Source organism: Stegodyphus dumicola, chromosome 3 (assembly GCF_044657685.1).
Source record: "Stegodyphus dumicola isolate Sdum_Otavi_A_Nest chromosome 3, ASM4465768v1".
NCBI classification, from domain to species: domain Eukaryota; kingdom Metazoa; phylum Arthropoda; class Arachnida; order Araneae; family Eresidae; genus Stegodyphus; species Stegodyphus dumicola.
Genome location: NC_140770.1, coordinates 60,451,788 through 61,605,220, shown reverse-complemented (window position 1 = coordinate 61,605,220; position 1,153,433 = coordinate 60,451,788). Strand labels below are relative to the sequence as shown.

The 1,153,433-nt window shown below is 32.9% G+C and overlaps 6 protein-coding genes across 21 annotated transcripts; 3 read left to right on the top strand and 3 right to left on the bottom strand.

Annotated features, from left to right (window-relative positions):
- The first annotated feature begins 29,690 nt into the window (after positions 1-29,690).
- On the top strand, positions 29,691-483,612 carry LOC118182775 (uncharacterized). Of its 5 annotated transcripts, none has more exons than XM_035352161.2 (13): positions 187,636-187,953; positions 327,108-327,173; positions 399,304-399,384; positions 436,160-436,273; positions 437,482-437,867; positions 437,958-438,291; positions 444,255-444,379; positions 460,486-460,621; positions 469,560-469,640; positions 474,733-474,942; positions 475,025-475,270; positions 476,322-476,464; positions 479,403-483,612. In XM_035352161.2, exons 3-13 carry the CDS (start codon positions 399,328-399,330, stop codon positions 479,464-479,466), a joined length of 1,896 nt encoding a protein of 631 aa, XP_035208052.1. In that variant the 5' UTR covers positions 187,636-187,953; positions 327,108-327,173; positions 399,304-399,327; the 3' UTR covers positions 479,467-483,612. The 5 variants fall into 5 exon arrangements, with proteins under 5 accessions (XP_085669076.1, XP_035208052.1, XP_035208050.1 ...); XM_035352162.2 differs by lacking the exon at positions 187,636-187,953 and adding an exon at positions 289,528-289,582; XM_085812950.1 differs by lacking the exons at positions 187,636-187,953; positions 327,108-327,173 and adding an exon at positions 29,691-30,879.
- Positions 483,613-500,498: 16,886 nt separating this feature from the next.
- Dhc1 (dynein axonemal heavy chain 1) lies at positions 500,499-903,154 on the bottom strand. Its single transcript, XM_085812430.1, has 78 exons — positions 903,122-903,154; positions 896,044-896,172; positions 895,459-895,540; positions 888,540-888,661; positions 885,226-885,418; positions 884,390-884,541; positions 881,633-881,809; positions 868,693-868,788; positions 866,412-866,519; positions 864,157-864,466; positions 856,767-856,903; positions 854,791-855,019; positions 853,971-854,149; positions 845,344-845,550; positions 838,602-838,798; positions 837,771-837,891; positions 834,811-834,931; positions 832,425-832,559; positions 832,155-832,330; positions 827,393-827,569; positions 824,813-824,996; positions 822,500-822,735; positions 818,773-818,991; positions 816,434-816,496; positions 812,884-813,122; positions 810,093-810,333; positions 802,595-802,794; positions 802,045-802,198; positions 800,282-800,445; positions 799,976-800,183; positions 797,095-797,256; positions 796,657-796,881; positions 783,900-784,072; positions 781,645-781,823; positions 763,652-763,839; positions 729,000-729,194; positions 719,129-719,263; positions 717,871-718,032; positions 715,488-715,734; positions 713,722-713,963; positions 710,072-710,212; positions 704,024-704,261; positions 701,996-702,138; positions 701,072-701,206; positions 699,831-699,953; positions 691,182-691,395; positions 672,845-672,954; positions 671,028-671,191; positions 668,884-669,000; positions 667,578-667,641; positions 662,878-663,000; positions 661,781-661,911; positions 656,977-657,130; positions 655,086-655,250; positions 652,931-653,157; positions 652,299-652,521; positions 651,528-651,726; positions 649,311-649,456; positions 643,656-643,871; positions 640,592-640,729; positions 640,073-640,200; positions 630,986-631,154; positions 616,964-617,119; positions 616,688-616,843; positions 614,746-614,928; positions 612,680-612,784; positions 606,951-607,204; positions 596,905-597,095; positions 592,595-592,716; positions 583,483-583,651; positions 581,696-581,848; positions 579,926-580,152; positions 571,541-571,813; positions 565,410-565,672; positions 542,125-542,281; positions 523,226-523,438; positions 506,033-506,185; positions 500,499-501,071 (listed from the first exon to the last, which is right to left on the bottom strand). Exons 1-78 carry the CDS (start codon positions 903,152-903,154, stop codon positions 500,682-500,684), a joined length of 13,530 nt encoding a protein of 4,509 aa, XP_085668556.1. The 3' UTR covers positions 500,499-500,681.
- Rfk (Riboflavin kinase) lies at positions 749,060-755,030 on the top strand. Its single transcript, XM_085812949.1, has one exon. The coding sequence runs from the start codon at positions 749,271-749,273 to the stop codon at positions 749,778-749,780; it is 510 nt and encodes a 169-aa protein (XP_085669075.1). The 5' UTR covers positions 749,060-749,270; the 3' UTR covers positions 749,781-755,030.
- A 10,166-nt stretch (positions 903,155-913,320) lies between the features above and the next one.
- On the bottom strand, positions 913,321-965,579 carry LOC118185801 (pancreatic triacylglycerol lipase-like). 3 transcript variants are annotated; one of them, XM_035355716.2, is made up of 10 exons: positions 965,379-965,578; positions 952,496-952,767; positions 943,660-943,806; positions 941,187-941,298; positions 932,985-933,101; positions 929,562-929,681; positions 924,880-925,137; positions 924,437-924,569; positions 919,374-919,565; positions 913,321-913,883 (listed from the first exon to the last, which is right to left on the bottom strand). In XM_035355716.2, exons 1-10 carry the CDS (start codon positions 965,506-965,508, stop codon positions 913,715-913,717), a joined length of 1,650 nt encoding a protein of 549 aa, XP_035211607.1. In that variant the 5' UTR covers positions 965,509-965,578; the 3' UTR covers positions 913,321-913,714. The 3 variants fall into 3 exon arrangements, with proteins under 3 accessions (XP_035211607.1, XP_035211609.1, XP_035211608.1); XM_035355718.2 differs by lacking the exon at positions 924,880-925,137 and having other exon boundaries at positions 965,379-965,579; XM_035355717.2 differs by lacking the exon at positions 943,660-943,806 and having other exon boundaries at positions 965,379-965,579.
- Positions 965,580-999,356: 33,777 nt separating this feature from the next.
- Positions 999,357-1,115,151, bottom strand: LOC118185800 (F-BAR domain only protein 2). Of its 8 annotated transcripts, none has more exons than XM_035355709.2 (27): positions 1,114,911-1,115,151; positions 1,097,469-1,097,560; positions 1,097,282-1,097,356; positions 1,091,100-1,091,241; positions 1,087,305-1,087,376; positions 1,086,306-1,086,386; positions 1,085,911-1,085,935; positions 1,085,608-1,085,687; positions 1,085,187-1,085,285; positions 1,084,679-1,084,775; positions 1,083,155-1,083,340; positions 1,074,275-1,074,409; positions 1,059,097-1,059,129; positions 1,056,583-1,056,676; positions 1,049,666-1,049,687; positions 1,049,507-1,049,567; positions 1,047,604-1,047,645; positions 1,044,739-1,044,872; positions 1,043,530-1,043,612; positions 1,035,391-1,035,554; positions 1,026,035-1,026,180; positions 1,020,649-1,020,863; positions 1,017,094-1,017,249; positions 1,014,140-1,014,272; positions 1,012,930-1,013,132; positions 1,011,348-1,011,577; positions 999,357-1,000,750 (listed from the first exon to the last, which is right to left on the bottom strand). In XM_035355709.2, exons 1-27 carry the CDS (start codon positions 1,114,938-1,114,940, stop codon positions 1,000,704-1,000,706), a joined length of 2,877 nt encoding a protein of 958 aa, XP_035211600.1. In that variant the 5' UTR covers positions 1,114,941-1,115,151; the 3' UTR covers positions 999,357-1,000,703. The 8 variants fall into 8 exon arrangements, with proteins under 8 accessions (XP_035211600.1, XP_085669068.1, XP_085669070.1 ...); XM_085812942.1 differs by lacking the exon at positions 1,114,911-1,115,151 and adding an exon at positions 1,105,103-1,105,207; XM_085812944.1 differs by lacking the exon at positions 1,114,911-1,115,151 and adding an exon at positions 1,105,103-1,105,207 and having other exon boundaries at positions 1,083,239-1,083,340.
- Positions 1,115,152-1,115,465: 314 nt separating this feature from the next.
- Positions 1,115,466-1,147,205, top strand: LOC118185799 (proteasome assembly chaperone 2). 3 transcript variants are annotated; one of them, XM_035355708.2, is made up of 8 exons: positions 1,115,466-1,115,602; positions 1,115,687-1,115,767; positions 1,123,786-1,123,948; positions 1,129,834-1,129,892; positions 1,130,353-1,130,471; positions 1,133,887-1,134,042; positions 1,146,813-1,146,927; positions 1,147,011-1,147,205. In XM_035355708.2, the coding sequence occupies exons 2-8, from the start codon at positions 1,115,705-1,115,707 to the stop codon at positions 1,147,092-1,147,094; spliced, it is 759 nt and encodes a 252-aa protein (XP_035211599.1). In that variant the 5' UTR covers positions 1,115,466-1,115,602; positions 1,115,687-1,115,704; the 3' UTR covers positions 1,147,095-1,147,205. The 3 variants fall into 3 exon arrangements, with proteins under 3 accessions (XP_035211599.1, XP_035211598.1, XP_085669067.1); XM_085812941.1 differs by having other exon boundaries at positions 1,115,551-1,115,569; XM_035355707.2 differs by having other exon boundaries at positions 1,115,500-1,115,767.
- The last annotated feature ends 6,228 nt before the right edge of the window (positions 1,147,206-1,153,433 follow it).

Here is a 1,153,433-nt window from a genome sequence, read left to right as displayed (position 1 = left end):
CTATTATGAAAAGTCCATTACTGCCGCCTCTCACTGCAGAAATCTGAAGCGCTTTAAACTGGGGCCTTTCATGATCTGGCAACCTCCGCCCCGCGAGATGGCCACTAATTAGTTTCCCTGCTGTTTGTTAGGAGCGGTCTTAGCACCCGTGCCCTGGGGTGTTCTGCAGTTTCGTCGGATGTGTCCTTCAGCACCGCAGTTCCAGCACTTTACGGTCGGTTTCTTGTCACTAATATTCTGTCTCAAGGCGTTCAGTTGTCTAGTTAAATCGTCTAGACGAGCAGTGACTTGATCCCCTGGCTCCTGGACTTGAGCAGCTCTGACTGGATGGCGGTCTCGACGGGTGGCTTGCTGGGCTGCCTCAAATTTCATGGCATACACTAAAGCGCTTTTCAGATCTTTAACATCCGCCATTCGCAGTGCTTTCTGTATTTCAGGGTCCCGGATGCCATTGATGAAATATTGCAGGGACAGGATTTCCCTTGTTTCTGTCGGGCACTCCGAAAAGGCGTGATGTGACAGCCTTTCAACATCCGTGGCGAGCTCCTGAAGCGTTTCGGTGAGCTTCTGTTGACGAAATTTTAATTGGAGCCTGCTGTAGTCTTTTAAACATTTCTCGCCGAAGCGCAGCTCCAAAGCGCCGGATAGAGCTTCGAAATCTAGCCTTTGATTTTCGGGAAGCGTCTGCAGGATATCCGCTGCGTCTGCTCTCAGAGAAGCGGCGAGATGACAGGCCCTAGCTTGGGAATCCCATCCATTCGCATCCGCAACGATAGAAAATTGTGTCCTATACACCTGCCAGGAGGTCTTCCCATCATATGTAGATAGTTTCAGAACGGAACGAGCAGGCATCGATAAAAATTTGAAACCTTCGGAATTGTTTCCTACCGTCGCTATGCACTTCTTTAGGCTGTCAACTTCTTTGGCGACGGCAGCAGAAACCCTATCATCAATTTGTTGTTCGACGGCAGAAACTCTCTCTTCTATATGTTCTTTTACAGAAGAAATTCTTTCTTCTACTTGTTCTTTTACCGAAGAAACTCTTTCTTCTATTTGTCCAACTTTAGTTTCAACCGCGTCTATTCTGCCTTCCATAGCCTCAAATTTATCTATTACGCAGGTAATTTCTCTTTTCATTTCGTCCTGACCTGCTTTCATCTCATTTTTAAGAGATTTCATCTCTTCCTTAACGGATTCCTGGCCCAATTTCATTTCTCCTTTAACGGATTCCTGGCCCAACTTCATTTGTTCCTGTGCCGCTTTCATTTCTTCCTTGAGGGATTCCTGGCCCAATTTCATTTCTTCTTTAAATGAGGCAAAGGCTGATATTAAATGCCTTAATTGCTCTTCCATCGCTCTTGTTATTGGCATTCAAATCCCACTTCTGACACCAAAAATTGTTGTGTGCGTACGGGTTCGTTATGAAATGAATGCACAAGTCCGATGAAAAATGAACAAAAATTTATTATTATCACAACAAAAATGCTTAAATTTTCTCAAATTATCATGCAGTATCACAATATCTCACAGTAGTTATCTTTTAACTACTTAAATGTACAATAGAACGTAATTCAAAACAGCTAAAGAACGCTAATCCGCGAATTCGCTATAATCAACAACGGCAGTTTTCTAAACAACAACAAACTAAGCAACTACTACAAACTGAGATGTTTTCCTCCTTTTATAAGATTTTAAAATCACGCGCTAGAATTTTCCAGTACTTTCTCGAAATCAAAAAGAGATATTTATTTATTTAACGCACGCGCTCTTGTATTTTTAATTTTTCCGGCTTAGCTTTCTTTTAATATTCGTCACGCGCTGCACTGCGCGAGAAATAAAACCATTTAATTTATAATTGAACTAACATTAGCTTTTTTTAAATACCAAATTCGTAACAATATATACAACTTTTAAAACCTGAAAACACATGTCTGCAATGTTATAGTCATCCGATAATTTGCAGGCCCTTTATATTATTCCGTTTCTCTTTTCTTCTGACACCAGTTGTTACGGGGTTCCTAGATTTGGAGTGAATAACGACGACACTTGATGAGGCATCGAAACACACTTTATTTACCAATATTAATCAGGACAGCTCAAGTCACTTTTTACAGTCGTCGAAGATCTACTATAAACACGCTGGAACAATCAGAGACACAGCCTTCACACTGTCAGGCAATAACGGTGGAGACAGCGTCCTGCAAAGCACCCGACTCTGCTTTTCGGAGTACAGCTCCCGACTTTGCTTGGTCGTTCTCGGAACTCCACGTACTCTCGAGACTCTCCACACTGCAATTCGCGATGAACTAAAAGACTCTCTCGATGAAGCACACACTCGATACTAACTCGCAGTCCAGACGAGACACTCTGATTCGCCCTCTCGACGAGGCACACTCTCGATGAGAGACACGCACTTTTCCTCTCGATAAAATACACCCACTGACTGCGGACCAGCAGGGTTTATATAGCTTTCGGCTTGTGTTCGGGAACATTCTGGACTAAATCGGTAAGAATTCGTTCCAGAAAATTCTCCAACCGTCCATGGTATATCGCCAATTTGTCGCCAAATGTCGCCAAATGGGCGATTTCTCGCCGAATGTGGCAACTCTTCCCTCCTTGCTATTTTATGGCAAACCTAAAACTGCTTTGCGGGGAAGCTATCTTACCGCGCCTTTACTTTTCGTAACAAAATTTTACCGAGATATTTTTTAACACAATGTTTTAAAATTGCGATGTTTCTTTACCGCTTTATTTTCGACGGAGATGTTTTATGCCCTGATGTTTTAGAATTGCGATGTTTCTCCTTACTTTCCTCTCTCCCAAGAATGTTTTAGAACTGCGTTGTTTCTACTTACTTTCCTTTCTCCCAAGAATGTTTAGAAATGCGATGTTTTCCCTTACTTTTTTATGCCCACAATGTTTTTTACGATTGCCTTTAAGTAAACATATAAAAAATCAAATTTACGCGTACAGCATATATATATGTATATAATAATTAATAAGCCTACTAATTAAAATGCTGATTAAAAATATTTTTCCTTAAAAAATTCATGATTTTAATTGAATTTCTGTACTTGGAGAATAGTATATGAAAACGTTTTTATATTCGGAACTCATTAATCAACTTGGTTTAAAACTTCAAAACAATTTTTCCTTGACAAGTTCTGTTTGAAGGTTAAACAAGTGAGATTAATAATTTATTATTATTAGTCCAAAGGGATTTGAATCCCGAAGGACTATTAGTTTCGTTTTGGCATGTTGCGTCGGACTCATAAATGTCGGTTCACTTTTCAAACTGTTGCCACAAAATGTTAGAGTCCTGCATTATATTTGAAGAAATTAGATAATGAAAAATCTGCATAAATGTATGTATATTTCTCGTATTGTGATAAAACAACGGTACATAGAGTCATCGAATTTTGAATAACGTAATCCTCCAACGAATATGAGCATGTGGAAGACCAAATTTGAAATATGAAATTTGTTTTATGATCGATTTCCTATTTTTTAAAACTTTGACGAATTTTTGATTAACAAACTCAAGGATTTCAAAGCGAGCAATGGCAACGTTGTGCAGAAAAAACATTTTTATCTCCAGCGCGTGAGTCTCTGTATCGGAAATTTTAAAGATATGCTCGTTTTAAAACTATTTTGCGATATTGCTGTTGCACTGGATCTTATGGTTTAAGTGCGAGGAACATGATATTTAATAAAGAAAGGTAACACACAAAATGTTAAAAAACGCCCCTTTGGACGTAATTTAAAATCTGAAACATTTCAGATTTTGTTTATTATTATTATTATTATTATTATTATTATTATTATATTTTGTATTATCTTCAGTATTGCATACGTATTTGAAGTTTAAATTGTATTTCTTCTCCTTTTGAGTTACGACTTTAAGTGAGAAAGAATTGTTAGAACCTTAATGGTTAATAGGGATTAAATTATGGACAATCATTAAAACTACGACTTTTCCTTTCTTTAAATAATAATACATATACCCACAACACATACATATTTTATATACAGATAGGTATAAACATATATCTACACACACATATATATTATATATATATGTAATATATTATATCTATATAAATTATAACAAGTACCTTAAAATATCATCTAAATTATCTAATTATTGCTACATGTTCTATTCAAATATTACAATAAATCTAAAATGATGCATAAAAAGAAATTAGACAAATAAAAATGAAACAGTTGTTATTGCCAAGCTTAGTTCCTTTAGATTGGCAACAGATCCATTCTTCTGCTAAGTTTCAAATGTAAACAAATATGGCCGCTGTGGTAAAACAATTAGGCTCATCCGCACTTAAACAACTTTTAAATTGTTCATGGTTCTACAAATATTGCATGAAGATATAGAATAATTGCATGAAGATATAGAACAACATAATTCAAACATTTTCAAAGCAAAAAAAAAAAAAAAAATTGCGCAATTTACCAGCATATAAGAATAATAAAACTGAGCTCAAGGAGCCGAGTAACAGAGTGGGTATTTGTATATATATATGTATTTATTTACTTTTGACCGATTGCCACCAAAAAGGGAGGTGCAGAACTACATTCTATAGCTGTACTATATACAAAATTTCAATGTTCTGATGCTATTCGTTTTTGAGGAGTTATGCGAACAGACGCCACGAAACAATCTCTTCCAAATCCATTTTAAATCAGTTTTATAATTTATTGGGGGGAACAGCCCTTTATTCTGTAATGCGTACAGATGCTTCGCAAAAACATCGTTAAATTGCATTCGATAGCGGTCAAAATGGATATTTCCATTGAAATATGGTACCTGAAGTTTTCCGTGATTACAATACTTCCTTTACGCTGCACAAAGAAATAAAAACAACGGTACCTAGAGATAACAGATTGTTTTGAATAACATAGTCCTCGACTCGAATATGAGCATCTGGAAGCACAAATTTGGAATTCGTTTTATTATCTATTTCATATTTTGTAAACTTTAACGATTTTTTGGTTAACAAACTCAACGATTCCAAAAAATTACCTCTATCGCGCAAGAATGTGTTTAAGAAATTCTAAAGATATGCTCTTTTTAAATATTTTGTGATATTTCTTTTGAATTGAATTTTATGCTTTAAGTGCGAAGAGCATGATATTTAATAAATACAAGTAACACACAAAATGTTAAATAAAGGCTTCTTTGGGCGTAATATAAAATTTGAGAGTTTTCAGTTATTTTAATTATTATTTAACTATGAAACTGTAACAATGCACAGTATCAAAACGTAACTTAAAAATTGTGACATTGTATGCTGAACAAATAAGAAACATTTTGCATGTGAAATTTAATGGCATTTGCGGATCAAACAACTTCTTAATAGAAACTCCCATTATCATTCTGTGAGCCAAAATTCTTTTTGTAAGAAGGTACAAAATAATTGAAAAAAGTATCATTAAAATATGAAAGAAATACTTCGTGTATTAATCAAAAATAACTAACCAAATTTTGCCAATTTAAAAAAAGACACGAAAAGAAAAATGAGATTTAAACATGAAAGAAGTCGAAAATAATAAGCGAAAATTACGAAAAAACTGGAAGGGAAAAAAAACTGTCGAACACAGCGTCATTAAATTTCGATAAATTAACTCCGAATTTACTGCAACAAGAAATCCACCAGAAAGCAATTTAATTATCGAGGAGTTATAACAAAAAAACCTGGTACGTGTGTGTCCAAGGGGTGGGTAGTCAAACCTTGCATTTTTATATTTATCATCATTTCTCTGTTTTCAAAGCTTCCACTTTCGAATAATAAAAAAATACTCTGGGAAAAAACAAATCAGCAGACAAAAAACATCTCCTTCCTATCTCAAAAACCACGTGCGGTTTTTCATGCAAATTACCTTATTAATACAATTTTTCTTCAAAGACGATATTCTGGTTATCAAGATCCAATTTAATCTTATATATATGTATATAAACTTATTCATTTTTCGTTATCATTCATTGTAATATGCATGGGGGAAGAGGAAAATTTTTCATATTTTTATATTAATTTTCTTCCGACCCCTCCACCCCATACGCCCCCCACGCCTTTAAAACGTACTTACGTTCATAAATTATTCATCGCTTTCTAGATGGCTTCGAAGGTGGATGGAATGTTGGAGCAGAAAGGTGCCAGATCGAAGAGGGTTTTGACTTCGGATTATCGATTTACAATTGCTCGTCTGATCTCTGGATACGAAATGAATGTGTTCGGGAAAGACCCTGAAGGAATTTCAGGACATTCAACTGCGTAGACTGGATGCGTGATTTTGGATTGTGGCAGTTATAAGTGTACTTAAGTGTGTATTAAGGAATTACTATTTTCACTTTTACAGTGCATCATTTTGGATTCTTCATTCAGATAGATTATTTTTTGCTCGTTTTTCTGGGTACAGACGTCATTATTTATGCGCATCAGATATAATTATATATCCTCTCTCTATATGACTCAGTAAGTGAGTTTGCAGCTCTAATTAATCCGACAAAGCTAATTCAAGCTTCTTCTATGCCATTCCGGTACCATTTGATGCGGACCATCCGGTACCATTCGTTTCTGTACATCTTCCCGGTCATCGCCCAGTCGTCAAAAGCTAACTCGACTCCTTTTAAGCAGTTTATTTATCATTTGCCGTTGAATTGTCTATACAATTACCGTATCATTTGCATTTTGTGTTAGAACCTCTGTAATGGTATTTAACTTGAACTGTCTTCATATGATTACTGTACCATTTATCGTTGAGTAGTTGAATTTCTGTACCCTCTGCGTCTGCCGTCGACTCTTTGAAAACTGACTTGAATGCTTTGTTCACGATGTCTGTACTATTTGCATGAAGTTACCTATACAAATTCTGTAAAGTTTGCTGTTTGAAGTAGATTCTTCCAAAACAAACGGAAATTCCTTTTGTACGATTTCTATACCTTCCACCATTCAGTTGTTATACCCTTCCTATAATTTCCGATTGCTAAATTTGCGTTTCTATAATTTCTATCATTTGCGTTTGCTAGAAAATCCTCTATAACTAATTTGAATCCTTTCTATCCAATTTCTGTACCATTTTGCCATCGAGTTATCTATATAATTTCTGTGCATTTTACCTTTTAGTGTCGAACCCTTTTAATAGGTCTACAAGATTTCTATACCATTTACCGTCGACTTATATATCCAATTTCTGCACAATTTACGTTTGCACCGAATCTCCAAAGCTAACGTGAATACTAATCCCGTGATACCATTATATCATAACATTTTCTGTTTCTTGTTAATTATAAATTGCTTCCAGTTAAATAACAGAGCATACCCTAAGACATATATGTCCATTTGAAATGTAAAAAAAAGGAAACCCCTTTTTTGGTTTAAACAAAATATATCTACTAGAAACTTACTGAATTCCAGGCTGACATTCTACTTTCGTTCTACTTCCAAGCTGACATTTTACGATGCAAAAAATGTTGCCAAACTCCAAAGAGTGAAATCTTGACAAAGCTTGAAGCTACTCTTTCCCTACCAGGTACAGTCAATATATATCAAGAGAACTGTCAACTCTTTTTTCAAACTTTCAATTCAAATATTAGGTAAAGCTTTTTTAATTAGCACGTCTCTTCTTCCTTTGAATCCTATCTGCACTTTTGTTCTTTCGTGAATTTCATCAGAAAATGTTATTAGCCCGTTGACTGCTACGGCAGTGTTTAGGAGTCCCCAAAACCAATTTGATTCATTATATCATTTAAAATCCTAATTATAGTGCATAGTAATAATAAAAAATGTGAATAATGTATTTTGGGAGGAAGGATAAAATATTCTTACTAATTATATTGTAGTTTGCATATGCTGCAGATCTTTAGTTTCTGACAGTAGTTCTAGGAATTATTCATACTTATACAGCATCTTACTTGAATTATTTCCAGAAAACTGTTGTTAGTTGTATTTATATACGAGGAGTACATTCGTAGTTGCATAGCAAGAACAGCAACTATGAATTATCTCGTATCCGTGTCCTCGGCTAGCTCGTCGACTGCGAATTATCTCAATTTTGGCAATCAGTGGGTTAAGGTCTAGGGGTTTATATTTACTTTAAATAATCAATTTAGTTTAATTTTACGTTCTTTTCTATAAGCCTTCATTCCCCTAATTGTCAATGCCAAAATATTTCAATTTGGGAGCACGCGTGAAGTAATGCAAAATCTGCTTTGAGAAAAGGTTTAAATACTGAGTTCTAGAAAGTATAATTAGAGAGTTTGGCCAAGCGCCTTTACCTCTGTAGCATGAGCTTCTATTTCTGCATTTATTGCTGGTTAAAGTGGAGTAACAGTTATTTCTTTGCTGCCACTAGATCTCTACACGATTTAAGTAAGTGGAGTATCTGAGCCCTGTAGCGTAATTTCTACTACTTGTTAATATCTTCGAATTTTAGTTTAGTTCTTGTTATTTGAGTTAGCGCCCGATTGAGGTGTAATCTGTTAGCGTCAAGTCGACGCATTGTGAATTTTAAAGAGTTTAATAAAGATTACTTTTAACCCTTCTCCTGTGTGGTTTCTACACTTACTTCAGCTGTCGACTTTAAAGATAAACAAGTGGTTCTTACAAGGGTACATAAATAGTGATAGAAACCTGGCAAGGAGAGTTACGGCAGCTTAGCCTCGGAACGGTGGGATAGTGTCTATCTCTTCTGGAGTGTTGACTGTTGAGTTGAAATTTTACTTGTAGGTAAGTGAGAAGGTGTGTTAAAATAATAAATAACTTATTAGTCTTTAACATTTTTTAAATATATTTATAAAAATTTGTAAATATCAAGTTACTATCATCAGGCTGAAAGCAATGAAAGTTCAGCCGCCCAAATTGAATTGTGGTTAGTGATTAAATAAAATATTCATGCCTTCTCCGGGATTTTGGTCCGGGTTCAAATCCCGGAGAAGGCATGGATATTTGTATAGTATAGTGTCTGTGTGGCATAGAAGCACTCTAAATATGCGGCAATCAGAAAGTCATCTCGACAGGTTTGGTGGCAGGGAAAGAGGGTTGGAAGATCCTCGGAACCGGCTGTCCTGGTGTACACTCTTTCAAAACTGGGTTGGGACTAAGCTGGAGTCGGGCTGTCACCCATATGCTGCTCAAGGCTCTTGCCAACGACAAACGCATTTGATTCCTTGCCAGGATGAATGTCTTAGCCTTGCGCTGACCATTGTAAGATAAGTGAGCTTGAGAACAACAAAGAAAATTTAGTTTCATTATTTTCCATTATTTTTAAACTTCAGGCTGCATTAAAAACAACAATAAACATTTTAATATCCCTTCCAGGTTTGTTTTCATCAATTTTCTATGCAGCACTCTAAATTAAGACCGGATGAAATGTCGTCTAGCAAATTGTTACGTTTAGTCAGTTAGATTAACTGTAACTAATAGTAACCTAATAACTAAAACAACATCAATGTCCCACCGTGACTATGATTATGTTGAGTGATATCCTCGAATCGCAATAAGGACTTTAAAACAATAGTTTCAGATTAGAATCGTATAAAACACTGTCTCCAAACTAATGTACTTACAGAGGAAATTTCAATAAAATAAATTTTAAAAGATCTGAAAGCTTTCAGATTTTATATTACGCCTAAACGGGAGTTGTTTTTTTAGTTACATACACATACACGTTTCGGAAGCATTCGATCTAACTCGCTTTTATGCTAAAAATATTTAAAAATAGCGCATCTTTAGAATTTTCGATAATTTATTCCGTACAGTGTTGCTCGCATTGAAATCGTTCAGCTTTTTAATCAACAATTCCTAAAAATTTTACAAAATATGACAGAGATAATAAAACAAATTCTAGTTTCTAGATGTCCATTATTCGGGTAAAGGACTATGTTATTCAAAATTTGATGGGCGTAGGTATTATTGTTTCATAATGCGAGAAACATGCATACATTTTTGCAGATTCTTCATTATTTAATTTCTTTAAATATAATACAGGGTGATAGTAATCGAAGGCAGCAATTTGAAAATTGATCCAAGGCTTCGCGAAATGCCGTTTCAAGACACTAATAGCCCTTTTGTGCTAACACCCGCTTTTGGCTAAAAATATGTTTTTATAAAATAAGCTTTATCTGAAACTCATAAAATAATTAATAAACTGAAACTACAAAAATAATTTTTCGTATAGTATAATGAGAACGAGAGATTAAATAACCGTCTTTAGAAAATTCCTCCACAGTTTTTATGACGAATAATAAAAGTACCCTTGATAAATAGGGGTGTCCTTGATAAATTTGTAAAGATAATGGCTCGTACTTTCACAAATTCGATTCGATTATTTAATTTCGTTACGTAGGCACTTGTGCTTTTATTATTCGTGATATGAAACTGTACAAGAATTTCGAAAACAGAATTATTTAATCTCTCGTTTCAGTGAAGCTTACTTATAAATTATTTTTCTTCTTGTAGTTGATTAATTATTTCATAAGTTTTAAATAAAAGCTTATTTTCTAAAAACATTTTTCCCTGTTTTGTTTTCATCTTTTTAGTTTTAATGTCATGTTGTCAATTAAATTATTCATCACAAAATTCGTTTTTCAGAAACAGCGAATCCCAGCTTTACTTCCAAGAACGCTGTTATGATCGATCAAATCGGACAAATTCAGGAAATTTAACGAAAAAATCAAATAAACTAAACTCAAAAGATTATACTTCCACTCTTCCATGGAACAAGCCGTAAAATTATGAAGATTTTAGTTTGCTCGTTAAAACAGATGATAAATGTGAAAAGATATTGTCTTATACATTTCATAGCGCAAATAAATTAATATATTTCTTTATTTAGGTATTCCACGCTTTTATTATTTTGGATATAATATTGTACATAAATTCTGTAAATACCAAGTATCTAATATATAATTTTCGTTAAACTCTATAGTAAATTATTTTTACCTTTTAGTCACATTCATTTTAAATAAAAGCTTATTCCATAAAGACCTTTGTTTTTTATTTCCATGTATGAAGTAAAGTAATTATTGTAATAGAGAAAAATTTCGGATATCATATTTTAACCAAAGTATTCATTTTGACCTCTCTCGAATTCATCTGAACAATTTTTTTTGGATTCTTTTTGGAACAATTTCTTTACTTACGGTCAGAATAAAGGACTCTTTTTTTTCCAAATGTAATGGATTTTAGAATGGATTTACAATGGATTCAAAAGGAATTTTATCGTGACATCTGTACGTACGTGCGTATGTACGAAATCACGTATGTATGTATCTCGCATAACTCAAAGACTATTAGATGTAGAACGTTATAATTTTGTATATGGAACTGCTGTAACATCGTGCACCTTCCTTTTTCGTTGCATCGACAGTGCAATAACGTCCATATACGGTGGGTATATTATTAGGTGCATTGAAGTTTTAAAACTATAAACATTAAACTGATTAAAAAATCAAACAATTTAAAAAATTTCAGAAATCAAGTTAAAAATTTCATACAGGTCTCATTGAAAAGACTTTTTAGACTGTAAAGTGAAACCTCGTGATATGACCATCTCTATATACGAGAAATTCGAAAGTATGAGCGAAACATTCGTCCCTAAATGCACTGGTTATCCTAAATTAAGGAAAAATCACAAAAATCACGATTGCTGAAAAAGTTACATGTAGAATTTTATGAAATTTGCCCATAATATACAACCCATAGTAAGGTATCAAATAATATAAAAGGAAATTACCAGACAATTATGGTAGTATAGAAATTAGCACATGTATAAAATGAACAAATCGAAGATGTCAGTTTGCTATAGTAAAGATACCTTCAATATGGAATATAATCGCCTCTAGAAGCAATACAGCACATTCAGCGCTGTGTGATGCTTTCAATTATGCGGTCTATCAGTTCTATAGGAAGCGAGAGCCATTGCTCTTGCAAAGCATTTGCAAGCGCGGCAAGGGTATAAGGGGGCGGATTGTGAGCAGCTAAAGGTCTCCCTAAAGCATCCCAAACGCGCTCGATAGGATTCAAGTCCGGGGATCGAGCTGGCCACTCCATGCGCATAATTATTTCCTGTTGAAGATAATCATCTACGATGAGTGCCCTGTGTGGTCTTGCATTGTCATCCTGTAACAGGAAAGTATCACCTATTGCCCCGGCATATGGGCTCACATAAGCATCAAAGATGTCATCTCTATAAACGTGAGCATTCACGGTTCCCCTTGGAAAAACATGTAGGTCTGCGCGTCCACCTAAAGAGATGCCACCCCCAAACACAGATACTGCCTCTTCCGTATGCATCTCTTTCACGGATGTTTGACGGATGATAACGGGTTCAAGGTTCTCTCCATATCACATAATAACCGCACAGTGGCATGTGCAGCTTTCGGAACAGGCAACTTCTCATAAGCGTTATCTGATCAAACAGCCAGCATTTCGCATCAAAATATGCAAGATAATGCAGAAACTGGAGGAATTGGGAACAGATTTGTGCAGTGTGGAGTAGTTACCTGTCAATCTCTCTTCTCTCTCTCTTCTATCTTTTTTTTATTTATTTATTTATTATTATTATTGTTATTATTTTTATTGTATATATTATGAAACATGTATGTATTACGGCCCACTGTATATATTCTGAAACAATGTATGTACTATGACCAATGAAAATTATTATGAACTACTATGTATGTATTATGTAGCAGGCTCAATATATTATGTACTATGTAAGCATGTATATGTATGAACTACGTATGTAAGCATGTATATGTATGAACTATGTAAGCAAGTATTATGTAAGCAAGATCTATGTATTATGAACTACTTGTATATAAGCATGTACTATGAACTATGTAACTATGTAAGCATATATTATGAACTATGTAAGCATGTATACAGGACCAACGTATGCCCTTATAGTCCCCATGAGGTGTTGCCCCGGATAGTTGCGGAACCTGGACTAGACCCGAATAGTCTTAGTAAGCCGCACGGGTGTCCAGATTCTGCTCTCAACTCAACTCAACTCAACTCATATCACATAATGCCTACTATCGCGTTCTAGACTAATCCTGGCTCTCTTAAAGAGAATAGCCCTCCATTGCTCAGGCGTCCAGTGGACATGTTGTCGTGCCCGCTGCAAACGGTCCCTCCTATGGCGTGACTTGAGCAGAAATGGTTGTTCGCCTCGCACACAGACCACCTTCCTAAAGCCTTCTACGCACAGTTGACGTTGACACCAACCTTCCGGTGGCTGCAGCAAGAGAGGATCTAAGAAGAGTCGGAGTAGCGGTTCTATTCCTGAGTGCACCATAATGTCAAATATCGGTCATCGGCGCTCGTCGTAGCAGTTGGCCGTCCTTGGGTGAACCTCCTAGGTGCCGAATCTGTGATTTGAAATTGCCTCCAAAGTCTATGAACCACAGAAGGACTCGCATTTAGCCATCTGGCCACTTCTGTTTGACTTGGTCCTGCCTCTAGTCTCCCAATGGCTTCTGCCGGCAAATGATGCCTGGAGATCATTGTTACGAATTAGCTATCTCAGATTTCTGATATCACTATCACAGTGAAATATGTGGGCTTGCTCTGAAACATGGACTTTTATGCTCCTCGCAGATGACGCATTCCGAGTGCAGCGCCACTAATTTCCATATTGTAGTTTTACTCAGCTACTCTTACTTGGCAACTTATTCAAATTTTACACGGTTTGGCTTATTTTTGAGGAAGTTATCGCTATTTTTGTGATTTTTCTTTAATTTATGATAACCAGTGTAGGAGCATTGACTTGAGTAAGGAGCAGAGAACCAGGCTGCTGGTTTGCCCATCCGGCTCAACTAGGAAAAACCCCTCATCAGATCTCTCAATGTTCTTTAAACTACTTGTTTGTGCGCTTGTGAGTTAATAGTTTTTTTTTATCTTTAACGTGAAAATAATTATTTCACGATGCCTCCCAGAAAGATTGTTGCCTCACATTGTACTGCAAATAAAAAGAAGGAAGCCATGGCTGTTGAAATTAAGAAAGAAATGATAGATAGGTGTAAGAATGACGGAATTGGCGAAGACTTACGGCCGTTCGACATCGATGATCTGCACTATTGAAGAAGAAGGAAAATATTAAGAAACTTGATGTGGCCAAAGGAGTTACCGTTACTTTCAAGCACCGTCCAAAACTCCTGGAAGATGTTGAGAAGCTGTTGTTGGTGTGGATTAAAGAGAAACAGTTAAAAGGCAATTTGGTGTCGGAAGCTATCATTTGCCTTAAAACTAAGAATACGTACTTTTACCTTCCTCGAAAAACGCCAGGTACGTCGACTGAAGATGAGATGGTATAAGGCAAGCCGTGAAAATTTTAAAGAGAGACCCGATGTTCACAGTGTTGTGAAACATGAGAGGCTGCAAGCCTTGATACAGCTGCTGCTGACAAATTTTGGCCAGAGTTTCTATAATTTATTACTAGTGAGGTGATTTTTCTCCAACAAGCGTTTAATTATGATTCTGACCCAGAACCTGCTGCAGTGAGCTAAAATTCCCAAGAAGTGAGAGTCTTCCTGAATCAGATGGAGATTCTCCTTTCCCCACAGTAACCCGTTTCGTCTTCCCCACATCCCTAACGCCAGTCAGGACTCTTCATAAAGATAAACAACAGTAATATTATTTACAAATTTTATTTATTAGGAAAATTGATTTTTATGTTGATATTTTTTGGGGGTGTTGAATGGATTAACTAGATTTCCATTATTTTCAATGAGGAAGTTTGTTTCTAGATACGAGATATTCGCTATACAAGCTTAATGCTGGAACACATTAAACTCATATCTCGAGGTTACACTGCACTTGGTGGTGCAAACAATAAAATTCTGATATAATTAGTTTATTAGCTAAATGAAGATACGTGCGAAAAATCGTTTAAACAATAAATAAAGTTAAAAAAAGAACTGAATTCGAATTTTGAAACAACTGCTTCACCACATTGCATTGTCATCGGCAAAAAATGTGTTTACAAATCGGGAAGGACATAAAAATAGATTTCAATATTCAAAAGACTGTAAAACACCATGAGTGAGCTAAATAAAATCTTAAAAATAGTTTAATTAGTTTTAAAACTTTAATAATGTAAAAACTATTTATGTAGCAAAATATTTAAACTCGTTAAAAATTCTCATTTCGTTTATTTTTATGAAACTTCAAAAAATGCAACGAAGTAAAATGTCTTCTACACAATGATTCTCATTCCAATTGTCACTTGTTGACAGAGAGATGATTTTTGGCAAAATATTTAAAGTTTTTTCTGATATTTTGTTCCGTATTTTACTTATAATTATTAATTATTTTAAGTATTTAAATAATTATCAATAATTATACTTTTTTACAGTTATTTTATGATTGCATAATATCCTACTTGTTTTTCTCCTATTTTTCATGGAACTACCGTATGCACATTGGTTGGGATGAAACGCAACTAAATCATCCTTTGTGGGGAATATTAATTAATCTATACAATTTAAAATAAAATTTTAAAACTTTAATCTGAAAGGATTCAGATTCTAATCATCGCTTAAAGGGGTTCTTTTTAATGGAGTTTATTATTAGCGATTATCGGATAATCCATAGTGAAACATTTTGTACGATATTAAGTTGAAAATGCATTTAGACTAACTTGGGAAGGTTAAAAATCTTCTGTGTATTTAAAAAGTGAAAAATTGTGTAATGCTATTCTGTTACAATATTTAATTTTTTTAATTATATATATCATGAAGAAATGAAATTTTATTTAAATTATACAGATTATAAAGTTAAAACAATTATTATTAAGAACTAAATCTATTGCTTTTAAATAGCTTAGTTTGTTAATAAATAGCAGACAGATTAAACAAGAAAAATAATATCTGACCTTTTTTTTTTAGACTAAAAGATCTGTTCGTCTCAAAACGCAATTTTGTCCTTTAATGCATTTTTTTACTTTTCATTCAAGTATGTTACAATTTGGAAAAGTGTAAGTTAATTAAGTGTTAATTTAAGTGTAAGTTAAGTGTAAGTAATCTTTCCAATTTAATCTGTTTGCTATTGATGAATAAGGTAAACTATTTAAAAGCAACAAATGCAGCTCTTAAAAATTATAATTTTTTTAAACTTTTGAATCTGATTGAATTAAATAAAATGCATTTAATTCTTAGTACAGCTAATTAAAAACATTAAATATTTTTATAGTACTATGTTATACATTTTTCACTTTTCAAATATGCATAAATGCATAACGTTCCCATGTTAATCTAAATTTGTATGCATCTAATTACCTATAAAATATATATTTATACTTTATATATATTTCGGTACTTTTCCGCTTCGCCGGCGCAATATAGTCTGCTTAGCGAGATCGCTAAGCAGACTGTATTGGCGACAACATACAGTATAGACATAAAAATGTTAACAAATGTTAGTTCAAAGAATTTTTATTTTAAAGGCATAAACATTTTAATATCGTTTAAAATTTAAAAAAAAAACAATAAATAAAGACAATAAATTTGTAAAAAGACATTAATTAAAGAATTTCATGATTCAACATCCTGATGCGACGCTTCATATCACGTGACCCCAAGTTATCTCATCTCACGTAAACTATGGTACAAAAATCTAATTCTCTCAGTAATTATCTACATTAATTTCAAGTTAAATCTTAATTTGGAATACAAGTTTAAATGCAAGAATTATTTCAATTCGTACGAATAGCTTACTCAGAAGTTATGTAAAGCCGCAGTTCTTTCCTTCGCTAGTGCATTCTCATAAGAATTGATGAATTTAACCCTTCACTTTGCCTTTTCTATATTTTCGCCTTCGGGTGAGTGGTGTGATTGCATCCTAATTGACTTAATTACCGCGAATGGAATAAAATTAAAATATTTGGTAAAAATTATACGTAATTGTATGCCAGTATTGTAAGAAACAATCAATCTGCTATGAAATGGCGGCAACTTGTTTTGAAAATGAGGCGTAAAATGTTACCAGCGAGGATATCCTATTTGGGATCGGTTGTACCATTATTGGCGACTTTATCGCCTGCGCCGGGAAAACCAAAATGTACCTATATTTATAATACCTAATATCTAATATCCTGTTTTACCTGAGCCATCTCTATCGATAATCGGTACTGATAAGCCATATTAAACTTTAATCAATCCCGCTAATTTTTAATAACTCTCTTTTATTAACTCCCGTAATTAACTGTCACTCTTCCAAGAACCGACCTCTCCAAGGAAATTTACCATATCAGACACTTGCTTCAAATGAAAATCAAGGTGGAAGCTACACAGGACGGCCTGTGCCCTTGCAGTGCTATCGCAACCAAAGGTTCCACCACACGTATAGCCACTGCCATCTCCAACATCACTGCGTTCGGTGGGTACAAAGTTATGATTCCTCCCAGTACCAAAAGCCAAAGAGTACCCCCGACCTGTGCTAATTGCGGCCGAACTTAAATATTAGAAGGAGGAGAAATTTCCAAAACCAAAAGAAGGTCCCAAAGCAAAGTTTTATGCAGACAGATTCATCACAAATAAATCTTATGCCAGTGTTCCTTCCAATGAACTTTCTCCCGAGACACGGACTGAAGCCGATCAAGCGCTGAAAGGGTCCTTAGTCCCAATGAAACTCCCAATGGACTCCTATGGACTCCAATGACTCCCAATGGACTCCTATTGGACTCCCAATGAAATTGAAATGGAAACTACCACTTTTACTAACAGCATTCATGATATGCTAAATGAAGCGTCTTAAAAAGTTAGTATTTCAGATCTAATTTACACGCGTCCTACTCACATTGAATGCATTATGGGAACGTAACTGGCTACGCAAGAGCTTCCATCTCACCTGGGATCCAGTCATCAAACAGTCATCAAAAGATCCATTAATAAATTGGATAGAAAATTAATTTCAGTTAAGACCAAAGCAGGTTTTACGGACCGATAGCATGGAGAATTTGGATGCGAGAGAAGGTTCATTTAGGGCAACATTCAAGAACTTTAAAACTGTTTCCTTTTGCAATCTCCTTTTCATTAGTGGTAATCTGATCTGAGCCTTCAACCAACAAGACGACAGTTTTCGCAGAACACATGAATAATCACTTTACTAATAAGTCTTGGCCAATAGACAGTAACTTAGAGCTCAATGTATTACTCCATGTTTCTGATAGGCTGAACTAGCCTGCGGTTCCTAACAGCCCTGTCCTCTGAAATTATTGAATTAAATAAGATATTGAAAATCCGCAAAGCTCCTGGCATCGATGGTATTTCAAATACTGCCAAGAGTAATCTTCCCCAAGAAAGTCATCTGGAAATATCCGCCATTTATCAATGCATACCTCAGCAACTTCTACTTTCCATCTCAATGAAAAAAGACAAAAAATAATGCTGATTCCGAAACCAAATAAACACCACACCAAACCTGAAAGAGCTACAGACCAATAAGCCTCTCCCCAGAACTTCGCAAAATCTTCGAGAAAGCCATCCTTCGAAGAAGGAGAACTTACCTACAACAACATTAATAGACATGGGTTGCATAAGTACACCTGCTTTCCCCGGAGCAGTTTGGATTTCCGTAGCAGCTCTCGACGGTCAAGCAACTTTTCAGAATCACTGAGTTTTCAGTTGCTACCCTGCACTGTATGTTAAATATTACTCTTCTCATGCTAGACTTAATGAAAGCTTCCGACCGTGTCCAGCATGAGGAACTTATCTATAAAACACATTGGCCTAAACTTCGACAGAAAGAATGATCGTTTTTCTTCATGACTTCCTGTCCTGTCGGAGCTTTCAAGTATCTGTCGGCAACTCACTCTCTCATGAAACTTTTATCAGCGTGGGTGTGCCCCAAGGGTCACCAACTTGCGTGATTTTATATTCGTTTTATATATTAGACGTCCGAAAGCCGATATCCAACCTCAGTTCTAGCATACTATGCAAATGATACTGCCTTAGTATTCAATATACAAATGCTAATCGTGCTATTCGTAAGCTACAGGACAATATTCCACGCACTGAAGTTTGGTGCAGGTAATAGAAGGTCCGAATGAATGCAGAAAATTCTCATCTGCTGATTATCAGAAGAGCCAAGCGGAATCGCATAGTCAAGAAAAGGCTATTTCTGTTCAATGGACCAGAGCCGATTGTGAAGTTTGCAAAATGCCTTGGAGTTTACTTTAATGACCACCTCACTTGCACAAGTCATCTAAAATATGTAAGAAACAAGGTCTTACATTGTATGTCTTATATTTCTTACATTCCTTGCTTCCAAATTATAGAGAACTACTCAAGCTTGATCTCACCAAAAAGCGCTTTATTTCCCTCTTAACAATCAGACCTATTCTGAAGTTACGCCTCCTCGGCGAGGGAGGCCACATCTAAGAATGATATTGAAGACTGTTCAGACGAAGTTTCTACAGATCATAACCAACGCATATTATTATGTGCGAAATGATTTATTGCACAGAGATCTTAATATTGAATCTCTTGATAATTGTTGAAAAAGGTAAATGACAGCTTCTTCAGAAAGGCCAGACATTGTGCCATCATTTCCCATTTCAGAACATTTCATTATGACGTCGTCAGGGAAGATAGATTTTTGAGACTACCTGCAGCATTTATGCTTGACAACTATCCTAATTGATAAATCGTTGGACTTGCGAATACGTTCAATTGTAGTTATGTGTACTGAATTTGTAATTCATTGTTCAATTTTCCTTGCTGGAGTACTTAATGTGGTACTATATCTTGCAGAACGAAATTATAAAATTTTAGACTGTTCATATTGTAAATAATTCAAAACTTAACTATTTTATCATTCTTGTATATTTATTACTTTATTTTATTTGTGTTGGTTTCGTATGCTGTGCATTTCATTTTAGATTTTTGTGAGCCTATCACACGGCTGCCAGGCGCTCACTTGGCATCGGTCACTACCCATTACTGGACTATAGTAACAGATTTTCTATTCTGATGAGAAAAGACACCAACTGAAAGGGCTGGAACATGTCCTGTTGCCTACACGTTATCGCAGCTGACAAGGGAACCTGAAATTTAAATTAAAGGGAGAATGACATGGCGACTACTGCTTGTGCGCGATTCGGATTTAGTGAGTTTATTTACAACGATGATTTTTATAATCTGCTTACATTATCCATTCTTATTTTTGGCAAATAACAACATCGCAGTTACATATCATTTTATTAAAGGAAAGTCGTTATATTTGTGGAATTAACTCCAAACCATACCTTCTGGTTTCGGTCACAAGGCATCAAAAAATTCCATGTTCATATTTACAAAATTATACCTCGGCTGTTATATGGGTTTTAGCAGGGCGAATAACGATGGATTTCACAAACGGATTGACTCCAATCCTCACAAGACTGATAACGGCAGGATCACCAGGAAGTGCATATAAATCAATGCACAATCGCATCACTGAGCCTGAAATTTTGAAGGCCAATTAACGTTTGAGTTTGAAACTGAACTAAACGAGATTCTTGAGAAGAGAGATTGATATATTAGTTTGTTCAGGTTTGTATCTCAATTTGAGGGAGAGAAGCAAAATAACAAATTACAGACTAAAAATAGATATGAAGGGAACGAGCCGGGAAAACAGGCAAAACGCCACTGAGTCCTTGTAAAGACACCGTATCTCAAGCTAATAATGAAACAGTGAGAAACATACATCACCTAACTTCAAAAAAATGAGAAAGGGGAGAGGATGTATGATGATGCATCCGCGCATTGTCGTCGAAACGTATAGACGTAGACTGAGAAAAGTACAAAACCATACACATGTCAAGGCTATGGCCAAATTAAAAATAGCTGTTGCAGGAAATCAAAGTATTAAACGTGCACAATAACATCTGAGAATTCATTGTGATCACAAAAGACCATTAGAAACACCGAACTGTATTTTGTGCCAAGGTACTCTAGTGGCATACTGTACAGACTGCCCGAATTATCCCAAGATGCATCAACCCATTAATCAGCCACGAGAAAGCTTCCTTAGGGCCCTGACATCTCTGTTAGTTAAAACATCCATCATAGGGCTTAACCAAAGAAACTGCAAATGGTACAAATAAAAAGGCGAACCAAAAATAATCATGATCTTGATTTCATGGCATATATAGGAAACACTGAGCAATTAAATCCTGCATAACGAATTCAAGAAAGCAACAACTTACAGGACAGAATGCAAGTTACATGCAAAGTCAGGGAGCTAATGAATAAATTGCAATTATGGACACTTCCGTACAGTAACATGCATATTACTAACAACACAAATTCATATCTTTACGTTGGCATCTGATCACTTAATGGTCTGAAGCGGCAAATTTCTCAATTCAGACTCTTTATCAATTAACGTGAATTGGATGTTTTCCACGGGAATGAAACGAACCTTAGCAGGTGCAATAAAATTTTCATGTCGAATTATAGGTTTACTTACAGTAATAGATCCAGCCCAATCTACTAACCACACGTTTTTAAAAATCATCGAGATGGGCAAGGTAACATCATCCTTAGCAATATTTTTGGAAGACCACAGCTTGAGGTTAAAAACGAACTATCGTCAGACCACAATCCTGCACAGTTCAAAAATATGCGAGATGTCTTAGGCAAAACAGTAGAATGGTGTGATAAGTGGAGATTTGTGAAAAAATACAGACAAATGTTTCTCCATGTTATTTAGGAAGCAGAAAGGGCAGTAACAATCTAACATCAGGTTCACGATCAGGAGAAGGAGTATAGGTCACGCAAATTCGGATAAAGGCCTTGACAAAAAATGTTTAAGTTAGTTTTAAAGCGCACATGAATCTTTTGATGGTCATCAACAAGCTCAGCTGTTATTCCAGTTACGCACCATAGTGGGAGCAATCAAATACAGCCCGCGTTACAAATTTTTCAACTGACAGAAGTCACACGTATTTAAGAAGAAACAGTTTTGTAGTCTCGCAACCGTCGTAACCCCCGAATGGCTAATTATATGCTGAGCCCTGTGCGGCTCTCATGAATCAAATCGCTTTAATGAGCAGGAATTCATTGCTAGCCATCTACTCTAAACTCTTAAGTTATGATTAAGCTTATTTTCATGTATGTTTCTTCTTCATGGACTATTGCAAATACATAAAAAAGTTACTAGGAACTCTCCAAAAAACGCCTACGGGTCATTGCAAATGTGTCATCGTTAGTGAAATTAAATATCTTGCACAGAGGCCTGAAAGTAGAAGCGGTTCCTTCACTTCTTCTGTCAACTGCACGTAAGACCTATAACAACATCAAGAGATCTGAGTATAGAGAAGTTCGGGAAATACTCAACTTTGATGAGTTTGACGATAAAAACACAAAAATCATTTTCCATGATACTTCACATTAATGATATTTCCCTGCCATTCCAGGGCGATTATTTTCAAGCATGTGGGTAGTGTACTTCCCAATGGATTAAATCTTCGCCATTAACCTAACATTTTAGTAATGAAGAAACAAGCAGTTCCAATGCTGGGTCTTCTGAATTAGTTGTGGCCTTCGGTTCATTAGTTAGAGCAAAATACTTACACTGGTTTCCGTCACGTAGCATTGTGTGGTTGCATAGCAACAGAGGTTTTAGCTTATGCAAATTGTGACAGTTGTACCCTCTTCTGAAACCTTGTCTAAGGATCCTACTCCTGTATTGCGTTGCACAAAAGTCTCCTTATGTAGGACGATGTAAAAAATTACAAGTGCGAAAAGACTACCACAGTGATTTATATCTTTAAGGTAAGAAGGACGTAGCTGGTAAGCATAATATTTTTTATGATGTTTTTCGCATAGAGGCTTTTGTGCCATCCTGTATAACATAACCTAACAATGTGTATAGGCTAATAAGTTTCTTTTGCTGTCAAACATCAGAAATCAGCTGGACTGTAGCTAAGGTTCGAACCATGAAATTCACATTTTAAGAGGTAAGTAGATGTGTTAAGTATATACCCCTGACATTGCGCATGGGGGAAATGATAAATTCTTCTATTCTCCCCATTTAAAGGCAACTGCACATAAGCACGAGATCCAGTCCACCAATTTAGGTGAAGAAGAGTTACGTTCTATCACATTTTATTAGGAGCGCTGCTACAGAAAGTATTAATTTTTTGGAGCAAAACACTTTAGTATTCAGCTTTGTCTTCACCGATATTCGAAGCGTGGATCTTCCATTTTTTGTCAGTACGTGCCAGCTACTTGCATTGAAACAACAGGCATGAGAGAATGCAATAATTCCTTATATTCTCCTCCATTTGAATGGTGACTAGTGAGAGTCACGAGACCTAGTAGACCAAATCCAGACTGCGGAGAATTATAATCTACTGCATTTTAGCTCGGTCACCGATTATAGAGACAATTTAATTTATGAAAAGAAGAATATAAATAATGATATGCTTCTCGCCGGTCTTCGAAACACAGGTTTTTCACTTGCTAACTAGACGTGCTAAGTAATGACATTATAAGACTTTGCACAGAGGAATACGATAATTCCTTATAAGTGCATGCAGATTAAATATTCTATGTCCAGTACATTAAGAGATGGAGGCATTTCAGATAAATTTAAACTAAACACTACGTGCACATTTCAAAATAAATAATAAAACTGCGTTCCTTATTCTAGTAAATAATATACTTCGCACCACAAATATATCTTTACATTTGTTGTTAGCTTCAATTAGACTTACCTTTTGAAATCGTATTATCGGCAATATCACTGTTTCATACATGTTATAAATTCAAGATTTCCAAGAAATGTTGGGAAGAAAAGAAAATGAAAAATTTCTGAAAAGAAAAATTTTGAGGGCCATAATAAAAACAGCAGCAAGAAACGTCCAAGCTCTCGAATTTGAGGTCTGCATTTAGTATTATCGAATCTTATTTCTTTTGTAATATACGTATGATCCCTTTCTCCCGCTCAAAAACTCGACGGCACATAAAATCGCTCCCATCTCACCGCTGCAGCTTAACTCCCCTCTTTTTCCTCCATCCGCTTGAACTCGACCATCGCCAAGGGCAACAACCAATAGCAGGCGTCGTCTGGGCGTGCCTCGGGCTCATTGGATGATTTACCCTCCCCCCTTCTATTACGTTTATATTTCTCTTTCGGTCGCCCCCTACCCTCCCTCGCCGTACTCTCTCGTGGAGCGCTTGTCTTAATAATTCTAAAACCATATTTGGCAACTTATTCCTCTTTGAAAAGTGGCAGCTTGGCGAGGGTTTTGGAAACGTTTAAGGAGGCATTAAAGCTTCCATTCTATGCGGGCGTTTATAGTGTGGCTTAGAGGCTGTATCCAAAAGGATGCGTTTGACTACATTGTTTTCCTTTTAATTATTAGGTTAAGAGTTGACATTTGGATCGTTTCCTGCTTTAGTTACATTTTAGCTCATCTGAGATTTTAAATTTAGTATTATTATGGTATTGATTTTAAGGATTAGATTGAAGTTTTATACACTTCTTTTTACATTTGACTGGTGTAATTTATTGTGTTATTTAATTAATTCGGTTCTTAAAAATTTTCTAATATTTTTTTCAAAGAACGCTTATTTGAAATGCGAGTTTAGGGTGAAATGAATTAAGGTGTATTTGTTACTAAAGTGCTGGGATACTTTACGCGCGTTCACTTTGTCCAATTAATTTTCTGGTTAAAATTCGTTAAAACTTTTAACCTGTTCGTTTATTTGTTATTGTATAAATTTTGAGTATATTGGCAAATTCGTCACTTAAGCAAGAATACAAGAGATTACATTCTTAGATCATGATAGTACTTCATAAACAACATCATGAAGTTACATCAAATGTACTGCATCATACGTACCTATTTATCAACGTATGTTTCAGTGCCATAGTCTTTTGCAGACACTGAAAACAAACAGCTTAACAATTGTATTCATCACAGAACTGCAAAATTTAGCGGGAAAAATACTCGAGAAAATCCCATTTCGGGTGGGGAACCACCAACAATTTTCTATATTATCAGCTATGAAAATCAAAGGTAGTGAGGAAAAAAAAGAAACAATAGCATGGCACTTGAATAAACGCTCCTAATATGACAAGTGCTTTTTGCGTTTTACTTTTATTTGATTGCAAGAAAAAAAAGAAAACCAATTCTGATAGGCGTCACTCCCTCTCCCAAAACAAATTTCAGATACTTCGGGGAATTTATGATTAAAATTTCAATTTTTTAATTAAACATTAAACGTGTAAAAACTATTAAGTTTGAAGCAAAATTTCCGTCCGTTCTCGGTATACAGATTTCAGTTAACAATAATTTTAAGTTCTGCAGTCACAATAACCTTTGTAGTTTAAGAGATATTTCTCTAGAAATAAAGGAAATGAAACATAAAATAACATATTTAAAATGAGCTGTTAAAAATATAAATACCGACTTATAGTAAAAATTTGGTATACTAATATCCCATCTTAAATAAACGCTATATGACGACTCTTACTGTAATTTAATAAAGACAAGACTTAATTGTTCAAGACATAGTTGCGCATTTATTTCTTTGGATCGCTTACACACAAGGCTGACAACAAACATTTCAGAAAATGACAAAACGTTCTGTTTTGCAGATGTGCCTAATCAGCGAACTGAAACCTATAAATACCGATAAGAGAGTCCTTTATGCGCTAAACATTTATTACATATTATTATAGAATTCATTTTATTTTACAGTCTGTTTTGCTGCATCACATATTATTGTTTCACAGTAATAATAATTTTAATTCAGATCGTTACCTGCCCTTATACTGATTGTATCTTGAGAATATCAATTTAGGTGTAAAAAAATTAAATAAAATATTTGAATAATAACTTTTTCTCAAGTCTAATTTGTTTTCAGTATTCCAGGCAAAATAAAGTATTAATTAAGTCATATCCTAGTACGTGCATATCTATCCTTTATGTCCATCAGTATTTCCCCACTGGCTTAACTTTGTACATGTGATTTTTCCACCTAAATCAGTATTCATTATTGTTTTATTCATTATTCATTGTTATCATACATTTATTGTTGAAAACATAAGACTAAAACTCCAAAAATTCTTTAAAAATATTAAAACAGTTTTGTCAGCCATTGGCTTATTACTCAAAATGAACACAAGAATATATTGGTAATCGAGTTTAGATTTACTTAAGCATTTATTAATAAAATATCATCGGCCTGTTCATTCAAATCAAATTCCTAGTTACAAATATTGGGTTTAAATTAGGCGAGCGGAGAAACAGCTTGAAGATCATTTCACCTGGATACCAACATTTATAAATATTTTAATAGTGAAAGTGAAGCTAAAGTTTGAATTTTATTTATATTAAATTAATTAACGGCACTCTACTCTGTCCTGATGCCATGGATTACCATAATTAGAAAGAGAATCAATTTAAAACCTGATTTTGAACCTAAGAGATCATTATTATATTATCAAAGACATAACGTGTAAGACAAAGCACAGTTTGCTTTTTACCCTTTAATAATAAATCAACACAAGAAGTTAGTAATCAAAATATAAAATTCAACCTAAAAGTCAGCATAAATAAGCAAGAAAATAATTGCTGATTGAAGTCTCCTTAGAATTCACTCCAACTTTAGCAAAGAGCGTACAGCGTCCATTGGAGTAACCAAGGAAGAAGCTGTAAATCTTCATGAAATTAGAGTAAAAGAAGAGAAATGAAACATAAAACATGCTGTTTCTCGCCTCTTAAGGAAACAAAGTGAAAACTGCATTATTAATGAGATTACCGTATAGAAAATTTTGGAAGCTTCTGGAAAATTCAGACTGAGAGACAAAATGGAGTGAACAATAATTTTGGCCTTAAAAATAGAAAGTTGCGGGAAGAAAGCTGTTCTAAAATATGATACATAATTTTCTGTGATTGCTATGATGAATGAGCTCTTTTTTAAAATCGTCCTTTTTTTTTTTTTTTTTTTTTTTTTGTATGATTTCTATTTTTCAATGCTGCCAATAAAAGGTTTTAAAAACAGAAATTAAACAACAAAGATTAAAAGCTTTTCAATGCAAATATTTAAATGTCCAAAATAAAAATTTTAGGTATACGCTTCATCACTTTGCTAATACAAGTGCATGGATATAAAAATAGTACTATTACAAGTGCATGTGTAAAAGCTCTAGTATGGGTAGATAATATTAAAAATCTTTTAGACAATGAGAAATTTTCCATAGGACCTTTATAATTCAGCATATTTTACATACTGTGAGCATATGGGGGCATACTCAACCACAAGCATGTGGAAGGTGCGATCGGCATTTTTTTGCTATCAACGACTGGGAATAGATGTCCTTTGCATAGAATTACTTTCCTAAGAAATAATGGTTCAGCGCCGACCAAACAATGTAGAGCTCAAACCATAAAAATTTACTCGCTCACAGAACGTTGACACAACCGTAATTCAGTTAGACTGCTGACCTTGCAAGACCTAAGTAAAATCGCCTTCATGGGATAACTCAAGGGATTTTCGAGGCATTACATATATTGATGATACCGCACTATAGAAGTATAACTGTGTAAGGCATTTGTATACCGTAGCTTTATGTAGAATCCATTAAAAATGCATAAGAAAACCGTATATAAGACATTTAAGAATGTACATAAAACATTTAACACCTTTGACCTCACCAAATTGTCAAGAATGATCAACGTCATGTGTCCACCGGGCTTACTCTCAGGAGCCGGACAAGTTGCGCATATCGGTACAGACTAAACTAGACATAAGACATTTAAGGATGGATTTGAGACATTTAGTATTTTTCACTTACGAGCAGAAAAGTTCTGTCAGCCTCTAAAGTCTTTTTAATCAGAAAACTCGTTATAGTTTCACAAACAGTATACTACGATACTAAAACAAAAACATAAATGCATTCCCGACTCGAGGTAGCTGGACTTTACATAACTACCGATTTTTTTTATTTGTAGGCAGCAGATTTACCCTTCGCAATGACAATTGGCGTACGTTCATCTAGAAAGAGAAGCATAATAACTCTCCTTAAATGTGAAAGAATGATATTCTGTTGAAGAAAATGCTTTATTCATGTGAAGTAACATGAAGTAAATTAGCTGCATACTGAGTTTCAGAAACGAAATGTGGATAGAATGCTTGATCGGAATGCTATTTTGTCTTCCTACTTTAGACTATATCCTTCTCAGTGGCTGCGTATGTCACAACCATCCCACCGAGGCAAGATAATCTAGGCTGACTAGTCATCCATAGTCATTCAATCGTCTTACAGTCATAGTATAAATAAAGATATGAAGCGTACTAAATTCTAAAACTAATTAAAAACTTCAAAATAGTCAAAATTTATTTTTGCATTAATTTATTTTGTGCAGCTTTGAATAAATAATAGTTTTTTTATCAATTAAGCCTAATTATACTTAACATAATTAAATACGCTTGCGATGGGTGATATAAATTTCCATTTCTTTATTACGGTAAGACAAGGTTCAAGTAGTAACTAGAATTGCCTGTACAACTATCTTTGTCTCACAGCAGTGTGCTGTACAGAAAAACAAGCCAACAGGCGCAATTATTTTGATGAATTAGTCCTGTAAAATATGTTAAACGAGATCAGCAGAAAAGAATGCAGTAAATCACTACTCATTCATTTATATATTACTTTTAGTTTCCATTATTCTGATTTACTTGAATTTCTCATCTAGAAATAAAAGCACAAATTTCGTAGATATTCTTATTTAAATGATTAATTATCAATTCTCTTTTATTTAAAAGAACTTACTTCATCTACTTAGCCTTCATCACGAATTATTTAATATTTTAATAGTACTGGTATTCGCTTGAGATTTTCATCATTTATAAATGGAGTTTTCATTACGTTTTTAGTATGCAAAACATGTCATTGTTTTGCATAGTGAAAGCATTAGCATAATATTGGATAACAAAAACGGAATTCGTATTTTTCAAGAAGCGTAAAAAAAAAAATGTTGCTGATAGAATAGAAATTAAGCAGTCCAAAGTTTAAATAAAAAACGATTATTTACGGATAATTCTAAAGTAAGTTAATAGTAGCATTTTAGTTGTAGATACTGTATGATTATCACATAATAACATAAAAAGACATTTAGATTACCAGTAGTTATATTTTTAATGTGTTACTTATGTTTTTAAACTATTCCTTTTATTCAATAATGGAAAAATAAGGGTTTATTTAGCGTATACTGAAAGCATTTCTAAATGAAATAATTTAAGTTTTTAAATTAATGTTTTACAGGCTCCAAACAACCACCCACTGAATGAAAATTTTTAAATGATATGCTGCAGAGTAAATAATTCTTCACATATCCGAAGAAATTAAAAATGTAGTGACGCTGAAATGAAATAAATCCATACATTAAAAAACAAACGATTATGTGACTGGTAAACTCCAATAAAACATTTTATAGAGAAGCATGAAGACTTGAAAGTGTTTCTTAGAACGCGACGCACACCCAAAAACGAAATATTCTTTTTGCACTTCACGATCTGCCATCAAACGTTTTGGCGAACATATTGGCTGATTTCTTCTAGCACCGGCAACGAAAATCCCGGCAACCCTACCTCCTTGCTTCTCTCCCCCCCTCGAATCGACAATCCCTGCTCGGCGGAAAACAATCCCCCATTCAGTGGAAAGCCAAGCAAACCGATCATTAGCGATCTGTCACGCGCTTTAACAGTGATTAGCGCCTTGTCGCGTTCTGCGCTTAATTCGCCTACCTGCTGTGACGCGTTTCGAATAGACAGCGTCACGTGGAACGTAACGCATTTTTTTTTCTTACTGTACTTTGCCCTTTGTTTCCCTTTCCCGCGCTATCCGGCTATTTACTACGACTTCCACTACTACGAGAGATGAGTTGAGTATTACCGGCGGGAATAGTGTTTCAACCTGTTGGCTGCAGCGCGTTCTTTGTTGTTTGTTCCGGTCGCCGCTAGACGGTAGTTTTTTTACAGCAGCGGAAAGAAGGAGAAGGCGTTTCGGAGATCGGAGTTTTCTCTGAGCCCTTTTTTTATTTTTATTTTTTTTTACTGTCGGTGTTTATTTCTTTTTTTTCTTTTGATTTTATTCGTTGTCCGTTTTCCGAAGCTCAGCGACAGTGTTTTTGTTTTTGAGACCACGAAGGCTTGTTCTCTTTTAATGCTTTCACTAAACGGTAGTATCCTGCTATGGTTTCTCAAGCTAGAGATTTCTTTCCTACAAATGTCGCTCCTGAAGTATTGGGGCCCGATAATATTTGGAAATATCCATTCTTTTCCTGTTTGAAATACTTTTCAAAATACCGTTCTGCAAATACATAAATAAATCATGAGATTGCTTTTCGCTCCATCTTTCTTCTGATATGATTACCCATAAATTTTCTCTTGCTTATAAATTTTTCTTTTCTTATTTTTTGTTTCTGTATCAGTTCATTCAACAATAACTAAGTTTCAAATTAAGTTACAAAACTTCCTGATTTAATTTCAATGTTAATTGGTTTGCCGATAATTTTTTATACGCTTGGCATTCCACAAAATAATTTTTAAACAGTATTTGGCTTTTATATAAATATTAAAAGGCTTGCTGATTATACTCCTTACGGAAGCTCTTGAAAGATACTTTATTTACTCATCGAACAAAAACAAATGAAACATTTACTGACATTTTGATGAAATAAAGACTTACGAAGCGATCTAAAATCACAATTTGTGCATAAATTACCGAAATGGAACTTTCCATGACTTTATAAGTGGACTCATTCATCTGGACTGTGGAAATTAATTTTCGAAAGTACATCCTCTGACGAAAGAAGCAGTCGAGACCAAACATGGCGCAGATGTATGAGCCTTACATTTACAAGGTAAGTGCTCTTTTGATAGTAAGTTATATGTTGTGTTTGAATGGATGGGAAGGAGTTTGACTTCCATTTGGTGACTGATTAAGGTATTATACTTTTTGTACAAGCTTTCATTATTTATCTAAACGATTATAATTTTCCAAAAGATGCTTATTTTTGTAATATGGGTTTTAGAAATATAAAAAATAGCTTAACTTAAATGATAGAATAAAATTTTAAACTTATTAATAACTTTGTTTTGCTTATTACTTAATGGTTATTTCATTTTACTTAGAATACTGTAAACTGAGATGCACGTTTTAATAATCATTATATTAAATTATTATTTTTAATTCATTATATTAAGCAATACCATTATATGGTCCGTTTACAGGCATCATTATATTTATACACATGTAATGAATCAGTCATCCTTTTACAATCATCATTATATTAAACACATGCAGTGAAATTTCTCCCGAAGACTAAGTCAAAAAATTATTAGTGTGTTTAGAGTACTAATCATAACCGATAGTAATGTTCTCCATGGCGATCAACTCTTAATTTTAGTTAAATATAAAATTTATTATAATATTTGACAACTTTTATAATACTACCATCTCATATTTTCGCATTAGTCAATAATCATGATTTTTCAATATTTTTTTAAACATGCACGTGTATTTTGAAAACTTTTTTTCAAGTTATGTATTGAAAAAAAGTACACGCTCATAATACATAATTTGCTTTAGATATTTTTTATAAGTTCTATGAGAGAAGTACTTTATTCGTGTTTCTTGTCTTTGTAGCATGTGATTATTTTCTTTTATAACTGCATGTAATATTTATTTTCAAAGTCTTAGATTCTGTAATTTGTTACAACTTTTCTTTTATGTGTATTTCTCTAACACATCTGCGCAATTTCGTTCCATCCCGATAAAATACGTATTTATTCAGCTGCATTTTAAGAACGATGCAATGATATTGGTATATATTTTATTTGTTTACGCTTATTTTTAATCGCAATTTAAGTTGAATAATCCCACGCCTAATTTTCTTATTTGTAAATAACAATTTACGTAATCGCTAGTAAATATTGCCTGGCTATGTCGGAATATGTGTAAATAAAATAAATACTTCGGATTTTTTTAAACAGTTTATTTTTCACAAATATGCTACACAATTTTCGCATAGTTCAATTTCACTACAATTTTTATCCATGAATAAAATTTTTCATGTTTACCGAACCAAATCGGAACCATTCTTCGGTTAACCGCATTGAAAAAAAAAAATATTTTGTGATGCAATTTTAAATAAATTACAACGAAGCATGTTATTTAGAAAGATCCTTGCATGTGTAAGTATCATACAAGATAGTTTAATCTTAAGCGTAACATATTTAAATATATAAAAATAACTAATATAAAGAAGGATGAAAATTTCCTGGTTTCTGTATCTCGTTCATTAAGTTTAATTGTTTCTAAGAGTATAAAAACGAAGTAACAACTAAGTAATAACGAAACAGAAAACGTCAGAAAACAATATGACCTTGGCTTACACTAATTTGCAACAAAAGTATATAGAACGTTTTATAGAAAATTCAAAATGTTTTTATTTATTTTGTTTAAAATTCTTTTGCTTGAATATCAGAATTTTAGAGTTATAACTTCTTAAAAGTTATTTATTTGTGTGTGTGTTTGGCTGCATAGACTTAGATTTTATTGGAAGTTACGACAAAAAGTTTTCGTTGGAGCCTTCGATCTGGTGGCGAATTCAAAGAAAATAGATCCTGTAATAACATGAAGCTTCAGTGAAATTTTCATTCTAATGCGTTCCGCGCTGGCGTAATTGGATTATTTCACTTACGTTCGATCTAGCAGCGAGTATCTCTTTTCTATCAGACTCGTTTCTTATAGATGTTTACAAACTGAGGAAATGTATATGTGATTCTAAAAAGTTTAAAATTCTTTCTCGTGTCTAATACGTCATTATATAGGATGTTAGAAATAAGCCTTTTCAGGTTAGGTTATTTGAGGGCAACAAAAAGCATGGCGGCTATTTAGTGTGCCTTGTCATTCAGTTGAGGTAACTGAATTTAATAACTAATCAGATAATAAGTCGAAGATAATGTATGTAGAGTTGGAAACAAAAGAGTAGCTCCAAGATTGAATTACAATTAGAAGTGGGTTTCTTGAAATATAGAGGAAATTAAAGTTTGAGGATATAATGAGATTTAAATTTCCAAAAGTAAATGACATTGCTTTTAAATACTGAAAATAAAATTTAGTTCTACATTTGTTGCGAATATTGTTCATTTAACGTTTCAAATAAATCATTTTTTATTTAAAAATGGATTAAAATAATTAATTAATTAATTCAGTTAATTATAGGACAAATTAAGTCACGGATAATAAAATCAATTCACTTAAAATAAATTTAAAAATAAGAATTACTTACATTAAGTAATTTATATAATAACTATAGCTGATATTAAGTTTAAAAAGCAGAGAAACCTAAACCAAAGGCAATTGTCATGCAACTTTATTGCGATTTTACAATAAAATGATTAGCTTCGTATATGCTAAGTATTAAGATGGAATCCTGATCAATATGTGAATAGTAGCGTCTAAAATCTGCATGGGTACCAATTATATAATGAGCTTAGGTTTATTGAGTAAAAGATAAAAGTGCTTTTGTTGAAGCAACACGTGTCATTTAAGTGGTTAGCTTTCATCTGTAATCTGGCAATATTCCAGTGCCTCCCACTAAGCATGATAGGAAATAGGGCAACAATTTAGTTAGGAACAGAGCATTTAATTAGCGAGAAAATTATGTCACATAAGCACCAGAACGAGTAATAAATTTATTTAAAATTCCAAAAACGATGGAACTGTGGTAGTTGTATTTATAAAACAGGTGCATAAGGATAACTTTTGTTTTTTTTCCCAAGTGCACATATATTCAGGTGATATTCATGGATCCCCATTTGGGTAGACACACCTAAAAATATTGGATATATGGACTTCAGTCTTTGTTTTTAATCTGGAGATAACTCATTGCAAAAGTCAGAAGAATGTTTACAGGAGGATCATTGTTTCGTGAGAAGGATGGAAGACGATTGTGATGTTACTGCGAAGATAATTCTTTTAAATTTTAAAGAGGACCTTGGAAAAAGAATTCTCTTTCCAGTTTGTGCCAATTAAAAACAGGATCATATGCCCAATGTAAAAATCTCTTCAGATATGTCAAAGAAATTAGTGATTTATTACGGAGGATGAAACATGTTATTTAAGCTATGATCTCACAACCTAGTATCAAAGTTCTGAGTAAAAATAAAAAGAAATACATAATTGGCATGAATATAAAATGGCCTTACGTAAGATGACGCTGCATTTTTTAAAAATGAGCATGCATGTACGGGAACCTCGTACATATGAAGGTGATATACCGAAGATATTCTTTAAGAGCGATTATTAATTAATGAGAATTTAGCTCATTAAAAAGTTCATTAATTAGTTTTCGTATTGAAATAAAGTCCGATAAACCAAGGAAAATTTTAAACAAAAATCATCTTTAGAGGTTTACAAAGATAATGTTTGCGTTTCCACGAATGAATGGAATTATTTATCATGAATTTGCTCCGAGAGACAAACTGCCAATAAAACTTTTGTTTAGACTTTTTTAACACCTACTGAAATGCATTTTCCATGTTCGACCCGACTATACAACACACAGTAAATGGTTCTTTCTTCGCAATAACGTACCAGCTCCTCTAACAGTAGCATCATAGAAATGTTTATCTATAAAATAAGTGTGCATGCTTGATCCGATTCGTCCTGGTTCTCAGACTGTTCTCTGTTCCCAAAACTGAATCTACCATTCAAAGGGTGGCTGGCTGAAGACGCTGAAATCATTGTAAAAGGCTTTAACACATAATCACATTCGTAACACATAATCACACATAATCACATTCATAAGTCATAAGGCCTTATTAGATCCGACCACTTAGTGAACGGTGCAAGAGATGTGCACTTTGAGTCTAAATGGATAATCTCCTTTTTATTTTTTTTCAATCTCATTATTTAATTGTTTGACTCTATCTATATTAATCGTAATAGTATTTGTGCGTAGAGCGAGAAACAAAATCCTGAGTTGTAAATTAATTTCGGTGTTTATTCTTATGGCCATTACATAAACGGCATCAAAAGCTTCTTATTAAAGAGACTTCCGAAGCGGCAACTTTACTCAGAGCTCTTTTCATGATCGGCAGATTATGAATGCCCGTGATTTATATCGTTGTCAGCTTGGCTACGGTTACCGAAAATCTTTATATAGGGCTGCCGCTTTGGCGCAGCTCATTAACAAAGAGACTGCTAGCGCCGTTTAAATGATGAGAACCGTAAATAAGAAAGTACTTAATTTGAAAATACAAGTGTAAATTTCGAAATAATGTGCCAATGACGTGGGAATGTATTTAAGTGTTATTATATGAAGATAAAAGTACGGCGCTTTGAATTTTAAAATGCACTAATCTTTGTCATATACGTTACTTTACAGAGAATACGTACACTCTGAAAAGTGTAACACTTGCTGTAAATATTAAAATTACTGAGACTTTAATATACGTAATTGATTTATATTTCTAACTTCAATGTATATTCATCTAGTAATTCATACTAGAATATTATTAAATAATGTACACTTTTTAATTCTACCATTATTATGCATATTTACTATTATCTATTTTATTGCAAATATCGCTGACTTTATTGAAACAAACTTAAACCTGCATTACATAAATAAAATTTGATAGTTTTAGTGAATATGTTTTACCATCATTTTTTACTATTTTCTAATATTTAGATGCTAAATTCATAAATATTACTATCACAGATCTTAATGGACATGAATATAATTTAATTAATTAATTAATTAATTTCTAATGAAATTGAACAGCTTCCTCCTCATATACATACATATGACACATGATTTTTATTCATATATATATATATATATTTACTAAAGAAATATTGATTATATTATCTCCTAATATTAATTTTAGTAGAAGTATCTATATATATTATTTTTATTATTCGTTAGAGTTATTTGGAATGTATTAAACACACCAGATAAAGTGTTTTCTACTAAGTTATTCAGGCATGAAATTCTCATGAAAGCAATGTAACAAAAATCCATTTTTAGGAGGAGTTTAATTATTTAAATTTGTACTAATATTAACATCAAAACAAAGCCAATTTAAGCATCAAATACAAACAATTCTGCTCTCAGAAGATCTCTAGTAGTTTAATAAGTTTTAATATTTATAGAAATTGAGGGGTTTACTACATATTATCTTCAAGGATAATAAATATTGAAAATTATTAAGCAATTAAGTATAATATACACCTATGAATTTTTTTATCCACTGGCTGGACATCAACTTGCTAGGTATTCATTGGTAGTGACCAGATCCGTTAGTTATTTACTTCTCTCTTCACCGAGAACGTTTCTCAAAGTGCATCTTACGAGGCGACCAATTTTGCATCCGAAAGAAAAGAATTAGATAATTTCAAACATCCATGCCTTCTCCAGAATTCGAAAAAAATGGTTTAGTGTTATGATAGACGACACAGATAACTACCAACCCGAACAGGGAGAGTCTTTTACTTGAATGAGTTTGATGTTTTACTTTAATCTTAAAAGATTACCTGTGAAGTCTTTGCACCCTTTAATTGTTAAGCGTCAGTTGTTTAAATTTCCGTCCTTCAGACTCAAGCCACTTGATCTCCTATAAACTATTGTTATCATTTGTTATGCTTTATGAATTTTATACCATTATTTTAAAGGTATCAAAATATTTTTAAATTAGCAAAGTTTTTGTCAACTTTGTCATCCAAAAGATAGCGCAATTTATCCTTCGACTCCATAAAATTGGTAGACCTTCGAATCGAAGGATTTTACTTGCTTTTACTCCTTACTCACAAAAAAAAAAAAAAAAAAAAAAAAAAAAAAAAACAGATATCCTTTCTTACTCAGGTTTCAAACCAAGCCCCCAATAGAGTAAAATCTTCTGTAAACCCCAATATGAAACGGGCTGGGAAATGAGTTTGCCGTTGAGATATATTAGTAGTTTACTACACCAAAAAGTATCAATATTTCATTCCAAACGTATTATTATTTCAGTTGCTGCAAGATTATTTTATTTCAGTTCGTATAAGTTTAGTATTAAATGATAATAAGATGACAAATCATCACCAACGAAAGCGTTGATTAATTAATAACAGCTAACACAAGCAGGAACTAGCTACTGGTGTTAAAATTTCTATTTCGCATTACATTTAAACAATAATTCGAATGGAATTCTAAACATAGGAGTTTTATTAACTCCAACTAGAGTAGAACATAGCGTATAACACAATACGAAGAGGTAAATTCATTGATTATTTTAGTTTTAAATAGCATCCATATTTCAGAAGAGTTAATTTCCGAGTGTTTGCCCATTTATTCTCGTTTTTATCAACGTTTCTCATTTTCCCAAACGTTTCCGAAACAAATCGTTAAATGCTATCATTAATCAAGATAATATCCACGCCACAAAAGAAATATATTTGCTCAATCATGTTGAAATAAGTTACCAAGGTAACGAATAAAACTTATCCATTTATTGTGCTTTAAATATCTTTGGTATTGATTACGAATAACATAAAGCGGTTTTTCAACAAATAATATTCTTTCATTCGGCCGAAAGAAAGTTGTTCAGAAAGCTGACAGTTTTTAAAGATTTAGTTGTCTGTAAATTTATAGCATTTTGTCATGCTTAATTCATAACAAGAAAACGATGTTATATATAAACTAAAGAAAACATTTTATGAATAATATATAATGCGTTGGAACTAAATGTTATTCCCTCTTTTGCTTATCTGTTTATGAGTAAAGCATTTATCAGAGATTTTTCTGTTTCCGTAAACGACATGCATATTGAAAAAATAATGAATTTGTTTGCCAAAGTCAAATATTCTTTACAAAAGTTATTAATGTGAGTTTTAACATGAGTTTAAATATATATAAATTTGCAGAGAGTAACAACACCTTCATTAAAGAAATATCTCCTGTTTTGACTTGCATAACGTCAAACACACTAAAATAAAAATAATTAAATAACTTGGTATTTAAATTAATATTGTGGAATAATAAAAGATTAAAGCTTGGATAGTGAGGAAAATAAGCATGTAATCTGTTCCAGCTAAATAATTTCCAGCTTCGAAGGAATAAAAATTCCTCCGAAGAGAAAAAGTATTAATTATTACGACGTATATTAAAGCAGTTTTAAATAATTGTCGATTCGTTATAATTAAATCCGTTTAAACGTTGTAGACTAATAGCTTGTCTAACATGAAAAACTGATGTTTTGTTTTAGCTTTAAAATAATAAATAATATAGCTAATAAAAATATTACACGTTTTCGAAAGTGTTTTGCGTATTTGTGAAGTATGTTTTCTGATATTTTCCATTGTCGATATTTTAACCATTAAAATTGCGTTATTTCATTTTTCATTTAAACATAATTTTATTATAGATCTGTTACTGTCGAATAAAGCCAAGTTTGAATAAAGCCATTTGAAGTTCGAATGGTTAATTAGTTAATAAATTAAAATAAAGCTTTTGCCATTTTGAAATCTTCTAAATTTGGTCTAGTTGATCGCGTTCTTGCGAAACCTTGCGTGTTATATACAAATTCTGCTTTCTTCAAATTTAATGATGTAATTACAAAGTTGAAGTAAAGATGGCAACTTCGTTTTTTCTCTGTCTGTCTTGCGCAGTTTTAATTTTTTAGCTCATAAACACTGAAAGACATTATAAAAATAGCTTACATTTTATACGTTTTTAGCTGATTTTCTGCTTTCACCTTTTTCTCTTGTAACAATACGGTGGTAATAAAATTAATGAAGGGTTATAAGATTTCCAATGCACCAATAACATACACAAACTAAATTCAGAAAACGTAATACAATTAAATTAACTGAAAGTGCATATAAGGGATTTTTTGGATCAAACTCTAGTTAATTAATACATATACCTGTCCTTATATCCTTATATAAGAATATTTTTAAAGGAAGCTTTCATTAGTAACTCATTTGCACAGCGCTTCACTGAGTTAGAATCCAAGTCAGAGTCATGTTTTACAATATGGAGTTAATTCGTGTTGAAAAATGGTTTTTATATTTTACAAACTAAACAGTCCGAAGCTAAGATTCCAGATTCAGTCGAAAAAAATTAAGGCTTTTGTCCATGTGCCTAACATGCACATGAAGAAAAGTCTTAATTCCTTACAGATGGATACACATGAAAGATAAATAGTTTATGTGCATTTACGTCTCAATGATCTGCTCTTTTAACATAGAGAGTTGGTAGTTGAAACATCTTGCATTAGCCTCCCGAAAAGCGCACAATGAATTTTTCAAAAATTTTCACTTTTAAATTATCCTTGCTACCTAGTTTTGCTTCTTGAATTAACAAGGTAGAACTTAATGCACAAGGAAATCAGGACAGGATTCTCGAGCACCTACGATTTAGCTAGTTCCTATTATTTAGGTAGTAATGCAAGAAATTAAAATATACCCCTCCCGTCTTGTTCCGTGCTGTTATTGTACATAGTATATTATATCTGATAGCTGATCAACAAATCAACTTTTCCGTGCGTAAACTCCCCACGATGTCTCAGTTTATTTTCAACGTTTGCACGCTCGTTAAGCTCCTATTGTTTCTATAGAAGCTTAATAAATCAAATCAACAGAATACTTGACAATAAAAAGAATTAATATTTTAAGCATCAATTTTTATACATCGATATTTTGTTTTTGTTTTATAAGGTAACAAATTAAGAATTATTTTTCCATGGAATTCGCACTTGAAATATGAAACTTTTCGACAGACAGTTTTGCTTAGTTATTTCTAAACAAATTGTTCTGCCACAGACTGGATTGAAACTCAGAGCGTAAACATTTTTACCTTCGAGTTTTAAAATCCTTTACATTTCTGTGAAGACATATGTTCCAAGACGGGATCATTCGATTGCATTGATGTTTTGCAGGATTAAGTCTGCATTACTTATCAAATCCAAAATATATTTTGATGTTGTAAGGAGAATTTTTTTACAATAAAACTACTTCCTTAAACGTTCATGCAGACACGCATTTTTCCTGGAATGATCAGACATGATAATTGTGGTTTTCAGAATGTAAGAATATTTTATTTCACTTCGTATTATTCTAGTAAATCACCATCAGAGAAAGTCCTGATTTATTAATTAGCAGCGAATAACATAAGAAGGAACTATAATAGTTACTCGTGATGAAATTTCTATTTTGAATTAGAGATACGTTTAAACGACATTTCGAATGGAATTCTAAACATGGAAAATTTATTAACAGCTAGAGTGGAATATAACTTACAACACAATACGAAGATGTAAATTCATTCATTATTTTTAGTTTTTAATAGTATCCATATTTCAGAAGAGTTAATTTCCGAGTGTTTTCCGATTTATTCTCATTTTTATCAACTTTTCTGATTTTCCCAAACGTTGCTGAAACGATATATAAGAAAAATAACTTAGTATTGGAATTTGAATGTTTCAAACGAAATTATTTTATACAGATAATTATTAAGCATCTTTAAGGTGAATCCATTAAATCACGTTTAAAAGTCCTTCGTGCATTTAAGAGAATTCGTCAGGATTATGACGTTTTTCCTCGAGTATTTAAATTTTGCTGGACGAAATTTTAGAAAATTTGTGTCTGTTTAAAGTAAAGGTAATTAAGTGAAAGAAGATAAAAAACATAAAGAATAATTTTTAGCTTAAATTAAAGACGGGTAACAAATGCAGAAGGAAAAGCAATGATGTTTTAAAAAATTAAAAAAGCAGTCTTCTCAAGTGGCCTTGTGTGTTCTTAGACATTTTAAAAACTCCATTATAAAATTATGTATGACTATATAAAATACATTGTAGCTTTCAAGATCAAAAGAATTGACTTAGCTATATAGTAGAGCTATAACAGATATTTCATTAAAAGTATGTCAAGAAAATTTTGCATTACACTCAGTTCAAGACTTTCCTAAGTTTGAATCGAAAACTTTACATAACTGTTATTACTTATCAACATAACAAACAGTATATTAATACCCTTAGAAACATTCCGATCCTACAAAATCAAACACGTTTATATGGCTTCTAAGTGATAAAATTACTCTTATCTTTCATAAAATATAGGCATACAATACAAAAGTAAACCAAACCACACAATATCGAGTTAGAGAGCTTTCGCGCAACAGCCCAACAACAGGCTGAACTTTAATTCGGGCTTACTGCCATCTATAGCCATTCAGAGATTCACCAAAAAAATTCCCTAATATTCCCCAGTGGGGGGGAAATCGGTGACGAACGGAGGGATTTATTGTTTTTTATTCTAAACGAAAATGCTTGGAGCGTGACAGCAAAAATGGCCGTCATGGGGATATGGGGTCTTCTTTATTTTTATTTCAATATTTTATTTGAGGATGGATATGAAAATGGCTTTTATAGTTCTAAAATGTGGAAAGAAAAATAAAAGCTAAGGAGAAATCTGAGGATTTTCATCCTCGTGGGGCATCATGATTATGGTAAGAATCATTTCAACGTCGTTTTAATGCAGTTCATCGATAGAGGATGTTGGTCTATAGACTTAATTTTTTTTATAAAGCAAAAATTTTCTTTACTATATTGCAATCCTATTTTCTGGAGTTAAGGCTGGACAATACAGTTTCGAGGACTTAAAAAAAACTTTTTTTTTTTTTTTTTTTTTTTTTTGCATTTTTCTTTATTTCATTAATTTTTCCCTGTTATTTTTTTCTCATCACTTCTAAAGAGATGGTGCTATTTACTGGCTGTGTTTAAATCGAAAGAACAAGTGAATTTGCGTAAGGATTTGATTTTATGTTCCTTTAAAAGTGCATTAAACCTATAAACTCAAAGCCAAATAAATGCCTATAAATGTTGCCAGATTTTCGGGAGCTGCCATTTTTCCCAGTTTTTCTTTTACGTCATTATATTACATTTTAAAACTACTAGAAATAAAACTTAATTCATTAAAAATTTATTCAAGCAGTAAAATATTAATTCAAGCAATAAAAATTAATTCATTAATAATTAATTCAAGCAGTAAAAATTAATTCATTTACAATACGAAAATATCTTAAGACACTGAGACTGAAGCAATTGTTTAAATCGAAAATATCCGTATTTTCAGTTTTGTTCTTTTCTAAACTTTTCGTCTTAGTTGTTTACTAGCACTTTTCTTTATTATATTTGTTTAAAACTGCTTGTATCTTGTAAAGTTTAATTAGGTATTTGTAAATCCTTCCGTAATTTATAATAAATATTATTCAAGCAGAAAATCTGAAATGCTTATATACAATACAATACTGCTGATTTTCCCGATACATTCATATCCAGGTACAGAAGTAAAATACATTTCTATACATATTTATTTAAAATATGCAATAAATACGTAAAAGAACAACCGAGAAATTGCGGTTTTGCAGCTGAAGATGATGGTTCGGTAAAACCATCGAAACTAGTCCTGTGAAAATTTTGTAAATTAACGCTGATTTTTGTTGTTTGACTTCTGAATTACAAAAGATATCTTATGTGATGTGTAGAACTCTAATAAATTACGCTTTAACGTGCAATTTGCTAACTAGTTTTTTCCTACGTTTCAAACTGTTCGCTCTCTTGTGATTTCAAAATTTCTAAGGACTCACGACAGAAGAAAGATCTACATAAGCTAATTATTTGAATGAAACCTGTTTTGACATAAGTTCCGGCATACTTGACCTTAAATCGCTGAAAGCGAGATACAAACAGTCCAAATTATCGTGCTGGTCAGAAAACTAGAGTGAGACCTTAAAAATAACTGACTAGTAAGGGCTTGATTACATTTTGTAGACAGTTTTTACAAACGAATCTCTAGTACTTCTGTTCATTGACTCCTATAATATTCAGCATTTTATGACTTGGATAGTTATGAAGTTTAAATGTAAACCGGTCAAAACTTCACGCTGGAATGTCTGACGACTGCGGACGCGTTACACAAGTGCATAAATATTGAAATACAATTTAAACTAAAGCTTATCACAATATGTTTTCGTAAAATTTGAAAAATATCTTCATTCAGAGTTTTAAAAGAATATGCTTGCGTCGAAGAATATTTATAAAGTGTCTTGATGTTGGCCGTAGATTCGCTTCAACCGCAAGCTATTGAATAACCCCAAAATTCAGGAAATCAAGAGATGTTATTGCGTGTTATTTTACAAAGAAATTCTTCTTTTTAAATTTAATTAATTTAGCTTGTAACTATGCAAACTCTAATAAATTTTACTGATTTTTATTAATTTATGTTTGCATTTTGCTTTGCAAATGAACCTGATAAAACCTGGAGTAACGTTAACACTCCTAGCTGTTATTCCAACTATTGAAGAAAAAGGGAGTACTGTTATGAGATTAAATTACACTTCAGGCTAGAATATACAGCAATTTAGTGTCATGAATTCTGTCTGAAATAAAATAAATTTAATCATATAACTGCCTTCTTGACCACGAATTTTGAAACTTACAGAAATCACAAGTGTACCCAAAGACTACACGCGCAGACTGTTTTGTTTGTAGGCGCGCAAATTCACTTTGCATTCCAAAATTGTACAACACGGGGCACTGCGTGCCGTGCTGTACACTTCAAATTAAACACTGCGTGCATTTATAAAACGGCATTAGCTTAGACTTCACAAAAACAGATATGTTAAATGGCCAGATCAAAAAAGGGATTTTTTAGTAGTTTTCTTAAGGTACAATCTAGTTCCATCAAAAGTGTGACAGAAAAATAGATTTTTCATTTAGTGACAGAAAAATAGATTTTTCACTTAGTGACAGAAAAATAGATTTTTCACTTAGTGTCATAAAAAACAAGAGGTACATTTCTACCTAACACAGATTACTAGGTCACATCGCTGAAAAGGAACAGAGACATTTTAAATTCACTGTGACAGGATAAACAGAGATATTTTAAAGTTCGTAGTAAAGGAAATGTTGAAATGTAATCCACGGTTTAAAAAACGAAACAATTTTGTGTGTGTATTACAGGATAAAATTAATTCTTCATTCCACTTAGATAAAAACTTATTATAGTCAAATAACCCTTTGTGACGCTAATATTAATGTAGATGCGATGGGTAAATTTAAAACATACGTATTTAGTTAAAATCATCAGCTCTTTCATTTCTATAAATACACACATAAGCAAAACAAATACCAATTTCCTTCTCTCTTAGTAAAGTATAAGCTAACACAGCTTTAATTAAGAGTTTAATATTGCTCAAAAGATGCAGAGAAGAAATAGAATCAGATCAAATAAGGTACCTTGAGGATGAAGTCTTATTCTCCTTGATCCTCCAATTTAGATTTTTAATTGAACCACGCATTTCATATGTGATGTGTAAATAAGACCCTTAATCCTTTTATAAAATGATTCTTGTGTTTAATATGTTGAATGTAATAAACAGAAGTTAAATAATTAAATATGCGATATTCAATGGTTTGCAAAATTTTAAAGCTTGGATGCACGGAGGAATGAAGGCAGCAATGTCTTTGGGGAAGAAGAGCCTTTCGATCCCGTTACGTTTTATCTATCGACTTCTGTTTGAATTTCTTTCTTTCCGAGAAATATTACTACAAATCCCCCAGAAATTCGTCGCCACTACATCTACTGCTATTCTACTACCATTTTGTAAATGACGTCGAACCGATCGAACAGGGGAAATAATAAAAAAGAGAGGAAAAGGGTAGAAAGACAGCCGGAGAAGGGGGAAAGGATTGTCAAATGACTTTGCAGTCATGGACTATCAGTCATTTTGCTGTCATCTTGCGCGGAAAGATTCTTTTTTATTTATTTATTTAGTCGCCATCTTATATTTTTATTTTTCGGGGGCAAAGGTTCGGGATAACAACGCTTTGGGGAGTGCATGTCTGCAGAGAAATGGGTGGTCCACAAAAGGGTGCTAGAAGGGGGTTATTCGATCGTTTGCGGCTGAAGTGAATCAGCACCCTGGATAACGACATTTTTGTAAGTGTCCGCATGTTGTTTCCAATTCCTGACAAAAGATCTTTCCGAAATTTACGAAAACAAAATATTGTATCGTCGCTAGCTTGAGCTTAAATAAATCTTCATTTTATACCTTACAATAGTCAAACCAGGACCTGATTTACACAACAGAAAATGGGGCAAGTGCCCCGAGCCTCAACTTTCAATTGAAGGAGGGCTCCAAATATTTCTTTTTAAATAACTTTTTCAATTTTAATTTTTTAGAAACATAAAATTGCAGAAACAACTTTTTTTTTAAATTTAGCATTTTAGTTTATGTCTTTCTTCAAAAATCACCTCAAGGACCATTATCTTGCAATCTTAGATAGAAGGGATATCTTTAAGCAAAACCGCGATTTGTCAACTAATATTGAATTGAACGATCAGTCTCTGCTACATTTTGTCGTCTCCAGATATGATGCTCATGATATTAAGTGAATATGATCGTCTTTTGATTATTATATTTGAAGCTCACGATGTTACATGAATATGAGAATTTTTTTATTATCGTAGGCGTGTTTAGAAACTTAATTAATAACTCGACAACAACTTAACAGCCTTATTTTGCCTTTATAATTTATTTAATTAAGGTTCGTAAAAAAATCTATAAAAGAAAAATCTTAAGATTCTTTTCTTTATCACAGTCGTCTTAGCCTTTCAAAAGGAAAAACCAAGTTTGTAATTTAAAATGTATACAATTATAATTTATACAGTTTTATATATAATAGGCTATTGAAACTGTGAAAAAAAATATGGAGGTGAAGCCCATTTTTTGGAAAATTGGTAAACAATAAATTATTTACGTTTTTCATTGAAATTTGTTTGAACAAGATGAATTGTTTAAAAAATTTATTAAAAAAGATATTCTAAAACATATCATTGTATTGATTTCTCAGTTATTAAAATGTTATTGTTCCCATAATTAGAGCTTAAACTGCTAAACTATCTAACTTAAAATTTGTTATTTCAAATTTATTCAATGCGAGACATAAAATACTCATAGAACGGGATTCACTAAAAGCATTTTATTTTAATAATATATTTCATCCTTTATTAGCGTAAAATTTATTTAAATAAAATATACAATACTTGTAACTGCTACATCTTGCATTCAAGCAGTATTTTGCGGAACATATTGTTACGAAATGCCGAGCTGCGGTAAGATAGCTTCCCGGCAAAGCGGTCTTAGGGTTGCCAGAAAGTGACAAGATAAGGCAGCGTTGCCAGATATGGCGCGAGAACGCCGATTTAGCGATATTTGGCTGCAAAATTGGCGATAGGCCATACACGAAGAGAAAATATTCTAGAGCGAAAACTTACCGGTTTTCCCGAGAATGTTCACGAAGGCAGGTCAAAAGCTGTAAAACCCTGCCCGTACGCGGAGTAAGAGAGTTCACTACCTTGAGTACCTTGAGTTCAACAGTAGTGTCGTGAGTTCAGAGATTAAACTGACAAACCTAGTCGGGAGCTGCACTTTAGTGCTTTGCGTGAAGCTGTCTTCACCGTTGTAGCCTGAAAGCTGTGTTGCAATATCTTTTTTGCAGTTTTGATTTTTTTTTCCACGAAGCTTGGCTTTTTCTCCAGTAACCAGTTTGTTAATTTTGTGTATATATTAACAAAAAAAAAATTATAAAAAATATCTTAATTTTCTACTATTTTTTTATTCGCATTTCTAATCGCAAAATTTCTTCGAGCATGCCATTTATAATTAGCGAAAAAAAGGAAATTATATTTGTACCATATTGTTGCCATTTATACAAATATTTGTATTTAGTTGTTTACATTTTTTCACATTTTGTTACATGTTGCTTTTTATATATCTGATACTATTGTATATATTTTACTCCTTTAACTATTTATTTTATAGCAATTTTAAGCTTTATTTTTCGAATTTTTGAAGTAAGTACTTGTTATATTTTCAAGCGCTGAATTATATTAAGGTTTGTAATTACTTGTAAATAAGTGTTAAATTCTGAAAATTAAAGAGAACTGTAGTCATAAGCTGGTGAAGTCTGTGAAGCTTCTATGTTACTAGACAACATGCGCTTGAGAATTCTAAGGTGGTTTTTCCTAGAATATTCTCGTAATTCATCCTCGCTTAATTATAATACAAATAATAACGTACTTTGTGGAGGCATGTGATAGGTTATGGAGAGCGAAGATGCCTGGAAGCTTCTAGAAGTTAGCAGGAATTGTCTCCGCCCTCCTATAAGGTGTTTATTGCAATAAAAATAATTTTGGCAGGGCTATACATGATACATTACGCATGATTTTTTCCAGTATGTAATGAACAGTTTGGTCTTATAGAAGAAACGCGAAATTTAACTAAACATGCACTTTTAAAGCTTAATATATAATATAATATTAATTAAACTAAAATTAATATTAAAATTAAACTGAAATTATTTGTTATGCTAATTGTTCGCTTTGCTGGAAAGAAGTGTAGCTCAATGTAGTTCCTAATGACAGATATCTTGTCCCATTGCAATTATGAATTTTACCATTCTGCAGATTTTATTAATTGCCGTTCTGTTGGTGATTATAAACGTGTTAATTGCATCTTTGAGAAGGCATCAGTTTTTATGTGTTTTCGTATTTACTGCAGAATACAGTGCTTTTACTCTGTGAGTGATTTTGTAGTCCGTGATTTTTCTCTTACTCAAAGGAGAATTACAGTGTTGTTTGTCCTTTCTATCTCAACATCTTTAACACATTTTTGCATTCTACGGGTTTGTGTAATTCATGACAACACTTGATGAAGATTCAGGTGCAAGGTATTAGCCAGTATTACTCAGGAAAGTTCCAAAAACACGTTTACAGTCGTCGAAAAGATTACGTTAAACACGTTGAAACAGTAAGCAACACAGCCTTCAAGCTATAACGATGAACACAACTTCACGGCAAAGCACTAAAGTACAGCTTCCGACTCGGTCGATCGCTCTCCAGCTAATCTTCGAACTCAAGACACTGCTACTGAACTCAACATACTAGTCTACTCTGCTTATAGGCAGGGTATATATAAATTCTGATCTGCCTTTTGGAACATTTTCGGGAAAATCGGTAAGAATTCGTTCTAGAATGTTCTCGCTCCGTCCATGGCATGCCGTTTATTTTGTCGCCAAATGGAAAGTTTCGCGCCAAATCTGGCAACCCTGCCTATCCTTGCAACCCTAAACCTGCTTTGCCAGGAAGCTATCTCACCGCAGCTGGGCATTTCCCAACAATACTTTCTTCATTTGCAAAAATGTTATTGCTTGTAATCCCAACAAAGTTTCAAGTTTTTCATTTCCTGTGATCTATTTATTCAAGGAAGGTTGTTAATTGTAATATAATATATATAAAAAATCTGAAAAAGTTCAGATTTTTTTAACCTTTTGTGCGTTACCTTTATTTATTAAATATCATGTTCTTCGCACTTAAACCATAAAATTCAGTTTAACAGCAATATCACAAAATAATTCTAAAATGAGCATATCTTTAGAATTTACGATACTCAGTCTAGCGCCGTAGAGATACTTTTTTTTTTTGGGAGGGGGGTACAGTGCTTGGTTTTAAAACGTTGAGTTTTTTTAATCAAACATTTTTTAAGTTTTACAAAATATGACGTAGATAGTAAACCAAATGCCAAATTTGGGCTTCCAGATGCCCATATTCGGGTGGAACGTCTATTATTCAAAATTGAATGGCTCTAGGTACCGTTATTTTATCATAGTGCGAGAAACATACATACATTTATGCAGATTCTTCATTATTTAATTTCTTTAAATATAATACAGGCATTAATATGTGGTGGCCACAATTTCAAAAGTGAACTGACGTTTATAGTGAATCAACCCAAAATGATAAAAAGAAATTAATAATACTTTTGGGCAAATTGCCCTTTTGGACTAATAATTTGTTTCTTGTTTCAATATCTACAATCTGTATTATCGAAAATGTTTTGGGGGGCAAAATTGGAACAGCTTCTTGTAGACGGTTGGGCATACAGCAGAACAGTAAAAAGAAGAAAACTTGAAGCTTTAATAAAAAGCATTCAGGAATGACATTTTCCTTTCTCTACAATACAAATATTTTTTGAACATTTGTATGTGTGTCTTTTTAAATCTTTTCTTGCCGCTAAGTAAAAAATATTCTAATCTTTCTCACTCATCCTTTTTCCTGTGACAGAAATAAAAATGGTTTGAAGATTACTGGTCTGAAATCCTTTACATTTGAGACCATTTTATGTAATAAAGAATGCTTACATTCTTCTCTTAAATGCTTTGTTAAAGTTGGTTTTCATATTGAAATAACAGCAAACGGTAAGTTTAAATGCGTTTTTGTAAGATATCAATTAAACTCGCAAATCTTTGTTGTAATCGAAGCCAATTTAATGAGATATATTTGCGAAAATAATATATTTTGTTAGAAATCGAAAAGCAGTATTCGATTAGCGCTGAATGAATATTTTTAGCATTTTCGTTTCTTAAAAATATTTTTGACCAGTGCAATTAATCATTTCTGTTTTGCTAAATTTATGTAGAAAATACTTTTAATATTTGTTTGGGGCTTATAAGTGATAAATTTATGATAATGAGACGTTAAAAATCCAAACTTAATGTATTTAATTCAAATTTGGCAGAAATGGGAACAAAGTAGCAGTATTAAAGGTATATCTGTTTAGATGTGATTAGTGGATATGATGTGAATTACATTAATTTCAGAGACTTCATTTGCTTAGCACTTTGTTTGAGTAAGGGGTTTTAAAAAAAGTTATAAAATATTCTTTTTCAACTGTTTAATTTGTAATGTCATTTTTTATGAAGGAGTTATTCGAAAATCATTTTGAACTCGCGTGTAAACCGATTCTTAAAATTCAATGGCAAAACTTTTGCTAACAATTCTCGGTTTATAAACGGAAAAGTACGAAATATTTCCCTGTATCTTCAAAACTTTTAAGTATTAAGAAATTGCATTGTAACATTCAAGACTAAAGTACTAAATTCAAAATAATTTTTTGCTTTTTATCTTAGATAAATGTAGCTGTCAGAGTTAACATTTTATAGATAATATTCCGCAAATACAAAGGATCGGTATTTCTAACTGTTATAGTTTCCAAACATATTTTATATATAAGATCTTTGTAGATGATGTACTACTTCACGCTTTCTTAGCTGAAGGAATATGTTATATTTCAACTACATCTAATAACAATTTTACTTTTAAATAACAAGCGTACACAATAAATTCCAGAGATATTCAAAGAGTCTCTTTATAATGCAGTCACTCATTTCTAAATTTTTGTTAAGATACCACACACTGAAAATTAAGAAACATCTAAGAGATGCCCCTCTTTTATAAGTGAAGTTTATTCGAATTGTCACAAGTATTCAAGTCAGAACAAAGAAATGAGAGCAGTCGTCTCTTCTCCGAGCACTGTCGAAGCCCACACTCATAAAATCCATCAATGCCATTTTGAAATATATTGAACAATACTTACCCTCGAAATTCGAGATTTTATGTAGCGATGCATTTTTCAAATTCCAACTCCAGCTATTCTAGCAACTGAAATATTGTTTCGGATTGACTGCTGCGACAGGAAGACTTCTTCTTCATCAGCAATAAATGTGTATTTATTCCTTTTGTGCAGTAATCTGTCTGTTAAGGAAAGGGATGAAGAATTACATCTCGGAATTTCCTTGAATGGATGCTTATTCATTCTATGGCCTTCTTATTCTTCTATTTAATAATAATATTCGGGACAAAAATGGATATCTTTTTGAAGATAGTATCCATATTTTATTTAATCAAAATATTGTGCTTAAAAATTAAAAATATGTATATGATATATATCCCAATATATTATCTATGTGTAATTATTTATAGTTGATGCAGAAGAGAATGTAATTTACGGGAATATAAAAGGTTAGTCGTAGTGACCGATTAACACTTTTTTAGTCTTACGAAACATATTCGTAACGTACATCACACAGCGTTGTCCACTTAGTCTAGCGTAATAGGCACAATCTTCGCGGTCTCTTTATTACATTAATGTTTTTTCTTAAACTGCAATTTTTCTAAAAATTATTTTATGTGATTTTTGTTTTGCTTCTTTTTATTTAATTATAAATGTTCTTTTGGTCAACTTTGGATGTTTCAAAATGGCTTTGGTGTGTTATTATACACTAGTGGGGAAAATTTAAAGTACAAATATTAAAAAGAAAAAAATCTGAAAGCTTTCAGATTTTATATTACGCGCAAAGGGGCATTTTTCAATATTTTGTGTGTTACCATTATTTATTAAATTCCATGTTCTTCACACTTCATAAACCGCATTAAATTTAATTTAACAGCAATACCACAAAATATTTCAAAAGGGCATATCTTTAGTACTTACGACAGACAGTCTCGCGGGCTGGAGATAAAAACGCATTTTTTCGTACAGTGTTGCCATTGCTCGCTTTGAAATGGTTGAATTTTTTAATCAGAAATTTGTTAAAAGTATGCAAAGTATGAAACAGATAACAAAATTAATTCGAAATTCAAAATTCGGCCTTAAAGGTTCCCATGTTCGGGGGGGGGAGGATTACGTTATTCAAAATTTGATGGCTCTATGTACCGCTTTTTTCACAATGCAATAAATATACATACATTCATGTAGACTTTCCATTATTTAATTTCTTTAAATATAATAGAGGGCGACATTATTTGGTGGCAACAATCTGAAAAGAGATTTAGCCGTTTATAGTGATTCAAAGCAAAATCTCGTCTCGAGACCAATAGCCCTTCTCAGCTGACGTTAACATCATATAATTTAAATGACTTTTGCAGCTAAAGCATGTAAGATGGTTAGGGCCTTCATAGGTATAACGAAACCGTATAAACAGTATAACGAAACACTGATATTAAAACATTTTATAAATACATAGCAACAATTAATAAAGTGTATATTATCTCCTGACCGAAATATAAACTTCAGAGTTATTTTCAGTGTATAGATTGTCTTGTCCAGCACTTCCAACATTAACAAAGTGTGTTCACAAAGAATGGAATCTTGAAGCTCTTGGAGAGTGTCAGGTGGCGGCTGTAGTGATGCTAGTCGCGATCCTATTGCGCCCCTCACATGATCTATTGGATTAAAATCCGGATAATACGCATACCACTCCATCCGCTGGATTCCTCTGTCAAGATAATCGATCACTAGTGCAGAGCGATGGGACAAGCATTATGGCCAAGTAGGAAAATGTTTTTACAGACTGCGGTTTCTTCCTTATGAAGGCCCTAACCAACTCTCTCTCACTGAAAATCGTAACCCAAAAGGAGTACAAGTAAAAATTAAACTTCAGATACTTCAAAAAATACAAAAGAGAACAATAAACAAAAATCACGTATTAACCTCCTCTGTTTAACGCTTCAAAAAAATTGTCAAGGGAAAAAAATTGTCAAGGGAAATCAATATTGACCATATTATCTCCTAATGTAAATTCAGTAGAATTTTGATTTATCAAAATGAGGGAACCTAGAATTATGAAATTCAACTCCGAAATTTGTTTTTCAAAAGGAACTCGGATGGAAATCATGAAAAAAAAAACACTTTTCAAGGAACCCAAACCCGAATCATGAAAACCATTTTGAAACTTTTTAAATTAAAATCATGAAAAACAAAAATAGTAACAAAAATTCAAACTTTGAAAAAGAAAATTAATAAACCAAGTAATTCTTGTCATTGCCCGGAAATTAGTTGACTTTTTCAAGGGGAACAAACCAACTCCCGTTCAATGAACAATAATTAATAAATGCGAAGATGTTTGTTATTTTACTCAAATAAGAATGAAGATGCTAAACTGGCAAATTTATTTAGGCCGAAATTGCAGTTCCGCTAAGTGACTGGACCCCTAGAAAACCCGAGACACTAAAGCCAAACCAGAGTACCAAAGAACCATTCCGAATGTAGCCTCCTCGCAAAGACAATAGATTCCCTAGAAATTCCGAGTGAATAGCCAAATTATGTAATAAAAATTACAAGATACTTGAGTAATGTGTCCCCCGACTCCCTTTATGCACGCTTCCAAAAACATTTACAACAGCAAGAATTAAATTACTGCAAGCACATTTTACCGCTTGGCCGCTGGTGGGCCGATATACAGATCAGCTTATTACATTTAATAATTTTAATAAGATTTGAAACTCCGAGATTTATACAGAATGCCTTAATAAAACTAATCATTCGCAAAATATCATCGACTATCTTGATTTTCAAATAATTAACTACAAAACAAATTTTACTCTTTGACAAAACAAGAAACTTCAATTTCAATACTAACAAATTAATAATTTGGACTTTCAACTTCTCCAAAAAAGTTATTAGTAATATTATCTTAAATCAAATACAACGTATTAAAAATATTTGCACAGATACGATAGATCTACAACCCGAAATTATGCTCCTTATTAAAATTCTCAAAAATAACCTAATCGATTTATTAACCATTGTCTTAAAAGAGGAGGCGTTATATACTCTCTCGAAATCATTTAACTTATAGAGATATGAAAATTTGTTCCTAAACCTGAAAAGGCGGTATAAGTTGAATGACTATCAGTTGGAGGATTTGTACATAGTGTAATTACAAAATTGTATATAATGCAAAATATCATTGTTTTCAGACTTTTTTTATGCTGTTACTAAAAACAATGAGCCTATTTCATACTCTGTAGTCTGCCAACGAGCTCGTTGGCAGTGAAAATTACTATTGTTCTTCTTTTCTTCCTCGTTCCGCCACAACAATAAGCCAGAAATTAATTAATTTCCATTCACTAGTTAGTATATTCAAAATTTAACAGACTATTTCAATCACCTAAGAATTCCGCAACCTCCCTCACACATACCAAGTCTCTCCCACGTATCAAAAAAAGTTTCTCAAAGGTAATGATTCAGTTCGCCTATAATAATTCAAAGTAACCCCACTGATAACGGAATTCCGGATAGTGTGGCTTACAACACCCTTTCTGAGTAAGAAACAGAGGAAAACACATTACCGACATCCCGCTAGAAAGAACGTAACTTAATTAATACATATTCTGGCCTTTTGTATTTCATGTACATTTCATTATTTCTCATTATGTATATTTCGGTTTTTCAACTTTTGTTTCATTTGCTTTGCAGGGATGGCATGGTTTATTATGTTTCTTGTGTTTGTTTCAAATGTTTTGAGTTTTAATTCCAATTAAGATTGCTAATGTTTATTATTTTAATGGAAATATTCTTGAATTGGCATGCATAAAAGCGAGGGTGTCGGGAAACACTTTACTCAAGTATCTTGTAATTTTTATTACATAATTTGGCTATTCACTCAATTTCTAGGGAATCTATTGTCTTAGCGAGGATGCTACATTCGGAATGGTTCTTTGGTACTCTAGTTTGGCTTTAGTGTCTCGGGTTTTCTAGGGGTCCAATCACTTAGCGGAAATGCAATTTCGGCGTAACTAAATTTGCCAGTTTGGCATCTTCGTTCTTACTTGAGTGAAAGACGAAACACCTTCGCATTTATTAATTATTGTTCATTGAACGGGAGTTGGTTTGTTCCCCTTGAAAAAGTCAACTAATTTCCGATCAATGACGATAATTACTTGGTTTATTAATTTTCATTTTGAAAAATTGAATTTTTGTTATTTTTGTTTTTCATGATTTTAATTAAAATACCTTTCAAAATGTTTTTCATGATTTGTGTTTGTGTTTCTTGAAAAGTTTTTTTTTTTTTTTTTTTTTTTTTTTTTTTTTTTTCATGATTTGCATTCGAGTTCGTTTTGAAAAACAAATTTCGGAGTTCAATTTCATACTTCTGGGTTCCCTCATTTTGATAAATTTTACTGGATTTATATTAGGAGATAATATGTTCAATATTTCTTTGGTAAATAAATTATTATTATCTTACTTTGCAGCTATTGCGCAAGTATTATAAAGACCTGTTTTCGATTTCAGTTTCGACAATTTTTTTAAATACATTGATATGGTATATCGGCTTCTTCTGGATTGAAGAGTTTTTTTTAGGGGGGGTAGAGATTATTATAGAAGAGATATATCAGTTGATTTCAATGTTCTTCCGCCCTGACGAAGTGGCACTGAAGTTGATTGAATTCTACTTCTGTTATGTTAATTTTATTTAAATTTCCTTAATTTTTTTAATTGTTTGAAAAGTTTTGGTTTTTATCATTCTTTAAATTCTTTTTAGCATTTAGGATTATTTGAAATTTATTAATTATGAATTTAAATTTTTGGTCTTTGTAAAAAAAAATTCTAAATTTCTTACTTTATATGTTTATATATACTGCATACCCTATAACATACATATATATACATATATATGTGTAACTTATTAGCGCTATTTATGTATATAAATTATAATAAAAAGATAAATTAACATTGGGTAAATTAAGAGCAATGTGCTAAATAAATATTAAGAGTAACATATTAAACAAATGTTAATTAAACACCGAACAATAGAAAAAAGTAGAGCAACTGTAAAAAATACTGAAAGTGTTTTTACATCAAATTTACGAGAAAACGAATTTATTCAGAATAAATTAATTACAAAAAAATAAGTAAGAATTTAAAATAATAATTAATGCAGAAATATTTCCAAATTGGTGAATAAATAAATCCCTTTAAATTGGAAGGCTTCTATGGCTTAAAAAGATACAACAGAAAAATAAAAATAAAATGCCTGAAATTCGAAAAAATAAAATCAAATAAATTAATTTGAATTTAACTTGGAAAAGAAAATAAAAAAAGGTAAAAATTGAATGAAGCAAAAATCAACATATCTGTTTAACAAGTAATTCTCGATAATGTTATCTAAAGAAAACGTAGAGATGAGAGTTTAAAAATAAATAAAATAAAAAAGAGATAAATTAAAATTAAAAACTTTAAAGCCTTTTAATTCTTCTTTTTAATTTAATTATTTTCGCTGTGTAACTGCAAAATAAAATACTAACCGCTTATAATAAATCTTTCTAGACTGTGTCAGTTCAAAATCACTCCTATTCGCATGATTCTTTGACAGCGATAATGACGCAAACACTTACATAATGTTTCAGCTAATCATAACATCCAAATTTGAGTACCAAAATTTCGCTTCAGTAAAAAGAAAGTGAAACTAAAATTTAATCAAACTTCATTAAATTTTTATTTGAAAAACATGCCTATCTACCTTTCTTCTGTGCTTTATATTGCCGCTTTTCTCGGTTGAACGCCGATTTATCAGTGCCTTCCTCAAAAATATTTGTCTGATATAAAAACATTGTTTTGTTAAGCAACATAATGTATTCAGTGGCCCATAAATCCTGCTACATGTTTATGTTCTATGTCATAAACATCTAAATTATTGTGTATGTATGTATCTATGGATGGATGCTTAACCAGACGCTAATACTATCTTATTTTGTTATTTGTTTGTTTTTATTATTATGTTATGTATTTTATGCGTGAAACATATGTAACTATATTTTATACGTTTGTTTACATAAAAATATATATGCACACACATAAAGGAATGTGAGACGAAGGAAAAGTAACAGTTTGTTTCAAAGTCAGCAAAAGATATATGTAAGAAGAATTGATTGCAGAATAATATCGCAAAAGTGGTTCAGAATGAAACATTAAAAGCATTATAGAAAGAAGGTAATGAAAGATAGAAAGCTAACTAACTATTCAGTTCTCATTAAGGACATAAAGGGAAAAAGAAATTACTTCAGACAATTAAGAATCGTATGTCAAGCATCCAAGATCTAAATGGATTATATAGGTTTTTCAGATTTATTTGCAGATCTAATTTGGTTTTTATTACTTCTGCTACACTTTAACAACGAAATATCTAGGTAATTATCCAATTATTATCATCTGTTTTTCGTAGTATATTTCTTTTATCTTTATTAATCTTAGGATCCTACTAAATGATATTCCTATTTGTTATTAATGCCTTTCACTGAATTATAAGTTAAAGAAAATATGGAAACAAAATTTGAAGAGAAGAATAAAATTATTCCCTTGCTTATTTCTTATTCATAATGCCTTCCTTCTTTCAGCCAACTTTCTCTTTTTACATTGTAACTGATAAGGCAATTAAACTTTTTCTACTTTTTCGTTGTGCTTGTATACTGAGTTTTAATTGTATGCCATGTATAAATAAGTACCACTTCTAATCATATTTCATAAGCATGGAATATGCATGTAAATTATTTGCATTTATGCTTATATTTTACTATTAATATTATGCCGAGATATGAAATGCAGATATTTCGCATTAGAGAGATACAGAATACTAAAAGCCACCGGTTTCCACCATAGTGTTGTAGAGACATTAGGTTTTTTTTTTTTTTTTTTTTGGGGGGGGGGAAGCAGAAATCATGAAAAATTAGCAACATCTTCGCCGGGAATCGAACCACAGACCTCTGGATACCGGCCTTGCGTGCAGAACCACTACACCACGAAGGAACACCGCACACCGCTAGGAAGGCGGGAGGAATACTTTATAGTGTTAAAAAAAATTTTTTGTCAGTTTTAAATATTTTTAATGTTGTTACGTTCTATTTGTTCTATTTACGTTACGTTGTTACGTTCTATTTGTTCTTCTATTTAATATTGTTACTGGTTCGTGGATTTGGAGTGATAGATGACAATACTTGATGAAGAATTAAAACACAATTTATTCGTCATTATTACGCAGGATAGTTCCAAAGACGCGTTACAGTCGTCGAAAAATTACGATAAATACGCTGAAACAATCAGCAACACAATCTTCAGGCTCTCAAGCAAGGCACTAAAGTACAGCTCCCGACTCGGTCGATCGCTGAACTCGAGACACTACTGCTTAACTCAACATACTCTCGATACTCTCTCCTCTGCGTACAGGCAGTGTACATATAGCTTTTGACCTGCCTTCGAGAGCATTCTCGGGTAAACCGGTAAGAATTCGTTCTAGAATGTTCTCGTTCCGTCTATGGCATAGCGCCAATTGGGAGATTTCTTGCCAAATCTCGCAACTCTGATTTTCCTTGATACTTTCTGATAACCTAAACCCACTTCACGTGGAAGCTATCTACCGCAGCTGGGCATTTCATAATAATATTGATCTTCCTAAGTTCAAAAAATATTATTTGCTCGTTCATATATTCTTCTGAAATTTGTATGAAAATCAATTAAACAGGCTACGTGTCTGATTTCCTCTGATTCAGATTACTTCTCGATTTATTTGCGTTTTCTGAAAATTCATTATCAAGCGATTTATATGAAGATCGCATGAAAGACTATTTTTGGATCATTATTGCTGCATTTATTTTTCTATTAATTTAAAAGAAAAAATAATTGTTCTAGCAAATTTCTCTTTACTCGAACTATTAATTGAAAAAATAATTGCTATTTGCTATTTGATAGAAATCTTGCTTTCTAGAACACAATTTTTGTGATAATTTAAAAAAAAAAATATTTCATCATTTAAACATTAATGGAGATATTTTAAATCAATATTGTGACTCTTGATTTTGGGGGAAACTTCCCTTTCTTTCAGTTTCATCAAATGCTGGATGGTTGCCCTTATGTTTTTCTTTTTAAAACATTTGAAGAACATTCATGCCACATGCGTACATGACCTGAAATATTCTACTAGTAATGAAACTGCAACAACTGAAATTGTCTATTAGCCTTCAATAGCGTACTGTCTACAGAAGAAATGTATGAAACATAATCATTTGAGATAGCTCGTGTTGTAAAGCGGTCATCGTTAAAGTTTCTTTCAACCATTCAGCGTGATTTTTCATTTTGGGCAAACGAACTCTTCAGCAAATCTTCGCTTTCTTCGATCAGAAACCAAATCCTTATCATGCCACGACTAACTTGTATCTCAAATTTCTCATCAACTAATTTCCAAATTACTTCTTATTAGCATGGTTCTATGAGAAATTCAAATTATTCAAAATATTAATACGACCAGTATACAACAGATACCAAAAGAGACCTTTTTCCAATGCGTACAGGAGTATCTGGAGCAAGCACTGGAGAAAATAAGTGAATTTGAATGAACGATGCTTCAAAGGTTTGTAGGTCATAAATGTTTACATTTTAAACAGAGCTGTCCTACAACCTTTTCCCGGCAAAAGTTAAACTGCAGAAGTATTTTCTTTTCGCAATGGTAAAGAAAATTTTATCTGCTGATTTGAAAACTCTTGTAAAGATTTTTTGTTTACCATTTACGAATATCTCTCTAAAAATGCATCAAGAAAAATTTTTGATTCTCAGAATTTCTACTACTATTCTTCCATTGAAAATACTGCACTTTCAGTACATATCTTGAAATTTGAAATTTGCGAACACCCAGATTTCAAAATCATTGCAATCATGGCACAAATCCTAAATAGCAAACTTAAAAATGAAAACTATCATTAGGCTCAGTGTAATATGTTTATAGTTTCACCAAGATATAAAACGTCGCCGCCCAGTCGCTATAGTGGTCAGGGAAGCTGACTGCGATGCCGAAGGGCCTGGGTTCGAATCCCAGAGAAGGCATGGTTGTAACAGTTCGTCCCTTTATAGGAAAGGTGATGGTCGCCCACCTATTAGGTGCCTCCATAATAAAGAGACCACCACATCCGGCCTTGTGTAGATTAATGGACTGGGTTACATTGGTTGTAATTGTTCACAATCTGCCATTGGAAAGGAAAAAAAGGTATAAAAAGTCTTGCTCTAGATTGTTTCAGAGAATACTGTAGATTCCGAAAATGCTATATTATTTCGTCCTGTAATGATTTGCTAAAATATGAGTAAATTGACAGATCATATTACAACTGTAGGGGTACACAGATGAATATTACAGTTAATTCCCACTCAACTATATGTAGCGTTTCCATTTCCTAGAATGACTACAGGAAACCATTGTTTTGAAATCCTACGGACAATTCAGGGTCAATCTCTTGCAGTTAGTTCTTCATTGTTGGCGAATCCTTTACCACAAAGTTTCTATTGTTGGCGTTACCAATCTCACTTACCTGACAATGGTCAGCACAAGCCCGCTACATTCATTGTGGCCAAGGAGTCAAATGCACGTGTCGTTGGCATGAGCTTTGAGCACCATATAGGTGACTGTCCGACTTTAGGTCAGCTTTGCCCCCAATTTTAAGGAGAGCTACCCGGAGGATGGGTTCTCTTCCTCAAAATTGAGGGTCTGAGGGTCTCTCATCCTTCTTCCCATACCGCCAACCTCTCGAGAGAACTTTCGAATCGCCACATATTTCGAGTGCCCCCATACCACAACAGACAATATACTTCTACAAACATTAATGCCTTCTCCGGGATTCAAATCCAGGCCCTTCGGTACGGCAGTTAGAGTCATTATCCGTTATCCCACTTAAAAGGTTCAATTTATACCGATCGGCAAGTTCGTAACGGTCTCAGACTCTTCAAATAACTTACCAGGCTTCTAATATTGCTAGGTAATTGCTATTACCATTTTAATTTCGCAACTTTATGTTATTTTACCTTTTTGCATTCTTCTAAAGAAACTAACGTTAAGTCAAAAGAGTAGTATGAACAAGATCGATGTACATAAAAATGACGGCCTACTAAAGGCATAAAAAATATTACGTTCTAAGAAAGCGAAAGAAGTATAAAAGTAAAAGACAGACAGAAGATTAGATAAATAGAAATTCGAATATTCAAATATTAGAGATGTATATATGTTTTCAATGATTTCATCTGTTTTTTTTTAATTTAATTTAATTTCCTTTCGTATAACTTTTATTTCTCTAGTTTTTGCGAGTCATGATGAGAACGTACATTTGTTGAACGTACATTATTTGTAAGAAAGTACATTTGTTAACGTACATTATTTGTACAGTCATGATTTGAACGTACATTATTTGTTAATAAAATTTGCTTCATTATGAAATTGTGCATGCTTAATTAATAGACACCTATAGCCTTATTTAGAAAATGTTCAAGAACTGAATATTTAACTTTATCATTTAAAGAATGCCTTCACGTTGATTACACATTTTTCATTCTTTCTGAAATCACGATAAGATACCATTTATAAATTATTCTGCGTTAATTTTTTCATCACCAAAGATCTACAAATGTCGTGGGATTTTATGTTAATTAACCAGTTATTATGATTTGAACTTTTTATTTCCGTAGTTCTCACTAGAATGCGAATGAGTTGTTGTTACTGGAGCCAGGGGTTTGAATGTTTTAGAGTTTAGAGCTTCCGTTAGCTTCGCCTTGCACTTAAATACTATCGTCAGCTGTAACAAAGTTATCCCGGCTTTAGCATCTTTCTAGCCGACCTTTAAACTAGGCAACTAGGCTGTTAATTAGCTTGTCCAATTTCAATAGTCTATTGTCAACGTTACTTTTATATGAATTTATCTTATATCAATTTGAATACAGAAAAAAAAGCTTATTTTAACCTTCTTATGACTTAATCATTTCTTTCAGACTGATTTGAACTAACGCGATAGCTCGCTGTACGATCTTGTATGGTCTACAAGACTTGAGACAAGTTTAAATAACATAACAAAACCCTTCAAGATTTTTAACCCTTTTTTTTTTAGTCCAAAGGGATTTGAATCTCGAAGGACTATTAGTTTCGTTTTGGCATTTTGCGTCGGACGGATAAATGTCGGTTCACTTTTCAAACTGTTGCCATAAAATGTTAGAGTCCTGCATTATATTTGACGAAATTAAATAACGAAAAATCTGCATAAATGTATGTATATTTCTCACATTGTCATAAAATAACGGTACATAGAGTCATCGAATTTTGAATAACGTAATCCTCCAACGAATATGAGCATGTGGAAGACCAAATTTGAAATTTGAAATTTGTTTTATGATCGATTTCCTATTTTTTAAAACTTTGACGAATTTTTGATTAACAAACTCAAGGATTTCAAAGCGAGCAATGGCAACGTTGTTCAGAAAAAACATTTTTATCTCCAGCGGGTGAGTCTCTGTATCGGAAATTCTAAAGATATGCTCGTTTTAAAACTATTTTGCGATATTGCTGTTGCACTGGATGTTATGGTTTGAGTGCGTGGAATATGATATTTAATAAAGAAAGGTAACACACAAAATGTTAAAAAACGCCCCTTTGGACGTAATTTAAAATCTGAAACATTTCAGATTTCTTTTTTTTAAGTTTATTTTTTTTTTTTAATTTTATGCAATTTCATTTTTTTTTTTCTAAATGCAATTATTTTCATCTATTATTGAATAATGGGCATAAGATAAAAATGGTAAATAATTATCAATCAATGTTGAGAATAAATAATAGATAATTGCTGTTTTTTGTGTCAACATAGTTATAAATACTTCTTATAACCTTTCGAGACATAATAATATTTCCTTTATAAGGTAATTAGGAATGATTTTTCTAATTGTTTAACATTTAGATAACACATAGGAAATTTTGCTGAATCTCGTAAAAGAAACAATTATTTAATTACTCATTCTTCTCATGCATTTTCCCCTTTATTCTCATTTTCTTTTTATTCCTTTTAATATATTTCCTTATACATATGATATGCTAGTACATGTATAAATACCCTTCATCTTAAAATTCATAAACTTGCTAAAGAGATAATGCAACCTCGCATATCATCTTAAGACAGGCATTGCAATTAACGTCCAGAAAGAATGACATTACTGCTGAATATCATTTCTCCATAAGTCTTTTCTAAAGAAACTCATCTCTATTCTGGAGACGAAGAACAAACTAATATTGTTTGCTTTATTAACGGCTACATCTCCGAAAGCTTTGACGATGTCGTCGCAAATCCTTGCAGATCGAGAACGATCTGATACCTAAACCTCACGTGACTTCCAGCAATTACAGCGTCTTGAAAACTCGGCTAACGACACGTTAATAGCAGGATATAACCGTAACATTTTTTTATTAGAAAAATTAAGCGCTCCCATTAAATGGTGCGCTTCGTCCGTTGAATGGCAATCGGGTTGACCCCCTGAGACCCCTTTTCATTAGGTATTAAACCCACTGGTTATGAGGGGAGAGGGACATACATCATTTTTAGCATGTCTTATCATCAAGTGGACATGAGCGATCTGCACCTACGAGAGAGAGAGCAGAGTTGAAGGACGAAAGAGAGGAAAAATGCCCATCGGTTAGGGACTATCTATAAATTTAAAATCTGTTGTCTTTAAATCAACTGAACAATGTCTGATTATAACTTTTATATCTATATGTTACGCAACTTGATAATTCAAACCATTCATTACCAAGTTGCGTAACATATAATTAATTCGCAGAATTCGTTAATATAGTGTAATGACGTTCTTTACATCGCGAAATGAGTGACCATACATTCAGATGGAAAATAAGTATCAGTTAGGGATTTTACATTGGTATGCTTGTCTTCCAGTTGATCAGCTAAGCTATGATATATTGAAACTTTTAGCTCCAAACGTTACGTAATTAGGAAAGAAAGCTTTAAAGTAACAGGTTAACGTCGTATAACAGCAATTCTTTATAGTGCATACTCCTTCTATTGGTCCGACAGTCGAGGAGAGGGCATGGCTTTCCTCTTCCACTCCATCATTCCATGGAAATCCTCTTCCATTCCAGTCTTCGTTTGGTCAGAGTTTTCCAGTTGGTAATTTTAATAATGTTATAGTCACTATCTATATAATCCAACCAATGGGATAAAGAGTTAACGGAAGCCTGGACATTCCTTTTACTCGTTTTCGCATTGGTATATAGTTCAAAATTTAAATTTTAAAGAAGCAAATCTCATTCGTCAAATGTGGCCGCAAATTTTATGCGGTTAATTTTAATGAATTTGGTAACATCACTTTTTAAAATATTTTAATATTTTATATAATTTGTTGTTATATATGTGTCTCCACAAGTTGCCAATATGTACAGCACAAAATATTTTTGGTACGACTTTCGTTTTAAAAGCAGCTTGTTGACTCTCTTTTATCTTAGACAAGATCCCGGTTACAGAGCCATAAGTAAGTATAAGTCTTATAACAGTTTTGTATATGTTTCATCTCTGCAATAAGTAAGTTTAGTTGTAATGTAGGATGTTTCATGACCATATTATAAGATCTTATTGTCATTCAACAATGTCAAATACTTCCATCTTCTATTCAAGAGGAAGTCAAGAATCATCTCATGCATAAAAAAGCAAAATCACATATTATTTTTAGCTTTCTTAATTTTTACTTTCTTGTACGATGTAAAGGCAAAGTAAGTTAATAGCGAAAAGTTTCGAGTATCGTATTTTCACGAAAATATCCATTTTGATCGCTCTCAATTACATTTAAACAATGTTTTTGCGCTGCATCTATACGTACGGACAAAATTAAATACTCTTTTTCCCATAACGGAGTGTGAAATGGATTTAAAATGGATTCAGAAGAGATTTTGTTTCATGACGTCTGTACGTGCATGTGTGCGTACGTACGTAGGTACGTATGTATGTATCTCGCATAACTCAAAAACAAGTACCTTCAGAGCGTTGAATGATTGTATATGGAACTGCTATAACATGTAAATGTGCATTTCCCTTTTTAGTTGAAATCCGGCCTCACTAAAAGTGTATAAATAAATATATATATATATATATCCCACTCTGTTACCTGGCTCGGTCAGATAAGTTTTTTTATTCTTATATTATGTTGGTAAATTGTGCATTTTTTGCTTTAAACGTGATTGAATGATATTGTTGTTATGCTCCGGTTAAGGCTTTTATACCTTTAGTTAATATGCATACAGTAATTGTAAAAATATCAACAATTTAAAGTTTTTAAAGTTCCGCTAAGCCTAACGACCTAACGACCGCCATTTGTTTACATTTGAAACTTACTAGCATAGTGAATCAAGTCAATTTCTACACGAACTACAGTGTCTTTTTGAAAGTGGGGCCAAAGGTTTTGTGCACCTAAAAATCTGTCTCTGCCTAATTTTAATTAATTTAAATTCTAATTTTAATTGTAAAAATCTTTTAACGGTTTTTAACTCTGTTTGGTGTTTTATATTTTTCTGTATTTTATAATATTTAATAACGATGTTTTGAGGTTTCATGTACTTTTTCCATGCCACGAAGCGAGAATTGAATTGATTGAGTGAGAAATAGTATACCTCTAATGAAATTCGACGAAATGAGTTTAAATGAAAATCTGCAAAAAATGTGCATAATTTAATTGGCCGTACAAGTAAGTCATGTGGTGTCTATCTCAGATTTTTAAATTGTTTTTGGCTTTGAAATGTTAATATGTAACAATGAGTTAGTTCACTTTGAACTTAATATTAATAGTAATCTAATGTTCTAGCCTGCTGGACAAATTTTCATCTGTATTAACTATCAAAACCCGAACACTATGCAAATATAATAGAAATGAAGCAATTAAAACTTAATTGGTTGATTTTCGTGAATACAGAGATTTATTAACTGACTCAAATTTATCTATGTTTCTTGCGGTAACAACAGACATCAATAATTTAATTTATGTGCAATTCAAAAGTTTAAATTTAAGTTATTTTCTCTTCTAATTGCACGATTACTAATGGATCAGCAGTTGTGTAAAATGTTGATCACACCAAACAAAAAGCTTTGCTACGGCCAGTTGAAGTTTCCAATCCTTCTTTTAAAATTTAGTTTCCGATTTAAAAACTCATCTCATATTAGTTATTCTGGTGGAGTAGGAGAAACAATAGGAGTATAGAACAGATTATAACATAAGCAGTAACGAATCAATAAATATAAACAATCCAGATTTCCCATTGTAACAAAGTAAAACCGCATACCCTTTCTTCATCCCCGTGAGCTTGAACTTTGGTCTGAAGGATTTTCCTCTTCTCCCCTTAATATCGTAATTTTGACTGTACCATATTTGGTTTGGAATTCGAAAAACTAGATAATAACTCAGGAGACGTTATAGCGTAAAGCTGTATAATCAATCCCTATATGTAATGATGTATTCTTTATAAATTATGTTGTTTCTCAATTGCATATGTTAAAGTTAATCCATGAGTCTTTATTTTAGGAGGATGTTCTCTCCAAAGCTACCAATTAAATAAATTCATCAAGAACAAATTTTCAAGTTCTTGTCAACAATTCAGATTTCTTTTTCTATTCACAAAAGCAGTTAATTTATCCAGTGCATTAATTACAAAAACATTTATATTCATTTTGCTTGATGCGTTACAGGAAATAAATCCGATAAAATAAAAATTAGACAAAAATAGTCAGGATGTAAACTTCAATTGCTTTCAAATTCCTAATTTCAGTTTCATGTTTCAAAAACTCGTGTGCCTACTTTCAATGAAAAAATCTTATAATAAGTAGATTTGTTATAAATACCAGTTAGCAATTTCTGAGTTGTCACTAAAGTAAGTAAAAGATCTATTTGCTACCTCAGTATTTGAAAGGCAAAAGTTCACGTCATAAATGTGATTAGACATGAATCTCAAATCTCACTCTTTCATCCGAAGCATTAAATTGCGTTAACCATAGGTTTTCATTGGACTGTGTTTCTCTCTGCAGATATTACAGTCACCCAAACGAGCCAGAATTATAATACAAACTGCTAACGGGAGATTCGGGTTAACCGATATAGAGGCTACACTTTCCAGAATTTTGTAGCATTTTCCAGAAATCAGAAACATCGGAATGAATCTCTGAATCAAGTAAAGAACGCGCTTTTTACTATTAAATTTTAGATTCAGTTGATTGATTTTCATTGATTTCCTTTCTGTAGAAAATGGAAAGCATGTTTCTTTCCACTAACATCACGGAACGGGGCCAGATGGATTTTAACAAAACATGATATAGACAGATATATCGTTGAGCAAAAAAAGCGAGCTCCAGCTCTAATATTCGTTTTAGTTGCATTGGAGACATGGTATGAGTAAGCATCCCATTGAATGGAAAGATAGGAGTTTGCTGTTCTTCTGAATTACTTTTAATGGTCAGATATACGAAACTGAGTTACCAGAGCTTGATATAAAATTTTCCTGAAGGTTTTATTGAGCGGATATTGAGAAAGCTTGTAGAGACATTAAGTACTTTGGAAGCAGAAGGGAGGAAAAATTAGCAACACCTTCGCCGAGAGTCGAACCACGGACCTCTGGAATACGCGACCAGCGTGTAGACCACCACACCACGAAGGTATGCCAAGAAGGCGGGAAAAATACCTTATAAGTTATTGTAGAAAAAGAAGGTTTTCTTTATACACTTTAGATATGTCGCATATAATAGAGTTGATTTATCTATTTCTTTGCTTTAAGAAAAGCCTAAACATTTTCATGCCAATCAGCGGCGGAGCGGTATAGTCTTTGAACGGTGGTAGTTCGACCTGGTTTCAAATCTTGGGAAACGTACTGACTACATAGGAGTTTCCGTGGACTATTTCCATATACAACATCGATGCAAGTCAGTTTCCACGGGATATTTTTCCACTTATGTATTATATACGTTACTATAATACAAAAAAGTATATATTTAAATCACATAATGCTTTCTTGCATACAATTATTTATATCAGATCGAGAACTGGCAGATTAAAACGTGACAGTATCAAAACGTTGCACATTTCATTATGCTATTTTTACACTATCTTCTGCCGTACCGGAAGTAGACAGAACTGTGGCTGATTCATCGAAAGACATCAACTGTTTCTGTTTTTTTGCTGCTTGATTTCTATACTCTAAAATAAAAGGAGGCATTTCATTTGATTTGCGATAGGTAACGAATGCTTATATGGTTGTAATAAGTATTCTGCTTCTATTACTCATACGAAGCTACGTAAGGGAGTATTAATAAGATAATAATCCATTATTCAAATCAAGATCAATAGACAAACAATGTTAGGCTCTTCCCAACAATGACTTCACTTACTTACAGAAGAGGAAGGAAGAACTCACAAAGGAAGTAGTTGCTTTTGAGCAGACTAGGAGTCAGTGACGTCACACAGAAGCAAGCGTTACAGCAAAGCAACCTTGATTCAAATTATCCTGGAATGTACACCCATCTGCTGTTCAGCGTATATTTCTCTACTCATCGTTCTTTCGTGCACTCACTGCTTATGACTGCAGCTACTGAATTAAGACCCAGTCTTTTACATAAATAATTGTATTTTCCCTTTGTGAATTAATATTGCTCCATTTTAAAAAGCACATTCAATTTAGTTTCAGTATTATTCGGTAAATATTTCAATCACATATAGGGTTAAAAAAGTGCAACAAATACCCAAATCACATTTCTTAATTAATTTTAGATTTTTTTTCTCTAATTAAAGCTGTTATTATTCGTCTTCTCTCAGTTACAAAGTACCGTTCCTTTGAGAATTTTTTGAAAATATATTTTTGTCTAATCTTAAAATTCTTAAATAATTATCTGAATTCCTCAAGTTTATAAGTTTTGTTTTGTGTGATAATAAGATCTATTCCTAACAGAGAGAAAAGATTCCATAATAAATGTTAACATGTTGAAAGGTTTAAATAAAAACTGAACACATTATTTCCGAAAAGCTGCAAATTAGTACGTTTCCCCGATAAAAATAACAGACAGAATTTTCCAACTGAAACTAAGTATATCTAATTCATATTACCATATGTGATATAGCTGAAAATATTCCTAGCGATAGAATTGAATAAACTATTTTAAATGATATAATTCCTATTGAAATGAAAATAAAATTAATTCCACGTTGACAAAAAACAATCCATCAAATACAATGACTTATGTTCATTTTGAGCTAAGTAGCTAACTGATAAAATCGAAATAAAAATTTTATGCTTGGTTTTGAAATGATATTATTTTTTCTACATTATCTTTATTTCCATTTACTCGTATTTTAAAGTGGGAAATTTTAAATAGAAATATTAAAGCGATGCATGAGTTCCCAAAGCTTCCAGTAATTTCAACACACCGGTGTTCTTTTGCTTGATTCGCTTTATTTCTTGATTCTGATTTCGAAATAGTACATTTTAACGTTTTAGAATGTTGTAATGGAATCAGAATATGGTGAATGAAAATGAAATGAAAAATCGGAATATGTTGCTATAATTCAAAATAGAGCTTTATACTTTAAGTTAATATGTCTTGAAACGGTTTTTAAAACATTTTACATTTTAAGAAACTCTTTGAAGCAAATTTTCGCATTCCATCAATACCAATTCTTTTGATACTTAAAAAAAATTTCTCAAACTTAACATGATATTCAAAATACGGTGATCCCTCTCCAAGAAACCCATTCCAAACAATTGTTTGTTTCCAAACAATTCTTTTCTCCCATGGAGTTCTTAGAGAAGCTGATCGTATATCTCAGTTTTTCTAATTATTTTTAAGTTTTACTGGCAGTTAAATTTGATTTAATCCCTATCTTACCTTAGTTAATGTCATAACATTCTTCCAGATCAGAAATAAAGCAAATTAATGACATGCGACACCATTTAAAAGAAGAAAATTAATTGTAATCGTAAGACTATTATAGCGTTTCGCCATGTCGCGACTATGTCTTATTGAGGATTTTTTTCCGGCTATATTTGTTAACTTATAAAATCAATTTATCTCTCTGCCATGGTAAACGATTTACAAATTTAGGGATAAAATAGCCAACTAGGCGTTTAGTATTAAGTTTAGACCCTGTTGTAGTAACCTGAATCTTGACGACAAGGGCAGGTCGCCTCATCTTTTAATATTTGTGATATGGTAAGTAAGTTTGTAAGGATCTTAAGTTTCACTAACGTTTATTTTATTTTAAATCTTTACTATCACTTCTTATTTTCTACTTCCGGCCAGAATTAAAAGCTTTAACTTATTTATGCAAATCTGTCTGGCGAACGCCAAGTACTTAAGTTGTGGCTTTTTGCCAAGCAAGAGAGAGGAAGGAGTTGGTCGAAGCAGGCCGCTTGCCTTAGCAGTTTTACTCGGTTGCTGGTTGCCTTCCAGGCCAGAGGTTTAATCCTCTTGATAATTTTAAACGTATTGTAGTGTTAACAGTTCTCTGTACTACATACGGCTTCCTGTTAATTTACGACCAATCTTCCACGTAGGCCCTTGTTTATTATTCCAAAGTTAAGTTAGAGTTTAGTTGATATTTTTATATGCTTACGTTCAGACCACTAGTGGTTGGTCTCTGTATTCCGAAGTCCGGAAATCATTTGTAAAGAGTGAAAAATAAAGGGTTTCATATACCCTTCCTGTGTATCTTGTCTACTTCCCACATTTATTGAACATAGCTTTAGTAAGCTCCCTGTTCCGAGTCAGGTCTTTGCATGTTCCCCAAGCAAGAAAGGCGGAACACAGAACCTGATAAGTTATACTAGTTTGTACTAGCGTTTAGTTGTCAACCGCCGGGAATCGTTATATAAATATTTATCAGATTTTAAGTTAACATTATTTTGTGTTAACAGTTAAAAAAAGGGTAACTCAACAATAAGCTAGTTCTGTGATTATCCGTTAAATGAAGTATTGTGTTTATAAGATATTCTCTCCCTCCTTTTCGCATGCCTTCGTGGTGTAATTGGAAGCACCCTCGACGCGTATTTGGGAGGTTTGGGTTTCGAATACCAGGGAGAGAATTCCACATTTTTCACTTTTCTAGCATAAAAAATCTTAATGACACTACAAATTTAATTTCTTACTACAGAAATTACATGAAGTGAATAATTTATTAAACATATAATAGATTTCACATGTGAAGTCTCGTTTCTCTCCCACTCCATAGATCTACAAAAGCCGTACATGCTACAGTTCTATTAACAATTTCAGAAACATTCATACCATGAAATCTGTCATCTTAATTTTCATTTTCAGTGCTCTGTTCCTTTCTAAACCAGTAGAACAAAAACCTAGGTTCGCGTGACTTTGAAATGAAATTTTCTCTGTGTATGTATTGCTAATTAGTGAGAGTTGAGAGACTTTATATTACCTCTTAAACCAATGACGCTGACTTAAATGGATCGAGGGATACAAAACCATAACGGTTAGCATCAGAGAAAATGAGTCATTCTAAATTCTAATTGACCCACCAGTGGCTAAACGGTAAGATCACTGAACAATGGTAGATCAAACCGAGTTTAAATCTCGATCACTTAAGATCGTTGAATGCTGGTTGTTCAATGTAGGTTCAAATCCAACTGAAAAGGCCAGTTTCATAGGAATTTCCATGGTTTTTTCCCTATGTATAAGCTGAATGATCCAGATGATCCCTAAATTCTAATTCTTACAGATCTGGGATCATAGTTCCTTGCAAAATGGCATTTGGAAGCTTTCTCTAAATATCTCGATTTTGACCAATTGCGAAATTCCCTGTAGTTTGCATAGTCCTGTGGAAATTGCGACATATGAATTTTAATCAAATGTGCCGAGGATTTTTCAAACATATTGAAATATATTATCCAAAGTTGCTGTTTCAGCAATTTGAGCAATGCAAACATTTGAATAAACTACAAGCTGGCGCATCTATAATAAAGTAGTGGGCAGTACATAGCCTTCGGTTTGCTTTTGGAAATCATTTTCTTAGATGATGATTTTCATTCTTTGTTGTTTGATGTTTTAAAGAAACCAGTAATGCTAAATATACGTAAAGTACATTACGTATAAATATTCACTTGATTTGTTGTCCTTTTCATGCAAGTGTTTGATTGTTGATTAGACTGAAAGTTTTCGGAGTGAGAAAGCAGTTAGGAATTAACTGATATCCTTAAAATTACTAAATAAATTCATTCCATTCCCTTCTATTGTTTTAACACTTATTTTTTATACTGAGGAATATTCAGTTCCAGTAATGGGGGTGGTCTGATAAGTTAAATTTAATTTTAGCATGCGTGACAACTCAGAAGCACCACGAATAGTAAGATAGTTTATAAGTTTAATATTATAAGCTCTTGACACTTGAATTATGTAAATTAATTTCAAGCATCTATCATTAAATTTGCCATGAATAAAGATAGCTACCTTTATCTATCATTAAATTTGCCATGAATAAAGATAACTACCCTATAATAAGTCAATAAATTCAGTTATTGAAATTTACTCAATTTCGGATGCATAATTTTAAATTTCATTAACAACAGCTTCATTCTTTCATGTTGATACAATCCCCACATAACCCATATTTCAAGTATTTCAAAGCAAAAGAAAAATGCGACAAGTAAAAAAAGCAAAACAAAAAGTATTTGTTCTAAAACCTGCTGTTATTAAACAAAGAAAAAATGGAATTAGGCAAAAAAAAGTTACGCTCAATAATAATTTCTCATCTCAAACAAGTTTAGCACCTGTAGGTCGAAGGTCATGGCTATGCCCTTGAGAAGCTCTAAAATGAAAATAAAAACGATGTCCGAAAATTACTCTAACTGCCATTATTAGAGCCATTATCGAAATGTATCGAGAACCCTGTTCTTACAGCCCACGGGCTACACTCGTGATGCAGCGATTAATGGAGCACTTGCTTTCAGTTGCTTTTGGACCAACAATTAATTCAGAAACCGGAGAGGTTTTATTAAAACGGATTATGTGCTCACGAGAATATTGGTATTAATTAAAGTCTGTTTGGAGATAGAAGACTTAACGATCATTTTTAAGAGTAAATAGTTTAATGGAAGTAATATTTTAGGATTGAAGAGCAATAAGTTTCAATCATCATTAAGTTGTGTTTCTAATTGCATGATAGGATGATATGTGTACCTGTTTCAATATATGCAAGACACGAATTGTCTTCGTATAATTTGGGATCCTAAACAGAATTCTTTCGATTATTACAGTACTAAATATTCTTCATACAATCTCAAACTCTCTAGAGATTTTAGGGCAGCATTTGTTCAGTAACTTCAGTATGTTCAGTAATTTCAGAACTAGACTTTCTGCATATAATTCCAAACTGAGATTCTAGAGACACCAGGACAGTATTCTTTCAGTTAATTCAGTACCAAACGTTCTTCATACAATCTCAAACGTATTAGAGATCCTAAGGCAGCCTTCGTTCAGTAACTTTCAAGTACCAAGCTTTGTACCAAGCTTTCTTCTTACAATCTCAGACTGTCTAAAAAACCCTAAGGCAGCAATTATTCAGTAACCCCTGTATCCACTTTTTTGTTTCTTTAAGAAATAAAAATATTGCCCTTTTCTCAGTTCATTAGTTTTAAATACTATATATAGTAAATTTAAATATTTTTGGAACAGGAAGAGTGAAAATCAGTTTTCCTTCAGGGAATTCGAGCATAGATCTTCCAGTCGATAGAGTTGAATATGCTAACTGCTTACTACACGAGAGGATAGAATAAAATCCTTATAAAGTGCCAACCATTTGCCTCAATTTTGTAGACAATTTATAAAAGAGGGTATAACGAATGCTATGTATTTGTTAAACACTGACTACATGATTTAAACCACAGATTTGCCACTGGTAACTGGATATACTAATTAGTTACAGCACGAAAACGTGTACGGAAAAATGAAATAATTCCTTACATTATCTACGACTCAAGGGCTGATTAGGGAGAACCTCGATATGCAGTCGACCAAATCCAATCCGTGACGAGCTACGGTCCCCCCAGTTTTAGTTTCAGTGATACTGTAAAGCGTATTTAGACATTTTGGGAAACCTGAAAAATCAAACCGTGCCTTACAGGCTTGGAACCAAGGATCTTTCACTTGCTAATCGGACACTTACATCTCGAAAGTTCGCACGGGGGAAGGCTATAATTCCTTACAGCATAAAACGAGAAATAATATCAATTGATATTTCATCTTTCATCATAATTAAACATATATTATTAGCAATAATATATTGATGAAATTTAATTAAAAATAAGTAGGTTTTACGATGATTTTAATACACAGTTATAACAACAGTTAATGGAACCCTAAAATGTAAAGCCCTAGGTCGCAGGCTTCTTGACTCCAGATCTCGGGTATAACCCCTGAATCAAGTCTCAGTAAAATTTCAAGTCCCAAGTTTTGATACTAAATAAAGATTCAGCGCTTTTAGATAGAAGGGAATTATCTGTCTTCTCTAGCAATGTATTATTTAAGTGCGTTACTACAATAAATATATTACGCGATGGTTAGCTAATGCTAACTATTTAGTAAAAGAGTTATTTACAAGAGCAAATTACTCTGACGAAAAGCTCAAATGCACGTAGAATTGAAGCATATCTCTATATTCAAACTAACACGAGGAGGTTTTTTTTTTATGTCTGAACACAAAGAAAAGCGATTGGTTGAAGTCGCACAATATTTGTATCCTATAAAAAGAATGGAGACAAAGGACTAGTAGGACTTTAGACGGGGAATTTAGACGGAGGAACTTTAGACTGTGTGGTAACTTATGATGAAATATTAGTGCATTACTTTACTGCAAAGTCAAAACGAACAAACAATACAGTGACGAAATCTAATCATCGCCACCACAGAAGCCAAACCAACATTTTCACAGGGACAAATAATAGCTATTTTCTTTTGGAATCTTCCACAGGATAAACGACATCTCTTTACCGTGCCATCCAATGACTTTAAAAGAGAAACGGAAGCTAAGCGTTTCGTTATAAGAACAGAGATGCCCGAGCTTTAGGTTTTTGCTTGAAAACAGTACTCGAACTTCACTGCTTTGATAATGAAATCCATACTATGTTGCTTTGACGACAGAAAGTTTAGGAGAACTAAGTGAGATGTGTCACCTTTTTTTCTATATAGTGAAGACTTAGCATCCACTTTTCAGTCTACTTTAAAACCCTCTAAGCGGCAAGGCCGTATATATACGGCCTAAAATATTTTTGTGATATCTGTAAGAACGTATATATGCGTGCATATTAAAATATGTCAGAGAAATTAAGGCAATATATCAAAAAGTACACAAATCCAGTTATGAAAAACCAGGAGAGGTTTTACATTAAAGTAAAAAAAATGTACTATAATAGTTTTGGGAAATTTGTGGTTACTAAGCCAAAACTCTGGCCGCTCAGAGGGTTAAAAATAGTTAGGTTGAGGGAAATTCAAGTCTAATGAATAAGTTATTGATGTTGTCGACAAGCATTAACAAGACTTTTATTATTCCCTAATTCAGAAATTTCATGGAGGCTGAGTACTAGCTAGAGTACTGTAGTGACAAGGGACTACATAAAAACAGTGCCTAAGTCGTTTTATTATTTTCAATAAATGAAGATTTTCTGATAAATTCGAAATTACATTTGAGTTCATATACAAACATATCAAGACTCGGAATTTGAAAATAAACCAAATAATAAATAATCGCTTTCATTTTATTTAAAAAAATATTAGTATTTTATACGTAAGCAGTAACATTATTTTCTACTTTAACTTGTTTAACTAATGGCGCGCAATTTCTTCCGACTAATAAATTTTTGAAGGCAACCCCTGATGAGTGTTTGCTTTAATTATAATTACATCTTTAAGAGCAAATTAAAAATAAAAAAATTATTTACCTATTGAACTTAATAAACTTTAGTTCAATAGGAAATATCTAAATTATTTTTGCTTTCGAAGCTATAAAAATGCATTTTCGTTCAAGTAATAAATTTAAGGGGGATAAAATTAGTTTTTTTATTTAAAAAAACTACATGTTATTTTACCAAGTGTTAATTATCATGCGCTTCGAGTAATGTTCTTGCTTCTGTTCAAATACACATTCCCCATTTTTTTAATTAAATGCGTTTTTTTTTCATTAATAATACAAATGCGAACTAAAAACCTCCATTTAAGAAGCAATAACCTGATTAAACTATTTCGTTAGAGTAATAAAGTTTAAATGCAAAAGGCTTGAAGTGGTGAATCTAAAGTACATTTAAACAGTTTTTTCCCCATTTACATCCCGACTTGTAATACGCGTAACACTTTCATTTGGTTCTTCCAAATATGCCTTCCAAAAAGAAAACGGTTTTAAAAAAAAAGAAACTAAATCGATTTTTTGCGATCGATATCGATGAATTTTGTGCACCCGTCGCGAAAGAACCAGATTGCATAATTGCTTTTTTTTCGCTCCTTTACTTAAAATTTTTTCTCATTAAATACGAAGCTATAACGAGTCCTTATAAAAGCGCCTTCTTTTTTATATTTAAAAAAAAGAAATATATATATACATAAAAACTCAAAAAATCGATATCACTTTTGGTCATTAAAATGGGATTAACATGGCGGAAAGGGGGTGGAAAAATATAAAGGGGGTTAAACCTCATTATTCTCCTTTTCGTACTTAACTTAAGGTAAAAGGAAGACTGAATTTTTGTTCTTTTAATTTCATTTTCATTATTCCTTTTTTTTTTTTTTTTTTTTTTTTTTTTTTTCCCGAGATATATATTTTTTTAGCCCTCATTTTCTCCGATTCTTTCTTATGTGGGGTTTAATAAAAATGAGGTTAAAATAAAACGCAGAAAAAATACACATATAAAAAAATCAAGAAATTCGTCATGAATTTTCTTAGCTTTTTATTCGGTCGAATTGCAGTTAATTAAGGTTATAATGTCCATCTTATTTTTTTCTAGTTATAATGGAAGCAAGGGCTGCTTCAGATACAGCGGTTACAACTTCATTTTTTTAGGGCAACGAAGCTGTTTCTGTGTATTATTCTGTTTCGCCAACTGTAAAATCTGGCACCCATACTGTGAAATAAAGCTGTAGTTTGTTTTGTTTTATATTTAATTATTGCACAATCTACTTGTTCATGCAATGCAATCGGAATTATTTCTTTTTTTCCTCGAAAACATCAAAAAGTACTTAATCATCCTGAATTGAAATGACAGTTATTTATATTTAGAAAGGAATGTTCAATTTGATTGATTTATATTGTTACGAAATGCCGAGGAGATAGCAAAGCGGCGGGAGCAAAGCGGAGATAGCAAAGCGGTTGCCAGAAATTGACAAGTAAAGGCAGTTTTGCCATATTTGGCGCGAATTCGCCTATTTGGCGATATTTGGCATAATACCTTAGACGGAGCGAGAGCATTCTAGAACGCATTCTTAGCTTTTTTTCTACGGAATATTCTCGGAGCTAGGTTAAAACTATATATAACCTGCCTGTGCGGGGGCGAAAGTAGTATCTTGAGTTCAGAGATTAGCCTAAGAGCGATCGACCGAGTCGGGAGCTATATTTTAGTGCTTTGCTGCGAAGCTGTTTTCACCGTTGTCGCCAGAAGGCTGTGTTGTTTCCTCGTGTTTGTAGTTTTTCGGGGAGTTGAAACGTGTCTTTGGAACTGCTCTGTGTAATACTGGCGAATAAATTGTGTTTTGATTCTTCATCAAGTGTTATCATCAATTATTCTGAATCTACGAACACGTAGAACGCAAAATATAACGCATTCCCTTACTAATGAGTTGGACAAAGCCATATTTTTATAAATTCAGTATAGTAAACAATTCGCGACTTTCATTATTAAACCAAGAAAGTAAAATGACCCCAGACCCAAGAATATTTTATTATTATTATTATTATTATTAAATAATGCTTTAATGTTACAGGACGATTTTGCTTTCTGCTAGTAAAACTGCGGTTTGTTTTGCGTTACTGAAATCAGAATAACACCAAATTGGACGGAAATTTTCGATTAAATCTTTGTAAGTTTCTTATGTTAAATTAATTAGTTATTATAATTTTGATCTTTACTTCAACTTCTGCTTTCACTATTTCTCATCAGAATGCAAATTAGGTTTCAGTGTATATTAAGTTGAGGGTGTTTGATTCTTATTGAGAGACTTTCTGGCACTGGCGAAAATCGTTGTTAGAATTTTGCCAACTCATCTTAAAAAGTATTTCCTCCCTCTTTTCCGCAAGCCTTCGTGGTATAACTGTAAGCATACTCGATACGTATTCGGGGGCTGTACCTCCGTAATTGGTAGAAATATCTTACTTTCTTGTCCCTCTTCGAATGTAAGCTGATTTAGAATTAGATGTTAAACTGGATGTTGATTCAACACAAGTCCATGATCGTACACTCCAGCTTTGATAGCCTCTGACATTATTTTTCCCAATAGCTGGCACTTACCCATAACGACATTGGTCACTTCTAAGGCCAGAAGTGGTGGCCATTTTATTGTGGAGGCACCTAATAGGCGGCCAACTATAAAGGGACAGACAATTTTACATCCAAATGCCTTCTCCGGGATCTGCCCTTCGGTATCGCAGTCAGGCTCCCCTAACCCCTATACCATTGGGGTGGCTTATCCTCTGTCCTATTCCAGGTAGAACTTCATTTCTTAAGAGATTAGCGAAAAGCAAACTATTGACTTTCTCGCATAAAGGACTTCTGTATAAAGTTTTCAGCGACACAGGTGTTCCAAGTGTCTGCTTATCAATAACAAATTCTTTTAAAATTTCTTTTATTTTTAATCAAATCTTGCTACTTTGTTGTTTGCTGCCAGTTCTAAAATTATATCATATGAAGTTGTTTTTTAAGTAATCAAGGTTAAATATGTTTTCACCTATCAGTTTTGTCCAACATTGTTAAATATCAGTAATGGTAGTAAGGTTTTGTCCACTTGTACTCTAATTTTAATGAAGAACACTCCTGGTCTGAAGTGACAATATTGTATCTTTTTCTTCATTCCTCAAGACCTTCTCCACAAAATTTTAGTTTTGATAAAAGCACCGTCCTGATAAGCATGATAGTTAGCAGCGTAGACTGCTATAGCTTTAGGTCCACTTTCTAATCGCTGAAAAGGAGTGAATATTTGTAAGAGCCCTTGCGATGTGAATATAGCTAAAATAACCGTCGAGTCGGAAGTCCGTTTGAGAGGTTGCTTGGAAGGGAGAAAAGATACAACACCTTTGGATCCATCATCGAGGGCGTTCTTCATCAACACTGCGTGCTATGTCTCCAACAAAGGTGCTTAAGACTAACGACAGGTGTATCCTACCTCTTGGCCATGATCAGTTCATGGACACTTCACAGCTCTGGAGAAGAAGCCATAAAAGCAAAGAATTATGAGTGCCTTGTTTTGAAAATATGCTAACGAGTTAAAAACCGCTGGTCAAACCCTGAATCATCAGCATTGCAGTTTTCTGTACTAACTATCATATCAACAAGGAACTACCTTCAACTTTAAATAAATTTTATAAAAAGTAAACTAGATTAGTTTGTGACAATGGAAAGTTAAAGCGCCTGGCATTTTATTTTTAAGGAAACTTTTTAGACATCTTATGATAAATACATAAACTTAATTTTTTTATCAGTTATTTAATTAGAATTTTATTCTATAAAATTAAAAAATAAAAATTTTACACTCGAAGACTTTCAATGAAGTACTTGCATTTTAAATATGAATTCTAAAGAAGACAGGAAATTTTATGGAGAGAAAATTTCATAAAAAGTGTGCATAATTTTGTTTTAGTTGGTGAATGTCGTTTTGAATTAGGTTTCTTGCTGTCGAAAATAAGACAGATTTATCTTTTGCAATAAAAATGTAATTTATGTACATTTTTGATCAGATCATAACATATGGCAATAGAAAACCTATTTTATTTCTATCAGATTTTTTTTAAAGGGCTCATATTTTTGACGGATTATTTCGTTTCTGGAAAGAAATCTAAAGTTTACTATTCTCAAATATTCCTTGACATCCTTGCTCTATAAAGCATAAACTCATTCCATAGACGAAAGACTGTGGGGTGGATAAATTTTAAATTTTATTTGGATTGCATTTTATTGATAAAATATTCACTCTTACTTCCTTTTACTTGACCTTCTTTAATCATTTTAGTTTTCAGATCTTAATGCTTTTCTTCAAGTGAGATTTTGTCTAATTTGAAAAACTGTACAGGTGTTTCAAACGAGACATATTAAACAGATAAATTGCAAACGTGGTAGAACACCGAAAGAATAATTTTTGTCAAAGAATAGCTGGTCGAAAATAAATCTTAATTGCGCTAGAGGGAGCTTAATGATAAAGCAGAGCAGATTAATCGCTAGCTCCTAAATGTCATGGTAGGTTTAAAAACAAAACTTTGATATATTGAATAATTATTTTAATTGCACGAAACAGCTATTGCCAACACTCAGCAAAAATAAAGGGGATGGCGGATTTTCACGACCCCATCACATGTGCAGTTGAGTGTCACAAAATTCCTGGCCATAAACTTCTCTTCAAAATCAAGGAAAGCTTAATAGATGAGGCTGTTGAGGTAATTTCAAGAAATACAGAATTACAGCAGATTGGTCGGTCAAGGAAATCTAAAAATGGAAGACCTTGCCTAATGAAATTGACCCGGAAAGTTGACATATAAGTAGTTACTTTTGTCGAAAATGCACTGATGCTCTCTGCTGGAGCACATACTCTGGAAAGTTTTTATGGAATATCGTCTAGAAATTCTGGCAAAAGCTATGCTATTAAAAATAGAGTGCTTTAACAGAGTCATGAAGTGTGTGTGTTATCGGCCACCTCACCAACCGTATATCTGATGCATAGCTCAGTTGAATCTGCAGCGGATTTGGTCTTGCGAAGCCGCTTCTTGGCAATCAAATGCCGTCTAGTACCTTTACGCTTCGTCTTTGACCATGCTTTCTTTGGTAATAAGAGACTCTTTCAATTAAATTTATTAACTCTTAAAATTGACCTCATCATTTTCGAAATATCTCGCAAAATTTTTGTAAATATTGTTAAGAAAGACATGAACTATCGCCTTGATTGGAGTGCTTTCATTATTTGATCTCTCTATCACAAAATAGGCGATTTAGGTTGCAGTGAGTAAAACTTTACAGAGGCAGTCATTTTTACTCAAATTCGATCACAAGCAGCGGATGGATTGAGTCGATCCACTTTAGATATGGTCTTAGTGCATCTTACAGCCTGCAACGTAAAATTACAGTACATACTATAAATAGGCCTTAGAAACCAATAGCTGGGTCTTACGTGGCAGTGAAAGAAGTTATATTTATTCTGTCGTTAATTTTATATTTCAGATGAGGATTATTGAAAATTTTTATGGGTATTGCTCACACTGTATCACCTCCACCAACTCGAAACTCACAGCAATGTCCACTCTCTTTTCGAACTGAAGAAATAACCCAGAGAGTATTACAGCAAATTTGGAATTAGAACGAACCAAAAACGTTTTTAAAAGTAGAATCTCCAAGAATTTGAATTAAAGTACAGAGAGGTAGAATTAAGTTTATATGTTTATTTTTATAATATGTGAGGAAACAAGTAAAGTGGAGATATTGCAATGTCACACTTATGTCTATAAGCTTCATTTTATCTGCGTTTTGATATAATAAATGAGTTAAAAAAGCCTCAGGTGAATAAGTTCGAAAAACATTTTACCACAGCTGTGTTTAAGAAAGTTCAAGGTCCACTATGGGAAGGGAAGAAAGGGTACCATGTAAAGTTTTTACACGTTAACAGTTAACAGTTACCTTATTATTCTGGCTTTTCTGTATTTCGATTCCATCATATTCCCCCATGGTGATCATTAATTTATAGTAATATAAATAAGTGTTAGTTTCAAAGTTCATTGAACAATACCTGTCAGCTCAGGCTGACTATTTTCTGTATCTTGTAATTCTACTGTTTGTAGTAGCTTACAAGCAAAGATTTTCTTGCTATCTTCTCTGCAAGCTATTAGACAGGATGAAACAAAGTTTGTTAAGTTTCTGTGAATTACATTCAGTTTATTTTGAATTTGCTCGGAAAAGCCGTTATTCTATTCGAAAATTATTGCAGCTTCGTTTCTACTGCTTTCTATTTCTGGAACCATCAGATCGATGCGTTAATGAATATTTTTAAAAATTTTACTTTGGTGGTTGTCAGATGAGACGAAAAGCTGTCCATCATTTTTCTGTGGTTACTTTGATGAACTAGTGCTTCAGATTAAATAGCGTAATGAAACCATTCTGAAAAACCACTTTATTTATTCGTAACGATGACAAAGTTTTAATGTACTGATTTTCACTAATCTAAATTTAATTTTATAAATAAATTCCAGTATTTTAAATATGTCAATAAGACTACTTTTCCCACTATTTCGTTTTTATTAAAAAATACATGCATAAAAGATACATACATACATGCATGCATAAATGTTTGAAATGCTTAGGTGGTCCTAATTTGGCAGCTCTTGCCTAAAGATTTTATTATTTTTTTTTATTTAAATACATTCGTATTCATGCTGTAGATAAAATATCTTAAATATTTAAATATATTTCAGATCTTTTAACTGGAAGAGAATTGTCAATTTAAGCGAGTTGAGTTGCTAATTTGGAAGATGACTTACAATAGTGCCGAACTTACTTGCGACTAATTCTCGAAATTAATAATATAATTGGCAAAGTATTTGATCTCTTAATGGCAACAATTAACTAGTCGGCATATGATTGCTGAGTTAGACATTGCAGCCAAATTGATGATTCGCCAGCTTCATGTAAAAAATATAATTACAATGATTACATGATCATCTTGGTGCGTAATGACAAAATCTCTAAAGTCATTCCAAGAGACATTTTCGTGTTGACTCATGTAATTTCTGAAATCAGATAAACTCTGAACATATTCAAGAACAGAAAGAAAGCTACAGTTCGAGTTTTAATGGAATAATTACGAACAGACGAATGCTTCAGTAATTCTTATTGCACTTTTCTTTATATATGCATATAACTTCCGGAGGATGTGATTTGATGTGTACTTTCGATAAACTTCCGAAGGACGTGAATTTTCTAGTAATCTAATTATGAAGTAGAGCCTGTATTAAATCTCAGATTTAGCTTCTTTTGGTTATCGTCTATTTAAAGTACTTTTATCTGCCGAAATTTTAACTGTTTAATACGTTAATGAAGTTCAGAAACGTTTCGGCTGCAGAAAAGCTCTATCATAACTTTAGTAAATCGTTGACTATTACTGATTTGAGCAAACATCAAAGGCCATGAAGAATAAGGCCACTAAAAACTTGTAATTTATCTTGTATTCGGTTTCTGATAACTACTCGGACAGCTACATGCAATTATTATGATATTCCCTGATAACTTTGTAGAGACATTAGGATATTTTGGAAGCCAGAGAGACAAAAAATATGCAACCGCATTCGCCGGGAATCGAACCACGTACCTCTGGAATACCGGCCCAGCGTGCTACCGTTACACCACGAAGGCACGCTAGGGAAGTGGGAGAAATACTTTATAACTTGAATTCAAAGAATTTGCCATTATATTTTTTTCACAAAAGATCTTTAATGGCTTCATCAAATTAATCATACTAACGCCAGGTATATAAGCTTTAGTTAATTAGCTGTGCCCTTAAATTAATGTTCAGGTTTTCTGTGCTATGAATAAATGTATTATCAATGAAAATGCAATATTTAAAAAATGTACTCTATAGTCATATTAGGTCGCTATTTTATTACTGTAGTTCAAACTAAAATACCCTTTTTTTACAGTCAAATTAACAGTACCATAGGTAAGGTTTATTCACCTCTATTTACTGACTTTTGTAGCAACAGCATCATATGCTATTTTATAAGTGTAGTATTAGCGATAGACCTCAATCAGATTTTAGAATGGTTTTTTTATTGCTTTCATGCGCGAAGTAAAGGAAGTACTGTAATCGAGAAAAATTTCGGGTACCAGATTTCAAGGAAATATTAATTTTGACAGTTTTCTGATGCATTTAGACGAATATCTGTACTTACGAGCAGAATAAAGGAATCTTTTTTCCAAAACTGATTTTAAATGGATTCAAATAGGACTTTTATGCATCTATGTATATCGCAAATCTCAAAATGTTGTAAAATGTTTAAATTTTGTGTATGAGACTGCTGTAACATCTAGTTGTGCACCTCTCTTTTTTATTATAATCGACAGTACCAAACGTATATATATATATCCACTAACACAGTCGTTGAGAAAGAATATGTTAGAACATTCATAGGAAAGAAATTATAATCATTTAAGTTTCGAATTTTCCTTTTAATTTTATTACACATATATATATAGCAAAAATTTATAAAATAGAATAAAAATATAATACCACCATAGAAAAATTCTTTAATTTGCGTTAAAAAAAGAAACTATTAAATTTCATAACAAAGTAAAATGGATATTGAAATAAAACATTTTTTGAAAAATGATTCTTGGAAAAAGTTGTAACAAATTTTTGACGAATTTTTTAAAAACTATTAAAGTGAAAATATGCATATTAATTATTTTAATCCTTCATTTATTTTATTCGCATTATTATTTTAATGCTTATTTACTTATTATTCTTAATGCAATTTTTATTAATAATCATTATTATTTTATTAAAAATTAGTATTATTAATTAATGTTATTTATTATTACCGCGTATCTATTATTTTTGTTATTAATATTTAATGCTTGTTTATTAATTTATCATTTCAGAAATTATTTTAATACTTCAAATTGACTTTTCAAGGGCTTTCTATTTTAATATTATATATATATATATATGTGTGTGTGTGTGTGTGTGTGTGTGTGTGTGTGTATACTCACCCACTTGGCCTACATAAATGTACTTACCCAGCCTTTGTTTTCGCAGTCGTTGGTCGTAGTCTTATACTTCCGAATACAGAAGTGTTTTAAATGGCGAAAATTTTAGTGTTTGGGCAATGTCAAATTTTAAAAAAATAATGTTTTTAATTTTCGATAAGTAAAGAAATCTAATTTTTCATTCTCTCTCCCGGTACCTATATAAATATTTGGGAAAGCTGTATACTCGTTATGAAAAAGTAAAATTATAAGAAGTTTGGACCCCCTCCCCCGTACGAAAAAAATTAACCCGGATAATTAATTTCAAAATTCGCAATTTTTGATGTTATTGGAACTTGCTTCGAGGGATCGGTTAATTAGTTTAAAAAATTCGAGGAAATAAATTTAAATAACGTGCAATAAAAATTTTATAAATGTAATAGGCCATACAAGGATGTCATATGTTGGCCACATGAGACTTTTTAATTAATATGATCCTATTTTAAAATCTCAGAATATTTGCTTTTTAAGCATTAGTTGAGAATGACGGAATTCATCGGTCATTTAGCCGTCTTTTTGCCGAGAACATTGTTTAGGAAGCACCATAAGGAGTTGATCGATATTGCACTTGCAAGAAGGCGGGGTAGATCTTACAAACATCTATGCCTTCACCGAGATTCGAATCAGAGCAACGATATGGCTCTATCCACCATACCGAGCAGAGCTGCATTTTACATGAAAGAAAGGCAAAAATGAAGTTGTATATAGATGTCCTTAGGTCCCTCCGTGTTTGATTGAATCCATTACTATTCTTATGACAATATATTTAATTGTTATTTTTAATTTTGTAAAGATATCATTGGGCTGCGTATCCTGCCTAATATGTTTCTTTTTCTTCCCTTATCAAACATACTCTTAATCAGTCTTTCCTAATATCTATTTCATGAAAAGAGTCAGACTGTAATTGCATTTCTGTCTTAAGTTTACTTACAGCCATAGATACAGTAGAAACACACGAAGACTACGATGTAGGTGGACAGAGATGTGACGAAATCAATATATAAAAATATGTGTATAACTCTGACAAATGGCTGATGGAAATAGGATATTCCCACCTGATAAAATTGAGATAGTCATTAATTACACTTATTTTGCTGATACAAAGACCGAACCAAAGTGTCGCCAAATGGTCGCCAGGTTTAATGACTTTGGCGATTTCTCCCCAAATTTGGGAAACCGTTACCTGCTTGGCGATATCTCGCCAAATTACCGAGATACCCATTTACTCAATGTTAAATGGACTTGCCCTGTATTTTTACTTTTCCGATATAGCTTGGCCTTTTTAGATTTTTCATGTTACTTTTCACGGAAAAATACAATTTCACGTATAATTGCACTAAAGTCACAAAATTCATAACAGTATGCTTTCGTGATGATCATATGAAACAAATTAATAAAAAACTCGTAAAAATCAAAGCCCAAATGTATGGAACAAGTTCCCAAAGCCCAAGAAGGACACATATCTTATTAGGGTCATTATTAAATGTATATTTCATTAAATGTCTTCTTTTGTATAATGTATTCATATTAATTCGAGTTTTGTTTTAAGTTTAAGAAAATTTGCATTAAATGGTTCAACAGGAAACTCAACAGCAAATAGCTTGCATATAATTTATTTCTTAAGTTAAACAACCGATTCAAGCAACAATGCGCAAGATTAACTCGTACAGTAATTTTTTCAACGATTCTGTTGTCAATTAGGATTAGGCTAAATTGCATAATTTACATACATAAATGCCCGGTACATTTTACAAGAAATCTGAAGAAGATTCAGTTATACTTGAGCTCCTGAGATGGCTTACAAATGCTTAAGTCCGAATAATTCTTACATTTGCATATTTTCCCCCTTTTATTTATTCTAATTGAGGAAAAGATAAGAAGAAATATTTTCTAAAGTTAATTTCAAAATATCATAACTCTGAATTGCGAAGCTTAATTGAATGCTTGATGATCTTTCTGTAACCATTTCTATGTTTGAGAAATGTTTTATGTTTGTTAGGTTAATTTGAAGCAGAAGCACATGAAAAAAAAAGTAATGCCCTCTTCGGGACTCGAATCTAGACCCTCGAATTCTCCCCGAGTGTACTACCGTTACACCACGAAGGCATGCAGAAAGGCGGGATAAAACTTCTGTAAGTGAACCAATGCGAAAAGTGAAAGGATGCAAAATGCCGTGTTGAGACTAATAGCTCTTTGGGCCTAACGTCCCTTTGGGTTAAGAAAACAATAACATAGCTCAATTCCTTTTTTTAAATTTGACATTTAAAAGCATAAAAATTTATGTCCCATCCTGCAGCCTAAAACCATATTTCTTCAAAATGTAACAGCTAAGAATTTTTAAAACGTCTTTATTTTAAAATGTTCTGTTTGTTTATAAACTTATTTAAAACACCTTTCTCATTTTGTTTCGCTCTATTTAAAATGCTGCATCCTCTAGAAGACAGGTAGGTACACGGGAAGAATTTACTCTATATCTCTTTTGAATTCTACCTTAAAAGCATCACATCATTGGTCACGTTGTGTTTGGTTGAATATTCGTTAAAAATCCAGTTTACAATTTTTGTCAAAGAGAATTCATTTTATTGTATCGCATAAAGTAAGAAAGGAATAAAAAAAATAAAGAACTTCAAAAGGAAGGGGAATTTTCATGAATCTTTCATACAAAGACACAGTGAATACGAAAGTCATAACATACAAAGTTAAACGTATTATGCATTTTAAAAGTAAGAGAGTTTTTTTTTATTTTATTTATCCAAAAATACATTAAATGTTCGCGCTAGCAGGAGAATAAATAACATATAAAAAAGAGAAAAACATGATGGAAAATAAATATATACAAAAAAAATTCTCTGAGATATTACATTTTGTGTTTAAGAATTGCTTTCTGAAAAGATATTTTGTTCCTCTGCTCTCTTTCTAGAAGGAAATAAAAAAGATCGTCTGTAAGGACGAGGTAGGCAGAATAAGAAAAAAGAATTTTTATTATTATACTCGAAATGTGGGCAAGCATGTATTTTGTCTTCATTTCCCTTGTTGCTATGGTTACAGGCCCGAAGAGTGCATATCCAATCAGAGCAAGTTTAAACAAGGGGGCGTGCAAATAATGCTTTGGGTGAGCAAAATATTTCCCCTTTTTTCCATCCATTCTGCCCTGTTTTTATTGTGAATTATTTCGCAATTACTTTCCCTATTTATTTTTGAATAAACTGTAAAAGAAAGAAAAACTATTAAGGCAGAAGAATATTTTCGTTACACGTGCACTCTTAATGTTTTTGCTTATTAATTTTTATAAAATAAATTAAACAAATTCCTCTTTAACGCAAAACAAACAAAAAAGTTCTCTATTTATATTTTTTCTGCATGTATCATACTTATATAGATGAAATTGTAGAAAGGTATAATGTATTTATATTAAGAGATAAATAATTATTGCTTAAATAAACAAGCGGTGTTAAAGCTGAATAATGTTGATAATAAGATAATAAGTGCAAGTTTATGAAATGCAAATTACGCAAATGTTTTAGGCAGTTAATCCAAAGTGCAGAGGAGCAAATGAAAGGATACCGTTTCAGCGGTAATTGTAAGACAAAAAAAAATATTCCGAATGCGATAATTAACGATAAAAATTGAAAATATTCTTGCAATTTTAACGCATATATATATATAATAAAGAAATAAAAAAAAAGTAAACAGAATTAATATAAACCTAAAAGGTTAAACTTTCTAACAAGAAGGCACAAATCAAAGCAGTGAATTTAGCCCCCCCCCCAAAAGAAAATCTCTCTGTATCATGCACACGCACACATACGCATATATATAGGCTTCCCACTAAACTAACCATTTAACTGCCGAACGGCTGCAGCTATAGTCATAAAAAAGGTATCTAGGTATAGTTAAGTGGCTATACTCCTACTAGATGAGACCGCCTATAGCGTCACCTGGTGTAAAACGGCGGAGTTAATGTTCCTGTCTCGAAAACAGTACAAAATAGGAGGAAAAGGTGAATTACAAAGTTGTAGAGCATCATCAATTCGACATGAAAAGACACCTCCTGGCCATGAATGCTAGGAACAGAACGTTTTAAATTCTCATTTATTTGTTCATAATTTCTTACACTGTGACGTGACAAAACGATCTCAGAAAGAAAAAAAACAGCTATTAAAAAATATTCATCACAAGCTACCTTTATTTTCGATGCTCAAACATGTTTCCGTCAGCTGAAATGCATATCTGGACCCTTGATGGAACTTCACGTTGCACACGTTGTAGCATAGCGGGTGACAGGCTTACACAAGCATCTCTTATACATCGTTGAATGTCCTAGAATGTTTGCGGAGGGATCGCATACATCTGCTCTTGGAGATATCCTCATAGGAAAAAGTCCATTGGGGTCAGGTCAGGTGAATGTGGAGGCCACTCTTCGAAACTAGCCCGATTATTCGGTTTCCAAATTCTTCCATTAGGTACTGCGCGCCGTCATGTTGAAACCATCCATTCCAGAGCTGAAGCAACGGCAGTTCTCAATGAAATCTTTTCAGTTTCTATTAATGAGTGTTTTTGCTTATTGTAAATTTCATTCCGCGATAAGCTTGCCTCATCCGTCCACATTACATCTGCCAAGAATTTTGGCTGGACCTCTGTCTGGTTGATGACAAAGTTGTGCCATCCGAAACTTCCCTCGGCATCCCCGTCCAGCAATGGCTGATTAGGTGTTGGCCAGTATGCATGAGCACTTAATCCGTTTACGATTTTCCAAACGCGACTTATTGATAGGCTACATTTAACTCTCTTGTGCTGCTGTTTGGATATGTGAGGGTTATGATAACAGATCTTTCGATTGTACTTTCGCATCTACCTTAGCTGGTCTACCAGATTGGTGTTTCACGTCAGATTATAAGGCAACACACTAAATTCCATATCCAGTCACAAATTGTGTGAAAAAAACCTGATTAGTCTCTGCCATTTCATTCAAATCATGATCTGTAGAGATTCTCTCTCCATTGCGTTTTATAGACAATACATAAGGGACAAAACCAGAACAAAATTTTTCTTTCCTAAGATATTTTATTGCAATTTAATGAGCAATATATTTGCGGATGTTAATCTCATCAAATATTATTGAAAGAACCGGTGATGTTCTTCAGGAAGAATTCTCAAGCATTTTTTATGGTCTCATCCTTTTGAGACTGAGAAACATAGGCTGCTTTTGGATTCTTCATCATCATCTTTCCGTTCATCATAAAATCAGCTGTAGAAACGAAAAATAGTGGATGGTGTTAATATTTGATCCCCGTATGCTTGACATAAATTTCGAATGTCTGATTTTCTATTTTCCTCCTTTGACATGCTTGATGGAATTTGAAAACAATGTATATTAAAACTTCCTAAACACATTTTGTGTATGAGGAAACGATTATAAAAAAAAGTACAATATCTACTAAAAATGGCAATAAAAATTCGATCTCTGTTTTTATTCCTTTAGATGAGTCGCTTTGAGTTTTCTAAATTTTCTTCTGGTATACTGAAATTATGAGAAAAGCCTTGAAAAGCCATCAACAATTTCTCCGCAAAATAAATAAACTTATTTATGCTTAAAATATTGTACCCCGATCTTATTGTTACTTCAAGTCAGTTACAGCTTCACATTCATGTATGAAATTATGATACAAACCTTAAATATTTCATAAAAAATTCTCCTTCAAAGAAAATAGCCCACTATTTTATGTAAAGAAAGCAGCATTATATTACCATTGCTTTAAAACAACTAGAATTTTATGACAAAGTAAAATTGTAATTGATTGTAAATTAAAATTCTAGTTATCTTAATACTAATTTCAAAATTTAATAGTAACAAAGTAAAACTGTAATTGATTGGAAAATTCTAGTTATCTTAAAACTAATTTCAAAATTTAATATTTAAGAATTTTTTCAGCATTTAGCATTTTGGCACAACTTGACTCGTAATTAATTATTTCTTTAAAATTCGATTAATTAATTAATCAAAAATTAAAGGAAATTATTAATTTTTTATAACTATCACGATTTATAGTTCGTTTCTTAGCATAAATTCGCTCATTGCTTTCTCAGTATACTGCTTTTCACGTAATTACACATTTCATGTCATTCATTTTTTACTTGACAGCATTATTCTTATTTTATTACATCTTGTCACCTGATATTCCTCCCAATTCTGTAATTTTGCACAAACTTTATATTTTATTTTTATATAACGTATTGTACGGTTTTTGTTCATGTGATTTCTTCTTCTTGTGATGTTCAAGTATCTATTTATTCATGAAATTGTTCTTGCATCTGTTTCGGATATTTACTCAAGAATTCTTATCATTTAATCTTGTAGTTTTTGCAGTTTGTCAGAATATTGTTACTTTTTAATCATGAGGATTGTCAGAATTTTTCTCCTTTTCTGTATCATGACTTTTTAGTTTACGAGCACTGTATTAATTTTTTCCGGCAATTTTCTAGGACACCAACTTCCTTGTGTTTACAAATTACTTTATAAGTTTATTTTCATTGAATTGTTTAAAAAATTCTCGTACCTGCATCTCATTTAATGCATGTTAATTTAATATAGATTTTGCAGTATTTCATTTCTTATGTTGTATCTGTTGCAAGCTTGCATGAAATCTTTCCCTCTTTTTTTAGACTTCCATTATCAGTATTATTTCATCATCCTTTCAATATAATTTTTCGAAGTACTCATTTTTTCCAGAGTGCAATTTTCTCCATTCCTGCGATCATCATCAACATTTTTACTTCCATCACTGAAACATTGAAACACCCGGGCCGAGAGAAAACACTGGACGATGTCAATGCTTGATTTCCGTATGCTTACCCAATATTCCAAACGTCCCCATTGCTATTTTTTCGGCTTTACGGCAAAACTGCGTTGCAGATCTTTGCTCAGCTTTCGAATCCATGACAGCAAGATATCCACTGGAACAATGCAAACGAATAATTGTACAGAAAATTCTGTCTATAAACAGACGATGCTTTAAGAAAAACAAGTTGAGGTTCTAGAGACACCAGATTATTTCGATGTTGGAGACGAAAAATGAGCAGTGCTCTCGCTCGGACTCGAACCTCTCGAATACCCGCCGAGTGTGCTGACCATTACACCACGAAGGTGGGAGAAATACCTTATATACTCCCCCTTTTAAAGGGCGACTCGGTATTAGGAGACCCAGTCGCCAAATCCTGGTGGTGGAGTATCATCATCCACCACCGTTTTTAGTCAGAGCGCCACTGTAGAGACAATCGGTTATTTCGATGCTTGAGACGTGAAAAATGAGCAGTGTCCTCGCCGGGACTCGAACCTCAGACCTCTCGAATACGCGCCGAATGTGCTGACTGTTACACCACGAAGGCATACTAAGAAGGCAGGAGAAATCCCCTCATATATCCCCTTTTAAAGGACGACTGGGGATTAGAGAACCCAGTCGCCAATCCCTGGAGAATCATCATCTACCACCTTTTTTAGTTAGGGCGCCACTGTAGAGACATTAGGTTATTTCGATGCTTGAGACGTGAAAAATGAGCAGTGTCCTCGTCGGGACTCGAACCTCAGACCTCTCGAAAACACGCCGAGTGTGCTGACCATTATCCACGAAGGCATGGTAAGAAGGTGGGAGATATACCTTATAAGGTACTGTAATAATAAATCCTGCCAATTACCAGTTGTATTTTTGCTGGAATTACTTGAAAAATTAATCCTGAAATTGTGTATGCACTGTGTAAATCGGAGAACGTTTGGTCACATTTCTTTAAAAATTCACAAGTATCAGTTCCAGACGTCTTATATTTGAAACAAATGGGCTAAGTAATTAATAGACCCCTTACATCAATTTGCTCAAGTTCTTAATTATAAAAAGAGAAAACATTTATTGTTATGCAATATTAAGCAAAACCGTTTAATGAAGAGATTCTCAATCAGGTTCATAGTTTCAGGGAAAGAATGCGGTCATGATTTACATAGGGGCTAAGTACTTAGTTTTACCTTGTGAATACAAAAAAAAATTGAAGTTCTGGTATTCGTATTTAAGTTATGCAAGTTTTAGTATTTATCATTACTTTCTACACTTTTTTGTTTAATTTATTAAAAAGCGTTAAAATTGATCTAAATCAAATAAATATGTATTTTTCGATTCTTGGAAAGTAGGAGGGAAATTGTATAGCGATTGTGAAAGTGGTGTATGGGGTAAGACGGGATGAAAACCATTGCTTTAAAATGCATATTTCTCATTTTAATATCCTGGACAGAGCTTTTATTTTCATTGACTTTGCGTATTTTAAAGTAAATAAAAGATTGGTTACTTAGAAAATGCGATTTGGCTAACGCTATTCCGCGTCTGAAAAACATATAAAATACTTTAAATAATTTGCTTTTCAGCTGATATTGGTACTAAAGATTTCCCGACTTCCGAACATGATAAGTATCGAATATTAAGAATTCCTGCATAGATGAAAGAAATTAGACATGCATATTAAATAATTTCCGATGCTTTCAACTTCTATAGATATTTTAGGATTAATTAATTAATTAATTGCGAGTTATTAAACGTTGCTTTTCATTTCTAAGCTCTTAAATATTTACGTGTAACTCTTTAAAATGCTCCGTGGAGACGAAACCGCGCAATTACATATGCTTCCACATAAAATTAATTAATTAAAAGACCATCAGTTTCACTTTGAAAAGCAGTGATAAGCGTTTATGGCTCGAAAACATTACTACCATGTTAGAAATCCTTAGAGGATTTACGAGAAGTGAAACCGCAGTTTTGATGCCTTAATTGGGGGAATATTTATTAAAAATTGCAGCTAAATTTTTCAGTAAAGGCACTTTTTTCGTTTAAAAAGGTAATTACTTGCATATGTTCTTTCCTTGAAATTAAAAAAAAAAAATAGCCATTTACGTAAATGTTTTCACGGAAAAACGTGCTCCGTTCAAGAACCATTCTGTGTCATCCATAAAAATGCTATACCCTAAAAGATTTATTTCCAATTTCGTTTTCAGGTTTAAGCGAATTAATGATAGGACGATACATTTTCTCTAAAATCATTACATTTACTAGTTTTTGTATCGAATCATTCGAGAATAAAACAATAGCAGAACTGATTTTTTCCCCTTATTATTGGGATGAAAACTTGTTGGGAATGTTTCATTCAAAATACAGAGGTGCAAGAATTCGTCGCAAAGTTTTTTTAAGGGGGGGATAAGCTGTCACGAATTTCATTGATTTTACAAAATAACGCACGTTTCATCTCCTTTTTCCGTTTCCGAAAAATATTTACTTTAATTAAAAAGTATTTGTTTAGGGTATTTAACAAAATGGTGAATGTTGTCGAGCAAAGATAGTACTTTAAGTTTTCTTTCCAGAATGGAATTTCTACTATGAAAACGTATCACATATCGCCCAAAGATTTTTGATAACAAAACGAGATTAAAAACAAGAAATTATAAGTAGCATAATATGTCTGAAGAATCACGGAATCCACTGGAGAGACATCATATACTAGCAAGACCATCCACTTCAACTAATGAACAACAAACACATCAATAGAATCAGAGATTTGGTGATGTTCATTTAACGTATTAAATAACTAATTCCTGCAACATTTGGCTCCTGTCAAGGAATTTTCAAACATTCATTCGGTGATGGGGCACATCGATTCCTTAATTGCTTCAGGAACAATGAATTTTCCCCAAAAAAGTCCAACTTGTTCAGATAAACCAGAAGATGCTTTCTCAAGACGAATGCTTCTTGAAACGCATTATTACCGGTGGTGAAGCATGAGTTTATTCTTGCATCATAAACTCCATGCAACAATCAGTGAAAACGAAGCAAGGACGGAATGATTACGCCAAAGCCAATCAAAAATAAAAATAAGTTGACCATTTTCTTCCTGATTTCGTTCATTAAATTTGAAAGGCATATATATTATGCTTTGTCGATTGGCAACTTATTTCTTTTAAATCGCAGAGTTTTCAGATTAAATTTAAAAGAAAAATTTCTTTCGGGTTTCAAGTTGCAAGTGTTCGGGCGGAGGTCTGCGTGTGTTCAAGATAGCATGGAATAGAAATAAATTTTCCGTAGATATTAATGTTGTCCTTTTCATAGTAATAAAACAGACTTTATATAATACTGCCGTAAAATATTTTTATTATGCTTCCGCCTAATTATCCACTTATATTTGATTGTCTCAATGCTGTTAGTCTAACATATTACAATTAATCGTTTAAAAAAGCAAAGAAATGAATTTTTACTGATTTTATGAAATAAAATAGAAGGAAATTTCAATGCAATCAACATTATTTTAACGCACATTTTTAAGATTTTTAGTTCGCAAAATGTAGATTAATAATTTTTTCATATTTAAATATAGGCTACAAAAAGTGAAAACTACGTACATTTGATAAAATTTCAACCCAGTTCATAGGTGCAACATGGTAATGCATTAAATTTGACCGCATTTCTATTGTGAATTTAAATTCTAAGAATCCTTTTTTCTTTCCAGAAGATGTTTTTCAAAATTAATTAAGTAACTTTTTTAAGTACATGCGGCTCTTGTTACATAAAAATAAATCAAACAAAACGAGACACGGACCTTTTTACTTCTTATTACATCATCTATACTATTAATTTCCTATAAAAAGAAACTCAGGTATAAATACGGTCAGCAAATTTTCTTCTCAACTAACTCACATTTAGTCACAGCCAAGATGAAAATAAGGGAGATTTATCATTTTTAATTATCCTATCCGCAGCTGATCTTAATTTTATGACCATTAGGAAAAGCCACATAAATGCTGGCAGATGTCGAAAAATTAACAATAAAAATAATTCAAAAAGCTCTTTTCTTCTTTTTTCCTGATCAGCTGCTATAGGGAGAAAAAAGACTTTATTTGATTAAAAAGGTATTTCTACGCATTTGTTGGTGCAAATACGTTTAACTTCGTTACGCAACAAGACACCATTGTTAAACTGCAGACTTGGAAAATATACTTTTCGATGTTACTGGCTACGCCAGTAATCTGGCAAAGAACAGTCTTTTGCAGCTAATGTTGCTAGTAGTTTTAGTAGTTAGTAGTCTTTAGTAGTAATGTACTAGCAGAAGTCTTGTCGTAATGCTGCGTCAGAAGTCTTAGTAGCCAGCTAAAGTCATTTACCGCATGATAAAAATTAATGATATCTTGCAGAGTTTACGAAATCTTTCTGGTGTCGTCAATAAAGATCTTACGTTAATAAATATCTGTCGTCAATAATTAATCGTCAATAAAGGAAACGGTAGTGAAGAAGAAAATTTAATATTTCTTCTTCACTACCGTTTCCACACTGTTGATTTTTGTTTCAGTATCATTGTTTGTAATGAAAATGGGTGACAAAAATTATTACCTGAAAATCGAAAGTAACCAAGAAGTGAAAAAGGCAAGAGATATCAGCTATCAAATAGGTAATCCAAATTAATTACTGTCTACTAAATGTAGTTATTTTATTTATAGGTATATATATATATATATATATATATATATATATATATATACTAAGGTCTCTCTAATTCATATTGTCTTGCTACTTTAAATATATCATTTGATATTATCGATTCACTAGACTAGACTTCGGATATTAGTATCGATTGATATCTAAATACAATTTCACAGAAACGAATACTTTAAATGTTAGTGATAAGTTTAAATATCCTTGGTCGATAGCAAAAATTTTCGAAAAATTACAGTCGAAATGAAAGATAGCTGAAAGATGAAACAAATAAGGTCAGATATGGGAATGTTATTTACGCAGTAATAACTGCAGTAATAGCATTAATGTAAACGTCTGTATATATTTTAATCCATTGCTCTATTATTGTGTATCGGTTTATTTAATTATTTACTAATCTATTCCTTTTAGATTTATAAATAATTTTAGGGTTTATTTTATGTGTAAGGGACTTTGTGGTCATATGTTTTATGTATAAATGTTTAGTCTTTTCGTAGGATTATAGACTTTGAATTCTAAACCAACAATGTTTAAATTGGTAAAACAGCTTGATTAGAACAGGAGATACGTACACAAACGCTCCTGATGGACCTTGGCGACATTTGAGTATTTCTCGCCAACTTGCTGACTTTTCAAGAAGTTTCGGGAAAACGCATTTTCGAAGTCCTGGGATCGTTTCTGAAGCTTCTAGAGACCCGTTCTATACCGTATAAATAGTGTTCCAATATCCAGTAGGAGTCAATTGTTATTCAGCTCTCAGAAACTGCGGTTCAGAGAGGTTTCTGAATTATAGTATAAGGTTTAACTCTGAGTCATATCAGTAAATTATGACATTTCTTGCGTGCTAAGAAAGATTTGCTTAGCATCCGCATTCTAATTGATCTATACAGCTATTAATATTTTCTGTGCAGTGCACTCCTTTCTAATAAATTACAAATTTCTTTTTTTTTCCCCCATCTGAAGAGTTTAAAGAGATAGCCTTGAATCCGTAGCTCGCAACAATATACATAAACAACAACGCAATCCCTGTTCTTTCGGGGAATATTTTATTAATGCTTTATTAATTGCCTTGTTGCGTTGCAGAGTATCAAAATATTATTAAGAAGCGTAATGGGTCACCTTGTTTATCCTTGTAAAACATTTTTACAATTTGAAAGCTACATTAAAAAGGCACCTGAGGAAAAAAAAGGAGGATAATTAATAATTAATTTTCGAAGCCACCAGTTTCTTCATCTTTTTTTATTTATTTATTTCCGTAAAGAAATATATATTATGACGATTTTAAATTAATTATTTTGCGTACAGAAATAGTAGTGTACCATTCAAGTGCATTGTACAAATGTGCAAGTGTGTACCATTCATGCAATGTTCTCGAATGTATTAACCCGCGGAAGAAAATCGCACCTTATTCATAGTTTAATATGTTTTAAGTACAAATAATAAAGATAAAGATACATTGCTTTATAGTCAACTCCCGATTGACCGAAGCCTGGTTAATAAATTTGGAATCCTTTGGACTGAAGTCTCTGAGGGATTATTGTTTTCGTTTTGCGATTTTGCGTCGGAACTCTATAAATGGCGTATCATTTTCCAAATCGTTGCTACCAAATACTATCGTCCTGTATTATATTTGAAGAAATTAAACAATGAATAATCTATGTATGTATGTTTCTCGCATTGTGACAAAATAACAGTACTTAGAACCATCCAATTTTGAATGACGTAATCCTCCTGCGCATATGGGCATCTGAAAGCCCAAATTTGAAATTTGGAATTTCTTTTATTATCGATTTCATATTTTGTAAATCTTAAAGAATCTTTGATTAACAAACTCAGCGATTTAAAAGGGAGCAATGGCAACACTCTGCGAAGGAAAAAAACCTTTTTATCTGCAGCGCGCGGAACTGTAAATCGGAAATGCTAAAGATATGCTCATTTTAAAATTATTTTGCGACATTGCTGTTGAACTGAATTTTATGATTTAAGTGCAAAGAACATGATATATAATAAATAAAGGTAACACACTAAACGTTAAAGAACGCCCCTTTGGACGTAATTTAAAATCTGAAGGCTTTCAGATTTTTTATTTATTTATTTCCCCTCCCTACTGAAACAAAGAAAAAATTTCTATCCAAACCATCAGGGTAAAAAGAAAATTGTCTCTGAGAAACACAAAAAGGAAAAGAAAATGCGTGGGATAACTACAATGAAAGCATATGTCGTAGTATTTGGGAATTGTATTTTACTCCTGCAGCAGTATGTTATTTAATTGTCTATAATCTTGAATGTATGAAAATTTACAATAAGAAACAAAACATTCTAATCAGTTTTTTTGCCTCAAGTTGAACGCAATAGTAACGTTCAAGTTTTATTGTCAATGTTGTGTTTTAATGTGTCCTAATATCATTTATAGTTTAGTTTCTGCATTTACAGAGAATTTATTTTGTCTCAATATTCATTTGATTTAATTAGCTTATTGTCCGGAGTAAACTGCTTGAAATTATTGGTAAATTGTTAATAGTATTTTCTGTTAATAGTAATACGGTTTATCCTCCTTTGTGTGATTTTTTTTTCAACAGCTCTCTGATTAACTTAAAATGAATCCCGCGAACGGGCTGGCTGCATGGGCGTTTTCGTGGTTTTCCCCATGTGCACGTGTATACGAGCCAGTTTCCCTTAGAAAGTCCTCCACGAAGGCATCCCTCCTCTTAGGCAGATAGCCCTCGAGGCTTTGCCATACTCACACACATGCGTCCCCTATGTTACCCCAGCTAATCCAGAATTCGCTGTATTTTATTTTAGTTTCTAGACGCTTATTTCAGATGGTTTTGTACAATTCATATTAGTAACAAAATTATTTTGCATTCAAAAGTATATTAAAATTATAATATGCAGTCGATATCTCTTTTTCAGTCAATTATTGTTTAAAAAGCGCCTGAATGACGTTTTTTCTTAATTTTAATCATTGCTAAATTGATAGTTTCACCATATCAAAAGTGAACTTGTTTTTGTTCATTCTATCTAAAATTATAATGTAGTAAAATACTTAAGAATTTAAAATAATTGCAGGATGAATTTTGATAGAGATTAATCATCTATCAGCATAACACATCCATTTCGTTTAATTATTAAAAAATACAAAAAACTCCATTCCAAGCTATTAATATTCAAATCTTTTTACTAAAATTTTAATTGAATCTTGTTCAAGACTGAGGTGTCGAAAGTCTTTAAGAGCGTTGTTTTTTAAGGCAAACAAAAAAGCCCTTTCTTTCATTCGTTGTCTCCAGTGCGTAAAAATAAGTATCGGTTACTACTTTTGTTTTGAAGTGAAGTGAAATGGAAAACGGACGCCGGCGGTACATAATAAAAATCAATCATAATTAGATAGAACGTGCTGGTGACGAAAACAATTAAAAAGAATCCCACAATGGTGGCGCTCTGTTATCAGCTTCGCTACAAGAAAATGTTGCTGGCAATTTTACGCTGAAAGAATTTTATGGAATCTATTCGAATGATGGTTCATTAATTTTGATTTAGAGTTTTTTTTATCCGCCGCGAGCTGTGACGCCATTTTTTTCAGCACGTGGAATTTTTAACATTCTGGTATCTTTTATGTTTTGATCTTTATTATTCTGGGTTTCGTGTTTTGATACAGCCGTCTGCAACGTAAATGTATATCAATCACTTTGATGATATAATTTTAATTTCAGCCTTTTTTGGAAGACGTTTATTTGAAATTTTCAGAATACTACATTTCTTTTCTTTTCTTCTTTTCCCCTCCTTTTAAGTGATTAATCTTGCTTTATTCAAAATTACATATGCCTAACATGATTATTATAAACGGATTAAATTAAACGAATTCTGTGATTTAATTTATGAGGAGTTTTAGTTACAACTGCACATGAAGAAATACTATTTGTATATGCAGTCAAATTTGTATTACATGCCTTGAACAGGCCGGAACGCAAGCTTACTTAAAATAAAAAATGGTAGTTGTTATTAATACGTAACTAACACATGCAAAATTGAATTACAGCCAATTAAAAAATTTTGCTGCAATTTGGGAGCTACAGAAGTTGAATAAGATTTAAAGAAAATTTAACAGAAATGAATAGCTAACATGTCTTTGCACGTCATTGTTCAACTTTAAACAAAGCTCATTTGGAAAAAATCAACTTGATTCTGTTAAGGTATCTGCAACAACTTTGACCCCGACTACTAAACTGCTGTGTAACTTTCCAAGTCATAATTCACCAATTCATTTCTGTCAACCATAAGTGGCAGCGCAGAAACAGGAAAAAACTTTCAAAAGTACTTCGCTTCGGATCACGTTGAACTGCATAGTTGAGTTACACTCAGCGCAAGGTTGTGTATGTTCTGTATTGATTCTCCTTCGTGTCTTACGTCTTTTAGAATGAGATCATTTGTACATACTAAATCAATATATAAAACATAATGAGAACCAAAATAACTCATTAAAACTTATAATGACAATATGTACAATCTTGTATAAAAAGTCGATCTAAAAAATAAACGTTTTTATTAGATTAATTCAAAAACAGGATACTTAACTGCAGTGTGCTCGCGGCTCTGCAGAAAGAAACAATCCAGTGGTTAAAAAAAACTGAAAGATATCAGATTTTCAATTACGTTCAAAGGAACATTTTTTTAACATTTTGTCTGTTACCTTTATTTATTCAATATCACGTTCTTCGCACTTAAACCATAAAATTCAGTTCAAGAGCAATATCGCAAAATAGTTTTAAAATGAGCATATGTTTAGAATTTCCGGTACACAGTTTCACGCGCTGGAGATAAAAATGTTTCTTTTCTATACAACGTTGCCACTTCTCACTTTGAAATCTTTGAGTTTGTTAATCAAAAATTCGTTAAAGTTTTAGAAAATATGAAATCGATAATAAAACAAATTCCAAATTTCAAATTTGGGCTTCCACATGCCCATATTCGCAAGAGGATGACGCCATTCAAAATTCGATGGCTCTATGTACCGTTATTTTATCACCATGCGAGAAATATACATACATTTATGCAGATTTTTAGTCCTCAAGGACTATTCTTTTCGTTTCGCGATTTTGCCTTGGTTCACTATAAATGTCCGTTCCACTTTTCAAACTACAATAAATAATGAAAAATCTGCCTAAATGTATGTATATTTCTCGCATTGTGATAAAACAACGGTACATAGAGCCATCGAATTTTGAATGACGTAATACTACTGCGAATATGGGCATGTGGAAGCTCAAATTTGAAATTTGGAGTTTGTTTTATTATCGATTTCATATTTTGTAAATCATTGATGAATTTTTCATTCACAAACTGAAGGATTTCAAAGCGAGCAATATCAACGTTGTACAAAAAAAAAAACATTTTTATCTTCAGCGCGAGAGACTCTGTATAGGAAATTCTAAAGATATACTCAATTACAACTATTTGCCGATATTGCTATTGAACTGAATTTTATGATTTATATGCAAAGAACGTGATATTGAAGAAATAAAGGTAAAACACAAAATGTTAAATAAAACGCCCCTTTGGATAGAATTTAAAATCTGAAACCCTTCAGATTATTATTATTATTATTATTATTATTATTTTTTTTTTTTTTTTTTTTTTTGTTCCGTATTTATTTTTTAAATATAACATAGAAGGGAATCCCTGTTGTTTTTTTCTTGTGTTTTATAAGTCCAAAGGGATTTCAGTCCCGAAGGACTATTGCTTTCGTTTTGGCATTTTGCGTCGGACTCATAAACGTCGGTTCACTTTTCAAACTGTTGCCACAAAATGTTAGAGTCCTGCATTATATTTGAAGAAATTAAATAATGAAAAATCTGCATAAATGATTGTCTATTTTATTGTGATAAAACAATGGTACATAGAGCCATCGGATTTTGAATGACGAAATCCTACTGCGAATATGGGCATCTGAAATCCCAAATTTGGAATTTGTTTTATTATAGATTTTATATTTTGTAAAACTTTAACGAATTTTTGATTTACAAACTCAATGCTTTAAAAGCGAGAAATGGCAACGTTATATAGAAAAAAAATACTTTTATCTCCAGCTCGCGAGACTGTGTATATCGGAAATTCTAAAGATATGCTTAATTTAACATTATTTTGCGATACTGCTCTTGAACTGAATTTTATGGTTTAAGTGCAAAGAACATGATATTTAATAAATAAAGGTAACACTCAAAACGTTAAAAAAACACCCCTTTGGACGTAATTTAAAATCTGAAAAATTTCAGATTTTTTTTTTTTTTTTTTAAATTTATTTGTTCATTATTTAATTTCTTCAAATGCAGAACTCTAAACATTTGGTGGGAACAGCTTGAAAAGTGAAAGGGACATTTATAGTGAACCAACACAAAATCACGAAACGAAAACAATAGTCCTTCAGGGACAAAGCTTCTTTGGACTAAAAAAAAGATTAAAAAAACACTGAAAAATTTCAGATTTTAAATTACGTCCAAATGGGCTTTTTTTTTTACATTTTGTGTGTTACCTTTATTTATTGAATATCATGTTTTTTGCACTTAAACCATAAAATTCAGTTCAACAGCTATGTCGCAAAATAATTTTAAAATGAGCATAGCTTTAGAATTTCCGATACACATTTCCGCTCTCTGGAGATAAAAAGGTTTATTTTTTCCCCGTAGAGTTTCGCCATTGCTCGCTTTTAAATCGTTTACTGTGTTAGTCAAAAATTCGTTAAAGTTTTACAAAATATGAAATCGATAATAAAACAAATTTCAAATTTGGACTTCAGTAGGATTACGTCATTCAAAATTGGATGGTACCATTGTTTTATCACAATGCGAAAAACATACCTACGTTTTTGCAGATTCTTCATTATTTAATTTCTTCAAATATAATACAGGACGATAGTGCTGGTGGCAACGATTTGAAAAGTAATATGCCGTTTATAGGGTTTCGACGCAAAATCGCAAAACGGAAACAATTCTCCTTCAGGGAGAAAGCCCCTTTGAACCAAAAAACAAAATGTAGGAAACGAAGAATAAAACGTAATCCATTTGAACTTCTCATCAAATATAACCCTATAAAAAGGGACAAAATCCGTATTTAAATTTCAAAACGTAGGTTTGAAGATAAAGGTCCTCGAAATTCAAGCAAAGTCTATATAATTGGAACTTACAAGTATCGTATTAAAATCTAATGTGTTTCTCTAAATTAAGTGCTAAAGAAATTATTTACTTTACTATTTTCTTTGAACTCTCCGTTCTCATTAAACGAAGTCAGGGTAAATATTGGATTCTGCGGGAAGATAATGAAGAACGGATAGATTTTCCAGAATGTTTTCGTAGTTTCAAGTTCGCTGATCAAAGAAAACGCTACATTTCTAAAATTTTAAACATTCCGAATTTGCGGAACTTGGCGATATTTCGCTCAAATGTAACCAAGCTTTTACAAATTCCATATGATATTCAATGTCTTTAAATCTTATTAACACGTTCAAATGTTCCATGTGTAAAATCTTTTAAACTAAGATAAAAATATAATCATGTATGTTGATGCAGAAGAAATGTTGAAAATTAAACCTCAAAAGAAAGGAGTAAGATATGCAATACAAATTTTCGTACCAATTTAAAATAATATAATATAAGCAAATATTTAAATGCCATCAAGACAAACTGTTGTAAGTATTCATCTTATTTATCTCAATTTCTGAGAAATATAAATTAACTTACAGCTGAAAGTACAAAAATTTTAGAATAATACATATAAACAAGTTTCTCCAAAAAATATTTCTTCGGTAACAGGAAAATTTGCTTGAATCTTCACTGCTTTAAAGATCAAAGAAAATGACACCAGTATCATTAATACTGTACAGCTGGAATCATATAATATAATGAAAATGCAAAACAGATATTTTTCATGGTTTACTCCTCACACTTCTAGAAGCATTGCCAGACTTTGTCTTTTTTATCTTTCATAAACTGGTTATTGCCTCCTTTTGGTTAGTTTGAATTTTATAAAATATTTTGTCCTCCTAGAACCGTTTTGAAGAGGAGTAAAAAGGAAGGAAGAAATCTAGTAAATAATGCGGTTGCAGCTTGACCAGAGGTCTGCTTCTATCAGAGAAACCCAGGCTTCTTTATTAAATGCCCCTTTTCCACGTCGAATTATCAAGAGATACTTTAACTCCGTTTGCGCTAAAACACGAACTTTCACGGACGATGTCCTTTCATGCATTTTTATAAAGAATAAACATTTTCCCACTAAAAAGGAAAATAAGTTATTTTATGTTTCACACATGTGATATGAATTTTTCGTGAAGCTTTAGAACAGAAGACTATTATACCTAACATTTTCGTTCATTTTTCGGTTATGTTAATTGTTTAACATTACTGGATTCTGAAGGTCTCGAATTGGGTACACGAGGATAATAGTTAGGATTATTTTTTTTTTCTGCATTCTTCTTAAGATATCTGTGTAATGGGTAATTGGAATTTACGAAGTTTCGTAAATCAAAGCGGTGTTAAAATTGGCAGAAAATGTGTAAGTTATTACAACATAAGAGAATGAGCATTATATTTCTCCAAAAATACTTTAGGAACTCTCCATTAAAAATAGTTATTTGGAGTTATTTCGTTCACCAGATGTACAAAATATGTTCAGTCTTTTTTAAACATTCTATACTATAGGTAAGATCCTGAAAATAATACGGCAAATATAAAGTTTAAAAAGGATATAATATCTATGAAAAAATATCAGACAGGTCCATGCGTGATAGCGCGTTTTAAACTATTAAGCACTTTTTTTAATGAAATCGTCAAACAATTATTCAGTTTTTAACCTTTTCAATGTACTTGTCATTCTTTGAATTATCAAACATGTGAATAATAAAAATAATTTATCTTTCATACAGAAAATTGTCGTTATTAATTCAAAATTTTAAAATTGTAAATCTTATGTTAATTAACGCAGTTATTTTATTATTTTGGCTTTACTAAAACTTCTACTTTCGTCGTTCTTCACTAGAATGCAAATTAGCTAAAGTATAAATAAAATTTTAGCTAAAGTATAAATAAACTCAAATACGAGAAGGAACTTTTAACAGCTTTCTTAGCCGTTATTTTCTTAGGCTCTCATGCTGCTTGTATTTATTTATCGCCTTTTGCTTCGGGAAACCGCATTTGCTTTGTATTTGCCAAGGCGCATGTAATTACAGGATAAGGTGGGGTGTAAGTCGTCTGATTGTCTTTACCGTTCTTGTAATTTAGAATTTTAGAGTAATGTGGAACTACACAAAAATTTGTTCAAAAATCGTTCTTACTCATGTGCCTATTAATTTAGTTTTATTTCTTGCTCCTTCTAGACCACTTTTTTTCCGTTTCATTGTGAATTAAATAACTTTCTTACGACTTTCTGAAACATTCAGACATATTTTCTCACACTAAATAAAATAGCTCTACCACATTTTTCATCATAATCCATTATTTTATTCGTAACCGAATGGACTGGGAATCAAAGCAAGGTTTTGATAAACAGCAGGAAGAATTAGCCATGATTTTATAAAATAAAATAAAGAAATTGTTACCCAGTTAGCAGTATTTCATTTGAGGGAAATTACCTTTCAAGGTATACGTTCTCCAAGCTAAGAATACTTTAAAAGCTTTGATCATTAAATGATATCTTTAGTACAAATTTAGATTCTAAACATTTTCTCATGATTAATAAATACTTTTCAAGAATTAAATTCAAATTAAAGCGTTTATAAAAGCGCTGTTTTAACAGTGTTACTTTAAGATATATTACTTAAAAAGTGAGTTGAATAATTTTTCTAAATTATGCCTGATCAAAATTACGTAAACACATTTGAATAAGCGCAAAATTAGAAGCATTCTATTTAATAAAATGTTTAATACAAATTTGTGCATTTAGAAATAATCTCAAAATTGTGAACCTATGAATATAAAAAACTACGTTTGTTCATGTTTTGATATTTATCAATATTTTCAATACCTTTTTCTTTTTTAATTTATAAAACACATTAAAAAGTAATCTGAATTTAAATATATATCTATTTTTTGAGTTTTGGAAAAGCGTGTGGGGGGTGAATTATCGTCTAGCCCTGATAAAAGGGATACATAGGAGAAAAAAGCTTAAGAACCACTGATTTATATGATTATAAGATTTCTGAAATATTTCACTGAGGAATAATAAGAACAGAATTTGTTTAATAAAATGAAAAGATTTTAATAGATATGAAGAATTTTGAAAGAAATCATCCACAGAACTATTCCAGTAAATGTTCCATGTCAGATATATGATCACTTTCAACTGCACCATAATTACAGTTATTTAGTTCACCTGTAAATAATTTTCACTTTTCTCATTTCACTGAACGAGAAGAAAAAGTCTATATCTTTCATTGCTTACAACTAAAACTTTAAGAATGGCATACAAATTCCAGATGTTCTACAGTAAGAGTAATATTCAGACATTCTCTACTTTAAAATTAACTAAAGAAAAGGAATATATGTACAAAAGAAAGATTGGGAAATTTTATCTTCATACTGACGTTATTTGTAAGTACTAGTTTTTGTCTTTCGTGAGCATTTGATACAATCTCAGCTCAAATAGTGTGTAGCATCAAAATATTTTTTGCATTGAAGAATAAAGACTTTTCGACTGTTCTCTAAACTGTACTGTAATGCATGCAACCTATCTTTCAAGTTATTGATAATCTGAAGTTATGTTTCGATAAATTTAACACCCAAACCAATACACTTCTCGCCTTTATATTCTCCATTCTTTTACAAAAATTATATGAATTGAACATTTTTAATACAATCGGTAATCCGTAAACTTTACGTATGTAACACTTTTCCATCTCATGCAACAAATATATTCCACATATATAATTACTTGCAACAAGAAAAACATCCGTAAACTTTACAAATATTGTATTTGACATATAATTGCGTACTACGGTTTCGTGGATTTGGAATAACTGATGATAACGTTTGATGAATAATCAAAAACACAATTTACTCGCCAGTAAGCACTGTTACACAGGACAGTTCAAAAGAAAAGTCATCTAAAATCTACGATAAACACGCTGAAACAATCAGCAACACAGGTTCAGGCTATAACGCAAAGCACTAAAATACAGCTCCCGACTCGGTCGATCGCTCTCAGGCTAATCTCTGAATTCAAAACACTACTACTCTCACCGTACAGGCAGAGTATATATAACTTTACTTACCTTCAAGAATATTTCCTAGGAAAACCGCTAAGAATGTTCTCACTCCGTCTATGGCATATCGCGAATTTTGTTGCAAAATTTTGTTTCAAAATTGCCAAATGGGCAATTTTGAGCCAAATCTGGCAACGCTAACCCCTCTTTGCGGGGAAGACATCTTACCACAGTTGGGCATTTCGCAATAATATAATAAGTATGTTATATTTGCATAACTACTTGCAATAATATTTCAAGCACACTTTCTGCAACTTTAAGAAACACATTAGTTGATATTTCACAAAAGCAAATTAAGTATTAGATGCAACACTATTTGCAGTAGTATTGAAGGAAAATTGTCTGCAAACGTTACAGAGTTATCTTTCATTATTTCTCATATGATAAATACTTTCTGTATACATAAGTACTCGCAATACCATTGCAAGTGAAATGTCTGTAACCTTTACAGATGTATAATTTCTTGTTTTACATATGATTAATCTGCTATCCATATATAAATAATTCGAATAACATTACATACAAAATACCTGTAACTTTTACAAATGCATGCTTTGTTGTGTTACATGCAATTAATCTGTTCCGCATACATAACTATTCTTAGTAACATTAAAAATAAAATATCTGCAACCCTTACAGGTATAAGCCTTGTACTGTTACTAAAAAAACACGTATTGCTACTAAAATAATCCATTACATCCCAATATCCATGAAATTTTAGTAACCTTACGGAATTTGTTTACAATGTAATATATTACAGTGATATGCAGCGAAAAAAAACAATGATCCTTTTTTAATATAGTAAGAATTTCGGAGTTTGATCTCATAACCATGCGATAAATAGAAAAACAATCAACGAACTCAATGCACAATTTCTCAATAACATGAAATTTTCTTACACAGATATTAGTCACGCAATTAACGCATATTAGTCACACGAGTTGTTACCTGAATCACATTCCTTGTCATTAAGGTTTGACGGAGTTATCATTTAATCCTTCAATAAACGGTTTATTGACAATTTGGACCTTTATACACGGCATTCCAAAAGTTCAATATTGACCTCGAACAAATGTGATGGGTTATGAGCAGCGCAAGAATGCGCCAAATCGCCTCATTTCATCTCTGGTGCTCTAAAAGATAGCAAATATTCAACAGTTTTAAAAGGATCTATACGTATCAATAAATATTTTACATTAAAGGAGGTCTCTTTTCAATTGTTATGTGCTTAAATTAGAAGGCATATTTTAAAGAACTCGCCTCTTTAGTTATTAATAAATAAATACAAAACATATAGTGCTATATATCGCAAGAAAATGAGTAGTTTAAAATCATAGTAGATACTCAGTAACTCTCTGGGATAGATGAAGGTAATTTGATCACGTTAAAAGGTTTTATATAGTCAAACCTCGATTGTACATCATGAGCGGAATTGATTAAAAGCGACATGTTAGAGAGAATGACTTGTTAGAAAGGAAAGCTAAAATCTTTAGTGCTCGATTTTTAAAATGTTGTTATTTATATATATACATATGATTTGATTTAGAAGTCAAACAACAATGATGATTTGAAAATTTGATCCTTTATAGAGCATAGAAGATAAAGAATATGTAAAATAAAATTTCGCTTTAATTTGTAATACCTTCTTAAATCTCATTTTTAATGTAGTTTGTGCTGCCTTCTGTTCTAAAATAAGTAACATTCTTATAATAAAACTCTCTGGTGCGTCATTTTCGAAATGAACCCCTGTCATATGATTCTTACATGAAAGCCATGAAGCATTTACTTACATAATACAAAGAGTCGTTAGCCAATAATAATGTCAAATTTTGCAAGCCAAAACCTTTATTATCCAATAGAAATAAAGCGAAACTATTCTTCACTACCATCCATATTATAATCTATGTATTTTTTCTCAGCTTCTCGATCGTATTAAGACAGTCCATTGTTTCTCTTCCTCACTTAATACAGATTCTGAGGTGATGCAAGGTGCTACTGTTTTAGATAAAAGTGTTCTTTTGATGCAAATAATCCTTCCTCGAGCGATTTATGAACGAAGTTCATTACTACATAAACGCGGAGGTCTTCAGCATGCATTGTTTATGGGTGAACGGCTCAAAAGAGGCAGCTGTTCATATAAGGTACAGATGACAGCAGACGGAGGACTTGTCCCAAGATCACCACTATTTGTAGAACTGATACGTTCCTTGAAGGTAGGGCCGGATTAAGACCTTCAGAAAACCTAAGCACTTAACAGATTCTATTATTTCTACACATGCTTACACCATTTTTTTCTTCGTTCCTTCTCTCTCTCTCTCGGTTTTGATTTAGCTGCACCCTGTACTCCGTGATAAAATCGGCAACGGCAAATTTTTTTGGGTGTTCCTTTTACAGAAATATCTAAGGACTGTTTTGTGCTGTCTCCCTTCCTTAATGCCCTATGCACGTGCTTATATTGCTAAATGGTTAATCCAGCCGCGTTTGAGGGCACAAAACTCCTTGTCGAAATTTCGTTTCAACAAATGAAATAAAGAAAACGACTTCCAAATACCTCAGCTGGTCGGTTCCCATTCGCAGTTCCATGGATAAAATGCATGTTGTCGAGCTTCGCATTTATACCGCTCTACGTTAGCACGGAGAAGGATGATTTCTGCTAGAGCAACGCTTTTACGTACCTCTCAACAATGCCCTACCTTCTCAACACACAATTTCAACACACGCACATTCCAAAACAAAATTATCTGCCTATACGCTTTTGACAAATGGGTTTTTAATCACTCTGTTATAAATATGCGAAAAGTACGAATGTAATTATTTAAGAACGGGTGCTTGTCTTGAGACAATATGATTGTGCTTCAAGCTTGATTTTGTTAAGAAATAAGAAGTGTCCAACCGCCCGTAATTGCAAATACATATTTATGCACCTAACTTCATCATCATGTCCTGCATCACTACTTACAATTATCGTCATTTCTACCTTTTTTTAGTTGAATCACTTTTAGACTATTGAAAAACAGAGTGTTTAGTTTATTTTCCGAATTAATAATAATTTTAAGTACGATGCGCAGGTTCTGTTCCTCTTCCTGGTTTTAGATTTCCCGTACTAACTTAGATTTATATTTAGCAGTATGATTTATATTTATGTTTAGCAGTAGCTTAGTAATATTTTAAAATGGTGTATTGATATTCGCAGAATCTTAGCAAACGCAGTTTCAATTAATGATGACTTTTAAAAACCACAAATTTTCTTCTTTTCTTTTGATGAATCGCGAATTTTTTTTACCATTCATAATGCTTTTTAATACGATTGGTGTGAAATAAAGAATTTATCCAGAAATTGATTATAAATAAAATAAAGTATTAAAAGCTTAAAAAGATGTTGCTTAGTCAGGATTCCTTACTAGATTTACAATTTAAAAGATGATAAAAGATAAACTTCACTAAAATTGATCTTAAGTTATTTGTTTTTCAAGCAACATTTAACGATTTAGTTTGCATTTTTCATTAGAAGCTATCTTTTATAACAGCTTTGTGTTCGTGTTACCGTTAATTCATGTATTTCTTTCCCAAAATTCCATTTGCCTTTTAATTAAGTCATTATGCATTATCGGGACTTTATTTTAATATATATTTCCATTCTTATATAACTAATTATAAGGATTAAATGAGAAGCACAAAGAGTTATGTTAGTGTTCTGAAAGAAAACAAATGAAATAATCGTCAGATAACAAGACGGCCGAGCCAAGGTGTAAAGAGAAAAATAATTTCCCATGCAGAAGTGAAAATTTCCTGATGATAAAAACCTTAACGGATTTTAAGAATTAATATAATGGATTTATTTCATTTTTCCATCGCTGATTAGATGGCTCAGTTGCTATTATGCTTCAATTCATTATATCCACCCAGGAAGAAGTCATCTGCTATACTTAGCTAACCACATCCCAAAGGCAGGGTCGCCATACAGGTCAAATGGGCATTTTATTTCTGTGCATTAGTAGAATTACAATAATAGTTTAAAGATGCAATTCCGCGAAAGTTACCCGAAACTGGAACCTGTAGTAACTGGAATTTTACAAATACTCAAATCGGAATTTAGCAGATATTTACTTGGAACTGTGTCACTGCGATTTTGAACAGAATTCGGAATTGTGTTATTAGGTGTTACAGTTATTAAAATGTTTTAAACTTATTATTGAATTGGTGTTTCCAGTCTTTAATGTTCACGGCCTTTTCAGTCTTAATAGGTGCTACAACTCATCAGAGTTATCATTTGTATTTTTAATTATCTGCATCGCTTTGTTTAGAGCTTTATGATTACTCGGGAGCAACTCGCACCATTTTCGTCCATTACTTGTCGATGGTTTCGAAAAATATTTCTATTTAATTTATAATTCGCAATTAACTGCGAAGATGGACTATCCGGGCTTTGTCTAGAAATGGAAAGTTATTATGCTTCAATTCATTATATCCACCCAGGAAGAAGTCATCTGCTATACTTAGCTAACCACATCCCAAAGGCAGGGTCGCCATACAGGTCAAATGGGCATTTTATTTCTGTGCATATATTCTGTGCATATGATTGTTCATAATGCTTTGCTCTTAATTATAATACCGACTATTTCTCTTTTCTGTTTCTTTAAACTATTCTTCATCGTGTTAGAGTTAACATGGACGTCGTACTACGAATTAATGTTCAATTTCATGGTACTACGAATTTATGGTACTACGTTTATAAATTCATGGTACTATGTACATACTATTTTCCTCTGGGAAGAGGGAAAATAAATATGTCTTCATAAAATTTGAAAGGAAATGAAAAGTGAGTAGAATAGCAGTATGGTCAGTAGACGATTTATGGTCATTTTGAAACCTCGTCTCACCACTCCTTATTACATTTACTCGTTTGTCATTTACAGTGTGTTCTGTTTGTTTGAATATTGGTTTAATTTACCTAATAAAATAAATTTATTCTCCTTATTTCAAATAGGTGATTGTTCATAATGCTTTGCTCTTAATTATAATACCGACTATTTCTCTTTTCTGTTTCTTTAAACTATTCTTCATCGTGTTAGAGTTAACATGGACGTCGTACTACGAATTAATGTTCAATTTCATGGTACTACGAATTTATGGTACTACGTTTATAAATTCATGGTACTATGTTCATTTCATGGTACTACGTTCAATTAATGAGCACGTTATCTGAGTGCAAGACGCGTGATTCCATAAAACTGAGGACTCCAAGAAAAAATGCTGCCATAAATACTATATTTAAAACGATTAGAAAAAGGCAATTAGTTTTCCTATTCTTACTTTCATCCGATTTCGATCTTCAATAGTTTTACTGAAGCATAATAAATCATGATTGGCAAACAACTTTAAAATAAATTCAGTACATCCCATCCCCAATTACTAACTGTTTTCAGTTATCAATACAAACAATCCTTGTTTGCGATACTCTCTCTATTCCGTTTTCATATAATTTAAGCTAATATTCGCTGAGAAGCGACATCCTTTGAACAAGCATGGCCTTCCTCCTCATCCACACACACACAAACGGGGCAGAAAACGCCCGCCCGCACAACATATATCGACACTGATTGCCGACCGCAATTCTAATTCGAATAAGCTAATTAACCCGCTAAGTAATTACAACTTATCTGCATATAGTTAATCTAGAGCAAGCTAATCGCTGCCGCGCATTCACCTATCTTTCTCATAATTACCCGAAACGAAGGGTTCCACTGCCAGTATGTAATATGGGGTTCTCTTCCAAGAGGTGAGGAGCGGAGGATGCAAGCAACGATAGGTTGTGACTCCCGGCCGATTCGGCAGGGGCCGATCGAGTGTGTGATTTGTACGTCTATGATAAAAGTAGCCGCATATATCCTAAAAACCAGTTAAGAATGCTTTACAACTTTAGTAGCTATATCAGCGAAATGTCTGAACAGATTTGAATGATGATAGGATTTTCAAGATAAACTGACGCAGTTATGTCCGATTATGCTATTCATTTTTCGACTACAGACGGGTTTCTAAACATGAGGGTTTATATTACCTCTTCGCACTCTGACAGCCCTTGCAACCATGGGTAATCAGCCACTAGGCCACCCTTCTTTTTGAAAATGTAAATTAGGAATTATGAAATTAGAAAACAAAATTTATCAAAAATTGTAAAACTTAGTACAGGTCTACATCTATACTGTTCTATACCTCAAAGTTCAGATTTCAAGGCATAATTTTTATGGCTGGACTACAATCTTAGACAAGCTTTTATATCTTTTCAAACGACTAAGTACCCTAAAGGTCGTATAAAATTTTTTTTTAGTTTACAAACGCTCTTTATCCCTATCTTAAGAGTTTAGATCTTGTTGTTAATAAACACCACAGTCTCTCTCCTTATATATATTGTATTTTGGTTTGATTATTTAACGCTATCGCAATAATAAAGTTCATACAAACATGCATTTTTCAAAATGTTGAGCTGGCATAAATAAGATTTGCCTGTGTAATCACTAATAAACTCTAATGTCCTGTCAGCGTGGATTTGCGAGTGGTATGGTAGATTTACGATGTTGTTCTTAGATGGGATGGTCGAGTGCAAAGAGCTAAGTTAAAACAGTTTACATTTCGCGTCCAGACAAGAGGTAGAAGAAAAAGACATTAAAAGGAAAAAGTATTACAATGTCCAAAACGTTTGGATAAAATGCTGACAGTTTAATTGTGAAGGTTATCATTTAGTCGCCTTCAAATTAACATCCCTTAGAACATACACACATGCTTCAGTCCTCCTATAAACATTTTAGGAAGAAACATTTCAGGAAGCTCTAAAACAGTAGCTTTCAACCTATTTTCCCCCAAGCACCCCTTTTATATCTTTGGAAGATCATCGCTCCTTTTCAAAACTCGGAAAATACATATAAACGTTTACTTAGATGTGAGCTACATTTTAATGTGTTTGTAAATTAAACAGCAAGAAGTAGAAAAAATGCTTATAAATACCAAACATAAAAAGTAGATTTTTTTATTCATAAACTAAAACTATTGGCAGATATACTTCGATATACCGTATAAAAATATTACATTAATTCCTCATAAGATTAGACGGGCCAATTCTATGCATTTGTAAAGTACAACTGAAATGCGGCATTCAGACGTAATGAAGGTGTAAAACGTTATCTTCATGCATGGAGAAGAAAGACCAAAAATATCAATAGAAGAAAGAAATGTGTTACTTGTTACGGGGTATAAAGGAAGAAGACTATCAAGGAACATGGTAAAAAATATATCAAGCTACAACGATGTCATTAACATCAAGTGTACACTATTTTGGAAAACGTTTTGTGGGAAGAAAAAAAGCTTGCGCGCTATAACTTCCTTCTCGCTTGACGCGCCTTGATTTAAACGAAGATTTGATTAAAAGGTGAATTATTTCTCTCTCTCTCAAATACCATTAAAAAACGTGATTTAATAAAGTCTCCAACAGCACGGCGTCGTTGCTGTGCCAATGCAAACATGTCAAACTGTTACGATCTCAAAGTAAAGTTGTAGATATGGCTTAATGTCCGCTTTTCGTGACGTAACATTGAGAAGTTAATTTGACTTCATATTGCGACGTTTATGTGACGTCATATTGTGATATTAATATGAAGCAATATTGTGACGTTATTGTGAAGCCACATTGTGACGTTGATGCATAGCACTCTGCAACATGGCTGTGAAATTATACCGTGATGTTGTTGTGATGTCACACTGCGACATTGATGTAACGTCACATTGCGACTTTGATATAGCGTCATAGAATGACAGGAATGGAACATAATAAAATGACAGAATGGAACATAATAAAATGACATGAATAGAACGTAATAAAATGACATGACTACTACTTTTAAATACTTTTTAAATGACTAGTGTAAAGACGCAGTATTACTATTTTTGAGAATTCCTTCATTAAAACAGATACCTGCACAAATGTTTTACTAATCCGATAAAGAGTTATACCCTTTAAGTGTTAAAATATTTCCGTAAAATTCGAAATTTTCAAATTATTGAAAATATTCAAAAGAAATTTTCTCGTCGTACTAAGATTCTATCTCATTCCATTGAAGTTATATAACTGTGATCCATTTATGATTTATTACATATCTGTGTAAAACACAGTATACCTGCAAATGCAGAATATATTATATATGATCCAAAAATGATCATATGCTTCATTTTCTAAGCATATTACATTTCAAATACTTTTGAGTATTACCTGTCTAGAAGCAACATAATTTTGCTTTCTTTCTTTAGAATTTAAATATTTAAAGACATTTTATATTTTTAAAATTTCTAAATTGAATTAAAAATTTGAACTCTTATTATGGCTTATTAAAAATTTGACTATGTTTCTTAACACTAGTTTTTCCCTCTTTCTAAATAGAAATATTTTTAAAAAATTCTATTTGGCTTGAAATATGTTTTTAATTGTTTGGCCTTTAATACTATTTTTTCTTCTCCATTTCTCTCTTCCTTTTCGTTCAGTAAAAGAACTAAATTATTTGATTTGACAATTAGATGAAACAAAAATCGTTTTAATACTATATTTATAGGATATTTGACTATTTGAATATTTTCTTATATAACGGAATGTTAATGTTTGAATAAAATGAGTAATAATTTGTTTGAATAAAAACAACTGCAACCTAGTTTTGAATAAAAGTACTTTGTAAATGAAAAAGGTTCTTTCACTACAATCTTATTTTTCAAATTAGCGATTTGTTGCTTAATATTGCTAGACGAAATCAAAGAAACAATTTTCTTACTATAGTTATAATTCAAGAGACATAGATTATACGATTTCTTCAATATAAAAATAGTTTGTTATTCACTTTTATCCTAGAAAATATAAAACCATGTTTTCATTTTAGAATCTAGGCAATTAAAACTCAGTTTCATGTATTTAGTTCAAATGAAAACTGGCTCCATTTATGAAACTATAATTAATTTTGTCGGAAAAAAGGCGTATTTTATATTTTTATGGGCTAAAAGTTATTTCATTTTTCAATTATATAAATTTACACCTTTTGCTTAAACAAAATAAAATAACGAAAATACAAAACTCCTTTTATTGCATTAAAAGAAATAATTGTTTGTCCTACAATAAAATGCAGCGCAATTATCCCGAGTTTTAATCAAAGTTACGATAGATTTTTTTAAATGCTGCAAAGAACATAAAATCTATCCCATAAAAAAAATATTTTTACTTAAAATCAGTTTTTCTTTCGCTGCATGGTTAGCGAATCGCTGTTTATAATGTGCAACTTCGCAAGTTATCGCAGTGAAGTTTTCTAAATTCTTTTGTGAAAGGTTCCTCTCTTAATTTTCCTAAACTTTTAAATGCCATCGCAGAAATTAATATCCTTTCATTATCTGTTTCTGCAAATGATGCATCAAAATAAAAATAGATGTGATAAGGGTTCGATAATTAAACTAGATGTAATTACAGGCATAGATGTAATTTTTAAATTTCTAATAACAAAATAAAGTACCGCGTTTTCAGAAATGAAATCCATTCATTTAAAATAAAAGTATTATTTCGTATAAATGTTGTCGGTGAGGCTTAAGTATACGTTTCAATTTATAGCAATTTTCATTATTTTTATAAAATTTTCTACAGCGGTTAAATTCTATTGGAATGCAGTTTTAAATTAAAATTCTTTTTAAAATGAGGTAAACTGTATTTTTGGAAGAGAATTAATATAAATTTACACTCTTTTGTCACAGGTGAGATTTTATTATTTCATATACTGTGGATGCTCACACATTTTGTAACAATTTTGCAAAGATTTATTTATAAACATACGTCAGAATTTCATTTTCTAATATGTTCAGTCTGATAGCCCTTTTTTGGAGTTATCATATTAATCTTGATTTCCAAGTTAATTCAAGTTAATCCAAGATTTCCAAGTCCTTTTTTTAAAATTATCAAGGTTGATTTTATTCCACTCCTCCTTCACAATCTTCCAGAGTCTATCCAATGTTTTGGGATGCCGCTTATAAACGGCTTGTTTTAAAAGTTCAAATGCACAGTAATCCGTAGGAGTCACATCAGGGGACTTGCGTGGGATACATTTAAAGGGACTTCAATTCCGGGTTCATTTGTCACTTTTTCAAAACATAGAGCAGTAATTTAAAGGTATGGCTTGGATCCTTATCCTATTTGAACTTAACACAGTGAAAATTGTTTGGATAAAGAGATGGAATTTCTTCCTTAAAAAATAGGCGCCAAAGCATATTTCTGACAGTAATCTGAATTGATTTTGACAATTTTTTCTACTTTCTTTATTTCCTTATTTACTTTAAGTTTTCCGTGATACGAAAATCCAGTAATAACCAAAAAAACCTTTAGAAAAACTTTCCTTATTTTCTCCGAACGAACATATTAAGTCTTTTTCGATAGCAAATCGATTTCTTTCTATTACAATCAGAAAAGTATATCCAAACCTCATCAATTGTAACTATTATATTTTCATCTTTCACTGCCAAATAATTTTCATACAGCAATCTGCACATAGTCTTACGTAAACTTAAATATTATTTGTATGTAATTTCTGCTGAAGATGAAAACAAGTTTTAACTGTTATGACATCGTCTGTTACTACTGACGTTATTCCAAAGCACTTTTCCTTATCTCTTTTTATTTTCCGTAAATGGTTTCGTTTTGTTTTGATGGTTTCTGATAGTGACTATCTATCATTCTGCAATAAATAATCCTACAGGTTCTTTTTCGATTAGATTCGATTAACCTGCAACCTGTTTAATCTGTCCCGATTAATAGCGCATTGACTATATTTTAAAACCAGAATATAAAACACTTGAATATAAGCAAGGTAAATCATGCCGTGTATCACTTGCTTTAAAGAATTTTCCAATCCAGCTATTGTCAGATGTCAGGAGGTAAAATAATTTTCGTTTTATCCTTCCATCCAGCTATTTACATATGCAGTAAAAATTATTCATCATTTTAATATGCAAAAGAGAAGAATAGAGCATATCCTAGCCAATTTCATTTAAATGAAGCGAATGAAAGTAATAAGTTTTATGGATGAGCTAAGTAATGGAATATTTCCTATCTAATACGCTGCAATAATAAAACATCTGAGCAGACGATGGCACTAGCTGTCATTTTTCATACTCTGAAATATAACAGGAATTTGATTTTAATTTTTGATTCAAAGCTCTCCCATCCCTTGCGCCGAAAGAAAATAGATCTGAAAACCAATTTCGAGGAAATAATGTTGAAAAATGTGAATATCGACTCGAGTCACTTTCCCCCCAAACATCTTATTCCACATATCCATCTATTTTCCATTGTGGAAAGTAGCGGTAGAACATTGTAGAAACCAGGGATGAGTGTATGTTTGCACTACGTTGTCTGATGCGCTGTTGGGTTTATTCCATTACAGGGTTGCCGGAAAATTTTGCCTTCCGTTCCCATCGTCAAGATCTCGCCAATACTTCTTAAATATGGCTTTTACGTCACATATATCGCCCCTTTTTTTTGCCCCTAATTTGATTATTTTGCGAAACCTCTATGGGTGATGTGAAATTATATGATTATGAACTCATTTACTATAAATTTAACAAATAAAAAATTACTGTAAGTTTATATGTTTGATTCCATGCAATTCCAATATGATTCTTGACGTAATGAATTGAGCTTTCTTAGGGAAGGAAGAAAATTAATCATATTTTTGTGATTATCTACATGTTTACATTATTAAGTTATAACGAAATTAAAGCATTCATTTAATTGATACTTCGGAGGGGGCGCTAGTCAATACATCGTTCTGGTAATTCGATGGTTTCGAGTTAACTCTGAGCAAATGCGCAGCTGATTTTTCAACGAAATTATATGTGTCTTAAATATTTTATTCTTCCCCCCAAAAATGCAGAAAAACACCTTAAATTTTATTATTATAATGTCGAAAGATGAGAAACGTTTGGAGTATTACCAAATATATTCACAGTTCGCCTGCAAAGTTTCAGAACTAATATTTTTAACAAATTCCAACAAACTTACCAAACTACAGTTGAAAGCATTTATTACTATGGCAAAATCTCAGTTTGCCCTTTTCTTGAAATATCTACATACTGACGAAAGTTTCCATGCAAATGATTATTTTTTGCTTTAAGTCAGAAATAGTTGTGAAAATTTTCAAACAGCTCATAACTCAAGATGATATTCGTTTCTTTGTTTATGATCCTGAAGCTAAATAGCAATCATTATCCTGTGTAGGAAAAGGTTCACTTCAATAAAAACTTAGGTTTCAGAGATCCCGAACAAAGACTATGTTGGTGATCTTTTTTAATGAGGGATAATTACAAGAAATTGGAGATTTTTTGGGTTAAGCTAAAAAACTGTGTATAGAATAGATGGTTTCTACTTTACCACAATTCAGTGTCACACAATTCCATTTTCGCTAAGCAGTTTCTAGCGAAGAAATCTGTCGCCATTTTTACCTACCCTTCATGGCATTTACTATATTCATCACCTCTAGATTACTTTCGCTTCCGTAAAGGGTAGTCTCACTCCAAAGATAATTTTAACAGCTTTAAAGGACCTTTAGAAAACCGTAATCGTGGACTTAAAAAATATTCTATAAGACAGCTTTGGGAAGGAGTTGTTTATAAGATATTTCTCCCGCCTTCCTAGCGTGCCTTTGTGGTGGGGTGGTTTGCACACTTGCACACTGGGCCGGTATTCCAGAGATCTGTGGTTCGATTCCCTGCGAAGAAGGTTGCTAATTTTTCATCTTGCCTGCTTCCAACAAAAATACCTAATATCTCTACATGTTTCTATTGACGAACCACATCTTTTGATGCCAATACGTAGCTGCAGTGTTTTGGCAACAGTCTGTTCATCTTCTTTCGTAAGATAGTGGGTATGTGAAACCGTAATTCGTAACGAACCCGCATTTTTAGTAAATAAATTCAAGTTTTTATTACTCTTATGAACTCTTTTGATTGGCACATTTTCTTGCCACATAACACAGTCTAGTCTGTTTTATCAAAAGTAAATAATCATAGATTTTCTATAGGAATCGAGGGAATCGCCTATAAATGCGTAAAGCTATATGTAGGCTTATAAGACTTTAATATTGAAGCCTAAGAAGTACAAATGTTGTTTCTTCAACTTTCGATTTTGTACGAACTTAGTTCTAAACTTTCTATAGCGCTATGTATATACAAGGATGATGAGAAATAATTTATTGAATTTTAGATGATGTTTACTTAATCATAAACATTACGCTTTGGCATACTTTTGTTATAATTAATATTTAATATAGTTGTAGAGACATTAGGTTAATTGAAAGCAGGAGAGATGTGAAAAATTAGCAAACGCCTTCGCTGGGAATCGAACCACGGACCTCTGGAATACGCGCCCACTGTGCAGACTACCCACACCACGAAGGCAATGCGAAGAAGGCGAGAGAAATACCTTATGTATTTAGCTTTATGAAAGAAATACCTTATATATTATGAAAAAAAGGCCTTTATTTCATAATATATAAAATTATTTAATACATGTTTATGAAAGAAATACCTTTATTTTACCTTATGTTTTTCCCCTTTTAAAGGGCGACTGGGGTTTTAGGGAACCCAATCGCCAAGTCCTGGGTGTCGATAACCATCATCCAACACCATTTTAGCTCGGTCTTTTAGTACAGAGACATTAGGTTAATTGGAAGCAGGAGAGATGTGAAAAAGGAGCAAATGCCTTCGCCGGGAATCGAACCACTGACCTCTGGAATACGCGCCCTGTGTGCAGACCAACACACCACGAAGGCATGCGAAGAAGGCGCGAGTAGTTTCCAAGAAACATTACATTTGTAGCGGCATGAAACATGAAAAATGAGCAATGCCTTTGCTGAGATTCTAAGTCCGGACATTCTGATTACTAGCTGGGCGTGCTTCCAATTACCCAGTTACCCAACGGAGAGACACGACGAAGAAAGACAGAATTCCTTATATTCAACCTTACTTACTTTGGTCGCCAAACTGTGACGAATTATCGTCAATGTTTTAGTCTTTTCTTTCTTTAGTCTGGCGCCACTTGCAGAATCTATTAGACTTTTCAAAGCAGAAAATGAGCAATATCGTCTCTGGAACTCGAACTCCAGACCTTCCGATTGCTAGCCAAAAATGTTCCGGTTACACCACGAACGCACGAATTAAGGAAGGAGTATATATCTCTGCATATATCCGTTAAATATCCCAACATACTTTGCAACCTCGGCAAATGCTCGATCTAGAACGTATATAGTCTTTCTTTTTTACAGGAATTCTTTTTCTGATTTTCCTTCTCCAGATCTCCAGAGAGATAAATTACTGAACCTTTTTAATTTAAACCAAGATCGTATTCACAATGTCCAAACATTAACGTTTAAGGTAACCTCACATCCAATAATTACATGGATTGAAATCTGGTGACCTGAGAGGCCAAGAATGACGAAAGTGGCCGCTCAGCAAAGGATGTCTGCAATAGATTTTTTTCACACGTGTAGCAATATGGAGGTGGAGCGCCACCCTGCATAAAAGTCATACCTTCCAACAGATCTTTATCATATCTTAGGGATTATGCCATTCTGTAACATATCAACGTACCTCGCACCCGTTGCACTGACAGTCTGAATAGCTGAAACTCATTTCCTCTCTAATAAAAAAATGTCCGATCACGATTGATGTGATAAATCCATATTACACCATGAGGATAGAAAATGGACAAAATCATAAAGAAACTGATTCCCTCTCTCACAACAGCTCATTTCACGATTTTCATCCAGTGTCACTGACATTTTGCTGTCCAGCGCCAAATATTGGACTTCTTTTGCAATTTTTTTGTTTCTCCCATATAATTTCAAGCACGTGTGTCAGTTTTTACCTCTCTACCTACATTATTCCATGAATTATTGAATTTTCAAATGTTAACCGACTTTTGGGTCACCCTGTATTATAAAACACAACATAAAATTTTATAAAAAAATTTCACTTCTTAAATTACTGAAAGCATAGAATTTTGGTTTTTATGCGCATTGTGATGATTGTGTGTACAGTATTTGCGCTGAAAAAGGTAAACAGCATAGAATTCTTTCATCTTAACCCTCGTAGACAGATATAATGATAACAGTATTACATTAATAATATGAAAATAGCTCTGAAATGCTTACTCTTTGGGTTTTTACATTGGAAGACTTTATAAAGGTACACGCTAGAGAAAAAAAACGGAACGTAAGGTATTTAAAAGCTTCATTAGAAAAATTATTTTAAGTTCTGTTCAAATGAATTTATTCTACATTTAAAATGTGTCGTTCATATGAATTTTTCCAACTTCCAAGAGAAAAATACATTCAAACTCTATAATAAGTAATCTTTATCTTCTATCCATTTAAAAATTCTCATCTGCAATAAAAAAATATCCGTATACAAAAGTTCGCAAAAGGATGTAAAAATGAGCCAGTTATTTTTTATATGTTAAACAACGTAGAATCATCGTCTATTGAGCGATGAGTAAGCCAATCTTGCATCCATTACTCTTATTGGCAATCCCGCATTCATAAAATTGCAAACTTTATTTTTAGCCGACTATATAATTTAAAATCCAGTAGCAGTCATACAGCTTCTTACGTTATTTGCATGTGTAATTTTCTTTCATAAAGCTTTTATTATTTTTTATCCATTTTTCTCCACCAAGCTAAGAATTATCTTTAAGTAAAACATATATGTTTCGAATTTCTATGACAGCAGTATTTAAAACTGTTTCGCATAAGTTAAATAAAATTGCTCATTGAATTTAATCACAAACGAAAATCATGACTAAAAAGGCATGAAATAAAATGCTGCAAAATTAAGATGTACGTATTTAGATGATGCAAAAATATGTTTTATGTTACGACTATACCCAAATATAAGATTTGCATTAAATTCTTTAGTATCACATTATGATGTGAATTTATAAAATGATGCAAAAAATATGAAAAAATTATAATGGGAATCTTGTAGCCGGCTAAGAAGAGAGAAGCCGTTGTGAATTGAACAAGTGTTAAAGAGGGAAACGAGTTGAGATACAGCTAGATCATTACCTGTTCCAAATGGGGAAGAATAGAGTTGCAACTGTCTACTGAAAACGCCTGGAGAAAAGTGTGGCAGATGCCATATGGAACAGATAAATCAGAAAGCTACAGTACAGCTTGCTTCCTTCTTTAACGCCTGTTCAATTTATAATGGTTTCTTGCTTCCTAACCGGCAAACTTTTTAAGCATAAAGGACATCAGTAACCACTGCAGGGGGGGGGGACCTCATAGCAGTAAGTAAAAGCTGCATATTAGATTTCAAAAAAGTTCAAATGCAACTCAATATTTACAACTTTTAAAAGTAGTGGAACAGGTTTTAATCAAATGGAAGCATCTGAAATAAATTAATTAGAATTTCGCATTTATCTGTAATTAAAGTAAATAAGTGTGTAATTAATTTATATAAATGCACGTAAATAACGCTTTCATTTGTTCTATAATAAGGAAAATATATCCTTACGATGCACAAGTTTTAAACTATAGTACGGTAAAACAGAACGCACGTTTTCAGACAGGGGAAAAAAGAACATTTTCTTCTGGTTCCAAAGGGTGGATATAGCTGCAGGTTGGTTTTTAGAAGAAATAAATTGAAATAGACTTTATGAATAAAATAATATAAAAAGTATGTAAGGTATTTCTCCCGACTTCTTAGCATGCCTTCGTAGTGTAGTGGTCTGCACGCTGGGCGCATATTCCAGGGATCCGTGGTTCGATTCCCGGGAAGGGAATTTCTTATTTTTCATCTCTCCTCGTTTCGAAATAACCTAATGTCTGTACAAGTATTTCACTTGAGAGGGAAATGATTCGTTGTGATTTTTCATTATTCGGAAATAAAAATGTTTCTTGGGTACAGTGTCGCCACTGCTCGCTTTGAAATCGTTGAGTTTCTTAATCACAAGTTCGTGAAGTTTAAAAATATGAAATAGATAATAACACAAATTCGAAATTAAAGGTTCGGGCTTTCAGGAGCCCACATTCATTTGAAGGATTGCGTTATTCAACTTCGTTGAATATAATGCAGTGCTCTAATATTTGGTGGCAACAATTTGAAAAGTGATTCAGCCATTTGTACTGATTCGACACAAAATGCCGTTTCGAGACTAATGGCCTTCTGAGCTCTAACGCCTCTTTGGGCTAAAAAGATATTGGATTCTTCCAACACAGTATACAAAATATGGCTCATGCGCATAGTATACAAATGCTGCGTCGGGCATATGACTTCTGTAGAATTATTCAGCCATGATTGACGGATCTTGAACTGGTAGTAATAATTTTAGTAATGAATTATGATTGTAAAAATATATTAGGAAAATGAACCTCATGGCAGCAGAGGTTTATTATGTACTTCATTCACTAAGTTTTGCTCTGTATCTTCTTAATAACTATACTGAATGTTTAAAAAAACAATGAACTATATTCTATGTTTTCTGTAAATGCAGATCTCAACTTCTGCTTTTATTCTAAAACTTTTTAAACTAAATAAAAATATTTTTCTTTTTATTTATTATTATTTTGAAGATTTGAAAGATCTGAGACTCGAGAATCTTTCAGGATTCGGATTCGAGAAAATTTAGGATTCATACTACCTACTAGTTTTTCTGTCTAGTGCCAGTCAAAAATGTGTTTATTCGTTCTGTTCTTCATAAAGATTGAGGCAACACATTATCAACGTATAATAATGGAAACGTAGAGGTTTTTGATAAGTAACTCACAAGAAGCAACATTGTAAAGGCGTGAGACAATCGGAATGAAATTAGCATTCCTACTATAAACTTCGTTATAGAACAATAAAAACTAAATTTCACGAGATAAAATTAATTGAATAGTAAAATAATAGGATAATTAGTCATGAAAAGGAAGATTCACGTCCATATTTCTTCCAACATTACTTGCAGAAAATGTACTTTAAAAATCTTAATCAAACTTCTAAGGAACAATCAAAACTAAATAAGAACATTTTCCGATGTCCTGTGAAAAATTTAATATCAGGTATTGCATATCTCCGTGTTATAGGTGTGTTGAGTCATGGCAAAGCACACGAGGGCTATCTGCCTAAGGGGGGGATACGTTCGTAAAGGACTTTCTAAGAGAAACTGGCTCGTCTACACGTTACACATGGGGAAAACCACGAAAACGCCCATGCAGTCAGCCCGTTCGCGGGATTCGAACCTCGGACCGAACTACCAGTGTTCAGCGACTTTACCGCTCGGCCGCCCGTGTTAAAAGTAAAATAGTGATCCTACTGATATAATTCTGGATCGAACTCCGTTTCAAAGCACTTCAAAGTGCATCTTCCTCCGTCAATTTCAACTTTTTACTTGATATGCTCCATATATTCTCGAACGTCTGAATTTAATACGACAAGAATATCTACTAGTATAATTAAATATCGAGCTATTCACAAATGTTACATCGTAGGTGAAGAATTAAGAACTCTGTTTTCATTTAGTACATGTCTGTATATATATATATATATATATATATATATATATATATATATATATATATATATATATATATATATATATATATATATATATATATATATATATATATATATATATGTATATATATATATGTATATATATATATATATATATATATATATAAGATAGATAGATAGATAGACAGATAGATGGGTATATCCGTTTTTTTCTGTATCATTCGTAAGTTATGTCTTTCACTACAAACTTGTTTGAAGTTATGCTAGTGTGATTCAAGATTTGGTAAGATTGGCCAGTTGGATTGGAAGATTTGGTAAGTCGTTTCATGGGTGGAACAGTTTCTGAATGAAATTTAATTATTTAATTACCTTAATTGTTGGTTTAATTTTTTCTCTCTTTTGTTCAATTTGCATAATTATGCACAGTTTATTTCGTTTCTTAAGGATTAAGTATTCATCAATTTTATTATTTTCTTTAAAAATGTTTTTAATGTACTAGTATTACACGCATATAAATATATAAATTTATTTTATATCGAAGTCGTTTATTTGCATCTTTACAGCGGATTGCTTTCAGGAATACATCTCTATATTTGCGTATTGATTTTGCATTATGAAACTATTATAATGCGAAATTTTCCGAAAAAATATAATTCGTAATCATACTCCTGTCTTGGAAACAAACGGACTTGAAAGACGAAAAGAATCTTGGCAAAAGTTGCCACTGCGCGAAACTTAATGTCTTTAATATATCTTCGAGTCCCTCTCGCGCATATCGATTCTCAGAGAATTTGAGAGAGCAATTAAACAATTACGTAGTCAATTATTGATTAAATTATCGAATGATTTGAAAGCAAGGAACGCATTTATTAAGAATTAATATCCTTATTTTACTTTTTTATGATGCATTTAGTTTGTAATATATTCAAGTAACAATTTTCCTGAACACGTGTCAGTTTTGCAGTTAATAAAAGAAATGAATAACCTATATATTATGTAACTGGTACAAAACAGTTTTTATCTAAAAATGTATTCAAATTTTTAGTTATTTTCCGAGGTGTGAAATTATAATCTATAAATTAAGGATTGCATTTTGTTTTACCATTCTCAGACGCATTATGCTAATAAATCGCTCACAAATTATCAGCAAAATGCTGTTGTAATACGAAATTAATTTAATAACTTACGTAACTTGAATTAACAAAAAACAAAACCACATAACTATATGCTGTGACTGATCCGAGTAGCTATGGCAGTTTGATAGCCTGACATAACACGACAAAGAACGCGAAAAATACGTCAAAGACATTTCTAATGGTAAACATGAAATAACAAAATTCTGATAATTATTGCAGCATATATTGATGTCAAAGAACAATTTTTCATCCAGATTACATTTAGGCAGCAATTTATATTTTACACATTTCATCGCGTATTTGATAGCAATTTAATTATTTGGATACCTCTTGGTTTCTAGCACTTTGAGTGCTGATTTTTATACTTTATTCTATTAAAAGTTAATTAAAACCATTTGGTCTGGAAGAGGTTTAAGCCACAAGGCTGAAAATCTGATATGCGATCTTTAACTTGGAAACTGGTAATTGACTATTAGCAATTATGTATGTAGTTGGATTAATTACATGTGGTTTGGAATTCATAAATATCTTCCGAAAACGGAAGAACTTTTGTTTAGAATTGGTAGTTGAATTTAAGTATATACTTAACTATGTCTTCTTATGTTTCGTTATTTACCATCGATATATTGGGGTGCGTAAATTTTCTATTTGCACTGTTGATAATAGAACTTCATGCCATATTTTCTTGAGCAGGTATTACACGCATTTTCAAAAATAAGCATATATATTTGCAAACAATATGGAAGCTATCACTAACTTGATCATTATTACTTAAGATATTTCCTCTCTTCTGTTAATTTTAAAAAAAAGATTTCTTAAAACATTTCGAAGAACAAACAAACAATCTCCTTATTTCAAAAGTGCACTTAATTGCTTATCAATTCATTTCAGCCAAAGAGGGAAGAAATCCTGTATCAGAAAAAAATATAAATTAATAAATTTCTTATATATAAAAACTTAGTTTAATTCTCATGATTTTTTAAAATTTATTTTGATAAAGCACACATAAAAAATCCTCAACCCCTACAATAGTTTTGTTAAAGGCCTTTCAACACTATCTATCAATTTCAGTCAAAAAGTTCAAACGTAGCTCTTTCTTTACATGAGAAATATTTACACTTATTGTTTCGTATTTTATTTCTTTATGTATTGTGCTCTTTGTTTTAATTAATAAATGGCATTAGGTGTTCTTTGTGCATCATTATTGTCTTCCGCTTGAGAAGAAGGCATGAGACACTTCGGGAAATAAGTTTTTTAAACTTTTCATTTAACATGAAATAAATGTACCTGAAATGCATTTGAAATCGCATAAGTTTTCTTGTTACATGTAACGAAATTTTTATTTTACCATTTATTATTAAATACATTACAAATTCATATTATTCATATTTCATAATATTTTTATTAACGATCATTAATGGAAACAAAAAATGAAATTACATGCGATTGATATAATTCTAAATGCAAGTAGGTATAGATAAATAACATATTTCTTTATTGTAATAATTTATAGAAATACTAATGCGAAAGCTTAGCTTATCTTTTGGAACATAAATGTTGAATTCGGGGTCTGATCTTCGATATAAATGCGCGAATTTCATCTTCCACAGAAAGAGACGATTTCTATCCTTGCTTTCATAGTTGCTAAACTCTAAAAAGCTTGCTCATACATGTACTATGTCTGAAGCTGCAACAACATATTAATTCCTTCTTTATGAATAGTTATACTCTTACTTTCAACGGAAACCCAGAATTTGTCCAAAGCCATATCATTAAATCTCATTTTCAATGAACTATCTGATTCTGTGTCACGAAATTCTTCTGGAGAATAATAATCAATTTCTTCGACAGCTCTTCTAGGTGGGATACGTCGAAACTTGAAATTCGTTCGTATCCGTCTTAACTTTTTAGTCCCGCCAGTAATTAAAACATATTAGGATTCCCTTTTGTAACATCATATTTTTGTGAGTTTAATTTTCTTTTAGATCCAAGAGTCTTGTCACTTGAAAGTTAGTATATTTCCTCCTCCGCCTTGCAGTAACTTACTCAACTAATTCAAGTGATAAAAATTATCTGCTAAATAAGCCAACATCTGCACCCATATTTGATCATCAAAGCATTTAGTAAAATCTTGTTTGCCGTTTTGTTGAAAATATGTCTGCATTGGAAAGGTTTATTTATGTTAATAAAGCAGTTATTTTAGGTCTCGAATCTGTACTATCACTTCTCTCTTTCCGTTTTCCTGATAGAATGCAAATTAGCTCACGTATATTTAAGTGAGGGTTTTAGATTGTTTAGTCAAAGAGTGTTCTGCCTCCTGAAAGCCGCATTACTAGTTGTTGAAGTTGTATACAGCATTGCTTTATTCCTGCCAATATTGCTGTCATGCCGGTTTAGTTCTGTTTCATCTTGGACATATCAATTAACTTATCAGGTTCAATGTTCCTTCTAACCTTCTTCGGGAACATACAAGGACCTGACTCGGAACAGAGAGCTTACTAAAGCTATGTTCACTAATTGTGGTAAGTAGACAGGATACAGACGAAGGGTATACAAAACCCTTTATTTTTCTCTATATACAATAACTTCCGTACTTCGGAATACACTGACCCTCCACTCGGGGTCTAACGTAAAAAAGTATAAAAATAAAACTAAACTCTAATTTAACTTTAGAATAATACACGTGGAAGATTGGCCTTATAATAACAGGAAGCGTATGTAGCACAGAGACTGTGAACACTACAATACGTTTAATTTATCAAGAGGATTAAAACCTCGGGCCTGGAAGGCAAATAGCAACTGCGTAACTTCTAAGGTAAGCGGCCTGCTTCGAACTCACTGCTTCCTCTCTTTCGCTTGGCAAAAAGGCCACACTTAAATACTTGGCGTTCGCCAGACAAACTTTGCATAAAAACCTCCACGCTTATAATTCTGGCCGGAAGTAGAAAATAAGAAGTGATAGTAAAGATTTAAAATAAAATAAACGTTAGTAAAACTTAAGATCCTTACATACTTCCCGCCAGAGTTAATTAGTTTGAAACTGAGGTCTAAAACGACCTTGTTGAAAACTTTTAGCTCTAGAATCTAACGCGAGGCCAACCTTTTACAAACATAACTTCGTTAGAAACTAGAAAATTTAAAAGAAAGAAATTTGCTACAATAGCAGCTCCCAGGATATACAACAATCTTTTTTTTTCATCTGTACTGCATCTAACCAGGAGCTTTTATTCAATTCTGGTTCCTTCCAGAGATCTGGAAGGAAAACTAGTTTAATGAAATGTTACACAATGACATGGCAAGTAACATATACAATTATAGTGCTCTTAACATTCTTATTTCATTCATGACTATTTTCATTATCTCTCCCCGTGCTCTCTGACATGTGTTGTAAAAGAACACCAAACACGAATGTGTTTCTGTCTAATTGTGCCACACTTCCTCCTACAATCAAAACACTAACGTGTTAAAATTCAACATAACGAGACCTCTTAACACACCCTACTTTCAACTCTAAACCCTGAGGTACTATTCTAAAAGTGGCTAACTCTAAAGTGTAGCGTCAGAGAGCCTAACTACATCATTCAACCTTTACCACATATTCGCCATGATTTAATCTTTACAGTCACACGAATAACAAATTTTTAACATTACTTTCACTTTTACCATATCACGGTATTTCTTAACATTTAAAATAACAGTTCACATGGATATAAGAACATATCAACATGTCGTTAATTTTACACATTTGAAAACATACGTTAGTAGTACATTGTTAACTTCTATTCTTTTCAAAGCAAGTGCCAATTCTTTCTACATTGAAATAATACATTTCAAAAAGTCTTTCAGACTAAAACTTCTCTCTTGCTAGAATGTTTTAAATAAAATTTATACAATAACTTTTTTTACAATATTTAAGTTTTTACAAAACGCTATTATACATCAACTTTAGTTTTACGCGCGAGTAATTGAAAAACATAATAAGAAAATCGGTCACAACTCATTTCTCGCCCTTTTGGCGATAAAGGTAGACCTCGCATGAGGTAAAACTTCTTGAAATCTGCCACTTGCAGTAAGAATGAAAGATTAACTTAAGTTTGCAAAGTAACATAAAATTTTACTTATCATTGTAATATTCGGACATCCTTTTCTGGGCCCAGTCTTTAAAGGTACTGCAGATAGTAGCTTGGTTTATCCTCCTTCTTGTACGGGCTCGCCCTTCAGTGCTTTCCTCTGGAAGCTTCCTTTTCTCACCAGTACGGCCACCCTTGAATACTTTCCTTTTCTCCTCTGCTTGTGGTCTTTGCCGTTTGATGGCAGCTGGTCTTGGCGGAACCGGGAAATTTCTTCCGTGTTCTTGCTTTGGACCTCGTTGCTGGCCGTTCAAACTTTCCTTGAACTTTTTCCTCCGCCGCTGATGGCCCTTCCGCAGTTCGGCGACTTTTGCTGCGGAGAGTTCTGTCGGATGAGTAGATCTTCCGTTTTAAAGCCGGGTTATAGTTGCCGTCATTTCTCCTGGTCCTCTTCACATACGTCGTCCTTCTCCCTTCTTCATTCTGGGGGTGTTCGTGAACTCTGTTTTCTGGACGGTGGAACGGCTTCTTTTTCTTGTTACATTCAATTTTTCCGCGGGGCAATTTTCTTTTCACTTGTTTCTGTCTCTCATTGGCTTGCCCTTGTACTTGTCGTTTTCCCACCTCTGGAACTTGTACCTGCGGTGTCTGCCGTGCCGGATCCTGCAAAAGATCTGAAAAGATTTGCATTTTATTACGATCGAAGTAGGGCTTGATTTGATCAATGTTTGCGGAACAGGTTTCACCATTTCTGGCTTTTAACACTACAACAGCGTGAGTTATTTTTTCTATAACATATGGTCCTTCAAATCGTGGAAAAAATTTGGCAGTTTTATCTTCTGGTGCTGAAGAAAGTGAATGCTTAATTTTTAAAACTTCATCCCCTACTTTATAAGTTACTCCCCGTCGTTTCAAATCATAATATAATTTCTGTTTTCTTTGTGCTACTTCCGTATTCTTTTTTGCTTCTTTTATTAGTTTTTCTATATCACCCATTTTAAATTCTGGGGCTCTTTGTTGCACATAAAATAGTTTATCTAACGGTGTTATAATCTTTCTGCCTAGAAATAACTCAGCAGGAGTTTTGCCCGTTGTATCATGTTTTGCGGTCCTAAGGGCGAAAGCAAATTCATTGACATAGTTATCCCAGCTTTTATGAAAATTTTTAACATAACTACGGATAATTTTCACTATATTTCTGTTGACCCGTTCCGCTATATTTGATTGCGGCCGATACGGGACCATTTTTAAATGACGTATGCCCAGTTTTTGGCACATGTCTTCAAATATATTACTTACAAATTGAGGACCATTATCCGATATAATTTTTAGGGGCGCCCCGTATTTTAAAATATATTTATTTAAAATAGAATCGGTAACCAATTTCGCGGAGGCTCGTTTTAAGGGAACAATTTCGGTCCATTTACTAAAATGATCAACCATAACAAGGAGATAGCGACTTTTATTTAACTGACTTTTTGGGAAAGGGCCCAATAAATCGATGCCAATTATTTCATTTGGAAATTCGGATTTAATACTATTTAGAAACCCGGCCGGGCGGAAATTAATATAATTAACGGCTTGACATGTTGGGCAGGACTGGACATACGCCCTTGTTAACTTTTGCAGTTCAGGAAAGTAGACTGCCTCGCGTACGCGTTGGATAGTTTTTCGAATACCAGCATGCGAAGCTAAAGGGCTGTCATGGAGCTCATGCAGGATATTTAATCTAAGACTAGCTGGGATAACAGGTCGAAATTCGTTGTTGGAATTCGTAGTTTTTGTGTAGAATAATAGACCATCTATTAGTTCGTAATGGGCCGCCCTATTTCTTATCGCCACAATATCTTGGTCGCTAAAATTTTCAGGATCCTTCAAATACTCATAAATACTTCCAAACTCAGGATCCTTACCCAGTTCTGTTATTACAGTTTCTCGGGAATTTATTGTACACGCTGTAAGCATTGCAACGTTTACGGTATTACCCTGTTCGTCTAATTTAATTCGTGATAGGGCATCTGCTACGATATTTTCCTTTCCGGGGGTATGCTTGATTACCAGATTACATTCTTGCAGCTTGAGTGCTCATCTTATTAACCTTGGGGATAAATTTTTCCCTGAGTACAATCTAGTTACCGCCGCATGATCAGAGTATACTGTTATCGGCGCCTTTCCAAAATAGACTCGGAACTTTTGCACTGCTAACAGAACTGCAAGTGCCTCTCTCTCGGTCGCGGAATAGTTTCTTTGTGTTTGATTTAAAGTTCGGCTAAAAAATGCCACGGGCTGCTGATTTTGCAAAAGTACCGCTCCTACCGCATAATCCGAAGCATCCGCTGAAATTTCTAAATTTTCATCCTTTTCAGGATATTTTAACACAGGGGCTTGCGTTAATGCTTGTTTTAATTTTTCGAAAGCACTATTGGCTTCGGCCGTCCACGAGAATCTTGCCTTTTTCCTTTTTAATTTTAACAATGGCTCAGCGATAGCCGCAAAATCTTTTATAAAGGACCTATAATATGAACAAAGTCCTAGAAAAGAAGAGAGCTTCTTTGCCGTGTTTGGAGTCGGATACTTTTGTACAGCGATTATTTTTGATTCATCTGTCTCGATCCCTTTTTGAGATATTTTGTAACCTAAATATTTTAATTCAGGGGCTGCAAATTTGCACTTTTCGACATTAACTTTTAGACCGGCCTCATTTAATAAAGAAAACACCTGTCTTAAATCCTGTACATGTTGGTCTAGATTATCACTAGTAATAATGATATCGTCTAAATAGATAAATGTGGACTTTCCAAGAACAGGTCTTAACACAATGTCCATGCATCGCTGAAATGTTGCTGGGGCCCCTGAAAGGCCAAACGGCATACGCAAAAATGCATAAGTGCCAGACTTGGTTATAAAAGCAGTCTTAGGCACGTCCTCAGGCCTCACCCCTATTTGAAAATAACCAGTCGTTAAGTCTAAAGTCGTCATAAATTTGGTTGATTTTATGTTCCTTAAAATTTCTTCTATGATCGGCAACGGATATACCGGATATTTCGTTATGGAATTTAATTTACGGTAATCAATAGCGAATCTCCACCTTTTTGGATGCTCCAAAGGATAATCATTATTTTTCTTACATAAAACCACCGGGCTAGCATAACTACTTGAGATGGGCGTTATGATCTTTTTACGTAGCATATCGGTAATATGCCATTCTATAATTTTTTCCTTATTCTTATCATACCGGTATGGTTTTTGACGAACTGGCAATGCATCTCCGGTGTCAATACTATGGTTAGTAACCTGAGTAAATCCTGGAATATCACTAAATAACGAAGCAAATTCACTTATCACTTGTCGGATTCTATCTTGCTCGTCATTAGGCAGGTGGTCAAGATTTAACCTTGGCGGTTCAACCTTTTCTACACGCACTGGTTTCATTGTCAGCTTAAGGAACGATTCCTTAAAATCCAGTGTAGCTTGTGCGCCTGAAAGAAAGTCTATTCCTAAGATCAAATGTGCTTGCAGATTCTTTACTATAAAAAACATCACCTTTACTTGTTCGTCCTTGATACGGATATACAAAGGTACTTTACCTACGCACTTACATTGTTCTCCTTGCGCCGCTAATACTGTCGTATTATCCGCATTATATATGCGGTATTTGCGAAAATACTTTCTAAAAAAGACTTCTGCCACACAGGAACACTGCGCGCCGGTATCCAGGAGTGCGGTGGCCGGGATATTATTCACCAAGACTTCAATCTTCGGAAGAGTCAAATTTTTCACCATTACTGTATTTATCTTGTAGGAAGAGGGGTTTTCGTGGCCTTCGGATTTCCGCACCCTCTCGTCAGCAGAAATCCGTTTTAGTTTAAATTATTTTTCCTTTCCGTGCTTTCCTTCTTTTTCCCCTGGCCTTGAGACTTTTTTCCTGGGTTGCTATTGAACTGTCGACGTTCGCCGGCTGTTTTTGAATGCTCGGGTTTCCTTGCCCACTGATTCGCTTTTTCTCCGTAGCCGTATGCTTGAGTTTGCTGTAGTCTTGGCGTACCAAATTGGTTTCTCTGTTGATATTGGCGTCTTCTTTCGACATCCGCCGTTCTTCTACTTTCAAACTGGATTGCTAGCTCAAATAACTTTTCCAGTGTAGTCGGATTTCTTAATTCAATAAAGTCTTGCACTTGGGGCAGTAACCTCGGCAAAATCACTTGAATTATTTCAGGATCCGGACGGTTTCCATACAAGAGCTTGAAAACGTGAATTTTTCTTAAAATAAAGCTCGAGAGGTTTTCGATTCTTTGTTGATATATACTAAAAAGTTCCGTTTCTAATTTCGCACGATCCCTTACAACAGGGAAGGCTTTTAGTAGGGCAGTCTTGAAATTTTCGTAAGTATAGGTGGGACTTCCTGCTTGACCCAAGAGACTTCTGCCGATACATTTGAACCAGTTAAGCGCTTGGCCCCTCAAAGCGCTGGTAGCTAAGGTAACTTTTTGAAACTCGTGCACGGGGTAGAGCATGAAGTGGTCATCCAATTTTTCCAAAAAACTGGTTACCGGTGAGTTTCCGTTAAACGTTGCTTCTGGTTTCATCGAAGCGCGCATGGTCTGGACGATGTAACCGAATCCTTCCAGGGCGGCAGCTGGCATTTCTGGATTCTGAGCCGTTTCTGCAGGCAGCACAGGTTCTTCTTGAAACTCGGCCATGGTTATTCTTCTTTGTTGGGCGCCACTATCAGGTTCAATGTTCCTTCTAACCTTCTTCGGGAACATACAAGGACCTGACTCGGAACAGAGAGCTTACTAAAGCTATGTTCACTAATTGTGGTAAGTAGACAGGATACAGACGAAGGGTATACAAAACCCTTTATTTTTCTCTATATACAATAACTTCCGTACTTCGGAATACACTGACCCTCCACTCGGGGTCTAACGTAAAAAAGTATAAAAATAAAACTAAACTCTAATTTAACTTATAAGAATAATACTCTAATTTAACTTAAGAATAATACACGTGGAAGATTGGCCTTATAATAACAGGAAGCGTATGTAGCACAGAGACTGTGAACACTACAATACGTTTAATTTATCAAGAGGATTAAAACCTCTGGCCTGGAAGGCAAATAGCAACTGCGTAACTTCTAAGGTAAGCGGCCTGCTTCGAACTCACTGCTTCCTCTCTTTCGCTTGGCAAAAAGGCCACACTTAAATACTTGGCGTTCGCCAGACAAACTTTGCATAAAAACCTTCACGCTTATAATTCTGGCCGGAAGTAGAAAATAAGAAGTGATAGTAAAGATTTAAAATAAAATAAACGTTAGTAAAACTTAAGATCCTTACAAACTTACACGTCTATTGGAAGATTTGCCACAAGTTACACTTAGCACAGTATCTGAACATTCTTCCTTTAGCTCGAAAACGCTATTAAAAGCTCTGCGTCTACCTAACCACCGTATTTCGGAGTATAACAGCAGATTTGTGAGCCGTTTATCCTTGTTCTCTGGCTTTCGTTTGATGAAGTTTACCATTTTTAAAAGACCAGCAAGATATTTTGACCAAGAGATTTAAGAGATTTTGACATCAACTCTTCTGTATAAGTAAAACAGAGTGCAGAAAAATTATTCGAATTTTTTCTTTTATATGGGTAAGAAACCTTTTATGGAGGCAGCCACGAGAGCAGCTCCGTCCGTACAAATTCCAATGCAATTATTCCAAAAAAAATCTTTCCCAGATGTGCAGACAAAGTATTAAAAATATCTGTTCCTCTGCTAGTCGCAACTACTTCTTTACAGCAGAGGAAGTTTTCTTGAATATCTCCCTCATAAGCAAATCTTACAAATGAATATAACATATTTTGGTTAAATCCGTTGAACTGTCCACTTGAATTGAAACCTTCCCTTTTTTCAATTTAACACGCAAAACCTCTTGAACATCATATGGGATATCATTGATTCGTCGACTTATTAGAAAGTGGAATATTTTCCGTTTTCCGTAATGCATCTTCTTCTGTTATTTTACCCATTATAATTTTACATGTAGGCATTATCAGATTCTCTCAGAGTGCTTGATCTTTTCTTCTCTGTGAAATAAGCTCTGATACCAAATAACGTGTTTTCTGAGACTTTTCACTAACTGTTAATGTGTTTACAAAAGCTGTACTTCGTTTATTTTCAGATTTTAAAATAATGAACAGTTTTATTAGTATGATTATATTAGTATGATTTGATGTGAAATGTCTGTTCACTGTTATTGAAACCATTGCTGCATTCGGAAGCTTTTCCCACAAACGAAGCACAATAGGTGTTGGTGTGTATTTAATTATGGCAAAGCACACTAGGGCTATCTGCCTAAGGGGAGGGAGGCCTTCGTGGAGGACGTTCTAAGTAAACTGGCTCGTATACACAAGAAACACAATAGGAGAGGACATTCTGGATCACCAATACGTAAGGCACGTAAAGCCCCCGAATAAATACTTTAACTGTAATGACTGTATGATTTTTTGCACCTCTTTCTCTATCAGTCTTCTGAAATTTTGCATGAGATTCTAAATCTTCATTACTAGTCTTTTCAAAATTATCTGGTCTTTAAGTATCATCACATTTTAACCGTTTAAATCTAGAAGTATTAAAGATTAAACTGCAAAAAGGAAACAAACCGAATAAAATACTCATAGAGTAATAAAATAAAAATGTGCTTTAGCACTTTGTTTAATAAACCACATGAGCCTACACTTCCTGCGTCACTAATGCATACACAGTGAGAGCATATTCTAGTCGGTGACAACTGAAAAGATGGCTTTGGCTCTTCGGCTATGCGTGTCGCATGCGTGGCCTTGCAATGCCAATACATAGTTCAACGAAAATTGCTGAAGAATAATAAAAAGTTAATCTCCTTCCTTTTCTAATTTATCATTTCTTTTTTACTATTGAATGGTGACGCAAGTAGGAAAGAAATTCATGCAACTGCTGAAGGCGTCTGACGAAGCTAACCGAGCATAGCCGAACAGCCAAAGGAAGCTTTTCAGTTATTCATTGGCTAAACTCTAGTCATAGTCACACCCGCTTTCTCCACCCGAGTTACCCGAGTACAATACCGAATCAGGGAAAATATTTGTTTGCCTTTTTATGATGTAGGCGTTGTTTGCCTATATCTTAAAGAGTCCTAAGTTTCCATGGAACCCTATTGGGGAAACGTGTTGTAGACATACACGACAGTTTTGTTGCATTTGCCATAACATCCTTGTATTTGCGCTAGCATTCATACTTCTTCCTGATCCACATCTTTCTTCTTTTTCAATGTTTCCGCCACTACGAGAAGCAGTAAGCCTACCTCTTCGAATAGCGTCTGGAATGGTCTTTTATCAATCCTGAAAACGTTTAAGACATCCATAAGCGAACTTAAAAGATGCAGCTTCATCTCTGTAATCTTGTTTTCTCATGGCATAATTTTCATTCACATATATTTCGAGGCATAAACGGAGCTGTAAACTCGCCCGCTGCTTTCTTTTATAGCCATTACTACGCCTTTACATATTAGTATATTACTAAAGGAAATCATAACTTTTATTAAAGCCACGGACAGACTTCTTCAAGTATGTTATAGAGTAACTTTATAAAGTACTTTCTCCGTCCTTACGGCGTGCCTTCCTGGTGTAATTGAAAACACGTTCGGAAGCAATCGAGAAGACTTCGAATCCTGGCAAGGACATAACTTGTTTTCCATGTCTCTTGCTTCTAATGACTCTATATCTTTTCTGCGCTTTATTATTTGTCCACTACCATGTATGCACATCCTATCATCCTGTAACAACATTCACCAAACTTTGTTATCATACCTTTCAAATTAAGTAATCTTTTGTTACACCATCTATTTATTTAGCAATACTATTTACCTGATGAAGTTGCTTGAAGGCACTTTTGATTATATATGATAATATATATTTTATCGGATAATAAATGATATGAACAAAGTGTGCCTTTGTTTAGGATAATAATATTTCCTTTTTTTGTTGCAGGTAAGATTTGCTGAACATAACTTCTCACTCACCTATATATCGGAGACTACAGTAGATATGTGCAATTTCCATAAATGAATTTGAATATTAAGGCAAGTAGTATAGGTAATTTTTTATGATAAAGAATGTTAGATATATTTCTTCATGAGAACTTTGAAATTTATTCATATTTTTGTTATTTTTGAGGGAACTTACGATTATACTTTCATGTAAATTACATTAAATTCCACATCCTTATAAATTACATTATATTTCACTTCAGGCTGAGATCTTTTTGAAAATGGTTCCGCTTCAATCTTTACAACAACAGAATTTTCCATTTCAGCCTTTTCGTTTAGGATCCACGAAAATGCGATGAAATTGAACTGTCAAGTACGTATGAAGTAATGCCACAATGACGTTCTGCAGTTAAAACACTGCGTTCAAATACTGTTTAGATACCGTTAAAATGATGCTTTATGGGCAGGTCTTTAATGTCACTGGCATTGATACATAAAACAGCAAGCAAATAATAGCATAGAAGACCACGTGTTATTAAATAATAAGAAATATAACAGTGTCAGATACAACATATAAGGTATTATCTCCCTCCTTTCAGAGGCGCCCGCCCGAGCTAAACGTTAATGGACGATAATTCGCCATCACCAGGATTTGGCGATTGGGTCCTCTCATCCTCAGTCGCCTATTAAAAGGGGGAGTACATAAGGTATCTTCTCCCTCCTTCCAGCATGCCTTCATGTAACGGTAGCACGCTCGGCGCTTATTCGAGGAGGTGCAAGTTCGAGTCTCGGTGATAGTAGTGCAGATTTTTCATCTCCTGCTTCTAAAAAAAGAACTTAATGGTTCAACAAACTTTAACTTTACTGGCGTTGATATCAGCATGCCAATTCAAGAAAAATGCTAAAAGATATAAGAATGCATTTTAGGAAATATAGGCAACTCAAACATCAAAAATAAAACAATCTCCATTTTTTAAGAAGGAGGAAGTAGATAAGCTAGATAATTCCCATTTTTGTTTTTCGTAGTATCTTCAAATAATAAAATATTATAATGACAACACACATTACTTAAAATATTATAATTTTTAAATACCTTTCTTTAAATTATGTTAAAAAGAAAAAGCAGAAAAAAAAGCATTTAATTTTGCTAAATTTACATCATTCATTCAGGAATATTTCTTAATTTCTCCTATTTCTTTAAGCTCGAATTAATTTTAAAGGAATGTGGAAAGATTTACAAGAAAAAAAAACATGTAATCGTGCTATTTTAAAATTCACTCGTTAATTAATTCATTTTTAACGTTTCTCTCATTCTTCAGTTTACCACAAATGTCTTGTAATTACGCGTTACAGAATTTTTCTTCTAATTTCTTCTCGCAGGTTTTTTTTAAATTTTTATCTTAGTTTCGTGATTGCAAATTTAAGACTGAAAGTGAAGAACTACAGAAAGGGAGAGGAGGAAGGGCGCACGTGAAAGAAGAAAAATAATAAGAAAAAAAAAATAAAACTATCTTCTTAATTTAGTCATTCAGATTAATTAGCGAACAATTAAAATTTATCGCATTAGAGTAGAAATTAATGACGAAAATAAATTGTTAAATAAAATCATCCTATCTTAGCTTTAAATCTTTTCCTCTCTTTTTTCCCTCTTAACAAGGAAAAAGATATTTTTTTCCCTGCATCCTTTTCTTCATTTGCTGGTCTGGAATATCAAAGTGTCGGATCAAATATCTTTTGCTTATTTTTCAGCGAACCAAGAATTTTTTTTTTCCTTTTTTTGTCTTGTAAAAGCTTTTAGCATAATGTAATTAACAAAATATAAGGAAATTAACTCTTAAAGATTATATTTTTTGCGAGCATGTTTAGTTAAATAATTTTAAAAATGCATTTGACTTTGTAATAAGAGAATGAAAAACTAATCTCTTGTTTTCCTCGTTAATAAATAAATACTATTTGGATATTAAATATGCATTTACGAAATTTTATGTTTTTTTCTCAAGAGTTAAATGTACACAAAACCGGAGATATATTCATAAAAACTGTTAATTTAAAAGCTTGTTAAAAAGTTTTCGGAAATAGAATGAGAGAGTAAAGTATTATTTCTTGTTAATTCTTGTGTCCAGTAAGAGGCTAATTAATTTTCTATTCTTTTTACATATGAATAATTTATTACATATTGAAAGGAAATTCAGGTTGTAGGCACTTATTATGTGAATTATATTAGCAATGTTTTGCACATACGTTTTGGATGTACCATATTTATGTTAATTATTTTTATCTCAAGTAACACTTGAAGTATATTCTCCTAATATTTTATCTTGCATGCAGTTATTTATAAGATCCATGATGCTAATGTAACAGTATTATAACTAATTAAAAAAGATTATTCCAGGCAAATGTTATTGCTGTTAATCATCTAAATTCATCCGAATCAATTTTGAGAAGTTAAATTCAATTTTATATTTCACTGAAATTTTCTAACCTTCTATGATACTTTTACAATAATTTATTCAAGTAAAATTTGTCCATAAATAAAGTTCTTGTGTTAAGACACCAATGCCTCAGCGGATAAGATAATTACATTCGAGTTCAAATTCCTGCCAATGTGTTGGCTGCATGGTTCATTTTCGCAGTTCAGCCCCCTCCCGCGTATATCATGTTTATGAGTAGTTTTCCCTTAGGAAAGATCACCTCGAAGGCATCGTTTCCTTGAAACAGAGAGCTGCAGTGTGCTTTATAATTCCAATCCAATCCATTCAATTAATTATATAGTCAATAAAGAGTTAACGAACTTCGTACAAATAGTTTTCTTTCTCTATTACTCTGAACATGGCTAAAATGTAACCAATATTAAAGCATTCACGTTTTGAGCACATTGCAGTTAATATCCATTGCCTACAGAGCTCTGGTATCACAGAATGTAAAATAGATAAAATTTTCGGAAAACTGAAAGGAATGCTTCCCATTTCTTTCGAAAATATAAACTATAATTTAGGAGGTAGAAGGCAAAGTCAACGCAATTTCTTAATCATAGTCCAAAGTGAAAACAACTTGTTCTAACTAAGCAATTTATAAACGCCTATTACATTTTTATAATATATATTTGTATTTGATCTGATATATGATATAATTTCAAAATATATACGTCCCTGATTTGATATACTGATGCACACACGACAAGGAAGCACGATCAATATATCGTTGACTATTTTCTTGTATTGGATGCGTTAAAAACAGTTGACTCTTTCCAAACATGAATGCATTGAATGCATTCAATGTCCGCTACATAGCACTCTTATAGTCATAATTCAGTGTTTATACCTTCAGTGTTTATTTGCCGAGAGGGACCAAAAGTAAACTTTCAGTTTTCTTCACTGAAAAATCTACCTTGTTGCCTGCTGACCGAATTGCTTGTTTTGGGGCAGAAACTTTAATTGTAAATTTAAAAAAAAATGTTTTAACTGTATTTGGTGTTTTATTTCTTTCTATATTTTTCAATTTTGAATGAAGATATTTTGGGGTTTTATGTATTTTTGCATTACCTTGAATTGAGAACTTAATTAATTGAATGAAAAATATATCTCTAATGAAATTCGAGGAAATAAATTTAAATAAAATCCAGCAAAAAATTCGTATAATTTAGTATTCCGTACAAGAAAGTCATGTGGTGTCCGCATCAAGTTTTATTCGTTATGCAGCTAAGAATTAACAATCAAAATGCTTTAAAAATCTATAATAATACATTTTCTGTCCGCGTTGTTTTCTTACAGCTAACATAAAGAATTTAAAATTATTTTTAAATTTCCAAAGCAGTTTAATTTTTTTAGCGCTCGTCGTAGGAAAACAGATATTTCAGATCAAAACCAGAAAACTATATTTCAGTCATCCTCCTTCACGTGTGCTTTTCAAAGTCACGAAAATCATTAAAATAGCTTCCATTTATACGGCTGTTTTAAGCGAGCTAATATGGTCATAAATAACCAATTTTTGTTTTTTGTTCCTTTTTCTTTTTCTATCTTTCAACCTCATCGTCCAATTGCAGTCCATTAAACGGTAGAGTGTAATAGACTTTAGATAATTCGAGCTCCGAGCTTAGAGCCCGTATTATTTCCAAAAAGGAGAATTATATCTGTCATGGGAATTCAGCTTCGTTCGAAAAGGGGCTGTTCGAATATGACGTTTAAGAAAAGTCTAAACACTGCTTAAAGATTAATTTTGTTTTACCCGAATGCGAATGCACTGATGAATTTTCATAAAAGTCTAAATTCTAATTGACGCATCCTCGAAATTTAACGCATCCTTGAAAGAGAAAAAAAGAAAAACTTGTCAAAAATAATTCCTAACATCTCTTAATTGCTAGAAACAATTTAAGAAAAGTCTAAACTAATGTGTATGGTGGTTTAATTAAAGTTACTTTATTCGGACTTATGTAGAACCCGTTCTGGTAGACTTATTTTGTTGAAACTTGATATACATTATAGGGACCACGAGGAAAGAAATTTACAATAAAAATTAATAATGCAAATTTCAACCGATAGATGGAGCTTTTTGCAGCGTAGAAATGACGTTATGCAAATCTGAAGCGTAATCAAGGCAGTAGTCAATAACACCATAAAATAATTTTTCACCATACGTTTAGAATAGGAAGATGGAGCTTTACTAATCAAGTTGTTTTATCTGAACAGCAATAAATTTTCAACTCCACTGCGAGCATATTCACGCTTGAAAGCCTTACAAAAAGGACCTATCTTGAGCTAGGGTTTGGAAAAAAATATCAATAAATTTGAAGAGAGTAGGGAGGTGTGTTCTACAACGAAGAAGACAGAAACGGATTTCAAATGAAACTGTGGAAGAAGTCACTCCTGCCGTGGTCGAAAGAGCTTTCAGTGTTCTTCCAATTAAGTCTTCCAGTATTCTCCAGTAAATCCTCAAGCGGTAAAACATTATTTGTATCTCCCTTTTCTGATATGTTTTAATGTTGATAATATGAAAGGTTCTGTAGTCCATTATAAAGTAATATCCATATAACATCCAATTTCTACAAAAGCTACATCTTGCAGACCCGGAAAAAAGCATTGATTTTGCTAGCCTTCATTTGGGCAGAACTGCCGTTGCACAGTGCATGGCACTGGAACATTTTGTGGTCGAACGAGTTACCTTTTTTTAGATGAAGCAGGTAATACTCAAAACTGTTGCATATGGAATATTGCAAAACTTAATGCTGTGCACGAACGGTCTCTGCAACCTGATCACATTGCTGTATGGTGTGGTTTTACTGCTGATATAATTCTTCATAGCTTTTGCTTTGAGGTGAACACTCCTCAAGACCCTTAAAGATTCCACCATGAGTGCCAGTTACTGCGAACTTCTTCAGCAGAAAATCATCTCTGCCTTACAAGAACAATAATGTTTAGAGACTACTGTCTTCATGCAGGATGGTGCACCATCTCACATTGCCGGATCAGTAAAAGTACTGCTTCGTGCCCACTTCGGAGACAATCGGGTAATTTCGAGAAGTTATCCGACTGCCTGGCCTACTCGTTCTCCGGTTCTAATTGTGGAGATTCCGAAAAGATTGGGTCTATGGATGAAGCATACGGACCTAAACCTTAAACAAAAGCAAGCGTAACACGTTATGTTGCTGCAGCGGATCGAGAAACCACTCATGCTAAATAGGCTTTGAAGATTTTGTGTTCCCACTTTGCTCTTTTTGTTGTTGTTGTAGTTTCTCACACTCCCCCTTCTCATCTGGTGGTCAAAATTTGTACTATTACTTTTTATTGCAATTTTCGTTTCCCGGTGGTTCCATATAATGTATATACCAAATTTTAACAAAATGCGTCTACCTGAGCGGGCTAGATCTAAATAGAGTAACTTTAATTATAACCACCCTGTATATTTCCTTCTTCATTTCAAATGTTCAACCACATTTGTTGACGTAAGTTTAAGTTTACCTTAAGTTTGTATGATAAGTTACACACTGTATTGACAAAAATATGATTATAAGACGATGCTTTTATTCTTAAAAATTCCTTGTTGAAAACAATATATATCCATCTTAAAAGTGAGACTTATCATTTAAGGTATTATATTAATTAGGGTTATTTATGACATAGTTAAAATTTCTTAGTATTTATTCTGAAGCATCATGTTTCAATCCGAAAACCGTTTACTGAATGCATATACTAGCATGTTACTGTACCGTGTTTTCAACCTCTGTCCTTCTTTGTGTGTACTCGTATATATGTAAGCAGAACGCAGACAAAATGTTATACCATTCAGTCACTCCATACAGTTTTTAGTATTATATATTGAATGTTAAAAATGTGTACTAGTGTTTTTGTTTATGGAAATCCTAAAAAATGTCAGGATAAGTCAGTATCGGACTCTTACCGCGAAGATATTTTTGCGCACACTGTGGTACAAGAAGGCTTCCTTGCAAACAGACCAGTCACAGGTTGTTTCAGTAGTTGGATTCACTGGCTTTTTGCCTACTTAAAACATTTTAGGAGAGACAAAGTTTAAGACTAGTGAGAAGGTTATGTAAAAATAGATCAACATGCAGTCAAAATATATGCATTCTTTTTTGAGGAATCATGAAACTTCCTGGACGCTGGGACAAGGACATTGCAATATTAAGGACTGAATAGAAAAAGTACTACTACATTTTGACTACATATATTCAATAAATAAAGTTTAACTGATTAAATTCATGTTTACATATGAATTTGCCTCGTAAGTATATTCTTTGAGGTTCACGTCCGTATTCTTATGTATAGTATCAATAACAATAAAGACACGATTTTAATAATTTGAATAATAATATAATAGTAACGAGAAGGTGAAAATGGTTTAAAAAACTTAGTTTATGTGTGTGTATGTGTTTATGTGTTGCTTATATATCAGATTTGCTTAAATTAACTAAAACTAAATTTGAAAGAGTTTTTAATTCTATATTTGAAGTTCTTAGAAAGCTAATTTCACTAACGTTAAGGTTATATAGGACAGTCAAAATAATAGGGGGACCGGAAAGTAATGTCACTTTCTTACATTAAATTCAAACAAATAAATTTGTAAAAAGTTTTTATTTTTAATCAATAATATAATCATCCTCGTTATCAGCAACCTTTTGCCATCTAGTATGCAGATTTCAATCCCAGAACGATAAAAACCAATCGGTATTTGAGTAAAATATCTCGAGATGGCATTTTAGACATCATCCAAATTTTCAAATTTTTTGTTACTAAGAAAATGTTCTAGGGATCGGAATTAATGGAAATCCGAGGGTGCGATATCGGGCGAATATGGTGGGTGAGGCAATACCTCCCACCCCAATTTATTATATTTTTCCAGTGTTCGTCTTGCACAGTGCGGTCTTGCATTGTCGTGTTGCAGAATGACCCCTTTTTCGTTGACAACCGCCAGATACTTTTCGATTAAAGATTGGTTCACTAGATCCAATTGTTCACAATAAAGGTCTGCATTAACAGTTTTTCCAGGTTTCAGTAACTCAAAATGAACAATTCCGCGAATACACCACTAAACACCCAGAAGCGCCTTTTCGGGATATAAACCCTTTGTAACCCTTATTAAAACTGCCTTTTGAGTTCTGGAATATCATATAGGACTTATTGTTTTGTCTCCACTAATCAAACGATCAAAAAACGGTTCTGTATGGTGCCGTTGAAGCAATACGTTGCATGTGATGGATAGGTTGGCTTTGTTCTTTTCGGACAGATTATGGGGGACTCAAACACCTGCTTTGCTTATTCTTCCATTCTGCTTTAAATGTTCTGGATGGTCGACCAAGGTTGGTTAAGAGAGTTTGACATGGATTTGCTTCCACTTCTGCCCTTAGCACGTTGTTGTCGACATGCGCGGAAACGACATTATAAGGATCCTAAGTTTTACTAACGTTTATTTTATTTTAAATCTTTACTATCACTTCTTATTTTCTACTTCCGGCCAGAATTAAAAGCTTTAACTTATTTATGCAAATTTGTCTTGCTAACGCCAAGTACTTAAGTTGTGGCTTTTTGCCAAGCAAGAGAGAGGAAGGAGTTATTAGAAGCAGGCCGCTTGCCATAGCAGTCTTATTCGTTTGCTGGTTGCCTTCAAGGCCAGAGGTTTAATCCTCTTGATAATTTTAAACGTATCGTAGTTTTAGCAGCTCTCTGTACTACATACGGCTTTTTGTTAATTAACGGCCAATCTTAAAGTAGGCACTTGTATATTAATCCAAAGTTAGTTTAGTTAGAGTTTTAGTTAATATTTTTATATTCTTACGTTCAGACCACCAGTGGTTGGTCTCTGTATTCCGAAGTCCGGAAATCTCTGTAAAGATAGAAAAATAAAGGGTTTCGTATACCCTTCCTGTGTGTATTGTCTACTTCACAATTTATTGAACATATCTTTAGTAAGCTCCCTGTTTCGAGTCAGGACAGTTCATGTTTCCAAGGCAAGTAAAGAGGAATACCAGTCCTGATAACATTACTTTCCGGTCCCCCTATTATTGCCATTTGGTAACCAATACCAGACAGGGTATAAGATGGACCAATATGAGACACATGATATTACTTCTGATCAAGTAAAATCTTTGTTTTACTCACAAGGGAATGTTAAACAATCAGAGTTAAACATTTCTACGAACTGTCTTATTAGTAGAATCGAAATAAAGATTTAAGCATCAATAATTAATGAGTGGTGGCCGTCAAACTAAACATTTAGTTTTAAAGACTAAATTTAAACTCCCAAAATTGGACGCTAGTTCTTGTTTGCCGACAAATACAGTAGATTAAGGGCTAACCGTTGCAGGAATGCAATATTGCAATAGTCTTCTCTGCTGAGAATACTCGTCTTATTTCGTGGATGAAGAATCATGGCGAGTCCTTGTAATGTACTTGTCTTGAATATATGCGTAGCCTAATGTCCAAAAATCTGTGGCGCTTAAGCTGATCATGCTGTGACTAACATCATTGTCAATGTCTTTCATAACCATACTGATAACGAAGAATGTTACTTAGAACTGTCCGAAAGTCTAAATTTTGCGGATCTCAACTATTAATAAATGGAATTGGCAGGTCTTGATACTGAAAGTACAACACTTGAAATGCCGTGCGCAGAAAATGCCAGAAACTAATCGTCGAAAGATTGTGCCTTTGGCTTCTCGAAGCAACCGTAAGCAGGGGATATACCATTTAAATATATATAACTGTGGAGTACTTATAAACTTAGTTGGAGAAAAAGACGAAATTTATAGTAAGCACGGCATATGTTTAAATACATAAGATGGCTGAAATAATCTGATTCGTCATGATTCTTCATCGATGAAATCAAAAGATTAAATATCAGCTATCCTCGTTTAAATTGAATACCACATTCTTGGGTGGATTCGAATTTTCTCTGTCATGTTCATCCGCAAGCAGAAAATAGTGTACAGATTTAGAGTTTTATTTTCTTACTTAAAGCTAATTATTTAGGTTAGAGGGCCACCTCATAATAATTGCTATTGATTAAATTTCAACTTCAAGGTAATAATAAAGTGGTTCGCTGATATTTTTAATTCTCGTGGTTATTCAGTTCTACACCAGCATTGTGATTGTGTCTGAGGACCGGTAATAAATGAACTGATGGAATCGTTCTTGATACATGAGTCATATCACACTATTGGAAGTTTATTATTATTATTTTGCTTAGGAAAGACTTCACCCAGAGTATGTTTTTCTGCTTCTAGTCTTTCATTTGTGATGCCAAAGCGCAGCAAAATGTCTTGTCGTTTCTTTTTAAGTTTCAAATTACTTCTGCACCACATAGTCCGCTCACGTGTTGCAGAAGCATGAGGCGAACGTTTACGTCCTTAAATGAAGTTTCTGTGGTCTTACAGTTCAGGTCTCTGCATAGAATATTGGACATATTAGAACCTCTAAAAATATGTTTGAAAGAACTTCTGTTTCAGTTGTAGAATGACATGAAGAACGTGGTATGGGACATTGGCTATGTGACAGTCAACATACTTCCACTAGAAAACCACTTTTAAACTACTTATATGTCAGGGCTTTATTCACTGAGCCAGTTATTCTGAGAAAAGCTTCTTATGTACACTGTATACACTGGTGTGCAAAAATTAAGGACGAATTCGAAAAATTAGCATATCAGCTGAACGAAGAGGCAGAGCGGACAGAAAGACCAATCAGGAGATTAAGTAAGGTGATGTACGGTAGCACATGCGCAGATATGCATGTAGACGTAATGGGGGAGTGTCTGAGTAGTATAAAGCATGTTGTCGGTGTAAGATCAGTATTTCTGGCAAAGAGATTGCACGCCGTATAGAAGTTAAAATCACACCGAGTTGCTGCCTCAGCGAGAAATGGCGAATAATCAATCTGTTAGACGACATCTGGATGCTTTTACCCCGAATCATTGGGAAGTTGGAGGAAGGCCGCAGTGTGACAAGTGTGGCTGCAGAGTTCGGAATTGCTCACAGCATCGTTTCACGACTTTGGAGACAATTTCAAACTACAGGAACAGCTATCCGGGGGTTTAGTAGTGGTCGTCCACGAGGAACCACACCCGCAGATGACCAGTATATTGCCTTACAGGCCAGAAGAAACAGGCGGCAGACAGCGGGAGAAATCGCTAGACACACGACACAGGCGACTGGACGACCGATATCGCGTTTTACTGTGGCTAGAAGACTGCACTGTGGTGGTCTGTTTGCACGACGCCCGATGGGCAGGCGTTAGACGTACGGTGTGTACCTCTAATGCCTGCCCATCGGAGAAGGCGTTCTCTGTGGTGCCGGGAACACCGGAATTGGAGAGACAATGAATGGGGACGAGTACTCTTTACAGATGAGAGCAGATTCAGTCTGAGTACCGATTCTCATCGCATGCTCATCTGGAGAGAACGGGGAAGCCGCAATCATCCCTCGAACATTATTGAAAGGGACGGGTATGGAGGTGGCGGTGTTCTTGTTTGGGGAGGCATCATGCTTGGTAGTCGTACAGACCTTCACATCTTCGACGCAGGTTCAGTCAACGGGACCCGTTATTGTAACGAGATTCTTCTTCCATATGTGCGTCTTTTTAAAGGCGCTATGGGTCCGCAGTTCTTTTTCATGGTCGACAATGCACCATGTCATCGCACAGTAGCTGCCGAACAGCTCTTAGAGAGTGAGGATATTGAACGTATCGATTGGCCGGCACGATCTCCGGATCTCAATCCCATCGAGCATGTATGGAAGCATGTATGGGCAGACGTTTGGCAGCTCGTACCTTACAATACTTAGTAACGATTCTTACTTACCTTACTATACTTAGTACTTAGTAACGATTCCGGAGCTTCGATTAGCGCTGCAAGACGAATGGGCAGCAATGCCTCAACAACTCATTGACAGCCTTATTCTCAGCATGGGTAAACGCTGTGAAACCTGCCTAGCAGTCAGGGGAGATCATATCCCCTATTAAAGACCGAATGTTTCTTGCTGGACACCCATCACAGGGATGTTTCGGCCTTCATTCGCATTGCTCTCCATGCTACTTTTTCAATAAAGCTTCTTTTTATCCCTCTGATTTTTCTTTTAGTAAGTGTTGCTTACATTACTCATGTCCTTACGTATTGGGGATCTTACGGTATTAAATGTGTTGATTTGGAAAGCTTTTGTACAAAGTAATATTGAAAAAAACCGTCTCGTCCTTAATTTTTGCACACCAGTGTATATTGGCGCAATCACCTTAGTAGAAATCACCAGATTTTAAGAGTGCGCCAAACTCTGGCATCCATGCATTAAACAGCTCTTAAGGTAAAAATATTTATTAGAATTCTTCAATTTAAACAAGCAACGCCCCCATTTTCGTATACGTTCTTTTCGTTTGTATTCTAAATTCTAGCGGTTTTTATTGTTAAACCGGGGTACTTTTGTCTTGAATTCAATTTTAAAATATGCATTTGTGGAATATAAAATGGAATGGAAAAAACTGCAGCAGAGGTTCAGCAGGAATACAGCATTTTGTCGCAAATAGCTAAATGACAAATTGATTTGAATCCTTTATAAAAGCATTCACCATTTCCACCAGAACAAGAGATGCAAAAACCCGCTTCTAAGTTTACTGGTGGATTTTCAGATGAAATACATAATTAAAGAACAGCATATGTGTGCATTAAATTGTATGTATATATAGATAATGCGCATTTTTTCATTATCAGTTATTTTGTTTTCTGTAAAATGTCTCCAAAATCGTTAGGCCTGTAAATTAGTAACTGAAAAACATGTCGCTGGCATTAAAGAGTGAATCTGGTTTAACACCAACTGCAATTATTTCAAAGCAGAGTAAAAGCTACATCCATACAGCCCTCATGCCGGAAATTTGTTTTTCATAATACCTTACACATAAAAATAAATAATATGAGTCTGATATACTCTTTAAATAAGATTATCAACCGGTTTTTAACAAATGCGCTTCAGGCTCCTTTATGCTACAGTATACGAATTTTAGCTTTTAAAAACTCTCATAGCAATCACTAAACGAATAGCTTAGTAGCCCGCAAATCACTTTACTAAAAATCGCTTCCTAAAAATTTCTTGCATTCTGAAAGAAGAAAATCCTCTCCCTTATCAAAATTGCAAAATATTGTTCGCTTATTTCTCAGCATTTCTTCCTGCAAGTTATTCCGAAAACACTTTGCTACAAATTATCCACTCACAGATTCAACAATCTCTTTCGCTTCTGGAATATTTTGTTAGCGTCCGGTCGCCAAAAAATTAGAACGTTGGAACAGTTGCTAAACAAAGGCTGAGCAAAGAAAACAAAAACCGGCAGCCACATTAAGTACATCTACTTACTCCACCAGAGGTCACTACCATCCTTCTACTAATGTTCTTTCTTCCTTTTACTGGGAGAAAGTGAAGCTTTTAAATGCATATCCAATTAAATGCGTTCCATGGAAGGAAAAGAATAACTAATTGCAACTGGTATAAAACGTAATCGTCGTAGGTAATATTTTTGCTTGTTTCCTGACAATGCACACTTTCAATAAACGCCGCTAGAGTGCCTTACTGTGCGCTTGCTTGTTTGCAGTTAAAATGGTTTTATATTTACGGTGAAGTTAAGAATAATTATTTATACCGAATGTAATTTAGTTTCTTGTAGTTTGCACGGTCCACCGATCTGCTTTCTCGCGTGGAAAGTTTTACCGGAACGCTCGAACTTTTGTTTTAAAAGGAGAAAAAACAATGAAAGATCGTTAGTCTGCATTACACGTACTTAAATTCTAAAAGTGAAATTAACTTATAGAAGTTATTTGAAATAAAATGAGCGATTTCATGCTAGAATGAATGCTAGATAGGTATATTTCAGTTTCAAGTTTTTAAGTATTTAGAATTTTTGCCATAGGGATAGGGATATATTTTTTTTCGCAGGGAATGTGCATAATCCCATGACTCTACTAATTATCCGTGCGTACTTTTATTGAAGTATGCATTTAAGTATTTTGTATTATTGCCCACAGAAATCCATTCGTGTGCATCTCTAGCAAATTCTAGTGTGACTTTTGCAATATACCTTCAAATATACGAACTAATAAAGTATGTGCTTAATGTTTTGTGTTGTCCCATACAGGAAATTGGGTCTTTGATTCAACAACGAAAATTCTCTGTCAAGTAGACGTTCAAATATCCGAATAAATTTGGACGACAAAACAGCCGGTTATTTAAAAAATCCGAATAATGTGTTGCATACTTATATATTGTTATGCAAGGGAGAAAGGTGTATTCTTCACTTTACCTGTTTTTATTTTACAATAAAAATCATATACCCCTCTTTCCCAAATGGAAGGACACTTGTTTCGCAAACATTTCTCGGAAACGGTCTTAGCTCTCAGTTTAATAACCTCAACAAAGACAGAACTGCCCTTCCAGTTCTTCAACCTGATCAGTTATTTGAATACTTCAGTTTCCGAACCAGAGACAAAATCATGGCGAAGAAATGCATGTTAGCAGATAATGAAGTTTCTTTAATTATCTAAAAACCGATGTCCAAAATTAAGGTTGAAGACAAATTGAAGTCCAATATTAAAGTTGACACAATAAAATGGGATAACTCCAATTCTATTTGGCTTATTTAATTGAAATTTTGTACACAGATGATCAGCTCACTGAATCAATAGCAACATAAAATAATCAAAGGGAAAGTGTTTTGCGATGTGCAAATGAATCCAAAAGTGGGCAAAACATGATACATCATATTTCTAGAAGATTCCAGGTTATAAAGAGAGGGGCGACCCTTGAATGGCCCTACCTACTTACTTCACAATGGCCCTAATAATGTAAATGAAATTGTTGATCATAGCTTGTCTACATTTCTAAAAGCCACGATTTTAACGGTTAGAGGTTATGGACGTCTTGCCAGTAGCTCTTACGAGAGGATTCCAAACTTGGTCTTTTGGATTTAAGTCTGACAACTTCGTTGGCCACATATTAGGGCAAATTTCCTCAACAAAATCATTGACCAGTTGATCTCTTTTTAGCCTTGTGTTACCGCTCCTAAAAATAAAATCCTTTCCAATAGTTCCAATATAAGCTTCATATAAAGTTCAAGAATCTCATTTCTCTAAAACTATGCAGTCACAGCACTTGTATCGAAGACATGCAGTTCGTCCAGCATAATATCTCTCCACTTAAGGACCATTTCCACCAGTAAAGTGGGTTCCCTTTTGCTGGTGAGCCTCAGGCTGTATGCAGATGAAGACTCATCAAGAATAATTCTATGTATTGAAATTTAACTTATCGCTGTAGAGGATATGCTCCAATCTTGCTACGTCCAAAAATAATATGCCTGGCTCCAGAAAAATGGACTCTCTTTTGTTATATATTGAATTGTACACATAACTCTGGTCATCAAGCGTAAAGGCCTGCTTTGTTAAGCGCCTGTATATAGATTGCATACAAATTGTAGTTCTAGATGCGCAACGAGGTCCTTCTAAAGCTGTCTGGCCTTCCAGGACTTTCTCTAGGGCTCTCTATGGTAATGCGTATTTATTGCCACGTGTCAAATCCACAGGTATCATGTCCTTTGAATGGTCTTGACTAGGCTTTCTAAATATGCTACATATAGTTTGGAAACTGGTGGAAAAAATCTAGATAATATTGTTAAAGATCCTTGCAACCATCGAAAAACTTCCGCTTGATTCTGAAAAGCCTCTAGCTTATCGATGAATTCCCCACCTCAAGCCATTGTCAAAACGATTGCGAAAATTCGTTTTAATTTAAATCAGTCAATCTAGCGATTTTGCTTATATGAAGCACAATTCTACACGAATTTCGTAGATTCGTAAACCAAACACTTTCAGATATTCCTTAAAAAACAAACGTACAAAACATCGTACATCGTTATTCTTTTATAATAACAAATAGTTGGCCATATTTATTTTAATATCCAAATTAAACAGTATTTATGTTTTGATGTCTTAGACCCACAGCCGCGATCTCTGGCGTATGCACTGTGTAATAAAAATTTGTAAATAATGGGCAGGATCATTAGTTCTAAATTTAAAATATTGTGGAATATCTATAAAAAATTATTACATCGGAAAACAATAAACTGCTATAGTTACCGAAGCAGCTGATGGGTCCGAGTTACGTTTGAAACACTAAATAATAAAATAACGTAATGACACGCAAACAGTGTTTTAACCCATGATTTGAAAATTATTAAATTTTTTACATTATTTTCCAAACGTAATTAGGAATTTTCAACTCTAGTGTAATTTTTATTTGGGGAATTAGGATTTAATATAACTCTTTCACTGAAACTCGTTTCTTGATTTTAAACATAATTTTCTGATGACTCAGCAGAACAATGCAATTGTAAAAAAGGAGGTAAAAAGAACTCCTTTTCTAATATATTTATTATATCTTTTAGATAAACAAATACTAAATGATTCTAGAAAAAGGAAAAGGGAAAATTCCTTCGTGAATTGAAAATGTTATTTGCTTGCCCTTCTTTTATATTTCAAAATAAGAGAAAAAAGATTGTTTTCATTGGAAGCACTTTTAATGTAAATGTTGCGTTGCTCTTTATTGTCAGCGTCACAGAAAAAGTAAAGAAGGGAAAAGAATTATTTGCATTGTTTTCTTCTATGCAGCTACAATAATAATAATGAAAAAAACAACAATGAAACGGGGAGCTGCAAAGACCTGTTTTGCATTTTTACAATTCCAAAAGATGTTTATTATTGCTTTATAGTTCTGAACGGAAATTCAAATAAAATAAATGAAAAATATTTTTGTTTTTTCTTTGAAATCCGTGTTGTACGATTTTCTTTCTACATTCTTTTTTAATTTGGCGCGTTAGGAACTAAAATGAAATGGAGGAAAAATGTCAACACTTCGCCATTTTATTTCATTTTCCGGATTTTTTAACTTTTAAAACAGAAACGCATATGCTTCTTTTTATTTCCTCTTTCTTTCCCTCCTCTGCCTCACTTAGCTATTTTGTATCTCATTGTTTGTTTACAGTTCTTTTGTCTGTGACAGTTCTTGTACTGTGTCCCTTATGGTTCGACTTTAAAACAAATTTCGTTGTTCCTAAAACATTCACTTTTATTTTATGCATTTTTTTTTTCACTCAAACTTTAATATAGATAGGATTTTAGGAGAATGCATTCCATAAACATTTCAGGATTTTTTCTCATTTAATATATTTATTCGCATTTCTTGAACAAGCGAACTCTTTCGTTTTCACTTAAAAGCTATAAACATGTTATAATTGAAAAATAATGTCCCTAGCGCTGCTTTAAGATAAAGAAGACCAGAATATGTGCAGATAAAAAAAATCGACAGATAAATTATATTAATTTAATAGATAAACGCATGTCTGTGTTTCTTTCATTTTAATTACAGTTTAACTTTTATAAGGCCTCATATGTATGTGCTAACGAGAGATTCATTATCCATTCATTAGAATGCTTTGAGGGATTTTTTCTCCTTTCCCTCCAGGCTTTCGTTATTCTTTATCGCACGTATTTTATTTTATGTTTCCTTTTGTATAGTTTTAGAATCGTCAGTTTTATTTTTATTCTTCCAAATAATTTTTCCTCTGTTTTGTTTACCTAATTGGTGTAATTCTTTATAATTTCCAGCAATTATTTACTTCTATGAAAGTACCGAGCTCATTCTATAAACCAAATAAGAAAACTATTAAGTTATTTATTTATTTATTTATTTTGGGGTATTAGAAACTTCCTTAATGCAAACTTTACATCAGTTTTTGGACCGTTTTCTTACTTTACGTTCCGGATTTCTTCATCTCCTTATATTACGGTGTACGACCTTTTATATACAATCTTCTTGACTTGGCAAATGTCGCTACTACATGTGATATAAGATCTTAAGTTTATTTTCCATGTGGCGTAGCTCGCTCTGAGAATATTATCATTTGCCAAGGAATAAAATCTTTAATTTATTTTAAAATTATGATTAATTATTCTTTAACAAATTGAACGGTTTTAAAACAATAAACATGTATTTATTATTTTAAATTTAAATATTATTTTTAATAGCATATTTTACTGATATGAATTATAATGTATTCAATTTGTAATATATTCCAGCTAATAACTGTTACAAAGATTTATAGCATTAGTGTTATTATAATTCATGAAACGTGTTTCTGATCTTTTGCAGTCGTAGCATACAGGTATGATTATTTTGGAGCACTTTTCAAAATGTGTAATTGCTCTAAATTCTATTAACCATTTTGGAGTTTAGAAGGTTATTAACTATTTTGTAGTTTAGGGTTTATTAGCCATTTTGGAAGTTTATTAACCATTTTGGAGTTTAGAATTCTATGAACCATTTTGGAGTTTAGGGTTAACTCTCCAATTTCTTAATATCGTTTTGATAGCCATTCTGTTTTTGCTTTAATTACTGATAAAGAAATGCATAGTTTGAAATTTACGTAAAAACGAATGATTTTCTCGCAGGTCGATATCATCACAGTACGTCTGCTGCAGGTATTCTTAACCTGTGTTACCCTAATCATCCCTTTCAAAGTTGCTAAAAGATCATTCCCGACCCCTTCCTTTCCAAAACTCGAAAAATACATATGCATTAATTTGGATTTAGATTATTTTTTGAAAACAGCAAAATGTATAGAAGATATTGATAAATGCCAAAACTTGAATAAAAGCAGTTTTTTATATCCATAAATGGAAACGATACACTTAGTAACCAAATAAAAGGCCGATCACATTCCCCCTCTCCCTAAAGTATGAAATTCCTCGTCCCAGAGAAGAACTTCCCTGTGGTTGAAAACCCTAGTCTATAGTGTTTTAGGGCTGATTTTTCTGACAAATCTCAGAAAAACTTACCGAACAATAATTGACAGGATTTTTTGATTCGATATTTCAACATGTTGTTCTTTAAATATCGTTTACTTTTGCGGACAGAATTTTCTATGCAGTTAATCGTTTGCTTTGATCCAGCGAACAACTGCTGTCGTGGATTCAAAAATTGAGCAAATAACAGCAATAAAATCTTCTAGTAAAATTGTATATTAATCAGGATTTTTTTTCAACCTTGTCGTTAATTCCTTTGGAAAATGTTAGTGTTTTGCTTATGGTCTTGAGAAAGAATGGCAGTCACTTATTTTTTGTTTGGAAAGGTTTCACCACGGTCACAGGAAGCTTTCGAGTAATGTCTGTGTTAGTGAACTTATTTAATTGGAAATGAATAATTCACAAAGAATTTGTTCCTGAACGACAGGCGATAAACTCCGTATGGTGGACTTCAAAGCGTCAGGCTTGAAAAAGCTCAATCGAATACTAGCTGGTTTCTGCTGCACTATAATGAGCCATCTCACAATTCTTTTCTCGTCATGTAGTTTCTAACAACAATAGGTGTCACAGTTATTCCTCAGACTTAGCACCTGTACTCTACTTTCCCTTCCTTAAACTGACAAACACTGAGCAGATTCATAATACCGTAATCAGAGACTTAAACAGTATTCCAAAACATGTGCTTGTGAAGGGACCAAGCAGCTGTACCATTAACCTGACTTCAAAGCGTCAGGCTTGAAAAAGCTCAATCGAATACTAGCTGGTTTCTGCTGCACTATAATGAGCCATCTCACAATTCTTTTCTCGTCATGTAGTTTCTAACAACAATAGGTGTCACAGTTATTCCTCAGACTTAGCACCTGTACTCTCCCTTCCTTAAACTGACAAACACTGAGCAGATTCATAATACCGTAATCAGAGACTTAAACAGTATTCCAAAACATGTGCTTGTGAAGGGACCAAGCAGCTGTACCATTAATATACGAAGCAACTGTACCATTTATGTACCAAGCATTGTATAGATTTATAGAGATTGTACATTGAAAGTTAAGAATGAATAATGTTGCCTGCGTACGAGTTCGTAATAGATTGAATGAACACAAGTCCAATGATCTTCTCTACATATAATAAAATAAAGAGTCTGTCTCCGTGTCTGTGTCTTTCGTTCGCGTTGCGCGTAAGCTAATAGACCCACGGCTACGAAATTTGGTACATAGGTGCATCTAGACAAGAGCCAGTGCACCTCAAAGCAATTTTTTCCAAATTCGAATTAAACTTTTTTTTATTTTATGTTTTGTGACGAAATCGCGTCATTTTGAGACATAATGGGCTATAGGAAAGCGAGATTTTACTCTACGCACTCCATTTTTACATCGTCATGAAATGTAGGAGCTATTTTACGAACTTAAAATAAATTTCGTGTTTCAATAAATCGATTAAATACGAATTTATTTAACAAATAAATTTTTGGACATGTTAAACTTTCATCCTTACGATTGCTTTTGCAAAAAGAATTTTGGAAAAATGATAATATTTTGTATTTTTAAAAAAAAATTTAAATGAAGCTTCCGAGTACACTTCTCACATCTCATATCTTTAAAAATGTGATTTTGGCAACAATTTTACTTTCTTATTGTTGTTGATAGATTTTTGATGAAATCGCATCTTTTTGAACAGTTTCATTCTTTTAGAAATATGGGTTTGGCAACAATTTTCCATCGTATTTCTTATGTCACTGTTTTTAAGAGATTGGCATATTTCATTGTCATTTTTTACTTCCTTGTACGAAGTAAAAAGGAAGTATTTTAATCGCGAAAAGTTTCAGGCAACATATTTCAACGAAAATATCCATTTTGACCGCTATTGAATGCAATTTAACGATGTTTTTGCGTGATATCTGTGCGTAAGGACAGAATAAAAGACTCCTTTCCTCCAAAAAAATTATAAAACTGCTTTAAAATTAATTCTGAAGAGAATTTTTCGTGGCGTCTGTATAAACGTATGTGCGTACGTATCTCGCATAACTCAAAAACGAGTAGTCTCAGAACGTTGAAATTTTGTATATAGGACTGCTATAACCATGTAGATGTGCACCTCGTATTTTGGTTGCAATCGGCCGCACCAAAAGTATATAAATATATTTATAAATATATCCACCCTGTTACCCGGCTCAGTGATCTCAGTATCTTTACTCTTATATGTTTGTAAATTGTACATTTTTTGCTCTAAAAATGATTGAATTATGTTGTTTTTATCTTCCGGTTAAGGTTTTTATGTCTTTCGTAATTCTGGAAGCAATATTTGTACAATTATCAACAATTTAAAAGCTGTTTAAGTGCGGTTAAGTTTTAAATAACATGGCGGACATATATGTTTACATTTGAAACAGCAGAATTGTACATTTGTTGCCAATCTAGAGAGACTAAGCTTCGGAACACAAAAATAACGCCTTCATTTATTATTGCGAATTAAATCATGCTTAATCCTTTCTGGAATTTTTTCGAGGAAATAAGTGTTTAAGATTTATTTCGTAGTTTTTAATGCAAATATTTTGAGTTTTTATGTATTTTTGCCTTGTCGAGAAGTGAGAGCTGAATTACTTGAATGAGAAATACTAAATCGCCTGTGAAAGACTGTTTTTTTTTCATTCAGAGTGTCGTTATAGTAAACAAATATAGTGAATTTTGAAGAGTGCATTTATTCTATTGTGGTTTATGCGCTGTCGACGAAGTTGATTTAATTCAATCCAATCAATTTAAATGTTATTCAAGAAAAAATGCGCGTAATTTAATATTCCGTACAAGGAAGTCATTTGGTGTACACATCAGATTTTTTATGTATGTAATACATTTTTATTGATGTTTTTAAAAAGTTGTTCTGCAGAGTAAAATTGTGAGCGGAAGTTTTTGTTTTTTGAGTTTCTTTCATGTTATTTTTTGCTTATTTCATTGTTTGTAAGGTATTGAAAAGTTTTGCATGATTTTTTTTCTTCAACGGAAGGTTGGTTAATTTTTTATTAGAATAATTAATATTTGTGTTAAGGGATATAGCTTATTTCATTGTATTTTTTTCTATTGAAAATATAAGATAAAATATCATTAATTATACTTTGCTTTTCAGAATTTTTTTGCTTTTTGTATTCTTTTATGTTATTTATTGCTCATTTCACTGTTTTTAAGATATTGAAAAGTTTTGAGTAATTTTTTTAGGAAACAAAGTTCTTAACCTCCTTTATACCATTTGAGTTCTTAAGAGTTTGCAAAGGGAAGTTGGTTAATTTATTTATTAGGATAATTAATATTTGTATGAAGGGATATTGCTTATTTCATTGTAATTTTGTTATACGTAATAACGTTTTTATAAAGTTTTTCATCAGAGTTAAATTCTACGCAGTTTTTAAATTTAACGTTTGGTGTTCCCTTCAGCCATTTTTCCGGTACATTTAAAAGCCAGACAAAGGCTGGCAGCGAAGCTGCTAGTAGCTTAATAAAATTTATTGGTACTATTTTGTTTTGAGGACCGTAAAAAATTGCAGCGAAAATGTATGCGCAAAAACGCCAAATCTAGCAAACGCTCCCATTTAACAGTGCGCCAAATCTAGCGTACGCGCTGATTTCAGATTGCGTAAGTTTATATAGTTCTATATTTCTTAAGACGCCATTGAAATACTAGTTTAATTTTTAAATCCTTTTTTGATTTTAAATTCTTTTTTAATATCCTATGGATTTACCAATTTGGGAATTGCCCATGACGAAAAGTTGACAATAGAACTTTGATTAAGTGTAGAATCACCCACTGTCTGACGAGTTTTTAAGAATTGCACATACTCGGAATCCATGTGCACATCGACCTATTTTCACTTTAAAAAAATCCCAGAATTGCACAAAAATGGCACTGCGCACACCCTTGACTTTATCTGTGTACATATCGACTTATTTTCACTTAAAAGTAAACGAAAATTGACAAAAATCCAATTGTTTTTACCCTTGTAAAAAGCGGCAAACAAATAAGTGAGCGATTCTGCACTTTACCGAGAATATTTTCAAAGAAAAGGCATCATTCATTATAGAAAATTACGTTTGAGCAACCAACGAGATGAAATTATGCTTTAGCGATAAGTCGGTAGCGAAATAGCGATGCAGGCATCCATTCAGTTATGTTTAGCAATTTTTATATAAATTATAATAATGATTTGAAATTGTTATTTACTCTTATGCTTCCATTCAGTCATGCTTAGCCTTTTTCATATAAATTATAATAATTAAAAAAATTATATGAAACTAACCTTTCATCTAAATTAAAACATCAATCTTAGATAGTTATTTACTATTATACTTCCTTTCTTGCCGAAATTATTAAGGTTGCCGCAATTATTTTTGGCAGCATTGGCATCAACAATAGTTTGGCGATTTTTTACGGCCCTCGAAACCGAATAGTACCAATTTATTTTATGAAAGGAAAAACTTCAAAGCTCTGTAATTTTTTACAGAAATACTCGTACAGATATTCACAGTATCACAGACTATTATCAGTAGTTTTTACATCTCAAGCTACTAAAAATGTTAAACACAATGCAATTTAAAGTGCACCTAAAGAAGAAGCTAACCCGGAGATATCTCATTTCACGCTGAACTAGTAACAACTAACACCAATAACAACTAAGCAACATACTCTCTTTCCTGCCTTAAATAGTTTTCACCCGACCTCGGAGACATTTCTAGTACATTTTGCTTTTCGAAATTACTGGAAGGCAATGTATGAGTGTTGAATAACGGTTGCAACTAATATAGTGATCAATTACATTTATTCAGTTACAATGCTTATTACGGTGATTATAATATTTATTACAGGGACAGGACCCAAATGTCGCCAAATTTGGCGATTGCTCGCCAACTTTTTGGGATACCCATTTAGTCAACGTTAAATGGACTTGTCCTTGTATTCTTAATTTTCCGGCATAGCTCGTCTCTTTAGGTTTTTCATATTACATTATTCAAAAGAAATACAACAATTTTGCTTATAACCCACTAAAATTATCTGTCTAAGTATAAAATTTTAAATTATCTGTCTAAGTATAAAATTTGTAACAATAATATCGTTTTCTTTAAATTTTAATCTCTTTCAAACTTAGTCTTGAAACTTTTTACCGAATAATCATTTTGCTGTTTCCTGTTTTAGTGCCTTTTGAATAATAAATACACACAGATATTATGATGCTACTATCGAAGAAATCTGACCCAGGCTATAATAGAAGTGTTTAATTCGAGAGAAACGTTTTGTTATTTTTAGCAATAAATTCGATAGCCTTTAGCAATTTCAGAATAAAACTCTTGGAATTAAAGATAATTATTAATGCTACGATGATATGTTTAAAGCTATCGAAAAAATTAACATGAGAAAAAATTAATATTTTGCAAATTAATTTTACTTGCTTTTATATAAGTGATAAATTAAGATAAAATTTACTTTGGGACTGAGATAACGTTTTACATTTTGACTCCCAAAATTGTGGATTTTAATCTTAAAATTTACCATGATCAACAAAGTCAACGAAATTCTTAGTCGGATATTGGCACTGAATTTCTTTGGTTTCTAGAAAATATTTCATATATTCAGTCGGGGAAACTCAATACTGAAAGAAAATTATTACTTCGAGATCGTAATTGTTTAGAGGCAGAAAATAGGGAGTGGAAATATATGGGTAATTTTCTGACTGGCCGGTTTTACCAGTGGGAAATTGCAAATCTCTCTTCTGATCACTTTTACTGCATAGTAGTAAAAATCAGTTTTCGATAGCGATGCCATTTGAAGCGATAAAAAAGAGTGCCCATAAGTTATAAATTCTTTGAGGAAAAAATTATGGAATAAACAAGCTGATTTAATTTTTTGCTTTCCTAAATGCCCCATTCTATAACTAGAAAACTAGTTAAAGTATAAAGAGCCTGAAGTTAAAATGTTACGATAGGAAGCTGATGCAATTCACAACGAGAAGTTATAAATTTAAGTAAAATAAGTTTGATCTACTTCTAAGAAATAGAAAATGATATTAGAGTTCACAAGGATTTCAGATACAGCTTTTATGAAATTGCAATGCATTTTCTCCTACAAATTTGAATTTAAAAAAAAATGTGTTTGCTATTTATTGCGCCATTTTAAGTTATTCTGAAAAATAATATTCCGAGAAAAAAAGATAATATTGAAAAGAAACTAAGAAACAGATTATGAAAGACATCATAAACTAAGTACTATTAAAAATTAAAAGCTGTTACTCAAACAACTGGGAGTATTTTTTCTCCTAAGAAAGGAGACACCAGATAGTACTGAAGATTTTTCTCTTCAACTCTTATAACATTTAACCATAAAAAATTAATTTAAAAACAGCACACATAGAATTTGTTTAGAAATGTTATTCGTTCTGTTTTAAAAACCCATAGCTGACCAACACCTTAACGCATTTATGTTTCCAAAACTACATTCGGTTCTCAATTTATGACTGAGTCGTAACATAGTGAAGTGAAACAGTAGATATTAGGTACTGAAGATAAGTCACTATAATGTGATGTAATTCATGAAAAAGTTTACAAAGTAATGTTACTATAAATAATATTTAAATGTTTAATTTAAATTAAATTTATTTAGTACTATTCCAAATGTTAAATATTTAATTTTTATTATTTTAATCATGAAATATTAAACATATTTAAATAATTAAAAATTTATTTCATAACAATAATGTATCAAAATATATGCGTGAGCTAATTTGTCAGTAAAATATTGTACTGAAAAGTACAGTTCATTAAACTGTTTCTTTTTTCCTTCAGTTTTTTAAAAGAAGTGTAAAACTTTTATTTTCATTTGCGCAGGCAAAATAAATGTGCAGAATAATCCACCCGGTTTGTTTCCTTAAATATATCAGAATTATAATTAATTTTAACTAATTTTATGAAATGGGAGATTCTTGTACACCCAGTTAAAATTACTTTATTTTTTAAACGTATAATATGCTTCCAAAATAGCAAAACCGTGTTCATTTCTTATCATCTGTTTGTAAGAAACGCTGACAAAGGAATACGTTTCATAGATTAATGAAAATTATAAATATATTTAAAGTGAATGATAAGACAGCTAACATTTTTGTTTATGTTGTTATTGTAATAAGTTTGATAAAAAAAGTGTTGCTGTTGAATCAATATTATCATGACAATAACAAATACGTTTCATAATTTTTTAATTTGTCGGACAAAAATGTTCAGCGCAGTACATATTCTTACTTAAAATGAATAATACACCGAGATTTTAAATCTGAGTGTTTCGAAGAACGAACTTATGTATTTGATTTAAAACTAAATTAAAAGAATAAAATAACGATCAATAATCTTTTTAAATTAAATAAACAAGAAGATTTCGCTGACGGAGATCTGGAATTTTTTTCAAATCAAAATGATGTTTCGAACAGTAAATAATAGTGAAGGAAATTTCGCTTTATTTTGCTTTTACTAAGACCCTGAGAAAACTCTGATATAATATCTAGCTTCTAATAATTCTTTTCCTTGTTCATTCCTCAAGCTTCTTCGTAAAAAAGAAACACCCACATACTTTCTACTTTCTTTTAGAACAACAAAAAATGTTTTATTTCATCGAATCTGATTTCGATGGCCTATATTTAGTATGTCTTTTCACATCAAACTTTTAAACCTTAAAGAAAAGTGACGATAAACTCCGACAGAGGGCGCTGGAGATTTATGAAGTTCAAACTGCATCGAAAGGTAATGTTCTTCCAGAGTTGAGAAGTTTCTAAGCAGCTTATGTGAGAACAGATTTTCTATTGTTTCGAAGAATGAAAAAGCAAAGCATATTTTCGAGATACGTTGTATTATGTTCTTGATAACAATGCTTTTCTACAAAATTTTCTTTTTATTTCAATCAAAGATCCTTCTATTGTTATGAGCTTGTTATAAGCCACGTACTGATAACAGGAATTGTCACTTTCGCTATTTATCATTCCTTTCCATTATTTTACCAGATTTGAAGAGATAGATGCATGCTTAATTTTGATTTTTGCTAACAAAATTTCAGTTTGCTCAAAAGTTTTGAATCGGGAAGAGATTTGACTCTTTATGAAATAAACGAAGTTTAAGTTAATACTTCGTAGCACAACCAGTCTAGAAGTAATGTGGAATATTATTAATTTGGGTAAAATTGTGAATAATAATCTCAGCCAGGATAGTTATTATCCTTTCAGAGAAGATATTAAGGAATTATTATTTTTAAAGAAGTGTTTCTTTTATTTGAATTGATATCATTTGTGATAAACAGTATGCAAAATTATTAATACGGAAATTCGTTATTATAATAAAAAAGAAGAATATGTTTTAGGCGTAAACAAAAACTTTTAATTAACTCCTTAATTTTCATAATTAAATTTACGCATTTTTTTATTTGTGACTTTCGTTTCATATAATAAAGTTTAAAACTTCTTTAAACTTTTGACGTATAAATATTAAATGTTACTATTTTACGCTGCTATATTTTAGAGTAATCCCTCGCATAAAATTGTAGAGACATTAGGTATTTTTTTGGAAGCAGGAGAAAATGAGCAACACCTTCGCCAGGTATCGAACCACGGACATCTGGAATATGCGCCCAGCGTGCAGACCATCACACCACGAAGGCATGTTAAGAAAGCGGGATAATTACTTTATATACTCCCCCTTTTAAAGGGCGACTGGGGTTTTATGGAACACAATCGCCAAATTCTGAGTGTGGAGATTCATCATCCACCCCCCTTTGGGTCCGGGCGCCACTGTAGAGATATTAGGTACTTTTTGGAAGCAGGAAAGATGAAAAATGAGCAACACCTTCGCCGGAAATCGAACCACGGACCTTTGAAATACGCGTCCAGCACGCAAACCACTACACCACGATGGCACGCTAAGAAGGTGGGAAAATACCTTATAAAATAAAGAATGCTTTTTTGCTCGACTGCACCGTTTTGTTTATCATGGAAATGAACAGTTCTGCAGAAGCGATTCGATGGGGGTTGGTAGAAACAGCAGCAATTGAAATTTCTAATTTCAAGATTTTTAAATAAGTGTTAAGATCTGAAAATACTGCTTCAGACGCTAGAAATAAAACTATGTTAAAAATACTTCTTTATTATGTTTTGAGAATAAATGAAATTCAAGATAATTCACTGAGATCTAAAATTTGAAAATAGCCATAATCAAAACAAACTAATCCAATACAGTTCTCAGATTTGTCAAATTAGTATCTACGCAGTCTCTCAAACTTGATTAAATTAAAACACTCACCTTGTTTAATGCGATACAATATTCATTTAATACATTTTTATTTAGTTTGAAATCGTAGATCGCTTTCTTATTTGCTAAATGTAATTGTCAGTCCAGAAACATAGAAGGACAATATGAAAATATTTATTATGTATTACCAAAGAATTTAATGATCAGCAGAAACATGTCAGTTTATATGTCAGTTTGCCAATGAAAGCATTGGAAGCTTTAAATGGATATCAATAATTTTTCAAAAGTAGCAAACAATCGCGTAGTCTAAAACTACTTTAAAAAAAAAAGATTAAAATTTAAGCTGTAAAGTATGAATGCGACATATTTAAATACTAATTTTTTGACTTTATTGATTTTTTGACTTTATTGATTATTGCACAAATTAAACACTAATCTTCTGTGAAAATTTCCATTTTTAAAAACTAGCTATGTAACAGTCCTTTAATTAAATTAGCATTTTAGAATTTCATTATGTTAACCTGGAAAAAGAAACGTAATTTTTCTTTCACGCTCAGGTTTATATCTTATTCTATAAAAGTTATTACATTGTGTCTTACTAGTATTTGGGCATCGTAGCAATTAGATGTTAAGGATTAGAAAGGATTCGTCAAATGCAAGCCATATTTTTATCCTATCTTTTATGCTTTATGCGAAAAGCAGAAAATATGATATTCTCTAAACAGACAATAATGGAAAGTTATTATCTGTGCACATACCGTATTTAGAAGGCTCTTCATAAAACCTATAAAATTATATATGTAGAGCGTTATGTATTCCTCTGTCGGAAATACGTGATATTTTAAATACCCCATTACGTTAATCTACTTATACATTATTGTACACAACACTTATACACATTTCATTATCTACTTAATTACATTATCTACTAAAAGGACAGTCTGATAAAGAAGCAAGAAGAGTCTTTCAGTGAGCGTTACCCGTTTCGCTTTCGATTTTTTTTTTTTAAATTGACAATCTGAAAATAATTTTATATTCCTTTTGTCGTTTGTTAGGATCTTAGACGACGCAAAATTTGAATTTTAAGCAAGTGATATGCCATTTTCTTCTGATATATACCTTCGGTGTTGAACTATCTAAGCACTTAAAATTCTGATTTGTTTTTAGAAGTTTGTGACTTTTGAACAGTACAGCATTTTGCCTCTGCCATTTTGTAGCATTTATTGTTTACAACTGAATGATAAAAGATTTTTAGATTCTGATTATTTTATATATTCCGTTATTAGAAATTATCGCATGCACAGATAATTCCTAAGTGCTTGATTTTATGTATGTACTATATCTGCTTCTGTGTTCAAACGTTTGTGAAACATCTTCGTCGTCATGTTTGTGAAATTTGGAATATTTGAATCTGCTAACAGAAGGCGTTAGCGTTCTTTCTATAGAAAAAATGTACGAAGTGACATTCTTTCGTCCAGCGTATTTTATGTTGTACAGCGTAAATCATATTGAAGCATGTTTTGACAATTAGTGCAATATTTCATTTCGAGAAAAATGTATAAGTGTATTTGAACTGATTTCAACGATCATGGGCAGATACTTTTCATCCACAAGCAGCTTATTTGTTAGATTTTTCCCTCATCGAACCCGCTTTTCTGTTTTATGAAGACTGCGTTGCTACGTAATTGTTTTCGGACACTTCAAGAATCCGAAACGATGCGATAACCATTATATAATAGATACCAAAAGGGAAGTTTTTCCAATACATCCAAGATTGACAGCAACGTTGGATCTAGTATACATATTCCGATGGGCGCTGCTTAATATTAGCCGAAGCAAATTTAATAGGATATTGTTTCATTAAAGCAATTTCATTACATAATGGTCTAGAGATGTCATGTCTACGCAGACATGGTCATGCTTCAACAGATGGGTTCATCAGCACGTAACCCTGTTGTTGGTTGTCGAGAATCCATTCGCTTAAATAGAATCTTTATCTAAAAACATGTTACTGCAATTGGTGCGTAGGCCCTAAAACATGGCTGCAGTAATTCGAATGGACAAAATCAATAGTAGCTCTTCTTCCCTTCGCAAGGGGAAGATTCATTGCGAGAATGTATTTCATCTCAGTTACACGTTATTCCTGCCATCTCCTCCCCCATTCCACTGCGCGATCAATAATAATAAAAAAATAAAACACTGTATAAAGAGAGCTTTTTTTTTCTTTTCATTTCTAATATACTTTGCTTTTCCGAGTTATATATAGGTTTCTTGGGAGAGAGATGGAAAAAGAGCGAGCATTCTAAAAGGTAAAGGGGTTATTTTTGACTAAAAAGAAGATGCATGTGTTATGAAAATATCTACAGCCATAAAGTACGTTAATGCACATTTTACAAAGCACACGGTCCCTACTGCAACTATTATGAAACGTATTGGAGCATTTGAAGCATATGTCTTCAAATGGCTAGCATGTGTGATAATAAATGTTTTGAATAGAAATGTAGTTTTCCGTGTTTTGTTCCGTTAGCAGCCTAAGTGCAATGAATAGAGAATGAAGTATTACTTGAGGACCTCTCACAGTCTACTAGATAATTATGTAAATCCGTGTTACAGAATTTGGTAATTTGATTTCGTAACGCAACGATAGTCACTTTGTTATCACATACAGTGATAGAATTCCTTATAATGATGAAAGAGATATGCTACGTATAACGTTTAGAGTATTTCGTAGAGATCCAGAGAAAAACATTAATTCTGATACTAACTGGCCATCTTTCAACCAGTGCAAGCGATATTCACATTGGTCGTCGCAAACTGCGCGAAAATCTACTAAATAGCAACGAAGATAAATTAAAAATAACTAAAACATTTGATAGTAAATATATCCAACTGCGCAAACTTAACCGTAAACAGAAATGCTTGCTATTTGTGAGGAATAAAAAAATTTATGTAGAATTTAGTAACAACTTGTGATCATGTAAGAAATCCAGACGTTTAATTAATTAGTTTAACTTTCAAGCAACCTATGACTAATAATTAGCCATTTAAGAGTATTTGAGTCGAGGGTTTGCGATTGTAAGACAAGAATGTTTCTGCTCTAAGCCATGTTGTTAGGTTTCGCTAGCTATGATAAGATTGTAATTCTTCGGCTTTTCGTTATTGTTGTCGACATGAAAATTGGTATGCCACGAAGAAGTTTAGAATCAACGTGGCGTTAAATCAGTTGTGTAGTCTTTTACTACTAGCCTTAGTTTAAATTTGGATTTGACTGTTACTTTAAGTTGCATAGCCACAAGTGGTGGTTGATTTGTAAGCAAAAGATGCATTTTATATTAAAATTCTGATTTAATAAAAAGTTTGTTTTGAACTTTTTCAAGACTCTGTTGTTAGTTCAGACCAAGCAACAATTCTCTCCGAGTCTGTTAAGAGTTTGATGCTGGTTTATGCTACCAAAGAAGAACAAACTCTATAGTACATTGAGTTAATTTTAACTCCCCACACACACACCTTTCTTATTTTTAATTTTCCATTGCAAAAGAATCCTGCGGCAATCTTAAACCCCTTATTTAACTTTCTATTGACCGAAACAGGCTTTTACATTTTTTCTCTTTGTTTTCGATAATAAATAGATCTTTTTTTTTTTTCACTGCAATCATTTAACAGAACCCATGCTTCATCAAGCGTTCCAGTGTATTTCTATTTATCTCCTGCTAAATAATGTTCATACAAGTTTCTACAAATTGTTCTACTGTGAGTCATATGCCTCGGGAAAAGCTGGTAAATAGCTGGTTTTTTAGCTTTTTCAAGTTGTAAATCTGGGTTTAGTATTTTATTTTTTGCTACATATGTATTTATGGACTTTGCAATTGATTTCTGCTTTGGGAGATTTTCTCTTGATACCAACAATTTTGATTTAAAAGCATTAGTAACACTACATACCTTTTTCGGGTATTTGTTTGGGATCTTCTTCCCATGTAGAAGTAATTATTGACAGTTGTTCCTTTTCCAGTTTAATAATGTTGCTTATTTTGCATGCGTAAATTTTAATACTATATTATTTTAATACTTTATTTACTTTCACAACGTTTTTGAATTATGGAATATGAATATTTATCTTCGGAAAGCGCTAAAGCATATCCTTCAAACCACAGCTTATTTACATACGACATTTTGAAAGAAGATTAAATGTAAAAGTAGCAGACGATATTTCTCATTTCAAATAGTAAGCTGTTGCTAGAAATTTTTATTGCAAGTCATTTCTTTTTCTTAAATTCTTTATTAAAATTGTTCTAAAAATGGGCAAACACTACTCTGTAGAATGAATTTCTAATATTTATTATCCTAGGAGTTTTAATCGAATTAGAGTTCGTATTGCTTATTACTTACTACTTAAATTTTCTAAAATGCACTAAACATTAATATAATTTAACATTGTGCAGTTATACATTATACAAAGGTTTAAAGCTGTGAGCGTTTTTAATCGGAGAAGATAATATCATCAAGAACAAAAAATAGTAAGATATTGAAGAAAATCATTTTTAACCCGTATGCGAAAATTAGTTTAATTTTTCCTTTTAAAATGAATTCGGCAACAATTACCAATGAAAAAGCAAACGGACTTACTGCTTTTTCTGAGTATGAATATACGTGCACAAAGCTACTACCTATTAAATAAAGGAGGAATTCAAGGAATCTTTATAATCTGCTGCTATGTACATGAATAAATATACACTTAAATCTGTTAGAATGTTTCCACAGCAGTACCTGAATTATATATGAAAGAATTCTACTGAAGTATAATTTGAAGTTGTATTTAAAAGTTTATCTACTTCAAAATTTTTATTGAGCATTTTGTACATATGCTTCCTTTTTCGAAAAATATTTTTCTCAATTGTTTCTGAATAATCCTTTCAGACAAAACCTTTCGTGTTTCGAATTTAAATTCGTGCATTTGCCTTTTTATTATTACTTATTTATCTCCAAAATTTTGAGATAGTCTTCCGAAATTCCGCTTCTAACATAAATTCTTGATTTAAATATTTAATAAATTTTAGTGCAAGAAACGTTTCGAGATTTCCTCCATACAACTGAAAAATAAATTTAAAGTTTAACAAAATATTCTCACCGATTTCCAATAGTAGTGAATATTTAAACCCTTATACCAGAAAATAGCATTTGAATTATTTCTAGCATATACATACCGTCGTTTCTATTCGTAGTTTAATTTAATTCCTTTACATTTGGTGTTGATTTGTAAATATGAGTCTACTGTCTACAGAGTCTTAGAAGAAATTTTTAATAACATCTAACAAATCTGGCAACCGATAATTCACTATATTTATTAATAAGACAATCCAAACTGTTTTTCCTAATTATAGTCTGCTTACGGGCAAGTACATGTATAAAGGGGTGAGGATAGATCTTCACCATTGATCTTACAGGTATAGTCTTCCCACATTAACTATGCTGTTCCAAACCAATTTGAAAGGAGCTCCCCCGGGTAAGGGCGGTCCGAAGGTCTCTTACTCTGCTTATCATACCATAAACTTCTCAAGAAGTCTTTGCCTCGCCGAGTATCTTTAGTGCTTCCTTTCGGCACAGACATCATACACTTGCAAACATCCATGCCTTATCTGGGATTCGAACCCGGGTCCTTCGGTACAGTCAGCATCATTAACCTCTATCCTGGCTGGGCGGTTATGCTTACTACGAACAGATTTTTTTATGCAGTTGATCATTTTCTTTGATCCAGTGAATAGTTTCTGACATAGATTAGATAGCTAAGGGAAAATTAGCAACATAAAACAGAAAAAACCGCGATGTAGATATTTAAATGTTGTGAAAAGCATACATAAATTGAATATTAATACAGTTAAATGTTTTGCGGTGGTACGGGTGATTCTTGTTCAGACCTGAAGACATTGGTAATGAATTGCCCATTGCTGTCTCGAATGCCAGAGAACATCAAAATAGTTCTGGAGTTATGGGTGATAAATCGTCACCTATCTCCTCGAATGACAGGTGATGAGCTTAGCATAAATAAAAACACTATTTATAAAACTGTCGTGGAAGATCTTTAAAAAAATTAATAAAATTAAAAAAATAGATAAAAAAATTCTGAAAGGTTTCAGATTTTAAATTACGTCCAAAGGGGCATTTTTTAACGTTTTGCATGCTACCTTTATTTATTAAATATCATGTTCTTTGCACTTAAACCATAAAATTCAGTTCAATAGCAATGTCGCAAAAATATTTTAAAATGAACATATCTTATTAGATTAGAAAGAATTTCCGATACATAGTTCCGTGCGCTGGAGATAAAAAGGTCTTCCCCCCCCCCCGATTTAGAGTGTTGCCATTGCTGGCTTTTAAATCGTTGAGTTTCTTAATTAAAAATTCGTTAAAGTTTTACAAAATATGACATCGATAATAAGACAGATTCCAAATTACGAATTTGGGCTTCATCATTCAGATGCCCATATCCGCAGTAGGATTACGTCATTCAAAATTGGAAGGCTCTAGGTACCGTTGTTTTATCACAATGCGAGAAGCATACATACATTAATAAAGGTGTATTTACTTATGGCAAAGCACACGAGTGCTATCTGCCTAAGAGGAAGGACGCCTTCGTGGAGGACTGTCTAAGGGAAACTGGCTCGTATACACGTTACACATGGGGAAAACTACGGAAACGCCTATGCAGCCAGCCCGTTCGCGGGATTCAAACCTCGGACCGAACTACCAGTGTTCAGCGACTTTACCGCTCGGTCGCTTGTGAGCCCATTTATATAGATTCTTCATTATTAGTTTCTTCAAATATAATACAGGGCGGTAGTATTTGGTGGCAACGATTCGAAAAGTGATGCGCCGTTTATAGGGTTCCATCGCAAAACGACAGATAGCCCTTCAGGGACAAAGCCCCTTTGGACTAAAAACACTTTACTTTTGTTATGGCGTTTACACACTTAATAAAAGGAAAGAAATAAAATCGAATTTCTGAAAGCTGTGATTTGATCCAAATGGCAAAAATTAATCACGATTTTTCAAGCAAATTCTGAATGGAGAGGAAACTTGGTGCTTTGCTTTGCTCAGATAAAAGATAAAAGATAACTCATTAAAATAGATTAATTTACTCAGATTGTTAAAGATGATTAGAAGATCGTCTAATCATCTTTAACAATCGCATAATTATTTTGGAAATAGAAACTATGATTTCAGGAATTTCGAATAATAACCTTGTTGATTATCTTTTTTGATTGGAAAGGGATAATTCATAAATATTTTTTCCTGTAAGGCAAAATATTCACATTTTAGAAAAATGTAATTGATAGATTTCTAATGAAAACTCAGCTGGGTTAGGTATAAAAATGCTCAATCAAATAACTATTTCCTACTGCACGACAGTACACCGTCACGCAATTCCATCCTAATTACGCTGTTCCTAGCAAAGAAATGTGTTACAATTATCCTCATCCACTCCTTTCTTCTTCCGATTTAGCACATGAAGACTTCTTTCTCACTGCTAAATTAAGTCTCATTTCAAAAGTCATTCTTTTAATAGCCTTAAAAAATTCAATAAACTAATTAGATTCTTAAAAATGATTTCTACGAAGAACTCGAGAAGCTGTAAGAAAGTCAATAGTAAGCGTCAATAGACCAATAAGAAATGTATGTTAAAGAATATAAAAATTAAAATATTGTTTTCTTGAAATTCTGATTTTGGATCTAAACCTTTTTAGAGAAATTTTTTATATTCTACGAGTGATAAGATGCATTTCTGGTGTTTTAACTGGGCATCAGCCAATATTAAATATTTTACTATATCAGAATATACTCATTTATGTAAAATTCGCGTTCTACGGCATTCAAATGAACAAAAATCAAAACAATATATCCGCAAGAAAGAATAAAATAATTAGAAAGAAAATTCCCGCATTCGTTGCCAATTCGAAAACTACAAAATGGTATTCCCATTGTTCTGAAATGGAATGTTTCAATTATATCGATTAATAAGCAACTAAAGTAAGCAGTCGATATCGTCTGAAATTCACTGTCTGATAATGTTCCCATAATTAATTCAGAATATGAGAAGACTACTGATTCTGTTAATGTAATGATAAAATAGAATAGATAATAGAATAAAATGCAACGATAGAAGAATTTATATTGAATCTAGTAAACCTGTTTTTCGTGTAATTTATGTTGAACCTTTTGAATTAAACAAATGCTTAATTCAGTAATTTATATAGCAAAAAAATTAATTTTACAGTGGAGAATTTTCAGCATGTTGTCTTTTCACGCGACCATTACTGTAATTGCAGCAGGAAAATTTATAATAACAGTAATTAATATAAAAGTAAAAATAACCCCATATACCAGAATTCTGAGTATGCTGTATTTTCGCATGGCCTTTGCCATAAATATAATTAACATTGAACCTCAGTCTGCATTAGATGTTATGTAAACATCACATTTGTGAAATTTCGAATGTGAAAGGGATTTTAAAAAAATCAGTTTGTATTCAAAAGAATATTATATTTTTACTTTATTTTCTCTTCGCGATCACCTTTTTACCTAACCACCTGTGACCTGCCACCATTTTGTAAAGATAATGCTTTTCTGTGCGATATTAAAGAGAGTATGAGCGCAACAATAGGCAGCGCGAGAGAGGAAACTGTTCAACGATCTGTGACGGGAATGCATTAATAATTCCAAATGCTGAACTGCAATGGGAATCTGCCATTTTTGTGCACGTTTGCAATAGGCATTCGTTCAGCGTTATTCTTATTTTTTGTACGTTACAATAACTACAAATGTCTTTTATTATGAGAATAAATCTTGTTTAAATTGTGATTATTTTAAACAACGTAAATGTACAGTTTTTACAGACTAATGAAAATGAGAACTCCAATAAAGATTGAAAAACTTTAATATCCAATATTATATTTTAATGCAATGGTTACGTATAATTAATAAGTATCGTAATAAGTGTATATTTAACTTCGGTTATAAAAATCTGAAATTTTTAATTCAGATACTGGCAATGACACACAGACCAAATAATAATAATAAGTATCATTATCGAAAAGTGACAGAAATATCGATACACTCTGCCTTTGTTATCGATAATTTAGCCGGTTAATGGTGAGATTTTTACTGTTGTTTCCTAGATGTGATAACTTCAAATTCTTGGGTAAAAAAGTGTTTTAAATGATGTAACTATAAATAGAATACTAGAGGTAAATTCTTTTAAATAATATATTGTTTGTGTTCCCCATATAGACTATCAAATAAAGGATAATATTTAAAATTATATAAAATTCTGTCTTCAGTTTACATTAAACTTGAATCCATTCAAATGAACAAAACTCTCCTTGAAAAACGATGCATATCAGGTTTCGTTTGGTAATTATTTTATCTCTTAAATAACGCGCTTCTAGAAATTTGCTCCTTGAAAAAGAGACTGTGTTTTTAAAATGCATGTAATTGTTTTTATGAAACTAGATGTTAAGCATAGAATAAACTTTGTTCTGATGTGCTTCTTTCCGATATTTTAAGGAGTGAAAGAGGATAAGTAATAACTAGTACCTAAGTGGATAAAAACGCTGCGCACTATCAATTCGACCCGCGTTCAAATCCTGGTGGATGAGCAGGCTGCATGAACATTTTCGTGTGTAATGATTTTTCACTCTTTAGTAATCCGAATTCGAACTAGTTCACCTTAAAATTTCTCCAGACAGGCACCCTTTTTTTCAGGTAGATAAGCATTATCTGTTTTGGCATAATTAATCAATCGAACCATATTTAACGTAAAATAATTTTAGCAGGAAAAGATAGCTTGAATCAGTTTTTAATAGATCTAACAGTTCACGAATATTATTAAAAACAATATATACGATATAATAAACTGTATAAATATAATTTTTCAAGAATTAACTGTCATTTATTTAAAAAAGAAAGATAGGGGAAAAAAAGGAAAACAAGGATAGAATGATAAATCCAGAATGCACGAGAAGATTTTATTGTTAACGCTGAAAAATTCTAACCGTCAATTAGTCGGTTTCTAAACTATACAATAACCTTGTGTCGACATCAATTACACGGACATTAAAATTCTTACTTTCTGTTGTTAATTTCAAATAAAATGAACTAGGAATTTCAAGAGACAATTAATATACCCGTTTTCTTCAAGATACTTTCTGACCTTCGAATTATATTGTGACTTTACATCTGAAATGAAAGCCAAAGAAAGGTTAAATCCGAAACAACATTTAAATAATTAATTAAAAATTAGAAAAACGTACTCTCCACTTGTGACTTAATTAGTAAACGGTAGCACATGAAATATCATATTATTCAATCACCCCAAAATTTTTAATGTATTGCATTTTAAAACGCATATTCGAATGTTTTTGTTGATAGAAAATCCATTAGCTATCAAGAGAAGTCAGTGTACTGTAGTTTGCCTCGAAAGAGCAGTTTGTAGTATGACCAATAAAGGCCATACTACAAACTTTGAGTTCGGAGTACTGAGAGATCTCCGTGCGAGATTCGCTCTTTAAATGCGCTTTGCATTGCTTTGTGTTTAATGTTATTAGTAGTTGGAAATGGTAACTACTGATTGTACTCTGTCGTACTGCGAATAGCTGCTCGAGTACTTTGTGTAAAGTTGCAGAATGTTTCTTTCGGGAAAATAAATTTAATCGAGATAATCATTAGTTCTGTATGCATTCAATCCACTACGAACCTGTAACAATACTTATATATGGTATATCTGCATTCAGGATTTATAAATGATACTAAAAAATGTCATTTTCTTGTTACCGGATAACATTTATATTAGAAGGAAGAAACTTGTTTGTATACAAAGCGAGAAAGTGTCGCTACGCATAAAGTAACAATACTGGTGAGCACAGTTTTTCAAAATAATTTCTAACGGATGGTATTAAATTTGTATTGCATACATCTCAAAAGATGCGTAACTCAAAATCTTACACTGAAATAAAATGGCAAATGAATTTTATAAAAGCGAAGCCTTATTTTACATTTCCGTAGAAACAAATTATTTCGCAAATTTACGATTTACTACAAGTCACGTATGTACCGTTTTAAACGCATATGCGGCAGTAAATATCAAACAGAGAAAATAAAGTTTAATAATATAAACTTTGAAATGACAAATGGAGAAATTATCTTAAGTATCTAAGGTTTCTTTTAATTAACAAGTGATTTCTTGTGTTAAAACGCTTTAATAAATTTCTATTTTTTCACTACTTCGTTGGAATATGTAAATGAAATGAGTTTTAAATAGGAAAAAGAATCTAAGTTTGCTAAAGAAGATTTTCAGCTGCAGGCCGTAGTGAAATGTCTCTGTTATTGCCTGCTTATAGAATTTTTCTAAAGCTGGTGCATTTTTCTTAATAGATAATAGTTCTATTTATAGTGAAAAATTAAATTAGTAGTCTCGGTATAGCGTAACCAGGTCTCTAAGTATAGACATTTAAATACCTTAAATAATTTTTGCCTATCTATCTCACAAGAAATAGAAGTTGATTTTGTTAATTATTTTACTTCTGTAACTTCTAGATGAACTTTAAATACAACCATTAGATACCTCACATTGTTGTATGCACTCATACAATTAAAGTTCAGGTGTTAAAGATATATATATGGTGTTTCACGAGTTTCCGGAAGTTTCGCGAAAAATCAGTGTTGGAGCTTCTAAAATGTGTTTTCCCGAATCTTCCAGGAAGTCCCTTTTTGAGACGAAATCGCCAAATATCTTTAATTTAGCTACAAAAGTCATCGCTAAGAGCGTTTTTGCTCATAACTCGCGTTCTACTTGAGCTCTCTTTATAATTTAAACATTGTGGGATTCAAAATTGACATAGCTACGACTCCATATAAGAAATAAACACTTATACACAAAACATGTGGCCTCAAATTCAATTGCGTACAAAATAAACCCGAAAATTGTTACCCTTAAAGCAATAAATAAATAATAAAGCAATACGCAATATTACAAAAATACATAAAATTAACAAATATCGAATAACTTGTTATGATAAACACTAGCAGTAATTTACAATATTATTGCGAAATACCAGCTGCGGTAAGATAGCTTCCCGGCGATGCGGGGTTAGGGTTGCCATAAAGTGGATCGGAAAGGCAAGGTTGCCAGATTCGGCACGAAATCGCCTGTTTGTTGACATTTGGCGACAAAATTGGCGATATGCCACAGATGGAGCAAGAACATTCAAGCACGCATTCTTAGCGGTTTTTCTCGAGAATGTTCTCGAAGGTATGTTAACTGTACGCAGAGTATCGAAAGTATCTTGAGTTCAGTAGCAGAGTATTAGAGTTCAGAAATTAGCTTGAGAGTGATCGATCAAGTCGGAAGAGTTATTTTAGTGCTTTGCCGTGAAGCTGTCTTCACCGTTATAGCATTAAAGCTGTGTTGCTGATTGTTTCAGCGTGTTCATCATAATTTCTCGACGACTGTAAACGTGTCTTTGGGACTGTCCTGTGTGATACTTGCAAATAAATTGTGTTTTGATTCTTCATCAAGTGTTACCATCAATTACTCCAAATCCACGAACCTGTAGAACGCAACAATATGATAAAATAGATCTTATCACCCAATTTTTAAAAGCTCTTTTTATATCAAAAATGCTAATGCGCCTGAGAAGAATTGCATTGGACGCAAAGGTATCGCAATGCCATTTACATGGCGCACAATACTACCCAAACAATCGTTTCCGTAGGTATTAAGTGAAATGTTAATTTAAACGGTTGAGAACTCTTATTATTGAGATCGGAGTTTTAAGTCCGTTTTCTCTAGTTTCCACGACGACAATAAACAAACGAATTGTTATAATAGTTAGGAACAAATGGAAATGTGTCATCAGATTTCCAACTAATCAGTTCGTGATTACATTTATTTAACTCAGAATCTCAAAGATTTATTCGATAAAAGAGTTTTAATATAACTTGTAATTAAATGAGCATTAGATACGTTGTGATTCTGAACATATTTAGAAGGAAACAGCTAGAGCTCAGAGAAAAGGGAGATTTTTAGAATGTTCAAGATGGAAAATTAGTAATTTAGTATTGAAAGTTATTACGCTTTTATTCACAACGCATAGATTTTTATATTTTATTTAATTCGCATACTTATATAATTTGCATTCTGAATGTTTGTTATTCTTGAAATTAGTGTCTCAATGTTATAAGTTTTCTTCTAAGCATACGTAGCTTTCTCTGATTTGATTTTATAGAATGCATTGACATTACAAATCGAAAACTGAACTGAAAATTTGAATTACAGTTAACAAATCTTTCGTTTTAAAGCTAATATGCTGAATACTTTATGTATTTAGCCAAAAAAAGTTCAAGTTCTGCAAGGCAATAAAGAAAATGGTGCAAAAGAAAAGAAAGAGGTATAATAGCGATGAAACGCCGTTTATACGCTTTGCTGCTCTGATCTATGTAATGGTTAGCGATGCTGAGTGTCATATAATGGTGCATGGGTTCGAACCTCACAGAAAGCATGGTGATTGTTACTGTATGTGTAGCATGGGGGCACTTAATATACTGGCGAGCGGAGGGGAAGAAGAGTAAGAGACTATGGTGTTCATCTCCCAGAGTGTTCTCCGTCGAAACTAGTGTGAACTTGCACAGTTAGTGAGCTGAGATTACAGCTGTACGACCAACAGTAACTTTCTAATATCACGTCCACTTCTACCTGTACCTGTTTATACGCTCCTCATTTATACATCATTTTGTTTGATAATTCTAATTCATTTTTATTCATGTTAACAGAAAAATATTTCATTTATGTCACTCATAATTCACGTTGTAATTTGCTTTTGCCCTGATATATTTATAAACATTTCTTTTTGTAGCTGAAATAACTTCTCGAGATGAGCGTTTAAGCACCTGAAATAAAGAAGGAACTAAGGAATTAATTACACACTTTTTTCAGGATGCAACACATTACATTGAAACATTCAGAAATGTCTCTGATTTTCAGTGATAAGAATATAAAACGTTTTCTAAGTAGTGTCATATCATTTATTCTGTCATAGTAGTTAGCTTAAGATTTTGCCTGAAAAGCTGTGTGAAACGATAATTGTAGATGAATAATAATAATAATAATAATATTGCTTAAGTTGGAAAAAAAATCTGAAGGCTTTCAGATTTTATATTACGCCTAAAGAGGCCTGTTTTTAACGTTTTGTGTGTTACCTTTACTTGTTAAATATCATATTCTTCGTACTTAAAACGTAAAATTCAATTCAGCAGCAATATCGCAAAATAATCTAAAAAGAGCATATCTCTAGAATTTTAGATAGACGATATTTTGAGATATTTTTTTCGTATAGTGTTACATTGCTGTCTTTGAAATCATTGAGTTAGTTAATCAAAAATTCGCTTTTGATTTATTTAAGTTTGAATTCCATATTTTATAAAATGTAAATTTTATAAAACTTGAATTCCATATTTTATTAAAAGTCTTATAAAATATGAGATAGATAATAAAACAAATTCTAAATTTGGGCTTCCAGATGCCAATATTCTAGTGGAGGACTACTTTATTCAAAATTTGATGTCTTTAGGTACCGTTGTTTTTTCACAGTTCGAGGAACACGTCTATATTTTTTATGAAGAACCTTCTTCATTTAATTTCTTTAAATATAATGCAGGTCTCTAATACTTGACGGTAACAATTTGAAATGTGAACTGCCGTTTTTAGTGAACCAAAGCAAAATGCCGAAACGGAATTAATATACCTTCTGAGCTAACCCTCCCTTTGGGCTAATAATAATAATAACATCTGATCTCAAGCTCAGAGTGTATCTGAAAAAAAAAGTGGTATTTATTTAGGAAGGGATCATTGAAAAAAAAAAAAGATAGGGCGCTTTCATTTCTATGTTACACAGTTTGAATTCTAAAAAATTTAAAAAGCAAATTTTTAACACTTTTAAATATAGTTAAAATCTTATGAAAATTGAAAAAAAATTATAAAACTAAGTTTGTATAGCAGCAGTAGTGCTAAAAATTTCTTTAGAAAAATTATGTTTAGTAACATTAAAATTCTACAGATAAAGTACACAACATTTTAGTTTAAGATTTCGATTGTCTTTTTCATTTATACATCTTTCTCTCTCTCCTTTGAAAAACACATAAATGGTGCTTTTCATAATTTAAAATTTTACGAATTCAAAAATTTTAAAAATTTTAAAATTTTAAAAATTTTTAAAAACCAAATTTTTCACTTTTTTTAAATAGTTAGCCTTTTATTGAAATCAAAGCATAAAATCATAAAATTAAATTTGTATAATAACAGTAGTAGAGTAGTAAAATTAAACTTTTTCAGCTAAAATATACATATTATATTTTAGATAAAGTTTGATTATGTGTCTTTCCCATTTATACTTCTTTTTCTTTATTGTTGCCTTGAAAGACATATAAATGCCGTTTAATCATTATTGATAAACTTTTCATTCCATAAAGGACTTTGCAATAACCTTATTCCCGAATTGTTCATTTAGATGTCAGACATGATCAGATTATTAGAGTTTCTCTTAATTTTTGCTACCTCATAAATCACTGAAAATCCGAATTCGGTCATTAAAGACATACTGCTAATTAAATGCCCTATGGCTGTCCAACGATTCTTCCTTTCTATTTTCTAGGTCACACATATTCCTATCATTTCCTCAATAAAAGGAAGTAAAATGGGACTTCGAATAAAATAATTTATCATAATTTGAAATAATTTCATTCTATACTGCGATTTTTTCTCTATTGTAAAAATAATTGTACATAATTGTTTTAACATTAAGTAAAGTCATGACTTTCATTTAATGATCATTCAAAAATGAAGGAAAGTTATTTCTTATGTGAGCTTTCCTTTTTAAGTTACTTAAGTTACCCAAAGTTAAATTAAGTTGCTTTTCAAGTTATTTTAAGTTACTTATTTTTTAAGCGAAAGAAACGTTTTAAATGAAAGTTTTAACATAATTGGAAAAAATTCTGTAAATTACTGGTATGAAATCGGTTACATATAAATACAAACTTCAAAAATCAAGAGCTGAAGCGAAGTTCTCAAAGCAATATTTACCTTTTGTTAATAAGCGGTTATTGTTTTTTATTGCCATTTATTGAAATGAAGACTCTATTATTACTTTTTTAATTCTTCTATTTAATCTCTTTTCGTCTCTTTCCAACAGTTTTAATAACTGATTCAATGTAGAAGTTGTTCGTCTTGGAATATCGTCTGCAAATCGCAGCTAAATAAGTATTCAGCATTTGTCTACAAAACGAATTGCTCTAAAGTCATAAAAGCATTTTCAAATACAATTATAAGTAATGGGGTATATATTTTAGAGTAGGTTGTTTTTAATTGAAGAAACATATTTTTTATTTCAAAGGAGAAATTCCTCAATAAAGGGAAAATTATTTGCCCAGAAGGACTATTAATTTTGTTTTGGCATTTTGCGTCGATTCACGGTAAGGGTTGTTTCACTTTTCAAATTGTTACCACCAAATATTATCGCCCTGTATTATTATATTTAAAGAAATTAAATAATGAAGAATCTGCATGAATGTAGTATGTATGTTTGTCGCATTGTGATAAAACAACGGTACCTAGAGCCATCAAAATTTAAATAACGTAATCTTCCATAGAATATGGGCATGTTGAAGACTTAATGTGAATTTGAAATTGTTTTTATTATCGATTTCACATTTTGTAACACTTCAACGAATTTTCGATTAACAAACTAAACGATTGCAAAGCGAGCAATGGTACGCTGTAAGGAAAAAGAAAACATTTTTATCTCCAGTGTGCGAGACTCTGTATCGGAAATTCTAAAGATATGCTCATTTTAAAATTATTTTGCGATATTGCTGTTGAACTGAATTTCATGGTTTAAGTACGAAGAACATTATATTTAATAAATAATTGGACGTAATTTAAAATCTGAAAGGTTTCAGATTTTCTTTTAAATTTTTTCATGTGGAAAAATTTCATTCTTTAAAATAATTAAGATATGTTATAGATTAAATTCCGGATAAATATTCTGGGCATAGTCCGAAATCTTCGTAATATTTTCCTTAGAAAAAATATAGCTTAAATAAAACGCATGTATGTTAGTTTAACTGTTTGCATTCAATGCAGTTTTCAAGCTTCAAGGTTTTATCTTTATATTTTACTATATATAACAGATTAAGAGGTGCACTTGTAGTTGATCATAAATTATTAGTACCAATAGTGACAGTACAAATCTATCCAATTCCATTCTAATATCGACTGGAAACAGTCCAAGGGATGAAATCCATCTTCCACTTAAACATTCCCTTTTCCCGTCAACCTCTCGAACGAAATCAGTGGATTTGAAGTATCCTCAATCGCCCAAAACATTAGAATCACAAACGTTCAATGTCATTCCTGGAATTCCAACTCGAAAGCATCATTTTTGTTATATTATGTATATATAGATATAATCCGTTAACCATTATATTGACTGAGGTGGTCATTTTACGTTAGCTCGTTAATGGAGTTCTAGCTCTTAGAATGCTTTGAGTTATGTTTAATATATTTCAGTGCTTTAGAATTGCAATCATCAGAAATAATTGGAACCATAGGTTATTTGAATATTCTCAAGATAAGGATAATTCGATTTTCTTTATTTTGAAAGCTATTTTCTATCTGATATTTATTATTTTTTGTAAACCTCGTGTAACACACTGTGGAATTCTTAAAGTAACTACCACTAAAAAATAATAAATAAATCCAAATAACTGGAATCTAGAGTAAATTCAATTTGAGTCTCGGGTGTTTCGAAAAATGATCCGGATATTTAGAATTCAGGCTATCTGCAATCCAAATAATTAGTCTTCAAATTTTTGGCCTGTGTAATTGGAATGTAAGACAGCTCCAGTCTGAGCAAGTAGAATATCAATGTATTTCTGATACCCTTTTCCCCTACCCGAAAAAAAAGAAGAATTGCAGAAAATGAGTTAAAAAAATATCTTGTGTAATTGTTTGTTTCTAGTATTTTTTAATGCTAAAAATAATCAAATCTATTAATTTTGACCACAAAAATTAATTTGGGATTTAAAATACTTTCATACTAAGCAACTTGAATTCTCATGAGCAACACGCTCCTAATTAATTCCTCTTTGTATGATGATATACCGCATTCATTGACCTGGACTAGCGAATTATTTTTCGCATAAATTAACATTAATACATTTATGATAGATGTAAATGAAAAACTGCACATGAACGCTTGTGTTAAATAATAAATTATCAGAAAGGGTTAATTCCAAAACTGAAACGGAACTTTCTTCAAAGCATTTAATCATTAAAATATTGAGAATCATTGAATTTTTGTTAAGGCGTAATGCATATGACCATAAATGGCGCTGGAATCATAACTCACGGTTGAGAAGACTCTAACGGGATTTAGTTTTTCTTCTTTTCCGTTTGATTTTTTTATCATTTATTGCTTATTTTTTACCTCTTTTTTAAAGTTATGCATGCCGAAGGTGCTTTTATTTATTTATTTATTTTTTGTATTTTTGTTTAACCCCCCCCCCCCCGGTCATGTTTTTTAGATGTCAATGACACGCGCACACTTTCGAATATAAACGCACCTACGGTAAAGTGAGATTTAGTAGTTTCTCTTTCCGTTGTGCTACGAAACATAAAACGACTATTCTGCAAACTATTTTTGTGACTTCAACTGGTCACGACATGTTTGGTCATGATCTTTTGCGTGTGTTGTTTTAACTAAGAACTGATATTTCAACATCTGCCGTTAAAAAGGGAAAAAGGGACAAATTTTCACATTTTCCTCATCATCATATTACCTTGGGGATGTTAAGTTACGTAATCACAGAACTAAAGATGCACGCGTTTTGACGTACTCCCAGTTTTCACATATCCAAATCATTTTACCGCTGAAGACATTTGATTTATTTTTCCTGATTTGCCATTCTAAGATTTGGTGAGGGGGGGCTCAATGGTTCTAATGTATCTTTCAAGTAAAAAATATTTTTCATATAAGTAACATTTAATATAAAATTTTAAAATACTTTACGTATAGTATAGAAAACTGAATGAGTTAAAAACAATATGAATATGCCAGATAGTTTTTGCCTTATTTCTTTTAGCGCCATATTCAATCCACATAATTTATAGCATATTTAAATACTTTTATATACATTAAACTATTCGTTAATCAATAAAATATTTTTCTGGTGAGATACAATATGTATTGTAAGTCAAAATAATTTGGTATAAAAATACCAAATTAATATAATAAAACTATATATATAATATATATATATTAATATAATAAACCTATAAACCTATAATAATAAACCTATAATAATAAAAAGGAATTCCTTTTTTTTTAAACTTAAAAATGTTTTTTACAAAGTAATAAAAAAAATTAAGCTTCCTTAAAATTTACATATAAGCGCATAAGAAGATATGAATGCTCATATGATTGTATTTATTTGTGAATTTCATGTCACAAAATTTAATGATTCGTATGAGATTAGAGAGATTATGTTTTGCAATAGGCTATCATTTGAAGTTTTAACACTTGGATTTTTAGCCCAAAGGCCGTAAGTCCAGATGGGCTATTAATTTCGTTTTGGTATTTTGCGTTGAAACCTTGAAAAGTCTGAATCACTATTCAAATTGTTGCCACCAAATATTATCGCCGTGTATTATATTTAAAGAAATTATGTAATGAAGAATTTGCATAAATGTATGGATGTTTCTCGCATAGTGATAAAACGGCGGTACCTAGAGCCATCAAATTTTGAATAACGTACGTCTCTTCCAGAATATGGTCATCTGGAAGCCCAAATTTGGAATTTGAAATTTGTTTTATTATCTATTTCATATTCTGTAAAGCACTTAGGACTATCTGAGTCAGAAACTCAAAGATTTCAAAACGAGCAGTAGCATATACGGTAAAAAAAAAAAAAAAAAAAAAAAAAAAAAATGTATGGTTTAAAAAAAAAAAAAAAAAACCTGTGTATCGGAAATTCTACAGATATGCTCTTTTTAAATTATTTTGCGATATTGCTGTTAAATTGAATTTTATGTTTTAAGTTCGAAGAACATGATTTTAGTAAAAAAAGCCTCTTTGGGCGTAATATAAAATCTGATAGCCTTCAGATTTTTTTTACCTCTTCTTTTGTAATTCATTTTTAAACTTATTTTTTTATTTATTTTATTAAATCTTTTATATTAAACTAAAATAAGAATCCATTATAATCATAAAAATAAATAAAACTATCAGTGATGATAACCGTTAATTTAGCTCAAATTTATAAATAAGAATGTTTAATAATACATGAACACAAGTGACAGTGTTTTTAAACATTAATTTTAAAGCTTATGGAGAAGAAAATTTCCTAAATCAAAGCAAATGTAAAAAAAAAAAAAAAAAAAAAAAAAAATTAGAACCTAAGATGCTTCTAATATTTTCAAATAAATAGTTAAAAATAAATGTTATTTTTAAAATTAATTCTTTTGCAGTTATAAATAATTCTTTTATTTATTAATGCTTGTTCAAAAATGAGCCGTTATTATTAAAAAAGTTCTAAAAGCTATTGTTATTTCAATAAAATTGTTTAAAAAAAATGTGTGTTGTTATTATCATTTTTCAACCATTTCAGCAAAATGAGCTGCATTAAAAATTTTGATTTTTGGCAAGACTTTTATTAGAAGTAAAACGCCAAAAATACAAAATATACAGAATAAATAATTTCTGCTCTTTGTACAGAATAAATGGAAAAAAAAAAAAAACATTGAAAAGTTGTATATATATGTGTGTGTGTGTGCACAACACTTCCATCAAGTTTTAAAAAGTAAGGTGATCAAGGAAAATAACAAGAGAAATCATTCTCTTTATCTTGAGCGCCCTCTGTCGACGAGAAACTCTACCAAACAACTCGCTGTTGCTTCTTCTGTTCATTAGAGTGTTGGGAGTTGAAGGGGCGAAAGCTAATAGATAGAAGGATGGATGATGTCGGATCTTCAACTTGCAGAACCACATGGACGCATTTCGTACTGTGAGGTGACTTATTGAGTGTTGTGTTTATATGCTAATAGGCAAACTGTTTTGGAATTGGTTTTAACGCGGCTTTGTTTAAAGTTAAGGATTGTTTCCCAAACTTGAAGAACTAACTTTAGAAGTTTTCTCTCCATAAAACACCAATATGGGAGATTTGGAAATATTATCACCTGTTAGTCAGACGATATTACAGTGGGATAAAGCGTGTCATGATGAGGTGAGTTTTTATTATATTTTAAATTAAAATTATTTTTAGTTACGCACGTAATATTTTCTGACAAACAAAAAATAAATTAGCAAATAAAAATATATACGTTCTTACCACTGTGAAAATAATAATTTTAGATAAATTATTCATAACTCATCTATTCATAACTCATTATAGTTAAATTAAATTATACATGAAAAGACTATATTAATTATAGACGAAAAGAATATAGAATTACATCTAAGATTTATAATAAAAGGGGAACAGAATTTGATATGGAATTGCGAAATTTCTGGAACTTTAGAAGTTTAAATTAGCATATTTACAGGTTTTGCGTATAAATTAGGCATAAAAACAACTACTTAGAAATTTAAATTCTTCACATTAAATGTCTTATCATCAAACCGAATTATTTCCTTGCGCATGTATTTGAAACTTGTATGAATTCTTATCGCCACAGAATCTGTTTCGAAGAAGACATACTTTAATGAAAAGTATAGTAGTAGGTCATTATTTAAAAAAGAAAACTTGGAGACTAAATTTTTATTTATTTGCTAAACTTGACCTTTAAAGCATGGAATTATTGCTATTTAAAATCTGTTCCTTCCCCATTGACATTCATTTTCAACAATTATTTCTCATTTTTTCGAATTTGAAGTTTCTTGATAAATTTACGATAAGATAGTACAAGATAGTATGTATGTTGCTTTTAATGTCTAACTGAGCTTTACAGCTTTTTTTAATTTGATATAGTATTCTTAGAAAACTGTACATTGTCTAAAAATTATAAAACGCAATAAAATTTTAACTAGTTTAAAATATTATGTGCAATTAAATAGGAGAATGGGATTTCTTCATAATTTAGTGTATTTATATGGGCGAAAAACTTTTATAAACATATGACAGATAATAAGGAATCTTAGCTCTGAAAGTTAAATCTGCAAGATAAAACACTTTGTAATATTAATTTTTAAATTTTATCCCCCCTTTTTTTCCATAAAAAGAAAAGAATTTGGAAAAGAACAAAGAAAGAAAATATTAACTGGTTTTTTAAGTGCCTGTAATTAAATTTATCAGTTTGAAATTTTTCAGTTTTCATAAAATATATAGCACTTGGATATGCATTTTCATTAAGATGTGAATTACCATATTCATATGCTAATTATACCATTTCATAAATCGGCTATAAATATCATCAAATGAATTTTCTCTGGAAATAAATTTTAAAAAAATAATATTCTTGTTATCACTTCGACATTGAGGGTAATGTAATTCCTTATATACTTAATTATATAGTAATTAGCGCGTATAAAACCATTGTTATAATTTGATTTGGTACATGGAATTTCCTTAAAATAAATTAAACGATAGATAAATTTTTAAAACTGGCATTCTTGATTTATCTGTTAGATTTAATTACTTGAGTTGCGTGAAGAAATGCCGAGTGAAAGAGAGAAAACTGCCCACTTTTTTTTTACCTTCCGCATTTTATCGGTAGTTCGCACCAACCTTAAAACCTAGATCTCTCTGAGGACAAAATGCCTAGTGCATTTAGTTCATTGATTAAAAGATTAAAATGCTAATTAACGATTGAAAACTTTATTTGCATATAATAGATAAATTCTATCTTGAAAATCATCAATTTCCTTTTGCAAAATCGCATGAATAAGTAATGAAAATCGCCACGATCTCTCGATTTTCTTTCTCTTTTTTCTCTGAAGGTTTAAAATTCTCAGAACAATGTTGGAAGTGTCCAAAATTAACTTTACTTTAGTTCCAAGCAACCGGATTTTAACACCAATAATATACACTTAGCGAGAATTTAAAATATTTTTTTCTTCTTTTAAACCATTGCTTAAAATGTTTAGATTTCGTAAAATTACCTTAAGCTCATTTCATTGCGAAACAAATAATAATAAATGCATATTTATTTAAAATACTAGCCACTTGCACATTTAGTCGCCTAAAATAATTATTATAAAAAAGGAAATAAATAGGATGATTTTTAATGAATTCAGATAGTAATTGATAATAATTGAAATGAATCTGGTTTATTGCTTTTAAAATGCTTAGTTTGTTAATTAATATTAGAAATTTGTCATTAAATTTTATTTTACGCTTTGCTGAACAACAATACGCTGCCGCGTGGAAGATAATAATGTTTTAATTCAGGCTGTAGCAACACATCTTATGTAAGTCACGATGTTTGAGGATTAAATTCGAAAGGCTAATATTTTACGTTTTACGTTATAGCAACATACTTCTTTTATATTTCAGTTTCCTGATTAAATTTGAAACATAAATATATTACACTTTGCCAAAGGGCAACAGAAAGCTTTTTTATATTGTTGAGTCTTTCAGCAAAAGTTCCTTAATTTTGCACAAAATATAAAATAATTAAAAACCAAATTCGAAATTTAAAGTCCGGGCTTCAAGGTGCATATATCCGGATGGAAAACTATGTGTCTCCAAAATTTGGTGGCTCTAAATACCGCTGTTTTTTCATAATGCGAGGAACATATATGCATTTATACATTACATACATGCATTGTGATACTTCTTTGGCAATATGAAGCAACTCCAATGATGGAACACAGAAAAAACTTTATTTACCGCTCAAAATGGCGACATACAAAACAAGAAAAAAAAACGAGTTCTAACATTTTAAAAATAAAATACATTCTTCGTGCTAGAGTCGCACGTGGCACTCGAACCTGGTTTCAAACATTGCCATTCATATATACCTTAATGTTCATCTAATTAAATTATTTATTTTAAACTACAAGATTTTAATAATTTTAAAGCTGTTATAGCATACATACATACATACAGATTCTTCACTATTTAATAACGGGGACTTTCTGCAGTGGAAAGTCGCTTGGTCTTTAATTTATGTTCGTGCGCAAAGAAAACTGAAAACGAGCAAACGATGAACATGTTGCATACGCATATTATTAAAAGATTTATTTCCCAGAAACCTCGATGTTTGGCTAACGAACCTTGTGAATGTAGAAAGTATTCCCAGAAAAACCTCGTAACATTTCCATGGCAAATAGGAAAACTATTTATGCTTCGAAAATCAGGAAGACAAATTGTTAGTTATTGACTTAACTTTATTTTTGTTTTTTCAAGTTTTAAAAGAGGATATGCTATGTAATTCGAATAATTTTCATGAATTCTCAATAATTCAAAATTTCTTCTCAGAATATAAAGAAAGTTTTATGTATTTTTCCATGGGCATATTAATATTTCAGAGAAATCTTTCCAACTATTTTAATACTGAATAAAATTTAATAAAACTTAAAATTTTCTAATTCAAGATTTTTAAAATTAGACTTCCTATTGAATCTATTTCGATAATTTCTATTAATGTAAGGTACTTAAATAATTTTCATATCAAAAATCGTTTGAAATTATGTAAGATGCTTTACAACTGCATTAGCCCGGATATTAGTTTATGTCCCCCTTCCGTCCCTCTAAACTGCGTTTCTGAAATCATATTCTGGAGTCCTAATGTTTAAAACATTTTTTGAATTTAATTTATTGCTTACCCCTCAATTAAAACTTTAAATATATATATATAATTACAATGCAATTTTTTTAAACAAAATTTAAACATGCCTAGCATTTTCGCGCATTAAGCTGCTGAAAATTATCAGGAAAGACAAAAAAAAAAAAAAAAAAAAAAAAAAAAAATTAGAACTAATTTTTCACAAAGACCAAAAATTTAAATTTATAATTAATAAATTTCAAATAATTCTATAAATTCAATAAAGAATTTTAAAAAATGTTAAAACCAAAACAAGCAATACCTAAATTTAAAAAATTATCGAAATTTAAAGCAAATCGAACAAGACAGAAAAGGAATTCAATCAACTTCAAGGCCACTTCGTCAGGAGGAGGAACATTGAAATCAATTGAAATCTCTCCACAAAAATCTTTGCTTTTTTGTATGTATGCTTAAGTTTGTTCAAAATGTAATCTCTAGATTGTTTAAAAATCACAGAATGAAATTGCTTAAAATCGTATATTTCCTGTAGAAGGAAAAAAAAATAATAGACTAGTTTGTTTAATATAATTTATTTATTTAATTATAATTTATTATTATTTTGCTAAAATTATTTGTCTAAGGTTATTTAAAAACATACACAAACACATTTCCCATTTCCTGTAGAAGAAAAAAAAATGACTAATTAGTTAATTATTTTTTATCCTGTGAAGCGTCCATTATATCAAGTTCATGTATGCGAGGCAGTCTATATTATAGCCCTCCCCCCCACCTTTTTTTTTGTAGCACCTTCAAAAATAAATGTTGATTTAAGTATACGAACTCACTTTAGTGTGGATAGTTTGATTTTTTAATAGATTATTTAATTTTCTTTTATACATTATGATTATATAATTATATTTCTTTATAAAACATTCATCGTAGCAAACTGATATTGTTTAGATTTACGTTTGTCAAATCAGGAAACATGAAAAATGTGCAATGTCCTCAGCGGGTTTCGAACGTTAGATCTCCCAACTGCTAGCCAGACAGGCTTTCAGTTACACCAAGTAGGTACACTTTGCACGAAAAAAAAAAAAGAGAGAGAGAGAGGGCAGTTCTATATCTTCCTTCTACTGGACCTATTGTAGAAATTTAACTTGCGTTTTCCATGTCTCGGAAGAAAACTTAGGATATATATTACATTTATATATAGCATAGATATTTTGAAACAAAATCGGATTTTTCTTAAATAACAAACCATTTTTTTCATATTTCGATTCCTAGATATTAAATTTTGTAATTTTTGGTGAAATATTTATGGAGAATTTGAAAAATTTATCTTGGCGCATTTTTCTCTTTGCCTATTTTTTTAAATAATTTTAAATTATTTAAAATAATAAATAAATTTGCGCCAAGAATAATTAATTCATTTGATGAACTTCTTAATTTATAGCAACCTATTTTCCTTTCTTTTTTTTTTTTTTTTTTTCATTGCATACGAGGGGGAAAAGGTCATCGTTCATACTTTCTAATAATTATAACAAATAACGTAATCAACATTTGGCGTTATTATTGCTTATAACAAATATGCCAAATTTCAAAATGCGCCAATTCACGTATATCTTCGGAAATTTTGAAAAAAACTCTTAATTTTTTGCAGGTATGCTTAGAAATACACCTACTTTAAGATGATGGTAAAATTTTTACAGGTTATAATTCAAAATGTTTTCGAAAATGCTTTTAAATTATTTTAAAAGAAATAGGCGAATGTTATTTGGAATGAACCTAAATTTCGAAATGAGAAAGGAAGAATCAAATAAGTTTAACTAAAAAAGATATATTAATAAATGTACACCAAATTCAATTAGCATGGAGGAGCTAAATTTTTTAGAGCTAATTTTTTTTAAATCTACTAGTGCGACTTTTACAAAACTCGGCCTTTTGGCATAATTTGAGGCGTAGAATCGAAATATGGAAAACAATTGGTATGTTATTTCAGAAAAAGTCCGATTTTGCGTCAAAATACCTATGTTAGAACAATGCTATATATAAATCTAATATATATCCTAAGTCACGCTTTCGAAACATGGGAAAACGCGAGTTGAATTTCGAAAATCGGTCCAGTAGAACGGGAGATATAGAATTGTCCCATTTTTTTTAACACCATTAGTAGAGAGAAAATACCTTACAATGTATATAACAAAATCAATATAAAACGTTTTCATTCACTGTGCAGAATTTTGAAAAATATTCTGTATACGCATTTTACATTCAGGATAATGCAGTATTTTGCAAATGTAAACGTTTTCTAAGAAGTATTTAAAATAATGGAAATATACAAAAATGGGTCCTTGTGATTTTACATTTTCTAGATGTAATAAATAATCTTCTTAGAAACATACCTATCGATGTGCAATCACTTTCGTTTTCTCTTACATTATAAACAATATAATTAGCTTAATTTCTTTTCATCTGTGCTTTTCTTTTTTGTATATTGCTACAGTATTTATTTGGATGTTTTCTTCCTTTGCGTGTAAATGATTTAAAATGGGAAAGCTTACAAATCTTATCTAGTCTTTGTAACAGACGCTTTACAGAACTGAAATCCTATGTAAAACCCGAAGATAGGTGTTTCATGGGGAAAAGCGAAGACAGAATTTGTCAACTTATCCATCCCTAAAACGAAAGCACTATCCTCAATTATCCGTATCCTTGTTTGTAGTTGATGTAATTATGTCCAGAACGGTTCGATCAAGCACTGGATAGCAAATAGTCTTCGTCATAACCCATGCTACACAATATCATTCGCCGTCGTAGCCTATTAGTTTAATTAGGCATGTCCATATAATAACTGAGAACATAATTCCGGAGGGACACACATAGATATGGCACTTTCTATTCTTGGACTTGCTACTATTGCTCGGAGAGCTCTGTCCGCTGGTATATTATTTTGGCAGTTTCTGAAACATCGTGATAAAGAACTACGATCAGCAAAATATGTATGGCGGAAATATGTTTTAGTTTAATGTCTTCTGTGTGTGTATTTAATCGATATATTGATTAACTATTTCCTTCGCTTTTCCTCTGTTGTACGACGTCTGAAGAAGAGGAGGAGAAAAAAACCGGTGGATTAAAGCTTAGATGATTTGTTATTTACTTGGACCGAATTTGTTTTCGACAGGCTGGACGAAGTTATTTTCGTAGACTTGATGTAATAGTTCGCCTATCTCTCTTATCAAATCCGTAAACAACTTAGCTGTTGCGAGTGACGCTTCCGTAAATGGATAATTTCCATAGAAGTTAATATTCTTTTAAGAAAGTTGGCATTACTTTGTTTAGCTGAAAACGGTGTGTCTCAAACTTGTCTCAGCAACTAAGATCTCAGTTGTTTTCTTAGCATCTTAGACATCATCTTTTTACTGAACATGTTGCAAAAAGGAAATGCATGCAGAATTTTTTTGCATCTGAAGGATAAGAACCGATGTCTTTTCGACCTCAAAACTGATAGAGATTTTATTCAAAAATTATTCCAATCTAAGTCGCTTATATTTCGTTGCCAAATTTTTTAAATTAATCAAGAGATATATTTTTATCATATTAATATAATAGATATGAATATTAATCACGGATTTTATTGAAGAATAAAGCTATGATGTTTTAATACAGTAATCGTCTATATCCGCTATTATTACGTTCTTTAAAGAGTTACCGCACTGGTAAATTGATCATAGTTCGAAAAATGCTATACATAACGGTTCAGTTATACAACATATAGAGATTAATTAAAATTTAATTAAAAATTTTCACTCAATAAAACACTGGAATAGAAATTTCACCGCTTCACTCGGTAAAAATATTTTTTACAACCTTGTGCGCAGACGCCACAGTGAAAAAAAGTGCACAGCTACGTCTTGAATAATTAAACTTTTTCTCCATTAAATAAGTGCAAAAGACTCCAATAAGGGGTTATTTATAATAAATTAGTAGTATTACAAGCTTTTCCCATTAGTATCTGGTATTGCTGTTTCAAATAGCTTGTTTAAATATATGATTTGTTGGTTTGAAATTCCGGGAAATTACTTTTTAAACTAATAGGTTACACGTCATTGCTTAGTTTAAGTTTGTTTCAAATGTTAAACTAAGACTTGTATAAGAAAATCAGAGCCTAGGTTTTTTTTAATATTTTTAAATTTAAAAGAACATTTAAACTTTAAATCATAAACTTTTCCTTGTGTTAAATTATTATCTAACGTTTTCCCACTTGCAAGTTTTTCAAACTTTTAATTAACTTGTTTATTACCTTGCTTATCCTTTAATTTACTTAACTCTTATAATCAAAATTAGCGCGAAATAGTAAAAAAGATGTTCGATTTTTAAGATTAATAGTTTCTGGTACAACAGCACCTATTTTTCAATTTGTAGTTGGATCTTTTATTTATCGTCAAAATATTTATTTTTGTCTACTCAGTGATTAAAGGAAAGGGTAAAAATTATGCCATTGTGTATTAGCAGAAATTGTTTTTACTCTCAAAGAATATAAAAAATATTTTTCCCGAAACGTTTCTACTATGATTTTGAGACAATGTTTTATCTTATTTCGAGAAATTTTGTAATAAGAATTATCTGCCATGTATAGATATTTAAGTAAATTAAGCGCATACCATTATTTTTAAAAATCCTGTATATATGGACAAATAACACGATAGTAATGCGATTTAGTGTTTTTAGAGCAATGAATTTTAATGTTCAGCTTATTCTTAGTTCAAATAATGCGCTTGAACCATTCAAAATTTCAAAGAACATTACAATTTGCCTTCCGTTTTTCATATTCACATCGTGAAAACATATGCATGTGTATTTAGTGTTTATTATTTCACAGAAAATAAACTTTAAGATGTGTTTCTTCCGTGATTGTTTCGAAATGAACGACTTCATTCAAGACTATCAACCAAATCCTTAGAATGACGGAATTTTTATTAGTCTTAAATGCTTCTTCGCAGACGATTTCCAAGCTTGTAAAATTTCATACAGACGTAGATGTTTTTATGCTACATCTAAAGCAAACACGTAAAAAAACAAAGACATTCTGCACCTAAATGTCTTTCTTGACAAGTTAAGGGAGCAACAAAAACTCCAACATCATTGTTTGCCATTCGAGAGGTATCTCTGTGAATCAAAAACTTACTTCTAGATTTATTTTTTACGGCATAATGCCGCGTATACATTATAATTCTGTGACACCGAAGTTATCACAGAAGATTTTTACAGTTAGCCAGTGTTGAAATATTCATGCATTTTTTGGCAGCCATTTTTTTCTCTTTTCTGCTTTATCACTTGTGGCATTATTTATTTTGCTTTTGTATTTTGTGCTTGGTTTTTCCAGAATCATCAATAATAATGATGGCTTAAAGTATCTGCAGTTACCTTGGCGTTCCGTCGGGTTTGAATTATCATCTTCTGACAAAGCTATACTTTCTCTTTAACTACCAACTTCCTAAGGCTTCGAGCGTTCTTTTATAAATTATTAGCCTAAAAGTGCTATTAGTCTAGTTGCGTCGGCTCACTATAAACAGAGAATCATATTCAAATTGTTGCCACCAAATATTATTGCACATATTATTTTTAAAGAAATTAAACAAAGAAGAATCTACATATTCTACAATATACATTCTTCACATTGTGAAAACAACTACGGTTCCTAAAGCCATCAAATTTAGAATAACGTAGTCCTCCACCCGAACATGTGAATCTAGAAAACCGAACATTTGAATTTTGAATTATTTCATATTTTGTAAAACTTTAAAGAATTTTTGATTAAGAAACCCGGTCATTTGAAAGTGCGAGCAGTAGAAACGTTGTACCTAATAAAACATTTTTACCTCCACTGCGCGAGACTGTCTATCGGAAAGTCTAAAGAATATACTGTTTTGAAATATTTTGTGATTTTGCTGTTGAACTGAGTTTTATGTCGCGTAAATGTGAAGAACGTGATATTTAATAAACAAAATTAGCGCACAAAACGTTAATAATATAAAGACAAAAATCATTTTTGCAAGTCATCTTACTTAAAAGACTGAACTCTGATATGATAAACTGAGAAAGAAAACTTTTTGATTAACAAACTCAAGGATTTCAAAGCGAACAATGGCAATGTTGTACAGAAAAAAACATCTCCAGCTCATCCAGAGCCAGACTGTGTATCGGAAATTCTAAAGAAATGCTCTTTTAAAACTGTTTTGCGATATTGCTGTTGAATTAAATTTTATTGTGTGCAAAGAACATGATATTTGATAAATAAAGGTGACACACACAATACATTAACAAAACCCCTTTGAGCGTAATATAAAATCTGAAAACTTTCAAATTTTTTAAAACATTGTTCACTTATTTATATTTTAGATTCATCATTTCATTCTTTCAATCTTAACGATTTGTATCTAGTATAATAGTAAGCAGAAAACAAATAGTATTTAAAATTATAAAGCCTAAAATTTCAATGACAATGCATCATTTGATTATGTCTAAAACTGATTTGCATGCCTTTCCTTAAAAAAATCTGATGTGTACACCACATGACTTCCTTGTACGGAATATTAAATTATACGCACTTTTTCTTGCATTTCATTTAAACTTATTGCATTGAATTAAATCTACTTCGCCGACAGCGCATAAATCACAATAGAATAAATGTATTCTTTAAAATTCACTCTAGTATTTGTTTACCATAGCGACACTCTGGCGCTAGATACACTTAACAGTATTATATTTCGTTCATATTATAACTCATAATGCACAAAATTTATATCATTTAAAGAATAGAATTATCTAATCGTTGCCACATGTTCTATTCAAATACTATAATAAAGCTAGAATGATGTATAAAATAAATTAAGCAAACAAAACAAAAAAGAAACAGTTTTTCACAGACGATTTAGTATTTCTCATTCAATTAATTCAGTTCTCACTTCGCGAGAAGGCAAAAATACACAAAAACTCAAAATATCTATATTCAAAATTACGAAGTAAATCTTAATCGCTTATTTCCTTGAAAAAATTCCAGAAAGGATTAAGCATGATTTAATTGGCAATAATAAATGAAGGCGTTATCTTTGTTGTTGTGAAGCTAAGTTTTTCTAGATTGGCAGCAAATCCACTAGTATGCTGTTTCAAATGTAAACAATCAATGGCCGCCATAAAAAAAAGGCTTTGCGGCACTTAAACAACTTTAAAATTGTTGATAATTCTAAAAATATTGCATACAAATTTACTAAAGGCATAAAAAGCTTAACCGGAAGATAAAAACAACATAATTCAATCATTGTTAAAGCAAAAAATGTACAATTTACAACATATAAGAGTAAAGAAACTGAAATCACTGAGCCGGGTAACAGAGTGGATATATATATAAATATATTTATATACATCCGGTGCGGCCGATTGCAACCAAGGTGCACATCTACACGAGGTGCACATCTACACGTTATAGCAGTCCTATATACAAAATTTCAACGTTCTGAAACTACTCGTTTTTGAGTTATGCGAGATACGTACGTACATACGTTCATACAGACGCCACTGAAAATTCTCTTCAGAATTAATTTTAAAGCAGATTTATAATTTTTTTGGAGGAAACGAGTCTTTTATTCTGTTCTTACGTACAGATATCACGCAAAAACATCGTTAAATTGCATTCGATAGCGGTCAAAATGGATATTTTCGTTGAAACATGCTGCCTGAAACTCTTCGCGATTACAATACTTCCTTTTTACTTCGTACGAGTAAGTAAAAAAAAGTGAAAGGTTTCAGATTTAAAATTACGTCCAAAGGAGCTTTTTTTAACGTTTTCTGTGTTACCTTTATTTATTAAATATCATGTTCTTCGCACTTAAACAATAACATTCAATTCAACAGTAATATCGCAAAGTAATTTTAAAAGAGCAAGTCTTTAGAATTTTCCATAAACCGTCTTGCACGCTGGAGTTAAAATGTTTTTTCTGTATAGCGTTGCCATCGTTCGCTTTGAAATTCTTGAGTTTGTTAATAAAAAATTCTTTAAAGGTTTACAAAATATGAAATGAAATCGATAATAAAACAAATTCCAAATTTGGGCTTCCAGATGCCCATATTTGGATGAAAACGTTCAATATTCAAAATTTGATGTCTCTACGTACCGTTGTTTTTTCACAATGCGACAAACATGCAAGCATTCATGCAGATTCTTCACAATTTAATTTCTTTAAAGATAATGCAGGGCTCTAATATTTGGTGGCAACAATTTGAAAAGTTATTCAGACTTTTATAGTGAACCAACGAAAAATGCCAAAACGAAATTAATAGTCCTTCCGGACTCATTTGGGCTAAAACAAATTTTTATTTCGGAATATGCTAAATTGAGTTAGTTATATGAGAGATATAATTTATTGGTTACATTAGGTGAATTTCATTATCGCAAAACATTCGAAGGAAATCAGTTTTAACTGATGTATAATATCGTGGAAGACGTGCACCATTAAAAAAATCATAGTTAATACACGACAACATTAAAAAAATAGGAAAAAGATTATCCCGCATTGTAAGTCAATGAAAAACCGTCTTAACAAATTACATGCATTGTTAAGCAATTTAATTTAGAGAATCATTTGTTTTTGTAAATCAGATCTGCATTGTTAACAAGAACACACGTCCAGACAGGAAGAAAAATGCATTTGTGTATGCTACATTGGTATTTCGTTAATGGAAAACAGAGGATTAATGGCTGCACGTTTAATTTATCTTTCGATTTACCAGTTTGTTTTTTATCGGGTGATTTTAACAATATTTATAGATTCCAGATTACGTGAAATTACATAACATACTCTTGTACAATGGTCACCGCATACTGTGATCACGTTTGTCCGAAATTGTTTCGATAACTTTAAGCAATAAGAAAAATACCTTTCAAAATATCACTAAGGTTTAATTAATTTAATACAAATATAACTAACATTCGTGGGGCATACCTTATCTCAGCATTTGTAGGAAATTCACCAATTTAATTACGTTCTTCTTCAGAAAGTTTATCACATGATTGTTCTTCGATTTGTTTCGGAAAGCAAATGGAAAGGATATTCTTCTGTCATTCATGCTTCAACCTGATTTTTTTCCCCTCCAGTTATTTTGGCACGGAAATGTTTTTCAGGTATTGGGACCAGAAAAAGCAAAGTCATCTAGCATGCCGCTTCCTTAGTCGGTAATTAAAAAGTTCTCCACGAAGGCATCCCTCCCTTAAGGCAGATAGCCCTCGAGTGCTTTGCCGTAATCTAATAAACCAAACCAAACCTTAGTCGGTAATTCTGATTAATCAAGTCCATTTCCCTAAAACTTCGAAAACGGGTTTCTTTGTGCACGGTAATCTTAAATCGAAATCAAGCTGCTTGGCGACTTACTTCTGTACTTGGCGATAAGTCTCTTCCATTTAGCAATTTTCTTACTCTAATTCGACATTATTTGGCAAATTTATCTTTTATTTGTCCAATTTACCAACCAAAAATAATTTCATTTAAAAACTCATTCTACAATTATTTTGATAACATTAACGGAATTGTTGATCACAAAAGCTATGTATCTTCCATGTTTTGGTATGCGTATGGTGGTGAACTTCGCCAATTTGATAATAAAATCCAAATGATAACATTAATCGCGATGTCTGCTGCAGATAAAAGCAATTCCTAAATGCTCTAACATTATCTACTATTACTGCTATTATTCTACGTAATTTTCCTTGCATTTTGTAGTTCTTCTCAAGATATCTGCTTTAAGTAATTAGTAATTGTAATAAAAATATTTTTAATTCGTAGGCAAACATAATTCTCAATAAACTTTCGTTGTATTCTTGTACACAAAAGAGTATACTTTAAACCTTCTACACAAATTATAGCTTTATTAATAAAAACACCATTTACTAAATGTTTGCTTTGTTATATTTTAATGCAGTTTTTGAATTATTATACTCCAGGTTTAGATTTTCCTTTTCATTTTTCTTGTCAATAACATTAATTTTAAATTTAACACTGATCCAGTTATGCGACAACTGTTTTTCGTGAAATATGTTGGAAAATTTTCTGGACTTAGAAATAGTTATAAAATATTAATTATTAATATTTATGTGCTGCAATTAGCTGAATATTGTGGCGTAATCTGAAAGGAATCGCCTCATTCTCCTCTCGTGGCTAACTCCTTCCAGGTACTAATTGGAAGATCCGTGGTTCAAATCACACTGAGAGCATACAGTTGATTTTTCGCACTTCCTGCTGCGAAAAAAAAAAAAAATGTAATGTTTTCCGCTGTGATGATGAATAATATGTCACCACCTGGATTTGGTGTGGAAGTCTCAAACCTCTCCCCAGTTGCCGTTTAAGTAGAAGGGAATGCGAGGAATGATCCCATTCTCTAGTTCATGCTATCATAGTATAGATATTTAGAATGTCCTCCTAGCAAGCGGAAGTCCAAGGTTCAAATCCCGGCAGTTGATTTTTCTGTGCACTACTTCTAGGGCGGGGGAAGCTAATGATCTGCACAAATCCATTTATTGTGTAGATTTATCTAAACTAATTCTTCAAGCTCATTAAACAGCTGTAGCATACATTAAGCTTAATTTTACTTAGAGTGGAAAAGAAAAGAAAAACGATCCAGTTAGTTTGAATTAAGATTACTTGGAGTCCAGATAGTTGAAGTTCTACTTCAATTTGTTCGAAGTCATATAATTGCATTACGGCTGCCTTCTTAAATTCCTCAGCTATCTAAATTTCCCATTTGAAACATCATACAATGATATAATAAATAAATAAATAAATAGGCAAAATACACGTCTTGCCTTTTCAGAATGGGAGAAAAAAAGAAAAAGCTCCAATTCTGGAAATAGTCTTTTATCATCCGTTATTCGAAACGACTATTTCCTGGACCATGAATTTTTGAAGCGAAATGTTTCCGATGAAGCATCCATTAGAAGTTATATTTCCCTACGAGAGATATGTCTCTTCCCTACGTTTTTCCCTCCCATCCTTCATATCTCTGTATTTATGCATCAAGGCTAGTCTTTCAATTTCGACTCTGTGTGTTTCTCTGGCATTTCAGATACGTCGAAAATCTCTTTCGACATTGTCAAAAGAAATCTCAAGGCAAAGGTCTTATCGATTTCCAGTCGCAAAATTTACAACGTTTTGTTTTCCGAGATTTTTATTCGTCATGAAATATTTATGCGCCGGTGTAGATGGTGCCTGGAGGTAGACGTTGTACGATTGGTCGAATGCAAAAATGAGAGAGAGAAGAAGAAACGCGTAGATTAAATTTTATTTGAATACATATAACCAACCTTATTTTCAGCCCAATCCGAATGAGCGTTGCTGAATTTAATTACTGCCTTAGAATGGATAAAATTTAAAATGGTATCACATTTGACATTAGATTTCAGATCTTAGCTGTAGGTGTTTTATGCTTTCAATGTTAGGTCTATTTGTTCCCCGACTTCCCTGAAAGTTTTATTACATGTTTGATTTTAGTTCTTCGAGAATCATAATTTGTATTATGCTATTAACGTAAAAATCTAAGAATAATTAAAATGTTATTGCATGGGCGTGAAGTGGTTATTCAAACTGCCACAGATAAATTTCAGAATGCCGAAGATTAATCAATTAATGAAATGCTATACATTGCTTCTGCAATAGGTAGGCTGGGTTCTACCATATTGGGTACCATGGATTGGGAAAATAAGATAGAAATCAAAGAGATAGAATGAAAGAGTTGGATGGTTTCTTAAAATTTTTCTAGAGGTACCAAAGAGGTTTAAATCCAAAATTCCAGGGCAACATAAAGTCTTGTAGCTTAAAGTAGGCGATGGAATCTTGCACCTGATGTAGTTTGCCGATTGACAGAGTGCGTTAAATCTAAGATTCCTGTTTTATTAAAGATAGGGGGGAAAAGCGATTTCGTTAGAACGTTTGCCATAATAAGCTTCCTGCTCTTGACCCCTGCAACCAACTGCTGGAAAGACACTCAGGATCAAACAAACAGACAACTGATCTTTCCAAACCTATGCAACCATTTTATCTTTAAACTTTTAGGTGCTAGCCCATTCATTATTCGTAACAAATTCTTGAAAAAGCTATTTCTTTCCAAAATACTTCACTGTGATTAGTTACCATATCTTGCCCACTAAAGCTACTAATAGCTTGCGATAATGATTTTGCAAGAAGTTTCTGAAACGAATTGCTGACGAAAAACAACGTGTAAAACTTTCTGACGAGAGTCGTTAATTTATAATCTGTGAAACACTTTGACAAAACCGTGCTTAAAAGTGGTTAAATACATAGAAGGCACAAACCGGAACTTTTCATGCATTTAATTGAGTCATTCTTATGACATAATAAAAACAAAACAGAATACTAAAAGTCTGTAAATGCGAATCATCATGCGCTAGTTTGAGACTATCATCGTCCACTGTGAGTTATTTATATGTAAACCTAAGTACCTCATTCGACTTTTAGATAACTAATATATTGCATTAGCATAACAATGGGTATTACATTGCCCATATATGCTAATTATTATTATGTATTTTGATAATTCATTATTATTTTATTTGCAGAAAATAAGAGCATTTTGCTCACAAAAAACGAAATTTATATTATTATTTTTCATTTTAATTTGTCGGCCCACCAGCGGCCGAGCGGTAAAGACGCTGAACACTGGTAGTTCGGTCTGAGGTTCGAATCCCGCGAACGGGCTGGCTGCATGGGCGTTTTCGTGGTTTTCCCCATGTGTAACGTGTATACGAGCCAGTTTCCCTTAGAAAGTCCTCCACGAAAGGCATCCCTCCCTTTAGGCAGATAGCCCTCGTGTGCTTTGCCATAATTAAATACACCAACACCATTTTAATTTGTAAGTCTTAAACTACAAGAAAATGACGGAAACAAAACATTTCTTTGAGTTCTGCACTTAACAAGAATTAAGAAGGGGGCATTAAAAATGTTTTAAATATGAAATGTACCTGAAGGCCGTCACATTAACTTGAGACGCCTTTGCTTTACTTTGAGACACTACAGATTCATAAGAAAATAAAATGCAGATCTTTTCCTATACAGATTGTCATATATGTACGAAAGTCTTGGGCTGTTCTATATAAAAACTGTAAAAACTCGTTATGAGTAAATTGCTCATTGCAAAAATAAGTTACAAGTAAAATAAGTGTACTTACCTTCACAACTAAGCACCAGAATTTTTTAAATTAAACTCAGCATTCATTTTGTGTATTCTTTTTAATTAAAAAAAACTGTGGGCCCCTTTAGAATGCATACTGAATTATTTTTTGACAGCATTTGAGACATCTTACTAAACCGAAACCGAAAAGGAAACGAAATTATAACGTTTACAGTAAACGGAAGACAAACCTTTCGTATATTCTATAAGCCACGTGCTGTTCGCGTGACGTCACGGCCGCTTAATCAACTACGTCACGATCCGTCAAATGGCCAACAGGCCGTAGGAAAAAGAGAAAGAAAAAGTCTGATTGTAATTTCTTGTGTCGCTGCTTCATCTGATTGATTGATGGACCGGCCACTCGTAGGTCACGCCTTGGCCGTTTGGATCTTTTTTATTTTTTAAAACGTCCCCATTTCAGACTTTTAAACTGAGACTAAATTTGTATTCTTTGAATCGAACAAAAATAGCATTTTGTTTTTATTTAGCCTTGGCACTGAAAAAAAAAAAAAAAAAGCGAAATCCATTTCTCGACTTCAGTAAGTACCGTTTTAAGTTCAGAATAGTACTGAATATTTGATTTGAACGAATCTTCATGAATATGCTGCAATCAGATTGATTTCAAACAGAACTTTTTCCAGCTTGTTGCATCACACATTTCATTTCACTTGATGAAATGTGATGATGATAGTGATGTATGTTACTGATGATGATCACATGATGTCCGTTACTTGATTGATAAGTCATAATTTAAGTCTTTTGTGAACAATATCCTCAACTGAATACTGCTACTATTTTGCTTTGAAAACGTCTGAAAAATGCTATTATATTGTACTTTTGTATCCGGCTGAAGTATTACTTCTTATTAATTTTATATTACATCTTGTAAAGGCCTAACCTTGACCTTCGTTATCCTTCAATTTTCTTGCAAGCCATCGTCTAGTTATGCATCGTGCCTTCATAAAGAATCCCTTGCCTTTGAAGCCCGCTCTTTTCTGTCAAGACATGGGCATATTATCATCATGCGAGACGTAATCAACATCAGAGATATTCGTATTCCTTTGTATCCATTAGAATTAGTTGTTCTGTTGTCTTCTTGTGTCATCTGTTATAGCGTTATCTATATGACAAGTATTCTTATTGCTTCTGTATCCTTTAATTCCGGTTATTCTTCATCCTTAATATTAAAGGATGTCATATTCATTTGAAATTTCTAATCATATTCACTTTAAATTTGGCATTGTCAAACACTCTTTCTTACAGGAAGACATCTTAGGCATTCGCATTGTTGTTGTTTTTGTTGTCGTGCATATGAAACCTATTCAAATAGTGTCATGGGCAATCCGAAAAATGTTACCATCGTAAAGATTCGGTCTCTTAAACAAGACCCTCCAGTTTTTAACAATTCAGCAAGGATGGTTGGACAATCAAAAATTTGTGCATTTGTCAATTCTGTGTCCAGGCAATGGTCATATTAGTTTACGTAAGAAGCTGATGAAGCCCACGTAAGAATTCTCAATGTAATATGCTGATGAAACTATGATTCTGAAGTATCTCCGTCTTCTTTAATACTCTGGATGTTATTTTCTACGATTTCCTTTATGTAACTGCTAGAACTTTATCCAATCTGTAGTTTTATCACTAAGCAGTTATTTTTAGATAGCGCATTATTTGATGATACATTTGGCACAACGAAGTGATACATGCAAATTTGAATGTTATTTATCTTTGACTTCAACAAAAGATGTATATTAAATGTTCAAAACATGCCTACTTTTCTTCTGGAATCAAGTTAGCTTTCCCATTTGCAGTTTGCAGCCTATTTCCCACAAAATAAGTACTTCTGTATTGTCATTTTGAATGATTACTGAAAGACAAGCTTATAAACTGAATTTTGACACTAAGTTTCATATCTTTCTTCAGAAAAAATTGTTCGGATACTCAAGTTGTTTCTTTATCACGTCATATGAAGGTCTAAATAATTTTGTTTTTATTAGAGGCGAAGTCTTTGAATTGTAACACAGCTTGTTTAAATGCTGGAATAAAAAAACTCATGATAGTTTTGTTTGTCATCGATACAAAAGGCAATAATTATCATATTCTGTGCTATTCAGCCGTAATGCCTTTTAAATTGCGTTATTACGCAATGAAATGGACAGACAAACGAAAATATGACATCTTTAAGATGTTTCGACTTTAAAAATATCGAATTTCAGAGAACCAAAACTTCGAAATTTTTACCTTTTTTTGAGCAAATATGATCTGTTGATTATACATAGTATCACTACAGTTTAAGCAATAAAATTTCCGAAACTCGAATCAAAGACTTTTAGAATGCAGTCATATGCAGTCACGTGTTTGCAGTGACTATAATTATTAGCAACAATGCGAAGGAAAAAATTAGAATATGTAAAAATACAAATTAAAATGATTCAGTCTTGTGTATAATAGCCCCAAAATATTAAAGAGCATTTGGTCTTTTGAAACACCTGCTATCAAATAATTCATAAAAGAATAGCATATCTTATTTCTTTCCATGTTCACTGTGATAGTGAGTTACATTATTTTTTTAGAGTCACGGCTTGGTGATTTAAAGACCTCGTGCCTTCCGTTTTTGTTATTTAATTTTGAAGGTGCACTTTTACTCTTTGAATTTATATCAGTTATATTTTAACTCTATCTAAAATTGATGGACTGAAAAGGCTGCTCGTTTTGTGTTTAAAAATAGCCGCGTCGGTTGTTGGGCTTCAGCGTTAAGGCCAATTAGCTACGATTTATCGACATGTGACGTCACATGTGCCGCGCACGTGACCCGTTGTAGTTAAATCGAAGAACTTTAAGTGTCGTACAATTTTCTGATTCTTCCACGAGTCTTAAAAGATTTCTACTGAAAGACAATGTAGCTGTAAGTCTTATCTAGACGTATTTTTATTTAAAAAATAGAGTTTAAAAATATTATTTTTATCGATTTTTAAGATATTTAGATGTCAGTAATCAAAGCATTCGAATATGTTATGAAAAATGATATGAAATTATGTGATACGTTTTTAATATATAATCTAAAATCTCTTTTATGTGTGCAGAATTATGATAAATGCTTTTATAGGTTAGACGAGAAACATCTCAAAGAAAAAAAATCAACTATATTCCATGAAATTTATATAACCAGAGTGTAATTTTGAATTTATGAACGTGCCGATCGTATTGCATTAAGATATTTTTGGCAGTTATCTGAGAGACGGTAATCTCATAATTAAAACAAACGAGATCTCAACGAACATTACGTTATTAAACAGCATTCAGAAACTGAATTCGGTAAAATTCACAGCTTGTTTTTTTTTTCTGCATCTTTTTTATCCCATATTTTGCAGTGTTTAGTTTAGTGACTATTGTAAGAAAAAACAACAACAACAATATATATATATTGTTGTTGTTGTTGTTATATATATATATATATATATATATATAAGTACTTTTTTATTTTTAATGGGTCATTCGGAATTACTAAAAATGTATATTGTATGGATTTAAGCGTTTGCTCACTGTACCATGTTTCATAGCTGCATGCCCCATTTTTATACAATTCTTTAATTCTTCTATTTGTTTGTTTTTTTCGTGACTTCTGCCATGCAAACAACTCTGCGCCGCTTATGCTTTCCTGCCTGAAATGACGTCGCATCTTTTTACTTGTGCATGTAAGAAATTATCGTAATTGCTATGACTAAAGAGTATATTGACTACAAGGAACTATTACAGTGTGTCTGCAAATCTGCAAATAAAGATGCTAATTGGCTAAATCTAGTTTGATTTCTTCCTCTCGCCCTACCAGCCAGGCATCGCGACTGCGCTTCAAAATTATGACATATGTATATACATATGTAATGGTTTTAAAATGCGTAGATGAAAACAGTGGAACTTTTAACAGCTTAGATACTGCGTAGATGACCGAGAAGACCGTAGTGGCTTGAAGGTGGCAGAGTGGAAAGTATGATGACGCAATTTAGCACAACGTATCTTGAAAAATCACAAGCCTAATTTTTTTTACGTATATCAAATCATCCTTTTTTCAGACAAAATGTTTCATAATTATATTTGAATACAGAAGTTGCATTTTGAAGTCATCTTAAGCATGTAAGCGACAGCAGCATGGATGAAAAGCGTCTTGCCAGTAGGAGAGCTTATGTGTAAAAGGGAAGAGTATCATAGAACTTCAGAGGAAAAAGGGTGGGAGTCGGCAAAGTTTCAAAGTTTTCAAGTTTTGATTTACAATTAATTTGATTGGACTAGAGGCATCTGCGTTAAAACGTTACGTAAGATAGAAAAATATTGAACCTATGAGAAGAGATGAATTTAGGGGCAGATTACAAAATTTAGAATGTTAATTTTGAGGTCACCAATAATTTTTTTAAAACAGCTATCATATTTTGTTGTATTTTACATATATATATTTTTTCTGCCTGAATTAAAGTACGCAAATACTCATGAGATTCTAAGATACAATGAAACCTTTCGTGTCTGCCAGTTCCCGGAGCACCTCTGAAAGCATACAGAAACTTCAATATTAAATAATGCCTTTCTAAAACAACTTCCTCCACAAGACAGGATAGTCAGAAGCAGAAAACCAGAATTGCTCCATTCTTTTACAAGTATAATCCTACCGCATAAACTATACAACTTCACCTCAATTTTGATAAGGAACATTCCTCGAGACGATGGATCCAAAAGTCCCCTAAATGCCTTCATTCCGCGCAGACACTATACGCATGGAAGCATCCATACTTTCTTCTTCCTCGTGCCCAACTTGGATCCTCCATTTATACCTCAAGCCTAGGCCCAACGATATGGCAGCGAACATCGCCGTGGCCTTCGAGATAATAACATGGCCTGGTTAGCTACGAGTGACGTCACGAAAGGCGTCCTATTCTTCCGTGACTTTCTTTGCTTCAGATTTGAATGCGAGCGTTTCGTTCGATGTTTAGAGTGTTTTGTTTTTAATAATGCATAATAATTAAATTTCCAGAGACTTGAAAACGTATATAAAAGGTCGTATATTCATTTGCAGTTAAGATTAATAACTTAATAAATATTATTTTTTAAGAAATATTCACGAAATTTTCTATGCCATGTTTTAGGTTATCTCGTGCATTTTTTTTTTACAATGTATTGTAATAATTTGTTAGAATACACTCAAAAAAGAAAGTATTGAAATAAGTAAATAAAAAGGCTGTTATTTATTAACATAAAAATGTCTTTACAGTTTGAGAAGGAGAGGAATGAAAGGAATGAAAAGATTTAGAAATATAAATAATTCACTAACAAAAGTAAATATAATTTAGCAAATTAAAAGACATAAAAAATAATTTTTCCTTAAAACTATAAATATTTCAGAGCTTCCAAACATGTATTTTTAATTCATTTAAATTACTATCTAATAAAATGAACAGAAAAGCCGCAGAAAAAATTTAAATCTCAAAACTTTGTAAATTAAATAAATTACAATTTTGCTGCAACATTACAGAAAACGAATAATTTTCATATATTTATATGTTATCTATAGCAATAATTATAAGGATATTTACATCATTTAATAATATTTACATTATTAGTTATATGTAGATGCATAATAAATAATATATTTACAAATAAAAGCCATCCATATAATGTTTCACAAAAGCGTAAAATCAATAAATTTGCCAACGAAAACCTCAAAACAACTATACATAGAACAAACCATGATTTCTGTCTAATTAGGAAATACTGTGCAAGTTTTACTAGTATACTGAAGCAATAATTAATCGCAATTGATAATTTATTTTGAAAAATTATGAAGTATTATCAAATAATAAGGAAACAGCAAAAGGATTAATAAATTTAAATGTAAAAGATACATTATTGAAAATATATTTGAATTGCATCATATTTAGTACGCTATTTTTAAAAAATAAAACAATGTCATTTACATACTCATATCTTTTCATCACGTATTCTTGTTTTTTTTTTAAGTTTCCTTTCATCAATTTTTGTATGCATATTATTTTGAAGAACTTTAGTATAATTGTTTAAACAAATATTTGAAACGGTGCTCATTATTTTTTTTTTTTTTAATCTGCTAGAAAAGGGAATTCCACACATTAAACAAGTTTCATGAACATCAAACATGTTAATGTTTTGTACATATATCTCGGTAAGTTTGACCAGTAAAGAATGCTGTTCAACTTCTTTACTGGTTCTTTACTTTCAACTGGAACAACTTTATCTCCTAGATAAACTGCTATATCTATATGAAGCGATACAAAGATACTTTTTCAATTTTAGGATATGGATGAAAACTGAGCAATAAAATATAAATACCAGCAACAGATTTGTGTAAAATAATATTTGAAGTATCTGAAATATTTAATTTATTTGGTAACATAGAAGAAAAATCCTCAAATGATGCTATTTTGTCCTTTCTCAAAAATTCATTTCAAATATGCTTCTCCATCTTAGCTCTTTTTTCCTCCCTGCTCATCCTCTGAGGGGTTGGACTTTCAGATAAGTATTTTGGACAACCAGAAAAAATGCATGGGTAAGCATCGTTATTTAATTTAGGATGCCTTCTACACATCTGAATAAAAGTACCTTCGTTTGTTAGTAAATAATCATAGCGAATAATATCATCTTTTCGAAATGTTTTTCACATTGAATAATGGTTTTCACATTGAATTCATCTGCGATCACTTGAAATAAAATTTTTCCTTAGAATTTTTTTGATCCATAAATCCCGTTTTACTGTATCTTTTGAAAATTTGAATACTGATACATATTCATTAGTGCCATCGTAATTGGATTTGCATGCTGGAACGCAACATCGTGTAGGCATGATGAAGACAGCTCTACGTAGACGTCGATCGTTATTCTTGTTAACAAATAAGTTAACTAGTAATCTCAATTTAAAAACGAAAATATCCTTAACAACATTACTTAAATTTAGCAATAAAAAAGACACGAATAATAAAAATATACAGCACGCAATCAACGTAATAAGAAGTCTTCGCTTGCAGTGTCCACACAATGCAGTGCGAAGGGTGAAAGTTCAGACGCCTTACGTTACGTCAAATCACGTGATTCTGCAGCTGACCAGGCCATCTAATCTCGAAGGCCACGACATCGCTAACCAATACAATAATTAAAGGGCCGTCAGCGCATGAAAACAGTTTCGGTGAATATTCTCTTAAATATCCGCGATTCCAGATGATTTTGGCTGATTTTAAAGAGCTGGAAGGTTTAGAGGTTGTTCTTTCGAACAGTCAGCCTAAATTGTTCAAGAAATAGCATGTCGCCCAAACGGATTAGTGTTTAGTCACTCTGATATCCGTATCAAAGTGACATGGTTCGAATCCCGGAGATGGAATGGATGTTTCTAAATGTATAGTGTGTTTGCGGCATGGGGACATTCTAAATATATGGCGAGCTGAAAGTTCTTTCGTGTGGTTTGTTGGCAGGGGTAGAGAGGTGGGAGACCCTTGGGCCCACCCACTCCCGGGTCCGAGGTGTTTTCCCTCAAAACTGTGCTGAAAGTGGGGAACATGGAACTGTAACCTATATGGTGCTCAAAATTCTAACCAACGGCAGACGTAATCTTGTACTCCTTGCCAAGATAAATTTCGTGGACTTGTTCTGCTGAGGTGAGACAAGTGAGATTAGTCATAACAACAACAAATATCATTTCCTGACTTTCACATTATGAGTCCTTAGTTCTAGATCGATATTCTACATGAGATAAGACTATAACAGAAACTATTGACACGATAAGACTTTTATTATTGTGACAAAATGGTGTCCTTAGTTTATCTTCTTTGTCATAACGTAGACTTAAGCATTCTAGCAAAATTCTTGTAATTTTGTACGATTTTGTTAAGTTGCTTATATAATTTTTTTAATATTTGTATTTGTAAATCATGAATGTAGAGTCCGTTGTTGTATTGTAACTAGAGTTTTATGCATCTATAAAGGAAATTGCAGTTACGTGTACATTTATAAGAAGATACGGAAAGCATAAAACTTGAAGGCCATTAATTCCTTCAGCATATGATTACGACTGGTTACTTTTTAAGAAATATATTATCATTTCACGGGTGTAGTGGCCTTCACTGGCATTTTGCCAAGACATTGAGATCCACCAGTGGGAATGTCAGGTAGAAATCGCATATGAGGCAATTCCAAGAAAACAATTTTAGTAGTTAATTTAGGTTGATGTATGATGACTACTGTGCTCTTTTAGTGAAATTTTTAGAATAAGATCTGCTTCTAGTAATAAATAAAATTAAAATCTAAACTCAAACCTACGACTGCCGTTAGAAGACAGTAAGCATTTGTTGAGCATATAAATTACAGAAATAACGTACAGGCCTTCTGAAATGTAACTTATATGCTGTATTCTTTGAATTTTTTGTAAAATATTAGATGTGATTTTATATACGTTTTCAGAAGGAGCACATGTCATTAACATCAATAGGGATTTACGAGCAGCAGAGTAAGTAAGGTATTATATGTTGTCTGTTGTTTACGTACGTCAGTGGTGTTCAAACTCCTGAACCCTTAGAATTAAAAGGGTTTTTTTTTTCTGGGAATCCTATCACGTCATTAGAAAAATAGGTCATAAAATAATATTTAAAGTAGATCAATATGTTACATACACTTTATGTAAAGCTAATTAAAGAAAACCATTGCATTTTTATTAAAAGTAAAATATTAATGTAAAATTAGTGTAATTTGTTCATTAATAGCATTAACTCGTGCTCCAGCTGTCACCTGCCATTGCATTATATTTAGGAGCATTTTTTTACGCACAGACTGTCGAAGCCTAGTTCTATTTATGTTATCTACAATCGCATTTCATATCCTGTATTAACTTTCTTTGTATATTTTTTGTTGCCACATACGTTGAGAAGGATTTTTCACTTAAATATGTTCTTCCGAATATCATTAAAATGTTTATAGCTCTGTAAGAAACTTCTAGGTATTCTTCACGAGTCTACAACAAAAAATTGAGGAGGTGTTCTTACTTAAATTTGGATTTTAACACCAAATCTGTTGATATGCCGATAAGCTGTCCCCTTATCATAGTACTCAGACGGATTTTTTATCCAGTTGGATTTACTTTTTGCTGGAAAACATTCTTTTATAGTTTTCTTCATTTGAAAAGGGTACTGCGTTGTGCACGCAGTCGTCTAAATTCTATTTATTCATTTTCCATTAGCAATCTGTTTAGTGTCGCAGAGCATTGCACGTCATTCTCTTAGACATATGATGACCGTATGTTAAGTTCTAAAACTAATCTATAACTAAATGTAACTTTACGTCTATTATTTAATAAACACTAGTCAATTATTATGAGCATTTTATAATTTCTTTTCGAATTTTGACTCGTGGAATTCCGGTGGAACCCCAGGTTTTCGCAGAATACAGTTTGAAGACCATTGATGTAGATCAGTGGTTCTCAACCTTTTGACTAATGCGTACCATCTAAAGAAAAATTTTAAACCTTTAGTACCACCACTAGAAAGTACTACTACCACCACCACTCTTGAACAAAGCTCAGATCCCATACATTTACGAGTGTTAAAGAAAAAACTCAATCAAGATGTTGGGGTTTTAATTTTTGAATTTAATAGTACATACTTTGCTTCTTTGCAAACCGGTTGAGAACCTCTGATGTAGATGGATTTCCATTTTTAGCACGTATAGTTATTCTCATGAAGTATTTAGTGAAAGTATTTCTCTTAAAGCAAACAAGCCTTGTGTTCTTTCGTAATGAATTAGCCTAGCCTTAACCCTTTAGTAAGCATACACCTCTTATGTTCTCCTCTTTGTTTTTTTCCAGAAAACAATTTCTGGATATGCAGATACGTAACGGCATAATTTTTAATGTGTCCTACATTAAAAAAAATAGTTTAAAACAAACATAAATATTTGTTCCGTAAACTAGAATGGCAAATTACGTTTTACAATACAGTTTGTGCGAAAATAGTTCTGCTGTAATAATGACTCAAACACGTGTTTCTCATACAGGAATTAAGATGTCAAAGTAAGAAAAGTTAGGCAGGATTATAATTATCTTTAGAACTTTAGGAGCAATTTTTTTATCAGAATTGGTGTTTAGCGATGAAGAATGATAATATAGTTTCGTTAAAAAATTATTTTTCTAGATTTGTTATACTTTCACATAACTTAGTTACGTTTCAAGAAACAACCGAACTGACCACTCATTTTACGCTCTAGTTAATTCTTTTCATGCCTCTTGGAGTTCTGAACGCGATTTTTTCTTCATCTTTCCTGGTTGCAAGTAAGAATTTTGACATCTAGACACTGAAAATTTAATTTAGAAATGCTTTGCCACAGATTTGTTGTTTTACCGATATCATATTGAAGCTTTGCGATATAAAAATATATATGAATTATTTTATGAGATTAAACTCAAGTTGACTAAAGTAAATAATAGTCTGATCTTCGACTTCCATGTGAATTTCGCTCCTTACCTTTCAGGAAAAGATACTTAGCAACATAAAATAACTAAAAGATTTATCTGAGTTTCAAACGTTGCCAGTAACAAACAAAACATGACTAAAAGTAACTTCCATACCTACTTGAATGGACAGACAACACTTATTCAACTGATTCAGTGTACTACAGATCAAAGACTGAATTTAAAGGTTCCGCCATTTCATGACTACTGACTTAATTTCAGTCAATATTATTCATCAGTAGAACTAAAGACAAACAATAGCTGAAGAGTTTTATCACAGCCCGCTGATGTTGCAAGCTCTTTGAAAATTAGATTTTTTGCTCAGCCCGTGTTTAAAACTCACTTCATTTACATCTAGTGAGGAAGAAGCAGTGGAAACTTCGGAAAGATTGAGTATGAAAAAAGACGTGTTAATTAAAAGAAATTTGTTGTGTGTATAAATGTATATGCACTATAATATATATATACACACACTATGTATGTGTGTGTATTGTATCTCTCTGCGTAATATATACAAATATGAAAGAAAATTATTAACAAATTAAATTTAAACAGAACAAATTTCTAATTTAATTAGCAATAACCCTTTAAATTCTTAATTTCAGTTTAAAACATCACTCCTGAGCTTTGTGTCACTTCGAAAACTTTTGCCTAATCGCTATCCAGAACTAAAACAAAGAATTCCCTAGCTATAAATACTTCAGGTGCGTCCTGCGCATCCTCTTTTGCTGCTTGCTCTGCCTTGAATAATTCACATCTCTTCACTTATTGGCATTCTCCATTCTCCATTATTCTCTATGTTTCAAACGTAAATGCGTATATAAAATTGGGGGGAGTGCCTATTGCCCGCCATTGTGCTACGTGATTTCTACAGAATGTAATTTTAATGAACGGTTTAGGTTCAGAAATAAAATGTGTTTAATCGTCAAGCTAGTTGATCCCCTATTTAGAAGCAACAGCCTTCCAGGTAGTTGTTGCTTCTAAATAGAGGAGGACGCGGGACACATGCCTGCTTACCTAGGTTAGACACCAGGCGTCCCCGTCCTCCGTTACCTGTCACCTGTGCTAACTGGCTTTTGTAAAACTTCCAGTCATCTACGCAGCAGATTTTTCGTCCATTACGTAAAAGTGAATTAAAGCGTTTCCTAGTCAAGCTCTCATCTAAGCTAAAGCTAGTTACAGCAGGCATACAGCTTACATGTGCTTCTCTTCTTCTGTGTGATTTGCTTCATGTTATTGGCTAAGAAGTGCTTGGAGTTCTGCAATGGGAATAAAATAATCAGAAATATAGTTCTTTTCCAACCCTTTTCTTCATAAGTTTTGTTTAGACAGACATTTTTTTTTACTCACGCGCCATGGAAATAAAAAAGTAAAAAGCATTTATCTTCGCTTTTAATGAGTGACGACAATTCCATGTGGTCTGTAAAGGGGTAACAAGTTAATTATGCGAAACATTTTTTGGCACATGCTCCCTTTAATGCAGTATATTTTTTGGTCCATGCTCGCTTGATTTTTTGGTGTGCGCTTGTAAATACTTTTCCCTCCTTCCCCCCTCCCAAAATGAAATTTTCAGTATACATATAAAACTAAAATTTTCATTAGTGATTTGCAGAAATTTTCTAAATTTTACATCGCTATTGTTATTGCATTAAACGATTATTAAAACATTTTCCCTACATCTAGTCAATCAAACATCACAAAATAATAATACCTATCCTTCTGCAAACTTTCAGCAGGAGAATGGGCAGCTAATATCTGAAATATCTGCAATGTAATTAAACTGTTGACTCCAGTAATGTAGTTTTATGTTTGGCATATGTCTTGTGCACTAAAACAATACGTTCAATTTGGAGTATAAGACGACAAATTATCAAAACGCGTTTAGATTCAGATTACTTTTGTTATTGAATTTCAAAATATTATTAACTTTCCTCTTTGGTTTCATTCATCATTCACGTATTTTGTTTTTAATTTTTCTTTGTTGTTAACTTAAGGAATCGTCAAAACATTGACAGCTATATTTAGTAACTTAAAGTAAATGCAGTGGATATTAAAAATTCTGTAGATGTTGTCTGTGTAAATACCATTTCGGATTTAATTATTGTTAAAACTGTTATTATCAGTAGTAAATTTTCTTGAGAAATCGGAAAGCTGTAACTTGGGAATCATAAGTTACGAAATACAGACACGACTGCACTTTTTACTTTTATTCTCACTTTATCTGTTGCTATAGCTGTAGCGTAACAAATGAAGTGAATCCGGCGCTGTTGCCAGTTTACACTTCCGCAATTCGCGTTTTTTATTGTTGATATTTTTTTCTTCTTTTCTCTGGAAGTGCGGTTCAGCATGCGTTCGGAAGCAGTGAAGCGAAACCAAAGCCACTCTGAAGAGCATTTCACTGAATATATATATTTTTTCTTTTGAAAAATGCTATATATTATTTATGATTAGTTTCTGATGCAGTTTCAGTTTTTATATTTTTAAAATGGAATACAACATTCTGCAAGGAAATACTCATAGAAAAAAAGAAAATTGTTATTCTTTAAAATATTAAGAATTTAGTTGTCAAATTTTAACAAAGCTATAAAATTTCTATAAAATGTTGGTATAACATTTTTCTGTTACAATTTCAATTCGATAGATACATATAAGAAACACTTTTGGCATATATTGTGGTTTGTTTACATGTCTACTCCTACAATATAAAAACAAGAAATAAATTAAGAATTTAGATTTAATGACACCTATTTATCACATTAATGCGTTGTTTAATAACTGAAGTAAATACAGTGGGCGTAGTATTTTTGCATAAAATCGTTTTGCCATGGGGTAATTTTTTAAACATCTAAACTTCTAGATGCTTAGTGTTAAAAAAGAAGGCGAGAGAAATACCTTATAAGATAACCAACCGCTGAGTACAACAAAATCAAATGTGAGCACATCAGAACAAAATCTCCAGCTATAACTTTGTCGTACGTTGAAACTGTACGTTGTTGAAACTTACAACAAAAAATGGAAAAGGTAAAAAGAAGTGAGGAAAAAACTGAAAACAAAGTACATTTCATTTTTAGACATCCTTGATTAATCTCCCGATACCATTCCAACGGATTTAAGTGCATTAGACCTGCTGAAGCAAATTTAAGGGGGCAGCTAGAGAAGGTCTTAGTATTGCTATGTAAAAGCGCTAATGCAGAAAAGAAAATTATTGATGTCGGCAGTGTGGTGTATCCTAAAAGCTGCATCAAGAATGTTATACTTTTAATTAAACATATATTATGTTAATAAAACCTTGCTACTTTAAATATGATATTTTAAAATTTTGCTCTTTGATGTGTTTCAGTGTTGAAAGTTAACAACTGTAATTTCTTACCAAAAAGGAATTTCTAAATTTTTGTAGCTAATCTGGCTCTCTATCTAGCTGTTCACCCTTGTCCCAGCTCTGGCAGTTCATACAACTGAGTATAAGTATTTATAGCACTAAATGTTTGTGGAATTTTTAAAAGTTTTTTAACTGTTAAAATCTAAAATGTTTCTTATTAAGTAAAATACCCATATTTTAATAAATATTTAAAAAGCTTTTAACGAACTAATTACTTTAACTAAAATTATCTAATTAAAATAATTTTAATTTAAATAATTATTTTCACAACTGGGTTTATTTAAATTAAAATTAGTTGATTTAAATAATTACCAAATTCGATATAAATTCATCTACCACAAATTATTTACACTTCTGAAATTTTTTTTCTATCTCAGTCTACTCGTCATATACGATCTTTTTTTTTAAAGGCACTGTGCCCCCCTCTTTTTAATTAGCGCTACATGTCTTTTGCTGTTCTTTCCTTTCAATCATGTATAACTACATTAAATTATCTCTCTCGAACCATTAAGGACGTATATATGAGTGCATCTTCAAAAGTACTCAAAGTGTAAATGTAGTATATTGCGGAGGAATTAGTAAAAATGCAGTAGGTACAGTTAAAAAAAGTATAGGGGGACACCAACGATGTACCATAGGTTAACTATTAATGTCTGCTCATGCTGACTATCCCTAAAAAATTGCAAGGCTTATAAGAGCTTACAAAGGAAAGATTGAGTTTCGCCGAGGATATGAGCATTTGAAGCTTTCCATAGGATCCAGAATTTGCCTGTTATAGTACATCGTGAAATCCCAAAGTACACCCTGCATCACGGGCTTATTAAAAATTAGTGATGCGGTACGTAATGAGATTGCAGTATAACTTGAGATTCACAAATTAAATTGAGATCATCTGTTTGGATGTAACAAAAATAACTCATTTGAGAATAGCTCATTAAAAAAATAACTCATTTAAAAAATAACTCATTTGAGAATAACTCATTTGAAAAATAACTCATTCGGGAATAACATCAAAAGACACTGTGAGTTAAGAATCTGAGAATTCAGGGACTTGGGAATACATAAAAATAATTGACAAGAAAAAACAACAATTTTGAGTAAAAAACATCATTAGTGTTCTGAACATGTAATCGGAAAAATATGCCCTGGTATGTATTTTATAGCAGGGATGGTCAAACTTCATGTCAATAATAGCTGAATGTTGGAATTCAGGAAAGTTCGACAGCCGTAACTAAATTTTCCAAAAGCCACAAGTCCATGTTTTTATCATTTTAAAAGTAGTGAAACAGGTTTCGAATGGAAAGAATGGTCTGATTTGGAACAATCATTCAATGACAATTTGCCTTCAGCAAGTGATTGATGCGTCGAAGACAACGCGGTTTTGTTATTATATTTTGTTTTCTCTAATGACAGCTTGAAATGGCGTAAAAAGTACTCTCTCTCAACACACCAGTTCTCCCACGATACCTTCTTTTAAATGTTTGTCTAGCACAGCTTTGAAATGCTCAGGAAACCAGATTCTTCTTAAATCTGCGCCACACAGACTCAAATCGTTTTTCTGCTGCGTTAAATTTGTATCGAAATTCCCCTGTATGCTCGTTTAACGACAAGCAAGCTGTAAAATTGCAGTCCTCAAATTTTATGGATTTTATGAATTTACTAATAGTAATCATCTTTTAAGCTGCGACTGTCTTCAGATTTATTAAAAATTCTCAAATCTTCCATCTGTCATTCATTTCTCATCAGTTAGGACTTCCATTCAGTTTCTAATTTTTTTTTAACTTGTACCAGGTTCTTTGAAATGCTTCTGATGATATTAAGTGTTTCTGATGCATTATATGCGTTTTCTGTTCCGCTCAAAGACCACATCAGTTTAGTTTCCACTAATTTTAGCTAACGATTACTAACGATTCATAATTTAGTCAGACTGTTCCTGTAAAGCATCCACAAGCATCTATCCATCCATGCGTGAATCATCCACAAGTAAATCTAGCTTTTAAAGATTTTCTTTACAAAATTGTTTGCTAAAACAAGTAAAATACGTTTTTCAATTTTTGCCCAATGTAATTTAATTCCTTGGCTAATAAGAAATGAAATAAAATAATTACGTTTGGACTTTGATCAGATTAAAATTACTAATAATTTTGAAAAAGATAGGAAATAAATGAATTAATTCTTTTGGACATTGAGGAGATTTAGTATACAATATAATTTCATACATATATTTCATTTGTACAAAAGCCGTACACCTGCGAAAGTCGCAGAATGTATTAGCAATGCGGTCTGTAAATATTTGAACTATATTTTGAATAGAGAGATGGTCGTCAAAAAGCATCAGCCGCTGTATTGTTTTTCAAGATAACTGTAGGTACGCCGCATATGGTGGTGGAAAGAGGTGGAAGCTCTTATTAAGACACTCAGATTTATTAGATTTTCATGTCTATTCGATTATTAAATGGCAACACTTACTTAAAACAATTTTTTTTAAATCCTTTAAAAACTTGAAATTTTGTAATTAATATCATTGCACCTAAACGTTGGTGTACCATATTAATTTTAAAATTTATTAAACAAATTAATTTGCTTAACCAAGCTAAGTCATGTCACCCGGCTGAGCAAATTATGTATTTCGTGCAGTCAAAGTTTGTTCCTCAGAATCTTTGCTTGCTTAATTTACTACTCAATTATTTGAGATCAATTACCATTGACCGAGGATTTTTCCCTGAGGAAATTGAAAATGCTTTTAAAAAACCTTCATCTTGCGCTCAAAGAAGACATTCCATTATTAAAAAAACATTAATGACCTTGTAGTGTTGTGTTATTTTTTTATCAGTTACAAAATTGCACGGGTTTTTCAGACGTTCAGTTTTTAAGTCATTTTCTCGCCTATCAATAACATTCCTAGTTCGATTCTTAAAGATTCCATTTTGGACTTTATTTCTTAGAGAATTTATAGCATGTCTTGCCAGTGTGGTTTGAGATATATCGCGCAAACGACAAAAGCGTTATTTTGGGTCTGTAAAAATTATACAAAAAAAAAAAACTACTTTCATTGGTAAATTGTATTTTCTTGAAGCGTTTCACATTCACAAAGATTTATCTTGTTTAGATAATGACTTTAATTCCAATCCAGTTCTTCCTAACACTTTTAAAATTCTATTAATTTTATTTTTCAATTTTTTATTAATATTTCTGTCTGCAGATGGTGCTGCCTTCTCGCCCTCTTTACTCCTTTTGGGTATATATACAACTGTAGCCTTCCTTTCGTTGCAGATATCTTTACTCCTGATATAGAGAGATAGGTACCTGTTTTCCCTCGAAATTGATATCTTTACTCCTGATATAGAGAGATAGGTACCTGTTTTCCCTCGAAATTGATATCTTTACTCCTGATATAGAGAGATAGGTACCTGTTTTCCCTCGAAATTGATATCTTTACTCCTGATATAGAGAGATAGGTACCTGTTTTCCCTCGAAATTGATATCTTTACTCCTGATATAGAGAGATAGGTACCTGTTTTCCCTCGAAATTGATATCTTTACTCCTGATATAGAGAGATAGGTACCTGTTTTCCCTCGAAATTGATAGAGGCTTGACTAAAATCTACGCCAAGCACAAGGTTTGTTGCTTTGCCTAATTTTATGTTTTACTTTGGCGTCTTTCTGTTCTCTTTTTGATTAAATTTATGTTTACGTCATCAAACATTTGTTTTTGCTTCGAGTATTAATGAAAAGGTTTTCATATACCGTTATGAATTGTTTTTTTTTCTATTAAAAATGCAGTTAGTCTGATGCAATCAGCAACGGGAAATGCACCAGCGCCTTTAATAATGGTGCTTTCGGAAAGAGATAAAAATATATATTTAGTGAAAGAGTAGAAACCTTTACGAGTATGTTTGGCTTATAAAAAATTGATCTTAAGATAGCTTATTATAAATCATGTATATGACAACGGAGATACTATCAACTGCTGACTTTTTCTTTTCTTTTATCCCCCCCCCCCGGCTTCTATTCATCATTATTCATTTTGTCGATTCTTTTTTATAAATGCATGCTCTAAAGTAGCATGTGGTTGTGAAATCGTGGATAAATCGTCATTAATGTTTGCAGGACAGATTCAATCTCACTTTCTATATTTCCTCTTAATGAAAAGGACATAGTTGCAGTTGCAGTTTATTCCATTTTTTTACAACAATAGAGATTTGTTCTTTTTTTCTAATGTAAAATATTAATATATTGAACATTTTTTTAATTACGAAATGCAGCTAAACTGTGACAGCAATTTTACCATCATACTTCATTTGCTCATAATTTCATTCCACCCCCCTCAATCAAAGAGTCAAATCAATATTGTCTGCGAATATTCTGTACCGTAGAAACACAATTCTTTGTTTTACGTGTACATTAAAATAAAATTTAAAAAGTACATTTACATTTGTTTGCTGCAAATTATTTCCTTAATTGTTTACTATGGCATATTCTTTTGTCTCTGACGAAATTGTGATTCAAGTTTCATAATTCTCTTTGATTTATTGTGTCATTTTCAGTAATTTTTCATTTACATCTGCAATAAAAAGTTATCCTTATTGTTTGGAACTTGTTAAACTTTTGCGCAATCTAACAGAAAATTAATTTCTGCATTACAGTAACAATGAAATAATCTATCACGTTCAGGACTTTAATAATGCTGGATATGCTAGTTCGACTAAAACTGTGTATTTTCGCAAAATGAAATTTTTCCCACATTACTGAATACAAACAGAAAAGGAAAAAAAACTCCACAGACACTATTAATGCGAGAAATATATTAATATACAAATTTAATCATAATTTAATTTTTACTTAATTAGTTTCAAATATTCCTGAGATTATGTGCATCACTATTGCTATTGCATGTACTTCATAGATTCTGCTCCCTTTTTTCCTTCCATCCCAGTATTGTAATTTTTTATATTTTGGGGCAAAACTGCAAATTGTATTTTAAATTCTTAATCAGAAGATCTAGGTTGGATTTTCTCCAAGAGCATTTTAAATAATAAAATTATGAAAACAAATGAGTCCGCAACACAAAAAGACGCAACAACTGCAATATCTTACCGAATATTACGGAATGAAATGGTAGTAGCGCCATCTCACGGCAATATTTCGGATAAAAAAAGTGCCGAATTATCGGGTGTCCCGAATCGTTGGAAGCCAAATTTTAAGACTTTTACTGCATTAATTATACACCCCTTAGACGGTATTGTGGTTAATGACGCAGAGTACCGTACCAGATTCGAATCCCGAAGAAGCCGTGGATGTATGCAAGCGTATAGTGCCTGTGTGGTAAAAAGGTAAAATTGCAAGGGGCACCAGAAACTTCACTACAGAATCGAACAGGTATCACCCCAATACACTAACCAGCTAAAACTTGGAATTGATTATACGCTATTTCTATATAAACTTGAATTTACTATATGGTTGCGGAGTAAGAAGGAACGTAAAAGTCATGGCGAGCCGAAATCCTCTTGAGAGGTTGGTGGTAGGGGAAGAGAGGTTGATGTTGAAGACTCTCGAAACCCCGCCCCGAGTATTTATCTTTCAAAATTGGAGAGGAAGTTTAACAGTTAGTAAAACCCGGCTATACTTAATATACACCTGCGGAAATGCACAGTTGGCGGTCTTTCTTCAACTTGTACCTATATTCATGAAACCAAATTTTTAATGGTAAAATTTCAATGGTAAAAAGATGAAAATAATAAATTGAACCTACTTTAACTATTTCTTAAAATATGGAAGATATAGGCGCGACTGGGGCTTATATATGTCTGTCGTCATCTCTGCTGCAAACTGATATGTCAATAAACTGCACTCGAATTCCAGAATTATATAAGCATTGCATAAATGGGCTAGCAGCAGTCCTTAAAGGGTTAATGTGTTCTCCTTTTCCCTTTTTCGTTCTTTCTTCCACACTTACTTACTCGTTTACTTTTTTTTCCACTTTCGTCTATTGATCCTTTCTCTTAAGACAGGAAACTGAGCTTTCTTTTCTTAGAAAAAGTTTGTAATGTTTTTAGTCATTTGAAATCTACTTCTCTTTGGACTGTAAATATTGAGTAACACATTTTCTTTCGTAATCGTTTATTGTTGTTTTCTATCTCACGGGATAATTATTCTTTTATTACAGAAGCACTCTTTTACTTTTCCTCATTTTCTGTACGATTCAAAAATTCTTTCTCATTCAAGTTTATCGTGTGCATAATGCGACTAAAAACTTTAGGATTCATTTTGCACAAAAGCTGAATTTGAAAACCATATTCTTATGGTTTCGATGTAAGATATCCAGAAGTCCACATAACGTTCATACCAGGGCTTAATTTCTAAAATTAGAAGTGCCGGAGCCCTATGGAATGCCGTCAACAAAGAGGAACAAAAGTAAATAAATAAATAAAAGGACTTAAAATCATTAATAATTTAAAAATTAAATAGTTAATTATTACGAAAGTTAGTTAGTTAATTATTATTTAATTAATTTAATGATTAGTATTATTTAATTAATGAATATTATTTAATTAAACAAAATTAGTTAATTATGATTATTAAAATAGTTAAATAATTAAAGATAAACATAATTAAATTAAATTTAAATAAAATGTGAAGAGAAATTAAAACTTAATAAGCGATTTGTAATATAACTTTATTGCAAAAAATAAAATTTTCGAGATCAAATTTCTACTGAAATTTTTGTTCAGTTACAAAAAAGAAGCGCCGGAGCCTTCTGATACAGGGCTCCGGTGCGCTCCGGCTAGAATTATGATTTATCGCAAAAACTAAGAAGTACTGGAGTCCGGCTCCGGCGCAATTTAAGCTCTGGCTCATACAGATACTTGATTGCTGTGTAGAACTTATCTTTTGGAATATTTTTTTAATATGTCTGGTTACGGTTTTCTAATATTAGAACAATCAATTTTGTGGAGAAAAATTTGTTTTGGAGGAGAGGAAGTAGTTTGTAAGTGTCAAATATGGTTAATAATAAGAACGATGGAGAATTGCCGCAGATTTCGTTGCTAGAAACTGCTTGATGAAAATGGAATTATGCGACGGCGCGTTGTCGTACAGCAAAAATCACTTATTCAACTGAGCCTTTTCAGGCTTAACGCCCAGAATTCCCTTCCGAAGAATTCTCTTCTATTACCCAAACGGATTTCATCGTATCTCTTTCAAAAACATAAATTTCTTGTGAATTATCCTTTTCCAGCTAAAATATGTCATCAATAATCAATATGAGATTTCTGAAACCGAATTTCCTGTGGCTATTGTGAACCTGCTCCAGCCTAAGCAGATGATAGCAGTTTTGTCTAAGGATCGTAAACAAAGAACGAAGTTCATCTCCAAAAAAAATCTGCATTAATGTCCGCTTCACAAAAATTAATGAATAAAATATATATATATATATATATATATATATATATATATATAAAATCTGAAAGGTTTCAGATTTTAAATTACGTCCAAAGGGGCGTTTTATTAACATTTTGTGTGTTACCTTTATTTATGTTTTTCGCACTTAACCATAAAATTCAGTTCAAGAGCAATATCGCAAAATAAGTTTAAATTGAGCATATCTTTAGAATTTCCGATACACAGTCTCTCGCGCTGGAGATAAAATTGTTTTTTTTGTGTACAACGTTGCCATTGCTCGCTTTGAAATCCTTGAGTTTGTTAATCAAAAATTCATTAAAGTTTTACAAAATAGGAAAACGATAATAAAACAAATTCCAAATATCAAATTTGGGCTTCCAGATGCACATATTCGCAGCAGGATTACGTCATTCAAAATCGGATGGCTATGTACCATTGCTTTATCACAATGCGAGAAACATACATACAATTATGCAGATTCTTCATTATTTAATTTCTTCAAATATAATACAGAACGATTAATATTTGGTGGCAATAATTTGAAAAGTGAATTGGACATTGTATTCTTATAGGTACATTGTATTCTTATATGTGGGTAAATTGTGCTCTTTTTGCTTTATAAGTGATTGAATTATTATGTTCTTATGTTCCAGTTTAGGTTTCAATGCCTTTAGTTGATTTGCATGCAAATTACCAACAATTTAACAGTTTGAATGGAGCTAAGACTATCGTGGCCGCTATTTGTTCTGGATTTCAAACTCTTAGTAAAATAGCGTATTGAATCATCTGGTGCACCAACTTCAGTGCCTTTTTTGCCCACTGGGACAGAATGTTACTTTTCGATTCTGTGCACCGAAAACCTTTCTTCCTGCCCGTTAGCCGAATTGCTTGTTTTGCCGTAGAAATTCTAATTTTTAATTGTAAAAATTGTTTTTTTTTTAACAGTTTTTCATTGCATTTGAAGTTTTAGGTTTATATGTATTTTATAACTTTTAGAGAGGATGTTTTGAGCTCTTACGTATTTTTGGCTTGCCGCGAAGTGATAACTTAATTGATTTAATGAGTAATATACCTCTAATATGATTCGATGAAATAAGGTTTTGCACAAGCAATTCATGTGGAATCTACATCAGATATTCTTTTTCCTCTTTACCCCATACATTCTATAAATTGGGGAAAATGAAATGTTTATCTTATACATGTGTTTGCTTTTTTCTGTCTGTGTTTTGAAGCGCTAGTTATTCATTGCATTTCACTTAAAGCTTTTGAAAGGAAGACGCGTGATGCGTGATGATACCTCCCGTCTGGAAATCGACTTGGAAACATCAGACCCCGAATTGGAGGTTTTCAATTTCGTAACCGTAGACGTGAACGTTCCAGGAGAGGAAAAACAAACGATACCCCGAAGAAAGGGATGTTATCTTTTTCATTTGTTTGTTTGTTTACTCACTTGCTTACTGATTCCCCCCTCACTTTTCCTTAGTGAAGCCCGAACGGCTTCGGGGCGCCGGGGGCGATGCCTCTTCGCGCGTTGGGAGAGGTAAGGGCGCGAAACGGCGCATGGAAAGGGGGTCGACCGTTGATAGTTCGTCCGAGATGAGCGCGGAAAAATGGGGGGTCGTATAGAAATGAAATCGAACGCACAGCGGGGAGAAGATTTTCTGACTCGCATCGTTAAACCGAAAATGGATTTTCTACAAGGTTGAATCGTGCGGCTGTGCAATTAGAAAAAGAATGCATTTTTCGATGAACTATTACTACAGGAAATCGAATATAAGGACATTACGTGGATTGTTCAGGCCTACAGTTTTCAAATAGAATTAATTCTTTGTAAAATACTAGTGCAGATTATAACCAATATCGCAAAAATATTCAACTTATTTTCTGTTTTAAATGCTTCTTCTCAATATAATTCAACTTGAGCCATTTGATGGAAAAATTAGCCTTCGCTCCATTCGTGTGCAATCGAATATTTCTGCAATGCAATGTCATGATATATATATATTTTTTCCTTGGATAGCGTGTAAATTTGTGTCAATGTATCATACAGATTGAATTGCGAAATCGGTCTTTGTGGTGTTTCCTAGGCAATATTCTCAGTGATGAGACGGTTATGTGAGTTCAACTATTGCTAACAAATACTTTCAAGCAAGCTTCAAATGCTAAAAAAAAGAAAGGAAGAAAAAGGAAAGGTATGCCTACTTCTCACACTGAAAGGTCCGTGTGCTTTTCCAATAGACTCGAGTTCTCCGCAAAATCGACATAAATCTAAGGCTGAAATGTGGTTAATTCCAATTACACTTAACTATCGGCTTAATCGAAATTATTTTAACGTGTAATATGAATAATTTCAATTATCTTTATAGCATTAGGTAACATAACTGAAAACATACTTACACGTTTATTTCATAAATTGGTTCAAACATATTAAAATAGTAATATATTTCCTTTTATTTTTAATAAAGCACATTTCAGCCTTAGATTTATGTCGATTTTGCGGAGAACTCGAGTCCATTGTTTCTATGGGCACTAACATTAAGCTTTCTTCTCCAGGAAAATAATCCTTGTCAGTCCTTCGTAGAATGCATAAAAGTTTTCCTGTAACATCAGCTTCGCATCTGAAATTATTCTAGTTTCTAAATTTCAAGTTGGTATACCGCTGTATCATGCACTAATCATTCACACTGAATATTAATAACTAGTGCGACGTTTCGCAACTTTATTGCTAGTAATTATTTGTCCTGAATAACTTTATTTAATTGCAAGTCATAAAACAGGAAATATTTTGCATAAAAGTTCCAATTATTTGCATTCTTATTAACGTAGCGTCATTATTTTTATTTATGCCTAGTCATCAGTTCTGAAGCATTGCGCCCTTTTGCTAGATGGAACTAGGCTCTTGAAATTCCGCAAGTACAATTTCTGTTCCTTAAAAGCCAGTTGGAAGTACTCGGAGCATTTTTCTGTGTTTTGGTGCCTTATAGTTTGTTGATAATTTAGAGCTTCCTTGTATGTTAAATATCGGAAGAATCCAGAAATGCCTTGCAGATGAGTTACACCACCACCAACTGTGAAACCCAAATCCAATTATTAAATGCTTAGTAGCTTTACCCTGTAGTCACTAGACATTCTATACTGGAAGACCTGAATGCTGTTTGTGGTAGTTCAAAGAGGTTTACTGAAAATCTAAAATTTACTTTCGACTTATAAATTGTGAACAAATGAGCGTCACATAAAATATCATCGAGAAGGAAGATATAATGATCCAAGATGCTAATGTTTGAGAATGAGATCATATAAGGCCTTTTAATGATCAAAATGAACGAGGCTATTTTATATTTATAAACACCCTTTTACAATTCACTTTGCTCAGGGGCTTATTGTAAGCAATTTACATAAAAATAAACATTAGAAAATAATTAACTTTGTTTCATCCTATCTTTACTTCTCCATTGATGTTTTAGCATCACTGAAATTCGTATTAAAATGCGAATTATTAATTGCTGTACAAAGTCTTGTTTCCAGTCGGAATTTATAAGACTCGTGTGTAGAACTCTCTGAAAGGAATTCTTTCAGCACATTCATTCTTTACGTGTACTTCAGATAAAGGTTGCTCATTTCGTAAAGGATATGGGCAGAGACCGTTAACCCGTTACCACTAACCTTATTCCATTATCCTTGAAGGTTCAAATCTCCAGTGACCCTCTCCTTCCCCAATCGTTAGATGATGATATGTCGCTGCTGGTCAAGGTCGTCGGCTATAGATATAGCCCGTGTCCAAGGTTCTGGTGTTTCTTCGGTTAGTGAAATTCGATTGAAATATTATCGGTGAAATCATCGTTTGTATATCAAGTACGTCTGCCTTGATTGAATCGATAAGTAACCTTCGTGTATCAAGCCAAACACGTGTATAACTTGTTTTAAAGCCTCATCAACTGGCCTTCAAGCAATTTGAATCATATGCCTAATGATTCAGTTTTCAGCAGCTGAATAGCTTTAAACTGGTTAATCTTACTTGATTAGTAATGCTTCCTTCGTGCTTAGTATCACGGACCATTAGCTGTAAAAGGTGAGCAAATAAAACCAGTGCTATACAGTTTTTACGAATTTTTAAATAGTCAATTTATGATTACTAGTATCAATATCTACTTCAACAATAACTCGTTTTAATTTAATCAATGAAAAATAAAGAAGAAAAAAAAGGGAAACATAATTTGTTTGCAACTATCAGTAAATAATTAAAAATAATTTTCTCTCGAACAACTAAAATTAAATTGTATTTATTCTTCTTATTATGGCAAAAATTTATAGTCATTTTTGTATGTAACTGTGTCTGCGTTTACAGTAATATACATCCTTTCAATACATACTGATTTGAAAAGATTGTGATGAATATGTGTCTAACGGGATTCCAGTGTCTTCAAAATGTTATACAACTTAATATAACTAACTGCTCATGTATAATTAATTATCTAATATATACAAGATAAAAAATAATTAAATAATTCCTATGATTGAGCTGAATAGAATTGAATTGTAAATAAATTGTTGTACTATTAGGAATTTTTTTATTTTAGAAGAACTTTTCTCCAGCTTTTACATTTCACTTTCAGTAGTCTAACCATTTTCCTGAAATAGAATAATCATGTTTATATCAAAATTATTTATTTACCAAAAATGAACACAAGATATCTTATTGTAGGGCTCTCGACTACAACTGCGTTACAATTTGAGAAAAAATTAAATAAATTAAAATTTAATTTTCACATGACACGCAGGAATAACTGTTCTCAGAAGACTGTCCTCTCTTCCGTTCAGTGCATTTTTATTTATTCTAGTCAATACACGCGTAGGTGTAATTAATAAATTTATGAGTATAATATTATAAGAACTTATGATAGCAGAAATTGAAGTCGGAAACTTCCTTTTTTCCTGTAGTTCTACAGGTGAATCCAAAAGATTTATTACGTTTGTTCTAATTTCATTGCAACGAAGCCATTCATTCATTTTTGCTACGTTTTCCTTTCTGAAAGAAAATTAAAAATATCAAATAAATAATAATAATAATAGTAATAAATTTAAAAAAAAAAAAACTAGAAAAAACACTGTAGGTGATTTGGAAATTTCTATATCAGTTTTAGGGGAATTATTGAACACTAAAGTAACCTTATAATTTTTAAATATATTGCGGACACAAACACCATCATAGAAAGGATATCCGTAGTAAAAAGGCCTTTTAACTGGCTGTTTATCGCCGTTGTCATTCATAATTATGGAATTCGTATGTGTACCGTGGATCTCATTATTTCACGAGTAATGAGATGGCAGACATGCATGAAGTGTATGAGGTTGTCACTGGAAAGGAAAAAGCACTGCTTTCTATGAACTGTACCGGAAGAGACGAGTACCGAACAATTATTATTGGCGAAGTTTTGGAATTTTCCATATAAATAAATATTTCGAAACTTACTGTATTTCTTGTCGTAAAACTTTTAAACTGCTGTAAATGTTTTTAAAAAATCAGATTTTATGCATTTTACACATGTACTAGCGACACCCTTTAACCCCTCCACCAGCCAAGGGCCAACAGACTTCTTCAAGAATGGAAGAGATATGTTTTAGTTGTCCGTATCTGCAAGTGAGTTTTGTTTGAAATGAACAATGGTTTTCAAATATTTCGGTAATAATATTATCGCTGAATGTAAACTCACATCTTTTACTTTTTCTCGATTATGCCAATTACGGCCAGGCTACGAGCACATATTTGTCATTCACCCCTTCCTTTTCTTTTGAATAACTTGCATTAAGTTAGCAGTTGTAATTAATATTGTCAACTTTTTCTGCCGTTCCATTATCTCTTGATCTTCTCAGCAGAGTTATTTATTTATTTTGGGTTTCAATCTTAAATTATTTCCTGATTTTCTTTTTGATGCTTTTAATGTTGGATACAGTCTGTTGCAGAAGAAATCTCATTCGAAGGTTCTAAAACAAACGTCATTGACCCCTTCTTTCTGCTACTCGTATCCCTTCCTCCCTACCCATTACATAAACACATAAAGAAAGAGATACGTGAATATTCTCAGGGTCTGTTGAATGAAAAACAAACCGAAGTTATTTCAACACAGCTTTGTTGAAGCTTGGCGCCTGTCCTGACTAATTTCATAAATTAACACTTGTGTATCATACCTTTGAATGTTTCAAAAAGCCAACCAACATTATTTTCTGGCTGGGGAAGAACATGCAGTATAAGGCATTTTATTATGGATATTGATATTTTTAACGGCCATATGTAATTTTTGCGAAATCTCTTTTTTTTTAGTTTGAAATAAACGAAAATTAAAATTAAAATTAAAAGCAAATTTTGATGCTACATCTTGTTTAGGGTGCTGTGATTAGTTTAACATTTATCTGTTCATTTATGTATCAGTATTTTCAAAAAATCTTCTAGTATAATCGAATTTTGGCATTTTAAAATTATGTTTCATCAGTCAATTCTTGAAGGTCATTGATTGATAAACTCAAAATTAATCCAGATATCCGAATACTGTTTTTTATGGTTACTGTACTTACCATATCATATTCTGTGTTAATTACTGAGATCTTTGTTTATCGGAGAATAATTTCAGGGGTAACTATGTTTAGGGAAGAGCTTAGTCCTTTGTAATGTATGCTACATATGTTTGGAGAAAACGTTTCTGTATAAGTTAGAATTAACTGTTAAATAAAATTACAACTACGAAAAGGAAAACATCTATGTGTTTCATTTTATTATACATTTGAAATATATTATGCATACTTTGAACAAAAAACGTTATATCAAATATAGGTAAAGACTCTTAGATGAAGCAATATTCCGAAAGTTACTGCTCAGTGGATTATCGCTTAATCGTGTAAAAAGTTCATGTTACAACAGATGTTGGAAATACCCCTTATGGAGCCGAAGACATGTCTCAATCTGCTCCTGCAGACTAGTATTGTTGATGAGAAATAACACTCCAATCAAAATCATTATTGCTCTTATTAACCATATAGTGCAGAGCATCCCTTTGGAATGAAATGAACACGTGAAGGATCTTCGACAATATGATGATACGCGTTCCGACATGTCTTCAGGCCCATGGGGAACGTTTCCAACATCTGCTGTTGTTTAAAAAAAAATGTGCATTGTTACTTTACTGAACACACCTTTAGGAATATCCTGCAGAAGGTTTATTGTTCTTAACAGTATCCAAATGAGAATAGTTGAAACAGAATCTTTCATGCTAGAATGTAAAAAACAACAGAATCTTTATTACTAAAATGTAAAACAAAGTCCTGAAGATTAAGTTTGTACAGGCTAAGGACTGCTCAAGTTTGCACCGTATTTGTTAGCATTATCTTTAAAGTAAGTAAATTTTGAAATATGTTTCAAATTATGAATGAAAATGCATATTGTATCTAAAATTTCGTAAAGGATTCCACGATTACAGATGAGAATTGAACATGACATACGAATTCTATTTACTAAAGCGACGCTTCTGAAACTAATGCTTTATACAAAGATTTTTTTTTAAGTGGAAATATTTTAAAGCATTAAATATGGAAATAAATTTAACTTCTTGTTTAGATAACTACACATTGAAATTACTCCATATATTATAGCATCATCTAAATTAAGTAACGGTCGCCAAGTAGAAGTAATAGATTTTTATTTCTACGTTAGGCAGTTAAGTTAAATATTTATTTAATTATGTTTCAAACCTAATATAGTGTATTTAAATAAGTTGCTATTATCTGTTTTATCGTGTAATTTGTAAATTATTTAACAATCATAAAACATGGTTGGAATGTTTTACTACGCACTAAGTTACTTTCGCTAAAATCATACACCAGTTTCCAGGTAAAGGGGGAGGTTATAGTGGATTATATATTACTTCAAAACACTTAAAGCCTTTCGACCTTTAATACGACTCTATGAAGGATTTTCTATAAGAAACTGATTTCAGTTTATGTTATTCAAAGGCTAAACGATGAAAACACCTGCAAGACTTTGCATTACATGAACCAAATGTGGGACGAACTATAATCGTTCAATTATTTTATCCATTCGTCCATTGATGGAAACTGTTAGTAGCGCATAAACGAATATTTTATTTTAAAAAACGAAATTGGGGTTGTTAAGATAATTTCTGATTGTGCTATTCCCCACGAAAAGTCGCCAACTCATTGACGAGATTGCCCCAAATTGGCAAAAAGCGTTTTTCTTTATCTTGACGACTAATAGGCACTTTCTTTTCATGAAAAATAAGAAAAACATTTTTAACAAGAAATGTTATGAGAAAAACAAAAACACCCGGCTTAATCTTAATATACGGTACACACGGAATTTGGTGACTTTGGGCGACATTATGATGAGCACAAAACGCAGTATTTCTGATGAGTAGTAAACGAATCATTTTGGTGTTGGCGACAGTTTTAAAAATCGCACCAAGGCCGTGCCGTGTACTAAGATTTTACCTAAAAACCTATATCGCCAATACCTACAATTTAAAGCCGCTTGATTGATGGTTAAATAAATATGAAATGTGTAAAACCAAGTATCTTCAAACGCGTTACTTGTACGCGCATGCATAAGTTGGTTATCATGTTGTATATACTCAAAAATAAGCTGAAATCCCAGCAGTTTTACCAAATATTGAAACAGGGAAGGCGGATAATCAGAAAGTGGAGAGGTGTTAATCATGAACATTTCTTAATCTATAAACTATCACTACGACTATTTAAATCATTATGATAATTTCAGAATTTAAATATAAATATTCGAAATAGTAATGTAGAATGAAATATTTAATTTTATACATTCTGTAATTCAGAACATGACATTTATGTGTTTTACCAGAAAATTAATTTTTAATGTGTCATAAGGTGTCCAAAATCTCTCTACTAAATATTTTTAAGATGAATTTAAAGTCGTAAACCATAATTAAATGTATTTCGTTCTCGAATAATGGAAGACTAGTCAAACAAATTTTGGAAAATTAGATTTTATGTCGGAGATTTTGTGACATGGAATTGTATAGAAATAATCTAGCAATAACTAAACTCGTATTTTTTAGACAGCCAACCCGACTTTTTCTCTCGCAGCTATACTCCAGTAATTTGAGCTGTCTTCGACCCACAAGTGAAACCGTTTTAACCCTTTTAATTCCTCTATAATCATGCCCCTGAGCTTCAAAAACCTTTTCATACTTGAATGGGTAAGAGATGAATTCTTTCCTTTGCCATCTTCTTTACAGTTTCTCCGAGTTGCTCTGGTGAGCATAGTAAGTGGCATGTGTTTTGATGCACCTCCTGATTGAAAAGGAAACGTTATGAAGAAAGCAGTGTACTTGAACCGTTCTGCATCTTGTTTTCACTTCGTTCCTTTCTTCGGGATGCCGTTTTCTTCACCATTTTTTTTCCTTGCACTTATATGTATATCAGGTGGAAATCAAGTAATCATCAATTAAACATAGAATCATCTTTATTTTTACATTTTAAGAACAAAAATATGTACGAAGTTTCAACTTATTTCCGCTTCTTAGCCACTGCCGTTCCATCAGCAAAACATTTTTGCACTCTAAAGAATTTTCTTATTGTTGCCAATTTATAGTAACTAAATATTTAAATATAAGTTTGTAATAACTTCAATCAGCCACCACCGTTAGATCATCATTTTAATAATGGTGGTCATATGCAAGAAAAGTATTTATTCAAAGTTTAGACATTTGGTAAACGAACATCCCCGATTACTCTACAGTAGAGGTAAGTAGTAAAATTAATACAAAATTTCCTTTAAATTTAGAAAGCGAGAAGAAGGGAATTAAAAAAAAATAGATTTTACTTCGAATTTATTTGCTTCAGCTGCAAATTAAAAACTCGGAAAATGTCTACTTTTAAGTGCAGTTAAAGAAATTATAGATTTTTTTAAAACACGAAAAATAAAGTATACCATCGCCGAGATATGAATCACTGATTGCGCGGCTGTCAACTTCACGTGATACCACTTACACCACCAGAGCACGCACTATAGAATGCGATAATTTCTTATAGATTGTGTACAGATACACACATACGAGTATGCTTAGAACTTAAAGAATTAAATGCATGTTTATCGTAATACTTTCTATACATTTGCTTTCCCAGGTTTTTTTCCACCTCAACACTTATATATATTTATATTTCTTTGATATATATTTCTGATATATATTTATATTTATTCTTTTATTATATTTTTGTAGCAAAGCATGATTCTACAGTTTATCTTTAAATTCAGTATCATCATCTCAATGCAAGCTATTTCATTATATTTTAACTGTTATTAGCAGACATTTTCTTTCAGAAGAACGTTTCCTAAAGGGAAAGAATAATTAGTTTTTTTTAAATAAAAATTTAATCAATCTTATTTCTGATGTCACCTAAATAAAGTTAGGTATTTTTCTGTGAATAAATAGTATTTCCTTAATTCGCTTAAAACTTCAGCTTTATACAATTATAACGTTTAACAAGATAATCTAAGCTTTTTTTCTAATTACTTCATTAGTTAAAAGCATAATTTTTTTTAAAAAGTATGAGTTCCTTTAAACGCATTAACAACGTGGTTTATTGAGATTTGCATAATTGTTTGAAGAAATTAAATTAATTTTTGTTTGCAGTGTAGTTTTCTTTAATAGAGATGCAATTTAAATTTTCCGCTGAATAATTTTTTCCAGAAATTTAATTTTCTTCGGAATATTCCAAGCTTTAGCTTAGACATTAGATGTTGCGTTACATTTTTTTATTCCTTTCTATTCAAAGGAGTTTAAGCTAAGCTTATTTTGCATTAATAATTGCATCCTAATTTATGTTTCACTGTTTTCGCTTAAATAGATTAAATCCCACTTTTTAAGCTGTGATTTAGATATTTTTAAATTTCTTTTAGAATATCTTGTGCCATTTTGAATATATAGTAAAAGGTTTTCGTCATCCGTATGAGGCTTGCATTATGTTATGAAATTTGACACTTGAAAAACTTTATCTAGGATATTTAATAGTTGTCCACAATGCACGGTTCTGTTATGGATTTTTTATGGGTACGTTTTTATTATGCTACGGAATTTGCCATTTGAAAATTCCATAACACATTTATGTAGGATATTTAATAGTTATCTACAATGCACGTTTTTGAAGTAGAATTATTTGGCTCTGCAAGAGAACGATCGGATGGTTTAGACTTGACTCATAGCGCTGATTTTTTTTTAAATGATATTCAAACGGAAGTGGACTAAAAAATTCAAAATAAAACAATGAAATGTATTCATGGGGATTTTTAAAATATAGAATCGTTTTAAAAATGCCAAGATTTTAAAATCATATTGCTGCAAAGTTAGAACACGCTTCGAAATAATTTCAAAATTAAAATTCTAGAAGTGTCCGAAGTTTTCGTCTCATTTTAAGAGGTATTGCGTCGTTTCTCCCGTGACAAAACTGGTTTGTATTAATTTTCTTAGTAAGGCAAATATTTAATTAAAAATTTTCTCCAGTATCAGTACCATCAGCATCATAATCTGTGACATACTCCCCCCCCAAAAAATGGAATCATGAACAAATCGGTTTTCGAAGAACAGAAACCATCTCCGGTGACCAACAGTGTCCTGAGTTACGAACACTTAAGTCTTCAACAGATGATTTTCGGTCTTTTAATAGATCCTCTGTTAGTTCTGTTAGAGTTAATGCTCAGTGACGTTTAGATATCGTCTAGGCCGTTCTTTACATTTAATATTTTCTGTTGCGTAACTCATATTAAGAAAAACCTGGTCTCATTAATACAGCAAGTGATTTTGATAACTGTGCTTGGAGGAAATTAGGATTGGATTACGTTTCTAATAGAGATTTTGAGGGCTTTGAAAGTGACGAACTTTTTGTTATCTGAGATTTGAGCCATGGACTTAAGAGTTGGACGACCGTAGAAATTCTATGGACGATTAGAGGACCATAGGAATAAGCTTAACAAGAAAGAATCAGAATAACTTCAATACCAAGAAAGAATCAGAGGCAGCAATGAAAGGCGATTGTGGAGGTAATGTCTTCAGAGGAAGAGGATGGAAGGAAAGATTGTCCGATTTTTTTTATTGTTGAAATTTAGGCAAAATAAGAAAGAGTGTAACATATAAGAAAGCATGTAACAATATTACCCTGAAAAGGAAGTTCCTTCAACAGTATCACCCCGATAAAGCAGAAGCAAGCTGCAGCAAAGTATATTCAGTGAAAATGCCATGTCTAGAAACATTTAAAAGCAGAGGGTTCTCAACCGATGGTACGCGTGCCACTGGTGGTATGCAAAGAAGCAAAGCATTTTTAACTACTAAATTCAAAAATTAAAACCCCAACATTATGATTGAAGTTTTTTTATCTAACTCTCGTAAATTTATGCGATCTGAGCTTTGTTCAAGAGTAGTAGTACTTTGTAGTAGTGGTACTCAAGCTTTTCAGTTTTTGTTTAGATAGTACGCGTTAGTCAAAAGGTTGAGAACCGCTGTTTTAAAGAGTAGATAACAGCAAATGATACTGAACAAACTTCGAGTGAAACATAGGCCCAATGAAATTCAAGCAGAGTCGAATGGTATTGAGGGACAAAGGAAGATAAAAGAATGTGCTCCAGAGATTTAGTTACCAGATGTCTTTTATAAAAGAAATTTCTGTTCCAAACAGTAACATCTTCTCTCTTTCTATTCCTCATCAATTTCCACTTACGATGTCCAATCTCTTTTGCACATTTCGATGAAATTAAATCAAATTTCGCTTTAGTTTAGTATCTGTTTAATACTGTGATTATCTTTTCCATCTTAGATTTAATGATAGTAAGTGGTTTTGTGTTATAAATATGTGTTTAGAGTAGCATTGCAAAGCTTAAACAAGCGATCATCTCTTGTCCAGTAAGAGATTAATCCATTTTAATGCATTAATTCGTCTGAAAAAAATAATTTCGGTTTACGAACATATCCGAAGACCTATTACATCCTTCATGAACCTATTACATGCGCGAACTGATGCTTCACTGTATATGCAGGATGTTCGGGAAAGATGCATGGAAGTTGTGTTTAAATGTGATTTTAAACGTGCATCATAATTTAAAGGTACCTAGAAATACACTGGTGAAAGAAATTAAGAGAACTTTCATATTTGGTCTACGATCTTCAGAACTACTGGACAGATTTTAATAAAGTTTGGTGTGAACATAGGTTGATAAAATGCAAACAAAATAAACATTCAACAGTTATGATAGACACACATATTCGTGTGTAACACTCATGGAAGTCTGAAGGCTTGAAACAGCAGTTGCAGAAGACACAAAAGAAATGGGTTAATAGGGGGTATTGTCCCCCCTTACAGCCATACAGGCCTCGCAGAGTGATGTCATACTGGAAAAAAGACAGTTTATCAGTGCCTGCGACAATTGGTCCCACTCATTCAGTAACGCTGTTTTCAGTTGCTGGATGGTTCTCGGAGGGGGGCTGCGAGTTGCATTTGCCCTCCCCATAGCGTCCCAGACATGCTCCATAGGGTTGAAGTCTGAGATCTGGCTGGCCAATCCATTCGGCGAATATCCTCGCTCTCGAGAAATTCGTCGACCGGAAGAGCTCTATGTGGCCTCCCGTTATCGTCCTGTAAGATGAACTCGGGACCCACTGCACTTCGAAAAAGGCGAACATAGGGCTAAAAAGACCTCATTCCTATACCTCACACCAGTCACAGAGCCTCTGTCAAAGACGTGGAGAGGTGTGGGGCCATCCAACATGATGCCTGTCCAGACCATTACACCACCACCGCCATAATTGTTGATTTCGCGGACATTGGAGGGTAGGTAGCGGGTCCCTGGTTCTCTCCATATGAAACCACGGCGAGAATCGGTGTTTATGCTAAAACGGGACTCGTCTGTGAACAGAACGGTTACTGGACTCCAGTCACTATGCTGAATACACTGTGCTAATCGGACTCTCCTGCCCGTAAACGTGAGCGGAACGCAAACAGCCCATCTTCTGGCAAACAACCGTCTTTCATTCAGTCATTTGAAAACAGTCACCCTTGTTACACGGGTTCCTGTGGCTGCATACAGGTCTCGAGAGAGCCGAGAAGCTGTAGCCCCTCTGTTACGCCTCGCTAAAATGGACAAATAGCCATCTTTTCTGGTCGTTGTGGCTCTTGGACGACCTTGTGCAGGCTTTCTCTCGATGGATCTAGTATCCTGGAACTGTTTCCATCGGTTACACACGACGTTGGGCGTTAAATTGAACTCTCTGTATTACATTCCATCATCTAAACGCTGGTGGTTACTCATTTTTACTGTTCCAATGTGAATTTAACCGATTGCAGCAAGATAACTCCAAGGAATTCGCCGAGGTGTGCTAGGGAACGCAATTCGTCTTACCCTCCACACGCTTATAAAGCCTGTTTTTCTGCTGGCTCTGCCTACACATACGTGTACGCTTACGTATTTGCCGTACAAGATTTGCATTTTTATCTAGAAGCAGTGGCTTTTCTTTCAGTTCACTTCTTTTCATGCAATTCGATAAAATATGCAAATTCTCTTAATTTATTTCACCAGTGTAGAATACAAAACTTTTAAGAAAATTGATTTTATTATGAGTGAACGGATTCTCTGAATACAGAATCTAGCTTATTGTAACAAATATTATAGTCAATAAAATATTCGTTATGTCGCATTCAATTAAATACCAAACATTCCAGACATTTCCTTGTAAAATTCTCAGATCTATAGACTATTAAATTTTCAGTATGCCAGCTACAAATGAACAAAGAATGTGGTTTCATCTAATACGGAGCTATTAGTAGCCCATAAACGCAAATTTTAGTTTGTAGTTCTCCATGAAACCGGTTGGAAAATCTTAAATTTTAAATCGATTTTAAAATTGGTATAAATTTAGGATTTTTCGACCAGATTTGCGGAGCATTCTCAGCTTTTGCTAGGAGAAGCCCAAGTGCACTTACCCCAGGCAAAATTCGAAAGAGATGCGATGTTAAAATGTTATAAATTAAATAACACTTTGAAAAATGGCGAAAAGAAAATTAGTTGAGACGGCACAGTTGCACAATTCGCCTCAAGTATCGAAATCTGAGTCACGGCTATAGCAACAGGAGTTGAAAAAGGTATTCAAATGTGATTCTCCAATTCTGGGGCTCAGAAATATAAAATGTTTCGCATTGCATTTGACTTTAGTCTTTCCTTTTCAGTTTAAACTTTATAGTTTTCTAAACTAGAATATTATCTTATATTTTTCTAATTAACTTTTTGCATTGTAGGAACTGCAGAGGGGGAGGGGGGTAAACTAAATTTTATATTTCCAGAACTCTTCACTCCATGGTTTGAAACTACTTTCATAAAAATCTCTAACTCATTTAAAAAACTCGGTAATTCGAAATAAAGCCAATGCCGAACAATTTTGGAATCTTATATTACATACGTGCATATATGGGATATATATATATATATATATATATGTTGTTGCTATAATGCTCACTTGTCTGACCTATAGTCATTCCAAGCGTACGAAAATCCTCGCGGCAAGGAACGCAAGTATACGCCTGTTGTTGGCCACAGCCTTGAGCACCTTACAGGTAACAGCGCTCAAGGTTGTGGCTTTCAAGGCCTTAGTTCAGTTCCGCCTTTAATATTGATAGAGAGCACCCTGGGGGGACGAGTCCGAGGGTCTCCCACCCTTGTTCCCCTACCACAACCTCTCGAGAGGACTTTCGGCTGGCCGCATATTGGAGTGCCCCCATGCCGCACGGACACCATATATTTACAAACATCCACGTATTTTCCGAGATTCGAGTCCGAGCTCTTCGGCACGGCAGTCAGCGACGCTAACCACTATACCGATTGGACGGCGGGATATATATATACATAAGTATATGGATGCGTATATGCGTAATATAAATGCCCCTTCGTCAATAATTTCCGTATATATTTGAAGCCATGCTACGTGGGGTATAAGTTAGAATAGCACTTCGATCTTTTCTTCCCTTAACCGCGTAGTTGAAAATTTACAAATTTAATTTAAAATTTCTAATTTTTACAACTAAATTCCAATGAATCAGAATACGTCTGAGCACACCTTTACGCACACGTAAGAGCAAATATTTTAACTATGAAGGCAATTTTCGAACTTGAAGTTAAATTCTTGGTAATGAATTCAGTTTAAACTTTTTTTTAAATTTCACTTGCTAATGAATTTAATAAATAATTTTTTCTTGCATTCAAATACAGGAAGCGAAATTCTCATTGACATTGAGAAAGGATTAGTTCTAAATATTTTTTAATGTTAATGTAATTTACGTAGTTTTGTTTTCAAGCACACGCATTGTTCTCGAAAGGCTTTGTTTGAATGAAATTAATCGGTAATCCCACGAGAAAATATGCCAGATTTGATTTCATTTCAGTAAATTACTTCCTGTTTGTCGAAATTTCTTTTTTAAAAGAACACAATATTAAACGTTTTCGCACAATTGCAGTTCTTTTATCTTATATGTTTAAAGTTAATTATAAAAAGATAGCTAAAATTTCCGAAAAAAATAATTTTAAAATAGAATAGAAAATTTAATTTTGCAACGATTACTTTTTACTTTTTATTTTTCAGTAATTTAAAATATTTTTTTTGTTTCGAAATATACTGACTTCTGTTTATTTGAAAGCATTGAAAGTCATGAGAGAGTTTTTTTTTAAAATTTATTTATTCGAAGTCAAATAGTTCCCATTTTTTAAATAAAGAGGATGAATTTGAAATAATTAAAGTGCTTTCATTTTGATAATTTGTTTTAATTTTCTTGGCGGAAATGAAAAATGCTAAATTATAAAACAAATATTTTTCATATTGTAATTGCTTTTAAAAATTCTAGATGAATGTCGCTAGGCATTGCAAAGAAAAAAATTAAATTAGATTTAGATGAAGTACGCAGCCAAAAAAATGTTTAGATTTAGACGAATGAGCATAAATATTTACATTATTAAAATTTTGAAATAATATGCTGAAAAGAATATTATTTGCCGTAATAATGATGTTTTTCTTGTTCTTAGCAAGATTAAAATCGGGTATCAGAAGATCGCAAAGCAATAGAAACAAAAATATAAATATATATTACAGGCTTTATTTGGTATATTTGATTACGACAAAGCACGCAAGCCTGCTTGCATGACAAAAAGAATGCTTTGGTTGAGGACGTTCTTATGAAAACTGGCTGGTATCCACGTTACACATGGTGAAAACCACGAAAAAGCCCACTATTCGCTTCAGAATCTAACACAGGTCGAAATACCATTGTTCAGAGGCTTTATCGCTGAGCCGCCGGTGCCCCTATATATAAATTCAAAATAAATTAATTAAAAGTAAATTTAACAGCCTATGACTTGCGCTAAAGCTGCAAAGTAATAAACCAATAATTCATAATAATTTATAATAGGAAAACTTTCCATATACCATCTCCAAGGAACACAAATTCTGTTTAAAATCATGAATGAATTTTTTTAAGTCAGATTTTAGATTAATATTTTGAATTGTAATTTGAATCCCCTAGTTTAAAAACATAAAAATCTGATAAGAATATATAACTATTTTTTTTTTCATTCATGGTTTTAAATATAATTTATGTTCCTTGGAGATGGTATATGGAAACTTTTCTTATTAAAAATTATTATATCTACATATATATATAGAGAGAGAGAGAGAGAGAGTGCAAGGCGTCCCATTAAGTTCAGCATCATAGGATTTATAGAATCATTTAAAAGTAAACTCTCTGTGCATTGCGTATAGATTTAAATAAAACTCAACCTTCTGTGTACATCATAACTGGTGCTCAATCTTCAATAATCCGCATTTGAAAATTTCTGTAGCGTAATAATAATAATATTAACCCTTTTAACCACGAGCACGTAAGCTAGCAGATGGTCAGTGCTCTTAAACCTACCCGAGAATATTTCTACTGTTTTGTTAAGACACTATAAGACACTTTGAAACACGCCAGTTTCGTAAATATTGTCAGTTTTCCCACTACACCAGTTGCAAAAGCATCTGTTCCAGCGTGTACTGGTGTAATTATTTAAGGTGTACTATCTAATCCTAGTCTTATCTTCCTAGTAACTCTATACAATCTCTGTGTTTTGATGTAAAAAGTGTTACACACCATCTTTACGGTAGAACCCCAACTACCACGTGTCAAAATGAGAACAGATGTCTGACGAGGGATAATGTGAATATTTTCTTCTGTGCACTGCAGGCGGGTCATCTTCTCAGCCAAAGAAAGATAGTCCTTCTAAAAGCAAAGGCCAAGTCTGGACATCGTGGTGACAGTTCATTTATCTCTTGGTGATCTGTCCAGTGTCTGGAAATTAGAGATAAAGATAGATTTGACGCTGGATTTACTGAGCACGTTGTATAGCAAAATATGGTTTGAGGAAATTAATTGTCTACTTTTCCATCTTGCAATGATTTTATCTTAAAAATGTCTTCAGCCGCAGTCCATTACACTGCAATTCAGTGAATAAACGCGGAAGTCTTGCTTTAACCGAAAATGAAATGCCAGACCTTCTGATTTATGAATTATTAATTGCATTTCCTCGAAGACATTGGCCAAGCCTTGTAAGGATCTTAAGTTGTACTAACGTTTATTTTGTTTTAAAACTATAGTATCCTCTCTTATCTTCCACTTCCGGTCAGAATTAACTTCCGGCCACTTCCGGCGTTAACTTGTTTATGCAAATTGTACTTGTTAATGCCCAAGTATTTAAGTTGTGGCTTTTTGCTTATCTCACAAGCAGTCATGACGTGCTTCACACCAACACTCGCCTCTCCTGGTCTGCAGCTTTAGCTTGGATTTGATTTGTCTGCCTTGTGACAAGTGGTCACCCCATTCTCTTACCATCTTAGACCTCTCCTTCATCGGTTCGGACTCTTCCATGTCAGACGTCCTTCGGGCATATGTGTCAGGAGCCGGAAACATCGCGAGTCTTCAGCGATAGTCCGGCAATATCGGTATGGACTGGACTGGATTGCCAAGAGTTAGATAGAGAGAGAAAGTGAGCTGCCTTGCCACTGCATTACACGCGAGTTTTCAATCAGCTGCTGTCCGCCTTTAAGGCCAGAGGTTTAGTCCTCTTGATATTTAAAACGTATTGTAGTTTTCGGCAGTTTGCGTACTACATACGTAATATTTTATAAGGCCAGTCTTAGGTATTTGTGTAAATTATTCAAAGTCAGCTCTTATTTAAAATTTTAGATAGTAGTTTTATACTTTTACGTTCAGACCACAAGTGGTTGGTCTCTGTATCCCGAAGTGTGGGAGCACCTGTAATATTGTAGAAAATAAAGGGTAAAGTTAACCCTTCTTGCTTGTGTTGTCCATTACACATCTATTTGAACATAGCTTGAGTAAGCTCCCTGTTTCCATTCAGGACACGTCATGTTCCCAAAACATGTTAAAAGGAATACAAGTCCTGATAGCCTTATTAATTTTATTCTTTGGATTAGATACGTATCTTCCCGAAAGCTAAGGTATTTTAAATAATTTTCCTGTTAATTAAAAGATTACATGGAGAAAAAGTTGAGAGTTCTTGCAGTGAGGTAAGAGTGAAATTTTACAGAATAATTACTGTTTTTCTATTTTTTAGACCGGATATTTCTTCCCGGACCCAAAGGCTGTGGTAGTTAAAATTACATTTCTGTTATATAAATTATAAAAGGGTATTGATTGAAAAGGCTGAGGAATTATTGTAGTAAACCAAGAACAAATACTTAAAGAATAATTATTAGCGTTTATTTTAATTCAGATAAGGAACACAAGTTGAATGACATTGAATGTTGTTTCCTTTATTTTTAAGATTATTATTTTTTGTGATAATTAAGTCAAAACGATAAAGGAATGAAAGGATGTGTTTTGACCTAATTTTTGTTGCGATTTTTTTCCCGCCTTCAACAGGTCGTTGCTTTCAACAGGCGTGAACTTGACTGAAATCTAGGACAGGATTATATTTATTGATATAGGCTTTTCCTCTTTCGAAAACGTTTAGATTAAAGATGCTTTTAACCCTTGAATGTCATTTGTTTTTACTTCACCAGGGGAAGAAAAAAAATGAGACTGTTATTTCTGTACCTTATTATTATCGCGATCTGCAATTTTGTAGATATTTTGAAAATAGACAAAGCATGCTTTCCTTTTATTTGGAAATAGCATGATCCGTTCGATGTGTTCTTTTCATGATACGAAGTTCTTTTCTTTTTAATATTTATGAGAGTGATACAGTTGTTAAGTTCTTTATTTAATCAGAAATATTTCACATCTGTTTTTAATTTTTTTTTTTCCTCTACCGTTTTTAAATGATTTTGCAAATACCAACGTTTGTGTTGTCAGAATTGCAATACAACGCAGAATGTAAATGTTCTCTAAAATAATTTTCATTAAGTTTTCTTTGTGTTCAGAGTAATTAAATTTACATATGTGCGTATCACTTCCTAGAATTCTGCATCTAAATTATTTTATTGCTCAATACTTTCACTGACATCAACCTAATTAATATTATGTAGGAGTGAGATATTCGAAGCTTCAAAATGATTTGACGACGTCATTATTGGGTGAATAATTAAAATTTTAGTAGTCTGGACTGGATTTGAATCCGTCCGAAAAGGCTAGATATATGCTTGTTTTTCCCGTTTTTCCCCCTTCATACGTAACGTGAATATAAACCAGTTTCTCTTAGAAACACCTTCACGAAGGCATCCAGTTTGTAGGCAAATAGGGTGTGCGCTTTGCTGTATTACAATAACCTAACCTACCTGAAAGGATAGAAAATCTCGAATTTTCGCGCTTTTTTAATTATTCAAATCATTCTAATTCTAATCCTAATTTTAAAAAATCATTTTACTTTTTTAATTCAAAACTTTAGAAAGATTAATTTTATTGCCTTTATTTAGAAACACCCATTAAAAAAGAACGCATTTTTCATTTTCGCAATTTTCTCAAGTTTACAATTAATTAATTAAAAAAAATAAAAACGGCTTTTTAATTTCTCTTAATTTTCTGGGAGGTATTCAACATTCCACATTCATTGTTTATCTGTGCTAATGTTAGAAGTAGTTCTACCCCCTCCCCCACATACTCTCTTTGATTTAAAAGAATTCTTTAAAAATATTTTTAAAAAAGAGAGAGAACTTAAACTACATTATTTTTCGTTAAATTATGTTAAAAAAATAAACCTCAGAATTCAAACATTTTTAATTATGTATTTGCTTTAATGAATTTAATTTGCGCCTTCTGATTAAATAAAGTATTTTTTAAGAATGCAGTCTGAATGTTTGTTTCTCGTTAAATGCAGATTTCATAATTTTTATTTTAATTAAGAATTCTGAATATTGAAGTGATACTTTTTGTTCTTCCTTCATCTTACTATTATTCTTATACAGAGAAATCGCGAGATTCGAAATTTATAAGATTCGAATAATATCTGACAATATTTAAGATTCGAATTCAAGAAAATTTTATGATTCGTCTAAGCTTTTTAATGTTTTTTTTTCCCCACGCAGCTTGGCTTCCAAAATACGCATATATGTTTGGGTAGGTAAACATATTAATTACGTTTTTAATCCAATAATATTTCGAACCTGTGTTGCCTGGGTTAAAATCCACTAGCTGTGAAAAGAATTGATATTAAAATTAGTTACTTTTTTGTTATATTCTGAAACTGATACTTGTAAATTACATTACAAACATGATATGGATTACATTATAAACAGGATATGTGGCATTAATAATATTATGTGAAATTAAATATTAAGGAATTGTAAACAAATATTAACTAACTAGCTAGCTGTATAACTACATGAGTTTTTTCTGGTGAAAAATTTTAAGTACTAGGTCTCTCATACTCTATCAGATGAATCACATAAAATTCTCCTTATTTATAAGATATCATTACTATGATGTCCATAACTTTTTTATTATTATTTCATTTTATATGTCATTGCAAATTCTATGCACAGGGAATGACCCCTTTGCGAAAAGCATATAATTCTTCTACTCTTATAGAGCACTATCACAGTGAATGTTTTGTATGTAAGGTATTGTTGTGTGGAAGGCATTGTTGTTAACTGAAAGGTTTCAGATTCTAAGGGTTACTCAAAAGGTTCTGTTAAGGGTTTGAGTAAATGCAAACCACATTATTAATTAAATTATTAATTATATTATAAATTTATAGAAAAAATTCAGGATTTTATCATTATATTTTTAATAATATGTGGGGTATTGGAGATATTTTGGTAAATTTTTGACAAAAATATTAATGTGTATAATTCTTTTGTTTGTTTCATTATTTTATGTCATCTCTGGAAAATAAAAAAGTGCTAATATATCTTACTAAATATAATTTATTTTTATCTTTTCAGGTAAGCTATTATCATTGTTCTAGATAAAGGTTTGCCCCTCTAAAATTCCAGAGGATCTTTTGTCTTGCGTTGTTGCTACAATCCTTAAAGGTCTGTGTAAAAATTTTTGAAAATTTAAGAATTATTAAAATTTTCAGTATTAACAAAAGCTCTACTTAGAGTTGCATCATTTTGAGTTAAAAGAAAAGAACGGGGAAAAACTTGAAGTTTTTTTTTAATTATAATTTGCCTGTAATTTTATATTTTTATTTATATTATTTATTTTTGCTCTGCAAACTTTGTCATTTTAGTTAAATACGTACTGGTAATCAGAATTTATATTTTGAAATGAAAATAACTATAATATATAACTGTTTTTCTATAAACACAGACGCTGGCCAGCTCTAAAAGTATTTATTAACAGAGCACAGGAACAGTTACAAAGAAAATATGCATCAAAACAAAATATACGCCAAAATGGAGCACCTAACATTTAGAATAAACATTCGAATCACCAAGACATAATATTGGAGCACCTATGCTTATCGCAGATGCAGGTCGATGGCTGTAAGTTGTTCACGTCGCCGCTAGATGGCGTTTGATAAAATATTTCGGTACACCAATTGTTGTGCTACAAATATAGAATAACAATAACAAAAACGACTTTAAATAAATGTAAAAGTATAATTAAACTTGAAAGATTAAACATATTATAGCATAATGGGACGTTAATTTAATGTAAGCTATAATTTCAAATATTGTAAATTATTTGGTTGTGTTACGTTCGTTCATATAATTAAAAGTAAAATTATAAATGTTATATAATTAATTTTAAAATTATAAATGTTCATTTAATTAAATGTAAAAAAGTTCATATAAATGGGAAAGCCTGCCAGATAGTTACGTTTTAGTTATTTTAATTACCTAAATAGTTCCCAATAAGACACATGAATTAACAATTCATAATTAGCATATTTATACATTCATAAAAGCACCAAGTTACACAAAATGATATAATCTAAATTTATATGCCATCAATTAATTAATTGGCTGCCAACTGAAAATAAACGACCATTCTTACGTAGCTAAATTCCAGACCCAAAGAGTATTCTTATCTAAGGTTTTGCGCCCTTTCAATGCGAGAAAAATGCAACTTGGGAAAAAGTGTTCGAACATGTTATTTGCCTTGTAATTAATTATTGGTACTGTTCTGTTGTTGGGACTGGATTCAGAAATGTATGTATGCACTTGTGTATGTATGTATGTGCGTATATGTGTATATTTATACACACATTCGTAGGTACATATATACATGCAAACTTGAACACATACTTCCATACATGCATATATGCATACATACATACATTTCTGAATCCGGTCCCGATACCGGAACAATACCTGATTATTTTATAATGCTTAACATTATTAAGAACGTCTGGCATAAAAAGAGTTTTTTTTTGCTTCTTGTTTGGTTTTTTGGTGTTGTTGAGCGTGTTTGCGTAGTGTGAGCGTGTTTACGTAGTGTGAGCATGTTTACGTAGGTTGTCTACCAAAGCAGCATACCTGTTGCAAATGAAACATAAACATTAATGGGTGCTTTCCTTGAGCTTACAGAAGAGATGAACACGGTGTGTACACGATGAGCACAAATGTATCAACCTATGATATATGAAGAAAGAATATAACGTGGATAACAGGCGATTAACTTGCATGATATAAACTGCTGCGTAATATCAGTAGAGTCTACTTGCCATTCTTTTAGGTAGGCAGGTATTTGGCTGTACTTCCATGCGACACTTCATATAAATTCTGTCCCGGACACTTCTAGATTCCTATCCGGAACACCGCTAGATTCCTATTCCTAATCCTTGAGCTTCGGTAAATCTTCAGTGGGAATTCCTATTGCTAATCTAAACTTCACTAAATCTTCAATGGGGGGTATGGTCAGAAAGTCCTCCATAAAGGCATCCATCCGTTAGGCAGATAGCCCACATGTAATTTGCCATATCCATCCATTAAACAGATAACCACATACGATTTGCCACATAGTAGCTATATTCTGTGCCAAAGATCTATGCATCGAATCACCGCACCGCTCTGTACAGAATCATGGCTACTGGCCACGTCGATAAGGACGACATACACTACTGATAGGCACATCAAGACACATTTCTTGGCTTATATAATGTCGAATGTTTGACCTCTTTAGTATTGCGAAGACGCAAGAATGAATACAGATTTCCCAACACGCCCATAAAAATTGAACTTTTGTACATTTATATTTGGCACCATCTACTTTATCAAATATTCAATGTATAGCTGGGTGAGGGGGGGGGAAAGGCACTAATTTTTATATCTTTCTTTTAAAGTAACCTGTAAGAGAATTCAATTTTTAAAAAAGCGACGAAGTTTCAATTAATGCAAAATCTGACGTTTCTAGATTTTTACTGCCGTAATTTATTTTAGCTAGTTCAGAAATACTTCTTTGACGCAAACACGATACACGTTTACACATTCTACTGTAATCGCCGCGTAATCCTTTCGCGAAGTAATTTTCTAATATGTTCTTTTTATATTCATAAATTTTCAAATATTTGCTTTTCACGTTGGGAGAAAAAATAAAAATGTTCTTGGTAAATATTCGTGCTTTAATTGCTTTTTAATTTTATATGCACACTTCTCTTCTAACGCACTTTACTCAGAGTTAAAAAATAGGGATAAAATTTTCTGTTCCTTCCCCTTAACCCTCCCCACCATGCATCGCTTTTGTACTGTTCTTCCATTTTCTAATCACGTGACGGTTGGGTGAACCCATCTCTTCTTTAAAAGCGAGTGAATAGGGGGAGGCATACATGTTTGGAGGGACTGCAAATAATGAAATAACACTTTGATCACATCATGGAACTGCAACAAATATTTGCATTACGTTCTTGTCATGGTCTGTTAGTATTACATGGGTCAAACCTGCCAGATTTTAAGAGGGGAAAAAAAGTATAAACGAAGTAAAATTGCATGTTGCATTTGAAATGTAAAGTTCCAAGAAGGAAGTTATGAATTTACACTCTCTGACTAAAATTGTATAGAATATTTTAACATGTTAGACAGAAGGAGAGGGAGATGGAGTTTTGAATGGTCGATTTGAATTATGGCCGCAAAGGATCAAGGGAAAGGTGTCATTAAACCCGGAAAACAACAAATGTGCTGCCTTTTCTATGGAATTTGGGGTGACTGTTTTTGACTTATTGATTGATGAGTATCATATCGGTACTGTTCGTTATTTACTGTAGAATAATAATATGTGTTAGTGTCACTTTTCTTGAACAACCATAAGCTACGTGGTGTTTGTTTCTATATATAATATGAATTTGAGTCAAATTACACATAGAAGTCTTTTCTTGAAGCATTCATCCGAAAGTAGATAAAGTTCTTTACCATAAATAAATTACGTATCTAACCTACCATGAATATTTAGATGTCTAAGACCTTTTTGTATATCTTCAATTTCGCATGAATAATTTGATAAGAAAAGTATGTGGTTAGAATTCAGACTGTATTTTGGACTCAGCAGTTTAAAATGATTGTGACAATATTTCAGTTTTATTTATATTACTTTATTGGCAAAGGAAAATATTCGTTAAATAATCGTCTTACAAAGAACTTTCTGAAAATAAAGTTGGTAGTTATTTTAAAACTGTTAACGAAAGGTGACTGTCACACTTTAGATAAGGAATACTTTTATAATATCCTAGATTCACTTTTAGCTAATTTTATTGTTTCATTTTTTTCATCTATTTGTGGGAAGTAATAATTGAGAGACATCTTGCTTTATTATATTCAAAGATATTCCAAAAATAGGCATGTAACGATAATTTTTTGTGGTGACATAGCTGTAACGTGATGATGGAGCTCTCGCATAAAAATGTAGTTGCAGTCATAGTCGCTTAAACACTTCTTCTTTCTTGACAGACCGTTCTTGAATTTTAAAATACACAGTTTAGTCGGCCCGAGACGTTCTTCAATAATTACATTCCTACATTTCACATATTTATAACAACATATTTGAGATAAGAAATCAAAGCAGCGGACTACGTGTTAGAGGGACAAAGTTAAGAAGCAGATTAGGTAGATCAGTGCTCCACAACCTTTTCTCACCTGCGACGCACAAAAAAATCTTTCTGGAATTTCGTGGCACACCAAAGAGTTCCGAGTTATCAAGGAAGTGCCGAAAAAATTCAAATGCTGACACACTTACAATCACACACACAACCACACAACAGTGAAATATATAAAAACATTTAAAATAGACATTATTAAGGAAAAAAATTGTCATTGTGTATTAAATGCATGATAAAAAATTTCAAAATGTCAAATACATGTATTTGATTGCGGCACACCTATATCCTACTCATGGCACACCAGTGTGCCGCGGCACACCGGTTGCGGAGCACTGAGGTAGATTACGATATGGTTGTTATTAAAGTTATGCTTGCAATTTATTTCTTTTAGTTAATTAAGATTATGGTTTGCAAAATTTAATATTATTACCGGCTAAAAGACCTACTTGAAATACGTAAGTGCATGCGTCATCAGTCTCATATAAGAATCATATGATAAGAATTCGTTTAGGAAAGACACACTAACAAGCAACACACTTAAAACAAATCTCCATGTTAGAGAGATTTGTTGTAAGAGACATAAAGGGGAAATAACCAATTCGAAAAGAAGTCTTTACGGGTATATTAAAAATTTTAATTAAGATTTTATTTTTATTCTTCATTTTATATGTATGTATATAATTACAAATAGTAGATACAGAAGAAAATTCGAAATACGATTTAATTTAATTTATTTACTTATTTGGTATCGTTATCTAGAGGAAAATATTTTTACCATAATCAATTCCTTTCACTAATAACCAAGTTAAACAAAACAGCAAAATTTGTTTTATTAAATGTATTTTCTGTACATTTTAAAATTTTAAATATTATAATTCAATCACTTGTAAATATGTTTATAAATATTGCAGATTGCCTTTATTTTTAGATTCTCAGGTACTTACGTATCTTTATACAGAAAATTTCAGTAATACCATGTGGCTGTAATTAGCACTGATACTGAGAAAAACATATAATATTATAAAACAAATGCTGAAAGTTTATGTACGTTTTGATGTATAATTTTATGTATAATGTTTATATAATGTCATTTTAATGATCTTTAATGTTATATATTGCTAGTTTTTGATATATTGTTGAATCAAAACGTATGCGTATTCTGAAGCACAGTATATAATTTGATATCATAAACAAACCGTACTTTATTAAAAATTTATATTATTAGAACCTCTGTCGTACATGTTTTCCTTATACAATTTATTCTGTAAATTTACAGAGCGCACTGTAATAACCATTAAGTTATAATAGGCTTATCGTATTCTCTCTTTTACATTTCTGTATGTTATTTAATCGGAATGTTAAAGGAAAAAAAAAGAAGCAAATAAAGTAAAAATAAAACAGCTAAAGCTTATCTTACACTTTAAAACCGCAAATTAAATTTATTTCAGAAAATATTGCATTTTACTTTATTAAAAAATCTTTTCCGGAGAATAAAACTTCTACTCAGAAAGAAGCATTTTAAACATTTTTAGAACATTAAGTCCAAATGTTTCGTTTAGAATAAATTCTACGGAAATTTAAATTTGGAAATATGATGAAAGATATACCCCAGGGAAATTGCTTTACATGAATCAAATCTAGGACTTTGCCGGGAGGAAGAAAAAGTTGAATAAAAAATTATTCTTTGTACTATTTAAATAAACCTGTAAAAGCTGTATCAAGTGTTGAAATAAAAATCAAAAGTACTACTGCTTGGTCGCCAAAAGAAAATATTTGCGGCATTGTTAAAATACCTTCCTAAATTGCTTCGATTCACTGTTTTGCTGCTGTATTTTGTTCCAAAACCCCTCCAGGGAGGAAATTAAAGATGTAGCCTCAAATAGAAGAAACAATTCGAAATGAAAACTTCTTTTTTTCTCCTTCATTATTACTTCTTTTGGATTCCTGAGCATTAGGTGTTAGCTCTAACTTGATAAAAGCTTTTGACATCAAATCGTTCATTTCGATTTCCTTTTTTTAGCTTTTCTGTTGTTCCATGATTCTATTATTGGATTTTATGTCTCTGCAGATAGATTTGGCGTCTTTATCGCCTTTTTAAGAGGGGATGTCAATTTTTTTTATTATCATTTATTTTATAAATAAAATTAGTAAATTTCCAGCATATTGAACAGTTTAGCAAGAGTATCTCGAAATTGTTTTTTTTTTATGTACCTATGCTTTAAATAATATATATATTCAATAACTGATAAAATGTACATAATTTCAAATTAATGGTTAAATAAGTAGACAGCTTTCATCTTGAGCTCAGTATTTATTAAAGTTGGTATGGTATCAGTATTTGTCAAATAGCACAAAAAATGAGGAATCCTTCTAAAATTATCAAAACTTGACAGCTTTTACTAACGCTACTATTTCCAAAGCTTTTTCTTCAAATCCTTATTTTTTATTCACTCTTTTTTATTGTATTTATTAGATGGCGTTATAATTCTTGTTTCGTCTGTTGTCCATTAATTTTTAGGTAATGTATGGCAATACTGCATATTCTAAAAAATGCCTTGCGGTCTGTCCGAATGCCTTGAATTTTATTTATAGAAAAATAATTTATTTTAATAATAATAATAATAATAATAATAAAATAATTTATTGTTTTTTGTGATATGTGCCAAATTTATAATTACTGAATAATTTTTTGTAGAGGGCCTGACTGCTGCTGAGTTGCTACAATCCAATTAATTAAATAATATCTTCTTAAAAGTTGTATATTTATTATTTGTGTGAAGTCAGTTTCCCATAAAAAATCATAGGAATTGTTTTTTATTTCTCCTACCTTAAGTATGTATTTCTGGCAAAATGGAGCAAATAATTTTGTATTTTAATCTGTACTGGTCGTTTTCAAAAGTTCAAGCAACTAGTTAATTGTTGGTTAATTTTTCTATTTATTAAAAAAAATTAATAAAACATATTCATATAATGAATGACTCAACATTTTACCCGCTTGCTACAACACAAATTCTTCATGTGGTTTTCCATAAAGAATCTACCTAATATATGTTTCTTCAAGGGAATTAGCTTATCTGAATTGTTATGTCTTAAATTAAAATTGAACGATACTTTGTATTAAATCTGAAAAATTTGATTTCGTCGCATAAAAAAATTTGTCATAAATTTTAACAAGCTTTCATACAAAATTTATGTCTCTTAATTCTTACAAGAAAATTCCAAAATATTAAGAATAGAAAATAGTAGTTAATTGTATTGAAATAAAGTATTGCTTCTTTATAAAGCTCCCTGTTTGCAGATGAAAAAAAGCTGTTCCATTTTCCCCTGTTTGATATGTTTTGTTATGTTAATAAAATTATATTTTCTGAAATTAATGGTAGTTTAATGCTGTAAAAATAAATAAAAGAAAAAAACATTTTTAGTGAAACTAGAACGCGATATAATCTCGACGTCGCTTAAATATTTTAAATTGCACAACACGTTTTCGATTCTAACACGTAATTGACTTTCAGATCGAAATTTAAATCTTTTTGCGAAACTTGCCGAATCAATGCTTTGCAGCGAGGGAAAAAAAGCGAAACAAATGGCTAAAAAAATAAAGAAATAGATTGTAGAAAAAGATTGTTTCATTTTATCGTCTAAGTTTGTGTGTTTTTATATACTTCTTTTTATCGTAACGGTAACTGTTTCGTAATGGCTGAAAGAGAAATGTGATCAAAATAGAAGAATATTGAGTCAAATTGAGGTAATACCGTATGTGTATACACATATACATTCACATACACATACACACACGTACACATATATATATACGAACAAAGTAAAGCGAAGATAGGGGAAAATGGTAGAAAGAATCCTAAGAAAATCTGGTTTCTACGATGCAGTGAAAAAAGTTAAATAAAAAAAAGAGAAGTAAAGAAGATTGAAAATGTGACACTTTAATTCCGGTGATCTGAAAATCGTTGTCAGATTGTATAAAGCTTCCATTTTCTCCGCCATTTTCTTCTCTTCGCTATTCTTTTCCTAAATAAAATAAAAATAAGGAGCGATTTTCTTCTCTATTCCAATATCCTTTTGACGGGAAGAGCAATATTCTCTGTCTCGTCTTCTCTCCCCCTTTTTAAATCAGGGCTGTTGAGGAGAATTGCTGAGCATAATACCTTTTTAACTCTTAATGTATATGTACTCTTTGTGAAATAAAATTCCATCGACGATTGTCATTTAAATGAATTATTTTTATACAAACTGAACAAAAACATTGTGAGTAGTGAAAAGAGATATCTACTTTTTATAGCTGTATTTTTATTATATTTTGATTTACGATAAAAATGCGTTCATAGTTAAATTAAGATATGTTATTTACATAATAAAAAATGATAGTCTGTATGTTTAAGTAGAAAAGATATGTTTCAATTGTTATATTAATTATTTATTTTCTGTAACCCGAATCGCACTTTTTTACTTACGAAAGAGTTTTTGTGTTTTATTCGAGGAGGCAGAGGAAAATTTTAATACTATTTCCAAGCATCTTATTTGAATCATTATGTTATTATGAGTTATAATTGCACAAATTATAACTACCTGTTCAAAATTGTAAATACATTAATAAAAGTTATAATTTATTTTTGCAGAAATTCCAAATAATGTTTTCAAAATGCACTAACCAGTACTGCCGTAACAAACTTTTAAATTATTTTGCATCAACTTGTAAAAAGAAATAAATTATTAACTTAAACATTTTTTTCATTTGTGAATAAAATTTATACTAATAATGTAGTCAATGAATAAAATGCTCTAGGATTGGATTATTCAATTATGGCAAAGCACACGAGTGCTATCTGCCTAAAGGGAGGGATGCCTTCGTGGAAGACCTTTCCAAGGGAACTGGCTCGTATACACGTTACACATGGGGAAAACCATGAAAACGCCCATGCAACCAGCCTGTTTGCGGAATTTGAACCTCAGACCGAACTACCAGTGTTCAGCGTCTTTACCGCTCGGCCGCTGGTGGGCCGAAAATGCTCTAGAAAATTTTAGATTAGAATATTTTTATGATAGTCTGTAACAATCTTCATACGCATAAATTACTTTCATACACATACATCCATAAAATTTCATTTTCCCAGAAGAATTTCTCTTATTGTTTATTTTATGATTTTATTTTATTTATTTATTTATTTATTATTTATTAGCCCAAAAGGGCGTTAACCCTAAAGGGCTATTAATCTCGAAACGGCATTTTTCGTCGTCCGCTATAAGCGTCGAATCACTTTTCAAATTGTTGCCACCAATTATTATCACTTTGAATTATTTTTAAAGAAATTAAATAAAGCCGAATCCGCATGTATGTATATTATGTTATCCTTATTGTGAAAAAACGACGACACCTAGCCATCAAATTTAGAATAACATAGATCTTCACCAGAATATGTGCACCTCGAAGACCGAACATATGCTCCTTATTTTAAATTTCGAATGTTATGTTTCATATTTTGTAAAATTTCAGGAATTTTTTATTAACAAACTCAACGATTTCAAAGCGGACATTGGCAAGCTGCACGGAATAAAATATTTTTATTTCAAGCGCGCTAGGCTGTATATCGGAAATTCTACTGAAGATATGCTGTTTTTAAATATTTTATGATTTTGCTGTTGAATTGAATTTTGTGTGGCCTAAGTGCGGGAAGGGATACTTAATATATAAGGTTAACTCGCAAAATATATATATCGCAAAATATATATACGAGGGCCATCCAGGAAGTAGATTACGTTTCCGTCTGTGTCCGCTAGGGGCGGGGCTAGCGCGGCCATCTTGGGGTCAGAGCGTTGCGCAGCTCAGTCTGCATCTAGCCGTGCTAGTGAGAGGTTCGTGCTGTGCTCCGTTCAGATACTGTGAGGGTTTGAAATGTCTGTGTTAATTGAAAATCCCGCGAGCTGCGAGGTGCGCTCAGTAATAAGGTTTCTGACTGCAAAAAACTGTAAACCGATAGAAATCTTATCGGCAGCTTCGTGAAGTGTATGGGGACAACATTATCACTGAAGGTGGAGTGCGTCAGTGGGTCATAAGATTTCAGAATGGCCGAACCAATGTTCACGACGAAGATCGAAGTGGGAGACCCAGCATAGTGACCGCCGAACTTCTCGAAAAAGTCGATGCTAAAGTCCGTGAAAATCGAAATTTCACAATAACGGAACTTTCTTTGAGTTTTCCACAAATTTCGCGAAGTTTGTTGCACGAAATCATCAGCGAAAAGCTTGGTTACCACAAGTTTTGTGCAAGATGGAAGGCAAGAAGAGGTAACGAAGTGGTTGAAGGCGCAGGCGGCCGAATTTTTCGACGAAGGAATTTCCAAGCTCGTACATCGCTACGATAAATGCCTTAATTTGTATGGTGACTATGTAGAAAAGTAGTATTTGAGTGTGGCTTTCATCTGTATATAATAAAATTTGTTTCCTATACTTTGTTTATTTTTTTTATTCCAAAACGTAATCTACTTTCTGGATAGCCCTCGTATATAAGGTTAACTCGCAAAATATAATAATATATAAGGTTAACTTTAATGATAAAAAAGAAGGTTTGTAAGCCTTCCTACTTATCGAAATTTAGCACAATTTTAACCCCATCACATTCAGAAATATAAAATTCACATTTTAATTGCAGTATATTTTTTAACCCTATGATGATGCTATTGGCAAAGTAACCACAAACATGAGGTTATTCAAACGATATGTACCTGCTTGTGTTAAAAAAAAATCGGATTTAAACCATGTCGGTCATTCGGCGTCATATCGCATTTTAAGCTAAGAAGCTTCAATTTTATCTGTCAGATACAAATCCCTGTCATGTCACTGTTATCTTCAATCAGATTTCTCATTTTTTGACCCCGCTGTTTTCGCTCATCAAGATGGTTCTACGAGGTCGACGTTTTCAAACAACTCAAGCTATCGGATACTGTCACATTCTTGCCACTAGGTGGCGGGCATCTCTTCCTTTACTTTTGCTGTAATTAAGTTCCGAGAAGCAGTCGAGATTGGAACCGCTCTGAGGAGCGTAAAGACTCAGAACTAAAAATGTACTGTTTTAAAATAATTATCACCTACCTTGTAAATAGTGTATATTAGCTTTTTATTTCAATAAATAATTAAAAGACAAGATGGCCTGCTAATTGTAATAGAAACTCTTACTGGAAAACGTGATTATTAGAAGCCTGGCGTCGAGAACACTGAAGATGCAGCAGGTAAGGAATTTTACATTAATTTTATTGTAAATAGAAGAACCTGATGCAACATTTTTATGGCGCCCGAACAGGGACGCCAGGTTTTTTGAAAAGTTCTAATAAAGTGAATTCAAAAGCTGAATATTAAAATTGAAGATTTTAGTAATTGTTCTTGAAGTATTCAGCAAAAGAATAATTTTGTTTTCTAAGTAAGAGTTAAATATTTGTTTTTCATGAGACGTATATTTTTTGTGTAAATGTTTGAATCTAAGAAAGATAATGGCTGAAGTAGATAAATTAAAAAAGAAAAGAAGTATCTTAAGAACTGCCGTTACAAAACTATTTAAGAAAATCGAAAGTGAATTAAATAAATCTGAAGGTAGTATTAATGAGCTCGAAGAATTGTTAGAACAGCTTAATGGTAAAGCCGAAACACTAGCTAATGCCGACGTAGAAGTTGAACCAATTCTGAGTGTAGATGAATTCGAAAATGAATTCGAAATTACAGAACAATATCGTGAGAAGGTAACGTTATGGAAATTTAGGCTTAAGAAACGGATTAAGGAACTTAATCATGACTTAAATGCACCGAACACACAGCAAAATATAAAAGACACACCTAATGTTAAATTACCAAAACTTTCGATTCCCGTATTTTATGGGAACAGTAGTCAATGGCTTACTTTTTGGAATAGTTTTGAGTCCTCAATACATAATAACGAATTATTGAACAAAGTAGACAAATTTAATTACATGAAAGCGTATTTAGGAGGAACAGCTGCTAATTGCGTTCAAGGACTTCCGTTATCGCCGAAACATTATGATTCAGCAATTCAAATCTTACACGACCGTTTTGGAAGGAGAGACATTCTTATTAATGCGCACATGAATAATTTGCTGAATATTGAATCATTAAAAAATGCGAATGACATAAAAACATTTCGTAACTTGTATGATAAAGTACAAACACAGATTAGATGTCTCGAAGCGTTAGATGTTGTATCGGAATCTTACAGTGCTTTGCTGTGTCCAATGATTTTGAAGTTATTGCCTTCAGAATTAACGCTTGAATTTCATAGAACACAAAATGTTGGCACAGATTATAACATAAAAGATTTAATGTCATTTTTACACGCAGAACTTTCATCCCGTGAACGCACAAGGTCAACGGTTTCGCAACAGCAAAAAGTATCCGATCGGCGACAGTCTTCTTCCCCCCCCCCCTGCAACGAAAAGCGCATATGCCCGACCGCTACAGATTTGTTTACAAAATCCGAATGCAGAGAGGAAAATATGAACTGCGTCTTCTGTAATCAATTTCACAAGACTTATGACTGTAGTTTCGTTTCCGGCTTATCATTACAAGAAAAAAGGGACATTTTAAAAAGAAAATGTGCTTGCTATAAATGCCTAAAATTACACCATTTGGCTCAAAACTGCAGAACAAAAATAACTTGTTCTATTTGTAAAAAACAACATGCAACTATTATGTGTAATAAACAAAATCCTTCTGTCGAGGTTTCGGAAATTAAAAAAGACGAACAGATAGAAAATAAAGTACTTTCAAATCAAGCAGGATGTTCAGAAGTATATTTGCAAACTTTAATTGTTCGCATATATGGAAGAGGGAATAACCAATTTGTTCGAGCGATAATTGACACCGGAAGTCAAAACTCATACATAAGCAGGTATGCAGCAGAAAGGTTACAATTAAGAAGCTTAGGTGAACAAAGTGTAACCCACGGACTTTTCGGCGGCATAGAAGTTTCGGAAAAACATAAACGTTATAGAATAAAATTGGGTAGCGTAGATAAACGGTATAATTGCGAAATCAATGTATTGGATGAAAGAAAAATATGTTCTTCGGTCCCTAAAATCAAAAATATACACTGGATTGGGGAACTTAGAAGAAGAGGAATTTACGTCAGTGATGTTTTTGAAAATGGAAATTGCAGATTATTCCAGGAGAACCCCCCAAGAGATTAATTTGTTGTTAGGGGCAGATGTTGCTGCAAATTTATTTACAGGTAAAATCGAAGTTCTTCCTTGGGGAAGATTAGTTGCTGTAAGTACAAGACTTGGGTGGACAGTCATGGGGAAAGCGAACACTGACAATTATGAAATAGAAAATTCCTTTTCCACGCTTTCGTTATCTTTACATATTTCTGATGCCACGTTGTCATAACTGTGGAGGCTTGATGTTATCGGAATAACAGATCCAGTTACAAAAAAGGCTAGAGAGGAAAGGGATTTGCAAGCAAAATTGCAATTCGAAAATTCTGTATCTCTAAACGAAGAAGGGCGTTATGAAGTCGCACTTCCGTGGGCGGAGAATCATGTACCACTCTCCACCCACAAGGATTTAGCGTTGAAACGTCTACAATCTACCACCCAGAAACTTTTATCTCAAAATTTATTTTCTTCATACAATGCAGTTTTTAATGACTGGTGTTAACTTAGGAGTGATCGAAGAAGTTAAAGAAAATATTGCGGTTGACTATGGACATTATTTACCGCATAGACCGGTGATCAAAGAAAATAGCTCAACACCAATTCGACCGGTGTTTGATGCGTCTGCGAGGAAACAATCGTCTCCTTCTCTAAATCAGTGTTTGGAGTGTGGACCAAATTTGATAGAACTAATTCCATCTCTTTTGTTGAGATTTCGGGAAGGCAAGTTTGCTGCTATAGCAGACATTGAAAAGGCTTTCTTACAGATCAGTGTAAGGCCTCAAGATAGAGACTGGCTTCGGTTTTTCTGGTGGAATGATGTGGAAGAAAGGAAAACGAAAATATTTCGTCATACTAGGGTAGTATTTGGGGTTAAGAGTAGTCCTTTCCTTTTGGCAGCTGTTATAGAATTCCATCTACAAAAGTACATGAAAAATTCTTCATATGATACGGAGATAATAGCTAAACTCTTGCGTAGCTTCTACGTAGATAACGTTGTTGCCAGTTTTGACAAAGAATCCGAGATGATTCAGTTCATCGAAAAATCTCGAGAAATAATGAATGAAGGAAAGTTTAATCTTCGAGGTTGGTTACATAATGGAGATAACCTGAAACAGGAAACTATTTCACCCGTATTGGGTCTGTTATGGAACTGTCAGAAAGATAATTTAACTTTGAATCTGAATTGGCTAGAAGATTTTGAAATGGGTATAATAACGAAGAGAACAATTCTCGCTGTAACACACAAAATATTTGATCCTATTGGTATTGTGAGTCCTGTTCTCTTGTATTCTAAAATATTGTTGCAGAACCTATGGAAAACAGGAATTTCTTGGGATACTGAAGTTGACGAGAGTACAAAACAAAATTTTGTGAATTGGTATAAAAGCCTTTTTCTCTTAAAAGAAATATCCCTCCTACGTTGGATACATTCCAGCAAGGACAATAGGAAGTTCTGCAGCATTCACACATTCTGTGATGCCAGTAGTAATGCGTATGCTGCTGCAGTTTTCTTGAGAACTGTGACGAATTCTGGAGTTGAAATTCATCTGTTGGCATCGAAGTCTAGAGTAGCTCCCGTAAAATCTATTACGATCCCTCGTCTGGAATTGATAGCTGCCACGATAGGTGCCAGACTATGCTCTTCTGTTTTAAATGGTTTGCAATGGCAAAATATGGAAACGCATTTTTGGACGGATTCTACAACAGTTTTGACATGGATTCAAAGGGAAGAGATTGTCTGGGCTGTCTTTGTGGAAAACAGAGTCAGGGAGATTAGGAAACTGACGGATCCAAAAACGTGGAAACATATTGCTGGAACAAAAAATCCAGCTGACCTCCCATCAAGAGGTTGCACCGCTAAACAACTTTTAGTAGTTAGATGGTGGGAGGGCCCCGACTGGCTGAAGAAAAATCAGGAAGAATGGCCTAGACAAAGGGAAATACCGGACATGGAAATAGTGAATTCAGAAAAAAGGAAATCAGTCATTTCTGCACTAAATACGCAAAGGGTAGAACATTTTTTTGAGAAATATTCATCTTACCATAAAATGTTAAGAATAACTGCTTGGATATGCAGATTTGTCAAAAACTGCAGAAGACCAGATTCTAAACAATCAGGAGAACTCACGGTCCCGGAAATAGAAACTGTAGAAAAGAAAATATGCAAGATAATACAAATAGAAGCATTTGGCAAAGAACTTAAAGTTAGCAACCTTTGTACCTTTTTTGACTCAGATGGCCTTATTCGGTTAAAGACCAAGATTACTAGAAGAGAGGAAGAAGAAAATTTTCTCTGTCCAATTGTATTGCCCTCAAATCATGACTTAGTTCATAGGTTAATTTTAGATTACCATTTGCGACTATCCCACGCTGGTGTGCAGTTCGTACTAGCCAATATTCGACAGAAATTCTGGGTCCTGAGAGGAAGAAAAACAGTACGTAAAGTTCTTATGAAGTGTGTTCGCTGTAGAAGATATAGCGCAAAGAATATAGAGACTGTTCCAGCACCTCTTCCTGAAGATCGAGTTCGAGATGCTCTGGTGTTTGAAGTGACCGGAGTCGATGTAGCCGGTCCTCTTTATTTAAGAAAAGGAAAAAAGGCATGGATCTTGCTCTTTACTTGCGCGGTCTATCGCGCGATACATCTTGAACTGATAGAAAGTTTATCAACTAGTGCGTTCATCTTGGGATTAAGGAGATTTATTGCCAGAAGAGGTCGTCCAAGTATTATTTACAGCGACAATGGCTCTAATTTCGTTGGAACTGAAAATCTTTTAAGATCGATAGATTGGAAAGAAATAGAATGTAATTCAACTAGTATGAGAATACAGTGGAAGTTTAATCCCTCAACTGCTTCATGGTGGGGCGGTTGGTGGGAGAGGTTGGTACAAACAGTGAAGAAGATGTTGAGAAATGTTCTCGGCAAGTCCTGTGTCTCTTATGAGGAAATGTTGACTATACTTTGTGATATCGAATCAGTAATCAACTCAAGACCCCTTACGTACCTTTCAGAAGATCCAAATGATCTTACGGCACTAACTCCTTCAATGTTTCTACAAGATGTGCACGACGTCGGAGTGCCTGACTTAGACTACCTGGATACCATTAATCTGACAAAAAGATACAAGTTCTTGCAGAACTTAAGAGAACATTTCCGCAAAAGATTTCGTGATGAATATTTAGCTATCCTAGTGCAAAAACCATCTAAACGATCTACTCGGACTATCAACAAAAATGACTTGGTGTTTGTCGGCAGCGACAACAAGAAGAGAATAGATTGGCCAATAGGTCGTGTTGTAGAACTATATCCTGGGAAAGACAACGAAGTACGTGTTGTCAAAGTGAAAACTGCAACGGGTGAACTCCTAAGACCTGTGAAACGTATTTATCCTCTCGAACTTGATAGACCTAACTTGTTTAGTGACTTCACCATGAACAGAAAAAACTCTGCGGATAAGTGTTACAGTGATATGAACTATCAAACTAGATATGGACGTAAAACTGTAAAACCTCTTACATATTTTTAAATTGCTATATTAATTTTTGTTTCTTTTCAGTATTTTAGAAATTTAATTGTCCTAACAGTTGTCAATTGGAACATGTTATCTGGATATGGTATGAATGTAATGCAGAAAATGTTTAGATGTGTAATCCTTCTTTGTAAGTATTAATTTTAGAGCATTAGTTACTTTTCATATTTGTGAAAGTTGTACTTGAATTTTTGTTTGATTATTGATAAATTTTGTTTTGATTTTCCCATCTTATCGAGGTAAAATCAAAAGGTGGGAGGATGTCACATTCTTGCCACTAGGTGGCGGGCATCTCTTCCTTTACTTTTGCTGTAATTAAGTTCCGAGAAGCAGTCGAGATTGGAACCGCTCTGAGGAGCGTAAAGACTCAGAACTAAAAATGTACTGTTTTAAAATAATTATCACCTACCTTGTAAATAGTGTATATTAGCTTTTTATTTCAATAAATAATTAAAAGACAAGATGGCCTGCTAATTGTAATAGAAACTCTTACTGGAAAACGTGATTATTAGAAGCCTGGCGTCGAGAACACTGAAGATGCAGCAGGTAAGGAATTTTACATTAATTTTATTGTAAATAGAAGAACCTGATGCAACAGATACCATTTCAATCACTAGTAGCCATTAAAAAACTGTTAACAGATAAAGCCAGTGCACAATGTAATTTTACATTTATTTAGATTTCGCAAATTCTCTTTATTACTTCGCACTTTGATGGCAAAAATGGCAGTTCATCTGACACATTAGTAACTGATTCTCTACAGCAACCCTACAACAAAAATAACAGCGAAAGAAAAGAAAACAAATTTTAAGAAAAAGGCTATGTTGCTACGAATTCCAATCCTAATTTTACGAACTTTTTTTAACTGAAAAACGCTTAACAATGTATGCTTAATTTTATTTTAAAAACTCTTCGAACTGAAACAAGAGATCCAAATTAAAAACTGGTATCGCATGAGAGTGACGTTTATTTACATTTACTTTCCTCCACATACCTCTCTGCAAAGGGGAAAAAAATGGAGGTCGTAAATAAAATGGACTGAAAGATTTAAGCTGAAATGAATAAAATAGCAGTAAATACGTAAATGTGGTATTCCGGCTTCTAAAGAATTAGAATATAATTCTAAATGTATAATAATTTTAAAATGTAGAACATTTCTAATGTTCATTCTGTCTGAATGTTTCTAAAATGTAGAACACTATACATAGCTCTACATAGAATAGACTTCTACATTTAGTAATAGAACATTACATTTAGTAACAATTACTCTTCTTTCTATCATTATTAAATGTATTTTTATAACTACTCTTACTATTATTACTAAATGTATTCTTCATTTAAAAAAAAAATATGTTTTTTACTGACCTTCTGATGAAAGTTTTCCGTAACGAAGCACAAGTGAAACATTTTAAATAATGTAACTAAATATTGGAAGTTACATTTTATAAATCATATAAAACGTTTTGTGGGCTTTTTATAAATTAATTATTAGATTTAAATTCGCTAGTTTTGAAAAGGTTCATTATTTTGTTCTTGCATATAAATTAATTTGTTTGCTTTTCTCTCTCATTAAAACTTTATATAAATATAAAATTTTGATGTTTATTAATTAAATTAGTATTTCACCGTCGCATCTCTTTTCCAATGCATATTTAATTTGTTGTAAACTCTTGCATTAGACATCAGTTATCTAATAACATCTATTTAGAAATGAATGCCTTCTGAATATTTTATTCATTGGACTATAAAAAGATTATTTACATTATTTTCGGAAAGTAAAAAGCTCCTATGATATTTCAAAGAACAAATTTCGCTCTTGAAAACATCATGCTTTTATTTTATTATATTTTCCTTGCACTTTTTTTTCAAAATGTTGATTAAAGGAACTATTTTAAAAATTCGGCGCCATAATTAAAATTGAATAAATTCCTTTTCTTGATTACTTCTACTTTATTTTCGCTTAATTAATACTGAAGGTAATAATCTTTAACTAATTATCTAAAAGTTTTCATTAAATTTGCATTTCTCTTTATTTAATATTGATATAATTAAAAATAAAAAATATCTAAAGTCTCATAAAGTAATATTTTTTTTGGTAATTTATGCATTTAAGTTTCGGGAGTTTTTCTTCCTTCCAAACATGTCTCTGTTCTATTTAACTTATATTTTCTACAGAAATATGCAATCAGTCAGATGGCTATTAAAGATGATTTTAAACAAAATGATTATGAAAAGAGGATTTTATCGTGTTTTAAAATGAAAAAAATGTAATGTGCTTTTCGTACTTAAGAGAATATTGTGCTGTTACCAATCTTTTTGCCACCCGCGGGGGATTCATAAAGATCTCTTTAACAGCTATATCATATGGTCCAGAAGAATTTACACTTGTAGTGAAATAAATAAATGCTCACAGCAAAGTAGTGACGCTGACTGCCGTACCTTAAGGGCCCGGGTTCGAATCCCGAAGAAGGCATGGATGTTTGTAAAGGTTAGTGTCTGTGCGACAGGGGGACATTTCTAAATATACGGTAAGCCGGAAGTTCTCTCGAGAGGTTGTTGGTAAGGGAAGAGGGGTGAGAGAGCTTGGACCCATTCTCTCCCCCCCGGGTTGCCCTCCATCAAAACTGGGGGCGGAACTGAGCAAAGTCGTACTATCATCTGTATGGTGCTCAAGGCTCTTGCAAACGATATGCGCAGTCCTGCTCTCCTTGCCGCGATGAATTTCATGGGCTTATTCTGACGTTACTGTCAGACAAGTGAGATAAGTCACAACAACAACAAGAAAGGGAAAAAGGAAACTTTACGTAGCATTAAAATGTTTTTAATGGAAATAAAGCATCTACTAATTTGGTTTCATAGAGGACACATTGAAAAATAAAGTTTTTAATAAATTAAATAATGCATATAAATGTTTTTGAATAAGAATTGAAATTAAAATCTACTAATTTAAATTTGCAGATTTGATTGAAAATGCAATATTTCAAGGATTTTATGATTTCGTTAGAATAATGAAAATTATAATCGAGGGCTACTGGGAATAGAATAATTTTTAATTTGTTCTTTTCTAATGTAAGATTCGACTCGGGCTTTAACGCAAAATTTCGATGTTCCTTTTCCCCAATTTGTAAATATAGTTAATTGTTAAAACATTTGCATGTTTTATACTAAAACATACAATGAAATGAAAAGTTATATTAATCCTTCTGTATATAAAGTCTGACACTGAATACTTAAGACACTAAAGCAGCTTTTAAAAATTCAGATAATTTAGATTAATTTAATAAAATTTAAATTAATTTAATTTTATAAAAAATTAAATTAATTAGTTAAAAATTATTAAATCAATCAAATAAAATTAATAAAAAATTAATTAAAAAAATAATACTTTTTTGGTTTCGAAAACATATATTTTTGTCAGTACCTTCTAGTGAAATTAAGCACAATAAGCTTCAAGTGGTGTATACGAAATTTATACTCTTTTTAGAATCTATTGATAAATTATACACACCTCGAGAGACAAGTTTCGTGTTATATATGGTATCGAACTATAACACTGTTCGAAAATTTTAAATCTTTTTAATTTTTAATTTTTAACTTTTTGAAACAGATTTGAATTGCATTGAAATGTGAACTGTTTCGAATTTCTTTTATTTCTTTCATTTGATGCTAATAATTCAATTCATTTCAAATTATAAACTCCGGAATAACAAATATTATTCTCTAAATTATTATTATGAATTTTTGAATCAGAATAAAATATATTACGACGGAATTTTTCCAACTTATTCAAACTAGACCTTTCTCTGATTGCTTGATAAAATTCCTAGATCCCAAATAGTTGTCTATCTGGGAAATAAAGTTTCAAATAAAAATACTGTCATTCTCGAGAAATACTATGCGCAGATATGTATTAAGAATATAAATTGGACTATTTTGCTGTGGACAAAAATATTTGCATTTTGAAATTTCCTCTTTGGACAAAAATATTTTCCATTCCAAATTCTACTTACATTTGCAAACTGTTCCATTAAAAAACATAAAAAAACTTTTCTTGAAAAATGTTTCGTTCCCCCCTTCCAAAAAGAAGAAGCTTCACCCGCTTCCCTTTTCAGCTTTTATAAAACTCTACAAGAAAAGTATTATTTCTATTTAAATATGTTAAAATAATGTTACAAAAGCATGGAATAAAGAATGAATGGTTGGAGTTAAATTTTCATAGGTTGATAAAATATAGGAAACAAAAGATTTCAGATTTATGCTTATTTTTAACAATAAAGCTTTACCATCGGTAATTACTGTATATTTCATATGCAAATATTTCTTGGATTTCATGTATGTCATAGAACAGTAAGTGGGGGTCTAGAAATTAAGGCGGTGTTTTTATTTTTACTATTCACATTTTTTTTAACATTAAACTTATTTATTTTGTAATCTTCGTAAAATTACACTGCAAAATAATCTTATTCTAAAACTCAAACAAGAAGAATTGGAGCAAGTTTATCGAGATTTCTTACATACTAGAAAAAAAACCGGATGCTGTTTCAAATGTAAAAAATGTAATGTGGACACCACATTGACTTCCTTGTATCGCCTATTAAATTATACGTTTTTTTTTTCTGCATTTCATTTAAACGTATTTCCTCGAATTTCATTAGAGATATATTTCTCATTAGCACTTCGTGGGAAAACAAAAATGTGTAAAAACTCGAAACATCTTCATTAAAAATTTTAAAATACAGGAAAGCATAAAACAACAAATACAGTTAAAACATTAAAAGAATTATAATTAAAATTAAAACTAGCAATTTGGCCACTGGGCAAGAAGGCAGATTTTTAGGTGCACAAAATTGAAAGCTTACTTTTGGTCCCATTCGGCAAAAATGCATTGAAGATGCAGATGCTGACTTAATTCACTATTCTACTGAGTTTCAAATGTAAACAAATCGTGGTTCATTAAGCTTAACTCACCACTTTTAAATTATTGATAATTCTACGACTATCGCATGCAAATTAATTAAATGTATAAAAACCTTACCCGTAACATAAAATCACTTTTAAAGCAAAAAATTAACAATTTACCAACATATAAGAACAAAATCTAAGCTCAACGAGCCAGGCAACAGATTGGGAATATATATATATGTCATAATAAGAGCAAAACAAGGAAAAAGGAAAAGCCGGAGCAGTGTCGATGCGTGCTTAGATCCATATTGAAGAAGAATTTTGATTGCGTAGTATTTAAAGAACTTGGCAGTCGAGGCAGTTTCAATTCCATTTTTATTTCCAATTGATATTTGTGGCCACAATCACTTGGCACTCTAGTCGTGCCTTTCCACAGAAGATTTGCATTTTTGATGTTGTTGGGATAGAAAGCAAGCCAGCGAAATTACATCTTAGCAGAGTAGAGGGCAAAAGCTGAAGTGCATAGTTATGCAAGATGGAGGCACGCGAAGAGAAAAGTTTTGGTTTACAATTCGGTGATTGGTTGTCAAGAGGCATCTGGTATTAACGGTTACGTAAGATCGCATGATTAATTTGAATGACGCAATGCAGATAAGTTATTACGATTTTAGAATAGAGAGGAAGAATTAATGTTTTTAGTTATATTATAATTCTGATTCATATATTTTTATCTTACATATATATATATAGGATTGGTGCAGCCAATCACAACGAAAACGGGAGAGGCACAAATACATGTTATAGCAGTCCCATATACAAAATTTAAACGTTCTATGGCTACACGGTCTTGAATTATGTGAGATATATACGTACGTATGTATAGACACCCAATACCTTCATAATCCATTTTAAATGCATTTTACAATTCTTTTTGGCAAAAACAGTTATTTATTCTGACCGCACGTATTGAAATAATACAAAAGCGTCGTTCAAATTGTTTCGAGAGCGGTTGAAATGGATATTTTCATAAGCTACCCGAAATTTTTCGCGATTACAATACTTCCTTTACTTCGTACCAGGAAGTAAAAAAGGAGGAAAAAAGGAAATTTTTTGCGTAATTAATACATTGTATTAAATTTTTTGGTCCAGAAATTATTAATAATTTTATCTGTATATTTCAAAAGAAGTTACACCTCTAAAAACGACTTACTGAAGGAAGATAAAAAAAAAACTAATTTATAATTGTAAAAACTGAGTGCTGACGTTAAATAATTTATCTGAGTAATATAAAATAAAAGTGTTTCAAATTTACAGGGATAAAAGTAAAATGAAAAAAGAAACATATTTTTCGCTGCCTCTGATTTTTAATTTTACTATTCCTTTGTATTTCACATAAAATATGTCTCGTATTAAATAAATCTTTTAATGTTAAAAAATTTCTAAAAGTACTGGCAAAATTTACAGCGTAGAAATATGTTTTATTGCCTTATAAATAAGAAATATTACATGCGTGAAACATTACATTTGTATAATTGGTTAATTTTTGCCACTGGATTCTTGTAATTCATCACGATCAAGGCGATGCGGAATTTTTGACCCCGAAACTTGTTATTTTTTTTAATATGGAAATGCTTCCTAATTTAATCGTTTCTATTACACAAAATGGTGTTCCGACGAACGTGTGAATGAATTTTCATAAAGGCTCAGATGTTAAGCTTGGTACGGTCAATTGCGTGCTAAAAATATTATTGTTGCCACCACGATCTACGAAGTAAAGCTATTATAATTCTCAGAACGTTTCCATATAAAAGTTCCGAAGTTCCTTTTTCCGAAAACGGAAGGTGAATTCTTTTCTTACGACATAGCATTTCAGTGAAGATGATGTTAAAAATGAAGTTTAAATTCCCAACCTTATCTCTTAGCGAAACAAAAATAAAACTTTTACTATAAGAGAGAAAACTTCGCAGTAAAAATAAATATGAAATTTACTTTTAAAATGCTGGCGTTTCAAAAATATCGTCTGCTAGTTTGAATATTCTGTAACTTTCACTTTGCAGGGTAATTTTTCTTCGAAATTTATTTTTAAAAGATGAATTGATTTTTTCCCTGCTAGGACTGTAGGGGGGTAGGGAGAATTCCATAAGCAAAAAGGCTTTTTTTATATGAATATTCTTTTGTATTTAAACTTTTCTCTCTTAATCATATGCGAATATTCATAGCATAAATAAAGGCACATTTTTGACAATTATATTCATACTTTCAATTTATATATGTGTATATAAGCATATATTATTTTTTAAATATTTTCAAAAAACTGCAATATTCACTGTATAAAATATTTAATAAGCTACTTACATATTACAGCAACCATTTAGGCACAGTTTGGCGATTTGTTACAGAATCAAGAAACTTATGCTTTATAACTGGGAAAAAAAAAAAAAAAAAAAAAAAAATTATACATACTTAATACATACATAGGGCTTTAATTAAGCGTTTGTCTCGAAAATCAATCCATAAACGCATTTACAAATGGGTTTTTGTCTCTTTTACTGCAGTGGAAATTTCCTGGCATCTGTTTAACAATACATTCAAAACAGTTGTTCACTTTATAAATTTTGTGACAAAATACTATATTCTTTCAGAAACTGTAGCCCAGTTTCTTGCACTGCAGAAAAATTCTACAAGCAAATATTTTGAAATTGAATTTAAGGCAAAAAATTTCATTATTCGCTTATAAAAACTCTTAGAACTTTGCATACAACAAAAGAACGTATATAAAAATGGCGACATTGCTTGTTAAAATTGAACTATTTACGAGCATGGTTGCCAGAATTTGTCCCTATTGTGAAAATTTGTCGACTTCTACTACGTTGGTTTCACTAATGCGTTTGTACCAATTTCCTTAATTTTGCGACACAATGCGCAAAATTTTGACCTAAATTGGTCTTTTTTCGTTTGTTCTTACAACCTTACTTATAATAATAATAATAATATATATATATGACTTGACGAAAACAAAATGTTGACAAGAACGAACACATTGACGAAAACAACATATTGACGAGACAGAATTGACGAAAACAACTCATTAATTTACGTTTGGGCATTCTTGGCAAACATAAGCATGCTCGTACTTTATTTTGGATGCTTATTGTACCCTTCCCACTTTTATATAACGAATTAAATTTTTAAAACAATAAACAAGCAGAGCAATAAGAACCCACGTATTCCCAGCAGCAAGCGAAGCAGGGAAAAAAAGGATGAGCATTAGTAGCAGTGGTATTTATAGTAAAAAGTTCCTTTAATCCGACTGGACAAGGGCTGTCACATTGCACCATGATTACGTAAACACAAAACAGATTCCAAGGAGTAGTTGCCAAATTAAAAGGATAAATTAGAGTTAGCAATTTTGCGTTTAATGTCTTTTTATCTTGCATATTTAAGTACATTATTTTTCCGCGACATTTAGAATTGTTGACTGAATCAAAATAAATGTAAATGTTTTTGTATAGTTTTATTTACCATATATACCCGCGTATAAGTCGAGATATTTTGGACAAAAAAAAAAAAAGACTTCAAAGTGGGGGGGTCGACTTATACGCGGGGGCATAAAAAATTAAAAGAATCGGAAGTTTAAAAATTTCTTTATATAATGCAGTTGCAGTCAAATTGGACGACTTATCAAATAAGTCACTTACTTGAAGTAATTTCATGACTTAAATTATGTGACGAACTAATCACAGAGTGTCATACTTTAACTAAAGTAAGTTTCGATTAAACCAAAGAATTTTCGGCCCCCGAATAACCGATCAATATCGAGCAATAAAAAAGTTTCGCCAACACGCCAAGAAAAGAGAAATGCAGATAGTTTTTACGTACGTATAAGTCTTTACAATAGTTATTGTTCATTCATGAAATACTTTTGTTAACAGGCGTACACGTCAAAAGCACCTAAAAACGACTGTGGCCGTAATTCCGGGAGGATTGACATCCGTCATTCAACCCCTAGATGACTGCCTCAATACGCCCTTCAAAGAAATTGTTAGAAAATATTGGGCAGAGTGGATTAGTTCCGGTCGACCAACATTTACAAAGGGAGGCAACATTAAAAAGCCCGATATTACATTAATTGCTCAGTGGGTTATAGATGCTTGGAACGAAATACCCTCTGAAATGATTATAAAATCATTTAAAAAATGTTGTATTAGCAACGAACTAGACGGCACAGAAGATGATGCCGTTTTTGAAAGTGAAAATGACGACGAAGGCTCTAGTAGTGATTGTAACACTACAGCGTTCGAAACTGAAAACATGAATGATGACGAGCCAATGACGAAAGAAGAGTTCTATGAAATGTTTGGCGAATCTGACCATGAATCGGACGTTGAAGGATTTTGATTTTGTTTATTTACCAAGGTATTTTTTATCGTATATTTACTTTTTTTTCTCAGATGATTTTGAATAAATGTAGTACTTAAAAAAATTTTTTCGAAGTTTCTCGATCGATTTTGGAAGTGGGGTTCGACTTATACGCGGGTTTTCTTATTTTCTACGAATTTTTTATGTCGAAGTGGGGGGGGGGTCGACTTATACGCGGGTATATACGGTATTTGAAATGCTTTTTTTGCCACACACCATTAAAAATTTGTTCTTTCATTTAAAGATTTTAAACTAAAATCTAAAGACTTGTTAGAATTATGGTAATATATAGAAGGCAAAATTTCTGACCATTGGCTATTAGATGTAGCTGTAGTGTCTGGAATAATCATATATGCATCTAATACGACAAACTCCAAATGCATGCATATATTATATATACATATACAGATAAATACCTTGCGAGGGAGGAGGAGAGAAGTTGAAACCAGAATGCATTTCAAATTTAAAACTAATAAAAATCGTTTATTTGAAGCATTATTAGTTTGAATTTGCGTTTACTTTTCTAAAGTAGTCAATTTAAAAGGAAAAAAAAAATAAAATAGATCATCTGCATAAACAAGTTAAATTAGTATGATAACAGTTAATCATTAAATGAATAACTACAGTGTTATTAATTATCTCTCTTTATTCGATGGTCGCCTGCAAAACTTACTCCAAACAGACGATCAATCAATTCTTCCATCAAGATTCCTTTCGAAGAAGATGATCCTCAGAATCCCCGACTTTGTCTGCAAAAGGAAATAAAAATAAATAAAGACAATGTATAACATAGTTCTTCTTAATACAAAGAACAGCTAAGCACTGCATTAAAACATTACCGTGAAAGATTGGGAGAAAAGACGAGAAGAAAAAAAAAGAGCTTAATGAAAAAGAATGTTTTGCGGTACGTTTTCTTAACTTTATCCTCATTAAGCATTTTCGTAATTAAACGACGGGTATGAGTACGAAAAAAATTCCTGGGCAATTAGCGGATTGTAACTTGTTCATCTTAATAGATGCGAGTAATCCCCATTAAAAATGACGTACCAAAAAATAATAAAAGCAAAAGAAAAAATAATTCTTCCGCCATTAGCACATTCCGCTTTCTCGCCCCAAAATTAAAACCGGGAGATAAAAGAGAGAAAAAGAACTATTTCGCTTGTTGCTCCGATAAAATGCTTCGCCCCTCTCCCTCGCTGCCACCATTTTGAAAAAAAAAAAAAAAAAAAAAAAAAAATAAAAGTGCGTTTAAAAATCTGGCATAATAAATCGGGAATCATTTCGTTTTAATTCTTTATGAGGTAAAATTTTCCCATTAATTTTTTCTCTCTTTCTCTTCTAAACATTGTTTTTTAAGGTCAATTAAAACAGCGTTAATTTTCGGCGTTTTACCATTAAAGCTTTTCTGAGATCATAATATGCAATCAGAGGTTTTGTTTCATTAGGGTTTTAAGCTTATAATTACATGGAAATGATTATTATTTTCATATTTTGTTTCGTAAATTTTTCTTCTTGTGTCCCTTGTGTTTTCGCCATTTTCGTCTTGTTACCATTATATCTTTCAATAATTCATATTTGTTCTTTATAAAAGCATCTTTTTCTGGCGTTCTTATTATTTATGTATTTACTATATATACATGTAACAAAGAGTTAATTAAAGTTACTCGGATGATGTTTGTTTATTTTTCTTCATTAATTATTGCTGAGGGAACCGATCTTTCTCTTTGGTAAGCCGTTTTTATTCAGCCCGACTTTGTTTGGAATTTAGAAACCTGATGTAAAGATTAAGTCTAGAATTTAATTAAAAACGCATCTTTGTTTGCACGATCAGAAAATAAAGTTATTACGCTCCGAAATATGTGATGTAGTTCTCGGACGGATTTGCAAAAGCTACTTTTTTGATTTTATGCCTACGGTCGTAGAATAATTCGTTAAAATAGTGCATGAGTGTGTGGTATTATAAAATTTTACCCGCTTTCATTTATTTTCGTGGCAACAGAAAAAAAAAGCTCATTTTCCGAAACGGAGAATTTTCTGTGCCCAGCTTGCATAACAAATGCGTTTTAATGAAAGGATTTGTTCTCGCGGAATTCGTACTTAATAAAGATTTTATTAAACTTTAGAAGACTTTTAACATCACGCATTTAGTTTTAATATTTGTTTGTTGCATTTAAATGCGCGGTCTCAAATCTTCTCAGAATTTCATGCATTTTTTTAATCTTTTCGGAACAAAATCTAAAAATCCGTAGAACTCTGAAAGTCATACCTTTATTTAAATAGCTTAATGTTAGTTTTATTATAATAATTAAGATTTTAAATTAAGAATTTTGAGAAGAAGGAAATTGAAGCATACGTAGATCATGACTAAAATAAAGGAACTTTAGCTAACAAAATATTGTTCTTTTATATTTAGAAATATTAAGTCATTTTTAGTAGTGCTGTTTTTAAGATTAACTTTTGCTACATTTGACAGAATATATAAAATGAAATGTTTTGTTTATTTGCTATGCACTTCCGTTTCGTAGCGTTCTAAAGGATCATCTAAGCCTAATACAGGATTCATACCCGCGTCTTTACTTTATTTATTACGCATTTCGCAGTGTTCCAGAATTAATCCTACTGCAGAACTTAATAGAATTTCATTTGCATCAAAATTCTTCTTTTTTATATCTATGCAATTATAGGTTCAAAAACTAAAGCAATGAATTGAATTTAATCTTCGCGTGTGGGCTTAAGCTGCATAAAATCTTTGTTATGGTTCTAGGTTTTTTTTTAATGCAATCTTGAACTGGGTTATAAAATCTCCGAAGGTGTATTTTAACCTTTGTAATTATTTTATCGGCACAGGTAGTATTCGGAAGTCTAAATAGTAAAATCAGATGGCAGTTTCATGGTAAAGATCGAGTTTGATATGAATGATAAAAACGATTTCCTTCCTTTCTTTAAAAAGTCATGAAAAATAACTCGATGAAAACAATCTTTTCTTTTCGGAATATATTTGGCAAATGCGTTGCTTAAAAAAACATTAATGCTGTTTAAATCCAATCATAAAGTTTAAAGGCATTCATAATAACATATGTTATTTGCAATCATAACGTGATATATAAGGTAAGTTTTTCTTAAATGCTTCTAAAATATCTAGGTAGCTAAATAGTTATAGCACATATGTTCTTTGCGATTGAACTGATTGGCTTCGGAGGGAGGCTTTGATAATTTTTCTCATTTGTAATGTAAATAGGCCTAACTTTCTTTAGAAAGACTTTAATACCACTTTCGTAGATAGAAGCTTTAGCGTTATGCCGATTCAATTTTAAGGTTTTTCAGAAGAGATTCTATAATTTTCTTCCATCATATGAACACCTTTTTTTAATTTATAGCTGCTGGGTAAAAGAATTATTCCTTTAATTTATAACGCAATGTTTCACGGATATGCTTTTGACAATTTAAAAAGAAAAGAGAGAGAAATTGCAGTCGGGATGGGGAAGGAAAAAAGGATTATTAAACCAGAATAACAAAAAGCGCATGCATGCGTTAAGCCATAATGACTCAGGCAGGTACTTTTAAAAGTATTAATTATCCTACATCGGGAAAATGTTTTAAAGTTTGTATAATATTGTGCAGTTCAACAAGTTTAATGATTAAGTAAAATTCTGAAAGCCATCAACTTTCTATAACAGTCTAAGCATTCCTTTAGCAAGAGATAGCATGATAATGAAATTATTCTAAACCGAAGTTTTAAGAGTTTTTCTGAAATCAAATCGTAAATATTACACAATTTTAAAATACAAATGCTAAAACATTGAAATATTTGATTGCCGTTATTAGATTACGCTTAAACTCATTCTAAAGACAAATTTTGAATTAACTGAAACGAATACTGCCTAAAACAATTTAGAATTCCTTCTAAACGAAAGACGATTACTTGAATAGTAAGCAGCTAAACGAAGAAGAGCTCACTTAATTAAGGATTCAGGGAAAGTAAAGCTACCTCACGAAGTTAATGCACGACATTTTGCTAATTAGTATTTAACGTCAAACAAAATGAATGGTACTTAACGCCCTGTCTTGAACACCGTGCATTTAAATAATGACGGAAATTACTTATTCCTTATTCTTACATTTCGCTAATTAAATTTCAATAAATCGCCGGTTCATTCCTAACATGAAAAGAAGAAATCCTCTTTATTTTAGTTTTTATTATTTTTTGCATACCAATGCATCCTATATAGAATCTGAAAATAAAAAATAATAATAATAATAATAAAAAACAATAAACTATTTTTGAGTCGAACATATATGTCGTAACGTGTGTTACAGAGTGTTGACTGTGTTTTGTAAGAGGTAGTAATGACGTCATTTCCTTTCAGTTGCGTAATAAACATTCTTTAGCGTTGAAAAATGACAACTGCATAGAAATTTTTCATTAAACAAATAATTATCTAAATACTGTTCTTATCTTGTTTAAACAGCGCGCAGTTCCATATTTATGTTAAATTTCCTAAACGCAGTTCAATATTTAACTAGCTCTAAGGGTGACCTAAAATACTATACTTTTACACTTTATTGTTCTAAAAATGTTAAAAAAAAACAATTTAAGAATCTCTTACAGTTTGGTAACGATCCCATAATTCTGAGTTCTACTTATTGGTGCATTTCTGCATATCTTCTATCATATTCCAATCAGAATCGAGAAACCTTTGGATGGAAAATGGCGGAAAATTTATGGCTGATGTAAATTGTGTTCTTTTGTATTTGTGAAGTCTGGAAACGGGCGTTTCGAAACGGAATGCATCGGGCGAATGTTATTTTATAAAAATGAATGTTTGTGTTTCCTGTACGTGGATTTTATTAATGTGACAGCATTTGTCGAAATCATTGAAAAATGAGACGAGTAATGTGCACGAAACTTTTTTAAAAAGTTGGTATCATTCTTTTTTGCTGCAATGAATGTCCTTTTATGCAATTTAAATTTTGCGTAACAAATGGAAAACTATTTTGAATTTCCATACTACTACAGTTGTTTACTGCAAATTATAGACATAAAAGTACAGGGTGATTATAATTAAAGTTTAAGTTTCAAAACGCTATAAAAAAAGAACCACTGATGAAAATGATGTGAAATTTGAAAGGAATGTTATTGAAGAAGGCGGAAAGCGTATGGCAGAAGAAAAAATGTAGTTTCAAAAGTTAGCAACAGATAGCGCTGTAAGCGGCAGAATCACGACGAGAAACGATAAACGATTCGTAAAACAATGGCTAAGGTAGAAGTTACACAATAAAACGCATTGAGAAATTAGAATTGTTGAATAATTTTATTTGCATGACTGTACATATCACATCGAAAGGGACAAATCGGTTTCAAGAGTTTTGCGGCGACATACCGCATAAGAACCATTCATCAAAGAAGTTCGGAACTGTCGCGAGACTGGCACAAAACATGTTCAATATGGTATCCACCGTTGTGTGCAACAAGTTGAAAGCGACAAACAGCATGTTCCGCAACGGATCGCAGTGTCTCCGGGGTGATGTTCAGAATGTGTTGCGAAATGCGTGCCTTTAATTCCGCTAAATTTGCAATTGGAGCACGGAACACAACATCCTTCAGATATCCCCACAGCCAGAAATCACACGGAGTAAGATCAGGCGATCGGGACAGCCAGGCTGTAGGGAAATGACGGCTGATAATTCGAGCATTTCCAAAATGGCGCCTCAGCAGCTGCTTCACGGGATGTGCAATGTGCAGAGGAACGCCATCTTGCATAAAAATGATTTCATCCACACATCCACGCTGTTGCAGAGCTGGAATCACGTGGTTGCGCAAAAGAGACGCATACCTCTGACCAGTGACGGTTGCGGTAACAGGACCGGAAGCAGCCGTCTGCTCGAAAAAATATGGTTTTAGGATGAATGATGCCGTAAAGCCACACCATACCGTGACCTTTTCAGGATGAAGTGGTACGGGGTGCGTTGCCAGTGGATTTTCTGTTGCCCATATTCGACAATTCTGGGTATTCACGTACCCTGTCAGATGGAAATGGGCTTCATCTGTCCACAAAATTTTTCACGGCCATTCATTATCCACTTCCCTGCGAGCCAGGAATTCTAACGCAAACGTCTCCCTAGCTGTCAGGTCAGGCGGAAGCAACTCCTGCACATGGCCAATTTTGTACGGATAGCATTGCAGGATGTTTCGTATAATTTTCAGCACCGTGCTCGTAGGCCTGTCCAATGTTCGGGCAATTCCTCGTGCACTGCACGGTTGCACACCACCGGCCGACCCCTCCTGTAATGCTGTGGCCACTTCTTCAACTACCGTCGAATGCAGTCGTTTTCTCCCTCTACCAGATTGCACATCAAACGAACCTGTCGTTTCGAATTTTTGCATCATTTTCTTTAGACCTAAGACACTCATTGGACCAACGCTTTCTTTTATACCCTTCAGTGTACTGAATTTTTGCAGAGCTACTCTTGCACAATCATCATTCTTGTAATACAGCTTTACCAGCAGAGCGCGGTCCTGCAGTGAAACACCCATGGCGAACGTCTGAGACGCGAAATGAGGAACAGCCTGGCGGCTTTATAACACTGAAATTTAACTAACATTTTAATTTACGTCTTCCGCTTGCAGCGCCATCTGTTGCTAACTTTTGAAACTAAATTTTTCTTCTGCCATACGCTTTCCGCCTTCTTCAATAACATTCCTTTCAAATTTGACGTCATTTTCATGAGTGGTTCTTTTTTTATAGCGTTTTGAAACTTAAACTTTAATTATAATCACCCTGTAAATGAATGAAAATATTTCACAGAGTTAAATTTGCAGTCTTCAAATAAATCACGTATTTACTATTTTTAGTTGTTACTTGAAAGTGAAATTACTTTGTTATTTTTAACAGAGCAAATATTTCGAGGGACTAAGCATATATATTAATAAAATTCCTTACTCTGCTATTTAGTAAAACTTCTGCCAACGTTATCGTTGAAATGAGTAAAAATATGAAACTAATGCACAGAATAATGACTCATTGTGACGTGATGAGGTTGTGAATGTGATGGAAACAAAAACAATCATTGATGATCATGTACACATATGAGTAAAAGTGACCAGACAATCTAATTTAATTAGTTCAGGTTTGATTTAGGGACTGTTTTAAATTTTCCTTTTGAAACTGACACCATTATATATTAAAAACTAACAGAATTATAGTTTCAGCTAAAATTCATTTGATTTGTAATTAAAATTTGGACTGTTTCATTGTGCATTTGTTTAGAGTTTAAAATGTGGAAGTTTTTTCTAATTTATTTTGCAACTAATTTTACTTCCCTCTACGAAGTAATTACAGTATTGTAATCACGAAAAATTCCGGGTACCATATTTCAACGTAAACATCCATTTTGACCGCTATAGAATGCAATTTAACGGACTCTTTCTCCCAAAACGAATTATAAAAAAGATTTTAAATGGATTCAAAAGAGATTTTTTTTCGTAGCGTCTGTACGTACGTCGTATGTATCTCGCATAACTCATAAACGAGTACCCTCAGAAGTTGGAAATTTTGTGTATCCGACTGCTATATCATGTGCGCCTCCCTTTTTGATTGCAATCGGTTGCACCAAAAGTATATAAACATATGTATATATATATATCCACTCGGCTCAGTGAGTTCAGTTTCTTTATTCTTATATGTTTATAAATTGCGCATTTTTTGCTTTAAAAATGATTTAATTATGTTGTTTTTATCTTCCCGTTAAGGTTTTTAATGCCTTTAGTAAATCTGCATGCAATATTGTGGAGTTGTCAACAATTTAAAAGTTTTTTAAGTGCGGCTAAGCCTAATTTTTGTTTAGCATGGCATCTATATTTGTTTACATTTAAAACTTAGCAGAATAGTGGATCTGTTGCTAATCTAGAGAAACTAAGCTTCGCAACAACAAAGTAATGTCTTCTTTTATTATTGTGAATTAAATTATGCTTATCCGTGCTGGAATTATCATTTAAGTTTTTAAACTATCCCATATATTGACTCATCATCCACAACAAATTAAGTCACTTTCTACGTCTTCAGTGTCTCTTTGCCGAGTGAGACCATAAGTAAACTTTCAGTTTTGTGCACCGAAATATCTACCTTCTTACCCGCTGGCCGAATTGTTTGTTTTTGCGTAGAAATTGCAATTTTAATTGTAAAAAAATTTAATTGTTTTAACTTATTTGTTGTTTTATGTTTTTCTATATCTTTCAACTTTTAATGAAAATATTTTAAGTTTTTATGTATTTTTGCCTTGCCGCGAAGTGAGAACTGAATTAATTGAATGAGAAATGTATCTCTAATGAAATTCGAGGAAATAAGTGATGAAGTGCAGAAATAATAAATAAAAATATAATAAATGAAGTGCAGAGAAAAATGCGTATAATTTAATATTCCGTAGAAGGAAGTCATGTGGTATAAACATCAGCTTTTTATTTGAGACTTTATTTAAAAAATTCTAGATAAGTTAACCACAACTTCTTGTGTGTTTTCTTGTTTTCCCTTTGAGGATCTGCATAGGTCTTACAATTGTGATCAGTGTTATATTTGCCGTTACACAATCTGAATAGCTCTAGAAATTAATATTTTTTATTTTAAAAATAAATATTCAAAATGAAATAAATGCTAATAAATTGATAAATGTAAAAAATTCATAGCTGCGCGTTTATGTTTTATGGAAAGCAGGAAAATTACTCGTTTTTTGAATTTTTCAAAACAAGAATATCTGTCAATGCAATGTTTAATAATAACGAAAGAAGTGGTAATGTTATATTATTTGTTAACATTCAGTAGAGAAATCTTCAATTTCTTAAGTATTATAATGAAAACATTTTCTTCCGCACTTATGGGATTAACAACAACAAAAAAGCATTGATTTTTAATATACTAATTTTTAATAAAGAAAATTTGGTCTCTCATTTGGAGAAAAAGTTGCCAGAAGAGTAAGTTATAATCTTCATTCTGCAGACTCGAGATTTAACATAACGCATTACATAACACATACATTTGAGAATTTCGAAATAAAGTTATGTAAAGCATTGCAGAGTTTTGGGGTATTTACATATTAACGAGACAGGCTCGGCTCACACGTTAGCAATTTAAAATGTGAATTTTAATTATTAGGTAAGGACTACGTGATACGTTAAAAAAGTAAAACTATTTTATTTTTCTACAGATTTTTTTTGTAATTTTTATTTTACTCTGTTCCTCTCTCCAGGTACAGAATGATCTTTAAAAAAAAATCAGAGTTGCAGAGACTCCGTATCGCGTAAACCCCGGTAATATCGGCTATCAAACTCATCTTCCTCCTTGTTCCCTTTAGAGACTTTGGGTCAAGATTCTGTATTCCAGCTGAAATGTTACTGCAGTTTCTTCCATTTCTGGTAAATTCCACAAGCATATATTTTAAAATTAAGTTTAAGGCAAAAAATATCGCGATTTGTTTATAAAAATCATATAAATGTATATGTTGGAATCAGCAAAAAGGAATGCGCACGAAAATGGTGACGTTTCTGTACTGTACGATTGTTGTTTTGAGTATCGTTGCCTGAAGAATGATTTCGTGCGTAGTTCCAAGAGTTTAGCACGTTCTGAGAAACTGGCGATTTTTACTAGTGCCATTGCGATAACATGTCAGCATTGAGAGAAACCTCGAGAAAAAAATGTACTTCAGTAAATTATGGGCTTTAAATGCTAAATGCATAATGGTTCTACAAAGATTGTGATAAATTTTTGGAAAACATTCGAGTAAATCTGTCAAACAACAGTTAATAGCATTTATTACTATGATATTTGAATTTACATGGACAGAATGCTCTATGCAGTTAATCATTTGCTTTGATCCAGTAGCCATCTTCTCTCACGGACTCGAAAGCTGAGCAAAGAATGGCAACCCAGTGTATGCTGTCAAGCCAGATAAACTGCATACATTTGCAGGGTGAAAACATTTGCAGTGTTATGTAAACATAAGGGAAGAGAACATAACACAGTCCAATGTTTTACATTAATGGACAATTTCGTGACTTACGTGAAGGTACTGAAAATGAATCTAGGAGTGGTCTCTCTTTATAGTCTCGAATGCATGAGAACATGTAAAATGTTCGACTATTGTTGTTGCAGATTTGTTACCTATCTCTTCGAATGGTAGCTGATGAGTTTAATATCCGTAAAGACTCTGCTCACACAAATGCTGTTGAAAATCTTTAAAAAAAGGCAAAACTTAATAGCTGATGTCGTATTACCCGTTTCTGCAGAACAGAAAGAAGATTGAATTTCTGTAGGTCTTGATTGATCCATATTGGCTGAGAGTAATCTTAACTTCATCAAGCAGATTTTGATGCTAACCGAAAATTAGTATTTTGCTTATAATTAATTCACAGGCGAAACATTAATCCTTTTCTTAGGTTCCTTAACCCCACAGAAATTTCGGTTTCAGAAATCTCGAATAAAGACCATGTTAGTTATTTATTTTTAATTAGAAACGAATAATTCGTAACGAACTTGTTTCTGAAGGACAGAGGGTAAGCTGCATGTTTTATAAAAGATATAACGAATAAGGAAATTTAGCGTATTAAGCTAGAAAAGACTCACTCGAATTACACAAAAATGCTTCGTCTTACAGTTCCAGTGTCATCAACCTGTTTCTTGCTAAAAGAAATCTCACAGCTTTCAACTATCCTTTTATTCGCCAGATTTGGCATCTGCAAGCTACTTTCTCGTCCTAATATGAAGTCTTATTTAAACGATAACTATTGTAATACACTGAAACAACAACTTGGAAACCTTAACTAGGCACTTAAATAGTGTTCCAAAAGATGAATTCTAGGAATGAATCAAACAGCTTAAGCATTGTATATACTTCCAATGATTGTGTGTTGAAAGCTAAGAAGTAAGAATGTTATGTCTCAGTTTTCCATTTTGAAGGAATTTAGTCTTAAAACCTTAAATAGACGCACTGTGTATTTAAAACAAAAACCTTAGAGCTCTTATACTTATACATTTATGCACATATACAAGAACACATTATGAAACATTGAGAATAAATATGTGTCTGTAGGGTATTGCTATACTTCACGAATTCTGTTGAGAGGTGGGAGATTTTACAATTGAGATTGTCTTTGTGCTTGCAATAAACGCATTAGTTTAAAACTGTTTGCAGAATGACATATTTCTGAGGAATTGTCTTTTGGTTGGCAGGATTTCTATTCAGCTAATTTTCCATGATACCTAAAATTTCAAATTAAATTTCCTGAATTAAACTGCTGTGATTTTCTAGCGTTGGAGAACGTCACGTGCGCATTTTCTCGCACTAGATGGCGCTGGGCAGAAAATCGTTTATCCGGAATAGGACTGAAATGGTAAAAGGGGAAAGCGAAGGAGTAGGAATGGGGGAGAATGAAGATAATTTGGTGAAATAGAAAATGATGAATCACGTGTCAACCAATAGGAGAACAGCATTTGCTCTATCGAATGACGTTTTTTAAGAGAACCATTAATCAAACAAATATGGTGTTTATAGAAAATAAGAAAGCCGTGTAGATGTAGCTGGTAGCTTTTTGGTATCTAATTCGTGGAGTTTTGCCAACGAAACACCATTTAGGATAGATTTGTTAATCTTTTCTTTTCTTATTTAGTGGGTGGAGAATTGACTATGAATAAGCATGCATGTTTAATATTTTTTCTTCTACGCGCAGTTTCGAATAAAGGAAATATTACCAGACTTTGTTAAAGAAAAACGCTGTAGAATCACTTATTTGTCTTGGGAAGAATACCTACAGAACTTTAAGTATTTTAATAGAACTAAAGGAATTGGCTGGTAATTATTTTCCTAGAAAATGAAGTGGTCCTAATTTAATGTCTGTTTTATCATAAAATATGACTTGGAGTGCTTCTGAATCTTTAGTAAAATGTGTCTCACCATTAGCCAAGCTCAGCTCATTAAACAGTAGTAATTCGATCTTGTTGCATCTATGATGACCAATGCAGCTACGAATCTGTTTACGAATCTCAGAGAAAGCATGGAATTTAGTTAAGTTTTTGTGACAAGATAGTATAAAAAAGTACTGTCCAGCGGAAAATCCTCTCGAGAGTTAGAGATAAGAGAAGAAGGGGAGGATAGGATGACCTCGAATACAGCTCTCGTGAGGCAGAACAGCCAGCATGCTAAAAACCTAATGAACGTCCGCCTTGTCACACAGTAGGGCAAGACACACTAAACTAGTTCTTAACACTTAAACATCTTAAAAACTTATTTAATGCAAATGAAATATGATATTTTATCAGTAAATGAAGTAAATAATTCATATTCAAATGCTTAATTATATAGGAGGCGTACATTTAGTCAAGTACACACATATAGTACAAAACAGAAAATATCTGTAGGAGGGGAAGAAGTCATTTTTATCAACTTTATTATTATATAGCTGTATAAACTAAATTTTCATATTAAAACAAGAATGTAAAGAAATTTTCGAATTTTAGTTTTAATGAGATGAAAGCTTAATGAAAGCAAGTTATGGCTTCTTGAACAGCATCTCGTGATATCTTTTGAAATCTTTATTTCGCGGTTTCTGAGATTATCAAGTCGACTCTGTTGATTATCAAATCGACAACAAAGTAGAAGATGTTATTTCAGATCCATGTGTGAAACACTTGTGTACCACGAATGGATATAACCCTCCGATACATTTTACAAAATATGTAGCAGTACCATGAGCGTATTCTTTAAATTCATTAATATTAATTTAGGACCGCTTAAAAATTTATAAAAATTATGTGTATTTGGTAAAAGAATTAACATTTGCTCTGTAAATTTTGATGAGAGCTTAGGATTAGCAAAAATGTCTTGACAAAGTTTCGTCATTTAAATTGACAAAACATGATTAAAGCCTGTCTACAATTAATTCAGAATTTTCACTAAATAATTTTTGAGTAAAATGTAAAAAGGAATAAATGGAATTTTTTCCTTTCAACTACTACGTCACCTTGGACATGCCACACTAAATGTAATAGGTATTCGAAGAAATGCATCCATCTATGTAATATTGATATTCCATATTGTAAGTTTTCACTCTTTACTTTTTTGTTTATCATTCTGTCAGTAAAATTAAATTGTTTTATTTTTTAATCGTAAATATAACACTTTTTCGTTCAGTTACTCTCTTCAAAATCTACTGTTAAGCTTCCTCAATATTTCTCAATAATGATTCGTAGCACTTAAAAGCAAAAGAAAATGAAGTCTCCAATTCAGTTACGATATTTTTTTAAAAATCTGTCTTTGATCTTCCTGTATGATAACATCCGGATTTGAATTTGGATTTGAAATGGGATGTTTTCTGATTTTCGTCCTTTAGATGCTCCTCAAGACATCCAGTTACTTTTGTGATACGTTTTCATAAACAAATAAGGTGTTTTTTACGTTTATTCTAAGTAGACCTTCTTATGATATTAAAAAAGGTCTTTTCTTGTTAAATGCATGCTTTTAGAGTTGTTTCCTAAAATAAATAAATATTAAAATGTAGATTAAAGATATGTCTGTTTCAAGAACATCACATTATTTAAAAAAATCATTAAAATCAAAATATAAATAAATAAATAAAATCCTACAATAAACAGTTGATCATCATCATGAAAAAAAAAAAAAAAAAAAAAGTATTTTATCTGCTTTTAGCTAAAATAAAGCTTCCGTTATAATTTCTTCTTATTTTTTATGAAGAAAAGTTGATAGCTGCAGATTTTAACAGCTATAATTTAAATGTTTTATTAATATTTACAAAATGTTAAATGTGTACTAAAACATATATTTATGGATTTGGAATATATATATATATCTAAAATAGTTAAATTAATACAAATAAAAACATCATAAATCAGATCAAATACCATATACGAAACTTTATACTAGGGACGCCGCCCAGATGGGAAAGTGGTTAATAACGCTGGTTGCCGTACCTATGAGCTTGGGTTCGAATCCCGGAGAAGACATAGGTGTAAATTGTCTGCCCCTTCGCAGGAGGCAATGGTGGCCCACCTGTTAGGTGCTTTCATGTATATATTTCATTTCTATAAAGTGAAAACCGCTTTCGGCGTTAGTAGTGGCCGACACTTAATATTAGCTAGTGCTTGCCATTGAGGGGAGTGGTATTACTTTCGACTAGGAATTACGGTGCAACAGTCCCTTGATCGAGCACTCCGAAGTATTGACTACCCGAGTTTATGAATAGCAGATGACTCTTGGTTTTTCGATTAACGATCGAGTTCTAGGATATTTTGTCCCACTGTGCGCCGGCAGTAATTTTTATTGGTTTATTGACATTACGGCAAAGCACACCAGGGCTATCTGCTAAGGGGAGGGATGCCTTCGTGAAGGACTTTCTAAGGGAAACTGGTTCGTATACACGTTACACACGGGGAAAACCACGAAAACGCCCAAGTAGCCAGCTCGTTCGCTGGATTCGAACCTCGGACCGAACTACCTGTCTTTAGCGACTTCACCGCTCGCCCTTAGTGGAACCAAGCAAAACTAGCAACAGGTGAGGAGCGTTTTACATCTCCTTATGAACTCAGTTTCATGAAATTCTTTATTTTATTTTGAAAGAAACATTTATAACTGGAAATACATTTTTAAAATTAGTATTTGAAGAAATAATGCTCGTAGCCATCTTTATTTTTCTGGTTCACTGTGTAAAAAAAATAATCCATCAAATAATTTCTATAGTCGATGGGAGTGGCCATTGCGCCGAAGTGATGTATTTAAAGCTCGTTATCTCAGCATCACAGTTGCACCTAATCAAATAGAATGTGGAAAGTGCGCACAAATTACGAACCAATCCGGAGCAATTCCGCGGATTATGGCTTACTAATATATTTCTTCAGCTTTGCCATAAAGTGTTTAACGTGCAGCTGCAACTCGAAGCTTCTCGCAGCTGAATAGTTTACACAAGAAACCTGCGTGATTCGCGACATATGGTCCAATAAACCACGAGGTCACGGAATCTTTGCTTTGCCGAGTGCGTAGAGTTATGTCCTTCAAGTATTCTTTGTAACGTAAGTAATATACCTGTTGATGGCCTTTAACACTGTTATGTAACTGTATTCATAAAGTGACGCACTTAACGTTACTATTAATATTGTATGTTAATTATTGCGCATTTACATTTACAAATTACCATAATGTTTTTGTATTTATTTGCTTAATGCTAAATACATAGTGCGACCTACATAATTTTAAGACTTATTTTTTTTAAATTCGATGCACCCTTCCCAAAGGTAATTACCATAATTTATTACTATGATATCTCAACTTACTTTTTCTAAAATATCGTCTGCTTTCGGACAGAACTTTCGTTTATGTCCCTTTTCAGGCTTTCCCAACCTAGGGTGCTTTTTTTTTTAAATCGCGCCATTTCAGTCTCGTTCGATGAGTTGAGTAAGAAAAGGATTCCCATTTCAGACTTTCATCCAGGGTTAACGCAAAACCTGAAAGCGAAATAGGTCACGTGTCTGTGAAATATGTACATCGCCCTTGAGACTTAAGCATAATGCTTAATGATAAATAAGCATTAATGCTTATTTGCTTAAATGAAGCTTTAATGACATTATTGATTATACCTAATATAGAAATCAAGATGCTTTTAAAATTTGATTATGATGAAGTATAATTATTTTCTTGGAAAAAAAATCTTCGAAATTGAAACATCGAAAGCGAAAAATCACATTGAAACAGAAAAATAAAAACTTTTAAGGATTTGGCTAACATTAAATCTGTATCAGAAATACAATGATTTAAAGAATCATGAAAATCGCGAATAGTACTAATATCCCAGTTTTTAATAAAATATATTTGTTATTTTATAGACTTTTGAAAATGTGACTTTCACTTGTAGAGAAGAAAGTTAAACCATGCACAAAAAATGGATTTTTTACGATTATCTGTCTAACAGTAATTACTGTAACAGAAGTTATTGTATACTTCAAACAAATTATATGTTTTGCTTTCTGTGCCTCTGTGTTTCATTTATTGCAACTTTTTTTTGGAACACCTGTTCTTCCCTTCCCAATGTCTTCCTACCAACTGTAATAGAAGATTAAAAATACAAAAGCAGAAATGGTGAGATTTTTGATATTCTCGTCCAGAGCACTTGCAAAAGGAGGGAGAAAAGCCTGAAATAGTACAATGTTTGTTGTTGTTCACCTTTATAAAGCCTGAATTGGGAAAGCCCGAAATGGGATATCACGGATCAATTAATTGTTTGTTTCGATCCTGTAAGCATCTATCTCCGTGGATTTCAAAGCTATGCAAAACAGACATTAATCCCGATATTTTAAAATTTGTTGAGAATGGAAGTGAAACTTCATACTTTGTTTATGATCCTGAAACAAGACGGAAGCCATCTTTTTGGATCGTAGAACATTCAACATGGCCACAGAAATTTTGAGTAACGATCGTGTCGGGGAATATTTTTAATTGGGAAGCGATAGTTAACAAGGAATTTATTCCTAAGACTAACTGTTAACTCACATTTGTAAAGACATAATGCGGAGAATTTTTAAGAGAATTCAATGCGTTAGGCCTAAAAAACTCACTCGAATGACTGAGTTCTGTGTCGTGACAATGATCACTATACAAGTCCATTCTCTTCAAGCAGTTCCTAACGAAAACAAAGTGTCAGAATTCTCATTTATCCCGAACTCCCTCCCACAAACATCTTATTCTCTAGATTTGGCGCTTTCAGGGTATTTTCACTTCTTTAAAGTTAAATCTCACCTCGAAGGTCATTAATACATTCTCAGTTTTATAGATGCAAGGTGTACTCGTGTTAGAAATATCTTTAGTGGAGTCTTTCTAAAATTATAATATTTGCTTTGGGTTACCTTACATGCCCCTACTATGCATATTATGATTCAATGCTCAACAATAGTGTCCAACAAAAGAAGTGTTGCGATTCATTGTCCAGTGGCCTGTAGCCGGATATAAGATTTGTATATATGTAACGTTTGTGCAGGTTTAGCCATAAAGCTTAACCCCCTCAACGTAAGCGTTTTTTATTCCAAAGAGTTTGTTGTAGTATTTACTTAGGATATTCAAATAGCTCATTGAAAAGGGACGGAGGAAATTTCTATATTTTTACTTTAAAAGACGCTATCTTTACGCTTTATTAGGCTATCTACTTTTGTACCTAAGATAAGTGTGCTTAATTTCATGTTTTTTTAATTTATTTATCGTGCTTTCATATGCGAAAACATACATGCAAACGAGTATAACACCTATTGTAAAATTTGACATAATTCAGAAATAAACAAAGTGGGGTTTTTCCGTCTGTCATATTCGTATTACCATCTCCTTTTCTTCTTTCATTTTCTCATATATATTCTACGAAATAAGTTACGGCAAAAATGCACAAAAAATGCACTTCTTACTGTATTTTCTAAATTCTTTTTATCAAGCATGAATCTATTCAATGAAACCATCTCTTCCAAATGCAAATGTTTTTCTTTTCCAATTGTGTGCATTTCTTTACATACGAAGCACTACTGTTCTGAAAGAACATTTCAGTGCCTAACCTATATAAACACCTATCTTACAAAACGCACAATTAAGCGTATCATTTTTTATTCATTCATTCCGTGACGTATTCTTTATCGTTTGCCCGTATTAATTCTTAGCACTCGAGTTGGCAACATGCTAAATTCTCACCCTGGCTCCTTTCTCTCGGACTCTTATTATTAATATAGAGATTGACAAATGACATCACTTCTCGTCCCCCCCTCGGTCATAAAAAATGTTTCTAGTTACAACTCCCCCCTCCCATTATTGTCAGGGGACTAAAAGATGAATGGTGATTAGAAACTGTAAAGATGGAGTCCCCTATCACCCGCCCCCTCGTTTTGCATTAATACCCTCTCTTTATTGTCACCCACAACGATATGTATGCACGAATGTGGGAGGGAATTGTCTGTGACTCATTGCCTGAAGTTGAAACAACCAACCCGGTCTTGCTTTCAATGTCGAGAATCATCAGTTTTGTAAAACATTGGGCCATCCATTTATTTTTTATGGCATTATTTAGTGCCTGATTTATCGTGAAGAATTATTTGAGCAGGTGGGGGAATTTTTTGTACTCGTATTTGAATGGATCCAGAGGATAAAATCAAATATTCACAGTGCTTGCTTGCTTTCCATACTGAATAAAGGATGAAAAGTGTTTGATTTTGTCAAACAGCTCATGCTTCAGCAAACAGAGCACTGCAGAAAATATTGAATATTTATTGCATTGAAATTTCATTCCGTAAATTAATTGATCCATTTTCCTTAGGCTCCGAACGTGAGTTCCATTTTTGATCGATTTCATACACTACGTTTTTCATAACCTGCAAAATCAGATATAGAAACTTATTATACGCATATTATTCGAATGTTTTCCTTTAAAATAAAAATGCAAGGCTTTCATTAAGATAGATTCTAATATACAAAATATAATATACAAGAATCTAATATAATTCTAATATTCTGTTAGTGAGGAGAGATATAATTATTTTAAGTTAATAAAAATTCAAATTTTTAATTCTTGATTAGTAAAATTATCCTTCGTACTGTGACTTATAAAATGTTATCTTCTGGCTCTAATTCCAGGTTTTTATTTTTTTCAATCATGGTCCTGAGTCTAGCTATATATATCCGGATAGATATCCGGATGATTCCATTTAATGTATACATGAATTGGAAAAAGGTTTGGGACAAACTGTCTGCAAAATATATTTTAAATCACTACATTATACCTGTTAAATGTTAAGCGTGTGCTTATGTTTTCACTACTGCACCCATGCATTTAACACTGTTCACCAGCGGCAGAGCGGCAAATCTACCGAGCAGTGGTAGTTCGATTGTGTTCAAATTCTGACGAACTGTTTCTCTGCATAGGAGTTTTGTAGTATTTTCCATATGTTATGTAAAAATTAACAAGTTTCACTTAAAAAAACCCTCCTCAAAAGCGTCTCTTCCCTTTGGTAGGTGGTAGCCCAACGTGCTTTTCTTTTATCTAAATAATACAATCTAGATCAGAAGCTCTCAAACATTTTTGGCTCATGCAGCCGTTTCACCATTGCTAGACGATCATGCCCCCCCCCCCAATTTTAAACTCGAAAAATACATATAAACGTTTACTTAAATTCAGATTAAAAAAAATATTTTATAAATTAAGAAAAAGTGTAGAACATGTTAATAAATACTAAAACTTGAGTAAAAAGTATTTTCTATATCTATAAAATTACATTACGTACTTAACAGGTAAATAAAAGGTTAGCCGTACCTCCCTGAAGCTATGAAATTCCCTACAAAGGGCATATTTTCCCATATAGTCAGGACCTTACTTTTGAACAAATAGTATCCTTCTGCTTTCATTTTATCCACCAGGTGGCTGAGCGGTAAAAAAAGATTGCTCAAAAGTGATAGTTGACAAGAGTTCAAATCCCGGCAAACGCGCTGATTGCTTGGATGTTTTGAGGTTTTCGGGATGTGTAATATGAATGAAAGCCAGTTTTCATTTAAAAGTCCTCCATGAAGGCATCCTTACAGAAAAGCGTTACGTGTATTTGCCATAATCAAATAATCGTCAGTTCATGTCTAAAATATTTAGAATATTTTCGGGGGAAAATAATACAAGTAATTTATCATATCACGCAGTAATTTCTGACTAGAAGTCAAATTTCAGCGTAGTAAATATTCATTGGTAATTATTTATCGTAATATAAGAATGCACAGTACTCTGAAGCTATGAAAAATACTGCCCTCTATTCCTCTATTCTAAGTAGTGAAAGTCGGGTCTAATAATTAATAGTGGTATGTTCGTGAAGGGTATTTAATTTTTTTTTTCTGGTTTTGAAAGACGACAAAATACTTCTGCTTTGAAGTGGTGATTATAGCAAAAGAGGGGTATTGGCTAAATATGCGTGTTTTGTGGATCGTGATTCATAATTTTGAATTGAAATTCTAATATTCTGATGATATTAATGTTGGAGTAAAAATTAGCATTTTTAAGAATGTATTATTTGTGGTTTCGCTTTTTAAATTGTTATGTAATGTGGTGTTCCCAACGCCATAGAAATAGTGAGTGTTCCAACACTCACTATTTCTTCAAGGGCTCTATTTTATAGAGTTTGTATTTTATACAGATTTGCTTTTGCAGCATGTTCCCATGCGGCGAAGACAGAGTCGTAAAGGTTGGAGGGATTGTTTCTTTACGATACTGAATTCGAACCAAACGGCAGTAAAAGAAACCTAACAAATTTAAGTATATTTTCAAGTTATCATGGTATTAAAAGTTTCAGGTGGAGATGGTATGTTATACTTGTTGAAATGAGACCTTGGAAAGTGTAAGGTTTTTTTCCTGATGTTTGAAGCTGTAATGATCGCACGACTAAATGTCACTTATCTTTTCTTAGAAAATAAAAAGTAAAAAATATTCTTCAATCTAATACACTATAAAGTAGCTTTTTTACCAGAATTATTTTAGATATCGCGCACAAATTTTATGCAGATAATGTTGGTGCATTAAAAAATGAAAGCTATGGGGAGAAAAACGGTAGATTTTTCGAATTCTTTAAAAAAAAAAAGGCATATCTTGCAATCCGGCTTATATCTTTGCGATATTTTTAAACGATATCTCGAACTCAGGATGTTATATAAGTTTATCATCCATTTTGATATATGCAGTTATATAAATAAGTCAACATTTTAGTGATACAGCACTGCAGCATTAAATCTGTGATCTTTTATACCTAGAAAGACGCTGTTTTGTTTATACGCCTTTGTCTTCCATCTGTAAAGATTATGTTAATTTTAATAACAGTTAAATTTTGAGTTAAATTTCCTTTACTATCCATTGTTAACTTCAACTTACCACTTCCGGTTAGAACCTAGTTTTAGAATCACGTCTGAATACATAATGAGGAAGAGTGGTATTTAACCGCGAAGTTCTTCGCTCTTAGTGAGAGAGATACCAGGTATTCTGGCTGCACGCGTCCGCCTTTTTAGGCTAGTCTCTCATAAGCTATTATCACGTTCGACCGTACGTTAGGCCCTTGATAGCTTCGCAGTCTATTAACGTTAAGAGGGCAACTCTGTTAGAATTTTGATAGCTTCGGCTATACCTCTTTAGTTTAGATTAGTTTAGATTAATTCTTAGTTTTAGTAAGTTCAAGCCCAAGTGTCGGCTTTATTGTACAACTCCAAGACGGAGCTCTGTCAAATCTTATTTTGAATAATAAAGGGTTATTTTACCCTTCCATCTAGTTGTTTCCTGTCGCACGAACTCAAGCGATTATTCGCTTACTAGTTCTTCAGATTCTTCACTTTCAACAGTAGCTTAGAATTACCCAGTGAGGAAATCTACACATCAATACTGCAATCTAATAAGAATATATATCATATTGTGGCAGTCAGGCACAGGAATAATGAAGATTGGCATCAGAATTCGGATATTGTTGTGGCAAGTAAGGCATCCAATGACGACTGAGAAGAAGTTAGCTATTTTGATTCCACATCCTTATTCTATTCAGATCATTATTCTTTTAGATTCTCTAAAATTACATATCCAATAGTAACTTAATAAAATTGACTTTAAATTTACTGCAAACAAAGGGAGACAGATGGGAAGAGCCGCAGCAAAGGTCTTACAGCAGCAAGAAGGAGAAAACAGTCTGACTAAAAAATGGCGCGAATTCTACATTTAATAGTAGCCATTATATAACATGCTAGAATGTTCTCGAAAATACTGGTCTAGGGGGAAGATCTTGAAATTGCGCAAAGTTAATTAGAGGTTGCCTGTTCGCGTAGAGCAAAGCCATCGTATTTTTTTTTTATTATATTTTACATACATATGTACTGTTACACCTATTCTAATTATCAAAATTATTTTTTTAATTAAAACTAGTATTTATACTTTGAATTTTAAGTTCTGATCAACGCTATTACAAAAACCAAAAATTTAACATAGTTTCAGAATAAGGAATGTATAACTTTGCAGTGTTAGACCATAAAGAAGTTTTAGACCCTTTGGCGTTCACAGATTTTACAGGGTATTCCATAAAATGGCTTCATACTAACTTGGTCTCTAGGCTTTAAAATATGAGATATATGACCAGAAGGGTATTGAATTATCGTCACAATGTTTGAATGGTCTTCAGAAAACCCAGAACTTGACACACCACTTGACCTTCACCGATGGGATCGCTTAAAGTATTTGGGTATACGAGAGGAGTGGGGATCTGGAAGAAAGGACGATTGACTGTTTTTACGTCATGAACCTATGTTATTTGCTTATCAGCATCGATCTCATGTGAATACTTTACACAAGGATTTCATTTTGGAAGAATATATAAAGTCATTTATGATACTGGAATTGTAAAACATACTGTGTACATATTCTACCTTCGAAGTTCAGTTGTCGTACCCTTTTTAATTGCTTATTACAGTCTCCTGAATTTCCGATTTCGCCATTCCGAGAATTAGTTAAATAAAGGTTCTCGTTGTTAATTTATTAATAGTTATTTCCAACTGTTTATTTTATTTAATTTAAACAACCTGTTTAAAACTTTATTTTAAGCACACAATATTTTCTGAAATTTTTGAACAAGGATTATAGAACTTTTCCTTGTGTTTTTAAAATAGACCAAATTGTTCTTTTCCTCGAAAGCAGTAAAGATCCTCAATGTCCTAACTCCTACCGTCCCATCTGCCTTTTATCTGTGCTAGAAAAAGTGTATGAAAAATAATAGTAAATAGATTATCTCGCCATCTACAAAAATCTCAATTGAGTGATATACAGTATGACTATAGAGCCGGAAAATCATCAACTCATGTCCCCATAGACCTAAAAAACAGTATTTTGACCAAGCTACCTGGGTATCACACAGTACTCCTAAGCTTCGACTTCCGAAGCGCGATCGACACCCTCTGGTGGCCTACGATTCTGCATGCCCTATGAGACACAAAATGCTTCAGCAACATATATTTTATTTTCGAAAACTCCCAGAGCAATAGACAACATCTTATAATGCATGACACTTATAATGCAAGGCAGAGGTTGCCCGCAAGGCTCATGTGCTGGACCTTTCTTGTGGAACCTGACTTTCAGTTAGATCATTAATTCAGAATTCTAGTCATATCTCAGTTGTTATTTACGATACTGCTTTCATGATAAGAGGGAGGACAAGACACGAAATTAGACAACAGTGAAAAAAGGAAAAATAAGCTCTTCTATGATCGCTGAAATCAGCTCAAGCTTCAAATATTCGAAACAAAATCCACGTCATTCATAATCCCTAAAAAGGGCATCAAACTCATTAGTAAGCCCAGATCAGAAATGAAGAGACATAAAATTAAAATCACGAGTACACCAAATAACTAGAAAAGACATAGAATCCAGCTCTTATTTAGACACCACACATAATGAATCTCAAGAGTCGGACACTAAGAATTGTGTACAGTCTTAGGCAATTCTAAGGTGACAAATGTGGCTTGAATCCACAGTTAGAAAAAAATTGTCTAACAGTTGCTGGAAAAAATATCATAACGTATGCAGCTGCAGTCTATCAACACTAATGTAAAGTAGAAACTTAAAATAGCTTCTAAGCATCCAAAGACCGTTTGCCATTAATATTACACGTGCTTACCGTAATATGTCTACAACTGCACCCAATATTCTCGTAGGGATCACGCCACGGCATATACAGACAGATATGATAGCTACACTACAGTTGTAGAAATAAACGCAGTTCCACAACACATGGTTCCACCCTCATGCGTATGAAGCATCGAACAACAAGCTGCACATTCAACCGGCTGCCAGAGATGTTTGCAATAGTGTTTAGTTTAGTGACGGAGGACGTGGGCACCATCCCTTTACCGTTATGGTTAATTGGTAATAGCACCACTGCCACCCTTATCTAGAGACTAGTGGGACTACAGGTCATACATTACAGTACTTAGGATATCGTACAATATAAATAAACCATACAATTTCCTACATATGCATGATACAGTATATAATCAAACAGGATTATTAAAGCATAATGCTGGTGCGTATACAGTTAAAATGCAAAAGGTTAAAATGCAAAAGTTAAGATGTAAAATACTAAGTATTGATTTAAGTTATATGACTAAATAATATTATATTATTCATGCATAAAAACCTTAAAAAAATAAAATAAAAAATAAATAAATAAAATTAAAAAAAAAAAAAAGAAAAAAATTACAATATCCTACATATGCATGATACAGTATATAATCAAACAGGATTATTAAATCATAATGCTGGTGCTTATACAGCTAAAATGCAAAAGGTTAAAATGAAAAATACTAAGTATCAATTAATTATATGATTAAATATTATTATATTATTCATACATAAAAACCTTCAAAAAATAAATAAATAAAAATAAGTAAATAAATAATGCGCTGTATATATCTATATACATAGAATATGCCATACAAAATAATACACATACACATTAGGAGCAGAATGTGGAATATAGGATCATACAAATACAGGATTAAGTCTTGAGGATCATTGAAAAGTACATACTTAATGTGCTTCACAAATTCAGCCATAAGTATCATTCATACAAACGTGAGCATTCTGGAACAACAAAAACCAATAATGGTGTACCCTCATATTTGCTACAATACACTACACTGGTACAGTAATTTCTTATGAAATATTTTACTTTTACATTTTAGAGACACAAAATTTGATAGAATTTGTACTGAGTGACTATTTGAAAGGGTACGTTAAAACTGTGGTAACTAATAAGCAAAGTAAACATATTGTTTTTCATACGGGGTGCATAAGATACAGTACAATGATCATTTCATTAGATCAGTCCGTTATAAGAATATCACTAAAATCTATAAATGTAGCATTAAACCAGAGTTTACCACGAAGATTATGTACTTTGCATCAATACATTATGCCTATGAATGCTACACCTGGCACAGGTCTATTCCAAGACCTTTAACCTTTTCCATAACCTTGTTAATTTTATTAATCAAGTACCTCTGCTTGATTAGAAATTTGCAAAAGGCTTGACGATTTTGCGAAGGGAATTTGATATGTAAGCCTTCTGTAAGAGGGCATGTTTCAAGGTAATGCTCCGGAGAGCCTAACTTTCCGCATGTGCAAAAACTGGAATCGCTTATTTTAAATCTCTCAAAATAAAGAGGAAAAGGGCCATGCCCTGAAATATAACGTGTCAGATGGGGATTTCCACAGCATCTATCTTGTGTAACGTAAGAAATATGGGGTGTTTGCAATAGAAATATAAATCTGCAACAGTAGTCTACCGCTTCCAATACTATTTCAGTACTACACTGATGTCTCAGGCTAAGATAATGGAATTGGCTGAGCCTTTGTTCAGTGCACTAATGAACAAGAATCACACACATATGAAGCACAACGTTCACCCAAGAATAGCATCTTCCTGGCAGAAGCGCACTTACTAGCAACAGCAATAACTCATGCAGTAAACAATAGACACTTCAATGCCAGTTTCTACAACGATAGCCTTTCAGTGCTTCCTAATCCACAGTTCACATACCTTTAGTAACATTCAAAGAGACTTGGCGGCGCTTCGGACACCTTAATTTTCACCTCCGCTGGATAAAGACATGCATCGGAAATAAAGGAAATGAGCGAGCATATTCAGTGGCAAAGGAGGCAACTCGCAACATCGAAGAGGACTCGCAGTATATTCCCCTACTATACTGCCACCTCAAAAGAGTCGTCAATAATTTGGCTAAAACGAAATGACAAGAAGAAAGCGACCATGCACCGCAAGGCCATCAGGTCTGTCTATTCTTTACAAAAGTCAGCAAGAAATGTACTTCCACTGCTCATCTAATAGGCTGTATTACAGGTCATGGCCCATTTCCAGTCTTTATTCATAAATGAGTCAGAAGCAATATGGACTAGCGTACCTACGATAGCACGGGAACTCCAGAACATTACCTGACAAACTGACCACTGACATCTAACCACCATTTCAGATTTCTGCGCAATACGGGTGACAGAATACCATACCAACGCTATATCATCAAACAAAAGGCACGCATCACAAAAATCAAGAATATTCTGGATATCTTGGCGGCATAGCAGTTGGATCTGTATGATGTCAATTTATCTTTTTTCGCCGTCACAAAGTACATTCTCATAGCAATATGCAGGTTTTTTAATACTAATATTACTCTTTTGCATTCCCTGCCAGACTACAACGTGAAGGAGATTCTAACATTGAGGGAGCATGGAACTACAACTGTCTAATACGACCGCAAAGGTCTGGTGTCCCCGTCTACCGTTACCTATTACATGTTCTGTCTCTATGCATTATCTATAATCACAAAAAAGAACATACTGTTGAATTCTGAAGTTTAATGCAAAAAGATGAGCATTAAGGAAATCGTGTCGAGCTAAAAAAACGGAGCAATGCAGCAGCTGCAGTTGGACATTCTGCCCAGCATTTGCGCACAATTTCGAGTCATGAATCTTACTGAAATCCATAATTATTAGTCTCTTAGCGGATTGAAAAGTAATTAAATTTTGAACCTCTGGGGGACATTTCCCCTCCCTCTAAGAAATCTGCGCTTTTATTTCTCTAGAGTCCAAAATGAGCCGACACCCAATGTGCTGTAGAATCGGCAAGAAAATACAGAAGCTGTTCGGCGCTCATAAATATGTTTCTAGTCTCCAAGTTCTATTGCTAGCAAGAATCTGAAGGAGAATCTGGAGTCCGACAGGATGAAAGCTTTGGGAAAAGAGGTTTTAGGATTCTAAAAATCTTATAAAACCATACCAGTTGCTTCCGATTCACGAACAAAACTAGTGGTGCTAGAACGAGCTGCTTTAAAAAAGTGAAAATGGTTGTTATTCCACCAGCTGTGCAATCAATATTCTTGTTTCTTACTCAACTGTGAATATATATGCGATGCTACCGAAAAACTGGATCCAGTAGAACTACATTCTGGACAACAACCTTTTAATGTTTTTAGAACAACTAAATTCTGGAAACAGATTCTATAATCGTTCCTTGTGACATACCAAGACCTTTTGTTATGGATTGCAGTTACGGTCATTTCTTTAAAAATATTTTAGTGTGTATCTGATTGCAAAAAGTTTATAAAACTTTTCTGCTTTATTAATATTTTTTTTTTCTGTCTGGTGACCTTACCCTTTCAACTTCTCAAATCATCCATACAACGTATTTGAGTAAAACAAGCTATACAACGTTAAAAATAAAGGAAGCTTTACATTAAGACATATATGTGTGCATGAAATGACTCTTTACTGGATATGTGATATTCAAAAAGTTATAGGTATTAAAATAATATGTAGAAACATTTTTGTTTATCATACTATACTTAGACGCAAGTTAAGTAGATTGCGACTAAGATTGCTTCAGATTTACTCATCTTTTTCATATTAAAAAATAGAGCAAACTACAATAACCATTGTGCAAAGTCTGCTGAACAAGCACGCTTTTCGATGCAATGTTGTTCAATACTCTGTGTTTACGTTTTCTCATAGCTCATCTAAACACTATTACTTTAGTAAGAGAAGTTTGCAGCTGTTACAACAATATTTGTGTCTTAGACATGAGGAAGCAAACTAATATTTATTCAAGTGTATTCTTCGAAAGTAGTAATCCTTACACCGTTTTTAAAAAATAATAGCGTAGGATTTAAGTTATTCATAAATATTATTTAGTTGACTATTTTCTGCTTGTAAAGAATGTAATATAATGCCCCTAAGATTTCATAAAAAACTCTTTCTGAAACATAGTTTTAATAATTTTTACTCTATTTGAGTAGACTTATGCTTCATGTGGTCTGAGGATCATAGATTTATCGATTAATTTACTAGCGTACAGGTCATTAAAACTAATGAATTTTTGGTCATTGTTTTCGAAAGACTTGTCAAGAGGGCATTCGACAGTGATCTGAAAAGGCGGTAATCTGTTGAAATCATATCTGAAGAATATTCTGTCAGTGAAAGAAACCTTCCAGTGAAACTGCTGAATAGCGACTCTTTTCATATTTGGCGCATGTTATCTGGAGTTGTCCATGCGTATGATGTTGCCATATCATTTATTTGGGCTTTTTTCTTAACATTCTGCTTAAACATGGTGGAATTGCTTACAGATGATGAAGTTGAGAGTGATATGATGTGGATCAAGATCTATCGAGTTGTTCGAACTGTCCTCATCAAAGCGATATGAGCAATCAAAATGTGGGCTATCACTCAAGAAAATGTTCTACTGCAAAATCTACCAAACCATTCTCGGGTTGCCTTTTCAGCAGCAGCATGCTCTACGAGCGTATAGAAATCTTGTCTAGAAGTCTCTGTAACACAGAACCTTTATAGAGCTCGTACACAAGATGATCTTTGAAGATGTTTCCTCTTCGCATTCCGTTATCTCACATTCGAGATAGGAAAGTCCTGATCAACCGAGAAAAAAACCATTCATAGTAAATATAAACACGGGATATAGTTGCAGTTTTGCATAAAAAACTCTATACCCATCATCAGTAAAAATATCCTGGGGGGGGGGACTGCAAGAATATATGCATCAACTCAATACAAGCACATAAAATTGTTGAGTTGCCAATGTTGGATAAAATATCGCTTGCCATTCATAAATTATGTCAAGTGATTCAAAAACAATTCGTTAAATTTTATATATGTATTACTTTCGAACATCAATATTTTTATACAAAATAAATAGCTGAGTAATATTATTCTTCTTTTTGGACTTCAAGAACAGTTTAAGAATTATCTTACCTAAGTTGGAAAGAGAAAATAGATTTAGTTCTTTTTAATGAGTGCATTGAATCTTAGGAAAAAGAATTTAATGCTAAACATTACACGTAAAATATCATTTTTCTTTGATGCATGAAAACTTATAAAATAAACTGCAAATTTTTTGAAAGAATTTTAGAGCACAAACTTGCATGCTCTGAGAACGTTTTAGCTACTTTCATTTACTGGCAAAATAAAATCTTATTCATGGAAAACTATAGTTAGTCTTTCGTAAAATACGTTGTTTCAGAAAATAATGCTGCTATTTTATAAAGAATTTGTTATCAATCAAGTCATAAGCAGAGCACATGGATTATTGAAATATATCTTGGTAAAGGGAGTTAAGGCATCTTCAGTGAATAATTAAAAGATTTTGTTGCTAATAATTTCATCTTACTTGTTACATTTTTAAATAAGATTAAATTTATCTAAGTAATTAACGATATACAAATTTGGATGGGGAAAAAAAGAACACAGAAATGGGAGGGGGAAAAAAACACCTGCAAGTTTGATTTTTTCCTGAAGGAAAAAAATCAAAGCATCTGCTAATTTAAAGCGATTATCCGAACACAAAGATAGCATACGCTGGCCTTCATATTTCATTTAACTCTCATTGTTAAATCCATACTTCAGCCGTCTTTATAAAATTGTGCATTATTTTACTGAAATAAAAGTAATATTTATTTTTATTCTGGTCTTATTTGCTTAGAATTGAATTTAAACATTGGTTGCAATTGAAATGAGTATTTTCTACATTCGATGGCACAAAACTGATAAGGAATGCCTTGTGCACGATTCCGTGAAAATTGCAGGAAAAATATAAATTAAAAGAAAAAAAAAAGTGTGGAATAATTTTTTTAATTCCATTTCGAATGCCGGCACGATTTTCGTAGATGTATTTGGGTCATTCCAAAGAGGAGAAAAATATGAGACCTCATTGACATTTTATCTCTGTGGAAATGACGTGTTTTTATTGGGTCATAAAAGTACGGCTTCATTATAAAACGCGGGTAAATATTTTTCCTTCGATAAGAAAAGAAGGAAATAGGCGCAGTCACCTAAGTTACCGCCATCTTTGTTCATGTCGTTGTTGCCAGATACGAAAAAAATAAATTTCGTTTCTTTTGTTCGAATAAAAGTAGAAGTCATAGAACTACTTATTTTGAAATAGTCTTACATGACCCCCCCCCCCCCCCGCCTAAAAAGAGGCAAAATTTTTAGCTGAACAGCTGAATTTAAAAATGTTTCAGTATATTTTTGGTAGGGAAAAAAGAGTAATTTACATCAAAAATATATCTATAGCATGCAAAATTTTCTAGTCTACAAGTTTCAAATAAGATATTTCTGTGCTTATTATTTGATGTATATGCTTTTATGTCAGTTTTGTTTTAACTACTTTTAATTAATACTATTTTAAAGCTGGTATTCGATATTGGTTTTGTATCCAGAAATCTATTCTAAAAATGCTTGTTTAAAAATTTAAAAAATCTGAATCAGATTTTAGTACAGTAATGAAATGAGTGGATATAGTTTTTAAAGTAACTTCTGAAGTTAATTGAATCAAGAATAGGTTTCGATTAGCTCCTCAATGTTTGAAATAAGATCTGAAAGTTTTAATTTCTACAAAAAACATTTCTTAATGTTTCTCGAAATGCAGTTATTTTCCTGTGATCTATTTCAATTTTTCACATATTTTGCTCTTTTTCTATACTTTTAATTCAGTTAAAATTAAAGGGGTATTCTAAGTAGCTTCAAATGTTCCTTATTCAATACTAAAGCAATTTTTGATGGACAAATTTAAGAATTAGTGTTTTCATTTAGCGATAAAATTTCTTTCGTTACATATGAAGATCAGAAACACGAGACTACGGTGTTTTCAAATGACGATACCTAAGATCTTTTGTTGAGCTTCAATATAATTAAAATTCATTGCTCACCATCTTAAGAAATTGAAATATATATTCACACTTTTTGATGACATTTTAAAATGAGGGTTTTAGCATTAAATATCAAAAATAGAATGCTTTCCAAATCCCCAATATGTCAACTGCAAAATTTTCAACTCTTCCGTTTATCTACTTTATCATCTCATAAATTAAAATAAAATAATGATAGTATATTTTACAGTAAGTTGCAGACTGTAATCTATTCTGCGTGTTTCTTTTTTATTTTATTCTAAAGGTCGTATGCTATTTTATTATTTTAATGCCTTTACTTGCTCCATTTTACGGGCAGGAAGTAAATGCAAAAGCAAACGCCGAATCTCTTAAAATATAAATTATTTTTTTAATTTAGTTTCAGTTTTTGTCAGCAGTAAATATTTAACTTTATAAATATAGCACCAATAGCAATTGTTTTCGTTTAAGATGAAAATCGAAATATTCATATAATTTTTAAAAAATCTGAATATTAAAAGTTCGACTTGTTAGCTTGAAATCTGAAATTTTCTGTTTACAAGTTATTTTTTTTAGCCCAAAGGGGCAATTTCCCCAGAAGAGCTCTTAATTTCACTTTGCATTTTGCGTCGTACACTATAAAATGGTATTTCATTTTTCAAATTGTTGCTACCAAAAATACTAGAGCTCTGCATTATATTTAAACAAATTAAATAATGAAGAATCTGCATGAATGTGTGTATGTTTCTCGCACTGTAAGAAAACAACAGTACCTAAAGACATCAAATTTTGAATAATGTAGTCCTCCATACGAATATGGGAATCTGGAAGCACAAATTTGGAATATGTTTTATTACCCATATCATATTTTGCAAATGATTACCATTATTTATTACCATTTTATTCCAATTATCTCCAGCGCTCGAGACTGTGTATTGGGAAATTCTAAAGATATGCTGTTTTAAAATATTTTATGATATTGCTGTTGAACTGAATTTTATGGTCCAATTGCGAAAAACGGGACATTTTATAAACAAAGGTAACACACAAAACGTTAAAAAAAAGCCCTTTGGGCATAATATAAAATCTGAAAGTTTTTAGACTTTTTTTAATTATTTATTAACTTATGGTAGTATTTAAAATTCGAAACTTTGTGTATTCTATACGACTGCAGAATCTGATTTAACATCGTTGTCATTTTTGTTCTAGATTACTGTATATATTTAAATGAAATTAACTGCAAAAATAATTCCATCTAACATATCAACATTAAAATGAATTCGATTAAAATCATGCACGTGACATTTATTTCTTCTTATTTCAAAACAGTTTGTTGCCAGATGCAAAATATCAATATTCGTGAACAAAACTGACTTTTTGTGTATGAGCTTATCATTTAAAATTAGAGTCATAAAAATACTCCCCATATATCTTTTTTTTTTAAATTCTCTCAAATTCTTGCAGCAATTACAAACAATATAAATATTTATGCTTAATTTTGGAAAGGAAATTAAAATTAAAAACCTAAAACCAGATTGTGAATAAAAGAGAATGCATTATATAGACAAAACTCTGTTATGTAGAAAAGCTATGTAGGAAATTTATATGCTCGGAATACTTATTAGGCATTTTAATAATAATTAAAATAATTCATCCATCTAGAACATTGACTGGCAATGCTTTAGATATGAGAGTATGAGAGTTTAAAGATGAAATAGCTGCAGAATTCTATGAAAAGGTTCTGATAATTCATTTAACTTCTCACTGTGTGAGTTAATTATTAAACATTTTATTTTATTTATTTTCAAATGTGAAATCCAGCATAAAGATTCAGGTTTAAAATAGCTACAAATACTACATTCTGTTAAATTCAAAAATTGCATTAAAACTTTAAGAAGTCGATATTTTTAAAATAGTTTCACGGTAATGTTATTACATCACATATTAACTAAAATGAATTAAATTACCCCAGTTAATTAGCTTAAAGTAATGTCCATGTCATCTTTTGTAAATATGATTTAAGAATATGAAAATTGGAGTTAAGTATACCTATCGACGTGTTAGTTTTTTAATTATTCAGTATTTGACTTATTTCTGGCAACCGGACAACTATTTTTAAAGAAAGGCAATATTTTTTTCTTTTCCTAAAAAGGGGAATAAGGTAAGCTTTAAAAAGTATATTCTTTAAAAGTTTGGAAAATTTTAATAAGACGTTCAACAAAATGTATTTTGAAGAGTTCTTGATTTTATTTCTTAATCTACTTTACCTCTATAGCTTTTCAAATTTTATCGTTTAATGAGAGAATATCCAGTCTCACTAGAGAAGGGAAAAAGTTTTCTTGGGGTATGCATCTTGTGTTCAACATGTTACGTGTTTAAATGATCGCAAAACCCAGTTTCCGTTTGTGAAATTTCTTGTTGGACACAAGATGGTGTAACATTCCATTGTGCTGGCAAATCTTCAATGGTGAAAAACAACAACTTATGAGACACGATTACGACCGAAATATCTATTATTGTCAAGCATGTATTAATTTGTTTAGCTAAAATCCAGGCACTGCGTGTGTGTCTGATCGAAATAACAGATCATGACTGCTGTATATACAGTGAAACGTCCACCGTCTGGATTATCACATTTTGTCTAAAAGTAACACGAACTGTCATTTCATAGTTTGGTTCTCGATACTTTAATGATGATTACTGCTGTTATTTGGAGCCGTTATTGGATCGATGTATTATTTGTGATTAAAAATGTTTCCGGTACAATCCACTTCGATCATCACGTTACTGATTCTCATTAAGTCTTTAAAACCAAAACACTACATCTAAGCAAGATTCTTCTCACTGAGTTCTGGATATCGCGATGCGTATTTGCGGTAAGTTGTGGGTACACTGGATGTGCATGCATTGTTTTGCATATTATTTGCTGTTGACACTCAGCAATATGAAAGTATGCTCCTGTCATGTGACGTATGAGTAACAATATGATGTGTGAAGCCATTCGAGCCATTCGATGAACCTTAGTTTATATGAACTCATTTGATGAAAACCATTGCCTTGATGCTATCATGGTAACGAAGTGGTCGAGATGAACATCGTTTATGAATATATAACCAATTCATGAATATATGACTTTGCAACGACTTCCAGAATACATGACGTCGCAACAACTATCGATGTGTATATATAAGAGGGAGTATTTGACAACTCTAGACTGCCTTGCAATGTTTACAAACATTTTCATTTTTGACCGTTTATGTACCGTTTAAGTCTTCTGCATGCACACTTTGAATTCCAAACAGAGACAAATCATCATTTCACGAGATTCTTGAATGCTGATAGTTTATGCTCTCTGCTTCATAGAGCTGACTCACACATAGCAAAAATGACGCGTCAGTAGGGATTTGTGGGATGTAATGTATCCTACCCTGATGAATAAAAATTAATGTGCAATTAAAATTCTAAATTTTCATTATGTAGCACAGGAAGCCATAGACCTTTTTAAACCCGGTATTTCTTTCTTTGTTCACTTTATTGATTTTTTATTAATTTTGAAAATAACGGTTTCATATTTAAAATATTTGAAATCGTTATTTGTTTCAAACTCCTGAACTAGCCTATTACTCCTGAACTATGATAAGGGGCATATTTAGACACCTGCTAATTCACAACTGTAGATCATATATATATTATTCAAAATTTTTAATGTTAATATGCTTGACTACTAGCAAAAATTCATTGTATTTCTGTTACCTACACTAGAGGATTTCGATTATTCGAATTTCGGTTATTCGGACTCTTCGATAAGCCGAACTGAATGTCCTACCTTCCCAAACAAAATGCATTAAAAATTAATAACTTTTTCGATTAATCAAATTACTTTTAATTCGCTTTGTCAAAGATTCGTAAAGCAAAACTATTTTTTTTTTAAATTCCTGTAAAATTAACGAATATAAGAAAAAAGATTTTAATTTTTATGAACACTTTCAACTAGTGGATAGGTAACATCTTAAATCTCCATCCATTTGGTTTCGACATTTTAATTATTTTTAAGTCATCAGTGTGTGTCAAAATAATCATCGGAATAGTACGCAATAATTTCGTCTTGCTTGGTTAAATATACAGGGTGTTTCAAAAATATCTGTAAAAAATATGAAACTAGGTAAAAGGGACCAAAATAAGTACAATTTTTAATGGAATAAGGTGCAGAAATGGGGTAGGTAAAACGCATTCATGTAAGTTTCCCATTCATGTAACAGTGCATAACGCTCGAAACTGTGCGGGGAATTATGGTTTACCTCAGCAGAACGCTTTTCTATACCTGTTAATGTTGCGCTCCCTATATCACTTCAGCTTGTCACTTTGGCATACACACACATTCCATTGCAAAATCTAGTTCTTTCTATGTGTCTTTACATATTTGCCACATATTGTGTAGTCGTCATGTATAATTAATTGTAGATATTTATATATAATTTTTAATCCCAGATATTTTTCAAATATCGCTTGCCAAAAATCATAGCATATTATGTCTGCAGAAATGGGGTATATTATCATACATATTTTGTCGCTATAATAAAAATGTTACATGATATAAATATTGCATATATGCTACAATTTTTAATGAACTATAGACAGAATTTAAATAAAATTATTTGTATTATGCGTGGGTGTGCTATTTGTAATTTAATTATTATTTGTGCTTTAATCTTTATTACTCACATACCAGAGACTGTTTTCCCACATATTCCCTTGAGGATTTGAAAATGACGAATAGGAAACAAATTTCGAAGCCTAAGTTTATTGATTCCTTACAGTTCACAGCGGATTCTCTCTTCGTTGTTCCTTCTACTTTCATTTAATTTAGGAACTTCCTAGCGGGATAATAAATAACTCAAGAAAGAAGACATATATTTGGATAAATTTTTAATGGACACGGAACACGTTTTAGTGCTTTGCATATGGTGCACAGCTAAAGCAATGCATGATTTTTCGTATCACGTCATCCTTACCCATCAGCGAACGATGTACGCTTCCTAAATACTAATTAGTGCTAGACACTAGTTGCATTTTAGAGAAAGTTTATTAGCTGTCAGGGACACTTCCACAACATTAAGTAAAACTATTCCGATTAGATAACGTCGTTACAACGTACTTACGACCTCCGTCTAAAGAGCTGTTTTAGAGCGAAGATAGCGCTTTGTTAATGACAATGTTGACAACGCATAAAACCAATATGGCCGTCATTAAGTGGCAGAGGTTAATGGCTGTTGCCATGGGGACCAGTGCGCGCGCGGGTTCCTGGGACCACGTGACATAAATGTTTGTGATTGGTCGTAAAATTAATTGCCGCGTGCCGGTTCTAAACTGTATTATCTGTTCTATATATATTTTGAATATAGATGCCATATTATAGAACATTTATTATATACCTAAATTAAAAGTTGATTCGTTATTTGAATTTAATGCTGTTGGGAACTGTAAATATAACACGCTGATCATTTCGGATTGTGTGATCCTGTATTTAAGTTTCTCCGACGTATATATCAAAATTTAAAAAGGATTGAAATGTTTGATACATAACACACACCATTGCTTTTGTCCATGCCATTTTAAATTGTTAATATCTTTTTCCGATACACGAATGTTACCAGTATACGTACTGTAAAAGTTTATTTTATTTAATTTCGAAGGAGGTATGCCAATTAAATTTAAAATAAATTTCATTTTGCTGTAAATGCTTAAAATTTGATTTAAAGCTCAATAGATGAAAACACAAAAAATAATTTATGAAAAAAAATTTTTAATCTTAGTTTTAATTTATTCAGTGGATTCATTACTGGAAGTCCACCGTAAATTGAATCTTCCATTTAAAATTTATATTTTAAATCACATTTTTGAATTTAGATACCATCTGCAAGTAGTTATCAATTTATAGCTCATGCATTTTAAGTTTTCTGTCCATATAAGTCCTTTCGTATCTGCACTGAATACGTCATCTTGCACAAACTGAAGTTACCGAACAACATATTTCATAATTCAATAGCTGCGCAAAATAACGGTTGTTATTTCGTTTAATAGCTTTACAGATTTCAGTCTGCGATTAATATTCTGTTTGTAATGTAAAAACAGATAAGGAATGTGAAAAACCCTTTTTCTATTGTAGGTTTTAGACATAAAACCAGTTAATTTGATTTCAGGCAGTTTCACTGCTAGTTACGCAACATTAGATAATGGTCGGGCAAAAAAGGAATGCTTTTTTTGTTTTAAAATGTCATTTCTCTAATAAAGAAACCCAAGAATTTTCCCCCTACTTATATTTTTTATTTTTCTTCAAGTGGAAATTTATTTAGCTGTTATCGAAGGCTACATTTATTTTTCTAATGAACTTTAGGACAACGACAACAACTCTATTCAGCATGAAGTTGGTTTCTGCTTACAAAAACATTAACTTTCAGAAAGGAGGTGGACAATTTTTAAAGAAACAGATGTCTTATAACGATATCTTTTTAGTAAATCAAAGGTGACTTTTGTCAATAGCTAGAAAATTGGACGAAAATGTAAGTTAATTTCTGGGTAATGTTTCTGGCTGAGGCACATTTAAATTTCCCAGAAACTTTTGAACAATGATCTAATCACAAGATATGCTCGAAATGATAAAATTGATTATTTAAATGAATAAATACGTAACCATTCGAGTATGAATATATAATTAAATATGGTATAAATAGTATATACGAATTACGAATTTTTGCAGTAAGAATAATCGCTTTGTTTGAGGATACATTTATATATGAACATTTTGTTTTTCGTAGCTGAAAAGTAGTAAGTCTAAGAAATTAAACAAGCCGAGACGTTGTATGGTTAGGAAAGAAACGCGAACTGCGGTACCGAAGGGCCCGGATTCGAATCCCGAAGAGGGCATGGATGTTTGTAAATGAATAGTGCTCTTGCGGCATGTGGGCACTCTAAATATGCGGCGATCCAAAAGTCCTCTCGAGAGGTTGGTGGTAGGAGAAGAGGGGTGGTGGATCTGTATGATGCTCAAGGGCAACGACAAGCGCAGTCTTACACTCCTTGCCGCAATGAATTTCGTGGGCTTGTTCTGATATTACTGTAAGAAAAGTGAGATATTTCACAACACAACGCACAGAAACTCAACAGATTGACGATGCTTATTTAAAATTCTGGATGAAACTAATTTCTAGTAATTTTTATCCAAGGTTACAACTTTTATAAAAATCGAAATGCTTTCAGATGTTGTAGCTAAAATTTGTAGTAAGATGTAAAGAAGTTTATAAATGTTCAAATACAAATATGAATTTTTCTATATGCGTCCAAGAAAAATGTAATAAGTAAAAAAAGGGATAGGCTGTTATGTTTTATTCTGAAGTTTTGTCCCACTTGGGAAGTTTTCATAATTCATATTTTTATAATTTAAGTTAAAATGCATTAGAATTATTTATAATAAATGGCAGTCTGAAAATTTAATTTTTAGCTGTCAATATGTTTGACTTAAGAAGCGCAACCAACAGGAAACTGTTGCAGATACCAATCTTATATATTTCAGAGTGAAAGTAAGTTTAAATTTGAATTTATTCTTTGTACAATTATTATTACTGTTTATGTACGTTATTACAAAAATATAGTAAAATAATGTTAATTTAGTTAAAAGATTTTATTTTGCTCTCTCTCTCTTTTTTTAGTTCCAAAGGGGTAATTTTCCCAGCAAGGCTATTAATTTCGTTTTGGCATTTTGCGTCGTCCACTATGAAACTACGTTTCACTTTTCAAATTGTTGCCACCAAATATTAGAGCCCTGCATTATATTTAAAGAAATTAAATAATGAAGAATCTGCATGAAAGTTTCTCGCATTGTGAAAAAACAACGGTACCTAGAGCCATCAAATTTTGAATAATGTAGCACTCCACTCGATTATGGAACCCAATTTCGAAATTTGGTTTATTATCTATTTTTTATTTTCTAAAACTTTAACAAAGTTTTGATTAACAAACTTGTAAGACATCAAAGTTAAATTTGAAGAATCTTAAGAACTGGTAATCGAATAATCGCTTGAGTTCGTGAGACAGAAAATAAAACTTGGGAAGAGTTAAATATCCTTTATTATTCCAAATTGATTTCACAGAACTCCTTCTTGGAGTTTTTCAATAAAGCTTCCACGCGGACTTGAACTCAGGAACTATGAAATTAAACTTAACTAATCTTAGCTAAAAAGATATTGCCGAAGCTATCAAAATTCTAACAGAGTTGGCCCCTTAAATAACGGTGAAGCTAAGTAACGGTGAAGCTATCAAGGGCCTTATGTACGGCCGAGCGTAAGATCTTAAGAAAGAGTTGCCTAAAAAGGCAGACCCGCGCTAGTCAGAATCACTGGTTCTCTCTAACGAAATCAGTAGAACTTCACAGATAAATACTTCTCCTCATTTGCGATTCTAAAAATACGTTCTGGCCGGAAGTTGTAAGCTTGAAATTAAGAAAAGATAGAACAGTAACTTTAAGTCAAAATTTAACTGTTAGATAAATTAAGATAATCCTTACAAACTCAACGAAGCGAGCAATGGCAACATTGTATTAAAAAAAAACATTTTTATCACCAGCGGGAAATTCTAAAGATATGCCCATTTTAAATATTTTGTGATATTGCTGTTGAACTTCATTTTATGGTTTAAGTGCTCAAGAATATGATATTTAGTAAATAAAGCTAACACACAAAATGCCCCTTTGGTCGTAATATAAAATCTGAAAATTTTATTTTATTTTTTATGTTTCGTGCATTCCGCCCGCGTGCAATTTCGGTTGGAGACTATTGCTATGTCTGATTCAGGTTTGAGATAAACTAATTTCCAAATGCTAAACAAGAGTCTAATTTATATCTAAAATAAAAATCATCTATTTTCATTTACTGAATGAAACTACCATTCATCTCATAAAACTCAGAAGCAAAGCTTAATTATCTTTCAGCCTGTAGATAAATTCACTGATATCATTCCATTCGTACAGTTGAGTGGACTTTAGAACATGAGTATGAGTGAGTAAACAAATAATACTGCTTTTCGTTTCAATACTTTAGCAAGTAATCAGTTAAAATTATGCCGATGCATATATACACAAGTAATATCTTAAAAATTCTTCCGACAAGTAATTGATATTGCTAAGAAAATTATAAAATCTTGTGAAAGATATTACGTTTAAAATTAAAACTAACAAACCTGTTTGAATGTTCTTGCGAGAACCACTTCAAAACATGGTCCATTTTTCCTTCCTCAAAACTCTTGCCGCATTTTCCCAAAATTTAATTTTCTGAAAACTCATTTTCTACATATTTCAATCATCTTAACCTCTATCCCAAGTTTTCCATTAGCTGAATTCTTCCGCACGTGCTGTCCATCCAGGGCAGTAAAACATAGGATTCCACTATCTCAAAGATTGCCAAGTTTACCATCTTTCCGGTCAGGTGAATTTTATGGCTTTGCAATGGAAATCTTTTACGACTGGATGCAGTAAGAGATATGTCGGTGACCAGACATCAAAGAGAGAATTCCAGAACTTATGTCCGAAGCCAAAAGGATAGCTTTAGTTGTTTCTTGATTTTCCTTGATTCGGACGTGTTCCATTTTACTCCTCGTCGAGGGACTTTTGTGCTCTATGATGAAGATACTTTTACGAGATGATTTTAGCTCAAATTTTCTCTGCACGTGAAAGATGTCTCACAAAAGTTCATCTTCATGCGGTTGGTTTTGGTGAGATGTCTTTCGAATATCCACCACTTGAAAAGTTATGCAATTCTTTCTGGATTTTAGCGATAGTTTTTCTTTTTCTGTTGTTGTTGACAGAAATATTATGGTTGAATATCTACGGAGCGCTTTCAAACTTCTGAGTACTTAATATCTGCTTTTATAAATTTAAGAACCATTCGCAAAATCGTCCGCAAAGAATTTTTATTTGTTTATTAAATTCTGTTATTATTTGTACGTCCGTACACAAAATATAGAGAACAATCTTCATGAAAATATTATAATATTTCAAAAAGTAAAAACGATATTAATTAGTGAGGTTTAAAATTAACGAAATAAGCGACGGAATTATCATTTTAAAATAACTGAAAAACACGGATTTTGGATGAGGACTTCTTAACAAATAGTTATACGGTAATGCAATTATGTTGCTAATATAAGAGTTCCTCAAAAGAAAGAATTATACTGTTATGCAGTTATGTTGCTAATATACGAGTATCATGGTTTTTATTGGTTGCTCTACTCAGAGGTTTAGTTGTGTTAATTGCCCTGTGCAAAATTTGTTAACGTTTTCAGTAAAGCAATCATGAGTTGTCATTTGTCGCATATAGCAAATCAGATTATTTCCGACAAATTAAAGTATGGTATATTTCCGACTATAAGCCTAGAGATAAGATTTTTCTTCAAAAATGCAGCCAAAATTAAAAATTCATATAAAACCGTATTTTAAGTTGCTTCATATCATAAATTATATATCGAAAACTGTGCTAATAATTGGTCTTCTGGCTTAGGTAGACCTACTAGACGAGCTGAACGTAAATGCTACTCACCTTCAGCTTTCATTCGAAAAATAGTGCTTAAAGCATTGCAGAATGAAAGAGCTTACCCTTTCTCAATTCTCTCAAATTATGAGAGACTTATGTGTTGTGACGTATCTCACTTGTTTGACAGTAACATTGGAACAATCCCATGAAATTCATCGTCGCGAGGAAGCAAGATTACGCCTGTCGCTGGCAAGAGCGTCGAGCATGATACAGATGACAGTACGACTTCCCTCAATTCCACTCCCAATTTTGAGGAAGAGCACCGCGAGGGAGGACGGTTCCGTGGATCTCTCACTCCTGTTTCCCTACTACCAACCTATCGAGAGAACTTTCGGCTCGTCATATATTTAGAGTGTCCCCACGTCGCAAAGTCACTATACATTTACAAACATCCATGTCCTCTCCGGGATTCGAATCCGGGTCCTTCGGTATCACAGTACATTTAGGTTTTATTATTATTATTATTATTATTATTATTATTATTATTATGCATTGCACTTATGCACAATGATATCAAACGAATGTAATACTGCCTCTGTTCGGACATGTAAACTTTTTATTGGAGTTCAATATACGCTGGGCCCGGCATGACTTCTGACGGTACGGTCCGGGCGTTGGGACAGGCCGTCCTGTGCGAGGCTCGCGTGTGGCCCCTCAAGCCGGACTCTAGATAAGGGAGGACGTGGCGCTATACCAATTGACCATCATGGTAGAGGGATGGTGCCCACGCCCTCCGTCACTTATCACTTATCGGTATCACAGTAGGCTCATCTAACCACTGCACAATCTGAGCGGCTTTCAACTTTAAGATATGTGCATTATTTTACTTTGGTTTTCAGTTGGAGTAACTATTCCCAAGCAATTGCAAGCTTTTTGCCCATTTGTGCTTTGAGAGCAAAACACATTTCTATACTCCTCTATGGGAAAAAAAAAAAAAAAAAAAAAGAACTATATATTCTGATCGATTTATAATAAAGTTATCACTACGAGACGGTAAGATATCATCTACGAGACGGTTGACACTCACCCTTACCTGGCTATAGGATAGAGACTTTCGAGAATATCTAGAATATTCCAAATCAGGTGTCGATATTAAGAAAATTGATTAATGTATATTGGGATCTAATAAAATAAAAATAATATTGTTTTCTATTATTTAACCTAAAATATTATTTTTTAATCAAATTACTTGTAGTTCATATATAAGCTGACCCGAAACGTCAGTAAAAACCAGTTTTGTGTAATTTCCTTACTTTTACATGGATATATACCGTATTTATCATTATATTTTATCTGAGCAGAAAATCTGGGAACGTTAAACATTCAGGTTGTAAAATATATTGGATTTCGATCTCCATTGAATTATATGCTGTGGAAAATTTTTTAGTTGATGAATTTTCTTTTTGCTTTTGTTCCTTATTTTAGTGACTAATATTTCAGCAAACTTTGAAACAGCATAAGTGACATTGCTAGGCTTTTTACTTCCTTGTACGAAGTAAAGGAAGTATTGCAATGGCGAAAATTTTCGGTTGTCATATTTTAACGACAATATCCATTTTGACCGCTATTGAATGAAATTTAACGATGTTTTTGCGTAACATGTATATGTAAGGACATAATAAAGGACTCATTTACCCAACACGTGTTGCAAAAAGGATTTAAATGGATTCAGAAGAGATTTTTTTCGTCATGTCTGTACGTACGTACGGTATGTATGTATGAATGTATCTTGCATAACTCAAAAACGTTGAAATTTTGTATATAGGACTGCTGTGTAACTCCCTTTTTAGTTGCACCAAAAGTATATGTATATATATAATCTTTCAAAATTGAACTTACTAAGTATGGATTCACCCTTTTAAGATAATTCTACTATAATTAAACTTAGGAGATAATATAATCAATATTATTTAGTAAATAAATTATATATATATATATATATATATATATAATTTATTTACTAATGGATAATTGAGTATATTATCTTCTTTGAGAAAGGTAGCAGAATTTTAGTTGAATGAAGTAACTTATAAGTATTTAAAAATGAGTCTCGAAAAATATTTTAAAATGAAACACAAAATATTATTCATGAAAAAAAAATGGAAACTTTTAAAAATTATTAAATATGAAGCACGAAAAATGAAAGAAACTTTAACAAACCAAGTAATTAGCGTTACTGATTGGAAATTGGTTGACGTTTCAACGGGAACAAACCAACCTCCCATCAGTTAACAATAATTCATAAATGCGGAAGGTGTTTCGTCTTTTACCTCAAGTAAGAATAACGATGCTTAACTGGTATTATGTAAGCTGAGTATAAGCCAAATAGATAAGTTTTAAGTGAGATGAATTTAAATTGATGTACTATATTGATTTTTTTTAAATATCGTGAGATGAAATAGTTGTAGAATTATCAACAATTTAAAAAATGTTTAAGTGCGGCTAAGCCTAGTTTTTTTACAATAGCAGTCATATTTGTTTATATTTATAAATTAGCAGAAAAGTGAATTAAGATGGTTTTTGCACCTTCAGTGTCTTTTTGCCGAATGGGGCCAAAAGTAAAGTTTCAGATTTGTGCATTGAAAAATCTGTCTTCTTGCCCACTTGCCGAATTGCTTGTTTTTGCATAGATACTCTAATTTTAATGGTAAAAATTGTTTTATTAATTGTTTCAACTGTATTTGCTGTTTTATATTTGTCTATATTTTTCAATTTTTAATAAAGATATTTTGAGGTTTTTGTGTATTTTTGCGTTGTCGCGAATTGAGAACTGAATTAATTGAATGAGAAATTATCTTAATGAAATTGGAGGAATAAAACCTTAATTGAAATGTTGGAAAACATGCGGATATATTTGTGTATATTTGATTTTAAAAACTACCAATGTTATTAGTTAAGAATAAAAACAATTCGCAAAATACATTAGAATGTAAAGAATAATGAATGCATTTATATTAATTGTTGTATATACTAAACAGCACATTAATAGAATATCGTACCTGGGAGTTATTATTTAAACAAAAAACTGTCTTTAATTTTCTTAATATGTTTATAAGAAAAGGAATTACGCTCGAAAAATAAAGCGGAATGCCTAATGTAACCAGGTTATAAATATAATAAAATTTCTAAGCTTATAATACTCTAGCATTCCTGTCTTGTGTCCTAGATTAACTGTTTTTTATTTCTCCCTTCCCATTCAAGATATGTAATCGAAAATTATATTAATATATATTTCAAATGTGGTTCCACGTACGTGTGCCTCAATATCCATATATCTCGAGCGGACTTTTATGAGAAAATAGCATTAGACATTTCTTTTAAAACCAGTTTCAGCTCATTCCTATCGAAAGAAAATAGAAATGTTAATGGAAGTGCGTTGAAATAACTCAGAACTAAGCTGCACAAATAATGTTTGGAAATGACGTAGGAGGTTTCGAAGGGAATTCTCGGAAATGCTGTTACTCAAAGCGTAGAAAACATGTTTACAAACGAAAAATATGTTAGGTGCTGTTGCAAGTATCTGGTAAAAGTATTGACTTTTTGTTATTTAATTGTGAATCATTAAGTAGATTAAACGACTTTGAATAATAATTCAAATTTAAATTTCAAATCAAATATGTAAGAGATGGTTCTTTCGGAAATGACAGTTTGCTTTTTTTCTTATGATTTCTTTTTTCCCTTTTATTATTATTATTATTATTATTATTATTTTAAATCTTTGATGTTTAAAAATGGCGTTAAGATTCTAATTTAAGTGTTGTGTTCAAAAATGTTTAAAAATATAAAAACTGAAAAGAATTGAAGTTTGAAATATTAATGATAATTTACTACTACCGACTAAGAAAAAAGTGATAGAAATAATGGTATTGTAAAGTTACTATTGTTCTGCCTTAACCAGTTGCTTATAATTTCAGCCTTTACTATAGCTTCTCTTTTCCGTTTCCTCACTAGAAATGTAAATGTGTTAGACAGTATTTAACCCGAGGTTTTGGGGTTATAAAACAGAGCGCGTTTCTGCCTCTCGAGGCCACTTTATTTTAGTTATGTCATCTTAGTGAAGTTTGTAATTATTCGGCTTTGCATTATTTGCTGCTGATATTTAAATTGTTGCACCGGTGAAAAATTATGAGCCAACTTAGATTTAAATTTAATTGTGTGGTCTTTCAGTACTGGTTTACATTTTAAATTTTGAATTTAACTGTTTTTTTAGTTACATCGTCACAAGTGGTGGCTGATCCTGTAAGCACCAGAAGTGCGTTTATGTTTCGAGTTCTGTTAAGTAAAAAGGTTTGTTTTAAACCAAGTTCTTTAGGTTTGTTCTGTAGGTCTTTTCAGACTCAGCGATAACGTCTCACGAGTCAACATCTGTGAGGAGTTCGATAATAGTTTATGCTCCCAAAATAGGCAGACTGTAATAAATCTCTTCATGCATGCAATTTCTGAAACAAGTTTTCAAATTTCCATTATTAAAACTTGCATAAAATCAGAACAACGTAGTGAAATTTTAAAGATTTTCATAGCATTTAGTAATGACTTAAATAAGATGCGCAATGCATAAAAACAGAGCGATTTTAACACAGGAAAAAGAGCAAATTTCTGTTAAGGTGGAGGAATTTACTTACAGATAATGGAGATTTAAATGCATGATTGCTACTACAGTTTAAGTACGTTACGAGAAAATTAGTATACTGATTGCAATAAATAACAATAAGTTCTCAAATTATCGATCGTAGCATTTACAGTTTTCCATGGTCTGTTCTACTATCGAGTACATCTTAACGTAGGTTTCTTTTATTGTTTTCCTTGCACAATTCCTTTATCAAATTAATCATGTGTCAACAGAGAGTAGCTACCTTCAAAATTCTTTACGCTAATGTGTGAGGAGCATGAGGATTATTCAACTCTCTTTGTCGATAATTCCTTCCGTAAGCTTTCAAAGCTTTGATTTCTGTTTTTGGAGAAGCAATTAATTTTGCGCTAAGAAGCTGTACCAAGAAACAAAATTGGAAACATTTATTTTGAGGTCTAGCATTAGCAGAAAGGGAAAAGTAACCAACCTAGAGCATGCCAAACATAATATCTGGACAACCCCGTGTAAAAAAGTAATCATGGAACTAGGATACTAAAGCTATCTATTGTTGGGTCCGATGGACCCTAAATTGCGCCTCATATGACATTCATGGTCTACAGCGGTCACTTCGTTGTTGCCCCCCGTGGAATTGGTAAAAGGGGGACCTATTCCTTTCCCCTCATCCTCTTATGGTCTTACTCCATCAATAGGTTTTCCTGGAGAATTAGATTTTCCTTTTTATTTCCAGTTTCCCCCCACCGGGCTCTTTGTATCAGATGTAGTTATTCGGCTCAATTCTGTTTCATTTGGCTCCCCGAGCACTTGTTAAATACCTTGTTCCGGTCAGCAGAGTTTTTTTAGTGTACTTTCTGTATAAGTACAAGATGGTCGACTAAAAGTTATATCTTGATCTAAGTTAGTAAGGATTAATAATTATCAGTCCGCCACGGGAGTTCTAGCAGTAAAAATCTGCTAATACGAGAATGTGAAATTTTTTCGTTTTCAAAAAGTGTGCTATAGCTGGTTAGCGTATATCCTATTTTATCTGAAACGTACTTGCGAACGGAGGAGTAACATTAGGAAGATAAGAAAGTATTTTTTTTCTCTTGCTTCCCATCCCTCTTCTGCAGAATATTTACGTATGAGGCATTTTTGCTTGCTGTTACCACGAAATGTTAATATTGAAATTAATTTACATGATACTTAAATTTTAGTGTCAGAACTATGTTTTTTGAACTAAATTACGTTCTTTGGAATTGTTTTCTCAGTATATCTTTTGGGAAGTTTAAATTACTGCGAATAAATGTATGCAAGTTCTTTACACAGCTTAAACATTATTTAATGTAATAATACATTAACGTCGTTTTAACATAATTAATGTCGTCTCATTTTTCTTGAATGTAGTCTTTAGAGCATATGCATTAAATTTATTGAACCTCAAAGTGTTTTTAGCTTAAAATTACTTAGCTTTCGAGTTAGAAATATTAAAAGAAACTTTAAATACCTTCTTTCAAGATGTACTTTACAAATCAAAAACTGATTATATATACTATATACGTAGTTTCAAGATGTACTTTACAAATTAAAAATTGATTATATATAAGTTGTTTCAAGATGTACTTTACAAATCAAAAACTGATTATACACTGGTGTGCAAAAATTAAGGACGAGACGGTTTTTTCAATATAACTTTGTACAAAAGCTTTCCAAATCAACACATTTAATACCGTAAGATCACCAATACGTAAGGACATGACTAATGTAAGCAACACTTACTAAAAGAGAAATCAGAGGGATAAAAAGAAGCTATATTGAAAAAGTAGCATGGAGCGCAATGCGACTGAAGGCCGAAACATCCCTGTGATGGGTGTCCAGCAAGAAACATCCGGTCTTTAATAGGGGATATGATCTCCCCTGACTGCTAGGCAGGTTTCACAGCGTCTGCCCATGCTGAGAATGAGGGTGTCAATGAGTTGTTGAGGCATTGCTGCCCATTCGTCTTGCAGCGCCAATCGAAGCTCCGGAATCGTTACTGGTGGTAAGGTACGAGCTGCCAAGCGTCTGCCTAAAAAATCCCATACATGCTCGATGGGATTGAGATCCGGAGATCGTGCCGGCCAATCCATACGTTCAATATCCTCACTCTCTAAGAGTTGTTCAGCAGATACTGTTCGATGACATGGTGCATTGTCGTCCATGAAAAAGGAACTGCGGACCCATAGCGCCTCTAAAAAGACGCACGTATGGAAGAAGAATCTCGTTACAATAACGGGTCCCGTTGACTGAACCTGCGTCGAAGATGTGAAGGTCTGTACGACTACCAAGCATGATGCCAAACGAGAACACCGCCACCTCCATACCTGTCCCTTTGAATGATGTTCGAGGGATGATTGCGGCTTCCCCGCTCTCTCCAGATGAGTATGCGATGAGAATCGCTACTCAGACTGAATCTGCTCTCATCTGTAAAGAGTACTCGTCCCCATTCATTGTCTCTCCAATTCCGGTGTTCCCGGCACCACAGAGAACGCCTTCTCCGATGGGCAGGCGTTAGAGGTACACACCGTACAGGGCGTCGTGCCAACAGACTACCACTGTGCAGTCTTCTGGCCACGGTAAAACGCGATATCGGTCGTCCAGTCGCTTGTGTCGTGTGTCTAGCGATTTCTCCCGCTGCCTGCCGCCTGTTTCTTCTGGCCTGTAAGGCAATATACCGGTCATCTGCGGGTGTGGTTCCTCGTGGACGACCACTACTAAACCCCCGGATAGCTGTTCCTGTAGTTTGAAATTGTCTCCAAAGTCGTGAAACGATACTGTGAGCAATTTCGAACTCTGCAGCCACACTTGTCACACTGCGGCCTTCCTCCAACTTCCCAATGATTCGACCTCGGGTAAAAGCATCCAGATGTCGTCTAACAGATTGATTATTCGCCATTTCTCGCTGAGGCAGCAACTCGGTGTGATTTTAACTGCTATACGGCGTGCAATCTCTTTGCCAGAAATACTGATCTTACACCGACAACATGCTTTATACTACTCAGACACTCCCCCCATTACGTCTACCTGCATATCTGCGCATGTGCTACCGTACATCACCTTACTTAATCTCTTGATTGGTCTTTCTGTCCGCTCTGCCTCTTCGTTCAGCTGATATGCTAATTTTTCGACTTCGTCCTTAATTTTTGCACACCAGTGTATATACTGTATACATTGTTTCAAGATGTACTTTACAAATCAAAAACTGGTTATATATACTATATACATATAGAAGTGGGTTAATATTTAAGTTCCATCAATGACCTTTTTAACGCGTATATAACGTATTTTAACACTAATAACTTATTTTAATAACGCTTATCATGCATGAATGATAAGAATGCTAAAAAATGTCAAGCTGTTGAATATTTGGTTTTCCAACAGAACGTATATTGCTTCTAACGCATATAACGCTTATAACTTATCCTCACTTTTGCTTTGGATAATTTTTACAATTTATCATTTTTCGGGGTTATAAATTATTTACCTAACGCGTATAATGCATGGACACTTATAATGCTCGAAAACATATTGTTGAATGTTTTCCTTTCGAACGATAACATACATCGCTTATAACCCTTAAATGTAACATATATACATATATAGATAGATAGATGGAGGTACATAGTCGCACTAGAGAGGTTGAAACACTTTGGATGCAATTTTAAAATTTTAATCCTTTCACTTTTTTATTTGATCCTAATATACATTAATTAATATTCTAAGCAGTGGAATAGGTTTTATAAATATACATACTATTTATATTTTTTATCGTAATTATGTGAGTCAAATTTCTTAATACAGAAACCTGACTACGAATTTTCTTACTAGCAATTCCTTTACTAGAGAGAAGTCCAGGTGAATGTCATTATCATCTATTTCACCATTAGTATTACTGTCATCCGCCTCTCAAATAGTATGGTCTTCAGTTTTGCCCACAGCATTACTCAGTAAGAGTGGAAATTTTTATTTTATCAGATAATATCAAGTTTTGACCACAGCATTACTCAGTAAAAGTAATAACTTTGCAACAAGGCGAGGGAAGGAAGTCCCGTCTTGTTGGAAGTGGCTGTTACAATTAAGAACAAAAGTAAAATTTGCTGTACTATTACTAAACCGCCAAATGATGCTCATCATCAGACGTTGAGAAAAATTACAAAAAGAACCTTTTTTCGGAATCGACGTTTTGATATGTCTGGCTAAGATTCAAAATTTTACCGGCTTATATTCGAAAATAAACAGTAGTTGTGTTTTATGGAATGTGATAAAAAAGAAATTTAACAGAAATTTTATAGGCACACAAAAATTTCTTCACATGATATTTACAAGAAGGTCCTAATTAACCATACCGCAATTCTTGCTTTTGCGAAGATGATTTAGCGCAACTATAAAGAAATAACTGAGATCATATGCAGTTGACGATGATACTAGCGTGCAGGAAATAAGTAAAACTGCACGCTAGAAAAACGTTTATTATACGTATTTGGTCAGACTACTGGTTTTTTCCCATTTTGCAAAACCACTGTAGAGGAAAAAGCACAGAAAATTGATTTTGCGGTAAAAGTAGCTGGAATGTTTTTCAATAATTTTCATGATTTGTTTTGATAAAAACAATAAAAAATTTTTTGGATGAAACTACTTTGTGAATTCTGAAGAAAAGTAATATTTCTCAATTTGAAATTTTCATTCGTAAATTTTGAAAATTTAAACTTTAATTAAAAACTTATTTATATGCGTTACGATATAATGTCATACATTATCTTTATTGACTAAGAATGATCTGAATTAATTCTCAGGTTTTGTGAATTTAATCAAATATTGCAAAACACGAGACAGGTAGCTTCGTGGAGGACTCTTGAAGAGAAACTGTCATGATTCATATTAGAAAAAATACTAATGAACGCATTAATCAGGATAAAAAATACGTAATCGTATTTTACGACGATTTCTGATGCTCGAAATTTTCAAGTGCTTATTGTGGTATATTAATTTGATTAATTGTAAGGGGGGAAAAAACCATGTACCTTACAGGACATGGTTCCACTCGTAACATCTTAAATAAGAATTATGCAAGATTTCTGAAAACACCTATTTTGACTTTCAATAAATCTTTTCCTGTAATTAAGCTGAAAGAAGCTCTCTGTCTATCTCTCTCTCTATATATGTATAAAATATGAATATGAAAAATAGGACGGCTTTGCTCTTTGCGAACCAGCAACCTTTAATTAACTTTCTGTAACTCAAGATCTCCCCCCTAGACCAGTACCTTCGAGAACATTCTAGCTTATTATGTAACCGCTACTATAAATAACGAATGCGCGCCATTTTGTGTCAGAAACTTCCCTCTCCCTGTGCTGTTAAAACCTACGCTGCTACTGCTGTCTTTCTTTCTTCTATGACACAGTAAATTTAAAATAATCTTATTTAGTAACGAATAGTGATCTGCTTCTGAAATTGAATTAAAGCTACGGAATAAAGATGTGCAGTTAAAAGCTAAATCATCTTGTCCCGTCATTTCAATTTCTCTTTACTATGCAAAAGCTATGCCTGAACTTTGATGCCAAGCTTCACCACGACTTCTAAAATATCACACACACATATATATAGATATATATAATTGCAAAATAATTCTTTTGAAAACGAAATATAGACATGCTTAGCATTTTCGCGCATTTAGCTGCAGAAAAATTATCATTAAAGACATAAAGTAAGAAATTTAGAACTAATATTTCACAAAGATCAGAAATTGAATTCAAATAATCATATAAATGCAACAAAGAATTTTAAAATGTTAAAACCAAAACATTTCAAACAAGCAGAATTAAATTTAAAAAAATTAATGAAATTTAAAGAAAATTTAAAATTTCAATTATTTTAGTAAAATAGAATTCTCTTTATTTAAGATTATTCTAATTAGAATTTACGTTGTTTATTTCTTGCTTTGGGGAAGGGCCAGAATTTTCGGATTAACTATTATAATTAAAATACATTGAAATGGTTGATCGGCTAATTCTGGGTACAGAAAAGCAAGGATTTTTCCAGAAGAGAGATTTCAATTAATTTCAGTGTTCCTGCCGCTGATGAAGTGGCATTGAGGTTGATTGAATTCCTCTTCTGTTTTTGTTCGTTTTTCTTTAAATTTCATTAATTTTTTTTAAATGGAGTTTTGCTAGTTTGAAATGTTTTGGTTTTAACATTTTTAAATTCTTTGTTGCATTTACATGATTATTTGAATTCAATTTCTGGCCTTTGTGAAACATTAGTTCTAAATTTCATACTCTCTCTCTATATGTATGTATAAATAAAAAAACATGTAGTCATAAACCTTATGTAAGTAAATGAATTATTTTTGATGACTTTATAAAACTGTTATTCGTTTCTATTGCAATTTGTTATGTATTTTCAATTTTTTACAAGATTTATCTTAAAAAGAATGATAAAAAATTATTAGGTAGCTGATTCCCCCCCCCCATTCTCCGATGTCTGCCATTTATGTATATGAACTGGCGAAACAACCGTTATGTTTGTTACATTTGAATAAAATGAGTCCTCAAAATGATGTTGTTTGACATATGTGGAATTTTATTTTATTTTAATTAAATATGAGAAGAAAATGGTTTTAATAATTTCTTTTTTTCTTTACAGGTAAGAAATTTCATACTTTCATAGCGGTAACATTGTGGAGATTCTAAAACGTGCTTCATTTTAAACGTAATGTATAATAACTTTTATTGAATTTAATACACTTTTCTATTTTTAGTCTACATTATCGTTACATTTTGTCAACAAGAATTTGATTTTACTTCTTTTCATTCATTTTTTTTTTTTTCAAAGCATACAGTGGCATTAAAAAAAGGCTTAATTCGCCTCCTTTTACTAGTTTAATTTTGAAAGTTGCATCTTAGTACTTGAAGTTGTTCGAAATGCTAAATGAAAAAAATTTAAATGCTTTAATTGTTCTCATTAGTTGTTTGAAAATAAATTTAAAACCATTATATCAGTGGATTCCAGGTATTTCATTTTGATCCAAATGTAAATATTAAATTCAAAAAACATCCGTGGACGATAAAGGACTTAACGACTAATAACGCAAACTACCGTAGAAGAAGGCATCACGTTTTTATTCTTTATTTTAAAAAGGTCTAGTTTACTAAATGTAAAATACAAGTCTTATCTAGCTCAAGCGAATTATCGCCATCACTTCTAACGGTTTATGGTATCCAGCTGTAAAATTATCAAATCTTTTTTATATCTTGAAGAATCATTTCTGTTCTGGCTGAAAATCATTTGCTAATTGGATATGAGTTACTGATTTTCCACGGCCAAATAAGCAATGGAACTTCCTTCCATAAAATAGAACCGTTTCTTCTGCTTAATTTTCCAAAGTTTCATCTTAGTATGGTGATTCGTATCCCACTGTAGAGTCATCAAGTTTTTTGGTGCAAAAATATAGAAGAACCAGCTGTCCAGGAATCAGTTGCTAGATTTTCGCTGATCAGTGCTGGCAATTTCATCAGAAAGAATGTCTTTAGTTCCTTACACTCCAAATTCAGGATTATTGTTGTTTTACAGAATCTTTTCCAGAAGATTGCCTTTATTTATAAGCTGAAAATTGAGTCGATGTATCTGCTCCAGTAATAAGCATTTGATGACCTTAGAATCAGTCTGATAATAAACGTGATAATCCTTTCTTCCCATCATGCTAAAGCAGCAAATTTCTGATATTTAAATAATAGCAACTGGAATACTAGTAGTTAGTTGATTGATCTATAGACTTTTTGAAAGCAAAAAATATACACAATTTTAAGAAATATTTATACGAAATTCTATAAATATTTCTTCAGTAAAAAAAAAGAATTTTTTCAGCAGTTATCCACACAATTACGCTTAATATATATATATTAAAAAAAGTCTGTAAATATGCTGGGAGAAGCAAAACATGCCAGTCAGCAGATTAATGGGGCTTCCCCCTCCACATTTGCTCAATAACTTATCCCAATGTCTAAAAATTCGCTATGATAGTAGACATATAAGACATTCACTATTCTTCGGGGGTATTGAATACGAATTTACAGGCAGTAATACTAAACAATAAATCAAGTAAAGCATAATAGTTAACTTGTATTTAAGTTACACAGAAGTTCTTAACGTGTGATGCTAATCAGTGCGCATATTTGTAGCAAATTGTGATCTCAAGTTTCTACCACATTCAAGAATATAAATTTCGAGTGCTTGATTTTCAGCCTTTTAGAGCATAACATTTTTAGTGAAATATGAATCGTTTATTATATTCCTTTTTATCAATAAAGATGTGAGGATAATACCTTTTTACCACTCTTTATTCCATCAAATCGCTATCAAATAGATGATATATTTTAGCCATAAAAATTGTAAACCTTTCTTTGTCAAGTTGTTGCATTGTTAGAAAGCGGTATAACTTCGCGTAATAAAAAATTCCGCATAAAATTCAATTTTTTTCCTCATTAAGACATCTATTTACTAGAAAGGTTTGAATGAGATAGATGCAAATTGACGAGAGAAAAAAAAGGACCACACAACAATATGTGTTCTGTTCTTCTCAGAAAAGAACGCATGTGAAAGTAGGAAAAATAAAATGCTATAAAACATAATTATTGAGTTGAGTTGTATCGGGTTTTCTCCAGCTTTTTTTTTCTTTTTTTCTTTTTTTTTTTTTCTATTTATTATCGTTTTCTTAACATGTGTACACAATGGCTTTTGGTGTCAGGGAGTGGCCTTGAAACGATATTGATGATACTTAGAAATTGCCAGATCGTGGTTTTGATTTCCTTCTATCTGGTGCCAAACGATATATTGTTATTTTAGAAATTGAAATTCTGGCATTCGAAAGAAGGTCGACATATATTGAATTTGAAAGGAAAATGCTCGTGAATTATGTAACAGATTATGATAAATCAAAACTTTAGAAAAAAAGGTATTGTTTAAAAAATGTATACTTTATAATAATGTTTAGTTTTGAATTATTTATTAGAAGATATTTTAGAGAATCTCAGCTGAACAAAAAATTTAAGCTCAGAATTTGTAAATACACTTTAAAAATGGATCATCACATCGTACAGTGAGTTAAAAATTTACACTATTTACTATATTTGAATTCATGATGCAACTCACTCTCTCAAAATTTTTCAAGATAATAAATAATTAAAAACAATTGATAGTTTTGACCATTATAATTAACAGCAAAATTCTAGTACAGACATTCAATTAATACGAGTAATAGAAACAATTTTTAATATATAAAATATAAAGCAAAAAAAAATTGTTTAAAAAATAATTATATAAGGCATAATAACATAACAAACATCATGTAGCTAACGGACTATTATAACGTTATATATAAATGAAAAAATTTAAAAATTCATTTAAATAGCATTGCATTCTTTGAAATCTTCTAAATAGGAAAATGCGTGACGTGTTTCCGTTGCTATTAGCTTATGAAAGATAATGATTGAAAATATAGAACTGTGTATTTTTAAATGGGGATTTCATTAAAATTAATAACGCAAACACTCATTAGTGTTTTGACCAAATATATTCATTATTATAATAATTAAGCTTATAATTATTATTAAAAGTATTAATAAGCATAAAATTATTAAAGAATTAATGTTCATTAGAAATGCAAATCTAATAATTCTAACTTTTATTATCATAAACTTTGATAAATATTAATTATATTTTTCAGAGCTTTTTTACAGTCTACATTAAAAGAAATTACATAAATAAATACATTTTGTGAATAAAGAGTAAAAGACATCAGTATTTGTAAAATAATAGACCTATAATAGAAACCTATAACAGACGTATAATAGAAATGCCCATCAGTATAAAATTATGAAATATGTCTTATTTTAAGAATGCAAAAATTAGAAACAAAATTTATTTTTGTATGGTTTAAAATTTTTTAAAAATACAAGGAAAATTTATTTAAAAATAAAATTGCCATCGAATGTTTATTTCAATTTAAAATATTGAAGGGCAATATAAAACTGTTGTTTAAAAACAATTTTAAGGAGCACGGTAGAAAATTCTAAGAAGATGAAAGCAAAATATATTCGATAAAAACTATAAATGAGGGAGAGAGGTGGAAAAGGAAGATTTATTTTGGATGACACCTTATCACCATGAGTTAATTTCCAATTAAGATTTCACCTTCATTTAAATATCAGAAAAACGATCCATTTATCCCGTGAATTCTTTCGGAAGCGTTCTTATACAATGCAAGTCGAGCATGAAAAACGTGGCGTTTAGAACATATAATAAAGCTCTCATTTCATTTATTGAACCTTGCTCAATAACGAATCGCTTGGCACAACTTCTGCTTTTGACATTCCGCCATTTTTTATAGCTTTCCCCCATTTCTCTGACAGTGGAGAATTCATTTCCTTCGTAACGTGATGCGAATTAGTTGTAGTTCTTTTTCTTTTTTATTATTTTCTTCCAGCGTAATTTGAGCTCGAGCTCCATTTATTTTATTGGATGGTTCTTCATGCGGTAATAATAACTACGTTTAAAGATTTATAGCTTTTTTTAACAAAAGTTTTAGTTTGTTCTTTCTTTTCGGTTGTTTTTATTAAACGTTTGGTTCTTAAAAAAATGAGGCATTATAAAACACTTCAAAATTTCAGGTTACATAAAGAATTAGATCATGAATTTATAGCGATATCTTTTATTTTTTCCCTTTTTGTTATAACTGCTCAAGATACTTATGTCATTAAGCAGTTAGAGTTGGAGATATTTCATAAGTGCATGTCTATAGTAATTTTATATACGAGTATTTTAATTACATTAATTGAAACATGTTATTAGATTAGTTGAGAGCATATGTGCATACTAAAGAGTATTTCGTTTCCAGTAATAAAATATTGCATTTTCAAGATAAATAGTTTTTCGGAACATGGTATTGTCATCACAAATAATTTTAAGAAACTGGGTGCGTAAAAGGGTCTCAAAAATTTATGTCAAGATTTGTCAAAACAGCGTAAATATAAAGGAAGGGAAAATATTAGGCTAAAATTAAAGTATAAGATGGACTTATTACTAGTGATACTCAGTTGATGTTTCAAATTTGAATTCAAATATCCAATTCCGATTCTTATTCTTTTGTTCCTAATTATACTTATAAAAGAAACTGTTAATACTTGAATACTAAAATCACCTGAGAGATTTATGAACTAACATCAAATCTGTAAGTTTGTTTGACAAGCAAAGACGAACAGTTTCGATTCATTAATTTAACAACTGGTAAATTTGCAAAGTATCTGTGGCTGCGTGATGCCGAAAACAAATCGAGGATTACACTGATTACAGTTTTAAAGTTATCGAAAGACGATGATATTAATACCATCATTAGAAATGCAGTAATACCATTCTCATATTTTACGTACCTTAGGGAAAATATATTCTAAAATTGAAATTTTGGTACACCTGGCAATGAATATAAGCAATTCAAGTTCTAGAATAAAAAGGATTCATGCGCGTTCTTGAATGCGTCTTCACTTAAACCTCTTAATGAATGTCCAAGTCCCACATTTTAAGGGAACCTTTGATTCAAATTTATGAATACATCATCATCCGATAAATTCTCCATTTCCATGAGATGCATTCCGGTTTCATAGTATACGTTCAGTCCTTAAATTTAATTAAATCTACTTTCGAGTAAATCTCCTTACTATCAAACGGCGACACAGATGTTAATTTTATGCCTACTTTTCCTGAGGTAGGCGAATAATTTAAAATTCAAATGAATCTGAAAGCTTAGCGCGCGTGCTTTTCTTGGTGGGCAAGAAAATTAAGTAATTAATATGAAATCACGCCCGAAATTAGATTTTGTTTAGAATGGAGAAAATCGAAACTCGTGGCTGTTAATTATCGTTGCCAGATCCTCTAATGTATCTGTCAGTCGAGCTCTAGTCTCAATTAATCACGTAAGGCGCAAGTCTCTGCGAATTCAAGTGAAATACAAATTCGATTTGCATTTGTTAATGTAAGGGGAAAGGCTCGCTCCTGCTTATTAAACATTTAAACGATAGAGGGGGCTTTAGGTTTTGACTTGCATGTTTATAATGCGTTGTAAATGTAAGGAGAATCGAGCTATCCCAAGTGGCGCTGCTGCCGTTTATATTAGGCGCAGAAGATGTTCTTGCATCTTCATGTGTTCTGTTATTCGTTATTGTTAAAAAAGATCATAGAATACTTCCGTTTCATTAATGCTAGTTTTTCCCAATATTTTTAATGCTAGTGGTATTCTAATGTTCAGTCTAGGCGAATTGTTGAAATAGTAAAAATAATAATTGTTGGAATATAATAGTTTTTCTTTTTTTTATATAGCTGATATTAATTCATTAAAAAGATTCCAAAGTAAGAGGTCAGTATAAAATATTTTTGCATTCTATTAAGCCTTTGATTCCATCATAAACTTAGAAATTCTTTTCTTTTTTTTTTTTTTTTTTTTTTTCAAGTCCAAAGGGACAATTTGCCCAGGAGGACTATTCATTTCGTTTTAGCATTTTGCGTCGATTCACGATAAGCGCTGTTCCACTTTTCAAATTGTTGCCACCAATTATTATCGCTCTCTATTGTATTTAAAGAAATTAAATAATGAAGAATCTGCATGAATGTATGTATGTTTCTTGCATTGTTATAAAACAACGGTACCTAGAGCCATCCAACGTTTCCACACGAGTATGGGCATCTGGAAGCCCGAATTTGGAATTTGTTTTATTATCTATTTCATATTTTGTAAAACTTTAACGAATTCTTGATTATCAAATTCAACGATTTAAAAGCGAGCAATGGCAACACTCTACAGGGGAGGGAATCGCGCGGAACTGTGTATCCGAAATTCTAAAGATATGCTCGTTTAAAAATTATTTTACGATATTGTTGTTGAACTGAATTTTATGGTTTATGTGCGAAGAGCATTGTATTTAATAAATAAAGGTAACACAGGAAACGGTTAAAGAAATGCCCCTTTTGGGCGTAACATTTTTTTATTATCCGAAGTTTCTTCAACATTTTAAAAGCAAATTGAAATTAATAGCCAATATATATATATATTTTTAAATTTTCTTGTTTAAAGGGGATGGATTTAAACAAGAAATTAGTTGATAGCTAATAGCAGGTAAGGCTACCAGTGCTTTACCGCGGGTTCAACAGATGCTGCCTTTCGACTGCAACTTCTGTAAGTTAAATGTTTTGTCAAGGTACAATATTTCTCCAGCATTATATATTTGAATACATTTGTGAGAACAAATTCATAGTATATGTGAGGCGCTTGTGCTTATGATGATGCAGTGCTTGCTGTGATGAGTACTTGCAAGAAATATATATAAAGGGATCTTGTAATTGAAAGCTAATGACTTAATTTAGGTTTATAGGTATAGAAGACTGGAAGAGGGGATTTGATAATGTAATAAAATTTTTCTTCAGATTTATTCATTTCTCCAAGAAATTCACAACAAACGAACAAACAAAACTTTGTGACTTCTGTAGCACTCAATAAAGAACTTAAATGTGGGTAAATGTTCAATCCTCCACATTTTAAATAATTCGAAAAAAATTAATTTAATTAATTTTAAATTAGCATATAAAAGTATGAACATAGCTCATGTTTTTGTTTGCTAATTATTTGAAATATTATTAATTATACAGTGAGGTGATAAAAAATCTTCCTCGATGTATGAACTGACCTATCCGCTTAACCAATTGAAATGAAGTTCCAGGTATTGTTATTTGAAGGTATGTGCTCGAGATTGTGATGATTTAAAGCAGGAGAGCTCTTATGGTTACGGTGATAAACTTTCAAAACTTTTAGAACGGCAACACCCACTTTTTACCTGCGCTTTGAAAATCCATAAGTGATGTTGGTGTAGTGCATCTCCCGCTGCATGCCAGAATAACCAGCAAAGTATCAAGTATCAAACGATATACGTATAATGAAAATTGTCTGCGTAAAATTTTTGCAAAGAAGAGCACTATAAAGGACCAATGACAACAAAAGAGAAAAGAGGGGGGGGACTTCGATTGGAATTACAAATTTTCAACGTGCCCAGCTTCGCAGATGGTAACGGATTGCATGCGAGCGATTCTTGGCAACAATGACGAACGTAAACATAGCAGAAGCAATCTGTATAACTTCACGTTTTATGGCATCTTTCAGTTCTGACAGATCTGGTAGATTTGCTGTGTATACCCTAGATTTCAGATAACCCCAGAATCAGAAATCCATTAGAGTAAGGACGGGCAATCGAAATGGCCACGAAACTGCAAAGTTACGGGAAATAAATCTTGAAACATTGTACATGTACTTTTTATGCTTATTATTAGTATCAGCTGTTTAAGCTAAAAAGCGCCACCCCCCCCCAGAAAATATTTAAATAGTCTTTTTTTTCGTTGGCCCTTGAAGTTTGTTTTATGGGACATTCTATGCTTTGAAAACTAGCTCCATCATTCGTCATATGATAATTTCTTTTTTAAATAGAGAAATTCTGAATAAAGCGTCGCACTTTTCCCTAATTCTTTCTTTTGTGACTAATCTCGCTTGTGAAATCAGAGCAAGCCCACGAAATTCATCGTGGTAATTGCTTCTGTCGTTGGCAAGAGTCTTGGGCAACATACAGGTGACTATACGACTTTGCTCCGTTCCGCCCGCCCCCCCCCCAATTTCGAAGGAGAGCACCCCAAGGAGATAGGTCCCACTCCTTTTCTCCTACCACCCATCTCTCGAAAGAACTTTTGACTCGCCCCGTATTTTGAGTGCCCCCTGCCGCACAGACACTATACATTTCAAACATCCGTGCCTTTTGGGAATTCGAATCCAGACCCTGTGGGGCGGTAGTCAGAGTCAGTAGCTGCTGTCACGGTTTGGCGGCTAATGCTTTTCAAACAAATATATTTGATATGCGACTGTTTTTATTTGAGTTAGATATTTTACGTTTTGACAGATAATATTTGACGCGTTGCCTTAGAAAATCACCCAGAAAATATCGCTTCTTTTAAGCTAAAGACCCTTCAAGCGTTTCGACATGGTAAATTTATCTTTGAGAAAAATTAATAAAATCAGTTTTAAATGTATTTAGCTGTTTTCGACTTTGTAGTATGGTATTCTTAATAACATTTAGGCTTTTTGAGAAAGGGAAAACAGCTCCTGGGGATAAACATATGAGTCAAAATGAGTACATAGAATTGAATTATTGTTCTTTTTTTACCCCTTTCTTTCGTTCCTTTCTTTTAAACTATATTGCTTCGTTCCCCCTCACTTACCTGTTCATATGAGTATCATTCGAAAAGTCGCCAGTAATAATGGCTTCTACAAAATGTATCGTTGGAGCGAAAACCATCAAAATTCAGAAAATGACTTTTTCATTATCTATGAGTTATCCAGTTTCATTCATGATTAGTTTCTGATAATATCTTTAAGATATCTGGAGTAGAAAAATGATACTTTCTAAAAGTACGTTTTGCTCCTATCCAAAATGTTCTTCCATTGATAAGCACTTTCAGCTTTAAAAACAACGTGAAAGTATCTTTCGTATTTATTTATACGTGAAAATACGTAATTTAAAACTTTTAAAGATAGCGACTAGTTCCTAAAAAACCTATTAAAGGATTTTTTTATTACTATTTTGATTTAATAAAAAGATTTGAACTCTATAGTTTTAGTTTCTTTCTTATACCTTGAAATCAATTGCCTGTTTAATAACTAATTCGTTGGCTTATTAAATGTAGCATTTGTAGAGATACTGTATAACTAGTACAGCAAGAACCTTTCATTTAAACTGGAATTTGAGAATTGTGAATAAATTCTTCGCGAAATGAAATCAAAGTTTTCCGAATAAATAGCTTCGTTTATCTGGATGGATGTGGAAAGCAGTTATAACTGATTTGTTTAATTTCAGAATGGTTTAATTAAAATGCAGATTGCTGGAATTTACGACATGCTGCAGTTAATAGCTGAAAAAATTTTGTTTTAGCACTGAGTTATTACTGGGTTTACTGACTAAAGAGATTGTAGTAATAAATAATTATAATTACATTTATTGCGCCATTCAAAGAGTTTTAGAAGCATTTTATATCAGCTATATTGTTCTTTAAAAATACTTCTGCCTGCTGGAGTCTTGCATCCATTTTGTTACAAAATCTTGGAAAAACAATTTCAATTCGAAAACAATTTTTTTAATTAAATTATTCCAGGAATCTAGTATGTCCGGTATACATTTTTTTTTTTTTTTTTTTTTTTTTAACAAAAAGAGCCAGAATGAATTTTAAAACAGTTTTTTTTTTTTTTGGAAGAATAAAAAAATTTCATTAACATTTTCTTTTCTTTTTAAATCTTTCATCCTAAACCATTTGCATCAATTTTTGCGTTCGTGTCTTTATCTCCTGGCTATGCTAGCTTGAAGTCTAATGCAAATGCTGATAAAAGTTCAACCAGCGGGCCGAGTGGTAAAGTCCCTGAACACTGGTAGTTTGGTCAGAGGTTCAAATCTTGGCGAATGTTTAATAAGAACGAAAACAGTTATACTGGTTGCATAAGCTTTTTCGTGATTTCGTGCATGTTTGACGTAGATACGAGACAGTTTTCCTTAAAAGTCCTCCACGGAGCATCTCCCCCGTTGGAGAATATCGTTGAGTGCTTCACCTAATTAAGGGGGTTCATACACCTTAAACCCCTTATGATCTTCGAATATGCGACTGTTGCAAGAATTGGTATATTTTATTTATTTTAAAAGCAATTACTTCCAACCCTTTACAGCTGACTACGTAATATGGCTGCTTTTGAAACTAGTAACCAGAAAGTTTGTGTTGCCACAAATATTTTTGTAATTTAATCCTCTCTGTGACAAAATATTTCGCCATGTTTCCACCTTGCGCGCATGATATTTTAAAAATGGCTAATGGTACATCCTTGAAATTGGATGGAATTTTTTATATGGGCACTATTTTCTAACTGAACCAAAAATCTGATGAATATTTTAATATTGAAAAATTTTATGGACGAAAACATTACAGATTTTTTTAATAAAATACATTTTATAAACACAACTCACAATAAAATAAAAACTTAACATGAAATTTTTAGAATTTTAGGTTCACAGTAATTTCCAAATGTTATAAAAGTTATATATTAAATATGGAATTAAATTATGCAACAGAATGTTTAAACTGTGCGCGCAAGGTGGAAACATGACGAAAAATTTTGTCACAAAGCGGATTAAATTATTAAAATATTTGTGGCAACACAAACTTTCTGATTACTATTTCAGAAAGCAGCTATATTATGTAGTCAGCTGTCAAAAGTTGGAAGTCATTGCTTTTAAAATACGTAAGTTATCCCTATTCTTGCAACAGTCACATATTCGAAGGTCTTGCTGGTTTTAAGGTGTATGAGTCCCCTTAAACAAAAAATAAATAAATAAAAATAAGTGATGGATTTTCTGCAACTGAAACAGAAGCTGACGTTTTTATTGCACACTTGTTTCAGGATTCAAATCTGGACATTGAACCAGTCAGGTTATCTATATGAACTTTAAACTTTATGCCAGCAGATTTACTCTAAACGAAAAATTAAAATGTTGTGTTGTGACTAATCTCACTTGAGTGACCTCATAATCAGAACAAGTCCACGAAATTTATCGTGGCAACTAGTACAAGAGTATCGTGGCAACGAGTACGTCAGTCGCTGGCAAGAGCCTTTGTCACCATAAAAGTGACAGCATGACTTTGCCCAGTTCTACCTTAATTTTGAAAGAGTTACCCGGGAGATGGGTCTGCAAGGTCTTCCACCACTTTCCATCTTCCACTAAACCACACTAGAGGACTTTTGTCTCGCAGCAAAGATACTATACATTTACAAACATCAATGCCTTCTCCGGGATTCGAGCGCGGGCCCTTCGGCACGGTAGTCTGAGTCACTAACCAATATCCCATTAGAGTGGCTCAAATAATACAATTAAAAATGAAAAAAAAATCTATCTGCTCAGAATCCTCCCCGTTTCTATTAGGGAAAACAATATGCTTATTATTAGGTGTCACAGCACCTAATATGCAACATGAGGCATTCTTCTGTGGCATGGCACACCAGCGGTAAATTCCCTGAACACTAGTAGTTAATTCGAGGTTCGAGTCCCTCGAACAGGTTGGCTAAATGGGCGTTTTAGTGGTTTTTCCCATGTGTAAAGTGTACATGAGCCAGTTTCCCTTAGGAAGTCCCACACGAAGACATTGTTCCCCTTAGGCTGATAGTTCTCGAAGCTTTATAGTAAGTATATAAACCAAACCAATCTTCTGAGACGTGCTGTTAATGCAAGTGTGTGCAAATACATTCCCATGCAGCTGAAACTTTTGTTATCCTACATGGTTTCTGCTTCTCCTTAAAAGTAGCTCCGTAACACATGCATACATAATACGTTTAGGAAGTTTTAAGACATAATACATAATACGTTTAGGAAGTTTAAGTTCGTAAAAATCGAAAGCTAAAGAAACTAACATTCTTACTTCATAGACTTCAATATACAAATTTTGCCAGTCTATACGTCCAGGTGCTTGATTCCCTCCGTAGAACTCGTTTTCTGTAATACAGTTTAACTTTCTGGCAACGATTTTCTGAATCTCTTCAGTGCTCTAAATATAATTGCAGGTTCTACATCTGGAGAATAAGAGGGCGATTCAGAATTATAATACATTTATTTGCTAGACAGTGTTTGACATGAATGGAATTAGGTGAACAGAAACTTATTATTCAACTATACAACATTTTCAGGCCTAATGTGAAGTTTAGAAACCTGCCCATTACGTCTCTATAAAATCTGGAGTTCATCGTCAGTCTATCAAAAACAAATTCAGTGCGAATCATCACTTTCTAATCAGAACAGCTCAGCAACATCGGCTTTAATCGACATTTCTTGAATTCCAAGTGTCTGCGGAAGTGCTACACCTTCTGCAACCCAAGCAGACGATTGTTGATTAGAAATCACGAAGTTTCATCTTCTGTCGCAATTTGTATGAATTATTTTGCTGTTTGTCCTACTTTGCAGCAACGATTTATAGCCGTTGTTTGTTCAGCTTTTGAATCCATAATAGCAGATATTCATGCGGTCAAAATAAACAATTAATTACTTAAATATGTTCTTTCCGCGAGCAGACGATTTTTTACGAAAAGCAAGTTGAGACGCCATAGTAATAAATACTGCCAATTATCGTTTGGCTGTAAATTGTTTAAATTTTTTATTTCAGAATTTTGTGCACGCATTATGTAGACCGGTTGCAATTAAAATGACGTTTTATAGTTTATTATTTGCGCTATTTCCCCTGTGAATCATGTCTTTCACTTTCTCTCTAGAAAAATAAAAGTGCATATGTGATATATTAATTACGCGACTAAATTCGAGAGCATTCTTTTGAAATAATACGTCCGGAGGACCTCCGGTAGAAGGGGCGAACTCTGTCCCTCCCAAACAACCCTCATTCGTCTTTATAACGCTATCAGGCACATCCTTTTAAGAACAAAACAAGAGGAACGCACTTCAGAGCGAAACGAAATTAGTGGAGAACACTATTTCGAGGTAACGTTGTTAAGTGATCCTTGAAGTAAAGTGATTGTGATTACTTTGTAGTGAGTTTTCGGGGTAAAATAATTTACCCCTGAGTGCTACATGGAAGTAGGAGGAAATTCACCCATCGGTCCGTTGTGGAGCCGTTCTGCCTATTAAAGATGGGTTGCAATTTTTGGCGATAGCGTTGGCGTTATTTTGGCGAATTTCAATGAACTTTTATTTAATTTCTTTTCTTAGTAGGATGACTTAAGATATTTATTTTGCTTTTCCTCTGGTATTTTTTTTCTGCATGTTTCATGCATTAACTTGCAATATAATACTTCTTCCTTTCACTTTTTTTCTCAAACTAGGAAGCTAATTCTGGGTTGGTACCTGGGCTGATAACAGAATGATTTTTTTGTGCTTGTAATCTGTATGAAGAGACTCTTAAGAATACGTTTCCATGCAACATGAATTTACTATTCTTAATTAATTGTTAATAGGGGGGAAAAAGGAAAAAAAGAAAAAAGAAAGAAAGAGAAATTGCCGTATGTGAATGTCTGTCTATAACAGAATGATTTTTTGTGCTTGTAATCTGTATGAAGAGACTCTTAAGAATATGTTTCCATGCAACATAAATTTACTATTCTTAAGTTTCCATGCAACATCAATTTACTATTCTTAAGTTCCCATGCAACATCAATTTACTATTCTTAATTAAATTTTAATAGAAAAAAAATGCCATATGTGAATGTCTGTCTATACGACACTGCACGGAAATGGAAAATACAAAGTTAAGATTATGAAAGAAAGCGTTCCCTCAAGGGTTCCATGTGCATAAATTATGTAGAGTTCTTTTTTTCTCCTTTTCTTTCGCCTTTTTTTCGGGGGAGGAGAAGATTTTTTTTCTTTTTTTTTATATTATATTAGAACTATTTTTTATGAATTTTTCGATGTATCTTAGCATAACGACTGAAATCAGAACACATAATGATTAGCGTGGAATTATAACAGATGGTATTCTTTCTTTCTATCTCTCTGTCTTTATTTATTAATGTGAAGGTATTTTTCCATTATTTATTCCTCCTCGCTATCAAACTTTACAATACTGTATGGGTTTCCTGGAAATAGTTTTCGTTTCCGAATATTTTTCTAACAGGTTTTTAAAAAGTGAAATATTTATGCAAGGTCCACCCAAATGTTATAGTAGTTAGGGAAGCCTGAGTGCGATACCAAACGGCCCGGGTTCGAATCCCGGAGAAGGCATTTTTTTTTTTTTTGGATGTACAATTGTCTGTCCCTTCATAGGAGGTAACGGTGGCCGCCTAGTAGGTGCTTCCACAATAAAATGGCCACCACTTCTGGTCTTAGTAGTGGCATTGCCGTTATAGGCAAGTGCCTGCCATTGGAAAAAAAATTATGCGAGGAAAAAGTGCTAAGAAAAAATTGATTCCGAAATGTTCCATCTTAGTAATGACTAAAAAAATTCTTTTCCACTTCTTCTATTTCACTTCCTGTTTTAAATTTTTTTACTCGTTATAACCAATAAAACATAAAAGGTTTCTCCCGTATAACAAAAAGTGACTAAGAAATTTGATAATTAAATTCAGACATCATATTCGGGGGCCGTATACAAATTGAGAAGCAAAACGTTTGCATTTGTAAGCAACTAAATTAATTCGTAAAATTATTTGCTTTAATAAAAAATGAAAAATATTTGTATTTTAAGGAATTTTGTGTATGATTACCAGATTACGTTTCTAAAATAATAAAACTTCATGAGAACATTAATAACGTTATTTTAAGCTTTGAAAACTTCTAAATTATAAAATATTTGTGTGAAAATTCTTTTCCCAAATGTAACAAAATTGTAAATTACAGTCGCTACTAAATCATAAAAGGATATCATTGAATGGTATTTAAAAAAAGGGAAAAAGTTCAGATTTTGTTGTACGGGATTTAAACTTTTTTTTAATATAGAGTATAACATTTTCTACATATAAATAAAAGGACTGAGGGAACGTATAAAATTTAGATTTCGTAGCCTTTACAAAACTGATTTCTCTAAAAATGCCCAAATACGAATATTTGCGTCATTTAAAACATTTCTGTCACTGGAGGTATATGCCTATGTGAAAATAAAGGTCGAGAGAAGAATTCTGTGTACATCGTGTATATTCAGCTTTATTTGATGAACTTGAACAAACTTTATTTGATGCCTTTTCTGAAGTAATTTCGTTTGGTGCTAGTGTAGAATTGGGTGCCCCTTCGATTAGCGATAATTTTTTTTAAAAATTTTGGCGATGAAACCTCATTTCTGGTTAGCATGATAGTTTTAATTTTGTTTTAGGTTCCTGATTTTTTTTTACATGAAAATAGATTGATGTGTACTTGGACAAATTTAATGCAGTGCGCAGTGCCTAGTTTGCGCAGTTCTGGGATTTTTTTTTAAGTGAAAACAGATCGATGTGTACATGGACACAGAGTTCGTGCAATTCTTTGACTTTTTATTTTGATTTTGTGTAGCGGCCATCTTGAAATTGTGTTTTCCTGGCGTCAAAAAAGAATCGCCAAAAACAAGGGGCACCCAACTGTAAACTTTTACCTTTCGTTTTAATATGAAAAAGAACTATTCAGAGAAGATTAATTTTATCTGAATTTATATTAGACGAAATGTGAAACTATTGGAAATTATTGTAAAAAAATGGATGAAATTGTTTTATACAAAAATATCCACAACGACATGTTAACTGTTTTTTACAGAAATATTTTACCTAAAGGTTTTGTGCTTTAAATGTTCCATTTGGTAATCCTTATTCTTCACTATCTTTCTACACCGTAATTTCCAAGACAATAAAGTTCTTTTTAGTAGCGGAAGAGGTATTTTAATCCCATTCCCCTTGGAACAGTTTTAAAACGTCCAAGGAGGGTTGCAGGTTGACTCCTGGACAAGCTGCTTTTTAAAAGTCCAAAAGCGCAAAAATCCGTGGATGATACATCAGGCTTGGTACACGTTTTCAATTTTTCCCAGGATATTAACAATGGATTTTGCCGTGCGGCTGCTTGCTTTGTCATGATGAATTTCTACTGATTGATCGCACTGTAGGTGGTGGTGGTGTATTTAATTATGGCAAAGCACACTAGGGCTATCTGCCTAAGGGGAGGGATGCCTTCGTGGAGGACTTTCTAAGGGAAACTGGCTCGTATACACGTTACACATGGGGAAAACCACGAAAACACCCATGCAGCCAGCCCGTTCGTGGGATTCGAACCTCGGACCGAACTACCAGTGTTCAGCGACTTTACCGCTCGGCCGCTGGTGGGCCCGCACTGTAGGTAAAGAGAAGGTATTTTATATTATTAAATATGTTCCTGATAACATGTGAAGTTGATCTTAACAGTTTTCTTCACTCTTTAATTTTTATTTGTCGTTATATCAAAAAACACCAACAGTTATAAGTCCCTTTGAAAAACTTTCTTTAGATTCTTTGCACCATGTTCTATGATTTTTGTCCTTCTTTTTGATGATAATAAATGGATCTCTTTTTATTATGGTCGTTTAAATATACCCAAAATTCATCGATTATGACAACATTTTTCCATTTTTGTCCGAATAATTGTTTCTCATAGAGAATTTTAGGTTAGGTTATTTAATTACGGCAAAGCCTCAAGGGCTATCTGCCTAAGGGAAGGGATGCCTTCGTGGAGGATTTTCTAAGGGAAACTGGCTCGTATACACGTTACACATGGGGAAAACCACAAAAACACCCATGCAGTCAGCCCGTTCGCTGGATTCAAACCTCGGACCGAACTACCAGTGTTCAGCGACTTTACCGCTCTGCCGCTGGTGGGCCATAGAGAATTCTAAAGTGAGTTCTACTTTCGACGATATGTCATAGAGAAAGAGGATGAACATTACGTTTTTTTCGCCTTTTTAAGATTTAAATCAGCATTAATTACTTTGTTTACAGTTGACCACTGAGCATTTCAATGATTATGCAACTATCCTTTGAATTCGAAGATGTTCTTTTAAAATTACAGTTCTTACCGTTACAACATTTGAAACATTCTTTTTTTTTCCTTGGATATGTATTTTGAACAATTTTTGTCCTTGAAGCCAAACTTTGACATTTCCTCCCCCTTTCTTATTGATAATAAATATTATCATCATTGCTTTTGATACCGAATAATCGTGGCTTTAACAGCATTTTTTAATAAATAAATACGATTAATTTTCTTCAGAAAGAGCACAAACATAGCCTTCCGTCCATTGCTTCTTTAAAAGCGCCATTTTGCATGAAATCAAAACTGTCAAATAGCAGACGATAATTTACACTTTCAAACGTATAGCTGCAGTTAAAAGATTTTCCCCAAGCAGATGATATTTTTATAGCAAAGTCGTCTAAAAACTGAGCGAACAGCTTTTAAATAGTACAATATGTTGGCTGTTCTTTTTAAAATTCATGTAGGTAATTAAGTTATGTATTGGCCGCACTTTCTAACCGTGTTTAAAACTTTGATGAAGGAATGCCATAAAGCAGTTTGAATTTTTCACATTTCCAGTGATTAACAGGTTTCAAGGAAATGGTTACTTTCCGATAATGAAAGTTTCGCCGAAATCTTACTTTATTTTCACAAATTAGTGATAAGCAGTTAGAGGATGCATGTGCAGCGAAGCATTTCTCTCAAGTACCCCATCAAAATCTATCAGCTATGTGAAAATGCTCTTAACTCCCGTTCCTTTTCTACTTTTCCACGATAAAACGACATAAATTTGTCCCGCTTTATTAATCATCGCGACCTACATAAATTTAATGCTAACGAGCAATCGTTTCTCAATGAGGTCAACCGAAATCTAACTTTCACCATGTGCATTAGTGTGGAAATTATAATGGAATTAAAATATGTAGCTATAAAATATATGGAGATAAAAATGTGAGCATTTTTGCATCGATTTTACGTCCTGCATAATCGCGATCCTCGATTTTCTTTAAATAGCACATTTACAACTAACACCTTTCTTCTATGCTATTCGTTCTCTTAATGTATGTATCGCGCATATCAGAAAAAATAAATAAATAAAATAAAATAAAGTAAAATAAATAAATATAAGTGAATTTAAGTATTTTTATTTTATTTATTTATTTAACCGCCGATCTTTTAGGTATTAAACAGCTGTGTTTACCACAGCGACACGATGCATCGGGGATGGGATAACCGCTTGGGAACTGATAGCAAATAATCTTTTTTAGTCCTACGGGACAATTTGCCCTGAAGGACTATTGATTTCGTTTTGGCATTTTACGTCGAAAACTTTAAAAGGCTGTATCACTTTTCAAATCGTTGTCACAATATATTATCACCCTGTCTTATATTTAACGAAATTAAATAATGAAGAATCTGCATAAGTGCATGTATGTTTATCACACGGTGATAAAACAACGGTACCTAGAGCCATCAAAATTTGAATCACGCAATCTTTCACAGAATATGGGTATGTGGAAGCCCTAATTTGGATTTGAAATTTGTTTTTTTATCGATCTCAGATTTTGTAACATTTCAACGAATTTTTGATTAAAAACTAAACGATTTCAAAGCGAGCAATAGCAACACTGTACGAAAAAAAATTTATCTCCAGCGCGCGAGTTTCTGCATCGGAAATTCTAAAGATAGGCTCATTTTAAAATTAATTTGCGATATTGCTGTTGAACTGAATGTTATAGTTTGAGTAACCAGAACATGTTATTTAATAAGTAAAGGTAACACACAAAACTTTAAAAAAAAACGCCCCTTTGGACGTAATTTAAAATCTCAAACCCTTCAGATTTTTTTTTTTTTTTTTTATAAATTCTCTTTTCTTTCGCTGAAGCTATTTTATTCAAAAATTAAATATTGTCGAGTTAGAAAAATATATGAAATTTTACACAAAATATATAGATGATTAATTTAAATCGATTATCATTTTAAAGAATTTTTCCTTTTTAGGGTCTTTAATTAAAAATTATACTTTCTGATTCATTTATTTCATGCTATCAACTTCACTTCAAAACTATTTGGTATTTATTTCATGTTTCTAAGATCTCTCTCTCACAAACCCAAAGACATACTGAGCATAGGCCCACCAGCAGCCAAGCGGTAATGTCGGTAAACACTGGTAGTTCGATCCGAGGTTCAAAATCCAGCGAACGGGCTGGCTGCATGGGCCTTTTCGTGGGTTTTCCCATGTGTAACGTATATACGAGGCAGTTTCTTTAGAACGTTCTCCACGAAGGCATCCCTTCCCTTAGGCAGATAGCCTTCGAGGCTTAGCCGTAAATCACTTAAACCAACACACTGAACATAACATTTACGTGTGGTCACAGAGAACAGTGAAGTTAATTCAGTGTTGAAAATTATTAAGTTGGTTTCATTCTGTTAATAATAAGTTTAATAATAGTAAATTTCATGACCGTTATAATTCTAATGTAAACTATTAGATTCTAATCATAAAATTTGGTTAGTAATTAGCAATAATAATAATAGTACATGATTAATATCTAATTAGATTATTCTAATGATAATAAGCCCATTATAATTCTAATAACAAAGTTACTATTATAATAAAAATAAGTGTCATGCCAGTTTTTCTTTGAAACCGAAAACTGAAACACAATTTTCTGAATGTTCTGTTATTAAAATACATATTTTAATTAATTTAAAATACAAGTATAAGAGGGTGGTGCTGTTTTACTAATTAAACATTCAAAACCACCCAATGAATGTGTATTTCATATGATGAAAAAAAAGGTAAATACCAAGAGGCCTTTTTGGGTAAAAGCCGAGGTATGCAGAAGCTAGAACGCCGACCCGGTAAAGGAAACTGTTAAGAAGCGTGAAGTTAGAATACATAATAGTGTATAGGCATTCTAGCACGAACACGTTTTGCTAATTCGACTTTTCCTTTATGAGTATTTTTCAAAGAGGTGAATGTTCTAATGCTCTGGTAAGAAAATTGACACATTATGCTTGGGCACTTTCACACCTTCAAAGTGTTTGGGGTCGAAAATGGCCAGAAATCATTTAATACCCAAAAAATTCAATACAAGGTTTTCTTGTTTTTGTTTGCTTTCACATGTTATTTGATGGAATCCCTGAGATATTATCATGAATTACTTTTGTTTTGATTTCCTTCAATCACCTACATTTTCCTGTTTTTTTTATAATTCATTAAATTCATTTTATAATTCATTATAATTTATAATTCATTCATTATATTCATTCATTTCATTTATATTCATTCATTTATAATTCATGAATATAACGTCAATCATGTGCCATTTTACATTAAAAATTAATTTATTTTTAATGTTTATTAGTTCACATTATTTTACATTTAACTCGTTTATTATTCTAGTTTCTTTAGAAATTTTGCTAAAAAGTCAGTGTATTTTCTTCTCTTTTTACCTTGTGTCTCGTCCCGCGTAATTTTTCTTTGTATTTATGATTTTTCTTGACTATTTGAAAGTCTAATAAGTATAAAAGAAATCCGGGATTTCATACGTAAATAAATACGAGACAACTGTTTCCCTAAGGAAATCATTTACGAAATTTACGAATCATTTCATCTTAAATATTTTGACGTAGTTAAATTACTTTCCAGCGTAGCAGAAGTCCGTATAGATTATTATATCTTATTTAAAAACATTAAAATTTCTTATATTGCCAGTACCGAATGAATAGGACAGAACCCGAAAAAACTATCAAATCGCTGGCCTGGTAATTTCTTCCTTTATTTAATTGATTAATTGCATAAAAATTTCGTTGTTCGTCCCATGTGTAACAAGAATGTCAACCACTTTCATTTTAGAAAGCTGGCGCTTTGTCATAAACAAAATAATCTAACTTGATATTCTTGAATTTTTAACCGGCTTCGGAACTTGCCGATTAGTTATCAGCCGAGGGACAGCGGAATCAGCTCTTACACTTTTTCATCATATAGAGCTTTGTCTAATGTGTACTACGGAGTGCAACCGATATTAGCAGGAAGTGAAAAGAATAGGGAAAATAATAACCGATGAGAAGAATATTGCCTGTGTCTCATTTGGAATTTCAAATCTGGACATCAGGATGGTTGTTGTTTTCCGCAAACCATCCTGTTGACCAAAGTGGCAGTTTTGGTTAAAGTCGCTGAACGCTGATAATCCGAATCTAATTCAAGTTTTTCAGAGTAGACTGGAGGCAGATGGCTCTAGCGTGTTTTGACATAATCAACAATTTAGTTTATTATGGCAAAGCACACTAAGGCTATCTGCCTATAAGTGCAAACTAAGTAGTTTCTCCCTTATGTAAAATGGATACTAACCAATTTCCCTTAGAAAGTTCTTCCACGAGTACATCCTTTCTGGAGCAGATAATCCTTGAGTTGCTTTACCTTGGTGAATTCATCTAATTAATCTAATTTATTTCTCTGTATAAAGTATTGTTGAATACTTAATGAAATTGCTGTTTTCCTTGGGCCATACTAAAGGTGGAGCGGTTAAGGTCGCTGAACACTAGTAGTTCGAGGAAGACTCAAATTCCGGAGCACCCCTTGGACTGGCTGACTGATTTTTTTATGCTGTATTTACATATGTAATATAAAACAAAAGACAGGCTCAACCCACCGACGTAAAGTCGCTGTGCACTGTTAGTTTGACCGAGGTTCGTCCAAGGTCCAGTTTGATCACGGTCCTGGCGAATGGGCAAGCTAGATAGGATTTTCGTGTTTTTCCTTATGTGTAAGATGGATACGAGCGAGTTTCTCTTAAATGTTCTCCACAGAGACATCCCTGCATTTAGGCATATAGTCCTTGTGTTACTTCGTCGTTTTTAAATTAAAGCACTGCAACTTCCTTTTTCCTGCACTATTTTTAAAACAAAAATAGATTATGGTTGAAACTAAAATCAGTCGTTTTTAAAATTTAATTTAAAATGTTCTCCAGCGGTTTTTTTTTTTTTTTTTTTTCCCGAAGAACGAATTCTGTGGTATTTTGTGACTTTCAGTTTTAGAACAGACATGAATTAGAATTTATTAACTGTTTGGGTATGTCAAGTCATATGCTGTTGCGGGGTGCTAAAGGGCTCAAATTTCTCTCTTTACTTCATTTAATTTACCAACACCATTAATGTTTAACATACTCAGGCGGGAACTATAAATTGTGTATGTAGAAGTGTATAAAAGCAGGTAGTTTACCAAGAAATACAGTTAGTTCACCATGTCTTAATGATAAATTAACGGAACATTAAATAACAAATCTTTATTGTAACAAAGTCTTAGCTTGATGCACATAGTATCTGTTCAAATAGAATGTATGGAGATGCATATTTTACTTGATAAGTGTGTTTCCATGGTCTTTAAAATTTTTTATAGAATTTAACAACCGGTGTTTTGATAAATGTCACAAATTTTGAGCTAGTGCTTTGATAGAGCTAGCAACATCAGGAGCATAACGAAAATCACACGAAGACGTTTTCTCAAATATTCTGCGCACTTGGGAAGGAAATCAAATTAATTTCTTGCATTTTAATAGCGTTTTAAAACTGAAATCTTTAACATGATAAGCGAAAAACTTACACTTTCCGTTGCAACAACGGTGGCTTTCTTCAGGGGCAGGATTAAATTTCTCAACGCTCGGGCAGAACGAATTTCATCAAGAAGCACCTTGACTTCCCCCGCGAAGTTCATTTCTCATTACCTTCCAAGTTCAGCAGTTCGCCGACCTCTTTTAAGTATTAATTCGCTTACTTATTTATTTCCAGCAAATGTCCCGTGACAACTACCGTGCCTCAAGGTCATACGAAATAGGTCGCCGAGTGATAATCGTTTTCCCCCACTGTTACTTTGGAAATGCACATTTTCTGAATGCCTGCCTGATTTGGAAACACAAGCTACTATGCATATCGAGATACTTTGTATCGGAAATAAAAGAAACATAGTTTAAAAATTCGACAGTATTGTGTAATTACCCCGCTTTGAAAAGCATTGCAGTTTTAATTATATTGAGAAATTCCATTGATTGTTACTACATGCAAAATAATATGTATACATTAAAAGGAACTTAACTGGAAGAAGTTTCGAATGTTATTGCCAGTTTAGCTGTTTTGATTGGAGAGAGCTCACACGTCCACGATTTCCATTAATGTGAGAGACTATTAATGTTAAGATTTGAATGAAACATCATTGTTTTGATTATGGGGAAGTCATCTTAGTATATTCGATTAATATTTATTTTCGGACAGGTGTTGAATTTTTCGGGTATTTCGTAGGTTTTCAAGTATGGTATTTCATTATCAGGTAATTATCCTGCGACAAAATATTTTCTTTCGGAAGGGCAACTTTTCTGTTCAACAATCTACAATATTTTCTGACGTAATCGATTTAAAATTCTTCGAGGAAATAGTTCCACTTACATTTTAGAAATGCGAAACGCAGTTAAAATACAAATTCAGGAATTCTTCCACAAACTACTTTTTATAGAGACCTCGAGAGTGTCTTGTAATTGTATGCGTAAAAGGCATCATTATTTGATGATTTAATATATTTTTGATCTCACAGAAACGTGTGAAGCTTCATATAGAGTGGTAATAATAAAACTTCTAGCAGTTACATTGAAAGGAGAAATCCGGAAATATTTGCAGAAATGGGCATGGGCAACTTTTCCGGTTAAATCCAGAAGTAACATATAGCAATGAAAAGCCAAATTATTCTGCACAATCCATTCTAGTGATACATTATCTTAACATTTTGGTATCACGTACAAGATGAGTACGGTTATCAGAATAGTATTTCAAAAGGGCTAAAAAACGTGATCTCATATTTACACGGCCAGTATGGTAATTCTGGGTTTACCTGGGTACGTTCTTAAAATTATTTGAAATTTATATCTCTATGATGACGTGTTTGCTGGATAGTTACAGTATGCTTTTCAATATGGCTGAATGAATATTTTTTTCCAGTGTATATTCCAGTTTTTTTGAAAAATAATTTCTTTCCAATTTTTTTTAAATATATTAAAAATATTTTTTACGTTAATTACTTTTTGATACAATATATTTAAATTACATATTCTCTGCACGATAAACTTCAGTATATGTTTTGCCTTATAAATGATTATAATAAGTATAACCTCAGGTGTAAGGTTTCAAAAATAAAAATCTATCAAATCCTTGTATACATTCCTTGTAATCTTTATACAGGTGATTCAAAAACGTAAAGCTGGTTAGAAGGGACTGAAATAAACAGCTTTCGTAATGAAATGTTTGAAAATAACGCGTTGAGGTGGTACAGAACGGTGCTGAGAAATACTTAAAAGCAGTTTGTTTAGTGTATATCGCCATTTCCTGTGCGGATTTCGATCAGTATGCACCCCTTCACGAAATCAAAGCTCGCTAATATGCATTTCATCATTGGGGCTGCGAACGCAAATGAACAGCTACTCAAAATGCTCAGAGAACGATTCCTGAGTTCCTCTTTTAACTGCATTTACGTCAGTAGCAGCATTGGCAAAATAAATATCAACGGGCTTTGTGCTCGTGTAGCAATGCGTGACTTTTGAAATCCGAACGGGAAATGATGATCTGCAAGACAAGATAACAAGACCACTTTTACCTATTAATATCAAAGGTACTATAAATGGACGCAGCCCGACCCACCGAATCAAACAAGTTGGTCTCATAGTCATAACAGGCCACGCCATCTCAAAGGTATATGTACTACCTCAAATGCCTCATTTCTGCAAGTACGTTCCATTAAAAAAACTGTTTATTTCACACTGTTTACTTCCCACTATAGTCGCTAAACCATAGTCGCTGAACTTCCCAACAAAGTCGCTGAACACTGCTAATTCGGTCTGAAGTTCGAATCCCGCGAACGGCCCGGCTGCATGGGCTTATTCGTGGTTTTTCCCCATGTGTAACGTGTATACGAGCCAGTTTCGCTCAGAAAGTCCTTCACGAAGGCTCCCTCCTCTTAAGGAGATAGCCCTCGAGTGCTTTGGCATAATCAAGTAAGCTAAACTAAACTTGCCTTTACATATTTGCTATAAATATAACAGTACATATTTGCTACAAATATAACAGTACATATTTGCGAATAATGTAAAAGCATTAATAATTTTAATTGGCTCCAAAAAAAGAGTTGACACTGAAAATTATACTGATTGAATAATAATTTCTTTATGCAGAGTGGTTTACTTACAGAATTTAAATACTATTTAGCTAACAATCTTTTATATAATCAATCGTATGTACTTTTCAGAAGTATTTCATTGTCATAATACCATTTTACTTTATTTATAATCGGTAACTTACGTTGGATCTTAAATTAAATATCTTTAAATCTTGTTGCATTTCCAAAGGTTATCATAAAAAAAGGGGTGAGGATGGATAATGTATGAAACTGACCAACCCTTAAATATTTACTTTTTGTTCTACATAATCCGTTGGATTTATAGATTTATGATTGTAATTGTTCCTGCTTTCGCATGCATATTATGCGTCATCAATCAGTTATAAAGCAAGGTTTTTATAATTCATGGTCAGTAATTATCTTTGAAACTGAAATAAAATAAACAGTTATAGACTTCCTTGGGAAAATGTGTTCAACTTGTGTGGTATTCAACAAAAAATTTCTGAGTTGTTCACCTAGATCTTGGAATCATTGTGGTCTCTAAATCCTACAAAACCGGTTTATAGTTTTGATTCCATTTCGTTGTATGTATTTATTTGAAATAGAAAACACATCCATCACATTTATCTGGTATTAAAATGTAAAGATATAAGAACATCGATCATGATTACGTGACATTGAATCGTTAAGAATTTTCTTGAAATTTCCTGAGTTGAGTTTTAAATCCTTTCGCTACGACAGATTCTCGTGATGAGTTTTGTTGTTGTAAACTATATTTCATTTGTCTGACGGTAAGAATTGCGGGTCTATCGTTAGCATGGGGCTTGAACACTTTATAAGTGGCAATATCACTTTATCCAGTTCTGTTCCAGTTTTGAAAAAGAATCCCATTGGGGATGGGGTGCAAGGATCTCTCCCTATCGCCAAACAGACGAATATTTTAAATATCCCTACGCTGTAAAGACACTATGCTCCGTCAAAGAACCAAATCTGATTCGCAATTTAAACCCAGCGTCAGAGATAAAGGTAGCTAGCAACGATAATCGCTATACCAATCAAGGCAGTATGATGAGCTTTAAACTGAGTATTACGTGCTGCAGGTGTGTAGTTTGAGGCATCAGATGTTTTATTTTCTTTGACATCGGTTGGTTAATATTTGCCAGTTGCCGAGATTCAATAATATAAGAATATGAAAGTTAGTTTCGACAAGACAGTGTTTTATTCTTGTGTTTATTCATTGTGTTGAAATCGGAGTAAAGATTTTCTTCAGAAAATTTTGCACGAGAGATATACTCATTCTTCTTCCAGTTTTTTGTATAAAACGTTTAATGATAATCGGAGAAGTGGAAAACGACTTGCGAAATCATAAAGTCGATAACATCCGAGCTTTCAGTTACTGTTCTTTCGATCTAACATGACATAAACTGAGTTATTTGGATTAGGGCAAATCATTCAAGGGCTAAGAGAAGGGATAACTTCGTAGGAAACACATTTAAGTGAAATTGGCTTGTAGCCACGTCACATGCGGAAGGAAAAACTGCGTAAACTTCCAAGCAGCTAGCCTGTTCGCCGGTTTTAGGTTCAGCTATACTACTATCCTATTCAGTGATTTGGCAATTGATGGTCGTTTATAGGTTCAAGTAGTGCACAATTATTTAATTGGTGGCTGGCCGCAGAATGAACTTATAACAGTGTTTCACTATGTGTATTTTCCTGTTTTCTCTGGCTCATCGTGATGCTAGGAGTACCTGTTTACATAGCACTGGACCCGTATTCGAGTGCTAGGGAAAGCATAGATATATATAATTGTCTATTACTGTGACCAATATGTCAGTAATTAAAACCGTTAAATGAAGGACTGGGCTACTACCAATCGTTAGGTGATAAGACGCCATAAAAAGTATTATATAAAACTTATTTAAAATATAAAACACAGAAAATAAAATAGACAAAAAAAACGGAAAGCTTTCAGATTTTATATTACGCCCAAAAGGTTTTTTTTAACGTTTTGTGTGTTACTTTTATTAATTAAATATCATGTTCTTCGCACTTAAACCACATAAAGTTGAATTCAACAGCAATACCAAAAACAGCATATCTTTAGAATTTTCATTGCACAGTTTCGCACACTGGAGATATTTTTTTCCTGTACAGTGTTGCCACAGCTTGCTTTGAAATCGTTGAGTTTGTTAATCAACTATTTATTAAAGTTTTACAAAATGTGAAATAGATTATAAAACAAATTCGAAATTCGAAAATCGGTCCTCCAGGTGTCCATATTTGGGTGGATGATTACATTACTCAAAATTAGATGGCTCTAGGCACCGTCGTTTTTCACAATGCAAGAAATGTACATACATCCATGCAGATTCTTCATTATTTAAGTTCTTTAAATATAATAAAGGGCGATAATATTTGGTGGCAACAAGTTAAAAAGTGATTCGCCACGAAATACCGTTTTAGACCTTCTGGGCTACCGCCTCTTTGGGCTAAAATTATGCCAAAAGTACTCGAATACGTACCACAGAAAGTTTTTGTTATAGACTAATTACATAACAATATTTATGTGTATATAAAAATTTATTCAATGAATTTACATGCCATTCGATTAATTTTTTTACGTATAATTATATACGACGTTTTAGTTTAATATGTAATGCTGTAATAAACGCATTAAGTTTTAATTAGCGTAATTGTATGTATATGTTTCTTTACTGTGGGACTGAATATAAGTCTATTTATTTAAACAGAATGTCTTGAATAGGATCTCTTTTATTGAATAGCATAAAAGTGTGTGCTATCAATGTAAATAACGATAGACTTGATTATTGCCTTTATGAATTACTTTATCTGGTAGAAATTTAATTCAACGGCATCACTAAGCTGATTTAAATGTTTTATATTATTAGAGTATTGAGAAACTAACTTAAGATTTTGCATGTGAATGAAGTTAAATATTTAATATCATCTGGTGACGTTAAAAAGATGAGGGAGATGTCTGCTATCAAGCATTCCTTTAATAATTCAGAATTTAGAAAACATTAAAACCGGAATTCAATTAAAAATTATCTTTCTAATATGTATACCATACTTAACTTAGACTTAACTCAGGCTATTATAACACCAATCAAATTTTATATTACATGTATTTCTAAAGAGTGTACGCAAGGTAAAGAATTTATAAAGAACTGTACTTCAGAAGAAGTTATTAATTGCTAAGCAAGCTTACCATAGAACAACCATAAGTAATTAAAATAAATTGATTTAATTAATAAAAATATACGTGGGTATGTTGTTAGAATTAATCTGAGTGTTACACTGATGATTTAAATAAATTGCTTTGAATAAGTTTTTTTTAAATAAAAAATACAGATTGGGCCGAAAATTCTTTAAAATATTTCGATTTGAATACTTATACGTGATGTGTTATATTAAGCAAAAAAGAATATAAATACTTTTTATCGCCCTCATAAATTTTTATTCTAAAGAAACGGCCGAAGAACTTTGTGGTATTTCTATACTGCTACTTCACATTTTTATCATTAATTAAACAAAAATATCTGATTTATAATCCACCTTAATATGTTCTGTACCCGCAATCTTGCCTTGAGCTGTAATTAATGTTTCATTTAATATTTCTTTCTAACAATGTATGAATACATTGCTTATTATATCGATTGATAAAAATATTCACATTATTCCAGGTCTTAGCTGCTACTTGCCAATTTAATTTCTGCAAGAGAGTGGGGAATGAGATCGGTAATAACTGTCTAACAATCTTCTTAATGATCTTCTAGAACTGCGACTGGTTTTTGTTTCTGTAATCATTAATTTTAAAACATCTTCGCAATTAAAACTGTATAATTATTTATACGGACGGATTCTTATCACAAACAATCTTATTCAGTGGTTAATAGTGCTTCAGCTGTAGTTGTAGTCAAATGTTATTGGAGGTAATGGACGATTATTTATTGTTTTGTTAAAGATAAGACATGATTAATTTACGCTGAAAAATTCTACGAACACTTTTTTTTTCACAAATGTAATTTTTCTAGGGACAGGCATCAAATTGAAGTTTTGATAATTGCTTATAATTCGTTTGGATTACATCTGAAACGCTGTCGCAGAGGTTTAGTCACACTATCAAAGTTCGTTATTTAATTTAAGCTACTTTTAAAAAATTAATTCTGAAATTTAGTAAATTTCTTAAAATGTGTAAATATTGTTGCACATATTTTTAAGGCTATAAAAGTTTAAGTTTATTTCTTCAGAACAGACTAATATTAATTAATTTCAAACATAATCGGTATTTGAAGTGAAAGATTATATTATCCGTTCACTGCACCATTATTCGCTGACTTATTCCCATTATTCTCATTATTCACTCATTATTATTAAAATTATTCACTTACATCTTGTGTATTTATTTTCCTTTAATAAAAATTCTTTGGCTATTATTTAAGACTTTAATATATTTCGGTTTTAATTCACCGATAAAGGAGTTGATCTGTCTCATTTTTGTAAATTTAATGTATTTTGCTAAATTTGCTAGTTTACATTCATTTATGCTTAATTGCGGGAAACGCTTTGCCGCGAGGCTAACCATTCAGTCTTCAATTTAGGAGTCAGCTCTTTTACTTCTACCTTTGTCCCATGGCTTTAAATAACGCATTATTTTCAGTACTCAAATCAAGAACTCGCAGCGTATAATAAATGAAAGGGCGAATAGTAACAAACCAAAATCATTGTCTCCATAACATAATATCTTCAAAATGTCCTGTTTAAGTGGCAATTAAAACTTTATTTCGCAGATATCCTGAAGACCATTCTGAGGATGCCATTTAAGTTGCTGTATCTCTATGTAGAGGTGACCTGAAGATGTTAGTTTTCAGCGAACATTTCGTTACTTAAACATTCTGAAGATGTCTTGTTTAAGTCGCCAAGTTTCGTCTATGCGAAGACATCCTAAAGGTGTTGATTCTCAAAGTCAAGACTTCGCCGTCCTTGAGGATATTTGCATTTCATTTTCCTCAGCATTCAAACATTCCGAGGATGTTTATTTTCAATTCTTGTACCGATTTAGGCTTTTGGAATTTACTCGAAGACGCCCCGGATATATACTAAAATGTGACATCAAAAAGTTGAGGATACATTCCGGGATGTTCCTAGGATTGAGGGTAGGGATTAAAATCCCCTCTGCGTCCCGTAAATTGTTAGGGGCAACTAGTAAGGATGTTCTAGGGACATAGTGGGATGTGACATTAAGCACTTGGTTGAAAAATCAGAGATATATTCTAGTATATCCCTGAGAATGTGCCCTAAGCAGGTGAACAACATCTATAGGATGTTCCAAGGAGGTTTTGGGGTTATTTACCATACGAAATCACGGAACATTATTAGTTTTTCTCTTATTTGGCCCTTAGTGGCTTAATGAGGATTTCGTGTTTTTCCATGTGCTGCACAGCATGATTCAGTATCTTTGAGTAAGATCCCAGAAAAAAAGGTCTTTCATTAGACATATAGCCCTCGAATGCTTTGCCATAGACAAATAAGCCAAACAATAATCAGTCCAATCCTTTGAAAAACAAAGCAATCAAATTTAATTTAATTATGAATTGTAATTTGTTTACAATAATGAAGTAAATGGACGTGATTTTTCTGTTTCTGAAATATTTTATTCAAAACTGCTTTTATTGTTACTAATTTTTGCTAAGCTTGACATTTTCTTGCCAACTTAACGACCTCTGGAAGTTTTCGGAAAATGTATTTTCGGAGCTTTTAACGTCGAATTTTCGCGAAGCTTCCAGAAACTCGCTAAGCTAGCAGAAACCGCCAAATGCCATCAATCTGCGGGGGGGGGGGAGAACTGACGTCAGGGCCCAATAGGAAAAGTTTTGCCCGTATGTCAGCCACTAATAGAGATATTTCCACAATTTAAATCTTGATATACTCAAAATTTCAAGATCTAGATTTTAATGCAAAAAAATAAAGCGCGTACTGCTATAATAAGTGCTCGCAAACTCGATTAAATAAAACAAAACAACTGCTAAACTTATTATATAAAATACAACAATAAAAAATAATTAAATACAACGATATATAATGTCATCAAAATGGAACAGATATAAAAATGCGATCAAATAAACTCATATAAAAATTTACAATAATATGTTATTAATTATTTATACATGAGCATAGCTTTCGATGCATTCCGAAACATATCAACAACCTACGAAATCATTCCCCTTTACTGCAAAATACTTTTTTTCAATTTAAATATAGCCCCTCTGCTTCCTCTATGGTATTAAAAATACGAAATAGGAACTCCAAAGCATATTTTTCAATTTTATCCTTTAATATTTTCAATTTCCTACAGAAGAAAATGTAATGAATATTAAATGCTGGAGAATTCCGAGCAGCCGTTTTCGTGCTCGCGAACTCCCTATCCCCGCTGCCTCTGCTATAGCTGTGTTTTGAACCAGATTTGGATATTTTTCTCATTTCCTGCGAAATATTTCATTAGCAGAGAAAGCCTGTCCTGGGTATTTTTAGAGTACAAATCCAGAACTGTTGTTAATAGTTTACCGACAAAAATACGCCTGGTTTATTTTTTCATTGTATGTTCACTTCTGCATGGTCTTGCTTCGAATTAAGTCTTCTGATTTACGCCCTACTTTACTTTTAAAAATCTTTTAGTTAAGGTGTTCATGAATAGCTAGTGAGTATTTTCTTTCCTTCCGATTTGTAACCTTTAACTTTCATGAACATTTTTCTGGACACTTCTTTAATTTTGTACAGAACTGCCTTTGTTATCTGAGCGTTTTATATTTCTAAAATATTGTATTTTATAGACTGAGATATTTTAGAAGTTTTATACAGCAATATATCTAGTATATCTAACTATATATCTGACCAGCTGTCACTCTGTCTCTCTCTCTATATATACACGCATATACACATAAAAGTAGTGAATTCAAATAAACTAGAAGCTTAAAATGAGTTTAATTTTCAATTATACGTATGTAAGTATGTATGGATGTGTGTATGTCGGTACAAAGAGAGAGGTAGACACAGATATTTCCCTTCTCTATCTTAGAAATAGTAACATGAATATAATAAATCTTTTAATACCTAGCCGTTTCAAAATTAACACCCATCATACAATTCTCATATAACATTCAGATAAATGTACTTACATGACAACACAATACTGTTTAGCTCATAATAATGTTAAATTTTGAAAACCTTATAAGATATTTCTCCCGCCTTCTTAGCGAGCCTTTGTGGTGTAGTAATCTACACGCTCAGCGCGTAATTGAGAGGTCCGCGGTTCGATTCTCGGCGAAGGCGTTGCTAATTTTTCATCTTGCCTGCTTTCAAAAATACCTAATGTCTCTACAACCTTAATTAACCAATGGAAATAAATTAGAACTATATTAATTTTACAAACACCCATATTGTGATCTATGTATTTCATTTCATTTCCTCTGTCCTGCGACTATGTCGTCCGCTGTTTCCCTTTCTTACTTCAAGTATATTGTTATAAATATGTGAAAATACAAATGTCAATAGCAGTATAGATTTTATTCAAAAATGCTGAGGGATAAAATTCATGTTCAGTCGCAACAATACGAGAGTTATGTTTATGGAAACCTCTTAAAACTGGTTTCTTTTGATAATAAAAATGGACAAAGCTATGAAAATCTAATAAAGGCACCTTATTTCTTCCTTCCTGATGAACCGAACCCGGGAAGAACAATTAATTTTAGAAGTCTTATTTATTCCTCTACTAATAATAACTTTTCCCTAATATTTGTTTCAACATTTAAATTAATTAATTTTAGCCATCCAGAATCTTGAATTAAAATGCAGCCTAAAATGAAGAAAGTTGATCTCTAATTTGTCCTTATTGCTATTCAATGTACACTGGTGTGCAAAAATTAAGGACCAAGTCGAAAAATTAGCATATCAGCTGAACGAAGAGGCAAAGCGGACAGAAAGACCAATCAGGAGATTAAGTAAGGTGATGTACGGTAGCACATGCGCAGATATGCAGGTAGACGTAATGGGGGAGTGTCTGAGTAGTATAAAGCATGTTGTCGGTGTAAGATCAGTATTTCTGGCAAAGAGATTGCACGCCGTATAGCAGTTAAAATAACACCGAGTTGCTGCCTCAGCGAGAAATGGCGAATAATCAATCTGTTAGACGACATCTGGATGCTTTTACCCGAGGTCGAATCATTGGGAAGTTGGAGGAAGGCCGCAGTGTGACAAGTGTGGCTGCAGAGTTCGGAATTGCCCACAGTATCGTTTCACGACTTTGGAGACAAATTCAAACTACAGGAACAGCTATCCGGGGGTTTAGTAGTGGTCGTCCACGAGGAACCACACCCGCAGAGGGCCGGTATATTGCCCTACAGGCCAGAAGAAACAGGCGGCAGACAGCGGGAGAAATCGCTAGACACACGACACTGGCCACTGGACGACCGATATCGCGTTTTACCGTGGCCAGAAGACTGCACGGTGGTGGTCTTTTTGCACGACGCCCTGTACGGTGTGTACCTCTAACGCCTGCCCATCGGAGAAGGCGTTCTCTGTAGTGCCGGGAACACCGGAATTGAAGAGACAATGAATGGGGACGAGTACTCTTTACAGATGAGAGCAGATTCAGTCTGAGTAGCGATTCTCATCGCATACTCATCTGGAGAGAGCAGGGAAGCCACAATCATCCCTCGAACATCATTCAAAGGGACAGGTATGGAGGTGGCGGTGTTCTCGTTTGGGGAGGCATCATGCTTGGTAGTATTACAGACCTTCACATCTTCGACGCAGGTTCAGTCAACGGAACCCGTTATTGTAACGAGATTCTTCTTCCATACGTGCGTCTTTTTAGAGGCGCTATGGGTCCGCAGTTCCTTTTTCATGGACGACAATGCACCATGTCATCGAACAGTATCTGCTGAACAACTCTTAGAGAGTGAGGATATTGAACGTATGGATTGGCCAGCACAATCTCCGGATCTCAATCCCATCGAACATGTATGGGATTTTTTAGGCAGACGCTTGGCAGCTCGTACCTTACCACCAGTAACGATTCCGGAGCTTCGATTGGCGCTGCAAGACGAATGGGCAGCAATGCCTCAACAACTCATTGACACCCTCATTCTGAGCATGGGCAGACGCTGTGAAACCTGCCTAGCAGTCAGGGAAGATCATATCCCGTATTAAAGACCGGATGTTTCTTGCTGGACACCCATCACAGGGATGTTTCGGCCTTCAGTCGCATTGCGCTCCATGCTACTTTTTCAATAAAGCTTCTTTTTATCCCTCTGATTTCTCTTTTAGTAAGCGTTACTTCATTACTCATGTCCTTACGTATTGGGGATCTTACGGTATTAAATGTGTTGGTTTGGAAAGCTTTTGTACAAAGTTATACTGAAAAAACCGTCTCGTCCTTAATTTTTGCACACCAGTGTATTTCTGTCAATAATCATGTTAGACTATTGATTTTACTGAAACGTATTCTATGTTATAGAATTCTTACTTGTTGCTAATTTGTGTAGGTTAGGGAAGGTAGCGATCTGACTGTCTTTCATTCATTCGCCAATGGAGCAGCTTGTCGACTTCTGGTTAGCGCTAACATGTCAACCAGAAGTCCCACTGATAAAACTAATTTTTAGGTGCTGGACGTGAATGCACATTTAGTGAATACCGCCAATTCAAAAATTTGTATATTCATGAACAGCATCTCAAAACGCGACTACTACTGGGTATGCATTGATTGTTGTAGTTGTGATAAACGTATGGCAGTTTCTATTTGTTGGAAATCTGCATTTTAAGCAGGAGCCATCGTAAGTAGAATGCTTCTCACAGCTGCGATGTCGTGGTGCCTGCATGTTCCCATTCTACGGTGCTTCAAATGCTTTCGAATCCTGAATTGTGTATGAGGTCCATATGCCGGCCAACCAGTGGAACCAAGAGGAACCAACTATTTGTTATTCAGGACCGCATGGTTGTTATCCAGAGCATTTGGCATGATGCAGCTCAATCGACATTATCATTGTTGTTGTCTGAGTGGAAAGAAAAGAATTTAGTAGTGTTCAAGAACTGACGACTGCATAACGTGGTTGAAACCAACAAGAAATTTCTTATTATTGACACTGTGCCAATGGTCTCTTTTTATTGTTAGAGGCTACCTAAAGTTAAAGACAACCTTTCTCTTACTTTTCTTATGCTGCACGAATAGTGCAAATGAGGTAAAAATAAGAGACGCTATATTGGCATCCAGTATTACGTGTCTAGTAGCAATTATCACACTGCAACCCGAACGCGAACTGTTAATTCTGCCACCAAACTTGATTGTGCTTAGTTACTCAGTGGACCGGCTGCCTCGCTGTCGGTGGAAAGAAAGAAAGTTAGTCTCGCAGCAGCAAATTATCTGTAAATATTTTATACAGTGTTACACAACATAGTGAAATAAAATGAATGTTCTAGCATCATTATTGACAAACCTACATCGAAATAAAACTGGAACTTAATCATGAATCGCTCAGTAGATAGTTTAAAATCAGTTTCTCAGCCATTTATTCAAAATGAAACTCGTTGCAAATATTGTTCTGTTTTGGTCAGGAATTTATTTTAAGACAGGATGCGTGAGTCTAATTGCATGTATAAATAAGGAGGGCTACCATCCTAGACGATTTCCTAAAAGAAAGCTGGTTCTAATAATAAACACAGGAGGAAATCCATAGAATCAACTTGCAGCTATTCCACTCTGCTGTTGCGATAAGGAAATCAACAGTGTTTCGCTGCTTTATCCCTTCAACCAATGGTCAACAAAGTTGTTCTTAGATAACAGAAGGATCTCAGATTATTATATAAAATATGCAAATAACTATTCCAAAAGTGAAGTATTTCAAATGTTAAATTCAGCGTACAGTCCTTTGTGGGTTGGTTTGCTTTGAGAAATACCATGTTTCAGAAATTATCCAATTTGTTATTCCCTTTGTGTCTGGATAACCGATGGACAGAGAATGTTGAAACTCGTGATCTGTATATAAGGGTTTTTGTTCTGTAACCGAGAAGTTTTAGGAGGCAAGACAGCTATGACTAAAATGCAAAAAGCCAGGCATTTTTTTAATAAATAGATCACTTGTACATTAGGTAATTTTTGGAAGCAGGAAAGATGAAAAATATGCAACGCCTTCGCCGGGAATCGAACCACTGACCTCTGGAATACACGCCCAGCATGCAGACCACTACACCACAAAGGCATGCCAAGAAGGCGAGAGAAATACTTTTGACTAAACTCTCTGAGAAATAATTTAGCTTTCCAATTTAAAAGTTTAAATTCTCCTTGCTAGTAATAGAGGTGATAGACTCAAGAACTGCCCTCCAGGTATGAATGGTATGAACACTATAAATTGCGAAAAATAATAATTATTTAGTTTTTTTTTTTTTTTTTTTTTTTTAAGTGACAAGGATAGATCGTTTGTTTTTCTAAGCCTCGTTCTCTAGAATGATTCAAAGAAAAGACGAATATTGGCAATTTAGTATGTAAATTGCTATGAAATATTAGCAATTTACTATGCAAATTAGTATATAGTATAATATGCAATTTCTATAACTAACATAATAATGTTAATTTAAGATTTTTATTTGCAACCTTTAACATTGCTTTTGTGTGTAATACGCTTAAAAGAAATTCTGTGTTAATTTTGACGTTTAAAATATTGCCCCATTTTCATTCTTTGTATATTTTCTGTATCAATTTGAATTGATTTTGTTATATCTCAACAATCTCGTGCGCCAGTTTTCCGAAAACCAGTAGCTGGGTTATTTATTCTAAAGAAAAGAACACATTTTTTTTCCTTGTTGATAATGAGCGTAAAACGTGTTGAAACTATTTTTCAGGCTGCCATTCTGTCTCAGTTTTCTTACAACAATAACGGGTGCGAATTTAATGATTTTCTTTTCTTGCTCTACTAATAACACCTACAAGGTTAACAGGTGCAAGGGAATTTCTTTGGGAATGGCTAGAATACGACTCTTGCTACTTTATTTCAAGGCAGGCAAGCTGTTTGTGGGAAAACTTCCTCGCCACATTTTACTTTACATGCTTTTGACCATTTTTAGGATAGACACTTCAGCTTGCCGTTTATTGCATTTTGTCAATTTTTATCTTCTTCCTACGTACCTAGTGCGTCCACAAGGTTTTAAAATTAAACTGTATCGCTACAAAAGTTAAGGGAATCAATATTATTAGTTTTTAGCCTTCAATATACAATCCTCAAGTCTGTACAATGCCTGGCACTTTCAAACAGCTTTTGATTCCTATCTAGAATTCATCTTTTGGAATGTTGTTTCAGTTCTCTCTTCTTAACTATTAAATTATCGTTTTCGGGGAGACTTCAGTTTAAGAAAGCGAAAACTGTCTGTAGGTTGACAATAAAGGCTGTTACTAATATGTAACTGTGACACTTTTATTTGCTAGAATCCGTTTGACGAGAACTGAATTATGTAAACTTCTTTGCTCTCAACAGACAATTTTTGTTTCTTCCAACATCTTCCATACATAGTTGAGCAATTTCTTTACTTGTGTTTAGCTCATGAACTATCATTCGAAGAGTCAGGTGACGATATTTTAGAATGAGTTGTTGAAATTTTCGACGTTGTTCTGTATTCGACGCTGAGAAGGATGACCACTTCTAGGTTCACCATCAACATATCCGAGTTCTTCATGAAATCGTCGTTACCAGAAAAAATATTGGATAATGTTCATGATGATCACTGTATACTTTAATCAATATTCCAAATGTGTTCATTGATAATTTTTTAATGTCTATGCACTGGTACATAAACATTTCGTACCAGTGAACCAGACTGCCAGTCAAGCTCTTATTGTGATGTTTTGGAGCGTTTAAGGCGTTCAGTTGTCTCACTGAGATTAGATCCGATGACAAGAGATTAGATTTTACAGGCACAGGTATATGTGGACGGGACACCATAATTTCTGCATTGGTCCTATAGGCACACTAATTGTGCAGCTGTTTCCCAATTCTGAAAGAGAAGACTCTGAGGGACGTATTCGAGGGTTTCCCAGTTTTCTTTCCCTATGACCAAAGCTCTCGAGACGTTTTCGTCTCGAGTATCTTAAGTATTCCGTTGTCGCACGGATGATTACATTTACGAACATCCATGCCGAGATTTCATCCTGAGCTCCAGCACTGCTAACCACAATACCGATCAGAGCGATAATCGTCTTTTACAACAGGATAACACGGCAGTCAGTTCAGCACTCTTAGTAGCTGAATATTTAGCAAAACAAACATCTATATTTGTGCATTCACCGTACAATCCGAATTTTACACCACGTGACTCACCTTTTAGAGAAGTATTAATCTGCAATAAAAGGAATCTGTCTGACAATGTTTGATACATTAAAGAAACAAGACGACGGTTTTGAAGCGCATAAATTTGGACGACTTTTCCACCCGCTTTTGGAAGAAACGCTGACGCAAGCGCTTTGTATGGCGGGGAGGAGGAAGGTATTGCGAAAGCGGTCGCGGACACTTAGCCGACAACCACTTAGCCGACGGGACACTTAACCGACACCAGTTAGCCGACAGGACATTTAGCCGACACGGACACTTAGCCGACGCGGACACTTAGCCGAAAGGACATTTAGCCGACAAGGACACTTAGCCGACAGGTCATTTAGCCGACACGGACACTTAGCCGACAGGACATTTAGCCGACACGGACAGTTAGCCGACAGGACAGTTAGCCGACAAGGACAGTTAGCCGACAGGACATTTAGCCGACATGGACAGTTAGCCGACAGGACATTTAGCCGACAAGGACAGTTAGCCGACAAGACATTTAGCCGACACGGACAGTTAGCCGACAGGACACTTAGCCGACAGGACATTTACACCAGGATAGATCCTGGTATCACGGACCCTTGCGAAAGAATGTGGAATTGATACTCAAGTTGTTCTATGAAAAAAAATTCCCGTTATTTAAAATCGTCCTTCGTATGTGGTGCTGCATTCATTTCCAGCATTTTTAAATAAATTTCGGTTCATTATGCATAAATCCAGCATTAATATGACATTCCATTAGCGAAAGAAAAATTCCTTCTGGAAGAACATATTCGACTGATATTCCGTTAAGTTGTAGGAGGAAACAATACTAAATAAATGAATCGTGAAACTAGTTTAGATTAGCCTGTTGTACAGCTACGCATTAATTCAGCATTTTGTCGATGATTACTTCCTCAAAACGTAATTTGCTACAACTACATTTTTTACGCATGGTTGCAATTAACCTCGCATATTATTGCAGTAAATGGATGGAACACGTTGCATTTTAATGAGAATGAATTATTGAAACTATGTCTGCCAGTCATCGACATCCTGAAGGAAATGTATCTGAAAGTCATTTATTATCTCCATAATGTACAGATCGTTTCGACATAAATTCTCTTAAAAGTAATAAAATGGAGATAGTTACGATATCCCTTAACATTTAAAAGCTATAGATTTATGTCTGGTTATGAAGTCTAATTAACATTACGATCATTATCGTTAATAATTAACACTAATGCGTTAGGATAAAGTTTATTTTCCTTAGACCTGAATTCTTCTAATCATATTAAGAAAATGCAGTCGTATTTAAAGCTTCACCAAGTGATAATAAATGATCGTATAAGCAATTATCGCATTCCCCTTTGCTATCCTGGTGTAAGTGTATCTAGTCAGCAGTGAAAGATTGTGATCAAATGTTGCCGTGTATAGTTGTTTTTCAAGGATCCTGTTTTGAAAAACTAACGGGCTCTATAGTGGCATCTTTACAATAAAAATATCGTGGGTGATAATTCATCATCAACTCCTAGATTTGGTCGACAAAGTCTCGTGACTCTCCTCAGCCGATCTTTAAGTGCTAGAAAATGTAAGAAATCATTGCATACCCCGTATGTGCTCTGTGGTGTAAGTACGAGATTCGAAGCACGGGCTCGTAGTAGAACGGGATTCGAATCAGCCGTTCAACAATCAACTAAAAAACCCATGATCTGAATTCCGATAAAAGCATAACTGATTTTCTAACACATATTGCTTCGAAATATCTGAAAAGTCTTTATAATAAAGTTAATACATAAGACATAATTATTTAAAGCAGTAAACTGTCAAATTTATAGAAACTATTTATTATATTTAAAGCTTTGAAATAATATAGGTTCTAAAAAATTAAATTATAGAAATGCTTCTGCAGGAGGTATCTTCTTTGAGACTTCTTTAGATAATGCTCCTCATTTCATTATTTAATTTGTCCAGCTAGAAATGGCAACACATCGTTACTGGCAACTTAAAACTTCCAGATTTAATCTTTTATGCGAAACATAACAATTCTTCACCACTGAAAAATTGCGTTTGCGTTCAAAATGCCTGAGATATAATCAAAAGGGAATTCACAAGAGCTTAAGTTAATTACGCATGGCAGAACAATGATAATTGTGGATAATTTATGAAAGAATGGACTGCTGGAAATCTTTAGGAGCAGTACTGCTTCGGAGATTTTTAAGTGCATAGGCCACGTAAGATTTTAAAACCATACAATTGGATTAAAAATAATTTATTTCAATTTTTATTTCATTTTACGTAAAATTGTATCTGTACTTAAAATTACGTATCTACCTGTTATTCTTATTATTTAATTGGTTTGTATGCCAATGAAATTATGCGAGTATACCTGTTTTATGACTTGTCGCACAGATTGTATTCAACAGAATGGACGAATCATCGTGATACGAAACAAATTATTTTCTCACATTGGAAAAATAGTGAAATTAGGTTCAGGTTCATTCGTTAGGGTTGACCATGAGTTTTTAAATTAATAGTGATGCTTCGCAGAGAAATATTGCAACAGACATCAAATATTGCATCAGGCAAGTTTATCTTATCCATATAAGAGAATCTTTATTGTTGTTATAAATAATATGTGATAAAACAGAAAGGTTATATTTTAAAAACCTGATTACTGCACTATGGTATTAGTTTATTTCTTGTTCATTTCGAAATCATTTTAAATATTTAAAAATTTAATATTTAACTGTCTTAAGAAATCCGATAGGCTGAAACTTATTCGTTCTATTTGAAATTCAGAAACGAAATTTAGGGAATAGAAATGTTTTATAAATATTCTAATCAGAATTAATTTATATTTTGTACGAACGTTTTATATTTTTAATGAAAAATTTAAACATTTTGATCAAACGAATAGTGTTGCTTTCTTAGACACTGTTATCATATAGTATGTCGTGAGCGCAGACTTGATAATGATGGGGCAATTGACTTGGTTTATTAATCTGGTTCAAGAAAACAATGCTTTCATATTTTAAACAATTGAGTTCTTAAGTTTTTAATACCACGAAACTTGTCAAGGCGTAATTTAGAAAAAGAATGCAAGAGATTTAAAAATATTATTGAATGTTTTACTTTTGTAATACAGCAAAATTTTCAAAACAAGTCTTTTTTTGGGGGGGAAGAGGTGTAACTTACTATGTAAATTATTTTTGCAGGGGAAAAAAGGTCATATAATATAATTTTTTTACATTATTAATAAAAAACTATAGTACATTTTACATTATTAATAAAACAGTAGTATGATTTGTTTTTTGGTAACGTACCTCAGTACGTAATTTTTAATTCATAAATTTCATATATTTATTCCATTAATTTATTTAGTTTTAGTTTAATTGCCGACCAGACGGTATAGTGGTTAGAGAAGTCTCACTGCGATATCGAAGAGCCTGGGTTCGAATCCCAGAGAAGGCATGGTTGTAACTGTCCGTCCCTTCATAGGAGGCACTGGTGGCCCACCTATTAGGTGCCTGTTAGGATAATTTTATTCATTTTGCATTCCAATTCTACATCTGCCCAAAAGAAAATTATGATTATTATGTCTGTAAAGTTCTCTATACTATTTGTATTTTGTGGAGAAGTTCGTCATAGTCCTTACCTAACGAATTCATTAATCAATTCATGATTACCACAAATACATACATTTAATATGTAGAATATCATTAATTAATTATCAAGTAGTTATTCTGAATGCCTAAGAGATATTGGATTTCTTTTCTTTTTTTTTGGCCAAAATATTTAAAAAGAATCAGAAATTCCTCGAGTTAATTTTTGTAATCAATTTTGTCTATTAGTTTACGATTTATGTTAACGATTTTAACATAATTTTCCTCAAGTATTAATAGTAATGATTATTTCGCAAAATTAAAAAAGTTGTTTCAGAATTTTTTATAGCTGTTCCTGTTAGGCAACAACGGTTAATTGGGTTAATTTTACGGCAGCTAAACGGTTAATTTTAAACGATTTCTGGAGTATTTTTTCATAAAATTTTCGTAGATTTTTTTAATTTCTTATTTTTATTTATTATGCCCGATCTTTTTGTTTCTTCAAGGTTATTGTTATTAAAAATTCAAAAGAATTGTAATAGAAATAATCAAAACATAAGTTTTTTGAAGTAAAAAGGTATTGCATTGAATGTACTATTTGCTGATTAATATTCACAAAATGATTTTCTGATCCTTGTACTTCAACTCAAATATGGTTTAATTAACATATATATATATGTTTCATAGATTTCTTATTAAAGGTTAATGATCTCATAAGTAATATTTTATTGTCACTTGTGCCAAAAAAAGGGTTGCTTAAGTGGGTTAGTAGCATATTTAGCTCCAAGTCTGAAATAACCTTGAAGATTTCGGGAAACAAGAGACAATGACCTACATTTAGTTTCTTCGCGCAAGAAATCCTTCGAATTTTTGCAGTTCGCCTCGGCTGTTGCCATTTCTGTTTTGATAAAATGTTAATAAATCGCTATTAAAAGTTCATTGACTCTCATATTTCGGAACAAAGTGAAATAATGCGATGCAGAGGAAATTTTCTTACTCCGATATGGCAATTTGACCTTGTTAGTAAGGACCTGAACTAATAATGAAAGTGTTCTCGTTTTCCAAAATTCTCTGACAGATTTACAGTGTGGTAAATATGCCTTTGGTAAATAAGTCTTTTTGTACCCGCATTCGTTTGAAATGAAGCAGCGTATGTAAATTAATTTATCAGTATTTTCTTCCCTTGTTTTTGTATTTTGTAAAGGTGATTTTTTAGATTATTATAATGCTATACTTTTATTATCTGAAAAACATCGAAGGTTTTATTTAATAGCTTCTACCATTTCGGTACTTACGTATTAACGCAACCAGGCCAAAATTCGCATAAATCGCCAAATTTGACGACCCTACTTACGGCAGCCCCACGTGTTATACGTAGTTACACGTGTTATACGTAAAGAAATTATTTTTCTTACTGGTTAGATTGAATGCCCTGAAATACTTTAACTATGGGTATTTGGGATCTGCCTGCCAGTAAAAAAAGATGCTGTTAAATTGTTGCAGGGATATGGAATTATACCGAACGAACGTACTTGTAAAAATTGTCATAAAATGAAACTGTATTTTGGAAAGCAAATCTTCTGGAAATGTAACGTCGAAGAGTGCAATCAACATTTGGGTGTGAGAACCGGAAATTGGTTTGAAGGTAGCCGAATTTCATTTGTGACAGTGGTGCGCTTCATTTATTGTTGGTGTAAAGAGTTAACCTCAATTAAATTTTGTGCAGAAGAGATGGGAATTGCTGAGAAAACTGTTATAGTTTGGAATAATTACAATGGCGAAGACGGTTTTCAATCAGTGCTAAAAGCAATAGCCAAAAGATTTCCGCCGAAAAAATAATTCTGCAACTTATTAAAATTCGAAACCGGAAGGGTTTAATTGCTATTTTATATTTTAAAACAAAATAATATAAAAAACTGTATTAAAAATTATCTGTAATTAATAAATGTACATTTTCTTTCTATTCATACTTTTTTACTCAAACTTACAAATCGCGCCAACCTGGTTGCGATAATACGTAAGTACCTTTATTTCTTTGAGAAGTGAAAGATTACTGTTTGGTTTAGAATCTATAAATTGCGAGCTATAAAACCCATAAATACTGAAAATATTAAATTACTGTGTTTGATTTATACAGAGTAAATCCAAACGTTACGTACATCAAACTTTCAGAAAAAAACTTTCAAATTGATTTCATCAAATCAAACTCTTCCGAAATGGATATTAAAATTAAATTGTTTTAATGTATCATACCCTTATATTTTTACAAGTCATGCATCACTTGAAATTTCAATTGCTTAGCTTTATAAACCGTTTATTTGCTGGAAGCAGGAGAAGAGGTTTTTCCAAAGAGGAACAAATTTTTATGATTGAGCATTTTTTCGCAGTGCATTCTTAAATCCGAAGAGACGGATTGCCACTTCGGCTAATCTTTGGAATATGGTAACAGGTAGTTTGGCGACATTTTGGTAAGGCGATAAAGGCGATCCATAGCTAGGACTTTAACAGTGTACATTGATAAAGTCAAGAATGTGCGCAATGCCATTTTTGTGCAATTCTAGGATTTTTTTTTTTAGTGAAAATAGGTCGACGTGTACATGGATGATACCGTGTATGTGCAATTCTTAAAAACGCGGCAAGCATTTTGCGATTCTGCACTTTCTCCCAATTTCGCACCTAATCTTCGTCACAATTAAGCATTTTTGTTCCATAAAAGTTCCAGTATAAGCGTAATTCGGCTAGCAGATTGTTGGAAAAAATGTTGAGTTAAAAAAAAAAAAAAATGTCTTTACTTCGTGAAAACAAAACGGCGTCCAAAACAAAACTAGCAGGTTGCTGTAGCAGGGTTGGTTACCAAATTTTAGCCAAAAAATTGCCAAGTTACCATAATCCAAAGATTAGCCGCCACTTCATTTATAACTAATGGTGAACGCTTTCTGTTTCTTGAAATCCAGTTTCTAATCAAGGAAAAAACGTTGTCTTATAAAATTTGTCTTACGATTATTTTGGAAGGTCTGCTTAGACGCTTCAATAACGTTTCTATCAGAATACGTTGCGAAGTAATGCTCAATTAAAGACATTTCGTTCTGCTTGGGGAAAACTCATTTTTGCCTTAAGCCAAACTGCTTTTAAAATAACAGCATAAAAACTGCAGCTGGAATTCTAAGTGATACATTCATTCAAGTGATATATTTTAAGTTATACGCTTAAACAATTTCTCGTAAATATCCATTTTGAAATTTTCACAGTTTCAGGAATTTTGACGTGCGTGAAGTTTCGATGATCCTGTATAGATTTCTCTCTCCGCAATTCGCACGGAAGTTTTCCTAAAATGTTCTGGTTTAATGATTTATCTTTAATAATCGAAACATTGGTGAGATGTATTTACGTAACTCAAAACCTAATCAGAAGCATTAGTTCTTTCCGTTTAAGTGAATGATCCGACAGCAAAGGAAAATATGTACAAGAGTCATTTATCGATACTTATCTGCTGGAGTAAACGTATTGTCACGTTTTGCGATTTTTATAAAAGAAAATTAATCTTAACGTATAACTGGAAAAAAGGTATTACGTGCATATCTGGTTTCTGGTTTACGTTTTAATGACGTATTTATTCCGAAGATCACTCGGCAAGCCTATTTACAAGTGGATTTGTTGTAGTGGAAGTTTCAAAGCGATCAATTTAAGAACAGGTTGAAGGCAGCTTGCCTTTAACGATTTTCCTTCAAAAAACTGCATTCCTGTAGAATGTTTGCCATAGTTTCTTTCATCACCATTAATTTGAAATGAAGAGATTGAATGCATTTTGGAGCAATCGTCAAGGCAACACTTCTACACCAGAAATTCTTGGCGAAAAGATATCGTGTTATTAGGTTTAATTGCTATTGATTTTTTTCCTTCTGGTGCGACGAATGAAAAAGAATGATTTGATACATATTTAACGTTTTATTTACCATTTTCTATTTAAGTTCAATCGTGTATTTCCATGCCAGACTTCAGCTACAAGTTTTATGCGATTTTTCCGACTTCATGTATATATTAGACAGGTTAAAGAAAATTTGTATTTAAAATATAGAGGTTAAAGAAACGGTGTCAGGATGTGCTATAAATTGTGTCGCCAGACTCACTGGCGCATGAAGCTTATTGCAAATGAGATAGACACTATCATTCACAGTGGCTTTGTCACCGGTATCGCCTGTACATAGAGTCAGGAAATTGAAGTATAATAGCCCCAACATCATAAATATCTGTCTTTTGTTCTTTGATTCCTAAATTGACATCCAAATGTATGTATTAAAAGTGGCCTTTCATGTCGGAGAAAATTTGTGTCAATTTGTTTTTTTCGTTGTTGTGTTACGGCTCGGCGTAGTGGAAACTTTTGTTTCGAATTAAAGCAATGGATCATTGTATTCCAGTGGTGTGGCCTGCGAGCATTTCCGGAATTTTGTGTTTAAATGGTTTCGAACATTAGAACGAAATGGGGTGCCTGCCTTTTTAATTTTCCCTCTATTTATAAAGAGAAATGCACAGTATGGAAAGCATTTAATGCATCTCATACATATCTTGAGTGCATGTAAAGTACAAGTACATAAAGAACACAAAATATTCAAAGTATGCTATTTTGTATACAGTGCTTCCCCTGCCAGTGCAAAATCATCATCTCAGTAATATCTTGCGATACGACGAAAATAAAAACCTCCTTAATGGAAAATGGAATATTTACATAGAATGAAGAGTTAAGTATTTCCTCGATTCTAAAGTGTAGTTTTTTTTTTTTCCGTTGCCACTTGCGCGGCTAGCGGCCTAAAATATGATTTTAAAAACGAAGAAATATACAATCATATTTAATTTAACTACTAATTTTAATGAGTCCAAATAATGTAATTTCACATTCAAGCTAATCAGTAATAATACAGATGAGGAAATAAGTTTTTCGCTTTTAAGTCGCTTAGTTTGTTAATCAATAGCAGATTAAATTCGAAAGCAAAAATTAAGTATCTTAACTCTTCGTCGACTAGAAACAAACTGGTATGAAAGATTAAAGTATTCTATGTAGGGCAGTGGCAACACATATCCTTTAAATCGCTGAGTTCTTTTATTAAATTTGCAAGACAGATGTCTTACACTTTGCCCAGTGGCAGCCCATTTCTTTTAAATCGCCGAGTTTTCTGATTAAATTTGAAACGTAAATATCTTATCCTTTGCAGAGTAGTAACACATTGCTCTTTAATCAACGAGTTTTTTAACCTTAGATTAAGCTAGACAGGGTGACAGGTGTCCCCCAGTGATATTTGTCTCAAGTTTGCAACACTGTGTGTTGATTTTCGTAGTCGCGCCTTTCAGTAGCTGAACATAAATTGTTGGTGTTTGTTGTGGTTGCAGTAGAACAAATTAATCACCCTTAATCTAGATACTTTTTAATGGTAGGTGACATCTGTCACCCACGCGCCTGATTGTGCAACGCAAATATATGCGCTTAACGCAGCATTAATCAAGAATTCATCAATTTTGCACAAAATGAAAGAAATCAAAAACAAATTCAATATTCGGCCTGCGAGGTGCACATGTTCGGGTAGAGGACTATATGAATTCAAAATTTGGTGGCTGTAGGTGCTGCCGTGTTTTCCCAGTGTGAGGAATATATATACAGATTCTTCATCATTTAATAGACGTATTGCCATCAACATTATAGAAAAAGAAACATTCTGTCTTGAGCTCTGTAACCAAATGCACTTGTGATTGTCCTGCCTTCAATCTGCTGACAATTCTCCGTCTTATTCCGCCATCCATACGTTCGTAGCTACTCATTTTATCTAATACCTTATACAATTTACCCAACTCTTGAGAGAAACACGACGAATGTCTTCAAGGAGTATTAGGACATAAATTGCCGAAAACTCCTCGGGCGCTTATATCCCCTCTGTAATCACAGCTCTATACTCTGAATATAGTCTTCGGCGGCGTAATTTGTATCTTTAGTTCAGTTATTTTCGTAAAAATAGATGTAATTTGCAAATTTTCTTAATTTTGCATACGAGTGTATAAATATGCACAATCTGCGAACGCAATTTTTTCATTCCCTGTTAATATTCAATGCCTTCGTAGATGCATTCTTCAATAGGTATTGCGCCATCTACCGAATTAAAAAGAAGGAACATTGTACTATAAAAAGTGCCTGACGCTCTAAAATTATAATTCATTCCTTCCCTGTCACTCCAGTCAAACATCTTTTCTGAAAGAAATACAGGTGCTTCACACTCATTGCTCCATCTATTTCTGCCTTCCCTAGAGAAAACTTCGCTGACGTTTTTCACCTCCACTAGGCCCGTTCGGGACTCATTAAAGGACTGGTAACAGCAGGATAAGAAATCCCTTCTTGTGAACCAGTATAACACAAAAGTATCAAAGTATTAAAATTAGTATTGCTTTATTTGTGAAATATGAGTGAAACTCCTGAAAACACCGATAACGTCAATTAAGAATGTTTCTTAAAATGTCTAATGGTACATATATCATACTGCTGTTATTATAATTGGCCTTCTTGAAAAAATAGTGACGAAAGTTTTTAAAAAATGTTCGTTCATATAGCAGACAGTCGTAATAATGTTTTAGTCTTCATATGATGGCTGTGGGTTATTTATAGTAATAAAATGCAGTTCTAATATGAGGTGTATTAATATTCATTTTAATTCAAGAGTGGTTTCTTCCTTTGAATTATTTAGTAAAGAAAGTCTTTGTACATTACCATTTTGCCAAAACGCTGAAGTCGTGATGAATCATTGGAGAACTTAAGTGCCCAAATCCAAAATCCTAGAGAATTTTATAGAAGCTGTTCAAATGAAACCCCTTGTTAAAACTGCCCGATCTAGCCAATACTGTCATTCTGTTGATATATACTCGATAAGCGTAGGATTCAGTCTGATAACAAGCGTAATTATTCATTTTTCTCAGATATCGCATGCCAGTAATCTTCTTGATGAAAGCTATCTAAGGATAGTATTTGCTAAAGTCTTGTAGCGTCAGATCAGAACTCCAGGTGAGTAAATGAACAGTTCCTTGGGAATATTTCCAGTGTTTAACTTTCCATTATACGAATTACCCATAGAGGTTCAAACTGTAATATTCTACTAGTCTGATATATTACAAAAGATCTTTTTTTGGTAGAGGAACATGAACTGCGACAATCACTGATACTTGTAGGTATCCGTGCGTTTCTACAGGCAAACTAAAAAGATGATGTGTTAATATAATTCTGCAAAAAATGTATTTTTCATATCATTTTGCAACTAAAGGAGCGTGTCAAAGAATATGGAAGTTGCAACAGATTTTCTTGACATAGGAAGCAATTTTGTAATTCACCATTTAAGAGAAAATTGTGATTGTGTTCCACATAAAAGCGTATAAACATTTCTTTGTTTTTTTTCTATGTAAGGTGATATAGGGTATTTTCGTGGAAGATTAGATGTTCTAATTTCTTCCTACCTATACATGGATGCGTGTTCAGTATCTCGTTCAGAATCCAATTTACGATGATATCCCGCAAGAATTCTACTAGAAGCATAACTGTAAACCTGACGTAAATTGGGAAAACGTAAGTGATCTTCGGACTAAATAGCGAAGTATTATGACCTACATTTCGCTATTCAGTCTGAAGAACATTTATTTAATTCCGTTTCTGCAGCTGCTAATGGTCGTATGCGAATAATATGCCTTCGGCATCTGAATTCTTTTGCTTAGAATTTTCGTAAAGAACTCAAATTCTTATGGAATATTCCATCTCTCATCTGCTTCAGAGACAAACATCTGCATGTATTAATCATTAGTTAATCAAAAAGTCGTTTTTAAGGAAAATTATTCTCGCTGATGTAATCATAAGGTACATTAAATTCAAAAAGGATTAAATTTAGCAGTGTTGTGATTTTCAAGTAAGTTAGTCATGAAGCAACCATATTAAAAAATAGACATGGGAAATTTTGCTGTGGCTTAAGAAATAGCCGCTTTATTGTCCTTGCTTTTGCAAGGCATTGTGGGAAAATAAATTTGATAAACATCCTGTTAAAGCAGTATCACGCTAAAAATATGAAAAAGCGATCTTATTCAAAATCTGAACTTTGAAGAAAATTATTGAAAAATAAAATTTGATTATTTTGCCTCCCTTATTTTTAAAATTCATTACCTCTTTTATAAATTGTTCTTTAATTTCCAAGATTTGACTACAGGAGGAAAATTCACCCTTCCCCTTTACTATATACTTTTTTCTCAGTGTACAGTGATACTCAGTTGGCGGAACTTTCAACAAAAGCTTCGCGTTGTGTGGTCTTTCGTAACTGTGATAATGACACTTATGGTCAGTATGTAAGCTGTAATTTATGACCGTGAATGGTGTATTTTATTTACCTACTTTAAATGCTTTTATGTTTAGAACCGAAATAATATTTGCAGATGCAGCTGTTTACCCTAGAATTCATTTCAGGAACTTTCTCCTGCTGTAATATAGTGTTGTTGTTTTTATTCAGAACAAACACGTAAATTTTCTTTTTAACTCTTATGATTATTTGTCCGTTGTTTCTCACCGGTAAATATTTCAAGGCAGAATTTAGAAATGTGATTGATGCAAGATCTTTAGCTGGTACTGAGTTGGTTTTCCTGATTCGGTCGCGAACACTTAGCCGACAGCAGTTAGCCGGCAAGACATTTAACCGACACGGACAGTTAGCCGACAGGGTATAAGACGTTTAGCTGACAGCGCATACATTTAGACAAAAAAGCGTGCGACAATATTTTAGTGAAATTTGTTCAAATTTATCTGAAAAAAAAAGTGTGTTTCCATGGTACCTAACGAGAAGTTTTATGAATATTTTTTACCCAATTTAATGCTGAAGAAACTCTTTCACATTTCATTATTACTTTATACGAAAGATCACGTTACATTTGTTTTCGCTTTGCTCCGATCATTTCTTTAAATATAAAATAGTTTCTCTCTTCCGACTGCTGAAATTTTCTATCTCACTTTTGACTATAGATACCGAGTCTACCAACCGGCGAGTGGTAAAGTCGCTGAATATTGGTAGTTCAGGCCGGCGGACGGGCTGGCTGCTTGGTCGCTTTCCTGTTTTTCTCCATGGGTAATGTATATATGAGCTATTTTTCCCCTAGAAGGTACTCCACGAAGGTATCCCTTCGGCTGATAGCCCTCAAGTGCTTTGTCATAATCAAATAAACCAAACCAAAGAAAACAAAAAATACACAGACCTGTGTCTGATTACTCTCGAAATTGATTTCAAAATCTGTGTCGAAACTGTGCTTTTCTGTTTAGTTTAAACTCCAGCGTTTCTTTATCATTAAAGTACAAAATATGGTACTTATTCATAAACCTTCTTGTATTGTACCCTGGAAACAACTCCTTTTATTCCCTTTCAGATAAATATGAACAAATTTTACTAAAACATTGTCGCTTGCCTTTTTTGTATATATGCATTGTCAACTAAACCTGCTGTTGGCGGAACTATATTGTCGCCTAAATGTCCGTGTCGGTTTAATGACCTGTCGGCTAAGTATCGTGTCGGCTAAATGTTCCTGTCGGTTAAATACCCTGTTGGCTAAATGTCCGTGTCGGTTAAATATCCTGTTGACTAAATGGCCTGTCGGCTAAGTGTCCCGTTGGCTAAATGGTTTTAGGCTACGTGTCACAAACCCTTCCTGATTTTATATTTTTTCCATTGTTTCGAATAAATGATTACCTTAAATTAGGAACTATTTTAAACTTACGAATTGATAGTACTTTATTACGATTTAAGATATTTTTTGCTTAAATTAACTGTTTTAGTACAACCACAGTTCCAGTTGCAGCAATTTGTGGTTTTATTTATTATGACTGTAATACACGCTTTCTTTTCTCCTTTGTTCTTAGCATTCTGCCGGTGAAAATTAGGTGACTGTTTAATTAGCGCAAATTAGTTAAAGATATTTTGCATAAAAGCAAAGTTTATATATATATTACAGTAATATGTATTTCACAACAGTGTGTGTAGTGGTATATGTTTTCCCCTTTATATAGCTGTTAACATTCACCGCATAGCCTCCCAGACGGTATAGTGGTTAGGGGAGCCTACTGCGGTACCGAAGGGTCGGGGTTGGAGTGCCGGAGAAGGCATGGTTGTAACTGTCTGTCCCTTCATAGGCGGCAACGGAGGCCCCCTATTAGGTGCCTCCACAATAAAATGGCCATCACTTCTGGCCTTAGGAGTGGCAATGCTGGCTAGGCAAGTGTCTGTCGTTGAATTTAAAAAAGTATTCTTAAGAACTGTGTTTATCATTTTTAAATAGCTTAGTTTGCTACTTAGCAACTTTCCAGGTTAAATTTAAAAGTTAAGTATCTTACTGAATAGCAACAACCTGGAACGTGGAATGCAAAAGTATTTTAGTTATGGCGATGACAACGCACTGCTTTCAAATAGCCGAATTTGTGGATTAACATTGAAAGTTAAATATCTTACATTTTGCCGAATGGCAACAGTCTGGCTAGCCGGAGATAAAAATGTTTTATTTCGAACACTGTTGCCACTGTTCGCTTTCAGATCGCTGAGTCATTAAAACAAAAATTCGTTAAATTTATACAAAATATGAAATAAGTAAAAAAATATTTGCCGCATAATAGAATGCATTCCGCATTCAAAAATTTGGTAAACTGTTCTACTTTTAAATGATTCATTTATATTTCATTACGAGGACTTACGAGGAAAAAAGATAAAAAAAGCTCATGAACTGAAGCAGTAACATAATAAGCAGTCATTTTTGAATTATAAAATGAGAACTCCACTAAAGGGCGCAGTTCGAATTTCGAGTAACGCCATTTCACTTTCGATTTAGATTACTCTGAGGCAGAAAGAGAACAAGTTCTTGCTTATCTCAGATCTTATCTGTACATAATATAAATACGTATTCTTGTGAAAATAAAGCTATGTGATAATTACAAGCGTTGAATTACTCACTGACCTACAAGGAAGAAACTTAAATGATAATGATTTTGATCAACGCAGAATTATTACAGCAGTTAGTTGTACCTGAATTGCTGATCCAATGGAACAATAATACATGGCCCAAGGGAAAGTTAGGTAGTTGAGAATTCATTGCATCATATTTCAAATGAATTTCGGTAGTTATTCAAACACTATAAGGGATAATTAATTTTCGATTTAGTCTTGGCGTCCTGTCTAAAGTATGGGATTGCAGAAGTAAACTGATAATTAGGTCAGTCAGAATCCTACTATTCAGTCACTAGAGTATATATATATTTCATTTAAATCATACGGATATGAATGAAGTGTGTTTCCTTTAGTGGTTATATAATATGTTATTTTAGTTATGCATGTGTTCTATTATGATTGCTTCATCATAAAACTGAGGTTAACTGAACTATAAGAAAATATAACACAAAATTCAGGAATCATCTAATATCAAAATTTAAATTCTGTTCCAAATTTAATTATCGTATAACAATCATAGTTGCTTGTATTAAAGACTTAATGAAGATGTAATTCGGTAGTAGCTAATGTTTAGACTTTCAAACCAAAATATCCATGGTTTGATAGGATCTTTGGAACCACGGATATTTTGGTTGGATGGTAATTATAATGCTTTCATTTGCCATCGATAGTTTCACAATCATATTCTATCGAGAAATTCTACATAAGGAGTTCCTTACTTGGGGTAAATTTGTTAAATTATTTTGTTTTTTAAGTCTTTTTATTTGCAGTTTTTCATTTCTACTTCCCCCCCCCAAAAAGAAAAAAAAAGTAAAATAATCTATAGCATGAATTGATGTTACATTTTTTTTTTTTACGACAGAACTCTAACAGAGTTATTATACAAGGAATATTTCTTAAACTTCTTTTCAAATGCGTACTGGCAACATAGATTGAGTTAGATGTTAAAATGTAAGTGTAGAGTAATTGGTAAATATAACACTAAAATTATATCCATGAAACGGATGTTCATTGGCCAAAATGTTGAACATATAACTCTTTATCTCATTATGTACGTGATCAAAATTCAAATACAGAAAGTATTTTGAAATTATGTAATATATTACAACATATAGTTCTGTCTTCTTTTACGAAAATATAGTTCCTGGCTATTCACGTCATCTACGTCGTTACGAATAATTTTACTATAAAAAAAAAAGTATTCAATTATTGGTTTAAAAGCAGTTAAAGCAGGGTTTTAGTTTCAGTATTACAAATATTATAATTAGGGTATGTTAGAGTACATTATGAAAACTATGGAACATTTATTGGTTTAGAAGTATTTTGGAACAGTGTTTACCCGACATTTAGTTATACCTAAAATTTTCTTTTCTTTTTGCTTCCTTGTACGAATTGAAGGAAGTATTGTATCCGGAAAAAAAAAAAAAAAAAAAAAAAAAATATGTTATCATATTTCAATGAAAATATTAATTTTGGCCGCTCTTGAATCCATCTAATTTTTTTTTTTTTTGCTTGACATCTGTACCTACGGAAAGAATAAAGGACTCTTTTTTTTTTCCGAAACGGATTGTAAAATGGATTTGTAATGGATTCAGAAGGGACTTTTTATATGACGCCTATACCTACTTACATATGCATTTATCTGGCATAACTCAAAAACGATTAGACGTAGAATGTTGAAATTTGGTATATGAGACTACCCTTCATTTTTTGGTGCAATCGATCCCACTCTGTCAGTCAGCTCCGTGAGCTCAGGTTTTTGGTAAATTATATATTTTTTGCTTTAAAAGTAATGGAATTGTGTTTTTCTTTATAATATTTTATGCCTTTGATTAATCTGCATGTAATAGTATTGTAGAATTATCAATAATTTAAAAGTTGCGCTAGGCCTAACATGTCGGCTATTTGTTTACGTTTGAAACTCCACGAAGGCATCCCTTCGGTCCTATAGCGAATTTAGTCAGTAGATGCACCAACTTCAGTGTGGCTTTGCCCAGTGGGACCAAAAGTTAACTTTAAGTTGCTGTGCACCGAAAATTTTATTTTCCTATTTAATTTGCTTTTTTTTTGCGTAGAAACTGTAAATTTAATTGCAAAAATTGTTTTTATTTTTTTCTTTTTTAACTTTTTGAACTGTATTTGGTGTTTTAGTTTCTTATGCATTTTATAATTTTTAATGAAGATATTTTGAGTTTTTATATATTTTTATCTTGCTACGAAGTGAAAGCTGAATTGATTGAATAAGAAGTATATCTCTAATGGAATTCGAGGAAATAAGTTTAAATGAAATGCAGCAAAAAATATGTATAGTTTAATAGGCTGTTCAAGGAAATCTTGTGGTGTGCAAATCAGATTTTTTCTGTTGTAATAATATTTAGTTCAAGGACAAATATAATTATTAAGAGGGGGATTTGTACATAACTTTTTCAGTATATTCTTATTTTAGAAGCACATTTATCAGTTCTCGCATATATTCTTTTACTAATAAAATAATTTGCATTTCCCATTCATGAATATAATCTGTAGAGTGTAAATAAATAATTATCAAGGAAGTATTTTAAAAATTTGTTTGTTATTTACAGCTGTTTTAGTTTCCATGTCAAATAATTTAAAAAGAAAGAATTCTTGTAATCACTTTCACTGAAGTAGGAATTGAATTGAAATCAAAAATTATTACATAAAATTTGAAAGAATAATTAATGTTTTTATAAATATTCCCATGTGTGTTTATTAACAGACAAAATGTTAAAGGGGTAGTTTCGAAGAAATATAAGTGTTTAAAATAATGTAGAAAAGTTCAAAGCAAATATTGTGTAAAGAAATACGTGTTTAAAATTTTTAAAAAAGGATGCGTTTATTTTATAATTTTGTTTAAATGAAAACTAATTAAATTTTACCACCAAAAGTATTAAATGAATACTAGAGAAGTGCAATTTCATCCGTCTCCGAGAATTCTATGCGTAGCGTACCAAAGCTCGTAAATGTTAAAAAAAAAAATTATATAAAGGAAACTAATGGATGCATTGAGGCTAGCAGGGGGAATGAATCCTTTCATTTTGGTGGCGAGGAGGATGAATAATTATTTTTGAATTTTATATTTGAAATTTTCATCGATAGAGGGTGCTATAACATATCTACAGTAACGATCGCAATCAAACGAATACAGACGTTTCATTGACACCCCAGTTATATTATAGAGACATTAGGTTATTTGGAAGCAAGAGACTTGAAAAATGAGCAATGTACTCGCCAGGAATCGAACCACGGACCTCTCGAATACGCGCCGAGTGTGCAGACCACTACACCACGAAGGCATGCTAAGAAGACGGGAGAAATAACCTAATATTAATTTTCAATTTCGGAAAGAAACTTTCCCATTAGCTGGTACACGTCACGTGACCAAGAAATCGCAAGTTTCAACATTCTGCATATCTAGAAGACTGTGTAAATAGTGTATATATGAATTAGAGACTGAATGTCAAGACTTGAAGACCTCAGTGCTTAATTCACTCGCTGATAAGAACTTTCTGTATTTACAAACTTAGCTTTAAATTCTGCCAAAATAACAGCGCCGCCTCCGGGTGTAAGGTGCGATTGACCATAATTCAAAAAATTACCGCAATAAACTAAATGCACTAGTAAAAAACTCACAGTAGTTGAAGCTAATAGCAAATTGATGATCCGTGATCCCCCACTTATCACTAAAAGTAGTTTCGGATTATGTTATATTATCCCGCACGTCAGTGCAATACCATTCTTCAGAATATATCATGGAAAATGTCCCGAATTTTGTATAGTTGACTTAGGTTTTATTAATTCTGTTCCATACAGCCACAAAAATGTTTTTGTGAGATCAAAAATATATTCAATAATTAAATAATCGTGCTTTTTCATAAGATTTATGATTTAGGGAACTTCCAAGTTTCCTGAAAAGACAGGTCTGAGAAAGTATTTCTGGATTTCTATTCCAGCCAGGACTCGTTCTGTACTTGGAAAATGAACAATGATATTACATCATACGAAGAATTTTAAATGGATAAAAATATGGCAAAAGTAAATATTTTTATGAAAGATAAATATTTTAATAAGTATAATTAATTTATAATTTTTAGTGAAACATTATAAACTGCAAAATTAAACAATTACCCGAGAATAAAAGTGAAAGTAAAAGAAATGAAACGAGATTTGTTTTCAGAATCAGAACAATTATGTTTTATTCAAATATGTAGCAATAATTGAACCCTGAATAACTACATCAACACAATACATATTTCCACAATAAATACAATGAAGTTTTTTAAAAAGACCATCTCTAAAAGTGCTCATTATTTCGGAGGATATAAATAAATATTGGTACTGAACATGACAAGTAGTTATATTCAGTAAGGCGACATCTTGGCGGTTTTGGTCCTGGATAGTTTTATTATACCTAGGAACAACTAAAAAAGCCAATTAAGCGTATTAATTCTTCAAGCAGCAAAATTACGCTAAAAACCAAGTCATCTTCTCCCATTGTCGAAATTGTTTTGTCCCGCATTGACTTCGAAATGGCTATTTTGTACTAAAAGGTTACATTCGGGGTATCGTTTATTACATATTACTCTGATTGTGATTGTCATTATCGATTTGGTACAGCGCACCCCATCGGTGAACATTTGAACGAAATATTTACCCACAAGCTACTCTAACAGTTCGTTCTTGTTATATACATTTATTCGGTAATTATAAATCTTTACTGACTTTTGGACAACCTAATAATGCACAACATTTTCCCTCTGAAGTTGGTTGCAGCTTTTGCTTTTTCAGGCAACACTTTGTAATTCATAGAATATATTTCTCGTTGTTTAATACTTCCCATGTACAAATGGTATTTCTTGGAGATAAGAACTATCCAAAATATCACAATACCATCACCATTCAAAAGAGGCTTTTTGTTAGTGCGAAAACAAGGAATGGAAGCGATTCCAGAAAACTTGCAATCGGTAATTCGTCCTTCACTACAAGCAGTTCTACTACTCAATTAGCATTTCGAATTTGTTTTCAGCCGTGGCAACGAAGGATTTCTGCGTTCGCTCACCTCCTTTCAAAAATTCTATAATTCCTTGTTACCGTTTGAAGGTCGAAATATTTGGAACGTGTTAGTCTTCGATTTCTATTGATTACAGTCTTGTCGTTTCGATGCGAAACGAAATTTGTTTCTTGCGGTCTCGATATTCTGATTGTTTCATCCTGGTATTAATCTAATTTTGATTCTTTTTTTAATCGAATTCGACTTTCACGTTAATCGTTTTCCGTGAGAATTTCCCTTGAAAGCGGCATTAAGAAGCGATTACGATGTGCGTTTTATCCGCTGGGATGATACACTCTGTATTTCTTTTGTTAATTTGAATTTACGTTAGTTTTATTTTAATGTTTATACTTCGGATTTGGTTCATAAAAGCTGGTTTAAAAAAGCACTTTACATCAACTTTAAATAGTCTTATGTTCCAATATATGCTTTACAGTGGAAAGAAGATTGAACACAAAATTACCATCTTCTACGTAGTGTATAAAGTTTAACCCAACGTGCAGTTTTCTCGCTGTTTTGAAGAATATTTGGGACTGACTGCAAATTAAATAAGTTATACCTACTTAAGGGTATCCCAAAATAATCGATATGATAACATTGCAAACCAGCATTTTATAATAATGTGCTGCTAGGCAGTCCTAGCTTAGGTGTTCTCCTGCCTAAATGCCAAGTGGCATCGGTATAAGTTAAATGGTTCATCCTCAGTGCTGATTCGGATGTATGTCTGCTCGCAACATCCTGCCATATGGGAACGCAACAAACAATTCGCGTAAAATTTATTTTGATTGAGTAATACTTTACCTGAGACCGTTTTATAATTCGGAAAACCTCTAAGTATGATGCTTTGAGTACATCACAAGTATAGGCGTAGCTTTCCAGATTAAAAATGCGACAGGCTGCTAATGGAGTTTGTCAATACCATTCACCATAATTCTTTCAGAAATTTTTTCCGACCAATAATTCTTGGGGAAGAACAGCACGGTGCTTGAGTTTCATTCACGTTACTCTCTAAATCTTCTTAAGCAGAGCTTCTTTTCTTTCTTTTTCCATAGATAAAGAAAGCTCTCAAAAAAGCAAGTGTCATGAATGAGGTGCAAGAAAATACATTCTTTGATTTGAATTCGGCCCCATTGGTAAACCGCTGAATACTAGAGTTCAAACTGGATTCGGTTCCAGGCAGAACGGTTGACTGTATGGTTTGTTTTCGTAGTTTGTCCCATGTGTAACTTGAAATGAGCCATTTTTTTTTTCACAACTTCATCCCCTAAGGCATCCTTTTCCTTTGGCAAATAGCCCCCGTGAGTTTTGCCGTATCCACATAACCTAAAATAAACCTTAAATAATATTTCATTTAAAAAATTTTAAAAATTTTCCGATGTTTTCAAGGCTGCACAAAATCTTTGAAAAAGTTATCTATATTGCTGGTGGGACGCCTTCAGGGGAACTGAAATATATAGGAGTATAATCTTTTTGGGCAAACCGTTTAATTACACTTCAGAATCTTTGTACTTCCAAAATTCCCCCTTTGGAAGTACAAAGGCTTTGGGGTCTTTTTCATGGGCTGGGCACTGGGCTTAATTCATGGTTTCTAAGTGAACTTATTTTTTTTTTATTTATTTTTTTTATGTAAACACATTTTAAAGAAAGGAGACTCGTGCTACCATCTTTTGAGATCTCTAAGGCACTTTTTAAATCATAACTAATCTAAGATTAAATTTTACTTGATTCTAAATCGAGGAATAATGTAATGTCCATTCCTTACGCTTCGGTCATCTGATGTTATGCAGACAGCAATTAACAGAATTTTATTTCATTCAGCATGAAAAGTTGAAATTGAAACGCGGTAGAACATTTGAATTTAGCGGACATTATTTCTTATTCAACTGCAAAAGAATAAGAAGGTTTTTGTTCAACGCATGTGCATGATCGCATTGATGGAAAATATAGGATTAGTTTTTACAGCTATCTTGAAGGTGTTCTGAATCTCGGTTGAAAATTAAAGGGAATTAAAAATGAAGACTACTTTTCCTTTAAAAGTGAAGAGAAGCAATTTAAAATTATTTTATTCTCTCAATTCTGAGAAAAATTCAATGCTATAATTATATTAATGCAACTGGCTCGGAAACATTATATATTGAAATTACCATATTCTTCTCCATTTCACTTTCTTCATTTCTCTAAATTATCTGAAATGGAATTTTTCGTTCATACTGACATTGAATACAAAACAAATCTTTTCAATATGAATATTTTAGGTGGCATTATGATAACTATACGCAAAGTACGAGTTTTTTTTTTTTTTTTTTTAACAAAAATTTTTCTCTCCTTTTTAAAAGGATTTTGTAAAAAAATGAATGCATACTAAAACGTAGCTTGGCAATAAATTATCATTTTGTCCGTTTAATATACTTAAATATCTTCTGCATGTAAACAAGTTTCGGAATGAAGATTATACTTTTTATTCTCTTTAAAGAGATGTCTACGTACTTTGTAATTAAGAAAAGTCGTAATCTTTTTTTCCGCATAATGCGAGAAACATACATACAGTCATGCAGATTCTTCATCATTTAATTTCTTAAAATATAATAATTAATATAGAGAGAAAATATTTGGTGGCAACAATTTTAGTGAGTCAACGAAAAATGCTGTTTTGAGACTAATATCCCTTCTGAACTAACGCCCCTTTGGGTTTAAAAAAAATCAAAGCTTTACTTTTACGTGAGAAAAAGCATCAAAAAATAGTCGAAGGAAATAATTTTGTCACTCTTTTCAAAAGTAAAATATCTCTTTTCTAAAGAAAATCCACAAATTAAAGCAAAACCATTTCTTTACGTACGAGTATGTCAATAAAAGAAATGATAACACACATTTAAGTCCTTAAAAAGGCTAAAACGCTTACTGATTTTTATCATTTCTCTAAGCAGGTGACCGAAAGTTAGTTGTCAAAGATCCACTATAAACACGCTGGAACAATCAGCGACACAGCCTTCACACTGCCAGGCAAAAACGGTGGAGACAGCTTCAGTGCAAAGCACCAGAGTACAGCTCCACACTTTGCTTGGTCGTTCTCGGAACTCCACGCACTCTCGTAACTCTCCACGCTACAACTCGCGATGCACTCTATGACACACAGGAGCACAGCTCCCGACTCTTCGGTTCAGTCGTTCCCGGAGCTCAACACGCTCTCTCGACGACTCACTCGGCCCTCGCTGCCCGGCTGTCAACTCGATCGTGTACGCACGGACTGACTCGCTAGACGAGACAACAACTCGATACTAACTATCTTGCAATTTCGAAGACGAGACACTCCAACTCGCCCTCTCGACGAGGCACATACTCGATACTAACTTTCCGCGTACCAGCAGGGTTTATGTAGCTTTTGACTGGTGTTAGAGAACATTCTAGGCTAAACCGGTAAGAATTCGTTCCAGAAAATTCTGCATCCGGTCCATGGAATATCGTCAATTTTGTCGCCAAGCGTCGCCAAATGGGCGATTTCTCGCCAAATGTGACGACTCTGCCTTTCCTTGCCATTTTATGGCAACCATAAAACTGCTTTGCGGGGAACCTATCTAACCGCGCCTGGATATTTCGTAACGGTATTATAGAATAATATTGTTGATGTGGCTGATTGTGGAACATTGCGCTGCAGAATGCTATGCTAAAGTCATTAAGTTGGAATGAATTGGTTGTCTGTTATGATGTCTCATGAAGCATAGATTTATTTAACTGATTGCAATAAAAAATAGATTATTTTTATTAAAGTGGAAAAGAGATATAATTTTGAATTATGTAATGTGAAGTTTCGTTGAAAGGTTTAAGATAGTGGCCTTTTTTCTTATATGAAAAAGACTTCGGTCTGTAAACAGCTAAAAGATATATTAAAATGAATTCTTTTCGCAATCAAAATAATATTTTAGCCTTAGGATATTTCTTTTACTTATCCAAAGACTTGTCAAGGAGCCCGTTCTAATTAGATAAATCAAAAGAGAACATTTTTGTGAATTTGCATCTAAAAAACTGGCTGAAATCTAGTCGAGAAATTTATTATTTGTAGACTAGAATTTATTTGCATTTGTATGTCACTGTTAATTTTCATTTTTCCTTTCATCCGAATGAAGTACAATTTCATATTTGAATTTATAAAGAGGAAAGCAGTTATGTTAACTTGTAATTTGAGACATACAATATGAAATCGCAATTTATTATCTTATCGCCAAGTTACGCTATATGCTTCTACCTTCTTTTAAGATAGAAAGCTTTGCTTTTTTTTTTTTTTTTTTTTTTTTTTTTTTTTCATTCTTTGCATGGTCGTTATCTTGTACGCGCAAAAGAATAAAATAAAATATAGAAAAGCTTCATTCTTTAGGGCTAAACTATACTCTGCTATTTTATATTGCTCTTTTCTGAGAGTCATGGATTTTATCTTGTTATTTATTGCATCAAAGTACGGATTCCATCTTGTTCTTGAAATTCAGATTTCTAGGATAATACGCATTTTTAAAATCGTCTTTAGAAAAGAATATTTTTGGATACAGAATTTTGTATTTTTAGGAAGATTTTCTCCTGGAAAGAAGACTTTCAAAATATCAAAGATTTGTTCTTTTAGTAATAAATATATCCTTATTTTACATTTACTTTTCTGAAAGAGAACTTCAAAGAATCGTTCATTTTGGAAAGACAACCTTTATGTTGTCATCAATATGTTTTTTAACAACAACAACAACAAAAAAGACATTTTACAGTTTTTTTTCTAAAAGAAGAAGATATATTAGTTATATCTGCGTCATTTACGAAGTAAAGAAATCTAAATAATTCTTTAGAATAATTGCTACAAAATTATATGCTTAATGTTTCTATGTAGTTCAAATGTTTTATAGTTTATGAGATATGTCAGCAAATTTTATTTGATATCATTCTTGTGATCAGATCAAATAAAGAACAGTATTATACAAAATAAAATACCAAAATTTATGTACGTTTATGGATGTTTTTTCACCAGCAATAAGATATGCTGCTATTCGCACAGCTGTGTGGCAGTATTTTTTTTTCTGTCGGTATGCTTTAAGTCATTTCATGTTTAGTCTTTGCTTATACTTCTGACTAATAGGATTAACGAACTCTGGTAAAATATTTAGCTATTATTTATTTTGAATTTTTTAAATATTTATTAGGGATTTTGTAAATTCCAATGTCGCACGATTGCTTGAGCTTGAGCAACCAAATAAAGGTCTGAATGCCAAAAATACAATAGCATTTCAAAACTCAAAGAGAGAAAACGCATTAACATAGCTCAGGTGATTGTCAAACTTCTTTGTCCCCATGCATCTCTTTCACCATCATGAGGAAATCATTTGCACTCCTTTCCAAAAGTCGAAAAATACATATACATTTATTTAAATTCAGGTTATTTTTAAATTAAAATTAAGTCTTTTACAAATTAAACATGAAAATATAGAAAATATTGATAAATACCACAACTTGAATAAACGTATGTTTTAATATTCATAAAGTAAAACTAAATGCTTAACAGGTAAATAAAAGGCTGACCGACCATTTCACCGATTCCCTTCCTGAAACTGTGAAATCTCCCCCCTCCCGTTCCCCTGTCATAGCTTTTGCAACAGATGGAACAAAACTGCAGAATTTTAAATCAAATTCGTTTTCATCGTGTAATAAAGTCTGTAGTTATTAGTTAAAAAAATAATATGTTATAATTTGATCCCCCTCAGACGGGAAAGTGATTAATGACTGTAACTACCGTACCGAAGGGCCCGGGTTCGAATCTCGGAGAAGGCATGGATGTACTTTGTCAGTCCCTTATAGGAGGCAACGGTGGCCCATCTGTTGTGTACCTCCATAATAAAGAAGCTACCGCTTTCGGGACTTAGTAATGGCCAATGACTATAAACGGCTAGAGCCGCCACTGGAAAAAGTTAAACTAAAAAAGGTACTATTTCGTATTTAGCAGAATTTTTTGATGCTGAAAATTATTTCAGAATTAGATTTTTCGTCTCTTGATTGCATTTAAATAACTAAACTATTTTGTATACTGCTATTGTTTTCGTCTTTTTTTATTATGCATTTATTTTTATTTCGTCTACTTAAGTAAAATATTCTGAAAAATAGAGAACATTATGAACATACGAAGAATATTATCTTGCTATAAATCATATCGAAATACATGTACAGTGGAACCTCCAAATAAGAGGTTTAATTCGTTCCAGCACTGAGCTCGTATGGCGAATTTCTCGTATCTAGAAACAAACTTCCCCATTGAAAATAATGAAAATGTAGTTAATCCGTTCCACCCCCCCCCCCAAAAAAATCTCATTACCATCTCATCTTCAATCAACGTACCTGGTGTTTCTCGGAGAAGGTTCAAGTACGGATTTTAACGCAATTGATAGCTTCCGACACCGAATCGTCTTTTAACTCCTCGTTAATTCACACCAACAACAGCTTCTCAACAACTTCTAGGAGTTTTGGAACGGTGATTGGAAATAATGGTAACCCTTTTGCCCACATCAAGTTTCTTAATTTCTTTCTTCTTCAGAATAGTACAGGTCGTCGATGTCGAACGGCCGTAAGTCTTTGCCAATTCCATCACTCTTACACCACGCTTGGCCCACCGCTGAACACTGGTAGTTCGGTCCGAGGTTCGAATCCCGCGAACGGGCTGGCTGCATGGGTGTTTTCGTGGTTTTCCCCATGTGTAACGTGAATACGAGCCAGTTTTCCTTAGAAAGTCCTCCACGAAAGGCATCCCTCCTCTTAAGCAGATAGCCCTAGTGTGCTTTGTCATAATTAAATACACCGCAACACCACACCACGTACACCACGCTTATGTTTATCTATGATTTCTTTCTTATTTCTAATTTCTTCCTTCTTTTTTTTTTTTTTTTTTTTTTTTTTTTTGCAGCACTATTTGAGGCAAACAGCCTTCTTGGTAGGCTTCGTGAAATAATTATTTTCACGTTAAATGTAAAAAACAATTAACTTACAAGCGCACAAACACGTAGATCAAAGAACACCGAATACTCTGTCGAGGGCCCACTACCGAGACAGAGAAAGGCTTCACTCATACCAACAGTCTTGCTCGTTACTCGAGTCAATCAATGCTCGTATTTAGAGGCGAATTTTTCGCTCATACCTTCCTCGTATCTCGAATTTCTCGTATATAGGGGCGCTCGTATCTCGAGGTTCCACTGTATCTGTTACATCGAAATACATTTAACTTTTGTTTAAAACTTACATTAATCTAAACTTAAATTTGTATAATTTTACAATATGTGTATTTCTAAAGTTATACGTTACTTTCTTTTAATACATTATGCAATACTAAACAGATTTTTAGCCATTACCTTGCTGAAAGTTCACTAAATATTTATCTATAGTAAATGTTTTATGACGATCTCTTCACATAGACGACTACTTCTGTAAATTATTGATATTTCTGAAATCGTAAAATTTGGTATTGGTTTTGATAATTATCATATTATTCTGTAACATAACTACTTTCTAACTTGATCTAGACCAACAACAAAATGTTTAATTTCTCCTGTCAAATTATTATTATTATTATTATTATTATTATTATTATTATTAATAGAATTATTTTTTACTAAGCAAATTTAAAGAATTACGCTCCTTAATTGTAGAAAACAGTGGTTAATTCATTTCCGAAATATTAATTTTGTCATTTCTCAGCGTTCCTTTAACTGCTGTAAAAATTACCTTTCCCAATTTATATTATGCAGCAAAAATTTAATTGGAGTTAATAATTGTGCTATTTTTTGGAAACTATCTATTTATTTTGTTTTTCAAATTTCCGTTAACTCAAGCTTCCATAAAATTTCCATGAATCATTCCACAGTCAACGTAAATAAACCATTTCTACAACTTTTGAATCTTTTTCCCGATTTCAGGAAAATGCTTTCAGCTGCAGGAACAAACAGATATCAGGAAATAGTATCAATAAATATAAAATGCACTTGACCTTCTGGTTGATGTGTATTGCATAACTGTACAGTTTTCCGCGATAAATTTCTTTTAATAGTATTATTGTCAAACACAAATTCTGTACTTTACTTCTAAACCTAACAAAATATAATACAGCGACAGAGAATTGCTTTTAAACCCAAACAAATCAGTCATAAATTTAAACAGTAGTGATATCTTTTGTGATTTACCCTACGGAAAGAATGAATAACTGTAAACGATATCGCTTTTGTATGGCATTGCAAACATTCCGTTCTTCAGTGAATACGTAAAGTTTTCCGGGATTGAATTGCCTTTGATACCCTTTCTATCCCAAATATAGTAAGATGCTTATAATAAATCTATTCGAATTGCGTTATTTCGAAATTAACTGCTGTCAAATGATTCTCACCTAACGCTAATGACGGACAATTCAAAAACTCTCTCATCCATATATAATTCTAAATTCTTTTGATCAAAAGCTAAATTAACCAGTTAAAATAAAGTGAACCTAGAACTTCATTAACATTCAGATTGTAATCTATGCATTTTTTCTTTGTCCTGCAAGCATTTCCTCTCCGCAAATAAGATTGCCATCATTCAAGAAAGGACACACATTATGCACTAATTGCTTTTAATTAAGAATGCTTTTTTGAGACAAAAGAAGTATTAAAACACTTGTGATTGCAACCACATATGTATGCACGACCTTCATCGTGTTCTAGTCACCCCACCGAAATATTTAAGAATATCTTGATTAGCTATTTATAATTAATGGGAAACAATGTGACTTCGCTTTCTTCATTTTTAAGCAGATTTTTGTATTTTTCCAAAACTTAAGTTTTTCATGGTTCGAAAATTTATGCAGAAAATTTATGCAATTTTTAAAGAAAGAATGAAACAATATTCTTACAGACGTATGTTTACTTGTACAGCAGATTTGGGATCAGAAAATAATCGAAAATAGTAAACTGCAAAATTACGAAACCTCCTCTAAAACGGCTTGCAAATGTATCGATATATGTGTCAAATATATCGATATATGTGAATAACACTTTGCGTACAAATTACAAATGCTGATAAAGATATAAATACAGATAACAACAAAATTACATAGTTTATCCAGTAATCCTCAACTTTGTTTTCCTTTTCTTTCACCCCCCTTTATTTTATTTTATTTATTTATTTTTTGAAAGCTTTCAGTTTTTATTTGATTTTTAAAAATATTTTTTATGTTCTAAAATTTATAAGCGTCTGTTGAAAGACTATAATAAAAACAATATGACTGGTCCTGCAAACCTCAGACCTAAGAACTGAGATTTTAAGGACCTCCAAAATTATCATTTAATTTCTCAAAAACCTGTTTTTTTTTACCCCACATGAAAACAAAGTAGTGAGCACTGGGGACCAAGGAAAAATGCTGTTCCTTCAGATTGTCTTTAATTTAATCCTAAAAATGATTATTCTCTGATTTTGTTTTTTAAGAACCTCTTTATTCTTAAAATACTATTCGTTATAGCCCATTAAAATATATTTTCATGTAACATTTCATTGTGGCTTCCCCCTTGAAATATTAGATGACTCTCCAGTAGGCCACAGATATTTTAAAACCGCTACATTATACATAAAAAATTCAGTGAAATGAAAAAAGGTTTATCATAAAGCACAGAATGCATAATAAAATAAGTCAAAATAACGGGCTGCGCTTCGAATAACAAGGATTTTAAATTGTAAATTGTAATGGGGGACCTCTGCACGTTCTTTTTAAAATCTTATATTAATATCGTCCCTGAAAGCCGTAAAAGAATCATTTCTATGGTTCTTTGATAACTTCCTCTGTTTCTTTGAGACGAAATCAGCATAATTTTCCAGTAGAATAGAGCACATCTTCACATTAATCACACTGTGGCAAATGATATGAAAAGAAACATAACATCAATAAAGTAACCACTTAAATTCCTATTCCCGCCGAGCCCACCAGCGGCCGAGCGGTAAAGACGCTGAACACTGGTAGTTCGGTCTGAGGTTCGAATCCCGCGAACGGGCTGGCTGCATGGGCGTTTTCGTGGTTTTCCCCATGTGTAACGTGTATACGAGCCAGTTTCCCTTAGAAAGTCCTCCACGAAAGGCATCCCTCCCTTTAGGCAGATAGCCCTCGTGTGCTTTGCCATAATTAAATACACCAACCAGCCCCAACACCTATTCCCGCCGTTTAGGCTTATGAAAATTGCTTTGCGTATACACTATGTGTGCTTTTTTTCCATCTGTGAAAGCGATAATCGACTTCCATCAAACACTTTTGAACATGTCATCATCAGTCATTTGCAATGTCTACTTACACTAGATTGTGCTAGCTATTAGTGCTTCAGTGATTCCTCCATAAGACTTAGCGACCTCGAAGAAAGAATTATATGGTCTAAATCAATGTTTCTCAACTGTATTTACTCCAAGGACGGGTAAAATATTTCGTTAACGTTCTCGTGGACCAGTAAGTTTTATAATTCGACCCATTGGCACAATTTTTTCACATAAATAAATACTAAACTAGTAAACTATCGTTATTGTACTGTTTTCATATCGGGGTGTCGGCCGATGGCACTTTGGATTTTGGACAGATAGCTGGATATTTCGCGGACCGGCAAATATTTCTTGCGAACCGGTGCCGGTCCGCGAACAGGGGGTTGAGAACACTGGTCTAAATAATAAAGTTGCTTTTCTCAACATAGTGGAGACTAAACGATATATTAATACGTGGTTACAGAATGGTAAAAATAATAGGATATTTCATATATTCAGAGAAGAGTATTGCATTTATTCTGACGCTATTTTGGAAGTTCTTTGTTTAAGTATTGAGACATAATCTCTTCCAATGGCAAATATTGAATCAAAATCGGTCTTTCCGTCCTCACACAAAAGGAAGCTCTTTCAAAATGCGTAGTAATTTCTTGTTTGTCTTTTTCTGAAGCGAGTGGTAACCAACAGAGATCATTCTTTTTCCCTTTAACTGCAAAAATGTGATTTTAAAAGATACGTTAGTCTCAATTATTGCACCAGAACTCTTTCATTTTGATTAAGATTTTTTATTAACGTTAAGATGGTTGACTGACATTACCTCACATGAAAAGACTCGTTAATGTAGCATATATTTGGACATTGTATGTAACGTGGGCAACAAAGTAAAAGACTCAACATTCCCTTTAGTTTCCACATTTAATTTTTTTTTGATAATTTTTTTTTTAATTTAATTTAATTTTTTTCTTTGCCTTAAGTCTATGACGGGATGGGTCTTGAAATCTGATTCTTTCAAGATCTTTTGATTTAAATGAAATCCTGTAATTACAAATGAATTAACTTTCGATCTTTAGATTGTCCTTCTAAGAAACATAAATGTTTTACTGAGACAATTGTTATGTACCTGAAATTGGTCAACTGAATATGCAATAATGTTCTTTAATATACATTTAAAATAAACTTCAATTCAGGAGCTTTAGCTTCGAAATATCTTGGAAAGAGCATTAATCATAGGATAATAAAATTCTTTTCGTAGAAGCATTGTCATGCAGATTCTAAGTTATCTCATTGTCTTCTTTCCTTGAGAAGACCTTTTCAAGACCATTTAAGTTAAGAAACATGCAAAGATTCCATCTAGGTATTAAGATCACATGACTGAATACCTCCATCACATGATTAAGCAGGTGTTTCCATATAATGTTTGTCAGAAATTGCACATTTTGGTTTTTCAGGACGCATGTCTTTGAACATTGCATTTGATCTAGCAGTTTAGCAAATTTTACTTTCATTGAATTTCTTTTTGATCTTTCTTTCCCTTAATCTCACATAATATGATTAAGGCAGTTAATATAAAGTAAATAGCAGACATTTAAAAGGCAAATAAAACCTCCCTAAGAAGACCACTCACCATTTTAAATAATTTAAGTAATTTGTGGAGGTATTTGTTTCAGAAAGGCAATTTACCTTAGTTATGTTCTGTATTCTAAAAACTGATAAACCCTTTTTAATGCAGTCGTCTAGCCAAGGTGGCAACCATGAGAAGTTTCACTATGTTTACACAACAAAGTGAAAACTGATATAACAAATGATGTTTCAACCTTCTATCTTTTAAGTTGTAAAAGATTTATTATTTTTAAATTATTGTTATTATTATTATTTATTATTTTTTTGGTCAACAATAATTCTGGACTTGGTATTTTTTTATGTGAGTAAACTGCTGCAGATTATAAATTTATCATGACTATCACTATGGTATCCAGGAAACGCAAAAGTACTTTTTTCATGTTAATAACATCCTGTATATCCTTTGAACCGTAGCGAGAGTTGAATTCAAGTCCAAAATGAAACTTTTGAAACGTGTAAGGTCTAACTTCCTTGCTGTTTGTTGCTGAGCAAAATTTCACACTAGCCAACACGTTGGTATGTTTTTTATTCTAATCTCGTCTCCAGATTTTGAAACTATTCATGTTTAGCCCCGCCTTATCATTCACTGTATAGGCTCTTGCAGGCGTGGTTTGAATTTTGGAGTTATATTTTGATTGGCAGATAATATCAAATGGCGAACTAAATCGTTTGTTGTTCGCTTACATTTTTTAACCAAAATACAAAGAAACACAAAATGGCGTTTTCGCCATTACGTTTTCCTTTGTACTAGATTCTTTCAGCGCTTATTGCTACAGCGCTGTTGTACACGTTGAGAATTTTCCGCTTCATAATGCAACTAATGATAGTTTTCTGTCTTTTTATTTGTTTATTTATTTATTATATTGTATTTTTTTTGCATTTTCTCCCAAGCGATCGTCCAAACGATAGTTCGGCTCGTAATAAGCACACAAAAGAAATCAGCTATTTTCCCATTGTAAAAGGCCTTTATAATCTTTTTTCAAATTACTGGGAATGAAATATGTATTTGGTGTGGTTATGAGCCATTCTGTTTTAGAATAATTTCTTTCCGAGCTCCGAAAGATAAATTTTATGGATATTTTATGAGCGAAAATAAATTTTATAATGATTGTGTAGGTTTTATTTTACTGTGTTTATTTGAATAATACGTCTTGCATAAATACAAGCCTTTGTTTCCTATAATAGCTTAGATTTGAGATCTGATCTGTTGTTCTTTATGCTAAGGATTATTACAAATCGTAGCCAGAAACAGATAGAATGATGAACAAACCGATACCTTAAGTTAAGCTTGAAGTATCAACAAAACATTTGCATAAAATTATGCATAATAAATCATTCTGAAAATATATGATTATTTTTAGCTAATGTGGATTTTCCTTCTTGATTATTATGACCTTTATCTAATATTTACTGTCACTAAATCAGTTGAGATTTTGGAAGAACATCATAAAAAATACAAATCTGTATTTTACAAAGAGTGTTTTGATAAAATCAATCAAAATTGGAAAAAATTAAGTTGGAAGCGTTGATTTAATAAAGTTGTTAAATTCATTAATCTTTTTTCCATTAAGAATTTCATGTTAAACACGTTCTTTTTTTTTCCTTAATCCTTTGTAATTCAAATCTTTCTTTGTTTATTTTATCAGTTTTATTTATTACCGTGGCATACTTAAAGAATAATATGATTTTTGTAAATTAGAATTAAAACAATCTATAAATTTTCAGCAATTAACTGCATTTTTATACAAATTGTAAATATTTTTAACCATTTACGTTATAAAACTGAACAAAATTATTTTTACCATTAATATTCGCTTGTATGATTTTTCATTCGCTTATCAATTTATTTTTGCCACAAAAATGACAATTTAGTCGTGTCATTGATTAATTTTAAAATGAAAGATATGAATGATTGTGATCATTTTGCATCTTTGTACAATAGGCATGTAACATATGAAGGTCAAGATATCAATAATTAAGCTTTTATAAAAAATTAAAGTAAGGAATTATAAATAATGCAACATATTATATTATTTTCAAACTATAATTTTCAGTGTGTTTTTCTCTTATATTTGAACATATCGTACTAATAATAACATTTATTCTTAAACTGGGGAAAAAGAGAAATGAGATTAATTATGATTTTTGAATTGAGAATATTATTATGTCAAAATATTCATGTTCATTTTTTTCCTTCTTTTGTTTTAGTCTGTAGACAACTTCGACTTGGCGATGAGTATGACTGGAAATGGACAGGAAAACGGAGACGGTTATATGTCCGTGGATCACGTGAGTACAGTTTATTTTAATTAAATTCTGCGAAACTAATGCATGATATTCAGCTTATTTTAAAGTGAAGTAATGTGAAACTGATACAATTCTGAATGCATTACTTTATTAATATAAATTCCGAAACACATATTAACTAACAGTCTGAAGAATTTTAAATCTTGGAAGAATATTACATCCTGGAATAACTTATTTTTTCTTTCAAATTTAATTTCTCTGATATAACGAAGATACCGAGTTTCTTCAAAACGAAAGTTTCTTTACCCCAAAGATAAGCGAATGCCCAAATTTAGAATTTGGAATTTGTTTTATTATCTGTTTCATATTTTGTAAAACTTTAACGAATGTTTGACTAACAAATTCAACGATTTCAAAGAGAGCAACATTGTACGGAGAAAAAAAATTCTGTGGTCCAGCACGCGAGAATGTGTATCGGAAATTCTAAAGATATGCTCTTTTTAAATTATTTTTGATATTGCTGTTGAATTGAATTTTATGGCTTAAGTGCGATGAATATTGTATTTAATAAATAACAGTAACACATAAAACGTTAAAAAGGAGCCTTTTGGAGTAATATACAATCTGAGAACTTTCAGAATTTATTTATTTTAAAATTTTATTTAATATGTAAGATTGTTTTATCAGACAGCAATAACAGTTTTTCATTTTTTTATTAATGACAGAATCTACTTTCATTTGTTAGACTGTTGCAAAGTTCTACGATTATTTTTGTTGCCACTCAATCATTTAAAAAGCTTGCAGATGCTATGTCTAAATCCCCGTTAATGCATTTAAAACACAAATTGAAGGAAAAAATATTTAATTAATTTTTCGTCAAAGCCAAATCTCGGACTAGACTTCGGAGTGATTTTATCGTACTTAGTATTTAGCTTAGATTTGGTTTTACGAAATTAGATTTTACAGCTGTCAGTTTTCTCAAGCAACTAGGCCAAGTATCGCGCCGTTCCAATTAAGTTTTCAAAGTTATGCCTTAAAACACTTCCACCTGACCTCAAAAACTGCTTCAGTTTATATCAACTGATGTGTTTGCCGATGGTCCTTCTGCCGTTCGTTTGCTTCCGTGAAGGATTAGTCAAAAGTCTTATTTACATTCGCTTCCCGTTATTGTAAAACTTCATTTTGGTCATCAAACAGTGAACTCATGAATGATTTTAGTCCATGTTAAAGTTAACGTAGTTAAATGTATTTTTTTTTTTTAATTTTCGCTTGAAGGTACTATGTACTTGTATCTAGATGCCATTTCTACTTTTTTTTCCTTTCAGCTTGATAAATACAGGGTGTTTGTTCTTAATGAAAGTAAACCTCCGTTTGATTTTAGTAAAATGCTGCTGGGCATATGTAACTTAAGCGTGCATATAACATGCTGCACTGGGGCACATACACGTGTTTCATTGTAAGGAGGTGTTGGAATTTCATTCTTTCATTAATGAGGTTTTAGATACTCTTGTTTCAGGAATTCATTATTTATATTTCGCGGATTTCGTGTCTTAGGAAAATGAAATGTATTGACATTAGAAAAATATATTTGTTGCCAATGTCGTGCGCAAGTGATTGAATGATTTAAATGCAAAGTTTATGTATTGGCTGATTAAATCTGCACATAACTTTAATTTACATTGGGATAATGCCATACTATTTTTTCTACAATTTGGCTTTGCCATTTAGGGCAGCTGGGTTTAAATATAAGATTTTATATTTCATATTTTTTAAATTTTTTAGGGAACTTAGTCTTAAAACTACTGGGCTTATTATAACTACTTAGCTTAAAACAGGGTCAGGGCCAAGATTACATAGTAATTTCTTTCTAGTCATTATTTTTTTTAATACTTTTTTTCCAATATCTAGAAACCTTGCTGAGAAATCCTTCGACGTGTTTGACTTCTCTCGCCAATTTTCATACACACTTAAATCCTAAACAACGCATATATGATTTTGTTCCATCTAATTACAGCCATTTTTCGATAATTATCTTATAAAATTTTTAGGAATTTGCTCCACTCTGAAACCTGGCAACAAACGGCTTGCGTGCTAACATGCAAAAACTTGTCTTGAAAATAGATGAAGTAAACTTAGATATCAATGAAGTGTACATACAACTATCAATGGCCGAATGGTGAAACTGTTGAATACTAGTAGTTCAACCAATTTTCGATTCCGCGTGAACAGACATGGGCGTTTTTATGGTTTTCTCCTCGTGTAGCTTGGATAACGAGAGAGTTCTCCATAGAAAGTCATCCACAAAGGCATCGCTTTCCTTAGGCAGATAATCCAAGCGTACTTTGTCATAATTAAATAAATCCAAACCCAACCCTGAATGTACTTTGCCTTCCTTGTAGTAACGTCTATAAAGTTTTAGGCTTAATTTTGTTTTTAAAAATTCCAGCAAACCTTCCTAATGATAACTGAAAGCCATTTAATCCTATGACGCCTTAAATTGCTTTATCTTAAAAATATCGTTTATTTATGGAAAGAACATTGGATACGTTTCCGTTAAACCGTATTTACGTCCCTTGTTTACCCACACCTTTAGCTCGATACCAAACGAAGCGGAGCGATCGGAAATAACAACAAGGCATATTTTCTTAATTTTACAAAGAAATCCTCCAGGACCCCATTGCCTGCGGGAAAAGAGGGCACAGTCTATGTTATTTCTTTGTGAATACATTTTTATTGATTTCCACAATTTTGTTGCATCGATTGATTTTAACATATAAAATAAACAAACCTGTCGGCTCAAACAGTCCTTAGAGAGCCATGGCCGGCAGTGTCCTGAGATCTGCTTTCTATGCCGTGTGCCCCGGGAGGTGCTTATGCATATTGCCTGGAAAAGTGGTCAGCTTGTCGCAGGACCCCCGGTGTTTGGTCCCCCAAGCGAACTTGATACTCATTTTATCGACCCTCTCAAGGGATGAAAGGCTGGGTCAACTTACCTTGGCCGGGGATCGAGCCTCGGATCTGTGGTGCTGCTGCGGGACGCGCTAGCCACTCACTGCACACTGAGCCTTCACATGTTAACATTATTCCGAGATAATAAGGAATTGGTATTTTCTTCTTTTACGCAGTTATTCCAGTCAACCGTTGTGTTTCGATTTTGAAAGCAAGCTTTTGCTTTGCCCAATCATATTAATTCCTGACACAATATAAGTAAATGAGCCCTACGACAATAACGAAGGAAATTGAGTGATTTAAAAAATCGCATTTCTGGATCGCACGCCTTTTCATCCCGGCATGAGCGAAGGCTGCAGAGCCATTTCCTTTTCGAATCACATTGTATTTTCAGGAAGTGTTTAATCGAAAACGAGGTTTCTTTGTAACGAACTTCTCTTTCTTGAAGGAACAAGATACCCACTTCTTCGTCTTTTGGCAAATTCCAAGTCGTGAAATCTATGGAAATGTAAAGAAGTATCCATCTAGCAAAGATGCCAAACCAAACTCAAGACATTTCGCATCGAGAAAATGGGCGAAAGCGCCAGGTGTTATGGCTTTAAAGGGAAAATGTCGAATTTTTTATGCAATTCATGGTTTTCTTTATTCCAGTTAACATTTTCTATCACTGATCCGAGAGCTAGGTAAGTAACAGGAAGTTTTGGTACGAAATGAAAAAAAAAAAAAAAAAAAAAAAAAAAAAAAAAAAAAAAAAACAGCAACATCTTTCTGGAGATAAATTTGGTACTCTATTTATGATCCTAAGACAAAACGGCGATCATTTGCTTAAGCTGTACAAGTTTCAGTATGGCCACAAAAACTTCGGTTTCAGAAATTTCAGGTAAAGATTATGTTGCTTACATTTTTTGATTTGAAAGGGATAATTCATGACGCACTTGTTCCTGAAGAACAAACAAACAACTCTGTGTTTTATAAAGACATAATGGGCATCTAGAGAGACGTTGGCCTGAAGAAATTCAATTAAATAACTGGTTTCTGCTGCTCGACAGTGCACCGTCAAGTAGTATGCTGCCAAGAAGAGTGTAATAATTTTCAATCTCCCGCTCCATTCTACAGATTTGGCACCTACAGCCTGCTATTTTTTCGTAAAGTGAAGTCTTACCCTAAAGTCATTATTTCTAATAGAATTTAAGTGATTTAGAAATCCGTAATCAGAGAGTTAAACTGTACTTTAGAAGATGGGTTCTACTAAAGAATCAAACAGCCATATGAACGTGCCAAGAGTTGTATATCTTTAGAAGGATTGTTATTGAAAGCTATGAAGTAAGAATGTTGTTAGCTCTCACTTCGGATTTTGTAGGAATTAGTCCTAAAACGTTGTGGATGCATTGTATATATAAAGAATACTACATACAAAATACGTTGCGGATGCGCTGTATATATGAAGAATACAACATACAAAATACGTGCGGATGCGCTGTATATATGAAGAATACAAATACAAAATACGTGCTATAATCAATTATTTTTATTGTCGATAAGGATCTTGGCGAACAGCAGGCTAGTTTTAGCAACTAAGGACTTGAATCAAGACTATAGAATTGATTTTCGAAAGTTTTGAGTACCAACGTCTGTTAATTCTCGAAATGCCTTAAATTCCAACTGTAATTCTGAATGTTATGCTTCCTTTTGTTTATTATTTTTTCATTCGTTTATATATGGATGCTAATATGTCGTTGATGTCTGGTGTTTGAAAAATGTTCACAGGTCATCTGAGTGAAGGTTTTCACGTCGACATAACTCATTTACTCCAGTACATTACCCAAGAACTACTAATTTTGTTGTTTTCAAGCAGAAAGGTTTTTAAATTGATCTAAAGATTTCACAATAGTGAGAAAGTACCTGTAACAAAAATTTATTTTCTGTAATAAATTTTGTGCATATTATGTGATAAACAATATTTTCTAATGCTGTATAAAAAAAGCTTTTCTACAAAAAGAGCTAATAATACAGAGTCCAAAACAAACTTCCGTGTGAAACTAAAAGGAAAAGCTATATAGCGTAACATCAAATGAGAATAAAAAGTAAAAAGAACTTCTTTCATCGAGCGTTTTTTAACGATGGGAAAAATTCACTGATTTGTACCCAGATTTTGAAATTACCATGGACCTTCCGGCTTTACAAGAACACCTGGGGATGCATTTAACAATTGTGTTTTGTTATTACGAATGCAAGTAAAGTTTCTACTAACTAAAAAAAATTTCGATATATAGCGGCTCCTTATTCATAAAAAATGTAAATGTTCAAATCTTTTTTTTCCCTTTGCTTTAATTTCAGTTTTCTCTGAACACGACTGTTTTTTTTTTTTTTTTTTTTTTTTTTTTTTTTTTTTTTTTTTTTTATAATGGATGTTAAATGAACCGTCCTGCACACTGAGCAAATGATTTTAGTTGTTAGCATTCTGAAATAATATTTATTTCATTCAATAGATTATACAACAGGAACTAATGTCGGAAGTCGTATTTAGATGGCGCGCAAATTATTATTCTATGCTATCATAATATGCTGTGTATATAATATAGCAATAGGCTCGTCTTTCATTAACTACATTAATAGTGCAAATGTTGCATTTTTTTTTTTTTTTTTTACATTGCTGAATTTGTTATAAGCAACATACAGTTATTCTAAAAGCGTGGTAGGTAGTATTTGTTCTGAAAATAGGCAGGTAAATCCTCATAACATCTCGAAAACTAGCGATGGACCTAGTGAGGTTGTCCTGGGGAAGTACTGGCATGTGACATTAAGCATTTACATTTTAAAATGTGTTTAGGGGGATAAGAAGAATAATCTGAGATGTCCTAAGGTTGTAGTAAGAATGCGTTTTAAGTTGTTATAATCCTCATAGCATCTTGTAACTGTCGATACGATCTTACGAGGATGTCCTGAGGATTTACTGGAAGTAGCCATTAAGCACTTGGGAGGAGGTTTTTCGGTTGTTAGGGGGATATTCCGAGATGTCCTGAGGACGCCCGCCTATCCCGTAAGCAATATCTTTAGAATACTGCGAGTGTTGCGTGGGTTGTAATCTGAAATGAAAATTATACATTTAATGCGACATGAAATGGCAACAGTCTTAAGTACTAATAGCCCATGTATGGACAATTAGTGCGGTAGCGTAGCGTAATGTATCGTAATATGATATGAAAAATGCAGAGACTGTACTGTGGATGTTTCTAATATAGATCTGCTTCTCGAGAATAATATAACTTATTAAAGAGTGCATTGTACTTCAGATGCAAAGAAATTCGAAAGCTACTGGTTCGGAACTTCACAGATGCACACCACATTCGTCACCTTACTCTTTTCAAATTTACAACAGCCTCTGGACGAAAACAATCACTGTCTGCTTTCATCTCCACCCGTTTGCAGCACCCCTTTCACAGTCCTATCGAACGGGTCCACCCCCTGCTTGCATCGCATTAAAAGCGAGAAGGCTGACGGATTTCTTAATGATGCCGGAATTCCACCGATTAATTGGAATGCAACCGAATAATGAAGGCGACCGAAATCAGGATTTCCTGGAGAAGATCGCCGTTATTAACGGGAAAAGAATCAGAGCCCTACCCGCCCCTTCTCCCTCCTTCTCCTCGACCCGGAGGCCCAGTGTTTTAATTGGTGCAGGCGAGAATAGCCGAAGGAAGATAACTGAAATGCAGAAGTAATTGAGTCTGAACCTGGAGAACGTGTTGGGTTGCCATCCGCCCCCGCATTTTAAAATATCATTTGCAAATTGTTCTCATTTACCAATCTGACGCACGGTTCATTAATGCGCGATAGGGGCTTTGAGATGGCCGTCGAACTATTTCCAAATATGGGATTACGTCTACACTTTTTAGTACTGCATTCGCGTTTATTTAATTAGTAATCTTAAATTTTGCTAAAATATTTAGTTGTCATCAATTTCTAGTTAGTGGAGCAAGCTTTACAATTTATTCACAGCGCTAAATGCACTTAATGTTTAGAATTTTTAACACGTTTTAATTGTGAAACGTTCTTGGAAGTGTTAGAATGCAATTTGAAGTCGTTAGAAGATAATTCGTAGTTCGTAATACATTTTAACCGTTAATCTTGTAGTTTTAATACAAATTGGAATTATAATCAAAATATGCGAAGAATTTCAAAATTCTGCTCGTAGAAAAGCTGCAAAACACGCAAGAACTTGCCTCATATTTAATAAGCTGAAAATTTACAGTCTGCAGCTATTGGTTAGATAACTAGTAGGGACTGCTTTCGGCTCTTTGGAAACTAATTTGAATTGCTTACAGCTCTTTGATTATAACAAGTTTATAGAATTACTCCTTATTAGTGGCGAATGAACACAAATCTTCTCTAATCGACTGCAATAAATCTGAATTAGTTAGACAAGGTTTCTCTCAATCCGTCTGTTTAAATCTAGTGTGAAGTTGTTTCTTTACTATAAAACAAGTACATTACTTAACTTTAATGGCATTCAGTTTTAAAATCCCATTTTAAAAGGCTGGTTCTGATACGGAAGAAAATTAGAAGTTATGTATTTACAAAGAATTAGACCGAATATAACACGATATTTATTTTATCTTTAACTGCTCTTTTGAAATCTACAGTGTCTCACAAAAGCGATGGTACACTTGTGCTTTACAAAAGGAAACTGTAATAAAATTAATTAAAACATGTAAAAAGTTTTTGTTAGTGTGTTCCATACTTAAATTTAGCAACAATTATTACATAACATACATTTTCTCAAAACATTAAAATATTAATTTAATAAAAATGCAATTGTTTAGAACGGAGCAAAAAATGGCTCACATAAGTGATGGGACACTTACTTTTCCATCAAATATTTATCCAAAAATTTTACTTTTTAAAAGGTTTTAATATTTTGTTGGATTTCCTTTTACTTTTAAAACATGATTCGACTTTTTTTTTTTTGTGATTTCTGGAGTGATTTTACCCCATTCTTCTTGAAGCACCGATTTTAATTGTTGTTTTGAAGAAATGGTGTGTTTGCGAATTCTTGATTCCAATTCTTGCCAAATATTCTCTATGGGATTTAAGTCTGGAGATTGTGGTGGTGTTTTTATTATTTCAGGACAGTTATACAGCAGCCAGAGTCTAACGTTCAAAGCAGTGTGCTTGGGGTCATTGTCCTGGTAGAATTTAAAATCGTTATGAAGGTTCAATTTTTGTGCTGAAGATTTCACATTTTGATTTAAAATGTCAATATACTTGTACTGATCCATTATACAATCAATAAAAACAAAATTACCAACTCCAGCGGACGACATACACCCCCATACCATAACTCCTCCTCCACCATGTTTTACTGTTGGCACCAAGTTCTGTTTGCGAAATTCTTCCCTGGGTTTTCTCCACACCAGGATCCTACCGTCAGAACCAAATATATTAAATTTACTTTCATCAGCAAATATAACTTCATTCCAGTAATCAGAATTCTTATTTATGTTGGAATTTGCGATAGCCAGTCTGAGTTTTCTATTCTTTTCACTTACGAAGAATTTTTTCCTGGCTGCTCTACCGTGATATCCAGCAGATAGAATTACTCTTCTAATAGTCTCAGGATTAACAATTACTCCATATAATGCTTGTAAATCACCAGCAACTTTAGGAGCACTAGTTTTGATGGTCGGCCAGGTCTTCTTTTATCCTGAATCATATGATTCTTTTTATATCGTTTAATGATATTGAAAACTGTTGAATGACTCAAATTATCTGTTTCAGCAGTTTCTCTAATAGATTTTCCACGTTCAATATGCAAATTAATAACTAATTTTCGAATTTCAGGCAAAGTTTCTTTTCGTTTAGCATTCATGGCTGAACAGAGCTAAAAAACACAAAAATTCCAAAACAAACTGGAGAGAAATACTGCAGACGATTTTATAAATTGCTTTTGAGTAAAAATAAAAACTCCCAAAAATTTTTTATTGTAGTATGTAGTAGTATCTGATGGTGTCCCATCACTCATGTGAGCCATTTTTTGCTCCGTTCCAAACAATTGTATTTTTATTAAATTAATATTTTAATATTTTGAGAAAATGTATGTTATGTAATAATTGTTTACATGTTTTTTAATTTATTTTATTACATTTTCCTTTTGTAAAGCACAAGTGTCCCATTACTTTTGTGAGACACTGTATATATATCTTCCACGCACATTTGATATTTAAAACTACATATATGATATAATTTATTTTTCAACTCTTAAATCTTACATTAAAAGAAAGCATATCTTATTTAGATTAAAGTTTATTGTCTCAGATGGTTTAGTGATGGGAGGAAGGGCTTAACCAGATTATTTAATTACCTTTTTCGGCACATCTTCAAGATACGAACTCACGTGTTATATGTGCCGTTTTCTATGAATAAACATATGCAAGTTTACAAATTGACGTGCTGGAAATCTGGAACGTGAGAAGGCTATTATTTCTTCCAATTTTAGGTTATAACATAAATGTGAAAGAACAAAGTTCATACATACCATTGCACTTAGAAAGTTCCAGGACTAACTTTTTAACACATTCCAGCAAACCTAGCAAACGAAATTTGACAGCATTTATTAGTGAGACTTCTCAACTTTCTTTTCCTAAATTATCGTCTGCTCATGGATAGAATTTTCTATGCAGTTAATCATTTGCTTTGACGTCTGCTGTCATGGATTCGAAAGCTGAGTAAACGATTCGATAGAACAGGCACATTTTCGTCTTAATTTTTTCTAACAAACTGTGACTGGAATTGAAGAATTGAAACTTTATGTTTCGGTCATGACACTGAAAGGAATTGGCAGCCACGTGCTTGGACTGGAGAAGGTTCACAACAGCCGTAGATCATTCGGTTTCAGAAATCTCTCAAAAGAACCATTCATTGCCAGGCGAATGGGCTAGCTGCAGGCCCTTTTTATGGTTTTCTTCATGTGTTACATGGATACGAACCAGTTTCTCTTAGAAAGTCCTGCATGAAGGCGTCCTTTCCACTAGGCAGATAGCTTTTGAATGCTTTGCCATAATTAAACGAGCCAAACCTAAACTAATAAAAATCACTTTGACTATCTTTTTTTCGTTAGAAAGGATGATTCACCAAGACTTTTCTCCGAAAGAACAGATGATAAAGTCCATATTTTATCAACATGTAATAGACAGACTTCTGAAAAGAATTTAGCGCATTAGTCCTAAAAAAACTCAATCGAATAACCCGTTTCTGTTGCAAGACAATGCGCCGTCACACAATTCCATTCTCGCCCAGCAGTTTCTAATAAAGAAATACTCGAGAATCCTCAATATTGTCCGTATCCATTCAATTTGGCACTTGTAGTTCATTTTTAATTCCATACGCTAATAACTTTGTTTGAACAGTGTTGAACATATTCCGAAAATAATAGTCAAAAATTTTAAGCATCATCCGGAAAGACAAATACGAAAGAATCAAGTAGCTGTATGAATGTGTTAGGCGTTCTAAATATTTAGATGAATCATATATTGATAGCTGAGAAATAAAAATGTTGTCTTCTTCAACTTTCAGTTTTGCACGAACTTAGTCCTAAAAACTTTGTACTTTGTAAAAAATGTAAGACATGAGAAGACCGGATATTAATTTTACCAATTTGTATAACTTAACATAAACTTGAAAGCATAAAGTGTTTTCAATGCCATATATCTAGTGTAATAAGATGCAACTTTCTATGTACAGTTTTTTATAAAACATATAAATATGGAAGACAAAGAAATGCAAATGTTAGAAAAAATTAGTGTCACTTTGGGCATAATGAAACTCGGCAACGTCAAAACCAAACGAGCGCCAAACGATACATATTGCAGAGAGAGAATTCTACTTTAGTTCAGATGCAAAGAAGTCTTAAAAAGGTTTTGTACTTGCGTTATACTTACGCTTCATTCTTTTCAGCATGTTACCTTCTTTTATGGAATATATTCCCAATACTATTGCCTAGTAGGTAATCCTGAAGATATTTAAAAATTACAAATGATTATCTCTTATGTTCATTATTTCAACACTTCAATTTAAATGTTTGTAAAGACTGTTAACTTTGATTTGTATTCTACTTGTGTTCTATCTGAGTAAGTAAGCTCTCTTTCTAACTTATGATTCTTTAATAAAACTGTGCTAAATAGAGGATAGTGTACTCAAACGCCTTAAATGTGTTAAATGCACGACATATCAGCAACAGATAAAACTAGTTTCATGTATTGTTACAATGACTTGAGAACTAGCTTATTGTTATGAAGAAAGTCTTAAAAATTTATAAAATGAATAAAAATCTTGTGGAAATTAATGACCGCCCCTGCTTGTATTCTCGAAATCGTCAGAATGCTTCAACTAATTCGTAATATAAGTATTACATTTGATCCAATGGCAATTTGAGAAGTATTTACGGAGAGCATAAATAATAAATAATAATAATAATAATAATAATAATAATAATAATACCAAAAAAATTCCCCAACGCACATATTCGAGATGAATTCTAATTATGTCGTACTCCCTAATTACTTGGCAATCCAGTCAATATTTAAAATTGGAGTGCGTTTAGTGCCTCAATTAAAACTAATCACCATAATTAATTAACTGAGACTTCTTCGTTCGAATCGCAAAACGAAACATTTTAATCAGCCAATTAAAGCAAAAGAGAACTTTTCGAAAATAGAATAAATAAGTGAATAAATAAATAAGTAAATAAAATAAAATTAAAAAAAAGACCCTCAAAGTTTCCGTCCGCTATTAAATTTATGAATCGCAATTAGACATTTGTTTCAGCGAAGAGAGTTTATTTTTCCAAAAGGAGAAAAATTTTATGCGCATTTATAAGACAACTGAAAATTAAAAACTTTCCGGCACGAAAATCCAATTACCCTAAATAAGCGGGGATTGCTGCTTATTGTTTACATCGTTACGCGTTACGGCGGGTGAATAAAATGCAAATGGCGGAGAATAGGCTCCGACCAGGAAAAGGGGAGGGAAAAAAATATTCAGCCGCCTCTACTCACAAAGAATGTTTTCGCAATTAATTTCTCTTCTATTAGTTCATTAATAAAAGCACTTGTCTTTTAATTCTGTTGAAAAGGAATTAAAAAGACGCCAGCAAGAGAATCGTTAAGATGTTTACACAATGCATACACGAAATACATATTTGCATACTGCAGTGAATGGATACTATGTGATACGCGCATAGAAAATTTTTATAGGCATATCTACGACAAATTAGGTAAATGATTTTAGAGGGAGGGGGAAGAATCTTTTATAATTATCAAGCGAGCGATACCTGTGACTATTAAATGAGTTTTGCTGTTTGTTTTGTATAAGAGATGTGTTCCTAATGAAAATGGGTAAGAATTATTAAACACATTTTATCCTTGTTTAGTTAGAATATAGTTTATAAAAACATCAAAGAGCACTTTTAATTTAAATTGTGTTCTTCAAAGAAGGATTTAGAGCGAAACATAGAGATTGTATTTGCGAATAATTTTAAAACGGGGTAAATAACTAAATAATAAGGGTGTTTTTGTTAGCATTTGAACATAACATTGCTATTATCATATACTAACATTTTTCTCTCTCTCTGTCTTTCTCTGTTTTTTAAACCTTTGCAAAACTCTGAAAATAATTTTAATGATCTCGATAAATACTTGAATATTCTACTTAGAAATATGTTTCCGTATAATTAATCTTTTTATTACTATTTCTCGGGGAACATTTCAAAAGTGCTAGCGAAAAACTACAATTCCAGGAACCGTATTTGAGAAGGTGCATTTCGCAATAAATTACCAGAAGTAATTGAAAATGCCATTTGTAAGATCAGAAGAGGAACTATGTATAGTTTAATTATATTTTTTTTTCCATTTCACCGAAAGAAACAATGAAATGAAAAGATCGAAACGTATTAGCATTAATACTCTTTTCTGGAATCACGCTGAAATTTACTATCGATATGTTATGAAATAATGCCGGCCAGACGGTATAGTGGTAAGGAAAGCCTGACTGCGATACCGAAGGGCCCGAGTGCGAATCCCAGAGAAGGCATGCATGTAATTGGCTGTCCCTTCATAGGAGGCAAAGGTGGCCCACCTATTAGGTACCTCCATAATAAAGAGACCACTACATCTGGCCTTAGGAGTGGCCAATGCCGACATAGGCAAGTGCCCGCCATTGGAATAAAAAAAAGTTATGAAGTAATTAGCATAATATGAATGAAAGCATAAGTAATCATTAGTATGGTAATATTTTCATATTATATTATACATTATTGTTATCATTAAAATAATATAAAAGAACTTTTGATGTCTTTTATCGGTACCGAATTTAGCAAACTATATAGGTGACAGTACAATTTTGCCTCAGTTCCAACCCGATTTTGACGGAGAACACCTGGGTAGGGGGTGGGGTCTAAGGGTTTCCCTCCCCTCTAAAACACCCACTACCAAAACACAAGAAAGGACTTTCGACTCGCCATATATTTAGTGCTCGATGCCACAAAGACACTATACATTTAATCTTCTTCGGGATTCGAACCCCGAGCCTTCAGTACGGGATAGTGGTAGTGAGAGTACATACCCAAACGAGATAGTGGTAGTGAGAGTCACTAACCACTATCTCGTTTGGGTGGCGCGAAGATTTGTTCTGTGAGCTGGGGTTGAAGTATGATAAAGTTATCGGTTAAGGTATGGACATTTACGGCTCTGCTGGATGTCTAAATACTAGAATGGGTCCTTAAATCTCTTTACCTGAAATTCCTCTTGAAAGCTAGTGAAAGCGAGATACCACATCCTGTCATTTCATCCCTAGAAATACTGCCGATCAAAATTGGAATGGGGAAATGGGCGGAATCTTTCTTTGCTATTACTGCTGACGGCTAGAGGCCGTTATCCATCCATAGACTAAGCAGAGGATTAGCAAAAACCGTTGGTTTTTAGATTTACATGTTCTAGCTAATTGTTTTTATGATGCCAAGTGAAATAAATAGATGAAAATAGTTGTGAAACCAAAAAAGAATTTTAAATTTTTGGTGAGCATAGATTTTTATTAAGTAACATATGAGCGCGAGAGCTAGATCCGTATTTAAGTTTCTAAAGGAAACTCACATTCAGACCTTGAGTAGCGTTTAAAGATCCAAAGGAGCATTATGCCTAAGGTGTCAAACTGTCTTAATCATGCCCTGCTTACAGAAATGTTTCATGCATATATTCAATAAACAGTTGTGACCTCTAACCCTGTGGCTCAATCTTCATAGTTTATTCATGACGGTATCTAAGCACTCGGTAGTTTATTGCGACTACCGTAAAATTAAAGAAATAAACAAGCTAAAAAACGCGCGCCAAACACGAATGCGACACTGGTGTAATACTGTGTATATTTCCATGCAGGAACATAACCAATAGCCCCAACATGGCCAGCTGTACCTTTTCCGGTAACCTTGATTCAGAAATACATCTTACATGATTCTGAGAAGTAGTTTCTTGCTTATTAGAAGAAACAGTGAAGCGCAGATATAGAATATATCTTAGAGTATATTTAATTATTAGCTTCAAAATCAAAAGTCAGAAAGACGCTATTTGTGATCATAATTATGGATCATGAAAAGTACTTTTGTCATGTTTGACTCTACAATAATTGTTTGTAATGCTATTTTCTGGTGGATGTTCTATCTACACTCAAAATAAATTAAAGAAACTTCTGAAAAGTTTCTAATTGTCGTAATTTCTTCTTTTTGGCATTGATTACTCTTCCTTGCAGAGTAACTCAATATTTTAATTTTAAATCTGGGCTGTTGTTGGTTAAGCATTTGCCTGGAATGGCCGGAACCGGCGGTCATTTAGCGTCTGGTTATGGTCATTTAGTGCAGTCAGACTGCAAGCGTTCAGAGGCGTTCGGTGTTTCACATGCAAGAAGGGGAATAAACAACTGCAAAAATCCATACGTTCTTCAGTACTTGAATTCGGACCCAAAGGTATGGCAGCCGTGTACGTATATTTTAACCATCTCTTCTGGCAAGGACCATCTCTTCTGGCTTTGGAAAGCTTATGTGATAAGAGCGTTAAAAATGCATTTAAATTTCTTTTGCTTATTTGGAAGGGAGTTGGCCTTATAAGGATTGCTGAACTTTATTTCAAATTTTAATCTGATAATAGTCAGACTTAAAACCATTTTCTGCTAAACTTCCAATGATAGTCACCATTTTCATGAGGTCTTTACTTTTCTACGGCTAAAAGTTGTTGAGTGTTAGTAAAGATGTAAGGAATTCCACTCGTGTTCTAGTAGTTTAAGTGATTAATATGGTAATTTGGCAACTAATAGATCCATGGTTCGACAAAGAAACTCGTAGTTTGCTATGTTTCCTTTTCGAAAGTTGAAAGATTTCTGTTATGGCAGTCAAATTAAATGGTGGACGGTAACTCGTGATGACCTGATCAGTTGTGCCTCGTGTGCCTCCCAGCCACTCTTTGAAAGGAGTATGCATTTTGTCATTCCTCCTTGTGTGTTCTTGTGATATAAATCTTTAATACGTCCAGATAGCAACTGACGGGTCCATGGCTAGATTTCCAGCAAGAACGCGTTTGAGTTTTCATGTATCCATTTTGAAAGCCAAATGAGTCTGTACAAAATAAACTAAGCTACCAACAAATATACCCTTGTTTTATTAAATATTTTATAGATGTCGCCTTGAAGCAGTTTTTGTATCCTCTTTGAATATGACGCTTTTAGAAATCATGAAATATACCACAATACGATGAAGGTTTTAAAATTTTAGAAACAGTTTGAGATGTTATTTATGATGCAGCTAGCAATGAGAAGTCAGCATTTTTTCGATTTTTTCTTCTTTAAGTTACAAAACATGTACTAAATCTTACTTCAAGAACTAAAAATCAGATTTGTTTTAAAGTATATTTCTATGCGCTTATAATGATTATTCGTACAATTGTCATGAATACTATGAAACAATTAATCAAATTCAACATCATTATAAGTATCCTACTTCACAACAAACACGTTATGTAAGAAAAAAAATAATTTACAGGTTTCATCTTTTTTCTCAGGAGCAAAACACCTGTTAACTGCGCTGTCTCCACAAATCTTCTAGAGCATTTATTAGATGCGTCATTCTTTTAACTGTAATTAGATTGTGATTAACATATCTTCTGTACTTTGCAAACGTATTTGGAATGAAACTGCTCAACAAAACAGAACATGGAATTCTATCAGCGAGAAGTAGAACATGATTACAGATTTCGTTTGCTTAGAGCTGCTTGTGTATGAATTATTCAATATCGTTACGTAATTATAATTATCAATTGTGATATGAAACAAACTCACCATTTAATGCTTTTTTTTCGATACCGCGTACACATTACGTACATATATTCGTGTTATGCAGAAGGTTTTTGGAATGTGTTACGTAGGGTATCTTACGTTTGCTTGTATACCAGCTGGGTATGCCAGCTTTGGATGATCTTATACTCTGTTTGTAATTTAACAATTAGTGCTTCTTTTCTTTTGATAAATGCCGTGAAATCTGAAAGTTCACTTAGAAGAGTTCTTGTGGAACAGTTTTATTTATTTACAAATGCCTGGTTTCTGTACTAAGAGCATTACTCATCTTGCTTCCTAATATTTCTTGGCGGCAGAAATACTCTGTACCTTGTGGTACTTTGATACTTTTATATCATACTGGTTCACAGCAGGAGATTTCTTTTCCTGTTCTTACCAGTTCCTTAATGAGTCCCAAACTGGCTTGGCGTAGGGAAAAAACATCAGCGAAGTTTTCTCCAAGGGAGGCAGAAATAGATGGCGCAAAGAGTGTGAAGCACCTTGCTTCTTTTAGAAAAGATGCCTGACTGGAGTGCCAGGGAAGAAGTTCAAAAAGCAGTGTGCTAGTCATGTGAGCCGGAATATTTGATCACAAAATTACAGTCTGTCTGTCGAAATATTGAATAAATTCCTAGAATGAGTAGAAAATGAGAAAATGAAATCTACGACTGGGGGAAGTCAGTTCGAGAAGTTCCGTTTTCTGATTACCTGGCCTGGTCACGTATGTCATAATGCAAAATATGTGCAGCGAACGAACGGTCTGATTTTTTTTACTTTGTAAAATTTCGTAGGCTAGAAAATTTGCAAAATTTGCAGAGTTACTCCTCATGGTCTTATCGTAAAACTTTTCATTCAATCTATTGATGAAATCTTGTATTGTTTCCATTTTAAGGTCCGAGTGAAGACTTCTATTCCTGACAAAGTAGGGCGCATTGATGATGAAACGTAAAACCTTCTTTTGAAGAGTCTGGAGTCGTTTAATTTCGTTTTCACTGGGGTTCGTCCATGCGGCGAACGCTAAGTAATAATCGGCCGGATGATGGAATATTAAGTGGTACTAGTGAAGGAACTATTAAGTGCAGTTTAAATGTTCTTTGTTCAACGGTAGTCCAGAGTATTTATTCTTATTTTGTTCTTAAAAAACACTCAAATTTTCACTCGCGCAGGTTTCAGAAAAATTCACTAATTCTCCGGAAACACATTATGCAAAAATAGTTTTAAGTTCGAGAAATTGTTGCATTATTTATAACTATGAGAACTTTCGTAATTACTCCTTCGTTTTCCGTTTTCTCTTTATGAAATATTTTTACTTAAAACGCAACTTTATGTATATTTTAACGTTTAGCAAGTGAAGAATATGTCTCCCGGATATTTATGTTTCGCTATTAAATCACGAAATCTTTTCGACTATTACCCACATTTTCATCATTACAGCAGTATAATATGTTACTGAGGGCTAACATATATGATCATAGCTGTTTTGACTTCCATTTAGTTGTTTGATAAAACGCGATTTGACCATGGACTATGAAAGTTTCACAAGCATTTACATTTGACATTCTGGTCTCCATATCTATGCCATATATCTTCCGGACCATAATTCACCGCCTGAGTTGAATTATTGGTCATTTTGAACGGGGTCATGCCATCCGTAGTTCATTACATTTACATGACAGGTTTCTTCTATGCATTGGAAATTGGAGATTTTTCTTTAGCATTGTTTCCTTGCTGTTAAAAAGGGGTATTGTTAAGAGCGAGTCATTTTCCTTCTATTATAGATGCTGATATGATAATGTTATTTTTATTGTTCGTGAAATTGAAATAAATTGTTCCATTTACCAAATATTTAGGACACTTTCCATTTTTTTCTCTTTGTCTTTTGTTTGTTGTATTATTTTGATTATAGGAAATAAATGGTACTTTTATAGATGAAATGAAACACTTCCATTCGCTCTATATAATAAACAAACTACATAAATAACGAAAGTAAGGTGCATGTATTTTTTTATTTTGCTGTGCTAAAAAGCATCTAATAAATATTTTTTTTTTTAATTTTAAGCTTTTTATTGTTCTTTTTAACACTAATAATTTTGAAAGCAGTTAATATCTAATATTCTTAAAGCATTTTAGTTGGAGATTTTTTAAAATAATGTAAATAAAACATGAAGCATGCATAATGTAAATAAAACGATTTATCAAAGTGCACTTTGTCATTTATAAAAGATTTTTTTTACTGAAACTTGTTGGCTTGGTTTATATGATTATGGCAAAGCACACGAGGGCTGTCTGCCTAAGCGGAGGAATGTCTTCCTGGAGTAATGTTTAAAGAAATCTGGCTTGTATTCTCGTTACACATGGGGAAAATCATGAAAACACCATGCAGCCAGCCCCTTCGCCGGAATTCGAACCCCGTACCGAAATACCAGCGGCTTTTACCGCTCGTCCGCTGGTGGAATATTATAATTATTAGGAATATAAAATAGTTATGTTATCATTTTTGTCAGAATTTTAAATTATTGCCTTAAATTCAGAGCTTATAAGTTTCAAAAACTTTTATGGAAATGCTTTATTCCGTGCAAATCACAATATACGTACATAATTAAATAGTTAACATGTCATAAGTAAAGTCCTAATATATCCATATAACATTTTACATACAAAATTATAATTCTATGGGTTCACCTGTTGTGCTCTTTAGTTAACAGCCTACTGTTACTACAGACCGAATGCTTAGATTAAGCCTTTTCCGCCCACAGAAGTAAATGCCTTGAGGATAAATGTCCTCAATCGCATCGAAATGGCCGACGGCGATCTGTTAGTGAATGGACGTCGCGAATTAGATTACGGCATTTAATTAAAATATACAGACTACAAAAATCTACAGCAATTAGGTAATATTTTGCCGATATGCTGTAATTGATCTCCTGTCGAGAAAAGTGTTAAAAACGTCGAATACCAAAGCCAATGTGACAGAAGTTATCCACAATGTATAACACGTGTTATCTACCTACTTCACATTACTGGTGTAAGTATGTAATTGCGGAATTAAAGGACGAAAAAGCACTTTTTGGAGGGAGGGGGGTATCTTTTCTTCCTTGTCAGTGATGAAGGTGAAAGCAGGCAGATAAGGTACGATACGTGATAAGAATTATAACCCAAATAACAGCACTTGGTTGAAACAATCAAGAAAGGGCTTGTTAGATATTCTACTAGTGCTGAATTTGTTATTATAATAAAGAAGTATCAGTTTCAGTAACTAACTAAACCTTGCGATATTATTTGCTATATTTTACAGCAAAATTTTGGTTTTAGATAGTTAAAATTTTATATTTCGTGCCTTTATGGCTTTAAAATTTTATATTTAATGTTTTAACATTTTAGGCTTAATTTTAAGGATTTGATATACTATGTATTAATCTTTGCGGTATGTATTTTTATTAAGTTATTATAATTAGGCATTTATAAGTACATCTGCACAGATTTTATTAATCTTTGCGTTATATATCTTTATTGAGTCATTATAATTAGGCATTTATAAGTATATATGCACAGATTTTATAAATGTATTTTATTGCAAAATGATGATGAATGTTACCATTAATGTCTTTTATTTTAACTTTAAATGCGCATGCGAGCAATTTTCTCGTAAAAAATACCATATTTTTCGAATATAGGGAAACACGTGCCAGATTATTTTCTCTAAAAAAATTATTGTGCCTGCGTGATACTAACAGCAAGAAAATATACTTTTAGCGTATTTCAACAGTGGTAACATTTTTTAAGCATAACAAATGTATATCTAAGATTAGTAATTTCAATAATCAAAGAACGAAATAGAATAACACACTTCACAAACTTTTCTTTACAATATTTACTTTGAAAACAAAAATGTTACAACAGTTGAGAATAACTCATTTACGTTAATGGAGCTGCCATCCAGACGGGAAAATGGCTAGTGACTCTAATGGCCGTACCGAAGGGCTCGGATTCGAATCTCGGAGTAATTGTCATGGATGCAAATTGTCTATCTCTTCATAGGAGGCAACGGTGGCCTACCTATTACGTGCCTCCTTAATCAAGTTGCCATGGCTTCCGGCCTTAGTAGTCGTCAACGCCTATAACGACTAATGCCCGCCATCGTAAATTTGAAAAACGTTAATGGGACCAATAGGCAACTTTGATTCATATATTTTTTTGCAGAAAATTGTTTGCTGCGTGTTTCTCTATAATGGAAAAAGTCCAAAATAGCATTTACGACTTTCAAGTCAATAGACTTATAAAAAACTTTATGTCTGCTGCGTACAAATTAAAAAAAAGAAAAAGGAAAAATAATGGAAGAATAGTTTTTCATTTCATCGTATTAAATCTGTGTTCGTTAAGCATTATGTTTATTGCAATTCCTTTCCTTTTCATATCTAAATATGCTTCAAGTGAAATTACTGAAGCCTTTTAACTAATGTCTTTATACAAGTATCACTTTGTGGTAGGGAACGCAAATGCCATATCCATTGGACTTGTGAGTTTGTATCCCGGAGAATAGGAAACCCCGGACGTAACCTTGGAGATTGCTCTGCGTCCTTCGGAAGGACTTTGCATGGGCGAACTTTTACTGTCACATATAAAGTGGCCAAGTCTAGACCAAAGACATACGCTAGCCCTTACGGCCACGATGAAATTCATCGACATGATCTGGCTGCAGTTCAGATTAGGAGGATTTTGTAACCAACGGTTACAAGTTACCGTTACTTAAACTGTAGCTGTTTAGTCAGTATGACGGACTGTCCTTCTGAAGCGGCTCCAGACATGGCTTGCTGATCACCGTAGCTCAGGACTTCACTTCTCTTTTTCTTTTACAAGGCTATCTCAACTGGAGAAGCATTATCCTTTAACATACATTAGGACCCGAAGGGGATCTCATTCAGGAATCTAGAAAGAGCAGGCGTAGTGCATCTCCCGCTGCATGCCAGAATAACCAACAAAGTACCAAAGTATCAGTATGACGGTTAACGGATGTTGCTCCAAGGAACGGCACGCGAATCGTAGGTAAAATATGAATATTTGTGATGCATTACATGTATAAAGTATGGGCACTTGAAAATCGGTCCGGAAGTTTTTCTAGAGATTTATGAGAAGTAAAGGATACAGCAATCTCGGATTTCATTCGTTGAAGTGTTGAAACTAGAACGTAGCTAGGCGGGAAAGATGCTATTACGTTTAGTGTTGAAAGTCTATGAACAGTGACAGATGTTACTCCTGAACACCTCATGAATATTCATAGATCATCTGCAGGAGGATTTGATGAACAACACTAAGGAATGAGCTTAAGTGGATAATTTGCTTACCCAAAGAGACGCTAAACTAGTCACTAGTCATTTGGCCCACAGAGGCCGAGTGTTAAACTCTCTAAACACCGGTAGTTCGATGCAAGGGGGTTGAAATCCCCGTAAACTGGCTTTTGCCTGCATGAACGCTTTTGTAGTTTTTCCCGTGCGTAATAATATGGATACGAGACTGACTGTCTTAAAAGTCTTCCACGGGCCGAATACCATTGTGTGCGATGCCGTGACTGAAGTGTTATGTTATAGTAAAAATATATGCATGATTTAATATAATGTCTTACTACGTGCAGTAGTTGTAATGAATTCTGTGTATTCTAAAAGTTTTAGTTATTTGAAACTATCTCGTTATATTGTTCGTTAACTTCAACTATCACTTCTCGATCATTTCAACTACCGTTATCTGATTCATATTGTAAGAGGCATTCTCCTTAAAATTAAAATCATCGCAAACAACATTCATTAGCTATATTTCACTTCATAGCTCATAATGTAAGAAACTTTGAGTTCCAGCTGTGCATCATATGATCCTTATGCTGAATGCGAAAAAATATGACTTTCTTTGGGTGATAAATGTGGTTTCTTAACAGCTATTCGAATGATTATCAGTTACTCATCTGTAAACGAATATGTAAAATTAATTTCTAACTTTAATAACTTGTACTAATAGCTTAAATCTCCTTTTTATTTTGCTTATCTGTCCTAGACGTCGTAACATGTATATATTAAAAAATTTCTGTGAACTGTGTCTTTTACAAATTAATCTCTCCTATGGGATTTTTGTGTAATGCTTATGATGCATACACATATGTAATGCAATAATTCTTTTAGCCAATGATAACAATTAATTTTGCAAACTGAACCTTTAATTAAGCAATAGAAATAAAGCGGCACTAATTTTCGTATACCATCCATATCGCAGTCGCCGCATTCTTTTCAGCTTCTCTATTCCGCAAACACATATCCGCCATTTTTTCCTTACTTACAAATATATTATCTTCAATAATACATACAAGTATATCTTTTAAGAATGGGTGCGTGTATGGGGACAGTTTAACTGTGTGTGTCAAAAAAAAAATTATCAAGAGCAAAAAAGTGTTCAACCGACTATGACTGCAGCGATATATTTTATGCACTAGCTTCATCATGTTCTACGCCACCACATAAAAATTACCATCATATGTATACAAAGTGGAAAATATGTTTTGAAACGATTTCCTTTTGTAGCATTATATTATAATTAAAAAATTAACGTTTACACAAACTGGTAAAATAATTCTTTATCAAACGACTAAATTGCCAAAAGAACAGCATTTAGAGTTTAATAAATCAACGCCTCATAGTTTAAAGGAACATTATGCTTCAAATCATGGTAAAATTAAATTAAGAGTATGATGAAAATTTCAAGCATTAACTCTGTTCATCGCTTTTTAATCTGCTTGCTGACTTAACATTGAATTTGCAATGAAACTCTCTAAAATCATCATCCGAGGTAGAACCGCGCAAATCTGGATTGGAAATAAACATCGTCTCGCTTAATAACATGTAGTCGAAGTGAATCCTGTTCAAATGATTAATATACCTGCCTCGGAAGGTTGTAATTTGTGTAAGTCCACATTAAAGCTAGCTCCAATTGCGTAATTGCCGTACAGTGTGCCACAGAATCGGAATTATCTCCTTTCTGGTCTGTATTTGGCGACTGTTGAAATAGGCATATTAATATTGATGTGAAAGTTTATTTAGTTAATGAATATAATATAATTGATTTTATGCTCAGTATATGTTTTCGCATGCCGTTCTACTTTGCATAATAAGGTAAATAAAGTAAAGTTGCATTATTAGATTTCAAGAAATACAATAAAAGGTTGCTTATATAACATCATTTGCTTTTAAAGGGACATAGAATGTAAGGAATTGTCTTAAATTTTAGAATTAGTGTCATTAAAGTGTTAATAGATAAACTCGTGCAAATAGGTGTACGTAAGCTTCGTCGATTCAGTATAGTTTGGTTTTGTCTTTCTATTGGATTAGTTTATATACAGGCAGCATACCTCCGAAAATATGCGTATAATTTTGGTTAAATAAGTGTATGGAATTTTTGAGCGTTAGTTTTACGAAAATTATACGACTGAAAAAAACTGAAGATATTGTTAGCGATGTCTCATATTTCTCACATGTTACGTTTACAAACATTATATGAAACCAAATGTACTGAAAAGTAAATAAATAAACTACAGACATCATAATACTTTACATTTGTTAAAATATCATACAAACACAACCTAGGGAAAAAATTACGAATTCAGAATATCTGTTGATTTGTTTTGGATTTGACATTTCTTGTACATTTTCCTTTCCCATCAAAATTTTAATATCGAACTTCTATGGTTCAAAATAATTTAATCTTACTATCTAGCTGCTAATTACAAGCACCACGAGGGATGATTCCCCAAAGTTATTAGATTTATGTCCCTCGTGGTGCTATACGTGCAAATGGTGGTCCCTCGTGGTGCTATAGAAGTCTTCAATATACAACTCAAATGTAAAGAAAGTATTGTACTCAACAGTACAACTCAAATATAAAATACAAATATAACTTCATTAGCCACTATGTGTAAGTTTTTTACAAAACTTAAAATCATAATGCTTTATTTTCTCGTGCAAAACTTATAAATTTAACCATTTATCTTGATGATAAAATTCCCATTATCTTCAGCTACAGCCAAAATCTCAAACCTTAACGTTTGCGTCGGATCTGATGTTAATACGGGCGACTCGTAAAAAATGGTAGGAAAATGGTAGGAACCCGTGCAAACTCTACTAGTCTCGTGATTAACATCCTACTTTTATACTACGTCGCTTAATAAACATAAACTTCTGGTTTGAGTTAATATAATTACAAGCCCAGGAGAAGAGTAGGACAGAATTTAAGTTAAAACTAGTTGTTAGTAAAATTTAAGGAATAATTATTACAAGTTTACCTCCATTCTATGCTTAAATCTCACACGTCAGTTTATAGGACAAGTGTTACAAAAAACGTAAAAAGCATACTAGAGTAGTATCCATAAGAATTCTTTTAGTTCGAAGATTATCTAACAATTTTTCACCTCAACTTCTAAACGCCTTAGTCTGCATACTATTACTGCTGATATAAGCAAGTTATACAAGCAAGATAAGCAAGATATAATCGAATAAAATTAAGAAAATTTTTTACTCAGGTATTCTGTAAGATACAAATAGCACAAAAATATGAAATATGTGTTAAATAAGAGTAGTCTCTTTCATAGTTAATATGAAACTTGTCGCAAGTACGAAAAGGAAAGGGTCTGTGAACAGGCATCACAATCCTTAATGATTAAATGCTGTAGCAAAATAATATTAAATTTAATTTGATTCCTTTTCTCTAAGTAGTCCTAAAGCATTTTTTACATATTAATTAATTATTTATTGAATTATCAACCAAATAGTCATTTATTCAAAGCATCGTATTGTAACTCTCAAAAAAAAAAAAAAAAAAAAAAAAATGATCGGCTTAAAACTTGCTATAGTGTTTCTTTATTATCTTATTGTAGTCTCAAGAACTTGATGTGTCTTCTGCATTTTTGAAATAGCATTTCTTGCACTATTTGCCCTGAATGAATAATAACAATCTCCCTGTTTTCCAGTATCACGAGCGAAAGTCGTGATTGTTGCTCTCTGTGTACGATAAATTATAGTATTTCAGATTGCTTTCTTAAGACGCTTATGTGGTGAAATATGCCTTTTTTAATTTATGCATGATGTTTAAGTATGCAAAAGAAACTAAACTTGCAGAAGAAAATAAAACGTGAGGTAAGAAAAAAGTTTAAAATTATAGAATTTAGTATGGTTGTTAAAAATATGCAGATACATCCCAAGTTTCTATCTATAATTTATACCACCACGTAACACAACAATTTAAACAATTATTTACGGTATATTGTTATTATTTTTATTTTTGTAATAAATGCTATTTTGCAAAGTTACTCTTTTGAAATTTAAAACCGTACGTTACCGTTTCTTTTAATATTTGGCCCAATATATGTCTCATGCAGTGGATACATAGTGGATCGGTCTTTACTTTCCACTACTTGCTGTTTGTAGGCATGAAAAGATAAAGTTGTGTACTGATTTCAGTATGCTGTAAATTTAGGACATAACGAAAGTTATGCCCTAAATTTACCTTAGATATTCAGTGGATCCACGTTGAGTGACATCATCTGACACTTTCGATCATTCGATAGTCGTTCAGACCTGTTTACACGGAATAATAGTACTCTGCTTCACACTAAATCACACATAAATTAGAGTACTTGTGCAAGGAAGACAGGGAACAAGATATGGTTCTTCATAGAGTTAAAAGATAATCTGTAAGGAATACTTCGAATTCCTCTTCGGAATCTGGCATCCAACATGTTATTTGTTCACTTAATATTGATTTCACAATAATGTCGATATTAGAAACGAATGCAAGACTAAATGAACTCTTATAAAAGCGTTTTGGGTTGATGTTTTGAAAATTGAAAAACACGCTTTTTAAAAGATGCTGAAAGGAGTGCATTTAGAGCGCAATGTTAAGTTATCGAGATTGAATTTTAAGGAATCCTAGTTAAAAATGTTGCTTAAAATATTAGCTTAATTGTTAATAAAATTTACCCTAACTTTTGTCATTAATTCATGTAGAGTTTTAAGCATACAATCCATTTCAAAATTCTGTTGCATGGGCGTGCTCGAGATTATATTTGTTTGATTATAACTTCTATATACCGTAGCGATTCATTGAATACGCTTTTGGTTTGGTTTGGGTGATATGATTGTAGCAAAACACCACGAGGACTATCTGCCAAAGGGAACGGATGCTTTTGTGAAGAATTTTCTAAGGCAAACTGACTCATGCCCAAGTTACATGTGGAGAAAAGCACGAAAAGGCTCATTCAGCTAGCCTGCTCGCTAGGATTCGAACTTGAGTCAAACTGTTAGTGTTCAGCGATTCTACGCTGGGTCACTGGTGGGCTATTAAATGGATAAGTCCACTGACAAATGGTAGTTCCTGTGATGTTTGATTTCTGCGGCTGAAAAGACTGGATACATTTTCATCTTTGTTTTCTTTAGAAATGTCCGTTATGAAGGCGCCTTTAAGAAACTCGATAATTGTCAGTTTTGTGAAATATGTGTATTGTGTGTATTGAGAATACGGCAAAGCACACTAGGGTTATCTGCCTAAGGGGAGGGATGCCTTTCGTGGAGGACTTTCTAAGGGAAACTGGCTCGTATACACGTTACACATGGGGAAAACCACGAAAACGCCCATGCAGCCAGCCCGTTCGCGGGATTCGAACCTCGGACCGAACTACCAGTGTTCAGCGATTTTACCGCTCGGCCGCTGGTGGGTTTTGTGAAATAAATACGTTTCCAAAACCTTATAAGAAACTCCTTTTCTGACTTAAATTGTACCAGTTGTATAGTTAGTTGGCTTACAAGTTTTATCCAATAAAATGACCCAATTGAATTTCTTTAAGTTCTTATGGTCCCTGGACTAGTTACGTTAACATTCAGCATCACTGCCATCTCTAGTGGCACATCACAACATGTCTCGTGGCATATCATTTTATCTAATCATTGATAACCCTCTACTGTTATTCTTGTGTGTTTCTTAGGTCGTTTCTGTGATTCTGACTTCTGTGAAACACTGAGGAGAATGCTGCTTTGATGAATAGAATGTTTTTTATATGACTTCATCAAAATAGCCCACTGTGATCAGATCAGACTAAAGGATGATCAAATGTTTGATAAAGCACTATCGATCCACTAGTCTGGGACGAATTCATTCAAAATCCGATAAAACTTTCTTATGCGTTTTGTTTTTATCATGGCTTCAACCAAGCCCATTAATGATAGAAATTACAAAATGACTTTATAAATGACCGATACTAAGCCGATGCTTATTTATTCTTTAGGCATCCATTTATTTTTATATTGTTAACATTAAAATTACTTTTCGAAAAGAATGCATCAGGTTGGTATACTGATTTCAGAAACACAACGACTGAAAGAAGAATTTTTCTATGTGAAATAAGGAATTGGAATATCCGTTATAAGTTTATATCTAATGCAAACAGAGTGAAGCAGATATTTTGTTGTTGGAAAAGTCTTTATTTCTCATTCAAAAAACACTATGTACTTAACGTTTGGCGCTAATCTATCGCCGTAGGCTCTCATTATTGCAGTCCCTCGCCAACGTTAAAACTCGGCAACCATTTGCTCTATTATTGATGTGCCCTAAATGTTAGATTTGGAAGAACTGCCATTACTAAAACGCTATAAAGCTCGTAACCAATTTCAAGAGAATGAATAATATGCGTAAAACGTGAAAATCTTCTTAAACCCACGCAGAAAATTTAAGCGATCTGAATCAGATGGAGAACAATCCAGAGGAATGCAATTTCATTTCTGCAAATATAATTTTTTTTTTTAAATTTTAGTTCTTTGAATAAATGCCATTGAAATCTTACATATTTTTCTTTCTTGCTTTCTTTTTTTTTTTCTTGCGTATATCTTAACCCTTAAATGTGGTTCGGTTAGGTTTATTGATTCATCCATGCAAAGGCAAACTACTGGTAAGGTGTTTCAAATTTGTATAAATCTATAGGATATGATACCGGCATATCTATTATCAGACGTTCTCGTCCATGAAGGTCGACTTAACATGCGCGTTGACACCGCCGGGCGGACATACGATTTGTTTAATCAGTATCAATGAATTATATTGGATTATTTGATTATGGTGATGGATACTATCTCTGTAAGGGAAGAAATATATTTATGAAGGATTTTTCCATGAAAAAATGGCTCGTCTTCGCGTTAAATACGGGAAAATCTATGAAAATCAAAAGCAAAACTGGCATGTATTCACGTAACACATGGTAAAAACTACGAAAGCCAATCATACAGGCAGCCTGTTCATTTGGAATTAAACCCGAGTCTAACTTCTATTATTCAGCAATCTTAGCCACTCGGACAATGGAAGGGCGTAGGTAAGATTGCTTTCCTGCTTAATTTTAAATCATAAGATGTCTTAGAAGTGAGAAGATGGGCATCATTGTAATTATTACATAATTTTATAATGTATTACAAAAACCTAGAGACAAAACTAAGGGAAACAAGCTCGTATGCACATTTGGTACTTGCGTATTATCTCGTCGACCGCTGGCGGAAATTACGGAAACGGTCGCCAATCGTTACTGCGGAGTTCCAAAGGAAGTGTTTGTTCACAATTGGCGCTAAATCGCACTACTTGGTGGACCGACGGGATAATACATAAGTACTTTAAGTTTTTTTAATTTATTACATGCTGCACCATTAAACATGCATTACCCGAAAAAAAAAAGAGATAGTGATGCCTAGTAGAGGACTTTTCAAAAGAAACGGGTTCGTACCCACATCACATATAGAGGAAACGACGAAAATGCTCATGTAGCTAGTTTGCGAGACTCGAACCTCAGGCCGAACTGACTTGTTTTTGGCGGCTTTTACCTCTGAGTCGTGTGGTACTTACATTGCACATAGAGAAAACCACGAAAATATATATGCAGCTAGTCATTTTCGGGATTTGAAGACGGGCCAAATTACCATCGTTCAGCCGTCTTACATTTAATTGCTTTCGGGCTTTACCAGTATTAAGGATATAATAAACATATATCATTCCAAGGTCATCAATTCCTTCAAAATATTTTGTAAATATTTTTGATATAATTGAGACTAAATATACGTTTGTAAACATAAATTTAAAATGTCAATTTAAAATAAATTTTACCTAAAGTACTTATGTCTTTAAATTATGCAATAAAAAAAGTTAATGTGAAAGCTCACACAGAAAAACAAAATCATTAAGTTCCTACGGGAAGGGTATCACAAATCTTCACGTGCACTATATATGCATATCCGTGCACTGTAGGTTACTTGAAGAAATTCCGAATCTTTATATTATTCGGAAAGTCCACTCTCATTAATATTACTGAAAATTTTGACTAACTATAGAGACGATTCGTAGATTTTGATTTTGTTTCTATATATTTAGTTGAGCCTTCTTTCATTGTCTTTAGGCTTCTAATAATTATATTTCTACGACTGTTATTTTATATTCATATAATATAATGTGGGAAAGAGATCAATCCGTATGGTATGTATTGAATACTGATGACATTTTATTGTTATTATTTTTATCAAAATTTTAATCGCACAAATTCAGAGTTTGTAAGCTGTATAGTTACATATTTTGAAACAACGGAAAGCATTTTTAGCAACTTGTTGAATTTTTCCTCGGATTGAGCTTGACTTGAAATCAAAAGACCGTTTTCTTCCAGCGATAAGGGTGCCGTATTATCTTCTGAACCCTTTTTTTATAAATGCATATTAATTGCATATGCATTATAATGCATATGCAATTAATATGCATCATGTTCATAGCATGGTTTAATTTTGCCTATCACGGCAGCATATAGCATTCATAAATTTTCTTTTATATTGAAATAATTACGATCTGATCCAGTTTTCCTTGAAGTCGCTCCTGCATGAAGATAAAATTCATTAAATGTAAATTGGCTTTAATTAATGCATCGAATGACACGTCTAGAATTTATTAAGAATGTTTTCAGTACTGCTTTGTGTTATTGATGACATTTTATTAATGCATGTAGCTTTGATACAAATACGTATAACTAAGAAAAAAAATTGAATTTAAAAAAGAAAACTTTATTCAATGACTTACTAGGCAAAATCATATTACAAAGAAAAATAATTTATGAAATAATTGTACCTTGAAACAGATGCTTTCGTGTTATATAAGAAGAAATAATTAGCATCTATTTTTCTGTTGAGGTTGATGCAATGGAATATATTAGTTACATTATAAATTTAACACAGTCTCCAGCTAAAATCCTTTCAGTAGTTTATTAAATTAAAAAATTGCCTTTCATATTTAATATGGCAAGATTTAAAAATATTATAATAAAACTATGGTGATGAACTATGCATTTATGACGATGGCTTTATGCAAACAAGTCGGAAATTCGTTTTGTTCCCATCTGCTAGTATCATTTATTCTCGATCGGTTAAAAACACACGGCGAGAAAATAATCCGAGTAAATAATTCAAACAATAATTCTTAGGGATAAAACTGTCAGATAGGCGCATATTTGCTACGTAAATTATACGTTTAAGAAACGTTTGCTCAAAATTGTTATTTTGTTTTAAAAAGATTCGGTTTTAGCACATAGGTAACACTTGTACGCTACGAAATTAATTATTGGCAGCATTTTATTTCTTTCATTTTATATTTAACTTAATTCTGATTTCGCCGATACTGAAAGCGCTTTTTGGTTTAAAGTGTAGCGTTATTTACAAGTCAGACTGATTCACAAAATGCATATACCACGATGGCATTTAGCAAAACTGTCAACTTCATTTTCAAAATGGTTAGATGCAGTGCTGAAGACAGTGGATGAAGACATTGTCACACCGCTGAAAGGGCGCCTCTTAGTGTCCCTTCTTGCCTTTGTGGGAACACACAAAGACACCAGTGTTTTACTGTGAGGTATGGTACTCCTTGATAGTAACTTTCTGTGAGTATAACGCTTTTTGAAGGTGCACTACTTCCTCATCATTGCTGCTTGAACAGATTTGTACCCACGAATAAATTGTACGTATGAGGCCCTTGGATCTTTCGGCTTCTGCTCAGTTACCCTAATTATTACTTGCCTGGATTGCATGTAGGTTACAGAAGTTTCCTCTAATGTGGAAGCTAATGATTAAATGCATTTTACGTGTTCAGGAAATTTGAGGAGAAAGCTGTTGATGTTATTGGAATTTGCTGCTTTATGGGATATTCTTCATTCGGAATGATATAAACATGTACACTGCGGGGGCAAAAGGGGGATGACAGTTCTATATCTCCCGTTCTACCGGGCCGATTGACGACTTTCAACTTGCGTTTTTCAAGTCTCGAAAGCGTGACTAGGATATGTATTCGATTTATACATAGCATTGTTCTAATATAGGTATTCTGACGCAAAATCGGACTTCTTTCTAAAATAACATACCATTTTTTTTTTTTCCATATTTCAATTCTACGACTCAAATTATTCCAAACTACCACGTTTTGTAAAAATCGCACGAGTAGTTTTAAAAAATTAGCTCTCAAAATTTTAGCTCCTCAATGTTAATTGAGTTTGGTATATATTTATTAATCTCTCTTTTTTTATTAAACTTATTTGATTCTTCCTTTCACATTTCGAAATTTAGGTTCATTCCAAATAAAATTCGCCCATATTTTATGATTTATTTTTAAAACTTGTATTTTAAAATAATTTCTTTAAATTTTCAAAAAATATTTTTGAGTTATAATCTATAAAATTTTTACCATCATCTTAAAGTAGACGTATTTCTAAGCTTGCAAAAAACTACAGTTTTTTATTCAAAATTTCCGAAGATATACGTGAATATATATTGGTGCGTAACGTTTTTGTTGTTTGACTTCTGAATTAGTATATATTGGTGCGTTTTGAAATTTGGCATATATGTTGAAAGCGATAAAACATCAAATGTGGTTTGGACATTTTTCTAAAATTACTTAGAAGTAAAACCGAGGTAACTTTTTTTCCGCTTATGTAAAATGTAAAAAGGTAGGAATGAGGTGCCTCTTTTCCCGCTCCGGCAGAATGGAAGCGAAAGGAAAATTGGTTGCCACATATTAAGAAGTTCTCCAAGTGAATTATGCTTGGCGAAAACTAAAAAAATTATGCCAAGATATTTTTTTTAATTTCTCCGTAAATTTCGCAAGTATGTTATTTCAGAAAGGGTCGACTTTGAGTCAAAGTACCTATGTTAGAAAAATGCTATATATATATATCTAATATATATCCTAAGTGACGCTTTCGAGACATGTGTGTGTATTTAATTATGGCAAAGCACACTAGGGCTGTCTGCCTAAGGGAAGGGATGCCTTACGTGGAGTACTTTCTAAGGGAAACTGGCTCGTATACACGTTACACATGGGGAAAACCACGAAAACGCCCATGCAGCCAGCCCGTTCGCGGGATTCTTTCGAGACATGAAAAACGCAATTTGAATTTTGTCAATCAGCCAGTAGACCGGGAGATATAGGACTGTTCTCTTTTTTCCGCAGTATACCTGTTAACCCTTTCCGGCACGCTACCTTTTAAAGTCAGAGTTTTAATTAAAAAAAAAAAAAGGTAGACAGCCTAATTAGGCCTAGAGGGGTACACAAGTAAAATTTTGTGAAGATAGCACTTATCGTTTTAATTCTGGTGGGTGTGCCCAAAGTGACACACTGATTGAATAGAGTTTCGAAAACAGTGCTGAAACGAGCATTGTTGTCAATGAACTGACCGATGAAATGCGGAGAAACAAAGAATACAGACTCTCAGTTGTCCTTAATTATCGGTGAGTCCGGTCTGGGCACACCTAGGGTTCGCCGTTTGATTTTAGGCAAAATTTTAAGGTAAAAAATTTAAAACTAATATAGAATAAGCAGATTAGAATACAGCCAAAAAAAAAAATAACATGGAAATTTCTTTTTCAAACAATTCCTTTCATACCCTAAAAAAACCTGGAAGATTTCTTTGAAAAATGAGGGTCTTAAAAAACTAAACATGACTAAAATATATGGACTGATTTGTGTTGAGCTGCCATCTATTTTAAATAATGAAGATTCAGAGTAACCTATAGTAACCTATAAATCCTTTTTCATTCAATTTTTCTGTGCGTACAGAAGGAAATTTTTAGGTGTGTCCAGACCGGACACACTGTGCCGCAAAGGGTTAAACCCATACAAGCTCATTTTCGATACAGTTGTCTCTCCTTTAAGTGTCTAGGGTTCTCTTTTTTTCGCAGTATACCTGTTAACCCTTTCCGGCACGCTACCTTTTAAAGTCAGAGTTTTAACTAAAAAAAAAAAAAAAAAAAAAAAAAAGGTAGGCAGCCTAATTAGGCCTAGAGGGGTACACAAGTAAAATTTTGTGAAGATAGCACTTATCGTTTTAATTCTGGTGGGTGTGCCCAAAGTGACACACTGATTGAATAGAGTTTCGAAAACAGTGCTGAAACGGGCATTGTTGTCAATGAACTGACCGATGAAATGCGGAGAAACAAAGAATACAGACTCTCAGTTGTCCTTAATTATCGGTGAGTCCGGTCTGGGCACACCTAGGGTTCGCCGTTTGATTTTAGGCAAAATTTTAAGGTAAAAATTTAAAACTAATATAGAATAAGCAGATTAGAATACAGCCAAAAAAAAAAAAATAACATGGAAATTTCTTTTTCAAACAATTCCTTTTATACCCTAAAAAAATCTGGAAGATTTCTTTGAAAAATGAGGGTCTTAAAAAACTAAACATGACTAAAATATATGGACTGGTTTGTGTTGAGCTGCCATCTATTTTAAATAATGAAGATTCAGAGTAACCTATAAATCCTTTTTCATTCAATTTTTCTGTGCGTACAGAAGGAAATTTTTAGGTGTGTCCAGAACGGACACACTGTGCCGCAAAGGGTTAAACCCATACAAGCTCATTTTCGATACAGTTGTCTCTCCCTTAAGTTTAGGGCCCACCAGCGGCCGAGCGGTAAAGGCGCGGAACATTGGTAGTTCGGTTCGAGGTTCGAATGCCGCGAACGGGCTGGCTGCATGGGCGTTTTCATGGTTTTTCCCATGTGTAACGTGTATACGAGCCAGTTACCCTTAGAAAGTCCTCCACGAAGGCATCCCTTCCCTTAGGCAGATAGCCCTAGTGTGTTTTGCGTAATCTCAATAAACCAAACCAAACCCTTAAGTTTAGCGTCTCGAGCGGCAGTCCATGTAGCCCGCCCCTTATTCCGGCACTGAGGAAGTGTAATATTAATTTATCTTAAATCAAATCTAATGCGATGCCAATGCAATAAAAGAAAGGCAACTTTGTTTCATTTTTTAAAGTAATAATTGTAGCCATTATTAATTTTACACGAAATGTAGCATGTTTCAAAAGCAATTCACAAGATATATTTGAGCGGAAAATTTTAGAATAAGTAAACTTCTCTCTGGAAAGAGGATGCATTATTTCAGATAACAGAAAGCTATTTATACTAAAACAAAATGTTCATTTTTTAACCCGATAGATGGCGCGATCATAAATCTGCTTCAAAGAGATATTAATTGTCTATGACCTTCGCTCGACCTCGTATTATGAAAAGAACCTTCAAAAGTGGTTTCACGATCTACACAAGGACAAATCATTCTTTTATATTTTCCTATTTCTGCAGCTTTTTTTTTAATGCTTATTTATCTCTCTAACTCCCCCTTCTTCGACTTTGCAAATAGTTCTTAACATCGGAAGTACTTGTTGTATTAGGGACAAAAGCGAAACTGTTTTGCTTAAACAAAGCAACATTTAGCTGACTATTTGAAGCGATTAAATATTATTTATTTGCTTTTAGTTTTGTTGTTGGCAACAGTATTACCATTGAGCTTATGACCTTTAAAAAATGTTATGTATTACATTCTTGTTCTATTGTGATCACATCTCAAATGAATGGCTATTCTTGTGGTATTATAACCGCTCAATACTTCGAATTTGGAACAAATTTGCATTCTTTGAAACTGATAAAATAAGGCTTGGTTGTCTCAATATTCTGAGTTATTATTCTACTATTATATCGAGGGAAGGTTCTATTTTTACTTTCAAGTCTGAACAATAAGTGAAACGGAACATTTTGATAAGTGAAAATTGAGTTTCAGAATAAAATGATCTGATTACATGAGTAAGCGGATCTCAAATAATAAATTAATTGCATTTAAAATTTAGCAGTATTCCAATGTTAACTGAAATTCGTGGTTTGAAACTGAATGTAATGTAATGAAATTCTTTAGAATAACAGAATGGTGGTATCAGATTTTCTATTTTCGATATATTTTAATATAATTTAGTACCTATTCTTGTAAATAATTAAAATAATATCTACAAAAATTGATGCAATGTATCAGATATCATGATATTCTAGATTTCTAAAGTTGCCAAATGTCAATGATATAATAATTAAGTGTGCAGACTCATATAACAACATCAAAATATAACAATTATTCATTATTTTAAATAAGTATCGTAATTACCTGTAAAGATTGGTTTTGATCCACAGATTGGCAGATTTTACTTTCCAATAAAGTGAGATTTGATTTGAAAAAGTCTGTTTTTAATAAACTAAGACAAATGTATATGAAATCTGTTAATAACACTTCTAAAGAACTTTTATATATCTTCTTGAACATATTTACAGCATACTTGATGTCTTCAAATATTTATGTTCCGGTTATTACTTGCTTGTGCTTTTTCCAGTTTTTGAAACAAGCCTCATCGTCATTTCATTCATCGTAAAATTCCAAGTCAATTTTTAATCTTAGAATCCGAAAAAAATATTTGAGACATCAAGTCAGGTGAGTAAGGACGCTGAGGAATCATTGTTCTCTCGTTTCGGTTAAAACGTAATTAGTCAGTAACAATACTGGTGCGAAGAACTGTGATCTGAAGGGCCAAAATTTGTTTCTCCGTATATTAGCCTTTTAACTATGATAAATTATCTCTAACTTCTGAACACTTCAAAATAATAACACAGATTATTTATTTATTCTGGAGAAAAATAGTTAATAGAAGCAAATCCAGTAAATGAAAAGACGGTTCAAGTGACTTTAGTATTTGACCTGAAGTATCGCACATTTTTCAAGTTCCGTACTGTAAATTTTTATGGTTAATCATGAGTTTTGATCATATTAATAAATCTTTAATCTTACAATTTAGTTTTTTTTTCATTTATACATTTAAAAGGAATTTTATTAGCAAATGAATTTTACTTATTAAATTACGCCTTTTTTCGTTTTATGTTTCGAATGTGTGATTAATACACTTTTTCGAATGTGTGATTAATACACTTTAAAAAAATCATTTATATTCATTTTTATTGCATCACATCTAATGCATTCGAAGTCAACATCAATAATTCATATTGTGATGCACAACTAAAATATTAAGAAATTTCTGATGTATATTTATTTATGAAAGCTGGATTTTCCCAAAATTTTTATTTTATCTTATTTCTTGCAGACTTTCCACACGCCGAGTTTTGGCGATGAAGAATTTGACATCCCGCCTATTAGTTTACCACCAACTACGCCAAGCAGCGACACCAATTCCAGTGACGTATACGGCTCTACGCAGGTAGGAATAAATTTTCATTGAAATTGCCAACTCATCCATTTCATCATCACATCTCCGGTTCATTGCCGAATCTTCCAATTTTAATTTTTAGCTTTTACTAAGGAAAAGGCTTTCCGGCATTAAATGAAATTTATTAAATTATTAAAACTTAAATTGCATAATTTTGATTCCTGTATCCCTAGTGATTTCAGCATTCTTCTTTTTATCCGATATGCTTTAATCTACTTCATCATCATGTAGTATCATCTGTAGAACATCTCTAGAATGTTTAATAAAGATTCAGCCAATATTTAATGAACATGGTTAATTTTATTGTACAGCCGCTCAGACTGTATAGTGGTTAGGGGAGCCTACTGCGACACCGAAGGGCCGGAGTTCGAATCCCGGAGAAGGCATACCTGTAACTGTCCGTCACCCTTCATAGGAAGTAACAGTGGCCCAACTAGTAGGTGCTTCCGCAATAAGGTGGCCACCAACTTCCAGCCTTAGTAGAGGCCAAGCCTATTGTGTTGTCTGACGTAGTCAGCCCAATCCCACGAAATTCCTCGTGGCGAGGAGCGCTAGATTACGTCTGTCGTTGGTAACAAACAGCCTTCAGTACTTATCAGGTGAAAGTGCGGTTTGGCTCAGTTCCGCCCAAGGAGATTAGAATAGACCAAGGAGGTTAGAAAGGTACAGTTTTATTCCTCGATAGTGGAGGAAACTGAGAAGCTTAAGTCGAGGAAACTGGCCAAGCTTAAGTCGGCTAAGTGCCTACCAGTGGAAAAAAATATATTGTACATCAGTACATGGTTCGTTAATAAATTTATTTGCGCAAGATTATGTATTAATTATCGATTTTTATTTTCATCGTATTTTAAAAAACATAAAAATATTTTTTAAAAAATAAAATCTTCCTTACTCAGGATTTTTTTTAGTATAAAAGTAAGAAAATCACGAAATGAAATTAGCCAAGGAATAAAAATGTGGTTATTTAATTATGTGGTTATTAATATATTTTATATCCAAATCATGTTTTCATCTGTTTATTACCTGACTCATGCACTATAAAACGAATTTAAGTAAATTTAGAGTTATTTTGTCATGAAAACATTCCAGAAAATCCCGTTTGTCGCAGGGTCCGAATTTTTTATATTTAAAGGTTGGTAGCTATGCCTTTTATAGTACCTTTAAATACCAATTATACCGAACAAAATCTTATCTTTCAGCCCTTAAGCCATCAGGAGCAGCCAACACAGCAACAGCAAACACCCAACCCTAACCAGCAGCAGCATCCACACCAACACATAATGTCTCCCCCTCCTCAGATGTCTCCAAGTCCGTGTAGTCAACCAGGTGGTTTGGACAGGATAGGGACAGTGATGACAACCGTCTCCACTGCACCTTCTCCACCCACAATGATGACCTCTTTTTCTGGATCTCCTCACCATCATCACCACCAGCACCATCAAAACCCCCACGCACCTCCTTTGCAACAGCATCAATCACAGCAACAGCAGCAGCAACACCAATACGGTAACCCTCATCCCGGTGATATGTACATGCTGCAGATAGCGCCTGGCAGCATGATGCCACCGCAATCAGTGCAGTTTCAGTAAGTATACACAATTTTGTTGTTATTTATATTATTCTTAATATGTGGATGGCGGTACTTAGTATAATATGCATCCTTCTGCTTTCTTAGCGTACAACAATATGCAATTCCTACCAGCTACTCCAATGGACCAATGCAGCAATCGCACCTACACATGGCCCACGCGCAGCAACAACAGCAGCTTCACCACCAAGTTCCTCACCAGCAACAACACCATAACATGGCCATGCACCCTCATCACCCGTCGGTGCATCCCCATCGCCATCAACAACTGTTGCCTCCTTCTTCAATGTTGGCAGTTCAGTTAGGCATGCCAAGGCACCAGAGGCCGGGATCGGTGGGATCTTCGCCTCCAGGGTCCAATCATACGTCGCCTGGTCTAGAAACAAGTGAGGACAGTGATGACAGTGGCCACTTGTCTCAGGTATGTTACGTACAAAAATGTTATTTTTGCATCTTCTATTTGAATCTAAGTTTAAGAAATTTCAAACTAATATTTTACAAACTTATGATTTCTGACAAGTTTTAACAAATTCGACCTAATGATAGATATTGTGAAAGACGTTTATTAAACTGCCAGCAACTTAACAAATATTTAATATCCAAAGCCAGAATTCGAAATTGAAATAATTATGCATGAACAATGATTATTTAGGTGCCTATTTTAGTCTTTTTCTTCAGCTCTAATACAGCACCGGATTAAATTTACTGCCTTTCAGTATGTGGTAAGAAGATAATACGATATATATTACAGTATGTACAGTACAGATATTTATTACAGTATGTATTTAGCTGTAATTTATCTGTTTTGGAGATAAAGCGCAAAATTTGTTATCAACCAAGTTAAACATTAATGGTATATTTATTTAACTTGAAGGAAATATATCAAAATTAACTTTTAATTTCTGTAACTTCTTTCATACCGATCATGACAACAATGACCTGCAACAACTCTAGCATTTCTTTGTTGGTGTGTTCTGTGAAATACGTTACATACTTTTTCGAATTCAGAAATAATTTGTAAGTGTCGCAAATGATTGAAATTATAAAAAGTTGTAAATCATCAGTTCGTTCACAGAGTGAAATAAGATTTTTTTTGCCTTTTCACGTTCCTCATTTAAAATACTACATTTTAAAATTCTTATCGTAAAATATAAACTATTTATCTTTGACTATCACACAGTTATCTTTGAAATTTCTCTATTATATGTATAACGTGTAAGTCCTGAGAGATTAAAAACTTTTCATCCTGTCAAGAAAATGAATCAATTTTTACTAAATAATAATATAAATATTAATGAAATTATTAAACTTGCACGTTAATATGTTTTGTGTAATTCTGTAAACATTTTCTGCGGCATGCGCTGGTATAACAAACGATTTCCCTGACAACTATTTATTAATAGCTCCTGGTTCCTAGTATTAAGCGAGCACTCCATTTGTTAAAAAATGCTTGACGTATCTAAGTATTTATTAAATAGTGCTTATTAGATTTAAAATATGCGTTAAAAGAATTGCGTAGCATCTTATTAGAATTATTCGAAGACATTTTTAAGATGCTGCCAGCATTTTCAATCAGATTTTAATTTACCATTTCAAAATTTTCTGTAAAGCTGCTTGTAATGCTATAAGATTTTTTTTAATTAATTTTTATATTAAAAGTTAAAATATGTTTCATAATTTTGAGTTCCAAATATTTAAAAAAAATAGCGAATTTCTGAGAACATATTTAAAAAAGAAAGAACTCGGATTTTAACATCGCGCCAAAGGATTTGTTAAAGATTTTCATGCTCTCGCTAATCATTTTAGGTTACAAACTGCTTTTGGGCTCACTCCTGCTAACACTTTTTTTGTCTTTTTAGCTTTATTATAAGCATCGTTTTGTTCGCACTTGTGCCACATACATAGTTCAGGAGCAAAATATTTAAATCCAGCATATCTGTAGAATTCTCACGAGAATGTTAGGGGTTGCCATACATTATTTTTATTATTTCTTTGAAAACTAGCCGCTTGAGTTGCCAGCCACCTAAAATATTTTTCATATAAAAGAAAATTGTACATAATGATTTAAATAAGTTCAGCTAGAGTCATTTAATAAAAATATTTAATATTTCTAAATAGATATCTCATGATTTAAATGCATTTTTATTTAAACCAATTAGTTAAAAAAGTAGAAAAACTACTTTTGGAAATTACGGTTATTATCTCTTGGTTTGCTAACAGAAAGATTAAATTTGAAAATTTGATATCTTACGCTTTACTTAATGGCAACCAGTTGCAACTCTTTGCTCCGCACATTGCCGAATTTGTGGATTAAAACTGAAAGATAAATAGCTTACATTTTGCCGAATGGCAACAGTCTGGCGTGCTGAAGATAAAAATGTTTTATTTTGAATAGGGCTGCCCCTTTTCGCTTTCAAATAGCTGAGTTTGTTAAAAAAAATTCGTCAAGTTCATGCCATGTAGGGAATAAATAAAAAACAAATTCCAAATTCGGGCTTCGAGGTGCTTTGTTAGGGTGGAGGACTACACGTGTGTTAAAAATTCGGTGGCTCTTTTTAAGTGCCGTCGTCTGTGTTTAAGTAATTTAATTATCTAAACTCTTTTGATACTACATTTATATTTTAACCAGTTTTATGACAGATTTCTTTTGAATGTGTCTAAATTTAAGAAATAAATAGTGTGAATGTGAAATACAATCTTTGACTTTTGCAATATAACATTTGGTAGGAACAATTGGAAACGTCATTTCGACAAAAAGTGCATTTCCAAACTAACAGCACCTCTGGTGCTGGAGTGCACTTAATCCTTGTTTTCATTCTGACCACTTTAAGTCACATGATTATTACTCGAAATACTTTATTAATTTAGTTGAAAGATTTTCGTTAAATTGTTTATTTTTCTACTGATGTCATCTAAGAAACAATTATATTCCATTTGTTTTTTCTGCAATTACTCGTGGGTAGACGTCATCAACGTAACAGAAGAGCCTTTTAACTTCCATACTGCGTTAACCGAGTCCAGATGCCACCTAATATTCGATATCCAATTTAAAACTCAAAACGAACTAACCACGTGGCTTGCCACTCGGTTTCATTCTACAGGAAACGATGCAGAAATCGTCCAACTGCTTCAAACCGTTTAATCGATTCTAAATCGCATCGTATCGCTCTGTTGCGAAATCGATTCGCAGCAGCTGCGTTCAGCCTCCAGGGCTTTGATCAATACATTTCAACAAGCGGCTATTTGTAACCGATTTGGTAACCCATTTTCATGAAAGGAAATGAATTGTCTCCCCTGATGATTATTACTGTCAACATCAATATGAAATTTTTTCACACGTGCCTTTTCTTTAGTGATGTTTTTATCTATGAAAGATCTCGTTAATATTTGTTCTATATGTTATTATATGATTATTCCTTCTTAGGGAACTAAAAAGCAAGCATTTTCGTATTGAATTGTTAAGAAATGAACAAAGCTAAGTATATGGTTTTTTTTCATAAGAAATAGAATTTATTGCGAAGAAAGAAAGAAAACATTTATTATCTCTATGTAAAATATGAGTAGTTGTACTTTGAAATTGTTTTCAGGCGGTCTTTGTTTTGAAGTTTATTGTGTTTTTATTTCAAAAGATACAAATAAATGGAATGAATTCGATCAAAATATATTTGCTAAAAAGTTCAAAATTATCATAAGGATATAAAAGAAGAAAATGTAAATGAAATATTTCAAAAGATGATTGGAGTTATATTTCTTGTTTCATCTTTGCATTTCCACTTCACAAAATCATGCCCGAAATGTAAAGCGTATTAATCAAATAAGTATTTAAAAGAAATATTTCAAGTATTTTAAATGTGATCTAAGTTGTATTCACCGATATCAATCACATGAGTTTTAGGAAATTTATAACGAAGATATGGTTTTTATATTTGGTTGCTACTATTTATTATTCATTTCTATTCAAAGCGGTAATTTAAATCCTTTTACTTTGCATTCACAATGACGGATGTGGCGCCATCTAGTGCAAGTTTGTGACATGTATGAGTTTGGATTTACGTGAGTGATACGCACGAAAGTATTACGTACACGCTGTAATCAGTTATAGTAAATCTGAAAAATTTAAATGTGGAATAATCCTGCAGAAAAATCTGTGACAGTGGTATAAGATTGAACTAGGATTAAATTTTCATCGGTTCTAATTTTAAACTGGGAATCCGTTTTCAACGTTTCTAATTCCTTGATGTTAAACAAAATTTCTTTAAGTCTTACGTGAGGCATTAATATTATAATCGTAAAAATTAACTAAATAATTAATTCATTAATATTATAATCGTAAAAATATTTATAAGGCGCACTACAGACAATAGAAGTATACCAGAAATTTCATCAAGAGTTTGATATATACAGAACATACTATTTTTCGGTACATAAGAAAGAGAGAAGATGAACTTGCTTTAAAAGATGGAAATTCTACATTGCATTCCTCCAATTTTTTACCAATATTTACATAAAACATAACATTTTTATATTTATAATTCGTTATGTGCACATCCTGTATTACGTATCTTGGATGTTTGAACCAAAATATTAAACGGCAATTTGGATAGCTTATCGATGTGTGCATTCAACTCCAGAAAGTCTTCACCCGACATAAATTCATTGTTAGAAATAATAATGTAAAGCAGTATTCATAACAGGAAATATATCGAGGCAGCAGAAATCTTTCCGATGGTATTTAAAACTGATTTGAACAAATCATTACTCTCCATGTCTTGCATAGATTCTTGTGCTGCCATCTATCGTTAAACTGGAAAAGTAAAATCAATGAGTGCAGCTATAATGGGAGGAAAATTATGTGCTTCTTTGACGTTTTCCCTCTCTCTTCACTTGATAGTTTGCTTTTTTAACTATTTCCTATAAATATTCTTAAACTAAATCAAAAGGTAATTTACTTTTTTGCAAGCAATTTGTCTGTCATTCTTCTTACCGGATGATCCTCGCATGTTTTTTCGTAGTGATTTAATAGAAATGTAGAATAAATGTGTTTTTGTAGAAATTCCAAATTCTGTTATAAGATATCACTGTGATAGCTTATCGTGTGATAGTATCACATCAGATTAGAGTAAAAGACTCGTAATTATAATTGAATTTGTCTGTACTTCAAACATGAAGTATTAACTTCATAGTATTAACACGCGTGAAATATTAAAGCACAGTAATCTCCATGCAATTAATTATTTAGTCATTTGTAGTTGCAATATTATTAATTATCTTCCTAAGAATAATACTGATAGAAGAGTTAGAAATATAAAGTCTTGTATTGTTAGGAATGGATCAGGAAATAAAAGTGGCATTAGTTTCAAAATCAACTGACATTTCAAAGAGATATTTTCATCTTTATTTACTGAAAGATAGTCTTTATGAGACGATATTCGTAATGAATTGCTAGATTCATCTCAGATACACCGCAGGGTACACTCCGATAATTCTCAACTGAAAGAAATTTTTTATTCATATTCATTAATTAACAATATTAAAGGAAAATTAAGGTGAAAGCAAAATTGAAACTTCATTAAATGGCAGATTTTTACATGTTTTAAAAATTCAATTAATTTTTGTATTTATATAATTCGTTTTCTGTATTAACAGATATTGAAAATTTCTTTCGCATTTATTTAAAGCAGAGTACTTCATACTGCATGGTTATATTTTAATATACGTAAAGAGATTGTTATCAAATGTTTAAGCACTTTTTAGGCAATAATTCAAGATAGCTATTACTAACATTTTAAAAAGTAAAGTCATATATAATTTGGAAAATGGTTCTAGTGATTTATATTTTTTAATAACAAAAATGTGAGTTTCTTGTGTACTGTGTGAAATAAATACATTTCAATTATAATCACCAGTTATGTTTGCGGAATGTATTAGGTTTCGTTTATAGTCATCAGATTGTGGTTATTAGTTTAAGTATTTAAATATAATTAAAAGGTATTGTTGTATGTATTAAACTAAATAATTCGTTACTTTGGTGTTTTAGGATCAAACAAATCTAAATATTTGATTAAAAGAAGTTTTTATTATTAAATCACAATAATCAAATTATCAAGAATTTCCTGAATGCAGAGCAGTGAAATAAGGGTTATACCTACATATTCACACTCACACGCCCGCATATCTCTATATTAAATAAGTATGTATATTACTTATAAATTACAAATAAATGAATAAAAATAAGGCGAAAAATGTTTGCTATTCAAAAGCAGATTTTTAAATTTCTCTTTAGACACTGCCAAAATATCACAGAATCTCTTACACAGAAGTGTCTTTTTATATTAGGTATGTATGCCTGTATTTTAATCTCGTTTAATCTGCTTCTTTCTGCAGTTAATGTGTGGCATGAAACGCCCATCTCCTGAACCAGTGGAAAGGCCACCTAGCGTCGGGAAACCAATTAAAAAGCCTAAAGTGCAGAAGAAGAAAAAGAAGAGGGATCCCAACGAACCTCAAAAGTAAGTGCTGGACTACAACAATATTATCTTTTGCTTTTTTTTTTCAGCGATTAGATGAAACAGATTTATAGTATGATCTGCACAGACCTATTTTAAAAATCCGAAGTCCTTAATGAGTTTATGTTCGTGTACCCAAACTGGAAGTAGAAATAAAAATATAAAATTGCGCAGTTACAAAGTGCTATTTAATTTTGAAAATTCACCTTTAAAAAAATTTGCGTGTTGGCTATGCGTATTATTAAATGGTTAGCATATCCAGTTAGCAAAATAGGATACCCAAGTTTCAAGACCCGGCAAGGAGGCTGTAGAATCTTCATATTTCTTATGCTCGGAGAAATTAATAGTTTGCACAATGGCGTCAGCACTAAAATGTGGTGGCTGGTAAATCGTCACTTAATGGATTTGGTTGGTTGAGTCTCGTGCTCTCTCCAGTTGCTTTTGAGTTAGGAAAAAATATAAGGCGTAATCTCAAACACTCTGTGCATGTTCTAATGGTTTAAAGGTCGTATCACACATTCAAAACATTTCCGAAGAGCAACCGTTTAATACAATTTTTCTGCTCTGTCGCACGATATGAAACAACCATTCAGCGCGGATAGTTTTGACATGTAAAGGGAATACTAGTTCTCCAATATAAATGATGGTTGATGACTAGGAATTCATTGCTGATAGCTGATTGGTTGTTGAAAACGGACAACTGGCAGTTTTTTTGCGAAAGAAGGGAAAAATATCCTGAATCTTTCTTTCAGTGATAAATGCAGGTAGAAAAATTGTTGATACAGTTGTTCGTCTGAAATAAATGGCTGTGTGATACCAACCTAAGTGTGCAATCAGCAAGCAGAAATTTGTAGTTCGCATCTCGACGGCAGCATGTTTGCCTTTCTCCCTTTTCTGAAAATCTTAAGAGTCTGTACTAAGTAACACGTTTATGCGAAATAATGTCCCTGTAAACTTTTAATGATAATAGTAACGGATAAAGCAGGAGTTGCCTGCCTCCACCTGAAGTCTAAAAATATTCAATAAATTTATGTTAATTAATTTTGATAATGATTGATAAAATTAATAACCTGGTTTAATTATAATCAATTACTTGGATAATTAATGGTAATTAATGATTTAAACAATCCATTGATAACGCTGTGCCATAATTCGTACAATGTAAGTACAATTATATATTGTATATTCTAACAAATATTAAATTTTAACAATTTAACTGACAAAATTAACTATTAATCGCAATAAAACTTTAATTACTTATTTTTTAAACATTAAAAAATAATAAAATTCAGCTAGAGTCACACTAAATCCTGATTTATATATCGCCCATGCTGTTGTTGCTTAAAAACAAAAAATCAAACAAATATCATATACATAGCGGGTGTGTTTTGCATGCCAGATATAGCAAAATAGCTCGAAAATTAACCCTTAACAATTCTGTTTGTGCTAAAAAAGTGGTGTTTATGACTCGGAATTATTTTCTGCCAACGTATTTTGCGATGTCTCCGACCGAAACATTATTCTGTTTTCAGTTAGGATAATAATACCGTTGATTGAATTGCTATTATTTCGAAATGAAGTTTCCTTTGCCACGCAGCTTACAATACCGGATCCTGGCTGCCAATAAAAGATAATGGCGCCTTCGATTTAATGATTGCTTGTTGTTGAAACACAAAAGGTGAGAACCAATTAGAAAACAAGTTTCTTTGTGAGCGCCATGTTTGCGCTAGCCAAGGGTGAAAACATTGTGACAAAAGCTTAAAAATCCATTAACTGTTTTATTAAAGAAATACGATTTTTATTTATTGCTACCATTATATTTTAAAAAGTATTACTTTATCGCTTTCATTTCATTGTGAAGCTCATGAATGCGAAGAAAATAGAGATAAGGAAAAGTATTTAGGATAAATTAATTCAGCATTTAAAATTCATTTTACTGTAGGATTTTAATAAAGGAACGAAAATGAAAAAAATTGAATTTAATTTAGAGAATAAAAAATATTTCAAATCTTGTAAATGTGAGATGCTCAATGTACAAAACTGCTGCTATTATTAAATTTAATAAATTGGATTTTCAATTAGGTCGCTTGTTGATTCTATAATAATATTTAAAATTCTATTTTATAATAAAAGTACTCATTGTTGTAGTAACTGCAGTACATTCAGTTGTAACATAATAATTTAAATATAATTTTTCTTTAAGTTTTAAAAGACATTAAAAATGACAAAACAATAATAAAATGTTATGAATATACAGCGCGTTTACATAGTTTTAACGCCATTTTTTCTTTTAACATATTACAGAAAACCGCCAAACGATAATTGACAGCATTCATTACTATGGCGTTTCAATTTACTTTTTACAAATAAAGTTATTTTAAGCAATTTGTTTCGTAGTTTGTTATCGTTTACAGTTTTTAAGCAGTTTGTTAGTGTTTTGATTCAACGAACATCTGCTTCCGTGGATTTGAAATTTGTGCAAAAATAGCAATAATTGTTTTTTCTGTAAGACGTGGAAAAACAGCAAAATGTTTCAAACAAATTATGGTGAAAGCGAGGTTAAACTAATTGCATTCTCTATGGTCCTGAGACAAAATAGCAATTACCTTGGATTGGGCATAGATCATGGATTGGACATAGATCACCGTGGCCACAGAAACTTGGTTTAGAAATCTGCATGAAACATGTGAGAGAACTTTTCACAAGGAATTTGTTCCTAAAAGACAGATGACGAACTTTATAATGTAACATAATGTAACCTTTAACTTTGTAACATAATGGACAACCTTCTGAAGACAATTCAACGAATGAGGCCTGAAAAGCTTGATCGAATTGCTGTAGGATAATGCGCAGTCATAATTCACATTAAGTAGTGTCTAGGTAAGAAAAGTGTCCCAATTCCCATCCATCTTTATTATTCAGCAGGTTTAACATTTCTAGACAACTTTATCATCCCTAAAATGACATTTCACTTCACAGGTCATTATTTTAATAGCCTTGCCGAGATGTAGGAAACCGTTAGCAGAGAAACAGTATTTGAAACAATGAGATGTACTAAGGAATGAAGCAGCCGCATAAATGTGCCATGTGTTGTGTACACATACAAGGATTTTGTATTGAAAAATCAGAAAGAAGAATGTTGTTTTTCTTTAAATTTCAGTTTATGTGCGAACTTATGTGGTCAATTAGTCTCCCTCTAATTTTGTCGCGAAAAAAATAAAATTATTTGTTCCGAAATGTTTCAATTCTTTCAGATATTTCCTTACATGTATGACTTAGAAATACATGCATTTATAATACCCTGAAAAAATTTCTTTAGTATCCTGAATGTATAATATACTGAATGCTTATTCATAATGAGTCAAATAGAGATTAATATTATTTTTTGCTTTTTGTTGGTAGAACGTTTGTTACTCTACTCTTTGAAAAGTGTTCAAGTGACTATATTGTCACGGAATTCTTCAGACCCAATGAGAGCCGTTAATTTTTTTTAAAGAAGCAAAGTGTTATTTTGAGACATTATTTAATAGTAGTAATTTGAGGTCATTTCAAAACATTTTAGGCTGCAAATTTTGTATGCTTACAACGTATTAAATGAATAAATCAGTTAAAATTGTTTTCTTATTGATGCGCTTCAGGGTTTAAGAAATTATCAGTTTTGTGTATGACTCACAAATTGTTATCAAATATCCAGATAAAGTTCTTAAATGTACTAGTTTAATCGTTTTTTCACGGACGCATTGAATCAGAAACTAGTCGGTTCGTGAAATAGTTGTCTTACCGAAAAATGTCACCGATGACGAAGGGTGTCTCTAGATACGAATAAGTAAGCCGGAAACAAATGATACTCGAAAATGCAGTTAATGCAGTGAAGGAAATGTCTTCAGAAGAAGAAGAGGGAACAGAAGATTTTCCTAGTTTTTTTTTTTTTTTTTAATTGCAAGATTGCGTAAATTGGGGTAAGGTCTAAAGGTTCATAGAACAGACTCAGCCTCATAAAGTAGAAGTATAAATATTTGCAGTGACACTTTGCAGAACTTGCTTTAGGAACATTTTATAACAGTCTTGCTTTAGGAACATTTTATAACACAGACAGAAGCAAATCACAGTGGAGAATATTTAATTGCGCAAAGGCTCGGCGATTCTCGAGTAAAAGCGAATGATGCTAAAAGAATGAGGCGAGAAAAAAATAGGGAAAAAGAAGCTATCTGATATTTTTACGGAATGGGATTTCCCTTTCAAACATTAACATTAAGAACATTTCGCTTCTTCGCCGTTTTCTTTCGATGTTTTATATATTAAGTGTAGTGTTAAATATTTTGTGTATGTTAATATGTATTGTATATATGTATGTATGAATATATGCACTGTGTACGTGTTTATATGTATTATGTGTGTATGTGTTGTGTGTGTACGAGAGAGAGATGTGAAAGAAGGAACGAAAACTACTAACTTTAATTTAGCAATAGTACTTTTAACTCCTTATTTTAATTTGACAATGTCCCTTTCCTGAAATCTAAAGTGCGTCATCTGAAAACTAATCCGCATTATGTCACCTTATTAATCCTGCAGTGCGGTAAACTGTTATAATAATCACAGTGCCCAAAATTTAAACAAAGAAGCCAACTGTATAAATACCCCTTGCTGAAATGCGCACTCTTTTTTTATTTGCCTTCTTCTCGCTATGCTAACGTGAGATTGCTTACTTCTCCACTTTAGCCATTATCAAATGATCTGATCCGCTATATAAAGGATAACTGAGAATATGTGTCTTGAAATATTATCCATCAAGAAATAAAATTATGTGGTGAATCTAGCGTTACGTTTAGTCTCCAAATTCAATCCGTCTGTTACGCATCTTATATGTATGCCAGCAACATTTACTACGAGTAATCATCACGGCCGCGATTAAAAAGTAATGGTGTCTTCCGCGCATCCTAAAAAATTACATATATACTATATGTATAAGTTGATAATCATTATTTGTTTATAAATGTAGCATAAATTTATATTAATAATTAATCGTCCGTTATATCGATATAGCAAAATTATAAAATACTTAGTTTTCTTGGAAATAAATGTTTACATAAATACCCACATTAACGACAAAAATTCAATCTGCATTTAGAGATAATAGTGAGTGGATAATTACATACAACTAAAGCTAATTTTAGTTTTAAGATCATTAATCATAATAATTATAATGTGCCTTTCTTTTATCGTGAAATTGAAATAAAACTAAAAATTAAAATCTGCTTATTCTTAAAGAAGCAAAAATATTATTAATCAACTTTCAATTCAGTCTACCCCCCCCCACCCGTCCAGCTGATTCAAGTATAGCTCATAGAGCCATCTATTCGTATCGCTAAGTGATGGTATACATCAAATGAACAGTATGAAAGGGGCCCTCAATTGTTTGGGTGATAGAGGTACGAAGTAAAAGTATATTTTCCTTCTTTTCTTTTTTCCCTTTTCCGAAAGCATAAATAAATAAATAAAAGGAATTTATGAAAAATGAGCCATCACCATAGTCCCAGCAATAGATCATAGATTACATACAACAAACACGCTCTTACGTTTACTGCCATCCCTCCCCAGTCTTTTTTCCCTCACTATCTTTTTTTCGCATTGCAGTTTGCCATGACAGGTTTCATTCTTCAAAATAAAAATTCCCTTCCCCACCCTTGCTGAATTCCCCCTCCTATTTCTTTTCTTTTCGCAGCGTAATGTACTTTTCTTTTCTCCTTCAATGTGTTCCATCCCTTTTCCTTAATATATATATATATATAAAGTAAAAGTAAAATAAAAATAGGCGAATTTGGTGTACTTTATTTCTTTATTTGTTCTTTTCTATTATTCGTAAGATGGGATGGAAGAATAAAATGAAATACAAGAAATAATATAGTAGAGCTAAAAGTTGAAAAATATGTATATATAGAGAGAAAGAGAGAGGTGCGTGTGTAGATACAGAATTTCAGAGGGCTGTAAGATTCATAGTCCATGTCACATTTATGAGCCAGATGTCCTAAGTTGTAAAAAATAACCTGATAGTGAAGTATCAAAAGGGAGAGCTGCTGCAGAAGTTTTTTTTTTTTTTTTTTATAGGTAATGGGCAATGGGCTACAGGTAAAGAGTTGTGTGCTTTTATAGGCTTCACGTGGCGTTCTAGATAGGCAAGGAATTAACACTATGATTTGCTGTCACGAAGATTGATTTTTGTTTTCATTATACATGATCAACAAGTAGCACGGAAGGACGTCGGCAAAGTTCTGTAGCCATTACGGAAAGCTCAGGTCTAAAATTTCATTTCTTGAACGTTTCATTTCAATGAGAAAACTCGTGTTTAATTTATTTTGCTGTGAAATTTAGGAATAAGGCAGCTACCACACCAGTGGATATGGGCTCCAATCCTGGCAGGGCTCATAGTATGTAATCTGGTACGTAATTTAGGTTGTCAGTTATCGGATTTATGGGATCACTCAAGTTACAATCGCCAGAGGTTGCACTTTCCAAGATCCCCTCACATCGCTTTCCGGATTCAAAGAAAAGCAGAACAAAAGCGTGTAGAACTGGTAATATAACCCTGTGGTCTTAAGAAGAGGGCCTAAGGAAATTCACGGGCCTAAGAAAATTCACATGAGGAGGGACTTCCACTTAGGTGGAGGGTCCAATAAATCCTCCACTGTGGCTGGTGCAAGTAAATAAGGACACGAGGTTCTTGGATGCCGACCCGCGGACTTTCTCATATAAAACGGAAACGATGTTTAGCAGCTGAAAGCCGGGTATAAATGTCAAAACTGAGATGATCTTTGATAGCTGGAAAATGAATAGCTAGAAGCGTTCGGATATGAATGTCGAAACTCAGATGATGTTTACTAGCTAGAAGCGTCTGAATTTTTCTTGTGTATAATGTGGGAAAAAAAAAAAAAAAAAAAAAAAAAAAAAAAACTTGCGAATAAAAGCTTGTATTATTGCAACCAAATACACAAAATTTTTGCTTTATCTTTTAAACTAGTCATCTTATACAAAAATTTTTGTCATTCTAATTCCTCTTCTTTTATTAGAATAGGATCAACATCCTTACTTATATTAAGTACCTTTTATCATAAATTACATGAGTCTATATACACTTTATTATATTGGTATCATAACAGAATAGACAGTATCACGTAGAATAGATATTTTATCATGAATAACATAAGACATTTTTATCGTATTAATATCATAATACGAACGCCTGGCTTGCATTCATCTAATAGGTATTTTTGTTTTAGTCTCCAGTACAGTAGATATTTTTATCATACTAATAATTTACGGGAAGAAAAGTAAATTTACCTATCCACAGATCTAATTGATCCAGATGTTCAATTATAACTATCAGTATAGAATGCAGATTAAAAAATTTAAAAAAAAAATCTGAAAGCTTTCAGATTTTATATTATGCCCAAAGGGGCGTTTTTTAACGTTTTGTGTGTTTTTTTTTATTTATTAAATATCATGGTCTTTGCACTTAAACCATAAAATTAAATTCAACAGAAGTATCACAAAATAATTTATCAAAGAGCATATCTTTAGAATTTCCGAGTGTTTTTTTTTTTTTTTTTTTTTTCCAGTGTAGCCATCGCTCGCTTTGAAATGTTTGAGTTTGTTAATCAAAAATTCGTTGTAAGTTTTACAAAGTATGAAAAAGATAATAAAATAAATTCAAAATTTCATATTTGGGATTCCAGGTCCCCTTATTCACTGGAAGATTACATTATTCAAAATTTGATGTCTCTAGGTACCGTTGTTTTTTCACAGTGCGAGAAACATAATACATTCCTGCAGATTCTTCATTATTTAATTTCTTCAAATATAATGCCAAGCTCTAATATTTGGTGGCAACAATTTGAAAAGTGAAACGCCGTTTATAGTGAACCAACGCAAAATGCCAAAACGAAATTAATAGCCCTTCTGGGCAAACTGCTCCTTTGGGCTAATTAGTTTTTTTTTTTTTTTGAAATTATTAATTAATTCTAAGATTAGTATTACTAGCAAGTAGGAAATAAAAAATCGTGTATGTCAATAATTTAGGAATGAGATGGATAATTTAAAAAGAGTTGTATTATTAAATGTGATAAATTGCATTGCTGTTTGACAGGATAAAATTAAAAATTCAGATATAGTACGTAACTGACAAGTTTTTTCCCTATGAAAACAGTTATTGATTTTAAAACTAAAAATTGGAAATATGATTCCTTGATTTGCTTATTAAATAAAATATTTTAGACATAGAAAATTAAATATTTTTTTGATCGCATTAACTCATATTTGATTGTTTCAATGGGGTAAGGCATGGATGACAATAATATTATAGTTATCCATGCCAATGTTTGTTGATATTCTCAGAAATGTTTGTTACATTCAAAGATGGCCGCAATGAGAGGTTTTACTGTAATTTTACAGGCCTTTTTAAAAAATTTTCTTTAATTTAAATGAATCCGAGGGCACCAAAATATTAGTTACGAAATAGTAAATGTGATTGATATGCAGCCAGAGGCATCATTTCGACTGTAATTTCAGTTGATCATATTATTACATTTAAATTGTATGTATTGTATATTTTATTATTTAAGCTCAGTTAGGTTTATCGTGAAACATGCATTAATATATATGGAATCACATACTTCTGTAGACCATGTTTTCAATTCATTCAATTTTTTTCCGCTTTCTGAGAGACAAAGTTTGAGCATTTCAAGTTATAATAAATTCCTGTCAATGACGTCATAAGTACAAAGAAACTGACAAAACTGCAATGTCCACAGTCCTGTTCGTGCGAAACTGTATCAAACTTTATGCTGAAGTAAATTAAATTATCTGGATAACAGGGGAAAAAAAAAGGGAGGAAATCGAGAACCACGTGCACATTTAGTAAAAGAAGAAAACGAAAACCCGAATGCAAGGAAAGAAAACAATTTAACCAATGAAACTCGACCAGAATTTCTTTTCTTTTCTTTTTTTTAAAGAAAAAGTAGCAAAAAGAAAACGAAGGAAAAAATCCTAGAGGGAAAAGGAGAAAATTTAGAAAAGAACAGATATAAAAACTGTAGACAACTGCATCAAGAGAAACTGATTATTTTCCTTAATTGCAGCTCAAGTTGAAACGTAAGTGGGAAGAGTAACAGGGTTGTCACTTTTTGTTTCTCCTTCTTCGCCAAGTTTCGTGAAACGTTGCCAATTGGCGATGCTCTCTCTGTTTTCAATTCTATCACGCTTAACAAAGCTTATTTGAGTTCGAACAAAGCTACCGACAATTTACAGAGAAAGATTTAAAAGTAGTTTTTATATCGCGAACTTTAACTCACTTATTTTTATGAAATTTCAATAACAAAGTTTTTATTTATTTATTTATTTATATTGTTTTTTGAAGTCTTTGTGAATTGTGATTACAGAAATTGATTTTAACTATAATTATTAAAATCTGGGTTGCAGAAACTTCGAATTTTTTTTTTTTATATTCGTTTCAGTAAGGAAATCCTAGAAAATCGTATTTGTATTTTTATTAATTCGATATTAACGACAGCAGTAACTATTCCCTTTTCTCTAAAATATGCGAATTAATAATTTGTTTCTAAGCTGTAAAAGATCAATGTATGTTTATGTAAAAGGAATAAGAAGCTGTGCAATGTGTGTATAACACGTAAAAGGAATAAGAAGTATCTGTTAATCTTTTCTTGTAGCATCCAGATTATGTAAAAAAGTTGTTAACTAATAAATAAAGTAACAGCTATATAGATTTTTTCCAACAAATCGTAAATATTTGGGAAAGAATAAAGTATTTATGAAAAGACTTTTATCTTTTATTTGATCAAGTTAAGACGTGAGTTAATTGTCAGTTAAAACAATTGTCTTCAAGTTTCCTTTAAAACTGAACGTGAAATGTCAGCCATTTCTACAGAAACCCTCATGCACAACATTTATATCGGACTAGTCTATTTTCTGAAAGCTAGTATAGCTCCTAGAAAATTTTTGGCATGCATAAAGGAAAATATATGCAAATTAAATAAATGAATCAGGTTTGTAGAAGCTATTAAGCTTTTCGAAGCAAAAAATATGAAAAATTAAGTATGCCCTCTCCGGGATTCGAATCGTGGATCTTCCAGATTTTAACTGGAGATGCTACCGTTTACGCCAAGAGAGAAATATTTTTTTTTTAATTTCTCCCATTCATAAAGATAAATTGGGGGAAAGGCACAAGATCCTTTCGTCCAGATCCAGGTGGTGCCGAATTTTCGTCCACCACATTTTAATTCAAGGATCGCTGTAGAGACTGAAAGAAAAACATTAAAAATGAAGTCTGACCTCCCCGAGATTCGAACCAAAGAGCTTCCATCTGCTAGCTGGACTTGTTACCACTTGCACCACGACAGCACGCGCAGGAAAATGCGACAAATCCTTGTAAGCGATTAATTACATATTATACTACTAAACAGCCTCCAACACTCTTTCAAATTTAATTCAAAGTTATCCATCTTATTTTAATAAAAATGCACTATTACGCTACGCATATGAATTCAATTAGTTGAATATTGTATTGTAATATTAAGTGAATCCTAATACTGATTTGCCAGTATTTTGCCTATTGTAAGTATTTACATTAGAAACTATGTTATTATTTTATTATATGTTTTTTCAACTTTCAATAGTTTATATAAATTCATTCACAGTCCCATTAATCATAATAACTTATACATCCATTCATAAATTTAAACGTGAAAATTATTCAATGTTACTTCTAGCTCTGATGAAAGCTGTTTGTAGTTACTTGCATATAATTTGCTCAAAGTATGCATAACACATCTATGGAAGCAAACACAATAAAAAATTTATTTTTAATCAGATTTCTTTGAAGAGAAAAGGAAAATGAGTTTAAATCATAAAAGGAATTCGTTCCGGAAATTCTAGATGCTTATAGTATTTTCTTGGTGATATCATTAATCATAAAACCCTTTGAAATCTAAAGAAAAGTATAGTCGCCGAAGGAAAAGTTTTGATTCCATTGTAAATGAAAATTTCCGTGATGAGAACACATAATTAGCTATAGACACAGACTATATGCTTTAATAAATAACCTTAGTTGCTTGATACAGATGCAACAAAAATTTAAATATACATTGATAATAAGAATTGAAATAGAGGTTTATTATTAACGAAGCATTGATTAAACACATAGAAGCAATGCATAGTAATTAATATTTTAACAATTGTGTTGTCAAGAATAAATAATGTTGTTATTAATATTAAATTTAATTGCGATTAAAACCACATTTAATGAATTCGTTTCGAAGCAGAAAGAATTTGGATATTTGTATTTTTAACGACACGTTTCACTCAAAGATTAATTAATGCTCTTAAAATTAACTCAATAATTATTAGCCCTAAGAAGCGATAGAAAAGCTGTTAATCTCGAAACGAGATTTATAATTTGAATCATTTTTCAAATTGTTGCCACCAAATGTTATCGCCCTGTATTAGTTTATAAAAAATTAAATAAAGGAGAATGTGCATGAATGTAGGTATGTTTCTCGCATTGTAAAAAATCGACAGTACCTAGAGCCATCAATTTTTGAATAACGTAATCTTACACCCGAATATGTGTACCTGGAAGCCCGAATTTTGAATTCCGAATTTGTTTTATTATCTATTTCATATTTTGTAAAACTTAAACGAATTTTTTAAATTTAATTATTTAACGATTTTATATTTAATAAATATTTTGATTAACTTTGAACAAAGTCAACGATTCCAAAGTGAGCTATGGCAACACTGCATGGGGGGGGGGCGAAGGAAGAAACATTTTTATCTCTAGGCGTGAGACTGTCTATCGAAATTATAAAGATATGCTGTTTTTGAAATATTTTGCGGTATTGCTGTTGAATTAAGTGTTTTTGCGGTTTAAGTACGAAGAATGGGATATTTAGTTAAATAAAGGTAACGCATAAAACGTTAAATAAAGTCCTTTTGGGCATGATATAAAGCTTTCGATTTTTTTTTAAATATTTTTTTATTTTCTTTCGTCATGCTTTTAATGTAAGAATATTAAAAATACAAAAACATTTTGTCAGGGTAATGCAATGATACAAAGACAAAAGATAATAAATGATACAAAGACAAAAGATATTTTATGTATTATAGACCTTTTCGTATTTATTCTCTGAATAATTAATATTCGTAATACAGTTTCTTAATTAAAAAACAAAACAACAAAAACACATGTTTATTTATCTCTTATATAGTGCCTTGTTAATGTTTGTATATCATTCATGAATTTACATTTATTTAATTAATTTCATTTAGGGAAAATCTTGTGTATTAACATTTAATGCTATTAATGGATTAAATTATATCTGCCTGGCATCGTGGTTATTGACTTCCTTGCAAATTTTGATTTTTTTCGGTCTCTATTTCCTAATGGTTAATAATACTGATTAACTAAGAAACTTATCTAGTTGACAGCATATATCTGCAAAGTAAAGATTAACATTATTGAGAGTAAAAATAGATTGCAGGCATTATTAATGGTTAATAATATGAAATAATCTTTCCCTTAACGTGCAATAGATATTATTCCGATTCATTTGAAGATTATTATTCAGTACAGTTCAATGTTTAAATGATAAATTATCTGTAAGTGCATTAGAATAAATATAAGTATCATTAAAATACTTTTTAAACTGATTGTAAATGCTGTGAGTATGGCTGCTCTAAACAACAGATAGTAACGACATTTGTGTAATTTTATATTCTTATTAAACTAAGAGATCAATTTCAGAATTTAGGAGATAATTTAAGTTAATAAGTACTTTTGCAACATGAAGAATTTAATTAAGGGATCATAAGAAATGCACGCAAAAGGAAATTAAACTTTTATAATGTCAGAAATGAGCTTGAAATACTAAATAAAAAGCTATATTGTACAATAGCATTTCCAGTTTTAATTATACTGCAAAGCTGTTGTTATGTAACGAATTTTATCCCCATCTTGTATCCTCATTTTAACTTCATCTTAAATATCATATTCCGATATAGACACAACCAGGTTTCCTCGTTTAAGCTATTAAACGTAGGTCAGCAATTTTCCATTCATCATTGAAGCTCACGTCTTAGAAACCTTTGTTATAAAACTATCATTAGAACTGAAGAATGTTGTTAGAATGTTACGATGTAAAATTCTAATGTGTATTACGAAATCAAGCTGTGGGCCGGTGTGTAAAACTCTTGATGCTAATCAATCTTCCTGTTAGTTTGTGATCTGTATTTTAAAATTTTTTTTTGGCTGACCCTTTTAAAGAAACGGATAATCGATCCGATCCGGAATGAGACGAATTACAATTTCTGATCGCCAAAAAAGGCGATCCAATTGCAAAACAAGCAACCAGGATACCTAACGGAGCCCTCCACAGAACAGATGTCGTACCAGAAGCGGGGAGCCCGGGCCATTACAAAGATTACATTTGTCTTTACGGCCCTGCAAAGACCATAAACATAGGCCGCCTAGAAGGTACCCTTGGTCCCCATAAACATCGCAAGAGGGGTGTACGGAAGGGGAACCCCGATCCGCTATTGGCCCAGTAGGAACAAGTCCTGTCGGTTTTAATGGCGGCTATAAAACGACATTACTTGGCGGGCTTTCATAAAAGCAGAGTGATTTACCGCTCTTGCTTCACTTTTGAATATTGGATTTTTGCGATGTGACTCGAATTTATTTTTATATATATTTCTGTCTCGGTCTTCATTCTTCAAGGAAGAAGAGGAAGGGGCCATCTTTCTTCCGTTCAGAAATTTTTCGATGACGTCATGAGTGAGGAATATTCCGTAAATTGTGACAGATAGTGACGTAGGAAAAGAGAGAGAGAGAACTGCGTGAATTGTAGTATTGTAACTGAGAAAAGCATTCGTCTTTTTAAACCTTTTTTTTTTATGTTGAGTTAAGAGTTTTTGTTTTTAGTTTTTAAATGTTCCTCCTGCTCGTTATATAACGAATGGCCTTCTTGGAATATTTGTAAGATAGAAACTCTTTAGAAGTGTTAGGTAAGGATAATGTCAATAAAATGTTTTCTGTTAAAATGACATATTTTCTACCTTAAGAACAACTATAAATACTTTCATTTAATTTAATGTGTTACAGTTAACTAAGTACAGCATCTATGAAATAATTCGAGTATACCTGATGGAACGTCTATGTATTCCAGACATTATTTGAAATACGTTCTGCTTAATTTTCTGTGAATGTGCATTCTGAGTGGCAGATTAAGAATAAATTTATTTTAAAATTTTAGCTTAATTAACTGATGAGCTTAATAAACGTATATACTAAGAAAGAGGCTAAATTAAGGGTAACGAATTTTTCCATTTGTAACATAACAACTAAAATATAACTCATACAAGTTTCATTCGTACAATAAAATGTTATCTACGTCTGTTTATGTGCTTTAATTAGTATTTTTAAAAAAGGGTACTTTTCCTTAGAAATTTTCTTACACATAATTATAATTAAATTAACTTAATTTCAACTTGAAAGAAAAAGGTGTCAAAGATATATGTTTGTCAAACCTCCTTCCCCACGCGCGCAAGAAAAGGAAAATCCATCGAAATTAAGTGGCTTAATTGTTCCGTTGCAGATTAAAACAATTTTTTTAGTGTCAAGAGCTAGTGAAAAATCGCTAGTAGCAGCACAAGTTGAAAAAGTTTAACTGAAGAGGATAAGAGTCAAATTTGTCTGTTTTGCTTATGAAGAGGACACCATGTAATTTCAGAAAAAAAAAAGTATTCTATGTGTTGTTAGACGAAGTCTCTTTTGTTGTCAGTATTTTATACCACTTAATGCTGTCAATAAAGGAGAAAAATTCGTGAAGAATTGAGAAAGAAAGCTTGCAGTCGTAGTTCATAAAGCTTTCTTCTGCCGCTTCCCTTTTTACGAATTGATTTTTGTCTTATCAATAGGATCTGAGTTTGAACTTTTTATGAATTAGCCTTCCAGTCGGAAAAGTGGTTAGTGACTCAGACTGCCGTATCGAAGGGCCCGGGTTCGAATCCCGGAGAAGGCAAGGATGTTATTTTTCCATCCCTTTATACAGCAGCGGTGGGCCATCTATTAAGTGCCTCTTCCGGAAGTCGTAGTGACCAAGGCTTATAAAAGGCTACAGCACGCTATTGGGGAAAAATAATAATTATGGGAAAAGGATTGTTAAGAGCAGTATAATCTTATAGAGAATCATTAGGGTATTTTGAAGCAGGAGACGTGAAATATGTGCAGTGCCCTCTCTGGGACTCTAACTCTGGACATTTCGAAGACGCGCCGAGTGTGCTACAGTTACACACAACGACATGCGAAAAAGAGGGAGAAAATGCCTTATAACCTTAATGAATGGTTATGGAGACTCTTACGTATAATTAATAATTTATATACAGTGTCTTACATACTCTTACATATAATTAATAATTTATATACAGTGTCTTACATACTCTTACATATAATTAATAATTTATATAGTGTCTTACATACTCTTACATATAATTAATAATTTATATAGTGTCTTACATACTCTTACATATAATTAATAATTTATATACAGTGTCTTACATACTCTTACATATAATTAATAATTTATATACTTTCAGCATCTGAAATTAATAATATCTATTTCTTCTTTAAAAATCTATATAAGATCTAAAAAAATTTAAATTTTATCTTCCAATCATTTATGTGTATATTTTTTTAAATTTTTAATGCAGGTAAGTTTCTAATCTCGGAGTAAAATTGTTGATATGTTTAAAACAATAACTTAATATGAAGTGTGATTTTATTAACCAAATCTAATTGGTGCAACAGCTACTTTTAACCGTTTCAGATAAGCGACATATTGTTTCCGAAAATAAAATTTCATTTGATGTCAAGCCAATGCTATAAGTTAGCCTTATTATTTTTGCCTCAGCTGTATCTTAGTTGATTTTATTCACTATTATTAGCTATTTGTTATGATTTAGTAGAATGTATGCTTCGGTTCAATGCCAAAAAATGCTGCATATGTTTTCTTTTAACCTTTCAATTTTCTTTTCGATCTTTTTAGGCCCGTTTCTGCATATGCTTTATTTTTCCGAGACACTCAGGCCGCCATCAAAGGTCAAAATCCGAATGCTAGTTTTGGGGAAGTCTCCAAAATTGTTGCTTCCATGTGGGACGGACTTGATATTGACCACAAGAATGTAAGTACTTTAGATTTTTGTTTTTTAAAATTTATCACGAGAAAAAAGAACCGCGTAAAAGTATAGCTGGAGATATATTATTGATAAATAATATTTATGGAGACGGCAGACATCAAAGAGTATAACTGATCAAGATATAGGTTTTTTATATATCAATTAACATTATAACCGAAATTTCTGATCTAAGAACTTATCTTTCTCAATAAACAAGTGAAAGTCAATATCTTAGTAAACAAAGCTGTAATATGATAAATAGGAAATGTAACTTGATAAAAAAGACAACTAAAAACACTTGTGATTCGAATTCGTTACACATGTTATCGGCAGTGAATTATAGCCGGCGTTCTATAGAATACCTAGGCATTTTATAGAATGCATAAAACTGGGCAGCAATGTATGAAAAGATTAACATCTCATACATTTCTTAGGCATTCTATAGAATACCAAATGACAAACCGGCAAATTATGAAATAAATCTCCGATTCATTTCGAATATCCGTACGCTTAATACATTCATACATAATTCATTAGCTTTATCAGGATCTTTTTCTTTAATATTTTATCTAAGTTGCATTTTTCATGCCATAGAATGCCTAGGGAAAGCATATGATAATTCTCATATTTTATCACATTTAAAAAACGCCATGGATTCTATAAAACGCCAAGGTATTCTACAGAATGCCGATGTTTTGTTTCATAAATCGGTTTTGAAATATTCTAATTTTATATCGATATTATTCTATCAGAACGAAACTTCGTTCTAATAGAATAATATCGATATAAAATTAATAATATCGATATAAAGAACGAAAATCCGTTTCTCTCAGCAAAGAGGCAGATTGTTATTGACTGAAATATATAATATACATTGGAGTCCTGGATATAACTGAAATATGAACGCTGGGTTTTAGGTTTCTAGATATCCATTTGCCACTAGAATATCCTAAATATAATATACTTTCTAAATATGTGATCTTTCCTAAACCTTATTTTATGATAATGAATTGACTAATTTACATACTTGTGAGTTCGAAGCAAAGCTAATCTTAAAAAATTTGTCTTGTTTGATATCACAGTATTTTTTTTATTTAGCTGTAATCGGCAACGCACGCAAAAAAAAAAGCATAAATCCTGGCACTATGGAACAAAGTATGAAATATTCGAATCATTTTAAATTTATGGATACTTTCTTTAAGCATTTTATGCAATACCTAAGCAGATAGAATGACAAAAAATTTCGATTTAGGCAAAAAGTTAAAAAAATAATCATGAAAAGGCTTTTATTCAAAAGACTATTCTATACTTCTAACATATTCTTTTAATAATTTTACTTTTTACTTTAGAATAAATGATTTTACTTTTGCTTTACAATAACATCACATTATAGCGATTTAGCAGCTAATAGTTCCTTGGCAGCAGCATCTTGGCCTTTGTCTTAAGCAGTTTTGATTAGGAAAACACTGTCTTTTTTAACTTTAGCTCACGCTTCAGACTGTTAATCGTAAAATCGGTATTGCTTGTCAACATGCCGCGATTTCTTCTCGGACACTACCGCTTCCTTTTCCATTTTCATACAGCATAGTGAACTAAAGATTTTGCTGAACAGAGTGTTGTATTTCGTTGTTTTCGAACAAATATAAAAACATAAACAGAGAATTCTCCTTCTGCGTCGTAAACCAAGTGCCTTATTACGGGACATTCGCAACAACATCATTAGCTCGGAGCACTTTATAAACTTCGCCAGCCCCTCTCCGCACTGCACAGAATGCCTAGGAAATAAGTGAAATATTAATCGTTTTATACTTTGCTGTTCAACTTTCGGCATTCTATATACCGCCTAGACATTTACACAATGTCTGTTTTCATACAAATTCATAAGGAACATGTTCTTAAGGGACAGAGGGTGAATTCCATATTTTCTAAAGGCGTGATAGATAGACTTCGGAAGAGAATTTAAGATTTTAGTCCCAAAACGTTCAGTCGAATAACCAGTCTCTAATGCAAGACAATGCGCCATCACACAGTTGCCTTCTTGTAAAGCAGTTTTTAGCAAAACAAGCATTACGATTCTCAACCCTTTTATTCACCATATTTGACATCTGCAAACTACTTTTCCTTCTCAAAAAACAAAGTCTCATCTCAAAGGTAATTATTTGAACAGCATTTAAAAGTTTCAGAATACTGTAAACAGAGACTTAAACAATATTCCACAAGATTTATTCCAGGAAGGAATCAATTTGGTGCATGAACATGACGAGACTTGCAAATCTTTTTACATTATCAAAAAAAAAAAAAAAAAAAAAAAAAATATTATTTTCTGAAATTTTCGATTCTTGTATAAACTTAGTTCTAAACCTTTATAGAAGTATTGTGTATATCCTTTACCAAATATGCAGTATCTTTTCAAACAAATTCTTATGGTCAAAATTTTTAAGCAATTACTAAAACATTTTAAATGTTTTCTAAAGCGAACTCTCTACTCAAAGTACTTACACGTTTTCTAAAACGTTTTCAAGTTAATTCTCAATCTCCGAATACTTAAGCACTTCCTAAAAATTTTAAGACTATAAAATAAGGCATAAAACTTTAAATACTGACGTATTGTGATTTATGCAAAATTTCTGGATTTAAAAATGCTTTATAACATTAATTTTCATCATTAGTTTACCTTGAAGATGATTTATATAAAAACAAGCTGTAGAATCAGTTTTTATATTACAGTGCAATAGTGGTTAAAAATGAGATAAAACGTTTTATTGCGCTTATTCGCTTGAAATTCTTTCAAAAAATAATTTTGTTTTTAGACAGAAGCAATGGATTTGATACAAAACAGAAAAACATGAACAAATTCAAACTGGTTGAATGATTAACTATAAATGTATGTAAAGCACACATCATATTAATTAAGTGTAGTTAATTCTAGGTGTAATTTCCCCTTTTTCTAACTTTTTCCTGCTTACAGAATAATTCAGTTCAAGTTTTTCAATAATAAATTATTTATTCTGTAACAAATGTTAAATAAAGGTTAATTGAAATAGCTGCAAATAATTTGAAAAAATAATGCATGAATAAATAAATATTTCTTTGTTCAGTACACAATGAAAGCTAAGTCGTCTCACAAAAATGGCAGAAAAGTATTTGATCATTCTATTTTAAATATAATCACATTTTAGAAACTGAAGAGCATACCGTGAAAATATACTAGAATAACTCCAAAGTTTTAAGGCTTCATATTTAATATGTGGAAACAATAGCATGCTTTAAACAATTAAAGATCGCTGTTTTGGAACTATCTGTTTCAAAAATGTATTATTCTCTATGAACTAAAAAGATGCGAGAAGCAAAACTGTATGTACCATGCATGTATTCAATAGAACTAATGACTGTGTAAATAATTGCCGAAGAACCCTCTTTTCTCCTGGAAATGATTATAACAACAATAATCTGCCTTTGGGATAATTAGAACAATACAAACTTCAATTTTCTGATTGTGCAGAAATGCTTAGCCGCGCAACAAATCATTTCCAGAGAAATCTGAAATTTGTTTAATTTGCAAAGTACGTTCCAGTTACTACATTAATTAGGTTTATTGTTCGGGTTTATATCTGGGCCGAAGTTTGTTCAGCAAACAATCGCACGTGAATGTAAACAAACATGATTTGTAACTAGTTGTTACGCTTGAGCTATCTTTGCAGCAAATGTGGACGATAGAAATTTGAAATTGGCTGTTTATCGCCATTTTTGGCGACTTTCTAAAATTTTTGATTTGTATTAATATTAAATTTTCGAAATTAAATACCATGGAGACGGGGGGGGGGAAATATTAATGTAATACAGAAAATAAATTATTAACGAAGACAGTTCTTTTAAACTATTTTTTTTCACTTTTAATAATATGTGTTATTTCATAAATTTGGTACTGGTATATGTTTATACTATACTTTTTATATAAATCTTTTCTGTTGGGATTCATATTTATGTCTAAAGTACACAAAATAATATGAAATATTTTTACTTTTAATAACATGTGTTTATTACATAAATTTCGTACTGTTACATGTTTTTACTACATTTTATATAAAACTTTTTGTTGGGATTCTTATTTATGTTTAAAGTATACAAAATTATATGAAATATTCTAAACCTTAAAGAAAGTGTATAGTATTAATCCATGACTTACTATATTATTAGTGGTAAAAATATAATTTTTGGTATTATTAAGTTTATTTTGATAAAGATCAGTTTTTAGTAATGAGGGAACATATCTTTGTAATATGCCCCTTTTGAAGTTTTATCAAATATGTTTTTAAATGCGGTTTTAAAGTAAACTAGAAATATAAGTGTATAGTACTCTCGTCATTTTCATTTTTGAAATAAATTCTAAAAACGTTATGTAAGTAACACTTTGCATTATCCTTAACTGTGAATTTCGGGAAAAAAATTAATTTTCATAAATTTAAGTTCCGATATGAAAATTTCAATGTTATTAGTTTGCGTCTTATCCAGTTTTCGTCATAAACTACAGGGTGTCTCATGAAGACTGTCAAAAATGATAAAAAACTGTGTCATAGTTTTCGAGGTAAATGCGAAAGAGAAGTATGATATCAAAGTAGTGCAGAACATCAGTATTTGTATGTGTTTACATGGGTTAATGCGCGCTCCGCGGAATGGCTGACTGCACGTTTTAGGAACATTTTGTCCACCAAAGTACATGCAGCTCGTAGACGAGCAACAAAGTCACTTTGTGTGGTCACTAGGTCTTGATTAACAAATTTCTTCAGATTGGCCCCTAGAAAAAATCTAGAGATGTCAGATCTGGTGATCGTGGCGTTATAAAAACGGCTCCTCCGACCAATCCAGTGGCCTGGGTATTCCATATATAGCCAGTTATGCAACAAGAGCACTGACATGCGCTGGAAGTCCATCCTGCTGGAACCATAGGCGATGTGACGGATATGACGTAATACGTTCCTTTCACATTTATCTCGAAAACTACAGGTCGTACAGGTACATTCTTTGAGCATTTTTATTCACTCGGAAAGCCAGCAATCTGGGTAGAATTTGGGCGGTCATGATGCGACATTCTGTATACGTTCAAAAGTTTCCTCTGTTCTACAACTTCGGCAGAAAACATTTGTAAAGTAAAATAAAAAAAATAAAATAAAATAAAAAAAAAAGATTTAAATAACATAAAATTTAAATATTTCGTTACAGTAAGTCGTCATCAGTAGAGATATGCACAGCAAACATTTAAAATTTCCCATAAAGCAATCGAAAACTCGAATTAAAAACTTTGGTGTCATCGTTGTATCTAATTTGAATAGATCTTAAAATATAATAAATTATGTCAGAAGAAGGAAAGAAATGCTTATAAAAAGAGAGAGTTATGACTACTGCAGTGTAATTGAACTCTAAATATTTTTCGTTATTTTGGTGATATGAGTAAGTTAATTTCTTGTAATTCAAACTGTGAAAATAATTTTATGGTTACGTAAGAATATATTATTACACAAGTAAAATATTAAAAATGTTAAGACATTTTAAAGAAAAATTCTTAGATATTTAATTTACATATAGAAAGTCACATTTTCTTCTTTTGTATATTGCGTTTGATTTGCGAGGAACAAATTTATATCTCATTATCTGATAAGTATCTTGCCTAAAATCGATTTTTAATATAAATTTTAAGAATTTTATTTGAACGGGTGCTGAAGAATCTCAAAAAAAATTTCGGTTATGGCGAATTTGAATTTATTGCCTAAATATTTCAGAATCTTAATTAGATGTAGAAATAAAAAGTATTTAGTTTACTTTGGAGCATAAATCACCTTTAATTGATTATAAAAGCGTATTTTTTTAGTATGAATTCAGTACTTGTTAAAGAATCTGAAGTCGTCTTCGATTATTTACTTTTATTGCTCTTCAAAAACCGCCAGCGGCGTCGCCAATCGCAGTTTTATGGCAACCCCTTCTCCATCTTCCCTCCTCCTTCTCTTTATTAGAGAAAGCCTCTACGAACTTCGCATGTGTCAATATAATTAAAATACCTTCAAAATAAATTATTGGACATTAATTTAAATTGATTACCTGGCCGCGAAATTGATGATAAACTTCCAACTCCAAATCATCTGCATTTTGAAAGCTTTAAGAGTCCAGCCTTTTACATAGATCATCCGAACTAATCTGAGGCTTTATAAGAGGCAAATATATTTATTGTTTCCACAGAAAAGGCCCTTATCTACGACGGGCACGGCGTTACTGCGGCCGCCGTGAAAAATGAGCACTCAACGGTGGTTTCAAGGGAGGTCTTGATGGGCCTCTTTAAAATAGATTTCTTTAGATTTTTGAGAGCTCTTCGATGAACTCCCAGAACGATGCCTGGAAGATGTTATGTTCCAGTCTTGCGTCTCTTCTGGAATATTCTGGTTTTAGTTTTCCTTCACAATTATATGTAGGGAATTTGATGTTGTCTGTCTGTTTGTTACCTTTCGAAATGTAGACCGGAGTAACTAAAATAGAGTAGACTGTTTCTTGCTAAACAAAAATATCTATCATACGATTTTAATGGGCGGATGGGGAGGATAATGTTAATGTCCTGTGTTTCAGTCTGTTATATGAAAGAAATTGTTTCTCAGAGCCACATCGAAGTGCCTAAAATGATCGCATGTCTTGGATTTCGAATCTCAAAACCTGTTGCCAACTAATTTTTGTTTCTTTTCATTCTTCAGATTTTGACAATATTTTTAATACATGGTTATATTTATAGACTTAGCACTTTTGCAGCAGTGCATTTCATAACTCGAGACAGCTATAGCGGGTGCGGCAAGAAATTGACTATCATTTTGAAGTATACCGATTCATGGAAAGTGTACACATAAGACAAGAGTGTTTTACTTAGGAAGATTTCATCTTTTCCACACACTTTATTTTTCTTTTGTAAGAAAGAGCGATTTTTAGAAGAAAGGAATCAATCGCATCTCTTGAAATATAAACATTTATATCATTGCATTTTGTCTATCTAATTTTCAGCTTAGTCAGTTACATCCCCCTTGAAAAAAAATCTCCCGCCCCATTGTTTTTCGTCTCTCATTTATTTGTAATTCTTTTCACAGATTTTAATGAATAAATACATTTATTAAAGCTCTCTGATTATTTTTTTAAATATGATGTTAAATTTACTGAATAAATATCCTTAATAAGCTAGTTTATTGAACATATTTTTCCAAATCTTGTACTGTTTTTATGAGATTAAACTATATTTTTTAAGCTGATTTTTATAATTTTTCGTTAAAGAATATTAAATTATTTTTTGATTTAACGGGTAGAAATCTTGATTGTTTTCATATTTTCATTTTTTTTAACTTTAATTTTGTTACCAGTTTTTATTTTTGTTTTAAAAAAATAACAAAATGTTTTAAAGAATTTTTTAATTTTTCTGAACATCTTTTTTATTTTTTAATCAAACAAATTTGTAATAGAGATAAATTTTAAAACTGATGTAACTTGCTATTTTGTTATGCTAAACATACGCGGAATATATATTTTTTCAATGCTAAGAAACCTAGTTTTCATTCAATTGTTATTAAATTACTTTTTTTTTAATTCATAGTTTTTTGCATGTTGCATAATTTTTAAAAATATCAATATTCTTGTAAAAATGTGTGTCATGGTAACTTACCAACAATTAAATTTAATCAAAATAACAAGCTTAACATGCATTGTTATCAAAAGATACTTCAGAGATTATCAAAAGATTATCAAAAGATACATTAAATATTTCATAATTAGATATAAGAGCATTTGAAATATTTTAAAGCAACATAAACTCAAAACTGAGAAAACCACCCTTAATTTTTAATTAATTAGCATTTTAAATGCAGATATACATTCAAAAAATTTTTTAAATAATTTTGTATTTATATGGAAGTGGCAGAATAGAATTGCTGAGGTATAAATGTCCGAAATTTGATGAATTATATAAAAAACTCAAAGGTTAATTTCATTGTACATTTTCCTTTTTTTAATTATGCTTTTTACAATTCTCAAGCAAACATAATTAGGCTTCTGTTAAATATGCTTTTCTAAACTCTCCAGCTATTTTGCTAAGATCATAGTTTGCCTAATTGTACTTATTATTGGCTTATTTATCTGTTACATAGAGCACCAAACTTGAAGGAGCTTTGACTAATGTTAATCTTAATTAATTGATTTCTTTTATTTTCGCTAATTCAATTTCAATTGCAAGTAACCTTTCCCACTTCCGCCTTGTGCAGAGGTAGTTAAGTTACTGTTTGATTTCACCTCTCAGACAAAAGGTGATTTTGAACTTAACCACATCGAAATAATACCTTCTTGCTTTTTAACATACGTAGAAGAAATGGGTTATGCATTCTTTTATTAGTGTATTGCTTTAAAGATTTTATTTTAATTTTTATTTGCTTATTTATTAATGCCACAAACCGGAATGTTTTTTTAACCTTCTTTAGAAGATGTTAAAATACCAACTTGTGATGTAAGATATTTAATCTCATTATATTTTCTCGGTTGTTTAACATCACAGTCGTTTGTTTTAGCATTATTTTATTTCGTTTATATAAATTTTATTTTAACAGCTAAATTCGAAAGATTTGCTTAGTTTGAATGAAATCATTCCAAATGTCCTATTTTAGAATTAGTGAATTAATATTTTGTGTACGGTTAAGATAAAAGTCAGTATATATATATTATTATTATACTGGTAGGATTATTGTTTCGTAAGTAATCAATAATTCTAGCTAAGCCAGCTAATAATAATGATGTAGGTTAAACCATATATTTAAGAATTATCTGTTCGCTATAATAAACATATGACATTAAGTGGGGTTAAGTTGAAAGCATGTATGGTGTATGATGGGAAGTGTCGGTGGCATTCAATGATCTTTATTTTGCTTTTTTGTAGGTGTATAAGAAGAAAACAGAAGCAGCAAAGAAAGAGTATCTAAAGGCTTTGGCAGCGTACAGAGCTAGCTTGGTATCAAAAGTAAGTACTAAGCGTTTAATATTATTATATGGATAATGCTAATGCGTTTAGTATTATTCATTGATAATCTATCAATATTGCAGCAATTCATGTGGCACATCACTCGTCTGCAGGAATAGAAGTCCCGTGTTAAATTACCATGCTGCTTACTGTCGATGTATCGAGAAAAATATGAATGAAAAATTTGAAGTAGTGTAGTAATTAAAAGAAGCGTAGTAATTTTAAGTTTTGTTGAAAACTGTCAACAAAAATTATTATTATTGCTCTAATTATTTTATTGTATATATTATTGTAAGTGAACGCATTTGATATACAGTATTTCTTCGATTCTAAAATCGAAAAAATACAATACATTAAATACTTTTTACACCATAGGTTTAAGTTGCAATCCATAATTTGAATACAACTAACAGAACAAAAGATTTTGAATCTACGAAAAGAAAATAATTTAAATAAAGCACAAATTTGCGATTTAGAAATATCTTTAAACAATCGTCTTCAGTTTATTAACAGTAACAGTATTCGAATTTAAATTAGCAATTTGGAAAAATTTAATATCTATTAATAACTATTAACTCAGAAAAGAATTGTGGTGCAGAGATGCCGTCGTTTCTAAGAGACACTTCATATTTAGCAGTGTTCATATGGGAAGAAAGAATAATTTTATATTGAAAGAAATGCTGTATATTTGCATTAATTTTAAATATTATTTTTTTATTTATTTGAAAGGCCCACCAGCGGCCGAGCGGTAACGTCGCTGAACACTGGTAGTTCGGTCCGAGGTTCGAATCCCGCGAACGGGCTGGCTGCATGGGCGTTTTCGTGGTTTTCCCCATGTGTAACGTGTATACGAGCCAGTTTCCCTTAAAAAGTCCTCCACGAAGGCATCCCTCCCTTAAGGCAGATGGCCCTCGGGTGCTTTGCCATAATCTAATAAACCAAACCAAACTTATTTATTCGAAAAAGAAGATAGCTTTGCCTTTACGCAAATACTAATATACGGAGCAAAATGCTCAGTTTTTTTGAAACAAAGCTTGATTTACATTTAGTAACTATTAGTATGATGTATATTATAAATAAATTTTAATCTAAAAGAGGCCCAAAAATAAAGTCAAGAGACCTATAAAATGTTTAGGTATATGTGACATTTGCCGGCGAATGTGAGGTCTCGAGTTTTCGGATACATCAGGTTGTACTTTTACAAAACAATTTCTCAACCATTTTTGCCTTCATTTGCTCAACGCTCCATTTGAATTTATGAAGCTCCTCAACTTTTGCAAAAATAGCAAAATTGATGTCTTCTGAATATGATTTGTAAGCATTGTTTCAATATGTTTAAAATATTTTAAGTATTATTTGTGCCTCGTATTGCATCAAGTTCTTAATTAATATCCATCGCGCAGTATGGAAATAGAATATTGCAGAATACATATGAAAGCATTTATTCATATAGGGGAATCCCAAAATCTCGCATATCAAACTTTCAAAAATTATGGAAGGTCTTTCATAGATATTAATGGAAAATTGTTTCAATGAATGACCCCCTTATAATACAAGTAATATATTATTTCAAATGTTAGTTGCAGTTTATGCTTCAGCTTTAGTTTTTTTATTGCATACGACAGCGATGATTTTTTTTCCCAAGCATAAGGAATTGAATTATTGAGTCTTATTTCGCAGCACATTCTTAAAAAAATATATATAAATGTTTAGGAAGGCCTTCGCAAATATTTACGAATCTAAGGTAATGGGTTTCTGTTTGGTGATCCGATTCGAAAAACTGGAAGCGCTCACCGTAAGGATCAAAGTGGCAGTTCGTCTCTTCTGAGTTCGGACAAAATGGACGAAGTGATTATTAAAATGTTGCAGTCACTAACAAAGAATGCGATAAAGATGGCATTGCAATCAAATTTATCCTATTCGTAGCAACGCTCCATCAAAAATGTCGTGCTACGTAGGAAACCCTCATCTCCATCATGCATCTAAAGAAAGGGTTTTAAAGCTAACAACCTAATCTGCAACTGAAATTTCATGCAATGCATTACTTGTAACTGTGCAGAGCTATCATCTGTTGAGATAATTTACCATTAATATCCATTTTGAAATTTCCACAGTTTCGGAAGTTTGATGTGCCCAACTTTTGGATCATTCGGTAATAATAAATCTGTCAAAACATGGAATAGGTTCATAATAATCAAAACGTAGGGTTCGAAGGGATATATAATGAAAGAACATGCCACTTGCGCATATTAAATGTCACCGCAAATAAGAATTGTGATAGGTCTTCATTGTAAGATAGGAGATTGATGATTTGTAACTTCGTTCCCGTGAACAATATGCAACTTGGACTAGCATGTACGAAAAGTCGATTTTTATGGTTTGGTCGATTTTTATGGTCGATTTTTATGTCCTTTAAGGATGTGTGATTGCAATAGTTGTATAATTGCGTGAGTGTCTGAGACAACTAAATTTTCCAAATTTGTTCTTATTAATATTTGTTTCCGAATGCCGCTTTTTTGCGCCTAGGTCTAGTTAATGCTTTCCTTGATCTCGTCAGCGCCCACCCGTGGGCAGTAACATCATATTCAGAAACTACATTTTTGAAGAACAGTGAAAAGAATTGAAAAAATTGCTAAGATAATATTCCATTCACTTTATTTACGCAATTCCAAGGTTATTTTACGTTGTTTGTAAAGGGAAATAGGTCGCTGAAAATGAAATCAAAGATTGAACGATAAAATATTGAAATTATTTACAACTTTAGTGTCAATAAATATGCATGGAATGGACGAAAAAAGAAAAATAAAAGATTTTGAATTTTCTTTCTTCATACTGTGAAATTATTTCCTTTAATAAGCAGAGGAAATGGACGGCGCAAATGTTCTTTAATCCAGCGCCTTTGTATGAATGTGAGTGACTGGCATGTGCGATTCTGTTGAAGTAACGTGCTTTCAGCTGTGGACTTTGCTAAGTTTGAGTTGTATTTTTTTAACCTAATTTAACGTTCATTTTGTAAACATTTGATCGATGAAACTTGGACTGATGGAACGTAATGATTTAAAGCGATCAGAGAACTTTATACACTAAAGAATTCGGACGTCCTATTTCAGTCTTTCTCAATTCAGGCTTTTTGCAGATCGCAACAAAAATCGTACTACTTCAAGTCTTTTCTTACTTTTTTCAGGTGATAAAGATTAGTAGAAAGTGATGTAATTATAGCTCTTTCCTTCCCGCCATAAAAGTATTTTTTTAAATAACTACAAAAAATCATATTTTAAATTAGATTTAATTCCAACACAGTTCTAAAAATTCCCATTCTTCGTTTTCATTTACAGTATAGGATTTTCAAAATATTTTAGCTATGATTATTTTTAAAAATCAATATTATTTTTTTATCTCGTGATAGCACTTAATTGTAATTAAATAAAACAAATAATTTATTGTATTAAGTGTCAATGACAGGGACATTAATGCTGTATCAAAACATATCTTAACACTAAGAATTAGCCCTGGATCATCGTCCTGACGAAATTTGATGCAAATTTAAGAGTCATGAGACTTCCAATCGCATTTTCAGATTTAGCGTTGACCCTGAAGAATCTCAAATCTATCTGAAAATTATCCTATCCAGAGAGGCTGAAATACAGCGATTTTGAGAAATCCTCATCTGGGAAAGCCTGAAGTGGGTCATGACCAAAGAATTGCATACAGTTTGATCTCATGATGAAATTTGCGTTTTTCGATATAAATATAGCATATTTATGAGAATGTTTTAAACACTTTTTATGTTATTCGCAAGCACTGATTTTGTTTTGTAGCGATTTGGAAAACATTTTATGGAATGTTTTGTAACTAACAATATGAACCGTTATGGAACGTTTTCCTACTCATAGATTTTGCTCTTCCTTGTTTAATTATAAAAACTTTAAACAGTCATAGTTTGCTGAATTTTGAATGAAATTGAGTTTGAAATTTTAATGTATGCAATATACTGCTTTGATATTCCTATCGTTTTGAGTAGTTTTGCTCGAGGGCATTGAAAATTTATTACCTATGATAAATGAATCTTACTCTTAAGCATAATAAAATTCTGAAGTTGGCTTGAAATCTGTATTATCTGTTGCCTCGAGGACGTATGTAATTTTGTGCTTTGAATGCATACAAGAAACAAAAAGCACAACATGATTAAAATGATAAAGGTAGTGCACGAAATTAAACTACATATTCAAATTTCTCATTCATCAAGTTCAAAATTGTGTTATATATTCCACTACATCTACATTTTAATCGGATCTATCTTTATACACATTTTATTTGTAATTACAAAACAATAATCCGCTTTCAGATTTTGATATACACTGAGTGAATGACCGATCATTTGCTCTGAATATTAAATGCTTCTCAGGAAATTATTTATTTAACATGAGTGTTTGCATTTGTAGTTATTTTAAAAATGCAATTTATTGTTAGAAAATATACTGTGAACCTTTACGTGTTCGCAGTCTTTATGTTCACTGAATCCTGTGACAAAATATTTGAACTTAGAATTTTCAAGATCTTTCTCATAATGGACCTGAATTTTTTCTCCTATGCTTCATTTCTACTCTTGATGGATTCATCTAATAATAATTGATTTTTTTTTAAATTTCAAAATTCATTTTAATGTCTTACTTCTTGTATGATAGTACATTATTTTCTTTTTGTGACTTCTGCGCAGGAAAACATTAACAGTCATTTAAGTTATTACACATTCAGTTTATTTTCTTAAGTGTTTTTGCAGCAGAAGATATCAGACATAAATCTTGTACTGCCTGTCTTCCAAAACACAAAGATGAATCAGAACAAGAAAGAAAAATTCTTGCTTATATCCTATAATAGGATTATTTTATGTACCTATGTATGTATTGAATATGTTGTCTAATTAAAAATTAAATTTTATAAAGTATATTATGTTTCCTATTTTAATTATTTGTGGAAAGGAGTTTGGGCTGGGTATGGTCTGCCGTTCACAGAGGGTTAAGTGATGATATGGTAATATTAATGTTAATGTGAGATTTTAAAATTTACGATAATTAATGATTTTTTTAAATAGGCGGCCAATGATCAATCGGATAACATTTATGGAAGTGGAGCCCCGAATGGTTCAACTCCCACATCAATGTCTCCACCAATGACATCAATGCCAGGTCAAGCGTTGTCACCACTGCAAAAGAAATCCCCTTTATTGACTTCGCTGATGGAAGGTACACCAGTATCCAGCCTTCAAAACATGACAAATCCTCAACCACTGATTATGGGACAGGTATGTTCATTACTGTTATAAATCATAACATGTAATATAATTTTCACAATAGTGGATCTAAAAATTCTTCTAATATTTTTAGAGTCCTATGAATGGGGGCCACCATCCCCACATGCTTCCTCAGCATCTACCCCCTCATTCTTCTGCTCCTCCCTCTCACCAAATGCTTCACCAGATGTTATCACCTGGAGCTCAGCAGCAGCAACAGCAGCAGATGATGCATATGGGCTCACCTCCTCCCCCTCATGTCATGCAACAGCATCATAATATGCAGATGGCAGCTCTAAACAACAACAACAATAACAGTATTCCTTACACTTCTAATATGGTAAGTAAACTAAAAGATCAAACAAAATAATCCGGTGTCATAATTATCGTATACCATATCCTGGATGATATTAGTTCTATGTGGCATGCTTTAGGTCACACTTTATTAAAATGGTCTGTTTCTTCAAACATTGTTGTTAAGATTGTTGAGAACATTAGACAGAAAGACGTTATGCAAAGGTGATATTAAGCTTATTAAAGATATTATTAAAGTATTCAACTAATATGACTGTGGTTTTCCTCTATGTCGGCTGTTACCTAATTACGGAATTTCATCGCGTTACTGTGGAGAATATTTCCATGCTCAAGTACGCATATTACTCTAACATCATAAGGGAGATGACACCACTAACATACTTACATTATCCAGGGGTCTGAACATAGGGATATCTAGCTTTTCTCACCCATGTAAGTGGTTGAGATAATTTCAGTATGAATATTGCAATATTATCTTTCATTATCGACCACTTCGCGATGGTATCAGGGTGTAGGTAACATTCAGTCTATCTCATGTAAATATGCACATTTACTAGTGCGTAACTTTCACGTAAGAAAGAAATACTATCGTCAGTTTGAAACATCATGGATGTTGATCATCATGTAAACATTTGAAACATCTTGGATGTGGTTTTCATAAAATAAAAAGTTATAAAATTAAAAACAGTAATGGCATTAAAAGCAGCTCATCTTAAACATATTTCAGTTCTGAATATCATTTATATATGTTCACGATTTTCAAGTTCTATGAGCCATTTGCCGACTACACATTTATGCCAAGTTGTTGAATATTTTACGTGATTTCTTTACTTCATCCCAGAACTAAAACGTACTACTCTGTTGCACTTAGTATAAATAATCAATTAAGAGTATTTAAATTCAGATGTTTTCATATACTTTTGAGATTTATTTTACATTCAACAGTGATATTTTCATTTAACAAAAGTTTGACCATTTTAAGTGTCGTAATCCTAATTGGCGAAACAAATAATCTCCTTAGATTTTTAATTGTTTTAGATAGAATCGCTGCTTATAGTTTCCCTTCTTTTTTGCAGTCCCCCCAGTTATCTCATCAGGGTCAGCAACAACAAGGTATGATGTGTGCATCTCCCCTCCAGAATAATTGTGCTAGGGGAGAAACTGCCCAAGAATGGGACAGGGACTATTGTAGTAATGACTGTGTAGTTTCACATTGCAGGTGAGTTGACAAAGATTGCTGTTTCCGCATCATTTCAACAAGGTGATTAATTTCAAAAATTAATTAAATCATTTGCATAAACTATTCAAACCAACAAAACCTATTGCAAATATTCATCATTTCGATCCAAATGTCATTCATTCCAATAAAAATCGACACACACAACACTTTGTTCGCGATTACAAAACTGTCTTTCAATTCAAAACGCAAATATTAAAATTATGAAAAATATAATTTAAATATTTTGATTTAAATAACTGCAGCTTGCGAGAGACAGAAGAAAAAATTTTGTTATTTTTGTAATATTTTGATAATCATCTTGTAACGTTGTGTATTTTTTGCTATAATAAAATATGCGCAATGTTGCAAGACTATGTAGTGAATTATCATCAGGCCTTTTAAAGTACTATAAAATCAGGAGAAAGTTTGTAGAACCCTTCATTAACTTAAATAAAGTTTGGCACCAGCTCATGTTACAGAAGCCAACACTTTTGGTTTAAATCAAAATGTGACTAAACTTAAAATTGATGAAGTTCAAGTACAGCCTAACGACTTCACAGTTTAACTATCGTGCAAGATGGCTCTGGCTTGAAGTTGGCGTTAAAACGCCTAATGGCAGGAATAACTCAATGCCACTGAATTCTAATCGCTAGAGAATTAAAGTTAGTAACGTGATCTTCAAGCAGGTAGAACACGCTCTAATTTCACCCTCTAAAATCTTCTTTAAAATGTTTCCTTCTCCCTACCTAATTTGAGTTTCGCGTGTGCTGACAATTTGCATTCTGGCAGAGAAATGAAGTTTGATAGGAAAGGTAGTTTGACTTCAAATACTGGTTAGAAAATTAAATGATGCTCTATAATCTGAAGGTATATATAAATAAACTTTTCAAATATTTTTGTAGAATTTAAATTGCATTCGAATGTAGACAATAATGATAGAATCATCATTGTTTGACATTGATAATTAACTTTAAGCCTTTAAATTTAATTAAATAACTAATGAGTTGAATTAATTCTTGTTAAATAAACAATAAGTGTATTGTATATTAATTAAGAGAAGTATATTTGAGAAAACTATATTTGTTTAACTACAGTTAATATTAAATTCTATCATTCTGAGTAAAGAAAATTATTCAATGACATTTTCTAGTTACCAATCTTTCTGTTTTCAGTCGGTCATAATTTTATGCCTTAATAAGTTATAAAGGATATTGTTTATATGAAAAAGGATTGAGGCAGTTTTAAAACATGAAGTGAAGTGTAATGTTTGATTGTGGGCAATGTTTCAATGTTCTTTCATGAATACATTCTGGTGATATTCACCTGGAAGTTTTGTATAATACGTTAAAATCATCTTAAATACTTTTTACAGAAAACATATTAAATTATTTATTTTTATATGATTTTTAAAATAATTTCCAACTCCCCCCCCCCAAAAAAAAAATGTTTTAATCTTTTCTTGGTCTGACTTCCATCTTTTTCTGCGTTATCTCAGAAGTACATAAATATGTTTAAAGATTAAATTAAACTTTATTCCTTTAATCCCCATTGCGCATAGTCTTCAAACTGAAGGCATGAATCATTCTGATAACTGGAAGAAATTTGAATGGAACCAATTAATTAAAAAAACTACCACAGTTAATTTTACAAAATTTTTCTGAGAGAAAAAATATTGAAAACTGAATTTGAAACAAAAAGTAAAATCTTTAATTTTCAGCAAAATTAAAGTTAACAAATAGTATACAATAAAGCATAGAGAACGAAAGACAAAAATAAGGTAATTATCAATTGATAAAATCTTTTAAGTGTACTTTTAATTTGAAAATTACTCTTCAAAATTTTAAAATGTGAAAAATAATGTTGCATGCAAAAAATGCTATTTAAAAAATTATATTTTTGTTAGTGTCCTGTGGGGTTCATGTTAATTCAATAAATATATTTAAATATTGGCCCTTTTATTAAATCGAAGGTAAGTTTATTTTTCCATAAAAAAGTATAATCCAGTAAATTCGAGAAAGCTATGAAAATATTTACATTTTACTATACACAGTAGTCATTTCAATGATTAATTATTATTAATTAAATATCAGAGTTTTAATACAAGTATTAGCTGATATTATCTATGTCTGTGCAGTTGGTTTTTCTGCATATATATGACTTCGGCAGTAAAACATCATACCTGAATTTTCGACTGAAATTTAAATTGATTTTTAAAATCGTAATTAAAGCCATTACATTATTTCATGCATTTTATGAATACTTTTAGTATTTATTAATAAAATATTTACATAAATTATTGCATAATGACAAATAAAGACTTGTATTATGGGGAATTTTATTGACTTTTTAACAGAGGTCATAAAAAGAAATTGATTTTACACTTTTTTTTTTTGAAAACTTCTGTGTCAAAATTAAAGTAGTTTTCTTTACATGCATGATTTAAAAATTTATTTCAGAAATGAAAACAATATGCTAATAAATTTTTTTTAATTTCATCGAAAGCATTAGATATAGTTTTATGTCACGTTGTGTATTCAAAGTTATAAGGGACATTCAAATATAAACAAGAACTGCTGCACTACATTTAATTTATTGCACGTACTAAAAAAATTTTACTTACTATTCTTTTATGTAGTCACACCTGCATCTGGCATTCAATTGCTCCAACGTCTAGGAATTTTCTTAGTTTTAAAGGAACAAAAGTTTGTTAAGTGTATATTGACCCATTTGTGCACAACTTCAGTAACTTGCTCGCTTAACTTGAATTATTTGTCATTGGATGCTTGTTCCTTTTGATTACCCAATGCAGAAGGTACCATGACATTCCCTGTTTATATTTGAAATTTCCTTGTATGTAGACTAATATCTGAAACATATTTTGTCAAAATTTGATTGTTAGTTTTGTTTATTTTAAATGATTTCTTTTCTAAATTTTTAGAGACGTATTTACGACATGGGTTGCGTCGCGACCTCCACAGAACTCCTACGCATCTGTGAAGTAAAGTAAATAGAAGATTGAAAATAAAGTAGTTGTCAAGTTAAAAAACAAAGAAAATCAGAGTTAAACAGCATCGACTGCATATATTTCCTGAACTTATAAACGCACAGATGCCATGTATTCATAACAGCTAATATTATATTAACAAATATTGCTATTATAACCTCGAAAAAAAAGAGAGAAAGAATTCAGTTTGTGATTGTTTTCCTTCTGTGTTTCTGCTGCGTTCAGAAGAAGAAATCACAGTTTCTAAATAGCATGTGACTATTTTCTCACTTTCGGTAACTATCTTCAGTGACAATTAGATAGTGTTTTCAGAGAAGACTTTTTAAGTAGTTGTTTAATTGTCATTACATCTGCTATTAATAATATACATGCGTTTGTATTGTTTTGTATTTCGATGCAGTACTTGCAGTTGTGTATGGAAGGTCACAGAATTTAAGGAATGTGTACAGAAGATGTGTAAAAAATATGAGAGTTTTACTTTGTGAAATTGTTGGTATCTAATGTATGAGTGAATAACTGGTTCAGTTGTACTTTTGACTATAATTCTGATGCACCGCTATTATTGTGAAACTAAAATGAATGAAATGGCTCTGTAACTAAAGTTTTTTAGTTATTACAGCATTTATTTCATAAGAAATCGCCAGTTGCATCATCTTAGATTCTTCTTTAGAATCTATAAGTCATTGCTTTATAATAAATGCCATTTTTCTTTGGGTTTTCATCTACATCACATTTTGATTTCCTTTCAAAAATAGACTTTTTTAATTATATGCAATAATATTTCAGGCAGGTAGTTTATTAGTTAAGTATTTTGGATTATATTTAAAATTCAGATATATTTTTAAACAACAGTAAAACATACATTGCAGTTTCTTGATGATAATGTATTTTATCCTGAAAATACAATGAATACGTAATTGAAATAAAAAATATGAACTGCATTTAGATAATAACCTGTAAACTTTATTCCGATTAATTCATGTTTTATTACATTCTGTTTTCAGAAGTATTTTAATTTTGAATTGGATTATATTAATTGTTTAAATTTGTACAAATATTTATCATACAAAATTATGCAAAGTTAAAAAGAAAAAAACAAATATAAAGTTGAAAAGGATTTTTTTAATTATAAATTTTTAAAAAAATATTAATTTTTATATATTTTACAAAACGGTTTTAATTTTCAAGCATATTCAACCCCCAAGCTAAAATTTTTGCCCTAGTTTCTGTTAGGAATTATGAAACTGCTATTATCTAAATCTTTATTTTAATTGTTCTTATTGATATTAAAGAGGGTTAATGCATTTAAACATTCTGAAATGATTTATAATACCTTTTAAATAACATGCTTTTGGAACATTACATTTGAACAAAATAACATATTTTTACAATTTTTATTAATAAAAATTTGTATACACTTCAGATATAAACCAAAGTATCTACGCAACATAAATGAATAATTAAATTTTTTCTTTAAAACATGTATCTATATATACATTCATTTAATAACATTTATGCATATTTACTAATATTTATTAAAATATATAAATTCATTTCAGTTTCCAAAGATAGAAAATTTTATTTAATATTAGTATTTAAATGATATACATTAATTCTGTTTTTGTTTTCAGTATTGAATTATCTCAAAAAGTTTCGATTAAAAATAAATTTTAAATAGATATATTAATGTATACTTTTAAGCAAAATTGAATTAAATAAATGTTATAATTAAAATATAAATTTTAAACAATTTAAATTATTTATAAACGAAATAAAAGCTATTATAGTTGCACAATGTATATACTTTTAATTTCCTTATTGTATTTTATATACGAAATTAAGTTTTTAACTTCTTTACAATAAGGAATTAATATGATTTTATTATTTTAACCATACATAATTTGAAGATAACAATTTCACTATCAATAAAATTGGCAAAAATTGTATTTCTGAATAATAAATGCGAAACATTATTTAACTTCTTTTCATTTCATATAAAATATTTACATACCTCGATAAAAATATATCTGAATAAAAACCAAATTTAAATTATAATCCATTTCATGTTATACATTCATGAATAGTTGATCATGCATCAATGGTTTTAAATTACTGTAAGTGCATTTTTACAATTATTTATTCATTAATCATAATTAAATCCGTTCTCAATACTTGAAATACTCTAGTTTCTCATTTCTTTTCTGAAGTGGTTGCAGCCTTGGTATATATGTATAAACAAGTTCTTTATTACATTTCATACAGCACACATATGCTAATGGCATTCTTATATATTAACCAAATGTGTGTATATTTTAAATAAAAATGTTTTATTCCTCAGTGGTGTGGGGGTGAATTAAATTTCGAATATTGTTCTGTATGTAGATGCGTAGATAGTTTCTATGGTTCAAGTGTTGTAATAATTGTTAAGAACTACAGAAACTTTAGCTAAAACATAAAGGCATAATAAAGCAACCAAAATGTTTTGTGTATATTGGTATCTCTTTTGAATATATAGCATATAAGTATGTCGTTAAAATAATAAAGAGATAAGACATTTGAATTCTCGAATCCCATGATCGTTGCCAGAGACTAGAGGTTCGAAAATTTGAATCTTCGCGTATTTTTCTTGTTTCGAATCTTTCGAATCTTAATCTAAAACACCATTTAGCGTTTTAATTCAAACTTTAAGAAAATGATTTTTTTTGGTCCCGCTATAGAAGCGTTTTAAAAAAGAACACGGGCGTTGCAATTTCGGTGGAATTTTGGAATCTGGATCAATCATTTTTGGAATCTGGATCAATTAATAAATTTGCATGGTGGCCTTGAATACCTCACTAAGCTTCCATGGTTAGTATTAATTTGTTTAGCCTTCCAACCCTACGCTTTTCCAGTTACGGTCAGGAAATGAACCTTAATTTTAATTTCAGTTTGTATATTCTTATGTTCTTACGTTGTACTTCTTCTGATTGTATCTGTTGACTACCAATTAGGAAATAAGTCGTAGTTTATTATCAACAAAATAGCTCGTTTTCATCCAAGGCATATATTACGAGTTAGCGCGGAATGTCTTGAGTAAAATATAAGTATAATACAAAAAATATTTAAATGAAGGTGGCTTCTGGAAAAGATATAAACGTCAAGGCTGGCTTACACGAACTAAAAATACATTAATAAATGGAGACGAAATATAAGCATAAAACATCTTTAATCTGATTATTATTCTTTAATCAAAGTGAAAGTTAAGAAGCCAAAAAAATATTTTAAAACAATCATTCACAAAAAGACAACGTTCATAGATTAGATATAAACAGAGTGTTTCTAGTCGCATTTTAGCCAATGAAACTCCTTCAACTGAAGTTTTGAAATTTATTTATATTGTTATTAATGGGTTGTACAATATCGTAAAACCAAATTGGCCCCTAAGACTGAAACCAGAAATTTGCCATATCAGTCAACGTATCGAAAAGCTAAATTGTATTTTAAAAGACTCTATTCTTAAATGTATTTTTGATACGTGGATCTGAATTTTCTCTTTTATTAGAAACATTTGATTGTGAAGTAAAATATGTTTCTTTCTTCTTTTATTATGAAGGATTCGAGAGATTCGAAAGCTGTTCCTCATTCAGAATCAAGAAAAACTAGAATTCGTCCCACCTCTAAAAATATCGAAGTAATATTTCAGTTGATAATTTTGAAGAGGGACTTTTATCAAATCTTCAAAAAGGAAACATAAAGAGTTTTACTATAAATTTGGAAAACTTTCTGTTTTCATCCAAACTGTAAAATGAAAATCAAAACTAGGTACTGGCTCTAGTCACATACTAACTAGAACTGTGCTAAATGTCCGAATTACCAAGCGTATCATTCTGGTTATATATATCTCAGAAGCGATTTAATTTTTGTGTTTTGTTTTAAACACAATGGTCTGCTTTATTGCTGCTTGCATTTACAAGGAACGAAATTGAAGTGATGTTAATTTTTTCAAGTGGAAACATTTTAGTGTTGGCTTGATATATTCGTTTCGAAAATTAATCTTCTTTCATTTTCGCTTTCCTTCAAAAGCATATGATGTTACATGTGTGCATACAATGTAAGTCTTGTATTTAAGTGACAAAAATTGAATAAAAAAGAATATGTTATGAAATTGTTGTTTGTCTTTACTTTCGTGTGTATTTTCTATTTATGTTGCAAACGCTTCTTCTAGAACCGTGCTTTTCAAATTTTATATCTTTATAAATTTAATTTTTTAACTCGCATAAGGTTACAGCGTTTTCAATATTAAACAAGTTAAAAATTAACTTGTGTAAGGTTAAAACCATATAGTTGCGGTTCGTCGCAATTCACATTCACATAGCTGTCATTCATCGCTATTCACATGCATATAATTGATCTCGATCCACATGCATACAGTTACGACTCATCGTAACATATATAAATATAACACATTATATAACTATAACACATTTATATAATTGCTATTCATATACACATAGTTGCCAGTCACCGCGTGGGGATTCATCACTGTTTACATGCACATGATAGCGATTCATCGCGACTCATATTCACAAAATTGCTTTGAGACAAATAGGGAATTTTTAATGGGAAAATGATGTAAAATAATAATAATTAAGCCATTAATAATTTTATATAATTGTTAACAATCAGTTCTTAATTACAAATAAATTTGTAAGTTACAAGTACGTATGCGTAGTGACGGAATAAGGAAAAGATAGCTCAAAACGTTTCCCGATTCAGCAAAAATTCTGTTCGTACGCATTCTTTGAGAGGAATGCTAAGTTTTAAGGTTCGATAAGTCGGAAATTTGGTAAATGGACTATATAACATGTCCCCCCCCCCACTCTAGCATAAGAGCAGCAGTTTTTTATAGTCATTAATTAACCACTTACCTTGAACAGTCACGGTTTTGTTAAATGTATAATTTTTGTTGTTTTTTACGTACTTCTGTGCTCATTTTTATAGAAAGTGAAATCGGATATATTTTCCTGTGACAAACAGTTTTTTGTAACAAGAAATTGCTTTTCATTATATCTGCCGTCTTTACTATTTTCCATTTTATAATTATTTATCTAATCTCTAGCTGATTAAAAGGCTTTATACTTAGATATGAAATCTGCAGAAAAACTTCACTTTTCTTTCACTTCTATTTAATATGTAAAATGTTAGATTTTATTCGTTAGTGTTGTTTATTGATAGCAACAGTTCTTCTCCGCTTATGTAGTTGTGTGATTTGGTCCGTAATAATAATAATAATAATAATAATAATAATAATAATAATAATAATAATTAAATGTAGTTCATGTTCCCAAAAGTTCTAATTCTGACGTGAAGTGATATAGGGAAAATAACTGTAGCTGAATTACAATGAAAAGGCTGGCATGTTTTGTTGAAATGCCTGTCTTTAATTCGCCATCACTAGTCTAAGGGCAAAATTAAATAAGAAAAGATGTTATTTAAGTTTAATTAATTTCTTTGAAGGAAATAGTTCTTAAAACAAATACTGCGATACATGAATCTAAGGCTTCACAGGTGTCGAGTCATAAGCATTTAAAAAGAGGGCCTCAGGTATTTGGGCATTCAGATGCACCACTGAAGTTGGGCCGATTGCTGAATATGTGTTTTGCCGAATTTATGCTGAATATGTGTTTCAGAGAATCACCTTCTACACGAAATTATTTTGTGATTCCTGCTGAAACTCGTTTTTGAAAATAACAAAATTTCTCCCTAAATCTAAGAAAACGAGGCGTTATGACCTGCTATATATACAAAACGCTGTAAAGATTAGAACTTAAACTGCGTCTGAACGTTTTAGCAGATTCTTTTGTCTTCATCATCATCATAATAAGCTTTGGATTCATTTTGACGTAATAGTAGTGGCTAGCTGCAATGGTAGAGTCAGTAGCCTCCATTTTTTGCCTTTTCTTCCATATCTGCGACACTTATGCAAGGAAATCCCTTTTTGGCTACTTGTGCATCCATAGTCAGTTTAAATTGTTCTTCTTATTTCACTGCAATAACTAGCTCAATATTGAATTCCATAAATTCCAACGTTTTCTAAATACTGTGCTAAATTTTCTAAATGTTTTATTCCAAGAATATGAATCGGCCTCAGAACAAATTCAATTCCGATCATCGGCAGTGATTGTTGTTAAACACCGGAATTTGACAAAATTAATCTTCAGTTCTACCTAACAAATTCTTGCCTAGCAAGTGTCCAGATATAAGGAAAAAAAATAATTGTGTAATGTTATGGTTTGGACTTCGCAAGTTACATACCTATAACTATTAAGGAAGTTCATACATAGTGTCTAAATACATAGTTAAGTAGGAATCTTGAAATACATGATTATGTCCATTCATTCTATGGTAACAATATTATAAGTCCAAGAATAAACAGATATATCTTGGTGAAGGATACAAAAACATATTTTAAGTATTTATTGGACAATCGAAGACTGATTTATTAATTTAGTCATTGGTTTAGAATTCTTGGCTATTCCAGATTATGAGAGAAATAAAATATTAGTCGGTGAAAGTCTTCGAGAAAATCAGACAGAAAAATGCTAATTGAAAATTACTGTTTAGCTTTAGATTATTTACTATTTTTAATGGTTTCAATAGCACATCATAGATAACAGCTTTTTTTTTATAAAGTTATAAGGTATTTTCTCCCTTCTTTCCGTATGCCTTCGTGATGTAACTGGAAGCCGCTCGAAGCGTATTCGGAAGGTCCAGAGTTCGAGTCCCGGCGAGGGCAATTGTAGGTTTCTTCAATTTCCTGACATCAAAATATTCTAAAAGGGTTCAACGGTGGCGCCGGAAATAAAAAAAAAAGTGGGGGACAATAATTCTATTTTGATGTGTGGATAGTTACTTTTTCTTCAGGTTGCTATGGAGCCATTTTTTTCACGGAAATGCAGTTAGATTGCTCAGCTTTTAAAGCTTTGTTCGTTGCCCTGATTGGTACAATGCTTGCTGAATGGCATATCGTTGAGCTGTGGGTTGAATACCGAAAAAGGCTTCGGTGTATATAAATGTGTAATGTCTTTGTGGCAGTGGGGCCACTTAAAATACATGGTGAGCCGAATGTCCTCTGTAAGTGGTATTGTGGTAGGGAAAAAAGAAGAGTCGGAAACCACTGGACCCACCCCCGGGGGATTCTTTATAATTTCCTAAAAGGTACTGAAAATATTAATTATTAACAGTGGATGGACAAAAATATGGAAACACCTTGTGAAATGCATGTTTGAAAAGAAAGATTGATTTTAATGAAATATGTAGGTGGCGCTGGCGTTTTTGACTATTGACGCCACCTATACAACTTCGTAAATGTGCTAAACAGTTCAGTTGTTGTCGGAGTACTGTTATGTGAGGTTGTCATTGCATTATGTCAGAGTTAACAGACTTCGAACGTGGGCAAATTGTTGGAGCACGTATGGTATGTGCTTCCGTAAGCAAGGTAGCCGAGGTGTTTAGTGTTTCAAGAGGTACTGTATCGAAGATTTATTCCGCATATTTGAAAAGCGGAAAAACATCGTCTGCTAAATCACAGCGCGGACGAAAGTGTGTCCTCAGTGATCGTGACAGACGATCATTAAGGGCAATTGTGACGAAAAATAAGAAGACCACAGCTGCAAAAGTTACTGCTGAAATGAATGTTGTGTTACCGAACCCTGTGAGTACCAAAACAATTAGAAGGGAGCTTCATAAACAGGGAATTGATGGCCGTGCTGCAATTGAGAAGCCACTCATCAGTGATGCTAATGCCCGTAACAGGAAAAGGTGGTGTTTAAGTCATAAAGCCTGGACTATAGAGCAGTGGGAGCGAGTAATATGGTCTCACGAGTCTTCTTTCACATTGTTTCCCACTTCTGGCCGAGTTTACGTCTGGAGAACGCCATCTCAAGCCTATAATACAGACTGCTTGTTGCCAAGAGTGAAACATGGCGAGGGTTCTGTTATGGTTTGGGCAGCCATATCGTGGTTCTCTGCTAGCCCCATGATAACTGTGTCAGGGCACATGACTGCCAAGACTTATGTGAACATTTTGGCCGATCAAGTTCATCCCATGGTACAAACTTTGTTCCCCGATGGTGATGGTGTCTTCCAAGATGACAAAGCCCTTGTTCACACAGCTCACATTGTCCAGGACTGGTTTTCTGAGCACGAGGATGAGTTGTCCCATCTCCCCTGGCCACCACAGTCACCAGACCTGAATATTATCGAACCTTTGTGGTCTGCAATTGAACGGAAAGTGCGTTCTCGTTATCCACCGCCAACATCGTTATCTGAACTTGCCACCGTTTTGCAGGAAGAATGGTATAATATTCCCTTGGCAAACATACAGGAACTGTATTTATCCATTCCGAGAAGACTGCAAGCTGTTTTGGATGCCAACGGGTTTCCTACACCATATTAAGCAAAGAAACATGTTTTTTTAAAGGTGTTTCCATATTTTTGTCCAACCCCTGTATATAAAGATTCATTATGTAGTTTGCATTATACTTAGCGCGTAGCAAGTGTGATGGATTTTTATTAGCAATGGGACATTCGAATATTCAAATCCTCAAATCTTGAAAAAGAAATGAGACTCATGAGTATTCGCACTTCTTTTTTAGTTAATCAATAATCCTTTATACCTGATTAAAACACATTAAATCTCACAACTCAAACTTGACTGACTTGAATACTTGAAAGGCTGCTTTTATTGGCATCAAACAGATGCGTTCATTAAAACGAGAACCCGATTGCTGCAATTTCGGTAACTTCTGGATAATTAACATCACCTTGAGGAAGCTGGGAGTGCCGTATTTTGTCAGCAGTCCCTCTAGAGAAATATCCGGTAACTTTGGAATAATTGTTGCCCTCGCTTTCTCGAAATTTACTCTTGAATCTTTTTCATAATTCTAGAAAATATAACCTAGTTCAGCAATTTTGGATATTTTTAATTATGAACGGCTGCATCCCGCTCAATGAAACTACTCAATCCCGGTTGCGGAACTATAAACTGTTATTCGAACAGTTTTTGTCAAAATATATTCAGGAAATGAAACTCAAATTGAAGAGTTTAAATTTTGTACTTTATTTCCTAAATTTTATTTCTGTCTACTTAATAAATGATAAACGTATATTTTGGAAACTGTATTATCAATCTATTTTAACATTAAAAGCAGGTTTTAAATTTGGCTTTAATTAAAAAAAATTAAGTAATCTTTATCATCTTTTTTTTTTATTACTGTAATCTTATTTGAAGGATTTTTGATATCTCAAAAAGCACTAGTCATTATTAAAGATAGGCGGTCAGGTATTTGTTGCCATGAGTATTTGTAAAGTACATGTCGCCAATAAATAATAATTTAAATGCATTTGATATCATTATTTATTGGAAACATTTAATTTGGATTATTCAAGTTTCATTTTTACTTCCCCGTACGAAGTAAAGGACGTACTGTAATTACGAAAAAATTCGGGTATCATATTTTACCACAAATATCCCTTTTGACCGCTCCTGAATCAAACTTGCTTGACATCTGTACATAAGAAGTGAATAAAGAACTGTGTTTTCCAAAAGATATTGTGAAATGGATTTAAAGTACCGTATATACCCGCGTATAAGTCGACCCCCCACTTCGACATAAAAAATTCGAAGAAAATAAGAAACCCGCATATAAGTCGACCCCCCACTTCCGAAATCGATCGAGAAACTTCGAAAAATATTTTTAAGTACTGCATTTATTCAAAATCATTTGAGAAAAAAAAGTAAATATATGATAAAAAATACCTTGGTAAATAAACAAAATCAAAATACTTCAACGTCCGATTCATGGTCAGATTCGCCAAACATTTCATAGAACTCTTCTGTCGTCATTGGCTCGTCATCATACATATTTTCAGTCTCGAACTCTGTATTGTTACAATCACTACTAGAGCCTTCGTCGTCATTTTCACTTTCAAAAACAGCATCATCTTCCGTGCCGTCTAATTCGTTGCTAATACAACATTTTTTAAATGATTTTATAATCATTTCAGAGGGTATTTCGTTGCAAGCATTTTTAACCCACTGAGCAATTAATGTAATATCGAGATTTTTAATGTTGTCTCCCTTTGTAAATGTTGGTCGACCGGAACTAATCCACTCTGCCCAATATTTTCTAACATTTACTTTGAAGGACTTATTGAGGCAGACATCTATGGGTTGAATGACGGATGTCAATCCTATGTCAATCCATGAATGAACAATAACTATTATAAAGACTTATACGTACGTAAAAACTACTTTTCCGAAAATTCTTTGGTTTAATCGAAACTTACTCTAGTTAAAGTATGAAACTCTGTGATTAGTTCGTCACATAATTTAAGTCATGAAATTACTTCAAGTAAGTGACTTATTTGATAAGTCGTCCAATTTGAGTGCTGGAAGAAAACAACTGCATTATATAAAGAAATTTTTGAACTTCCGTTTCTTTTAATTTTTTATGGCCCCGCGTATAAGTCGACCCCCCACTTTGAAGTCTTTTTTTTTTTGTCCAAAATATCTCGACTTATACGCGGGTATATACGGTAGTTTCAGAAAGGATTGTTTTCTTGACATTCCATTTGTACGTACATGCATATGTATGTATGTATGTATCTTGCATGACTCAAAAACGATTAGCCGTAGAACGTTGAAATTTTGTATGTGGGACTGTTATAACATCTAGTTGTGAACCTGCCCTTTCTAATGCAATCGGCAAAACGAAACAGATATAAATATATATATACTAACCCTCTTATCCGGCTTAAAAGTCCTTTATTTTCATAATCATTCATCGCAGTCATATACTTCCAGTTATAAAAGAGTTTTGAATGCCGAAAATATTTATGTTTTTGGGCACTGTCAAATTCATAAAAAATTAAGTTTTGAGAAATAACGAAATGTAGCTTTTAATGCGGTTTCCCAGTTCCTGTAGCTATATTTGGGCTTATATATATATAAGCTTTATACTCGTTTTGAAAAACTAAAATTATCAGAAGTTTGACTCCCATATGAAAAAAAATTGACCTGAACATTTAATTTCAAAATTTGCAGTTTCTGATGACATTTTTCAACTCTTTTTTAAAAGATCGGTTAATTGAATTAGAATAATTCAAGGAAATAAGTTCATGTGGCGTTCACATATTTTTTTAAGATTTTAGGATTAATGTTTTCTAATTGAAATGTAAATAACATTGAAAAAGACAATATAAATCACCTTGTAAGGATCTTAAGTTTTACTAACGTTTATTTATTTTAAATCTTTACTATCACTTCTTATTTTCTACTTCCGGCCAGAATTATAAGCGTTAATGTATTTATGCAAAGTTTGTCTGGCGAACGTCAAGTATTTAAGTTGTGGCTTTTTGCCAAGCGAGAGAGAGGAAGCAGTTAGTCGAAGCAGGCCGCTTACCTTAGAAGTTTTACTCAGTTGCTGGTTGCCTTCCAGGCCAGAGGTTTAATCCTCTTGATAATTTTTTAAACGTATTGTAGTGTTCACAGTTCTCTGTACTACATACGGCTTCCTGTTGATATAAGGCCAATCTTCCATGTTTATTATTTTAAAGTTAAATTAGAGTTTAGTTTTATTTTTATATTTTTACGTTTAGACCACAAGTAGTGAGTCTTTGTATTCCGAAGTACGGAAGTTATTGTAAATAGAGAAAAAATAAAGGGAGTTGTATACCCTTCTTATATATCCTGTCTACTTCCCACAGCGATTGAACATAGCTTTAGTAAGCTCTCTGTTCCGAGTCAGGTCCTTGCATGTTCCCGAAGAAAGTAAGACGGAACATTGAACCCGATAGTGGCGCCCAACGAAGAAGAATAACCATGGCCGAGTTTCAAGAAGAACCTGTGCTGCCTGCAGAAGCGGCTCAGAATCCAGAAATGCCAGCTGCCGCCCTGGAAGGATTTGGTTACATCGTCCAGACCATGCGCGCTTCGATGAAACCAGAAGCAACATTTAATGGAAACTCACCGGTAACCAGTTTTTTGGAAAAATTGGATGACCACCTCATGCTCTACCCCGTGCACGAATTTCAAAAAGTTACCTTAGCTACCAGCGCTTTGACGGGCCAAGCGCTTAACTGGTTCAAATGTATAGGCAGAAGTCTCTTGGGTCAAGCAGGAAGTCTCACCTATACTTACGAGAATTTCAAGACTGCCCTAGTAAAAGCCTTTCCTGTTGTAAGGGATCGTGCGAAATTAGAAACGGAACTTTTCAGTATATATCAGCAAAGAATCGAAAACCTCTCAAGCTTTATTTTAAGAAAAATTCACGTCTTCAAACTCTTGTATGGAAACCGTCCGGATCCTGAAATAATTCAAGTGATTTTGCCGAGATTACTGCCCCAAGTGCAAGACTTTATTGAATTAAGAAATCCAACTACACTGGAAAAGTTATTTGAGCTAGCAATCCAGTTTGAAAGTAGAAGAACGGCGGACGTCGAAAGAAGACACCAATATCAACAGCGAAACCAATTTGGTGCGCCAAGACTACATCAAACTCAAGCACACGGCTACGGAAGCAAAGCGAATCAGTGGGCAAGGAAACCCGAGCATTCAAAAACAGCCGGCGAACGTCGACAGTTCAATAGCAATCCAGGAAAAGAGTCTCAAGGCCAGTGGAAAAAGAAGGAAAGCACGGAATTGAAAAATAATTTAAACTAAAACGGATTTCTGCTGACGAGAGGGTGCGGAAATCCGAAGGCCACGAAAACCCCTCTTCCTTCAAGTTAAATACAGTAATGGTGAAAAATTTGACTCTTCCGAAGATTGAAGTGTTGGTGAATAATATCCCAGCCGCACTCCTGGATACAGGCGCGCAGCGTTCCTGTGTGGCAGAAGAATTTTTTAGGAAGTATTTTCGCAAATACCGCATATATAATTCCGATAATACGACAGTGTTAGCGGCGCAAGGAGAACTATGTAAGTGTATAGGTAAAGTACCGCTATATGTCCGTATCAAGGACGAACAAGTAAAGGTGATGTTTTTTATAGTAAAGAATCTGCAAGCACATATAATCTTAGGAATAGATTTTCTTTCAGACGCACAAGCAACGCAGGATTTTAGTGAAGCGTCCCTTAAGCTGACAATGAAACCAGTTCGTGCAGAAAAGGCTGAACCGCCAATGTTAAATCTTGACCACCTGCCTAATGACGAGCAAGGAAGAATCCGACAAGTGGTAAGTGAATTCGCTTCGTTATTTAGTGATATTCCAGGATCTACTCAGGTTACTAACCATAGTATTGACACCGGAGATTCAATGCCAGTTCGCCACAAAACATACCGGTATGATAAGAATAAGGAAAAAATTATAGAATGGCATATCACCGATATGCTACGTAAAAAGATCATAACGCCCATCTCAAGTAGTTATGCTATCCCGGTGGTTTTATGTAAGAAAAATAATGACTATCCTTTGACACATCCAAAAAGGTGGAGATTCGCAATTGACTACCGTAAATAAAACTCCATAACTAAATATCCGGTATATTCGTTACCTATTATTGAAGAGATTCTAAGGAACATAACATCCACCAAATATATGACGACTTTAGACTTAACGACTGGTTATTTTCAAATAGGGGTGAGGCCTGAGGACGTGCCTAAGACTGCTTTTATAACCAAGTCTGGCACTTATGCATTTTTGCGTATGCCGTTTGGCCTTTCAGGGGCCCCAGCAACATTTCAGCGATGTATGGACATTGTGTTAAGACCTGTTCTTGGAAAGTCCACATTTATCTATTTAGACGATATCATTATTACTAGTGATAATCTCGACCAACATGTACAGGATTTAAGACAGGTGTTTTCTTTATTAAATGAGGCCGGTCTAAAAGTTAATGTCGAAAAGTGCAAATTTGAAGCCCCTGAATTAAAATATTTAGGTTACAAGATATCTCAGAAAGGAATAGAGACAGACGAATCAAAAATAATCGCTGTACAAAAGTATCCGACTCCAAACACGGCGAAGATGCTCTCTTCTTTTGTAGGACTTTGTTCATATTATAGGTCCTTTATAAAAAATTTTGCAGCTATTGCTGAACCATTGTTAAAATTAAAAAGGAAAAAGGTAAGATTCTCGTGAACGGCCGAAGCCAATAGTGCTTTCGAAAAATTAAAACAAGCATTAACGCATGCCCCTGTGTTGAAATTTCCTGAAAAGGATGAGAATTTAGAAATTTCAGCGGATGCTTCGGATTATGCGGTAGGAGCGGTACTTTCGCAAAATCAGCCGAACTTTAAATTAAACACAAAGAAACTATTCCGCGACCGAGAGAGAGGCACTTGCAGTTCTGTTAGCAGTGCAAAAGTTCCGAGTCTATTTTGGAAAGGCGCCAATAACAGTGTACTCTGATCATGCGGCGGTAACTAGATTGTACTCAGGGAAAAACTTATCCCCAAGGTTAATAAGATGGGCACTCAAGCTACAAGAATATAATCTGGTAATCAAGCATACCCCCGGAAAGGAAAATATCGTAGCAGATGCCCTATCCAGAATTAAAATAGATGACGAAGGTAATACCGTAAAGGTGGCAATGCTCACAGCCTGTACAATAAATTCCCGAGAAACTGTAATAACCGAACTGGGTAAGGATCCTGAGTTTGGAAGCATTTATGAGTATTTAAAGGATCCTGAAAATTTTAGCCACCAAGATATTGTGGCGATAAGAAATAGGGCGGCCCATTACAAACTAATAGATGGTCTATTATTCTATACAAAAACTACGAATTCCAACAACGAATTTCGACCTGTTATCCCAGCTAGTCTTAGATTAAATATCCTGCAGGAGCTCCATGACAGCCCTTTAGCTTCTCATGCTGGTATTCGAAAAACTATCCAACGCGTACGCGAGGCAGTCTACTTTCCTGAACTGCAAAAGTTAACAAGGACGTATGTCCAGTCCTGTCCAACATGTCAAGCAGTTAATTATATTAATTTCCGCCCGGCCGGGTTTCTAAATAGTATTAAATCCGAATTTCCAAATGAAATAATTGGCATCGATTTATTGGGCCCTTTCCCAAAAAGTCAGTTAAATAAAAGTCGCTATCTCCTTGTTATGGTTGATCATTTTAGTAAATGGACCGAAATTGTTCCCTTAAAACGAGCCTCCGCGAAATTAGTTTCTGATTCTATTTTAAATAAATATATTTTAAAATACGGAGCGCCCCTAAAAGTTATATCGGATAATGGTCCTCAATTTGTAAGTAATATATTTGAAGACATGTGCCAAAAACTGGGCATACGTCATTTAAAAATGGTCCCGTATCGGCCGCAATCAAATATAGCGGAACGGGTCAATAGAAATATAGTGAAAATTACCCGTAGTTATGTTAAAAATTTTCATAAAAGCTGGGATAACTATGTCAATGAATTTGCTTTCGCCCTTAGGACCGCAAAACATGATACAACGGGCAAAACTCCTGCTGAGTTATTTTTAGGCAGAAAGATTATAACGCAGTTAGATAAATTATTTTATGTGCAACAAAGAGCCCCAGAATTTAAAATGGGTGATATAGAAAAACTAATTAAGGAAGCAAAGAAGAATACTGAAGTAGCACAGAGAAAACAAAAATTGTATTATGACTTGAAACGACGGGGAGTAACTTATAAAGTAGGGGATGAAGTTTTAAAAATTAAGTATTCACTTTCTTCAGCACCAGAAGATAAAACTGCCAAATTTTTTCCCCGATTTGAAGGACCATATGTCATAGAAAAAATAACTCACGCTGTAGTAGTGTTAAAAGCTAGAAATGGTGAAACCTGCTCCGCAAACATTGATCAAATCAAACCCTACTATGATCGTAATAAAATGCAAATATTTTCAGATCTTTTTCAGGATCCGGCACGGCAGACAACGCAGGCACAAGCTCCAGAGGTGGAAAAACGACAAGTACAAGGGCAAGCCATTAAGAGGCAGGAGCAAGTGAAAAGAAAGTTTCCCCGCGGAAAAATTGAAGGTGGCAAGAAAAAGAAGCCGTTCCACCGTCCAGAAAAGAGAGCTAACGAACACCCCCAGAATTAAGAAGGGAGAAGGACGACGTATGCAAAGAGAGCCAGGAGAAATGACGGCAACTATAACCCGGCTCTAAAACGGAAGATCTACTCATCCGACAGGACTCTCCCCAGCAAATGTCGCCGAACTGCGGAAGGGCCATCAGCGGCGGAGGAAAAGTTACAAGGAAAATTTGAACGGCCAGCAACGAGGTCCAAGCAGGAACACGAAAGAAGTTTCCCGGTTCCGCCAAGACCAGCTGCCATCAAACGACCAAGACCACAGGCAGAATCGAAAAAGAAGGTATTCAAGGGTGACCGAACTGGTGAAAAAAGGAAGCTTCTAGAGGAAGGCACTGAAGCGCGAGCCCGTACAAGAAGGAGGATAAATCAAACAACAATCTGCACTACCTTTGAGGACTGGGCCCAGAAAAGAATGTCCGAATATCACAAAGATAAGTAAAATTTTATGTTACTTTGCAAACTTAAGTTAATCTTTCATTCTTACTGCAAGTGGCAGATTTCAAGAAGTTTTACCTCATGCGAGGTCTACCTTTTTCGCCAAAAGGCCGAGAAATGAGTTGTTACCGATTTTGGTATTATGTTTTTCAATTACTCGCGCGTGAAACTAAAGTTGATGTATAATAGCGTTGTGTAAAGACTTAAATATTGTAAAAAGTTATTGTATAAATTTTATTTAAAACATTCTGGCAAGAAAGAAGTTTTAGTCTGAAAGACTTTTTGAAATGTATTATTTCAATGTAGAAAGAATTGGCACTTGCTTTGAAAAGAATAGAAGTTAACAATGTACTACTAATGTATGTTTTCAAATGTATAAAATGAACGGCATGTTAATATGTTCTTATATACAATGTGAACTGTTATTTTAAATGTTAAGAAATACCGTGATATGGTAAAAGTGAAAGTAATGTTAAAATTTTTTATTCGTGTGACTGTAAAAAGACTAAATCGTGGTGAATATGTGTTAATGGTTGAATGATGTAGTTAGGCTCTCTGACGCTACACTTCAGAGTTAGCCACTTTCAGAATAGTACCTCAGGGTTTAGAGTTGAAATTAGGGTGTGTTACGAGGTCTTGGTATGTTGAATTTTAACACGTTAGTGTTATGATTGTAGGAGGAAGTGTTGAACACATAGACATAAACACATTCGTGTTTGGTGTTCTTTTACAACACATGTCAGAGAGCACGGGAAGAGATAATTAAAATAGTCATGAATGAAATAAGAATGTTAAGAGAAATATAATTATACATGTTACTTGCCATTTCATTATGTAACATTTCATTAAACTAGTTTTCCTTCCAGATCTCTGGAAGGAACCAGATTTGAATAAAAGCTCCTGTTTAGATGCAGTGCAGATGAAGAAATTGTGTATCCTGGGAGCTGCTATTGTAAAAACAAATTTCTTTCTTTTAAATTTCTAGTTTCTAGCGAAAACTGTAAAAGATTGGCCTCGCGTTAGATTCTAGAGCTAAAAGTTTTCAACAAGGTCGTTTTAGACCTCAGTTTCAAACTAATTAACTCTGGCGGGAAGTATGTAAGGATCTTAAGTTTTACTAACGTTTATTTTATTTTAAATCTTTACTATCACTTCTTATTTTCTACTTCCGGCCAGAATTATAAGCATTAAAGTATTTTTGCAAAGGTTGTCTGGCGAACGCCAAGTATTTAAGTTGTGGCTTTTTGCCAAGCGAGAGAGAGGAAGCAGTCGAAGCAGACCGCTTACCTTAGAAGTTTTACTCAGTTGCTGTTGCCTTCCAGGCCAGAGGTTTAATCCTCTTGATAACTTTAAACGTATTGTAGTGTTCACAGTTCTCTGTACTACATACGGCTTCCTGTTGATATAAGGCCAATCTTCCACGTTTATTATTTTAAAGTTAAATTAGAGTTTAGTTTTATTTTTATATTTTTACGTTTAGACCACAAGTAGTGAGTCTTTGTATTCCGAAGTACGGAAGTTATTGTAAATAGAGAAAAAATAAAGGGTTTTGTATACCCTTCTTGTGTATCCTGTCTACTTCCCACAGCGATTGAACATAGCTTTTAAGCTCTCTGTTCCGAGTCAGGTCCTTGGATGTTCCCGAAGATAGTAAGACGGAACATTGAACCTGATAACCTAACAAAACATGTTTATGTACTCTTTTTAGTTTACGTTCTTCCAAAACAAAATATTTTTAACCACTGAAACCACAGAAGCATTTACTTATGGTTGTTGTTTTCCTTTTGCTCTCACGTGCAACAGAAATAATTAAAAAACTCATATTTACCTATTAAAATAGATGACTTTGACCTTAAAAGTTTATGACGGATTAAAATCCAGTTATCCATGATAGCAAGTAATCTCTGATCAGATGCTGAACCTTTATTAATAATTCTGGTAGCAGTCATTTTACACGCACGCAAAACGTGTCGCAGGATCGTGAGAACTAAATAATATGGGGTTAGGGAAACTGAACTCTTTTTGCAAACAAGGCATGCAAGTCGATTCTGTCATGATATCCCTTCGTTAATCATCTGATACTTCTAGTTCGTGTAATTCCAGTCTCCTGCTTAGTGGGATGTCTCAACCAATCTCGTATATACAAATTGATGCTTAGCAATTTCACTAAGTTTAAAGTGTATTTACTGTATCATTAACGTATCAACATCTAGTAAACGGCGAATAATAGATGACTTCGTCGGTTAAGGTTAAAAAGATGATAAATTCATATAGTCAACAACAATGAACTTCCAAGCAAACGCTTCTCCTGCATCATCTACGTGTTACCAAAACAACAAGATATTCAAAAATTTAATTCCGATTAAATGATAGATGACTTGAATATTAATGTAATTATTTACCCGCTAAGCGCATTTATAAAAGCTTGCTAAACAAAAGTATGCTTTCGATAAAAGTAATATCAAATTACAAATTTCTTGAAAACAGATTTTTCATTGGCAGCTGTAAAGGCTTTTAAAGGTTTTGCTTCTGTAGTTATATGAACCTTAGACTAATGTTAAAATTCAGGCAAAACAAATGAATAATGACAGAGAGCTAAGGTATGATGAGTTCTGTAAAATAATTATGTGAGTTCTACATTTTTAAATGCATTGTTGTTATCAGCATGAATCAGATGAAAGATATTTTGATAAGATATTTTGTAATTTCAAGAAATACCTACTTAATAGTTTCCCCTCACTAAAATCTAATTTACAAAACTCCACAGAGTATTTATAAATTATTCTTACAATTTCAAGACTGAATAAAAAGTATCTAAAACTTAGGTACATTTCAAAGCAATTTTTACATTTCAGTTCTTAAATTTTTTAATTTCAGTGCCAGCTTTTGTGCATTTTTATTAATAAACTGAAGTGGAAATGGAAGAAAATTGATAAAAGAAAGCATAAATCTTGTTTCGTTCAAAACAGAAGAATAAAACTTTCACGGATTCTAAAATTCCGAATTCTATGAAATGAGAAAGTAATTACCATACAATTTTAAAATTAATTTTTGGAGACAAGGACAAAACGACTACGAAAATACAAAAATATGCAAAATTTCAATATCTAGATTAAAATGTTAATTAAGGATGTGATGCATCATCGTACCTGAAATGCAACGTGGATAATAGTAATTCATACTATTTATAAGAAGTTAAGTTTAAAATTATCTTGAGAGGAAAAGGATCGCTTGTTCTGAAAGTGCTATTCTGATGTGTCCCAGCATAAGATCAAAATTCTGAAACTTTGCGTTCTAAAGTATTCTAAATATGTTCGATAGTGCTTGAGAAATAAATCTTCAAATGGTTACAGATCTAATTTTCAAATAGTTTGAGATCTCCATATCATCGATCTAAATAATGAGACAATAGGTCAGTGAAGAACAGAAGCTTCCAATGTTTGTTCTCCTCATTGTCTCCAGACACGGATAGACCCACGAGGATGGTATAAGCAAAAATGGGTGACGTGACCCCACTAATGCAAGTATATCGGTCAGTTAGGTTATACAGCATCCCCTAATAAAAGGAATGCATCTCTTCATTCATTTTCACAAATAACGTTCTGAAGGAACCAGAAGCTCATTGCATTTTTCTGAGCGTTTGATGAAACGAGCTTAAAGATAACCAATTTCCATCCAAACTTTGATTCCTCCCTGTTTAAATACATATCTCTACATGGAATATCTTTATATTGATACTGGAAGTATACCTTATCTTTGGCTACCAAGAGTCACCTATGCGATTAGAATTCCTCTCCAACTAAAATCTAGATAAAATAATTCCATTCACAGTTTTAGGATTCAGGTTTCAGTATTATCTAAACTATTTCAAACGTACCCAGCTGAGCTGAAATAGAACATAAACTACGGATGTTATCTTACAGAGCTTCACTCATGCAGACTAGAATTAACAGTAAATCTTACTGTCCCTGTAGATACAGCAAAGTAATAAAGAATGCTGCGTTATCCTTTAACTGTTTCTCTTTGCCAGAAGAATCATATAATAGACTTTTGACTCGGATGTAGACCCAAATGTGTTTTGTCCTAGGTAATGAGTCACTCACCTTGTCAATATTACCCCTTTTTGCAGTCTGGGGAGAGTGTTTTGAGGTATATCTAGCGCTTTCAATATATTGATTTAATATTGGGCAGTTGTATATTACTATTCATCAGTTCTTTTTTACAACTTAAATGTTTTCGTCTTTCTGTATTCAATTACTTTTCATTAGGCTATTTTTCTCCCAGAGAGAAATTATTATGGCAATCACTCATTCAAACACTGAAGCAGCACATTACTTTTGAAATTTCCGATATTGTGAATACTCAAATATGAATAGAACATACCGTTGCATGAAATGGAGTAAATTTGAACTGTGATTTGAGGCAGTAATTTCTTTTTTAAAATATTATACCAAACTATTCATCAAAATATTTCATCTATCAGTATATCTTAATTTTCTATCAAAAATAAAACATGAATTTGCATTCGAAATAAAACAGAATACAGAATTTAATCTTAAATGTCTTCATAACTTACAGCAAATACGTACTTTTGTGTGAATATTTTATATAGAGTTGAACATCCTAGTTAAACTGTAGGTTGCTAGCATTAAAATAAAATTTAACGCTGTGTATTTGTTTTCTCCTCTACGGTACAAACTTATTTCCCAGTTTATCTGCGCTTTATTTGATATCCGATAATAATGCAACACCTCGTAATATCCAATGGTTAGGATTGCGATGGCACTTCAAGTCAATGGACGTCACGTACGTTAGGTCTGTTCGTTTTGGTTTCTTGTATACTGGACATTCGTATACATCCGGACTCTTTCCAGAAGTGCTGTTGATTGCGTAAATATGCAATAGCGGCATTGGCTCGAACAGAATCTTTGGTACAGATTCCTTCAAACAACCATTTTTCAGATCCCACGAAGCTCCTTCCAGGTGCAAACCATAAATGTAAACACCCTCTGTAGGAGGTTCGGTGACTTCCGATGGATTTAGGAAAGACGTGACTTTATTTCTTTGAGACACAGAGTCCAATGCCCAACCATGATGTGCTCTCGTGACCTCCTGCAATGATTAAAAAATCAGAATTCTTTACGCCACTTTAAAAATAAAGTTACCTAAAATTATAAGACAAAAAGACACAAAATGTTTTTTCTTGTTTTGTATTGGGTTGTTTTTCTTTGCTAAAGGTATTCGTATTTTATATAAATTGAAGATTTAATTCATCATTAAACTGGTTTCTTAAATCCATGAGACGGGTTTTTGATAAAATAACCTTCAGTAAGTCACACGTCGAAACATTTTGTATATATGTCACGTAATTTCGGAAAAAAACCAACCTCTGTAACCAAAGAGTAACTACTGTTCCAGAATAAATTAAGTTTTGAACACACGGAAGAAATTTCCGTCGAACAGCTTCCGGTTTAGTAAGACCAGTCTCCATGAGGTGACATAACAAGTATCCTGAACGTCTGCACCACTCCATCTATCTTCACAGTAAAATATATCTCCGATGCTTGTTTGCGCTTGCTGCGTCGAGAGTCGTCATCATTGTGCATGAAGGCTCGTCTACACGAGAAGATGTTGCCTAGGGATATACTAAAGTCTCCCTCGCAGACATGTTGCCTGAAAGTATTTCGTCTACACAGGAAGATATTGCATCTACGTTTCTCTGAGCTAGAAAGCCAACCAGAGCAGCCAAAGCAAATGACATGATTTCTACCCAACAGGAAGCCTCCATCGATGACACAATATGCTTAACAGCCAACACCTTTATTTTCTAGGCTAGGGATTAATTTAAAATAAATTATAATAATATTAACAGCAAATAAAAAAATAAAAATTCGAAAGTTTTCATATTTTAAATTACGTAGAACGGGCGTTTTTTTAACATTTTGTCTGTTAACTTTATTTATTAAATATCACGCTCTTCTCACTTAAACTATAAGATTCAGTTCAAGGGCAGTATCACAAAATAGTTTTAAATTGAGCACAGCCTTTAGAATTTCAAATACGCAGTCTCACGCGCTGGAGATAAAAATATTGTTTCTGTACCATTGCTCGCTTTGAAATCCTTGAGTTTGCTAATCAAAAATTTGTTAAAGTTTTACAAAACATGAAATTGATCATAAAACAAATTCCAAATTTCAAATTTGGGCTTCCACATGCCCATATTCGTAGTACGATTACGTCATTCAAAATTCGATGGCTCTATTGTACCGTTGTTTTATGATATAGCGAGAAATATACATACATTTAAGCAGATTTTTCATTATTTAATTTCCTCAAATATAATGCAGGACTCTAAAATTTGGTGGCAACAGCTTGAAAAGTGAAACGGACATTTATAGTGAATCAACGCAGAATCACAAAACGAAAATAATAGTCCTTCAGGGACAAAGCCTCTTTGGATTAATGAATAGGAGGCTTAATTGCAGAGAGAAAGTAACAATGATTAAAAATGCCGATAAAGATGCAAAATACAAAAAATAAATGAAAATTGTAAACAAAAAATAAATTAATGAACTGAGAAAGGAAAGCAGTTAATTGTGAAATCTATACATACATAAAGCAATAAATAAAGAATAATGTAATGTGTAAAAGAAGAAAGTAATTCGTTTACTTCATATATATATATATATATAGCATAAATATAACATACATCGTAGATCAGCAGATTCAAAATAAAACATCACTTTAAATACACGAAAGAAAGAATTTTTTTAACACTTTTTATCACTTTATGAAGACGGTAAAAATCTTATAATTATATTTAGTTATGTAATATAAATTATTATATAAATCTTTAATAAATAATAAATTTTACATATAATTTAAAAATAACTTAAAATTAATACATATTAGACATAAAAACTTTTAGATAATTTTTATATTATAAGAATTCTGTTAATTACAGAACTACAAATAGAATAAAACGTTTATTTTCAGAGGAAAAAATCACAAAATTGTACCGACGGCTTTTAACTCACAGTCTGGTGATTCACGGAAAAGGCAAGCACTTTGCTAAATACGCCACGCAATTGAAACCGCTATACTCAGCCAGACGGGTGAAAAATCATTCACAATGGAAAATCGGAAATAAAATGCAAACAGACAATAAATTAAGCGTTTCTTGTTTGTCAGACTTCTCAGAACATAAAAATGTAGTAATTCCCTTAAACAGGTAAAAGTGCATGGAGCACCAGAGACTTCACTACAAGAAGCGAACAGGTTTGCCCCAATACACTAACTAGCTAGAGTTTCAATTGACTGCATGCTTTTTCTCCTACGGAATAGTAGAGTTATACATCGGAATTGTTACATTTAAATATAAGAGGATAATAACATAAAATTAGCCAAAGTTACATAACTTAACACTTGGTTGAGTACACTCATTACAATATTGGATTACGTAAATACAGTAGAGTTGGTATTTTGGATTGTTCCAGTGGAAGATTTGCATTTATATACAAGTAGATAAACATGTAAGATTTGAGTTTGCTAATATGTTGGAATGTCTGATTCTTGTTACGTGAGGATTATTTGGTACAGGTAAGACTGTACTGAGTTCATATCTTTCAGTTTAAAGTCCAAAGTTTATAAGAAGTTCATGGGCTGAGCTCATTACGTATGGTGTTTTGAAGCATTATGAAAGGTGCTGATGTTGCCCGGAATCAATTATTGGGGTGTAGCCTAATCATTGCTCTTTGCTAATGTGTAACTTGGCATAGGTTCAGGTCTAAAGTACTGAGCGTTTGGTGCATTTTCATGATTTTGAGATATAGGTGAGGTAGCTTATATCACCAGTGTTTTGAAGTTAAGGTCTACTTTGGTGGGTTTCAACAGGAAAAAATATTCTACTAGATTTAGTTAATGCTAACAAATGAGGAAAAAAGGTGCATTGCTTTATAGCTTAGAAAAACAAATCGCTTGCATCAAGGGGAACAAATATTCTATTTTTTTTATATATTTTTAAAGAAATCAATCCGGATTTAAAATCGGAAATAAATATCGCATGATAAATTAAATTCGTTAAAATAATAACAAAAACTTTAAACAGTTCGTGGTAATACTGTAGGGTTTAGCCTAAGTTTTTAACAGTAATCTTTAGTTAAAGCTACTTTCCTGTCCTATAGAATTTTAGTCCTGAACTAAAAAGATATAGCTACTATATCTTTTTAGTCAAGCATTAGTTAAGTTTGATTTCTTAGTACTCTTGAGTTCAAGCCCAACAGGAGTTTTTCTGTATGCCGACAAGACAAGAGCCGACTAAATTCTTATTTTGAGACAAGAGCCGACTATAAATTCTTATTTTGAGAAATAAGGGGTAATTAACCCTTCTTGGGTTTACGTTTCTGTTTCCTGAGCTAAAGCGATTATTCGCTTACCAGCTCTCGAGGTAATTATAGCTTAAGAGAAGAGGTTGGAACCTTATAACACAATAAGTTAAACATTGATTCACTACCGGACATTGTTTTTTCGGACACGTGATTTCCATACGCAGTTTCATTGGCTGATGACAAATAAGTCTCCAGCGGCAATGTATACCGTCATGAGCAATGATTACGACTCTCAATAAATACACCACGCCCCAGACAGGTATCTAAAGCTCCGGAGAGATATTTTTCTGCGTAGACAGACTGGGACAAGCGTCGCAGATGTTCAGACATACTTGATCGGAGATATGTCTCCTCATTTAGAGAGGCTTTGACTGGGTAAATTGTCGCCGAAGAGATATTTGGCAATATCCAATGAAATCGCGTAAACACAAAGCCAAGGCGGCTTATGAATCAACATTTGGCTTATCGAATTACATATTCCACGAACCGTTTGGAGTTAATGTTATTTTTAAAAACTTAATTTATGATACGATATTTATTTTGGATCATAATTTCCGATTGATATCATTATAAACAGAATATTGTTTCACTACAAGTGATATATTGTAAGCTATAAAGCGATGCATTTTTTCACCTAATTTGTCAGTATTAACTAAATCTGCTAGAATATTTTTTCTGGTTATGGAGATTATTATATCCTTATGTTTGTTTTGATAAGTCCAACAAACAAGCTTAATTTATCATCCGTTGCATTTGATGATATTTCCGGTTTTCTATTGTTAATGATTTTCCAGCTTTTAGATTATGTCTAGCTAGTTCGATCATTTAGGGCATTTACATAGGTGCTAAATTTTGAATCCATGAACCAGTAGATAACGATTTCGAATACCAACAAGCTTTTTCCTAATTTTTACACTAAAATTAAGTGTTAAATTAATTCTATTATTAACAAAATTATGTTAATATAAATATTTAAGTGTTGAGATACAATGTATAACAATTTTGCATTATTTTATTATTATACGTAAAATGTGATTTTTATTGAATATAAATTATTAAATTTTTTACTTTAATTATAATGCAATAAAATTTCTTTTTCATCTTCCGTGTACTTAAAATTCACACTTTGGTGGTTAATAGGAGTGCATGTGATTATTACTATTATTACAATGAATTAAAAAGTGAGTTTTGAAAAATTACGATATTGAAAACTTTTAAAAATTGTTGTTTGTTGTGAGACCGATGAAGATCTCCTCTTGGATACAAAACATGTCATCTGCTTTGACTACTTTGACTAGCTTAATAGCTTAGAGCAACTTAGATATAAAATATCCCTCAGTAGAGGAAATGCTGTCAGGCAACATTTTTGCGAAGGAAACTTTAAACGCCAAGCAACTTTAGTTTCTCCTGTAGGATGGGTCTTCTTGCTGCATATATTTTTTAATTATCATGACAGTTTTAAGACCATTTTAAATTTTACCAAAATAAGACGTACTAAAGGATTTCAAATAATTTAAAAACGCGAATGCATTAGTTTGTTTGTTAAATAAGTAACTTTACTTTTTTTTTAAGAAAGGCGAAAGCTTAAGAGCTATATTTAATTAAAAAATATTTTTCACAAAATCACGGAAAACTTTTGCTTTTGATTTAATTATTGTGAGAAAAAGGCATATTAAATCTGATCACCTGTCTCATGGCGGTTAAAAATCCAGTAGGATTGAACAATCCAGATATCCAGAAACTCGTTGGTTTGGCCTTGAAGCACCATTTTCGGAACTGTTGGTCTCTTTCCAGGAGTTCAGTAAACCAGAAGCCTAACGTACTCGATTCCCACGATACCTTTGGAAATGAACAAAACAAAAGAATGAATATTTAATATTTGAATGAATAAACATGATACAGAATGATGGCTTTGGTAGTGGTATTAAATTTCATTGCATATTTGCAGGGACTTGAGATATTAAAATATGAAATGTCGCCCAACCTGGATAGTGTTAGCGATGCTGACTGTCGTGCGGATGGTTCGAATCCCGGATAAGGCATGGTTGTTTATCAATGTATAGTTTCTGTGCAGCATGGGGACACTCTAAATATGCGGCAAGCCGATAGATCACTCGAGAGGTTGTTAGGGGAAGAGGGATGGGAGACCCATCCCTCTTCCCCTAACACCAACCTCTCCAGGGATGGAAGACCTTCCCCCGGGGTGCTCTCCATCAAAATTCGGGGGCGGAACTGAGCAAAGTCGTACTGTCACCTGTATCGTGCTCAAAGCTCTTGCCAACGATGGGCGCAATCTTGCACTCCTTGTCAACATGAACTTCGTGTGCTTACTGTCAGACAAGTGGGATAAGTCATAGCAACCACAAGTATCAAATAGGAAATCGAAAAGTAATTTGTCTCAAAAAGAAACTAATCATCTAAAAGATAATAATAACAAGATATTAAAGAGTATGAGAAATAAATAGCGTAATATGGAATATAGGTATGTCGGTGCAGTAATATATGCTTATTACAAATGTAATGTAACCCACGTTCATCCAAATGTAAAAAGTACTTTACTCAATTACCTTAGCAACGCCTCAAAATAAATGCATCGTTAATAATGATATTTGTTATTTGATAACAAAATCACAGAAAGGTTTATCCAATTACAACTCCGAGTAAAAGTTATGAATGAGAGACAATTCTGCAGTACCATGCCACAAAACATAAGCTTAGAAAATGCATTTGTGAAAGAAGTTTCCATTTATCTAATATCAAAGCATTTAAAATTTTCAGAACGTTTTGCCTGATTTGACAAAAGATATGTAAACTACTGAAAGTCTTAGAATCATATGATTATGCTGGCTCTGCACAGTTTTCAAATCTGAGTCCTTCGCATTAAATTAAGACTTTTTGCAGAGTTTAATAAACGATTCAAATACGTTATATAAGTAGACTAATGTTTACTAAGTAAAGGTAACGTTTTTAGAACTGCTTCTGAGGAGGTTTCTGATTCCGCACACGAACACAACTTGATGTAATAACATTTTCAGCCATGAGAAGATCTAGAAATCATTTGTTGCTTGTCAAGGCTACGTGCAGAATATTCTGAATTCAACATATATATTTCAGACAGCGTCCATGCTACGGTAGCAACATAAAGTGGTTATTATCCTGGAGCAAAGCCAATGTTTCTTAAACAAATCTGGGCATTTCTTTTTTTATTGTTCTCTGCGAATGGTTTTGGAGACGCTTACATAATAACCTCCGTTCATTGAGTGCCCAGGGGTTGGCTACGTTGACATTCGTAACTACAATGGATAAAGCTGTTAGAACGTGTTTTAGCGATCCTTCGCAGTTTATCGCCTTAACTTTTTCCCGTGGGCTATTGGGGCCAATTTCGAACGTATTATGACCATTCAGTCACTTATTTTAAATGAAAGGAACAGAAAAACAAATCGACAGGGTCTTGCACTTCCTAATCCATTATAAGGAGTAAATTTTAAATCTCCATAGTTTACTGAAATTTCTTGAGACACACTTAAAGTAGTGAAAGTGCGGGACATAATATGTGCCAGCCCCCTGGTAAAGTGTTTCTACCATTAAACTATCGAAACATGTTTAGACGTTTCATTGTTATTTGCATAAGGTAGCATTTTAAGTGTTTTGCTGCGTCTCTTCCCAGGTTTTTAACAAAATTTTGTTACATTTCCGTGGTAGAATCTTCATGATAAAATATAACCGCTACGTTCATTCCTTTCTATACAGGAATAATATATCGATATATATATATACTTCACTGAATTCAGAATAGCATTGCCCCGTCATCGAAAAAGAGAAATACAAGAAGTCTGAAAATGTTTCAATATAGCATTGTGAGAAACATTAATTTTTATTTTTAAAAAAGCACAGCGGAAGAAAAAGGGGTTTATGTGATTTGGCTTATTATTTTACTATTACGCTTCTAATATAATTACGTTTTTATTAATATCAATATCTGACCATCCTACACTTCATAAAATTTTAGATAGTACAAGATAAATATAACTATATCCTATTAGCGGAAGGTATAGTAGACTGTCTATTTCTGACATCTTTTCAATTCGACGTATCACAAAAGCCCAATTTATACAAGAAATTATTCCTATAGCTCTTTGGGTCCACCAGCGGCCGAGAGGTAGAGTCGCTGAACACTGGTAGTTCGGTCTGAGGTTCGAATCCCGCGAACGAGCTGGCTGCATGGGCGTTTTCGTGGTTTTCCCCATGTGTAACGTGTATACGAGCCAGTTTTCCTTAGAAAGTCCTCCACGAAGGCATCCCTCCCCATAGGCAGATAGCCCTCGTGTGCTTTGCCATAATTAAATACACCAAAATACACCAATCCTATAGCTCTTTGATTAATATTGCTGCGGTTTTTGCGCGGGTTCGCGGATTTGGAGTGATTGATAACGACGATGAAGTATCAAAACACAACTTATTAGCCAGTATTATCAGGACAGCTCCAAAAACACGTTTACAGTCGTCGAAAAACTGTGACAAACAGGCTGAAACCATCAGTAACACAGGTTTCAGGCTATAACGGTAAAGACAGTTTCACGGCAAAGAACGGCTCCCGATTCGGTTCCGGTCATTCTCGGAACTCAAACGTACTCTCGAGCCTCTCCACGCTACAACTCGCGATGCACGTGACGACACATTCGATAGCCTCAACAATGCATACTCTCGATTTACCAACTCGCGATGCTACCGACGACAAACTCGAGACTAGACTCACGATGACTACGAGACATTCGACTGACGATAGACTCGATAGATTCGCGATCGACTAAGAGACTCTGACGAAACACACACTCATTGATTAGACTCTCACTATCAACTGACTGCTACTCCGCGTACAGGCAAGGTTTATATAGCTCTTGGGATGCCTTCGAGAACATTTTGGTCCAAACAGATAAGAATTCGTTCTATAAGGTTCTCCATCCGTCTATGGCATATCGCCAAATTTGTCGCCAAATGGGCGAACCCGCCTTGTGGGGCAAATTACAACCCAGCCTTCCCTTTTCATTTTCTGGTAACCCTAAACTCGCCTTGCGGGGAAGCTATCTTACCGCGGCTACATATTTCGTAACAATATTCAAAATACATTGTTTGCATTGGCACCAAAGAAATCATAAGTTTAAAAGGAATCAACTCTAGCTAAAGAATGTGTTGAGCTTCACACAGTGATGTAATCGATTTCTTTACTATTAATTGCACTATTTATGATTTTATTCACAAATATCTGTGTTTTAGCCATTAGCCGTCTTGCCTTCCAGCACTTTTGGGATATACAATTAAAATCATAAACTACACAGCTGCTATGTAAATATTCTCTTTCTCCAAGCTTTTACAGAGTCACAAAGAGAACAAACACACTGGAGAATTTCTGAGTATAATATAAAAGATAACAGCATTAAGTCCATCAGGTCCATTCCGAAGACTGGAGTGATGCCACATTCTGTACCATTAGGGAAATTTGAGATAGTACGTTCTTTCTGCAGGAGTAATTGCCAAACCTTTCTTCTACGCACAAATACAAATCATGATTGTAGCTAAATTTCAGATTTCTTAGTCTCTTAAAGAAAGGAAAGGCCATTAAATTCCCGGAGGACAGTCGTTCCTTTCTTTGCCCAAAAATGTCACAAATATATTTTTAATCGCAGGTTCTGTTGCTGTCAAGAACCTCAAGACTTATCTAGAGTCAGATCAAATAACAACTTTGGAGAAAGAGGTTCTGAAAAAATACGTTCATTACAAGATACATCTTTCTTTTTGCATAATGTTATGCATTATTACAATGGTCTTATTTTTATACCTCACCGAATTAAATATACCATTAGGTATAAAAAGATAATATACCCACTGATTTTAAATTGCAGTATTCACTTTTATGATACTAATTCTATAACATATGATGTTTAATAGCATAACATTCCTGTCAAATATATTCCGGTGGTATCAGTTTTAAAGACACCACCGACATTTTCGTCATCAGGTATCAAATATAGAAAGAGAAAATAACCAGTTAGTATACGAAAATTTATTTTTCACGCCAAGCTTCTACTTCAGAATAGCAGATTTTATTTACTTACATTTATTTGACTTTTAATACTTCTTAAAATGTGAACACTGTATGCTCGTTTCAATTCACAGATAAATAAATTAGTTAGAATAAGAGTGTAAGCATTACTGAAATTCTGGTTTTTGTAATAAATAATATCGCATCTGTTTAATTTTGGAAGTAACATTAATGCAATTTATAAGTAGTTAGCGATGCAATTAAGATATTTATTCATCAACGAAAGCAAATATTTTGAATACAAAAAAAAGCTGAAATAATTTACTTAACAGCCTTTGCAAAACGACTTGCTAGAAAGACTAGAAATGCGACAGTGTAATATAAAAATCAGCAGCAATTACGTTAATGAAGCTCGAAATGTGTCTTCATTAAGTTAATTGCTAAGCAGGGCTTTATTATCAAACCTAACAGAACATATTTGGACAGAACTCATTTTTCAGAATACAAAAGTAAACTGTTCCATAAAAGATAGTTAATTATTTAAGGCATAGCATTACATGTTAAACCAATTCAAAAACGTTAACTTTTTTATTACATGTTTACTTTATAATACAAATATTGTGGATTCCTAATTAGTAGTTTTTCGCGTAATAAGAATTTTCATATAGCAATTAAAGTATTCCTTGGAAAGATAATTATGTATAAAATAAAAACATAATTGCTAACTTAAATACTTTGTTATTTAACAGTGTAAATTTGTAATGCATCTCGTTCGTCTCATCAAAGACGGGGAAAAAGAATTTTTTCCATATACTATAATATTTACAACAGAGTTTTACAAATCGCTGTAGTTTGGCTGTTCTTATAGCAGTTTTAAAATTGCCAGGTTCTAATAATATAGACCTTGTTTTATAAATTTTTATCTTATAATATTAAGAAAAAATCTCTCATTTTTAATATCCTGAATACATCACAAAGTTTTGTTCTGTTTATTTCTTAAAGTCAGGCTATTTAACATACTTTCAGCCGCCGCGAACGATATGATTGCATGCAAAGCCGGATATCACATAGTTAAGCTCGAGTTCGAATGCCGGAAAGCATTTATATTTTTAAGTACATTTGCGGCATGTGGGCACATATAATCTGACGAATCTAAGGTCTGAAAGAGAGGTGAAATAAAAGGAATACAAGAACGTTGGACTCCATCCAATAGATGTTTTTAGTTAAAACAGCAATGGCTGAGCAAAGTTGTGTTTTCCATTAGGTGTTTTCAGTGAAAACTGCAAGGGAGCTGAGTTCTGTTACCACAGGTGCCTAAGAACGATGGCGTCTTCGACTCCACATGTGAAAAATTATAAGATCGTTCTAGAATCTGTATTTCTGGATACGCGGATAAGTACAAAAACATGCAAAATATATTAAACTTTCTTCATAAATAAATTGAAAGATGAAAATATGTGCTCTCTGAGATGAAACGCCCTAATTTGAAACACTTATAAACAATTTTTCGGGTGTGAGTTGGAAGATTAGTTCTGGAAATTGCTATTTGTGATGTTCTGTGAAGTTTATTTTGACTGTAATTCGTTTTTTTAACTAAATGCAGTAAAAATCGAAAAATTTGAAAAAAATTGAGAAAAAAATCCGAAAGGTTTCAGATTTTAAATTATGTTCAAAGGGGCGTTTTTTAACGTCTTGTGTGTTATCTTTATTTATTAAATATCATGTTCTTCGCACTTAAACCATAAAATTCAGTTCAACAGCAATGTCGCAAATTAATTTTAAAATGAGCCTATCTTCAGAATTTCGACAGTTTCGCGCGCTGGAGATAAAAAGGCTTTTAAAGTAGAATGTTACCATTGCTCGCTTTTAAATCGTTGAGTTTGTTAATCAAAATTCCGTTTTACAAAATATGAAAGCGATAATAAAACAAATTCCAAATTACGAATTTGGGCTTTCAGATGCCCATATCCGCAGTAGGATTACGTCATTCAAAATTGGATGGCGCTAGGTACCGTTGTTTTATCACAATGCGAGAAACACACACACACACATTTATGCAGATTCTTCATTATTTAATTTCTTCAAATATAATACAGGGCCATAGTATTTGGTGGCAACGATTTGAAAATTGATACTCCGTTTATAGTGTTCCGACGCAAAATTGCAAAACGAAGACAATCGTCCTTCAGGGACAAAGCTCCTTTCGACTAAAAAAAGTTAAAAAATGACAATGAATGCTGAAAACGCACAAACTGTGTAGTGTTATGGAGAACTGCAGTCCATTATTTTGCTGTTCAATGAAGATTCCTATAGAGCACCACAGAAACCTTCTCGATGCCAAGAGGATCAAGGCGTAGAAAGCAGCCTTTTTGGAGACAAGACCTGTCTCTAGAACGCATATGGGGGACCATCAAGAACATCACATTTCAGATATGTTTTCAAGAAGTCATAAGAAATTCGTTCGTATGGCGTCACATGAGCTTGGAGTCCCAAATTCAACTATGACAAAAAAAAAAAAAAAAAAAAAAAAAAAAAAAAACTGCATCATGTGTTACACAAGCGCTTAAAGCTTCATGCATATTCAATTCATGTAACAAGTGTACTTGTTACATGAATTGAAACCCGACGTTAACGCCAAACGAGCAACGTTTGCGGAAGATTCTTCGGTGCTAAATGGTCTTAGATAATAAAGGATATCTGGATAGATATCAAGTATTAATTAAACATCCTCCGTGCCACTCGTGCGTCTCATGTAGAAAGAGTGTGACGGAACAAACAAAGCTTCAAAAATTCTGTTTCAATTCCTACATTATAGTTCTTATGTACCGAACACGTGTATCACAGACGTTTCAAATTAAAACGCTTTGTTTCAGATATCCTATATTTTGCTAAGTATATTTCATTTTGTTTTTTGTTTCCCATCAGCCTGTATACATGCTTCGTATACTATGACATAGATAAGGGAATGTTTTCAATCCAAAAATTTGATAGTGAGTTTACAGTGAACAGGCATGTATTAGGGTTCTCACAACACGCTTCTTCTATTTTTATAATGATGTCTGTGTGTAATAAGTACAGATATTTTCTTCCTCTTATATGAAACTTCCAAATATTTCTCTTTTCCGTATTTAAGCCTTTTAATTTTGGGGGTAAAATTGGACAACCGGAAGTAGTATTTTTACAAGAAATCCATAACTGTCTTTAATGGACAATCCAAAGCATTTGAAACACAAAACAGTCTAATTTTTAAAGAAAGATTAGCTTTTAATGGTAAATAATATTAAACTATAATTCAAAACCTTTTAAGTTTTGCATTTAATACATTTAGTGTATTAAATGCAAATGGGGAACAATTTAGTGGATATTTTGGCTGAAACTAAAAAACTAGAGGTGATACTTTACTTGAAGACCTGAACAAACTTTTGGGAAAAAAAAGGATATGAAATAACCCCAAAATTCTCAATTTTAGTATTTAAAATATATAAGGGATTATATTTAATTTAAAAGCATTAAATATAGTTTTGGAATTATACTAAATGCAAGAGAATCAGCTAATTAGGAAGATGAGCTCTCGTTACGAAGCAATTAAATTTCCTCAATGTGTTCGTTACACTTCTGTATCGAATCAGTTTTCAAATAAAAGGTTGCTCCCACCAAATCAATCTTATCACTATGCATTATTTTTAAAAGAAATAATATAGTAAATATAAATCATATACCGAATACAAAAAAAAAAAAAAAATGTATGACAACACTTTATCGGGAATTCTAAAGATATGTTGCTTTTAAAAGTTTTGTGATTGTTAAGACACTGATTTGTGAATTCGAAACACTATATGAACAGAGAACGGGTCCGTGACACTTAGCCGACCGGACACATAACCGTCACCAGTTAGCAGACACGGACACTTAGCCGACAGGTCATTTACCCGACAGGTCATTAAGCCGACAGGTCATTTAGCCGACACGGACAGTTAGCCGATAAGGACATTTAGCCGATACAAAGAGTTACCGTCAGGACATTTAGCTACGGGACACTTAACTGTCAAGACATTTAGTCCACAGGACACTAAGCCGAAAGTGACGTTTAGCTGACACGTACCCAATAATTATTTAAACTTGCTATCAATTACAAAATTTCTCGACTTATCCATAAGTTCAATATTTAAGTTATTTTTTTTCACCTATCAGTAAAATTCATTTTTTGATTCTTATAGGGCTCATATGTGCTTTAAATTCTTGGGTAATTTAGCATTGTTTGATACGTATTGCATTGTTTGATATGTATATTGCTGTTTGGTGTATATTGGCCAAACAGAAAAAGCGGTGGAATTTCTCGTCAGAGAATATGAATTAAATTTCGAAAGGAAAAAAGAAATTTTTTTTGCTAAGTACGGCGGCCATTTAATTACATTTTAATATGATCTTAAAAAATTATCCGTAAATCTTCTTCATTTAATTAACTGGGTTCTTTTGAACACCTTCACATCATTTATAATTTTATTTGCTTACTTAATGACATTAATTTTCCAATCTCGCTCTTCCAAATGCTTTCAAATTTCTAATACCTTTACGTTTCATTACTATTTTACTGATCATGTTACATTATTTCCCTTACAAAAGCATTTGACTTCTCCCGCTAATGAAATTTCCTTTCCCTGGCAGGAAAAATCTTAATAATGCTTTCTATAGAAACATATGATGGTAAGGGTTAGTTTAGCAAATATATTTTATTTTATTATTAAAAAAAATTAAAAAAACTGAATTTTTAAGTCAATCAAGGGTATACATTTTGTGTGACCTCTATAATTTGCTGGACTAAAGTGCAGAATCGCCGAATCGCATTGTTTGGCGCTTTTTACAAGAGTAAGAAGAATTGGATTTTTGACAATTTTCTTTGACTTTTTAAATGAAAATAGGTCGATGTGTACATGGATAAAGTCAAGGGAGTGCACAATGCCATTTTTGTGCAATTCTGGGATTTTTTTTAAGTGAAAATAGGTCGACGTGTACATGGATACCGAGTATGTGCAATTCTTAAAAACGCGCTAAGCAGTGGGCGATTCTGCACTTTCCCCATTTGCTGTTCATGCCACCATTCTTGAGATAGAAATTCTCTAACATTTTATGGACCCCGCCTCTCGCTTAAAATACTTACTAAGGTTAATGTTTACAGCACTAAATTTGTGCATAATGTTTAATTTAGAAGTAAAATATTATTTAAGGTTTTGTTTTATTCATAACTAAAGTTGCAGAAGGAGAAGGCCACAAATCAAAGAGGCGGAGTAAAGTGGCACATCCTGAAAAGTCATCGTAATGTGGTGTCATCATCTATCAATGCTGGATTTGCCTAGATCAGTCATGTAAATACATAGTATTATGTACCATATTTTGAAAGTCGCGATGTGTAATTTTCAATATAGTATCTTATATTAACGTTGTTCTTATAAAATATAACTTTTCGCAATATCTGCTAAAAATGTATAAATTTCCATTTCATTTTTCATTAATTTTATTTTTTCCCCTCTTTCTCGTTTTCAGTTTAGCTACATGGTAATGGGAAAATTTTTGGTGCCCATTTTTCTGATTGCATTTATAAAGTTCTAGCCTAAAAAGGCAATTTTCATTGGAAGACTCGTTATATATTAAGGAAAACGGTCACCCTATTTTTGTTAGGCTCAGCAGAGGCCGAGCTTTAAAGCCATGAACCCTGGCAGTTCGGCCCGAATTTCGAGTCCCGCGAACAGACAGGTTGCATGGGTGTTCTCGTGACTTTCCCCACGTGTAACATGTATACGAGCCAGTTTTCATTAGAACGATGGTATCCCTCGCTTTGGCCAGACAGCCCTTTGGCTTTGCCGTAATTACAAAAACCAAACCTACTTCTGTTAGGTGGCCGCAGACTTGGTTTGTGGCCTTCTCCTTCTGCAACTTTAGTTATAAATAAAACAAAACCTTAAAGAATATTTTACTTCTAAATTAAACATTATGCACTAGTATAGGGCAATAAAGATTAACCTAACTAAGTATTTTAAGCGAAAGGCGCGGTGAATAAAATGTCACACTATTTTTATCTTAAGAATGGTAACATGAACTGCAAATTATAGAGGTCGCAAACAATTTATACCTTTGCTTGTCTTACAAATTCACTTTTTTTAATACTTTCGAATAACAAAATAAAATATAGTATTTGCTAACTAACCCTCACCACCATATGTTTATATATAAAATATAATTCAAGAATAACAATAATTTTTATTGCATTATTCAGATTTTTCAGAAGGGTCTACTCCCACTACGCTGAGGACAGCAGCCAGTTTTGTCTAGCGTACGATGTCTCTCTAGTAACTGCGCTTCGTAACACGAAATGAAGGATCCCACCTCACTGCGGATTCTCGACCATTATGCACCAATTTAGTGCTGTAAACATTAACCTAAGTAAGTAACATGAACTGCAAATTATAAAGGTCGCAAATAATTTATATCTTTGCTTGTCTTAAAAATTCTCCTTTTTTAATTGATTTAATAACAAAATAAAGTTCGTTTGTTAAACTAACCCTCACCAATATGTGTTTTTATAAAAAAGTATAATACAAGAATAACAATAATTTTTATTTCATTATTCAGATTTTTCATGACAGGGAAAGGAAATTTGATTAGCGGGAGGAGCCAAACGATTTTGTAAGGGAAAGAATGTAACATGATGGGATAAATAAAATAGTAATGAAACGTAAAGGTATTAGAAATTTGAAAGCATTTGGAAAAGCGAGATTGGAAAATTAATATCATTAAGTAAACAAGAAAAATTATTAATGATGTAAAAGTGTTCAAAAGAACCCAGTTGATTAAATGAAGATGCTTTACGGATAATTTTTAAAGATCATATTAAAATATAATTAAGTGACCGCCGTACTTAGCTAAAAAAATTCTTTTTTTCCTTTCGAAATTTAATTCATATTCCCTGACGAGAAATTTCAGCGCTTTTTCAATTTGGCCAATGTACACCAAACGGCACGATAAATATCAAACAATGCTAAATTAACACAATAATTTAAGAACATATGAGATCTTTAAAAATCGAAAAATGAATTTTACTAATAGCGAAAAAATAACTTAAATATTGAACTTGTGAAGAATTCGAGAAATTTGTAATTGATAGTAAGTTTGAATAATTATTGGGTACGTGTTAGCTAAACGTCACTTTCGGCTTAGTGTCCTGTTGATTAAATGCGTTGACAGTTAAATGTCTCGTAGCAAAATGTCCTGACGGCTAACTCTCTGTGTCGGCTAAATGCCCTGTCGGCTAACTGTCCGTGTCGGCTAAACGTCTTGTCGGTTTAGTGCCCGTGTCGGCTAAATGACCTGTTAGCTAAGTGTCCGTGTCGGCTAAATGTCTGTCGGCTAAGTGTCCATGATGGCTAAGTGTCCCTGTCGGCTAAATGTCTTGTCGGTTGTCTGGTGTCGGTTAAGTGTCCCGTCGGCTAAGTGTCCCAAGAATATGTGGGGTTTTTGTTTTATTTTTCCAACAGTAACTTTTATTTTGGAAACAGCCTTTCCTTTAATTTTACATTTTCCAACCCATGCTTTTTTTTTTTTTTTTTTTTTTTGGAAGAGTGAGATTTCAATTTCGCGCTCGTAAGTGCCTTCTGTTAACTATTCTTGAGTAATAAAAGCGTCTTTTCACCCTCTTCTGGTATTTTTACTATTACAGCGGATAATGGCTTCACAACTCCAGTAAGTCTAGCTTCAAAGCACTTTATACTAGCTAGAATATTATAGATAGTGCTATCGATGTGGGATTTTCAATCAAAGAATGAAACCTGATATCTACATGAGCACACACAGATATCATTGTCCATTGTCTGGGAGGGCAGAATAATGAAAAATGGGTAGCGTTTTAACATTGAGCCATAAAGTTTATAAATCAATTAGATTTTGTTTACAAATGATCAACTGGAAGTAGTAGTTTTCTTAATATTATGCTTTAATGTGTTTTAACATGGAACTGGAGAGAGGTCATGGAATGCTCACATTAAATTTTTTATCAATGCATCATCGTCACATATTTATCTAAAGGAAATCAGATTTTAATGCTCCTTTTCATTTCTTTCCAATATGAAGCATAATTTAATGTCAAAATCAGGAGCAAAGAGTGGAAAAAATATTAAATCTCAATATATCGGCGGGTTATAGAGGTTTTGTTATTGACTAATGCTTACTTCTCTGACATACAGTCAGCCCAAGTTCACGAAAATCCTCGTGGCAAGGAACGCAAGATTACGCCTGTCGTTGGCAACAGCCTTGAGCACTTTACAGGTGACACAGTGCGACTTATCTCACTTCCGCCCCCAAATTTAATGAAGAGCGCCCCTGGGGACGGGTCCGAGGGTTTTTCACCCGTCTTTCCCAACCATCAGCCTCCCGAGATGACATTCGGCTAGCCGCATATTTAGAGTGCCCCTATGCCAAACGGATACTATACATTTACAAACATCCGTGCCTTTTCTGGGATTCGAACCCGAGCCCTTCGGCATGGCCGTCAGCGACGCTAACTACTACACCGGTTGAGCGACTAAATATATCAGGTTATAGAGGCTTTTAAAAGATCGACGCTCAACGCATGAAATATTTGCGATCTCAGACCCTCACAATCATATTCATTTGAACTATTTGGAACTGGAGATGTAATTATGTCTATAATAAGTAGTTTTTATAATATGTATTCCAGACTCTCTGTTGGGGCCACTACACGGCTCACCCCTCAAGCTCTCTATTCAGGTATGAGTCGTGAGATCGGAAAGCTTGCAGAGGGATATAAAAATGTTATTTTTCACCACTCCTCCTAGGCCCCAATCCCAGTGAGCGAATTAAAAAAAAAGTCCATCTCTTAAATACACCAGGAAGAGTGTGGAGCTTAAACGGGTGAAAATACTGGCAGACATGCTACCCAATCGGATTATCGAACCGTTACTCTTTCGAATAGCAGGAAAAGGGTTTAAGTATTTCAATAACCCCAGAGCCGAGACTGTCGGCGATATCTATAATAAGTCAAATTAAGGAAAACAGGGTAAGTTTCAAATCCGACGAGCATTATTAGAAAATGCGATCGACAATAATCCTCGCAATATTGCAGAGCAAACTTTTAATAAACTGCATGAAAAAAAATTGAAAATTTAAAATGCATTTTTTGTGAAACATCTTTGAAGTGCTTAAATTCAGGTCAAATAAAATGTTTAGTTTCTGGCTAAAACCCGATTAGCCTTTGATAAAATGCATATAATGGACCGAAGCACTTTTTCGTGATGAAGGTAGATTGAATTCATTTTGTTTGGATGACATAACGAAGGCACTTTATTATTTTATTATTTTCTGTAGAATTAAATGACACTTTATGCAGAAAACAAGAAACTAAAACAATTGTTTTTTAACAAGATAATGACACAAAGCACAAGTCAAAGCTTCTAAAAAAAGGAATATTTTATGTCAAGAAAAAGTTAAAGTTATGCAAGGATCAGTTTCTCTCGAAGTATCTTAGAACATTTGGTGTGGTGTATTTAATTACGGCAAAGCACACTAGGGCTATCTGCCAAAGGGGAGGGATGCCTTTCGTGGAGGACTTTCTAAGGGAAATGACTCGTATACACGTTACACATGGGGAATACCACGAAAACACCCATGCAGCCAGCCCGTTCGCGGGATTCGAACCTCGGACCGAACTACCAGTGTTCAGCGACTTTACCGCTCGGCCGCTGGTGGGCCCGCACTGTAGGTAAAGAGAAGGTATTTTATATTATTAAATATGTTCCTGATAACATTATTAAATATGTTCCTGATAACCAGCTCGGCCGCTGGTGGGCCTCTCTTAGAACATTTGAGAAAAGACTTTCATAAAAGAATTAGAAATATTAATTATTCATATCTCGATGTCTTATGTGGTTCTTTGAGGAAAGAAAGAAAATATGTTTTTAACCGAGAATATTAAGACCATTGAACTTGAGTCCAAAAGGTGATCGAAAGCAATGATGTACTATTTTAGAATTCGCTTTCGTGGTTAATTTGACTAGGGCAAGAACTTTTGTAAATTCTTTTAAATACTTATATTTATTTTATTGCACTTAGGTTTCTATTTATATTTATATTTATTTCATTGCTACGTATTATTTATATTTATTTCATTGCTACGTATTATTTACATTTATTTCATTGCTACGTATTATTTATACTTATTTCATTGCTTATTTAATAAATTTTATGTAATCATGTTAGCGTATATATTTGTTTAATCGAATTTATTGCCAATTCTTGTGTCCGTAAATGTTTATTTTGTACATAAAGTTGCAGATCTTATGAGTCTGAATCGATTAACACTTAAATTTGGAACATAGCTCAATAATAAATCTACGTATAATCAGAAATCTTCATACGGAGTTTTGCAGCAATTTTTTAATTACGAAGTTGGCGATTTTTAGCCACGTCAGTAATATTCTGGAAATTTTCGGAAACCACGTTTTCCAAGCCATAAGAGCGATTTTTTTTGGAAACTACCATAAGTGCTGAAGAACTCTATACATACAGCTGAGTTGAAACTCAATCAGTTGAAAACTGTTGAATTATATTGTGCTCTTGTTCAGTAATTAATGCATGAGAGTCTACTCTGAGAGTGACGAAGTTAATTTGAGATATTCTTTAGGAGATCTTTTCTAATCTCTACGTTTCTTGAGCTATTTTTAACTATTAGCTTTCTTCTAAGCTGTTATTTTATGTCAACAATGGTGTCTATATCTTCCAGCTTATCGGGTAAGAGATGTTTATGAGCATGCACCTCGGAACAACAATTTAGTTTTGGACTTCAAAGAAATTGTTCTGGGTAGTTCTTTGTACTTTTACGTTTTGATGTATCTCGCATCTTTCATTTTGTAATGTAAAAACTTAATGAAATAGAACCATGTATTTTAATTATAACCAATTTTCTTTTATCGAAGTATATTGGCTCAATATTAATCCCTAAGTCAAAATTAACTTTCCATGATTGACTCCCCTTTCAAATGCGTTTAATTCTGTGTTGAAGGATTTTTCGAGTGAAATGTATTTAGTAAATATAAATATTATACATAAAGAGAAATATGCTATTTCCAAATGGGAAAAATATTTCATTTAAATTACTTAGTTTTCGAATTTCTTTTAATACCTTGTTCATTTCAATTACCTATATGAGTAAAACTTTTATGTTCATCGTACTTCTGCTAATATTCTTTCTCAATATAGAAACCCAAGCAGAAATTTAAATTAAAAAAAGTTCGAAACAAAATGATTTGATCATTACTTTATAAAATTCTAAATATCAAACTTAGGAATACGATGTAGCATAAATTTAGTGAAAGGAATTATGTGACAGAGAGACATGGGTGTTTCTTAAATGAAATTGTAAAAAGTAGAAGGAAAAACATTCTGTAACAAGTATATAAAGTTTAACATTAGAAATAACTTCTTAATTACAATAACACTGCATATACTTTAATTTACATCAATTAAATATAGTATTAAAAATAAAATAAAGATATAAATTATCAAGAAATTTGTTTATTGTTTATACATTTCTCAGTTTATTGAGCAAGTAAACATCGATTAAATTCGATAGGTAGATTAAATATCTTAAGCTTTATCAAATGGCAACTCCGAGAAATAGCTAAGCTGGAAGCTGCATGAAAGATAAGTTAAAAACCTCATGTTTCGGCCAATACCAATATAAAATTTTAGAAAGATTTCAGTAAAAAACATTTCTAATTTCAAAATTACAATTACAGTTAGACTTATATAATTTAAGCAATTTTAAATTTCATTTTTCTTTTGTATAATAAGATTGTTTTTACAGCAATATTGTCATTATTATTTATGATATTGATACGTACAATGATGATAGCATTGTAAATGATTATTTCGTAATTACGGATCGCCAAGCGCTACCTTTTGTAAACGTAGATTTCCCGCATGTGTTTGTTCAAAGGTATCAATATGTAAAGTAGGTTCGTCCTCGGTGCTGGTTTTTGTGGGACTTCAACCTCATACGCAGACACCATGCGGCCGCAGAACATTATGTGGTCGCGTGTTAACTTGCGCTGAGAATGTTACTGTAATTCGGCAAACCTTAAAAGCTTAGGTTTCGAGTAAATCCCAAGAGTATGAGCTGTTTATTGGATTAAAAAATTACAGCATTTGAAATGAAAACTGCTTCATTGACAAGTAGAAATGAGTAAATCACTGAGGTCGAGGGGCTACTGATAAAGATAATCGAAAGACCATTTACCAAATTTCGAAGAAACTCTGTTTATCCGGAAGTTCATGGTGCTCACTAAACCACCTTACCTAAAAGCGGGTTTTTGTATTTTCAAAGATAAAAAAACGTAAAAAAGCAATTCAGCGGATAAAAAAGCAGATAATTGGTGTAGATGAGGTGTAATAAATTACATTACTCTACCCTGTCAAGAGTTCCAGAGCTTTTCCAAGTGCCCAGCAATGGTTGAAAAGTTGAAAAGACTGCAACGATGTTATTAAAGAGGACTAAATTTAATAAGTATAGAATATAATATAATTGCTTAAAAATAATTCCATTTATGTTTGAATCCTTCATCGTGAACACAGTTTGGTCTTTGAAACACCATTTTATGAAACCGATGGCCTAAGGCAATATAGCGTGTTTTAAAAATACGATACTTTTTGTGTATTAAATATAACAGAAGTAACATATTAACTATAATTTAAAATACAAGTAACATATTAACTATAATTTAAAATTCCTAGAGTTGTCTGAGATTCACAAAAGATCTTTGAATTTTCTCAACCTTAGCCCACAGTTCTGGCACTCTGGCTTGGTAGATGGCTTCTAAGGCATCCCTCAAAGAATCATTCATGATAATAGTTCCATCGATGGCTAGCTGTAGATCAAGAAGGTCATTGCGAACGGTAGTGATAACTTTGTTCATTCTGTCCATTTCTAAACGAAGAAAGATATTCATGGGTTCTAATGGCCCCATTTCTTGTAGAGCCCGACGTATCTGAAAAAGGAGAGAATTCTTATTATTAGCAGTATTTTTAGTTAATGGATAATAAAAGGAAATATCTTTTAGATGATAAATTCTGTGAATTCTTATATTTTTGAAATTTTGTATACAGAAATCTTCTTATTTGAAATTTACAACATTATTATCCAGTTTTTCAGGTTTTATTCCAAAAGATGCAGTTGCAAGAAAACGAATACGTGCATCACGCCTTTGCTTAAAGAGCCTTACGTGACGCTTTAAGCAAGCGTCATGTAAGTGTTATATCATCAGATTTCCGTTATAAATGTTTCCTAGTAGTATTACACAGTTAGATAGACCATAAGCTTCCTAGTGTATAAAACGAATGATCCAAAATGCTGGTCTGTACAATTAATTTAATACACATTTAAAATACACCTATAGTCACAGTTTTCGATAATATTTATTATAAATTATTTTATTCATTTTCTTAATAACTTGGTACTAAATAATAAAAAAATTCATGAGAATGAATTATAGAATAACACAAATGTTTAAATAGCAAACAAATTTAAAAAAAATTTTAATTTCATAAAGCGGAAAGGGTTACTTAAAGATAATGGAACAAAATAAGAAATATACATTAACATATATTGCAGAAAAGTCACGAATTTCAAAAGGAAATCTTGAGTATTTTAGAAAAATTGACAATATGAAATTCCAACATAGACTTTGATTTAGAGATGATTTGGCTAAAAGCACGTGAGTACTCTTTGTTGTAAATAGGGTATCTTGAATGAGAACAGATTTGTTCCCACGTTATCCAGTAGGAAAACCATAAAACCCTATATTGTGGGCCGTTCGTCGGAAACCAAACCCAGAAATAATTTACTTGTATTTAGAGGTCTTATCCACTCAATTGCCAAAGGGCCTTTTCTTAGAAATATGGTTAAAATTGGTTGTTTCAGCGTGGCAAAGCACAATGAGTTCTCTATCTGCCTAGAGAAGAAATATGAATTTGATGTAATTTTTTACGAGATATGTGTAAAATAAAATATGTCTTACCTAACTAACATTGTTAGATACAATTTAATTCTATTACACATAGGTCCTTTACGTTTTCAACAAGTAGTATATATACACGCTTACAATTCGGAAGGTTCAGAACAATTTCATAAAACGTGGAGCTAAGTATATGCGTAAAGGTGCGAAATGATAATTTTTCAGTGGGTGAAAGAATTAACTGTTAATTTTAAATTTAGCCTGAAGATGGCCTATTAGTTTGGTCACAGAATACATACTTGTGTTTCATAACAATAAGCAAGAAAAACGTTCTTTCATAATACGATTTCATTGCTAAATGTATCTTTATTGTAACTGTACTTCAGATGATGCATTTCTACTTGAGAATAGGAAGGGATACTCATTATATTAATTGCAGTAGTTGACAATTTGACTGAAGCTTCTCACGGCACGTAACATTTTCTGCATAATTTAAGGAAGATGACGGTGATCAGATGATATCTTTGATTAAATGGGCCTACATAAACTCAAAATTGGAAATCTAACATAAATTAAACGGAGATACTTTAAAAAGACAGATGTATTGGACACCTGTCGGGTGATAAAATATAGTTGATGTTCTAGAATAGACATCGGCAATCGTTTTAGGCTGGGGGTAAGCGAAGAACATGTGTCATAAGCTTGTACTAAGAAATAAGCGTGTATTAAGAAGGCGTTCCGAGTCGGGGGGACTTTCATTTTAAAGCAGTCTCTCTTTACAATTTTAGAGCAGTTTAAGACAAATTTTATTTAGAAAATAATAACAATACTCTTTAAACTTTAAGCATAAAAATTAAAATTTATAATTTTAACTATTATTATAAAAACAAACAGCAGAATTAGCTTCAGTTTTCTCTTCAGTATCCTGACTCCCCTAATGCTGATCTGACTTCAGTTTAGTCATGTCTAGCGTATAATTAGTCTTCTTAAGACAACTACAAGAATCTGAATTTTCTGTACTTAAGCTGCTTCAGGTCTTACTCAAAATAAATTTCATGTGTGAAAATATTTGCTCGCATTTTATAAGCCAATGCGGATAAAATAGTAAAACTAATTTTCTGGAATTACAGATTACGGATTGGTGTTGCCAAAATTGTTGATTTCTCCTTGAAATTATGCTACAGTTTTTACTTTTTTAATTAAAAATTTGTACTAGATGCTGCAACATTTTTAATCAAACAAAAATTTTATTATTATTATTTATTTTCGGTTTTATTTATGTAATCTTCAAGTGCTTGTTTCTAGTTTATATTTTATAATTTATTATTATGTATTATACTTTACTTTCGGAACTCAGCTGGGTCACTTGAAATCATGAAATGCGCCACGCGGTGACTCGGGTGTCATAGGTTGCTGGTACCTGGTTTAGAATATATTTCTCCCTTGTATAATTCAAACTAGTCAACTTGTGCATTTATGTCATTAGTTGCAAACATAAAGTGCCTGGTGAGAAGTGATGCACTCTTTTGTTATTATTTTCCTCAACCTGAATTACTCTTAGAGCTGCACTACAGTACGGCTTTAAACAATGTAATCAGTATAGAAATTAAGTATCTAAGGTTTATTTGCTAGTATTGCAATTTCTATTTCGTTTATTTACAATATATGTTTATATAGAATTTAATAAACTTCAGTCATTATTACCATGTCTAAGCTAAATAAATCCCTTTAACTTTTGTATTATTTTTAATGAATATTTAACGTATTATTTATTATAATAATACTTTTATTAAACTGTTTCAGGACGGATTTAGCACCACTTATGCTTAGTATCTTCCGTAGGTAATATAACAGTCGGAACTGAAATGGTTCAGCCAACAATTTCCTAAACAATATAGCTTCCTTCCCATTATAAGCGAAATCTCACTTTAAAATTACTCAAAAGAATAAAACAATAAGAAATAACATCTAGTGCTGTAGAAACTTGATTGAATTTCACAATTATTTTCACATACCAGTCGTATCAGCTCACAGTTAGGATATATCACATAAGTAATAACATAATAAGTGTGTCACACATAAGTGACACAGTTAGGATCTGTCACATAAGCAAAGCCTACGGAGAAATGTGCAGTTCTAACAAAGCACTAAAAGAAAGGAATTGTTAGCACTGTCAAAAAACTGTGGTAATATGAAATAACTTATTATGATTCTTCGTGATTTTTTGGTAGTTAATGGACAGACTCGAACATATTATTAAACTAAGATTCAAGACTGTTATTTTGCCTAGCTTAACCCTAGTTTTTAACGACCTGCATAGAATAAAAGAGCCTGATTCCTTGAACAAAAGATTTTTAATTCCGATGAATCAAGATAAATCAAATAAGGATAAATAATTCGACAGGGGAAAATTAGAAAATATATTGGAGAAGGGGAGTTGAATTCTTGCCACACCAAGTTATAGATGTATGAGTGGCGATACCTTGGGAAAAAGGAGGAGCGCACGCTGTATCACATTCGGTGATTAAAAATGTGTACATTTAGTATCTGGGAATCTCTTGTACATCTAGTTTATCATGATTTATTTCGATTAAATCCTTTAATTGGTTCGAATCACTAGAGGAAATTCGATAGCCTCAAAGTTCGTTTTATAGCCTCAAAACTCCTAAGCAAGACTTCGCAAATGAAAGGCGAGTGTCTCTGTCGTTAATTATTCTTCCACGGAATACGTTATTGATACATTTTACTGCATTTGCTGCAGAATTTTCTAAAATGAACTCTTAATTTACTCTGTTCGATGATTAACTTGATGTCCCTAGTATTCAATGCTTTACGCTCATTGAGCGAAACAAACATTATAATCGCGTCAATCACGTTTGACTCTGTGTGTTCACATAAAATGTTTGCGTAGGCTTCAGCAGTTTCTCTTTCGGTAGTAGAACCTGACATTATTTAATGGTCATTTCATCTGTAACAACTCAACATAAGAGTGATTTCATCCTATAAAGTAGTTCAATGCCACTTTATAAAAGTATTTTCTCCCACCTCTCTGCATGCTTCCGTGGTGTAATTGGGAGTATACTCGACGCATATTCAAGAGGTCCAGCGTTCGAGTCCGAGCGAGGGCATTGAATATTTTTCACATCTCCAACATCAGAAAACCCTCACTCTGCAACTTTTTAATTTGTCTAGCTTTAGATTGTTTTCATAGTTGGAGATTTTATATTTTTGTAATATCTATAGCAACCTCTTAGAGACTTAGGGTTTCGAAGCAGATAGCCAGGAACGTGAAACATCAGCTGTGCCTTTGCCAAGATTGGATTTAGGTCTTTTCCATTTGCTACTGGGACATGAACCACAAATATTACCAGAGCATTAACGGAGAAATGCAATAATATTTTACCGCCTCAGCCAAGATTGCTACAGAAATTGATGCTTGTGATTTTAAAAATTCGTTGTTATTCCTGAGAGACATTCAGAGAAATAGAGGTTCTACCTGCTCCGAGTTTCTGATGTTATTTTAAATTTAGTTGCAACAGGTCAAAAACAAATTAGTTATTTACAAATTGATTCTTGTATGAGTCTCAGGAAAATGCAGAAGGAGAAGTAGAAAATGTTTAGACACGAATTATTAATATTTGCTGCAATACGATTCGAGTACTATGCATAGAGAGATTTTCCGCTAAGATTAGCATAGGAATTTCCTGGCCAATCTTGCTGTATAATCTTTGGCGTAAAAACGTTCTACAAAGCTAAATATTTTATCTAAATCGGCTTTTGGATATTTGACCAAGATGTTTACTCTTGCTGTTTGGCTTTGTAATGGGCTAGAGATAAAATAATAGGTCAGAAAATAATTAAAGTAAAATTTCACTTAAGATAACAGACGAATGAAGAAAACTTTGTCTAGGTTAATAATGATGAAACATTTTATGTTCTACTTCACACTTTTCTTTTACTAGCATGGTTTTTCATAAATGCAGTCTAGTGTTTAAAGATAAACTATTGTTTTAGCAAATTACAAACGATGTGACGAACGATATTTCCAGGCTCAAATAAACACATCCTGTTTGAATTCACAAACAATATTTTGATATGAAACATTCCAAAAGACTGAAATTTATGATCAAGTTTGCTTCAATACTAGCAGTTTTAAGATAATACGTTATAAAGAAACCATAAAATGTGATAAAATGCATTGCATAAACACAGATGTTTGTACGGATATCTTTTCCTACTTGTCGTCTATAAAATACTTTAAATTATCCAAAATAATTAACTTTATTGATGTAAAAACAGTTTTGCATTAATAAATGAATAGCGGATCTATGAAGTTTTAAGATTGAGTTAGCGCAGAATGGGAAATAGTAAGAAAACGACGTTCTTACTTTTGAGCATTTAATATATAATTTTTGCAAGTATATGAAACGTTTTACGTATTAATGTAGCTGCTTGAATTCTTCCTAAAACTTACATTTTCGAATACTGTTTAAACCTGTGGTAACGGTTTCCTGAATCCCGACAGTACTATTAAAATAATGACCCTTGAAATGAGACTTCACTTCAAGTGAATAAAATGAGTAAGTGCTTAAGAACATTAATATCTGTTTTTTTAGAAAATCTTTGATGAAAATGGAAATGAATATCGGTGTCAAAAAACAAGTTATTTGATTTAGCTTTTTTAGGTCTAAGGCGCGGAATTTCTTTCAGAAATCTGTCCATTACACCTTTATAGAATATGGAACTAACCGTCTGTCTCGAAAGAACAAAACTCTTTTCTTTTTGAGCATGTATTTGCAAAGCTAACAGGATCACCAATGTGGTCTTCATTCCATATTCTTAAGGCCAACGTTTCTGTGACCACGGAGAACATTTTTGGACTCAAGCAAATGACTGCCATTTTATTTCAGGGTTATAAACAAACCAACACAGTTTGTTTGAAAAAATTCAGTATTCATAACCAGTCACTAAGCTCATCAACTATCATTCGAAAACATAAGTGAAGATTTTTCAGCAAAAGACTATCGAATGTTTTCCATATTTTTATTCTTTCAAGACTGTGAAAGGCGACCTTTATTGAGGTAAAAAATTCTCGTTTCTATTATCACAAGCTTTGCATCTGTCACGAAATCGCCTACCAATGAAAAACATTAAATCCTGTTAATGTTTGAGTATCATATCTATTTACACGACATTCCAAATGAGAATTGCTGTTTTTCCCTTCAAAACTTCATTCTTGTTCTTTGCTCAGTTTTGAACCCACGACAACATCTTTCTTCACTTAATCAGAGCTAAGGGTTAAGTGCATTGAATGTCCTATCCCTAAGCAGATATTTCAGGAAAAGCAGATGAGATGTCTTAATAATAAATGCTGTCAATTATCCTCCGGCAATTTATCTAGAATTAAAATTTTTTAAAGTAGTTAAACATGCTAAACTTTAAATACTTTAAATTTAAAAACATCTAAACGATTAGTTCAAAGATTATACATAAAACTTTGTAGGCCCGCAGTACATGACCAATGAATAGTTAGTACTTCCGATATACCTTTTGATCAGCAATTATTCTTTAACAAGGCACGACATACAAGTTAATCTTTAACAAGGCGAATGAATAGGTTTTTCAGTTGTAAAAATAATTTCAAATAAATTTAAGGTATTTTCTTTTCTTAACCGCTTAATCTTTATTTTGCTCTCCTATCTCATTGTGCTAATTCACCAGTTCAATCTACAAATAAATAAATGGAGGATGAAATAAAAAGGCTTAAAAGGAAGGAGGCGTGCAAGTACTCAGTTATTTAACGTTTAGCTGAGGATTAAATATACAGAGCTTCTAGCTTTTCTGCCGATTTTAGTGTGAAATTTTGTATGAACCTTAGTATAAAAAGAAACAGTATTTAAATGTTATGAGTTAGTCATGAAATGAAACACTGGGGATAAATCTGACTTATGATGTTGTTACTTTACAGATTAATGTAGGATGGCTGCCTTTAAGGTGTTCCTAATAATTTAATCGTGTTTATAGAGCTATAAATTACCTAAATTTATGTTCTATATTATCAAACTTTGAATTTCAGAAGTTGACCATTTACTTCAAAAATTTCAAGTTTAGTTTTTATCTCAAGTTTAAAATTAATTTAGGTTATTGATTTAACTTATGTTTTTCTTTGTTCCTGGTGATGTGGCGATGACCATTCTCCCTTGTCTTACCTCATCAGAATAAGCCCACGAAATTCATCACTAAAAAACACGTGGTAAGGATTACAAGTTTGCGCCTATTGTTGGTAAAATTCTTTGACACCATATAGGTGACAATAAGATTTTGCCCAGTTTTACCCCGATTTTGAGGAAGAGGGAGCTCGAAAGTCTCCCACTTATCTTCCTCTACCACTAAACCACACGACAGGACCTTCGGCTAGCCATATATTTAGAGCGCTTCCATGCCACAAAGACACTGTGCATTTACAAACATTCATGACTTCTCATGGATTCGAACCCGGGTCCTTCGTTACGGTAGTAGAGAGACTAACCACTGTCTTGTTTGGGCGGAAGGTGTTTCTTTAGAAATTTTTGATTAGGTTCAACGTTATTTCTAAACTAATAATTAACTAAAAATACGTAGGAAGATTTGAAGGATAATATCACTCATTTAACGTTCAAATTTTGAGTTTTAGATAGAAATTAGGATACTATAACAAATGAGAATGATTGAGTGACGAAGAAGATTAATAAAAGTTGAGGAATCTTAAGTTCAGCTTTCGCCTGTATTTCTAGCTTTAAGTTATTTCAATCTCAGTAATGATATTATTAGGATTTTATACTTGCAAGAGACTTATTTTCGGAAATATTCATTACAATAACAAGCAAAGAAAGCGAAATAGATTGCCGCTATAAAACTACTATAAATAAACACACCTTTAACTATCAATTTCCAGTTTGAACGTTAAGTAATAAAAGCAAGTATTTCTCTCCTCTGTTTCTCTGCGTGAACTAATTTGCGATAAGCACACAAACTGACTATTTAGAAATAGAATACCTTCACTCACATTCTAAATGATTTTATGGAAGCACTTAAATTGCTTAAAATATTCTAATTCTTACCAAAAGCAGGATGTGAATAGCATAGCTAAAATGATGCATCATCATTATTGACGACACTTTTATTACAAATCTATGCCCCATTAGATGCGTGAACAATAGAGTATTTAGACCAGCAATTGAGTAATTGTGGCCGTGAGTGATACTAAGTTATTTGCATTATCTGCGCGCGCGGCGCCCTCCACTCACGTTTTGTGATGTGAATAATTATGGCGGGCTGAGCATGGTTATTAGGTAGCAAAATCTTATCAGTCTCACTTCACGTTTATTTATAAAAGCAGTGTCCATGACTTATGGCGGTGAAGCGCCGTTGTCATGGGAACACCCATTTCAACCAATAGCGCAACTAAAATTTTCTGGTGATGGGGATGTCAACAAAGTGCAAAGAAAGAGAACAGGACGTTTAAATGCAATTGCACATTTGGTTAAAACTGTAGAAATGGTCAGATGTGAGCACTAGAAGATAACTAACAGCAACAAAATAATGTTAAACGACTCAAATAAAATCATTATAGAGGCATTAAAAAAAACAAATTATCAATTAAATCTTAGCAATTATTATAAAGTTATTCAAGGATCATTAGATATTTTGCAGTGGTTTTGTTCTCTAATGCCTCAGAAATAACAGTTATTTCTTTGACAAAAACATTTTTCTTATTTAATTTTGATATGAAGTTACAGTTTTTGTGCGAGTTTGCTTTATTAAAATTCCTATGAGAAGATCGAATCTTTATTTCGTATTGATTTTATTTCCCGAATCCATTTGATTTTCTGGAAATTTAAAAAAAAAAAAAAAAAAGTATGCAATATAGAGCTTTAGAAACATCCTTTTATTAATTATAGTAATTTTCTCAAAAATTGTTGAATATTTTATGAAATAAAGCACTTTTAAATTTAAATGAATTCACTGTGTTATTGATTAGTGATGATTGTCAGATACGTACATATGTTCGTGAGTAAGATGTACACATGTCAAGAAAAAGGCCATTTTAAATCAATTTAACTATTTTAAATCAATTTAACCGTTTTTGAAAAAAGAATCCTTAATTCTGTCCGTAAATACAAATGTAACGCAAAAGCTCGTCTAAATGGATTCGGGAATGGTCAAAATGGTTGTTTCCGTTAGAATATGATATCCAAAATTTTTCGAGATTGCGAAATAAAGAATTACGAAGTAAAAATTATTACATTATTAAGTAAAAATAACAGTGAGTTTAATCTAACGATTAGTAAGTTACTTTGGAACATTTATCTCTCTGTAGAAAATTGCTTGTATCATACTAAAATCCGGTTTCCTAGACCTGGAGCATCGTCTTATATTTAATTAGTAATTCTTGTTATCCAAGCTGACTTTTAAAATGTATTTATTGTCAGCGAGCAATAAAAAATATTCTTAATGAAATGTTAGCATGAAAATCGTAAGGATTGAAAAGCAAACACTTGCGTACCAATTACAGAAACAGTACGATATGCATAAGGACTGAAAAGCAAAGAGTTACGTACCAATCGCAGTTGTATAGCATTTGAGACATCTTTTTTTAATTAAAATGATACTGCATAAATTATAAAAATTATACGTACGTATATTATACATTACACGTACTTAAAATAATATCATTTAAGCCATTAGTCATGGGTTATCTACAAGCTGATAATCGATGCGGTCAGTAACCAGATTTTCGCATTAAATTAAAAACATTTTTAAATGAAATTCAACCGAATAATGTAGGTAGGCATTAAGGGTGTTGGTCAGCGCTTACCTACACGTTGTAGGTCATGGAGCAATATACCAAATTATACTTTAAAATTAAAATTTAATTAAAACGCAAGATTAAACGTAAGATTCCGCCAAGGGTCCCCGTTGTTTTAAGGATATGTGTTCGTTCGTGATTAGTTATTCAAGTGCTATAGTGCAGTGAATTAAAAGAGATTTCTAAATTACAATTAAATCGAAAGATAATGGTGTCTTTTGAAATTCTTGGTCAGGTCAACCTGCAGGATAAAACAAATGTAAAAAAATGCTGATGACAAATGGGTTTAACTTACATATCATCAGTGTGGCACAGAACAGTAAATTTGGACAGACTTTAAAATTACAATTTAATCGGAAGACGCTGGTGCTTTTCAAGGCTTTTCGTAACCGATAACGTACAGATTGAGTTCACTTCCGGTCAAACAGTCGATTATCAGAAAAGAGTAATACATTTACTCTTTTCTGATGACATTCTACAACCATTAAAATTAAATGCAAGTATGCTGGTGCCCGTCAGTGTCATCTGTGAATTCAAACATAGAATCGCTTGGAGACACCCAGCGGGTTATTGGTTTAATAAATTTATTATTTTTTTAAATAAAGTTTGACTCGCATAATATTGGTTCTTTTGAAGACTGATGAGAATCTCAGAGACTTACAAATTAAAGATCGTTTAATGCCAAGTCTTACATTAATTACCGTTGTTCGAGTAGCAAATTTAGACAGATAATTAAAATTAAAATTCAATCGATGGGCAGCAGTGGCCATCCAGGCTGCTGGTTACCGGTGACTTGCAGCTTGATGGACAGTTAGAGTCAGCCAGTGCATTACCGTTTTGGGGCAGTGCTATGAATTTAGATATATTTTTAATTAAATATTAATGGGGGCATAAACGGTCCGTTTCAGGTTTACTTATTATTTAATGAACCATATTTAATTATTTAATGAACCGCGACCACATAAATTAAGGTCGCGGTGCTGGTTACTGGTGACCTATAGATTATTGTTGTTATCTTGTTTATATTACATAGATGTATATTGGTGAAAATTTTGCGTTTGGCTATACGTATGGTACATACAAACTTCTTCGTTCATACATGGAACAATAGTTGACAGAACCTACTCCGAAGGGACCTATAGATTGAAGATGAAGTTAGGGTCAACCACAGAGTCAACGTTGTAGGGGAGTAAAGTATATGCACTACATTCAGATAGATTTTTAAAAATAAAGATGAAGCCCAATAGTGCCGTCAAGGTCGTTATGAACTTACAGTAATCTTCGCTGGAGATCAATTCATAAGCGACCGTTACGAAACAGGAAAGTAAGTATGAAAAAGTTTAAAAAATGTAATTAAATCAAGGGTAATTTTATCTGTCAAAGCAGTTGGCCAAGGATGGATGTTTACTGATTTCCAATCCTGTAAGTTTAATGGTACAAGCAATGCTGTTAATTTCAATATATTGTTAAAATTTAATGAAACTAAAGGCTGTCGTTAATCATAACAAAGGAACACCAGGTAACGTCATATCTTCTGCCAGCGGTGACAGCCAAGTCACAGGGTAGTAACAACTTGTGAGTTTTCAGTCACGAGTATAGGGCAGTGCAATGGTATTTCAAAAACAACACTTGCAAAGGTAATGGAGAACGTAACGTAACATAACGTTTTGAACGTAACGTAGATAGAGTAGCGTAACGGAAATCTCAAAAGATTTCGCTAAAGACGTCTCAAAATTTTAAATTATTTACATTGTAAAACAAAAGTAATTCATGTTTAGTATAATTGTAAGATTAACAAAACCCGAATATGAAGGAAATCTAATATTTTTTTTTTATTTTGCATGACTGTGATCTGTCCCATTGCTTTCCTTTATTAAAACTAGTTTTTTTTAACTAAATAATATTTTATATCTCTAAATTTTCAAAAATTTCCGAAAGAGTACGTAATCTTTAGAAATAAATAGAGTATGGATTTATTAAAACCAGAATCTTAAGAAAGCAAAATTCTGGGTAATACTCAAAAGTTAGGAATCATGTTGCGTCTAGCTTTGCTTTTAAAATATAATTGTGCATTTAATAATCTGTCATCTTACAAACATCAGTTCTAATAGGAGATTATTTTGGATAAACTCACATTTCACCTTTTCATATCTTACAAATGCAATTTCTTTTAATTCTAATCTTCTTCTAAGCTACTAACTACTTTGGATTATCGTGAATATTCCGTAAAATTTACGATTAAGCAACTCCTTCTTAAGCTTCTGAGTTTGTCAAAAGCCTTACAACTTTATGACCCTATTCAACTTCAGATGTATTCATAACCCGCTTGGGGAATAGGATCTACTCAGCCATTGCTCATAAATTTACCCGAAATCCCCCCATCCATCGTGGGCCCTTCAAAAACGTATGGGGAGAGGCACAGCAGAAGATTCCAATCCCACATTGTGTTCATTTCAAAATGGTCAAAATGGGAGCTACAAACTTTCATTAAATGTACCGTCTTCCAACAGTCGTACACCAAAATAATGTTAACTCATAATTCTGAGCGTGCATATTTAGTGGCACTTCCTTCTCTCCCCCTTACCTTTCCATCTCCAACTTTGTTTTGTGTCCACTAACAGCTCTTCCCTATCCTCCTACCCCCCTGCCGTTCAAATGAATGGCACTTATTTTCAGACATCATTTGCAAGTGAATAACCCAGTCTAATGAGATGTAATGGGTTAGGACATTAAAGCGAAGCTCCAGAACCATAACCATGCGTCTTCCTAAGGTTCAAATAGGGTCGTTAATGTCCGTAAAATGTAGCGGGTGGATACGAGTGGAGGGAAGAAGTGAAATTTTGATATTGAAAATCAAATTTTGTCATTTATGGATCATCTTCAGGGGAAATGGAATATGCTGATATGCTTAAAAGTGTATTAAATTCTCTCAGATGCAGATTGGTGGAGTTCGATGTACGCTTTTTAACGAACTTTCTTTGAATGGATAGACAGAATAATAAATTTCGGAATGAGAAATATCGTTTATTGGATTTCTGAAACCGCACTGAGTTGACATCGAGTGCTTTTAGCATGCTATAATGGAAATACAGATATCATGTACTGCTCCAGTTAAGCTTCTTTAATTGTCAGCTTTCTTAACTATTTTATTATGCGAATGAATGGCGTAATGCAACGCAAAAATTTTCTATGTGAAATAATTTTACGAATTCAATACAATATCCAATCAGTTTAGAAATGATATTTTTTGTTCAACGACAGTATTTTATATTGCAATACAGATTACAACAACTGCACTTTAAACTTAGTATTTATAATTTATATATATGTAATTTATATAAATGAATAAATGCAGAGTAGAGAGCTGTTTAAAGTTTAAAACCTAATACAACTGCTCTCTAAAAGCAACAATAAGAGGTGGTAATAATTAAAATAAAATAAATAATACGTTCATAATCTATTCCATATTCAATTCGTAATAAACTATATGCAAAAAACTAAACATCACAGCCACAGTGGCAAACTGCATGAAAAGAGCAAAATCAAAAATAGAAAAGAAATTTTCATCTTTCGTTGCATCATCATTAGGGGGTTGGTGCAACAAAAGAAGTAAATAAATCAGCATGTTTTTGAACTAAACAAAAGCATTAATTAACATTTAATACTTTATCTCAGAAAGACAATCAAAGTAATTTGCGTCTTTATCAGTCCAATCCCTACAGGCCGAAGTAAAAAGTGTAAAAAATTGTAAAATTATGGCATAAAAAGCATAAAAATAGTATTTTGCGTAGACAAACTGAAAAAGATATAGCGTGCAAAAAATGCAAGTAGTCCAATACATGAAAAAATAAATATATATAAAAATTCTGGAATCACATAGGCCGGTTTCGAATTTTTTTTACTTATGGTACCAAAATCATAAACAAGCAAAAAATATATACCTAATAATTATTATTTTCAGTTTAAGGATACAGGGTCCAAAAGACATAAATATATAAAACAGGAGCAATCGAACATATTAAAAAATAATAATCAAAGTTCGATCTAAAAACACAAAATAAAAATAATTAAATTTAAAATTAAGCTTAGATTTAAAATTAATTTTAAACTATGATTTAATTTAATAATAATAGTAATAAAAATAACAAAAAATAATAATTTTAATAATGATAATAATAATAATAATAATAATAATAATAATAATAATAATAATTCAATTAATTTCATGGCGATTTACTATTGAATTTCTTTTAGGATACCCAAATCATTCGACGTTTATGCCTTTTACAAATTATTCGCTGTTACTACGCCATATTGTATGTTATAACACAAATTTTATATAACTATTTTTGATATTATTAATCAGTTTAAAAGGCATAGTTTATCTAATTTCATTAATTAGCACATTTTAGGCTCTGCAATTGAACATGTTAAATACATTTTTTCATTTCAAATCTTTTTGTTGCTCTGATGTTACAGACTTTAACAACTAACTATTAACTCCTCATCCTATTAATTTAGAAGTCAAACAACAAAAATCAGCGTTATATTGTCAAATTTTCACAGAACTAGTTTCGATGGTTTTACCGAACCATCATCCTCAGCTGCAAAAGCGCAAATGAACCCATTTGCGCTTTTGCAGCTGCGTTTGTAAGTTCTTCCTACTTTATATTCTTTGTTAAGATTCCAACCCTCTTTGCATACTTTCCTGATGTATAAAGCAAACCAGAAAAACATACACACCTTGAAATTTTAGCACATTGACTGCATGAGATGTGTATTAAGCATTTGTTAGAACACAATTTATATCCCCTTCTTAACCCTCACCATAATTACGTAAAAATTATATAAAATTTCTACAATAAAATAAATAACTCCATGCCATTTTTGCTGAAACAATTTTTTTTATGATACTGGATTCGACAAACGCCCAGTATACAAGAGAAACATTAAATTAAAGAAATGCACAGAATTTTACTCTGCAGAACAACTTTATCAAAAAAATTAATAAAAATATATTATATATATATATAAATTACAATGAAATAAGCAATAACCTTAATAAAAATATTAATTATCCTAATAAATAAATTAACCACCTTCGTTGCAAAATCTTAAGAATCAAATGGTATAAAGGAAGTTAAAAACTTTGTTTCCTAAAACAAATCATGCAAAACGTTTTATATAATTAAAACATAATATAAAAATTGCGATGAAATGAGCAATAAATCTCATATTTTCATGAGAAAACAGTCAGCAGTCCAGTATCCAAAGCAATGAATGTGGAACTGTTGTCAAAACCACATTTCTAAAAGAATAAAACTATCATAAGAAAGCAATAACCAATCATAATTGTGCTTTGTAGACGACACAATTAAAAATATACAAACCTCTTTGCCATTAGCTAATAAAGAGAGAGAGAGAGAGGGAAAAAAAAAGGAAATTCTTTCTGTTGTGCCTTGCGAAATACATGCGCGTCAGAGTAAGAAGATTATGATGTGCGTGTTGCGTGTATAATTAATAATATTTTATCTCATATTTTCAACAGTCATCAATCTAGTATACAAAGCACTGAATGAAAAATGATTGCCAAAACCACATTTCGAAAAGAACGAAACTATTCGAAATGATGCGATTTGATCAAAAAAGATAAAATGAAAAAAAAATCTTATTCGAATTTTGAAAAAAATCGCTTCGAGCTGCACTGGCTCTTGTCTAGATGTACCTATGTACCAAATTTCGTAGCCGTGGGTCTATTAGGTCTTACGCGCAGCAGGAACGAAAGTCACACACACTCTTTCTTTTATTATATGTAGAGATTTTTAGATCAAACTTTAATTTATTACTTTTTCATATGTTGGATTGCTCCTGTTTTATATGGTTATTTTCTTTTGCTACTCAGGCTACTCAAATTGAAAATACAAATTATTATTAGAATTTTAAGCTTTTTTGCATGTTTATGATTTTTATGATATGCTTTAAAAAACGTAAAGCCATCTTGTACGGTTTCAAAATTTTCATGTATTTTCCCCCTCATATATTGAATTGCTTGTTTCACACGTTTTGTCGTTTGGACTTGATCTACAGAAAACAGCATTTTTAAGCTTTTTTAAACTTATGTATGGTTTTAATGCTATAATTTTATTATAATTTTTACCCTTCTTACTTGGGCTTGTAGTGGTTGGACTAACAAAGACACATATTACTTTGATTATTTTTCTGATATTATTTAAATTACTAAACTTCAGTTTATGTCTTTGTTGGTTCAGGAACTGACTGATTTATTTAATTCGTTCATAGCACCAACCTCCTGATGAAGGTGCAGCGAAAGATGTAAATTTCGTTTTTGATTTTTGGTTTTAGCATGTTTTGCCCTTTTCAAGCAGTTCTTCTGGTTTTGTTTTTTCCATATGGTGGCTTATTCCGTATTGAATATATAATGGTTTCTAAACGTATTTTTTATTTTAATTTATTTTGATTATATATATATATATAGTTTGTATCATCAACAAGTTTGAATCTAAATATTAAATTTATATTAAGAAAATAATAAAACATATATAAAACCATGTTGCATCAAACAAATTCAAAGTTAGAGAACTGTGAGATTCCTTCTGTATTTAAAGATTTTCAGTTATAGTACATCATTGTCTAACTTACCATACCTAAAAAGCGTTTTCAGAGTTTACTCAGTGTTTGATCAGAGTTTGCTTTTTAGAGTTTGCTTATATATTCTGGAAAATTTTAAAACTTTGAGACTATTTACAGTAACTAATTACATTTTTTGGAAAGTATTTGATTATCAAATGTCTGGTAAGAACGAATACATCTGAACGCATCCTCACCCCCTGCCCAAATAAATTTTACATGTAAATCACCGATTTGAATCTAAATGTTTTTACTTACGATTTACAATATTCAGCGATCGGTTAAATAATGTACGTATAATCAGATTTTTTTGCCGAAAACATTTCCCCATTTGCTAACCCTTCATTGCATAAATCCTACATGTGAGATTCATCTTTCTCACAAAGATTACTCACGAACACATCACACCATTGATAAACACAGTAAGTGATGTCGAATACATTTTTATGCTTGATTTAAAAAATAAGACCGATTTAAGCTGCTTTAGACGGGTGTTTCACCTTGGAAATATACGAATAATTTAGAAAGAGAGTTGATTTCTTAATTTTGCGTTGTAGTAACAGTGACTAATATACAATTTTTATTTCTCTAGTTGTTTCCCAAGCAAATTTATAAAGTAATACAAAATTATCTATATAAACTTTAAGATACATCTGGCAAACAGCTTTCTGCAAGAATTTGTCCGCATACGCTCTCGGAAGGCGTTGAAATCCATTAATATTGTGCAGCAAATTAATTAAGTAGCGAAAGCCACTTTCATCTGAGTCGTTCACTTTGCACAAGCTGGATGCATCTCTACAATAATGATAAGATTGTTGATATACACCTCGTCTATGGCAGCGGAACTAAAAGGTAAGAAACATAGTATTACTATATCTTGAATAGTGTTTCAACATGCCTCCCTAATCAAATGCTTAGGATTTGCATCAAGGATTTCAGAAGAAACGGGAAGAATTGTATTTGCACACGTGGCGCAGACGAGACTTAGTACGCCAAACTGAATTCAAGCTACCTAGCAGCACACGTGTTTGGTTGTAGTGTCGTTTAGCACGCGACTTTATTCGATATCTGTGAGGTTTAAATAATAGCAGGATATATATATATATATATATATGTTACTATCAATAAACTACCGATTTGGCCTTTATTGGACGCCAGGAGTGTGTGCTCAACTAGACAGTTGCGGGTACCGGAAGTTACCCGATTTGTCATAAACAGCCATGCGGGTGTACGGCCCTGCATTCACCTGTTCGACATCTATTATCGTGCTTATCAATGGAATTTAAGATCTTAAAAGGTTACAGATTCTAGGCTCCCAGCTTACACAGCCTTGGCATTTAGGTTTCGTCTCACGGTATTAGCAGATATCGACTTTTCTTAGGTAGTCAATGTCTAGAGGTTAGGTGTAATAGCTCTGCCAGTAGTTTCATTTGGCTAGTAATGCGATGTACGTATTGCCGAAAATATCGTAACTCTTATGACGATTTTAAAAAGGATCTCCATACAGTTACCTTCAGTATTAGAAATTGTTCCATAAATGTAAAGTCGCAGAATGGTTACTGGAAAAGAAATTAACAATTTCCTCGATAGACTTTTCTATCGAATGCTCTTCAAAGCATTATACCCGTGAGAATCTTCTAAACATATTTCTCTAGTCGGAATCTAGTTCATCAGATTAAACGTCGAATGCTAAGTCTTCAAAAACTTTTTCTCTTTGGTACACTTAGGTGGAAAGAAACATTTTGGCCTCATGCCTATTTTGTATATTTTCAAGGAAAAATTGCTTTTGGGCACATTTTTTTATATCGGCATGCCTCATCGCCTACAGCAGTAATTTCGTGTTGTAATATCCACGTATACGCTCCCTAATGGAGAATCTGCATCGCATAACTTTTGAGACGCAGTTAAGAATTTTCTTAAGTGCAGAAACGTAAGTAGTTTGCAAACATTTGCTTTTCATTGTTGATAATTCACTTCTATATTAATTAATTTCTATATTAGTAAGCATTTGGTAGTTTAGATACGAAATTTCGGATCAAAATTTCTAGAAAGTCAAAATTTTTAATCGTTTTTATAAAACAAACAAAAGGTTATATTTAATTAAAAACTATTTATCAGTCATACATTGTATTCAGAAGCAAAATACATCTAATTACATCTCAGCTTTTTAAAAATTATAATTAGTGTTTCTTGTAAAAAATGCTGAAAGAAATGGGACAAATACCTCGTGAGACACATATTCTTCTGGCAGTTTTTCCAGCATCTCCGCAGCCATTTTATTGACGGTCTGTTCTTTCGTCTCTACGGCCATGTTAGCACTATCTTGAGGAGGTACTCGAATCAATGCATCTAACACTTCATTCACCGTGTTTATTTGGTACCTAAAAAGAAATAGCCATTTTTTAGCATTAATTAGGCAAAAAGTGCATATTTTGTTGCTTTTTTACCTATATCGAATCTTGTCGATTAATATCCATTTGATCAAATTTAATAGAGAATGTACACAGCATGCGGGAACTAGTGGGAAAAATACATAAAGGAATATCTCTAAAATTATAATTTCAAACATCTATTTATTGAGATCTCCTGAAACAAGAGGAGATTAATATTTTATATATTGGAACGTATACAGGGATCACTTTCGGTATCAATCACAGTCTCCCAACAACCTCTGAAGCAAAAACATGTGAAATTTATAACTTCATCGTACAAATCGTGAAATACTTCGCAGATTGTCTTGTTCAGCTCACCTCTGTAGTTACAGGCAGTGTCATTAATGACTCGTTCAATCACTTCTCACATTTAATACTCAAGAAAATTCCAGTAAAGTGAATCTGGAGGCCACATAACAGGGATAACATAGCAAATAATTCATCTTCGAGACATTTCTGAGTTTTTCAGCCTATGCTAGAATCATATACAGTTTTCCTATGGTCTGTTTGTCTACTAAAATCTCAAGGATTGAGATGCAAGACAGTTAGTGAGTCTAATGGGAAAGTAGCCGTAGTGGGCTAAGGCCAGCAGGGCCGCGAAATCTGCTTTCTTGACTGTGGGCCCCGGGGTGCGTAAGCGTATGCCCTGAACAAGTGATCAGCTTGTCGCAGGACCCCCAGTGTTTAGTCCCCAAGTGAACTTGGTACTCATTTTATCGACCCAAGTGATGGAAATCAAGGGATGGAAAGCTGAGTCGACCTTTCCCAGCCCGGGGATCGAACTCCGGACCTGTGGTGCTGCTGCGAGATTTGCTACCCACTGCGCTACCGGGCCTCGAAAAAATGCAAATATTTTAAAAACTGCATAGCAATATACGTTTAGAATTTACAATGCAGGGTTAAGTGTTGGCATACATTTTTCTGTTTCCTTTTTCAGTCTGTTCTCAGTTCATCATATGATTTTTCAGCTTTCTTACCAAAATGACTTTACAAAACCTTTGTTCTAATCTTTTTACTATTTACGTTATCTGAGTTTACCTTATTTAGTAAATATCACATTGATGACTTGCGTCTTACCCGGGCAGCCATTTTGCCTGGCCCTAATGGAACAGAGAGAAAATTAGGGATACATGAAGTGTGCGTCAAGAAGTGTGTTACGCGCCTCTGTTACTAGAAGAACTGGTAGCCATATCGAAAAAACAGTGAGCGAAAATTACTGTAAATGTTATTTATCCCCATGTTAATTGCATTTTCACAAGATCCAAGTTCTGATTACGGCATATAATGATATAACCAAGTATTAGCTTAAATAAAATCTGAACCCGTAATAGTATTTTGTCCAGAATGCTTATCTAGATAACATGGAATGATAAGACCATCATTACTGTAATGATAAGACCATCATTACAGTAAATCATGCATGAAGCAAAACAATAAATGCGTGTCATCAGACGGACATAGTATCTGTAGCTTCATGTAGATAACGAGAACAAAATATTCCCTGATTTTGATACATTTTATATTTATTTACTCAGTAACTATGTATTCTAATACATTAAAAAAGTAAATTATCTTACATTATTTTGATTTTTGTACAAACTATTTTTTATGCATTTGAAATCCTTTTCAAGTTTCGTCAAGATAAAAGTGCATGCAATTCATATTCAAAACCATATTTAGAAATGTATAAACTTCATCTTACTTCTTTAAAAGATTACATCACTGAGAGTAAGTAATACTTTTACAAAACAGATCTAAGTAAGTTTTCACGTAAGATGATGTTTTGAGTTAGGGCAAAAATACTAGATTTTCATAATCCGGGAAAATGGGAGTTTTGTGGAAAGTATATCTCCAGACAAATTTTATTTTTAATGAAACAAGCATGGATAAAACATGATTCTTGCGAAAAAAATTGATTCCGTGCACCCGAAATAAAGAGAGAATAAAGTAGATTTAAAGGTTATCAAGGATTTTATAAAGGATAAAGGGAGAAAAGCAAAATAATTTTTGAACGCATTACGTCGACATGACGATGAAATAAATAAAATGCATTTAGAAAGCAAGGAGAAAATATACATTTATATGAATTTGTTCCATTTCGAGGAAGAGATTTCATTTAAACGCAAATCGATTTTAAACTTTATATGTGCCCGAGAAAGCATCCTTTTTGTTTATTTGCTTCTTTCCATTAGAAATCATTTATTCTTAGGTTATTGAAAAGTTTTAAAAGCAGAAAAGAATTTCTCTTTCGTTTCACTTCTGCAGCACTCGGTGCTTACAGATGATGTTCATGATTGTTTTCCGTTTGGTCGAAATGGAACAAAGAAAGAAAAAGTGGGATTTTGCACAAATTGCCTGACAAGCAGCTTCTGTAGATGTAACCATTGCAAAATCTATCATTTCGGGTTCCTGAAATTTCTGTGAGTTTCGAACTACCTGTAAGAACGTACCTGTAAGCACAAAAGGCTATTTCAAAAGAAAGAATCTACGTTTCAACATCAGCTTACACGAAAACTCGTTCTTTTGCGAAGATTATCTCCAAGAAATATGGGCGTTTTCAATAATGCTTTGTTCGAACGATTAACGGATCTATAAGAAAAATAACCTTCATGATGTGGAAGGGAGTTTGGGGGAGGAAATCTCTAACTACATGGGCATATTTTTCTAGATTACAGAGACAACTATTAGTGCTTCATAACTGCTTAAGATGATCTTAGAAGATATTTGACAAAATTACAAAGAATCCCGTAAGTCAGGTATCATAAGGAATTTCTTAGGGTCTCAAACTGTTTCGACTAGATCCAACTGATACTTCTGCCATAATCGATAGTGGCAGCTCCTTGACGACAAATGTGACGCACTTTCTCTTCCAGATGTTGTGGATCAGTAATTTTCTCAATGTAAACCTGACTTTTAATTGATTTCTAAAGCAAAACTAGTGTTAGATCTGGGCTATATATGGTTTGAGTAGTTCCTTCAGTAACATAGTCATTGTTCTGAAACCTTGCGATCAATTTTAAAGTATCTGTGCATCTTAGGTGAGTTAACCCCTTAACTGCCGCGGGCGTATATATACGCCTTGCTCAGCCGATGCGTTAACTGCCCCAGGCGTATATATATGTCCTTCCAAACTGCTATCATTTGCTTTGCGCTGCTACACCTAAAATTATTCGCAAAGTTAACGCATCGGCTGCGCATCTGGGCGCATCTGGGGCAGTTAACGCATCGCTGAGCAAGGCGTATATATACGCCCGCGGCAGTTAAGGGGTTAAGTCCTTCAGCTATATTCCTAAAACCAGGTGAGTGGTTCTTAGACTATTAGATTTATGATACATGTTTTAGTTGTTTAATCAAGGAAACTTAAAGACTTCTATATGAGTTGATAAAAGCTAATTAATCCACAATTTAAATAAAAATATTGGGAAGTTAAGCAATTTTCGAGAGTAGCATCGAAAAAGGCTGAATCTTAATAATAAGTTCAGAAGAAAATTAAAAAGCTCAAATATGGAATATGGAAAGCTTTTAAACTGTCGTAGGTATTAAATACAAGTATGAGACGTATCACATACCTAATACATGTGTTTGAACGTCAAAGATGTCTAGGGTCCCTCAACTGAATAGAAATATCTGCGATTTTTCATTTGCAGAATGTATTCAATTTCGAAAGACTTAAATTAAAATATTGTTTCAAAGAGCTCTTTCTATTACGCTGTATCCTCCTCCATAAATGGCAATGCATTTGATGATATTTATTTCGGACTGTAGAAAAAATCAATGTAAGATGTTTTGATATCGAAAGCTTTACCATGAGGTGGTGTCGTGGGTAACTGCGGTGTGAAACGGCCCAGACCACTAAGCTACTTCTAGAAATGCAGCAAATGAAGGTATCGATAGTTACTCATCATTAATAAGTATATTTATTTCATTAGTTTTTATTCTTAAAATAATTTTTATTATCCAGTCAGAGAAGCAAACTAAATACTTCAAAATAATTAAGGATTTAAGCTATAACAATATAATTATTTTCTCTAGCAGTAAATATTACGTATTTTTATTTACTTTGTGCTAGTAAGTATAGTCATCAATAGTTATGGATTTCTATCACAAAAAAGAGTAAACTGAAACCAGTTATTCCCAATTCTCTCTCTCTCTCTCTATATATACCAATAAAAGTAATTTATTTGTCTGAATATTCTTTCTTCCAAAAGGGAATTATTACTTCCCAAGGTATACAATATGCCTCAAGATGACAATTAATACAATCAAAAATTTTAATACATATTTATTGTAATATAATTAATGTAATAAAACCAAATATTTAGTTCATTGAAATAAAATGAGAGACAAGTATAATAATGAGCTTTAAGTATATGGAATCTGAATGTAAGGCAAACTGAACAAGAAAAACTCTACACTTCTTCTCTTATTTCAGAAATCACTTTTGTTCATTCGAAGAGGCGTCATTTTTCTCCTTAACACAAACTTCTGTATGTGCATCTATCTGTATGTGCAAGTGAAGCTGATATCTCTAATGCGTTATAAAATTCCATTGCATTTGGAAGTAGTCAGTAGCTGTATAAAATGTCTCATTTTTCAACTTTATTTCTGAAATACTCAGTACGGTTTTCCAAATGCTCAGGTAATTAAGATAAAGCATTGAAAAAGATTTAAAATCTAATCTGATTTTCACCTTTAACTTTCAACTTAACAGAGTTTTAAGCTACGCAGTTAGATCATATTCGAGATCCTGGAGAATAATTTCCTTACACAGCTTCATCCCCATTTATGTAAAGACCTACTTCAGATTATACATGATTCTTTTTCCAATATTTCATTACAGGAGCTCTTTGCTTTATATATATATACATCTTTTTAATTCTTAACACAATATTTTTTTCTGCCATGCAGAAAATATTATTGTATAATGAACAAAATTTACACTAGAAGTTTTCAACATTGAAATTGTCACCAAAAACATCATGTACTACCTCTTTTATGGGCAGCTCCAAAATATTTGAATTCATTTTTATACCTACATGGAACAAAATTGTATTTTGTTTCCGAAATCTGCACAAATTGAAATCGAAGGCAACAATAAAAAAATAAGGATTCCGATGGATTTATTGTACTATGATAAAACATATGAGGGATATCTGTACGATGGATAAGAGATAATCTCATAGGGAAATTAAAAAGAAAAGCTTGTATTTGCATTACATATAGAGAAAACAAAGAAAACTCAATATCTAACCGGTTCTTTGAAATTTATACTCGGGCCAAACGACTAGTGTTCTACATTCAGTGGTCGAACTACTAGCTATGTAATATACTGCTAGTGGTTGAAAAAATGTCATCGAAATTTTTTTTATAAAATTCGAATTAAGCTGAAATTTCTAAAGTATTGAAATCTGAAATTAAATCGTTACCGATATTCTTTCAATCTGCCATCCCTGCTGTGTTTTAACTTAACTCGCTTGTCTGACAGTAACATTAGAGCAAGCACGCGGAATTCATCGTGGCAAAGAGTGCAAGATTGCGCCTATCACTGGCAACAGTACTGAGCACCATACAGGTGACAGTACGACTTCGCTCAATTCCGCCCCCAATTTTGATGGAGAGAACCCCGGGGGGACGGTTCCGAGAGTCTCCCACCATCCTCTCGAGAGGACGTTCGGCTTACCGCATATTTAGAGTGCTATCATACCGCAAGACATCCATGCCTTCTCCGGGATTCAAAATCGGGGTCTTCGGTACTGCAGTAGTCTCCTCTAACCACTACACCGTCTGGGAGGCATCTGGCGTTCCCAAAATGTATAAAAACTGTAAAGAAGTGAAATAATGAAAAGAGTATGCCTTTCCGCATGCTGATAATGTTTATTAATCAGATAAAGCAAGTAAGAGCAAAGTATACTAATTGCTTTAAAATAATTACGCGATTAAACATCTCTTCAATGCATGGGTATAAATTCGCGGTTTAAGAAATCAACTGAATATGCAAAACTGACCACAAAAAGTTCCATAATAAAATGTTTTAACCAGGTGGTGAATAAGTGATTCTATGATACATCTATATGGCGTTAGAACCATCTTTTATTAATTATAGCAATGCATTTTAATTTATATTAATTTGACATGTTATTAAAAATGAAATGAAGATTTTTAACAAATCAGTAATGAGTTTATCGCTTTTAAATCTATCAGTCTGTTAAACAATTAATTTCAGGTTGATGAAATTCAAGGTAAATTAAACATCTTATATTTATTTGTTTCAGTGTCTGTATTCTGGGAAATGAAATGTCCTAGATGTATGGAGAGTAAATTTTAAAAAATGAATAATATTTGATAGAAGCATTTGAATTTCTGATTTCCTGAAATGGAAATATGAAAGTTATGCATTCATGTTTTATTTGACGCAAAACGTTATTTCTTAGAAAGTCTACTATCAACCTTTCAGATGTGTTAGAGACATTAGGTTATTTCGAAGCAGGACAAATGAATAATGAGCAAAGCCCTCGCCGGGGATCGAACCACGGACCTCTTGAATACGCGCCTAGCGTGCAGATCACTACACTAGGAAGGCATGCTAAGGAGGCGGGAGAAATACCTTATAATATTCTCATTCTGAAATACTTTTCATGTTACAGGATCCTGTGGTAAAAGTGAAATGGCGAATGATATATGTAAAATATTTAAACAAATTCTGAAAGGTGAAATATCTTATGGCTAAATAATCGAAAGCAGAGAACATACACAGCTGGCTATTAAAATTGATGTACCTTGAAAAAAAAATAAGTTATCAGAATAATACTTATTTTACGAATATTTTCTGAGTAAAGGATGAAATTATTATAATTATATGTAGTTTTGAAGTACAGAACTTGCAGAAATCTGTACCCCAAGTTTCTATTTTAGACTATACATGGCTAAGCGTGGAATCAAATGGATTTCGTGTGGCAGGACCGGTATTGCAGTCCATGCGGTTTCAAATCTATACCATAGTCGATGTTGGCGTGCGATTTGCTCTTAAACCTTTGCAGAATCATTTTTCCTTGTTGAGAGATCTGGAGAATGCACAGGCTACAGCAAGATCTTGTGACTTTGTTTATATATTAAACTTAAGACAGCTTGGACGACGTGTGCTCTCATATTGCTTGCTGAAAGGTAGGGGCAAAGCCATAGACATTAAACCTCAGTAATATAACATAGTTGGTCAAAGTACCGGATATTCGGATTACAGGTGAATGGTATGTAAACCTAACAGCATTCCATTTCATCTATCCAGATGTTTGGCCGACATGATAATGAAAAATGTGAGCTTGTAATGTTCGTTTTACTCGGTGCCTCTGCATACGGATGTGGGGCCACTATGATGTAAGCGATGATTCCTTTGCTTTAGGGTAAAGGAAAAGCAACGAAAATGGCTGCTTGGCTGACAAACGGTGGCACTGCAGATGTTATCACGTGTGAACATTTGGTGCTGGGCAACATACGCAGTTTTAGAACCCAGTGTACGTGTACCATCCCTAACAACGAGAAGACACGATTTCTGTACTCTACGGCGTTGATGGGTACGATTCAATGAGATTATAACTGCGCTCCGTGGGGCACTCTAAGATTCATCGATTACAAATTCTTTAACAATAATTAGATCTTTACCAACTACATAGCAGCAAATATCCACATTCCCCATAGGCTAAGAGTCCGCCACGATCGAATTTTGTACGTGATGATATGAATTCGTTCTACTTACACGACGCAAAAGAAATTTTCTAACGAACACACACCCGAAAAGAAGGGAATAGGAAAGGGATTTTGAATAGAAATTCGGTATTTCCGTCTGTTTTCCCAAATAGCTATTTTAATGGCCAGAAGTATATTTCATTTACTTTCGTTCGCGAATTTTCTTTTTTGTAAGTCTCTACTTTGCGTTTATTTTTGCTTCCTGAAATACGCTTGTATTTTATTCTCTTTACATCCTGTATTCCATTGCTTTTATTCTAATATTTAGTTTTGTTATTGTTCTAAATCACCATTCAAATACTTATAATAAAATTTTTATCATCATCAAATATTCAAAACCATACTGTAAATTAATAATATAATTTATATTACATCTTTTGTATCTGCTGTGAAATAATCATAAAAAATATCTTTAATATATAGTATCATTAAGCAGTCAGACAAAGAAACTTTTATTCACTGGATAATTTATTTATCTAGATAACTCTAATGGCATATTTGGGATTTCAGTTAATGTGATTTATACCGCATTGTTCTTTTGTTCCTATTAAATATAAGTTTACACTCATGTACATAGTTGTAGGATGAATTGAAATAGCGAGACAATTGTATCGCCATATTTATGACAAGGATCATGCTTCTAAAGTCAACAACGGGTGGAAATCTGCAATTTGAAATTTACAGTTTATGTATTGCAGAAGAAGGTTTCATGGGTGCTCTTATATTTTTGTGCATTTCCTTTAATTCTTTGATTATTTTGTAATTATGTGGTAAATAAATCTTTCATCGTTTCAACAGGAACACTAAGAGGAACGCTTTAACAACAGGAACGCTTTAACAACAATACATGAATTTCATATCTAGTAAATTTTATAACATTAAGTATGAGTTTTAGTGGGGAAGTGACGTTTAGGATTGGATGCAAAAAAATTTAGTGTTTATGCAAAACGTGTTTCCCCTATGACTAGAAACAATTTAGTAGCTGTGAAAGAAGTATAAATTTCTAGATAAGAAAAATCTTTGTGGATTTAATCGTGTAAGGATGTAAACTACCATGGAACATATTATCGCCAATTTAACTTAATCACGAAAATACGTATTTATGCAGGTTTGATGTCGAGCGGGAACAAAACTACAAAAAAAAAAAAAGGTACCAAAGAAAAAAGTTCTGAAAGGTTTCAGATTTTAAATTACGTCCAAAGGGGCTTTTTTTTTTACATTTTGTGTTAAACAAAAACGCCCCTTTGGACGTAATTATACAGAGGCTGTTCGCACATTTTCTAGACGATTTTGGTAAGCGGTAATAATAAATCTTTTGCTGCAAAAGACATTATTGCAATTGTACTATGTTTTTAAAAATCAAAATTATCGTCTGTGGCTTGAAAGTTTTGTTTTTATTCAAAATGGCGAATTTAACAAAGCAGTGGTTCGAGGGCTACATTTACGCTCTTTCCGAAGAGAAATATGCATACTCCGTTATCCAAAAACGATGTGAGAGTCATGGTTTTGTGATATCTAAAGCGTCGATAGGTAATATCATCAACAAGAAAGGAAAAAAACGTCAAATTGGAGCCTCAAGTGGGACAAAAATTCCAAACAAATATCCAAGGTAAAAACGGACATCTTCGACTATTGCAAAGGTACGTTGTTTAATGTTAAAAGAAAATCCCCCTAGTCAAAGGACAGTTGCTAAATTATTAAAATGCTCGGTGTCCACTGTAAACAAAATGATAAACGTTGTTTAAATCTTCAGAAAGCGAAAAAACGCAACGTGCATCGTCTTCTTCCAAAGCATATCGCTCAACGCAGGACATGTTGCAGAATTCTATATCAGAAACACTTATCCAAGGAAAAATGGAAAACAATTGTCACACTAAATGAAGCATGGGTGTATGTAAATGATTGTACAAAAAAAGAGCCATTTATTATCATAAAAGGGGAGAAAAAAATTGAAGTACATGGTTCAAAGAATCGAAAGAAAGTTTTTCTAAGGGATTCATGATTGTTGCTGGTTTTTCTTATAATGGCAAGTTAAAAATAAAGAGAGTGCAAACAAATGTCAAGATTAACTCCAAATACTTTCAGGAACATATTTTATCGCCAATTTTTCTGAATGAAATACCATCGCTTTACCCACAGTGCCATCAATCTGTGAGACTCCATCAGGACAAAGCTAGCAGTCACACATCAAAATCCACTGTAAATTTGAAATGGAACAAAAAAACTGGTATCAAGGCCATACCCTTCACTGATATCCCTAATAAATCTTCCGATGTGTCACTTATGGATTTTTGTGCTTTCGGACTTTTAAATACTGCATTATCCAAACGTTGTCCCAAAACCCTAACAGGACTCTGGAAAGCTGTTCGGGAGGAAATGGGATAGAATACCTCTTCTGCCACTTCAAACGGCCTTATTATCCTGGAAATTGCGGTGTCGAAAGATAGTTCAGAATAAGGGATGTCAAACAGAACATTTAAAACACAAGAATTTTATGTAATTTAGTTTTGTGAATACAATATACGTCGTCTGAAAAATGTGTGAACAGCCTCTGTATTACGTGCTTATTACCCCTTTATTTATTAAATATCATGTTCTTCGTACTTAACCATAAAATTCAATTAAAGTGTAATATCGCAAAATAATTTTTAAATAAGAATATCTTTAGAATTTCCGATACAGAGTCTCGCGCACTGGAGATAAAACTGTTTCTTTTTCCGTGCAGTGTTGTCAGTGCTCGCTTTGAAATCGTTTATTTATATCGTTTTGAAATTGTTCGTGTTGCGCGTAAGCTAATAGACCCAGGGCTACGACATTTGGTATATAGGTGCATCTAGACAAGAGAAGTGCACTCGAAGCGATTTTTTTTTCAAAATTCGAATGAGATTTTAGTCCAAAGGGGCTTTATCCCTGAAAGACTATTGTTTTCGTTTTGCGATTTTGCGTCGATTCACTACAAACAGCGAATCACTTTTCAAACTGTTGCCACAAACTATTATCATCCTGTCTTACATTTAAAGAAATTAAATAATGAAAAATCTGCATAAATGTATGTATATTTCTCGCATTGTGCTAAAACAACGGTACATAGAGCCATCCAATTTTGAATGACGTAATCCTCCTACGAATATGGACATGGGAAGACCAAATTTGAAATTAGGAATTTGTTTTATTATCGATTTCCTATTTTGTAAAATTTTAAAGAATTTTTGATGAACAAACTCAAAGATTTCAAAGCGAGCCATGGCAACGTTGTACAGAAAAAACATTTTTATCTCCAGCGGCGTGCGTCTCTGTATCGGAAATTCTAAAGATTTCTCATTTTAAAAATGTTTTGCGATATTGCTGTTGAACTTAATTTTATAGTTTAAGTGCGAAAAACGTGATATTTAATAAATAAATGTAGCACATAAAATGTTAAAAGAACGCGCCTTTGGATGCTTTCTTTTTATATTTTTAATTTTTTTATTTTAACTTTTCGATTTTATCGCATCATTTTGAAGTTTCATTCTTTTAGAAATGGGGTTTGGGAAACAGTTTTTCATTCAATTGTATACTGGACTGCTGACTATTGAAAATCTGAGCTGCTACCACTTGGAAAAATGAGGGCTATAATTCTGTGCAGTTTTTAAATTTTATGTTACTCTTGGATACTGGGTTTGATACTGGACGTTTGTTGAGAGAAGGCAGCGGGAAGTTGGTAAATTTATTTGCTAGGATAATTAATATTTGTATTAAGGGATATTGCCTATTTCATTGTAAATTTTGTTATATGAAATAAATTTTTATTTATTTGTTTTTATTTTTATTTAATTTTTTTATGAAGTTGTTCTTCAGAGTAAAATTCTGCACAGTTTTTAAATTTAATGTTTGCTATTCCCTTCAGGCATTTTCCTGTATATTTAAAAGCCAAACGAAGGCTGGTAGCGTAGCTGCTAGTCGATAATAAAACAAATTTCAAATTCATATTAGAGCTTACACATGCCCATATTCTATGGAAGATTGTGTTATTCAAATTTTGATGGCTCTAGGTACTGTTGTTTCATTTTATTACAGTGCGAGAAACATACATATATTCATGCAGATTATTACAGTGCGAGAAACATATATTCACGCAGATTTTTCATTCTGTAGTTTCTTTAAATATAATACAAGGCGATACTATTTGGCGGCAACAATTTGAACAGTGAAAAAACGCGTATTCGGAAACTAAGTACCGTTTTGAAAAAAAAAAAAAAAAGTAAAGCAATATTTTCGAATCCAATTTTATTTTTACATGAAAATACATGTCTTAAACTATTTTTCAACATAGTTTCCGCCAATGATCAAACACTTGTCATAGCGGGTGACCAGTTTTTGTATACCATCGTCAAAGAAACTTCCCGCCAGTTTCGATAACCACGACTCCACAGCATTTTTCGTGTCATCGTCAGATCCAAAGCGCTTGCCACCAAGCTCGCGCTTCATGTGCAGGAACAAGTGATAGTCGGACGGCGCCAAGTCCGGGCTGTACGGCAGGTGATCGAACTGCTCCCAATGAAACCGTCGAATTAAAGATTGAGTGACACCAGCAGTATGGGGCCGAGCATTGTCATGGAGCAACACAATCCCTTTACTGAGCATTCCTCTTCGTTTGTTTTGAATGGCACGCCTTAGTTTTATTAAAGTCTCATAATATTGTGCCGCATTAATGGTTTCACCTCTGGGAAGAAATTCAGTAAGCAAAACGCCTTTCCTATCCCAGAAGACAGTGCACATGATTTTTTGTGATGACATTGTCACTTTGAACTTTTGTTTTTTCGGAGAATGAGTGTGTCTCCACTCCATCGATTGTTGTTTCGATTCTGGTGTGAAATGACACACCCAAGTTTCATCACCTGCCACAATTTGGTTTAAAATGTTTTCTTCCTCATCACTGTACCGCGTGAGAAATGTCAGGGCAATACTAAGTCACTTTGTTTTGTGAACATAAGTGAGCATTTTTGGAACCCATCGGGAACACAGTTTGCGATAATTCAAGCGGTCAGACACAATTTCGAACAAAGCAGTACGTGAAATTTGTGGAAATGCCTCTGAAAGAGTTGTCATTGTGAAGCGTCTGTTCTCATGAATTGCTTCATCAACTTTCCTTACCAAATCATCGGTGACAACAGAAGGCCGACTACTCCGAGCCTCGGCGTGGACATTTGTTCGACCTGCATTAAACATTCTTACCCACTTTCTCACCATTCCATCACTTATCGCGTATTCACCGTAAACTTCTATCACTTCACGATAAATTTCGGCCGGTTTAACATTCCTCGCGTTCAAAAATTTAATCACGGCACGAATCTCACAGTCAGCGGGGGAACTAATTGTCTTAAACATTTTGAACGTGCACAGCAAACTGAAAACACAACATAGAGCAACTAAAATGGCGACAATTGAAAGTCAGTGAACAAGAAAGATTAGTGCGCATGCGCGGGACGCCTACCACAGCGCTGCGACGGCGCTAGAATGAAACGGTACTTAGTTTCCGAATACGCTACGTACATATATTCACGCAGATTTTTCATTCTGTAGTTTCCTTAAATATAATACAGGGCGATACTATTTGGTGGCAACAATCTGAACAGTGAAAAAACGCTTATAGTGAATCGACTAAAAATGCCAGAACGAAATTAATAATCCTTCTGGGCAAATCACCCCTTTGGACTAATAAAAATGGAAGAACATTTTATTTAACATGTTTGCATTGCAGACCGGGGTACACAACACAACGCCAGTAAAATAAAAATGATAAATGGCGGTCGCAAATACCAAGGTACAGCCCGATGTAATGGAGAAATGATTATCCGACTCGCTCAAAGACTCCAGATGTCTGTTGCATTGAGACAAACCTCGCTGTAAGATCCTTCAGCGTCTCATTAACGAGTGATTTTAAGGCGTTTTCAAAAGAGCTCGAAGGGTTCCACTGACGAGCATGGATGCCAAGCAACAGCTCCGCAGCATTCAATCCGCATCCTGGATTAGATAGCATGGAGATGCTTACACACTGCGCTTAGAAAGTATGCTGGTCCACTATCATACGTGAATCACATGTCCCTCCTCACTATGGGCGTTATACTTGAAGTAGATCAAGGAAGGCCTGTTTCAGGAAACCAGGTACGTAGCACCAGAGGAGTTCGTGCGGAAAGTAATACTCCAGAATAGTCACCGAGGATTCCTGCTCAGTTGTTGACACTGAACCTGTGTAGCTTTCTGAAAGAGCTGGTATGAGGAATTTTCGTTAGTGTGCACTAAGCTTGTTGGATTGTCCTCTTCCATACAACTGGCTTCGTTTACCAGCAGCCCGGAGTATGAGTCCTTCGACACTGCTTACGTCAGATGTAGTAACTTGAATTAAGAACGAAATTAGCGATCAATCAACTGCCGTTTTCCCTTTTCTCTGGACTTTAGTCCTTGAATTATTTTTACGATTTTCACCGACTAAACGATATCTGCAACAGACTAAACTATCTACAACAGACTAAACTATCTACAACCGACTAAACTCTCTGCTGATGACTATATCATGCCTCTGAATTTGCGTTAATTGAATAGTCTATATTACACTCGTAGAACTAGCTACACAGTCTTGAATTGCAGTAGTTAAACCCTTTAACAGTTTGCTATTGATTCAGAAGTCAAACAACATATTATTCAGAAGTCAACAACAGTTTGCTATTGTTTCAGTCTGACTGAAGCAGTAACCATGACAACACTCCAATGAATTTAAAATATATTCTAACATTATTGTTATCGTTATTGTAACATTATTATCGCTGGTTTTTAAAATTTATCAAAATTTTCCAACAACAGAATTCGTTTTATGGGAACTATTACGTAAGCGTAGTTAATGCCCTGCAAATACACTCTCTCTAAGCCATTACTACGCTCGGCCGTATTTCAGGCCTTTGATAGTGTGCAGATCCTTGAGAACTGGTAAGCGAACAATCGCTTTAGTTCAGGAGACAGACATATAACTTGAGAAAGGTTAATTACCCTTTGTTGCTCAAAATAAAATTTTACAGATGGCCTTTTCTCAGCACGTACAGAACAGCCTACACTTGGGCTTAAACTCAAGAGTACTAAGAAAATCAAACTGAACTCATGCTTAACTAAAATGTTATAGTCGAAGCTATCAAAATTCTACAGAAGTTGGCCCCTTAAATGCTACCTAAACGGCGAAGCTTTCAAGGCTGTAACGGCGAAGCTGTAAACGGCGAAGTCGTAAAAAGTTTTTCAAAAATTGTAACAACTAGCCCTTAGCTCCCCGACAGCTTTTGTCCTTGTGTTAACGTTGTTCGAACATGTTCAGGTAAACCGCGCTTTTATAGTTTATTCAAAGAAAATTCGAACTTCTATTCGTGTTGCTGATATCATACACATAAAATGCATATTTTTTGGTCGTGAAAAGGTACTTCGTGAGCCAAGTTGGGACTTTCAGCAGACAAGTTTTTCCTGTTCTGAGGATTTATGTGAGCTGATAAATGAAACCTACATAGCTTCACCCTTTATGAAGTACAGTAAATGATCCAAATGCCCATCAGTAATCATATAAGGTATTTCTCCCGCCTTCTTGGCCTGCCTTCGTTGTGTGGTGGTCTGCACGCTGGGCGCGTATTCCAGAGGTCCGTGGTTCGATTCCCAGCGAAAGTGTTGCTAATTTTTCATCTTGCTGTTTCCAAAAATACCTAATGTCTCTACAATCATAGTCAGCAACCATGTTGTGAACCAGGAGGGTCTGAGTGTACCCCCAATGTATTACAATGTATTACCATGTTGTGAAGACAGCGAATTCTCATTTTCATTTAGTTTAACTAGTTAGTTTTATAGTTTCCACGTGATTTCAGAAATAATCCTGTGGTGAGGATTAAGAATTGTTCCTTCTAGCCAATCCTTAATATCATAAGGTTAGACATTCCATTGTGCATAAAGGAGGCGCGAAGCAGTCAAAGAGAGCTTTGCTTCTAGAGACAACAGTTCACCTCACGGAAACAAATTCTAGACGAGCCATATTTTCAGACGAGCTGCGAGACGTTTATAAATTGATGATTTTGATTGTTCATAGTTTTTGCTGTATTTAATCCAGAAATGAAAGTGTCATGCATTTAGCTTGACAGTTCTTATTTTCATGATAGTCTGTGTTACTGAAGACTTATATAAGAGGTGATCTCTATGTATCCAACCGTTTGACTACAAGATCGAACCTAGACTAGGAAAAGCAAATAAATTTTACTTAGCCGCATAAATTTAGCTGAAAATGATAACTGAATCATTCCTTAGACGTTAACAGAACTACTTGCAATTCGCAGTTGAATGTCATGGATGACTCTCGGCGTTCGGGACACTCTTGTTTTAGGATCCTAAATTTTATAATCTCGAGATTATAAAAATTCTGTTGTCATTCCCTTCTTTCCATCAATTAGTTATAAAGTTGCACATATATTGCAGAAATTTAACTTTCGGGACGTTTATTCTCCCATCAATAAAATTCCGAGTTCCATACTCAAGGACCCCATTCCGGATATGAATTCCTGGGGTATTTATACGATTCCTTGCCAATGTGGTTTAATTTAGATAGGCCAAACTAAGAGAGCCTTAAAATTTTCGCGTCAAGGAACATGAAGCATATGTGAGGAAAAAGGAAACACAGAAGTCTTCTGTTCATTGTTGGTCCGAAAATCATACTTTCAATTTTTCTGCTGCCAAAATTATTCAGAAAACATCTTCCATTGGAGAACTGGATTTTCTAGAGGCATTTCACATTCAAAAAAAATCTTTCTGTTCTAGTTAACGATCCTAAATCCAATCCAACTTTACCTTCGGCCTTTAAAGAAATTATCTTTTAGTTGTGGTTTCATCAACAGATGGAGCCACTTGCTTATTCTTCTCTAGGCTTTCTTATCTTATCTAATCATTATTTCCTATCTTGTTCATTTGCGGTTTTGCAGCTGAGGATAGTGGTTCGGTAAAACCATCAAAACTAGTCCTGTGAAAATTTTGAAAATATAACGCTGATTTTTGTTGTTTGATTTCTGAATTAGTATTTGTTCGGCGTGTTATTGTGTCTTAATTAAATTTCCTCTTGTTTCCGCATAAGGAAAAAACTTTCTAAAAAATGTAAATACATAAAAGCAAAATTAAATTACAGCAAAGTACTGAGCTTTTGAAAAAAATCAACGTGAGAACATGAATTCGCAATAATCGATTAAAAACCAATAGGTAAAATATTTTCAGATTTCACAAGTATAAATTAATACCTTCTCATGTCTGGTTTGATGTTTTGCCACGTGCGTTTGTCTAATTAGGTTGGTATTCAGATTGTCTTTATCACAGAAACAAATTTTAAAATAGTACAGTTAAAATTTCCAAAAAACAATAAAATATAAATTTATTTTTTATTTATTTATTTATTTATTTTAAACAAAAACGAGTGTTTTGAATGAAATATGATCGTAAAGAACTTTCTTGTGCGTTTAATATTTACCTTTCTGCTATTTAATTTAAATTTTTGTTATAAACTGCGAAACTCTGTTGATGGAACTAGTGCGATTTAATTAAAAGATATTCTACTATTGTAGAATATTGTACTAATGCATTGTAGAAATGAAAGTATTAATATGATTTTCGAGCAGTAAATAGACTTTAAAATTAAATATGTGGTTGATATTATCACATTTAGAGCTTTAATAAAGCATTACGTCTTTTCCTTAAGTTTCAGCTCATAAGAAAAATATTCCATTAATTCTACTCTTCGCAAAACTACAACAGTTCAGTATTTATTTATCAAATCTGTTTTTCGCATGATGAAATTAATAATCTCAATCCTTCTTACGCAATATCTCCTTATACAATTTTCTCCCGATCCCCAACACCAAATTCAATCATTTGGGGAGAAAATACAATTCTCTAAACAAAGCAATTCAAGGCAACAGAACAAGAAGAATACCTTGAATTTTTTATTCTGTCGTGGAGTAATCGAATTTCGTTCTGAACCATTAAACAAGAAAACATTACCCCCCACCCTTACCCATCTTATCATATTTTAACCGATAAAAACTCCATTTTTATATGCGTTTCGGAGCTCCCCATAATCACAACGGTAGCATATATATATCTGTATCCAAACACACACGAGGTCGTTACTGGTAAAACAAAGACCAAGAACCGGATAACGTTGATGGATGCATAAATGTATTCATAAGCATCAGAATTTAGGGTAAGCATTTATCCGCTAAATAGCTTTTCGATTTGTTGTCTTTATCATTTTTTTTTCTTCCTTAGTTTTGGTTTTAGTGTATAAATGGTCTCTACAAGCTCATTTTTTGATGTGAAGAAAAAGAATAATCACTGGCTTTAGCGGTGGATTTATTCTTCGGTTGCTCAATTCAATGAATAGTTGCTTCGTAGAAAGGGATTTCGAAAGAAAGCAGATAAAATGCTTATGATTTTATTAAAACAAAGTATTTTCGTTCGGATGGGAAGGAAGTGAAATAAATGCAAGTTGGTCCGCCGATGATATATGTCTTTGGTTTTAAATTGAACATAATATCCCCGTTTAAGAGAATGGTCCATTTCTCATTGTTATCAAAATTGACTATTACTATCATATATTTATTAAAAGAGCAATAGAAAATAATGTTTATGAATCTATATTATTTCACTAACACAAATTCAGTAATTTTTATAATAGTTACACGGTGTTTCAACAAATTATTAATACTAATTTGCATAACAAATTCCATAAAACTCCCTGAACAATTGCAATTATTACTGTAACGGACAGAACGTTCTTTGCTATAAATCGTTTGCTTTGCTTCAGGGTACATCCGACTGCCATGGATTCAAAAGCCGAGCAAAGAATAAAAATAACATTCTGTTTTTTCATTGGAGGATGAGAACATCGAAAATATTCCCCAATTGTTGAAAAATTATCATTTGTCTCTTCGATGAGCTTACCATCAATATGAAAATACAACCCACAAAACTGTTGTTTAAGATCTTGAAAAAAATTTATTCGTGTTTCGTTTTTCCCAGTTTCTGCTGCATACATTGCGCCATCATACAGGTTCTTTTTCATCGTGCAGTTTTTAGAGAAAACAAATTTTACATTTCTAAACCACTCCTTTATTCAATAGATTTGGCACCTGTAGACTATGTTTCCTTTTATAAAGTGAAGTTTCACTTCAAAGGTTATTATTTTAATAGCACTGAACAGATTCAAAACTTAGACTTCATAGTATACCCAAACATGAATTTTATGAAAGAAATCAAAGAGCTTTAGTATGCCGTGTTAAGCGTTGTAGAGAATTACAAGAATTGTATATTGAAGGATTGTAGACTACAGGAATTGTGTATTAAGCATGTTATTTTCTTTAGCTTTCGATTTTGTACCAATATTACAAACTCTTTGTGTATAGGCACAAAAATGAGTTACTGTTTAATTTCAAAAATTAAATTTCAGAAAAGCGTAGCAAACGCCCTCTATTTATAATTCAGTGTTTTCGTTAAAATTTATATTTTCTTTTATTAAGATAGTAAACATTTAAGCTAGTGCATCACAGCTTTAGGTCTTGTTATCTGATAGCGCTCCGAATGTTTTACATAAATATTAATACAACAAACACCAGCAAAATGATATGCTCCTATTCTGTATTGAAGAACCATATCTATATCTCTGACATATGCAATATGAAGGAAAATAATGTATTGCTCAATAAAGATCTCTCACTCCAATTACAATAAAATACTTACAATAAGCATACGGTTCTCAAAGTCCGTGAAGTACGTTTAAAATATGCATAGAAATATGAACACTGTATATTGGGATACGTTTAAAATCTCTTTCTTTTGCTATCATAATAAATATACAATTATTATAAATAATCCTAATAATCTTGTTATGTTCATGATTTCAATCCTTTACCAGTTACAATACTGCTCAGATTCTGCCCATGTTCAAATTCTAGGTAATACTTCACTCCATTCAATAAAATTCATTGTTCGATTCTTAATGATCCCAAAAAATTTGTAGCGTAGCTTGATATATATCAGTCACTCTAAAACAGCGTTAAAAATTTGAGTCAGCCGACACAGATCTTGTATTCTGAAATGAAAAATAAACAAGCATTGGATAAATATTCATAGCTGAGGACTAAACGCAATTTCGACTTTGGTTCTAGGAAAATTATCCATAAAACTTCCTCAGCTAGTGAACTGCATTTATTTCAAAATCTTGCACATTCACAAAAATTATCTTCTTTAGATATTCATTCCAATATAGTAATTCCCAAAGCTTTCAAAATCCTTATATCTTTAAAAAATTGGTTTACCTCTGAAGAAGAAGTTGTTTCATTTACCACTTTTCGACTGTACTGAAAGAGCTCCGGATATAAATCTACGTTGTGTCCTCAATCTCGTTACGAACTTGCATGTTTTTATTACGCAGGGTGCCTTGCCCAGCACCTTTTTTGTTCTAACCTGTTACCACTTGAAGGTCATGAATAAAGACCTACATCTGATCGTCCTCAAATTTGATATAGTAGTTTTATTAAAAGTCTATGCTAGCCTAGGTTTCGTTTGTGTTAATTTTTAAATAAGAGAACTGCTGCGTAGTTTTATTCATCTTACATTTTTAAGTCGTTTACGTTTTCATTGAAACTTCAACATATTTCAACTCTTCTCCTATTATTAATATTAAAATTTAGACTGACATCTATCTGTTATGTTAAATACTTTAAATTTTAATATACCCCATTCCTACGATTCTAAAATGTGTCTTTTTCACATATAAAAACTAAAAGAATATTTTGTACTCGCAGATATTTTTTACTATTAGGTATTGCAAAATAAATCATTTTTCGCGATTACTAATATATAAACAGAGATAAAAGCGCTGTTAATAAGCAAACGGTCGACAATTTAAAAATATTTTTTAGATATAGCCTTTCATTTTAGCTATTTAATTTGCTTCGTATCGGAGATCTTTTTCTTTCTGTTAGTGGTTCTGAATTTAAGACAAGTTATAGTTTTAAAATTAAGGGATGAGCAGAATCGATGGATTTTTTCTAATTCAAATTTTGGTTTCTAAATTTTGATTAAACACAATCAGTCAAGAATTACTATATGTTAGTCGCTTCATGCTCATTTATCGATTTTATGGAATATTGATATTTTTATAATTTTCTACATGTTACATTTTCAGTTTTTATAGCAGGATATTTCGCTGCATTTTTTATACTATTTGACTACCGTGATTGTTTAATATGGTTTTATAATAACCAGTATTGTACATGCATTTTTACTAAGAGGTTTAACCGCAAAATTAGCTTACGTAGAGTACCTTATATTTTTGTGCCCACCGAGTGATTTTTGATGGTGGATCAATCATAATCCCTATCTATGCAGTCTTTTCTCCTCTTTCGTCTATCCTGGGCATATTAATCCACTCTCACGTAACATTTGACATATAGAGAGATATATTCCCTCGCTTGTACTGCATATTTCACTTAGCTGAATACTGATTTTATTTAGTTGGATGTTGTAACGATCTACAGTACAATCGAAAACTGTTTTTAAAATGCGTTCTGACAAAACTGCTTCTAATGTTAAGATTATACGACAAATACATCTTCACTTCATGCATTCAATTTATTTCGTGGCAGTTCCAATGCAAAATGCTGCAGCAAATAAGATTTCTTGAATTGAATAAGGTGTACTATTTCTCAAACTGAGGATCTTTATATTTGTTGCTTTTTTTTCTCATTCATTGTAACTAAAAACCCTTGCATTCCATTTTCTTCTTGTTCGGTTACTAACTCTTTCTAGTAATTTCAATGACTCATACGAATTTCATAACTTCATATGAGTTATCGAAAGAAAAGATAATGCGACAGAGCTCAGAGTTGGAGATGCAGATTAACTTGAGTAAAAAATTATCCCTTTACTAGATTTATTCAAAACTCAAGGAGAAGGCATTCGTCTCCTAGATTCCACGCAGTCCTGTTCAATGAAACTATAACAACGTTTATCAAATTAAACTCAAATAATTAAAAATTCAGTTGCTTATGCCGATAGAATGTGGGCGCAGTACCACTGAAAGCAGACCCTGTGATTGTAAAAGTGAAGTACAAGAAACAAATTGAGCTTTGAATAAGTGCAGTGTATAGCGTACATGGAAGCATTTTGCGAGTACATAAAAACATGCTTTATGGCGAGATCTATATTTGGATTCCGCAAAACACCAGTACACTTAAAGCACAAGGTAAGAAGATGCGATGTATCAATGGTAGACATATGGATAACTTAACATATCCATATGTCTACAATATCGTAGATATTTGGAGCTACTACGTTAAAATGATGATATAGATATTTAGTATTTTAGTATGCATACTGATAGCAACAACCACAACGTTATCATAACAGTAGAAATAGCGAAATATCAGACAGTGTGGACAACACAATTTTCCAATAGTCACTAAAATGAGAGCTCGTAGCTCGGCGTCCGTTACAGCAAATTTCTTTGATTCTCTATCCAAAGACCTCAATAGTGTAAACAATTAAAACACTGGGGTTTCTGAAAGGAAGAAAATAAAAAAAAAAACTTTCTCCATACTATTCTAACTCTTCTTTGGTCTTTGCGGTTCATACTATTTGTCTCCTATGGAGCACTTGTGGAGTATGATTGCTAGAAGGTTGACACCTTCTAGCAATCATACTCCACAAGTTCTTAAAGTTAGTAGTTTGAATTGCAATTAAGTTAGTAGTTTGAATTGCAAGAGACGCATTCTGGATATGCATTGTTTCTGCATTGTGTAATATCCTGTATATGCAGCCATCTAGGATCTTAGTATGCCAATACCACTTTTGAGGCAATAATATATTATAAAAGTGTTCTTTTATTTCTTTCTCAGAAACTATTAACAATGATATGTAATATCAAACGAAGATAGGAATAAATTCATAGTTCTTCATTTACAACATACTCCTCCCCCCCATTAACATTATAATTAAGTTCTACAATAACATAGAAATGAAACATTATGTTTTAGGAAGTAAACAATAGACTGCTGCTGATAAGAACAGTTTTATGGCTTGTAGTTAGGTAATTCAAAAATGCGTATTAAAGATATTATTAATGAAAAAGAAACTTATGACTAACTATGTGAAGGAATAATTTGGCTGCTAATTTTCATTTAATCTTGCAAAGATACAAACGTTTTATTAAAAATAAATAATTCTAAGCTAAATATTTTAAACTTCCAGTAGGTGTTATAACTTTTAAAATGAAAAATATTCAAATAAATCTTACGTAATGTCTGCATTCTCATGAAGTCCAAATACTTGGGGGCAGTCATCAGCAGGCCATTTCTTGATATATTCCAAGCACTGACGCAAGCTGTTGCAAGGTGGTAATTTGTATCCGGCGTGAAACTCGAAGTTATGATGTAAAATCTTTTCATCGAACCACTCATTTGTGAAAGTCCAGAGTAGTCTTTTATCATAATCATCGGTGACTTTACCACCATACTGGACTTCCGCCAACATGAAACGTACAGTACGCCAACAAGGTCCCTGTTGATATAAAGAAAAACACATTAGAAGCAAATCATTCCGTCTCTTAATTTACACATTTTTCGACAAACAACGTAGCGATTTTTCATATATCGTATCAAAATTCCAATATGAGGATTTCTAAAAACTGATTAATTAATGAAAATCGCATTAGTTTTTAACTTAATTTTGATAAAACATTTTCATATACTATATGTATCACACAGACATTCTTTTAATTTAATAGTATTTATGAGATATTGTTAATGATTTTATATACATATATATACATGCGTACATGGATTATATATACATGCGTATATATATATATATATACATGCGTGTGTATATGCATGTGTGTATGCACGGGTATGATATATGATATATTGATAGATAGCATTTACTCTTTTAATTACAGGGCACTTTTGCAAAAAAATGCCAAAAAATAATTAACTTCAAACAAACAGTAATTTAATTTTATTTAGGACTGGCTAATGGTAACGATTACTGAGATTGAGGTTGGATATTGAAATCCATTGCTAATTAAAGCTCATATGGCCCCTTGTTAGAATCATTTTATGGCTAACACATATAATATGTCTCCTAAAGGCCTATATTAATTATATTATAGGTATAAATTTTTATAAAACTTAAACCGTACTTTCTTCCTTTAGCATTTCACTTAAGTTCGGAATCTAATACATGAAATACATGAGCGTATTGTGTAGCAAAAACCGCAATCGGCTAATCACAGATTATTTTAAGATCAGTATTGGAAATGATTGGAATATTTTTTCTAAAAGCGCAGAATTTATTTAATCTCATAATTAGAAAAATTTTCAGTTTAATTAAAAATTGCAGAACATAAATATGCTGTTAGCAATCAACGAAAACCGTAAAGACCGCAAAATAATTCTCGTGCCGCCATCTATCGCAAATTTTTAACGTTAATTTCTTATGCTTAATACATATTTAAACAGTAATTGCGATTAATTTTACAAATTGTTCAAAGATCTAAAATCTTTAAATATTAATTCAGTTATTCATGACAAAACTGTTAAAAACAGAGGCAAACTGCGAATTCCGAGTTCCATTAAACAAGTAACTTTTTCATTTATTAAGTTATTCTTATTTTTCTACGCTTTAGTTTAGTTCACTCATGTTTCACTGCGAGCGGATGTCATCGATGTTTTACCTACTTTCTTTTTTACTTTTCTTCTAATGGTGATACTGTGTATAAGCTATAGCGTTCAAATATTTGTATATATTTTGTTGGCAGGTGTCAACGCAATGGAGTGCAGATATTTTTCAAAATTTCATTTAGATTTTTTTTATATGATGTTGAAACGAGTTTTCGCACGTATTTTTATTTAAAGTTCAAACTAAACATACCAGAATTATACTATTTGCGTAATCGAATACTGCGAAAAAAATATTTTCAATAAAACTATGTAATTGTAATTTAATTTCTGAATTTCTGGTTAATTTTCGAAAATCGCTCGATTTTTTAGACTTTGTGACGTTTGTGATTTTAAAATTTCAACATTTAAAAATGTATCTGATATAAAGCTTTGGAATTTTCACAGGTTGTAAAACAAACTTTTCGACTTTTGAAACAAAAATTTTAAAATTCAAACTTTTAAAACAAGACTGATAAATAATATTAATTGAGTGATGTTCTACATTTGTTAAAAAATGGCTTGCAGTCTGAAGCAAAAAAGAGAGAAAAACTTTTTTCGAGAGAAAATTGCTTTTGATTCGCCATCTTGGTGCACTTGATAACGAAGTTTCCCGTCATGTCGTTACTCTTCATAACAAGGTTATTACATAAAATTTTCGGAACTGAGTATTCAAAGCGATGATTCAAAACGAACGTTCAGAACGCTTAGTTATAATTCTTTAATTCATAATTTTCTTGCAATTCATTGCTTGTGTTTTAATAATGACTAAATAATTCCATCGTTGATAACATGTAGCTGAGACTGAAAAACGAAACATAAAATTCAATTAAATAAAGTTTTTTTTATACCAAAAGATTTTATTTAAAATGAATAAGATATTCGATGCTCTAAAATGAGAAAAATAATTTATCATATCCTTAAATGGGAATAATAAAATAAATACTTTTTATACCGAATTCCTCTACAGTTTTATGTCGTGAGTATTCAACAATGAAAACTCATAATTTAATTGCACTGCAAAATTATTAATCCATTATCTCTTTAAATTTTCTGTTAATTTGATTGCATTGTAAAATACATAAAACAAAATTTATCTTAATTTATCATGGACTGACTCACCGCGCTTTTTGTTATTCGTGATATTAAATTGTAGATGAATTCTGGAACCAAAATTATTTAATCCCCTTTTCCCATTAGACTATATGATAAGTTAGTTTTCTCTTTTTAGTGCATTAATTTTTATATCCGTTTTAAATAAAAGTTTATATACAAAAACCTTTTTCTAAATTGTATTTTATTTGTTATTACAAACGAAAAAATCGTGAACTTTTTCCCGGGAACCACATCTCGAAAGCGAAAATTTGGATTTCTCAACTACAGTTACAATCAAAGTTTAAATTACATAATTTCTATTAAATATTAAAATTCCAAAAAATTCTTCCCCCAACAAATTTATTTCTCAACAACCCCTATCGATTATTCTTGTCCATTATAATAATGGTGATACTATTTTCTTTACTGATCCCTGATTACAGGCCATGTAGGCAAACCTCGAGCAGATCACAGTGTAATATGCCCCCAATTTCTATCAACAGAAAAGGAAACAGGTAAATTAATGAAGCAACTGCACTTCAGTCGCTTCCTCTACACAGTGCGGATAGGGAGAAAAGGAAACCGCAAATTATTCTTCACCTATTGTAACAGAGTAGAAAAGAAATGACCAGTGGTCATTTAGAAACTTGCATGACTAAAAGTCTATACGATAAAACCTTATAAGAAAAACGCCAGAAAAAAAAAAAAAAAAAAAAGCCTGAAAGGTTTTAGATTTTAATGGCCGACCGAAGGGGCTTGTTAAGGTTTTTTACGTTCTCGCTGAGCTCGCAAGTCTACCAGTCAGCTCTTGCAATCACGCCTGCTAAACTTTTTTTTTTTTTTTTTGTCATTTTAGCTTTATTATTAAGCATAACCTTTTTCTCACTTCAGCCACATACAGTTCAATTACAACAACAAAATCACAAATTTTTTTAATTTAGAATTTCCGATACTGTGTTAAGTGCTAGCATACATTCTTATATTTTTTTCAGACTCTTCTCAGTTTATTATATTAATAATCAGTTTTATGTTAGATGCTAGATGTCTAAAAAAATTTCTGTCTTTTTATTAAATTTTATGTGTTTGTGTTAACTTATTTATTAAGCATCACTTCTTCGCCCTCACGTCACATAAAATTCAATTCAATAAATAAAGGAAAGTAACAGAAAAATAACAAAATATTTTTAAAAGCAGCATATCTTCAGGATTTCCGATAGAGTATTAGAAGTTACCGCATATATTTTTATATTCAATATATTATTGTTTTAAAAACTAGCCACTCGCGCTACCAGCGCGAGTGGCTAAACTAACTATTACAAAAGAGAAAAAGTAATAATGATTTTATTTGAGTCCAGCTAGTATAATTTTGAGTATTTCTAATTAGATATCTCGTGATTTTAATAGAGGTTTGTTTAAATCAACCACATTAAAAAGTAAAAAAGAACTGAGTTTGTTGCTTTTAAATCGCTTAGTTTATTACTGAGTAACATTCCAAATTGAAATTGAAAGTATCTTAGGCTTAACTGTGTGGCAAAACGCTCGAAGGTGCAAGGAAGGTAAAAGCATTTTATTTCGGGCAGCGGCAACACGTTGCTTTCATACAGCCGAGTTTGTTAACTAAAGCTGAAAGATAAATATTTTATATTTTTCCAAGCAACAATTTCTCGCACCGGAGATAGAAATATTTCCTTTCGATTAGTGTTGCCACTGCTGACATTCAAATCATCGATGATGTTAATCAAAAATTCATTAATTTATGAAATAAATAATAAAACAAATTCGAAATTCCAGGTACATATGTTCGGGCGGCGGACTACGTTCTTCAAAATTTGATGGCTCTAGGTACCGTCGTTTTTTCGCAATGCAAGGTGCAAGCATGCCTACATACATGCAGATTATTTATTATTTAATTCCTTTAAGAATAATGCGGGTGGCAACTGTTTGAAAAATATTTGGTGGCAACTGTTTGAAAGTGATACGCTATTTATAGTGAACCAACACAAAAATCTCCTTTCAAAATTAATAACCCCACTTTGGCTAATAAAATTAATACCTAAAAATTTGAAGAATAATTATTAAGGTAATTAAATGTAAAGTTGAAATCATATAAGCTCTGTAGAAGAATAACAGTTGAGATCCTAAATTCCTTGAAACCTTCCTTCTAACTTACTACTAAACACTATTCTTGATTATGCAAACAAATACGTTCATAATCACAGTAGTATCCAAATTCCTCTTTGTGTTATTGTAAAATAAACTGTTGGCGCTCATCATGCTAATTCTACTCATGAACGTTCTTGAGGTATTAGTTCAAGAAATCCTTACAAAGCTAAAAAAAACTATTTTTGAATAGAGGTATACACATTATAGAAAATTATATTATACAGTTAAAATTAGCTCTTAAAATAGACGGTGTTGGGGGGGGCATTCATTATTTCCTCATAAAAATGTACGCCACGTGAGATCTTTTCTTTCTAAAAAGGAAACGAATTAATTATTGAAGCTGTAACTATGCGCATTGTAGACTCATTAAATTGTTTTGAAGCAACAGACGTGAAAAAGTGCTTTGCCCTCGACGGGATTCGAGCCCTGGACCTGTTGAATACGCTTCGAATATGCTTGTAGTTACACCACGAAAGCATCTTAAACATCTAGCCTGCAAAAAACATTTCGTTCTAATAGCAGAACTTTTCATTTTTTTCCGGATGTCAAATCCAGAGGAAAATTCTCGGAAAAAGTCATCTTCGAGTAGCTTAAAAATATCATTGTAACGCATAAAATTTGCAGTTTTTCTTAAACATGAGTTATCTGTGTGAAAATCATCTCAAACATTGGCTAGGTTATTTCAGTACGGCAAACGTACCAGGGCTATTTGCCTAGTGGAGAGATACCTTCATAGATAACTTTCTAAGTGATTCTGAATTTATTCATGTTACAATGGGAAAACCAAGAAAACCCACCACGCAGCTAGCCCGTTAGCTTGCGATCGAACTAGTTTCGAATTCCCAGCACTCCGATGTCTTAAATCACTCGGCTACTGGAAGGGCGATATGCCAGTAGTATCTAGGAAGAGACTGAAAATTAAGCTTTGTTATAGCTGGACATATCACGTCAAGTGTATACTTTACTTTCTTGTACATCTGAAAGCATAATTGTGAAAGTGAATTTTCTCTGGTACGTTTAAGAACTTGAATGTTTCTGGGGGACGTCAAGGACATAACTGTAAGCATTTAAAATGCAGCTGATAAAATTCCAAAACAGATTACATATTATATTGATAAGAAAGTAAACTGAGCCTCAGATATCAGTTTCTTGAGAAATTTATTTAATTTATTAACTGTTTTCAAAGCAATTAAAATTTTAATACTTGTTATTTGATGACACTTGAGCACTTGCTAAGAGAAACAGAAATAATATAGAGAAATGCCTATTCAGAAGCTTAACAAAAAATAATTTATGTTTTGGTTTGAAATATTTCTTCAGTAGACGAAAATAAAGTAAAACAAAATGTGACAGAAATCGCCGTAGTTGTTTAGCATCTAAACTCTTAACACTAAAAGTACATAGTTTATAAAACAATTATTATCTTAAATACGAATAACTAAGGAATGCTTGCCTTCTTCATATCCATATCATCCAAGTGCTTCTGCAGAAACTTCATGGAAGCGATAAAGTCTGCCTGATTGAATTCATATGGTATGTTCCATCCTAAAGGACCAAATCTTCGCCTCTCTTGAACTATGGTGTTGAGAAAAGCAATTCCGAAGAGCAGAGGTTGCCACTGTGTAGCGTTACTATACTCAAGTATATCCTCAGGTAGACTGGCGTAAGTCCTCTTCACACTAGCCTTGATGCCTTGAGGTGGTTCATTAGTAAATTTAATAGAAATCTGGGAAATAAATTATTAAAGAATTTAATTGAATGCATGAATATAGAAGTTGTTACAAACATTTAATATTTTAAATAAATATGATAATTACTATTCAAATGCAGCTATTCTCAACTTGTAACACAGTTATACCAGACAATATATTGCAAGGTTGCCTAAGGTGTTGCTATAACTTACGGAATCATGCGGAATCATGCACTTAACTTCGTTAGGCCCAGCTATAAGAATTGGCGTTTTGCTTAGTTAAGACGAGCTCGGAGGGGCCTTTTGCCCGTTTTTTTTTTCATAGTAGCTTTTGCAACTGAAGATTGAATTGGCTACCGTTTCACCCCTGAATTTGAGTGTTATTTGTTATCTGAATGTTGTCAAACCTTTGAAGATGATGTTAATCATCAGCAGTACTCTTGGCTAGGTCGCTAGAGTTTTGTATTTCTGAAAATATTTTTTCCTTATGAAATATCAGCTACCTGCTTGGAATAATTAAGGCACTGACTATACATTATGATAAACATTCTTTTGCCAATTTGGTTCTTTGCTTGATTAACTGTTTAAGTCAAAGCATGTTTTATCTATCTGGATGAATGAAATTTGGTTTGGTTTGGTTTGGTTTATTTGACCATGCGAAGTGGCACTTTGATAGCTGTTGCCTAAGAGGAGGGATGCCTTCTCGAGGACTTTCTAAGGGAAATTGGCTCGTATACACGTTATACAAGGAGAAAAACACGAAAACGCCCATGGAGCCAGTCCATTTTCTTAGATTCCAACTCCCGGCCGAACTACCAATCTTAAGCGACTTTACTGTTTGGCCGCTGGTGGACCCCTGGCTGAAGGAAAGAATGCAAATCAAAAAAATTGTCAAGTACCTTTACGAAGACAGCCAAGAAATGTATTTTCAGAATAGCGCAATATGTGACCAACATGTGCGTGAGAAAGTTCTTTGATTCAGTTACATATTTATCAATTGTAAATAAATTTTGTGAACGTTTTTCGAAATGTAGCGCGAAGGCACTGTAAAATTATACACTGGATCAGTAGCATTTCAGACTTATGTAACTAATTATCTCATTAATATATAATTTCATTCAAAGTAGTAAAAATGCAGATTGCGTCTACGAGTTTTGAAACTAGGTCTATACAAACTCAAAAGTTCAAGAAAAGAATATTCTCACTTCTTACTTTCTGGGCTAAAAGCTCCGAATGAAACACTCCTGAAGAAAAACAAATCTTATGTTTCTGCATGAAATTTAGAATTTGAAGGAAACGGGCATAAAGCTCTATCGTATGCAAACGATGGAAGTAACGCAAACACCTGCTTAGTTCCTTTTAAAGTAAACAAACAAAGGAATACTCAGTTGTTGTTATACAAATATTGCTAAAGAACTGCTACATTTTCTTATAAGGAAGTAAATCGATTAAAAACATTAAAGATAGAAAGTAAACTCTCTGATTATTTATTACGTAGAAGAAAGGAACCTAAATATTTTATCGTCACTGGAAGCACAATTATCATATAGTTATTATTCGGTCTACCGGAATGTACACATACTGACATAGCAAATTAACTAAAACAAAGTAGATTGACATTAGTCCAAAATGTGAAGCGATAGAGTATCCATGGCTACTGATAACATTGATTTACGCTACTGTATTTATACGAATTTCAACAAGGAAGAAATGCTACAGAAGAATATAGAAATTTATTGAAAGTGTTTGGTGAAGGTACAGTAAGAAGATGGTTCGAAAAATTTGAAACAGTGATGTCGACCTTTCTGATTAGCCCCGTGTTGGGCAACCTTCTTTGATCGGCGACGATGTTGTTAAGACCATGTTGGAGCAAGATCCTTTTCTGACAACATCGGGGATCGCAGAAAGGCTTAATTCAGCTCGGCAAACCATTTCGGACCATATTCGGAAGATAGGATATGTGGGGAAATATTCAAGATGGGTACCACATGAATTAAGTCAGAAGAATTTGGATGATCGAGATGTCATATGCACAACTCTGCTTTAAGCTTTTAATACCGAACGGATAGCTCAATTCGGAGAAGTATTGTTAACAACTGAATAATTTAAAGAGAGCAGTGCAAGAAAAGAGTCCGACGATGTTCAATAGGAAAGACATCATACTGCATCATGATAATGTTAGGCCACATGCTGCCTTGGGGAATGGTAAAAAAATTACAGAACTAGGCTGTGACTAGGCTGTCGCATCCATCATGTTCCCCGGACTTAGCATCCTCCGACTATCACTTGTATTTGTCTTTACAAAATTTTTTGAAGGGCCAAAAAATTTTAAAATTAAGAAGATATCAAACAAGCACTGGTTCAATTTTTCGCATCAAAAGATACAACATTTTTCAAAAATGGGATAGACAAATTGCCCATACGCTGGCAAGAAGTAATTAATAATAATGGCAATTATATCATTTAATGAAGTTTATTGATGGTTAGAAAAATTTGTATTTTCTTTTATTCCAAAAACGGACAAAACTTTCCAGTAGAACAGATATTATTATTATTTTAATTTTAATTTTTTAGTTTTTTAACGAAAACGAGATAAATTTAGTTTTTATTGAAGTGTCGTTGATATGTCGCCGATATATACTATCAAGTTTCATTTTCACTGACATGATTGTGATATTTTTACCACCTAGAATTATGTCGTTAGAGCAACACGGATCATGTGTAATGGTCTGAAAAATGGTGACAGAAAAAGAGCTCCCGGAAATCATTGGAAAAAACATCAATCATGAAACAGAACGGCCAGATATCTTTAAAAACAAATATCAAGAATGTGATTGATATATTTGTCCTTGAGAAATTCTGTTTTCTGCCTTCCGGTGCATATGGAGAAAAGAACGTGTTAACGCAAAAAAATTAATTGAAACTCAGAGACTGGAGATGAGGGCTCAAGAAACCTCCATACCATTTATTCTGCTTGACAATTTGATTTAATCCTATAGATGTAATGATTAATAGTCATCAGTGTAATAGCTAAAAGTAAAGCAATATGAAAACTTCAGATTTTAATCTAACACTTCAAAAGATTTATCATAAGAGTTAAAATACATTTTTTTTAAATGGGAAGATTTAAAAGAAAGTTTAAATACAAGTAAAAAAAGGAAATCTAAAAGATTTCAGATTTTAAATTTCGTTCAAAGGGGCATTTTTTAAAGATTTTGTGTGTTACTTTTATTTATTAAATATGTTCGCATTTAAAACACATAAAATTCAATTTAACAGCAATATCGCAAAATAATTTTAAATTGAGCATATCTTTAGAATTTCTGCTACGCAGTCTCACGCGCTGGAGATAAAAAGATTTTTCTGTGCAACGTTGGCATTGCTCGCTTTGAAATCCTTGAGTTTGTTAATCAGAAATTCGTTAAAGTTTTACAAAATATGAAATCGATGATAAAACAAATACCAAATTTCAAATTTGGGCTTCCACATGTCCATACTCGCAGTAGGATTACGTCATTTAAAGTTTGATGGCTCTAGGTACCGTTGTTTTATCACAATGAGGGAAACATAAATACATTTATGCAGATTCAATTATTTGACTATAATCTATAATATTTGATCCAATATCAACACACCGCAATTCATCCATTCGCGAATATGTTACGTGCGATTATTTGTCAATGGTACGGGCCTAAAGCGTAAACGTAAAGCGTTAGGCTGAATGCTAAGGAACGATCTGCAGTCTTAGAGTTCCAGTCAAAAGCGTTAAGCTGAAGGCTAAGGAACGATCTGCAATTTTCGAATTTCAGTCCATGTGTCAAGGCGTGCAGAAAAAACATTCAATTATTGAGAGCCCAGATGATTGAGAAGAACGTATTTGACTATTTGAGTATTAGCAATATCATTGTAGAATTAAATTAATCTTTTTTAAAGAAAATACGTGGTTTCCTATACCCTTCTTGACGGTAACTCTGTGTTCCGTTAACTCTGTGTTCCGTATAATCACCCGTCTTACTACATCTATGACCACGTGTGAAATCAAACTTCCCTGCGAGAGTGCCAGGACCAACACTGTCTGTAACATCAGAAATCATTTACGACTAATTGCCCTTAGAACAGATAGAAATATTTAAAATATACAGTTAAGTAAAATTGTTTTTTGAGCCAAAATTTAAAATATTGACTAAAATCCAAATGAATCTGCAGATGTAATCCATTATTTGGCGACATTTCTATGCCACTTGGCAATTTTTAAGATTTATTTTGACTTTATTTGGTAACTTTATCTTTTATTTGACGAAGTTACTTCAGTTTAAAAAAAATTTTCTATAACATTTCACATTATTAACAGAATTATTGATCATAATAAGCTACGTTTTTTTCATGTTTCTCCGTACAAACGGGTGGTATTTCAACAAATCTATAATGAAATCTGAATGAGAATTTTAACCATGATCACATAAGGTGTCATTTGCTGTACAAACTACGGAATGTAAAGTCGTTAGACTCCGTGGTACAAACGCTTTACTGCAGTGGACAGGTGAAATTATAGGATTTAAAATGAAAAGGCCACACTTTTACATAAATGTTATATAGCGCACTGTACAATACTTACAAGTGCTGAAAGTCATTGCTTGCTGAACATCTCGGTCAAAGTAAGCTGTTTGACTGTCTTCATCCGTTTTCAGTCAGCCAAGTCGCGCGTCTGCTTGACAGAAGTTGCATGTGGTCACACTTGAGTGACGCTCTATCCTTCTGAAGGCCGGCAAACCCTTCACTAGCTGAGGGTCCCGTGTCTGCTTCAACTTCGACATTACGGTCATCTTCTTCCTCGAAATTTTGTTCTCTCACCCTTTCAATAAGTCCATCATCATTTAGAATTTGAAAACCAGGGTCTGACGAATCACACACCATCCATTCTGATGTATCCTCAGCACTAACCTCTGAACATTCAGGAATTTTCAAAAGAATGTTTCTTAATTCCTGAAGCGACAGGTCATCCTCATCTTCTTCTGTCTTTCATCTTTCGTCTTCTTGAGCTTCTTTTTCCTTTTCCCTCTCTTCTTCAATTTATATGCCATTCAACAATGCTCCGCACGTCTTAACGTGACTGCCTTAACCAAGCTCCAAGCTTCTGCGACCAAGTAAGCACAAAATCTTTCAAATTAATTTTTTTATGGTTAACCAAAACACCTTTTTCGTCTTCGCTCTCTACCAAACGTTTCCTTAAAATTTGCCATCTGTGATGGCGGTTCATGGTTTCGATAACAGACTAGTCCATTGGTTGCAACAAGCTTGTGACGTTTGGCTTTAAAGAGGTTGTTGTATACTGACTATTCCTTCTTTCCAACAATTCTCCGGTGGGGTGAGTTGGTGCATTATAAACAATCAAAAGCACTTTACTGCCTTCGTTTTCAAGAAACGTTTGGCTCTTTTTTACTCCAGGGAGGAAAATTTCGGTAGTACCACAAGGTAAACGATGCTGCAGTCATCCAAGGTCTTGGGTTGGAGTCTATAAAACAGAGGGAGCTTTTTCACATTTTTAAATGTTCTTGGGCCTTTTTGACTTCCCTATCGACAGAAGGGGTATTTTATGGCTTCCTGTATAGTAAGCATCCCGATCTTTACCAACTTTATGTTCTGAAGCCCTACACTTCCTTTTGGGTGTTAAAGTGGTTTTAGGCAGAGCTATCCAAATAAGACTGGTTTCATCGGCGTTGTACAAAAACTCAGGGTCGTAGTAGTCTGCTACAATTTTAAGTTAAAATGTCTAAATGTTATCTAGATTTGGAACGTTGCTTCAAAAACACTTGAAAACGACATCTTCTAAATTTTTGTTTGCTGCTGTCTTGATTGATTTTCTTGAAGAACTGCCATCTTAGTTTTCAAGCAGTGACACGAAGTTTAAAAGTATAGGTTTGCTCTTTTTAATGTCTGAAATCGTTGACTATCCAACACCGTACGTCTCAGACAACTGTTTACCCGTCACTTTTTTTTATCTGATTGTTCTATAATTTTTAGTTTATCCGTTAAAAATAACACAACACGTCGTCTTTTAGAAGTTGTGGGGAAGTAGAAAACACACTCAGAAACAGAACAACGCACCGACGCGAAAGAGTACCGTCACAGGTAAGCAGGTCAACGACACACTAACTGACTAATAATCAAAAGGAACAAAAACAGCTGGGCAGGGCTGCCACCTGGCGACAGTACTGTAGCCAATAACAGAACTGCACTATGAGACGGTGACTCATCATCCCAATAATGTTCGCGCTGGGCTTACAGTAGCTTCGCGGAAGGTAGACCGTAGCGCACGTACACAGAATCCTTATATTGCGAAATGCACTACGTCTCTGTCTTAATTTTTTTCTTATGATAATAAGCGATTCGGATGGTAGGAGTTCGGATAATTGGAGTTGTACTGTATATTTCCTCTATACTAACAATCTAAGAAAAGATCTTTCCAGGGGTCTAGGGAGTGCCCTGTTGAGTGACACTTGATATCTCGAAGTACTAGGTGATTTACCGGATGAAACGTGCTTTCCTCACGTCCGCCTTTTTTTATTGGTTGGAAGGCTATTTATTATATTTGATTATTAATCAGAGTACTCTATGATTTACAGAGCAGCCTCCATCGACATTAATGGCGTCTTGCAGAAACATTAAGCTAACTTTGTGATGTAACACTAAAACTATTGTTTAAGTTGAAATCATACCCAGTTATGTTAATTTTACCAGGCAAGGTTACAATAATAAATTGAAAAATTATTTTGGTATTTAATTCTTTAACTTGATAAACATTACTTGGGTTTGGCTATTGAACGTACCTATTACACATATAACACAGATAATTCATAAGATACTTTTTACGTAAATCAGAAAGTAGTAGTAAAAAAGCTGAAATAGGTATTAACTAAAATAATATACTTTAAATTATAACTATACGCAAAATGATAAAAGACAATTTCCTTATTGGGATTTGTTTTTGGTGATTTCAGAAATATGTTAAGTGGGTGTTAGTTACAGGGACTAGTGTTTCTGTTTTGTATAAATGCCCTATGCTATGGGAATGTACAGTGATCCGAGTTGCTCGTATCACTTAGTCTTGGCATAGAGCTCATGGGTTTGGAATTCACTGTTCATCCGTTTTTAAGTTATTAATCAGTTCATAGAACCACCGAAACCACGAATTGTAATTCGCATAGCTTTGCAACCCATCTACATATGACATCCTAGACTGTTTCTTATATACTGTGGCACATGTTGTATCTATGAATTTTGAATAATAATAAGTAATTTCCTGTGGTTGTGAAATAATATATATATGTAGGCATTTAATGCCTTTGTATTAAATGCACTTCATTAATTTAATGCTTTTGCATTTAATTTCTGTATATATATAAATGCGGGAAATGCAGTCATCAATGAATCTTGAAAATACTGTCCTCTATATTTCATTCTTCTGTTTGCATGCGGGAAAGCTCCGTGACACGGCTCAACACTTCCTGTAAAATTGCTTGTAATTCACGGCCGAAAGTGCAGCCTTCAGTTCACCAATCGTTCGGAAACGATATGCAAAGAATATCTTCTCCAAGTATCCCAGAGTTAAAAATCCAGAACTATCAAATCTAGGGAATGGTGTGGTCAAACCAAATCGACAAAAGCGAGAATTCGGATGATTTTGGAGATGTTTGTGGAAATACAGCAATTCTTGTGCTTACCGTTTCGCCACCCTGTTGGAACCATACCATATTGTATGTCCCAACTCTCTTGTCCGTAAAATTGTGATAATCGTCAACATTCTGCTACAATATCTGCAATGCGCGTCTGTGAACGTACATGGTTAAATTAAGGCTCTCATCACTGAAATCCTCAACCTCATCGACTAAGAGTGCGGAGTTACATTAATTACCCGACTGCTAGCCCTCTACAGATGAAAGTATGTTACACAAGCAGACGTGCATTCTGATATTGTTTAAATTCAAATCGGTAGATACATTATACATCATTCTCCACTTGTGTTTTGCGAACTTTATTATACTGCTAATTCTTCAATAATAGATGTTTGAAGCACAATTATTAATATTATCTTTATAAACACTGAGCATTTCATACTTAGTTTTACAAAGAGAGAAAAGAAGCACAGACCTGGAGGAGACTGATTGGGAAACTAGGATGCACTTCAGTAGTAATCCATAATCGAAAATCTATGTGGGTGTCGTCCTGCTCGGTTAGAGTCTCGAGAATCTCTTGGGAAAAATCTAGGCTCAGGTGACAATTCTGCAGCATAACCCATCCACCATTGTTGATCATCTTGGTCAAAATTCGACGAGCGTGAACCTCCTGCCCTTGACCCATAGACACAGATCCAAATTCTTTGAAAGACACAAATAAATATTATGACGAGCCTTTGCGATTAAGTTCACATATCATAGAGCAGACATTAAGTAAAAGATATCAAATAAAATTGTCGTTTTGATGTCATCATTTTTTAAAAATTTCATATTGCAGTAAATGTGAATAATACGTTGACTGCCACTGCACATTTCAGGAACCCGGGTTCAAAGACAGTCAGATGAATATTTACACACTATTCTATCTACCGAGAAACAAAAACAGAATTCGACAAAATCATATCAAATTTGAACCTAGGAAAATATCATTAAAATTATTTTTTTGCTTCTTGAATTTCACTTTGAATAAGTAATAATACTGACATTAATAAATTGTTTCATAATCATATTTCCTGTTTATTAATTAATAATTTTTCAGTTAGTTTAAGCTAGTCTTGAATTTATGAATTAGAGCTTTGCTAGAAGCCATCTTTTTTAAAATTCTACGAATATAAATATAAAATGTAGTTACATGAGAATGAAAGATAAAAGCACTACGATTTATTTCGTAGGGGCTGCCTTCCTAGACAAAGAATGTAAAGTACCAGTTGTCACGAGTTGCAACTATGAGTACAAATTAGGAGTTGGCAGTCAACGCATTAAAAGGAAAAAAAAATCTATTGAGTAAAAAATGATTGAGTGAAAATAGAGTAAAACTAAACGCTAAAATTTAATCTACTAATAGCGAAATAGCCACGAAGCCTAATAAGCATTTTCTATCTTCGCTTGTAGGCCGATTGGCTTTACAGTTACGATATCATTCATATACACTGAAGAGGAAAAACATTATGATCAATTACTCAATAACGCGTTGCTCAACCTTTAGTCTCCCAAACAGCTACAACTCGCCTTGGCATAGATGCCACAAGGTTTCGGTAGATGACTTGAGACTTGTACCAAATATATAAGGGCAGTGGTCTCGAAAAGTGGAGGTATTCCAACATGGTGGTGTGTGAGCTCTAAGCTTCCGCTCCATGGCATCCCAAATGTGCTCTGTTGTGTAGTTTTGGGTTGGTATTATCCCTGTAGTTTGTGTTTCTTCCGAACCGCTCACCATAATGTAAATTAGGTGATATTTAAATGCAATTCAGGAAAAAACTTGTAGACTGTTTCCCTTTAGAATTACCCAGATGTTGTCCTGGATGCGTTCAGCGAATGTTTTCTGCTGTTTTGGTTCATTGCTAATCTTTAGTTAGAAGTCACGATACATTTTATTCGGGTAGAGTTGTTATTAAATCTCTTTATTTTGTTATAATATTTAAGCTTTTAAATTTCCTAAACCTCTCAAGAAACAACGTAAAAGTTTAGCTTAGTTTCACCTCTGACAATAAGTAAGTGTTTTTCAGAGTGCTGCACTTCAGATTTAAACGTGAAGACAAAACACCTTTAGTAGTACAGGTTGAACAATATATAATTTAAGATGCAATTAAGTTTAACCTTGCAAAGTGTTAAAACAACCGTAACTTTAAAGTTCCATTTGCAATAAATTCTATCCTAAAATTTAGAATAAGGAACACATTTTTACCTAATCCCTTTTTCCGTGCCAATATTTCTATTTGCAAGCTGGGATCACCACTAGTAGATAGCAGACAAATGAGAGGAGTTTTATTATCAGATTCTCTCCATAGATCTTCTAAATCGAGAAGAACGCCTTCTATAAATCTAGAACCTAAGGTTTCTGGAAACAAAGTGAAAGCTGCGATGTTTAATTTAGTCATGAATGATATTAGACAACACAGAATTAACATTAAAGAATAAATTTTCTGTTAACTTTCTCCTGCTCCTTAAAATGCAATGAAATGTGAAATAATTTATCATACAAAAAGTAAATAGTTTTATTTAAAATGACGAAGTCCTCTCCGCCAATTTATCATTATTCTAGTAACATTTTGATGTATTATTCGATATAAGCAACCATTTGTGCTGATGTTTGAAAACAATAACACTACAAAGGGGATTTTTTTTCAATAGTCATTTAATAAATCATAGTGAAATGTTTAATAAATTTTTTTCAGACAGCGAAACTACAAAATATTTGGTATGAAAACTTATTTAATAACACAAAATAAAGTAATGGGCAAATGTTGTTTTTTTGGTATTTTAAGGAAACATTTTATCAAAAGGTTTTACTTGATTTATGCAGTCAAACGTTAATTAAGGAGACCAGTATAAAATTAAACGGTGAATACGACTAAAATATCTTGACCAAGAAAGGAAAATGTGTAAATAACCTAAAAATTCGAAATGCTGAAAATTTCCTTAGCTTTCTTGCTTAGAAATTATATGAAATTTACTTAACAGTAAAATTATGCAAGTTTACGAAGTTATGTGTATAAATTATGTTTTTTCGGATACTGTTACCATTTTATGGCAAGAGTTTTTTTATTGAAGAAAAGCGCAATTTAAAAAATTCTCTTGACATTGTTAGTTAATAATTTATTAAAATAACCAATTCTGAACTTTTGCCTTACTTTAACATCTAATCAATTTTAATAAATTTCCATTTCAGCCTTCAGTTTTATTTAAAATTGACCTGAAATTTTGTATTCATGAGCATTTTAGAACAAAAAAACGAATAAATAGAAACTAGCAGCATAGAATTACATGTTAAACGTAATTAATATATCCTATAAATGAGGAAAGAAAATTGTATGAATAAATAAAGTATTTATTATCGTATGCAGGAAAATAATAAGTTTTTTACATTCTTATAAAAACGGTATATTAGAATTTATCACATTTCATTGATGTTAGATATCATGGGAATAGAAGTTAAAGTAATGTTAAGAACAGAGATTATTTCACAACAAAATAAATACTCACATAAAAAATTACATTTCGAAATAAAAATTTGTCATGAAAATTTGTTATTGAGAAATGATATGTTTTATATAAAAGATAAATTTTTAGGGAAAACATATGTTTATTTCAAAGTTTTTGACCTTTTTGTCGTGTTATCAAACATCTTTCATGAATGCAGGTTTTGGACACAAATGACATATCATTAAACTTCTTAGATGATAATTAAAAAACCGTAAACCATTTTTTAATAAAAATCTTTATTCAAACCCGTTTCCCCTGTATTTAAAATGACAGAAAAACAAAAAATGTTCAATATTAAAATATTATTTCCAGTTTCGTGGTTTGTAGGGCATAATCTTATATTTCGATTTACAAAACAAAAAAGGAGAGAAAAAAATTGAGTTTTACACGCAGAAGATCAGAATGAAGACTGCTTATGAAGAACTCACTTTCTGTAATTAAAATACGTTTCATAACATTTTTAATTAACTTCATGTAAATAATGTATACCAGCTATGAATTTCTTTGCCTGAGAAAGAGTTCGGTCTGGGCACCATGTCCGGATCATGAGCAGAACTCCGAAAGGATTCAATTTTTTATCGTAACCGCAAGGAAAAGGAGATGCTTCAGGAAATTCAGATTCGTACCACGTTTTCCATTCCCCTTCTTTAGAGCACACCTTAAAAATATAAAAACATATATATATATATGCGTGAGCGTAATATAAATTATGTAGATATAAATTATGTAGATATAAATTATGTAGATATCTTGCTATTAGAAAAGCAGCTGCATTGATACGTAAGATGATATGACGAAGAAGAAAAACTTTCAGACGTTGCTATTGAATTCATCATAATTTTATTTCGGAATAAAGAAAGCACAACTAGCTTCATACATCATCATTACAGCTGCGTATACAACCCACAATTCTGTACAGATTACTTCTATTTAGGCTAAGAATTAAAACAAAGCAGTAATTGATGTGTGGCGAAGAGGGAAAATAGCTGCACAAGCAGTATTTATACACAAAGCTATTTATATACCTGGGGGTCCTTTATTTAAATTTTGAGCTGCCATTAGATGGGAGCCATTTACAACGCAGGAGGATAATATACATATTAATATTATCGAGTTTCGTTAATTTAGCTGAGAATTTAACAGTAAAAACGGTTTTCGTTTTTCTTTTAACATTTTGCTTAAAATTAAGAAATGTATACTGAATTCAGTATATAGCTATGGTGATTATACAAAGGTCATTTATGCAGTAATGCTAAACAATATACAGATGAAAGATGTAGGTAGAAGCCTTTATCCTTTAACACCTAACATATACTTTAACTTTTATTTCCAGGTGTTACAGGTAAGTCGCCAAAGATGATCATCGTGGCATCTTACTATGGTGATGTGCAGTGGTCGAATACTTCACAAATCTGGGTATAACTTTGGAATATCGATTTATAGTAAGCGTTTGCCAGTGTATGATTTCAACACAACGACTCGAAATGAAGTGTGTCGATGGCTTCAGAGTTTCGGCGTGGTGACTGCAATACCAACGACTGGCCACCATCAGCTAGACAGTCACCCGCCACAACAGATAAAAACGAATTGAAGAACTCGTTCAAAATGACAGAAGCATCACCAAGAGACAGATTATAGAGTACACAAGTATAGCAAAAGCACGTGTCAACGCTAAACCAACGTCTGGAACACAGAAACATTTTCGCCTCTTGGTTTCCACAACCATTGGCATGTGATATGATGTAAATCAAGAAGAACGTATATCATACCTTCTGCAACGTTTAACTAGGGATTGTTACCCAAAATGGACACATCACGTGTGGTGAAACATCAAGTTGTATTGATCAAATTCAAGAAAAATTATACGAACGCGAGTTCGTGTCATGGAGACAAAGATGGCTGGAGTTCAGTAAACCAGATTGATTATAAAACAAGCAACATTTTTAAATGAGTAAAAAAACTAATGTTTCAACCTAAAAAATTTCATTTTTCTAATATTCATCATTACGAAGCTACAGTAAATCATGCGTTAATCTTTGATCGACCTTTGCATATATCATTATTTGCAAATGAAATTTAATATACTGCCGGAACATAATAGCATGATAATCCAGCAACTAACGGTTTGGCACTAGGTATAATCCGGCATTCCTTTCACCTACATTCCTGCCAAATAATGAGGCTACTAGAATTTCATTTTGCAATATTCGGAAATGCTCAACACTTTTAGATCACTTTCAGTTTTCTGATTTTGCACGGCCGTTGCAAAAGTCGGTGCAATCAGTACAATCGTTCAGGGCATTTACAATTTAGTAAGAAGCCAGGAGGCAGGATTCAGAGTTGCGGAGTTTGCACTTGGCAGTAAAAAGCCTAGCGCCGACCCTTCCGTTTATATAGCATTCGCTTTCTTTATTTGGTTAGAATTGCTAACATCAGCTTTACGAATAAACCAAAAATTATCTAAAGGCATTTGAGAAGACTTAAAGGAAAGAAACAAGGCGATATTTAACGCTCCCTATTTAATTGCAGAGCAATACTACTGAATACTTGAATGGTTGATACTTGAATGGTTGGAAAAAGCCAATTAAGTATCTAAAATAATGTTACTATAATAATCAACAAAATTATCAATATAAAGCAACAAAAAATGTCTATTGTGTATTTTCAGTAATTGAAAAACCTTAAATTTTTCATTTACTGAAAATACACAATAGACATCTTTTAAAACTAATTGTTTTTGTGGTTCTTCACACTTTTGTTCTATACAATTATCCAATTTAATCGCTTGAGGTCGTAAAAGACACGTACACTTCATAATAACAACATGAGTACGAAAATAACATATGTACTGATTTCATGAGTCTATAAAGTTCTAGTTAATTTACGTGTCTTTGCTACTAGAATCCTAGTAATGTGTCTAGCGACTATTCACTGGTCTTCTTGCAACTATAAAATATAAGGCCAAAGAAGGGATAAAATACCCTTTCATTTTCTCAAAGAAATGCTAATAGACGGCCTCTCATGCGCTTACAGGAAAGCCTCCACTTAAGTTTTAACTTAAGATAGAAAATAAGTAACTAAACTAATTCTAACTAGCTAAACTTTAGCCGAAGCTGTACAAAAATAACTAACCGAGTTGGCCAGTAATTAAATCTCACCGGCGAATACTAACAGGCACGTAAGTCTACGGCCGAACGTAGTAATATAGGCTTAACGACGTGGGCCGAAGGCAGAACACACTTTACTGAGAACTTCAGAGCTCTTCTTTGTAAGTGACTAAACTTCCCATTAACTACTGTTTCTACTTCATTTACAAAAAACACGATACTGAAATCTCATTCTGGCAGGGAGTTGTAGGTGGAAAACAAGAAATTTAAGGAAAGGGTTTCAAAATTAAAAATAACTACTAGAAAATTAAAATAATCTCTACAAGTCTTATAAAAAAATTCGTAAATTTCTAGCAAATATAAAATAAGTAAAAATGAAATTCCAAATTCGTAATAAAAATAATTAAATAAATAATATATTAAATATTTTGAATTAAATTAGTAAAATAAACAGAAAATGACGATTTTCAGATATTTTCTTTATCTAACACTTAAATTTATGTATAAACCAATCAAATTCTGTAAATCATCACCGTTAAATTACTATACTACTGAATGACGTTTTGTATATTACATTCGCCTACACCTTTCAGTTATCCTTGACATCATTAGGTCAACTTTACGTAATTCCAGGGAACTATTTTTCTGTTATTGCAGACTTTCGACAAAATTTAGCTGGAACTTAGAGTTCCGACGTGGATTTAAGAATAAAACTAAAGAATTTTTTTGCATAAATTCCAAAAGTAATTAGTATTATTTAGATTATTTAGATTATTATTATTCCAAAAGTAATTAGATTTATTAAAATATGAATAATAATCTAAAAGTTCTGAAAGAGTTTGGAAAATTCCGAAATTTATGGTTTTATTAAAGATTTGAGGGGAAAAAACCTGTTATTTAAGAAATCTTAGAAACTGACCTGCAAAATATTCGAGTTCTTGAAAACAATCACAGAAATTTATACAGTGTAAAAGTTCTGTCTTATTTTTAAAAAACAGTGGGGAGGAGGGGGGGTTAAAATTGAATCAATTCTGGTGTAAATTTTTTTTTAACATTGTAGCTTTCTTAGTAAGATACAAGCAAATTTAAATTAGGGAATACATATAAAGTGGAACACACAAAAAATTTAAATTCATCGGTTTTCCGTAAGCGGCTTCATGTGGGTTTTCGCTTATAAAAAAATTAATTCCAAGAAATATATCGCAAAGCAAGTGCTTAGAAAATTTTAATAAATTCAGTTACGTGATGCAATAAGTATCGACTGCAGAATATATTATTCATATAAATGTCATTGAAAAATTCAAGCGGATCTCGTGTTTTGTAGGATCATTCTACTGATAATATTGAAACACATTCTCCTTTTATTTAAATACAAATCACTTTTGTTTCAAAGCTATAGTTTAGTATAAAAAAGTTTCAGTAGGACCAATATCGTATATGAGGAAGCGGATGTTTTATAACGTTCTGTAATTTTCCTTTTCTTTACGCCAATGGCTGCAATAACCACTACTTAGGATGCGTCTAAGCATGAGGATGATTTTCTTGACTTTCCTAAGTAGAGAATGTATTCAGTTGGGCTGTCTGTAATGTAGATTTTACCTCCTTGTATTTAATTAAAGGAAGTATTGTAATAGCAAAAAATTTCGGGTATCGACGAAATATCAAAGAAAATATCCATTTTGACCACTCTCGAATTCATTTAAACGATGTTTAGCGCGACAACTGTGCGTACCAGACATAATAAAGGCCTTTTCTTCCCAAAACAGATTGAAAAATGGATTCAGAAGTCACTTTTTTCGTGACATCTGTACGTACTTACGTATGTATGTATGTATCTCCCATAACTTCAAAACGAGTAGCCTCAGAATGTTGAAATTTTCTATACGAGACTGCTATAACATGTAGTTGTGCATTTCCCTTTTTTGTTGTAAATGACAGCACCAAAAGTATGTATGTATCTGTATATATATATAGTATATGTTTGTGAAGCTTTTCTTCTGATGAGTTCCGAATTGGAGTTTCAACAAAAGGAGATTTATTTTTATTTGTATAATTTTCCATATTTTCCCTTTTTTTCCGAGCTTGATCTACTGGGAATTCTCTCTTTATTGGATTAGTTTTGATGTTGTGTTAAACCTCTTATACGCGGTTGCAATTATTATATTATAGAACAATTACCTTGCTTTTATTCCAATTTACTAATGAATTTAGATGCTTTAAGTTTATATACAGGGTGATTATAATTAAAGTTTAAGTTTCAAAACGCTATAAAAAAAGAACCACTGATGAAAATGATGTGAAATTTGAAAGGAATGTTATTGAAAAAGGCGGAAAGCATATGGCAGAAGAAAAATTTTAGTTTCAAAAGTTAGCAACAGATGGCGCTGTAAGCGGCAGAATCACGACGAGAAACGAGAAATGATTCGTAAAACAATGGCTAAGGTGGAAGTTACACATTAAAACGCATTGACAAATTAGAATTTTTGAATAATTTTATTTGCATGACTGTACATATCACATCGAAAGGGACAAATCGGTTTCAAGAGTTTTGCGGCGACATACCGCATAAGAACCATTCATCAAAGAAGTTCGGAACTGTCGCGAGACTGGCGCAAAACATGTTCAATATGGTGTCCACCGTTGTGTGCAACAAGTTGAAAGTGACAAACAGCATGTTCCACAACGGATCGCAGTGTCTCCGGGGTGATGTTCAGAATGTGTTGCGAAATGCGTGCCTTTAATTCCGCTAAATTTGCAATTGGAGCACGGAACACAACATCCTTCAGATACTCCCACAGCCAGAAATCACACGGAGTAAGATCAGGCGATCGGGATGGCCAGGATGTAGGGAAATGACGGCTGATAATTCGAGCATTTCCGAAATGGCGCCTCAGCAGCTGTTTCACGGGATGTGCAATGTGCGGAGGAGCGCCATCTTGCATAAAAATGATTTCATCCACACATCCATGCTGTTGCAGACCTGGAATCACGTGGTTGCACAAAAGAGACGCATACCTCTGACCAGTGACGGTTGCGGTAACAGGACCGGAAGCACCCGTTTGCTCGAAAAAATATGGTTGTAGGATGAATGATGCCGTAAAGCCACACCATACCGTGACCCTTTCAGGATGAAGTGGTACGGGGTGCGTCGCCAGTGGATTTTCTGTTGCCCATATTCGACAATTCTGGGTATTCACGTATCCTGTCAGATGGAAATGGGCTTCATCTGTACACAAAATTTTCCACGGCCATTCATTATCCACTTCCATGCGAGCCAGGAATTCTAACGCAAACGTCTCCCTAGCTGTCAGGTCAGACGGAAGCAACTCCTGCACATGGCCAATTTTGTACGGATAGCATTGCAGAATGTTTCGCACAATTTTCAGCACTGTGCTCATAGGCCTGTCCAATGTTCGGACAATTCCTCGTGCACTGCACGGTTGCACACCACCGGCCGACCCCTCCTGTAATGCTGTGGCCACTTCTTCAACTACCGTCGAATGCACTCATTTTCTCCCTCTACCAGATTGCACATCAAACGAACTTGTCGTTTCGAATTTTTGCATCATTTTCTTTAGACCTACGACACTCATTGAACCAACGCCTTCTTTTATAACCTTCAGTGTCCTGAATTTTTGCAGAGCTACTCTTGACAATCATCATTCTTGTAATACAGCTTTACCAGCAGAGCGCGGTCCTGCAGTGAAACACCCATGGCGAACGTCTGAAACGCGAAATGAGGAACAGCCTGGTACCTGGTGGCTTTATAACACTGAAATTTAACTAACATTTTAATTTAAGTCTTCTTTCGCTTGCAGCGCCATCTGTTGCTAACTCTTGAAACTAAATTTTTTCTTCTGCCATACGCTTTCCGCCTTCTTCAATAACATTCCTTTCAAATTTGACGTCATTTTCATGAGTGGTTCTTTTTTTATAGCGGTTTGAAACTTAAATTTTAATTATAATCACCCTGTATATATATATATATATATATATAAATTCAAAATAAAGTAATTAAAAGTAAATTAAAAAGCCTATGACTTGCGCTAAAGCTGTAAAGTAATAATTTATAATAAAAACACTTTCCATATACCAACTCTTTAAGTAACACAAATTCAATTTAAAACCATAAATGAAAAACAATTTTTAGTCAGAATTTAAATTAGTATTTTAAATATTAATTTCAACTTCTTGTTTAAAAATCTGCTAAGAAAAATCTTAAATCGCAAAAGCAAAGGTAAATTCTAAAAATTGAAAAAGTAGTTATCGTCATTGATCGCAGATTAATCGACTTATAAAGGGAATAAAGCAATCTACCCTCAATTAACAATAACTAAATAAAGAGAGTGTTTCATCTTACTTCCAAGTAAGCATCAAATTATTTGCTAGATCTAAACCATAACTCACAATTAATACTCAATCCAGATAAAGACTAGTCTACTAAGCCAAGAATCTTGTTAAAAAATAGCAAATAATTTTAAAATTAAAGTGTGCATTAAAAACACAATCTGAACGAGATGCTTACTTTAGAAGACATATCCCTTACACTCTCATTTCAATTTCAAAAACGGAATTTAAGATATTAAAACATTCAAAGTTAATTCAAAAGCGCAAGAAGATTATAACTTACTAGTTTGATCTTTAAAATTTGTATTTAACTACATGTTTTGAACTTTAATTTTGAGGTTGTCTCATTTTTACTTCCTTGTACGAAGTAAAAAGGAAGTATTGTAATCGTGAAAAGTTTCAGGCAGATATTTCAACGAAAATATCCATTTTGACCGCTATCGAATGCAATTTAATGATGTTTTTGCGTGATATCTGTACGTAAGGACAGAATAAAATACTCTTTTCCTGAAAAAAAATTATAAAACTGCTTTAAAATTAATTCTGAAGAGAATTTTTCGTGGCATCTGTATGAACGTATGACGTATGTATGTACGTGCGTACGAACGTACGCATCTCGCATAACTCAAAAACGAGTAGCCTCAGAATGTTGAAATTTTGTATATAGGACTGCTATAACATGTAGATGTGCACCTCGTATTTTGGTTGCAATCGGCAGCGCCAAACGTACATAAATATATTTATATATATATCCATACTGTTACCCGGCTCAGTGATCTCAGTTTCTTTACTGTTATATGTTTGTAAATTGTACATTTGTTTCTTTAAAAATGATTGAATTATGTTGTTTTTAGCTTCCGGTTAAAGATTTTATGCCTTTAATAAATCTGTGTGCAATATTTTTAGAATTATCAGCAATTTTAAAGTTGTTTAATTGCCGCTAAGCCTGTTTTTAATGGCGGCCATTGATGTTTACATTTGAAACAGGAGACTAGTGGATTTGTTGCCAATCTAGAGAAACTTAGCTTCGCAACAACAAACATAACGCATTCATTTATTATTGCCAATTAAATCATGCTTAATTCTTTCTGGAATTTTTTCGAGTAAATAAGCGTTTGAGATTTACTTCGTAATTTTTAATATAGATATTTTGAGTTTTTCTGTATTTTTGCCTTCTCGCGAAGTAAGAACTGCATTAATTAAATGAGAAATACTCAATCGTCTGTGAAGAACTGTTTCTTTTTTGTTTTGTTTGCTTAATTTCTTTTATGCATCATTCTAGCTTTATTATAGTATTTGAATAGAACATGTGGCAACGATCAGATAATTCTATTCTTTAAATGATATAAATTTTGTGCATTCTGAGTTATAATATGAACGAAATATATATGTTAACTGTTATATAATTATTGGCTTATATAACAGTTAACTTAGTTTCCGTTATATAATTATTATATAAGTTAACTGTTATATAATTATTAATACTGTTTAGTGAATCTAGCGCCAGAGTGTCGCTATGGTAAACAAATACTAGAGTGAATTTTAAAGAATGCATTTATTCTATTTTAGATTTTTTATCTTCTTGTGTCCTTATCCAATCCTTGAATAAAGATTACTCCGCGTCTGGCCGTCGCTTTCCATTTCATTGACTGACAACTTGATAGACAGCATGGAACGTCGTTGTCGCGTATGTACTGCAGCTAGGGGTGGACACATTTCTTATTAGAATCCATTTTTGTAATGTTACCACCCTATGCTTCCTCAATAAACTGTGATATACTGTTTCTGACTGGATTTCTCTGACAAGAGTGAGATTTTTGGTTGTAATTCATATTTGGGGTGACCTTTAAAAACATTCTGTGTCGCATTCGTTAAAGAACGGTTTAGGGCACATGTCCTCTAAATTTCTGGTTTCTATGTTGCTTCATTCTCAAATTAGACACAAAAACGTGCTGTGCTTTACCTTTTGGAGGGCAGTGTACTTTAGCGATACTTTCAATGGAAAATTAGGAACTTTTTATGCAATTTTTCCATCAATCAGCATTTAGAAACATTTCTTTTTGTGAATAATAAAGAAGGGATGCATTAACACATTATTTCTATAAAAATATAATCAGATTTTAGTTATAAAGCTGATTAAAACTAACCTCTTCTGGCAAAGTGGAAAACGTTGGTAAAAGACTAAGCTGCATAATATTCAGCCATATTACTTCTAATATCCAAGGAAAAGGCCTAGGTCTCACAGAATTCATATCCAGTGATGCGCCACCTAAAATAAACACACTGTACAATTAGTGATAATACTAGAAATAATTATTTTTTGTATATATATGTAATGATTTTAAAATGCGTAGATGAAATCAGTGGAACTTTACAGCTTACGACATTGTGTGTATGGCTGAGAAGACCGTAATGGCTTGAAGGTGGCTGAGTGGAAAGCATGAAGACGCAATTTAGCACAACGGATTTTGAAGAATCACAATCTTTATTTTTTTACGCATATCAAACCATCCTTTTGCAGACAAGATGCTTCCTAATTACATATAAATACAAGTCTCATTTTGAAGCACGACGTCATCTTAAGCAGCGTGGATGAAAAGCGTCTTGCCAGCAGGAGAGCTTACGCGAAAAAAGGAAGAGTGTCATAGTACTTCGGGAGGAAAAAGGTTGGGAGTGGGAAAAGTTTCAGTTCAGAGTTTTGGTTTACAATTAAATTTGATTGGACAAGAGTATCTTTATTAAAACGTTACGTAATATAGAAAAATCTGGAACTTGTGGGAAAAGATGAACCCAGGGGTAATTCACCAAATTTAGAATGTTAATTGAGTTCGCCGATTTTTTTTTTAAACGGCTATTATATTTTGTTATATCTTACATGTATGTACATATATTACATGCATGAAGCCCTAATATTTATATAAATACATGTGTACTCTGTAAGTAATTCATACAAGTATGCTCTATTTTGTGAAAACTTGCTTTACGTTACTTGTATATTAATATTGTAAAACGTCGACGCTCAAAATCGACGCAGCCAAGTACAGAAGAATTTATAAACTTTCCTTTAACTCATCTGCCCTAATGCATCCAAAAGACAAAGATAACTTAGTAGATAATCTTCGAAGTCTCTTTTCCAAGCCCATTTTTTCACATCCCATTATCAGAGCTCGAGCGACGCAATCTAACACACATTATCACTATCACAACTTCTGATCCATTCAGTGTAACGCCTTTTCCTTGATTGTAAAAAGTGCTGCAGTGTACATGGTTGTCATAAGGCAATCTGATTAGTTAAGGAATATACGCAACTAGATATCTGCTGCATATAGTCCTTAACCATGACCGTTGCGTAAATTCCTTGACCGTCATCGTGTGTTAATTCTGCAGTTATCTTGAGAAAGAAAGTTTTCTCACGATAACTATAGAATTACACAGGCGCGCAGTACCGTCCTAGAAGATCCTAGGCGCATGTACCGCACCCTAGGTGCGTGTAGATGCGTCCTAGGCGCATGTACCGTCCTAGAAGGTATGGTAATTAATAGTTGGAACAATATCTGTAATAATTCGGACAAAAATAAGGAATTTTTCAGGTTTTTTAAAATAAAAGGGAAAATGCGGCTTATTAATGACACTGATTTTATTCAGTTTATTACGGGACATGGTCATTTCCCGTTTTATTTGCACAGATTTGGCATTCAGGAAAATCAGAACTGTCTTTTTTGCAAAACATTAGGAGATAATAAACATTTTTTGTGTGGATGTGGTCTAACGTTTTCATTCCATCAAGATTTATGATCGCTTTTATGGAAAAATATATGATAGGAAGAATTATAAAACTGCTCGAGAGATCATGAAAAATATTAATTCAAATAGAGAAAGAATTGGAATTGTGGCTTGAGTTCAACTTTTGACTGTTTGTACAATTTTAATAACTTGCTTGGCATTAGTTTTTGTCTGCTTTATATTGGTTTTACTTAATGTTGTATTAACCGCTTATTTATTTTGTTTTTACGTGAGGTCGTACTAACTCCTTATTTACATGTTAGTTCTTTATTATCTCATAATGTGACGTCTTAGTGGTTTTTATAGCTTTGTACTATAAATACCAGTAAGAAGATGCTTGTTTGTTTTATAGCTTGATTTCCTATTGTATTCTGTTTTTTTGTATTCTATTTTTTGTTCATAAGTTTTTTGTTTTTGTTTTTTTGTGTGTAATGTAATATGGGCTCCTTCGTGTCATAAGACGAGCTTCGCTCATCAGGCGGTCCGGAATGCGTCCTAAATAAAGAGATAAACAGGCGCGCAGTAAGTAAAAATAAGGATAAAAAAGCATATATATTAAATTGGATTTAAGGCAAATGAATCTCAGCATTTCCAATTTGAACACATTATTTCACATGGTTAACGAGATTCGTCTTGATAAAAGAAATGACGCATGGTTTGCAAGCAGTGTGTTTAAATTCACAAACGAAAATCGGCTTTTAAAAAGTGGAAAGCCATTGATTCACTATCCCTCGCAGAACAACCTATATAATGATTTTGAACGTTATCAGCTATATCATAAAATTCCCCGAACAGGAAGGATGTGGAGATAAAGTTAACAGAATTACAAAGTCTCACTTAGTTTGGTAACATAAACTAGCAGAGAGCTCTAAGCAAATAATCGTAAGCGACTTATCTGTATGTGTTGGAAATCTCAGCATAGACGTCGCTTGGTTGTAAAGGACTGCTTGTGTCTTTTTTATTTAACTCTGAAAAAAGTTAACAGAAGGCAGTGTTCGTGCTTATAGAACCAGCCGCCTTTTATGGATTAATATAGTAGTAACGAACTGAAATTCAGCTAAGTTAATCGTTAGTTAACGATTAACTGTTAGCCAAACAGGCTACATAGATAAAATGCGTGCAAATTGGTTCAAAAAAACTAAAATCGTCGGGACAAGCCTAATGATGAGAATAACGCAGCGCTGAAAATAAACTGCTCTCAGGAGGATCTAGTATCAAGGTAACAGGCGGAACGTGCTCTGATTTTACCCTCTGAAATCTGAAAGAAAAGAGATAGTATTTAAAGGAATTCTTTAAATACTATCTCTTTTCTACCTCATTTGGATACGCACGAGCTAGAAATTAGCATTCTGGCAGCAAATTGGAAAGAGAGAGAAACAGAAAAACTAATTAACATAAAATAACTGCTTAATATAAACGAACGAATATTCCACAGAATATTTCTAGTAATTTCAGAACATTTTGATTCCTGGAATGCTGGAAAAATGAATCTTTAGCTCTCAAAAATGCACTTTATAAAGCTTCCAAAACTTTGGAAGATTGGTAAGCTAGAAATTCCCATAATGTTCCCCATTTGGTGATAAAATATGTTTCTAAAGCCTGATACATATGTTTCTAGAATTTCTAGATTTAAAACTTATCCTGGTGGCTGAAACGAATGTATTACATTTGGTGAGTGAATATATAGAAAAACAGTATATTAGTCGTTTCATTATATTTAATAAATAAAGTTTAAATGATAAGCTATTTTTCATACTTGAACGCCCATCTTACATATAACCGGGAAAACAGAGCAACAGGCCAGTTACAGAAGAAACTACAAAACGCATTCTGTACTGTCTTACACCACTTCATATTGCGATACCGTTGCAGATGAATTCGGTATGGATTCGAAATAAATGCCTAATGCTGTACCGCAGCGTACAAACGTACATTGTTAGACAGGATGTTCCAAATTTTGGATGCTAAAGCAAGTTGTCAGTTGGTGTCTCAGCTGAGCTCGATAGGGAACACGTCCGAGCATATGTCAGATCATGAAAATGTCTATATCTGAAACTAGCAGTCGAGCAAGCGAACCCTATACATCCGGATATTATCCTACAAGAATATCGCCCTGGATTCCATGTCAACACACTAGCAGTATTGCTATCACACCAAATACTGCTGAACCGTTAACATGTTCCAATGGCGGGCTGGAGTATACACGTATGGCTATCCAGGTCATAAATGACTACAGTCAAAAAATCATGTAGCTCGATAATGGAAGCTCATAACCAGACAATTTCTACGTCCGTAAACGGCTATAATTTGCCTCAAAAATAAAGTAGGGCTTAATTTCAAGAACTCCACAACTTTGCCGTGCAGTGTTTTATTTGCTTTTGCGATTGTATCACTATAAATGGACTCACGATGCTCCTCTTGTACTGGCAGCCAAGAAAACTAAGATGGGCTGAGATCACAGATTCTTCAGTGCATTTATAGAAACTTCGTATTATATTTTGAAAATATTTATAATACTTAGAATCAACATTTTAAGGAATTAAAGCTTGTATTTTGACATCTTAAACATATCTGCATTATTGCTACATAGTTCATCTTCATATCAAAAATCTTCGACATAGGATGGCATATACATAATTCAAAGATAAGATGGAAACGATAACATTTTACTCACCTTTCACGAAGGTGAAAAACTCATTGTATGTAATGTTACCACCCTCTAGTTGCAGCTTCAAAGTCAGCATTAAAACAAATAGGAATCTATGACACTCGTAAAAACCTCTGACAGCATATCGATATACTTCATACGTCAAATATTCGCTAATGTTGTTGATTCTTTTCCTCACATCTGCATCAGGTAAAGATCTGGATAAAAGTAATTATTACATTAATGAAAAGTTAAAGTGAAATAAGGAAATAAAATAGCATATAACTATGTATCCTAATAAGATAGCTTCATTCATATCTTAATATTGTATGAACAATAATTTTTCTTTAATGATATATTAATATTGCGATATAGATGGGATATGATTGATTTTTTAAATATTTGTATTCCCAAAAATTTAAAAACTGTACAAGGATGTAAAATACCACTTACAGCAAAATAACATTACAGCATCAGGAATTAATAAATGATGAGCATAATAAATTTTTGTGCTTCAGTCGTTCAATAATCAGTTATATCAAGAGATTAGGAGTAGATTAACAGAATGTTACTTTTAGGTTCCAGAATGCATATGAATAATTAGGTAATCCCCACCCAACTGGAAGCTTTCCAGGAAGATTTAGAATGGCTGCTACAGACCAATTTTAGGAGTATTGAGAGTCCACTCCTGGACAGCCACTTGCAGTTCGTCGTTATTGGTGAATAGTTAACCACACAAATTCTCCTTCATCTTACCGAAAGGTGCACAATCCGCTGCAACAGTTCCTGATGTATTATCAATGATTTATGTTTCTGCAGGTCGATGAATTCTTATGCCATCCACTGAGTACAACTTTTACGAATGTATAAATCTTGCACCATTGCGTGTAGGATTTGCCAAAACTCGTTTCACGTTGTACCTCATTAATAATATTTTGATTTGTCAGTATCCAACGTGCATCTTATGTAATCTAGCTGGTGTATCACTCATTATTGTTTTACCTCTGTTCATTCATTTCACTACACTTTCATTTCCTACATATAAGTTCCTAAGACAGTTAAATAAGGAGTTTCCTACAGGAACCAACTATATACTCACCGGATGTAGCCACTACTCATAAGGGAATCTGTGCTCTTATTGTGCCCTTTTCTAAAAAAAATTTTACAATTAACTTTTGACTAAAAAAAAGGACAGCTGTATAGCTCTCCTTCTAGTGGGTCGATTGACGAAATTCAATTGCTTTTTCCATGTCTCGAAAGGGCGACTTAGGATATGTATTAGATTTATACATAGCATTGTTATAATACAGGTGTTTTGACACAAAATCGTACTTTTTCTGAAATGACATGCCAACATTTTTCCATATTTCGAGTTGTTAAGGCAGAAGTGATCTGGCAACCACGATGGGAGAAAACGACAACGTGGTTAGCTAGCGGCCATTATTATTGTGTTTGATTGCTTGCTGGGAGAGGCACCTATGCGATGGCAAGAGTGTCCATCCAAACAGAAGTTAAAAGAAATAAAGCTACAGTCCATTAAATCTTGGTGTTTGTGTTTCATGAGTATGTTTATTCTCGAACATATTTGTGGTCCGTGCAACCCGGTAGGAAGATTAGTGCCTATGGATAAAGTGCTGGTTAAAAAGCTTAAAGGTGAAGTGTTAAATTGATAAAAAAGTGTGATATGTTACTTCGCATTCGACATAAAAATTAGTGTGTGTTTGGATTTACAAATTTCGGGTTCATTTGGATTACCTCAAACGGAGGTAAGTGAATTTGCTCATATATGTTCGGTATTATTAATTAACGTTAATTATGGAAGCATTTTTAATTAAGAAAAGAATTTTAAAGTCAAATATAACGAAAGCGACATCAGACTTCGAAAAATATACTTGTGATGAATTTCAGTTACAACTTTTTGAGAATAAATGTGCAAAATTTAATAATGAATGTTCAGATATTTTTGATAAATTATTTGTAATAGTTGATGAAAAAGAGTTTGACAAATATGTAACTGAACAACAAACTGTTCAAGACAGTATTGATACTTTGTGGGTTAAGGTTAAACGACAAATGTCAAAATTTAGTGCTAAAGATGCAAGTAATGTAAAGATTGAAAATACCAGTGCACAAGGTATGAAATTACCTAAATTAAACTTGCCGTCTTTTAGTGGAAATATTCAAGATTGGTTAAGCTTTCGGGATCTTTTCATTTCAAGCATTCATAATAATAATGCATTATCGGATTCCCAAAAGCTCTCGTATTTGAAGTTATCGCTTCATGGCGAAGCAGCTAGGATTATTCAATCAGTCACAATTTGTGACAATAACTATAAAATTGCTTGGGATTTTTTAGAAGAGAGATACTCCAATAAACGTGATCAGGTTTTCGCTCAGATAAAGCGTTTCATGTCAATTTCTCCCATACAAAATGAAAGCCCGTCTTCTATTTTGAAATTAGTAGACACAGTGAATGAAAGTGTAAGGTCTCTGGAAATATTAGACCAAAAAATAGAGGGATTCGCAGAAACATTTCTTGCATATATTTTGCTGCAAAAATTGGATGTTTCCACTCGTCTTTGGTGGGAAAGAGATTCAAACACAAGTGAGTTACCTAAATTATCTGAGCTTATTACATTTCTAAAAAATCATGCTAGAACTTTGCAGTCGTCAAAGTCATCTAATGTGTTTAATGCAAAAAAGGGTCAACCTATTCAAAAGATGACTGCCTTAGTGTCAAATGTTAAAGGTCAAGATTTTAAATGTATTTGTTGTAAAAGTATCAATTTTCACAAGTTATATAAATGTAATTCTTTCTTGAAAATGACTGTAAGTGAACGTCTTGAATTTGTTAAGAAACATAAATTATGCTTTAATTGCTTGGGTTTTAATCCGACTCTTACTGCAAAGAATTGTCGTTCAGAATTCAGCTGTTCAAAATGCATGAAAAAACACCATAGTTTACTGCATTTTCCCAATCAAGACATTTCGCATTCACCTGATACTATAGCGAGTTGTGTGGGGAAGGAGGAAGCACCGGCTAATAATTCTGACCCTCCTTTAGTAGACAACTCGAATCTAAACCCTGACGCCAGATGTTTTGAAATGTTATCTAATTGCAACCAAATAAACAATTCGGAATTTAGTGGTTCGTCTGTAACTGCTTCACAAGTGATTTCGAAGGAGGTATTACTATCTACTGCTATTATTTATGTTAAAGATTCTTGCGGGAATTTTATTGCTTGTCGAGCTTTACTTGACTGCGGAAGTCAGTGTTCGTGTTTCACCTATGATTTCGCTAATAGGCTTGGAATAAAAGGGAGTAAAATTAACATATCAATTTCATGTTTAAATGGAAAAGCTCTATCGGTAAAATCCAAGCTTACTGCTGTGATATCAAACAAGCGTGATTACCACCGTGCTCTCGAATTCTTTGTTGTACCTAAAATTAGTGATTTGGTACCAGTGAATTATTTTAAATTTTCATTTTCACAGCTTCCGCAAAAGATCAAACTAGCGGATTCTCATTTTAACAAGCCCCAGAAAATAGATGCCTTGTTAGGTGCAGAATGCTTTTATGAACTATTGAAGGCTGATCAAATTCATCCACGAAATTCTAATTTAACTCTTCAAAATTCCGTATTTGGATACATTGCTACCGGTGTAAATGTTGGTTCAAATTCAGGCAATACGATTCAGTGCGGATTTATGAAAGTCGAAAAAGACTTAAATTCACTAATCAAGTCCTTTTGGGAAATTGAGGCTGTTACAGAATCTCTCAAAATAAAAAAAAAGAAAAAGTAGAATGTGAGGAGCATTTTAGAAAAACCCATCAGAGGGATATTGAGGGTAGATATGTAGTGACGCTACCATTAAGGCAAGATGTTCATTTGGGTGATTCTTCGCAATTAGCCACCCAACGGTTAAATAATTTGCGGAAGAGACTAGACAAAACCCCTGACATGTCTAGGATGTATTGTGAGTTCATGAGTGAATATGAAGCGTTAGGGCATATGCAAAAAATGCAGAGTGTGACGGAAACTCCTAGATACATAATGCCTCATCATGGTGTTTATAAGGCAGACAGCAGTACAACTAAGTTACGAGTGGTATTCGACGCATCGGCTCCTTCATCGTCTGGTGTTTCATTAAACGACTGTTTGATGAATGGAGGTGTAGTTCAAGATGACCTATTTTCTATCTTGCTACGATTTAGAAAACACAAGGTGGCTTTCACTGCTGATATATGCAAAATGTATCGGCAGATTCGTATAGATCCGGAGCAACGCAAACTTCAATGCATCCTTTGGAAACATACGTTGAATGATGCATCTAAACTTTATCAATTACTTACGGTAACATATGGAACAAAATCAGTGCCTTTTTTAGCAACAAGAGTTTTGAGGCAGTTAGCCTTAGATGAAAAAGATAAGTATCCATTGGCTTCTAAAACGACACTCAACGATTTTTATGTTAATGACATTTTGTCTGGTGCAGAAGATGTCACCTCTGCTGTAGAATTGCAGCAGCAGTTAATAGACATGCTACAATCTGCGAAAATGGAATTGCACAAGTGGTGCTCAAACGAAAAAATTCTTTTAGAACAAGTTTCATTCGAAAAACAAGAGTATCGTTTTGGAGAATCTTCACAAAGCACCGTAAAGACTCTGGGTTTAAGATGGAGTCCAGAAGAAGACTCTTTTAGTTTTACTGTGTCCAGTTCGTCAAAAATCTGTACAAAACGCACGGTTTTGGCAGATATTGCTAAACTGTTTGATACTTTAGGTTTCCTAGGGCCTGTAATCATGCGTGCTAAGATATTCCTGCAAAGGCTGTGGCTTTTACATCTAGAGTGGGATGATCCACTTCCTTTCAAAGAGCAACAAGAATGGGAGACATTTCAAAAGGCCCTACCAGAGTTGAAACAAATCAAAGTCCCTCGTTGCACTCTAATAGAATCAATTAAAGAAACCGAGCTCCACTGTTTTGCTGATGCTTCAAAGTTTGGATATGGTGGAGTAATTTACTTGCGCTGTGTCTCTAAAATTGGCGAAGTTAAAGTGACTTTACTTTGCAGCAAATCTCGAGTATCGCCTATCAAGGTAATAACCATTCCTCGTCTGGAGTTGTGTGCAGCAGAGCTCCTTTCCAAACTTGTGTGTAAGGTAATAACATCTTTGAGTTTATATGTTGACAAAGTTATTCTGTACACAGATTCAACAATTGTGTTAGCTTGGATTGCTACATCTCCTCATCTTCTAAAAGTGTTTGTGTCAAATAGAGTAGCTCGTATCCAAGAGCTAACTAAGGATTTCTGCTGGCAACATATCAGAACAGCAGACAATCCCGCTGACCTAATTTCTCGCGGTCTGAGACCGGAAATTATTGCTGACAACTCTTTGTGGTTTCAAGGACCAAATTTTCTGCATCAACAGGTCATCAATTATAGTGTTAATAATAACTTTGAAAATTCAAATGAGAACTATGTGCGCGAACTGAAACTTATTTCTAATGTAAATTTGACCGTAACTGTTAAAAATTCTCTTTTGGATTATGTTTTTAGTATTACTAAATGTTATGCTAAATTAATTAATGTTTTTGCTTATGTTTTAAGATTTATAAGAAATTGTAGATCCAAGGAAAAACAAATAGGTAATCTGACAGTAGATGAGGTTTCCTTAAGCGAAAATAAATTACTTTCCTTAGTCCAATGTCAAAACTTTCCTGAAGAATTCAAGAACTTAAGTAAGAGAAGGGAAGTATGTAAAAATAGTCAGTTAAAATTTTTATGTCCCTTTTTAGATGAATCTCAAGTTATTAGAGTAGGTGGTAGACTGCAGGAAGCTAACTTACCCTTTAACACAAAGCACCCTGCTGTCCTGCCAAAAAATCATAAACTGACTCATTTAATTATGTTACACTACCATATTCGAAACTTTCATACTGGAGCACAAGCGCTCTTGCATACTGTGAGACAAAAATTTTGGCCGATAAGTGGGCGTAATCTTGCTAGAAAGATAGTAAGAGAATGTGTTACGTGTGCCAAAGTAAAACCAGTATTGCTGGATCGAAAGATGGGAAATTTACCATTAGAGAGACTGAATCCATCCTTTCCCTTTAACCATACTGGTGTTGACTTTTGTGGCCCTTTTGGTATAAAGTATACAACTCAGAAGAAGAGCGTAGTGCACAAGATTTATGTTGCAATTTTTGTTTGCCTCTTGACTCGTGCAGTCCACCTCGAGATCGTTTCAAATTTGTCTACAGAATCATTTATTGCTGCTTTGAAGCGATTTATTTCTAGAAGGGGTAAATGCGCAACCTTATTTAGCGATAACGCTCGAAATTTTGTTGGGGCTAGCAATGAATTGAAGCGACTCTACAATTTGTTGAAATACCCTGATGAATTCTTAACCAAATATCTGACATCTGAAAGAATTCATTGGAAGTTTATCCCTCCCAGGGCTCCTCACTTTGGAGGTATCTGGGAGGCAGGTGTTAAGTCGTTTAAGCGTGCAGTTGGGAGATTGATTTTTACATTTGAGGAGTTTCTTACAATTTTGAACCAGATTGAAGGAATTTTAAATTCACGTCCAATATCCCCTTTGTCAAATGACACCAATGATTTAGAAGCTCTTACCCCCGCACACTTTCTAGTCGGGCGACCTTTAACATCAATAACAGAGCCTGATTTAACTGATTTTTCTGATAGTTCTTTAAAGCGCTGGCAGCGCACTACTAAAGTAACGCAATATTTGTGGAAAAGATGGCAAAATGATTACATCAGTCATTTACAGCAACGATTTAAGTGGTATTTCTCTAAGGATAACGTTAAAAAAGGGCACTATAGTTTTAGTAAAGGAAGACAACATGCCCACTTCGACTTGGTTACTGGGTAAAATAGAAGAGGTAATTTATGGTAAGGATAAAAAGCTTAGAGTTTGTATTGTAAGAACCAAGTCAGGTTTTTCAAAAAGACCAACAACTAAATTAGCTGTACTACCAGTAGATATTACATAATTTCATGTATATTTCCTGAGTTCAAAAAATTGTTATATATATGCATTGTATTTTAATTTAGATGTTGCGCATTTCATGTTCTGTGGTTAATTATGTTTATTGCTTTTGTTCATGTGTATCAATTTAAATTTTCTGATATATGATTTGGACTATATGGTGATTTAAAACTGTTTAATTTTGGTAATTGTTAACTATGTAACAAATGCCCAACCCGGGCGGTATGTTAAGGCAGAAGTGATCTGGCAACCACGATGGGAGAAAACGACAACGTGGTTAGCTAGCGGCCATTATTATTGTGTTTGATTGCGTGCTGGGAGAGGCACCTATGCGATGGCAAGAGTGTCCATCCAAACAGAAGTTAAAAGAAATAAAGCTACAGTCCATTAAATCTTGGTGTTTGTGTTTCATGAGTATGTTTATTCTCGAACACGAGTCTATGACTCAAATTATGCCAAACTGTCAAGTTTTGTAAAAATTCGCACGAGTAGTTTTTAAAAAATTAGCTCGCAAAATTTTAGCTTTTCCGTGTTAATTGAATTTGATATATTTATTAATATCTCTTTTTTATTAAACTTATTTGATTCTTCCTTTCATGTTTCGAAATTTAGGTTCATTCATAATAATATTCGCCTATTTTTTATGATTTATTTTTTTAATTTGTATTTTTAATAAATTTTATAAATTTTTCGAAAAACATTTTGATTATAACCTATAAAAGTTTTGCCATCATCTTAAAGTAGATGTATTTCTAAGCATACTAGCAAAAAATTAAATATTCAAAATTTCTTAAGATATACATCAATTTACATCTTACCGCTTTTTAAAATTTCTCGTATTTATTATAAGCGATAATAACGAAAATATGGTATACGCAATTTGTTAAAATTATTTGAAAGCATGAACATTGACTTTTTTCCCACTCGTGGACAATGAAAAAAAGGAAAGGAAATTGAGCTGATATAAATTAAGAAGTTCGCCAACTGAAAATTATACTCAGCGAGGAAAAAAAAAAAAAAAAGTTAATATAAATTTTTAAATTTCTCCATAAATTCGACACCAAAAATTACAAAATTTAATATCTAGGCATAAGTTGATTCGTGGAATCGAAATATAGAAAAATATGCTATGTTATTTCAGAAAAAGTCCAATTTTGTGTCAAAATACCAGTCTTTGAACAACTCTATATATAAATCTAATACATATCCTAAGTCGCGCTTTCGAGACATGGAAAACGTAATTTGAATTCCGGCCCAGTAGAACGGGAGATATAGAACTGTCTCATTTTGTTTTAGTCCAAAGGGGCTTTGTCCCTGAAGGACTATTGTTTTCGTTTTGCGATTTTGAGTTGAAAACTTTAAAAAAAGGCTGTATCACTTTTCAAATCTTTGCCACCAAATACTATCGCCCTGTTTTATATTTGAAGAAATTAAATAATGAAGAATCTGCATCAATGTATGTATGTTTCTTGCATTGTGATAAAACAACTGTACTTAGAGCCATCCAATTTTGAATGACATAATCCTGCTGCGAATATGGATATCTGAAAGCCCAAATTTAAAATTTAGAATTTGTTTTATTATCGATTTCATACTTTGTAAAACTTCAACGAATTTTTGATTAACAAACTCAACGATTTAAAAGCGAGCAATGGCGAAACTCTACGGAGAAAAAATAAACATTTTTATTTCCAGCGCGCGGAACTGTGTATCGGAAATTCTAAAGATATGCTCATTTTAAAATCATTTTACGACAATGCTATGGTTTAAGTGCAAAGAACATGATATTTAATAAATAAAGGTTACACACAAAACGTTGAAAATAACGCCCCTTTGGATGTAATTTAAAATCTGAAACTTTTCAGAATTTTTAGTCCAAAGAGGCTTTGTCTCTGAAGGACTATTGTTTTCGTTTTGCGATTTTGCGTTGAATCACTTTTCAAACTGTTGCCACCAAATGTTAGAGTTCTGCATTATATTTGAACAAATTAAATAATGAAAAATCTGCATAAACATTAATATTTCTCGCATTGTGAAAAAAAAAAAAGGTACATAAAAACATCGAATTTTGAATGACGTAATCCTCTTACGAATATGGGCATATGGAAGACCAAATTTTAAATTTGTTTTATTATCGATTTCGTATTTTGTAAAATGTTTTAAGTAACAAAACTCAAAAATGAATTTTTGAGTAACTAACTCGACGATTTAAAAGCGAGCAATGGCAACACTCTACGGGGGGGGGGAAACCTTTTTTATCTCCAGCGCGCGGAGCTGTGTATCGGAAACTCTAAAGGTATGCTCATTTTAAAATTATTTTGCGACATTGCTATTGAACGGAAGTTCATGGTTTAAGTGCATAATATTTAATAAATAAAGATAAACACAAAACGTTAAAAAACTCTCCTTGGGACGTAATTTAAAATCTAAAACCTTTTACATTTTTTAAAATGTTTTTTTATTTATTTGTTTATTTACTTTTTGCGCAATGTACTATTGCGCAAAAAGTATTGCAAGATCCATTGCAAGATGTATACGTTTGACCACGATCTTGTGCACTTCTCGTTACGACTCATTAATTACTAAGTACTAGGATTAGGCAAAGCCATCTTACACCGGAATATTTGAATTCATGCTAATATTTAAAGGAACGTGGAGCCGACATTCCATCTGCTTATTACACTGCAACAAGAGCACGAATATGAGTGGTTATCGGGCTATCTAATTACTTTGAATTACATAAAGTAATATTAGAGAAATAAATTAAAGATTTAAATTATTAAAGAGATGCATTTACTGTTTTACATCACTTAGCTTGTTATTTACTAACAGACTGATTAAAAATTAAAAGCTAAAATAAATAACTTATGCTTTTCAGAATAGCAATATTTTGAGAACTGGCTATAGGTAAGGCCGTGGAAAAGATATATTCCCTTTACGGTAACACGTTTCTGAATTATAAATGCATGGTTATATGTATATTACATTGCATGGTACATTAAAATAAATAGTTTTTCAGACAGTGAAGCGTTTACACCAATAATCATAAAGATTTACCTGGCTATAGATATGTCGAAAAGACCAAGAAACTGCTTTAGAGAAGTTTGGTACATGGCATTTATTACACTCATCTCGACAATTAAGAAATAAAGTATGCTACCTCTCGCGGCAATTGATCGAAATTCTTCACGTGCTTCGTTAATTTTTGCCTGTGTAATAGCAGCTGTACCGAGCTTGGTTGAAACATGATGAGTGGTAGATTTCGTGTCTTGAAGAATAGCTATAAGCCCCTCATTGTCTACTAGAGATCCCTAAAAGGATAAAGGCTAGTTAGTTGCAAGAATATGTCCTGTCCTTTTACATTTTATACGCAATTAAATTGAAAGACATTTATATAATATAAATTACGTATACAAATGTAACGATTCCTTCTTAGGTATTAGCTTGAATATATCTTTTTCTTGCTGTTGAGAATTATCTTTCACGATTATTTAATACGCGCATTTGCCTCTGGTTGCATAGATATCCAGTTACAAAAAAGAAAACCCCAATAGGGTACTTACGTATTAGCACAAACACCTTAGCAGAGTTCGGCTATTTTTTACAGAAATAAAGGTGAGTCGATGAATTTTCGGTTTACAATTTACAATGGATATGGTTACCTAAAGCAATATTATGCACACGTTTGCCAGAGTTCGGCGAATTCCGAAAATTTGGCGACTTCTACTAAAGTGGATGAGATAATACGTAAATACCTGCAATAAAACTGTTCGTCTTCAGAAGAATGTTTCCGAAACTGGTTTGTGTTTACAATATACATGAAGAAAGGATTATTTGATTATATTTTGTTTTATCGAGCAATGTTTTAATTTTATATGTTGTTTTTAATATTTATCTGTGACATTTCATGTAAAAAACCTTAGCGTGTGTTTTTGTTTAACGAATTTGTGGCCATATATTATGTTTACAAGCACTGATTTCAGACATGACGTTGCTAATTTTGTACTTCTTCTGAACAAGTCGTCTTTTAAGTTGTGAAAAATCATTCAGTTAGAATTCCAGATATAGTATAAATTTTCCTAAATGTGCTTTGGCGACAACTGTCGCAAAGTTGGCGATATTTGGCTATTTTTGCTAATTTGATAGAAATGCATTTTTAGATCCTTTGGAGAGATTTTTCTGGAAACTTCCATAAGTGATAGGGAATCCTATCAGAGAAAGAGTATTCAGAGATTCGATTGAGTCAGGCCAAAATTGTGCAATTACTGTTTTACAATTAATTCTGTAAGTGGTAGCAGTTGATTTACGATATTTCTAGCGTGTTAAGGAGCACTAGTGTTTCTATTTCATCCATCTCATTTGTCACGATTATTGAACAAATATCCATGAACCTGTAGCTCTCAAGGACATTAAACGCTTTCAATGAAAGCCGAATTTCAAATCTGCGTTTAATGAAAAATAATTAAAACTGGATTTTCTTTGACATTGGATTTCTCCTCGACACAAGCCAAGACAAACAAAAGGTTCTCTGAAGCTTTCAAAATCAGTAATCAGTAAAAATCAGTAATCAGCAAGAAGACGAAATTTGAGGTATGTGTTACATGTGTATAATCCGGGTAGCAAAATTCTCAAGTGCCCATAGGTATAGCAACTGAGGAAGGAAATTCTACAATGGACAACGGGATTTGCTCATGTGTCACGTGATCTTACTGCGCTTAAGATAATATGATTGAAAATGTTGTGCCTACTCACTTCCTCTTTAAAGAAACTAAAATATCGGGTATTTCTTGTGAAATTACGATGCGAAATTAATTCAAATATAAGAAACTGAGAAGATTTCACAGGTTGAAGGAAGAACTATAACTAAATTTATGCGCAAAAGTTTGAATTAATGTGCATAACTGGGAAATAGATGCGAAAAATGAAGTACAAACAATATCTTTAGAGTAACGGGGAGGCAAAAGAGTAATAAAAGCCCACTGTTTCATTCTAGGATGGTTGGTTGGGTTTTTGCGATTAGGAAAAGCCTCCAGGGTTATCTGCATGAAGAAAAAGATGCATTCATGAAGGACTTTCTGCGGGAAACTTGCTCGTATACACTTTAATCATGGGGAAAACCACGGAAACGCCCATGCAGCCAGCCCGTTCGCGGGATTCGAACCTATCAATGTTCAGTGACTTTACCGCTCGGCCGGTGGCGAGCCCTGATCCGTTCTGGAAACCCCTCCATCGGTTGCGATACATATGTGCATTTAGTTATGCGTCGGGAGAAAAATGCTAATTTCACATTGTAGTAATAATTAATAAAAGAGAAGAAGAAACGCATTTTGAGAAGAAAACAATTATTCGATAACATTTTTCAAATTGAACGATAAAATTATAACAGAAATGTTTTTAATTAAGCCATGCGCGGTACAATAATCTAATTAATTTATTACCCTGTTTTTAATTATGTGCTTTTTTGCAAACTTCTAGCTTCAAGGAACGGAGTTTTTCTCAAAATATGTGGATTAGATTAAGGAAAGAACAAAGAGAGTGAGAAAGTACAGTTGATCGCTCTGCGGTGTAATTAAAGGTTTTAGGCTGCTGGTCGCGTTTTTTATTAGGATTAACGAATAACTTATCTAATTATGAAGTTAATAGCTAACAGTGGGTGAGTTTCACTTAACTTACTTTATGGTGGGAGATGTGAGAGTAGATATATATCTCACAGTATCAGCAAAATGTTTCCTGACATTTTAAATATTTGACTGTTGCATATTTATTTTTGCGCAATCTATGGCAACTTCCCACCTCTGTAATTAAATCTGTGTAACCGTCTATTTGTTACAAAAATATTTTTGTCATATCTTATCGTCCTGTCTGTGTCTGTCAGATTAGTTTAAATTTACTTTCATTGCAGATGTTTACTAGAAGCATTTGTATCTAAGCTAAAGCTAGCAACACGCGAATAAATCTAGACCAGATACTTTAAAATAAATTAATTAATTGGAAACTAAGGAGCTAATTTGAAAGCTAATCCATGAAGTCAAATATGTATGCAAACCTATATTGCATTGTTTCTGCAAATGTTCAAAATAAATACAAGTGAGACTGATATCTGAAATTAAAATCACTTTAGTCATTTTTATCTATTTAGGTTAGGTTACGATACATAAGCACTCAAGGTTTGTTAGTCTTCAGGAAGATGCTATAGTGGAAGACTTTCTAAAGGTAACTGTTTTTTTTTTCACCTTGCTCAAACTATGCATGAAACCAACCCATTCATTAACCAGAACCGTTCTGGGCATGAATGGCTATTAGTTAAAGAATGTCTGATTTATAAGAAACACATTTATTTTATATTTTTAATACAAAAGTGCACAGTCACCATCACTAATGGCACACCATCGACAACGATAAGTGAAATTTGTTGACGACAGTAGCAATGATAGCTCGACAATACATTTTTCACGTCACAGCTTGTTGAGCGAAGGGTTCTTTTTCCTCCGAGAAGTCCGATATTTAGAAGAAATCTAGTCCGTTAGTGAAGCTCTGGGAAATGATATAGAATTATCTAAAGCAGTTCCAGTAGTTTGAATAGCATTTAAGGATTGCTGTCCTGTAACAGATTCTACAAATCTCGATTGAATAAGCTCAGCTGTTTCTATATCAATCCTCGTCATCATTTGATCCAGTTGATTGCAGTAGAAATTCCCTGTAATCAACTACTCAGGTTTCATGAATACATAGAGAATAATATCGCAGCTGATTCGTTAAACAGATACCATGAGCGTTTTTGCATTTTCAGTTGTTTTAAAAATTTATTTTTATGCAGCCTGTTTTTTAGCAGGACTTTATTTGTATTATTATTATATCGGATACTTCAGTTGTTGAAAAGAATTCATTTTACGGCTGACATAATGATGAGACTAATTAATGATTTGTATTTTTATCGCTACAACAGAGAAAGACAGATTTTGAGATGAAACTTCTGGTATTTGTTTATTTCATTCAAGAAGCCACAGTTTTAACCTTAAGGATCTGTTTCAAAGGTGCGCGGGAAAAAAATAGTCATCATCTTCATTCTTATGTAACGTCCCTTTAAATTCAAGAGGACCGCATAGATAATTATCAATATTAAATTAGCTCGACCTGAATTTATTAAACCAGCGACGTATTTTACATTTATTATCTAAAATTCTTGCCAAACGTTTTTTCACTATTACGAGCTAATTACTGAACATTGGCTTCACAAGAAACTTTTATTCGAAAATAACATAAAATTTTCACTTTTTCATAATTTTATATAGCATGATCTTCGAAAGTTCTTTCAAAAGACATTCATGCATGAGTATACGCATTCGGCAGCGTACTTATCTACATTACAAACAGTCATCAAAATACACTGAAGTGACAAAAGTCATGGGATAGCAATATGAAAATATACAGATGGCAGTAGTATCGCGTAGAAAATGTATAAATGCGAAGTGCTTTGGCAGGGCTTTCATTTGTGTTCAAGTTAATCATGTGAAGAGGCTTGAAGTGATTATGGCCGCTTGACGAGAATTAACAGACTTTGAACGGGGAATGGTAGTTGGAGCTAGACGCATGACGTACGAGGGAAGTGTCCGATAGGACAGTGCGGCGAAATTTGTCTTCCTTGGGCTATGCCAGCAGAAGACCGACTCGAGTGCCTTTACTGACAGCAGACATCGTCCGCAGCGACTCTCGTGGTATCGTGAGCATATCGGTTGGTCCCTAAACGAATGGAAAACCGTGGCTTGGTCAGATGAGTCACGATTTCAGTTGGTAAGAGCTGATGGTAGGGTTCGAGTGTGGCGCAGACCCCACGAAGCCATGGACCCAAGTTGTAAACAAGGCACTGTTCAAGCTGGTGGTGGTTCCATAATGGTCTGTGCTGTTTTTGCATGGCATGGACTCGGTCCTCTGGTGCAACTGAACCAATCATTGACTGGAAATGGATACCTTCAGCTACTTGGAGATCACTTTCAGCCATTCATGGACTTCACGTACTCAAATAACGATGGGATTTTTATGGATGACAATGCGCCATGTCACCGGACCACAATTGTTCGCGATTGGTTAGAAGAACATTCTGGGCAATTCCAGCGAATGATCTGGTAACCTAGATCGCCCGACATGAATCCCATCTAAAATTTATGGGACATCATCGAGAGGTCAGTTCGAGCCCAAAACCCTGCACCGTCAACACTTTCACAATTATGGACGTCTGTAGAAGCAGCATGGCTCAATATTCCTGCGGGGGACTTCCAACGACTTGTTGACTCCATGCCACGTCGAGTTGCTGCAGTTCGCCGGGTAAAAAGAGGACCGACAAAATATTAGGAGGTATCCCATGACTTTTGTCACTTCAGTGTAAATAAAACCACTATGCCAAGATATCGATTAGCAAGAGTTCGTACTTTCGAAGGCCGAACGTTTCATATTTGAAATTATTTAGTGGTCTTTCACAATCCGCTTAGTAACTTTGATAAGAAATGATGAGCCATTTCTTATCAAAATTATTTATAATAAAGATGCTGATCGTATGGTAGTTTCAGATTGGAAGCTAATGAACTGCATTATCTGGAAAACATTTTACAAAACAACAAAAAATATGGTAAGATACTTAATTCACACTAAAAGTTTTTCAGCCTGAAATAAGAATTTATTATAATTTTTGTTTTGGCACAAAATATTTTATTTAAGAACTGGCAGATAACAGTAACCCTATTAACTAATACATTGGATATAATGGAAAATAAAAACTAAAGCGTGAATACCTGTGCACTTGTTAAATGGTCTAATAAGTTGTCCTCCAGTTGTTTAATGTTGCATTTACTTTCAATAATTTCGCTCATCACTTTAACTCTCTCATTTTCCAGCTCCTAGACAGAATATCGGTGTTATATTCCAAGCTTACTGGCAATGCAATTCATCAATAATAATTGTATCAAATGAAAAATATTATAGTATCATAAGTGATTGTGTATTAAAACATCAAAAAGAAAGTTACTTTAGGCATTTCACTTAATGAAATTTATAATAAACTGCAATAAAATTCTAAATAAATAAAATGTAAACTTTAACATATAGATCTAAATTATTTAGTTAAATTCAATTACATAACGTATATGACAATCAAAGTTATATTAAGGGGGGCGGAAGGAAAGGGAAAAAAAGAGAAAAAAAGAAAGAAAAATATGATCCACATCATATGATCCTGGAATCAAATTTCTCGAATCGCATTAGTATTTTAAAGTTATTTTATTACGTATTGCTTGTAAACTTTGACTTACATTTCTTACTTGTCTTGTATTTTCTCTAAAAGTGTCTTTAAAATTGAAAACCATCTAGGAAACTAGTAGAGATCTTATAGGAATAGAAGAAATGTCGATACGGATTTATCATATACGGATTTATATTTCAGGCAACTGTAAATATCTGCTCTTACCTTAATTTGTCATATAAAGCATAAAAGGTCAAATACATAACACATATTTAGAAAGTTGTTCTAAATATGACAATATACTTACTCAGATGATCGCGAAACTGCAGTGCTCTATCACAGAGTCAAGCCGTCAATCAAAGGTGTCGATCAGCTACAGTTTTTTGTCTGATGCAGGATGTGTATGGCGAAGTATGTGTCTTGCAAACAACAGTGGTAGGTTGGCCAAGAATATTTAGGGAAGGACGTGAAGAAACAAAGAAGGTGATTATTCCCGCCCTGATTTTTCATCTTGTTACTTTCACATCTTTGGGCCTCTAAAGTAGGCGTTGGAAGGTTAGGTATTGAGGTCAGCTCAGAAAACGATCGAAAGCCAAGCTTCAAACTTTTGCGTCGATACTATTCTAGGTTGGTTCCAGAATGGGATAAATGTCTGAACATGTACTTTAGTAAAGACAATTGAGGAAAATATTGTATTTTTGTTGAAAAAAATTTTAACAAAAAATTAATGTAATTTACTCATTAATAGCATTCTTGCTTCAGGTGCCACCTATTCTTACATTAGATTTAGTGATAGGGGTGTGCTTCTCTTAAACAAGTTGCTGAAATCTAGCTGTATTGATAATATCAGCAATCACATTTCACATTTTGCATTTAATTTGTTTTTATGTTTTGTTTTATTTTTATTGCTACATACGTTGAGAATCATTTTTCACTTAAATATGTTGTTTCGAATGGTATTAAAATGCTTTTAGCTGTGTGGGAAACTTCTAGTTATCCTGCATGTATATTCAACCAAGAATGTAGGAGATGCTCTGGCTGAAATTTATATTTTTAACTTCAAATCTGGGGTAAATCGATAATTTGATCCCTTTCCTTCATTGGCAAACCTTCTGAATTTTCGTAGTACAGGAACGAATATTTTATCCAGTCATACTTAGTTTTATCCTCCGGGAAATATTCTCTTACAGAAAAATGTGTTCCATTTAAAACTTTTTAACTCTGGCGTCTAAATTCGATTCATTTTCTATTAGAAAACTTTTCTTTTGCAAAGCATCGGCCGTCATTCTCTTTGATATATGATGACCACTAAGTCTTAAAACTAATATGTAACAAAATGTAACTTTATGTTTTTCCTTTACGTTTTTTAGTCAATAAAATAATCATTATACTACTATTCATAATAGTCAACTAGTTGGAGTGCTTTATGATCTTCCTTTCGAAATTTGTTTTTAATTCGGTTTTACAGACCACTGCTCTAAAGAAAGTTAAAACGGTGAATGCAATTTTTTAAAATTTCTTTATGAATGAAGGAAAAAAGGAGTGAATACTAATGGTTAAAAATATTGCGAGGCTAAATTATTCATTAAGAATTAGTTGATTATAAAAACAAGAACTTACTGCCTTCTCCGACAGCATAACCCTTCCCAGTAGCTGATCTTCCAGTCCTTTTGCGGTCACAGTGAAGTCAATGACTGACGTTTTGGCGCTGATTTCTGGCGAGAAAGCTGGATTAGAGAGTTTGGTAGTCATGAATAACTTAAATCCAGGAGCAACATCACACTCTTTTTCACCAAGTACTACCTAAAATTGCACGAAAAGGAAAAAATAAGTTACATTTAATAAAGCCCATGATAATAAAAGGATTCTCGTTCTATTAAAATTTAAAATTTTTAAACTTTTAAATTTTCCCTTCCGAATAAACGAGTAGTATGGGTACTCCGGCAGCTGAATGGTTACAACTGCTCACCACTGGTAATCTGATCTGGACTAAGACAACCGCGAATGGGCTGGATGCATAGGCGTGTTTTTAAGTTACTTTCCTCTATGTAAAATATAGATAAGAGCCAATTTTTCTTAAAATGTATTAGAAGAATTTTGTATTTTTTGCATAATGAAATTTGAAAACTCGGGACAAGTCCGCTAAAAGGTATAAAATTGGCGAGAGGAAACTGGCTGTGAGCCAATCAGCTCTTTTGCCATTCTACCATTTTTCCATACTGTCTTTTTTCAACCTATTTTGTTCTACTCGAGCTGAGTAATGTCTCTTTCATCTTAACACGTTCGCTGCCAACCACGAGTTATCTCGCAGGTCAAATTTTGTGCTTATGCGCCAGCTACGAGTTAATTCGTAGAACATTTTTGTTTTACTTGCGCCACACACCATCAAAACTCGTAATATTTTCATGTTCTTTGAAGGTATCTGCCTTTGGAGATTAGGAAAAAACACAACAATTTGGAGCAATTCAAAGGATTTATTTTACTTAATATAAGCAATTATAAAGTAAATAACATAGGAACTGTAAAAATAATCATACAATTTATAATAACCTTTGTTACAATGATTGTTATAAAAATAATCAATATTTGTTTTAAGCAACTGCCAACTACGAATATACTTGTAGTTGGCGCCGTCTTAAAACATTTTATAGCAAAAATCGACTACGATATAACTCGTATAATTAATAAGGCAATTAAAATTATCTAAATTCAATAGCTCTCCCATAAATACATGTTTTGTATTTTTTCCAATTAATTAATTAAAATTTGTTGGCGTTGTGGAACCGTTTTTGAAAATGTCGCTCGGCAGTGAACGTGTTATATAAAGAAATCTTGTTAATGATGGATTGTGATTCTTTTGTAACTGTTCTAAAGGATTACTTATTGACCATCTTAGTTTAAAATTTAGAGTTTAAAATTTCAGTCCATTACTATCAAAAAGCGTTCCCCATCGCTTCCTTTTGACAGGTAGATCTTGTGTGCATTGCTGTATTCATCCAACGAATTCACAAAACAACCTCAAGCAAAAGGAAGCAATTTTCTGTTTAGTTTTTGCGTTAGGCTCTTCAAACGTTTTCGATATTTTCTTGTTAAGCTTACAGTTTCTAAATATCCATCATCAAGACTATATGAATCAAAATAATATTAATTTGCTTGTCAATAATTTTTCTGGAAGTAAATCATAACTTTTCTTTTAAAAAGACTTAGTGTAATGATTTAGGCAATAATAAAAGTTCTTGAGAAGCATAAACAATTTTGTCAGTACAAAAGCATTCCTATTAAAATGATTTTTTCCGTTTACAAATAAATCGTTGGTAAAAGCATTTTAGAATCACCGCATACTATCTACAATTTTGGGTTAAATTTTGAAAAGTTAGAGATCTTTTTGATAAACTTGCAAAATTATGAGCTCCTATATATGTAGGTTTTTTAAACTGCAGTTAATTCTTATAATCTTAAAAGGCTTTTATTTATACTTCATTCGGAAATATGGTTCAAATATAAGATGTTCCCACGCCTTTATTCCAATTTATTCTTATAAAATGATAAATATAAGTGTTACCTTAAATGTAGAACCACTTTTAATGTAATTCTTTTCAAGGACATTTTCTAGAACTGGATCTAATTCTTCACCAACATCTTCAATAAGCAAAGGCTTACCCAATGACAAACATTCTTCCAACAGCTGTCTAAAATATTTATGATTTAGAGATGTGACCTAAGAGAATTAAAACGAAAGAAGCAAGATAAAATATCGTAGTCTAATGGCCTATGTTATTATGATGCACTAATTTTTTTTAATTTGGATGTTAATGTATATCTATACAAAGTTACGTACCTGTAGATCATTTCTGGATTCTGAATTTTTCAGCCAGGATTTTCCTTGACTTTGTGGATCGATGAGTAGAGGGTAGCGGAGTGCATTAGTTACTAAAATTCCATTCTGTGCCGACAATTCATCACTCGGTAGACCACACAAATTCCATTCCGAAATCTAAATGAACCCTTTTATGCACATTCAACTAACAACTTTTTAACAACATGCCAGTAAATGTTGATACATACCAAAGATATTCAGCTTTATATTCTTAAACCTACGAAATGTGTACCATTAAATTACCTTATAAGCATTTATTTTATTAGTACTTACATCGTCTACTATTTCGACAAATAAAAACTGTCGCCAAACAGTGCGATTTAGCACCAATACTGTATAAGCTTGATTCCTAACTCACTTATAAATTCTTTGCTTTGGTACTATATTACTCTGATAATTTTTCATCATATGCCAACGTGGAAGTAATCGAGTCGCTTCATTTTTTAACTAAAATTGTTTTACATTCTTTTAATTAACTAATTTTCCTACAAAATTAATGAATTACGAGCTGCAGGATTTGAATATTTTAAAGTTCATCATCGACAAATTTTTTCAGATCATCGTATTGGTGCTCATGCTCAAAACATTGAAAGACTCTGGATTTTGGCAAAATGACGTAATAAATAACACGGGATAACTGCGCGAACAACACTGTGATTCGTATTTAAGCGAATTTAAAAGCCCCCGACTTCACAAAGATGAATATTTTACTGCTGTTTCAAAAGAAATTAAGAACTTTTGGACACCGGATTGACTGGTATAAGTTTTAATGAATTAGCTTTTCAGTTAATTTTAAAAGTTTGAGCTCATATTGCTACGTGCGTACGCGTTCATAATACTTTAAATGCACTCAGAACCGGTGATAGTTAAATAAAACTTATTTTTCCAATGAAATACATTACAGTACTGAAACTTTTCACAGAAATACTCGTATAGCTATTCTCAGTATGACAGAGTAGTTCTCAGTTCAAATTACTAAGAACGTTAAACACAAAACAATGTAAAAAATCTGAAGTGGATACCACATGATTTGTGCTATCTTTTAAATTATACACATATTTTTGCTTCACTTCCTTTAAACTCATTTCCTCGAATTATTCGAGATCAATTAACTAGTTTCACAAAGCAAGTTGAAAATTATATCAAAAATTAGAAATTTTGAAATTAAGTATCCCGGTCAGTTTTTGCCATATGAAAGGCAAAACGTTCCCAATCATCATTTAAAACACTTCTATAATTGGACATATATGATTACGACCAATGATTAAGAAAACAAAGGCAAGTAAAGAATTTTAAACCGAGTAAGTGAGTGGGTATTATATATATGTAGAATGGCATCGTCCATAATAATCAGATGGCTCATAACAATCAGACCATAACAATCAGATCAGCTATGTGAAATATTTTTTTTTAGCTGGTGATAAGAATTCAGACGATTCCGCCATTAAGATGATGCCTCCATTAAGATGAAAGACGTTTGCATGTAAAAGACGTTAGCTTCTCTACATCTGTAAATAATCTCATCTATTCCCATCTACGAATGTAATAATTTCATAGTGTGTAGTAACTGTCTGTGTTCTCATTAAATATTAAGTTATTTTACACAACCATCTCTGAAGTAAATTCACAGACTTCAAGGTAAATAAGTACCGATCCCATAGATTATAGGAGATCAGGCCGCGATGAGCCTAGGAAGAATAACGATGAAAATTATAAGAAAAAACGAATTTGTGAATGAAAGTGACCCTGTAAACCATGAATTAGTCCAAAACGAAGCTCAAGAAAACATAATACATTTAGATTCGAAGCCATCGAAGAGAAACGCAAGTGCAGAAGGAGATTCTGAAAAGAAGCATTTTCCCAAAGAAGTGTCTCAGCTCAGAGTTTTTAAATGCTAATTCTACTAGAAAAACTTCAGTAACACAGCTTACAACACACAAGACAAAGAAACCACTGGAAATGAAGAAACTACAGACATCACAGACTAAGAGAAAGTTGCAAAGCAGAAGTCAGAAAAACCTGATAACAAAGACGCTGATACGGAAAGCGAAAGCGGAACAAGAGAAACTAAAGAAGGTGAGGAAAAAAAGTGGAAAAGCCGATTCAAAAGATCCGGTAAGGAAACCAAAATTCTCTGATAATACAACTACGATTTTGAAGATTCCTGATTTAGACTTCACAAATTTCTCCGAATTTGACTAAAGGACTATTTTTTTAAAGAGGAGAGCCATTTTAAGAAGAATGAAGATGATGTCTAAGGATGAAAGGCATCAAGGAAGACGGCTTTAAGAAGATGATTTTGAGAAGACGCATTCAAATGATGGATCTTGAGGATAAACGAGACGCATTTAGAAGACGTATCCAGATGATATCTAAGAAGACGCGTTCAGGAGACTTATCTAGACGACGTTTAAGAAGACGCATGTACAAAGACGAATCTAAATGGATTGTTGCAGACGACGTTGAACAAGAGGTTTCCCAACGGTGACTTACTGAGACGACCATGACGACGACGACGACTGAGGCAAACTCAGCGAAATTCAATATAAATTTTAAAAAAAAACTTTTTTTTTTCATATCCTTGGATCCAGCATGCAAAGATGAAAGAACGAACTAATTCACTAAATTAATATCCTGTAAACAATTAAGACATAACAAATAAAACCATTTCCATTCCCAGATGTTGATGGCCACCAGATGATCCCGAGATGTAGATCACTTGATTGTTGATGGTTTTATTTCCAGAATGAGAGGACAAAAAAACGAACTAATTCACTAAAAAAATTAAGACAAATAAGACCATTTCCATTCTGGAAACGTCCAGACGATGTTTAAGAAGGCGCCTGTACGAAGACGATTTAAGACAGACTTAATGCAGACGACATTAAAGAAGAGATCCCAGGACAATGACATTCATTTTTCCCTCAGTGAAATTCAAAACTCAATGAAACTTAAAATTCTTATTTTCTCTCTCTCTCTCTCTTTTTTTTTTTTTTTTTTTTTTTTTTTTTTTTGGTTGTTGTTTTACAGATCCGCAGCCGATGATAATCACTCTTCCAGTACGCGAGAACGCATGCCGTCAGGACCGATGGGCCTATGTAGGATGTCGTCTTTCATGATTGACAGATGGCTCGCGACGACATTACATGGACTGATTTTGTGGAAAAAACGCAGATGAGACCTCCATGACAACTTAAGACGTATATCCAATTCCAATTGCTTTCGCTCGCACTTGGTTTCAACTACACAGAGTTATTACCAAAGGTTCAGAGTTGCCAGAGGCCAATCACAGTAGTAAAATAAAAGAGATGTACTTTAGGTACATCTGTCACCCGGAGGCGTGAAAACATTCAGAGCTTGGGACTGGCATTCCTGGTCGTGGTGGCAAAAGTTGCATTCAAAAAATAACAAAAGTCGTAATTATAAAACATAGAAAAAAGCTGAAAACTATTTACATAAATACAACTACCAAGACGGGTTGTGATGTATGGTGCGGGGTCTTTTGACCACATATTCAACAGTAGGGTCATAGTCGCACAGGCTTCTAATAGAAGCGTGGGAAGAGGTTCTAAGGCTTTCAAAGAAATTATGTGAAGTGATCAAAATTTGTTCATGCATGGCCTTCACATTCAGATCCTCCTGAATTTGAGAGTTCCTCACAAACCACGGTGAGTTCACAATCGCTCTAAGTATTTTATTTTGTATTATGTCTAGTTTAGCACGCTCAGTCTTGTTGTCTGTCGCCCATGCTGGCACTGCGTATAACATAATCGGTCTGATTAAGGACAGATACAGTGTTCTTCTGATTTTTATCGATAAGTTAGACTTCCTGCCAATCAAGCTGTAAAGGGCACAGAACGCAGCATTCGCTTTTTCCGCTACGGCTGTAACATGGTATTTAAAGGTAAGCTTGCTCTCTATAATAACTCCTAAATACTTATAGGAGTCAGCCATCGGAACTGTATCGTTTTTAATTTTGATATCCGTATTAACAATTACATTCTGTCTGTAGCGTCTGTAAAACACAACACAGCATTTACTAAAATTAAAATTGATTTTCCAATCCTCGCACCATTTCGTAACGATATTTACTTTGAATTACAGTTTTACCATTGCAAGAGGCGGGCTGACAGAATCCGTAAGTACGACTGTGTCGTCGGCGTATTTTAGAATCTTGGAATTCAAGGGATTTGGGAGGTCATTTATAAATATATTGAAAAGACAGGGAACGAGGACTGCTCCTTGCGGGACACCACTGTAAATTATGTTTTTCATGGAAATTGCATTTCCACACTTTACTTGGAATGTTCTACGGTAAAGATATGAGATCCTAAGTTGAATAAAGCTGACCGGGAGCAGGAAATTGCTGAGCTTATGGATAAGTCCTCCGTGCCACACTCGATCGAATGCCTTTTCGAAATCGAGGAAGCACGCAGCGACTGCCTACTTTTTTTGAAAGTTGCCTGCAATATATTCAACCAGATTTAAAATTTGATGCGTAGTGGAATGACCGCTTCGAAATCTTTGAATTGCAGTTTTTCCATTGCAAGAGGCGGGCTGACAGAATCCGTAAGTACGACTGTGTCGTCGGCGGATTTTAGAATCTTGGAATTCAAGGGATTTGGGAGGTCATTTATAAATATATTGAAAAGACAGGGAACGAGGACTGCTTTTTGCGGGACACCACTGTAAATTATCTTTTTCATGGAAATTGCATTTCTACACTTTACTTGGAATGTTCTACGGTAAAGATATGAGATCCTAAGTTGAATAAAGCTGACCGGGAGCAGGAAATTGCTGAGCTTATGGATAAATCCTCCGTTCCACACTCGATTGAATGCCTTTTCGAAATCGAGGAAGCACGCAGCGACTGCCTTCTTTTTTTTGAAAGTTGCCTGCAATATATTCAACCAGATTTAAAATTTGATCCGTAGTGGAATGACCGCTTCGAAATCCAAATTGCGAACTGTCGATGAGGTCAAGTCTCTCAAGGTGATTGGTAAGTCTGATTTTTAGAACTCTTTCAAAAACCTTTCCTAAAGCAGAAAGCAGACTAATCGGCTTGTAACTAGTTATTAATTTCGGGTCTTTACCCGGCTTCAGAATTGTAATGATGATGCTGTGCTTCTATTGCTGGGGAAAATATCTATGCCGTATGCAGGCATTAAAGATTTTCACGAGAAGCACAATACACTTTCTTGGGAGGGCCTTGAGGGCGTCATTACTGATTTCATCAAAACCTCTGGCCTTGCGAACTTTAAATTTTTGATAATCTGTCGAACTTCTCTGGGGGTGGTGAGATCGAAGTAGTTAGATGGAGTGCTGCATTTAAGCGAGGTAACGGAGTATTGAATTTCTCTTTCATGCTCGGTATCCTCTTCTGGGTGGGGCTGGGAAACTTTACTTAATTCTTCTGCCATTAAGTTCGCAATTTCAGTCTCAGAATGTTGTATGTTACCCATGTGATTAATTGGAGTAATGCTATTGGTCCTTGTGGTTCGAAGCGAGCGTGCGATTCTCCAGACCGTCCCTGGCTACAAGTCAATATTTTCCAGCAAAGAATTCCATTTTTCAGAGCGGAAATCCTGAATTTCGCGTTTGATTTCCCTGTTAAGATAATTAACAAGTCTCTTATCTCTGGGGTTACGGGATAATTGCCACTGCTTTCTAATGCGATTTCTCTGCTTAATAATGTCCTTAATTCTTGTCGGAAGGGCGAGATGACTTTCAGAATTCCTCGGCGAGGAAGCGTTTTTAGTGACATTCTGCATTTTGTGAGTAAAAAGATAGATTTGATTTTCGATGTCACCGCAATGGTTAAAGCAGCAATTACAGGAGTAATCTTTGAGCTGCTCTGTGAAGGAGTTCTAATTTATTTTATAGGAGATCTTTTTTAAAGGCGGATAAATTCCATAAAACTCAAACGTGACCGGGAAGTGGTCCGATGACAATTCTTCGTGCACTTCAAGTAGTGGAGCCGTACTAATGTTCTTGAGTAAGACAATGTCCAAGATATCTCCCATTCCATTATTATGGATGTGAGTAGGTAAGTGAGGGGCAACTAGTCTCACATCGTTTCTAAGCAGATAATTATTTAGAATTCTTCCATTCGGGTTAGCCTTCCTAGTGTGCCAAGTATGAAATTTCGCATTCAGATCACCCGCAATGATCGTGGGGTAATTCGTGGACGTCAAAATATTGAGATCCTATACCTGAAGAAGTCTATTGGGAGAGTTGTAAACTGCTATGAAGAGATAGGCCTCATTTGCTATACACTAAAACAGCTTGTATGTTCAATAAAGCTAGTAGCAGGGAGGTGGAAAACTGAATGCTTGATGTGATTCCTGATTAAAATAGCGCTACCACCACCACTATTGTGCCTTCTTTCATTTCTGCCGATAGCATATCCTGGAAGTTTGATCTTGTCATTAACTCGGAGTTTAGTCTCATTGATGAGCCTGATATCAGTTTGAATTTATCAAGGAAGTTTCCAATTTCATGGAGTTGATGTTTTATGCCATTAGCATTGAAGTAAGCAATTTTCATAAAGCCTGCGTTGGCTGCGATCACTGTATTTATATTTTGTGACGTTTTAAAATTCATAGTCTAGACTAGTGAAATATTCGAAGGCTTTCATGCCTACTTCCAATTTAGCTAATATATTTTTAGCCTTTTTAAATTCATTAAACAGTTCCTTCGCTTTTTGGATTTGCGTGTTAATCCAATCAAAGAAAGTGGGAGGGTCTTCAGACTGTTTGATCCAAGCCGACACTTTCACATTAGGGTTAACGCTGGGTAGCGCGGGAAATTCATCATTTTTGAGCTCGAAACCTTTCGCTTCCTTCAGTTTTTTACGATTTTCAATGCTTTTCTGTATATTTTCTGGATGCTGAGAACACCCCTTATAAGAAGAAACGTGCGGTCCACCGCAAAGAGCACAACTCGCAGGATTTTGTTCTTTAGTTAATTTACATGTATGCGTTACGTGAAACTCAGCGCATTTCAAGCAGCGCGCTTTATAACACAGGGGCCGATGATAAATATCGCTTTATAATACAGTGCTTGATAACACAAGGGCCGTGTGTGACCATAGCGCTGACACTTATGGCACTGCACGGGCCCCGGTCTAGATTTGTAAGTCTCAATACGTAAATTAAGTCCTCTCAAAGTTTTAATTTGGTAAATCTGCTTACCTAGAGAGTTTCTCTTGCATTCAGTCACAAATAGTGGAAGCGGAGTCACATTTCCGTCTTTCGAGCTGTCGAATTTTCTCAATAGGGATCCCTTGATTTTTTATCTCATTTAGGACTCATTCCGTGTTAGTATTTCTGGGGACCTTCCTGATAAGAGCCTTTATGGGCTTTTCGGAGTTTATCTGAAAAGTGTGAAAAGAAATTCCACGTTCTTTTAGCATTTTCGTGACGGCTCTGTAGTCGTCCGAATCGAGCACTTTAATTTGAGGGTATCTCCGGTCATATTACCATTAACTTTTTTAATTTCTTTCGCCTCAATTTCCTCTTTGAGCTTTTCCCAGTTTGCATTAAAATCATCCAAGACTATAGGGGGTATATGTCCTGCAGTCTTTTTTGGATGAACAAAATCACTTGTGCTTACATTTTCTTGGTCCATTTGATCATCTGGGTTAAGATTTTCAAACTTATTCTTTTGCGCTGGGGCTTCATAATCAGTGTTCGACCGAGTACGCTTATGCGTTATTCTCGGCGAAATATAACCTTCCTCATCAGTTTCCTTTTTCTTTTTCCGCAATTTAGTGCTTGCAGTTCTAGTGACTTGCTTTTTCGGTTTATCAGAATTTACAGTTAAATTTTCCATCTTCACATTTGCTATCAGCGTATTTATTTTAAGCAGTGAAATTTCTAAGAAGTTTATTCTAGCAATCGTATCCTCATCTTTATCAGTTACAGCAAAAAGCTTTGCGTGCTCTTTCTCTAGCAGTTGCTTAAGTGCGCGTGCAGAATCTTTATCATTTCCTAACTGACAAATAGTGCTCTCGATTGATTTCAAATATAATAACGTTGCTACTTTATCCATAACTCCTTAACTTCGAAAAGTTGGCCCTAACCTAAGTAAGGTGCCGACATCCCGAATCAAGAAATTTCTTACCATACAATAAAACGCACTAAGGCCTTTTTTACGCAAAATAATTCCAATTCCAATTCCAATTTGCAGATACAGTAGAAATCTACGGCGTAAATGAAAAACACACAAGTAATACACACACTCTCCTTCTACACTGACGAGAAATCCAATGCCTAACCGTGCAGGCTTAAGACGTATAAAGATTTGTGCGACGTTATAAAGATGTGTTGAGATATTTGTAATCACATTCTTATTGGTTAAAAAGAAGTATAGCTCTCTGTCACGTCCGATGCAATAGCTTTCTGTCACGTCCGATGCAATAGCTTTCTGTCAGGTCCGATGTATTTTGAAACTTAATTTTATTTTATTTGTTTATATTTTCTTTATGTTATTTTTGATTGGTTGTTTATTGTGTCTTGTTTATGATTTGTTAAAGCATGATCTGTTGTAAAGTTATATATATAACCTCTGTAAACGTTTTCTACCTTCTTTTTCATGCCCAAGCCCAAAACACCACCTGACAAACCTTTACGTTATCGCCCTATAAGCCTCTTTTCCTCACTGGGGAAGATTCTCGAACGTTTCATCTATAACAGACTACTACCACATTTAGGATTTCTCCCAAATACGGCTTCAGGAAGGGTCTTTCTATGCCGCATCAGTTAATCAGGATTTCTGAGTTTATTGCCTCTGCCTTGCGAAACAAACTCAGTGTTGCACTCCTCTTGTTGGACGTGACAAAAGCTTTTGACCGCGTCTGGCATGAGGGTTTGCTTTACAAGCTCATCAAACTTCGAATTCCTTGTAAACAGATACTCATTACTTAGTCTTTCTTGGAACATCGAACGTTTTCAGTGAGGCAAGGTGATATAAGCTCTGATCCTATCCCATACTTGCTGGAATCCCTCAAGGAAACATTTTAGAACCGATATACTACTTAATTTATGTGCACGACTTTCCTAAGTTCTCCAGTGACCACAATTTCCTGCTCGCATGCTATGCAGATGAATATCAATACTATCAATACTACCAGGGGAAAAATCTACGCTATCATGCGGAAACTTTATTTTCTACTTTCAGAAAACTCAGGACTCAGTATGACCAGGAAAAAGCGTATTTATACCACCATCATCCGTCCCATCTTTTGATATGCCTCGCCTGTCTGGGCAAATGCAAAACGTAATGAAATTAAAAAACTGCAAACCATATAAAATAAATTTTTACGACTAATTACTGAAGCACCTTACTTCATCAGGGACATAAATCTTCATAGAAATCTGAACATCGACTGCGTTAAGACCCACTTCAACAAATTTAACGAAAGTTTCTATCAAAAAGCCATCCATAACCACTTTTCTGATTTTTCTGACGTGCTAAACTATGTTCTAATCGATGATGACTACTTTGCTTCGATGACGACGTTTGCTACTTTGCTTTACAAAAGAACTAAAACTATCTCATTCCACGTCGGACTTTGAACGCTTTCTCCACGCAAGTTCCTTATCTGCTTCTTAATCACTTCCTATTTTCACAAACATCGAGCATCAACAGAGTACCGAACGGGTAGAGCATAGATCTACAGATTCGCAGATTGTCAGTTCGATATTCAGAAGGTAACGATTTTTGGAAGTACTGATATTTTCACCTTCTACCGTTTTCTCGAACTTAACTACATTAATACGACGTTTTGAAACAAAATATGCATTTTCCCTGCTCTTGGAATATTGTTATTAAATTTTAAATAGACCACTCAGCATCCCTCTCTCATCTAGGACACCGCCTATTAGAACTTAGCTATACTCATCCTAGCCGCTAATATGTAACTCTGAAATTCCGTCTCCAGCAGATTCTATACTTCCCCAAGCCATGTTTTTGGGACATTTTCTTTCTTTTGAATGCTGATATCCTATCTTGGGATCTACTCATATAAACCTCATCACCGTGCTCATCGTGGAAACATCTCAAGTTGCAGGGAAGTACTGCTGCCGCAGTAGAAACCCTGCATAATCACGTTCGTATCAAAGTATCAAAAGTATTTTCTACCTTCTCGATTATTCTTCTCATCCGTTTGTTGTTCCAGACCATTCTTTTATCTCATGCAGAGTAAATGCGCGCTGTCGCGTGCTGTTACTCTCTTTCAATTGCACACAAGTTCACTCTCTACGTATGTCTCTGCGTGTATTTCTCTGCGTATTGCTGTGTAATAAATGTTTGTTTTTTGAACCCTGGCGTTTTAAGTGTTCAGCAAGATGAAAGACCTTTTCTATTTGCTTTATTGTGATACATATTCTGCAAATACTCATGTTCCTGTCGTCCATTTTTATAGTGTATAAAAATCGTTGATAATATCCATTAAATGCTCAAGTTAAAATGTCAGTTGTACTAGTGTGTGCATCAACCCCTGGAAAGTTTCAGCCACTTTATGAAATGTATTCTCAGATGTTAAGGTAAGAGAAGTAATCCTCATATATATATTCGTTTGGTACTATCGACTGCAATAAAAAAGGGCGGTGCACACCATTATAGCAGTACCATAAACGAACTTTCAATCTTCTACGGCTAATCATTTTTGAGTTATACGAGATAAATATATGCATACATAAATATAGATATCTTGAAAAAAATCCCTTTTGAATCCATTTTAAAGTTTTTTTTGGGAAACAAAAAGATCTTTATTTTGTGCGTACGTACAAAAGTCACCCAAAAGAACCTCCGGACAGATTCGAGAACAGTCAAAATGGATTTTTTTATATGGAAATATGATACCCAAAATCTTTCGCGATTACCGTGCTTCCGTTACTATGTACAAGGGAGTAAAAAAGCCTCAAATGCGTAAACTTGGAGAGTGATCTCTCAATATTCTAAGTACTCTGAGCTAAACATGGAACTCAAATCTGAAGTGAACTAAACTGATACGCTCTCTGATCTTACATAAATTTTCCTCCTTCTCCCGAGTAGTTTCCAGTGACGTCGATTTCTCAAACTTGCTGGAAGGCATACACAGTTGCAATTACATATCAGCGGATACAGTTACATAGAGATCGGTCCGGTTACAGTTACGTAGGTATAGGCCCAATATGACTCCAAGTCCAAACTTGGAGAGGTCCAAATGCTCTCCAAGTTTGGCGACTTTTGGCGATTTCGCACCAAACTTAGCAATAAAATTTAGTCGCCAGTTTAGCGAAATAGCCATTTACCTCAATATTAAATGGACTTACCTTTATAACCCAGTTTTTGGCAATGCTTCACATTTTTGAAGCCTTTCAAGTTACATTATACAAGACGCACTACAATTTACATATAAATTCACCTGAATTATTTATATGTATGCAAATTTCGTAACAAAATTTATTCAAGTTTTTTATATTCCGTATTCGTAATTTGTATTTGTCGCTTATGTAACTGGCAAGTAAACCTTCTCTCCTTTGATACCGGTTTCCCGGAAAAATATATATTTTCTAAAAGCTTATGTCACAAGTAGAAAAACTGTGAAATCTTACGGGCAGAGGGGCAAACGTTTAGGAGCTATAGGCCCCACAAACTATCAGAAAAGTGATGGAAACATGATACCAAAATTCGCTAAAATGCTCGTTTCACTTGTTTATATGAACTAATAATATGGTAAGAAGGTGGAGGCTCTCATGTAAAGGAAGAAATAACTCGTTGAAAAGAAACATTACACGTTGGGATGTTGAAAATGTGACTTGTTATTGACTTCAAACAAAATCTATTACAAGAGACAATCGATGTGTAATTCATCAAATAAACAGTGAGACAGGCAGAAAGACAGTTCGCAACGGGCACATTTTACCAAAGCGGATAGCCTTGCACACTCATTATTTGTCAATGAAGCGAAGCAGTAAATCTTCGGCGCAATCCACATTCCAGGTTCATCGTCCAAATATCTACCCTTATAAAAACCATACTTAATCAAGTTCTTAAAACTAGGAGCGCTGAATTGATATAGCGAAAAGGACTGCAGGGCCAGAAAACATCGCGATGCCAAATGTCCTCCTGTGTCTCGATAATGATGGCACCCGTTATGTAACGAACAAAAGATTTGTAGTGTCTGAAAACATGAATATCTAGAGGCTGGATCTTTCCCGTAAATCCTTCAAGTACCAGTTCGTTTTGTAGGACTTTACCATCAAGTTCTTCGGAAGCAGACAATGCATGAATATACAAGAAATAGAGACGCCATTACGGAAATATGTCCATCTATACACAATGATACTTTGTGGGTTCTATAGTTCCTAAACGCTTGTCCCTCTGCCCCTAAGACAACACACTTTTCTACTTGAGGTATAAGCTTTCCGAAAATATGTGGGTTTCTGGAAAACCAGGATCAAAGAAGAGAAGGTTTACTTGTGAGTAAAAGAGTGATCTGTAACTATCATATTAGCTGAAGAGCCGATGTATTAATTAAAATTTAGTCAGATTTGCGGGATCACTGCCAAATATTGCCATTGACGGAAAAATAGGTAAGCGTGATTTTTTAATCACTGTGACATTTACAATGTAGCAAATATGCCAGAACTGAGTCACTTGGAAAAACATATGCGGATGTTTGAATTAATATTTCATTTTAAAATGTCAATACTTAGCAGACTTTTAAAATAAAAGGAAATGTTTCTGGAATGTAGAAAAATGTTATAATGAAGATTTATGAATTTACTTTTCTCATAGAGTTTCAATTTTATAATTCCCAATACAAAATAGAAAATCTGCGCAAAATTAAAATGCATTTCGAAAGTAAGAAGTGTATATTTAGTTAACATAACGAAAAAGTACGAATCTTGGATATTTAGATTAAACGTAATCAAATTAAGGAAAAGAAATTTAAATGTAGTCGAATGGTAAATTGTTCTTTCACATTTTATTTTAGAATATCAGCCACTGCTTGAAGCTCTTTTCGTTACTTTATTTCCTTTGATCAAATTAAGGGACGATGAACCTGAAGTAGAGCGAAAAGGAAACTATTGAAAAGCAGTTATATTTCAATTACTCTTAGCCTTATAAGGATCTTAAGTTTTACAACGTTTATTTTATTTTAAAACTTTACTGTCCTCTCTTATTTTCCGCTCCCGGTCAGAACAAACGCGTTAGTTTTATTTATGCAAATTGTGCTTGCAAACTCTTAAGTATTTAAGTTGTTGCTTTTCGTCAAGACGAGTTAGAGAGCGAGAGTGAGACTTCTCGTTACTTTACTTCAGGCGCTCTTTCAGTCAGTTGTTGAACGCCTTTAAGGCTAGAAATTTGGTCTTCTTGTTATAGAAGACGTATTGTAGTTTTCCCGCATTCTGTGTACTACATACGTAAATCTAAAAAGCCAATCTTAGTGTTACTAGTCAGTGTGTATTTGAGTTTAGCTCTTTAAATTTAGTTAGTCTGTAGCTCTCATTTTTTTTACGTTTAGACCACAAGTGCTCGTCTTTGTATCCCGAAGTGTGGGAGCACCTGTAAATTGTGGAGAATAAAGGATAATTAAACCCTTCTTATCTTTGTCATACCTTCTACAGTAGCTTAGGACATAGTTTTCAGTAAACCCACTGTTCTTCTCAGGACACCTATATGTTTGCTAAACAGATAAGAATAAACAATAGTCTTGATTAGCTTGCTTGCAGATGAATACGTTTTGTTCAATCCTTTCCAAAAGCATTAACATTCGATATATAGCCTCGCTACTCTACATACAGATTAACGATGCAGAACCATTCCCAAGAAGTAATTTAGCTCATAGTTTATTAATATTATTAATTCCTTCATTGGAATTTCCACCTATAATCTTGCTTAGATTAAGCGCTAGCATATTTAGATTTTTAGTGATAATAATCTATTCAATAGCATATAATTCTAACTTTTTAAAAAAGATCCAAGACTTACCACGGAAGGATTTACTAGCATTTCCATAGTGTTGAATTTTTCACTTGCTGGTATATTCCTCTTCAGAATTTCTGCACGCCAAGACTTCATGAGAGACATTCTGTAATCTTGATTGAAAGGCCCCGCGTACGACAAAAATCCTGTGGCTACCAAAACATCACCAACCAACCTAAATAAATAAGATCTCTTACACACAATCAATATGTTTAAGATTATCACATTGCAAATCTCTGCGAATCTCGAGCAGACTATCGGATTTCAACAGTTTTCACCTTTGTTATGTTCTACCAACGGACATAACGCAAATGAATTTTTACCCTTTGAAAAATTAAATTTGCAGTTCATTTAATAAATGTAAATATCTATAGAAGTTTTAAGAATTTTATCCACAACTGCTTTATTATCTTTTACGAGGATGTAGTACATAAATTAAAAAAAAAATTACTATACATTTATCGCGAATGTAACAAAACTAAGAAACGCAAAAGCGATGATTTAAAAACATTTCCATCTGAAGGGATTTATGACTCAACAGAATGAATATATTTCAAATAAATTGTCATCGCAGTTACAGCAGCTACCCCGTCTACCACACAAACTATAAGAAGCGCAAGCTTGGACACTTTGCAGATACAGATTTATCGCACACAATACACATGCAAGACACCCCGGCAAAAGAGAAGGCATTAGTTATTTATACAGATGGCTCAAAGACGGAGAAAGGCACAGGCTGCGCCTACTGTGTACTCCAAGAAGGAGAAGTGGTTAAAACTTGGGAAAGACGACTGGCAGACAAAAATAGTCTTTCAGGCAGAGCTTCTTGCATTAAAAGCAGCCATCAATTTGGCAAAATATCAATTAGGAATAAAGGTCAACATATATAGCGACTCTGCCTCAATGGAGTCCATCCGAGGGCACAAGACAAGGAGTCCTTTGGTACAAGATATTCAGAAAATTCTTCTGAGTATACCACCAGATGACAGACCTATCTTGATCTGAGTTCCAGCTTATGTGGATATTACTGGCAACGAAGCGGCGGACGTGCTTGCGAAAAATTTATATTTATATTTCCAATGACTCCAGTACATTGGAAAACGCAGTAAGTGTTCCGCAGTCCTATTTAAAAAAACCACGCTCAATAGACTTTTACAAGAATGGCAGAAAAGATGGGAAAGGGAAAGCACAGGGAGGAGAACCTACAAGTTCTTTCCGAAAGTTACATGCTCAGTTAATACACACAGCGGAGCACAAGCTCAATTCTACACTGGCCATGGTCCCTTCCCACATTATCTTAAGAGATTCGCCATACGAGCATCAGAATTGTGTGAATACTGTGGTGGTTCGGTAGGTAATGCAGATCACTTCCCCTTCAACTGCCCACAAACCGATAAACTGCATTTAAAAATGCCAAACAGTGAATACTGGCCGCAATGGGCGGAGAATACCTGCGGCAACAAGCAGAAGTAAACTAAAATAGAGGAAGTAATCAGGCTATGCTCAGCAAGGTACTAAGAAATTCTCTCCCTCTCTTGAGAATTGTATCTTCGCAGCATAATTTTAATAGCAATTCAAAATACTACAATAACTGAAAATCAACTCTAGAAAAATAGCTCACCCCGTAGAATAATAACAGGACTGTAAGAGCAAAACTATTGTAATGTAAGCATATTACTATCCAGTTTATATGTACTTGATAAAAATAATATTGTAAAGCAGTTTAAATGATATTAAAAATCCAGTCAATGTGTAAATGAATTACAAGTTTAATTTGATTATCTCAGTGAAAGTATCGTAAATATGAATTCAGATAATGTTTAAATGTACACATAGCTGTCATGATTTTATGTAACTATCATATGTAACTTGTACAAGACAATGTTTGTAATCAACATATCTATGCTTATACATAGGCCTCGTATGCCCATGTAATATTTATATTTATATTTTTACACGGAGGATATATTCCCTTCTGCCAGGATGACTATTAACACTGCAAGACTTTTATAACAAACTATAACAGTTTTATAACAGTGGTTATCTCAGGCGGCGCTCAGCAGCTACACCTTCATTTAAATAAATTAAAGATGTCTTCAAAAGGTTAGAAGTATGTTGTTTGCTGTTTAATAACTTCCATTGCTTTCAGGAAACCAAGATGGAAAATATTTGCAGTATACGTCCAACATTATAGCAATAAAATGACCATATGATCACTTTTGAATAATATACAATACATTCTACATTTGAAAATGCCCTATATTTTATACGGATATATAGTAAATCATAAATGTATCACAGCTATATAACCTTAATAAGATGAGATACAACCTTAATAGGATGGGAACATTTCACGTGATTATAGTGAATATTTTCAATAATCTGGAAATTTCGAATATTATGCTAATATTTTAATACCTTGAAGAATATAACTTCTTATTGGACTGACAAAAGCAATGTTGTAGTTATCTGCTTTACTGAAGAAACTTTCTACAATAGGAGTACTGCGACATTACATTGGTCATTTAAAAAGTAATGGAATGTTGCGTGACATCCATTCTCATCTTCACTAATATTACATTCATGCCACTTTATTATGTTACATTAATGTCATTCTATCACATTATATCAAAACCGTTATGTGACATTACATCAATGTCACACTGTGACTTAACAACGTCACAGCGCGACTACGCATCAACGTCACAATCTCACAAAAATATCACTTCAAAAGTGACTTCACGTAGACGTCACAATGGGACTTCTCATTAACGTAACAATACGATGTCACATAAACGTCGCAATGTGACGTCACAAAAAGCAGATATTAAGACATACCTACAATGTAACTGTGGACTTGAGATCGTCACAGTGTGACATGCTTGCAATGTCAGAGCGAAGTCCTCGTTCTGCGGGGTGCTGTGGTAAAAAAGTCGAATCCTCTAATTTGCTAAAATCCCCTAATTTGCTCTGTGCGGTAATCATGACACATATTACGATCGTCAAGGGAGAGGGACGCTACCAAGGCCATCTTGATAATCTCCCATCAAGATGGCCTTGGACGCTACGACATTGATGTGCGTATTTTAAAGTTACAGATTTTAATGCAGGTTGTCTGAAGGAATTTGCAGATTCAGATTCACGGATTATGCACCAATGTTAATTACTTACATAGAGAATAAATGCTAGTGCGAATGGGCTTAAACATGTGCCTGAGAAACATGGCTTTAATCAATTAATATTAGTCTATCTAATAACAAAGTATCAGAAATGCTATCCAGTATACTTTCTCTCTCTTTCATTTACACGTTTATTAGCTATTTAAGCTCATGTAATTTATATTTCTGGTGTAGCTGAGGAAAAAGTAAAAGTGTAGGAAAGATTAAATATAAAGCAAAATACGCCTTATAATGCACATTTCTTAAAGCTGGTTATAGGCTTTATTTGGTTAAACAGAGATCATAGGCTTATGCTTTCAATTATAAAATGTCTCAGAATAAGGCGAAACGATTTTGAAAACTTTTTAATTTTTTGGGCGAGAAGGTTCTTTAAAAATGAATACTAAATTTTTCTGTTATACCTACACAAGAAAATCTCACTCAGTAAAATATTTATTATGCGTTAGTATGTTTAGCTTTGAGGTTAGATTGCGTTATTTGGGTTATGCATAGCATACGGGGACTAACTTACTAAGTGAAAGGATTTGCTTTTGCGATAGCCCTTTTCAAAGGATTTGCTTTTGCGGTATTCATATTACCGCATGAGAAAAACCACGAAAACTCCCACCGTTCGTCGTGATATGAAAGCTGGGATCGAACTACCAGTGTATAGCTGTTTTATCCTCTGCCACTGGTGAGTTTCGTTCCCTTTAAGAATATAAAGAAAACATTAAGATTTTAAAAAATGATATATTTCTAACTATATGTTCATTAATTTCATAAATTAGTTTCTCGGCAAATTTACATTTAACAAAATGCCGACTGTCTGCTGATTAAGCATAACCGGTGAAGCTTTATCTGTTTTCGAACTAGGTTCTCTGAGCCCCTAGGTTAGAGCAATAGATCAGGATTAGCTGCATGTACAGCAGCTTAACTGCAATCAAGTGTTCATAGTTTTCTTCATATCTAATACGAACAGAAGCCAATTTCACTTAGTCCTTCACTAAGGCTTTTCATCTTGTCAGACAGACACCCTTCGCATACTTCTCCGTATTCGAATAAAAAATACTAATAAACAAAATTCTGAAAATTTTTATTTGTGACAATATTTTCATTATATTGTCTGATCATCATTTAGTTTCATAAAGATGTAAATCATAAAAAATTGCAAAAATTTTGAAAAATATAAATAAATGAAAAATTGTTTTAATCGTAAAAATCTTCCATGTCGATACCGATATTCGAAATCCTAATTTGAGATTTCCGTAATGATTCGAAAAAATGGAAGTACACTTAAGTTATATAAAAAGGTAACACATCTATTTCGTAATGCAACTACTCAAAATATATGGAAATTTTAAACGACCTTTTGAGGTACGAAGATCAATAAGTATGAAAAATTTATCATTTTAACGAAAGAGAAATAAGAGCTTCCTTTTTCTGTCAAGCAGAATCTACTTTTCGCACATTTCCTTCACAATGGCGATAAGCAGAATTCGAGAACTTTTAAAGCAAAGGAGAATTTTTCTGACAGCTACAGTAACTCAACATGGAAAGAGAAAGCTATACAGCTGTGCGAATAAGAAATACAGAGGAATAAAAACAGGAAGAATTCTTGGGCAAAAACATATATTTCTTTCTTCAACTCCTCCCTCCCATCGCCACGAAAAAAGTTTCATTTCATTTTTGAAACGTTCACAACTTTCATTTTACGTTTTATTTTCACCTAAACAAAAAATTAAAACAATGTGTCTTCCTAGAATGTTTCTACCATAGTGGTCCTCAATCTTTACTGGATCATTCTTCTTGCCATCATGTGCAGAATGTCATATTTCTATTTTTTTCATTTATTTAAGAGAGGCATTTGGAACAAACGATAAAATTTTTCTTTAAATATCCTATGAATGTACATTTTAATTCTATAACACATTAAGCTCCATGCTATCGGCAAGAAACCCAAGAGTAGAATCATATTTATTTTACAAATACTTTATAACGGAAGAAAGAAATGGTTAAAACTATAAAAAATTTTAAGGCACATAGCTTACAGAAATTAGTACCCTGAGCAATAGTAACTGTTACTATAATCTCATACAATAATAACATATGCTATACGATTGGGTATGATGACGAACGATATGATATGGCGTGGCTATTGCACTCTCTCAGAATTCAGTTCTATGCGAGAGTATATTTGTCATGTTGTCCAGTGGATGCCGTTTACCAGTCTTTCTACAATATATTGAAAAGATGTTTCAAATTGGTGACACAGCGCACCGGCTAAATCAGTATTCTAGCAACCTGTATATTTCAGAAAATAAGGGAAGTTTAGGCAGCGTACAGTCTCACATTATTCTGTTGAATCACGTTCGACAGAACGATGGAGGTGAATGAAGGTGAAGAAAGTCAAGACGATGGAGATCAAGAAGATGTGTAACAGTTACTGGCATTTAAACAATATTAGCATAAGAGTCGCTGGTCAAAATACCAGCTACATTAGAGGTGAATGTGTACTTTACAGTATAGAGATTTACAATATAGAAAGTCCTCTTTACTGTAAATCCGGATGGTGAATCGATATAAAGATAAAAAAATGCAAGTTTCTGGCTTTCGTTCGAACACCATTGTAGACTCTGATTGTAGACTGGGCTGTAAAGCCATGGGAAGCTGAAGTATTGGTGGCTTTGCTTATAGTTTATGGCGTTTCAAGCATCGTTGCACAGTGCATATATTTGATTCTGAGTAGCGTATTCAAATTCTTGACCTAGGATACGTGAAATGTATGCAGGATTCTCTGCAGCTACATTCCGTTCCTGGATCAATATATAGAGACTCCCTACTCATCAATGTTCGAGATGACGGAGAAGATTCCGTAGTCTCAAGCATTAATAAGTGATAGGGTTATCTGCACTTCGCTCTGTGTGCTCCTTCTGGAGCCAGAGATTACAAGCGATTTCTTATAATAGTCATTAGATCTTTCTAGGCTCGAACAGAAATTGTGTAGCGCGATAATCCGCAAGAATGAAGCACTATAACTCATCCAAGATCAAATTCTGAGATGTGATATTAAGAATTCCTTCTTCTTACATTAGGCATAACACGGCTTCAGCGTTTCCGTCTGCCTTTTATACTGCTGCAAGGTGTCATTACTCTTGCCTGTAATATGAGCACTTTGCAAAATGCTAATCATCTACATGTTTTAGCATGCTTTAATGCAAATTTCAAATTTCAGGAAATTTCCTTCATAGTATAGCAATTTGGCCAAAATAATTGTTAATAAATATGTTTTGTTTATATGTTTATTAATATACTAACGGAAATTTGTCTTTCCTCTTACTTCTACGCAATGCTGAAAACGGGACACAGTGAAGGTGTATTTTAATGGCAGTGGATGCGCCGCTGTGATGGCTTCTGCCCACAGAGAGGAACCAAGCGAAATTGTATAGTATACCAGAGAGAAAATATACTATCTATCGAAACGTGGACAAATCAGTAATAATAATAATAATCTAATAATATACAAACGATCCCAAAGTTTACAGCAGCATAATTACTATGTGCGAATTCCATAATACAAACATTACGTTGCAATTGTGTGCGGATGCCTATTACCATTAGGCATCTGTGCTAGTGTTTTGTCAAATCATCTAACTTACTAAATCAGTATGATACTACGGAGGCACGTGGCAAAATAATGCAATATGGTACAAATGAAAATCCAAATATAACGTAACAAATTATATATACATGAAACATATAAGCAGATAAATCTGCCTTGAGTGCTGAGATGCGGTAGTGGTCAGTATCCGTTGTATAGTAACGTGATGAATCTGCTTTATATAACCCCAAGTACCTGCCGACAAAAGCTATCAGTAGGTTCATCTACCAAACAACTCTCCATGGACCTGTTTTTCATGACATAACAGTACAAATGTGAGCAAAGAGGTTAATAGTTGCTTCTGTGCAGCACAAGAATGTGCATCTGAACTTTTTCCCTTGTCATATGTCAACATACGAGTATTCATCATCCATCTTCAGCTGTAGAAAACTCTCATTTTGTCCGGCCTAAAGTTAAAATAAATTAAAAGTTATACGTTTGTCACTTAAGCCCTGCAGAATCTACGCGCACTTCTCATAGTTAAATTATTTAAATTATTACTGTATTAAAAATACAATTAAGGAAATTTTTTTATTGATTCTGCTCTACATAGTACTTAGATTTAACATTTTTAACTCTTTTAATCTCCTTAGTCGCCTACAGCGTTTTGTTTCAGATTCAGTAAACTAATCGGAGGTCGAACAATTCCTTACTGAGACGGTGAAATTTGTCCTTACAATAGTCTGCTTATAATCGAATTATGATGTTCATGATCTCATATGTCAAATGAGGAAGGTATGTTTGATAGCTTCGGTTATATTTTGCTAATATATAATTCTTGGCATTAAAAACATACTGAAATTCTGTCTTAATCCTATGTGCCCTTAATAGCAGAATGCTATGCGTATTTATTTGCCTTTGATTCTTCTCTTCTTTCCTGTAAAAAGTCAAAAAATCTTCTTCCGATTTCTTCGAGTTAAAAAACAGCTATTAAAGTAGATATTTCTAAAACACAAAAGGTATGTGTGTGTATGTGTATAGGAATATATAGGTATGTGTGTAAGATATAACAAAATATGACAGCTGCTTTAAAAATAATTGGCGATCTCAAAATTAACATTCTAGATTTGGTGCTCTCCCCCCCTAAAATTCATCTGTTCTCCCAAATTCTAGATCTTTTTATGTTATGTAACGCTACTGGGAAAGGGCAACTAAAACTAATATTAACCAATCATAGCTTGCCGCTACAATTACATAAAACTTAGTATAAATACTTTTGGCACAATAATTACGACATTATTCTGTGACATTCCTTTCCCTAGCTTCCGCCTTGCAAACATCTCTATTTTGCTATGCCTTTCTTTGTTCTTAATCTAAGATGATATAACATGCATATAAAAATGTTCTAATCGCTTATGATCTAGAAATATCCTATCTACTAAAAAATGATTTGATTATGTGCGAAAATAATGCTTGGTGATTTATAGAAATCCAGTTTTTGTTATCTTCATCGGTATGCCTTAACCATCAGCCATGACGGACATCAAAAGCTGTTAAGAGTTCCAGCGTTCGACTGCACATTCAAAATCATTACAAAATCATTACATATATATATGTGGAGGGTGATGTTTTATCGTAAACAAAAATCACACCCACTGGTTCCAAGTGCCAGGTTTATTTCATTCAGCTCAAAAACTATTGCATCTTTCGAATTTTTAGAATTCCGTCACGCGATTTTATCTTCTGTTGCCAAGAAATTCAAGATGAATTTAAACTGACAGCTAGTTTTTAATTCCTTTGCTCGAGACTCATATATATATATATATGTAAAATATAAAAAATACGATGGCTTTTCTCTACGCGAACAGGCAACCTCTAATTAACTTTCCGCAATTTCAGGATCTTCCCCCTAGACCAGTTCTTTCGAGAACTTTCTGGCATGTTATGTAATCACTACTATAAATGCAGAGTTCGCACCACGCTACTCTGTCTCTTCTTCTTCCCCTTGTTAGAATAGTTATGATTTCGAAAGCCTAAATTTAACCTTACTTTAATTTAAGCATTATTGGGTACGTAATTTTGGAGAATCTAAAAGAATAGTGATCTGCCATTTTAAGTGAATAAAGATATAGAGTTTTTAAAAGAAAATGAAATTCTTTGTGTCTTCAATTCGGCTGCCTTCCACTTCGGAACGACCACACCGGGACTCTGATATGACCAGATTGCTAAGCTTCATCATTTCCAATGTCCATTTGCTGCAAATATCACACACATATATACATAAGGAAGCATTTTCGTTACCGTTTGCAAAACTAGTTATTTGTTTTCCTAGCTCACCTCTTTATTTGTTCCTTTAACTGTTTACTTTCATCCGTCCATCTTTTATACTCTCCTGCTAACTCTGTAATCAACATAGACGCTCTAGACATTTTTCTTCGACACACAGCAGCCTCTTCCGCCAGTTTCTAGAACAAATTCAACACCATTATAAGAAGGCCTCCGAATAGAAAGAAATTCGAAAATTGGTTTTGAAAAGATTTTCTTATAACTATCTTGCATTTACCAACGATATTGAATCAACGTCACATGTTTAAAATAGAGCTAAGTAAAATGTTCTTATCTCGTAGGGAAGATTTTGGATTATGAACATTAAAAAGTGAGATGTTCAGATATAAAAATGTAGCGTTAGAATAAAATGCATTAATGCATTCTATGACAATATTTATGCATAAGACCTAGATCTTATTTAGGTTAAAATTGTCTTCAAATTTTAAAAAGGAACTTGGGTTTCTAAAAAAAACCCCTTCTTTCTTTTAAAAAGAAAGCGGGAATGCAAAAGAAATATTTTCTTCATACCTCTTTGTTCGCAATCGCATTCTCATATTGAGCTTTGACTTCTTTCAATTCATTTTCTTTGTCTTCCAAGTCCTGTTCCACGGCTTTCAATTCCTTCATAGCTACAGCTAATCTGGCCTCTTGAACAGCTAAATTATGCTAATTGCAAAAAATACAAATTAAAACAACTACTGCAGTTATAACGAATGATACAAAACCTAAGCTATTTTATTCTCTTCACCAATGGTGAGCAAATAAATATTTGATTGTACATTCAAAAAATCGTAAAACTAAATAAAGAAATAAAGAAAAATAAAATAAAGGAAAATCTGAAAGGATTCCTTGTTTTCGGACTCACTTCTGCTAACATAATTTTCTTGTCCTGTTAACTTCGTTATAAAACATCAGTTTCTTCACTCTTACGCCACATAAATTTCAACAGTAAAGTCACAAAATTTTAAAAGCAGTATATTTTTAGAATTCCCGGTGTAGTGCTAAATGCTGTCATATGTTTTTCCATTTTTGTCAGTTTTCTCCAAGATGACCTGCAAAATGTTTTATCTTTTTAAATACGTTACTAAGCGTCATTTGCATTGCACTTACGCCGCATAAAATATGTATGGAAAATCTCAAATTTTTTTAAAACGGCATATGTGCAGAATTCGTGATAGAGTATTAAGCGTTTCCATTAGTTCTTTGAGTCTTTTCTTAGTTCATCATATCAATATCCAGTATTCTTAGTAAGATGACTTACACAATTCGTTTGGTCCCTTTAATTTTAATTTTATTTATTAAACATGACTTTCTTCGCATGTCACATTCAAACAAATTCAACAACAAAATCACGAAATGCTTAAAAACAACATATCTTTAGAATTCCCAATAGAGTGTTAAGTGTTGTGACATATTCGTTTTATAGTAGCTATATTATTTCTTTAAAAATAATACATTGCTATACCATTTGGTTGCAACAATTTGAAGATTCACTACGAAAGAAAAGGCTAATAGCACCCCTGATGCTAAAAATCTACTTTAAAAGGGGGGGGGAATCAGCAAATAGTAAACTAATGAATTAGCTAAAAGTAGACTCTATAAAGAATATTTGACTGTTGTAATTATATTTAAATTTCAGAAACTCCTTCATAAAAATTATCAAAGTATCTTAAATAGGGATCCATTAGTTCTAGATTTATTAATTCTATAAGAGTTGAAGCTGTTTTGAGTGACGGATATTTTTCAGTTGATCGATTACATTTTAGCTATATATTTCAATATATGTTTTAGACCTTTAGAGGATATATGTTTTAGATACGTTTCGCTCAGTTCGTTTCTTGTATAAAGAAATTCATCAGCACTACTCATTCGAAGATAAATTAAAAGAAATATCATTATTTTTCTTCTTCTGAAGTCCTACTTCCAGCCTATTAGTTCTCCCCCCCCCGAAAAAAAGCCAGCCGTAATTTTAAAGGATTAATAAGGTATAAATGAAATGATTTTTTTTATTAAAATTAGTTCTGTCTGCTTGCAAAATTGTTTTGGGGGGAAAATATTATAAATTAACAATCCTTTTTGCAATCAGAATAATTTATGGCGTCGAACCACACTATAGGAATCACCTGATTATAAAAAAGAAAGAATTTTTCATCCTTTCTAGTTTTTCTATTTACACTTAACATAATTTTTATACTGCTAAAAGGTATTTTCTATTTCCTTTCTGTGTCCCTTCGTTGGTGTAACGAGAAACGCTCCCGAAGCTTTCGGTAGGTCCAGAGTTCAAACCCCAGCGACCGTCAATGCGAATTTCTTCCGTTAGTTTCTTGACATCGAGAAGTTCTAAAAATGTCTCTAACAGCTATAACGAATTTCCAAACATATGGAAATCAGAAGGAAGAAATTTTACAGATATCTTCGGTTTTTTTTTTTTTTTTTTTTTTTTGTACTCTTTATGTTTTTTCCCGGAATATCTGCAAGTTTTAACTGGAAAATTACTAACCTTTAGATTTACACATATCTAAGATTTTTAGGGTAGCAAAAAACATTTTACGTCACTATTACCCCCTTATAGCTTTCTCCATCTTAAAAAAAATATCCGTTTGAGATAGGCAAGTCCCGATTTGAAATATACAGTCACACAACCAACATATCTTAGCAGATCATATTTTTCAGAAAAGTTATTATTTAAAATTATAATGTGTGTTTTATAATGAAATACGTGTTTTAAGAAAAGGATCCAAATCATGAATTTTATATTACGTAATTTTCCATGTAAAAATTAGTAACGTATGGAGAAGCTTAAAAAGGACAAAACGCACATTAAGTAGTTGCACGTAAAAACAACTGAAACTGGCTTTTATAGTTATGTAAAAAAAATTGGAATTATTTTACCCTTCATTTGATTAAATGTGAAAACACTAATAAGGTTTTTGTAATTTTTCAGTCTTTTGCTCATAATTTATGACATTTTGTACACAACTACACATTTCAGAATGAACTGGCATTCATGGACCGTTTTAGTTACAAGTTGTTCTTTAACATGTCATATACTACCATTATCTAATAAAACTAGGCGTCAAGTAATAATAAATATTCTGATTTTAATCTGTGTTAGTTAAGTAGTCAAAACTTATGATAAATCTTCAATGAAAAACGTGATAAAAATTTATTAATTTTTATAATCATTATCTCTAATCACCTTCACACTCTGTACCAGATTTTCGGGAATGCATGTTATTTTCATAATGTTTCATTTTAAAACAGAAAATTCATCATCCTAAATACATTCCCAAATGTTAGTTTATAGTATTTCACTTAACAAAAGGCATTCAGTAGCCATGTAGTACGAATACAATTACAATTTTACTTATAATTAATAGGATTCTGGATTTTAAAAATAGGGGCACTTTCGCTTAACACTTAAAATAATACATCTCAGCTATCAAGGAATTATGCGCCCTTAACATTTAAAGAAGATATTTAGCCATATCAAACAAAAGTATGTCAACAAAATGATGTTATATACAGAGAGCATATGCATTTCTAAAAGAGTTATATCCTCTTAATATTGCGACAAATCAAATGCAAATACCTTCAGAGGTAAAACTTCTTTGTTGATTCCAAAGAAGAAGGCCATGGATTTTGTCCAAGATAATAAACCAGCTACATCACCGCATACTCTTTTTGCTGTTTCCATGTTGTAGTCCTTCATGCTTAGATACGGTTCTAATAATTCCACTACTTCATCATTAATAGTATCTTTAGGAAAGTTTTGCAGCGCTGGCAAAAATCCGGTTGTTGACATAAACTGGAAGAAAAGAAAAGAAAGTTGAAAAGCAAAATATAACAATAGATAATTTCAGTGGTTTTTCATGTATTTTACCTACAACACTATAATTGCTTGTATTATTCTTATCTCACAAGTAGCAAATATACATTATAAATGGTCAGTCGCGACCCTTCACCAAGCTTCGAAACTGAATGCCGGATAAAATGAAAACACTTAAAAATCTAGATGTTCCGTTTTGGGATTCTATTTTTTGTTTCATAAACTACAACTTACAAATTAATAAGTCGAATAAATTTGAAGGTTTTAAAGTCAGAAACTACATACTGAAAAACAGTCATACTGAAAAAAATTTTTAATTAAGAGAGATAAAAATTCGCGCCATCTGCATCTGTCCTTTGCCACCGGCAACAGGCTTACAAAGCTTTAGACCTAAAGCATTTAAAGGATTACATATATTTCGATTCCATTAAGGGTACTGATTATAAGCAATTATGTTATTATATTATGGGACACTTTCGAGTAAGCTTGTAGAGTTGCGCGCCTCCAACCTGCACGCAACCAAGAGGTGACTGTTGAAACTGGAAAATAGACAGAGTCTTGCTAAGGGTTTAAGTCCCCTTTTATTCAACTTAAGAAATTACAATTGCGTGCTTTTGACGCTCACAAACTACGCCGACCCGGCTGTAAAATAAAAATAAGAACCTGAAAATAAATAATAACAAGACTCTAACTACGAGGCTCTCTAAACGTAACTAACCTCACCGCGTTTTACAATACCGCTGCTAATTCAGCTAACTTTGAATATCACGTTGAACAATTAACAATTCTCCGAGGCAAGCACACAGGCCGAAACGCGGGGTTCTTCAATTTCTGGCTAGCTACCTCCGCGCTCGTGAAGTAAGAACAGCACATCTCGAACTCGTTTCCTTTCTATTTAACTCAGAATACTTCGGCTGATAATTTGAATCCTTGCGCATTCTACTAAAATTTACATACTCTGGCATTGGCAGTTCCAGGGGAAAGTAAGGCTTGACAGGAAAGATAGTTTAAACTTAAAATAAATGTTAGTTAAAATAAATATAAACCCTACAAGCTCTTAAGACCTTTAAAGCTGACGCGGCACTTGATGTTAAAGATCATAACTTCAGGTATAAACTAAAACTTTTCCTCGAAAGTTAACGTTAGCTCTTCATGTCGTTTAATTCGGGTTTGCTTACCTAACTTTCAGAGGTCGTTTTTACTCCGGAGTCCATAATCCACCGCTTTCTTTCTGTTAAGATTTCGTGCGATTTATAGTTGTTAGAAAAATGACAGTCAAATCAGCAGCAAAAGTAACAGTTTCATTATCGAATTTATTGGGAAATGGTTCTGTAATTTGACGAAAACATTCATAACGATAATATAGAGGAAATGCATTGTGATTTCCTATTCTTATGAGGTTGGAAATTATATATAGAAGAAGAAGCAGTTGACATAACGATTGCTTTCTTCTCCTCAGGGTCAATGAGAGAATATGATATATCTTTTATCAAACAATATAGCTCAGAAAACAAGGAGAGGATATGATATATCTTTTATAAAACCTTAATTGCGTCGTCAGTGAGAGTGTGGGTGAAGGCGATGTTACTGAAGTTTGCAATTTTGCCAATAGTGCCAAGGAAAAAAGGGGGGAGGAATTCCTTTCTATTAGCCATCGAATGTTTGACGTGATATCAGCAAATCTGTTAATAAAATGTTGGATGCAACATAATGTATGGTCTCACACACTTTTTCGTTCCGTTCTCTTTGTCTAACAGTATTCGTATGTATATCGTAGCGTATTTATCTTAACACTGCTTCTAGAAATGCTAGAACTATATTCGAAGACAGACGTATACACTTTCTACTACATTCAGTGTTCTCCGCTTTGGTTGACCTCTAGTATCATAATAGAATTTTTATATACATCTTGGTCACGAAAATCCTTATGCAGCTTTTATTTTCGCAATCGTTGGTCGTATTTATAAAAATTCCGAAAACCAAATTTTATGCGGCCATCCGGTCTAAGTAATTATATTCAGTAAAATTTATACTTTGCTAAAAAAATAAGACCTTAATAGTCTTTCGTGTTCATATTTATTAAAATATAGGGAATGCAACTGAAAATTTAACTTTCCTTATAGAAAGGAAAAATTTTCTTGATTTTGCAAATTCAGTTACCTTTGTCCTAAAACGTTAAATGCATTTAAGAAAATAATATCTGTCTGTGTTATCTGACTTGAAAATAAATGTTAATGCCTATGACTAAATATGAATTTACTATAAACAATTCATAACAGCTGTATTGATATTATGGTTATTTATAAATTAAATAACTAATTTATATGACAGGTGGTGAGTTTACGCTTTCTAATGATCGTTTTTCTTTCTACATTCTTAGTAAATTAATTTTTGTTATAGTAAAAATAGTAATACAGCACGACCATAAATACTATTTATAAATCAAGAATGAGCTCCTTGGAGATGCTTTCGGAATGAAACAGCTAGTGCTGCCATCTTAAGTTAAAAAACACAAACAAATCGTGTTGATATAATGCTACATCAGACGATATTTTTTAAATCTGTCCTTTAGAAAGACGTAAGAAATTACATAATACTCACTAGAAGAATTCAAGAAAAATTGCATTATTCTATGTTGGTAAAATTTTTTAGGCTAGTATATAATTTTGTATGGGAAATTGCAGATTGGGAGCTATTAAAGACGTAAGGGTACTATTCGGTTTCGAGGGCCGTAATAAATCGCCAAACTATTGTTGATGCCAATGCTGGCAAATATAATTACGGCAACTCTAATAATTGCGGCAAGAAAGGAAGTATAATAGTAAATAACTATTTAAGATTGATGTTTTAATTTAGATGAAAGGTTAATTTAATATAATACTTTTTTATTATTATAATTTATATGAAAAAGGCTAAACATGACTGTATGGAAGCATAAGAGTAAATAACTATTTCAAATCATTATTATAATTTACATAAAAATTGCTAAACATAACTGAATGGATGCCTGCATCGCTATTTCACTACCGACTTATCGCTAAAGCATAATTTCATCTCGTTGGTTGTTCAAACGTAATTTTCTAGAATGAATGATACCTTTTCTTTGAAAATATTCTCGGTAAAGTGCAGAATCACTCACTTATTTGTTTGCCGCTTTTTACAAGGGTAAAAACAATTGGATTTTTTTCCATTTTCTTTTACTTTTTAAGTGAAAATAGGTAGATGTGTACATAGATGAAGTAAAGGGCGTGCGCCGCGCCATTTTTGTGCAATTCTAGGATTTTTTTTAAGTGAAAATAGGTCGATATGCACATGGATACCGAGTACGTGCAATTCTTAAAACCGCGTCAAGAAGTGGGTGATTCTGCACTTTACCCAAAATTCTATTGCAGACTTTTCGTCATGGGCAGTTCCCAAATTGTTAAATCCATAGGATATCAAAAAAGGATTTAAAAATTAAACTAGTATTTCTATGGCGTCAATTAAGAAATACAGAACTATCTAAACTTGCGCAATCTGAAATCTGCGCGTACGCTAGATTTGGCGCGCTGTTAAAAGTGGGTGCGTTTGCTAGATTTGGCGCTTTTGCGCATACATTTTCGCTGCAATTTTTTACGGCCCTCAAAACGGAATAGTACCAGACGTAATAAGAGAAATGCAAAACAAGTTAAATTGATGAACTATGTTTTTAAATCTATAATAAAAGTAACAGTGCACTAAGAGTTGAGAAAACGTTAGTTAAAAACACAACACAACAACAAAAGAAAACCAGATATAACATGATTTTGAAAGCATTTCAAAACTGCATATGCAATATGTAAAGCATACGCAATATGTATTGAATCTAATGGTACTTGCTCATGGCTCAGTAGCAGCAAGTTGCAATTCTGTGAATAAATAACGTATGAAAAATTACATTAATATAATTAATAGAATAGACTGCCACTGCAATCTGGACCGTTACTCCTTTATTACCTCTATAGATGCGATTTTCTTGCCCCTTCAGCACAAACAGCCAACTGCTGCTTCAGATTTCATTATTATTTTTCGGAATCCTTTAGCAGTGATTGGCATTGCCCGAAGATCCTTCAGAATCCAAAATTTCCATAAAACGGATGGTGTAAAATAGGCGTTTTGATAAAAGTAATATATTAAGCAATATAAAATTAATTATACTAATAATATAAAATAATAGTTGAGAAAACTGATATGATAAATATTAATAAATTCTGATCTTTCAAATTTAACGTCAGTGTGAAAGGCGAACACTAAAACTAGTTTCTTGCGAATGCTTATGGGTTTTATAACACTGCTGCGTGGCGTTGAAAATATTTGCATGTATGCTACGGATCTTTCATAACAATATGCTCTCTAATGGTGATATTTGGAATGAATTTGTTTTCTTTTCTGCCAGACATCTTTCCCATACCTTTAGTATAAATACACAAAGTTTCATATTTTCCTAATTACTGGCTATGGCTGTAGGGAACGAGGGAATAGTCGAACTTTGCTCATAGGGATATTGTAGGTGAAAAGCTGCACACTTTAGAGTTGATAGAGTTGCTCATAGGGATATTGTAGGTGAAAAGCTGCACACTTTAGAGTTGATAGAGTTGCTCATAGGGATATTGTAGGTGAAAAGCTGCACACTTTAGAGTTGATAGAGTTGCTCATAGGGATATTGTAGGTGAAAAGCTGCACACTTTAGAGTTGATAGAGTTGCTCATAGGGATATTGTAGGTGAAAAGCTGCACACTTTAGAGTTGATAGAGTTGCTCATAGGGATATTGTAGGTGAAAAGCTGCACACTTTAGAGTTGATAGAGTTGCTCATAGGGATATTGTAGGTGAAAAGCTGCACACTTTAGAGTTGATAGAGTTGCTCATAGGGATATTGTAGGTGAAAAGCTGCACACTTTAGAGTTGATAGAGTTGCTCATAGGGATATTGTAGGTGAAAAGCTGCACACTTTAGAGTTGATAGAGTTGCTCATAGGGATATTGTAGGTGAAAAGCTGCACACTTTAGAGTTGATAGAGTTGCTCATAGGGATATTGTAGGTGAAAAGCTGCACACTTTAGAGTTGATAGAGTTGCTCATAGGGATATTGTAGGTGAAAAGCTGCACACTTTAGAGTTGATAGAGTTGCTCATAGGGATATTGTAGGTGAAAAGCTGCACACTTTAGAGTTGATAGAGTTGCTCATAGGGATATTGTAGGTGAAAAGCTGCACACTTTAGAGTTGATAGAGTTGCTCATAGGGATATTGTAGGTGAAAAGCTGCACACTTTAGAGTTGATAGAGTTAAGATCTGAAATATCTCAATTAAAAGAGATATAAAAATAAAACGAGCTTTATAATAACATGTCATATTATGAAAACATGAAATCTATATTATACTATTAGAAAAGAACAATAACCTTCAAGGATTCCTCCCAAGAGGGCTTTATAAATTTTCTCATCGGATCGACTTGCACAGTTTGCAGACGTTTTTGAAAGAGGATCATCACACAATCCATGATATACATTATGAGGGCTGGTGGACGACCTAGCTTTCGTACAGTGGCTATAAAAATGCAAATAAGATATTGTTAGCAACAAAATGCAAATAAGATACTGACTTTAGTAGATTAAATCTACTACAGACAAGCACAACATTTAATTTAAGATTTGCAAAATTACCCTTTATTATTTTAAGTTATAATAACATTTAAATTTCACAAAGGCGAAACAAAGCTAAGACTAGCAAGCATTTTGAAAAACTATCGATTTGGGAAGGCAATTAAACATTTGTTTCTCATTTTCAAAAACAGCAAATTAAAAAAAAAAAAAAAAAAAAAATTCTTAAAAGTGTGCCGTTCTTTTTTTTTTCCGCTTGAAAAAGAGGGATCTGTATCCACTCACCCTCAAAATAGTTTAAATTTTAAGCTGTCATGTTTCTTTTACACTTATGTTAGCATAAACAAAATTTTAATATTTCTTCAAACTGAATGAAATTCTATAAACTTAAAATCACATAAAAGTCATAAAATAAAATGGAGCAAGTGAACCAAAGAATAGATTTTTTTTTGCACTGTAAAACAGTACAAAATGGATATTCACTTTTAACTCATTTGAACAAAAAGCTAAAAGACAATTGAATGATAAGGTGTATTTAATTATGGCAAAGCACACGAGGGCTATCTGCCTAAGGGGAGGGATGCCTTTCGTGGAGGACTTTCTAAGGGAAACTAGCTCGTATACACGTTACACATGGGGAAAACCACGAAAACGCCCATGCAGCCAGCCCGTTCGCGGGATTCGAACCTCGGACCGAACTACCAGTGTTCAGCGACTTTACCGCTCGGCCGCTGGTGGGCCTATTGAATGATAAGACACCTATTATAGGTAAGAAGTTTTCATCTTGAAAGTGTGTTGTTTTGAACTGTATTGGGACTAAACCGGTAAGAATTCGTTCCAGAAGGTTCTCCAACCGTCCATGGTATATCGCCAATTTTTCGTCAAATGGGCGATTTCTTGCCAAATGTGGCGACCCTGCTCTCCTTTGCATTTTATGGCAACCCTAAAACTGCTTTGCGGGTAAGCTATCTTACCGCGCCTGTACATTTCGTAACAATATTTTTAAATAAAAGTTTGTTATGACATGATAAAAACAGGTAATTTGTGATTGTAAACCTACATGATATTTTTCCTCTAATTTTTCAATTACATACTTCCAAATACACCTATGAATATAGTATAAATACTTTTAAAAATTTTCAACTTGGGAAAAAACATTAAATTTTATGTTATTGATGCTTGATCAGAAAGGAATTTTTAAGTCCCCTCAAGCTTAAAAAAATATTTATTGGAATTTATAACCGTCAAAACTGTAAGGGTACTTCTTTATATATTATGTATATTATCTTATATATATATATATATCCGGTACTCTTAACTTCTGGATGTAGACATGGCTGGGAGGATAAGGCAGGAATAAGACGTTGACAAAACCAATTTAGGCGAATCACCATCTTTATTTTTACACATCAAAATATATTTATTTGACAGATAAATTACGTTTCGATCATAGTTCGTCATTTCAGGCAAGGAAACATTTGCATGGCAGAAGTCAGGAAAAAAGGGAAGCGTGACTCAATATTTATACTTCGCAGGAGTACAGACGATTCTAAGCTATGATTGGTCTATATTAGTTTTAATTAACTTTTTCAAGCAGCGTTATATAATTTGGAATGATCTCGAATTTGGGAGAACAGATGAATTTAGGGGGAGGGCACCAAATTTAGAATGTTAATATGGTATGGTATATTTAATTATAGCAAAGCACACTAGGGCTATCTGCCTAAGGGGAGGAATGCCTTCGTGGAGGACTTTCTAATGAATGTTAATATGGAGATCGCCAATTATTTTTTAAAACAGCCATCGTATTTTGTTTATGGTACTTCTATATACATTAATTTAATATTCAGTCGAATATTTTGCCAGTACGGTACTACTGGAAAATATTTGACTTCGAATATTTATCTGGGATATCAATATTTAAAACGTTTCATAAAAATTTTAGCATTTTTATTCCCATCTGAAATAAAAATTGAATAATAAAGTACACCATAATTGCCTAAAGTATAATTATTTACCAATGTGTGTAGGTTGGATAGTATTAAGAGCTGCCTCTGCGTCTTGGAGAGCTGGCCTGGCAGCTTCTAGCTTCTCCTCGGCAATCGCTTTGTCTACCTGTATTTCTTTCACTATCTCTTGAGCAGCGTTTTTGGCTTTTTCTACGCTGTCTCGCACAACTTCTGCGGCATCTGCTCTCACAGACACTTCTGCCAGTACCTATAGATGCATATTCAAAACAGTTATTTCAATTTAAGAAAATTCTCTTTTTTTCAGATGAGATTAAAAAAGTCGTTTGACACAGGCATATTTTATAGATGATCAACACGTATTTTAGCCTGTTGTAAAAAATTCTACTTCTGTTGAATATTTTTTCCTAGCCCTAACGATTGCTCATAATTTAATGATTGTTCAAAAATATTCATCATCACTGCTTTGAAAGATATTGTCTATCTTTGTAGATTATGTAATATTTTTAAAACAATAAATAAACAAATTTTATTACATAAGATCTGGTTTTATATATATATTTAAATTGCTACATCTTAAAGCATTTACTACATCTTTAAGCATATGTTTCTTCCATTAATCTCTGACTTAAAAATGTTACTGAAAAGGCATAATTCTAGAGTAATTTACTTTTTTTTTATATGCCACTTTTTCCCACAAAAACATATGTAATATACTTTTATTGTTAAATCTTTCAGTTCAAAATTTATGTATCTCATAAAATTACAACTGAAAACTGTATTACAAACATATCTTATTACAAAATGAAGATAATATTTTACCTGTTCTGCTGTTTTGGAAGCTAGTTCAAGTTCCTCTTCCATTGTTGCAAGAGTCTCCTTCATTCGTTCGACCAGAAGAGATGCTTCTTCTAGCTTCGAAATTCCACTTTCCATGCGAGTACATGTGTTCCCGATCTCTATATTTTTCTCTTCGTATATTTTTTTATATCCATTGATGAAAGATAAGAACGATTTAGGCGTGACATGTGCAGGGCGGCGAAATCTGAACAAAATGGAAAGGTACGTTTAGCGAATTAGAAGCCATTAACCATTTATTACATTTTTTATCTACTACTATTATTCCCGAGTACAAGGAAAGGTTCAAAATCTAATCACTGCAAAATATAGAATGCGATGACATTATTTTGAGGAATGTTTCATCTTTTTTTTAGAATCACTAATTTTCATTTCTGGTTAGGTTTAATTTACATTTTCCCATTACTAACTTTTTATGAAGCTAATAAAATGACATATTTTTCTGTATTTAAATTGATCCATTCATTTCGATATTTAGTGGATTCATTTAATGGCTTTTTCTATAGAAATTAATTTGAATAATTTAAAAATTCCTTCCATACAGAGGTCATGATACTTATATTTAATTGTTGTATATTATAAAAAGAACCCATAACCTTTGGTAGTATTCTGCACATTGCTCAGCTACCAGGTCGTGCATGTCCGACATAGTGTGGATGACTTCTTGCTTTGCAGTCTCGTCACATTGAAGATCAAAGTCTCGCAAAAAGTGCCTCGATACCGAAATCAACGCCTCTTTCGGCCACGGTTGAAACCAGTCCACAGTACATCCAGATACTATTCCAGGGAACTTCAAAGCTCGAGCCCGTAATGTTTCTCCCACCTAAAATAAAAGCAAATAAAATCAAAATTTATGAGACTATTTGGCAAATTACCTTTATTACATTTTAAAGCATATGTCATCTTAAAGCAAATGAAAAAAATTTTAAGTGTTAACACTTAAACTTTTTTCATTTGCTGACACCCTCCGTACGATTTTACGAAAGCAAAATTTTTAAATAATATACAGCAATATACAAAGGCATGCGTCAGTAAACAGATTTGTCAATGCGTTGGCCAAAATATGTCTTGAGAGACATGATTGCCATGTAATTGAGAATCTTAGTTACCATTAATATTAAATTTATTTTAAATAATAAAAAGTAAAATAATATGACTGTAGTTTTAAGTTCTTCAGTCAAGCTCTAAAAATAGTATGACCACCAACAGCCGAACGACAAAATCACGAAACACTGATAATTCGACCTGGGTCAAATTCCTGAGAAGAGGCTGGCTTCGTGGGAGTTTTGATGATGTTCTCATGCACAACATGAATAAAAGCGAGTTTTAGTCAGAAAGACCTACACGAAGGCATCCCTGTCTTTAGGCAGATAGCTCTCCGGTGCTTTGCCATTATCTAAATCAAGGATTTCCAAAATTTTACTTGAACTTCTTGAATTCCTTTTTAAAAGAACAGTTTTCTTCATAGACTTTCTTTCAATTTTCTGTACATGAAATAACAATCAGAATACAAACAACAGAATCATAATACAAATAATTGCGCATACATAACTTAGCAATTAAACTAGGAATATGATCAAAGGTTATGGAAGAAAATGGTTTATTAGACTTATGTTCAATTATATTTTTTGTATTCTTTATTTTTTTTAACTTTAAAAATATAAAAAAATTATCAGGCACAAAGTCACAGATTCTCATTGCCCGAAAGTTCAATTTTAATTAATGTGACTCCTGCACATGATTTATTTATGCAACGTTTGGTTCGGTAACAACTTAAATTTTGAGATATTTCTTTTAGATGACTTTTTAATTCCGCAACTTAGCTTTTAGAGACATAGGTTATTTGGAAGCAAGACATATGGAAAATGAGCATTGCCCTCGCCGGACTCGAGCCACGCACCTCTCGAATACGCGTCGAGCGTGCTGACTACTATACCACGAAGGCATGCTATGAAGGCTGGAAAAAAAACCTTATAAGCTTACCCATGTGTTCTGAATAAGATATGAGATATTTGTATGATAAAGTTTTATACATCAATAAACAATTAATTATAAAGTTTATTAATACTCTTTTTTGTAATCAATGGGTTCTTGATCATGATCAGTTTGCCGATGCACATTCGGCTAGCAATCCCATAATCATCACAGATCCTTTTTAATATTTTATCGACCCCCAGGTAGTCCATACTGCTGATCTAAATAAGCCAATTCATTTAAAATGTTCTGCTCATATTTTCATAATAACACAATCAAGTTTCATTCACCAAAAAAAAAAAAAAAAAAAAAAAAAAGAGAGAGAGAGAGAGAGAGAGAGAGAGAAAAGAGGAAAAAATAACGTAATCATAAGTCTTTTTCCTACTTCTTAAATTAAAATAAAATTCTGAATAGAAAATTTGCATTAGTAGAATACAGTGCTTATTTGTTTTAAGTCATTGATTAATAGTGAAATATTTTGCTTGTTATAAAATAGGGAGCAATCTTTCTTTTACGGAAAATTTTGCGAGTTGATAAAGATAAAACGGACTTCAGTTAAAAGTGGACTAGAAGCTATTAAGATTTTCGAAAATTCATGTCCAGATGACTGTAAAAGTTTTCTCCAGCTTCAAAACGAATGCAAGAAGAACAGTGAAGATAAATAATCTCACTCGGAAAGGTGTAATAAAAATTTTAATTAAAAGTATGATTTACATTAAAGAATATATGGCTGACGTCCCATTATATTCGTACAGTAAAACATCAAATAGCTCTTACTGGTGAGAAACATAATACAACGTGCAGGTTTTTCCGAGTCCTATACAGAAAATAGTCCATCACATTTTCTGGAGTCGGGGGCCTGCGAGGTTGTTCTCGCTTCATCATAGGAGTCAGTTCCGTTATAATATCCAGCTTCTCATCCCGGTTAAAAAGATTTGATACCTACAATAAATGTTTATATAAAAGATAGGAATTACTTGATAGGAAAGTATTTCAAAGGAAACAGAAATATTTCGCTCTTCAGAGTATCAGTTTTATGCATTAAGAATTATACCAAGAAAATTAACTTGAAGAGCTTTAACAGGAAAAGGCAGGGAAAAGTTTAAATTTTACTGTAATGCGCTGAAATACCTCGCTTTGTCCGGGAAAATGATTTCGCCAATACTCTGGATAGTTTGGAAGCAAATTAATCGAGGAACTAAATCGTTTAATAGTTTATTATTTATTAAAAAAATCTGAAAATTTTCAAATTTTATATTACGCCCAAAAGGACCTTTTTTTAACTTTTTGTGTGTTACCTTTATTTATTAAATATCATGTTCTTCGCACTTAAACCATAAAATTCAGTTCAAGAGCAATATCTCAAAATAGTTTTAAATTTAGCATATCTTTAGGATTTCCGATAAAGTCTCGCGCGCTGGAGATAAAAACTTTTTTTCGTACAGTGTTGCCATTGCTCGCTTTGAAATCGTTAAATTTGTTAATCAAGAACTCGTTACAGTTTTACAAAATATGAAATATATAATAAAGCAAATTCCAAATTTGTGCTTTCAGATGCCATATTCGGGTGGAAACGCACGTTATTCAAAATTTGATGGCTCTAAGTACCAGGTACTCAGAGGTTGTTTTATGACAGCGTGAGAAACATAATACATTCATTCATCCTCATTATTTAATTTCTTTAAATATAACATAGGGCTATAACATTTGGTGGCAACAATCTGAAAAGTTAAACGAACATTTAAAGTTTTAAACGCAAAATGCCAAAACGAAATTAATAGCCCTTCTGGGTTAACGCTCTTTGTGCTGAAAATAATTAATATCAAATTTTTTCCCTCTGATTTCAATAAATGAAATGCAATTCACAAATTAAAAAGTATTTATTAGAAATAATTTTAAAAAATACATACTTTAGGAATACATTTTCAGTTCTTTAATTTCTTTCTTTAGAGCTTTTTTTTTTCCACCTATCTATTTGTAGCAACGAATTGTATTGCTTATCGTTCGTTCAATTGCGAGGCTACGTTCGCTATTATAATCAGCTTTCATAATATTCTACCAAATCTAATTTTTAATAGTGATTCAGCTACTAATTCTCGTACAGCCACTTCAATATAGTCATCATCGTCTTAAGTCTCCTTCCATATATATATATATATATATACATTTGTCCAAATGCGACGTGTTTCGTTCCATTAAACTTTCGCTGAACATATTTACGCGAATATTACTCAAGATTGGAATTTAAATATTTGTAGCATTCCATTTTCAAAAATCAAATCAAAAATTAACGCATGAATCTAAATGTAGAAATGTTTGAAGCTTTTCATTTTCGAATATGTTTGACTGTAATTACGAATTTAATAGAATATAATAAGATTTTTATCAAAAGCATTGTATTGACTTATAAAGATTAATTACGGAACCTGTGAAAATGAATTTCCTGTTATTTCACATTTCATCATACTTTATTCTTATATAATGTACATAGTGGTTATTTTAAATGAAAATATTTATCCAAAATATGAATTTGAATTTATTATTTGTATTAATTTCATTTGCATTTTGAGTGCACATAGAATTTAAACGGTGGAATAAAAAACGAGAGGATTGCACCGAATAAAAAATATTAGAAGGAAGATTTGAAATATTTCAGTATAATAATTACCACTCCACATGTCAAAACATTATTCAAATACTCCAAAAAGCATTCATCTTTCAACGCTTGGTCAGTAAAAATAAAAGTTGTTCCTTTATCCTGAATACCCGTAGTACGATACAAAACCTTGAGATCTTCTAAGAAATTCGTTGCATTGTAATTCCTGAAAAATACAGCAATACGAAATGGAGATCCATTATTAAATGTATAGGATGGTCTACAAACATGAATGTTTTATGCATAGAAATGAAGAAGAAAAAATAGAAATAAAGCCTTACACACTGGATACGATAAATGAAAGTCCTAGTTAGCTAACAGCAATATTTACCATTTAACGTTAAAATGAATCATAAAATTCAATAAAAATAATTATGTTTAATATGAATTTACGATAATCGAAACATTTTATACATGTTCTTCGATCGGTTGGTAGGATATATATATTTATATACATACGTAGACAATAATGTTCTTAAAACGCTTTCTATTCTTAAAAATTTATTTGGGTTGAAGAAAGAATAATTAACCAAGCTTTAATTTCTAAACCTAAATGTGTTAAAGTCCTGTGAAAGTTCTGTATGGTGTACCTTTGTAATTTAAAAATATGTATAAGCATTTAAAATTATTATCATACGCAAAAATAAATGATAAATATTCTGCGGAAATAAGGTCTAGACATTAATGGAAAGTGCGAAAGTTAAGGAAAATTAATGGTAATAAGAAAGATAATACAATAAATGTAAAATTTAAAAAAACCGCATTTAATTCATTTTTAAGTCTACCATATATATATTATTTTACTTAAATACTTTATGAAAAATATTTCTTATATAATCCATAGAAAGAAGTCTTTAAACTTTAGAAAACCGAAACGATGTTTTAGCGAACGTTTCGGTTTTATCGAACGTTTCGGGGCTATATGTTTTAAAATATCGAAACGCCCACCTCCGTTCATTACTCGTCCCTTCCGTTTCCTCTCCTTACCCTTCCATTCACGCACAAAGAAGTGCGAAGATCTTTCTACTTCCTAACAAAGAAGCTTCCACTAGCCTTTTAAGACTGTCTTCAAGAACTGATACAAAGCGTTTGGAGAAACTGCACATGCTACTGCAAACCTTACATGAATTAAAGAAAACAATATCGCAATCTCAACTCTTTCGGGCGTTTGTGTGATTTAATGAAAGGCAATCTCGGGTGTTTTGTCCTTCAAAAGGTTAACACTCGGATGAATATTTTTCATGTACTTTGAGTGTAAATAGAAAAAAGAAAATATCAACTTTTTTTATTAAGTCGCTTTTCTCCTTCTCCTTCCAAAAAAGGAATCTGATAGCAATGATTATTTAATGAGTGAAAAAAACCGACATTTGATTACAGTATCTGGGAAAAATAAATAGCGGTCTCGTTAACCGGGGAGGATCAAGCGAGTAGAGATATCAACCGGGCTTTATCTAACACAAAAGTTAAATTGAGGAATGATTTAAATTGTTAAAATGAAATTTCTGAGGAAAGTAGACAAAAAAAAAAAAAAAAAAAAAAAAAAAAAACACTAAAAATTTGTGAGTTAATAACAGGGATAACAGATGATGTCAAAATATAAATTAGCTTCTTTATTTCTAATGATCTTACATCAATGGTCTCAAATTAGTCACCCACAGGTCGCATGCAGTCCAGGAAGCAAATTTAATCGGCCGTGAATTAATTAGCAGTATTACTAGAATAATCTGAAGAAAAATTAAGATTTTAATTATGTGGAATCCAGTTTTGTCTTATTTTTATTCCTATTAAAAACGAACGGGAATAACGCAGTACAAATTCTACAAATAGGGTTGATCCATTTATACTATGTTATAAACCTTATTTAAAGATTTAAAGGCACACCTTTTGATTAATTTTTTATCGTACTTTTCAAAAGATAAATACTTTAAGTTACGAGTTTCTGAAATCCGAATAACCGCTTTCTTTGGGAATAAATTTATGCATCAGCAATTTGTTTTTCGGTAGTTGAAAATTAACATATATAAAAAAGAACCGGATTGGCCGATAAGCATCTGCAGTTCCTGATGAAGAGAGTCTCTAGTAATGTTTCTCCAGGGGTACGAACTTTATCACAATCGAAACGTCATTAAGTGTTGCAGTTGAAAATGTTTGCAAAAATTTACATATAAATCTGTGTATTTTTCTTGTACGTGTCAAAGAAAGATTTGACAAATAAGAGAAAAAGAATAGGTTGCCATCAATTATTCTCAAGTTTCTTCCCACTTGGAAAGCTTTCATAATTTGTTTATTTTAAATTTAAGTAAGTTATTTAATGGCTTATTCAACATATCAAAATTATTTGAAATGAAAGTTAGTCAAAGAATTTAACTGTCTTTTGAATACTTTTGAATTACAACTGTAACTATCAGAAATTTCAGGCGGCTACCAGCTTTTAGATTTTAAAGGGAAAGTCAATATGAATAGGAATTTTTTCTCCTTTCTGTTATTGCTATCAATTTTTATGTATGTTTTGATAAATATTTAGTAAATAAAATTTTAAATTTAGTTAAAGAATTTTGTTTTATTAAAAAAGTTCCATTTGTTTAAAAAAATTCGACTCATCAGCCACTTTAACATTTAGCCTTCCTACAACCTCAGTTTGTAACCAATAATTTAAGGTATCTCCTTTTTATTTTGAATTCTGATTGAATTTATGCAATAAAATGAAATAATTCTGCAGATTAAACTATTTGATAATACAGGCATATTGTTAACAATTCCTTACTGTTTTTCATAGTATGCGTTTTTCGTCGCTTCTGTGTTTTTAACTGTCATCAGGTTAAGCGCAGTTCTGGGTAAACTATAAAATTCATTCCCGGTATCAGCTCGGATACTCGAGAATTGACTGCAATTATTTTGACCTGCTGCTGTTTCTTTTCCATTAAACAAAATTGCTCGTTAAAAAGATCTAACCAATTTCAGCCAATTTTATTTAAGCAGGAAAATTACTCTCATGCAAGCCAGCGCATAATTATTTCGCATCCAAATTGATAAAGGAACATTTTTCCTGGTATAAGCTATATCTGGTTGTAATGAAGTTTTCTGCCAAAAACGATTTTAAGAGAATTAGAAGAAAAAACCTGAAATCAGTGTCTTTAGTGCGGGTAATAATCACCACCCAAATTCATGATTTTCTACCAACGTTTAGGTTGTTTTTCAAAGCCTTCAGCCCTGAAACTTGGTGGCTTCGAGTCCAAAATCAGAACAACCTCATTTCGGACGACCTGTGCAGAATGGAATACAGCACCAGCAAGCTGTAGCTGCAGGGGTGAAAAAGGGTAGAAGTCCGAAGAAGGGATGTCGGAGCTATATGTTGGGTGTGGCAAAAGATCGCATTCGAATCTGTACAGATTCCAGCCGGTGAATGCAGACACAAGTGGTCTTGCATTATCTTGATGGAGCATTACCTGTTTGCGCCGGAACTCAGTTCGAAATTTTTCCTTGATAGCAGCGTTAACATGAACTCACATTTCGCTGTATACCTTACTGCCGAGGCTTTTACCTCTTTCCAAATACACCACGGCAATCCCAGCAGATACAAAGCATGATCTTTTTGTTAGTCAAATTGCGCTTTGCGACGCTGCTCACGTACCAACCTTCTTTACGGCCTTTGTTGTTGAAGTAAACCCACTTTTCATCGCAAGTGACCACCCACTCCAGAATTTTGTCCTTGCGTTGATATTCGAGCAGATTAGTTGCAGGCTCGAACACATATATTCTTATCTGCTCGAGTTATCTCATGCGGCACCCAGAGATTGAACTTGTACGTCAAGTTTTTGCGATGCATAGCGCGACTAATAGACATGGCACTAACTCTTTAGCAAGCACTGGAGTGGTTGCATACTGATCTTTCACAAGTTCTCCAGGCGGGTCATATCAACATCAGTAGGCCGGCCAGAGCGATCTGCTTCAAAAATGCCATAGTTCTCATTTTTAACATTCGGTACCAAATTTTCACAGTATCATATGATACAGCATTAGTATGTAAAGTTGTACGCATGATTTGGTGACATTCTGTGGCTGACCTTACTTTTTTGAAAATTTCACAACACAGTCTTCTAAAGTCACTTTCTTTCAAATGCCAGAAATCGTTTGACAAAATATGATTAAACACCCCAACGCGAACTGTATTGTAGAAACAGTCTGCTGTGGGTTTGGTCTAAATTTAAAGGTTGATAATAGTAGTTAATTTATTCTAAACTTGACACTAAAGATGCGATCAATGCGATCAATTACTGCATAAAAACAGTAACAGTTAGCGAGTAACAGTCATGAAACCCTTTCAGTATGCTGTTGAATTCGAGTAACAAAAATTTAATTAAAAATTGATGGTAGGAGTAGCTTTTAACAGGATTTACTAACTTTAAGAAAATGATTGAAAAAACATTGTTTGAAACAATAAGAGTAATATATCTCTAATTCACCCGAAAACGCACTTTATATTTTATTATCGTCACCAACACACATGTTTAAACAGAGTGTTTATCTGCACACTGACAAAAAATAATACCAAAATCTAAGAAATTGTAACTTTTTATATACAGATTCAGTTTTCGGCATTAAGTCAAATTTTTAATATATTTATCGAACTTATCATACTTCGAAAACATCTTTATTTAGGATAGTAATTTCTCTGCGTTGCTAGAACAGTTTTAATTTTACATACTTCAGTTTTTTTTTAAATATTTTTAATGCGCATGTGAAAAACATGAATTTAGTATACAACGCCCATTTGGGCTTATTTTTCAATAGCCATTTTACAAAAATTAAGATATACCTGGTCAAATTAATTTGCTGTATATTGTAATGAGCAATAAATGCAGCCAATTTTGTCAAGGATTGTTTGCCAGATCCACCCACACCAATCAACAAAGCATGACCGCCAGGGCATCTTATTATTCTTGAAATCTAAAAACATTAAACACATAGCAAACTTATCCTTAATAATGTGAATTCTATTTGCTGAAACAGAATTTTGAGTCAAACTTTATTTCTATTATAAAATGTCTTGTTAATTAAAAACTACTTCCCTATTTCATCGAAACTGTTTTAAAATATATAAAAATTTGAATGCTGATTAATCATATTGTAATCATCGTTTACAAATGCCGAATACAACAAATTAATTAAAATGACACTTTTTAACTTTTTATGGCATTAAATAAATGACTAGATATGGAATAACATTAGCTGTTAAGGAAGTTAATATGTGAAACTACATTATATTAATTACGAAATTTTACACAGTTTTCTTTTTCAGCTGTTATAATAACAACAATAGCAACGCAATAAATACGGAAGAGGAATTACTGGCGCGTTAAACATAAACATATTAAGACATATTACCTCTATTAGGACATTTTTCATACACTGTGTTCATGACAGACTTTCAAAGTTCTTTGCTTTTACAACCGTTTGTGGTAAACATGCTTCTAACTACAAAAATGGTTTAAATCACGCAGATATTCTGTTTGAGAATTTTTTAATTTTATAAAAATTAAGAATAATCTTTTGTATGGTTGCCCGGTCTATGCAATTGCATTTAGCAAGCATTTACCTCGAGAGTCTGTTACAATATTGAAGCAAGTCAGAAGTTTTTTTAGAGCACAAATTTTGTAAGATTCTTTGAATAACATCTCTTTTTTAAAAAGGTTTATATAGACAGTATTGGACAGTACTGATTAGATTTTTTGTTGATTTGTTTGTTTTTTGGAAGTATAATTTGCATCTTTAGTTCAGTTTTTGCGAGACAATTGACAAAATATTCAAATTATCTTAATTTTGAACACCAGCGTAATAATATTACAGAGAATAAAAATTAATTGCAATATACAAAGTCATTAAAAAAGAACATATTTAATTAAATTAGTGTACCCTTGTGAGATGAGAAACAGCATCCTTAAAAAATACTATATCTAAATGCCCTGTACGAGCCACTTCATTGTAGAGACTCAATAGGAAAGTCAACCTTTCTTGTAGCGTCTCCAACGATCGCACCTATACGTAAAACGTAAGTTCACTTTATTCAAGAATACAAACAAAAGTGAATATTAAAAGTGAGGTTTATAAAGAAAGTCAATATAGATTAACAATTACATAAATACTAAGCTAAAATACTTTATAATTTTTATATCAAAATATTACACAGCTTTCCTTTTTATTTAAAATTCGAGTAGCCTTATAGTACTTTAGATTCCAAAAATTAAACTACAATTTTTTTGGCTTTTGACACCAAAAGAGAATGTACGAGGTAAAATGATTGAAATGAAAATAAAAGAATTGGGAACTGTGGCAAAAGGTGTAACATAGCCTAAAAAGACAACAAACAAAATGCATACTTAAGAACTATAAAGTGATTTTTGTTGGTTAGAGTATACAGATTTGGCTGGCAAGCTTTACAGAAGATAGTAGACAAGTATTCAAAACTGTCATCTACAAAAGTTCACTTAATGCTAAATAAAATTGTGCAATATATGTACGCAAAGTGCTTTTACGAGTATTTTTAAATCATCTTTCGCTGAATACGCAATTTTAAATAAAACAAAAATATATATAGCTAGGACGGACTATGAATACATATAATCTGTACACGCAGTAACAATAAACAATAGTCTAAAACATTTAACTACTGAATTTACTGAAATTATTTATCCTACAAATGAAACTAAAATATATTATATTTGAAGGAAAGAGAACATATTTTGATACTGTAAGGATCTTAAGTTTTACTAACGTTTATTTTATTTTAAATCTTTACTATCACTTCTTATTTTCTACTTCCGGCCAGAATTAAAAGCGTTAACTTATTTATGCAAAATTTGTCTGGCGAACGCCAAGTACTTAAGTTGTGGCTTTTTGCCAAGCGAGAGAGAGGAAGGAGCTAGTCGAAGCAGGCCGCTTGCCCTAAAAGTTATATCGGATAATGGTCCTCAATTTGTAAGTAATGTATTTGAAGACATGTGCCAAAAACTGGGCATACGTCATTTAAAAATGGTCCCGTATCGCCCGCAATCAAATATAGCGGAACGGGTCAATAGAAATATAGTGAAAATTATCCGTAGTTATGTTAAAAATTTTCATAAAAGCTGGGATAACAATGTCAATGAATTTGCTTTCGCCCTTAGGACCGCAAAACATGATACAACGGGCAAAACTCCTGCTGAGTTATTTTTAGGCAGAAAGATTATAACGCCGTTAGATAAATTATTTTATGTGCAACAAAGAGCGCCAGAATTTAAAATGGGTGATATAGAAAAATTAATTAAAGAAGCAAAAAAGAATACTGAAGTAGCACAAAGAAAACATAAGCTTTATTATGATATGAAACGACAGGGAGTAACTTATAAAGTAGGGGATGAAGTTTTAAAAATTAAGCATTCACTTTCTATAGCACCAGAAGATAAAACTGCCAAATTTTTTCCACGATTTGAAGGACCATATGTCATAGAAAAAATAACTCACGCTGTAGTGGTGTTAAAAGCCAGGAATGGTGAAACATGCTCCGCAAACATTGCTCAAATAAAACCCTACTATGATCGTAATAAAATGCAAATTTTCAACGATCTTTTGCAGGATCCGGCACGGCAGACACGGCAGGCACAAGCTCCAGAGGTAGAACAACGTCAAGCACAAGGATAAGCCATTAGGAGGCAGGGGCAATTGAAAAGAAAGTTTCCTCGTTGGAAAATTGAAGGTAACAAGAAAAAGAAGCCGTTCCACCGTCCAGAAAAGAGAGCTCACGAACACCCCCCGAATGAAGAAGGGAGAAGTACGACGAATGCAAAGAAAGCCAGGAGAAATAACGGCAACTATAACCCGGCTCCCAAACGTAAGATCTACTCATCGGACAGGACTCTCCGCAGCAAATGTCGCCGAACTGCGGAAGGGCCACTAGCGGCGGAGGAAAAGATACAAGGAAAATTTGAACGGCCAGCAACGAGGTCCAAGCAGGAACGAGAAAGAAGTATCCCGGTTCCGCCAAGACCAGCTGCCATCAAACGGCCAAGACCAGGCAGAGGCGAAAAAGAAGGTATTCAAGGGTGACCGAACTGGAGGAAAAAGAAAGCTTCTAGAGGAAGAAACTGAGGGGCGAGCCCGCACAAGAAAAAGGATAAATCAAACGAGAATCTTCGCTACCTTCCAGGACTGGGCTCAGAAAAGAATGTCCGAATATCACAAAGATAAGAAAAATTTTATGTTACTTTGCAAACTTAAGTTAATCTTTCATTCTTACTGCAAGTGGCAGATTTCAAGAAGTTTTACCTCATGTGAGGTCTACCTTTATCGCCAAAAAGGCGAGAAATGAGTTGTTACCGATTTTGGTATTATGTTTTTCAATTACTCGCGCGTAAAACTAAAGTTGATGTATAATAGCGTTGTGTAAAGACTTAAATATTGTAAAAAGTTATTGTATAAATTTTATTTAAAACATTCTAGCAAGAAAGAAGTTTTAGTCTGAAAGACTTTTTGAAATGTAGTATTATTTCAATGTAGAAAGAATTGGCACTTGCTTTGAAAAGAATAGAAGTTAACAATGTACTACTAATGTATGTTTTCAAATCTGAAAAATTAACGGCATGTTAATATGTTCTTATATACAATGTGAACTGTTATTTTAAATGTTAAGAAATACTGTGATATGGTAAAAGTAAAAGTAATGCCAAAAAAATTTTTTTTATTCGTGTGACTGTAAAAAGACCAAATTATGGTGAATATGTGTTAAAGGTTGAATGAATGTAGTTAGGCTCTCTGACGCTACACTTCAGAGTTAGCCACTTTCAGAATAGTACCTCAGGGTTTAGAGTTGAAGATAGGGTGTGTTACGAGGTCTTGTCATGTTGAATTTTAACACGTTAGTGTTTTGAATGTAGGAGGCAGTGTTGAACACGTATACATAAACACATTCGTGTTTGGTGTTCTTTTACAACACATGTCAGAGAGCATGGGGAGAGATAATTAAAATAGTCATGAATGAAATAAGAATGTTAAGAGAAATGTAAATATGCATGTTACTTGCCATTTCATTGTGTAACATTTCATTAAACTAGTTTTCCTTCCAGATCTCTGGAAGGAACCAGATTTGAATAAAAGCTCCTGTTTAGATGCAGTACAGATGAAAAATTGGTTTTCCATGGAGCTGCTATTGTAAAAACAATTTTTTTTTTAAATTTCTAGTTTCTAGTGAGAAATGTTTGTAAAAGATTGGTCTCGTGTTAGATTCTAAAGCTAAAAGTTTTCAACAAGGTCGTTTTAGACCTCAGTTTCAAACTAATTAACTCTATCGGGAAGTATGTAAGTATCTTAAGTTTTACTAACGTTTATTTTATTTTAAATCTTTACTATCACTTCTTATTTTCTACTTCCGGCCAGAATTAAAAGCTTTAACTTATTTATGCAAATTTGTCTGGCGAACGCCAAGTACTTAAGTTGTGGCTTTTTGCCAAGCGAGAGAGAGGAAGGAGTTAGTCGAAGCAGGTCGCTTGCCATAGAAGTTTTACTCGGTTGCGGTTTGCCTTCCAGGCCAGAGGTTTAATCCTCGTGATAATTTTAAACGTATTGTAGTGTTAACAGTTCTCTGTACTACATACGGCTTCCTGTTAATATCCGGCCAATCTTATACGTAGGCCCTTGTGGATTATTCCAAATTTAAGTTAGAGTTTAGTTATATTTTTATATTCTTACGTTCAGACCACAAGTAGTTGGTCTCTGTATTCCGAAGTACGGAAATTATTGTAAAGAGTAAAAAATAAAGGGTTTTGTATACCCTTCCTGTGTATCTTGTCTACTTCCCACAGTTATTGAACATAGCTTTAGTAAGCTCCCTGTTCCGAGTCAGGTCTGTGCATGTTCCCAAAGAAAGTAAGACGGAACATTGAACCTGATAATACAACCGCCTCATTTGAACTTCATTGATTATCTCAGTCACCTTGCAACTTTTTAACCTGCAATCTCGCAACCAATTATTGTCATGCAGATATTAAATTTAAGCTTTCCACATATTTTTCTACATCGCCGCAAGGATTGGTATGGATTGGCACATATTTTTCTACATCGCCGCAAGGGTATTTTTTCCACTTCATTTGCTATGGGAAGTCTCCGATCATTTTCATCCCCCGATAAAACGTATGTCAAGAAAATGACAAGTCTAGTAAAAGTTTGTCTACACTTTTGTTTGCTTATCTGTCCAAGGACCGGTTAAGCAATAAATGGAGTCATGCAACCACGTCAAGCCTTTTTTTAAGGCGTCACATCCTGTATCTCCTTCAACGAAAGGCTTTCTATCATTTCACGAGTAAGAAAACATCTTTCAAAGCGCAGGTCTGTACCTCTACGCTACCGACTGCTGTTTTTCTCACTAAGGCAACAGAAAGCATTCTGTTGCAACAGAGAGAGAGAATGCTTTCGATTTTTGGAGACAAAAAAATCGAAAGCATTTTTGATTCAGAATCTAATTAGTTAGTTTTGCCGGAAATTTTAGACTTTAAAATACTCGGACAAAATGACATGAAACGAAAGTGTTATGCACAGGCTACAAATGAAACATATGCATAAAAATATGATTGTAGCATACTCACAGGTTCATATATCTTTGGTGTTTCCACTTCAGCTTCATCTTCGGTTGTAACTTCAGGGGTATCTCTTAAAGCAAATTTTAAAAATAAGTAAACGGCTTCATAGTTAATCATTTATTTTTTATCTCTCACATCTACATAAATGTATTCATTGATAAAAAATTATAATTGTGAGAAAATTCAGTGAAATGATTTGACGGATCTCCGTTTTTAATGGCTTAAAAATTTAGAAAAGCATTCTTATAGAAAAATATAAATTATAGAAATAATACAAATATTTATAGAATTTTATGGATGTTCTGAAAATTATACTTAACTTGTGTTCTTTTAGAGTACGTTAAATATAAATTATAGTTTGTTATTTGTAAACTTAGAGTTAAATTAGGACATAACTCGTCTCTGAATTTGGTGACAACCTGGGGGTCATCTAATAAAAATTTCTTAAATTAGTCATTTGCTGCCTTCTTTAAACCATGATTGATTTAATTTAGTAAACTTCTACATTACTGCTGATCTGGACGATTTACACATGCGCCAAAACCTTAGGATATGTTTTTAGCATTTACAGAAACAGCATTTTGTAAAATTTATATGATAGTCCTACCTTGCATGCATTATTTTGATGCATACATACCTTAATATGGAGTGAGCTAGTGTGTTGACTAGATTACCGCTATCAGCGCCTTTTAGGATAACGTACTGAATTCCTTATTTGAGAAATGATTCTCATGTATAAAGGTTGTAATTTTCTGAAAGATCTCTGTATGAAATGAGAGCAAAAGGATAAGGAAAATGTCCTACTATATTAATTGACACTGCTTTTATGAAAATCATGACTTATGGATTCTGGTAGAAAAAAGGACTGAGCAGAAGTGAAAACCGCTAATATTCTCAACTAGATTTCTAAAGGAATTTCTGAAGGTATAAATTTGAATAAATGTTAAAATATTAGAAATGGAAGTGACAATATATTAGAATCAATTAACTCGGAGTGTCTTTTTGAAATACATAAAAATATACATATATTATTAATCATATTTTGATTTTGTTAAGAACTGTGTAAAAATGTTGAAACATTTTAATGTGTATGGATTCTAGTAGAATAAAAAACCTAAGATAAACTTTGTATTTTCTGAATCATATGATATTGAAAGGAAAAACGCATTTAAAAAAATCGTACTCAAAATCATTCAAACGTGTGTAGACTTTTCTGACATTTAATTCTTTAAAACTTCAGAAAAAGAAAATTTTACTGAAGTTTAAAGAATTAAGTAGAATTTTTATTTGCTTTAAAAAGCAAATTACTAACCTGAGAAAGTCAACAAAATAGCATATATCTTCATTATCATTGATGTCGATATTTTCTTCTGCGGCTAGTTTTGCCAAAGTAGCTTCAAACCATTTGTAATCTTGCTGCTGAATGAATCTGAAATTGAGATACAATGAGCTGCAATTTAGATGTCTAGTAATACTTGTATTTTATAAGTAGCTATTACTATGAGCAGTTATAAACTCTGTGAATATCTTACAATATCAAATAAAATAAAACTTCTAAGATTACTTTCTTTTTTTTTTTTCATAAAAAAAGACAGTTGTCTATAAAACGAAAACCATCCATCAAATCCCAGTGTCATTTACGGATACCTTTCGTAGTTTTGTGATTGCAACTTGCTTGAACCAAGTCCTTGAGAAAATAGCAAATTTCTTTAACCACATTATGTACTAAGGTATAGACTTGATTGAAAGATTTGATGCTAATTCATGGTTGTATACATATATATTTGAAAAATGACTTGTTTGGCATTTACGTACCTAATCACTTTCTGCCTCGATGCATTTCTTCATACTGTTAGTTTAACACTGCCTTCCCCCCTTTTTCGATGTTTCTTTTTGTAAAGTGGACCGTTGAGCTTGTACAGCGATCCTTATCCTTGCATCAATGATACATTTGATATCTTTTAAATGCAATCTACGGGTAAAATCTGAAATTGCTTTAAAAATATTCGAATTTGTGAAATGCTAAAATTAACCAAATGCGTGTTTTGCACTTTCATTTAACCATATTATTAATTAAAACTCATCATTAAATAAGGATACATAACAGAATAGAATGTCATCGAAGTAGTTCCTTTCCCTGGCATTAAACGTACAAAGATGGTTGCCAATCTGACGGATGTATTCTGCACCTAGTACAAGTTACATTAAAACATTAGACGTGCAGATGGTATGCATATACACATATATAAATATTATATACAAAGTTAGATTGTTTAGATATGAATAAGTTTTTAGGATGTAGTCTAGACATATGCAAAGATAAAGCTGTTTAGTTTTGCATTACAGTATGAGATGCATATTGTAAGAGCAAGAGGAATGAAATGGTTTATAATTGCCTATATTTCTTGACCCATTAGTCTATCTTCTGACATTAAAAATAGAACTGCAATTCTAGGGGTGGAATCGCTTATAGCACAGTAAGTTTATGTACGGTACAGTTTTGTGACAGAGCAAGGATTAGACATTGTGTTTTCAATTACTGCTGCTCAGTTGAAAGCACTGGGTTTTGCAATATGCCCTTGTATTAATACAATTAAACTTCTAGTGTCCATATTCGCACTGATCTGATGTTTTCTTCCCAAAGCGGCCTCTCGTGGATTTTCTGTGTCTGCACATCCAAATGACTTGGGTAGCGTTGAAATCTCGTGTTCGGATGTGATGCTTTCTGGCAGTGAACGAATAAAGGTCCAGTTCAGCTAGTTGAAGTCCTACATCATATTTTGGTGAGAAGTAAACTGATGTGAGTGCAGTAATGTATTTGGTTGCAGAGAGAAGGTTCATGACAGTATGATCCTACAGAAAAGCATATGGATTAATTCTTCATTGAGGGGGGGGAGGGTGTGAGGGTAGCTTATCGCAGTTTTGTTATTCAGAGATGTGAAGGTACTACAGTCGGAGGGTATTTCAGGAGCATGCCTTTTTTTATCTGTACGGCTCTTGCAACAACGCTATTTCCCTATGAAATTAAGTAATAACTTGTATGGTATTTAGTGTAACAGGTTGGTTCGATGCTTATATCTCTAGATTGTCCTTGCGGAACATTGAAAATACACGATCAGCCGGAAGCCCTGCAGAGTAGTTAGGAAGGTGATAAAAGTCCCTTGGACACGCTTTGTGAGGGACTCGTCCTCGAAATTGGGATGGAATTGGAAAAAATCGTACTGTCGCGGTCTCCAATGGCCATGACAACGACTTGTGCCGGGATAAAATTCGTGGACTTGTTTTGATGTTATTGTTAGACAAGTAAGATAAGTCACAATAGCACATTATTTCTATTATTGTTATAAGTATGGGTCTTGAATTATGCACACGAGAAAAATTTTATTTACTTAAGATTTAATTTTAAACTAAAATATGAAATACACGTATGCTTATAAACAACGTAAATTCCACAACCTGTCCGCAATAATTCGACAGCACTCGTGTTTCCACAAAGAAATCAGTGTTTCTTGGTTGCACAGAACGGAGGGTGTAGCTGAGATCATGCCTTGCCAAATACGAGACAGCTCTCTCAAATTGAAAACATAATGGAATTTAGCTGGTGTTGGAAGCATTGTCAGCTGAAAAGAAAAAATGAAGTTATTTATCAGAGAAATTTAAACTTTTGTATATAGTAGAATTCAAATGAAAATGTTCACATCGTTTTGTGATACCAACGACGTAAATCTCGATGCCATCTCTCGTAATACAGATTATTTTCCTTGTGTCAGTATTGGTTCAGTTGTTTAACACATGTGAAAAATTGTGACAACATGAAATAAATGTAATAAAAGTGATGTTTAAAATAAATCAAAATAACTTAGGAAATAAAATGGTCAACTAAGTTGGAAATGGCGCAGAAAATTTTAGAGAAAGACAATAAAGCTTTTATTTTTTGTAGAAAACTCTTTGGACAGAACAAAAGCATAAAATTTTAAAGTGGAATTACTTAATATCAGCATTTCATTTTACACATCTGAAATTCTCAAGAAAAAATTCTTAACATCCTGTCATGAAGCTGAAGCTTACATAACAATCCGAAGCAAATATAAACCATATTAATTTGTTTTAATAGTGTAAAATATAATATACGATTTAACGGCTGTAGGAAAAATTTTGATTATTGTGTTATAGAAAAAGTTCTTTCATTTCATTGCCCCTCTCACTTAGGTATAGAGACACATTAATGCGACTAATCAGATATACCAGGTGTCCCACAATGTTTGAGAAACAACAGGCGATATCAGTGTGATATGTAAACTGCTAATATTTTTTCGAAATGCAATTTTTCTGCAAAGTTGTTCATAAATAATAGTTGGCAGTTATAAATAATACATTCTACTGGACTTCTGGCTCGGAGTGTAATTCGAGTGCTTCCATTCCGCAAAGGCATCATACTTGCAAGCATCCAATACTTAGCTAAATCGCATTGTCACCTGTAAGGTGCTCAATGCTATTGCCAACGACAGACGTATCTTGTGCTCCTTGCCATGAGGAATTTCGTGTGCTTGGGCGGCTGATTATAGGTCAGACAAGTGATCATTAGTCATCAACAACAACAACGACACTCCTGCCTTCTACTTTCCCATAATCGCAGGTGTTTGTGTTGGAAAGATCAAAACGATGAAGATCTACTTTGTACGATCCATGTCCTGTTAGAAATGGCAGTTTTGCTCTGTAGATCCATGCTTTCTTTTGGGATCATTGCATGTGTACATCTACCCATTGTAGCATTATTCCACCGGGCTGAAATGTATATTCGCATTTCTAAAGACATGTAGCATTGCGAACTACTCAATAAATTTATACTCGTCTTGCAATTTGTTAGAAATTGACAGCACTGCGTTAGTGAAGCTCTGAATATGCTTAATTGCGTAGGAATGTTTTTTTTTCAATGGCGGGCTACAGCCGTTTATAGGCGTTGGCCATTACTAAGGCTGGAATAATTGTGTATGAATTATTGCAGGTATTTTTAACTCTCATTTTATTATTTCTTACTTTGACGAACGCATGCTTTTTCTCTCTAAAATATTGTGTGGTTTATGTGATATAGAATGTTTCTAATCATAGAAATATCATTCCATCATCTATGAATTCGGTGGGGAATAAAATGAAGTATGTCGTATTATCCGTTATTTATAATATGTTCAAACATTAAAAATAATTCTGCATTTCCTTCAGTAAAAAAACCAGTTAATGAAAAATAACTCGGAAGAATTCTATATATTTCTTACTTTTGTTAAGTGCCAGACTTTCCTGGTGAGTGGCACGAGTTTCTCAGCTAAGCTGCAAACTTCAGGTATGAAACCTTGCTTTTCAGAAAATGCTCCACTTACGATATTGCCTGTGAAAAAGAATTAATTTTAAGTTTCTCATCTGCGTGGAAGTTTATTATTTGAATGATTGAAGCTGAAATGCTTGTTGTTTCAACAGCAATGAAATATTTGCATAGGAGGAATTTTTAGTATAACTTTATAGATATACAAGGATAATCTAAAACGCTAGCTGCAAGCTCTATTTCCTTAACCTTATTGATCCTATAAATATTTTTCTAACGCAAAATTCCCTATAAATAGTGAAAGGAATTTTACTGAGGTAATTTTGACACGCTGGGAAGATTCTATAAAACAAAATCTAATATCACATGTAAATTTCTGGTACTGAAAGTGGCACTGATTTCGTTGATTTAATGTGTTAAAACTTAAGCGCTTTAAGTGCAAAATTTGTCGAGGTATTCGGATTAGTGTAAATCGAGACTTAATTAAAAAAACAAATTTACGGAACATTCACAAAATTGGGTAATTTTGATTATTAGTATTTTGCGTACTGGAATGAAATAGCATCTGTTACTTAATTTGAGCTAACATTTCCAAACTTTATAAAATTTGCATGCAAAAATGGAAAACATTTTTGGGGGGTAGGGATATTTATCGATTAGCAAATCGCCACTTGGAGTAAAACGTGAAATGGTGCGAAATTTACTATAGATAAGAAAGGCAACTCTGATATACATAGTTTCATGAAAAGAAGGACTATTTTATTAAATTCAAAATAAGCAAAGATAATTTCAGAAATTACCGAATAAGAATGAATATAATTAAACCACTGAACAGTAACTCATTTCTAGTTGTAATAGCTGGGATTCTAGCTCAGCTTTTGACAACATAATGTAGTAAGTTGGAAATGAGCATTTTTTAAACCAATATCCGCTCAATTAACCTTTCTAATCGTGACACGATCTTTTGTTATGACCCCATTTCGGTACTCTGATAGCAGTAAAGTACAATTTTCTTTTGTGGTCTTCCAAACAAAGCCTTTCAGTATGAATGATAGCTTTGTACTGAAGAATTTAATCATGACTCTTATAAATCGTTTAGCAGATTCCGGATCACAAAAGTCGTAGTAATTGTTTTATTTATTATAAGAATTATTTCAGTACTAAAAAAAAGTGAAAATATCCAAGGGGCAGTTACTCGATAGCTGTTTATCCTTCCCATTTATTCGCAATGGCATTGTTGCACAGTTACTCGTAATGCGAAATAATAAACGATGTTATCACATTTGGCACTTTGGCTCACGATTCCGATTGATACCCTTTTCTAACATATTTTGGAGCATAACGAATATTTGAATGGTATATTTATACTAAATTCCACTTTCTTTGCAGCGTGCTCTTATGGTGAGCATGTTCAATCTTTTCAGATGATCCGGAGTTGGAATCCTGACCAGGACATGGGAGATTTTTCTCACATTTCTAGATCCTAGAAAAAGTTCTTTTTTTTTCTTTTTAAAGTGGCAGTCAACTAAAATGTGATGAACGTTAACTCATCATCGTCTGAGTTTGGCCTACTGGGGCCTGATCTTCTCTCCTCAGTCCCTTAAGCGGCGGGAAAATATAAGGAAGTTTCCCTTTTCCCACTGCGTGCTGTCATGGTGTAAACAATAATACATCCGCCTGGCCATATGAAGATCTGGCGAAGTTCATATGGCCAGGCGGTTGTAAATGCAATCTATCTATAATGACGGAAGTAAAGCTTCCAGCTACCGTTTATAATTACCCTGTGCATTGTGGGAAAATCTGTACACACAGTGATCGAATAGAATTGCAATAAAAGGAGCAACAGGGTAAGATATTGGAACTCTTTATATCAATAATGTTAAAAGGGAAATTTTCAATGTACTTTTGTTCAGAATACGTTATGAATAGACATATGAATTGTTTTTGAAAAACAAATATTTTATATTGCGCTAAAATGATGCTATTATAAAATTCTAACATTTTTTTTTCATGTGTGTGTATGCGAAATGTATAGTTACAATTCAAACATCTTTGATAATAAAAAATTGTAGAAAAAATTATATTTTTAGCAAAGAAACGTATTTTAGTATATACATACAAGAAATACGTCATGGAAATTGTTACAGAGCTGGAACGAAGATTTCCGAGAAAAGTACACATAATCTGTAAATAATCACATTCAGAAAAGCTCATTTTTATCATTTTATATTTTATTTTTTAAAATGTACATAAACTCATATTTCATGAACCGTCATTACATTTTTTTTTAAACAGTAATATTGTACCGCCAACCGATCAAGATAATGGAAAAATTAAGTTAATATCTGCATTTGGCGAAGAAATAGAAGCGAAATTAATAAAATTATTTATGGCACTGAAAGATGAGGATTCTGATTTATTAAACTACCCGGTAGACATTTTGGCGACAGTAACAGATCGCTTGAAACGTAGATTGTTTATTACCCATGCAAACCTTGTAACCCTTGCGCGACGGATGCGGTTTGAAGGGGGAAACAAATTTAATGCGGAAAACGAATGTGGAAAGCGAATCGAATAAATGCTTAGACTACGTGAATTCAAATAAGCCTGAAATAAACATTCCTCAGCCATATGAAGAAATTAAAATAGAAAATAGGGATAGTTCATATACCAATACGCATTGAGTAACGACTCCAATACCTATATTAGAAAATAATCAACGTAATGATGTATTGAAATTACGAGAGGAGCAGATGTCTTGCCCGAGTTTGGAAGAAGTCAGAATTAATTTAAAACAGGGGAAAGGAAATTTTATGGAACTTGATAATATAATTTTTCACAATGATATAAAGTAATGGGAGATTCAGTTCAGCAGTTAATTCTTCCAGAGAGTCGAAGAAAAGATTTTTTAAAATTAGCACAAGAATCTGTTTTCGGGGCTCATATGGAAATAAAGAAAACAATAGAGAGAATCAGATATAATTTCTACTGGTTCAATATGACTAATGATATTACTGAATACTGCCTGTCTTGAGAATCATGTCAGTTAAGAAATACCGAAAAAAATAACTGATATAATTCCTATTGTAAGGATCTTAAGTTTTACTAACGTTTATTTTATTTTAAATCTTTACTATCACTTCTTATTTTCTACTTCCGGCCAGAATTATAAGCGTTAAGGATTTTATGCAAAGTCTGTCTGGCGAACGCCAAGTACTTAAGTTGTGGCTTTTTGCCAAGCAAGAGAGAGAGGAAGCAGTAAGTCAACGCAGGCCGCTTACTTTAGAAGTTACGCAGTTGCTGTTCGCCTTCCAGGCCAGAGGTTTTAATCCTCTTGATAAATTAAACGTATTGTAGTGTTCACAGTCTCTGTGCTACATACGCTTCCTGTTATTATAAGGCCAATCTTCCACGTGTATTATTCTAAAGTTAAATTAGAGTTTAGTTTTGTTTTTATACTTTTTTACGTTAGACCCCGAGTGGAGGGTCATTGTATTCCGAAGTACGGAAGTCATTGTATATAGAGAAAAATAAAGGGTTTTGTATACCCTTCGTCTGTATCCTGTCTACTTACTACAATTAGTGAACATAGCTTTAGTAAGCTCTCTGTTCCTAGTCAGGTCTTTGTATGTTCCCGAAGAAGGTTAGAAGGAACATTGAACCTGATAGTGGCGCCCAACGAAGAAGAATAACCATGGCCGAGTTTCAAGAAGAACCTGTGCTGCCTGCAGGAACGGCTCAGAATCCAGAAATGCCAGCTGCCGCCCTGGAAGGATTCGGGTACATCGTCCAGACCATGCGCGCTTCGATGAAACCAGAAGCAACGTTTAATGGAAACTCACCGGTAACCAGTTTTTTGGAAAAATTGGATGACCACTTCATGCTCTACCCCGTGCACGAGTTTCAAAAAGTTACCTTAGCTACCAGCGCTTTGAGGGGCCAAGCGTTTAACTGGTTCAAATGTATCGGCAGAAGTCTCTTGGGTCAAGCAGGAAGTCCCACCTATACTTACGAAAATTTCAAGACTGCCCTACTAAAAGCCTTCCCTGTTGTAAGGGATCGTGCGAAATTAGAAACGGAACTTTTTAGTATATATCAACAAAGAATCGAAAACCTCTCGAGCTTTATTTTAAGAAAAATTCACGTTTTCAAGCTCTTGTATGGAAACCGTCCGGATCCTGAAATAATTCAAGTGATTTTGCCGAGGTTACTACCCCAAGTGCAAGACTTTATTGAATTAAGAAATCCGACTACACTGGAAACGTTATTTGAGCTAGCAATCCAGTTTGAAAGTAGAACGGCGGACGTCGAAAGAAGACGCCAATATCAACAGCGAAACCAATTTGGTACGCCAAGACTACAGCAAACTCAAGCATACGGCTACGGAGAAAAAGCGAATCAGTGGGCAAGGAAACCCGAGCATTCAAAAACAGCCGGCGAACGTCGACAGTTCAATAGCAACCCAGGAAAAAAGTCTCAAGGCCAGGGGAAAAAGAACGAAAGCACGGAAAGGAAAAATAATTTAAACTAAAACGGATTTCTGCTGACGAGAGGGTGCGGAAATCCGAAGGCCACGAAAACCCCTTTTCCTACAAGTTAAATACAGTAATGGTGAAAAATTTGACTCTTCCGAAGATTGAAGTCTTGGTGAATAATATCCCGGCCACCGCACTCCTGGATACCGGAGCGCAGTGTTCCTGTGTGGCAGAAGTCTTTTTTAGAAAGTATTTTCGCAAATACCGCATATATATAATGCGGATAATACGACAGTATTAGCGGCGCAAGGAGAACAATGTAAGTGCGTAGGTAAAGTACCTTTGTATATCCGTATCAAGGACGAACAAGTAAAGGTGATGTTTTTTATAGTAAAGAATTTGCAAGTACATTTAATCTTAGGAATAGACTTTCTTTCAGACGCACAAGCTACACTGGATTTTAATGAAGCGTCCTTTAAGCTGACAATGAAACCAGTGCGTGTAGAAAAGGTTGAACCGCCAAGGTTCAATCTTGACCACCTGCCTAATGACGAGCAAGATAGAATCCGACAAGTGGTAAGTGAATTTGCTTCGTTATTTAGTGATATTCCAGGATTTACTCAGGTTACTAACCATAGTATTGACACCGGAGATGCATTGCCAGTTCGTCAAAAACCATACCGGTATGATAAGAATAAGGAAAAAATTATAGAATGGCATATTACCGATATGCTACGTAAAAAGATCATAACGCCCATCTCAAGTAGTTATGCTAGCCCGGTGGTTTTATGTAAGAAAAATAATGATTATCCTTTCGAGCATCCAAAAAATTCACGTTTTCAAGCTCTTGTATGGAAACCGTCCGGATCCTGAAATAATTCAAGTGATTTTGCCGAGGTTACTACCCCAAGTGCAAGACTTTATTGAATTAAGAAATCCGACTACACTGGAAAAGTTATTTGAGCTAGCAATCCAGTTTGAAAGTAGAAGAACGGCGGACGTCGAAAGAAGACGCCAATATCAACAGCGAAACCAATTTGGTACGCCAAGACTACAGCAAACTCAAGCATACGGCTACGGAGAAAAAGCGAATCAGTGGGCAAGGAAACCCGAGCATTCAAAAACAGCCGGCGAACGTCGACAGTTCAATAGCAACCCAGGAAAAAAGTCTCAAGGCCAGGGGAAAAAGAAGGAAAGCACGGAAAGGAAAAATAATTTAAACTAAAACGGATTTCTGCTGACGAGAGGGTGCGGAAATCCGAAGGCCACGAAAACCCCTTTTCCTACAAGTTAAATACAGTAATGGTGAAAAATTTGACTCTTCCGAAGATTGAAGTCTTGGTGAATAATATCCCGGCCACCGCACTCCTGGATACCGGAGCGCAGTGTTCCTGTGTGGCAGAAGTCTTTTTTAGAAAGTATTTTCGCAAATACCGCATATATATAATGCGGATAATACGACAGTATTAGCGGCGCAAGGAGAACAATGTAAGTGCGTAGGTAAAGTACATTTGTATATCCGTATCAAGGACGAACAAGTAAAGGTGATGTTTTTTATAGTAAAGAATTTGCAAGTACATTTAATCTTAGGAATAGACTTTCTTTCAGACGCACAAGCTACACTGGATTTTAATGAAGCGTCCTTTAAGCTGACAATGAAACCAGTGCGTGTAGAAAAGGTTGAACCGCCAAGGTTAAATCTTGACCACCTGCCTAATGACGAGCAAGATAGAATCCGACAAGTGGTAAGTGAATTTGCTTCGTTATTTAGTGATATTCCAGGATTTACTCAGGTTACTAACCATAGTATTGACACCGGAGATGCATTGCCAATTCGTCAAAAACCATACCGGTATGATAAGAATAAGGAAAAAATTATAGAATGGCATATTACCGATATGCTACGTAAAAAGATCATAACGCCCATCTCAAGTAGTTATGCTAGCCCGGTGGTTTTATGTAAGAAAAATAATGATTATCCTTTGGAGCATCCAAAAAATTCACGTTTTCAAGCTCTTGTATGGAAACCGTCCGGATCCTGAAATAATTCAAGTGATTTTGCCGAGGTTACTACCCCAAGTGCAAGACTTTATTGAATTAAGAAATCCGACTACACTGGAAAAGTTATTTGAGCAAAAAGGTGGAGATTCGCTATTGATTACCGTAAATTAAATTCCATAACAAAATATCCGGTATATCCGTTGCCGATCATAGAAGAAATTTTAAGGAACATAAAATCAACCAAATTTATGACGACTTTAGACTTAACGACTGGTTATTTTCAAATAGGGGTGAGGCCTGAGGACGTGCCTAAGACTGCTTTTATAACCAAGTCTGGCACTTATGCATTTTTGCGTATGCCGTTTGGCCTTTCAGGCGCCCCGGCAACATTTCAGCGATGCATGGACATTGTGTTAAGACCTGTTCTTGGAAAGTCCACATTTATCTATTTAGACGATATCATTATTACTAGTGATAATCTAGACCAACATGTACAGGATTTAAGACAGGTGTTTTCTTTATTAAATGAGGCCGGTCTAAAAGTTAATGTCGAAAAGTGCAAATTTGCAGCCCCTGAGTTAAAATATTTAGGTTACAAAATATCTCAAAAAGGGATCGAGACAGATGAATCAAAAATAATCGCTGTACAAATGTATCCGACTCCAAACACGGCAAAGAAGCTTTCTTCTTTTCTAGGACTTTGTTCATATTATAGGTCCTTTATAAAAGATTTTGCGGCTATCGCTGAGCCATTGTTAAAATTAAAAAGGAAAAAGGCAAGATTCTCGTGGACGGCCGAAGCCAATAGTGCTTTCGAAAAATTAAAACAAGCATTAACGCAAGCCCCTGTGTTGAAATTTCCTGAAAAGGATGAAAATTTAGAAATTTCAGCGGATGCTTCGGATTATGCGGTAGGAGCGGTACTTTCGCAAAATCAGCAGCCCGTGGCATTTTTTAGCCGAACTTTAAATCAAACACAAAGAAACTATTCCGCGACCGAGAGAGAGGCACTTGCAGTTCTGTTAGCAGTGCAAAAGTTCCGAGTCTATTTTGGAAAGGCGCCGATAACAGTATATTCTGATCATGCGGCGGTAACTAGATTGTACTCAGGGAAAAATTTATCCCCAAGGTTAATAAGATGGGCACTCAAGCTGCAAGAATATAATCTGGTAATCAAGCATACTCCCGGAAAGGAAAATATCGTAGCAGATGCCCTATCACGAATTAAATTAGACGAACAGGGTAATACCGTAAACGTTGCAATGCTTACAGCGTGTACAATAAATTCTCGAGAAACTGTAATAACAGAACTGGGTAAGGATCCTGAGTTTGGAAGTATTTATGAGTATTTGAAGGATCCTGAAAATTTTAGCCACCAAGATATTGTGGCGATAAGAAATAGGGCGGCCCATTACGAACTAATAGATGGTCTATTATTCTACACAAAAACTACGAATTCCAACAACGAATTTCGACCTGTTATCCCAGCTAGTCTTAGATTAAATATCCTTCATGAGCTCCATGACAGCCCTTTAGCTTCTCATGCTGGTATTCGAAAAACTATCCAACGCGTACGCGAGGCAGTCTACTTTCCTGAACTGCAAAAGTTAACAAGGGCGTATGTCCAGTCCTGCCCAACATGTCAAGCCGTTAATTATATTAATTTCCGCCCGGCCGGGTTTCTAAATAGTATTAAATCCGAATTTCCAAACGAAATAATTGCCATCGATTTATTGGGCCCTTTCCCAAAAAGTCAGTTAAATAAAAGTCGCTATCTCCTTGTTATGGTTGATCATTTTAGTAAATGGACCGAAATTGTTCCCTTAAAACGAGCCTCCGCGAAATTGGTTACCGATTCTATTTTAAATAAATATATTTTAAAATACGGGGCGCCCCTAAAAGTTATATCGGATAATGGTCCTCAATTTGTAAGTAATATATTTGAAGACATGTGCCAAAAACTGGGCATACGTCATTTAAAAATGGTCCCGTATCGGCCGCAATCAAATATAGCGGAACGGGTCAACAGAAATATAGTGAAAATTATCCGTAGTTATGTTAAAAATCTTCATAAAAGCTGGGATAACTATGTCAATGAATTTGCTTTCGCCCTTAGGACCGCAAAACATGATACAACGGGCAAAACTCCTGCTGAGTTATTTCTAGGCAGAAAGATTATAACACCGTTACATAAACTATTTTACGTGCAACAAAGAGCCCCAGAATTTAAAATGGGTGATATAGAAAAACTAATAAAAGAAGCAAAAAAGAATACGGAAGTAGCACAAAGAAAACAGAAATTATATTATGATTTGAAACGACGGGGAGTAACTTCTAAAGTAGGGGATGAAGTTTTAAAAATTAAGCATTCACTTTCTATAGCACCAGAAGATAAAACTGCCAAATTTTTTCCACGATTTGAAGGACCATATGTTATAGAAAAAATAACTCACGCTGTTGTAGTGTTAAAAGCCAGAAATGGTGAAACCTGTTCCGCAAACATTGATCAAATCAAGCCCTACTTCGATCGTAATAAAATGCAAATCTTTTCAGATCTTTTGCAGGATCCGGCACGGCAGACACCGCAGGTACAAGTTCCAGAGGTGAAAAAACGACAAGTACAAGGGCAAGCCAATGAGAGACAGAAGCAAGTGAAAAGAAAATTGCCCCGCGGAAAAATGGAAGGTAACAAGAAAAAGAAGCCGTTCCACCGTCCAGAAAACAGAGTTCACGAACACCCCCAGAAGGAAGAAGGGAGAAGTACGACGAATGCAAAGAAAGCCAGGAGAAATAACGGCAACTATAACCCGGCTTTAAAACGGAAGATCTACTCATCCGACAGAACTCTCCGCAGCAAATGTCGCCGAACTGCGGAAGGGCCATCAGCGGCGGAGGAAAAAGTACAAGAAAAATTTGAACGGCTAACAACGAGGTCCAAGCAGGATCACGACAGATGTTTCCCGGTTCCGACAAGACCATCAAACGGCAAAGACCACAAGCAGAGGAGAAAAGGAAAGTATTCAAGGGTGGCCGTACTGGTGAGAAAAGGAAGCTTCCAGAGGAAAGCACTGAAGGGCGAGCCCGTACAAGAAGGAGGATAAACCAAGCTACTATCTCCAGTACCTTTAAAGACTGGGCCCAGAAAAGGATGTCCGAATATTACAAAGATAAGTAAAATTTTATGTTACTTTGCAAACTTAAGTTAATCTTTCATTCTTACTGCAAGTGGCAGATTTCAAGAAGTTTTACCTCATGCGAGGTCTACCTTTATCGCCAAAAGGGCGAGAAATGAGTTGTGACCGATTTTCGTATTATGTTTTTAAATTACTCGTGCGTAAAACTAAAGTTGATGTATAATAGCGTTGTGTAAAGACTTAAATATTGTAAAAAGTTATTGTATAAATTTTATTTAAAACATTCTAGCAAGAAAGAAGTTTTAGTCTGAAAGACTTTTTGAAATGTAGTATTATTTCAATGTAGAAAGAATTGGCACTTGCTTTGAAAAGAATAGAAGTTAACAATGTACTACTAATGTATGTTTTCAAATCTGAAAAATTAACGGCATGTTGATATGTTCTGTTATTTTAAATGTTAAGAAATACCGTGATATGGTAAAAGTGAAAGTAATGTTAAAAATTTGTTATTCGTGTGACTGTAAAGATTAAATCATGGCGAATATGTGGTAAAGGTTGAATGATATACTTAGGCTCTCTGACGCTACACTTTAGAGTTAGCCACTTTTAGAATAGTACCTCAGGGTTTAGAGTTGAAAGTAGGGTGTGTTAAGAGGTCTCGTTATGTTGAATTTTAACACGTTAGTGTTTTGATTGTAGGAGGAAGTGTGGCACACGTAGACAGAAACACATTCGTGTTTGGTGTTCTTTTACAACACATGTCAGAGAGCACGGGGAGAGATAATTAAAATAGTCATGAATGAGATAAGAATGTTAAGAGAAGTATATTCTATATGTTATTTGCAATGTCATTGTGTAACATTTCATTAAACTAGTTTTCCTTCCAGATCTCTGGAAGGAACCAGAATTGAATAATGCTCCTGTTTAGATGCAGTACAGATGAAAAAAAGATTGTTGTATATCCTGGGAGCTGCTATTGTAACAAATTTCTTTCTTTTAAATTTCTAGTTTCTAGGGAAGTTGTGTTTGTAAAAGGTTGGCCTCGCGTTAGATTCTAGAGCTAAAAGTTTTCAACAAGGTCGTTTTAGACCTCAGTTTCAAACTAATTAACTCTGGCGGGAAGTATGTAAGGATCTTAAGTTTTACTAACGTTTATTTTATTTTAAATCTTTACTATCACTTCTTATTTTCTACTTCCGGCCAGAATTATAAGCGTTAAGGATTTTATGCAAAGTTTGTCTGGCGAACGCCAAGTACTTAAGTTGTGGCTTTTTGCCAAGCAAGAGAGAGAGGAAGCAGTAAGTCAACGCAGGCCGCTTACTTTAGAAGTTACGCAGTTGCTGTTCGCCTTCCAGGCCAGAGGTTTTAATCCTCTTGATAAATTAAACGTATTGTAGTGTTCACAGTCTCTGTGCTACATACGCTTCCTGTTATTATAAGGCCAATCTTCCACGTGTATTATTCTAAAGTTAAATTAGAGTTTAGTTTTGTTTTTATACTTTTTTACGTTAGACCCCGAGTGGAGGGTCATTGTATTCCGAAGTACGGAAGTCATTGTATATAGAGAAAAATAAAGGGTTTTGTATACCCTTCGTCTGTATCCTGTCTACTTACTACAATTAGTGAACATAGGTTTAGTAAGCTCTCTGTTCCTAGTCAGGTCCTTGTATGTTCCCGAAGAAGGTTAGAAGGAACATTGAACCTGATACTATTACCCCAGTTCTAAGACCTTATTTACCATTCGAAGTTGTTAATATCGATATTATAGGTCCTATAGAACCTTCTTCTGCAAGAAAACATAAATATGTTTTAAGTTTAATGGATCAACATTCGCGTTGGCCAGAAGCCATTCCATTACGTTCTTTAACGGCAAAAGCTTTGTTGGAAATATTTACAAGAACTGGTATTCCGAAAATTATAGCAAGTGACCAAGGAAGTAACTTTATTTCTCAACTGACACAACAAGAATTTATGAAGCGTCTTGGATGACATCCTAGATTTTCAGTTCCAAGATGTCCAGCTAGTACTGGACTTGTCGAGAGGTACAACCGAGTTTTGAAAAACGCTCTACATCACATCATCCGTATGGATCCATCTAATTGAAATACGTATCTACCATATTTGCTCTTTGCTTATCGCGAGGTTCCCAATTCTACTACAGGGGTTTCTCCGTTTAAGTTAATGTATGTTCGAGAGATACGTGGTCCACTGAGCTTTCTGAAATCTAGTTGGAATGGTGAAATACCGATACCCGTAAATATGAAGCAATCAGTTGTTGATTATTTACAAGAAATGAAAATAAACTTAGAACGAGCAGCTGATCAAGCATCCTTGATAGCATCTGATAAACAGGCAGCTTACAGGGCTCGAATTACTTTAATCGTCGATCTATACCTAAAGAATTCATGTAGTTCAAGTAGGAGACAAAGTTTATTTGCTTATTCCCGATTCGTCCAATAAACTTTATGCAAGATGGACTGATTCAGGGGAGATTATAAAGTACTGTCCACCTCATTCATATAAAGTGAAACTCTCAGATGGGAAAGTAAGACATATTCACGTGAATAAAATCAGAAAGTATATAGCTAGAGTAAATGCTGTGGGAGTTATTTTCGAAAAATAAAGAAGAATTTGGAGAGATCCATCCAACTCCGCAAGCTTCGTCTCAAGATATAAAAAATTTTCTCCAAAATTTTCAACTTAAACATTTAACGGGTGATCAACAGCAGCAAATTGAACAACTCATAAGAAAACACGAATCCTTATTTACAGGTAAAGTGAAAATTGCAAAGGTGGTTTTTCACAAAATAAAATTAAAACCCAATGAAGAAAGGAAAAAGCCACATATCTACCTGATTCCGGAAACCTTAAAGTCCAAAGTTGATAAACAAATTGAAGAGCTGTTAGAAGTTGATTTAAAAGAAGAAAACAGTGCAGAAATTCCATATCCTATAGTTTGTGTGAACAAGAAAGACGGGGGAATTCGATTGTGTGTTGATTATCATGCATTGAATTCTGTAAAGTGCTTCAGAACTTATACATTCAATAGGACAAGCTAATATAATATCAACACTGGATTTACTACGAGGTTATTGGGCTATTCCTATGGATCCTGAAAGTCGTGATTACACTTCGTTTAAATCCCATCGACAACAGTACAGATTTAAAGTTATGAGTTTTGGTCTGAAACACGTTGCAGCAACATTTCAAAGGGAAATCAATGAAGCACTCCATGAATACAAAGACTTTGCCAGAGCATATATTGATGACATCGCAATATTTTCAAAAAACTGGAAATCTCATATGGTTCATTTGGATATGATACTCACTAAGTTGGAAGAGCTTCGCTTTACAGTCAATATCAGCCAATGTTATTTTGCCAAACCGCAAATCAAATATTTGGGTCATGTAATTGGATCTGGAAAACATCAAGCCGATCCTAAGAAGATAGAAGCAATTTCCAGATTATCAAAACCGAAGACCAAGAAGCAACTCAGAAGTTTATTAGGCCTATGTAACTATTATAGAGACTATATTCCAAAATATTCTGAATTAGTATATCCACTTACTGAACTTACAAAGAAGAAGATACCTGAGGAAATCACATGGAAAGAAGAGACCGACATTGCTTTCGAGGAACTCAAGAATGCTCTGATTAAAGCTCCATCGTTGTATACACCAATTTTGGGGCAACCATTCATTATACATTGTGATGCCTCACAAATAGGAATTGTAGCATGTTTGTCACAAAATTTCAATAAACGCAATTATCCCATAGCCTATGCAAGTCAGAAGTTAACTCGAGCTTAGCAATCGTGGTCTACTATTGAAAGAGAAGCATATGCTATTGTGTGGAGTTTGAAAAAATTTGAAACCTCGATTTTTTGATCCAAAGTTGAAATTTACACCGACCATAATCCTTCACCTTACCTGACAAAATGTGCACCGCAATCATCTAGATTACAACGTTGGGCTTTTGCTTTACAACAATACGAAATAAACATGAAGCATCTACCAGGAGTCAAAATGGGTAACTCAGATGCTTTATCCAGACTGATAGAAGGATGAATATCCTTTTTATTTAATGTCTTTTCACGGACTAAAAACATTTATGGACAATCCACAAGGACTTTAATTTTGGTGGTTAGGTTAATTGTTAACTTTCTTATTTTCTTTAAAGCTTATTGCAAGATATATCTTTACTAAATAATATTTGTAAAGTCATTAGGATTTTTTAGAGGCAGAAAAGATGAAAAATAGCAAACGCCTTCGCCGGGAATCGAACCACGGACATCTGGAATACCGGCACAGCGTGCAGAACCACTACACCACGAAAGACGCTAGGAAAGTGGGAGATATACCTTATACACAACCCCTTTTTAAAGGGCGACTAGGGTTTTAGGGGACCTAGTCGCCAAATCCTGGGTGCGGAGAATCATCATCCACAACCCTTTTAGTTCGGGCGCCACTTTTAGAGTCATTAGGATTTTTTTAGATGCAGAAAAGATGAAAAATAGCAAACGCCTTCGCCGGGAATCGAACCACGGACCTCTGGAATACCGGCCCAGCGTGCAGAACCACTACACCACGAAAGACGCTAGGAAAGTGGGAGAAATACCTTATAAAGTTATTGAAATTAGTTACTTACAGCAATTAGATGATTTAAGTGTAGCATTCTTAAACATTTGGAAGTTTTTCTTTAAAATGTATACTTGTAAGGGTTAACTCTTTGTTATGCAAATGTTGTATTATTTTATATTTAGTTGATTAGTAGTTATAATGTTAAATTGTGAGCACCAGGCTTTGTTATCGGAATGTGTTTGGACATCCTGCCCAACCACAATCTTAGGGGGAAGGTATAGTGCCTGGTCGTCCGAAACTGTAACCCTGAAAATAAGTAGCGCCCTCTGGGCGGAAAAGAAGTAAGTTGGAGACTGGCTTTCGGTGGAGAGGCCGAATGCTGTCTTTCGGTGGGAGAGGCCGAATATAGTTTACGTTGATGGTGTGAATAAATTAAAAGATAAATCTGAGTCTATTAATTACGGCACCGGACACGGCTGGATCTTAAAATAGTTTAAATAGTTTGCACTCAAATCGCTGTCACAGCTGTTTGAAAAGGCTAAAACGAAATTGCGTGTTTCAAGGATACACATGCGAAGGTACAAAACCCTCTCAATTAAACATAAATATTTATATTAATCTGAAAATTCATCTATGATTTTCCATCTAGCACAAAAGAGCTTGGAAACGTTGTACTCTCTACAAGTAAAATATTTATCTTTTTATCCCATTAAGAAGTGGGTGGAGTCCAGTTTTGATGTCTCGTGTAAAAGGAAATTTGGATCCATGTAATGAAAATAGAGAATCTTAAAATATAATAATCTCATATTCATAATTTTTGAAGATTTGGGAGTTCTAATACCTCTAGGAAGCTTATTTGCGCGGTTAAATTTTAAAAAAATCAGTAACTGCATCACCTATAAACAAAATTAAAACTTCCCTTAAGCATTTCAGCTTTTGAAGTATTATTTTATTATGAAATGTATGCTAATAGCATTGTTAAACTGCATTGAAGGAGCATTCACATGACTTCGCTCGCTTATAACATCTTTGACGCTTTTTAAAAACTTATTAGTGAATCTCGACATGTTAAATCAAAGTAAATAATTCTTGAAAGTTTAAACAATAGTTATCACTCCATTCCTAGCTACAACTCGTGTAATTCTGGTATTTAGAGTGAAACCAGAACTTCCTTGCTGAAACCACGCTGCATCATCAAATCCTGTACAGGACATTCGGGAAGGCTTAAAACTTTCAAATATTCAACTTCATACCAAGTTTCGCATAAGCAAGAGAATAGTCGGCTAATAGCAGCGAAATGCATGATGATATTTTTGATTGCCGAAAACCACTGTAGTTTGGCATTCATATTTAACATAGAGAAAATGTAAGTGACAAAGAAACTTGAAATAATGATATATATATAACAAAGAAACTTAAAATCGTTTTATGATTTATTTTGTGTTAAAAATATTAAGTTGCCTAATATCATTTTCCGATAGTAGCTCCTTTTGGTACATTTCTGCTAACGGAACGTTACTTAGCTTGGTGCGAAATCTAACTATTGGATTGACAAGAAAGTAATTTCGGCTTGCACATATAATAGGTGGCTCAAAATTATTAAGTGCATTTCATGTTTCGAAAACAAAAAAAAAAAAAAAAAAAAAAAAAGAACATGTTCATCGTTTTCTTGGAAAGACAATTTAAAACAATTTTACACAACAAAGCTTTAAATATTAAGTATCTTTCACATGAGCTCCATTTGTGGCACACAGTTCAAACATGAAATGCTCTCAATAATTTTGAACCACCCTGTGGACAACATTATATTCGTTTTGTTATTCTACTGCCAATCTCATAATTTCTTTCTTTTTGAGGCCCACCAGCATCTGAGCGGTAAAGTCGCTGAACACTGGTAGTTCGGTCCGAGGTTCGAATCCCGCGAACGGGCTGGCTGCATGGGCGTTTTCGTGGTTTTCTCCGTGTGTAACGTGTATACGAGCCAGTTTCCCTTAGAAAGTCCTCCACGAAGGCATCCCTCCCCTTAGGCAGATAACCCTCGAGGCTTTTCCATAATCACACACACACTTTCTTTTGAGATTTGGCAGCTGAAACTTTAAGATTGTTGATTGCTCTGTTGATTGCTCAACAGAACGCATGTGTCAGAATTGGTTTTTAAAAAGTTTCGTTCTGGATATTTTTCACTTGAGGATGACCAACATTCTGGCCGACCTTCTGAAGTTGACGACAACAAAATTAAAGCCATAAATCAATCGAATCGTTATATAACTGTACGAGTGATTGGAAAAAAGTCAAATGTATCACGCACAATAATTGGAAATCAAGATATCTTGTACTGGTTAATAAGAAGCTCGATATCTGGATTCCTCATGCATTGAAAGAAATTCATTTAACACAGCGAATCAATGTTTGCGATACGCATTTCAAACGTAATGCAATCGATTTTTTTGAAACGAATTATCACTGGTGATGAAACATTTATCGTCTACAATAACATTAATCGAAAATGATCATAGTCCAAGCATGGATGAACCAGCACAAATCATATCGAAAGCTAAATTGCATCAGAAAAAGATTATGCTATCGATTCGGTGGGGTTATAAAGGTGTGTATTTTGAGCTGCTTCCAATTAACCAAACGATTAACTCAGATGTTTACTGGCAATAGCTTATAAAACTGGAGGAAGCAATTAGAGAAAAGGCTAGAATAGATAAATCGCAAATGAATCGTGTTACACTGCGACAATGCGAGATCTCACACATCTTTAGCAACAGGTACGAAATTGTTGGAGCTTGGCGGAGAAGTGATGTTGTATCCTCCACATAACCCCAACTTTGCGCCATCGGATTACCATTTATTTTGAAGTTTACAAAACTTCTTAAATGGTAAAAAGTTTAGTAATAACGATGACCTTAAATCGCACTTGGTTGAGTTTTTTGCTGATGAAGATCAGAAGTTTTATGAGCGGAGAATCGTGAAGTTACCAAAACTGTGGCAAATGGTCATCGAACAGAATGGAAGATATTTGACTGTTTAAAATTCAGTTTTTGCATAGAAAAAAATTGAGTTTTGTTTCACACTAAAACCGAAATTACTTTTTTGCCCAGGTAACATTAATGATACTTTATGAGAATAATGATGTGCAATTTCCGACATGTGCTGGAGGTTTGGGGCAAATGCAAAGGTTCACTTGCAAGAGGTTGTGAAACAAAGCGGCGGACACAAAGAACACATTCTACACTAACTCAATTTTAATGCTAAAACAATTAATAATGCTTTCAGTCGATCCAATATTTCGATGATAAATAAATGCATGATAAACAAAATATATTGTATGATATTTCGTGCTTCACCTTGTATGTTGACATATAATCTTTTACTAACATAATAACGAATTTAATTGAAAGAGTTCACGAATACGTGCATTAAAATAAAGAGTACAGAAAAATTAGTATATCCATTTGATTCTATTGGTGATCTATCTACGAAGTACATCACAGTGAATTCGATTAAACAGATGAGACTACATGAAATTTTAGTGCGGTTTAACGTAGACGTTCATTCATTCACGATATGAGTGCTTCATTTGTTTATTTGCCTTTTGTTTGCTTAGCATTATTTAATAAAAGCAACATTTCTGTCATGAAAAAAATCTTTTTAAAATTTGCCACAACATATCGTTCTAGCTAAAGCCAATTGCTAACGGGCGTGGAGCTTTCTCTGGCACATTTTCGCCAGAATGGCTCATACCGCTTTTCAGTAAGCAATCACGTTTTCTACCACCGATATGAAAATGGGTAATCTGCTTCGAAACAGCATTTTAATCCAATCTCATAGAATGCTGAAGGGGAGTTTGTTCTTAATGAAGCATTTAACTGTACTAATATTTGACAAGGATCTAACAGGTTTCCATTCTAGTAGCATTACAGTACGACCATTGAGTGAAAATGATCACAGTTGAAATCTACAGCTGTTAAAAGAAGTATGTGATTATCTACTAAAAAATTCCCAAGTTATTCGATATTTTTAAATTAAATTTTATGTGGAATTTGCGGTATTTTTATATCTTTGTTTTTTATGAAAGCGAAACTTAGCGACTTACCAAATATTCTGTCAATGGAGATATCTGTTGGAAGAGTACAATTGAAAATGGCAAAATGGCGCTTTAGTCTTTCTGGTATCTCATTTCTTCCACCACCAGGTTGGCACATAGCGGCCAGATAATGAATGTCAGCTAGTTTCAGAAACTCTCCAGGACGTTCCAAGCAGTAAAATCCAGCCATTTCTATTGTCTGACGAACAATTTCGTTGGTAATCTAAAATACCCACATGTGAAGAGATAATTCTTAATATCCATTATATTCACTAAATCTTCGTTTGCATAAATTTGATTTTTAGGGAGAATTTGTGAGAATCTTTTAATTCTAGATTAAAAGAATACAATTTGTGGAATGAAAGAAGGCGCTCAATAACATTTTACTTAATGTTCCATTAAAACGTTTCGAAAATTATTTTACAAATCGCAGCTTATTATGACACATAAAGTAAGTTGCGTTTCAATTGCCCGTTGCAGAATTTAATGGGTATTAAATATTTTCGAGTATATAAAGTAATTTTAAACATTACGTGAAATTTCATATTTTATTTAAATACAACATATCGGATATTCTTTCCGTTACGTTCAGTTATATTGTGGAGCAAAAATATTCCGCAGAATTTTTTTTCTATGAACAAGGGTCAGTTACGTCATCATTCGCGAAATTTATAACCTATTATATAAGATTTGTGTCCCTTTTTATTATGGACATACATCAGTTTCAAAAGGAAGTATACAATTTTGCTAGTCTAACTACTAATTCTATTAATATTCTATTATTCAAATTCAGACTGTATCTCTTGCATTTTAAACGTATAAAAAGGAGTACAATTTAAATTAATTCCCCTTAATTTTTAAAGACTATAAATGTATTAAAATAAAATTATCCATTGAAACAATCCTCTATTAATTTCCATTTTGGAATTTCCAAATCTTTGAAAGTTTGATGAACGTGACTTTTGTGATCAAACTGTATACCAGCTGATTATTTGCTGACTGAATGTCTAGAAACGAAAGAGCAATTCAGCATTTTTATCTACATTGTTTACTGTTTGAAGGACAGTGTCTAGACCAGTGGTTCTCAACCTTTTGACTAACGCGTACCATCTAAACGAAGACTGAAATACCACCACTAAATTTTACGAAGATTATTTTTCAATTTCTCAATAAAAACAGTAAAAATATATTTTGCCATTTGCATAAGATATTGGTTATTTGTATTAAACATGCACACATACAAATTATTACATTAAAAATGGTTACCAATTTAATTATCAAAATTTAAGTTATAATACTTGAATTCTCAAATTTAGTGTGAAATTCGTGCCTATCTAAGAGAGACCAATTTTTTTATGTCTGGTCTTATTCCACTTAGTTTTAAACGTAAATTAAGATCCACTTTTAATTGGGTTCTGTATTTATTTTTCAAATATAATATAGCAGAAAATCCTTGTTTACCCAAATAGGTTGTGCAAAAAGGCAATAAAAATTTAATAGCTTTATTTGAAATACCTTTTGAATTCGTTTTTTCGGCTTAGCCAAAAGTTAACAAGTGTGCTATTTTTAAAATCTGCAGTTAAAGTTCAAATACACAAAATATAGTAAATTTCTATTAATTATTCTTTTTTCCATGAGATACAATTTCAGGTACTTATGAGCAAAATGGATTTTTGGTCCAATTTTCTTTTGCTTAAACCTCGGGAAAATACATGTTGAAATTATTTATCAATGAAAAACAATGCTTTTTAATATCGAATACTAATTCTTTTATTTTCAAATTATTTTCGGTCAGAAAACTTTATAAAAGCTTAAAATTTTATTATCCAATTCTTTGATTATTAGCTCTAGTTTTTATCATTGCATTTACTATTTTATCTCTAATAGTAAACCAATGAACATTTTGTCCTTGTAATCCTAAAAACAATTCATTTGACTTTCCACAAATATCAGCTAAATACGCTAAATGCACCAACCATAATTCGCTAAATAAACATTTTTACAATTCAAATTTCAATCGAATCAAAGAGAAAAATTTGAGTTTCTGATCAAAGTGCGAAGAACGATTTAAAACCGGATTATAATTTACCCTTATTTCGGGAATGTAACACAGGCGTTTCATGTTCACTGCCAATCTCTTGGTATATAATCCTAAATATTCTTCAATTGAAGGCTCGGCTTTTAATAAAATTAACAATTTTCACAGCTTGATTCAAAACGATTTTCAGGTTCTCGGGGGTTGTTTTGGTTACTAATGCTTCTTGATGAATGGAGCAGTGGGTAAATTTAGTTTCAGGTGCGACTTTTTTTATTTTAGAAATAGCATCGGAATATTTTCCTGCTAAAGCCCGAGCACCGTCATTGCATACGACAGTGCAATTATGCCATTCTCAGACATAGAATTGTCAATTACTTTGAAAATTTCATTTGCAATTACTCTATCATGAAGAGCATCGCAAAATAAATTCTCTTCGACAATTCGTTTGTTTCCAAACGTACGTAACCTAATAGTAATTGAAGTTAGTTATATCAATACTTTCATTCAACTGCAATGCAAAATACTCATTGTGTTTTATTTTTTGAATAAGTGTCTCTTTTATGGAATTTACCAGTTCATGAATTTGTCGACTTACTGTATCATTTAATAAAGAAATATTATTAAGTTTATTGGTCGATTTTTCATTCAGTGATGTTAAAACGATACCTTTAGATGCTGGTAATATAAGGTTTTCTCCAATAGTGTGAACCTGCCAGTCTTGGCAATTCTTAGGCTTATTAAACTAGGTAACCAGCTTCCGAAACGTTTTCACTGGAAGTAAGAAAACTTTTCATTACTTGTTTACTATTTTTGAACTTCGATAATTTCCTCCAGAATATTCTTCCGATTAATCAATCCTTTAGCTGGCGTGCTTGGATTCTAGATGTCTTTTAAGAAAGAATGGTTTCATACTTTGATTGGGTAATACACTGACTACCAATAAGTATTTGGACACCTGTGATAGAAAAGAAAAACTAACTTTATTCAAAATCAATAGTTGGTAGAGCCTCCACGAGAGGTAATTACAGTGTGGACCCTCCGAGGCATACTTTCCACAAGTCGTTGTATGACAGCTAGTGGTATTTTCTTCCACTCGGCTTGGAGAAGACATAGAAGTTCCTTCACCGATTTTGCACTGTTAGTGCACCCCTGAATTCGGCGATGCAACTCGTCCCAGAGGTTCTCGATAAGGTTCAGGTCTGGACTCTGGGCAGGCCAGTCCATTCGATGAATTCCATTGGCACCATACCAAGTCTTGGTTTACGTCGAAAATGACAACTGGCATTGTCGTCCTGAAAGTAACAGGAGTCCAACCCGTAAAACTGCCACAACGTAGGAAGCACATTGTCATCCAAAATAGTGCAGTAGGCATCGGAGTTGAGCTTACCATGAATGGGGACCAAGGGTCCCAGTCCATACCAGGAGAAACACCCCCAGAGCATAATTCCACCTCCGCCGAATTTGACTGTTGGCACAATGCATTCTGGCAGGAGACGTTCTACAGGTAGATGCCAGACCCAGACCCTGCCATCCGAACGGTAAAGGGTGGACCTTGATACGTCACTCCAAAGAACCCGTTTCCACTGATCTACGGTCCAATTTCAATGTGCTTTGCACCATATTAACCGAGCAGCGCGGTTGGACTTTGTGATCAAAGGCTTATAGGCAGCAGCACGACCGTGAAAAACAAGCAGATGTACTTCCTTACGGATGGTATTCATTGAAACAATACTCCCGGATGCCTGTTGAAACTCCTCGCGGATGAGGGCCATCGGTTGGGTGCGGTTCTTCCGAATTTCTCTGGACAGCACTTGTCGGTCTCCATCACCCAGTTTCGTTGGTCTGCCGACTCGGAGCACATTCCGACAATCACCGCTCACCTTCCGCTTCTTAATCACACAGGCCACTGTCGATTTTCGGTACTTCAGATGGCTAGATAAGTCCCTTAAGGATCGGCCACATTTGTAATACCCGATAATTATACCTTTCTCGAAATCAGAGAGCTCCGAACTGCGAGGCATCTTGCATGCGACTAAAGCCGATGCTGTTTCCTACACGATATATACCGGCGGAGTTCGTGACGTACCTTAGGACCGCAGATATCGTCATTTGCATAGGTGTCCAAATACTTATTGGTAGTCAGTGTATAATGGCAATAATCTATAGAATATCATGGCGCAGCAGATAAGCAGCTTCATCAATGGCGGCTTGAGGCGAAATGAACAACAGGGCGAGGAAGTAATATTCGTGACAAGGGAGAGCGTCACCTAATTTTTAATCGATACTGGAGCCTCAATTTCCGTGATTCAACCATTACCGCCAAATATATTATATATTATATTACGAGTTCTTCAAAAACAAACGAGGATATTCTCAAATCGCGTAGAAAGGTAAGGAACACAAAGCAAGGAGAAGACCTTCTGTTAGAGACTGCAGATCCACGTAAAACATTATTCTAATTGAAAACACAAAAATATGAGCATGGAAATGGGGGCGATATAAAGTGTAGACATTCTAATAAATCAATCAACTCTAAAAGAATTAATGAGATACTATTATCTTTTTTAAAAACTTTTTCCTATTAAATACGACATCCGCTTCTACTACATTCTCTTTTAAGAACATCATTTATGACAAATTTTGTTATGTCTATGGCTAAAAGAATATTTGTGAAAGTTAAAACGGATTGTTTTGCTAAAGTTTCTGATCGACAATTGATCTTGAACAAAGCTCAGATCGCATAAATTTACGAGTGACAGCGAATGAAACTTAAAAGTATGTTGAAGTATTTAATTTTTTAATTTAATAGTTAAAAATACTTTGCTTCTTTGAGTACCACCCATTTTTCTCTTGCGTACCACAGGCTGAGAATCGCTGGTCTAGACGATACTCGACTTTCGTTTTAACAATTCATAGTTTTTTTTAAAAAAATTAAAGAAGAAATTTTGTATATCGGTTTAAATTTCAGAATAAGAAATAATATTATACACTCTGCCAATTTTCTTAAATTGTTCTTAAAATATTATGCTATTTTAATTTATATTCTTATTACGTTTCTCTTCTTATCCTTGTTATTTAAGTATATTACATCAATTTTATTGGTTTTTATTTTATTTTTAAAAATGTTTTGAATCAAAAATATATTATGAATACTGCTTGTGTTTCTTAAAATTCTCTCTCACTTTTTAAGATTAAAAAAATTAAAATCTCTTAAGCTTTTGCTGTTGCGCCCAAAACTGGCTATAGAATCTCTCATTAAGATTCATTCATGAAATAATCTTAAGTAGCGTTAATTGTTTTAAGTAACATTTTACAATAACTATAAAATAAAATTGTTTGTGTTGGTTCTTTTAATATAATCCTGCATTTTTAAGGTATTCACAGAAGTAAAATGACTTGCACATACGACAACTTCAGGTATATGAAACGAGTATAATAATTGTATTCTGCAAGGAAGGTAATCAAAAAGTATAAACCAGGGGTTCTCAACTGGTGGTGCGCATACCATAGGAAATTGCTATTTCTAGGAGAAATTTTAGCCTGGGGCTCCCGTTACAAGGTAAAAATCGTGAACTACTTCATCGGTGGCAACAGGGATGATCTGTTATGTGCTTAAACTATGAAACTATTTTCAGCACAAATTAAATAAAAAATATTTGTTTCGTCAAAATGTACGTTGAGAGAGACTAATGTTTAAAAGCAGCGGTTCTTAACCTTTTCACAAACGCGTACCATCTAAACAACTGAAAACCTTTAGTACCAACACTAGTAAGTACTACCACCACCACCACCACTCTTGAACAAAGCTCAGATCGCATAAATTTACGAGCGTTACAGAAAAAACTCAATCAGGATGTTGGGGTTTTAATTTTTGAATTTAGTTGTTAAAAATACTTTGCTTCTTTGAGTACCACCTATTTTTCTCTTGCATACCACCAGTGGTACGCGCACCACCGGTTAAGAACCCCATGGTTTAGACTTTTTGATTACTTTTCTTGCAGAATACAATTATTATATCCGTTTCATGTACCTGAAGTTGTCGTATGTTCAGGTCATTTTACTTCTATGAATGTCTTAAAAATGCAGTATTATATTAAAAGAACCAATACAATCAATTTATTTAATAGTTATTGTAAAATGTGACTTAAAACAATTAACCCTACTGAAGATTATTTCATGAATGGATCTTAATAAGAGATTCTATAGCCAGTTTTGGGTGCAACAGCAAAAGCTTAAGAGAGTTTAACTTTTTTTTATCTTAAAAAGTGAGAGAGAATTTTAAGAAACACAAGCACTATTCATAATATACTTTTGATTCAAAACTTTTCTAAAAAAATAAAAACCAATAAAATTGATATACTATACTTAAATTACAGGGATAGTAAGAAACGTAATAAGAGTATAAATTAAAATAGTATAATATTTTAAAAACAATTAAAGAAAATTGGCAGGGTGTATAATACCGTTTCTAATTGTGAAATTTAGACCGATATACAAAATTTCTTCTTTAATTTATCCAAAAACTATGAATCGTTAAAACGAAAGTCGAGTACCGTCTAGACCAGCGATTCTCAGCTGTGGTACACAAGAGAAAAATAGGTGGTATGCAAGGTAGCAAAGTATTTTTAACTACTAAATTCAAAAATTAAAACTCCAACATCCTGATTGAGTTTTTTCTGTAACACTCGGAAATTTATGGGATCTGAGCTTTGTTCAAACATGGTGGTGGTAGTACTTACTAGTGGTATTACTAGAGGTTTTATAGTTGTTTAGATGGTACGCGTTAGTGAAAAGGTTGAGAACCGCTGTCCTAAACGTTAGGCTCCCTCAACGGAAATTTTGACGAAACAAATATTTTTTTATTTAATGTGTGCTGAAAATAGTTTCAGAGTTCAAGCACATACAGACCATCACCTCTTGCCACCGATGAAGTAGTTCATATTTTTTACCTTGTAATGGGAGCCCCAGGCTAATATTTCTCCAGGAAATATGAATTTCCTGCCTATCACTTCTTCTTATTTTATAGATGATCCTATTTTCACCCACTGATTTATAAAATGTTTTACAGCTACATTCATCGAGTGATCTAACTTCAAATCGTGAAACACATTCATGAATGTTAGAATTAAGATAGAAAAGCTAAAAAGTGAAGCAAATGTATGTACGTAAGACATTCAAATGGTAAAAAATTTTGAGAGCCTATTTAAAACCACAGACATGCTGTAAGGGCTTGAATTCTGTAAAAGCTATTCCATTGTAATCTTATCCCACTCACATAACAGCTGTCGAACATGTCGAACTGGTCGACATTCTACTTATTGTCAACGGAAAAGACTGAGAGAATTCTTGTTTTATCAGATTTTGGTTTATCACTGAGGTAGATTGCTACGCATTTAGGCTGAAATGTCAGACTCTTCAGTTTGTGTACCGCAGTAGTTGCAAGAACAACAACGAACTCGAATGGCATCAAGAGACGACCAAAGATGAAATCGTGTTCAAATGGATCATGGTATTTGAATAATGATGCTTAGTAATCATTAGGGTAATGTAAGTGAATTTAGACATCATGTACTAAAATTTGGAGGTTTAGCAATATATATACAAACTATCAGAAGACGTTGCACAATTATCAGAAGACGTTGCTGGGCCACAAGCCAGGTGACCAGCAATAAATCTTCAATTAACCTCAAGTCATCGCTGAGGCTATCATACTATACACCCAGGGCAGTGGTAGTTAGAATGGACGGTTGTTCTCTCTAGCAATGAGTCTCGCCTTTCTCTTAGTAGTAGTGATGGCTGAAAATTGGTCTAGAGACTACATGGCAAAGCTTTCAGAAGGCAACCTCATATCGGCCCTGGTTGTGGAGGCGTAATATACAGCAGGCAGGTCTCGGTTGGAACACTGTCAGCTAAATGCCATGTTGATTTGGTCGTAACTCCGGTATGGTCCTTCCTACAAGTTGTCAGAAGAACTGTTTTTCAACATGACAATGCTAAATCCCATTTTGACCTTTCTGCTGCGAATAATCTAGTTAGACTTATGTGCTACTGATCTGCTTCATCCCTACTTATCTTGATGAATTTTGCTACGCCAGGTTTCAGATATAACAGATATGTGTAGTTTGCAGAAGGGAATTTTAGAATAAAAGAAAAATGTTATATTAGTATTAAAAGAGTATTGGAAATATTGAGTTAAATATGTCATTCATCCTAAGCACATGGCAATAAAATTATGCTACACAAATTCTACTTTTATCCAAAAAGTATTAGTCAACAGCAGGCAGGGTTTTTTTTTTTTTTTTTTTTTTTAAATTTTTTCCAGATATTAAGTGTACGTTTAGTAATTTAGGTTAAGTGAATTGTTAAAACAGATTATTTTACAGTGTTTGTATTTCAACATTTATTTTGAAAGCAACATCAATCGCATAATAATTCCTTTATTCTTTTAGTATTTATATTGATCAAGTTTTATTAGTGATTTCTAAATTTGGTAGCTCAAACTAATACAAAAGTTAACTAAAAAGCTTAGGGAAGTAGTCCCTTATAAACCATCATTTAATGATTTTAATGGAAAAAGTAGACATTTAAAACTAATAACTGAATAAAATGAAAATTAGTACCTGATCGTCCCATGCATTTATGAGGGGCATGTTTATGTCATCAATAATAATAGTCAGTTTTTTACCAGCTGCAGGGCCATATATATTTCCTGCACGCTTCTCGATGTAACTTTCTATCGTTTTCTGTAGGTAAGAATAACAAAATATGATTATTGTTACATAACAATGAAAGCTGACATGAAATTACATTTTACAGCAGTTCTTCTGTGACAACTTTCGTTTAACATTTATGAACTGAAATAAAATTTTAGAGTGCAATCATTTTATAGTTAGAGAGTTTTCTTGTTACTGAGAAGAAATATTTTTTGTGAAAAAGTTTAAAGAGTCCTCAATTATCTTCCAATGAGTAAGAGTTCTATCTAAAATAATATTAAAAGTTTAATTATTAGATTATTTTATTGGAGGTGTTAAGGCAGAAAGAATCAGCTCAATATTCGTAAATTTCTACAATTAGATTTGAAGTTTTAAATGTAGAACCTTTTCCTTCAGCTTTCGTACCAGCTGCAGAAGTACTTGCAACTGGTAAGAAAAAGAAGGCTTCTAACTTTAAAAGGATGCTGCAAAAAATAGGTTTTTAACTTCAATAATAACTTACGTATTTATTACTATGAAGATTTGTGAATGTTATTCAACATATTTTGTCATACCATTACAAAGGGGATTGAACTGAAGCTCATTTTCGTATTAAAATTTTGTTACGTTGTCATTTAATGTAAACTGAAATTTTCTTTATAAAATTTCTTGGTAATGATACTTTATAATAAAGTTTTTTGAGAACTAATGTATTATTTAGAAATTTTATTTTTTTATTTAACACCTTGAAGGAAAATTTTCCTGGTATTTATTGCTTTGAATGGACGAACTTAGTTTCCAGACAAAATTAAAAAATATTCTCTTAATCCAAATAGTACATCGCGAAGGTTTGAATAATAAGGACTTCTCACCATTAAATAAGATCAGAAGTTTTTACACGTAACCTCTTAAAATTTAAGATGAAGTAACAGAGTAAGTTTCCTTTACTGCCGGTTATCAATGTTTTTTTAAAGCCCATTTTAAATGTATAATTTTATGTTCCATATCTTTAGTTCCTCTGGGATTAATTTGTCAATTAAGAAAATTAGTAAAATATATGCAGGTAACTTTAAGAGAATATAAAGTGTCCAGAAACAATAAGATGAGCATTTTTAATTTATCACAGAGAAGATGCATTTCAAAGAATTTCAGTTCAGTATAATATATACCTGAAAATGGAAAGGAGTTGTTGCAGAAGAGAAGTTTAAACTCTTTGTTATATGTGTCTCCGGATTCAACTTAGAGGTGTAGGCTTTCAGCATCATCGTTTTGCCTGTTCCCGGCTCTCCCAATAATAATACAGGCTACAAAATGAAGGAAAGATAAACATATTATTATATGTCCTTTGGCTGCCCTTACACTAATAGCACCAAATGGTTCATTTTTGTAAAAAAAAGTGAAGAAAGAAAATAATTCAGAGTTGTAATACTCAAGGTGTTCAAAGAAGAAAATTAAAAGGGTTTCTTCATCTGCCTCTTTCATATTCATCTCAGAAATGTATTCCTATTTAAAGAGTTTCTCTTAATAACGTTGGTAATCTTATTTAAACAGTTTGAGTACTGTAGGTAAGAATATTATGAAAATATAAGTAGAACGTTTCGTGTAGTATTTTCATGTTCTCTTAGAGTAAATGTAGATAGAAATGATAATAATCTCTGGTTTGTTGAGTTTATTTGATCATTTTCAGTTAACAGCATCTCACAGAGTGCAAGCAATCTTCGTCTTGCATGACCCACTGAGTGTGCCTGTTTTAAATGTGTTTACACTTAATGGGCGCCGTCAATTCTTCTTCGGTACAGAGCCAGTGGCTTCCAATTGCTAACACAGTCTACGAATGGTCTGTTAGCAAGGAGCCCATCTTGAACCAAAGTGTGCAAGAAAATGCTTTTGTGTCACTACCATACTACTCATTTCTTAAAAAAAAAAAAAAAAAAAAAGTTACAGCTTTCATTTGTAAGATTTTGAATAAACAAAATTACCTGAATACACGTTGTAAAGTTCAATATATAATATTAAAATTTTATGGGATAACAGAATCGACTGTCATTTCATGCGCCATCCCGTAAGATTTTAAATAATTTCATGCCACTTACATCCCCCTGTTTTGCGACAGTGTTGATCAGGAAATCTGTCCGAACATTGTCGATGTTTGGTACCAATACAGAAATATACTCCACTCCATTAGAAGGGTCAAACTGATAATCTGGTACGAGAACTTTCCAGTGTCTCCAGTTACCTAGTTTGGGAATCAAAAAGGTATTTATTAAAACAGTCGCTTATATTGCCGAAAAAGTATCAAGAAAATTGAGCCTGAAAGATCACTAACCTCCATATATGAAAAACACTACTGTTATCAAAAAAATATTATCACATTTGTGATTTCATATCCTATTCAATCGCGCTACTAAACCCAATGTAATTGAATAGTGTGCTATTTAAATCAGCTAGATTCAAATAAATTTAACTTTTTAAATGTGCTTTTAATTCAGATTAAGAAAGCAACTTCGAATTTTCTCCGTGTTTTTTCGCTTATTGTTTAACAACGCACGTTTTTTGAATGAAGAAAGCATCGAGCGAGAATCAATAATTTCTTATTAATTTATCCATAAAGTTAGCTTATATCTTTTCTGTTATAATTAGAAGACTTACAATTTTATTTAAAATCGAAGAAAGCCCTATGTTACTTTTCTTCATAATTTTGAAATTAAAAATCAATACCTTTTGTTTAATGCAAAGAATTTAAAACTCTGTATGAAACTTTATACATTCTCGGTAACTATCTTTTACGATAATGATTCCATAGTTATATTTATAAATATTAAGAACCCAAACTATGAATCGAAAATTAATGCAGGACTTTGTTAGTTAAGCATGGCTTTAAATACACTGCTCAAAATGCTTAGGAATTTTATGATTCTCAATATAATTCGTGAATGAGGAAAAGTTTTATTTGTTAATATATGATCCATGGGTATTATTGTAATCTATGAGAAAAGAAAATTACGCGCAAAACAAGAAATAGTTATATTTTAAAACGTGTTTTATCGATAAACTATAAGGTATTTCTCCCGCCTTCTTGGCATGCCTTCGAGGTGTGGTGGTCTGCACGCTGGGAGCGTATTCTAGAGGTCCGTGTTTCAATTCCCGGCGAAGGCGTTATTCATATTTCATCTTGCCTGCTTCCAAAAAATAATTAATGTTTCTACAGTGGCGCTCGAACTAAAAGAGTGGTGGATGATGATTTTTCCCACACGGGATTTGGCAGTTGGGTCCCTTAAAACTCCAGTCGCCCTTTAAAAAGAGAGTATATAAAGTATTTCTCCCGTCTTCTTGGCATGCCTTCATGGTGTGGTGGTCTGCACGCTGGGCGCGTATTCCAGAGGTCCGCGGTTCGATTCCCGGCGAAAGCGTTTGCTAATTTTTCATCTTTCTTGCTTCGAATTAACCTAATGTCTCTACGAAACAAAAACGAATATTTTGTACATTTCATAAAAATTAATAATAAATGCTTCTAAGATAAAACGGACTTTTAGAAAAGTATATAGTTTTCCAGGCATAATACAGTTTTGCACACTTGTGAATGTTAGCTAGCCTAGTTTCCAGATAGTGAACTGGAGTTTACTGAACATTAGCCCTTCATCATAGAATATAACCAAATATGTTGCATAGGATCACGTATCGGAAACTGTTGGCCGATCTATTTGAATGATTCCTCCTTGAAAAGAAAGTTGCCCATTAGCTGAGCACGATGTAACCTGATATTACATTTTACGACCGCAAATTCATTCGAGATGGCTGACGCGTAAAGGACCTCGAAATATCTGATCTCATTTACATATAGTAGAGATGTCAGTGATCCCTGTCTACTGACGCACAGTATTTTAACTGCTCCGGGATGAACCATGGTTTTTAGTTAACTATCCGTGGACATCATCCTCCCTTTCACCGGTATTCCCGTTGTTAATCGCGAAGTTAGCTATATAAGAATATTTTAAGAAATTTTTGAGTAGTAATACAGAATAAATGTAAAGGTGATCAGTCATCGTTACGAGATAATCTATAATTTGGAAAATAATAATACTATTCTAATCTAAAGAATAAAGATATATTTTAAAATAAACCTTGATTGTCAATATTGAAATCGAATATAGAATCCGATGGATCCTCCATCAAAGGAAGCTCTAGACCGTAATCTCTGTTATTATACAGGTGTTGCTCAAATTTTATACGATCAGGAATTTCTAAGAAAGCTCCAATACTCCACATCAAGCTGAACACGTAATTCCTTTGCAGGATGTTGGCCAGGAGGTTGAGATCTTTCTCTTCTTTTGGTAATAAACCGTTTAACAATTTGATCATCTAAAAAATCGTAAAAATTTATAACTATTTGTATAGAATAGCTGATCTAAAAAATCGAATTGTAAATAATGCTGAAAAAATTATACATGTAATTTAATAGCGATGTCTTGAATCAATATCCAACTACGTAACAAAAAGAATCAAATTTCAAGCAAATCTGACTTCAGCGGAAGGTGTTGGACTAATTGTTTTAATTGCCAAGTCTTAACTACAGAAAATGTTCATTAATAATTTTGAACGATTCTTATTAAGCAAGTTATTGAATAATAAGAAAATTAATTGACATCAACTTTTGCCCAAAAGACTAAGTTACTGCCAGCGGCAGGCAAAATTTATATAAGTTCAAAAAGGGTCAATAAGTAAATTTTGAATAGATAAATTATTTTATTTTCCGGAAGAAAGGTAATCTCTTTAGTTGAGAGAAAACCGAAATAGGAATTTTGAAATCTAGGTACTTAAAGTTGTACAATTATTAGTTCGGTTCCTAACATAGCGAAAACTTCAACAGTCATTGCTTTCTACAAAAAGTGAAAAGCCAAATGTTTAGCAAAAATGGTTTATTTTATCACACGTAATAGAAAAATTAAATTTCATAACCCTGGGAAAGCACTCATCTATTGAATGGGCAATAGCATCAATATTTAAAATGGGTTTTTACTGTGGTTAAAATAATAGAAGACGAAAGTTTTAAAAAGCAGAAAACTTCAATGATTTTTGTCTTTGTCTGATACATTTTGCAGAGCGTAAGACCAAATATAATTTATTACAAAAATCGTGAAAAGCGGAAATTTGTTTTGATTATAAATCATGAGCAGCCATATTTGAAAGACTTTAATAGAAAGCGATCAATTTACTATCGTAAAAGAGAAAATTTTAAAACTTTATTTCAAGAATCGAATGAAAGCTGCAGTAAAAAAATTTAAAACTTTGTTTCAAGAATCTAATGAAAGTTGCAGTAAAAAATTTATGACCGTAGCTAGTTTTCTATGCAGCAAGAATTGAAGGAAATGTTTTTAAACAACCTGTGCATATTATTATAACAATACTTCATTTTCCATCCCACATATTTGGAAACATGCTCAAGTAATTCTTAATTCTTATTCCTATAGGAAATGAGGGTTATTCATAACCCTCATTTCTAATCCGATATATTAGTCTAAGATATTAATGTTTTTTAGCAGTTTTATGGAAACAATTATTAAAGCTGACGATCTGAGGTTATTAATCTTCAAATCAAGCTACGTCAGCAATATATGGCGAAAGTTATATAGGCAAAAATAACGTCTACCTCAGGCAAATATTTTAAAGTAAAATATTATTGATAGTACAGTAAATACAGTATTAGATTGAGCTTTATAAGATATACATAATGAGATGTCTTCTTAGTAACAAGTTGGTTTAAAAAAGCTTCTATGTTAAATCAGCTTCCTCTGTTAAAGGGTAGGGTTCCAATCACTTATGTGACTCAACCTTAGTCCCTAGTGAAATTGTCAGACGACTTATCTACATATTGGAGTTACTTCAACATAGAAGAAGGTTTAAACCACTTTCAAAGGATATGCCATGAAACTAGTGGACTGCGCCGCAAGAAAAGTATTAGAAAATTGCGAACACATAAAAACCATGCTTGTGTATTAAAAGTTTTAGTCAATAGTTTAGACAGGAAAGGTTAATCCTTCCTGCTTTTGTCTTAAGGAAACGTTATAGTAGGAAACTAAGAGAGAACCTATTGATTTTCTTTGTCCCTTTTGAAGTAGAGAACTCTCACCGACTGAGAAAAACAAGGAAATATAATAGTAGTAGCGATAGATGAACATATGGCAAGATTAGCGTCAAGATAGTATTTGTCAATCAACAATACGACCCATTTCAATTCATTTTATTGCTGTATATATTTTAATTAAAAAAACTTACTTAAACTGTTGGTTGAAATTTGTATAGTTGTTCGAAATATACGTATATCATTAAGTTATAGAAATATTATTTTGCTGAGGATAAAAACATCATACAAAGCTATGTACGGAACGAGGCTCATTCGTGCGACGTACAATTTGTCAAAACAGTTGTATGCGTAAGACTATATCGTTTGTCTGGTAACCCTGGGTGACTGTTCATTGGTTTATATATGCTCCGCTAAGGGTAAGAAATGATCGACTTTCCATGGTTCGTGTAAGCATCCGCTAGGGAGCTAGGAGCATACCGCGACGTTATTAGCAGTAAAATAGTGTGCCGCGAACCTAAAAGATTTGAGACTGCCTGGTTTAAACAAACCCTTTTATTAAAATCTTTTAAGAAAACACGTTGCTTTTTCTTACAGAGGAATCTCCGAGACTTGCAGGATTTAGATTAAATAAAACGTAAATTAAAATTTAAAGTAATTTAAAGCTAGAGATTCACAAAGTGTATCCGGCGATGGCTTAAACTAGTCTAATTGCACAAGTATACTTGGCTAGAAAAAGGCTAACGCCAATCTAAGGTAACTCACAGAGTTGGATGAGGAAATATTACAACTGTCAGTGTCGCTGCCAAATGTCTCTCACTAACTTTTGAGAACTCTTTTTACATACACGTATCTAATTTGTGTCCCAGTGAGAAAAGAACGAAAATATAAGCTATGGTACGGCTAAAATTACAAGATAATGCGTTAATTAACATAAACCTCGCAAAATACCATATATTGCAATGTTGAACTGTAAATCTAACTGCAATAACATTGCAATTACTAAATGAATAGTTTAAATAAAATCGCAGATCAGTCCTCCCTGCTTTTTCTCCCCCCCCCAAAAAAAACTTGTTGGAGTAGAGATTAAGCATAACAAACTGATGATCAGTTACAGATACTCAGAGCAGCACAGAAAACGTGCATTGCCCTTGGACTGGGTAAAATGAGAAACCTGCTTTTCGAAGGAATATACCTCATTTTTATCTACCAACACCATACCTAGGCTCATTAATAACATCGTTTGTAATATGTAGGGGAATCTGGATTTTCTAGAACATTATCTTCTCTAATGCATTCTGCCATTTGTAAAGGCTTCAGTCACATGCAGTTGTTTTTCATGATTCGGTTTAAGATTATTATACATTTCTGGGCATTCAAAATGTATCAGATTTTCAAGATAAAGAATGACAAGATATATCAAAGCCAAATTTATTTCACAGATTGAACATATTATCAGTGTTAGTTGATTTGAAATACAGTCTTCTTTGAGGTGAGGAAGAGAAAGTCACTAAAGAGTGTTGCATTCCCGTTTGTCAATAATCGCTGCTACACGCAACGGTACTGAGTGAAACAGGATTTGGGTGTATTGCTGGGGATTGGGAGGCGATGCTGTCTCCACATGTAGCGAGAGTTCATGTGGTGTACCCCCGCGACTACGGCATGCCAGGCTAGGCGATCTTCAATCATTGACCAGACATGATCGATGGGCGATAGATATGGAGAATGGGCAGGTTAGATATGGAGAATAATGCAATACGGTGATCTAAGAAGAAAGCTTAAACAGTGGCCGCGTATTGCCCTGTTGAAATGTGGCGCAAGCAAACCCTGAATGTAAGGAAGGAGAATAGGCTGAAAAACTTCACAGATTTGGCGTCGGTTGGTAAGCGTACTAGGGGATGCGGAAGTGGAATCCAATACGACTCCACGCCATAACATTGGGTGCAGGACCAGTATAAAGATGCGTAACGCAACAGTCGAGCAGCCTTTCTCCATTGTGTCTCCAAACTCAAAGTCGACCATCGTAGTACTGCAGGTAGAAGCACGAGTCGTTCGAAAACATAATGTCATGCCATTCGAATTTCCATATCTGCCGTTTGGTACACCATTGCAAGCGCATATGCCTACGGTTTAAAGGTAAGAATGCAAGAAAAGCAATAGACGTCTAGCGGACAGTCCATTATACTGTAAACGACGTCAAATTGTTCGTGCAGACACCATTTGTTGTGTTACAGGTTGTATTCTTTGTCATATGGTAATACTCCGTTGATGAATTAGATTTTCTGTAGGCATTTCACATTCAAAAAAAAATTTTTCTCTTCTAGTTAAAGACCCTAATTCCAATCCATATTTGCCTTCAGCCTTTAAAGAAATTATGTTTTAGTTATCGTTTCATCAACAGATGGCGCCAGTAGCTTAACCGCTGTCCAGTTTTTCTTATCTATCTCGTTCATTTTCGCTTTTGCAGCTGACGATGATAACCATCGAAATTAGTTCTGGGAAAATTTGAAAATATAACTCTGATTTCTGTTGTTTGACTTCTAAATTAATACTTGTTCTGCGTGTTATTGTATCTTAATTATAGCCATAATTTTATACTTTCTTAATTTTTTTAAACATTTAATGGTAAACTCTTCGAAATGTTAGACTAATCTCCAGGTTTTCAGACTGCATATTTTTTATTATACTACTATTCAGTGGTTATTATTAATATTACCTTCTAATGATTAAATATGATTTAAATCTGCTTAAATCTAAATGTACTCGATCACGGAAAAGCAATTTCTGTATCTTTTCCATTAAATTGAAAGTAGCATTACAAATGAAAAACCATACGTCAGCATGTAATTTCATAATTGAGAATAAAACAAAAATTTATAATCGAAAATTATATGTAGAATATAGAATCAACTACTAGGTAAATGAAAGAATATCAGATTTTGAAAAAATTAAATGGTTTAACGTATCAAATATTTTTCAATAATTCTTAAAAATCCAGCTTTTGATGCAGACGTAAAGCAAGTTACGCTTTGTCTGAGAACAATGAGAAAGTCTTAAGGTAATAATAATCTTTTTAAATAAATAAAACAGTCAAATTTAAATTAAACACAATTAAATACTAGAAGCTGTCTGAAAAACTGTACCGGTGCTTCAAACTTAAACTGTCGACAGTAAGAGACCGCAAAGCTGAGTAATTGAAACTGTTAGACCTGGCAGGAACTAACTATGCAGCGCGCACGCGATGCCAGAAATACTCACTACGAAAAAGCTTAATAACATAAGATACCCTGCAGCTTTTGCAATTTAAAGGGCCAGATGATCTGTTTACATTTAAATTTGAGCAATTCCTCATGTTAAATTCCCTGAAATATACATAAACTACATTTGTAGACAATATTATGCAAATATGTAGTTACACATACTAGAAAATATAGCTTATTACTATATCTAAATACATATATTTATTAATTTTAAGAAACTAACTGTGCTTGCTAGTTTCCAAGGAAATTTCGTTTTCAGTTATGATTTCATGAAAATGTGATGGCCCTGCTTGCATGCATGATTGCTCTGACCTGGTTGGATGGAAATTTAAGAAATTTTACAGGATTCTACAACACTATATCTGTATGACATGACCAATTGTTGTATTTCTCACATCGGAACTCTTAGAACTATAATGACATTTGAAATAGCATGAAAATTTTATGCAAGAAGTTTGCATAACTTTATGTGAGTATAAAATGACAAAATATTATCTATATTTATGTTTTTTGCATAAAATTTCAGAAATAAAATTTAATTTTATGGTAAAAAAACAGTCGATTTTGCCTTCCAGAATTAAAAATATAATTTTTTAAGAAAATATTCGATTATTTTAATTTTCGCATTATTTTTCTAAACTAAAGAGTATATTATATTTTTTTAATTTAACGTAAATAAATTCTTTAAATGTATATTGAAGTTTCTTAACATTATAGTGCACGAGTTAATTTCTAAATTTACATAAATATCGTGAAGTACAAAACAAAATTCGGCAATAGAGTTTACATGTCTAAAATGAAATTTTCAAGCATCCGCATGTTAACGTTACCTGAGTTATAATCATGCACTGCAAAATCTTCATACGGAAAACTAAATTTTCAACAGACCAGGTGAAAATGGACTCAAATGAACGATCAAATAACTGATTCATAGCTCTCGATATCAGTTTCGGCTGTTCATTTAGCCACGCCTAAAATTAGAAATAAATACTTAAAATAATTATTTCATAAAATAAATCACCAGCATATCAAACAAATTAGTTATGTAGAACACTTTTCTTCTGACGCTAATATTTTTAGTTCTGCAACTTTTAGGATACAATTGTTCCAAAAAAAATGCAATGGTGTATTTTCATTAAAGGAATCGCATATCTATGGTTTTTAACAAGTAAAATTTTGCACCGAAATTCATTACAATAACGTATCTTTCAAGTAAATAAGTCTATATGTCATTATTCTACGATAATTAATGAGGTAAAATTTGATTTCAGTAATGAGATAAAATTTCATTCTTGTTTTCCCTTTTATCTTCAGCAAGCTAAAAAATATTCAAAATGCAAAATAAAGAATGTTCTCGAATATTAAACATTAATTAAATTAAAATATCTACAAGTCGAAATTAAAATATCTACAAGTCTAAAATTTCAGTCGTTCAGCTGAAATATTAAGTGTCAAATTTATTGTCAAATTTATTGTGGGTTAATTTTTTTGAATATAAACATACAGCATTTTGGCGAATCTACAAACATAAATTTACAGAAAATTAAAATTGTCAATTACCGCAATCTCGAATTCGAGATGTTTAATTAATTAAATAGAATGTAAGTGTTTTAGTGCAGAATTTTAAAAGGGAAAACTGGAGAACTAAAATGTGGTGTCGAATTTTGTGCTAAACACACATGAAAACAAACTGTACGATGCCAGGATTTTTTATATTATTTAATGTGCATATTTAATTAGCGGTTATGCTTCCCTGAACATTTTCTTTCACGATACTTAAAAATTACTAAATTAATAGTTAATGATTTCTTGAGATTCGAGATCCTCTTTCGTAAATTCTCGAGAATATCGACAGATTAAGAGCATTATTTTTAATACCTCTTTTACTATGGAAAGAAGGAAAACGAGACAGGAAAATATCTTGTAAAATAAAAACTGAAAATGTTCCGGGTTTTATATTTATTTTATACATTTTTCTTTAAAATAAGCAAAGCGAAACACTACAGCAAAATAAATATTTGATATGTAAGATATAAGTAAATTAGCTGTTTATTTTTAATTAGTTTTAGTTTCTTACTCTGAATTATTGCTTTATACATATGTTGTTTAATATAATTTTAATAAGGAAAATAATACTATTTTATAAAAGTGACTAATTTTTTGCTACGTTTTTGATTGTGACTTGAAAACTTATCATGGATGCTGAAAATAGTTTTATTAAAGAATAGAAGCAGTGAAAACCCTTGTACACTTTTTGTGTTGAAAGCAATCTATTAGATATTAAAATGTTGTTTTATTAGGTAGCGTATATTAAGTGCAATTAAGGAAATGAAGGTATATATACCATGAATATGGCACCAAAAGACGTACATAATGTATTTCCAAGTCATAAGTATTCTATTCTTTTTATATAACGTTCTCCTAAATCCGATGCCCGTGCGTTACCGTCAGCGTCAAAACCGAACGCTCGATGTGATAAAAACCCGTTGCAACATAAATACCATAATATCGATAAATATATGGAAGGGTTTTAAGATCTTCTTTGATTTTAGATTTATTGTGGGTAAACTATTATAACTAGACATATGTTTTTTTTTCGAAATAGTAACTATAATAATGGAGTTCTCTTTGAACAATTCTGCATTACCAAGTTTGAATATATGCTAGGTCTCTTTTTGTGGCTTGGAGAATGTCAAATCAGTATTTCGGTTCTCGCCTCGTCTTTTGAAATCTTTGCTTTGCAAGACTTGACAAATCATACCATCTGTTATTCTGGCTTTCAAAGTACCAATATGATGATGTGGTGGGGCAATGACTTGGTCTTTGGTATCCTCTTTGTCTGACTCACGAACGCTGTCAACAATTTCATAGGCCTGCCACTTCCTGGAATGTCACTAAGTTACCAATTTCTTTAAATTTTTCGTACCAGTTCATGCTCTTATTATCTAACATATTGCATAAATGAAAGCATCTAAGTTACCACTGAACCATTTGGCTTCATGATATAGTTCGACCGCCTCATTTGCAACCATGAGCGCAAACACGCAAGCGCCATTCGGACCGAATTATTCTCAAAATAGGGTGGAAGCTTTCCCTCCAGCATAGCTCTTTCCGGAGAAGAGAAGATCTTTCACGTCGCAGCAAGTAATAACGCCCCTTTTGGACGAGTCTATGTGTTTTGGCAGAATGCCAACCAGGGTTGAGCTTGAGACGGTCGAACTATACCACAAAACACCCTTGGCATTTTAGTTTTTTCTTTCATCGACACATCATTTTTTTTACAAACTATCCTTTGCTTACAACCATTGGGGAATATCTATTGGAGTTTAAAAAAATTAGCAGTTGTTCCAAATAATGATTAAACATTTTACATTTCTATTTTCCGTGGTTATTTCGTGTAAAATTTTTGTACTGGAGGTATGCTCAGACTATATAATCCGAAAATTGTTGTGTCGAAGTGTCTATATCTTGAAAGAGACGAGAATTTTATACAAGGCTTTAAATGGTTTAGATGCAGTTTTAATATAACGAAGTAAAGAAACAATTTTGCCAATCTAAAATGGAATACTATTCAAAATATTTATCTTTCCATAGCGTGCTTTCCTTAATTTTATCATCTTATTTCAATATTAAATTTTATGACACAGGATTTTAACGTAATTTCTTATTTTCCATGTAGTATTAATATAACGTAATTAATAAGTTTAATTATTTCTCTGAACTTAGTTACTCATTATTAATTGTTTTATTTAATGTTGTTAATTAATTAATTGATTTTTTATCGTTCTTTACGTTCTTCCATAGTGCTTCGGCCTTTCTAATACTAGAAATTTAACCCCGATTATTACAAGTACATGGCGTTCGATAACACCTTGCAATAAAACTCCAGTTTTTTAAGGCACCTGATTAGACGAATCAAAAATATTGAATTTTCAGTTTCTGAGAGAAATAAAGGCCAAAATAGATTCAGTACTTAAGCTCGTAGAGATAACAATATTTTGAAAAAAACGCAAACATCTAGGACCGACATTAAGGTTTTTTTTTTTGTGTGTGTGTGTGTTTGTTTGTTTGTTGTTGTTTTTTTAACTACGTAGTTTTTCCTCCACGTATAAAGTCTATAACAAATGAAATAGTTGACCTCTGTCCTAGTAATTAAGACTGCAGAACAACGACCGATGCTGAAATCTTAGCGACTGAGCAGGGTACATGGGGGTCCTTTGTCTCCATAATAGGAGTTTTCCTTAGAAACTCAGTCACGGAAGCATCCTTAGATAAAAAAATAATTTAAAGTTCTTATATAAAAAAATTGTGTGTTTTGTCCTATTCCGAGAAAGACAAAAATAACTCGAACAAAATTAAGAAGAAATTCATAAATAAAATATTCAAAAAAATTCTTATTACAGTTTATGAAGTATAAAAATTTAATCATGCCAAAAATTATTTATATCTGTTGCTATTATTCAGATTATAAAAAACTTACCGTTAAAATGGGCTTCCATGGCAAACAGGAAGAACTCATGTATACCATACCATTCCTAGAGACTGTAGCATGTGACGCATTTTCTAAGTTATGGACTTCAAACATCACCTTACAGTTTGGTGACATAGGAATACGATCACCGTTAGCAAGAGTCAAAGTTTTGTTGTCATCAAGAACAGAATTTAAATTTTCAATCCAAATGGCATCTACAGGGCCGTCTAAGACTAACCATACGAACTCGCCTGAAAGAATTTTTTTATTATGATTTGTAGTTTTATATAAAAAATATTTTTCTGATAAGTTCTGAAACAATATCATTTATCTGCGAAAAATATCATTTTTAAAAGTTTATTTCTTATTTAATTATGATGCTAAATTATAACTACAAAAGCAAAAGTCACAGCTTAATGAGATACTGGTTAACATTACTATTCGGATATTATTTTCAAGTTCTCCAAAACCTATTTATATGCAAAAATATAATAAATTCATTATTTGTTATATCAGATTGTTATAAAATGAATTTTTCAACACAAAATGAAAATTTCAAAGTATGAAACGAAATCTTCATATTTTCATTTTCAAGTAGATAACTTATAAAGTATTTCTCCCGCCGTCATAGCATGCCTTCGTGGTGTAGTGGTCAGCACGATCAGCGCGTATTTGAGAGGTTCGTGGTTCGAGTCCTGGCGAAGGCGTTGCTCATTTTTCATCTCTCCTACTTTCATAAAATATCTAATGTCTCTACAGTGGCTTCCTAACTAAAGAACGTGGTGTATGATGATTTTCCACCAGGATTTGTCGATTATGTCCGCTAATCCCTGGTTGCCCTTTAAAAGGGGGAGTATATAAGGTATTTCTCCCACCTTCTTAGCATGCCTTCGTGGTATAGTGGTCAGCGTGTTCGGCGCGTACTCGAGAGGTCCGTGGTTCGAGTCACTGCGAAGGCGTTGCTCATTTTTCATCTCTTCTGCTTTGAAAAAATACCCAATGTCTCTAAAATCTTACTGAAAGCGTCTTTTTAACTGTTGAGAAAAGTTATCAGTACAAATGCAGTCAAAATATTAGTTAAGCATTATATCCTTTTTTAAATAATATTTTTATATAATAAATATTATTAAAGTTGGCAAAATATTTAATGACAGAATTTTGAAAATATCCAAAAGAAGTTAATTTTTTGCAGTCTATAGTCCAGAATTCTACATCGTATAATAAAAATAATTTCATTCAGTAATACAGAGTTTGTTAATTTTTTTCTCAACATAGTATCAATTTTAGGCATATTGCAAATCCAAAACTTTTTTACGTTTCTGAGAATCAAAAGAGCTCGCTAATGGTATTTTCAAGACTGTCTGTAATTAAAATATTATGTATTAACATCACAAAATTGTCTGGCTTGTCCAGTAACAATGTTTAGAAATCATTTATACCAGGGTTACGAAAGAGGTGGTACCCGTGGTACGTAAGAGAAAAATAGGTGGTACGCAAATAAGCAAAGTATTTTTAACTATTAAATTCAATAATTAAAATCCTAACATCCGAATTGAGGTTTTTCTCTAACACTCGTAAATTTATGCGATCTCAGCTTTGTTCAAGAGTGGTGGTGGTAGTAGTACTTTGTAGTGGTGGTACTAATGGTTTTCATTTTTTGTTTAGAAGGTTTGTGCTAGTCGAAAGGTTGAGAATTGCTGATTTATACTAGTGATAAGTTTTTTCTCTTGTAGCAAAGTACGCGGTTCCAAATACAAGTATATTTCTTTACTGACCTTTCTTCGTTTTTAGAGTTTTCCTCCAAAGAGCAGAAAATATTCCATCTGTCCAGTCATCTGTGGCAACATCAAGTCGTCCAAACATCTGTGGAGCAGTGATAGCTTTAGGATTCATTCTCATCTCTTTATGAGGCATTCCCAAGGAACTAAGAGCCCCCATTAAACCTCTTATGCAGCTTGTTTTACCAGCTCCAGCAGGCCCAAGTGTCATAATGCCATGTCGAACAAGCTGAGTCTCATGTAACTATGAAAACAAAATAATTGTATGTAAAATCGTCACTATAACCGCATTTAAGAACAGCAAACAAACTTCTTAAAGTACTGCATTTTTTCCATATTCTTGTATAGAAGTAGTGAAATGTACCTCTGACGGGGGAAAAATTTTTCTTGTGGCACAGAGCTTTACCAAATGTTTCACTTGTATACTTGAGCTGCACTTTCTCAAGGTGGTCACAGGTATTCCTTTCGATACATATCATTCAAGTACAGTTCAGAAATTCACTTATTAATTTATTAATTACAAAGCACAAACATGTAGGAGAAGGATTAATTTGACTTTCATGGCATATGTTTTATCACTCAGCGAATAAGTGGCATAGCCACGGAATAGAATACTACGTAACTGAATTTAAATAATGTTTTTCTGGCATTCTTTAAGTAAATGATGTGTACGATTCGAGACATAGATGCGTTAAAATAGTATTCGTCAAAAAATCTTCTTTTTGTAGAATGAAAGTAGAAGCCTTCAGTCATTTATTTGATTTCAGTTTACACATTTGTTAATAAATTCTGAGAATCAGACTAAGAAATATGAAGAATATGTTTCAAACATTAATAAGCAAAAGTAATCAAAGAAATAAACTTTTATATCGCATCATGACAGATCTTATGAAAAGAAATTTAAGGATAACATTGATTTTACTTTGTCATCTGCTAAATTAAACATGTATCAATGTTTATAATCAAAGACACATCTGAACTCATTCATACGATCAAAAACTATTGTTTAAAGTTAATTTACTATTTTAATTTAACTAATTGATATTAAAATTAGGGATGTAATATATATATTCGAATTTCACTAACTTTGAACAGATTCCAAATTAAAAAATTCTTAGCTCCGAAAACTTTCTTTTAAAGCCTAAAAGGGCTAGTGGTCAGAACAACATTTTATGTTGATTCCATTTAAAAGTCGCCCACTGTAAATGTGTTGTTTTACTATTCATTCGAGTTTATTGTCATTCAGTAAAATTTAAGAACTTTTAAATATAATCTGTCTGTTACAGATTAACAATGCATTTAAAAGAAAAACATGCAGTTCTTAAGAGCATTATTTTTTTACTTTTTAATTTGATTGATTTAAATAAAATTCATAGTAGCTAATTAACAACATTAACTATTTCTCTAGATTTACGTTTTTTGTTTTTTCACTTTTCCAATCTACAGATTATATATAACGTTCCCATGTCAGTCTGAGTGTAATATGTTTATCCTGTATCCCATAAAATGTTTAGCTTTTCCACTTGTGACTTCTCTATTGTTAATCTTCTTTTGATAAAAGTTATTAAAGGTAAAAAGAGCTCTTTTGCGTGATCTTTAAGATCTGAACTATTTTAGTTTTCCTTCCCGTCTCCGTCATTAGAACCTGTCGAATCCTAATTTAAAAAACTATTAACGTTTTAACTAAAAACTGTAGAAATTTTATTTATAGTATTAATCAGTTACGTCCAATAAAAGCATTTGTTTAAAAGGGAACTAATTGGTGCAGTTTTAGGATCTCAGTCACTAGTGTCATCTCCGAACAGAATTTAGCATTTCAAGTTCATAGTTTATATAAATTAGTTCTTGAAATAATCCTCTTATCTCCACATTTACTTTGATTTAAAAAGATTTTGTCAAGCTATAAAACATTTGCATTCAAGTTTTCTCTATCAAATTTGCCTGAGAGGAAAGGTTTCAAGATCCGAATTAATTATACTTTCCATCTACAAAATTTTATTTATATCTTTTAAATAAATGTCTAAAAGGACTATTTTTCAAAACTGCAGTCTTAAATTTCCTTTTCATTAAATGAGGATTTCAGGTTTTGCTTTAATATTAAGTAACTTTAATTCTGGTAATATTATGATTCGAAAGATTTGAGATTTGTGAAATTAGATTAGTCTTTAGGATGTGGAATCGGATTCGAGAATATTTTGCTCTATCCTCAACTAGAATATTTATGTTTTATCACTGCCTTATGGGAATTTTTTGTACTCGATACAAAATGATAAATACGAAAGTGCTGTCTTGATAATAAAAACCCAGATCTTTTAACTTAATTAGTGTACATGTAGGAAAGTTACTAAACGGGTCATATTCATACATGATGTCATATTACCTGCATAAGTTTCTCCTTCCATGCTGGATAGGCAACGAGGCTACTTTCTTTCACCTGCTTCTCTATCGCTTCCTCTAGTTCAGAATTCTGTTTCTTATGATCACGAATGCCGGGAAAGAGGTCGTTTAATAAGGACAAAAATAGTGGCTCATTCTCATCGATCTATGACAGCAATATTTACAAACAATAATTCAGTTTAGGATTTATATTAACTATGATAATTCAAAAACTGATGTGAAAATTGTGCAAACATACTTTAAAAAAACATTTGAAAAAAAATTATATAGATGTGAATAAACTGCGTATAAAAATAATAACTGACTTTAGTTGAGATAAAAAGTTTTAGAAAATATCAAATGAAAGCTTTTCGAAGCAATATTCATGTATCGTAAACTTTCTTTAAAAATAGTGTAATTAAAAATAATTAACTTTAACGTGTTAACTAACTTCAGAATTAGTTCAAAGCCCAGTTTCTTATTAATTAAAAACAAACTCTGAATACTAATGTCTTACGTATTAACGTAATTGGAAGAAAATAGTTTAAATCTGTAGTTTGTCATTCATTTAATGATCATGTCAAACTTTTCCTTGTACAATCACAATCATGCAGTCGATTTCTATTCATATGTGAAAAAATTAATAAACACAGCGCTACAGTCAATCCAGTATAACAAAGCAAGATAAAGTCTGTTGGACATTAATTAATGGTTTTGTCTCATCGTTGCATAAATGATGATTTATTATCACAAACGACACATTCAGTCTGAGAGTTGTTACTCAAGTCTTGTTAAAGTAATGCCCAGAGTAGTAATTTATTACTTATATTCTTTATAATAGCATAGTTATTTATTATTATTATAGAATTATTTTACGTTTCCACTGAAATATCTCTACTGAAACAAAATATGATCATCTAAAAAAATACAATTTTTATACTAACTTTGTTACAAATATGCTAATTAAAAAATGTAATTTACAAAGATTATTTTAAACATCCCTACGTCAGTAGATTTTCACTAAAATGCATGCCTGGAGTTCCGCAATTACATTTCTTCAGGAATAACTAAGTCTCATATTTTTTATAAATAAATTAGAGATGCCTATTAAATATTGAGTGATTTTTGACCCATTTCAATTACATTTACATAAACCACTTTGGTTTACGTTTTAATCAAATCTTTGACTTAGCCTAACAGGATATTATACAAAACCAATTATGTGACAGGCTAGTATTTAAAAAAAAAATTAGCTTTCTTACCAGTTTCGATAAATTCATGTCTTTTAGTACTCGCATTACAATAGCACTTTCGGAATCAGTGGAGTTGGAACGTTTTGTTGCACCAAGTGTCCTTAGAACAGACAGAATATTCCTGAGTCCAAAATCATAATGAACCTATAAAATAAATTTAAAATTTACATCAAAATATTTGATAATATGTATCGATAGGCTTAAATTAAAACGTATGATAATGTGTAGCTTGAATTTAAATACATTATAGTACGCAACAATAGATTTAAATTGAAACTGTATTAATTTGGATTGTTTTCGAATGAAAATATAGCCAGGCGCCTTAGATTTCAAAAATAAATTCACCATAAATCACAGCAACCTAGGAACCAAGATCTGTGGTACACAAGAAAGAAAACTGTCGCATTTGAATTACAGCATTGCGTATACAATATCCAAAAGTCCTTATACGGCTTTTTTTTCTCAAACATTGGTAGTAGACTTCCAGTTACTAAAATGTTTTAAATAACGCAAATATTCATATTTTAGATTATCTAAATTTACAAAATTAGTCTAATTAATTTACAAAATTAAATAGAATTAAAATGTATTTTACAAAAATAAACTTCTTATACTGCATCTAGTCTAGTACATTTATTAAAAGTTTATATTCATTCTATAAAATGAACACAGAACAGATTCCCGTATGGCAAAAATGGCCGATGTAATTAATTTTAAAGCTTTAGATCCTATTCTAGGGTTATACACAAATTGAAGAGAAATATATTTAAATTTGTATATAACCAAAAATGAAATATCGATTTAGGAAAAGATCATTACGAGCGTTAATATGCAGATGTCTTGAAAAGTTTTAATCAGTATAATTTTTTTTTCAAAAGATCTTCATTTTAGCTAACAGTGAAATCTCAGTTCACGAATTTAGTTCGTTCTGAAGGTCATTCGTCAGCCGAAGTGTTAGTAAACCCAAACAATTTTCCCCATAGAATTAATTTAAAATAGATTAATTCGTTCCTAGACCACAGATGATTGCTTATTTAAACTTTATGTGAAGTTATTCCAGTACTTTGTGCACACATTCATAACCCGAAACCAATGGAAATCATTAAATATAAAACAAAACGTTAAACACAAAATTAAAGAGATAAAATAATTTAATTTGATTGCACTTGTACGAAGAAGAATGGATGCAAAAATGGAAAATGTCAGGTAACTGTCATTAGAGGACATTTTCTTTTATCATCTTATAAGGGCCACTCAACCCTGCTTGTGTGGGGACCTCTGTTTCACTAATTAACACAGCCTCTGTTTCACTGAAAATTTGTCCAATGCGATTTGTTTGTTACCCAGATTTTAAAATGTTTCTAAAGTGAGACATTGGCATTGCACTGCCACTTAAAATCTTTATGTTGTAGCTTGACAGTCTTCATTAAGGTGAAATCCTTACATGAAAATTGTACATTTAATCATATTTTGCCAAAACTTTGAGCATTAAAGTGTAGAGTCATTAGGTTTATTTCGCAAAAGAAACGTTAAAAATTAGCAATGCCAGCACCGGGACTTCAGCTCCGGTTTTTCATGTAGACATGGCCTGTTTTACAACTACACCATGAAGGCACGAGATAAAAGGGGAGAGAAAGTCTTATATCAGAGCTAGGATAATTTTTCTCTTCCTTTCTTGAAAGCATTTCTTTCAAAATCGCCTTCTGGTTCTACTTCTGATATCATATCATTTCTTTTTTGTTTCAGCTCATTTTTCGTTGAACCTCTAGTAACTTTATCCGTTTATTGTTGCTTCCTAGTCAATTCCTTTTCCGAGATATACAGGCAACAAATGACAATATTATAGATAACAGAAATGTTCTATGTGTCAAAGCTACCGTGCTGGAGGAATGTATAATAAAAGAGCTGTGATGCCTTTTCCTCTGCCACTAGTCCATTTTCAGAAGTGAGAAGTAAATGTGACTGTTCCATCCTTTTTCGATATACGTTTTCAGCTTTAGTCTGCCTTTTACCGAAAACATACAGACTTGCTCTGTGACAACGTACTGTTCCATCACGATAATGCTAGACTTTATGTAGCACGGTAAATTCAGGAGTGTCTAGCGGAGTTCTGATGTCAACTTCTTCATCAGTCTCCATACGGGACCAACCTAATCTCTAGTAACTTTTCATTAGCGATGCCCTCAGAGTTTACTTTGGCGGTATACGGTCGCGGATACTGCAGACAAAAATACACAGACAAAATATCTATATAAAAATCTGTGTAAAAACAGATTCCTATTCCGGAGATACAGGATGTAGCAGACATTTGAACCCTCACACAGCAATGAGATTAGATTCTCAGAGCAAATGGGAGTTATGCGATAAAATAAAATTGGTTGTGACATAAATATTTCATACATCTTTATTTCTGTGGCTAACTGAAATTTATTTGTTGATTGCCCTACATTCTGCATCACAGTTCCAAAACTGTGCTTGTACTACTAGAACGTTAGATAAAATAGAACTTTTTCCAGCTGGCACAGCTATGCCATTTCTGTGCACATTATCATATTTTATATAAATACTGACTACGAGCTTCTGGTTGATGACGTCTAAATTTTCATTCTAACATATGTTTAGGAAGACATGGCATGTTATGGGAGATGTCAAATGAGCTCAAACTGTTGTCAGAATTTGCTGAATAAAAGTCCTATTAAACATCTCATATACAAACAGAATAAGAAACGATTATCTTTTAAGCATGGATTATAACATAGTAGTAACTTTTTTGCAGCATGAATTCCATGATTATTGTTTGAAAATTTTAAGAGATTGTTTAAGATTTTGCGAATATTAAATTTTTCCAGAATGTCGAGTCAGTCTCCTAATTTCGAATATTTTTCTATTATTTTGTATTTTACATTATCTTACATTTATTAAATAGTTATACTACCTCCAGTTTTGCTTTTAGTTATGCTTCGTTGCAGTTTCCACAACACTGTTCTTCCAAATAATCCTACTCAAAATCTAAGCCAAAAGAGCTAAATTCTGCACAACTTTTAGAATACCAAACAAAGTAGTTTTCTGAAATTTACGTTACGTCACTCTCCAATTCCTTTCATCACTGAAAAACAATTTCGCTGCCGAACAACATAATTATTCTAAAACCATACTACTTAATGAAGAAAATGTGCGCGTGTGCTGTTTTTAATGAATAAAAACACTGTCCACTAAAATAATAATTGGAAAAGATGATGTTGAATACATAATTAAAATTTTTTTGGTTTGCAAATTTAAATTTCAATTAAAAGATGTATGTGATATGTTTTGTTACATATTAATTATATGTAGCTTCTATGTTCCCCAAAACTATGTTAATCATTAATCGCGAAATTTTTAGTATAAATTCTAAGCTGGGAATTTTTAGCCAATTTTTATTGCTTACTTAGCTACTTTGTGATTTTTGCCTTTATTTCTCGGTGACAAAATTACTGCCTTAAGTGACAATACCTCTGGTATAATTTCTGCGTAAAGCTGGATATTTGCTTCACTAATGTTTCCTAGATTCTTGATGTATTTTTTTATGTTTCTATAAATTGCGGAGTAGTTAAGTAGCTACTTTATCTCTGTGAAGTTTCGAGACAGCATGCTTTAGAACACATGTCTTGCTTTAGAACATATTTGATGTGAAATAATACGTGTTATTATAACATATAAGTAAAATTGTATCCATCTTGCAATATCAGCAAAGACAGAATACAGCAGGTAACTATTAACCTATTTAATCATCTCACCTGCCTCCTTTGAACTGAAAGAAATTATTCTTGAAAAAATATCTGATATGACTGCTATGTGTATTTTGGCTTTATACTTGTCCGTAATTAATAAGTATTCTCACACTTTCACGTTTCTATACATATGGGGAAAAAATTAACCACTAGCTTTAGCCGAAGAATTTTAAAAATACCTCGCTTGTTTAAAGACTGAAATTATAAATTATCGTATTTTAACGAAATATTAAGCATATATTTTTAAGTCTTTTTTACTGCATTTTAATACCTCATTTTGTATGACTTAAATAATTCAAGTAAATGATCCTTAATTAAATTAAAATAAATACATACAATTACGTAAATATTTCCCGTGAATTAGTGAAGAGAAATATCATTTCGCAAATTAAAACATTGATTTACATTCTCTTAACTATGATTAATACACTGAAATTGTTTTCTCATAATAGTTTTCTTCTTTTAGTACATCAAGATAATTCTCCCTTTACAAATTAAATGGCTAAAAATTTTTAATGTATATATTAAAAGCCTTCATGAATTGTAGAGATAGTATTTTGTGGCAATAGTTTTACAGCGATGCTTCCTTTCGGCGAACGGCTGGTCTTCAAATTCTTGCATATTTTACGCATCCGCTTGAAAGCTGTGTTAATTTTTGGTCTTTCTTTAAACTTTTCAACAGATGGTTCACCACTTCCTGCGAATTTGAAAACAGTATTTTTTCTTGCATTAGTGTTCGTATAATCGTGAGAAAATTTTACTGAAACGATTGAAGAAAATGTTGTATAATTATAATTAAAAATATGAAGTATATTTAATATTCCGCATCTTGTCTTTTTTAATTTGGTTTTTCGTCGAGAACAAGAAGACTTAATTTTTAAATAATCATTGGTTGATTTATTTGCATTCTTTGACGGACTATTAATTTCTACTTGGTCCGCTTCTTTTGCAGGTGACAATGGCAATTTTCTGATATCTTCCCTAGTTAATAACAACGTGCTTGGAGTTTCAGGCGATAATTCTGTTAATGCAACGTTAAAAAACTGCAAAGAGCTTGGACAAGAATTACATTTATCAACATTTTTACGAAATATTTTCAAGTATTCAAAAGTACTCGGAGTTGAAATATAGCGTTGGGATTTATACTTCTTTGCCATTTTTTTACTTTTTCGTGTAAAACACGATGAAATAGAATCCGTAGTACAAGTTGCTGCGCATTTTTTTGCGGATACAAAATTATTTTCTGATTTAACATTTTGTTCTGTCAGATCTTCGATAACTAATTTTTCTAATTCTAAATCTTCATAAATGGTCCTTTTGTCGTAGTTAGAACACTTCGTAAAGTCTCTCGTTTGATATAAAGGAGTAACGTTATCAAGAAATGAATGTGCCAGTCCAGATGTGGCAGAAGCCCTTCTCTTTGGGTCTTCTACTAAGAAAAGATTTACAAAGTCTAAAAATTCTGCAGTAGTTTCTGCAGTCAGCTTTTCAGCCCGCCTGTGAACACGGCGAAACTCAGAATAGGTCTTCTGTTGGGAAGTGATGGATACAACTTTTGGAAAAATATCCTCGTCGTAAGAATTTCTCTCAGTTATTAAACGAAACAGAAATTGCTTGGTAAGCACTTGAAATACTAAAATACCATAAGTCCAAAGTTCAGCAGCAATGCCGTCAAAGGGACGTTTCTTCGTTTCCGAAGCAACTTCTGGAGGAAGAGATATTAAATTTAATCCAAACTGGGTAGCATATGCATTTTTGGTAGTACTAAGCGTAGAAAAATCCCCTATAATAGCTACATCAGTTTTGCTACATATCATTATATTTTCTTCCTTCAAATCCAGATGGCAAAAGTTCTTACTGTGTAAATATTCTAAGCCTTTCAACACATCAAGCATGTACAATGTTTTCTTCAAGAAGCAGTGCTTATTCTTATGAAACTTGGGTCTTTTCTTGTACAGAACATTAAACAGGTCATCACCTACGAATGGCATTATATGAACAACTAACTCATTCCTTAAATTATCTGTTCTGATAAACCGTAAAAGATTTATATGCTTTAAATACGGCCAAAAATATGTCTCTCCTGGAGTTGATTTTGTTACAATTTTTGCAGCAACATCTGCGTCTGATCGCCTGTCATAAACTAGAAACACTTTACCATAAGATCCATGTCCAAGACAATATTTTACTGAATAGTCCTGACAAGAATAAAATGTTTTCATGCAACACTTCGATGATGGTTCATTTACACCGGACATCTTAATTTTTCATCCTCTGAATGCGCAACCTTTTGTTTACATTTCAGCACGTAGGGGTAAATCCGTAGCAGTATGTATTTAAAGGAGAAAAGCTCGAGATACTAATAAGTTATAAATAGCTAACACATATACTATATTACATATTTTAAGCTTTTCAAATGGCAATAGCAATGCATTTTAAACAAACAACGGTCATATAAGTTATGTAAAGAATGGTAACACTCCTAAAATATTTCTCTTAAATTATCTAGAAGCTCATGTCTTATATAAGCACAGCTAAGCGAATTCGGAGTTTTTCCCACTCTATAAGTTTTTTACTCTGCGTTTTTGTGTATTTATTCGGAAAATTAAAACTTATATGAGAAACGAGTCTTCACAGCCTGATTTCCTAAAATGTCCTATGAAGAAATAAACAGTCTTTAAAACGAATAAAGAAATGATTAGCAAGATTTCTCCCCTAATGAAGCAATACAAGAAAAAATGTATTCTAACATACCAAAAAACATAAAAACTGAATTACAAGAAATGAAGCAGATTCTGAATGAACATTACCCAAAGGAAATGAAATTTGGTTCGGAAGATTAAAGATTACTATGCACCGAGTGATCATGTGAGGACAATCTATAGCGAAAAGAAAATAAAACAACGAAAAATCAGGCTGGAAGGAGTGAAAATGACTAAGATAAAATTACGGAGAACGAGGTAAGATATAACTCTTCCAGAAAATCCCCTAGAACTTCCACTGAAGAAATACAGGTGGGAAATTTCATAGCTAAATAAATTTCCCCCACTCAGCGGTGCGGAGACAGAAGTAATGAGAAGCGAAAGTCCTGAAGGAGCAACTGAAAAATTCCTCTTATTGTGATTACAGACACGCTGATATTGATTATCGTTGCTTGGATCAGAGCTTCTAGCTTCGTGCAGGAAACAATATGAACAGAAGTAAAACGTTCTTCCATATTATTCATGCACAGAATCATGAAAATTTCATCTGAATTCAGGAAAAGCTAAGAACGATAAGTATATCTTTTCACACGTAACGGTTGAAGAATGAAAGGAATAGCAATCTGAGAAAACGTTTCCAGAACAACGCCGAAAGAAAAAAAAGTCAGAAATGATTTAGCGAAACGAAATTTTCCAGTTCTAAAAGGGAAGCAGTTTACAAAAAAAGGAAGAAAAACGAAGACAGTATTGCGTATCTCGCCCTATACTTCCTTGAACTGGAGAAAAGCGAAACTGATCTATCCATTTTTAAGGTGAACAAACAACATTATGAGCATTAGTATGCACATCAAAGAATACGAGCTTAAGAAGAAAGGGCCAACCTAATGGTATAAATGCCAGCGGTAAAGCCATATTCAACATCTGTGCTTCGTTCGCTGTGTAATCTTCAATAAAAACCCAACGAAGTGCCAAATGCCCTAAGGCTGTTTGCATTTTCTGTAACCTGGCCTCATGACAGCAGCTTTAGTGGTTGCCCAGAATGTAATAAAAATTTGTCTAATAATCTAAGAAAGACTAAATAAAAAAGAGAAAATCAAATGCTGAAGACACCCCCCTCAAAAAAAAAGTTCGGGAATAATCGAAAAATTCAGAAGCCCCCATTCCTACCCAAAACAGAAGACAATGCAGAGGAATAATAAAAATATACGGCAGAAATGCGGAAAAATCAAATCAAGGAAGCTCAACTGACATAAACTGGGTAAGCATGATAAAAGAAATATTTTCCATTTTAAAAGAAAGCAAAGTTACCATCCTAAAAGCAGCAGAACTATTCCTGAATTAGTTCGTCCAATACGATATCAAAGATAATCTCCAGCTCTCCACCAGAAAAGAAAATTTTATCACAATTATTGATGGTCAACTTCGGTACATTCTTGTACCCGGTACGAGAGTAACGGGTACAGACAAGTACCCGGTACAAAATACCCTTTACTCAAGTAACCGTTACTTTGAAAAGTACCGAAAACCGATTTCAAGTACCGAGTACCCAAGTAACGATTTGGAGTACCGAAGTAACGAAATACCGGAGTAACAGTTTGCTGTACCGTAGTACCCTAGTACTTGCTGTACCGGAGTACCCTACCGGAGTGCCCTAGTAACGGTTTGCTGTACCGGAGTACCCTAGTAACGATTTGGAGTACCGAAGTACCCTAGTAACGATTTGGAGTACCGTAGTGCCCTAGTAACGATTTGGAGTACCGAAATACGCAGCTAACGATTTTGCGCACTGAAGGAACTCTGCCACGTCACCACGTGTTTGATTTTATCTGTACGGAGTAAGATTTTGAATATCAGAAAACATGTCAACTACGGAAGTGTCTGAGGAGCAGACCATTCATGGACACAAGGAGCGCATATCACCATTTCGCAAATACAACCAGATACTACTGTCCTCGTACCAAAACCGAAGTGAGCTGAACCCTCATCGATCCTCCAGTAACGAATACCGAAATACCGAGAAGAGACGCATGTTTTCGTTACAAAGTAACGAATACCGAAAAGCACTCGTTTCGGTACAGAAGTAACGAATACCGAAAAGTATCCGTTTCGGTGCAAAAGTAACGAATACCGAAAAGTGCCCGTTTCGGTACAGAAGTAACGAATACCGAAAAGTACCCGTTTCGGTACAGGGTAACGAATACCGAAAAGTACCGATTTCGGTACTGAAGTAACGGGTACTTGGATGTACCGATTTTCAGTACCCGTTACAACTAAGTACCCGTTACAAAATACCCTGTTCGGTAGTACCGACTCATCTAATCACAATCGTCAATCGTCACGAATTGGGAGAGTTAATCATATCCTCTATCACCAGATGTTGACACAAAGTTCCCGTTTTTTCGCCTTAGAGCGTTTCGCGCTTTTAACATCTTACTTAACGCCATCGCCTCAGGGCAATAAGTCCACAGTACAGGTAAGTAACAGTTTTATGCTAAAACGTCAACTACAGTACTATTACGTTCCAAGTTCCAGTCACTTCTAAATAACAGTTCACCAAAGCTATAAAACTGTTCAAAATCAGAAATGAAACTGTTTACATATAATTATCTGCTCGATAAAAGACCCTATTCCTTACATAAACTTCTAGGGTATCTACAGTATTCCTTGCCATTATGGCTTAATTCATTGGTCGAACAAGGAGAGCCTTGAAAATTCTCCCTGAAAACCATGAGATTCACATTCGGGAAAAAGAAACTCTTGAATCTTTCATTGCCTGACACTGATGGTAAAGAAAAATCATATTTTCCATTTATGTGCAGCCAAAAGTATTCAATATCTTCGGCTGGCGAGTTAGAAATTCTGGTGACATTTCACACGCACAAAAATCTTTCAATTTTGATTAATGATCCCAATTTCAATCCCCCTTTACCATCCGCGTTTTAAGATTTTTTTGATTTTCTAATTGTTTCTCCTTTCCACTTTTTTCACTTGAAAAATTTATCAAGAACATTTGGATATTTGTTTCTAAATTAAAATATTTTCAATTCTGGCAAACCGACATATAAAGCTTTAAAATATTGATTTTATTTGTTCTTTTTTCTGAAAATATATGCATTTAATTCCCAAAAGCAGAAATTCCAAATTTTTTGCTTATGTTCAATTTAGACAGCTTTTCCCCTTATTATTTTCAGCTGTGCGATACTTTGATCTACATAAGAATATTAAAATAGAAGGAATTAATTATATAGATTAATATGCAACTATTATTTGTTTTTATGTAAAATAAATCTAACTATTAAGAATAATTTTTATTCTTATATTAAAAATGTTTTCTTAAACATGAAAACTGATTAAAAATATCGGCTTGTTAATCCATTAATACATAAAACAACAAAATAAAAAACTTACTTGTTTCGACAGCTGTTCTTCACACAGTTTATACAATGTGTAAAATTTTCTTGCCAGAGTTATATTTTCCAAAAACCCGCAGCTTGCCAATTTCACTCTTATTATTATTTGTCTGTCCGGAACCATCATAGCTACAGTACGAAATTGTATTTTCAGATTTTCTGGAAGTTCTTGCCGGCCAGCATAACCAGGATTCTAAAATAAATAAATAACTGATTGATTCTAAAATAACTCAAAACTGATGTTCATACATGTTTTGATTTTTCAAGGAAATACGATTCAGTATTAAATTTTCGATTTAAAAACAAAAATATTTTTTGATTACTACTTATATTCATTACATTTCATCAAACCCAGAAATCTCAGGCTAAGTCAAGAGAAATTCAAAATGCTTTTTTTTTTATTATTGAAATGGATCCAAATTTACACTCAACTTGTAAAGAAATATTTCGTAATTGGCTTCAGTTTTCATCGATAGATTGTACCAGCAACCACGTTTTGGTTATTGTTGGAATTTTCTAGAATCTTCTAGATTGTTATTTTCACTGGTATCGCGTTGCCTTTCGTCATTTTCACTACTGCAGCTAAAGAAAAAGGATCTATAGTAAAACCTTCGAAACTACCAGTGCAAATTAAAAACCTTGACGCTGATTCTTGTTATTTGAACTTCTGATAAATGTTATTCGGCTTGTTACTTTTACTTTAATTAGATTTGTAGTTAGTTGTCTAAAATAGTATCCCTCTTTCCAGGATGGTCATGAAGTAGTGCAAAGCATTGTTATTGACAATCAGCCACTTTGTTTACATGATTTAATTCGAAGCCATTGTTGTGTTGTGTTACGGTCTGTACCTCTTCCCAATCATAATTAAAAAAATTTTCATTTTAAAAATTTGGAATCAATCAAATTTGCCCTTCTTAAGAAGATTCTTAAAGCTGTAACTGGCATGCACTCTGTTTTCCTTCGCCTTACGATAGAAAACTTCCCTGTTGGATTCTTCCATGTTTTGTGTCAGAGAGGACTCGTAGCAATGCAGTGATTAGTAATATTAAGAAATATGTTTATTGCCCGTTCTTCTCTGTGTCTTTCTTTATGCACAGAATAATTTTTGTATTTATGTAACTTTCAAACAGAAATTAAACAAAAAATTTGCTTGCGGTTTGTAATGCAGGATCGGGTTCTTTAGTGGAACATTCGCTATGCGAACTGCAGCTGTATAATATCATATTCAAAATATTTCAAACAGAAGTTATAACGCTTTTAATGATCAACAGTACTGACGCAACTTGATCACTCAGATCAAGATTTTCAGGTCAGTTTATCTCAAGAGGGGTGGAGGATATTTAAAAACTTTTCTCTTAAATAAGAAGGTATAAAACATGTTACAATACATGTTATATTATAAGAGATGGTCAAAATTTTAAATTCGAGCACTGTAATTATTCATTCAATGTAATCATTCAATAGAGAGAAAATTGAAGAAATTACCTCTCTGCAATTGTCAATCAAAATTTTATGCTATACACCTCTTACAAGATTTATTTTGTGCAGTGTTTGAGTCATGGCGATCTAGAACACTAGATAAGGTTATTTGCAAAGAAATAAAAATTGTTTTTCACTCTTCACATTTCATAAATATACCTTTCTCCACATACTTTATGGAAGTTCTTTTCCTATTTTTAGAAAGATCCAATTAAAATAGAATTTCCTTGCAAGAAATTCGCATTGTCAGAATTGACATACAACTATTTAAGTAATACTGCCAGCGGTCTAAGATTTTCTCTTCCCTTTCTACTTAACTTCATGAGTTTCCATGTGAAATTCTTTTATAAGACTTACAGAATTATTTTAAAAAGCGTCTGCAATCTAGAAAATAAAATTCGTAAGCTATCTGGATTTCGTGCATATTCTAATTCTAAAAGTGCGTATTTTATTTAGTGAATATTCTGAAAGTGCTTGATAATCCATTCCGCGCTTTAAAAAGAACTTTATGTCTGCCTCCCGTATTTTCCCTAACATGGTTAGTTGAATTTGGCTGGATTCAGCTTAGTTAATGTCAGTTGCCTTATTAATTTCGTGTTCTTTCTCAAGCTTTTAATAATTATGAATAAATTATTATGAGGAAACTTTACTCCTTACTTTGAATTTGACATAGTAATTAATTAAAACTGCTTTAAAATGAATTCTGCAAAGAATTTTTCGTGGCGTCTGTACGAACATATGTACGTACGTACGTATCTCGCATAACTCAAAAACGAGTAGCCTCAGAACGTTGAAATTTTGTATATAGGACTGCTGAACGCTGCTCAAGTGGACTGCCGCCCTTAACTATAGTAAGCCTTACGGTATTTGTTTATAACATGTAGATGTGCACCTCGTATTCTGGTTGCAATCGGCCGCGCCAAACGTATATAAATATATTTATATATATATCCACTCTGTTACCCGGCTCAGTAATCTCAGTTTCTTTACTCTTATATGTTTGTAAATTGTACATTTTTTGCTTTAAAAATGATTGAATTATGTTGTTCTTATCTTTCGGTTGAGGTTTTTATGCCTTTAGTAAATCTGCATGCAATATTTTTAGAATTATCAACAATTTTAAAGTTGTTTAAGTGCCGCTAAGCCTAATAATGTTTATGATGGCGGCCATTGCTTGTTTACATTTGAAACAGCAGAGTAGTGGATTTGTTGCCAATCTAGAGAAACGTAGCTTCGCAACAACAAAGATAATGCCTTCATTTATTATTGCGAATTAAATCATGCTTAATCATTTCTGGAATTTTTTCGAGGAAATCGGTGTTTAAGATTTACTTCGTAAATTTTAATACAGATATTTTGAGTTTTTGTGTATTTTTACCTTCTCGCGAAGGGAGAACTGAATTAATTGAATACGAAATACTAAATAGTCTGTGAAAAACTGTTTCTTTTTTGTTTTGTTTTCTTAATTTCTTTTATACATCGTTCTAGCTTTATTATAGTATTTGAATAGAACATGTGGCAACGATTAGATAATTCTTTAAATGATATAAATTTTGTGCATTCTGAGTTATAATATGAAAGAAATATAATACTGTTAAGTGAACCTAGCGCCAAGTGTCGCTATGGTAAACAGATAGAGTGAATTTTAAAGAATTCGTTTATTGTATTGTGGTTTATACGCTGTCAGCAAAGTAGGTTTAATTCAATCCAATAAGTTTAAACGGAATGCAAGAAAAAATGCGTATAATTTAATATTCCGTACAAGGAAGTCATGTGGTGTACACATAAGATTTTTTTAAATTAAGATGAATCTGAAGTCGCTTAAGTCATTAAAAAAAAAGACGAATTGACGCTCGTGGCGGATTAATAATTCCGATAATAATAATAAGTTAAGATTAATAATTCCGAGCAGGGCGAAAATAGTTACTTTGAAAACTTTAATAGAAAGTTCATAAGTTTATGCAAATGATGCTGAATTTGTGCAAAATGTTATTAATAAAATTTTAGAGGAAAAGAAAATGCAAAGTGAGAAACAAAAATCGGAAAGCGAAATTAGATTAGAGATAGAGAAAATAAAACTTTCTCAGTTAGAGGCGGAATTAGCTTCAGCTAACAATAGTAAAAACTTGCTAGAAAATCCAAACGTTGAGACGTACACATCCAAATCGAAATATGTCAAATTTAATTAAAAGTGTCTTGAAAGGGCTTTTAGGACAAAACAAGTCTCTGAAGATTTAAAAGCAGAAATATTATTAAATATTTTGGGAGAAAAAATCACAAATTTAATGGTATATGTGAAGGAAGAAGATATTAATAATTACGATGAAGTAAAGTCTATAATTTTAAAGGAATTTCAGTCAACTCCTCGAGAGTGCTTAAATTATTTTCGTTCTACGCAAAAATTGACATCTGGGAACTTTGTACAATTCACATCAAGGTTAAGTGCAAATTTTGAATATTATTGTCAGTTGAGAAATGTAAAAGATTTTAAATCTTTATATGATCTTATGGTTTCAGATAAAATATTGTGAACTTGATCGTGAATTAAAGACCCATATAGCAGTTAAACAGGGAGAGACATGGTTCGAATCCCAAACTTTAGGTTCTGAATGCGATATTTATTTATCATCAAAAGGTAAACAGAAACTACAATCCCTTTTTACAAAATCATTTACAGGTAACGATAATAAAAGAGGCGATGGAAATAATGTTAATAAACATCGTAATTATAATTACAAAAATATGTCTAATGTATATGTATCTGGAGCTAGAGATCAAACATGTATTTTGTGTAAAACTAATCCAAACCACCCGTTACAAAATTCTCCTAATTTTAAACGGTAAATGAGCGAGTTGAAATAATTAAGCAAAATAATATTTCCTTCAAATGATTTTCTTTTGAGGGTAATGAAAAAAGATATAGACCGAGAAATCGTTGTTGTGGGAAACTTCATCACCTTATGATTCATTTCCCTGAAAGAGGTTATCACACTTGGCTACAGACCCTGCTAGACGGGACTTTTCTGAGAAACGAGATTCTGGTAGCACTGGTTTAAACGGGAGAGTTCTTAGAAAAAAGAGCCCCGCCTGAAGCGAAGTCCCGCCTAGCTACAGAAACGATGTTACGGCTACGAGGGATTTTTTCAAACTCACCGAAAATGTCTCGGATGGACCCAAGGTCATCTTGATGGGAGAAGGCCGAATCCAAAGGGATTCCCCCCTGATGTGACGTCACGTGCGAGGGCAATCCTACTACGGCCATGTTCAGACAGTATGAGTGTAAACAGAGCTCACGATTAAGCTAGAAGGTATGCAGCATTAACTGTTCCTTAAATATAGTAAATTTAACTTTTAGCAAGATCCAAGCTAAGTTTATTTATTAGTCTCTTAAATGTTTTCCTTTAATTAATTCTGTTTCACCTGTACTTCTTAGAAGTTAGTTCGTGATACTAAACAAACAGTTTTATGATAAATGCAAGCTAAAGAAATCCCCCCCCATTTTTATTCATGTTCTAATACATATTACATATGCCTAACACTCATGTTAAATATTATAACAATCCAGTAAATTTCTTTTGTATCTTTCATTTTTAAACTATGTATCAACCACGAATCTCGTAATGCTTTATTAGAATCATTTCTTCTTCTAAATTAAACAAGAATAATAATATTACAAAAAATTCTTAAAAGTTAAAAAATATTGAGCTCGAGTTTTACATATATTTTGTACATTCACTAAGCTTAAATAGGAATGTATTAATAATTATAGTCTACAGCGTATTAATTATATAGCATTAAATAATTCACCGTAATTCCTTTTCCTTTAATTATTATTTAATTAAGGCGCATAATACAGTGTTAATTGAATTTTTACAGATGCCGCGAAAATGTAACGGGCTAATCTTTGGAATATGGTAACAGGTAGTTTGGCGACATTTTGGTAAGGCGATAAAGGTTACTAGCTAGGATTTTAGCAGTGTACATGGATAAAGTCAAGAGTGTGCGTAATGCCATTTTTGTCCAATTCTGAAATGTTTTTTTTTTTAGGTGAAAATAGGTCGACGTGTACACCGTGTATGTGCAATTCTTAAAAACGCGGCAAGCAGTTTGCGATTCTGCACTTTCTCCCAATTTCACACCTAATCTTCGTCATGATTAAACACTTTTGTTCCATAAAAGTTCTAGCATAAGCGTAATTCGGCTAGCAGATTGTTGGAAAAAAAATGTTGAGTTAAAAAAAAAAAACATGCTTTTACTTCGTGAAAACTAGCAGGTTGCTGTAGCAGGGTTTGTCGCCAAAAAATCACCAAGTTACCATAATCCAAAGATTAACCATGTAGCGTTCCGGGATGCAAGTCAAATTGCTATCCAAATGAACAGCATATTACGACTTTTAAGTTCCTCAAAGATGAACTGCTATGTAAAATATGGATTAGTAAAATTAATAGGAAAGTCTTTGTACCAGGATCGTGTGCTTTTGTATTCATTTTGATGAACGTTTCATCATAAGAGACAACAAAGCAACACGACCTGATGAGACAGTATTAACACATCAAAGAAAAGTGCCAGTTTTATCAAAAGATGCATATCCGAATATTTTTTACGGTTAATCTAAATATTTATCTTGTTCTTTACCGCAAAATCGGAAGACATCAGAAGTGAGGACAAGAGAAATAAAAGAACGGTGTGAAATTAATTTTAAAAAAAACTATGTGCTGCAGATAACACTGCCTCCTTTTCAGAATTTTTGAAACTTTACAACAATAAAGAAAGCATCTGATTATATACTTTTTTTTTGCGTATTGAGATGGAAGATTGCCCTGCAGTGAATGTGTCATTTAAAGTCGAGCATGATTTAACTGTTTACGTTTTTTGTGAAGGTTTAAACATAACAAATATGTTTGAAGTTTGAATGGCTTCTGGGAAAAGATCTACTATGTAATAAATGCTTAAAATTACAGTTAGTCTAAGAAATGCTGGATTTGGTAGCTGAAACTCTTCAGAAATGTTTCGAAAATACATTAGAACAGATTATGATAAACCGATTAAATTTTTTTAGGGAAAAGATTTCATTATTGAAAGCTAAACGCCTAACATACACAGCTGAAATGATGACATAAACTTGCACATTATTTTATAACAGTCCTACGTGTTGTTCTCGAATACGAGAAAGTTCGTCTTTGATTTTACGGCATCCTTCCTACTTAAAAAAAAGTTAACATTAAATGTTGGGTACTTAAGAGATGAATACTTTGCATTTAACCCCCGACAACAAGGTTAAATGCAAAGTATTTGTCACATTCTTGCCACTAGGTGGCGAGCATCTCTTCCTTTACTTTTGCTGCAATTAAGTTCCGAGAACAGTCGAGATTGGAACCGCTCTGAGGAGCGTAAAGACTCAGAACTAAAAATGTACTGTCTTAAAATAATTATCACCTACCTTGTAAATAGTGTATATTAGCTTTTTATTCCAATAAATAATTAAAAGACAAGATGGCTTGTTAGCAGTAATAGAAACTCTTACTGAAAACGTCATTATTAGAAGCCTGGCGTCGTGAACACTGAAGATGCAGCAGGTAAGGAATTTTACATTAATTTTATTATAAATAGAAGAACCTGATGCAACATTTTTATGGCGCCCGAACAGGGACGCCAGGTTTTTTGAAAAGTTCTAATAAAGTGAATTCAAAAGCTGAATATTAAAATTGAAGATTTTAATACTTGTTCTTGAAGTATTCAGCAAAAGAATAATTTTGTTTTCTAAGTAAGAGTTAAATATTTGTTTTTCATGAGACGTATATTTTTTGTGTAAACGTTTGAATCTAAGAAAGATAATGGCTGAAGTAGATAAATTAAAAAAGAAAAGAAGTATCTTAAGAACTGCCGTTACAAAACTATTTAAGAAAATCGAAAGTGAATTAAATAAATCTGAAGGTAGTATTAATGAGCTCGAAGAATTGTTAGAACAGCTTAATGCTAAAACCGAAACGCTATCTAATGCCGATGTGGAAGTTGAACCAATTCTGAGTGTAGACGAATTCGAAAATGAATTCGAAATTACAGAACAATATCGCGAGAAGATAACGTTATGGAAATTCAGGCTTAAGAAACGGATTAAGGAACTTAATCATGACTTAAATGCACCGAACACACAGCAAAATATAAAAGATACACCTAATGTTAAATTACCAAAACTTTCGATTCCCGTATTTTATTGGAACAGTAGTCAATGGCTTACTTTTTGGAATAGTTTTGAGTCCTCAATACATAATAACGAATCATTGAACAAAGTAGACAAATTTAATTACCTGAAAGCATATTTAGGAGGAACAGCTGCTAGCTGCGTTCAAGGACTTCCGTTATCGCCAAAACATTATGATTCAGCAATTCAAATCTTCCACGACCGTTTTGGAAGGAGAGACATTCTTATTAATGCACACATGAATAATTTGCTGAATATTGAATCATTAAAAAATGCGAATGACATAAAAACATTTCGTAATTTGTATGATAAAGTACAAACACAGATTAGATGTCTCGAAGCGTTAGATGTTGTATCGGAATCTTACAGCGCTTTGCTGTGTCCGATGATTTTGAAGTTATTGCCTTCAGAATTAACGCTTGAATTTCATAGAACACAAAATGTTGGCACCGATTATAACATAAAAGATTTAATGTCATTTTTACACGCAGAACTTTCATCCCGTGAACGCACGAGGTCAACGGTTTCGCAACAGCAAAAAGTATCCGATCGGCGACAGTCTTCTTCCCCCCCCTGGAACGAAAAGCGCATATGGTTTCTCAAATAGACATAATAAACCAAAGATTCCGACCGCTACTGATTTGTTTACAAAATCCGAATGCAGAGAGGAAAATATGAACTGCGTCTTCTGTAATCAATTCCACAAGATTTATGACTGTAGTTTCGTTTCCGGCTTATCATTACAAGAAAAAAGGGACATTTTAAAAAGAAAATGTGCTTGCTATAAATGCCTAAAATTACACCATTTGGCTCAAAACTGAAGAACAAAAATAACTTGTTCTATTTGTAAAAAACAACATGCAACTATTATGTGTAATAAACAAAATCCTTCTGTCGAGGTTTCGGAAATTAAAAAAGACGAACAGATAGAAAATAAAGTACTTTCAAATCAAGCAGGATGTTCAGAAGTAGATTTGCAAACTTTAGTTGTTCGCATATATGGAAGAGCGAATAACCAATTTGTTCGAGCGATAATTGACACCGGAAGTCAAAACTCATACATAAGCAGGTATGCAGCAGAAAGGTTACAATTAAGAAGCTTAGGTGAACAAAGTGTAACCCACGGACTTTTCGGTGGCATAGAAGTTTCGGAAAAACATAAACATTATAGAATAAAATTGGGTAGCGTAGATAAACGGTATAATTGCGAAATCAATGTATTGGATGAAAGAAAAATATGTTCTTCGGTCCCTAAAATCAAAAATATACACTGGATTGGGGAACTTAGAAGAAGAGGAATTTACGTCAGTGATGTTTTTGGAAATGGAAATTGCAGATTATTCCAGGAGAACCCCCAAGAGATTCATTTGTTGTTAGGGGCAGATGTTGCTGCAAATTTATTTACAGGTAAAATCGAAGTTCTTCCTTGGGGAAGATTAGTTGCTGTAAGTACAAGACTTGGGTGGACAGTCATGGGGAAAGCGAACACTGACAATTACGAAATAGAAAATTCCTTTTCCACGCTTTCGTTATCTTTACATATTTCTGATGCCACTCTGTCAGAAATGTGGAGGCTTGATGTTATCGGAATAAAAGATCCAGTTACAAAGAAGGCTAAAGAGGAAAGGGATTTGCAATCAAAATTGCAGTTCGAAAATTCTGTATCTCTAAACGAAGAGGGGCGTTATGAAGTCGCACTTCCGTGGGCGGAGAATCATGTACCACTCTCCACCCACAAGGATTTAGCGTTGAAACGTCTACAATCTACCACCCAGAAACTTTTATCTCAAAATTTATTTTCTTCATACAATGCAGTTTTTAATGACTGGTGTAACTTAGGAGTGATCGAAGAAGTTAAAGAAAATATTGCTGTTGACTATGGACATTATTTACCGCATAGACCGGTGATCAAAGAAAATAGCTCAACACCAATTCGACCGGTGTTTGATGCGTCTGCGAGGAAACAATCGTCTCCTTCTCTAAATCAGTGTTTGGAGTGTGGACCAAATTTGATAGAACTAATTCCATCTCTTTTGTTGAGATTTCGGGAAAGCAAGTTTGCTGCTATAGCAGACATTGAAAAGGCTTTCTTACAGATCAGTGTAAGGCCTCAAGATAGAGACTGGCTTCGGTTTTTCTGGTGGAATGATGTGGAAGAAAGGAAAACGAAAATATTTCGTCATACTAGGGTAGTATTTGGGGTTAAGAGTAGTCCTTTCCTTTTGGCAGCTGTTATAGAATTCCATCTACAAAAGTACATGAAAAATTCTTCATATGATACGGAGATAATAGCTAAACTCTTGCGTAGCTTCTACGTAGATAACGTTGTTGCCAGTTTTGACAAAGAATCCGAGATGATTCAGTTCATCGAAAAATCTCGAGAAATAATGAATGAAGGAAAGTTTAATCTTCGAGGTTGGTTACATAACGGAGATAACTTGAAACAGGAAACTATTTCACCCGTATTGGATCTGTTATGGAACTCTCAGAAAGATAATTTAACTTTGAATCTGAATTGGCTAGAATATTTTGAAATGGGCATAATAACGAAGAGAACAATTCTCGCTGTAACACACAAAATATTTGATCCTATTGGTATTGTGAGTCCTGTTGTTCTCTTGTATCCTAAAGTATTGTTGCAGAACCTATGGAAAACAGGAATTTCTTGGGATACTGAAGTCGACGAGAGTACAAAACAAAATTTTGTGAATTGGTATAAAAGCCTTTTTCTCTTAAAAGAAATATCCCTCCTACGTTGGATACATTCCAGCAAGGACAATAGGAAGTTCTGCAGCATTCACACATTCTATGATGCCAGTAGTAATGCGTATGCTGCTGCAGTTTTCTTGAGAACTGTGACGAATTCTGGAGTTGAAGTTCATCTGTTGGCATCGAAATCTAGGGTAGCTCCCGTGAAATCTATTACGATCTCTCGTCTGGAATTGATAGCTGCCACGATAGGTGCCAGACTATGCTCTTCTGTTTTAAATGGTTTACAATGGCAAAATGTGGAAACGCATTTTTGGACGGATTCTACAACAGTTTTGACATGGATTCAAAGGGAAGAGATTGTCTGGGCTGTCTTTGTGGAAAACATAGTCAGGGAGATTAGGAAACTGACGGATCCAAAAACGTGGAAACATATTGCTGGAACAAAAAAATCCAGCTGACCTCCCATCAAGAGGTTGCACCGCTAAACAACTTTTAGCAGTTAGATGGTGGGAGGGCCCCGACTGGCTGAAGAAAAATCAGGAAGAATGGCCTATACAAAGAGAAATACCGGACATGGAAATAGTGAATTCAGAAAAAAGGAAATCAGTCATTTCTGCACTAAATACGCAAAGGGTAGAACATTTTTTTGAGAAATATTCATCTTACCATAAAATGTTAAGAATAACTGCTTGGATATGCAGATTTATCAACAACTGCAGAAGACCAGATTCTAAACAATCAGGAGAACTCACGGTCCCTGAAATAGAAACTGTAGAAAAGAAAATATGCAAGATAATACAAATAGAAGCATTTGGCAAAGAACTTAAAGTTAGCAACCTTTGTACCTTTTTTGACTCAGATGGCCTTATTCGGTTAAAGACCAAGATTACTAGAAGAGAGGAAGAAGAAAATTTTCTCTGTCCAATTGTATTGCCCTCAAATCATGACTTAGTTCATAGGTTAATTTTAGATTACCATTTGCGACTATCCCACGCTGGTGTGCAATTCGTACTAGCCAATATTCGACAGAAATTCTGGGTCTTGAGAGGAAGAAAAACAGTACGTAAAGTTCTTATGAAGTGTGTTCGCTGTAGAAGATATAGCGCAAAGAATATAGAGACTGTTCCAGCACCTCTTCCTGAAGATCGAGTTCGAGATGCTCTGGTGTTTGAAGTGACCGGAGTCGATGTAGCCGGTCCTCTTTATTTAAGAAAAGGAAAAAAGGCATGGATCTTGCTCTTTACTTGCGCGGTCTATCGCGCGATACATCTTGAACTGATAGAAAGTTTATCAACAAATGCGTTCATCTTGGGATTAAGGAGATTTATTGCCAGAAGAGGTCGTCCAGGTATTATTTACAGCGACAATGGTACTAATTTCGTTGGAACTGAAAATCTGTTAAGATCGATAGATTGGAAAGAAATAGAATGTCATTCAACTAGTATGAGAATACAGTGGAAGTTTAATCCCCCAACTGCTTCATGGTGGGGTGGTTGGTGGGAGAGGTTGGTACAAACAGTCAAGAAGATGTTGAGAAATGTTCTCGGAAAGTCCTGTGTCTCTTACGAGGAAATGTTGACTATACTTTGTGATATCGAATCAGTGATTAACTCAAGACCCCTTACGTACCTTTCAGAAGATCCAAATGATCTTACGGCACTAACTCCTTCAATGTTTCTACAAGATGTGCACGACGTCGGAGTACCAGACTTAGACTACCTGGATACCATCAATCTGACAAAAAGATACAAGTTCTTGCAGAACTTAAGAGAACATTTTCGCAAAAGATTTCGTGATGAATATTTAGCTATCCTAGTGCAAAAACCATCTAAACGATCTACTCGGACTATCAACAAAAATGACTTGGTGTTTGTCGGCAGCGACAACAAGAAGAGAATAGATTGGCCAATAGGTCGTGTTGTAGAACTATATCCTGGGAAAGACAACGAAGTACGTGTTGTCAAAGTGAAAACTGCAACGGGTGAACTCCTAAGACCTGTGAAACGTATTTATCCTCTCGAACTTGATAGACCTAACTTGTTTAGTGACTTCACCATGAACAGAAAAAACTCTGCCGATAAGTGTGACAGTGATATGAATTATCAAACTAGATATGGACGTAAACCTGTAAAACCTGTTACATATTTTTAAATTGCTATACTAATTTTTGTTTCTTTTCAGTATTTTAGAAATTTAATTGTCCTAACAATAGTCAATTGGAACATGTTATCTGGATATGATATGAATGTAATGCAGAAAATGTTTAGATGTGTAATCCTTCTTTGTAAGTATTAATTTTAGAGCATTAGTTACTTTTCATATTTGTGAAAGTTGTACTTGAATTTTTGTTTGATTATTGATAAATTTTGTTTTGATTTTCCCATCTTATCGATGTAAAATCAAAAGGTGGGAGGATGTCACATTCTTGCCACTAGGTGGCGAGCATCTCTTCCTTTACTTTTGCTGCAATTAAGTTCCGAGAACAGTCGAGATTGGAACCGCTCTGAGGAGCGTAAAGACTCAGAACTAAAAATGTACTGTCTTAAAATAATTATCACCTACCTTGTAAATAGTGTATATTAGCTTTTTATTCCAATAAATAATTAAAAGACAAGATGGCTTGTTAGCAGTAATAGAAACTCTTACTGAAAACGTGATTATTAGAAGCCTGGCGTCGTGAACACTGAAGATGCAGCAGGTAAGGAATTTTACATTAATTTTATTATAAATAGAAGAACCTGATGCAACAGTATTTATCTCATAAATCTTCACAACTACAAAATCATGTAAAGGTTGGGAATCTTTTACTTGACGAGATTTGTATTAAACTTACTATTGCATATAAGAATGGTAAAAGTGAAGGTTTGTCTTGTACAGATGTGCCTCAAAAAGCTTCTACAATTCAAACCGTTATGATTTCTTCAATCTTATTTTCAAACAAAGAAGTTGTTGCAATGTTTCCTGTCCATAACCTCAAGCCAAACGATTTAAAAATTCAGACTTTATACTAGGTAATAAAATTTTCTCATGATTGGGGCTTCGAGATTGTTTCCATAATTTCCGACAACAAGTATGTTACATAACATGCTATGCAATGGTCATATGGTGTCTGCTACTGAAAATTAATTTTATTTGGGAAAAAAAAAAAGATCTTATTGCAATTTGATTTAGTTTATTTACTGAAATGTATAAGGAATAATAGCTGGAACCAAACTGAAATCATTCAAGCCATCTTTTAATCGAGGATTATCTGTATCGATAATAAGCTGTGTTATGCAGGTCTATTGTATTTGAAAAAATTATATACCCTACAGCCAGTGGCGTAAATAAGGGTATGCAAAGAATGCCGTCGCATAAGGGCCCGAAGGCTTAGGGGGGCCCTTGAATGTCCTGCTGAACTACATTTATATGTTTAAACTTAAAAAAAACGATGGATTGTTTTATAAATACTATATATATATTGTTGCGTTTTTCTTTTCTGATACCAGTTGTTACGTTATTTTTTTTCCTTCACGTTCGTACGGGGTTCGTAAGGATTTGGAGTGAATAACGACAACACTTGATGAAATATCGAAACACACTTTATTTACCAATATTAATAAAGACAGCTCCAAAACACTTTTACAGTCGTCGAAGATCTACTATAAACACGCTGACACGATCAGCGACACAGCCTCCAGGTTATCAAGCTATCACGGTGAAGACAGCTTCACGGAAAAGCACTAGAGTACACATCTCGACTCTGCTTGGTCGTTCTCGGAACTCCACGTACTCTCGAGACTCTCCACGCTACAACTCGCGATGCACTCGACGACATACAAGCACAGCTCTCGACTCTTCGGTTCAGTCGTTCCCGGAGTTCAACACGCTCTCTCGACGATGCACTAACCGCGATACACTGCGAGATTCTTTCCGTGCACTCGACGACCCACTCGGCACTAGCTGTCGGGCTGTCAACGCGATCGACTCCGCAGGGATTGACTCGCTAGACGAGACACCAACTCGATAATAACTATCTCGCACTTTACGAGGCACTCTCACTCACCCTCTCGACGAGGCACACACACTATCAGCTCACTAGGCGAGACACTCACTCGATACTACTATCTCGCACTCTATGCACTCTCGCACTCTGACTCGGCCTCTCGACGAAGCACACACACTATGACTGACTATCAGCTTGCCAGACGAGGCGCGCACACACTGACTGCGGACCAGAAGTGTTTATATAGCTTTCGGCTTGTGTTCGAGAACTTTCTGTGCTAAACCGGTAAGAATTCGTTCCAGAAGGTTCTCTATCCGTCGGCATATCGCCAATTTTGTTGCTAAATATCGCCAAATGGGCGATTTCTCGCCAAATGTGACAACCCTGCCTTCCCTTGCTATTTTGTGACAACCCTAAAACTGCTATGCGGGGAAGCCATCTTACCGCTCCTGTACATTTCGTAACAATATGATGGAATCCGTCTTCTTTTAAATTTTCAGGGGCCCTCTGCGTCATATGACACATTTAGGGGGCTCTTGGAAGCAGACAAAAAAAGCTGAATACAGTGTTATGTACACCATAACTTCAACTGAATGCAAAGCAGAAAAGCTATATGCTTTTATTTTGATTCCCTTCTAGAGAAGAGCTTTCGCTGCCCAACCATTATAGTAGTTAGCGTCACTGGCTGCCGTGCCGAAGGGCCCGGTTTCACCGACACTCTAAATATGTGGCGAGTCGAAAGTCCTCTCGTGTGGTTTGGCAGAAGGGAAGACCTTCGGAACATAAGAATTAAAAATGAACCAAAAACTATTTCGACATGAAATCACTGAAGAAGGTGAACTATCATAAAATATTTCAGCTACAGTCATTAACAGTCACGAAAGGTCTATTTCAAATGCTCTTAGAGGTGTAAAAAATGAAAGATATTCATCCGATTTTTATCATTATCCAGAAATTCTTACAAAGGATAAGAAAGGATTTATTTTAAATTTTGGCGTTTGTATACCAAAAGATACCCCGAAATACCCCGAAATAAAGACAGCAGATCATTTTCTTCTGTTCATTATTACAGTGATTAATCACTCCGTTTTAGAGACAGATTTTGCTTTGTTACTCACTTGATGTCTTCAAGGGTTTACCAGTGAGTCCCAGTGAATGAGATGTAACGCTGTTAAGTGGTGCGATATTTTTATATGAGGCAGCAAAGACATAGTTTCTTGTATTGCTTGGAAATAAGTGAAAATATTTAGTTTTGAATGCTTGTCACACTGTGGTTAAAAATTTGATATAATATTCATTTTAATTAGTTCAAAAGTATTTGAGTTTGCAGTGTTTAATACTATTAAACTGCTTATAATGGTATATAGTATCGTAAAGAATGTTATTGATTAGCAAGCAAAAATTAATATTATTTGAGAAACTCCCCTCAGATGCAATCCCGTCGTCCTAAGTGTAAAAGGTTAGTAATCCATTCTTCAGTATTCTTTATAACTTTCTTATACGAAGAGAAGAATATATTTGTTTCTCATATACTACTGGGAAAAAGAAAGCGCGCTGACCCAAGATCATTTTGGCTGACAGCCCTTGGTTGGGACATCCCCAAACGTTAGCTTCGGCCTTCCTCTATCAAGATGCCTTGCTGGACCTCTGTCCCTGGTACAGACAACCAATCAGACGAATGTTCTGCTTCTGAAGCATCACGCGATCCCAATCTGAGCGATAATCGATTAGCGTTTGGCGTTCAAGTCTTTGTAGTAAGTGAAAATGGTAACCTAGCTACGTGGGCTTCCTGGAATTGTGCGAGTTCTGAGAATTGTCCCTTTCGACGTCAAGTCCCGCGTAGCCGAAACATAATATGATTGAGCAAAGTAAAGCTCTTTCGAAAATACAGAATGCTGACAACGCACAAACTCAGTGAAATTCTACAGTGCCAAGGTCAAGCCCAATACATAAATCATCTGTACTGTTACTCACGTGCAGTGCTATGCATTAGCTCTGTTGATAAAACAAAATTCAATAAAATGACACGCATTTTATGCGATAATGGCTCCGAAAGAAGTTGGTGTACCAAGTCCCTTGCAAATTGCTTAAAATTAAAATCAATTAGAAAGGAAAGGTTGCCAGTTTTTTCCTTTGGCTCAGCAAAGCCTACCGTGAAATTATATGAAGTAGTAGAATTAAAATTATCTAGTAGATATAACCCCTAATCAGTGTATTCAAATTGAAGTGCTAAAATAATCTGCCAAAACACTGGATAATAATTTGGAACCAGTCCCGCGGATTAGTTTTAGCTGACTGTTGTAAAAGTAATATAAATATTAAGATATTAATTGGCGCGGATGTGTTTTGGCAGATTATCGAAGCCTCTTCTTTTGAAAAAATAAACCAAGAAATTCATTGCGTGCCAATGATTTTCGGGTTTGCTTTATAGGGAAGTCAAAATGCTTACAAGCCAAATTTTAAGATTGCAGTTTCAACGAATTTTTGTGTAGCCACTTCAGATTGACAACTTGTAGCCGCTTCATATTGACAGGTATTTTGGGAGCTCGATGCTTTAGGAATTAAAGAAAAGGAGGAGTTAAATGTAGTTGATAAAGCTTTGATAGACGAATTTGAGAAAAATTTTTAAATTCGTGAATAAAAGCTATGAAACTGATTTATTATGGAAGTTTAGCCACGATGAATTAAGAAATAATTATTTTTTAACTAAAAAGCAGTTTGACTTTTGTCTGATGTTGTGTGTATTTTTGCTGTTGTGTCTCGAGGTGAAGACAAATATATTCGATTATTTTCCATGTTTGGACTTACCACTTTTTTTTAATTATTAATTATTTTTATTTTAAATTGCCTCTCTTAGCTTAAGTTAGCTTCATAACTAGACTATTCTTATGTAACCGGACCCTTATCATTTTTTCCTTTTTTCATTGATTTTGCTCTTAACTAGGCACACTTATAGTTTTCAAAGCACCACACCCCTGGTCAGAGACTATCCCCCCCCCCCGTGATGAGATACAAATGTTCAGGAGTGCTCAATTACTGAAACGAAGCATCCCCCTTTTTTAAACCCATTTCCATTTTGATTAGGTTAGATTTTGCAATACCCCACTCAGCATAATATACATTTATTATAACAGCACATTAGGACCTTCATTATAAGGCGACAGGTCACATGGACATCTCCATAATTTAACATTAGTGTACATTCATAATTAGGTTGCTTCATGCTTCTCTTTCTTCTTCTCAGTCTCACTTAGGCCCATAAATACTTTTTTTCTCCTCTATAGTTTGGGCCTTATTTCTTCTCTTTTTTTTAACCCACGTTTTCACGTGGCTTTAAAAAAAATTTCGTATCAAATGGTACAAAATTATTTTTCTTTCAAACAAAATTGCCCTCTTTCTAATTGCCTTTCCTTCGCACCTAAGCTCAGTTTTCGCCCAGACTTAGCGGCTGCAAACAAATCATGTGTCTATTTTGTCTGTCTGTCTCTATCAGTATCACAGCAAGTAGTGTAGTTCTGCTTCTGCTCAATTTTCCGCTTATGAGTGACCACTGTAGTATATCTACAGTGTTGTACACCATTATAATGTACTAATCACTATGCATGTCATTTTACTGGTAGAGAACTAATTCGCTTAACAAATCAGCAGTCATTTCCACAACATATAATAATAACAAGTTTTATATTTAACGAGAACAAATGACAAGGATGGAGCGTCTGCACGCGAGCTACACTACTCACTGAGATGCAGATACAATTACAGTTTAATATATAGTTTCTTTGTAGCTAAAATTGCAATTTTATTCATCTGAAATAAAGAAGTGAAATAAATAGTTAGAAAATAAATAATAGTTAAAAAAATCCTGTCATTGTTAAACCGCTGGCAAAAACGGCTGGCATTTCACAGAGAGACAACAACAAGATACTGCGCCTGAATGAATTCAGACATTGGAATTCTAATTTGCAATAATCCCAAACAGTACTGTCTTTTCATCATAAAACAACGTTCGGTTTAGCATTCATTTCTAAACGTATGTATATCTGGAAGAAACGAAGAATATGAAATAATCCCACAAACCTTAGGTAATATGACCCTTACGACAGTGTAGATCTCGTAGCTGATGAGGAATAATGATCAGTGGATGTAATTTTCTGAAAGTATTATATAGAAGTTCTGTATCTGCTCAGAAATATCGATGTGAAGTCTTGCAGCATGATATATAAGGAGTTTCAGGAGTGCATATGGATCTCATTTACGGATGGCAAATGCCCATCTATATCGAGCAGTCCTAGTCTTATGAATTACTTGAAACCGAAGGCACTAAATTAATAAAGTGGCCGGCAAATTTCATGAATCGAATGTCATGGAAAACGCCCAATCCATTCCAATTATATTACTTGTATATTTTATAATACAGTTTTGTATCATATACATTCATATTCGATTTTTCAGTTTGTGTGTAATGATTTTTTAGTTTGCCAGTAACAAATAAACTTATTAAATTTTTTCAAGAGCTTTTTGCAAAATCAATATTAATTGGTTGGTAAAGAGAAATTTGGGGACCAATGCAATATTTATTGATTATCAAAATGAGCTGCAACAGCATATTCCTTTACAGTCTCTGATTTGCAGAGCCCTTTCAAAATAGCGTGCATCATGCTTGTAATTGAATTATTTATTAATTTGATCATTAAGTGCATAAATGAAATATAGAATTAAATAATGCTTTTTTTCCCTATTTATGGAGAAAACAATTCTTTCTGAGTATTTTTTCCACTGTGCAAGTTAAAACTGCAGTCCTTTTGCTTATAAAAGTTAGAAAAATACAAAATAGCTTAAGCATGATAACTGTTAGAATTCCTAAAATGACGAACATATACGCAGTAACAATAGTATCAAATTATAAGCTGCTATATTAAAACTAATGTCATTGAATTATTTTCGAAATTTTTTTTTTTTTAAATCAAAACCTTTTATTGTATGATCAAAATATAATTTAGATGTTTTCGATACGCAATGTTAAGAATAATTTAAGATTATTTCTACGGTGTAAAAGCTCCGTATTACTAAGAAGCTCGTAAGCTTATGGAGTATTTAATATTTTTCACTGATCGTCAGTTTCCTTTTCTCTTTTTCAAAATATTAAAAATATTATTGAGTGGATTCATAGCCCAAACTACGGTCCCCATTTGTTCCTGCTCAAATCAAAGTGATATACAAGAGAAATGAAGGTTAATTAATGAATTTTGAGACGATTATAAAACATCAAGGTAAAAACAGTAGACAATAACATCTAATTATTAATTTAAATTTAAATATGACATCAATAATATCTGATGTTGAAATAAATTATACGTTGATGTAGCTGCTGATAGATTATGCTGCGTAATATTACTATATGTTGATCGAGTCATTTAATATAAATCACAGCCAACTCTATATGCTGCTGTAAACTATGCTATTGATACAGTCGGCTGTGATATAAATGCTTCAGTCAAATATCTGTACAGCTTCGATTCTCGTCTGAAGCTTCGGAGAGAATTATTTACTCTGATCACCTACCTCCACCTGGCAATATACCATTTGGCGTAATGTGGCGCCATCTAGTTCTGTTTTCTCTACTTAATTATCGATCGCTTAGAGCTGCTTGCATCGTATCACTTAGAATCAACTACTACCGGTAGATGGCGAATTTGTTGATACTCCGACAACGTCATAAATAATCGGGAAAGTATGATGAAACATCTTATGCAAACGTGATACGAAGTATATTCTGTGAAATTTCAAATCCGCTTTTTCCGCATTCATGTCAGTTTCGACAGAGTGATTTTGTTCTTCATAGGTAGCAGTAATAAGGTCACAGTAACAGACTTCAATTGAATCTTCAATCTATGAACAGGATTTTACCTAACTGCAGAATGTTTTCAAATTCTTATAACAAATATGCGAATGTTTTACCGTTCTTCGTGGATGGAAAAGTGGTCAAAGGATTTGGCCGAGGAAGTAAAGAATTAGGTATACCTACAGCAAACTTTAGTCACGAAGTCGTCGAAAAACTACCTAAAGAACTTGATTGCGGTATTTATTATGGCTTTGCGAATGTAAATGCTGGTCCAGTTTATAAAGCAGTTCTTAGTATTGGTTGGAATCCTTATTATAGGAACGACAAAAAATCTCTGGAAACTCATATCTTGCACAATTTCGGAGGAGACTTTTACGGTGCTAATTTGAAACTGGTCATCCTAGGTCACATTCGGCCAGAAAAGGATTTTTTGTCTGTGGACGAATTAATTGGCGAAATCAAGAATGATATCAAAATAGCTGAAGAAAGATTAGACGGAAATGCTTTTTCTGTATATCGAACACATCCATTTTTCGAGCAGCAAAAAAATGAAATTTAGTATTTCATTATATAATCATGTATTATGTTTATTTATTCTAAGGTAGGTCATTGTTTTATTGACCTTTTCAGTATTAGGTGCAAATAGTGCAAGCGAGCGTACATTTGCTTGTATTAAGAAAATGAATCGCATTTTATGCGCGAAATAGTAAATCACACTTACCTGTATAAAATGTAATTATCAAGTGCCGAATGCGTTTAAACTTAATCAGGAATGGTGATATGTTTGTAGTTTGTGTATCAGAAAATAACATCCTTATTATGTATAATGTATTCATCAGCAAAACAGTTGATTTGTGTAAAGATGTAAATTTAATAGTTAGCTGATGAACAGTATCTGTTGGTAAGCAAATAGTGACATACTATAAAAACAATCAACAATATCTTATTTCTATACTTTAATATGTTGTTCTATTGAAAGAGTTTTAATATTTTCTCTATGATAATTGAATAATTAGTAAGCAGTTTAGGGAAGTTTTGTTTGTATCAGTAGTCATAATTAAGAGATTTATTCAGGTGACTTTTAGATGAATGTTGCTAAAATTTTGAATATATTGATCAAATTAAACATTTTTTACATCTATTTGAATTGGAGAAATGTGTCCTATTTGTATTAAATCATGCAAAATGAAAAATTCCAGTAAATCTGATACTTATCCATTGTTAATATTGGATTTATTTTAATGTATTTAAATTGATTGCTGGGATTTAAATTTAAATATAATTAATGATTACATGAATAGTTTTTTCTAGTTTTTTGGTTAAGTTTGTAGTTAATGTAAAAGAAATGTTATTAATTAACCTTATTAAATTTCTGTAGGTTTTTATTTAATATAAATATAGAGTATGGAAATTTTTAAATCTTTGAGTAATTTATATATCCTTGATTAAAGTATTGTATGGAATTGTGCTGGTGGTGTGTTTAAAACTATTTTATGAGTTCTTGATGAAACTAGTAATAATTTGGTCTTTAATAACGAAGTGCTTATTTATTAGGTTTTAACATTTATGAATCAGATCTGTTCTCTGTTTGCAGTAATAATATTCTAGCACCTCAATTATTATAATTTAAGAAGATTTTTAATTTTATGAAATATTTTGCAGAAAAAAGAATGATAAATAACATTTTCCAGTGTTTTCACTGTCTCGAATACATCGATTAATAAATATTTCATGTTTTAAAAAATTTAATCATATAATTTTATATGCATTGAACAAGATAATGAATGATCTTATGTAAACCATTTAACTAGGAAAATGCCATATGGCATATTTAATTTGAATAAACTAGTCTTCATACTAAAAGTGTCAAATGAATTCTGTAATAAGAAAATTAAGTTATTAATAAACTAGTCTTCATACTAAAAGTGTCAAATGAATTTTGTAATAGGAAAATTAAGTTATTTATTAGAACTATCATATATTAAATTCAGTATCTTTATTAAGTGACATATTTTATTATAAATTTCTCAACTCGTATAAAACTCATAGTTTTTTGTTTTAAGAATTCTGTTTAAAATCTGGTTCATATAAATAAAATAACACGAGCATGTTAAACAGTATATGAGATCTAGTTATCCATCATGCTCGTCACCTCAAATTAACTATGCTTGAGCATGAGGGTGCCTGGGTATAAGGCTGTACCACTTGTCGAACATATTAAAAGTTTCTAAATTATGCACAACAAATAACTTGAGCATGGTATTAAATGACCTAAAAACAATGAATATTAAAATGCAGATCACATATGAAAGTCTTAGATTAGCTTAATCACTTGAATAGCCTTTAAAGTCACCATCACAATTTGTTGTGTACTTCTAATAAAGATGATCTATGCATGGCAATTTTTATAATGTGTGATACAAACTTATCATTTTATTTGACATGGGCATAAAATGTATTAAAATTATATTTCATTAAAAATTTAACACCATAGAAAGGGGGAAAAAACTGAGAATTTAAATTAAAAGTAAACTCTTTACATCGAATATTTTAAATTGATATAATAAGCAACTTTATTTTCTGTAACTGCTTGATATGTAAGCAGGATAAATAACTGGCACATGAATAAAATATTAATCCAAGTCTTTGCTTCTTGTTATCATGTGTATTTTAAAGTTTTGAAATTTAAAAAATGACAAAAATTGTCATGATATATGTATATTTAAAATGTTCTTAGATGTGTCAACCAGCTACCATTTTATATAAAATTATTGATATTAAAATTAAATTGTGACAGTGTCTTCTATTCAAAATATATAATATACATTGAGTTGAATATAATTGTTGTGTACTTAACATGTAAAACCAGCCAAGATGGTAGGACCATTGAAGACTGTTTATTCTAGATTTTGTTCAAATGATCAAATGGGCTGGCTGCACAAAGTTTTCATACTTTCCCTCCCTTTCTGTATTCTCTCTATACATATATATATGCATATGTGCATACAAAGATGCATGCATGCATACATACATTTCTGAATTTAGTTCCAATAACAGAAAAGTACCAAATTAACTTAATATAGGTGATTTCATACTACTTAACATAAAGTTTATTTATTCAGAAAGTTATGTTTTCATGGAAGACTTTCTACTGAACTGAACTGGTGAGATATAGCCACAAACATCGCATAAATGTGCAGTTTATCTGGCTGAATAAACGAAAGGTATTCAAAAGATAAAATTATGCCTTGTTTATATAAAATATAGAAAACCACAGGAATTAAATATTCATGTTGTCCCATTTTACCAACAGGAATGGAGCATAAAATGAAACTCTGACTATTTAGTGATTTTTTTTCCTTCATGACTGGTGGTATTCATCTAAATCAGTTGGAATGATAATTAATAACTGAAGGGTATCTCATTGACATAAACATAATTTATTCCAAACTGAATTTAGAACTGCATAAGCTATTAGATAATAATAAAATATATTAACTTCTTATTTAGTAAATGTTTGATAATATTCTTGTGTGGCAGTAATGTAATAAATACCCTTTTTGAATTATGATAAGAAAAGTAGCTTAACACATTGGCTTTAAATTTACCAAACTATCAGTTTCAGTTCATTTTATAAATAATGAACTGTGAGTTTAAATTAATATAATAGGCTTTTATTATTGCATTGAAAATTTTTATTAGGCTGTAGTGTAGAATTGGGTTCCCCTTCGATTAGCGACAATTATTTTTTTAAAATTTGCTTTAGCTTCCTGATTTTATTTAAATGGAAGTAGATTGAAGTGTACATGGGCAAATTTAAGGCAGGGCGCAATGCCTAGTTTGTGTAATTCTAGGATTTTTTTTAAGTGAAAACAGATCGATGTGTACATGGACACAGAGTTCGTGCAATTCTGTGACTTCTTATTTTGGTTTTGTGTAGTGGCCATCTTGAAATTATGCCTTCCTGGCGCCGATCTTGGCGTCAAAAAAGAATTGCCAAAAAACAAGTGTCAGCCAACTGTAAACTTTTACCTTTTATTATTAAACGGAATCATTAATGGCATTGCTGAAATGTAATAATTCAGAATCAAAATGAAGATTATTATAATATACAATTTGGAATAGAGAAGCCAGATCATTGTGCTCTGTAAACCAGAGTTTCTTAAACCTTTTTGAATCGTGATCCCTTTTTATCACTGAGATTCTTTCGCGACCCCCCAGGACCCCATAATATTTACGAAAATTTTGTGGGACCCCCATGATATTTACGAAAATTTTGTGGGACCCCACATAAGCATAAATTTGACACATGTGTGTGAAACTGTCAATTTTTATACTTGTACTGTAATATACTATTAGAGTTTTAGGTCATTAGCTTTCATTTCTAATTTTAAGACAGAACAATATGAAAATTTTAAATAAGTAACAGACAAAATGACCATGTCATGTACAAAGCAAGTAAAATGAATGTTTATATTATAAAAAAATGCGTCGAAATGTTTTCATTTTTTCTTTTTCCGTATTGTCTTATCTTTATCTATTTTCAGATATTTTGTATAAAAATATTTGGTAATTCTAAAATTATTATAATAAGTTAAAAGAAATATCAAATCTGCTAAATTTTTTGGCGACCCCTCGGGGGGTCACAACCCACAGTTTAAAGAATGCTGCTGTAAACTATGATAATCATATGAATGTTATTAATGAATGAAATGTGGACTATTAATATGTGAATGATATCTGTTTTATCTTCCAAAATATATATATATGTAGTGTATTTTCATCTTTTGTGTTTTTAATACATTTATTTTATTCTGACTCAGTATTTTTATACAAATTCGTATATCTGTTGTTTTATTAAAGAATACATATATAATTTCAAATATGTTATTTTGTAGTCTTAAATAAAATCTTGCATTGATAATTGTTGAGCCTTAATTTGCTGAGCTCTACCTCTGAAACAAAATGTGGTACAGTATTTGGTTAAAATGATACAGCCTTTTTTAAAATGATACAGCTAACTAAAAACCAGTGAGTTGAAACCTAATTACAGGACTGAACAGCATATGCCTGTAATTAAGTTTCTTAAACTCCATCTTTTATATTAGTTTTTTTAGCTTTGTAATTATGAACTAAAAGAAGTGTTGAGAAGCATTCTGCATGTAGCTGTATTGCTCTTACTATAATTTTTTTAGTATCAGTTTTAACTAGCATATTCATCATAGCATGGAAATCAAATTTCTAGCGAGTACAAATTTTCAACTTGTTAGTGAGTATAAATGAGGCAAGTATTTGCTAATAAAAAGGCTCATCTTCAGCTGCTCGAGTTATTATTTCATATAAATATGTCTTTCAAAAAGCAGCTTGCATTATATTAATCTCAATTATATATACCATGCAAAAATGCAGACATCAGTGTTATTTCTCCAATATGCATAAAGCATACAATTTGTAGATTTTGAAATGCCTATAACTGCCTTTAAACTTCTAGTTATATGTTACTGGCAGTATATGAAACACCTGCATTCTATCCTAGGCGTTTTATAGAATGCCTGGATTTTCAGGCTAAGTATGAAATAGGATAATTATAACTATTAAATTAGTATAAATATGAGAATTATACTTTACTTAGGTATTCTATGGAATAATGCTCTTTCGGCAAAGTATGAAAAGATGGTCAGAATAAGGCTATTATTTAAGATGTTCATTTCTCAAAAATAAAAATGTTATTTTGAAGAAATAATGAAAGCCTGCCATTAAAAAACTTTTATTCAAAATACGTAAAAAAAAAAAAAAAAAAAAAAAATAATGACATTATTTGGATACAGTTGGTAAGTTCTCTCAACATTCTGTCATGTCCTCCATGCCCAATAGCCAAATGAGTTTCATAAAGTACGTGAAGTAACTCAGTGTCCGTGACATAATATTGCATACTACGGACACTTTCTGTAACTGAGTAAATGAGTTTACTTTTGTTTTCCATGAATATCAGAGCATAGCAATTCAGCAACTAACAGTCATGTAGTTCTTTCTTAATAGTCAATATTTTTTACATCATTTATTAATTTCTGGAAAGTAATTTTGGTTTTTGAAATGAATCGCAACTGTATTTGATACTTTGCCGGTTTGTCATTTGCATTTTATAGAATACCTAGGCAATGTGTGAAATGTTTAATCATTTCATAAATTGGCTGACCAGTTTTTGGCATTCTATAAAATGTGTAGGTATTGTATAGGATGCTGTATTTCATACTTTTCCAGTAACATATAAAATCAACTGAACTGTGCAGAATTATCAGCAGTTATTAAATGTGTATGTTATATTTTTCTATGGAAAACTAATGATGCATAACACCCATGCAGCCAGTCGGTTAGAACTTTTGTTTTCAGCTGTCTTATCTACTCAGCCACTGGTGATTTTGACATACATGAATGCTTAGAATTATAGATGATATTGACGAAGTAGAAAATAAGAAAGTAAAAAGAATGTTGTTCTAACTTTATGTGTGTTTTGCTTGGTATCTCATATGCTTTTATTTTGAATAAAATTGGAGTAAATGGTCAAATATTTTTATGAACTTTTGTCAATGATATGGAATTGTAGAACTAACCGATTCCTATATATAAATCCCTTCACAGTCTATATTGATGGTAACAGCTAAAATGTTGAATGCAGACAGCTAATAGCTTCAAAGCAATCTTGCCTGTTACTGTTTTTTAAAGAACTAATTTGGAAGACTCAATTTATGCAGTGTTGGAAATAAAATAATTGCCTTTTTCTACTTTTAAACTGAACTCATTATATGCCTTTATAGATAAAATACTGAAAGCACATGAATCACAAAATAAGAAAGAGAATTAAGTTTATTGCTCTTTTATCAGAAAAATAAGATAGAATTATCTTAGTAAACATTTTGTTCATTTAATAAAAAATAATAATAATTAAAATATTTGAGTGAATTTTAGGCATAAGTTTTTGTTTTAGTTTGAGTTTTATTCTGCTACCAATTTCACATTAGTTATTGGGAAGGTATGAATAGTTCTGTGTTAATGAAGGCTATTCTGAAATACTTTCTTACCCATAAGCAAATTAATTTATACAAATGGATATATTCATTACAAAAGTTAATGAAAAATTCTGTAAAAAACTGGTTCTTTTACTTTGTTAGAATGAAAGTGAAATGAAATGTCAATGAAATATTTTTTTATTTAAATGGTGCATTGCATGAAAATTGAAACATTTTTTTGAGTTGTTTTTTAAATATACTATAAATTCAAGATTCTTATATTTAACCTACAAAAAATGCATGTAACTGATACTGGCATGATTACTTACACTGAAAGGATTGATAGTATTTTTTATTATTAAACTTCCATGTAGCCAGGCATGCAGCAAATGAAAGCAACGAGCATGAAAATGAAAAAATAATGTGTCCAGACAATTAAGCTAGTATGCAACAGAGGAAAAGTACAAGGATTTAGAGGAGGATCATTTTTGAAATGATTAGCAAGAACATATAATTTATCACTGTGAAGTTTAGGATTTGAGGGCCAGCTTCATAGAGGGTCAATAAAATATTTTTTATCAAATTAATTTCTTCTTTGTTAGTATTGCTGTCTATAACACAACCTTCTCTAGTATCGTGCTGGCTGTTACATCATCAATCAGAGGGTCAAACTTTGGAAAGGACATGAATGTGTGTAAATATATTGTGTCTGTGCAGAAGAGTGTACTTAAAAATCCAGTTGGTTTTACACTACCAAGGCTGTTGGTAGTGTAAAAGGGGTATGAGTTCATTCACCAGGATGGAGTTTGCAAAGCTAATACTAATGCCACCTATTAGATATTCATAGTCTTGGCCAGTGACAATACCCACTTCCTCCTGGCCATGACAAGTATATGGACTTCATCTAAATTCTGTTCAGATTAGGAAGATAAGCAACAATAATACTTATCTGTTATCAAATTGATGAAATATGTGTGTATCCAGTTGTGCTATCGGTGGTCTAAAAATTTTTGCCCATTTATATATGAGAGTTTGTGAAATTCATAAAGACAAAGTATAACCAAACTTCTTATAAGAGTAGGTAAAATCCACAAAGGTAATTTCCTTCTGTAATTTTGTAATTCCTTCAGTATAGTCCAATTAAATTTGGATTAAACAATTCTTGTTCAAAGATACATTGTATGGACACTACAATGACTTCCTTTCATGGCCTACTAAATCATACACACTTTTTGCTGTACTTCATTTAAACTAATTTCTTCAAATTTCATTTGAGATATATTTCTCAATGAATTCAGTTCTCACTTTGGAGGAAAGGCAAAAATACACAGCAACTCAAAACATCTTCATTAAAAATTGTAAAATACAGATAAACCTAAAACACAAAGTACAATTAAAAAAAAAAAAATAGAGTTTCTGCACAAAAACAAGCAATTTGCCCATGGGCAGGAAGACAACTCTTCATTGCAATTTTATGCAATGAAAATTGTAACTTGAATAACCAAAGTTAACTTTTGGTCCCACTGTGCAAAGAGACACTGAAGTTGGTGCGCCAACTGACTTAATGCACTATTCTACTAAGAGTTTTCAAATGTAAACAAATGGTACAACTAATGCATGCAGATTATCTAAAAGCATAAAAACCTTAACCGTAACATAAGAACAATATAATTCAATCACTTTTAAAGTAACAAATGCACAATTTACCAACATAAAAGAATTAAAAAAACTGAGCTCCCCGAGCTGAGTAAAAGAGTGAGAATATATCTATATTTATATGTGTTTGGTGCGGCCGATTGCAGCGTAAAAGGCAGGTGCATAACTGAATCTTTTAGTAGTTCTACATAAAAAATTTCAAAGCTCTACGGCTTCTCGTTTTTGAGTTATACGAGATACATCACGAAAAAATCTCTTTCGATTCCATTTTACTATCCGTTTTTACACAAAGAGTCGTTTGTTTTGTCCGTACAATACAAATGCCAGGCAAAAACATCGCTTAAATGGATATTTTTGTTGAAATAACATACACGAAATTTTCGGGGTTGCAATACTTCGTACAAGGAAGTAAAACGGGGAAAATGTATAGGTAAAGAAATAAATGCATGCAATCATTTATGTTTCATAAACATGTTTATGGAACAAGGTATTTCAAGCTCTAATTTCAGAATTACCAGAAAATAAAAATTTAACGGAAGTCTGGTTGAAAAAGGTATTATAAAATATTACATTTACGCAACCGGTTTGGCAATTTAAAAGTATTTCAGGTAACCGATTCTGCCGAATCAAATGAACTTTACCACTGGGTTTCAGGGAGGGTGCGAAATTGATATCTCTACAAACAGAGGATTATTTGAATGCTTTAATCTCTGACAACGTCGTGGAATGATTATCTTGGACTCTGTGATTAACGGTCTTAATACTATAAATATTCTGACAAATCAGCAGTTCTTGATAACAAGATTTCGTCAGTAAGGAGTTAAAGCAATTCATTAGGAGAGGGCATATTTTTGGATTACACTTCCTACATTTTTACAATTATGTAAACATCTTGTTTATTTCTTCCTGTTTTCAATGATTAGTGTCATCTTTTCTGACATAAAATTGAACGAGTTCTACATATAAATCAATGGTGAATCCAATTCCTCTTTCAATCACTGATGAAAATCACTAAATCATTCCTCATAAAATATTTTATTTCATTGTATCTTCATTTATTGATTCGTCTCCTTGTTAAAACGTCAACCAACAATCTCAATAAAGTTTCATTTCATTAAGTCAAGCAGGACGCTTTTTTTCGATTTTTTTTCATTGAAGCTATTCTCACAAACTGAAAGGATAATGTATGGAAGTGCCTTAAGTTGTAGAAGTCCTAAGAAACTGTCCTTTTCTTATTTTTAACTAAACTTTAAAAGTTTATTTTAATTGAAAATATTTTTATAGAGCTGATTTTTGAATATCCGTGCTTATTCGATCCATCCTATATTATTCTGACAGGCTAACAAAGACATAATATGTTATAGACGAACTAACTCGCTTGATAAGAATAAAATTGCTATATCCCAAACTGCGGAGATCATGTACAAAGATGAAGCTCTCAGGTATAAGAAACTCTGAAATCAATCTTCGAATTTTACTATTTCAAATTAATTACTTTGCTGAAATTATCTCTCGCAGATCCCATATTTGAAGAATGAAGGTGACGTTTTTCTGAAGAGCTTTTTGAAAGTTTAAAAAAGGGAATTTGTAGAAGTAAAATATGATGACTTGCAGAAGTGATTTAGGCTTGTACAGCGTTTTATTATGCTTGTCTTGCTGTCTTGAATGTACACAAAAAGGGGTTGTGACATTTTTTCCCCCAAAAATTAGATTAATGGCAGCAATGCATCACTACACCAAGCTCTACAGATTGTGCAAAAATCGGCATTCAGCGCAATACCTAAGGTGGGAAACGGGAAGTCGTAATTCGCAGAAGTTTGTTAAAAGGAGACGTGAACCCTCACACGACCCATTTTTACATTCCAATCAGTTATTCGTCAGATCCCTCTGCCGTCATGAACTTGTTTGTTGGCCTGTTATCCGTGTTCTCACTTGCCGGTTATTTACCAAATACCCATTTCTAGCTTGCTTGAACTGTTTATAATAATTTACAATGAAATCCGATTCTTCTGAATCAAATGAAGGTAAAATCAGAAAAATAATCACGATTTGTACGACAAGAGTGCAATAATTAGCACAGAGGTGATTCGAGTGAGCTACATACCAAGCTAGTAAGAATATTTATTTAGGATTCTACGGGATTTTTTTTTTATTGTAATGTTTGTAATACTAAAGAAGCTTGCTTCCTCTATGATGTCCATAAAATTTCGATCTTCCTAGAACTGTCATATTTGAAATACATAAATTTCGTATTCGGCAGTTCGAGGGGAATACGAAATTTACGTATTTCAAATGTGACAATGACAAAATTCCCCTCTCGGATGAAGACAATGCATAATTTACGGATCCGGAAGTAGGCCATTCTAGTGTTAATTCTTTTTTTCTTTCGGGGGGGGGTCACTAAATTACATATTTTAAATTAAGACCATTTGAAAATTGTTTTTTTCTTTCGGGGATTCCATACAGCCGGCATAGGTGGCTGGTATAAAGCAAGATCTATTCTCTATGGACCATGGGTAACAGTAAATATACACATAACAGTAAATGAATAACTTTCCCCAAAAGATAATCAGTATATAAGTTAAATCTACTAATAGGTTGTCATTCTACTAATAGGTTGTCATTCTTTTAAGTGCTTTTAATCTACTAATAGGTTTTAATCTACTAATAGGTTGTCATTCTTTTAAGTGCGTTTCTCTCTTATAAAGTACTTTAATTCTGTAAATTTTGAAAATTTGCAAATACAAAATTCTATCTCAGATGACCCCTCGTAACTTGCAAATTTCCACTTCCTCTCCAGCGTTTGTACAGTATATTGAATCAGTTTGCATACTGATCATTGTTCGTTTACGAAGGGCTTAAAAGTGAAATACGAAATAGTTCTTTGTAAGAACCACCAGTAAGAAGAGTTGAATATATTTCATTTGATTTTATGGAATTCACGGATGATGCAAGCTTTTTGTATAATTACCGTAACCTTTCGTGGATAATATTCAGCAGGATTCTAATGTCTTCAGTCGTAGTAATGGTTTAATTTAGTAAGGATTTTCGAAATGATGTTTTGAAGTATTGACGGTATTGCTCATTTTTATGATGACAGTGCATGTCAAAACAAGAACCACACACTGTTCATGGCATTTGTCTAAAGTCAAATTTAATTTTCTATCGGGGATCATTCGTTTCGCTCATGCGATCGAGATTGCCGAACAGTTCAAACGCATCATCGAGAGAATCGATCTCTAATATCGCTACAAGACAGAATAATCAGAACTAATAAGCAAAAAATGCATGGTTTAATTTAACTACTTTCTATAAAAAGTCATATGTGTCAGATGAAAGCTATGGCAGGTATATCAGAAAAAAAAGATAAAGTAACCTTCAAGATATCGTTAATGCAGCATTTATCATCTGTGACTCAAGTCAAGGCATCTCTGCCATTCGTGATTTGAGACAAGATACATTTATCTTACAGCACTACCATGATTCTGTCGGACAAAACAGCATTTAGTGAAGGAAAGAATTCGATTGCTCAGAAAAATGTGACAGATGTTCAAAAGTGTACTCAGTAATACCAGCCTAGCATACAGACTTTAACAATTACTTTTACAAATAGTAGCCGACGACGGGAATAGAAAGCAACGCGGAGAATGACGATGAAGAACGATAAAACGTTTTATTATTATTGGGAATATTTTTTCTATTTCTACTTTAATTATTATTATTTTTAACAGCATTTCAACTTTCAGACTTGTTTATGTAACAAAATAATATTTAGTTTCCAATGCTATTATTATTATTTTTTTTTGTTATTTTATTTTTGATAGACTGTACATAATTTCCTTAACAATGTTTTTTTAAAGATATATTACCCTGCAGTGGCATTTGTTTCTATAAACGGCAATACATTTTTCATAACAATGAGCGTTTTTCCTATTTTGTGCCCAATCTGGAAAGAAAAATTGTCCTAAGTTGTAAAAAGGGGATATGTGTAAATTTTTTAAATTTTATTGGAGGGGATGACCATGAACAACTAAACTGTTAAAAAAAAATTCTAAATCACATGGATCCTAGTTATATCAATCTCATAATTTTTTGTTGTTGACGGCTGACATTCTTGTGAGGAGAGTGGTGTTGTTCACTGCATATTATAAGGTAGTAAATTAGGTAACAAATTTAGTATTAAATCTGAGAGAAAAATAACTCATAAAATAATTAATTGGCTTCCCATTCCATTATGTTAACCTATGCCATTTTTTTCAAATGGTTTATTACTGTGTAAACTTTGTAAGTTATGAATTAAATAAATTCGAATACAAAACTTGATCTAACTTGTTTATATTTACGCTTTAAACACCTTTTTCTTCCAAGTGTATTTCAATACTTGAGTGTAAATTGTGTACTTTAATTTAGAAAGTCGCCTGATAGCGGCAAATCTCGCTTATTGGAATACTTTCCTCTGGCAAAATGAGTGTTTCTTTAACCATTGCTAGATTTCATCAAGTTTCATAAATAAAATAAGAAAATGTTTCTATTCGCTTCACTGCGCATCTTTCTACGATTTAGGGTCACATGATTGCAACTGTGCTAGGGCCTAATTACCACCTAAGTCCACAAGACGAGGGCATACGTCCCAGATTTAGAGGACCACAAATCACTCTATAACTCCTCATAACCTTGTTTCTCTCTCATAAAAAGAAGAAAAATGAGAATTGGGGATGCTTGGAAATTTTGTATAAGTTCACGGACTGTTTAATTCAATTGCCGATCCCACTGCAGCCACTCTTTGCATCAGGTTTCTACAATTGTTTAAATGTATCAATTCGAGTGGAACAGATGTTTTTTATTGAGAATCTACTGTAAGCAGAGTGAAAATTTACCTTTAGAAATGTGTTGAAACTGTTGGTGAATGGTACTGTTTGGTAAATGAACAGTATAGTATATCAAAGCTAACTGAATTGTTTCTAATGCCATATACTTCTTATAATTTATATTTCATGAGGAAGAAAGAATGCAAACTAATTTTTCAAATTCCAACCTAACGCTTGAAAGTTAACATAAATTTGTTACTAAAATCATAAACAAGAAATTTCCATATTCCTTAAAATTATTAAAGGTAATGGCAATTAACTATAAGTAATAAATTAAAATAATAAATAAACATAAATATGACTAGGAATAATCAAACAATCTGCATAAAGAACTCTGATGCTAAACTATCACAAATTTCATTTTAAGAAGCTTTAACCCACTGAAGAGAAAGAAAAAAGAATTTATTTTACTACGACTGATCGAGGGATATATTCTTTTTCATGCTAAAACAGAATAGTAATAAATGGAAGCAAACTGTTTTGTGTTGTGCTAGATTAAAAGTAATTATCTACACTGGGAAATCGCCTTGTCTACTGCTGCATTATAAATCGTTTTGTTTTTTAACAAGAAATATTTACTCATAATTATTTACAAATGCTTGACGCATGTAACTTTTGTTTCCCACATTCGAATTCATACTATGGATTCGATCACTAAGAAGCCTATTTACAATAGCTAGGTGACGTCATAAGTATTGGGAAATAGAAGATGTAAGATGATAAGGAAGAGAATTACTTTCCTGTTTTGCTATTGCACTATTTTATCGCGTGCTACAAACCATACCACCTGCTTTGAAGTATTAATATATTGTAATTTATGCAACATTTATGACTAGATAAAAATTATTAGCATCTACTAGGAGATGTCGGTTAAAGGAAAATAATGCAATATAACTTACCATGGTGAGGAATATCCCAAATTCAGGATTCATACGAATAACGTCACCGTCACTGAATACAAAAGTTTCTTTTCTTTCCTTTTTGCATGTTAGCACTATTGATATCTGCTGAGCTGCTACCGATAGAACTGGAAGATCAATTCTGTTGAATTCATCGAAGCAACCCCAAGAACCAGACTGGGCAAGGCCTGTGGTACATACGCGAAAAAAACTACATCTGAAACCGTCATATTTGGATTATATGTGTATATAATTGAATAGTATAAAAAGTATTCAAAGAGTAACATTACCATTTGTGGGATACATTTTAAAAATTCATAAATAAAAAAATGATCCCAAAATTTTTATTTACCGAAATAGATCTCAATCAGTTTTTAAAAAATGATCCAAATGATACCAAATTGTAATTTATCGAAACAGATCTCAACGAATAGACTCATCAATTTTCTTCCTTTTATAAGCTTCACAAATACTCAATGTTTCCATTTGCACTGATATGGTAGACGTCTATGCTTTGCTGGAAATATTTACTCAGATATGCTAGAAAGCTTTCTAAGGAATAGGTGAACAGGTGATGATTATTTCTTTTAACAAAATAGTAGCTCTGGTCACTGCCAAAGAAACCAGTTGTCGAGTACCTCAACGAAAATTTGCCATAAAGGAGAAAAGGATACACAGAGCAATTACATGATCAAGTCTTTGGACGTCTCACGATTTCTAGTGGAGAGGCGTACGCTAAAGATACCGTATATTACGTACATTTATCACTACTGTCCAGCATTTTCGCAACCATACCACAAGAGTCGGCTCGAAAGCCGCTGCGGCCCACCAACAGCCAAAAGTTTCAGAATTCAGGGAAGCACCAAACAATAAATGTATAAGAAGGGCATGAGCAGTATAACCAGCAGAGATTGCATCAGGTGGCAAATTGCCTAGCGTCTGCCCTGCGTATCACTGATGAAATAGCGTGGTCAGCTATGATGTACCAGCATGCAGGGTCGACAAAACGGACAATCACATGAATGTCTATATGCCAACAAAAATGGATACAATGAGCATATAGGAAATATGTTATTAAAAAAAGAAATTCAATGCGTTAGGCTTTATTCCAGTTACATCGTTTATATGTTATGAATTTTTAAAATGTTTTGAGAAATTAGGGGGAAGAAGTATTCAGTTTTAAAGGTCGCTTGAAAGAGCTGATTTAAAGTTTAATATGGTTTATCAGTACAGATTATCAATGCAGATGTCCCAAGTAGAATAGCGAAGTTTTTTTTTTTTTTTTTTTTTTAATATTTTAACGTGATATTAGTATTTTACATCATCATCTTTATTCATCTAGTATTTTACATGCTACTGGAGGAATATACATTTAGATTAACATAGGAACACTGTTATCCTCTATATAGTTGAAAAGTGAAGCAACATATAACTTAATTCTATAAAAAATATTTAATGCTTTTAATTAGATACATAAGGCAGTTTTATTTAAATAAATCAAATTAAAACGTAATATACTTGAGATCTGCATCTATTGCTTTTCGAACAGCTCAGTTTGTTGATCAATAAAGATAGATTAAATTGTAAAGAAAAATATTTTACCGTTTGCTGAATGGCAACAGACACAAAAAAAAACATGAAATAACTCTTTTCATAGGGAAGACGCAAAATCGTGTTTTGAAATTAATAGCCATTTTGTGGTAAATATTGTATTCATGCTTCATTCTCATATCTGTTACTTAAAGATATTTGAAAAGATATCTAACTATTCATGCAAAGTTATTATTTTGAAATCTTTAATGCTGTGATTTAATTTTGCTCTTCTGATGGCTGCGCAATGAGCCGCAGAATTTCAGTTACTCAGACTTCGATGATTTGGAATTTACATGAAATTTTATGCAAACGAAATTCATTGAAGATTCAGATTGGCTTTTCTAGATAAGTCAAATTTTTACAGCTCAAAATATTCAATACCTGAAACATTTTTTTTTTTCAAAGAAAGACAATATAATTATTTTCTCACCATTTTTATCCCACAGATATACTCTGAACTGAAAAGGTCATGCTTCAGATCTCTTCTGCAAAATCTTTACACATGAAACAGTTTTGCACTAGCCCTAATTTTTGGTTCTTTACACTTTTCTTCAAGTTTCACCAAATTGTTTTAATTTCCTTTAGGAATGCAATCTATATTTTTTAAATCAAGAATAAGGAAAAATTGAATTGTTACACATTTTAAATATTTACCCTATCTTGTATACCATTTAACAATCATCATCTATCTTTTAATCTTAATCTATACATTAATCTAATTTATAAAATACTAATTTTTTTTTTACTGTTAATCTGAAGTACAAATATGATACACTTCAGAACTTTTGATATAGTCTGGTTACACAAGAACTATTCCAGCAGAGATTGTCCGTGCATCTTTGAAATCTTTTGTTCAACAAGTAACTGAAAATTAATAAAGCATAACAATTCATTGGTAAAAGCTGTTAAATTGAGGAATGATGTAACGTCTAGCGCAGTCAAAATATTGATAAGCTCAAAATGACTCCAATGAAACATTTTAGCAATGAAGTGAAGTTTTCCCTTTCCGGAGAAAGGTAGTCTCGTTTATCAGTATTAAATCTATTCACTCAAGAACTGATTCAAACAACCGAGTTCTTTACCGAGTGAGCGAACTTTGTTTCGTCAAGAAAGAGTGGTAGCTATTTTGGATTTCAAAAGCGAGAGCTTTTGTCAGAAGCATGCTAGGAAAGTTCAAGTTCCGCTTTAGGAAAAAAATGAATATCGATACTTTCATTTAAAAATGCGTTTAGTTTTTATGATTTCCAAAATTTAGAATTTTTTTTAAAATTAAAGAACTTGTTTGAGAGCTGAAACTAGAAAATGAATTTTATGGAATCTCAATTCCATAGTTGAAAGAAATCAGTCTAAGGGTGAACCGTTGAATGAGTTGTTTCTTCCGATCCCACTGCTCATTCGATTCTTTTCACTTTTGATTAACGCTCCTACCGTTTTATTGCTCGATTTATAAAAGAGAACCTATTCAATTCAGGGAGCAAAATATTCATTATTCTTTGCAGGAAATAGAATGCTAGATATTTATCAAAAAAATGAAAGGCGGAAAAGTCACCTATTTCACATACCATTTTAAAAATTAAATCCAAGATCCTTAAAGTGAAAATGTGGTGGTTAATATTTTTGAAGAAGCTGTATTACAAATTTTTAAATGTCTGCCTTTACTGTGAATAAAACAATGACCAAGAATTTACATTTTATTGGAGGAAAAAAAAAAAAAGTTTTTTTCCTAAAACATGCGGCACAGCATAAAATAAGATGCGGAATTTTTTTGCTAAAATAATTTTACGCATGGAAGCTAGAAATTTATTGCGAATATAGATGAAGCAGGGTTATATTTAAATGAATGTAACAGAAAATGATTAATTTATGACCATCAAAAGAGTGCAAGAAGACTTGGAAACTTGGCTTCTAGAGTTCAAAGAAAATTTTAGTTTTAAAACTATGGTTGATTTCTCAATCAATGGATGATTAAAATTCAGAAAATTTGGAAGAAATGTAAAATTAAATTTTACAGTACTGTCAAACTTAATTAAACTGGCTCCCATAATTAAAAATGAAATCCATCGTCCATCAAATCCACACAATGTAAAAGCAATTAAATTTCTCCAAGCAAAGCCAAGAGTCAAACGTCAACACTTGCGACTAAATATTTGAGAAAAAAAGAAAAGAAGACCAAACCAATATATAATGTATACACTTTTCAGGCTCTAAAGCGGCACTTTCTACATGCCAGTCAAACTCAATTCACGAACCTTGAAAAACACCCCATTTGAAGTAAGAGTATTTTCCTTTGGTAAAATCAAGAAAGGTCCTTTTGTGATGGAAATTAAGGTATGGATTAATAGTTAAACAGAAAGGACTACCAAACACAGCACTTAAGAAATAATACTTTTATTATAATTAATTGTTTTCCTGCATTATCGTTGAAAATGGCATAAATATTTTCTGCCATCTGAGAATTTATGGATGTGTACATCATTTGGAAATGACCACGTAATTTCATACAGTAATTAGGAAAATATCACATTTAATAAGGAGGGACAACTACCTAAATATGAAACATTTACCCCATAAAAATGAGACATTATAATAATACATTCTTAAATACTCGAGAAAACATGCATAAAAAGAGATGTGATTTTATCACCAGAAACTGCAAGGAATTCCATCATAATTTTTTTGCTAACTTTTTTTGTTTTAATTTTTTTTATACTTTAATTTTGAAAGTAATCTATTAGAGAAAAAATGTTTGAGTAGAGTTCAAACGATTGATATTTGTTACTTTTTTCCATTCCTCTCTATTTCAGTTTTCTGATCGTCTGACTTTTTAACAACTTAATTCACTATCAACATTTACACATTCAAGAAGCACATTCAATAACATGCGTGAGAAACACATTCAAAATATGTCAAAGAATGTAATGTAAAGTATTTTCCTATTTAAGCCCATTAATGCTTTTATTTACATATTTGTTTGTTTTCAAGTCTGGAGGTATTACTTTCTCTACTTTTACAAGCAAAAGACACTTCTTATTGTAATAAATTTTAGTCTTCATGCTTAGTACTTCTCATAAATTTAAATACATGGCATACTTTTAATATGTAATTTCTTCTGCTATTAAGTTTTGATTCTTCTGCTATTAAGATTTGATTTTGAAGAAATACTAAAACTCAACAAAGATTTCAGAGCGCCCCAATAAGAAAGATTTTCTGACAGAAACGATGCAACCGAAACTGGGCGTCAGTGCGCTCTGGCTGAAATTACATACTCTACTATCACATTAACTATTGACGTCGTACAGTAGACTTCAGCTAAGGAAAAATATTTGTAACACAGAAGGAAAACTGAATTTGATAGCGTCTTCTCAATTTACTTATCTTTCTACAATAAATAAACTGATTTATATCTTTAAGCACAGATTTAAATAATGATTTTCCTTTTAGTGACTAATTACTTAAAATATTTCGGACATTATTTCTACTCAAGAATGTTAGCCATACAACTTTTTCAATTATCCACATATGTATACATGCATGAAGCGGAAAATTTATATTTCATCATCATGTCAAAATGCAGTGGTTAAATGAAAAAAACTTCGGTGAAAAATGTATACTATTGTATAACAAAATAAATAAGTAAATAAAAAATAAAAATAAAAACATAAACCCCCAAAGGGGCCTTTTTTTAAAGTTTTGTGTGTTACCATTATTAAATATGCTCGTCGCACTTAACCATAAAATTCAATTAAACAGCAATATCACAAAATAATTTTAAACTAGGATATCTTTAGAATTTCCGATACAGTCTCCCGCGCTGGAGACAGAGGTATTTTTTTTTCCGTATAGTGTTGCCATTGCTCACTTTGAAATTGGTGAGTTGTTAATAAAATGTTCGTTAAAGTTTTACAAATATGAAATAGATAATAAAATAAATTCCAAATTTGTTTTCAAGATACCCATATTCGAATGGGGGACTACGTTATTCAAAATTTGATATCTCTAGGTATCATTGTTTTTTCCAAGTGAGAGAAGCATGCATACATTCATGCAGATTCTTCATTATTTAAATTCTTTAAATATAACACAGGGCGATCATATTTGGTGGCAACAATTTGAAAAGGGAAACGCAGATTTAAAGTTTTCGACGCAAAATGCCAAAACGAAATTAATAGCCCTTCCGGGCAAATTGCTCCATTGAGCTTAAAAAGAAAATTCTGAAAACTTTCAGATCTTATATTACGCCCAAAAGAGCTTTTTTTTTTTTTTTTTTTTTTTTTTTTTTTTTTACGTTTTGTGTGTTCCGTTTATTTATTAAATATCATGTTCACTTAAACCATAAAATTCAGCTCAACAGCACTATCGCAAAATAATTTTAAAATAAGCATATCTTTAGAATTTCCGATACTCGGTCTCGCGCGTTTGAGATAAAAATGTCTCTTTTCTTCTATGCAGTGTTGTCATTTGAAATCGTTTAGTTTGTTAATCAAAAATTCGTTAAAGTGTTACAAAATATCAAATCGATAATAAAGCAATTTCCATATTTCAAATTAGTGCTTTCAGATGCCCATATTCGGTGGAGGATTACATTATTCAAGATTTGATGGCTCTATGTACCGTTGTTTTATCACAATGCGAGAAATATACATACATTTATGCAGATATTTCATTATTTAACTTCTTCAAATATAATGCAGGACTCTAACATTTGGTGGCAACAGTTTGAAAAGTGAAACGGACATTTATAGTGATTCAACGCAATAGCGCAAAACTCTTCAAGAAAAAGAATTAAAAGCGGAGTGTCTCAAGGAAGCGTTCTGGGACCGCTTCTGTTTAATATCCACACGAATGATATGCCGGTTCCTTTGAATGCAAAAGTAGTGAAATATGCCGACGACACAGCAATTTTAACCAAGTCGCTAAAACCTCAGCTCGCTGTAGATAAACTTGAAAGCGCAGTAAATATCATAGCACACTATTATGATTCACGGAAATTAAAAGTAAATCCGTCAAAGAGCCAAATTCTCCTTTTCAGACGTCATCGGAAGTTCACTCCTGTGAATGTAAATATAAAAATTAATGATCAAGCCCTAGCAATTGTTTTAAGTACCAAGTATCTAGGAGTGGTCTTCGACTCACAGCTGTTATTCAAAGAACACACGGAGTATGCCTTGCGCAAAGCCACCGCTGCTAAAATGTCTCTTTACCCTTTAATAAGAAGAAATGCTAAATTAAATATCAGTCTCAAGAAGAAGATCTATACCAGCTTAATAAGACCCACCCTACTTTATGCAGTGCCTATCTGGGCCACTGTGTACAAGACTTAACAACACAAACTACAGGTCTTTCAGAACAAAATACTCAGACAAATTGTTGACTCCCCATGGTTCCTACGTAACCTGCAGATACATAAAGAACTAAAAATAAGACCCATAGCTGATCAAATTCTCACCATTGCAGCAAAGCGCCCAAGAGGCATCTTCCATAACAGCAAATGATGAAATGTGTATGTATTGTACATAGTACTATTAACTTTATTTTATTTTTATTGTGTCATTTTACCAGTGTCTTTGAAACTTTATAAACTTATGGACATGATCCGTGTACCTGGATCTTCAAAGCACTGATCTTATATTTGTCATTTTCGTAATCTTCTTATTGTTATATCAGAGACTTTGTAATATTGTGGACTTATGGACATGATTCGTGTACCTGGATCTTCAAAGATCTGATTATTTATTGCTAGCGTAAAATGTTTTTCACCATTTGCTACTTCGCTCAAATACCGCCGTCCCTATATATACATAGTGTATAGTTCCAGTAACTCATGTGCCTCAGTGTTGTACAAGAACTTTAGTGTTGAATTTCTCAGACCAAGACTTCATTGAATTGTGATATCTACTATTTCAAGATGCATTGGCTGTGGACAGTTCACGGGAGGGTGACCCCCACGTGACTACCACTGTCCAATCTGTGTTTTACAGCAAGGATGAATTTGAATATTTTGTTTAGCTAATCTGTTGCGCTTAGTTGTGCCATTTGTCTTCATTTAGATCGCGATATTAGTTTAATTATTCCAATCTGGATAACCTGTTTCAAAACTTGATAATTATTAATATATCCAATATTTCTCATTGCACACGTAAGCTGCTTTGCTCGGAGTCTGAACTTGGGTGGGTGACCACCCACGTGACAGGTTCCTGCCAATCATCTCCCTCCACCCCACCTACATTTCACAAAATTTGACAAGTTTCGCCTAGTTGGCGCGGCGTAAATCGCCTTAATTAAAAACTTAAGTACCAACGCCTTAGGGCAATTTACCAACAGAGACGGTTAAAGTAGCGGTTGGCTACTAATTGCCGCCTAGCCATTGACTCGATTTGGATTTCGAAATCGCAAAACGAAAGCAATAGTCCTTCAAGGACAAACCTCCTTTGGACTAAAAATCTGCATAAATGTATGTATTTTTCTCGCACTGTGATAAAACAACAATACATAGAGCCATCGAATTTTGAATGGCGTAATCCTACTGCGAATATGGGTATGTGGAAGCCCAAATTTGAAATTTGGAATTTGTTTTATTATCGATTTCATATTTTGTAAAACTTTAACGAATTTTTGATTCTTAAGGATTTCAAAGCGAGCAATGGGAACGTTGTACAGATTTTTTTTTTTTTTTTTTTATCTCCAACGCGCAAGATTCTGTATAGGAAATTCTAAAAATATGCTCAGTTTAAAACTATTTTGCGATATTGCTCTTGAACAGAATTTTATGAGTTAAGTGCGAAGAGCGTGTTATTTAATAAATAAAGGTATAAGGTATTTCTCCCACCTTCTTGGCGTGCCTTCGTGGTGTAGTGGTTCTGCACACTGGGCCGGTATTCCAGAGGCCTGTGGTTCGATTCCCGGCCAAGGCGATAGCTCATTTTTCATTTCTCCTGCTTTCAAAAAATACCTAATGTCTCTACAAAGGTAGCAGACAAAATATATATTAAAAAAAAAAAAAAAAAAAAAAAAAAAAAACTTTGGATATAATTTAAAATCTGAAACCTTTCAGATTTTCTTTTTTTCTTTTTTAATTCATTAAAATCGGAATGAATATTTTTCTAAGTTTACTTTTCGTTATAGGAGGACCAGGACAAAAATTAATTTTTGTATTTATGGACTGCTTCGCTTCCTCAGTGCTGAAAACGTTTTCATAAAGTTCTGGACTGTATTTGGACAAATTGTATAATTGAGAGTACGTGTGTGTGATCAAAATTTAAGCAAATGCAACCTGCTGCCTGTTTCAAGCACCAACGCAAGTGTTGAGCCTGTTGCTTTTATCACACTAAATCTCTAAATAGTTCGCTACTGCATTTACATCTGCTTAAAATGGTATTCGTTAAAATTGCATTCTTTATGAAATTTTATAAAATTAGTAAATTTCTCTCTTTTCCCCTTATATATCTATCATTAAAAAGAAGTATTTTATTGCTCTGATATTTAAAATTTAATTGACGGCATCTTTAAAGAAATTCAAAATTTGATGCGTAATCTTGCTTTAACTGCGCCGCAATCACCTGAAAATGAGAACGCTTTCCGTTCACGTAACTTTATTTTATCATTTTATTACGTATATTAGTAGCAATGATAAGATAGCAAACGAGTGCTTTGCCGTAATCAATTAAACAAACAAAAAACAAGCAGTGACGTTACAGGTGATATCTTGGATAAAGGAAATGTCAATAATTTACATAAAGATAGTGTAATTCCTATCGCAGATTACATTTTATCATTCAAAAAGCGTGTCATGTTTGATAAAACGGTTCCTACCGTTTCAGTTAGAGAAACGGATGTTGCTGATAAAAATCACTTTCAATAATCTAATTATGGTTTTATCTTTGATACATTGCCCGCTTACTTTGCTATTTCTTTCACTAAACTTTGGTTCACTATAAAAAATGAAAGATAAATAAATAGCTTAATGAAAAAAAGTACAATCGGAAACATCCGATAACAGTCTAATATTTCAAAGAAAAATACATCCTTAAAAGATTATAAAAATTTAAGAAATATTAAAAAATAAAACATCATAAAAAATATTTAAAAGAAATGTTTCTGTATCCCTAGCTACGTAACATATGGCATCAGAAACATCTTTTATTAATTAAAAACGAGCTGAAAAGGTTTCATAAAAATTATCCCCTTGAGATATAAAAAATCAAATTTATTTAGTTCACATCAAGATACATTATTAGATATAAAATACGAATTTTAATTACCAAAGAAACGCGCCTATTGCTTTTAAGCCGTTAGTTTGTCAATCAACAACTGATTGATTAAATTTGAAGATTAGTTAAAGATCTTACGCGTTGCAAATGGCAATAAAAATTACTAGTTCGATATATTCTAAACTAAATTCATTTTAAATTATATCAGTTAAATGCATTATCGAAAAATCAAAATAAAGCTTTATATTATTAACAAGTACATTTATTGCTTTTAAATCTTTCCGTTTAATAACCGAATGATACCATTTAAAAAACAAACTAAAGAACTTATGCTTTAACGAATCATAATACTCAGAGAATCAGCTCCTAATAAGATGGCTGGAATATAAGTGAAAGATCTTATATTTCGCCATCATTTGCCAATAGACGAAAACAGAGCTGTCACTACATAGTAGTAACACACGTTTGTCACTACTACGTAGTGACAACGGTGTTACATGTACATACACTTTAGGTTGCTCAGTAGAAAACCGCAAAAATTGTGAAAAAAATTGTCTGAACAGCAGATTCCGCTTAATGCCATCGCAGCTAGTGCTATAATTCGGATATTCTTATCGCATTACTGAAGTCCCGCCTGTTCGTATGGGAAACAAGGAAAATAAATCGCTTCTCATGATTAATGTTATCAAAATGATATCGAATGAATTTTTGAAACCAAAGTAAATTCTTCAGATTGTAGGGTTTTCCTTATTTTGCTTAACAAATTTATTTTAAGTTTGATTACTTGTTCTAAACTTCTCAACTTCCCCTCACATTCTCTCGCCAGGATGTAAATTTAAAGTTAATTGAAGTGCTATTTAAATGTGTGAATATCTCAGTTTATTCAGAGCGTGTTTCGCTAGCCAAGCGCACATTTTGTTGTTATTTCGAGGTCACGCTAGTAAGCCTATTGGCCTTTTCAGATTAGTATCACTCCGGTTAGATTCCTGAGTCCACCTCTTAGGCGTAAACTTAAGTGCGCTCTTGCACTATTTATTTCAGGTTGACTTGTATTATATTTTGCATTTTAGTTTCCAGCGCAAGTGGTCGGTGTAATTGTAACACACGAAGTCCGTGACCTTCTGTTAATTAGTGTGAATTAGTAAAGGGTTATTTTCATCCTTCTTCTGTACTGGTATTCAATTCACGCCTGTACGAGAATTCGCCAGTTCATTGTAGGATCCTATTTAGTTTATGTGAAATAACAGAGAAAGATCTTTTAAGTGGCGTCGGAATTTTTCCGAACGCATGGCTAACAACGAAAGTGCAGCTGAGTTAGCTCCATCGACATCGTAAAATCCACTGGCTTCTGGCAATATGATGGAAGGCTTTGGTTATCTTGTTGAAACAATGAGGGCCTTCATGAAATCCGCAGTGACATTTGACGGAAGAACATCGGTCGCTAGCTCCCTAGAATATTTAGATAATCATTTTTTACTTTACCCTGTTCCTGAAGTACAGATGATCACGACAGCAACGACCGCCTTACGAGGACAGGCATTAGGCTGTTCAAAGGAATTGGGAAATTTCGATTAAGAGAAATTGGAAGCCTCACTTATAAATTCGACAATTTTAAAGCTGCGCTGTCAAAGCTTTTCCCGTGGTGAGTGAGTGAGTGCACCGCTATGATGGCTTCCGACCACGGACATGAACCAAACGGAATTATATACCATCACCGCGGGGAAGACTCCAAAGTAACAAAGTTGAATATTACATACTAATAACAGTTTCTTGTATGTACACAATGAAAGTAGTAATGGTCCGTGTCGCCTTCCTCTCAGCATTCGCAGAAAGGAGTACCTTTAAGTCTGAATCTGTTGAGGTATACTGGGAATGGTCCATAACCTGTCAAGAACTGTGTTAGGCTAGCACAGTAGGTCTTTATTTCCATGTTAACTTTTGGAAATAAGCGAAATGCCCTTCGTCCTACTCTCTGCCTCTGTCCATCTACTTTGCCAATTTTGTAGCAGACTTGTCAAAGTTGTTCTCTTAATGTGAGACCAAGGAAGTTTAGTCTTTTGGTCTAAACTTCCTTCTTTATGGTCTTTCTAATATATCCGTGCAGTTGGCTGCCTGCTTGGCCAGTAGGTCAGCGGCTTCATTGCCTTGAATCCCTGTGTGAGCGGGAACCTATTTTAAAGTGAGTCTTTTCGAAATAGGCATTGCCAGAAGCTGTTTCTTAATTCGGTATACAAAAGGACTCCGGCTGTTTTGACCTGCGATAGCCGTCAGACTTGATGACGAATCAATGAGTATGGAGAATTTCTCCTGATGACATGTGTTCGCATATCTAATTGCAGCACTGATAGCTAGAGGCTCTGCTTGGTATACCGAGTTGTTCAAGCCTAGTTTCCTTTTCCACTCGAATGTTACAACTCCATTTTTCAGTCTACAGAAGGCGCTGCCCATGCCGTTCTCCTTTTTAGAGCCATCTGTGAAAAGGTTATTGCTGTTGCTCTGAATTGGTTGGTCGTTTACGCGGATACCGTCGGAGAGATTAAAAGCTGCTGGATGAAAGTTATTGCAGATGTTTTGCTCCTCGTAGTCTGAGTGGTCATAACTATGACCCCAGAGGGCTGAAGTTTGACTCAGCCTGGTGCCTCCCTTTCTACTATCAAATCGAGGGAAGGAATTCCTGCCAGTTGTTGCAGGGCTAGTGTTGGCGTGGTACGATAGGCCCTGCATACTTGAAGTAGCTGCTGTCTCTGAATAGAGAACAGGGATCTTCTCATATGAGAGGTAAGTTCACCACCCCAGATTGCTGCTCCGTAAGTTATTACTCTTTCTGTAATGGTTCTATGGCAAATTTTTAGTAGCTTAGATGAGACACCACATTTATGTGAAGTCATGAGTCTCATGTAGTTTATTAGGATGCTAATTCGAGTCTTAAGATTCCTGACATGTGGCATCCAGGAAAGTCTGTTGTCGAGTAATAGCCCAAGATATTTCAATTGGGGGAAACATTTTACCGGTATCCCATGGAGTTTAATGCTTGGGTTACGTCTAAGCTGCCTGCTGCATCCTATGAGTAAAGCTTTAGTTTTCTCTGCCGAAATCTGAAGCTTATGTGCTCTCGCCTATCGGGAGAACAGATCAAGACAGTACTGAGATCTCATCTCGAGGTTGCTCCTTCCTGCCACAACTAGCATAAAATTGTCCGCATAGCCTATGATGAGCACATTCTACGTTCTCGAACTGACAAAATTCCGAGTTTGCCACTATATTCCACATGATTGGTCCGAGGCATGGCCCCTGTGGGCACCCTCTAAAGACATTTTCGACATAAATGCCGCTGTCTGATGTTACTTGTACACTTCCGATCTTGAAGGTACGAATGAAGGATGGTAATAATGGCTGTTGGGCAGGCCATGTTGTGCAGCAAATTTATTACGTCTGACGACCATAAGGAGTCAAAGGCTCCCTTGATGTCAATGGCTATTCTTTTATGACATGCTCAGTTGAGTTGCCCATTCGAAATCCATATTGGTTGCGATGCAGGGCGTTGTTCCTTTGCAGGAAGAAGTCCAGTCTGGAAATAATTAATCTTTCCAATACCTTAACGAGCGCTGGCAGTAGACAGACTGGCCTGTAAGATGAAGGTTCTGCCGGAGGTTTGCCAGATTTTAGGAATAACGCTACTTCTGCCAATTTCATATTTTTAAGAAAGTGCTGATGTTTCCAGCTAGCTGAGATGACCGCGAAGAATAGTTTTGGGAATTCCCGGTGTATCTCTCTAATGATGATATTATCAATTCCATCCGGACCGGGAGCTTTTTTGAATGCCAGAGTACGTATGATGTTATCCACTTCCATTTGCGTAGGAGGGGGTTCGTCTCTTCTGATAACTTGGCGAAATTTCATGAAGGACAGAGCTAGGCTTGAAGCCGACCAACTTAAAATATAAGTACCAACTTAAAATTGAAGAATTATCTAAGTTTATCTTACGCAAGGTCCAAGTCGCTAATTTATTATATGGTAAAAAACCCGACGAAGCACTAATCCAAATTATCTTTCCTCGACTATTGCCGCATGTTCAGGATTATATTGATGTAAGAAACCCCAGCACTCTAGAACAATTGTTCGAGCTGGCGGTGAAATTCGAGAGTAGGAGGGTGACAGGTGACGGAAGACGGGGAAGCCTGGTGTTTAACAGTGGTAAACAGGCATATGTCCCACGCCATCCCCTGTATAGAAACAGCAACTTTATTGATATTAATAAAAGTATTTACAGTGCAAACAAGGGCTGATGCATTGTGTTGCATTGCATTGTGTTACATTGCAGTTTAGAATACATAGTAGTCATAAATTGTCGAGTGTATGATATAAAGAGAGAGGGTTAATCTTTTCTTAATGTCCTTCTTAATATAAATGCTTGAATGTCACTCAGATCTGCAGCAGTATGTAGCACTGAATTCATGCTGGTAGGAAAAATTAAAGGAATAACTATTAAAATCATGTAATCTGAATGGTTTAAAAAAAAGGAAAAAAAGAAAAGAAAGTACGCGTGCGAGAAGTTTTGGCCAAAGACCAAACGGACAGTTTTCGAGGCCATATGCGGAACAAACGAAAAAATCTTATAGCGAGAATAAATTTCAAGATAAAAAGAAAGGTGATCACCAAAATAGGTCGCAAGATGCAAAAAAAGGGGCAGTTTAGAAGGATTTAAACTAGGACGGGTAGCTGCTGAAAAGGGGGTACAGTCACCCCATTCGATAAAAATCCTTCAAAAGTTCAATTGAATACGGTGATAATAAAAAAATGTTCTTACCTGTGATTCACATTCGACTAAATAAGGTGCCAACAGAGGCTGTGGTCGATACAGGAGCGCAAGCAAAATTTTGTCCGAACATTTCTTTCGAAATAATTTTAAGAATTATAGGTTATTTAAAACTCAAAATGCCAAAGTTTTTGCAGCGCAGGCCAAACATTGTTCATGCACAGGTAAAGCGACGTTTAATGTGGAGATAAAGAATGAAGTTCAAAAATCCATATTTTTTGTTGTGCGAAACTTACAAGCTTCGGTAATATTGGGCGCCGATTTTTTAAAAACAGCTGAAGCCCAAATTAATTTTCAGATTGAAACCTTGCAACTACACATGAAGCCGCTGCAAGCAGAAGCTGCGGAATCTCCGGACCTTAACCTGGAACATGTGAAATCTGGAGACAGAAGAAAACTACAAGAACTGGTAAGGCATTTCTCTGATTTATTTTCTGAAACACCTGGCCTCACTCAGATAGTTCATCATGAAATTAAGTTAAATTGTGAGGAGCCCACGAAAGCCAGACCATACAGATATGATACAATTAAAAATAATTGAGGGACACATTCAGCATATACTCGAAAATAAAATAAGCCAATAAGCAGCCCTTATGCGAGTCCTGTTGTCCTGTGTAGGAAAAAAAAAAAAAAAAAAATGATCTGCCTTCTTCAAATTTGAAGCCTGGAGGCTAGCTATCGACTACAGGAAGCTAAATAGCTTAACCAAATACCCCGTTTATCCTCTACCTATAATTGAGGAAGTGATAAGAAACATTAGGTCCACCAAGTACATGACCACCTTACCTCAGGGTATTTCCAAATAGCAGTGAAACCAGAAGATGCGCCAAAAACGGCATTAGTCACTAAATCAGGAACTTGTGTTTTTCTGAGAATGCCTTTTAGCTTATGTAGAGCCCCAGCGACTTTCCAATGTACCATGGACATTATATCCTCGAGAAATCAACCTGTCCTCGGGAAATCAATGTTTAAATCCCGACGATATAAATGATTAATAGGAACTTTGCTTATGGCGTGCTGTAAATCTAATTTAATTCTGCTATCTTACGGTAAGATGCATTTAGAGGTTTTTAAAATTAAATCTCTACGTCCTATATAGCTATTCAGGAAATGAGAAAAAAAAAAAAAAAAAAAAAAAAAAAGATTTGTCTTAAAATTGACTGGTGTACCAATGTTTTCCTTGTATCCCTAAGATTCTAATGTTAAATTGTATACAGTTGTCTGAATAAGAATGTCTTATAATTATATATCTAAGATGTATATTTATGTAGACTCTTTATTTTTCTAAAAACAGTAATTGTAACCCTGGTCACAGGAATTTTTATAGAACTGTGTAAAATTGCATGTCTGAAATCAATATTAATGGCTGAAGTATTTCTCATAGGACTGATTGCAAATAAGCTGTGATAAATGTATGACGTATGTATTAGAGGAAAAATTGTAAATCCAGACTATGTATTGAAATCTCTGTTGCACACTGGCCTTGTTTACCCCTGTATCTCTTTGTTTTAAGACTCAGTAATTGCCGTCTGATCTGTAACCTACCCCGTTGTGGTGAAGCGCGTAGTAGATAGCTTCCGGAGGCAGAAGCTTTAATCTGTGTAGACTGCTTACACACAACAACGGTAGCCAAACAAAGGCAACAAAGGCAACGGAGCCCCTGTTCTCTGGCGTATAATAATAATAATTGTTTCAAGTGAAAATATTGACGAACACGTAAAACATTTAAACAAAGTTTTTACATTATTAAGAGACGCAGGCCTAAAAATAAATGCGAGTAAGTGTAAGTTCGCGGCAGAAGAACTAAAATACTTAGGATACAAGATTTCAAAACGCGGAATTGAAACTCAAGACTCGAAAGTAACAGCGATAAAGAATTATCCACCGCCCGACACTGCGATAATATGGGCATTAAAACTACAAGCATTCGACTTAATAATTAAACACACATCGGAGAAGGAAAATATTTGGCAGACGCATTATCTCGAATAAAACTGGACGAAGAAGGAAAACAAATAAAATGCGCCATATTAAGGTATGAGATTCCAGGGAAAATTATTTCAGAGTTAAAAAACGATCCAGAATATAGGCATATTTATACATACTTGCAAGACCCGGATAATTTTGAACATCCGGATATAGTGGCCATAAGAAATAGTGTGTGTGTGTGTGTGTGATTATGGCAAAGCCTCGAAAGCTATCTGCCTAAGAGGAGGGATGCCTTCGTGGAGGACTTTCTAAGGGAAACTGGCTCGTATACACGTTACACGTGGGGAAAACCACGAAAACGCCCATGCAGCCAGCCCGTTCGCGGAATTCGAACCTCGGACCGAACTACCAGTGTTCAGCGACTTTACCGCTCAGCCGCTAGTGGGCACCATAAGGAATAGAGCAGCAAACTATGAAATAGTTGATAAACTATTATTTTATACTAAAACAACAAATGAGAATAGTGAAATAAGGCCAGTCCTTCCAGCCGGGTTGTGACTCAGTATTTTAAAGGAATTGCTGACACAGCTACTGCTGGTCACCAAGGCATTCGGAAGACAGTACAAAGAGTGCGCGAGGCGGTTTTTTTTCTCGCAACTTAAAAGAGTGGTAACCGAGTATGTCAGGTCCTGGCATACATGCCAGTTAGTTAACGATGTAACTTATAGCCCGGCCGAGTATCTAAATACTATAAGAGTTACTTTTTCAAATGAGGTAATTGAAATAGATCTGCGGGGCCCATTTCCAAAAAGTGAAAGTAATAGAAATAGATATTTACTAGTTATAGTAGATCATTTCTCAAAATAGTTAGAAATAGTCCCCCTTAAAAGAGGCTCAGTGAAAATTGTAGCCGATTCTTTTCTAAATAAATACATTTTAAAATATGGTCCACCACATAAGGTAATATCGGATAACGGCCCCCAATTCGTTAGTCAAATTTTCGAGGAGCTATGTGCAGGGATTGGCATCCGCCATCTTAAGGTGGTTTCTTAAAGACCACAGTCAAATATTGCCGAGTGCGTAAACAGAAACATAGTTAAAATCATTCGGAGCTATGTAAAAACGTATCACCGACATTGGGATGACTGTGTAAATGAACTGACGTATGTCCTCAGAGCGGCCAACTATGATACCACGGGAAAGACACCTTGTGAACTCTTTTTGGGAAGGAAGATAGGTAAATTAGATAAATTATTTTTTGTCTAGAAAAGGGAGGCAGAATTTAAGCAAAAGGATATCCAAAAGTTAATTACCGCTTAATTTCAGAGGCAGCAATTTGTAACACATAGCTTGTAAATTAGGTTCACAGGTTGTAAATTGGGTACTTTATCATAAATGGGTCCCTGAATTTTGCGCAAATTGTTAAAGCAGAAATATTAGATTCTCACCTTTGTAGATTCTGCCTAAACCTTTGTAATCCATCTGATCGGAACAGTTAAACACAACAACATATTTTCCCAATGTCTTGCCCATGTCTTTCGTCGTTTCAGTTTTTCCTGTTCCAGCTGGACCCGTTGGAGCTCCTCCCATATTCATTTGGAGGGCTTGAGCTAGAGTAATATAACACCTAAAAGGGAGAGACATCTCATGAAAATAATTGTGATACCGTATCAGATTACTAATAAGTGGATTAAAGGATAATGTTCTTAAACGAATGCTTGCTATAAGTATATGCAGACTGGCAAGCATTGCTTGATAAGAGGGTAAAAAAGCAAGTTAGATATAATTTTTAGTGCTTTATCTTAACCCCCATTTAGCATTACAAATTTAGTTAAAAGAAATCGATTTTTTTTTCATTCCATCAGAAAAGTATTTGTTGTCAAACGCTTTAAAATTTGCATTTAGAACCAAGATGATACCTTTATTCACTAAATTTTTTCCCTTCTTTCTTTCTTTCTTTTTTTTTTTTTTTTTCAAGCTTGTGGGAAAGCAAACATTGCCTCAGGTATAAGCTTAGAATGGATGAGGAATCAGTTCTATTGTAATTAATGGAATTTTATCACTGAGAGGTTTTTTTTGTAGAAGCTGTGTCTTGGTTAAAAAGCAGATTTTTACGCCTCTATTTCGGTCGCTTTTGCTTCAGTTTCCCCCTAAACGGTATAATTATATTCCATTCTAGTTCTGTAACCAATCCTTTAACATAAACTGTTGGACTAACTGTAACAACAAGACTGCCCTCTGAGGGCCAAGGCTTGCACTTGATAGGTTGTACCAGACTTTTGCTCTGTAATTTTTCTTAAAGTTAAACGTAATGTTCGTGTGTAACTTAAACCTGTTAATAAATACTTGCTACACTATACAGGACTCTTCTATGACCCTATTTAAACGACCCCTTCAAAGTTCATAATTTTTCATTTTCTCAAGTAACTGATCATGATGACACGTTAAAACGGTCCCCTCGGACAAAAGAAAAAAAAATCACGCATTTTCAAGCTTGTGGACGTGGTTAATGCCTCTTCCAGTACAATTTAACAATTTTCTTTCTTTCTTTTTTTTTTTTTTCCTTATTACGGGCTTCCCCCTTAGGCGCTACACGGAAGGAGAGGGATGCCCTGTGGAGGTCTTTTTAAGGGAAACTGGCTCGTATCCTCGCAACACATGGGAAAAGCACGAAAATGCCCATGCAGCCAGTCCGTTCGCCAAGAATCGAACCCCGGACCCGACTGCCAGTGTTCAGTGGCTTTTACCGCTCGGCCATCCATTTCCTAAAATGAAAATGACTGCAATGGAATTCATCTTTTTCCATTTTTGTTTCTGCTGCCGCAATGTTTGCTTCATTCTTCCGTAGAACAGGAGAATGTTCCGTAACTGGTCGAAATTTGGATGGACTAAGCTGTTATTTTAATATAGGCACTTCAATGTCACTGCGAACATACCCCTTTCAATTCGCAATAGCAAACTGTATAGCAATCACAGCCTAGAATTTACTTTCTCAACGTCATTTGAGACTTTGCAGAGACATTACGTATTTTTAATGCGAGAGACTTGAAAAATGAGGAATGCCCTCGCCGGGACTCGAACGACGGACGTCTCGAATACGCGTCGAGCGTGCTGACCACTACACCACGAAGGCATGCTAAGAAGGCGGAAGAAATACCTTATAACTTCACTTCAAGTCAGTCTTCATTTGCGTGTTTTTTCACGCTAACGGAAATGTGTCTGTGTATAGGGAGGATAAAGCGGTCGTTTTTTTTTTTTTTTTTTTTTCGAAGCTGATGTTTTCTTGGTTACGAGTCAAATTGAGCAGCCGAAAATAACCTTGAAGTTCCTATTTTAAAATAACAGACTGTAATTTGAAAAATGGCACTTGCCAGCCGGGCCATAACCAAATGAGCTCTGGTATTATCTTTCAAAAATTTATTAAATAAATCAAATGGGCATATTATCTAACAAAAACTCTTTCATTTTTCTCTATGAAAATTCATGCGAATCCTAATACCCATTTCAGTATCCAGTTGTTTTTATACCATTGAAAAGGGTAAACAAAATACAGAATGCATAAAAGGACCTAAGTTAATGGATAATCGATTTAAAAGAAAAGCAAAGCGATTACAGGTATGGGAAAAGAAAATAAAGTGCATATTTGTTTAAAATTGGAGAGCCGTTGAAAATTCTGTTTTAGTTATAAAAATAATTTACTTACCTGTCAGTGAGAGGTGTAATAACTAGTCTCTCAGAGCAGCCTAGAAATTCGTTTTGGTAAATAAATTTGACATCCGTGATTGAAATCACTATTTGATCATCGTCAGCTTCGAAGTAAAATCGAAACTGTTTCATCCATTCGAAATCTTTAGCGGATTTTATTCCTAACCGACACTGGAAAGAAATAAAAAAGGCTTTATAATTACAGAAATTACTCTTTATTTCAAACGTGTACTAAAATTATTATAAATTATTCTAAAATTCTTGGACAAATATCGAAAAACATTTTATGTTGGGTACACTGAGATTCTTAATAAAGATTTATTTATAATCTGCTACAGCAGTCCTTTTGTACTACTTTAATTTATATTCATTAGCCCAAAGAAGCTTTAGCTTTTAGAAGTGGTATTAGTCTCGAAACGGGATTTAGCGTTAAATCACTGTAACAGAATGAATCACTTTTCAAATTTTTGCCACCAAATATTATCGCCTTGTAATATTTAAAAAGAAATGAAATAAAAGAAGAATGTGCATGAATGTAGGTATGTTTCTCGCATTATGAAAAAATCAACGGTATCTACATCCATCAAATTTTAAATAACGTAATCCTACACCCGAACCTGGAAGCCTGAATTTTAAATTTCAAATTGTTTAACTATCTATTTCACATTTTGTAAAACATTAACGAATTTTTTAATTAACAATCTCGAGACTGCCGGAAATTTTAAAGATATGCTGTTTTTTCAAATATTTTGTGATATTGCTGTTAAACTTAATTTTATGCTGTTATTGCTGTTAAATTATTTTTTATAATTTGATATTTATGAAACGATAAAGAGATCTATTCTCTTGTGTTCGAATTGTCATGTTTCCTTTTCACTGTCCAATGTATTTATTGCATATGTGTAACCAATTGATGTATATCAGGGGTTCTCAACCGGTGGCACGCAAGAGAAAAAAATAGGTGGTACGCAAAGATGCAAAGTATTTTTAAAGATTAAATTCAAAAATCAAAACCCCAACATTCTGATTGAGTTTTTTCTCTAACAGTTGTAAATTTATGCGATCTGAGCTTTTGTTCAAAAGTGGTGGTGGTAGTAGTACTTTATACAGAGATGTTCGCACATTTTTTAGACGATTTTGGTAAGCGGTAATAAAAATTTGTTTACTGCAAAAGAAGTAATTGCAATTGTACTATGTTTTCAAAAGTCAAGATTGTCGTCTGTGGCTTGAAAGTTTTGTTTTTATTCAAAATGGCGAATTTAACAAAGCAGGGTTCGAAGGCTACATTTACGCTCTTTCCGAAGAGATGCGTACTCCGTTATCCAAAAACGATGTGAGAGTCATGGTTTTGTGATATCTAAAGCGTCTATAGGTAATATCATCAACAAGAAAGAAAAAAAAAACGTCAAATTGGAGCCTCAAGTGGGACAAAAATTCCAAACAAGTATCCAAGGAAAAAACGGACATCTTCGACTATTGCAAAGGTACGTTGTTTAATGTTAAAAGAAAATCCCTTTAGTCAAAGCACAGTTGTAAAATCATTAAAAAGCTCGGTGTCTACTGTAAATAAGATGATAAACGTTGATTTAAATCTTAAGAAAGCGAAAAAACGCAATGTGCATCGTCTTCTTCCAAAGCATATTGCTCAATGCAGGACACGCTGCAGAATTCTATATGAGAAACACTTATCCAAAGAAAATGGAAAACAGTTGTCACAATAGATGAAGCATGGGTGTATTTAAATGATTGTATCAAAAAAAGAGCCATTTATTATCATAAAAAGGGAGAAAAAAATTTAAGTACATGGTTCAAAGAATCGAAAGAAAGTTTTTCTCTATGGGATTCATGATTGTTGCTGGTTTTTCTTATAATGGCAAGTTTAAAATAAAGAAAGTGCAAAAAAATGTCAAGATTAACTCTAAATACTATCAGGAACATATTTTATTTGAATGAAATACCATCGCTTTACCCACAGTGCCTTCCATCTGTGAGACTCTATCAGGACAAAGCTAGCAGTAACACATCAAAATCCACTGTAAATTTCCTAAAAGAAATGGAACAAAAATCTGGTACCGAGGCCATAACCTTCACTGATATCCCTACTAAATCTCCTGATGTGTCACCTATGGATATTTGAACTTTCGGACTTTTAAAAACTGCATTATCCAAACGTTGTCCCAAAACCCTAACAGGACTTTGGAAAGCTGTTCGAAAGGAATGAGATAGAATATCTCTTCTGCCACTTCAAAAGACATTATTATCCTGGAAATTGCGTTGTCGAAAGATAGTTCAGAATAAGCGATGTCAAATAGAACATTTAAAACACAAGAATTTTATGTAATTTAGTTTTGCGAATGCAATATACATCGTCTAAAAAATGTGTAAACAGCCTCAGTAGTAGTAATACTGAATGTTTTCAGTTTTTGTTTAGATGGTATGCGTTAGTCAAAAGGTTGAGAACCACTGATGTATATTGTATTCTTGTCTTGTTCCGTGCTTGTTTTTCTCCATATAACAAATGCCGAATTTCACTTTTCGCAAGGTTCATGTTTATATTCGACAAATATATAGTGCACAAATCATACACTGAATGATTGCATGATACACATTTCCAAAGTTTTAACTAATTGCAGTTTATTGGTAAAAATAAAGAAAATAGATAACGTAACATTTTTTGTTTCGTGATTTTTACTTAACTTTGTTGTGATCTTAATATTCTTGATTCAATTATCGTAATAAAAGGTATCATTATTCACTCGCTGGAATTATGCAGTGTTATTCATCATGTTTTATTTTCTGTTGTAATGCAAATAAATTTGAAAAATTCGTTACGAAAAGTATCTTCGCAGAGACACCATAAAGCAAAATGGAAGAATTTTAAAAGTTAATCCCGCCGAACAGATGGTGGAATCTGTTGTACCGTTTCTACGTGATAGACTGACTCTGAAGTAACTCGCAGTAGAATGCGGCTTGTTGTTGTGTCCATATTACAAAAAACAAAGGCTACCAGAGCCTACTCCGCCTTTTTAGCATGCCTTCGTGGACTTCTATTTTCCACCCCAATTTTGAAGAAGAGCACCTCGCGACGGGAACCGGGGGCCTTCCACCCCTCTCTACTCCTACCAATCCACACAAGAGAACTTTCGGCTCGCCGCATATTTAGAATGCCGCCATGTCGCACCGACACTCTACCTTTACAAATATCCATGTCATCTCCGGGATTCGAACCTGGTCCCATCGGTACCACAGTAGGCTCGCCTAACCACTATATCGTCTGGGTGACGGAATGTGGCTTTTGTACAATGATTAATCATTATGATCTAAGTTCTAATAAGTTGCTAAAGTATAAGATTTTTTTTAAATTTGATTTTCATTTAAAACAAAGAACTGTGTGTTATTGTGAGAAATTTACCTAGAGTATAAGGTTCTTTGAATATTCATTATGTCTATGTATTTCATAGTTATTTTAGTGTTATACCAAAGAAGCCAAATAAGTAGGAAATTAAATCTAGTATTGACTTATTTACGAAAAGAAAAGATTTTATTGCGGCTGTGTTAAGAATGTTGAATATCCGAGCTTAAGGGGTATCAGCAACCCCTATACCGAAAATGTTAAATTGGCTATTTTCGATGTACCTTTTCTCAAAATCTGTTGTAGATACACTCTTGAAATTTTTTGTGTAATTAGCCCACCAGCGGCCGAGCGGTAAAGTCGCTGAACAGTGGTAGTTCGGTCCGAGGTTCGAATCCCACGAACGGTTTGGCTACATGGGCGGTTTTGTGGTTTTCCCCATGTGTAACGTGTGTACGAGCCAGTTTTCCTTAGAAAGTCCTCCACGAAGGCATCCCTTCCCTTAGGCAGATAGCCCTAGTGTGCTTTGCCATAATTAAATAAACTAAACTTTTGTGTAATTAAAGTATACCTATCTGATTATACCGAAATGAGCTTTTGAAACATTTTGAATTTTAGAGTAATTTACGGAATATTTTGTTAGATATATTAAAATTTAGCACATTTCTCACACACACAAAAAAAAATTTTTAATTTTTTTTCTAAGTTTATCACAAAAAGCTCATTTTAGTAAATATTAGGTAACCTAATAAATAAGCCATAAAAATTTTAGATACCTGTGAGCAGTAGTTCCTGAGAAAAGGTACATCGAGTATAAAAAGTCACGTTTGGAGAAAAACGCTTTTTTATGTAAAAACCCTCATTAATCAAAGCAGTCGAAGACAAATTAAAACTAGATTTTTTACAGTTCTAATTTTCATACAAATTAAAGAATGGTATTATTAGAAAGATAAAAGTTTAGAGAATTTGAAAATGCAAAATTCCGAAATCACAATTTTTTGAAGATTTTGGGATTCCAACACCCCTTAATAAATATTACTAAAGCTTTTATTACATCAATATAAAAATTGGTCTTTAAAATAATTATTTAAATATAGGTGCTAAGCCTGGCATGGTTTCTTAAGGGATAAAAACATTCTTCCCGTGATTTCTTGTAATTCGTAATCAGAATATTAAGCTAGTTATTTAAGAATTACAATTTCGACATCGGCAGAGCAAACAGTTTATTTTTTAGTAGAATTATTCTTACTTTGAACTCATTCTGCTATATTCCGTAATTTTAGACAGAAGCTAAATTTTATCATTAGAGAAAGGAGGGAATGTTCCCCATACTGCCTTTAATGTGAGATCGCCTCATATGTAAGAATATCCAGCTTTTCAGAACATGCTTTGTAAGGAAAGAAAACCTTCTATGTAAAAGAATATTACATATATGTACCCGTTGCATCGAGGTATTTAACCCCCCCCAAAAAAATTACATAGTCTAAACACTGTATTTTAAGATAGAATTAAGTTTTATTTAAAAAATTTAGAATAAACGATTATTTATCTCAAATTGTTTGAATGTGAGGCTAATGCATGTAGCATAAACATTTTTCGTTTTATCATAAAATATCGTTTTGCATATTACCCAATATAGTATATCTATTTAGAATTACGTTTATATATTTATTTTTACGTTTTCTGTCTTATATTCATTGAGTGATGAGTCATATTGATTATTCATTCGAGAGATTTAAACTATTTTGATTTTAAGTTTTTAAATTACTAAAAATCTACACATTTATTAACTTTTTCTTTAAAATTTAATCAAATTTTTTAAATCGAAAATTTACTTGTTTGGCCAGTTTCTAAAAATAACTATGTGGCAACATTCAAAAGACGTGATTTAAACAAAAGCTTTCAGTTTCAAAATGTATATGGTTATTTTATTTTTGCAGTGTATTAATCAAGCTATGATTCGATACCTTTATGACATACATTTAAAGCACCTTGAGACCATATATTTCTGGCCATGCTTTAATTCAAGCCATAGCTTTAATCACTTTTATCGCGTAAAATAAATGTGTAACTTATATCAACATCTGTTTAGTTAATATATTCTTTCCAATTATCTAAAATATTTTATTCAGTTTGGGACAAATTTCTACAATTCAGTATTAGATAACTAGAAATAGACAAGATCTAGGCAATGTAAATGCTGAAATATAGTCTTTATTCATTTGTCAAATAAAAAACTGGTTGTATATCTCCTTATCACTCTTTCCTGGCGATTTCCTTGGAAGCTACTTTTAAATCCCTTTAAAATATTCTTCACTTTTTCAACATGAAGGAAATTTACCGTCCAGCTGTTCTACCATCAGATAAATATACGTCAAACTGATAAGATGCGTTTGTTCAGAAGCGATAAAAAGGAAGTAAAGGTCAGGTAATATAAATTCCTAGCCATTGCTGTTTTCAACGAAGCTGATAATTTTCCCTATATAAATTTCATCTTAAATTAAAAATAGATAAATTAATAATTATGCTGATTTTGAAGCTGTGGTTGTGTAAGTTTCATAAACGATTGTAAAGAGAAAGCTAAAAATAAGTGATTTTTAATTATTTATTTCTGAACGGGAGGGTTTAGTGCAACATCATATCTGATATGTGTTCAAAATAAAATATATACGTGATACATACTAGAAAGCCCAGCGATCATCTGAAATGACCGCTGTTCTAGATATTATAAATTGTAATTAAAATTATTTGTGCAAAGGTGTCTACTAATTCAAATTGAATTAATTACCCAGGCCAGGTGGCGAGGACGCCCCTTTGCTTACTGCCCCACGGGGTTTCCCCCGTCGACTTGCTTAATTGCTTAAAGTAGAGTGCAATGAAGGAAACCATCTTCGGTACATTTATTAATAGCCACCGCTAGCTCAATAAATAAAGGTGATTTAAATAATAAAATGTTAATTCACATGTCGAAGATCTCTTTGTACACAACATTTCTTGTGTAGATTTTTCCATCATTTTTAAGTTCGCCTTGCAGAGGACCTTCCATTATTTTTAATTTTACGTTCGTTCTTTCACGAACTCTTAAACAGGCAACATAAAGTTGACCGTGTTCAAATGCAGGCTCAGGTAAAAAAATGGCAACACGCTTAAGAGTTTGGCCCTGAGACTTATTGATGATCATAGCAAAGGCAAGTTTTACAGGAAATTGTCTACGTCTCAATTGAAACGGCAACCCTGTGCCGTGGCAACTTCAACCCATTGGCTAGTACAGTTACGCAAACAACCAATAAACTATAGGCGACAAACAGACACTTAAGCCGCATATAATAAAGATATTTATTTATTTCATTTTATTTCTTTTTTCATCGTTGCCGGTTGCATACTTCCGAATTCCATTATATATAGATGTTAAATTTATTTATTAAATGTGAAATGCACGTGCTCTTGTATTTTTAATTTTTCCGGCTTAGCTTTCTCGTAATATTCGTCACGCACTGCACTGCACAGGCAATAAAACAATTTTCAGTTTACGCAAGCAACCAATAAACTATCGGCGACAAACACTTAAGCCGCTTATATATATATATATTTATATATGTGTGTGGCTTGAATATAAAATTTAATAAAAATGACTGAAAGGGAATGAGAATGTTTTTAATGAAGCATTAAATTTTCAGATGGGGCAAAAATTAAATTTATTACATAAAATATGAACTTGAACCCTGTTTTGCATACTACCTTTCTTAGATGCCATAAAAGTTATTGTTTTTTTTTAACATTTCTGTGACCCTGTGAATTCTGAATGAAAAAAATAACGATTTCCTTCAAACTAAATATCACTTTCGATTGAGAAATTCCAGATACGAGAAACAAAGAAGAATTTACATACATACTATATTCGAAATAAACTATGAATATAGTAGTTCTATTGCTTTTAAAATAGACACTTCAAGGACTTTGCCAGTCTTCCTCCATTTCATTTGCGATCGTAACTTGTGTCATCATTACCCTACAACTTTAATTTTCTCTATGTCATTTGAGGCTAAAGTTCGAGTCAGCTTCCATTTGCGTACTTAATCGAAACGCGCTGAACAGAAAGAAACATGGGGAAAAAAATTAAACGACTCGTCCTTTATTGCTCAGCTATTATTTCCATTGTTACAAGTCTAATGGGGAGGGGCGAAAAATAGCATTGCAGTTCTTATTTTAAAGTAGCTGACCCATATAAGGCAACGCAGGGTGGAACAGAAATATGAAAAAAGAAAAGACCAATTTAGGGGAGGAAATAGTGAAATTTTTGAGCTATTAGTTTTAGAAAAATATCTTCGCAAATGGTAATTAACTCTAATACTTCAATAGGGGAAAATTATTATATTATTATAACTATATCGTACGAAGCAGAAAAAAACACAAGAGAGAGGAACTACTGTTAAGTCCTAATTAACTGCGAGAGGATAAAACTAGCTTTATCTAAAATAAGTTCAGTTTATTTATTGCAGAATTAGGGAAAATTTACGATCACAAAAGCCATCAGCTTAAAACAAAACTGTCTTCGGAAAACATCGTAAGAAAAACGCGGGAACTATTGGAGATAGCAGATGACGCGTACTGGATGATTTCTGCCAAAATAATTTTTTTGTGTGTGCGAGTTTGAACTGAACATCATTGCTCAAATGTTTTTCTTAACGCCATTTACAACACCGTTTCTTCATTTCCAATGATTGTCCCGTTATGGTGGAATTAGCATTTTTTTTTCAAATAAATTTATTTTCCAGATTAAACTGCTTGAAAATTAAGGTAAATTTTTAACAATATGTTTTGATTTGTTACAGAAACGATTATTTACTTTTCTGCGCCCTTTTCATTAACTGCCTTTTGATTAACCGTAAGTGAATTAATCGCGAACATCGGTCTCGGTTTTATCCCGATTAACTGGGCGGGAAATACTACTAGTAACTAAATAAGCCTTATATTGGCATTTTTGGAAAGAAACCTAAGTTTTGCATCAGCATCACGCACAAACTGCTAGTTTATGAAGATACTATTTCAAGGATATTCTGATTAAAGGCTTGGCAGGCGCTTAAAAAAAACTGCATTAATGTCTTTTGTACAATAAATCTCATTTATTTATCTCATAGACTATGTAACTACTTCTCTTAGAATACTATAAAATATCAATAATTAACACTGGAAATGAATGTAAATGTAAGCTGCAAAAGGTGCAGATTCGTAATTTTAATATGGCGTCAACATTTGTAATGCAATCTTTTTCTGACCATGCAATTCAACGTTCCTTATATGAAGTCGAGATTTCCATTTAAAAGGGCAGAATTTTGACACATTATATTGTACTTCTGCAGATTCATTTAGTAGTGTCTTTAGAATCACAAAAATGGTAGTTATAAAGTCTGTGTCTCTTAGGAAACATAAACTTTTAAAAATACTCTTTAAGAATTATCTTTTAGCCATTGTGAAACTAAACACAGATCAGAAGAAGGAAGTATAAGACCCTTTCATTCAAGCATAAAATTAACAAAAACCGAACTTGTGTTACAAGAAGCCAACACTTCCGGCTTAACAGAAATACGTAACAAATAATAATTTCAAAGTGTGGTAGGTTAGCCTGACGGCTCACAGAATACTTTAACGCGCAGGAAGAGTTCTGGTCTGTAATAACTGGCGAGACAAGCTTGAAAGTGAGAACACATCAACGCCGATAACGGAAGTTGCTTAATAACGTAGACTGGAATAGGCAGACACGCTCTAAAACTAACTCTTCCGAAACTCTTGCTTACATAGCACTTCATTCTACCTTAATCTGAATAAACTCTCGCTATCTCATTTACATTCTGACATGAAAAGCGTGGGTGAAAAGAAAGTAAAAGGAAAGGCTTTTCCATTTAAAATGAACTATGAAGTAGATCTATTTTCTGCTATTTTTAAAAAATTGCTCTATTATATGATTTCATATTGAACTGATAATAATTTACGAAATTATTATAATTATATATGTATAAACTTTAATTAATTTTTGAAATTTTCTAATTGTGTTATTTATTAGAAAATACTCCCATTTTTAACTATTTTTCATGCTATTTAATATCTGTTATCAAGAAATCGAAGAAGAGGAATGCTTCCCTTTTGGGCTGCTTATTGTGTACAGGTATGTATGTATTCACAGATATATATATATATATATATATATAATCGAAACAGAAATTGAAAAGCTAACAAGTAATGAGATGTAAGACCTATTTGGTCTTAAAAATTTTTTGCGCAGAATGCTACAAAAATATGAAATAATAGGTAGAAATATTGCAGCGAGCTAGCTGAAAAGTTACCAGGAGCTGTAGCTCCACGAAATAGTTCAACGCAGTATTACTAAAATATTAACATAGAAGAAATTTTTTAAAAAAATTTATTAACATGGAAAAAAGAAAAAACTGTTGGCCTAGTTCGACACTCAACCATTTTTCCCTTGAAAAGCCTGGTTGATGGTCCGACTGGGTTAATTTACCATTTTCCGCTTTGTAATTATTGTATTTTTTTGTAATTTTTCAATTTATGTTTTCATTATAATTTTTGCAATTTATGTTTTAATTATTTTTAAATTTTATTTTGTTTTAACTTGTTCCGTCGATCTATTTTTATGTGTATTAACTTTTCACTTATCACAACGGTTAGATTAGTTTTTGCGTGCATTCACATGTTTTCCAACATTGATTTTAAACAGTTTTATTTCGCGTGTAAGCAGTTTTTTTCTTTTTTCCATGTTAATAATTTTTTTTTTAAAAATTTCTTCTATGTTAATATTTTAGTAATACTGCGTTGAACTATTTCGTGGAGCTACAGCTCCTGGTAACTTTTTAGCTAGCTCGCTGCAATATTTCTACCTATTATATATATATATAGATATATATATATAGATATATAAATATAAAAGTATGAAACGAATACTACTGAAAAAATACGTAACTTTTAGTTTCCCTCTCAGTCACAGGAATGCAACACTCTTGCTCTAAATTCTACACAGTTTTATCATTTAATTATCTATAAATGTACACAATAGATCTGTAGATAAACATTACTTTTAATAAATTATCTGTCTACCTACCCATTCTTTGCCCTTATCTTGATAAAAGAGAGACACGATGAATGGCTTCTCTCTAACAAGTAACGACTCTATGCTATGACTTGAATCAGCACATTGGCCCTGTATTAAAATAATTGCATACGCCCGATTTACCTTTACAGGAATACAATAATATGCCGCCCAAACGGGATAGCGGTTAGCGACGCTGACTGCCGTACCAGAAAGCCCGGGTTCGAATCGTGGAGAAGGCATGGATGTTTGTAAATGTATAGTATCTGTGCGGCATGGGGGCACTCTAAATATGCGGCGAGCCGAAAGTCCTCTGGAGAGGTTGGATGTAGGGAAAGAGGTATAGGGAAAGAAGTCACCTGTATGGTGCTTAAGGCTGTTGCCAATGCCAGGCACAACCTTGCTGTCCTTGCTACATTGAATTTCGTGGGCTCGTTCTGATATTACTGTGACAAAAGTGATATAAATCACAACAACAACAACAGAATACAATAATATGGTAGGATGCTGGATCTCTCTATATGAAATCGCTTAAACAAGGCACATAACTGGAACTATGTTAGCCTTCTTTCAACTCTGAATTTTTTTAGACGTGCGCTCGCACAAAGATGATATATATATATATATATATAGAGAGAGAGAGAGAGAGTCTATAAAATATTGTTTATAAGTGTATATGCATTAGAAGAAGAAAACTTTCAAAATATTAACAAGTTAGTTCTATTCGAGCTGTAGCAACTAGAATGCTGTGACAATTGCGATCACCAGATCTGAAGGTAAACAACTGAGCGAGAAACTGCATGCAGAGAAGCCACCGGATGAGACCTCTGGCGTTTAGTAATAAAACAATTATTATTACCGATAAAACAGACCTTTGCATACTATAAAAGTTGCCGGAAAGGTTAAAAGCGTATCGTTCCGTACTTTCTCTCTGAAGATCATAGACGCATCATTCCATGGCCTTGCCCGGAATAAAGATGGCTGTATAGTTTATGTTTGTCTGAACGTATTTGTTGTGCTCGCATGGGTTTTTCTTTGTGATGTGGGAAACAAATGAAGCGTCTGTGTTACGAATTGCTTGCTGTTCTCCCCTTTTTGAAATGCAGAATTATTATAAGAAGAATAGAATGGCTAAATAAATTACAGCATATTTAAATGTAATATAACATATTCAAAACTTAATTAATAATTGGCAATTATTTATAATTTTGTATTTTAGAGAACGTTTTATAGAAATACTGCAGTTTCGTGTATACTATGATATGGAAATGAATGAATCAGTAACTGTCTACTTTACAGACAGGAGCTCCTTATCACAACTCTATTTTCGTAATTTCTACGTTAAGGATTTTAAGTTTCATACAACTTCAGAAGGATTTCTCTAACATCCACTTTGCTCTAATAGTTAGATATAAAAAGTATACCCGTAGTGATCCAATATATATGTTTTAATTCTTTTTCCTGGTATTTAACACCATTTGTTTAAAAAAGAAGTGACTAGGATGCTATTTACATGATAAAGAAATTATTAATAATAAGTTGAAGTTTGAACCTAGAATAAAAACAAGAAATGTAACATTCTGAATTCTGTCAAAATTAACTTCGAGAGTTGAAAACTTATAACATCTGTGTTAACAACAGTTCTGTTGAATTCTGCTGTTGTGCTGAAACTAAACTTTGGCCTTTCTCGAAAGCTCCAATTAATAACTTAATATAATTTAAGAATTAATAAATTTTTCATAGATTTATATTGTAGAATTTTCCTTATTTTGCACAACAAATTTATTTTAAGTTTGATACCTATTCTAGGCTTCTCAATTTCCCCTCACATTCTTTCGCCAGGATGTAAATTAGGAGTTACTTGAAGTGCATATTTAAACGGGTGAATATGACTTTTTCAGAGCGTGTTTCGCTAGCCAAACGCACGTTTCGTTGTTATTTCGCTGTTACGCTAGCAAGCCATATCAGATTTAGCCTCACGCCGGTTAGGTTCTTGTGAGTCCACCACCTCTTAGGTGTAACTTAAGTGCTATGTTGCACTATTTATTTTAGGTTTGACTTACACTTTATTCTACGTTTAATTTCCACAGCAAGTTGACGGTGTCTTTGTAACGCACGAAGACCGTGCCTTTCTGTAATTTATTTTGAATTAATAAAGGGTTATTTTTACCCTTCGTCTGAGTCAGTAGTTTTATTCACGCCTCTGAGAGAATTTGCCAGGTCATTATAGGGTCTATTCTAGTAGTTTATGTGGAACAAGAGAAAGTATAATATAATACTAGAATATTAAGGGTTCATTACCAAATCATTAAATATATCTCTTTGGTGGACATGAATAGTAATGAATGTTTCAAATTTTGTACGTTCTACTGGATCCAAGTCTTTCGTCGTTTCTTCTATGAGTGTATTGAGAAGTTCGAGGAATAATTCATTTGTTTGAGACATCACCTTCTTGTCTTGAGTTGAGTAAGATAGAGCTACTTCAGATTCCCGAGTCCATATAATTTGTAGGCCCAGCAATCCGACCTGCAATGGAATGGAGGAGCTCATTTTTACGCGACATGATCTAAGTGTTATTAACAATGATTCTAAAATTAATTTCAAGTTCTCAGAAAGAGTAAAATTAAAAGAAAGGAAAATTATTTAAAATAAAATGTACATTTCATTTCAAATCAAGGGAGTTCAGTAGCTTTTCTAATTGTGTTAAGAATTACAAAATATGATATATTTAAGCACAACCTGGGCGGGATATTCCCTCAGAAATTCCATAAGAGTAAATTTAGGACTAGTAGTTGAGAGAGCTGCTTTACGAATCACAGAATGCAGGGACTGATGGGACATCTTTAGTAAATTCATTAGCCAGCATTCCACGTTGCCTTCTGCTTTCACAGGCTTGTTAAGCTGCAAGAAAATAAGAACATTTAGAGAAAGTTTGCCTAACATTACCATATATTTATGATAAGCTAACCGTTTCAGTAACTTAAAATTTTATTCAGTATTTTACACATACCTGAAAATTTAGCCGAAAGAAATTTTATGAATTTAATTTTTAAAATGATCATCATTATTTCACAGAAATTTTCACAAACTCAAACGATAGCAAAGCTTTCGTCAAAATGAAATGCATTTCAGGTAGTAGCAGCTAACACTTATTTTAAATGAATAAATTTATTGGAATAAATCTCTCCGCATATGACTTTCAAACAATAGTTGATCTTTAAATAACACGAGAGTTGGGACGCAGTTCTAAAAAATGCACGTGTAAATCCCTAAAAAGTAGCAAACTGCTGTTGACTGGAATTTTCAATGCTGTAACTGTATTTATTGATGATTAAAGTTTACGCTATCTGTTTGAAAATGAATCGTTTGTATATATACAAATTAATATTTTCTTATAAGATAAAAAATATCGTAAATTTTATATGCAAAATGCGGCAGAAAATCCTCACTATAAAAAGAAAACAATAAAGATTGCATCTACGTTAAGTAAACAAAGAAGGAGCACATGTCATTTATCGTTGTAAACGCCTTCTTTCAACAAGATTAGCTAACAGTAGTCAAGTGGGAAGACAATTAATATTGGAAGTTTGACCCAGGTTCAAATCCCAACAACCAAGATCTTTTTTCATATCCTGGCGACTGGCCTTTTTGGGGGGTTTACCTCCAGATGTATTGTGTATAATTGAAACCAGGCGTCATACAAGAAACCGCGTGTTAATGCATTTAATATTTTAGATATCATGATTTACTAAGTGTAGTGATCATCCTTACTAAGTGTAGTGGTTTAGTGAAACCTAAAATACATTAGAATCTACGCCTATTTTGCGCATTTATTACATATTTAATTTTTAAAAATTTATTCTGTGTTTCTTAGTTAATATAAGTTTTTTAACTATTTTAAGAAAAATAGAAAGTCCTGAATATATTTATTTAAAATAAACTTGTACAGCGAAATAATGCAGTTAAAATTTCCATTAAAAATAATTTGCTTTTCAGAACAATATGGCTACCCCATGTACGTTCCTGTTGTTCAATGTAGTATATGGCAAAAAACCCAGACACTCAGTAACTGCACTGTTCTCCAAAATAAAGGAGTAAGCAAGTTTCAAGCCATTTCTCTTAAGAGAAACAAAGTATGAACATAAATCGTAGCACTTGTGTAGATAACAATGATTTATTGTATTTTATTCTTGTGCCAAGTATAAAGATTTTTTTTTTTTTTTTTTTTTTTTTGCAAGGTCTGATGAAACAACAAATGATAAAACTTTTTCTTAAAATAACTTAAAAGTAAGTATTAATACTGAACTGGTATATACACTTAAACATCTCTTCGCCGTATCGTTGATGAAGATTTTATGCATTTCAATTAAGAGCAGAATTCAAAGAAAAAGGTTGTCAGAATGTTAAGTCGTACTTCGCTCGTTGTCGATCGAAGATAGCTTTTAATCAAACTCAACTTGGAAAAACTTCTCTCACAAAAAGCAACTGAAGTACAAACTATCAGAAAGTCTTCAGTGCTATATATAAATTTAGAGACACATTTATATGTAATCCTCTTTCCAGAAATCTATTTTTTATATTCCTACATATACATGTGAAACTTTACAAGTTCTTCGGATGCGCCCTATGAGATGCTCGAAGCAGTCTGCTCACTACTTGTTACGCCACTGGTCCGGAGTTCGAACACGCACAATCTTTCGTGCATAAAGTTTTATTATTTGCTGAAATGTCTTCAAAGTGTTCAATTCGAAATATGAATAATATCTGGGTTATTTTGGAATAACGGAATATTTCTTAAACTAAGCACCAGTTACAAAAAAAATTATAATTGTATTCATTCAGGTAATGCTTTCGTAAGTTTTCATAATTACTCTTGCTTCTGAATATTTCATATTACTACTACTGAATATTTTAATACTGTAGATCAGGGTTTCTTAAACTGTGGGTCGCGAAACCTGCATAGGGGGTCGCCAAACATTTTAGCAGTTTTGATATTTCTTTAACTTACTATAATAATTTTACAATTACCAAATATTTTTACACAATGTATCTGAAAATAGATAAAGATGGGTTAAGTAGTAGATGGGTTATGCAGACAAAGAAAAAAATTAAAATCTTTCGACGGATTCTTTTTATAATATAAACGTCCATTTTCCTTGCTTTGCACGTGATGCTGCCATTTCGTCTGTTACTTATTTAAAATTTTCACATTGTTCTATGTCTTAAAATTAGAAATTAAAGTTAATGACCTAAAAGTGCAATAGTATATTACAATACAAGAGAAAAAATTGACAGTTTCACTCACGCGTGTGTCGGATTTGCGCAATACTTATAGGGTCCCACAAAATTTTTGTAAATATTATGCGAAAAATTCTCAGTGATTAAAAGGGGGTCGCGACTGAAAAAAGTTTAAGAAACCCTGCTGTAGATGGCAACTGTTTGTTTCATAATATGTTGAGTAAAGTCTAGTTTCTACCTTTCTTAGTCATTGCAGCATAACCTCCGAAAAAAATTGCATATTTTAAAGAATTCAGTAGTTATTAAATTGTAAACAGAGTTATTATTGGTATTAAATTCTAAAAAGAGTAATTGTCGAATGAAAATAGTTAGTAAAACTTACTGTAATACTCTCGCCTTCCGATGACACAATAGCCAGTATCTTATTATAGTCTTTCTCATCAAAAACGAGAGATTTTATATTGTCGAATATGCTCAAAAGATGACTCTGAATGGAGTGAGAATCGCTAGCTTGACCTAAGATTTCTAACAAAGCAGGGTCAGATACAAAAAAGAACCTTGGAAACATGAGCCGTTTCTTCTCAAGATACCTAAGAAATGAAACAATTAAAATCAAAATAAGGCTCCGAACTATAATAAAGCATTCAAGTAACTTTTCACATATCTGTGTTTAATATACATCCAATACCCAGCTAAGGATTTTTGGCATATTTCCAGTTGCTCCTGAAGGTAAGGCAACAGTTGCTTCAAAGAGTCGTCTCCAACGCAGCACTCGACGACATTGCATTTCTCATGAGCTCTCATCATGATCTTCACCCATGACTTGTCAATAGTGTTGAAACGTTTTGCTTCCTGAAATCAATAAAAATTAAAGATATATCGAATTTAAGCAAATCATCACATTAAATATAAAATTATTCAAATTAAATTATGCTTCTTACCAATCAATTTGTTTACGTGTGTTTGCTACTATATGCCGTATTTCATGGTATAACCTGCAAAGTCCTAAGCCGGCCTTCAGTTTCGAAACTATTGGTCGTAGACATATATATTACAAAAATGATTTAAATGAAGCAGTTTTTATATCGTATTGTCGTATTTTAAATTGAAGGGAAAAAACCGATTTTGTATAATATGCGAAATTTAATTTTTTATACGCTCCTGCGTCCTTTCAAAAGCTTCTCTAATTTTTTAAACTCTCTTTCCTAAATTTATGTTTATAGGAACATTTTATACCTGTTATAAAAATACAAAACAAAATTGAGTTCTATGTAACACAACACGACGAAGGTATTTGATAGTATAATCAAGAATGATTGTCGCCAGCCATACACAAATTGAAGAGAATATTTGAATTTGTACGAAATTAAAAATAAAATATCGCTTAGAAAACTTTTTCTGATGGTAAAATATTGTAACGAGCATATTACATCTTATTACAAACACACATATTATTATGAAAAATACTGATATAATTCAAATAAAGATTTTATTCACAGAATCCTTTTCGCGTTCTAGAAGACACGGGCAAGCTTCAGTAATATTAGTAATTAAAAAGGAAAACTATTCGCGCTTTTATGAATTTTTATACGATTACCAAATTATGAAATAATAAAATTTCATAAGAATATGTATCAATATCACATTTTAAAATTTTTTAAAGTTATAAGCTATCAGTGCAAAAATTCTTTTGGCATGCCAAATGTATTAAAGTTGCTATAAACTAAAGATGGGAGTAGTTCACAAATTCCTATCATTGAATGGCATTTCGGGGGGGGATAAACCGTCATTTATGCTAATTTAGCTCTTAACAGACCCTTTAATGCAAATTGAATATGACGTCAAAAATCGCAGATTTTGAAATTAAATATCACAGTCAATTTTTGTCGCATGATAGACACCTTTTGTACTTTTTTTTTATAGCGAATACAAACGTTTACTAAGCATATATACAGGGGCCGGAGGAAAGTGTAAAATGTTAGATATTGGGATTTTGCAGATATGGTGTATATTATCTTGTTATTTTATTTAAAATATTTTTAAGTATTTGTAATAATACCAGAAGTCGTGGAAGTAACTTTCAGTATGTGATCTATAATTTTATTTCCACAATTTCTGGAGCCGAAAGAAAATTACAAACAGTTATGATAAGGTAACTGAATGCGATTCTCGAGGATTTTGCAGCAAATCCAGTAATCTTACTTTTTCGTTTTGTAGTTATTTAAAAAGTTAGATTACTATTTGTAAATATAATATTGCCCTCTTCGTCTGGTTGTACGTTATTGAACTTTTTATTTAAGAGCTGTTTTTGGTATTTGCATCATACGTGATACATAGATACTATAATATTTCTGGAGAAAACTTGGACTAGTAATAAGATATATGTATACATTAATCGCCAGTAATTCTAATATTAAAGATTCAAGTAGATAGAAAATCATTTTGCCTTACCTTAGGTAGCTGTTTAGCAATATCTCCGCCCACAAATACTGCTTCTAAATACACCCACATATTTTGAGTGAATAACCATCTTTCCAGACATTCGTTCGTATTAGATAAATCTTGTACCCACTTCTGAATTTGACTCTTAAAAGGTGCATTATATCTATAAAGAGATAATTTATAAATAATCATTAATTCCATTTCTAACTACATACTGCAAAAAAAATTGGGTAATTACATTTATTATGGCTCAAATGTATAGAAATTTTTATTGATCAATAAAGCTGCATTTGCAGATTTTATCTTAATCGTGTTCTACTAGACTTTCAGCCCTCCTAAAATACTGTTCAATAGTTCTGGTAGCACATTGTCTTTGTTTCTTTATATATAATGAATATAATTTTCGTTACAGTACTGAAATTCAGCTTTAACTTGAATGCTCGAAATTATTAATACGTGTGAAATACATGCCTTTTTCAATAACACATACGAATGATGTCAAAAGTGTTACATGTTATATAAATGAAACTATATAACTTCAGAGAATTTTAAAACTCACCGATTACTTTGAAGTGAGCCCAGAACCATAAGACTGTCTTCCAACAGCGAAATAATTTCAGCTGTTGTGTCGCCTCTCAGCAAAAGTTCACCTCTGTTCTTGAAAGGCGCGAAAGTCAGGTTCTGATTGCTCCATTCTGACATCACTTGTTTGAGTTTGCCTTCGATATCCCTTTCTTTCAGAGCAGATATGCAAATATCCTATTGAAATATTTTGGAAAGTTCAGTAAAGTGTTAAAAGTAAATAAACCTCATATAAATCGAAATTTCTATGTTTTTGAGAAATTTGCTTCGGTTATCAAAAGTCCATGCTGTTCATGTATCCTGATGGATATTATTCATTATTAAAAAGCGCGGTTTTCAGGTATACCAGTTGTATAAAGACATTAATTAATGTATGCATCAACTACATGAACTGGTTTAAGAGTGCAATTCAGTTACTTCAACATAATTAGAATGTACTAATATTTTGCTAACTGTAACTTTTTAAAATTTCATATTAATTACAGGCGATGGGTTTCTGGCTGAAACTATATAATTCTAATGAAACAGTGCTTAATAGTATAAAAATTAAAGGTGAAATAAATAACCCTATATTTTCTTGAATCTAAATACGAATCCTAAAATGTTTAAACTTCAAAGATCTTCAAAGAAGAAAAGAAATCTCAATTTCAAAGTTGAAAGCAAAATTTAAAATCTGCATTTAATAAAAAATTCAAGAATTTTTAAAGAGATAGTGTAAGAGGATATAAATGGAATGGGACTATTAAGTATAGTACTTAAGGAAAATTTTCGAATCTTAAAGTTAATTTTATTAACACAATATGATAAAAACCATTTGAGTGAGAATAAAATTGAGCAGGTGGTGGCTGAGAATTTCAAGGGGTAAACAACAAGAATCATGTGCAAAACAGCATTTATATACCATGGCATGAGCAGTTAGAAACAGCCTGCCCCATTAGTAATATCTATTATAGAATTTTGGAGATAATTTGAGATTTTAATTTAGAGAATTTTCGAGAGAGAACAATTCATCTATCATTATAAAATTCCAACAAAGCCTGCTGGATGGTATATTGAAACAGAGTGACACTCAGGTTCATCATAAAGTCACACTAGTGATGCAGAAAACATTAAAATTGTAAGAATCTTTTTTTTTTTTTTTTTTTTTTTTATGAACGTCTTTACTGTATGTCAGGATAGGATAGGAATACCTGTACAAGGCATCAGGACTTGATTGTTAATTATACAGATATATTGTCGCACTGTTGTATAATGTACACAGTATTTAAGAAAGGAGATAATATATTTTACGCAATATTAGGCAAAGATAATTATTTGCATAACAACACATTAATACTAATATTGTTAGCAATTTCCACAATCTATCGCCAGATGGCGTCATAATATTAAAAGTTATTCAAACAACTTGTAATAATAAAAACGAGAGATACAAAATGTAACCATGGAAACAGACGATATTAATTACTCATGCAACTTTTTAAAATATAAGTAGAATAAAGTATTTTGATGATATTGGTTGTGAATTTCTGTCCTGATAAATAACGCAAAAACAAAAAATACACATAGTGGATGTAAGAGAAAAATCCTGACGCCAACAATGTATTACTACAATTTTCACAGATGTGTAGCGTATAATGTGTGAATGTACGAATTTAAGTATTCTTATTTATATAGTAGGGAGTATTACAGGAAGTAATTGTATGGATCTAGTTAAATTTGATGAAAAACATTATTTCATTTTATTCATTTCGGATAGCTTCTACATGAATTAATGATCTTGTCACGAATTCGCTTTTATTCTGCATGCTTCCATTAATAATACATGATAAAACGAGGGTGCTTAAACGATCTTAAACAATTTGGGGCCGTTTAATTAATGTTTGTATTTTTTTAATGTTCGATCTAATATCCTTTTTCCTGTGCTATAAATAATGCATCTTGATTTTCATGATTCATAAACATTCCAAAGCTAATGATGCCCATTCCTTTTTCAGTGCTATCCAGAATACATCATCCATTTCATCAATCGTGGCAGACATAATAGTCTATAGGTGAAATGTCAGGAGACCTTGCACGAATACGTTGAATAGGTATACATGCAATACCTGTAGCAGTCTTCATTCTTTTTCAGGGAATGCAGTGGTACGTTTCGAAGTATGACTTATTGTTTCTTCCTGCAGACTTTGCATAAATACGTTGAAAACGTATACATGCAATACCTGTAATAGTCTTCACGTTTTCAGGAAATGCAGTTTTACTTTTCGAAGTATGATTTCTTGCTTCTTCCGGAAGAAATTTAATTGTTTGAAAGCCGTTTTGATTTAAAAAAAATGAAATTTCTTCAGTAAATATCGTAGTAAAACTGTATCTTGATAGCAGGTTGAGTTGATTTTAACATTCTCCCTCCAAGTCTCCCTATTTTTAATTTTCGATTGCAATAGAATCCTACGATAATCATAAGCCTCTTATTGAAACATTTTTTGTATTGATAGGAACAGATTTAAAATTTATTTCTCTTCGTTTTCGATAATAAATAGTCCTTTTTTTGTTGCGGTCATTCAGGTAAACGCTTAATCAAGGGTCAGAAGGAGATATAGTGGCTCACGAAAGTGTTCGTACCTTTACGTGTTTCAGTGAAATATTGCTTTATTCATTAACAAAAGTTAATATTTTAGAATGAAATTTTTTAATAATATCTATAAATTTCTGTTATCTAAACTATATTAATTATTTAATGAACATATTAAAACATTTTTTTTGAAAAATCAATAATAAAAAATCTGATGTGTACACATGACTTCATTGTACGGAATATTATATTAAGTTATACGCATTTTTTCTTGCATTTCATTTTAATTTATCGGATTGAATTAAATCTACTTCGCCGACAGCGCATAAACCACAATAGAATAAATGCAATCTTTAAAATTCACTCTATTTGTTTACCATAGCGACACTCTGGCGCTTAACACTTAACTTCACTTAACAGTATTATATTTGGTTCATATTATAACTCAGAATGCACAAAATTTATATCATTTAAAGAATTATCGAATCGTTGCTACATGTTCTATTCAAATACTATAATAAAGCTAGAACGATATATATGAAAGAAATTAAGCAAACAAAACAAAAAAGAACAGTTTCACAGACGATTGAGTATTTCTCATTCAATTAATTCAGTTCTCACTACGCTACAAGGCTAAAATACATAACAACTTAAAATATCTGTATTAAAAATTACGAAGTAAATCTTACTTCCTCGAAAAAATTCCAGAAAGGATTAAGCATGATTTAATTCGCAATAATAAATGAAAGCGTTATCTTTGTTGTTGCGAAGCTACGTTTCTCTAGATTGGCAACAAATCCACTACTCTGCTGTTTCAAATGTAAACAAGCAATGGCCGCCATCAAAAAAGTATTAGGCTTAGCGGCACTTAAACAACTTTAAAATTGTTGATAATTCTAAAAATATTGCATAGAGATGTACTAAAGGTATAAAAATCTTAACCGGAAGATAAAAACGACATAATTCAATCATTTTTAAAGCAAAAAATGTACAATTTACAAACATATAAGAGTAAAGAAACTGAGATCACTGAGCCGGGTAACAGAGTGGATATATATATAAATATATTTATATACGTTTGGTACGGCCGATTGCAACCAAAATACGAGGTGCACATCTACATGTTGCAGCAGTTCTATATACAAAATTTCAACGTTCTGAGGCTACTCGTTTTTGATTTATGCGAGATACGTACGTACGTACGGACATACGTTACGTGGCGTGAAAAATTCTCTTCAGAATTCATTTTAAAGCAGTTTTATAATTTTTTTGGCGGAAAAGAGTATTTTATTCTGTCCTTACGTACAGATATCACGCAAAAACATCGTTAAATTGCATTCGAAAGCTGTCAAAATGTATATTTTCGTTGAAATATGCTGCCTGAAACTTTTCGCGATTACAATACTTTCTTTTTACTTCGTACAAGGAAGTAAAATGCAACAGAAAAATACCTCACAAAAGTCTCCGTACGCTTAAAGAAATCTGCACATATTAGTAAGTATTGTAGTATTTTGTAGTATATACTGCAGTATTTATGACAACTTTCATACATCTGATAAAAGAGTTCACCAGTTTTTTTTTTTAAAATCTGCATCAATGTTCCTCCATTCTTTCATCATTACTGTTTTTAGTTGTGTCTTCGTACTCTAACCTCTAATTTTCTCCGTATGTGTTCTGTTGGGTTTAAATCTGGTGTCTGAGGTGGTGTTTTCAGAACTTATGGACAATTATAGACATCCAAAAGGCGAACATTGAGGGCCGTGTGCTTAGAATCGTTATCCTGATAAAAAAAATTAAGTTGTTTCTAGTATCCAAATTTTGGGCGAATAATTTTAAATTATCTTTTAAAATATTCAAATAAAGAGCATGGCTCATTGTGCCATCAATATAAATACTAAATTATTTAACGCTGATATTCACACAAGAACATCTCCACCGCCATGATTTACTGTACTAAGCAAGGTCTTCGGATTAAGCTCCTTAGTTTTTTTCACCATACAAATTACACGCCCTTCGGAATCAAAAATCTTAAAACTGCTTTCATTGGAAAATAATACATGATTCGAATACGCTTCGGGCTTATTTACCATTTATTTTGAGAAGAAAAGCCTAAGCTTTCTATTTTTTGCACTCCCAAAAATTTTCTTCGAGCAAAGCACCCATATAATTAGCTGATATGAGTGTTTGTCGAACAGTTTTAACGGAAATTGAAGTAAAACAATTTTCAGTAAATTTCGTAGAAATCTTTAAAACACTCAAACATGGATTTTTCACAGATTTTCTAAGTATACATCTCTGATCACGTTGAGTCACGTCAAGTCCTCCCTTTGCCGGAGAACTTTATCTTACTTTATTCTGGATCGATTTTCTTCTTTAAAGCATTTTATCACATACTGCAGCGTAGAATGAGATAAATTTACTAATTTAGCGATATACCGAATTGAATTTCCATCCTTATGATAAAAAATGATCAATTTTCGAATGTTCTTTATTGTTTCCTTACGACTAGGAGCTATCTTTAAACGTTAAATAAAGTGTAACGAATTAAGAAAGCAAAAAATAAAGCCGAACAATTTTTTAAACGTCATCAAAATGCAAAAATAAAAAAGTGGCAGACGATAATTTCATTTATGAAATTTTACGAAAATATTTCGATGTACGATCGCTTTTGTGGCGTGTTTTATCTATGCCTTCTTATCTTTTGAATCTTTTCTATCTTTTGAATTTTAGAAAAGGAAAATAAGTCGTATTAAAAATTAAAAAGTTTGATTTTGTTCAAAGTCATATGGAGATTATATGAAAAATATTGGGCTTTATATTCGAATTCAGCTCCGGGTTCCAGCGCTTTTTCTGCAAATTCTTCAAGTGTGGGAATACTTTTGTGTAGACATTGTAAATGTATTTTCATTTATCTCCTGCTAAATAGGTTTTATACAGGGTTCTACAAATTGTTCTGAGTTGAGCCATATACCTCAGGAAAAGCTGCTGGCCATTATATTTTTTAGCTTTTTTATTTGAAAATCTTCCTTTAATAATATTTATTTATTGCTGTTACAGATGTATTTAAACACAGTGCGTCGGCGGGTTTTCTCTAAATACCGTTATCGGGTATTCGTTTGAAGTCTTTTTTCCATGTAAAAGTAATGATTGACAGTACAGTAGATTGTAGAAGTAATTTTTTCCTTCAATTAATGATGTTGATTACTTTGCACTTCTTACAGAAATTTTAATACCAAGCATTTCACAACATTTTTGAATTATGTAATAGGAATATTCCTTTTCGGAAAGTCAAAAGCATATCCTTTAATCCACAGCTTGTTAAGATACGGTATTTTCAAAGGGGGGATACGATTAAAAGTAGCAGACGACAATTCTAATTTCAAATAAAAAGTTGTTGCCAGAAGGTTTTATTCCAAACCTATTTCCTTATTTAATTCTTTATCAAAATTGCTTGAAAAATGTGTATACCCTTTTGGAGGGCTTAGGAGTTCTACAACGCATGTTTGCTGTTTTCGTGCGTTTTAAACGTTCACAATACTACAGTAATTCTTGTGATCGCCCCATTCACCACTTGCTTATAGTTTACTGGATGCCAGATTATTTTCACATATTTATATTAGAAAAACCTGAAAAACTTAATTAACCTTTGGTATCTTAAACCCTTATTTGTTTCGTAAACCTTTGAATACATCCGTGTCTTATAATAAAACAATTTAAGGAAAAAATTATTGGATATGCTTCTTTTTTGATTTTAGGGGAAGATATCGAATACTTTAGGGTCCTTGACTTGTTTATTTCCATTTGTCTTTGTCATATTTTTGGGCTTATTCATTGTGAGGACAATATTAACTGTATTAATGAAGCCATATGAATGAAGTAATCTTGTTAATATCCGAATGCATTATTAGAGATATTGTACGTATCTAAATTAATTCCATTCGAAAATGATTATTGTTAATATTTAAGTAGTACGACCAGATTCATTTAATTGCTGGCGATATGTATAAGACGTGCTCTCTACTTTATCTTCCAGACGTCCGTAAAAGCAGTGCTATAGGATATATTTCAAGCCTTATTTTGGGAATACATTCATTTTCATATATAGATGGCATTTTAAGAATAATATAATTAGTTGAAAGATATAATGAGTTTTTAGATTGGTGTTCAAAAGGTTCAAATTAAGGGGAGAAAAGCATGAAAATGCAAATTTCGAGATCTGGAATCTTTTTAAGGTTCGTGGCATTCAAGGATACAAATTTACCACACCTTATAGAGACATTAGAATATTTTAAAGCAGGCAAGATGAAAAATGAGCAAACGCCTTCACCGGGAATCGAACCACGGACCTCTGGAATACCGGCCCAGCGTGCAGACCACCACACCATGAAGGCATGCCAAGAAGACGAGAGAAATACCTTATAACCTAATAACTATTATTACGTCTGAATTTGTCATTCTATATATAGGTAATAAAAATATAATATCGTGCTTAAAGGTAAATAGGAATATTCCCAGAGCCGAATTTACGTATAAGCTACACAAGCTATAGCTTAGGGCCCGCACTTTCTTGCTGGGCCCCCCAAAACTAAAATATAATATAAATAGCATTAAAATATATTATAAAAGACGTATAAAGGGCCCTATATGTCAAATACCTTAGGGCCTTATTAAGTCTAAATCTGGTTCTGAATATTCCCATATTAAAATTAATTACGTAATAAATTCTTTCACGAGGTTTACATAATATAGAATTAAGGATTTCTCTTTTTAATATAAGCCCGTTTACGTACCCTCTACATTCGCTCAGGCTGGTTAAGCTACAGTTCTAATATTTTAATAAGGTCAGTTTCATTTAACTTGTTTGGTGTTTAATTTTTGTCAGTTTCATGTTCCTTAATATTATTACCTCAATATCTTCTTTGTAGCTTAATAATGGAGCTTTAAGTATGTCTTTAAGGCAAAAATGTGGGCAGCTAATGTCAAATTCATGTCCAGTGAGTTCAATTATCCTCTTCCAATGCCTGCCTTTCATAGCCTTGTTGGTCATCAAGTCCAGCAAGGGACAAAGTTCATTGAAGTCATCGATGGTCTTTTTCAAAGTTGTGAATGCTGGCCACTCTTTCAAACCTTTGGGTAATTTTCGACACCTGCCATGAAAATGAAATCATTAATTGCTAAATTTAATTAGATAGCAAAATGAAACATTTTATTTAATTCGAAAAGCTCAATAATGTATGAACTGTCTATTTATGACTATAATCAGGCTATAATTTTATATTATGCTTACCATGCTAATACTGCCAACATAATCTCTAGATAAAGTTTACTCATTTTAATGCGTAATATTTTCTTAATTTTTTCGTCGTTCACTCAGTCATAAGATACATCACTACTGTTTGTTTATACAATGTCTTTAAGAAGAGTAATTTTTTTAAAAATATTTTACATAAATTATCGGATTTAAACTTGAATATATGTTAACAAATCTAATAAGAAAAAGACATCTTATATTGCACATAAAAACCACTTTGGACTTCGAAAAATTGTTCAGGCACTTTAAGAAAGACAAATCTAGACAGATCGCTTTCACTGTCTAATACACGGAGGAAGGAATGATTATTTTCTAAAATACTCATGGTGGAATAATTCCTTCCTATGATATTAGTGGTAGAATAATTCCTTAGTCTAATTCTTATGTTCATTTGTCGCTCAGATGCTAATGTTCATTTCAAGGAGAAATTATCCGAAGTTAGCTTTAAAACTTGTTCCATTTTAACAAATAAATTGAGTAGTTTAATATAAACTCTAATTATAAACCTGTCATTTAACTTACAGCAACTCGATGTTTAAAATTATTAGAATTAAATGCTAAGACATAATGCTGCCTCAAATACTTAAAGCACAGTAAAAATAAGTCGAAACAAAATGTGAATCAGAAAAAATAGAAACATAGTTGAGAAAAGATTATAATTTTAAAGATATATTATCTAAGTATAAAATCATCTTCTTTTTCTATGAGAAAATATCAGAGTTTTAATTAAAAGTCAAGAACAGCGTCATGTCAGCACTGCCATTCTAAAGGTAATGTTGATATTTTATTTAAATTATAGCTACGAAATTGAAATATGTCTTTACAAGATTGCCTAAACTTAATCTCTTAGTTGGAAAATTAAGAGGAATCTTGAGGTGGAGGAGTTCTTCTTCTTTATGGTGAGTTCGCTAAGCTTATCAATCTATGTTACTTGGGCAGCTTTTCTAGGCCCACACACAGTCTTAAAGACAAGCAATTCTTAGACAAAATATTTCTTTATTAGAAAATGATTAGGTTTATTGCGCTTTTTTTCACTATAGTCTGTTCGAAAGCAATTCAAATACAGACTTTTAAGCAGAATGCTAAAGTATATATCCGATACATTTGAGTATGCGAAGTTTTAGTAACCAAAGAGACTTTCTTGTTAGAGCAAAAAGCAACAAAGAGAGCTTCAGACGGCTTATAACACCATCACAAAGATGTCTACTTTTCCTCACTCTGCCAAAGACCCGTACTGAGTTAGACCCTACCAAGTAGCAGCACTGAAAATCGAGAACTATATATAATGGAAGTTCATGGATGAGTGGTATAATTTAGTCTGCAGCAACGCACTGTGCGTTATATTTTGATTTTTAAATCCATCGGAATTACAGTGCTGAAATCTTAATTCTTTGACTGATAGTTATTCTGAGGTTCCTTAAGTATTAGCATATGATTATCAAAACAATCTTCGTATTAATTTTGGAAATCTATATGGGTTGTTTAACGCAAACTATTATTCCCTTTACTGCACATTTTGAACATGCGTATGGAGAGCTGGTGTTAATACTGAACAAAATAAAATGAAATTTAAATAAAATGCAGTTTATTCGAAACGTTTAAGAACTTAGTTTCTACAATTATACAAGAAATTCTGAAGTAACTCGACGAGTCGGTGTGTAAACCTAAATAATCTTCATTAAAAATGTTAAATTTTTTTTTCGAACGAATAACATAAACGTTTTTAAGTTAAATTTGTAACGAAACTTCAAATTACATAAAATACAAAAGAAAACTGAAATTTTTAGTGCAAAAGACAACGGATGAATAGTTTAATCCTTTCAATGATTTTTTTATTCTGATGATGATTATTTTATTTTCAATGATTTTTTTATTTCTAATATTATAATATCAAAGTATTTGCGACGTTATTGGATATCGTTCACAAAATATTTGGAATGTTATTGGCAATCGTTCACAAAAATGATTAAATCATATTTCACCCGTGTTGAACTGTGTTTTATTAATATTTAAATATTTTATTTTCCATTAGAAATTATAACTCTTATCATTACAATTTTATTTCGACATAATTTATATTACCAAATTCTCACTGAACACATTTAAAAATGAACGGGAATCAGAAGGCTAATTTTAAGTGAACACATTAGAAATTACTAAAAGTAATTTGATCGTATTTGGAAATTGTTCATTTCATTTGTTTCCATTAAGATTTACGTATATTTAGTTTATTATAATGAAGAACATTTAATCTTTTCCAGAATTCCTTTCGAAAACTTTTTTTATGATAGTGTAAATTTAAAATACATTGCTGAAACATTCACACTTCTACTTTTATTGGTTCATTTTAAAACGTAATCAGAATATAATATAGATATATATTTACCTATTTTGAAATTCAATGAGTTCATTTGTTATCTTGTCAATGTCTACATTAGTCCATAAAATATCCTGGTAACCATTGACTTTGTCTAATACATCATTGTACAGTTTATACAACTTTTGCATCATTCCCAACTCTCTTCGTATGTAATGCAGTCGAGGAAATTCCATACACTTGTATCCAAATAACATGGCGCCATCGGTATATGACATGTATTTCTGCCATAATGTGTCGAAACGATTCTGTAATAAAAAAAAAGACATAGTAATGCATTCATATGTGATGAATCAGCATAAAATTAAATCTTAGAGATGTTGAATACTACTAGATGAATAATAATGCATCGGTAATTTAAACTTCATTTGTATTATAGAATAAGAATACCCATATATTGAAAACTTTCTAGAAGTTTTATATACCCATTCATTTCAATTGGTAAGATATTTTAATGATACATAATTATGGCATTCGAAAGGACTTTCTCTATCCACATACTTTATATATTTTTTGCAGTTTAATTTCTTAATCTGACTAATTACAAAATGCTATTTGATCATCATTTTTTACTTCCTTGTACGAAGTAATAAGGAAGTATTGTAATCGCGAAAAGCTTCAGGCAGCATATTTCAACGAAAATATCCACTTTGACCGCTTTCGAATGCAATTTAACAATGTTTTTGCGTGATATCTATACGTAAGGACAGAATTAAAGACTCTTTTCCTCCAAAAAAACTAAAAAATTGCTTTAAAAGGAATTCTGAAGAGAATTTTTCGTGGCGTCTGTACGAACGTATGTACGTAAGTGCGTGCGTACGTACGTATCTCGCATAACTCAAAAACGAGTAGCCTCAGAACGTTGAAATTTTGTATATAAGACTACTATAACATGTAGATGTGCACCTCGTATTTTGGTTTCAATCGGCCGCGCCAAACGTATATAAATATATTTATAAATATATTCACTCTGTTACCCGGCTCAGTGATCTCAGTTTCTTTACTCTTATATGTTTGTAAATTGTACATTTTTTGCTTAAAAACGATTGAATTATGTTGTTTTTATCTTCCGGTTAAAGGTTTTATGCCTTTCGTAATTCTGGAAGCAATATTTGTACAATTATCAACAATTTAAAAGCTGTTTAAGTGCGGTTAAGTTTTAAATAACATTGCGAACATATTTGTTTACATTTGAAACAGCAGAATTGTAGATTTGTTGCCAATCTAGAGAGACTAAGCTTCGCAACACAAAAATAACGCCTTCATTTATTATTGCGAATTAAATCATGCTTAATCCTTTCTGGAATTTTTTTGAGGAAATAAGTACCGTATATACCCGCGTATAAGTCGAGATATTTTGGACAAAAAAAAAGACTTCAAAGTGGGGGTGTCGACTTATACGCGGGGCCATAAAAAATTAAAAGAATCGAAAGTTCAAAAATTTCTTTACATAATGCAGTTGTTTTTTTACCGCACTCAAATTGGACGACTTATCAACTAAGTCACTTACTTGAAGTAATTTCATGACTTAAATTATGTGACGAACTAATCACAGTTTCATATTTTAACTAGAGTAAGTTTCGATTAAACCAAAGAATTTACGCCTGTTCGATTTAACAGGGGTACACGTCAAAATTTAAAAAAATAGCCCACGCAATAACTGAACAATTTTGAATATTTCTTTTAACTTTTAAAAAGGGAAAATGCAGATAGATTTTACGTACGCGAATCTTTTCCTGAACAAATTCTAGAAGGTTACTATATACGATCAACTTCAAATTCTAGAAGGCAACATTAAAAAGCCCGATATTGCATTAATTGCTCAGTGGGTTAAGGATGCTTGGAACGAAATACCCTCTGTGTTTTGGCCTCCTCGGTGATTGCGGTGATTTGTGCCCAGAGAGCGCACCGCACAAAAAGTTAGTTGCGTTACAGAACGTAAGGGAAGCGGACACGCCAAAATGTCGGGCGTATTACCGCTAATTGAGGTAATTGCATCGTATCTGTCAGGTGGCAGAAAACTAATATGATGTATCAATTCACATGCCAGGTGGCAGAATATGTCTATCATGTACATGCCAGGAGGCATAACGCTTGTAAATATGCCAAGTGGCATACGACTTGTAAATGAATTGTAAATAAGTGTACAGTAAAATATCTTGGTGCAATAGATCAAGGAACACGCATCAACAACCTTGTGATCATTTGGATACGTACACACTGAAATGATTATAAAATGATTTAAAAAATGTTGTATTAGCAACGAACTAGACGGCACGGAAGATGATGCTGTTTTTGAAAGTGAAAATGACGACGAAGGCTCTGGTAGTGATTATAACAATACAAAGTTCGAGACTAAAAATATGTATGATGACGAGCCAATGACGACAGAAGAGTTCTATGAAATGTTTGGCGAATCTGACCATGAATCGGACGTTGAAGGATTTTGATTTTATTTATTTACCAAGGTATTTTTTATCGTATACTTACTTTTTTTTCTCAGATGATTCTGAATAAATGTAGTACTTAAAAATTTTTTTCGAAGTTTCTCGATCGATTTCGGAAGTGGGGGTCGACTTATACGCGGGTTTCTTATTTTCTACGAATTTTCTATGTCGAAGTGGGGGGGGGTCGACTTATGCGCGGTATCGACTTATACGCGGGTATATACGGTATTTAAGTTTTACTTCGTAATTTTTAATACAGATATTTTGAGTTTTTATGTATTTTTGTCTTGTAGCGAAGTGAAAACTGAATTAATTGAATGAGAAATACTCAATCGTCTGTGAAAAACTGTTTTTTTTTCGTTTTGTTTGCTTAATTTCTTTTATACATCGTTCTAGCTTTGTTATAGTATTTGAATAGAACACGTGGCAACGATTAGATAATTCTTTAAATGATATGAATTTTGTGCATTCTGAGTTATAATATGAACGAAATATAATACTGTTAAGTAAACATAGCGCCATAGTGTCGCTATGGTAAACAAAGTGAATTTTAAAGAATGCATTTATTCTATTGTGGTTTATGCGCTGTCGGCGAAGTAGGTTTAATTCAATCTAATAAGTTAAATGAAATGCAAGAAAAAATGCGTATAATTTAATATTCCATACAAGGAAGTCATGTGGTGTACACATCAGATTTTTTAATTTAAATTTTAAAAAATTAACACTAGATTCAGAGATCCTCGTATTATAGATATGCAGGAATTATGACTTTTGAATGGATTAATTAAATAGTATAGGTAACTGACTGACACTGGTCTTCAAGAGTTATTTTAAATTTCTTATGCTGTGAATGAAACTAGTGAGACAATCTTAAATTATTCTGTGTATCTGAATTATAGTTTTCCCATTTCGGGCTTTCTGAAACATAAAATTTACTGGAGGTGGGAATCGTGCCATTTCAGACTTTCTCGTTATTTCTGCGGATTTTTATTTGCTTCTTATCGAATTCTTGCGAGTTAATCGACATGGGATATAAATTGCCAGAATACATAAACTATTAATAAATAAATTAGGAAGTCAAATACTAAATTTCCGGGAATTACTATACTAACCTGATATTCTGCCAATCTGTTTGAAGCTTCCATAGCGGATAGCCCAACAACCAAAGGGCCTTCCTATTATCAAAGAAAAATATTGAAAATATTAGTAACCTAGCAATTTTATTTACTTTTTACGGACCCAATATGCGCATATATGCAAATGATGTAAAAATGCATTCCTACATGATAAATCAGTGTAAAATACGCTACATATTTAAAATTATTGTTATTAATTAAGTTTATTTATATGTATTCATAATTAATATTGTATATATTTACAAGACATGCTTTCAAAGTTCTAGGCTTGGTTTGGTTTGGTTTATGTGAATACAGCAAAGCCTTGAGGTCTATCTGCCTAAGGAGAGAGATGCCTTCGTGGAGGAATTTTTAAGGAAAACTGGCTCGTATACACATTACACAAGGGGGAAAAGCACGAAAACACCCCCATGCAGCTAGCCCGTTTGCGGGGTTCAAAACTCAAACCGAACTACCAGTGTTCAGCAACTTTACCGCTGGGCCGCTGGCAGGCTAGCAGATTCTAGGAATTGAGATTTAATTTAACTATTTGAACTTGCAGGCAACGCTATCAACCAGAGACATATCTTGACATTTTTATGCAACTATCCCGTGCAGTATTATTTAGTCTGATTCAGATGTTTCACTGACAGGGGCAATTTTGGAGCACTGTTTTTGCAACCATGGAAGATACGAAGAGCTGTTCTTTTCTTTGTGTGAAAAAAAAGAGTGTGAAGACTTCAGAAATTGTTCAGCGTCTGCGAGGAGTATTCCGTTCCCTGCTTTGAAAAGCCTTTACGGAGTATTCGATTTGACAGTTTAAGTGTGCCTAAGGATAGCGAAGACACCGAAAATTTCTTTGACGTTGGCTTAAGAAATTCTCTTTTCATTGAAATGAAAAGTATTTAGTTGAATAGTGATTATAATAAAAAAACTGCATTGTAATACTGGTAAAAACTAACGAAATAAAATAATTATACCTGAATCCTTAAACTATTGGAAACATCCTATATATATATATATATACGAGTATATATATATTGGAGAAGTTAAACCAACAAAAGTCAGTACAATAGCATTTTTTGCACTTCTGCGACTGATTATGCTATATTTAAACTTTAGAAACTAGTCCTGCAAATGTATGAATATTACATTGAATCTTGTCGCTTTAACGCCTCTTATAATCGTTATTCGGAGTGTTATTTTGACTCAGATCATATGTATATTTTATGTGTTTCTTACATATGTATTTCATACATGATATTTTAATTGTTTTGTAATATAGTCAATAAATAATAAAATATAAAATTGTTATAATAATATATGAAATAATAATATTTATATGTATATTAATAATACAGTATTTGTATATATTTCGAGTATTTGTAAATTTTATATTTCTTATATAAGTATAAGAATATAGCAAGCAACGTAATTTGAGGAAGGCAAAAATCAAATATCAGTATTAAGCCAAAACATGGAAATAAAATTCTAATTTTGAAATAAAGCAAAGAATTTGATTAGAAGTTTTAATAAAAAAAAAGTTTCGAAATAGTTACTTGAAACAACAATTAGGTAAAATTGCTCGTGTAACCAAACAGAAATTAAAATGTTAAAGCAAAAGCTTTAAAAAAATTTGTCAAAGCACATGAGGAAAAAATAAAATGTCTACAGAAAATGTGCCAAGACCTTGCATTAGGTTCTAACTGATGAAAATCAAAATAAAATACTAAAAGATGACCAATAGTTTCTAAAAGTTATATTACATAAATTTAAAAATTTTAAATTTTAAAAAGAAATTAAATATGTTAATTAACTGAAAGAAAAATATTTAGTGTCGCTGCCTAAGGACTTAAAATATAAAATGAAACTATACATTTAAAATAAGACGATAGAATTTATAAGTATGTAATGTATATATAGGAATTATAATGTGTAACACAATTTTACGTACTATATATGCATAAATTACATATGTATAGATAAAATGTAAACATTTAGAACCAAATCCACAAACGTCCTAAAAAAATGAAATTCAAAACGAGTAAACTTAAAACGAGAAATTTAAAACGAGTAAACTTAAAACGAAAATTCAAAACGAGTAAACTTAGAACGAGTTTCAAAATTCTCTATAAATATGCAAACAATCAATCAATAGTCAGAAGAATTACAAATATGTGGCAATTTTTTATACATATATTTATATTATATTTATTTATTTTTTTATATATATGTTATATTCATTTATATTTAAAATTATTATTATATTATTGTGCTCATTTAAAATTATTTTTGTGCATATTTAAAATATTAATACCGATGTTACTTTGACCTACCTCTTGGTAATCTCGTTGAAACTTCTCGAACTCAACAGTAAAACTAGAAATATTTTCTGTGAGCTGAGTCTGGAATTTTGTTTTCATTTCCAGAAGTGAATTTTGAGTCTCTGTCGATAATTTTTTAGTTTTGTGCCATAAGTAATGGAGACTCTCGACGGCCTCGATGTCCTCTTTATCAGGCACAAGATTATAAGCAGACAGCATAGCATAACAATCCTATTAAATAATAAATATAATAAAACACTGTATATCGTTTTATATTAAAATAGTAATGAAAGAAAGTTTGGTTTATTAGATTACGGCAAAGCACTCGAAGGCCATCTGCCTTAAGAGAGGGATGCCTTCGTGGAGGACTTTTTAAAGGAAACTGGCTCGTATACACGTTACACATGGGGAAAACCACGAAAACACCTATGCAGCCAGCCCGTTCGCGGAATTCGAACCTCGGACCGAACTACCAGTGTTCAGCGACGTTACCAGTCGGCGGCTGGTTGGTCAGTAATGAAAAAAGAAGAATGAAAAGTAAATTGGTGTTCAGCTATTCAAAGGAATAAAACACCTACGCTTTTTTTATGCATTTCTAAGTCTAATTATATTTTTACAATGACATATTTTATTGTTGCATTCTTTGCGTTTTTGGAGCATATTAAATAATTGATGTAAACAGAAAGAAAAAAATTCTAAAACAATTAAATATTAGATTTCGTTTACTATCTGCTATTGACGAATTAAGTTTACACGAGTATTTAGTAACCTCTGTATACATTATAGATGTTAGGCTTATGGATATTTTAATGACTTGTTTCTTACATTTATACAAAATGAATACAGAGAGCAGCATAAGATTATATGTGGAAAAAAATAAGCTACTCTATTTGAAATTCATTACAAACTAGAAATGAATTTTATCTGAATTTAAATGTGTTTATAGATTTTTTATTAAGCAAAGCAAATGAAAAAACCTGTGTTTTTTCACTCTTTGCAGCTCATTTTTAGAACTTTTGTAACTCTTTTTTTACTTTTGTAAAGCCTAAAAAACCACCTGTACTTAACATGCTGGTAAACAACTTTAACCTCTGAAAGTATTTAATGAACGCCTTCCAAGAGAAACAAATAAAACTAATAGTTGAGAATAATTTCGAGAGTGTTAAATAAAAATAAGAGTTGGAGGTAAATTTCGTAGACATCTTGATCAATTTCGACTACACGATTTTCCTCAGGCTTTGATTCACATTTCATGACCTTTGGCAATGATCTTTGACTTCTGATAAATTATGTTTTAGAAGATTTCTACAATCAAGAAGGCAAAACAAAAACAGTTCTATCTTACAAAAATTGTTCTTGAAAACTAGCGTATCTTCGTAATACAAAATGAATTAAAATTTAGTAAAAATCATTAACTTACAATTTATTTTGTTCTGTGTAATGAAAAATGTATGTTAATTATGTGAGGTGCTTTTAACAAAATGAGCCAATGAATAAAACTTAACTCAAGAATTCGATTATCGTATTTATTTTAATCTCTCTATGTTGCTTTTATCCAAAGGTACAATATTTATATTCAAAACAAAAATTCATTGAACCTTCTATATGCAAAAATATGAGGTTATCAGTTATTAACTACACTATCTGGCCGAAAGTATCCGGACACCAATCTAAAGAAGTGGATCTTGCAGGTGACGTAATTTGACGCGTAACCGAAAACTATAAAAGTGTTGGTAGTGGGTTGTCAGGTCATATTTATTCGTTGAGAGACAATGAGTAAGTTAAAGGAGCTTAATGATTTTGATCGTAGCAGTATAGCGGGATACCACCTTTGTGGTAAATCAGATAGTGAAATTTTGGGCAATCTACGGAAGCCAAAATCCACTATGAGTGACGTAAGTGAACTCATGAACGAAAACAATTAGTGAACTCTGGCGTAGAACTGTAAAAAGGGTAGTGAAACAAAATCGCTAGTGCTGGTAAATTGAAATCGCTTAAGAGTTTCAAAGTTCATCAGGCAATGTTAACAATAGGATTGATTGTTCATCAAGAGTTAAAAAACCTGGGATTCGTTTGTCGTGCAGCTGCTCACAATTCGAACATCATTACCCAAAATGCAAAGGATAGATTGCCATGGTGCAATGCTTACCGTCATTGGACTGTGAAATGTGAAAAGTATGTTCTCTGGAGCGATGAATATCGCTTTACAATCTGGAAGTCTGATGGACGTGTCTGGCTTTAGCGGATGCTCGGCGAGCGCATCTTAAGTATCCGGACACCAATCTAAAGAAGTGGATCTTGCAGGTGACGTAATTTGACGCGTAACCGAAAACTATAAAAGTGTTGGTAGTGGGTTGTCAGGTCATATTTATTCGTTGTGAGACAATGAGTAAGTTAAAGGAGCTTAATGATTTTGATCGTAGCAGTATAGCGGGATACCACCTTTGTGGTAAATCAGATAGTGAAATTTCGGGCAATCTAAGTGACTGTAATTGTGCCGACTGTAAAGTTTGGTGGCGGCAGCATCATGCCGGTGTGGGGGTGTTTTTAATGGTTTGGCTTTGGCCTGGGTTTCTTAGTTGCTGTGGTTGGAAGCATGAATTCTGAAATATTATGGGGACATTTTGGACAATGCTGCTCTCCTACTTCTATGGCAATAAGTCGGAGAAGGCCCATTTCTCTTACAGCAGGAAAACTGTTCCATTCACACAAAGAGACTTGTGCAGTCATGGTTTGACGAAATGGTTATTCCAAACCTGGACTGGCCTTCTTACAGCCAGATCTGAATCTTATAGAATACTTCTGGACGAATTAGAACAAATTACATAGCCAGCCAAATCGATCATCCTCACTTCCAGCACTCACTTTAGCTGTGATGGAGTCCTGGAAGTCAATTCCTATGGCCACCTATCAAAAACTGGTGAGAAGTCTCCCCAGATGTGTGCAGGCTGTCATAAATGCAAATGCGGCACCAACATCATATTAATATAGGCCTCAAGCCTCTCCGAGTCCGTACCACTAGGTGACCGTTTATTAAATTGTTTAAGCCTTAATTTTTTTGCAATGTTCGGCTGATTCCCATTCCAAATGAGGTTTGATCAAATTCAGTTTAAAATTAAAAAAAAAAGGAAACTCTTATCTAGTTCCTTCAGTGACACCAGCTTTTGTCAGCTTACTTCTAGGTAGTATTCTGGTTCTGTAAATTTTATACGTAATCATAATTTTTTTAAGAAATTTGTTGCGCTGTCCTTCAGACTTAGCGTTCCTTGGACATTAAATATTGTTTTTCTTTCACCATCAACAAAATGCACATGTCTGGGCTGGAATGAACAAATTTCAAAATCTGTATACTTTCAGGGTTTCTTCTTTAAATTAAACTTGAACTGTTATTAGACAGATGTACAAGAATAAAATACAATAAGATGAAGCACATTACAATAACAATAGTACGTAGTAACATAATACAGTAACAACAACATATAATGTATAACAACACTACACAATAGCAAGTGTGAATAGTACAATAACAAAAGTATGTAGTACAAGAATAATAAAAGAAAAGCACAGAATAACATAGTACAAAGGCAACAAGAAGAAACATCCGATACTGAAATTGCAGATGTTGCCTTTATAACGTATAATTCTGTTTTTAAAGTTCAAAAATTTCTTTGCTTAAAAAGCAGTCTTTTTTTCCCAGCAATATTAATATTTATATCTAACATTTTATGTGTACACTAACCTCTATTGGAGTAATAGCGAAGTCAATATCCACTTCCTTTTCCCGTATCTCCTCTAGAACAGAAATTAATTCTTTGATCTCTTCGGTAGTATTGAACGGTTGATTCAACCTCTGCATGAATCCTTTGATTTCTTTGTCACATCTCTCCATCTCATCTTTGTATTTATTACGACAAGCTGCGCCAAAAGCTTCGCACCATTTCCATGTCTCAATTTTTAAAAGCTTTTGCACTGGGCCTTAGAAATACAAAAATAATTATGTATGCGCATTTCATGCAATTATAATAGTTACATGAGAACAATACATTTACGCATTGAATTTTTTATCCTAGAAGCCTAGTATTCTATAATCATTAATTTTGTTATGAAGTAAATAATTATTTTAGGGCAAAAAAGAAATATTTCTTTTATGCATTAAAACCTCGCTTCTCAGAACTTCAATAACTCAGTGTATTAATCGAAGGAAACAATGGAGAAAAGTAATATTCGTTAACTTGAACGGTTCCGTACTATAACTGTCCACTCCTAGAACCAAAACTTATTGCCCCATCTTACTTCTACAATACAATAAACACAAACTCAGGTGTATGTTTGAAATAAACCTTTTTGTTAACACGTTATACACAACTGACAGCAGTGACAGTAAATCAAATCTCCGAAACTTACGGGAAATTAAAAAAAAAAAAAAAATACTTAACTCGAATTAAAATATTAAATACGAATGTTACGCACTCTTAAATAAGCTTTGTCTCCGGCCTCAGTTTTACGAAGCAATAACGGCTAACGAAGCTTTATAAAGCGGATTTTCAAGAACTCTGTGGTTAAATATATTAAATAATTTGCTTCCTGATGGAGTTTGAGGAAAGTAGAAATTAAAGTAAAATAATAATATAATTGGGTTAAGTAACATAAAATCTTACAAACTGTATACTGAGAACCAATTTTTTTCAGTTTTTTAATTGCATACTTACATTATTAAGGTTAAAATAACACCCCGAATAACGATTGTTGAAGACGTCAAGCAACAAGAATCAACGTAATATTTGAAAATTTTGCAGTTTCAATGCTTTAAATACAGAATCTTATTTCGTTCATTTGCACTTAGACAGCTGAGAAAGATGGTTCTGTGTTTAAACCCTTGAAACTAGTCCTGAAAAATTTACATATACTACTTTCAGGTAAAGAGGGAAATGAACTAAACACCTAAATGTAATATTTTAGTCTGTGGGAAAAAAATAAACAGCAAGCGCCAGCTCATAGTTTGAAGTGCATTATTCCACTTATTGTTGAGCAGGAAATGGTTATTATGAAAAGTAGCCGAAAGTATATAACTCGTACATTCGCGATATTTTAAGCATGTACGAGATTATCGAATATCTTCTGTTTCGAGAAATAATATTCGACATTTTCGGACTCACACTAGGGGATATGTAATTGTATGGTAATACTTTTGTTTAATAATGAGATGCGCGTATATTTCTAACTTCAAATATCAGAATTAATTCCTATTGTTTATTCCAAAAAAAAAAAAAAAAAAAAAAAGTGTTATCGAAAATGTCTCTGTCAAAGTTATCTCGAAAAATTGGGTTTCTATTGTATATAAAACAGAGATCCTCTTAAAACTTTGTAAAATTAATTGATACTGCAACATGAATCCAAATCTGCCCTACTTTCTGGTACTTACTTGCATAATATACGAATTCGTATTCAAAGATTTATTGAGGTATAGGTGCACCTACATCGCCTATGTAAAAAACATGAATACACCAATAGTTTAGCTCAAAAGTGCACTTTTAGCTTAACTATTCGAGATGTCATGCTACATTCCAAGTGCGGGTCTTGGCATTAGCAGAGTAACAAATGAGCATCGGATTTAGCTCTTGCTAGCTGTCGGCAAACACTAACATTAATAACTTCAAAAGGTCTTATATGGAAAGCAGTCGCTTTTGAGTACCAAATATAGATGGCACCACTGGTAACCAAGCAGCTAGGCCAAAGTCCCCTGTTTATAGGTGGCTTTGGCTAGGCCCCCCAATCTTTGCACCTCAGTAGCGATAAAAGAAGTAAATGGTACAGAAATAACGTTAAAAAAAGCATATTACAGGCGATTTAATTTAAGTTTTTTTCTTTGTAAGTATTTTTAAGTATTTTTCAATATTTTTTCCAGTTTTTAAACGATATTTAAACCAGTAACTCGTTCCTTTTTTAAAACTACATCCAATCACTAAGCGTTGTATTATTATTCATTCATAATGATTCATCCATTTGCTCTAAATAAAATTAAAAATTTATTTACTTAGAAACAGTCTAATACATCCAACAGTTGTCTCATTTACTTCCCTCTCAACATTCTCTTTAACTTGAAGGTAGTACTTTATCTTGTCTTCGAATTCTACGAGCTCTCTACTTGTATTCATGAAATTTTTGATCTCCTCATCTCGTATCTTCTTCCACAGGTGATTGTACTTCAAGAACACTTCCAAATAATTGTCCACTTCCTATATATTAATAATATTCATTAGTAGTGAATCATGCTGGAAACGAATAGACAACGAAGGGATTTTTTCGTTTTATAAGAAATTAATAATCTTATGTTATTTTAAGTTTGCATTTAGATTATTTTCCTCATCGAATATTAACCTGATATTGCTTTTTCACAGATTATTCACAGACATTTCACAGATTAGCAAAAAAATCATTAAACAAATTAGTTAATTTATCACCATAAATTAGAATGAATTAGTTGTTGAAGCAGCATATTATAAGCTGTTATAACTTTTCTCAATGCCAAAGTCACTGAATCTTTCTTTTCAAATTGCCATTATTTTCAGAGTCTCTGAATTCGTAAGAACCTTTAAGGAAACGTATTTAAATATACACTCATGTCCATAAATTAAGGATAATTAGGAGTCACGCGGAAATCGAACTCTAAAATAAACATATCACCTGTAAAATCACTACACACATCTTCAAGAATCATATGCAAATTTCAGGAAGTAACCAGATGACACTGATGGTACGTCACAATGACGAGAGTGTAAGAGAGTGATATATAAGGAATACAGGCAAAGACGTAAATTTGTTCGCCGGCGCTTTATAAGCATTTCAGTGCAATAACCGAATAGTTATGACACAAAGTACGCATTTGGATGATTTTTTACGTGGTAGAATTATCGGACGTCTGGAATGTGGGCGTACCCAACTGGAAGTATTATACGAACTTGGAATCGCCCAGAGTGTCATCTCCAGGCTTTGGCAACGATTCCAGGATGATGGTAATGTGAATAGACGTTACAGCACAGGTCGCCCCAGAGTTACAACGCCGAATGAGGACCGGTATTTGGCAGTTACTGCCAAAAGAAAGAGGCGGAGCACAGCCTCAGACCTGTCTTCTCAGCTCTCTTCAGCCACTGGTTCGACAAATTCAAGGCAGACCGTGTACAGATGCTTAGGGTAGATTGGTCTATATGCTCGTAGACCTGTCAGATGCGTTCCACTTACTGCAACTCACTGTCGCCTGCGGTTAGCCTGGAGTAGAGAGCATGCATTGTGGACACTGAATTTGTGTGATGTTTTCCGACGAGTCCAGGTTTAGCTTGCAGTCTGATTCTCGACGAACTTTCATATGGAGAGCTCCAGGTACCCGTTATCACCAAGAAAACATCATTGAACGACACCGTTATGGTGGTGCATGAGTGCTCGTTTGGGGTGGAATTATTCTGGGTTCCAGAACTGACCTGCATGTTCAAATTGGAACCATGATAAGCCAAATCTATCGGGACGTCATTCTGGAACAACATGTACGTTTGTTTTGGGGCGCCATGGGCGCACAATTTGTGTTTATGGATGACAACGCCCATCCTCACCGTGCAAACATCGTAAGCAAATGCCTTCAATCGGAGGATATCACCCGTATGGACTGGTGAGCATTCTCGCCGGACTTGAATCCAGTAGAGCACGTGTGGAACATGCTTGGCCGACGAGTTGCAGCCCGTCAACCTCCTCCTACATGTCTACCGGAACTTCGGAGAACATTGCTTTTTGAGTGGTGTAATATCCCCCAAGATCAGATTGATAATTTGATACTCAGCATGCCTAAGCGTTGTACGGACTGTATTGCATCGTCTGGGAGACATATAATGTATTAACAATCATACCAACCATGTAATATTGGTTTTTTGTAAATAGTTTTTTTCTTGTAATTTGCTCGAGGGACAAAAAATCACTAATTTTTTTTATAATATCAAACATATAGCATCTTATTTTGCTCTTTACCTTTTGTTTAATAAGTAAGCTTTACAAATAAGTCAAATTATTTTTGCTTCTAACTCTTCCTTTGCCTGATTTTGCATTATCCTTAATTTATGGACATGAGTGTATATTAGCTCTAGTTAACTTTGAGCAAGATGGTACTTTATCAACATCATTAAGAGGATGAAAAATTTGTGAATAAATGCCATTTTTCCTGAGATATAGATTAGATGCGATGGTCCCTCACAATAGGCCTACAGAATCGCTAGACAAAATTCCTGTAGAATTCGTCTCGGTATTAACGGCACAGATTAAGTGCGCGACGCATATGTTCCTAATGTCAAAGTCTTGGAAAGCTGATAATGGATGATTCTTTTTTCTCTGCAGAGATATTGACTAAGCTTGGCATCAAACTGAATGTTTATTAAATATCTTCCAAGCCACAAAATGCGCCCTGTGAGAAAACGTTCTAATCACTAGGGATAAGACTGATTTTACTTGTGAATCAGAGTTCCAGCAAAACAGTAGTCAACAATAAATTTTATGTTTCACTCTGTTAACTTGGTGTTTAAGTTCTTCATTTATTTACAATTCATATTTCATATAGCTAGTTCCCTCTTAATATTCGTATTCGTATACTCACCAACTTTGTATTTTTCAAGCACGTTTGGACAGAACCATATAGTTGAAGAACTTCTTTATCTTCAGAGACTTGTCTGTACAAAGTGGGCGCAGAGGCTGAAGAATCAGATGTAAATCTGGAAAGATCTCGACGAATAGAATCATTTCTGGCAGGTTTCTTCGTGTCGCTGATATACTCCTAGTAAGAGAAATTTACAAATACAGTAAAACATTATCTATGCATCTATCAAGGAAACATCGAAAAAAAGACGTATATCTGAGAAAGATGTATAATTGCAATTTTAGTTTACGATGTGATAACTATACTTAAGCTATGAAATTTTAATGTTGCTACAATACTTTTGCAGTTTTAGAAATTAAATTTAATTAACTTACTTTCAATTCGTTTAGAAACAATATTTTCATTTTAAAGCAGCTGAAATACTTCATTTTTTTCGTAAAATTCTACACTGTGTAATTTTCTTGAATAAATAACATGTTACTGGACGTGTTAAAACAACAAGCATCAACATAATATTCATAAATTTGCAGGCCTAGTTTCGAGGGTTTACATGTAGATCCTTTTTCTTTAGCTGCAATGAAAATTAGAGTTGAGATCTTTAACCAGAACTGGAAGATTTTAGATCTAAAATGTGGGTCAGAAAGTCATAATGGGCATTTCCCGCTGCCAAAGTTATTCAAAAAACATCTTTCGTTGGAGAATTAGACTATTTCTGCCTTTCGAAGCCACGTTGTTAGGTTCGCCAGCTCTGATGAGATTGTAATTTTTCGGCTTTTCATTATTACTGCCAACATTTAAATTATTACTTCGGTGAGAAGTTTTGAGACAATTTCGCATTAAATCCAATGATTTTGACTATTAGGTTTAGTTTTAAATTTGAATTTACTGTTACTTTAAGTTTTATCGCCACAAGTGACGGTTGTTTCTTTTAGCACGAGTCATGAGTTTATGTTAAAATTCTAATTTAATAAAAAGATATTTTTAAACCTTTTCAAGACTCTGTAATTCTTTTCAGATGAAACAATAATTTGCTCCAAGTCTGTTAGGAGTTTGATGCCAGTTTATATTTACCAAAAAGAAAAAAAAAATCAAACTCTGTAATGTTACGTATTGTTACGAATTTGGTATTTAAAAAGCTAATGTTAGTTCAATTAGAAATTAAATGGTTTTATTTCTCGCGCAGTGCAGCGCGTGACGAATATTAAAAGAAAGCTAAGCCGGAAAATTGAAAATACAAGAGCGCGTGCATTAAATAAATAAATATCTCTTTTTGATTTCGAGAAAGTACTGGAAAATTCTAGCGCGTGATTTTAAAATCTTATAAAAGGAGGAAAACATCTCAGTTTGTAGCAGTTGCTTAGTTTGTTGTTGTTTAAAAAAACTACTGTTGTTGATTGTAGCGAATTCGTAGATTAGCGTTCTTTAGCTGTTTTGAATTACGTTCTATTGGACATTTGAGTAGTTAAAAGAAAACTACTGTGAGATATTGTAATACTGCGTGATAATTTGAGAAAATTTAAGCATTTTTGTTGTGATAATAATAAATTTTTGTTCATTTTTTTTTATCGGACTTGTGCATTCATTTCATAACGAACCCGTACGCACGCAACAATTTTTGGTGTCAGAAGTGGGATTTGAATGCCAATAACAAGAGCGATGGAAGAACAATTCAGGCAAATGAAGACTGCATTTGCTGCTTTCCAAGAAAAGATGGAAGGGGCCGTCAAATCCGTTAAGGAAGAAATGAAATTGGGCCAGGAATCCGTTAAGGAAGAAATGAAATTGGGCCAGGAATCCGTTAAGGACGAAATGAAAGCCGTTCAAGCTGGTCAAGAAAAGATTGAAGCATGTCAAGAAGAAATGAAAAGAGAAATTACCTGCATAATAGAAAATAAATTTGAAGCTATGGAAGGCAGAATTGACACAGTTGAAAATAAAGTTGGACAAATTGAAGAAAAAGTTTCTTTTGTAAAAGATCAAATTGAAGAAAGAGTTTCTTCGGTGAAAGAAGAAATAGAAAAAAAAGTTTCTTCTGTAAAAGAACATATAGAAGGGAGAGTTTCGGCTGTGGAGGAACGAATTGAAGGAAGAGTTTGTGCCGTCCAACACCAAGTCAAACAACAAATTGATGAGAGAGTTTCTGCAGTTGCCAAAGAAATGGAAACGTTCAAGAAATTCGTAGCGACGGCAGGGAGCAAGAATGATGATTTTAAATTCTTACCGATGCCTGCTCGTCCATTTCTGAAGCTATCCACATATGATGGGAAGACATCCTGGCAAGTGTACAAGACCCAGTTTTCTATCGTTGCGGATGCGAATGGATGGGATTCCCAAGCTAAGGCCTGTCATCTCGCCGCTTCTTTAAGAGCCGACGCAGCGGATATCCTTCAGACTCTTCCCGAAAACAAAAGGTTAGATTTCGAAGCTCTGTCCGGCGCTTTGGAGCTGCGCTTTGGCGAGAAATGTTTAAAAGACTACAGCAGGCTTCAATTAAAATCCCGTCAACAGAAGCCCACCGAATCACTCCAGAAGCTCGCCACGGATGTTGAAAGGCTGTCCCACCTCGCCTTTTCGGAGTGCCCGACAGAAACAAGAGAAATCCTGTCGCTGCAATATTTCATCGACGACATCCGGGATCCTGAAATACAGAAAGCTCTTCGAATGGCAGATGTAAAGGACATAAAAAGCGCTCTGTTGTACGCCATGAAGTTCGAGGCAGCCCAGCAAGCAACTCTTAGAGATCGCTACCCAGTCAGAGCTGTGCGAGTCCACGACCCAGGGGACCAATTGATGGCTCGTTTAGATGATTTAAACAGACAATTAAATGCCACGGGAAGGAAAAGGACTGACAAGAAACCAAAGTGCTGGAACTGTGGAGCTGAAGGCCACGTACGAAAGAATTGCAGAACACCCCAGGGTACGAAAATTGAGACAATTTCTGAGCAACGACGCAGGAAACAAATTAATGACCATATCAAGGGACGGAGGTTGCCAGATAATGAGAAACCCTGTTTTAAAGCGCTTAAGATCTCTATAGTGAGTGGCAACAATAACGGACTGTCCATCAATGGGAATATCGATGGAGTTCCTTGCAATATGATCATTGACACAGGAGCTAATGTTACCATCATTAGGAAAGATTTAGCTGAACAGTTTAAAGATAAACTTATTTGGACGCCATCCTATGGTACCCTTCAGACTGCGTCTGGTGATAAGATCGACATAGCTGGGAAGTTAAACCTGAAAATCACGTTTGGAAGTGCCGCCTACCATCACACGGCATATGTGGCGGATATTACAGATCCATGCATCCTCGGATTGGACTTTTTAAGGAAATACAATTTTTCCTTAGATTTCAAAAACAATAAGCTGCTTTCAGCATCTGATGGCATGACTATCCATCCTCAAAAGGGATCCTCGCCTGGAAATGTCGACGCCTTGTCTGAAAGATCGAGCTCGGGAAGCTGCCGAAATCATATCAGGGTCGAAAGGAAACGCAAGACTATCAGCTATTCTCCATCTCAGAAGTTCTTCGGTCAAGACCTTCGTCTGCCTTGTGACCGCCTGTTTAGTCTCCCTACGGATGCGCCTTCATCGCCTGAGGAACACATCCAAGATACCCAGGCCCGGTTTGAGGGGATGCACCGTTCTGCACGAAAGCGAGTCAACTTGGCGACGGAGAAAACGAAGACCAGATGCGACACAAGAGCTACTAGACATAGATCCAACAAAGTAGACAAGGTGTGGTTGTGGAATCCGACTCGACGGAAAGGACTTTGTCCGAAATTACAGTCACCTTGGGATGGGCCGTACACAGTCCTAAACAGGCTGAATGACGTCGTGGTTCGGATTCGTAAGTCTTCGAACTCTAAACCTAAAGTCGTTCATTACGACAGGTTAGCTCATTACTATGGCCATAGTACATAATGTAAATAATTGTAAATAGTATAAGACCATGGTCCATTTTTGTTTTTAAATGTGTATTTGATTTGTATTTGATAGCATTTGATTTGTTTTATGTATTGCATTTATTGTTCATGTTGTTTATTATTGTAATGTAATGCTTATTAATGCATTTATGCCACAGTTGTAAGTTTTGCTTCCTGTCCAGGGATTGTACTGCCCGGGACGTGCAATCCTTGGGAAGGAGGCAGTGTTACGAATTTGTATTTAAAAAGCTAATGTTAGTTCAGTTATAAATTAAATGGTTTTATTTCTCGCGCAGTGCAGCGCGTGACGAATATTAAAAGAAAGCTAAGCCGGAAAATTGAAAATACAAGAGCGCGTGCATTAAATAAATAAATATCTCTTTTTGATTTCGAGAAAGTACTGAAAAATTCTAGCGCGTGATTTTAAAATCTTATAAAAGGAGGAAAACATCTCAGTTTGTAGCAGTTGCTTAGTTTGTTGTTGTTTAAAAAAACTACTGTTGTTGATTGTAGCGAATTCGTAGATTAGCGTTCTTTAGCTGTTTTGAATTACGTTCTATTGGACATTTGAGTAGTTAAAAGAAAACTACTGTGAGATATTGTAATACTGCGTGATAATTTGAGAAAATTTAAGCATTTTTGTTGTGATAATAATAAATTTTTGTTCATTTTTTTTCATCGGACTTGTGCATTCATTTCATAACGAACCCGTACGCACGCAACAGTATTTTAACATGGCAATTATGAAATGTACATACTTCATATCACTTCTTGTAAATTATTAAAAGTTCAAAAATAAATTTTCTATTTTAATTGAAAATTTTAATTTTTACCTTGTAATGCCACTGGCTGACACTTTTCGAAGTGGATATGATTTCAGTAGCTGCTTCGTTTATAACTTCTTGTATCTCTTCAACCGATGGTGAAAGTATAAGAATGCTGTCCCTGAGGTGGACCTCGGACTTGAACCAAGGGTGCTTCAGTAACTCATTTTCTGCATTTATTTTTTCTGCAATTAAAAAAAAAATTTTTGGATTTTAATTTTACCGTATGTTTATTTTATCTTATTTTAATATCTGTAATCATCGCTAACATTCGCTTACCACTGTAAGACATGTTATGCAAAAGAGTCTCAAGAGAATCACAAACAGAGATAATGATGCTTTCTAAAAATCTCTTATTGCAGATTTGTTGCAGACCCACAGATGCATCCATTATCTTTTTCTTCTGCTGTTTAGCTGCAAGTAAAATAATTTTAGCCCTTGAAGAGAAATACGCCAAAGTAAAACTTAAAATAAGGCAAAACAACAATCTTAATTTGACATCGATTTTAAATAAAATTATGTCAATATCAGTTGGCAATCAGGTACAGATCCCGTTTCCTGAAGAAAACCCTCCTATAAAAATCAGATATATACTTTTTTACTTTTTAAAAAAGGAGACCTGCTTTGTTGATTGCCTCCGAAATCGATATAATTTTATTTAAAATATATGTCAAAAAATTCTTTATTGCCTAACTTTGGGTTTCACATAAAATTCTTTAAATATAGGGTGTTTGGGGGCATCAAGCATACTTTCAAATTCATATTTTTTAAGAGATATGATCGATACCCGATTAATAGAAGTAATACCGAATACGATATTCAAATTATCTTAAATAGAAAGATAGTATAGCAATTTACCTTCATTTGCAAACAATTTAATCTCGACTCTAAGTTCAATTTGGTTACACAGATTAAAATTTTGAGTCTTTCTCTGTTGAGCTCTGTTTCTGTTTCTTTTTAATCCTGTTTATGTTTCTTCCTTACTTTACGATTATGTTTCTTTCTTACTTTACGATGTTTATTTTTATTTACTAGTTCGTTGTTTATTTGTGTTTTTAATAAATCTATAGGAGTCAGTGAGAAATGAAATCTAATAGTTCTACACATGATTTATTTTTAAGATTGAGCAATTAGTTTTCAACATATGACGAGACAATATTTATATATTCCGAATTATGTACTGTTGTGAATGAAAGGCCACTCCCAAACGCTATGGTATCATCTGCTATTCCTGTTATTAACACCAACAGCTTCTTTTCTTTTTCTGTATCAGATTTGCTTTACGCTGCTGGTTTGTGATAGCAAATTTTTCCATCATTTTGCAATAATCAAATAATAACTATGGTTAATCCATGCTTTGATAACTGGAAAATAACAATATAGTGTAACTGAGCATTTCTAAATTTTGTTATTGTTGTCGTTGTAAATTTATCGGCTTTGTCCGGTCATGAGATTTTTTATCACTTGATACATATTAGCTTATAACTTAAGATATTTTGCTTTCTTACTTTCTTTAATAATGTAAACATAATCTTAATGAATGTAAGTTTATGAAAATAGAGGCTAAAGTAAGTAATTATTTAAATTTAGCTAATAAATGCTTCATAAATGCAGATCTTCATGACAAATCCAAAAACCCGTGCCGCTCAGAGGGTTAATAAAAAATTTCGAAGCTAAATGGTCAAAAGAAAGAATTACTTGTGTGCAATCATAAATACATTACGAATCAAATACGACATAACCTACCTACGATAACACGTTAAAATAATAATAAATAATGATGATGATGATGATGATGATGATGGCGATGATAAAATTTGAATTACATCAATAACTTACTCAGTTTATGATTTTATCAAAAGTTAAAGGTAACAAAGAGAGAAAATATAATAATTTATATATCATCCAAACATTTATTTGGTGTCGCAACCAAAAGAGATAGAAATTACAGTAGACTTTCGGTTAATCAGAGACGACGTCCATGGTTAACTCAAAATTATAGTCCACTCGACAACAATGAAAAAAAAAAAGAGGGAAAGATGAACAACATATTTTGAAACTAACAGAAGAATAGTATTAACAATTTACCTGTATTTATAAAGTTTAATTTAAAGAAACGTTTATTGAATATGTAAATAAAATCAGCGTTCAAAACGAGAATTCACTTCAAAGCAGAAAAAAATAAAAATGTCTTGACTCGTTAACTCATGTATTTCGATAGAAGTTAAGTGGAAACGCAAGATTAGCACTTTATCTATATTCATTATTTAACAGTTTAATATAAAGAGAGGATTTAACGATTTTTATACCTATGTTACAGATTACGTTCAATTAAATTACGTGCTTTTGTGAATAGAAACAGTACCGAAATACTATCTTCTTTATTCCGACGGTTTGTAATTGTAATTTTTTGAGCGATCCGCAATAAACAAAATTAACGATTTATTTTCTTTTTTTATAAGATAAGGTTCGATTAATCGGTAATCCGATTTATCTGTCCTCAGGTAACCGGTAACTTACAACAGAAAAAAAATTTCTTAAATTTTACTCTTAATATCATAAGTATCTTTCGAATACCATGTTACTAACAATAGTTAAGAAAAGAGTTCTTACAGTTTAGAAAATGTAATTCACCCTAAAATTTTCTACAAACTACAATGCTTACTTTTTTCTTCATTTAAAGTGAAAGTACTTTCTCGTACAAACACTTCTATGACTTCTTGTACTGCATCTTCGACTGCATGGCTCCTTTTATCTAAGAAATTCGCTCCTTCTTTTGTGGTAGCCTGCGAAGGTAAAAGAAAGCTTTAAACGGATAAAAATGATATTTAATAAATTAATGACTATTTGTAATTTTATATTGGTTATAAGAGTTAAAAAGAATTTTAATATTTAAAGGTAGCTGTATAAATCGAACTTATCTATCAAAACTGTTACCATTGCTCACTGAACAATATCTTTTATATGAACTTAATTAAGATTTAATTAAGATAAATAATTGATTAATAATATTTTATATGAACTTAATTAATATTAAGATTGTCATCCGCAGATTACCTGATGATTGAAGACGTTGAAAAAAAAACTATGCTCGTTCGTTAAAAATACGAAAAAAGTTTGAAAGTTACTTGAAGACGTTAAAAAAGGAAATACGTGATGGATACACCGTTATCAAAGTCACGCAGTTTATCAAGAAAGCCCATCTTCAATTAAACATCAAATATTTTTCGAACCTCTGACTAGGAATGATGCCAAAGAAACATTTACAAAGAGAGAGCTATATTTGACCTTTAGCTTAATATCCGAAGATTTAAATTTAACCGAATTGCTATGCTGTACTTCCAGTGTCAAAGCTTCTGGCATGGTCAGTAGTTTTGTAACAATATTCGAGGTGCCTTAAGTGTAGTAAAAATCATTTGACCTACGTTTGTGACTTGCCGAAAAACGAGAAACCGATATGCATTAAATGCAATCAAAATCATGTGACTTCCTTTAAGAGTTGTGAGTTTTACCCGAAAACTCGCAGAAAAACATTGACGAAAAGCCAACTTCTAAATTTCCTAAGAAACTAGCTAAAGATATTTCTTTGAGTAGAAAGAAATCTCACATGGAATCTGCAACAGAAATAACCACTGAAACGACTTAGCTGACGGAGTTAGGTTAAATTTATTAAATGTTTCAGCAGTTTATTGAAATTTGTGAAGTACTTTAAAAAGATGAAGTTTGGTTTGTTTAATTGGATATGGCAAAGCACTCGAGGGCTATCTGCCTCAGGATGCCTCAGTGGAAAACTTGTGGCTTGTAAACACTTTACATATAGGGGAAACCAACGAAAACGCCCATTCAGCCAGCCCGTTGAATAGATAGATAGTTGTCAGTTGAGTTCAAAGTATTCAGAGGTGTCCATGCAAGATTCATTTTTAGATGCGATTTGCATTGCGTTCTGTGCAACGCTGTTAGGTAATTTGCAAGTGGTAACTACTGATTGCGCTCTGCTCTGTCATACGGAGAAGAGCGGTGTGAGTACTTTTTTATTAAAAACTTCAGAACTGAAAAGTTTTTCATTCTTTAAATAAATTTCATCAAGCCATCACCGGTTCTATGTGCATTCAATCCGCTACGAACATGCTATGCACATAACAATATGAACCCTCAAATAAGGCATCCCTTTCTTAAGGTGCATAGCCTTCGAATTCTTAATCTAAATATCCAATCTAATACAATAGACCCAAAATTCGAATCTGGGCGAGCGAACTGGCTGCATGGACGTTTTCGTTGTTTTTACCGTATATAGTGTAAAAACTAAATACTTTTTCCTAGGAAATCCTCCTTGAAACATCTGTCCACTCGTTTACCCGTTTGGCCGCTTAGGCAGGTAGCTCTTTCATGCTTTCCATAACTTGTTCAAAAACCATGATATTGTAAATTGTTCTTTGTATGTCTGTGTGTTTATTTATTGTGTTAATCATATATATTCAACCATTTATTTTGTAGTATACAACCATTTATTAATATACAGCCATTATTTTGCCAACATATATAATATACAACCATTTATTTTGCCTTGACACATTTTTTATCTTTATTTTGCATTATTTATAATTCTGATTCAACTGGCATGGAATTTTAATGATATTTCAGGTAGAATAGAGATATATCAAAAAGCAGTTGACGATTTCTTGCCATTATTTTGCCAACATATATAATATACAATCATTTATTTTGCCTTGACCCATTTTTTTATCCACATTTTGCATTATTTATAATTCTGATTCAACTGGCATGGAATTTTAATGATATTTCAGGTAGAATAGAGATATATCAAAAAGCAGTTGACGATTTCTTGCCATTATTTTGCCAACATATATAATATACAACCATTTATTTTGCCTTGACCCATTTTTTTATCCACATTTTGCATTATTTATAATTCTGATTCAACTGGCATGGAATTTTAATGATATTTCACGTAGAATAGAGATATATCAAAAAGCAGTTGACGATTTCTTGCCATTATTTTGCCAACATATATAATATACAACCATTTATTTTGCCTTGACCCATGTCGGCTGTAATTCTTTTAGCATCGTCTGTGATTTTGTGTAGATATGCTGTATTTTGTAGCTACGTTTGTTTATGCTTTTGTCGTAAGAATTATGAAAAATAAAAATGTTTTCTGCAAAAATTAGTCTTCAAGTACTGCTTGATGATTTTCTACCTATTAAGCTCATCCCAGAATTTGAATCTTTGGAGGAAAAAAGAATAATTGAAACCTTTTTTTCTAAATTTAGAATTTTTTAACCTTGATAGCATTTTCTATAGTTTTTCAACAATTACAGTTGTTCAGTCCTAATAGAACTAAATTAAAATGTTTTTTATTTACAAAAAAGATGGATTATACATAATTAATACATGCTTTTAAACATTTCATATATTGAAATAATTTAACATTAGAACTCTTCATCTTTTAAGTAGGTAAAGTCACCATACTAATTATTATATTCTAATGTATTTCCAAATGCTTTGTTAGTCTTTATTTTACGTAAAACCTATACGGATGTTTAGAATATTGTTTTCGAGCCAAACGCTTAAAATGATTTTATGTATAACTCTAGTAGTTATTACTTTTATGGCATTCACGAATGCAGTCTTCGAAACAGGAACTTCTGGTGGTGAGGGACAAAGACAAACATCTGCTGCCTGCGACATAGTTTCATCTACCCGATGTTTCAATATCTTGCATAACCTACGACAAAGGAAAAAAGTGTTTCAAATTTTACAGACATAATATTATTTAAAAAAACTATGATTGGCGTTAGCAACATCTTTAGTCTAGTTTTTGCACTTTCGTGATATGTCACATTATGTTGAGTGACATTAGTATCATAGCATCAACTATCAACACGACTTGCTAGTTGATTCCAATGTTGCAGAAGAGCCAATTTTAACAGCTTTTTCCACTAACAGAGCAGAACGTTTTTAATATTTTAAATTATAAGAGTGTATTACATATCAGAGTAGAATAATATACATGACTGTCTTAAAATAATATGACATAGCTTTCTTATTGATTTTTTTCATTCCTTGTTTTAATAATGAATAATTTAAAAATAGCTTTCATTATATTTAAAGGATAATTTTTTTAATTTTTACATAACTTGTGAAATCAAAAAGAAAGAATTTCTAATGCTATATATTATGCACTCAGTTACGGAAAGATATCTTGTGCGCCGTTTAGGAGCGAATTTGATACATCGTTTTAATTTGAAACATTATTCAACGGCCTCCTAGCAGCCGGCTGGTTGAAATGAACGATAAAAGTGGATGGATCCAGTTTTAATGACGAGGCTCAGAAATTTATGATAAAGTAATTTTATTTTTAACCGTTTTCATCGGCAGAAATACATGACAAAGAAGAATTTACCTTCCTCTCTTGGTGAGTTTTAAACAGCATACCTGTCAAATAGTGACTCCACATGGACTATAGCATTTCCGTATGTTTCCAAAAATGTATCGAGATTCAAGCTTGACCAAGTTAGTGTTATTATTCCTGGTTTTAAGATATCATCGAGGACTTCAAGATGGATTTCCAGCAAGGGCATTAACTCATCTCTGGATAAACTTTTCAAATCTTTGTTTCTTCTCAGCAGTTTCTGCAAAATTAAACAGGAGAAACACTGTCGGAATAACATTTAAAAGAAGCTTAGTTACATATTTATCATGGTCTTTAATTTATAAATTCATTTTTAACCTCATTATAGAAGGTATGAGGCTATTAGTGCTTGAAATAATATAGGATAAGAACTGTAACAAAAAAAAAAAAAAAAAAAAAAGGAAATTTGTCAAAATAAACAAATAAGTGGATATATAAACACAGCATCGGCACCTGTAAGTGCAATGAAATTTAATCGAATTAACTAGAATTAACCCTAATAATTCTACTAATTATGAGTAAAAAAGATTTGTTTTTAAAAATTTGCTATTTGAAGAATAAATTTATCATAATTCTTAGGCAAATGTGCATTTTGAAACAAATAACCTGGTTCTGAAACATAATTTTCTAATTAGTACCATATATTACAAAATCTGATATGGCCCCCACATGATTTCTTTGTATTGACGACCTATTCAATTATACATGTTTTTTTGCTGCATTTTATTTAAAATTTTTTCCTCAAATTTTATTAGAGATATATTTCTCATTCATTTAAATCGGTTCTCATTTCCCAGCAAGGCAAAAATAAATAAACACTTAAAATCACTAAAAATTGAAAAATATGTAGAAAAATATAAAACGCCAAATACAGTTAAAAAAACAAATAAAAGTAGAGTTTCTATGCAAAAACAAGCAATTCGGCCAGCAGGCCAGAAGGCAAATTTTTTAATGCACAAAACTGAACGTTTACTTTTGGTGCCACTCAGCAAAAAAACACTAAAAGTGCAGATATTGACTTAATTCAGCTAAAAAACTGATTTGGCTTTCTGATAAAGTTCAGATGTAAACAAATGGCTGCTCCGTTAAGCTTAGTCGCATTTAAACAACTTTTAGACTGTTAAAAATTCTACAACTATTGCATTCAAATTAACTAAAGGCATAAAAATCTTAACCGGAACACGAAAAAAAAAACATAATTCTATCACATTTAAAGGAAAAAATCCACAATTTACCAATATATAAGAATAAAAAACTGAGCTCACTAAGTGGAGTAACATAGTGGGTATACTATTCTTTTGGTGCGGCCGATTGCAACCGAAAACAGGGGTGCACAAGTACATATTATAGCAGTTTCATATACAAAATTTTAATGTTCTGAGGCTACTCTTTTTTGAGTTATGTAAAATACATACATACGTACGTACAGACGTCACGAAAAAAATCTCTTCTGAATACATTTTGGGAAAAAGAGACCTTCATTCTGTCCGTAGATACTGATATCATGCAAAAACATCTTTCAAATGGATTCGAGATCCGTCAAAACGTATATTTTTGTTGAAATATGATACTCGAAAGTTTTCGCGAATACAACACTTCCTTTACTTCGTACAAGGAACTAAAAAGCTTAATTTTTAGCTTAAAATGTTTTCCTAATGCAGGTAAAAAAAATTAACTTTTTTGCCATAATTAAGAAATATTCCATGATATTTTATAAAATATAGTTATAAATACAGTTATAAATACATGAATACAATTGTTAGTAAAGATCGCGGGGAAACTGCATATCGATCATCACTTCTAAAATGAACGTGGAAAAATATTTGCCTTTTTGTATTATGATTACTTCATTCAAGAAGTGATTTTCAGATTCAAGAAGTGATTAACGCCACTTATTGTTGTTTCTGATATGCATGTTTACATTATTTAAAAGTATAGACAAGTTATGCTTCAATATAATACAAAACTTAAAAATCAGATTATTATGGATTATTATTCCTGCATAAGTAGCAGTAAAATAAGAAAATTATTGAGGAAAAATTAAAAGCACAGAATCTATTAGAATAACACAAGCACTTTTCCACACTTTACGAATGTTCTCAATTACTTGATTCCTTGAATTATTGTCTTTACTCAACAGTGTACTCTAATACAGGCGAAATTTAGCAAATCGTGAAATGTTCTGAAACATATTTAGAGAATATCTTCATTTCATGACGATCCTAGAATAACTGTGCTGTTAACCGGTGGCGTAGCAAGAACTTTTGCCAGCCGGAACGATTTTCCGCCCCTTTCATTGCATACCAAAAAATCTGTAAAACATTAAAATGACATACCGGGAAATATAAAGGCTGTGGGTTTTGTTTTTGGAATGAAACTTGAACGTTCTAAAGCGCTTTTTTCTTTTCTTTTCTTTTTTTTTTTTTTTTTTTTTCTGTTAGGAAAACCGCGATGCCATGCTAGAAATGCTTTCGTTACTCCAGTACTTTTCCTACAGACAGAATAAGTTCTAGATTTTATGTTTGTTTTTTAACCGATTTGTATTTAGAAAGATTCCTCTCGCCGCAAGTAATACTTGCAACAATTGGGAAGAAAACTGACAGCAGTATTACTTATATGGAGCTGCATTTTGGATACTGTATTTTCAAATAAACTGCAAGGAATCAAAGCCATCATTCATCCACTTCTTTATTTCGTATTTCCAAGCAGTAGCTGAAATAAAATTCCGAAGTATTTCTTCCACAGTGGGAAATTCTTTCTTGCTTATGTCTATGATCATAGCAAAATCGAGATTCTTATATTTTATTCAAAACTTTCGACTGAATAAGAAAGTCGTAGCAAAATATGAAGCTGTTGAAATCTCTTTGTAAAATCTTTGAATATTTGTCCAGTATAAAAGCAGTTCTCTCTTGGATTATAATTCAGCATCTCGTGATCCTCCACTTTACCAGTGATGATCGAGTGGATGAAATGGATGAATACTGGTAATATATCCTCGGGTCCAAATCCCAAAGAAGGAGTTGTTCCAGGAGACTTTTTCTTATTTATCTTATGTGTAACATAGGCTATGTAACGCTGTACTTACGCATGTGTAACATTAATACCAATCATTGTTTTTCTTGTAACCTAAATCAGTTCCCAGTTTTTAAACGTTTTTGCTAATAACACTAGTCTTTCACGAAGGCATCCTTACTGTGATACTAAAAGGATAATCACTGTGAGCTTTGCTATAATCGAATAAATTCCGTTTTTCTGACTACATATAGGATTAATTGTTATTATTGTTAATTATTGACTACATATAGGACGACACATAGGATTAAACTCTATAACAGAGTTGGCCAAACTTCATGTCAGTAAGAGCCGCACGTTTGAATTTAGAAATGTTCGAGAGCCGCATCTAGATTTTCCAAAAGCCACAAGTTCATATTTACATCATTATAGAAGCAGTGGAGGAGGTTTTAAATAGAAAGAAATCTCTGATAACTTTGTAAAATGAGTCTAAACTAATTCATTACTTCCTTTTGGACACTGATTAGTTTTAGTTTACCATATTTCATACATATATTTTATATGCATGAGCCGCATAGATTGCCTGCGAGAGCCGTATCAGGCTTACGAGCCGCACTTTGGCTACCCCTGATCTATGATGTGTTTCGAGCGAAATATGGCGCTCCTTTCTAGCTTTTTCACTCTTAATAAACATACCTTAACAGAATCAAGAATATTATCTAAGTTAAAAATAGAAGTCCACGTTCATAAGCCAAAATTCAGTTTTTCTACACGGTAGAAGTATTATATATATTTATTAGTTTTTATTTCTAATACTAAATGGAAATTAAAATTATTAATTACGTCCTCGAGATCACAATTATCCAACTTTACGGAGTCTCTAATCCGTTTTGTTTACGGAGTTTGCCCACAGAATATACTAAAAGCAGTATGTCAAATTTCATTTTCTAATTGATAAAACCCAAAATTTATACTATATCATTATGACGTTAGTAAAAATTGTATTTAACTCCCAAACTCTCAACCCGCAAAAATATTTATTCGGGAACAAACTTACGTATCTATTTTAATTATTTATAGCGGAAATGCAATCAAAGCACTATTCAATCATTTAATATGATGACGTAGCATTTTGAGTAAAAAAGGTTTAGGTTTCTTTGATGAGAAACCTATCTCTGCTATGCCACAGCACCTTATTTGCCAAATTTCGTATCTTGAGCTCTTTGTTTTTTCTTATCAAGATGATTTTACAGTATCAATGTTTTTAGACAATTTTAATTTATTCGCTACAAGCAGCGGCCAGTCTATCAGAGATTTCAATTGGAATTCTACCAGAAATGTCAGAAGAAGTGGTATAAGTTCGTGGTTTTGTGATGGCTTCGAAGGGGAGAATTTTTACATTTTAAATAGAAACGCTCTTCAAGAAATTTCTCATGAACAATTTTGAACAGAAGAGTGATCTATGTTGCATTTAAGTACGATATCAATTGAAAATAGACTTGCAAATTAACTGAAATGGAACTTCAGAAGTTTTGAAATAATTTCTCAAAGATTTATTGACAAAATAGCGGTGAAAGCAATACACTGGTTCTTATGTAATTAATTATGTCTGTTAATGTGAGACAGCAGTAATATCAGTTTAATTTCAAATGTTAAAAATATCACTTATTGACTGGTTTTGGCCGTAAAAACGAATACTCACTTCATGTTAACTCACGTTGGTCATGCTTGGTTACGCAAACAGTCAAAATTATTATTATAATTAAAATTATTAAAATAATCCAATCACATCTCATTTTCAAATTCAGTGTCATATGTATTTACACATTTATTCATTTTTAAGTTATGCAGTCTGGGACGGAGTCTGAGGTCAGAAATTGAACTGACCTTCTCTAAATTTTAGGTAATAAACATATAATATTTTATGGGGTTATTTCCTATTTTCAATTTCATAATATACCTATATTTTCTGTCAAAATTCTGTAGATGTGTATTACAACAATGTCTTGTGCTGTCCAGTAGTAAATAACGTATTATGTAATGCTAATTTATGGGGAAAAGGAACGCGGAAATGCCCTATTAGACAAAGGTGGCTTTCCATGACCCATTACACTCGATGTGTACCCTTTCCACATATTTATAACTTTATTTGCAAAACTGCGCATTATTTTAAACCTTTAAATCTGTGTAAATGCTCTCCGACCTGCCAGCCTGGCCTCAGTTGTGGTTTGGCGGTATGGCAGGAAATAGATATTAAACCTTCATTAGATGGGCTATAATATAAATCGCTCATATTGCAGTAAGTATGTGTGAGAAGTGGCTTCATCTTGCTGGAATCAACACTTATATCTATCGATTTCAAGAAGCGCAGCACGTTGTGTAATAATATCTTAACATACTTCACGGTTTACTGTAGTTTCTAATACAGTATAACAATGGAAACACCAACAAAACACTTTTAAATAACGAAAATTCTTTACTTTTGGGAAAACGACATACCTGCCTAGCAACACACACGTAGTTCTCTAATGCAGACGTCATAGGACAGTTAAACGACAGATGCCGTGTATACTCGTTGATAGTACTCCTAGAATCTCATCTAGCGAAAGCCGATACAATTATTACAACTAAATTTATAATAAGTTGCTTACTTGGTATGAGCGACCTTTCAGTTTCTCTATTGCTTGACACTTATTAAAAGGGGAGCCATCCAGTCGATAATGTACTGTAATATCAAGATACTTCAAATCATAAGCCAAATAAATATCTGTTGTATTTCACTATTTGCTTTTGTAGGGATTCCAACAACGTCTTGTAGTGCCCAGTGTTAAGTAATTCATAAGTGATGTTGATTTTATGTATAGTATAAGTGGACAACTAGTTTGTAAGACAGATCGACATAATATGTCCGTCATTAGTTGTATTAGTTACCTTAAAGGTATTTCTCCCGCCTTCTTAGCGTGCCTTCGTGATCTGCACGCTGGGAGCGTATTTTAGAGGCCCGTGGTTCGATTCCCAGCGAAAGCGTTGCTCATTTTTCCTCTTTCCTCCTTCCACAAAATACCTAATGTCTCTACAGTGGCGCCCGAACTAAAAAGGGTGGTGGATGATGATTCTCCACATCCAGGATTTGGCGATTGGGTCCCTTAAAAACTCTAGTCGTCCTTTAAAAGGGGGAGTATATATATTTCTCTCGCCTTCTTAGCGTGCCTTCGTGGTGTAGTGGTCTGTACGCCGGGCGCGTATTCCAGAGATTTGTGATTCGATTCCCGGAGAAGACATTGCTCAGTTTTCGTCTTTCCTCCTTCCACAAAATACCTAATGTCTCTACAACCGCAAATCATCAACCGTGTTTGCAGTGATGAAAACTGCATTTTTTATCTTTCTTGTTCGTATCAAGAAAAGCTGTCAAACTCTTTCTAACAAGAAATAACAAGAAATGGTTTGACAGCATATTCATTTTTCTTTAAACTTTTTGTCAACCTGTTTCATTAATAAATCATATCCAATAAAAAGGAAATAATTACACGTCTTCTATTATTTTTGACATATTAGACAATACCTAACTATGGCACGTGGATTTATAATCGTTTTAAATGCTTCCACCATAGTTCCGTGTCGTAACTATACGTGAAAAGCATCCAATATTGAAGTAGTACTGTTTAAAAATGTAAAATTACAGTTTTTAAATTTTTACAATATAATAACACATTCATCATTATTACTTCTTAGTATCACATTTGTTATTATTACTTCTATACAGCTCCTATGTTGTTTCAGTCTGCGCTGTTGATAAAGAGCCGTCTTTGCTACAGGCGGAATGTCCAGCATCATTTGGGAAAGCAAATCTGCTTCACGAATTAATACAAAGAGTTGCTCGTTTGTATTCAAAACTATTTCTTGTGTATCTGGGTCCTCTTCTAAAATATTTACCAGTAAGCATTGGGATATCAGTGAAGCCTAGATAGAAAAGAAAAGAGTTAATGTTTTATATGATAATATGAAAGTTTCTTAAAAAGAAATAAAAGTATTATCTTTATGTCGGTTTGATCAACTCTCATATGTCGCAGTATGCGTTTAAGTTAATTTCAAGGTATCTATCCATTGTATTATTAGATTATTACTTTGTACCTTTTCTTGGTAAAGGTAATGTTTACTTGGACACTATTAGTTACATCGTATCTCTCTCTGAGGGAAAAAAGAGCTTGTATGCGCAGATACATAGCCTAATTCTTATTATACGATGAAATATCTGAGAAAGTCACAGAAGTCATCTAATTAAAGTTCTGGGAGCGTTTAAAGGATGTAACTTTAGCAATATTCCGTGGTCTCAAGCTATTAATGTTAGGAGAGGCTACGCCCTGCTGTGAAAGTAGTGTAAATAGCGGATACTACATTCTGCTTTAAATTAAAAAGAGTCACATAACGTGTAATTAGCGAGCAAAGTGTATGGGGATACATTTTTGCCTTAGAGATTGAGCTTGAGGTGTTTCGTACAGCTCAGAATGGTAAGCCTTTTTGGAAAGTAAACGCAATTGCTGGTCCCTAATCCTTTATGCTTTTCTTTAATCACAGTTTATTCTACAGATGAGTAAAGTCTTTCGCATGGAATCTGCTTAAATTCTTCACGTATCGTAATAGATATGATTTCTTAGTGAAGATTCCATTTTAAAATCCCGTACGGTTTTAAACGAAATCAAATGTATGATAAACAATTTCTTTGTTATGCTCTATTCATTACAATCATGTAGTCTTACTGAACACCGTTTTAAGAGCTTCTCAAAACGGAATAAAACATTTGAAGTCCGCTGTACCGGCTCTTGGAAGAGATAAGGGGTGTCGGAAACCCAAAATCTTCAAAACATTTTGATATCGGATTTTTGCATTTTCAAATTCTTTACACTTTTATCTTTCTAAAAATACCATTCTTAAATATCTATGAAAATTAGATCTGTACAAAAATCTAGTTTTAATTTGTCATCTACTGCTTTGATCAATGAGGATTTTTACATAAAAACGCGTTTTTCTCCAAACGTGATTTTTTTATACTCGATGTACCTTTTCCCAGGAACTACTGCTCACAGGTATCTAAATTTTTTATGGCTTATTTATTAGGCTTACTTAAATTTTATATTTACTGAAATTAGCTTTTTGTAATAAACTTGGAAATAAGTTTTTAAAAAATTTTTTGTGTGAGAAAAGTGCTAAATTTTACTATGCCTAACAAAATATTCTGTAATTTACTCTAAAATTCAAAATGTTTCAAAAGCTCATTTCAATATAATCAGATAGGTATACTTTACTTACAGAAAAAATTTCAAGCTTGTATCTACAGCAGATTTTGAGAAAAGGTACATCGAAAATGGCCAATTTAACATTGTCGGTATAGGTGTTTCTGATACCCCATAATGTTGAGAAATTAGCAACTTTATATTTGATTTAACGGCAGACGTCTACGATACTTCTGCCCGTTAGTAAGTTTCTCTTTTGTTTTAAACATTTAGTGCATAAAAATAACTGAACCAAATCTCACAATGCAGTTTAAATGTGTTACTTGTAGATAATCAAATTCTGTATCGTCGATTATTAACGAGAAAAGCGGAAGTCAATTTGTATTTGCTAATTTAGTTCTATACTTCAAGATGAAGACACAACAGATTTTTAGTTGTCTCTGTTCCTTTTACATTATTTAGGTTCCGTCTATTGTTCGCTAAAGCTGCGATAAAAATATGTCTGGCGGCCTAGAAGGTCCCACTGGTATTTGGATTTAAGCCAAAGTGAGTTTAACCTTATAATTCTTCTGGATTCATTAAAAATTTTATTAGTTTAAAGCAGGGGGTCTCAACCGGGAAAGGGAATTTCCTCTATAGATAATTTCATAGTTTCAGAGAGAATCCTATTTATATTTTAAGTAACTAATTTAGCTGTTAATTATAAATCCTTTCTGATCACAGTGTAAGATTCTAATCTGCGTTGTGCACTTTTAAGTTACACTTTAAGTTGAAAAATAATAACTGATCAGCGAATAATCGCTCGAGTTCGTGAGATAGAGACAACACGTAAGAAGGATGAAGTTACCCTTTATTATGCCAATAAGGTTTAACAAAACTCCGTCTTGGAGTTTTACACTAAAGCCGCCCCTTGGGCTTGAGCTTGGAAAACTAAGAACTAAAACTTAACTAAAAGATTATAACCGAAGCTATCAAGATTCTAACAGAGTTGGCCTCTTAACTCTAAATAACGGCGAAGCTATCAAGGGCTTAAAGTACGGCCGAGCGTAATAATAGCTTAATAGAGAATAGCCTAAGAAGGCGAACTCGCGCTAGCCAGAATCACTGGCTCTCTCTAACGAAGTCAGTACAGCTTCACAATTAAATACTTCTCCTGATTCGCATTCAGACGCGTTAAAAACTACGTTCTGGTCGGAAGTTGTAAGTTGAAATTCAGGAAGACAGGAAAGGAACTTAACTGTTAGATTTTAGAACTCAAAATTTAACTGTTAGATAAATTAACATAATCCTTACAACAGTACAATTGAGTTTGATCTATTTGTTGCTCCTAGTTATTCTCCTAATGACAGAGTCAATAGTAAAATAACATTCAGTGTAAAGAAAGCTAACTGCGATATTATTCATGTAAGCGACTGTTTCATAAGCTCTGAGAGTTTATTAAATACCATACACATAAAAATGCCTTAAATTCTCTCCTAGGAAAATTTAACTCATTTTTCTACAATACATGAGAGGTTTCCATGCCTGTCAAAAAGCCAAGGGTTTATAAGATACTGTGGTGAACTACTGAAGTCTAAAACATAACTACTAGTCTAAAATTAACACTTTTAGCAAGGATAATTCGTTTTATAATATGATTTCAACTGGAGCTTCTATAAACTACGTTGCGTATCTTAAAAATCTTAAATCCAAAATAACTCCTGGTATTGATTCTATTTCAAATAAAATTTTGAAGCGAACTCATAGAATGTTTTTGAAGTTGTTTTCCAAAATCTTTAATACTTGTCTGAAGCTTGCCACATTTTCTCATTACCGGACGAGAGTACATGTCAGTTTAATCCCTGTGCATTCCGCATTTAGATATTTTGAGATGCATTAATCTTCTCCTCACTATAGGAAAATACCTAGAAAAACTGTTTTTTAGTATTAGAATTACATGGTTCCTACTTAATAAAAAATTGTTAGACAAAGCACAGTTTAGTATTACTTCTCATAATAACTATAAATATGCTTAACTGTATAGAAAGGCACAGTGGATGAAGGTAAAAAGAGTAATTTATACACAATTCTAGCCCACCAGTGGCTGAGTGGTAAAGTCGCTGAAAACTGGTAGTTCAGTCTGGGCTTCGAATCTCAGCTAATGAGTTGGCTGCATGAGTGTGTTCGGGGTTTTTCCCATGTATAACGTGTATACGAGCCAGTTTCCCTTAAAAAAATCCTCCACGAAGGCATCCTTCCCCTTAGGCAGATAGCCCTTGAGTGCTTTGCCATAATTCAATAAATCAAATCCTATACACAATTCTCGTGCCTGTTGTTATTACAGGTTGCTTTTGACCTCGATTGTTGGCCTCAGGTTGCTTTTTTAAAGAGAGTTGGTGTTCCATGTAATAATTTGCCTTATTAAAGCTTTTCTTCATGTCAGATCTGCATTACTATCCCTTGATTATGTTTATGCTTCTCACTGGATTCTCAGATTATCCGGGCTTTAAAGCAGTTGCTTTTTTCTGATAATCTACTAATTTATTTTCAACAGAAGTGTTCCCAATAATTTTAATACGGCTCAAAACATGGTTAATAGAGTTTCAGTTTAGTCTACAAAGCAGAAGTAGGAGTTCAATCCTACTTCTAAAAATATGATAATTAAAGAAAATATGTCAGCTGTACGGGTATGTTTTTGTAATGTCAGTTGTACAAACTAGGTGTTGTACTTTGCAACTTTAGATATTATTCTTGATGTTAAGTGCTTCTGGATCAATTATGTTATATATTTACTCAAAAAATTTGAAAGTATACTTAAAGGCCTTAATCGTGTCTCTTGTAATATTTTTGGTTTAACATTAATGTTATTGGTAGGATTGATAAACAGGAGATAGTGCCTTTTGTTTGCTATTTTTTTTTAAATATGGGAAAATATATATTCTAATATATTCTGAAAGAAAATAAGACCTCTACATTCTTCGGAGAATTCAAAGGTGAATTTTACAAGGAGTTATGCGCAGTTCAAAACAATTAGCTATAAAGTCTATTTTGCAACTGCAGTATTCTTGTTTATTTATTTTCATGTTTTACATTACAAAGAATTTAAAGATAACAACAACAAACTCATGTTCCATACCAAACTGTTACTCGAAGATCTTGCTCACACTGCTGATTGTTTGTTAATTAAAGTCTAATTTACGACAATTCCGCTGAAGATAATTTCCCAGTTGTGTGTTATGCAGATGGCAGTAACAATAACAGTCGAGTTGACTAGATTATGCAATTTTTTATCATGCTTCTAAACTGGAAAACAGACTCTTTTCAATTACCAATGAATCCAATGTTTTCTGAACCGTATTACTATGCCGAATTACCTATTGTTTGTTCACTTCGATCCTTATATTCTGTTATGAATATCTTCTCATGTAATAAACTAATTGTCTTATGTCATGCGACTCTTAAAGATCATAATTATAAAGAAATCACTAACGTACTACTAATTGCTTTACTGAATGAAAACGGGAGGAGACAGTTCGATGTCGAATTCAACAACTGAAATTAATATTGTAATTTTCTAGTTTTAAACAGTTGTATGAACTTGTATTCTGTCAAACAATTATTGAATTTTTTTTCGTAGCGCTGCGCAAAAAAAGGGGGGCGCAGTTGTATATCTCCTGTTCTACTGGGCCGATTGACGAAATTCAAATTGCGTTCTTCATATCTCCAAAGCGCGACTTCGGATATATATTAAATTTATATTTAGCTCTATTCTAACATAGGTATTTTGACACAAAATCGGACCTTTTCTGAAATAACATACAAATTTGTTTCCATATTTCGATTTTACGACTCAAATTATGCCTAAATATGAAATTTTGTAAAATATGGTGCGAAATTTATGGAGAAATTCATAAATTTATGTTGGCGCTTTTTTTTTCAGTTTGCGCCACTTGGCGAACTTCTTAATATATGGCAACCTATTTTCCTTTCCCTTTTTACATCGTGCGTGAAAAGGGAAAAAAGTAGCTATCCTTTCTTTTTTCAAATAATGTTCTTTATATTTTTAATTATAATCGTTATTATTTTAAGTATTTTTTTTCTTTTTCGAATTTAATTTTAATTGTTGAAGTTGCATGGTTTCTTTCGAATAACTGTTTGAAAATTTCTATTTACCCATTCAAATTGTGTAGCTTAAATAAAAGATGCGGCGGTTACTTTTTTTTCAAATAGTTTTCTTTATAATTTATTTTTTGTCATAGTTATTATTTTAGGTATTTTTTTTAATTTTTACACTTTAATTTTGATTGTTTGTGTTGCATTGTCTCTTCAGATAATTGTTTTAAAATTTTCTATTTATTCATTCGAACTGAGCATTTTAAATATATATATTTATATAAATTTTTCAGAATTTGATTTTATTTATTTGAATTGCGTTTCTTTCGATGGTATACTTTGTGACCCAGACTACGATGCGTTTGAACAGTGCATACATTAAAAGATAAAATACTGTAAAGCACAGTTAACACGCCTTTCAATGTTCCGTTTCAGAAAAGATTTCTAAATGAGAAAGATGAATAACCGACATTTTAACTTAGGATGACTTGCATATATTGCTTTAAACATTTTTATCATTGTGCTGATTGCGTTACACAATTTTATAATACTACATTTAGTTTCTTAAAATGTTATTCATATTTTAGTCAAATATTTTATTTTTGAAATCGCAAGAATCAAATATCATAAGATTAAAAAGTTTTAAATTAAAAAAAAATACTAAATTTTATGCAAAAATTATTTTTTTCTTCTTACTGGCTTACTCTTCTTTTTCAGGCATTCTGCAAGTATATTAAAAAGTATCCAACTTTTCGAAAAATCTTGGTATTTCTGACATTCATTTTAAATAAAGCTATCGCCTTCCATTTTATAAAGGCCCACAGACTGCCGAGCGGTAAAGTCGCTGAACACTGGTAGTTCGCTCCGGGATTCGAATCCCTGCGAACGGACTGGTTGCATGGGTGTTTTCCTGATTTTTCTCATTGTAACGTATATGCCAGCTGGTTTTTCCTTAGAAAGTTCTTCATGAAGGCGTCCCTCCTTTTAGGCAGATAGTCCTGCTTTCCCGGAACTTAATAAACCAATTCAATCCATTTCATCAGCATTTGGTCCTAGCCTTTATCAGTCTTTAGAGGCTAAGCCTTTTGAAGGTATGAGATGAAAGGAAGGAATGGTTTCATCAAGAGGGAAAACGTCTTTAGGTGACATCCACATACATCACTGGATAAATTCCTGAATCTTCAAATAATTCGACTGAGAAATCAAAGGATTTTCCGTTTTTGATGATATGATATGGTTCCTTCCTAGCAGTCATTTTAACCTTTTACTCACTAACTTACGGTAAGTAGCAAGAGTGTTTTTGCAGCATGGGGAGCTTGCGCTTTATGAGAGTTCACCGTAGAATCAACGTTCCATATAAACATGCCGTTATTCTTTCTCGTAATATGATATACAGTGGATGGACAAAAATATGGAAACACCTTGTGAAATGCATGTTTGAAAAGAAAGATTGATTTTAATGAAATATCTAGGTGGCCCTGGCGTTTTTGACTACTGACGCCACCTATACAACTTCGTAAATGTGCTAAACAGTTCAGTTGTTGTCAGAGTACTGTTATGTGAGGTTGTCATTGCATTATGTGAGAGTTAACAGACTTCGAACGTGGGAAAATTGTTGGAGCACGTATGGTAGGTGCTTCCGTAAGCAAGGTAGCCGAGGTGTTAGTGTTTCAAGAGGTACTGTATCGAAGATTTATTTAACATATTTGAAAAGCGGAAAAACATCATCTGCTAAATCACCGCGGACGAAAGTGTGTCCTGAGTGATCGTGACAGACGATCATTAAGGGCAATTGTGACGAAAAATAAGAAGACCACAGCTGCAAAAGTTACTGCTGAAATGAATGTTGTGTTACCGAACCCTGTGAGTACCAAAACAATTAGAAGGGAGCTTCATAAACAGGGAATTGCTGGCCGTGCTGCAATTGAGAAGCCACTCATCAGTGATGCTAATGCCCGTAACAGGAAAAGGTGGTGTTTAAGTCATAAAGGCCTGGACTATAGAGCAGTGGAAGCGAGTACTATGGTCTGACGAGTCTTCTTTCACATTGTTTCCCACTTCTGGCCGAGTTTACGTCTGGAGAACGCCATCTCAATCCTATAATACAGACTGCTTGTTGCCAAGAGTGAAACATGGCGGGGATTCTGTTATGGTTTGGGCAGCCATATCGTGGTTCTCTGCTAGCCCCATGATAACTGTGTCAGGGCACATGACTGCCAAGACTTATGTGAACATTTTGGCCGATCAAGTTCATCCCATGGTACAAACTTTGTTCCCCGATGGTGATGGGGTCTTCCAAGACGACAAAGCCCCTGTTCACACAGCTCACATTGTCCAGGACTGGTTTTCTGAGCACGAGGATGAGTTGCCCCATCTCCCCTGGCCACCACAGTCACCAGACCTGAATATTATCGAATCTTTGTGGTCTACATTGGAATGGAAAGTGCGTTCTCGTTATCCACCGCCAACATCGTTATCTGAACTTGCCACAGTTTTGCAGGAAGAATGGTATAATATTCCCTTGGCAAACATACAGGAACTGTATTTATCCATTCCGAGAAGACTGCAAGCTGTTTTGGATGCCAACGGGTTTCCTACACCATATTAAGCAAAGAAAAAAATTTTTTTTAAAGGTGTTTCTATGTTTTTGTCCAACCCTTTTATTAACATGGAACAATGGCAGTATTTACTCTTTCAGTTAAGTATGTTTCAATTAAGTATGGGCTAGAGGCTTTTTCTAAACAAATTCAAATTAGCTTATTTTTCCATTTCGTGACTGAAATGCAATGCTCTCTGAACCAAATATCGCAAGTCATGTGTGACATTAGAAACGTTATTCATGAAAGCAATTTTATGCTTTACCGGTTTGTCTTTTGTTTTACATGAAAAAATCGATGAAATATGCGAAATATATTAATCATTTTACATTTTCATGCCCAATTTTCAGCATTCTTTACATTATCTAGGTATTCCATACAATGCCGGCTTTCATACGTTACCGGTAAACATATAGAATAAAATTTTAAAAGACAAAGATAAAAACAAAATCGGTCTTACTTCTTGAAACCAGCGACGATGGCATTCTGTTTCATATTTCAAAAGCAAAGAATGGAATTTTTTATATTTCTGCACAACTTTTTTTCCTAGATCGGTATCTAACACGTTGCATCTTTCTCTCAAAATTTTCAAAGGTTCTTCAGCGCGATTTCTTAATTGGCGACACCAGTTTATTTGCCCTATAAATGAAATATTTTTATAAATATGAAACGAGTAATAAATAATAATAGGTCTTAAAGTAAATTTAAAAATAGAAAAATAAAAACTCTTCATTAAAATTGAGATTAAAAACATTAAAACAACCTGAGATAATGTAACAAATTCTTCGCTTAAGAGACTGCTAATTTCCAGTTAGATTGATATATTACATGGATACCGAAATAGATCGAAAGATTATTGATCTTATGTCACTGGAATGGGTGGGATAATTAGTCAATTCCGTAATAATTAGGGGCAGTCTTACCATTTGTGGAATAACCGCGCCTTGTCTAAAAAGAAGTTAAGTTTGCTTATTCGGGAATGGGAGAAAATTCATAATGAATTTAATACTATAATACGAATACTATTACTAGTCCATCTGCTTTGAAAATTGATTTAATTTAGATGTATCCAAATGATTAAATAACTGAGTGAGCTTATTCACCAGATTAAGTTACTTAAAACACTGGTAAAATTGTTAACACCATTTTTATGTGAATTAATATTTTCTGTTTCTGTTCGTTTTTTAATTGAACTTGAATTAACGGGAATTTTATGTTAACCGTGGACTTCGTTCTCTCCATTAACCCAGCCAATCGGTATCTAAGTTTTCAAGAATTACCTGCTACAGGTGGAAAATTCCGCGGCAGAGGAGGATCTTGTCTGTTCTTCTTAAATACCATTTTAATATCATCAAGTTCATGCTTATACTGGCGAAGTATCTGGAAATATTTCTCATTCGTATTCGTTCCAGTCATCTGCAACATTGAAACCTTTTCCAGAAATCTTAAAGATAAACTTGATGATTTTATAGATGAAAATTCTTCATCGAATGCTGCAGTTACTCCTTTCTGTAAATAAAAAAATAATCTAATTTATTAAATGACGTATTACACGTGTCCATGACCTATACTAATGAAAGTAGATACTCGTTTAAAACACAATGTTAAGACATTATAGGATGAAATGCGCACGCGCAGGAAAGATACTTCGTAGAACCTTTGAACATATTTGAACATGCCATAGGAATTGGCATTATGGATTTCAATTACTAACATTCTAGCGTACAAATGTGTAGCAATGGTTGTGAAACAAAGCAGCAAACGAATTTAAAGCTCTAATTCAAGCTTACTTGAAATTTCGAAAGTTAAGTCCTGGAAGGAATCAAATTTATGGATATAAAACCATATCTTTAAAATGTGTTTATGAATGGTTTAAACGTTTTGGTATGGACGGGATTCCACTGAAGGCTTTGCTCGTAATGCAAAGACTACAACTACGACTATGCTTACGACTTCTTATAGCGAAGGAAAAAAGATTGAAAAGTGAAGATGATGATGTTTAACCAGAAAGAGCAACAATGGATGCTTATAAATACCAAAATTTCTAGCAAATTTATCGCAAATAATCCGTTGTGTACATCAAGAAAATGCCGAAGTTAATTCTTAATTACTTGTCCATAATAATGCTCGCGGCCTCATTTGGTCATTGCTATGGAAATATTTATGACCTGTAGAGAAGTTTCCTAGCTCTCTACATATGCTAATAAGTTCTCAAACTGCCGGTCCTCGAGGCAAATTTGTGCCACACACGAAGATATTTCGCTTACAGATTTGTTGCAAATACAGCCTTTCAAACACTGAGCACGAATAACAAATCAGAAAATTTATAAATGGAATTAATTTATTTACAGTGTGAAAAAAATCCTATTGAAAGGTTTGAAGATACAGATTTAATTATTCTTACTTATCAAAAAATAAATAAACTAATTACGAATTTTTGCACTAAGAATAATCACTCCGTTTGGGAATACATTTATATGTAAAACATTTTTTCACAGTTGAAAATTAATAAGAAAAGAACTGGATTGATCAGCAAGCATCTGCGATCCGTAATGAAGATAGTTTCTGGTAATTTCTCTCTAAGGCTACACACTTTATCAGAATCAAAACGCTATCAAGTGTCATGTTTCCATTGTAATGTATCACGTTTAACTTGGTTACGCATCTTATTCAATTGCTGCATAAAATGAAAGAGAAATAGCAAGTTGAAGGTTATATAAGATCAATGCAAAGTTATGTGATAGCTTGTCATATATTTTTATGCAGTTAACAAGTACAATAGTTTAAGAATAAAACACTTAAATTTAATATTTTAATATGAATGGATTGTTCGTAGATTAGGAAAAGTAGTAAACAATAATAGGCAGAAATATTTTTGTAACAGATATATTCATCGTTTTAATCTTTAATCTTTATAACCATTCCCTTGCTTCGTTTTGCGCTTTTTCTAAACTAAAGTGTTCGGAGTTGCATAGCCACTCTATTTTATAACGTATAAAGAATTTTTGATAATATTAAAGATTTAATAATATTTTTAATGAGATTATAATATGGTCATATTAAAGGCATTAAAAATGAAAACTACACATTGCCGAAAATGTATCAGTGTGCAATGATTTTAAATACCTGACTTAAAAAGCACATATTTTTAGTTTTGTCCACAATTTTTTGTACATTTAATCTTCTGATTGCCAGATAATGCATTTTTATGTGAATAGTTTATGTGCTTTTTTTTTTGATGGGGAAGAGGCTTTACCTGAATCTCTTCTGCAACTTTCATGACTGCAGCAAAATCTTCATCGAAATGCACATCCTTGTAATCCAGAAAATCATATTCTTTACTTTTCATTTTACTAATCGTATCTTCAAGGGAAAAAGGAAGTTCATCTAGAACTGAAGATAAGAATGAACATTAATACGAATAGATATTGTCTACATGTGCAGCGAAACCTCCCAAGAGGATTAACCCTATTCCTTAAGATTTTGGCCTTTCTAAAGATTAATAGCATTAATAAAAGTCACATTCTCTAAAGTGATCAGGTTCAGGATTATTAATAGCGTTATTAGTAACATTCAGGGTTATTAATAGTATTAAAATAAAATATAAGACAGAGATATCATCTACGGGGATATATAGTCACCCAGAGGCGTTTCACTATACTTTTCGTTCGCTGATATATATTTTGCTACATTTAATAAGACATTTCAAATATATCAGCAAATCAAAGAGCTAGCTGTTTTAAATTTTAGAGGAAAAAAAAAATAAATTAAGAATAGAGAAGAAAACAATAAAATCTGTAAGCTTTCAGATTTTATTGTTTTCCTCTCTATTTTTAATTTATTTTATTATTTTTTATTATTCCTCTCTATTTTTAGCTTACAGATTTTATATTACGTCCATGGGGGAGTATTTTAACGATTTTGTTACCTTTATTTATTAAATATCATGTTAAACCATAAAATTCAATTCAACAGCAATATCGTGAAATAATTTAAAAAGAGCATATCTTTAGAATTTCCGATACACAGTCTCTCGGCGCTGGAGATAAAATCGTTCCCCCCCCCTTACAGTGTTGTCATTGCTCGCTTCGAAATCTTTGAGTTTCTTTGAGTTTCCTAATCAATAATTAATAAATGCTTACAAAATCTGAAATAGTTAATAAAACAAATTCCAAATTTGTCTTCCAGATGCTCATATTCGGATGGAGACGTACGTTATTCAAAATTTAATGGTTCTAGGTACCGTTGTTTTATCAAAATGCGAGAAACATACATACATTTATGCAAGTTCTTCATTATTTATCGCCGTTTATAGTGAATCAACGCAAAATGCCAAAATGAAATTAATAGCTCATCTGGGCTAACGCCCTTTGGGCCGTTTATGGTGAATCAACGCAAAACACCAAAACGAAATTAATAGCCCTTCGGGGCTAACGAGCTTTAGTCCGTTTATAGTGAATCAACGCAAAATTAAAAAACGAAATTAATAGCCTTCTAGGCTAACGCCCAATGGGCTAATAAGGTATAAATTAAGGGGAAAAGAGTTGTACATTTCACACTCAAAAAAAAAGTCATTATTTTAATGTGTTCTTTATAGAAATAATTGACTAAACAAAATTTAATTTGCCTTTATATTTGTAACCTCATAAGTCAAATATACCTGCATCTTTTCTGGGCAGATGTATACCAGAAATTTCGAAATATATTTGCCTGCAGATTAACATTATTTGAGAAAATAAGTGTTTTTCATGACAAAACATGCGAGGGCAATCTTTCTAGGGAAGGAGATTATTTCGTGGAAAACCTTCTAAGGGTATTGGCTTATGTTACAGTTGGATAAAATCACAGATACGCCGGTTCAATACGTCCATTCGCCAGGACTAAACCTAGGTCGAATTACCAACGTTGGAAGCCTACTACAGTACCGAAGGTTCCGGGTTCGAATCCAGAGAAGACATGGATGTTTGTAAACATGGATGTTTGTATGGATCCCGATAAGACATGGATGTATAGTGTCAGTGAGGCATGGCTGCACTATAAATATCCGACGAGCTTTAAGTCCTCTCGTGTGAATTGGGGAACGGAACGGGAGAGGGGTGAGAGACTGAGACTACCCGATTACCCCGGGGTGATCTCCCTCAAAATTGGGGGTGAAAAATAGAAGTCCAACTTCTCTTCGGAGTACGCTCTGTCAACCATTGTTCCGTGTAATATGGACAAGACAACAACAACAACAGCGGTCTTAACCACCCCTTCCCTAGTGCGCACAAAAGGAATGTGTATTACTTTCTACTGGAATACATTTAACAATGTTAAAAAAGCCTTCTAGTCGTAAATGTTTAAGGAGGAAGAGAATTCAGAAACATATATACAACGACCTAAGAAGACTATCCGCAAGTTCCTAAGCCAAAGAACTGAGAAGCCTAAGACCACTCGCAGTTCCAAAGAATTTTTGCCTTTTCTGGATGTGGTCATGTAAATAAATGATATGGTGTACGACATCGAAGTCACCGTACAGCTCTCACTGTATTTAAGATTTCAGTCAGTTCTCCCTGTTTGATCTTTGAACTGACATATTCGTATCTGCAAATTTAAAAAGGAATATTTATCACAAAGTAAAACTCTTTAAACCCTCATATCCTTGGTTAAAATTTCAGACCATCCCTGTGATCAACGTCAGATTCAGGTCTCCGAAAATCAGTTTCAACCCTTGCTGTCTGGCTGTCTTAAGAATTTGCTAACTGGTTCGTTAACTGCTTCCTGTTATTTGTTCCTTTAAGCAAGGCCTGCCACAGGAGCCTTGGAGAATGATTCGCTGCTCTTTCTTGCTTTTTAATGTAACATATCTGAAGAAAGCTACAGGGAATTCAGGTAGCTTATTTACTTACTGGACTTTGATGATAAAAAAGAAAACAATAGATAAGGAAAGTGGTGCAGTTACAGGTTTAACTATGATCACAGGAATGGTCGAAAGACTTAATCAAGACTACACATTCTTTATATTATGCAAGGAATAAAACCTTTAAAAGCAATATACGTTTCATTTACTCTCTGTTTTATTTTAATGATACTATATTAAACCTGTTCCCTTTGTATTTCAAAGATTGGACAGATTGAAGTTTGATGAAGATAAACTCTATTAGTAAGCTCATGAGGTAGACAATTAATTGAATTTATTTTAGATCAGAATTCTCCAAGAATTACCTATAGAATTGAAAAAAAAACTTTTAAAACCGTGAGCAATTAACGTTACTGAATGTATGCAAGGAAACTTTACAGAGTATGTAAACAGCTAATATAAATTCATCTGTAAAGCATAAGTATTTAACCATGCATCATATACTTGGCTGTTAAATATTTTTTCAAAGAAAATTATATAGGCTTTTCGATTACAGTCTCGATTTTATTAAATGTTGATTCTAAACATATATTTCCATATTTACTTTATTAAAATAAGGTAAAATAATATATGAAATGAATTTCAGTATTGGGGATTCAGAAAAAATAAAATCTAATATTTATATAGTTCCTTCAAGTAAAAAGTTAAAATAAAAGGCTGTTTACTTTTCCAAGCAAAATATCCAAAGATATGCTCGAAAGGTATTTTCAAGAAGCCAGCTATAACATAAATAAAGTATTTCACTTAGAAAAATTAATTGATAGTGTAACTGTGTTTTGAAAATGTTTTCTTTGTATGTTCCTAAAATTTTGAACTCAAGTCAATAACTGTCATGCAGAGATGACTTATCAAAAATTTTCTTCTCGAATTTTGAGTCTAAAGGGTGAAAACTTTCTTTTTTAATTCCTTAAAGCACAATTGCTTTGCTATTGAGATGTTACTCTACCGAAATTATACAAAACGTTTAAGTTTTTAATTGCTAAGAATTCCCCATCTGTGGCACTGAAATTGCTTTTCTAAAATTTTAAAATTTAAAGTAAATTGTCAAGACAAGTATTTAAAGGAGAAAAAACTTAAATCAACCTTCTTTATCTTTTTTTTTTAATTTTATTTTTAAGAGTTCTGGTATTCACTTATTGTTGCCTATTCGCTTAAGACAGAAGTACGAAGCTTTTTTATTTCTTCAGAAATTTCAATATAATGTTTGATTAACACCCTTAGGCAGGATCATGCACATATGCCAGCGGCTCCGTTCGGAGAAGATTATTTTTTCGTTTAGTAAGCATTCTAGAGTTAAGTATTTTCCGCAATGGCATGGTATCGAGTATATTTCATGATCTTTTTAATAAGGTAATAACTATATTTTGCTGGTATTTCAAACATCTAAAGCCTCATTAGGATCCGTTGCTATACGTTTGGTACCAAAATACTGTATTTCTGAAAATGCTCAGGATAAATGGTCGAAACGAAAAGGTGTTGCGTTTGTATAAACCTGTGTGATCCAACACGCGGTCTGTGGGCCGTATGAAGCTCATTTATTCATATTTTTTTTTTGTCACTTGCTCTTCTTACTGTATAAAAATATTAATTAAATATTTGTAAAAAACTGTGTACTGTTTTAAAAACAATAAACAGAATAAATCGTTATTATGCAAAACAGGTTGTGTAAAATAGTCGTTAGGGAGCGAATTAGCTATCGCTGTTCAATAAAATTCAAGGAAATGTCATTAGCAGTGTTGGCAACAGCAATTCAGGACAAAGCTTTATTTCTCCTATATAATGGCTACCTCGATGAAAAGTATTATTCCTCTACTGTTATAACCCTCGGCGTGCATGATTTGATTTTCACTTTCGTTCAATACTACCTCAAATAGCGAAACTAGAAAAATGGCGGGTTGAAGATGAGAAACGAAAGTTTCAACCCATATAGAAGGAAAATTACGTTTTCATTAAACAAATGTAAAACCTTAGTGTGTTATCTATTATCGAGTTTTAAGCGTTTCGAAGGAGCGTAATGTGAATGGGTAGTGTGCTAGCTTGAATAAATCAAAATATGGACAATACCAGAGAATTACCAGAAGTTATGTGTTTGATGATTTGAAGCTGAAATTAACTAGACAGATGAATACCTTTTAGCAACCATAGATGCTGCAGATTTAAAGGCATCTTACGAGGTATATTTAGAGTTATCTACAAATAAAAAGTCTTTCAGGGATGGGGAGCTCATTAAAATGTGCTGTAAAAATAACATCTTTATTTGAGACTATAAGATGGCTTAAACGTTTTGAAATTGTGTCTTTGCCTCCCCAGAGAATTAATGAAATGGGTAGTGAAGTTTCAAGTACTCTTAATTTTGGAAAAATGTGGATTTAACCCTGCAACTCTAGATGAGCGCACAGATATAGTTGACATATGAGCACAGATATAGTTGACATATATATAACAGATGAGCGCATAGATATAGTTGAGCCAGCTCCTTATCTTTGTTAGAACAATAAACGAAGAATTTGAAATTTACGAAGATCTGTTCGAATTAAAATTATTAGAACCAGCGCCAATACTATTGATATATTCAACGCATTGGATAATATTTTTAAATATGAAGGTTTTGGGAAGCGCTCTGGTATTTCGCCATGTAGAGCTAAAGTAATATTTGGTCATCGAACGTTGCTAGTAGGACTGTGAAAAAAGGTTTTGTCTTGTTTTTCCACTGCGTTATTCATTAAGAGGCTCTCTGTGGAAAAATTAAAAGGCTCGGTGAGACAATTAAAAATATTGTAAATATTATGATTTTAATATGACGATGCAATAAATCTCGGATACATAGAGCATACCTAGGTATTTTTGAGCATTATTGCATTCCTGAACAATCTGGAAGGTGAGTATGGTGATATTTTATGAGTGAGTATGGTATTGTGAAGTGCACGGCTAAGTGCTGAAAATTGACTGCAGCAATTTTTTGGGTTGAAGGATTAAAATTCTTGCTTTTCTCGTAAACGAAAATATTGGGTATGTGTATCAGGGAAAACTGGAAGAAATCCAGATTTAAAAATAATCTTTTTAACTGACAGATTTAACATTCTATCAAAATGCTTTAAACCTGAATCTACAAGGCGGAAAACAATACAACTCCCAGATAAATGGACATTTGAGGGTTTCCGCAAAACACGTGGTGTAATTTAGTGATGGTAATGGTATACCTGGTGATTGCAAATTGTACTGAAGGCAGTGAATACAGCATATTTCCCATTTTGCCAGCAGTTGAACGAAAAAGAAGAAAATGTTTTAGTATGTCTTAGTATGTATCATGAAATAGCAACTGATATCAAGAAAGAGTTCCGAGAAAGATTCCAGGATTTTAGCTCCCTAAAACCAAAACTTGTTCTCTTAAACAACTTCCCTAAAATTTTCTGGAAACTGATTTCTAAAGAACGTTTTCCCAAACTGCTCTGCGGAAGGCATCGCTGTTTGGCAGTATAGTATATGTAAAACATAAAAAATACGATGGCTTTGCTTTACACGAACACGCAACCTCCAATTAACTTTCTGCAATTTAGAATCCTCCCCCTAGACCAGTACCTTCCAGAACATTCGCGCCTATTACATAACCGCTACTATAAATAACGAATGCGCGCCATTTTGCGTCAGAAGCTTCTCTTTCCCTGTTGTTGCTAGGACCTATGCTGCTACTCTTCTCATCTTTCGTTCTTTGTTAGAACGTTATGACGTAGAAAGTCAAAATTTAATTGTATTTAGTAACTCATTATTGAATACGTAATTTGGAGAACTTCGTCGGAAAAGAAAATTTATCTGCTATTTGAATTAAATAAATATGTGCAATTAAAAGTGAAATTCCTCTGTGTGTCGTCATTGAATATCCTCCTTATCACTCTGCAAAAAACCATGCCTGATCTTTGATGCCAAGCTTCATCACGACTGCCAAAATATCACATATATGTGTGTGAAATTGCTTTTTCTACGTACAAAGTTTAGTTCTCAGTTAAATAATTTCTCAGACAAATTAAATCAAAAACGAGAAATCGCAATGAAAGCGTTTCAGGGGAATCGGGCTTGAGACTTTTCCTTACTTAAATTACAATGGACATTAATAAACTTGTATTAGAAAGCTATGCAAATCATCACATTGATTTCTCAATTGTAAAATAAAGAGGTATACAAAGCTGAGTTATATTTAATTCATTTTCTTTCTTTAATATCTCTGTCGTCACTTTCTTATACTAAAGTTTGATTGGCCCTCGGGTACTTAAAGGTTGGACCACGCTTGTATAAAAAGAAGAGAAAGAAAGTAAACTTACTCGTGGAAAGATTATGGAGATAAACTATGACTGTATGTGGAAAGTTTTGAACAAATACTATTTTTATTATTTATGCTTTTTGTTTTCTCACAAAAGTTTTTCTATTCTTTTTGTGAACTTATTTAATGATAAATACAAATTTTAGTAACCGTCTCCAATCGCAGCTTCAATTTTATTTGATAACATTTTAGAGTTAAGCCCACAGATAGCAATAACATTTGTGCATAAAAGTCATTTTGAAAAGAATTTTTACACAACGCAAACAAAACATTTGATTGTCCACTGCTAATGATTACTTGTATCAGAAATTACAGCAAATGTCTTAAGCTTTAGAAAATTCTGAACTAAGAGAACAACATTTTAAAGCTTTATAATTAATACATTAATTTGTTTTGAGATTTGAAAGCAAATTATATAGAAATTTGACTTACTTTCTTGTTGGTAACTTATAATATTGTCATGAATTTGAACACAGTCAAAGAGTTTTAGTAATTTTTTCAATCTGCTGCAAAATGCATCGAATTTGCCGAAGACGAAAACTTCACAGAAACGAAACTCCCTGTTGTCTTGTGAGGATTCGACATCACTTCTGACTCTCTGAAAGCAGTCTTGATATTTTTGATTCAGCTCAATGCAAGAACGTATTTTCTTTTTCACAACATCTTCAGGCTGATCCCAAATTGACTTTGAGCCATCACAAGAAAGATAACGCTTACATGAGTTAATCACTTGATTCGTTATCTGTAAAATATAAGTAAGTAATGTAAAACAGTTACATTTTCAGAATTACATTCATCTTTCATCAGCAATTAGTCGAGTACAAATATAATCCTTTTTACATGAGAAGTTTCGTCTTTTCAATATTTTGATTGTCCTACAAGCAACCAAATGCTTGTAAGTCCTGCAAGCAAGTTAATGCTAGTAGATACGTTTAATAAATTTTCTTTTATTCTCAGAAATTTCATAAAAATATTATACTAAAATAGCAGAGTATTCAATATGCTACTGAAGCTAAGAAACGGAAATAAATTGAGATTTTCTTCCAGCTGGAAATCATCGATAATATGAAATATTTCCTGCTATTATAGTTTGTAAAAGTAGTTTGATATATTTTTCTATTCTCGAGCAGCAACAAATAGTTACGTTTTATTCTGGCACAGTCAGCATCATCTAATTCATTAATATTATCCAAAAATGTCCAAATGAAGAGTTGCTGGATGTCCCCTGGAACATTTCAGGAACATTAAAAAATTAAAAGGCAAGAATTACGGAAATTTTAAAATCTGGCATTATCGTTCGGCGTAGATTTTGAATAAACTATCGATTTCTAGGGATATGAAAAACAGAAGCAAAACCGTTTTTGAAAGAAATTTTTATGAATACAGCTTTTATAGATCCGCCGTGTTATTTTCCTGTAGGAAATTGTTTGGCAGTCATTGTTCGTCTATAAGAGAAAAGATCATTGTTTTGTTGATAAAATTTTAAATGAAAAAAATTGCAGAATTTTTAGAATGTTTTTATAAAATACTTTATAGCATTTGCATCACTGATATTTACTAATACTTGGATACCATTAGACCGAAGCCTCCGTAAAAAAATTTATTATAAGCCTATCATTTTGTAAATCGGCCCCGAACTACAAATATCTGAAAGCCTTCCAGACGGTAGTTTATTCCTTGAATAGAGAAACTATATAGAGAAATATATAGAAACTATATAGAGAATACTATATAGAGAAATATTTCAAACATTATTCTTTAATTTCTAAAAGCAAATTATTCTACTTTTATACTGCCATTTCAAATTATTAACTTACCTATGTTTCAAGAGTAGGAGAAAGTGTTAGGAAATTGAAGCTTAAATAAAAACAATGCAAGGGATATAATTAAACCATAAAACGAACGCAATTCTGTTGCAGAACAACAGAACTTATAGTAGTTTTAAAATGTTTTCGTAGTACAATATAAAAACTTCCCTAGAAAACATTTCGAATTTCTGTTCAATAAAATAATTTAAACTAGTTTGTGTAACGGAGTACTTTAGAAACTTCGAAACAGTTTATAACTAGATTGTTCCAGTGTAGCACAACAAGGGCCCTTTTCTTTAAGGTTTTATCTGTAAATGAAGCTTCTAATTAAATCAATTTACGTAATAATAATTTGTAATTTTAATATATTCAGGTAGGAGACTTCACCTGCACACAGTATGAAGTTTCATCGTTTTCATCATTCATTGCTTTACTGCTAAAAAGTTAACATTAAACGAAAAGCGAACCAAATTGCTTTTTCCAGAACAGGAAAAGGAGGCAAAAATATCTCTCTATTTAAATGTGTACAACCGAGTTTGTTCTGATTTTTGAACAAGAAACTTATTGTTCCTTTCTTACTCAGAAAACTATTAATAGCGGATACGTTTATTCAAAGACATAACTAAAAACGAATGCATATTTTTGTAATCAGTGTCTGAGGTCAGCAGACGTTTCTGTGAGATAAAAAGTTCTAATTTTTTTACATTATCTAATGTCTGAGGTTGGAAAACTACAAACAGCAGATAGTGCTAGAATAGAGAAACAATCTGAAAAAGTAAATAAGAAAATAAATTTATGCGAAAATTCGTCATATAATTTTAGTTATTGTATTTTTATTTAATTTCGAGGAAAGTAAAATTTGAATAGAATATAACTTACTTTAGTAAGAATAGCTGTCATTCTTTCCGTGGAATTATAGTATTGTGATACGCTGTTAATAGTAAGCAGAGTTCGCACTAGCCCAGGAAGGCTTTGAGAAATAACATCCTAGTAAAGAAATGTTTCAGAAGTAGCAAAAATGTCAAAAAATAATATTGTACTTTAATAATGTCAATTTGTCGTTATCCGAAATTTATATATGCTACAGATTAATTTCATGAATATATTTCTTAGTACTGTACACCGAATCATACTTACTATTATCATTTTAATAGGTGACATCTTTATCTTAACATTTTAAAGATAAAGTTACACATTTCATTAGCTCTGGCATGGATTTAATGAATCTTTTTGAGTTAGAATGCTGCAATTTTTACCATTCCTTCATAATGATTTCTTTTAGTTCGAGGAAATTTCCTGTTTCCTTATTCTTTCTTCAACTCACGTTCGACAGATTTAAGTCCGAAGAAAATGAACGAACTTGTCCCACTTCAATACAATTGTATAATAACCACAAGCGATAATTTGGATCGTTATTCTGATAGCACGTGAATGTATTTTGCATTCCAAGTTTTCTTGCATATGCTTTCCGGTTTCCATTAAGAATGTTTATATACTTATACTGATTGATATTATTTTCTATAAAAACTAAATTTCTTATTCCAGAGACAACGGAGCCGTTATTCCTTCGTCCTCATGTTTAAAAGTAGACAGTAAGTTTTTAAGATTCAATTCTTTCGCTGCATAGCAGTTCGTCCATCGGGCCCAGATATATTAAATTTTGACTGCTCTACAAATAAAGTATTGTTCAAATACAATAAGTCTTTACTTGTAATGGATGTTCGCAAACGCCAAACGTATTTTCCTTCTTTTCTTGTTGACGAGGAATTTTTTTCTTTCCTATCACTGATAGTAGCGACGTATTCTAATGGCTGTTGTTGGCAGTTTCGCTGTTAATTTTATTGAAAACCGGTCTTCTAGATGCGCTGCAAGTTTTGCAGCCCTAATGTTTGAATTTTGTTTAATTTTTCATGTGATAAATCTCCAATTTCTTTTCATTTCTTTCTTAGCTTATACTTTCCTAAACGTGTAATAATTTCCAAATTCAGACGTTATTTTTTGTGGTGTAGTTTCATTTAAAATAATTATGACTAGAAACATCACCTGTTAAAGCATCTCAACAAAACTTTCGAGTTCCAGAGTCATTGTGTGAGCTACGCATTAACACTCTTGGAATAAATTATTTTATTACAAGGCGTATATTTATGATATATATTTCCTAATAGGCAAGGCTTAAAATAGAGAGAAATAATATATTAGGAAAAATTTAGAGTCTATGTTCGATATTTAGTATAAGATCTATGAAAATAAATTTCAAACATACAGGTTTCCAAAAATTAATGAGAGCCACTCATTAATATTTTTCCTAAACATTTTATGCAATACCTTCTTTCATTATATTGCCGGTAACATATATATTAAGTTTTGAAAGGAAACAAACTGAAGCTCAATAGCCTGTAATAGAATACCCACTGTTTTATTTTATGAACAGTTGAAAGACGAAATAAAGCTAATTTCCATGCTTGGGTAAAATGTAATAAGAGTAGTTTGTTTTTATAAGTACATTTGTAATTTAAAAAGAGAGAAAGAACGAATTAGATAATTTTCTACAAAATAAAGTTGCCAAAATTTTGAAAAAAAAAAAAAAAAAAATTACATACGATTACGTGCATTTAATAAAATTTCAAAAGTATGAAAAAATAATATCTTTTTATTTTAGATAAGGCAGTTTTACTTTAATCTTACCGGATTGCAGTTATAAAGAGGCTGACAGTATCGATCCAAGCATTCTAAGAAGGCTGCACATTCCTTTGCTTCTCTCCAGGAATTTCGAATGCGGTTGTCCAGTGCCATCCACCTCTAATAAGATATATCTATATCTAAATCTATCTATATCTATATATATATATATATATACACGCAAATATATATATATATATATGAATTTTAATTTTTAACGAATAATGAAAGTAAAAGAGAACAAGAATTTTATATGAAATAATTATGCGTCTACATATAATTCCTTAATTTAGATGTAAATGTAAGCAGTTATATCTTAGAAATAACAGCACGTTTTGGAAGGATTTTGCTGTTTTACAAACAAGAAACTGTATAATAGGTAAGCTAATTTTAAATAAATCGCAAAGTACTGCTCAGATCTTCTGTTGGTCAATTGATATTTTATATTTACAATTCGGTAACTATTATATATTAATATTATTCGCGTGTGGCTTTTTTTTAAATCGTGAACTGAAAAACTCTTCCTAAATTGTATATGTGATATATTAAATTTTATGAGGAAAGAACTTACACTGTCCTCTCATGCAATGTTAGCATTCCAGCTGATAAAGCGTGCCGTTAAATGCGAAGTTCTCCAATGTAGATTTCTAAATAACATCACGAAAGAGGATTATTGGTCTTTTATATCTTGTAGCCCATTAATTGGGAGCGTAAGTTTCAAGGGAATTGATTTCTCTGTACTACGAGGCAATTAATCATTAAAAAGTTGAGTGAGTTTGTTAGGATTTTGGAATTTATAGGAACAGTTTTTAAATCGTGATACATCCTTGCATTTAAAATATTTTTTAAGAATAAATGCGATTACTGAAATGCGTATCCGGAAAATGAGCGCTACTTATTTCTGTAGCATGTGTTTTGTTTGTATTATAAGGTATTTTTACCGCCTTCCTAGCTTGCCTTCGGAGGTGTAGTGACTCTGCACGCTGGGCCGGTATTCCAGAGGTCCGTGGTTCGATTCCCGGCGAAGGCGGTTGCTCATTTATCATTTTGCCTACTTCAAAAAAAAAAAAAAAAATCTTAATGTCTCTATAGTATTAGAAGGAATATTTGATTATGGTTCCAAAATTGATTGAAGTATAATTCCTTCGACATCTACTGTGAGGTTCTGAATAAAAGTTAAGCGTCACTTCTAATAAAGATCAAAGCCAAAAGTGCGATGAACTAGGTTATGATCAAACAGAAAATAAAACTAAAGGAAAATAATTTCGTTGCTATGAAAAGAATTAGATCATTTTCATCAGTAAAAAGTAACAGAATATGTACTTAAATAGTACATGATTTCATTATGATTAGAACTGAGAACGGTTTATAAACGATTGACCGGCTGTATACTAATTAGGTCAAAGTCAGGACTGAGACCTAATTTTTGTCAATTATTTTAAAATTAGATCTCAGGATAGGGTTTGAAGAAATTAAATTTTTCGTAAAGAAAAACTTTTCTGAAAGTTGTTAGGAAGGAGAAATGTATATACAGACTAATTATAACAAATGTCTGTTTCTTCAATGCCAACACATCATACTTGTACCTGTCAAAGTTATTTGTAGTAAATACAGAGGTTTATAATATAGGCGAAACTGGACTGCTTTAGAGAACACTACCAGAACACATTTTAATTTTTAAAAGTGAAACAGTATTTGGTTTAGGAACTGAAGAAATAAGTTACTATATAATTAGTTTGCAAAATTTACCATAAAATTAAGAAGACGTCATTGGTTATTGACCAAAAGTCGAAAACCTAGATGTTTGAAAGGAGTCAAGAATTTACCTCTAATATTTTCATAGCAACAAGAATTCATGAATGTTAAGTAGTATTTTTGCTGATTTTCTTTTGAAATGGAAGAGTGAACTGAAAAATGAAAAATAAACTTGACTCATTACATAAAATTACAGCACACACACCTCTGATATCTTTCTGAAAAACATTAGCGTCGCTTGCCACGAATACAACCTAACGTTCAGGCTTCAAACCAGAGTATTACAAAAGCTTTTCAATATCATTACAGAAATAATGTTCAGAAATTAATGAACAAAACTGAATTTTGTAAAAATACAAACACTTCCAAGGAGATAAGTAAGTCGGTACCTCTGCTAGAGGCCTTGCATTTTATAAGTCAATGCAATGTGTTAATCTCAGTTAAAAATCAAATAAAAATTGCTTCCGAAAATGTGTTTTTATGTAGAAGAAGCTTCAGAAGAATTGCAAGATATAGTTAGACTTTGAGACATCAAAAGTTTTTTATAACATGTTACCAATTCTCAAAAATACAAAATATGACTATGAAAGTATTAAAAGAGCTGCAGAAACTTATAGTAGATGTGATACAGAAAAAAAGCGATAATATGTCAACATTAATCGAATCTTGAAAAGCAACGCAAAATCTTGATATGAACTATGATAGAAAAACTCTTGATATGAAATGCGCTAATCAAAAGAGCAAACAGCAGTTTAACAAATTTCAGAATGCAACTGAAAAACTGAAAACTGGTGTTGAACAATATGAAAAAAAAAAAAAAAACAGATAGGATATTTTTTTGTAAGAGAATAAATTTGATTAAAAAAGCAATTATAATTTTTTTAATAAAAACATTTTTAAGTGAATTTCAAAATTGCGTAAATATCTTAATTTTAGCTTTACTTTTTAATTATTATTTTAAGATTATTTATTAAATTAGTTAGTTTTTATTTAGTTTGAAAGGTTTAAAACTGATATTATGATTTTATTAGTCCAAAGGACTTTGTCCCTGAAGGACTATTGTTTTCGTTTTGGGATTTTGCGATGGTTCACTATAACTGTCCGTTTCATTTTTCAAACTGTTGCCACCAAATGTTAGAGTCCTGCATTATATTTGAAGAAATTAAACAATGAAAAATCTGCATAAAATATATTTATATTTCTCGCATTGGGATAAAACAACGATACCTAGAGCCAACGAATTTTGAATGACGCAATTCTACTGCGAATATGGGCATGTGGAATGCCAAATTTGAAATTTGAAATTTGTTTTATTATCGATTTCATATTTTGGTAAATCTTTAACGAGTGTTTGATTAACAAACTCAAGGATTTCAAAGCGAGCAATGGCAACGTTATACAGAAAAAACATTTTTATTTCCAGTGCGTGAGACTGCGTATCGGAAATTCTAAACATATGCTCAATTTAAAACTGTGTTGCGAGATTGCTGTTGAACTGAATTTTATGGTTTAAGTGCGAAGAACGTGATATTTAATATGTAAAAGTAACAGACAAAATGTTAAAAAAAGCCCCTTTGGAAGTAAATTAAAATCTGAAACCTTTCAGATTTTTATTTTATTTATTACGTGCTCCTCCGTTAGGCACTAAACAACAATATCAGGATTTGCTATACAAAAATCGCCGTCTTTTAAACTCAGCCGCTTAATAAACTCAAATATAGTATTTGGAACGGAAGTGATTTTAATAAGCGGCGTTACTGTCGTTCTTAATTTTTTCTATCTCCCTGTCCCTACAGTCGTAAGACATTGCTTTGAGAGTTCTTTGTTTCCTCTACAGCTCAGAAAGGTAAAATTTCCTTATCTTAATTTGTTAGTAAAAACAATCCTGTAGAGGCACTTTAAATGAACGTGTGCTCTTTCTCGAATACCAGACGATAAGAACGGCAACTTCTGCTTCCCATCTTTTAAGGTTTAAAAACTCAAAAAATCTTCACTTTCAGATACACTCATTATACTCTCACAGAAATCTCAGAAAGGTTCATGAATGCTTTCTAGCATTACTGTATATACATTAATAGTCTTTGAATAGAAAGGGAGTGATAACTGTAAACCAAAGAAAATGTATAAAAAGTATTGGTTATGCTTGTAATTTTGAAGTGACAGACGGAATTAACAAACAAAATGCAATCTTTCTGCTGGGTATAAACGGGAGTTTTAAAGCTGAATAAATAAGAAGTAGTTTTTTAAAAATCTTTTTGTGTGTTTAATTTGTAACATGTTGAAATTGCCTAAACGAAATGACTTAAGCCTGAAAGAGAAGGATAGATTGTTTAAAGATCTCGATGCTTCTAGTAAGTGCAACCAGAGGAAAATTGCATTTATCTGGATATTTCCCAAACATCGTGCAATTAGTTTAAACAAATAATTATAATTGATGTGTATGGATCCTCCCTTTTATCTATTAAATAAGTGTTGAGGAACCTAGTGAACAAGTAAACGAATAATCGCTTAAGCCCAAAAACAGAAATGTAAACTCATGAAGGGTTACCCTTTATTGCTCCAAATAAAGATTTACAGAAAGCCTTTTTCTCAGAACGTACAACAAAGCCGCCTCCACTTGGGCTTAATCTCAAAATTATAAGAAATAAGCACTTAACTAATGACTAACTAAAGATGTTTAGCCAAAGCTAACACAATTTCTAAGCGAATTGGCTCATAATATAAATTAGCTAGCGAAGCTATCTAAAGGCCGAGCGTAGCTTACCCAAAAGGCAAACGCGCGCTATTCAGGAAATCTAATTCTCTCTCTCGAAGTCAGTGGAGCTTCGAATTAAATACTACTCCTTCTCATTTGTATTTAACGCGATTCTAAAACCTCATTCTAGTAAGGAATTGTTTCCTAAAGTGTGATACACTTTAGATAACTGTTATAAAATTAGGATGAGCCTTACAGATGAATTAATAAAAGAAATAGAAATCAAGCAAGCAGAAAAAAGTCGGAATAATTCAAAAATTTTGAAAATGTTCTTCTAGAATGATTTCAAGGTATGAAAATTAAAAATGCTAGATTTCGCTTCAGCGTAAAAGCTATGGAATTCGTTAAAATGCTAGTGGAGAATTTTGTATCAGCTTGATAGATGACGCATAGATTGGAAAGAGAGAAATCCAACATTGTTCACTCTGTCACTATGCATAGAGAGAAGGAAGAGGCAGATCATACTGCAAGTAATTAGTGAATAAAAGACGTCTTACCTGGATTGCTAATGACCACAAGCTACATTAAATTTTAACAGAGCAAAACTGGACTCTCCCATAGAATATTATCAGAATCAAAATTATATTTTGAAAAGAAACAGTAGCAAGCTTATGAAACTTAAAAAAGCGAGTTAATGTGTTATAAATATGCAACACTGACTTAAGATAGCACTGGTATTAACAGCAATTAAAAAGGCACTGACTATAGATAAAAGCAGAAAAAACTTGTAAGGATCTTAAGTTTTACTAACGTTTATTTTATTTTAAATCTTTACTATCACTTCTTATTTTCTACTTCCGGCCAGAATTATAAGCGTTAAGGTTTTTATGCAAAGTTTGTCTGGCGAACGCCAAGTATTTAAGTTGTGGCTTTTTGCCAAGCGAGAGAGAGGAAGCAGTGAGTCGAAGCAGGCCGCTTACTTTAGAAGTTACGCAGTTGCTTGTTGCCTTCCAGGCCAGAGGTTTTAATCCTCTTGATAAATTTTAAACGTATTGTAGTGTTCACAGTTCTCTGTACTACATACGCTTCCTGTTAATATAAGGCCAATCTTCCACGTTTATTATTTTAAAGTTAAATTAGAGTTTAGTTCTATTTTTATATTTTTACGTTAGACCCCAAGTAGCGGGTCGGTGTATTCCGAAGTAAGGAAGTTTTTGTAAATAGAGAAAAATAAAGGGCTTTGTATACCCTTCTTGTGTATCCTGTCTACTTCCCACAATTAGTGAACATAGCTTTAGTAAGCTCTCTGTTCCGAGTCAGGTCCTTGCATGTTCCCGAAGAAGGTAAGAAGGAACATTGAACCTGATAGTGGCGCCCAACGAAGAAGAATAACCATGGCCGAGTTTCAAGAAGAACCTGTGCTGCCTGCAGAAACGGCTCAGAATCCAGAAATGCCAGCTGCCGCCCTGGAAGGATTTGGTTACATCGTCCAGACCATGCGCGCTTCGATGAAACCAGAAGCAACATTTAATGGAAACTCACCGGTAACCAGTTTTTTTGGGAAAATTGGATGACCACTTCATGCTCTACCCCGTGCACGAATTTCAAAAAGTTACCTTAGCTACCAGCGCTTTGAGGGGCCAAGCGCTTAACTGGTTCAAATGTATAGGCAGAAGTCTCTTGGGTCAAGCAGAAAGTCCCACCTATACTTACGAGAAGTTCAAGACTGCCCTACTAAAAGCCTTCCCTGTTGTAAGGAATCGTGCGAAACGATCGGGCTAGAAACGGAACTTTTCAGTATATATCAACAAAGAATCGAAAACCTCTCAAGCTTTATTTTAAGAAAAATTCACGTCTTCAAACTCTTGTATGGAAACCGTCCGGATCCTGAAATAATTCAAGTGATTTTGCCGAGGTTACTGCCCCAAGTGCAAGACTTTATTGAATTAAGAAATCCGACTACACTGGAAAAGTTATTTGAGCTAGCAATCCAGTTTGAAAGTAGAAGAACGGCGGACGTCGAAAGAAGACGCCAATATCAACAGCGAAACCAATTTGGTACGCCAAGACTACAGCAAACTCAAGCACACGGCTACGGAGGCAAAGCGAATCAGTGGGCAAGGAAACCCGAGCATTCAAAAACAGCCGCCGAACGTCGACAGTTCAATAGCAACCCAGGAAAAAAGTCTCAAGGCCAGTGGAAAAAGAAGGAAAGCATGGAAACAAAAAAGGATTTAAACTAAAACGTATTTCTGCTGACGGGAGGGTGCGGAAATCCGAAGGCCACGAAAACCCCTCTTCCTTCAAGTTAAATACAGTAATGGTGAAAAATTTGACTCTTCCGAAGATTGAAGTGTTGGTGAATAATATCCCAGCCACCGCACTCCTGGATACAGGCGCGCAGTGTTCCTGTGTGGCAGAAGATTTTTTTAGGAAGTATTTTCGCAAATACCGCATATATAATTCGGATAATACGACAGTGTTAGCGGCGCAAGGAGAAAAATGTAAGTGTATAGGTAAAGTACCGTTGTATATCCGTATCAAGGACGAACAAGTAAAGGTGATGTTTTTTATAGTAAAGAATCTGCAAGCACATATAATCTTAGGAATAGATTTTCTTTCAGACGCACAAGCAACACTGGATTTTAATGAAGCGTCCCTTAAGCTGACAATGAAACCAGTTCGTGCAGAAAAGGCTGAACCGCCGATGGTAAATCTTGACCACCTACCTAAGGACGAGCAAGGAAGAATCCGACAAGTGGTAAGTGAATTTGCTTCGTTATTTAGTGATATTCCAGGATTTACTCAGGTTACTAACCATAGTATTGACACCGGAGATTCAATGCCAGTTCGTCAAAAACCATACCGGTATGATAAGAATAAGGAAAAAATTATGGAATGGCATATTACCGATATGCTACGTAAAAAGATCATAACGCCCATCTCAAGTAGTTATGCTAGCCCGGTGGTTTTATATAAGAAAAATAATGACTATCCTTTGACGCATCCAAAAAGGTGGAGATTCGCTATTGATTACCGTAAATTAAACTCCATAACTAAATATCCGGTATATCCGTTACCGATCATTGAAGAAATTCTAAGGAACATAAAATCAACCAAATTTATGACGACTTTAGACTTAACGACTGGTTATTTTCAAATAGGGGTTAGGCCTGAGGACGTGCCTAAGACTGCTTTTATAACCAAGTCTGGCACTTATGCATTTTTGCGTATGCCGTTTGGCCTTTCAGGGGCCCGGCAACATTTCAGCGATGCATGGACATTGTGTTAAGACCTGTTCTTGGAAAGTCCACATTTATCTATTTAGACGATATCATTATTACTAGTGATAATCTCGACCAACATGTACAGGATTTAAGACAGGTGTTTTCTTTATTAAATGAGGCCGGTCTAAAAGTTAATGTCGAAAAGTGCAAATTTGCAGCTCCTGAATTAAAATATTTAGGTTACAAAATATATCAGAAAGGAATCGAGACAGACGAATCAAAAATAATTGCTGTACAAAAGTATCCGACTCCAAACACGGCAAAGAAGCTCTCTTCTTTTCTAGGACTTTGTTCATATTATAGGTCCTATATAAAAGATTTTGCAGCTATCGCTGAGCCATTGTTAAAATTAAAAAGGAAAAAGGCAAGATTCTCGTGGACGGCCGAAGCCAATAGTGCTTTCGAAAAATTAAAACAAGCATTAACGTAAGCCCCTGTGTTGAAATTTCCTGAAAAGGATGAGAATTTAGAAATTTCAGCGGATGCTTCGGATTATGCGGTAGGAGCGGTACTTTCGCAAAATCAGCAGCCCGTGGCATTTTTTAGCCGAACTTTAAATCAAACACAAAGAAACTATTCCGCGACCGAGAGAGAGGCACTTGCAGTTCTGTTAGCAGTGCAAAAGTTCCGAGTCTATTTTGGTAAGGCGCCGATAACAGTGTACTCTGATCATGCGGCGGTAACTAGATTGTACTCAGGGAAAAATTTATCCCCAAGGTTAATAAGATGGGCACTCAAGCTGCAAGAATATAATCTGGTAATCAAGCATACCCCCGGAAAAGACAATATCGTAGCAGATGCCCTATCAAGAATTAAAATAGATGAACAAGGTAATACCGTAAAGGTGGCAATGCTCACAGCATGTACAATAAATTCCCGAGAAACTGTAATAACCGAACTGGGTAAGGATCCTGAGTTTGGAAGCATTTATGAGTATTTAAAGGATCCTGAAAATTTTAGCCACCAAGATATTGTGGCGATAAGAAATAGGGCGGCCCATTACGAACTAATAGATGGTCTATTATTCTATACAAAAACTACGAATTCCGACAACGAATTTCGACCTGTTATCCCAGCTAGTCTTAGATTAAATATCCTGCAGGAGCTCCATGACAGCCCTTTAGCTTCTCATGCTGGTATTCGAAAAACTATCCAACGCGTACGCGAGGCAGTCTACTTTCCTGAACTGCAAAAGTTAACAAGGGCGTATGTCCAGTCCTGCCCAACATGTCAAGCAGTTAATTATATTAATTTCCGCCCGGCCGGGTTTCTAAATAGTATTAAATCCGAATTTCCAAATGAAATAATTGGCATCGATTTATTGGGCCCTTTCCCAAAAAGTCAGTTAAATAAAAGTCGCTATCTCCTTGTTATGGTTGATCATTTTAGTAAATGGACCGAAATTGTTCCCTTAAAACGAGCCTCTGCGAAATTAGTTACTGATTCTATTTTAAATAAATATATTTTAAAATACGGGGCGCCCCTAAAAGTTATATCGGATAATGGTCCTCAATTTGTAAGTAATATATTTGAAGACATGTGCCAAAAACTGGGCATACGTCATTTAAAAATGGGACCGTATCGGCCGCAATCAAATATAGCGGAACGGGTCAATAGAAATATAGTGAAAATTATCCGTAGTTATGTTAAAAATTTTCATAAAAGCTGGGATAACTATGTCAATGAATTTGCTTTCGCCCTTAGGACCGCAAAACATGATACAACGGGCAAAACTCCTGCTGAGTTATTTCTAGGCAGAAAGATTATAACGCCGTTAGATAAATTATTTTATGTGCAACAAAGAGCCCCAGAATTTAAAATGGGTGATACAGAAAAACTAATAAAAGAAGCAAAAAAGAATACGGAAGTAGCACAAAGAAAACAGAAGCTCTATTATGATTTGAAACGACGGGGAGTAACTTATAAAGTAGGGGATGAAGTTTTAAAAATTAAGCATTCACTTTCTTCAGCACCAGAAGATAAAACTGCCAAATTTTTTCCACTATTTGAAGGACCATATGTTATAGAAAAAATAACTCACGCTGTAGTAGTGTTAAAAGCCAGAAATGGTGAAACCTGCTCCGCAAACATTGATGAAATCAGACCCTACTTTGATCGTAATAAAATGCAAATATTTTCAGATCTTTTGCAGGATCCGGCACGGCAGACACCGCAGGCACAAGCTCCAGAGGTGGAAAAACGACAAGTACAAGGGCAAGCCATTAAGAGGCAGGAGCAAGTGAAAAGAAAATTTCCCCGCGGAAAAAGTGAAGGTAGCAAGAAAAAGAAGCCGTTCCACCGTCCAGAAAAGAGAGTTCACAAACACCCCCAGAATGAAGAAGGGAGAAGGACGACGTATGTGAAGAGAACCAGGAGAAATGACGGCAACTATAACCCGGCTCTAAAACGGAAGATCGACTCATCCGACAGGACTCTCCGCAGCAAATGTCGCCGAACTGCGGAAGGGCCATCAGCGGCGGAGGAAAAGTTACAAGGAAAATTTGAACGCCCAGCAACGAGGTCCAAGCAGGAACACGAAAGAAGGTTCCCGGTTCCGCCAAGACCAGCTGCCATCAAACGGCCAAGACCAGAAGCAGAGGAGAAAAAGAAGGTATTCAAGGGTGACCGAACTGGTGAAAAAAGGAAGCTTCCAGAGGAAGGCACGGAAGGGCGAGCCATTACAAGAAGGAGGATAAATCAAACAACTATCTGCAATACCTTTAAGGACTGGGCCCAGAAAAGTATGTCCGAATATCACAAAGATAAGTAAAATTTTATGTTACTTTGCAAACTTAAGTTAATCTTTCATTCTTACTGCAAGTGGCAGATTTCAAGAAGTTTTACCTCATGCGAGGTCTACCTTTATCGCCAAAAGGGCGAGAAATGAGTTATTACCGATTTTGGTATTATGTTTTTCAATTACTCGCGCGTGAAACTAAAGTTGATGTATAATAGCGTTGTGTAAAGACTTAAATATTGTAAAAAGTTATTGTATAAATTTTATTTAAAACATTCTAGCAGGAAAGCAGTTTAGTCTGAAAGACTTTTTGAAATGTATTATTTCAATGTAGAAAGAATTGGCACTTGCTTTGAAAAGAATAGAAGTTAACAATGTACTACTAATGTATGTTTTCAAATGTGTAAAATTAACGGCATGTTGATATGTTCTTATATACAATGTGAACTGTTATTTTAAATGTTAAGAAATACCGTGATATGGTAAAAGTGAATGTTAAAATTTTTTTTTATTCGTGTGACTGTAAAAAGACTAAATCATGGTGAATATGTGTTAAAGGTTGAATGATGTAGTTAGGCTCTCTGACGCTACACTTTAGAGTTAGCCACTTTTAGAATAGTACCTCAGGGTTTAGAGTTGAAATTAGGGTGTGTTACGAGGTCTTGTTATGTTGAATTTTAACACGTTAGTGTTTTGATTGTAGGAGGAAGTGTGGAACACGTAGACAGAAACACATTCGTGTTTGGTGTTCTTTTACAACACATGTCAGAGAGCACGGGGAGAGATAATTAAAATAGTCATGAATGAAATAAGAATGTTAAGTGAAATATAATTATACGTGTTACTTGCCATTTCATTGTGTAACATTTAATTAAACTAGTTTTCCTTCCAGATCTCTGGAAGGAACCAGATTTGAATAAGAGCTCCAGTTTGGATGCAGTACAGATGAAAAAATATTGTGTAACCTGGGTGCTGCTATTGTAAAAACAAATTTCTTTCTTTTAAATTTCTAGTTTCTAGCGAAAAATATTTGCAAAAGATTGGCCTCGCGTTAGATTCTAGAGCTAAAAGTTTTCAACAAGGTCGTTTTAGACCTCAGTTTCAAACTAATTAACTCTGGCGGGAAGTATGTAAGGATCTTAAGTTTTACTAACGTTTATTTTATTTTAAATCTTTACTATCACTTCTTATTTTCTACTTCCGGCCAGAATTATAAGCGTTAAGGTTTTTATGCAAAGTTTGTCTGGTGAACGCCAAGTATTTAAGTTGTGGCTTTTTGCCAAGCGAGAGAGAGGAAGCAGTGAGTCGAAGCAGGCCGCTTACCTTAGAAGTTACGCAGTTGCTTGTTGCCTTCCAGGCCATAGGTTTTAATCCTCTTGATAAATTTTAAACGTATTGTAGTGTTCACAATTCTCTGTACTACATACGCTTCCTGTTAATATAAGGCCAATCTTCCACGTTTATTATTTTAAAGTTAAATTAGAGTTTAGTTCTATTTTTATATTTTTACTTTAGACCCCAAGTAGCGGGTCGGTGTATTCCGAAGTACGGAAGTTTTTGTAAATAGAGAAAAATAAAGGGTTTTGTATACCCTTCTTGTGTATCCTGTCTACTTCCCACAATTAGTGAACATAGCTTTAGTAAGCTCTCTGTTCCGAGTCAGGTCCTTGCATGTTCCCGAAGAAGGTAAGAAGGAACATTGAACCTAATAAACTATATTTGAAAGGATTTACTAATTTACCTCTAACTTAACACAGCGGTAAGAAAACTCACGGGTGGCAAGTAATATTTTATGGATTTTCTCTTGAAATGAGACAGCGAACTGAAAATTGAAAAAAAAAAAAAATTCCATCAATAATTAGATAACTGTGCAGCACGCACATCTCTGATCTCTTTTTGGAAAATATTTGTGTCCCTTCCAGCAAATGCAACTTCTAATTTTCGGCCTTTAGACTAGGATATTCTGAAAGTTTGCAAATTGTTTTGCAAGAAAGATGTTCAGAAAGTGGTGAGAAGAATTGAATCCTGCGAAAATGGAAAAAATTTGAAAGAGATAAGTAAGTCGATATCTTTGTTAAAAACTAAGTATATTATAGTCAGTACGTGAATCACTTAAAACACTGGTAAAATTCTTTTCGAAATATGGCTTTTATGTAAAAAATACCTCAGAGGAGCTGAGAACATTATGTTTCAAACGTCAGTATTAATATTGATGTTTAGAATATGTACTAGTAACTATAATATTGAGACAACGTGTATGAAAACTGGCTGTGGAAGAAAGCAGCATAGAAAGGGTTAAAAAATTGGAAAAACAGACAGCGAAAATGGTTCCAAAAACGTTTTTTTTGCATAAACTAGTGGCATGCTAACGTTACTCGAATATAGATAAACACTGCAAAATCAAAACAAAAGAAAAAACACTTAAGATTAAAAGTTGCTGATCAGAAGAACTACTAAAAGTTTTACGAAATTGAGAATATAATTTAAAAACTGCTGATAAAGGATACAAAAAAATCACGCTTAGAGCAATTGTTTGTACTTTCATCCAGAACGTAATTAAATTTTTTTTATAATATTTAAAAATTAAATTTAACAACTGCATAAATAGTATAATTTTTACAATAATTTTTAATTATTATTTTAGGATTAATTATTGAATTAGTTGTTAGTTATTATTCTACTAGAGAATTTTAAACTGATATCACAATTTGCAATATACAAATTTATTAAACTCAGTCACTTAATAAATTCCAAACACGGCGAGTACTGTTCAAAGAAATTCAAGTGGTAATTATAATATTTAAGAATGTTTATTGTATGTTCTGCTACTGGGTTGGCAAACTTTTCTGTTTCCGGAAAATTAACTAGAATAAAATGACATTCCTGCAATTCATTAAACATCACAAATTTGTCAATATTTTATACACAATAAGTTGCCTTGACTTACCGCCCGTAGCTCAGGTGAAAACATCAGAGCCTTCTCTAAAATTTTCTTGTTTTCTGGCTGTTGAAATTGGTATACCAGGAATCCAAAACTGTCCCTCCGACATTTCCAGTACTCTAGTTCTGTACGTGGCCCATGGAGTTCTGATTCTTTGCGAAGAAATGAACTCTCCCTTAACAGCTGAAAAAGCAAGGACGGTAAATTTATAATGCTTACTTTAATAAACAAGTTTTCCTTGTGTGAAGATCTTTCCTACATTTTTTATTCGGTATACTAATATATAAATGAGTTGAATTTTAAATAAGAGCAAGAATCTAAATTAAGACAAGGGAAATTGGCAATGTCAGCTAGCTCTAAAGCACTCTGTTTACTGTTTGTGATTTGAGCCACAATCTACCAGACTGTGAGTTTTTCCTTTGCTTAAAATTAAGAAATTAATCCACGAAATCTTAAAGATTCAGGCATTAATTAGAACAACTTGTGAATTTTAAATAATTTGACTCTGCATGTTGTCTCTTATGCCTGGCAGAAGCAGAAATAAATTTGCGTTTCTTAGTTTTAGTTCTGTACTTCAAGTTCAAGACAGAATAAATTTTAATGATATCTTGTAATGACTGAACATTTTTGACGGGGAGGTAAAAACGGGATAAAAATTCGGCTTTCATGTTGTAAGGTTTTACTTTATTCTAACCAGTTATTTATTTTTAGTTTTACTTTCCTATTCCTCCTGATTTCAGTTTCCTGCCGGTATGTAAATTTTGCATGACGTAGATGTAAATTTTAAACGTGTTTCAGAAGCAGTATTTAAGCTGCGTTTCAAGAGTTTAAAAGAGTAGTAGAGGACTTAGTTCGGATGTTTATGCTGCGATTTTAAACATTAGCTCTATAGTTCGACACTCTTCAGTTTATACTGATATTTTTCGGCTCGGCTTTGCTGTGTGCAGTCGATTTAGCATTAGTTAAGCTAAGGCGCCAGTCATTAGATTATCTTAATTTACTACTGAGTTGTAACATTCTTGTTTTATGTCACGTAGCCAAAAGTGGTGGTGACTTATGAGCAAAGTTCGTGTATCTGTTTTAATTGAGATTCAAATAAAAAGGTTATTTAAACCTTTCATCTGCTGTATTTATTCTTAAAGACATAGCAAAAATTCGCTACTTAGTCTTCGACATAGGGTTTAAGAACGTATGCTCCCAAAGAATATACGAAGACACTATAAGGTTACAAAGTTTTAGAAACTAGTTATAGAGTTAACAAAAGATTTAACCTTATAGGAAAATTCTGAAATAATTATCAAACAGTAGTTTAATTCTAATTAATAGTTTCTGTTTATTGAAGAATCACGGATTCCTTGGATGGATTTAACAATTTTTTTTATCCAGATGTTATACCATGCTGTAAGAAATTAAAGGCCTCTTTCATACGCCCTTTTGGTGTAGTATTCAACTCATCTAGACAGCAGCTGGTAGCCTGGGTGTATGATTCATGGTCAGGATACGGGGACTTTTCCAGATTCTTGCTTCACCTGTTATTAGAGGCAAGAGTGACGCCATCAAATCCCAGACCTTCCAATGGATGTGTTGACTACTCTTGTACAATAACGACACATGAGAGAGATGCCTTTAGTTCTTTATCGATATGAAATATATTCATTTATGAATTTTTATGAAAACTCTGCTTACTAAGAAACAGAGATCTTGCTAAAACATTGACAACGTAAAATAAAAATACTATTTACTTGATTTTTTTGTGAACTTTATAGTTTACATTAATTGAGCCTAAAGTTTAATGAAGGATTTGTATGCCGTATTTCAACTTTAACACTGTTCCCATTTTCATTCTAAGTATATACAGCTTTATCAATGCTGTGGTAAACTAGTTATGAATATCTAGTGTACTAATCGGTTCTACTGAGAGCTAATCATATCTTGATGGTGTAAGGATCCTAAGTTTTACTAACGTTTATTTTATTTTAAATCTTTACTATCACTTCTTATTTTCTACTTCCGGCCAGAATTAAAAGCTTTAACTTATTTATGCAAATTTTGTCTTGTTAACGCCAAGTACTTAAGTTGTGGCTTTTTGCCAAGCAAGAGAGAGGAAGGAGTTATTAGAAGCAGGCCGCTTGCCATAGTAGTTTTATTCGGTTGCTGGTTGCCTTCAAGGCCAGAGGTTTAGTCCTCTTGATAAGTTCAAACGTATCGTAGTTTTTAGCAGCTCTCTGTACTACATACGGCTTTTTGTTAAATAATGGCCAATCTTAAAGTCAGGCACTTATATATTAATTCAAAGTTAGTTTCAGTTAGAATTTTAGTTAGCAGTTTTATATTCTTACGTTCAGACCACAAGTGGTTGGTCTCTGTATTCCGAAGGTCCGGAAATCTCTGTAAAGATAGAAAAATAAAGGGTTTCGTATACCCTTCCTATGTGTATTGTCTACTTCACAATTTATTGAACATAGCTTTAGTAAGCTCCCTGTTCCGAGTCAGGACAGTTCATGTTTCCAAGGCAAGTAAAGAGGAACACAAGTCCTGATAATGGTACCTTAATGGGTAAAGAACCTAAAAATGACTCACAATAATGTATTAGAAAATACATAACCGTTTAAAAGTTTTAAAGCTTTTTAAAGTTTTACATTTAACTTAGATAGTTATCCTTTCTCGATTGTTATTACTCAGCCAACAGAAGTAAATATCGACAGTACCTCACAAACAATATTATAAACACAAAAATCTATTAGAATAAGAATTTATTTTTACCTGTTGCATCTGTTCCATCCATATGTTTACTAGATTTTCCACTTCTCTACTTATTTCTTGAGTGACTAGTGATTCTTCTGTGGCGGCTGCTTCTGCAAGAGCTGCAGAAGATCGTCTGAGGTTCAAACCTCTTGTTATTCCCAAGTGAGCCACTGTAATAAATGCCAGTATAAGAATGAACTTCTAAGCGTATAGAACATGCATAATCAAATGTTAAAGAGACTGTAAAGGACTTCTGGTTTGGGGCATATAATAACAGGCCACTGGTTTTTATACAAAAGCATTGGTGAATACTTCTGCGGATGTTTTATCACGTCTTAAGATTATCACCATTGACAAAAAGAATTTCTGCATTGGTTTGATAATTTTGTATTCAGTAAGAACAGTTACATGCGTAAAGAAATTAAACGAAGCGACAAAATTGATATGATAAGTGCTGGACGTAACTAAGAAGAAAGCAAATCTGTTTAGAAATGCAATGCAGTCATGAGAAATTATACGCTTAATGGTAAAAAATGTTTCAGAATTGTATGAAATTTGTTGAAGAAAATTGATAACGTTTTCACTAATTAATCACACTAATAATCAATAGTTAATATCACAGATTGTGGTGTGATCATATACTATGTGCTTGTAAAATTGTAGAATTTGATTTCATAGAAACATCGATATTTGAAAAACAAAAATATCATACTTTAAACAAAAAATAGACATCAGGGTACCAAATGTAGCAAACAAGGTCATGATTAATGGTTTCAGGGAAATATGATCAACCTACTGATAAAGAATATTTCGAATAAAAATTGCTGCATTTAAGTAAATAGTTAACGTTTTACCTTTACATGCATCAGCAAGAGCTTCCAAAACGTATAAAAGATTTTCATAAGCTGGAGGAATTATGGAATCAAAATTGTTTGCACTGTCCCACCATAACTTTCGCAATCTTGGTAGATAAATATATTTGAAATTTTGATGTAAAGTTCCATGTAGCTTGTTGGATGAAGCATTCAGAGAGAAGAAGATCACACTCTGTAAAATGTTTCAAAACATGTTATTATAAAGCAATAATATTTTTCGCATAAAATACATAACATTAGATTTTGTAAATCTTTTCCTTTGTTTTTAGTATTTAGAAAGAAAGGATAAGAACTTTGAGTAATGATGTAACATGCGATCTACTGCTTTCACTTAGTTACTAATTTCTTTTAGTTATTAATTGGCGTTTACTTAGCTATACCTTTAGTTAGTTACCGCTTATAGTTAATTACGCATTGGCGTCATTAAAACGCTGTTTGTAACTATGAAAGTAGATACAAATGATTAAGAATACTTAAATGGAAGTGATTCCATTCATTAATATAGTAATCTATCAAATTTCCAATTCTCGTACATTTAAATTCCTTCTAATTTTACAAAACCGAAGCTAGAATCCGGTTTTTACAAAACAAAAGAAAAGCTTAAAGATGTCATTTTTACGAGCTATTAAGTTAAACGCATTATGAGCGTAACGCAGTATGCCCAAAAATAATCATCACTTTTATGAATGGGTTTCAACCATTCATAAAAGTGAATGCTTCTGTGAGATAACATGATAGCATCTCCAGTGTTGTACTCCAAATTTCTATAGTTTTTTTATAATTCAATAATAATAACTTCATAAAATAAAAATTTCAGAAGCCTTCATAATCAAACGTGCCATAAAATGACAAAAACAAGAAGTGACTAAAACGGCAACAAATTTTAGTGGCGCCAAGTGAAAAAATGAATCACTGAGTAAAAGCGGTAAATCGCATACTACATCATTATCAAACTTTTAGACTGTTACTTCAGATTCAATACAACATTTGAAACGAATTTTAATGAATTTCTAACCGTTGGTAATAATCTGGAATCTTCATCTAAAAAATGGTCCCAAATTAAAAACTAAATAAATGAGAGTTCCCATTACTTTTGTGAGTGTTGCGAATAAAAGTGCTTCATTTAAAACTTACTGTTTGCAGAAAATAGGAACTGTATTTTGAAACAAAATATAATGCTACAATTTTAATGAAGTTTAATGAAAACATGAATACAGTAGAATCCCGATATAATGAGCTCAGATTAAACGATTTTTAGATTTAAAAGGTATTTTACACTTTCCGAAAAGAAGCTATATTTAAAAAAAATCTTTGCTTTACAGTGATTTATCTGGACTTAACAAATTGAAAAAAAATCAATTTTCCTCTTTTTGAATTTTTAAAAACGTTTTCTTGAAAGTGAGCTGATTTAATTATCAAATGATTTTGTCCGAAAATTTTATACCTACTAATTTTTCCGGTATTTATTTAGCGATATTGATTCATTCACTTTTAGGATAGAATGTGACGATAATGAAAAAGGGAGTGGGTGCAATGTTCCGATAGAGGACAACGAATAATAAATCGCATTGTCACGTTCGTGAACGTTCTTCCTGGTCTGGAGGCTGCAAAAAGAATTCCTAATGAAGTATTAAACAAAAAGTTGAGTATTTAACGTTTCCAAAAAATTAATAATTAAATTTGAAATTTTTGAGAATGAAATTTGCAAATTTTAATATCAGGTTAACTTTCTAAATAACTTAATATACAAAATATTTATAAAAAGCATATGATTTCTTTTAGAAAATTCAATATGTTATGTGGGTAAGTAGAAAGTTTAATAAATCTTTGAAATTTTTTAAAATCTGAAATGTAAGGATTTTATTTTATTAGATAGAATGGTGAGTATTAAATTTTATTTAAAACCCGAAGTAAAATATTGGTACTGTTTAGTAGTGATTAGTTTTTTGTTAAGTCTGGTTCCTAGAATTTGGTATCTTTGTAATTTCTATGTCTTATTTATCATAGTTGTGTCTTTTACTACGAGAAAATAGCATTTTTATTATAAAAAATATTGTATTTGTACATTCGGAATGATTGAAATGTTTCGCATTGCAAGTACGTCAGTTTATGCTACTTCTCTGGTATTATATTATAGCTGAAAAATCGCACTTCATGAAAACAAACTGGAAAATTGTAAGTTTCAGATTATTTATAAGCATCACTAGTAATTTATTCTTGCGAAATTAGAATTTCAAAAAAGGAAGGACTTTTTTCCATATTCTAACTTGTTTAAATGATTGATAATTAAAAATCATATTTATAACTCTACATAAAAAGATTCTTAAATAGTCTAATGAATTAATGAGAATAGTATCCGTATGAAAATATAAACAAGAGAGTGAAGGCTTCTTTTTATACTTTTCTAAAATTTTAACAAAGTAATCTACTCTAAAATGTATAAACATGTTAAAAGCACTGTATAAACATGAAAAATTATTTCTCATAACAACTGGATATCTGAAGTTTTATTTAAACTAAAATTTCCAAGTTTAAAATTTTCGATTATTGAATATTCGAACTACATTTGAGAATTTCATACCATTAAGGACCTTATAATACACTGGAAATAACATTTTCAACAATGTGCTAAAAATTATATTTTTTTAAATATTCTATAGTATAAGAATGAAGTGATGCCAGAACAGAACACGAAGAAAGCTTTGAATACAAAGATGGCTGGCTCCCTATATCTGAACTGAATTAGTACTGTGATTTCATGAGATTAAGCGTAGTACGGAGAACCAGAGCAAAAATTAATCTTGATTTATAATTTTAGAAGATTTTCGAACAACTTTGAAGAAAATTCTTAGGAAATCATCATTGATGATCAGTTCATGTGTAACATGAATTTGACCTGCACTGATTGAATAAACTGTGCATTCCTTTATATACATTTCATCTAAAATCATCGTCAAATAGTTCATAAGCTTAAAAGTGAAATATTTTATGTGTGTCATTGAATTAAATATGTGTTTTTATCAGGGATTTGACTCGGAAGACAGAAAAACCTTCTTAGGATATTTAAAATCTGCATGTTCTATTTTTGTTCATTAAAAGTTTAATCTCTTCCCTGTAAAATGACAGCTAAATGTTACGAAATCGTATAAAGTTTTGAAAATTATTCATTGAGGATAATTAGATACTAAATAGGAAGTAAGGACTTGGAATAACTCGGAAGGAAAACTTAGATTAACTTGGATTAATACTCATTATAATTTCCTTGTGCTTTAGGTACTATTTTAATCACTTACCGTATTAATGACATTCTGAGGAAGAGCTTCATTTGTTATATCTTTTATGAAAAAGGCGCACAATCCTCTCAAAACTACTCTTTCATTGGTATGCAGAAGAATGGAAGAAGGCGATGAAGCACCTTTTAAAACATTAAAAGCATATTTAAAACAAGTTACCGGAAAACTGAAACTGTTTAAAGCAGAGTAACATGTAACTTGATTTAAAATTATTCCATTATTTCATTTTTAAACTAAGAACTGTATAACAAAACTTAACCCGCTTAAAACGTTTTGGCCCGTGTGAATGAATATCTTTCACATATAGTTTAAATAATTATAACTTTTTATTAAGATTTTTGTAATCTTTTTGTATAACTTGTATCCTCTTCTGTGGGTAAAACTTGACGTAGTAGAAGGTCGGTTCCGGACGGTGAGCGGTGGCGAACCCGCCACCAAGCTGCGGGTGGTCATAAAAAAATTTTAAAAAATAATCATAAGTCATAAAAAATGTCCAAATTATATTTGGATGAAGCCTAAATTTCGAATTCTGGAAGAAGGAATCAAGTAAGTTTAATAAGTAAGAGATATTAATAAATATATACCAAATTCATAGAACATTGAGGGGCAAAAACTTTGAGAGCTAATATTTTAAAAACTACTCTTGCGATTTTTACAAAACTTAGCAGTTTGGCATAATTTGAGTTGTAGAATCGAAATATGAAAAACAAAATGGCATCTCATATCAGAAAAAGTTACATATTGCTTCAAAGTACCTATATTAGAACAATACTATGTATAAATCAAATACATATCCTAATTTGCGCTTTCGAGATATGAAAACGCAAGTTGAATTTTGTCAATCGACCCAGTAGAACGGGAAGTGTCGGTCCCGGACGGTGAGGTCAATTGGATACAGGCAAGATGGAAAATTAGCAACGTCTTCGCCGGGAATCGAACGGCGGACCTCTAGAATACGCGCCGAGTGTGCAGACCACTACATCACGAAGGCATGCTATGAAGGCGCGGGAAAAATACCTTAAAATAGAACCTATTCTATTTTTTTTTCTTTTGCGCAGTACATCTACACAGTTGCTTGCTCAATAACTTAAACTACGCAAAAGGTTATAAATGTTTATCAAGTAACTTTCGTAAGTTAGGTTAAATGTCCCTGAAGATTGGAAATGACGATCGTCCTCTTTGGATAGCAACTTTGAAAATAAAATTTTTGTCAGAATCTACACTTAGCGAAGAGGGGATGAAGGGCCATTAAGAATTTCTTTTCTGCCAAAACTGTTGTTCTTTCAAAGCATGTTAACGTTATGTGTTCCCCTGATGGTCGTCAGGGATGGCTTTTCGCAAACAATAACTTTTCTCGGCACACTTTGAAGACTGTAATAAAACGATTTATTGACTGTCTGATTAGGAGAAATATATTCTTTTTTGATTCATGTAGAAAATAATGATCTGTATTGTCTTTTCTGCATTCCTAGTTTTGCCTGCTTTCCATAATCTACTTTTGGAGAACAACTTAGGATCTCTGATTTTGGGACATAATAAAAGTTATAACTACGAATAAATTTTTTTATAATCTGATACAATAGCTTCAGTCATGCAATCACATATTGCAGTTAAACACATGCTGTGAGTAAAATATTTCCAGGGAATGCTCTATTTATGATCCAAGCCAGTGGTTCACAAAAATTTTAGGATCTCTACCCCATTTTAGATGCTAGGGCAGGACAGCAACTTCTGAGTTTCAGGAATATGCATATTATAATGTTTGGACCCATATTACGCAAATTTTCAACAAACTTGACATCCCCCGAAAAATTTCCGTGACCCTTAGTTTGAAGACCACTGGTCTAAGCAATAGCATAAATGTAGAATTTGATTATTTTGAACGAGATGGAGATCAAACTTAATGCAGATTAATTTTTAAAAATTTGATCATTGTAGTCTGATTTCTTTTTTATCATTACAATATATAACACTATTTTAAAATCTGCATAGTTTTAATTCTCATTTCCCTTAAAACTGTTGTACTAGGAATAACTTATAGTTCTCTTTTGCCGTCTTTGCCTGCTGCATCTTTTCGCAGATTTTATACACTCATTTTATTTATCCGCCCACCAGCGGCCGAGCGGTAACGTCGCTGAACACCGGTAGTTCGGTCCGAGGTTCGAATCCCGCGAACGGGCTGACTACATGGGTGTTTTTGTGGTTTTCCCCATGTGTAACGTGGATACGAGCCAGTTTCCCTTAAAAGGTCCTCCACGAAGGCATCCCTCCCTTAAGGCAGATAGCCCTCGAGTGCTTTGCCGTAATCTAATAAACCAAACCAAACCAAACCATTTTATTTATCCAAAATTCTATGTCAACAGCAAACCTATAGATTTTTATAATTCTGGATTTAGAAAATAGGCAAGCCTCTTTGCCAATAATCTTAACTGCATAACTGCATAATGACATATCCGCATAACTGCATAATGACGTTTTTTTAAATTTTCTGCTAGTTATCTTCCATAGTTGCTTGAAAGGAATGATCCAGTAATGTGCTTTACTTTCAAGCAGTAATTCGTTAATATGTTTCATCAATTGAAAGTAAAAAAACTCTTCAGTAATCATTAGCTTCGTAAAATGATTTGATAAGTTTTAAGTAAAATGAAACTCTGAGAGGTTTCAAATTTTAACGGTCGCCCAAAAGGGTTTTTTAAGGTGTTTCACGCTGTCGCTGAGCTCGCAGTTTGCCAGTCTGCTTGCTACACTCATTCCTACCAACCCATTTTATTTCAGTGTTTTTTTAGCTTTATTATTAAGAATCATTCTCTTCGCACTTGCACCCTATACAATTCAACAGCAAAATTACAAAAAAAAAATTAACAGCAGCATACGTTTAGAATTCCCGATGCAGAGTTAAGTGTTGGCAAACTTCTGTTTTCTGTTTTTTCTCAGTTCATCTTATCAGTGTTCAGTTTTTCTTATTAAGATGGCATTACACAACTTTTTTTCCTTTTAATTATTAATGTTTTTTGCGTCTATTTTATTTATTAAATATCATTTTCTTAACGCTTACACGGTTGCCACTGCTCGCTTTGAAATCGTTGAGTTTGTTATAATAAAAAACTACTTAAAGTTTTACAAAGTATGAAATAGATAATAAAACAAATTCGGAATTCAAAATTCGGGCTTTCAAGTGTCCATATTCGGATAGAGGATTACGTTATTCAAAATTTGCTGGCTCTAGGTACCCTTGTTTTTTCACAATGCAAGAAACATGCATACATTCATGCAGATGTTTCATTATTTAATTTCTTTAAATATAATACAGGGCGATAATAATTGGTGGCAAAAATATGAAAAGTGATGCAACGCATTTAAATTGCAAAATGCCGTATCGAGTCTAGTAGCCCATTCGAGCTAACGTCCTTTTTAGGCTAATTCTAATGAATACTTAAACCATCTTTTCCAGTATTTCCTTCCTCGGGCTGGAAAAAACAATCAGTTTATTTCATTCATTCAGTTTGTTCATTGATCGTTTTTTCAACGAGAAGCATTATTTTTATGTTCTTGATAGCAGAGTTTTCCTCATCAGTCTTTATTTTAATGAGAAGCCAAAACGCATGGTTTCGATAAAAAAAAGTGTGTCTTAGCATCCAAAGCGCTTTAGTATACTCTCATCTAGAGGTTCTATATCATCTGTTGCAAAAATGAAATTTAATTTTTTACAATAACAATGGAAACAGGATGGCAGGATAATGAATGTGATGTACTCGCAGATACTAGAAATTAAATTCTGAATAAATTTCTACTGTTCAGAAACAGCTTCAATAAATGAGACTTGTGTTTAAGAAGGCCGGCAGCTTATTATGTAGGATTTACTTCTTCATCCCTTTTTTGTAAATTCAGGATTATATGCTCATGTTATGTTGCCAGAGTTACGCTTTACATGTAAAAAAGGCCAAAATATATAGTGAAATTGATTAAATATCTTGTAAGCTGTATTAATTTTCTGAATGCTTTCAATTTTAACAACGGGTGTAAGGAAATATTTGCGTTTACGTTAATAAACAAAGTATTGAGCTCTAGAGAAAGGAGATATTTATTTAACATTTCCATATCATAATTTTGTTACGGTTCCTACAAATTAGGATTAGCGGCAAAAGTAGGCTATTCTTCGTGACAAGAAATTTTTGCGACAATATGCGTCAATATAATTACATATATCGAAATTAGTTTCTGGCCCGTGAAAGATCAGAGAGGAAGAGAGCTATCATTAGAGTGCTATCAACACTGACGCTGTTTCACTTTCTGGTTGTCTGTGCAGAAGACATTAAATCAGAAGTTCTGAACTAAGGAATAATTCCCCACCCCAAAGGAGGATTTCATACCTTCAGGGGGGAGCTTTCGGACTTTTATTTAGCTGTTAAGTATTTAATTTTAGTTTATGAATATTAAAAAACTACTTTTATTCAAGTTTCGGTATTTACGAAAATTTCCTATACTTTTGTTGTTTACTTTATAAAACACTTTAAAAATAATTTAAATAATTGTATATATGTATATAATAGGTCAGCAGATGGCTTGAGTATTAGCAGATAGCTGTTAAAGATGAGATGTTGTCTGTAATTACTTGGAAAGGCTTTTAATGCTTAGATACTTATGATGAAAGAACGGAGAAGGAAAGCTTCCAGACTTGGCCTTTGATTTAAACGCATACTTTTGCTTTCGTAATAGAGCAAGCCGTAATATGCATAAACAGATTCACACAGCATTATTTGTGGGTGCGAGATCCACCCCAGAATTTTATACAGCTTATATTTTCTTAGATAAATGACGAAGAGAAGCATCAGAGCGTTACATCTTAGAACAGCTGCGCAGTAGTAGCAGTGGAGAAGTTATAAACTTCATTTCTTTGTTTAAATTCTGGATCTGCGACTGGATACGACCTGTTGCAATGCATGCGACATGCGACGGAGGACGTGGGCACCACCCCTCTACCAATACGGTTAATCGGTATAGCGCCACGTCCGCCTTTATCTAGATAACCATACGTGTTCATTGTGCTAATATACTAATATATAAACATACATACAAATTTGGTACTTCATACAGTGGCGTTGAAGCTAATTAATGTTAGACACTGGATAATACATTGCCATGTTACAACGTGTATGCAAAAGCATGGATACGATAGCATATATACATAACGTGTGTACTCATATGTTGAGTACACTATGACCCTTTGAAGCATTATCATTAGATTACAGAAGACATGTACATACTGAAATATTAGGTGCGCAATGTTATGCTGGAATAAGTAATTAGTACAGTGAATTAAAAGTTAGACCCTAGATTAGTACTGTGTAGTACAGTGTCTTTGGTGCAATTAATTTTAGAGTGGGGCTCTAGTTAGTTTTTTCCGATACGGTGCCATGTTACAGGATAAAATATGAAGATGCATAGTTACATTATCATATATACAGAACATAAATTCATATACATATATACAGACACATTAAATACATGATTATTCAGTGCGTAATAGATGTATATTAACTATACAGTGCCAAGATATGTGATAACACTAGTAGACACATGGGTACAATTACATATAAACAAGGACATACACAATTACATATAGACAAAAGCGTATATACGCTTATATTTTGGTACACAATAGTCATTGGTGACATAAACATTTCGTACTTACTTCATATACTGAAACTCTAGATCCATAAAATAATGTTATAACTAGTAATAGGTGCTTATTTAATTTCATAATAGGACACTACGTTGATATTTTGCCTCACTGTGTCACGTTACGTTGAAATGTATGCGGGTGCATGGGTACAGCTTCCTATTTACAATGCTATACTGTTTTCCTATTTACAATGCTATACCTATTTACAATGCTTATATCATTCGATTTCATAATCAATAGGTACATGGCACATTTATATACATGAGCCCTGTTGCAATGCAGGAGGATCACGTAAGCAAGCATGAAACAGAAAGTGGCAGCCCAGGAAAATTATTATAAAAAAATTTAGAACAGGAAGGGAAGCTAGCCAAATTACAACGGGGAATAAAAAGGCCTATTGCTAAATAGTTAATAATATTGAATTAGATATTTGATATCTTACATGTATATAATATAACTTGTAAATATCTTGATTGATTGGGCGATAGATACAATGTATTGGAGATGGTGTCGTAATTTGGAGATCGCTTTTCTGAGTAGACACAAAAATGACATGGATAGAAGGCCGAATTCAAGACATAATGCATTGCTCGACATTCTCAAAATATATATTCTCAATCACACATTATGGCTACGAGTTTATATATATGGCACAGTTCTGTATAGCTTAACACATCGTTAGACAATGGATGATACAGAAAAAAGACCGGCGCATGTTACTATGCAGCGAGGTAAAGCGGGGAAGTAAGTACGCATTCAGAAAAAGCGTGGGAGAGAATGAAAGTTTCTTTAATCTGATTGGAGAAAAGTTATTCATAATGCCATGCGTTGTATAAGATTGCATGATGCGGATTAGTCTTCAGTTGACACATTTTAGATTGATATGTTATGAATAATTACTAGTTTTAGGACAGGAAGGGGGAGTAGCCAAATCAAGATGGCAAGTAAAAGAAACTATTGACAAATTAAAATTAGTAATTTTCTTTCATATTTTGTATCTTACATGTATTTAAAGTTTTGTAAAGGAGGGAGAATGATCTTTTAGCAAAGGTGAAAGAGGTGCATGGGGCAAAAAAGTTTAAAAAGTACTACGTTAAATACAGTGTTTTGAATAACTTTGTAATTTAATCCAATATCATCCAGATTGGCCTTAATATTCATTAGCATATCAGCTAATAATTTTAAGTACTTAGTTTACATTAGACTGTAATAGAATAAAATAGATTTTGTCCATACTAGCTTCGACAAAAGATTCTGAAGAGAGAAACACCATTCTTCTTATTTTAGTTTCAGTAAAGAAACTGTTGGCAAAGTCCACCTGAAACAGATATAGGAAAATTAAAATAAATCTCTTTGTGTGAGCGGAAGAAGTATAATTAAAAATCATTCAAATATTAACTACGAATGAAAACGTTGTATTATACTTTTGACAGATGTTACTTAGCTTGACTCTGTAGATAGTTGTCATTCACCATACACTATCATTTCTTTTATTTTGATTTATTACTACAGTTATATGCATATTTACAGTTAGCGTTATGATACGAAATCTAAATACATCGCCACTATTCTATGGAATAAAAAATTACTTAGTTAGCAGTCATGATTTAATTGTATTTTACTGTTAGAGCAGGCTTTGTTTTGTTGTTTCAATCAAATTTATCATTTAAAAAATGTTTTTCTTTAAATTTAAAACCTTTTCTCGTTGCTAAATTAAAATTTGTCTTCACTAAATTTAAATCTGTTCTATAGTACACATTTAAAAGTCTATTGTTAGAAATGTAATTTGAGTTAAAAAACAGGTACACAACCCTTGCATACCTTATCTTGTTGGCCATTGTCTTCAGATAAGTCATCTTTGCTTTGTCCACTGGCCAAAGACACCAAAGATAACATGTAGTCATAGCGACTGTCGACTTGTATCTCAGTGTCATATTTCTTGCTCTTTTTCTGAAATGAAATAAAGTTAATCTGAACTTTTCTTTATTTTTAAATTCGGTTCTTTATGTTTCTTTATGTTATTTATTATTCGTGCTTAGTCTTCCTTCAGTTCTTCTGTTAATAGGTAAAAATGTTAATTGATTTAAAGTAGGCATTAAGTGAAATATACTTAGTCAAAAAGTATTTTGTTGATAGAAATAGTCAAGATAAACCTTGATTTATTGTATTTATTAAGTATCATTCTAACAGGAGAAAAACCGTTTTTATGTTGGGTAGATCAATAGGATATTTCACATTACAATAATTTTCACCTTTACTGTTGTACTGACATACAAAACCAGAATGCATTGAAACAGTAAACTAAATACACTCACAAAGACATCATATACATTTTCTGCAATTTTTGGCGTCACTTAATCGAGTGATTACAGCGGTGGGTGATTACTACTTGTGATTATTCCCATTAAACTATATGATAAATTATTTTTCTCCCTTTAGTGCATTCATTATCATATCCATTTTAAACAAAAGCTTATTGAATAAAAATCTTTTTAACTGTATATTATTTTTTGTTATTTTAAATTTTTCTGCACATATACCTGTCATTTTAGGTAATACTGAAAAGATTTTCCATTTATATAAATATAAAACATTTGAGTTTTTTACCTGATAGATTTTAGTCAAAGTACACTTAAAAGAAAAAATTATATTTTGTCTAAGATGTGAAAAAACTATGTAAATGCAATTAATACTGGAAGTAGATTACATTGGGACGTACAGCACTATAATCTGTGTTTTGACATTTTGTGTGTTACCTTTATTATTCAATATCATGTTCTTTGCACTTAAACCACAAAATTCAGTTTAACAGTAACATCGCAAAATAATTTTAAAATGAGCATATCTTTAGAATTTCCGATATACAGTCTCTCGCGCTGGAAAAAAAAGCCATTTTTCTGTACAACGTTGCCATGGCTCGCTTTAAAATCCTTGAGTTTTTATTCAAAAATTCATTAAAGTTTTACAAAATAGGAAATCGATAATAAAACAAATTCAAGATTTCAAATTTGGGCTTCCAGATGCCCATATTAGAAGGAGGATTACGTTATTCAAAATTTGATGGCTTCTAGGTACCATTGTTTTATCACAGTGCGAGAAACATGCATACATTAATGCAGATTCTTCATTATTTAATTTCTTTAAATACAATACAGGGCGATAATATTTGGTGGCAACAGTTTGAAAAGGGAAACAACGCTTGTAGTGAATCAACGAAAAATGCCAAAACGACGTTAATAGTCCTTCTGGGTAAATTGCCCCTTTGGACTAATAAAATGCAATTAAAAACGCGTTATTAAAACACAAGTAGTAAATTTAAAAATAATTTCTGAACTTTCGGAAGTAGGATGCAATAACAATGTTACAATAAGCACTTTACTTGAAACTGAAATGAAAAAACGAATATCGCCAGTTCGTCATTAAGTGCGCCAAATGGCGAACTCTCAAGAGCACTTTCCCACCATAAAACTCTTTTTTTTTTTTCTTTTTTTTTTTTTCCATCTGCTTCAAATTGCAACGCTGTTTTTAAAAAAATATTTTTAAAAAAAAGTTTCTCAATTCATATTTTTTTAGCATTTTTGTTTTAAAAGAGGGCGAAAAGTAAACTTGTTTTATAATCTGTAAAAATTTGAAAATTTTATGCTCGATACATTTTAGGTGTATCCTAAATATAAAACAAAGTAAATTATCAACATAAAACAGTCTAAAAAATCTAGAGATTTTCCAAACTTTGTCAAAAGTTCATATATTAAATTACAATTTTTGCACAAATTTCATTTAAATGACGTTTTCCTCCGATCTATTCGATGGTGCAACTAGTAATTTACTGATGCTCTTAGTTTATTCGATAAACGAATATATGTTCGAAAGATAATTTGGTACTATTCGGGTTTGAGAGCCGTAAAAAATCGCCAAACTATTGTTGATGCCAGTGTTGCCAAAAATAATTGCGGCAACCCTAACGCAAGACAGGAAGTATAATAGTACATAACTATTTAAGATTGATGTTTTAATTTAGATGAAAGGTTAATTTCATATAATACCTTTTTATTATTATAATTTATATAAAAAAGGCTAAACATGCTGAATGGAAGCATAAGAGTAAATAACTATTCCAGATCAGTATTATAATTTACATAAAAATTGCTAAACGTAACTGAATGGATGCCTGTCGCGCTATTTCGCTACCGCTAAGCAGTTAAAGTTATCGCTAAAGCATAGTTTCATCTCGTTGGTTGTTCAAACATAATTTTGAAAAATATGAAGTGCTGTCGGCAAGACGAACGACGGACCTTCCAATGCTAGCCTGTCGTACATTTTAATTACACCACGAAGCGCGGTGGTAATAAATGATAGAATAGGTTGCCATTTACCTGTGTTTTAAGCATTTGGAAAAAGCTGTTCTTTTTTTGGGGGGAGGGGAGGATTTTTTATTAATATAAACGTGGTTTACTTACTTGTCTTTCCTAATTAAACCAGAAAAGGTATACTATCTCCTAACATGAACTACATATATTAAAATTAGAACGAAAACGTAAATTTATTTAAAAATTGAAAAAAAAACCAATTCACTAAAACATATAAATAGCAGGAAATCTCAGTTAAGCTAATTTAAGATTAATTAAGATAATTAAAGTGATTCCAGAGTGCAACAGAATAAATGCATTTTTTTATTTGATTAATCATCAAGATATAACTGCTCCGGCGTCACCACAGAAGATTATAAACTTTTAAAATGGATAAAAATGAATTCTCGAGTAAGAAACTAAAAAAAAAAAAAACGTTGAATATCTAAATTATATTAATTGATATTTTCTGTTAATGTTTTTAGTATTAACAATCATCTAGAAGAAAAGAAAATTCAGAAACGTGTCTCTGTTGAAAGTTCTGTGAATGCTCCAAGGAATTTTCAACAAATTTTTAAATTTTATATGAGTTTAATTAATTTTTTATAATTTATAATATTTTTATAACTTTAGTTAATTGCTTTCGTTTCAGCTTTGAAATGTATATAGCGATGCCTTAATTTTGATATATATTTCATGTTAGGGGATAGCTCACCTTTCACAATTTAATTATTATTTCCTTGTTAATTAATTAATTTCACAGCACACTGCGAGATGTTTTTAATACATATCATGATAATTTGAAATTTGTCAGCTTTTGTTTAACTAGTAAAAAAGGGACTTTGCAATATTGATGGTGTAGAACTTAGAAGGTTGAATCCGTAATGAACGCCAAGAATTTTAATTGCGTAAAGTGCTAATCTGTAATGAATAGAAAACTGACAGTCGAAGCAGATTAAATCTTTATTTTATTTTCAGTGAACATGTTGCAGCTACAAACATCTTGGCGCATTATTTGTGCCTATTTCAAAATATTTATATTTTTGATAGATTTACAGTAAGAAAAGAGTAGCAGACTGCAGTCTAGCTAAGCTGAAGACTGGAAAGCAAGTGCCTTATGTTCAGAATGAAATCTTAATTCAGGCTGAGTTAGTTTCGGTTCTCAGTGCATTTTGATTGGATAATTAATACTGCTCTAAAATTATTATTGGCTGTTTGAGTTTTAGTTCCATTTACAACATCAGATTTATGTAAAAGTCATATGACATGGACTAGTCTCGAAAGGACGGAGTGCAAATCGAAGATTACTATTTTTAGAATAGAGAAGGGAAATGAATTTATGCTGCTAATTTAATTATAATTTATTTTTTACATATGCTTTACTTTTCATACACACACATATATATATATATGCATGAATAAATCCGTACTTTTATTCTTACATATAATGAACTATTATACTTGTTTCAAATTCTCTAGTCAAATAATTGTTTTAAGTAGAAATTCTTGTTAAAAATTCTCAACAGTACTTTTATAATTTTGAAATGCCTAACATTATACATTTTATGTAATTATTGTACGAAGCATTTCGGCATCCATGGCATAAAAACCGAAAGATTATTTTGAAAATTTCCCTGCGAAACATTTGATATATAGAGCAAAAGGAAGTAAGACAGTGCCTTAAAGGTGAGTTTGAAAGAGTACCAAAAATACAATGCTTTTACCTTGAGTGTTTTCAAATAATCATCACCGACGTTTAGAAGTTTTCCTTTGGCTTTACTTAGTTGATGGACTGTAGACCAGGAAACATTGCTGCTTTTAAAAGGCCATCTTCCTTCGAAATTCATAATTTTTGAAATTTAAAAATTTCTCACAACTTTTCAATACATGATTCCATACAAAACGAACCTCTCTTTTACAATTCTTAGTTGTGAGCAAAGAAGGAGAAATTCCAAACTAAGTTCCGTTGCCACGTGACGTTTTATTGATTGTGCAAGATTTCTTAGCAACGAGGAAAATTCCGAATTGAGTTGTTCTTCGATCACTCTTCATCAAGTTTCGGCAAGTGTGCTTGTTATACCCTTAACACGCAACTTCCAGTCAACGTATCCATAAAAAGTAATTATATATTGCAAGTAATGAAATGTTATGCAATATCACCCGAGTGATGCTGTTGTTTATCTAATCAGCAGGTTCCATTTTCAGCGATTCATCTGTGACACATATAGAATAGATAACTGCCGGTTTCGATGTATAATATAAATTAAAACTGAGCCTAATTGAGGCTTTTGAGGCAAAATCATTAACGTTGTTAAGTTACAAAAATGGGTTCGGGCTGGATTCTTCATGTACTGTATTTGGTTATAGCAAACACTGGAAGGTTGAGCCGCTTAAGAAGAGAGATGCTTTATACAGTACTTTTAAGGGAAATCGGCTTCTATTCACGTTTAACCTGGAGAAAACCAAGCTAGATTCCTGATGATACGAGTTTGCTGTTGCTTGGGTTTTTTTTTTTTTTTTTTTTTTTTTTTTTGTGTGTGTGTGTGTGTGTGTGTGTTTTAAATTTTGTTTATGGGAGGCAAATGAGCACGAATAGCTTAAAATTAGATACTTAAATTGTTAAAATTTAGGTATCCTTAAAATATCTTCTCGGCTTTTTTTTTTCCAAGGAAACTGAGAATCACTTTATCCAGGAAGATACAATTTTTTATATCATCATGAATACAAAAGTTGCAGTCTTTCTCGAGGTTACATAAATTTCTAACTGGCGACTGCAAATCAATTTTACCTTCTGTTAAGTCTGACGCGTGCTTCGGCGGCAAATAACGATAAAGGTTTTAAGGTTACTCCAATGCTTTTTCTCTCAAAAAGGCTTCTCTATCGCTCCGCCTTTTCTTTTTTGAAAGGGGGGAATGTGTAAGATAAAAAATATGAAAACAAACTTCTAAATTTAATTCACTATAAGCTCTTTTATTTTTTATTTCATTTGGGAACTTCATCTATCGGTCCAAAAAACAGCGTTTAAGTCTAAACTGCGTCATTCAAATTAATCATGTGATCTTACGTAACCTTTAATGCAGATGCCTCTTGACCAATCACCAAATTGTAAACCAAAACTGAAAACTGAAACTTGATTCCCTCCCTTTTTTCTATGACCTGATGCGTCACTTTTGCTTGTGCTTTCCTCTTGGCCAGACATCTTTCTGCAATCATGTGCGTCCTGCTATATTCGCTTCTATTAATAATATCAAAACTGTAAATGTTCTTTAATGGGCACGAGTAGAGTGCCAAGTGAAATGTGGCCACAAAATGGGAATTTAAATAAATAAAAGAAATTTAATCCGGCTCGACTGCTTCTTCTTAAAAATGGATGGACGCTCTAAGCCTCAAGTATCTACGCAATTAGCATTTCTACGCATCTACGTCTCAGTGTTCTTATTTCAGTGCCTCCAAAAGTGTTCTGTCATTACCTTCTTCGGCCAGTTCTAATTATGAAGAAATCTACATGGGTTTGTTATTCTGTGTTCACAGTGAATCATGAGAAAAGTCCTGTTTCACCAAAAATTTTAATGCACGTTTGTGCCGCATTCACGATCAAATCATTCATGTCGTGTCATCCAACCTTAGTTTCATTACATATATATATATATATATATATCCAAACTTCTTGGACCTGTGACATAAATGACATAGCGGAAGTTTCAGGTTTCGTTCGATTTATTTCGTCTACGGTTCGTAAAGAAGAATTTTTAGAATTATTGCCATAGAAAGGTAAAACAAGTGGCTAGGATATTGTAAATGCTGTCACTTAATGCATGAGGAAATATCATATCCCACTCTATAAAAACTGTTTCAATATCAACAGATGGGACCAAAAAATAGTATAACTGGAGTGATAAAAGATTTTGTTGGAAAACATTAATCTCGAGATACTTGTTTACAGTTGCATCATTCATCAAGAAGAGCTTCGTGCGCATTCATTTCCAAAAGAAATTTGTAATCTTATGGGATTGGTCATCAAAATTATCAACACAATTGTAGCTAAAGCATTTTATTTTATTTCATGGTAGATGTTACGTCCCATCTAAATAACACAAGTTTTTCGATGTTCAAAGAAGTTACTTCATTCAAAAACAAAATATCTCTTTTTTTCTCAAAATTCTTAAAGACAAGTATTAATTAATTTTCCAAGTCTTCTGAAACCCTGCCAAGAAAATAATTCTGCAATTGACATTTACTATTTCAAAACAACGATTTTAAATATCAGGTAAGCTTCTCTACTGAGGTTTCAGGAATTCAGAAATTCCTGAGGTAGAAGGTATAGGTAGTATGAGTATTTCTGAGATATAAGGTATGGGTAGTAGAAAGTATAGGCATTCCTACGTATACCCCCCCCGAGGTAGAAGGTATAGGTAAAAGTGGGCGAGACTCCGAAAGTTCACCATTGGTCGTATAGCCCTGCCGTGGTACCGTGCAGTTCCGTCGTAGTTATGAGGAAGGGCATTTCGTGGAAAGGTCCGAGGGTCTCCCATCCATCTTTCTCTACCACTAACCTTCCTTTGAATACCCTCTGGCCACGCAGACATTGTACGCTTACAAATATCCATGCCTTTTCCGGAATTTGATCTTGAGCCTATCGGTACGGCCGTCAGCGTCAGTAACTTCTTTAACGTCATTAGCCCTTTTGAAATTCAATTAGTACGGTTAAAATGCAAAGACTTATGTAGCTCCAAATCTGAATGCCTTTATGCTGATATGGAAAAACTGAAAAAAATAAATGTGGTCTTAGTTCACGGCAAAGTAGTCTGCTTCAAAAGAAGATGGATAACATAATCCTTTTTAATACATGAAATAGAATTCCTCACTCATGGATTGATTAAAAAAACTAGCATTTGCTCTTCTTTCACTATCTGGCTATTCATGAGAACAACATTTTTCAAACATTAACCTTATCAAAAACAAATTGGAAAATCGTCTTATTGATGAATACCTACCTGACTTATCTGAACTTTCTAAGGAAATGCAAGGCCATTGTTCACATTAAATGCGTGTTTTGTATTAGATTTTATTATAAAAAATATTTTTTTCAATAAATACTATTATTATTATGAAAAGAAATTTTGCTCTCGAAAGAAATCTTATTCTTTGGTTATTTTACTAGTGAGTTTGCTGTCTACTGGGCTAGTCTGCTCAGTCTGGCAACAAATATGCCATCCGCATAAGAATTCGTCAGGAAATCATTGCAAGTTATAGCCTCCAGACCGGGTAGTGGTTAGTGAGTGTGACTGCCATACAGAAGGGCTGACGAAGGCATGGATGTTTGTAAATGTATAGTGTCTTTGCGGCATGAAGCCGCCACTCTAAATATATGGCTAAACGAAAGTCCTCTTGTGTGGTTTGGTGGTAGGGGAGAAATGTGGGAGACCCTCGGGTTCCCCCGCGGGTGCTCCCCCTCAAATTTGGGGTAGCAGTAGAAGTCGGACTTCCTTGAGGCTCTGGCAACCATACTTCCATGAAATATGGACTCGGCAACAAACAGACTAACAATATAGGTTACCAGTTAACATCATGAAAAATTATCTTTGTTCTTTTATATCCATAATTCATAACAGAATCGTAATTTTTTAAGAAGCTAATTTCTCTGTGCCACGAGACAACTAATATACTATACCTGAATAATCTTTCAAAGTCCGTTGTTTTTGTTTCTTGACAGGTAACTAGCCCCGTGGGGGCTGTTAATACAATATAGGTTACCAGTTAACATCATGAAAAATTATCTTTGGTCTTTTATATCCACAATTCATAACAGAATCGTAATTTGTTAAGAAGCTAATTTCTCTGTGCTACGAGACAGCCAATATACTATACCTGTATAATGGTTCAAAGTCCGTTTTCGTTTCTTGACAGGTATTTAGCCCTGTGGAGGCTGTTAATATGTGTTATAGTTAACATTTAGAAAGATGATTTGTATAGCATCGCCGAAAAGCGATAATTTAAAGATTCCTTAAAGAGCAGGGTTATGAAACTGAAGTACTTTCTAGACAAATTTTCGCTGTGTTATGAAAAATAATCTTAAACTTTTGTAACGCAGCTTTTAGAGTAGGTTATATTTAAATAAATTTCTATTATTCTCAATTTTAAAGTTGTGAGTTCTTCCTGAAGAATTTCTGCTTAGCCAAAAGTGTAAAACTTTTGACGCATTCGATGTTCATGTCATAGGCGCTCTATACGTATTATATATAGGGCGCCGGTGAAGCGTGTCTTGAGTATTTTATTCTGAAGATTTTAATGTTCAGTCGGTGTAATTGAGGAACAGTTGACCATGTTTGTGTAGCATGCATCATAACAGGATGAATCGTGTTTGTTTTCTTATAGGGAGTTGTTTATATTTTCTTTTCATGGTGATAAAGTTGTTCATGAAAGCTTCATTTGTCTTGTGAATGATATGAGAGTTGAAATGTCAAGACACATATTTCACTTTACTGGAAATAATTCCTTAGCTTATCATAATGTTTGTTGTCTTGTGACTTCATAAGAGATTGTGCTGCGTTTATATAAATTTACTTAAATTTTCCATGCAATTGAAAGATAATATGTTAAAAGAATGTTCAGAATTGATAGATTTTCAGACGATCAGATGTCATACGTATATTTAACTACACGATAGCCAGTAGATCTCGACATGACATTGATACAAAATTTAAATATTTTTAATTTAAGATTCTTTATCCGACTGCGCTTTAACTAACCATAGAGAGGGTGTTAAAACATGTTTATAACGATTTTGGGCTAATTTTATCAGTATTTTAAACGTAAGTACTTATTATTCCTGTGTTCTGTCAGATGTTTATTGTTCTGGTTTATTTTTCTGCGTCATGCTTTAAATGGTAGAAATGCTTTCCGAAATCTTTTAACGGGATCAAAATGTCGTGCACATCAAGTTTTCAAAAATTATGGAAAGTCCAAAATGGATATTAATGGCAAGTTTGTTTTTTTAATGGATGAAAACCTCTTATACTGTTAAGAGTACAACATGCACCTTGAGATCTCAGTTTCAGGTTATATTGTTAGTTTTAAACATTGTTTGGTTCAAGATGAAATTGTGTTTTTACCAACACAATTTCATCTTTAGAATTGTTAAGTAGAATTAATTTTTATGATTGAGCACTATTTTACAACATTATGCTTAAGGAAAATTTGCTGAAGCGTTTAAAGTGACTGTCTCAAATACTCATGAGCCTAACTAGACAATAATTTTCCACGCATTAATTTGCTCTTTAGGAAATGAAATAGTTCGCTATAAGAAATGAAGTGGCCGCCCATCTCTTCTGAGTTGGGACAAAATGGACAAAGTCACGAATAAAATGCTGCAGTATCCAACAAAACGTGTAAGAGATGACATCGTAATCAAATTTATGCGATGGAAAGTAATACTCATTCATAAAAATCAGTTCTGCTTGAAAAAAACTCATCTCCGTCTTGATCCAAACAAATTGTTTATAAAGCTAACAGCAACTGAGATTTCAAGTGGTATATTACTTATGAGAGTATAGAGTTTTCAATGGTTGAGACAATTTGCCATTTTGGAATTTCTAGAATTTTTGAAAGTTTAATGTGCGCTATTTTTTAATCACCCGATATAACCTTAAAGTTACTCATTCTGTTTTAATGCGATATCATATATAGACTACTATAGCTATACAACTTTATCATCATACTAACTATACTGTTACTATACGGCCGTCAGTGTGTGAAAATTTGAAGTAAAATTAATTTTTATGAGGGCAAGTATTAAGATACAAAAAATACTGTGTTATTCTGATTTGTTAATTATATATGACGTTTTTTCAAATTTGGCCAGATTTATATTATGATAGGGATATTTATGTACACTTTTTAAACAATTTTATAATTGATATACATGCGCCAAGAAAGAACTCCTTCCAGCCTTAGTCAATCTTATAAATTTTATTCATTTATACCGTTCCTTAGAAACCAAACAGTGTTGTTTATTTCCATAATGACTTCATTTTGCAGAACTTGTATTTAATAAAGATTTATTTCGCAGAATGGGGGAAGATATAAAGCTATCAGATATTTTCTCCCTCCTATCCACATGCCTTCGTGGAGTAAAAGCATAATCGATGGATATTCGAAAGGTCCAGGGTTCGGGTCTCAGCAAAGGCGCTGCACATTTTCACGACTCTTGCTTCAAAAAACCTAATGACTATAGAGTGGCGGCCGAACTAAAAAGGTAGAGGACGATATTTCCTCATCACCAGGATTTGACGATTAGGTCCACCCATCTCCAATCGCCCTTTAAAAGGGGAAGTATAAAGGTTATTTTCTCCCTCCTTTACGCATGCCTTCGTGGTGTAATTGGAAGCATACTCGACGTGTATTCGAGGTCTGGGCAAGGGCATTGTTCATTTTTCACGTACTCTTACTTCAAAATAACCTAATGACTTTACGAAGCAAAGCTGATTTATTGTTTCTTATAACATCATTTTTGTAAAGGGAAAAAACGTTTTGCGGAGAAGAGGTCTTAAGTTTGCTATGGAAATATTCAAATTCTTTCTGAGAGTTCGGCAAAGTGAAGCCTGATTTTATTTTATAAAGTATGATGCCTAGGCATGTGGCTTCTTATTTCCAGCATATTTGTTCTTCAAATAATGCGAATGATAGCGTAGGTGGCTGATCTTTCAGAAATAGAGATGTATTTGATTTGTTGGTATTAACTGAAATTCTTTAAGACAGATTTTTACAAATGGAAATTCTTCAGTTGATTAGAAATATTCTTACGAAATATCTCGGCGTGGTAAGACAGCCTTCCGCTCAAAGCAGGTTTAGATTTTCCAGAAAATGGCAAGGGAAGACAGGGTTGCCACATCTGGCGAGAAATCGTCCATTTGGCGACAAAACTGGCGATATGCCATAGACGGATGGAGGACCTTCTGGAACGAATTCTTACTACTTGGCCTAGAATGTTCTCGAACACAGTGGCGTAGCAAGTATAACTGGCGCCCGGGGCAAAATACCTTTTTGGCGCCCCCCTTAAAAACTTTCAGTAATGTAATATATAGAATATATTCTCAGTAAGAAAATAATGCAAATAATAATAAAATGCTGAATCTGCCATAAAATACTCAAAAATATATTAAGAATAATCACTACCTAACTACTAGCCTTGGATTAGGAAATGCATCTGTGTCGGCACAAAAATCAGACGTACGATGATCTAGAATTAGTTAAAAAGGTGTTATTTATTTTACATATTTATATAAGTGTTTTTAAAAAGTACAGTTTTTAAACAATTAAAAGTTTAATATACATTATAGATAAATAGATATGTGGCAACTTGCCTACTACAACTCAATTCTGCCAGTCTGGTAACCCATAGCAACCAAAAACAAAATAATATTTATTCTATTCAATTGTTATAATTATTTAACGATCTGTCTCAAAAAATTGTACTACCATAATTGGTGACACGTATTTATTACGAATAGCAACCTTCAATGTTGCACGAATATGGAGTTTATATGTCAAAATTCTGAGCAGCAGTAAGTTATCCAGTGTGATGAGATGCAAGTAAGACATTTCACCTGTCATTTCAAGCGTTGTGCCGCATTCCGGCGATTCAACATATTTCTGTCATAATTTCAGCGGATATATGTATCGTCTACTGTATTTGAGCCGCCAATTTCTCCGATTTCAAGTACCAAGAAACTGTGTCACTATATACATAGTGATTATTTTTCTATACATATTATTACTGTGCATATTTGATTGATCTAAAGTGGATGACAACGATGCTGCTTTACAATTTTCGCGAGTCGCAAGCCACCGCCTTTTTGTCGCCGAGACCCATCGTTATGGTTCATTCAATTTTATGCGCAGTTGAGTCACATTACTGCCGACGAAACTCAATTTTATACAGCGATCGCCGCGTTAGAATTAGAGGTACTGCAATCAGCTCGTGAAATAATTCTGAATTCACCGGCGACGGACAAATACAAATCTTTAAAAAAAAATTAATTTCTGTTTATGAAGAATCCGAGACAGAATCAAGCAGTTATTGCACGATTTACGGTTGGGTGATATGAGGCCTTCTCAATCGCTGTCTAAAATGTAAAATGTCTAGCCGCCGGTAACCTAACGGATAACATTCTCAAAACAATATGGATGAATAGACTCCCATCTAACATGCAAACCATTTTAGCAGCCAGTACGAAGCCACTTAAAAATCTTCCCGAAACCGCTGATAAAATTCACGAGCTGACAATTGCAGCTCAAGTAAACGCAGTGCAGGCTCCTGCTATTGTGGCGTTACAGGCTCAAATTGATGATTTGTCCAAACAGGTTGCTCAGTTAGTAGCCATCAAGCTGAAACATTTCAGCGCAACCGCTCCACATCACGTGGTCGAAATACACGTCGTAGCCCACTGAGGAAACGTTATGAAAGCCGGGTATTCATAACCCGAGTATTTGTTTTTAACCACCACAAATTTGGAAACAAGGCAAACAAATGCCGCCCACCGTGTCGTTATAACGACCAGGGAAGTTGCTCGAAGTTGTGAACGACAGCGGCCGGAATTTTTCACGCCTTTTCGTTATCGAAAAGAATTCGGACTTGAGGTTTCTTGTAGACACCGGGGCTGATGTTTCTGTCCTTCCACCACATTTTCACGAACAAAAGCGCCTTACCAACTTACAACTTTATGTAGCAAATGGAACTCCTATTCAAACTTTTGATGAACGCCTGATATCTGTTAATTTAGAATTGCGCCGCAACATCCAATGGCCATTCATTATTGCTACTGTTTCAAGTCCTATTAGTGGCGCTGACGTTTTTCAAAAATTTTCTGCTTGTCGATCTTAAGAATCACCGTTTGATATATTCCGAGAGTAATTCGCATTAGTCAAGATTTGAGCATTAAACTGATTTCGGGTAACTCCCCATGGCATCAACTCCTCAGAGAATTCCCTACAAACACGCGCCCAGTTATAGGTATTTTCGAACCCAAGCACGATGTACTACATTATATTGAAACTACCGAACCTCCAATTGCAGCTAAACCAAGACGCTTACCTCCGGACAAGCTTAAAGCTGCCAAAGAAGAATTTCAATACATGATAGAACAGGGAATTTGCCGTCCTTCAAAAAGTTCATGGGCTCTATCTAATTCGGAAACGAAATGGTAACTGACGCCCGTGTGGCCATTATCGTCGGTTAAATGCAGCTACAATTCCTGATCGTTACCCAGTCTCTCACATTCAAGACTGTATGCAAGTTTCAGAGGGAAGAGCTATTTTTACAACCCTTGATCTTGGGCGGGCGTATCACCAATTGCCCGTTAACCCAGCTGATATTCCGAAAACTGCGGTTATTACGACTTTTGGACCATTTGAGTTTCGGGTCATGACTTTAGGCTTATGCAATGCTGCTCAAACGTTCCAACGCTTCATGAATCAGATGTTAATCGGCTTCGACTTTTGTGTACCTTATTTTGATGATGTCTTAATCGCCTCCTCTTCAGAGCAAGAACACCTACCACATTTGAGAACAGTTTTTGAACGTTTTCAAAGGTACGGTGTCGGTCTTAATCCTTCTAAATGCGTTTTTGGCCAACCGAGAGTATCCTTTCTTGGTCATGAAACTTCCGCTGATGGTGTTCGACCGCTTCCAGACAGTCACCGCTATCCCCGATATACCCGTACCATCTTCAGTGAAGGACTTAAGAATCTTGCTATGCTCAATTTTTATCAACGTTTCTTACCTTATGCAGCGACCATACAAGCTCCTCTAAATTCTTTTTTTATTTGAAGCAAGAAAAACGATAAACGTGTTACATAACCTGGACCACAGAATCCCGCGAAGTGTTCCAAAAATGCAAAAATGATTTAATTTCGGCAACAAATTTTGCAGTATCCTTCCGCATCTAAACTATTATCACTCTACGTTTATAAGGTATTTTTCCCTCTTTCCTAGCCTGCCTTCGTGGTGTAGTGGTTCTGCACGCTGGGCCGGTACTCCAGAGGTCCGCGTTTCGATTCCCGGCGAAGGCGTAGCATATTTTTCATATCCTCTGCTTCCCAAAAATAACCTAATGTCTCTCCACGTTGACGTTGCTCAGCGTGGATCAACAACAGCTATAGGAGCAGTTTTACAACAGAAAGATCAAGAATTATGGAGACCACTTTCACATTTTTCTAAAAAAAACTTTCACCAGCACAAACCGGATACAGCACTCACGATCATGAATTGTTAGGAGTTTATGAAGCTGTCAAATATTTTCGACATATGCTAGAGGAACGCGTTTTCATGATCGTAACAGATCACAAACCCTTAACCTATGCTTTTCAACAGCGTTAGGATAAAGCTTCTCCTCGTCAAATGAGACACCTAGACTTCATAGGGCAATTTTCAAAAGATATCCGTTATATTGAGGGTTCGCAGAATATTGTTGCAGACACCTTGTCTCGTATTGGACAACTAGCCGTTCCTTCGCGAATAAACTTTGCTGCCCTTGCGGATGAACAACACCTGGATTCAGAACTACAGGTTTTCTCTTGAGAGGGTTTCTCTTGAAAAGCATATCTTCCATCAATTTGTCATTTACTTCATCAAAGTCTTGAAAAGCAAATTTATCATTACTTCATCAAAGTCGATCCTTTCAAATTTTTTTCCTTCCACACTTAAAAATGCTAGATGGCTTAGGGGATCTTGTCCCATTGTTGATTATAAATATGTGAAAATGTATTTTAATTAGCTGAACGAACGTTCATAGCTAGCATTTGATAATGAAATAGTAAGTAGTATTTGAAGTGAGACTCTTAGGTTTGGAAAAACATTTTCTCTATAGATCTGTAGTGGAGTTTTAGGTTCCGTTTCTTTTCTACTGCGGAGTAACGTCATGCAGTCACATTCACTGCTCAAAAATAATTAGGGGATGTTGTGGGTTCGGTATGAAATAACCATATAATCGACAATCTTTTTGAACAAAAGGAAATAGAATAGATTATAAAGGAAAATTATATTGTTTACAAAGTTGGGAATAGGCAAATTTAGTCTGTGACGTCGAAAACTATGTGTTTAAGATAAGGAGTGACAAGCGACCTGCAGCATTCCTTTTGTAGTAGGAGATTTAAAAACAATTGAAAAGTGGTGTGGTGTGTATTTAATTATGGCAAAGCACACTAGGGCTATCTGCCTAAGAGGAGGGATGCCTTCGTGGAGGACTTTCTAAGGGAAACTGGCTCGTATACACGTTACACATGGGGAAAACCACGAAAACACCCATGTAGCCAGCCCGTTCGCGGTATTCGAACCTCGGACCGAACTACCAGTGTTCAGCGACTTTACCGCTCGGCCGCTGGTGGGCAACAATTGAAAAAGAGTTGACTGTTTGTAGCAGTCAGTCCGATGTTTTAGCAAGATGACTTAGTTGAATCGGTAGACTGGAAGGCCATCAGTCGTTTACAGGAGAGTCAAACGCAATCCATTGTAGCGGAAGCGTTAGGATTTTCAAAAAATGTTATTTCCAGATTATGGAATCGGATTTTGGAAACTGGATATGTTTGAGAAATTCGGGACAAGGTCGTGTTATCGTTTTAAAATAAAAAGCGGGAGATATACGTGCATTTCGTTTAAAAAAATAAAAATATATCTCTACTTTGGAGAAATAAAATGGTCAGAAAGAACGTTTTGGTTGATGTACTGCAAACATTTTATTACACATCTTATCAGACAAATCAAGAAAATAAATAATTAATTATATTACAATAGTTATTAATTTTAAATATATTTTCCAGAAATCGATCAAAATAAAAACTGAAATTTTCCGGAAAGTATTGTTTGGAAACCATTTGGCGCCCCTCTAGGAGCAGCGCCCGGGGCATCATGCACCCCCTTGCCCCCCCGTCGCTACGCCACTGCTCGAACACAAGCCAAAAGCGACATAAACCCTGCTGCTACCCGGAGAATCAGTCAGAGCGGGGTCTAGCGAGTTGGTAGTTAGAGGCAGTCGAGTGAGCTGAGAGTCAGTCAAAGAGCGCCGAGTCGAGTCAACTAAGAGTCAGTGAGCGAGTGTCCTGTAGTCTAGTGCCCAGTTGGTCGTCGAGTGCATCGAGAGAGTCTCTTATACCGAGCAGAGTCGAGAGCTGTACTCTGGTGCTTTGCCGTGAAGCTGTCTTCACCGTTATAGCCTGATATCCTGAAGGCTGTGTCGTTGATTGTTTCAGCGTGTTTATAGTAGTTTTTCGACGATTGTAAACGTGACTTTGGAGCTGTCTTTTAATAATACAGGCTATTAAATTATGTTTCCATTCTTCATCAAGTGCTGTTGTCGTTATTCACTCCAAATCCAGAACCCTTAACGTGAAGGGAAATTAAAAAACGTACAATATATTTCATAAGTTATATCAGAGTTCTGACTTTTACCAGAGTAGCTGTTTTATCAGCGAAGAGCGCTGCTTGAGACTTAAGGATGTTCTGGTAATTGTGAGTGTTGTAAGGATTATATAGGTTCTATAACAGTGGTCTTTGAATATTCATTTTACTTGTAAGTTAAGATAGCAAAGTAAAGCCTAATCATACAAAGTTGCCAAAAAATATTTAAAAAAGTCACGTATTGCATGAAAATAAAAAAAAAAAAAAAAAAATCCCAGAAAAGCTGATATACTTAACCTAGCAATAAAAAGAAAAAAAATGCGGTCATATAATTGGCAAACAAACTAAAGAAACTCAAAATTTTAGAATTTTAGAACATAATTTATTTGTAAATTAAAAAAGTGGAAAAGAGCACATTAGCAGACAAACGCACACAGGAATAATAGTTTTACATAAAAATTAGAAAATAAATCATAATACTTTAAAAAGAAAATGAGAAGGCTTCATAAATTATAACTGCTGACAGTGGCAAATCATTAAATTGCAAAACAATATTAGTCTGTTTCTGATTCTAAATGAATCGTTTACATGTAAGATAATGGGGAAAAAACATATAAAATGAAAGAATGTTTCATGAAGGAACTACCAGTTTTCAAACTACTAAATGGAAACACATTTTGTTTATAAATAAAATCCGAAATAATAAATATAAAATAAATAAAATTGTGCTTTTCTTTTCCTTTCTGCATCGTCTTCAACTATAGAATCTGGCTTCCCGGTAAGGTGCTATGATGTCCACATTCGGTTTCTTCAAATCCTCAGGAAAGACCGAGATTTTTGGAGGCTGCCTACAGCTTTGATCAGCAAATATTGTCTTAATCTTGTGAGGGATTATTGGCTCATCTTTCCCACAAAAGACAACTCTGTGTTTAGAAAAATAGTAACGCAAATGAAAACATAGTACATATATATGTGTAAGTATATATATATATATATGAATGTCAAACTATTGCTCTCTTTTCTACTTTTAATAGCTTACTGTTAAAGTGTTAATAATTTCTGTACCATAAATGAGAATTACTACAGTATACAGCAAGAAAGACAACAAACATTTTTAAAAAAATTGTTTTGATGAATTTACATAGTGTAGAAATATGATTAATATATGTATTTTTAAATTACGGATTTACTTGATAAAATTTCATCCTGTTGACTTTTAGTAACAATATATCCATTATATAATATCGTACCTTACTATTTTCAATATATGGCTCTCATTTAGATCTATCAGTTAACAGGTCAAACCTATCCCCGTGGAAGATCAATTGTCTATAACTTTTAAACGAATTTATGCTTATGCATTCTCTTATTCCTGTGAAGAATAGATGTAACTTACATTACACACTGGTTTCCATATATTAAGAAAAAAATCACAAAAATAGCAATAACTCATTCAAAAAATACGCCAGCTGGTATGAAATTTCAGTATGTTGTTAAATAAAATTTCCTGAACAAAGCGATAACAAGCATAATAGTGGTGCTGAGATTTAACTATGTCATATGCGAGGGAAAAAATGCCCGTTGTTATTCACTAAAATCCATTCTCAAAAATGCGCATTTGAGAGTAATTCTGCAAGTTATGATAGTGAGTGTGATAGTGAGAAAAGAAACCTGGGACAGCTTGTTCGTTATAATAAGGCATTGTCTGCAGGAAGAAATACAACGGAAAGCCACTCAGAAATTAAAGGCAGGCCCAAATAAAGAAAGGTAGCCAGATATTCAAATGAGTGTCCTTCTGTAGTTCATAGACTTCTGCAAGAATTTCAAACCGCACTCCACGCATCCAAAATGTTCAAGCAAGGACGGTCAAATAGAGATAACTGATATTTGCGGTTATTCCACACGAAGGAATAGATTCCGAATCCTAAACCAACTTCATTCCTTCCTTACAGGAGTCAATGTCTACTGTCTGAGAAAGACTTCACCAAGGTAATATTTACGCGATGCGACCAACCACTTTATGTGTTGCTTACCTGAAGTCACAGGAGGGAGCCTATAAGTGGCATGCCAATATGTCCACTGGACAGCTAAAATCAATAGAAAGCTGTTCTTTTCGCGGATGATATCGGCTTAGCTCCGAAGCGGTATTAGATAAGTTCTCGAACATAAGCATGGGAAAATAAAATGGCAAGGGAAGAGAGGGTTGCCACATTTGGCGAGAAATCGTCCATTTGGCGACAAAATTGGCGATATGCCATAGACGGATGGAGGACCTTCTGGAACGAATTCTTACTACTTGGCCCAGAATGTTCTCGAACATAAGCCAAAAGCGACATAAACCCTGCTGCTACGCGGAGAATCAATCAGAGCGGAGTCTAGCGAGTTAGTAGTTAGAGGCAGTCGAGTGACCTGAGAGTCAGTCAGAGAGCGCCGAGTCGAGTCGGCTAAGAGTCAGTGAGCGAGTGTCCTGTAGTCTAGTGCACAGTGGTCGTCGAGTGCATCGAGAGAGTCTCTTATACCGAGCAGAGTCGAGAGCTGTACTCTGGTGCTTGTCAGATTTGAATAGAAAAAGGAACCCGTTATCATTTTATCATTCATTAAAATCCATAAAAGAGATTCACACAGAGAAGGCAGCATCTGCATTTGCATAATTTTTGTATAAATAGGCACACAGTACTTGTATATCTTCCTACGTGGAATCGTGAATGCTTATTTACAGAAATAATATCCCTAATTTTTATGTACATCTATATGATACTGCAGTTGCTGATGATTTCATTCTGCAAGATGACAACGCGAATCCAATCAGGATTCGTGTCGTAAAAGATTAAGCTCAGCGATTTACAACCACTTTGCAAGAATAGTGTTTTTATTTGCTATCGGCTTCACAGACTGCGTAACTGATAGCATCATATATCACTATTCGTTGTCAAATATAAATTACTCTTTTCCTGTTTGAAGATAAAGTTCATTTGTTTTCTGTAGTTCTGACGTGCTGGTAAATACACCACACTGACGATAACAATTGCGAACTTTAACTGTGATACCATCATTTCACATACCAGTAGATTCTGATCTTGTTTATGTAATATTCATATTGTTGACACATTAATTTTAATATAAAATCTGTCGTTTAACTACATTTTTTGCGCTTTTACGTCATTAGCGATGCAAATAGCAATAGTGATCGTGAGACTAGCATATTGAAAAGTAAGAGGGAATGAGAGATTCAGGGAATAGCCAATTTAGTGGAAGAAAAATTCACAGGTTGGCTCAAAAGCTAACATTCCAGTTTAAAACATTAACGACAGAGAAGAAAGGCTTTCCATACAATTAGCATGCAAAGGTAATTTTAAAAATCACTAGAAAATGTGTGTTATGCGCAAAGTTATCTAACTTTTTCTGATCAATATAAAAACCTAGTCAAATTACCTCCTTTGATGTTAATCTTAATAATTATGAAGGCTAGATATTTTGTAGATTTTTTAATTAACTCTAACAGCTATTTTAGAAACTAGTATCACTTCTCCTGTTGCATAATGTGTTAGATAGTCGTTTTAATTATTTTTTAATGTAGTAAAATCCAGATATTCCTAAGGGTTATGTTTAAATACTATTTCTTATAAACAAAAACAACGGCAAAAACTATTCCTATGATGCATTTTTAACTGTGTTTTTTAACTGTGTATAACTAAAAAAATGTTTAACAAAAAGTTCTCAATCTCTTGCTTGTACTACTTTTGGCATACAAAGAGATAAAAAGATGTCAGTTTTATCATCATATATATATATATCTTCAGTTGTTTTCAAACAGAATGCTTAAGGTGAAAAAAATATAAATATTTACAACGAGACAGAATTTATACCAGTAATAAAAAATATTTTGTAAGTTTTATTTCAGGAAAACATCTAATCTATTTTAAGAAACATGAGATAAAATTCCAAGACATGTTTTCGTTGTTCATTTCTCACGTTTTCATTTCCAGAAAAGATTTTTCTGTTAAATCTATGTAAACTAGCATGTATAGTATAAATTTAATAAAATCTGATTTGACAGAACAAATAAAATTGTATTGTAAGAAATGTTATAATAGAAACTTCTCTCAATAGTATTAGAAAAATGGTCAATTTTAAATTTGAAGCTTTTATTTCCTTTAAAGGGTTTCACTTTTTGAAGTATTGGAAAGAAATATGAGCTTATAACGAGAGCTAAGAAATACGAATGAAATTATGCAGTTTCTATATACTTTTAAAGAAAAGAATTGAAAAGATATTTTTAAGTTAAGGAAATGTAATTTAAAACTACCACTATGGCGTTGCGTATTGTTACGTATTAATAGCAGAATAAAGATGCTTGATTTTGTCGTAAAATTTTGTGAATATGAATAAAAAGGGAAGAAAACGTAACGTACCGAAAATTTTACATCTTATTTATATAAAATAACAGGCTAGGATTTGTATGCTATTTTATTTTCATGTGTTAATATCAAAGGAAGGTAGATAAATATGACTGTTGCGTTACTGTAACTGGATGTTTGATGTACAAAGTGAGCTAACAATACCATTGCCTATAAAGCATAATTCTACAATATCGCAAACTAGAAATAAATTATCTTTATTTTCTCTAACTATTTAAGGTGATTACGTTATATGTATGATAAAATCAACGATTAGTTTAAAGAAAATTTTTAACCAAAGGTTAACATTGTTATTATTGCTAGAAATCAATTAACATAACTGTGACATAAATAAACTCTATCTCAAAAAACTAATATATATTTACCGAGCCACAATCACGAAACTAGGCAGGAATGTAGTCTGGTAGGAGATATGTAAATGATTTAAATTTAGACGCAAATGATACAAGGGTAAACGCGCTCTGCGCATAAGAAATGCGCAGCTGGGAGAGTTTAAAAGCATGATTGCTCGAGCAAGTTCTACCTTTCAGTCAAACACCATCAAATCCAGTTCTGCAATCAAAACCACAGTCCCTTTATATTGGAAACATATGCTTATCCAGCTAACACCCTGATAATTTAATTCTCTTTTCCATCTTTTCTAGTTTTGCAGACTTCTGGTCCACATCTCGAATAAGTTTCAAGTATTTTTTCTCTGACATTGCCTCGGTTTGAATATCATAAATTTTAAATCAAACTTAGAGAGTTTTTTCACCTACTTTGCCGTTTCCCTTAACTGAATTCTTGCTACTCAATTGATGAATTTTTAAAACATACATTGTAATACATATGGAACAAATGGAGCTTTGCTCCCGTTTCTCAATTCAATTTACTGTCAGTCAAGTCGTAAGGCTTGTAGAGATATTAAGATTTTTTCGAAGCAGGAGAGATGAAAAATTAAGAATGCCCATGCCGGGATTTGAACCACTGATCTCTCGAATACGCATGGAGCGTGCTGACCACTACACCATGAAGGCTGCTAAGAAGGCGAGAGAAATACCTTATAGGCTATTTAAACGAATCAGTCGACTTGGATGGACGAAACTATGACTAGAAATGCCTCTGAGAACAGTACGAACAGTTGACGGATTTTGAGAAGGGGCATATTGTAGGCCTCAGAGAAACAGGTTGGTCAAACAGACGTATCGGTCGCCACCTCGGTCGAGGCGATATGGTAGTTGTTCGGTTTTTGCAACAACAGATCACGGAAAGGAAAGTCTACCTCGCGAAGGGTCAGGGCATCTCAGGAATACAAATGGTCGCGAGGATCGCGCAATTATAAGAGCGGCCACTTTCGCACCAACGTCGCTAGCATCGATTCGACGCCATTTAGCACCGTCGATGTATCCAGCGGTATCAAGGAAGACCATTTAGAGACGACTGGCCGATGCTACTGGTACATGCTTCCGACGTCCATTAAGACGCTCACCACTGACCCCACATCATAGGCAGTAAACGACTGGATTTTTGCCGAACTTTACTGGGTTTTTGCCGAACCTTGTGATCATCAGCGATGAATCCCGATTCTGTCTCAATGCTGATGACCAACGCACACGTGTTTCTGGAGGCGTCCTGGCCAGCAGTCCGTTCTGAAATTTGTTGTCGAGCGGCATACGGCGATTACGAAAGCTGTGACAGTAATAATTGCGAAAGGTGATAATTTCTTCTATATGTTAGAGGTAAACTATACGATATTTTACATTAATTCACTTGATAACTAATTTATATGTATGTTGTATACACAATGCTTTATTAACCTAATTAAGCACGTTATATGAATATACGTTTTATGTAGCATTCCCTATTATTCTCAGTTTCATGCATCAGCGAAAAATCCTACATCATATTACTCGCTGATACTGGAATACAACTCTCTGTAGCTTCTGATGATGCAAATTTAATCTATGTATTTATGATTATGTTTAGAGGAGACTTTCTTTTACATTCTTAACTTACCTCTCTCCAGTTTCTAAATGCGTGACGATGACATCCCGGATATATATTTGCGGAACATTAAACAACCTCCACGTGAGAGGATTCAGAAGAGAAGCAGTGGATCGCCACTCGAGGTCCAGCCTCAAGAGTCTTCCCATTTCTGTTGTGGAGACTAAAAACTCTACCACACCTCCGGGTACAAACTGTACGTAACTGAAATAAATAAAGCATCCTTTAACATTTTGTGCAAGCGCAGAAATTCATCTAGTCATGCATTTATGCTAAAACACTTACTGCTGTAAAAAAAAAGAAAAGAAAAAAGAAATAACTAACTAACATAAGCTTTTTTGTGAAGATCTAGTCAGCTCATAGTATCAGTTATATGTTTTCTCAAACCTATTTGATTGTTTTTTTGGCGTGTTTTATTTCAGATATTGCATTTCATAAAAATGAATTTGACAGTTAGCACTAAAGTACAAATGTACTTCACTCTTCGATGTTTGACCCTTTGAAATCTTCATTTTGAACAAATACATACGATGCAAAATTCATCCTTTTAATTGATATTTTTATGGTTTCTAAATGTATTTGTTTGTTCGCAAAGAATATTCGGATTTATATCAGCCAAACTATATCTGGTAGCTAACAGATGTATAATTAGTTCTAAAGTAGCTACAAAAAATAGACTGCAGCTGATGAAGCCTACATGGGATTTATTTTTGAAAGATTTTCAAATTTTATGAAGGGCTTTGGTCTCTAATCTGTGGAAATGGAGGGCAACTATAAGAATTAACTCTCTCCCTCAAGGGTAACACGTATTCCTAATCTTAAACGGAAATTTATTCTCATGTTTCAATATTATGCTAATCAGTAAAATATTTTATTCGCATAATGAACATTGGATTCTGTTATATATCGCTCTAAGAAAAACAGAATCTGAAATAATTCTACGACTTATTAGGGAAAAAAATTAATCATTGAAATATATCAAGAAAATTCACTTAAAGTTATAAATACAAATTTATTAATGGTTAAAACATAAATAAAAGTATACACGCGTGTCCAAAGTCCCCTTGACATGCAAGAAATTAAGGATTACGGATTACCTAAAAACTGTGACCTATAATTTTATGAATTTCAGTGGAATGGTACATAACATCATAACATATAAATACAAAAAAAATTAAGAACGCTGCATATGATTTAAAACTGTACCATGTACCATGAAACTGTAGTAGTATAGTTTCATAGTGCATGGTAAATAGTAAACCAAAAGAAAAGTAAAAAAAAGGGGGGGAAAGGATGTCTCTGTGAAAATGCTTTTTCAAGGTAGTCTCGTAAGTTCTCTATCGGTTAAGATGAAGAGATTTTGGTGGCCACTGTATTCTCTCAATGTTTTCACTTTCAGGGAACTTTCCGACGAGGTTTACTCGATGTGGACGAACATTATCGTCCGTAAGTTAAAAGGCATTTCACATATGAAAGTTTGAAAAGTCTTACATGAGGTTCTAAGACCTACTGGAATGGTACATAACATCATAACATATAAATACAAAAAAAATTAAGAGCGCTGCATATGATATAAAACTGTACCATGTACCATGAAACTGTAGTAGTATAGTTTCATGGTGCATGGTAAATAGTAAACCAAAAGAAAAGTAAAAAAAGGGGGGAAGAGGATGTCTCTGTGAAAATGCTTTTTCAAGGTAGTCTCGTAAGTTCTCTATCGGTTAAGATGAAGAGATTTTGGTGGCCACTGTATTCTCTCAATGTTTTCACTTTCAGGGAACTTTCCGACGAGGTTTACTCGATGTGGACGAACATTATCGTCCGTAAATTAAAAGGCATTTCACATATGAAAGTTTGAAAGGTCTTACATGAGGTTCTAAGACCTCAACCTGATATTTCTGGCCGGTTGCAGATCTGCTGTTGAACACGTGTCCATCGATCATTATTAATCTGTATACCATCACGCCTGCATTACCGAAATGGCCCCGTTTCGTAATGGTCGGAGAAAGATTTTGTGCTTCTGATTTCCTCCAGATGTATACATTTTTAGAATCATATGTTAAACTAAACCTCGACTCATCAGTAAGGAGGACATGAGACCACTAATGTCCACTCCAGTTTTGATGTTCCTTGCACCAATTAAAGCGATTTCTCTTTTTTTTTGGGGGGGGAAGCTAATGAAACACATACCATTAGCTTTCTGGTAAAATGACCAAGCCTTTTGCGTACAGTCAGCTCCAGAAGCGGATGCAAGCTCTGAACGCAGCTGCATAGCAGTAGACTTCTTGTTCCACTAGCAGTTACTGACGGATATCTATCTTGAGTAGCACTTATTCGTTTACGACCTTGTCGGGACCTCCTTTCACTGTTCTGGAATTGTTTCCATAGCATAAAAACTGTCTATCTTGAAATATTTTCCCATTTTATTGCTTCGATAATTCTTTGCCATTCGGCCGATGATAATTCCGCACTTTACAGAATTTTCCAAATAATACTTCGGAACCATAACATATTATACAGTGTTTAATTTCGAACACACCGAAATTAAATACTGTATTTCAGAAATTCTTTCAGATATTTACATTGCTCAAAAAGCTTGATTCACCGTCAGATGATGTAACACCTTAATTTACATATTAAAAACCATTTGATCATTTTTGATTGGATAATGCTAATTGGGCTAGTCTTTTATACATTCCCTTAAAACCATTTATTACATCGATAGGCTATTCCATGGATTATCATTACTTTTGTGCATGTAGTGATAAATCTGGGATTGAAATGTACCTAAATTACCTATATAAAGGTGTTAGTGATTAAAATATATTAAGAAATCTACGCAAATAATAAAAATTATATAAAGAAGTGAACATTAATCTTAAAAAATATATATAAAGGTTTAAACTGTGTAAAGAAATATATGTAAATGACGAGAATATGTAAAATATATATATATAAATGATAAATATAAAATAATAATAATATAAAATAAAGACACAGAACAACAGAATCTGATAGTTATAAAATTGAATGATAATATTTCATTTTAAAAGTTATTAATATATGTACTCGATGAAAGCATTTTCACAGAATCACTAATGAATGTATTATTTTTAATATATAATGAGATAAAAGATGCTAGTTTTATAATGGCATGTTTAGCCTAGATGATTGTGAATATTAAGGGAACGGAAACTTTGTAAAAGTTTTATGCTTTGTAAAAGCTCGTATAATTTAACTGGATACTGCTAAGAACTTAGAAAGATGAAGATCAAGCCGCAAAAGGCGAAAAAAAGCAGTACTGTGTCAAGAGCATGGATGTTGATGCACAGTTGAATGAATAAAATTGTTGAACTTAATTGAATTCATGCCGAGTATTTGGTATAGTCGGTAGTATTAATGTCGTATTGATGATTCTCAATTCGATTTTAAGACAAGCATGAATAATTTGTGATGTTTATCCCATTTTGTGGAATAAATGTTATAGTCTGGCAGTAGATTTCACTGTTAAAGGGACACCGCTAGAGGGCGCAGAGTGAGTACTGTGTAAGAATGTGTAATTGTACGTAATGGCAATATGTTTCTGTTTCCCAGTATAAAAGCTGGGGGCTTATGTCTCAACCAAACTTAGTAAGCCACATAACATAATTTAGGATAAACAGTCTTGGATTCAGCACTCCAGTGGAATGTGCTGAATATGCCTTTCTTTTTAAAGCATGACCTTAAATAGCTAGTGCTTTCAGCCAATGATATGCAAAGATTTAGTTTTTAATCTTTATATGTAGATAAATTTAATTCACAGCTAGTACTTCTGTGCTTTAACGAAAAGTATTTTCCACTTACTGAAACAGAGAAAACCTAAGGAAAGAGAGTGTAACGGTTCATTGCTCAAGAATGATTTAAAGCAGCTCAACCTTTTGACTAACGCGTACATCTAAACAAAAATTGAAAATTTTTAGTACCACCACTACATTTCGCAATGATTACTTTTCAATTGCTCAATAGAAATATTAAAAAAAAATACATATTTTGCCATTTAAACAACTTATTGGCTATTTGAACACAAAAAATACTAGATTAAAATTTGGTTACCATTTTAATTATCAAAATTTAAGTTATAATACTTTAATTCTAAAATTTAGTGTGAAATTTGGGCCTATTTAAGAGAGATCAATTTCTTCATGTCTTGGTCTTATTTCACTCAGTTTTAATCATACATTAGGATCCACTTTTAATTTTGTTCTATTTCATTTTTCAAATAAAACATGGAAGAAAATCCTTGTTCACACAAACAGTTGTGTAAGAAGGCAATAAAAATTTATTAGCCTTATTTGAAATGCCTCTAAACTCTTTTTTTTTCGGTTCAGCCAAAAGTTAATAAATGTGTTATTTTTGAAATCCTCAATTAAGAGTTCGATCACAGAAAATTTCTTTCAATTGTTCTTTTCCTTCACGAAATTTTTAAATTTAATAATTAAAAATACTTTGTTTCTTTCCGTAACATCAATTTTTCACTTCATTCAATTGCGTACCACCGTTTGAGAATCGCTACTCTAAAAGAATTAATGAGATACTATTATCATTTTATAGGAACTTATTTTCATTTTCTATTAAATACAGCATCCATATCTATCACTCTTTTAAAAACATCATCTATAGCAAATATTGTTATATCTACGACTAAAAGAATATTTGTCAAACGTACAACATGGAAAAACCGTGAAAACTGCCATGAACACAGATTGTTCGACACTTGCTAAAGTTTATAAGCGGCTATTGACCTTGAACAAAGCTCAGATCGCATAAATTTACGAGTGTTAGAGGGAAAACTCTATGAGGATGCTGGGGTTTTGATTTTTGAATTTAATAGTTCAATATACTTTGCTTCTTTGCGTACCACCGGTTGAGAACCCCTGATTTAAAGCTAAATGAAGCGTATTCTTCAATTTATATAATGTATATATTATTAATATACCTAAGACATTTATGAAAATGACATTGCAAAATAATTATATCGTTTCATAAAACAAATATAATTTAGATTACTTGTCAATTTTTAAGTAAAGAATTCTTACTCTTTTTTAGCTTCTAAAACGGGGGACTGTGCTTTTGTGCCAGTGAGTCTAATAAAAAGTCTGCCTTTTTCTGTGATGTGCATCCTTGCTTCATCACTATAGGAACAACGCAGATGAATGTAGTAATGGTGACCTGTTAAAAAAGTGTGTAGCTATAAATCTTAAGAAAAAAAGATGGGCTTATCATCAATAAAATATTGTAATACAATCCCATCTTTTTGACGTATAAAGATTTTTTAGAATAGGATGATTATCCAATATATATATATTTTAGAAATGATTAGTATAAATAAAGATAATAGAAGTTAAATGAGAATATCACACAGCTCACAAACATCTAAAGCTCTTTGAAGGTCTTTTGTATTTTAAAACATTATAGCCAAGCTATGCTATTGAAAGTCAATTTGCTTTTCCGATTTAAAATTACAACAAAAGCAACTTACGACAAAATGGCTCTGTGTTACTCGTATGCAGAAACATCTTTACAGGTTCATCTTCAGCAAATTTCTTCCATTTGTCCGCTTTCAAGCCCATGGGTGCGCAGAGTGACACGTCTGGTCCGCATACCCAAGGACATTTGCCAACTGAGAAGTTCTCATAGTTGTCGCACACGTATCCGTAGAAAGGACAATCAGAATTCACCGATTCGGTGAAGAATTCGTAGGCCCGGATATGGTTACAGCCGATGAAACGTCGAATACCTGTCGAGGGAATGCTGTTGCGAGTTCAGTCATCAGTGCTGCAATGATTTCTTCAAACAGAGAGCATGAATTTCAACAATGCAAAAGAATTTTACCCAAATGATTGATTTTACGTTTATGTATTATTGATTTTACGTTTTAATGTGCAGCTAGTGCAAAACAACATTATTACAATCTGATGATAATGTATCTGTTACGAGTATACTGCATATTAGGAAAGAAAATTAATGTAATAAGTAGTTGCGAAGTTAATGTAATGCTAAGGTAAGGCGTTATTTCGTCTTGTCAATCTGATGTGTAGAATATAATGTAATGTGTAAACCATGTATCGCAATATATAATGTAATGTGTAGTATGTAATGATAAACGAAGTATGCACTATCTTGTTAATTTGATATGCAGTACATAATCTAATGCGTAAGCCAAGTATCGTAATATATAATGCGATCGTAATAGTGTCATATGTATCATAATATGTAATGTAATATGTAATGTAATCGTAATGGTGTCATATGTATCATAATAATGAAATAATTAATGTAATCGTAATAGTGTCATATGTATCATAATATATAATGTAATATGTAATGTAGTATGTACTGGTTAATAAGCAACATGACACACAATACAAAGCCCAATTGAAACAATGTGAATGCAAACTGTATAATAGTATTATGTATAACGATGTAGGCAGTATATCGAGTAACGGGTACAAAAGGCAGGGTGCTGATGACAATTCAATATGCATCCAGTATATAAAGCATATCATGTGTATAATTTATCCTGTATAATGCAACACCTGTGTATAACTAATTTTCCTGTGAATAATTTAACCCGCATCGTGCCTTTAACCCCCTATTGCGTATAATGTTCCTATGTATTATTAATTTCCCCGTGTATAATGTAATGCGTACCCAGTCTATAATGATAATATGCATAATGCGTATCCTGTGTCTAATGCGAATCCTGTGCAAAATAACCCTTTTATTATGTACCAATATACGGTTTATTAGGAAAGAATTTTAATGTAATAAGGTGATGTGAAGTTAATGTAATGTTAGGGTAAGGTATTAATTTGATATGTAGTAAATAATGCAATGTGTAAATCATGTATCGTAATATATAATGTAATATGAAATGTAAGATAAAGTTGGACGTGGTGCTGTACTGATTAACCCAAATGGTAAAGGGACAGTGCCCACGTCCTCCGTCGCTTATGAAAATCTAATCCTTACGAGATATTTTTTATTTTACCAAATAACGACAGCTTTCAGTCTTTGCTTATAACTTACAAGGAATTAGCGCATTATCATGTGCTGTAGTTTAGCACGCTCGAAACAACCAGGCAAAAGCACACCTAGTTTTTCGCCATTTTTTTATTCTGAAGAAACCTAATGGGTTTTATCCTGTCTAACGACGCGTGAGGTTAGGAGAAACTTTTTCGAGATACCAGTTTCTCTTATTACTACTGTATGAGGGTTCCTAGCCGAAATAATGTATCGCTAGACCTGATTTCCCGGCTAGCTAGGCGTAACCTTTAGTAATTGAAATGAGAATGATTCGCCTAAAGGTGTGTCCCTCGTAATTTTTCCTAGAACTGATTCTGTAAGTCGACTAATCAGATATCCCGAAAGCGAAAATTCGCGAAAATGTTTCTTTCGATGCTCTGTTGAGGTCAGGTAGAGATATAATGCTGGTTCAATGCCTCAACTATCTTAGTATTTGAAAGTTTTTAGTTATGAATATGCCAATATCTTATTTGATACACGTAACTGGTATCCTTACAGAAAATAAATATTTCACAACAATTCATGAAACTGCAAGCAACAGTTTGTAAAGTTCAGTAGATTAACTTTTGTGTGAAAACTGGAATAGCAGTAACTGCACAAAAGAACGGTTAAAAGGACCCTTTATTAACTCTAACTACAATGCGTCAACTCGACGCTAACAAACTACACTTCTGCTTGGGCGGTAACTGAAATCGGATAGCGAAACTAAAAGTTTGAAGATATGAACAAGTGATAAAACTAAACTACAGGGCTCAGCTAGATCTCGTTTCTAAAACCCCCGTCGAAACTAGTGGCAGCAAGTAAATGCAATTAAGCCACGTAAACCAGCAATAAGCAAAGATTTAAACTGGCAGAGGTGGAGGCTGTAGCCTAACTCTCCTCTTTCCTACCAAACTCGGTTTTTAAACTATTCCTTCAAACGCGCTACGAAATTTAAATATTCTGGCACTGACAATTAGGGGAATGAAGGCTTATAGGAAAGTTTAAAATTAAACTTTAACTTGTTAGTTAAAATAAATTCCTACAAGTTTATGAAACTCTTGTCAGTCAGTCTAACGATAAAGGATTATAAACTAACAGGGTTTTTCGCTCTGTTAGTGTCTTTGCGGCATGGGGCACTCTAAATATATAAATATATGGTAGCCGAAAGTCCTTTCGTGTGGTTTGGTGGTAGGGGAGAGGGGTGAGCGACCCTCGGACTCCCCCGCCGTGGTGCTCTCCGTCAAATATGGGGTGGGAGCAGAAATCCAACTTCCTTGAGACTCAACCATTCTTCCATGAAATTCATGGACAAGACAACAACAAATGAAAGGGAGGCGAGAAGAAGTATTTAGGATCCAATGCTTTAAGAAATACATTTCTTACTAAGCACCTGTACTCGTTTCTTACTCTTAAATTGAAGATTGATCTTAAATTGAAGAAAATTACTCGGCTTTTTATATTTCTTAGTTCTAATTTCCGAAAATATATATTAGGTTAGGCGAAGGTTTAGGTTAGGCGAAATGTAATATTTATTGCAACTGAGTTAGCGATGGATATAATTTTCTGATGCAGATAGAATACAGTTTCCGTGGATTAAATATGAAACACATATTCATAACATATTTGAAATCACTGAATTTAAACATATAACAAACACTTTTGCTTGGCTGAATTATATAATTCGTTTAATGCAGTTCAAAAATACAAAAGGAAATGAAAGGCTGTAGGTGACATGGAGTATTAAGTTTTAGGGCTTTCACACCATAAAATATTCATATTCGTAGATTTTAAAGAAAATTATAATATTTCTTTGTGAAAAAGACATTTTCTGAGAAAATCTATTGAAACGCATAGACTCCTAAGAAGAATTTTTAAATTAAGTTTACAAAGATAATTTCTTCCTAGGAATTGAAAAATTTAGGTAGAGAGCGATAAATTTTACAGAAGATCAGAGATTATAGTACACGTTCATAAAATTTGATATCATTTTAACCTTCCTTTCTTTTTCAAATTTAAACTTAGTCTAATATGGGAGAAACTGATGCTTTGTAAAATTAAGCTTACCAGCTCTTCCACTGAAACCAGGAGAACCCCGACGTTTTTATCTCATCTCCTAGTAAATCGCCAAATCCCTGGCTTTTAATTTATCATAATTTAGATCATCTCTTTAGAATGTCAAAACTAAGGCAGCAATATTATTGTAATACAGCGAAATTTAGGTTGCACAAATTCCATCAGTACCCAAGTAATTGGTCATTTTTGTGATTCTTTTCTATTACAGATATATAACGAAGTTTTGTTTCACTACTCGTGTTTTCATCGATATAAAATTTCAAAAAAAAAAAAAAAATATTCAATGCTTTTAATATATTTTATTATACATCAAAATTACGTTATAACTAATTTAATAATTAGAATTATGCATTATAAAGTGAAAAATATTACGGACAATTTAAAATCTTTTTTTTCTTCGTTCATAGTCATAGTTATCAGTTTAGAGAATCCTTTGAAATAGCGTCATTGTGTGGCGCAAAATTCTTTATGTTTTTCCTGTTTCAAGGATCACAGTGATACTGTACATACAACTATGAATGAAATCGCATTTTATACTCTCTTGCTTTCTTTCACATTTATCTTGTTATCATTTTTTACTATAAGTTAGTTTTAGAATTCATTGTTCTCGCAGCCTACTCAATAACTCACTCAGGTAAAAAAATAAATACAGCTGCTAAATCAATTATCTAAAAAAAAGTTTCAGATTTTAAATTAACATCCAAAGGGGCGCTTTTTTAACGTTTTCTGTGTTACCTTTATTTATTAAATATCACGTTCTTTGCACTTGCATTAATTCCTGAAAAATACTAATTAGCATTTCCACATTTATTTTAATGATATGCATTTCAATTATATTGATTATTTAGCTAGATTTCACACTTTGTTGCAGATGATCCGAAGAAGGTTTATTTTAATGACTAGCGAATTATTTTTATTAAGGCCTATCACTAGTTTCTAACAAGTCCCTAAAATATCTAAGCTATTTTTGTACTTTGTTCCCTCTACATTTAAAGAACAGATGGCATATTTATTAAAGACGGCTTAAAAGTTTGATGTATAGTAAAGATTCATGTGTATGCATTTGTGTTGTGTACGCACCATACAGTAAATCTCCTTCCTTTTCGATAGCTCCAACCACATTCTGATTACATCCAGGTTGCCTTTTACCGCCGTTGGGATAGAAGTCGACGTGCCCACAATCTTGTATCATACCTAGTCCTGAAAGAAAACAAAATATTTAAAAAAAAAAACATTGATAAAAAATACATTGATTAAAAAACATTTATTAGACTGAGTCTCCCATAAACTGTAGGGCCCACCAGCGGCCGAGCGGTAAAGTCGCTGAACACTGGGAGCTCGGTCCGAGGTTCGAATCCCGCGAACGGGCTGGCTGCATGGGTGTTTTCGTGGTTTTCACCATGTGTAACGCGTATACAAGCCAGTCTCCCTTAGAAAGTCCTCCAGGAAGGCGTCCCTTCCCTTAGGCAGATAGCCCTAGTGTGCTTTGCCATAATTAAATACGCCACACCACCCATAAGCTGTAGAGAATTTCGAAGATAAAAATAAATGTTCCAGTTTATTCTCTTCCAAGTTAAGCAAGTTCCTAGTTTGATAATTTATTATTAACATTTATAAGACAAATAAAATGTTAATTTATAATTTACTTTTCACTTAGACTCCCATTTTTGATATCAGAAAATTTCTCTATAAGAAGATAAAGATATCATACACAACAATGTAATAAGGTACAAAAAACAACCGTCCAAGTCAGGTACAAGTATGTGGGGCAAGGTACAAGGTACAAGTGGCACAAGTCAGGTACAACAACGTCCTAGACGTAATGGATAAAGCCCACACACATTATCCATCTGACCCTTTCAGGGCCCTTCAATTGGCAGTTTATTTATAATTTTAAAAAGATTACCAGAAAGGTTAGTTACAAAGGTTACAAGAAGTTTATAAAAGGGTTACACGAAATTTCTTATGGAATCTTTGTTTGCACATTATAAGAGTAGAGTTTATGGGTGACATAAGTTAAGGTTGATGGGTGACATAGGTAAGGTTTATGGGTGACATAGGCTTGTTGATATAGTTATTCGATGATGGATTTAAACCTGTTTATGTATCTTTCAGTTCTGGGATTCTCACTTGTGTATTTCTCAGTTACTGTAGAAAGTGAAGAAACTTAAGAACTACTAAGCGAATAATCGCTTAAGTTCGTGTGACAAGAAACAACAAGATGGAAGGATAACTATTTATTATTCAAATATGAATTAACAGAACTCCATCTTGGAGTGTACAATAAAAGCCTAAGAGGAGTACCTTGAACTTAAGAGGCTAAGAAATAAACTAAAACTAATCTAAAGAGATATAGCCAAAGCTATCACTATTCTAACCGAGTTGGCCCCTTAACTCTGTTTGACTACGAAGCTATCAGGGGCCTGAGTACGACCGAGCGTAATAACAGCTTTGCGAGAGAGTAGCCAAAAAGGCAGACGCGCGCAAATCAGAAACTCTGATTCCCTCTAACTCAACAAGTAGAACTTCGCGGTTAAATACCGCTCTTCCTCATTATGTATTCAGAGTGATTCTAAAACTAAGTTCTGGTCGGAAGTAGTAAGTTGAAGTTAAGAATTTGACAGGAAAGGAACTTAAAATTTAACTATTAATAAAATTAGCATAATCCTTACACAGTGATGTTCAAAGGATCTTTTTAATTTGATACCACAGCTCTTTGGGTGTCTAATGTGAAATCTTTATTTAGAGGACATGTAAAGAGGTAGTGATCAGGATCCCTTTTTTCCCCACGTATACACATGGGTGGTTAATAACTTTCTATCATTTATATATGTGGAGAAGGGAGCCATGCTCGGGAATATATTGTGAAATAAAATACACTGATATAATGGTGCTGTCACTAATCTTTGGAAAAAACTTAAATGTTCTGCGGCCTTGATCTCATTGGTTGTTGATCCCTTGTTGGTTCTTGATCCCTTGTTGGTTCTTGATCCCATTATGTTGCCCTTCTTTACATGATCATATTTTTAATTCACGCTTTAATGCGGATCTTGGCCATGGGTTTTTAGTGTTATCTCCTAGTTGTTCAAGTACAGCCTGTTTTGCTAGAATATCGGCTCCTTCATTGCTTTCACAGTCATTATCTCCTTTAGTCCATGTTATAAAGTTTTTGTTGCTATTCATTATGTTGTGTTGAATCTTGTCTGTTATTGGAGAGTTGGGATATTGATTTTTAATCGCAAACATAGAAGACTGGCTATCTACTACGACATGGATATTATTGATTGGAAGTCTTAGGAGGAAATTCATACTCTGATTGCTATATTTCTGCTTGGTGTACAAAATTGTTATTATGGAGGCCTTGCCAAGGAACTCGTAAACAAAGAACAATAATGTAATTAGACATTTCTGGTCTATTCAGACAATTCCTCGTTAAAGCGGCCTCTTCATAAGCCTCTGGAGACATCAGAAGTGTGCGCGTTATAGATTGAGCCATTGCCAGTTTTGTACGACTTGATGACGACTAAACTCGATGTCCGCTGTAACAAGAAGACACTCTATTCTTTTTAAATTTCTTTATTTTATTTATATACAGAAGCAATTTTTCTCCTACTTTAATTAAAAGCATGAATATAACATAAGCTATTTAAAAATTTCTTAACTGAAACTAATACATATATGTTTTATTATGTCTACGTTTTGATTTAAAAATGTAGGAACACTGGGTTCAGCCTGGTTATTAAAGATGAGTTTCTTTGCTCTAGTCAAGAATAATAAATAGTTAATCAATGCATTTTCAGTATGTAATAGGCATGAAATTTCCATCAGCATGATCGAAAGGAGTTTGTATTTTCTTATGAGTACGGTGACGGTGAAGATGATATCGGAAGACCTGATTTTGTTCTCATTGTGCCATCTACGTCAACCATTTCTTGTTCGAAAACGCTGCTTTCAGACTTTTAACGAAGATGCTTATTAACGGATATCACCAGTGAAAGTTGACGTATAATGCAGTTCTGCTAGTGCCTAGATTCGAACTCAGAATTTTCTAACTGTAGCATGACGAATCAAAAGGACCGTTCAGCCTCAAATATTGAGGAAACCGTGTCGTTCTTGTCATTGGATTAGTTGTATATGCTTAAATAATGTGTTTCAAAATTATTAGGTTTTAAATCTATCGATTTAAAATTATTATTCTTTCCTTATGAAGTACGTAAATGTGAGTTATTAGTTGTAAGGTGTTTGTTAATTTTATAACAATTATTTGAAATTTTGAAACCCTTTAGTTTCAGTTCTTGTTTCCCACTTATAACTCCCTACCAGAATGAGTTTTTAGAATCGCGTTGAATGCAAATGAGTTAGAAGTAGTATTTAAAGGTAGTTCAACTTACTTCAAAAGAACTACTACTATTGATTTAAAAGCCCGACTGGGGACAAGGGGCAGTCTTATTATTTTCTTTGAATGAATAAAACGATGCAACTATAAAAAATAAGAGTACTTACCACCAGTGATGATACTTCCTCCATCTGTATGAATGACGTCCACAAACTGGGCGTCAGTAGGATCCAATCTCACTTCTTCCATTGTGTATTGAAAATAAGGCTCAGCTGGATCTAATCCTATAAGAAATAGGAGCAGGAGTTTCAATTTTTCAAACAAATTTACGTAATTTTGAGCCTGCAGTTAATTAACTCAGAAATTTGTATTACGTATGTATATAATAAAAATTTAAATGATAATTATGAAAGCTGGATGATATATGAAACAGGCAGGCGTAGCCAGCTGAGCATTTCTTTGTTCTTAGTAAAACATTCCCAAAATATATATAACTATAATGACGCAAGCAATGTGCCACTGCTCCATAATTATTATCTTACTTTTCACGTATTCACATAATTGTAAATGGCAGTAGAAACTAGACAGCGGACATCGTCTCAGTAGCGGAAGGAAGTAAGAAAAATAAGAAGGTTACGATATTCACACTAGATTGATTATAACGAAATTATTGTTTCTCTTATTTTAACTGATTGATTAAAAGTTTTGATTTACCGAATTTTCATTATTATTGGATAAAAAAATGTCACTTTCATTACTGCTGTTATGTAAAAACATATGGAATGTTATAAAGAACCACATGATAGGAATTAATTTTAAAACCACTCTCTTCAGAAACAGTTATAATAACTATGTTGCTATTTTTGGGTTAGAAAGAGAAAATAATCAGTCTTGCATGAACCACAGAATATCGTGAGTGAGACATCAATGGTGGCAAGCAGCACGGAATGATGAGTTTTAGTTCAAAATACATAACTCTGATGGTAGGTCAAGAATATAAACCCAGTATGCCAGATTATAACAATGGATCCATCATGTCAGATTAGAACTTTAGTTGGTCACGCCAGCTCATTGAGGGTTCTTGTGATATTTTTCCTTAACAATGTAGGGAAACTTTGGTCACATTCACTGCATTGAAGTATGTAGATCTAGATTTGCTGGGAGACAGCTAGCATCCGTTCATGCTTTTCTGCCATCCTGATGGAGTGCACCGGCATCCCAACTAGTCCAGTCTCAAAACCCGTCTGTCTTCATTCTGATTCGAGAAGTATTTCACTGACTTTTCTGTGTTGCACCGACCATCGACACGCCCACATTTAAATCCATTGAACAGCTGTAGGATATAATGTAAAGAATATGCAAGCAAGTCATCCACCAGAAGCGTTCTTAACTCATTTATAGAATATTCTAGATGACGCTTGGAAGGCCATAACTCTGGAACCTTTTTAGAGACTTTTTGAATCCATGCTCCGTCTTGTGACAGCCATTATTTCTCTAAAGCTCATTGTTTCTCTAAAGCTTTATTTCTTTGGACGTAAGTTCAATTTAAAGGAATATTTCTTAGCTAATTTCCAGTCTATTTTCAAAAATAATTTAATACACATCATTTGTAAGAGAAGGGCTGTTTTTACAGTTTGAAAAGGCGAAACGTCGTATGACAGATGCTTCATCGGCCTAGCTAAGACATAAATTATAATACGTTTACGTAAAATTAATTAAAATCGGAAGAAATATTTGATGAAACAGATCAGGATTTTATTACTGAAAATTTTACTCAAGAGGAAGGAAAAGGAAACTCAAAAGGAACTGACTACTATTTTAATTAATATTTTGTTAAAAACAATGTTTCGAAATTTCGCATCAAACTTTTATTCAGATGAAAATATATGATAAATCCGTTTATACGGGAAATTAGAGTGGATTCTCATAAGACGTTTTAAAATATTGCGATATCAATAGGATTTTTCTTTCCAATGTCGATAGAAGAAACAGGAAATTTTGTTTTATTCAAAATGTTTTTAGCAAATTAGAGGACTCTGCCGCAGCCGTCGTTACTATGGTTATGAGGCAAGACAGAAGAAGTAAAATTAATCTTGAAGTGCTTATCCTAAATTAATACTAGCTTTTATAACGAGAAGGGCATTTAATTTGTTATTTTTAGGTTTGTAAAAGATTTTTCAGTTACCGTTTATTAAGCACTTTTGAGTGAAGTACAAGACTTTAAGATGAATATTTAATTAATTATTGATCATTGAGACCATAAATAGTGTTATAATTTCTATAATCACGAAGAAACTTTTAAGATTCTGCTTATGGTAATCATCATTTCAGTCGAAAGTTTAATTCACTTATAATTATTAGTTTTTTCGATAAATTAAATTTTAGGATTCGAAAATTGTTTCGTTTCTATGCCTGCGATTTTTGGAAGATAAGTCGATGCCAATTTTATGATGATGGAAATGATAATTGAAAACCCCAAATAAATAAAATCAAAAAAATTCAAATATAAAAAGGGCATGACATAATAATGTGAACTGTTTAAAATGTGAAATCTAAGTGGGGTTTCGTTAAAGTAAAATTTTTAAAACGAACTTCTCGCCTAATTTTACACACGAAAAACTTAATTAATCAAAATATTTAAATCTATCAATGAAATATTATAACTACGTTTTACAGTAATCGTGTTCTAGCAAAAAAACTAAGAGAAATGCAGTTATCTAATCGTTTTTCAGATAGTTACACATAAAATAATGAGAAAGAATCCCCCCGCTTATTTTGAGGCAGTTCGGAGGACGGACCTAGAATCTCTCAGCCCTCTTCTCTTACCACCAAACCGCTCGAAAAGGTTTTCAGATAGACAGTATTTTAAATGTTCCCGTGCCGCAGATGAACCCAAGCACATCGGTGCGGTAATCAGCGTTGGTAACCACTATGCCCAACAGTGCGATGGTTATTATAAGAAGACTGCCTTGCGATGCTCTTGACAATCCTAATACTCCTGCATTGTGTAATAAGAATTTCTCAGTCTCTTTCCAAAATAATCGTGCTAACTATTGACATATAGCAATGAAAATAACAAATATGAGTGATCATCATTATCGTTTAAAAATTACGGATGCAGTTATGAATTCCAAATCCTTCAGGCTCATCCAGAACGTCTCGTAATCCTATATGCAGCGGAATGGTCACACACATGCTAATCGCACATTAATACAACTGGCACAAAATATTTAAAGAATGAATCTACAAACTGAAAATAACTTAATAGGCAAATAAATTTTCTGAATTGAATTTACTTTAATCACAATTCATATTATTCAATAGATTTTTAACCATGAACGGTAATGCATAACGAATCATAACTTTGCAGGATTTTAGGCATTCAAACTATGTTTGATTTTGAGTTATGAAAGCCTTAGCAGAAACCAGAGCAAAAAGGTGAACAGAAACTATGTTACCAAACCAGACGGCCTAATTTAGGCAAGTACAAATTCTTACATTTAACTTTAGAAGAACAAATACAGTTTGCTTGTAAATGAAGCTATTTACGATTCAGCAAAGGCAATTATATCTTATAGAATCATCTTTTGACAACCTAAGAACAGGAAGAACTTTGACAAAAAGAAATAAACAGAGGGAGACACGGCGTGTCGTAATTTCTCCGCGCTGTTGAACTGAAGACAAAAAAAGCAGATTGCAACTTCGCTGTATCCGTGACGACAACAAATATTTAGTTTACGCATGTTTCGCTTCAGAGAAAAGAAGCATTTCAGACTGTGCCCTTTTGAATGACTGTCGAGTCCAAACAATTGCAACTTTTCATATTTGTCATATTTCTTTTCCTCATTGCCACTCTAAAAAAACGCGTAAGTTAGTTGTTGACTTATATAGTAAAGTTTCACTATAACGCGATTGCAGGTCTGATTTAAAAAAACTGAATATCCACAGTTCATCTACAAAGTTTTAGGACAAAGTTCCAACGAAATCGAAAGTTGAGGAAAACAAAATTTCTTAGCTCCTATTCTTCAACATATAGTCCTTATACACCGTTTTGCCTGTTCATACAAGTGTTTTCTTTACAGAAATCATCGTTTAGAACACTATTAAAGCCTCTCATTACAGATTTGTGAATTTCTTCAATATTGCCAAAATAATGATGTTTGAAGTAGGACTTTACTTTTTGGAAGAGACAGCAATCTGCCCATGGCAAATCTATGAATAGAGGGAGATGAGTGTTGTGATACTTTTCTTTGCTAGAAAATGCTTGACGAAAATTTAATTGTGTGACGGCGAGTGAAAAGGCATTTTCACACGTAACTTCCTGAAATCTCTCCGGAATTCTGTATGTCTTTATAAAATATTAAGTTTACCATCCGTCCCTGAAGCATAAATTTGTGAATTATCCCTTTGCGATTAGGAAACATGATCATTACGCCACAGTTCTGAAGCAGAAGTTTAGTGTCCGTCATGAACAACAATCCAAGCAGATGATTAAGGTTTTATCTCAAAATTATAAGCAAAGTTTCAACTACGATCACGATTTGCTTGAAAAATGTCTGCCAATTTGAATCAAATGATGATACGTAGATATGCAGTCACCTGTCTACTTTGCAGTTGTCGAGTAAGAGACAAAGGAAGAACACATTTTTCTTTTTCCTGAGATTTTTCACAATAATTGTTTTATTTTGAATGGTAGCTCATCAGCTCTCATTCGGAGAGACTGGTGACAATTTTTCAGCAGACGGAACGTTTCCACGTTCTCACACTTTCGTCATTGCAAAGGGCGATAGTTGTTAAATTTATCATCAACATTTTCTCGTCCAACATGAAATCATGCACAGCAGCGAAAAACATTGGTTCGTGTTTAATAGATACCCAAACCCTTTAAACAGTATTTCAAACAATCCCATTCCCGTTTCCTCATTTTTACTGCAAAAATTTAATATTATTCTTTCCTCAGATTTCGAATCCATCACAGCAGATAACTAGATCAAGACAATTTCAGAAAGTGCGTAGATTAAGCGCATAAAAAATTCATCAGCAGATAATATTTTAGGAGAAGCAAGTTGAGATTTCATAGTAGTAAATCCTGTCAGCTGCTCTTTGGCAAGTTCCATAAAATCTGTTAAAAAAATCGATCCTTAAATTTTGCAAATGAACTGTGCATACCACATTTAGTCATTTTATAAAAAGATTTTTTAAACGGAAAAACGTCGCATCATTTAAATTTTTCTTCTGGAATTTCGTATGAATATTGTACGTGAAATATTAGCGACATAATTTATCCTGAGTTACCTCCATTTTTTTCTGAAAAGAATTTTTTGAATATTTATTAAAAGACACAGACCGTTATTACTGTTACGAAATGCCCAGCTGTTATAACTTTTCCGCAAAACGTGTTTAGGATTGCCAAAACGTGGCAAAGAAAGGCAGACTTGGCACGAAATCGCCCATTTGGCGATAAAATCAACGATATGCCAAAGACGGAGTGAGAATACTCTAGAACGAATTCTTATCGGTTTCCACAGAATGTTCTCAAAGACAGGTCAAAAGCTATATATATATACCCTGCCTGTACGCGGAATAGGGAGTATCTTGAGTAGTAGTAGAGTATCTTAAGTTCAGAGGTTAGCTTGAGAGCAACAGAACCGAGTTGGGAGCTGTTCTTTAGTGCTTTGTCGTGAAGCTGTCTTCACCGTTGTAGCCTGAAGGCTGTGTTGCCTGAAACCGTTGTAGTCTGAAACTGTTTACCGTAGTTTTTCGAAGGCTGTAAACGTATCTCTGGAACTGTCCTGTGTAATACTGGGGAATAAATTGCGGTTTGATTTTTCATCAAGTGTTGTCCAGATCCACGAACCCGTAGAATGAAACATTATCTTTAAGTGGATATTGGATTTTTATTCATAAAACACAGAAACCCACACTACTTTTAAGTTTATACTGCTAAAAAAGTTTTAAAGTTCAATTCGATATTTTAACTTTTGAGTTATATAAAACTATAAAAATAAAAAAATTAATTAGAAATATAATTTTATAATACTTTTACTCCATCCTTTGAGTAGTTTAGTACAGTCCCAGACTATCCGACATACTAGGAAATCATAACTGATGTTATGAATAAGTATCACTTTTACCATTACAGGCGCAATGCTGGAAAATAAATCACATAGTTTTTTTTTAAATAACTTATTAAACCCTACAGGCTGTACTGCGGCTAGCTACAGGTTTGCGAAGGATTTTTTAATGATTTTGCCATATAAATAAGAAGAAATGGGCACATTGCTAAAATAAATAAATGGTCGCAGCAAAGAAAACACCTGCAAATGATTCAAGGATAGCAATAGACATAAATTAAATGCTGTTTAACACGAGAAAAATAAAGCAAATCTCTAATATCACTTGCAAAGTAAGTTCTGAAACAGAAAGTATTAATATAATCGCATAGTTTTGAACTGATTCAGGCAGCTAACTCTTTGAAATGATACATTGGCTCTAATGCAGCCGTACATACAAGGATCCGAGACTTCTGGACGTTTCGAGAAAACCTCTTCTAGACTTCGAAAATGCATTTTCCACAAACTTCTGAACTGTTCTAGAATCAATTCTTTTGCTACGGATCGAAACTACAAAATTCAGCATCTTCTACTACGCATTATACCTTTTTCTAAGCGATTCCCTTTCGTTAATCTTAAAGACAAAGCCTCATTTTTAAGTTTTGTAAATTAAAGTCTCGAATGAGATAATTTAAGATACACTGAACTAGAAATAATGTATATCGGGATTGAAAAAGGAACCTAAGCTGATCTCTGGTAAAGACCAATAGCATCGATAAAAATATAATCTGCAAAATGTTTTTCCAGAATGATATTCATATTGACTTGAACCACTTTGTTTTCTGAAATGCTCTGGGCACATATTATTCTTATGGATTACAGGCTCAATGGAAAGTAGCTGGTCCTGATTTTCAAAGTTTGACGCTCGGTCAAGATTTGGTGATCTGCCTACTCAAACTGAGACCAGGGCTGCTATCGAGAAATAGACACAATCTGAGCACAGTGCTCACACACTACATCGGAGCGGCTCGGAGTTGCTTTATTTGCTTGTGTTGCTATAGTTTCATGTGCTAATCAATCATATTACCACAATAACTCATTCTTATTTCATAATAATTCACCCGTACTTTGTATATATTCGTTACACCCATCGTCTTGCGACGATTTTATATAAGGACTCGGTATCTTCATACTGCACTCTGTATGAAAATACCGAGTGGTGAGCGGTGGTCTTATGGTAAGCGGAGTGTCCTGTCCTTATACGGTATTGGGTATGGGTACTCGAAATGTCATCCCATCCTCATACGGTACAAGGTGTTGCATAAGATAATCAGTATATACACCTTCATACGGATCACCTTCTAATGGTTATCCATCCTCACACGGTATCCTTGTTAACAAATTAGCTCTTATTTTTTACTTTGTTATAGCAATTTGTTTTCTGTTAATTAAATGGAATTGAGTTTACCTTAGTCGAAGCTTTCGAAGCATTTTAGTTATTTTATTATAGACAGCACAAAAATACACTTTATTCGGTTATTATTCCTTTCGTTATTATAATAAAGTAAATAAATTTTCAAGTTTTATTCCGTATAAGATCTTTTCACATGTTTCTAATTTTTCTAACATAAGCTGCTTTAACTCCAATTTCACTTCAACTTTTAAGCAAAATAATTAATTTCAGAATATCAATTTGTTTTTCTAGAAACTTATTAGGCAAGTATAATTTCTGAATAATATGAAAAGGCTAAATGCTTAAAAGATCTTAATCCTTTGCTAAATAGAGACACGAAGTCCCGTTTAATGGACTATTCATGCAAATCACTTTTCGTTGGAAGAAAACTAGATATTTTGCTTCCACTTTTCTCCTCAGAAGCATCACCTCTAAAAATATCAGCTCCTTTCATTTTTAAACTAATGTGAATCTTCTTTCTTTGTATTTCAGCATTTGATGACATAATGTATTGTTAAGTTGAGGTAATTTATGCTTCATCTCTCATCTCCTCACAGTTTATTAACTGATATCTTCCTTTATTAATGAAATACGAGTACATAAGGAAAGCAATTGAAACTAAAATAGAATTTTCAGCTACTTTATATTTAATATTATAATGAACATTTACATAATCTTAGACTAAAGAAACTGAATGATTAAAGTCTGTTTGCATGAAATTTTTTTTATTAAAGCATGACTTATCATATAATTGGTTTCTTTCGTTTTGATTTCTAATTCTTTCATGTTCAGGAAATGTTATGACCTTGTATGAGGTAAAATGGATGTATATTTTAAATATAGTGCTGAAAATGTTTTTTTACCTGTGATCCTGCCGAGTCTTTTATTAAGTCTTTCTCCTGCATATCCCGCGACATGTGCTCCTAAGCTGTGGCCAATAAGGTGCATAGAAGACAACGGTATAGCATATACATCCTGCACTCGAAAGAAGAAAATTATATCAGCTGATAATAATTAGTTAGCTAAGTACGTCTTTTATACAATTAAGGAATCTCACCAGATACGTTTAACTAAATAAGATTTTTATACACTCATTAACTTAATTACAATCAAAAATTAATAGATTACTATTACATACATAAAAATAGTATATAAAATAAGAAAGAAAACAAATGAACTATTAGTATTTCACCATTTATTAGCTCATATTATTAGCTGTTAAAACTTTGAAAACCCTTGACCCCTATCGAGATCAAACCTCGTATATCATCTCTATAGAAAAACGCTTTCAACAGTTGAGCTATCATATACCATTAACTAACTTTCGTTATTTTCCGTTTAAACATAAGGCTTGCTTTTCTAATAGATATTCGCAAATGTTTGATGCTGATGCTCTTTGTGATGTGGCAGACACGATAAATCTAGTTCATTACCTACCCATGACAGTATAACCTGATCAATTGTGTCGACTGCATCGCTCAACTATTGCTTTAAAAGTCCTGTGGAAGTGAGGTAAAAAATCTTGTCATTTACATATTCTCAATGAAATGTCACAGTGTATTATGTTTGGATGGCCTAAAGAGACAGAATAACAATGACACTTCATTGAAGTCACCGTTGTTAAATCCAAGCATACTAGAAAATGCTGAGTGAGGTTATCCCATGCGTCTCTATGCTAATATGGTGAGAACCATCATGCTTCAAAATGAAGTCAAGTACTTGTTCTTCCAACACAGACAACTAGTAGTTGGACAACATGCGCAGCTAGGTGAAAGTCCAAGAAAAATGCCCAAACATACTGTAGCTGAATATGGAGGCAGGAAACTTTTATCTTTAGAGATTCACACATCGCGTTCCAGTGTGGCATGCGGATTTTCGATACTTCAAGATCTCAAATTATGCCTGTCTACTTTGCCATATTAGAGAAACATGACACTTACACAAAGACTGTGTGAAAAATATATATTTTCATCTGGGTTTGCAAATTTTAGCATTTTTTTTAAATTTTATTTTTGGGTTTTTAATAGTTTTTAGCACCTGTACCATGTGAAATTTGTCAGGTTTGAAATATATACACTTAACTGACTCTACACTGTTGCTTGTGGCACATCAAGCTATCTGATGATATGTTATGTTGACTCGCTGAATCTTGTAAGTAAATCGCATGATTACTTTCACGATTTATTTTTGTTAATGGATAGCCATCTCGTGTTTTCAGCTTGCGTAAGCAGCCTGCATTCTTAAATTATTTCGTCCACCAAGTAACGTTGTGATAATTTGATTTGAAAACGTCTCTGATTATCAATAGTTAACGATAACGTTTTTGTGTATTCTAGCTCAACATAAGGTTTTTCTTTCTCTGATATTGCAGGTTTGAATATTAACTCCTCCAGTGAACAGTTTGCATCTGGCATATTATTGCAGAAACTTGGGAACTGATATTTCATGTTAGACTTGTATTTGCGAAATAAGTTCATTACAGTAGTGGCATTCCTTTTGTACCATTCATTTTGAATTATCCTGTTCTCCAGTTATGAGACTGGATTGACTTGAAATGAATTGAACAAATGACCAGTTAATTCGAAAACATGGATTTAAAGGTTAAAAAAATTTCTTAATATATATTTCCTATTAGTAAATAGTTCCTGAAACCTCCAGACCCTCGAAATAGGGTACCAGTGTATGCCCATTTTGCCATTCTTTGATTAACGGGCAAACCTTTGGTCCTATGAGTGTCTTTTGAAGGAAGGTGACTTTGTATATGTATGTGCTGCGGATAAATATTTATGAAGCCTTGTCTGTTTAAAAACGCAAGGAAGTTTTATTAGCATGAAAAAATTGATAAAAATATGGTGGGTCAAAATAAAACAGGTTAGAGCAAAGCGGGGTTAGAGAGAATTTACCAAATTTTGGAACTTATTAGCAGTTAAGAATACACAATATTATTCAAAGATAAATGTTACAGATTTCTTAAGTAAACTGGGTTATAGATTTATCTATTAGTGCGAACTTCTATTAATATCTGCGTCTTCATTAAGAAGCCGAATATAGAATCAAGCAGAAAGTAAGAGTATTATGATGTGCAAGTATATTCTGAATACAAATTCATTCTATGAGTTAGCAAAATATTAGATGGTGTCAAATACACATGTTATAAACAGATCATGCGTATCGGAATGATGGCGGCAGGTTGTACACTAAAATCTCATCAGTAGCCTTCGGATGTCACAAGAGGCTAAAATGTGCTATAAATAGTAAGGCATTTGGGACTTAAGGTGTTAAATACGTATCTCAGAAAATTTTCGAAAATGTTTCCAATAACGAATTTTCTTATACCCTTAAGATTTCAATGAATTCCGCTAAGACGGCTCCCACCATCCGAGCATTAGCAACAGCTTGGGTATAAGGAGGAGCGGCGCCAAATACCCAGTCCACCGAAATTACATTGAAGTTATCTTTGGTCAATAATTCTCGAATCATATCCTGAAAAATAAAAAAATATAATATATTTTTTTAAGATGGAAATTGTTTTTGTTTTTTATGCTATTAACAACTATGCAGATTTCAGTATACAAGTAAGAAGTGTTTATGATCACCAATTAATGAAATTCTTAAGTATTAATATTATATATGCACAAATTAAAAATTTTTATTTGTTCCACAAATCTACTATGAAATTTGCATTTTATTGAAAATTTAAAATTTAGAGTCTATTCAGACATGAATGTCTCTCACAGTTATACGTATAACTTGTAGAGACATTAGGTATACTTTTGGAAGCAAGCAAGATGAAAAATAAGCAATCGCCTTCGCCGTGAATCGAACCACGGACCTCTGGAATAACGGCTCAGTGTACAGAAACCCTATACCACGGAGGCATGCGAATAAGGCGGGAGAAATACCTTATAAACTAAACGGATAACTGTGACATAGAAACGCAATTTTGAACCAGAGCAGTTTCATCAATATAAATGGGATACATTCTAATATAATAAAGAACAAAATAAAAATAAGTTTCAACTTTTTTTCAATTCGCATTCATTGGTGGCGAAACGAAAGTATTAATTTTCGTTACATATAAATATGATCTGATTGTGTTGGAGATGATCGTTTCAGTTGGCTAACTGTGGAATTTCTAAAACTAACTTACATTAAACACCTTGGAATGTCAGAGTAGTTCATAGACAGCATTCTAGTTTTGACTAATTTTTGTTCAAATAAAAGAGGTCGGATAGTTTTTAAAAGAAATGCAAAATTCATAACTAAAATAAATATATTTGGTTGAATATACCCTCAGGCAATTTGACTTCAGTGAACCGTGTAATCCGATTTCCGTTTTATGAAATTCAGAAGCTCAGTAAAATTCAGAAATGTAGTTCGAAAACAATTTCCTTGCTGTGTAAGGAATTACCGTAACATCCCGTTTACGGTGTGATGTAAGCGATTTACCATGTCCAGCTAGCAGCTGGAAAATACGCGGTTTGAAACTCGGCTAGGGCACAGTTAGTTTTTCACATTTTCTGACATCACAAAACTTAATAATCTCTAGAGTTCATTTCAAAATAAAACGGTTCAATTTCAAAAATTATATTTGCGGCAACTATTTTATTGACAGAAGGTATGATTTTAGATTTTGTTAGGTTATTGTTTGAAACTAACCAGTTATTTATAGTTTCAGCCTTTAGTACAACTTTTTCTTTTCGTTTCTTCATCAAAATGCAAATCAGTTAGATAGTATTTAAGCTGAAACTTTTGGATTGTAAAACAGAGCCTCTTTCTGCCTGTCGAGGACATGTTACTTTAGTTCTACCATTTCTGATCAGTTTGAAATTAATCGGCTCTGCTTAATGTTACCGTACGCCGTTAGAAGTTTGAGCCAACTTGGATTTAAATTGAATTGTGTAGTCTTTCACCAGTAATCTACTTTTTAAAACTTTGACTATATTTTAGTTGCATCGCCACAATTTGTATCTGAGTATGTTAGCGCGAGAAAGTCCAATTATATTCTAAGTTCTGTCAAATAAAAAGGTTTCTTTAAAGCTTTTCAAGTTTGTAGATAATTTCAGACACAGCGATAGTTTGCTTTATGCCTACCAGGAGCTTGAAACTACTTTATGCTCCTAAAGGAAGTCAAATTCTATAATTTGAAATGAAAGTTGTTAACGTTGGAATAAGTTGGTAAGTGAAGTCATGGTTACATTCCACTAAAGTTTTAAATCTGTCTTGCACTATATATATTTTAATCTTTTATGATACGAAATTATGTAAGAGAAATGTTGTAAGGAAACCGCATTAAAAAAGCTAAATTTAAATTTATTAATTAAGGCACCGTTTTACAGTCTGAGTTCGGCACAAATCGGTCATCGAAACTGCCCTTGTCATCATTTCCCCAAAAAGACAAAAAACTAAAATTAAAATTAAATGCATATACCCCCTATAGATGAAAATCTCCGATTTTGATAATTCAAAATTTACTTTTTTACCTTTTCTGATCATAAGATCCATGTTTCTTAATGCGAAATTTTGATGCTTTTAGTTCAACTTGAACTGCTCTGGCGTAGAAGGTTTCAAGCTCTCCAAAAATTAAAGGTCAGAAGTAAGGTATTATAGGTTCAAAAAATGAATTTCCTTGATATGTGAGAAAATAAGCCGAAAGTCTAGAGAATCCAACAAACTTCTGAACTAACAAGTCTTTATAATTTACTTCTTAAATTAAGCACAGAATTCTGTTCTAAGCATGTTTTTATCCGTATTTGACATAGAAGATGGAGCTAAATTTCGAACTATCACTTCGGTAAAGTTTTCCGCTCTGGCCATCGTAACATAGAAAGAAATATGATATTAAATTTGCGACATACCTCTTGCAGTTTAAAAGCAAAAAGAGCTACTTTTTTCAATGAGAAATTCCAGCAAATCCTTCTGCAAAAGCTGAAGCAAACTTTCAAAAGCAAACTTTTTGCTGCTAACCTGACAAAAACTATCTGATTGCTGATTCAGGTAATTTCTGTCATTCCATTAAACATTCTGCTATTCCGAAAGCAATACTTGAAAACTAGTGTTATTATTTCCAATACGCGTAATGATCATGTCCGCAAAAACTGCTTTCTGTAAAGGATGTTTACAGTGTTCTAGAAACTGAGCCTTATTTAAATTCCTAGAACTTACAGGCAACGACATCGACCAGAGACATATCTTGAAATGTTTATATAGCTATCTCGTACAGTATTGTTTCGAACCAATTCAATTGTTCGTCTGGTACAAGCACATTTTCCTAGAACTGTTTTTGCGACCGTGGAAGATTCGAAGAACACACTTTCTTTTGGGGAAAGAGGGTTTGAAAACTGTTTAACGTATGTGAAGAGTATTCTTTTCTCCCCCTTTGAAAACCTTTTATGGTGTGTTCGATTTGAAAATTCAACCATTCCGTCAGAAAAGAGAGAGAGAAGACACCGAATTCTTTGATGCCAGATTAAAAAAATTAGATTATCTTCGTGATACTTAATTAAATGGGTATAATGTTGAATAATTAAATTATAATATCTATGAAAATTGATGAAATTAAAAATTACATCTAAATTCCTAGAACTTTGGAAACATTACTCATATAAAATGCAGCTATTGCCATTTCACACAGTCTACGATATTTATCTTTTATTTGTAACCAGATAGCTTCACAGTTCTCGAAAAATAAAAAAGTATCTTCACAGTTCTCGAAAGATAAAAAAATATCTTTCGTGAACTAAAATGCTACCTGGATATTGTAGTTATGTCTTTTATTGCTCGAAACTGAAGTTACGACTCGAAGGTATGAAATAGAATCAGCTGCAAACTTAGGCAGCATAGGCAGCCGCCTAGAGCAGCGAATTTCAGAGGGCGTTAATATAAGTTAGTCTCACAATGAAGGTATTTTCCTTTTTGAGTTCTAAATATGCAATTCATACGGATTATCAACTGCACTGGTCATTTAGAGCAAAGATTCTACAGTTTGGGCCTGGGAGTTAACATCAATTGCTCTATGAAGCCGCTGTATGCTAACTGAAAATAATATTAATATAAATTTATTGTTATGACATTAATAAATTAAGTAAATTGACTAGAGTCTTCAAATTACATTTTTCTGGCAAGTTACTTCAAATTGAAAAAGTTTAGGCTTTATTTCTTTCTTTCTATTACGTGTAAGGTATTTCTCCCGCCTTCTTAGCAGCCTTCGTGGTGTAATGGCCAGCATACTCGGCGCGTATTCGAGAGGACCGAGGTTCGAGTCCCGGCGAGGGCACTGCTTATTTTTCACATCTCTAACTTTTAAAAATTCCTAATGTCTCTACAGTGGCGCCCAAACTAAAAACGATAGTGGATGAGGATTCTTCACCAGCGGGGTTTGGCGATTGGATCCCCTCATCCCTAGTTCGCCCTTTGAAAGGGGGAGTATATAAGGTATTTCTCCAGCCTTCTTAGCATGCCTTCATGGTGTAATGGGCAGCACACTCGAGGACCGAGGTTCGATTCTCGGCGAGGGCATTGCTCCTTTTTCACATCTCTAACTTTCAAAAATACCTAAAGTCTCTACATATGTAATGACAATGCGAAGAATGATAACAAACTGATTTAGGCTTAATATATTTCCAAGCGTTTCACAAATTTAAAGTTTATTATGCAGCAAGGAGCATGTATTTTTCTGCTGTTGTTTTTATAGTTGAATACAAATGATAATTATCAATATCAATCGATCAGTAAAAAGTGACAAAAATTTCTTGCATCAGACAAATTAGTATATTTGCAGCTGGTTGATTATCTCGTAAAAAAAAAAAAAAAAAAAAAAAAAAAAAAAAAAAAAAAAAAAAAAAACCAGCTAAATTGGTTGCCTACTTCTATCGAGCAATTTAGATAAATAATTCATGGTCGCGATAGCAAAACCATGGATCATTAACTGACAGCAATAAATAAAATGTTTCGGATTATTTCCCTTCCATTACTTAAATTTTAGCGGTTTGATGCAATAGACACATAGTATTCTGCTCCATTTTATTGCAAGCAGCAGTTATTTTATTAACCTATATAATATGCTACTAAATTCTTTCATTACCGATCACAGTAATTATCTGAATGTCTGTTATATAACTGTTATATAACTGTGTGTAAAAGGAACTTTCTTTAAGTATTGATACTAAAAGCAAAAGAAATTAAAGAAAATCATTGAGTTAATATATTCAGTGCAAAAACTTCCAATTATGAATCAAACAAATGGGTCGTTGGCTTCAAAAGATAGTAAACTCAGAAAGACGTGGCAGAAGATAATAGCACAGAAGCTGAGGATAAATTAGGCAAGAGACATTAGTCTTTGGAAGGGTGAAATAGCAAGAATTAAAATCTTATGCTCTGAGTAGGTGTAAAAAATAATTATGATGAAAGAGGAGAATAATTAACATGTTGAACACGAAACTTATTTCGCTTGTTCTGAGGATTCTCGTTTAGGAATCGACGAGGTGAACATGTTAAATATTTCTCAATAATCATCTATAGAAAAATGTTTCATTTCTTTCGAATTTTAAAAAACAAATATTTACGTGCTTTATTTCCAATACCTTTCTTAATATTTCGAATATTACTTTTGATGCTAAGCTTAGAATCTAGTTTAACATCCCACGGTAATTTTTGATTATTTTTAAACAAAATTTCATTTTAATTTGTTGGTTTTATGGTCCACATAAATACCTCTTCCATCTGAAAAGAAAAAATTCTGATGTGTACACCACATGACTTCCTTGTACGGAATATTAAATTATATGCATTTTTTTCTTGAATTTCGTTTAAATTGATTGGATTGAATTAAATCTACTTCGTCGACAGCGCATAAACCACAATAGAATAAATGTACTCTTTAAAATTCATTATATTTGTTTTACTATAAGGACACTCTGAATGCACAAAATTTATATCATTTGAAGAATTATCTTATCGTTGCCACATGTTCTATTCAAATACTATAATAAAGCTAGAACGATGTATGAAAGAAATTAAGCAAACAAAACAGAAAAAAAAACAGTTTTTCACAGACGATTTAGTATTTCTCATTCAATTAACTCAGTTCTCACTTCGCGACAAGGCAAAAACAAATAAAAACTCAAAATATCCATATTAAAAATTACGAAGTAAATCTTAAACACTTATTTGCTCGAAAACATTCCAGAAAGGATTAAGCATGATTTAATTCGCAATAATAAATGAAGGCGTTATTTTTGTTGTTGCGAAGCTTAGTCTCTCTAGATTGGCAACAAATCTACAATTCTGCTGTTTCAAATGTAAACAAATATGTCCGCCATGTTATTTAAAACTTAACCGCCTTTAAACAGCTTTTAAATTGTTGATAATTGTACAAATATTGCTTCCAGAATTACGAAAGGCATAAAAACCTTAACCGGAAGATAAGAACAATATAATTCAATCATTTTTAAAGCAAAAAATGTACAATTTACAAACATATAAGAGTAAAGAAACTGAGATCACTGTGCCGAGTAACAGAGTGGATATATATATAAATATAGTATTTATATACGTTTGGTGCGGCCGATTGCAACCAAAATACGAGGTGCACATCTACATGTTATAGCACTCCTATATACAAAATTTCAATGTTTTGAGGCTACTCGTTTTTGAGTTATGCGAGATACGTATGTACGCACGTACGTACATACGTTCGTACAGACGGCACGAAACATTCTCTTCAGAATTAATTTTAAAGCAGTTTTATAATTTTTTTGGAGGAAACGAGTCTTTTATTCTGACCTTACGTACAGATATCACGCAAAAACATCGTTAAATTGCATTCGATAGCGGTCAAAATGGATATTTTCGTTGAAATATGCTGGCTGAAACTTTTCGCGATTACAATGCTTCCTTTTTACTTCGTACAAGGAAGTAAAAAACACGCAGGAGTATTGTAACATATCTATTGAATCTTTTGAAAATAATTAATTTGTTTTCTTTTCCATTCATGATCTCTAGGAAATTTTTCATATGCAGCCCATCCTCCCAAGAAGTATTTTATCAGAGACCTGAGTGGAGTGGCTATTGCCTCAATTCTAGCAGCTCACCTTGGGTTCTATTCCTGTAGTTAACTAAATTGTCTACATGAGGATTTTCTTCAGTGTAATATAAATACGAGTCAATTTCTCTTTTTTCATAATTAAATAACGCAATTCATTAAAACAAATCTGAAAGGATTCAGAATTTAAAGTTGCACCAGAGGGTTTGTTAAAGTTTTTTGTGCTTTTGCTAAACATCGCATCTTAATCAATCTGCTTTCGAATTCCTTCATGCTAATACAGTATTTTTGTCGTTTTAACATTGTTATTAAGCACCGCTTTCTTCGCACTTATACCACATATAATTCAACAGCAGAAGCACAACATTTTTGAAAGCAGCATACCAGTATATGTATAGAATTTCCGATAGAGTGTTAAGTGTTGCATACATTTTTCAATTATTTTTTCAGTCTTTTCTCAGTTCGTCGTATCAATGTTCAGTTGTCTTCGTAGTATGACTTACAAAACATTTTGCGTTTTTGTAATTAATGTTTTGTTTGTTTATTTGTAAAGTATTACGTTTCCCGCACGTATACATAAAATTCAACAGCAAAATCCCAAAATATTTAAGAACAACATCGGAAATTCTTTATAATTCGCCATACAGTATTAGGAGCTGCTATACACTTTTTTATATACTCGCAATTACTATATTTTTATATACTTGTTACTATACTTTTATATACTCTGTTTGTTTAGAAAACTAGCCACTCGGGAGGCCAGCTGCCTAAAATAGTTATGTCAAAAGAAGGGAAAAAAAATTATAACGATTTAAAGAGTGTAAGCTAGTCTACTTTCATAGTAATTTTTAATATTTCTGATTAGATACCTTATGATTTTAATGCATTTTTATTTAAATCAATTACATCAAAACGTAAAAAAAAAAATATTAAGAACTATACTTATTGCTCTTAAATCACTTAGTTTGTTAATAAGTAACAAACTAACAATTTAAGCAACAAAGTAACAGTTTCTATATTATATCTGAAAGTTAAATATAGTAAGCTTTACTAAATAATAAGCTTCAATGATAAAACTGAATAATAAGCTTTTGAATAATAAATTTTACTTAATAGGAACACGCTGGACGTGGAAATTAAAAATGTTTTATTTCCCGCAGCGGCAACACATTGCTTTCTAATACCCGAGTTTTTTAAGTAAAACTGAAAGATCTATAAATATATCTCACATTCTGCCGAATGGCAACAGTCTGACGCGCTGGATATCAAGGCGGTTAAAATAGAGGGAATAGCATGACGTCACATAAGTGAAGCCAAGAAAATTTCAACAATGTGACATCACGACTTATCATGGCTGCCAAACATAATACGGATAAGACTTTGAAACATATCGTTAAATAAAATTGCACTCACTTTGAGTACAAATATCAATGTCCGAAGGTTCAGATAAGTGTATTTAAGCATAAATTTGTATAAAATGCCATCAAAACTTGGTCTTCCAAGTTTTACAAGCATATATTTGTCTCATAGTTACAATTTATACATTTTCATGTACCTAGATTTTAATTAAATTTGAAATTGTTATAAAGACAACACCGATTAGAACGTAAACAAAACCGACCAGAAGTCCGCTTTTGGCAGCGGCCATGATAAGTCATGACGTCATATTGTGACGTATCATGGTTTCATTTCCATTGCACGAAACATATAGAGATTTACTTCATTTATTCTATTCCCCTTAATGGAGATAAAAATGTTTTATTTCGAACAGTGTGCCACGGTTCGCTTTCAAATCGCTGAGTCTGTTAATCAAAAATTCATTAAATTTATATAAAATATGAAATAAGAGAAAAACAAATTCAAATTTCGGGCTTCGAGGTGCCCATGTTCGGAGGGAGAACTGAGTTTATTAAAGATTTGGCAGTTCTAGATACCATCGTTTTTCCACAAGGGGAGAAACATGCATGCGTGCATACATACATACAGATAGAACTTCAATATTTATAAATAACGCATGGCAATAACATATGACAGCAATAATATGAAAAATTATTCGGACACAAAAGTGATACAGATAAAATGTGACTTTTGAGATTATTAGCATCTCTGGCGATAAAAAAATTTTCTTACCTGTATCCATTTTTGATGTCCATGCTCAAGGTAACCATGAATTATGAATTTTACTCCTTGCTTTGGATTCAAATTTTGTTGGGTGAAACTTTCATTACTCTCTGGGCGTAGTTTGTTAAACAAATCTGGATTCCTCCGCGTCTTCAGGAAAAATTTCACATCTAAAACATCTGGATGCAAAGGGAAGAGGTTCACCGGCCGGTAGATGGACAAGAATGGTTCGCCAATAGAAAAACAACCCCATCGTCCATAGCATCGTTGAAGAAGAAGATCTGTTGATGAACAAAATTAATAAGCATTTGAACTAGAAATTAATTTTAAATTTACGAATCATACATCCTTGAAACATAGCGACTTGTTTAAATGCATTTGTGTTGTTGCTTTGTTTTGGTGTCATAGAGAAACATTTGCTTAGACATTTTAAAAAATTATTACACATTCTGAAATCTGCATGCTAAGAATAATATAATTTATTATTGGCTATATTTTTATATATAAAATTCAAAACCTTTTTCGTATATATCTAAGACGCTTTAATATACATTGGAGTTCTGTTGTTGATACAGAGAATGTCAACAACTTGTCTGCCTGATTCTACCTGTTACGAATATGTTTGCGGCACATTGTTAATTGAAATACAAGTTTTATCGGGCTAAGCTTTCCAGATTATGCACCACTATGGCATACATGGTCAGTAGACAGACTAGGTTAGGCTCTTCCTATTAGTACACCACTTGACTTAAAATGTGGAATAAACACGAAGACACAAAAGGAATGGGAACAGTTGTTTTAGAGCAGACTGTCAGCCAGTGACGTAATGCACTCGAAGATTTCTGGTCGGGAGGAGCAAACCTTTTAGTATATTAACATTGGTAGCATCTATGACAAATTTTTGTTGGAAAATGCCAGGCAAGTTATCACTCGACGATTTGGAGAACTATGCAATTAATTTTGTTCTTCTTTCCAACTGTTCTGCGTGATCATTCCAAAATGTACGGACATCATTAGTAAAGTAAAAAGGAATCCTCTCTTACTGTAATTATTCCATTTGGAATTCTTGAACCCTCGATATTACGAAAATACGTTTGTAAAAATACAAACGTGCCCAATAATTTTAATTCAAACGTAGAGGCTCTCTCATAAGTACTCACGAGTGATGAAATAAAATAAATTTAAATTGTTTTAATTCTGTGTCTGTTTGTTTGTTGGTTAGATATTTTAGTGATGATAATGCACCTCACAGAACAGATGTAATAATCCATACTGTATTACTATAGCTTAGTTGGAACCCAGGACAAGTGTTGCAAAGTTTACTCGGTATAGAGAACCGTTATCACCAATGGAAAGTCAGATCCACATCCACCTCCTAAACATGCGACATGCGACGGAGGACGTGGGCACCATCCCTCTACCATTAGGGTTAATTGGTATAGCGCCACGTCCACCTGTGTCTAGTGAAACGTGCCAAGGTCACTGAGTCCACAAAAACGCCTCGCACCGACCACTGAAACCCAGCGTCTGATGCAGGCCACATTGCATCAGCTATACCCTTGCGGCCACTGGGAAATTATTTTACAAATATTGTAGAAAATGGCATGGCTAAACAAGGGTCATCACTGCTGCTGCAGGCTGAATTATCAGACATTAGTATGCACAAGTTGCTGAATTATATACCAGATTACTAAATTATATATTGGAGTACAATATGGTATAGAATCATGTAATGCATAGTAAGATTATGCTAATGCTCAAAATACATATTGAAACAGGAAGTATTATACATATTGAATTATGACACTTACTGTATCTGAACATACTAAGATATGATATACATAATGAGGTTATACAGATACTTCTGAGACTTGAAATACATGGTGAAACATTAAATACTGTACATACTGAACATGAGCATACTATGACTGAGCATATTGAAACATGAAATATATAGTGAGATATTACTGATTACGCTAATTACACGAGATACCTGATGAAACATGAAATACTGTACGTACTGAGACAGAAAACATACTATAACAGAGCATACCGGAACGTGAAATGCATGGTAAGATTATACTGATATAAGATACTGAATTATATACAGGATTGCTGCATTATATACAAGAGAGATATTTGTATAACAAACATAGAAGGCATAGTGAGATTGTACTGAGACTTGAAAAACATGTTGGAACAGGAAATGCTGAACATACTGAAACATATAACATACTATAATTGTACATTCTAATACGTGAAATACATAATGTACTGCTACAAAGTACTGAATTATATACGGAATACTTAATTATATCCAGGAGAGATATACATATGTCAATATTGAATTGTATAGAAAGGTTATACTGGTGCTTGAGGTACATAGTAAAGCACATTGTATCTGAGCATTCTGAAACACGAGGGTAACATAATGAGGATATACTGAAATAAGATACTGATACTAATACTTATGTTATACTGATATTTGAAAGACAGAGAAACATGGGAAACTGAACATACTGAAACATGAAACATGCTGTTACTGAATAAAATGTGACATGAAGTACCTTGTGAGTTTATACTGATGCAAGATGCTAAATTAGATACCGGATTACTGAGTTATACAAGAAGGATATATGAATTACAAATTTGAAATACATAGTAAGGTAATTGATACATAGAAAGGGTGACATTATGCTGATATAAGATAATAAATTATATACAGGATTACTGAATTAAATATGGGAGAGAAATACGTATTATAAGGTTAAATACGTAGCAAGATATGCAGACAGACGCTACAAGAATACATAAACAAAACAGTTCACTTGGTGACAGGATATAGGAGTGTGTAATAATGGCGTATATAAATTACAGACTTGAGATGCATAGTGCGGTGATATTGAAACATAGAGAGGGTGAGATTATACTGATACGAGATAGTGAGTTATATACATGATTATTGAATTAAATACCGGGGGGAAATACGCATTGCAAATTTAATACGTATAGTGAAATTGCAGACTGGCGTTACAAAAATACGAAGATAACAGTGCATTGGTGGCAGAATATAGGAGTACATAAAGCATACATTTGGTATTTCATGTGTACATATGATGCTGCTGACTGTGATTACAGATGCTGCCATTACTGCGTTTTATGAAGACAAAGTACTTGTATACTACTGCTGCATACATAATAAGTTAGAGCCATTCATATGTGCAGTTACAATTATATAATGCTGCCAGTGAGCTCCCTTTAGCTGGTATGGGAATGTTGCATGATGCACTAAGTACTCTTAAATGGTTTACACTTGGCATAGGTTTGTTCCTAAGCCCATAAGCTTGTCAACAATTTTTGTAATGCTGCGTTTGAGATGTCGCTGCTTAATTATGAACTTGCTGAAGGCTAATCTGTTTGTCTCTGGGAACGGGATGTGTAGATCCTCCGTTAGTGAGCATTTTTCGACATAGTGTTCTGGCGTTCCCAGTTCACCGCAGCAACATAAGGAGGTAGTCGTCTTGCCGAATCTTTCAAAGTAGACTGGGAACGGGCCATGCCCGGTAATATAGTAGACCAGTTGTGGATTTACTATAAGACGTTCTGGATCAACCTTTGGCAGATGCGCATACGCACGACGTCCTGTCTCATCGTTGTTCCATGCCTCTTGCCACAGTGTGAAAGCGACCTGTTTCAAGCTCTTTTTTAGATATGAGGTGGGCCATGGAATTTGCAGTGTCTCTGCATCATTATTTTGGGCTGCTTCTTTTGCGAGCCGATCTGCGGCCTCATTCCCAAGGTTGCCAATATGCGCTTTTGTCCATTCTAGGTTGATTTTTAAGGTCTTGTGAAAAGAGAGTTGTTCTTGAATTGCTGCAATTATGGGGGAGCCGTGCATAGGATTTAATATAGCATATAATGCTGACAGACTGTCTGTTATTATAAAACTGTTTTGATGTCGATATTGGGTAATAGTGTTTATTGCGTGATAAATGGCTGCGGCTTCGCTTTGAAAAACACTGTTTCTGGATTCCAAGTGTCCTTTCCATTGGCGTATTGGTTGCTGTTGCCGAAATGCGATGTATGCACAGCCAACATTCTCGTCAGTTTTTGAGCCATCTGTGTAGAATACGATATCATTGTCCGTAGCTCTTGTGTTTTGCTTAATATTAATGTGCACGCCTTGGCCTTGCGTCGACGGGTGTGTGTGGAGGCGATTGGACTTCCGTTCTAGGTTATCTGCCGTAAAAGTATGGTCACCAAACACCGCAGGGCGGCTAAGCTGCTTCACCAATTGGTAGGCTGCCTCTTTTTCCACATTTATGTAAAGAGGGGGCAATCCGGCCAGGACATTGAGTGCATTCGTTGGAGATGTTCTAAAAGCTTTAGTAATGTTGAGCAGAAACGGCCTTTGTATACTCTGTAGATATTTTATTTTGCGTCCTTGCATCGGAGAGGCCCATATTGCAGCTCCGTATGTTACTATTTTCTCAGTGACTGTCATATACAGGGTCTTGAGTAAATGGGGGTTAAGTCCCCATCTGTAACCATTCATCAACTTGAGCTTGATGGCAATCTGTGCTGTTCGTTTCCTAAGCTCCAGCACGTGAGGGATCCAATTTAGTTTATCAACAAAAGTTATGCCCAGGTACTTTAGTTCTCGCTTAATGCGGAGTCTTTGGCCGTTGAGCGTTATTCTTGGTTGGCGTGCGAGTGTGCCCCCTTTTTTAGGAATCAGCAGTATTTGAGATTTTGTTTCAGCTATTTGGAGTTTTATTGCTGTGCATCGCTCCTGGAAGAGGTTGCAGGATTCCTGGGAATTTGCTTGCAGCTGTTCCCTGGTGTTTCCTTTCACAATTAGAGCTGTATCGTCCGCGTATGCAATTATTTTTGTGTGTTCCGGCCACGGCTGTGTGAGTATGATGTTGTACGTTACGTTCCATAGAAACGGCCCTGCGCAGGAACCTTGCGGACATCCTTGGGTTTGGTCTTGCTGGATGACACCGCTGTTATGCGGTAGAATCAATTTTCGCTCTGAAAGGTAACTCTCCAGGGTGTGGTAAATATTCCGTGGACATTTTGCCTCTCTCAGGGCATGTTGAATGGCCGGCCACCACAGAGTGTCAAAGGCACTCTTTAGATCTAATGATATGAATGCTGTGTGGTGGCCGGTAAATTTGTTCTCTAAAATGCTCTCCTTGACTTCCATGAGTGCGTGGATTGTTGATCTTCCTGCTCTAAATCCGTATTGGTTTCCACTTAAGTATTTGGTAGTATGCAGGTGGTGTCGCAGTCTGTTCATGAGTAACTTTTCAAATGTCTTACCAAGCGCTGATAGTAGGCATATTGGACGATAGGAGTCCGCTCTTTTTGGGTCTTTATTCTTTTTGAGGAAAAGAATAACTTGACCAATTTTGAAGCACCTGGGGAATGTGCCAGTGGAAAGCAGTTTGTTGAAAAGGGTACGGAAGAGGTTGACGTGCGACCGTATTGCGATCTTAACTATTCGATAGCTTATTCCGTCTGGCCCCGGTGCTTTCTTTTGCGGTAGCTGTCGCAGGACATGTAGGATTTCTTGATTTGTAAAAAGAGCATCGTTCATGGCATCTGTAGCCAGGGTTTGGTTACGCATGGTTGCTTGTGTCGTTGTGTCATCTGTAGGATCGTCCTTCGTAAAGACCGTGTTGAGCACTTCTGTAAATGTAGCTTCAGTAAGGTGTTCATTGGTGTTAGGTATTGGCAGGAGATGAAAGGAGGCCTGTTTGAACAGCTTTCCCGCCACTATCTTGTGATGTATGCCGTAGGTATTTGTAGTTTCTGTACAGAACTTTCTCCAGCTGTCCAGTTTGGCGGTAATGATCATTTTTTTGTATTGGGCCCTTTCCTTCTGATATATAGTGAGTGTGTTAGAGGTGATGCTCAGTCGTCGCTCACTTTTTAGCCGTCGTCTTAAGGCACGACACATTTGCTGTTGCGCGCGTAATTGGCTATTCCACCAGTTTAATGTGGTGACCCGTCGTATTGTTCGTACTGGTAGGATGTCGTCACAAGTCGTCCTAATGGTTGACATCAGTTCACTCGTGAGTACATGTAGTTCCTCTCTAGTGGTTGCTTGCTCAATTCGATTGCTAAAGGGTGCCAGGCGTGATTTGATAGCTGTAACGAATGACCTGACCTTGCGACCTGGTAGGTTGTACCTTCTGATGATAGTTGTTTCTGTGGCTCTGGCAATGGTGAATAGTATGTAATTGTGGTCGGAAAGGCTTACGCCTTCCACGACCATCCAATCTTGTACTAGTTGTGCCATTTGAAGGGTCGAGACTGTAAGGTCCGGCCACCCTCTTGAGTGGACGCGATCAAAAGTCGGTGGCGCATCTTGCTGGTTATGCAAGATCAGGTTGTTGCTTGAAATAAAATCCTCCAGGGTACGTCCCTTTGGCTCTGTGGTAGCATATCCCCATGTTGTACTATGACAGTTAAAGTCTCCCGCAATCAACACGTTGTCTATTTTTTGCTCTCGCATCAGTTGTTGCATTTGCAAGATACTGTTTTCGATATCTGCCTTTGGCGGAGAGTACACGGAGACTATGATTGCTGTCAGATTGTGCACCTCTAGCAGGATGGCCACTATGTCCCTTTCCGCAATGATTACAGTGGGGGTCCACATAGGGTTGCAATTTACTATAATGGCTCTTGGCGGCTCGTTGGTATCTTCCTTTTGGAAAACAGTCCACTGTAGGGGGTAGCCCACAGCTTTGCCATGTAAACAATAAGGTTCTTGTCCTAGTAGGAAGTCGATCTGTTCTGTGGTGGTGTATATGGCTGCCTGTGCCGTTGCTGCACGAGCGCGTTGCAGATTTATCTGCAAACATTGTATTGCGTCCTGTCTGCGCGATTGCGTACTGTTGATGTCCAACTGTGTATTGTTATGCTGTACATTTGGGGGTTGCTGATTCTGTCTGCTTCTTGTAGTATTTGCCATTGTCTTATTGTTAGTATTCCGTATTGTTACGGATGTTCTGCACGTTTCGCTGGTATTGCGGGCAGTCTGAATGGTACGCTGGGTGGTGAATGTTGTATCTGTCCCCGTAGCGGTAGTTAGCTTCTCTACAGTTGATGCATTGTGGCATCTGAGTGTTGCATTCTCTAACTCCGTGATTGTTTGCGCAGAAGGAGCAGAATTGCTTGCGGCTTTTGCAGTCGGCCTGTGTGTGTCCGAACTGCTGGCATCTGTAGCATCGCTTGATGCCAATATGCTCAGTGATTCGGTGGGCCTGCCAGCCAAGGAAGATTTTTCTCTGACGCATGATGGCCTCAAAGCTTGCGGGCTCACATTCAAATATCCGCTTGACCCTGCTCTTGCGGCGCTCTTGGAGTCGGTGGAGAGTCCTGAAGGTGGGGCTGGGCATATTTGAGGCACCGCTATTTTCTGCAAGTACGTCTTCGGGATTTGCTGCTTCGGGCAAGTCATGTACCGCGAACCTGGGCTTACGCATTTTTGGCCTGCTGATGTCCGCAGGGATTTCTGTCTGCTTGATCTGCTGTTCAAGGGCTGCGACATCTTCTTTGGATTTGCAGACTACTTCAAAGCCGCCTTTGTTGCTCTTTGTTACTCTTTCAACGCCGACTTTTAACTTGGAGAGAGGCAATTTGGCGTTGAGCTGTTCTTTTAGCTCTGCGTCTGTAATGTCTGTTTTTGGGCGTATGTACAGGCACGGTTTTTTAGTTTTCCGGGCAATCTCCGCAAATGTCGGATATGTGATTGCTGGTGGTGGTGTTGGAGTATGGGGATCGTGTGGCTGCTGAGCAGTTGACGCTAGTTGCTGTGTATGAGAAATTTCGCAGCAGAACACTGTTGAAGTGTTTACTCCTGTGTCAACTTTTGCAGGTTTAACCGTGAATTCCGGACCCTCTAGGGCCAGCGTTTGGAGTGCAGCCAGTGAATCTAGTAGGCATCCTCGAAGATCTGTTGACAGAAGGAATTTGGCGCCTCGATTTGTCGTAGTCGCTACCTGCCTGATATCCTTGTATAGGATGGTGACTTTCTCCACGTGGGTCAGGTCCGATGTAAGTACTGCTGAGGCGTCTATTATGGTATGCGATGTAGAGGTGGAATCACTATCAGCTGGAATAACTGAAGCACGAGACATGATATTCCGTGTAATACTGTGCGCACTATTTGGTGTGCTGAGGCTAAATCGCTAATAGTGGTGAGTTGAACTTGGGGTGATGATCTAAGATAAATTTAATGTTGCACTCTAAAATTGTCACTGTAAGGTAATAGTAGTGGCACGTAATATGAGCTCACTGTAGCTGCATTATTTACATTTAACAGAATGACCTTTTAGAAACGTGTGAACAGCCGTATGGTGAATACACTATGGTGAAGAGTCCGATAAATATTACAATTAATGCAATTACAATATAATATTTTAGCACATTATAATGCAAATAAGGATCTTAAGAGGGTTCCATATTATACTGCATTCAAATGAGAAAACACAAGATCAAACAAAATAAATGTAATAATTAATACAAATTAATAAACAGAACCAGATAATAATTATCGAAAAACACACTAGAGGCACTTATAACCAATAAATGTTAGTTAAAAAGGTTGATTAAGCAATCAGAAATAACTAAAAGCTAAAAATTAATACAAAATTAAACAATTGTCAAACCGTAAGGACGGACCCTGTGCTGCTTTTGCAAGAAAATAAAACAGGGTATGTTGGCAAGAAAATTTACAATACAGTAGGCAGTAAATAATCAGAACATGGAATAACACTGATACATGAAAAACATTTAAGTAAATTAAACAAGCATTAAATTCTATGCAAAAAAAGAAAAAAAAAAAAAAACTTTTTAGATGGTTGTTCTAGGGCGTATGAGGTCAAAGTTATTGATTTTTACAAAAATAAGTAAAATTTACACTTGGTATTAAAATACCTTGAACATATAATGTTAACAGTGCATGTAATTAAAGATACCCAAATGCAAAAAATAATTTGAAATAAACATAAATGCAATAAACAGAAAGAAAACTATTAGACAGTTAAAAACATCTTTAGAGCAGTTCGCTAAGGTAATTAAGGGCCAAGTTATTGAATTTTAACAAAATAAGCAAAATATTAACTGAGAGAGACGCTAGAATGGTCGAAGAATATTCTAAGTCCTGATATCAAATGTTGAAAAAATTCAGTTACAGGCTATTGCGGTATATTAATGGAAGGAGAATAACAGTCCTACCTTAGTCTTCTTCAGATGGAGTAGCTATGTCGAGTAGATCGCGAGATTTTGAATTTTGAAAAAATAAGCACTTTTGGGCACTACAGTTACACTGAAAACTTAGGCCTACCCCGGTCGCCACGTGGTAGATCGTCGGCACGTTTTCGTCGAGGTGACCGTTATGCTGGTAAGTACAAACACCGTTGAAGTGCGGCGGACGGATTCCTTTGTAATTTTCACAAAAACTTTTATAACTTCGCTAATTTTTGTCGCAAACACAAAATTTAGGTATCCACATGTAGGTTAACACTTCGCGCACAATTTGGAATAAAAATTTCTTCTGTGGGGTAGATATTTCTGCGGTTAATAATGCTTTTTAAGGGAGCTCAGCTGACACACATCCTACCTCGCAGGGGGCGTTATCGAGCAAAAAACCCACCTCCTAAACAGACTGATGAGAGAATTTAAAGAATTCATCTAGATATTTTTGGACAGGCAGATATCTTCTGTCGAGGCCCGGTGGCGCAATGCCTAGCGCATCGCGCAGCAGCACTACAGGTCCGGGGTTCGATCCCCAGGCTGGGCAAGGTCGACTCAGCCTTTCATTTTTTTTATTTCCATCCCTTCGGTCGGTAAAAAGTTCGTTTGGGTAGCAAGTTCCAAGTTCGCTTAGAGATATGCTTGGGGATGTTCAGGGCATATGCTTATGCACCCCGGGGCCCACGGTCAAGAAAGCAGATTTCGGGGCACTGCTGGCCTTGGCCCACTAGGGCTGTTGCGTCACTGAGTTTAGTTTAGATATCCTCTGTAGAATGTGAGCGAGGAAGTACTTTCAGGGATCATTATTTGTCGTGTCCCCCATACTTTTACCTTTACCTTTACCTATCGGTAACAGATATCCCGTTATTCCAATTATTCCATCGTACTGGCGGAATATTTCATAATTTTAGCTTCCTCCATATGAAAATGTATATAGAATCAGATATCTTCGTACCACCCCTTGAAGAAAACATAGGGCCGTTAACTCCATCTCTAATCTTATCTATACCAATACAGGCTTTTCTTTTATTGATCTGTCACTGGTCAAATCATTGGATTTCTAACTTAAAGACTTCTCATTGAGCCTTCTTTGTGTGATTTATAGCAATTTTAAAGTTTCAGAAGTTTCTGCAAGTTTTAAATTCAGCTGCTTAGTTGTCATGTTCCTGATGCGAAAAGGAATTACGGAGAAACACGGATCTTGCAACTAATTTTCTTTGACTTTATCACGGCTCTTAGCTACATAGAAGCATACAGTTATCTTGACAAATTCACCAGCGGCAGAGTGCATAAGACTGCTAAACGCTGATACTTCGATTTGAATTCAAATCCTGGCGAGCAGGATGGCTGCACAGTATTTTTGCAGTTTTCTCCGTGTATAACGCATGAAATACAAGCAAGGTCTACCCCATCTGTAGGAAATGTAATACTGATCATTTCACTCCTGAACATCTTCTCACTTATTTGAAAGTGAAAGAAGGGCCTATTGAAAAGACCTAATTTCGTTTTGGATTTATTAACGGTTCTTGGACTCATGGATCTGGTCTAGCCTAATGGCTACCAGTTAAGATAAGTAACAACAACGTATTTGAAATTTTATGGAATTTATGATTAATTCATAGTAGTGCTAAGATGCATGTATACTTTCTTAGACCTTATTAAAAGATTATGACTATGAGTTCATCTTTTCAAACTAAAATTAATTTGAAAGAAATAGGATTTTTCTATGAGGTTGGTTACCCACGGAAAAAGTTATTTAAAAATAAGAATTTCGTTGCTAAAAGTTTCAGTGATATTACTTCTTTCTTAATAATGGAGTTCTCTGAAAGCAGAATTATACGTGAAACATTATTGTAATTATTATAGAATTCCAGGTATCCGGACTAAATAGAACACGTGACACGTGCTACCTGGATTTTAATAGGTTGTCTTTCTTGTGCCGGCTAAATGTGGACTTAGTTTTAATGCAAGTGACTTACTTTAACGCATGATAATGAAACGAAAAAAATAGGCTATTAGAATTCTGAAAGCATTTGGATGAACTGTATTGGAATTTATGTCATTAATTAAAGAAAATAATTTTTGCGAATGTGAAAAACTTAACGGAGAAGCTTTATGGATTTTATTTTTGCAAAGCCATTTTCAAAACTGTGACTAAGCACTCAGCTATAATTAGCTCTCGAACGTTTGTTTATTTCTTTTTTTTCCAAACACAAGATTAGTGCTCGTTGATGAAAAATTACAATGCTCAATTAATTTGGCCGATATATATCAAACCGCATCGTCAAAATATGCTATGAAATTTTCAAAACTTAACATCTGAAATGGTACCTTTAAGAATCGAACAACGAATTTCATATTTTATTTCAATAGAACTTACGCAGTTAAAAACACAATGTAGTGAAACCTTACTGAGATGACTACTTTACTATTCCAGTGTCCGCCTTGAGCCCCTCCCCAAAAACTAGATGATTTTATTTTGTCTCTCCACACACGCCTTAAATGATACTCAAGAGCAATTCATAATCGAAGAAATACTATTCCCTTTCGTAAAGTATTTGTAAAGTAATTCGTAACGAAAAGTTTCATTATATTTTTAATTTTGCGAGTTAAAATACAAAACACACCGTTTTCGACAGAATTGAAATGAAATTAGAAGTTTTTATTTTGAACCCATTCTATTTAAATTAATATTTAGCATTCATTTTGATTTATGTAGGCCCAAAACGAAATGCATAATTTTTATTTTTATTGCATAAAAATTATTTATCTTTTGCATTGAATGAAACATATAATCTATGTCTATTTAATGAAAATTAAACTAATGTATTATTTTACGTCCCAAGGAGTAAACGAAGAGCCGAGGAGGAACCAAATTACCCAAGGAGTAAACGAAGAACCGTAAGCCTATATATAGTATAAAATTTCTTTTCCATTACTGCTTTGTTCCATACTTTGACATACAATGTTATTTGACGAACATTTTACAGCAATTTACAATTCAATGTATCTTAATGTAAAGCATTTTATAACTTTCTCAAAAGACATATATTACAGCTTTTCTATATTATTTAAATAAATGAAGAACACAAAAGTAAATAAATTAATACAGAACTTAATTTTGCTTGGACTAGAAACGAGAACAAAGATCCGCTTAGTCGGTGTTCAATAACTGGAATTTTACTCTATATGAACCCGAATATTATTTCTTCTATTCAAAATCATTAACTGGTATAACAAGGTACACATTTCCAAATATAATTGGTGTATGAAATTATTGCAATTCCCAGGACAATTAATTTGCAGAATGATGTAAATGATTCGGCTGCAGATTTGAAGAATACTTTCTCTTAAAAGATTTCATGAAGAATATTTTAAAACATCTGAACATTTGCAAATATTTTATAGTTCCAAGAACTGGAATGTGCTATTTAAGAAAGTTCAAATCCTAATATCTAGAATTTGTTAGAACGCACATTACAGAAACTTCGCTTATTCGGAAAAGAAAACATAAACGAACATCAGAAATCCCTTCCCGTTCTTCAACTGGCCTTGACCGACTCATTTCACGGTCACTTCCGTTCAATTCCATTCCTTCCAACTATGAATCAATTAAAACACTTACCTGGGTCAGGGGGCGCCAAAAGAGGGGGAGCCCCCACCTTCAGACTGGACTCTGGAACATCCTCTTCCTGCTTGGCCGGTGCACAGTGGATGATTAGCACGACAGTAGCCCACGCAAGCCGTATGTCCATCGAAGCTCAGGTGAACTTCGAGGTTTAAGTCCTCCTCGGCTCTCTGCGAAACTTCTCTCTAACCTCGAGGGCGGAAAAAGAAGCATCCTTGCAGTGGTTGCTATAGTCGCTGGCGGGACATCTCTTTAGTTATGTTTTGATTCTTCATCACATTTTGTCGCCAAAGTAAGTGATATATATCGCCAAACATGCTGATGAAGATACGCCGTTTGGGACATTTTAAATATGGGATAAAAAAACTGCACTCTTAATTTGCGATTGCCCACACACATACAGAGTAAAAATAAAAAGGAAGTTTTATAACGAAAAATTTTGTGAATTGTAAATTCGTTTTAAAATAATCTTTAACTGTCAGAAAGGAATAACTGAAAATTGCGGCTATGGAAAAATGTGCTAGAAGGACATGGTATCTTTCCATGAATTCAAAATATATCATCCGTTTAGGAAAATTATATGTTATTCATAAAGTTGTTTGCTATTCTCACGTAAAACTCTCCCCTAAAACGACAGTAATCATGCACTTCAGAACTCCGTTATGATAGGGCTCATCATTCCAGCAAATTACAAATTATAGAATATAGTACCTATCGATTTATAGAACTCGAACCAAATGTTAATAGTTTATATGTTTCTTTGATGTTTCAAGTAGGTATTTTAATCTAGTTTTTATTTTTCGTACATTAATTAAATTTTAATATTATTTCAGACTTTTGAAGGTATATTTCAGATTCGATTCCTTCTCATGAATTGCAGAAACGGAGGAAGTAACAAAGAACACTTGATTTAAGGAAATCGAAATAGTTCTAAGGTTTCCTCTTGGAGTAAATTCTATGATATTAATATTTAAGTACCTGTTTTTTTACTATTTTTTCAGGTTTATTTCTTTCGATCTAGCAGAGGGAATACTAAAAGCATGTACACAAATTTTAACTATTATCTTCTTTACTTTTTTGTTCGCCGTTGTTAATTACAGAAATGATTAAAAAAACTAACCACTGCTCAGATTTTCTTTTTATTTCAGAATTCTGCAGACTTCGATAAGCAGCTCAAGTCTGAGAAATATGAAAGTGTTAAATGCATCTCTTAGTAAGATTTTTATTTATTAATTAATTAAAAATAAGAAATAAACAGTGTCATAAAATGTAATAAACTAATCTTCATAAAAGAGGCAGAGCAGTCTTTGGCACATATTTCCAGAAATAGTAAAACGTAAACGAATTTTGATATCTATCTTTATTTGCTTTGCTTAAAGTAAAAAAAAAAAAAAAAAAAAAAAAAAAAAAAAAAAAAAAAAAAAAAAAAAATTTAAATTTATTTGCTTTACTTCAAAAACTGAAGTTAAAAAATAGAGGAAATCGTATTAATTTCGTAATTATTTAAGATTATATTTTTCTTTTCACAGAAAATGTGTTTTTTAATCTCTTTAAATTATATTAATTTGTAACCTTCAAGTTTTATATAAAAATATACTTATTAGTGAATATAATATAAACAAAATTTAAACACTGTGTATTACAAAAGCTAAGAAAATGTATGTATTTTCATAAATATTATATGTCTACTTTACAATGTTTTTTCGAAAATGAACAGCCGCAATTCCAATAAAATCGCGCTTATCATTTCATTAGTATTTATAAATGTGCTTAAGACATTTGTCTGTATTGTAGAAATTTCTACTGAATCATTCGACAGTGTGAAAAGACTTCTTCTGAAAATATTCTTTCCCTTCTTTTTTACCATTTTCCAACGCAGACATTCTGATTTCGCCTGAATATATTATCTGCTTCGAGTTCTGTCACATTTCGTATACAACTACTTTAGAAAGAAATTTGAATAAAAACACTCAATGCTTTAAATTAGAACTGATTTTTTTTAAAATAATAAAATGCACTTCTCCAATTTCAGTCTCAAAATCAGTAGCGCTTACCAGACAGTGAATCAAGCGAAGGAAATATTAATTGAGTATAACAAATTACTTACCAAAAAGGAAAAGCAAAGAAGAGAGTTTTAAACATAGCAAAAGTTCACCTCTATATGCAGTGTAGTAGTTTTGTTAATTAGTATGATTATAACTTTCTAACTGAAAAGTTTTTCCTTCACTGCTATTATTTTTTTATTCAGAACAGAAGCACTTTTCTTCTTTAGGAGTATTTTTGTGCATCGATGAACATAGATTCCTCCAAACTGTTTAAGACTGATTCTTTATAGTAACAAATATTTTGGATATATACCGCCTTAATATGCGCGGTGCACCAGTCTTATCAATTCGTATATCCTTCTTTAACTCTTCTCATAAAAGTTGTATGTGATGACTGTCAAAGAAGTTTTTAACTTCGCGTTACATGCACGATAAAATTAAATGGTATGCAAATACGAGTATTTTTTTCGAAACAAAAACGGCAATAAAGTTTCTGGAATGTGATGGTAAATGATATTATGCCATAAAGCATAAATTGAAAATAAACAATTTTGTCATGATTGTAGATGAAGGCAGCTGAGGTATCATGAATTTTAGAAATCGAAGTGATGTTTGTCAAGAGCCGAAAAAAGCACTACTTTAGCTTCCACAGAACGCCACTGACAGCTGAGAATTTAAGACAAGTGAATCATGGTAGTTTGACCCAGGTTTAGATCCTGATGAATGAAACATAGTCGTTTATACGCTTTTCCATATATATAATGTATATACGAGTTATACTCTCTTAAGTCTTTCGCAAAGGCATTCTTCCAGTTAGATAAGTAACTTGAATGCTTTACCATAACTGAATTAACAAACAACCGTCCCCATAAAATATACAGTATATTACATAAATACAGTATATTACATATGTATAAAACTAAATTTTAGTCTACACAATCTCGAATTATTTAACAGAGCTCATGCTGACTTACATTATCTATGTAAAAAAAAAAACTTTAACCTGGCCTTTAAAATTAACTCATAATCTATCACTTCCTTGTGAATATTAAATGAAATGTTTTTTATAGATTTTGGTACTTTTGCAGATTTTGGAGATTTTTGTTGATTCTTGTAGATTTTTTGTGGATTTTTTGTAGGTATTGTTTGTAGATTTTTTTCGTAGACTACACTTATTTTGAGGTAGCTATAAAAAAGACTATATAATAAACAGAGGTTCAGAGATTTTAAGACAGGGAAGTGGTTGATGACTCTGACTACCGTACCGAAGGTCCCAGGTTCGAATCTCGAAGAAGGCATGGATGTGAATTGTTTGTCCCTTCATAGAAGGTAACAGTGGCGCTTACTATTAGGTGCCTCCGTCGTAATAAAATGACCACCACTTCTAGCCTTAGCAGCGGTCAAAGTATAAAACGGCTAGTGCCATTAAAAAAGAATGCACTTCAGGATCTCTGATTTTAATTTCAGAGATGCTTACAAAATTTTCTAAATGCGTAAAAATGGTTTCTTAAATACGTAAAAATGCTTTCATGATTTTCTAAATGCATAAAAAGTTATGAGAGTTTAAAGACAGTATGGATATTTTACGTATCATAATCTCTGCGCATGCTATCAGAATCTAAATAGCTTAAACAAATTTTTAATATTTTTCCTGTTAAAATTCTTTTAAAAATTTCGAGTTACTCATTACTTCACGGGCTTTAGTTCACGACTTCTGTACTTCACTCATAGCTGAATTAACAATTTAACTATTAATTAAGTATTAATTTTTGCATTCCAAACTATAGTTGACGATTAAAAAAACATGAATTTTATGATCGCCAAATTAAATAACCTTTGCGCATTGTCGCCAAATATGGCAGAATAAGATTAAAAACTTGCGATTCAGAGAACAGAAATAAAAAAGAACTCTCTGAACTGCAGCCGCTCGAGACGGAAAACTTGATGGGTCAGAGTTTCAATTGACCCCACCTACAAAGGCTGTCAACCTCGAAACAGACTTTTCAGATGGTGGATGAAGGAGAAACCTGACTTTCATGTTCGTTGCAGAGGCATCAGTAGGGGCATTTCAGTTTTTCTCAAGTAATGCTGATTACCTCACTTACCGAAGTTTAGTAGGTCATCTCCCTGGGTTATAAGATTCTTCCCATTTTTATTGACAGAAGTAGATTAGGCAGTTTTCAGCTTCCTAGAATAACTTTATTAGAGCTCGTGAAATTTTATATTTATTCACAGATAACTAAAATAATAATTATGAAACATTTTACAACCAATCCCCGACATAAACGAACTTCAAGAGCCTGAAGGTTCGATACATACAACTTTAGAAAATGCATATGTGTGTGTATAATATAAATTAATAAAATAAATAACTACTCATAAGGACATAATTTTTTTAAATTGAATTTAGATCATTCTTTAAAAAGATAAGAGTATGCAGATGTAAACAAAATAAAATTAATATAAGTTTGTGAAAGTAAGCTTTAGTTTAAAGCAGTGATCTTCAAACTGTGTTCTGCGGAACCCACTTGTCAAACCACGGGGTTCCAGTCAAAATAAAAATTCGAAGAAAAAAATTAGATAGTACTCATACTAATGGATTAGTATTTATAAATAAATATATATTTAATTATCTTTCAAAATTAATCAGAAGCTTTGTGTGTGGGCTGCTGACGTTCTAAATGAAGTAAGCACTTTAAGGACTGGATGTACATATTATAAGAATTAAAGGAAAAAATAATGCATTCATTTTAAAGCTTAACATGTGAAAGAAGATGAGGTGCAATGCTTTACAAAACTAAACAGTGTTCTATTCAAAAATGAATTGAATTTAGACGACAGCGTTAAAAATTATATATTGGAGAACCTTTTTCAATTGAGGAAAACCATAACAGAATATTTCCCGGAAAACAAACTAAGTATGACTGGGTAAAAAAAATCCTTTCGAGTACTACGATAAATCTTGATAATGGTTTGGTTTATATGATTACGGCAAAGCCTCGAGAGCTATCTTCCTTAGGGGAGCGATGCCTTCATGGAGGACTTTCTAAGGGAAACTGACTCGTATACATAGAGAATCTTTCCAATGAAGGAAAGGGAACAACTTATTGACATATAAAACAGATTCGGCGTTAAAATCTAAATTTAAGCAAGAGCAGCTCCTATATTTTTGGTTTGCAGGTTCATGCAGAATACCCAGAAGTTTCTCACAAAGCTATAAACATTTTAATGCTATTCGGAACAAAGTATTCAAGTGAAACTTTTTGTCAATACATGTGGTAATAAAAGTAAAATATAGAAACAATTAAATTACATACTATGAAATATGATTACATATAACATCAATAGAGCTAGACTTCGACAGTTTGTGTAAAAAGTGCAAGCACACCCCACCGTAGGTGACACCTGGAGCATCAGTAAATTTAATGAATAAAATTACGCTAATTTTATGTTAAAAATGATTAATAAAATATGTAATACTTTTTTAATTGTCTTTAAAGTACGTATAATATGCTGATCTACTTTAAATATTATTTTTAAAACATTTTTCTAAGGGTAGGATGGGGGTTTCTCGAGAAACTCTTATAGTTCCAAGGTTTCCGTAAGTTTAAAGACCTTTGGTCTAAAGTAGGCAAAATGCTGTGAAGTAGATAATCTAATTCAATTTGAATGTATATATGTATATATATAAAGTGAAGAATTTGCTGATGAATTACAAGAAAAATCATTAGTACTGTCACGTCCAACAAATAAAATGAACAGTAAATCTAAATTTAAAACATACGTCATATTAAGTGCTAATCGCAAATATTAAATTAGGTTTTATTTTTTTAAGCTCCGCCATACATTAATAATTTTATTTGGAAACTTATTTAAAAGAGTTCAAATACTCTTCCCTCTAAATTCTTATCTCACCCTAAAATACAACTTTAGAATAATAAGCAATTATTTTCCGTGGAGTAATATATTTCATTTCATAAGATATGGTTGTTGCGTATTTTTGTTTAGAATAGAAAGAAACGTGAAGGAAAAGATAAAAGAACGGTAATATATAAAAATTTTTTACGTCATCTTAACAGGCTAAACATGGAAGATTCTGGGAAAAAATTTTGAAAAAAGTTTCAGTCAGAGATATTCCCGTAAGTTCGATTTTTATACTTTTGGAGATTTGCTATAGCGGTGTAAAATAACATTAAATGTATGAAAACCTGGACTCAACCAAAACTTTCTTCCTCATATTTGAGGTATAGTTATAAATCGGGTTCACTATAGCGAGTTTTCACTATATATAGCTCTTTTTGTTGTTGTTATAGTTGTTAATTTGATATTATCGTATTATCTTCGTTACAGTTACAAAGAGAAAGAAAATAAAACAGGAAATATTCTATAAAAGAAATAATATATAATAAATAAACAAAAGAAAATTTGAAAGCTTTCATATTTTACATTACGCCCAAAGGGGCGTTTTTTTTTTCACTTTTTGTGTGTTATCCTTATTTATTAAATATCCTGTTCTTCGTACTTAAACCATAAAATTCAATCCAACACCAATACCGCAAAATATTTAAAAGAGCAAATATTTAGAATTTTCAATACACAGTCTCGAGCGCTGGAGATAAAAGTTTTTTTTTTTTTACAGTTGCCATCGCTTGCTTTGAAATCGTTGAGTTTCTTAATCAAAAACTCAATGCTTTACAAAATATGAAATATATAGTAAAACAAATACCGAATTCTAAATTTGGGCTTATAGTTGCCCATATTCGGGTGGAGACGGACGTCATTCAAAATTCGATGGCTCTAGGTACCTTTGTTTTATCACAATGCGAGAAACTTACATACATTTACGCAGATTCTTCATTATTTAATTTCTTTAAATATAATACGGGGCGATAATATATGGTGGCAACAATTTCAAAAGTGATTCGCCGTTTATAATGAATCGGCGCAAAATGCTCCTTTGAACTAAAAATTAAAGGAATAAAATGTATGTAAAAGAAACTAAGTTAAGTAGTATAGTTTAAATAAGTGAATTAAAAATAAAAATATAATCAAAATATGCTGTGATGTGAAAATTAATTGAGATAGAGAAATATTTTGGTAATTTATGTACATACAATATTTTTTGGTAATTTGTGTATTCAGTGTTAATAATAAAATTAAAACGAAGTGTGTGTTTCTTTAGCAGAAATGACCTCTAGAATGCGCTTCGGCATCGACTGTACTAGTGTCTTCTGCATATGTATTTTACTTCCTTATCATGGAACCACACTTTAGCAACATTCTTAATAAAGCGCTCTTTTGTCGCATAATCCATATTTCTAAGATGTTCCTTGAGATGTTCCTTGTGCCACAAGTTTATGATCGGATTTATGTCTGGTGAATTTCCAGGCTAGTCTAGTATAGTAATTTTATTTTCCAGCATGAACCTTCTGACAAATTTCGAATTGTGGCGTGGAACCAAGTCATGCTGCAATGTCCCGGAAAAAAGTTTAAAAAATGCAGGATCGTGCATTTTAAGATTGGAGCCGACTGCGATAACAAAAGTCCCAAGTTCGACTCCCGGAGAAGGCATGGTTGTAACTGTCCGTCCCTACATAAAAGGTAAAGTTGGCCCACTTATTAGGTGCCTCCATAATATAGTGACCACCACTTCTGACCTTAGTTGTAGTCCGCCAATGGGGGGGGGGAAGAGTTTTAAGATTTCTGTATACTTCGATTAATTCATCATTTCATCAATAGGCAATACACCTCCAATGCCGTCTGCGGTGAAAAAACACCAGAAGGAAGTTTTTGTGGGTATTTTATGGTTTGTTGGATAAGTTGAGGTCTTACTGAACCCCCTTGCTTCGTCTAACAGCGTTAAATGTATAAGAATGAACATACAGATGGATCTAATGGCTGAAAACGATCTTTTTCCAGTTATTTATGGTCCTAGATTTGTACATTTTGACCCACAATAATCATTTTTGCTTTATTTGACGAGTCAAAACTTGCTATTTAATTTTCTTTCTTGTCTTCCGGTTAGCAGTGAGAAGTTTACGTCGTACACTGAAGGATGAATATCAATACCAGCAGAACAATGGATGTCTTTTTAAGGTATTAGTTATTGGACTGATATGGATTAATTCATTGGAAAGGGTAGGAAACGATCAGATTGTGGAGTTGTTTTCTTTCTCCTCCGCAATCGCCCTTCCTTTCTGTCGAAAATGATCCAGTTTCATTGAGTCCTCTCAGAATTCGAGATATGCTCGATTTTCCAACACCAGCCGCGGAAGCAATATTTACAGCATGGATGTGTGTCTGTGAAATGCAATAATCCTTGCCCTTTTTCTAGGGTTTATATCCATTTTAGTACACTCAAACGAAGAATGCAAAACGTACTTAAAAACTATGCAAAAATAACTTCCTCCTTTTACAGAAAACATGTCTAAACTAGTTCTAAGTAGTCGAAAGCTGATATCCAGACGACATTAAGCAGTTAAAGCTGCTTTGAGAGACCTGTTGTCAACTAAGGTAAAAGTCTGTAAAAAAAAATTTAAAAACGCTTTGTTCCAAAAATACAAAAAAAAAAAAAAAAAAAAAAAAAAAAACGCTCTGCTCACTGCCAGTGTCTGAAGACACTGGCTAGTATGATACCAGCAGTCGGTCGTAACATATCTGCCTGACACAGTATCCGCCATTGGCGGATATGTTACGCTGTCTGAAGACTGTGCAGACAATGTCTATAATATGTAATCACTGGAAGCCCTGGCGTCTGGGGGCAAAGTATTGTTGCGTGCGTACGGGTTCGTTACGAAAAGAATGCACAAGTTCGATGAAAAATGAACAAAATTTATTATTATCACAACAAAATGCTTAAATTTTCTCAAGTTATGATGCAGTATTACAATATCTCACAGTAGTTATCTTTTAACTATTCAAATGTCCAATAGAACGTAATTCAAAACAGCTAAAGAAAGCTAATCCGCGAATTCGCTACAATCAACATGAGCAGTTTTCTAAACAACAACAAACTAAGCAGCAACTACTACGAACTGAGATGTTTTCCTCCTTTTATAAGATTTTAAAATCACGCGCTAGAATTTTTCAGTACTTTCTCGAAATCAAAAAGAGATATTTATTTATTTAATGCACGCGCTCTTGTATTTTCAATTTTCCGGCTTAGCTTTCTTTTAATATTCGTCACGCGCTGCACTGCGCGAGAAATAAAACCATTTAATTTATAATTGAACTAACATTAGCTTTTTAAATAGCAAATTCGTAACACTGCCTCCTTCCCAAGGATTGCACGTCCCGGGCAGTACAATCCCTGGACAGGAAGCTAAACTTACAACTGTGGCATAAATGCATTAATAAGCATTACATTACAATATTAAACAACATGAACAATAAATGCAATAAATAAAACAAATCAAATGCTATCAAATACAAATCAAAAACTAAATGCAAATCAAATACTAAATACAAATCAAATCAAATACACATGTAAAAACAAAATGGACCATGGTCTTATACTATTTACAATTATTTACATTATGTACTATGGCCATAGTAACGAGCTAACCTGTCGTAATGAACGACTTTAGGTTTAGAATTCGAAGACTTACGGATCCGAACCACGACGTCGTTCAGCCTGTTTAGGACTGTGTACGGACCATCCCAAGGTGACTGTAATTTTGGACAAAGTCCTTTCCGTCGAGTCGGATTCCACAACCACACCTTGTCTCCTTCGTGGAACTGATGTTCAGTAGCTCTTGTGTCGTAGCGGGTCTTCATCTTCTCCGTCGCCAAGTTGACTCGCTCTCGTGCAAAGTTGTGCATCGCTTTAAACCGGGCCTGGAGATCTTGAATATATTCCTCAGGCGATGAAGGAGCATCCGGAGGGCGACCAAACAAGAGATCACAAGGCAGACGAAGATCACGACCGAAGAGCATCTGCGATGGAGAATAGCCGATAGTCTCGTGGACAGCACTGCGGTAAGCCAGTAAAAAGAGTGGTAATTTCTTATCCCAGTCCTGTTGGTTTCTGGAAACCACTAATGAGAGGTTATTAAGGATGGTTCGATTGAACCTCTCTACCATGCCGTCCGACTGGGGATGCAATGGCGTCGTTTGAGTTTTGTCAATGCCGAGTAGTTTGCATAGTTCTTTGATTACTGCCGAGGCAAAATTCCTTCCCTGATCGGAATGTAACTGAAGAGGCACTCCGAACCTGGAAATCCAGTGCTGTATCATTACCTCAGCTACTGTGACAGCCTCTTGATCAGGAACAGGGTACGCTTCAGGCTACTTGGTGAAGTAATCAATAACAACGAGTATGTATTTGTTGCCATCAGCAGTTCGTGGCAGAGGTCCCAAGATGTCAAAGGCGATACGTTCAAAGGGCGCCCCTACGTTGTAACGTTGGAGCTTGCCTCGGCTGCGTCTCTTCGGTCCTTTCCGACCTGCACAGGCATCGCAGGATCGGCACCACTTTTGCACGTCATCCTTTGCATTATTCCAGTAAAAGCGCTCACGAACTCTCTGTAAGGTCTTCATTATTCCAAAGTGACCTCCCGTAGGGCTGTTATGTAGTTCTTTAAGGACATCAGGAATGCGGGATCTTGGAAGTATCAGCTGCCATCGGAACGTCTTCCCATCATCCGATTCGAATTTCCGGTATAAGACGCCGTTTCGAATGTGAAGTGAATCCCAGAGTGCCCAATACTGTTTGGTTGTAGGACTACAGATAGAAATGTCCTGCCAGGTAGGTTTTCTGGTTGATGACTCCATTAAATCAATTATGGGTTTAATGTCACGATCTTCCAGCTGGTCTTTCCTGACTTCATCATCACTCCACGGTTCTCGATCAGCCGATGTTGATGTTGTAATTTGTCTTGCGACCGGAGTCAGCAGCTCGTATTTCCCTTCCACCCTGGAACAATATCGGCAGCATTCTGAGCAAGGTCGTCTAGACAGGGCGTCAGCGTTCCCGTGTGATGATCCCTTACGATGACGGATAGTGATGTCATATTCTTGGAGTCTCTGTATCCACCTGGCTATTTGACCCTCAGGATTCTTGAAATTTAAAAGCCAGGTCAATGATGCATGATCGGTGCGGAGCAGGAATTTTCTGCCGTATAGATAGTGATGGAACTGTTCTACAGCTTTGACTATGGCGAGCAACTCTTTCCTGGTGACACAATAATTCCTCTCCTGTTTAGACAGGCACTTGCTCCAGTATGCCACTACACGTTCTTGGCCGTCTATTTCTTGGGACAAAACAGCACCGACACTTTCATTGCTCGCATCGGTGTCGAGAATAAATGGTCGGTCGAGCTGAGGATACGTCAGGATTGGAGCAGATGTTAAAGCCTCCTTTAAGTTGTTAAATGCATCGTCGCATTCTTTTGTTCACAAGAACTTTTGGTTGCTCTCTGTCAGCTTGTGAAGGGGTCTTGCGATGGAAGAAAAGTCCTTCACGAATCTCCTATAGTAGGTGCAAAGCCCTAGGAAGCTTCTCAGCTGATGGACATTTTCGGGACGTTTCCAGGATTTAACCGCTGATATCTTTTCAGGATCCGTGCGCACACCTTCTGCAGAGATGACATGTCCCAGGTAAGTCACTTCCTTTTGGAAAAATTTGCATTTAGCGGGACTCAGCTTCAGATTGGCTTCTTTCAGTTTCTGAAGCACCTTCCTAAGATTTTCTAAATGTTCTTCAAAACTCTTTCCGACGATGATGATGTCGTCCAGGTATATCAGGCAGGCTTCATAGGAAAGGCTTTTCAAAACAGTCTCCATGAGGCGTTCGAATGTTGCCGGCGCATTACACAGTCCAAATGGCATCACCTTGAATTGCCAAAGCCCTTGTCCCGTAGTAAATGCCGTCTTTTCTCGGTCGTCAGGATGTATTTCTACCTGCCAATACCCACTCTTTAAATCAAGTGTTGAGAACCACTTGCTTCCAGAAAGAGTGTCTAGAATATCGTCAATTCTAGGAAGAGGGTAACTGTCTTTCTTCGTAACCTCATTCAACCGGCGATAGTCAACGCAAAATCTTGTTGAGCCATCTTTCTTTCTGACTAGGACGATGGGAGACGCCCATGGACTTACTGACGGCTCGATGACATTGCCTTCTTCCATATCTTTTAACAGTGTTCGCACCTCTTCCTGTTTAACCAACGGTAGACGTCTTGGATGTTGCTTGATCGGGGGATGATGGCCGGTATCTATTCTATGTTGTGTCAAACTAGTTCGACCCACGTCAGAAGACGAGCGGGAAAAAACAACTTGAAGATCTTTAATGACGCGATTGGCAGCATTCTTCTCTTCATCGCTTAATTGCGCATTCTGAAGTAACTCTGATGTAATGCTTCCTGAAGACACGGATTCTTGGATGTTACTCTTTCTTTCAACGCTGGTTACTGGAGTACATGCAGCAACCACTTCACCTTTCTTAATAACTCTCGCCTTCTCAGTTACATTGGCGACTCTCACCGGGATAACCGTTCTGGATAGGTCGACGAGTGTTGACGCTACTAGTACTCCTTTTGGGCTATTACAGTTATTGGGATATTCTATGATGCCGTAGCGGAAATTTCTATTTTCGGCTATGGATCCAGGAAGTAAAAACTCAGTTCTTGCTGGTATTGTGATATCGTCTTGAGCTATAATTTTGTGGATAGATTTCACTGCATCATTAGTTCCGAATAGGGCTATGTCCTCAGATGTAGAATGCAATTCGTTATTTTTAAAGTCCAGGGAAAAATTGTATTTCCTTAGAAAGTCCAATCCGAGTATGCAAGAATCAGTGATCTCTGCTACATATGCCGTGTGATGGTAAGCGACACTTCCAAACATGATGTTAACGTTTACTTTTCCGTCGATGTTGATCTTCTCACCGGACACAGTCTGGAGGGTAACGCAGGGCGGCTTCCACATAAGTTTGCTTCCCAGTTGTTGAGCCAAATCCTTTCGGATGATAGTAACGTTGGCTCCTGTATCTATCGTCATATTACAGGGAATTCCATTAATATGTCCTATTATGAAAAGTCCATTATGCCGCCTCTCACTGCAGAAATATGAAGCGCTTTAAACTGGGGCTTTTCTTTATCTGGCAACCTCCACCCCGCGAGATGGCCACTAATTAGTTTCCCTGCTGCTTGCTAGAAGCGGTCTTAACATCCGTGCCCTGGGGTGTTCTGCAGTTCCACCGTATGTGTCCTTCAGCTCCACAGTTCCAACATTTTAAGGTCGGTTTCTTTTCACTGATATTTCTTCTTAAGTCATTGAGTTGTCTGGTTATATCGTCTAGACGAACAGTAACTTGATCCCTTGGTTCCTGGACATGAGCAGCTCTGATTGGGTGGCGGTCTCTACGAGTGGCTTGCTGGGCTGCCTCAAATTTCATGGCGTACACTAAAGCGCTTTTCAGATCTTTAACATCCGCCATTCGCAGTGCTTTCTGTATTTCATGGTCCCGGATGCCATCGATGAAATATTGCAGGGACAGTATTTCCCTTGTTTCTGTCGGACACTCCGAAAAGGCGTGATGTGACAGCCTTTCAACATCCGTGGCGAGCTCCTGAAGTGTTTCGTTGAGCTTCTGTTGACGGGATTTTAATTGGAGTCTGCTGTAGTCTTTTAAACATTTCTCGCCGAAGCGCAGCTCCAAAGCGCCGGATAGAGCTTCGAAATCTAGCCTTAAGATTTTCGGGAAGCGTCTGCAGGATATCCGCTGCGTCTGCTCTCAGAGAAGCGGCGAGATGACAGGCCTTAGCTTGGGAATCCCATCCATTCGCATCCGCAACGATAGAAAACTGGGTCTTATACACTTGCCAGGATGTCTTCCCATCATATGTGGATAGCTTCAGAGATGGACGAGCAGGCATCGGTAAGAATTTAAAATCATCACTCCCGCTCCCTGCCGACGCTACGAATTTCTTTAAAGCATCCATTTCTTTGGCAACTGCAGAAACTCTCTCATCAATTTGTTGTTCGATTTGTTGTTTAACGGAACAAACTCTTCCTTCTATTTCTTCTTTGACTGAATCAACTTTGTAACCTATTTGTTGTTCCACGGCCGAAACTCTGTCTTCTATTTGCGCTTTCACAGAGGAAACGTTTTCTTCAATTTGTCCAACTTTAATTTCAACCGCGTCTATTCTGCCTTCCATAGCCTCAAATTTATTTTCTATTGCGTAGGTAATTTCTCTTTTCATTTCGTCCTGACCTGCTTTCATCTCGTCTTTAAGAAATTTCATTTCTTCCTTAACGGATATTTGACCAGCATCCATTTTTTCTTGTACAGCTTTTATATCTTCCTTAACGGAGTTGACGGCTCCTTCCATCTTTTCTTGGAAAGCAGCAAATGCAGTCATCATTTGCCTGAATTGTTCTTCCATCGCTCTTGTTATTGGCATTCAATACCCCACTCCTGACACCAAAAATTGTTGCGTGCGTACGGGTTCGTTACGAAAAGAATGCACAAGTCCGATGAAAAATGAACAAAATTTATTATTATCACAACAAAATGCTTAAATTTTCTCAAGTTATGATGCAGTATTACAATATCTCACAGTAGTTATCTTTTAACTACTCAAATGTCCAATAGAACGTAATTCAAAACAGCTAAAGAAAGCTAATCCGCGAATTCGCTACAATCAACAAGAGCAGTTTTCTAAACAACAACAAACTAAGCAGCAACTACTACGAACTGAGATGTTTTCCTCCTTTTATAAGATTTTAAAATCACGCGCTAGAATTTTTCAGTACTTTCTCGAAATCAAAAAGAGATATTTATTTATTTAATGCACGCGCTCTTGTATTTTCAATTTTCCGGCTTAGCTTTCTTTTAATATTCGTCACGCGCTGCACTGCGCGAGAAATAAAACCATTTAATTTATAATTGAACTAACATTAGCTTTTTAAATAGCAAATTCGTAACAGTATGAAGAAAAAGTGGGATGGTAATAACTTGAGGTGTCTGTTTTAGACTATTAGGGTATACTTTATACTTTGCCGGTTTGTCTTTTGACATTGCATAGACTGCCTAGAAAAGTTTGAAATATTAATCAGCTCATAATTTAATGTCCGGTTTTTGGCATTCTACATACTGCCTAGGCACTCTATGCAACGCCTGGTTTCATACATTCCCAATAACATATTATTCCGTGCGTACGGGTTCTTTACGAAATGAATGCACAAGTCCGATGAAAATGAACATAGCACGAACTGAGAGGTTTTCCTCCTTTTATAAGATTTTAAATCGCGCGCGAGAACTTTCTGGAACTTTCTCGAAAGAGATACTTATTAAATGTTAAATGCACGCGCTCTTGTATTTTCAATTTTCCGGCTTAGCTTTCTTTTAATCTTCGTCACGCGCTGCACTGCACGAGGAATAAAACAATTTAATTTATAATTCAACTAACATTAGCTATTTAAATACCAAATCCGTACGTAACAATATATAAGTAAAATAAATCGACTGTTAAAATGCTTCTCGAATAGCTTATTTTCGTAAGATCAACTGTCTCGTTACAATGAATTCAAGTAGGTCGGCTTCTTAATGCTTCAAAAGTCTTATTGCATGAGTAGTTGAAGAAAGTGCTTAAATGCAATTTCATTTTTCAGCTAATTTCAGAATTATTCTTTTTTTTAAAGATCATTTTTCAAACAGGGAAATTTTTAATTCCCGTGCAAATATCTGTGTTCTTTGCTTTTAATTTCATTTATAGTTATAATAGTTTTGTAATTGATATAAATATGAATCATGTACTTTTTCACACTGCGTCCGGCAGCGTTTGCTTTCCTCAACCACTAGACGTAGATATATACTTTCAGTTATAAAAATGTTTTAAATGACACAAATATCCATGTTTTGACATTTAAAAAAATGTAAACGCGTTCAGATTTTATATTACGCCCAAAGAGGCGTTTTTTTTAACGTTCTGTTATTTATTTATTAAATACTTCGCACTTAAACCACATAAAATTCAATTCAACAACAATATCCACAAATATTTAAGAACAGCATATCTTTAGAATTTTCGATACACAGTGTCGCCCGCTAGAGATAAAAATGTATTTTTTTAAACAAATTAGAAATTCAAAATTTGGGATTTTATGTGCCCATGTGTGAGTGGAGGATTACGTCATTCAAAATTTGATACCTCTAGGTACCGTCGTTTTTTCATATTGCGAGAAACATACCTACATTCATGCATATTCACTTTTATTTAATTTCTTTTAAAATAATGCATGGTGCTAATATATGGTGGCAACAACGCAAAATCCCGTTTCGAGAATAAAAGCCCTTCTGAGCTAACGTTCCTTTGAGGTAATAACGAAGCCCTCCAACCGAACATGTGCACTTGGAAGCAAGAATTTTGAATTTCGATTTTTTTTATTTTTATTTCATGTTTTGTAAAACTTTAATCAGCATTTGATTATTATAACAAATTCAACTGTTTGAAAGCGAGCACTAGTAATACTTTTCGAAATAAAATATTTTTATCTTCAGCGACTGAGACTGTTGCCATTCGAAAAAAATGCAAGGTTTCTTCGAATGCAAGATCCTTCAATTTTAATTAACAATCTCAGCTATATGAAAGCAATGTGTTTCCGCAGCCGATAATAAAATAGTTTTGTCTTCAACGCGCCGGCGTGCTGTCATTCAGTAAAGCCTAAGATACTTTCACATTTAATCTGGAAGGTTTCTGAGTAATACACTGAGCGATTTAAAGCAATAAACACGGCTCTAAAGAATATTTTTTTTCTACTTTTAAATGTGATGTAATGTAAATAAACATGTATTAAAATCATGAGATGTCTAATTAGGAGTTTTGAATACTTTTATGAAATTAAACTAGCTGGATTCATTAAAATAACTACATACTATATTTTTCTTTTTTATGATAACTATTTTAGGCGGCTGGGCGCGCGAACGACTAGTTTCCAAAGAAGTAATGTAGCGAATATAAAAATATGTATGGCAGCTTGTGAAATGTTCGATTAAAAAAAAAAAAAAAAATCTGAAATGTTTCAGATTTTAAATTACGTCCAAAGGGGCGTTTTTTTAACATTTTGTGTGTTACCTTTCTTTATTAAATATCATGTTCCTCGCACTTAAACCATAAGATCCAGTGCAACAGCAATATCGCAAAATAGTTTTAAAACGAGTATATCTTTAGAATTTCCGATACAGAGACTCACGTGCTGGAGATAAAAATGATTTTCTGCACAACGTTGCCATTGCTCGCTTTGAAATCCTTGAGTTTGTTAATCAAAAATTCGTCAAAGTTTTAAAAAATAGGAAATCGATCATAAAACAAATTTCAAATTTGGTCTTCCACATGCTCATATTCGTTGGAGGATTACGTTATTCAAAATTCGATGACTCTATGTACCGTTATTTTATGACAATGTGAGAAATATACATACATTTACGCAGATTTTCATTATTTAATTTCTTCAAATATAATGCAGGACTCTAACATTTTATGGCAACAGTTTGAAAAGTGAACCGACATTTATCCGTCCGACGCAAAATGCCAAAACGAAACTAATAGTCCTTCGGGATTCAAATCCCTTTGGACTAATTATTGCCCTTCAATGCTGTTCCTTAGGAATTTACTGGTGTCAAACATTCTTTAATTTATAGTTTTGTCGCATATGATGTGCCAAAAGAATTTTTGCACGGAGTTTTGTTAAAATCTTACGAGCAGATTTTAAAAAATTAGCTCTCAAAATTGTTAGTTCCTCAATGTTAATTGAATTTGGTATATATTTATTAACATATCATTTTTATTAAACGTAACTTGATTTCTTCTTTCACAATTCGCAATCTAGATTCAATCTAAATAAAATACCACGCTGTTTCCTGTTTTGATTTTAAAATTTGTATTTTGAAGTAATTTTTAAAAAAATTAAAAAAAAAAAACTTTCGAATCATTCATTACCTATACAATTTTTACTATCACGTTCAAGCAGATGCATTTTTAAGCATACCTTCAAAAAAATTGGAGATTATTATTCACCGTTTCGAAAGATATACGTCATTTTATCTATTGGCGCATTTTGAAACTTGGCATATTGTTTATAAGCAATAATAACGCCAAGTATGCTTTACGAACTTTGTTAAAATTATTTGAAATAATGAATAATGCACCTTTTTTTCCACTCGTGCACAATGAAAAAATGAATTATTCTTGGCGCAAACTTAAAAAAATGCGCCAAGATATCTTTTTTAAATTTCTCGGATAGTTTCTCACCCAATTTGACAAAATTTAATATTTAGGCATATTTTGTTTCGTAGAATCGAAATATGGAAATAAAAGTAGGTATGTCATTTCAAGAAAGGTCTTGTGTCGAAATACCTAGGTTAGAACAATGCTACATGTAAATCTAATATTTATCCTAAGTCGCGCTTTCGATACACGAAACATGCATGTTGCATTTAGTCAATCGGCCCAGTAGAAAGGGAGATATAGAAATGCCCCCTCTTTTTTTTTTGTGTGTGTGCAGAGTGTACCAGTTCTGAAGCTTGCTACTGCTCCTAGAACACCAATTCTGTAAGTTCTCTTTTTTCGGGGGGCGGGAATTGTAGATTCATCAATACTTTTGATGACAATCTGCGTAGGATACTCGTCGTTTAATCTATAAATATTTTTCAAACTAATATTTTGTTTTAATTTTATAGGAATTAGCTGTTTGCGTGCTTTTTATGTACAACTCCTGTACATGATTTCAAACTTCAAAATTAAACATCTCCGTCAATTTTTGTCGCACAGGTGCAGATTTAATATTTTATTCTTTAGAATGAGTATAAACTGTCAGTAAATATGATTATAAGGAACAACCGGGAAACCGTAGGAAAAGTTACATTTCGTAATTTTTATAAAAATTTTCCTTTTTTAATTTTAAAATGACATGGCACGAATATTTTCCCTCATTTAAAGCAATTTGGTAACTGGAAGTGTATGTCTATGATCAATAGTTGGGAAAACAAAGAGCATTTAAGGAATCAATCAAAATCGTAAAAAACAACCTTGTATTTAGCGTAGGTATAATGAAACACTCAATCGATTTCGAGAGCAGCTAAAGGTCCCTCCTCATCAGGAGAAAGAAATACATAGAAAGAAGAAAATAGGAGAAGGAATCACAGAAACACATGGTCCTTATCAGCACTGCACGTGGTTTATAACCACGTGCATAACCACGTGCAGTGCTGATAAATCTTCCTATGTATTTCTTTCTCCTGATGAGGAGGGACCTTTAGCTGCCCTCGAAATCGATTGAGTGTTTCATTATACCTACGCTAAATACAAGGTTGTTTTTTACGATTTTGATTGTCACATTAGCGTGTTTCTCTTCTAGTCTAGCATTTAAGGAGTTTTATTGGACATGGAGTTTTATGGTTTCTAGCATTTAAGGAGTTTTATTGGATATGGAGTATTATGAACCTGTAACACTAAAAGAACAGTAAACTTGTACAACAAATGACAAACTTTTAAAAACTTCAAAAACAATTATTTATCAAACTATAATTTTATCTGTGTTACAAACATAAAATATAAGAGAAATATAACATGCTTCTTCAAATAAGCATAAATTCAAGCTCACATGCCTCTCAGCATTACGGGCGGATTTTTCCGTATTGAAAGATGGCTTTCCAAATCGTCACACACGGATTATTTTGCCAGCTTTTGATGAATCCGAAAGCGTTTCAAACGATTTTTTCTGCCTTTTTTCCGCCTCGAAATCGTTGAGGACGGAATATTCTGTACTGTCGTTCCCTCCGACCTCCTGTCGCGCTCAATTGGTAGTGGGGAAATAGCGATCGTTAGAGAAAGATGTTACAATGGAAGGGTCATAAATAAAAACATAAAATCCAGCCGTACCATCTGCCGACCCGAGGGCGATTTTCTTGCCGAAACTGGAAAATACTGGAAAGCCTTCAACGCAAACCTTTATGTATGTGAAAAATTTGCGAAACAAAATTTCTTCTGCAAAAGAAAAAGAAAGAAGTTTTGAAAGAGTTCAAATCTTGTAATTCCATTTCAAACTAATGTGTCATTTATATGTTTGTATCGAAATTCATTTAGTTGTGTGAATGTGAAGTATGGACATTTTATTATTGAAATATGAGGACAAGGTGCGTTTCCTTAAAGAAAAATTTGTTTTACTTTTCTGATTTCTCGTCTAAAACGAACTAACTGAGAACCTTCCTTGGCATGATATGAAAATCATTCGCAAATAATATCGTATTTGATTAAATCGCTTTTTGGCGTTGATAAAATAAAGTGCTGAAAGTACATGAAATCGTATGATGCATTTTTTACCCTAAGCAAAATACTTCCGTTTTACTGAATGTGTTGTCGAATAAAAAGGTCCGAACGATATGTGATTATGAATGTTTTACTGTTATGAAGATGTGTTTATGTCCAAATTTCGAAACGGTTGGGACATAAATTTCTCAGCAGGTAAGAGTAAATATTTATGAAAAATAGTTAGTACAAAAGAAATGTAAATAGCATTTTATAAAATCGTCACAAGCATTATACGAAGGTGGAAAAATATGATGGTGATCTGGGTGATGCAAAAAATTTCGAAAAAGAAAATAAGAATTTCCGATTATTTGTCAATATCAAGATTTGAAATGACACAATTAAATACTCAGATAAAGATAGACAACTATAACTTTCATGGAGGAGTTTGGGGATGGGAAAACAGTTTGTTATTTACGACTACGGTTAATTAAAACAAAAGAGGGCTGTCTCTGTATGGGAAGGAATGCCTTCTTAGAAGACTTTTTAAAGAAAACTGGCTTATAGTCACGTCACAAGCGGGAAAACTCAATTCCAGATCGAACTACTAGTGTTCAGTGATGTTACTTCTCGGCTGCTAGTGGACGTTATTTATGACTAAGGACTGATGAGCTATGTTAAATTAGGTACTGATTATCATTTATTTTAAAATTCATTAGTTAATACCTATGATTGGGGTTTTACTAAAAAGACCAATGTATCCATGTATTTCTTGAAATCAGTTTTCACATCTTATTAACATTTTATGTGCAGTTTTTATGGCATCTTTTCTTCACGTCAACTCAAATAATTTCACAGCCTTAGAACAAAATAGAACTATTTAAAATTTAATATCTATGCTTCGTTTAAAATATTTCTCTTTGGTTTGGTTTACTTGAAAAAGCGCTCGAAGGCTACCTTCCAAAGGAGGGATGCTTTCATGCAGAACTGTCTAAGAGAAAATGGCTTCTATACATGTTATACAATGGAAAAATCACGAAAACATCCATGCAGCCAGCCCGTTAGCTGGGATTCGAACCGAACTACCCGCGTTCAGCAATTTTACTGCTTGGCCGTTGGTGGGCGTATCACCGTTTGAGATAATTATCATAATATTATATGTTTTAATAGGCATCAATAACAATCAATGCTTATTCTTGTGATTTAGATTTCCAGTGATGTTAATCTTGTAATTAATAACTCTTGGCTCTGTGCCTAAGAGCAGTAAAACTTCAACTGAGGACTTTCTAAGCGGAACTGGCTCATATTTCCGTAATTAATACAAATCTGGTAATATTATTCTTGTCACTGTCAATGATGCCAAACATACGATTTGGTATTCAAAGAGCAAAAGTACATTGAGAAAGAAATCAATTTGGGGACAAATAAAAAAAGAATAGATGAAATAAGTATTATAAAAAAGCAAAATTCTTTTATATCTGGGTCATTTGTTACCATTTACTTTGTGTTTTAATATATTTTCATATCTTATTTCAGTATTCCTTTATTAATTCTTAAATATTTTGTAAAATGTGAAAAATTTGTGAAATTGATATTTTCTTTCAATTCTAAATATAATTTTCTTTCCCAGTTCTAAAAATGTATTCTTGATATTATAGAGTAACAAAAAGACATAATATTCACTAAATTAATATGCAATTATCGTTAATTAAAGTGCATTTTCGTAGTAGATTCATGATAGTTGTAACGTACACATGCTTCAAAAAGATTGCACAACTAAATTTTTTCACTGTTCTGGGCAGAACCATGGTTCCAATTTATAATAAATAGATAAATAAATAAAAATAAAATAGGCTTCTGCACAACAACAGTTTTTGATTCATTTTATTACAAATGTATGAAGCAAATTTCTTTTCGTTCTGCAAAAGAAATAAATATGTCAATGAATAATATGTTTTTTCAAATTAACTGATATATATTTTTAACCAATATTTTTTAGAAGAGATTTCAAATATTACTTTCAAGCACTAACTACACAGAAGTTGCATTTTTAAGTTTTTACACGCAGTTTTCGATCGTTTCAGCATCTTTTATAAGTGCTAAGAACCGTCTTATTTCTCTAAATTTTCTTTAGCAAGGTTAAGGAACAACACATTCAGTGGCACTTTTTTTCGCACAATCACTTTGCAGACACTTAAATTTCACACATATCTCTCATGCATTCGAAAACGGAATAGTCTATAATTGAAAGCCTAATCTTATTCAGTTAATTTCTTACATTAAAATCATAACCACTTGTACTCTTTTTAAGATGTTCCCGGATAAACAGCCATTATTCTAAAATAGAAATGATAAAATCATTTGAGATATAATTTTTCCTTCTCAAAACAAACTATTTATTTCTCCAAAATATAATCGAAAATAATTTTTATCGAACTATGAAATAAATTCAAGAAGATGAATAAATATTTTAAAATTCATTCAGTTGTATAAGAAAGTAAATAACGGCAGCACAACATTATAATGCATCATCGTAATATCAGCTGAGAGCTGTAAAAAAGTTTCATTCCTACTAAATGGTTTATATAACTCCCCTTTTATAAAAGCTCGAAAAAAGAATATATATATATTATATATATATATATATATATATATATATATCATGTGCATTTGGTGAATTGACGTATTAAAGGCATTGTTGTATATAATATAAATATTTGCTTGTTATTTTATGAAATAGAGTGTCTGAAGCCCATTCAAATACCCTGAAGAATTTTAACAAATTATTTTGTAGGATATAAATATGCACATACTTTTTATGAAATATGCAAACCTCATGAAAATATAATTCTGTTTCATCGCAAAAAAATAATAACAGTCTTTATCTTATAATAAACTAATTAGATTAGTTTAAAAACATGACCTGTGAAACTTTTTATCCTCCTTGCTTCAGTTTTTCTTATGACAGTTACGCACTTTCTTTAATTGGATATAAGATTTACTTATTTTTCTAAACCGTTTTATAAAAAATAAGAAAATAATGCTAGCGCAAAATATTTGGTTGAAAATTTATGTAAAACTGGGTTCAATACACCCCAAAAAAATGAAAACAGATTTTACATTAAATCCAAACAGGCAATTTGTTTCATTTACAGACACATACATGTTTCAAGAGCATTTGGGTTAACGCCACTTTGGCTCGCAGGTTGTGGACAAAAATGTTTTATTCCATACAGTGTTGCCATTTCTCGCTTTGAAACTGTTGAGTTTTTTAATCAAAAATCCATTAAAGTTTTACAGAATATGAAATATACAATAAAAAATTCGGGCTTCCAAGTGTCTTTGTTCGGGTGGAGGACTATGTGATCCAAAATGTGATGACTCAGGTAACATTGTTTTTCTGCAATGCAAAAAACATACATACGTTCATGTAGGTTCTCATTACTTAGTTTCTTTAAATAAATACAGGGCGATAATATTTGGTGGCAACAGTTTGAAAAGTGATTCGACGCAAAATGCCGTTTCGAAACTAATAGCCCTTCTGTACTAACACTCATATGGACTTAAAACTCATTTGGTTAAAAAGGAATTATAAAATTAAAAACATTAAAATAAAATCCAGAAGTTTTCAGATTTTATATTACGCCCAAAGGGACTTTATTGACGCTTTGTGTGTTACCTTTATTTATTAAATACCATGTTCTTCGCAATTAAAGCACATAAATTCCAATTCAATAGCTATATCATAAAATATTAAAAAACAGCATATCTTTATAATTTCCTATAAACAGTCTCGCACGCTGGAGATAAAAATATTTTATTCATTACAGTGTTACCACTGCTCGCTTTGAAACTGTTGAGTTTCCTAATAAAAATTCGTCAAAGTTTTACAAAATATGAAAGAGATAATAAAACAAATTTGAACTTAAAAATTCCAGATTCCAGTGTGCATATTCGAGTGGAGGATTACGTTATTCTTAATTTGATGGCTTTAGGTACGGTATTTTGAATAATGCAAGACAAATATTTATGAAAATTCTTAATAATTTAATTTTTTTAATATAATACAGGACGATGATATTTGTTGGCAACAATTTAAAAGTTTATTCGCCGTTTATATCGAAACGCTATAAAATGCTGTTTTCCGACTAGTAGCCCATCTATCCTAGCGCCCCCTTGGGGTTAAAAAAACTACGATTTTGAAAAATGAATTTCAATATATATATATATAATCTGTTCTTAAATTCTGAATATATATTGCACATATTTATTATAAAATTGAATCATTTTGCCGAAGATTTTCCTACAAAACTGTACTCACAGAAATGCGTTCTTATATTCGGTTGAACGTCTTTCTCTTACCATACTGAGAAAAGTTTAGCCTCTATTTCTAAAAACAGATCAATTATTTTCAAATAGGGTGAAAAGAAGCGGTAATGCAAAACGGCTAGAAGAAAGAATAGGATATGCGTTGAAAATTAGAGGAGATTATTATTACGATAAGTATGAAACTTAGAGGAGATATAATTATTATTATTACGATAAGTATGAAAGGCAACGTGCATTGTCATTCTATTTATTATATATGGCACCTTTGATGAAAAAGCATTCTTTTCCACTATCCAGGAGAGTCAGTACACCCTAGACATAATATATACAGGGATTGGACAAAAATATGGAAACACCTTTAAAAAAACATGTTTCTTTGCTTAATATGGTGTAGGAAACCCATTGGCATCCAAAACAGATTGCAGTCTTCTCGGAATGAATAAATACAGTTCCTGTATGTTTGCCAAGGAAATATCATACCATTCTTCCTGCAAAACGGTGGCAAGTTCAGATAACGATGTTGGCGGTGGATAACGAGAACGCATTTTCCGTTCCAATGTAGACCACAAAGGTTCGATAATATTCAGGTCTGGTGACTGTGGTGGCCAGGGGAGATGGGACAACTCATCCTCATGCTCAGAAAACCAATCCTGGACAATGTGAACTGTGGGAACAGGGGCTTTGTCGTCTTGGAAGACACCATCACCATCGGGGAACAAAGTTTGTACCATGGGATGAACTTGATCGGCCAAAATGTTCACATAAGTCTTGGCAGTCATGTGCCCTGGCACAGTTATCATGGGGCTAGCAGAGAACCACGATATGGCTGCCCAAATCATAACAGAACCCCCGCCATGTTTCACTCTTGGCAACAAGCAGTCTGTATTATAGGCTTGAGATGGCGTTCTCCAGACGCAAACTCAGCCAGAAGTGGGAAACAATGTGAAAGAAGACTCGTCAGACCACATTACTCGCTTCCACTGCTCTATAGTCCAGGCTTTATGACTTAAACACCACCTTTTCCTGTTTCGGGCATTAGCATCGCTGATGAGTGGCTTCTCAATTGCAGCACGGCCAGCAATTCCCTGTTTATGAAGCTCCCTTCTAATTGTTTTGGTACTCACAGGGTTCGGTAACACAACATTCATTTCAGCAGTAACTTTTGCAGCTGTAGTCTTCTTATTTTTTGTCACAATTGCCCTTAATGATCGCCTGTCACGATCACTCAGGACACACTATCGTCCGTGCTGTGATTTAGCAGATGATGTTTTTCCGCTTTTGAAATATGCGGAATAAATCTTCGATACAGTACCTCTTGAAACACCAAACACCTCGGCTACCTTGCTTACGGAAGCACCTACCATACGTGCTCCAACAATTTGCCCATGTTCGAAGTCTGTTAACTCTGACATAATGCAATGACAACCTCACATAACAGTACTCCGACAACAACTGAACTGTTTAGCACATTTACGAAGTTGTATAGGTGGCATCAGTAGTCAAAAATGCCAGTGCCACCTACATATTTCATTAAAATCAATCTTTCTTTTCAAACATGCATTTCACAAGGTGTTTGCATATTTTTGTCCATCCACTGTAACTATTATCTGTTCGTATAACTTGGCTCACATTGTAAAATTTAGAATGATGCGAAAGAAAATTCGAAAGTGCAGTTTACATTTAAATTTTTCTAATATCAATATTATCTGCTAATTGCATTAAAATTAGCTAACTACAGAGCACATGAAATAAAGTAAGACTAGAATTCTCTTATTGCGGGTGTCGAGTTTAGTACTGTATACGAATAAAATTTTTGAATTGGTCTCGTCTAGTTGAACCTTGCTAATAGCCGATTGATAAAACACTTGCTGATAGTTTCATTTAGGTTCGAACATGGTGAATGGGAACATCGCATCATAGGTGTTTTGTGCAAAGTCAGTTTTCCTTAGAAAGCTCTTCACGATGGCAGCCCTGGTATGTTTGCAATAAGTATCTCTCCTATGTTCTGCAATATCCAAATAGTATAAAGTATTTTTTATTGGAAATGAATAAATTACACGTTTTGTTTTGTAAAAAAAAAAAAGTATCTTGTTGAATTTTAGTATTTTAGAGGAAAGAAGGAAAAAAATATTATATATTTATTTCTAACTGAGCCAGTCAGCCAGCCACGTGAACAAAACTTAATTTTTCTTCTTTTAGTTGAAGTAGAAATATATTGTGCATTTTGGAGAATAAAAAGGGTTTTACACATCAGTTTAGCCTTAGAAGGTCTGTTTTGTATTTTGTTTTACAGAAATTAAAATCTTTAATTTTTTTGTTGCAAACCCTAGATGGGGAAAACATTCTCTGCATAAAAAAATAGCAGTCACAATGTATGTAATAATAAATAAATATGAGCTTATAGGAAACAAACCTGTTGCCAAGCCTTTCTTAAATATTCAGATAGATTGTGATCATATTATCCCAGGTATTCGTTGAAATTAGTTGAATTTCTGTTCCAAAGCTTACTTCTACTTGTAATTTCTAATATTCGCACTTTGAGCATGTATATTCTTGAACACATAAATATTCTTGAAAAAACCTAACTGAAAGAAGATGAATCTAATCATGATCAGTTCTACACAATTTTATTTTAAATTTCGTTATCATTTGCATTTTTTTTTGGCGAAAACATAATTTTTTTCTTTTCATATTTCAAAACTTTAACCATTTACACCCTTTAAAAATAACTGCATATTATTATATTGAAAAATGAAATTTAAGAATGTATAGAATTCTGGGAAATCTTAATTCATTATATCGAAAACCAAATTATAAATATAAATATTTATAAAACTTTATGTTTCTGCATTAGGTAATTACACTGAAAGTAATACTGATAGAAAATTTTTAGTAAAACTATGCATTGCTTCTATTTAACTAAAATATTTTGACAAAAAATATTTTCAATTTTCCGACTGCACATACAAAACTTATATTCAATAAAACGCATCAAGAGCGTTGGCCTATCAGCGAACGAGCAATAAAGTCTCTGAACACTGATAATTCGGCTGAGAATTCGAGTTTCGGCAAACGAGCTCACTGCGTAGGCGTTTTCCACACGTGCATTGTGTATATAAGACAGTTTCCCTCAGAAATTCCTCCACGAAGACATCCCTACCCTTAGGCAGGTGGCCTTCGAGTGGTTTGCCATAGTCAAATTAAATAAAATTTTTAAAATAAGTAAGCATGATGAGCATTAGACTAGAGTCTCTGTATATTTCTTTCTATATAGAGAGAAAAAGAAAGAATTAAAGTTATAGAGATTAATAAAACCATACGAATGAATCTGTCAAAATCCGATGTCTTTTTTCATTAATGCTCTTGTAATTTTTCAATGCAGGAATTTCTAAGAGCACCTGTTTATTTGCTCTTAGCCCCCCCCCCTAAAATAAGTAGTGGAATAGTAAAATATACTGATATTTTCTTAGATTTTAAATAAAACAATATCATTATGGCACAATTAATAAACTCGTTGCTTTCCTTACTCATGGCTATACACAAAAGCGGAAAATTGCATGACAAAAACTTAGACATCTGTAATTATCATTAGCAAATAAACAAGTTTTTTACTTCATGTTTATTTAATTAGTTCTGTCATTATATCAAGTAAATTGTAAAATATTATTTATATCCGTAGCTTCAAATAAACTCTGGATCAAAAATACCCGAAGTTGCAAATAAAATAAGAAATTTTCTAAGTTAACAAAATATTTACTTTATTAAAAAAAGTAAACTATCTTGGGAACTATCGAAAATCATATTGTTTTAGTAAGAAAATATTCCTTTTATCCTAGCAAGCAATCGTATATAAGAGGTATATTCAATAACTAAAGTGAAGGGTATTAGAAAGACAAAAATATTTTTTAATATTACTGCCGTATGCACATTGATTTCCATAAAATTTATATATATATATATATATACATGCACACATACATGTATACATACATAAAAATGGAGGTTTATGAACAGAAAAAAAATTAAACATTTACATTTCTTTCTTTTAAAGTCTTGATTTTCAATTTCCCTCAAAATTTTCATTTGATAACAAAATCCATAGCATAAAGCAAACAGTTACTGTTACAAGGTCAGATCGCTTTCGAAACACTCTACTTCTTGAAAACTCCCGAAGGGCAAAGCTCTGACAGTGATTGATACTTTTAAAGACGACACTAATTAGTTCATCTGGATGATTCTCCGCAGGTATAGGGGGTAAAGAAAAACTGCTAAACGCTTTCGGTGGATACAGTGACAGAAAACTTCCACGCTGTTGAAGCATTTCATTGACAAAGTTGCTGATGTTTTACAAAACCTCCGGAGGGTTAATGATAATAACAACTTATTAATAGAACGAAAAAATTCAGATGACTCTTCCACTTAGCAAATCTTGTAAAAGATTTAAAAATAAGTTTTAATATTAAAAAACAAATGCTCCTCATATGCATTCTAATAATGCTATTAAAAAACATATGCTTCTCATATATATTCTGAGAGCAACTTTAAATAAGGAGTAATTTAGCATAGAATCGGTACTGCATTGGATCGAGAGTTTTTCTACTGGCTTAAGTTTGACACTGCGTAACATCGCAGCTTCTGTGGTGACACAGGGTCAACGCTGAAGCGTATCGACAAGTTCTCTACTTGCACAGGACCTACACTGCTACCATCGACAGCTTGTCTGTCAGCACAACACGGGCATTGCGCAGCATCGATAGCTTCTCTGCTCCAACACATTATCGTCTCAGCGCAGCATCGGCAGCTTCTCTGCTAGTCACTACGTAATACTAGCAGCTTCTCTACTAGCACAGGACTGAACAATTTTTCTTCCATGGACAAACATTTACCTCAATACACTGATTAATTACATTAGTTCATAGTTAAAAGATTGTCATCTAGAAGTCATTTTTCAGTAGGATGGCGTGTCACTACGGTGGGCATTGTGTGTTCGCAGTTTTCTCGACAGACTATTTCTCAGGATGTTGATCAGAAGGGATGGACCTATTTCCCTAGAACGTTGATTAGCAGGGATGGACCTATTTCCCTAGAACGTTGATTAGCAGGGATGGACCCATTGCACGGCCACCATGACCTCTTTGGACTTCTTTCTCAGGAGCTATGTAAAATATACTGTTTATCATTCGAAAGTCTTGAACACTGTGGACCTAAAGACCAGAATCAGCACTGTCATTACAATCACCGATCATGCCATATGCCTCGTACATAGATAGAACTGGGATATCGGCTTGATATTTTGCATGCAGTCAGTGGTGAATATGTACAGATTGTGTAATTTGCCTTGCTTGTCAAAAAATTCTGAACCTTACTTGTGAAATTGTGACCAGCTATAAGGATATAAGTTATTCCATTCCTAAACAACAAACTTAAAATTCTTTGGGGACTTTATAAACACCCTGTACACACAAATTACATAGCAAAAACATTTGGAAAGTGATACAAACAGAAAAATAAGGTTTGAGACGTGAGACTTAATAGCACCCCTGGTACTAAAAAAAACATTGTAATACAGAGGGTGTTTACAAATGTTTAGAACGATTTCGGGGTTTCTAATTAATGCTTAAAATGTAAAGTGCATTTTTTGAAATATTCGATTTGATAATATTTATTCTGGATTATAAGTCTGCATTGTGATTTCAATAACAGAAGGACCTTTTATTAAATTTCTAAAGATACTGATTTCCTTTCTTCTATGCAATACCTGTATAAGTCTTCATTTTTTCAAGGAATGCACTGGTGTAACCTTTCTTCTATAAACTCAAACACCAAGCTGGTTTAAAAGTGTTTACTAACAAAGCGCAGGAACAGTTATAAAGAAAATATACATCAAAGCAAAAATACCCTAAATCGGAGCACCTTAACATTTAGAATTAATATTTGAGTCACAAAGACATAATACTATTCAACCTATATTCATTGCTGTTGGAGGTCGACTGCCTTAAGTTGTTCTCATTGCCACTAGATGGCTCCAAATATCTAGTTGTAACGAAAGTTTCCCGCCAAAAAACTTTTTTAATCAAGTTAGGAAAAAAACATGAAAATAGTATCTTTAGTGCAGGTAGTAATTACCACATAAATCTACAATTTTCTGCCAATGTTTTGATCATTTTTCAAAGCCTTGGGCCCAGAAACTTGGTGGCCGCCATTCTGTAAACAGATCAATCTCACATCGGACGTCCTGTAAGTAGCACCAGCAAGATGTAGCTGCAGGTGTGAAAAATGGTGGAAATCTGAAGGAATGATGTCGGGGCTATATGGTGGGTGTGGCAAAAGATTTCATTCAAGTCCGTAGAGTTCAGCTGGTGAATGCAGACACATGTGGTCTTGCATTATCTTGATGGAGCACTACCTTTTTGTGCTGCAACTCACTTTGATGTTTTTCCTTAATCAGCGTCAACACGTACTAGCATCTCACTGTACACTTTACTGCCGAGGGTTTTACCTTTTCCAGGTACTCTTTGTGGAGAATACCACAGCAATGACACCAGATACAAAGCATGATCTTTTTGTTAATCGAACTGCATTTTGCGACACTGCCGAGAGGTACAGACCAGCCCCATTTCCGGGGTGTGTTGTTAAAGTAAATCAACTTTTCATCACAAGTGATGATGTGGTCCAGAATTTTGTCCTTCCAACGATATCCCAGCAGATTAGTGCAGGCCCGAACACATCTGTTCTTATCTACTTTAGTCAGCTTATGCGGTGATTGAACTTGTACGTCAAGTTTATGCGATGCATAGCTCGATTAATGGACATGATATTAACGTCTAACTCCTAAGCAAGCTCTCGAGTGGTTGCATACTGTTCTTTTTCCACTAGTTCTCGCAGCAGGGCCTCATCAACATCAGTAGGCTAGCCAGAGCTCTCTGCTTCTTGAATGCCATAGTCCTTGTTTTTTGAACCTTCACAGTGTTATACGATACAGCATTAGTACCTACAGCTGAACACATGATTTGGAGACATTCTGTAGCTGACTTTATTTTCACCTTGTTCCATACACACTGGTAATAATTAAACATGCTTTTAAGAGCATGTTTCTCATGAAATCATTGAGAGGGATCTATCTATCTCAGCCAGTGTATATGGAATCATTACCAGTGTATATGGAACAAGGTGAAAATAAAGTCAGCTACAGAATGTCTCCAAATCATGTGTTCATGCTTTTAAAACTATGTTTAATTTAAATATTTCAGAGATATATGGTGTAAATTTAATTTAGATATTACCCAGACACGTGGTGAGATCAAGAATTTTGTATGGACTTTAGGATATGATTTACGATGCTTCTTGGGACTACAGAGTTTTACTTTAAAGCAGGACTCCTTTTTCTAGCATTGACCCCTTCAAAAGAATGCTTTTCTCCATTAATCCCTTACATTTTTCCTTATAATATACAGCTGTAAATTAGGATACACTTTTAATTTTCTTCTGTATTTATTTTTCAAATAGAGCATGGAAGAAAATCCTTATTCACACAAATAAATTGTGCAAAAAGGCAGTAAAAATATGATAACTTTATTTGAAATGCCTTTTAATTCTCTTTTTTGCTCAGCCGAAAGTTAACAAGTGTGTTATTTTTGAAATTTTTGGTTAGAGTTCGATCACAGGAAATTTTTATCAAAGAGATGTAAAAATTGTTTTAATAAATCAACACACTTCTATGACTCAAAGCTGTATGACTTTAGGACTGTAAGTAAATTTCCTCAGCTTTACAAAAATACTGCATCACTGATCCAACACGAACTGAAAAATGTGGTAAAAAGCATAAAACTGATAATACTGTAGTCTTGATTAGGAAGACGACAGAAAACCTTCAATTTAAAAGTTTCAATCTACACAAAAAGGCTATCTCATTCAATGTCCATGCTTCTATAATTTGATAGCTAATTTCTCAAAGGCAGTCATAAATGCTGTTTGATCTCATAAAAATCAACTTTTAAAAACCAGATTAAAAAAAAAAAAAAAAAAAAAAACTGAAAGGTTTCAAGTTTTAAATTACGTTTAAAGGGGCATTTTTTTAAATGTTTTGTGTGTTACCTTTATTTATTAAATACCATGTTCTTTGTACTTAAACCATAAAATTCAGTTCAATAGCAATGTCGAAAAATAATTTTAAAATGAGCATATCTTTAGAATTTACGATACACAGTTTCACGCGCTGGAGATAAAAAGTTTTTTTTTTTTTTTTCTGCGCAAAGTGTTGTTGCCATTGCTCGCTTTGAAATCCTTGAGTTTGTTAATCAAAAATTCGTTAAAATTTTACAAAATATGAAATCGATAATAAAACAAGATCCAAATTTCAAATTTGGTCTTACACATGCCATATTCGTAGGAGGATTACTTCATTCAAAATTCGATGGCTCTATGTACCATCGAGCAAGAAATCACAATGCAAGAAATGACATACATTTATGCAGATTTTTCATTATTTAATTTCTTCAAATATAATGCAGGATTCTATCATCTGGTGGGAACAATTTGAAAAGTGAAATGGACATTTATTGTGATTCAATGCAAAATCACAAAACAAAAACAATAGTCCTTCAAAAAAATCCAGCATGGAAGTTAAAATGATGATAAACATGACTATTTTGTTCTGATAAGAAATTTTGTTGCAAAGGATTGGGATTCACAACACATAAGGAAATCAGATACAGAAAAGACCTCACCAAACCACATTAACTAGTCTTTAAAACAACCAGAATTTTTTTCTTTTTTGATACTTGACTCCTTGCACTCAATTTAGAATTGAAACTGTACAGAAGACTGATGTTTTTACAAAGAAATAAGATTCTACAACGAAACCTTGCACCATGCCATAAATCTATGAACTTACAAGTGCTTTTTAGATGCACTGAAGAATGTATTTTTGACCTGCATAAAATTCATTGATCTCAACTCTATCCACAATGTTTAGTCAACTGTGAAAAAGTTGAAAACAAAAGACAATTAATCAATAAATCTCTCAACTAATTTCATTAAGGTTTAATTTCATGATGATCAAATGAAACAGATGTGTGAAATCTATGCTAAAATACATGGAACAAAACATTTCTTTAAAATTATAGTTTTAAATGATGTATTCATGTTAATTTGAACTGTATTATAAGTTACAATTTATTTAATTTCTTAAATGCTATTGCTTCAGAAAATTCTATGTTAAATTATTTATTTTACATTTGACTACAGTGGCATAAATACTCACTGTTTTCACCTCATTTTCCCTTGACTACAATCCATAATAGAGGAAGTCAATTAAAAGGAAGCATAACAAAACTGAAATAATAAACAAAATATTCATAATCAACTTTTAATTTCAAATAGAAATTTGATATTATTACAAAGCAGCCAAATATTTAATATAACAGCTACTGGAAGTAGACATATATCCTAATAACTGCAAGCTATTTTTTTGTTATGAATTTTTACAGAAATATTTCTCATTTGGAATAAAGTAAATACTACAAACATTTCCTAAAGGTATAATAAAAGTAGATAAAAATAATATTTTAACATAGATTTGTATTATATTAGACAGAGGAGTTTCATTAAAGTAATACCTTCTTAAAAGCAAGTTGCATATTAATAATATTACAAGATTAAAAAAGATCTAGGGAGGCAAATTTGTTAAAAATGTTTTTTGCCCAGCAAAATAATGTAGAATAATATGAGCAAGACTTTAAATAATTAACTATGCTAAGCATAAATATTTTAAGAGAAGCATACAGTTGCACAATAACATTTTAAACAACAAAATATTTTAATCAACAAAGCAAAGGTTTTGTAAAAAAACCATGTGCAGTAAAATTAATTATTTTCTTTTTCAATTCGTGCAACACTGTTCAATAAATCTGGAAATATATAGTTTAACCAACAATTAGCTCTTTTGCAGTAAACAGTAATATTACTAGTGCTTGAAAATAAAATACAAAAAATATAACACTGTAAATCTAGATCAAAAGTTAAAAAACTAGAGCATATTTACATATGATATTTATATATAATATATGTATGTATAAAAAACCAGCAGTTTTGTGGAGAGCTGTACACATACAGTTGGTGAGAACTTAGAACAGTTATCCTTCAGAAAAGTTTCAGCTCTTTTATAGAAAGTAGAAACCATTCATGGACTTCAGTTTATTTAGTTATGTGCATCCTCTTTGCTTTTCTTCCTGCTTTACCATGAAACATAACTTGAAATAAGAGGATTCAGAAAGTAACAATAAATTTTAAAATTATTTGCCCTGAATTTGGTCCTTCTGAAATAATTCGAAATTAATATTTTCAGGAAAGCAAAAACTGACACAAATTTTTCTCTAATGTATAAGCACTGAAAAACAAGTATCTGATAATTAATTATGATAAAATAGGATGATGTATAAATTACTGAGGTAAAAATGAAGCAAAGAGGATGCACTCTTATGATATTATCTTTACAATTAACAAACTGTACCGGACAACAGTTCACATACAAAAAGATGGGATAGACAGCAGTGAAGTATACATAGACCTTTGGCTAGCCAACTCAGTGGCCAGTATTCTGAGTCCTGAGAACTGCATTTTTGCATTGTATAGTGGAGCATATCTTATTACTTCTATCACGAATGGACCATTTTACAGATGAAGTTAACTGTTTTTAGAGTTCATGTATAGCTATTGGTCACAGGATCTGATTCACACAGGTACTTCCCTAAAATAAAGACAATATATAATTTCAACATAATAATAAGTAAAGCAATTATATAAAATAGAAAGTGAAAGAGCGAAATCATTATCTGATCATGCAACCCATCATTTTGTGTGTTTAAAAAGTATATATAAAAAGATAGCATTATAGTGTTCTGGGATAAGCAGGATACATGCAAGGCTGGCTTCTTTAGAGTTTCATACTGACATTATGCGAATTTTTAATAGAACAACATGGATTGTAAAAGTTCATTTTCAAAAACATTTGTATATGAGCAGTGGCAATTTAAATGAAAATATCTTGAATTGCCTATGCCAAACAAACCAACTGAACCATTTTCGGAAGACCACAGGTGTTAATGAAAATATTCATGTTCAGGTTTATTTCATTATGCCAAAGCACACGAGGGCTATCTGCCTAAGGAAAGGAATGCCTTTGTGGAGGACTTGCTAAGGGAAACTGGCTCATTTATACATTACAAATAGGGAAAACCACAAAAATGCCCATGCAGGCAGACTGTTCACCTGGAATCGAACTCAGGTCAGAAGTACTAATGCTCAGTGATTTTACCACTTAGCCGCTGGTCAGCATTAAAGAAATGAAGGCAGCAAGGAGGTCTTGTGTAATGGATTCAAAATTAAATGAGATACAGATGGCATTACAATACTTCCCAACTGAAAGTTTACATAAACTAGCAGCACAACTGCAGCCACCTTATGAATGCACACTGTGTACTAGAACTCAACAAACTAAAAGCTTTCAACAGGGTTCATATACATTTCTGCACATGAAATTAAATATTTTCCATGAAAAAAAAAAAAAAAAAAAAAAAAAAAAATTAAGAACCTGTCAACAAATGGAAAATAAATTAAAGCATTTATCCCTGAACTTCATTTTTATAATACCACTCAAAAAGTAAAACAGATCTGTATGCAGAATGCATTATTACTAAATACAATCTAACACTTAACATAATAATAAAACAAGTTCGAGAATGAAACAAATTCATATGTTTTATCAAGTAATTATCACTAAATTACAAGATTTCTTCAAATGTTTGTATTTTGCACTTATAATTGTCCTATGTATTTCAAAGAAGATTCCTGACATTTTATTTAAGTTTACTAAGAATTAGCTTTATGTTGAATCTTTCTTTTATACATTGTACTTGCTCAGTCCAGAGGTCAAGTGGCATATATTAAAATTAGAAAGCCTGGTGGTCATATGAAATGACCGCTATTCTAGATATTACAAATTGTAATTAAAATGATTTGTGCAAAGGTGTCTACTAATTCAAACTGAATTACCCAGGGCAGGTGGCGAGGAAACCCCTTTGCTTACTGCCCCACAGGGTTTCCCCCTTCCACTTGCTTAATTGCTTAAAGTAGAATGCAATGAAGGATACCACTGGCGATACATTTCTTAAGAGCCACCGCTAGCTCAATAAATAAGGTGGTTTAAATAATAAAATGTTAATTCACATGTCAAAGATCTCTTTGTACACAACATTTTTTGTGTAGATCTTTCCATCATTTTTAAGCTTGCCTTGCAGAGCACCATCAATTATTTTTTATTTTACGTCCATTCTTTCACGAACTCTTGAACAGGCAACATAAAGTTGATCGTGACCAAATGCAGGCTCAGGTAAAAAAAAATGCCAACATGCTGAAGCGTTTGGCCATGAGACTTATTGATGGTCATAGCAAAGGTCTCAATTCTACATCTCAATTGAAATGGCAACCTTGTGCCATGGCAACTTCACCCCATTGGCTAGTACAGTTACGCAAGCAACCAATAAACTATTGGCGACAAACAGACACTTAAGATGCATATAATAAAGATATTTATTTCATTTTATTTGTTTTTCATCATTGCCGGTTGCGTATTTCTGAATTCTATTATATATAGATGTTAAATTTATTTATTAAATGTTAAATGCACGTGCTCTTGTATTTTTAATTTTTCCGGCTTAGCTTTCTCATAATATTCGTCACACGCTGCACTGCACAGGAAATAAAACAATTTACAGTTACACAAGCAATCAATAAACTATCGGCGACAAACTCTTAAGCCGCATATATATATGATGAGGAGTAAAATCATAATCATCATTATTTGTAACAGAAACTTGGCTGTTCCAACTGCTGCTATTTGCTTAGAGAAAGAAAAAGACAGAGGTACTTACTAATCAGGACAAATATGAACACCTAATGTTGGAAAAGCTGGTAAGTGCTGAAAGTCAGTTACGTGTGTTTAACCCAGTTAGTTTGGTAGTTTTGGTGTAAAATTACTGAAGTTGTAACCCAGTTAATATACTAAAAAGTTCCAATAAGTCACTGAAACATCAGTAGTATTTCAACGGTTTTGTACTATTTTAATCTTACTAGCAGTAAGGAATAATGTTTAATGTTAATTTTTTACACATTTATGCTGTACAATGGCTTACAACAACGATTAAGGAAAGGCACAACTTGCCTTAATATAAAGACATAACTTTTAAAGGTACAGTTAGTTATAAAATTAGGTAGTTAGAGACCTTTGTCATTATAGATTTATATGGTATAACTATTGTTTTTTATTCAAAACATATTTGTAAAAAAAGCACTATTAATTTAATATCACAATTTAAAATATCTTACAAATTAAAATTACAGATAATTACACATTTAATTTATGACATAGAAAATTTCGTAGCAACAACACACAACAAAATACACTCTTTTGCAAAAAAATTGAAGCGCCAAGAAGGACTTTTGCAATAGCGATGAAATTTTTATGCAAAAACATCTTGATCGAACATGCAAATGATCAAATTTTCAAGGCAAATAAACAGGAATTGCGATCATAGCATGCATTTCTAGTGCACAATTCGTAAAATATAAAACCAGTAACAGATGCGGAAAATTTATCTTTTTTGTTGTTGCCATTGACATTCCATAAAGAAGCAACTACAGATGCCATTTTTAGGATATCCAAGGCCTTACAGACAACTAAACGACTACAAACGTGGTCGCATTGTAGGCTTGCGTGAAGATGGGTGGTAATACCAAGCAATAGGCCGACAGTTCCAGTATACAGACACTACTGTGCAAAGATGTTGGCAGCCATGGTAGGTACAAGGAAATTGCCGATGAAATGAAGGCTCTGGAAGGCCAAGGAGCACAAAGGAGAAAGACAGGATGATTGTTTGCCAGGCTTGAACCACCCCAACAATATCATTGTTGACTATTCAATGCATTACAGCCATGTCTATACCTCCCGTTATACCGTCTGCCATCACACGACGCTTGTCAGATTCAGGGTTACGCTCACAGAGGCCTTTAAGACGTTTGCCTTTGACCCCACAACATCGGAAGAGTCGTCTGGAGCGGTGTCACAGTCGATCATCATGGCTGCCATCAGACTGGCATCATATAGTATTATGCGATGAATCCCACTTCACTCTTGAAGCACAGGACCACTGTGTTTGTGTCGCGAGAGAACGGGGCCAGCGGTCCCAATCAGCCTCTGTTTTACAAAGGCATACAGCCATAACCTCTAGTGTGATGGTGTGGGCACTGTTTCTTATGACAGCAGGTCATCTTTAGTCATCCTCCGTACATCTTTAACAGCTCAACGATATGTTGATACCATCTTGCAACCGGTTACATTACCCTTCATGTTACGTCATCCTGGGGCCGTTTTTGAACAAGATAATGCCAGGCTACATACCACTCGCATATCTCTGGACTGTCTCCGTTCAGTTGATACTCTTTCCTTGGCCAGCAAGGTCACCAGACCTTTCACCAATCAAACATGTCTGGGGCATGGCAGGCTGCCAGATTCAGGCAGAACAAAATATTACAGATCTGGAGTTATAACTGATGAATGCCTGGCAGCATGTGTAGCAGGATGACATTAGGAACCTCTACCATCCCTTGCGTCGATGAATTTAAGCATGCATTGCCGCAAGCAGCAGTTTGACCAACTACTAATTTGAAGACTCAATGGGTGATTGTGAGGCGTGAACAAGTACTATGACCTTGATTTTGCAATCATTTTATTATTTTTGTAAGAGCTACACACATATTCAATTTCATGAAAAACAACCACTTCCTTCACGGTGCTTCGATTTCCCCCCCCCAAAAGAGTGTATTTATGCATCTTTTTAATTTGAAAATTTCCAGATATTTTAGTTAATTTATATCAACTTCCTTCTCTTTAGCAACTTTTCTATGTTTATTTGCTCTAATAAACAGATAAATGTAACCCCTAGTCTTTGCTTCAGCTCTTAGTTTGTTAATGTGCCAACCAATATATCTTTGAAAAACAATTTTCTTTCTTTTTAAGTAATCAATTTCTTCCAAAATAAGTTTCCTCTTTATTTTAGAATTTTCAGATTTAATTAAAGATTTCTATTATTCTAAACTTCATGCATGTAGAAGAAACTGCTAATTTAACTTCTTTAACTGTAAGAGCATTAGAATAAACATGAAATGATATATGATAAAGACTGACACCAGAGAAGTGTGCCAGAGTTTTTAGGGCTGGCAAAAATTTTAGAATTAAAGATCTACAGTTTATTAAACCAGGTGTCAAACTGTTTAGCCTTGACTTCTTATATGCACTGAGACATACAAGATGAATCTTTTAAATTGTCAGTTTTCAATTTCATTGTTATTAGAAAAATTCCTTTCTAAAGATACCTTTTCACATGACAAGATTAGAATCATTTTTGAAACTTTCCATGCTTGTGTCTAATGAAAAGAAGAAAAAATAAAGTGATGATAAACATGTTAAGAGAAAGACTTCTAGGATCAAAAGTACAAGATTTAAATGAATTTGTTTCCACTGTTCTCTGAAAAAATTCTCCAAAAAATAAGAAATTCATCACATATTCCCTGTAAAACATATTTATTATGTGTTAATACCATGAAGGAATTTTTCATTTTGCCATGTTTTATGGAATCAAACATCTGTAAATATTTTGCCTTCAAATCCTTCTAAGCTTTCCAATGTGCAAGGTCTAAAACCTGAGAGAACAATTATCTCTATCAGTTCTGAAACAGGAAAAAGGCAGAAAATAAAATTCAGAAAAGAAATATGTGAATTGGATTTTACAGAGAAAACTGATACACATTTGAATATTCTGGAACAATTTAACAGGAAAATAAAAGAACGAAAAAATATAAAAGATAAATGAGATTAATTTTAAAACAATTACAACAATTTCTTTGTTTTTGTTAAGAAATATTTTGGAGCTGTGATTTATACCATTTATTACCTTGTTTATTTTTTATAATTAAATTATTCCTAAGTCATTAGAATGGAAAGTAATGTCACTTAAAAATATGAGAGGGAGAAATGAAAAATAGTTTAATATCCATCAATGTATATTATGTTTGTAAAAATAAAACTCAATGAAAATTTGCAAATCAGCAAATTTAAATTTATATACACATTTACCTTAAATTGGCAAAATATTGAAAAGTCACAAAACGTGCTACATAACAAATGCACTCATTTTTCAAAAAGGGAACACTGTTTTTGATGTAACATGCTGTGAATTCTTCAAATAGAAAAAAGAAATAATTTGAAAAGTTTATGTTTTGATCGAGGTAGGACCTTGTGTCTAGAAACTCAACTATTTCACTCTTTATAGAAGTAAGATTCAAAATGAATGAATTCAAAAAATAACCCATTACATAAATTTTCGCCAGTGAATCGCCAAAAAATATTCTGCCAAAATGTTAATTCTCACTCAAAACTGCAGTCATAAAAAACATATAGAAATGATAGTTAAGTAAAATTAAGGACCTTTTACCAACTTGGCAGAAATCAAGGACTTTTAGGGGTCAAATATCATTTCCAAAAAACTTATGGACTGTACAAACCATATCTCAAGCAAACTGTTTACTGTAGATGGCTTAATGAGATACCACAAAACAGTCCTATTCAGAATTGAGACTAATTTTCACCTTATTGGACATAGACTGCTCTTCACAGAATTTGCAGCACTAAAAACGACATGAGTTATAACAAATATATTTAACAGAGAAAACATATATATTTTCATATATATAAATAATTATCATTTCAAAACTGCAAGCCAAAAGCAATATACCAAATCCGGTACTTTAGTACTCTACAACAGTAATGGTCAACATACATTTCGGATGGCTGTCTAAGGAATGATGTCTAGATCGACTATATATCCTTGTCTCATCAGTAAGTGTTGATATACCATGTGTTCCACAGCAGATAATTCAGGTAATCATGCAATTCAGGTAAGCCAAGGAAGAGCCAAGACACTACTTAACAATCAAGCAAGAAATGTTGAACCTAACATGGGCAGTAGAACTGTCCTGTTACAATGTAGCCTATCAGAATCTGATGAACACCACACATGGGCACTTAAGCCTAACTGCCATGCACATTTGCCTCTCTGCCATGTGATACTGAGTCAGAACAGATATCACAAGATTGGATGCCATGAATTGGGCTTTCATGTATGCACCTAATTTCATGTGATGTGCAATGGCTGATAAGTTATGCGATGATTTACTTTTGTCATTAAATGCTTTTAATGAGTTAAATGGAGATGATAAGCGAAAATGCAAATAAAAAAAATGAATGCAAAATCAAAAACGTTTTTAGCAACAGTTTGGTTGAAATGCCTTTTTACCTAACGTGAAAATTTTGATGAAATATTTAACTATGACAGGGAAAAGTTTATTAATGAAAAATATAAGGAAATTATTAAGAAAACAATGGAATGCTGTGCACTGCTGCATGAAGAGACAGTTAAAGATGATTCTAAAAATAGCATGACAACAAATAAATGATCCATCTTTAGAAGCATGCTGGCAAGATACTAAGAATGGAAGTAATGATTTCCATTGTTCCTATTTGATTGTTATTACTAATACTTTTATATTAAAAAAATAAGATTTTAAGAGAAAGAGCTCAATAGTTAGTTAATCCCAAAGAGAGACGAAGAAAAATTTTGGACTTAGCTCATTCTAACTTACGGGGAGGTCACCAGTGAACCAAGAAGGCTGCTGAACAATTGAGATATTCCTCCTAGTGGCCTGGTATCCTTTTGATGAATAAAATCAAAAAGGGAACACTGTTTTTGATGTAACATGCTGTGAATTCCTATTATCTCAATCACATGTCCTAAAGAACCATTCCATATAATCAATGTGGGAATCATGGTATCTATGAAACCAAACTGTCGAGATTACAAATATGTGCTGTGTACTGTTGACCAATCTGGTGAGAATAGGATAGTGGTCGCTGATTACAGATTTTATTACTTCCCAGTGAGAATTATTTGTAGTTTGGTAGCTTGTAGTGGTGGTATCTAGAGCAGACACAGTAAAATTGGTTCTAGAGACATAAGTGCTTTCTCCGTGTTAAGAATAGTCAAATTTTAGTCAGCAACCAGGTCCTCAATTTGGTTTCTCTTGGAATCCAGTAGTTGGCAACTCCATGAATGGCTTTTAGCGTTGAAGTCTCCAAGAATGATTTTTGTCTCAGCTGTGGTATCTGCAAGACTCTGGAGGAGATCGGTATCAATTGGTGAATTATCTGGATGGTAAGCATTTACCACAGTAATAGTATACTTAGGAAGAAATTATTGCTTGAGCCTTGGTGTTACTGTTGGCAGAAGATGAGGTCTGAGGGATTTCTGTAAACTTTAGCTCTGGAGGTTTTACTAAGAAAGCAATGTCTCCATCAATACCAGTGAGCCTATCACCATGAATCCTCTAATACTTAAGTTTAAATTAGGATTCAGTTTCGTTTCTTGGAAGCAGGCAATGTGAACATTGTTTGAATGCAGAATAAAGGACATTTCGTTCCATTTCTTTTGCACGCCATTAATATTAAGTTGGTGGAAATTCACTGTCCACATAGGAAACTTCTCGACATGGTCCCGGACTGCAGAACCGGAAGCGTCGGCTCCCCCGTATGCAGTACCATTAAGACTAGACTCCAATATGACTATACTCCATTCTAGATGCTCAGTGGCTCATTACAGATTTTGAAAAGCAGCCTAATGGCCCATTATCTATCTTAAAAATGCCATGGGCTGATGAAACTCCTATTCTTCATGGACAACTAAGCTCACTAAACATTATCTGAATGACTTGAAGTCATAAAATGCTGCAGAATATGCATGACTTACAGCAGTTGGAAAGCCACAAGCTTATGCACTCTACCATAACCAGAAGACTCGTCATAAAGAATTTAAGAAAAGTTGCACAGTTACAGTCTTAACCTCTGGTGAAAACAAACAAAGTTTATGCAAGATGGAAGGCACCAGCTATAATCATTGAAAAGCATACTAATTACAGTTACATAGATCAAATGTCCAATGACACTTTGAAGCATGTTCATGCACACAAGAATTAGAGTTCATGATTGCTGCAAATAATGTCAGTGAGATATATGATGCAGACACTGATTCTAGAGAAGTTGAAAACATTCCAAGAGTTATACCACTGAATGTAGAAGAATATTATCCTGATGAAGAGTTTGATCAGACGTACCTCAAACCATGCAAGAGAAATAGAAATTTTAAGACAGCAAGTCAATCTCAAACCTGTTATTCTGAAAACTCATTTGGATAAATCAAACTACAGAAAACATCAAACTCAAGCCTGAAAGTGTGTGAAAGTAGCAGAAGGAATTATAAGAATATGTATGGACTACTGTTACCTGAACTCACAAACTGAAATTGATGCCTTTCCAACAAAAAATGCCACAAAATGTTTTTAAAGGGAGTAATAAAAACGGATGTTGTATTTAATAGAAAATAAAAACACATTCCTATAAAAAGATAATACTATCTCATTAATTCTTTTAGAGTTGATCGATTTATTTAGCAAATCTACACTTTATGTAGTCACCATTTTGGGGCTTATATTGCTCTATTTTCAATTAGAATAATTGTTTCACGTCAATTTGCTAATAGCAAGTATTTTCTCTTCTTGTTGCTTTGTATTCCTTACTTTTCTACGTGATTCGAGAATATCGTCATTTGTTTTTGAAGCACTCGTAATATATTGCGCACTGAAATATTTGTAAAAAAATAATAAAACAAACCTAGATTTTTCAAAATGGAAAAATGGCTAGGATTGACTAAGCGGAAAAGTAATGATTCACAGGTGATGAATCCAGGACAATCGACTAGCACTAAGAATACTGAAGAGAAAAGAAAATTGTGTATAGAAAATCTAATGACAGTTATTTATCATTTAGGTTCACTGGGAATGAAAATTAAATGGACCCTCAACCTCTGTGTGTTGTTTGTGGTGAAATATTATTCAATAAAAGTATTAAACCATCATCTCTTAAAAGATATCTTGAATACATGGCAGTTTAAAGGATAAATCTGAAGAACATTTTAAGGGGAAATTACCAGAGTTAAACAATAATAAATAAATATGATACAGTAAGTTGACGAATTCATGAAATGGCAAATTCCATAAAAAAAGACACTTGTTCAAAAAAAATGAAACACAGTGAGTATTTTGCATTGCAACTGAATGAAAGTACTGATACAACAAACTTTGTTCAATTATTAGTTTACATATGTTTCAAAGAAGATAAACAAATTGCCGATGAGTATTTATTTTGTGAATCTCTTCATGATAGAACTGCAAATGAAATTTTCAAAGTAATTGACAATTTTATATTTGAGAATGATATTCCTTGAATAAGTGCACTGCTGTATGCAGTGGCAGAATAATTATTATTAGCTAGAATTAAATCGAAACATTAAATATTTTAAGCTTTACTGAATGGCTGCCCGCTGGCACATGGAAAATTGAAGTATTTTATTTCAGGCAGTACAACACATATGTTAAATAGTTGGATTTACTGATTAGAATAGAAAGATAAATGTTTTCCATTCTGCTGAATGCAACAGAACAGTACATCGGAGATAAAAATGTTTTTATTTCAAACAGTGTTGCCACTACTCACTTTCAGATCATTTAGATTGTTAATAAAAAAATTCCTTAAATTTGTTAAAAAAATGAAATTAGTCAAAGATAAATTCAAAATTCTGGCTTTGAGAGGCACATGTTCGGGTACGGGACTACTTAAGTTCAAAACCTGGTGGCTCTAGATACCACTGCTTTTCTGCAGTTATTGGAACATACAAACATACATAAACGCAGATTCTTCAATATTTAATTGAAGAGATAATTCTTTAATAGAAAAATTATTATAAATTTCTTCACTTAATAAAGGATTATTTCTTACCACTCAGCAAACTTAACATTTTAAAAACATTAAAAAGTCTTGCTATGGCATTAGATGAAACACAATTCATAAACTTATTATACATAAATTAAATAATATTAAGTGAATCAATAATTAAAAAACTGCTATTTTGCAGTAAAAAAATATATGTGCAGTTTAGTTTTTATGCATTTCAATGGAGTGCACAGACATTTAAATAAACCTAATAGCATTAACAAATAGCTATTCATAAAATTTTTATTAATGAACATGAATTATTAAAAAACAGAACTGATTTTTAGACTCTTATAATTCTAGATAAAGTAATTAAAATGGATGAAAAATATCTAATAAATATTTAATTTACCAGCAACAATCTGTTTCTTTACCAATGAGAGACGATACCCGAGTCCACATAACTCAAAATCGGCACCAGATAAAGAAGAATTATTGCAGATAAACTGAGCAGCCAAAGCACATGCTGTAGATGGACCTGCGCTCAAATCAAAATGAGCCCGCAGAGAACCAAGACCTCCACCTTCACCAGTATTGGAAAGTTCAGATAGTTTCCATATAGCACGGCTTGTTTCACTATTCCTATACAAATAATAAGCATCAAACTATGTTGGTAAAAATGTTACACCTATTAACAGAATGACCCAATTTTCTCTCTATAATATATTTGCATTAAATTACATTCAATAATGAAAAGCATTTAATCAAGAATACTTTCAGTACCATTCTTATACTGGCCACCATTTCTTTAAGTTGGGGGGGGGGAAAGGTTGATTTTTCAATACTTTTGCTTCTGACAAAATTCCAACTCAGTTTTATATATTTACACAGTCATAATAAACACATAAATAAAATTAAAGCTTACAATTTCTTTGAGGTTTTCTGGTGTATATTAATTGAAAAGAATTAAGGAAACAGAGCATAACTTTAATTTTCACTTCCCTTTAAATGTGATTCATTATGCCAAATGATATCTATATTACTATATGATAATATTATTTATTTTTAAGTAAGCCACCCACATGGGATAGAGGTTAGTGACCAGTTATTAACTCCCATACCGATAGGTTCAGTTTTGAATCATGGAAAAGGCATGGCAGTTTGTAAATGCATAGCATCTGTGCAGCACAGAGCATTCAAAATATATGGAAAGCCAAAAGTCCTCTTGGGTGGTTTGGTGGTAAAGGAAGAACAGGAGACCTGCAGAAGAAATGAAAATGTGCCTCAACTGAGAGATTTTGAGAGTGTATTTTGCAGTTAAAACTTACTGTTTCAATGCCATCTTCAACTACTCTCAAGATGAAGCATAAATTCATAAGTCTAACTCTCTTGTATTATAGTTTTATTGTTATCACTCAGAAGGAACCCAAATTAAAAATTTATAAAATATACCAGATCTAAGATAATGTACTAGCAGTAATTACCTTATCCAGCACTAAGGATGCAGGACAAGATATTTGACTAAAGGCTGGCAGGTTTCTCCCCTAAATATTTTCAGAGACTATGAAAAATTATTCATCTGGAATACTGTATTGACATTAATTTTTTATATACATTTGATTTTAAAATCATAATAAATCTCAGCATAATAATGCATTAAATGGCTATTTCAACACATATTAATTCATTCTTTTTATAAATATTTTTTCTCGGATATGAGGAGCTACAAAAACAAATTAATTTTATAGTTATGACAAATAAAATTTTAGAAGTGTTTTACAGTTCATTTTATGCTATTACAAAGAGAAAGAATCATTTTATGCTTTTAAAAAGTAATGATAAAATAAATATATAATTTTTCATGCAATTTTTTATAAAAAGTGCAAAATTAAATTAAAAAATTAGATAAAGTGTGCCTTTAGATCAACTTCAGTTTAAAACACACAAAATCTAACTAATCAGGATATGCTTTTAACATAGATAAATGCACTTACCAAAGCACTTTTGGTTTTGACTGTACCTCAGTAACACCACCATTTACAGGAACAATTATGTTAACATTTGTCAATGGTGCTGGTGTTGCTAAAGAGGAAGGATTATATTTGTAGTCTATTCTCAGATCTGTGGATAATGGTTCACATTTCCAATATGCTACCAAATGCAATGGAGTGCTTTTTGCTCCCTGAAGAGCTTTGATCTAAATAAGAAATATATAGAGAGTTAAAATATAATTTTAATACATTTCTGGCATCTGAATATTTATATTTTTGATATTACACAGGCAATATAAGAAATTGCTGCTGTTTCCAGTCTCATGGTGCTGTCTGTAATTTGATGATGAGGAGAACTGTGGAGAATTCTTTAAGTAGCAGCCAGACATAAAAAGATGGCAAAAAGCTTTCTCATTCTCATACAATATGGAACAGAATTTATTGATTGATACTCCGGCAGCCATCAGTGAAACATCAAACTAACCTCGCTTATGTCATGTAATAATGACTGGTCTTTCTGTAATTAGTATGCTTGCTACTAATATGGATTCCCGCCTGCGATTATTCTTTGTATCAAATGACTTATAACCAATATTTATTTTTGTTATCTGTATGTATGTGTTAAACATTAGTTAAAATAATCAATTCAAAAAAAAAAAAAAAAAAAAAAAAAAAAAAAACTAATTATCTTCATTCTTTGCAATAAGACACAGAATGATGACGTTACAATCCCAACATGACAGAAACAAGTGCTATTGGCAAATGCAGTTTTGTTTTCATTAATGGCAATGTTAGCCAACAGACATTAAAAGTTGATGCCTTTTTGTTGCTATGCTAGAATGGAGGCATGAACCAAGGACCCTTTCAACTAGCATGATAATCTAAATTATCAAGGAAATGGTGCACTTTTGCTCTGATTTTAATTTTAAAGTTAAACAACGAAAATCAGTGTTATGTTTTCAAATTTTCACAGGACTAGTTTCGATGACAAGACCATCGTTTAACATATTGTTATTATTGTTATGCATAATATTAAACATTTTGTTTACTACTGTCCATTATTTTGACAAAAGCACATTATTTAAAAAATTAAATATAAGGAAATTAATTTGGAATAAATCATTTACATAATATAAGCTTTATAAAATTACTTTGCACTCTCTAATAAATAAAATCCATTTAATTACATATGGGTAAAAAGAAACCTACTTACATGATACTTTAAAATATCTATGTTGAAATATGAAGCAGATGGCGACTGTTCAAACTGCTTCCTTAGTAGTGCAGTCAATGCTTGCATATTAAATTCATATATATATTGTTCCTTGGTGCTTTGACTAGGGTCTCTGAAATATATATAAATGCAGGCATTATATACATGTAAAACACATATTAATTTCCTATCTATGTGTACATATAAAAAGAATGATATTCATACTATAAAAATATCAATAACTTCAGAAGCATTCACATATAATAAACATACAGCTATGAGTATACTTCTGATGTTAAAAGCGAATACAACATTTTATATATTCAGATGAAAAACTGATATGTGGCATAAAACTATTCGCAATACATTAATCACTTAAATGGGAAATGATCAAATACAGCTAAATCAATGGCACACAGCTCTACACAGTAGGTCTCTATAGTTCAGATTGCATTGTAAATATCTAACAGAAAGAAAATTTTGAATTGCTCATAAGATATTTTTTCATGATATCGTTGACCTGTTGAATTATGCCTAATTCTTGCAGCATGATTTACAATTAAAATTCAAAGAAATAAAGTACTTATACAGCAAATAACTGGAAATGTAAGGAGCATTATGAAATTACGCCTGAAAATCTCTTGTTTGTTATTATAGCATGAAAACAACATTTTCATGCAGCAACAAAATAACAGGTCTATTTTCAAGATGCTTATTTTCAATTTCAATGGAGAGAAAACGTTTCACAGTATATTCTAAAAGCACCATAATTTCAGCAAGTGCAACAGCAACCAGAAGCAATGTACGATCTCATGAATTTCACTTCTTTATGCCCAGATGGTCATGGATATAACTTTTTATGCATATTCATACAAAATTGCAGTTGCGCAATGGAATGGATCATTAATGCCAAAAATTGTAATTAGCCCCTTCACCCATTTAAAGACTGGCTCCAAAATGCCCAGTTTCCAAAAATGCCAAGTAAAAAAGGTATGACTCCAGAGCTTAGCTACAAACAAAACAATATAAATAAATATGTACCTAGTAGTTTTCCTTCACCAAACAGTCAAAGAACTACTGTATTCTCTACATTACAATAATTCATTTTCCCATGTCTCAAGAAATATGATATACAGTCAAAAGTCTTTAATTCGGACTCGTCGGGACTTCGTCGATTCCGGATTATCGGTTTTTCTGGATTATAAATCATCAGTTTAAATCTGGTAAGATGGCATGCAGAAATTATAAAATTAAAAATATGAAACTGTAATTTATGAAATAAAGAGCAATTATGATCTAAAGGGTATCAAAATTTACAAAAAAAAAAAAAAAAAAAACTTAATATTTATTTGCTTATTTTATTAAACATTTCTTTCAATGCAAGTTGTTTAAGTTGCTTCGTTTTATGTGCTAATACTTTCTCTCTAATTCTATAAACAGACATAACTTCCTGTTCGGTTACAAAGTTCCGCTGACATAATCGAAAGTTCAAGCTTACTTTTATAAAATTGCTCTAACAGTCTGCAAAAAATAATCAGCCGGATCCAATTCGAAGATTAAGGAACAACGCAATCTGCAACATTAACTGAAATAGATAATTTTAGTTTAGCTTATACCGTCCGTTATACATTAAACGCGCATGCGTAAATGTATTATGTGCATGCGTAAGCGTATTATGTGCATGTGTAAACGTATTAGCGCATGCGTAAATGCATTATGCATAATGCATTTACGCATGCGCAGAAAGTTTGTAGCTTTGAGGTCCGGATAGATCATTCCGGATTATGGACGTTCAGATTAAAGATTTTTGATTGTACTTACATTTCCCTTATCTAATTTCTTTTCCCATCTGAACACAATAATTCGTGACAAACATCATTTTTTTTACATAACTATATATGGCTAAACATCAAATGATGAATAGCTATTTGGCAGAAAATTAGCAAATTCATTCTTTATTCTTCATCTATTAATAAGTTACTGCTAGAAATATAAAAAAAAAATGTATAAAGGGCAGAGGGAAGCATGGAAGTGATCAAAGTTACATAGTATTTCTGCCATTTTTTGTAACTGATTAAAACTACAGCAGCTGAATGCGTTGTTAGATGATTAACATATAAAATTTTTGTCAAACTTTGCTTATGAAATCATACTATGGTAAAATATCTGGAACAAATTGTAATCATATTTTTAAGAACAGCAGATGATGAGCCTACACGAAACTGGCACATCAACTAGACAGATGGGTGCACATTTGGACAGAAATACGACAGTGGCTTAAGAATGTCCTTAAAAAGTGCCCAAAGAAAGCATTCGACTGTCATGCTGGGTCTGGAGCCCCAGCAAATAATTTCCAGTCATCTGGAAATGGAATTTATATGTACACTGTCTAAATGGTCATTTATCACTGCCACCTACTCTTGAACTGGTGATATGCCAAATTGGAGATTTTTAATTTTATCTGAACAGACCATTCAAATCTTATTAAAATAATTCTGAAGATTTATTTGATTACAAACAATATTTTAATAATCTATTGGAAGTCCTATGCACAGAGACATTCAGAATTTTACATAAACTTGGGGGTGAGGGAAAAGAACAGAATTAAGTATTAGTCAATGCTATGAATGTAATAAACACATGCTGGATTACAGTATAATCAACATGAAAACAGGGACAGGGGTTCTTTCTTTCAGCTACTACAAACTGGTAATCTGTGACATGTATACAAGAAAGATATTAAAAGGGAACTCATGGGTAAATTTAAATCTCTAGATTTATAAAGGACACTTATTAATCCTCTATGACCTATTCAGTGTCCTTGGAATTGACGATTAGCCCCTTATGAGACATCTATGGTGGTTTTGTATGCAACAGACAGATCAAGTGACATATTTGTTGCATTTTACCACTGGTAAAATATGTTAAAGTTTTTCAGCTCAATAAATACTCACAAGGATATTAACTGTTTATTTGGCAGTATGTTTTCAAGTTTACCGGCTTTTGATATTCGAAAAATGAGATGAGCAGGAGATGGATTATTGGCAAGAACTTGCACAATTCCAGCAGGAAAAGACACTTTCATATCACCCATCAAGCGAACTTGACACCTGAAATAAGAATGATAAAAAGTGTAATATAATTCTTATTATATAAAAAATAAGCATTGATTGGGAGAAATACTACAGAGGGTGTCTGCACATTTTTAGAATGATTTCGATAAAGAATTAAATAAATAAATAAACCTGTTTTGAAATAAAAATTTCTGGCAACAGCTAATTATTCGAAATGAGAAATACTGACAACTACTTTCAAAATTATTCTTCTTTTTAAATGTGCATGTAAACATGCTCTGTATTGAAGGATATATTTTTGCATTTTTTGAAGAGATATATATCTATTCTGTAATTAAAAAATATTGCAAAATTCACGATACTAAAATTTCTAAAGGCAAAATAAGAACAATATTAATCGGAAAGGGAAAAACCAACAATCATTTCTTCTACCTGGGAAGAAAACTCCAAAGGAATGTTCATAAAAGGTATATATGATTTCTAATGTTTCTGAAACTAAACTGCTGGTAACAAGAGAAATTCCACTGATGCAGAAATCAATTGCAGTCTTTAAATACATCTGTAAACACATTGATAAAATAATAAATTAAGATTTATATGACCTTAAAAAAGCTGAAAAACAGACTCACGAGCTATTTGCTGAGGCATGCGGCTCAATGCAGAACAATGTGTTTACCTAAATGACTATAACAACAACAAAAAAAGGGGGATCTATTCATTATCGAAAATGAAGAGGGACAAAAATGTACCAATCTTGTTCCATCAACATTAAGAAAATTTTGGTAAGGGATTTTTATGACCGCATGAAACTCAGAGTTCTCTTACAATGGGAAATTAAAAACAAGAAGAGTGGAAAAAAAGATCAAAATTAAACTCCATATACTATCACAGGAAAGTTGTATGCCTGATATTTACAGAAGAAATTCCATTTCTTTATTCCAATGACTCTCAAAGAGTGAAATTTCATTAAGACAAAGCAAAAAGTCATAATTCAAAAAGTAGCATTGTATTCCTTGAAAAAATGAATATATCATGATATAGGTATTGCATATATACTGCAAAGCATCCTAATGCTTCACCTAGGAACTATTGTGACTTTGGTTGCTTGAAAAAAGTTCTTTCTCTTTTTTCTACCCACCACAACTGGTGGACTCAGGAAAGAAGTTAAGAAGGAATGGAAATTGACAGCCATGGAAGTTTTATGAAAAACTCTTCTTTCATAGAAATCATGATATAAACTTACAGTCCAGAAAAATGGTTAACAGAATGAACATTTAAAAAATACTCTTTATCATTCTAAAAATATATAAACACCATCTATACATGTGATATACATGATGCGATACGTACATCTATATATGTTTCATCACATACCATATCAATTAAATAAATAAAAAGAAAGAGACATAGTACTACCTACTATGTGTACATGATTGATCTTTCAGACAAAATATACTTTGACATGAATATATGTTCTAATGAATGAAATAAAACTATCGGGTTTTAACAAAAGTATCCCCCACTGCAAATATCATCTGCACAAACAGTTCATATTGCCGTGTTAAATCATATTTTGTCAAATGATTTTTGGCATTTGAAAGATAGAGACTTGCTTTAGAACACTATATCAAGAAATTTGTAAAAAAATATCGTTGTCATTGTCTGAAATGGAACTATCTTTGCTAGTAGATTAGAACCATCATTTGCTTCCAGTTCTGTTGCAAAAAGTCAGCTACAGAATGTCACCAATCATGTGTACAGCTTTAGGTACTAGTGTTGTATCATATGACACTGTGAAGGTTTGGTACCGAAAGTTAAAAAACAAGCACTATGATAATCAAGAAGCAGAGTGCTCTGGCCGGCCAGATGTTGATGCGGCCCACCTGCGAGAACTTGTCGAAGATCAGTATGCAACCACTTGAGGGCTTGCTAAGGAATTAGATATTAGTGCCATGTCCATTAATCATGCTATGCATCACATAAACTTGACGTATGAGTTCAATCACTGGATACTGCATGAGCTGACTCAAGAGGATAAGGACAGATGTGTTAGGACCTGTACTATTCTTCTCAAATATCACAGTAAGGACAAAATTGTGGACTGGACCCTCACTTGTGACGACAAAAGGATTTTTTTTAACAATACAGGTTGAAAAGGGGGGTGGTCTGCGTCCAGGAATCCTGGCAGCAGTGTCGCAAAATGTAGTTTGACTAACAAAAAATATCATGCTTTGTATCTGATGAGATTGCCATAGTATTATCCACAAAGAATATCTGAATAAAGGTAAAACCCTTGACAATACCTCGAACCGAGTTCTGGCACAAAAAGGTAATGTTCCATCAAGATAATGTATGACTGTATGTGTCTGCTTTCACCAGCTGGACTCTGTATGGTCACGAATGGGATCTTTTATCACATCCACCTTATAGCCCCGATATCGCTCTTTCAGACTTCTACCTTTGTTCACATGTGCAGCTACGTCTTATTGATGCTATTTTAAATTCTGCAGAGGGTATCTGAAATGAGGTTGATCAGTTTTGGACTCACGTCAGCCAAGTTTCCGGGCCAAAAATTTTGGAAAACTACCAAAACATTGGCAGAAAATCATAGATTTCGGTTGTGATTACTACCCGCATTAAAGATACTGCTTTCATGTTTTCCCCCCAACTTTACTAAGAACGTATTTTCGCGAAAAACTTTTGCTACAAGCAAATATAATGGCAACTTTGTTTTATAAACAGTTTAGAATGGACAACAGCACAGAACTGATGATAAAATTTTCAACAGTTTCCAATAAGGTAGCTTTGGTTAGTGAAAACTCAATAACAAAGCACTACATTGCAAACAAATATAAATGGATGTGGCTGGATATAAAAACAGTATGCAGAATAGATTTATTTGGGGATAATGTTAAATCATATAGTTCATGAATTTAATAAATGCACTGCATTATTGAATAAAGTCTATCTTTACGGACATTCCATCCACATTTATTTCTGTAGTTTTAACCTTTTCAGCATTTTCATATACAGAATTTAGAAATTATTAAAACAATGAAGGGTTTTTTTATATATATAGATTTCTAAAAAAATTTTCATGCCTTATGAATGAACACATTTTTGGGCTCTGATGAAAGCTACTAAGCATGTTAAAAATACAGATGTTACTCAAAAACAATCCTGAATTTTTCAGTGATTATCAGTTATAAAATATAAGAAATAAAATAACTTTTTAAAAAACATTCTAATATGAAATTATACTATTACTTGTGAAAGCAACATACAATCATTTAATCTGATACCTGAAAGGTTTCAACACATTAAAGATCTGCATTTAATCATTTTAAATAATATCAAAATATATTTATGTTTTAACACATGAAACATTAAGAGAATGTTCAATACATATTATAGCATATATGAGAAAAATCATACCTTGTCTCATCAGTTCCTTTGAAACACGCATTGACAACTTCATTAAAAGCTACTGCTAAAGGAATAGTATCACTCATGCCAATGGTCAAAGGAGAAGGTCCTCTGGATGAGCCAACAGGCATTGATGTTGTTTTAAAATCACTGGTAAGGCTTCCAATACTTTCTGTTCTTGTCATTGAATATGGAAGAGGAGACATACGACCTCGAGACGTAGTCTTTAGGACAAAAGAAATTAATATAAAAATTTATAAATAAAAATTTTGAAAAAGGTCTATTTTAAAATTTAAGATTTATCAACTGGTTACAGAGACTAGTACCAATATGTGATGAAAAACTGAACTCTGTTGATCCAGAATGTTATAACCGCTATAGGAAATAATGCAAGCTGCCTCACAGACAGCAGAATTCTTTACCTTTGGAGTCATCCAAACTGATAAATATATATTGAGACTTTCCAAAATATCAGTGCTTCACTAGCCTTTTTCCTACCAATCTGTTTTAATATCAGAGATAATGACTCTTTGCACAGTTAAAAACAGGAAAGGGTTTTCTTACCTCTAATAGATTCATGCTGATTTCTTCAAAATTAATTTCAATGATTTTATATGGGAGTTTTAAAGTTGTGATTGCACTGATCCAATACCCAAATTCAAGATATAGTGATATAATATGTATACACATACACACACACACATATATATATATAAACAGTATTTGATAATTTCTAAGGCATCCACAAATTAATATTATTTTTAAAGGTTTTTCTAAATGTAAATTACAAAATCATGATTGAAATTTATCAGATGCAAAATCAATATTCCTCACTTTTTAAAGTAAAACTAGAAACTTATGTCAAAGTAAACTAAAGAGAAAAAGATGCATTTGTTATAGCAGAAATATTTGGAACTTATAAAATAACAGCGCTATTGACTGGAAACTTATAAAATCTTACTCAGAAGAAGCAGCTTCTAAAACTTCCTTTTCATCTTCATTTAGAAGCTCTTGTAATGTTTGGTTAATTGCAGCTTTCATTTACAAAATGTCTTCTTTATTTTTATTTTCTATTTTATTGTAATGCACATGTTGGCATGGTGGAGTATTAAGTCATAAGACAAAAGAAAAGCTGGTTTAACCCCTTTGCGCCGACTGTCACGTATACGTGCCAGCAACGAACACACTTATCTACCGGCCGACACGCAGGCATGCCAGAGCAATGTTCAGTTTTCTTCCGAATGTCACGTATTTGTACCAGTACCTTGGAACGTTTCTCAAACTATAATTTCTGCCACAAGATGGCACTGTATGCCCATATGGTTTCAGATACATGTACATTAGACATTCTACTCGAAATGAGAGAAGCATGACTCACATACACGTGTTTTTTATTATATAAACAAACAGGGAACTAAATGTTTCCGAATGGTGTGATTTATGACGTCTCTTTAAATCGCACTGTATTCGCACGTGGTAGATGTTTATTGTAAGTAGAAGTTTTATATGCGCTAAAGCGTCGAGTATTTCGGTTTACAGTTCAGTTTTTAGAAAATAATTAGATCTTGTTAGACATGAATTCTTTCTGTTTTTACCGTTTCAATGTCGAAGCGTCGAAAATGTTTAACAGAGCATGAAATAGCAGAAATGATGCAAAATATTTCAGATATTGATTCTGAAAGATTAACTGAAAGACATTTTCCAAAACTTTGTTCAGAAGAGACTGATAAGAAAATGAGACGACGGTGCTTCGTTTGTTCACATTCCCAGAAAAATCCTCCAAAATGGCAAATGAGTTATTACGAGTTCCAGGAATGTAACGTAGGACTGTGTGTAGATCTCTGTTTTAAAATTTTTCATACGAAAAGAGAATTTTAAGTAATATATTTAGTTTTCAGATGTATAATGTTAAAAGTCATAAAATGGTGAGTAATTAAAATAAAATGTGTAAAATATGCATTTAAACAAGAAATAAGGTAATTAAAGTATATATATATATAAATATCTATAAAGCATAAGCCGTTTAAATACTCTATAGAGCATTATTAAACAATGCGTTGATACTTCGGAAATTTCATGGATTTAGGCTTAGTAGCAAAAAAGCCCCCGGCCCTGGAGAGACGCTCGCGGAAGACACTGCCGGCCTCCGCGATAAGCGCGCGTTTTCGCTACCCGGCTCGAAGGGGTTAATAAACTCTGATACAATGTCTTTAAATAAATTGTTACTCATTGAATGAAAAACAAATTAATACAAGTCTTTGCTGCATAACTGTTCTAAGAACATGGAATGATGGCAAAATGGAGCATACAATACAGCAAAAGGTTTTATTAAGGAGCAGATAAAATATATATCGCCATTTTTCATGAGATAAATATACAGTAATTGCAAACGTTTTATTGAGAAACTTTTTTTTTTTTTATTTACTTACTTTTTAAGAGAATTTTATATTAAATTTATGCTTATTTTTTTGCACATTCTTCTTAGCACTGAGAGTTAAACTGCTCACAGATAAGAAAATATTTATCACGCTTATTTTTAACAGTGAGAATAGTAGTCGTGTCTTGATTTACATTAGACATTTTTCAACTTTCTACGGAGCTTTTTATCATAACTCAAGAAGTCTTCATTTCTCCCTCAAAAAATGAAAGAAGAGATTCCAGTTAGAAGAGCATTCTAGATAAGCATTTCACTAAAGTTCACCAACATGCATGTACGTTTTAATATTTTTCTTGGTTCATTATTACACAAATGTTGAAATAGTTTCAATTTTTCTTTCCTTTAAAGAACTCTTTTACAGAGTGTAAAAAATATCAACAATTTATTCACCTGCATTTACGGTAAAAGAAATTGTACCTAGGTGGCCTGCAACACCAATCATTAAAAGCCTATCATTAGTGGTTAAAACCAAAAACCCCAAAATCTAGAAAAAAATAAAATAAAATAAAATAAAAATAAAAATAAAAAATAAAAGAATAGAAATCTTCTTCAGATTTTTAACAATTAACTCTACTAATTTAAGCCTGTCAAATCAAAATTGGGGACACTAAGTAAACAAATTAAATTTCTGAAGATTCTAGATATAAAAGAGAGGGAGCCATCTGGATACGCTTTCACATCCATACTATTGCTTTCATTCATAGAAAGGCTGAATTTTAATGCAACCAGCATTATAATATTTCCATTCATCATTAAAATAGTTCGATATTTTTTCAATTCGGTAAACAAAGATTTACTTTGATACTAAAAGTTGCAATGGCAATGCAGTTCCCTGCTGTTTTTTGATATGCCACTGGCTCGAACACCACTGGCTCGAACATCCTTTACATATTAGTATTCAATGCTTTGAGTATAGCACTCCTATATCTGAATCAACAAAGTTATACCAATTATTAGTTCCAGATGTTTCAATCTTGCACCTGTTAATTCATCAATTCCGTAAATCTTCCACAAGCCCAAATAAGTCAATAGATCCTTCTTTGATATTTTCCTTTACTGCTTGCTAACAAAAGGGTAGTCGTCTTCCTACTGGAAATTCTTGCAATAAAACACTCATTTTTTCAAGCAAATTCCCCCAAACATTCATTATTCAAGGAATAGTCTACCTGCTTGGTTCTTTATGCTTTGTTTAAAAGCCTTCATTGATCTCAACAATGTGGTCCCGCTCTTATTATCGTTCATCTTGATAAAAATATACATGCACAACTTCTCTTAGGGAACTATTCCAATTTATATCTGTCTTGTCACTTAAATCTAATACTATTTTTCCCCATTCAACTGTTGTTAACCCTTAGCATCAGCTATAGATAAATTTGAGTGCAGTCAAAAATGAAATAGTATAATATTTAACAATGCATCTTTCTGATTAGGTATAACCAACTTTGTTATACCTAATCAGAATCTGCTTTGTTTCAGATTAGGCATAACCAGCTTTTGTTTAATCTGAATCACCAGAACTGACACTTGCTTTTCACAAGTCTTAACAATGCAGTGCCATTACTTGTCTGTTTTCAAGCAAACTGCTTTACTGTGCCCATTAATACACTGCTTGGATGCCAGTAGGATTCCATAGTTTTCAAAATACAGTCAAAAGTCGTTAATCTGGACTCGTCAGGACTTCGGCGATTCCGAATTATCAATTTTTCCAGATTATAGATCATCAGTTTAAATCTGGTAAGATGGCATGCAGAAATTATAAAATTAAAAATATGAAACCGTAATTTATGAAATAAAGAACAATTATGATCTAAAGGGTATCACAATTTACAAAAAAAAAAAAAAAAAAAGCTTAATAATTATTTGTATACTTTATTAAACATTTCTTTCAATGTAAGTTGTTCTCTTTAATTCTATAAATAGACATAATTTCTAGTTACAAAGTTCCACTGTTCAAGTCCTATAATTGCTGTGTCGAGAACACCGACTAATTTGTCAATCGAAATTTTTTCATTTTCAATAACTCTGTCACTTTCTTTGCTATCGGAAGTGAATTATAATGACGAGGAATTTGACTTAAATCATATCAAAGACGGAGTACATTGAGATGAAATACTAAATTTAGTAAGGAATTATAAGCCAAATAAAATAAAAACATCTGCCCTGAAGATAAAGATAGTGCTGACAGATCAACTTCCAATTTATTGCACGCTGCGCCGGCCTCAGCGTTAAAGATAAACAAAGGATATGCCTTTATCCATTTTTTGCAGCAATTCTACTTTTTGTTTAATGGACTTCGAAACATACTTTCGCTTTGTAGATCCTTTACATATTAGTAAATATATATCAGAAATTCTATTTGACATAATTGAAAGTTCAAGCTTACTTTTATAAAATTGCTCCAACAGTCTGCAAAAAATAATAATCCAATTCGAAGATTAAGGAACAACGCAATCTGCAATATTAATTGAATTAGATAATTTTAGCTTAGCTTATACCGTCCGTTATACATTAAACACGCATTCGTAAATGCATTTTGCGCACGCACACACGCATATTCGCAGCCATATGCGTCAACGCGACGCATGCGCAGAAAGTTTGTAGCTTTGAGGTCCGGATTATGGGTATCCGAATTAACGACTTTTGATTGTACTGTGCTGCATTCTGTTCTGTATTGGGTAGGTCCTAAATTTTAATAATTTATTTTCCAAAATGTGAGGAGAAAAAACAAAGAATTAAGAGAAAACAGAGCTAACTAAACATGTGTTTAAAGAAAAAGATTACACTAAAATGTAAAAAGGCAAGTTTTTTCAGCACTTGAGGGAAAAAACTGCCTTTTTTAGATGAAAATGATCAATGAGATTTGCCATAAAATGCAAGAGCCTTGAAAAGAAAATAATGCTCTGGGTGATAACCACTGCAATAATTTACAAACAGAATAACAATTTTCTTAATATATACCTCTAAAGCTCTTCTGGAAGGGGGACGTGGAATAACATGTGGCATTATTGAGCCAGTTGGTGTTCCACCACGACTTGTAGCTGGCGGTTTCTGCATCTCACTATTGACTATTTCAGGCTCAACCTCTGAAGCTATCTCGCCTATCACTGAAACAACATGAACAAAATGTAAAATATATTTCTATATTTACAAGAGCAAAGTGAAAATAAATGTTGATATCTTTTTTTTTTTTTTTTTTTTTAATTTATATTCAAGCCTGAAATTTTGCAGACTTGCTAATAATCGATAGAAGCTATAGATTACTTTATATAACACAATATTAAACTTACTCTAAAAGCTATGCCAGCTATGTTATACCTAAGCTTATGTCATTTAAAATACTGTTAAGCATTATCAATTTATTTTTCAAAGGACTATTAAAAATGATACATAAATGAAAAACATGTATAGTCAAAATTTTAGTTTAAAATGCAATGTTGTATTTTTAACTGCAGAATTTTAATAATGCTATTATACTAAAGTTATTATACAAATTTAATTTTATCATTATAATTTCAGTTTGCTTAAAATACCACCTGTGTTTAAAAAATGTTAAAAAGTTTTCGTTTCCTTTTTTTTAAGCTTTTAAACAGTTAACATAAAAAACAGAAGGAATGTCTTTAACATAAAAATGGAATTTATTTCAAACCACTATCACCCTTTTTCTTTTCTATAAAGGCATTCAAATATAATAAATGCACATTTAAATTTCACTAAAGAAAAATTCAAGTTTCATCTGATGCATCACTTGATCCTGATAATACAGCAGTGCATTATTAACCAAAATAAGCTCTTGAAAACCTGTTTCACAAATGTGGTAACAGACACTGAAATTAATTGTTTGACTGCTACGCGGAGCAAAAGCGCTGCATTCATTTGTCTCGAAAACCGACGCAGTTAGTTATTTTAGAATGCACTCGTTTTGCAAAGTACGCGCAAGGTCAGACTACGTTCAAACCCACGAGGAGCAACAAAGACACACTGAAACTCGCAGCATGTCGCGGTTTTCGAGATAAATGAATGCAGCGCTTGTGCGCCGCGTAGCAGTCAAACGGTTCATGCAATGTATTTCATTTCGAAAAGAAGGTCAGCTTAGTTGTCCATTTTCATCTCTGCTACATAAATACTCTTACAAAAAGCTGTTTCTGATTAGTTTCTCAACTATGTATAGTTTTGACAAATTATACTTTCTTTACATACGTCTCAAAATTAATGCCTGGATCCTGAAGATTCAAAGTCTGTTTCACCTATTTTTCATCATTTCTGATCTCATTATATTATCATTTCTGCTCCCAATAATTTCACGATTCCGAACATTAAACTTCCTTTATTGATGAAATATATATTATATATATATATTTTTTTAACTTGAAGCCAAGCTTCCTGCATTTTTATCTTTCTCTTGTTGTTCCCTGTAGTAATATTCTGAAGTGATATGAGTTTTCAATGTGATATTAATTTTTAATTCACAATCTGGTTGTCCCCTTCCACTTAATAACTATATTTCCACCCCTGTAGCAGTTTCAGATATGCTACATCACTGGTTTCCCCTCTCAAATCTCCATACACTACTTCACAATCCTACAGAAGGTAAGACTTATGAAGAGACTACATGAAAATTGTGAACAAAAAAATTAATTAATAAGTTAGGAGAAAAATATTTATGATAGAAGTGATGTATCATATAATAAAATACACTCTGCTGAAAAAATATATATATATATATATATAAGTAACTAGAAAAATTGAGCCACAACTACAAAACTTGGTATGCAAATACAGTTTGATGAGTAGTGTAAATGATTAAACTCACAATATCAATCAACACTGTGAAGTGATACAACATGCATCTGAAGTGCACAGCTTGTAAAAGGGCTGGTGCAGTCAGTGATAAGCATTTGTAACCGTGCTGACAATAAACGCCTTTAAAAGATATATTCAACTGCATTACAAACAGCTGTCAGACTTTTGAAAGGGGTCGCATCACAGGACTTAAAGAAGCCAGTTGGTTGAATAGGTGAACTGGTCAGCATATTGGCCGAAGCAATATGGTGATTACCCGTTGTTGGACCCAGTGGCTTGGTGAAAGCATAGTCAGCCGATGTAGTGGGTTGGGACATGATGACGTCACCAAGCATGAGATGATCTCACAATTAGAAGAGCTGTCATGCTCATACCAACAGATATGCTAACATTGATTCAATGCATTTGCCAACTTGCAGGGACATGATTTCCTGAAGACTAGGTGATTCTGGGCTGAGATCTTGACATCCATTAAAATAACTGCCACTGCCACTCCACCAGAAGTAGTGTCCTCTTGCATGGTGCCGCTCTCACTCAAGCTGGGCAGTGTCCAACTGGGGAAGTGTTATCGTCAGAGGTGAATCATGCTTTTTCCTCAATGCTGATGACTGTCTGAAGACGGAGAAGTGAGCAGTCAAAGTCATTTGTTACCGAGCAGCACACAGCCAGGACACAGAGTGTGACAGTCTGAGGAGTGATCAGCTGGGACAGCCACTCACCATTAATTGTGGTGTGAAGTACTGACTTCTGGCAGGTATGTTGATGACAGTTTGCAGTCGATCATACTGCCTATGCTAGCAGGTTCGTACAGGTTCTGTTTTCCAGTAGGACAATGTTCGGCCACATATAGTATGACTTTACTAACCATGTCTTCAACATGTTAATGTCCTGACTGGCTTGTCAGGTCTTTAGACATACCACCTATTGAACATGTTTGGGACATGTTGGGCAGGCAAACTTTGCTGTATACAAATGTGTCTAAACTCGCTGACAAGTTGCTCCACTCCCACTTGTGGCACAATATATCACAGTGAGACAATGTCAACTTAAGACTCCATGCCCAACTGAATATTGGCTTGTATAGCTGCCAAGAGTGGCTTTACCACCTACTGATTTCCACATTCTTTGTATTGATGCTTGTAAATAAAAATACTTTCCTGTCTAAGTTTTTGGACATTTGTTTATTCATTCAAACACTGTACTACTACCATGTGGTTCAATTCCTTCTGGGTGCATATAATTTTTTGCAAGAGTGAATTTTTCTGTTAATGTGAATGGAAATAAACTGGGACATAAATTGAGGTGTGTAAATATAAAAGGCACATCACTGAGAACATACGAATATTATTTTACTTATTAGTCTATAAATATGTTGTTTTATTACCATTCATTAAGAAATTTAAAAAACAGTATCAACAAGAATGGAAATATTTAAAAAGTTTTAAATGATAATAAAATGTAAATACTAACAAAGAGATATGTATAAACATAATATAAAAATATATATAAAATTTAAAAAAATTGAACAACAATGATCATAATTATTAAACCATAATGATCATAATTACATGAAAAAATGCCTGATCCAGTTTAGGACAAGGATGTAGATTTAAAAATGCATTTTGTGGAAAGCCAACCCTTATCCTCGCAATCATGATGAGTAAAAGAATAGAAATATCCCAAACAAACAATGGATTCAAATCAATGAGACAAAAATAAATGAAAGAGCAGTGTAAAATGAAACTAATGTGAATATAAGATATTTATCTCAAAATATGTTACCCGTAAGTGAAGAATTAGGTAGATATGAGATGTAAAATTAAATAAAATGTCACAAAAACCACCTGGGTTAACTGTTTATGATGTCATTATTGAAATACTAAACTATAAGGCATAACATATTATAAAATATTTAAAATTCATAACAGTGAACAATTTTTTTAAACTAACATAAAATGTAAAGAATACTGTATTTGTGTATATTGTTTTACATATGCAAAGATAAATACATAAATAAATAATAATCTTTTAAATTTTTAGAGGTTTGGTACAGTTCTTCGTCAAAATTCTTTTATTTGATTTAAAAACTAATGATAGTTTAACCTTTAACTGGCATAACATGGACCCAAGGGATTTTGGAATTGGATTTTAAGTAATTGCTCTTCTTTATTTCTAGTAATTATTATGTACATTCTCTGTTATCTTCATTATTTTTGAGTAAAACATTTAAGCAAATTTCATGTTAAATTATTAATTACTTCAATTTAGTCATGATATACTTAAAAAGTATTTGCAAAAAAATATAATTTTATTCATGTTGGCTGATTGGAATTAGTAAATTCCACCATGCTCTTCAGAGGGCTGCTTTATTGGAATTCATGATTAAGAAAAAGGAAAATATTTTAGCACATTCTTTCTGTGTTAAGAAACTCATATCAGTATAATTTAAACGCATAAAAGTATATATGCGTCTTTTATTTTAGCAAGTATTAGTTTAATAATTGTGTAATAGAAATTTGTGTAATACAAATGCTATAAATAACATAAATATTACCGTTTTGGTAGTTTTAAATTTAAAAAAATTACTTTGCAAAAATTCTGAAATCTGATTTTTTACATTGTCCTCCAGTCCTACAGTTATATTTTGTAAACGTTTATGCTCATTATAATATATTTCTTTATGTACTTATGTATACATAAAGAAAGTTAACAAGAGGTAAAAATAAAAAGCAAATTTTTTAAACCCATCCCGCACTACAGCTGCATGATTGAAGTAAAATAAACTTAAAGCATCTAAATTTAAAAGCAAAGCGATTCCTCAACTGGAGAACAAAACACGTTTTCGAAGCATATTAAATCAACTTTTACAAAACTTTAACTCATTTCCTTATGATGAGTTCTGAATTAAAGTTTCAATAAAGGAAGATTAATTTTTATATTTTTATTATCTTGTATATATTTTACATTTTTGCAATTTTATTTTTCGAGTTTGTATTACCATAGACTCTTGTATATATTTTACATTTTTGCAACCTTCAGCAAACCTTGTCAGTAGTCAACATGCGAACGACATTTTTACAACTTTGAAAATGTGCGCGTAGCGTATGTTGTAATTAACCATTCATTAATTTTAAATTAATAATTAATTGTAATCAATTTTAATACATTTAAAATCCATATACATATAAAACTGAATAATTAAAAATATACCTTGTAAATTATATGCACATTTAATTAGAAATTTTCTTTTAACTCCTCAAGCATTCACTAATAAAAAGTACTTCAAATCACTACTAATCATAGAAAAAATCAGAAGCTATAAATCATATCTTTATTCTGGATATGATTTCTACAGGGAAATAAAATTTAAATAACCAAGAATGATACATATAAGTATTAAACAAAATATGCATAATTTATGAATGCAAAGATTTATATGTAGCATGCTTAGCAAGCTTAAGTTCTGATTTTGAGAATGTTTTTTTATAACACAGTTCTTCATTTGCCTGCATATTTATTTTTTCAATCAAAACTGCTTCAAGAGTTTTAAGACCTAAATTTGGTCGAAATTCCGTCTGATTTTTTTTAACAATAGAAAAAATTCTTTCGCAAGTTGCATTTGAATGAGGTATTATTAAGACAGCAAGCATTACAGAAGGCAATACTTTGTATTTAATACACCCATTCATATTTTTTAATTTGGCAATTTCTCCCCATGCTATATCAATACGCAAATCTACAATTTCTTTCAAATCATCTACTTGATACATGGAAAATTCAATTTCTACTTGATTAAGACATTTTTCATCAATAATGGATGGAAAAGTATTCATCAAGTAAAGAACAGATGAAAATGAGACTTCAGTTCTCAAGTTGATGTCAGCAACTTCAGCATGTTTTAGAAATGGATCACTCAGTGGAAATTTATCAATTATATATGAACATGCAGTTACAAAAAAAGCTCGCACAGAATTGAAAAATGATTTCACTTCACTTTCATTCAACTTGGCATTTTTTAAATATAGTCTTGTTTCCGCACCAATCACTAAATTTTCATTTTCTTTTTGTTTACTATACTTCTGAAATGGAATAGACGTTAGAGTAACATCTTCATTTTCTTTAAAAATTACTGATGGTTTTACGAATCTAACAAATAAATTCATTAAAAGTTCAAAAAGTTCTCTTCTCAATTTATGTATATAAGGAGCTTGTTGTTGCAAATTAATATTTACTGTTATAAACAAAGGCAAAGTATTTTTCAAAAATAAAAAGTACAATTTGGTGGTCGGTGACTGTAAAATTTTTTTAATGTTTTGCAATCTCTTTCCTTCATTCTCACTGTTATCTGGTTTATCTCCAAAAAAATGTATCACAGCTTCCCACTGTTCCAAAATCCTTGTTATAGATTCTAAAAGAGACAACCATCTCGTACTGCAATATTTCAAAATTTTATGAGATTTTGCATTCTGTCCCAAAATTTGTTGAGCAACTTTGAAGCTATGCTTCCGTTTCGAACTTTTCTCCAAGTAAAAATATATATCTATTATCAACATTTCAATTTCTGAGCCAATTAATTTTTCAGTAGCTTTTTTTGCAGCTATATGCAAGAGGTGGCACGGACAACCTCGGGTGATTATACTTGGTTGATGCATTTTGATAAATGATGCTACACCTTTAAACTTTCCAATCATATTACTAGCATTATCTGAAGAAAATGATAAGCAATTTTTCCATTCTAAACCTTTGTTTTTAAAGTTTTCATTTATACAATTAAAAATACCTTCTCCTGTATTATTTGTGCATTCTAAAATAGAAATCAATGAAGTAATTATCACTCCCTTTTCTTTACTGTAGTATGTTATAACCAATGGGTACAGTTTGTTATCATTGTTATCATTACTTCCATCAGTACTTAGAGAAAATGATGTACTGCACACTGATTTTATAATATCAGCAACAGTATTTTCTGCAAGCGTTTTCACAATAGCAGCAGTTTTGGTATGACCGCAGCTAAATTTTTTTGCTATGGCAGAATCCGGAAACATTGCTTTGAAAAGCTCTTTGGAATGATCCGAAACAGAAAGCGGTAGATTATGTTCAATTAAAAAACGAACAAAATAGCATTCGGCTTTTATAGGATCTGTTTCATCATCTTTTATTAAGAAATTTGTTATTTCTTTAGATTTTACGGTGCCAAGTTCTATATGCTTTTGAGAAAACACATGCCGTTTACAGTCATCTTTTCCGCCATGAGCAACTGAGAAGTCTTTGTTGCATACACTGCAGTGTGCGCGATTCACAGAAATTTCGGACGCTTTAATGCATGGAAATTCTGAAGAATATGAATCTTTAAACTTCTGCTTTGATAATTTTGGCTTCTTCGTTCGAGGCAGCATTATGATTAAAAATCTTTCACCTGATTCACAGTTCACAAGACACACGCTAAGCTCTCGCCGTAAACTACACAATGCAGCCGAATGCAGCCTAAACACGCATCAGCGAGGAACCTGGGAGACAGACAATTGGGTGGAACTATTGATAAGTCGTTAACGGTTGGAGTTACTGATCTACGATTGGCTAATTCTTCAAAACTAGGAACGCATTCAACACGTGGTATATGATAACACGAGTATTCAGCCAATCATCAGATGAATTAGTTGGTTCCGTTTTGCGTACTGGTTCTCCTGCTTTTGTTTCTGTAAAATCCGTAGTTTTTTCCATACTTTTCGTAGCTCGTAGTTTTTCATGAATTTCCGTAGTAGTTGGAGTCTATGTATTACTATAATCATTTTTATTTTCAAATGTTTTGATTTTATGTTCAACTTCAACCCCTTTACAAGGATGCAATTAAAATTACTGTTGAGGAATCTCCTTGCTTTGACTACAGTTTACTTTTAACTTTAGATGCTTTAGGTATATATATATATAAAATCAAACACCAAAATGTTTGTCTACTGTATGTCAAAAACTGACCGAGATCCGATTTTGTCATCCTTTTTAGTTTTTTTCTTGAAGGGCTGCTACCCTACCCCTTTGATGTCATAAAGTAATATCCCTTTAAGCTTATTAATGTGTAACATTTATAATTAATAGAATCTTATTAAAATTAACAGTTGCAACATTTTAAGTGCTTAGAACAACTCAACCTTTTACTATAGATAAAATAATACTTTCCCTGGAAGTTGGCTTTTTTGCCTATCAGAGTGCCTTACAGGGAAGTTGTGTTTCCAGTTGTATATGTTACCGGCAAAGTTTCAAATCCGGCATTCGATAGAATGCCTAGGCATTGTATATAATAAATTAAACTAGCCAGCAATGTATAAAACGATTGATATTTCACACATTTCCTAGGCATTCTACAGAATGCTAAATGACAAACCAGCAAAGTATGAAATAAAAACATATCACATCATTTTGAGGATCTTAGTCTTATGGTTGCAGAAGTAAAAGCCGCATAAAGACTTTTCTGAACATAGTGTATATAAATGTAAAACATAACTACACATGTCATTTCAAGACATAAATGCAGTACAAAGTCCATAATCTGGACTCGTCGGAACTTCGGCGATTTTGGATTAGGAGTTTTTCTGGATTATAGATCATGAATTTAAATCTGGTAAGGTGGCATGCAGAAATTATACAATTAAAAATATGAAACCGTAATTTATGAAATAAAGAGCAATTATGATCTAAAGGGTATCAAAATTTACAAAAAAAAGTTTAATATTTATTTGTTTACTTTATTAAACATTTCTTTCAATGCAAGTTGTTTAAGTTGCTTCATTTTTTGTGCTAATACTTTCTCTTTAATTCTATAAAAAGACATAATTTCTTGTTCAGTTCAGTATTGAACAGTTAAGTTCCACTGTTCAAGTCCTGTAATTGCTGTGTCGAGAATACCAACTAACTTGTCAATCGAAATTTTTTTATTCTCAATAACCTCTCTGTCACTTTCTTCACTATGAGAAGTGATATTTTCTGGATTTAGAACCATACTACAGATTTCGTCGTCCGTTAATTGACGTCAGAATGAAAAACTTCTGTTATATCATCTTCATTTATTACTGCTTCTCCAGATTTCTTTACAAAATCCAATAACTGGAAAATTTCACCTTTAGTTTGCAATGTACGAAAACCTTCAAATCCGCGGCCATCATCTTCATCGTCCTCACCATGAAATATGGTAGCTGGCCATAAATTATGTCAAGCATTTTTTAACGTATCTGGAGACACATTCTCCCAATATGCATGCATAAAGTATACAAAAAAAAGTTTGTGGCTTTGAGGTCCGGATTATAGATCATTCCGGATAATAGACGCCCGGATTATGGACTTATTTACTGTATGCATAAATTTTTAAATATATATAATTAAACTACATAATTTTAATTGTTAGAAAATACAGAACCACATCTTTCCTTTTTTTGCACAATGTACATTAAAAACTGCATTTGAACAATAATAATTATGTCTTCGAAATAATTATCTTTGAAATAAAAGTAAATTAAAAGTACCAGAATACTTGGATTCAGTGTTTTGTACAGCCTCTGCTGAAGATGGAGCCTTAATACTACTAATACTACTTGGACTTGGAAATCCGCCCACAACTGGGCCAGTAGGTGTTGAGGCACTGGATGCACTAGGGCTAAAGATGCTGAATACATCTGTATCAGCTTTGCTAGAATAGAAATATCACAGAAAATTTAAAACAAAAATTGAAATTTATGTTAATAACATATTGAAATAAAGGAGCTTTTTCCTGTGATATAATTAACTAATTCTGTACCATTCCTTCCATATTTTCAATTCTAATATTTACAAAAGTATCTATATGGCAATAACTTTTTACACAATCTAAATTTTTCAATGTCCTATTTTCAAGAAAAATTAAAACACTGAAAGTACGAAAATGATTGACTTGAAATATTAGTTGGAAAGTATATAAATTCTAATAACATTCTAGGAACTTGGATGAGCATAATAATAAAAGAACAGCTCATATTATATCATAATATGAGTATAATCAAGTAACAAAAGCAAAACAACAACAACAACAATAATAATAATAATAATAAAAGAACAAAAATGAATTTAAAAAATTCTGAAAGGGTTCAGATTTTAACAATCACTCATAAGAGCTCTTTTATATTTTAATATGGTTTATTAGCAGAGATTATCAATAGAAGTAGCCCAGGTGAAAAAGCAAAACATGTTATAGGTTCTGATTATTTAAAAAATGAAATAAATATATTGTGCCACTCAATAAAAATATTTAATATTTTTAATTAGATATATCATGAATTAAATGCATTTTATGTTAAATCAAGCATATTAAAAAATAATAATATTAAGAATTGTATATATTGATTTGTTTATTAGTAGCCAACACATTATATGAAAGAATAATATCTTAGTTTTTTTCAAATGGCAACAAACTCGAATGAAAAAAACAACATATATTTACAGTGGACCACACAAAATTGCTTTTCAAGATGAATAGCCCATTTGGGCTAAAACATTTAGCTTATTTAACTAATTTCTAAATCACATACACATGCTTAAATCACATTAAAGTAAAAGCCATCTTTTCAAACAGAGCTATACAAACCCAACAAATAAATTTAATGAATACAGATATTCTTATGAACTCTTTGGATAACTAGCTCTGGCTGTAGAAATACAAAACAAATCATAAATCTGGTGATGGCTTATTAATGCAAGATATAAATATTGATTAATTCAAACATTTTCACATTTGCTAAATTTAATTTGTTTGATATTTTTATTAAGTTCCTTTACATTAACAATTCCCAAACGTTTTAACTCACAAAGGCCTAAAAAGGTATAGATAGTAACAGAATGAAAAAAAAAGGGGGGGATACCATATACAATTGTAAAATGTCTAAGAAATAAACCTATGTTTAAAAAAATTTCAGTTTACAATAACATCTCAATTTATTCTCAGCGTGATCTTGTCAAAAGTTAGCCATACATAAAGGTTTTTCTAAAGCTCAATGAATCGAATCAAATCAAACTGTGCTACAACAGATATTTTACATTATTGGTGAAAGCACCATTAAGATCGTTACAATAAATTCAATTTCTGCAAGTTAATCATTGGACACAATTCAGTTCAAATAAATATTTGTTTCTGACTTTTATTTGATACATTTATAACTCATTATAGTAAAATACTATTTTTATTTTTATGCTACTTTAATACAATAAAGGCACAAATTAAGACTCACACACACACACACACAAAAAAAAAAAAAAAAAAAAAAAAAAAAAAAAAAAAAACAGAATTATTTTACGAGAACCTGAGGCTGTACTCCCATGCACAGTTTTCTAATTTTAGATTCAGCAGCTGATAATCACAGGCAAATGCCTTGTTCTGCATTGATATAGATTTTCTGCATACATCTTTGAAACTTACATATGCAAAGAATTTTGCTTTAACAGTACTGTATGTAGTTGAGAAAGCGGTAGCATTAATTTTGAATTCATCTTATATACAAACAAAACTCCAGCACATTTTTGTTTTGAAGTAGGAATTTTAGCTCACAGTGAGGCATCAAATTTATGGCGATATTGAATTCTATAGAATTTAAACTGGATAATTTTTGTTTGAATTTTGCACATTCAACATCACTCAAGTTCATTCAAGCGCCTGCTCCTGAGAAGTCATAAATAAAGTTCAGACAAGTCTATCAAAGTTTTAAAATGTATCTGAATACTTTTCTGCATTTTTTCTTGAATCTTACTTTGTTCCAAGGTTTCTGTAAGAAGGATGCAGTCATTATCTTCCTTTTCCAAACATTTTAATGAATATACATGTTTCTCTTAAAAGAAGACACTTTGGTCATTTGAATCAAAAACCATAGCGTTTTTCCCTAACAACTGCAGATTTATTTTGTTAATTTAAAATTCATTTTTTCCCCAGCAATTGTTGATTCATTGTTTGTTATTCATTGCTACAAATTTTAATCCACACACATTTTACACACTTTCTTCTTCATTTTAAACCTTCATCAATATAGTACTGTGGTCTATTAAAAATGCTACTACATGTGTCGCAAGTTCTAAGAGTTCCACTTTGACAATTGCCAACAGTGCAGTTGCATTTATTTATTTCAAGTCAGAGCAATAGGTGAGACTGGAAAAATATCCCACATCATCTCTTAACCTTTTTGTGCTGGCGCAGCTTTGTTTAAGATGCTCGTGCTGGACGGAAGGGAATCGAAGGCAGTCACTGTACAGGCCGGGAAAGGGGGGAGAGAAGGTTTGCATCGCTAAGCCTAATTTTATAAAAAAAAATCATAATATGAAAAGTTTCACTTCTAGCATTGTAATTTTTTGTATCATTTTAGAGTATTACTTGAGCTCTTATATATGCTAAAATTAGCACCTAACAACCTTTTTTTCTTTATTTTACATGAAAATATACTTAAAAAATTGTTTATCTTGTAAAATAATTTTCGGAAAATCTATTCAAATTATTCCAGGTTTTAATTGATTCCAAGTTTTAATTGATAAAAATCCATCAATAAGGTTTAAAAGTAATAAAACAACACAATAAAGACTATTTACAGTAAAAAGTAAGAAAATTTAAAATGAAGACTGTGATAAATCTCAGAAGCAGAGAGAAGTATCGCTTTCTAACTCTTTAGAAAATGAGTCATCACTCTCATCTGTGTTAGTAAATAGTTCACTCCACATAGTAACCCTAAAAGACCATACATAGTAGAGGAAAAAAATATAATTAAAAAAGGAATTGGATATAAATCAGACACGCGAATGTTTATATTAGCACACTAGCACACGGGGATTTAAAGAGCCCACCTCTGCCTACTACCCCCCCCACAACAGCTGATGAGTAAAATACCAAAGTAAGGCAGAATATATCAAACTCAAGGTCAGGAACCTAAATTCAAAAGTAATGGACATAGGATGCAATCTAGTGGTCTTCAGAGAAATGTTCCAGCTTAAAATGTATATATGCATCACCCGTCCTATGAATGCAAGCTTTAGTGATGCGTGGATGGTATGCCCGGTTGTAAGAGACGTATTTAGGGAATGCGTATATGGGATGCCCGTCCTGAAAGGGTTAAAATGGGTTTTCCCTTTTGCATGTTGAAGAAGTACCAATGCACAAAATTAGAAATATCAACCTTGAAACTATAAATCTTTTTTCAAATTTGTAACTGTGTAAGTGTAATAAAAGTTTTAAGTTCCATTTCAATAAGATTCCATTAAATTTAGAATTGAAGATAATTAGAACTGAAAATTTAGATAGCATATTAACATTAGCGGTGAACCTACCAGGACCTTTGGATTAGAGCTATTTGTGAACTGAATTACTTCCAAGAAGATTTGCCCATAAAAGTATAATTACCCTTTGAAGCATTTTTTAATAAGCAGAACATGAAAAATACCTCACCAAATTCTCGCAACTAAGTTATATAGTACAACTGAAGAACAGTTAAGCAATGGAAATGTTGAGACAGATGATTTGGTAGACCTTCTTAAAAAATTAATACTCAAGTGTTAATTTAAAAGAATTTCATAGGAAATTTATTTCTTTTAAAAGAGAACAAAATTGAAAGTGATATGCTCTAATGTTCAGACTATGAAGAGAAAACAATTTCATTAAAAACAAAACTAAATCATAACATTCAAAACATTAAAATAGATTATTCTGGCAAAACTGATAATGATAATTCTAGAAATAACATTTTATATTTAGACAAAGTTTTCTAGAAATAAAAACGGAATATCAAATCTTATGCATTTTTTCTTGCATTTTATTTAAAGTTATTGGATTGAATTAAATCTACTTAGTCAACAACACATAAACCACAATAAAATAAATGCACTCTTTAAAATTCACTATATTTGTTTACCATAGTGACACTCTGGTGCTAGGTTCACTTAACAGCATTAGATTTCATTCATTTTATAATTCAGAATGCAAAAAATTTATATCATCTGAAGAATTATCTAATAGTTGGCACATGTTCTATTCGAATACTGTAATCTAAAATGATATATAAAAGAAATTAAATAAACAAAAACAAAAAGAGAGAGAAAAGAAGCAGTTTTTCACAAACGATTCAGTATTTCTCATTCAATTAATCGAGTTCTCCCTTTGCGACAAGGCAAAATTACATAAAAACTCAAAATATCTATATTAAAAATTATGAAGTAAATCTTAAACACTTATTTCCTAGAATAAATTCCAGCATGGATTAAGCACGATTTAATTCACAATAATAAATGAAGGTGTAATCTTTGCTGCTACGAAGGTTAGTTTCTCTAAATCGGCAACAAATCCACTATTCTGCTAAGTTTCAAATGTAAATGAACATGGCTGCCATAGTAAAAATACTTAGACTTTGAAGCACTTAAACAACTTTTAAATTGTCGATAATTCTATAAATATTGCATGCAGATTACTAAAGTCATGAAAACCTTAACCAGAAGATAAGAACAACATAATTCAATCATTTTTAAAGCAAAAAATGCACAATTTATAAACGCATAGGAATAAAGAAACTGAGCTCACTCAGCCAAATAACAGAGCGGATATATATATAGATTTGGCCGACTACAACCAAAATAAGAGGTTCACATCTACATGTTAGAGCAGTTCTACATACAAAATTTCAAGGTTCTGACCAAGGTTCAAGGTTTCAAGTACCCACAGATACCATGAAAAATTCTCTTCAGAATTCATTTTAAATCAGTTTAATTATTTTTTGGAGTCCTTTATTCTGTCGTTATGTGCAGATGTAAAGCAAAAACAATGTTAAATTGTATTCAATAGCTGTCAAAATGGATATTTTTGTTGAAATACAATACCCAAAATCTTTTGTGATTACTTGTACGAAGTACGAATTTTCCTTGTAAAAAATTCCTTGTATAAAGTAAAAGCAATTAAAAAAAAAACTGTTAAATTAGCAAAGCTCTACGTACCCAAATTTTATGGCGAAAGATACATATTATACTTTTGGAACCAGTTTGAAAATAATCCAGTTTTGTCAGATGTTGATAAATTTTCATATTTGAAAAGCTTAGTCACAGGAATAGCTGCTAATGCCGTTGGAGATTTCGCTCTGTCGGTCAAAAATTATACCACAGTAAATAAACTATTAGTGTCTAAATTTGTAAGACAGGATGTGCTTATCCAAGCACATTTAAATTATCTGTCACATTTTTGTAAAACTTGGATGATATATATGGGTTACAAAATTTGTATGACAAATGAAACAAGTCTGCAGTCATTTGATGTGGCTTCCACCAGCTATGAAGCTTACTCTGTCCCATAATATTAAAAAAGAAGTTCTCAACCAGAGGCAAATTCTATAGTTTCAAGGGGCAGGAAGCAGTCAGCCATTTTGTTTTAGTTTATGAATCTAAAAAATTACTTTTATTTAAGTGTTGGTATTTATCAACATTTTCCATACCTTTTTATTGTTTTATTTATAAAACCCATTAAAAATCAACTAAATATAGATAAATGTACATATTTATTTTTCAAATTATGGAAAGGAGGGCGAATGAACTTCTAGCAATAATGAAAGTGGTGCATGGGGCAAAAAATTTTAAGACCCCCCCGTCAATGTCAATTAAAATTATTACCTACCGATTTAACTGTATGCTTTTCTCATAGACAAGAATCGAAAATGGGAAATTCAGTCTTTACTTAATTTTCTCCAAAGTGAACTCGAAAATCATGGACAAATTTTTTAGATTCACAAAACTGATTTCAGACGTTCAGTCACACAATATTGCTAAATTTGAAAACAAACATGCCAACGCAGCAAAAATTCCCACCAAACCTTTAGTCCCTTCAAAGAAAAATAAATCTAAGATTCCTATGTTGGTTGAACTTTTGGCAAATCACGATGATAACTCTTGTATTTTTTGTGGCAGCTTAGATCACAAAAACGAAAAATGTATTTCTGTATGTGTAAATGAAAAGAAAGAATAGTTAAGAAAGCACAAACACAGTTTTTTTATGTTTAGCAAGATATCATAGAATCATTGACTGGCTTAATAAAAAAAAATCTTGTTTAGCATGTAACACAATGTACAATACTGCATTATGTTTTAAAGGACAAAACTCAAAATTAAAAGAAAATAATCCGAAATCGGAAAAAAATTAAAATACTATTTATAATCCTTCCATCAATGAGAAAACAAAATTTAACTTTAAACTGCAGTTATGGAATTAATTGGCATAAAATCAAATGGAATTATTTGTTGTATTTTTGATGAAGAAGCACAAAGATTGTACACCAAATGAGATATTTTGAAATACCTTTCTTTGCCCCGCCTGCGGAAAGAAGATTTGTTTATTCATACACTCCAATCTTTGGCATTAATGTGTAATTTATATATTCCAATCTTCAGCGACAACGTATAATTTATATACTGAAGTAAGAATAAAAACAAAATTAATGGACAGGAAATCAAAATCGAAACACTCGAAATAGATGACATAACCCAAGCAATACTAGATTCTTCAGACCTTATCATATATAATGAATTAAAAATAAGAGGTTTTAATGTTGACAGAATTGCATGACACTTTGGGAAGCAGTAGAAATATTTTTATGTTAATCAGAGTAAATTATTATTAATATAGTTAATATCTAAATAATCTAGCTATTAATATCTAGATAATTAATATATAAAATCTGAAAAAAAAAAAAAACTAAATACATCAAGATTATTTTTATTCAATAAAATAGCTAAAAATAAATTATATTACAAAATCTAGGTACTCTCTGATTATATGCCCAACCCTGACAAGAATCACAGGGCAAAGCACTATATCACCAAAGCAGACAACACAAACAACAGCATTTAAAAAAAATGTATTTATCTTCCAACTACTAATGGTTGTGTACACACATGATGTGTGCCATTCTGAAATTTGAGAAAAATGTTTGTGGTTTCGGCTTGTTATAAATGTGTGTGATTTTTTTAATTGTAATAAATCATAATACCACTATAGAGTGTGCCTGCTAATGAAAAAGATAACACTGCATTTTTTAAGAAATTAGCATATTATCTAGCAGTAGAAAGTAAAGAATGTGCATCCCATGGAGTTAATCTGTGCAATTCACTGATTTTTTTTAAGTAAAAATGGTCAATGTATGCATGGACAGCAGTCCCAATTTGTTCTATAATTGCAAGTTGCTCTGTAATGTCTACAATTCTATGATTTTGTTTAAAACAGATCACTGTGCACATGGATCGAAGATTGGAAAAATTTCAAATTAAATGTTTTATTATGAATGTCTGCTGCTTTTTAAATTTAGTTAATTCTTTGCTGTTTTATGAAACTTTGAGTACATATGCAATGATTTTTTTAAATGGCTACTGTTTTTTGTGTTAGGTTAGCTAAAAAATAGTCAACATCAACTGAGAACTTCGTGGGAGAATTTGGTGAATAACCAGAAAGTACCAGAATCTATTCCACTTTTCATTTTGTCATTTTTTTTGTCCTAATTATTCTTAAAAGATCTTTGTTTCCATTCCAGATGATAATTCTAAAAGTGGGATACACTAAATAAATCATTATTTATTGCCAATGCCTAATATACAATAACAAGAAAATATTTTAAAACTGGTAAGCATCGTACTTTAGTGGATTAGACATGGAAATGGATCGCTTTAATGGACCTTCATCAGGAGTTGATGCTGCACTACTGGCAGGCCTATTTACCTAAACAGGAGAAAACAGTATAACCAATGAGAATATTTATAATTACGGAACTTCAATTCAAAATGAATTTTAATTAGATTTGTTTTATTAATATGATTTTTCTTTAGCACATTAAAGATTTATGCTACATTTGATATGAAACTTCAAAATCAAGTAATGCCTAATAAAAAGCAACTTATGACATTTCAAGTGCAAGATAATGAATTAAAATGTCACCCATCCCACAAATCTGAGAATCATTATTTTTTATTAATCTTTCCTTGTAGAAAACCTGTGCTGGAACTTAGCATAAAAAGGGGAAAAAAAAATACTATGTAACACAACTTAAAGAGGTATGTGACATTCCTTGTACCTTTGCAAATTAAAAAATGACTTTTTGCACTCTCCTGGGTACAATTAATATGCAGAATTTATAATATTTATTTGATAACAGAAAACTTACCACTCACAAATGGAAATTTTCTTTTGTGCATAAAAATGAAAAATTCAATTTTTTTTTAAAATTTTTTATTTATACTATTTTAAGTTAAAAAAACATGTAAAAGCAATGCTAAAACATTCAAAATTTAAATTATTTTTTCAAATGTTAAACAATAAAGATTTAATTTTACAAATTGGCAACAACAAGTATCTAAATGAAATCCATAATTTTCAGAAGTTTTTCTTTCAGGATGTGGATACTTTCAGGCATTTGAATAACTGTACCCTTATCGAAATACATAAAATCAAAAAACTTATTTCAGGGCAGTATCTTCTTCATTACATCAAATACACATTTAAGGGGAGGGGAACTATTGACTTTCCATTTTCATTCTGACTGGAATAAACATATGAAGACATATCCGTTTTCAAACTGAATATTACATTTCACAACAAGGCATAATTGTGTTTCTTATAGCATTTTAACTAATTAAGAATATGAAGTAATTTTTCAGTCAAAGTAACTGAAAAATCTATGAGTGATATATTTAATTACAATTCAAGACATTACCAATTCTGAATATGTTAGATGAAAACAGTAAATACCTGAAGTAAATAGATATATAAAAAGACATATAATATTACCATGATAAAATGTTAACCATGTTATTATTTAAAATGCATTTATACACGATACAATACTTACAGTACGTTGAGGATCTGGTGATAATGAAAAAGTTCCAACTGTGGCTATAAGCTCATCAATACTTGCACTCATGCCTGTGCTATTACTTACAGGTTTAATCTCAATGTGAATTTTTCGTTCTTTCTCTTCCTCATCTTAGAAAAAAAATTCAGATATAAAACTATGAAATGCAACAACTATATAATTATAAATGTCTTAAGTACAGAAAATAATAAAAAATTCCCCAAATAAACAGATTCCAAAAAGTAATGGACATAAAATAAATACATATATCATTCCAGTATTTTGATAATTAACACACACACACACACACACACATATAATATTCTTTATATATAAGAGTTTAATATTCTTTCATAAAGATAAGGAATTTTAAAACAATATTTTGGTACCATTAGAAAATTATGTCAATAGTAATAAAGATATGGATTAAGAAAAATTTTCATGTAAATATCACTTTTTACTAAAATACCCCATTTTAAATGCTACATATGAAAAATTTAACTGAGAGAGCTGCATATGAAAAATTTAACTGAGAGAGCTGCATATGAAAAATTTCTCTGTGGGAATTTTACATTTATTTCTTTCATACACTTGTACTCACTAAATTACCTGTATATTATCATAAAGCTTTAATAATTTTAAAAACAAAGGGGGGGGGGAATTACTGAATTTTTTTTTTTTTTTTCAGTTTTTATCAATCATCTAAATATATCTGCATTTTAAATAAACTAAGTGGATAAAGGAAATTACATGTTGAAATACAAATTACATGCTATTGAATATACTTTGGTACTTTTCTGTTAAAACCATACTCCTTGATGCCCTTTTTATTTATTTTGGCATTATTTCTAGGTGCCAGTGTCCGTCTTCTTTCCTGGAGATAACTGTCTTCATGACCATCGCTTGGTTTTATATCCTTTACACAACTCAGTTTTTCACCTAATCATAATTGTTGGTGGGTTCTTTTTTTAAACTGCGATGGATTTCACAATGGAAGATTTTCCAAGATATAAATTGGTGATTATTTCATTAATTTTTTTAAAGGTTTCTCCACAAAGAAAGATTCTGTTCAATAACCTCTCCCCTGCACACACAAAAAGTGATTTAAAGAAAAAGGTGTCTGTACCTAACAATTTTTCTGTTACTGCCATATAATTAATTTACTGATGGTATCAAGAGATAATGTCAATCGAGTTTTGCAAACTACACTTTCAAGCAAATCACAACACAATGGTTGATCTGAATAATTACATACAAGAGATATGTGACATTTTTTTTAGTCAAAAAAAAGGAGGGTTAACATAGGTCATAGTCTTCTTTCACAAGGGATTTCTAGTGAATTGTGTCATGAAACTAGAGAATGTTTCTTTGTTGCTGTTACTGTTTTGTATAAATTTTAAAGGCCGAAACAGAGAAGAACATTGTAGATGGAAATTCTATAATCTGATAACCGGAGCAGAAATTTATTTTTCAATTACCAAACACCTGGATATGAACATTTAATTGGATTTCATTCATTAAGGAATCTATCAGTAACAAAGATTTAGTAGAATATCTGATGTGGACCACAACTTCCTTGTAAGGCCCATTAAATTATACAAATTTATTGTTGCATTTAAACTTATTTTCTCGAATTCTATTACAGATATATTTCTCATTCAATTAATTCAGTCCTCACTTTGTGGCAAGGCAAAAATATATAAGAACTCAAAACATCTTAAACATTAAAAACTGTAAAATACAGAAAAACTTAAAACACCAAATACAGTTAAAAACACCCCCCCCCCCATTCAAATTAGTTTCTACGCAAAAATAAGCAATTCAGCCAGAGGGCAGGGAGCATGATTTTTCGGTGCCAAAAAAAGACACTGAAGTTGCTGCACAAACTGACATAATTCACTATTCTACTAAAAGTTTCCAATGTAAACAAATGGTGGCCTCATTAGGATTAGCACCACTTAAACTTTTAAACTGTTGACAATTCTATAATTATTGCAGCATGCAGATTAACCAAAGGCATAAAAATTTTAACAGAAATATAAGTGAAATATAATTCAGTCACCTTTAAAGCACAAAAATGTACAATTTACGAATATATAAAAATAAAAAAATCGAGCTCATTGAGCTGGATAACAGAGTGGGCATATATACATACTTGGTGTAGCTAATTGCAATGAAAAAGGGCGGTGCACAACTAGACATTATAGCAGTCTCATATACAAAATTTGAACGTTCTATGGGTAATCGTTTCCGAATTATGCAAGATACATACATATGTACAGATATCACGAAAAAATCTTTTCTGAATAAATTTTACAATCTGTTTGGGGAAAAAGAATCCTTTATTCTGTTTGTACGTACAGATTTCACAGAAATACATCATTTAAATGGTTTCGAGAGTGGTCAAAATTGATATTTTTGTTGAAATATACCTAAAATTCTTTGCACATTTCCTTTATTTCATTCAAGGATGTGAAAAGGGAAGAAAACCTAAAAAAATAAAACAATAAGACATTTTTGGGGGGATCGGGAGAGGGAGATCTTGTATCAAGCCAAAGGTGTGAGTGAGGAAAGAAATAACCCAAAATGTGCAAAATGCCATCAAAATGTATAGTACGGCTTAAACGGAAAAGTAGCTACAATATTATGGGAATAAGAAAATTTAATGACAGGAACCTGAAATGAAGGTCATTGTGTGTTTACTAAAAATAATATATGCAAAACACACACTTAGTATAAATGGGAAGTTATAATATATATAGTACATAAAAAAAGAAGCAAGGAAATACGAGTAATTATTATTTCATAAATTATTTCATTATTATTCATCATCATCACTTATATTTCAATTTATAAACTTACCAGATTCATTATCTGAACTTGAATAAAAGTTGTCTTTCATGTCTTGTTTTTATTAAGAAATGTTATGTCATAAAATTTAATACATGTGAAGAGCTAATACAGCACACAAAATCGTGAAATGTTGCTCAGAGGAGAAAAACATGTATGCATCCTTTAAAAAGTTAAAACAATTTATAAGAAATGCATTATTTAAATTTCAAGGATAAATCTGAAATATGAATTACAGAAATGAAAAGATCACATTATAAATCCTACTCTTACACACTAATTTTTATGCTAACAAAAATGGAAGATATGCTAGAGAAAAATGCACTAAAGGATATTAATAAATCAAAATTTTTAATTTCAGCACTTTCTGTTAACTGTTAGTGGTGTTATTAATTGAAATGCATGAGTGCAGAACATACCAGTGAAATTAGCATAGGAATTACATTTAAAGGAACTCTTACTGCAGGTATTTTTTATAAACTGCAGCCTTGAAATACAAAAAACCAGAAGGATTTTGAGGTGCAACTTCAGCTGAACTTAAATATTTCACTTTATAATGGATAACTTAGATTAATAAACTTGTTATTATATGATTTTTAATTTCAGTTCATTATTATAATTTTACACCAATTTTGTAGCATTAAAATTTTATGCCAAATTAATGTGCATATGGATAAACTTAACTACAGACTACTTACTGATTTAAAGCAAAATTAAATGTAAATATTATGTAAATTAAATGTAAATATCTTTATTATACAGTACTTAAGTTTTAATAAAATGCTTCAGAGGATTTTATAATCGAATAAAATAGATCCAATGGAATAAACATAAATCACAAAAATCATGGTAAAAATAGCTTTCTTTAAAAAGCAGTCATCAAAATTTTTATTCGTGACATTTCCTTCAACTTTTGGTAATAATAATTCTTCCAGAACTGCATTTGAAAGAGATGATCTAAGTTCTGATAAATTAAAATCCAAGACATTTGAAATTGACAGGGAAATAGAAAAAAAGAAAAAAAAAGGAGTCTTCCAAACTTCAATGGGATGAGTGGTAGCTCTATTATCTATTTATCCTTACACTCTTTTCATTTCAGAATATAAAGAATACTTTTAAAGTATTCTGATTGGTGATTTAGCCTTCCCCCCCCCTTTTAAAGCAACAGAATTATTTACTTTAAGTAAGTTAAGAGATTTTTCACAAAATAATTTTCTTATTTAATCTTTTATTTCACACAAAATCATTCTCTTACTTTTTTAAAAGCTGAGCATAAATGTGCGATTAGATGAAAATCTGCAAATGCAATTAAATGAAAGATTTTTCTTACACTCTTATTATGTTTGTATTAAATAGAAATATCATAACTGTAATGTTAAACTTTGGTACTGTAGTGTTAACTTTGGTAAACTGTAATGGCTTTAGGTCCAATGACCTTAAATCAGGGATGGGCAAACTATGGCCCACGGGCCAACTAACAATCATCTCAAGCAGTTGTTTCTAAATATGCCAAAGTTTGAGTTTTACAAATCATTATCGAAAGTAAGTTTCCCATATTTAATATCTCACACCCAGAAAATCAGTGCTTTGTTTGCTTCATCTTATATATGTGAACAAGTGTTTTCAAATATAAACCTTAGAAAGAATTATTTCAGAAGTAGACTGACAAATGAGCATTTAGCCTCGTTCCATAGAATCATTTCGAACCTCAATATAACGAATTTTTAAAAATAAAATCGCAATTTCATTCAACTCATTAACATATATAACTTGTAATACTTGTATATTGTTTTTAAATTTTTAGAAAAACTTATCTTGAACCGCCAAACTTTTTTCTTTTGGTTTTTGGCCCACGACCGAAAAAGTTTGCCCATCCCTGCCCTAAATCAACATTGTTCAGCATATGAAAGGATACACTCTGCATTTCTCTCCTGTGGCCTTATTGTAAAACCTTCTGAATCTATTTGTGGACTGGTCTGAAAAGATACACATATATTTAAAATAGTTGACACAAAAGTAAACCAAAAAATAAAGCACATTTCTCTTGATACTAATTTGAAGAACATAAATTTACCTGAATATTATCTTGGGAATCTCTGAAATAAGAAAAGAAAATTTTAAACCATAAAACAAATTTTAGTATAAGATATTAAAATAAATAAATAGCACACTAACATACATCATAAAACTACTGATATTATTTTGCAATTTGTCATTTTATGTAGGGTTATTGGAAAAAAAGTATGGTTTTTCAAATTAAAGAATGTTTTTTTCTTTTAATTATTTCGTTGCTGCTGCTAAGGAGTGACCTTGATGGAAGCAAATGTTTAATCATTTTCTTTTCTGCTCACGTTGGATAATTCTAGCATGTGTTGAGGCCTAATTTTTGTTTCAGTGCAGTGCTAAGAATGGAAAACTCGAAGTTCATTCTCACAATATTATGCTCCTTTACTTTAAAAAAGGAAAAGTGATACTCAGACTGCTCATAATATTCGTGCTGCTTATGAACAAAGTACAATTTTTAATGACAAAGTTCGAAGGTGATTTGAGAAAAGCATGGAAATTTTAAGCCTTGAAGATGATGCCTGATCTTGATAACCATCTTCTAAAATCAAAGACATATTAAAAGAGCTCTCTCTGAAAACTCATTTTATACAGTTGAGGAACTGTGATACTGACTAAATTTCCAAAAAGTATAGTACATAATCATTTGAAGAAGACTAGGTAGGTAAGCCACTTTGATGTTGATACCCCATACTTTAAACAGATCAGAATATGCTTGTTCAAATTTTAGCATGATTCTTTTCTGAAGAGATATAAAGGAGCTACGTTATTGAAACAAATCATAACTCGAGATGAGAACTTGATGTTATATAATTGTGTTACAAGATCAAGATGCAAGTAAAAAGAACCTACTTTAGTACCATCGAGAGGGAGAGGCATCGAAAAACCGCATTACTTTCTACATGGTATGGCTACAAAAGAATTACATAAGGTATGTTTCTAAAATTCTAGAAATTTACGTATAATTTTAATTCAATAATATTCATGCATGTTTTCTCAAACTGAACACTCCATAAAGGAGTTTTCAAATATGGAAAAAGAATATTTTTCATAGGTGTAAAACAATTTATGAAGTTTTCACAACCCCTCAAAAAAAAGGGGGAGGGGGAGAAAATGCTCTTTCCATGGTTGCAAAAATAATGATACAAAAATGTGCCTTTGTCAGTCAAACAACTGAACTGGGCTAAACAATACTGCATGTAAAGATTTGCCTCTTGCCAGCAGCATTGCCATCTTCTGGAACTCAGTTCTCAGAACTTTGGAAATATCTTACATGCACTATAGTTTGCTGCCACCAAATAAGACAAAAATTCAGAAAAATACTATTTATTTCCAAAGAGCAGTTTAAAAAGTAAAAATCAAAGCAGAGCACCAGAATTGAACAATAGTTGATCTTCCATCATAACAATACTCAACCCCACATTTTGATGAATATCAGACAAAGACTTGTTGAGTAGGCTCGGATGTTTCATGTCATTCCCCATATTCTCCAGACCTTACTCCTTTGGATTTTCAGGTTAATTCCAAATCCTCTGAATGACCTAAAGTTCACTTCTTTGGAGACTGTGAAACAGTGGTAACTATTTTGCAAATAAGCTTTCTTAAAGAAGAAATTTTCCACAAAAAGTTATAGAACAAAATAGTGCTTATGTGATTCAATGAATTTTTCTTACTTTTTTTTTTTTTTTTAACTGCTTTATTTTCATTTAACATTAACCCTCAAAACGTTACAAGTTTAGTCCTGAAATTTGAAAGTTCTTCAAAATGACACAAATAAATGGTATCTTCTAGACTATAATTATAAAAGAACTCTCTCACAATGACTCTCTCTCTCTTTGTACCTTGATTCCTTTTCTTCCACAGTACATCCAATCTGAAATCTGATAAATTAAAAGCTTGCAGGAATTTTCATGTGTAGTGAATAAGAAAACCACCCTTCTATACAGAATTTTACATCCATAATACTGAGAAGGTTAAAAAACTGTAGAACTTCCTGGATAATCCAGTATTTTGGTTTTCAACAGCACCATTAATTAAATGAATTTCACATTAAAGGGGCCCACCAGCGGCCGAGCGGTAAAGTCGCTGAACACTGGTAGTTCGGTCCGAGGTTCGAATCCCGCGAACGGGCTGGCTGCATGGGCGTTTTCGTGGTTTTCCCCATGTGTAACGTGTATATGAGCCAGTTTCCCTTAGAAAGTCCTCCACGAAGGCATCCCTCCTCTTAGGCAGATAGCCCTCGAGGCTTTGCCATAATCACACACACACACATTAAAAAATGTATTCAAAATTGTCATGAAGATGAGTTAAAAACTATTATTTTTTTATATTATTCAAAATTTAAGTATTTTCATCTTATATTTCTGTATGCATGTGTTTATGTAAGCTCAGTTACAAGATGGCCTTGCATAACCTTGCACTTTTGAAAGTGTCTTATAAAGAAAAAAAGAATTATATATAAAACAGGCATGAAAGATATGACTGACATGCTGAAGTATTCATAAGAAATAAATGACTGAAAGCCAGCACCTTTAAAACACTGCTGTGATAAAGGTTAGCACTGACTGCCATACTGATTGACCAGAATTCAAATAATCTCAAAGATGGCATGCAATTTTGCAAGTGTACATTATCTATATGTGGCACAGAGGCACTTATAATACTAGCTAACCAAGTGGTCTTAATAAGTCTTCCCAAATGGTTTGGTGGTAGGGGAAGACGAGAGATTCTCAGACTATCCCTTGGGTGTTTTCCATCAAAAGTTCAGGTAGAGCTGCAGAGTTAGATTGTACCAATAATGATGAAATTCTGGTAGTTTTCTCTTAATGTGAAAGTCCATACACAAGTGATAAATTTTGAAGTCATAGCATTTAGTCTCCTTTGTTAGCATAAACTAAGTGCAAACTCCTAATAAACTTGCATCAAATTATTGCTTGTCCGAAAATCTTAAAGAGGTTATTCAGACAAACCTTTTTATTTAGTCAGAACTGGATAATAAATGCACAACTCATGGTTACAAATCAGCCAGAAACTTGCGGCGATAAGAAACACTAAGTTTAAATTTAAAACAAGCAAACTTTACATTAGTAGTGAACAGCTAAACAAAAGAATGTTTGTTTGTGAAGTTGGCTAAAATGTCTCATCGGTGTAACAATTCAAATGTTGGCAACTATAATGCAAAGACAATAAATACAGTCTTATCCAAGTTAGCTAACCTAGTAGAGCAGCCTCAAGAGGCAGAAACATGATCTGTCTCACAATCCCACAACCTCAGCTTAAATACTCAATTTTATTTGCATTCTGGTGATGAAATGAAAGGGAGAAGTGATAGTAAAGATCCAAACCTTACAATAACTGGTTAATGAAAAATAATAGTAACCTTACAAAGTAACATATTAAGCACAAAAGGTGAGTACATTTCCTGGATGGGAATTTTAATGGGAGTTATCTTATATTTAAGCCATGAACTATACAGTATTTTATTTACACTGCTCACAAAAACATTTAAGTAATTTCTATGACAGAATTTATCTTAAATTAATCAAATTTGTAGAAATTACAAAATGATAATAAAAGAACTTTCTCTGTTTTACAGAAAATCTTTCTTTAATACAATGTACAGTCTCCTCTGACAGAAATTTCTTACTTAAACCTGCAGAATTCATTAAACTGTTGATCAAGGTCTTGTGGAATGCTTGGTGCTTTTAGTGCAATTTTCAGAGGATCCAGGGATGCATCTGGCATACTGCAATTTAGCAGTCTAGAGATGCTCACTAGTTTTCAAGATTGTAAATTAAGTATGCTGGCCAATCCATCTGAGTGATGTCATCTGCTAAATATTCTGATTGATGTTCAAATAGGTATAAAACAGATTAGCACTATCATCATGGGGGGATATGAGTCAACAGCATATCTAAACAGATTACAAAGGCTTCCAAAGATTTCATTCACACACCTGTGACTAGTTGCAAAGTTTCCATCAAAGATATTAGCTCTCTGAAGACCTTTTTATGATTCCACCTAATACTATGACACTGCTTCTGTGGCAATGAGCTATTTCATAAAAAAAGGAAGACAAGTTGTGTATCCTCACTTCTACCAGCTCAAAACATATCTAGGGTCACAGTTAAAGCTGTATCTGAATTTGTTATTAAACAGTACACAGTCCTATTTCTTTTTGTTCCACTGAACATGATGACATATCACTAACTCAATCCTTTCTGAAGTAAGCATAAAATACAACTTCATGAAGCTTACAAGTTGCAGAAGAACAGCTAACTTATGTTCCTGTGACAAACTAAAAGTATAAAACAAACTCTCTGGTAGTTGCTTCACAGTTTTTCAAGCTAATAGTGATAGAAAACAGCCTTTGGATATAATTACTGCTCTAGGTCACTCTTGACCTAACTCTGCTAACAGATTCATGATTAACCTTCCAGCACACGTGTGTCGTATTTTTTTACGACATCCGTTTATTTTACCATTTTTGGCATGGAAAAACAACAGAAATGAGTGAATATTGATAATAAATTTGTTAAGAAATAAAATATTAACCTTATTATTGCAAAGTACAAATGATATCACATTCAAATATAAGTAAATTATTTTTAAGTTCTTATGTTAGTGAGATGGAAATGCAATGATGTATTTCACTATAGAAAATTTTAAATTTATTATTTAATAATTATATTTTAAAATTGAAGCTAATTTTAATATTCATCAAAGACAAGTATAGACAATAAAAAATGAAAACACCTCGGTAGGAAGAAAAGTAAGTTTAGCATTACTTACTTCTGCTAAGAAATTTACTTCTTACTGGTTACAAAAACGCACTTTAAACTAACTTTCATGTTTTTATTTATTTCAAAAAAATAGAAATAAAAGAAAAGGAATGGAAATCGCTAGTGTTCTCCCATCCAAAGGTTTCTTTTTTTCAACAGATAATTCTTGAAGAATCCAAGCAAAATCAGCTGGTTGCACATATTTTTTTTTGCCATGAAAACCGATATAAAATTTACAGAGCCAAATGTATTCACATTAAAATAATACACGGCAATTAATAACACAAAATGACAAAATATTTGAGAATAAAAACAATTTTCGAATTTTAAAACACAACCACGCGTGTGTCGTAAATTTTATGAAAAAGCTGCCATGTAACAGAAAAGCCCCCCCCCCCCAAAAAAAACCCTTCAAATGACTTCCTGTTGGCACATTCCATAATGTGGGGAAGGGTAGAAAGGAGGAATAGAAATGACCTTCAGACGTCTCAGCTTTGATATGCGAAAAATGTGCATTAAAAACTGAATTTGACATAAATTTTGCACATACATGAATGCTAGAAGGTTAAAATGCAGCTTCGTGTTCTTGATATGACACTTCAAGGAATATTCAGATTTTGTATGACCATTATTTGCATTCGCCTCCCTTCCCTAAGTTTAATAATTTGAACATTTTAGAAATTTTAGCACCCTCACTTAAATTATGCTTTTGAGTCATAACTAATGAAAACTGAACAATCTGAAAAACCACATTAATTTTAAATAAACTATACACCTGAATCCCAACATGTGTCCATAAACAACATGTTGCCAATAACCTAATTTGCAAATTTCAACTGGGTTGCCACTCAAACAGGAGAATAAAATTCCTTGACTTTTCCAGGTGTGTTTCAAGAAAATTCCAGGCTATACATGTAGTGCGCATTGGCTGTGCTGAGGGTAAATTAATTATGGTACCACTTGAAAACACGAAAACTTGCCAATTACATATGACTTTATATATATATAATCCTCAAAGCATTACTTTTATATCTAATAATAGGAGTTGTTTTCACCACTGAGGATTGAGATTAGAATCTGCCCAATCGGTCTTAAAAAATATCTTTTCTACAGATATTTTGCAGGTAAAGGAAGAATGAAATCTATTTAATGAAAGTTTAAAATAAATTCAAGTATTTCATATTTATTTAGCAGCATACCTAAGTAAAAAATATGTGCACTAAATTTCATGATGATATGTCATATTAGCTGGAATTAGTTTCGTAAGTATGCCAGAGAAAATTGACTGAAATTTGAAAGTATTATTAACTAATAATAAATAAATTTAGCAGGAAGACAACACACTAAATGATATGAATAACATTAAAATAAAGTTAATTACTTAAGTATTAAACTGAATAACAGAAACCGACGGTATATTGGCGAACATAGATATATTAAATGGTTAGCCTAGACGACCGATTATTATTATTTTTTTATTTTACTACAAAATGAAAAACAAGGCATTTAAGAAAGAAGAAAAGGTTTAAAATATTTTGCTTTATACGAGAATGGGGGGAATTTACTTTCATTCAACATACAGTGCACATGCGAATCTCTGGATTCTCGAGGTTACTGGAAAGCAAAGATGCTGAAAACTTGCTTTGTCTTTCTAAAAGACAATCTGATTGGTGCTATGAAAACTGGCTCTACACCAGTTGTCTAAATAATGCTCACGCAATATGTGATTCGCCAAGAAAATGATCGCTTCTGATGTTAGCACGAAAATCCTTTTCTTGGGAATTGCAGCATGCAATTCCTTGACTTTTCCCAGTTTTCCACATAGCGTAGCAACCCTGTTTCAAGTGCTAACCAATGCAGAGAGGTCCAATTTTGTATTTAGTAGAAGATAATTTAATAATTACAAACATTAGACTACTGTTGCTGTTTAAAATCATTTACCAGTGAAAACATTTTTTACAATTATCCTTTAATTCCGATAAACAGTGCAATTTAATTTTTGCAAATGATATGATGCATTATTTCAATAATTCTTTTAGTTTCTAAAAATGATCACGTACCTAATTTACTGATAAAATGAAAGCCCCTTTAATAAATACTTCTCTCAAAAATTCAGTTAAACAGAATTAAAAAAGATAAAAATTACATTTCTCCACTAGTAACTGAAGTATCTTCTTTGGTACCATTCATTTTCTTTTTTTTCTTTTCTTTCCTCTTCTCTCGTTTACTTTTCAGAAACCCTAATATAATCACAATAAAATGGAAATTACATAAGCAAAAAGAAATGGTACCAAATACATAAAATAAAATTTAGATAAAAAATAAGAATACATTAAAAAGAAAAAAAAGAAAAAAAATAGAATTCAAAACAACAAGAAAGTACAGGGTTCATCAGAACTTTTATATTACTACTTGAGTTGGTTTACTTTAAATGGAGGATGTTTCTCTGCTTTTCAATAAATATTTCTGAAGAATTCAGTTGCAAAGAGATATCAAAGAACACAACATTAATTCACTTATGTAAGAATTTTACATAAATAATATGAATTATGTGATCAATCAATATTAATTTCAGAAAAGTTTGAATTTATCCCAACCTTCTGCATAATCAGCCCACACCAGCAGTCACACATAATTATGATAGATGAAATATCTATGGATATAAGAACAATGCAGCTAACCAAATCATTTCTGCATTTTATTCCTTTCTTAGTCTATATCTGAAATTTGAAGTCTTCAGAATACCAGCATTTTCACAATTCAACAGCCAAACCATTAATTTTAGCAAAAAGTGCACAGATGCGCCAAAATATAATGGGTGATAAACCCAAGAGACTGTATATCAAAGGCTAACAGAGAAATGATTCTCCACCTCCTCCCATGCTGGACTTTGGCATTTCAACCATCAGTCTTTGTCAGATAGTCCAATAAAGTGCAGTAACAATTAAAAAGTTAACATCATCTACACAATTATTGTTTGTAATGTCATTAAGAACAGAATTAGCTGTAGATGTTGCTTCTCAGTCATGTCAGCCAGGCATATTTGTGACTTTATTAGACCCATATGATAGACAATGGACATATTTGTGACTTTATTAGACCAATAGGATGGGGATGACTTGTCATGCTCAACTCTGAGACAAAAATTTTATCTAGGGTGATTGCGAGGAAATTGATTTTTCAGTAAGGAACTCCAAAATTTCTCCCCAGCCAATTTTTCAAAGACATTTTGCCGATGTTGGATTTTATAAGGCTCTTTACCAGAGCAAAAGTTAACAAGAGAATGCCGTTGAGATTTGTCAGAACTAGGCTTAGCCGAGCTATCTACCAGATCCATTCGCAATATTACAAAGGCTAGGTATCCATTGCAAAGCAATAAGTTATCTGCTTTTCAAAAGAAAGAATTCTATTTTTCAATCTAGCAGTCATAAGGCAATTTCATACCACCACTTGACAAAAAATAAAGTGCTTTAATAACATCTGGATAACAATAAAGGTTATATTTGAATAACTATTATCTAGGTACCCATTGCAAAGCAATGTGTCATCTGCTTTCCAAAAGAAAGAATAATCTAGCAGTCATAAAACACTTTTATACCACTGACTGCCACAAAATAAAGTGATTTAATGGTAGACTGGACAACAATAAAGTTTATATTTGAATCCTTCTCTTGCCAAATTCCACAACAGAGAAATGATAGTGACTTGAAAAATGGATCTTTTAAAAAAGAAACTTTTGCTTTCAAAGTGTGAGTTAATTTAAATCTTTCATACTGCATACTTTGTATTCTTGCTCATTAAAAGCATAGGTAAAAAAAATTATTGTCCATGACATTTCCAAAATCATTCAATTCGCTGATGCACCTCCTTACAGCAAATGAATTTTTTTTTTTCACTAAATAATTATCAGTAAGAGTTTAAAATAACTTTAAAATAAATATTACATGTTAAACAATGATAAAATAAATACTTGAACAAACAAAAATATGTAATATTAAATACTCCTTTGAAATTAGAGCTTTATGGCCATTTTTATGATACTACTACTATTCTAAATTTATTAATTTTTATATTTGATATATTTGATAAGGTATATCTTATTAACTTAATTATTTTTCTTAAAAGTAGAGCAATTTTAATAATTTTTTAAAATCAAAATTTGTAGCAATTATTTTTCAATATTTTTTAAACTTTAACAACAGATAAACTGAAAAAGAATTACTATATTCTAAAGAAAATATTTTACTATACATATGTATTTTCTTAAAAAAACATTTCTTATAAAAGTTAATTTTTGAAGAGTTATTTGTCTAAAGTAAAAATATTTACTACATTATGATTTAAATAAGAACACATAATGCAATAAAATATGAAAATATGATTAATTAGATATTTTTTTAAACAGCAAGTATACTATATTCAGTATTTTTATCTACTTTACAAAAATAAATCAGTGGTTAACTAACTATTACTTTTATCATTTAAACATTTATTAAAACTAAGGGAAGAAACCACTCTATTTCAACCTTTAATAGTTAAGTATAAATGAAAATGTTATAGTGAAGAACATGCTATACCACTGAAAGCAAGCATTTTATATGTTCATGAAAAGCTGAAGAAAAATCAAAGATTAAGAAGAAACAAAGTAGACTGTAGCCACCTGAACTCCAGGAGTTCCAATAAGACTGCCAGTCTGTTTTCCAAGGTACCACAGCATGAGAAAAGACAGCAAATGTTAGTAATTAGACATTTGAAAGTTAAAAATGACACAGGAGATTTTTATATAGCATGAGAACATACACAGAACCACAATCAAAAAATGCATTTGAATATTAGTTTTCATTCATAAAGCACATATAGTAAGTTAGTAAGCAAACCAAAAGTATTTCTCATTTTTTTTTTTTTTTTTTCATAAACCAAAAGCATTTCTCATTATTTTTTATACTTTTTTTAATTATTGAAAGAAATTGTAAAAAGTCAATTCACACTTAAAATAACAGGTGAAATTTAAGAAAACAGTACATTAGTTTCAAACGGGTACATGAAAATTTTTATTTTTTCATTAATGGACCACAGAGAGAAATCCGAATAGTTTAATTTATTCTAAAGTGTGCACTCTTGCCATTTTTCATGTATGATGATGTAAATACATACTTTATTTAGTTAAGTAATTATAATAATATTTTAATATTATGAAAATTTAATTCCATTAAACACACCACATAATAATGACTACTAGAAGTAGATATTATAAATCTGTAATTTATCTAATTTTTGAAAATAAATTTTTTAGGTCCTACATGTAAAAAATAAAAATTTTTTAATAAAACTTTTCTTTTTTAATGTACAAAACGTTTACTATTTACAAAATCACACTGTTGTAATAGATTATTACTATTACTTTAATAGGTAATAGTAATTTCATTTATGACTTTCCTTTATGACTTTATGGACTTGATCTATCATTTTTCAATGGAGGGAAAAAACAGTGAATGTGATGAAATGATTAGGGCAGGAAGCTAATATTTTTAATATATGAAGATTTAATTCCATTAAACACACCACATAAAAATGACTTCTAGAAGTAGATATTATAAATCTGCAATTTATCTCAATTTTGAAAATAAATTTTTTAGGTCCTACATGAAGAAATAAAAATTTTTTAATAAAACTTTTCTTTTTCAATGTACAAAATGCTTTTACTATTGCTTTAATAGGTAATAGTAATTTCATTTATGAATTTATGACTTTATGGTAGGTACTTGATCTATCATTTTTCAATAGAGGAAAAAAACAGTGAATGTAATGAAATGATTAGGGCAGGAAGCTATTATATATTACAAATAACCATCATACTGTAAATACGTAGCCTTTATTATTTTCAACACAAATACATTAAATTAAAATTACTTTAAAAAAAAACAGATTATTTTCTTTATTTTATTGGCTTAATATTGTCTCATGGTCAAATGTGAAATTTTACAGTATTAGTGTGTTGCCTGGTTTATAATCCAAATAGAAGATAACAAAAAAGTAAATATGTACACTGTGCCAAAAAAAAGGGGGCTTCTATATCTTTCGTTTTACTGGGGCAATTGACAAAATTCAAATTGCGTTTTTCATGTCTTGAAAGCGCGACTTAGGATATATATTAGATTTATATACAGCATTGTTCTAACATAGGTATTTTGACACAAAAATGGACTTTTTCTGAAATAACATACCAGTTTTATTCCATATTTCGATTCTACAAGTCAATTGCGCCTAGATATTAAATTTCGTAAAATTTGGTGCGAAATTTATGGAGAAATTCAAAATTTTATCTTGGCACAATTTTTTCAGTTTGCGCCAAGAGTAATTCACTTGGCGAATCTCTTAATATGTGGCAACCAATTATCTTTTCCCTTCCATTATGCTGGAGTGGAAAAAAAAGGATCTCGTTCCTACCTTTTTACATTGTATATGAGCGGAAAAAAGTCGCTGCATTTCTACTTCCAAATAATTTTAGCAGTGTCTAAACCACATTTGATGTTTTATCGCTTTCAACAAATATGCTAAACTTGATGTATATCTTCGGAAAAACTGTTTGAATAAAAAACTGTAATTTTTGGCAGGTATGCTTAGAAATACGTCTACTTTAAGATGATGGTAAAAATTTTATTGATTATAATTCAAAAATGTTTTTGAAAATCTTATAAAAATGATTTAAAAACACAAATTTTAAAAATAAATAATAAAAAATGGGTGAATTTTATTTGGAATGAACCTAAATTTCGAAATGTGAAAGGAAGAATCGAATAAGTTTAATAAAAAAAAAAGAGATTAATAAACATATACCAAACTCAATTAACATTGAGGAGCTAAAACTTTGAGAGCTAATTTTTTAAAAACTACTCGTGTGATTTTTACAAAATTGGGTAGCTGGTGTAATTTGAGTCGTAGAATCGAAATATGGAAAAAAATTGGTATGTTACTTCAGAAAAAGTCCAATTTTCTGACAAAATACCTATATTAGAACAATGCTATATATAAATCTAATATATATCGTAAGTCACGCTTTCGACACATGAAAAACGCAAGTTGAATTTCGTCAATTGGCCCAATAGAACAGGAGATATAGAACTGCCCCCCTTTTTTTTTTTTTTTTTTACCTGTGCAGTGTACATCAGCATTTCTTTTTCCAAATGACTTATGATATGGTTTAGTGGAAACATGATTTACAATCCAGTTATACACTAAAATGAAACTTAATGGGAACAAATAATAAAGAACTTCATTTGAGACCATAAATGGCGAACAATAAATGTTGGGAAATGAACACTGTAGGAATGATAGATCAAAGTTCTACTGTAAGGATCCAAAAGAAAGTCCATTTATAGCATTTTCATTTTTGAATGAAGGATCACAGACTAAACACTTGATTTCTAGTAATATGAACAAGCTTGATTCAATCTATGTCACATAAGCACAAAATTGTTGAAACTTACGGAAATAATCTAGCTACGCAATAAAGTATGATAGAACTTAACATCTTCTCTGGTATTATGATTATACTTATCATAAAATATTACATTATATATTAATGAAATGAATATCGTGACAACAGAGGCTTTAAGATTATTTATGCATTCAATACTAGAAGTGCAGTACTTCATCCCACGGATGGCTCATAATGCTATCAATTTGTCAACTCCATACATTCCGTTTTTCAAATGACTTTGCACGCTGTCTTTATGTATGCTTTTGCCATTCCAAGTCTGAGCATTAAGATAATGAAATTGTCAGAGCTATGAGTTCTATATATTTTATATAATATAGAATAGTATCTCCTAATTATTCCATACAAGCTGTATTTCTAGATATAGTATACTCATTATAATTAGATGGTGCATAATTTTGCAATTAATCATTTTCTTCTATCTCATTTTGTTGCAAAGTTAGATTTGATAATTCTCCCATTTTTATATTAGTAGCACTGCTAAAATTTTCACATGATCATACATTACAAGAGAAAAATCTAAAGTGCACAATGTAGAACCATCAATTTCAACAAAAGAAATGCCTACATATATATTTTTTTTTTCTGGATCTGCATCTTATATGATATAGATTACATTCCTAGCATAAGTAGCAAAGACAGACTATTTCTGAGGAACTTATTATGCTGATTATGCTGGTTGAATACTTTGAAACAGATCTGCTTTCAATTTTGCAATCTTTATTTATTTTAATGCTTAGTTTCAATACATGCGTTTATTTGAAAAAGAATTTCTTTTCTTTTAAATTGGCAAATTATGGCATTTACTTTTAAACCTTATTCATAACTTAGTTAAAGATTTTTACTTAATTAAGAAATATTAAAATTTTCTTTTTCACGATAATAATTACTTTTAAATATTTATTACAGAAACTGATTGATTTCTACAATATTTAAGGTAAAATTGCTTTTCTAAATGCTACTAAAATTTATTATTCATGCAAACAATATTTTAATTCTTTAAAAAAAAAATCCTGCGTGATTTAAAAATCATTTGTTACAAATGATCAATACACTATATCTGAAGCCTGTTGATCTATATTAGCATACCTTGATACACATTCACTTAAAAAACTCAATAAAATGAAAATATATCTCAAAATTTTCAATTTGAAAAATATAATTCTGAATGGCAAGAGTTTTGATACATAACTTTTATAATTTACATTCAAGCCACTTTAAAACAATTTTCAAAATTGAACTTACTAACTACAGATTCACTCTTTTAAGATAATTCTACTAAAATTAATCTTATCAGATAATATAATCAATATTTCTTTAGTAAATAAATTATATATATATATATTGTATATACTTGTATATATACATATATAGTGTGTATAAATTATTTTGATGATAAAATATGAAATAAATAAATAAAGTTCAGTATTTAGTTGAATATGCACATACCAGTTCACTGAGGTTCCACAAAGACAAACCTTTCATCAATAAACGAAAAGCATGTAAAATTTATATTCCACAGATGTGTGGAATATCAGAAAATTACTCAATAAACACCTACAAGCAAAACTGAGTTCATAGCAATATATTACACAGAAAAGCAAATAAGAATGCAGTACAGTATGAAATAGAATAAAAGCAAAATTCATTTCACAGCTATAAAAACAAATCTAAATAACATGCACATTTTTTTGTTCAAGCAAACCATCACCGCCGAGAACACTGAAGTTAGTATGGAAAGAACAAGAGAAAGATATAACACTGAAGGAAAATATTAAACACGACAATGCTTACACAAGACAGGAAACATTTATACAGTAGCAAATAAAAGGAGACATTTGTGCAGAATAGAATTGTAGTTTCCTTAAGAAAAGCATTGAGATTTGCTCAGTGCTCTGATACCAATTCACTAGTTTCTTACGATAATGAAGGTTACATTTAAATCTTACTTTACACTTCATCTTTATTAATCAACAAACAGCAATATATTTAACATATAACATACTTTTCTTTTTAACTTTACCCACTTTTAAAAAGAAAGATTTAAAACAACACACTGAATAAAGAATTAATATAACATACACCAAAATCACAAAATTTACATTTCGTTTGGAAATTTTAAATGGGAAGAAAATACAATATATTGCTTAAAAATAATTTTCTGGCTTATTATGTTATAACTGGAACCACAGAATCTTTGCTAAAATTTTATTAAAATGATTCACACATTACTCCTGAGATCAAATTTAAATTTGTAATGAGATTTTCTAATGAGTTCTGCAATGAATTCCTACTTTATCTATTTTCACACATCTCTTATTCTTTTGTTACATCTTCATATGTGTATATGTAGCATCCATGCATATACATATATAGTAGATTACAGCCAAAGTTAGGCCACTCTGCACACTGACCGAGAGGAATGGCAAAAGACTGATTATTAAGGAATGACTATTTTATTTTTTTTCCTTTTTGGGCTTTTTGCAAAGTAGCTGGAGATTCCAAGCCACAATTTAGTACTGTTAAACAAGCCTCTTAGTAGAAATCACGGAATTTTCAGAATGTGCCAAAATCTGGCAACCATGAACATAACTACTGGGAAACCATACTCATAACAATTCTTCAGTCAAGCAATTTTTGTATTTTCATATGCATTTTCCTTCTTGTATTTCAACTTCTGATGTTTTCTAAAAAAAGAAAATTGTGATATTTTTTGCGTCAAACTCAATTTAAAAAAACGCACTTGTAAAATTTGGCTGCAATGAAAGAAACTGTAAAATTTCTGCAGGAATACAGTATCATCCTGCAAAATCTCTGAAAGAAACAATTATTTTGAACCTGTTGTTAAAGTTACTGCCTCTAAATTTCCACTGGAAATAAAGAAATGAAAACCAGCTTGTAAATATTTATTTACTGATTTTGGGGATAGATACCTAACCAGACAATCAAAACATATATGCAATGATATTGATACGTTTAATAAGTAATTTTGATTTTTAATTGAACAAAGATGGTTCCATTAATATGTAAGTACCCAAAATTCAATGTATTGATGTGAGATGGTCCAGTAGGAAAAAAAAGTATATCTATTGTATCTGGTTTGATGGTAGCATGCATATGATAAGAAAAAAGGTACCATATGAAACAATAATATTCCATTTGTCAGCTGCTTTTGGAAAATATCATCTTCCTCTGATTTATTCTTCTTATCTTATACATCTACTTCATTGTGAGTACTTGTATTTGTTTAATATATCTGTATAGTACCAAGTATGCACAAACTTTATACACAGGTGTAGTCTTGATGACAGTACATTAACAAGTTGAGCGTGGCGCCAGTCCCTAGGGGCCAGCAGTGAACTTTCCATGTGGCCGGCAACGGTCCCTGGGGACCAGCACTGAAATTTTCATTTGGCTGGCGTCAGGCCCCAGGACCGACAGTATTAAAGTTAAAAAATAAATATAGTCTCAATGAAATGTGATCAAATTTAGTTTTAATGAAATGTACTTAAACTTTCTAAGCAAAAATACAGCTTAGCTCGCTGCCGGCTGAACGGAAAGGACAGCAAATTCGGCGCCGCGCTCAAGGTGTTAATTATGTTAAAACAAAACCCTCCTTTTCTGGAACATTAACATAGAATATGTTTTTGTGAAGATATTATAATTATGACATTAGACATGTTAATTATAAATTTTTTTGAAGCAGAAAAATTTAATAGTTAATTTAAACTTAGTTGCTGTTACAAAGATAATTCAGTAAAAAAGAAACAGAACGATTTATGTACATGATATAGCATCATAAATTATATTTACTTTAATTATTCATAAAAAAGTAATGAGTTTTCTCTAAGCAGCTTTTCATGTTAAGTTCAAAAACCTATTAGGTATTTGTCGATTTCCTCATGATATCCTGAGGCAATAATCTGAGGAAATCAACACCCATTTTATACTTTTTAAAATTATTATTTTAATATCCTTCCATTGGATATTTTTTTTATTTATTACATTCTTCCCATTGGCTGTTTCATGGATACTTCTGATGGAACTAATACTTACGATGAAGACGGCATACTTGAAAATGCAAAACCAAGCTAGATAAGAAAATGAAATACTTTAAATACCATGCTGCAAGAAAACAATTTGATCCTCCCAAGATATAAATACTGCACTTTTATACAGGTTAAACAAGCTAAAAGAAAGCACTGACTACTGCCAACTAAAAAGTTTAATGTTACTTAACCTCTTCGAGCCGGGTAGCGAAAACGCATGCTTATCGCTGAGGCCAGCAGTGTCTTACGCGAGCGTCTCTCCAGGGCCGAGGGCTTTTTTGCTACTAAGCCTAAATCCATGAAATTTCTGAAGTATCAACGCATTGTTTAATAATGCTCTATAGAGTATTTAAACAGCTTATGCTTTATAAATTTTTATATATATATACTTTAATTACCTTATTTCTTGTTTAAATGCATATTTTACACATTTTATTTTAATTACTCACCATTTTATGAATTTTAACATTATACATCTGAAAACTAAATATATTACTTAAAATTCTCTTTTCGTATGAAAAATTTGAAAACAGGGATCTACACACAGTCCTACGTTACATTCCTTGCACTCATAATAACTCATTTGCCGTTTTGGAGGATTTTTCCGGGAATGTGAACAAACGAAGCATCGTCGTCTCATTTTCTTATCAGTCTCTTCTGAACCAAGTTTTGGAAAATGTCTTTCAGTTAATCTTTCAGAATCAATACCAGAATATCAGAATTTCAAAATCAATATCTGAAATATTTTGCATCATTTCTGCTATTTCATGCTCTTTTAAACATTTTCGACGCTTTGACATTGCAACGGTAAAAACAAAGAATTCACGTCTAACAAGATCTAATATTTTCTAAAAACTGAACTGCAAACCGCCCGCTTTAGAACCCAACGCTTTAGAGCAAAACTTCTCTACTTACAGTAAACAACTATAAATCACGCCATTCGAAAACATTTATTTCCCCGTTTGTTTATATAATCAAAAACATGTGTATGTGAGTCATGCTTCTCTCCTTTCGAGTAGATCTAATTTACATGTATCTGAAACCATATGGACATACAGTGCCATCTTGTGGCAGAAATTATAGTTTGAAAAACATTCCAAATTATTGGCACAAATATGTGACAGTCGGTAGAGAATGGAACAATCCTCTGGCACGCCTGTGTGTCGGCCGGTAGGTAAGTGCGTTCGTTGCTGGCACGTATACGTGACAGTCGGCACGAAGGGCTTAAGTGGACAGGAAAGTAAAAATTTTGGTATCAGTAACAAAACATTACTTTGTACTATGTGCACACAAAAGAATTATCTGACATACTGCACAACACTCATACAGAAAAAGAGGTACAAACTATGTAAAACTATGTCCTAAAGTCATCCTATTGTATTTCAGTTTATGCAAGTGCCAGACAAAACTGTGTAATCCTAAATAAGGTCTAATATTTAAATCTATGGTATTTAAAGAATTTAACTGAAATGCCAGGTAGATATAATAAGCATGCAAAGTAATACTGAACACAAGCATGCATTTATACTAAATTACCAGGATCATTTAACTAAATTTGTATTATTGTTATCTCTTAAAAGCAAAAGAGCAGAAGTTGCTTACCAACTACTCAATATCTTCACAACTAGAAGTGCTGAAAGCATGCTTCAATCAGATAAAAGGCTATAATTTGCAAATCACATTATAGTGAACTAAAAAACTTACGGCCTGAACTGAAACTCATATACAAAAAATCAAGGCATAGACAAAGCTAACAGAATATACCAACCAGCATATTCAGAATATGATGATGACATGGTTTTGTTCAGTTTATTTGATTATGGTAAAGCATGTGACGGCTATCTAAGAAAACCGATCCCTTTGTAGAGGACTTTCTGTCAGAAATTGGCAAATATCTATTCCCTCAGAAACACTTAGAGAAAACCATGAAAACATCCATAGAGCCAGCCCATTCACCTATAACTGAGCCCAGGTTGAACTACCAGTGTTCAGGGACTGCTGATGGGTACCGATGATGACACGGACATAAACATATGAATCAACGCAATGGGTCAACAGTCTCAGATTTATTCAATTCATGAAAAACTTTTCTTTCACCAAGGGAATTCAGCAGTCATCATATCAGCCATGTTTGTGATCAAAGCAAATGTGGTTTTGGGCAATTCAAATCTGCCCAGAGAGGCTGTCAATAACTTAGACAAAACCTTGAGAATATTAAACAAGAAATGCAAGATGTTATAAATGCATGGCCTACCTTCCAAAATGAAAATGCTACTGTGGCAGTGGAAGCATAAAAAGATCCAAACCAGTTGCCCGACAATAATAGTATGAAAAGATTCTGTGTAGTGTGAGGGAAAAAAAAAATTTAGTCCAATCTATTCTTGTGAATCCTGTGGTAAACAATTTCCATACAACTTCTGGAATAAGCACTCAATATGCTTATGAAAGGGAAAAATACTTGCAGGCTATGTTCTAATAATCTAAATTATGCAATAATCTAAATTGCAGGCTATGTTCTAATCATTTTGGCCTACCTTCCAAAATGAAAATACTACTGTGGCAGTGGAAGCATAAAAAGATCCAAACCAGTTGCCCGACAATAATAGTATGAAAAGATTCTGTGCAGTGTGTGGAAAAAAAAAAAAAAAATTAGTCCAATCTATTCTTGTGAATCCTGTGGCAAACAATTTCCATACAACTTCTGGAATAAGTACTCAATATGCCTATGAAAGGGAAAAATACTTGCAGGCTATGTTCTAATAATCAGAAATAAGAAAAAGAGGTCAGCTGCTCAAGTTAGTTTGCAAGCTCAAGCTATATTATAATAAGGAAGAATAGGTAAGCTGGTCCAGTTAATTTGCAAGCTTAAGGTGACAAATTACTTCAAGAGCAACCAAGGCCACACTTGGTGCAATTGCACTACTAAGTATGCATCAAATGTGTGAAAGCAGAAATAAAAAACTGTTATGCAAGTCAAAATGTCATAGAAGTGAGCTTATTTCAAAAAATGATGCTAATAAATAAAGCATATATAAATAAATTTAATAGCATGTCTTTTTTATTCTGATGTTGGCCGATCACTCTATGCCATTTTGTGAACTGGCTGGTCAATGCTCAAAACCAAAAAAAATCAGACACTGGCTGATCAATTTAGAGCAACACTAGCCAACTGGCTGTTTTTTACTTTGGCTGCAACATATACATACATTACATATATATTGCATGGATGTACATATGTGTGTGATAGTATAATTTTTATATGTGTGTATACATTACCTCACACACACACACACATATATATATATATACAGGGTGTTTCAACAAATTGGTTACAAACCTTCAGGAGAGATACAGTACATCTATACGATGGAAAATCACATAGCAATGTGTGGTTGAGAAGTCTTTCCTGACGTGGTAGAGTGACAACACAAGAAAGGAAAAATATAAACAAGGTGAGGAAACATGTTTCTTATGTTTAGTACAGTAGAAATCAAGGAATAAGAACAAAAATAGACAATTATTGTAATTAAAGAAGATGTTCAAAATTACAAACCTGGATTCTGTTACAGGCCTCACATCTCAAGCACATGGAAGATCTGATGTTCTGGACTTCCTCAGCAGCTGCCACAATGCGTGCAACAAGTTTCTTGACACTTCTAACAGCGGTTTCATACACCAATGTCTTGATGTAACCCCAGAGGAAGTAGTCAAAGCGAGTGGGGTCTGGCGATCTTGTTAGCCAATTAACCGACCACCCCTGCCTATCCCATGTTGAGGATATGTTTCAAACGCAATTTCGAACACCTTCTTCGATGAAATTAATCTGTTTTTGGTTTTATTTCTTGATTTCTGCTGCACTAAGTATAATAAACATATACTGCCCTTCCAAAGTTAAGGAACAGCACATTTTTTATATCCCATTTGAAAATGAAGCAGCACAGAAACAAATAATTTAGAGGATATGTTCACTAAACAGTTCTTTAATGAATGTGACATAGAATGTTTCCTAAATTCAATAAAAAATAAATTACAACGAAAAATTACACTCTTGGCAGACAAATGCAGTCTTTGAAGAACAGTACATCACAGTTTTTTGACGAAAAATGTGGTTTAACATTACAAAAATGGGTTCTAATAAGGAATGTGTCCAACTTCAGTTGCAATACATTGGTGACAGTGAAGTTCCATGCTGTCAATTAAATTGTTGATCAGTGGAAGGGAAAGCAAAACCCAGACACAGAGTAATCTTTGTTTAAGCTCATCTGACGACCCTGGAGGAGGACTTAAAGCAGCAACCTGTCTCCCAAGGCAGTCTGAAAGTTGCTGTATCAGATTGAAGTCTGGGGATCGAGCTGGCCATTCCATCCGCTTCGTACCATGACCCTCAAGATACTCTTCAGCAAACTCAGCTCGGTGGTATCACACTGCTGTCCATCAGAAGAAATCCAAGACAAATAGCAGCGGCATGTGGGTGGACATATCGATCAAAGATCTCGTCTCCATATCTTCCACCGGTCAAAGTTCCTCCATGGAACATATGCAGATCAATATTGACCACTGAGAAAGGTCCCAGACCAAACCAATATCCCACACCTCTATAAATGTGTTTTTTCAGAATGTGGGATTGGTTCTATCTGGTGTGTTGTTCTCTTTAGATCAGCTGACGACCTGAATACATCTCCAATGTGAAACTGGACTCGTCTGTGAAGAGAACAGACAGCCATTGTTGACTGGTTCAGAAGTCATACAAGCCTGTAATGTGCATGCAGGCCTGTAATGTACACACTGTAATAATTGAGATTTTTTTTCTTGTTGTTACAGAATGATCTGCCATGAGATGAAGCACAATAATGTTGCTCTTTCTTCCGGCCGAAATGAATAAATAATGGTCTTCCACAGTTGTTACTCTTGGTTTGCCTGGAACATGACTTCTAGACACAGAATCCTCAGATTCAAACTAATTCCATAGTCATTGGACCACACTATGAGAAACACAGAGATATCTAGCAGCATCAGCTTGTCACATCCCCATTTCCATTCATCAGATTGCCTGCCACCTCAACAAACTGGCAAATGACTTATCCTAGACATTGATAAACTCTCCTGGATACTGTCAACAAAATTGCTAATAACAACTGAACATCAAGAATCATAAACAAAACTTACAATTTCTGACATTTTTTTCTCCAACTCTTAAATAAGCATTCATTTCTATAAAATAAAAATTGCAGCTATTGCTTTTGCATATATTTCTTCAACTTCATTACTATCATGCATATAAACTGTGAATTTAAATGTTACTGACATTTTTGTAATGGTGACCTTTGAAAACATGCTGTTCCTTAACTTTCAGAAAGCAATGCTTATTCTCAACCTGTTCTTGTCCTTCATTTCTTGTGTTTTATGTTGCCACTATCACACCTGGTAAGTACTTTTGACCATGCATTGCTATGTGTTTTCTATCAGCTTGGTGTACGCTATCTCTCCTGAAAGTTTATAACTTATTTGCTGAAACAACCAGAACGTATATATAAGAAAATTAAAGAATATGTAAAAGATTAAATTACCAACATAAATTCCCCTGCTCTATTCTAAAAAGAGTAACCTCTATTTGCACTGTGTCATTTCGAGACTGATCCATGTCATATGACTCTTACATAATTCTGATGATTTAAATGGAACTAAAACTCAAACAGCTAATAGTAATTTTACAGCAATATTAACTATCCAATCAAAATTCATCGAGAACCAAAACTAACTCAGTCTAAATTAAGATTTCACCCTTAACACACTTGCTTTCTACGCTTTCACCTAGCTTGACTACAGTCCGTCTACTAATGTAAACTAATGCAACATAATGTAAACTTTTGGGAATGGGCACATTTAACGTGCCAACTTGTTTGTGGCCGCAACATGTTTGCCGCAATAAAAAGTGAAGATTTAATCTGCCTTTTCCTCCAATTTCCTATTCATTTTGGATCAATCCTTCTACGCCATCAAAATGCTAACTGTTCATTATAGATTCAACAGCTTGCGTTCTACTGCAGAATCTATTACATATATATATGTGTATATATGTGTGTATGATGATTTGTGCATAAAAGTTAAAGGTAGATATGCTTCATACTCTTGCTTGGAAGCTTGGAAATGTGATACAATAAATTTAATTTCATCACTATAATGATGACTCATTTGCATAACTTGGATATATTGGTGGCATTGAAGATAGAAGACTGATGCATAAAAAAGTACAGACTTGCAGATGGACAAATTCAAATAATATTTCTTTTGTTGTATTTAAAGATTTTGCGGCCACAAATAATTTGGAACATTATACTGAGCCTGTTCAAGAACATTTATATTTTTGATATTGTTGTGATAGAAACAAAGCAAAATGGCAACACCTTAGCGCAACAGAAGCAGAAGCAAAGTGTTGTATTCGGGATGAAATCTTAATTCAGAATGGGTAAGTTTCATTTTCAATGCCTTTAATTAGATAATTAATAATGCTATAAAATTATTATTGGCTGTTTGAGTCCCATTTACATTACCAGCATTATGTAAAAGTCATTTGATATGGATTAATTTAGAAATGATGCAATCCAGAAAAAGTAATTATAAGCAAGTAATGTTTTTAGTATAGAGAGGATTAATACCCAAATTAAAATTAAGGGGGCTAAATTAAGTTATAATTTTGATTTAAACACTTTTTATCTTACACCCCCCCATGTATATACAAACACACATCCACACACATATATATGCACACCCATGCAAAAAATGTTAATGAAAGAAAAAAAAATGGTTACATGAAAGCTGTAGATTAATACTGTAATATTTAAAATTAGGGAAAGTTTAAAGTTATTGGTGATTTCATATACAAAGGTTCACTGCAATGAATTTCAAGAGATCATCAAAGAAAAAATCGTCCCAGCATGTGGCAAATGTGCCCAATAAATACTCACACCAGACTGACAACTTCAAGTACACAATAATTTTTAATAAGTTAATAATAACACATACTTCTTGACTTAAAACATTTTGGACTTACTATAAAACTAAACTATTTTTATTATTACAGTTATGCTCGTCTACAAATGAGGCAAAGAATTAAAGAAGAAACAAATAAAGAAATATTGTATTTTTGGTAGACAGCCATATCTGTTCTCTGTAAAGTGCTATCCAGCTATGTAATCACTATGGATATGACCACTAATACAGGTTCATAAACCACTCAAAATGCAGCTAACTTTCTCTCCCTCCCTCATTTTTATGGAATTAATCCTTTAGATCATCACTAAACTTTCAACTCAAATTATAAACAAATAATATTTTGTATTCCCACAGATTATGACAGACAAAATGGACTGAAGTGCCTGTTTGTTTTTTTATCATAAAAACATGCTACACATACACCACATAGTAGAAAAAAATAACGATTCCCCCCATTTTGGTAGCCTTGAAATCATTCTTAAAGAACATTCATTGCATATGGCATCTCAACTAATTTATAAAATTTCATTCTGATGTCCAGATAAACAAACATTTCAAATAAGAGGATGGAAATATTTAGTTTTACTTAGGAATGAAATAAACTGCATTTATTTTTAAATTTAAATTTTTTAAACATACTAGTTATAACCATCAAACATTTGCTAATATGTTTGTTCTCCTTTGAGTATAAAGTACACAGAAAAATTTTAGATTGCATAGCAAATAGATAAAAATTTATAGTTAGGTTAAATATTTTTTACATACTATTACTATTAAAATCCCACACTGAAGAAACTAAAGTATTTCTTAAAAAAAGAAATTATCAGGGAAGATTTGAAACACTGCTATAGCATAATTTTGTGAAAATGCAAAATGTTTCTATGAATGCCAGTTGACATAATAAACCAGAAAACATTTTCATAATTAATTTGACCTGGTTAGTTATTTCATAACTGAAATGAAGATCCGATTTATTAAATAAACTTAGGTACATCTGAGAGTAATATTAGTTCCCCACTCACTAATATTACATATAATAAGAAAACTCATTGTACAAACTTTGATTATAAATGCTGCAAAAGCAAAATATTAAAAAAAAACTCACATTGAATTTCATGATTATCTAAAATAAAAGCAAAGTATTTTATTAATTTTACCTTGCATCTTTTAGAAGTATAGTCTAAGCTAAAGCATTAAAAATGCAAACAGAGTATTTGTAACTTGTGACAAGTTAACAAATACAACTAAAATAAAATAAAATAAAATAGGCACTAGCCATTAATAAAAAAACTGATTACATTTTGATGCTCGGAAGTTTGTCCTACTCAGAGCATTACTGTTTGGGGGAATGGACTTAGATGTGGCACTATCGTTGTTGGCATTCTGAGAATAAGATGATGTAGAATTGGTCACTCCGCTGGATTCAGAGTTACCTGGAAAATTATTATGCAAAAACTACAAAAAACACTGAATTGTAGAATGCAGAACCATTTTTGGAAACAGGTTTCATTTTCACTTCCAGAGATCATATTTATTTTACTGAAATAAAATAAAAATAAGCCATGCTGGGGTACTTTATATAACAGGATTAACATGCAAAGCTACAGAAGAGCATGCCGGGAGAAGTTCAGGGGAAAAATATGAGCCCAAAATTTTGTTTTTTAGTTATAACAGTAATTATATTGAGAATTTTTTATAAATAACTACATCAACAAATAAATGTAACTTTGGTACTTAAACTGAATGAAAAAAAAAAAAAAAAAAAAAAGTATCTATTAATTTTTTGAAGCAAACATCAATGAATACACTCATGACCATTCAAATGCATATACACTTGTTTCTATGTGACATGTATTAATATTAAATTTTTGGTCATACAAATAAATTTAGGAATAAAATCAATCTTGAAAGATAGAATAAACAAGAAAAGAAAAATGAAATCAGGAGAAAAAATGCACTAAGAAAACAAAACTAGGGGTGAGGACTAAAATTATGTATATACACATATTAAAAGCCCAACTATCTGTCATTCAGCTACCCAAAAAGTAAATCAAGTAACTGGAAAATTTTAAAATTAATTATTTTTTAAGTACAGGACTCTCAAAACCCCACCGATAAATATTGTTTTAAGAGCTTGTCCTTATAATAGGACAAAATTAATTTTTTTTAAGTACAGGACTCTCAAAACTCCACCAATAAATATTGTTTTAAGAGTTTGTCCTTATAATAGAACACACACAAACAAACAGACAAAAAAGTGGGGAGTTACTATGGCATGGGAAGACATGATTCCTAAATTCACAATATTTACTTTGTTTGTCTATCACAATCATTACTCTCATCAGTATGTTTAATGGAGATGGTCACTGAAGTAATAGGCCTTATACATTTACAGAATAGATGAGCCAAGTAAAAATTTCGTTGTTACTTTCTTTCGAGTGAATTTTGGTCATGAAAAATAGAAAACAATATTATAACATGCATTTTATTTAAAGCAAAAAATTTTTAAATGTTATGTTGTAAATCATCATGTGCATAAAAATGGCAAATTTAAATTTCTACTAAGAAACTACTACACTGGTGAAATAAATTAAGAGAATTTGTATATTTTATCAAAAAGAGAGAGAGAAAAAGAAAAAAGAAAAAGAATCGCTAAACAATGCAAGTTACTGCTAGGGCGTCCTCCTGCTAATACATTTTTATTTTACCTTTATTATTAAGCATCATTGTGTTCGCACTTATGCCACAAAAACTTCAAGACCAAAAAATATTAAACAGGCACATACACTAGTAAAATAAATTAACAGAATTTGAATATTTTATCGAATTGTATGAAAAGAACTGAACTGAAGAAAAAATCATTGCTTCTAGATAAAAATGCAAATCTTGTACGGGAAATATGTAAGTGCACACGTGTGTGTAGGCGGAGGCAGCAGAAAAACAGGCTTTATAAACGTGTGAAGGGTAAGATGAATTGCATTCGCTAGCACACCTTAGCGAATTTCTTGGTGTTATCTTGCAGCAATCGGTTAAATTCACATTGGAACAGTAAAAGTGACTAACCACCGTTTAGATGATGGAATGAGGTGGCGAATTGTGGGGAGGCTAGAGGCAGGCCAATTCCAAGTCCCGATATAGAGAGAGTTTATTTTAACCCCCAGCATCAAGTGTAACCTATGGAAACAGTTCCAGGATACTGAAGAGAACGCCTGGGCAAGGTCGTCCAAGAGACACGATGGCCAGAGAAGATCGCTATTTGTCCATTTTAGCGAGGCATAACAGGGCTACAGCTTTTCAGCTCTCTCAAGACTGTATGTGGCCACAGACGAGTCCCGTTTTAGCCTAAACACCGATTCTCGCCGTAATTTCATATGGAAAGAGCCAAGGACCCACTACTTATACCCTCCAATGTCCGCGAAATCAACAATTATGGTGGTGTAACGGTCTGGGCAGACATTATGTTGGATGGCCGCACACCTCTCCACGTCTTTGACAGAGGCTCTGTGACTGGTGTGCACAAAAATGAGGTATAGGGATGAGGTCTTGGAGCCCTATGTTCACCTTTTTCGGGGTGCAGTGGGCCCCGAGTTCATCTTACAGGACGATAACACGAGGCCACATAGAGCTCTTCTGGTCGACGAATTTCTCAAGAGCGAGGATATTCGCCGGATGGATTGGCCAGCCAGCTCTCCAGACCTCAAACCTATAGAGCATGTCTGAGATGCTATGGGGAGGGCAAATGCAACTTACAACCACCCTCTGAGAACCATGCAGGAACTGAAAACAGCGTTCCTGAATGAGTGGGACCAATTGCCACAGGACTGATAAACTGCCTTATTTCCAGTATGACGTCACGCTGTGAGGCCTTGTATGGCTGTAAGAGGGGACCATACCTCCTATTAACCCATTTCTTTTGTGTCTTCTGCAATCGCTGTTTCAGATCTTCAGACTCTCATTAGTGTTACACATGAAAATGTGTATCTACTATAACTGCTGAATGTTTATTTTGTTTGTATTATATCAACCTATGTTCACACCAAATTTTATTAAAATCCGCCCAGTAGTTCTGGAGATCGTAAATCAAATATGAAAATTCTCTTAATTTCTTTACAGTGTGTACTTAAAAGACTCTACTAAGAAAAATGGATTAGGGCTCATTTCTACGACACGAGATAGCTATAGATGTGTCAAGAAGTATTCTTGTGGTAGACTGATAGTGCCAAGGTAGGGAGAAATTTGGAATGAGTGCTCTGATATGTGTTCTTATAGAAGTTAAAATACTTTAATCTCTTTTGCAAATATGAATTTCAATCAATTGGTCTGAAGCTGAATGTCATACTAGCAATAATTTTTGAATATTTTACATATCTTTTTAGTGTAAAAGCAGAGTAATCTTTTATTTTGACTAATTATGCAGCTTCCACTAGAATAGCTAGTGCAAGTCTGGTGGTATCTTCACTAATTCTTATGGTTCCCGGCATTTTATAATCAGGTAAGATATTTTAATTTCCTAAGTTAAAGGCTGACGAAATACACCAAATTTTATGTAAGATCAAATCTTACATAATTTTTTATTAGAATTTTTTTCTCTATTCACATGGCTTTTCTATCACAAATTACATTTTGTAAATGCTCAGCTATTCGGTAATTTCATGTATCTGGTATTCAGCATTTACCAAGTGTTCCAGATTGTCAAGCTTTTACTCTGCATATATGTGTGTAGGATATCACTTAATCCATATATATATAAGAAATCACTTGAGCAAGGACCTTTTAGCAGTATTTTTTTAAATAGGCACATAGAAAATTTTGCCTATGCATAATGTAGCCCAAGCATCACCTGTTTATAAATAGATGCCATTTTGAATCATGTCAAAAGCGTGTACTATACATGATTGATGAATATGTTTAAGAAGGCCAAGCAGTCCACCATCTGTTAAATAATGTTTGTTATTAATTCTGGACCAAAATATGACACCAGGGATTTATCACCAAATCTATGAAGTGTATGATTCAAATCCAAGTGATGGCAAAGTTCGTAAAGAAGGCAAGGAGAACATATATGATAAAACCTGCCTGGTCCACCTGTTGGTGATACTGTGTGTGGTCTATAATTCATTGATAACAGAGGACTCACCTTTTCCACATTAACAATGAATTTCCAAAACAGCACTGATCTGATAACAATATGAATGTTAGACAGAAAGACACAACTTTAATTTGCATTGTTGTTAAATATAGAAACTAAAGTTTTTGTTTTTTATAAATAAATTACTTTGCATATCCATCTCCCATATGCATGCTAAGAGTAAATTTTGGCAAAATAACAATTTTGTTTTAATGTAATTAACTGAGATAACTTCAGCATCCCACACAAATTTAAAGCTTTATTGCGAAAAAAAAAATACTGTCCAATTTTTTTCATTACATGTAGTCTTTTTTCATTTATGTATATCTTTTATTATAATTAATTTTTGTTTCTTATTAAAAACATTTTTTCAAAATAAATATATCAAATAAAATTTTAAAATAAATACAGATAATAATCTAAAACTAACATAAATATCAGCTCAGCATATCATGATAGAAATACATGCAGGTAAAATTTACTTTTAATATAGAATCATCATTAAAAATTATACGGAATATGAAAGCATACATAAATTAAAATCAAAACAGAAACATTTTAATATTTTAAATAATTTTTAAATAAATTTAAAGTGGTTTTCAAAAATATATTCTGCAAACTACAATGTAACCTAATAAATATTACAGGATGTGTAAAACTATATCCTATGCTTTTTCTCCCTTTTTTCTTTCATCTTATTTTAAAAACTATTAAATGTCATTAAATCACAGCTCCCATGATTTATATTAGCCTGTAGTCAAAAGCAGTGACATTTACAATTTTATATACTTCTAGAGCACAAAACAGTTTTCAGTTATTTAATATATATATATATATATATATACGAACATAAATGTTTTATATATGAAGTGGTACCTCAGTATGCATGATTGACCCAGTTCAGATTCTTGATTTATACCAAACTGAGTGTAAGACAAATTTGTTCAATAAGAAATAGAGGGACAATAATGAATCTGTTTTTATTAGGAAAATACTGCTGTTATTATTATAACACTGTTTAATTCTAAAATACAAATGTAATGGGTGAAATTTTTTACGTGAATGAAATATACATTAATGCTTTTCTGCTATCCAGATCAAAAACAATTGCTGAACATGCCTTAGTGTCTCCGATCTTTATTTAGTAATTGATTCGAGCTCCTTCACAACCAATTTAAAAACATCTTTGTATTTTACAATTGTACATATTGTTGTTTGCAGCATACAGTAGACAATAGTTAAGTTCTAGATATGTGTACCATCTTTCTACTTTTCAATAATCTTTTCCCCCCTCTCTCTTTTTACCTTCATGATTATCCTTATCATTTTTTTCCATTCCTTTACTCTTCTCATTAACTTTTTTAAAAACTCAATAAACTTACAAAACATTTATGCAAAAAAAAAATTACATGAAAATTCAGCAATGGTTATGTGGTACAGTGTTGCGAGAAAATTTTCAAGTACAGTAGCAAAGGAAAACTCAAAAAGTCACAAATGACATTAGAGATCACGTGACTTTTTGTGACATCATAGTTACGCATGCTCACATGACCTCTGATGTCATCACAAATTTACTGTCTACTGGTTCCGTGAGTTACAGACTGTATTTGATTCTTAGTCATTTTAATTACATATCTTAGCTTTAATGAAAATTTTGAAATTATATTGCTCATTTTCAATTCTTTTTGATTAATTCTCATTTAATTTAGGTTCTATTTTTAAATTAATTTGTGCACATCCATTCTTAAGAAATTCTTCACATTTAGATTGTTAGCACTTCTGTACTAAATTTTTTTAGTTGGCAATTCATTTTTTAAATTTTTTTAGTTGGCAATTCATTTTTTAATTTTTTTTTTTTTTTTTTTTTGCTTAATTGTAAATATTTCAATTGAGGAATGTTTTTCAACGAGTCTTCCGTTCTGCCTGGTGGGCTTAGTTCAAATCCTGATTACACATAAATTTAATAGTAAAAAGCCTTGTCCTTTTACTATTAAATTTATGTGTGTTGTTATTTAGCAAATTGCCACTGCTGTGATTTTAAGTCATTTCTATTGCTTAGTTCTCAGCAACATTATAGGTGAATGAATTTCATTTCTTTCTCTGTTTGGTTACCCAATATATGACGCACAAGCTGCAATTCTTTTATTCAATTTGTTATCACCACAGAATTGGGGAGAGTGAACTGACTTAAAAACAAAACACATGGGGGACAAGGAGAGAACAAGAGAGGTTTGAAAGCAGCCCCTTCCCCAAAATTTTCTCCCTTCCCCCTACCCCCTTCTTGTCATACCGACATCAGGCTGTGCAGTCTTGAAAGCCCACATGTAAACAGTTGCCAGATGCCAACTTCTATTTAAGCCTAAAACTGTTTTTTTGATATAAATTATTTTAACATGCAAGAATTTTACGAAATATTATAAAAAATCGTTGAAGCCACAAAAAGTAGCATAAGAAAATAATGGAAGTCACAAAATCGCAAATACTAAAATTTTAGTAGCACAAGTTTGTCAAATGTCGCAAATTTGTGAAAAATCACACGACCTGGCAACACTGATATGGTATATGCAAGCTGCTTACTGAATAGTAAATTCATTCTCACTGCCAGCATTTGCTAAAAACAAAATAACAATAAAACATTCACTGGGCTCACCCCTAGTTGAATATACTTTCCCAGTTGTTATAGAAACACCCCAGCTTAGACATACTGACAAGAGTAATTCTTATGATAAATAAAAAATGCCATATGAGCTTCAGCAACAAAAGACAAAGTAGACGTCTATAAAACAATGGCTTGAGAGAAAAAGTAAGTATAAATTAAGCTGATGCCCAAAAAAGAGGAAGTGAATTGTATTTTCAAATACCATAACCGAGACAAAGAGAGAGCACAACTATAATTCAAATTTAAAAAAAAAAAAAAAAAAAAAACACTAATGAAAAATCTGATTATTTGAAATTGAACATATACCAATAAAAGTTAAATGTTTTCAAGCTCTGGTAAATGAAAGCTAACTTATTTGGTAAAAAACTAACTGTATCACAGATTATTTTAAAAATAAATGGCAAAGACCTAGTATATACAAAGTGCCTGCAAGTGATTTAAAATATTCAATAGGACAATTTTCTGAAAAGAAACTGTATAAGGTTCAAATTCACTGTATCCAACAGTGTAAATACTTGGTATTTCTCACATCCTATCAGCATAACTTTTCAATTTATGGATATAATTTAACACACAAATCCTTTCTTCACAGACATAAAATATCAACATTCAAAACCACATGACTAAAAAAAAGTTGATTTCTAATGAAATGACAGTGTCCACAAGGGCTGCAAGACAAATTTCTTGTGTTTTTGCCATGTTTTATTACTAAAGAAAACGTTACAATTGAATATATTACTTTATTCCACACAATGCGTTAATACCTTGAAGGAATGGTTATTTCCACTTATTGAATAAAGTTCTGTCTGCTATAAATTAAGATCAGAAACAAGAGAAGAAAGTGTTAGCAAGCAATCGACAAGATATAATCTTTTATCTATCTTCTGTTTTATAAATGAGCACTCCTCATCAGCATAATAAAATGAATCAGTTATAAAAAGTCAATTTGTCTGCACTTTTCAACAGTCAACCAACTGGTACAAATGCCTGGATTCAAACTTGAAGAAGGAATGGACGTTAGTAAGTACATAGTGTAGGGAACCAATCAAAATACATGGTAATTCAAAAGTTCTCTCTAGAGGTTTATAATAAGGAGATAGGGATGGGAGACCCTTACCCCCCCCCCCGGTGTTCTTCAAAACTCTGGTGAAACTGCATAGTTAATATGGCAGGTACATAACTGTACAACCACAGGTGAATTTCTGGCGTCGCATGTACTTCTACCTGTGCCTGTACTTTTAAATAACATTTTGCAATAAGCATTATTTTATACCAATAGAAAATAAATAAAATACATTTTCTAACACCATATAACAGATCAGAATTTTTTACTTTTTCTTCTGCACACAATCATCAGCACCAAAAACAGAATTTAATAATGGTAAAATTCCACTATAACATTCACAGAGCAACTGTTTACACATATTTCTTTTGTAATGTCATTCAAATGATGATGAATTTTCAGATTTTGTGCTAGCTATTCATACAGTTTTAGACCTAATTAATAACATTTTCTTTGAAATGTAATTTTGTAATCTTAAATTTCTAGAAAACAGGCACTTTAATAATTTTTACTGCATAAGGTTTCGAAGTTCGCTTGTTCCCAAGTTCTTCCTTTTTAAACAGCTGGATGACACTAAGTACACTAAGTCATAATGTAATTATTTCCACCACAGTGGAGTTAATTTGGCACACTTCAAAAAAAAAAAAAAAAAACAGTAACCAAAAACGACTTTTATGAGGACTACATTGCATCCTAAAGGTTAGTTTCCAAATCTTGAAATCATGCACAACTGAAAAAAAGCAGGCATCATTATCCATACTCAGTCAGAAGCTCTCAAACATGAAGCACTAGTTTGCCAAATTCCAACAGAAAAGAGGAAATTACTTCCAGAATTTGTTTTTTATTTTGCTGAAATATGGTATCTGGCAGCATATACAACCACAACTTCTTACTATTGCCTCCTTTATACACTATGGTTGTAATAAACAAGCATTCAGGCTTTTTATAAGTGAAGGGTCTTATAAAATAAATCAATACTCAATGGCATTTTTTATTTCTATTTTGAATGTTTTATTCAAGAAACCGAATTAAAAATATATGCTGTAAAATCAAACTTATTAAATTTCATTTAAAGTTATAAATAGAAAGTAAATATAGGTATTTTCCAGAACATTAATTTCAACAAAAATACAAAATATGTGTTTTAAACTACACCAAATTGTTTATAATTCAAACTCCACAATCTCTGATACCACAAAATATCATTACCTTCAGAATATCTTGGGGGGGAAAAAAGGAAACTCATCATTCAAGCAAAGTAAAAAGAAGAAAATGAGTGCAAAGGAATGTGTGTATCATTTTTTTAGGCAGGAGGTGACAAAACATACCAAGGGATGATGAAAAAAACAAGTCCAGTAAGGAGGTAGTTCGGCGGGATGGTTTGCTTTTGCGATGAAGTGACATTTTTTTACCTTCTTTCTTGTAGATCTTTTCTTCAGTGTGGATCTCGGAAGAGTCTGGTGAATGGGTTTGGCCTAAGGGAGAAAGGTCAGCCTCCTCAAAAGTCACTGCACCTAATCATAAATATAATCTCAATGCACTGAACTGTTATTAAATGAAAAACCTTACTTTGTAGCAGTATTCAGTTCTCTTACACTAAGTAAAGTTAAACGTTAAACTAACATCACTCATTCCATCACTAGTTTTATTTGAGCAGTCTACAGATGCATACGCTTTACACAAAGTCAATTTCTTTATGTATAAAGAATATTAAACCTAAGTTTATTAACTTTGGGAAAATTATTATAATAAGCAATACAACAGTATTTGAAATTCAGCATAAATTTGCCAAATATTAATTGAAAATATTCAAGATCTAACATGATAAACAAAAATGCTATAAAAATATTGGTACTTTTCCCTTAAAGCCCATTTGCTGTTTTTTTATTTATACATACATATATTTCCTTGGTGCCAGGTGTCACCAGTCTGGTTTAGATTCTTTCCTGGAGATAATTTTCTTCACAACCATTGCTTACATAATTATGTTTGTCTATTCTTTTTTTTAATTTGTTCTTTTCTCATTTGCAATGGATTTTATAACTTACTATTTGCCAAGAAATGAACAAGCAATTATTCTCTTTCTAAAAAGAGATATTAAAAGAAAGAAGAAACACTGTGGTTGGACAAATACCTCATGAAATTAATGTGACTTGAGTCAAAATGATAATCGTATTAGCTTTCATTCACACTGATATGAAAAGGAAGTCTAAATACAAAGCCAGTTTATTGGATTACGCATTTCTTTCATTATTGGCAATTCATTTACTTATTGTATCAAGAGTTAAGATGTATCGAGTTTTGTGAATCAAAGCTCAAAGCAATCACAACACTCAAATGAAATGAATTACAATGCAGTGATTGGTTGGAATAAGTGCATGAAAGAGGTATGTGGCAAATCTTTGTTGTCTAGTCCTACTGTTAAAATTGATGGACACTACAAAATTTTAGAAATTGACGAATACTTGCTGACAAAAATAGAAAAAAAAATTGAAGTCTTCCTTCCAAAGGGTTTTTGAAGGATTTTGTTACAATATTATAGATTGTTTCTTTGTTGCTGTTTCATATTTTCAATTTTGTCAAGTAACAAACCAAAGGTGCGAAGGAAAAAATAAGCCAAAATGTAGTAACACAGTGCTGAAAATGCATCGTATGACTTTAATGGAAAAGTACAAAAACAATCATTCACTAAAAAAATACAAGGATTGAAAATACAGGAGAACTGCATCCATAATGCAAGAATATTTAGTGACAAATGCATGTTTATTACTAACAGTAGGAGATATTTACCTGAAATTTTTCAGTAAAATTTCTAAAAAAGAATGCTGCTTAAGGACTTATTTGCAACTTACCGGGTTTTTCAGCACCAGTACCTCTTTCATTAACCATGTGTTCAAGAAGTTTATCAACATCCATTTCATTACACTGTTGAACAAATTCCACATGCACCTGAAATATCACAATAATGAGGATTATTTTTCAAATTATTAATTATTAAACTATAAAAAGAATATACAGAAAACAGAAATTTCACATGATAAGCTAGAGCAAGCTTCCATAGGCATGAAGGCACTTTAAATAGCATAAAAACTATTAAAAGAATATAGCATACTAATTAACATTGTAAGATCCATCAAGACTATATATGATAAGCAAAAATACAAACAATTAATCCTAGTCTCTAATTTTTTTTAATTTTTAATAAAATAAAAGTTCCACAAAAAATTAAAACTTGAATATGAATCATAACTAGTTGAATGTACATCCCTTAAAATTTATTTTTAAAAGTACAATTTTTATTATAATTTAATATAAGTACATTTAGAAAAATTACTTGGGGTATTTTACAAAGCAGCTTACCTGTCCAATTAAAGCATGGCCACTTTCTAAGACATGAGCATAATTTGAAAGGAATATTTTTATTTGTTTGATATGTGCTTCTTCAATGCTTTGGAAATGCTAACAAAATATTTAAATAAATTTTACAACTGCATATAATGAAAATGAGAATCAGATTAAAAAATAATAACAATAAATAAATAAGACTGTTCACATTTTCTTCTATGAAATAAAAATTCTAAACTTTATAAATGTGGTCTGTCTGTTTTCTTATACTTTTAGACAATATTCCATACTTTTCCCTTTTATTTTATTTAATTAAAATAGTTTTTTATTTTATATAATTAAAATGGTATAAATAGATTAGTTCATTAATTCAATGTGAATAAAAATATTTAATGTGCTAATATGCATCCAAATTACACATAAAAATTTAACATACTTGGCAAGAAACCATCATTTTCTTCTCAAAATCTTCTCTAATTGTCGTATATTTTTCAATGTATAATTTATATTCTTCACCTAAAAAATTAAATAATTGTTGTCTGTAGTTTGCTAATGCAATGCATGTTATTTCTGCTAAACTACACTTTTAAAAGAGAGGAACTTAATAAAACTGAATTAGAAAGATATTCTCATATCCCCCACCATAACAACAAAGTTACAAATCAAGAAAGAAAAGAATTCTAAATTATTAAAATATTACCTGTAATTCACAATATTACAACAGAAAGAAATCACTTACATGCTTTTTTACACTTTAATTCAGCCTAAAAAATAAATAACAGTAGTTATACAAAGAAGTTAATGCATAAATCAGAAATGATATAATGGTGTTTCAATGTTAATAAAAAGAATAAATTAAATATTTTTAAAGCTTATAAACTGAATTAATAATGTAGTAATACATTGTTATAAATTAAAAGTAAACAGAACTACAGTCAATTAAAAAAATTTTATATACAGATTAAAGAACAAAAGATGTTTTTAAGAGCACCACTTCTAAAACATTAGAATTTGAATAAATGTAGTGAAGATGGATGCTTACTAAGATTTACAATATAGAAAACAATCTCATGCAATAAAAAACTTAGCTCCATAGATATCTTACTTAGCATGACTAAGATTTAAAAGAATTACTTTTTCTAAGTCTTTAATAGAAGCATTTTCTCTTTTTAATTTCTCATATTCTACAGCTCTAGCATTGAAAGCTTCTTTTGCCTAAAATATTTTAAATTACACATTTATGTCGAAATAATACAATACACAAGCAGAAATATAGATGAAACATTAATATGAAATGCACATGATAGATTAGCTCTTGCACAATCTTTTGTAAATAGTAGTATTATTTTCTAGAGAAATACATCATTTATAATGCAATCTGCTACTACCAGATATCTTCACTTATTTAAAGGAGTTTTAAGAAATACAATAGTTTTTGCATGTTTGTTCAAAACTTAAAATCATTAATTTAAGTGAAATAAATGCCTGTATAACAAATTGTAAGCATCAGTAAATTAGCACAGTTAAAGAATCCAAGAAAGCAAAAGTTTATATGACATGAAAATTTCGGCTAAATAGCTGCTAATGATCCCATATTGGCAATATAAAATATAGTGAAAACTGAAGTTTATTAATATTTTCATATACTAAAGTGAAAAATTTAAATGAAGTAATCTTGTTAAACTAAATACTTTAAAAAAAAAAAAACTCAAAAGTTTATTGTAATCTATAACAGAGAAAGAAAGAATTTACATAGTTTTATAATAATTTGTGAAAGAAAGTGAGAATTTGTGCAAATCACTGGACAAGAATGCATTAGTATAAGATTAAGTTTTCCTACTCATGCAGGGCAAAGTTTCTTTATGTATCAACCTCACCATTCAATGCATATTTACTTTAATACGCTGCCTCTGGAATACAAAGAGTTTTATTTTACTGCTTTACTACACATTACTCCATTATAATAATTTTTTTACCACAGTGCATCTGAATTTTCAGAAATTTTTCAATTTTAAAGCAAAATTCATGTGTGAAAGAATAAAATAATCAATTTCGTCAAGTATAGATAAAATGAATACTTATATACATGGTTTTTATACATGGTTTATATACATGGTTTTTACTCATTAATACCTTTTGAAGAGAAATAGTTGTTTGCTGTATACTCTGTACAACATCAGACGTTCCAGACTCCTCTTCTTTACACTATTATGATATAAAGTATGTTTAATTAGTTTAATGAAATTATTTCTATTCACAGAAATAATTATTTAAAAAATGTATGCATAAATATGTAGTGGCCTATGAAAAATTAGCCTGCCTTCAAAACTGGTGCCAAGGTCTTTGAAGGAGCCATAGCCCCTTGCTCTGACAGACAAACAGGTAGGTGTACCTGTCTAAAAACCTGGTGTTGCCAAATCAATTTTCCCCTTTTGTGCCTATTACATCAGAAAGACGGTGTGCATTTTGTTAAATCATCACTGTAGGCAGACTATTTCTTTGTGGACCACCCTGTATTTAACAACAGAAAAAATTATTGAACAGGCTTCTTGTTTATTGGAAAGCTTAACCATTTTAATAAGTCTATTTCATTTTATCATATATCACCAGTAATGATTCTTCAGTTTTTAACATTTAAAATGTTAAAGACTTCATTACAAAGCCAATCTATATTGATTTTGGTCTTACTCTTGGCTGATCTTCTATCAAGAGCATGTTTGATTTCTCTTTCTGACACATGAACTATATAAAAAACCTGTTTCATTTTTCATACTTTGATACATTTCTCAAACTTTAATCATCTATATACTAATAGAAAGTTTATTGCTTTAACAAACATTTTCACAATAAAATACACTGTTGGGAATTAAAATTGCAACACCAGGAAGGAATAATCTGATGAGTTGAAAACCACGTGAAAGAAGAGGCTGGAATATGCAAATGATTAGCATTTCAGCACATTGAGAAGATGCAGGAGAGAGAAACAACATCTGAAGCACTGCATAAAAGAAAAGTTGTGTAGTGAACTTCTCATTCAGTAACTTCTCTTCGTAAGGTCGGAGTGTGCTTAGAATATCGTGTTATGCCTCAAATAGTAAGAAGAAATACCAGCAAATGGTGGAATTCGATAGAGACAGGATCGATGACTATCGAGAGTGTGGATTATCGTTCCATTATATCACCCGATGCATTGATCGACATTCAACTACTGTCATGTGAATATGGAATCAATGGATTACTCAGGGTCATGCTGAACTGCATTTAGGATATCAATGCCCTCCTATGACTAACATTCAAGAGAACAGACATATTGTGAAATCAACCCTGCAAAACAATACAACCACCTCATGGACCTTTAGTCAGGAAAAGGAGATGTTTGCAACACCCCCAGTATCCGCTCGTACGATGCAACGATGTTTGCAGCAGCATGAACTATCAGCATAGCGACCATTACTTCGGCTTCCCTTGACAGTACAGCATAGGTAGGAATGCCGAATCTGGTGCACTGAATGACAAAGCTGGATATAGAAGTGGCACAATGCTGCCTTTTCAGATAGGTCTGGGTTCTGCATGCAGTATTCTGATGGCAATATATGTGTCTGGAGACTCCGAGGAGACAACACATCGCTTCCTTGCATTCAATATCGGCCTAGAGACCCTGCACCTGACATGATAGTTTGGCAGCCATTGGGTACACGACATGCACATCTCTAGTTCCGATTGATGGTAATTTGAATGCAGATTAGTACATTTCTTACATCTTATGTCCAAAGGTTGTGCCTTACCTTCGAGGTCTACAAACACCATCTTCCAACAAGATAATGTAAGACATGTTGTACGGTGTGTTCTGACCTTCCCTGATACACAGGGTCAGTTTGGAAAGAGGGTCGGTTTAAATGTCTAGCAAGTACCAGACCACAACCCAACACACAGGTATTCAATTGCTGCTCTGGCCTGTACTGTTACTAATTGAAAGCATCTGGTCATGGGTTGCTGAGACACCCCTCTCCAGCTAATACATTTGATGAAATGTGGCATAGACTTGAAGCAACATGGAACGAGTTGCCCGTTACTGTGCATTCAAGTTCAGGTCAACTCTACACCTAACTAGGTAAGGGCCATTTTAGCTGCTAGGGGTGACAGCTGTTTCTACTAATTCTGCACCCCTGTAAACCCCCAAGCTGGTTACAAATTTAATCATTTTGTCTTACGCCATTGTTTATATACAATAAATATCTTTTTTTGTATTTGTTTTCCTTCATGGTGTTGTGGTTTTAATGGCCAGCAGTGTAAAAAGGGTGGTATTCTCTTTATGAATTCCCTTGGAATCTTTACAAAATATATTATGTATAATTTCATAATTACATCAGCATATGAAACATTTTTCCCACTAGTAATTTCTAAAAAGTTTTACAATAAATGCTATTATTTTAATATTTAAATAAATTTTTGTAAAATGAATATACATGGCAACCAATATGTATGAAAAAAAGAAACACTAAAAGTAATTATTTTATCTGTAATTTACTAGAGAATAAAAAAAAAACTACCACATCAATTAAAATCTTTACATTTAAATAAAGGATTCTAATCTAGTCCATACCTGAGCTGACTTAGCAAAACCATAGACATTTAGGTTTTTACAGCCCTCTGAGACTCATTCACTCAAATACTCATTCACTCAAAAATACTTAAAAATACTTAATATTTATTTGTTTACTTTATTAAACATTTCTTTCAATGTAAGTTGTTTAAGATGCTTCCACAAAAAATTCAAAATTCCCTTTTTCTTGTGTCATATATAGTGGACTTTCCAATGCCATACTTCTCGCATAATTTTTAGCACTTACATAAACTCATTCACTCAAAAATGATAATAAATTTGCCAAAATGTGGGTTCCTACTTTAGCAGTAACCATATGTTAAGCTAGTGCTGTACCAACTGATGTACAGCACCTCTCCCGTATTAAAATCACTCCCGGTCCAAACATATCTAAGTTTATTAGCAGCTTATTAACAGATGGTAATTTATATATTAAAAATTGAGATATTAGCTTTAAACTTATCTAGTAAGATAATACCTACTTCAATAATAAATACCTAAAAGAATAATAAAAATTTAACTATTAATAAAACAAAAGTTAATCTATTTAGGTCGTACAGAAATGAATGAAACAAATGCTGCCATAAAGCAGAAAACAATTTATTAACAAAAACCCAATAGTACATCAGTTATAAATAATCCCCGCAAATGTCAATACACTTCTACCATCTGGCTGGGAGATCCCGAAGGGCTTTGGTAAACCAGTCTGTGGGGGATTGGGGCACTACTTATAGACAATTGCATGCAATTCAGCAGAAGATTCACCATGTTGGCCCCTGACTGCATCCTATATGTTGTCAAGCAAGACATAGTCCGAGGTCCAAAATCCACTCACTTTGCACACACATTTGTAGAAGGAAGGAAAAAGTCTGAAGTCACAAATTTTGTCACTAACTTCAGAAAGCCTGAAGTGAGGAAAACTGAAATGGAACACCAAAGCTAAACGTATCTTTGAATTGAGTATCATGAATAAAAATTTCTCATACTTAAATGGTTTATTTAATACAAAATAGATAATTAATTTATTTGAATACATGTTCAGCTCAAATTTTAAATGTTTATAACAGCTAAGATAAATATCCATTTTTTTTATAATATGAGGACAATTTATTTTCAACAAAAATTTCAAACTTAATTTTGTGTACAGTTCGGTTTAGTCTTGGTTAAAAATCTTCCTATTCAATCTCTATTATTCTAAATCATAACAAATTTAACATTAAAGAGGCATACTAATTACTAAAATGAATAAAAGATAAAAAATTTTAATAAGCATTTCTTAAGTGAGAGTCAAATTAACAATTTCATTCTTTATAAAAAATTCTTACCAACTTATGCCTTTTGTGCTGATCCTCTGAATATTTTATAACATCTTTAATAAGCTCTTGGAATCTCTGAACCATTTGCATATGTAATGTTGCTAATTTTTCAGTGGAAGTCTTTAAAATTAGCCATAATGGAGCAAAACTCCTACGTGGAAAGAAAAAATAATTTTACAATTATAAAAAGAATGGGATATCAGAGTAAAATGAGTGTAGCATTTTATAATAAATTTGAATCTGAAGAGATCATTTAAAACAATAGTTCATATAACCTTCTTGCAAAATGTTGGAATAATGGCAATTTCGAAAATTTCTAAGACAAAGAAAACTAGAAGTTTACCTATTCACAGCACACATTTTAATAAATCTCTCATAAAATGGGGAAGGGAAAATTTCACAATGACATTATGATAAAAGTTCTTTATTTTAATAGTTAACACTGGGTCAGCTGAAAAGTTCTTTGATTTTTCAAATCAAGGCATATTTTCTTCTAATTAATTTGTTACTGCTGATTAAGAGTGACTTTGATTGAGGCAGATACTTAAATATTTTCCTTCTGCTCGTGTTGCATAATTCTAGCATGAGCTGTGGCACAATTTTTATTTCAATTCAGGCCAAAGAACAGAAAACTTAAAAGTTCATTTTCATCATATACTGCTCTTTTATATTTAAAAAAAGGGGAAAAAGTTAACCAGATTGCTTGTAAAATTTGTGTTATACAGTACAAAGTCTGTAATTCGGACTCGTCGGGACTTCGGCAATTCCGGATTAGGGTTTTTTCCAGATTACAAATCATCAATTTAAATCTGGTAAGATGGCATGCAAAAATTGTACAATTAAAAATATGAAATCGAATATGAAATGATGATTTACAAAAAAAAAAAAAAAAAAAAAAAAAAAAACTTAATATTTATTTGTTTACTTTATTAAACATTTCTTTCAATGTAAGTTGTTTAAGATGCTTCCACAAAAAATTCAAAATTTCCTTTTTCTTGTGTCATATATAGTGGACTTTCCAATGCCATACTTCTTGCATAATTTTTAGACGGATAGGCCTTTATGTTTAAGATGCTTCCACAAAAAATTCAAAATTTCCTTTTTCTTGTGTCATATATAGTGGACTTTCCAATGCCATACTTCTCGCATAATTTTTAGGCGGATAGGCCTTTATCCATTTTTTGCAGCAATTCCACTTTTTGTTTAATGGACATCGAAACATGCTTTCGCTTTGTAGATCCTTTGGCAGCTCCAGAATTGAAAACTCTTTTTGACATAATCGAAAGTTCAAGCTTAATTTTTATAAATTGTTCTAAATCTGCAAAAAAAAAAAAAAAAAAAAAATAAGCTGGATCTAATCAGAAGATTAAGGAACGGCACAATCTGCAACATTAACTGAAATGCCTTAGATAATTTTAGCCTAGCTTATACCGTCCATTATACATTAAAAGCACATGCATAAAGTTTATAGCTCTGAGGTCCGGATTCTGGACGTCCAGATTACAGACTTTGTACTGTATATGCTTAAAATACTTTTTCTGATGGGACAGTTTGATGGCTGTTTGAGAAGTGAGGAAATTTCAATCTCAAAGATTATGCTTGATCTAGATGTCCATCCTCTGTAAACAAAGACCTATTAAAAAACACTCACTGAACATCCATGCTATATAGTTCAGAATTATAAGACAAGCCAAATATCCTCCTCCCCAAAAAATAGAATACATGACCATGTAAAGAACACTAGGTATGTAAACCACTATGGTGTAGGGGTACTCAATACCTCAACAGAGCAGAATATGCTTGCATGAGTTTCTCAGCATGTTTATTGCTGAGAAGAAATTAAGAAGTTTCTTTTTGTTAAATGGCTTGTTACTGGAGAAAAAGAGTTGATCTTAGGGTCATGTGATAAGCCAATACAGCTTCCTTTAAGCTTTGTTCATAGCAGTTTCTTAAACTGTAGGTTGCTGGACCTGCAGCAGGGGGTAGCCAAAACTTTTAGCAGTTTTGATATTTCTTTAACTTATTATAATAATTTTACAATTATCAAATATTTTTATACAATGTATCTGAAAATAGATAAAGGCAATACAGACAAATCAAAAACGAAAAGGTTTTGACGCATTCTTTTTATAACATAAACATTTGTTTTACTTGCTTTGCACATGATGCTGTCATTTCATCTGTTACTTATTTAAAATTTTCATGTTGTTCTATATCTTAAAATTAGAAATTAAAGTTAATGACCTAAAACTGCAATAGTGTATTACAGTACAAGTGAAAAAATTGACAGTTTCACTCATGCATGTGTTGGATTTGCACAATGCTTATGGGGTCCTACAAACTTTTCGTAAATATTATGGGGCTCCTGGGGTCACGGAAAAAATCTCGGTGATAAAAAGGGGTCACGAATAAAAAACGTTTAAGAAGCCCTGGTTCACATGATGGTTTTAAAATCATAAGAGGTATAAGAAGAGCTTACCTGATAAGCAACTATACCTTGTTCTGTCAAAAAAAAAAAAACTGTTTTACGGTTTAAAGTCCTATGACAACAAATGGCTGCATCCCAAAAATGAATGCTGCAATGTAACAAATGCCCAAGAATGGCGTTAGTGTGCCCCATGAGGGTGCTCTTCCATAGATGGTTAGTGCAGTGGGAGTGATACCATTTTTGCACAAGGCAATGTTTTGATGCCCCCTGCATTTGTTTCTGTCTGTCTGCATCATCACAAAAACGTAATCCTTTGCATATGTTGAGAATATACAGAAGTGTATACTATGGATTGTTGCCACCAAATAAGGTAATAAATTCAGAAAAATATGGTTCTCAAATGGCAGTTTTAAAATCAGACATTGAAACGAAATACCCAAAACCAACCAATGGTTAAGATAAGATATACTTGCATTATGAGAATGCTCAGTCCCATATATTGATAAATATCAGGCAAAGATTTATCGGTAGGGTAGTATTTTTCATGTTATCCTCCATATTTACCAGATTTTATCATTTCGGAATTTCAGTTCTTCAGGTCAATTCAAAATTGTTTGAACAGCACGAAGTTCGCTTCTTTGGAGACTATCAAATAGCACCTTGGTTAACTTCTTTACAAATACATTAAATGACTTTTTTTAAAAGAAATTTTTCAACTTTGGAGCGATAGCAAAAGGTCATAGAGCCAAACAGTGCTTATGCAATTCAATGTAATTTTATGTTTTTGCATTGCCTCATTTAAATTTATTATCAAAAGCATGCAGAACTTTCCAGAAGACCCAATACAAATTATGAAAAGCTCGTATTAAACAAAAATATTTAAAATATTCTAATAATAGCATACAATGCATAAAAGATGCAGTTGAATTTAAAATAAAAACATGATTATCATTTTTTACACTAATTTTCACTAGCTGCATATGAAGAACTTATTCTTCATTATGAAAACTTTTACTATTTTAATATCTTTAGTGGAAACAAATTATATCAATAATATAAATATTGCAAATATGTTTACAAGAAGATAACTCTTTATCAAAACATATTTCAGAAGTTTTGGAGATGCTAGCATACAGATTACTTCTAATGGTTAGGAGTTATGAAAAATAATGACTTAATAAAAAAAATCAGCCATCATTAACAGTAGTCTAATGAATTCAGAGACTTAAAAAAAAAAGACATCTGTATTATAATGCAGAAATGAAAACTTCAATAGTTAATAAAATGTCCTAGTTCTAAAAATTTCCAATTACTTTCAAATTTATTCGTCGAGAAAACATAATTTCAGAGTAGGATATTAAATGCAATTACTAAGGCATACTAAAAAGGCTTCATAAAAAGGAATACCATTGAACATATGCTGCATCCAGATAAGATAGTCAAAAAAATAATAATAATATCAACTTAAAAAAGATCTATAGCATATACTTTTAGCATATGTTACTGCAAAGAGAAATCTTAACACTTTTTAAAATCTTTTTATTTGTCCCTTTCATGCATATGCAAACTCTATTCATTGCATACATTAACCCTTTCACCATCCTCTCCTGTCCACAAAAATTTCCTCCCAGTGGTCGTCTGTTTTTCGTAGCGTGTAATGTTGCTTTCTCTGTACAACATAACTTTTCATACATGACTTTCATAGTGGATCAATGTCAATGAATAGTAAGTAAAATTATAAGGAAATAAAGCATAATGGAAAAATAATAATATCTCTGCTTATTTCTAACAGCAGGATAATTTGATAACATCTGATCCAGGCGGTCGACTCCTCCCATTTTGTTGTAATCTTTTACAATTATTCGGTTTTTTTTTTGGTTTTTTTTTCAGTTCTTTTTCATGTTTCAACATCAATTATTGAGTTATTATGGACTGTACTCATCAAACGTATATCCTTCTTGTCTTTCCAATTAATTCACAACCTCATTTTTCTCTTTTTCTGCTGAGTAGACGTTGAAGCCATCTCTCACTGTCTTGTATCTTATGTAAAATGGCGTGAATATTCATAAAACCCGGGGCAAATTCAATTAGAAATAGAATGCCTGATTAGGGCTACCCTCTAGGAGGTATTAGAACAAACAAAAATAAAAACTCAAACAAGTAAACATTTAGAAAATGTTTAAAAGTTTTAAAATGTAGAAGAACGCTTGAGGCGCATTACGGCCGCCCTGAGGAAGTTTCACTTGAACGCGCTAGACACGTTATGGACGCCATAACAAAAAAACAAGATGTTAGTACTGCAGCACCAGTTCAGATGAGCAGCGGCTAGCAAAATTACTGCTCTTAGACCAAAATATGAGAGACAATCTTCATCACCTGAGAACACTTCGGGAAAAATAAACAGGGAAATTTATGACAAAGTTACAAATAACTTAAACCTTTTCCTGACCATCAGATTTAACTTCACAGATTAATCTCTAGTGGGCATATGAAATATACCTCTTGTGTTTGACTTTTGAGAAAAAATTTAGGAAAAGCAAACTTCTCATGTGTAGTGCCGCTGCTGATAAACAGCATGCTGATGTTTTCGATAAAATTTCACTCACAAGGTTAGCAAATTTTTGTTTATTTCCATTTTAATTTTAGCACATGATAAAATTTTAAAATATATACAAAATTTTCAAAGAGTTTTATTCGAATCCTTCAATCCTCATTTCACAGAGTAAGACATTCTCTTTTATTTTAGACAACTCATTATAGAAAGTGTGTGGCTCTGGAAGAGCCATTTTTTGTAGATTCCCATAAATCGGATATTATGAAAAGCACGAAAAGTAAAAAAGCGCATGTACGATCAAGATAAATAAGATGTAATCAGTGATTTAATCGATATGGTTATATGAACTAAACAGTGCCTCATAGATATTGTACACATTGAATTGGTCTGATGCCACATAATTAAATGAAATGGGGGGAGGGAACTAATAAATAAAAGAAGGAAGAATAAATAAACGATTTTGTGTTTTTTCTGTATGAACGTTATATTTAATAATCAAATTTGCCAAAGTGTCATAAATCGGCAGCAGCCGTTGCCGCTGATCCTTTTTTTTTTTTTTTTTGGGTTCTGCATATAAGTTGACCCCTTACTTTGAAGTTCAATTTTCTCCCCCTTAAAATTTCCAACTTATATGCAGGTATATATGGTATTTGTCATCTAAACCTTCGTCATAATAGCATTTTGTGAGTTTTTGCTTTACTTTTACCATGCATATGAAAATATTTTATACTGTTTTTACATATAATTGATTTTCATGCAAAACAAAATTATAAAAATATCAAACATGGTATATTTTAAAAATAAAAATCAAAGAAAAGAGAACAAGGGTGGATTTGACGTGACGGTTGGTTTTAGAAATGATGGCAGTTCTTTATGAAAATGGCCAGAGGTGAAGCTATTTGTGACATTTGATATTTACTTATTTATTACTACTTGTTTATTTATGGGAAGCTTATTTTCATTTGAAATAAGGACAATTTCCCATAGTAAACACATTTCATTTGTACTTAATTTTGAATTGATTATTAACACTCCTTCCAAAAAGCACATATTTATATAGCATATCATAAAATGGCAGAAAAATGAAATAGTTACATCTAAAAATTATATATATATATCATGCCTATGTTAACAGCTCGCAAAACTATTAATTATAATATATATATATATATATATATATATATTAATTTAAAGGTTTCTCACACATACCCTTGGGTACAGCAGTTGCTAGCATGTTTTGCCAATTTTGTTAAAAGCTTAGAATTAGTTTCTTCTATGACTGACCTAAAAAAAAAAAAAAAAAAAAAAATTAGAAAGTTTACATTGCAGTTAAAAAAAAAATTTAATAACTTTTAAGAAAATAGCTGTAAAATTTTATAAATACTTTTCACCTTACCTTTCCTTAAAAAATTCAGCTAAATCCTTTGTTACAACATAACCATATTTCATGTTACGGTAGAGTACATCAAATCCATTATTTCCTTCACCCTGTAATAAAAAATAGTCTTAGATAAAATATAACAATAATTTGTTCTCATTTTTAATAAATATCAAGTCTTCCTTTTAATTTTATAATTCTCCATTCATGTCTAACATTAGTAAAATCCTTACATATTTATAATTCTGAAAACTTGAAATAATGTAAACTGAATAGGTAATGATGGGAATTTGAAGTGATCATCTTGTAATACACCGCTAAAAGTAATTAATTAACAAGTATCTCATGAAACTTTACAAAAACTTCAATGATTTAACACTTTGATGTATAAAGATGGAAGTAAAATATACATTAAGTGTCATCATCATAACTTTTCTATCATTTTTTACTTCCTCATGCATTGGATCTTCAACTTCTACCAGAGTAGCAACTTCACGACCTCCTAAAAGCTGATCATTCTCATCTTGCCCCATTCACAAATCATAATATGAATAATATATTTGCTCAGCCTTGTTAAATCTATTAGTCTAGATCTCTTCTAGGTATTTGCTCAGCCTTGTTAAATCTATTAGTCTAGACCTCTTCTAGGTATTTCTTCAATTCATTGTCACATGTTAATTTTCTTCTGGAATGAATTACTAAAACAGGCTGAAAATCATCCAGAAGTTTGGTAATCTACTCCACTGCAGCCAAATAAGATAATGTTGATTCTTTTCCCCCAAACCATGAAAAAGTACTGATGAAGCAATACACGATGTTGCCAAAAAGAATTTACATGGCAGCCCTTGATATCACCAAAAAGTATTTATTGATAATCCAGGTATGCATGTAGCACACAAGTTTGAGCATATGTAGATTTGCACTTTTGAAATTCAATGGTCATTTCTCTAATTAATATTTTTGCATTAAATACATTTTTTGTTGCTGTAATGAACTGTTATAGAAAATGCCTTTTATTTTCTTTACACAGGAGAGTGCAATGAAATTTCAATTGTTACTGGGCAATCATGATTGTGGGTGGTATGCAATGCCAAGGCTATGCAATATTCCAATTTTATTTACTTACTTATTTATTTTTTAGTGAAAACAGATGGCTACGTACATAGGGAGAACAATAGTGCAAAAAAAATACAGATGGATTTCTTGAAAAATGTGTCATGTTTAGCACTTGATATATCATTGAAATTTATGTAAAGATATTCAAATAAGCGTTTGTCTTCAGTCTCTAGTGTGTTCCCAACCTTTTGATGGGGCTCTGAATAATCAGAAAATACCAAAATACTTTTATGTGCACAATGAATGTAAACAGCTTTTTGATTTGTGCCTATTAATTGTAAAATTACAGACAACATAAAAATAATCTTAATAGTTTTTTATTAGACACAGCAGAAAATTAACTGTTCCATACAAGGAATATGCATCATGCTGAAATGAACCATAAAGTACTAACTCGCAAATTAAAATAATAGAGTTTAATAAACTGTGATGAACACGCATGCGCAATTTAGCCAAACGGCACGCAACAACTCTCTTTCGCATGACTTACATTAGAAGAGAAGAGACTCATAGTAAGGAAGTAACAAAAGCAACCAGCTGTATGCCAGCCTACTAATGATGCATATGGTTCTATTTTTGTGTTAACTATTTGTTTCATTTGTGTGTTAATAAAGTGTTGGTGCCATTAAATGGCCGGTTTTGGTGCCGGTGTTATATGCAGTGCTCAAATTACATTTGCATCACAATTAAGCAGGAAATATATATATCCAGAGCTCACGGAGAAGCAATATATGACATAAACATGCTAACTTTGATTCACTTATTAAATGCATATTTATTTTTTTCCATAGTACTATGCACTGATAAAAAATTATGACCATCCATACATTTTTCACTGAAATCACCCAAATGATATAATGGGCATGTGAATAAGTGGGAATGGTATTTAACTGCTTGAGAAGGTAAGGATTCATTCTGGCATTTACTTTTGTGAGTGACGGGAAAGGCTGTTGTTCTAAGCGAATTTGATAGACAGCAGATTGTAATGGCCCAAAGACTTGGAACAAATATCTCCGAAACTGTACAAAGGTCGGTTGTTCACAATATTGCTGTTGTTAGTATTTATGCAGAGCAGATAAATGACGGTGAAACCAGCAGTAGACACAGTGTTTGTCATCCACGCACCATCAGAGAAAAAAGACGTCAGAGAACATCCCACATGGTACAACAAAATCAGTGCCAGATAGTGGCTCAGCTGACAGCCCAATACAATGAAGATTCAAGTGCCAGTGTTTCAAAACTCAAAAGTTCAGCAGATACTGTTGGATACTGGACTGTGACACAGATGTTCCACTCATGTGCCTCAGTTGACCAAGTGTCATCATCAACTACGCCTACAGTTGTTTAGGAAACATTGAGACTGGGCCATGGATAAGTGGCAGACAGTTCCCTGGCTGGATTAAATCACAATTTTTCATCCCTCACATTGATGGTTGTGTCAGGGTACATTGTCTTCCAGGCGAACAGTTGCTCCCCTCCTGTAGAGCAGGTCAGGCACAGGCTGATATTGACATATTCTTTGGGAGGGGGTGTTCCCACGGATGGCTCTGGGACCCTAAATTCTGATAGAACAGATTATGAAAGCTGCAGAGTATGTGAACGTAATTGCGGATAAGTTGCACCCTTACATGGCATCTGTCTTCTCAACTAGAAATGGAATCTTCTAGCATGCCAATGCCCCATGTCAAAGGGCTTGATTTGCATTGGAGTGGTTCAAGGAGCATAATGATAAATTCCAATTGATGACCAGGCCACCTAACTCACTGGATCTTAAGAGCATATTTGGGATATCATGGAGCAGCAGCTCAGAGCTCAACAACCAACATATCGGAATATCTCCAAGTTATGTAACCACTGCTTAGACATTTGGTACAACCCATCTCCATCATCTACCATGAACTTGTGGCATTCATGTCAAGGCCACTTGCAGCTATTTAGCAGGCCAAAAGTTGTGCAATGCATTATCGAGCAGGTGGTCAAAATGTTTTGGCTCTTCAGTGTATTTTATAATATATTGCTATACAGTCATTGTGTGCTTCGCCTTCTTTAAAAATCAACTAATCCAATCAGCTTTTAATTGTTTCTTGAATTATTTCTACGATCTGAATACTGCAGAACATAATTCAATGCATTTTATCCATAATGTGTACAAAATAACTAATTTCTTTTATGGTTCAAGAATTTGACACTTCTTACTATCTATCACACTGAAAGAGTATTTATTTAGAGTATTAGAGACTTTCTAGAAGAATATTAGGCATCCTTAGGTCAGTCAGTTTTTTAAGACAAGGGAACTCAAATATTAGCCTTTCTTAATTGTTTGTTCACTGTGAAAATAAGGCTTGTTTTTGCGATTGGTTGGGAAACTGTTTAGAGTGTATTTTTATTTATTTCTAATTTTTGTAGGTTATTTCACACACATATAAAGAATGCTTTTGAATTTTCTTTTATTTTTTTACTGGAAATATAAACTGATGATGATTTATCACTTGGCAGCTCATGTGAATCGTAACAATTAAAGTACAGTTATTAAATAAGATGAAGACTTGACAGTAGTAAAATCACAGATAACTTAGCAGCTTTTCATTTGAAGGATAAAAACTGTCACACAATGGTTAAAAAATAAATTTAAGCAAAATATCAAATCAAACAAATCCTACAAAATTATATATCCTACTGATATATGCTACAAATATCCTACAAACTGATCTGCATGACCCTGTTTCTTATTTTCCAGGACCTAAGAAAATCAGCTACTATAGAAACACCAACAATAAATTGGAAAGAACAGGGTTTGTTTTTATTCACAATTATAGCATATCGATTAATCTGCCCTTTCTGCATCAACACAGTGTTTCCAGCGACTCTGCCAATCACTGAAGGCTCCCTGGAATGCAACAACTAGATTGCTCTTCAGCTTCCTCATTACAGCCTCTTGAATGACCTGGACCAAGCCATCGTGCTGCCCTTTCATGACCCTTTGCAGTCGGGGAAAGGAAGAAGTCTGAAAGAGTGACATCTGGGTTGTAGGGTGGCTTGGGAAGCTTAATGATGCCATGTTTGATCAGGAAGTCCATGACAGCAAAGGCGGTGTGGCTCAGTGCATTGTCGTGACGAAGGCTTCATGATCCAGCAATTGCTGGACGGACACATCTGATTCATTTTCCAAGTCTGAGGTGGTCACAGTTCAAAAGATTTCCCACTTTCTTTATGTTTTTGTCACTTTTTGCCATTGAAGGGCATTCTGACCATGGCTTATCTTCAGCTTGCTCTCTTCCCTCCCAAAACAATTTGTGCCACTCATGGTTTTACCCAGTTTGATGCACATCTTCACCACATAATGCTGTTTTAACGAAGATTCATTGTGGAGATGATAAGAAGAAAGGGGTTCGATTACACCCTTAAACTTAATCTACACTCCGTGAAGGTTAGAGGCAACTGGTGCGCTGGCAGCTAAGATCCCCCACAATCCAAATAGTGCAGTAACATCACCCTTCTTCACCATGTCTTGGAGGGAAAAAAAAAAAAGAAACAGTCCAACTACTTCCTAGGAAAACCCTGTATTTTTAACCTTTCCAAGTTATATAAAATTCAAGAATTCCAAATTTGAATATTGGACAAAAGCACCAAATTTTTCTTATGACAGAAATGCAAACTGAATAGATTTAAAAGATTTTTTTAGTATTTTAATAAAAAATGTATTTCCATTTATAAATTAACATTATAAAATTAAGTCCATTATTGGTTATAGTAAATTCTTTTTCTACCCAAATAAATCACAGATTGCTAAAAAAATGGTAATAGAACATGAAAATACACACACATGTATTTAAAAGATGACATTTCATTGTAAAGAAAATTAAAACAGCAAGTGCCGTTTTAAATATTTAGGACTCCTAAGATCCCCTATTGTTAGATATGACAGTAAATGTATACCATTTTGTCCATTCATCAACTTATTTCTACCTAAATAATCTCTCAAAATTTAAACACAACCAAAACAAGTTTATTCTACCAACTTAATAACGTTTTACAACTGTTACCACTCAAAGCGAAACTAAAAAGGAAATTATTATTACACTGTTTAAATAATGAACTATGCTATACTTACCACCTTTGCATCCTTAAAAATAATTCATTAATCAAATACTCAGTGCCTAATAAGACAACTAATTTCTCCAAACACATAATAATCAACTCATCCTTTCAGTTTTTAGTTTTTCACAATTAGTACTTTATGCTGTTTTAAATTCATTTTAATAAGTAATTTGCATATTTATTCTAAGGAATAAGACAGAAACTAGTTTTAAAATAATTTATTATTGCAAAACACTTTTAAATTGTTTCATCTTAAAAAGAGTACCTTTACAACAAACATTATAATGCGAAGCTGATTCCTATTCATGTTTTATTACCAGAAATTAAACTTAGGCTGTAGTTATAAATGATCTCAGGCTTAATTACTTAAACAGCCAAGTTGACATAGTTAACAAAAAATCTTGAAATATGAGAAACCAGGAGTTTAGAAAAGGTTTTCACATTATGCTGCAATGCCACTTCAAAAGAAAATCAACTTAAATTCCCTTTCTAATGCATGATTCAAGTTACTGAACTATTTACATGGTCCTGATGTAAAATATATAGATGTTTATGGAAATAGGAAACAGTGTCATGCAGATCAGTTTGTAGGATATTTGTAGCATATATCAGTAGGATATATCATTTTGTAGGATATGTTTGTTTTGATATTTTGCTTAAATTTATTTCTTAACCATTGTGTGACATATTTTCTACATTGGTGTGTAAAATTTAAGCATGAGATGGTTTTTCAAATGTAACATTGTGCAGAAGTTCTCTACATCAACCCAAATCTTACCATAAGATCTCCAAAATATGAAAATATGAGAGAAGTGACAAAAAAAAAAAAAAAAAAAAAAAAAAAAAAAAAAAAAAAACATCCAAACAAGGAGTCAAAACATTTTACTGAAAGAGTCAAAGACATTTTACTGAAAGAGTAGCTCAAGCACAGTGGGGGAGGAAGTTCAGACCCACAGTATCTCTAAACAGATGTACATAAGGTAAGAAAACCTTGGTATAATAGTGAACATCAGAGATTGAATATCATTGGATAATGTGGAGATCAACACAGCTATCAAGCTTCATAATACCAAAAACAAAAACTCTGGAATCTCCAAAATGACCATTTTCAATGATGTTGGAAAGGAAACTGTGTTGTTCCTTCTCCCTTCACATGTCTTCAATCACTTATTAAACTAAATCGACTCTCATCTGTAAAGAGCACTTGACCCCACTCCTGATGTATGAAATCTTTGTGTTGCCAGCACCACAGAAACCGGCATCTTCACTAAGCACTAAGTAGGCAATAATGACACACACCATACCTTTCATTAAGTATGCAGGTCACATTCGTGCAGCGACCTGGTCACAGTAAAACATATCAGATGTCCAATAATTTGATGAATCTGCCTTGCAGTTTCTTCCACTGTCTCTCCTCTTTCTTCTGACCTGCAGGACAATATACTCATTGTACACCAACCATTGCTGCTAGCGGGCAACCAATGCTGAGCATTTGGGCTGGTGTTCCCGTCATTTGAAATGCTCTACAGGTTTGTGTAACAATGCTGTAAGCAACACCGAACTCCTCTACCACACACTTCAACCTTCTTTCATCTTCCCATAGATGATACTCTGGTTAAAGTCATCCAGATGATGTATCCTGAATTGCCTGGCAGTAGAAAATGAGAAATCCATGTCACATATTGGTGGCTTTTTGGCCAGTCTCCCACCTAATATGGAAAGGCCTACCAGTGGCCGAGTGGTAAAGTCACTGAACGCTGGAATTTCGGTCCAAGATTCAAATTCAGTGAATGGGCTGGCCACATGGATGTTTTCGTGGTTTTCCCCATTAGTAATGTGCATATGAGGCAGTTTGCCTTAAAGTCCTTCTAAAAGGCATCCTTCTATTTAGGCAGATAGCACTTGAGGCTTTGCCATAATCACATAAAATCAAACCCACCTAATATTAAGACTTAAAGCAGGATGCGTAGTATTTGAAGTATAAGATAGGGAACATGGTGCCTATTACAATATCACACAGCAGTAGCAACTCGACGTCACTGAAATTACTATACCCCATTCAAAAGCTTTCACCGAATTGATAAACATACACCACCCATATAATTTATATGCTTCCTATATCATATCCATATAGTACATGTCTTACTGTACCGGACTACAGGCTATTTTCTAATTAGTTGTTTGGACCATGCTGGACCATTGGACCATTTCTAGTTAGTTGCTGTTCTCCTTTTATGCTACTTTCTCCAACTTATGCTTAATTTTTGCAAACAAGTGTAAATTTTATATTCTTTTTCTAATTTTTTACATACATACATATATATATAATTCTGAATAGAGAAGGAGAGCTTTTATTTATCAAAAGTCATTTCAATATACTAAAGAATGCCAAAAACAATTCTTAATAAAGTAAGGGGGGAAAAAAATTAAAGTATTACAGTAGAAGTCCAGAAATCTGCAAAGCTTGAGACCAGAGGTTGTGAGGATTTTAGGATTTTGTGGATTTCAGGACAGAAAAGATAAATCATAATATTCAGACTAAAAGTGCAAAATAAATAAGGCATATGAGATAAATTTAATTAAATTATTATATACATTATTGCAATAACTTATTATATGCATTAAATTATTATAACACATATAAATTGATTATATATCATTCATTGTACAGTCAAAAGTCGTTAATTCGGACACTCATAATCCAGAATGATCTATAATCCGGACCTCAAAGCTAAAAACTTACTTTCTGCGCATGCACCGCGTTGACACATGCGCATAGGCGTTTACGCATGCGCGTAAGACCTTTACGACTGTGCATATGCGTGTGCACAAGTGCAGAATACGTTTCCGCGTGCGCGTTTAATGTATAACGGAAGGTATGAGCTAAAATTATCTAATTATCTATTTCAGTTAATGTTGATGATTGCGTTGTTCCTTAGTCTTCGAACTGGATCCGATTTATTACTTTTTTCAGACTGTAAAAGCAATTTTATAAAAGTAAACTTGAACTTTCGATTATGTCAAATAGAATTTCCGATGCTGGAGCTCCCAAAGGATCTACAAAATGAAAGTAAGTTTCGATGTCCATCAAACAAAAAGTGGCCTTGCTGCAAAAAATGGATAAAGACATGAAGAAGGTGACAGAGAGGTTAGTGAAAACGAAAAAATTTCAATTGACAAGTTAGTCTGTATTCTCGGCACAGCAATTACGGGACTTGAACAGCGGAGCTTTGTAGTTGAACAAGAAATTATGTCTGTTTATAGAATTAAAGAGAAAGTATTATCACATAAAACGAAGCAACTTAAACAACTTACATTGAAAGAAATGTTTAATAAAGTAAACAAATAATTAAGATTTTTTTTTCTAAATTTTGATACCCTTTAGATCATAATTGTTCTTTATTTCATAAATTACAGTTTCATATTTTTAATTTTAGAATTTCTGCATGCCATCTTACGAGATTTAAACTGATGATTTATAATCCGGAATCGCCGAAGTCCCGATGAGTCCGGATTAATGACTTTTGACTGTATTATATGTACACAGCATTGAGGTTTGCCGATTTCGCCTCATGCAAAGATTTCCTGTTTTGGATTCCAGCGTTAGAATCACTGTTGTAAAATTTCAACAGCTTTTCTTTATTTTTCCATATATCATACACAATTGTGTCGCAATTCCATACGATTCTGCTATAAACCGAGGAGTAGAACCTGCCTCCATCTTTTGCAGAATTTGCACTTTTCGCATTACCATCAATGCAACGTGTTTATGTTTTTCAATGTTGCAAGTAGTAAAATCATGAGTGCGTTTCTTATCTGCCATTGTATTAAAAAGGGCTGAAATTTAAAATATTCTTAATTCTTCTTATCCACAAAATATCTGGATTAAAAGAAAAGCAGCATTAAATAATCTCATGAAAGCTCAGAAAATACAACAACGTGAATCTTGAACTTGAAAGAAGAGTTGAGTAAATCGTCTGCTTTTTTACCTCGATGCAGATTAGAAAGTGAAAAATTTTTATCATGATATCAATAATTTGGTATTTCCGTTATGACTCATTATTATTCGGTAATTACGACGTCATCATTCGGTAAGTATTTTTTCTTCGATATTTCGTACTCAATGTTGCGGTTTCCGAAACTTACAAACTGAATGTTTATATTTTGAGAGGTAACGCAGATTACAGGAGTTGGCGGATTTTAGGTATTCGACTGTACCTTTAGTGCAGGGAGTAATCGCCACCCAAAACTACAATTTTCTGCCATTTTGGTAGTTTTCAAAGCCTTTGTAACATAAACTTGGTGCTCGTGAGTTCAAAAGAAGAAGTCCGCGATATCGAGGCTACAGGGTGGGTGTAACAAAAGATCCCATTTGAGTCCATAGAATCCAGCTGGTGAATGCAGACAGATGTAATCTTGCATTATCTTGATGGAACATTACATTTTTGTACCGGAATTCAATTCATCATTTTTACTTGATAGCAGCGTCAACACGGACTAGCATCTCACTGTACACTTTACTGTTGAGGGTTTTACTTTTTACCAGATACTATTTGTAGATAATACCACCGCAATGACACCAGGTATCTTTTTGTTGGTCAAACTGCACTTTGCAATGCTGCCAATGGAAACTCCGGCCTCAGACCAATCCCTTTTCTAGGCTGTGCTGTTAAAGTAAATCCACTTTTCATCACATGTGATGATCCAGTCCAGAGTTTTGGCCTTGCACTGATATTCGATATGATTAGTGCAGGCTCGAACACGTCTACCCATATCTCCTTGAGTCAGCCCATGTGGCACAAAGCAATTGAACTAGTATGTCAAGTTTAAGCAATGGACAGTGTGACTAATAAATATGGCACTAACATCTAACTACTTAGCAAGCTCTCGAGGGGTTCCATACTGATCTTCTTCCACAAGTTCTCACAAGCAGGCATAGTTAACATCAGTAGGCTGGCCAGAACACTCTGTTTCTTGAATGTTAAAGTCCTTGTTTTTGAACTTTTGGTACCAAACCTTCACAGTGTCATATGAAACAACATTAGTACCTAAAGCTATACACATGACTTGGAGACATTCTGTAGCTCACTTTTTGTGACAGAACTGGAAACAGATGATGGTTCTAATCTGCTAACATAAGAGTTCCATTTCAGACACCTTGTACTTAATGATAATGACTAAATTTAATTTTAAAAAAATTGGGCTCTAGTGTAGAATTGGGTGCCCCTCTTCGATTAGCAACAAATTTTGTTCACTTTTGGTGATGAAACTCAATTTCTGGTTATCATGGTAGTTTTAACTCTGTTTTAGCTTCCTGACTTTTTTTTTAAGCGAAAATAGATCAATGTTTACTTGGACAAAGTTAAGGCAGTGGGCAATATAGTTAGTGCAATCCTTTTTTTTTTTTTTTTTTTTTTTTTTTTTTTTTTTTTTTTTTTAAGTGAAAAATGATTGATGTGTACATGGACACAGAGTTTGTGCAATTCTTTGACTTCTTATTTTGTTTTTGTATACTGGCCATCTTGAAATTGAGCCTTCCTGGCACCGATCGTGGTGTCAAAAAAGAATCGCCAAAAAAAAAACAAGGCATACACAACTGTAAATGTTTACCAAAAATTGTATTAAAAATACCTAGGGCTAGAGAATGAAATATAAGTTTTTAAGTTCCATTAATTCAATACATTTTCGATCTAAATTAAAAAAAAACATGTAGCATTTGTGTTAACATTTCTTTTTCCATGAATGTAAGCTACGTAATGATCTTTAGATATTCTTTTCTTTCTTCCTTCTTTGTAAATAAATCCTGTAAATTAGAAAGTTTTAAAGGACGTGAGATCTTGCAATCTATAATAATTAAAACATATTTATTAGTGCAAAGATAATCATTCAATGTCTTGCGGATTCATGCGCTTTTCGTATTTTGCTTTGCAATTTAGGTACTACTCTTGTATGTGCCTTCAGGTCACCAAATGCGACGATTATGTATTGTGCACTGGTTTTTGGTGCGATTGCGTGTTCTGCGATGGTTTTGGGGACAATGTTGGTTTCTATGGAAACCCTCTTTGGAAACTCTCATTTTAATTTGGATTGTACTGTAGTGCTAGTTAGTTCATGATTTATGATGCATTGAAAGACATATTGGCAAAATTTTAGTAGTGTGCCTGGAACAACTATTTTTTTGGGGTGGCTGGAAATTCTACAAGTATTTAGTAGAAGAAGGTTTTGAACATTTATTTGTGAAAGATAGTACCAATTTTGTGGATAGCGAGTGTGGCTGTCATATAAATACGATAGAGATTATGTGGCGTCATGCAAAAGCTACATTGCCTACTTAAAATCGGAAATGCGATTTTGTGTTTTATTTGGTGGTTTATATATTTTCCCATCGTTATTCTGAAATGGGCGAAGATGCTTTTAACAAATTTGTGGTGAAATTATTTTGTTGATTTTCGAAATTGGTATTTCTGCTGTTCGAAGAAGCATTCATACATGGTAAATGGATTTTATTTTATTCTTATTCTTTTTTCGTAGAATGTTATGTTCATTGTTTTTTTAGTACGAATTTCTGTTTACTGTTATTTTTTTGAATTGTTTGAAATTTATTTTAGTATGCAATGCCTAAATGTGTTATTGATTAGTGTGCAATGCCTAAATTGTGCAATTTGTAGTTTTTTTTTTTAAAGTTTAAACAAAATGCTGTAAACATGGTATTCTTTGAAATTTATTATTATGTTAATTTATTAAAGTGAGGTGTGCGTAGTTCGTAGATTCTTTTGCTGTCTAGATTGTGCAATTCGTATTTTTTTTTTTTTTTTTTTTTTTTTTTAAGTTTAAACAGAACGCTGTGTACATGGTATTCTTTGAAATTTATTGTTGTTATGTTAATTTATTTAAGCTAGGTGTGTGTAGTTTGTAGATTCCTTTGCTGCATAGATTGTGCAATTCTGAGATTTTTTTAAAAACATATCATTCTGTACATGGATTCTTGTCAAATATTTTTGGTTAGAAACTTTACGTTTTTGCTATCCAAGTTTTTTGTTTCCATTTCGGATTTTTAGCTTAAATTGTGTGTTCAAAATGTGGTTTTTGCAATTTTCTAATTTCGGCTATGCGTAATGTATGCTTTATGCATGCGCGCGTTGAAAGAAATGTTTAATAAAGTAAACAAATAAATATTAAGCTTTTTTTTCTGTAAATTTTGATACCCTTTAGATCATAATTGCTCATTATTTTATAAATTACGGTTTCATATTTTTAATTTTATAATTTCTGCATGCCATCTTAACCAGATTTAAACTGATGATCTATAATCCGGAAAAATCGATAATCCGGAATCACCGAAGTCCCGACGAGTCCGGATTAAAGACTTTTGACTGTAGTAATATGGCACAGTGGAGTTTCTCACCTGTCGCCAAACAAGGGCATATATAAGAGTAGTTCCTATGAATTACATAAGATACATTTTATATGAAATTATTTTAAGCAAATGAAAAAATTTCAGAAATCCGTGCCAAGTTTGCTAAATATGGTCTAATGTGCTCAATTTTAATATGTAGTATAATATTTTAAACCGAGAAAATTTTTTTATTCCTCTTGATTTTATTTATTCTTAATGCCATATATAACACATATTTATGTATAATATAAATATATATATATATGAGCAACGTATTGTAAATAATGATTGCAGAACATTTTTGTAATTTTTGACAGGTTTATGCTCCAAATTCTAGCATGGAAATCAGGCTCATAATTTCACTCATTAAATGAATTTATTTTTAATATTTGATCACACTCTCATTCTTATATAACAGGGTTGGCCAAACTTCATGTCAGTAAGAGCCGCACGTTTGAATTCAGGAATGTTCGAGAACCGCATCTAGGTTTTGTAAAAGACACAAGTTTATATTTACATCATTATAGAAGTAGTTGAGGAGGTTTTAAATAAAAAGAAATCCCTGATAACATTGTTAAAAAGAGTCTAAACTAATTACTTCTTTTTGGACACTGAATAGTTTTAGTTTACCATATTTCATCCATATGTTTTATATCCACGAGCTGCACAAATTGCCTGCGAGAGCCATATCAGGCTCGCGAGCCGCACTTTGGCCACCCCTGTTATACAGTCAAAAGTCGTTAATTCAGACACCCATAATCCGGACCTCAAAGCTAAAAACTTTCTGCGCATGCGCCGCATAAGACCTTTACGAGTGCACGTAAGACCTTTACGACTGCGCATATGCGTGTGCACAAGCGCAGAATATGTTTTCACATGCGCATTTAATGTATAACAGACGGTATAAGCTAAAATTATCTAATTATCTATTTCAGTTAATGTTGATGATTGCGTTGTTCCTTAATCTTCGAATTGGATCCGGCTTATTATTTTTTGCAGACTGTAAGAGCAATTTTATAAAAGTAAGCTTGAACTTTCGATTATGTCAAATAGAATTTCCGATGCTGGAGCTCCCAAAGGATCTACAAAATGAAAGTATATTTCGATGTCCATCAAAGAAAAAGTAGAATTACTCCAAAAAATGGATAAAGGCACATCCTTTGTTTATCTAACCGTTCCGAAATCTGTTTATCAATTTCATGCTGCTCTGCGCGGGGGGAGAGGGGGAACGTCGCAGCGCACAATGAACTGGAAGTTTATCTGTCAGCACTATGGTTATCTTCAGGGCAAATGTTTTTATTTTATTCGGCTTATAATTCCTTATTAAATGTAGTATTTCATCTCGATGTACTCCGTCTTTGATATGATTTAAATCAAATTCCTTGTCATTATAAATATCATGAATACAAATCAAATAGTTTTCCGGTTGCAATTTTCTAATTTCGTCTATGCATAATGTATGCTTTACACATGCGCGCGTTAAAAGAAATGTTTAATAAAGTAAACAAATAAATATTAAGCTTTTTTTTGCAAATTTTGATACCCTTTAGATCATAATTGCTCATTATTTTATAAATTACGGTTTCATATTTTTAATTTTATAATTTCTGCATGCCATCTTACCAGATTTAAACTGATGATCTATAATCCGGAAATATTGATAATCCGGAATCACCGAAGTCCCTACGAGTCCGGATTAAAGACTTTTGACTGTATAACATATTTTACAAGCATAAAATACAAAAAGAATTAACATAATAGCGATCTTCATTTTTTTCACTGGGAAATATTTTTCTTAGTGATTTTCCTTAGTAAAGATTTAAAAAATCTACAAAACTTAGCAATGTATCAGGAGACCGGGAAGTATGATGAAAACTGTGAGTCTCCCAGTTAAACCAACTGAGTTAGCAGCTATGGGTTTTCATCCGCAGAGACCCCGTTGGCGCTTCGGGAAAGAACCCATTGACGCCGTTGCATTTTTACTCGCCAAGCTCGGGGTTCATCCAAAGAATCATCGACGATGAGCCGAGTCGTAAACGTGATTTTTAGCGCATGTAAATTCAAGTTAGCAGACGAAACAATATATTAAGCATATGGTAGTAAAAATTCAGAGATAATAAGCATTTAGATGTAAAACTAACCGGTTAAACGTGATATACGAAAATGAATTTGTATTAAATTCAAGTTAGCTCAAAAAAGAATTTATTAAGAATAAGACACTATATCAGCATTTCGTACTTTTCCGTTTCGCCGGCGCAAATCTCGCCAAGCAGACTTTGTTGGCGACAACATACAGTATACACATAAAAAATGTTAATTCTAAGAATTTCACGTAAACTACGCTACTAAAATCTAATTCTCTCAGTAATTATCTATATTAATTTCAAGTTAAACCTTAATTTGGAATACAAGTTTAAATGCAAGAATTATTTCAATTCGTACGAATAGCTTACTCAGAAATTATGTAAAACCGCAGTGCTTTACTTCGCTAGTGCATTCTCATTAGAATTGATGAATTTAACACTTGATTTCGCCTTCGGATGAGCGGTGTAATTGCGTTCTAATTGACTTAATTACCGTGAATTGTCTTAGGGCATGAAATTTAAATATCGTGTAAAAATTCTATATTATTGTATGTCAGTATTGAAAGAAACAATCTGATAAGAAATGGCTTCAACTTGTTTTGAAACTGAGACGTAAAAGGTTACCAGCGAAGACATTCCGTCTGGCATCAGTGAAACCATTATTGGCGACTTTATCGTTTGCGCCGGCAAAACGGAAAAGTACCCAGTATTTATAACGAAATTAAAAATTCATTTAAAAAATATAAATTAGTATTAATCTACTGAAATTAACTGGTTAAACGTGATATACAAAAAAATTCCAGTTAAAACAGAAAACAATATATTCCTTACACCAGCAGCGGTTTGCTAATTTTGATGACCATGGTGAAGCATCAAACTATTCAGTCATCTTAGATAATCAATATTTTTTTATTTCAATTTAATCATCTATTTATGTCACACCTGCCATCATCTGAAAGGTTATTGTTAGAAAAGCATTAATAATATATTATCTTGTTAAAATTTTACGCCATAAAAACTGATTTATTCTCATAATTTTAGATGACAATAACCAATAATAAAAATAAAAGCATTACTTAATTATTTAAAATGCACATGCATATTTTTGCGGCCTACGAAAACAAATTATTTTAGAGGTTGGAAACCTCATGGTTCTTAGAGCTGTTAATAATTAAGAACACTACGTGAACAGCCGTATTACAAATTAGCATTCACCCCTCCCGCCGTATTTTCTTCCTTTCATCCCGAACCGAGAACCGGCATCTATCTACGAAAATATTTCTATCTATTCTTTGTTAAAAAATTCAGTAAAAATAATAATAAATAAGAGAAGAATAATATAAATCTACACATGCGAACAATGACAGTGATAATTCAACAAAATTAACCCAAGAGGAATGGTTGCTAACTTCGAACAAGCAAATAGTATAAATCCGCTGGGTTACCAGGTTTGCACTATTATCGCCAAAGTTGGCGATGTTTACATTTACCGGGTTCTCTGCGGATGAGAATTATGAATAATGCAAAATACACTATGCTATCCAACACACTAAAAAAATTTTTGATACTGCTAATACAATCCAATTTCTATGGATATTATTAATAATAACTGCACTGTATACCTAAATAAACATAAATCAACTATTTTTAAGCTCTACATTGAAAATGAAAGCTTCTGTTAGCTAAAATCCAAAATAATTTATCCCACATATCTGGTTTGTAAAATATATTAGATGAAAAGAGCAGATAATTTCAAAAATATATCACTTTTAAAATTTTTTAATATGTAGTCTGCATTTAATACTGTTTAAATATTTTAATATATATAAAGTAAAACTTTAACATATCAGGAAAATTGTATTGTTTAATTTATTAAATCACATAATTCATTAACAGATTGTTTAAGATAAGTATCATAAGCAACAAACACTATAAAAAAATCGCAAATTTTAAAATGTTTATCTAATGAATGTATTGACTTCCAACAGAAAGAACTATTTTATATGTCAAAAACACAAAGATGTTCTACAATCATTATCTACAATTAGTTTCTCATTTATACATTATAAATAAATGTGTACTATATATGACATTTAGAATAAATAAAAAATTAATCATCAGCTCAAAATATTATACTACATATTAAAATTGAGCACATTAGGCATATTAAGCAAACTTACCACGAAATTTCTGACATTTTTCCTTCGCTTAAAATAATTTCATATAAAATGTATCTTATATAAATCATAAACTGCAAAGCAAAAATATGAGAAGTGCATGAATCCGTAAGACATCGAATCTTAGCACTAATAAATATGTTTGAATTACTATAGATCGCAAGATCTCAGATCCTTTTAAAATTTTCTACTTTACAGGATTTACAAAGGAAGGAAGGAAGAAAAGAATATCTAAAGATCCATTACGTTGCATAAATTCAAGGAAAAAGAAATGTTAATACAAATACTACTACTTATTTAATTCAGATCCAGACAAAATTTGGGGGTGGTTTATGCTCCACCGAAATCAGGCGCGTAATTTTATTCGTTAAATGAATTAATTGTTAATATTTCATCACACTTTCATTCTTATAAAACATATTTTATACGCATAAAATATAAAAAGAATGAACATAATAGCGATCTTCGTTTTGTAGAATAAAAGATCCAAATCATGGTTTTAAATGCAGCTGACACAACAAACAAAATTCAGTACAGCTCATCCCACATAAATAATAAATGTTTAAAATTCTATGTATTTTCCCCTTACCCAAAAGCAATCCCGAAAATCCACTGGCATTTTGTAAACATCAGTGCTTTGTGCTGCAACAAATACGTTCAAATTATACCATGTCGAAAAACAATAATAAAAATTAACGATAAGACCACTTTACACTTAACATTCAATCAGGCTGTCCACGGAACAACCATACATTACGTAACGCCTACTAAATGGTCAGTTTTAATTTAATACCGGAAGAGCAAAATGGCCAGCATATTCATCTGAAGTAAATTATAGACCACGTTTAAAGTAATTTTTACGTATATTATTTTCAGCTTTCATCCATATTTTCTTATCTTTTTTAACATTTTCCGGATTATAAATCAAATTGCGCCTTTCATTTTTTCGACGCTACAAAAATAATATACCATAGACGTTTTTAAATTAATATTTTTTGCTATAAATTACATAATTTATCTATATTCTGTATTTTAAAATTTTAGTAATATTTTTATACTCTTGTAATGATTTTGCAGCTACTAAAATAATGCAAGTTAAGGCGTTTGCTATTTCAAAACTGTAACTGTAATGTTTTAATAGAGACAGGGCCCAGGCAGCCCATCGGGACAGAAAGACTTAGCGGGTGCAAAACAAGACGTCTGTATGTCCAAAGAATCTCTAGGGGATATCTCACTATAGATTCTTTGGTATGTCTGTCGGAAAATTATAAACAGCGGGATGTATGTGGAGTTTTGAAAATTTGTAATTTTAGTAGTAGAATTTGGAATTCTCTTCTTTCCTATTAAAATTTTACCTTTGCATAGGAACTGCTGTAGTACCACATGGAATTCATTTATTGGGATCGTAATGAACCACATTGTTTCGACGATTATTCTTTAATTTTGGTGAGTGTGATAATAATATACTATATTATTGATTCTAATTTTAAGTACTACGTAATTTTCATTACGCTGAAAATATACGAATTGTTAAAAGCAAATTCGGCGTAGTATAAATTTGTTGGCGTATGAAGGAGATAAAGTTAGGAAATCCTTAAGTAAATTTTATACGTGATTGCCGAATTCTTCAGAAATCTTGTATTTTCCTGTTCCATCGCAAAAAATTTTTCTCTGTAGTATTTGCTTCAACAAATACTATAGTAATAAAATTTATTATTATCAGCTTTGGTAAAAATTTCCTTAATTCATAAAATTTTAATCTAATTTAAGGTAATTTTATTATTTAAAATTATAAACAATAGTATTGAAGAAACATTGAAAGAAGTAGCTGGTGTCTTGCTGGAGGAACTACTCTCCATTTTCAGATAAAATTTTAGGTCCTCCTTTGAAACAAAATATTCTCCATTAATTACAGTTTAAATTTTAATGAAAAATTCAATATCTCAAGCTTTGCAGAAGGGTAACACATTGGGGCATAGAAGATAAAAATATTTTAAGTAGTGGCAACAAATTTCTGTTAAATCACTGAGTTTTCTGATTAAATTTAAAACATAAATGTCGTGCACGCTGCTGAGTGGAAACACATTGCTTTTAAATCATTAAATTTGTTAATTGAAATTTTATTAAATTTGCAAAATATATAAAATAGATTTTGGTTGATCTTTACATTATGGTAACTTGGCGAAAATTTGGCGACCAACTCTCCTACAGCAACCCTCTATTTTTTTTCCCCGCCGCCATTTTGTCTTCACGAAGTAAAGACATGTTTCTTTTCTTTTTATCTCCTGAACACTTCTTCCAACAATCTACTAGCCGAATTACACTTATGCTAGAAATTTTATCAAACAAAACTGCTTAATCATGACAAATATTCACTGCAAAATTAGGAAAAACTGCACAATACCATCCTCCTTACGCATTTTTCAAAATAACACATACACATACATGTACACGCCGACTTATTTTTACTTAAAAAAACATCCCAGAATTGCACAAAAATGGCATTGCGCACACTCTTCACTATATCCATGTACACTGCTTTTTTCTCATAAATTAAAAAAATTTCACGAAAATACATGACAATTTTCTCAATCTTTAAACCCGGTAAAAAGAACATATATGAAATTACATGATCGCGAAAAAGTATTTACCCTTTAGAAATATCAACATTTCCACATATAAAATAAATAGAATATCCAAAAACTTTTACCTCTAAATCATCTATTACATTATACACGTCACCAACGAATTCATACCCCAAGCATTACAAATACTTAATATTAAATATTTAAATTATTTCCATGCACGTTTATTTCAACTTAAACGTATACCAAATTCCTACAAACATAAAATTCACAAAATAACTATCATTTCATTAAAATATAATTAAATTCAAAAACACTACTTAAAATATAAATGAGCACATACATTAAATTAATAAAAATTACCTTACAATCCTAATTACTTTAAACTAAATCATTGCTAATAACAATTTTCCCAATAATACCAAATTCCTTTCCACCTTACATTTACAACAATGCATAAAAATAATATCCTCAAATAATTAAAAATACTAACTTACCTAATCTTCTTCAGAATCTTGATTACGTGGCGGATACACTTTTCTTCCTTCTGTTTCAGAATCTTTAAAATCATACTTATCTTTCAAAGCAAGATACCAGGTAAAATAAATAACATAATAAAACCTCTTTATTTCTCTCTCGCACAACCTTAAAAAACATTTATTACTATCCTTTTCAATACCACTAAATACCCATTTCGAATTCACTTTATTTACGGCCATGGGATCCAAAAATTCACAAACACTATTTCACACAACACAGAATAAAGCCAAATACAAAATTACCAGATTTTTTCCCGATTAAAGAACAGTAATTCAACCATTAATATCACATGACATATCCCATGATCTCTCCTTTCCCTCACACAAAATAATGGGTAATCAGAACTGAATACTACTCACATTCTTAACAAAGTCTAACTAACCTAATCTTCTTCCGAATCTTCCTTACATGGTGGATACACTTTTATTATGGATTCAATAAAATTACTGAATGATTTTTTTTTCCGAATTTGATTGAATTTGATAAAAAAAAAATTCTCTTTATCACATCTACAATTCACTTTAGACAGCGCCATACAATCCCAAAATTATTCAACCCTACTTCACACAACACACAATGAAGCTTAATACAAAATAATATACATCCACAGATACTTGTCCAATTTCCCCCCTTTTCCGATTAAAGAACCGTAATTCGTCCATTAATATCACATGACATATCCCATGATCTCTCATTTCCCCCACACAAAATAATGCGTAATCGGAACTGAGTACTGCTCACATTATTACCAAAGTCCCAGGTAGTAACCTTTATCGCCTCCAAAGTGTCGCCAAACTACCAGTTACCATATTGTAAAGATCAACCTAGATTTTTAAAAATTCAAAATTTGGATGAAGAACTACATGTATTGAAAATTTGATGGCTCTCGTTGCCACAGTTTTTCTGCAGTGTGAGAAGTATAACGCATAAATACATAAACACATACATGCAGATCTACATAGAAATAGAAAGTTTAATAATAGAAATAACTCGAATTGGTAAAATTGTGGAATATTTCTGGTTCAGTGACATGTTCTTTGTTTTTGATTACTGTTTGTATTTTTTCTTCTTTTTAAACAGTGAATCGGATAGAGTAGACATAATACAAGGGACCCCTTGTATTATGTCTACTCTACTCGTTTATGGCAAAGTTGTTGTTTGATTTATCGCCAAGTTGTTGTTTCATTTATGGTAGCCTCAGTAGTTGAATGTTATGGAAACCCTATTGTGACATGTCAACCTATTTTCACTTTAAAAAAAATCCCCAAATTGCACAAAAATGGCATTGCGCACTCCTTTGACTTTATCCATGTACACGTCAACCTATTTTCACTTTAAAAAAATCCCAGAATTGCACAAATTTGCATTGTGCACTTCCTTTACTTTGTCCATGTACACATTGATATATTTTCACTTAAAAAGTCAAAGGAGCACCAAATTCTGCAGTATCTACAAAATACATTTTAAACCAAACAATAAAATAACATAAAAAAAAGAAAAACATGTTATACATTTAAGCACTACCAAAAGCAAATATTCACTTACCATGATTTTTTAGTTCGCTTCATACACCCAGAGCCATGTAAAAATCAAAATATCAATCATTCTCAAATGACTTTTTTCAAACCAGGTACTCTTTCTGATCGAACGCTTCACATAGTGACCATCTGAACCTTTCTTCCTACAAACCCATTCAAATCCATCTAAACGGTTTTTATGTTCGACTAGACGCATATCCTTCCTACATACAGGACACTTATAATTGCTACTAAGTAAACCTTCATTTACACACCAGTCAATTAAAGCTCTTTCCTCCTTTCACTCCAAATCGTACAGATACCGTAATTTCCGGAAGAAAAGCCGCATCAGCGTAAACGCTGCACTCAAGAAAAATGGCGGGAAAAAAATTCAAATTACACAGAAAGGCCGCATCAGCGTAAACGCCACAATAGATTAAATTGCGCATGACATCGTCGTGGGCCGTATAGATGCAAAAACTCAACCTAAGTCCTGATATATGACATACCAGTTAAGAAAATGCATGAAATAAAACCATAACTCAAAAATAAATTAAAGGTAAGAAATGTACAGCTTCTGTGCCGTTTAGAGACATTTTCAAAAATTTTCCGCTCCTTTCTTACTTAAAAACTATCCAACAAGTACTTGTACTCAAACTGATGGGATCTGTATTTGGCAGAATGCCAAGAAAAATCCATTCATGCTGAAGGGGAAATACGTCAGAGTTCGTTATTGCGAGGCAGATGGAGTCGTGTCCGCCTTTGAAAAAAATTGCAGAAAAGGCAGGGGTGGGGAGAGGATGGGTCCTGGAAGATTCATCGAATGGCAGAGGAGAGAGACTATTCAAACTGATGAGAATGTTGATTTGAAAGGGAGAAGAATGTTATTGTTCTGAGATCTCGTTTAGGGTGAATAAGGCATGTAGGTCCATTCAAGGGAAAGAATGTAAACAAAATAACGTTCGCAAAAAGCAACTGAGTGGTCTTTTGTGTGGGAACAGTCTATGCACAATGACAAGGCCATCCAAACTATGTACAATGACCATCATAGGAAATATTTTATTTTTAGTGCACCTAAACGCCGCATCCACTGAAAATTTAAGTTTTAAACACGTAAACGCCGCGGCGTTTCTTCCGGAAATTACGGTACTTCAAATTAATCTTACTACATTCGGCCATTCTACCGTCTAAAGAATCAAACCAACACACACCACAAAACACTTACAAAACATCCCATGATTCAAAATTTCCCAGAATCATGCACCCGATTGCATCACAATAGGGTTTCCATAACATTCAACTACTCAGGCTACCATAAAAGAAACAACAACTTAGCGATAAATCAAACAACAACTTCACCATGATACAAGGGGTATCTTAAAGTCTACTCTACCCGTTACAATTATAGCATATTAAAATTTAAGTTAATTCTAATTTTGAAATTATCCGACTACAAAAGGTAGTCAAAAGTCCCTAACAGAATTTAAAATAACAACAAAACTGTCGCCTTTTATTTGAACTCGATGCTACATAAATTTTTTCATGTACAAATTTAAGTACTGTCATGTTGCTCTTTCATTCTTTATTGCATCATTCTGATGAACATCGTGGTCTTTTAATGTTTTGAAAATCTCTACTGCTTGCTGTTCTGTAGAAGTCAGATTCCTGAATTTTAATTTTTTTTTTTTTTTTTTTTAAATGAAGAGAAAATTAACTTTCTTAGGAAACCTAGATTAGCATTACATAAAACTAAAGCCAAGTTCTTATGTGACATTATGCTTTACATTATTGGCAATAAATTGCACTGTTTGGCAACATTGTGTAAAGTAGCTGAGAGCAAAATTTGTAACTACGTCTTTTTTTAGTGAAACAAATTGGCATGGGAAAGAACGACTATGCAAAGAAATTATAGAAGAGTTTCTCAAAAAACATAATGTTTTATTTTTTTATGTATCATGTAATCCTTATTTAATAATTAAAATTTGTTTTAAATTGCTAAAGTGTTTTTTCGGTTGATCTTTACATTATGGTAACTTGGCGATTTTTTGGTGAAAATTTGGCGACCAACTCTCCTACAGCAACCCTCTATTCTTTTTTCCCGCCGCCATTTTGTCTTCACAAAGTAAAGACATGTTTCTTTTTTTTTTTTTTTTTATCTACTGAACACTTCTTCCAACAATCTACTAGCCGTATTACACTTATGCTAGAAATTTTATCTAACAAAACTGCTTAATCATGACAAATATTCACTGCAAAATTGGGAAAAAGTGCACAATACCATACTCCTTACGCGTTTTTCAAAATAACACATACACATAAACCATGTACACGTCGACTTATTTTTACTTAAAAAAACATCCCAGAATTACACAAAAATGGCATTGCGCACACTCTTCACTATATCCATGTACACTGCTTTTTTCTCATAAATTAGAAAAATTTCACGAAAATACATGACAATTTTCTGAATCTTTAAACCCGGTAAAAAGAACATATATGAAATTACCTGATCACGAAAAAGTATATACCCTTTCCAAATATGAACATTTCCACATATAAAATAAATAAAATATCCAAAAACTTTTACCTCTAAATCATCTATTATATTATAAACGTCACCAACGAATTCATACCGCAAGCATTACAAATACTTAGTGTCAAATATTTAAATTATTTCCATGCACGTTTACTTCAACTAAAACGTATACCAAATTCCTACAAACATAAAATTCACAAAATAACTATCATTTAATTAAAATATCACTAAACCATGTACACGTCGACTTATTTTTACTTGAAAAAAAAATCCCAGAATTGCACAAAAATGGCATTGCGCACACTCTTCACCATATCCATGTACACTTCTTTTTTCTTATAAATTAGAAAAATTTCACGAAAATGCATGACAATTTTCTGAATCTTTAAACCCGTTAAAAAGAACATATATGAAATTACCTAATAACGAAAAAGTATATACACCCTTTCCAAATATGAACATTTCCACGTATAAAATAAATAAAATATCCAAAAACTTTTACCTCTAAATCATCTATTATATTATAAACGTCACCAACGAATTCATACCGCAAGCATTACAAATACTTAGTGTCAAATATTTAAATTATTTCCATGCACGTTTACTTCAACTAAAACGTATACCAAATTCCTACAAACATAAAATTCACAAAATAACTATCATTTAATTAAAATATCACTAAACCATGTACACGTCGACTTATTTTTACTTGAAAAAAAAATCCCAGAATTGCACAAAAATGGCATTGCGCACACTCTTCACCATATCCATGTACACTTCTTTTTTCTTATAAATTAGAAAAATTTCACGAAAATGCATGACAATTTTCTGAATCTTTAAACCCGTTAAAAAGAACATATATGAAATTACCTAATAACGAAAAAGTATATACACCCTTTCCAAATATGAACATTTCCACGTATAAAATAAATAAAATATCCAAAAACTTTTACCTCTAAATTATCTATTATATTATAAACGTCACCAACGAATTCATACCGCAAACATTACAAATACTTAGTGTCAAATATTTAAATTATTTCCATGCACGTTTACTTCAACTAAAACGTATACCAAATTCCTACAAACATAAAATTCACAAAATAACTATCATTTAATTAAAATATAATTAAATTCAAAAACACTACTTAAAATATAAATAAGCACATACATTAAATTAATAAAAATTAGCTTACAATCCTAATTACTTTAAATTAAATCATTCCTAATAACAATTTTCCCAATAATACCAAATTACTTTACTTCCACCTTACATTTAGAACAATGCATAAAAATAATATCCTCAAATAATTAAAAATACTAACTTACCTAATCTTCTTCAGAATCTTGATTACGTGTCCGATAAACTTTTCTTATTTCTGTTTCAGGATCTTTAAAATCATACTTATAGTTCACAGCAAGGTACCAGGTAAAATAAATAACTTAATAAAACATCTTTACTTCTATCTCGCACAACCTTAAAGAAACACTTATTACTACCCCTTTCAATCCCACTAAATACCCATTTCGAATTCACTTTAGTTAGGGCCATGGGATCCAAAAATTAACGAACACTGTTTCACACAACATTCCATTACAACACAAGCCAAATACAAAATTTCCAGATTTTTTCCCGATTTCCCCCCTTTTCCGATTAAAGAACCGTAATTCATCCATTAATATCACATGACATATCCCATGATCTCTCATTTCCCTCACACAAAATAATGCGTAATCAGAACTGAGTACTGCTCACATTATTACTAAAGTCCCAGGTAGTAACCTTTATCGCCTCCAAAATGTCGCCAAACTACCAGTTACCATATTCTAAAGATCAGCTGTTTTTTCTTTTGTTATGTTGATGATAATTATTGACTTGATAAATATCGATAGATAAGTGATCTTTCTAAAAAAAGTCACCAACCTGCACCTTATAAGTAACTTTTAACATGATTTAATTGTGTTCTGAAAGTTGTCTATACTTTCATTTTTGCATTCCTGCCAGTGTGAAAAAAAAATCCTATCAATTTTTATGGAACTACTTAGATATGGTTGTTTATATGTATGCAATGAATATATCTATGTTAGCCAAGTAATAGTGTTCTTTTGTTACTTAATTTCACAAGATGAGGATACTGTTATTGCAAATTATCAACCCAGTAATCAACTGACATATATATATGTTTCTAAGTGTTACCTTTTTTAATTAAAAAAAAATTAAGAAAAATGAGAAAGTTTCGAATTTTTCTAAAATTTATTATTGAATATTTATCTGTTTCATTTTAGCCATCTGTAGCGGTTGGTAATGTTGGACAGCTTGCTGTGGATTTACTACTTAATAATCTGAGAGTTGAGCATCTTGGTTATATACATCATCCATCTATCTTGCCTATAGTTGGTGCTGATCCATTTGATCCTGGAAGGAAGAAACTAGCTACTAGCTGTGAATGTTAGCATTATTATTATTATTACTATAGTATAATTAATTAATAATTCTCATTTGTGTATTATTCCTTTATATTTTTCATCGTACCTTGAACTTTTTCTTATATGATAGTAGTACTTATTAAAAAGAATGGTATGACATAATACTGAAGTAAAAAAAAAAAAAAAAAAATCGGTGTAAAATTAAGAATACAAATCATTAATAATGCAGCCATGTATATAATAGTATGATGAAAAGTCATGAACTTTTTGCTGTTTTTGGAGAGCATTGGCAAATTCACTACTGACTAATTTTCTGCCATACTAATATGCAAAAGGTAATACCATTTCGAAATGATACCAAGCTAAAAATTCCATGTAGGAGCAATCAATCAATAAACTTTAAAAAGCAAGAAACATTGTTAATAAAACACCTAACTTTTTTACTTCTTTCTATGAAGTAAAGGAAGTATTGTAATCACAAATAATTCCAGATATCATATTTCAATGAAAATATCAGTTAGAGTTGACTTAAGGGTACCCCTTGTATTATCGCAAAGTTGTTGTTTCATTTATTGCCAAGTTGTTGTTCAGTTTATTGCCAAGTTGTTGTTTCATTCATGGTAACCTGAGTAGTTGAATGTTATGGAAATCCTATTATGATGTAATTGTTTCCATTAATCCGGGAAATTTTGAATCGTGGGATGTTTTGTAAGGGCTTGTGTGGTGTGTGTGGTTAGGAAATACATTGCTTGTTTCATTGTTTAGACGGTAGAATGGCTGAATGTAATAAGATTAATTTGAAGTTTCTGTACGATTTGGAACGAAATGGGGAAAAGTGCATTAATTGACTGGTGTGTAAATGAAGGTTTACTTAGTAGTCATTTTCGGGGCAGTCCGGAATACATAAGATATTTTTTACTCTTATTTTTGTGAATTTATGTGGTGACACCAATATACGGATTCTAGTTCAGACAATTTTTTTTTTGGATGCTGTTAAGGAATTTTGTGTGCCACAGAGATAAGTGGATATTTGCTTTGTGTAATGCTTAAATGCATAATGTTAATGCATAATCTTTTTTTATGTTATTTTATTGTTTGGTTTAAAATGTAGTTTACTGAGATTATGTATTTTTTGTTTGCCTTTACTGTAGAATTGGGTGCTTTTTTGACTTTTTAAGTGAAAATATATGGATGTGTACCTGGACGAACTCAAGGGAGTGCGCAAAGTTTAGTTTGGGCAATTCTCTGATGTTTTTTGAAGTGAAAATAGGTCGATGTGTACATGGATAAAGTCAAGAGAGTGCGCATTGCCATTTTAAAAATTGCAATTCTGGGATTTTTTTTAAGTGAAAGTAGGTCGTTGTATACATGGATACCGAGTTTGTGCAATTCTTTGTCTTGTTATTTTGGCTTTGTGTAGCAGCGATTTTTGGCGGGAAAATTGCCGCTATGCAAACCAAAATAACAAGTCAAAGATTTGCACAAATTCGGTATCCATGTGCGCCAAAAATCGCCAAGGGGTACCCTAAAATATACTTTTACCAAAATATCCATTTTGACCTCTATCGAATGCAATTTAATAAGGCGACCATGTCCTGAATTTCCCAGGACAGTCCTGAATTTTCAAACCCTATCCCGATTTTTTACAACTCATTTTTTGGTCCCGTGTTTATAGCATTTGTCTCGAAAAACTAGTGCGAGAACGTAAGGCTTCGTTCAGTTGGGAGTATAAATGACATAACTGGTTTAAGGCGAGCTTCGTTGCTAGGTAAATGAAAGGTTGGTAGGTTGCTATACTGTAAATAAATAAAGTGAATTTTAAAGAGTGCATTTATTCTATTGTGGTTTATGTGCTATTCACAAAGTAGATCTAATTCAATTCAGTAATTTTAAATGAAATGCAGGAAAAAATGCATATTCCATGTATAAGAAAGTCATGTGGTGTGCACATCAGATTTTTTAGAAATGTGAAAGAGCTTGATGAATATAAAAGGAAATGTTATTTATATACTGCATTTTACTGAAGTTCTGTAAAAGTTATTACTGCCAAGTATGTGATTGCACTCTATAAAAATTTCCAGTTAACTGTGAAGTAATTTTACATACTTAAATTGCAAATGTTGTACTCTTGCAACTGCATCTTTTTCTGATGTAGGATATTTTTAAATATATGAGTTTTACTTTACTTTGTTTTTAAAGATGAAGATACTGATATTGTAAATGATTAACTGCAATCAAAATTTTGTAATTTCCAATTAGAAAACATGCAAAATGTTATAGAGGCAGCAAGAATTGATACGTAGTGGAATATAATTGGAAAATGAAAAAGTTATTTATAAGTGAAGTTTAAAAGTGAAATTTTAAAATATTGTGGATTTTCTTAAATAATGTTGGCCACTTTGACAGTTCCTCATAGCAATGTGGAATGTGAGAAGACTTCAATTAATCCTTCGAGTGGTGTGGGTGTTTGGAACCATCGTGAAGATTTGCATTTAAACAGTCTTTATTAGCTAAATTTGTACACTTATTTTAGTCTCTATTTTCATAAACTTACATTTATTAAGATGACATTTTTATTATTAAAGAAGGTAAGAAAGCAAATATATTAAATTATAAGCTAATGTATACTAATACAAATATCTCAATAGACAAAATATCTCATGATCAGATAAAGCTGGTCATGGCGCTCAGAAGTTTAAAACATCGAATAAATTTGAATTCGTGCATGACAGTATACTGGAAAAACATTTATTAGCAGAAAGCCTGAATTTGATATTATTTGTAGTTTATTTTTTAAAAATTTCTTTTAATATATTTTTAGTGTTCAAAAATAATTTGTATTAGTAAAAAAAAAATTCCCTGAAATTAGCTTGGTAGGTTAGCAAGTATATAGTAGTACTATCAAATTCCAAAATGGTTATTATGTGCTGTGATTTGAATCAAAGATGTTTTATGAGATTAAGTTAGAACTTTGAACAGGTCATTCAAAACATGATATCTGATTATATAACTGATATTCTTTGCATCTAGATAGATATATTGTCATGTTGATATGTTGTATTACTTTTTAAATTATCAAAAGTGTTCCCTGCCATAATTTTACTTCATCATATTGTGCTTTTGAATACTACCGTATTGCTTTTTTACCCTGTATGTTGTTACTGTATGCATATGAGACTTGTTTAACATCGTCTTTCATTTTTTAACATCATCTGAAATTTTATGTCAGTAACACATTGACTGTCAGTCACTAGAGTTAGATTGATTGTTATTGCCACCCATATGGAAGTAAATTGTATTCAGATGTCAACATACTTATAATAAGAAATATAATTTAAAAATATTAATAAAAGATAATTATGTGATACCTAAGTATTATTTAGGCCTTTTATTAAAGTATTTTTTAATTACACAGCAGCGCATGATTGGCACTACATGTCAGAATTTCCCCAAATGCCACTTTACGTGATGGTATGTGGAATGTAAAAAATAAATTAAAATAAGAAAACTAAGTGACAGTATGCATTATTTTTATATCAATATGTACTACAGACAACTATACATATTACAAAGGAATTTATAACAAGAAAATTACAAAGACATTATTTAAAAAGATACATCTAGAATGTTATTTGTGTATTATCTTTGAATAATCTAAGTAATACCTGGGAGATCCTTCACAAAATTTGCAAACATATATTGTATCTTTACGTTTCCCTTGGGAATAGCAACTTTTGCATTGCTTTCTTAGAATTTTTCCATATTTTCTTTCTTCCTGTGTACTCAGCACATGTTCAGATTCAGACTGATCACACACAGGAGCACGAAGAACAAATGGCTGTTTCAGTAAACTTTGTATCACTACTAAACGGTAGTCATACAGTGATGTATTTTCATTCGAATACTTATTATAAATAAAGTGAGAATTGTTCATCATTATTTGCAAAATATGCACAAATATTTTTGTGGGCCACCTAATTGTTTTTCTCTCACAAGGATAATAAACAAGCATCTAATCTTGCTTATCAATACCGGCCATAAATTTATTATATTGAATTACAGGAAGAGGTTTCGATTTAATTTCACCTCTTTTGTTTGTTATTTGCGCCATATTATTTTTATATTCACTAGAAATATAAGTGACATGTCTCTTATCGTGCCACTTTGTAATCATCACGCCATTAGCATATTTTGCTACAGTTTGCCCTTTCTTCAGTTTTTTTTTTTTTTTTTTTTTGTTTTGTTGTTGTTTTTTTGTTTGCCTCTTTTGAAAATGTCTTTCTGTTCTTTCTGATTATCCCAGTACAATGAGTTTTTGTATCAGCAAGACATTTTGCCAGTTCATAGCTGTTATAATAATTGTCCATAAATGTGCTATGTCCTACATCCAGCATTCCCTCGAGTAAATTCATAATGACTTTTTTGCATGTTCTTTTCCACCAGAATCATCCAACATGCCTGTATATACCATAAATTTCAGAACCATACCATCAGGGGTTCTGATCATGTACAACTTGATACCATATTTGTGACATTTATTTGGTATATACTGTCTGAATATAAGCTGTCCATGCCACAATACCATTGATTCATCTAAACTAATCTCACGCCCTGGGTAATATATTTCAGATACTCACGTGTTGGACAAATTCACCGTATCTCTTACTTTATACAGTCGATCCTTTTGAAGCTCTGTATTCTAATCTGGGATTTTTGCGAAGTGCAATGCCCTCAGTAACAACAAAAACCGATTTCTGCTCATATTTTCTGAAAATGCACGTAAACCAAACAGTGAATCTGTTTTCCAGTAATCTTGTATACAGTTGATTCGTATAGTTCCCATATGTAGGATCAATCCCACAAATACCAAGAGTACCTCTTTTTTGGTGTCCTTCCAAGCATTAATGCGAGTATGTTTCTTTTTTTCATTACGAAAGAGTACTTTATGAGCATATCATTAGTTTCAGCAACTATTTCTTCCAAGATATGATCAGTGAAAAAATGATGAAAGATATATATAGAATTGTTAGCTGAAACAGGTTAGAGCAAACACTCGGATTTTATGAAAGGAAATTTTTTCGTTGATGTTGAATCGTTTTCCCAAATAACATTTTCCGACATAGTTGAATCATCCTGCTGACATGCAACTTCTTGCATGATTCATTCTTTATCATCATCGGAATCCGAAATATCATGGGTACCAGTCGGAGGAACGAATTCTTCGTCACTGTCATAACTAAAATCGCTCAAGTACTCATTTGATAGCTCAGCCAGCAAATTTGCTATTTCATCATATGTAAGAGCCTTTATATATTGAACTTTTCTTTTTTTTGGGTGAGAAGGCCCTGCACTATCATCTCTATAACTCATACTAAAAGATTATTTTTCAATAAAAAATAAAACAATAATTTCAAAACCGCGATTATTTATGCGTAGTTTCTAATTATCACTCCACGCCAATACCAGAAGAAATGCCCAGCATGCAATGCCAAATGAACTGGAGAATGAATAACAAGTAGTATAGGATTTTCCCGCGCCAGTGCGTGACTGGCTACTGAAACATCACCCACAGCACGCACTGGCACGTGCGTGATTGGCTCCTTGCTTATAACACAATATCACGTGATTGGCAGTCAGTGTGTTAAACAATTTTCCTTTGTTTAATTATTTAATTAACAACCTTGATAATGCAATCACTTTTAGATTTGCATCCAAGTTGTTTTTCTGAAATATTTTGAGTTCACTCTTTTACTTGCTTTGTTTATATATACTTATCTTTGGCTATAAGCCAAAAGATAAGTTGCCGATTTTATATTTCATTTATTGCTCTGAGTTTGTATTATTATTTTTCATATTTATTTATTTTGATTCTGATGTTTAATATTTTTTTTTATAAAAACATTTCAGTGTATGAGTGCAAAGAAAAGAAGCTTGTAATAATTCAACAGCGATCACCAATAGTATCTGTAAGATTTGTTTTATTATTATGAGTATAAGTTTGTTTAATACAGTTAATATGTATCGTTTTGAAGTAAAGAAATGTTTTTATTTCAGCATTTTTAACAATAAAATGCTATATATTTCATATATGTAGTGATTTATTATGTATTTCATAATACTGCAACATTATTATGTATTTCATTTGGGATGAGCTTTACAAAATAGGACCGTAATATATTCAGTGATTTCTCAATTAAGAAGAAGAAATAATATATGTATAACAAGTCATATTAAATGAAATATAACATCATTATAAGAATTAAAGCTTTTATAAAAGAAAATTTATTTTTATGTAATTTATCATTCTTATTTGTTTTTACCAGTCAAAACCAACATGTAACTGTATTTCATTATATTCTTATTATTTCTTTTTGACCACATTTTATTAAAATATGCTTTACATTCAAATAAATTTATTTCTTTCAGAGTAAAGTATGTGAATATCAAGCATTCCTGACTGCTTTCATTAAAGAGCACAAATTTAAAAAAACAGTCTTATTATCCAGTAGTTTTTCTCAGTTTTTCACTGTTGATGATCTTAGTGGGTATGGTTCTATTTTAATGCTTATTCAAAAATAGTTTTATCCCAGTTTTTACTTTGACCTTTCAAATATATGATTTTTCATTTTTTTTTTTTTTTTTTTTTTTTTTTTTTAACATTAGTATTTCCTTATAAGATTTCGTAATTCTGACTGAAATCATCTTCAAAGTCTGAGATCTGGAATCATTAAGATTTGGACGATGTTGAAAAATCCAGATTTTAAATCATTAATTTATATCTAGTAAAATAACTTGTAGAATTTATAAAATTTGAATTTTTTAATCTTGTTTTATCTATTGAAAAATACAGAGCGAAAAAAGGTAGCTTTAAAAAAAAGTTATCAATTTTGTATATATTTCTTTTCTCACTTAGTGTGATTTCAAATAGTCCGAAATATCAGTAGCATTGTTTACTGGGAATATGTGAAGTATTATAGTATTTAGAAATTATTAAAAGGAGGAAAATTTAAACATGTTTATAAGTGATGGTGATTTTTAATCCATGTAAATATTAATTCATTTTGATTTTGTGTTTTTTCATTTATAAATAAAAAGTTGTTTTAAAATTTTTATTTATAAATTGTGTTTCCTTTTGAAGGCAACATTTTGTTTTTCTTCCCTGTTCCTCCATAAGTTAAGTAAATGAATCTAATATAATTAAGATAAATTTATAAGTTGATATTAAAATTATTTGCTCCATTTTTTCCAAACTCAGCTAGAGTTTTTGAATACTTTTGTTTGAAACAATTTGCATGTTTATAAAAATAAATAATTTCATACATTTGCATTGGCTTAAATGTAATAAGCTGTTGATGTAATACCGTAATTTAAAATTTTCTTGAATTGTCATAGCAAAAAATAATAATTTTATAAATAGAATAGTTGCACTTGTTCAAAAATAATAAATTTTTATCATTAATCTGAAAATTTTGGATTACCTGTCAAGTGCTTTTTTCTTTTTAATTAAAAGTAATGAAGCAATAGAGAAACACATAATTTGAAGAAAACTTGATTGAATCACATAAGCTGTATTTTATTCTATGATTTTTTCCCATCTCTCTAGCAGCTGAAAAATCCCCCCCCACTTTTTTTGAAAAAGTCATTAATTTATTTATAAAGAAATTATGCAGGTGCTGTTTGACAGTCTCTAAGGAAGTGCACTTTGGGCCATTCAGAGAATTTTAAAATGATTTGAAGAGATGAAAATTTGAGAGAGCAAGATCTGTTAGTTATAGGAGGTGACACAACACATCCCAGTTATACTCAATAAGTCTGTCTGACATTCTTTGAAATGTGAGGATAAACGTTGTCATGATGGAAGATAATACCTTAATAATTAATCAGTTCTGGGTTTTTCTCTATGTTTTCTTTTTTTAAAACTGCCATTTGTGGACAATATTTTTCGGAATTTATTGTCTGATTTGGTGGCAACAATATAATTCCTTTTTAATCTCACCTACACAAAGCATTACTTTTGTTAGATGCAGCCATGCTCTCAATGTTGCTAAAAGGAGTTTCATTTGATTTACTTCAGTATTTTTCCCTTGTAAGGTTATTGGATAGTAACCACTTCTTATCTCTATCTTATTTCTAGTGATGAACTGTTTTGAAAAAGGAGTTTCTTTATTTTGTTTCAGCAAACAATCACATGCTAAAATTTGACCAAGCATATTATGCTTTGTTTAAAATATCATAGTGGCATCCCACATCATAGTGGCTAAGGTACCCACTTTTCTTCAGATGATCATGTTCTGTATTTTTCTGAATATTTAGTCTGTCTTTTATGTCCTGAACAATATGCTGTGCTTCTTTTAATACATTCTTGTTTATTAGAGGATGATCAATTTGGAGTCGCCATCATCTTTGAAGCTGAAATTTCCATGTTTAAACTTTCTGAATCATTTTCAGACAGTGGCATCAAAAATAGCACTTTGTCTCTATACAGAGAAAATTTTACAAACAGTTTGTCTAGCATTTTTGTCCCTTTTTTATGTAAAAAGAACATGATTCTGCAATCTTAGCAATGATTTCTGAAACAAAAATTATACTGAACTAGAATTAAGAAGCATGAGCCAAAAAAGACCTTATTTACACATCTGCTTCAGTTAAGGTCGTACCTTATCAGCAGTAAGAAAATAATTAGAAGAAAATGCACTTCAATTTAAAAAACTATAGAACTTTGTGGATGACTTAATTTGTAAAGGCATGGTATAATTAATTTCTTTCCATTAAAAATCATGCTAGGTGTGTCTGATCTAAATTGTTCTATAAAGCAATGTATTTATGTCATATATGCTACATTCCTCCGTAGCATCATATTCACCTTTTGAAAATCTAATCAGTTTAAAAATTTGTCAATTTATTTATATAATCAGTTTTTAAATAATTAATTATCATTTGAGTGTTATTTGCTATGATTTTCATATTTGAACTTCTAACAAAGGAAGTTTGTGTATAGACAACAAGAAAAATTTAAATGTTAATGTTAGAATTGTCAGCCTCTCAAAATGATGGTTTTTTAAAGTATGATAAAATATGCATACATCTGGTGTTGCTGTTTTTAGTTAGTTTAATGTCAGATAAAGCTAAACAATCCATAAACATTATCATTCTCAAAATGGAATTTTTAAAAGCTAATTCATTAATGCCATTTACATTAAAATAGCTATTCACATATTGAACATTGATAGTTTTACTGTTAAATATCATCAGATAAGTTTAGATCCAAGAAATATGTACCATAAATCTATGAAAATTTATTTTGCTGTGCATTTTGCAAAGTATTATTAATAGTGTAGATATAAGTTTTAATGTTAGTTATATATAAGTGTATATATGTATATATATATATATATATATTCATAGGATTAAGTTCTTTGAATATCAGCATTTGTTCATAATCCCTTCTATTCACGGAAATTTTTGGCCTGACTTGAATTGCCAGTTTGGCTTAGCCTTATAGCTCGAGTAAAGACGAAACACCTTCGTATTTATTTATTAATTATTGTTCATTGAATGGGAGTTGGTTTGTTCCCCTTAAAGAGTCAACTAATTTCTGATCAATGACAATGATTACATGCATTTAATTTAATTCTTGCCTTTAATTTATTCCTTTTACAACTGAAATTTTGTTCTTCATGATGATTTAATTCCAGTCCCTGTTAAAACATTATTAACATTTTACTTTCAAGTTACTTCAAAACATCTTTCAAAATATAACTTACTAGTATGGATTCACTCTTTTAAGATCATTCTACTTTAATTAAACTTAGGAGATAATATCCTTAATTAATCAATATTATTTAGTATATAAATTATTATTAACTTACTTTGCAGGAATTGTGCAAGTAGTAGTAACTTGTTTTCGCACTAAATGAATTTAAGATCATACAACATTATATATATATATTTCTTTTTTAGGATTCCTATGCATTATCTATGTTCTGTTAATATTGCCGATGAAGAAACGTTCAAAGACTTATCATGGAAGAACTTTTCTTTACCAAAAAATGTTAATTCTATTGAAACTTCTAAAATACCTGGAGGTGGAATTGCAACCACATTGTTAGATGATTGGTAAGCCCCCAGCCTCCTTTTTTCCTTAGTTTTGTGTCTGTGTGCAGCTGTATACACATACAAGGTTTATGCTGAAAGTAATGTGACCCATTTCCTTCTGCTGCGACTATCCATCACACAGCATTGCTGCTTACGTAGAAGGATGGGTGGAGTCTTTGGGAACACACTGCGACCAGTGCCAGTCGGCTCTGAGCTCCTGGACGGTCACAGTGCCTGCTTCAGTGAACTCTTGTGTGAGTGCTCAGTTGAAAAGATGGAAAAAACCCTCGAGCAATGATACACTATAAAGTTATAAGGTATTTCTCCCACCTTCTTAGCATGCCTTCATAGTGTAGTGGTTCTGCATGCTGGGCCTGTATTCCAGATGTCTGTGGTTCGATTCCTGGCGAAGGCGATTGCTCATTTTTCATCTTGCCTGCTTCCATATTAACCTAATGTCCCTACAAAGTTTACAAAGTTTTAAAACTTGAGAAAACGCCTTCAGAGACTTTTGTGTTGCATCAGAAGTATTTGTCCCCTCCCGACTTCTGTTTGTTCTTGAAGATTAAAAAATCCCTCAAAGGACAGGATTTGGGGACCCTGGAGAACATCAAGGCAGCTATGATGAGGTTACTAAAGGACATCCCTGTGACAGACTTCCAGGACGCATATAAAGCACGGAAATCGCATTGGAACAAGTGTGTTAAAGCAGGAGGGAATATTGAGTAATTGTACAAATCAGTTCAGTAAATTTCTTATAAAAAAAAAAAGAAATGGCTGCATTACTTTCAAGACATACCTTATATGTTTTATTTAGGACCAAAAAGTTCATATTTATCAAAATGTTGCAACTAACTGAGATTTAAAAACTGATGAACTGAAATCTCTCAAATATTTTATATAAAAACTATAGATTTTATATTGCTTTTTTTAAAATGAATGTTTCTGTTTGATTTCAATACTACTAATCTTTCCATTGTTTTAGTTTAAAGCATTTAACGTTATTTTAGGTTTGAATTTGAAATATTCAAAGCAAAATAAAAAAAATATATAAATTTGAATTGGATCTTTTTAAAGATTTTTTCAATTTTAGCATAAAATGTCAGATCCCTTATATATTCGTAAATATTAATTTACTCTCAGTTGAAACCTGCAATGAAGCACTTTGTTATTTAACTGCATCCATTTATGGTTGATTATCTGTACATGAATTTAGAAAAGGAATTTTTAGCATTAGTTTAATACTTTTTTTATTATGCTCAGAAAGTGCTTAAATATGTGAAACATGTAATCTAATTTTTATGTGAATAATAATGTAAAGTAGCAGCTACATATCTGCAAGGAATTTAAGCAGCATATGTATCCCACTATAGGACACAGACATTTTTTATAAAAAACATCTTTTCCTATAGTAGGTACATATGCTGGCTACTAATAAACATTTTACCCTTTTTATGACATTTTAAGATAACTCAAATCTCAATACTTTAGAATACTAAATTTATGTTATTTCTATATAAAAACAATGAAAAAAATTTTAAAGATTAAAATATTTATAAAAAACAACTTAATTACAAACTTTTTTTACATAGCATTTTAAGGTACTCTTTAAAATGTTAAATTATGACACTGAAAACGATTAAAATTAATGCTAAAGAGATTAAAATATTTATTAACCCGCGAGAACACGCAACGGGTATGTCATACCCGTGTGCATTTTTTGTTTTGTATATTTCTCACCATTCTTTCATAAAAGGACGAAACTTGGTGTAGCTGAGTTCAAGGTCACATACTTAAATGGGGGAAATTCCTGAGGTGACAGGTGCAACGGTTTTTTAGGAACAGCGTTGTTCGGGCATGTCATACCCAAGCGTGTACTCGCATTTCTCAGTGAATCACTTCGCACTTCTCATTTTCAAGCTTTTAGTATAGGTTTTTCTTGAGTTGTAAGCATGGCGCTGTATATTCCTTACGATGAAGAGATGAAAAGATTGAGAAATCTTCTTGAAACAGTTTCTTCTGATGAGGATTCATTTAGTGAAGATGATGAAGATGTTGATGACGAAGAATATAATAGTAATCATGATTCATCCATAGAGAATAGTGATTCAGATACAGAAACAGAAAATGAAACTGTGGAATGTAGCAGTGAGTTTTATGTTGGAAAAAATGGAGTAAAAAGGAACAAAAATAAATTCCGGACTAATGTTAGAATTGGTGCCAAAAATATTATAACTAAACTCCCGGGAAATACGAAGTATTCTAAAGACGTCTCAACACCTTTAGATTCCTGGTCACTGCTTATCGATGAAGATATGTTAAAACATGTAGTCGACAATACAAATATTTATATTGATTCAGTATGTCGAAATTTCACTCATGAACGGGATGTGAAAGCAACAAATGAGTTGGAAATCAAAGCTTTAATTGGATTGCTGTATTTATGTGGAGTTTATAAATCATCCCATGTGAACATGGCCTATGGTGATTTTCTTTTCAGTGTTAAACGTGGCTGCCATTAATGCAAGAATAATTCTACTATCAAAGAAGGAACCATCAACGGAATACCGTACCAGGCGTACGTTTCTCAAAGCTTTAGGGATGCAGCTAATAGAAAGTGTTCAAAATGAACGATGATGAGCATCTGTAGTTCCTGATTCTAAACAAACACTGAGCACCGATGAACATGTTAACAATGAACCCCCACCCACCCACCCCCCAAAAAAACCTAAAATTACTTACAAGAGGTGTACAGAGTGCCCCAAGAAAAAAGATAGAAAGACCAGATTCATTTGTGAAAATTGTAGCAAAAGTATATGTATGGAACATATGACCTCATTTTGTAAGCAATGTTCAAAAATTGTAAGTAAATAATTTTACCTCTCCTTGTTCTTTCATATTTTGTCTAAAATGAAGTATTAACTTGGTTTTACATTTTAATTTCTTTTAAAAACCGATTAATTTTATTCGGCAAATTTTTAATTACAAATTTTTTATTCGGGTATGACATACCCGGCTCGTGCTCATCGGATCGGTGCGTGTGCTCGCGAGTTAAAAAATGAAAATAACAAAAATAGACATTAATATTAAAAACTACATTTTAAAGATTCTCTTTTCTAATTCAAACAAATATTTTCCATCAACCATAGCTTTATAACTGAATATGTAATTTCCTTTATTATTTTTTGATAGTATTGTCAGAAAGTTTTCCATGACATTTTTCAAGATAATACTCTTTTTTGTCAGCATCTACTTTTATTTTTACTGTACATGAATCTCCGGTTACAGCCGAAACTATCGCAGATGAAAACGTCGCGGAATAAACAATGCAAGGCGAAAACATCATGGGAGAAAAGAAAGCAAAGAGAAAACATCGGGGTCGAAAATAAAGTGGTTAGTTTAAAAACATCATCATCAAAAATATAGCAGTTAAAAAAAAAGTACCTACAGATCATCACATGACGATAACATTGTGCACATGCATTTTTCAAGTTTTTAAAGTTGTAAATGCAATTTTGCGTAATGATTTGGTAGCACAAGAAGGAAAGAGGTGAAAATATTCACAGCACTTTAAGAATAAATGGAAACAAAACAAGATATAATTTTCACTAATACAATAACTGATTAACAAGTTGTGAAAGAATATAATTTGATAATTAACTAAGCAAATTTGATAACCTGATGCAGTTCTTTATCTTCCTTTTCCTAAACATTTTTAGACTATATTTTTCATGAAAATTTATCAGTTATAAATTAATAAAATAAAATTATAAAAAATTAATAAAATTTGTAATTAACTGTGTAAATTTAAAATTAAGTACTGTAAGTTGCATTAATTTTCTTTTCATTTTTTCATTTTTTAAATGCTTAAGTTTTCTTTTTACTTTTTCAGCAAAAATTTATTAGTTCATTCAAAAATATGAAGTATAGAAGTAAAAATATCCCTCTTTCCTTCTAGCACTCCCAAATCGTAATATGATAATGTGAAAATGCACTTACTTTTAAAAACCTGACAACACATGTGTGCAATGATTTGTAGTTACTTTATTTTTTACCACAATATTTTTGACAACAATGTTTTTAAACTGGGAAGTTTAAAAACTGCTTTATTTTCGACTACAATATTTTGCACCATGATATTTTAGAACTGTGATGTTTTCTCTTTGCTTTCCTTTTTTCCACGATGTTTTGTACTGCAGCGTTTTTGCCTTGCAATGTTTTCTCCGTGACGTTTTCATCTACAATTTTTTTGGCGGACACTGAATCTACATATCAAATTTGCATTTTTTTCAATAAGATCAGATTATATCTCCCAGGCTCTAAATCGTTTAACTAATCTTAAAGTTTTAGGATAATATCCAAGACTATTGAATTCATCCATTTTTAAAGGCTTTTTTATTTAGGAATATATTTATTAGTAAACATATCTTTTGAGATTCGCACATATATGAGATTATAATATAGTGATTCGGTACTTTTCTGTTTTGCTGGGCAGTAATGGTACAACTGATGCCAAAGGGAATATTCTTGCTGGTAACCTTTTATGTCTTATTTTCAAAACAAGTTGCAGCCATTTCTTATCAGATTGATTGTTTCTTTCAATACTTGCATACAGTTAGGTATAATTTTTACCAGATAGTTTAATTTTATGGCCCTACGCCATTCACGGTAATTAAGTCAATTAGGATGCAATCACACCACTCACCCGAAGGCAAAAATATAGAAAAGGCAAAGTCAAGGATTAAATTCATCAATTCTAATGAGAATGCCCTAGCGAAGTAAAGCACTGTGGTTTTACATAACTTCTGAGTAAGCTATTCGTACAAATTGAAATAATTCTTGCATTTAAACTTGTATTAATGTAGATAATTACTGAGAGAATTAGATTTTTGTAGCGTAATTTATGTGAGATGGGATAACTTGGGGTCACGTGATATGAAGTGGCGAATCAGGATGTTGAATCATGAAAGCATAGTAAATTCTTGGATTAATGGCTTTTTACAAATTTATTGTCTTTATTTATTGGTTTTTTACAAAATTTTAAGCTATATTAAAATGTTTATGCCTTCAAAATAAAACTTCTTAGAACTAACATGTGTTAACATTTTTTATGTGTATATTGTATGTTGTCTGTCGTCAATAGAGTCTGCTTGGCGAGATTTGCGCAGGCGAAACAGAAAAGTACCAGTAATTCTCTCATAATGTCTTTTAATGAATGTTTTTGACACATTTTTATATAAATTGGGATTACACCAGTCTTTTATGTTTATTTAAAAAGTCTTCACTGAAGTCTTGATGTATGATTATGTCATCCCAATCCACTACATCTTTCAATTCTTAGTATTTTCTGTTAATTTTGGATATCTAGAAACTAATTTCATGTTTAATTTTCCAAAATTTTGTGAAATAAAAATATTACGTAAAGTTTGATATTCTGAAACAGTATCCCGATTTATTTTATCTTTGTTATCTAAAATGAATTCTTCAGATAATACTTGATATCTAGATATAATATCCCAATTAATGGGAATTTTGTGCATGATCATAAATGGTTTAGATAATTTCTGATAAGCTGAAATATCATCCCCAAAACTCTTATTTTTATATTCACTAATAAAAGGTTCTGATAATTTTTTATATCTAAAAATTAAATCCCAGTGAACAGCATTTTCAAAATTTCTAATTAAGTTAAAATACTGTTTCTAGGAAGCTCACCCTATTAACATCCATTTATTTAGGTATATAATTCAGGCTTCCGATCTAATATTTCAATTTTCAAATAAAGATGAATAATAATATCTCTATTTGTTCGAACTTTTAATTTTAACACATAATCTTGCTTAACTTGTGCAAAAAATGATTTACCTTGTAATAAAAAGAAGTATTTTAGCATTTTCTTCTATTAAAATTTTAGAATCTTTATTCAATATTCCGTATTTTCTAAATTTCGAAAGCTTAATATTAGTCCATTCTTTATCACTTTGAAATGTAATAAAACCAAATGAATTAGCAACATATAAAGAAATTTTTTCGGTTGCAGTGTCTTAATCTGTAATTGGATTACCAACATTTTCTATTGTTTTCCCTTTTGCATTTATAGCATCTTTAATATGTAAATATTTATCTTCTAATTTATTTTTAAATTCAAATATGTTTTCATGTATTTGATTATCATCAGATTTTTCTTCATTAATCGCTCCTACTAGGTACTTAATATGTCTTGCATTTTCTTCAGTAAAATTTTACAAATTGTTCTGTAGTTTCTTAATTTTTTGATTAATTCATTTTTTGATTCAAAATAATTATGTTCTATGTATTTTAATACAAATTCTTTAATTAGCAACATCGTAATTATTGACTAGATTTAGATATTTTTTTTTTTTTAATTTTATTCTCCATATCATAATTTCCATCATCCATTAATTTAAAACCAATACCAGGATTACCTATAGGGCTTTCTTTCATTTCATCATCATTAAAAGGTGGATAATAATCTGCCATTTATTATAAAGATAATTTTAGAAATCCCAAAAGATCATATGATATGCTAAAAATACATTTCCAATCAAAGTTATCTTGGAAGTTTTCAATAAATTGTTCTGATAATTGTTGACTTCCAGAAATACATTCCAATTGAATCTTATGTAGAAATTTTTTCTGCCATTTATTTAGTAAAACTTTAGTATCCAAAAGGTACAGTATCATAATTACCTAAAATTCTCCTTCTATCAAAATTCAATGTATAAGTTTTAATCATTTCATTTACTTTTATATTTTTGTCTTTTTGAATTTGAAATTTGTTAATTTTTACATCCATGCAATTACTTCTCCTACTATTATTTTACTTCTTTCTTCAAAATTGAGTTTGGTTTCATTTTCATGACACATTTTAAATCCTTTTACTTTTCCTTTTTCAATGTTAGTATTTAAAATATAGCTATAATCTTTAGAAGTACCAAATATCTATGATTTTATATATTCATTTGCTTGTAATTCATTGCTCCATTCACCCAATAAACATCATATTTTTATAGTATTAGTACTACCATCAATATAAATAACAGAATCTGTATCATAATATAATAGTTTTATCTCCTAATCTATTTTAATATTTTATAAAGTCTTATTCTAGCAGACCTGGTTTAATATGTATATATATAAATTTTGTTATTATTACATATATATATATATGTGTGTGTGTGTGTGTGTGTAAAATTTTGTTATTATTACATATATATATATATATATATATATATATATATATGTAATAATAACAAAATTTTAGAAGTATTGAAGGTAGGAACACCAAGACATAGAAATGCAGAAAATACTGATGATGAAGCATGTAGATGGCGTATTGAAGAGGAAGCATTCTGATTGCGTAGTATGCTGATATGTTAACTTAGTAATATTTAAGAAACTTTGCAGTTGAGGCAGTTTTATTTCCATTTTTATTTATGTGGCCACCGTTCGCTTGGCACTCTAGTCGTGCGCATTCAAGAACATTTACATTTTTGATACTTTTGAAATAGGAAGCAAAGGCAGCAAAATTACATCCTAGCAGAGCAGAGAGCGAAGCTGAAGTGCGTAGTTATCCTATATGGAAGCACATGAAAAGAAAAGTTTTGGTTTGAGTTAAAAGTTTCAGTTTCCAATTATTACATCATCAGTGCTGCACAGGCCATGCAAAATAGAATTAGTTTAAATTATAATTCTGATTTAGATTTTTTTTTATCTTACATATATATATATATATATATATGTATTCAAATTACCTTTTACATATTCATCTTTCATCTTATAATTATTCATTCCCGCACAGTCATCATTCATAAAAACCATATTTAAATCCTTAATCTTATCATTTACTCTAAGTTTCCAATTTTGTAACATATTCAGTATTTTTCATATTTTTTCTTTGGCTAAATTTACCCCATAAAAAATTTTAACAAATTTTAGCTGAGAGAATTTTGCGTGTTAAAGTATCTTTTTCCCCCCCCCCAAAAAAAAAAACAAAAAAAGTTGGGAGAACTGAAGAAGATGCTGTGGTTTTTCTTTTGAGAAAAATGTTTACTTTGCATTTCACTTTGTGAAAGTAGCTAAATAAAACTACATTAAATAGCATTAAATTAAACTAAACATTAAATAAAACTACATATTATTGAAAGTACTTGGAGGTGTGATGTGAAAAGCTGCAAGTGAAGTGGTTTCAGAGGTTTTATAATAATACATTAATTAAACAGGGGAATTGACATCAGTTATGTAGTGTGGACAAAGAATTTCAGCCTTTAACGAATATATGATTATTGAGTGGAGCTATTTATGAGAGAGATGTATCCTCTACATCTAATCTGACAACCAAATAAGCAAAAATAGGGCCTTAAAAAAAGACTGTGGGCATAAAATCTGTTCATATAAGGGCAGGGAAGGCCTGCTGAGTTCTTACACACTATTAGGTGTTTGATGGGTTCTTCGAAGAGGCTGCTGAATTTTTTCTTGCTCATGTTCCAAATTGAGAGGCATGTGTGTGATTATGGCAAAGCCTCGAGGGCTATCTGCCTAAGAGGAGGGATGCTTTCGTGGAGGACTTTCTAAGGAAAACTAGTTCATATACACATTACACATGGGGAAAACCACGAAAATGCCCATGCAGCCAGCCCGTTTGCAGGATTAAAACCTCGTACCAAACTACTAGTGTTCAGCGACTTTACCGCTCGGCCGCTGGTGGGCCCAAATTGAGAGGCAGTAACACTCATGGTAAAAATCATTGACTATGTGCAAGAAGAATCGACAATTTATTCAGATTATGGGTGAACATATAAAACAGAGAAATTAAAAAAAAAAGAGGCAAGGTCATAGGCAATGGGTCATAAATTTCATTATGTTGAAAGACTGAGCTCTTTGTTGAATGGCAGAATAAAAATCAATGAGACACAGTTTTCTATCATTATGAGTTTTCCCATTTGGAATTCATGTGGTGAAAGTCCTTGGAATGAGAAGAGTGCTTCTAGTGCCTTATTAAAAGCAGTTGTGGAAGCATGGCAGCTACAATGTTTATGTTAAAAGAAAACATAAATTTTGCAATAATTGTGGTGCCAACTTGGTAATTAAAAAAAATGTGAGCCTTAGAATAAGATAGTGACAAAAATAGTCACCTATACTGAAATTTCAAGGGATGAAATAGAATTATACTTTCTATCAATACATTGCGTAAACAATGAAACTTAAATCTGGATCATGCTTTTCTGTTTTCACTAATGGTTGAGAGAAATCTGGGCATATATATGGAGTTGTATTTCATTATGTTATGGCTCATTCTTACTTGTGACATATTTATGATGTTATTTCTTTGATCAAAAAATATTTTAAATTTATTAAAATTTGAATAACTAAAATTGAAGATATTGCATCAGTAGATACGAGAACAAATTTTTATTTTCCATTTTATTTTATTAAAGAAACTGTAAGAAACAGCAAAATATTTTATCAGCATGTATTATTGGGCCATATAAAAAGTATCTGCAGTTTTTTGGTACGTTTTTGAACAAAAACTTTCTTTATTCAAAATCAGTTTTAATCAAGTGCATATTCACAACTATTATCTATGACCTTTTGCTATTTTTCGGGTAGCTTCATAATTCCATCAGTTTAGAACTTCTGTGGTTTATCATCGAAAAATTTGGCCAAGTGATTTTCAGTGGTGCTTTGGTCAGCCAATTTTTTACCATCAAGAGAGTTTTACAGAGACCAAAACAAATGGTAGTCAAATGGTGTAAGGTCTGGGCTTTAGGATGGATGCATCAAAACTTTCCAACCAAGTTCCGTCAATTTGTTCTGAGTTGTCAATGATACGTGTGGCCTCACATTGTCATGATGGAAACAACTCTTTTTCTGTTGGCCAACTCTGGTCGCTCTTTCTGAATTGCTTCATTCAGACGGTTGAGTTGTGCACAGTACAGGGCCAAATTGATGGTTTTGCCAGGTTGCAGCATCCCATAATGGACAATTCCTTTCCAATCCCACCGAACACTCAACATAACCTTTTTTGGCAACAATCCAGGCTTTGAAGTCATTTGTGGTGGGTAACCAGCCTTTGGCCATGATTGTCCATTTTTCATCCCTTAAAATGATTTGCTTAAAAAATAGTTCAATTTTATTGTGTTTCAGCATTTCACTGATAGTAATTTGATCAATCAAATTTTGTTGCCGTAATTCATGTGGAACACAAACATTGAGCTTACTTTTGTAGCCTGCTCTTTTCAAATGAGTCCAAACTGTCATGTGGTTGACACTTAGTGCCTCTGCTATTTCCTGACAGCTTGTATGCCAATCTTGCTCCACCAGTTGTGAAATTTTGACTTTTTCAGTGACTGGCCAACCAGAGCGAGGTGCATCTTTGACATTGAAATTTCTAGAACGGCATCGAGCAAATCACTCTTGTGTTCTTCACTCATTCACAGTATTCTCACCGTACACTTCACAAATTTTTGGCATGTTTTTGTAGCATTTTTACCTTTTTTATGATAAAAAAGCATCACATAGCGTATTTCTTCAGATATTTCACTCATTTTCAAATCAGTATAACTTTTTACATGAGGAGCGAATTAGAAAACTATGTCCACAAACATGTGGAAGCTGAATGTCACCTTTTAAGCACATGTTTGAGACAATCAGTGAATGTTGCCGGATATATAGGCATCAACAGCATCTTGTGGCAAAAAATATGTTGAGACTTTTTTTATGATACGGACTGAAATGTGTGACAAGTTATGTCTTATATGTATACATGTTGTCATTTCATAACATTATCCTTTCCTCAAGCAAAGCTTACCATGCAACCAGCTTCTTCACCTGGGTTCAAATTATTAATATTCAGTGATCTTAACTACTTGGCCACTAGGATAATTAAATTCATGTATGGAATGTAAATTAAGGCTTCAATTACATGTTGACTGAATAAATTATTAAATTAAGAAAAAATAATAATAAATAAACTAGTTTTCGTACATTTTACATGCATAATGTTGTTTCCAACAAAAGTTCATTTGATACTGAATGAAATGAGGACTTCCATACAGTACCAAAGATAAGTCCAAGATCTGTACGTCCAAGATCCGGAATGATCTGAAATCTATACCTTTTCTCAATTTTTAGTCCAAAAGGGCTTTGTCCCTGAAGGACTATTGTTTTCGTTTTGCAATGTTGTGTTGGTTTATTATAAGTGTCCATTTCACTTTTCAAACTGTTGCCATCAAATGTTAGAGTCCTAAATTGTATTTGAAGAAATTAAATAATGCAAAATCTGCATAAATGTATTTATATTTCTTGCATTGTAATAAAACAACGGTACATAGAGCCATTGAATTTTGAATGATGTAATCCTACTGCAAATATGGCTATGTGGAAGCCCAAATTTGAAATTTGGAATTTGTTTTATTATCGATTTCATATTTTGTAAATCATTAACGAATTTTTTATTAACAAACTCGAGGATTTCAAAGCAAGCAATTGCAATGTACAGAAAAAACATTTTTATCTCCAGCGCGTGAGACTGCGTATCAGAAACTTTAAAGATATGCTCAATTATTTTGGGATATTGCTCTTGTACTGAATTTTATGGTTTAAGTTCAAAGAATGTTATATTTAATAAATAAAGGTAACAGACAAAATGTTAAAAAAATGACCCTTTGGACGTAATTTAAAATCTGAAACATTTCAGGCTTTTCGTTATTTCTTTATTTATTTTTTTAATTTTATTTAATTTTATTAAGATTTTTTTTTTTTTTTGTAAATGTGTTACGCATGCATATATTATTTTTTCTCCACCAGGAAACATGTGGAAAATCCCGATTCTTAATTTCAATTCGGCACTTTGTTATTGAAAAAACAATCATTTTAGCATAAATATGTGTGATCAATAATTTGGCCTCATAGCCGCTGATCTGCTGGGCATACATCTGAAACTGAAACATTGTACATAGAAACATCCTTGATTTTACTACTAATAATATTTTATAATCCTGACGCTAACCTGGTGAATCATTATTTATTATATTTTGCTTTCATCACTGTATGTTTATCAACACGAGAAAGTCTTAGCACAAAAAACAAAGCAACTTAATTTACGCTCGGAAAATGTGTTATAAAGTAAACAAATGTTAAGCTTTTTTTTGTTGTTGTTGTTTTGTAAATTTTGATACCCTTTAGATCATAATTGCTTCATTATTTCATTATTATTTTAAAATATGTAACTGTGATTATTTCATAAATCACAGTGAGATATTTTAAAATTTTTAATTTCTACATGCCATCTTACTAGATTTAAACTAATGATCTAATATCCATAAAAATCTCAAATCTGGAATCGGCAGAGTCCCAATGAGTGTGGATCTCGGATTTTGTACTGTACTAGCAAAGTGTAATCCATCACTGTGTGTGAGGCATCAAGAACAGGAGAAATTTTCACTAGCCGAAGTGAATAATTTCATATGCTGTGCAGTTTATTTATTAAATGAGTAGAGAGAAGTATATCTAAGTGTATTTTGAGAAAAAAGGATAATTTTTTGTTTTAATATTTTTGACATTATCAAACTTTAAAAAAATCTAGTTGAAAATTACAATTAAAATTATTGATATGGATGGATTAATTTTGTCATCTTTCCATCTTCTGTTTAACTTAGTTTTAGTCTCCCTTCTCTAACTGGTTTGTAATACATACTTGTTTCTGATCTTATGCACATTTATGAATGAAATGAATGCAATGTTTAATGTAAGATTTCTTTTTATTTCAGTAAACAAAAGAATATTCCTCTCATAGTTTTGATACTTGTGTGTTCTGAAGGCTATAACTATCCTGAGGCATTTCAAATGGTTACAAATTTGAATAATTGGTTACATCTTAAGGAGGTAATGAAGTAATTAACACTTAACTACTCTAATATTTGAATATTGGATTTTATTTTATTTATTTGTTTGTTTATTTTACATAGGCTGATCACACAAATGATATGTGGAAAATGCCTGTCTCTTGGGCGTTACCATATGGGAGTAATGCACCTCATACAATATACTAACTTGAAAATTGCGCTGTATTTCAGTATGCCTTGAATGAAAATTTGTAATAAATGTGTAATAAGTAATAAAATTTGTAATTTTTGTAATAAATATATGCTTTTTGAAAAATATTGAATATTATTATTGATTTTGAGAAACAGCAGCAGCAGAATGATCTAACTTGTTGTAATACATATTGTTTTTGCAAATTTCTTTAGAAAATTTCTTAATTTCTAAATAATTTTAACTTGATTCTAATTTTAGAAATATAGTTGCTTTTTATTTTTCCTTCCAAAAATACTAAATATCATATGCATTTTTAGCACGGAAAATAATGTTGGATTGCCCCTCCCTCCCCCGAAAAAAAGAGTGAAATAAATATTTTTAAGTCCCCCCTCCATGCGCACCTGTGTTTGTGTATTCCTGTTTTTGGTAATATTTTTATTTAAAATTATCAGGTCTTGATTTCTAAAATTAGAAGTATTCAAGTCCTATGGAAAGTTGTCAGGAAAGGTAAAAAATATAAGATAATGAACAATACAGTTTAAAAAAAGGTAAAATAAATAAAAACATTTTATAGCATATTAAATTAATATGCATTTGGACTAACATTTTTTATTTTATTTGTCAAATGTCAGTTACATTAGCTGTTAGGCCATTAAACTCCTTGCTTGCCAATAGTGCTGAAGTCTACAAGAAAAATTTGTCAGTGCTTCACACTCATCAAGAAACGACAAAGTTGTAGCAGATTTGGCATAACCCAGGATGCACCACAAGGAGGCCTACCACACGTGGGACTAACATGGGAACGTTATATTTCTTTTATACGTAGCGTATTCAGAAACTAAGTACCGTTTCATTCTAGCGCTGTGGTAGGCGTCCAGCGCATGCGCACTAGTCTTTCTTCTTGTTCACTGACTTTCAATTGTCGCCATTTTGGTTGCTCTATGTTGTGTTTTCAGTTTGCTGTGCACATTCAAAATGTTTAAGACAATTAGTTCTCCCGCTGACTGTGAGATTCGTGCCGTGATTAAATTTTTGAACGCGAGGAATGTTAAACCAGCTGAAATTTATCGTCAAGTGACAGAAGTTTACGGTGAATACGTGATTAGTGATGGAATGGTGAGAAAGTGGGTAAGAATGTGTAAGGCAGATCGAACAAATGTTCACGCTGAAGCTTGGAGTGGTCGGCCTTCTGTTGTCACCGATGATTTGGTAAGGAAAGTTGATGAAGCAATTCATGAGAACAGACGCTTCACAATGACAACTCTTTCAGAGGCATTTCCACAAATTTCACATCCGACTATCGCTTGTTCCTGCACATGAAGCGCGAGCTTGGTGTGGCAAGCTCTTTGGATCTGAAGATGACACGAAAAATGCTGTGGAGTCATGGTTATCGAAACTGGCGGGAAGTTTCTTAGACGATGGTATGCAAAAACTGGTCACCCGCTATGACAAGTGTTTGATCATTGGTGGAAACTCTGTTGAAAAATAGTTTAAGACATGTATTTTCATGTAAAAATAAAATTGGATTCGAAAAAATTGTTTTGCTTTTTTTTTTTTTTTTTTTTTTTTTCCAAAACGCTACTTAGTTTCCGAATACGCCTTGTATGTTACCGGCAAAGCATGAAATCCAGTATTCTCTAGAATACCTAAGCATTTTGTAGAATGTTGAAAACTGGTTGGCAGTGTATGAAATGACTGAACATTTCACACATTGCCTAGGCATTCTGTAGAATGCCAAATGACAAACCGGCAAACTATGAAATACATCTCGAATTCGTTCAGAATAACCGAAACTACTTACCAGAAGTTAATAAATGGTATAAATTATTGCTAAGATGGAACCACGGGACTGTTGGTTGCTGAATCTCTAAGATCTGACATTTGTGAAAAGTAAAAGTAAACTCATTTATCCTTTTAAAGAAGGTGTCAGTACTGTGTAGTATTACGTCATGGACACTAACTTTCATGTACATAATGAAACTCCTTTGGCTATTAAACAGGGAGGATGTGAGATATTGTTGAAAGAAATTTCAACCAATTACAGAAATGCTACATGTAATTGATACTGAACTATACATTCACCTTTGTGAGCCCTGTCAGAAAAAACTACAGTCAAAAGTCTTTAATCCGGACTCGTCGGGACTTCATTGATTCCGGATTATAGATCATCGGTTTAAATCTGGTAAGATGGCATGCAGAAATTATAAAATAAAAAATATGAAACCGTAATTTATGAAATAAAGAGCAATTATGATCTAAAGGGTATCAAAATTTGCAAAAAAAAAGCTTAATATTTATTTGTTTGCTTTATTAAACATTTCTTTCAATGCGCGCATGCGTAAAGCATACATTATGCATAGTCGAAATTAGAAAATTGCAACCAGAAAACTATTTGATTTGTATTCTTGGTATTTATAATGACGAGGAATTTGATTTAAATCATATCAAAGACAGATCATCGAGATGAAATACTACATTTAGTAAGGAATTAATAAGCCGAATAAAATAAAAACATCTGCCCTGAAGTTAAGGATAGTGCTGACAGATCAACTTCCAGTTCATTGCGCGCTGCATTGTCCCCCCCCCCCCCCCCCCGCGCTGAGCAGCGTGAAATTGATAAACAGATTTCGGAATAGTTAGAGAAACAAAGGAGCCGTTATCCATTTTTTGCAGCAATTCCACTTTTTGTTTGATGGACATCGAAACATGCTTTCCCTTTGCAGATCCTTTGGCAGCTCCAGCATCGGAAATTCTATTTGACATAATCGAAAGTTCAAGCTTACTTTTATAAAATTGCTCTAACAGTCTGCAAAAAATAACAAGCCAGATCCAATTTGAAGATTAAGGAACAACGCAATCATCAACATTAACTGAAATAGATAATTTTAGCTTAGCTTATACCGTCCGTTATACATAAATGTGCATACGTAAACGTATTATGTGCATGCGTACGTGCATATGCGCAAGCATAAAGGTACCATGCGCATGCGTAAACGCGCACAGAAAGTTTGTAGCTTTGAGGTCCGGATTATTGGTGTCGGATTAACGACTTGTGACTGTATAAGGTATTTAAAAGGCCGTTGTTGTGAAACCAATAACTCTTTCTGAATTTAATTATTGTTAGGTAGATATTCTTGATTTGCAGTCTTAGCCAGATAGAAAATACAAATTTATTATGGTGTACCAAAATCATCTTATGAATTTTTTCCATATTTTGAATTAAAATTATTTTAATGGCTGTCTTTCATTATATCCTTAAAATAACATTTGTATATACTTTGTGGAGCTTCCCATTTCAGGTATCTCGTCACATTTTAAAGAGATATTACAGTTTCATATATAATTTCACTAAAATTATTTTTATGTATACAAAATTTGTAACACTGCCTTTCCTAAAGACTGCACATCCCAGACAAGGTCCTAGTTTATAATTTACATTATATACACTACCAAGGACTATGTATTATGGTCATAGTAAGGGGATAGTCTGTCATAATGAATTGATGTCTTACAGATTTGAACTATGACATCATTCAGCCTGTTTAGGACCGTGTAAAGACCCAAATCGGATTCAACAACCACACATTTTCACCTTCATTGAATCTATGTCCTGTAGCTCCATGTCATATCGGGTATTCATCGTCTAGGTTTCCAAGTTTACATGCTCTTGTACAAAGTTGTGCATAAATTCAAACTCTGTCTGAAGATCTTGGATATACTCCTCAGACATTTAAGGCACATTGGGAAGGCAACCAACACAAGATCACGAGCAGACGAAGGTCGTGACTAAAGCACATCTAAGATAGGAAATAGCTGGTAGTCTCATGGATAGCACTGCGGTAAGCCAGTAAAGTACTGAGTCTTATGGATAGTACTGTGGTAGGCGAATAAAGAACAGAGGTAACGTCTGGTCCCAATTCTGTTGGTTTCTGGAAAGTATCGGTGAGAGGTTTCTGAGGATGGTTTAAACATCTCTACCATGCCATCTAATTGTGGATGTAAAAGTGTCATTTGGATTTTGTTTATACTGAGTAATTTGAAAACTTCTTAAATCACAGCCGAGATAAAATTTCTTTCTTGATCAGAATGTAATTGAAGAAGCAGTCCACACCTAGAAATCCGATGCAATATCATTACCTCTGCCACTGTGACAGCCTCTTGATCAAGTATGGGTATGCTTCAGGTCACTTGGTGATGTAATCATTGACAATGAAGATGTATTTCTTGTAATCAGCAGCTCATAGCAGGCAAACCAAATTATCAAAGGTGGTGCTTTCAAAAGCCATTCCTACATTGTAACATTGCAGCCCTCAACTGCATTTCTTCGGTCCTTTCTCTTGCCCAAAAAGGCATCGCAACATTGTCACTAATTTTGCACACCAGTCTTTAACATTACTACCATAGAAACACTCTTGAACTCTATGCAGAGTCTTCATGATTTCGAAGGGACTTCCATTCGGAATGCTCTCTAGTCCGCTTCCAAGATCTGGAGTCTTGGAAGTATCAGCTGTCATCGGAATGTCTTTCCATCATCCTATTTGAACTTCCGGTGCAAGACACTATATTGAATATGGGGCAAGCTCCAGAGAACGCAATATTATTTTGTAGGAGTGCCACATAGGTATCTTATTTGAAAACTCCATTAACACAGTTATGGGCTTTATGTCGCCGTCTTTTAACTGTTTTTTTCCTGACTTTGTCACTCCTGTCAAGTTGTAACTTGATGTGAAGCCAGATTAACTAGCTCGCATTTGCTTTGACTGATCGGCAACTTTCTGGGCAGGGTCTTCTAGACAGGGTGGTGGCTTTTCCATGTGATGATTCATTCTTAGATCGATAATTATATCAGGTTCCTGGAGTTTCTGTATCCATCTCGCTATCTGGCCTTCTCGATTCTTGAATTTTGTAGCCAGATTGACGATGCATGATCTGTGCAGAGCAGGAATTTTTTGCTGGTGGAAATATTCTACAGTTGTAACTGTGGAGAACAACTCTTGTGGTGACAGAGTAATCCCTCTGGTTTAGATGCATACTTGTTCCAGTATACTACAACATCTTCTTGACCATTTATTTCTTGGGACAAAACAGCACCGACTGTCCTTGCTCACATCCGTGTCAAGAATAAATGGTTTGTTGAATTGAGAATATATTTGGATTGTCGCACATGTTAAAGCCTTCAGTTTCAAATGAATTCTCATATTCTTTTGTCCACAAAAACTTTTGCTTGCTCTCTCTCAGTTTGTGAAAAGACGTCTTGCAATAGAAGAAAAGTCCTTCACAAATCTCCTATAGTAGGTACAAAGCCCCAGGAAACTTCTCAGCTGATGGTCATTTTAGTGTATCCATTAACACAGTTAATGGATAAGTTCAGTCTTTAACTGCCGATGTATTTTCTGGGACCATACACGACTTTCGGGAGAGATGACATAGCTTTCAGAAAGAGTGTCCAGAATGCCATGAACTCTGGGAAGATGGTAGCGTCTTCCTTCATGATGTCATTCAAGCAGCAGTAGTTTATGCAAAATTTGGTTGAACCAGCCTTCTTTCTGATGAGGCGAAGGACTTGCTGAAGGTTCGATAACATCATGTTTCTTGCATATTCGATAGAAGGTTTCCTACCTTTTCATGTTTAGGAGTCAGTAGATGTCTTGGATATTACTTGACAGGTGGATAATCCACTGTATCAATTCTATGCCGTGCCAAAATTATTCGACCTGCATCATATGATAAGCCAGAGAAAACATCTTAAAATTTTTGAATGACCCTTCTGCTAGCAGTCCAATCTTCATGGCTTAGTTTTGCATTCTGTTGTAACTCCGATGTTAAAGCTGTCTGAAGACACAGAGGTTAGCGAAATACTGGTTCATTTAATGCAAGTCACTATAGTACATACTACTACTACTTCTGCTTTCATAATCACTTTCCCCTTATCCCTTAAATTTGCAACTCTCACAGGGATGATGGGTCCTCATTAGGTGATGAGTGCAGTGCTGAGGCTACTAGTACTCCTCTTCGGCTGTTACAGTTGATAAGATAATCCTTTATGCCGTACTAGAAATTTCTGTTTTCAGCTACAGATCCAATAAGTAAAAATTCTGTTCTTGTTGCTACTGTGATATCATTTTGAGCTATCATTTGAGAGACGGATTTAATTCCTTAATATTGAATTCTGAACAAGATTTTGTCCTCAGAGACTGAATGCAGTTCTTTATTTTTAAAGTCCAAAGGATATTTCCTTAGAAAGTACAATCCGAGTATGTAAGGGTCTGTAATATCCGCTGCATATGCTGTCTGGTAGACGGCACTTCCAAACTTGATTTTGATCTCGATTTTACCACTGGACACAGTCTGAA

Bases quoted from the DNA above. Each gene is read 5' to 3' on its own strand.
- LOC118185799 (XM_035355708.2), top strand. From the start codon at position 1,115,705: ATGGAATTCATTTATTGGGATCGTAATGAACCACATTGTTTCGACGAT. The intron at 1,129,893-1,130,352 runs GTAAGATTTGTT...TATTTCTTTCAG, and splicing joins AGCGATCACCAATAGTATCT to AGTAAAGTATGTGAATATCA. The intron at 1,134,043-1,146,812 runs GTAAGCCCCCAG...TTTTTATTTCAG, and splicing joins ACCACATTGTTAGATGATTG to TAAACAAAAGAATATTCCTC.
- LOC118182775 (XM_035352159.2), top strand. From the start codon at position 187,882: ATGGGAGATTTGGAAATATTATCACCTGTTAGTCAGACGATATTACAG. The intron at 399,385-436,159 runs GTGAGTACAGTT...TATTTCTTGCAG, and splicing joins GTTATATGTCCGTGGATCAC to ACTTTCCACACGCCGAGTTT. The intron at 476,465-479,402 runs GTGAGTTGACAA...CTAAATTTTTAG, and splicing joins TGTGTAGTTTCACATTGCAG to AGACGTATTTACGACATGGG.
- LOC118185801 (XM_035355716.2), bottom strand. From the start codon at position 965,508: ATGGACATACGGCTTGCGTGGGCTACTGTCGTGCTAATCATCCACTGT. The intron at 952,768-965,378 runs GTAAGTGTTTTA...GTTCATCAACAG, and splicing joins TTTGGCGCCCCCTGACCCAG to ATCTTCTTCTTCAACGATGC. The intron at 933,102-941,186 runs GTAAAAAAACAT...TATTTCTTATAG, and splicing joins AAGACTCGGCAGGATCACAG to GATTAGATCCAGCTGAGCCT.
- Dhc1 (XM_085812430.1), bottom strand. From the start codon at position 903,154: ATGTCTGCGTGGCCAGAGGGTATTCAAAGGAAG. The intron at 864,467-866,411 runs GTAAGTTATATT...TATATTTTACAG, and splicing joins TGACAGCTATTCTTACTAAA to ATAACGAATCAAGTGATTAA. The intron at 669,001-671,027 runs GTTGTGGAATTT...TCTCAATTTCAG, and splicing joins TGTCGAATTATTGCGGACAG to ATTCATTCAGCAGCAAGATT.
- LOC118185800 (XM_085812942.1), bottom strand. From the start codon at position 1,105,192: ATGATTTATCTTTTCTGTCCTGAAATCCACAAAATCCTAAAATCCTCA. The intron at 1,085,688-1,085,910 runs GTAAGTGATTTC...TTAATTTTTTAG, and splicing joins ATTAAAGTGTAAAAAAGCAT to GTGAAGAATATAAATTATAC. The intron at 1,000,751-1,011,347 runs GTAAATTAAATA...TCTTTATTTTAG, and splicing joins AAAGAAACAGATTGTTGCTG to GGAAGTACCTGTGTGAATCA.
- Rfk (XM_085812949.1), top strand. From the start codon at position 749,271: ATGAACAGGATTTTACCTAACTGCAGAATGTTTTCAAATTCTTATAAC.